At 38.9% G+C, this 1,102,656-nt stretch overlaps 6 protein-coding genes, 2 long non-coding RNA genes and 2 pseudogenes across 19 annotated transcripts; 6 read left to right on the top strand and 4 right to left on the bottom strand.

Moving 5' to 3' along the window:
• Nucleotides 1–16,576: 16,576 nt before the first annotated feature.
• Nucleotides 16,577–487,790, bottom strand: DOCK4 (dedicator of cytokinesis 4). 7 transcript variants are annotated; one of them, XM_008963612.4, is made up of 53 exons: nt 487,415–487,790; nt 286,543–286,626; nt 283,007–283,047; nt 280,961–281,016; nt 276,635–276,731; nt 272,429–272,577; nt 267,723–267,807; nt 260,535–260,686; nt 235,780–235,861; nt 234,870–234,930; nt 230,164–230,296; nt 225,559–225,647; nt 205,889–206,014; nt 192,061–192,185; nt 190,753–190,915; nt 185,990–186,096; nt 167,436–167,592; nt 162,875–162,972; nt 162,677–162,760; nt 162,394–162,494; nt 159,978–160,059; nt 158,397–158,567; nt 153,799–153,991; nt 137,481–137,608; nt 135,242–135,376; nt 125,071–125,169; nt 112,861–112,955; nt 102,405–102,480; nt 99,822–99,922; nt 99,343–99,401; nt 80,960–81,108; nt 79,165–79,250; nt 74,601–74,627; nt 74,361–74,456; nt 73,359–73,419; nt 68,782–68,875; nt 59,987–60,135; nt 57,506–57,592; nt 55,593–55,697; nt 50,681–50,822; nt 49,127–49,293; nt 45,995–46,081; nt 37,711–37,887; nt 36,781–36,864; nt 32,460–32,579; nt 31,987–32,108; nt 31,541–31,661; nt 29,862–29,943; nt 29,600–29,709; nt 27,376–27,448; nt 25,511–25,624; nt 22,682–22,743; nt 16,577–19,180 (listed from the first exon to the last, which is right to left on the bottom strand). In XM_008963612.4, the coding sequence occupies exons 1-53, from the start codon at nt 487,449–487,451 to the stop codon at nt 18,734–18,736; spliced, it is 5,928 nt and encodes a 1,975-aa protein (XP_008961860.2). In that variant the 5' UTR covers nt 487,452–487,790; the 3' UTR covers nt 16,577–18,733. The 7 variants fall into 7 exon arrangements, with proteins under 7 accessions (XP_008961860.2, XP_034820736.2, XP_034820734.2 ...); XM_034964845.2 differs by lacking the exon at nt 487,415–487,790 and adding an exon at nt 486,656–486,800 and having other exon boundaries at nt 31,595–31,661; XM_034964843.2 differs by lacking the exon at nt 487,415–487,790 and adding an exon at nt 486,656–486,800.
• Nucleotides 487,791–487,828: 38 nt separating this feature from the next.
• On the top strand, nt 487,829–628,929 carry ZNF277 (zinc finger protein 277). 3 transcript variants are annotated; one of them, XM_003811229.5, is made up of 12 exons: nt 487,829–488,120; nt 568,227–568,428; nt 577,098–577,186; nt 577,458–577,540; nt 599,384–599,475; nt 608,837–608,947; nt 611,195–611,327; nt 617,257–617,324; nt 618,883–618,979; nt 620,993–621,035; nt 622,022–622,196; nt 623,707–628,929. In XM_003811229.5, exons 1-12 carry the CDS (start codon nt 488,030–488,032, stop codon nt 623,891–623,893), a joined length of 1,371 nt encoding a protein of 456 aa, XP_003811277.1. In that variant the 5' UTR covers nt 487,829–488,029; the 3' UTR covers nt 623,894–628,929. The 3 variants fall into 3 exon arrangements, with proteins under 3 accessions (XP_003811277.1, XP_008961861.1, XP_063462422.1); XM_008963613.4 differs by having other exon boundaries at nt 487,928–488,120; nt 622,022–622,067; XM_063606352.1 differs by lacking the exon at nt 623,707–628,929 and having other exon boundaries at nt 487,962–488,120; nt 622,022–622,428.
• Nucleotides 628,930–651,933: 23,004 nt separating this feature from the next.
• LOC134730815 (uncharacterized) lies at nt 651,934–666,136 on the bottom strand. The gene is made up of 2 exons (XR_010112786.1): nt 665,976–666,136; nt 651,934–652,336 (listed from the first exon to the last, which is right to left on the bottom strand). It is a non-coding gene; the product is annotated as an uncharacterized LOC134730815 (long non-coding RNA).
• A 64,918-nt stretch (nt 666,137–731,054) lies between these two features.
• Nucleotides 731,055–756,797, top strand: IFRD1 (interferon related developmental regulator 1). The gene is made up of 12 exons (XM_003811226.5): nt 731,055–731,433; nt 736,388–736,492; nt 736,627–736,711; nt 737,534–737,658; nt 739,483–739,640; nt 742,481–742,531; nt 742,616–742,794; nt 742,885–742,993; nt 748,576–748,710; nt 752,809–752,937; nt 753,356–753,451; nt 756,032–756,797. Exons 1-12 carry the CDS (start codon nt 731,340–731,342, stop codon nt 756,119–756,121), a joined length of 1,356 nt encoding a protein of 451 aa, XP_003811274.1. The 5' UTR covers nt 731,055–731,339; the 3' UTR covers nt 756,122–756,797.
• On the top strand, nt 731,138–734,242 carry LOC129398346 (uncharacterized). The gene has a single exon (XM_055115326.2). It carries the CDS (start codon nt 731,138–731,140, stop codon nt 731,294–731,296), a length of 159 nt encoding a protein of 52 aa, XP_054971301.1. The 3' UTR covers nt 731,297–734,242.
• A 1,712-nt stretch (nt 756,798–758,509) lies between the features above and the next one.
• LSMEM1 (leucine rich single-pass membrane protein 1) lies at nt 758,510–777,525 on the top strand. The gene is made up of 3 exons (XM_034964851.3): nt 758,510–765,544; nt 767,524–767,652; nt 776,446–777,525. Exons 1-3 carry the CDS (start codon nt 765,418–765,420, stop codon nt 776,583–776,585), a joined length of 396 nt encoding a protein of 131 aa, XP_034820742.1. The 5' UTR covers nt 758,510–765,417; the 3' UTR covers nt 776,586–777,525.
• Nucleotides 777,526–800,106: 22,581 nt separating this feature from the next.
• LOC117981077 (uncharacterized) lies at nt 800,107–813,586 on the top strand. The gene is made up of 3 exons (XR_004672595.2): nt 800,107–800,243; nt 809,337–809,384; nt 813,368–813,586. It is a non-coding gene; the product is annotated as an uncharacterized LOC117981077 (long non-coding RNA).
• LOC100973836 (nucleophosmin-like) lies at nt 806,337–808,674 on the top strand (annotated as a pseudogene).
• A 205,857-nt stretch (nt 813,587–1,019,443) lies between the features above and the next one.
• On the bottom strand, nt 1,019,444–1,024,785 carry LOC100982702 (mitochondrial intermediate peptidase-like; annotated as a pseudogene).
• A 25,202-nt stretch (nt 1,024,786–1,049,987) lies between these two features.
• On the bottom strand, nt 1,049,988–1,074,583 carry TMEM168 (transmembrane protein 168). 4 transcript variants are annotated; one of them, XM_008963614.6, is made up of 6 exons: nt 1,074,331–1,074,583; nt 1,072,622–1,072,713; nt 1,067,893–1,069,148; nt 1,059,420–1,059,562; nt 1,057,022–1,057,296; nt 1,049,988–1,051,993 (listed from the first exon to the last, which is right to left on the bottom strand). In XM_008963614.6, exons 3-6 carry the CDS (start codon nt 1,069,018–1,069,020, stop codon nt 1,051,446–1,051,448), a joined length of 2,094 nt encoding a protein of 697 aa, XP_008961862.1. In that variant the 5' UTR covers nt 1,069,021–1,069,148; nt 1,072,622–1,072,713; nt 1,074,331–1,074,583; the 3' UTR covers nt 1,049,988–1,051,445. The 4 variants fall into 4 exon arrangements, with proteins under 4 accessions (XP_008961862.1, XP_063462423.1, XP_003811280.1 ...); XM_063606353.1 differs by having other exon boundaries at nt 1,072,248–1,072,713; nt 1,074,331–1,074,463; XM_003811232.6 differs by lacking the exon at nt 1,072,622–1,072,713 and having other exon boundaries at nt 1,074,331–1,074,567.
• Between the last annotated feature and the right edge of the window lie 28,073 nt (nt 1,074,584–1,102,656).

A 1,102,656-nucleotide genomic window follows, 5' to 3' on the forward strand; every position in this document is an offset into this window, starting at 1 on the left:
TTATTGTACGGAAAATAAATAACTCAGAGAAGATCTCAAGGGTAGGGGGATTCTTGCTAAACTGACCTGACAGCATTGTTGCTGAAGACAGGCCAGGGTGATCAGATATCAAGGATGGGTGATGAGGACTTTTTGATCAGACTGAGATATCAGGGGACCTAGTTGAAATAAAGCAAGGACCTAGTTGAAAAAAGGGCTAGGAATTCCTACCTAGAGCAATCAGACAAGAGAAATGAATAAAGGGCATCCAAATTGGAAAGAAGTCAAATTATCCTTGTTTACAGATGGTATCTTATATTTGGAAAAAGACTCCACCAAAAAACTATTAGAACTGATAAATTCAGTTAAGTTGCAGGATAAAAAATCAACATGCAAATATCAGTTGCATTTCCATATGCCAACAGGGAACAACCTGAAAAAGAAATCAAGAAATTTATCTCATTTACAATTACTGCAAATAAAATACCCAGTAATTAAAGAAGTGAAAGATCTCTACAATGAAAACTATAAAATATTAGTGAAATAAACTGAAGAGGACATAAAGAAATGGAAAGATATTCCATGTTCATGAATTGGAAGAATCAAGGTTGTTAAAATGTCCATACTTCCCAAAGCAATCTACAGAGTTAATACAATCCCTATCAAAATACCAATGACATTCTACACAGAAAGAGAAAAAGGAATCCTAAAATTTATATGGAGCCACTAAAGACCCAGAATAGCCAAAGCTATCCTAAGCAAAAAGAAGAGGGCTCAGAGAGACTTTGTAAACATAGCTGTTTTGCTCTTCCTTCTACCATTCCCCATTCACCCCCACCTTTCTTATAATCTGGACCTGTGATATCTGAAACTGCAGCAGTAATTTTGTGCCCATGAAGAAATACACAGGAGGAAAAAAGCACCTTCGTTAAGGACGGTGTAATGAAAATAAAGAGCTGGAGTTCCTATTGGCATCATTAGTCAGTAAACAAATGCCAGCAGCCACCTGACTCTTCATTTGTCTTGTCTTTGCATTTCCAGCTGATAAATCTACCATTTCCACATATTTCCTGTGTCCCTCCCACCTCAGGTGAAATTTCTGTCCTATTTGGTTCCAGAGTTAATATTGGAAGCAGAAAATACTTTAAATTTATTCCTGCTTTAGATCCCACCCCTTGACTCTAGCATTGACTTACTCTAGCAATTGGCCTGACCTGGCATGGGGTTACCCAGCACTCTACACGAGGCTCCAGAATTGCATCCTCAATGTACCTGCTTCATCTTTCATCTGAGATGTGATATTCTGGGGAGAATTATGGGCTTCTCAGTTGCTCTCTGAAAAGATCACTTCCACCTCTTACCTATTTTATGTGAATAAGCTTCTGAGTCTTTGTTTTAAGCCCAAGTCTTCCATGTGAGTGTCAGTTTATAGAACTGGACTTTTTACGCTCCCCATCCTGACTCCTGCTGGACATTGGCTGTCTCTGACCCTGGTCTAAAGGCTGGCACTCTTTTCCCCTTGAGAATGCCTAAGAGACACCACTGTTAGCCTTCTGAGCATCCATGCTCTTTGGTTTCCCTGCAGACCTGTGGCGACCCCCTGCTTTCTCATCCTGAACCCAAAGCATGGATAAACCATGCATAAGCCATGACTGGAGATGTCCATAAGATTTGGGCTTTGTGTGTGTGTTTAAAATCTAGACTATGCTCAGCTGTTAGCTCTTACAGCTGATCAGTTACCCCAGCAGAAGGTCTGACCTGGTAGGTGATTCTAGTGTCATACCAGTTCCATTGTCTTGTCTCATTACAAGAAAATGGTCACATCTTAGCTATAAATCCTTTGAAACTTTGATAATTCTAGTTACTTGGGATTTGTGGTTTGTCCTTTTAATAATACCATTGAGACTCCGAGGGTTAGTTAATTCTCTTTTTAAATTTTTAAAAAATGAACTCTGAGAGGGTATTTATGAACATGTAATAGTCTAATAATTGTTGAATGAATGGATAATGAGTCACTAAGTCCAGGGAAACCTATAGGTCAGAATAACAACAGTGCTTTCTTTTCATATTTCTGTCTTCTGAACAGCTTCAGAGAGTGTGGCCTGCTTGTAATTGGTAATGAAAATAGGAGACTTTAATTCCTTCCAGTGCTGTCTTGTTTGATTAGCACCACAATTTGTGTCCAGTAGTTACACGGAAAAAAACAGTTATCTTGGCATTTAAGCTAGTAATTCCAAATGTGACACAAATGACCTGGATACTGCTTGTAGTGGAAAATACGAAAGAGGCTTAATGTAAAATCTAACTTTCGAGGCCTTTTGTGGCCACTTCTGCTACTCAGCATCTACTCATGCCTGACCGGCACCATTCCCTGGTTTTAATCCACATATCTGGTTCACCAGCTGTTGCTTGGCTCATTACATTTGACAAGGTTCCCAAGATGGTGATACTAGCCTCCCTGGTACTTTTTTTTTTTTAACTAGGGAGAAGAAAGAAATATTTTCATCTTCTCATTGCAGTTTTTAATGAAACGTCTTTTTTTTCTTGTTATATGTGGAGTGATGACTAGTCAGTGAAAAAGTACTGGAGCGTGAAGAAAAAGCAGCAGAAAAAAGTGGTAGAAAGAAATGGCAAGTTGCTATTTAGAGACTTAAAAATAAACAGAAGGGCCCACTTAGGACCAGCGGATGAGGAAAGCTATCTCAGAGGTTGTCCCTCCATGGGCTCGAGTCAATCACAGTTTATCTGATTCATTTTCAGTTCTTTGGAGACAGCAATGTTTGAAAATTTGGTTCCTTTCTATTGCAGAAAAGCTTTTGAGCCATGCCAAACAAGGGTCCTGTGATGAAATCCACAAAGGCCTTAAACTGAAGCCTCCCAAATGAAGGCTAAGGTCTGAAGAAGACTACTTCACACTGTGGGCCAGTGAGTGAGCCAGGAGACCTTACTTCACCTTTTTTTTTTTCCTGTAGATTCTGACTCTAAGAAACAATTGAGTATTTTGACCAACAACAAAAAAATCAAAGTCTCTAAGGACATAAGCAATAGAATATTTTAGTGTAGAAAATTGCAAGTAATAAAACAGGTAAAATAATAAATACATGTATTCCAAAGAAAAATACATCAAAGGCCATTACAGCAAGTTACATTACAATAAACATCATAGTCACGTGCTGCCCTGTGTTCTGATTTCTAACTTTCACCTCCCCTCAACATCAGCCACTCATTTCCATGGCACTGTCTGGACTACTGATCACCCAGAACTACTCCAAAATGACAATACGTAACATTCCACTCCTGGCCCATCACTTCCTCCTTCCAGCTCTCACTCCTTCCATATCCCTTTATCCTTCCACATCTGGCCTTATCCAAACCTCCAGTCACATTCCTCCAAGTCTATCAGAGCCCCAAAGTTTTGAACCAAGATGAAGGCAACCTTCATCTGCCTTCCTGGAAGCTAGACTTTGGCCACTGAATGCTGCTGGAGAAAGTTGCAAAATCACACCAAATGCTGCTATCACAGATTCATGATCTCCAATCTCAGCTGGTCTTCCACATGGCCCAGGAATTCTTACATATGTTTAGACATCATTAGCTCCAACAAGGGTGGCCCACCCTTCACAACTCTCCTTAGGCCCACTTTACCAGTTCACTTACTCTCAGCAAATAATTCTTCTCCTGCTACATGGATAAAATAGGGTCACCAGGAATGAACTTTTTAAACTCTCACCATATCTCTAAAAAAGTGTTGATCTGTATTCAACGCCAAGAGCTCCAGAGAAAGAGGCATCCCTCTTCCTGTTCAAGACCAATCTCTTTCCTGTCCCCTGAATCCCATTCACATCCTCAGGAACATCTTCATCTACCCTACAGGCTATTTCTTTCCCTGACACATCCTATTATTTCTACTGCAGATCTCTTATTTGTCCTCTCTGCTTATCTGCCTTTAGTAAGATCCTCCTTACTGCAGACCTGTAGGAGCCTCTCCCTGGTCTTCCCGCCTCCTCCATTCTTTGCTTCTCCCAATCCACCCTCGTCACCTATGAGTAATCTTGCATAGCAATACTAAAATATAAGCCTGAGCAGTCTTTCTTCCATTCTTAAAATCCTTTAGAGGCTCCTTATCACCATTAGGAAAAAAGTTCAAACTCCCTGGCATATCATGCCCCTCATAACTGGGTCTTTCCCTAACCTCTCCAGCTCTATCTCTTCGCTGTTTGCCACCTGATGCTTCTGCAATCAAAACCCTCTTTCTCTCCCCCACATACTACTATCTTCCAGGTCTCTGCTTATGCAGGTAATCTCTTCCTGAGATGTCTTTTCCCTGTCTTGTCATTCCTGATTGGTCAAAATCTTTCATAAAAAGCTACCATCTCTGTGCTGCCTTCTCTACCCCCACTTCACCTTATAACACTCTACTCTAGGTTAAATGCCTTGGCATTACAGTAGCATCCTTCTCATGATTCTTTTCTATTCTGTATCATGCCTGTATCATTTATTCATCTATTAAGCTGTTTATTTCTTTATGCAAATTAACTACAGAAAAATTGAAACTGGCTGGGTGCTGTGCCTCATGCCTATAATCCCAGCACTTTGGGAGGCTGAGACAGGTGGATCACCTGAGGTCAGGAGTTCGAGACCAGCCTGACCAACATGGTAAAACCCCGTCTCTACTAAAAACAGAAAAATTAGCCAGGTATGGTGGTGCATGCCTGTAATCCCAGATACTTGAGATACTGAGGCAGGAGAATCGCTTGAACCTGGGAGGCGGAGATTGCAGTGAACCAATATTATGCCACTGTACTCCAGCCTGGGTGACAAGAGTGAAACTCTGTCTCAAAAAAACAAAACAAAACCCCAAAAAACCCCTATAATTTTCTACCTAGATTTAACAACACTAAATTTTGGCCTATATTCTAGTATACATATAATTCTTTGATAGTGGGTTTATAAATACTATTTTATGGCATAAAATTTTCAGATAGTATTATAAATATCTTTTCATGACACAAATCACATACACATCATAATTTTTAATAGCTGCTGAGCAGCATTACATTGTATGGATATTTTATTAAAGCCATTCTCCATTGTTAGTAACTTAGAATATTACAAAGTTTCATTATTATAATCTACATTGCAATGATTATGCATAAATATTTGTATGCATATTTGATAAGGATATTTTCTTAGAATCAACTCTTAGAGGTGGGATTTCTGGGTCAAGGATAATTTTAGATGGTGTTGGGAGATATTTTGCCTAATAGAAGAATCACTATATTTAGATGCTGGTCTGTTTCTCTTCCTTCCCATTAGTCTGGAGCCACCTGCAAGGTGGAAATGTTGTGTTAGTTGCTATGTCCCTGGGACCACACTTTAAGTATCACTGCCTCATGTCAGAGTCAAGCATGTCAGAGATTCATGCCATCTGGCTGACTGCTGTTCTCTAAGAATAGGGAAACATAAAATAGGACTTCAGGATCACCAGCGCCAAACTTTGTTCTACTATTGTCGAGAAAATAAATCAGCCCAACAGCATGATAAAGCAGTGTTTGAACCTATGTGTTGAATGGGTACGTATTATGTGAAGTCAACCTTTATGGGTTGTGTCACTCATTTGGTGATTAATAAATTTTTGGTCACCTAGAGACATATCTTGTGATATTAATATACATATATCACTAGATAATATACATGTCTCCATTTTTCACAATTAAGAGGAATTTCCTGGAAAATGGCAAGCATTATACTTCCATGAATGCCTATAAGTGTGTGCTCTTGGCAAGCCCTAAATAATGCCTTAGTCACCCAGATAAGTCTAGTCTTGATCATAAAACTACTAGAAGGAGGGACAGGGGCTCATTCTGCTAACGTTTTCATCCTCTGGTAAAGGGCCAGCTAAGAGAATCAGCTGCTTGCCATGGGGAGCCCTCAGCACACTTGTAAAACAGAGTTGAAGGTGACTTCCCTCTGCTCAGCATCACTCACAGGTGGCAGGATGGTCTTGGCTGTGGCAGCCAGTAGGCATTGTAACATGGAAGGTCAAAGGCCATTTCAGCACCTCAAGAAAATGCACATTCGCTATTGCCACCCAGGAGTTCTTTTCAGCACTATATCACTAATATTTTGTACATCTGGTTTGAGGAAGTTTTCTGAATGACACACAGCTTCCCAACAACTTTAAAGGATGATGGAATTTTCTTTAAAAGCTAGTAACAGGAATATGGGGAAAAGGAAATTAGTGTCTGGAGACATTACCCACACATCAGGGTTGTTCAAAGACTTTTGACTTGAGTTCTGCAGCAATTAAGCACTCAAGGCTCACAGTTCAAGATGAACCCCAGGCTCTTAGCCTAAAACGTCTGCAATCACAGCTGAGCGTGATGAGATGGAGAAGAATTAAAACAGGTTCAAACTTACTAAATGATGTAAAATCACTACCAGAAAATTATATCCCATGAAATACTTGAGGCCAAGGTGATAACTAATCAGTTCATTTCTGTAAAATGTTTTGACTCTTGCAGAGAAAAGTATTAAAAATAGTTTCTGCAAATGTTCCATCTCACTTGAAGAGTAACGGATGCCCCAGGCCCTAGGTCTTCTCCCACACCACTCTCTACTGGGAGAGTTGGGATTCTACTTCTACTCTCCTTCCCCTGCTTCCCAGGCTGAGATATCAGGAAGTAGTATAGTGAAAAAAAAAAAAAAATGAGACAGTTGTAGGTTGTTAACTTTTAATTGTGCAAGTAAAGATATTGGGAAAAAATCCTCTCATGTACTATCACTATAGTTCAAAAGCAGAGGTTGTTGTAATGTCCTAGAAAGGTAGACTGAAGAGAAGTTCTTCTCAACTTGGGGCAATTGGGAATTTAAGACAACATATATATCCCTATCATGTTGCTCTTTTTTTTTCTTATTTTACAAAAAATGTGTGAAAACTTCATAATGGGGCAACACTGGCATTTGGGAAACACTCCTTTAGTGTGTCACAGCATGTTTTCCATGTTTCCCAAACACATCCCTTAAAGCAGCGTTCCCCAACCCCTAGGCCATGGTACTGGTCCTTGGCCTGTTAGGAACTGGGCCACATAGCAGGAGGTGAGTGACTAGGCCACAGAGCATTATTGCCTGAGCTCTGCCTCCTGTCAGATCAGCTGTGGCATTAGGTTCTCACAGAAGCATGAGCCCTGTGGTGAACTGCGCATGCGAGCGATCTAGGTTGCATGCTCCTTTTTAAGAATCTTAGGCTGGGTGCAGTGGCTCACACCTGTAATCCCAGCACTTTGGGAGGCCAAGGCAGGCAGATCACCTGAGGTCAGGAATTCAAGACCAGCCTGGCCAACATGGTGAAACCCTGTCTCTACTAAAAATACAAAAATTAGCCGAGCGTGGTGTTGGGCCCCTGTAGTCCCAGATACTTGGGAGGCTGAGGCATGAGAATTGCTTTAACCCAGGACACGGAGGCTGCAGTGAGCCGAGATCATGCGACTGCACTCCAGCTGGGTGACAGAGTGAGACTCTGCCCTAAAAGAAAAAAATCTAATGCCTGATGATCTGGGCTAGAACAGTTTCATCCTGAAACTATCCCCCTACCCTGTCTATGGAAAAATTGTCTTCCACACAACCAGTCCCTGGTGCCTAAAAGGTTGGGGACTGCTGCCTTAAAGCACTGCATTTCTGTTTCCAGTCTGTTCTCAGGCACATTCTCCTCCTGATCTCCTCCCCAGGCACCTAGCTTCCCCTGCTTACTCTCATCCTTTTCTTCCTCCTGCTATTCTTTTCCTCTGACCCCACGGAGCTCTGACTCCATTATGGGCCAACATCTGCCTTCTTACCTCTTACTTGCATTTCTCTCCAGTCCGCTCCTTTAAATTATATCCCAGATATCCTGATTATACCTCTTTCTTAGGGGGTTTCACCATTGCTGAGTGTGAGAGAAGGGAAGTAGCAGGATCAGCCCACCCAGTTCACATCCACAAACACCTGAGGAGATTGGCAAGGTCTACCCAGCCCTGGGGTTCTGCTGGAGCTCACCTAATCCACTCCTGAGGCTGTTCCTGCTTATTTTTGCCCAGGATTTTCCGGTTTCTAGGCAGTGCTTTCACTTGGTGGTTCCTAGGCCTACCTGTCTCTCCGTTTCCACTACGATGTTTTTTGGGGAAGGTAAATTGTAAAACTGATAGTTATTTGGCTGAAAATCTAGAAAATTCAAAATAAATGATCACCCATAATTTCACACTTAATTATTATCAGCTTGGTGTATTTTTTTAAGCATGCAATTTTAAAAATGTGGCCATAATCATAGCATACATATACTTCAAATCTTCCTTTTTTTCATTTCATATATTAGTTTTTCCTCCTTGTTAACAGTCTTCAAAAACGTTCTTAAAAATAGTGTTATATCCCATTCCATTGATTGACTGTATCATATTTTATGGAACCATCTTTATATGACATTTCTTTTTTCTTTTTCAACTTTTATTTTAGGTTCAGGGGGTATATGTGCAGGTTTGTTACATGGGTAAATTACGTGTGGCTGGAGTTTGGTGTACAAATGATTTTGTCACACAGGTAGTGAACATAGTACCCAACAATTTTTTTTAACCCTCGTCCACTTTCCACCCCTCCACCATCAAGTAGGCACCATTGTCTATTGTTCCCCTTTATTTTTTTGTTTGTGAGACAGAGTTTTGCTCTTGTTGCCCAGGCTGGAGTGAATGGTGTGATCTTGGCTCACTGTAGCCTCTGCCTTCCAGGTTCAAGCAATTCTCCTGCCTCAGCCTCCAGAGTAGCTGGGATTGCAGGCATGCACCACCACCTCTGGCTAATTTTTGTGTTTTTAGTAGAAACAGGGTTACACCATGTTGGCCAGGCTGGTCTTGAACTCCTGACCTCAGGTGATCCACCCACCTCGGCCTCCCAAAGTGCTGGGATTACAGGTGTAAGCCACTGCACCTGGCCTATTGTTAACCTCTTTGTGTCTATGTGTATTCAATGTTTAGCTCACACTTACATGTAAGTGAGAACATGTGGTATTTGGTTTTCTGTTCTTACATTAATTTGCTTAGGATAATGGCCTCCAGTTGCATCCCTGTTGCTGCAAAGCACAAGATTTTGTTAGTTTTTATGGCTGCATAATATTCCATGGTGCATTCATACCACATTTTCTATATCCAGTCCACCACTGATGGGCATCTAGGTTGATTTCAGGTCTTTGATATTGTGAATAACATTGCAATGAACATAAAAAGTGCATGTGTGTTTGTGGTGGAACAATTTATATTCCTTTCGGTATATACCCAGTGATAGGATTGCTGGGTCAAAGGTAGTTCTATTTCAAGTTATTTGAGAAGTCTCCAAACTGTTTTCCACAGTGGCTGAACTAATATCTCCAGGAGTGTTTAAGCATCCCCTTTTCTCTGCAACCTCACCAACCTCTGTTATTTTGTGTTTTAAACAATGGCCATTCTGACTGGTATGAGATAGTATCTCATTGCGGTTTTGGTTTGCATTTCTCTAATGATTAGTGATGTTGAGCATTTTTTCATATGCTGCTTGGCCACATGTATGTCTTTAAGACGTGTCTGTTCATGTCCTTTGCCTACTTTTTAATGAGGTGGTTTGCTTTTTTGCCTGTTGATTTAAGTTCCTTATAGATTCTTGATATCAGAACTTTGAAGGGTACATAGTTTGCAAAAATTTTCTCCCATTCTGTTTACTTTGTTGAGAGTTTCTCTTGCTGTGCAGAAGTTCTTTAAGTTTAATTAGGTCCCACTTGTCTTTGTTTTTATTGCAATTGTTTTTGGAGGCTTCATCATGAAATCTTTGCCAAAGCCTATACCCAGAATGGTATTTCCTACATTTTTTCTAGGGTTTTTATAGTTTTAGGTCTTATATTTATGTCTTTAATCCATCTTGAGTTGATTTTTGTATATGGTAAAAGGAAGGGGTCCAGTTTCAGTCTTTTGCGTATGACTAGTCAGTTATCCCAGCACCACTTATTGAATAGGGAACCCTTTCCCCATTGTTTGTTATTGTTGACTTTGTCAAAGACAAGACAGTTGTAGGCGTGTGGCTTTACTTTTTGGCCCTCTAACCTGTTCCATTGGTCCGTCTGTTTTTCTAAGTACCATGCTGTTTGTATTACTGTAGCCTTGTGGTACAGTTTGAAGTCAGGAAGTATGATGCCTCCAGCTTTGTTCTTTTTGCTTAGGATTGCTTTGGCTATTTGGGCTCTTTTATAGTTCATTATGAACTTTAGAATAGTTTTTCTAATTCTGTGAAAAATGTCATTGGTAGTTTGATAGAAATAGCAAATTGCTTTGGGCAATATGGCCATTTTAACAGTACTGACTATCCCTACCTATATACATGGAATATTTTTCTATTTGTATAATCTCTGATTTATTTTAGCAGTGTTTTGTAATTCTCACTGCAGACATCTTTCACCTCCCTTGCTAGCTGTATTGCTAGGTATTTTATTCTTTTTTGTGGCTATTGTGAGTGGGACTGCATTATTGATTTTACTCTCAGCTTGGACATTATTGGAGTATAGAAATACTATGAATTTTTGTACATTAATTTTTGTATCCTGAAACTTGACCAAAGTTGAAACTGAAGTGAGTGAAATTGAGATGCGAAAATCCATACAAAAGATCTACAAAACCAAGTTAGTTTTTTGAAAGAATAAATAAGATTAATAGACTTCTAGCTAGATTAATAAAAAGAGAGAAGACCCAAATACAACATAATAAAAATTGACAAAGGTGACATTACCACTGACCTCATAGAAATAACAAAAATCCCTCAGAGACTATTATGAACATCTCTATGCATATGAATTAGAAAACCTAGAATAAATTGACAAATTCCTGGAAACATACAACATCCCAAGATTGAACTAGAAAGAAACTGAAATCCTGAACAGACCAATAATGAGTTCCAAAATTAAGTAATAAAAAAAACCTACCAACTAGAAAAAGGCCTAGGACGGAGAGCCAGATAGCCAGATAGATTCATAGCCAAATTATTCAAAACATATAAAGAAGAGTTGGTACCATTCCTACTGAAATTAGTCCAAAAAATTTAGGAGGAGGGACTTCTCCCTAACAATCTGAGGCCAGAATCATTCTAATATCAAAACCTAGCAGAGACACAATGAAAAAAAAACTTCAGGCCAATATCTCTGATGAACATAGACTCCTGATGAACAAAATACAAGCAAATTAAATCCAGCAGCACATCAAAATGCGAATCCACCACTATCAAGTAGACTTTATTCCTGGGATACGAGGTTGGTTCAACATATACAAATTAATAAATGTGATTCATTACATAAACAGAGGTAAAAACAAAAACCACATGATTATCTCAATACATGCAGAAAGGGCTTTCGATAAAATTCAACATCCCTTCATGTTAAAAACCCTCAATGAACTAGGCATTGAAGGAACACACCTCAAAATAGTAAGATCCATCTATGACAAACCCATAGCCAACACCATACTGAATAGGCAAAAGCTAGAAGCATTCCTCTTGTGAACTGGAACAAGACAAGGATGCCCACTCTTTTACCACCCTTATTCAACACAGTTCTGGAAGTCTTAGCCAGAGCAATTGGGCAAGAGAAAGAAATAAAAGGCATCCAGATAGGAAGAGAGGAAGTCAAACTATCTGTCCTCATAGACAATATGATTCTATATCTAGAAAATCCTGTAGTCTCTGCCCAAAGGCTCCTAGAACTTATGACTAACATTTCTATGACTTGAATTTTTTGCCTATTGTTTATCCAAATACTCATGTTCCATTTTGAAATATTTTCTTAGCATAGGTTTAAAGTAATGGAGTTATATGGCTCAAAGGACATAACTATTTTTTAGACTCTTGATCCATATTGCCACATTTTGTTCTGAAAAAGCTATCCTAATTTAGTGCCACCAGCTGTATCAATTAGTACGACTTTCACAATACTCTTTCTACAATTGGGTGCTGTCATGTTATACATTTAGCTAATTTAATAATACATTTAGCGGCCGGGCGTGGTGGCTCATGCCTGTAATCCCAGCACTTTGGGAGGCCAAGGCAGGTGGATCACGAGGTCAGGAGATCGAGACCATCCTGGCTAACACGATGAAACCCTGTCTCTACTAAAAATACAAAAAATTAGCCAGGCATGGTGGCAGGTGCCTGTAGTCCCAGCTACTTGGGAGGCTGAGGCAGGAGAATGGCGTGAACCCAGGAGGCGGAGCTTGCAGTGATCCGAGATCGTGCCACTGCACTCCAGCCTAGGCGACAGAGCGAGACTCCATCTCAAAAAAAAAAAAGAAAAAAAAATACATTTAGCTAATGTTACACATTTAGCTAATTTAATAATAATTTAATATACTATAACAAATGTTATTTCACTATAGTTTTTTCCCTGATTAGTAGAATGGTTATTTTTCCATTATTTGTTTCTGGTTCATCTTTTATAAATTATCTATTAAAATATTTTCTCCCTGTTGCAATACTATGTATCTTAATAGCATATTTTTAAATCAATTTGGGTGAGTTCTTTATAGAATGAAGACATTAACATTGTTATATTTACTCCAATTTTTTTTTTTTTTTTTGGTCCTGTTCTTTTATTTTGGTTATCTTTGACTTAGAGAAGTTTTGAAATTTAATACAGCTAATTCTGTCTACTTTTTATAAATGCTTAAGTTTAAAAAGTTGCCTAACCAAAAGAAATAGAAAGGAAAGAAAGAAGAAAATGTTCCTATTGTCTGAGGTTGGTAAATGTTACATCCGTTCTTGTCTTCAGGCCTAGCCATCGTGTTAGCTAGATGAATATGCTCAAAGGTCACAGCCAGCTCTCCTCAAGGAGGAAGCCGTATGAGACAGGATCAATGCATGAGTAGAGAGCTCAACTCTGACGAGAAGAGCACCTCTTTCTCTGGGTTTAGATGAACAAGGATTTGGATAAATTGTGTGTTGAGGCAGAAGGCTGAGGTAGTGCCATCTAGAGAGTGAGGGGAGGGAGAATGGGTGTGATAGGACATCCTTGCCGAACTTCTTTATTACAGACCCAAGCCCTCTTAACACTCACCATGCAATTACTAGTGTTTTCCCCCCTTGGAAATAAACTGGGACGGTTAACTGTTGTTCTAGACTAAGACATATCAAGACTTTCCCGGGCTTTTATCAAAATGAGAAAATTTACATAATTGACACAAAAGGGACTTGTAAACTGTTAATAATACCTGTAAAATTCCTTTTAGAATTCTGTATAAAAATTGTTTCTATTGGCTCCTTACTGCTGCTACTAAAGAAGAGCTTGACCGTTTAACCCTTCACAAACTTATAGGATTAAAAGTAGCTGGTCTCATTGCTAATCACTTCTGCACTAGTAGGAGTTTCATATGCATCCGGAAACTCCTCCACTTTCATTTCCTCCTACCTGCCACACCTATGCCTTTCAGTAGACACCTGGTTGCAAACTCCGGATGTGGTTTTCAAAGAGGTCCAGATCCAGATTTGCTCTTTTATATAAAGGAGAAAAAAATAAGCAAGAGAAGTGAAACCAGCTTAGTGGCATCCAAATGTTGTATAATTCTTTTTCAATCTCTTAAAATGCATCATCGTCATACTTGCATATAGTTCTATAAAGCCACTGCATAAAATAGGAGCCCCTTGCAACATCCCAGGTCACCAGCCATTTTCACTCCTCAGAGACAACTATTTTCAATTTTTAAAATTATTTCTTAATGTTTACCTTATATCTCTAAATAAAAAAGTATCTTTTATGATACTTTTTGATTGTCATTAAGTTTTATGCATTATCTACTAATATCCCTTTATGGAACATGAGAATTTATTTTATTCTCCACATACATGAATTCCTTTACTCTCATCCTTCCAGTATAATTATATGATAATTTGGGGCTAGATCAATTATGTTTTACATTTCCGTAACTATGTAGATATGATAAATGGCTGACTCATATAGTATAGTATAGTTACATTTACTTTCTTGTATAAAAGGTTTCAGTTCTTTCTGGAGTTATTAGCTTTTTCCACTTGCACAGCTTTCTAGGTACCTAACTTCACCCATCCCTTAACTCTGTTACAAAAGTGTATGTCTCCCTTTAGTAAGGTTCAAACACAATGAGCACTTCATCGGCTTCATCTTCTTGGATGGAGACTGTTCATTCTGTGAGCAGACTGGGCTGTTTAGTGTGGTTGTTCAGATCATCATCCTCACTTCTAGGCTTTTGGCTCCTTAATTGATTGTGAATGACAGAGGTAAACTCTAGATAAGTGATACATGGGTTCAGAATGTTGGGGATTTTCTAGTATTCTATAGAAATAGGATCTAAAATGTCTTAGCAATCTCTTCTCTGGGATGAAGTGTTTTAGTAGGTGCCATCCTAAATTTAATGCCTGTTACTTTTCATCTCCCCTTTTCATTTCCTTTATCAGGATATCAATATCCTTAGCACAAGATTCTATAAATAAAATACTTCATTCACTTATTAACCTTTTCTCAAACTTTAGGTAAGGTAGCAGTATTCCCCCCCTCCCCCACCACCAACATATTAAATAAGTAAACACACATTGATATCCAATCTTGAAAAAATTGCCATAAAAATATATTACTGGTGGCACTAAAACTGAAATAAGACTCTCTGAACCCTCCCTCACTTAAAATCCTTGCCTGGCTGTTTCTATTCATCCTAAACAATTATACTGTGATTTGCACCCAATCCTACTCAAAGCCTGCTCATTAAAAGATCCACCTTAAACAAAACTCCAGAATTTCAACAAAATCTGATCTTGCGCTTTGCCATAAGACACTACCAAAGCTCTGTTGAGGTGGGTTTCTCTCCTTTACGGTAGGGAACAATGAACTCAGCCCTGTATTGTCAATAGATTGTGTTGATGATTGTGTTTTTGAGGAACTAGCAGTTAACAATTTAGAAAAACTATGTAATATATATGTGTAGAAAAAGGCAAAAGGAATATGTAAAAAGCAGTATTAATAGTTATGTCAGGGGATTGGTATTTTGTTATATTTCAAACCTATTTTTATGGTATTCTTTTTTTTGTTGTTGTTGTTGTTTTTTTTTTTTGAGATGGAATCTCGCTCTGTTGCCAGGCTGGAGTGCAGTGGCACGATCTCAGCTTACTCAACCTCCGTCTCCCAGGTTCAAGCAATTCTGCTTCAGCCTCCTGAGTAGCTAGGACTCAGGCGTGTGCACCATGCCAACCTAATTTTTGTATTTTTAGTAGAGATGGGGTTTCACCATGCTGGCCAGGATGGTCTCGATCTCTTGACCTTGTGATCTGCCCACCTCAGCCTCCCAAAGTGTGGGGATTAATATGGTATTCTTACATAATGAGGGTTGGGCTTAATAAGTAAGAATTCATTTCAGTACAAACCACCTTTCAATGTGTACAGATAAAACAGAGGCAAAGCTATGCAACTTGTTATTCTCTTTGTTGTGTTTTGTAGAACAATTAGTAACAATCCAGGGAGAAACCTACTTATGTAGGAAACTGAGCTCTTCTTATTGTAATTGTGCTTGTAGAATCCAAATACTGATGGGTTCAGTTGTAATATAAATAACCCAAAAATATTCTGAAGTCACTTAGTTAATGTTGAGAAACAATCAGGAGGACACTGACAATGGCCTTTTTAAAAAAATTTTTTTGAGACAAGAGTCTTGCTCTGTTACCCAGGCTGGAGTGCAGTGGCATGATCTCAGTTCACTGCAACCTCCGCCTCCTGGGTTCAAGCGATTCTCCTGCCTCAGCCTCCCGAGTAGCTGGGATTACAGGCACCCGCCACCACACCCAGCTAATCTTTCTATTTTTAGTAGAGATGGGGTTTCACCACGTTGGTCAGGCTGGTCTTGAACTCTTGACTTAAGGTGATCCACCAGCCTCGGCCTCCCAAAGTGCTGGGATTACAGGCATGAGCCACTGCGCCCAGCTGACAATGGCCTTTAAATGGATTTTTGTATTCTACGAGGCTGAAGCTGTAGACAATGGTTTTCTTGGTACTGAGTTACATAAATGTCTTCAACCTTATACAATATTGACACATTTCACCAAGTTAAAAGCCAGGCTTTATTAATAGAAATCTTGTAGTCAGTGGGTTTTTCAGTGTATGTCACATGTATATTTTCTATCATTTTATGAAAACCAGGGAGAAGAGTTGGCATGCAGATAGATTTTTACCACAGCTGTCAAAAGCAGCATTTAACCATGCCCTTATATGCTTGGAAGTTATCTGTTTTATGTCAAGTTTTCTGATGCAAACACATTTTGATGGTTTGACTTGTTAAGTTGGCTCTGGTTAGGCCAATGAATGGTCAGCCAACCAGGTAAATGTTACCCTTTCTATGGGATATTAACCCATACTGTTTGTTACCTTTCTGGTGATTGTTCCCTATGGCATAAGTGAGCCGTAGTGAGTGTGAAATGCATCTACGTGGCAGGACAACACAAACAGGATCTATCTAAAAAGAAGTCTGGAAATCTCACTATAATAAGATCAAGAGCCGCTTCTATTACAAGTAAAGACATGCTGATGATAGGAGTAAAGACAGAAATATTAAGATTAATCTGGTAATTTTATTTAATATTTACCATTCAGCAGCAACCAACATGAACATGTGGGCTAACAGAATCTCTTAAAATGTTCTGCTATGTAGCTGCTTCAGAAATACACACACATGATAAATTCAAGATAAATTCAACTGCTCACTGCCAAAATTTTTTTAAAAAAATGGCTCCAAGAGCAAATAACACTGATTTATAATGTGCCCAAGCACTAGTCAACAAATCTATTAAATTACACAGGAAAAGGAAATCAAGGAAGCTTTGTTATCTTATGCATGTCATCTTATTTAAATGGAAGGTTTTACTTCTTTAAAGCAACAGAAATATGGAGCTTCACATATATATGTATATATATGAATGTGGTTACAAACACAAAGTGTTATCAAAAGCAAAAGCTAGTTCAAAAAATTTCTGACTGCAAAACTTGCAAGATACAAAGCTAAAATGCATATGTTCCTTTTCTCAATTATGAACACTTTCACTAAACATAAATATTTAACATATATTAATTTTTCCGACATTCAAAATTGTAAAGTCAATATGGCAGAATTGTTAAAAGCACATATGTACAAATATTCTTTTTCCATACATAAAGTATTTGGCATAATTATAACAATCATACTGCATCAACAACTGTTTGCGTTTATTTTTACTTTTTTTTTTACACATAATGGTATCTCTTATTAAAATTAACCAGTTATATACAAAAATACTTGAACATTTATTATAGAAAACCTCTATAACCAGCCTCAACAGCATATACCTGCTGAATGGTTTCATTAAGAGAATATAAAAAAGTGGTCACTGCCTTCCAGGTAAGCTACCAACAAAACAAACATGGTTAAACTAAAATGAGCTTCCCAACAAAAGAGGGAAAATATTTAACAGTATGATTTAAAATACAGTTCATATCTATTGTCAATTGAGTGTTATAAAGTCAGTAAAAGAAAAAACAAAGATATAAAATACATTACTACATACAAGGTGCTTTTTTCACACTTCTACAACTGGCATTAGCATCCCTATCTAGACCTAAGATGCTATGTTGCAATATTCAAGCTAGAGAAGTCTACAGCAATCCTCCTTCAAGAGAAAGACGACAGGTCAGCTAAGACAAACTCCACTGGTAAAAGTGGAGAGTCGTGAGGAATTTTTTATTTTGTGCAGGACTGAAAGTTAATGCCCTTGCCTTTTATAAGTCCTTTTGCCATTTAATCGTGCTAATACATTTTCACTAAGTTTTTTTTTCTTCACTTAAGCTATTAATTTAATACTGTCTGTATTGATTCCTGAATTCTTGCTAATGGGGCACAGTCATTTGTGCCTCATTAATACTTCAGCATTTGCTCTTGTTCAATGACAAATTTTATATAGCAAACTATCAAGAAAGGAAGCGCAAAATTCAAGTAAACATTTCTTCTGGAGCCTCTTGCTTAATCTAGCTGATTGGAACTCTGAAGCAAATTGCACCTTGAAAAGAAATACAGTAGATACCATGGTGTCAGGGTAGTAAGGGATTTAGCAACCAATTCACAAAATAGAATTTTACGAATGTAGACAGCAGTCAAACAGCAAAAGCAACCTTAAAGAAGTATTTTGTTTCAAGAACAAAACAATTTCCAGTCCCAAGCTTTGCAACCCCTTAAGTATACTGTCTTGCTCGCCTGCTTGAACTTTAATTCTGATGATCTGCACTGATAAACCTTGCCTTATTTACAGAAGTCTTCTAAAATAAGGACCACTGTGTTAGGATGTGCACTGACTTAATAAGCTTTCTCCAAGTATCAAGTATTCAGTAAAAACGATACAACATTGTCACACATTGTATTGTTTGACAATATGGTATTGGTTTTAAGATTAAACTATATAAAAAAAAGTGAACATAAAAAGGTACAAAAGGAGTCTTTATCACTATTTACCACTTTCAAATGAGAAACGTTTTAATGAAATTCAGCCATACTTCATTTAACATCTGGCGTTTTAGATCAGCAACTTTTAATATTGTGCAACATGATATTTAATAAGCAAGTTTTAATTCCATTCATCGAAGGAGCTAAGTTATTAAAGTGCCTACACTAAATGTCTTCTCATCATACGTCTTATTTTGTAAACGGGCAAAGAATGCATCGCAGGTACATAGAAAAGTGACTTATAACTGAGAGACCTTGCGGGGCAGGGGCCTGGGCCGCGGGCCGGGGTCAGTCCTCCGGGCCCCATTCTCCAGGTGGCTGGATCGCGCTGCCAGAGGTTTGGGGGGCAGCGCGGGCGGCTCCGACGTGACGGGGATGGAGAGGCTGTGAGGTAGCGGGACGGGGCGCCGCAGAGTCCGCTCGTAGACGCTGTACGGGGGCGGAGTCTTGCTCTCCTTGCGCACTGGCTCCTCCCCGCCGTAGCTCGGCACGGGCACCGGCACGGGCACCGGCAGGGGGGCCGACTGTTCATTCACCTGATTTTCAAAGCCTGAGGTTTCCGACGTGCTGCACCGGCTGAGAGAAGAAATCCCACTGCTGTAGCTGCCCGACAAGACAGGGGAGTTGGAGATGAGTCCTGGCGAGTGGTACTCCACTGGAGAGGGGGTGAAAGACTGCACAGAGCCCTGCTCCGGGGAGAAGGAAACGAGAGGGAGACACAGCATTGAGTCGTGAACGCAGATGCGCTGAAATGTACGCCCCCACGCGGAGGCCCCGGCCTCCAGCACCCCCAAAGCCGGCTGCAGCAAGAGATGCAGCCTTTAAGGAGGTGATTAAGGTAAAAGGCCATTATGGTGGATCCTAATCCAAGCTGACTGTGTCCTTATAAGAGACATTTGGACACACAGGGAGACGTCAGGAATGCGACACACACAGACCTTGCAGGAAGGGCGGTCTGCAAGCCCAGGAGGGAGGCCTCGGGGAAACCAAGGCTGCCACGCATTGATCCTGGACTTCTACCTGCCAGAATTGAGAAAATACATTCCCAGTGTCTAAGTCACCCAGTTTGTGGTATTTTGTGAGGGAAGCCCGAGCAGACGAATACACTCACACTCAAATTTGAGTGTTGTCCTTTGTAGCAATGAAAATGCACACCAGACGTTTATCTGCGAGGGCCACCAGTCCTCGAGTTCAGTTCACCGCCCAGTTTACTCCTTATCATTTTCAGATAGAGGAGAAAGGAGCTGGGCATGGTGGCTCACGCCTGTAATCCCAATACTTTAGAAGGCCGAAGCAGGGATCACTTGAGGCCAGGAGCTTGAGACCAGCCTGGGCAACATGGCAAAACCCCATTTCTACTAAAAATCCAAAGGGTTAGCTGGGCGTGGTGGCTCATGCCTGTAATCCCAGTTCCTCTGGGAGGATCACCTGAACCTTGGGAGGTTGAGACTGCAGTGAGCCGTGAGCCACCAGTGCACTCCAGCCTGGGCAACACAATGAGACCCTGTCTCAAAAAATAAATAAAGGTATCCACCAAGATAATCTGGAGGCACACATTAGTCCTATAGTTTGGAAGAGAGGGAACTGGCCAAAAATCCCAAAAACCAAAAAACGCCATAAAACCTTTGGGGGCGCTATTCACTTTCCCAGCTCAGCAGGGCATGCTGCAGGCCAGGAGCCAGGGCCGCTGAGCACACTCAGCTCAGAGGACCCAGAGAGCTCAGGAGGAGGAGCAGAGGCACCCGAGGTTCTGCACCTGATTTCTCCAGCCATCACTCCAGACTCCAGACTCCTGAGCTGAACTGGCGAACTGGCAGCCCTCGGGGTTGTAGCCTGTGATGTGAGCTGTTTCCTCAGCATTTTTTTAAAAACCTAATTTAGTTAATTTTTAACATTTCAAATTTCACATGAAACTCCAGAATTCTGGCAGTTCATAAAGAACTAGAAGTTCTGGCCACAATGGCACACATTCTCTTAATAGAGATAATCTTTAAAAGCTGAGAAGGGCTGTCCCTTTTCACTTTGCCAGTCCCCACTATGCCACGTGGGGACTACACCCGGCCTCCTTCATTTGTGTCAGCTGTCTGGCCACATTTGGCATCTGAGTTTGTTACTTTCCCAACTAGTATCCCAAGGAAAACGAGTCCTAAGATAGATGCTCTGTGAAAAGAGGGTTCCGCTGGGAAATGCTGCACACTGTATACTCCTTGTGTATATTCAAAACATATTCGCATTTTCAAGGCTTAGAATAAAGGAATACAAATAATTTTGTTCAGTTCAGTGTTTTCCAAACTTACTTGACTATAGACCTTTTCTCCCCCGCTTATTACATAATGTCCTGGAAAACTAGTGTTCTATGGTATACACTTTGAGAAATGCTATCTTAAGCTAACTTGACTGTGGTTTCTCTTTGTAAACAAAATAACGCTGGTAGATACACATCCTGTCATTTAGTAGGAGCCTATCATTAAAGCCAATTAAGAGTTCCCAATTCACTGCTACCTCTGTCAAAAGTTAGACCTGAAATTCAAAATATGGCAGGTCAGCTCAGTCTTCGCTGTAGGGTTAGACCCATAGTTTGATGGCTGGCTGGGGTAAAAAAAAAAAAACCCAAAACCCCACTGAACTCTATCAGTTAAGGCAGCACACTGCAAGGCTAGTAACATGGTAGCAGTGTGCCCCCTAATGTAACCCAGGAGGTATAACACAAATGTTCGATCTATGTTCTCTTCCTTCAAACCCTACATATAAAGACATGGCTTCGAACTGCATATGGCCAGTAAAAATGTACACAGGTCTGCTGAGAGACAGTATATACCAGCTTGCTAAGACTATTTTATAGCTATTCAAACATTTTTAGCTCTTGGGTTCTTTTTAATGTTTAAGAATTAATCTCTTAAGACTTATTTTCTTACTACCCAACTAAATTTAAGTTGAAAAATACAGATGATAATTCCATAGCAACGTGTGGGAGCTCTGTGTGAGTAAGGGCAAATGTAAAAGTGCGGAAAAGCCATGTTGCTTTCCTTTCTATCACATCAAGGTGACAGGCTATGACTTCCAGAGTGAATGCTGTCACAGGTACTTCATAATAACAGCTGCATTACAGAATGAGAACAAAACGAGCAAATCACTTGCACTTACCCGCGAATTTCTACGTCAGAAATTCTGGCAATGCAAGGGAATCACACTTCTTTCAATTTTCTCCATTTTGCGGGGGGAGGCGGGTTGTTCTCCCGTTTCTCAATTTCTATCAGCAACTATCGTTAGCACCACAGATGCACTGGATCGCAACCTGCCCCTATGTGTTTGTAGAGGCTAATTTGTCTTTTGCACATTAGCTAGAACTAGCTCATCAACACAAAGGACATGGAGTGTGTAAATCCTAAGTCACTCAGGTACAAAATCATTCTTTCGACACACTTCATATTTGCCTCTGGTGCAGCAGTTCTGAACACCAATCTCTCACGTATTGACAATCCTTGAAGCCGGTCTGATTCAATTTGGATAGAGACTAAATATTATTCTTTATCTTCATGAGGGATTTTTTATGTTTAAAGATGTTAAATAGCCCATGTCTACAAACCAATTCGAATGTCTGACCTTTACAGCTTTCCAGTTTGTTCCCTAGAAATCTTTTAAATCCATATTACTGCCTTGTTTTTCATGATCAAGTATGTATTTCTAATGTAAATTAGAAACTTGGTATAAAATATTAACAGAGAAGTTAGGTTTGGCTTTGACAAAATGGGTTTGGCTGACGATAAAGGCAAAAAGACACAGAATATTTAGTAGATCTTGATACTGATGTTTCTCAATGTAAGTGTGTGTGTGTGTGTGATGTACCTTAAACTAAAAGGCCAGGCTGAAAGTTTCCTAGGAGGTACATTAGGACCACATTCCTTTCCTAATTCAGTATATGCACTGACTTCAGTCTGCAAGTTCTCACTGCTACCATTTGGAGAATGAGGCTAATAATCGAAAAACAAATGGCTGCGTTCGTGCAGGAGGTACCCAGAAGGGAAAGTCCAGTGTTGTTTTTCTCAACCAGCTTCCCCTATCCCTGATTGATAAGTTCTTTGCCTTGCCCCTGCAAATTAAAGCACCTTTTGATATATCTGGGATGAGTCTTAGAGAAAAAGAAACCTGGGCCAGTCTCTAGCCTCAGTCGAAAGAAGGGCCTTTACCTTCAATGGAGATCGCCCGGCAGGCGAGGGGGATACTGATGTCGTGTGTCTTGCTGGTGAAGCTGTCAATGGGGAGAGAGATAACATTTCAATTAAGAAAAACCAGACGATTGACTATCTGCACATGCCCTCTGTGTTACAAACCCAAACAGAAGATCCAGTGCATAAGGACCTTCTAAGCAAAGGGGGTGGTGAGGATGGGGGAGAAGCTAAATGATGCCTGTCTAGAATGGGTTCTCACAAAGGGTGGCACTGCCAAGATATGGGAGCATCAGTGAAAAGTTACCATGGCATATATGATGCTTTGACTATTGACAGGTTCCCAAACTGATCCAATGTCCTTTCCGTGTCCCCAAAGTCCAGGTGCTTCTGCACTGCTTGATCTGTCTCATAAGGTGCCTTTAGGTGTGAGATGCTAGGGAGCAGTTCTTGGGGAACAGCTGTTGACTTTGGCGTGAGCACCAATGGGAACACCATGGCCACCCCAGCAGCCTGGAACAGGTCTACGGGAATATATTTAATCAGCTCCCCCCAAACAACCCCAGTACCCCCCAAATAGGTAGAAAACCCTTGGCCATGGCCATACAACAGGTGCATGGTTTTCCATTTCTTCCCCTAATGCTTGTACTCAGGTCTTCCCATTATCCCCTGGTGGTGGGTCTCTATGGATTTCATCATCGTGGCCAAGAAGAGTGAACTGTTTGCTTTTTCTCACTAGATTTTCAAGTCCTACACCTGGGACACAGCATGTGTGATAGCACTGTTCCTGTGTGCATGCTTGTATAGCAAATCCAGCTCTCTAAAGCATAGCCCTGTATGGTAAAGGCTGGCCGTGACACAGTCAACAGGGTGAGAGTCAGCCACATTTCTCAATTCCACAGAGACGTTTCGGTGAACTCTGGGTATGTTGCTCTGTGATTAGCTGCCACTCTCCCAGCTGTCACAGTGAGGTTTGTAACTCACAACTACTGAAAGGCTGTAAGGAAGAAAGACAGTTACAGAGCCCCACAACATGACCACAGATGATGACATAAGAACAGACCATGAGAGCAATCAGTGCAGAAGGGATGGCAGCCCTGCCAGTTAACTTGGGAGGGGTAAGGTCATCTGTGTGCTCTGGGTCCTAAGGGGTCAGGGAGAGTGCTCCATGATCACACTGGTAGTGTGCAGCCTCTCTCTTGCACTCTTGAATGCTGGGGCATGCTGTCAGCACGTGTCACATTCTAATACCAGCCTTAGTTCTCCTATCCTGTTGATTGTGGGTGCTGATTATGGAAGAAAATCACATCTGTATGGAGAAGCTCATCCTGACGGAGAACTATGTTCCTGCCTTAACGGTGGCAGAAAGTTGATTGTTCCCTAGGACCCTCTTCCTCTTGACTCAGGCAGTTGCTGACACCACCATGGTGGCCCCTGCAACCACAGCATATTTGCATCAATATTATTCCTTAAAAAATGCTTTTCAGGTTCTCAACTTTAGGGACACAACCAGGTTTAAAATGGAGACTACCTGAATATATGTACATTGTGAATGAGATACAAATAGTTTGGCCGATAAGTTTTAGGCCTCTGTACACATACTGATATACTAATGCAGGTGATCAATAAGCTTAAAGTTATTTCTTGTTTTCTTTGAAGACCTCATATGTCTCTCAAAAATTATTGGTGACTTGACTTTTGGCTTTGACAAGTATAGAGTAAACTAGGTGGCACATAGTTTATGGTGTTTTGTGGCAAGGTCTCACTTTGTTGCCCAGGCTAGAGTGCAGTGGCTCAATCTTGGCTCACTGCAACCTCTGCTTCCTGGGCTCAAGCAATTCTCCCACCTAAGCCTCCCAAGTAGCTAGGACTAGAGGTGTGTGCCACCATGCCTGGCTAATTTTTGCATTTTTTTTTTGTAGAGATGGGGTTTTGCCATGTTGTACAGGCTTCTCTCAAAACTCCTGGGCTCAAGTGATCTGCCTGACTTGGCCTCCCAAAGTGCTGGGATTACAGGTGTGAACTACCTTATTTGGCCCAGGCTGAAGTGCAGTGGTGCCATCTTGGTTCACTGCAACCTCCGTCTTCTGGGCTCAAGCCATCCTCCCAAGTAGCTGGGACTACAGGCGTGTACCACCACACCTGGCTAATTTTTATATTTTTTGTAGAGACGGGGTTTCGTCATGCTGCCCAGGCTGGTCCCAAACTTGTGAGTTCAAGTGATCCACTCACCTTGGTCTCCCAAAATGCTGGGATTACAGGCATAAGCCAAAACACCTGGCCAAGATTTTGCTGCTTAAACGACCACCTGAGGGGATGTGGTACCCTGAATCAACCCTTTGCGAAATATAGTCCTTGCATAAAGACCTCTCAAAGCAACAGATAACTATGGATGCAAAGTTAATGACTCTGATAAGCTTATGGAGCGTAACTGTTAGTCAATGGCTATTTAGAGGCAACTAGAAACTTTGGCATCAGTCCTGAATAAGACTGAAGAGAGTAGCTGAGTTAGCGGAGGTTGATAAGAATGAAGTGGTTCAAAGTGAAGGTTAGAGAAGATGCTAGTGGCCTACCAAGGTTAGGGTGCCTCCCCGAATTTGAGAATGGTGGCTTGGTAAAGAGCACTCTATAAAATCTGTCCGAGAGGCTTACTTGGAACAGACCACTGTTTGACCCCGTGTAATAGAAGTTCAGGAAAGAGGGAGACAATTGTCAAGGAATTATGCAGCTACTAAGGTTTTTATCCCAGAAATCAAATGCCTACCTTTCTCTCAGGAATTCAGGACAAGCTGGAGTAGTCAATAAAAGTTATTTTATAAAAGTGATCATTCAAATGCTTCAAATACCCACCAGTCTGTGTGGGTCTTGGAGGGACAGGGGGAGAGATAAGTTTCCCACTATCCGACATGTTCTTGGCTTCCTTCCCACTGTCCAGGCTCCAGCTGCTAGGGGTGGGGTTCACAGCTGGAAGGGAATAACACAGCTAAAAACACACGGCCCAGCTTTGCCCTGCCAATGCTTGAGATCTTAGAAGAAAGTCAGAATTATCCAGAATGAAAAAATTAACTGGATGAAAAACAAAACAGGAAACTTCTTGAATACTAAACCTTTATTTAATTGGCTGCCTAACAGTTATAGTTACCATTTAACCGGGCGCTAACAAGTCTCTTTCTTTATTTCCCTTAATGCTGTCAAAGGGAACTACAAATCTTTACACTGGGGTGTAAAACTTGCTGAGAATTACAAATGTGTTTAGATGCTGGATAACAGATGGAAGATGTAGTCACTGGACTATTTTAAAACTTGGTTTTTAGTAGACATTTCTGGACAAGTGACACCTAAAAATGGAGAAGGCAATGACATACTAATATTTTAACTATTTGGCAGAATTCTTGGGAAAGAACAGCCATGCCATATTATCTCATTGATAACTCTTTCTGAAATCAATGAATTACACTGAAATATGTCCTTAAAAAATGATTTGGAATATGGACAGTGTCATTCTTATTTTGTAATTTGTCTGCTCTGTGCTTCGATAAGATGCAGGAATATGGGGCAATCCTGGCAGGAATAAGGGCAGGACACGCTGGCTGTAAATAGCCACTATGCAATGAGGTTTACAACAGCAAATCTGAGTTCCAGTGACTCACTCCCTGTATAGACACTGCCATCTGGTGGGCATGTTGAGAATTTCAACATTTTACCACTCGACCATTTTCATTTAATGGGATGGAGTTATCACTCTTAAAATTCTTTTTCTCTATTCTTTTAAATTTGCATTGTGGTTTTCTTTAGTAGAAGGGGTGAGAAAAATACCACATTCCTTAGTTCTACTGACAAAGATGAACATGTGACTTGTAACATTAAAGCTAAATTTGTGTTTTAAAATAATTTTGCCTAAGACTTCACTAATTTCCATCTCCCAAGGAAAGTTCTAATGTAGCAGTGTACCCAAATGACAATAGTTTACTTCTTAATGAGGGCAATTCAAAGGCACTTTCCCAGACTATTTCATTAACGACTCGATTCATCGGCCTGGGGAACTGCTCTTATTTTTGAGGCTTGACCCTGAGAGAGGTGAATGGGTGACTTGCTGCAAGCCCCGACCCCGTAGCTGAGGAAATTGTGTTTAATCTGCTCTTCATCTTCTGCTGTGTTGCAGACTGATCCTAATTGGCTATTTACTGCTATCCATGTGTTTGGTTCTCATTTTGTGTGACCTTGAGGCAGGGCACACTCCATTATGCACTGGATTGCAATTCTTAAATGGTATTTAATTGTACAAGAGCCGTATCTGAGTCACAACAAACAACACATGAGTTGGCTGAATGAGCTTTGTAAGGGAGACGAAGGATGGGACCACCGAATCGATCTGGGTGAAGCTATTTTCATTGTGCTGAACAAGGAGCCTAATTGGCAACTTTGTTTCAGGAAGAGGAGGCATTGCCTGGGTGACTCACTGGATGATAACAAAAAGCCATTAAACATAGGCGTTCCTATCTTGCTCAGATTCTGCTGTTAAAATCTTATAGGAAAACAGCTTTTGAAGAATGATCATGAATAACTGTCTTTCATTAATCCCCTAAAGAGCATACTAGTCCTGATCATTAAAGAGCTAGAGCACTGCTTTCCACACAGACACACAGAAGACTGGAGAACATGAGGATAAAACAAGCCCTTACACATTCCAGGACTGACCATGGGGCTGGCCTTACCTTTTTCAGGTGCAGAGAGATTTGGGTCACTGCGTGGCAAGGCCCCATCTCCAATATGATTAAACAGCATCCTCTGCAAAGTTACAAGGGTTGATTTTTATGATGTGATATACGGGCATGTGAAACCTTTCAGAAAATGAGATGATTATCATCTCCTCAGTAAAACTTTTTGTTCCAAATAATTTTTATGTGATATCATGAGCCTAGGAACAAATAATTTAATTATATTTAAGTAAAGGGGTGGGAAGAGCCTTAGGTTTTGAGAAAGAAAGAGTGTTTGAAAAGTTTGTATTACATTTTAAATATAAATGGTAAATGTTCATAATAAAATGTAAAAAATAAAATAAATAGTAAATAGCAGTTGTGCTATGAAGTTCTTTTTTTTCTTTTCTTTTTAGAGATGGAATCTCACTATATTGCCCAGGCTGGTCTTGAATGCCTGGGCTCAAGCAGTCCTTCCAACCTTGGCCTCCCAAAGTGCTGGGATTACAGGCATGAGCCACCACACCTGGCCTGTGTGGAGTTCTTTGTAAATACAAATGCTACAGTGGTGATATAAAACAGAAATAAGAATTAAAGGAGAAATATTAGTTCAAAAAATCACTAGTGAATGAAATTTAACCCCTGCATGTTAAAAATCATTTATTAGGTAAAAAATATATGAAATAATTGATAGTCTACAATTTTTAACTTATAAAAATGCCAGTTTTACATGGTTTTACCTAATATATTAAATAGAAAGTACCAAGTCCTTATAAGTAGATGTACTACAGCAATGCACACTATTGAAATTTTGGCAACATATATACTGCTTCCAATTTTACTAAAACCAGAAAACCTGGGAGGCTAATCAGAGAAGGCTTTCAGAGTTGCCCATGCTGACAACAAGTTCTCCTGGAGCAGAACAAACTGAGAAATTCCCTTGCAGCTTCATCAAGTGACAAAGGGAAATAGCTAGTCCAGCCAAATGCACTCAGATATAATTTCTACAAGACATCAGCGTTGTGCAGAGGCGGTACCCTGGGACTTTCAGGAGGATCACACAATCAGCAAAGACAAACCAATGAAGCCAAATCCCACTCTCTCTCATCCACTTCCGGATGTGGCTACAGACTTCTGCCAGGATGGTGTAGAAAAACAGAAATTAGCTGGAGTAGAAATAACTATTTTTCTCTGCTCCTAAACTATTCCCAAATCTTTAAAACTCAGGGCTACCCATGAATCTTCAACTTTGAAACCACCCTTCCCTTCAAGGCTCTTGAAGTGCCCAAGGGCTGAGCCCAAGCCTCTGCTCTCAGAAAAACAGGGATCACTTCAAAACCAAGTTCAGGCAGGGGGTGAGGGCCAAGCTCCCTTACTTGCATGAGCAGTTGACAGGGAAAGGCTGAGGACTGAACCGCTCTTTTCTCATGCATTCAAGAATGGCAAAGGCAAACAAATTGCTCCTATACTCATGGGTACCCAGATAGGAATTGATTGCAGCTCTTTTAAATAGGTCTAGGCAAAGGCAAAGACTGCTGGGCAGGAGAATGCTTCTCTTCAAGGGTATTTTCCTAGTTTAAGAGGTTCCCCCAGACTTCTGTTACATACACAGGGCATGCAAACACAGGTACTTTATTCACCCAACTACTTTGCATAATGTTTAAGAAGCAGCAATGAAATAGATCAAGGAGGGTAAATTTCCCATTTCCCTTTTAGCATCACTGCCAAGCAACTACCATGTGTCCCTATCAGAAATATGGCTCAGGGCCGGGAGTGGTGGCTTATGCCTGTAATCCCAGCACTTTGGGAGGCGAAGGCAGGTGGATCACCTGAGGTCAGGAGTTCGAGACCAGCCTGGCCAACATGGCAAAACCCCATTTCTATTATAAATACAAAAATTAGCCATGTGTGGTGGTGGGCACCTATAATCCCAACTACTCGGGAGGCTGAGACAGGAGAATTGCTTGAACCCAGGAGGTGGAGGTTGCAGTGAGCCAGGATTGTGCCACTGCACTCTAGCCTGGGTGACAGCGAGATCCTGTCTCAAAAAAAAAAAAAAAAGATGGCTCAGGCAGAAATTTCTAACCATGGGCAGAAAACAGAGGTGCAATCTTCACCAGCTGGATTGGTCTGACACTGCCCAGCTGCTTGCTTTTGGCAGCTACCATGTGTTTCTGCAGAGATAGGTAAGCAATTCCAGAATCGTCCTTGTTTTCTAGTTTCTCTACCCTACAAGGAGTACCTGCGAAGGCTCCACAGGTGTTGGATAGATGGCACTGCATGGTCTCTCTCTTGGGGACAGGCAAGAGTTTTCTCGGGAATGTTTGTGTTTGTCAGACAACAAAGGAGAAGCTGGGAAGAGAAGAAGAGAGAGGATCATCAGCATGGTAGTGGTGCTGCACCTGTTTGGAGGTGAGAGCCTGAACGTGTGGCAGCTGGCCACAGTTCCCAGGACTAGAAGGTTCTCTGGGCACCCTCAGTCTTCCCCACACTCTGGCACTGACCTCTGGCACTTGATGGAGCAGAACTTGTCACATTAGGTGAAGCCGAGTGAGTAGAACTCAAGCTTGAGGTAGATGGACTTGGCTGGAAACACACAGGGAGCTATTATCACACCCTGATTAAAGGTTTCCCACGACACTGACGTATTTGAAACAAAATCATCAACTTTTTTTCAAATTAGCAAAAAAAAGTCCATTTAACAATATAGAAAATCTTAATAACTTAGATTGACAAAGAAGTCTGCATGAATTAATAAAAAGTCTGAGATTTTGACTCCTGCCAAAGGAATGCCTTCGTGTTAGATTCAGCTATACACTGTGACTTCGTACCAGTTAGCAGTGCATTCCTTCATTGAGGTATAAGTAGAATGACTTCCAGCCTAGGGCCCAAAAATAGGTGAGTGCATCTAAAAGGCATAAAATATGTCGTCTTGTTATCTGTACAAGTATGTTCAAAGCATGAATTTGGAAATAAGTGTTATGTCTCCTTTCCAAAGATAGTGGTGAGGAAAATTTCAGCTTAGTCTTACTGAACTATCATAAATGCCATATTAGTAGTGTTTAAATAAAATGTTTGCTTGCAGGCGTTATACTGGCTCTAAAATCCCTAAAAACTACTTTTTTCTTGTATAAAAAAAATACCTTTGGAAACTTTCTGATATGTACATAAGTAAAGAGAATTTTAAAACAGACCCTCAAATCATGTCTTTTTTTCTTTTTTCTTTGAGACACAGTCTCGCTTTGTTGCCCAGGCTGGAGTGCAGTGACATGCTCTCGGCTCACTGCAACCTCCTCCTCCCAGGTTCAAGCGATTCTCCTGCCTCCGCCTCCCGAGTAGCTGGGATTACAGGCATGCGCCATCATGCCCCGCTAACTTTTGTATTTTTGGTAGAGACGGGGTTTCACCATGTTGGTCAGGATGGTCTCGAACTCCAGATCTCAAGGTGATTCGCTCACCTCGGCCTCCCAAAGTGTTGGGATTACAGGCATGAGCCACTGCACCTAGCCAAATCATGTCTTCTTAAAGAAAAAAAAGCCATTTTGGAATGCTAAGAGGGGCCGGGCGCAGTAGCTCATGCCTGTAATCCCAGCACTTTGGGAGGCCAAGTTGGGCAGATCACTTGAGGTCAGGAGTTCGAGACCAACCTGGCCAACACAGTGAAACCCCGTCTCTACTAAAAATACAAAAATTAGTCGGGCGTGGTGGTACATGCCTGTAATCCCAGCTACTCACGAGGCTGAGGCACGAAAACTGTCTGAGCCCAGGAGGCGGAGGTTGCAGTGAGCCAAGATCGCACCACTGCACTCCAGACTGGGAGACAGAGTGAGACTCGTTAAAAAAAAAAAAAAGCAAGCTAAGAGGCAGCTAGTGAGTGGCAACACACTCTGAGAGTCCTGGACTGCAGAAGGAACTTGGGGCAGGTCTCAGAGCTGAACCTTGTGCAGCGTGCCTAGGCTTTTCCATCGCTTGCTGATGTTGTCTTAAAGCGATGGGGCAGTTTTAAGAGAAACGTCTTTGTAGACTCTAGAGACCCATAAAGCAAGAAGAGTGTTTAAAGGTTTGTCCTTAAGCCAAGTTCTTGCTTGTTGGTCTGTTCATCAGCACAGCAGAATGAACAGAAACACTCATGATTGAGACAGAAAAGGAGTAAACACAACCAGACAAAAAGCTAATTAAGTACCTGCATGTTAAAGACTTCATCAGAGCTTTCTGATTGCCCTGTAATATTGCTTACTTCAGCAGAAGCTTGTGAGGACAGTGAGGAGGAAGAATATCGGTTGACAGCTGGGTAACTTAACGGGCTGTTTCAGGGGGAAAAAAAAGGTCATTAACTCAGTCTCCAAACTGTACTTTATCATGTGCTAGAATGCTATGAAACCAAAGGGGGGAAAATACATTCCATTTTGTTTTCTCCTGTTTGCCTCAATATAATCAAATGTTTGAGTTTATTTATTTCTCATGCTGTTGCTGTTTTACTGGTGGCAGAGGTCTGCAGCTGCCTTGCGGGTTAGTTATTTCATTAAGAAATAGCGTATTTGACAAATTGTGCCATAAAGAATGAGAGAACCATTCCAGATCATCTTGCGGGTGAGGCCAAATTGTAAGATAATTTGGAATATGACTTACCTGCGTCTAGGAATTACCCTGGTACCATCTGGGCTCACAGAAGCAGGTGCTGAGTTTCTACACACACGAGGGCTTCCGTTAGGAAAATGGACAGGACTGGCTTGCATACAAGCAGAGAACTCCTAAAGATGTAGTAAAGGAAATATCTCATTACAGTAATGATTTGGGCAAAATAACTTATGAGACAGGTTAGCATACTAGGCACACATCCTAATTGCCATCAAGTCTTCACATAGGGAGCTATTAAAGCAAGTTCCAGTATTATTTGGCTTTCCCTCACTTACATTTGTGTTTTCCCAAAAGGAAAGCCTCGCAAATAGCAGACAAGGCAATTGTATTTGAGGGCTCCCTGGTAAAACAGTGCAGTTTGGTAGAAAAACCACAAGATGTCACTATTGGATACATCATCATCCCTTTAACAAGCAAACGGCAGTGATCAGGCTGCCCCGCCATGGACACCTAAGTATACATACCTGTATCCCTAAGCTCGACTTCATCACAAAGAATTGGTCAACCAGCTTTTTGTGAAGGGGTCTCATATCTTGAGGTACAAACTTCTCATGCACGGCCAAACCAAATTCCAGAATCTGTGCCTTAATTCACAACATAAGGAAAAAACCTCACATCAATGACTACCTCTCACTAAGTGCCTGCTATGGGCCGAGCACTTTACTACGCATTTCGCTTGCATTATTGCTAATCCTCTGCCTCTGACAAGGTAGGAACAGTTGTCACTTTACAGGTGAAGAAAAACTGAGGATCTGAAAAATCCTGCATGGATAAAAGACAAATGGGGATTAGAACTTGGTTCTGATTTCAGACTTAATTTTCCTACTCCCCCAGGCTTCTTTCCCATGTATTTTAGATCTATAATTATAATGCCTCGTAACAGTTATGTGTCCCTTTGGCCCCTTCCTTCTCTCCCCAGGGTGGAGAAGGAATAGGGGCATGTGCTGCTCACTGTTAAGAGGGCCGGCAATTCTCCCTTAAAGATCTCTTCTTTGCATGGCACCCTCTCCCCTACATTTCCCTCTCTCTCCCACTAGGTTCCTCTGTGCTCATCCATCCCTCCCACAGACTTTCAGAATCTGCCAGGGAGGATGGAAAAAACAAAACAAAAAGGAATTCTATGACAGTTTCCATGCTTCTTGTTTTTGTTTAAAAAGATTATTCCTGGCCAGGCGCGGTGGCTCACGCCTGTAATCCCAGCACTTTGGGAGGCCAAGGTAGGTTGATCACAAGGTCAGGAGTTCAAGACCAGCCTGGACAACACAGTGAAACGCTGTCTCTACTAAAAATACAAAAATTAGCCAGGTGTGGTGGCATGTGCCTGTAGTTCCAACTACTCGAGTGGCTGAGGCAGGAGGATTGCTTGAATCCGGGAGGTGGAGGTTGTAGTGAGCCAAGATCACGCCACTGCATTCCAGCCTAGGTGACAGAGCTAGACTCTGTCTCCAAAAAAAAAAAAAAGAAAAAAGAAAAAAACCCCCAAAAACATTATTCATATTCACTTATAATTCAACAAGAAAGCAGGTCCTACTTAAAAAACTTTCCTGCAGTGAGGATCCGAAGAGATGAAGGTAAACATTCAACCTTCCTTTGTTCAACCATCAACAGTGTGTGATTCCTTTGATTCGAGCAGCAGCTGTCTTTTGTATTTTAAAAATGCCCCCCATGCTAACATGGTCAAAAGGACAAATTCCATAGACTGGGAGGAAAACGAATCCTATATCACCACAAGGTTTTGTTGTTATTGTTGCTGTTTTTAATCTTTGCAGCTCGTGAAGATTTTAGGTTGAAAGCTCAGGTCAAACAGGACTGACCCTGGCGGGTTGGGGCATCCAGCACCTTCCCTAAGGGACGGGGCTCTGGATGCTGCCCACTGCCAGCATATTTGCATAACAAATATCAAGGATGACCTTTGAAAGGCACACTTGGAGTGCAGTGTGTATGAGGCATAAAGGGAGAGGCTACATCTGTGATGAGGACATGGAAGGGATGTAGGAGGTGGATCTAAACGCAGAGGCCCCCAGTCTTCTCCATTTTAAACACTAGCATTGTGTGACTTCCCTTTTGTTCACAGAATGTTGCAAGTTGGGTTATCTGGGAAGTAGACTCCAGCATGGATTTCATAATGTTTATCAGGGTGTACCTTGGGATTGATGCCTGTCAGAGGGAGGGACAGAAGCCGGACTTGACAAGAAAAGAAGTTGAGCTGCACAGCAGTCCTGTCAGCTACTGCCAAACCCAAGGGACCTCTGGAATGTTCTTAAAAATTTATCTGTATTTTAATCTTTTTAGAGACAGAGTCTCACTCTGCTGCCCAGGAAGGAATGCAGTGGTGTGATCATAGCTCACTGCAACCTCGAACTCCTGGGCTAAGGTGATCCTCCCACCTCAGCCTCCCAAGTAGCTGGGCCTACAGCCATGCACCACCACACCCAGCTAGTTTTTAGGTTTTTGTAGAGATGGGGTCTTGCTATGTTGCCCAGGCTAGTCTTGAACTCCTGGTGTCAGATGATCCTCCTACCTCAACCTCTGGACCTTTAATGGTCTGTCAGAGTTGTCCTGTGTTGGTCCCAAATGGCCAGGCTTTCTATTGCTTCCTCAGTATGGGATGTGCACCACTGAGAAGGTAGCAACCTTGGGCCAAGTGGCTCTCTGCAGTGGAGGCAATCCCTGAAGGGCCTGACAGCTGGAGATGTCTGTTGAGAGCCACATTTCCTGCAGCTGAGGCAGAGTAAGTCTGTCCTGCAAGGAGCACTGGGGTGGTGCATGTCTCTGTCCTCTAGAGAGTTTATCTGAACTACTTTGCAGAGGTCCAGAGAAGGATGGTGCCCTCTCCAGTCCACCTCCCCACAGAGATGATGAGACTTGGCCAAGGGCACATTGACAGTCATGTGCACTGCTTGTCTTATAACAGAGATCTCACATTTTCTAGGCCATGGCTCTTTCCACAAGGTTTCAGGAACATAAGCAGGACATAGAAGAAATAAAGGTTCCCTGGTTTTATTTTTCTTGGCAGTCTTCTTGACCCTGAGCTACCATTTAATTCTGGGGAAATAATTCAGTCAGGCTGAATCCAGCAGATACAGTCCTGGGGTGAAGTGAACCATTCATAAGAGGTAAAACACAGATCTTTAAAAATCAACGAAGGTTAAAGTCATTGCATAATCCTAAGTAATGGATGACCTCAACTGCTCACTTCTATTATCTACAAACACCCAGAGTCACATTGAGAACTTGACTTATTCTTTATTTCCTTACAGATGAGCTTCAAGTAATTCTTCTCTCTCTTCTGTGGCCACCTCTCTCCCTGTAGTATTAGGTTTTGTGGACTAAGCCTAAGAGCATAAAAGATGGATGAAAACCAGACACGACCTCATTTTCTAATCCAAAGAGCATGCTTTACTTATTAATTTGGCATTATCGAGTAGAAAGAAATGCCTTTGTCACGTTTCATCACACATATTCCACTTTTCACAGGAATCAAATGTCTTTATTTCCTGTTTAACACAGGCTTCCAACCATGTCTCCTACCTCAGAGGTTTTCAAACCATTTCAGGCTATCAATAGGGACACAGTAGGCAACAGATTACTCATTCCAGTTCTTTGTACTTGATGGTTCCAAATAAATAAAATAAACCACGCTTCTCTGGGGGTAGAAAATGATGAGTTGTATGTAGTTTTGTCCATATCATGTAACCTATAGGTTTACTTTGCAAAATATGACACTGCTTTAAAGCAAGATCTACTGATTGCCCACTTCCTTATTACAATGCTTAAGTAAAAATTTCATTCATGCACTCATATTTGGAGTTGGCCTGAACTTTTCTGAGCACAGAATTTTGAGTGAAAAGTTGGCATCGGCCAGGCGCGGTGGCTCACACCTGTAATCCCAGCACTTTGGGAGGCTGAGGCGGGTGGATCACGAGGTCAGGAGATCGAGACCATCCTGGCTAACAGAGTGAAACCCCGTCTCTACTAAAAATGCAAAAAAATTAGCCAGGTGTGGTGGCGGGCACTTGTGGTCCCAGCTACTTGGGAGGCTGAGGCAGGAGAATGGCGTGAACCCAGGAGGCGGAGCTTGCAGTGAGCAGAGATCATGCCACTGCACTCCAGCCTGGGTGACAGAGGGAGACTCCGTCTTAAAAAAAAAAAAAAAAAAAAAAGTTGGCATCAAGCCTACAGCAAGTCTCTAGGAAGAGAACATTCAAAGAATGTTTTAAGAGACCACATGAAGTTGTTTGTTTCACAGGTTGAACATCCCTAATACAAAAACTGAAAATCAGAAATCCTCCAAAATTTGAAGCCTTTTGAATGCCAACATCCCACAAGTGGAAAATTCCACACCCAACCTCACGTGATGGGTTGCAGTCGAAACTTCATGCACAAAATTATTAAAATATTATATAAAATGACCTTCAGGCTATGTGTATAAGATATATATGAAATAATAAATTTTGTTATTTGACTTGGGTCCCTCCCCCAAGATATCTCTTATGTATATGCAAATATTTCAAAATCTGAAACACTTATGGTCCCAAGTATTTTGGATAAAGGATACTCAACCTGTAACTGGCTGCCATAGTCTACTCATTGTTAAATTAATTTTTGCATCCGAGTGGGAAGAAGAAGTAGAAATTAGCAAGCTGGGATATATTACAGGAATCTGTCACCCTTGCTTGCCAGCTTCTGTTAGACCACTGATGCAGGAAACCATGCAGAGGGGGCTCTAGGTAAGCAAGCACATATCCAGGCAAAATAGAAGGGGTTGGCTTCTGCTTCCCTTACCTGCTCAAGCATCAGCTCTCTTAATCGTGCAATTTTCTCCCCATCTTCAGGGTGACTTAAGATATATTCTTTGACAAAGAATGCCTAGTAAGGGAAAGGAGAATCAGTCTACTTTAGTGGAGTTACAAGGCAAGTCAAAGACAAGTTGTTTTTAAAGACCTGGCATCTTTATGGAAATGACACCATTACAAACCACATTTTGGGACAGATGGGCTGATTACTAGTGTAGGTGGTTGATCAGAATGGGAACATAAGGAAAGCATTGTTAAAGGAAGATCAGTGATTGTACAATAAGTACCCTTGCTAAAATAAAGAACAAGCCCAAATCAGTAAGCTATATGGCTTGTATCCTAAAACAAACTGCCTTAAGATTCAGTGTGACCTAGATGGTGGCCTTACCTTCCAGGGTATTATATCTTTCTGTTTAAGAGAGCAGATGAAAGGTCCACTTAAAGTATCATCTAAGCAAGATCGGTCTTATCTTTTTTTTTTTTTTTTTTTTTAAATAAGAGATAGGATCTTCCTATGTTGCTCAAGCTGGTCTCAAACCAAAGTGCTGGGATTACAGGTGTGAGCCACTGAGCCCAGCCCAGATCAGACTTTTCTATGCCCATGAACTTCTTTGCTTAGAGAAATTATTTTAGACGGATATTTATTAAACAGTCCTAATGTCCTTTCTACTTTTATTCATGCAAGAATGAACACACACACACACACATTTTTATTATCCAAATATAACATGTTGGGAAAATGGAGTTACTGGGCAATTACAAATGACTGTATGTTTGCTCTATTTAACAAAGGACTCTGTGTCAATCGCAGCCCTATGTTTGCGTGCTGATATGGGTACATAGTCTGAAAAAAGATTCATGAAACCCTAAGAAGTCACAATTGAAAACTTTCTCTGAAACAACAATACCTAATCCTTACCTCTTGATACCTGGAAACGCCACCATTAACTGCAGCATCTATAACTCCATTCAGGCACATAGTCAGGGGATTAATATTCTGCATCTGTCTTGTCTGACACTGACTAATCAGAGTCTTCAGCTGCTGATTCTTATTTTCTAGCACTTCAATTGCATTTTCCAGAGGACTCATTTCTACCTGAGAAGCAAATGAACATAAATATATATTGAATTTGTGACATTCAAGAAGAAAGACAAAGTAGTTTATCCATGTTCTGAATTATCTGTGCTCCCCCTTGGCTTCCATCAATATCTCTACCAGGGGCCATTCCGTAGAATAGACAAGGATGTGGAAGTCAAGTGGGATGTTCATTAGCAAGGTTTGGAAAGGGCAGGTAATTATACTTATTCATTGAAATGTGGTTTGGATAATCATCAATTCTATATTAGCACTGCAACAACCAATTTAATCCTTAAAATAATATCCAAGCATCTCATGTCTTTTAAAACTAGTTTTTTTTTCTTTTGAAGGGTTAAATATTCAGAGACCCTGAATATTATCCCCTTTCTCATGCTTATTTGATACAAAGCACCATGGGAGATATAAAGATGCATTTATGGATCCTCTGATGTCAAGGAGCTTTCAGCCCAGTTGGGAAGATGGGACATATGCCACATGAACCTCATATGTATATATAACAGCACCATAAGGTGGCACAGGATGGCACACAGTTGGGAATTATAGAAAACAAGATAATATATACTGCAGGATCTATTTGTTGGAGAGCCAAATAGAATCATAATGACTTAAAAATTCCAGGCTGTATGGAGGACCTAATTGTGAAAATGATAAAAGTGCTCTTCAAATGTATGTCATTGGGACTGCTATTGCCTTGAAGAGAAGGTCTGCCAAGCTCTCAGCAATCAAGTAATTCAGGACTACAATTAGCATATTTAAATATTGGTTCATTCAGGCAAGGAAACAAATTACAGTTTTTAAAGGTCACTTGGATCATCTTAAACCAACACTGAAAAATCCTAGAATATGAAGACTGAACATTCATCAAAGACAAAGAGAAGGGAAGATAAGCAAGAATATAGAAGATTTTGTAACATGTGTAACCATCAAAAAGCACGTGTTCAGGGTATATAAGGATTCTTAAAAACCAGTAAGAAAAAGGCAAATGACCCAATAAAAAATGAGCAAATGAATTAAACAACCAGTTACAAAGGAATACATTCAAATGGCCAGTAAACAAATAATGAAAAGGTGTTGGGCCTCATTTGTGATCAAAGATGTGAAAAATACTACTACAATAACATACTACTAAACACCCACTGAAATGGTAAAAATGACAACAGCAGATGAGAGTGAGACTGTGAGCAACGGACTCTCAATTACTGCTACCGGAAGTTCAAGTTGGTTCATTCACTTTGGAAAAACAGTTGAAGATATATATACGTGTGTGTGTGTGTGTGTGTGTGTGTGTGTGTGTGTATCGATTCAGAAATTCTAGGCATATAAGGAAAAGTGGTGTAGGAGGTTTGTGCACATGTGTACCAGGAAACATGTACAAAAATGTTCATAATCTCCAAAATCCGTATGTCCATTGACAAGAGAATAAACATATTGTGATATGTTCATGGAATGGAATAGTATACAGCAATGAAACAAACTTCAATCACATGCAATAACATGGAAAAATATTACAAACAACACTGAGTCAAATATGTCTCAATAGAATACAAGTAGTATGTTATATAAAGTTCAAAACCAGGTAAAACCAAATCGACTTGTTTAGAGAGGCAAATAGGTGATACACTAAGCAAGGGAATGGATACCATAGAAGTCAGGATAGTGACTACTTTTATGGTGAAGATGGAGCTATAATTGAGAAGAGGTGCACAGGAGGCCTGCAGGATACTGCTGGCAATGTTCTGTTTCTTTACCTGAATGGTGGAAAACGGGTATTTACTTTCAGATTATTTGTAACACTAAACCTTTGTTTTATGTACACAAAACCTAAACCATAAAGGAAAAGTCTGAGAGCTCTGAGTAACTGAAAGTTAAAAAGTAAGCAAAACATCTTAGAACATAGAATGGTGGTTCCCAGGGTCTAGGGGAAAGGGGAGAGGAGAACTTCTGTTCAGTGAATATCGAGTTTGAGTTTTCCAAGATGAAAAACTTCTAGACATCTGTTGCACAACAATGTATATATAGTTAACACTACCATACTGCACACATAAAAATGGTTACAATAGTAGGTTTTATGTGCTTTTGGCTATAAGAAAAAAGCAATCTTCATCTTTATAAATTCAAATGCTATTAAAAATCAAATTTTCTAAAAGCAAATAAAACAAGACATAATAAACACAGGCAAAATACAAACGACTTGGAAAATATTTCCAACATGAAGGATAGATAAAATGTTAATATTTGCCAAATACTGAAGAAAAGGGACAAAGGATATGATTGGTATAGAGTTCATCAATATATGAAAACATATCTTCACTTAGCATTCAAAAAATGCTGAAACAAAACATCCAACCCCAGTATAATTTTGGTCTATTATTTGGAAAGATTAAAATATACAACACTTAGTGTTGGAGAAGATGCTGGGGAAATAAGTATTCCTAAGACTAGTTATCCCCTCTAGACAGGGTGTAAACGATATATCCCATTGCTGAGCCATGAATCAGTGGTTACAGTGGGGATACTTTTGATTAATTCACTTCTAGGGAAATATAAGGGGACGGTCAAAGAAGTGTGCAAAGATATGTGATAGAGTGTTCACCAAGAATTACTTTCCTCTATCCTTCAGATTACAATCTCTAAATACTGTTCACCACTAAAATGAATAAGGAGTCATTGGAGAAATAGCTGCTTTCAGGTCTGGGGCAGGAGATGTTCAAGTGATCCTAGACCACCTCGTCTTACCAGGAAGGATGGTAAAGGTAAGGATGGGAGGAAAACATGAAAGTATCTGGCCTGTGATCCATTCATTTTCTTTACTGGGGAATGTCCTTAAGGGACAGAAAAGACAGGTGACTATGTCTTATCTCTTTGTCAATTGAACCTTCAAGTAAACAGACTAAAAGTAATTGCTAGGAGGAAGAGATGTTATCTACAGAATGCGCTAAAGTCCCCAGTCAAAGGATTTCTTTAAGTAAAGTAAATAAATAAACCAGAATCCATGAGGCATGATTACAGAATGTCCCTGAGAAGCTTTACAACTAACTCTCTGGAGTAGAAAATGGAATGTTTCATAATCGACACTTCATAATTTAAACGTGCTTCTGAATGAGGAACCCTGTGAACCTCAGGGACTCCACCTATAATTCTGAATTATTACTGATGTGGGGAAGAAGGACCTAGCAGACGATGTGTAATGTCTCAGAAATCTCGCTGCTTTATCTGAGCATCCTGCCTGCCTTGAAATTACTAGTAAAGCTTGATGCTGGGAGGGGTCACTGAGTCCTGCATCAAATTTGACAATCAGACCCTGTGTGTTAGCTCAGTAACAAACACTACTTGGATACCATGAAAAGAGACTCAGGAGCCATTTTGAAGATGCTCCCAACAGGCAAAGATGGAACATTTTAAAATTTAATAACTGCCATGGATTAAAACAAAACAAATATACTTATATCCATGAGTTACTAATGATACTAAAAACCAACCAAACAAAAACCCCTCCAGTTGCTTTTGTAGAATACAGCATTATCTTTCCTGTACCTCAGGGTAATCAAATATTTAGTGAGAGGACATTTCTCTTTACAGAGTATTCCAATGAGTAAATAAACATGAAATAAAATATCACCATTTTGCAACCCATAAAAGATTAATGGATCTGGTCAATGATCACCAGTGGCTGCCAACATCACACACACACACGACAACCAGTAGCACATAACACCAAGTATGAAGTAGTCTTGTGAAAATAAAAGCAAACATTTTATCAAGTCTCTAGTTCTAACTACCAATTTACAAGGAATACAGGTGACAGAGAAACATGTTAAATGACTTCACTTGGATGCAGTCTGCAGAATCCACACATACGGAAACATTTCAGGATAAACAGTCTTTAGTTTCTTCAATAAAAAAATAAGGAAAGTGATGCAAGGGGAAACTTACAGATTGAAAGAGACTTAGAAGACATTTCAATCAATTGCAATGCATGGCCCTTATTTAAATCTGGATTCGAATAACAGAGTAAAAATAATTTTTTTTTTCTGTTTTGAGACAGTCTCACTTGTTCTGTCACCCAGGCTGGAGTGCTGTGGCACAATCTTGGCTCACTGCAACCTCCACCTTCCGGGTTCAAGCAATTCTCCTGCTTCAGCCTCCTGAGAAGCTGGGATTACAGGCGTGATCGACCATGCCCAGCTACTTTTTGTATTTTTTGTAGTGACAGGGTTTTGCCATATTGGCCAGGCTGGTCTTGAACTCCTGACCTCAAGTGATCTGCCTGCCCTGGCCTCCCAAAGTGTTGGGATTACAGGTATGAGCCGCCATGCCTGGCCTAAAAATATATAATTTTTTTTTTATTTAAAAAGAGGGTTGAGACTGTCACCGAGGCTAGAGTACAGTGGTATGATCATAGTTCACTGTAACCTCAAACTCCTGGGCTCCAGTGATCTTCTGGCCTCAACTTCTGGAGTAGGAGGTTGCTAGGACTGCAGACATATGCCACCATGCTGGCTAATTTTTAAAATTTTCTGTTTAGACGGTGTCTTACTACATTGCCCAGGCTGGTCTAAAATGCAGAATAAAAGACTTGGTAAAGTGTGGAATGAACACTGTACATTTTATGATCAAGTAATTATTGTTAATTTTTAATGTGACAATATTTCAGGTTTTTAAAAATAAATATGAATACTAAAATATTTGTAGATGAAGTGATATGACATCTGAGATTTACTTCAAAAATAGTCCAGTTGAGAGGGAGCAGGTAGACATGTAGCTGAAACAAAATTAGCCTTTTTGATGGCTGTTGAAGCAATGATGGGTAAGTCAGGCTCATTATATCATTATACATTTTCTCTATTTTTGTATGCTATAACTTAAGTTTAAAAAGGTCACTGGCTGCCATGTGCAGAAGAGACTACAGGGATAAGGGGGAAAGCAAATCTTTTAGGAGGCTACTGCAGTAATCAGGCACTAGGTGGCGCTATCGGTGGGGGCGCTGAGGAGTAGTTAGATTCTGGGTATACAGTATTTAGAAAGAGGCACATCGTTTTCTGATGGGCAGGATGTGGTATGACAATATTCTTGTAATCTTTAGTTGGATTTTTAAAAAAATCATTTATGGATTCTAAACTATAAATGTTTGTCTTGATTAAAAATTTTTTAATGAGTTTAGGGTTTTTTTTGTTTTTTTTTTTTTTTTGAGACAGAGTTTTGCTCTTGTTGTCCAGGCTGGAGCGCAGTGGCGTGATCTCAGCTCACTGCAACCTCTGCCTCCCCGGTTCAAGTGATTCTCCTGCCTCAGCCTTCCAAGTAGCTGGGACTACAGGTGCGTGCCACCATGCCCGGCTACTTTTTTGTATTTTTAGTAGAGACGGGGTTTCACCATGTTGGTTAGGCTGGTCTTGAATTCCTGACCTCAGGTGATACACCTGTCTCAGCCTCCCGAAGTGCTGGGATTACAGGTGAGCCATGGCACCCAGCTGAAATGAGCTAATTTTTTAATCAGGACAAAAACACTTTTTTTGGGTTTTGAAAATAATAAACTACAGAGGAAACAATAGTTCAAAGGCATTGATATCTTAACAAAAGTTGATAAGCTATTGGGGGGGGGGTCTGTGATTTAGAAAATAAAGGTCCCCAATTTCATCTGAAACCTTTGGTGCCACATGTTTCAGAATGAAGAACTTTTCAGATTTTAGAAAGGCAGTATAGGGCCATATATGGTATATTATGTAACCCCTAGCAGGATCTAGGGCAGGTTCCTTTAATCAAATGCATTACATTACATTAATAAGGCTGGGCATGGTGGTTTATGCCTGTAATCCCAGCACTTTGGGAGACAAAGGCTAGAGGACTGTTTCAGCCCAGGAGCTCAAGACTAGCCTGAGCAACATCGTGACACCTCATCTCTACAACAAATCAGAAAATTAGCCAGTTGTGATGGCACATGCTTGTGGTCCCAGCTACTTGGGAGGCTGAGGTGGGAGGATCACTTGAGCCCGGGAGGTCAAGGCTGCAGTGAGCCATGATCATATCACTGCACTCCAGCCTGGGCGACAGAGCAAGACCCAGTCTCAAAAACAAAAAGGAAATATAATATTTCTACAGTGAAACACATGAACATTCACACTAAGTGAAATAAAGTTAATAAATGGACTTGCATTAGAAAAGCTTGGGTGTATTATTAGCAAATGAGCTTTGGAGCCGAACAAATGAAAACATCTCTTGGTTTTCAGATGCTGACATCTGCAGATGAGGAATTTCAATTCAACGTGATGTATTTGTATTGAGCACCTACTACCTGTCCCTGTTCTTGAAGACCTTCTACACTAGGAGTTAAACCAGGAAACCAATAGCTTTAATCGACAGTGGGGACATTCTAGGCAGCAAGAACAAGAGAAAAACACAAAAGCTGTTAAGAGTGGGCTGTGTTCAGGGAACAAAACAGCTGAATTTGATTTGTTCCATTTGACAGAACGTAAGATTACATATTCTAATAAAGTAGGCAGCTGATGTTTGAAAGGTTGTGTTTAGTAATGCTCCTTTTATCATTATCAGCATGCTATTTTTTATTAGCATTGTATGTGTATATGACATTTCCAAGGGCTAGGACCATTGATGAGACTTCACAGGATTTAATGCTCTGGGTAGTAAGTAGCTAAAGGCTCTCTGAATCATTAATGCAGCATGGATGACTAAAAACACTTCTACAAGTTGGACCCATGCCATTCAGCGGGAAGCATAATAAGACTTTTTGAGCACTGCGTTTAGCAGTCTCCCCACTTCCATGGAAGGTACCAGGGCACAACATGTAAGCAGCCAGCTTTTGGGGACTCTGGACCTCAGACTGGACAAGAATACAACTGTACTGATGTAATCTGCTGAATAGAGTTCAATTTTAATTTTTAAATCCTTAGCTTAATTGAACATGATAGGCTGAGAGTAGTTTCAATGCTGAGACATTCCAGGTAAGACAAACAATTCTTGAAAAACAATTTGGTCAGGAGCTGTTCTTTCTTCTGGATTGACAGAATAGGCTTGTGACCTAAATAAGGTATGAATTACATTATATTTGCACAATTGGCACACTTCCTATCAGAGAACTATGGCAATGAAAGGGTGAGACCCAGGCTCAAAAACAAACACATTATTATTTCTGCAGTGAAACAAATGAACATTCACACTAAGTGAAATAAAGTTAATAAATGGCTATAATGGATGTAGCAAGGGAGGCTGTGAGACTGCAGGGCTATGGCTGACATCGAGGTGCTGTCGCTGGAAGAACAGCACAGACAGCTGGGTGGGATCCCACCCTGGATGTGGCTGCCTTCAGCTGCTGCTCTCCCTGCTCTCCACAACTGGGGCCTGGAGCTGGGGTCACATTTTACAACCGGAGGGCTCTTGAGAGCTGTGGTTACCAGGTTCTACAGTGGCACCCACTGATCTACAGTGGGTGCTCCACCCAGGACTGCTCAGTGAGACTAATACGCTGCCATCCTTTCTACTGGGAACTGTAACAACAGGGACTTACTGTGCATCGGGCACTGTGCAGAGACTTGACATTAGCCTCCTTCAGCCTGTAAGAAACCTACTGCTAGAAGAGAGTAATATAATTGGCTTTGGAATCAGAAATATCTGGGTTGGAGTCTCTCTTCAACATCTTGCTATGTGATCTTTGGCAAAGTATTTTGACCTCTTGTCAAAAATTGCAAAGCCAGGAATAAGAATATATACCTCATAGCTTTGATATGATGATTAAATAAGATAAAGCAGGTAGTATTAGCACTGGTATGATACACTAAGCACTGAAGGTCATACAGCTATAGTAATTAGGAGAGCTGGAATTCCAAGTCTTCTAACTCAAGGGCCTGAATAGTTTTTTTACATGTAGCAAATTGAGTTGTTTTCAAGGAATCCCTCCATCTGGACACATTAGGATAATATTAATATTCACCTTCTCAGCCTTGGTAATAGCGGTCAAGACCATAAACATTCACTATTTTACTATGAGTGCTTCCAGAGAATCTGGGTCAAAGGAGAAGTAATGAATATACGGCACAACTCCAAGTGAACAACTGTGATGAGAAAGTGCTTGAGAATAAGCTCTGATCCTTACCACTTCACGCTTTTCCACTTCAAACCAGCGAGAGATGCCAGGCAAACTCTGCACCAAGTATAATGACGTTCTCTCCACCCAGAGACTCTACAAAACACAAAACACAAAACACAAAACACATTAAGTCTCCCAAGTTGTCCTTCTTTCTAGCTACTTCCATGACTAGTGTTTGTCGGTCACTGTTACCAGGCTTTGCTTATTCCTGTCAGCCTTTCTTTAGTCTTCATTCAAGCACTCATGAAACTATCACAGTGAGAGACTGCTGAAGCTGATTTTAACAATTCCACTGTATGTCATCAAACTTTTTTCCATGTGGAATAAATGAGCTCCTACTTCAAACAGCAAGCTTAAAAATACAAAAATAGGCTATATCATGTTATTTTCTTTGCTATTTCTCCAAAATTCTAATTCAAACTCTCTTCACTCCTTAACATCTAACCACTTATATCTAGAAGGGTCAGCCAGTCAATGTATCAGCCTGTCAACGTAAGATTAGAATAACAGAGTCCTAAGGGAAGCAAAGGCTTTAGGAACCACACAGCATGATCTATGTTAAGGATGAGGACACAGCCGGGCACGGTGGCTCACGCCTGTAATCCCAGCACTTTGGGAGGCCGAGGCAGGCAGATCATGAGGTCAGGAGATCAAGACCATCCTGGCTAATATGGTGAAACTGCGTCTCTGCTAAAAATACAAAAAAATTAACCGGGCGTGGTGGCGGGCACCTGTAGTCCCAGCTACTTGGGAGGCTGAGGCAGGAGAATGGCGTGAACTTGGGAGGTGGAGCTTGCAGTGAGCCGAGATCGCCCCACTGCACTCCAGCCTGGGCAACAGAGCGAGACTCCGTCTCGAAAAAATTACTTTTTTTTTTGAAGACACTAGGTCTTAAAGCAGCAATGTGACTTGCTCAAAAGCTACACTACCGATAGAGCCAGCATTAGAACCTACCCACTAGGACCTCTGACTCCTCGTCAGTTGCTAAATCTACGGTGCCACATTTTCTTGTGCTTGTTTGAACTGCTGTTAATAGAGGCAAATCTGTATTTTAGAGCCAGGGCTTCCTCTGGCCGGGACGAGCAACCCCAGGACATGTGAAACCATGCTGCCTTTGGTATGAGCTGCTGTTGATGACACGTTTCTTTTTTGTCAACCAGGTTTTAGTATCTACGCCTCATCTTTCTTACTTAAACCAAGTGTATTCCCAAGAGGATAATACACTTTACAAAATTCCTGAAATAGTGCCATTTACTCAAACCACAACAACAAAAAAAAATGGAAGAGTTTCTTTGAGCCAGCCAAGCTGTGCCGAGATGAATAGGGCAGAGATCCTGTGACAAGAGCTCGCAGTGTTCTGGTGGTGACAGGGAGGTAAGCAGATGAATAAGAGCTCAGAGTGAAGAGAAAGGGATGTTCAAGGCTCTGGGGGCCAACAGAGGGGGATGCAGGCACACACGCCAGCCTGGGGGAGGAGGACAGCAGTTCTCAGAGGGGGCGACGCGTGAGCTGCATTCTGAGGAGTGAGTAGGAGTTTGCCAGGAGGAGAGTGGGGGTAGCAGCGCTGGCAGGAGGAGCGGCTTGCGAAAGGGCTTGGCGGGAGAGGAAGAGAGAAGCTGAGTGTCGCGGAGGCTGAGAGGGAGGAGGGGTGAGTGGGTTGTGGTGGAGATGAGGCTTCTGGAGGGCGGTTTGGAGCCAGATTCTGAGGGCTATAAAGCAGAGGAATCAGGAGCCAGATTTATTTATTATTATTTTTTAGGGAGATTGCTGCACCACTGATACAGATTTAAAGTGACAGCCACAAGGAAATGTAGTACGGTGGAAAAAACAATGGAGAAGGAGGCAGAAAATGTGAGTTCTAGGACTGGAGCTACCGGTAACTAGACGGTGACTTTGAACAAGTCAATTGCCTGATTTCAGTGATTTCTGACTATGTTTTCACTAAAAGCAACTGCAAGAAGAACTATATCATCAACTAGCTATATCTTCTTTAATTGATTTTGGAAGGCACAAAGAATAAGTTTCCAGAAAAAACAAGAACATGATCATGGATCTTTTCAATACTATCCCATTGTTGTTTTCCAGTGGCCTCCTTGCCTTGATATTTAGCCCATCAAATCTCTGGGCACAAGGGACTGCTCTTTATTCAATCCTGTCATAACTCTGCAAAACCTTCCCCTTCTGATCTCCTCTCGGTTGTGAATGATCCCTGGAAATACTTCGGGGAGTACTGGGAACTGACACCGGCAGAGCTGACCAAGTGAGTTAACATGAGACAATCGTGTTAGGAGCACATTTCCTAGCTTAAGCAGGGAACATCTGTGATGAAAAATGCTAAGCCAATTAACTCACAAAAATAAGCTAATTTTGCATTCTTTGTTTAGATATGAAATACTAACTGGGGGGGTGTCACTATGTCATTGTTTGCAAAGAAAGGGGCAGACTCTATCTACTGAACAATCTTGCCTCTTTTCTGCAGTGGGGCTATGAGAAACCTTGTCCCTTTCTGGCTGAGGGTGCTGAAGTAGGAAGGCGTGTTGGAACTACTGAGAGCAGAGAACTCAACACACACAAAGAATCCAAAATTTGGTTTTACTCGGAGTCCTGAGAAGTTCTGATTACACACTGTTCTAACAAGAACAAGCAGCAAAGATGGCACATAACTTACCCAACGTACCAGCAGTCTACCCAACTGTTCTCTGTCTTCAGGAACTCCTTTTCTCTGTTCATTATGTATTCTTTATTTATTGAACTTTACGTGAAAATAAACATCCCAAGATTCCCACAATTGGTTCAACATAAATGAATAAGAGGACTGACTTCAGCCAGGAGTTCTCAAAGACTGGTCTAAGAACCACCAGCATTAGAACTGTTACAAAAAAGCTGATTTTAGGACCTCCTCCCAGACCAACTGAGTCAGAATTCCTGAGCTGGGCACCAGAAATCTGCTTGGTTAGGGAGCACTCCATGTCACTCTGATGCACGCGGAGCTGCAGAACCACTAGACTAAATGATTTATATAGTCCCTTCTGTTTCTGTCACTTGACACTATTCTGAGTAAATATTTACCAAGGGCTGTGCCCCAAGGGGCTCGCAGTCTATCTGAGGAGTTAGCATGTAATAAGAATTGCATGGTACCTTGAATTCATTCTCTTTATCTTTTGTGCCTTTGTGAAATGGTCGGTCATAGCGGAATTTCCAGATGTGATTCACTTTATAGAAGCTTTTGATGTTGTCCGGAACACCCTCTCTCTGCAGGACCTCCTGGCTCTCTGGAATGGGAGTCACAGCATATATCTGCAAATCTAGGATTAAAGAGTCAAGGAGAGAACCTGACTTGGCAAACTCAATGGAAGTCTGGCTTGGGCTGAGCTATGGCAGAGAGAAGAGGATGGGTAACAATCTTCTGTTTCCATTTCAGTTGAAGTCATTAAAAAAATTACCAAGAAGATGCCAAGAACTCAGTTCTAGCAAATCACTTCTCAAACTACAGGTCTTGAACTAGTTCTAGGTAGGTGAAGTATCAGCTTGAAATTTCCATGACTTGAAATTTTCATGACCTATGAATTTAGATATCACTAATTTTTGTGTGTGTGTGTGTGTAGGTAGATGGGAATGGTTTGGGCCTTAGGTACTCAGAATTAGGATAATCCTAATCCTTGTTCATGAGACATCTATTAGTCTGTGCATGACACATTTAAATTTATTGTTTGCTTATAATAACATGTAAATATCTATGCAACCACGACCAAAGACAGAAACTAGAACACTGACGATGACTTACATTTATCTGTGTGATTATCTGTGTCCCTAGCCTTCCCACATCTGTGATAACTGCTGTCCCAAATCTTGTATTCATATGCAGGGTGTTTAGTTATAGTTTATATTTTTAAAAATTACATTAAAGGAGTATCATATTAACTTGTATATTTACCTCCTTCTCTTCTTATTTAAAGAAAGATAGCAAAATATTTTTCCTATGTACTTTCTTGCATGTCTTGCATTTTGGTTTCTGCTTTGAAATGGTATTCATAATTGTCAGTGGAAGTTTTAAAAGTGTTTTTTAAGACCATCAGGTTCAGGAAAAGGCAGAGGGGTTCAGAAAAGAGTGCTGGGGTGAACTGCCTTTGTCTCTAACACCTATATAATTTCAGCTCAGTTGTTTGTGTTTAGACAATAAGAGCATGAATTATACAGCAATGATTAAAGGCTGTTCAGGATGCCATAGCTAAAAGCCCCCAAAAGATACTGGAGTAGCTCTTTCTCTTCCATTCCTCATTCTAGAATACACATAATCAGGGTGGGGGGAGGGGTGAATAATATGTGCCAGTAAACACAATACTATGATTTTCTTGAACTTAAGCAGTTTCCACAGGATATGTCAAAGGAAGATTATTCTAAAGGATATCACTAAAAAAAAGCTTTAAAGGCAGGGTTGAGCTATACAAGAGGTTTAATTAAAAGGGAAAAATTCTTTCAAGAGAGTTCTTTCAACTGACATCATCGTAATAAATAGAACAATTAAGTTCTATTCAGAAGGAGTTAAGCTAAAATTAAGATGATGGGAAAGAGGGAGCAGTAAGGATGTGGCTATTGAAAAGGGACTGGTGGCTGAACAACCTTGCATGAAAATGCTCTGCAGCTAAGAGCCAGTGCAATCTCACTGAGTCCAGCCCTTGCAGGTGCGGATACACTGAGCTTCTGCCTGGAAGATGGTCTCATCGGGCTGGTTGGCGTGCTGCATGGCGATGGCGTGGGGGAACTCGTTCAGCATTCTCTGTTGGAAGGCTTCCAGCCTCTCGTAGTCATGCCCTCGACACACAAACTCCTTATTCTGGAGATGAAAGCAAAAAAGAAATTAGGGCTATATAACTGAGTGGATTACAGACAGAGCCAAAAAACATGACACTGGCAGTAACTGACCACATGCCCCATACCAAGACACTATAACAAAAAATACGCTGGAACAATCTGAAGTTTGCCCAATTGTTAAAAATGCAGATAAAGATCATGAGTTCACTCTCTACTGCATTTAATAAGGCCCAATAGAATGCCTCACTCTTCCCGGTTCACTTGCATGAGGTGCAAAGAGGTGGATTCTCAGAGCACCAAAATATGAAAACAAAACAATTGTATCCCTCTAAATGTTAATAAGCACATGTGTAAAGATTATTTTTATAAAGTACATATCAAATTCATGTGAGTAATTTCACAGTTTGGAGGAAAAGTAAATTTGTTGTCTGCTTTTTGTTTGTGTGTTTGTGTGTGTGTGTGCGTGTGAGTGAGTATTCTGCCGTTCATGATGCTCTCCTTCAGTTAAGAATGGTGAAGGTTATTTCTGAGGTAGGTTAAGACAGCTGGAAAGATGGGAAGGTTTCCAAAAAGTACCTGAATGATCTGATTAGATATGACGGATCTCTGACATTTTAATGATAATGAAGTTGTAATTGAGCACAGTCATTGATGAAGCACACTGCATGTCTTATTTAACTCATATAAGCTTGAGAGGTAGTCAGTGCCCCCTACAACACCCCATTTTATAATTGGGGAACCAGGGCTTAAAGTCTTTTTTTTTTTTTAAGATGGAGTCTCACTCTGTTGCCCCGGCTGGCATGCAGTGGTATGATCTCAGCTTACTGCAACCTCCGTCTCCCAACTTCAAGCAATTCTTCTGCTTCAGCCTCCCGAGTAGCTGGAATGACAGGTGTGCACTACCATGCCCAGCTAATTTTTATATTTTTAGTAGAGATGGGGTTTCACTGTGTTGGCCAGGCTGGCCTTGAACTCCTGGCCTCAGGTGATCTGCCTGTCTCGGCCTCCCAAAGTGCTGGGATTACAGGTGTGAGCCACCACGCCTGGCCATGGCTTAATGTCTTGAAATACTTTGTCCACGTGTACTAGATTGAAATTCTGGTCTGAGTCCAAACTCTGGGCTCTTTCTACTCTGAACATGGCCTAGTGTATGCAGGAAAAACACCTAGGAGCTACCAAGACCAGGAAAACTTGTGGGATCTCAGGCCCTGGAGATCTTCAAGTTAAGGGGAGATCAGTTTGGGGCCTAGAGGAGCTGAGGTCCAAGGTTTTCCGTGTTTTTCCGCTCTATGAGGTTCTTATGTAAAATGCCATAAAGAGGGACTCCAGGCCACAGAGAGGGAGTGAGAAACAAGTCATGGGCAGAGGCTCAGTTCTTCCACAGGGAAAGGGCAGCTGCAGGCAGGTAGAGGAAATACAGCAGGAACTGGGCTGGATAACCTACCTTGGTTCCCCACAAACCCCTAAATAAATCATGATCTTTTGAAAAACACAAGGTTAGGGCAGGCTCTACCTATAATTGTGGACCCCATACAATTCTAGATTTAAAACTTTATAGATAAAAGTTACAATTTCTGATGCTGTATTTTAAAAATTCTACTCAAAAGATAATTAATTTGCTTGGTAAAATAAAAGACAATACATCCCTCTCTGCCTATTACAGGAGCCCCCAAATAAATATTTGAATATCCTAGTAAATGAAATATATTTTAAAACAAACAATGCTTATATATGACAGTTTGTAAAAATCGGGGCATTTGCTCTAAGAATACAGGCATTCAATGGTATTAAGAAGCCATTTTAAAATAAAATGAAATTTTGGGTCTGATATTTGGGTCTCTAAGAAATAAAGCATCTTCCTTATCAGTACTCTTTTTTTTCTAAAAAAACACATAGATTTATTGAGATATAATTCACATACAACAAAATCCACCTTTTAAAAATGTGCAATTCAGTGGTTTTTAGTATATTTATAGAGTTGTGCAAACATTAACAAAATTTAATTTCAGAATCTTTTCCTCATGTCAAAAAGAAACCCTATACTAACTAGCAGTTACTTCCTATTTTCCTCTTCCTCCAGCCAGTCACAAAACTACTTTTTGTTTCTATGGATTTGCCTATTATGGAATTATACAATGTGCTGGCCTTTTGTGACTAGCTTTTACTTAACATAGTATTTTTAAAGTTCATCCATTTTGTAGCACATATAAGTATTTCCTTTCTTTTTATTGCTGAGTATCATTGCATAGATATGCTGTGTTTTGTTTACCCATTCATCAGTTAATAGATATTTGGGCAGTTTCTACATTTTGGCTATTATGAATAATGCTGCTATGACGATTCAGATACAAGTATTTGTGTAAATATATATTTTCAATTTTCTTAAGCATGTATATAGAAGTAGAACTTCTGCGTTAATATTCTTTAAATAACCCATTTTGTTTTGTTTTGTTTTTTTTTGGAGACAGGGTCTCACTGTCACCCAGGCTGGAGTGCAGTGGCTCAATCACAGCTTACTGAAGCTTTGACTCCTGAGCTCAAGCAATCCTCCTGCCTCAGCCTCCTAAGAAACTGGAACCACAGGCGCACGCCACCAAACCCGGCAATTTTTTTTAACTTTTAGTAGAGATGGGGTCTCACTATGTTGCCCAGGCTGGTCTTGAACTCCTGGGCTCAAGTGATCCTCTGGCCTTGGCCTCCCAAAGTGCTGCAATTACAGGCATGAGCTACCGTGCCCAGCTAAATAACCTGTTTTCCATGAGGGGAAAAATCCCTACTTAGATCATAAAAGTGGATAAATGTATTTGAGTGCTAAAAATTATCTTGGAAATTGATCAAACGACAAAAGACTTCTGGCCTCAAGCAATTCTCTTGCCTTGGCCTCCCAAAGTGCTGGGATTACAGGTGTGAGCCACTGTGCCTGGCCAAAAGGATGTTTTTTAATGTTGATATTTGTTTGCTTTTAAATCCAAGAACAGACTAGAATCTGATTCCTTAAAAAAAAGGTCAGGCTCCAGGATTCTGAAGAGTGTAGTGCCCTTTAGAAACCAACAGAGGGGGACCCTTCTCTTTCATTGTGAAGCAAATGCCATTTATACCCAGGAAAGCTATTTTTAAAAGAAGAATGATATCGAAGATTGATTTATTCTAATTGACTTTTTAACAAAATTTATTCTATTTGCTAATGCAGTTTTCCAATTTGCTAAACCCTCTTTAAAATTATGACTCTTAAACTACTTCTAATTTTTTAAAACTTTATACTTTTAATTATAATCTTTCAGACATGACTCTGCCAACAATGTCATGTCTGTTTGTGCCAACAGAGGGAGACGACCTACTGTGGCAGGGTCGTGTCTAGACCCTGCTGCGCAATCCCCAGCCCTCTGTGTGGCTATAGCTCTAGATTGTCTGCTGCGCTACTCGGAACCTGGATCCAGGCCATCTGCAGTCCTTAGGGGGTTGCTCATAACAGCTTGGGATCAGCTATACCTCCAAAACGTAGTCTTTTAAATTCAACATGTATTCTGACTTTGCCATTTTTTACTTTTCATTTTCTGGGGGTCTTGCTCTGTTGTCCAGAGTGGTCTGGAACTGTGCTCAAGTGATACTCCTATCTCAGCCTCCCAAGTTTTTGGGATTACAGTGTGCCACTGTGCCCACTTGCTGCTGTTTTTGATCAGGAATCAAGATTTCCTCCAGTTTTAGGCAGGCCCACCTGCAAAGTCAGCTTTGTGACCGCCCACTACACTGTGTGGAGTCTCTTTTAATGCAACAAGGAGATTTCACATTATGTCTGTGTAGCACCCAAATGCATGGTCATTTCAACTGACTAAAGAAAACATTTGTTCCATGTGATACTAAAATGAACCTGTATTGGATATTTTGGGATCTACCTATCTGTCTTTTTCATTCTGAAAGGCAGATAATGATTATTAAACAATAAAGTGAAATCTTTCTCTTCTTCTCCAAGTACACCCATCCTAGTATTCTGTCATATGTGCTGACAGGCAAGATTTAGGTAAACACAAACATCAAAATATTTCTATATTGAGAACTAAAGTTGTAACAATTGATTCAATTTTATAAACTATCCCAGATACCTTTCCTTAGTTGCTTGGGGAATTACATTTGCTCTTTTAAGCAATGTTTTTCTACAAGGAAGGTGTATATACTGAAGTATTCAATAAATATTCAAGCATAGAAGACACTACTGGGCAGAATGTGAAAAATGAGAAGAATGGAGTTGAATATTTTATTATCTTATAGGTGTCTTAGAATGTCTAAAAGTTTTCTCTTTGTAGAAATGGAGTTTATACTAGCAATAAATTGGGTCTCTTTGCTGGGTGACATTTATCTTTTTACAAATTCATCAAAATGGCCAAACAACACTCTTTACATGGTGCTGGAGGTAGGGTTTTCACATGATGTGAAACTCCATTGCTTTCGATACTCTGCAACTCCAAGCCTCCTGCAGTGCCCCACCATTTTTTTTCTAATACTAACTTGATGGAAATTGCAGACTGAATTAAAATAGTGGGTATCAGACAAGGGAAACTATAATTATCAAAGATTGCTCACAAAATATACCAAATTTAGGAAGGGGTTGATTGCTATCTCGGAAATTATTTAAACAAGGCATTCTAGATTAATATAGTGTCTGCAAAGTAAAAGTTTAAAAAAAGTCTCATGCATATTATTACCTGTCATATAAAATGTCATTAACATCTTAGTTTTCTTGATTGGGATATCTATATGAGAACTATGAAAGCAAATTAAATAGTATATTACTTACTCTTAAGAAAAATGGAAATTTTTTTCCATAAAATCCAACTCTGAAGAACTCTGGTTCAAGACGTTGCTGGTCCATAATTTTGTCATACAAAGAGGCTTCCATCATCTAGAAAGCACAGGAAACATTCTAAGCATTTTATCTCATCTTTCGGTTCTATCAAATTTATAGAATAAGATTTCTCTTTGACATAAAGGAGAACTTTATTTTAATTGAGTTTGCTGGAAAGAAAGTTTGACTTTCTTTTTGATGCTTTAAGTCGGGGATTGGCAAATTTCCTCTATAAATGTCCAGAGACTATTTCACATTTTGCAGGCCATATCGTCTCTTCACAACTACTTAATTCTGCTAGGCCCACAGGCTGTAGTTTGCTGACCCCTGCTTTAAAGGATCAAGTGTATTATCACATGTTATCCCCAGAGAAAAATTATTTCTATGCATGTAGTCTATCAAGAAAAATATTTTCTTCACAATCAAGTAGAAATTAACATGAATTATTAGAGGCAAAACTTTTCTAGAGAATTCTTGTGCCAGATGTACTTACCTGTGGGTTTGCCTCCACCTGGCACATGGTAATTCAGGACATTTGGAAGGTGCAATCTTGCACAGGTTGGGCAAGGATAAAACAACAAACCAAACCAAAGGAGACCCACAGTGCAAAGTGTTGTCTGGGCTGAAAGCTCTTAAGTGCGCCTGACAATGTTGAAACTATGAAGCATATAAAGCTTATGGTTTCCCATTCATGGTATTATCATCCCCAGGGTTTCCAGAGAAAGACTAATATTACACTTAAAGATTCCCCCTCTATCCCCCCTCTAGTAACAGCACCCCAAAGAGCAGTTGGCATGAAGTGTAATGCTTTGGGTTTATAAAAATCTTAGTGACTATGGCACCCAAGGGCTCTCACAAGTAAACATCATCACCTCGCTTCTGTTACAGGGACAGGATGCCAAGAGATGAACAGCAATGTTTTCATATAAAACTGCAGTGCCTGCCAGAGTCAACATGATGGACTGAAGTTAAAACAAGCTTTTTCTCTTTCGTTTTCATGTTAGGAGAAGTATCGATGAACTGCTGACATGAAATACTGTGCCAAAAGGACAGAGTCAGTTCCTGCCAGTTGAATAAATTCCTTGTTGGGATATAAGGGATTTTATGAGCTGTTACAGGTTTATGGTATTATCTCTTAAATGGCTATCTCAAAATTAAAAGGCAATATTGTAATCTTTTTTTTAATGTATAAAAACTGATGATCCTATTTTAGAAACCCTGAAGAACTGAAGCACTCAGCAGGATCTTGTGTATTACAAGATGACACAAACGTTCATGTTGCTCAAGAGTAAGGACTTGGAGGGCAAGGAGGACTTGTTTGAACCTAAGAGCAAAGCAGATATAAAACATTTGGTTCAGAGAAACAGAATACTCAACTCCTTGAGCTCTTAGGTACTGAAACATCGATCTAAGTCCAGCAAATAAAAACACATTGCTGAAGCTAAAGAGAGGTGACACCTACAGAATTTGGCCCTAAATTATTTAGAAATAGGTCAGCTATTCCTACAGATTTGCAGATTATGGGACTAAGAATGGTATATTGTTACAGAAACTTATGTGTAAGTGGAAACTCTTCAAACAGGGTGGAGATTTTCCACAATAAACTAAAAGTGTTAATCCTGGATTAGATTGTATATTTCACATGTGGTATTTAAAACAGATCAAGTGCTCACTTTTTTATATTAAATAAAAGCATTACACAAATTAATTTGCTATTTCTCTATATAAATAGCTAAGTATGCTTCAGAGGATTTATCTTAAAAAAGGTTTCTGCAAGACCACAAAGTTAATTTCATAGAACCACACTGGAAAGCTAATCACAAAGGGAGGCTATGGCCTGATCAGGATGCATCCAGGCACCTTACCCGCATCTTGCTCAGGTTTCTGTAGTCATAATAACTCTCATACTGCTCTGCAATCTTCCGGCACAAGATAATGCCATTCTCCCAACACTGTGGACAAATGAATGAGATCAATGGAACCATCTGACAATATCCACTTACTTCTACCCAAAAGTCAGAACATGAGTGCTTTCAGAGCACCAAGCCTTACTCCTTAATCTTTTTTTTTTTTTTTTGAGATGGAGTCTCACTCTGTCACCAGGCTGGAGTGCAGTGGCCTCATCTTGGCTCACTGCAACCTCTGCCTCCCTAGTTCAAGCGATTCTCCTGCTTCAGCCTCCTGAGTAGCTGGGATTACAGGCACACACCACCACACCCAGCTAATTCTTGTATTTTTAGTAGAGATGGGGTTTCACCATGTTGGCCAGAATGGTCTTGATCTCCTGACCCCATGACCCACCCGCCTTGGCCTCCCAAAGTGCTGGGGTTACAGGTGTGAGCCACTGCGCCCGTCCACTTCTTAATCTTTATAAAACACCTTGAGACTTCAAGCTTGAAAACACCATGTAATTGAAATGTAAATTATTAAAAATCCTTTGAATGCTGGAAACGATAATCTACCACAACAGTCATTAATATATTGTACATGAACTATATTTTCTGGTGTCATTCCAGAATCATCTTGAAATGACTACAGTTCCACAATGGCCGAGTAGATGGATATAAACAGGCCCTCAGTGCAGAGGAGAGAATTACCACTGACCCCTAAGGCCCAATTATCTGTGACTGGTACCCTGGATTCCTTGCTTGGCTTAGTTGTGCTTGCAAATTGTGAGAGGTCTAACCAAGTTGGTTACTCTCAGCAGAAATGTAAAAATTCTTTAATCTAGTATAGGTGTCAGCAAACATTTTCTGCAAAGGGCCAGAAAGTCAAAACTTTAGTCTTTGAGGACCATTTAGTTTTTGTCACAACTCTGCTGTACTCAATTCTGCTGTTATAGCACCAAAGCAGCCATAGACACAATTAAGCATGGCTGTGTTCCAATAAGAATTTAGGGCCACTAAAATGTGCATTTCATATCATTTTCACATGTCCCAAAATGTTATGATTCCTTTGATTTCTTTCAACCATTTAAAAACATAAAAGAGATTTGTAGCTTTGGGGCTGTACAGAAACAGACAGTGAGCCATTTGACCTGTGGACCATGGTTTGCAACCCCTGATCTAGCACAGACTCCTGGGGATGGACCAATAAATGAATTCAGAGAGTTTGCACCACCTTATCCCACAGGTGGAAACTTTACAGCAGGAGGGCACAAAAACATTTCTTTTGGTATTCATGTAATGATATGTCAGTGTAGCTAGATAAATAATAAAGGAAGATGTGGAAGAAGCAATTTCCTTCGTGTACCCAATTATATTTTGTAAGAGAATTACAGCCATTGGTTGTATTTTAATTTTCTGTTTAACCTTTGCAATCTGGAAGATAAATTTGAGTCTAAGACATGTACCACCAAAGCATCCAAGTGTTCAAATCCAATAGACAATGGCGGTCAGATTCATGAATTTTTTAAAAGAGTACTACAAGCCCTTGAAGAGGGGTAGGAAGTGGAGGGAGGTGATGTACTGAATTGCTTTATGAAGTCAGTGAAGTTTTTTCAACACCTCAAGGCATCTCTTAAGTATATGATGGGATGCCACAAAATTCTTTAAACAAATTAAGTTTCATATATTTTACCTTAAAGTATAATGGAGCAGAATGCATGCCAATTTCGGGAGAGTGTGAAGGATGATAATGGTTTTTCAGAGAATACAATATCTGCGTGCTATGGTCTGCACGTTTGGGTCTCTGACAAATTCATATGTCGAAATCCTAAACCCCAGGGTGATGGTATTAGGAAATGGGGTCTTTGGAAGTGATTAGGTCATGAGGGTAGAGCCCTCACGATTGGCATTAGTGCCCTTATAAAAGAGGCCCCAGAGAGTTAGCCAGCCCCTTTCACCATGTGAAGATACAGCAAGATGGCCCTCACCAGACACTGTATCTGCCAGGGCCTTGATCTTGAACTTCTCAGCCTTCAGAAATGTGAAAAATAAATTTCTGTTGTTTATAAGCTACCCAGTCTAGGGTATTTTGCTAAAGCTGCCATGAATGGACTATGTTACTGGGGATCAAAATCTCTAAATCGGTGTTTATCAAAGTGTAATGAAAAGGTCATGCACATTGGACTCTCCTAGGGTCCTTGTTAAAATCACAGATTCCCCAGCCTCATGCCAGACAAGGCACGAATCAGAATGGCTCATTCAGAATCAAAATGAATCAGAATGGCTAGGACTGGCGCCTAGGAATCTGCATTTTAACAAGCTTTTGGGTGTTTCTAATATACATTAAAATGTGAGGATCCCTGCTCAAGGAGGTGGGCATTCATAAACTAGAAATGAAAGGGAAAGGGACATCAACACCATCACCCCAGGAGGGACCCCGGGCGGGGCAGGGCCACTTACTTTGCCTCTGTCAAAGTTCTGGATGATGGTGAGGTGCAGGTGCTCTTTGCGCTGCCATTCTGTTTGCATGGGGTAGGTCAGGAACTCCCTGAGGGGCCGATCAGACCATTCCAGTAGCTCGTCATATAAGAGGAGGGTATATGCAGCTTCTGCAAGTCACGTGAGAAGACAATGATTGAGACAGGACCCCAAGCCACATTCCCTCAAATGTGGCCAGTTTCCGACAAACTGGGGGAAAAAATATACTATTTTCTAAATTTCGCGATATAGCAGAAAAATGTCCAGAATATATGCAGCAGTAGGGTAATGAACGAGGACCTCCCCTGGATGATGGACTTGGACTAATCAGAGATCTGTATTTCATCTTTTGTTTCCTGTATTTTCGTTTCTGTTTTTGTCTTTTGTTTTTGTTTTCCCTAAAATGTCTGTATGCTACAGCATAATCAAAATGTGTAAGGATATCATGCTGTTGCTGGTTCAAAGATGTGGGGAGACAGGCCTTTGTTTGCTGAGAGAGTTCACTCGTAAGTTCCTTGGGGACTATGAGCATCCCCCAAAGGGCAGGCTTAGGAAATAAAAAATGGCAAATTCTTTGGGATAATAAAGGGCTGAAAAATCGAAACTGTTGAGGAGGGGGTTCAGAGTGGAGGCAGAATTTACAAGGGGCAAAGAAGCCAGAGAGGAGCTGAGTGAAGACCAAAAAAAAAAAAAAAAAAAAAAAAGAAAAAGAAAAAAACCTAACAACAGGGTAGGGATTGGAGAGGGTGGAAGTGCTGGATGAGGAGTGGGGGGAGTGGGTGGGTGTGTGGGTGTATTTGTGTGTGTGAGAGAGAAAGAACCGTTGCAGGCTGTGTGATATGACTGCCTTGCCCCAGATGGCCCCACAAATCTTCTGTAAAGAATACTGATATCATTACATGCTTGGCATGGTTGGATTTCCTGCAGAAACAAGGGGTGATTTTCCATATACACATAAGTGGAAAAGGTGACCTATGGATTTAAGTATGGTTGGCAGATAGTGTATTTGACAGGATACTTGCCATTCTGCAGGTCTCTCCTTTTCCTGAACTGTAAATATAGCCCAATAGATCAAGAATAGGAACCAGAATTGTCACTGATAAAGGACTATAATAATTTTTCCTATAATGTCATAATAGCCTACTCAATTACTAAATTGAATAAAATGGACAAATACTTATGTTATTAATCCATTTAACTCCACCTCAGGTTTCTCAAAAGACATAATGACAGCTTTTAAGATGGTATCAATAATGGTAATTCCTTTTCTTCATTTATTTGCCTTTAGGGTAACTACACATAAAGCCCTAAAGTAATATGCTGAGTTATAATGCTATGATGTGGCCATCTCCATGTAAAAAAGATAGTTGCAATAAGAAGGGCCAGGGCCCCTATCACAGGCACTGGTCTTTTTTCTCTTCAATTACCTTTGGTGAGCTTATACAATCTCCTGGTTCAATTATTATTGTGAAAGCTTTCCTAATCCGCCAGCAGTCTCTTATCCCCCTCCATTCAGTTTGCACAGTTAGCAATATGAACTTCTTTCAATGCAAATAAATGATCATGTTGCTTCCCTGGTTAAAATCAGTCCATGACTCTCAGTAGCTCAAACAATAAATTTAGGCCTCCTACAGTGACAGAGAAGGTTGCTCATGATCTGGTTCTTACCAAGCTCCCTATCCACATTTTCTCACTGGGTCTCCATGTAGTACAGGTATGAAAGAGCCCACCTCCATCTCTTTTAAGAAGCTTCAGTAGCCACTGAGGCTCCAGTCCTCATAGTTGGAGCCCCCGGACCCCACTATCCACTTTCCAGAAATGAGCAAGATGCATTGTGGTCCAGAGGCAGCTGGGCACAAGAAAGCTGCCCGACGGGGACAGGGATGCCTTCTGTTGCATGCACTCTTGCTGGTCTCTTTCTTTACGGGATTGAATGTGAGATGGACAGAGAAAGCAGCCACTAAAGGGTGTCAGTTAACTGGTGGACGCAGACACAGAGCTGAATCACCATAACATAGGTAGCCATGGAAGACTACTCTGATTGCACAAGAATTATAATAACCAGATCCTCAGAAGGGTGCTGTTATTTTAACAGGCATCTAGTTTTCTCTGACATCCCTGAGATGATTTCCTGATGTTTAATTCCCCATGTATCATTATAATAAACGCTAAGTATCTAAGGAAACCCTACGCATATTTTTGTTCTTGCATCCACACTCTTTGCTCTTGTCATCCGAACAAGCTCTGCTTCCTCTCACATACCTCTCTGATTCACACCTAAGGGCCTCACAGCTTGTGCCTGCAAGACCTTCTTTCCCCCTTTGCTGAAATAACTCCTACTTTCTCTTAATGACCCAACTCAGGAGTTACCTTCTTTGTCACTCAAATTTCTTTTGTGTCTCTGTCAGCATGTGACTACTCAGAAAATACCCCAGAGACTAACTGATCATTTTGAAGGATTAGGAAGACTGAGGAATGTCCTTCCCACAGCTGCCCACAGGCTGTGATGACTTCAAGGGCAATGAAAGTCAAATTTACGGAGACAGAAAGTAGAATAGTTGTTGCCAGGGGTAAGAGGAATGGGGAGTTAGTGTTTAATGGGTACAGAGTTTCAGTCTGGGAAGATGAGAAAAGTTCTGCACCTGTAGTCTCAGGTACTCAGGAGGCTGAGGCCAAGAGTTTAAGATCAGCCTTGGTAACACAGTGAGTCCTCGTCTCTAAAAAAATGTATTTTAAAATTAGCTAGGTGTGGTGGCACACGCCTGTAGTCCCAGCTACTTGGGAGGCTGAGTCAGGAGGATCATGTGAGTTCAAGACCAATCTGGGTGATATAGTGAGACCCCCATTTCAAAAAAAAGAAAAGTTCTGTCAGTGGATGGTGGTAATGGTAGCACGACAATGTGACTATACTTAATACCACTGAACTGTACACTTAAAAATGGTTAAGATGGTAAATTTTATGTTATGCACAATTAAAAAACAAAAAGAGGCCAGGCACAGTGGTTCATACCTGTAATCCCAGCACTTTGGGAGGCCAAGGCAGGTGCATTGCCTGAGGTCAGTAGTTTGAGACCAGCCTGGCCGACATAGTGAAACCCTGTCTCTACTAAAAATACAAAAAATTAGCTAGCATGGTGGCAGGCACCTGTAATCCCAGCTACTCAGGAGGCTGAGGCAGGTGAATCACTTGAACCCAGGAGATGGAGGTTGCAGTGAGCTGAGATCACGCCATTGCACTCCAGCCTGGGCAACAAGAGTGAAACTCCGTCTCAAAAACAAAAACAAAACCCCCCAAAAAACAAAAAGAGCAATGAAGGTCTCCAGTCTCCAAATGCTTTCCCAATCAGCTTGCCCTTGGAAGGTCCTGGGATGGGCGGAATGCCAGGTGTGGGTCAGGTGCCCCTGGGAAAGCCTGGGAAAAGAAGGCACTGGCAGGCAATCAGATGAAACTGACAAATGACTGAGCGATGGCATGGAAAAGTTGTGAAGACAAATTACACCTGTTTCAGAATTTGATTTGGGAAAATGACAACACATATCTGAGAAAAACTGTGTCTAGAGGAAGCAGTAGTAAATTTTTATTAATCCCATTCTACCATTTTGAGAAGTGTATTACAAGGACACCAATATGCAAAAAGAAATAAGAGAGAAGAGTAGAGATGAGTTAGGCATGGAGGCTGCTGTCACAAAAGGCTGGAAAAGGGTTAAGTCACTTAAACAGAATCCTAGAAAGATAGAAAAGTTCCCTGTCAATTTCACTGTCTCCAAGAACAGAAATGAAGATAGAAGAGAGTAGAATAAAATGTTACATGGGAAAAGAACTGATTTCTTATGACTTTGGGGAACATAAAGACTGCAAGTTGAGTAAACAAATTAAAGAAAAAAGATTTACCCAGTTTTGAAATATAATCAGACAAATTTGGACTTTATTTCAGAGAACCAAAATATATCTGTTATATATCTAGAGTAGCTTATCCTCACTTACCTCCTGCATTTCTCTTTTTATGAACTTTAAAAATTTTCAAAAAGTTTACTGTTTTTTTTCTTTTTGAATCGAGAATTACCAATATTGAGAAAGAAAATCTGCTTATCAGGTGTTAATATTTAATTAAAGGGTACATTAATTTGTGATGCATTTATTTAAATCTCACATTGCTAGGCACTATTCTAAGAACTGAGAAGACTAAAGATAAGAAAAACATCACTGTGGGCCAGGTGCGGTAGCTCACACCTGTAATCCCAGCACTTTGGAAGGCCAAAGCAGGTGGATCTTCTGAGCTCAGGAGTTCGAGACTAGCCTGGGCAATATGGCAAAACCCTGTCCCTACCAAAAAAAAAAAAAAGAAAAAAGAAAAAAATTAGCTGGCTGTGGTGGCATGTGCCTGTGGTCCCAACTACTTGGGAGGCTGAGGTGGGAGGATCGCTTGGGTTTGGGAGGCAGAGGCTGCAGTGAGCCCAGATCGTGCCACTACATTCCAGCCTGGGTGACAGAGTCAAACCTTGTCTCACAAAAAAAGAAAAGAAAAGAAAAGAAATTATTACTGTCCTCAAGGGACTCCTTAACTGAAGATTATCCATATATACATGCATGCATGTACATACACAATATATAATATATAACCATATAATATGCAATTATTAATAAAAAACAGTTTGATAGGTACCTTAATAGAAACCTGGGGCTGGACGTGGTAGCTCACACCTATAATCCCAGCACTTTCGGAGGCTGAGGCAGGTGGATCACCTGAGGCCAGAAGTTCGAGATTGGCCTGGCCAACGTGGTGAAACCCCGTCTCTACTAAAAATACAAAAAACTTTAGCTGGGCATGGTGGCAGGCACCTGTAATCTCAGCTGCTCAGGAGTCTGAGGCAGGAGAATCGCTTGAACCTGGGAGGTGAAGTTGCAGTGGGCCGAGATTGCACCACTGCACTCCAGCCTGGGCGACAGAGTGAGACTCTGTCTCAAAAGCAAAACAAAACAAAAAAATCTGGAAAAAATGCCATGGGAAAAAAGAGATGGGAAAATCACTTAGCCTATGGGAGAAGGATTGTGGGGCATGGAGATGGTGAGAGAAAGAGAAGAAAAAGAACTTCAGGAGGGGGATGGCTGCATGGAAAAGAGGGTGAAGGAGCTGATCCTGAAGGATGAAAGGAGGGTATGTGGTACAAGTGGTAAGATAAGGCTGAACAGACAAGCGTTGGTTCAATTACAACAGACCTTGAATAAAGAATTTGAAGTTTATTTTGTAGAACACATACACTGACAACAGAGTGATATCTAGGGAAGGAGTTGGCAAACTTTTTCTTAAAGGGCCAGACCGTAAATAATTTAGGCTGTGGTCTTTGTCTCCACTACCCAGTTCTGCCACTGTGGCGCAAAAGCAGAAATACACAATACACAAATAAGTGGGCATGGGTGAGCTGTTATAAAACTTCCCTTACAAAATAAGGTAGCTAGCCTGTAGGTTGTAGTTTGTTGGCTCCTGTTCCAAAGAATAACTCTGCTGACAGTTCAGAGGCAGACAGGTGAGAAATGATGGTCTAACTGAGGCAGTAAAGGTGGGAACAGTGAAAAGGAAATGGTTTTGAAAGATTTCTAGGAAACAGAATTAATAGAACTTCATGAATGATTATTTGAGGGAGGCTAGAAAAGTCAAAGATACATCAGGGTCTTCTGACTGAGTAAACAGTGATGCTACTAATTGAGACAGTGGAACTTCAGCTAGAGGAATGAGTAAATTCTGGGAACAGAAGTACCATTTCATAAAGGATTCCCTTACTCTTTTAAAGCTGGGGAGGAGCCATGATTCAGGAGTTCCTTGGAAGAACAATGTGGCAAAAGACCAAGATTTGAGGTTCCCAAATCTAATTAAAGGGTTCTGTTTAAGATGGAGTACATGCATTCCACCCTATCTCTCCCACTGATTACAACTAAACAGCCTGGAGAGACTACATAACACAACTATTGGAGGACTCTGAAAAGTAAGAGCAGGTGGACTGAGGAAAAAAACGAATACTCAAAGAATGACCATACCACAGTTAATTCTGTTTTAGTTTTTTGCCTTCCACATCTCCTGGCTTAGACTTCCCTGTTTCCTGGAACTGCAAATGGGAACAGACAGAAAAAGCTCCAAGAAAAGTCCCTTTAGTCGGAGTACTGGGTAGAAGATCCCCTGTGGGGTGAAGCGCTGTAGACATTTCTGGCCTCACTCAGTCTCAGAAACAAAGCTGCACACTGTAGGGGTGGCAGTGGGGGCAGTGGCAGTGGCAGTGGCAGTAGTGCCTTCTATCAGTTCTTTTCTTTGACTGCTTTGCCCACAGAGAGACCAATTGCAGGGAGTGCATCATGGCATGAAGAGAGAGGATCAAGCCTTGGCTATATAGCCAGAGTACTAGGAAAGGAAGTTCTTGGGAGAAAGGAAGAATGGGGAGGATCACAGAGGGGAGGGAGCTCAAGAAAGGGATACTAAATTCTGCATATGAAGTCAGACTCATCTCCAAGGTGCACAAGTGTAGAACAAACCAATGGATCAATATAACAAGGACTTCTGTCTGTTAAAATTCAAAAAATTAATGTCTTCCTAAAGATTTTAACAGACTCCAGAGTCCTATAACATAATATTCAAAAGGTCTAGAATATAATCCAAAATTATCTGACTTTTAAAAAACTAAACAACTCTCAAAGGGCAAAAGCAATGAAAAGATGTCAACCCCAATTTGATGCAGATGTTAGAATTATAGACAAAGACTATGAAGCAGTTATTATAACCATGCTCCATGAAGTAAAGGTGAACATTTTTGAATAAATAAAAAGATAGATAGACATTCTTTGCAAAGAAATTGAAGCTGTAAAAAGAAAATAACTACATGGAAATTTTAGAACTGAATAATACGATAACAAAAATAAACGTCTCACTGGAAAGGCTCAATAGCTGAATGAAGCAACAGAAGAAAATCAGTGGACTTAACTCAATAGACATTAGTGATCTGAAAACAAAGGAAGAAGAGAAGTTGAACAAAAATGAACAGAGTTCCAGGAACCTATGGTACAACACCAAAAGGCCCAACATTCATGCCATTACAGTCCTCAAAATGAGAAGAAGAACTGGTAGAGAAATATATTTAAGGAAATAATGCTTGGAAGCTTCCCGAATTTGGTAAAGGAAATAAATGTACAGATCCAAGAAACTCAGCAAACCCAAACAAGTTAAACTAAACAGGAAAACTATGCCCATACATATAATAATCAAACCACTGAAAACCAAAGATAAAGTCCTGAAGACAACCAGAAAAAAGTTACAAACTTCATGTAGGTGAGTAATTTCTTTTTATTATTTTTTGAGACAGGGTCGGGCTCTGTCATCCAGGGTGGAGTGCAGTGGTGCAATTTTGGCTCACTGCAGCCTCTGCCTCCCAGGCTCAAGTGATCCACCTCAGCCTCCCGAGTAGCTGGGACTACAGACATGTGCCACCATGACTGGTTAATTTTTTGTATTTTTGGCGGAGACGGGGGTTTCGCCACATTTTCCAGGCTGGTCTGTAACTCCTGGGCTCAAGCGATCCACCTGCCTTGGCCTCCCTAAGTGCTGGGATTACAGGCATGAGCCACCACGTCTGGCCTTGTAGTTGAGTAATTTAAATGACTGCATATTTCTTGCTAGACACCATGAAGGTCAGAACACAGTGGAATTATATTTTTAAAGTACTGAAACAAAAGAACTGTTCACCTACAATACTGTATCCAGTAAACATATCCTTCAGGGATGAAGGTGAAATAAAGACATTCTTAGATGAAGGAAAACTAAGAAGATTCTTCACCACTGGATCTGCTTTAAAAGAAATACTAAAACAAGATCTTCAGGCTCAACAAAAATATTATAACAGAAGGAACCTGGGAACTTCATGAATGAAGAAAGAATAATAGAAATGGTAAACATCTGAGTAAATAAAGTATTTTTGTCCCCCTAAATTCATTAAAATAGGTCTGACTATTGAAAGGCAAAAATTATGACACCATCTGAAGAGACTTTCAATGTATGTAGATGTAATACATGTGGCAACTACAACATACAGTGGGGAGGATAATGAGACCTATATAGCTGTAAAATTCCCACATTTAACTTTGATATGGTTTGGCTGTGTCCCCACCCAAATCTCATCTTCAATTGTAGCTCCCACAACTCCCATGTGTCATGGGAGGGACGAGGTGGGAGGTAATTGAATCATGGGGGAGGGTCTTTCCCATGCTGCTCTCATAATAGTGAATAAGTGTCACGAGATCTGATGCTTTTATAAGGGAGAGTTTCCCTACACAAACCCTCTCTTGTCTGCTGCCATGTAAGATGTGCCTTTTGCCTTTCACCATGATTGTGAGGCCTCCCCAGCCATGTGGAACTGTAAGTCAATTAAACCTCTTTTTCTTTATAAATTACCCAGTCTCAGGTATGTCTTTATCAGCAGTGTGAAAACAGACTAATACAAACTTGAAGTGGTAAAATCCTAACTATAAGCAGACTGTAAGAAGTTATGTATGTATTTTGTAATCCCCAGAGCAACCTCTGAAAAAGTATGCAAAGAGAAATAGTCAAACAACCTACATGTATGTATCATGTATATGATATATATAGAATCTGCAGAAATATATATCCAATTAAAAATAAATTTTAATTTTAAAGTAGAAATGCTTGAGTCTTTCCACTCTAATTATAAAAAGCGGAGGAATGATCATGATTAATACATCAGCTCCCTTCCCAATCTGAGCCAAAAGACAGAATTACCTGTAAAGTTCTGTGCTTTGAGATGCAGATCATAGAGTTTGTGAATGTAGCGTATATACATCTCCTCCTTGTTCAGTTCAGTCTTATAGAAGTTCTGTAAAAAAAGAGTACAGGTATGGATAGTTCCTCAACAATCTGGCCTACAATTATCTGCCTTTTACTCTGCTAAAGTTCCATGTCTGGAGCCAAGAGAACGGATGCATTTTTCCATGTAAATATCTCTAAAAATGAAATAAGGTGGCTCAGTGACAGTGTCAGTCATTTCCTAGCAATTACTGGATAAGTTGGTTTCTTGGGTTTTTATCCCTGATTCATATTTCTTTACTTTTTATGATTTTTTGTTAGTTTAAATGTCAATGAACAATCAGCCTGTTCAACTAAAAAATATTAAAAATACGTAACAGATTAATCCATTTTTTAACTTGGCCAATTGATACTCAAAGGACAGTTTCTTTCATTTTAAAATTCAAAGCTATTTTGCTCTAAAGAAAAAAGTCTCAGCTGGGCACGGTGGCTCATGCCTGTAATCCCAGCACTTTGGGAGGCCGAGGTGGACAGATCACGAGGTCAAGAGATTGAAACCATCCTGGCCAACATGGTGAAACCCCATCTCTACTAAAAATACAAAAATTAGCTGGGTGTGGTGGCACACACCTGCAAGCCCAGCTACTTGGGAGGCTGAGGCAGGAGAATCGCTTGAACCCAGGAGGTGGAGGCTGCAGTGAGCCAAGATCATGCCACTGCACTGCAGCCTGGTGACAGAGAAAGACTCCGTCTAAAAATAAAAAATAAAAAATAAAAAAAAAAAGCAAAAGTCTCTAAGACATACAGGTAAGGATGAGTAAAAGCAATGTAAAAGAATGGGAAAGAGGGTAAATAAAGAGGCTCTTTATTTTTAAGATGTTATTCTGCATTTCCTATGCGTTGGACTTCAAATGTTTCCAGTTTATGTCCAAAACATAAAGGGACAAATAAGAGATTTTATTTCAAATTATTATTACAGAAACATGTTTATTGAAAATATTTTGTTTCCTAAGAAGTATTTAGATCTTAGGAAATATCTCTAAAATGTTTTTAACAAAAACTCAACTTTTACTTACCTGGACACATTATGTTGGCTATTTTATTTTTAGACAGTCTCACTCTGTCACCCAGGCTGGAGTGCAGTGGTGCAATCTCAGCTGACTGCAACCTCCGCCTTCCGAGTTCAAGTGATTCTCCTGCCTCAGCCTCCTGAGTAGCTGGGAATACAGGTGTGCATCACCACACCCAGCTAAGAATTTTTAGTAGAGATGGGGTTCTGCCATGATGCCCAGGCTAGTCTCGAACTCCTGACCTCAACTGATCCACCTGCCTCGGCCTCCCAAAGTGCTGATGCCACTGGGATCAGGCATGAGCCACTGATCCTGGCCCAGGCTGGCATTTTAAAGGCATACTGATAAGCATCCAAAGCTACTTCTTCACCACATTATAAAGCACATGAGTCCTCACTGAACTTATTCAACATAAAAGTGAATGTAAATGAAGTTGGATTCTAGTAAAAGCATAATGTTGTGAGTCTCCAAACAAGACATGTTTAGTGAACAAATCATGGTGCATAATGAAATCTCTGCTGGAGACACTTGAACTACTATTACTACTTATTGTTACTGTTTTAATTGATGCTAGTTGGTGTGTGGAAGAAGGGGAAATCGGTGATGAGGGAATAAATCTGTTGACTTGAAGGAGTGATAGGCTTTTCTAAGAGGAAAGGCCAGGAATTCTAAAAACTTTTTAAAGCTGATTAGTAGACAGGGCTTTGGTAATAATGGACCAATCTAGCAAATGTGGCTGTTGAAATGGTACTTGGGCTTGAAGCCTGAGGATCTGCTATCAAATGTACTTTCTGCCCATTACCTAACAGGTGTCCATTCTTCAGTCTGAGGACTCTTCTAACTTTGAGACACTGATATTAAGTCAAATGCATCATAAATTTTTTTTTCAATTTATACCATTATCCTCCCTCTTTTATTCTTGTCTCCTGTAGATCTTGGCATTCTTTAAAAAGCTCAATAAATAATGCTATTCACGTCTCTCTTATTAAAACCAAAATGATTTTAATTAGCAAGAATTGTTGTATCATAAACACAAGTCTAACAACTCCACAGCAGGTTTTTATATTACTAAAGGATGATTTGCTCTAACAGCTTTCTGGCAAGAAGCAGCTTTGAGAACAAAACAAGCAATCACTCTAAATAAATAGTTCTCTTAAAAAAATATCTCCAGTCAGCAGATGATAATCTTCCAAATGTCTGACAAAGTGTGTGACACAAAGAACAAAACAATAATTACATTTCCTAGTATTAGTCATGTCAAATATTACTTTTTTAAAACCAATTTAACCCCGATCTTGTAAAGGATGTCACAGCTCTCCTGAAGACAATCTGGAATTGACTTTTTCAAAGAGTTAAGAGAAGACTCTAAGAGGAAGTGAGTAACTGAAGAGAACCACATTGCTACTAGAAAAAATCAAGAACCTTCCATGTGGAGTAGAGGCTAAAAAAGATTAGCTTCAAAGTGATATATTTGCTTCTTTAATAAGTATTCTTGTGCTAGTTTGAAATAAGTAGAGCTTTCAAAGTGTTAAAATTTTCTAGAAGGATTATTCTTGGTCAGTGCAAAGCTATCAGGATAATGTCTCAAGTGGTTAGTAATGGGGCCACTGATTATACGATATTAAATCTCAGGTGTATTCCTACTGGGAGACTAGAGTAAATACATTAAAGGCAGAGTATTAATTCTTTCATCCAAGGAAGTGATCTCTTCTTTTATACCAATTGTGGAAATGAACATAAGGTCTATATTTATTTGCTCATCTCCAAATGGAAGGTACTTGAGAAAGAAGATGGAAGAATGGAGAGGATTACTTTGGGGAAAGGTAAAGGCTTTGAGGTTATTTATGAGACTTTGTGCCTGGAGTTGAGGTAGAACCAGAGTTAAGAAGACAGAGAAGACCTAAAGCTTATCAAGCACTTAGCTTTTCTCCCAACAGTGACACACAAGCACGGATGTGGGAGAAACTCAGGCTGAAGGTCTTCACTGTGATGAGAGGCTGGCAAAAGCAGGTAAGAAACTGGAGAATCAACTAGGAAATGTAAGAGAGGGAATGACTATGTTCAAGTTAGAAATGAGTACTGAGAGCAGAGGTCAATGGTCTGACCCAGTGAGCGTGGGCTAATGGCCTGCAGGTTACCGTTGGGTCTAATGAAAACATTATGGAAGAAAGTGAACAAGATGTGGCCTGATAGAGGATGCTTAGGTCTCACTATTTTTAGGGACTGATATTGGAGGTGGAGATATAACAATTAGATTAAAAATGTGGAGGAGGCAGTGGGTGTGATAAAGACGGATACCATCACAGGCTCAGAGATGAGAAGCAGTGCAGCAAGAAATGAGGAAAATAGATGAAAAGACAGTCACAAGAAAGCAGAAGCCCTGAGCTTTGAAGACGGACTGTGACAGGAGTAAACAAAGTAATACAAAACAAAACAAAACAAAAAGAAACTGATGAGCTAAGAAAAGACAAAATCAAAGTAGGGGCAAAAGAATTTCAAGGTGCAAGCAAATAGAGAACTATATGGCATGTGAGGAACTCAAATGATCAGAGTAAGGATAAGAATGACTGTGCAAGAACTTAGAATATAATAGATGGCGAGGATTCATTTATTCTACAAAATATAAGAAAAAGAAACCATGAGATTCACAAATATAGAACTAGACTTTTCTTGTATTTTATATTTTCCTGTACTTCAGATCTGATTGAAGGAACTTATCAAAAACATTAATTTGACTTACGTTAAAATATGACAAATAAACGTCTAAATGTAGGGCCACTCCTTTGCTCTGTGGTAAGAATACCATTCTATTTAATAGTTAGTTATGTGACATTTTATATAAATGTTGGCTTGCCCAGGACAGCTTTGGATTAGCCTGTTATCCTTACAGAATGTTTAATTTTACTCTCAAAAATGTCCTGCTTGGTCATCCTAGTTACAAAGCAAACCTTAACAAAAGTGCTATTATGAATTCAATTTGCAAAAAAGCTAGAGTAAAAATTAGGGTGTTAAATAGAAAACTGTCATTTGTTCACAAAAGAAGAGATCACTAATATTTATCAAAATGTGGACTGCATATCACTCTGTGAGAAAGGAAAAGAACAGAAAGAAATTGCTACACAAAGTAGAAAGACCTCTAACAGGGGACACGGTGCTTTTTGCTAGGACAGCAACAAGACTCTAGGAGGGTGAAGTACTGCAACCGGGGAACCCAATGGCATCACTCTGGGATCCCACACGGGTCTCCTATTAGGGCTGTGGGGAATGCAGGGGATGCACCTTGTAATGTCTGGGACTGAGGATTTCCTGGACTTTAATTTAACCTGCAGCTCACTATGCTTCTCTTAAAAACACTTGTAAATTTAAAAATAACTCTTCTAAGAAACATCACATTGCAGATTAAACACAAACAAAACATAGTATTTCTGGGAAAAAAATACAAGTATTAGGAGAAAAGGAGAAAAAGGGGAATAGTTTACTAACCAGAAGGCTAACTGTGCAGCCAATCTTTTTGCCATCTACCTCTCCCATTTTCATGCAGTCCCTAAAAACAAAAAGCAATAGTCAGAACTCAGAACTTCCTTCCTAGGGGCAAACACAGTTTGTTCTTTTTGGGGGAAAAAAAGAAAGAAAGAAAGAAAAAAAAAAAAAAAAAAAAAAGAAGCCACTTTTAGGGACCAGAGGCAATTTGCATTGCAAGTGTTTGTTCATTTAGATACATGCTCCAAGGACTGATAATCTAATCTCTGGGGAATCTGGGGAGTCAGAGACTCCTGAGCATCAGCTTCTGTTAAGAATTTCATTGCCATGTCAAGATTATGCTCCCTCTCAATGGACATGGGCTCAGGAAGTTAGAGGAGTGAAAATGTGTTATTGTACACTTCCTACAGTGGGGTGAGAAGTGGCTGGTAAGCCTGGCCATTAACAATGAGAATGAGGGTTTCATTCCTAAAATAAAACCAAACTACCATGTATTTAAGTGGGATTAACTACTTTAACAGTTTAGATAATATGAAAATAAAAAACACAGGTCTACGGAAGGTGACACTGTGAGTTTCATCTCACCCACGTCCCCTTTTTAAGAGAATACTTAAGAGAATAGCATGATTGTACAATTCTCCATTACATTGTTTTCACCCTAAAATGGATTGGTTCTACTGGTTCTAGGGGCTAAGTCTAAATACCAAAATAAAGATTTTTTTTTTTTTTTTGAGAACTCTCAGGGACTCTGAGAATCCTCTCAATTCACCAAGACTTTCAAAGAACTATCAAAAAACAAAACAAAGCAACAAAAAATAAACAAAAGCTCAAATTAACAGCTCTGAACCAGCTGGTTAGAAGTTCATTATCTTAGTATACCAGGTTCCATGGTCTGATAATCAATTGAGTGATTCACAAGAGTGGAACGTTGATTGTATTCTATTTGATTTTCTAACTGGAGTTCAGCATGAACTGGAGTTCAGAAAAACATGCGACTCGGCTTACCTGTAATCTAACAACCTCTCCATTAGACGAGTCACAGTAGCAATTAATGAAACGCCACTTTCGCGCCATGTTTCCCGCTCAATTTTCTTTAGTAGACTGGAAAAGAAAGAACCCGGGGCATTTTCAACATTTATTTTTATCAGTCACCATGACAACCACTTTACTTTCATCAGTACCTTAAATGCCTTAGCAACCACTGCAACATCTCACAAGTAGCACAGTTTGCAAACAATGTCTTACCTAGGATAGGGACCAAATAGTGGAATTCTAATCCAGGAAGCATTGACAAAGCAAATTGATTTTCAGATTATCCAAGTCATAAAATACAAACACATGCATATAATCATATTTTCAAAATATACAAGCATCTCACAGCTCAAAGACATTTTTTCCTAGCTTCTCCCTTACACTAACAGAGGCTTGCGTCTTACCACATCAAATAACACTGCAAAAAGCAAAAACAGGAGTGCCTCCAAGTTTACTTTTAAGCAAGATCTTGCTTTATTCACATAAAAATATTTTCCTACCTCTCAGTGGAATGCATCTTCATCCAAGCAATTTTACTGCAATGCAACTGCTACAGGAAAATCCTTGTACAGACGGTATGACGTTTTGCGTTTTTTCCTTTCACTTAACATTTGCCCACTCAATACATATTGTACTATCTGTGCACTCACTCAACAGTTTCATTCATTTTGTCACTAATCACAGAGGATTTTCCATGTGGTTGTTACAGCAGATTGATGACAAGTACTGAACCACATGTCTCCTCCTACATTTCCCCTAATCCTAAGCACCTTGGAGCAGAGGTACTATGTAAACACAAAATAATAACAATCATGATAATTACAATCTGTGTCACTTTCACTCCCACCTCTCAGCAAATTAACAGTGTACTTGACAAAGGCTTTATGATTGAACTTCCCCCAAAAGATAAAAGTAAGAACATTAAGCATGGCAATATGTGGATACTTCCCTACCCCTTGATATTTAATGATTGCCATTTCTGTCTAAAATCTTATTTGTCTTTCATCTTAGTTTCAGGAATAAGAGAGAAAACATTTCTTACAAGTACAGTCTAAGCATATCATATATGTACTTAGTTCAAAAATAAACATTCAAGAAGAAAGCTGTTTTGTCAAAGCTTTCTCTTGTCTGTGGCTATGTTCTCTCCCAAGTTTTCTCTCCATCATCCCCTACCTCTTTCTCTTGTTATTGGCATTCTAGTGCCCAGCCTTCTGTCTTGTCTCCTCCTGTGTTTCCTGTGCATCCCTCATCCTGTTTTTCTGGTTTATTCTAAACTGTTTCTTAGGTTAAGAGTGGAAACTGCATATGGAAGGGATGGAATCTGCCCTGACCAGTCCTGCAAGCGAAGGTCCCCTAGTTTGTTTAAAATGTGTTTTCTTTTAAAAACCTCTGAACAGCACCTCTTTCAGGCTTAAATTGCAAATTGTATTGAACTCAAATGAAAATCTGCCTGCCAAAAAGCAATGCGGAATGATGTAGAAATTTCCCCGTGACAGCCTACACCTCATACTTTAGAGGCTGAAAAACAAAGAACTCAAGTTAGGTAATAATTCTAAAAATACATGGAGACTTCTTTTATGGGCATAAGTTTCATTAATTTGCACAGACTTCTGATGCAGTAAGAGCTACATAATCCTCTTGTAAGAAGAGGCAAAGTTATGCACAACCTGTTTCCTTGACTAACTCAAGACCAAATGTTAGGACTGAGTCTAAAACCCAGATCATCTGTGTGCTCAGCCAGCCTTGTTCCCTCTCTTGGGAATCTTGCCATTTCCCTGTTTACCTGATACAAACTGAGAAAGAGAGGCTATCATCAAGAAGAGAAGAGTCTTTCTAGGTAACCCGGGTGAGAGTGGGTATTTTCATTTACTCTATAATAATGCCCATGTGCCCACATTGAGCTAGGGAACCCTGATAACAGTGAAAGGGGGTTTCTCATTGCTAATTGATAAGGCTGCTCTGTTCTATGCAATAGAAATTCCTAACCCTGCCAAGCAAGATAAGCCATGGCCCTGCAGGGATGACTCTGCTCACCAGGTTTTCACTCTATGAAAGAAATCTGTGTGTGTGTCGGGGATTTGACCCTCAATCTCCCTCTCTCGGTATCATAATGGGGTTATGTAGAAGTCATCACTCTAATATATAACACCTGTGTCTGTGCATGCTCTTTTTAATCCAAAGAGTAGAGTTAGAGATGTAAGGTATGGTGTCACATAGTGAATTCTCTGTCTCCAAATGGTAATTAAATGTGTGATCACTAAAAATCTTTGAAATAATGTGGAGTCTTATTGAATTATTTAGAACTGCATAGGAGAAGGCAGAGTGAAAGACTAAGAAATACCTGAGATGAATGTTACTTCTTCTGGAAAGCCCCTTTAGAGCCTCCAAGACTGTAGGTAGACCTACTGTATGCTTCTACAGCACAGTCACTGCTGGATCCCCAGCCCTGGGGAGTGCCCAATAGATAAAGCGGAATGAGCGAATCAGGTGGAGCCAGGGGAAGCAGAATTTAGTTGTGATACTCTATTCTGGATATTGCATGTTGGTGTCTATAATCTAGAATTTCAGTGTTATCAAAATGAATACATCTTTATGAAATAAGTTTCACAAAGATGTAGTATGCATTAATGAAGATAATGTTTGGGCTTAGGGAAAGATGAGTTGAGTTCTTAGGAAGGAAGGTACTAGACAAATTTAAAGTCTTACTACAAGGGGTCCATTTTGGCAAGCACTACAATTTAGAAAGCAGTGAACTACTTACAGCTTTTCAGCTTCAGAACAAATTTTAAGAGGTTTTAAACATGAATTACACGTAACAAATGAGAATTTGTACCATATAACGGCATGTGTTCCTAATTCATAATGTGTGCAGTGACTCATTGTGATTATACTAATTCATTGTGATTTCTGTTGCCAAAAAAGCAATTTATTGTTTCCTGAAATAAAGTAATATTTACGCCTTCTTTCTTGTGCTCAGGTAGTAATGACACTTAAGTATCACTTTTGATTTGATTTATTCCCAAGATGCTGATCGTAAAAGCATGAAAGGAAATTATTTATAGTAGCATTTCTAGCAATATCCTAAAAATCAACAAAAGTATAAAAATCTCTATTGAATGAATCAGGTACCTTAAAATAGTCCTAATTATAGAGGCTTAATATTTTAATTATTGGTTTGATTGTAATGTCGAGGTACATCTTCTATTTCAAAGTCATATTTATACATGAGCAACTGAAATTGCATATTATCAAGCCTTTATTAAAGTAGATAAGAGGCACTAAAGAACTATGTGAGTATTTATTAATCTTGTGAATTTGTTATAAATAATTAATCACAAATCTCAAGAGATTCATTTCACTGAGTGCTTTCTCATTTTGGTTCTTTGTTCAAACCAAGGACTAGTCACTGAAATGAGAGCAGTTTTCAAAAGCAATTTATTATACTGCATGAGATTTTAATCAGAATTCTTGCTAAACTCCAAGCTGCCATAAAAGACTGAACCTGTGTACACTAGAATGAATGAGGTCTTGGTGAATAATTATGAAAACTTCTGGTTTAATTACCATATCAGAAAAAAATGATACTGTTCAGAATCCAGTACAAAGAATATATTTTATCACCCACCACTACCACAGGAAATCTCTATACCCTTCTTGCCTTTTCCTTTTAATGTAATTTTCTTAAAAGCTTCAAGATAATTTTTAATCAGGCATGCTGAAATCTATCTAACCTATTAGTCACTAATAATATTCTTCAAGCCTATATATTAATGTTTCTACTGTTGTAAATTCACGATCATAAAGTTTTGGACCTGGCCATCAATACTAAAGCACTGATATTTAGTTTTAGGTGATACTTGGGCATAAATACAAACACGAATATATTTTGTCATAGAAAAAAATGTGTTACTGCATTATTTTGCACTTCTGAAAGAACTGCAAACATTTTTCAAGCACAATAAGCAAATCCTTCTTTCAAAAAGAAATACTTTGCACATATGTTAGATTTGAAAATGACTAAGATCCATAGGAAGCTGTAGAGAAAACAAGTGCCAGAAGTGAAATCCCAAAGCACTAAAACATTCTCACTGTATCTTCTGGCCATTTAAACACAACGCATGAATACTTGGTACAAGCAATTCATCCTGTGGCTATGATCAGATTCTATGGGTAGGGCAACCTTAAAGTCTCTTTACAGCATTCCATTATTTCTCTATCTTCCATACAAATCCAAAACACAGAATTTACTAAAAGTGATTTGCTTCTGAGATATTCTAATAAAAAGCATTTAGGAAGCAATTAATGCTGAGCGAACAATCAGTATTAATTAATTAAATCAGGTGTTGAAGAACAGATGCAAACTAGGTTAATTTTCCAACAGCAAATCAGCATCAGTATCTTGCTTTGGAAAGCATTGCACACAAACATTACAATCACACCCCTTTTCTCCTCTCCCACTTATAACCCCACTTAAAATCATTATCCTGCAGGAATGGTTTTAAAATTATCAGGCATGAAAAGAGGGAGATTTGTTATGTAACATATGCAACCTGTCCTAATCAGAGATTAAAATAGGAAGACATGCCTAATCATCAACATTATAAGATCCATTCGCCAGAGTTAGGCAATTATCCTTTATTTCACACTCCACAAAGACAAAGCCCTCCTGTGAGACCTAAGCTGTCTTTGCAGCTCTCAGCTACCGTGGTGCAGAGAGGCTCAGTACTGACACCAAATCCCCAGAATGGAATCAACTTGAGATAAACATATTACTCACATACTGTTGAAGAGCTCGCGGTATGTTTCGTCACCTTTGCCTTCTGACATCAGGCTATCCAGTTTGTCAATTAGCTTGGCTTCCACCTGAAACATACCCAACTATTATTCTCTTTCCTCCCCTTCACAAGCAGGATTTCTAGGCAAGTTAAAACGTATTTCTTTGTGCCAAGGAAAAAGCCATGGTAAATTTTGTGAAAGTGACATTATCAGCTACGGTTAATAGCAGGCATCCCTTTGGAATTCTAAGGGACTAATCTAGATAGAGTTACATGACTTCACACTCCTGGCTGGGTAGCGTTTACTGCTGCCAAAGACATCTATCTATTTGTTGATTCAAACACAAATGCTTGCAGCCCAGTTTAATCGTTTGAATTCTTTTTTAGGAGCTAAAAAACTGCCAAGTCCTGTTTCTTTTTTCTTTTTTTTAAACATCACTATATATAAGGACATCAGGAAACTAACATATCCACATACATTAATTTAAATCTTTGATGTGTTTTATATCTATTTTCTTTCTCAAAACAGTTTGAGGTTGCACTAAATCTTTGCTGAAGTTGAGAACTTGCCTTACCCACGTACAGATGGTAGATCCATAGCAATAGTCTAAGTCAGCAATAAGCAGCAAGAGAGAGAAAGGACATATTTCCTGAAAACTGTAGTCAAAACATTTATATTTTCCAGGATGTAAATCCTTTGGAACTTGAATATCAGGAAAGGAAAAATATCCCTTTATCTATAACTATCTGAGGCAGAAGAGACAGAAAATGAAAAACTTCTCTATGGCCAGAGAGAGTTAAAACGATTAGGGACTGGGAGGAATATTTGACTTTGTCAAAAGACTAAGCCCAATTATTATTCCTTTAAACCAAATTTCAATCAAGAGGTAAAGACAAGGGGGAAGGAAAGTGGGTTTTTCTTTCCTAAGTACAATTTTTAAATAGTCTTTCATTCATCTATTAGCTTTCTTGAAAATAAATGTGTATACCGATACAGGTGAAACACCCATGCTTTTGGCAATAGGAGGGTTCCATGTCTGCAGTCAGATTGCTTGACTGGTTGACAACCATTCCTGAGATTTGAGGGAGGCTTCTTCTGGAGAAGCATGAGGAAGGGTCAAACCCTGTGGGCACACAGGTTTGTGCCATGACTGTGTGAACAGACAGTAGGCCTACTATCTCCAAATTGAAGGACCTGGCAGAGCAAAAGCAGTGAATTCCTTCAGAGATCTGGTTTTGTAATAAGCCTGTTTTCCCAAAACTGGAGTATAACTATTAGAACCTATGTCAATGAGAAATGGTAAGCTCATTCCCTTGGAATTTCCTTTGTAAGAATTTCCACAGCTTTCTCCTTTAAATTAATTCTCAATGCTTCAAGCAAAGAGCAATAAAACATACTGTAAATCAAATGCTCAAAGCTAGGCCATTCGCCAAATACAATGTGCAGACCACTGAGAGCTCAATGAGTTTAATCATTAACTCTCTGATTCTTCTGCTCTGTGTCCAACTGGGTGCAAATAAAGTCTCTGCAAGTTCTTAAATACAGATCTGGGAAATCACAAAATTTTTCAGCTGAAAAGGAATCAAATGGTTTTCAGGGCTTCACTGAAGGCTCAGGACAACACAGGATCTGAGAAGTATCCACGGCTGTGTGGCTTGGGAGTGGATAGGCCAGGCTGGAATCTAGGTCTGCTGACCCAGTGTTCATTTCCCAAGTTGGAGTTGAATCCGGAAGTTCACAGATGCTTCAGGAGAGCTGAAACTCTTCCAACTCTTCTGAGGAGCACTTCTGCCTACCTGTTTAAAGTTGCCACTCCGCCTCTGCTCCCAGTCCATCATATCATGAAAAATTGGAATCATGACATTCCGAAGATCTGGCTGGGGTATCAAGGTCACTTCTAGGAAGGGGCCAATCAGGGCAGGGATAAAATGAAGCTTGTGCTCTCCTAAAGTGAGACAAATATTTGAGTTTCAATATATTCAATCTTAATATGATTTCAGAAATTAATATCATAAAATTTGTTTAAAACTATTGCTAGAAATATATTCAATTATAGTCGTCTCCTCAAGCAAGAAAATATAATAACCCATGAGATACAATTAAAAATTATATAAATCGGCTGGGTGCAGTGGCTCACGCCTGTAATCCCAGCACTTTGGGAGGCCAAGGCAGGCAGATAATGAGGTCAGGAGGTTAAGACTATCCTGGCTAACATGGTGAAACCCCGTCTCTACTAAAAATACAACAAAAAAAATTAGCCGAGCGTGTTGATGGGCGCCTGTAGTCCCAGATACTTGGGAGGCTGAGGCAGGAGAATGGCATGAACCCGGGAGGCGGAGCTTGCAGTGAGCCAAGATCGTGCCACTGCACTCTAGCCTGGGTGACAGAGCAAGACTCTGTCTCAAAAAAAAAAAAAAAAAAAAAAAATATATATATATATAAAATAAATCATCAGGAATTGGTTATGTACATTATTGTATATGCACACATTAAAATTTTTATGTGATCATTTAACATAAGGCTGAAGAAAGATAACATAGGTGAAGTTTTTCAATATAATTAAGCGAAAAAGCAAAAAGCAAGTGCAATACAGTATGTATAGGAATATTTTTAATTTAAAAAATACACACACACACACATATAACTTAGTCTAGAGTATTATATCCCTAATGTTAACCACAGAGGTTATCTCTGGATGGTGAGATTACGGGTGATTTTTTTATATGAAAAAATGTGGCTAGGTGGTTCTTATCTCTATGATATAATTTTTCTCGAGTGTCTTTTTTTTGTTTTTTTTTTTTTTACATGGAGTCTTGCTCTGTCACCCAGGCTGGAGTGCAGTGACACAAACAGCTCACTGCTACCTCTGCCTCCCAGGCTGAAGCACATCTCCTGTCTCGGCCTCCTGGGTAGCTGGGATTTACAGGCACATGACACCATGGCCAGCTAATTTTTGTATTTTAGTAGAGATGGGGTTTCACCATGTTGGCCAGGCTGGTATCAAACTCCTGACCTCATGTGATCCGCCCAGCTTGGCCTCCCAAAGTGCTAGGATTACAGGCATGAGCTATCGCGCCCAGCCTGTTTTTTAAAAAATAGAGATGGGGTCTCACAACATTGCCTTGAATTCCTGGGCTCAAGCCATCCACCCGCCTCGGCCTCCCAAAGTGCTGGGATTACAAGCATGAGCCACCAGGCTGGGCCCCTTGTGTTTTTTATTAACAGAATAAATACACAACTTACATAAAAATTTAAATAGTGGTCCCCCCAAAAGAATATAAACATTTTCTGAAAAGACTAAAATGTAACAATAGTGAACCCACAATGGTGTTTTACCAAGTGCTAAAAGGTATGGTATTGATAATTCAGAGGAAAGGAAGGTGGGGAATGGTATGGACACAGATGATTTCATGTAGCAGGTGAGTTTTAAGTCTATTATGCTGGTGAGTGTTAAGTCTATTACGCTAATCATCTTTGTTAAATCTCATAAGTTTCTAGTTCTATAATATGACTATTGTATGCTATGAAAAACACACTCAAGAGCTAACCTTCAGCATCATGGCTGAAAGCACATGCTACTGAGAGCATCCACTTAGAATTTACAAGTTGGGAGGCTGAGCAGAAAGATAGCTGGCTTCATAAAGGAAGGTAATTTTCCAGTGACACTGTAGATTCACAGTGCATAGGTAGTATAAATGACTTTAGAGGGTTTTTGTTGTTGTTGTTGTTGTTATTGAGACAGAGTCTCACTCTGTCGCCCAGGCTGGAGTGCAATGGCACAATCTCGGCTCACTGCAACCTCTGCCTCCCGGGCTCAAGTGATTCTCCTGCCTCAGCCTCCTGAGTAGCTAGGGTTACAGGCACGCACCACCACGCCCAGCTAATTTTTGTATTTTTAGTAGAGACAGGGTTTTACCATGTTGCCCAGGCTGGTCTTGAACTCCTGACCTCAGGTGATCCACCCGCCTCAGCCTCCCAAAGTGCTGGGTTTACAGGCGTGAGCCGCTGCGCCTGGCTTACAGGGTTTTTTTAAAGTAACATGAATATGAAAGAATCTGGGGAGCAGCTAAAATGATGACTGAGATGAGAGCTGGGAAAACATGTGGATGTTTGTGAATTCACTGTTTTTTGTGATTGGAAGTGCCTTGGGAAACCTCCACTGTCTTTGGAAGGTGGGCCCCCATCTCTGGATAATCGCCTTATTTTCAGTGCTATGAGATGTTGGCAAGAGCATGACCAAGTCAATAGCAAGTTTTTCATATCTTGGCACAGAAAGTAACACTGGCAATAGATGAACACATGAGGAAAGTGGGCACACAATGACTTCTGGACAATCAGTGAAACTGTTGAAACATTAAAAGCTAAACTCTTGTATTATTTTTTCCTTTAGGCTAAAATATCCAGCATCAAGAAGAGTTGTTTGATTAATTCTACCCTCAAGTATTCACTCTCTATTATATCCTCAGAGTATGAGCATTTCTGTCATGATAAAACTTTCCTCCCTCTCTCAATGACACGGAAGGGTACCTGTTACTGCACACAGCTAAATATTTTAGATTTGAAGGGCCATGTTGCAATGCTGCATATGCTACCAGTGTGAGAGAAGAGAATTTAGAAAAACTTCCCCACGGTCTATAAGCCAGAGAGGTCATGGTATCTTCTGTCTCTACACATCAACTTTCCTCAACAAGGCATTACAGCAGTCAAAGCAATGGTTTGAATTTTTAAGTATTGAAATTACTATAAACACAAAGAGAGACAAAGCAGTAGTGCTTACTTCTTTCTTGTACATGTTTTGATAAGGAACAAAGTAGTCATTTAATTGTTTGGGAAGTTTGGAGAATGTCAAGATCATAAAAATGTACCTTATTCTATATTGTATGTGTTTACTGTATTTCCATTTTATTAACTCATTCAGTCATTAATCTATTCATTCAGTGACTTAAGAAATAAGAATGTCTAGTGTATTTTAAACACTGTATTAGGAAAAATACTTGTAAATAGCTAATCACAATGGGTATTTGGGCTATTGCTAAGCTATAAATCTAGTATCAAGAAAAAACAAAGGGCCGGGTGCAGTGGTTCACGCCTGCAGTCCCAGCACTTTGGGAGGCCAAGGCAGGAGAATCACTTGAGCCCAGGAGTTCAAGACCAGCCTGGGCAACATGGTGCAACCTCATCTGTAAAAAAATACAAAAAGTTAGCCCGGCATGGTGTGTCACGCTCAGAAGTTCAGTGTGGCAGGGGTCAGGGTTGGATGAGGGATGTGCTGGCAATGAGGGTGGCTTGGTTTGTAAGCTAAGCTGAGTGGAAGAGGTAGTTGGGTAGTTCAGCTGTCAGTGGTGGTGGCCAATTAGAGCTTTATTTTGTATAAAAATAACTGGGAGAGTGTGGAAGATGGGCTGTAGTGGGGACACAGATGCTGGAGGGCCAAGTAGGTTATCCAAGTAAATATGACAAAGATTGGTTCAAAAGCAGCAGCCATGGTAATAGAGAAAAGGGGCAAGAGCATGAGTGAGAGTAAACACTGCTATTAAATGATATCAAATTTATAGAAACAGGAGCCAACTTAAGATGGGAGGCAAGATCACAACTTCAGTTTGGGGCATGTTTGAGGTACTTCTAACACTGAATACTCTAGCAGGTGTCAAAGAGCCTGGTCTGGGGCTCGAGACAGAGGCCTGGGCTGGAGATGTACTATTTCAGAACTTTCAGTGATAAACAGGGTGAATGAAATCACATGGGGGAAACCTGTGGCAAAATATAAGAGGAACAAAAGGAACAGGACAGCCTGGGCACACATGTGCTGGGACAAGAGAGGAGCTGACTAAAGAGACATGGTGCAGGGTAGGGAAGGAGAAGTGGAAAAGTGGTGATGGGAAATGATAGAGAAGAGAAGGCTTTCAGAAGCAAAGAGGGGCAAGGTTGTCAAATGCAGTGACTCCTTAATAACATCTGGTACTTGTAAGCATTCCCTATGGCAGGCACTGCTCTGGGTGCTTTACATGTGTAATTTCATTTGCTCCCTACAACAACTCCAGGTGGTAGGAACTATCAACCTCCCACTTACAGAGAAGGCAGCTAAAATCCTGGGAAGTTAGGCAACTTGCCCGAAGTCACCCAGCTAGCTGGCTCTACAATGAATTCTTAATCACTCTCCTAGGAATGGGACTCACTACAGGCCTTTAGATGTGGCAGAAGAGTAATGCAAGTGAAAACCTGATTACAATGAATTACAAAGTCAAAAGAGAGAGAGACAAGGTGAGCTGGCAAGGATTTCCAATTTCTCCTCTTAAAGTTGTCTGAGAGTAAATGCAAGAAAGCCATTTAGGAACTTGAGGGGTGGAAAGGAAGAGGGATTTTTTTATCTTTCTGATGGGAGAGTGCAATCACATGTGTCATTTGTCCCATATTAATCCATCATTCCATGTGGTTGGGATGGGGTTGGGGAGTCCTCACTCTACTGCCCCAGCCTCAAGAGTAGGCATATCACCTGGGCCTTGTCAAAAAACCAGCTTCAGCTGGGTACAGTGGCACTCCTGGTAGTCCCAGCTACTTGGGAGGCTGAGGCAGGAGGATCACGAAAGCCCAAAATGAAGTACAGCTGAGAAACATAAGGACTTCTCTAAACAAACAACAAACAAACAAAACCCAGCTTCATCCCTGGCCCCAGGGACCGGTTCATGATAGGCACATCACCCAGCAGGAACAATCTGTGGCTCTGAGCGACATTCTAAACGGGACTTTGAAAAGAAGGAATAGGCTTGAAGCTGATGGAAGCCATTTTCCCACAGAGTGGAGAAAGCCTAAGAGTACACAGAGGTTAAAGTCAACACACAGAACAAAGGAGAGCTGGGAAACAACCAGCCCTGATGTGTGTCCTCTTGAAAATGATCATGCCTGAAGCCAGATCCACCTGTGGGCTTCCTAGCTCCCAGAGACAATGTATTTCTTTAACATGACTTTGGTGTTTTGATCTTCGACTTTGTCACATGTAATTAGTGGAGCTCTGCTATAGTAGTTAGAATGTAAGCACCAGTACCCTCTGTCAAAGGCCCTCTGAACAGGGTCCTGCCTACCCTCTGCAGACCAATATGGTGATAAGGAGGAGATGGGAAGCTCTGTGCTAAGACCTTCATAAGCCTGAATTCCCTTGGAATTTCCATCCTCCTGGAAAGGTACCCTTGACAGAGGCCACTGGTTTGAACTACCTTCTATCTTGAAGATACATAGAGGGCTTTGTATCAACTTCTCAACCACAGTCTGTGATGCTGTCCTAAGGCTGTCTCAGATATCTGCCTCCACTAGGAACTGGATCTCCTTGCCCTTGGCCTGTATCTTGAGTGCCCTAGCGGACCAAGGTCCTCATGATCTCTACTGGCAAGATGTTCACCCCCTCCTTTAGCTGCACCCTGGGGCATCTGGGAGGTCCCCCATTCTTGGGAATGGGTGCTCCCCAGAGACCTTACACCATCAGAGAGTGCCCCTCTATCACAGGAGGCGGACTGATTTTACCTTGGCTTGAGTGTCAGTGTGAGTTCAAGTGCTCAAAGTGCTTTGATTATCTAGCCAGAAATACAGCTCCAAACACAACCCTCAGACCTGTGCCCATCTGAAAGTCCCTTTACATCACCAAAGTCATGCAGTCCTTTCCTCTCTCTCAAGGTTTCAACAAACGTAACTTAATTGTTTCTCACTAATACAGGACACATTGCTAGTTCTCTGCAGTACACTGCAGCTTTGCAACTTTTCCTTTTTAAGTTTTTCTACTGCTACTTCTGTGATCAGGAAAGTTCTGCCTTCAGCAGTTGGGAGTAAGATATCTTCTGTAGCCAAATGTTAGTCTCAATATTTTCCCATCAGCAAAAAAGATGGCCATTTGGTTTCTACGTTCTTCTAAGGCACCTATAGTGTTTCCTATTAAAATGTTACTTAATTAGTAAGGGGATTTTAAGTTCAGAAATTAACTAGAACCATTTTTTTTTAAAGGTAAGTGCTTTAGCATGGGCCATAATAGCAGGCAATCTAGCACGTTTCCTCTGTTAAAGAAGCCTTGCCCAAAGGCAACACAGGCTCTCCAAGATCCATTTTTTAGAAAGCCAGGCAAATCACAAATTTAGGAAGTCAAAGGGGGGAATCATACAAGGTGGACAAGCTAAGGTTGCGTGGGTAAGCGTGGTTAGTCCCACCACTTAGTTCATCCAGTTCCATGGCTTGCAGCACCATGCCTTCAACCATGGGCAGCACGTTTAACATGGTGCCGAGATCCAAAAACCAGAAAGGGAAAACAGTCGGAGAATGCTCCCTGTCTTCTCCTCCACTCTGGGTCATACAGAAACGAAGAAGACTAAAAGAATGCTTTTATTCTCACTTCTTTTTCTAAATGGGTAATACATTATCTTCAGCTTACACCCCTCTGAAGTGCACTCTAAAACACCAGAACTTCCTTAACCTGAGAACGTTAAAGAGAAAAGCAACTCATTTTCTTTTGCACAAGGACAGGGCATTTTTACCAAACCTTTGCAAGTGCTGTAAGATCAACCCAGCTCTTTTAGCAATCTTATCAGGCAGAGCCAGGGAAAAAGTTCCCCAAAATTAAAAAAGCAACTTTCAGGGGAACCATCTAAAAATCCCCCTTATTTGGGGCCCTTTTAAGTTCCCTTCTCATTATAGAACCTTAGGCAAATAAAGGAAAACATAGGCTGATTTTCCAAAGACCCTAATAGGTATATAGAAGTTTTCCAAAATTTAACTCATGTATTTCACCTCACATGGAAGGATGTTATACTGCTCCTAAACCAGACCCTAACGGCAGCTAAAAAGCAAGCAGCTCTGCAAGCAACAGAGAATTTCAGAGGTGAGCAATATATTTCCTATAATACACCAAAAGGGAAGAAAGCAAATAAGGAAAGCAAAAAAAATAGTAGAAACACCATTCCCAATTGGGAGGGAAGCAGTTCCAGTAAACAACTCTGACTGAAACCCCAAAAACTCAGGAAATAAATGAAAAAAGCACTTTTTAATATGATTTTAGAAGGCCATGGAAAATGAGGGCCAAACCTCTTAATTACTCTAAACTGTCTATAATAGACCAAAAGACAGATAAGAATCCTGTAGCCTTTATGAAAAGGCTGAGAAAGGCACTAATAGAATACAACCCCTTACCCCTAATTCAATCAAGGGATGGCTCATTCTAAAAAACAAGTTTATTACACAGGCAGCTCCCTATATTAAAAGGAAACTACAAAAGCAAGCTATAGGACCAAATAGCACCTTAGAAAGTCTCCTAATGGTGACCACTTTGGTCTTTTATAATAGGGACCAGAAGGAGGCCCAAAGGAAAAAGAAAAATCTCAGGAGAAGGACAAAGGCTCTAGCAGCAGCTTTGCAGGCTTGCAAAGTCCAGGATCCCCGAGGTGCATCTGCTAGTTGCTATCAGGGTAGCAGGCCAGGGAATTTTAAAAAGGAATGCCCAGGCAGCAAGAAAAAGCCACCTCAACCCTGTCCAGCCTGTGGCGGAGACCACTGGAGACAGAACTGCCCCCAGAGGTGGAGGTCACTGGGTTCAGGACCAGTCTCACAGATGGTCCAGCAGGACTGATGGGTCCCAGGGCTCAAGCCCTGGCTCCAGCAGCTCAAACTGCCATTATAGCACAAGAGCCCTGAGTAATTCTGAAAATTAAAGAAGGGAAAGTAAACCTCCTTCTAAACACTAAAGCCAGTCTCTCTCTTTTCTCCTCTCTAATCCAGGCCTCCCCTCTTCCCATAGCAAGACTGTAAGGAGTGTCTCAGGAAAAACTCTAATCCAATATTTTTCTCAACCTTGGTTGCAGTTAAAAGGACCTATTATATACACGTGCTTCCAAGCCACTGTCATAATAGTTCTACTAGTCAAAAAAAGCCTCCAAGTTAACCCTAGGAAATAATTTAACTGTTTACACTCCACATAATGTGGCAGAATTACTGTCCCCTAGGGAAAGCTCTTAGCTAACAGCCAGTAAAACAAGAAATACAAAAGGAGGATAAGCAGTAGTCACTCTAAATAACATCTCTTCCCAGGCACAGCGCTCAATTCGCTAAGCTAATAGCTCTTACAAGAGCACTTGAATTAAGCAAAGGAAAGGTAGCTAACATTTATACTAACTCCAAGTATGCTTTCCTAATTTTCCATGCTCATGTTGCCATTTGAAAGGAAAGATATTCTCTTACCACTAATGACTCTCCTATAAAATATCACCAGAAAATCAATAGGTTATTATCCTCAGTTTTTCTTCCACAAGAAATAGCAAGAATGCATTGCAGGAGACATCAGAAAGAAACAAGTGAGGTAGCCAAAGGAAATAAATTGGCTAATCAGGCAGCTAGGTCAAAGGCAAGGAAGCCTCAAGGCATCAACATGCTTCAAACTGCTTCTAATCTAGGAAGGCTCCATAAAAGAAATTAAACTTCAGTATTCCCTACAGAAATAAAAGAGGCCACTTCTCAAGGGCATACTTTCCAGCCCTCAGAATTGCTATGGTCAAATAATGGCAAACTCCATTTGCCAGGCTCCAGCCAATGGAAAGTCCTTAAAATCTTTCACCAAGCTTTTCACTTGGGAAAGGATAAAACTTAACAATGTGCTCAGATATTGTTTTCAGGCAGAAAACCTCTAAATTGGTTAAGCATGTAACCTATTACTTCCAACAAAAATGGACACAAGTAGCAGAAGCCCAACCCCAGAAAACAGAGCCAACTTTATTCAACCCAGGACATTTAGTATTAGCAAAAACTCTCATCTCTCTCTCCTTCCATAAGCCAAGCTGGAAAGGGCCCTACACTGTTCTTTCAACCCCTTCGGCAATAAAAGTTACAGAAACCAACTTCTGGATACATCACATTCAAGTCAAAGTCTAAAAAGCTAAGGGAGCAACCTCTGACAGCCCAGAGGAATGTCCTAAACATAAATGTGAAGAAATAGAAAATCTTAAGCTAAAACTCATAAAAAATAAGTAACTAAGTAAAGGCTATTCATCTTAATCCCACTCCTACCTAACCTTTCCTCTCAAAGTTCACCACCAAATATTAAAACTTCTTTTTAACTCATATTTGCAAGCAACTTTTAATTATACATGGGATTGCATTTGTAACTTTATAAACCCACAAAGAAGATTACATCTTGGCAAGTAAAGAAATAATTTTAAATGGAAATTATTTACTATGCCACTCTTGTGGAAACTGTTATCATCCCACTACTAATTGCAATAAAACTATACACTGTGTCACCCACAATGTGGAATTCTGGTAGTAAAATTCTAATTGCTGTAATATTTTGCCTGATTATCATCCTTATAACAGGATTAATAACTGCAGGAAAGATTTACTCAAGGTTGTTTTGGTTATAGCAAAAGTAATAGGGATAAAAAGTAAGTATAAAAGTTTTACTATCACTAAGTTTAATAGGACTTTTTTACTAAAGGTTGATAATACAATGCACTTTAAGCTAGGAAAAGACTGTTATTTAAAAAAGATTTTATATAAGGAAAGATTTTGTATGGTAAATACTTGTCCTAAAAAAAAAAAAAAAAAAAAAGCAACAACAACAACTGGTTACTTGAAGGAAAGATGTTTAGAACAAGTCAGAAAGTTTAAGTATGTTGTAGTCTGTGGAAGCTATAAAAAAATTAATAAATTGTCAAATTAATGCTAAAATTATTTTAGCCACCCAATAACATATCTCTCCCGATCATACTGCAAGTTATAAAAATAGCCTAAGCCTAAAATTACTCTCTAATGGCAAGTCAAGGGGGAAATATATGCTTTTCCTCAAGAAAAATGTTACTTTTATGTTAACGTTTCTGGTAATGTACAGCGACATCTAGTAAAAACAAAACGGTATTGCAATCCACTGGTGTAACAAACAGGTGTCAAACTCTACTGTCAGTTATGGTCTACAGGACCCCCACTAATGGTGGTAATCTTAATGCTTATATTCTAACTCTGTATTTTAAACTTTCTTGTAAAATTTATCTTTTTTCGCCTAAAGGTAACCAAACTCCAAACAGTGCTGCAAACAAAGCCAAACACAGACACGCTATTCTTCCAAAAACCCTTAAATCAACCTCAGGAGAAGGCCCAACTGCTGTTCCCCCACACGACACCCCTTTTCAACAGGAAGTAGCCAGAAAGAATCATCATCCAACACCCCCTAACAGCAGTTAGGTTTACGTCTCTTTAAAGGAGGAATAATACAGGATTTATTAAGAAATAACTTTTAGGCTGATAGTAGTGGTAAAGTTTCTCTGTGAAAATTTTCCTGCAGTAAAAAGCAACCGCCCGAAACATTTCTTCTCTAACGGAAAAGGCGGCTAAAGAGCCAGGCTGGAAAACTTTGATATGCAAATGCCAGTGATTAAAAACTAGGTCCATCTGACATGGGCAATACGGCGATTCCTACCACCTGTGCCAAGTGTCATGGCCACCTCCGGATAACACCATGTGTTCAGAACATCATGGCGACCCACATTTGCATATTAAAGGACTAAGGTGGGAGGGCCAGGTTTTTTGCGGACTGTGTGAATGACACACCTGGTCAAACCAATCCCCTGGGCCCATGCAAATCAAACATCGCCTCCTTCAGCCTCTGATATAACTGATCATTTTTCCGCTGCTCATGCAGTCTCTTTGTTTCAAGCCTCCCCACCTCTGTCTCTGTACAAGGGAGCTGTTTTCTTCTTTCTTTTCTATTAAACTTTTCGCTCCTTAAAACCACACCACATGTGTGCGTGTCCTTTTATCTAAATTGGTGCAAGACCAAAAACCCTGGTGTTCTTCCATTCATCAGAGCCATGTCATCACTATCTCTAAATCACTTATCCATACCCATTATGTGTGAGGAAGAAACATGGCTCATAAATCCTTTTGCATTCCTACCTTTATTTTTGACCTAGATATTCTTTTGTCTTTCCCAAAGGACTGCTTAGTTTTCCTCATCAGAGCAAGAATACCTCAAAAGAAACTTTTTATTAATCTAATTGTATATTTACTGCCCAAGGAATACTTTCTTTTCTTTTTTCCTTTTTTTTTTTTTTTTTTTTCAGACGGAGTCTCGCTCTGTTGCCCAGGCTGGAGTGCAGTGGTGCGATCTCAGCTCACTGAAAGCTCCGCCTCCTGGGTTCACGCCATTCTCCTGCCTCTGCCTCCCAAGTATCTGGGACTACAGGCGCCCATCAACACGCTCGGCTAATTTTTTTTTTTGTATTTTTAGTAGAGACGGGGTTTCACCATGTTAGCCAGGATAGTCTTAACCTCCTGACCTCATTATCTGCCTGCCTTGGCCTCCCAAAGTGCTGGGATTACAGGCGTGAGCCACCGTGCCCAGCCAGAATAAATACTTTCAAGACTGACAAACTCACTGAAATATAAATTCATAGCTCTCCCTATATTTTCCTCATTCTACCAACATATACAATTCCAGCCAGTAACTAGCGGCTAGCGTTTGCAATTCCTTCCCTCAGTTATTTTTGTCAGGGTAGAAAACCCGTGCAACCTGAACTTAATCACTCTTACTGTCATTTTAAAAAGCCTAAACCCACTAAACAGCTTATCAAGATGTCCTGGAAATTGAGTGGGGGGAAAGACAAAAGGGGGAAGAAAATTTCTGTTGGGGCAAAGGCTCACAAATTCTGAGATTAACAGGTCTTGCATTTGTTCCATAACCCTGCCTCATGAGATGGCTGCAGGGGCTCAAAGTCCAGCCACAGAGGCTGTGCCCCAGCAGAGCCCCAGCTATGCTCTCTCTGCTGCCTTGACACTGTGTAAGACACTAAACCTTTGCACAGCTTTTGGGTGTGTGTGAAAAAAGGGGGATGGAACAGAGAGGGAATACAAAATGAAACTGAATTTCCTGCCAGCCGGAATAGTTCTCCCATGCCTGAGTTGGTAGATGAGATTCAGAGCTTCTATGTTACTATCTTGGTCTTTAGTCTTTCCGGAGCCTGGCATCCCTTGGCCTCTCTAATGAAGACCATATTAGCATGCATTTGCTTGAGTACTTTTGAATCTCTTAAAAAAAATCTCTTCCACTTATGATATTTTACAATCAAATTTTCTTCAAATTTCTTTTTCATATGAAAAATTTCAAATGCACACAAAATCACAGAAAATAGTTAAAAAAAAAATCCATACATCCATCATCTAGCTTCAGTGATTATCAAGACTCTTGTCCTTCCCATTTTACCTAATACCCCAACTATTTTTTTTCTAGAGTACTTTAAAGCAGGCCTGAGACATTGTTATCAGTCTACTTGTACATACATCTGTAAGCATCTTTAACAGATAGGACATTTTACAAATATAGAACCCTAATGCCTTTATCACACCTAACAAAGAAATAAAAATTCCTTAAATTAATTAAAAACCCAGCCTATATTAAAATTTCCTTTGATGGTCTTAAAACATGTCATGTATAGCTGGTTTCTTTCAATCACAATTCAAACAAGGTCCATATACTACATTCTGCAGCCTGATTTTTTCCATTGACAGTTAAGAAGGTCAGAGAAGCCACACCTACATTTAAGTCATTGTGCAGGAATGCATGAGAATAGCTTATTTGCTGAAAACATACTTTGGGAACACGGAATCTGCAAACCTGAACAGGCTCTCCAACCACAGAAAATTTAATTCCTACAGAACCAGCAAAGCAATTTTGAGCTATGTATGGCAACAGCAAAATAAACTTCATTTAAATGGTTTCTTTTTAAACCATAGATTTAGTATACTTTCTCTACCTCTAATTGTTGGCCACATGGTCTTATTTTGAAGTATTTAGGGCACCTGCTACTTGGACTGTTGGAGTTTTATATTTATGCACACAGAACAGCCTGCTAGGGAAGTACTGATTTTTTTTTCTACAGCAGTTACAAGACACTGTGTTTGCAAACGTGGAACAAAGAGCTCACTTTATATTTAGTAAGAATGTTAGTTCATCTAAAAATAGAAAGAAAAACTTAACCTTGAAGAAAGATAAAAGCCAATACTGGAACATTCTAGTAAAGACTAACCTTTTTCTCTGTTCTTGCAAGTAGGGGTACAGATGGGTAAAGTTTTGGGGGAAAATATATGCCTTCCTCCGCCACGGCTCTTGATAGAACATTTTTTAGTCCTTCAACTTAGAAAATGAAAACGCTGAGGAATACCATATTTAAGAAAAGGTGTTTACTTATCACTAGTTGGCTTTTATGCTCCAAAAATACATTATTTTACCGAAACTGCAAATGAGATACCACCTCACACCCATTAGGATGACTACTGTCAAAAAACCAGGAAATAACAAATGCTGGAGAGAAAATGGAGAAACTAGAATGTGTGTGCTCTGTTGGTGAGAATGTAAAATGTTACAGCAGCTGTGGAGAACAGTTCCTCAAAAAATTAACAATAGAATTCCCATATGATCCAGCAATTCCACTTCTGGCTATATACCCAAAAGAACTGAAAGCCAGATCTCAGAGATATTTCATATGCCCACGTTCATAGCAGCACTATTCACAATAGACAAAAGGCAGAAGCAACCCAAATGTCCACTGAGGAATGAATGAATAAAGAAAATGTGGTCTATCCATACGACAGAATATTATTCGGCCTTAAAAAGGAAAATTTTGATACATGACAACATGAATGAATCTTGAGGACAATCTGTTAAGCAAAATAAGCCAGTTACAAAAAGATAAATTCTGTATGATTCCACTTATGTGAGGTACCTAGAGTAGTTAAATTCATAGAGACAGAAAGTAGAATGGTAGTACCAGGGGCTGGGGAGACAGGGGAATGAGAAGTTATTGTTTATTGGGTATAGAGTTTCAGCTTCACAAGATGAAAAGAGTTCTAGAGATGGATGGTGGTGATGGTTGCATTGCAATGTGAATATACTTAATATCACTGAGCTGTGGCCTGAAAAATAGTTAGAATGTACATTTATTTATATTTATTTTTATTTTTTTTGAGACAGAGTCTCGCTCTGTCCCCCATGCTGGAGTGCAATGGCGCGATCTTGGCTCACTGCAACCTCTGCCTCCCAGATTCAAGCAATTCTCCTGCCTCTGCCTTCCAAGTAGCTAGGATTACAGGCATATGCCACCACACCCAGCTAATTTTTATATTTTTAGCAAAGATAGGGTTTCGTCATGTTTGCCAGGCTGGTCTCGAACTCCTGACCTCACGTGATCCACCCACCTCAGCCTCCCAAAATGCTGGGATTACAGGTGTGAGCCACTGCACCCAACCAAGGTGTACATTTTATTTGTATTTTACCACAATTAAAAAATGTTTTAAAACTAAATTTTAATTATATGAGCAGGATGATGTGTTCAGTGCTCTGTATGCACTGGAGACAGGTAGCGTGACTTAAAGTTCCAGGCAAGTGCTCAAAGCCTTTCTGTCCCCAGGATCTACTGCTGTCTCACAAGGGAAGAAGAGAAGCCCTGCCTTGTTGACCTGTGGAGGACTATTTGTTGTCTTTGGACAACAAAACCTTTTGATTTTATTTCTATGTTCCCAACCAGACCTCACAGAACTAGGGCTGAAGCATGAACTAGCAGAGCCACGGATTCATTCCTATAGACATAAAAATGGGTGCTCACGGCCCTGCTTGCAAAAACTCCAAGACTGAGGCGACAGCAGAAGAGAAGTTAGAACTCGCTTCCTCCAGTTGTGTGAACTACAAATATACTAAAGGATCCAAATATTTACTAATTCAGAACAAAGGTTAAACTTTCTTAATGTAAATAATCATTATAAAAGCACATTTAATACTACAGACAAGTTATTATGTAATTTTAGAATTATAAAATATTTCAAGCACACACAACTAAATGTCTGTTAGATGATTTATGGTTAAAAATAACACTGTAAACATAAGCAGTTCTAGGTCTCATAGGGTTGAAAAATTGCTCACAGGTTGCTAAGGGATATAATGATCAGATTTTAAAATCCTACAGCTTTAAGTTTAAAAGCAGACAAGTCACTGAATTACATGTGTCTTTCCCCTCTGTGTCCTCAGTGGAATGGAAAAAAACAACATGTTTCTAGTATATGGAAGAATGTCAACACTTCAGAGGTAAACATCAATGACCAAATCTGATTTAAAAGTATTATCCAGTAAAATGTGTATTTCTAAATTAGACCAATTAGACAGTTTCAAGTGGAAAAAAGTATATTAAGTGGCCTTGGGCATTTCCTCCCTTCATCTTATTTTCTAAACGTTAGTGCATTTTGTATCTATTAAAAATATTGAGGATCTTGATTTATGAAATCATAAAAGCTTACTAGCTTTACTAAAACATGATGATGTTGTCTTTGTCAAGCTTTGTCATAGTTCGAACTAAATTGGACAAAATTTTAAAATATAAGATTTGAAAACTAAGATTTTAATAGGTGTGGACCATTTTTTCTTATGTCCTCCAAAATACTTGCATATATCCAGTGCTTCATAAACTTAGTCAAATTGAATTTACTGGACTGTTACATTAAAACATGGCAAATTTATAATTACCTGAATAAATTCTCTTACAGCATTCAAATTCTCAACATGACATATTTATAAGTAAACCAAATGATAACTAATGTACTTTGATATTCCTAAGTAACAAGCTGACTTAAGGCCTATAAGGGGTATCAAAATGTCACTCTGAATACTTAATTATTCTTCTCCTCATTTTATAAAAATATATGTTGGAAGAGAGGCTTTAACATTTCTGAATTTTTTCCAATTCTAGCTATTGCACAACAGCAACAAACTTTAAAATTCACCTAATATTTGGGAAGTCTTTGCAAAGTCTAGACACAACTCTTGGGAAATAATGCAGCAACCAAGGAATGAAGTAAAAATTTACGCTGACCCTACGCTTGAACCACATCATGCTGGGAATCTGTAAGTTGAGTATAAAGGAGGAGCCTTTTCTAACAGCGTCTTAGGATTGTGCTAGAGCTAAGTCTTTATGGCTGTAACAACAAAGAAAGAGGATAAACTAAAGCAGTGCTTTTCAGTTTTTAGCTAAGTACATAAGAATCACCTGGAAAACTTGCTAAAACAGACTGCTGTGCCCCAATCCCAGAGACTGTGTTTCAGTAGGTCTAAGGTGGAGTGAGAGATTTTGCATTTCTTACAAGCTTCCAAGGATGCTGATGCTACAGTATAACAAAATACTGCATTATAGGTATTGATATGCTCCAGAAATTTTCCATATTCTCTAGATCTCTGAGAAAAACAGAGAAGTAATTTAACATAAAAACCAGAGAGGCAGAAATAGTTTCATTTTAGAAGAAAGACAAAATAGAGGATAAAAGTTTATGAAGTATACAGTGACATGTTTAGGGAGATTACATGTGACAGCTTTATTTAGCAGCCCAAGGGTCATGGGCCTAAATGCATAGCTATTATGGTTTGGATACAGGTTTATGTGGAAATAACCATAGATGGCAATGCTGAGATGTATCTAGAACAGAAACTGGCCATTTTTTTTTAACATTCTTGTAACCGAACAGAATCTGTCCTGCTCTCATAATTTGAGCCCAGAAAAGAGCTTACACAACCACAAGTGCATTCAAACAGATTCAATGCAGCATTCTTTCAAAAACATCTTGCTAAATTAATGTCGAATGCAATATGGACACTACAAGGGCCTTGATCTTCTTTAGGAAAAACAAGGACACAAAGAATCAATGAAACCTGAAAACACTGAAGACTAAGAAGAGCAGTCTCCAAATAAGAAAACTATTTTTGAGCTGCAACTAAAGACAGACCATGATATCTTCTGGCTGGCCTTACATAGTTGAAGGTTGTTTTCAAGATGATAACTCTTTTTTTTTTTTTTGAGTCAGAGTCTCACTCTGTCACCCAGGCTGACGGAGTGTAATGGAGCGATCTTGGTTCACTGCAACCTCCACCTCCCAGGTTCAAGTGATTCTCCTGCCTCAGCCTCCCAAGTAGCTGAGATTACAGGTAACCCCCCACCACGCCTGGCTAATTTTTGTATTTTTAGTAAAGACAGGGTTTCACCATGTTGGCCAGGCTAGTCTCAAACTCCTGACCTCAAGTGATCTGCCCACTCCAGGCTCCCAAAGTGCTGGGATTACAGGCATGAGCCATTACTCCCAGCTTCATTATTTTTTTTTATTTTTTATCTTTTCTGAAATCACCAGCAAGCATTGAACACTGGGCTTAATTATATATACCAAGGCTCCTTCAAGTTGCTATGTATATTTGAGGAATATACATACCCTATTAAAAAAAAATCACCCTGTAATGATCCTGGTCAAAAATCAGTCTGTTAACATGAGTGGAAGTAAAACAATAATGGTTCTATTTTCATTCACAGAAAATAAATCCTTCCAATCTCCAAGTTGTACTTGGATAAGCCCAAGAGAAAAGATATTTTCAGGTCATTACGTATTCAACTCAAATAGGTCAATCATTTTAATAAATCAAAGAGGAGCATTAAGATGCAGTAATAGTAAATGAATACTAAAAACCTGCATAGTTAACATACCAAATGAAATAAGTTATAAATCTCTAGAAAGGGACCCTATGCCAATGAATTTTAAAACAATTTGTTTTCCAAATATTACTGTTTTCTATGCAACCAGATCTGTACTATCAATTTTCTGGAATAATATACTCTATCTGCTATAGCAGATTAACAAAATTGGATCCAACAGTTTCTTAGCAACTGCAGATGCTTTTAAAATCCTTTGGCTATACTCTTTATGATATAGGACAATGGTCTCAAGTTTTTAAGAGTAGTGACGTTCAAGTCAATGTTTCATGAAGTTTAACCTAAATTTATTATGATTCATAGCTTCAACTCAGAGTTCTAGAAATTTTGAGTTGTTACAGTTCCAAATTCTGAAAGGTTGCCTCATCGCTGGAAATATGTGTAATGTTGGAGCAATGCTAGATTATAAAATTTATCGTTAATTAATAATGAAACACACAAAGGTAAGGTGACTTTTCTTAGAGACCAATTTAAAGAATTTGTTGTAACCTCATTCAATGCCAAAGTGTCAATTACTTTCTATAGATGTTTATTGATTTAGACATTTGGTTTCACATGGTGTCACTGGTAAATTGCCTTTCTTCATTTGTACACTTCAAGGTACAGCGAGGAGCTGTATAGTAGATGTGGCTTCTCTTTTCCTCACTTACCTAGGTTTTGCCACATGCTGAAAATTTCACAACCCATTGTTACCCGCATGTCACCATACCTGAAATAGAACAAAAAACCAAACCTGATACAATGCCTCCAGAACAAGGAAGTATTTGTGTGTCTTTAGGATACAATCTATCATTCTGAATTAAAAGGCAAGGAGTTTTAATTAAAGACATTTAATATACATGTCACGATGCCTCTAAGTCAAATTCTGGTGTAAACCTTTTAGTAAAAGAGATCTGTTTCATAATTTTTTGCATCTACAGAAATTTTGAATCCTGAAAGAGCCAGGTCAAAACAATGTGCAAACATGTTTGAAATATTAAAACGTCCAGAAAAGACTGCTTCTTGACCCCTTGGTCACTGGTTCTTCACTGTGTGATTTCCAGTTATGCGCATTCTGATTTATGAATCATTTGAACTAAATACTCTTTAAGAGGCAACATTTCTCACCTGATTATACACTGATACTTACTTTTCTAACACCTTTTTCTTCTTGGAAGGTGTGAACATCTCCAACTGCAGACACAACTGGTTTATAAAAATGACTGCGAGGTAAAAGTAGGAATCCCAGATCTAAAACAAGAACAAGATATATCAATACTATGGTGTTACAAGCATATTGACAGGTGAAGTGACATAGTATTTTGGATTTGCTTCAAAAGTGGTTGAGGGTATAGTTGAAGTAAGACTGACCATGAGTTGATAATAGTTGAAGCTGGATATGGGTACCTCATGGGGGTTCATTATACTATTCTCTCTACTTGTACATATGCTTAAAATTTTCTAAAGCAAAGAAGTAACTAAATAAATAAGTACTATTATTATCTAGGTGTATATTGCTCCAAAGCTGTATTCCAGGTTTCACGAGCTTTTTGGTATATGCTAAAAGACAGATGTGTGGTTTCTCTTGTAATATGTCTGAGTATCTCCAAGAGGATGAGGTATAAGATGGATTTCTTTATTCCTGTGTGAGTTCATTTTTGGAACTCCTTTTAACGTAGAACTTGTAAAAAATGCATACACTTCTTCAGATATGCTAATTGCTTTAAATTCAGACATTATATAAAAATTCCCTGCCCAGGCAAATCTTTTAAGTTTTCTTATACCAAAAAACAGAATCAGAAAGAGATCTGAATAAAGTTCCCTGAAATAAACTTAGCAAAAAAAAAATAAAGGACATAATGGAAGGAACACACTTCTCCACTGACACCATGTAAAATTAAAGACATAACAAACCAGGAGACATATGACACAGAATCAGTATCTGTTATACGTAAATAGCTCTTACAAATAAAAAAGAATATAATAAAACCCTAAGTAAAATAATGAATGAAAGTCAAGAACAGTCCAGGTGCGGTGGCTCATGCCTGCAATCCCAGCACTTTGGGAGGCCGAGGCGGGTGGATCACAAGGTCAGGAGTTCGAGACCAGCCTGGCCAACATGGTGAAACCCCGTCTATACTAAGAATACAAAAATTAGGCAGGTGTGGTGGTGCGCTCCTGTGGTCCCAGCTACTCAGTAGGCTGAGGCAGAAGAATTGCTTCAACCTGGGGGGCAGAGGTTGCAGTGAGCCGAGATTGCGCCACTGCACTCCAGACTGGGCGACAGAGGGAGATTCTGTCTCAAAATTAAAAAAGAAAAAAAAAAGTCAAGAATAGACAATTCATAAAAATATGAATTTTGATCAATGACTAGTAACTAGTCAATAAGTAATAATTAGTGAGAAATGTAAATTAAAGCAAACAGGATTTTTCTCTTTATCTGTCAGAAAAAAAATCTCTTCTAATGTTGGTGTAGCTGCAGGAAAAGAAGCAATCAAATGTAATTGGTACAACCTTTCACTCAACAATTCCACTAATAAATATTTATCCAAAGAAATAATTAAGGGCCAGGCGTGGTGACTCATGCCTGTAATCCCAACACTTTGGGAGGCTGAGGCAGGCAGATTACCTGAGGTCAGGAGTTCAAGGCCAGCCTGGCGAACATGGCAAAACCCCATACTACTACTAAAAATAAAAAAAAAATTAGCCGGGCATGGTGGCGTGTGCCTGTAATCCCAGCTATTCTAGAGGCTGAGGCAAGAGAATCGCTTGAACCTGGGAGGCGGAGGTGGCAGTGAGCCGAGATTGCGCCACTGCATTCCAGCCTGGGCAACAGAGCAGGACTCTGTCTCAAAAACAAAACAAAACAAAACCAGAAACAAAAAAAGAACCAAAGAAATAATTAGGGATATATGCCAAGTTTTATTTTACAAGAATGTATATAAAATGAGTAATTTATAAGAATGAAATATGAAATTTTGGTATACTATAAGCTATGACATAGACAAATATTATGTAACTATTAAAATTCCTTTTTTATTGTATTTGTGCTGTTTTGTATTTTCTTATTATCCAATAAGGAAATTTTATAAAAATGTTTAATATGAAATATGTTATTCAAAACAGAGTAAGAAGAAAGATGCCCAAAACAAAGAACCACCATTGAGGAAGAAAGCCAAGATAGGCACTGCTCATCTTTGTTTGCTGTTTATCACTTGCTATTTGAAAAATAGTACATCAAGAATTTGTAGGCACCCAGGCATATCACATTATATCATAGATATACAGAGGGTTCTGCCTTAAAGAACCTTACCAATGTTTCATTTTTTTCTTTTCATTAATTCATTCTAAAAAATGGGAAGACAAAGAAATAAGAAACTAAAGGGTTTACTTTGTAAACATTTTCTTCATATAAACTCCATTTCTAAAAAGTAAACAACACTATGTTCTGAGTCTCCTTTGTCATAAACAGGGATCATACAGAAAAGAGCAAGAATTAAAATGTATAGTAACAATAAAAAACTATCTCCTTTTAAGTGCTATGATTTAAGCGCTATGATCTCCTTTTAAGCGCTATGTGAACAGTCTTCATCTGTTCACAAATATAATGAAAACTGTTCTAATATTACTTATAGTTAAAACTAATATGGCCCAAGAAAATGTTAGGTAATTTCCTATAATACAATGTGATTCTTTTAGCCCAAGCAGGAGAGTCATATAAATGAATGCTTACCTTATAATCAAAGTTTTCATTTAAGAAGTTCTTACGAAGTGCATCTGAGAGGTATAGAACTGTTGTAATAATAACACTAGTGATAAAAAAAAATGACAAGGTGAAAACTTCGTATTAGTGAAAATCATTTAGTATACAAGAATAAAAACCTACTAAGATAAAACCTTCTTCAGTAAGCATCTGCAGCAATATTAAATAATTCATATCTGAAACAAAAAAGAGACGACAGGTCAATAAAAGGGGAAGAAATCTATCACTGAAGTCAGGACCTTTGTAAACTGATACACGAAAGATCTATGAATTCATATGGCTCAGAGAGAAATATATTATCACCTTGATGTTTTGTAATGTTTTTTGTTAATTTCCAAACAAAGCAAAATGATTTACTACAAACATAACATTTCATATTTTTCTGTTTTTGAGACAGGGTCTTGCTCTGTTGTCCAGGCTGGAGTGCAGTGGCATGATCATAGCTCACTGCAGCCTCAAACTCTTGGGCTCAAGTGATCCTCCTGCCTCAGCCTCCCAAGTAGCTGGGTCTACAGGTGCATGCTGCTGTGTCCAGCCAAATGGTTTTTCAGTTTTTCTGAGACAGGTTCTCACTCTGTTGACCAGGCTGGTCTTGAAATCCTGACCTCAAGCTATCCTCCTGTCTGGGCCTCCCCAAGTGCTAGGATTACAGGCAACATTCCATATTTGATTATCATAAAAGAAAGCCATGCTTTTTAAAATGCAGAGGAAAAAATGGAGCCCAAAGACAAAATAGATAGGAAAAAATAATAGAATACATTGAGTATTTATTAGACTTCTCTCTGTTCTCCCCTGTTTAAAGTATTAGAGGGCATGCAAGAGCTATAGAAGGCAGATTCCCTCTTTAAGGGCGACAAGACTGCCACTAAAGAAACAATTACAGACTGTGAAATTGTCTATAACCCAGTACTAAGCTGTGTGAAACCGACAATGTTACAGACATTCACAGAAAGGGTCATCTCCAGGGCAGGAGAAATCAGGAAAAGCCTGACCAATACAGCCACAGGTAGCTCGCTGGGGAGATTTTAAAAAGAAGGATTTGATGAGCATTCTTGGTTAGTTCTAGAGCTCTGCAATTTGTTCAAAATCTGCTAATTTTTATAACCAGGAGATAAATATTTAAAGTTGAACATATTTCCAATAGGTTCACTTAATGTTTAACACAGCATTATACTAAAGCAAGATTAGCCACCCCCTGAGCTACTATAAACTGAGGACCAATATATAAATTGTCGATATTTAAAATTTCTTTGACCTTTTCTGAGATGCATGTGTAATGAGTGTGTGATATGATAAAGCCTCAGTTCTCTTCATGGGATTTGCAATTGGAGGATGTATTTATGTCACCCTAGGTAAAATGAAAAAACAAAAGAAAACAAAATACACTATCAACTTCAAACCCTGGTTATCTTGCTAATATAGATTATATTTACTAGTTAGAAAAATATAGACTTTGAAAGACATAAATATTCATTATTGTTATCTGCTGGGAAACTCACTATTATAGCTTTCTTGTGGGGTAGCGAAACATTAACAAGGGTAAGTTGATGGTTGAATGTGGAAGTTCAAGGTAACGAAAAGGAAACAAGACAACCACGATTTCATGGGCATTCGCTCTACCATGAACAGGCACTGTTACATGCGTGTGCATTTTACATACGTCATATGTACCTTTCAGTGAATCTTATTATTAAATTTAAGTATAATAAAAACCTATGAGATCGAGAAGTCTTGTGGTTTCTTCAGTCCCCTAAATGGCAGATATCATCAGTGCAAGTCATATCAAAGAGATACATCACCTGCAAATGATGGTATAATGCGGCAATTTCCCAAAGACACTGGAAAAATCAATGATAACTGAAGACATCATTACTGTTCCAAAGTATTTTACTCAAGTTTTACTATATGAAACTGAAGCTGAATCACCAGAAAATGAAAGGCTATCAGGCAAGGAAGTTGTTCTTGCCTAGCATCCAGTAAGATCATTGGACTCCTAAGTTTAAAGAAGAAAAATCTGTATGCTTAACATGTGGTTATAAGCACAAACTTTCTGCTTTGATGTTCAACGAGAAATACACACAGTCCCACTACACCTGGGGTTTACATTAAAAATCACCTTGTGGTCCACAGTTTCAGCTTAGATTGATGTTCAGACACAATACCTCTGGTGTTAGTGAAATATGACATATCTGGAATTTAGACTATCACGCCAAATGTCACAGAAAGGAGCTAACAAACTCAATCTTCCAAGGGAGAGAGAAGTTATTCCATGGCAAAGATTACCAAATTGTTATTTACATGGTGGATCCCAAACACACAAAATATATTTGTGGCTTTTTGAAGTACACTTGCTGGTAAACAACATGGAATCTCTGTGGCCTTACTATGGAACAGTTGCTCTCAACCTGCCCCGGGCCCTAGAATCACCTGGGAGCTTTTAAAATACAATGCTGGGTCACATCGCCAGAGACTACTGATTGGTCTGGGCTACAGTCAGAACATCAGGATTGTCAAAGCTCCCAAGTGATTCTTATGGTGTACCCAGAGCTGAGAACCACTGCTCTACCTTAGATCAGTGCTTCTCAAACTTTAACAGGTACCTGGTGATCTAGTTAAAGTGCAGATGATCCAGCAACCCTGGAGTGGGACTGGAGATTCTGCACTTCTAACAAGCTCCAGCCGATGCTAATGCTGTTGGTTTGCAACCACCCATTGAAGAGCAAGGCTCTGGAGTGGCCAGAGTCAGAAATATTCCCACAAATTCTGCTTCAGCATTCTCCTGACTTCTGGAATATTAGGATGATTCATATGGGGCTTGCAGTTCTTATTTCTAGATTGAACACCTCACCCTCTTATCAGGGCTGCCTTACCATTAGGCAGAAAGAGGCACAGGGCATTGGGCCTGTGAGCCTTTCAGGGACTTTCGAAAACATTGAGACCTGAAAGAATGTTATGCAACCAAACTGAAATTGCAAAATAAAAAGTAAAAATAATGACTAATCACATGTCCACAGAAAGTGACACGATGACTTTCATTAACTGTCCAATTTTAATATTTATGCAATTTTTAAATTATAGATTATTTTAAAATTTTACAATTCCTAAATATAGTATACATAAATGCTGAGAAATCACAGCCAATCAAAATTAAATTATTTTACTTGATAAGCAATAATTAAGAAGCAAATATAAAAAATACTTTTAATTTTTTTCTTCAGCAAAATTGTATCTAATGTGGCATGTGGGTCCATTTAGTGTTTGATAGGATGAGGAGTAGGGCCTCCAAAAATATGACTGCTCAGGGCTAGAAAGATCTTAAAAGGACTATTCAAATGCTTTTCTTTCATACCTATAACATTCAGCCCAAGCCATCAAGGCAGTTCCCAGAGCTTTCTATGGTAACTCATCACTGACATCATTTCCTAACACACAGGTCTCTAAGCCAGCCAGAGACATTTACACATTATTGCTCCTTCATTTTAGTGGATACCTGTGGTGTTTAGGGACCTTTCTTTACTTGTTTCAATTTATCCAAAACCATGTGGATTCTCTGGTTTCATTCTTTTACTCATGACTCAGTGTTTGAATATGGGGATATTGCAAATCTCAGTGCTCCAACTCAATAGTCAAAAAAGATTTTCAATATGCTACCACAAACAGCCAAATTACTGATTTATTTATTGATTGATTGATTTCCTTCCTTCCTCCCCCTCCCCTCCTTTTTCTCTCTCTCTGTTCTCCTTCTTTCTGATGGAGTCTCCCTGTCACCCAGGCTGGAGTGCAGTGGTGTGATCTCTGCTCACTGCAACCTCTGCCTCCCACGTTCAAGTGATTCTCTTGTCTCAGCCTCCCAAGTAGCTGGGATTACAGGTGCCTGCCACTGCGCCAGGCTAATTTTTGTATTTTTAGTTGAAGTGGGGTTTTGCCATGTTGGCCAGGCTGGTCTCAAACTCCTGACCTTAAGTGATCTGCCCGCCTTGGCCCCACTGTGTGTGGCCCAAATTACTGATTACTGCCACAGCAAGGCATGCAGTAGGATCATTTTTGACAATCATAATCTACAGGCACAGCATGGTAAAATTTATGTATAAAAGAAAAACTGGTGTACATGAAATCAAAGTTATTGCTTTATGGTTTTCCAGTTGCCACCTCATTTTGGGCTTAAGAAATAACTTCAAGCAACCCTATTTCTTCCTCTCACTCTCACCCAGGAAAGCTTATCTCCCATAATTTTTTTTAATTACTCCAATTTGATAATCTGCTCATACACAAGCCCGTCTCCAAAAATCATATATGGACTGAGAGAAATACCTTTGTGGATAAACTGGGTCTCGACAATATTGATGTTTATACAATGAAAAACTAAGGACATCTAAACCTAGAGTCCAGCAATTTCCCTACAACCTGGTGGATTAATTGGGGCAGCAAAAAATCAACACAAAGACATTTCGGGGAGATGAAATTCGTGGATAACCAATGTGGGAATGCATCTAAACTAGTGGTTCTCAAACTTCAGCATGCATGAGAATCACCCAAAGGATGCTTAAGACTGCAGGGTCTTACCACTACCTATGGCTTTGGAGGTTTGCAACCAGGCCCAACCAGGTGATTCTGATGCGTGTGGTCATCCTTCTTATTTTGAAGACTGGTGTTACACATGGAAGAGAAGACAAGGAAGGGCTGGAACTTAGAGAGCAATGGCATCTGGGAATTTGGCCTTTTTTACCACTGCATCCACAGGGGCAGAGACTAGTAAGTGTGTGTTAAATGACTGTGGCCTCATGACTACATTTGAGTCTATGCTTTGTTATACTTGTTTGCCATATTAGATGACTCTAAAATGTGAAGCTTATACAACTTTTAATTTTATTTATTTATTTATTTTTAGCTATTTTGAACAGACTGAAATTAAGACAGGCAAAGCTGATCCAAGTGGAGGGCACAGAATCAGCTAAAGCAGGGAAGCAGAGAAAGGAGTGATTTTGCTTTCAGTCAATGGGGCACGCAGTGTGGATGAAGCAAAAAGAATGGGAAAGGATTTACACAGAGTGACTGTGAAAACTCTTTTGACCAGTACTCCACTGGGCAGTACTGGTAGAAAATCACTCATATGGCAACAGCCTCTGTTTTGACCTCTTAGGCTTAAACCCTAAGAAAGCCTTTCCTTCACGCATTCATTCTCTCTACCAGCTCCTCACAACTCACCTGGAGGAGATGGATTGTGCAAGCAATTCTTTTGTCATTATTTGCTGTAACTATTCAAGTTTGGCACATTCAGCATAGTAATATATAGTTTTGATAAAAAATAAGTATCTATTATCTCCCTGAACAGTAAAAGCCTTTAAGGATAACTACACTTAATTAAAAAAGTCACAATCAAAACAACAGTAGCTGTGTCAATGGATGCTCAGCAGATTAGCTACTCTACCACTCAAGTTTTCAGGGTCAGTGGCACGTATTCCACCTTCCTTCCTGTTATTATGGATAAACTGTCGACGCTCCTACCTTTCTTTGTGTGCACTAGATCAATGCTGCTCTAAGTGCGGGAAGCTTCCTTCCTTGAGAAAGTCTTACCACAAAAAACAATGTCAGTTTAATTAAACTGCATGCTTACACTGAAGATTTATTTTTACGTGCAAGCTTGTCATGGACAGGTAGCAGTTAGTTCTTGGGCTGGCATACCTAGCAACCTTGCATGCAATCCTATCCCTGCTTGCCCAAGGACATTGCTCTTTTAATTATCCCTGTTTTCTTTAGCACCAATATTTCTGTCTTTTACTAACAGGGCCATGCCTATTAGTAAATCAACATGCTGTAATATCCCATATTCTAAAAGGAATCCCAGTCCTCACATCTCCTTCCAGATACAGCCCTGTTTCTATGCTCCCTTTGACAGCAAAACTCTTCCTGTAATTACTATTTTCAGTTTCTCAACTCCTATTCACTCTAATTAGGTTTTCCTTTTCACCACTCCACTGAAACAACACGTCATGGTCACCAATATCTACCACACTGCCAAATCCTGGGACCAATTGTCTGTCCACATCACCACCAACCTCCCAGCAGCTCTAGATACTGCTTCCTTCTTGAAATGCTTTCTTCACAGGATACTGTACTCTGCTGGTTCTCATCTTACATCATAGGCTGCTCTTTTTCAGTCTTCTTCACTGGATACCTCTCCACTTCCTGACCTTTAAAACGTGGCATGCCCCAGGGCTCAGTCCTGTCTTTTTCTCTTTTCAGTCTGCACTTTCTTCCTCAGTGCTCTTGTTCAGTTCCAAGGTTTCAAATCCTCACCATATGCTGAAGAGCCCAAACGCACATGTCCAGCCCCAACATCATCCCTGAGCTCCACACAAGCATGTCTAGCTTTCCCTTCTACATCTCCACTCGAATATCTAGTACACCTCAAACTTATGTTCAACATGGAATTCTTCACTTCTCTCATCCCCAATGCTACTCCTCTCTCCATTTTTTCCACCTAGGTGAATGGCACCACAATTCATCCTTTTACTTAGGCCAAGCATCTAAGGAACACCTTCCATTACTTTTCTTCTCTCCCACCCACACCCAGTCACTTGCAAGTCTTATCATCCTTATTTCCAAAGCCAGTCCTCTCACTACCTTCATTGCTATCCGCCCATCCAAGCCATCATCAACATCTCTTACCTGGATGGCTGCAGTAAGCTCCTAACTGGTTCTCCCTGGTTTCTCTTTGGTCTCTTCACATATCAATATCTGGGTTCTGTCTTCCTCCACCAACCTCATCTTTACTGGTTCCTTCTCTCCCCACATTTCAGCCACACTAACAGTCTTTCAGTTCCTTGAGTGTGCCACATTTACTCTGGCCACAGGGCCTTTGTAGATGCTACCTACTGATAGAATCATTATTCCTTTGCTGTTTGTTACCCCCTGCTTAGCTTTCAGTTCAAGCTTCACTCCTTCATGAAAGACCCCTCCTATTCTAGTCCAGAACAATGTTCACTTCATAACACCCTCATATCACTGTGCTCTTTGTCTTTATAGTACTTATTTTACACATTAGGCACTGGAAAATACTGGCTGAATAAATGGGTCAGTAAATGAATGGACAACCTCTCTAAGAAACTTTGATTTAACAAATCGCTTTTTGGCTACGTAGATCTCATTTGAAACCCAAGTTGGTTAGTGCATGATATGTTTGAGGCCAACATGCACACAAGATAACCAAAATAAAGACCTGAAATTTCAACTGAAGAGAGAGGGAGTTTTTACCTTCCTCAGTAAGCAAGTGTGTTATAAGGTTTTTCTTCTTGAAAATATGTATAAAGCTGTGACTTTATTTTTGTACTTTATTTCACAATGTGTATGGGAAGGGGGTGGAGAGAAGCTTGTCTCAAAGAGTCCTGTATTTTTGGTACTTAATTTTCATCTTCCTTATGTTCCTTCTTTCTTAGATTGAGCAGTTGTTGTCATCAGAAACATCTACCAGGAACTTACAGGGGGTCATGAGATAGCTCTACAGCGAACAAGAAAGAGAAGAAATGCTTCTTGCCCTGGCAGAATTATGAGTGGGCACACTTGCTATGTTATACAATATTAGGCATGCAGTAGAAAAAAACAAGGAACCATACAAATCACCAGGTGTCTGGTCACAAACTCTGGCAGAGCTTCACACAAAGCAGGCAAGCTACAAGATTTGGAACAACACAGCTTATAGATGAAAGTTAAAGGCATTTAATTTACTTGAAAACAGAGGAAGAAAGGACCAACACATAAAAGAACATTCATTTTGAGGGATGAGCAATTCCATTGACTTCAAGGGTAGAGCAATGGTGACTTCTCAGCCACCTGCTATCAATTTGACATGTATTAAGCACACGACTGGGTTAATAAAAGTGGGAGTTTGGGTTAAAATGCCCCTTTGAGAGGCCCTGAACAAATGTTCGTCTAAGAAAGTTGAAACTATGGAAGAAAAGGTGGTCAACTTCAGAGACATAGATGTAACTCCTGCAACGTGCTTCAACATGGTTTAGCCAAGCGGAAACTTTTTCTTCCTAGCGTATGCTCTTTAACGTATTTAAGATGTCCTTAACATCTTTCAGAAATCTACTTTTCTACCAATATTATATGGGTTAATATTTTTCATAGATAAAGCACAAATAGTAGAGGGCTAATTTTCAGACTATGCTGCATTTATGAAGCAAAGCAAACCTCATCTGCTTTCATGACTTGAATGGAGGAGAATGGTTAGAGACTATTAAAAGAGGAGAGGAGAGGAAAGAAGAGGCAAGAGCAAGAACATACAGCAGACTGGCTGCTCCAACTTGGCAGTGGTCTCTCTAGTTCCTGGAGTCCTGTCCATGAATGAGGTTGGACTTGCAGCCACCAGCCATTGCCAGTGGAGAGGCAGCGCCAGACTCCTACCAGCACTCACATGGGTGGCAATGGAATGAAGTCACCACATTTAGCAAAGGGTGATGGCACATTTCTTGGGTTTGCTATGGGAGTAACCTTCTGTTTAAATGTATTACACAGAGCTCATCTCTAACAAAATCATCTTCCTATTTGGTTAACACTGTAAATGAAAATTCTCAACAGTGTGTGTTTACTCAAAGGTAGAATCTATACTCTCAGACTGCTATCCATTTGTGTGACCATAAAGTCTTTAAAAGTGAAGTAACGATAGGGCAGAGAGAGGCAGTATTTAATATCAAAAAGCCACATGGTTGTCACAATTTTAGGCAAGCTTAAGCAGAAATTGTATATGTAAGGAATAAAATGTCAATGTTACTTTCAGTTTGAATTTCTACCACTGAAATTTTAATTCAATCCAAAATATTCCTCTGCACATGAGTCAGGCAGAATGACCAAATGTTGATGCTGCCTGATGATGATGTCCATAGCCTGGACCTCTTCCCATCTGGCTCCTTGGATTACCTCACAGCCCTTCCCAGGTACCCAGAATGTTTGCTCTTTGGTTATAAGGCCAGATGAATGAGCAAAAACTCCCACCTACATCTGTAGCATGCGGACAACCAAATGAATAGATATTTGATTCTACTCACAGATATCAAACTAAATATGTTAAATTCTAAAGAGAGCTATTTCAACAGTCTCAATTAATCTTCAAAATGGAAAAGCTGCTTCTGTACTTATGTAAAATATAATATGCTATGTTATACTATTTGTTACTTCACAAAGTTTTTAACACATCATTTTAACACCTCCAAGTCTATAAATGTATACTGCAGCAGAAGCCATATTGAGCATATATAATCAAAATCGAATCCTATATTCCTGCAGCTCTTACCACCATCAAAGCTTGCCATCTGGAGAAAACACAGGGCAACCGTGGCCTATGGATAGATGCTTAGAGAATCCAACCTTCATCCTGAGCATGAGGGTGTTGGCGTTTGGAAAAGAGGAAGAAGGGGAAGCAGGCAAATGTGGGCTTGGAGAGTGACAGTGCTAATGAAATAGGGTAAATAACAAGCTTGGAAGTGAAGACCAGGCCAGTTTCCTAGAGCACTTTTCCATTCTGTATCTTGAGACTATGGAGACAGGAAGTGGAGAGAGCAGATAAATCCATGACACTGTACTCTCTGGGATCAGCTCCTGCCATTCCGACTGCCCTAATATCCTTTCCTGCCTCCTCTCTCTTCTAGTATTGCTCTCAGATCATGCTGGATATGCTTAATATAAACTGAATTTATTATCTTCTAGAGATTCCAATATCGACTTTATGTCAATAACCTCCCAAATGCCTGTATTTTGTTCTGAAGTTTCCTCGGAGCAGTATTTTCAGCTCTCTATTGGCCATACCACTTGGATGAATAAAAAGAACGTCAATCTCCATGTGTCCAACTCAAGGGTCATGTCTTATTCCCAGTGTTGAGCAGATGCTTCATGTATGTATTTTGTTAAGAAGAATTAAGAAAGATCAGAAATGATTCAAATTTCTAGTAACAGAGAATTGGTTAAATAAACTATGGTATGGTCATTCAATGCAGTATTATTCAGCTGTAAAGGAAAATACATAGAAGAATGAAAGGCTTTCTATCTTTTAATTTGGAAAGATTGCCAGGATTTCTTAAGAGCGTTATACAGAACAGTGTGTATATTACATTACCTGCTGGTCTCTGTATAAAGGAACACTAGGAGGACACGTAAGAAACAAATACAAGTGGTTGTACAGCCTAGGGGTAGAGGGTCAATGGGAACAGAACTTCTCAATGCATATGCTATTATGTTGTTCGATTTCTGAATGATGTTAATATATACAAAGGAAACAGTAATTCTAAACAAGTGGTAACTTTTTTTAAAGGCTTAATTCAGAGGCAAAAAAAACCCCCTGCAAACTTGAGATCAAATGAAAAAGATAATTTTGTACTCTTTTCTTCCTCTATACATTGAGCTGCAATTATCATCAACTTAAATGTCTTACTTGTTAGCAACCAAGCGCATAACAGTCCAGTCCTTTGGAAACATCTCTGGGCGTATCAATATTCGGAACACAGTAAATATCTGCAGCAGGAAATCCTTGGATAAGGAGAAAATAGATCATTTTATTGGTTTATTGTAACTGTCAACATACATACGCACATACACAGGCAGTACTGTTGTACTGTTACCATTTCCAAAGCAATTATAGACAAGGGAGCCATAGTTTAACAGTTTGCCCAAGGGAAGGAGTCATGACCCTTCCCATTCTCAGCACTCAAACCCACCCAAATGTTTTCTTTTCTTTTTGGGCACAGTGAAAATGAGTTTTTATTTCTCTCCACAGGTTCTAACAATTTAGCGTTTTGAAAATAAAGTGGAAAACTTGTAACAGAAGATTAACAGGGAAATACATTCCCTTTCTTTTATTACAGCATCTTAAACGTCAGAACTTTTCAATGCAGGAGAACAATGAACAGTCCTGGCTCAGCTCTGCTTTCCTTTAAGTGGGTGTCAAATTTTAGAAAGTTATGCGCATCAAAAAGCATCTCATACAAAAACCTATTTTTCTTACAGGGCATTCTTGAGATGTATGCAGGTTTATAGATTTTGAGTGAATTTTCCAGAGTGTGCTGTGCAGAATACATTCAAATGAGGATATGTGCTAAGTCCAGCCCAGTGAGGAGTGCTTAGTAGTTATGAGATTATCAATATATTCCTCACAAAGATGCCATGCGAGATGGTAGTAGTATTTACTGAGATGTTATCTTTAAATTGATCACCTGAAAACGAAGCTATCATCAGACATGGAAATACTGCCTTTTTTTTTTTTTTTTTTTTTTTTTTTTTTTTTTTTTTAGACGGAGTCTTGCCCTGTCGCCAGGCTAGAGTGCAATGGCATGATCTCGGCTCACTGCAACCTCCACCTCTCAGGTTCAAGCCATTCTCCTGCCTCAGCCTCCTGAGTAGCTGGGACTACAGGTGCCTGCCACCACGCCCAGCTAATTTTTTGTATTTTTAGTAGAGACGGGGTTTCACCATGTTGACCAGGCTGGTCTTGAACTCCTGACCTCAGGTGATCCGCCCACCTCGGCCTCCCAAAGTGCTGGGATTACAGGCATGAGCCACCACGCCTGGCCGGCATACTGCTTCCTTCAACATTACAAGAGATAGGGTCAAATGCGCTATAGCATACAATACTTAAAGTGGAATCAAGGAGATAATGTACCACACACAATGAATGAAATGAGCTTTCCCTACTCAAACAGGGATTAGCTCAATCTAGTTTTGATTTAGATTTATTAACTAGAAAACTTAGAGCTTTTTGTAACCTAAGTGATTCTAGGAAAATATATTTCTCTAACAATCTGATTGAAGGTAACGATATGGTGTTGCTTCAAAAATAAAAAGCAACCCCAAACACAAGAGTTTTATTTATCAAATACAATGACACATTACATTAAACATGTAAGCTGCTTGAATGTAAGATTATGGTTGTCACTCATGTGCACAGAAGACAGAAAAAATCTAAAAACTAAAAACCATGTGGTAGCTTTATTTTCTTTTTATATACGCTAACAACTTCAATCAAGCCCATAAATATTTTGACAAGAACTTATTTTAGCTTCTTTGGCATCAACACACATATGTTGATATGTAGTATGCGCCATGTGGAAACATGCCCACTAGGTCATCCATCTTTAAATGGCTAGACAGATCCGGTCCATGTCTCCAGAATCACTGGAAGCAGAGTTTGCCAAATGTATTTCACTGTAGGTCACATAATTTTGGGAAACACTTCACATTCTAGCTCTCTCTTCGGAGAGTAGGTCATTAGCTTACTAAAACTGTGAGAAGCCCATTCTAATGCATTTCTGAAACTTATTTTAATGGTTTCTCAGTTGATTCTTTTGAGTTACTCAGACATATATATGTATATATATTATATATAATCCCTGCAAAAATGGCTTGTGCATTTATCTTTGAAAGAGTTATACCCCACTTCAGTTTCCTATCTTGGTGCATTTGCTTAGATAGATATGAAAGTCATGAGAGCGGGGATTCTTTGGCTTTATGGTCTACAATTAGTTAGGAATAGTATAAATAAATTCTAACATGCTGAAGTTTTATCTTCTCGCCTCAAAAGTTGTAAGAGAACTGGAAACTGGAGGCAGCACTCTTAGTGGTAGTGATGGTGTGTATGTATGTGTGTATGTGGTGTGTGGGGTGGGGGACTGTGCTGTCAGTTGAAAGGAGGAAAAATACTGGCTGAAAAGATTGGCTATAGGAGGCAAAACATCTATCTTACCAGCTAGCAACTTGAGTTTTCTTTTGTAGTGCTGGGGACAAAGGAAACAGTATTGCAGGTGAAGGAGTTGGGGATAGATGACCTGTTTCTGGGCTATCTCATTTTCCTAGTCACATTTATCTCCCACAATAAAAGGCTGTGGCAGCATGTGACATTGCCAATGCCTGTGAACTGACATAAATCTTTATTTCCCCCAAGAAAACTTTTCAGTGTCTCAAGTAGTTTTCTACAGTATCCATTCAAGCTTCATTGACATTTATAAAACCAAATATATTCAACAGTAGAAACCTTATAAGAAAAATAAAAGAGCACAATAATGAGGATCAGAAAACCTAGATTTTAAATCCTGGCTATGCAATTAACTAGCCCAATGACCTTGGCAATTTGTTTAACCTCTCTGGGAGTGAGTTCTCATACTTGTAAAATGTGGGGGCTTTGAGGTCTCTTGTAGTTAGAGGAGATTAAAAAAAATCAGTATGATCATTTAGTTATTCAAAAGGAATCTCCACATTTTTCTTACTTCTAAAGTATAGGCAAATGTTTCATCACATCATGTTGTCATAATACAAATACCTTCCATTTTAGTATTTACATGTAATTTAGTTTAGCAAGTCTTTGTCTACTGCCATGCAACAGGGTTTATTCCAAACTCAGTTCTAATACTTGAAAGCAATATGACCTCAATGCTAGATTCTTTAACATTTCCCTCCCTCCCACCCAAAATACAGTGGTATTTCCTTGACTGTCCTCTCTGAGTACTTTTCAACTCTGGTCATTTCGCTAAATATGTGTTTTTGCATAGATAGATGTGGTTATTTTGCACATACAACTACGTAACAGATTCTTTTTATAATTTGAAAAAGAACATTGCCATGCCTATAATATTCCTGCTTGGACAGCACAAAGAAATAAGTGCTTCATATGCTACCATTTAAAACCTGGCAGAATGGGAGCAGTTTCTTTTTCTGTTTTACATCACACAGCACAACATGGTCACTTAAGCAGTTTAAATTATTTAACATGGTTAAACTGTATTATTGGTATTCTTCAAATCAGGGTTCAAGATAAAAAAGAAACAGGGAGGTGTTACTTTATAGAAGTATTTTTTCTGCAGAGGTTCAAGTAAGAGAGAGGTTCAAGTAAGAAAGGTCTTGTGAAAGTCTTCCAAAACAATAAAAAGTCCCATAATTAAATATAAAACAAAGTAGGAACAGTTGTTATGATTTTAGAAATGATCACTAACATGTACTGATTTATAAATATCGGGTGCTTTACTATGTGCCAGGCACTGTGTTAGATGCTGGGGATACCTGGTAAGAGACATTCTTTTATTTATTCACGCAGCAGGTGTTTATGGAGTGTCGGGAACATGCCACACAATAGTAAGTACATTAAATGTGCTCTTTGCTTTCGTGGAGTTCACAGTTTAGTGGGAGAGATAAATGTTAATCTAAAAACCACACAGATACATGTATGCTTTGAAAATGTGAATAAGTCTGAAGGTCAGGTATTCCACACAGAGGGAACAACACCTGTAGGCCTCAGAGGCAAGAGAGAGCACAGGGTTGCCTGGACTGCAAGGAGCAGTGGCAAGACATAGGGCTGAAAGATAAATAGGGATAAATAAAAGATAGACAAATTTCATAACTTTTTCCATAGTAAGGAGTCTGGACATTCATCCTGCAGGCATTGTGGAGACACTGAGGGGTATTATGCAGATGTTTGAGAGGATCAAATTTGTGTTTTAGATTTTTTAACTGTACCATATAAAAATTGTTTTGTGCTTACATATGATACTATGATATTAAGAAAGACACAAGACAGGATAGGCTTAAAAAATGTGGTACATTTACACCATGGAATACTATGCAGCCACAAGAAAAGAACAAAATCATGTCCTTTGCTGCAACACAGATGCAGCTAGAGGCCATTACCCTAAGTGAATTAACATGGAAACAGAAAACCAAATACTGCGTTCTCACTTATAAGTGAGAGCTAATCATTGGATACACACTGACATAAAAATGGGAACAGACATGGGGGATTACAAAAGAAGGGAGGGAGGGAGAAAGAAAAGGGCTGAAAAACTACCTATTGGGTAGTACGTTCACTATTTGGGTGATGGACTCAATTGGGGCCCAAACCTCAGCATCACGCAATATATTCATTAACAAACCTGCACATGTACCACCTGAATCTAAAAATTTTTTAAAATCTATATTTTTTTAAAAAAGAGAAAGGCAAAAGACAAAAATTAGGCTTGTGAAACAGAATTGGCAAGACACAGAGAAATGAATCCTGAGTTCATGAAACATGAGTTAAGACATCCATAAAACAAAGCATCATGAGGCTGCTACACAGACTAGGACATTTTCTTCTTACTTCAAGAACAATGAATAGGACAGACCCTCAGACTATAGTCAAATGTCATTAAAAAAATTTGCCATAAATTTCAAACGTATAATACCTTTGATGTGAGGTTTGAATTCAATTAAAGGGTGTTAATAATCATTATCACATTGAAACTTATATTCTTAAAATGGAATCTTTAAGTATCTTATGCAAAATAACTCCCAAATGATCATCCATCTTTTAGAGCTATATAACCATTTTTCTGTAATCAATATATTCAAATAAAGATAAGTCAAAATAATTATATTGAAAATCTTTTGAAACAGGCAGGAATATTAAGAGCATGCATTCCTTCAACAAAGATTTAATGTTCCAGGTTCTGTGCTTAGGACACCAAGACATGGTCTCGACTCTCAATGGCCCATAGTCGTCAAAAACACAAGGAAATGGCAAATAATGAGAGTGCATTATTGCACGCTATCAGAGAGGGAGGACTGCATCCTGGGAAGGCTTCATCAGAAGCTGATACCTGAGTGGGTTTGTAGGGTGAGCTGAATCAGAGAAGGGATTAACAGGGGTACACATTAGGTAATGGAAGTGAGGTGGTGGTAGAATAGGCATTACAGATAGAAAAAAAATGATTCATAGGAATTAAAAATTATATATTTGGTTTTTAAGGAATATAACAGTAGTTTGAAGTGGCTGGAGTGACTGAAAGGTGTTTAGAAGGGGGTGGAGGATAATGTGGTTGGAAGGTAAATTGAGGATAGAAACAACATGATAAGGAGATTGGACTTTGTCCTGTAAGGAATGGGAAGTACTCAGAGTTTTAAAGCTGGATTGGGGCTTGATCAGATATAATTTTTGAAAGCTAGTGGGACAGTATATAGGAGACAATGCAGTTATAATCGTGCTGTACTTAACTTCCAGCTCATGTATAATCTTGTGCTTATAGCAAGATCCCCACAGTTCTATGAAAAGTTATAATCAACAAAGCACAGGAGTCTCACTGCTGTATATATACGAAATGCCAAGGATATGGACAAAACTGTAGCCTCCAGTATGAGGTGGGTGTATAATAAAACATTACTGACGACAGAAGGAGGAAAAAAATCTTAATCACTACCAAGTGTTTACTTTTGTTCATTTTTAAATAATATTATGTTCTAGAGAAGGAAAAAAACAATACAGAGTACCAGCCCTCAGGTCTTTGCTCCCACATACTTGTGTTCTGACACTGTGACTCATGCCTCTCACACACAAGTAGGAACCTAAGGACACAGGAGAAGTGGCACACTGCTCAGGAAGCCAGAAGCTACTTTAGCAGTAACCCTGGAGGCATCCAGGCTCTTCAGGCATGAATGGAGTTGAAAGACCTTTAGTCTTAGTGGATACTTGAGAGCCACATACTTTTAAAATTCATTTTGATTTATAGAACCACTGGGAAAGGCTAAGACAAACTTTACCTTTCTTTGAACTGTTAAAAAGAAAGGAAAAAGCAACATTAGGAATAAAAAACAACATGAATATTCATTTGAAAATCTCAATATATAATTGATCAAGTATCAATTAAAATGTAAAATGTGTACATCCTATGACCCAACAATTACACGTCTAGGAATTTATTCTACAGCAATATGGGTACAAGTCCATAGAAAGAGGTGTATCAAGATGTTTACTGCAAGACCCATTCTAATGGCAAAAATCAGAAATGATTAAATTATGTAGCATCCATATAATGAGATTCAGAAGAATAAGGTAGTGGGCTATATAATATTTATGAGATATTATCATGTAAAAAAGTATACATCAATATAAATAGTTATATTAACACTAAAAATGTGTGTGTTTGTGTGTGTGTGTGTATATATATATATATATATATATATAGTATACAAAATAGTCTACAAGGTTACACCTTTAGGTGTTAACAGCAGCTACCTCTGGGGATTAGGATACGTTGGGGGTTGAGAGGAGAGTAAATACACTTTGTCACTTTTTAAAACAGTAGGGTTATGTGGAATTTTTGGTGTCTAATTTCAATATCACTTATAATTTCCCATTAAATATCACCCTATTAATTGTACTTTACCTATTTACTTTCTAACCTAAATGTACATACAAAACCCCAAGTAACTCTCCTTCTATTAATCTGGCCTTTCTCAGACATCTCCATTCTATGACTAGAACTGCTTTATTATCTTCAGAGAGCTGACAATTACAATTTTATATAATTTGATAGGAAAGATTTTGGTTTAAGAAAGTTTATTAAAGTTTAGGGAAAAGCTGAGTTTAGCTGCCTGAGCAATGAGCTCAGGATGTTAATAGAATTCCTAGTTCTCCCAATTACTTGAGAACAATAATAGCATCAGTCAATCTCATGGCGGGGGAGGCAGGGAGAGGATGAAATGTGGGTTAAGCACCACAACTGGCTCATGGCTGTGGGATGGGGTTGAGGAGGTGTTCCGTAACTGTTAGCCAATATCATTGCAGTTTATACATATAATATTTATTTACAAGAATGATTTAGATGACCTTAACAACAGGCTTTTATTAGTCTTGATATCTCTAATGTCTAAGCAAGATGCTCAATAAATGTTTGTTGAGTCAACAATTGATATCTGTAAGAAAATAATGGGGGCCTACTTCATGGGATCCTTTTGAGGATTAAAATTAGTTAATATTAATCAACTGCTTAGAACAGTGCCTGATACATACTAAATTGCATATAAAATGCTTGCTGTTTAGAGGTCTTCACTTCCCTTAATATGATATCAAAACCCAAAATTACTCTGAAAGTTTTTGCTCTTATAATCCACTTGGCAGCAAAACCTGACCAGAATGATTTATAGTCTTTATTTATCCCATATGGAGTGAATATTTTGTATCACTCTAGATTTTATTGGAGGTGCTATATACGTATATTATCATTATGAAATCATAAAAATTCTGATTTCTGAAGTAAAATTGGTACTAAGGACTTTGTATAAGGGTCTAGGGACAAGTGTTATTATCTTTGAAAATATTACAATATAGGTTCAGGAACATAACTAGAAATATTTGGTTTTAAACAAAATTGAGCACAGGAAACATTTATTAATATCTTTTATAAGGTGATATATGAACTTTTAAAATGCAGATTAAAACAAGATGACTAGAGAGGCTGAGGTGGACGGATCACAAGGTCAGGAGATCGAGACCATCCTGGCCAACATGGTGAAACCTCATCTCTACTAAAATACAAAAAATCCGCCAGGCGTGGTGGCGCACGCCTGTAGTCCCAGCTACTCAAGAAGCTGAGGAAGAGGAATTGCTTCAACCTGGGTGACGGAGGTTGCAGTGAGTCAAGATTGAGCCACTGCACTCCAGCCTGGGCGAGAGAGCGAGACTCATTCTCAAAACAAAACAAAACCAAAAAAACAAGATGACTAATTAGTCTTTACTAAATTAAATAAATGTCCTCTAGCCTGCATTCACTCCAGTTATTTCTCTTTCATTCTTACACTGGGAAAGTGTAAGAATCTTAGTCCCAGTCAAGGATAATTCTGTCCCTTCCTGCTGCCTTCTCAGAGACCTCACCCTGGAAGTTAGTACCTCTTTCTTAGATTTCCAGCTTCTCCCTCTCCACCAGCTGTAATCATGAATATATTTAAACATGCTTAAGTCTCCTCCATCATAAGTATTCATCAAAACAAAGTCTACACATCCAAACTTATCCCTCTTCTTCTTGAAACACTGTATACAATCCACTGTATATTTTCCTTTTTTTTTTTTCTATTCTTCAATCCATGACAAGTTGGCTTTCACCCTCATCAGTGAAATTGCCCATCAGGTTCACCAACAATATCTAGGGAACCTTTCATGATGGTACTTGACCTCCTTGCAGTAGCAGGCACTGTTTATCACGCCTCCCTCCTTAGGCTTAGGATTCTATGTAGGTCCTTTGACCTTCATACTCTACACTCTCCTTGGATGTTCACATTTACTCCCATGATGTCAGTTATTATTCACTGGCTGACAGTTTCCAGATCTACATCCCATAACCCATCTCTCTCTCTCCTGAACTTCAGGCACAATTTACTAAACATCTCCATCTGAATATCCCTCAGGTGACCAAACTCAGGCTGAAACCGAATTTACCTTTGCTCCCAAACCTGAATACCTAACTCCTCCTGGGATCCTCATGCAGTGAATGGCACCACACCAACACCCAGCCAATTGTCAAAAGGCCTAGGAGTCACTTACAACTCCTCCCTCTCCTTCACCTTTTTAATATTATCAGTCATCAGGTCCTGCCAATTCAACTTCCTAAATGTCCCTAGAATCTATCTCCACAATCGCCTCTACTTCAAGCCACAGTCATTTCTAGCTTAGGTTACTACCTAAAATCTTTTACAGGGTTCTGCCTCTCATCTTGACTTCAGTGAATCCCCTTTCTTTCTTTTCTTTTCTTTTTCTTTTTTTTTTTTTAGAGACAGGGTCTCCCTCTGTTGCCGAGGTTGGAGAGCAGTGGTGCAATCACAGCTCACTGCAGCCTCCACCTCCCTGGCTGAAGCGATACTCCCATCTGACCCTCTTGAGTAGCTGGGACTATAGATGTGTGCCACCATACCCAGCTAGTTTTTACAAACTTTTTATAGCGACAGGGTCTTGCCATATTGCCCAGGCTGGTCTCTAACTCCTGGGCTCAAGTGATCCTCCTGCCTTGGCCTCCCAAAGTGCTCCCAAATTACAGGCATGAGGTACCGTGTCTGGCCAAATGCATTTTCAACAGTGCAACCAGACAGGTCTTTCTTCCCTCAAATGAGATCTTGTCTCTCCCTTCTTAAAACAATCAAAAGCTTCAAAATGTCCTCAAAACAAAGTCTACACTCATACATACAGCCTTAAACTCTATATTCTATCAAATGATCAACAACTATTTCTTGAATGCCTGCTTTGTGCTAGGAATGGTCTGGAATCTAAGGATACAGCAGTGAGCCAGACAAAGCTTCAGATATCAAGGAGCTTATGGCCCAGTGGGATATATACACAAACTGGGAAATACACATAAACAAATAAACAAAAATATTCCAGATTCTAATAAGTATTATAAAGGTGGGGTAGGGAGTGTGCTGTGTCAGTCGGGGCATTCAGGTGATATTTTAATAGAGAGGTCTGAATGTTCCAGCCAAATATATATCTAGCACACTCCTACTAACCTCAGTTCTCAGCTGAGACCTCCCCTGGGAAGTTTTCCTGTTGCCTTGAGTCTGGGTTGGCAGCATCTCCCACACGCTCTATAGCATCGCGTGCTTACCCTGAACATTCACCACTCAGGGTGCTCATGCCCATTATTTGCCTGATTACTCCCCTACAGGAACAGGGTATCTTGTGCCTGGTTACGTCCCTAGTGCGTGGTGCACAGTGCTTGCCATGCTTGAGTTGCTCAATATCCACTTCCTGAATGGCAGATGAAGTAATTAATATTATTAAATAATTCTCCTGGTCAGAAGGCCTTGCTATTTTTTTTTTAGATGGAGTCTCACTCTGTTGCCCAGGCTGGAGTGCAGTGGCATGATCTCAGCTCACTGCCACCTCCGTCTCCCGGGTTCAAGCGATTCTCCCACCTCAGCCTCCCAAATAGCTGGGACTACAGGCACGAGCCACCATGCCCAGCTAATTTTTGTATTTTTAGTAGAGATGGGATTTTGCTATGTTGGCCAAGCTGGCCTTGATCTCAGGTGATCCACCCACCTCGGCCTCCCAAAGTGCTGGGATTACAGGCCTGAGCCACAGCGCCCCGCCAGCCTCAGTAATTTTGAAGAGGGTAATATAATTGTCCTTGGAAGAGGTGTATTGGCTGACTGAAATGAGAAAAGTCCATATAAAACATTTTATTCATTATTTCCATTTGTTTTATTACTGCTAACATGAATACCAAAGCATAAAACTCAACACCTGGATAATTAATCATGTCTTTCAGTTTATGCTTCTCTGCTATTTTTTAATTCCCAGGCTCCATAAAAATATGTACGCTTTTCCTACGGGAAATTTTCAAATATGAAGTCATAGACTTCTTAAGTAAAACCTAATGATTCTTTAACTGCGTTAAGAATACAGCTTCTAACGAAAGTTAATAAATGCACAGTTCTCTTCCTTTTGACATTATGGGTTTTTGTACTCAGAGTGGGTAAGTCCTAAGGCCTTTTATCCATTTTTAATTCTAAATTCAAGATTGAATGTAAGGCCAGGCATGGTGGCTCATGCCTGTAATCCGAGTACTTTAGGAGGCTGAGATGGGAGGATTTCTTTAGGCCAGGAGTTTGAGACCAGCCTGGGCAACATAGTGAGACCCCGCCTCTACAAAAAAATTTAAAAAATTAGCTAAGTGTGGTGGCATGTGCCTGTAGTCACAGCTACTTGGGAAGCAGAGGCAGGAGGACTGCCTGAGCTTAGGAGTTTCAGGATGCAGTGAGCCATGATTGTACTACTGCACTCCAGCCTGAGTAACAGTAAAACCCTGCCTCAAAAAAAAAAGAAAAAAGATTCAATGTAAGAATGAAAAACATGATGCCATATGCCAAATGACTGACTGCTGAGGGATTAAATCTGCCAAAAATGATTCTTTGTTTTATATGACTCAGCTTGTCAAGTTCTCTAAGGTAACAACAGGAAGATTTTTCTGAGATCATACAATATTTTCCAGTTAAAGTCAAAGATAAGTGACCCCTATGTACTATCTATATTAAAAAATCAACAATTTCTTCCCCTAAGGCACTGGGAAGGCTTCCAATCAAGCAAATGTCATAGCAGAATTGTACTTTTGGTCCTATAATTCTCCACTACCCAGCTTAAAAGCAACACTTCTAATATGATGGTTTCCACATGAAATTTGTCCAGAAAACTGAAGAGATGGAAGAGAAATAAAAGTAAATAAGGAAGATGACAGATCATATCATTCCTCCAACTAAGAATAATCAAGCATTTAGTGAAACCATGAAGGAAGCATTACAGTTCTGTGAATCTCAGCAAATACTGGATTTTTATAAACCTGGCATCTTTATTTCCTATTTAATGTCAGCTTGTCAGAGTAGCACAGCATATTGATTAGACTATAGCTGATAGAGAATATCAAATACAACTCTGTATCCCTAGTCAAAAAGTTGTAGCCAGAACTTCTCATTATGGTTTTAGTGAGATGAAATGAGTGAACATATTTACATATTCTCTTTTATCTTCTATTAAGGCAATGTTTCTAGGTTCACGTAGTTAATCTATTTGTTTTTATCTCTTCAGTTCTGTTATTCTGCTTCTAGTTTATTGAACTCTGATGACAGGTACTTCACATCCTATATCCTTCTCTGAAATGAGAGTTAATAGCTTTGCTTGAGTAATAGAAATCTTTAAAAGCCAATATAGATGAGCAGATCTGTGGATGAGGCTGAGAAAAACAGCTTAGAACTTAATGGAAACAGGTAAAGCAATTGTCTAGGATTTATCTCAACAGTGATGAATAAAAACAAGATAAACCAAAAAGATATGTTAAAGAAAACATTTTAAAATGTCACTTACCCTTAGTTCTTCCTTTGTATTAAAACTATCAAGAAGCTGTTGATAATGTCTATCTGTCATTTGTCGTAATAGGGACAGGAGACAAGCAACAAACTCCCCCTAAGTTAAAAAAAAAAGCATACATTTTATTTTTAGTAAGGACGTAAAAGAACATCAGTAACTTACACTGAACTGTCCTCAAAGAGAATATGTTAAAATGAAATCACGATGATCCAAACTTGCCCTGTGAAGTCTTCTTAATATAAATTATCCAAAATGTCACAGCCAAAACTCCCTATGATGATTACCATTTATTTACTTGGTATTCACAAATTTATAATTTTAGGGAGGATTTTTTTTTTTAACTTGAGTGGAAGCTTTTCACTTGGGAACTAACTTCACACATTTAAAGAAGGTAAGGCACCGAGGGTTTATGATCATTTACTGAGCATTTAACATGTCTGTAATAATTCTATTATTTAAGCTTCATATCAACACTATGAGGTAGGGGGTATAATACCTTTTTAAAGAAGGTAAAATGTAGTTTCTGATGTGCTAAATGACTTGCCCCAAGTCACTCAGCTAGAAAGTAGCAGAGCTGGCATTATCCCCAGTCTTTCTGCCTCCAAAGCCCTTCCTGTAGCTTCATGCTCCATTTTTGAATTCAAATGACCTCCTCCAACTCATCAGAGAGTTGATCTGCTGACTCACAGGGTATAATGAATGCCATATGTTGCATAATGTTCATTTCAATCTCCTTTTAAAAAATAGTTTTATTCAGATGTCTTGGAAGATTGAAAACAATTTTTTTAATTGGCCATTCTTTTTGTGCTTGGGCTCTATGTGATTTGTAACCATAAATTCTAATTCTTAAAAATTAACAATAAAAAAGTAAACATAGCATCTATGGATTTGAAGACCTACATAAAATTGCTATCACTTGCATTTTTGAATGAACTTCTAATTTAAAATGCTTGCATTTTCAATGCAACCTTTCGTGCTCAGCAAAGAATTTATCTACTTTTAAACAGAGCGATAACATTTAAAACAAAACAAATACAATAGGAGAGGCAATCACTGGTAACTAACTGTATATTTACAGAAGTGCAATTTAATTGGGAACTGGTTTCTTAGATTTTACATGGAAAGAGACTACAGACTTTATAAGTAGAGACTAAAAGCCCTGAGAAGTGAATTTTTCAACAGAAGCAGCTGGGTGAGGAAAATTCAATGTATCCTCGCCCACTGCCATGGGAGACCCAAGGATGCTATAATACTTAAAGACCATGTCAAGGCAACCAGGCACTCAGGCTAGATCTCTGTTTGCAGATAATCATTTGCAACACACAGGTATGACAAATAATTATCTGTATACATTTTTTAGGGTAAATATTCAAGAAACTAACCAGTGTGGGCCAGAAGAAACATCCTTCAAGCTCAACATATACTTTGTTAATGAACATGGGAATCCTTGATATTTAACAAAAGAAATAAAAAGTTTAAAGGCAATATTATTAATATTTTTGTATATGTGTGTAAGGTAGTAACCCAACCCAACACTAGGAAAAGAATGATCTAGAAGGATTGAGAGAACAGTGCCTTGTGCTCACACAGGACTGGGAATAATAGAGCCTTTTTTTTTTTTTTTAATACCAGCCAGACTGGAAAAACCTCACAATTAATAAGGCATTAGTTAGAGTATCAAAAACAGTGTTTCCTTAGTACTGGAGAAAAACTACTCCTAGAGTAATGCTGTTCTGGTCCTACCTCACAAATTTCAAAAGCAAGACCTAAAATGATCAAATAGTTTCCAATAAATTTAACCTCACTCTATAGCAAAGCTCAGATATTTTTTAGAAATTAAAAAAATCCACCTGTCAACAATGTAAAATTCACAATAACGGGCATGCAATGAAAAATCACCAGGCAGGTCAAGAAGAAGGAAGAAATGATGCAAATGAGGAGAAAAAGTAATATATCAATAGAAACAGATACAGAAATGACATAGATAATAGAATTACCACACAAGAACATTAACATAGTTATATTACTGTATTCTAATTTTTCAGGAAGCTAGAGGAAAGACTGAATATGTTAATTTAGAGACATGGAAGACATAAAAAGAGCCCAAATTAAACTTCTAGAGATGAAGGCTACAATTTGTGAGATGAATATTAATTGAATGGGTCGAGTGGCAGATTAGACACTGCAGAAGAAAAGATTATTGAACTTGAAAGGTAGGGCAGTAGAAATTCTCCAAAATAAAGCATAGACAGAAAAAACTGAAATAAAAAGAAAAACAGAAAAAAGCATCAGTGAACTGGAGGACAACTTCAAGTAGCAGAATATCTATGTAACTGAAAGTCTCAGAGAGAAGGAAGAGACAGAAAAAATAATTGAAGAAATGAGAAAAAAACTTTTTCAAACTCTTTGAAAATTATAAACCTATATATCAAAAAATCTCCACAAACCCCAAGCACAAGAAACAAGAAGAAAATTACACCAAGGCACATCATAATCAAATTGCTTATAGCCAGTGGTAGAGAAAATCTTAAAACACTATTCAGAAAAAAAAGGGGCACATTACATAGAGAAGAACAAAGACAAAGATGAGAAAAGATTTCTCTTGGAAAGAACACAAGCTGAAAGACAACGGAGCAACAGCTTCAGAGAACTAAAAGGAAAAAAAAACCCAAAAACTATTAACCAAGAAAAATATCTTCCAAAATATAAAATATAAAAATATCTTCCAAAAGCAAAGACAAAATAAAGACTTTTCAAACCTCCCAAAGCTTATTCACCACCTCTATTCAACATTGTACTGAAGGTTTTAGTTAGTGCAATAAGGCAAGAAAAGGCAATCAGGAATACAGGTTTGAAAGGAATTTTTAAAAAGCTGTCTTTCTTCACAGAAAGCGTAGCTGTGTATATAGAAAAAGCTATGAAATCGATAAAGAGCTACTGGAACTAATTGAGTTTATTTACATTCCAAAATATAAGATCAATGTACAAAAATAAATTTTACTTCTACACACTAAAAATGAACAATCAGAAATTGAAATTTAAAATAATATCATTAAAATATGAAATAATTACTGATATATTTGACAAAAGATGTATAAAATCTGCACACTGAAGGCTGCAAAACACTGAGGGGTGGAGTTAAATACTTAAAAAAATGAAGATATTACATGTTCATGGATTGGGAAATGCAATATTGTTAAGATGTCAATTTTGGCTGGGCGTGGTGGCTCATGCCTATAATCCCAGTACTTTGGGAGGCTGAGGTGGGTGAGTCACCTGAGGTCAGGAGTTTGAGACCAACCTGGCCAACATGGTGAAACCTGAGCTCTACTAAAAATACAAAATTAGCTGGGTGTAGTGGCACAAGCCTGTAATCCCAGCTACTTGGGAGGCTGAGGCAGGAGAATTGCTTGAACCCAGGAGGTGGAGGTTGCAGTGAGCCAAGATTGCACCATTGCATTCCAGCATGGGTGACATTAGCAAAACCCCATCTCAAAAAAAAAAAAAAAAAAAAAAGATGTCAATTATCCCCAAATCGATATATAGATTCAATGCAATCCCAGTAATTATCCTAGCATAGCTTTGGGGATTAGAAATTGAAAGGCTGATCTGACTTTAAAATCCATAAGGAAGTGAAAAGGATCTAAAATAGTCAAAACAACTTTGAAAAAGAAAAGTAAAGTTGGAAGACTTACACTTACTGACTTTAAGATTTATTATAAAACATGACAATCAAGATAGTATGTTATTGGTGTCAAAACAGAAAAACAGGTAAATGGAACACAATAGCCAAACCCAGGAACAACTCAAATGTCTACCAAGAGGTGAATGAATAAACAAACTGCAGTATATCCATACAATGGAATACTATTCAGCAATAAGAAGGAATAAACTATTGATATACAAAAGAATAAGGATGAAACTCAAATATATTGTGTGTCAAGACAGAATCCCCTGCCCCTATGCCCCCCAAAAAACTATGTAGTATATGATTAATAATAATAGCTATGTACTACATGATTCCATTCATATCAAATTCTAAAAAATGTAAACTTACGTGCAGTAATAGATAAGTTACTACAAAAAGCAGGTCAGTAGTTGCTTGGGGATGAGGTAGCATGGAGGGGCATAAGAGAGGGAATCGAGAGGGGCACAAGGAAGCTTTTGAAAGTGATGAATATATTTGCTATCCTGATTGTGGTGATGTTTCATAGGAATACACATACGTCAAAACTAAAATTGTACATTTCAAACAGGTGTCATTTATTTTATGTCAATTATACCTCAATAAAATAAAAAAGACATATGACAACACTATGATTTATGGAATGGCACTATGTGTAAGTTACCATACTTTGACTATGCTATGAGTTCATTCCTTGTTTGGGCCTTGTTGGGTAGACACAATCAATTTCACTTTAAAGAAAAGATAATTATCTCTTAAGGTTCAGAAATTTGCCCCAGGTTCCACAGCTTGAGAATTGTGAGACTGGGATGTGAACCCAGGTATCTCTGGTTCTAGAAGTCTGTACTCAGTGACTCATCTTCCTTCTGCTCAGACTATTTGATTGTATAGAGAAAATACACCTGAGGTTTTTGGTTATAATTAAAGTATCAGTAAGTATACTAGAATCCATCAGTTGATAACTAAGGTTCATACTTTTTTACCTTTCTCTTAACTATGCCTTGACTTAAAAATGCAAATCTAGTTAGTAGAAACCCATTCATCTCTTTTCCATCTCTTAGTTTTTCCATATCATATTCACATTGTCTCCATTACAGCTACTAGATTAATTTTCCTAAGACATTTACTTCAACACACAATCCTGTGAATAGTGAAATATGCTGAAGTGGGAAAAAATGGCATATTATTTGTAAATTTAGTAGTAACAAGAAATATTATGCAATAAGGAATAGACTTTCATCTTAAGCCTTTACAGTCAATATACATAGGGGAACAACCTGTTTGAATCCAGATTTATGATTTTGTCATATCTGACTTATGCCCATTGCAATAACTTATAATCATGACATATAATCCCTTGGGCATTTATGATGATTATTGTCAATCCCAACATCTACTCTACAATGTCATTTATTCACTTACGCTGTTTAGGAACTCCAACCACATTCAACTCTGTTAGGAGGCCTAGATGTCCAATTACTAATGTATATTTTATCCATAATGTAATTTTTTTGCTCTATTTCTTAAACTTAAATTTTAATTAATTTTTTAAATTTTTTATTTCCATAGGTTTTTGGGGAAACAGGTGGTATTTGGTTACATGAGTAAGTCTTTTAGCGGTGACTTCCAATTACTAATGTATATTTTATCCATAATGTAATTTTCTTTGTTTTTAAGATATTTTAAGAATGTATCTGTATGAAAATCCTAGACCCATAATTTATTAAAAAGAAATAAAAAGCCATGAGTGGCCAAGATGTACTTAGCTGCAGTGTGATACTTTCTTTTGTATAAATCACCTTGAAAACTCTGTAGTCTTCAGTGGCCATTTTATGTATAGATTGAGTGTAATGGGAATTTCTACAAATGACTGTGTATAGCAAGGGTATTGGATGGCTACAACTGTCTTCACGAAACCTATTATACACATACATTATTTTTTTCCACATATTTCTTACAGAATTAACCCAGGCCCATTTCCATACCCCAACCACAAACCGACATCACATGAAAATTTTAGATAAACACATCAGAGTAGCTGCCTTAGACCTGGCCTATGCCCAGAAGAATCACATGCTCCGTAAATGTTATTTAACAGAGTTACGAACGAGTAAGCATTTATAAATTGTAAGGAACTCTGGAGCTCCATTAGTCGAGAATGCAAGGCAAGTGGTCATTTATACTGCTTTATAAAATCTGCTTCTACCTATAATTAGACTTTTGAAAGGAACTGATCACAATGGTGCTTTTTTGTTTTTTTTTTCTAGCTAGGGAAAGCATTTTAAAGTTCAAAAAACAGTCGGTGGAAAAACAAAAAGTACAATCCTTTTAAATTTTAAAAATAAGGCCTCTGTTATCTGGAACTATGATACAGCAGACGCCAGTGCTCATGCTGGTGTGGCTGGGAGGCTGGGTAACAATCATGGTGCTTACAGAGCACTGGAAGAATTCACAATGGCACATGGTGGGATCTGCGTTTACTCACAGTGTGTCTACTTGTCATGGGCACTTTTCCATATGTGTCTGCACAGACTGAAAAGGTGCTCAATGTAGTACTGCCATGTGAAGACTCCCTATTCAGAAAGCCTGTTCTCTGTGAGAAAATGATAAAGAAATTCAACAGATCTTCAGTCTCCAGAGAATGGATTTTGTGAAAGACAAGACCAGGGCATATTTCTCGCCATAGAATTATTATAACAACAACAATACATGAAGCACGTCTGCAACAATCATGATATGACGGTGACTTCTGCTGCTACCACAATGACTAACGGTCAGCATTTATTGAGTATCAGACCAGATACTGTTTAAACACCTTTACAGATTTGATGAAATCCTCACGCTAACTTTGAGATAAGTACAACCATTTTCTCTGATTTATTTATTTATTTATGAGACAGGGTCTCGCTCTGTCACCCAGGCTGGAGTGCAGTGGTATGATCTCGGCTCACTGCAACCTCCATCTCCTGGGTTCAAGCCATTTTTGGGCCTCAGTCTCCTGAGTAGCTGGGGTTACAGGTACCCACCAACAGGCCCGGCTAATTTTTTTGTATTTTTAGTGGGGGTTTGAAGATGTTGACCAGGCTGGTCTCAAACCTCTGCCTCAAGCAATACGCCCGCCTTGGCCTCCCAAAATGCTGGGATTACAGGCATAAGACACCGCGCCTGGCCTATTTTCTCTGTTTTAAAGAAACAGAGGCTTAGAGACATTAGTAACTTGACCAACATCACAGAGTCAGTGCAATGACAGAGAAGGAATCAAGCTAGGTCTGTCTGAGTACTCTTAAAAAAAAAAAAGTCTTAAAGCATAAAAGCAAAGATGTCAAATAATTTATGTGTGTGTTTCATGGAAAATTTCACCCCACATACCTGGACAGTCTGGTTTCTCACACAGCAAGGGGTACCACAGAGCTATGCAGGAAGGATTCTCTTCATGTGATTTTCTTATAATTTAGTACACAGGACAATCACTCTGCCTGCCCTACCCCACCTCCACCCACAGACCTGATTCACTGACTTCCTGAAGTCTCGTAATTGGCATTACTTATTACACTGTATGGCCTGAAGACCACATGTATCCCATAGAGATTTGGTGCACAACAACCTTGTATGCTCTGCACGTCGATAGAAAGCAGTTTAAAAAGTGTTTTAGCTTTTGATCTCAGGCAATCTTTAACTATGCCCAGCATTTGCTATGACTTTGTTTGCTTGCCATTATAACTTTCAAACTATGTAAGTTATATTGCCAGGAAGCAATTAAAATGTTACCATCAAAACCACAGTGAAGGAGACATCCTTCCTCTTCCACGTTGAAAGTGTAGACATACTTCTCCCCTATTCCTCCTGCTAAGTACAACTAAAAACCTGAACATCAAATATAAAACAAACAGAAAAAGACTCTGACAGGAGGAGAGAGAGGGCAGACTGGCCAACAACCTCCTTGGGACCTGAGGAAGGGCACGGTGTAGATTTCTTTGGATTTTCTTTTTTGCCTCGTATATTTCAAAGATGGGGCTGAAGAGGCCAGCAACTGTGAAAGACCAATAGTTGGTAGACAAAAGAAAAAGTCCCAAAAAACCTTATTTCTCCAGCCAAAGGACTAGGAAAGGGCAGCCCTGCAGGGCAATGCTTTTAGCCACAGTTGCTCTATTCTAGCTGAACACCACAGAAAACTTTGTCCTCAGTCACCTGTTCACTGCAAAGGCTGAGTGAGGAGCCTAGACTTCCACCCTCATGAGGATGTAGTGAGGTGTCCCAACATCTCTCCTAGAGTGGAGCCAGAGAAGGTCAAACAGGGAGCAGGTACTTTCATACCCACGAGTCAGTGTTGGTGAAAACAATGGGAGGAGCCTGGGCTTCCACCCACAACTGGCAGTAACAAGTCACATTTTTTCCCTCCCCACTGGGGTGGTGTCAAAGAGGCCTAGTAGAGAGTCAGGACGGTCACCATGGCCCAGCAGTAACAAAGCCACTCCCACCACACTGGCAGTAGAGACCACATGCAGAGCCAGAACTTCCACCTCACCCAGCAGCAACAAGAAGCCCTCTTGCCTCAGGTGTCAAAGGAAACCAAGTGGCGAACCTGGATTTCTATCTCTGTCTCACCATAACATGTAGGCACTGCTCCCCTGATGAGTGGTGTCACACAAAGCCAGCTAAAACAGTAGGTTTATGTAAGATCCAGAGCTTTATAATATAGAAATGTCTTGGTCATAAGAGAAAATAACACATCCTATCAAGAACTAAGAAAATCTCAAATTGAATGAAAAAGACAATTAATAGATGTCCACATTGCAATGTCAGATTGTTAGAATTATCTGACACCTACAAAATGGTTAAGGGACTTACATGTAAAATATAAAACTATACTACTTTTAGGAAAGAAACTAGGAGATAACATTTAAGATACAGGGCTAGGCAAAAAGAGTCAAAAGCTTGAACTATAAAAGGAAATTAATAAGCTGGACTTAAATGAAATTAAAAATTTTTGCTCTGCAAAGCTTGTTAAGAGGATGAAAAAACAAGCTACAGAGTAGGAGAAGATACCTGCAAACCACATATTATAAAAAGAAATAAAAACTCCACAGTGAAAAAACAATCCATTTTAAAAAATGGCAAAAAGACATGAAAAGACATTTCACTGAAGAGGATACATAGATGGCAAATAAGTATGTGAAAAGATGCTCAGCATCATTAGTCATTAGGGACATGCAAATTAAAACTACAATAAGATATTACTACATAGCTATCAGAATGCTCTCCACTCCAAAAAACAGGTAACACCAAATGCTGATAAGAGTATTGAGAAAGTGGACGATTCATAACTTGCATATATAGTATATATAGTAGAGCTACTATTTTCCATAGTGGCTATACCATTTTATATTCCTGTATATATATAAATAGATACACATATATAAACTGCCAGATGTATTATTTCTTAATATTATTTTCTTAATGTTTTACATGAATATAAAATACAGATATAATATTAGACTCAAAATGCTTCAGTCACGTTGCAGGTGGCTTGATGTTATAATCTGAAAAATCTGGCCTTAGGAGAGTAACCCATCAGCATTTCAAAATCATATGAGGTTACCTTAATTTTACAAGGAAACCAAGATATAAAACATGTTTGTTAAAGGAACTTGGAATAAGCAGTTTTTAATTGCAGAAAGCCAGCTTCAAAGCACCTTAAAATTTGCCAATTCCAGGCTAGGCATGGTGGTTCACACCTGTAATCCCAATACTTTGGGAGGCCAAGGCAGGTGGATCATCTGAGGTCAGGAGCTCGAGATCAGCCTGACCAACATAGTGAAACCCAGTCTGTATTAAAAATACAAAAATTAGCCGGGTGTGGTGGCGGGCATCTGTAATCCCAGCTACTCAAGAGGCTGAGGCACGGAGAATTACTTGAACCCGGGAGATGGAGGTTGTAGTGAGCCAAGATCGCACACTCGCACTCCAACCTGGGAGACAGAGCGAGACTCCGTCTCAAAAAAAGAAAAAAAACTTTGCCAATTCCAACCTTCTCATTTCCTAGCTAAGAAAACTGAGGCCTAGAAAAGTTACGATTCTGACTAGTCAGAGTGAAAAATTTGGAATGAAAACTCAGGGCCCTGACTCCTGTTACTCTGTTTCACTCTTCTCGTTTCCTCAAGCAATTTGATGGATGATAAGAGAATAAAAAGTCATCAAGTTGACTTGGAATATAAAATCTTGGGTTAATTTAAACCGGGCAAGGTATGACTAATATCAAAGCTGGCTTTCTGTAATTAAAAACTGCTTATTCCAAGTTCCTTTAACAAACATGTTTTATATCTTGGTTTCCTTGTAAAATTAAGGTAACCTCATATGATTTTGAAATGCTGATGGGTTACTCTCCTAAGGCCAGATTTTTCAGATTATAACATCAAGCCACCTGCAACATGACTGAAGCATAACCAGGCCCTGTTCCACGTGCCATCTGCTCTATGATCTTACAGTGACATCCTGGAACTGGAACCGCATTGCTGAGCTGGATGGCTGAGGTCGGCTGGTGATCTCCAATATGGTCCTCAGCAGGATATCCAGCAAGCTGGCCACTATCACATCTATTTCCTCCAGCACAGATTTTTCCTTAAGAGAAAAAAAATAATATGTTCAGGAAACTGGGGTTTAACATGCATTTCAATCTAACAGAAAAGCGGAAATCAAAGAGTCAGAGAACTTGAGGCATGGAGTTCACCTAAGTGAATGATCTCCTTTTACAGTAAACAAAGGCACAGAGAAGTTAATGGCTTACCCAAGAGTACACAACTCAGTGGTGCAATGGATACCTGAGATACAAGTAAAAAGATGGGTGATATCGTGAAGGCGCACCAGACTAACTCAGAACACCAGCGAGGCTCCCAACAGGGTGTGTGACCTCAGACAAGTCAGTTTGCCTCTCTGAGCCTGAATCTTCACTGCGAGTCCATCCTTGTTCTTGGTCTATGATTCCTTGGTTCCAGACTGTGCTTATATTTACTTTTCTCAATATTAGAGTTACATCAGTCATTTTCTGAAACTTTAAGTACAAATGACTATTCCTATAAAAAATGATTTTTAAAAATCTTTGCATGTAAATATTAGGAAATGGTGTTTGGCCCAGACAAATACCCTTAGCTACAGAGTGGATCTAACGTCAGTGGCCATGTGGAAACTGCTTTCCTGATGCAAAGTTAATAGTATCCACGTCCCAGGACTTGAAAGAGAAACCCAAATTGCTCTGCACTGACTGTATGTGGAGTTGGGTTCTTATTACACCTGCACAAAACAAAACTCTATGTACAAATGCTTCTAACCAAGGAGATCACTCTTTGTAAAAAATACTTTTAGAAAGTACGAGTTTGAAAGAGCTTTTTGGCTAGGATTTTATGATAAATTTTCTTACACTTGCAAGAAAACTACCAAGATTTTCCCTCCAGTGACTTGGTTTCTGCTCTGAATGTCTTACAGAGCAGAAGTTGTGGAGGTGATTTCTTTTTATTTCTCTTCTGCTGTTTTTGGTTCTGTGCAGTGAACTATCTAACTTACATTTTACTCTCAGCAATTATAATTTGGAAAAAGATTCTAACTAGGCATAGCACAGTTATTCTTTATAGAATTTTGTAGAGGGGGGTTTAAAACTGAATTCATGCCTTCTGTCACCACTGTTCTATCAGTGCCAGATCACCTTTGGGGCCTGGATCATGGGGGTGGGAAAAAGTCAACTGCTTTGTTCCATGCAGGTTCCTCTGATTACACTTCCAGAGGCAGAATTTCTAGCTTTTTTCTCTCAACTGCCAACTCTGTTCCCATGCTACTGGGGCTCTATCTCCAACAACTCCACTGAGGTCCCATCCCACCTCACTGATCTTCAGAAGCTGATCGTAAGTGACAAATTGGGGAAACTGTAGCATAAAGGTAATAGGGAAGCAGAGAAACAGGATTCTTGGCACTCATTGCCAAACTCTGCTCCATAAAACCTGTTACCGATGAGCAAAATGGTTACTTAACAGTTGCATATTGGCAGAAGTGGAACAGGATATTCTCCATATGTGGATTTCACACCAGACCCCTGAGCCATGAACACAAATACTCTGAGTTGTCCCATTTATAAGCAAGCATGTGATTCTTCTCATTTTGCAGTGCATTCTCTAATGCAATTGCATTGCATCAAGAGTCAGGCACGTTGATAGGAATCCCCAAATCCATAACAATTTGGAGATCACTGGTGGGGCCAAGTAATGGTTATATTATAAGATACCCCTAATCTCCTGGGGCCGTCCTTTGCTTCTGCAATTTCCAGGGGACCCGGCCCAAGGACCACAGCCAAGTTCTGAGTATCATGAAGTGGCCTTTCACAGAATGGATCAAAAACAACTTCATGTTGCAAGCAGTAATTTATTCTTGCCACAGAGCAGTCATCATATCAAGATTAAAGACACACGTGGGAGGCTTTGAGATTTCTCATTTTTCTCACTCAGTATGCAGTTCTTCCTTGAAATACAAGTTTGGGGAACCCAGGTTATTTGGGGTTACAGAATCCCACAAGGTTAAAAAAATTCCTTACAAAGAGAAGCAAAAAGTCCAGCCCAGCTGGAAATAAAAGTGGGTATCAGAGGCTTCCTCTTTAGTGTGGTTTCTTTGTAGACTATTACAAGTTTATTTCCAGAAGCCATTTGAAGGGAACTATATACTATGACCTGTATTTACTTACTGAGCTATTTTTCTTGATAAGACAAAATACGTTGCTAAGGATACGTGCACACATGATCAGGTCCTTCTGTTCTTGCAAGTGAATGTGGAGGTGATGTAACACGACAGGCAGAAGAATGTATCGGGAATCTGAAGAGAGAAGAGTCATTAGTGTCACATCTGTTGGAGTCCCACGCAATACCTAGGGCAAATCCTTATCTACTTTTAATTCAATTTTGGTTGCTAAATTATTAACACATGTAGTTACAAAGGTATTAGTTCTACAAGGTTTATATTGAAAAACAGCAGTTCCTTTCCCTAATGCACAATTCCTACCTCAGGAGGCCTTTGACACTTTTAGGTGAAATAGATATCTTTCTAAAATTATTTGTTTTACCTCTAAATTTCTAAATTACATGCTTCTCTTGCTGTTTCCTGAATTTTCATTAAGATAGATCGCCTACTGACTTTCTACTATGGTAGAAGAGGACTTGGTTGTTTTTTTTTTCCCCCTTGATATAGTTTGGCTGTGTCCCCACCCAAATTTCATCTTGAATTGTTCCCATCATTCCCATAACTCCCTGTGGGAGGGACTTGGTGGGAGATAATTGAATCATGGGGGTAGTTCCCCCTATACTGTCCTTGTGGTAGTGAATTTGTCTCACAAGATCTGATGGTTTTTTAAGGGGTTTCCCTCTTCACTTGGCTTCATTCTCTCTTCTCTGCCACCATGTAAGATGTGCCTTTCACCTTCCGCCATGATTGTGAGGCCTTCTCAGCCACATGGAACTGTGAGTCCATTAAACCACTTTTTCTTTATAACTTACCCAGTCTTCAGTATGTCTTTATCAGCAGCATGAAAATGGACGAATACACTCCCTTTTCTCCCCAAGCCTCTCAAAATGGTTATATCACAATTTCTGGCTAAGTTAACATTATGGTTTTGCTGCTGTTCTGATTTCCAAACCTTTGTACATGACTGGATTTTTGTTTGTTTTTTTCTCTCTTTGAAAGCTTTTGGGAAATTATCCCTGGTAATTCAAAATTTCATGATTATGTAACTCGCCTTGACCCTTTCAATCTATACACTTGTGTTCTTCAGTTCTGGGAATTTGCCTTGAATTATTTCTAGGATAATTTTCTTCTATCCTTTGTCTGTAAATTCAACTACATTTACATTGAATCTCTTGAGCTATCTTCTGCTTTTCTAGGATGTTTCCCCTCTTTTTGTTCAACTTCCTGGTAATTTCCATACCTTATCTTCCAAATCATGTATTCAGTTTTATTATTTATGCTATCAGATATTTTATTTCCAAGAGCTTTCTCCCTCCCAGGGCCAGTGTTGTGGCTGTGTAACCTGAGAAGCCACACAGGTCCCTGTGCTCAGAAGGACCCCACGCTTGGTGATAGCGATGCTACTGCCACCTTGAAATTCTTAACTTTTGAACAACAGGTCTTGTATTTTCATTATGCAGCCATTCCTGTTTATTTCTCTGAATGTTCTCTTTTCAGAGCTTCCCACTCTTGTTTCACAGATGCATTCTCTTCTCTCCCTGAGGAAATCAGATATTTTTTAAAATTTGTTTTGAGGCAGGAAAATAGGGTCTGGAAGCAGGAAATCTAAGGCCAATTTGTGCTGACTTCCTAAAGCTGAATCGAGGAAAAACACCATGGTCTGGGGCGGGGACTCTAAGGCCAATTCATGCTGACTTCCCAAAGCTGGATAAAAAGGGAAAACACCTGAGTCTGGGGGCAGGGAACTTAAGGCCTATTAATGCAAACTTCCAAAAGCTGAACCAAAAGGAAAAATCCCCCTCTCCCAAAGTCTGAGTAACAAGTATCAAAGGCTCCTCTCCCTGCAACCCTCCCCTTCCACCACCTCTTAGATGGAAAGGTAAAGTGCTCTGGATTGGCCACAGGCCAACCAGGGACCATTGACCATCCCTTCATCTGCATAGGGCACCAATTCACCTCAGCCTTTAATTAGCCACAGATCAAATCCTTCATCCAGATAAAGGACTTCAAAAGAAGTACTTCAAACCCAGAAGACTTTGTAACCGGGCCCTAGAGCTGCTTGCTTGGGCTGACTCCCATCCTGTGGAGTGCTTTCTCGCTTTAATAAATTCCCATTTTTGCTGCTTGGTTCCTGTGTTTCATTCCTTTGTTACTTTGTGAGTTTTGCCGAATTCTTTTTTCAGAATGCCAAGGACCTGAACATCTCACACTCAAGACCCTTATTCTGGTAACAGTTTTGCTCCCTGAACTATCTTTTTCTTCCTAGTTACTTTTTTTTTTTTTTTTTTGAGACGGAGTCTTGCTCTGTTGCCCAGGCTGGAGTGCAGTGGTTGCTCACTGCAACCTCTGCCTCCCGGGTTCAAGTGTTTCTCCTGCCTCAACCTCCCCAGTAGCTGGGACTACATGCACGTGCCATCACGCCCAGCTAGTTTTTGTATTTTTAGTAGAGACAGGGTTTCACCATGTTGGCCAGGCTGGTCTTGAACTCCTGACCTCAGGTGATCCACCCTCCTCGGCCTCCCAAAGTGCTGGGATTACTTTTTTCTTTATTTATTTTGGCTTCTGCTTTTCACATGAGGGGCTTTTCTCCAATATCTGATGATCCTTCATTGTCCATTCATCTTTACAAGTAAGGCACCAAAATGCTAACTGGAAATCACAAAATCTCTGTATGCCTAGGCAAGCTTGTGAACTAATGAAGCATCACTGAAGGATGGGGAAGCTAGGTGTTCCACTGGAGCAGGGGTCCCCAGAGTTCAGTATCTGAGATGGTTTCTCTTGGGCTGATCAGTTTCTCTGAAGATGAAGGGTGCAACACATAGGAAAATGAATCAATTTCATCTTCAGAGCTACCTGATATTTTCAATTCCTGATCCTTTCTGAAGGCTACCTGAGTCTTCTGAGGTTCTGTGGAATAAATTAGTTTGCTCCTTGGCTCTACCCTAACTCCACACACCATGCCCACATTTCAGCTTTCTCTTGTCTGCAAGTCAGCTGCCACCCAGCCTTGTAAAAATTGCTGCTATTTCTTATGCATTGTATCTCTTCTTCCATTCTCTTAAACCTGTGAGCTTATACGTTAAAAAATTTTCTTTTTGTATCTGTAAGTACAGATACAAAAACCCTTTTCAAAACTTTAGCAAATCAATTCCAACAATATATTAATATAAAGTTGATAACACCCTTGATATCTGATTGGGTTCCTCATCCTCCACCATCCCCAGGTGATGTCTGATCACCTTGCCCTGTCCTCAACGAGAATCCTGTTAGGTCAGTTTAACCAGAATCTGCACACTCCCTGCCCCCACCTCCCACCCTTATCTTTAATGTTTCCTGTCTACCCACCCCGACTCTGTTCCTTGGCTATGAAGTCCCACTTACCCATGCTATATTAGAAATTCAGCCCAATCTTTCTCCCTTATTGCAAAATCCCTTTGCAGCCACCCCCACACCTATCACCATGACCCTCACCTTGAAAAAAGCCTGACGTACTGTCCTCAGAGCCCAAGCTAACCCATCATACCCCCTGTGACCTGCACATATATATACAGATGGCCTGAAGCAACTGAAGAACCACAAAAGAAGTGAAATTAGCCAGTTCCTGCCTTAACTGATGACATTCCACCATTGTGATTTGTTCCTGCCCCACCCTAACTGATCAATTGACCTTGTGACATTCCTTCTCCTGGACAATGAGTCTCAGAAGCTTCCCACCCAGCACCTTGTGATCCCCGCCCCTGCCCACAAGAGAACAATCCCCTTTAACTGTAATTTTCCATTATCTACCCAAATCCCATAAAACTGCCCCACCCATCTCCCTTTGCTGACTCCTTTTTTGGACTCAGTCCACCTACACCTAGGTGATTAAAAAGCTTTATTGCTCACACAAAGCCTGTTTGGTGGTCTCTTCACATGGACGCGTGTAACACTTACCATCCTCAGCAAATGTCATTAATTATTTTTTTCTTTAACAGATGCCAAGGTAATTCAATGGAGAAACAATAGTATTTTTCAACAAATGGTGCTAGAACAATTGGATACACATATGTTAAAAACAAAAACCCTCTATCCTTACCTTACACCAAATGCAAAATTTAACTTGGTATAGATCATAGACCTAAATGCAAAGGCTAAAGGTATAAAAGTTCTGAAAAAGCCGGGTGCGGTGGCTCACACCTGTAATCCCAGCACTTTGGGAGGCTGAGACGGGTGGATCACGAGGTCAGGAGATTGAGCCCATCCTGGCTAACACGATGAAACCCCGTCTCTACTAAAAATACAAAAAATTAGCTGGGCTTGGCGGCACGTGCCTGTAAGTCCCAGCTACTAGGGAGGCTGAGGCAGGAGAATCGCTTGAACCTGGGAGGCAGAGATTGCAGTGAGCCAAGATTGCACCACTGCACTCCAGCCTGGGAGACAGAGTGAGACTCCATCTCAAAAAAAAAAAAAAAAAAAAAAAATTTCTGAAAGAAAACATAGAAGAAAATCCTAGTGACCCTGCGTTAGATACAGATTTCTTAAACAGGTACAAAACCTCAAACTATCAAAGGTAAGTGATAAATTACATTTGATCAAAATTAAAAATTCTACTTGACTTGCACCACTGACCCTGTTTAAGATCCCTATTTGTTGCCTTCTTTCTACTTGAGGACCCAAGAATTAGACTGCTTAGATTAGAATTCCAGTTCCGTGAAACACTAGCCTCAGTCTTTTCATCTGTAAAACGAGGATAGCAATGGTAACTCCTCCTGGGATTGTTTTACGGATCATATTAGCTAGCAGTGCTTGGAATGCAATGAGTGCTATGTAAGTGTTATTCTCCTTTCTTCCTCTTTCAATTTTATCCTATATCTATAGATAAAAGTGATTCTGTATGCTACTAAAAGTGATAAGGAGTGCAAATAAAGCATCCACAACTGTGAAAGTGCCTCTCTCTCTCTCTCTTTCCTTCCTTCTTTTTTTTTTTTTTTTTTTCTTGAGACAGAGTCTCACTCTGTCGTCCAGGCTGGAGTGCAATGGCACGATCTCGGCTCACTGCAACTTCCGCCTCCTGGGTTCAGTGATTCTCCTGTCTCAGCCTCCTGAGTAGCTGGGATTACAGGCATTCGCCGCCATGCCCGGCTAATGTTTTGTATTTTTAGTAGAGACGGGGTTTCACCATATTCCCCAGGCTGGTCTTGAACTCCTCAGCTCAGGCAATTCACCCGTCTTGGCCTTCCAAAGTGCTAGGATTACAGGCGTGAGCCACCATACTCAGCCGGAGTCTCCTATTTCTTTTGATGCCTGCCACTGGGTTACCAAAATAACCAGGTCTGGCGTCAGGTTTAGCATCAAAACAGACAACATAAGGCACAGGCATTCTATACATTAAGAAAACAAATACAGAATATTCAAATCCAAACTTGTAAAATAATTCATTGCAAGCCTTCTTTAAACAGTAAGCCTCACCAGGGAACTTAAATACTTATTTACAAATCAATTACTTAACAAAAAGAACCAGAAAAAAAAAAAAAAAAAAACCCTGAAAATTTAAGTGCCAGTAGTCATTGCCTAGTAATGTTTAATTAGAAAGGAAGATAAAGCTTATTTCTAAAAATTCAATTTGCAGCCAATTGTTAAGAACATATCAACTGCAAAAAAGTAAGTAAGTGGACAAATAATTTGTGTGTGGCATGTACACAAAGAAATACATAACAACCCAGCTTGCAGATTTGCTTTTTCTCCATTCCTTGGGCAATGCCAGCCAGTGCAATTGATAGACTGGGTGGGTAAATGCCAAACAAGCTGACTGGTTGATATGCTAATTCTTACCTTTAAAAGAAAACAACCAGGCCCATCAAATAAGACCCCCCATAAAACAATCCAAGTTGAACATTCACTAACTTTCCATGCATTTAACAACAGAATCTGCCGTGCAGGTTCTCTCCTTGAAAGGGCCGATACACTCATATTCCACATCTCAGATAAAGCTCACTGTGTTGTATGTCTCCTTGAGTGTATAAGGAGTGACTCTCATTTACTTTTTTGGCCTACACTTGAGTGGATATACAGCCAGCTCCCATCAGTAATCCCCACTGGACACGGGACTAGGAAGGAACAAGGGAAGCTGGGTAGATTTCCTCCTTTAGGTTAATTTTGAGGAGTCATACTTTTGCCTCCTCTATCAACAAGCTTTAGACAGGGATCCTTGAAGTCAGCATCGGTCACCAAGAGAGCGAGGTCTGTGAGTTCCATGGCAGCACACAAGGGTTGGCCGTTACATTCCACAAACTGGGCTCTGGCATGGGCTGGACATGGGCACTGCTGAGGGGCGGCCTCAGTACGGGGAGATTGTAAACAAGGGAGGCAGAAGGACATGTGGCAGCACAGCTTTGCATGTAGCAGAGCTGCTGATTACAGAAAGCCTGACATCAGAGCTGGGATGGGCCTCTGTGATCAAAGCCACCAGGAATTGAACTGCCAAAGTCACAGCCAGTCGCAAAACCTGCAAACAAGCCTTTCAGACACTGGAATACAGACAACAAGAACTCAGAGAGGAAAGGACTGCAGATTCAGTGGGCTACGTTCTCATGCAGACAATGTCAGGATCACAGAGGAAAGCAACAGTGGAGGGCTACGGATGATCCCTGTATTAAGCTCCCAGATCCCACCCACTGGCTTTAACCCCACCCTGAATGCCTCCACCTCAGGCATCCTTCCTAAAGCAAGACGCATGTACTGTGTACATCTTACTTTTGGTAGTTATGCCACCTCCTGGCCTGGGACTCCTACATAGCCACCCTGCCACACACTGTTTTATTGTCATATTCATGCTCATCCTGAGCTCAAAAAGTTGCTTTTCCAATAAGATTTTTTTAATACACATCATTTATTCAGTAGCTTTTTGTTGTTGTTGTTGTTTGGTTTTTTTTTTTTGCTTTAGATGGAGTCTTGCTCTGTTGCCCAGGCTGGAGTGCAGTGGCATGATCTCGGCTCACTGCAACCTCCTCACAGGTTCAAGTGATTCTCCTGCCTCAGCCTCGGGACTAGCTGGGGCTTCAGGTGCAGTCCACTGCACCTGGCTAATTTTTATATTTTTAGTAAGGGAGGAGACCACCCCTCATATTGTCTTATGCCCAATTTCTGCCTCCAAAGAAAGAAGAAATGAAAATTAAAAGGCAGAAATGAAATCCACAGGCAGACAGCCTGGTGCCACACCCTGGGCCTGGTAGTTAAAGATCGACCCCTGACCTAATCGGTTATGTTATCTATAGATTACAGACATTGCATGGAAAAGCACTGTGAAAATCCCTGTCCTGTTCTGTTCCATTCTAATTACCAGTGCATGCAGCCCCCTGCCTGCTCAATCGATCACGACCCTCTCACACGGACCCCCTTAGAGTTGTAACCCTTAAGAGGGACAGGAATTGCTCACTCGGGGAGCTCAGTTTTTGAGACATGGGTCTTGCCGATGCTCCCAGCCGAATAAAGCCCTTCCTTCTTTAACTCGGTGTCTGAGGAGTTCTGTCTGTGGCTCATCTTGCTACATTAGTAGAGACAGGGTTCCACCATGTTGGCCAGGCTAGTCTCAAACTCCTGACCTCAGGTGATCCACCTGCCTTGGCCTCCCAAAGTGCTGGGATTGACAGGCGTGAGTGACTGCACCCAGCTATTCAGTAGCTTTTGCTACTGTATCCCGATCCCTAACCCATGATTCAGTCAGTACCTAGTGTTCATGAAACATCTATTAAGCACCTGCTTTGCACCAGGCACTATTAGGGAAGCTGAAGATATCATTGTGATCAAGGCAAATAAAGTCCCTGGCCTCTGGGGTTTCCCTTCTGGGGTGGAGGAGGGAAACAGACGTTAATCAATGAAATACCCAATTCTCTATTTCATTATAATTGTGCTAGTGATTCAAGAAGCAAAACACAGTGTACTATAAAAGTGATAATTGAGTGGGTGGGGCAGCAAGATTTCTTGAGAAAATGAGAGACTAAACCATGAAGGGTAAATGGGAATTAACTCTGTTGGGCAGGAGCTGAAGAAAGTGGATTCCAAACAGAGAAAAGTAGCAAGGAGATGAGATGAGGCAGGTGGACGGGGCCACATCACAGGGCATGGAAGATCAATTCTGGAGAGTGCCCCCCAATAAAACAGAACTGGGATGTGAGTAGGAGCTGGGAGTGACATCATCTGGTATGTTTCTGAAGTTAACTTTGGCTAATAGATGGGTGGTGAAAGGAAATACAGGAAACAAGGAGAGAAAAGACAGAGGCAGCTCAGAGCAAGTGCAGCTGGACTAGAGAGGAGGCAGTGGGGGTGTGGAGAAGCTACAGAGGCACGTGAGGTGTCTTGGCCACGGACAGAGACAAAGGGCAAAAGGGAGAAGGCATGACTCTGAGGCTTCAAGGTGGATGGTGCTGCCACCTACTGAGCCAGGGAAGACTAAGCTCAGAGAGAAAAAAGTTGAGATTTTCATTTTAGACATGCTGAGTTTAAGGAGCCTGTGAGATATCCACGAAAGATGTTAAGAGCACAGTTGGATACTCAAGTTTGGAGCCCCGAGGAGAGATCTGGCCTAGAAATATAAATGTGAGAGTTGGGTCAGCACATGGATGGCACTAACTGAGGCTAAGCAGGTGGAATGAGCCCCAAGATTTGCTCAGATTTCCCTGCTACATGGCACCCTGGAAACTTGCCCCATCACATACGCTGCTGTACTTTATCATATTATAATTATTTGTTCGACATCTACTTTTGTGCTTTACTGTAAACAGAGAGAGAGCAGGGACTCTATTAGTTCAATTTGTTATAGTATTTCCATCCTAATATATTTCTAATATAATACTGTGGAGTCTGCCCATAATAAATATTTGTTGAATGAATGGACTCCATCATGAGTTCTACTGGATATTACAGGCTACTCAAATAGAGCCTGGCATTTCTGTCTTCAGGTTTAAACACAGCTTAAACAGGAAGACTGAGAAGGCCCGTTATCAGTCTGGTTTACAATGACTCCATCTGCTGGTGCTTGCTCTGAGCACGGGGAGACAGCGATTCCTACTACCTTGCAAGCCACGGCAGCTGCCTGTGACACACATGCTCCCTATCCCTCTGAAAATCTGTGCAAATGTGGATGAGTGACGTGTAAGAAATGAAATGATACAGGTGTCACCCTTTCCCCAGTAATGTGCTTGTTATACTGTCAATCTGCATTGAGAAGTTCAGAAACATAGTAAGAGAACTAAGTTGAAAGGGAGTCTTGTGACTCCCAAAATATGTGAGTTTACATTTGTTTTCAAAACCCACAGTTAAAACCTAGGGGCAACTATGATTTCAGTGAGGTATATTTTTCATCTTCAGTTCTATGTGCAGGGTGAGGTGTTACCTAAAACTATTAATTTTATCTTTGCCCTGTCTAGAGACAGATGTAGAAACTATTTTTCAAAGATACATCTTTCTAGGTTCTTGGTTAAGAACATCCACTTAAACATGGTTATAGCTGTTTAGCCTTTAACAGCAACAACAAAAACAGAAAACCCAAAATCATTATGTGGGCAAATCTTTCATAAAATCCAAGAAAAGAGCCTGAAAAACGGTGGAAACTGTTAAACTTTCAGCAAGTGCTTTCAGAGCTCCCTGATGGTGAACACCTGGAAAGGCCTTCACCCTCGAGTTTTTTCCCTTTGGAAAAGCCTGGGAGAGGGAGCCAGAGGGGAATACAGGTAAGCGGGGAGAGGAGGGGTGAGATAAAGGGATTGAGACTGAAGGAACAAAACACTAATGATTTTTAGCCAAAGGCTTTCTTGAGGTCCCAGGTAGTTTTTGAAAATATACTTTTATATTAAATCATCATCACAAATGCCATATTTAAAAAAACTAAGGTCTGTACATTTTTTGCAATGGTCCTGCATTATTACTCTGCTTCTAGAGAAAAAAGAAGCCCTTATTTATGCAACTTTATTCTTTATAAGGACTCTCTATTTTGCAAGCCCTGGCTAGCAGAAAAGTTCTAAACAAATGTCATTATTAAGAATAAAAGAAATGTAATCACTTGCAATGCAATAAAACCCAACACTAAACTACACTTTATAGTTCTAAGAAATAAAAGCTACTAGGCACTCATCAACAGTAGTAAGATTTTATTCCTGAAGTTATCAAATTAATAGAAAAACCTATCAAACATCCTTTCTTTATATTATGGCCTAAAATGTTGGAGAGACCATTAATTCTTAGAGTATACTTTAAAAATAGTCTAATAGTCTACCTTGCTCTTCCTTTCCCTTAATTTTTTATTGCAGTTTTGTATAAAATCCACAAAATTCTTAATGGGGACTGGGGAGTTTCTGCCAAAAAGAAAAACAATTACTCTTGACTACTTAAAAAAATTCCTACCCTAAAACACTTGATTTTTTAGTCTGTAGGCAAAAGCAAGTCATACCAGCAAGCTTCTCACCAATGGTACATGATCAGTGCCTTTAGGTCTTTATATTTACTTCTATTATCTGTGCTGGGATTTGCCTGATAAACTGTTCAATTCTTCCAAAGTAGAAACATATATACCTATTTTTTAGCAAGAAAATAGCTCAGCATTAACTCCAGCCATCTGTTAAACAAATCATCAAGTACCAAGCAATGGTGACAAACGCAAAGTGAATGTAAAACCCACAGCTCTAGCAGATCTGACCTCGCGAACTCCGGGAGACCCTGTTCCTGACCTCTCGCTATCACGCCCTAAACTATGTCTCTGCTACCCTCTACACTTCCTCCTTCCCCAACAACCTCTCTGCATCAAATCTACCCTTTTGTCATTGCCAAAGCTGTCTTCTCCAAAACTATTTAGACTCTTCTATTCATGGCCTTCAGCAAATAGGAAGAATAAAATCTGGAGGAGAAAGGGAAAAATGAGTTGCTGATTTTTAATGCTTTAAATAAGTCCACCTGGATCCCAGATTATTTAGACATTAAATACCAATCTATTTAGATTCCAAAAGTTATCTGTGTCCTTTAGGTTTGGTCAGATGTTCTAGAATTTGACCTTGGGGGTGTGACTAAGGGGGTGATTCAGTCCTCCTGCCTGCTCTGTCCAGCTGTGAGGCTGCCCAGAGACCCTTAATGCAACCTGGCTTGAATCTTCCCATGACAACATTTCAGACAACATTTCATTCCCTTCTTTGGTGCTGACATTCACATATGTCCTTCTTTCTGTCTTCTCTATGTGTTAATTTCTATTCTAAGCTCAACCATGACTATTCTGCAGCCATGCTTCTTCCTTTGCATGCCTCCTCTGCTTTTTTCTCCTTGGGATTTGTGATGGTTAATTTTAATGTGTCAACTTGTCTGGGCCATGGGGTGTCCAGATAGTTGGTTAAACATTTTTCTGAGTGTGTCTGTGAGGAAGTTTCTGCAGGAGAATAACCCTGGAATTGTTAGACAGAGTTAAGTAAACTGTCCTCCCCAATGTGGTGAGCCTCATCCACTCTGTTGAAGGCCTGAATAGAAGAAAAGGCTGAGTAGTGGAGAATATGCTCCCTCTTCCTGATGGTCTTCGAGCTAGGACAATGGTCTTCTCTTGCATTTGGACTTGGACTTGAACTGTAACTTATACCATTGTCTCTCCTGCTTCTCAGGCCTTTGGTCTCAGACTGAAACTATATCATCAGCTCTTATGGGTCTCCAGCGTACTGACTGCAGATATGAGATTTCTCAGCCTCTATAATCATGTAAACCATTTCCTTATGACTCCTTTCCTTCCTTCCTTCCTCCTTCCTTCCCTTCCTTTCCTTCCTTCCCTCCCTTCCTTCCTTCCTCCCTGTATAGACACATACACCCTATTGTTTCTGTTTCTCTGGAGAAATCTGACTAATACAGGATTCTAATAAAATGTCAATTTTTAGAACTTCCTAGATGTCTTGATGGGCTTGTAACATCTAAGGTCTGAAAAGATTTTAAAATTCATTTTCTTAAAATGTGAGCCAACTGTACTCTTTGCTCCCCCCTTTTTTTGAGACAGGGTCTCCATCTGTCAGACAGGTGGGAGTGCAGTGGTGGGATCATGGCTCACTGTATTCTCAACCCCCTGGGCTCAAGTGATCCTCCCACCTCAGCCTGCTGAGTAGCGGGGACCACAGGTATGCACCACCACACCTGACTATTTTTTGTTTATTTTTTGTAGAGATGCTGGTAATATCTTAATTTCAGCCCATTGAGAACAATTTTGGACTTCCACCCTGTGGACCAGTAGCATAAGAAGTTTGTGTTGTTTTAAGCCACTAAGTTTGCGATTATTGTCACAGCAGCAATGGGAAATGACTACATCATAACTGTATCTAAAATGAGTCTTATTTCCATATTTTGGTGATGCTATTGTTTTATGTTTATAATAAAAGAATTTTTTTTTACCCATCCCCTGTCATTTGGATACAGTTATCTCTGGGAAAATAAGATATAAACCTAGGGCATTCAATCCCAAGTTCCCCATCCCCCCAAAAAATCCTTTTGCTGTTGTAAAAATTGTGTACATGTGTGTTAAATTTTTTTTTTTTTTTTTTTTTTTTTGAGACAGAATCTCGCTCTGTCGCCCAGGCTGGAGTGCAGTGGCGTGATCTCGGCTCACTGCAAGCTCCGCCTCCCGGGTTCATGCCATTCTCCTGCCTCAGCCTCCCGAGTAGCTGGGACTAGGTGCCCGCCACCACGCCCAGCTAATTTTTTGTAGTTTTAGTAGAGACAGAGGTTTCACCGTGTTAAACCGAGGTCAATCTCATGACCTCGTGATCTGCCTGCCTCGGCCTCCCAAAGTGCTGGGATTACAGGCGTGAGCCACCGCGCCCGGCCTGTGTGTGTTAATTTTTTAAATGAAAGGTCAGAAGTGTTAGGCTTAACCCTTTTACCTTTCGTTTTGAGTGGACTACTGGGCCCTCTTTTATTATAGATCGTTAGTTATACAGTTTTATATTGTCCCTCTTCTTTCCCCTCCAGTCAGACAGAATCAGCCTATTTTTGTGAGATGTACCAAGGCCCTTGTGAGGATCACACTCTCCAGTTAACCACAACCCAAGATATCACGTCCTGTTCTCTGACACTGTCTGTGGAGCCTGCTGTTTGCATTTCACATCTTCTTTTCCTTCCAACATCTCCTCTTTCAACTAGACAACATAAATATGCCCATCAGTCCCCTAAGTCCACAGTTTCTGATTTAGAATGCCAAAGTCACTAGAAGCACTTTCCACGTTTCCCTAGCAGTATTGTGTAGTCACATGTAATTTAAACAGAAGGTACTCTGAGCCCTGGAAGGCTCTCAGGGACACTTCCTAGTTTTCCCCATGAAGATGGGCTCCTTCTTGATGTGTTCTGCCCAGTCCATCTATACATCACAGTCTCTGTTTTCTTCAATGATGAGTTAGGAAACAGCAAGCCAAGCCACATCCTGCTGCGGCAGTGACAGAAGCCTTTTCTCTGTTGAACATCTGCACGTGCTAAGGATTCTGTTGATCGTGAGCCACTGTTGCTTCTCCATAATCATTCTCCATGGTGACCTTCCCACACAACATGAGCAGACAGGGTTTCCTCTTCTTCTCTTCCTTTTCCATGCCACCATATTCACAATTACCAGCTTCCCTACACTGGCCCTGAGCCTCTCTTCCAGGGCACTGGCACGGACCCTGCAGGGTCAACATTTCTTGGGTCTCATGAGTCCTTCCATCCCTTACCATAGTACACACTCTCATCAATTCCCATGGGACCCAACATTCTTTATCCTGCATCACAGCAGGTTCTTCTCTGTGTATCTTTCTAGTCCTGATTTCTCTATTATCTACGGAGCATCAGGAACCAACAAGGAACTGGGCCCAAAGACAGATTACATTGCTCAGAGGCAATGGACACAAACCCCCATAATATTTTCCTTACATTTGAAAACAATTTTGATGACTGTCTTGCTCTTTTAGTGCAAGACTTTAACTTAACAAAGAATTATCTGGTCAGTGTGGGAGAAATATGGCAGAAATCAGCAATTCCTCTGAGACAGGAGTGAACTTTTCTTAGTGTGGTGAAAGCAGGGTTGGTGTTTGAGTTAAAGTAGGGTGCTCTGTTGGGACCTACATCCCCTGCACAGTACCTGTTCCCAACCCCGGACAGATTCCTGAGTCACTGCACAGAACCCTTAGGACTGAGCAGCAGAGTCGGAAAACCACTACAAGAAATATCTTTTCTCCAGGATATGTTTTTATTGGGAGAAATCGGAAGGTTGAACTTTCTTTTACATTGTTTTAAGTGCTATTTCAGAAAAAATAATTAGAAATATCTCAAAAGTCCTTCAACAGGAGAAAAAATAAATTAACTGTGATATGTTCATACAGTGTTCATACAACAGTAAAAAATAATGAAGTAGAGCTATATCTAGTGGCATGGAAAAATATAAAAGTATAATATTAGGCCGGGTGTGGTGGCTTACGCCTGTAATCCTAGCACTTTGGGAGGCCGAGGTGGGTGGATCACCTGAGGTCAGAAGTTCAAGACCAGCCTGGCCAACATGGTGAAACCCCATCTCTACCAAAATACAAAAATTAGCCAGGCATTATGGTGGGTGCCTGTAATCCCAGCTACTCAGGAGGCTGAGATGGGAGAATCATCTGAACCCAGGAGACGGTGGTTGCAGTGAGCTAAGATCATGCCACTGCACTCCAGCCTGGGTGGCTGAGCAAGACTCGGTGTCAAAAAAAAAAAAAATAATAATAATAATATTAATTTAAAAAAAACACTCCAAAGAGTGACATACAATGTACTGTTATCATTTAAAGATGAAATGATTTAAAAATTTGTAAAGAAGAAAAAATCATACAATATATTTTTAAAGCTATGTAATAAAGGAATAGAAAATAGGAACCATAATCTCTGATAGTGGAAATTTCTATGAAGGAAATGGGAGCCTAGACAGGAGGACCTTGAGTATATCTGTGATGAATTTCTTATTAAAAAATCTAAAGCAAGGCCGGGTGCGGTGACTCATGCCTGTAATTCCAGCACTTTGGGAGGCCAAGGTGGACGGATTACAAGGTCAGGAGTTCGACAGCAGCCTGAACAACATGGTGAAACCCTGCCTCTACTAAAAATACAAAAATTAGCTGGGTGTGGTGGTGCGTGCCTATAATCCCAGCTACTCAGGAGGCTAAGGCAGGACAATCGCTTGAACCTGGGAGGCAGAGGTTGCAGTGAGCCGAGATCGTGCCACTGCACTCCAGCCTGGGCAACAGAGCGAGACTCTGTCTCAAAAAAAACTAAAGCAAATAAGTGGTAATGTTAAGATTTGTTAATGATTTGCCATTATTATGCTCTATCCTTAAACGTATGTATAAAATATTTTACAAGAAAATATGTAAAAAATTGTTTACTATATAAAAAACTATTTCAAAAAAATCATACATACACACACATTCATATGGGAAAATCATTCTTTTTTTTTTTTTTTTTTTTTTTGAGACAGAGTCTTGCTCTGTTGCCCAGGCTGGAGTGCAGTGGCGCCATCTCAGCTCACTGCAACCTCTGTCTTCCAGGTTCAAGCAACTCTCCTGCCTCAGCCTCCCAAGTAGATGGGATTACAGGCACCTCACAACACACCCGGGTAATTTTTTTGTATTTTGGTAGAGATGGGGTTTCACCATGTTGGCCAGGCTGGTCTTGAACTCCTGACCTCAAGTGATCTGGCCGCCTTGGCCTCCCAAAGTGCTGGGATTACAGGTGTGAGCCACCGTGCCTGTCAGGGAAAATAATTATTAATGGAATCTATTTTAATAACTTTTTTACTTGGGAGGCTGATTAAAATTTCTTAAAATAAGCTTTAAAATAAGGTTAGTACTCACTCTGTTATTTCTTCAGGAAAAAAAAAAAAACAGAAGAAAACAAGAGGCAATGGAACTTACTAACAGTTATTATAACAAAATTAATTTGAGTCACTGACCACTTGCTCTTGGGGTAAAGTAAAAAACAACAATAATGCAAAGTTTCATATAGCTTCAGAACATAAACTGATGAAAAACTTTTAAAAACAAGAGACAAATAAGGATCCTATCAGGTACCTGGTAAGCATCTCTGAAGGAGTGTTAAATCCCATTAAACATAAAAAACAATAATGTAATCATTAGTTTTCATTCTTTCCAGAAATAAAGTTTTAATTGCCATACTTTTGTATTTGACTACTAAATACATTTACCATCCAAATAAACAATGGTTTTGAGAAAATGCCTTTTAGTGTTTTGTTTTTAATTGCATCTGCTGACCAATGGCTACAAAATATACAAAATGGCTTTTCAGAGGCACAATTTCCTCCAAGAGACTCAGCACCCTACCTGGGTTAGTATAAAGCTGGCTTTCCACGGTTTTGCCAATGCACTGCAGTTTGATGGCCTGCAGGGAATCATCCACATGCAGGATGGTCGGCAGACTGCCCAGGGTGTCCTGGACCAAGTTGGCTACTTCCCGGACATCAAAGAGCTTCAACAGTTCTGAGTACACGGCAGGGAAAGAGCTCAGAAACACAGCCTTAAAAAGAAGAAGACATTTAAATCAACTCCCAGATACGCCATGAGAAATATGCTGCAAAACGTCAGTGAGTTTAAGGACCGTGGCAAGTGTTTTTGAATGGTAGGAATAGAAGTATGAAATGTTTCTGTTACCTAAAGCTAAAAGGTAAATTTTTTAAAAGTGCAGCAGAATAGGACAGTTTTTGAAAAGTACAAAGCAGCAGCATAATAAAAACTGGGAAATTTTGGAAAATCACTGACATTAGCAAAAGGATTGACAAAAACCTCACAGAATCAGTGAAGTGCATCAAAACTGAATAGAAAGAATGCTCAACCAAGACCTGGATTGTAGTCAGTTATATTCATTCCTTTTGGAAGAAGCTTTCTGAAATGCTCACTTAAATCTCATTCACATTTAAGAAACCAAACACATTAATTCCTCCAAAGCACTCCATTTCTGATTTAAGAAAAAACACAGGACAGGGCATCAGAAGATCTAAGTTACACATAGTATTAGCTTTGCTTCCAATAACTCTGGGACTTTGGAAAGTTATTTGAGCACCCTTTAGTTTCATCATTTAGGCTTTAGTTTCATCCCTTGTAAAACAAAAAGATCATTACAAGAACCCTCTGGGTTGCTTCAAGATCTATTTTAAACCAAGAACTGTGTGTACAGACTAAGAACAGTATTTTTATGTAAATAAAAAAAAACCCGATCATCATTTTTTATGGGGAAAAAAGATGCTCACATCAAATCTCAAAGGGCATACTTAAAAAATTGGGCTAGGATTGTACACCAAAACAAACCAAGTCAGCCTTTTAAAATTCCATAAAAGGAGGGCAATGGAAGAAGAGTCGACTAGCTTCACCTGTACCTAGTCAGGGATGGAGGCACGTGTTTCTGACATGCTAGAATTCACGTGCTGGTTGGCGTACCGATGAGATCCGGCTCCATCAGAAAGTAGGTCGCGTCTACACGTGCTGATGATTCAAACACAGACTCACTCAAACTCAAATTTAAGAATTTTAGTATTTATTTATACAGCAGCAGCAAAAATATCTAGAAGAGCCAAGATCTGTTTTTGATGCCAGCGCCATCAAAATACTCCAGATGCTATAAGTCAACAGCAATGGCCCTTGGCTCTTAAAAATTATAGATTTACTTGAATATATTTAAAGTTAATAACTTGATATTCTCTGTTACAGCCTGTATTTATATAACCTTCACGTCACCCTGCAGAGAGCTGAGTCATACTGATGAAGTGAAATAAAATGAGCCCAGCTTTCTGATTACTGAAAAGTCAACTAAGTTGATTTTCCTCAGGTATCCCTTAATTTATCCATTATTTCTTTATTTATACATCTTGACTTCAAAAAGGCATCTGAATGTGCCTACAGTGTAAGATACACATATAATAGGATGATTAAAAAGGAAAAAGAACAAGTATCTTGTGATGAGGGGAGGAAGACGGCTATGCCAGGGCAAGCTGAGAGTTTTTACTGCAAGTGAAAATAAAAGTACAATTTAGTTTTGACCTTCCTAGTAGCCAGGACACACAGGGAAAGATAACTATTGGGAATTGTCTAGCAGGGTTTGGGGCCTCTATTCCTTCTGACATTCTTCTTCTTTTAGGGATCACGGGTTAGGGGGTGTGTGTCCATGAAATGGAAAGCTAAGAACCACTGCTGCACCAGGTGGGTTAGCCCTTAGTCCTTCCAGGACAGGGCTAACAAGAACAGTCATTAGCAAGTTGCATTTGGGGCAGGAGGACTAAATGAACCTACCCAGTAGGACCAGGATGCATACATCTGTGGGACAGCTTCCCATCAATCCAACCCAAAGGACTGTGGGGATGGCCTCTAGAAGACAGGGTTTGCCCTGAGTTGTAGCCCACATGAAAAAAATGCAAAATGGAGCAAGAAAACCAGGTTTCTGCCTATAAGGCAGCCTAATAGTAAAGCTTGGACCAATTCAGAGCCAAATTTTATTTGGCTGTAAATGTGGCAGGCAGGACTCTAAGACGACTCCCATGACCCTGTTCCCTGGTGGTGTTCCTGTGATTACATAATGTCACATGACAAAAGAGATTTTGCAGATGTAATTAAGATTACTCATCAGTTGACCTTATCCAGGTGGGCCTCACCCAACCACATGAGCTCTTAAAACAGTTTTCTCTGGCTGGTAGCAGGAGAAGTAGTCAGAGAGATTCAAAGCATGAGGAGGATCTGACATATTGTTGCTGGATTTGAGGAAGGAGCAGCCATGTGCCAAGGACTGCAAGTGGCCTCTGGCAGCTGACAGCACCTCCCCCCACCGGCTGACTGCCATCAAGGAAATGCAGACATTAGTCTTCTGAAAACAAAGAAACATTTCTGCCAATAGCATAAAAGATCATGAAAGCGAATTCATTTCCAGGCCTCCAGATAACACATGAAAGCTTACACTTTGATTTTGGCTTTAGGAGATCCTAAGGAAAGGACCCAACCAAGCCTGCCTGGAATTCTGACCTATAGAACTGTGGGCTAATAAATGAGTGTTGTTTAAAGCCATTAAGCTTATGGTCCTTTGTTATGCAGCAATAGAAAACTAACAAATCGGATCCATTGAATTAGTGGTACTGCCTCTGCAAAGAGAGCATGGGATCAAAAGGGAACCTGGTACAGGCAGAGGTGTGTGGCATTTCTTGTCTTCCCCAAATACACAGAGGCAAAGTTCTCATTGCTTAATAAAGAAAACTAACCATTTTATCATTTTATATGGATTTTTTCTTAGCATCAAACGAAACATCAATTATCACATCAAAATATATAGGTAAGTGATACTGCACAAAATAACAGAATGACTTCAGTAGAGTTTACAAAGATATTCAGAAACCTTATGGACACATTTACATATTATCTCTTGATTAAAAGCTGAGAGCAAAAAATATCAAATATGATTCTTTGAAGGTGCTAAAGTTGTTTCTAAAATTTGCTGTGGGATAGAGCTCAGAGAATCAAGAGCAGTGGGAGTCAGTGTGTTGAAGAGGTGAGAGCAGAGCTGCTCCACTCTGCTGTACCCCGGTGGCCCAAGCCACCTTAGGGGGACCTCCAGGATCCAGTGGTATAACTAAGGTAAAAAAAAAAAGTCTCCTGAATCCCTAAGAAGAAACCATGCCTTATGGTTACTCTTAAGAGTGAGAAAATATTTTTCAGGTGTGAATTAGGCAAGTTTCATCTCTGTAACTGATAAAGGGTAAAAAGAAAAATCTCAGGACGAAAACTCAAATTCTGAATTACTTTTGTAGAGACAGTAAACTTCTAAGAACTCTGATCTGAAGGAATGCATGGTTAGCCTGGTGGATTATCCTGCTCAAATATCAAGTGCTGTCAGCAGGGTTTAGCTAGTAGTGGGCAACTTGACACTGAGGTCTCTGGCAAGTTCCCATAGTGCAGTGATTGTACTCTTGACTGCAAAGGCCAAAATGACATTTAAAAGAGCCTGAGTTATATCCTTGCCCAGATGGAAGATGAGTCCACCTCTATAAAGAAGAGAGGAACAAGAATAGACCTCTCAACAGTCAGAAAAAATACAGCACATTATCAGAGGGCTGGTGCATTCCCGGTGTTTTGCTTTCTGAACATCACATAGTACCAAATCATAACAATACTGTTAAGGATCTAATTTTGTCTCCTAATCTCCCTTTTTATGTCCCAGTTCTCAATGATTACAAGTTTCTCTAACCTCTAGGGCATGCTAAGAGGCTGCTTCTCCTTCTGACAGGTTTTTAACCAAGTCATTAGAATTAAAAGTATACAAGAAGAATCAAGAAAGTATAGGGAAAATATTCAGAATTACCTCATGGAACATATTCAAGGCCATGCTATTTGGGAAGTAGATGGATCCTGTTCTTAAAAAAAACATGTGGGGCTACTTCCGGTAATGGAGTTTGGCGGCAGTAGCAGCTCTGCACTGGTCTTAAAAGATCAGTCCCAGGATGATTAGGGTCAAGTTCAATAAAACAAAACAACATGCAGCTTAGCTGAGTCCAATATAATGATTCTCAAGTTGACAGATTAAAATGCAGTGAGAAGCTTGGGGAAAAGAACTGCAAGAGATTGGCCCTAGTGAAATTCCTTCCCCAGGGCTGGTGGTGACAGCATGTCCAGTCGTCAGTATGTGTTCTGGTAACCGGAAATGAAGCTGATGCAAACCAATAGCCTCTCCATGCAGAGAGAGAAGGGAAAGGCAACCCACTTCTGCTCAGCTGGTACACAGAAGGTAGGGGAATTTTAAAAGTCTACTCATAAAGTTGGTTAAGCTACAAATATAAACTGGAGCAATTGACTTCTGATGGAGAAAACATTTGATTACGCTGCTGTGTAAAAATAAATAAACTGCACTTATCGTTTTCTTCTATTCAGCATAGATGAAAAGAAATTACCTGTGACTGAGATAATGCTCCAGACCCTTTGCTCTCTTGCGAAAGAAAGAAACGGACTGACATGAGAAGCTCCTGAATGCAGCAGCGGAACTCCTCTTCGTTTTGCCCACCAGTGGCAAGGGAAAACAGCCTTCGAGATTGAACTATATACTTAAAAATGTATTCTTGTGCCTTAAAAATACAATTTTTAAAAGTTAGCTTCAAAAGAGACAAAGAGTATTTATTTAGCAATGACATGGCATAAAAACCATGGTATGGCATTAAACTTTTACATTATTCATGTAGACACCAAGGCCTTGTGAGGCTTTTTTGAACAGTATTTATTTTAAGGGGGAACAGCCACTTTTCTCTGATGCCTAATGAGAGAAAAAAAATTTAAAAACACTTTAAATTTAAAAGAAATAGAATTTTAATAGAAAATTTAAAAACACTTTAGCCGGGCACGGTGGCTCACGCCTGTAATCCCAGCACTTTGGGAGGCCGAGGCGGGTGGATCACCTGAAGTCAGGAGCTCGAGACCAGCCTGACCAACATGGAGAAACCCCATCTCTACCAAAAATACAAAACTGGCCAGGCATGGTGGCCCATGCCTGTAATCCCAGCTGCTTGGGAGGCTGAGGCAGCAGAATTGCTTGAACCTGGCAGGTGGAGGTTGCGGTGAGCAGAGAATGCACCATTGCCCTCCAGCCTGGCCAACAAGAGCAAAATTCCGTCTAAAAAAAATAATTAAAAAAAAAAACATTTTATCATTCTGGAGTATGATGAACACTAAGTGTTTCTGACCCTCAGATGTTTTTTAAATTTAGTCAACAAAAAGATAACTGTTTTTAAAAAAATAATTTTGTTTTGACAGGTAGTACTCTTGCCACTTAGCATTTTACCTTCAATCAGCCCAAATTACAAATGAATAATTCACAAAATGCTATTTTATAAAATGTATACATTGTCTACTTAAATCTACTGACACCAAATAGGATGGTCCTCAACAACAGGAATCAGAAGACTACCAGGGCTGTTACTGGACAATTCCTTTAAGAATTTGTACTCTTTTTCAACATGTTTGCAAGTAAGGGATTAGTATCTCCACAGACAACTGAGCATATAGTGTCCAGCCATGTGGGCAGTGTTAAGCCACAAGACCCGGTAAAGCCTCAGGTTTCCTCATTATAATCCCTGCTAAGCCACCCTATTTGCTCTTAAAATTTAACATAAATGGTTCTCCGATGGTCTCTGTCAGGTTGGTGGAAGCAAGAGCCAGGAACTTCTAAGCTTAACTGCCCCTATATAGACTTCTCTCATAAACCCTCCCTCTCTCCTGCTCATCTTAGACTTCACTTCAAGTACTCTCCAGCCCAGAGGAACAAGGATTCAATCCTGAACAGTTTCCAGTAGACTACCCTGGCAAAGTCCCCTTCAAATTTCATCAGCTCTCAAGCAGTCACAAACTGATTAAGATCCTTGAATTGGAATGTCAGTAATACATCATCACCCATTACTGTCTGTGTAGAGGAACCAATTAGTTTAAGCATCAGCATGCAACAGCTTTGTTAGACTCTGCTGTTATCAACAGCATGTTATCACCTTCAGCACCTCCTGGATATGCTCTTGCCGCTCTGCTTCTGTGATCCGGTCCACGTACCATTTGAGCACTTTGATGAGATCTCTAAAATACAGGGGAAAATGTGCAGAATGTAAAATTGGTCTAATTCTCAATTAAATGCCAACAAATCCAACGCTTAACTGTATAATGAGGAGGTTTCTTTTCCCATCAGTTCTCACATTTTCCTGTCAATCTGCTGTATAATAATTTTACTAAATCTGCAGATCAACACTGCCACCCTTTTCAAAGCTTAAGGGAGAAACAACACTCAATCTGGACATATTCCATAGCCCTGCTGTTTCTGGTAATGCCTCCAAATGGGTGAACACAAATATTGGAGAAAAGGACTCTGGCCAACCAAGTGCCTGGCAGTGTGACTGCCATGGTCAATACTGTAAAACTGCTCACTGGGATTTCTTTCCCAGTGACCACGCAAACAGCTGGATGCAATATCATTAGGCTGCAGGCAAAACGGGGTGGGAAGGAGGGATGGAGGCAATGCCTCCCCACTGCTAGGCACACCTTATGGATTTATCAAGCCAATTTTCTGACCCATGAGAAGAACCTGGCTTATGTCAATATGTGCCTTAGGAGAATTTCTAGAAAGGCCGAGGTATTTTTTTTTCCTGTTTTGAAAAAATGTAAAAACAACAGCCCACAACTCTCAAGATGACAGTCTTACACCTTGAACTTTGGTCAGTTCTTGGTTTCTCTTTTTTCTTTTTCTTTTCTTTTTTTTTTTTTTTTTTGAGACAGAGTCTTGCTTTGTCACCCAGGCTGGTGTGCAGTGGCTTGGCTCACCGCAACCTCTGCTGCCCTCCTGGGTTCAAGCAGATTCTTCTGCCTCAGCCTCCCAAGCAGCTGGGATTCAAGTATGCACCACCACGCCCAGCTAATTTTTGTATTTTTAGTAGAGGCCCGGTTTCACCATGTTGGTCAGGCTGGTCTTGAACCCCTGATCTCAAATGATCTGTCCACCTTGGCCTCCCAAAGTGCTGGGATTACAGGCATGAGCCACTGTGCCCAGCCAGTTCTTGGTTTCTAGGAAACAGTTTACCCAGCAATGTTTCTCTGGGTCAGGGGAGAATACTTGGATGTGCCAGCAGGTAGATGTTGGTGGCGTGCTATTTTTTAAGATAACATGCCAGTGAGTTTCTGATCACCCGCAGCCTAAGAGGATTCCACAAGCCTTATTTGTCTTTTTAAGATCCTGCTTTCCTGGCCAACCGGAAGTGTGAGAAATTATACTCTTGTTTTCTAGCTTCCAAAGACAATTTAACTTGGAAGCAGTGACCTCCTCACACTAGGGCCCAAATTGTTAGGCTGAGTGGGCCGATGTTTCAAAACTATTCCTGCGGTTGCATTTCACTCTCAGCAAAAAATCACACTGATGAAGTGTCAAGTCTAACAAAAATACCTTCATTCATTTCGATGTTGGAGACGTCGATCTTAACCTGTCATGGCTGGGAATATCCAAGTAAACAGGATCAAATGCTTATCTGATAACCTATTAACCTTTATATATTACACAGATGGGGGAAGGATATCAACCTGATTTCATGCTTTTTAAACTCACCTCAGGGAACAGTCAGGCATGTGCATGCCCATAGGTGCTTAAGGTATAAGGTAGAAATATGGGAGAACAGCAAGGACCATATTGGACTGGGAGACAGACGATGGGGTACACTCCAAGGCTATTTAAGCAGTTATTTGTCGAACTAAAAGAGAGAAGCTGTAGCCTCTGGCAATTATCAACTATGTTGAGAGGAGGCAGGCACTAGCCAAAGCATAATATTATTCATAACTTTTCAGCACCACCTGAGCCGGTAGAAAAGGAGGAGCAGTTAAAATAGCAGCTCCTATCAAAGAGTAGATCCCAATGACTAAATTGCCTGAGGCCAGGGACCAGGTCTTCACATCATCAGCATAAAGTACAGTGCCTGGCAAGCAGCTGGCACTCAGTAAATCCTAACATAAATGAATGGATGACTTTCAGCAGGTGTGAAGGAAAAGGTTGTTTTCCATTCATATTTCTTTCTTATGAACATTTATAATCATCAGGGAGTACAGTGATGAAGTGGGACTCTTAACAGCCAAAGTGAGATAACCAGACATTTTAGACCAAAGAATACCCAGTGAAACAGAGACAAGAAGGAAAGACTTTATATTTTAGGGCTCAGGAATAGAATTCAGGAGGTTTTTTTCCCTTTTTAATCAAAATAAGTTCTAGCCATTTAAAAAGGGTGTTTTAGCAGGGAAGAGACTATCTCAAGAGACACTTCAGTAGTGCTCCATTTCTTCCTACACTCCCTTTTAAATTTTCCTATATCGCCTCTTCTGCTGAGAAAAGCTTGAAAGGAACCACTTCTAAACTAATTACAAGATACAGGGCCTTACCTGTATGCAAGTGCCCCAGCAAAATGACTCTCAATGTAAGTGTCCATTACAGGTTTAAAATGATGAAATTTGCTATCTTGCAGCAAATTTATTATGTGAACCTAAAAAAAGAAAATTGAGCTTTATAAAACCAAATGCAAATCAAGGTTTTCCTTTTTTTTTTTTTTGCTTCTTTTTAAAATGAACTGTTACATTATTAAGCACATGTTTCTGAACCAGCCTCATGAAAGTCAAGATTGAGAGACAAAACAGTTAAAATACAATTAAGGGAATTTGAACTTACCAAAGAATCAAACACTTTAGACCCATATTTTTGGGAATTTTCATCTAAAATTCCAAATAAGGTATCCAGTGTATCCTGCAGAAACTGTTAGATAAAGAAGTAGCAAATGAGTAAATAAGATACTATCTGTCTTTTTCCTCCAAATGTTCTTTATTCTATGAATCTCTGCAAGGAAAATAGTAATGAAATACTATATACCTTTACTATCTCTGAGCCATCAATTTCTTTTAATTTAGAGAGACAGCCAGTGATCTTGTCTGGGTGGGTTCTCCATTTCAAAAGATCAAGCATATCACCTTTCAAAACAGAAAAGGAAGATTAATTGCCTTAATAGAGAACAGGTCCTCACATGAAAGCGTTCTGCTAGTAAAAGTAAAATTCTTAACACATATGGCTCCCCTCTCCTAGCCACTCAAGTTGCAGGCTCCCACAAACTATGACTAGCCCTCTCTAGGATGGCATTTATTTCACTGTATTCTGTTTCCTCCCCACTGCTCTTGACTTACAAACTCCTACCCATCCTTTAGTCCTCAGATCGGATGTTGCTTCATTTTGGAAGCCTTTCCTGAAATCTCGAGCTAACTGTCCCTTCTACATGCTTCCACATCACAGTAGCACTTACAAATCCTTACAAATCGGGCAGGTGACAAATATTTGTTGATTAATTTTTCTGCCTCCTCCTGGAAAGATGAGAGTTTCTTGAGGGCTGGGAACCTGCTTTATTCCCGTTTGGGTGCCCAGCACATAGCACTCTGCCTAGCAACCAACTCCACCCAGGAACAAAGGTCTTCTTGGCAATGTGACCCAAATCTTGCAGACTAAAAGAATGGTAACAGGCCCAGTGATTTCTCAGATCATCCAGGGAGCTCTCAACCTGAGAAGAGCAGCTCCTGGACTCCACAGGCCATCTTTCATCCCAGAGTCCAGGTAAGCACAGGGCCCAGCTCTTTAACCCTTTCCTAAACAGACATGAGGGCCTTGGTCCAGCAGATCCTCAGAGAACCTCTTCACCTGGGGAGGGAATAAATGTATCTTTCTTGGGCAGAAGTTACAAAGGCTCTGGGAGATGGTCTCCATGCATTATTAGTCTCCAAAGCATGCAGGGAGAGGTGGCATCTGGAGGCCAATGAATGCAGTGAGAACTGAAGGCTCGCGTGTGCCGAGCACGCACAGGGCAGCAGGACCTGGTAGAACTGGCTTCAGGGCTCGGTGGAGTTGCCAGACTAGACTGGCCTGGAGAGGAGCCAGGACAGAATTTCCAGGCAGAGAAGCAGGAAATTTACTTCAAATCACTTGTTTTAGCAGAAACCCAAAAGGGACTTTCTGAGAAACAGAAAGATATGAGGGAACAAAAACTCCAAACCCCCCAAACCAAGGAAGTAGGTAAGATGAGAAAGAAAAAGAGAATATAGAGAACAGAAGTGAGAAAAAGCATTAAGAATCTCAAGGAGAAAGAGAAGCAAGCTCCACCGAAGCCAGGTTCAAGAGAAAAACCTCACAAAGGATTTACTATTAATAGTAAGGAATTCAGTACCAAACAGGAATGTTTATCTGCAACAAACACGGGTAAGAGGAGGAGGAGGAATTAGAATGAGAAAAATAAAGGGATTTTAAAAATACTGACTTTGAAAAAGAGATTTATGATGTTTTCATAACCAAAAACCCTGAAAATGTTGACTATTCAGATGCAATTCAGACATCCTGGGGTATGACTGAAACCTTTCAAAACTGATTGGTTATATTTGGCATATCAGATATTTCCACAGAGTGAGACTCAGGGCGACAAAGGCAAAGCTCTATTGTTCTCCCCAGTTTGCTGCTTCCCTCCTACCTACTTCCTACTTCCTGCATCTCACTTCAGGAGGCCTCCCCTCCCTGGCATCTTCTCTTTCATAATCCCTCGTGCATTTCCCCTGCCATTCACTCCTCACTTCCCACTCCACCCCCATCCCAGCTCTCACTCCTCCTTTGTGTTCTCTTTCCCTTCCTTTAAAGTGAGGCAGTTACAGGGGCCATCAGGACCCTGCTCAATGTGAGGAGTGTGGGGAGGAAGGAGGTGGCTATGCTGGCTACCCAGTGGCAGCAGTGGAGAATGAGGACTAGGGCCCATTTAAGTAGGGCTGGAAAACAGATTACAGGGGTCCAGAAAATGAGTCAGGATGAGCCTGCCCATCCTCCCTGCAAGAAGGCTGATGAATCTCTACACTGCTCATGATGGAGCATGTGGAAAAGCCCAGTAGTTATGTCCATCTGGATGTAATTAATCATGTATGCAAAATACTTCAAGTTCAGGCAAAATTGCTGTATCCTAGCTTTTTGCTTTTGCCATCTGAGGATGTTAGTTGCAAATTAGGAGCTATAACCTATCACAGAAAATACCAATTTCTACATTCCATTCAACAGGCATTTACTAGGTGTATATTATGTACCTAACCTATCAAGAGCTATAAAATAGGAGGATGCCATGACCCCTAATCCTCCGAACCTTAAAATCTCTATCTGTTCTGGCAGTCACAGGTGCCCAGCATAGTGCTCTGACCTTGGTACACTGTCCATGTTGGACAACGCAAAGTGTGTGCAGACAGACACATTTTGGGAATTCTGAAATGCAAATTTGCTCTAGGAAACTGCTCCTAGAGACCATATCACTTAGTAAATGCTGAATTGTAGTAGAAATAAGATTTGTATATTTTCCACGTCAAGAAAAATGAATACATAGCAATTTAATTCCAATTTGGAACTAGATTACTTCGACACAAAGATGTGTGTTTAGCATGTAAATTTCAGAAAGACCAACTAACTTCCTTCCTCCTTCCCATCTCTTGAAACATGCATTTCCTGGCTCATTTGAGCCATTTCTCATTGACAAGGTTAATCAAAGCCAAAATAATAATGAAACACTTATCCATCTCCAAAGATGAGCCAATCATTGCATGGAATTCCAATCCCACTTTCCACATAGTGAGATGTTTAATATAATTATTTCATAAGTTGTTTTTTACTCATATTTACCTGAAAATGTTCTCTACTTTTAAAAAGTAGCAACTTCTAATTTTCAGGATCTGTTTCTGTCTTATTTTCATAATTGTGTCTCACATCCTAAACTCTACAACTAGCACAAATTCAGTACATAGGACCAAATATTTTGATGGAAGAGAATCTATTGTTAGGTTTACCTGTGTGGTGGGCAGAATAATGGCCTCAAGAACCTGTTCCAAGAATTAGGAGGGATTATGTTTCCCTCACACAGCAAAAGAAGACTGTACAGATCTGATTAAAGATCTTAAAATAGGGAGATTACACTGGATTATCCAGCTCAATGTAATCACAAGCATCCTTAAAAGATGTAAGATGGTCATAGTCAGAGAGATGTGAAGATGCTATGCTTCTGGCTTTGAAGATGGAGGAAGGGGCCATAGGCCAAGGAATGCAGGTGGCTTCTAAAGCTAGGAAGGGTAAGAAAATGGATTCTCTCCATTCCAGGGGGAATGCAGCCTTGCTGGCACCTTGATTTTAGCCCAGTGGAACTGATTTTGTATGTTTGACCTCCAGAACTGCAATATAATAAATCTGTATTGTTTTAAGCCAGTAAGTTTGTGGTAGCTGTTACAGCTGCAATAAATAAGTAATACAACCCCAAAATATTCTATTGGGGAAATTCAGTTAAACATGAATGCAAACTCTACTACCCCCACACACCTAATCCACATAAAATAAATAAAAATTTCTGTTTAAGGATCTCAATAAGAGGTTGATTTTATTATCTTCATAACTTCTATGGGGGTAAACTGGCCCCATAAAAAAATACTTGAGGTTTGGTAAATGCTTTATAATGATTTATTGAGTTATGCCAATGGAGGTTTTATTTAAGTAAAATTAACTACTGAATGCTGATAAAACCTGGTATAACGTATCTTAACTTGGTGTCCTATATAAATACAGTAGCAATGCATGTTGAAATTGAGAGGTGTTTTAAAAGTGGTCAAAATTTTGATGTTACATTTTCTTTTTTTCTGAGACTATGATCTAAAAGAAGAAATATTTCCTTCTACAAATGCTGTTCTCTGACACAGAAGAAGGAACTAAGAAAGAACGAATAACAAGCACACCTGTTTAGGCACAGGTTTTTATGAGACACAATACCTCATTATAAAGTGATTCTTCTCAACACAATGAATATAACTTATTTAATATAGCATTCAGGGTGCTAGCCAGAAGTCTTATATGACAATGATAAAAAACTCAAAAATGTTTAATTTACTTCCTTCATTACAGAAGATGTTTTCATAGCAATTTGCCAAGGAGAAGAGCTTGCTTTATTAATCATAACTTGCTAAACAATCACTGACATAAAAAGTAATGCTAGAACTGAAAAGCAATATGCATCTAATTAAACAAAAAACAGCCTTTATTCTAAAGCCTGCAATTAGCACTGTTTATGAAGCTATAAAACACGAGATTAAGGTGTTGGTATTTTCGTGTTTTTTTTTTTTTCAAAGCATCTGGGTTTTGATGGTTTATTTGAAAAGCTGTGTACTTGTTTTTCAATACTGGGATAATTTTGAAGTCCTTCTTAAATGACATGCATTCAACAGGTCACTGGGTCACATTTGCTTCCATTTTACTAGAAATCACAAATGGAAGGATCAATAATTTTTCTAAAGTTCTTAACTATCACTTTGGTGTTTACTGAATACGCTTACCAAAATATACATGATTATTAGGTACTAGGGCTTTCAAATAAAACATTATACATTACCATTTTGTGTGAGTTTTGTGGAACAGAGAAAAGATGTAATACAAAAGGACTCCTTTGTGGCCTTCATGGCTTGATTATTATTCCCAAGGAAAATGCCCTTGGAAAAGGGAAGTTTGAGGTAGCGGGTAGTATCCTGAAGATTTGTGTTTTCTTCACACTGTTAAAAATATTAAAAAAACATAAGGGAAGGGGAAGAGATCTCATAAGAATTATTAAGCATAATTTATATTACTAGTGTTTATAAACTGGGAAACATTCCAGACAGTATTACAAGTAGAATTTGGTTTTTAAATAAAATGCAAAAAAACTGTATAAAATAATTAAGCATAGATTTTTGGACTAAGATTAATTTGAGTTTGCATCCCAGCTCTGTAACTTCCCATGTGAGTGACCATATCAAATCAAATTATTTAACCACACAGTGTTTCCGTTATCTTCTCTAAAATCTCATTGTGTTGTCATAAGAATTAGGTTATATAAAGCCTTTAACACAGTCCTGATACCTTGAAAATGATCAATAAATCATATTTGCAGTGACCATAGTATTTTTTTCAAAAACACTTAAATTCTTCCAACATCTCATCTGAGGCAGCTGTTAAACACTCCCTTACTTTGAAAACTGGCAATTAAAAGAAAAGATATTTCAGGTATTATAATTTGAGAGTCCTACTATGTGAGGGAAATCTCTACTTTCATAGAAAACGCCAGCTAACACATGTAAAAGCAATTACAGACTTAGAAAATATAATTTCATATCCCTACTGTAATCATTTTAGTCAAGGATTGTTGCTTAGTGCTAAAACCAGCAGAATTGTTGAAGAGGAATCGGATGTTCATATGATGCCAATGTAGCGACATACAGATTACTTCCTACTGGCAAGAAGACAAATATAACTGCATGTGGGGGAATCGAGCTGTCATTACACCAATGCAGGGCAATGCAAAGACACATATCATCATCTACAATGCATTCTTACCAAAAGTGCTGAACCCCAGTCCATCACATCTAGATTCAACTTCCATATCATAGGAAACACAAGAGATAGAGCAACATGTTAAGCAACACTACAGGGAAGAAACCAGAGAATCCGCCTGGTCTTATCTCTTTAAGTCAGTGTTGCTAAAAAAGGGATTGTTCTAGATTAAACAACACTTAAGAAATAGATAGCCAGATGCAACATATGGTCCCAGATTTGAACAAACCTGCTGATGTGTCCGACTTTTTAAAAATCTGTACATTGACTAAGTTCCACATGAGATAAAAAATGTAGTGATCAGAAAATCATTAACTGAAAATTGGTAGATTAAAAATAAATATGAAGCAGACCAAGATGATGGAATAGAAGCCTACACTGCTCATTCTCCTGCGCCAACCCCAGAACAACACATTTTCACAACAATCTGCACAAAGAAAAGCACTATCACAAGAACCAAAAATCAGGTGAGCAATCACAGTACCTGGTTTTAACTTCATATCCCTGAAAAAGGTATTGAGGAGGGCAGAAGAGACAGTTCTGAATCTCTAATGCCCTCTCCCATCTCCCACCCCTCCCCCATCCCCCAGCAGTAGCTATGCAGCATGGAGAAAGAATCTGTGCAAGTTTGTAGGATAATGCAGTGACTTGGGGACTTTACATTGAACTCACTGCTGCCCTGTCATTGAGTAGAAAATAAAGCTGTTCTGGGCTCACAGTGGCCATGCAAGGAGGGAGCATTGAGACCAGCCCTAGCCAGAAGAGACTCACCATCTCAGCAGCTGGAACTTGAGTTTCTTGGCAAGACTTGCTACCATGGGCTGAAGTGCTCTGGGGTCCTAGGTAAACTTAAAAGGCAGTCTAGGAGACAAGGACAGCAATTCCTAGACAACTCCTAGTGCTAGGCTGGGCTTAGAGTCCATGGACTAGGGTAGCATGTGACCTAGGGAGACACCTGCTCGGGTGAGTAAGGGAATAGTAAATCTGGCACCATCCCTCCCCCAACCCCAGGCAGTGCAGCTTGCAGCAACAAAAGTGACCCCTTCTTTCTGCTTGAGGAGAGAAGAGTGAAAAGTAAAGAGGACTTCGTTTTGCATCCTGGTTACCAGCTCAGCCACAGTAAGATAGGGCACTGGGCAGAGTCATGAGGCCTCCATTCCAGGCTTAGATGACATTTCTACACCCATCCTGGGCCAAAAGGGAGCCAACTTCCTTGAAGGGAAGGACTCAATCCTGGCAGGATTCATCCCTTGCTAACTAAAGACCCCTTGGGCCCTAAATAACCAGCAGTGTTACCCAGGGAGTATGCTGCAGGGCTTGGGCTCTGAGACGTCCTGGCTTCATGTGTGACCCAGCACATTCCCAGCTGTGATGATTACAGTGAAAGACTCCTTCTGTTTGAGAGAAGCAGAGGGAAAAGCAAAGGGGGCTTTGCCTTGTACCTTAGGTACCAGCTCAGTCACAGTGGGGTAGAGCACCAAGTAGGCTCTTGGGGTCCCCCAGTACAGGCCTAGGCTCTTGGACAGCATTTCTGGACCTGCCCTGGATGAGAGGGGAGCAGGGTAAGTCCCAGGTCTGGCAGCATTCACCACAAGCTCAAACAGATAATTCAAAATAGCTGTTCTGAGGAAACTCCGAGAAATTCAAGATAATACAGAGAAGGAATTCAGAATTCTATGAGATAAATTTAACAAAGAGATTGAAATAATTAAAAAGAAGCAGAAATTCTAGAGTTGAAAAATGCAATTGACATGCTGACGAATGCATCAGAGTCTCTTAATAGCAGAATTGATAAAAGCAGAAGAAAGAATTGGGAAGCTTGAAGACAGGCTATTTGAAAATACACAGTCAGAGGAGACAAAAGAAAAAAGAATAGAAAACAATGACGCACTTCTACAATATCTAGAAAATAGCTTCAAAAGTGCAAATCTAAGAGTTATTGGCCTTAAAGAGGAGGTAGAGAAAGAGATAGTGCTAGAAAGTTTCTTTGAAGGGATAGTAACAGAGAACTTCCCAAACCTAGAGAAAGATATCAGCATTCAAGTACAAGAAGGTTACAGAACACCAAGCAGATTTAACCCAAAGAAGACTACCTCAAAGCATTTAATAATCAAACTCCGAAAGGTCAAGGATGAAGAAAGGATCCTAAAAGCAGCAAAAGAAAAGAAACAAATAACATACAATGGAGCTCCAATACATCTGGCAGCAGACTATTCGGTGGAAATCTTACAGGCAAAGAGAGTGTGGCATGACACCTTTAAAGTGCTAAAGGGGAAAGAAAAACAAACAAACAAAACAAAACCTTTACCCGAGAATAGTACATCCAGGGGAAAAATATCCTTCAGGCATGAAGGAGAAATAAAAATCTTCTCAGACTAACAAAAGCTGAGGGATTTCATCAACACCAGACTTGTCCTACAAGAAATGCTAAAGGGATCTCTTCAATCTGAAAGAAAAGGATGCTAATGAGGAAGAAGAAATCATCTGAAGGTACAAAACTCACTGGTAATAGTAAACACACAGAAAAACACAGAATAGTATAACGCCGTAATTGTGGCGTGTAAAATACTCTTTACTTAAGCAGAAAGACTAAATGATGAACCAATCAAAAAGAACAAAACTGGAGGAATCACATTACGTTACTTTGAATTCTACTACAGAGCTATAGTAACCAAAACAGCATGGTACTGAAATAAAAGCAGACACAAAGGCCAATGGTACAGAACAGAGAACCCAGAAACAAATCCACACACCTCCAGTGAACTCATTTTCGACAAAGGTGCCAAGAGTATACATTGAGGAAAAGAGTCTCTTCAATAAACGGTGCTGGGAAAACTGGATATCCATATGCAGAAGAATGAAACTTGCTCCTATCTCTCACTATATACAAAAATCAAATCAAAATGGATTAAAAATTCAATCTAAGACCTCAAACTATGAAACTACCATAAGAAAACATCAGAGAAACTCTCCAGGACAGTGGTCTGGGCAAAAATTTCTTGAGCATCCCCACGAGCAGAGGCAACAAAGGCAAAAATGGATAAATGGGATCACATCAAGTCAAAAAGCTGCACAGCAAAGGAAATAATCACCAAAGTGAAGAGACAACCCACATAATGGTAGAAAATACTTGCAAACTACCTATTTGATGAGGGATTAATAACAGAATATATGAAGAGCTCAAACAACTCTCTAGGGAAAAATCTAATAATCCAATTGAGAAATGGACAAAATATTTGAATAGACATTTCTCAAAAGGAGATACACACATGGCAAACAGGCATATAAAAAGGTGCTCAACATCACTGATCATCAGAGAAATGCAAATCAAAACTACAACGAGATACCATCTCACCCCAGGTAAAATGGCTTTTATCCAAAAGACAGGCAATAACAAATGCTGGCGAAGATGTGGAGAAAAGGGAACCCTCATACACTGTTGATGGGAATGTCAATTAGCATAACCACTATGGAGAACAGTTTGGAGGTTCCTCAAACAACTATAAAGAGAGCTACCATGTGATTTGGCCATCCCCCTGCTGGATATATATTGAAAAGAAAGGAAATCAATATATCAAAGAGACATCTGCACTTCCATGTTTGTTGTGTAGCACTGTTCACAATAGCTAAGACTTGGAAGCAACCTAAGTGTCCATCAACAGATGAATGGATAAAGAAAATGTGGTACATGGATACAGTGGAGTACTATTCAGCCATAAAAAAGAATGAGATCCTGTCATTTGCAACAACATGAATGGAACTGGATGTCATTATGTTAAGTGAAATAAGCCAGGCACCAAAAGACAAACATTGCATGTTCTCACTTTTTTTGTGGGATCTAAAAACCAAAACAACTGAACTCATGGAGATGGAGAGTAGGGGATGGTTACCAGCGGCTGGGAAGGGTAGTGGGAGGTGACAGGGAGGTGGGGATGGTTAATGGGTACAAAGAAGACAGAAAGAGTAAGACCTAGTATTTGATAACACAACAGGGTGACTATAGTTAACAATAATTTAATTGTACATTTAAAAATAACTAAAATGTATAATTGGATTGTTTGTAATACAAGGGATAAATGCTTGAGGAGATGGATACCCAATTTTCCATGATGTGATTATTATGCATTGCATGCTTATACCAAAATATCTCATATACCCCATAAATATAATCACCTACTATGTACCCACAAAAATTAAAAATGAGAAAAATTGTACAGTGTATTATAATATCATTTGGGTAAAAAAATCCACACAGAATATCTGGATGATATACACTAAGGAGCTAATAGTTAACATCACCTGGGTAATGAGAATATGGCATTTTATTTTATTTTGGTTTATCTGTATACTGATTTTAATGCTGTAATAATAAAGGTGATTTTAAATTAAAATTTTGAGGAAAAAATTGTAACAGATATACAGCTGGTACGCTCAGATGATTCTGATTATACATTTAAAAACTTGTATTAACTTTATTCTTTCGAATTTGTTCAAATATTTTCAAGGCTACTGCCCTAGTTTAAGCACAGAATCCCTTTAGTGTTCTAGACTATTCTGTGTGACTCACAATTTTTTTTTACTTTTTTTGAGACAGAGTTTCGCTCTTGTCACCCAGGCTGGAGTGCAATGGTGCGATCTCGGCTCACCACAACCTCTGCCTCCCAGGTTCAAGCAATTCTCCTGCCTCAGCCTCCCAAGTAGCTGGGATTACAGGCATGCACCACCATGCCCAGCTAATTTTGTATGTTTAGTAGAAACGGGATTGCTCCATGTTGAGGCTGGTCTCGAACTCCTGACCTCAGGTGATCTGCCTGCCTCGGCCTCCCAAAGTGCTGGGATTACAGGCGTGAGCCACCATGCCTGGCTACATTTTTAATAATAAATATTTAGGAAAGACCTCTCTAACAAGTTTAGAGAAACAGAATCAGAATATGACAAGATGTTCTAATACACCTGCCCAGTAACAGAAACACCAGTATAAACATAATAAACAGCCTCTATACTTCTCTTTTAATATTACAACTCCAAATGGTTTCTTTTACTACTGCAAAGTAATTCATATAGACAGAAGAATGCATAAAACATACATATATGGTTTAAAGAATAATTATAAAAGTGAATATTTCAAATGCTTTCTTCAGGAAAAGTGTTTAGGCAAAGTAATGTTCTGGAACCCTAGATCACTGACCCCCTCCCCTCAATCTCATCCCTGGCAAGTCAAAGCATGAGGGCAGCACCCCACATTTACCCTATCTGGTCTATAGTGTTGGAAACATCCTTTGATCTCTCATCTCTATCCTGATTTGGGTTCCATATGTCTAACCACCACTTCCTAGTGTGACTAAGTCTCATGCCAAACCCAGCCCAGACACTCTGTCCTGCTATTTCCAGGCCTCCTCCTCAGGATTTGGATCCTGCCCTGGTCTAGTATGATCCATCTGTTCACAGAAATTCTGCCCCTGTAAACATATCTCTTATTAACTCTCCTCCCCCTAACTGCCTGCCATCTCTGCAGCACTTCTGCAGCCTCTTGGAATTCCTGCTTGATATCCCATGTAGCTCAACTGGTTGCCATGGGATGGACCACTTGTATAAGTGAGGGTGCGATGGCTGTGCTGTATCCTTAGTGGGTATTATGAATAGAAGACTTGGCTGCTTTTCCATGGGCCAGGAAAAGGTGATGTGGTCAGGTCAGTTCCACCAAGCCTTCATTCTCACTTCTCCCCCAGCCTGGGGGGTCCAAGACCTCAGCATCTGAGTCTGTCTGAGTTATGACATCTTGATAGCTTCTTACAGCTAAACTCTATCACCCTTGCTCAAGTATAAAATATAATAAATATGAACAATACTCTGGACATAAAAGTTATTTCAAGAGCTTTCGGCAAGAACACTGGGGTGTGTGTAAGAGAGATGGGGGTAGCAGGAGAGAATTCTGCCCATCAATTCAGTGAAGAAAAACATGTAACTACTCTTTGGTCTCTATGAACCCTTTTATATATTTACCAGAGATTCAAATCTGATTTTTTAATTCAGTATGATTACACTAGATATGGGGTTAGGTTTTAATCTATTTCTGAAAAACTTAAGCTATCACACAGAAAATATTATAGCATATCTTTTATTGTTCCTTGAGGTTTTCAGCACACACCCTTAATATACCATACAAATACTGGAGATTTTTAAGGCAATCCAAGCAACTACCTTTTATGAGTGCTTACTGTGTGACAGGCACTGCTCTGCACTGTGTGTATATTCTCTTCTCACAACAATCCTTGAGGCAAGATATTGTAACCTAAGGAGCTTATGTGATTTGCCCAATGTCACAATATTAGAAAGTATCACAGTCAGAATTTGAACCAAAATTTGTATTCACAACTACCATATAACATTGCCTCCCTCTACTGTTGTTTTAGCCAAGTTTTGAATTCAAGTAATTAATTCAAACATTTTTAATTTATAGATAAAATACTGCACGGTAGGTATCGCTAGGAAAGACCAAAAACGGTTAGCTTTTCAAAAGAAAGGTATCTTTGTGGGAGACACCCTGAGAGAGGGCTCAGAGTGGTATATGGAGCTGAAATAATTTCAAATGCAATAAGCTCATGAATCTTACAATGAAATGGCTAGTTTATGTCTTCAAATCATGCAGGGAGCAAAAGGGATCATGCAACCTGGATAAGGTAGGGAGGAAGGGCAGGTGGGAGCAGATGGGGCATAACACAGGAGCTTAGGAACACAACAAATGAGCTAGAAATCATTCATTCTTTCATTCAACGACAAGGGATAGGGAAGAAATGGGTTCAAGAGCAGTGAGTAATACAAATGAGGTTCTAGAAGGGAGACTTGTAAGGCAGAAACAGCTGCCGCCTAGAGTTTAAGCCAAAAGGTTATCCAGTTTCCTAATACTAGAACCAGCCAGGGAGTCAGTAAATTCCCCAGGTGGGAAAAGGGTCTACTGTGAGTGAGATTTTGAACTAGAGTATGGACTGGAGAAAACAAATGGGAATAAACAGTCTTCCCATTAGGTGAAAGGCTAAGAGTCAATGAAGTCATAGAAATGAGGCTGGAAAAGTATGGTTTGGCACTGCCTGTGCTTTAATTGGAAATATTAAGTGTAACAGAATAGTGGTTGGGTGCTTAAATGCCTAAAAATCTGAGCAATACAGGCTCAACAGCACCAAACTGCAGATGTGAGATTCTTGTGCTGCATGTAATTGAGAGATGGCTTTGTTACCATGGTAAAATCCAGCTATGCCCCTAACCTGGATGGGGTGATTAAATACGGATCATTTGCATTCTGAGGAATACTTGTAAAACCACAGTTTAGGCTTTCACATAGAGAATATTTTTTCTACCAAACCCAGTGAAGGCATGGAGCATGGCAATGTGGATATGAGAGTAAGAAGACACTGTCCTCTCTACTGGAGAGCTCGTTTTCTTGTGGAAGACACAAGCACAGCTAAAGTGTTACCAGTGTTATGGCAGATGTATGCTGGCAGACGGATGAGGGAAGAATTAATGAAGCCATTTTTTTTTTCCAGGGGAAACAAGGCAATGTGACCCCGGCTTCTTGAAGCTGCTACTGGACTGGGGGAACAAAACGATGTCACTGTAATAGTGAAGGATAGTTCTCTGCATTTGCTATGTTGGAATCTGTGCAAGTTATCTTAGAATGGCATGGAGATAATTTACAAATTAGAGAGGAGAGAGATGAGAACCATCCTTGCTTTAGTATACTTGGAGTCTGAAATCAGATCTGGCCAGAGAGATGTGCTCCCTCAGACTCTTACAGAATTATTAAAATGCAGGCTTTGCAGCAGCAGCAGCAGCAGTAGTAGTCTCGTCTTCTTTGAGATCATATAGTTTGGCTCACAGTGTATTTCTTTCTCTGGAATAAAAATCAGTTGGTACAGCAATGAATACTGCATTATGTTCTAGGCTACTTTTTGACTACTGTCTTAGATATGTGAAAGAGAACGTCAGTGGTCAGTCCCGGACAGTGTTCCAGAAGTGTGATATTTGAGTTATACAAGATATATGATTGAGAGATCCACATCTACAATTTACTAATTTAAAAACTGGCACAGGAATTCATGGAATTAGTCAAATTAAGGGATCTGTAACTTGTGAAAAGTAGGTAATTACATTAAAAAAATACAGTATGGTAGACAATCCAGCTGAAACTCTGTATTACCAGTTAATAAAAACCAGATTTAAATAGTTTTTGGAGGAAAATACCTTTCTTTGGGGAACTTTTTCAAAATGAGTAGTCATCCTTTATGTCATTATTAAAAATTTATTAAATTCCAAATATTTGTCAGCCTTTCAGTTTGGCATTAAGAATGTAACAAGGAAATGAACACAGTCTCTGCCCTTGAGGGCACTGCATGTCTGATCTCCACACTCATCTGTTAATACTGATTACAACACTGGGATAAAGACCACTAGAAACCAGTTCTGCTGGGGAAGGGAAGGAAGACCTTATCGAAAAGGATGGTCTTTGATCTGAGGTCAAAGGACTATTTGACCTCAGTTGTAAAGGATAAAAGGGTCATCAAGCAGGCAAGGGAGGAAAAGTCAAGGGAGGGAAGAAACAATATACTTAAAGGCACCGGGGAATAAAAACACACGTATGAGACTATGGGGACACGACCATTCAACGCAATGTGGGATCTTGGAATGGATCCTGGAACAGAAAAAATGACATTCGTGGGAAAAGTTATTGTGAAATCCAAATAAATTCCATGTTAACAGAATCGTACCCAGATTAATTTAGTTTTGATAAATATACTATAGCTTATATAAGAGGTTAACATAAGGAGAAGTTGGATGAAGGTTATATGGGAATTTCCTGTACTATTTTTGCAACTCTTCTATAAATTTAAAATATCTTTAAAATAACTGCTAAAAAAAGTACGGGCATATTGAGGCAACTATACATAGTTAAGTATGTCTGGAGTAGGGAATTTTTCAATACATAAAAGCCTTGGGATTACCCCCAAATCTCTTGAATAAGAAAAATCTCAGGTGGTTCTAATACTCACCGCTGGTTTAAATTCCTTGGATTAAAGTATTATTGAGGAGGTGGAACTGACCAGTCATGCAACCAACTATTTAGACATGGTGGGTAAATGTGACAAGAGAAGCCTGTGACAAGGTTTCTCTTCATGGCAGGAGTGGATGGAGACAAGACAAAATGCTCAGTTTTGGATATGCTGAGTGTGCAGTGTCTTTGGGAAGACCAACTGAAGATGTTCAGTAGGCTGGTAAAAGTTTTGCACTAGAAAAACATATCTGGCAGTTAACAGCATAGCTTACCTGCCCAAATGGATGAGATAGATCTAGAGAGTATAAGACACAGATGGTAGCCAAGGGCTAAACCCCTGGTAACATCAACATTTAAGGTATCCATAAAGAGAAATGAGTCCTCAAAGAGGAGGAAGGATGAAACTCAGGAGCACATCGTCAGGCCAAGGAGTGTGGGATTTTCAAGAAGTGTTATTAATAGTGCTCTATGCTATAGGGCAGTCAAGTATGGAAAGGTTTTTAAAATGTCTAGTGGCTTTAGCCCCTGGCTGGGCACTAGTGACCTAAAGGGGAAAAACTTCAGTTGAGCAATGAGGATGTGAGGAAGCAGAGGCAATGAGGGAAGACAGACATTTCACGCAGGCTGCATGTCATGACGGGAAGGGAAGAAGGAACATGGTGGCTATTTAAAAAAAATTATTAAAAAAAAAAAAAAGGCTTGAGCATGTTTATGATCTGTGTGAATACTGCTGGAAGAGATGCAGGAGGAAGAGAGAGGACATCGGGAGGGGCAGGGTCCCAGAAGAGTCAGGAGGGAGGGAGATCCTGAAGGAAGTAGGTGGAAGAACTAGTCTTGAAGCAAAGGAATCCTGCCCCATCCCCTGAGACAGGAAGCCGGAAGGAAAGGAAGGATGCAGATAAGTTTGCAGGTGGCAAGGAGAGAGCACAAGAAGTTAAGGAAGTTCCTGTCTGATGGCATCTGTTTTCTCTGTTAAGTAGCTGGGAAGTGGTGGGGTAGGGAGAATGGTAAGCTCTTGTAAATAGCTCTTGTGAGGACTAGTTTGCCTGCAATGTTGATGGACCCACATCTATACCCAGGTAGATGCTAACCTATAGCAACTGTATAATTTCTTCTAGCAATGCCCTAATCTGTCAGCATTGCCCTCTCCTATCCCCAGCCCTAATTTCTTCTAGGGCTGGGGATAGGAGAGGGCAATGCTTACAGATTCATCTAGGACTATTTTTTATTTCCTATGGAGGCACAGTAGAACTAAGGATTAAGAGATACCTTAGATAACAATGGGAAGAAAATAGAGTGGTCTAGTGGAGGAGAAAAAGACTGAAAAATAGGCATAGTTAGAAAATCAGAAGGTTGAAAGGCTGTGGTCAGAATATTGGGAGTTAATGATTTTTGATATGAAGTGCTTCTGGATGATTTCATCCACCCATCTATCTAATCAGTGGGAGATTCTGATGGGTAGAGAGGCAACACAGCCTAGGGTGTGGCCATAGTGAAGTAGAAGGCAAATGGAGGTAGCTAGACTTGAAGTGGCCAAGAAAACAAGAGGACAGGAAGTTGGACAGTCAACCAGAAGGAGAAGACTCTGAACTAGGAACTAGACTGATTGTGGAAAACGAATCAGCTACTTACCACACCACTCCATCTTCCCCCTCTTCCTCACTGGCCCTCAAAATACAAGTTGGTGGAAGACAGTAACTAGGACACATGGAAAATTGCAGCGCTGTATGGAATGAGCCTTATAGAGGATAGGGGAGCTCTTCACAAGAGGGTGGCGAAAGAGTATCTCTGGAAAGCGTTAGGGTATTTGGAGACAGCTGACCACCAGACACTAGACACCTGGCTTAGGAAGAGGGGCTCTCTACTCCAGCAGCTATACAGGAAGCCCTCTCAGCAGAGGCAAGTCAGGTCTCACTTAAGGCAGAACATTTTGGGAGAGCTGAAGATGTAGCAGTATGAATTGGTTAGCATTGAAGGGGCTTTCTGCAGGTCACTTAACTATCCCTAAGTGCTAGGACTAAGTCTACCTGTTAAGATAGCTTAGTGTTTTCCCCCCACTGTTCAGCTTATGTGTTCAGCTTGATATGTTTTTATACTAAACTTACCAGGTTATTTATTTTAAAATGTTGCAGATGTTTTTTAATTTCTCTCACAGCAGGTAATGAATGAAGTATCAGTCAAGTGATCAATTCTTCTATACCAAAGCCTGGGGAGGACAGATATGTTCCTGGCTTGTCTAAGATTTATAGATTATGGTTACAGGGTAAGTCTTTTAGAAGAGTTGGGGGAGCATATGGGGTTCACTGGGGAGCATATGGGGTTCACTGGGCAGCAGGCTAGATTGCAATCCTGTCAGTCTACCTAAATTTTCAGATTCCCCTCATCTTTTCATTTTACTTATGAATGCAAACATACTACAGGAAAAGGCTACACTGAAGTTTGAGATAAGCAGAGAACAGTAGCTTCTACCTGGATTTGAGAAGTCCATCTCAAAGGTAGTGGCCAGTGAAGTGTATTTGTTGGACTACTATGGACCAAGTTAGGGACTAGGATATAGCATAAGAACCTGAAAACTTGTAGAGAAAAATGTGGGCCACAAAGGGGTTATGGACAAATTTTTAGGTAACAAAGGTGAAATAAGTTACTCCACAATAGACTTTTACTGTCTATGTCATCATATTAAATTAATCCCTCTCCAACCAGGAAACAGCATCACCTTCTATTTGGCTGACTTTGTACCTGGCTCTTTTCCTTCTTGAATGCCTTGGATTAGGAAGCCAATAAACCCCGCTACAGGAAGCAGATTCTCTACTAAGCAAAACTCTAGCTTGTTTGAGTTGGGCCACTTCTGCCATGGTGGTTCTTGACAATCAACAGTGATGAATTTACAAAATCCCAACTTCTCCAAGGCAGACGGTATTATTACTATTTTCTTACTGGACCAGAGGGTGTTTCCGAATGTACTTGCAGTGACTAAAACTCCTCCATTAGAGTGAGTCAGAATGAATGGGGACTTGAGCACATAGTTACTGTCTTCCTAGGCCCCTCTTTTTGGATTCTCTCATCAATCTCCTCAAGAGATTTGACTTTTGGAAAACAAATTTGCTTCTGCTCATTCTTTTTTATTTTATTTTTTGCTTCATTCTCTTTTCTTAACTTTTTGCTTAATTCTTTTTTCTTAACTTGCTTTCCAACAGGTAGCTGAAGAAGCTTAGCCAAATACATTCCTACAAAGTTAAGGAAGACAATAATTCTAATAGAATGAAATACCAAAACTTAAGATTAAATATGGTTATTAGCAAACTAGCAATTCCAAAGGGAATTTTTAGGCTTATCTGTCAGCCATTTGGAGATATCACTGATGTTCTGGGGGCTCTGGAAGGACAAAATCTCTAATGATAAGTAAGTTATTTTACTTATTCTCCTAGAGCTAATGATATGCAAATTTTTATAGATTTCAGAGTTTATTTACATTGGAAACCACTCTAAATAAGTAATCAATCAAGTGATGTTGAAAATGACCTTTTCCCTTAGGATTCCTTAGACCCTGCCCTAAAAGGTGAGTCCAGGTCCTTGACAAAGTATTAACTATAACAGCTCGGTAAGAACGGTTTCTTTAGAACACATTCAGAAGTGAAGTCCAGCCATTGCTACAAAGGGAAACTACCTCACAAATTTAAGGCCTAAATTAGGATACTAATAGCCTTCAACACAGCAGATTTCTTCTTAGCTCACTGCAGGATTGAGTCTTTTAAACTAATACTTTACATGAAGAGCAAGTAGGTTTTAACCAATACTCTACTACAAACCAGAGCTATTCTCTGTATCGTATCTCCAAGACAGATTTAAAGACACATTTTTAACGCAGTTTTTTTTCATCTCTCATCAACCTTTGACATCATGGGCAGTACCTGCCAATGAATGACACAGAACATGGTTTATAAAAATCCAAGACAATTAATGTTCCTTCAAAACCTTACCATAAACATTACTGTCAAGATTATATGACAGAAGAATGGTCTTCACTTACATAAAAGTCCAGAATTAAATAGCATAAAACAAGGCTAAGTTTACATTTCTGTCTCTTCCTATTTTTGTTTGGTCAAAATGAAAAAAAAATTATTAATATTATAAAATAACACTTGTCCACTAACAAAAAATTTAAGCAATATGAAAATAAAAAGTCATTAATATTTAAGGATATCACTCCAAGCATCTCTGTATGCACATATATACATAAGAACATACAGTTAAGCAATTTTATAAAAATGGTATTATACTAAATATATGCATGTATAAAGTATTAACAATAAGCACTTTTCCATGCATATAAAATTATCCTGTAAACATTATTTCCACCTATATAGTATTTCATTCACTGTATGGGTATAACTAAATTTAATCGGATCTATGTTATTGGCAATTTAAATTACTTCCATGTTTTCCATATTTTAAGCAATCTGCAGTGATCATCCTTGAATCACCTTTGCTCACCTTGTCTTATTATCTTCTCCCAAAAAATACCAACATGTGTGGGATGGCTGAGTTGAAGGATATACACATTTAAAATTTATCTACGTATTGCCAAACTGCCCTCCAGAAACACAACAGTATTCATATTTCTTCTATAAATGCATGAGACTGTTTTCCCTTAACCTTGCTCTCCAATTCTGGGCTTTAAAAATCTCTGCCAATCTGATAGGAAAAAAGGTTTCAAATTTTTTAACTTAAACGGATTTCTTTACTTATTCATGCTTTTATTTTATACATTTGCATTTATTATTTTTAAATAGTCTGTTTGTAGCGTTTATCAATTTTTCCTTTTCTTACGGATTTGTGATAACTCTTGGTCAATCAGGAATAGCAACCCTTTATAAGGGTTACCTATGGGGTTATAAAGCAACTCTTTACAAGCTGTGTTGCAACTATATTTCAGTTTGAAATGTGTTTCAGCCTAGATTATGACTGTTTTATCAATAAATATCTTAAATTTTATGTAGCCAAATTTACTTGATTTTTAAATTTGATTTCTAACATTTCAGACATCCTTAGAAAGGCCCTTCTCACCTGTAGATTATAAAAGTGTTCACCCGTATTTTTAAGGCTCGTACAGATTGATTATTGATTGATTGATTGATTTGAGACTGAGTTTTACTCCTGTTGCCCAGGATGGAGTGCAATGGCATGATCTCGGCTCACTGCAACCTCCGCCTCCTGGGTTCAAGCAATCCTCCTGCCTCAGCCTCCCAAGTAGCTGGGATTACAGGCACCCACGACCACGCTGGACTAACTTTTTTGATTTTTAGTAGAGACAGGGTTTCACCATGTTGGCCAGGCTGGTCTCGAATTCCTAACTTCAGGTGATCCACCAGCCTTGGCCTCCCAAAGTGCTGGGATTACAGGCATGAGCCACTGTGCCAGGCCCAGTTTTATTTCTTACATTCAATCTGGAATGTGTTTTCGCAATAAGAGGAAGGTAGGAATCCAGCTCTTCCCCACTTCCCCTAATACCCATTTTATTTATCTCAACACCACTTATTAAATGGGCTATACTTTTAGCTCATAATTTGAAATACACTTCTCTCTCCACGTTTCTTTTTAAATACTGAATTCAAGGCCGCACAATGATCAGCAGGCTGTGTGCTTTCCTGTCGTGGCAGAAGAAGGATTATGTATTATGCTGGTAATATGGTTTCATAATCATAAACTACAAGTGGCCATAAGCTGAAACTGAATTTGTTGGCTCAGTAGTATGAGAAAGAAAAATAAAAGTTGTTATACTTGGCAAGTATTTCACAACTCTGTAAATAAGAAATACTAAATAACCCTATTCATAAGAAACTCAGCTACTTGGGGTTTTTTCTGTGGAGCAAATGCTTCCTGATGGAGCTATACAATGTAGGTCTGCCCCAAATTAGACAGCCTACACATACCATACTGAGTTTCTCTTGTGGTTGAGGTCACAATTTTCATGCTCAAATAAATTTCCCTTTATGGATTAGGATTCTTAGTACTAAGTCAATCTTTGTGGAAGAGCTACAACTGAGTCAAAGTCCTATTTTTGAGAAAAGTTTTGGCCCTGATGACAGGCACCTGGACAGGACTCTGTCTAGGAATTAATACCTGTTTGACTCCTAAATGTTCACATGGAGAAGCGAGCTCTGCTACCTGTCCTCTGGCATTTTAAGCATATGCATGTTTCTAATCAGCAACTGAGAATCTTGGTATTGTTCATGCTCACGAAGAGAAGTCAACCAGGACTTGACTGGAAACCTAGCACTGCCAAAGACACACCCTCAGACCCATAGGTGACAGGGTCCAGATGGGATATACTATGTAGAAGTGATTCATTCTTTTACATATCATGAGGAAACGGGGAGCCCAGTCTTCGTTATCTCAGCCTTATCTTTTCTGAGCTAAGATTTAATGTTACAAAGACATTTATATGAAGTACCATTTATGTTTTCGAAAACTGAAGCTCAAGACATTGCCTGTTATATTATATATCTTATCGGGCAGCCTCAGACCTAAAGCTGAGATAAATAGATCATCCCCGCAGTCTAGTATATGTAGTTCCTCTGTTTGCTTTTCTGGTTACTATGCTTTAAAATATTTTTGTTTCTTTCTATTTTAACACCGTTAGCTTTGTTAGCTCTTTTAGATTACTTTATGAAGAGAGAACATAAAGGCCAGAAACAGAAGGATTTGGCTGTTTTGTTTGCCACTATTTTCCCAGCACCTAGAACAGTACCTGGCTGTAGTCTGTGGTCAATAAACATGTTGAACAAATAATGAGAAAATGAATGATTAAAGAAATAGACAATGAAATATACATTCTATAAAAATAGAAAATACCAGGTGTGGGCTGGGCGCAGTGGCCCACGCCTGTAATCCCAGCACTTTGGGAGGCTGAGGTGGGCGGATCACGAGGTCAGGAGATAGAGACCATCCTGGCTAACACGGTGAAACCCCGTCTCTACTAAAAATACAAAAATTAGCTGGGCATGGTGGCGGGTGCCTGGTGTCCCAGCTAGTCAGGAGGCTGAGGCAGGAGAATGGTGTGAACCCGGGAGGCAGAGCTTGCAGTGAGTCAAGATTGTGCCGCTGCACTCCAGCCTGGGCAACAGAGCAAGACTCCATCTCAAAAAAAAAAAGAAAAAAGAAAAAAAGAAAATACCAGGTGTGTTATATGTTGCCTCTCATTTAACTAGCAATCCAAAGAAAGTTTTTGCTTGTAATCTCTTATTCATTCAATAATCTTTACTGAACATCTATCACAGGCCAGAATCCCTCTACATAGCTGTTGTTCTCAAGGGGCTCATAAATCTAACGGGGCAAGCTGAGGGATCAACAGATAGTTCTGGGACAGTGTGATGAGAACAATGGTAAGAGATGTGTGAAGATACCAGGGAGCTCAGGGAAGGGCAACTGGTCAGCTGAGAATATGAGTTGGGCTAGGAAGAAGGGGACAGTTTCTGAGGGAAGTTGTGGCCCAGGTGAGCCTCCAGGGATGAGCAGAAGATACTCAGAGGGAGAGGCAGGGGAAGGCTGACTCCAGGAGCCACAAGGCAAGGGAATAGCAGAAAGAGCCAGCAGCAGAGGGTGAAGAACTAGAATGTGCTGGATGTGGTTGTAGCATCAAGAGGCCAGAAGTGGTGAGGAGTGAGGCAGTAGGGAGGTAGAAGGCTGGCATGCCCTGAGATGCCTGGGATTTATTCTCTCAGCAAGAAGCTTTTGAATGGGTCTTAAGCTGGGAAGTGACATGGCTGGATCTGCTCCTTAGATGAGTGACCCTAATGTCTGGGCTAGAGGCAGACAAGACCCAGGTCAGCAGGACCAGTTATCATAGGTGAGAGTTGACAAGGGCCTCACTATTACACAGTTACAGAAATGGAGAAATGCAAAGGAGGAATATTTGGGAGAAAATTGCCTGTGCACTTAAAAATACATTTTTTACCCTATAGTTCATTATTACTAGTATTCTCAGATAATTACAAGGGGTTCTTCCTTTGCAAGCTTTCTTTTGTTGCCTACTACAATACACTTTGTTCCAAATGTTTTTTATGACAATTCTTGATTTATAAGAACTGCTAAAGTTGTCATGATGAAATACAGCCACTTCTCTGCCTGCTTAGTAACAATAGCAGACAAAACGAAGTAATGCTGACCTTGCTAAATTTACTTCTGGGGATACACAGACCTAGATAAGAAAGCGCGTAATGTAGTATTTAAAAAGTCATTTGTAAGGTTTACTTAACCCTATCACAGCAATGGAAAGAACTTTAAGAACAATACACAGGTTTACCCAAACATCCACCCCTAAATTAGGATGAAAACATAAATCATCTCTAAAATATGTTCTAGAATATAACCCAATATAGAAACAATACTTTGAAAAAGACATTCTCCCTGACAGCAATCTTACAAGAATATTCGTTTCAGTCATTTTTTTCTCTTTTCAAAATGATAAGATAGTGAGGTGCTATTTCAGCACTGTTTTTTACTGCCCATCGCCACCATCTGACTGATGTTACCTTATGCACGATGAGCTCATGAGTGCCATCTGGAAGAGTCCTACCATCTTCTTGCATCAGAGGGACAAAAGAAAACCCAAACAACTTCTTCTCTCCTTTCTCCTTTGCTGTAAAAAACAAAATTACTTGCTTATTTAAGTGTATCTATGTTCAGGTACATAGTTTGTCAAGAAGCATAATCATCGAGAAATATAACCCATACACAACAGTTCCCACTACACAATGCAGCACAGCTTTTCTGATAGGCCATCTATATAGAGCAGCCACCCTCTAATCCCCTCTTCCTGCCCCCTTATCTGCAACTTACATTTCTTGCCTAATTTTCTTTATGGGAATCACTATCTGAAATTGCTTTTTAAAAATTTGTGGATTGCCTGTTTCTTCTTTTTACCCCAAAGTCCCATTGAGGGCAGGGGTCTTATCTGTTTATTTTATTGTTTCAAAGAGTGCTAGGAACATAGTAGGTGCTTAATAAATATATGATAAATGAATGAACAAGTGAATGAATGAAAGTGAAATGGTTTGTTTTGATTACTACCCATCAAAAGGGAATCTCTAAGCTCTACCCCGGTCCATGACAGAACTTCTTTCCCTATATCCACACACGTAAGGAAAGTAAGTCCTGTTGCAGTTACCTCCTTGGAATAAGTTAGGCACGTTGAAAGACAATATGAATATTAAACCTATAGTTTAATAAGAGCTCACTACTCTGGAAGCCGGAAATGAGGCGATGAGGTTTTCAGATGCCTAATTAAGAATTACAATAGCTAGAAATGCCAAGGATCATTAGTAATTATTTATAGATAGGGAAATTGAGGTCATAGATGTTAGGTAACTTGTTGTAGGTCTCTTAAGTACCATTCCACTTCTTTCCACCAAGCTTTTTGTTTTTTTCCCTCCAAAAATGGAGAAAGCATTAACAGAACCTTCTTTGGTTAACTTGACTCTCCCTTTGTACTTAGATGGGCAGAGAGTTCTCCAGGGCCAGCAACCTGTTAAGGGCTGGATGGTTACTCTTTCACAAGTGGAGCATTATACTTGAACAGACAAGTTCAACTTTGGGATGCAGTAAGATCTGAGCTGGAGGAGTTAGGTATGGTGATCCTGAAGATTGGACAAGAAGGTTAGCAACACAGCATTTAATTGCTCCAGGCATTTAAGCACAGAGAAGTGGAGCCTCATGCAGAAAACGGTAATTTTGTCTGGCTGGTGCTGGTCCCTAATATGAAGACATCCCTGAAAATGTAATTATAGCAAAGGACTTTCTTTTAAAATCATTAATTTCAACCCCATAGAGAAACTGGAAAAATAATTCATGTTTTTTAAAAAGTCAAGCAAAAATCACACCAAAGATCTCTCGGAAGAGATTTCCACATCAATGATAATACAGAAACTTGAATCTACAGGTTCATTTAAGAACAACTGACATCTTGACGACATTGAGTCTTCCTACGCATGACCATAGCTCTTGTATCCTTTATAGCAAAACTTCTCAAAAGATTTGTCTATACCCATTACTCCCCCTTTTCCCCCTCCATCTCATTCTTTAACTCACATTTACTACCACAGATTCACTAAAATCACTTGTCAGGTTCAATGAGTTCCATGATGCCAAATCAAATTATTCGTCCTCATCTTATTTGATCTACCACTGGCACCTGACACGTGATCAATCCTCTCTTGAAAAACTGCCTTCATTTAGCTCCTGGATTCTCTTCTTCCTGCATTGGCCTTCAACCTACTAGACAGTCCTTCTTAATGTCATTTAATGCCTCCTTCTCATCCTCCCAGCTCTAAATATGGCAAGTACCCCAGAGACCCATCCTTGGACTCCCCTTTGCTATCTAAACTTACTACCTAGGAAGTTCAATCAGTCTCAGACTTTAGAAATCATCAAAATTAGTGATGTGCTGGAGCTGGATCATACTGGCCCATAAAAGCTGAGACTGCACATCTCTCCCCAGTTCTACACTCAGTGATGTCATGTTGGAAGCTTGAAACTGGCCATAGTGGGAGTATCTACACCATGGAAATCAGCAAATGCTACAGTTCAGGGATCCTCCCCACCCCCTAGTGCTGGCTCAGTAGACCAACCACTGAACTGTATGTTCTCATTCCCAAGTTTCCAACCTGGACGTTACTCAACTGCCCACTTGACATCTTGAGTGTCTAATAGATATCTCTGATTTAACATGTCTAAAATGCAATGTTTGCTTTTTGTTCCCCAAACAGATTCTCCCTGTTGTCTTCCCCACTTAATTAAATGATTACTTCATTCTCAGGCCGACATCTTTGGGTTACCCTGGACTTTTCTCCTTCTTTCAGATCCAATCTGTTAATATTCTGTAAAAAAGAACTGAACCACTACCATCGTAATGCAGAACACTTTAAATCTCTTACTTGGAAGACTAAAAAAAGCTTCCCAAACGGTCTTTCTATTCCCAACCATACTACCTATAATCTATTATCCCATACAGTAGCCAGGTGTATCTTCACTCCAAATCCTCTCGTGGTTCTTCTCAATTCAAATAAAATGCACAGTCCTCATCATGAAATAAAAGACTATACAAGATCTGGCACCTCTGCTACCTTCCTGGTCTCCTTGCTATTCCTTGAAAAGGCCAAGCATATTTCAACCTCAAGCCTTTTGTACTGTCCTCTCTGCCTGGAATCTTCTTTCCCCAGACAGAATAGTCTCAATGGCTCAGGCCTTCATTTCTTTTAGTTTGTTGCCAACACATGTCCTTATAAGCGAAGTCTTTCCTGACTGCCCTGTGTAAAATAGCAACACAGTACCATCACTTTCTACTCCCTAGCTGCAATTTAAGTCTTCACTGCACTTCATCACTTGCTATCTGATGTACTATGTACTTAGTTTCTCAGCTATTATCTGTCTTTCCTCTCTGGAATGAAAGCTCTGTGAGCAGGGCTATTTTCTTGTGCTCACTGATGTGTCTCTAGTACCCAGTAAAATGCTTGGCATATAGTGGGTGTTCAACAAATATTTGTTTCATGAATAACTGATGTTTTTGAATAAATATATGAACACACAGATAAATATTTGGAAGCCCACTTTATAAAATGATTGCATTGGTTATTCATAGTTTGTGGTATTATCAAGATTTTTTTCCTTCTTCTTTACATTTTGCTGTTTCTTCTGACTTTTAATTATGAAGATTAAAAGAAAAAACCTATGAGGAATTTTTGCAGTACAGGGACAAGAAGGTAGAGATCCAACAGATTTTACTGAAAATAGCCTTTATTCTACTTTCCAAGTTCTGAATTCGAATAATTACCTCCAAATGCTCTTTCTCTCTTTCCCCACTATTTCACCTTTATTTTCTCTTTTTCTTACCTTAAAGCTCAGACCTCATATTAGACCCCAGTGAGAATTCATAACAAAGATTGATGGAAGAAATAGTATGGCACCATTCGAAGTCCTTTATGTTTTCCTACTTCAAGTCCTTTACATGAAACTCTTCTGGGAATTTGGAAGAATTTTAAGACCCTGCTAGCTCTCTTCCTGCATTCAGATACATCCACACGAGCATAATTTATGAAGCTCCTGAGTCAATTCTGAAATATGCCATAGTTCCAGCAAAAGATAAAGTCCTCCTTCTCTGCCTGAACCTTGGGTAAAATACAATATCACTGTGGTAAATTCACCACAAATCTTTTGGCAAAGCCCCTATTCCTTCCAGACTGGAAGAGAGCCTGCTGCTTCTTCAAAAATGTGATTCCCCTGTATCTCTCATTTGTTGTACTGCTCCCAAAGCTAGATGCACCAAAACTTTCTCTGGTCACAATGTACACTGGCAGTGCTAAGATATACTCAGGGACACAAGGAATATCAGAAGATTCCTGGACTGGGGGTAGTTGGGGGAGAGAGATGGGGCTTGAGAGGGTGGTAATGAATGCAAAAAAATGGAAATAGAAACATTGAGAAGTGATAACTTTATGGATAGCAATGCCCATGTGGACAAACCCTGTAACAGTTCTATGTCTTGGGTTGTTTAGATCTGTAAAATGAGGCCGGGTGTGGTGGCTCACGCCTATAATCCCAGCACTTTGGGAGGCCGAGGCGGGTGGATCACCTGAGGTCAGGAGTTCAAGACCAGCCTGACAAATATGGTGAAACCCCGTCTGTAATAAAAATACAAAAATTAGCCAGGCGTGGTGGCCGGGCGCCTGTAGTCCCAGCTACTCAGGAGGCTGAGACAGGAGAATCGCTTGAGCCTGGGAGGCGGAAGTTGCAGAGAGCTGAGATTGCGCCACTGCACTCCAGCCTGGGCAACAGAGTGAGACTCTGCTTCGAAACAAAACAAAAAAATCTGTAAAATGAGGCAATTACTTCATGTTACTTCTAAGTCTTTTTCCAGCTGACATTATTTGATTCTCATCTGAATACTGTCTGAGAGAGTACAGTGATGCAGATACACATGAATCAGATATGCATCTGAACAGGCCAAAGGCTTTCCCAGTGGCTTCACATGCCATGAAAAGTCCTGGTGGGTTTCCCCAATCTGTGTGAGAGTTGGATCAGCTCCTGGAGATACCAGAATGGTTAGGGTTGCCTAAGACCACCAGAAACAGTTTAGCTTTTAACACTGTGCCTCCCCTTTCTGGCTAATCTTTCTAGAATGGAACAAACTAATTTTTACAAAAGTAATCAACTTAAGATCAACCCACATCTTCATGACAGCTCAGTAAGCAGGATACTCCAGCACAATAGAGACAGGTAGCCAATGCCACCAAACACTTACTGGAACAATGCCGAAACTCGAAGCGGATGTGTGCGCCCCGGAATTTATCCACAGGAATGGGAAGTTTCAGCAGTTCAGACCACCTGGGACTGTTGTTATGGTAAAGCACAAAGGAGTGGTACTCACTGGCTGGTGGCTCCCCAGAGCCGAAGGAGATAAAATCCTAACAAAGGGAAGAACACACAGGTTAAAGAGAGCTTCATCTAAAGATCTTTTGAAAAGGCAGAGCAATCACTTTGCTCTATCTGCCTGCCTCTCAAATAGCACTATGAAATTACCTCGCTGGTCCTTTGCCGTGTGTTTCTGTACTTGCTGCTGCTTAGCGGGGTGTATCTATTTAATTCTGATGCTGGTCTCCAAGGATTTACTGTGCCAAGGGTAGACCCGGGTGACACGTGGGAGATGGACGATTGCATGGCCCACTTGGAGTTCAACTACATGGCAAAGTTCCCAACCTGCCATAGTCAAAAGCCTGTTTTGTGCCTCAGTAGGTGACTCACTATGCCCCAGGGCCAACCTTCTTATTTAAATGGGCAACTGTATGTCTCTATGAAGAAGGGGCTCCTGAAAAATACTTCTTCCATAAAAACACCTGCTATTCTCACCCCAATTAGTAAGTAGTACCCTAGTCTTCATGCCTATTTTGGTCAGAAAGAAAATATATAGGATTAAATAATGAAATGGCTTTAAAAATATGCTGCATTTATCTCAGCACTTTGGGAAGCCAAGGCGGGAGGATCACTTGAGGCCAGGAGTTCGAGACCAGCCTGGCCAACACGGTGAAACCCTGTCTCTACTAAAAATACAAAAATTAGCTGGGCATGGTTACGCACGCCTGTAATCCCAGTTACTTGAAGGGCTGGGGTACGAGAATTGCTTGAACCCGGAAGGGGGAGGTTGCAATGAGTGGAGAACATACTACTGCACTCCAGTCTGGTGACAGAGTAAGATTCTGTCTCAAAAAAAAAAAAAAAAAAAAAAAAGCTGCTTTTAAGTAATAGCTGCTGTAAGAAAATTATTGACACAATGAATTAAGCAAACTGTAAAAGTTGTTGTTGTTTTTTTTTTCCTGGCTTGTCTTCAGCATGAAGACTGCGTTTTTCTGCTCTCTTTTCTGAAAGGAATTTTAGTGAATTAAAAAACAAAAGAAAGAAAACTACACAGGGGTGAAGGAGAAAAATAAGATAGAAAATAACGCAAATCAGAAATTAACTGATCGTAAATCAGAAAATAACTGACCACATTAAAGATTAAGTGAAAGCAATTATACAGACTTGTTTGACCTGGAAATATGAAGTATTAACATACCTTCAGGGTTTGGCCACTACTGTCTACAATGAACATCGTAACTTCCACATTTCTGGCCACGCTCTTCCCTCCTTTCTCAAATTCTCCCCTTTCAATAGTGATATATAAATCATTCCTCATTTCACCTATAAGGAAACGAAAATTAAAACCATGTTATATATATATTAGGAAATGTAATAAAGTGCTCTATCAAGAAAAACTTTAGTTTATACAATATACTGTTATACATACATATAAAAGTACAAATATATTTGCATTTTTATAAAAGTGTCCTCACCCTTACTGCCAACATCTGAGAAGAATAACAGCCAGCCTCTGCTAGTCTGAATTAGAAACACTGTAATTGTACATCTAGGAGGCGAATACTGGGACCAAGTAGGAAGGTATTGTGAAGTCTCACCATTTTTCAATATTTCCCTCATTTTATTTATGAGGTGTGATTATAAAATGACAGCCTAGCAGGGGTGGCTCAGAGAAACCAGTCTTATTACTTTATAGTCATAGCAATTTAGGGTAGGAGAAATACCTAAATGTAGTAAAATAATAGGACTGTAAAGGGTACAATTACAACTTAAATCTTTTCCAAAATTCATGGACAAAATGATCTCACTGCTGGAAGAATCCAGATTAGCATTTTATGAACACAGATGTAGAATAATTCAGTCATACAGACAAACTTGGCTTAATATTTCATATCATCAAGCTATAAAACAATTGAGAAAGGCCCTATATTCAAATAGACACATTCTATGTACATATATACTGTCGATTTTTTCTCTACTGGTGATTTATAAAACTTGAGTTTTTAAAAATCTCAACCCTTTCTTATTATTGCAAGATAAAAAAAAGATAAATTTGATGCCAACTAGCAAACTTAGGCAAATGTGCTAACAGCATGCTTTTACTTCTTTTATAAAAATTAAACTAGCGGGAAATAATAAATGCATAGAGAAGTGAGAAATAAGTCAACAAAGCACAACTAGAAAGTTTTTAAAGGTAAATGGTGAGATGGCAAGGTTGAATTTACTTTTACTTAACACATATTTCAAACACTTGAAAAAATCAAAAGTAATACTGTTTTCTTTTTTCTTTTCTTTTTTTTTGAGAAAAAAAAAGGGGGGTCTCGCTCTGTCGCCCAGGCTGGAGTGCAGAGGTGGGATCTTGGCTCACTGCAAGCTCCGCCTCCCAGGTTCCCACCATTCTCCTGCCTCAGCCTCCCGAGTAGCTGGGACTACAGGTGTGTGCCACCATGCCCGGCTAATCTTTTGTATTTTTAGCAGAGATGGGGTTTCACCCTGTTAGCCAGGGTGGTCTCGATCTCCTGACCTTGAATACTCTGTTTTCTAATAAAAAATTTCCCCATAAGAAAGAAAATCACTAGAAAGAAAAATAACCATATAACTATGTCTACAATTCGGAGTTTTATAAAACTTCTTCGTCAAAGTGTGCACAAGGAAGTATCCTAGTTCCTCAATACCATGGACCATGGGAGAATATCACTGTGCCAGATCATCTTCCTCTATAAAGACCAACTTTTTATGATGGCATCATTTGCAAATAACCTAGGCTGACAAGGATACAGGTGGGCCATAAAACAGAAAAACTGGGTAAGTTCTAAAAAGAATTACATCTTAGTCACCCTTTACAAAGAGTCTATAAAACATACATTAGTGGAAACAATACAGAGGTCTCTGGCTTATGAATTTCTAGTACTCTTATACAGCTCATACAAACCAACTTGGGAAGGCAATGAACTTAAAGTCCAGTAGAAAAGCAACATATTTCAACACTTTAAAAATTATATTTGTGTGCTTTGAAAGTTTTCTGTTTTAACTATTTCCTTTACTAATTTTTAGAGAATGGCCCAGTACATTTTATGTTTATTAGACTTTCTATTTCACTTGATTACTACATATATTTTTTACTCCCACATTTGATGTTATTTATTTAACAATTCCATTATAGAATCAACAGCAAATCAACTGACTTCAACAAACAAAAAATAGGTCTGGTACACACAATGGTCTGCACATGCTAGTTTAACAAGAGGTTTGGGAGGAAATTCTTGACAATAATGTTTCCACGAACAGATTTGGCAGGTAAAAAAAACAACACTCAAATCAAGATACTTTAGAGCAAAATATATTGGCTAAAAACAGCAGAATTCTTTTGCTTCTTGGAGTAAGTGACACATAATAAGTAGCTCTGCTTACAAATAGCCTATAAAACCTACACTGACTAATGGGAAGTGTAGCTACAGGGGTTGTTACCTTAGGAATTTCTTATAATGAGTAATTAGCTTGTCCAAACCACACAGGGATTAACTGTCCTGCAAAATAAAGACTAAGTGTTTCTTGGGAAGGTGCTTTCCACTGTTATCTGCTGGAAGGACATGGCCTCTCAGACTCCAGCAAAGGCAAGCAAGAGGTGATAAGGGAGGTTTGCAAGGTAACCTGTTTCCCTCTGTCCATAGGCTAGGCCCAAAGGAGGGAAAATGAGGGATGTACTGCCAGCATCACAAAATTCTTTTTCTATGTACCTGTATTTATTCAACGAATGTTTCTTGAGCATCTCCTGTATGCTAGATACTATTATTCCAAGCCAGGAAGATTCAGTAGTGAATACAGCAAAAATTCTTTCCCCAGAGTCTTGATTCTAGCAGGGGTAAGTCCTTAATAAATACATAAATAAGTAAAATATATAGTATGCTGAGCGATAATAGGCACTGTGGATAAAAGTGAGAAGGAGGATACAGAGTATTGAATGGGGATGGAGGGAGAGTTAAAATTTTCAACAGGGTAATAAGAGAAGGCCTCATGAGAAGATGAGCACCCTGAGTAGGCTACGGTGTTCGACAAAGGAGTAAGGTTCCAAAGGGCATTAGCTTCTCAGGCCAGTCCCCAAGGCCTGTTTAGCTCATAACACAGCTGAATTCTCCTATCTCTTCTTTACAAAAGAGATTCTGAATTCAAATACACTAAAGGCATTAGGTTCACAGGACAATCAGAATAAGGAGATACAGGTTCTAGTCTGTGCTACTGCTATGGTGTGTGACATCAGTGTCTACAGGGTATTAGAAACCTCTGGGTCTCAGGTTTTCGTTATTAAAATGAGAATAGGGTAAAGGTGGGTAAACGAGAGGTGGTAGGAGAGACAACACTACTTTGTTATATTATGCTGTTTCTATGCCTTACAAAAGAACCTCCGGAAAATAACACGTTCACGAAATCAAACCCCTCATACGTATGCTTTAATTTTCTGTTCTTTAACTGTCACTATCCCTGTAACCCCATTATCTTTTGCAAATCTTTTAGACTAAAACCAGATTTCTTTGAAGTGAGAATACATGACAAGAAGAACACTTCTCCTGGACGACATTCTCCATGTGCCTCTCCCCAGGAATTTTACAGCTTGCTTATGTTCCAATTTTGCAAGGTGCCAAGTTTTGCCAAAATATGCAGAAGGATCAAGTTGAAACAAGTGCTAATTAAATCAATACACTTGAGGTTGACTCTGGAGAAAACTCATGAGTCCAAATGGTGTTCAGAAAGCATCTTGGGTAATTAAGAGAGAAACCATCAAGTCAGTATGAAATGGAGTCATAGCACCCGTGTGAAAAGCTATTTCCCTGACAATGTTTATTAACACCTCGTACCTCTCAAGTTTATTACTCTGAAAATTTGATGTGCACCACACTTTCTTTCTCTTTAGCAGGCCTGCTGGCTAGGGAGCCTTTACACATATGAAGGCCTTTCAAAATACCACTGTAGATAAGATAAAGATAAGGTCACAAAATTGGGAACAAACTCAAGAGTTCAGTGACTGCAGTCAAATGGATCCATTAACAGCTTGACCTAGATGGGTAAGAGTTTCCATCAGTAGTTGAAAACTGTAATCCTTGTTTCTGTCTTATGAATGTCTTGGATAAAGGATACAGTGCATGATCACCATAGCATGTAAACCACTGTACACTGTCCCAGCGGCTTTATCTATTTTATATATATATATGCATGTGTGTGTGTGTGTGTGTGTGTGCGTGCTTGCGCGTGTATTGCGTACACACACACACACACACAAGCTGGATATTTGTTAAGAGTTATGGAACCAAATAAAATTTCCTGTCCTTTAGTTTTTTTAAAAAAGAAAATGTGTAAATGACTTAGGTGAACTTAGATTACTGTTGATGATGTTGTTAATGATGATGGCAGTAGTAACAGTCCTAGTAGCAACAGCAGCAGCAGTACACTTTATTGAGTACCTACTATGTGCTGGGTACTTTGCAAAATGCTAGAAGTAGAACATCTCATTAAATTATCATATCAACTTTATAAAAAAGGCACTATCATTTCCATTTTGCAGATGAGGAAATTAAAGTGTAGGGATTAAGAATAGTGCCCTAGGTATTATCAGTGACCCCACATTACCTATGAAAACCTGTAATACCATGCAGTAAGAATGGCCATCAAATAAGCTACTGCAATTCAGCCTTTGTCAGGAGAAGTGACTTGAGCAAGGAAGGTAGTAGTCCTGTGTTGCTTTGCATTTCTCAGACCGGTTTTGAAATACTGATTACAGTTCTAGGGACTATCTTTACAACACAGAGACAGACACAAATGGTGTCATCCAGACCATAAACAATATGGAGAAAGGACTCAGAACACATCACAAGAAGGAAGAGGTAGACAATAGAATTAACTGAATTTTAAAATGTTGAAGTTCCAAGCAGAAGGGGAAATTGGTCCAACATAAGTCATTTTGAGAGACAATGTGATGATGTGTTCTTAGTCAATACAAATATTCAAGTATGAGCCAGAAAACCACCACTAGGAACCATGAAGAGGAATGCATGCACTAGACACATGGGTGGGCGGGGTGGCCCCTCATGTGTGTGAAAGGCAGATTAAGATCCCCTCCCCAAAGATGCCTAGGTCCCAATCCCTGGAACCTATGAGTATGTTACCTTGCAGATGTGATTAAATTAATGATCTTGAGATAGGGAGATTTTCTTGGATTATCAGGGTGGGTCCAATACAATCACAGGGTCTTTAAAAAACGGAGGGGGAAGGGTCAGAATTAGAGAAGGGGATATGATGAGGAACACAGAGGCCGGAATGACTTGGGTCATGAGCCAAGGAGTGCAGGCAGCTTCCACAAGCTGGAAAAGGCAAGGAAGTATATTCTCCCCTGGAGGCATCAGAAGAAATGCAGCCCTGATCACACCTTGATTTTAGTTCAGTGAGACTAGCTCATCTTCTGACCTCCAGAACTGTAACATGGTAAATGTATGTTGTTTGAAGCCACCTTGTTATAGCACCTATAGGAAACTAATACAATGTGACTTCCATATCCAAGCTTCTGTCACTTCATGAGACCTTCAAGGAGAAGGAAGGAATGGGAGCAGGACTCACAGGTAACTGGAGACTGAAGCAGAGCACAGACAGGGCAAATGTACGGATAGGCTGAAAAGTTAACTAATATTATATTTCCAATTTCTCACACAAGATACACTTGAGTAAAACCCATCAGGTTTTCTCTATTTTCTGTCTATCATTCTCATTTTTGTTATGCTTTGTTTTTAAAAGAGTACTATGAGATACTGAACTCTTTTGGGAGGTAGCTTTTTATGTTTTGCTTATGACAATTAAGCAAGCAAGGGCACATGATGCAACACCCACAATGGGCTCTCCAGACAGTTTTGCTCAGAGGCAAGAGCATGGATAAACTGTGGTTCCCTGTTGCCATCCCACTCTGAGACAATGCATGGAGATCTGGCAGCCCGTTGGGGGAAGTCCTATACTCTTGGGGCAGTGGGGACCGTAAGCTTCATAATTTGAGAGGTACCAGTCCCTCCCTCTGTCTGATCTAGGGCTGGGTATAACTTCAGGGTGACACATTAGAATCTCGGCTTCGCTCTCTCTTCAGTCACCGTGGCATTCATTGGTTAAAGACCACCATCTCCTCGCACATCAGGGTTCAGGTCTAAGCTAAGTGGTGTGGGGGTCCAGTGACTAGAGCTGGAGGGTGGTAAGCTTTGGTTAGGTTTAGGATATATACAGATACATTATATATATCAATGTATATTTTGATACAGAGTCTCACTGTCTTCTAGGCTGGAGTGTAATGGCATGATCTCCACTCACTGCAGCCTCAACCTGCTGGGCTCAAGCAATTCTACTACCTCAGCCTCCTGAGTAGCTGGGACTGCAGGCGCACGCCACCATGCCTGGCTAATTTTTGTATTTTTTGTAAAGACAGGGTTTTGCCATTTGTCCAGGCTGGTCTTGAACAACTGAGGTCAAGCAATCCACCATCCTTGGTCTCCCAAAGTGCTGGGATTACAAGTGTGTGCCATCATGCCCAACTAGATTTAGGATATATTTTTAAGGAAAATCAAATCTTACTAGTGCACATCTACTTTCTCCAAAAGAAGGCTTACTGCTGTTTCAATTCCATCTGTTGATGTGTATTTCTCTATCAGTACATAGTAAGGAATATTTATATTGGCCGGGTGTGGTGGCTCACGCCTGTAATCCCAGCACTTTGGGAGGCCGAGGCAGGCAGATCACAAGGTCAGGAGATCGAGACCATCTTGGCTAACACAGTGAAACCCCATCTCTACTAAAAATACAAAAAATTAGCTGGGCATGGTGGTGGGCGCCTGTAGTCCCAGCTACTCGGGAAGCTGAGGCAGGAGGATGGCATGAACATGGAAGGCAGAGCTTGCAGTGAGCCGAGATCGTGCCACTGCACTCCAGCCTGGGCAACAGAGTGAGACTCCATCTCAAAAAAACAAATAAAATAATAATAATAATAATAATAACAATAATAATAATGAAATTGCTTACTTCTCTTTTTGTCAAAGTGACTTTTATTTATTTTTTATATTTTTGTTTGTATTTTGCTTTAAGTTCTGGGATGCATGTACAGAACATGCAGGTTTGATACATAGGTATACATGTGCCATGGTGGTTTGCTATGCCTATCAACCCGTCATCTAGGTTTTAAGCCCTGCATGCATTAGGTATTTGTCTTAATGCTCTCCCTCCCCTTGCCCCCCACCGCCCCCAGGCCCTGGTGTGTGATGTTCCCCTCCTGGTGTCCATGTGTTCTCATTGTTCAATTCCCACTTAGGAGTGAGAGTTAGTTCCTGTGTTAGTTTGCTGGGAATGATGGCTTCCAGCTTCATCCATGTCCCTGCAAAGGACATGAACTCATTCTTCTTTATGGCTGCATAGTATTCCATGGTGTATATGTGCCATATTTTCTTTATGCAATCTATCATTGATGGGCATTTGGGTTGGTTCCTAGTCTTTGCTGTTATAAATAGTGCTGCAATAAACAAATGTGTGCATGTATTTATAATCCCTTGGGTATATACCCAGTAATAAGATTGCTGGGTCAACTGGTATTTCTGGTTCTAGATCCTTGAAGAATCGCCACACTGTGTTCCACAATGGTTGAACTAATTTACACTCCCACCAACAGTGTAAAAGTGTTCCTATTTCTCCACACCCTCACCACCATCTGTTGTTTCCTGACTTACTAATAATCGCCCATTCTAACTGGTGTGAGATATATCTCATTGTGGTTTTGATTTGCATTTCTCTAATGACCAGTGACGATGAGCTTTTTTGCTATGTTTCTTGGCCGCATAACTGTCTTCTTTTGAGAAGTGTCTGTTCATATCCTTCGAAATTGCTTACTTTCTTAAACATAAGACAAACATCTCTATAACATTCTTCTAACTCCAGTCTGTAAATCATTATTTAGTCAACTTTGACCAAATAGAAATTTAACTTATTTGAACTATAAAGACACATGCACACATTTGTTTATTGCAGCACTATTTATAATAGCAAAGACTTGGAACCAATCCAAATGCCCATCAATGATAGACTGGATAAAGAAAAAGGAGGATTGATTTGAATAATACTTACAAAATAAACAAATAAATCCTCAGATTACTATTAAAACTGGTCCCCAAATCTCAACCCTATCACTCCAGTGTTTTCACTTAAATCTTTTTAGGGGATGGGCATGGTGGCTCATGCCTGTAATTGCAGCACTTTGGGAAGCTGAGGCAGGAGAATCACTTGAGCCCAGGAGTGTTCAAGACCAGCCTGGGCAACATAGGGAGATCTGATTTCTCCAAATAATAAAAAATTAGCTGGGTGTGGTGGCACACCTGCTGTGGTCCCAGTTATTCAAGAGGCTGAGGCAGGAGAATCACTTGAGCCCAGAAGGCTGAGACTGTAGTGAGCCATGATTGTACTACTACACTCCAGCCTGGGTAACAGAGGGAGACCCTGTTTAAAAAAAAAGAAAAAAGAAAAAAAAAAAAGTTTTAGGGCTAAGAGCTTCAAAGACCTACTAAAAGTGAATGCAATGAAATGTATAAATGATGGGTTCCCTAACAAAGAATGACAGTTTAACCAATGGATATGTGGGAACAAGTCTCTAAAGAAATAGGGTACAGGCATGAAAGCTTAAATAGTGAAATCATGATGGAGGCAAAGAAAATTTTGCCTGGAAAGAATCACAGAGTAAAAAATGGACATTTGGGGAGCAGGGAAGACAGTCAGATCTTCCATGCCATTCCTGACACATCAGCCAGCTTTGCTCCAGAATGTCTGATGGATGGAAACTTAGATCTTCCTGATACTTAGCAATAGGCCAGGCCCGCTTTGCCTAGGGTCTGTTAAGATATTTAGAGTTGGGCTGTCCAACAGGGTGACCACTGCCACATGTGGCAATGGAGCCCTTAAAATGTGACTCGCTGAAAAGAGACATGCTGTACATGTACGATACTTGCCAGCTTTCAAAGACTGAGGTTGAAAACAGAGTGTAAAATAACTCATCAGTAGTTTTTCATATGCATCTCCTATTAAAACGCTAATATTTTGGATGTTTTAAGTTAAGTAACATATATGGTTAAAACTAATTTCATCTCTTTTATTCTCACTTTTTTAAAGTGGCTACCAAAACATTTAAAATTACCTTTGTGGCTCAAATGATGTTCCTATTGGAAAGCACTGATTAAAATAATTTGCTGCTCTCCCTCCCTCTCATAGCCCAGACCGTGGAACGCCTTCAATCAGAGTTATTTGGCTTGGAGGTGGCAGTGACAGAGCTTCACAGAAAATGTTTTTTCTCAGTTGGAAGTCTGACACTCTAAGAAATAAAGTGCTGTGTGACAGACCCTTAACCAAGGAAGAGTCCAGAGGACTTCATGATGACTCAGAAGTATATGGACAGGTACCTCCTCACACCAGGAGACCTGTCTGTACAATAGTGAGACAAGTGGAGAATTTCTGTGCCTACGTTTTTCCCATTTCAAAAAGAGTCTGGCATTGATTACATTCTGTGATCGAAAAGAGTTTTGTGTATGTTCTTGTCCTTGTCAGGATCACAGATAATTCATTCTGCAGAGAGGCGGTGACTGTGTGCATAAACTTGGTCCTGTTGGTATAATCATGTGCCTCACCTGTTTTGACCCCTATCAGAATGCTAAAGATGCAAATTAACTCTGAAGGACACATCTAGACAATGAAAAAAAAGTTATGCTTGCAGACGGTCAGTGTAACATTGGGATCAGAAATATTGTTCACATACACTTTCTCATGGAAGAATTCAGCTCAAGTTTTCATTAGAGCCACTGGTGAGAATGAATTGACAAGTCTGAAAGTAACAAAGGAAAACAAAACAATGACTGCATGTTTCCCAGTGTAAAAAATTCCACTGAGTTTTAAAGTTGCTTTCAGTTGTTTAAGGAAATACACACATCTCTCCCTTTTCTATTATGGAAGATTAAAAAGCCAGAGGAAGAAAGGGAAAAAAGAAAGAGAAGGAAGTGCTTTTAAAAAAACCTCTTTTGTACTCCCCTGCGCTACAGACACATGTCTGGAAGAACAATTTTCCTGGACAGTGTAGACTTCGCATTAACAAGGTGGTACCGGAAAGGGACAGAAGCGAGCCTTATTCCACAGAAGTTCATGCCCATCATTAAAGCCACACAAAAGCTGCGTGAGCACAGCAGATCCCAGACAATTAATCAGCCAGTGAAGTGTCATCTTGCTTTATATTTTTCAATTTCTCCATGATACTGCCCAGAGACCAAGCTGAGGAATTCTTCCAGCAGCTGGCTGCATTCTGCTCTAAAATGTTTTTTTTTTTTAATATATTAGATTTGCCCATCAATTTGCTTCCCAGTGGGATGAATTTTTGTTGTTGTTGTTGAAGAGGAAATACCAGTTATTTATAGCAACTGAAGGAAATAATGGACAGTTGCAAGGGCCACAGAATAGCATGCCACCAAGTAAACAGTTCTATAAACAGTCATTTTCGACAACAGTACCATGAGATGCTCAGGCTGACTGGGTCCCTAAGCTAGGTCAGGTCATCTGAGGAAAACTTACAGGATGTTCTCTCAGCCTTCCTTGCATGAAGGAATTTCAGTCGAGCAATTACAAAATGGTGCAATGGGCGATACTGGTCATTTTAGGTCTTTATTCATAGCAATCTCATTATTGGGTCTCATAGCTATGCCAGGTGCCTTGTCAGATACAACTTCCTTTGCTTGCACTTACACATGGGATTTAAACAGTGGTTTAGAAGACCTCATTTAAAACAAATACTGTCAATAATTTAAGAGTATTTTATTTGGTCTATTGTTTTTCCCTTTTCTTGGTTGTGGAGGGTGGGGTATGGAGCACCCAGAAATACTACTACTTAGTATGCTATTCGTCATCTTCTATCTGTAGACAAAAGGGCAGAAGCTCTTTGTTTCTATGGAAGATCAAACACAAGTGAGGTCCTTTTATAATAAAATTCATGACTTAAAAGAACTCATTTCTTGATTTGTAAAAACAAGAGGATATGTCAAAAAAAATTTAAATGTAAGCCACAATAACCTGTGTAGCTTAGTCCTATTCTGAGGAGGGAGGAAGCAGAAGAGGGGGAGGAAGAGGAGGAGGAGAAGGAAAGAAGATGGAGGCGGGAGGAAAGATAAGAAGAAAAAGAAAGATTAAGATCAAGACAGAAAGGAAAAGAGAAAGAAAATAAGAGGTCCAGACACACACAAAGAAATAGATAGGTACAGACAGAACCAAGGCTTGTTGAAGATAACCCCAGCTGGTCATAGCCCTGTGTTCCTAGGGACAGTGTGAAATTTCTAGAACTCTAGTGGTTCATTACTAAATAACAATTAGACTTTTTCTTTTTTTTTTTTTTGCTTTTAAACTTCAAAAGTTTTTAAAAGGCTATTCTCTCACAAAATTATGACTTTCACAGAATTTTAGAAATTAAAATTTTTTAGAGCATAGAAATTTCCTTTTTTTTTTTTTTTTTTAGATGGAGTTTCGTTCTTGTTGCCCAGGCTGGAGTGTAGTGGCAGGATCTTGGCTCACTGCAACCTCCGCCTCCCGGGTTGAAGCGATTCTCTTGCTCAGCCTCCTGAGTAGCTGGAATTACAGTCACTCATGCCCGGCTAATTTTTTGTATTTTTAGTAGAGACGGGGTTTCACCATGTTGGCCAGGCTGGTCTTGAACTCCTGACCTCAGGTGATCTACCCGCCTCAGCCTCAGTGCTGGGATTACAGGCATGAGCCACTGCGTCAGGCCAGAAATCTCCTTTTAACATTGGAGGTGGGCCAGGCACTGTGGCTCAAGCCTATCATCCAAACATTTTGGGAGGCCAAAGCAGAAGGATAACTTGAGCCCAGGGATTAGAGACCAGCCTGGGCAACATAGGGAGACCCCATCTTTACAATTTTTTTTTTTTTTAATTAGCCAGATGTGGTGGTATATGCTTGTAGTCCTAGCTACTCAGGAGGCTGAGGTGGGAGGATCACTTGAGCCCAGGAGTTTGAGACTGCAGTGAGCAATGACTGTGCCACTGTACACCAACCTGGACAACAGAGTGAGACCCCATCTCTAAAAAAGAAAACACAAACAAACAAAGAAACAAAAGAAACATCAGAGGTACAGCCATGTTGGCTATGACTACACAGTCTTTCACTATTAAAGCAGGTACTTGCTATTAGTGCAGTGGAGAACAAAGACTCGGGGGATGTGGGCCTAGAATCATTAGCATTGAAGACCCTGCTCAGGTGCTACCTCCTCAGGAAATTTTAACGAGACTCCTTCAATAAGATTCTACAACTACTCTGTGCTCTGCATGCTGCATTCTCCAACTCCTTTCAGGTTACAGCGTGTCTCTGCCTGTGGACTGTAATCCCCCTCAAAGTATGAACAGGTCTTACTCTCGCCATCTCCACTGCTAACACCTTGCTCAACACCATGATCACCACTTACGTGGATTAGTTCAAACAGCCTCCAAACCGGTCTCCCTGTTTCTCTGCTGCCCTCCCATATTCCCTCCAGGTATAATCTCTATACAGCAACCACAGTGATCCTGTGGCAATGTAAAGCAGTGTCACACCTCTGTTCCAAACCCTCTAGCTGTTTCCTTTCTCATTCTGAATAAGACCCAAAGTGCTGAGTGTGACCTACAAGGTCCACATGACTTCCCTCTTCGAATCTCCATTCCCATCCCCAGTACTGTATTTTGACCAAGTTAGCCTTCTTGCAGTTCCTCAAACAAGCCACGATTCTATGGCTGCAGGACCACTGCCCTTATTGTTGCTATGCCTGGAATCCTCTTATCTGCACGGCTTCCTCATGTCTTTTAGGTCTCTACTCTACTGCCTTCTCACCTAAATTTCTTACCTACCACAAATCTCCATCTCTCCACCCACTACCATCTAAGACATTCCCTAGCCCTTTACCTACACTGGTTTTCACCTGAGCATTCATCATCTTTGAACATACATGTTTTACTTACATATTTATTATAATTTTCCTTATTACAAAGTAAGTCCTTTGAGTTTTTTCTGTTGTGTTCAGTTTTATAGCTCCAGTATCTGGAAGAATGCCTTTGTACATAGAAAGTGCTAAATATTTATTTGTAGAATGAATGAACTCATCTTTTAACTTTTGGCTCCTGGCACAAAGTTTTGATTGATGCTCAATCAATGCCTGCTGACTGACTAAATCAATTTTTGCTAAATACACATCCTTCCTCATCAGCAAATGTACTATTCTTATCCAATCCGTAAGTTGTAGATGAACACACTCAGAAAACCCTAAATTTCCATAAGCACATAAAGGGGTGTGCTTTTAAAAATTTATTTTCGTGGAGAGATTACGACTGACCCACTCCCAAATGCATCAGCTTCAATGAATTTGGCATTCATTTCACACTGTAAAACTGCTTAACCCACATCTTTTCTACTTTTGGGGAATTTTGGGGGCGCTAATATAGATCTAAATCATACACACAAATAGATCTAGAAAAGGTATAGAAGTACATATAATATTTGCATATGGCTGCTTATTTACATATGGCTAACTAGTGTTCAGTACGTTTTTATCAAAATTTAGGATATCCTCTAAGCATCTTCACCAACATTTTCCATCAAGGAGTACAATATTTTCTGGACAGTAACTCAGTTTTCCTTCTTCTCCTGGTCATAATGAAATGTAGCCATGGCCCCCACAAGTTAACAACTTTAGAATAATCAGAATGTAAAGACATTTTTGAGCTTCAAATCACTGACAAGAAAATTTATACAAAAGGAAATATTTTAAAATTAAACTGAAAAGGATATTTTAGAAAAAAATGTGCTTACTTACAGTCACATACCTCATTTCATTCTTCAGCATGGCCCATGTGAATGCTTCAAAGCTGGCAATTTGAAAAATTTCTCAAACATCAAAAACAGATAGTATACCCATATTTCATCATATCGGTACGTCCCAAGTCACCTACCAGGCATAATAATATTTGAAAATCCCAGCTTCCTTGTTATGGATACTCCATGAGAAAATACTGATGAATATTCCCTTCTGATTTGTTCAATGTCTCCGTGCAATAGCTGTAAGGAAACTGCTAAACCTAAAACAAATGAGAGATACCCAAGTTAAAAACAGAATAGAAATAGAATAAAGAGAAACTGATGTGTTGCAACAAGCCCAAATTTACAATATCATGGTTTTAAACTAAGGGTTAATATTCCGACAAAATCGACAGAATCTATACGAATCATATCTGAATAACACTTTTCCAACTTCAACATCTGAGTTTCCCATTCATAAGGAGGTTCATAGCAAGTGGAGAAAATGAGCAGAACTCTAAGAGGCAGCCTGGCTTCCAACCCCCAAATCTCTCCTCCAACCCTAGTCTGGTGGAGCACGTTCCTGCACCAACACTTATTCCAGAAGTAGATGAAGGTCACCTGGCCCTAAAAAATACTGACATCAAAATGGGAGGTTTAAAACAAAACAAAACAAAACAAAAGGCCTATGAATAGTTGCTTATCAAATATCAAAAGCATGAACACAAATCTGAAGACATATTAATTTAAGGATTTAAAGGATATTGATAGAGATTTTCTTGAAACATAAGTAATAAAGCCAATTATAATGAAACCAGGATTATATTAATAATATATACAGTAGAAACTCATGATGACATGATTTTCTAGTGAGGAGAATTTAGCAGGATACAGGACACCTTGACAAACAAAAGAGAATTTAGTCAGTAAAGTAGAAAAAATTATTATTTTTACCCCAATTATAAGGACATTACCTTAGCTGGATATATAGAAGATGCAAAACACTTTTTATCATATATTATTTTCTCAATTTCCAGGTAAGAAGTACAGAAAAATTTAATGTCATATCATTGTGAATATGTCTGTATGCATACTCCAAAGATAGCACTTCTCTTTCAGCTTTTTCATTCCTTCTTTGTTTATCTTCCTATGTTTTAATTTTTAAGATAGCCAAATTATTATATTTTTAATTTTTTTATTTCCATGGGTTATTGTGGAATAGGTGGTATTTGGTTACATGAGTAAGTTCTCTAGTGGTGATTTGTGAGATTTTGGTGCACCCATCACCTGAGTAGTAAACCCTGAACCTAATTTGTAGTCTTTTATCCCTCACCCACCTCCCACCCTTTCCCCCATGTTTTTTTTTTTTTTTTTTTTTTGAGACGGAGTCACGCTCTGTTCCCAGGCTGGAGTACAGTGGCGCGATCTTGGCTCACTGCAACCTCCGCCTCCCGGGTTCAAGCAATTCTCCTGCCTCAGCCTCCTGAGTAGCTGGGACTACAGGCGTCCACCATCACACCCAGCTAATTTTTGTGTTTTTCGTAGAGATGGGGTTTCACCAAGTTGGCCAGGATGGTCTCGAGCTCTTGACCTTGTGATCTGCCCTCCTCGGCCTCCCAAACTGCTGGGATTATAGGTGTGAGCCACCGCGCCTGGCCTCTATGCTTTAAAATAAGAAGGACAAAAATATCTCCCATCTATATTTACTATATTAGTGATAGAAAATGAAACCAGTCAAAGGTGACTTATTTTTAAAAACATTCAGTCATCATTAACCTGAAGTCAATTTAAAGATGAATTTGCTGGCCGGGTGCGGTGGCTCACACTTGTAATATCAGCACTTTGGGAGGTCGAGGCAGGCGGATCATGAGGTCAGGAGATCAAGACCATCCTGGCTAACAAGGTGAAACCCCACCTCTACCAAAAAAATTAGCCCAGCGTGGTGGCAGGTGCCTGTAGTCCCAGCTACTCTGGAGGCTGAGGTAGGAGAATGGCGTGGGCCCGGGAGGTGGAGCTTGCAGTGAGCCGAGATCGCACCGCCGCACTGCAGCCTGGGTGACAGAGCGAGACCCCATAAAAAAAAAAAAAAAAAAAGATGAATTTGCTTAGTACAGTCAAGAAGATGATAAATCTACATCGTCAGATTTAGATCCTCTATCTACATTATTACTTATCACATTTCTCTCAATAATGCACAGATCATGTGCAAGTCATAACTCCCAAAAATGACTTACAGTATGATAATGCTGTATAAGAACAAAGGTGTGAGAATGACATCATGCTGTGATGAAAAAATTGCAAAGTTTATTTGTCACATGTGTAGAGGAAGGTCTTCCCTTTTACTCTCTTTCAATAATAGAGCAAACAAACAATAACAATGAAAGTAGCGTTTTTTGGTTGGTTTGCTTGTTTTTCAATAGAGTGGTTAAAATATCAGGAAAATTTGTAAACAAAAATAAAAAAAGAAGGAAAGAAAAAAGAAAAGGCTTTAGGCTCAGAGAGAAACTGGAGCCTCTCCTGAGGTCCAAATCGGAGCTAGACGAGGGGCAATAAACAAAGAAAAGGAGGACAGGGACATGATGACATGATCGTGTCCTCACACTTTCCAGTTTGTGTACCAACAGAATGTCTCCAAGAGCTGTCGCGAGAATTACATTAAGTCTGGCACATCCTCAGAACTTCAAATCTGCGTCCTAGTTTAACCTAACTACCCCTTATTTTCCTCTCCAGCCCCACCCCATTCACTCTGAGTTAGGTGACCGATGACAATAAAATGGAGAGTGTCTGTCTTTCCATGGTCACGGGAAATGAAGAAGGGGGGAATAAGCCATCTGGATGATTTGATGGAGACAACTATCATCAGTGAAGCTTTTGGACACTTTATGTGATACTAGTAGAACCTTTTAAAACCTGGAGGCAGAAGAATGAAGACAAGCGAACATGTGTTATGATCCATCTGTCCCAGCAGCTATTTCTCCCTAACTCACACTCTACCCCCACCTAATCATGGGTGTCTCTGTTCTCCTCCCACTTCTGTCCTTTTGCCTTCAAAATACTCACCCACATCATTACCATCATCATTAGCATTACCAGGATCTGGTATTTGTGGAATACCAGTGTTTGCCAGATCCAGTACATAATAACAGTTCTTCCTGCTGGGGAAAACACTGTTCAAATCCTGACGTACTATATGAGCAATGCTTTCCAGTACAGAATAAGACGAGTTTAACAAAATTCTTAAGATCCTGTAATTTTTGCAAGTGAAGATCATTTTACTGGGGCTTCTCAATGAATGATCTGATCAGAGACACTAGCAACATCATGTGGTATACATAAAGGAAGAAGAGAAAAGGACTCAAGAGTAATGAAAAAACAAAGAGATCATGCTATTCACAATAGAAGTTGGAGAGAGGAAAACTGATCAAGATTCTTGTTTTGCCCTATAGGAGCCAGCATTCATTTAACCAGCAGCGACTTTAAAAAAAACAAAAACAAAACAAAAACAAAAACAAAAGCAAACAAACAAAAAAAATAAGCTGAATACTGTACTTTACAGAGGATAAGACAAGGATAAAAGAAAACCATTGGGTCAGAGAGGTGAATCCTGAAGAAAATTAAAGAAGATAGGAAAAGGAGAAAAAAATGCTTTAGAAAAAGACAGATGGAGGGGAAGTAATAATAAACAGAAATACATCAGTGTTCTCTAGAGAGCAAGGGCCACAGAGGGGAGAGAGTGCAAAAGGACAGAGAGGACCCATTTAGGAGACAGTCGACAGAGAGGAGTCGGTCAGTGGAGAAGGGAAGGGAATGGGAAAATGACAGGACAAATAGACAAAATAGTGTGGGGAAAAGGAAAAGCTGGCATTTCAGAGTTGGATGCATACTAAAAGTCTGATAGGTACAGTAGTTTTCAACCTGAAGGTTTAGAGCAATATAGATTAAAGCCCTCAGTGTAATTATGTCATTTGACTAGCCAAGTGATGATAACGGGGGTTGAGGGGGAGGGCAGTTACTGCCATTTGGAGGTTCCCTAATTTCTCCAGAATGAAGAATTCACAGACATCAAGAATGACAAAGGTTAATAGGACACAGTGTTTGACCACAGTGTATCTGGCTTTGCCCAAATCATCAAATCTTTCCACAAAGAAACCACAACATATGACTAAGAAACATCAAAGAGTGGGTGCACAAATCAAAAACATGATTCTGAGAGTGAGTCCACAGGGACCAGCCCACAAAGAGCCATTGCAATTCCATTTATTTCCCAATCAAAGAAACTCCAGATCCTATTTTTACAGTGGTCCTTAATTGTCATGACCACAACCAAGAGGCTGGATAAATGAGCCACCAGAACAGAAAGAAATAACATAATGAAGACTAAGAAACTACTCATCACTATAAAGGAAAGACATAGCAAATATTTACATATTCCTTCTAAAAACGTTGAACTCATAGAAGCAGAGAGTGGAATGATGGTTACCAGGGATTGGAGAGGGTGGGGGATATGGGGGTTGGGGAGAGTAAACCGGGAGATTTTGGTCACAGGAGACGAAGTTTCAGTTGGACAAGATGAAGACGTTCTAGAGAGCTATTGTATAGCATGGTGAGGTGGTTAATAATAATATACTGTATACTTAAAAATCGCTAAGAGAGTGGATTTTAAAATGTTCTCACTGCTATAAAATATGTGAGGGTCATATGCTAATTAGCTTGATTTAATCATTTAGCAGTGTATACATATATCAAAACATCACATTGTATGCCATAAATACGTACAATTTTTAATTGTCAATTATACCTTATTAAAGCTGGGGCAAAAAAGACAAATATTTACACATTCCAATTACCTGAGATTAGCCCTGTCTTTTCAGGGTTATGACACAGGGCATGTTTGGAGAATGGTATTTTTCTTTCCGTTTTCTTTCTTATCATCCTACTTCACTTTCCTGGCCTTACCTGCTATCTCTGGGGTTGGGGCAACTTCTTAAATTTTATCTGTACATTTTACCTTATTCCTGCCACAGTTCAAAATGCACACTCTGAGCAGCAGTAACTTATGGCTTGAGAGGAGGGTGGAAAGTGGGATTTAAGGATGTATATAACAGTTTTCCTACTCCCAAGAAACTGATAATCTAACAATTAAAATAAGAAACTTATACAGAGAGAGACAGAAAGAGAGAGAATATAAAACAGAATGGATTATAGGTATGATAGGAATAGTAAAATAAGAAAAAATTATCACGGAAAGAATTGGAAAGCTTAGGGAATTTTTTATTGGAATTTATGACAACCTGTAAAATTAGATTAAATTTGAATTTCATAAAATTTAAATTTCATAAAATTTAATTTATAATTTAATTTCATAAAATTTAACCTAATTTTGTTTATGTAAATAATATTTTAAGTCACTTTTTTTAGCCCTTAATATAAGTGCCCAAAATGAAATTGCTGTGGGAGAAATGTTCCCTTTCTTGGAAGAAACGTAAACATTAAAGTGAACTTTCACATCAGCCTAGATGTTCAAGCCCAATGATAAATACTTAACATTTAATTTTAAACAAAAGGCATAGTCATTAATCTGGAGTCTGCCATAAAACCACGGATATGATTCATAATTAAGTTCAGCTTACAGAGTAGTAGTACACGAAAGAAAGGCTTGGTATCTTTTAAGCCAAATGTGGCTGATTACTTGGAAGTTCTAATTTCATGAGAATTGAAGCTCATTTATTCTATAAGTTGGCTCCTTTTAAATTCATGAAATTCTGCAATTTTACATTAAAAATGGAAAGCATAGCATGATTTATAAGTAGCAGCTGAAATTTTAGAATACATCAGCCATTTTGCCACTAATAAACCAAATAACATGTAGCTACGAATGCACAGCAATGCAAAAATGGAAAACTGTGATAAATATATTGGATAAATACATGTTGTTACTAAGTGTGCAGTTTAAGAATCATATCATATGGTTGCAAGTGACTGCCTCAATGTTAACCTCTCTGTGCTTTGGTTTCCACATCTGTAAAATAAAGATAAAGGCACCAATTCCATAAAATACTTTAGGTAATGCTTAGCTCAAAGGAAGTGTCAGCTGCTACTCCTACAATTGCCACTGCCACTACTATCATTATATCTATCATTGTTTCTGTTCTCATTCCTCCCTACCATGAGTATCAACAAATTAGCTTCCATCAAAAAATGGCCAAAGTCTCCTTAGTGTCATATAGAAATAAAATATTTCTTTTAATAGTTATGCCCACTTACCACCAGATAAATCCAAATATTGTAATTAGGTTCTATAAAGGTTTCAAAGGCAAATATGTCTGTATATTGAGAACAATCCTCTAACATGGGAGACTTGACAAAGACATAACTGAGAAATACAAATAGACGATAAGTACAATTAGACATATGCGAAGGCGGTGAAATTCCTAATGACATGGAGATTACGGTGCTGTCCTCAGATACTAGTAAGTCAACGCTCTGAACAAGTGACAAATTCTGAAATATCCTTTAGAAGATACTTAGCATGTAATTTAGTCAGGAGGAGAGGTTATACTGCTATCTTATTTTGTTTTTCAAATATCATGATTTTTATTTGCTTCTCTTTTTTCCCCTTCTTTTTCATTTCTACCCTCTAAATGGATTAAGTTTTCTTATTTGCTTATTTATCTCTCTATAGTTCTGGAAATTATACATACTATTTCTATTCTTTAAATGTGTAACATAAGTAATTGACTTAAATACTACATTTAATCAATAGCTCTATTCTCTTCTGGAACAATTCTGGGAACTTGGATCTTTTAAACTCTGATGATGATATATTTTTAAATTGTTGCTGTTTGCAGTCAATGCTTAAATAGATTTATCCTGACATTTACTATTCTCTTCGTACTCACTTGCTTCTTACATTTCTTTCCTTCTGGGTTCAGTTCTTTTTTTTCAGATGGAGTCTTACTCTGTCGCCCAGGCTGGAGTGCAGTGGTGCGATCTTGGCTCACTGCAACCTCCACCTCCCAGGTTCAAGTGATTCTCCTGCTTCAGCCTCCTTAGCAGTTGGGACTACAGGCGTGCGCCACCACACCCAGCTAATTTTTTATACTTTTAGTAGAGACGGGGTTTCACCGTGTTAGCCAGTACGGTCTCGATCTCCTGACCTCGGTATCCACCCGCCTCAGCCTCCCATATTGCTGGGATTATAGGTGTGAGCCACCACACCCAGCCTGGGTTCAGTTCTTTACTCCTGATGATGAACTCTGACTAGTTGTTTCAGTGAATGTGAATGTAAAATCTCCAAGTCTTCATCTGAAATTTTATTTTATTCCCCCTTTTAAATATGGCAGGCCCTTTGTTCTGTGGGGCTCTGCATCTGTGGATTCAACCAGCTGGGTGTCAAAAATATTTGGAAAAATAAAATCCATAAAAAATAACAACACAACAACAGTAACCACAAAAAACAATACAGTAATAACAATCATTTAGATACCATTTACATTGTATTAGGTATTATACATAAGCTAGAAATAATTTAAAGTATATGAGGGGATGTGCATAGGTTATATGTAAATAGTATATGCTATTTTCTGTAAGGGACTTCAGCATTTGCAAATTTTGGTATCCTGAGAGGTCCTGGAACCAGTTTCCCACGGATACCAAGCAATGACTGTAACAGTTTGGCAAGTAAAGAATTCAAAGTTGGCCATTTGCTCCCAGCAGTTTTAAGATATTTATTATTCCATAATATTCTGACCTCTGTAACTGCTGCTAAGACTATTATTTCTTTTTAGGTAATCAGTATTTTCTCTCTGGTTTCTGGTTTTGTCTTTGGTGTTCTGCAGTTTCACCATAATTTATCTAGATATGACTTTTATTTATCCTGCTTATAACTTTCGCTTCTTTTATCTGGGCATTTTAACCTCTGCAAAAGTTATTTAATTTATCCAGATATAACTTTATCCTACTTAATAACATTTTCTTCTTTTATCTGCACATTTTATCCTCTGCAAAAGCTCTACAAATTCTCAACCTTTTCAAATACTGCAGCTTACCCATGTACTTTATTTGTTCCTTCTGGAATTCCTACTAGATGTATGCTGGTCTTTTCATTCAATCCTTCACTGCTCTTAAATGTTTATTCAGGTTATTCCATTGCATTTACCCCTTGGGTAGCATTCTGGCTAATATTTTAAGTTATAATTTTACTAATTCGTTTTCCAACTATGCTCGTTTGCTATTTAAGTAGTCCACTGATTTCTTATTTTAATAACATTTTTAAAAAGAATTTTAGAAGTTCTATTTACTTCTCTTTAACCACTAGAATTTATACACAAAGAAAACAAAGATTTTTCATTGTCAAAAACTGTATACCAGTGCCTTGAGTAATGCTGAAATATATATACTCAATATTCTTTTGATGTATGGGTTTAAAAATCTAGTTCCATTTTTTTATGATGTTTTCTTTTTCATTAGAAATCTCTTTTGCTACCTCTTTTCCTGATAGTTTATTACCTAAAATTCCAAAAGATCATGATTCTCATTTGTTGCATTTGCTTACTCTGCCTCATTGATTGCTAATTGTTATCATTTTATCACAATTCATCTTTAGTGGGTGTTGTTTTTTTCACAGGGATCCCATGCATCATAGGTGTGGAAGCGACAATATGGAGTGGGTTACACATTTACTTTTTTTAGGCTATACAACTGGGACCAGGGGAAATGTGAAATGCTAGTAGCCTACCCTCTCCTGGTGAGATACCATATACCTTGACTGGAAGCTGATGGGAGAGGGAACCCCATCTTCTTGGCTACATGTATATGTAGTGGAATTTTCATCACGCTGAGCTGGTGCAGGCAGGAAGGAGAAAATGAGACGTGATATAAGTTTCACCAACTCTCTTGATTCTTATCAGGAGTTGGCAGTTACTCTTTATTTGCTGTCTACACTTAGGAAGATTTCTAGACGTTAGTCCTGTTTTAAAATACAATTTGTGACCAGGCACAGTGGCTCACACCTATAATCCTTTGGGAGGCCAAGGTGGGAGGATTGCTTAAGGCCAGTTCAAGACCAACCTGGCCAATATAGTGAGTCCCCATTTCATTTTTAAAAATAAATAAATATGAAAAATAATTTAATTTAAAATCTAAAAGAAAATACGATTTTCATCAATAATGGTTGTTCCATTGGAGGAGGATGGTGCAGCTCTTCACACTGCCATTCTGTAGTAAACTCTCAAAACACTATTTCTTGACAGTACTTGCATACTTTGTATGTTTGGGAGGTGGGGGCTGAGAGTAAAACACAATTGGTGGAATTTCTAAACTTGTACTACAAAATTACTAACATTATGAGGTATTAGCAAAACTTCCTATAGATGATATTAGTAGATTTTTTCAAAAATCACCTTCAGTAAAACCTGTTCATTTCTGAAATATGTAGGGCCTCAATCTTATCAGAGCACAAATTTTACATCTATTCCTTCCTATGTGCTTGATTTACAAAATTAATAATCTAAGCTTTGCTTTGTGCATTAGAATGTTATGTGTTATAAGAAAAGATAATTGAATTTCAAAGTAAATACATTAGAAGCTATATATCCTATCTGGAGTTCAACTCAAAGCCAGTGAAAACTTTTCAGAGGCACATCCTAGCTACACCAAGCAGTAAAATCCTGGCTGATTAAAATGAGGTATTTACACTGGGAGGTCAGAGACAGGCTCTGAAAGTCTCTGAAGCAGAGGAAAGAAAGAAAGTCAAATTTCTAGAAAGTGTGAGGTATTAAGTGAGACAATACTATCGGAAAATGAGTCAATGGAGCAAAAGCCAGAATATTAGGAAGAGACTGGTGTGTACAAATGAGCCAGGTTAGATGGAGAAATCAAGATGCAGATGGGAAAATGGGAGCTGTGAACATTACCAGAGGCCTGCTTAACAATGTGTTAATTACATGATGAAAGGAGCCTAGTTACTCAAAGCCTCTACCCAGTAGGACCAAAGTACCCAAATTACAGCTGTCCTTTAACATTGTCATCTTGCAGAGCTAGACACTTACGCTATTAATGTTGCCACTGCTTAAATTTGGGATGTATCTCCTCTTTTAGATATACTTTCAAAACCAATTTAAAATGAAAAGAAAGAAAAAAGAGGGCCGGGCACAGTGGCTTATGCCTGTAATCCCAGGACTTTGGGAGGGCAAGGTGGGCAGATCACGAGGCCAGGAGATCAAGACTATCCTGGCCAACATGGTAAAACCCCATCTCTACTAAAATACAATAAATAAATAAATAAATAAATAAATAAGCCTTGCATGGTGGCGTGTCGCCTGTAGTTCCAGCTATTCAGGAGGCTGAGGCAGGGGAATCACTTGAACCCGGGAGGCGGAAGTTGTAGTGAGCCGAGATCGTGCCACTGCACTCCAGCCTGGCGACAGAGCGAGACAAAGAAAAAAGAAAGAGAGAGAGAGAGAAAGAGAAAAAGAAAGAAAGAAAGAAAGAAAGAAAGAAAGAAAGAAAGAAAGAAAGAAAGAAAGAAAGAAAGAAAAGAAAAGAAAGAAAGAAGGAGAGAAAAAGAGAAAAAGAAAGAAAAAGAAGGAAGGAAGGCGGGCAAGGTGGGCAGATCACGAGGTCAGGAGATCAAGACTATCTTGGCCAACATGGTAAAACCCCATCTCTACTAAAATACAATGAATAAATAAATAAATAAGCCGAGCATGGTGGCGCGCCGCCTGTAGTTCCAGCTATTCAGGAGGCTGAGGCAGGGAAATCACTTGAACCCGGGAGGCGGAGGTTGCAGTGAGCCGAGATCACGCCACTGCACTCCAGCCTGGCGACACAGCGAGACAAAGAAAAAAGAAAGACAGAGAGAGAGAGAGAGAGAAAGAGAAAAAGAAAGAAAGAAAGAAAAAGAAAGAAAGAAAGAAGGAAGGAAAAAAAGAAAGAAAAAAAGAAAGAGAAAGAAAGGAAGGAAGGAAGCAGGGCGGGCAGGCAAGGTGGGCAAGGTGGGCAGATCACGAGGTCAGGAGATCGAGACTATCCTGGCCAACATGGTAAAAACACATCTCTACTAAAATACAATAAATAAATAAATAAATAAATAAGCCAAGCGTGGTGGCATGCCACCTGTAGTTCCAGCTATTCAGGAGGCTGAGGCAGGGGAATCACTTGAACCCGGGAGGCAGAGGTTGCAGTGAGCCGAGATCATGCCACTGCACTCCAGCCTGGCGACAGCGCGAGGCAAAGAAAAAAGAAAGAAAGAGAAAGAGAAAAAGAGAGAGAGAAAGGAAGGAAGGAAGGAAGGAAAGAAGGAAGAAAGAAAAAAAGAAAAAGAAGGGAGGAAGGAAGACAAGAAGAAAGAAAACACTTTTATTTCTTAATAGTCATACCTTGGTTTCTGAGTTTTAGCCAGTATTGTTCAATTTGTGAATATGCTTATTGTTGACTGCTTCTTTAAACTAAGTTAAGTCTTAAAGAATATAATTTTGACATCACTGAGGATAACCCAAAGGGTCTGACCATAGGCTCACTGTCTGAAGATCATCTTCCTGAGATCTTCAAAGTGGGTAACTCTGTCCATTGGGATGACTACCTTCTAATACGCAAAAGGTATGATAAGCATGAACAAATAATCTTGTGATTATAACTGCTGGTTTGCAGATCTGCTAGTTCTAAATTTCAAAGCTTTGGGAAAGGCTTTTATGTTTTCTCTAGAGAAGTGGTTAGCTCATGGCTAAGAGTTATAGAGAACGTAAGATTGAAGCAATACATAATGTCACAGAATGTCAAATGAAAAGGCATTAAAGACATGTGAAATTATTTACTTTCATTGAGTCTTAACTACAAAAGAAATCTGCTGACCAGCAATGAAAGCTGGAGAGGGGCTTCTCCACATTTGGTAGGAGTGATGAGAGCATTCGAAGGGATTTCAACATTTCCTTTTTAACTAAGGGGAATTTTTCACTTTAAAGTTTCCATTCTTATTCTGATTTAGTGTATCAACATTTCAATAGCATATACTGAGGACTATGTCTAGGTTTTTTAAACAGGCTTTGTTTGTTTTTACTGTAACTATTATTACCTATTTGTATTTTATTTCCACAATACCAATACAAAGGAATCCATGGGCTGCAAACCATTTAAAAAATGTGTATAGAGCATAGTGATGGGGTTCAGGACACATTACCCTAAAACATGGTTCCTTGGCATACTGACTATTTTGAGAGACACCATGTGCAGGAAGGTCTCTCGGACCTTCCCTGCCATTCTCCCCTGAGCAGGTCATAAGAGGTGCCCTCCGTATATTGGATGAAAAGTACATCCTTATCTCTGAAAACAAAGTGTTGCAGAGAAGAACCTGAATAAACAGGCCTTCCTAAGTTTCTCCCAGTTTATTGCCATTAGACGATACCTTTTTCACCCCCTAGTATTTCTCTACAACTCCCTGTTCTTCATCAGACCTACTATAAAAAAACTAAGATTAAACTGTTTCTTCAGGTGTTCATTTCCTAATGAAGGCTCTCATGTCACAAAGAACTTAAATATGTTTGTTTGTATACTTTTGTTACTCTGTCTTTTGTTGTTGGGGCTTAATCCATGAACCTAGGATACATGAGGAAATATTTTTCCTCCTCTACAATAGTATCTATGATTGTAGTTTAATATCTGATTATTTTAATTTACTGAAATACTTCCATATTTTTCCTATGCAGCAAATCTTGCAAACAGTATTGCTAGTGATTATATCTAAATTAGCCATACATAGCTCATTTAGAAAATGAAATCAAGCTCTAATCACTACTTCCATTAACATCATTTGGATTTAGTTTTTTTTTTTTTAAATACTGCATGAACTTTAAAAAATATCTTACGGTGTAATGTAGTAACATAGTTTGAACTATATTTTTTCTTTGCTGTCATTAGCATGATTTAGATCGAAGGAAACAAGAGATATGACAACTGCATGCAAAATAGCCTGGATTTTCTTTTTCTTTCTTTTTTTTTTTTTTTTAAGATGGAGTCTCGCTCTGTCACCTAGGCTGGAGTACAGTGGCACAATCTTGGCTCACTGTAACCTCTGCTTCCCAGATTCAGTTGATTCTCCTGCCTCAGCCTCCTGAGTAGCTGGAATTAACAGGCACATGCCACCACACCCAGCTAATTTTTGTATTTTTAGTAGAGATGGGTTTTCACCACGTTGGTCAGGCTGGTCTCGAACTCCTGACCTCAAGTGATCCACGGACCTCGGCCTCCCAAAGTACTGGGATTACAGGTGGGAGCCACCAAACCCGGCTAGGATTTTCTTTTGTTATAAAAGACATGGAGAAAATTGTCAAAATCTGAATAAGGTTTGCAGGTTAGATAATAGTATTATAGCAATGTTAACATTCTGATTTGGATAACTGTACTGTGGTTCTGTTGCTATGTTCTGAAGTAAGCAGGGATAGAGAGGGATCATGTCTGCAATTTGTTCTCAGGCAGCTCAGGAAAAGAAATGTATATATGTATGATGTGTATAGATGTGTATATGTGTATATATGTACATATGTGTGTATACATGCATATATAAGTGTATATGTACATATATACACACACAAACATATACAATCAAGGCTCTGATATAATCCTTAAGGATCATATCAATTCATTAATGTTGAGTTATATGACTATATGCACACACATACATATATAAATGGAGGGAGATTATGCAAATGAAATGTAGTATAATGTTAACCTTTGGGAAATTACAAATTCTTTGTACTGTTTTCTACAAATAAAATTAGTTGAAAAAAAAAACTTTAAAGAGAGATCATGGTAAAATATTTAGGAAACTCCAAAAGTCAGCAAAAAGGTCACATATTAAATGTCTAACCAATAGGTGGTGCCAATAAGTACCACTTTTATTTCAATGATACTAGAAAGCAAATACAATGTTCAAAAATCAGGTGCACTGATCAAATTCTTATGAATTATACCAACTTGGTAACACTGAATAAAATGACTACATTGGTATGTGTGGACCCAAAAATGCAACCTAACACTCTCAAAAAGCCTCTTTTCACCTCAGCCAAATAAAAAACACCATATATTTCCTGAATAGAGTTAAACTGCTCTCGCTATATGTTGTGGTCTCCTTATCTAGGTAATTCTTTTTAACTTTCTGTGGGGGTTAAAGAGTATAGCTGGCAGGAATACAACCATGTACACTCATCTAAGATACAACAAAGACTCTAGAAACTTACCTGAATAGCAAATATGATTTCTTCTAGGTGTAAGCTACATGTGCAAACTATAGAAAATATTTCATAAATACACAGATAATATGAAAAGACTTTGAAGTTTCTCTTGGGACATACTGAACCATAGCCAATGATTTTTACACACCGTTTCAAGACGTAGAACTTAATTTGCCTCAGTAAATCATATTGGCTCAGTCTAATGTCACATTCCTATAATTCAACTGCTGTCTATCAGAGGTGACATTTATAATAACCATTTGCTCAACAAACCTAAACCAGGCTCACATTAATGAATACTTTTAGAATTTCAAATTCTCACAACACTGCCTTTGGATTTAAAATTCATAAAACAGCACAACTTTGGAGATTTCAAACTACTCAACCTAACTATATCTAACTGTGAAGATATAGTAATTCAATTTTTAAAACATCTTAAAAAGTTAAATGGATTGCTTGCAATTTTCTCCCAGTTTCTAAACTCAACTAAGATAGTGGTTAATGTACCTTTGCAACATAAGTCTTAGGTTAGAGGGGAAAAAAGCCCAGTTAATTGGTGAATCCCTTTATCTATTAACCAGACAAGATTACAACTCCAATAGCTAGGAGGATATCAATGAAGCATAAAGGGCCTGGAAATTAGCTGGTAGAATTTGTTTCCGAAACCAATTTCAAAGTTGCGTTTTTTTCTCTTTTTTTAGTGCCAGTGACTGAGGAATAGCAGGAGAAAGTGGGGAAAAACAGTACTTTTTAGAGTGAACTCAATTCTTTTGAAAACGTTTGACTGCACTGCTTCCATTTAACAAACAATTCTGTGGTCCAGAGAGAAAACAGCGGAAGTCAACATTATCTAACTGTTGTGACAGTTTAAACATTGGGCACCCTAATTTCCCTCTTCAATTTCTTGTGCTCTTGCTTCCCCCACTATCTTGAGGTAAGCCATGAATGTGCCTCCTTTTCAATAATGAAGCTGAACAGCTCTGGAATCCCTATCTGCTGGCCACAGAACTTCCATTCCTCAACCAAGGATATAGATCAAGGGGATACAGAACAATGATCTACCTAGACTGAAGGGTGGAAGCTTTGGTGGGAAGAGTATAAGTTTTGCTTTTCTTTAAATTAGTTTTTAGGCTTCTTCCTGAGCTTCCACTCTCTAGAGCAGAATATTAGAGTGAAGAGGCTTAGCGCTGGGTTTGCCTCAGCTTGAGAGAGGCTAGAAAGGATCAGAGAGAGAGACCAGAGAAACAGAAGGCAGATAGATGCAGGCTGCGTGGGCCTGGCTGGGCCTCAGGGTTAAGAGAGAAGGGTAGAGAAGGGCTGAGGTCACAAGGATAGGGGAGCAGACAGGGCTTTGTAGCAGAAGCCAGGTATAAAGTGCATACATTTGGTTGCCTAGGAATCTGAGCATCACAGTAGGCTGCAAAATGGGAATGGATCCTGCCAAAGGAAGGGGAAACCTTTTTACAAGGCTTTATGGTACAATGGTTTCTTTCATTCTTTGCAAAGGCTACAACACGTAGCTTTTCATTTCAGTACAAAGGCTGTAAACAGAAAAGGTATGACTCATGGAAAAGGGTGGTTTGGATCTCACTATCTGGTAGGGTTTCACTCAGGATTCCAGTAAGAATAAGGAGCTAGTAAAATTGACAAAGTACATGGAACATGTGGACACATCTAAACATGGGAGGAACTGCCCAAGGAAACAGAATGTGCTTCCCTTCCTTCCTGAAGTTAATCAGAAGGCCAACAATTAAGTTAAAAGAAACCAGGAAGAGATATTAGCAATCAAATCAATGGAGAGGAGATGAAGGAAACAAAGTATAGAAGGGGTCGGTTCAATGATCCAACATATCAATAATCCAATTGTGTTATTCTAAAAGTCTTCATTAAGGAGATTAAATCAGGATCCATTTCGAGACAATGAAAACAGACAACTTAAGAGGTAAGGATAGAATATTTCAGCTAGTGGCTTTAAAGTGGGTAAACAATAATAACTAACATTAAACACACACCATGTATGATGTCCTGTGGTAAGTGCTTTGCATACATTTTTTCTTTTAATCTTCCCAATATCCCTTAGAGGATTCAAACCTAGGACATCCTGCTTGCAGAGAAAAAGCTCTTAAATACCACACTATACTCTCTAAGAGATGACTCCTGTCTGTAAGCAGAGGGAAATTTGTGGTTTGGTTTAACTGGAATCCTGACCTTTAACACAGGCCTTAAGGATACAGGATCACTTATGTTAGAGTCTATCGGGAGATATAAATCAAAGCCTATCATTGGGAACTTCACCAACATTCAAGAGGCAATTGGGTATCACCTCAGAGTTTGGACAATGATATATTCAAACAACCTAATAACAGATGAATGTTGTCCTGCATGAGGCATATTTGAAGTGGGAAAGGGCTGGGAGATGAAAAGGAGTTGGGAAAGACATGTAGCCAACAGTTCAGCATATCATGGTGAGTCAAGACCACATCTATGATGGTAGGAAGGTCAGGGACTACATGTGAAAAGTCAGAAGGTCAGGATTAATTTGGTATTTGTTTATCCATACAGAGGGCAAATGCAAGCAAATTAAGGTAACAGGACGCATAGGGAGAAAGAACAAGATACACCATGGTTACCAACTCTTCTATTCACAGTTAATAGGCAGAAAGAAAGGAGCAGGGCATAATGGATTTGTTTGTGATCCATAAGAACTTAAAAAAATGCTAGCCTTTAAACAGAACCTGGAGTAGCACTGACTCAGAAGTATAATGCGAATCATGAATGAAATTTAAATTTCCCTAGTAACCATGTCAAAAAAGTAAAAAAGAAAAAAATTTAATAGCATACATTATTTATCCCAATATATCCAAAATGTTATCATTTCAACACGTAATCAATATGAAAATTATTGATGGGATATTTTACATTCTTCTTATTGGGCCAAGTCTTCAAAATACGGTATGTTCTTTACAATTACAGCACATCTCAATTCTAGTGGTATACTAGGTTCATGTCTAATTGTCAACAGCAACATATGGCTGCTGCCTCCTGAATTGGACAGCACAGGTCTAGGGTAAATTTAATGACAAAATGACGGTCACTGGTATCAAGAAACACCAGTTCCACAGTTAGAGTAGAACTGGATTTGGCTGGAAGTCTACCAATGAATTCCACAAGACATGTTCTCTAACAAATAGCAGCTCTACTATCTTACTGAGGGAGTATTGAAATTAAACCATTTTATCCATGGACAATCAGGAGAAGTGTGTATATATATACGTATATATACACATATATATACATATATATACGTATATATATATATACACATATATACATATATACGTATATATATGTATATATATGTGTATATATATATATATATTTTTGAGATGGAGTCTCTCTCTGTCGCCAGGCTGGAGTGCAGTGGTGCGATCTTGGCTCACTGCAACCTCCGACTCCCTGGTTTAAGCGATTCTCCTGCCTCAGACTCCGGAGTAGCTGGGATTACAGGCACGCGCCACCACGCCCAGCTAATTTTTTGTATTTTTAGTAGAGACGGGTGTTTCACCATGTTTGCCAGGATGGTCTCAATCTCCTGACCTTGTGATCCACCTGCCTTGGTCTCCCAAAGTGCTGTGATTACAGACGTGAGCCACCGCACCCAGCCGAGAATTATAATTGTTTTGTGGGAAAAGAGAAGACAAGCATACATAGTAGTTCCATGTTGTATTTCATTTCTCCTGTCTCGTGTGAGTCTTTTAGAGACTCTGCCCTCAATAGTAAGTGCTCCAAGTGTCTTGTTTGTTTAGTGGTAGATGCAGGACTTTGTCCAAAGCAAAGGGCCATCTGCATCAAATAAAACCCAAGTTATCTCTCCAACTCTTAGGAGAGGGAGGAGGAAACTGACCTCACCACTCATTACAGTCTGAAGCGTTGCCACATGTGTGAGTTGGAGGTACTTATGGCTCTCACTGAACTGAATGACAAAGCTCTGTCTACAGTGATTTTCTCTTTGCGGTCAGTTTGGTCTAGCAAGATGTGCAAGGCTCTGAAAAAAGAAAGGCGGTTTGAATTTAAATTCTGGTTCCCCTAATTGCCAGGTGATCTGGACTGCAACAAAAATACCTATATTCAAGGTGTTTTTAAAAATCAGTCTTAAAAAACAACACATTCAGTTCAAGAAACAGCTTACTTTATTTGAAGTTTCTTTATGTCGATTAAAGCACATGACTGCATACTTTGTTTTGCTTCAATGTGGGTCTGAATGGTGGATAAGAACAAACAATATTCACCAAGTTTTTGTCTACTGACCAAACCTAAAGATGTCATTATATATGCTATGCAATCTATATATGCTATATAATGTAGTATATACTATATGTTACTAGTACAATACTATGTACCTCATATGACTTATAGTGGTATATATTTCAGTTCCTCTCTGAACAAGCACACACACATTTTTCTTCACATGCCACTGCAATCAGCATCACTTTCTTTTTTAGCCAACTTCAATGTGTGAACCTGTATGTTTGTCAATAATGTTGCTGCTCAAAGCCAGCCATAGGCAGTGAAGCATTTTTTTTGTTGTTGTTTTTTGTTTTTTTTTTTAGACGGTGTCTTGCTCTGTCACCCGGGCTGCAGTGCAGTGGCGCGACCTTGGCTCATTGCAAGCTCCGCCTTCCAGGTTCACGCCATTCTCCTGCCTCAGCCTCCGGAGTAGCTGGGACTACAGGTGGCTGCCACCATGCCCGGCTAATTTTTGTATTTTTTTTTTTTTTTAGTAGAGATGAGGTTTCACCGTGTTAGCCAGGATGGTCTCGATCTCCTGACCTCGTGATCCGCCCACCTCGGCCTCCCAAAGTGCTGGGATTACAGGCGTGAGCCACTGCGCCCGGCCGCGAAGCATGTTTTTATTGGACCTCACTAAAAATTGCTATTTATCAAACTTATTTCCACAGAACAGTCACAAATCCAAGCATCATATTTGTCATGTGATTTTTAGCTTTCTTTTTTTTTCTTTTCTTTGAGACAGAGTCTTACTGTGTCACGCAGGCTGGAGTGCAATGGCACAATCTCAGCTCACTGCAACATCCGCCTCCCAGGTTCAAGCAATTCTCCTTTCTCAACCTCCTGAGTAGCTGGGATTACAGGCACCTGCCACCATGCCCAGCTAATATTTTGTATTTTTAGTAGAGACGGGGTTTCACTGTGTTGGCCAGGTTGGTCTCGAACTCCTGACTTCAGGTGATCCACTAATCTCGGCCTCCCAAAGTGCTGGGATTACAGGCGTGAGCCACCGTGCCTGGCTGATTTTTAGTTTTCAATAACAACTTAGGAGTATGAAGACTTGGTACCAAAGAACAAATTCAGATTATCTTTTTCGTTTCAACAAGAATAGAATACATTTTTTATAGGGAGTTATAAGTACAACCCTATCATAGCATAGGAAGACATACCAGAATGTTCATTGAGCATTTTTAAAGTTAGGGAGTGAATAGACAGAAAAACAAAGGGCTGATAATTTCCTTCCCAGACAGACAAACAAAAAAAAGGGCTTGGAACGAAAAGTGTAGGGAAAATCAGCCAGCCCATACACTCACCTGCATTGGAGCCAGTCAAGTTATAACGTGCATTCAGCTTTTTGATGATGTTCTCATGGATTTGGTACCACTCACTCTCTGTGTTACACCTATGAAAACATTAACACTCTGTTAAGCTTTAATGATGCATGCAATCAAGCAGTGATCCTCATAGTACATCTGCCCTTTTCGTTATAACCACTATAATGTACCTCCTTGAGGTCCCCGTCAACCTGCTGCAACTGACTGTCAGTTTTAGCATGGTTGTCCCAGGATGAGCAAGAATGTCCGTATCTGGTAATGCCTGACCACCTACCTCACGACAGAAGCAGCTGGGATAACACTTCGCAGATTACAAGTGGCCCCAAAACAGACAGAAATCTCAGAGAACAATGTATACAGGGGAAGGCAGCCCCAACTGAGTTCAACTCCCCAGATTCAAATTCTCACTATTAACCAAGCTATGTTCTTTAGGTGAGTTTATTTACTCTTGTCTTAATTTCCCCACCTATGAAACACGGATAATATACTAGAACTTTAAACTAACATGGGCTTAGGGTAATTCCTGGCATATAATAAATGCTCAGTAAATTAGTTCTCATTAGCAAGTCTCTGCCTACTGTAACATGACCAGGTTTGTCCAGAATCAAAATGCAGCAAATTAAGCAAAATGAAATTGACATTAACACAGCTTGTACTGGCAAAAGACTGGCAGGATTTACCAAAGAATAATAAAATTACTCTTTCAGATCTTCCACATGGGGCATCTCTCCGTCTTTTCACAGCAATCTGTACCTCTTTCTCTTAGCTTTTATCACTCATTAGGTCATGTTATCTTTGTTTACATGGTGTAGTTCACCTGGGAGACTGTTAAGGTTCTTGAGGACTGGATCTAGGACTGGCTGATATCTGAGTTTCCTTTAGTACTTTGAATGCTGTGGATGCTTAAAAACTGTCAGTAGTATGAATGAATGAATGAATGGATGAATGGATGGATGGATGGATGGATGGATGGATGGATGGATGGATGGACGGACGGACGGATGGATGTCCCTCTGCCTGGTAACTCATAATGATTTGTAAGCATGTGGTTCTGCTATCCATCCTTACTGCCACTACTCTCCCAGATTGGCTGGGGAAAAGTTCCTTCATCTGAACATATGTGTAAATTCACTACTTTATTAGCCATGAATGCATCCTCCCAAGAGGCCTGAACATCAAGATTCTGTACACTATCAATCAAAATCTCCCACAGTGCAGGTTCTGTTTCCTAGTGATCAAGTCTGAGGCAGATAATTCATAATTATTTGCTCACATTTTTATTTATTTTATTGCCACAGGATTTTGCAGGATGAACATGATGGAGGTGATTTTTGAGCCAATTAACAGTGGGATATCTAAATGAGCGCCGAATCTTAAGAGGGCTGGAAAATTAAGATGGAATGAAACCATCCCACCTGTCTAGTTGTAAGACACCAAACTGCCATTTAGCACATTCTGCCTCCAGTTTTCTTATTTCAGCCCAGTGGGGAAGAAAGAAAGATGGCTTGCTTCCTATTAGATAGTTAAGTGATTCCAGAATTCATGCTTTTAACCTACAAAACTCAAAACTCAAAACAAACAAACAAACAAACAAAAGCTCCTAAAGTATGTGACTAAAGTATCTTCCAGGCTCAGGCAGGCATTTGCTACTGTTCTTTGAGTCCCAGAAGGGCTGGGGGTTCAGTCACCTATCAAATAGAAATTTCTCCCCAATTTTTTCTAACAGGCACTTTCCCATGTTTGACTAAATTCACAGTTCCTTCCTAATCTACAGTGACTGTTTTGACTGGTTAGTATTACTCTTGAAACAGCATCACTATTTGCTGAATGGGCATTTTTCAGGAATTTATCTTCTATTAAGAATGACCCAAAACCTTATTTGATGCTTACGGAAAAGCAGACAATAAAAAAAAAACACAAAGAGCAGAACAATTTGTCTTCATGAGTGTGACTGTCTCCCATTGGCAGGGCTGGAATGCATAGGTCTTATTCCGCTGGCTGCATAATAAAGGGTGATGATGGGACTGTCCATCCCTCTGTTTTCCCACTGGCAGGATAAATACAATACTTGCTACTCACACCTGGAAAGACTACTTTAAGAAATGATGAGAGTGTGTTTGTGAGGAATTTCAGTATGCTTAAAAAGCCACATAACAGCAGCATCATCACCTTACTAGACTATGGTGTGAAATAACACCTGGAAAAATACAAATTATTAACTGGAGAGCTCAGATGCTGGAGCAAGACAGTCCTGACCTCAAATCTGCTTCCTTTTCTTATTAGCTAGGCAACATGGGGCAAGTTATTTAACTCTCGTTCCCCTATGAGTAAAACTGAGTAGGAGTGTCTGTCTGCTTCATGGGTTTGTTGTGAGGACAAAAGGATACGACACATGCAAAGTGCTTAACACAGTTCCTCACACATAGTAAGCACACAGTAAAGGGTGGTTATTATCAGTCATTAGCATTTCAAATAAACTACGTTTTATGACCACCAGTTAAGTATGGAAAGAAGGGTATCATGGATTTAAGCTTAACCACTGAAATTGAGGGTTGCTATGTGATAAAAAGAGTAGCAACTTTTACCACCCACTAATTTCACCAAAAGTTTTCAAGTTTAACATCAACATCACAGGTGTTTTCCTTTTTAAGAGGGATGAAGAGAGTTTCCGGTCCTAAACCACAGACTATAGATAAATCTTTGTCAATGAATTATTAAATGTGTTACATAGGTCCCATTGGATGGAGAGTAGAAAAATCCATGAAACCCTGCAGCAGAGGTCAAAAAGGCAATTTTAAGTATATGTCCCATAGGCAGTGGGCCACTTGTGTTACCATCACCTATGAAAAATCTACTGGCACATATTAGGTATATTAACACAACCTCCAGAATGGAATACGAAAGCCAGTTCACTCATGGAGGTAGCCAATGGTGTGGTCCTCAAACCAGGAGTGTGGAAACCCTAATAAGTCTGCTCTGAAGATGTTGCTGTATATTAGGCCTCAATGTCCAAGCCCGTGGGGAGGTGGCATGGTGGTGTGGGCCAAACCCATGTGCATTTAAAAAAATCATTTAACTTAGGATTTGGAATATATCAAGTAACTGTCTTAGCAGAGAACCATGGGTTAAACTGTATCCCCCAACAAAGGTAACGTTGAAGTCCTAACCCCCAGTACCTCAGAATAAGACCTTATTTGAAAGAGCGTCTTTACAGAGATAATCATATAAGAAGGTTATTAGGGTGAACCACACTCTAATATGACTGTATCTTTATAAAAAGGAGAAATTTGTAGCCAGGCATGGTGGCATGCGCCTGTAATCCCAGCTACTCAGGAGGCTGAGGCAGAAAATCTCTTGAACCTGGGAGGCGGAGGTTGCAGTGAGCCGAGATTGCTCCACTACACTCCAGCCTAGGTGACAGAGCGAGACTCTGTCTCAAAAAAAAAAAAAAAAAAAAAAAAAAGTTGGGGGGGGTGGGGGATTGGACCCAGAGAAAGCCATGAACACCATGTGAAGATGAAGGCAGAGATCAGAGTGACGCGTCTACAAGCCATGGATCCCCCAATGACTGCCAGCAAAGCACCGGAAGCCAGGAGAGAGGCACGGAGCAGATTGCCCTCACAGCCCTCAGAAGGAGCCAACTATACTAATATCTTCATCTGGGAAATGTGAGACAACACATTTCTATTGTTTAAAATCTATTTATGGGCTGGGGATGGTGGCTCACGCCTGTAATCCCAGCACTTTGGGAGGCTGAGGCAGGTGGATCACAAGGTCAGGAGATCGAGACCAGCCTGGCTAACACGGTGAAACCCCGTCTCTACTAAAAATACAAAAAATTAGCTGGGTGTGGTGGCAGGCACCTGTAGTCCCAGCTACTCAGGAGGCTGGGGCAGGAGAATGGCGTGAACCCGGGAGGCGGAGCTTGCAGTGAGCTGAGATCGCACCACTGCACTCCAGCCTGGGCGACAGAGCGAGACTCCTTCTCAAAAAAAAAAAAAAAAAAAATTTTATTTATGCCTAGTGTTCCATTATTGGAACGCTAAGCATGTGGAGTTATTTATATCCTACTGCTCAAGGTCATCGCCAAGATAGGATTGCAAAAATTTCAAAAAATTGCAACCTCAGGCATAAATGGGTTAAGCCATGCAGTTTGTGGTACTTTGTTATGGCAGGCCCAGCAAACTAACACCTAGAGTAGGATGGAAGTCATCTGGGCTTCCCTTCCCCAATTCTAATAAATTTACTTCAAAAAGTACTTTCACTTTCCAAGAACACATTGACTGTCTGAAGGTAAAGACGTGCTAGGTTTATAAATTCAAAGGTGGTATCCCACATAGTAGACGGTCTACCTAACTGGTAAACTGTCTGTACTCATTGGTTCTTAATTCAGTAATTCCTCTGACTGGCAAATTGTGGCTTGTAGGCTCACTTGCAACAAGTCTACAGATTACTGGGTTTTTGAGGAATGGCTCATAAACCACCCATTGTTCTTCTCTACCCACCTAAAGTAGCATTCACCCAAGTAGGACCCACATGTACCCCTGTGCCCACCCCAGCCATCACCACGTGCATGTTTCTTACATGTATACTTTCAGAATGAGGTCATCCTTTGTCTCTCCTGTTAGTAGGTCAGCGATGCTAAGAACTGCACAGCCAAAGGGTCGTCGGTACTGGACACTACAGGCATTCTTTTTTTCTCCTGCTCCCATTCGACCTGTTCAATTAAAGAGCAATCATTAACCCATGGAGCCATTTGATTAGATGCATCTTAGGTAGCGAAACATACAGCTATAAGATAGGCCATTGAAATGTAATTGGGCAATAAAGAGCACCCAGGTTGGGCGTAACAGAAGATATTGCTTCAGTTCTGGATTCTCCTCTCCAGTCACCTAGCTGTGTGACCTTGGGTAAGCAGCTTAAATTCTGGGCGTCAGTTGCCATCTGTAAAATACAAAGACTGGAACAGATCCCATGTTTGGGAACCATCCCCTGGCCCCTGAGATTCATGAAGGCATCCCAGGAAGTTCACATCACTAAAGGCAGTAATGGTGACTCTTCCATTTTCTATTTTTAAACAAATTCCATATTCAAAAAAACTATTTCAAAAATTTCACCTGTGACTAGAGTAGTTTGAGGTTGTCTGAAGTACAGCAAGTAAGCACAGGTGATCAAATGTGCATGCTCCTGCCTCAGCTCTCAGGCTGTTCAGAACTCAGTTGTCACCAAAATGGTTTTAACTGTTGTAAAGTTTTAACTTGTTTAAATTGTTACATGTTTAAAAATATGTTATTAATACACTGTTTTAATGTATTGTTGGTATTTAATTATCAGTGGATTATTTTGAAGACAAAAAGCAAAAAGTACACTGAAGTTGAAATATAACAAGTTAATGTGGGAAAAAATGATTTTAAAAATCTGCAAATTTGTCTCTAGATGCTTTTCAACACAACCATAAATTGTTTCTATCTGAGCAAAATCCTCCTATAGCACATCAAGATATCTCCAGCAATTCCAAAATCCAATGTTAAGCAGGAAAAAATGGGATGACAATATCCAATTTGGCTTTCATTCATCAGTAGTAAAGGAAAACTACCTCTGCAAGATGTCACTTTCAGGGAAACACAGCCCGAAAACCTCTTATTTTATCAGTTAGAATCAAACTAAAAAATGGCCAAAATAAGCCAGCTGCTTTTCAGATGTGCAAAATGTAAGAATTTAAAATATCAGGTTGTCATGACCTGATGCCATATGTATGGCCAAATTTCACTCTACATAATTTTAATATAAATTCTGTCTGAAAACCGAACACTTTATGTCATACTTGAATTTAATTATCAACCAATCCTACTTTTACTTACACAACTGATTTAAACAAATTTAAAACTTTGGTCACTTTTTTAAATGAAAAAAAGGTCTCAATTTATGTCTATTTTGAATAATATTACAGAATGTATTAGGATGAAATATTAATATGTATGGCAGTCTTTATCAATATCATGGTTTAAAACATGCTTTTTTCTTAATCATTTCCTTGCAAATACAAGATGACAAAAGGATAAGATTTCTGAGTGGAGAACTTCAAAGTTATTTAACATCAGAAAGAAGCTCCTTAGTAAAAAAAAAAAAACACTAGAAACTGCAAACAAGATTATTCCTAATGACTCTGCTAGCTCCTACAGTTTACACAAGGGCATGCACACATTTCAATCCTTTTTTGTTTGTTTGTTTTTAAACAACCCCTTCATCTAAAGCTGCACTAAAGAAAAAAAACTGTAGGGGACAGAAGGAATGGCAAAATAAGGGAATAAGGTTGATGGGAGAAGTGTAGCTCTCACAACCACTTAACACTCTCCAACGAGGATTTTGTCACTTGTGACCCCTGGGAAGCTTATCTCCCAAACCTCCACCCGACTCATGTCTTCAAACATGCAAGTTTAACGTTAAGCCACGGCTTTAGACACCATTCTAATTACTATACTGGAAAGATGTTTTGGTGCCAGATCAGTGGCACCAACCCTAGAGTTAATAAGAATTCACAGTTCTGACTGGGCTTTGGGAAACCCGATCAGATTTCTAGCACATTCTCTAAGTAGGAAGGAAGGTAGCGGGAGTGGGAGAAGGGAAAAGTACTGAGCAATCAACCAAAAGTCAAAAGGGAGGCATAGAGGTTGAAGAAACTTCCTGGCATGAGCAGGAAGATATAAAACTATTAATTTCTCTTTTTTTTTCCTCTCCATCTTTCTAAAGAGCTGGACTTAAATTCCCAGAAGTGAGGTACTGTTGCTCCTGCTTTCTGCAGCCAGTGACGGCCAACATGCCCTTTTCCTACTAAATAGGTACAAGAGACATTCTGTAAGAAGTATGTGTCCCTTGTTAAATATAGTGAACGCCAAGTTTCTCTTCAAATAATCAGTATGTCAGCATGTTCAGCTCTCTTATTCTTTGATTCTCCATTTTAAAGTTTAACTTCCTGGTTCTCTTCACCGCCTTGCCTCTAGTTTCAATAAAAAACTTTCCTGCCAGTTCTGATCAGTAGTTTACATCTGTTCCCCTGGTCACCTGCTCTGTCCTGACTCATCCCGGTCACCTGCTTTGACCTGAGTCACCCTGGTCACCTGCTCTGACCTAAGTTACCGTTAGTTACCTGTTTCTAACCATCCTTCCCGCCAAACTACTCACCCTGCCACTCTGGCTTATACTCCTGCTCTTTTCAACATAGTCAATCAGAATTAGCTTAGACTGTGCAGTCCAACCCTAGCAAATAGGGGAACAACAGAGCAGTAGGGGCTACCTGCGTCAGGAATAAGAACTCCTTCCCCTCCTCTGTCCAGGTGTGCTCTTGCCATTGTTCCACCTGTGAGAGGCACCCTTTCTGCAGAAGGTAAAAATTGCCTTGCTGAGAAAATTAATGTTTCAGTGCTATTTCTTTGTGGCACTGAGGAACAAGCATTTTGCATTTCTAACACCCTGAAAGACAATGATCTGCCACCAATTTCACTCCATCAAGGGAGCTGGCAGACTAAATCTTAACCTATCTTAGTGTATTTTACCTTAATCTCACTTCTCCTTCGGTCTCAAAATGTTGAACTGGTAAATGTTTTTTGCAATAATCCTAGAGAAGTATTCATTTGCCCAAAACTGAAGACAAAGATAGGGAGGTAATTTCTGACTCAACATTCATTTTAATGACTTAATGACCATAACAATGTTAATAAAAAGTGCAATTACAAATCAAACACCAAGTATTTGAAAGGCTGCCCTGTGATGGGCAGTACTACTGAGGCGGCTTCCTTGGCAATAACACTGTGAGTGAAGTCCATGGGCCAGAAGGCACATACTCACTTTGCTGCATGTTTTTTTACCACCCCAAATCCATAGATATCTTTGAGAAAGTTCTGAAAGCAAAAGTGGTTTACTTTTTCTCTTACTGCTATCAGAGATTATATTAAAATTTTAACAATGTTTACATGAAGATATATAAAACCACATTTTACTTTAACCATTGGTATTACATTTGAATTTAAAGAAACACAGACTAAATGACAAACTACCTCTGCCATCCTGAGAACAGACAGGCTTTATCTCATAAGAAAACAGCAGCATGGGTTCTAACTATTCCAACCTTTTCAAAGATTCTTTCCAATTTTTTTCATAGACTCATTTATAAAAAGAAAAATGAAAACAAAACCAAAAACTGTCTATTTTTTATTTCTACTGTCCTTCAAATACCAAAATAGCATAAAATGAAAACAGGTTTTCAGAATAGATTTTTATGAGAAAAAACATACAGAAAATCTATGTGGGAATAAAAGTATGTTTTTTATAGTCTCACTCAATGCACAATGCAGTTATCGTGTACATAAAACCAAAGCCTATAAAAATAAATCACCTTGCAGGACTACATGGCAAGATATTACTATCTCACAGAAGTATTCCTAGGCAAGTAATGGAGTACAGTTAGTGAAGAAGTGGGAATGAATTCCCAATAATGACTGATTAGACTTAACGGAAAAACTGTGTAGGTTACACCAGTCCTCATTTCACCTAATTCCTCTGCCATAAAATGCCTGCTTTTAGAGGCATTTTATGTGTAAAAATGAGGGAACACATTCTGGCTTCACTGAGCAAGTTCATCACAGAACATTAAAGTGGGTTCTGCAAGATGTTAATAAGTGCTACATTATATAAGTGTTTTCATAGTCAGATCAAATTTGAGGAAAACTAGGGTCAACAAAGTTAGACAGGCATATTTATTTTTCCCTTTAGGACTTCTCAGACCCTTTAATAAGCTGATGACATTATATAAGTTAAAAAAACATTCAGTATTCAGTATTTCACAGGCCTTTTTTTGTAGCACCTTCTGGAATAATGCTCTGAAGCATTCTGCACTTTGGAAAATGCCAATTTATACAGAGCCTTCATTAACTTATAGGAAACTCAGCTCTGAAAAATTCATTTATGCTAACAGAAATTAGAATTTTAAAAGACAAACACAGAATTTTTGAATCAAATATGTTTAGGAAGGCTAGCAGAACAAAATGAAACATAACAAACTTCTTAATTACTTATATTAAAAGAGACCAGAATCTGTTTATGGTAGGTGAGGAGGTCATATGTGGGGTTGGGAAGGTCTGGGGACAATTCACAACTTCTGTGATTCTTGGATTCAAATCTGGCTTTGATATCTTTCTGATTCAGACAGCAATAAATCACAACAACATAGAAACCTCTTGGCATTTCTCCTCTCTGTTCCTTGCCCCTACTGCACTGACAAGTGTTATACCTACCGATTCGGATAATGTGCACGGTGATATAAATGTCCTTTCTTAGCTCACTGCTGCCCAAATCCTACAAACAAAGAAAGTTTGGTTATTTTGGAAGACATGAGCGGCACTTAAAGGGCATAGCACTTTATTTTCACAAATAAAAGAAGAAAGACAGAGATGGACACAGACATTCTTAATGGAATGTTTGTAGCAGAAGTACATGATTTAAATCCTGTTCTAAAAATATCATTACAATCAACCTTAGGTCAATTGATACCAAGTAATACTTTAAAGAAGAGAGCACTGTTGATTCAATCTCTCACTCATTCATTCTTTAAACATTTATTAAGCACATACTAAATACCAGGTGTCTTGCTGAGTGCGATCACTGGTTTTGTTTTTTGTTTTTTGTTTTTGGAGATGGAGTTTCGCTCTTGTTGCCCAGGCTGGAGTGCAGTGGTGCGATCTCAGCTCACTGCAACCTCTGCCTCCCAGGTTCAAGCAATTCTCCTGCCTCAGCCTCCCGAGTAACTGGGATTATAGGTGCCTGCCACCACGCCTGGCTAATTTTTGTATTTTTAGTAGAGACGGGGTTTCACCATGTTGGCCAGGCTGGTCTTGAATTCCTGACCTCAGGTGATCCACCCGCCTCGGCCTCCCAAAGTACTGGGATTATAGGCATGAGCCACCGTGCCCCGCAATCACTGTTATACTTTGGTAATAGTATAACAGAAGCAGTAATACACTAAAGGAATGAAAGTAATCCTGGGAGGTGATATTCAGAATTCTGGGCACTAATGTAATTTGTGTGTTATTTACATAAAGTTTAAAAGCAAATTCACTATGTTCTCTCACAGTAATTTATTTCTCCTAAATAGTATGAATCATAACTGGATGAATCTGCCTTATGAATGAAACAAGATCCACTCACCACAAAGAGGGAGCAATGTCGTTCCGGTTTATCAGGGGCTTTGGGAAGCCCGTTTCTATTCAGCCTCAAGAAAAATCTCTCACTACAAGAGAAAAAATGTTTAACAATTTGAAAATTATTTAATAGTTAAAGATTTATCCCTCTGTAACTACTCTTCATCACAACAGGTAAGCTAAACATTAGGTTGTTCATTTAACATCAACATTGCTTATATAAATTAGGAGAGCTCCGAAGACAACAAATATTTGCTTCACTTCTGTTAAAACTGGCAAAGCAGCAACTACAAAAGCAGAAAGCACCTATATACAAACAGACATTAACTTTTGAAAGACTTGAATACAATTTTATATCAGTAATATCATTATTCCAAGAGGTAGAAATAAATGCACTAAAAGAGAAAAATATGACATGTTTCATGTGTCTGTAACTAAGATTTCTTTTTCATGTTTTATGTCACATTACTTAATTAACATTAAAGATATTTTGAGTGCTAACTATCTATTAGAAGGCTTCATATTTTATGGTCTTATAAGTCTCCAATCTGTAACACAAGTAGAGATTTCAAAAATGAAACTTAAATTTTCTTTGGTCAACAAACGAACAGAAGATCTCAAACTACCCCCACTAAACTTGCATTTGAAAATACAGTGCCACCGGGAGCTGCGGTGGCTCAGAACTGTTGTCCTTGCACATAAGGAGGCGAGGCTAGGCGTTTGAGGCCAGCCTGGGCAACATAGAAACCTCTCATCTATATAACCAAAAAGAAAATACAGTGCCACCTAGATTTAATGAAAACACAAATAATGCTGTTGATCAGCCACTAATTCATAGCAATAAATACTTATGCATGCCATTTGTTTATTTATTATTATTATTTTGAGACAGAGTCTTGCTCTATCACCCAGGCTGGAGTACAGTGGTATGATCTCAGCTCACTGCAATTTCTGCCTCCTGGATTCAAGAGATTCTCATACCTCAGTCTCGTCAGTAGCTGGGATTACAGGTGCACACCACCACGCCTGGCTAATTTCTGCATTTTAAGTAGAGACAGCATTTCACCATGTTGGCCAGGCTGGTCTCGAACTCCTGGCCTCAAGTGATCTGCCTGCTTCGGCCTCCCAATATGCTGGGATTACAGGCATGAGTCACTGCACCAAGCCATGGATGCCATTTAGATCCAAGGTAATGTGTGACACTATTTATGTTCAACAAAATAAAACAAATATAAACCCACAAAAAATTAATCTACCAGCTACTGTGAGCTTCAAATTTTAACTGAATTTCAATATCCTGGTATCAATGACAGAGTTAAATAGTTGGCTGTCTCAGGCAATGAGCACACAACCAACATCTACAGAATGTAAAATGCTGTAGCTTTGGTCAGTGTAGCTTCAGTCTAGGGAACAAGCAGGGAAATGGAGAGCAGGACATTAATAAAAGGCTCAGAACCAAGGAAGCCTCTATGTTATCACCCGATCCTTGCCTTAAATAATGGTTCCGTCATTCAAATACATATAAGAGGAGATATGAGAACCATAAACAGATCTCTAAGGAAGCACATGAATTTGAATTTATGGCTGTTTTGGAACACTTATTCTCTTTGGTGATCTAAGTCTAGATAGATACGTTTAACAGAATCAACTACCTGGCTTATCTCATCTTTTACTTATGTCTATTGCTGACTTCTCATATGAGAAAGGGCAGCCAATACATATTTCTATGGGGTCATTTTCACTCTTATTACCTATATTTTTTCCCAGAAAACAGATGGCCAATAAGGCACGCATGAAGAGAATAAAAATTGCTGTAAGTATCCTCAATTGAAGCTAAAGTTCACATGTGATATTATTCCAAACTGGAGGCTGGGAATGACACCTACTACTGAGGGTGCAGAGATAAATTAATCTTATCCAATTGTCATTTACTATAATTCAAGGAAAATGACTATAAGCTCTCTTCACAGTAAAAGAAAATAAAATTCATTATTATTTCAAATTTATCATTTTAATTTTTTTTGGGTGTGGGGGAGGTCTCACTCTTTCACCCAGGCTAGAGTACAGTGGCACAATCTCGGCTCACTGCAACCTCTGCCTCCCGGGTTCAAGCGATTCTCCTGCCTCAGCTTCCAGAGTAGCTGGGACTACAGCTGTGTGCCACCACACTCGGCTAATTTTTGTAATTTTTTTTAGTAGAGATGGGGTTTCACTATGTTGGCCAGGCTGGTTTCAAACTCCTGACCTCAGGTGATTCTCCCGCCTTGGCCTCCCAAAGTGCTGGGATTACAGGCGTGGGCTACCAGGCCTGGACTATTTCAAATTTAAAATCAATGAAAAGGAAATGTGCAAGAATTCATCTTGGGACAAAGGAATTATACTTTAACCATATTATTAGGTAATACATTTTTGGGAATTTACCATTTGACAGGTACTCTGCCAAAGACTTTACATAAATTATCTCATTTTATCCTCACTATGCCTTTAGGAAATAGGTACTATTATAATGACCATTTTACATATGGGAAAACTGCGAAATAGTAAATAGTTTTACTCAAGGTCACAGAGATGGTGTGTGGCTGAGCAAGGATTCTATTCCATGTATTAATTCAAAACCCTGGCACTCCATTAGAATGCTATAAGGTAACTTCCTCTTCTTCTCTATAGAAATATTGAGTAAATATTTCCAGAATACTGAGATAAAGGAAAAGCCATCATTTGCCTGACCCACTCAGCAGTCAAGCCTGGTCCCAAGAGTTCAAGGTAACCTTCTCCATACCCTTCCTGGGTTAAGAGGAATGAAAGAAGTGAGAATCCTGATTTAGCAGGTTTCAAAGAGGTCTTTGGTTTGAAATTGTTCTTTGGTAGTTTTCTTTTCTTCTTCTTTTTTTTTTTTCCCGAGACGGAGTTTCACTCTTGTTGCCCAGGATAGAGTGCAATGGTGAGATCTCGGCTCATTGCAACCTGTACCTCCCAGATTCAGGCGATTCTCCTGCCTCAGCTTCCTGAGTAGCTGGGATTACAGGTGTGCACCACCACGCCTGGCTAATTTTTGCATTTTTAGTAGAGACAGGGTTTCACCATGTTAGTCAGGCTGGTCTCGAACTCCTGACCTCAGGTGGCCTCCCAAAGTGCTGGGATTACAAGTGTGAGCCACTGTGACCAGCCAGTAGTTTTCTTTAACAAAACATGCTTAGGAAAAAAAAAAAAAAAAGACTTGAGAAACAAATTATTTTATTAAACAAACACAAAACACAAAACTCCAAAAAGATTTAAGAACTCAGCTTTACTTAGTCAAAACTGCTAAGGTTTAAGGATGGTATTTAGTCTGTTTCTTAGTAATCAGTTACCTACTAATGTATTTATTGATTACATTTTAGCACAAAACATAAGCAATGTGAGCATTTTCCCCTCTCCTATATCATGGACGGCATGTTCTACTTTATGTTTTTTGAGATGTAATGAGGTTTGTAGCTCCTCATTACCTCTACAGAAACATTCAAAGCAAATTTCACATTATCTTGGTCAGTCTAAAAAGATGGACGCCAATAAGATTAAAATACAGAAGTCAATAGGGCATTTTCAATATTAAAACCTTAACTTTAACACTGACATAAAATCCAATTCCATATCTGTACATTTCATCAATATTCTGGAAAACAATGTTTCCTGAAGTATTCTATTGCAGAAACAGATCCTTTTTGCTCTGTCACTATTTTAATTTCAATAGTTTACACAGAATCCTGATTATGCAAGTATTATACTATATCATATCCTGTTTCAGAAAGAATATCAATATGTACTAAGCCAATGACATATACCTTAGCTTAAGCATGCCTTAAGGGGAAGATACAAATAGACTGAAAATGGGTACTATGGAGAAATAAGTCATGTGCAGTTCTTTTAAAAGCCAGACTTCTTTTAAAAGAAAAAAGAAAAAAAAAAAAGGAAAACATCTATGGCCAATAAAAAAAATCCTTTTTATTCATTTGATGACATGCTATTGTTATGCCAACTCAAATCAATTTATCTTCTGCTTTAGTGATACAGCCACTAATCACTCAGCAAATGGTTTTGGACAAAAAAAGACCTATATTAACGTATTTTGGAATCTTTGGATTATTATTACTCGCCCACACTGAAATGTTTGGAGAATATCAGAAGGTATGCCTTCAACACCCAGAAAAATACTGAACAAGTCAATAATACTGCATTCTTTTTTTTCCTTTCTTTCTTTTGAGACGGAGTCTCGTTCTATCACCCAGGCTGGAGTACAGCGGCGCGATCTCAGCTCACTACAACCTCCGCCTCCCAGGTTCAAGTGATTCTCCTGCCTCAGCCTCCAGAGTAGCTGGGACTACAGACGCATGCCACCACGCTCGGCTAATTTTTACACTTTTTGTAGTGACGGGGTTTCACCATGTTGGCCAGGCTGGTCTCCAACTCCTGACCTCAGGTGATCTGCCTGCCTCACCATCCCAAAATTCTGGGATTACAGGCATAAGCCACCATGCCTGGCCAATAATATTGCATTCTGGCACATCTTCTGAAATTCTCCAAATATTTTGCGCAAACTTTTGTGGCCACACAGAAATATGTTTTTGACAGTCTATTCTAAGTCTGTTCTATTGCAACTCTGTGGTAAGTATGATCAGATGACAAAATTAGTTTTTGTAAACTTAAAAAATGTCCTTCCAAGATATGCATACCTCCATTACATACATCATTTAGACTTTTTTCCTAAGTGGAAGAGAAGTTTATATGTTTCTTTCCTATTACATGGTGAGCAACTAGAATACAGGCCCATGAGTATTAACCTTTTTGTATCTTCAACTCCTAGTGAATGATTTGGTATTCTTAGATGTTTGATAAGACTAACCAAATACAATCTTTTAGGACAAAATAGAATAACACCCAAATAGCTGGAAAGTTTTAATTCTCTCCCAACTTTCCCATTATGTCCTTTACTTTATGGTAGGGAAATGTATGAAACTCTGCAAAAAGATATTTCAATCCATGATGCCTCACGACCTGACTCGAGATTCTCATATTAACTTCGTGGCACCCCAGATTCCAGATTATTCCATTTAATGCTGTCCTCATGAACATTTTATATCTTTATTATATTCAACATACAGTAATAAAAAACTATACTGATATGTTTTCAAATGAGAATACTGTCTTCCTCTTCTTACAGAATGAATAAGCAAATAGAACATTTCTAGAAACACTGAGAAATGAGAGTTGGTATTATTAACAGCAGAGAAAACTCATTATTTGACTTCCCCATATACTGCCATGTTCTTCCAGAGGCAATCTCTCTGCAGGAGAAATTTAGTGTCCACCTGAATTCCATGTATGAGTCATTATAAATCATGATACTATAAATCAAAAATGACTATTTCTTTGGAAATAAAGAAAAACAAACCACAATTACTTACTATTTATAACCTTTCTTCTTCCAACAATGATTTGATGAAATCAGGATAATGAAATAAGAACATAAATAAGCATTCCTGGAAAAAATCATAAAGGCAAATGTGTACCCTGTGCCAGACCCTATGACTTATGCCTTACACAGCTCTTCTCATTTAATTCTCCTCACCACAGTAGGAGGTGGAAACCACTGTCGTGCCCATTTGTCATCCCAGTGAGAAAGCGGAAGCTAGGAGATACTAGATAAGTTGGCCAAAGTTGTGTGGTCAGTCAAGGATGGCGCCAGGATATTAAATTCCAGAGTCTGATTTGAGAGTCTCACCTTTTAACTAAAATGCAACCCTCTCTTTGAAAGAACAGAGCACCTCAGAGCACCAAAGAAGGCATGGTATGGTGGCTCACTACTGGTAATCTCAGCACTTTGGGAGGCTGAGGTGGGAGGATCACTTGAGCCCAAGAGTTCAAAACCAACTTGGGACAACATATTGAAACCCCATCTCTACCAAAAGAAAAAAAAAGAAGAAGAAAGAAAGAAAGAAAAAAAATTAGCCAAGCATGGTGGCACGTTCCTGTAATCCCAGGCACTCAGTAGCTGAGTAGTCCCAGCTACACAGAAGGCTGAGGTGGGAAGACTGCTTGAGCCTGGGAGGTCAAGGCTGCAGTGAGCCATGATCGCACCACTGTACTCCAGTGGGGTGTACTCCAGGGGTAAGACCTTGTCTCAAAAAAAAGAAAGAAATGGACAAAGAAGAGCAAAACTAACTATGTCACACAAACCAAGAGGTTTTTGTGTGAATATTCTTAATAAAATTAAAACATAATAATTACAAATGGCCAAGCACAGTGTCACACTCCTGTTGTCCCAGCTACTCAGGAGGTTGAGGCAGGAGGATTACTTGAGCCTAGAGGTCAAGTCCAGTCTGGGCAAGATAGCAAAGTCCCTGTCTGTGAAAAAAAAAAAAAAAAAATCAACCAAATAAATGAACAAACAAACAAAACTGCATGAAGCCAAATGAAAAAAACAAAAAGCCACAACATATCTGTGTTTATGGAGATTACACCTGTGACCAACTAACTGCTCAGTTGAACTACTGATATTCTGATGTACTCAAAAAGACCTCTAATGATGACAACTGTGTTTCACAGCATAGTGTGGTAGAAATGTTCTTCCTGGTCATGCAAATAATATAGGAGGCACAGTAGGGATCTGAAGGTCCTGATGGCTTCTCTTCTGTTTCTCAGTAGGATGCTTCTGTCCTCTGTGCCTCCTTGTAAACCACTCAGTAGAAGTAACCCTTCAGTTGGGAAGGCCAATATCAAAAATTTTGACATTTTATATGAAACATATTTTTATATTTCACATAAAAATTGTTCTATCTTTCTGCATGGATTTATATTTATCACTTTTATAGTTCACCTCACATAAGAAGTAAAACTGTCTAGTGATTCAATGAGCATGAAAGTTACATAACATGTACTTTTATCCAAAAATATATGACTGGGTAATATCTTCAGTTGAAACATGTTGTGAGAAAGATTAGCAAGCTAATCAACCCACAAAAAATTACAAAGAACGCTTGTAAAATAATTTTCAACAGTTAAATATCATTGAAATAGATTTATGGTCTCCAAGAAGAACAATAACAACAGAGAACACATTTAGACGGTCATGTTCTATTAAACTAATTGGAAAAACAACTGTCATGTTTTTTTATACTCAAACCAATTTTACAAAAACAAAAACAAAAACAAAAATCCCATGTAGCATATCTGAAAAAGCAGTCATTTGTCTTAAATTGAACTATGCTAATCTGGGCACAGTGACTCATGCCTGAAATCCCAGCACTTTGGGAGGCAGAAACAGGAAGATCACTTGAGCCTCGGAGTTCAAGATCAGCCTGGGCAACATGGTGAAACCTTGTCTCTACAAAAAATTTAAAAAATTAGCCAGGTGGGGTGGTGCATGCCTGTGATCCCAAGTACTCAGGAGACACAGGTGGGAGGATCACTTGAGCCCAGGAGGCAGAGGTTGCAATGAGCTGATATCTGGGATAACAGAATGAGACCTTGTCTTAAAAAAAAAAAATTAACTATGCTGTATGAAAAGTGTGAGGATAACAATTAATACCCATTCTACACTGAGTAGCTGTGAAGGGAGACACACCAGAAGCTAAGGGGTGGTAAGATGGATGAAGGAATAATGAGAAGAGCTAAGAGGATGGTTCCAGGGTGAGTGCTGACCCTAGAGCCTCTCCCTAAAAGGCAATAGAATACAAATGTAAGGTGATCTGAATTGTTTCTATTTCATTGCTTCTCCTGCATTCTGTCAAATGTTTTCTGATTGCCTAACAGTGTAAGATATGTCCAATAATCTGCTGTGGGAGACCAGAATACGGCACCCCAAAATATACTTCTTTGGCATAACAATTGTTGAGCCAAAGGCAATTAAGAAGTAGGTGCTGTAAAGCTCTCTGCCTTCCCTCTAATTGCCTAAAGGCAATGCATAGATTTACAAAAACAAAAATAATCTTGCCTCTCTTAGACCATCTAAGTACTAACAGGCCTGGCCTTGCTTAGTTTCTGAGATCAAACAAGATCAGGCACATTCAGGGTGGCATGGTCATGGGCCTGCCCCTTCTTCTACCAGGGAGAACAAAGGTTAACCACTGATGACAATTTTAAACGTTACAGGCCTGGAGATGGCACCAGAGGTATCCCTACCAACACTCTTTATCAACTAGCCTTTGTCTGCCAGTTATTTGCCTTCCTAGAAGTTGCCTCCCTAGAGACTTCAAGTCCTGTTTGGTCTTGTCATTTCTCCAAAATTTACTGTTCTTTCTTGAAGACACTATATAAGCTGGAATTCAAAGCCACCTCTTTGAGAATTTCTCATTCCCTAGGTATTAATATATCTCATTTATGTATGAAATATACATGTTAGTAAACTTCTGTTTTTCTCTTTTTAATTTGTCTTTTGATAAAGAGGACCATTCCAACTAAGAACGTATGAGTGTTAAAGAAAAAATTATTTTCCTTCCCAAAACTGTGAAGAGCTGTTACTGTGGTCTCGCCTAGAATAACAAAGGACAATTCAGAAAAGCTCAGGCTGCACTATAAATTGCTCTATTTATGCCCCCAAGAAACCAGTGCTACCTCTGTCCAGGCAAGATACTTTGGGAAGCAGCTGGAAGGTGTGCTGGCAGCTCTGCAGTGGCCGCTGGACTACGGGGCTTTGGTGCTTATGATGGCAGAGATGAAGGACATTCAAATAGATGCCCTATGTACAGGGAATGATCAGTGGTAAACAGAAGAGACCCATGGGCCTTCTAATTCAGTGGTTCCCAACTGAAAGATTCTCCCCAGGGCCTGAAAGCTTAAGGGAATGAATAACTCCTCCCTCCTCAGGCCCAGTCCCAAGGCGCAAGACCCAGCAGCGTGCATCAGCAAGATAGCAGAAGCAGGAAGAGAGGTGGCCGGAAGACACATACCCCCTGAAGATGGAGAGGGAGACTGTCCGGGTACTACATAGCTGTCATGTCAGACTGGGACACTTCCTGTTTACAGAGGGCTATAAAACCCCTGCCCCGTCCTCACATGGGGCTGACGCCATTTTAGGCCTCGGCCTGTCTGCACCCAGGCGCTCATTAAAATAGCGTACTGCTCCACACTGCCTTGTGTTGTTTGTTGGCGTGCTCTCAGGGTTCAAACCGATACAAGAGCCTTGCACCAATGTGATTGTGTACAATATTCTCCTGGTGAGCTGTATAAAGCCCAGGCCCCACCCTGGAGATCCTGATTGACTGGGTCAGGATGGACCTAAAAGCTTCCTGTTTGTTTAAAGCCCAGCCATGTTAAAGGACCACTGTTTTTACCCAAAAGCCCTAGTCTTAATTAATCAGAATTGCTGACTGTTTTATGATAGTCATGTATACCAGAAAACAGGCAATGTATGCCTGGTATCTTAGGGTCAAAGACTTTTCCCCTCTTCCTCCCAACCACATGACAACACAAATGACAGAGTTTTTCCTTGGCAATAAATGAAAGCAACTTCTCAAGCAAGTCTTCCTAGATAAGATTATTAATGTGCTTTCTAATTTTAAAACTAAAGCAAAGTTAGAGTCATGAGCTCTTCTGATTAAAGGGAAATGGAAAGAGGAAGATCTCTGATACAACTGTTTCCAGAGTTTACTTAAAGAGGAGATAGATGATGTTTTCTTTTAAAAATATTAATGCTCAAGCCCATATTCACCTTACAAATAATTGAGTGTTGAGGACTATGCAACCAAATGATGTGATGGCTTTGTTGGCACATAAAGAATTTGGGTTTAGTTGAATGACACAACAGGAGACATATTTTTAAACTATAGCCAATTCCATTGCCAATTTTGAATAACAAGCCAATTCTTTCTTACTAGTCAGGATGATTATTGTGTACAATATTCTCCGTCACGCTATTTGTCTTTGCAGAAAAATAAAGATATCTGAAACAAATATCTCTGTTTTTAGGAAAGGTAAAATTTTAGGAAAGAGTTTTTAGGAAGGTAAAATTCAATAAAAAAAGGAATATAATACTCTTTAAAATTATAAATAATGTTCAGATCAGCTGCTGTTTCACATCTTCTGTGCTGTTACCAGATTAAGCAATTGGTGAATTAAAGAAATGATTTTGACTGACTGTTGATTTAAGAAAAACAGCTGTGACTTTAAGTTCAGAAGACTTGAGACCTTAGAAATCTTGAAGTTCGTTTCAAGTAAAATCCTTAGAAAAAGGCCTGCTGTATAACTAAACTGAGAAAAATACTTGCTTGAGTCTCTCTCTGGAGAACTCATTAAGAATTTCACTAAAAAATGAGTTCCTTAGAGAAGTAACCAAAACTAGGCACAGAGAGGATCTGGTCAACACAAACAGGGACCATGAAATGAGAAAGCCTCTATGTAAGCAGAATGCGTTCTGCTTATCATTCTGGGAATTTATATCATTTGATCATTGTAAACACTGTATCTTTGACATTTCATGAGAAAAGAATCACTCTGATCTATATTCAGAAATTATTCTGACCTTTCTAACATCTTTTCATTAGGAATGTCTATAATAAGGAAAGTTAAAGTAAAGTAAACCTGAGCTCTTTATAAGTACTCTGAGTTGAAGCATGCAGTTTCTTAAAAAGGCAGAAAAGCCATAAATAAACACAGAATAAGTATAAAAATCCATGTCATTCAAGCCCTGCAAAAACAGTAAGTATAATAAATCGTTCATGCATTTACTATCTTAGAGAGATTTTCTTTTTTTCATGAAATTATGTCTGTGAAAGGAAAATAAAAACTTGGGACCCCCAATTCACTCTGCCAAAGGGAAGAAGATTAAGCTGAAAGCTGAGTCACGCAAGAAGCTGCCTTTCCTTTTGCTCCTAAGCAGAGAGCTACAGATAAGAAGTTAAATATCTCCACAGGTAGTTACTCTATGTTCACCTTATTGTCTGTAAAGTGTTCATTTACTGAGCGTGAGATGAATACATAATTGACTATTCCCCTATCTATTTCTTTTCTCTTGCAACATGTGGATTCAGTAATGTGACCACCTTCTTCTTTCCCCTCCAGCCTGCCTTTCCCCTTTAAATATGAAGTCTCAATATTCTCATCTTCAGAGAAAGGCACAGACCTGTCTCCTAGGTGCATGCCCTTAACCTTGGCAAAATAAACTAAATTGACTGAGATCTGTTTCAGATACATTTTGCTTTACAAGCCAAAATCAAATTTCCATTCCAATAGCTTTTACTGATGGACACAACATCTTACTGATAGATTCTTTATATTCATTATAACTTTTAAAAATGAAAATGATCTAAAGCATCATTAAATACTATTTATTAATTAGATGACTCATTCAACTGTATTTTTTGAAGATCAGGTGCTTTTTTAACCTGGGAGCTACAAAGCTTAACTGATAGGAAAATGTTAATGCTTATGAGAACAGGTATATTATTTTCTGTTGAAGTCTATAGTTTATATACTTTTAAAAAGAAATCTTTGGTACTGAAAAAGTTAGGAACCATTGCTTTAGATATGTGAAATAAAAATCGCATATTGGATACCATACAAAGGGCTGATACAGAAACTGGTGAAATAAGGAAATGATTTTGATTTATTGTTAAGAAATATGAAATACTTTTGTAAAATAAAAATTGCATATTGGGTACCATACAAAAGGATGATAAAGAAATTGGTGAATTAAGGAAATGATTTTGACTGACTGTTGATTTAAGAAAGATAGCCATGACTCCAAGTTCAGAAGACTTTAGAAATCCCAAAGTTCATTTCAAGTAAAATCCTTAGAGGTATACTATATAACTAAACAACCTGGAAAAAATACTTGCTTGAGTATTTTGAACATCAGTAGACTATAGGCTGTGTCTACTGGCAAAGTCTTATCTTTGGAAAAGGAACTAACAAGGACTGCATCATTGATAATTGCTTTGTTAATGTCGAATCGTCTTACAACATATTAATAAATGGCACGAAGGCAGGAATTTTTTGTTCCTGTTTTATTCAATGATGTGTTCCCAGTGTCCAAATGAGTGTCTGGCCCTGAGAACGACAGCAAGAATTGTTTGCTGAATAAATAAATGAATGAATGAATGAACATCAGCAATTCCACAAGAACAGTGTGAACTTCATAAAGCTCAACTGAAATAAAAAGAAGATGCAGTATCTATTTAATTTGTAGTCCAAAAATCTCTACATGGAAATACTTAGGGAAAGATGCTACACATTTATCTGACAATTTTTATGTACTTTTTAAGCATGACAGTGTTTGCAAATGATGTTTCCCCAGAGACAGGGCTGAGAGCACAGTTCTTATTAGCACAGTGTAACATGAAACGACTCTATAAACATTTTTGATGCACTCAACACTTTGAGTACTCTCTCTTCTTAGTAAGCACATCCCCACTGCAGTGGAAAGATGATAGCAAAAATTAAGATAATAATAGCGTGATCTCTTAATGCTTTGCCTCAACAACAATCTAAGACTTGTAAGCTTCCTCTAACTGCATCAATCCCAACCCTGTGTCAGGCACACTACAAGGTGCTGAAAACATCTAGATGATGAGTGGGCAAAGTCTTATCTTTGGAAAAGGAACTAAGAAGAACTCATCATTAACAATTCCTTTGTTAATGTTGAATCATCTTACAACACAAATGGCGTTGAATACCAAAGAAGTCCTTGTGAGGTGGGTTGCTAAGTGTGACCATAGCTTATCCTGTAGGGAACTTAGGAAAACTAAATAATTCTGAATACCTTATGGGTAGCAGACATAGGGCAAAGGAAAAAAGACAGAGATGACCCGAATCCTAGTGAAAAGAACATCAATCTGGTTATCTTTTAAAACACAGGAACCGGTGTAAAAGGACCTTCTGGTCACTTTCTAAAATCCTGCACTATTTAAGTAAAAAGAGACAAGTAGCTTGAATAATCACAGCTTAGAGTGAAAGGGAAAGAGAAAGTCAGTTCTGAGTTCACTGACTCTATGAGTTTTTGGTTTTCTGCAACTTGGAATTTCTGGCCACCTATTATTATAATAACACATTATAATGATGCAGTAATTTGCAACTTCGAAAACAACTAGAATTGTATGGCTCTTAAAAAGCTACAGAGAAAAAAGTGAATCATTTCTACCCTGGGTGCTCTCAGTATGAATAAAGCATTTCTTTGCTTGTTGTGTATTAATTTAGATCCTCCTCCTTGCTCATTTCATATTTAAAACTCTCCCATTATTGACATCACAGCATCTCTAAAGCAATTATTTGTGATTTTCTTTTTTATGTGACACAGAAGTGTGACCAAAGGGGGAGTAAACCGCAAATCTGATTAACTCTGAAGTGACAACACTCCCACATTTCATGCACCTGCTGGAGCAATCAAATGATGGAGACGAGGGAGGGCAGAAAGCAGGAGTGCCTTTCAACAGGAGGCCCGAGGGAAGGTCGCTGTGGGTCACTGACAGGCAGGCAGACACCCACAGAGAAATCTGTGCCAGCATGTCTAGACATGGCAGGAAATGCTCTGGGCCATATGGAATACTTGATATTGCCACAATCCAAGGAGGGTGTCTGAATGCCGTCTCCATCTATTTTTGTTCTCAAACAAAGTTGTACTCCCTGCACGTCTGGCCGGTCAGACATTTTCCCTACGTTACTCCTCTGCTTTGGAGACGTCACATTTTTGAGCTGATTTTATAACATGAAGCTACAAAAAAGGGATCTACGCCCACGATTGATGTTCAAAACAATATATGCTCCTAATTTATATAACAATATAGATGCTGAACTTCTGTGATCATGCTATACATTTTAAATGATGTATGAGATGAGAAATACTAGCACAGTGCAGGGAATGAAAAAGCCATATCTGCTCTCTTAACTATGTTATGTACTAGCATACATACACAAAAATATTAGCATTTTTTACTAGTCTGGGCCAAATAACAATTCTCCCTAACAGTTCTTTCTGTAAGCTCTTGAAAAAATTTTCCTAGCAACTCAGTCTTTTCAAAAGAAGCATAGTTCTTTCATTTCCTTTTAAAATTGAAAAGGCTATTAGATTGTATCAGCCTCACCCATTGGAAGCTATGATGGTAACTTCTTAGATTTTCCTTGTGACACAGAATTCTCAATTCTCTCATTCTTTTCCACCTATGATGTTTCAGTCTCCAACCTTACCACCTGCTTCTGATCCCTATTTGCTAAGCACGTCCAGCAAAAGCTAACCTGGGAGTCTGGATGCACTAGCAATTTCAGACGTCTCCCATTGGTGCAGCCATCACTGCACTCAGCAATTCCATGAGCCCTCACACACTCCCTATTACACTTTTCTTTTTTACACTTAATTATTTATATATTTTTAACATTTTACTTATTTATTTATTTAGAATTGATAAATAAATGGCCTGGGCGTAGTGGCTCACGCCTGTTATCCTAGCACTTTCGGAGGCTGAGGTGGGAGGATCACGAGGTCAGGAGATGGAGACAATCCTGGCTAACACAGTGAAACCCCGTCTCTACTAAAAATACAAAAAATTAGCAGGGCGTGGTGGCACATGCCTGTAGTCCCAGCTACTTGGAGGCTGAGGCAGGAGAATCGCTTGAACCCGGGAGGCAGAGGTTGCAGTGAGCCGAGATCGCGCCACTGCACTCCAGCCTGGGCAACAGAGCGAGGCTCTGTCTTAAAAAAAAAAAAGAAAGAAAAAAGAATTTATAAATAAAAATTGTATATATTTATCAATTCTAAATAAAACATGTTGTTTTGAAATACGTATACATTGTGGAATGGATAAATCAAGCTAACCTACCATGAGGTAAAACACGTGTTTTACCTCATGTGCTTTTTTTTGGTGATGAAAACACTTAAAATCTACTCTCTTAGCAATGTGCAAGTATATAATACATTGCTATTAACCATAACCACCATGTTGTACAATAGCTCTCTTGGACTTATTCCTCCTATCTAACTGAAATTTTGTATCCTTCTTTTCCAAAATTCCCTCCCCTAATCCCTAGTAATCCCCCTTCTTCTCTGCACTATGAGTTCAACTTTTTTACACTCCACATGCAGTGAGATCATGCACTCTTTGTCTCTCTGTGCCTGGCTTATTTCACTTAACATAATGTCCTCCAGGTACATCCATGTTGTCCAAAATGACAGAGTTTCCTTCTTTTTAAGGCTGAATAGTATTCCAAAGTGTATATATACCACATTTTCTTTATCCATTCATCTGTTGATGGACACTTATGTTGACTGCATATCTTGGCTATTGTCAATAGCGCTGCAGTCAACATGGAAGTGCAGATATCTCTTGCACACACTGGTTTCATTTCTTTAGATGCATGCGCAGGGGTTGGATTGCTGGATCCCTATCACACGTTTGCTCCACGTCTGCTTGCCTTCCTCTACAACTCACTTTCAGTCCTCAGCTCCCTCTGTCCTCTCTTTTGCTCTCCAATGGCAGCTGATCTTGTTTCCCCCTTTACTTAAAAAAGATCAAGGCCACAAACCCAAAGTCTCTTGATTCCATCTCAGCATTTTATACCCATTTCACTTCCTTCATCTTCTGCATTAATACAAGAAGTGTCCTTCCTCTTTTTCAAAGTAGATTCCTTCACTTGTGTCTGGATCCCTTCTGCCGTTGCTTCAGGATTCAACTTTAAACCTCTACAAACGCTCAAAGGGTCTCGGACAGCTGGCACACAACACTTCACTTACTCTTACCATGCTTTCACAGTGAGTGAATGAACTAGTGAATGGGTAGAGGTGATGTGCATTCTTACAACTGGAATTCCCTCACCTTTGGGAGGATAAACCTATACTTATTTAGAATTTCTAGGAAGGTGGCACTGATTTTGCCTGTAAGGCAAAAATCCTTTAAGGATTTAAGCATACAAGGTATTTTCTCTCACAGAATCTTTATTAATCTTCTAAAAGCTGCCTATTTTAAGTCTGAATCAAGGCTCGTGCTTCAAGGGGAATATTATTATAACGTATGTGTGATATAACACTCAATGTCCTAGACCATTAAGAAAACATTCCTCTTAAGTTTTGTCAAGTATATTATGAAAAACTTAACTGTCAGTTCATGTAACGAGTATTATTACTCTAGGCAGAATGGAATTCAGACCATCATCTATGGGGCTAGTGACTAAACCAATCCAATGTTCTTTAAAGACATTGGAAAAAAATGTCTGTTCTCATTGCTTTATGGCCTACATACAGTATGAAAACATTAATAAATTTTAAGCAGGTAATTCATTAACTATATATACTATATGCTAGAAGTTCAACCAAGAGCTCATATACCTATCACAGGGAATTCATAACCAAGAAATTTTGTCATATTTTCTCCACATATTTGTCATATTTTCTCCTTTTTGCCTTTTCTTTCTCTTTGTTCTTCCACTGCGGAAGTATTTTAAAGCAAATCACACCTCTGATTCCATTTTACCTTTTACTAGTAGGTCTCTCTAAATATTACATAATACCATATACCTAAAAAAATAAACAGTTCCTTGGAACATATTTCTTTAAGGCTTCAAGAGCAATCAATGCATATTATTTCTTGTTATGTTAAGTGTATTTCCTGTACTGGTTTTTAAAAATAATCATTCTAATAACTAAGATTTACTGACCAATTATCAGGTGGAAAGTATTACACTAAATTGAATCCTCCAATAACCCCATGGGGAAAGTACTATTATTATCTCTACTTATCAGACAAGTTAACAGCCTTGAGAGACATGAATTAACTTCCCAAAACTGAGGTAGCCACTAAATGACAAAGCCAGGACTTGAACTCTTGCCATCTGACTCCAGAATCTGGCCACTTAGATTACTATGCGGTACACAAGACACACAAAGGTATGTGTCTTGGGGGTGAAGAGATATCCAGATGTATTTCGGAATTCAGTATGAATCCATATTTCCATATTTAAAAAAATCTTTACCTCACCAATTGCATTCATTACTTTCTTTTTCTTAAATGATAGAATGGAATGATATACCAAATAGAAGGTAATTGTAGGCAATACAAAATTTATATGGAAATGAAGTATTTCAAGAAAAATGGAGTTTAATGGTGTGATGTTAGGAAAAATACCTAGAAAAGTATGTGAATAAGTTACAAGCAGACAGGAAACCTCATCTGTACTTAATTAAGACTTTTTGTATTTAATCATCGGGATAACACTTTTTCCAGAAGTACTACCCTGGTGCTATTTTCTCAAATAAAAGCCCACGCCAGCAGCTCACATGCATGAGCAGCCCTATGCCAGCTGAGTACCAACTGGTGGTACTCAGGTCCTATTAAATATATTCTCTGATGAGAATGCAATACGTTAATAGATTAGTCCCAAGACAAATTTACAACTTTAACTGATGAAGCCCTAGAGTACATCAGTAAACAAAGTAATGAAAAGTTATAAGGGAGGTAGTCAACCAGTAAACAGCTTTGTTTTCACTGGTCCATAAAAATTTACTGTCTGTTGTAGATTAATTGACATATGCCAAAACAGGAGAGGTAAGAATTAATATACACATCCGTAGCTGCACAACCTATGGAAAGCATAAACAAATACCATGACTCTATCACCATGTAGTACAGAAGCCAATTTTAAATGCAAGCTAAAGGAGACACAGTAGCAAATAATGGTAAGTAGTTTGCTTGTATGTAACAAAAACTCATATGCCCAATCCTACACCTCAGTTTATGCATGTCCACATTCTTCTGTCTCTTCCTTTCTCTGGCCCATGGCTAATCTCCTCACCAGCAAACTCAAATCTGTTTCCTGATGCCTCCTAAGGGACCTTGGACGATCAGTGATTTCCCCTCTCCCTCATTACTGGATCTTTCCTGTCAATTCTTAAGGAGGTCAAGTTCCTCCCACTCTAGTTTCCTAAAACTACAAACCCTCGACAGACCCCTTATTACACACTGGTGAGTAAAAATAGGTTGATGAAGAATATAGAATCTTATAGATACTGTACATGATGAGTATGAGTGTAGAGCAGTGATTTAGAATACAGATTCCTACATAAACTGCCATGTTAGAATACCAGCTCCACCACGTGTGAGCTGTATGACCTTGGGCAAGTTATTAAAAAAAAAAAAAAACTCTCTGTGCCTCAGTTTCCCCATCTATAAAAATGTGGATATTAGTAGTATCCACTGTATAGAGTGTTACAAGGGCTGATTAAATTAATATTTCTTAAAGAGCTTAGAATGGTGCCTGGAATATAATAAGCATTACATAAGTGTTAAATGAATGTAATAAAATTACAGATGATTTGCAGAGAAATGATTCCCTCCCTTTCCCAGTAATACCCTTGAGGGCTGGAGAAGCCATAAACTTTCAACCAGATAAATATGCTCTAAGAACAATTGGCTCATGTAAAAACCTGGAAAACTCGTTTTATAAAACTAATAATTATCTTTTATAGAGAGAAATTGTGTCAAGACTGTATACACCTCAAATAAAAGTATGTGATTTTTGCCTCTCCAATGTGGCTGTGCCTTCAGGAGACGCTGGGCTGGTGATGTGACATAAACAAGTGAGGAAGGTAAACTGGAAAAGAGGCCTGGAGTAGGTGTGTTTGAGCAGGATGCCATGGGAATGGGCCTCAATCTTTAGTCACTGCGAGAGGTGCCCAAAACACACTTTGCAGGCTTAACATACTGGGCCACCTTCAGGGATATTCAGTAATTGTTTAGAAACAAAAGTAATGGGCTTTCTAAATATGGTCCGGCTTCAATGACAAGTTCTTATCAGGAAATGTACTCTTCCTGGTACTAAGGAGATACTACATGCTTCATAATTCTACTGAGTGAACGAGAAAGGGAGTACTTTTACATGCTGGCTCCTTCTGTATTGGACACATCTAAGTACTTAATCTAAGATTTTGATCACTAGCATAAAGTAAGAATTGATGCCACTTTGCTATTTTGTTTTTTGAGGAGAATTATGATTTTTATGTCCAAAAACCTAACAGTGCACATTTAACCCAGTCTAGTGGTGGGTTCTTTAGCCTTTGCCTTTTCCAGCTTGGGAATGTGAGCCAAAGATTTTAGACTCAGGAAATTGCCTCCCCAGTGATGTTAGATGTCATCATATCTGTCGTTGTAATTGGTCCTGATAGCTTCCACTGGCTTAACCAAAGCTCTTTTGTCTTCCGAGCTAACCTGTGTGAAAGCGACAGTGGTGCAGGTCTTCCTGTGGACTAGACATTCTAGTCTTGCCTTCCCCTTGATAATGCAGTGAGGGATCCTCATTTTATGATGCAGGGCAGGCAGGAAGACGATCAGTTCAATGGGATCCATGTCATGTGCAGTTACCATCAGTTGAGCCTTCTTGTTCTCCACCAAGGTGGTGACAGTGTTAATCCTGCTCAAAGAACAGGTAGTCTCTTAGTGGACACATCCCCTTTGCCACAGCTTTCTTCTCAGCCTGGGCCAACAGCCTCTTCTCTTGCTTTGTCTCTGGTCTGTACTTGTGGGCCAGCTTATGCAGCTGAGTAGCTGTTTGGTGGTCCAAGGCCTGAGTGAACTGGTCAATAGCAGGAGGCACTTTCAGCCACTTACGGGGGATGGCTCTTTGCCACAGCAACCTGATATAGTGGGGCCATTTCACAAAGCCGGGGAGGTCCCTTTTGGGCTGGATGTACTGTCTAATGCCAACATTCTTAGGCCTTTTCTCAAACAGGGGATTTATCACTTTCTTGGCTTCCTGCTTTTTCAAGACAGCAGGGGTCAGGGCCACCTTCTTCCTCTTGGCCTTCTTTCCTTCCCATTTCATGGGTAGCTAGAGGAGCCACTTTGCTATTCTTGAAGTATTTTGAGAAGGACTCAATTTAAAACCCAACTTCTATAGCACAGACAATTTCTGAGGCCCTATATCAGTTTCAGTATTACCATTATCAAGAATTCATAACAATTTATTAAAGCTCCAATTCTGGCCAATAAAATCCTGTTTAACTATGGAAACTTTCAGACAAATACTGAAGTGCTTAGGCAGTGATTCTGATGCGACTGCTGGTGGTGTGGTTCAGAGGGCAGGCTTTGGGCCAGAGCACGGGGTCTGCAGCTCTGCTCTGCCTTTTGCCACTTAGAGAAGCTTGGTCACCTTCTCTAGCCTCTCGGTGTCTTGGCTTCCTCATCTGTAAAATTGGTGCTAATAATATATTTAAAGCACTTAGAACAGAGTATGGCAGATGGTTAGTGCTCAATAAATGCTGGCTGTTTGCTTCTTAAAGGAGGAATTTTTTTTTTAAAGTACTAACCACTTATCTGTCTTATGTGAGGAATAAACACCCTGTTTCCTAATCCGTCCTCTCCAGGTTTTGCACATGTTTGTCCCTCCACCTGTACCTGGACAAGGTAACGTTCTGTGATCAATGGCCAGACTGAAGCCATAAAGATTATTTAGACTACATTCTACCTTTTTTTACGTTTTTTAGCATTTATTATGGAAATTTTTAAATATAAACAAAAAAAATTTCCAGTGAACATATATATACATACTACCTAGATTCTATCATTAACACTTACCATATGTTTTATCAGATCTCTAGTTCTCTGTCCTTCTATCTTTAATTTTTTTTAAAATTTTTTACATGAAGAAGTTCTTTAGTGGTGATTTCTGAGATTTTGGTGCACCCATCACCTGAGCAGTGTACACTGTACCCAATGTGTAGTCTTTTATCTCTAATCACCCTCCCACCCTTTCCCCAGAGTTCATAGAGTCTATCGTATCATTCCTATGCCTTTACAACCTTATAGCTTAGCTCCAACTTATGAGTGAGAACATACGATGTTTGGTTTTCCATTCCTGAGTTTCTTCACTTAGAATAATGGTCTCTAATTCCATCCAGGTTGCTGCAAAAGCCATTATTTCATTCCTTTATATGGCTGACTAGTATTCCATGGCATATATATATATATATATCACATTTTCTTTATCCACTCATTGATTGATGGGCATTTGGGCTGGATCCATATTATTGCAATTGCAAATTGTGCTGTTAAAAACATGAGTGTGCAAGTATCTTTTTCGTATATTGACTTCTTTTCCTCTGGCATTTTACTTTTTGTAAATTATAGCACTAACCCTCCTATTTAATAACACAAGCATTCACTTAACTATACCATCTTTTGTCCACTGATTTTAAACGTTTGCAATTAGACTTTGAACTCTCAAAAAGAAATAAATCAAATGACAAGTAAGTTGCAGGAATTTAAGAGGAAGAGGGAAGCTAGAGCTGAAATTTACTTATAAGACTTATCTGCAATATATGGACTTTATTTGGATCTCAATTTGAACAATTTGTAAAACAATGTTTATGAGTCAATGGAGGAATCTGAATCCAATGGCAAGTGAATATTTGATGATGTTAAACGAATATTAATTTTTTAGATGATAATTCCTTTAGAGTTCCTTTTTTTTTACATTTGAAAATGTTACGAGGTCAGGAATTTGCTTCAAAATAATCTGGGGGTAAACACAAAAATTGGAAAGGAATGTGGTTAAAACAAGATCAAACTTTTGTTGATAGTTGTTGAAGCTGGTGGAGGGTACATAAGGGTTCCTTACAATAGTCTACTTCTATATATGTTGGAAATTTTTCTAAAATAAAAAGTTTAAAAGAAATACAAAATTTTAAAACACTCACAAATAAGAAGAAATATAACAATGCCTTAAAATCACACCTCACTTCACAGTACTTTTTTCTGAGAAGATGTGGACATTTGATACTCATTACCTACACCAGGTGGGATGAAGGCAGCAAGAACTGTTAGGAGTTCCAAGATGAAAGAAAAAAATAGAAGGAAGTAAAGGGGTCAGGGCTGCAGAGTCACCATCAACTGCAGAGACAAGAGCCAAGCCCAGTCTTCAGATCTGTGCATCCTAAGGCCTCTTCATGCAGGGACGGTGAACTGCCCTGTGTTCCCGGCAGTTTGAACCAAACTGACTCATTACAAGGTTTTGAACACTTCCTAAAAGAAAACAATCACTGTGTGGCCTAAGGCCTCAGAAACACCAAGAAGATAAATCTGAGGCTGTTCCAAACATCTAGTAAGCATATATTGTGATACTTATTCATTTTTTTGCCAATCACCTTTATGGTGATTGTGAGTTTGAGAGGTGAGAGCCACAGATAACCAAACGCATTGAGGAGAAGCAGTGGGAAGGGACTGACTTGATTTCTCCGAGGATCATTACAGATCAGGTGGCATATTGAAGAGGGATATGTGTGTGTGTGTGTGTGTGTGTGTGTGTGTGTGTGTGATGGGGGTTGCAGAGAGAGGAGGAGGAAGGAAAAGGGATGGGGAGGAGGGTGACAAAGGGGAGGGTGAAGGCAGAAGTGAGAGGGAAAAGCGGAGGGAGAGACCAGGGGGAAGTAGGCAGGCATGGCAGCCCAGCCACATTACAGACCAGGAAAACTACACAGCTCCTGGCTTGAACTTGGGGAACACAAACACAACATTTTGGCAGACCCTGTACCCGGGTTATTATCTTACTTTTGCTAAGGATATAGGAATAAAATAAGGAGCACTCTGAAGATCAATACCTATTTAGAATGTTTGAGAAAATTTGAAAATGTTTATAATGAGATGATATTTAGAGACAACCTAATATTAATCCCAAATTAGTACAATCCTATGATAATGCGAAGTGGCAAAGGGGAGTTTGTATTCCACAAAAACTTTAGCTTAACAGGCGACCAGGCACAGTGGCTCATGCCTATAATCCCCAGCACTTTGAGAGGCCAAGGCGGGGGGATCACTTGAGGCCAGGAGTTCAAGACCAGCCCGGCCAACATGGCGAAACCCCGTCTCTACTAAAAATACAAAAATTAGCTGGGCGTGGTGGTGGGTGTCTGTAATCCCAGCTACTTGGGAGGCTGAGGCACAAGAATCACTTGAGCCCAGAAGGTGGAGGTTGCAGTGGGCCGAGAATGTGCCACTGAGTTCCAGCCTGGGTGACAGAGCAAGACTCTGTCTCAAACAAAAACGAACAAAAAAAACTTTAGTTTAACAGAAATGAGCAAAAGAATAACTTCAGTTCTTCCTTTTACATTCCATATAGTTTATAAAGCATATTAAAGAGATCACATATTATACAGACAATGTTATAAAGATTTTGTAATCTAAACTACCCGTAAACCAGACACACTCCAACATATAAACAAATATTATCTCTAAATAATCTTTCACATTTCTAAAGTCTAACTTGGATCAGTTTTTCACGCCTTTTACTTCCCTTTTTAGTAGTGCTGATTTGTAAAGAGGCAAAGTTCTTTTAACACACTAATTCAATTCCTCTAACAGTGTAGAAAGTAGATTTTAAAACTATATTACCACTGTTATTTCCACACCTCATAAATTTTGTCCCTGGTGCACAAAAACACCACCTTCTAAATTCTATGGACATAGTCCACTGTCAAGAAATAAAAAGTACACTTACTAGTAGATAACGACTAAGATATAAGCTAATTCAACAAAGATTTTATGCCTGTAACTGCATTAAAAATAAACTTCACACATATTCCCTAGAAAAAGAAAACTATTTTACCAGAAAAGAATTACTCCAAGATTATTTTCTGTTTATAAAATAATAGGCCAGGTGCAGTGGCTCACGCCTGTAATCCCAGCATTTTGGGAGGCCAAGGCAGGCAGATCATCTGAGGTCAGGAGTTCGAGACCAGCCTGGTCAACATGGTGAAACCGCATCTCTACTAAAAATACAAAAATTAGCTGGGCAAGCTACTCAGGAAGCTGAGGCAGGAGAATCACTTGAACCCAGGAGGTGGAGGTTACAGTGAGCCAAGACCACACCACTGCACTCCAGCCTGGGTGACAGAGCAAGACTCCATCTCAAAAAAAAAAAAAAAAAAAAAATATATATATATATATATATATATATATGTGTATATATATGTGTATGTGTGTCTATTATATATATATATATATGAGACTCGGTATTGCCTAAAATTGTTAGTGTTTATTGAAAAGTATTTTTGTAAAGCATGGTACAGTTGGGTCATTGTGTGTGATTTGTGTGATTCAATTCAAATTCTCAATTTGTGAAATTTTTAATTTGAAAGACGGCAAGTTTTGTGTTTAACTTTAAAACAAATATTAAAAATTTTAGACAAAAAAGTTTTAATAGGAGTTGAGACTTTCGAATAACAACCAAAACATACACCATATATCTTTTCTAAATACTGAAAGAGAAAAGAGAACCAAAAGAGAATTGTAATAGGTAAGACTCAGAGAACTGAGAAAGAAAAAGAAATATGTGAAAATTAGTTATCATCTCAAAGCTCTGAAACTTTAATGGGAAGGTTTCTAAGTATTTAGTTGTCTCTTTAAACCATTTGATCCAGATAGGATAAGAATAACAGAATGGTTTACTGAAAATCTGAAAGATACAGCATGCTGACTGTGATAAGCAAACTTCTCCAGAGAATCTGTATCTTCTTTATGTTACCAATACAAAATAATTAAAACAAATAACAGACTTGATATCCATGCCATACTTCCATTTAATATCAATTATTCTGATTCTATAGCCCTTTTGAATTTTTCAAAGAATGCTGCATTCATCATCCCTCACAGAAACATCCAAAGAACAGGCAGCTTAGAAACTCAGAGTTCTACTGGTGAGAAAATTGAAGCTGATGGAGTAAAAAATATACAAGATATATATCTTACAGCTTGCCAATCACAAATATCCACCGTTCTAACATTAAGACATTGAAACCCTATCTCCACGTGCAGGTACCTGATTGGCCGGTTCTCTTTACTGTCAAAGAGTGAGAAGATGACCTCCAGCTCCTCTCCCAGGTTGGAACACATGAGGCTCTTCATCTGGACAAAGAGGTGGTGACTGCTGGCCTGCACTGGGGTGTCTTTCTTCCGATGTCGATGTTCCATCTGAATGACACCCCCCAACAAAAACATGATCAGCATGGACTGAAGGAAATAACAGGACCCAACAAACTAGTTAGCTATGAGGTGACTGTGATGTCCTATGCCATAACTTTTTATTTTGCTGTGGATTTGGTATCTAAATCCACAGCAAAATATACATTCTATGTCTTTTAGACTGTGGACATAGAAATAGTCTGGAAGATATCCAATTTAACTTTGGATGTTAAGTTCCAAATTTTCTTCCAACTTCTAAAATAAGAAACTGTGAAGTTTATAGATTATCAGGAACCTTGCTTGAAGAATTTTTAAAATCATTAATGTTAAAATAACAACTCACTGAGTAGATTCAGGAAGCAGGAAGTTCAAAGGATTCTTTTGCTCCCTTATCAACTCCCAAGATGAGAACAAATTATTAGTCATCTTTTTAAAAAGCAGACTAAATTATATCTAAGTTATAACTTCTCATTACTCATAATTAAAAGTTCTTTTAGGTTATACTAAATTGTAAAGTTGTGGTAGTTGTCTGAGACAGGCTGTGGCGAATAATAGTTTCTAACTTGCTGTGGCGCTATAGGGAGAGACCTAGGAAAGCCAGCAAGGTGTCTAAAGCTAAGAATAGCATCTATGTCCACCTTCAATCCCTTCCTCAATACAGCCAGTCCAGGCTCAACTTGGGCAACAAGACAAGATGTGAGTTCCCACAGGTTGAGGGAGAAAAAGAATCATTCACGAGTCCAGGAAGGAGGATAACATGGGGATGATCATTCATCCAACATACATTCAAGTATCTCCTATGTACCAAGCCCTGGGAACACAATGATGAGTAAAATCAGAAACAGTTCACACCTTCACAGAGCATCTATCTACTAGGGGAAGCAGACATGAACAAAATTGTCACACATACACATGTAAAACTGCAACTGTGATGAATGGAAGCAAAGACCCAGATTACTGTTATTATTATTTTTGAGGCAGTATCTTGCTCTACTGCCTAGGCTGGACTGCAGTGGCACGATCTCAGCTCACTGCAGCCTCTACCTCCCAGGCTCAAGCGATCCTCCTGCCTTGGCCTCCAGAGTACCTGGGACTACAGGCACATGTTACCACACCCAGCTAATTTTCATACTTTTTGTAGAGACAAGGTTTCACCATGTTGCCCAGGCTGGTCTTGAACTCCTGGACTCAAGTGATCCTCCTGCCTCAGTCTGCCCAAGTGCTGGGATTACAGATGTGGGCTACTGTGCCCAGCCTAAAGATCCAGATTATGACGAGAGTATAAAAGTGGGGATTTGACATGAGACTGGGCAGGCATCCTGGGAAAATGGCACTTTAGCTGAGAGGTAAGGAGGGTGCAGGATTTACCTATCTAGGTTAGGGCTCACACTGCTTGCAGTGAGGGACCAGGTTGTTTCTCCCCATAATTCCCTGCAGACTGATTCTTCCATGAAATACAATAAAAATGCCATGGCAATGTCAAAATGCCCTAAAGGTTTCTAATCATTTACTTGTCATTTGTATAGTTGGACCAACAGTTCACGGTCCAGCCACTTCTTGGACCACACTTCGAGTAACACTGATTCAGGATAAGAGTACAGGAAAAACACGTGGCTAGGCTTGTGTATTAATAGAACAGGTGCTAAGAATGTGGAAGATTATCACTTTCATAGCACAGACTAATAACAAAACTACCTCTTTTGGATCACTTTGACAATTAAAAAAATAGTTCAGGGATTTCAATTTCATTGTAACAGAGCCATAGCCTGTGTTGAGGGATAAGGTAAATGACCCTACGTCTACATTAGCCATCTTTTTACGCCTTTGAGTTGAAAAACTACTGAATGACCAAATGAAGCCAAAATGTCATGTAAATTTACAAGTGTTAACACAACATAGAATCACTAGAATTTTTTTGTGCTTAGAAGTTAAAACTTTTATTCCGAACTACTTGAGAAGCAAAGGGTGGAAAAAATTTAGCTAAATTCATCTACAATCACTGTATACTCAACAGGTACACTGGGAATCTCTTCGTAAAAGTGGAGAGTAAGTAAGTTGTTTTTAAAAGTAGACCTAAGCATTGAGGCATGTGTGGGCTATAATTACTAAACACCGGTTCCTGAAGAAAAATATTCTAACTGTAGGAAAAAAGAATGATTTTGCCTTGTTTTCTATAAAGGTTGCTCTACTTCGTGCTTTAACAATTTTTTTTTTTTTTTTTTTTTTTTTTACTGTGGCAAAAGTGGCATCATTATGTTCCTAAAAATACACCTCTAACTAACAAGGCTCCCCCATCCCCCCTCCACCCCGCCAGAACTACTAACTTATTTACTGATTTACTTAAAAGAAAAACATATGCTTACTTAAAAGGGTAACAGAGCACAAGCTACTATGAAGAACCGAATGACTACTAAAGGCCAGAGCTACAGAAACAGATGTAAAAACCTCATGAAAAGAATAGGCCTTAAGGAGATATCCTCTCTTAACCTCAAATAGTGCAAAGTTCCCTGCACCAATCATGACATTCACAAGAATTGAGGAGAAAAAATTAGCTCCTTTACCAATGCAATGAATCCAATATATCTAGATCAGTGGTTCTCAACCTTGGCTGCAGTTTAGAGTCCCCAAGAGAGCTTTTAAAAAATACTTATGCCCAGGTCTTATTTCAGAACAATTAAATTAGAATTTCTAGGGGCTGGGGGTCCAGAGACTGGTAGTTTTAAAAGCTCCCCAGGTGATTCTAATGGGCAATGAGGGTTGAGAATCACTGATCAGGATCATGTGCAGACAGATGCAAATCACAGCAAACTAAACAATGTATTGTTGCATCTTTCGAGTAATTATGGGCTTGGAACTTTTGTTCTTTGAATACATGCTAGTAATAAGCCTGCCTGACTCTACCCTTTGCACATTTAACATGGGCCTTCACATCTGGCACACTCTAGCACTGAAAATACCCCTCTTCCCATCCCCACTATTCTTTCAGGTCTAGGACCCATTTGGACTTAGTAGGTTATGATTACTTTCTTTTCTCTTGGTAATTCAGTACTTCCGCAAACTGCTAAAAAATTTCTGTGAAAGTATTATTACAATCAAATTAAAAAGTCAAGTTCACACTTCAAGGGCTTGAGATAATTTGTGGCTACAAATGCACCTATCAGTTACTCTAACTGTGCTTAACAGTTGAACTAGCTCTTTGATTAGGGGAAGAAAGAGATTCATCCCAAAGATTTATTTAACTGACCCAAATTTTTAATCTTCAAATAATGCATTAATTATTGAATGAACTGTCTACACCAGGGTTTACCAACCTCAATGCTATTGACAACTAGGCTGAATATTTCCTTGTTGTGGGGGCTGTCCTAGGCTTTGTAGGACATCTAGCAGCTTTTCCTAGCCTCTACCTACCAGATGCCAATAGTACCTCTCCTTCCCATCTCCTGTTGTGACAACGAAAAATGTCTGCAGACAATGCCAAACATCCCCTTGGGTTGAAATTGCATGTGAGAACCACTGTGTTCCCTCTGAGATCTGCTAGTCTAACCTTCTAAGAATTGCAGAGTAAGCAGATGCATGATCTTACAAATTCTAAAAAGATAGAAACCTGCAGGCACAAACAGGAGAGAAGCTGGCTAATAAGGCTCCCTTTATTTATAGAAGGATTGAAATCTTGCCTTTGGCACTAAACCAAAATATCTAAGTGGACATATGCTAACACTGTGCGGTTTAGCACTTTTACTGCTTAAATGAACACAATTAGGTGAGAAAGATCTGCTAACAGGGCTATCAAGAAACTAAAGTGAGACTTTTTTTCTAATGATGCAATATGAATTTAGTAAGATGCAAACACTTGTGTTTCAAACATGACACTGACTAGGAAGAAGTAAAAAAAGAAAAGCAGCAACAATTAATCAAATGTCCTCTGTGTTGGGCCATTTAACCTCCATGCTGAGGTCCTTGACCCAAAGTGACAATAAATTGCCAAACAACAACAAGGGATTGGTGATGGTGCCTCCCAGCTCTCCCTGGTGAAATCAATAGTCAGTCACTTTCATGTTGAATGAGAAAAACACCAGGGCTACAGAGAATCTTATTATTGCTAGGACAGGATACAAATAGAAACTTGAAAAAGAAACTGCCTTATGGATGCTGGGCTTAATACCTGGGTGATGGGATGATCTGTGCAGCAAACCACCATAGCACACATTTACCTATGTAACAAACCTGCACAACCTGCACATGTACCCCGGAACTTAAAATAGAAGTTGAAGAGAAAAACAAAGTAAAAAAGAAAAAGAAACTGCCTTAAAGAAAAGCACATGCTCTTCTGAAGCTTATAACTATTTGAGTTGTTTTTGGGCTATAGTCTTTGTTTTGGAAACAGTCAAGTGCAACCAGCACTGAGGAGAAAATAAGTTTTCATGTCAAATCACATTTTATTTTCTTCATCTGTAAAATGAAGACTTTGGACTAGGATCTGAGCTGTAACATACTAAAATATCCCCTGCTGTCTTTCCCACCAACGGCCAACATTGCTAATCAATGAGACCCTAGATGAGACCCTGGAATCTTAGCAACACTGAACTCTAGGCAGCCACCCACCAATAAACTGGAATGCTGAAAGAGGTGAAATCAATTTGCCATCCCATATATAATGTCACATGAAAAGAACAGAGACAAAATTACATATGCACAAAACCAAACTCAGGAAAATAAAATATATTTGTGTCACATCAGTTATTTATCCAATACCTGATATACTCAACTAAATACAGGGGTGTGCCTAAGCTCTGCCAATGAGATGTAAGTGCAAGTGTTGTGCAGAACTTCCAGGAAGGTTCATTAAAGTATTTGAATCAACTGAGAGAAACCTGTCTCCTTCCTACTGCCTGGAATGCAAATATGATGGCTAGAACTCTTGCAGCTATACTGCACTTAAAGGTGTTCTTGGTGATGGAAGCCATGTTCAATGTAGCAGAAAGATAAGGCTCCTTTCATACCATAAAACCACAACCAAACCCAGAAATTCCTGTTTCTAAACTTGCATACTTTAAGAAATAAATTTCTATCATGTTTTATCTTCTGCTTTTTATTTATTTCATGACACAGCCAAATCTAACCCTAATATGAGGCATCAACTATTTTTACCCTGTTGGCTCTCCAATGTAGATGAATAAAGATAAGGAAGGAATGAAAACTGACTAAATGCTTACATGTTGTGCAAATATTATCTGTCAAGGAAAGGCATTTTACATATATTTCTTATCTAATCTTCATAATAAACATGAAAATAATTATTTCCCCATTTAGTAGATGAATAAACTGAGGCTTTGACAGATTAAATAATAAATCCAAGACCCAAATAACTGGTAAAAGAAAGAGATAGATTACAAATGTAGTTGTTTGGAGCCAATAATCCACAGTCTTTTCATGATACCATAATGATCTCCAAAGCATTGACTGGGTGCTTACTAAGTGCAAAAGCACTGTACAAGACTATCTTGAACATATAGAGGTATATACAGTGTGTTCCCTAAAGGAACTTAAAAATTAAGTGAGAGATGTTCTTAAAAGTGAAAGAATATGATGTTCAATAAGTTAAATAAATGAACAAAAGTAAAGATGCCACATCAGAGGATATGACAGACAAACTATACAGATTATATTTGTTATATAAGCTAAGAGGCAGTGATGACTTTAACTTGGAATGCTCTTATTTTTCTTTCTTCGCCTCCCACTAACTGACCTCTATGTTCTCGCTACATGCCAGATACTCTGTTTAGTACTGATGTCATGAAGGCAAGCAGCACACACCACCACTCTGAAGAAATTCAATATACAGTTAAGAATATCCCCTAAAAAATGGAATTGATTCCAACTGACACAATGAAGTGTAGATAATCTGAACATCAATTTGATGATCATGGAAAAATCTGGAAGCAATATTAAGAACTGCCTTCTCAAATCAGATACATCCCCAGTGGACTTACTGAAATTTTCCTCCACATTTTTCAGATATGGATAATCTTCAGGTTAAGAATATCTCATTATTCTCAGAAAAATAAGCTTGAAAAGATACGCCAAAAGAGGCAGGATCATCCAAAAAGGAATCTACTATTTCCAATAGGCAGTCCTTCTTGGAACTTTATGATAAGAAGCAGCAGTAATGAGATCAAAGTACAATTATGCTTAGGGTGATGGTCTTTGAAAGCCCATCCCAACCACCCTCTTCTCTGATTTTGGATTTTCAGAACTTAGTTAATATCAAGATATTAGGTACATTTCATACAATTTTAAGAATACAAGGCTAAACAGAAGGCAGATTGGACCAGACTTGGGGAACCTGGATGCCAAGCAAAAAAACTGGACTTTAACTTACCATGTAACTAGAAAAAAAACTCAAGTCATAAGTGAGACCATGAGGGGCAATATGATCAAATATTTTAGGATGATTCATGGGCTTCAGTACTTAGGAATGGATTGGGGTCTGGGAAGGGTGGGTGTAAGTCCAGCAGTTGAAGACTAAGGAGGAGACCGTTTCAGTAGTTGGTGTATATAGTGCTATTATGTACGTAAACACACACGCATGCGCGCGCACACACACACACACACACACACACACACACACTATATGTATATAGAGCTAATGGGGGCAGGAGGAGGGTTAACATGCTGCTGAGCCAAGACGAAACACCATTAGTTACAGCATGGTCCTCAAACACAACAGATAAGTATGTGTGACTTGTAAGCATTTCACTACACTAGACAAAAAGTAGAAAGATTTGCAAAAGAACTGAAAACATCTTTGTATCGACTTCCTGGTGCCTGGGCGTTGAGGGCCCACTGGAGAGTATCATGTTATTCTTAGACAGGTAGTGTCTCAGTACTGTACTGAGGGCATGGTCACCTCAGCTCTCAAGTCTTTTTACTCTCTCTAAATTAATCCTGGAACATCCTGTTCTTACAAAATCAAGCAAGTATGAGGAGTGCCATGGAAACCAGAAAATTAGCAGGGAGACTGGGAGCCAAGATTTCCTGTACCTACCAAACGGTAGAGCTCAGTAATGCTGATGTCTTCCGGATCCACCATTGCGTACTCTTTCCTAGGCACCAGGTCCAGTCCCAGTTGTCTAGAAAACAAATTGCAAAAGTTTGGGGGAAAAGTTACCTCCATGAAATATGTTAAAAACAATTGGTTTTTTACTACATCACTTGGAAATTAGGTATATCACCCACCATGCTTCTCTCACCTTGTATGACTTGTTACCACAGTTGGGGTAGACAATATAACTCCGCTGGACACTGGGCAAAACTTAAAACATAGAAGGTGAGAAAGACAAGCAAATCCAGGAGGGATGGGTTGGCACTCTCAGTGGAGTGCTCCTGCCACTGGGGGCCTTAGCACCATATGGTGTGGAGCCTTCAGCGCCCTTCAAATTATCACAGGAGAAGGCCTTCCACACTGGAGTGAACGGAAACTAGAGCTAGACGTCATTTGGTTCTAGAAATTGGAGTTGAGGGGAAGGAAATTTGGTCTTTAGAATTTGACCTAGCACCAGTATACCTAGCTGTGCCCAGAGTCAACATGTTTCTTATATGAATCTCTGGCAACTTGTGCATGGTCCTTATTTACAGCAAATTCTGAGGTCGGTCGTTAGGAGAAACTCAGTAAAGGCAGGAAATGGAAATGGGGGAAGAGTTTTGGGCCTGGGCTGGCAGAATAGTTTAACGCTTTATGTCAGATTTCATTGTGGCTGACATGTGGCTTGCTGTACTGAGAAGTATTCTAAGGTTATATCCAGCCTCAGAGGTACCAAGTATGGGAATTGACTTGTGATGTCTTCCCATCAACAGAGGAACATGAGTCTAACTCTATTCTGGTTAGCTTCCCTCTAGCGACCTTCCTAGCATGATCCCCTCCAGGGCACCCACGGTACAATGCTGACACCAATGCCACACAATTCTGTTCATCTCCTTAACCCTCCATGATCATCTCAAAGGCTACACAATGCCTGTGTAATGCCCTATCGATCAAGGCCGAGATACCCTCTTCTCTAGCAGAGCCCCCTCAACCACCACATCCAAGGCCGCATGCTCAGTTCTCTGAGGATCACTTGTTCTAAATCCCTTTCACATCACCACTCTTTCTAACACAGAAGGCTTCTGGCATCACACTTCCAATTATAGAACCACAGCTTTCTTACTTTCGTATTTTAAAAAACTCTGAAATTCTTCCATGCCCTCCCCCAAAATCTCATTAAGGTTTCATAAGTAAAATTTATTAATTCAGCACCTACTTCAAGCCAGGCACTGCCCCAGCCACCCTGAGGGCTATTTGTTCTTAAGAAGATTAGAAAGCTGTCACCTCCTTGACAGTAGGAGCTGTCTTTCAGATACTAAAACAGTTTCTCAATTTTCCTAAATGATGTTTCTCTTTGGGAAACCTAGAAAAAAATTCACACACCCATTATTTAATGTTAGTTGAATTTTTAACTCACAATAAGCACTGTGATTTGTTTTCAAAATGTCCATGTTCCCCCTTGCTACATCTCACCAGGGATTCTGATAGGGTCTGTTTTCCATTCTCCATTCCCTTCTGAAAGAGAATTACCGTACTACAGTGTAAGTCATCATCTGACACTGGGTCAATATTGCTGATGAAGATTATTTAGCAAATGAAAGAGGGCATATAACCACTGTGATAGCTGTCTTACTCAGAGCTCCTTCTATGAGAAGCTGCTCTACCCACTTTCTCTGCTGGGAGTGGTGGCGGCAGACAAGGTAGTCATCTGACCATCTCCCCTTCCTGAGCCACACCTGATTGTACCATGGGTAAGCATCTGACCTAAGGACAAATAACCCAAAGACTGGCCAGCAGCTTATGAGAGGCTGGTATAAAATGCTCAGCCCAAACAGGAATATTAGACATTGGCTGTCAATAAGATTCCTTCCTTGAGAATTTGAACTTGGAAATTCAGACATCAGTCACATGCAGGAGGAAGATAAGATACGTGAAGACAGGTGACCTACATGGCTGCAGAATGAGTGCAGAAATTCTGCAGCCTCAGAAACCTGTAATCTACAAGTCTTTTTCTCCCATAGTCTTGATTGTTCAGCTTCTGTTAGCTTCCTGGCGTCCTGGTTATGTGAAGAGTCTTATTTGCTTCTATTTGGTTTTGTTAATTCCTAGGTACATCTTCCCATGGTTTGAGGTTTCCTAGCCCACAGAGTAGAATCAAGGAAGTGCCTTACAAAGAATAAGGAGAAATGAGGCAAGTAGGGAAGAGAGAGGATGAGAGGAGATCACACAGGGAGAGCGTCATGTTTTCTATCAACTCAGTCACTAAACTACTCTGTGACACCAAGAAGAAAGGATTAACTGATTGCCTCCTCCCACATAATATTAGCAGAAAAGTCAAAGAACATCGTGTTGTAGGACTGTATGGGCAACAGAAACATGTACCATTATTTTAGTGCTGTCTGAGGTTCCCAGGCAAGAACAATTCTTTTGCTGGCCCTGTTAGGAAATGAGATTAATGATCTCTTCTTCCTAAGCTTCCCACATCAAGAGGGCTTCTCTTCACTACTCTTCAACAGTTTGATATACAACGTGAGATGGAACACATTCTTAATTTATGTTCATCCAGAGATTTATGTGCTGGCAGCTTATTTTGCAGGACAATTTCATCTAGTTTAATAGGCAAGAGATTATCTTAATTTGCTTTCCATGAGCACTATTCAATAAGAAAACAAATGTATACTTAAAGGAATAAGGTAAATTCATAATCTCTGTACTGTAAGTTATTTTAAAATAAACAAAGACTTTCAAAGAAAACAGAATCACAGCTCAGAAAATTCATGAAGTTGAAGATGATCTAAATAAATTATACTGCTCATTTTCATGCATCAATGTTTTACCAACTTATCATAAATTAGCCACAGAACTGCCCAAAGTACAAGCCAGAACTTACGTAAGTCAAAAACTGAGTCATGATTCAGTCATAATTAATGTTTTTCCTTCCTTCCCCTTTTCATTCTGCCATCATTTTCTTTCATAAAACTGAAGAAGTATCATTTTCTTGCCTGATCTACATTCCTATGTTATTTTGGATAAGCTAACTTCCTCCAACTTTCTTCCTATTTACAAACTAGTCCTTTAAATGAGGACCAGCATAATGACTAAGGCCCAAAATAATTCAGAGAGTCCTCAAAGGTTTTTCAAAACAATAAAGAAACAAATATTAGGCAGCATAGGTTTCGCTCCAACGGACCCCTCCCACTCCACAATAATGGAGATTCGAGATAATCTCCTGTGAAATTCATTCCCACGGCAGGATAGGAAGTTCCCTGTAAATGGCTGGCAAGTCTAATCTGTTAGGAGGTGCTGTGTGTTTTAAATGTCATCCTGGAGCTGAAAGCGCCCCTGTGCTTTTTCTAGTTCAACTTCCTCCTTCAACAGATGAGGAACTGACATGAACAGGGTTAAGGAATTTGCTTCAGGTCCTAAGAAAGCAGAGCTCCCAGTCCTGTGCTCTTGCTGCCCCTCCACATTTGTACCTGTTTTATTTCTCACAGGAATGAATCTTCTAGAGATAAATGAATTGGGCTCTTCTATTCATTGTCTGTAAAAAGATGAATGGCACATCCTATTCAACAAAATACCGGAAGTCCTCTGAGTGAGATGGAGGTTTAAAAATCTGTTAGTAGGTCTGGGTATTCACATTCAGAGTGTGCAACATCTTGGGAAGAATCAAACCTGGCTTCTGACAAAGTGATTTCCTATGGTAATGGGAAGTGGCATTCTGCTTCAAATTGGTTTTTCCACATTCAGTAAGAGGCAAATTTACCCGTGGTTCACTTCCTGTCATTTTCTTCATTTCTGTCTGCTTTCCTTTTTTTTCTGTTGCCCTAAGATCCTCTGAAGGTCCAAATAGCAAATGGGGATTTGGAGAAAGGAAAGGAAGGGAGGATAGGGCCATGTGGGTTATTAAGGAACCATGTCACTGCTTTAAACCTAAACCTCATGCAACCCTAGGATCTCAGTCAAAGGTGGCTTATTCTAATTTCTCACTTCTATGTTAATATTCACATTTAGTAAAATATCAGCCTCGGTCAGAGCTTTCAGTGATTAGATTTACCATTTCAGTACCTGGCTGGTATTTTAAATTAGTCACTTACGGTTTTGTTTAAAAATAAATCTCGGTCAAGAACAGCTTTTTACTGAGTTCTCTCAAGCAGCTCCTCAAAGTAGCTAATATGTATGTACAGGACTAATCACAGCAATAATACAAGGCCCCACCAGTGCACCTGTCATAAGACTTTTCACAGAAGCTGTTAACATTAGTGTCTCCCTCCGGATTACACTGGTGACCTATTACCATGACATGGAAAAGATATATTTTAAAAGCAAATCCACATGCCAAACCTAAAGCCTATTTGAGAACAAGATCCATTTTAGTCAGACGCCACATCTAGTTCATTGCTGTGAACATTTCATTTTCCATGAGCATGTCCACACCATCAAGCCACATACGATACTAGACAACAAACGACATTTCAGTGCCTACACCAGCTTGAGAAGAAATGGTTCTCGGCTCTATCAATGCCAGTTCGCACTAAGCCTCCAAAAACAGGAAACATGAAAAAGCCCATAGGATTGCTTCCAGTGACATTACCACGTTCTGGCTCAGGCCTATGTCACTTCCATTGTGTTCACCTACTAGAGGCCGCCCTGTGATGCTCAATACTCACTCATTGCCCCAGTCAAGCCGGGCAGTAATGTGGCGCTTCACGTCCTTCATCCGGTCGTGGGTGAGGTGGCCCACCAGCACCTGCCGCCTCAGGTCCAGGATTTCATTCATGATGTGCCACAGCCGGTGGAAGAGATCGCCTTCATTACGCTAAGAAATATACAAATGTGGAGATTTGGCAGTCAGTACCCATATTGAGTTGCGGGGTAACCAAAAAGGAAAGGGAAGAGGCCCATTCTGGTTACCCACTATGTGCTTGCCGCTCTGGACAGATGTCCCTTAACAGACAAACTGTTCGCTCACTGTCCTCAAACACACTCGCGGCCTTCTCTATATGCTCCATCTAAGTTTCACAACACTGCTCTCATGTCCAGAAATGCAACTTTACTTCTCACGTGCTCCTATTATTTATTCATTTTTTAAACACTACTCAAATGCTACTATCCAAGAAGACTCGGCTTGACTTCCACCTCCATCAGGAAATCTTCCCTGATCACTTTTGCTCACATTCTTTTCTCCCTTCTCTGTGCCATGGCTGCATGCAACTAAAGCTGATGAAATGGAAGACATTGCTTTCCAATTATATTTCTTGCATATTGGTCTCAATACTTTATTGGATCCCCTATCAGAAGTTGGGCACAAAATTCATTCATTGATGGATATGCACTGCTATTATCGGGCCAGTATTTAGACTTTTAAAAAGGTAATGCTTTCTTCCTTACTTTTAAAACAATCATGGAGATTCAAGATAATCTCCTGCGGAATTCATTTAAGCTCTGTGGTTTACTGGAAAGAAGACAAGTTAAAATCCTGGTTTTGTCACTTACTAGTGGTACAGACTTTAAGTACCAATTTTGTCATCTGTACATGGGCAGCACATTCTTTCTGCAAGGCTGTTTTATGGATTAGTGGTAGCAACTGTGCAGAGAGCACTACAGCACAGTGGCAGAGAATATCAACTTACTCAGAGCCAAACAACTTCAATCTGAATTTCAGTTTTGCCATTTACTGGCTGAAAAAGCTTTGACAATTCATTAACATTTTTGTGCTTGTTTTTTTCATCTGTAAAACAGGTATTACAGTACCTACTTCTCAGGGTTGTTGTGAGGATTAATGAGTTATTAAAACTCTGAGAATGATGCCTGACCCAGAAAAAATATGTAAGTATTAGCTGTTATTAGTACTAGAGTACTGTTATTGCTTTGGGCTTGGTCCAGAATGAGCCCTCTACAAATACTGTTTCTTCCCCAAAACCAAAATATATATCCCTTACCCCAGAGACAATAGAGTAAATCTTATCTAAGTCTTTACCCTTTGTCTTTCTTAACCAGCAGCTATGCTTTTACTTTCTACAAAAATTATGAGTGGACTTCATGAGTAGTGATATGAAAGTACTGAGGTTATCATCCATCTAAAGTCTTCTACAGCTGTAAGCTGCCAGAAATATCAAATTCTGGGTGATAGGTAAAGACATTCAGTCATCATGTATTTTTTATTTTAAAAAGTAGTGACGTGTTATCTGCTTTTTCAGTACTTGGTGTCTTGAATTTTTCACGTGATGTGCAGGTCAGACAAATTTGCCAGAGGAACAAAAAGCATTCTCCAGGATGCCATCCCTGATCCTCCTCAATATAAATCATCTTGCTTCTCTCTCAACTCTGAAAGCACTCTATTGAGCCCATTCTTCTATTGCTTCTCACTCTTAACTCATGTTATACACTCCCATACAAGCCATTACAAGGCCACTGTAACACAATACTCTTGTAACTAACTGCTCAATGTCCATGTCCTCCCTGTGGCTGTAAGTGCCCAATCACATGGCTGTGTGCCTGTGTATCCCTAACAGCCGGAGAATGCATGAATGAATAGCTTGATTTACACATGTTAATTTTTGTGGATCTCGAGAGGTAGATTCTGTACAGGCGACACAAACACTTGAGGAAGTCAGTGTAGGAAGGAAAAGTCCACCCAAGTCAATAAAATTATATAAGCAAGTTATTAAACAAGTCAAATCTCATGTAGCAAAGAAGAGACACAGCGCCTTTTTGAACTGACTGTCACAGGGAGAAAGTCACCTGCCTGCTCTTGGGAAAGGCGTTCTGTAGTTGTTTAGTAGGATGGACTTGATTTTCTGTGATGTCATCTCTAGTACTTAAGTTTAAGAGAACACTAATAACAAAAGGTCGCAGGATCCCTTATAAAGCTGAAAATCAGTTGGTCAGCTCTCCATTAAGGGAAGAAAACCCAGGTGTGGCAAGAATGCTGACATACTGCAGGCCTGGCCAGCAAACCTACTCTACTAGTGTAAGAAAAAGTTCTACAACTGAACATCTAGTCATAAAATCATGATTCTTTAAACACTGGATAGTTATGAAGGTTATTCAGATATATGAAAAATGCTTTTGATTTAATGCTAAATGAAAACAGGTAGGGTACAATATTAAACACTTGGAATAAAACAATATCAAGAGATTCTGGAAACATATAAAAAAACAGCAAAAGTTAATTGAGAGTATTTTAGTGTTTAAGAAAGCGATGAGCTTTTATTTGCCTTAAAATGAAAACAGTACAGGTTTTGGCAGCAGCAGACTTAGATTTAGATTCAGGCTTCAGCATGAGACCCTAGGTAAATTATCATTGATAAGATTCAAGAATAAAAAGTGCCTGGCGCTGGGCGAGGTGGCTCACGCCTGTAATCCCAGCACTTTGGGAGGCCGAAGTGGGCGGATCATGAGGTCAGGAGATCGAGACCATCCTGGCTAACACGGTGAAACCCCGCCTCTACTAAAAATACAAAAAAATTAGCCGGGCGTGGTGGTGGGCGCCTGTAGTCCCAGCTACTCGGGAGGCTGAGGCAACTCTTATATTGGGTATTTGGAATGCAGTGGTTTGAGCATTTCAAATAGTTTCTTTTTCCATGTTAGTGCCATGCACAATGTTACTTTAAGTGAAATAATACTTGGATTTTGAATTCTTTCCAACATTTAAAAAAAAAAGAAAATTTAAAAAGGAGATCTGCATTTCTTTGCACTTCCCTAGCACAGAGCCTTTGAGGTCGGTTATCTTGACTTTGTTATTTACAAAACCTATGCTCTGCCAATTCACCTAAGGTTTCTTGTGGATTTTCATAGTGAGTTCTAAAGCTACCGGCTCCAGGAGGGTTTAATCAGAGAAGTCCAACATCAAAGGGTTTTCACTAGTGACTTTGTAAGATTTTCTTGCCTCAATGAAATATCCTACTGCATTTCAGATGTAACAGACAATAAACACTATCATTCTGCCAGTGTCCCTCACTAATTTGGATTTTTTCCTTGACAGGCTGTTTTAAATTGTTTTGTCAGGATAAGCACACATTTGTATTTTGAATTCATCCCTTCAAATGATTAAGCTGTTCTACAAATTTCTTTAAAAATAAAAGAAGAAATAGCATGGGGTCTTCCCCAATATTTCACCACCCCCAGACTTCCACAGTTACAGTGGGGTTCAGAGTGACAGCACCATATTCACACCAGAACCCCAGCTCAGCCATTTTCCCATTACTTGATGCGGGGTGAGTACTTCACTCTCTGTGCCTTATTTTTCTCATCTATAAGCTGGATGTGATCATCATTATTATTTCTTTGAGTAGTAATAAGGATTAAAGAAGATACTGCATCAAAGAGTACTTACCATGGGATTTGCCACATAAGTTCCCAATGTGATTACTTATAGTAAGTAAATAAATACATACTACGTATCTGCAAAACACAGATCCTTTTTACCCTCAAGAAACATTCTTTTCTCTAGTATATTTAGAATATTCTCATTGATACTAGCTAAGAAGTCTGTCATTTACAGTATACTTGAATTACTTACAGAATTTGAATTTGATAAAATACCAATGCCACCAAAATTGTCTTGAATTTTATTTTTCCCTGGAAATTAAAAATATTCAGGAGGTTCAACGATAGGTCCATGTAAACCATCCTATTTGGTTAGATGCCAGAAAAATAATCTTTTCTATTCCTATGGTATTGAAAAATAACTTACAAAACCCATGCTCAGTGGACATAGAGATTGTAACAAGACTGTCTTGTTAATATCTATATCCCCAAGGAGTCCTAGAGACTTGCAGAAGGCGCTATATTAGTTAATGCTTACTTATGTTCATGTATTTCTTAAAACAATTCTTTACCCGAAAAATCGTGTCATTAAAAAGCTACTTAACCACATAGAGTTGTTTCCACATGGTTCCCCAGTCTCTTAATGTTGATGTCATTTCTGTGATAACAGAGTCTTCAGTGGGAATAACCATTTCAAATTGTCTGTGAAATTAAAAAAGAAAAAGTATATATTAAATACCATAGACAACAATTTTGTTTTAAATACTCTAAAAGATAACTAGGAAAGAAAGCTGCCTAGCTATTGTTTGTTCTACAGACAGTAACCAGGATCTGGTTGTAAGTTAATGTGAGGAATGCTACATGGGTTGTGGTAGGACAATACCAGAACAACCAGCCACTTCAACCAGATCAGGTTTGAGCAGCGTGGTGAAGAAGGAACAGCATCAGAAGGGTTGCACTCCAGTACCAGTTCACGACTAGGCAGCAACTCATTTAACCTAAGGCCAAAAGCCTTCATCTGTAACATGAGGTCACTGGGCTACATAAACTCTGAGGTGACTTTTGCCTTCCAAGGGCTATGACTATAGGACTCAAAGAGAGTAAAAGGAACACCATTCAATCACCAGGACATGATGGCTGTGGGCGTCCAAACTAACTCAGTGTTATAAGTAACTAGACACTGAGATACTAATTGAACACTCCCTTGATCTCGGTAACACTTAATTTTTATTATTTGCAAACTAGGACCATGAGAAATGATTAGTATTCTAAGTAATGTTATCATACAGCATAGAACCTAAGGCTTATGACATCACCAATATTTGAATATTCGTTCCAAAATGTTCCTCTTTCTGATTAGAGTAACATAGTCTTCTCATTTCTTCTCTAAAAGTCAGAAACTAACCTTGGAAAATATTGATATCAATATCTAGTAGGGTGTGTATGGTGGTCCTGAAGTTGAGAATATGCATGAGGAGATGGGGGAAATAAAAGAGAAGTTTTTTTTTTTTTTTTTTTTTGAGACGGAGTCTTGCTCTGTCGCCCAGGCTGGAGTGCAGTGGCGCGATCTCGGCTCACTGCAAGCTCCGCCTCCCGGGTTCATGCCATTCTCCTGCCTTGGCCTCCCGAGTAGCTGGGACTACAGGTGCCTGCAACCACGCCCGGCTAATTTTTTGTATTTTTAGTAGAGACAGGGTTTCACCGTGTTAGCCAGGATGGTCTCAATATCCTGACCTTGTGATCTGCCTGCCTCAGCCTCCCAAAGTGCTGGGATTACCAGTGTGAGTCACCGCGCCCGGCTCAGAAGATTTAATTTGTCCTCTGTATCCTACCTTTGGCATATAATAATCTTCATCTCCAGTTTCTTTTTTCAAATTCTTTCTTTGTGTGTGTGTGTGTGTGTGTGTGTGTGTGTGTGTGTGTGTGTGTGTAGGTGAAAGTGGTTAAGTGGCTATTACTACCACTGCTTCCCAAAGAATGCTACTGATATATTGATTGAGAGTATTTTCTTTATTTCAGTATATTTTTCTCAAGAAAACGTTTAACACATAGAAAGTAATGACATATTAGACACAGAACCATGTTGTCTAATGATCAAGGGGAAATTACTTCTTAGCATGAGGCTAATAACTGTTCTGTGATTCCTTTTTCATGTTATGTCCAAAGTGCATATAATTGTCTTTTGTAAAATCTTCTTGTCAGACATATGGAAACTAAAATCTTGCCTTGATTTTTTTCCCAACAGAGTTTCATCTCCTCATTTCACAGTGCTGCTAAAATACTTGCCCTATGAATATTTTCCTTCTTTCTAGAGCTTAAACACAGCTGAAAATGTAAAACTGGGATTTTAAACTAGAAATAAAAGTAAACAGTAATATATAAACTGTGACAGATACAGAACCTTTTATTAAGTCTGCATATGACATTTTTAAATGGTAGTATATTTATTTTGCTTTTGAAGCAGCTGTTGCAATTTAAATGATGAATATTTGGAGATGGAGATTATAAAATGATCCTATACAAGGTCAAGGAGGAAACACTGAATTTCCAGGAAAACCTGACATCCTACTTAACATTTAAAAAGTGACATGACCTCAGTAGGAATTAAACAATACAGAAGTGGCCTCCCTGTCCATAAACTATAATTTAATTGACCTCCAACAGTCCTACATTGATCTGAAGACACAAGAAAGAACATACACGCAATTCAGTCTGTGAGAAGTTGATTGGGGGTTGTCCAAGCAAAATTTAAATTTTTAAGCATAAAATTGCCATTTTAGGCAAGGTGACTGTTTTCTATTAATTATTCCAAAACCGAAATCAGCGTTCAAATAGTCTGTCGTAAGTAGTTACCTCTGAAATTATATTTTGTTCAGTTATTCTAGGATGGACTTTTCCATTATTTCATCCTAGTGGGCCATAAATCCACTTAAAATAAGACAGGTAATACCAAAACCCCAAAGATGTTCCTCTCTGGGAAAGCAATCACCTGGCAATACATGCTCTCAAATGTTTTCAGGCCAAAGTTTTTCTTCCAGTAACAGCCCCAGACCTAGGGTCTGAGTCAATTCCAATAAGTCTTTTACAGAAACTAATGTTGGGCTTTTCTGTTCTTCTGCTGCACAATGTCCATCATACCTAGTGTCAGGTGGAGACCCCATAAGAAAGTCTTAAACTTACACGACCAAATTTTTAGGTACCTTTACCCACATTTAAACTTCCTGGGGCTCATGGAAGGGGATCAGATATACACCAGTTACTAACCAGGATTTAAAAAAAGGAGGTACTTATTTAAAAACCATATCCTACCCCAACTCACTTTGAGGGATAGACTTTGATTAAGTGGAGAGATGCTTGACATCATCTTTGCTAGCACAGCATTCTCTCTTTTCTCTTCCTTGGTCAGAGCATATGATGCCCTTTGCACTGCAGAGTTGAGGGAGGTCAGGGTTGGGCTTGGGACAAAGGCAGCAAAGAGGACTGGTTGCACAGGCTTGCTCAAAAGGACACTTTAAGGAACAGGGGTAGCCCATGGTGTTTTCACATTGCCAAGCCCAGATCACTAGCACAGAAGGATCAGAACAAAGAGTAAGCATATGGCTGGAGTGTATTCTGAAGTATCCTCTGGTTTACTGGAGGGGGGCTGAATGGTGTCACATCTAGCTGGGTAGGAAAGTTTCAAAAGGACCAACAACTTGGCTTGATGCTTCTGGTGGATTATAGCTGCACACTTCCGAAGGACACACATTTCTTAAAAGATCAGCAGTAGTAGTGGTAATTATTAGAATTAGAATTATGCTTTTAATCTATTATTCAAAAATTACTATTACTGAGTGCTACTATTACTGACTGCTACTATTAACATGCTTAAAGCAGCTCACATATATAAGACATGTAGAGTAATGGTCTCTGAGATTCTTTACGTTTTACCCATATAGGGAACTCTCAAAGTATTTATACCATAGACTCTTAGCCACTTGCATAGGCTGTTTCCCTGAAATGAAATTTAATATCATATCTTTATTGAGGAGGAAATTATTTGAATAGCCTCGTTGGAACTTTTATCTTAAGACTCAAGTTGGAAAATGCCATTACTATGCTTTAAGAATTCAAATAATAAATTGCTATTTATCACTATTTGATAAAAAATATAATTTCTATGGCTGAATCTGTATTCTGTTGTCATAAGATGAAAATTATGCAATGATCATGTGAATAGTCCTTGTGACACTGACACCAAATGTTTGTGTCTAAATCCATGGCCCCTTATGATGAATGATCTGCTTATGCTAACTATTTACACAGGCAAGTTCTTCTGTTTTATCCTGCTGTATCTTATTGGAATTATGTTACAGTGACCGCCACTTCAAATCCTTTTGGAAATAAGACTAGAAATTTTTTTAATGTATTAGAAATACCAGGTGATCAATGAGCTCAATCAAACAAAGTATCATATAAATGACATTCTCTAAAATAGAATAATGGCTTTGTGAAGTGGTCACACAAGAATATGTTATTATGCCCATTTAGAGAAAGACACACCATGCATCTTAGAATCAGTGGTGAACCTAGGAAATTCCTGGGGTTTGAGATAATATGACAGCATTTAATGGGTCTGACTGACATGCTTCCCTAAGTAGCAAGAAACCAAAAAGAACCAACTCCTTCTGCTCAAGCATAGGCTGATTCCCTGATTTGTGGACACTGAGAGACCTCCAGTCTCTCAGATCCTCTCGTCCAGCACACACAGATGGGGTTCTTTAATTTTCTCCACCAACGGTCTTAATGCAATATATCTTTAACAAAGAACACAGACAATGGTATGATCTTCTACAGTTCATTTTTCAAGACAATTACTATGCCTTTCAAATTCCAAAAGAAGCAAAGGTTCTGTGAAAATCCTCCAACTACTAATAAAACTCATTTCTTACCCTTTGTTCTTTACACAGGCATTTTTCAAGTGAACGTAGCTGGAAGGAAATATACCCTGGAAAAGAAAACATGAAGGTTACCATGCCGGCTGTTAAGGCAGGGTTGGTTTCACAAGTCATTTGTATAAAACACAGCCATACAACCATGACAACATCAGGAATAGGGAAAAGCAACATCTCTACCACATTCTCTTGGATGAAATCTACTGTGGCTTAAGATCCATCCTTTCATTTTCTACCATTAACTACTTTACAAATTTAGAGACATTCTAAACAAATATGATCAAAAAAATTAAATCTTGCTCAGAAAACATACTGTTTATTAAACAGAAAATAAGAAAATTTCAGGAATTCTATATAAAAACCATGTTATACTGAATAAGAGTTTTTAAAATATGTATTGCATAGTTTTGAAAGGTTCTTCGTTTTGATGGTAGTTCCTTTTTTTCCCCCCAAAACATTCATATTTCTCTTGAAAATGTACATACAAAAAATATCACTGCAAATTAAGAGATAATATGTGTATTCTGTGTTATGGAAGATTTTTGATGACAACTCAGCAGCAGTTAATCACCATGCTGCCATTCTGATGGAACAGAAATCAAACAAAAGAAGCCATGTTAGCTTGAAGCTTTTTATTGTAGGAAATGACAGGGCAAGGAAATTGTTTCTTTGTTCTAAATGGGAAATTGAAAGAAACAACAACAAAAAAATGAGCATCAATTTGATTGTTCATTAAATGGCAATTATCCTCTGAAGAATTTCTAATGTATAATTAAACGACAAACTCAATTAAATATTTAAGAAAATAAATGTCATTTGAATATATATATCGCCATTGTGGATCCAAGTATAAAATAAAATTTAATAGGCAAATTCTTTCCATTCAATAGTAGTAAATATAAATATATGTAGATTTTTAAAACGCACTTGTTTTCTTCAATATGGTAGGATCAACAAATACAGTAATTCTAACTAATCAGGAAAAGTCAGACTTGAGGTTTATTAGAAGTGACAGAAATAACAGAGAAATCATACTAAGTTTCCTTCTCAAATATGGTCTAAATGAATTCATTAAATACTGAAGCTATATTTGCATGTGCCTCAGAGATATATAAAAACAATGTTAAATGAGGAGTAAAGTATTTAAAAAATTAAATTTGTATACTCTTTTGTCCCTTACGGTTCCCCTTTAGGATGACCTAAAATACATGAAGTAATTAAACACAGTTGAATGATCCAGAAAATGGCATATTTAAGGAAAAAGGCAAAAGTGTATTTTGAGAATGAAAATACAAATTTCTTATCTACAATCCCAAAGCTAGAATTAAACCAAATAAAAAAGACATATATAAAAATATTAGAGAATGTAGGAAATACAGGTGAAGACTGAGGAGATTAGAGTAAGATAGAAAAACACAGATATTAGTAAGGATTACTGTCAAAATCGCAAACTATACAAATAAAAGATAAAACAAAAATGACATTACTTCTTGCTCTAATTCCTGAGGATTTATAGAAATGTATCAAGGATAATGAATCTTAATTTCTGCCTGAAATGGTAAGAAAGATGGGTTTTTTAATAATATTGTTTTCCTGGCTTCAGCCCCCCAAATCCAAAGGGACTCTTAACATGCCACTAAGTATACTTGTTTCTCCATACCGATATTTTACAAATGATACCACGGAAAACATAAAGATTAAATACTGCTATTTAATATTTCTTTTGGCATATATATTTCCCCTGCCTGAATTTTAATTTAGCTCTCTGAGAAACTACCACTTCAAAAAGATTTTGTTTATATATAATGAGCTTATTAAGGTCTTCTCAGTACAATTTTCAAGAGCTAAATAGGATTATCATTTGAGTAGCGTATCTTAACTATAATCCAAGTTCAAAGGAATTTCCAAAATTATAAAAATTTGCAATATCATTTGGCATTTCAACTGAGTCCCAACTGTAATTTCAATTGTATAAAGAAATAATTTAAATAACTATCTTTCTTAATAAATTTCATAATTATAGTTAGAAATAACAATTTTTACCTTGATATTTGGGTTTTTTAAGGCAAATCCTCTGTACCAGCCTGTGGAAAAATAATCATGGTCATATTTTGATAAACCATTGTAATATTTTAAAGATAATAACAAATCAATCTGTTCTTTGCCGATGGAATTTTACCATACATGAAAAGATTCTATGGATAAATGTGGTAGGTATTGGCCTTAGGCTACAAAATAGCTCGAGTGACCAAACATAAGAATTCTATTAATAAAACCATTTTTAAAAAACTGTATCAAAAATTTTTATAAACAACAGAAAAATCCATAATGTGAATAAAGGCTTTAAAATCAGAGCATTGGGCTTCAATTCTGGCTTTGCTTCTTATTGTCTGTTTAATCTTGGCCAGGTTACTTGACATCTCTGAGTACCACTTCTTCCCATTTTATGAAAGGCCACATTATGTCACAAGGAAAGTCAAGAATCTGCACAAGATTTCATACATTTCCAAATTCTACTTGCCTGACTACAAACGCCAGACTCTGCCACCAAATAATAGTACCTGGCCAACAGTCATGATGTGATTGCACATCCTTAAGCCTACGGTCTTGGGTTAAGATCAGTCTCATATCATACAAAGAGTAAAGCCATCATTCACTGCCAGAATTAACTGGCACATTTTCATCAGCACAATGGCTGACCAAGAGCTCAGCATAATTTTTATTCTGTAGAATGACTATTATAGTAGGCCCTTCTTATCTGCGGTTTCACTTTCCACGGTTTCAGTTACTCATGGTCAACCTGGGTGCAAAAATACTACATGGAAAATTCCAGAAATAATTCATAAGGTTTAAACTGCATGCCATTCTAAGTAGCATGATGAAATCCCGTGCCTGCCCGCTCAGTTCCGCCCAGGACATGAATCATCCTTTTGTTCAGCATATCCACACTGTCAGTGCTACCCACCCATTAGTTATTTACTAGCCCTCTCGGTTACCAGATTGAGGATCACAGTTTTAAAGTCCTTGTGTTCAAGTCACCCTTATTTTACTTAATCATGGCTCCAAGGCACAAGAGTAGTGATGCTGGCAACTGGGAAGTGCCAAAGAGAAGCCATAAAGTGCTTTAAGTGAAAAGGTGAAAGTTCTTGAATTTAATAAGGAAAGAAAAAAAATCATATGCTGAGGTTGCTAAAATCTAGGTAAAAATGAATCTTCTATTCATGAAACTGTGAACAGAATATTGTTATAATTATTCTATTTCATCATTAGTTCTTGTCAACTGTGGCTAGTTTATGAATTAAACTTTATCACATGTAAAGGAAAAAACGTAGGATGTATAAGGTTCAGTATCATCCAAGGTTGCAGGTATCCTGGGGGTCTTAGGTCGCATCCCTTGCCAATAAGTGGGCTCAAGGACTGCTGGATTTAAGCTCCCAGCAATTCTGAATCAATTTTGCAGCACTATCCTTACATGTCTTTTTATAGTTTAAAACAAATCAGGATATATATTGTATTTTTTCAAGTGTAAAGACCATTTTGCTTATTGGCAAAAAAATTATTATAGTATGTAGTAAATATTATGCCTAATAGAATTTTTTCAATGATTAAATTTTAGGCAAAATTTTAATACAAAACAAATATTTGAGCTTTGTATTTAAACATTTTTCCTCCTCATAATACATTTTCTTAAAAGGATATATTGTAAAATATCGTCCCTAACAGTTTTAAAATCAGTCTGAGGAGAGCAGAATGAACTGAAAATCAGAATCTCTGTATCTCAGGGTTTATCAGCTGCCATAAAGACAGATTCAAGAAATACATCCATTTGTAAATAATTATTCTAACAAAAAACAAAACTTATTGAGAATTGCAAAAATGTCATAGAGAGGTCTCTGCCCAATTATACTATACAGAAAAAGTTTTAGATTACAAAACACCTCCTATTAGATATGCAGCCCAGTTTCATGCACCAATTCACAATAAATTTTATATTTATCTGTATACAAAGTAGTAACAGACAAAATATATCTGGCAACAACATAGGAAACCTTATTATATTTTTTAAGGTATCAATCACAGTGGACAGAATAAACATTCCGATATCACCACCATCTAATGCTAGGGTCTAACTAAACGTCGTAGTTCTGTTTGGGGGAATACAGTTTCATCTATAATAAACCTTGATATGATAAAATATCATCATAATATAAATTCCTAGTAAGGAAAACCTTAAAAGAGGAAAAACATGAGTATTTTCGGATATACTAACGGGGCTCTAAATGTAGTCATTTTGTTAACAAGAAAAGCTGGGTGGCCGGGTATGGTGGCTCACACCTCTAATCGCAGCACTTTGGGAGGCCAAGGTGGGTGGATCACCTGAGGTCAGGAGTTCGAGGACAGCCTGGCCAACATGGTGAAATCCCATCTCTACTAAAAATACAAAAAATTAGCTGAGTGTGGTGGCATGTGCCTGTAATTCCAGCTATTCGGGAGGCTGAGGCAGGAGAATCACTTGAAACCAGGAGGCAGAGGTTGCAGTGAGCCAAGATCGCGCCACTGAACTCCAGCATGGGTGACAGAGCAAGACTCCATCTCAAAAAAAAAAAAGAAAAAGAAAAAAAGAAAAAAGGAAAGCTGGGTGCAGTGGCTTATGCCTGTAATCTGAGCACTCTGGAAGGTCAAGGTGGAAGGATCACTTGAGGCCAAGAGTTTGAGACGAGCATGGGCAATATGGTGAGACTCTGTCTCTACAAAAAATAAAAAATAAAAAAATCAGCCAAGCATAATGAAGTACCCCGGTGGTCCTAGCTACTTGGGAGACTGAGACAGGAGGATCCCTTGAGCCCAGGAGATCGAGGCTGCAGTGAGCCATGATCATGCCACTGCACTCCTACCTGGGTGACAAAGGAAGACCCTGTCTCAAAGAAAAACAAAAAACAAAAAAAAGTAGTCATTTGATCAGAAATCTTTTTAAGGACTAGCATTTAAGGATGTTTCATGGAACAGGAATGGAAACATTTGAGAACTATTAGGTATCTTAAATGAGTTACCTACTACATAAATTAATAATCATCATACAAGGTCAGACAATATATTCTACTAATATTATTCAAGTGCATTGAATAATTTTATTCCAAGTTTGAGGGGAAGAAACTATAGGTCTGGAGCAGAGTTGACCTGGGCAGGAGCCCTCCAGAGGCATCTGGCTACTCAACCTCAGGTAAGCCATGTCTGCTCTGGGCCTCTGCTTCTTCCTGTCCTGTGGGATCTACTAGATCCTGAGGATTCTGAGAAAAACCTAGTTTGGCACTGAGTCAAGAACTCCCACAGATATGGTAACTTCAACTGCTTTCTCTGTTTGCATCTAATGATTATAAGGAAATAATATTATAATCAGCTTAAAAATAGGAAATGATGCCTTTCCATTAGCCAAACACTGAAAATGCAGGAAACAATTTTGTCAAAAATGACTTGCGGTGACCACTGGAAAAGTTCCAGAGATTAATAGCGGTATGGACAGAATTTGTAGACTTTATGAACAGCCGTATGTTGAGGAGGTTGTTCATAAGGCTACTCACCATCACACTTCTCCAGGATCTGAACTGTATCTCCAATTTCCAATGACAGGCCATATGGAACGGTTCCTCGGAAACTGGCAATAACTGTAAAAAATGATAAAGAATATATGAAGACAATCATGTCCATTACAGCTTATTATTACATGTTATTGACTAGGAAAAATGAATATAAATAGGAAGTATAATTTGATAGCTGGAACCCTCTGTCATATTTTAATTTTATATCTTTCTAAGAAAATCACTAAGTTCACATACTTTGCCAACTTCTTAGATTATTATAAATATGCATTTCAAATATATGAAATTTATTAAAATAATATACAATATATCAATGCTATCACTCAATAATAGATATAAACAAAGGTATTGCCTGAAAGCTCCTTAAAGGACTGTGACCCTTTTGTTTCACTGCTTTCTTCACTCCCTCATCCAAATGCCGGGCCCATAGTAGTTAATAAATATGTGTTCAATAATAAATGAGGAATATATTTCCTGCTTGTTATTAGGCTTGGTTTACCTTTCTGCTATATTGTTTGGAGCAGATTTCTTTTCCATAAACTATAAGCTTCTCAAGAGAAGGGACTGCATCCATTTGCTTACCATTATGTGCCCAGAGCCTAGCATAGTATGTGGTGCATAAAAGCAGTCTTCTTGTGCAGTAATCAACGGAGACACTTTATTTAGTAATGACTGGGCCCTCCCGCAGGTCTAAACACACAGCCACCACAGTTCTCACTTGCACAATACCACTTGGAATGGGGAGAGGGATCACAATTAATTATAGATTAATGGTTTAGATTAATTGGTTTCTGAAACATTTTGCAGGGCAGGACAGGACTAGGATGGTGTATCCATACAGAGAAAGTATGCACAGATTAGTCCTTTTCTGGCAACTCCAGGAATTACAGAGAGAATAAAGCTCAGTGATTCTTCCCTGAATAGTAAGTAAAGCTTGAGTCAGAAAGGAGGCAAATATGGAGAAATGAAGAAAATGCATTTCAACACACAAAAAGAGAGAAGACAGCTCCTATGAAATACTATGCACACTGAAATCAACTAACAATTCACATCAAAAGAAAATGATTCTTAAAAGGCCAAAATTTTAGGAGGGAAACTTATAATTTTGCTTCAGAGTGAGATTTAGATATAACTCCAATCCCCAAAATAAGTTATTGCTACTGTTGGGAATGTATATTTTAAAAACCTAAAGGAACACACCAATCTGTCAAAAATGAAAACATGCCAATAAGTAATGAGCTTTTAGAGAAGTCTCATGCCCTTTTATAATCTCAAAACAAAATTAACAGTAGAGGTCAAAACACAGGACAGAAAACACAAGCCAAAGTCCATGAGACAGAACAAACTAACTGTATGGATAGAAACCAATTCAGAACATTTAGCCAAGCACTAATTTATGATATCATTTTCTAACTATAACCATGAATACCATTAGCCTCATAATGACGTGCAAGAAGCATTTTGCTGGCAAAACAATCAAGGGTCTATATATCTTGACAGATTACTTCATTTAACTTTCAGAGACCTCTTCTTACAAGGGATCAGCAACTGAACTGACAGTAGATTGACTGCAATTTAAAAGACTTCAAGCCAAACCTATACTCAGAATTGCCTTTCCAAACTCTGCACTACTGATGTTTCTCTTAGAAGTCTTGGTGCATGGACTTCCCAACACAGTTTTGTACACAGCTCCTACCACTCAGGAACACCCTCGTACACCCAGGGCTGCCTCCCGCACTTCTGGCTCTCCTCTCTTTTTCCTCATCACCTTCTTGAACACAGCAGTACTACTAATAGACTTCATTTCTTCACCTTCCTCAGCCCCTGCAATCCAGCCTTTGCTGTGTTTTGAAACTGCTTTACTAAGATCTCCAGTCCCCTCAGTGTGGCCACACTCATTTTGCCTTCCAGGAATCTTCCCTCTCTTGGATCTTCTACTGCTTCTGTCACACTCCCCAGCCTTCTCCACACCTTCTTTCTTAGCCCTCCTCTTAAAGGTTGGTGTGATCCAAGTTTCATTCTCCAGATGCTCAAGTGTAGGAAAATAGCATCAAGCCTGGCATTTTGACACATGGATTTGAACCCCAATCTCATCACTTATTACCTGTGTGGCCTCGGTCAGGATATCAACCTCTCAGAATCTCCACATCCTCACTGTAAATCATCACTGGGTGAGTGAACAAGGGTGTGGCTGGGTGTAAATAATCACTGGGTGAGTGAATGAGGGTATGGTTTAAGGGTGTGGCCATTACCATTAAATGCTCTGGTCTTCAACAGTCGGGTTCTTTTATTATTGAGAATACTATTTTAAGAGTGTGCTTAAAAATCTAAGAACCAAAAACTGCATTACATGGGAAAACTCATTCTTTCATAGGAGTTGTTTATAACTGGGATGACAGCTTGTCTGAGCCATAACCATGTATTATCTTATTTCTTATCCAAACGGTCTATGTGGGTGAATTCTGATTTGACTATTCAGCTATGTAATATGTAATAAACATGAAAGGTAAGCAAAGAAGTTCCCTAATCTCATTGGCCTTCAGATGGTTCCTCTATAAAACAAAGGAGCTAGACAAATGAACTGAAATTCCCCTGCCAGTCGCAAATTCTGAGTCTGCAAGAGGACTTTCAGCTCAGCAGTGACATGGCATAGTACTTACCAAAGAACTCTGCCTCCAAACCAGCCTTGTCTGTGTAATCACTGCCTGTGATCAAGTGGACACTTGTCTCCACCTGCAACAGCCATCTGATAATGCAGAAGAGACAGCCTGCTCTCAGCATCTCATGAGGCCCTGCTCTCCGACTCTCCGATCTCAACTGCTCTCCGACTTTTCTAGGCTCACACCCAACCCAACTCTCCACACACTGCCCTATGCTCAGCCACACACAAATTCTCATTAAGCTTTTTCTTGCAGACCTCAGTGCTTTTACATCTATTATTCTCTTTTTAGGGGGTTGCCTTCTTCACTCCTACACTGGGAAATGCAAAGCAGCTTTAATTTAAGGCTTTGCTCCAAGGTTAGGACATTAGAAGATTTCCTGATGCCACTCCTTCCTTTTTGTCATCCGTGGGTCCATGTGGAATACAATTACTCCCTCATCTGTGTTCTCAGGACACTCCGACCACACCTCAAATATAGTAAGGCATCACATAATATTACAGCACTTGGTCTATCTGTGTCTTTCTACTTGGGAAGAGAAACTACTTCTCATTCATCTTTCAAGAGCCAGCATGAACATCTGAGTATAAGAATGGAGTACAAACACATGGAATGAATGAATGAATGAATGAATGAAGCCACTGAGGAATGGTGTCTAGGTTTTAATGGATTCGGACAACCTCAGGGACTCTTCTCGTAACTAAAAGTATCTAAGGAATAAGTTTTAAACTGCGGATCATATTGGAGAGGAATATTTTTCAGGCTATAGTTCAAGGAATGACTTTGATCTTTATCTTCTAAAATGGCAAGTCACTCTCAATCACTGAGTTAGACAAGTAACTCCACCTTGCTGTGTACTAATGAATAGATGGATGGATACTATACTCAGGAAAAACGTTTAGGCTTCAGGTTATGAAAGAGAAAGGCAGTTCTAGGTAAAGAGTGAAGAATTTGAAAATATGGTTGGCTCATGTTTCTCAGTGGTAGCATATAATGTATCATAAACTAAGGAAAACCAGTTTAGCAAAGCAGATACCCATACACCACGTATGCATTAATGAAGCCTCAATATGCAATTCTGTCAAATGCACTTAAAGTATCTGCTATTTTCAAATTCCATTTGGAAACAACTTTTCAACTAAATCCCTTTAAATTTCTCCAAGTGTTTCTGCATGAAACACATCTATAATTGAAAATGCATTGTCACCAGTTATTATAAAGTAGCTATCTCTTTATACAAAAGTTTATTCATGTACACTTCCCCGGGGCATTTTCCCCCAAATAATATCAAGGTTTACCAAAGATGCCTATACAGTGTTTTGATCCCTCCATTTCCTTTTCTTGTTTTTCTTATAAATTGAACAGTTTCTTATAAATTGATCCTTAGTAGCTACAGGAAACAATCATAGAAAATGAACCTTTGGTAAAGCTGGGAATATAAATATTCGGTTCTATTATTTTAGTCATACGGGCCCTGAGAGCACAATTTTAAACCGCGTATAAAAACTACTGCTGTGGTGATGTGTTCATCTCTGCCCATTTGCTACTATGGAAAAATTTACTTGGATTAATAAACCCAGTTTATATGTATATAAACCCAGTTTATAGGAGAGTCCTTAAAAAATATCTGTCAGCTGAAAACACTAAATTCATAGCATAACCATTTTGAAAAAGATGTCCTAACCAACTGCCTGTTATTACTAACGGTATCATTCCTTTATATAATGATATCAGTTTAGTACGTATTGACAGTTTATTAAGAATTAAATAGCCATGAGAAACAGTCTCAAACACAACTCCTAATTTTCTATGAGGAAGATAAAAAGAAGGTAAATGATGCAGTGAAATGGGGACTCATTCCTTAGTTTCAATGATGCTATTTGCTCATGCCAAGAACCAATGGACATTTTAAAACTTTTAAACTGAATACAAAGAAACTCAATCACAACAGTCCATGACTTTTAAAATTTTAAATCAAGACAAAGTATTAAGAATTATTGGCCAGGCACAGTGGCTTATGCCTGTAATCCCAGCACTTTGCGGGGCCGAGGCAGGCAGATCACTTGAGGTCAGGAGTTCGAGATCAGCCTTGCTAACATGGCGAAACCCTGTCTCTACTAAAAATACAAAAAGTAGCTGGGTGTGGTGGCGGGTGCCTGTAATCCCAGCTACTTGGGAGGCTGAGCAGGAGAATCGCTTGAACCCGGGAGGCGGAGGTTGCAGTGAGCTGAGATCGTGCCACTGCACTCCAGCTTGGGCAACAGATTGAGGCTCCATCTCCAAAACAAACAAACAAACAAAGAATTATTATAAGTCAATCACATAGCTGTAAGCCACAGACAATAACATATTCTTCCTCATCATTGTCAAAATAATATTCAAAATGATTCTACTTGGCACAGGTCAATTCCAGCCCAGCACATGCTGCCCTTGCCCTTTACAGGCTGACCATCTAAGATGAATGGAACATAATGCAGGAAAGAAATCATGAAAATGCTTTGTCTTTTGTGATACAAAGGAAGGAAAACTTCTCTCTTCAGGCCAGATTTTGGCTTCATCTTTCTGCTAAAAGGATCTCCAACTCATGAACAGGTTGTGGTTTAAAAGGTCACTTATGAGCCAACTGCTTACAACACAGAACACACAAAGCTACTCTTCTCAAGTTCTGAGGCTAGCCCACAGAATCCTATTTCATGGCAAAAGGAAACTGTTGTTTTTCACAGCAAAAATAAGCTGACTGCACCAGAATTAAATATAAAATTGTATATCAGTGCTTGTAAAATATTGAACACTGGTCTGAAAACATAGCAGTGTCCATCAGAAGGCAGTGATGGAGCAGGCATTGGTGTTGTAGACATTCTAAAGGAATTCTTAGACCTCTGAGGTCCTTTAGACCTTTAGACATTTCAAACTGGTTCCTTCCTACATCCATGTTCATTTCACATTCGGCTCTGGCGTGTCATGGAAGTATCCATTAAGGTTTATCAACATTTATGAGGATTATTTGGGGGGCTCACAAATGGAAAAGAGATAAAGGGGTAGAATTTCTGAAGAACCTTGATAAGATTTGGAAAAAACAGAGAAAAAGGAAAGGGATTAAGGAGAACTAAATTCTTTTTTTTTTAAATTGTTTTCATTTCTTTGAGACAGCGTCTCACCGTCGCCCAGGCTGGAGTGCAGTGGCATGAACTCAGCTCACTGAAACCTCCACTTCCCAGGCTCAAGCCATCCTCCCACCTCAGCCTCCTCAGTAGCTCGGACTGAAAGCGTTCGCCACCACACCTGGCTAATGTTTGTATATTTTGTAGAGATGGGGTTTCGCCATATTGCTCAGGCTGGTCTCAAACTCCTGAGCTCAAGCAACTTGCTGGCCTTGGCCTCCCAAAGTGCTGGGATTACAGGTGTGAGCCACCATGCCTGGCCAAGGAGAACTAAATTTTTCTCAGGTACTTTAGTTCATGAAATGGAGAACTATGATGGAAAAGGAAAAGGGGTCACCTCTTCTACATATGTACAAAACCCCACTGTAGGGAAAGATAAAATATGGTGGAAAAAAACACATCAGTAGTCTATTTCAAGGTACTTCCCTGTTTTCTAGCTGTCTGGGACAGGGCTGGAGGAAAGACAGAAGTCATTTGGAGATTTCTTTTGGTACTGTCATTTTGAAAGTATAGCATAGAACTGTTTTTCTTCTTTATTCCCTTCGGTTTTTTCCCTCCAAAAGATGAAGTTAGGAGCAAGCTGGTTATTCCTAACTGCAGGGAACTCCCAGGTGGCTATGTGTGTCACAGTAGGACTACGTGGAGATGAAGTGGTATCTCCTGGATACTGCTCTATGGTTCAAATGAACTCACTGGGAAGAATAAAGAAATGCTGTGTTCCATCTTCTGATCCTCAGACCTGCCACATGTTTGGGATCTGCCTTCATCTGGTAATAGGCTGTGCCCACAGGCCTCACACACCTTGCAGGCTCACCTAAGAGGCACAAATATATGCACACTCAAAAGCAGGACTGCATTCTTATGCCAGTTATCATGGTCAGCCTTTGAGACATGTCACACAACTCTCTTCTGGCCTATGTGACTTTGAAAAATCAGAAGCATATTGAATGAAAGGTACGTAATTGTTTCTGACGTATTAAAAGGTACCACCTGAAAATATGTTGCTGCCTTTGACTGTTAAGAGGATAGCTCTCCCAGGGATTGCAGAATGTCATCCTCCTTGAACCACAAGGCCAAGGCAAAGCATGGTGGTAGGTACTGTGATGCCCCTCCCAGATCCTTCTTTGGAAATCAATGACTCTCCCTGTGGCTGGGAGTGCTGGGGTAGATAGTCCTCAAACCCTAGCACCCTTCTGGGATGGCTTCAGCTGAAGAGAGCTGCTTTGCTCAAGGCTGGGGCTGCTTCCCAGGGTGGCTTACATCCAGTGAAGGCTGGGCCTTGGCACTACAACTTGGTATAACTCTGCAGGGCCACTCCCACTTAACTGACCAAGATTGTCACTAGGCCTGCATCACAGATCAACTTCGCCCTCTGGCAAGTTCTGCTTCCTTCCTCGCCACTGCACTGGGGTGAATCCCGAGAGGACTTCCTGCTAAATACCCTGCAAGCCAATCTCCATCTCAGGGTCTGCTTCCTGAGGGGCTCAGCCTCTTACAAGCTTTCAAGCACTCCCCATTCAGAATTTACTTCTGGCCCAATTTGTTTAAAGTCCTCTTTCTAAGGGAGAAGAAAAAATAACATGATTGCATTACTATTTTATCTTAAGGATTTTGCTAAGTTTTTCATGTGTTAGTTCTAACCTTCTATGACACAGACATTTCAATACTCATTTTAGAGATAGAGAAACAGAAAAAAAAAGAGGCAAACAAGGAAGAGAATTAACAACATCAGGAGGGAATTTTTCCACATTCAGATTTGAAGACATTGTCACGGTGGCAATAAATGAACCCGTTTTATTCTCCAAAGGGTCATAAACAGGCTCTTCACCTTGGATTTCATGTCACAAATGCTAAGGTCCTTTCCTAAGTGGCTACAAGAAGAACTGAAGGTCAAAAAAAAAAAAAAAAAAAAAAAACCTTTAAGTTTAAGCTGATTATTGCATCCACCTATCCATACTTCTAAAAACAATGTAATATGATTAAAAGGTTAAGATTTTGGCAACAGCCAGTCAAAAGGAAAATCCTAGATGAGATGAGAGAAAGCCCAATTATTTCAAAAGCCTCCTAGCACTTAGGAAAGGGTAACAATGTGAATTAGATGGAGGCTTGGGATTTAGCTCCACCAATTATGAACCATGTGGTCCTTGGTCCTTTCATTTGCTAGCCCACGATGACACCCCCTGCCTGGCCTACCTCACAGGATGTCACAAGGATCAAACAAATATATGAGAATTCGATGTGTAAGTAAATATGAAATAATAAAATTTTTTCATCATAATTGTTAACTGGAAATTTGGAAGCTAGATCTGAATCTGCTATAGATTCAAAAGCCAAAATAAGCCTTCCATTTATAATAGTAAATAAAAAACCCTTTCTCTATTCTGTTATTACAGTTTCTTGGAAATCGTTATTAAGTTAAATTTAGACAGACCCAGGCTTAAGAACCTCAAGAGGAAAAAAAGCTGATAATACTGCTTTTTCTGATAAGGCAGCAAAAAAAAAAAAAAAAAATCTTTGGCAATGAGACTGATAAGGAAAGTAACGGGGTTAAGAGGGATTTTCCAAAAATGCTAAGGCAGAGTTAGGAAGGGAGGCAGATGCAACTTTTACCATTCATTCTGCACAACAGTATTATTTGTGCAAGGGACAATAGACAGCACGAGGCAGGAAAAAATTACAATACAGTCTTCATGTCCCAGTGGAGAATGAAGTTACAGAAGGCAACTGCTTTTCCCACAATCCAAATGAAAAACTGTTTTAATAAAATATCATTTTCCAATCAATTGTACTTAATCCACCACCAATATTTGGAAAAAATAAATGAAAAAAACCTCCTTTTCCCAATGTGAGATGGTTAATATTCAAATAATATTATTTAAGATTAAGAACTAAGATTATTTAAGATACAGGATTAAGTTTGCTGACTTTTTGTTACTTTTAGTTTTTTTCTATAAGAGAAAAGAAATGTTATATCCCTCTGTTCCTTTTTTTTTCTGATTTCTCTCTTTGAATACTAAATACTCAAAGTCACAAAACATATAACACAGTAGAATTGAAGTGGGACATGCAAATATCACTGCCACCTCCACCTCGCAACCGGAGGGATTCAGCAGGCCAGCCCAGTATCATGAAAGTCACGAAAAAAAGTTAGCAAATATCACAAAAGTGAATTGGAAGACAGAGACTCAGCCTCCACACACACCACTTTAAAATGCCCAGCTTATTTTTGCAGCCTCTTCTATAACGTTCTCTCCAGCATAATATTCGGTCCTGTATCATCAGCTCCAGTCACTCATCTTCCTCATACAACTAAGCATTTCTTTTTCTGATTTTTTCTTCATAGGTATTCTTTTTTCCAATGTGGATTTTGACTCCCATTCCCAGTGCTGACTTCTTAAGAGGTCTGCTAGATTATTACCTACAAATTGCCTTACAGTCAGAAGAAGTCAAACTCTAAATTCTTACAATTACTCCCCCTTTTGCTCTGATGACTAAGCCAATTTCCAATTTTGAACAAATACTAATTTTTACCAGCTCTGGCCATTGACACCTAGTCAAAAACTATTTCTCAAGGAGATAGGGGAGCCAGTGAACAGTTCAATGGAGAAATAGAGGAACAAAGTCCAAAGTTCTTTCAAAATCTAGCTCCTGCATAGTTTTCCAATCTCACCCTTTACAACCCCCGACTCAACAGTCCCACTGAACCTCTCTTATCTATGCCTTTCCCATTGCTTTTCCCTCCACTTGACATGTGGGCCTCTTACTCCTGTCCCCTTAACAGGTCTTCTTCAAAACAACGCAAGCATCCTCCTCTGTCACACGTGTCCATGTGAAGAGACCACCAAACAGGTTTTGTATGAGCAATAAAGCTTTTGCAAGTCACAGGGGTTACAACTGCTGAGCTTCGGCTCAGAGGCCTGACATCCTCAAGGAAGGCTTAGTCTGTACCCTAACTCCACTGCACCAATCCCCTTTAAGTCCCTCCATCCTCAAGGAAGGCTTAGCCTGTACCCTAACTCCACCACACCAATCCCATTTACATCCCTCCAACACTGATGATACTCACTCACCACCTCTACTTCTGCGGCTCCTTTATGTTCCCAATACCCAGCACAATGCATGACACCTAGTGGGTACTCAACAAGTGTCAGTTAAATATATAATGGGATGAAATCACCAAGGTGTGCAGTTGACTTATTTATTAAATTAATATTTAATGGTTACTCTCCATGTGCCAGTATTGTGCTAGGCACTGGGAATACAATGGTGAAGATAACAGTTTGCACTGGTGTTGAGTTATTAAGTCATGAGAAAGAAGTTTCCTACGTTTTCTGTTTGCTACAAAACACAGTTCAGAATGTGTAGATGGACAACTCTTCAGGTGCTTGGATTTTGTCACTTGGTCATTCAATTAGCACTTCTTTTACGCGCATTTAATCCATTTTATTAGTTTTTATCAAATTTATCAATTTCTACCATCGGTAGGAATTTTGCTACCTCAATAAGACTAAACACATCTTTAAGGAAGGGACTAGTATTCCAACCAGCAGAGCACCTAGAAATGAGGATCTCTTAATTGTTCAGCAAATACCACAAAAGCGAACTGGAAGATAGGGACCCAGCCCCAACACACACCATCTTAAAGTGCTGATGTACTCTCCTACCAAAAAGCATTCACAAAACCATGACTCACATGTGCTGAGGTCTGCTTTCAGGCTAGTTCTCCTTCTACACCTCACAGAGTTCTACACCTCTGTGTTTTATATTGCCAGAGATTTTTAAATGTACACAGCAAACAGATACACTTATAGTTAGTTCTATTATTCTTATGTGGAAAAAAATTAAGCCCACTGCCTTTTTTTAACTTTTAATTTTGAATTAATTTCAGATTTATAAGAAAGTTACAAAAATAAGCCAGGCGTGGTGGTGTGTGCCTGTGGTCCTGGCTATTCAAGAGGTTGAGGTAGAAGGATTGCTTGAGCCCAGGTGTTACAGGCTGCAGTGAGCTATGATCACACCACTGCACTCCGGCCTGAGAAACAGAGTGAGATCCTGTCTCGAAAGGAAGAAAGAGAAAAGGAAGAAAAGAAAGAAGAAAGAAGAATTGTCAGAGGTATTCAAACCAGAGTGACTCCATATTGAACAGAGGCTGGGAAAAATAAGACTGAGACCTACTGGGTGGCATTCCCAGGAGGTTGGGCATTCTTAGTCATAGGATGAATTAGGATGTTGGCAGGGCTAAAATACAGGTCATTAGGACATTGCTGATAAAATAAGATGTGGTAAAGAACTGAAACCCACCAAAACCAAGATGGCAACGAAACTGACCTCTGGTGGTCCTCACTTCATTATACGCTAGTTATAATGCATTAGCATGCTAAAACACACTCCCACCAGCGCCAGGACAATTTACACATGTTATGGCAACATCTGGAAGTTACCCCACATGGTCTAAAGGGGAGGAACCCTCAGTTCTGGGAATTGCCCATCCCTTTCCTTGGTAACTCCAAGAATAATCCACTCTTTGTTTAGCATATAATCAAGAAATAACCATAAAAATAGCCAGCTAGCAGCCCTCAGGGCTGCTCTGTCTATGGAGTAGCCATTCTTTTATCTCTACTTCTCCAATAAACTTGCTTTCACTTTGCTCTGTGGACTTGCCCTGAATTCTTTCTTGCTTGAGATCCAAGAACCCTCTCTTGGGGTCTGGATCAGGACCCCTTTCTGGTAACAGAAGGAAAGAAAAGAAGAAAGTAACACAAATAGTATAAAGATATATTCTTAAATAAGCTTCAGCAAATGTGAAGCTCTTAAATAAATATAGTACATTTACCAAAACCAGGAAGTTAATGTTGAAAAAATATACTGTCTTAGTCCATTTTGTGCTGCTGTGACAGAATATCACAGGCTGGGTAATTTATAAAGAAATTTAATTCTCACAGTTCTGGAAGCTAGCAAGTCCAAGATCAACGTACTGGCATTGTGCTAAGAGCCTTTCTGCTTTGTCTTCACATGGTGGAAGGACGAAGAACATGAGAGTGTAAACTACCCAAACACAGCCTGAAGCCTCTTTGAATAGGGCCTTAATCCCACTAACAAGGGAGGAGTCCCCATGGTTCAATCATTTCTTAAGGTCCCACCTCTTAATACTGTCTTTTTGGCAACACCTGTGTTTTTAAAAGGATTACATTTCAACATAAGTTTTGGAGGGGACAAAAACATTTAAACCATAACTTATACTATTAACTATTCTCCAGTTCAAATGCAAATTTCACCACTTGTCCAACTAATGTCATCTTTGTCCTGTCCAGGATTGCACATTTAGTTGTTACATTTTCTTAGTCTCTTCCCATATTGGACTGTTTCTCGGTATTTGTCTTTCATGACTTTGGCTACTTTTAAGGATATTGGCCATTTATTTTGCAGAGTATCTCTAAATTTTGGGTTGTTTCCTCACAATTAAATGTAGAATATGCATTTTTGGCATGAATATCACAGAAGTGATGGTGTGCCCTGCTTGGTGTATCTCATCAGGAGGTACATGATGGTGATAGGTTTTATTACTGGTGATATTAACCTTGATCACTTGGTTAAGTGTCCCAGGTTTCTCCACTGTACCGTTACTATTTTTGCCTTTGTAAGTAACAAGTATCTTAAGGGAAGATACTTTCAGACTATGCAAGTATACTGTTTTTCATCATATCTCATAACATCCATTGATAATTTTTGCCTTGCAACCTTAGCCATTTCTAATCATGATGTTTGTCACAGGGTTATTCAGACACAGCTGGATTATTTCAATTGCAATCAAAACCTGTAATGGGTTCTTTTTGAAGTGGATACAATATACTTAGTTTAGTCTTGATTTCTTTAACATAAAGTACAAAATTAACACTACTACCATAGGCATCCTTGAAACGACTACTCAGTATATCAGGTGAAATTTCAAGTGTTTCAGAAAATGAAAAACATTTCATTTATTTCAGAAAATGGAAACAAATTAACGTTTTTGTCCAATTTTCATACACAGCATGATCTCTTTAGATATTACTTCCTTAACCAAATAACTTGTATATGGGTGTTTGGTTAAAAGATTGCTTTTGAGCGATTTCAGCCAACATTTTCAAGGAAAATTCGATGGGTCCTGCAATTAACTGTAATCATCTTCAGGTTTGAATCAAACTCTCTAGCTTCACTGCAATTATCACTGACTTATAAAAGAATCTAGATAAAATTATATATATTTGTTTCATTTTCTGGCAGGAATCTAGACTTCCTAATCATTTTGTATAATAACACTTATTTTTAACTAAGGTCTTAGGACTTACTGATATTCACAGAAGCTATCACAAGTTATTAATTCTGTGGCATACTGTATGTATGGCTTAACTGATTTTAACTATTAAAATCTTACTTAAAATAAGACACTGGCTTCAAACTACAGTGAGCATCTTACAAAGGATTTACATTTTGGAAATGTTATAAAGTTGGCTAGTTGGAATCAGTAACTAAATTCTGAAGCTACCTCATAATAGCCTACTTAATCGATTAAACAACTGAAATAATAATTACACATGTAATGAAAACTGGGTGATGGGAGGGATTTATACATAGCAGAGGCAATATACTATGGGAGAGGTAGAGAGGTCTTGGCAAATGTGGAGACACAATGAACATGAGCTGACTCTTCCTCAGTACTGTGTTTCTCCACCTGGCCTAGAAAACCTTGATTCCTGAAAAGCCTCACCCTAACTTTGCCACAACCTGGCGATCCATCCATACTGTTCACAGCCCTCAGGAGAGACTGGATAATTATGAACACACCTTGCTTTCTTCCATCATTTCCCTTTTCCCCAAGGGAACATAGCTGCACTGAGAACACCAATCTCTCAACCACACCCTATCCCAACCCCTGTGGAAAATATAGTAGCTACCTCACCAATGGGAGTTGAGGGAATGAACACTCATGTCTTCTGGGATCTGGGTCAAGCCCAGGTCAGCCATTCTTCAGACTTGCACAGTATTGGGACTAGAAAGCCCTTATAGGAACACTCACATCATTCTACATACATATGGTACTTGTAAACCTGGCATTCATGGTTCTTCCTAAAAGAGGCAGGTGGATCACGAGGTCAGGAGAGCGAGACCATCCTGGCTAACACGGTGAAACCCCGTCTCTACTAAAAAAAATACAAAAAATTAGCCAGGCATGGTGGCGGGCACCTGTAGTCCCAGCTACTCAGGAGGCTGAGGCAGGAGAATGGTGTGAACCCAGCCTGGGCAACAGAGCAAGACTCCAGCTAAAAAAAAAAAAAAAAAAAAAAAAAAAAACACATAGGCAACCAGTATTCATGTGGCTTATCTAGGAAACTAATAAAACTCTGTTATTTCCACTTTATAAATTCTCTATGAAGCCTTTCTGCTTCCTCTCAATGACTATTTTTAAAATGAAAAGATATTAAGGAAAAAAATGCTGCTTGTTTATCATAGAGATTTTAATAACAAGTTAAGGCAAAATTCATGAAACTGTAATAGCCAAATCAGGATAAAAATGAACATTACCAACTCAGCACTTATCAATTATAAATGAACTTTTAAATTCTTCCTCAGGGTTTTTAGAGGGCACCAGGTTCCCCTGGGAATCATGCCCTCTCTTCTTCTGCTCTTCCAATTTTATAAGCTAATGAAGCAGTTGCTTTCCATGCCTTTCTTCTCACTGTAAATTTCAGCAACTATTGATTCCAGATGTTGTCTACAATAATTGAAATCTGGGTTGTCTTTGTTTGCCAAAAGCTACACTATTTAAAAGAAACTTGAAAAAAATACTCCCTACATCCCCCTCCCCCACCCCGCCCATTTTTTCATGGAAATCAAAATCCCTATGCTTAGCTAGGGTTAAAATCTTTAGAAATATTTCTCCTTTCCCCTCTACTATGAAACTTGCCAAACAAATGAGATAAATTTTCCAAAATATCTTCAAAAACAAACAACAGGTCTGGTGTTAGGGCCAAAAGCAGTCACTGATTTCACAATAGGTTAATTAGGAACAATCCATCTATTGCAGTTCTTTGGTTCAAATGATAATTTTGCATTTGTTTTTATTTTTCTGACCATCAACAGAGGTGACTTGGTCTGTCCATGAACTAAATCTGACAATGTGCATGCCCTTGGTGCTCATATACAAAGTGGGTACCCATAACATTGCAATCCAGCTAATGCAAAGTGAAATAACAAGTGCCCAAAGATAAGAAGATTCAAAAGAAAAATTTTAAACAATTCAAAGAATTTCATTTTTTGGAAGACAATTTAAAACTTCCAAAAATATATTCAACGTTCAAAAATTAAATTGAGGATGAGACATATTCTTCCTTAGGTGTACAAGAATTTACAGATAATTCCCATTAACAAAAAGAAGAATCAAGAGCTCAAATGACTAAGCATGGCTAGAATAAGGTGTACCTGCATGAAAGTACATATAAGAGATGACTTTTTCTCCTTTTATTAATGACTGTAATTAAAAACTATCTTATTTTATAGCCTCTGCTAACAGTCATTTGTTATTACTAACAAATAGTTATATCTTATAACTATATTGACAATTTACTAATAGTTTCACTATTAATAATACGTGTTAATGTGAATATAGTTTTAATGAATTCTGGAAGTTAAAAAGCAATCTATATAAATGAATAATTTAGCTATTTCTAAATCTAAGTGAATGGATCAAAACACTGACCATAGGCCATCAAGACCCCAAAGTTATATGCTTAAAAATTCTGAGTTTATCAGCTTCTGGTAAAATGGAAATATAACTAAATAAATTTCCCTGCTGTCTTTCCTATCTTTACCTCTTATAGCTAAAGGAAATACAATTAAAAAATTAAGATACTTTTTGAGAATTTTTTAATCACTGAGTTTTAAGGTCTTTTTAGTATACTAAATGTTTGTTCAATTTTTAAACTTCTTAATAAATCCAGAATAGCAGATTTGCCTACTAGGGGATGAAGTCTTTAAAAAAAATTCTGCATTTTGCTGTGAGTTCTTCCTAAAAACACAGGCAACCAGGAAAGTCAATTTGTTTGTTTGCTTACCTAGGAGTTAAGCCTAGAACTAAGTCATATTATGGCAGAAAATCCCAATTTACAATTGGAGCTGCAGAGTTAAAAATACCCAGCATTGTACAGAAAAACTTTCCTACATTGTGTTTGAAGCTGTGTGACAGATATATACAAGTACTGAGTGTTTCTCAATCACCACCTGCTCCGCACCCACCTGAGTTCTGACAATAAGCAAACAGGACAGGCTAACCAAGATCTCCTCAAAACAGATGAGTTAAGAGCTAATATTTTCCTTTCTTTGCCACAAGACTGAACCTTTTTTATCCTCATACATGTGTAGAAATAATAGATCACTCTGTCAGTTTTCCAAAATCTAGTTGGGTCCTGCTAGAAGTAACTTACATAAAGCTACTCACTGTGCATCAATCTTGAACCCCCCAGGTAAAAAAGTTCACCTTCACACTATTCCCCAGCTGTGGCAGGTCCTTTTGCTTGTTAAAGCATAAAACAAAACTAAACAAAACAAGTATCGGTCTGAACACTTAATGCCCTTCATGCAGTCTGTAGCTTATCCCGACTGGCCTCGTGAAAAACCAATATTTTAGAATTTACATTTGTTTTGGAAAAAGGGGAAATGTCAATCATGTGTTGTAGTCTCCGACTTAAACGATCATACCTTCAGAAACTCAAACCTGAGAGCACCATAAGACCATGTGGCACAGAAGATAGGCCCAAACTGACTTTGCTTTCTATGCCAAAGAGTCACTGGTACCCTAAAAGTAAAAAAAAAAAAAAAAAATTAAGGAAATTTAATAAGTGAACTAAAGCTGGGCTTTTCAGGGAGCTAGAATATAATGAAAAGGTGTGGTCACTGCCAATCACAATGGCCTGGCTTTAGATGTTTCTTTCATGTTCTGTCACCATCAGAACTCTGGTAAAACATGATCTAATCCTAACACATGATCTAATCCAAATTTCATTTGGGATTTCTCAGCATAACTCCTTAAATTTTCTCTATACTTATCCAACTATTTGTACTTCGTTTTCCTGCCCATTTCTCCCCAGAGTTCTGAAAGGGTCAACAACAACAGCTGGAACGAAGGTGGAGGCCAAGTGAGGATGGGAGATGGCCCATTATCATGTCCAGCCATGCTGGGGGACGAACACTAGAGGGTACACAGAGGACAAAAGCTGACGCCCAAAGCCATTATGATTTTTCTCTTCTAAACTATTTTGCTCCAGAAATCAGCCTTTTATATTTAAGCATAAAAAAGAATCAATAAAATGCTACCAATGAATATGAGGAGCTTTAGCACACTTCGGCAAATCTGTTTTGGTAGTTCAGAAACTTACTTGTTAGTTCTTAGCTATGTTTTATATAGATGAGGTAAATACCAGAGATATGAAATGTTTCATCTATATAGGAGACTAGGTATCTGTTCTCAAAGGGCCTACACCTAGGTGAAGAAAAGGGGTAGATACAACTGAAAGTAAATAGAAAACAATACCTATTTATCCTTTGACTAGCTCAGAAAAGAAGTGCTACTTGAATTTCATCCATAGCTCTACACATAAAGTGGAATAAAAATTCCTGAGGCCGCTTACAGTGCAGGAAGAAGTCTAACGCCTTCCCATGGGCAAGTCAGATGGGTCCACTCCATGAATCTGAGCACCAGAAGAAGCACAGTATTTCATCCAAAAAGGATCCCATCATTTCCGTGAATTCTCCCATGTCTCCTCTGAAGCTAATTTTCCCCATCTTTCAACAGCTTCCTTCAAGTTTATGTATTTTAATTTATTTATTGCAAGGGGAGTTCTAGTCTAATATTTCCTCAGAGGGTTCCCAAACCATTCACAGCTGTCAAACACAACTATACACAAAAAGGATCAAGGCCCTGTCTACGGGTTCTTCCAGAGTTTCTTCGCCCTGAGCTTCCCCAGTTTACATGAGCCAGCTGATCTCCACCACTAACAGACTACAGAGTAGGCCCAGTACAAACCCCAGAAAGCTCAGTATCATGTGAAGGGCATACTAAATGCTATGTTGAAAAAATATGCATATGATTATTTATGCTTCCGATTAATGTCAAAATTGTAAACTGCAAAAGACCACTAACCATGAGCAGGGACATTCACTTGGTACTATATTCTATGTCATGACAGTGTGAAAAACACCTAGAACAGAAAGGTTTACCTTTTCCCCTTCACATGCAATCTCCTCTGTCTCTATTCAGTTCCCCCTAGGAAATGCTGTGGTATGTGTTTAGCGCGGTATAATCACTCACTCAATGTTTACTAAACATCTACCGCAGACTGGATACCACTCTATGTACTGAGCCAGAAGTATCCACAAATATAGTACAAGTACTCCTCACAGCAACTCTCTGCAGTAGGTATTCTTATCTGTATTTTATAGATGAGGAAAGCTGGGGCCAGACAAGAGAAGCAATTTGCCAAAGGTCACAAAGCTCGGTGGTGGTACAGGAGAGGGTTCCGCCCCTGACCAGCTGATGGCTGTCCCAGCTGTAATTACTGCTCCTTGAGAGGGAAGCAGGCACAGAGTAGCGGTGAGGAGCATGGCTCAGGCTTCTGCATAGGTGGGTTCAAATCCCATTCCTGCTACTTATTAACAATGTGAGCCCAGCCAGCTATTAACCGTGCTGTGCTTCAGTTTCCTCAGACTGTAAAATTTGGGTAATAACAGTATTTGCCTCACAGGGTTCTGTGGGAATGGAATGAGTCCCATGGAGAACATGGATGGTGTTCAGCACAGTGATGAGCACACCTGGGCAGCAAAGGCATGTGAGCTGTCAATGTTGACCATTTCTTTGACTACTCCTATAATCACCTGGCAAGCAGTTAATATCAGTAAATGTTTCCCTGATGAAATGCTTATTTTCTTAATATCCAAACTCTGGTTCCCGGGCTGCAATTTCCTGCTAAGGAAGCGAAAGGCCTGTAAATTGCCCCCAGAATTCAAGTACCACTTCAATCAAAGAGGAGCCTTTTCTTCTTTTTTTGTTTTTGAGATGGAGTCTCACTCTGTTGCCCATGCTGGAGTGCAGTGGCGTGGTCTCGGCTCACTGCAACTTCCACCTCCAAGGTTCAAGCGGTTTTTCAGCGATTCTCCTGCCTCTGCCTCCCGAGTAGCTGGGATTACAGGTGCCCGCCACCACGCCCAGCTAATTTTTGTATTTTTAGTAGACAATGGCGTTTCACCATGCTGGCCAGGCTGGTCTTGAACTCCTGACCCAAATGATTTGCCCACCTTGGCCTCCTAAAGTGCTGGGATTACAAGTATGAGGCACCGTGTCCAGCTGAGAAGCCTTTTCTACGTATCCTTCATGAATGATTTCCAGAGTTGCTCTACAAAGCTGAGGGAAGCATGTGTAGGGAGAAGCATTGAAGCTGTGAGATGTACCTGAATTTGGTGCTGAGTTAATGCAGAGAGCTTTGGCAAAAGCCTCTGTTTCCCCCTTAAGATTTGGTGTTTACTCCTATTCAAGTTGTAAAGAGCATCCAAGGCAGCCAGACAGGGTGACAGAGCACAGTTACACTTCCCCTTATAAAAACACATCCTTTGCTTCTCACGGAGCAAAAGCTCAGGAAGAAAGCACAACATTAGATGACATCATGCCTTCCGGATCAGAGACCAGAGATTTTAGGTTATTAGCCTTTCTACTATTTTTTTAATCAGTAATATTGAAGGGCTTTTGTTTGTTTTTAAAAACTCTGTCCTTGGAATCCAACCACTAGAATACTAATGAAAGAGAAATAGGCAGACAGGCATTTTGTGCTCCATCCCTGAAAGGGGGTGCATACCTTGTGCAGCATTATTTCTGCAACTTGAAAATCCATAAAGAAAATCCTCAACTTATCAATTAATTGTATGTCTTTAAGAAATTAACAAAAATTATTCTCAAAAACAGACTTACTCTTTAATCTATATTCTAGCTCTTTTCATGTCATTAAAAAAATAAAATAAAACTTTGATATTTCACATGACTGCCAGCCAGCAGACTAAGTGACGCAGTACAGAAACATGTCTCTTTTCCTTATCAGTCATAAATGCTGTTCAATGCGTGTCCTTCCTAAACTGCTTTGTTCACGGCTTTCCGTGGCAAGAAAATGTTTATCATGTATACGTGAATTCTGTTTTTCATCTCGACTTGTTTTTCAAGAAAGACTATTTATATATGTATCTTTGAGGAGATACAAGGATGCAATGCTTTCAATTTTCACATAAAATGACTTCATAAAAATAATCAATGTGCCTTAAAAATGTAATGATTATACTGGATAATTCAAGCATCACGCGGGGCCTGTCTCAGCCTCCTGGCTTTAAATATCATCTAAACGCTGAGACTCCCAAATTGATATTTCTAGTTGGAGCTTTTCCCTTGAACACCAGATTAGTATACTTAGTATATTCAACTTCTTATTTAATACCTCTATTAAACCGAACTCCTGAACTCTCTTTCCCACCCTACTCAACCCACAATCCAAAATCTGCTCTACTGTTAGCCTTCCATCCCAGTAAATGGCCAATGCATTCCCGGCTGCTCAGGCCAAAAGTCCTTTACCTCCTTTCTCTTACATCCTTTACCCAACCCATCAACAAATACTGTCCTCTACTTGTAAAGTATATATCTGGCTATTTCTTGCCCCTTGCACCAAAGCCAACCTAGTCAAATTACCATCATGGGTAGCCTGGATAATTAACAGCCTTCTAAAGCTCTTCCTGCTTCAGAAACCTTGACCTCAGTCAATTCTCCACTGACAGCCAGAGTGATTCTTCCAAAACTTAAGGTAGATCACGTCATACCTCTGCTCAAAATAACACTATTTCTTTCTTTATTGCATACTGACAGACATTCGTTATTTTTAAATTTGGGGCTCTAATGAACAATGCTACCAAGGCCTGTTCTTGGTTGTGCATAATGTATAATTAGCAAAGTGATACAAACCTTTCTGAACTAAATGTCTTACCTTTTATATTCTAAGCTACAGAACTTCACAGGAAAGGACAACCTCTTTCTCATTATTTCATGCTACTAAATACACTCACAAAATAACCAAATTTCCAAGTTAAGAAAGTTAGTTTGCATAACACAGCTGGTCATTGAGAAAGCACTAATCAACAGAAATGTTGAAGACCAACCTAAAGTATTTAGTGACATTGATGATAGTACAGATGTCTTCCAAATGCTGACATAAGCCAAATCCTCAATATTCACTCAGCATCTACCATAAGCCGACACCATGCTGGGTGCTAGGGATTCAGTGATGAATAATAATAATAATAAAAAGCTGCCTTTTCTACCTCATTCTCATTGAGTTCTCTAAGCTCTCACTGAGCTTCCAATTAGGCTCTATGCAAGGGAAATCACCACAAGCTCCAAGATTCCCTGGATGAGGACAAGGAATACAACAGACCCAGCTTCCGATTTATACCGTGGGTTAGAGTAGCTACTCACTGTGCATCTGAGCTATTTTAGCAGTGAGACCTATGAGACTTCTTGCCCTTCTGGTCTTAGTTTAAAGTGCTGACTGGCCAAGGAGAGGATAGCCAACTCTATCAATGTGATAAGTTCCTTTTTCAGCCACCCTAATGATAGCTCCTGCCTCTCAGCCCCTCTGATTCCTCCTCCATTCAGGTGCCGGTATGACCTATCCAAACGAAGTCAATCATATCCCTCTCACATAAAACCCTTCAATGGATCCTCATGACTAATGAAATAAAGTGCTAACCCTCTGTGGCCTGGCCCACTGCCTGCCTCACTTGGGGTCTCTTCTCTCACTATCTTTTATTTTCTTTATCAGCAACACCAGATCCTTGTAGTTCCTATCACTCACAATGCTGCTTCCTAACTCCAGGTTGCTCATGTGTTTCCTTCTGCTGAGAACAGCCCCATTCACTGTTTGATCATTTTAGACTCAACTAAGAGAGTGTCCCCTCCACCAGAAAGCCTTCCCTGGCTACTCCTACACAAGCATACAGCCAACTCCCCCAACCCTGGGGCTTCACCTTGGAACTCCCATGATACCCAATGCAAGCCCCTCTCATTGCACTCGCCTCTCTATCTGCCCAAGCAACAGACTCTTCCACTAAACTTTGAGTTCCCAGAACTCTTAACACTAGTATATTATCAAACACATAGGAGGAGCTTAATAAAGGCCTCATTACCACTTGCACACCTGTCCCCTACAACAGGGGTCCCCAGCCCCCAGGCCATGGACCAGTACCATTCCTTGGCCTGTTAGGAACCCAACCGCACAGCAGAAGGTGAGTGGCAAGCGGGTGAGCATTACTGTCTGAGCTCCGCCTCCTGTCAGATTAGCAGCGGCATTGGATTCACAGGAGCGTGAACCCCATTGTGAACTGCACATGTGAGGGATCTAGGTTGCACGCTCCTTCTGAGAATTGAATGCCCTAATGGCTGATGATCTGAGGTGGAACAGTTCATCCTGAAACATCCCCCCCACTCACCCTTGTCCGTGGAAAAATTGTCTTCCATGGAACTGGTCCCCGGTGCCAAAAATGTTGGGGACCGCTGCCCTAAAAGAGGGCCAACAAATAACAGCCTACCAGCTACATCCAGTCTGCCACCTATTTTTGTAAGGCCTGTGGGCCAAGAAAGGCTTTTATATCTGTAAATTCTTCGACAAAATTTTAAAAGAGTAATATTTTGTGACATGTAAAAACTATATAAAATTCAAATTTCAGTGTCCACAAAGTTTTATGGAAAGATAACTACATTCATTCATTGACCTACTGTTTATGCCTGCTTTTGCACTATAATGACAGAGTCCCGTGGTCGGAACAGAGATTATATGGCCCCCAAAGCCTATGATATATACTATCGAACCATTTACAGAAAGTGTTTTCCACTCCTGCTCTCCAACTTCCATTCCCTTGCCTATTACTCTCCTGGTCATCTCACTTCAAGGGCACTTTGAACTTCCACTGGAAATGCAACAAAAGTTCAAATTAAAGAGAGTGGAAATGACTGAAAGTGACTTGAGGTGGGAGGTTGATCTTCAACTGTAAACAGAAAATGTTGCTCGGCTGGGCCAGGTAAGGACATAATGAGCTTGGATGAACTCATTTGCTACTCAATGGTACTTTATCATTTGGGACAACTATTAAAAAGGATAAATAATAACATAATTCAACCTCACAAATACATTGGAGAAATCTGAGACTCTTACAGAATTCTAAAGTCCCAAGCCTCTAGGCCCAGAAAAAGGAACTGTGTATAGAGACAGGCTACCTTTCTTTACTCCTTTTTTTGTTTTGTTTTGTTTTCTTGTTTGTTTTTGAGAGAGAGTCTCGCTTTGTTGCCCAGGCTGGAGTACAGTGGTGCAATCTCGGCTCACTGCAACCTCCGCCTCCCGGGTTCAAGAGATTCTCCTGCCTCAGCCTCCCAAGCAGCTGGGATTACAGGTGTGCACCACCACACCCAGTTAATTTTTGTATTTTTAGTAGAGACAGGGTTTCACCATGTTGGCCAGGCTGGTCTCGAACTCCTGACCTCAGGTGATCCACCTGCCTCGGCCTCCCAAAGTGCTGGGATTACAGGCATGAACCACCATGCCCAGTCCTTTACTTATGTTTTTAGTTAATTTCTATTAACTAAATAAAAAATCGTTTGCACCAAACTGATAGGCAAATGATACATATCAGCTCATTTGGCTTTTGTTATTTTGGTCAAAGCAGATTTAATGAACTTAATTAAGTGGAAGACTCACGTGCTAAGAAACTGGGCTGCACCAAAGAACTTTGATTGTATGGAGCCATCAAGGCACAGGCTCAGAAAATAGAAAAAAGAAAGGGACTGGGTTTATTTTTCAAATGTTTATTTGACATCCTTCTCCAAACACAATTTCCTTCAACATCATTTCTTAAGCACTGATTTGAGTACCAAGAAAAGAAGCTGAGACAAGGTGAGTAAATCACAGTCTTTTCTCCGAACTCACAGTCTAGTGAAGGAGAGAGCCATGAAACCAAATAGTTACCATTCCATTTGAGAAAGACAGAACTAAAGGTGAGTACGCAGCAGTACATAGAAGAGGATTAACGATACATCTGGGAGAGAGACAATAAAGCCTCCATGACAAAGATAGCCCTGAACTTGAGTTTTAAATGACGAAAAGGATAGCAAGAGAGAAAGGAAAGGAACAGCAAGCCATCTAGGGAGCAATTGGTAGCTAAGTATCACTAGAGCATGAAGTACAGGTCCCAGAGGGATGAGAAGGCAATGGGAAGTGGTAAATCGACTTTTTAAAAAGATTAACCTGAAGAAGGCTGCAACAAAGGAATATGTTAATATGTTCAAAATCCAAGCCCTCTGAGGGCTGAAAATCTAATAGGTAAAAGCAAAGATAAGAAATGGTTTCTTATATCTTCCTTACATATTACTCTGAGAATACATATTCCTATTCCTAAAGGGAAAGTATGTTGTTGGCAGAATGGAGATCAGACCTTGCATCAAAAGGACCTATCAATGTTTGTTTGAAAACCGCTACTCCACTATTGCGAACACAGAACTACATCATCTCACTAGCATAATCTCAGCACTAAAGGTTTATCAGCCCAATGAAATGGCTGAATTGTAATTGTCGAATAATAACTTAAAACGATCTGGCTAGTCTCTTTAAGAATTAGCAAGTAGGAGATACTTTAACTGCAGAGGAAAGCTTTCTCAACAACTTGGATCAAGTAAAATGGAAACTCAGAGATGAATGAACACTTCTGATCATCATCTACACAGCAAGACAGCAGTGCTCTGCTCTCTGACACAGTCAGCTGCACTGAAAACTGAGCACAGGTTGCTGATGTCTCAGTCTTGCTACAAAAAGTTTCTAATTGCCTCACTGGGTTCCCTTTGTCCATTTCTCTCTCAGCGTTAGACAACAAGCATTTCACACTGAATCATCCTACTGCTCAAACCTGCTCACATGGTCCTGATTATTTTTTAGACCGCTCTCTAATTATTTAAACATAATAATTAATGCTGTGGTTAGAACTTTCCTATTGTCTACCTCAAATATAAATCAGATACCCAGTAGTGCTTATCTTGCAATATTATTTTGCAAGTAAGGTACAATTTTGAGTTTTTCTTCTTCTGTTTCTCAGCATCTGACCCCTTCCAGCTGCGCCTGAAAAATCCATCACTTAGTTGGTGGCACCCAGCTCTGAAATGTGCCTGCTCATTCCTTGGTTCTGTGCTCCATCACTGGCGTCCACTGGATCCAACACATCCTGATAAGTTAATCATTGTGAATGTGCAAGTACAGAAAGGCTGGATGGCCACTCCCAGAAAACAAAATCTCAATTAAACCTTCCGTGTGAAGAATGCACATCCACTCTTCACACCCCAGCATATCTGAGTCTCCTGGCAACCCTGGAGAAGAAAGAATGATTTTAACCTCTCAAATTATACAGCATAGAATTGCTTCTTTCAGGTAGGTTCTGGATATGAAACTGTTGTATAAAAATGAAAATCCTAAAGAGCCTCAAAGGGAGGAAAATAAAATGGGGGAAAAATAATTCATAAAATGTTACCATTCATTTGCAGTACGAGACCAGCAATTGGTGTTTGCAACATCTTTTGCAAAGTCAAACTGAGGTTGGATGAGAACTGTTAGTAACCCTTGAACCTCCATGCTAATTTAAAGGATAGAACTTGTCACTCTGGTTGAATAATCTAAAATGTCAGCCAGCAGTCACTCTTGAACTTACATGGAAATTCATTAGTTCCAACAGACAGCAGTGTTAATGGAGACGGTAATTGCACTCACTGGGTGGTTTGTTTGCATGTGTCCACAGAAGGAGACACTAATTCGAACCAATCTAAGCCCACTTAATTCTTAGAAGTATAAACTACTGATGCAACACAGAAAGAAATTATTTGTGTAAAATATGGCTAAAATGAAACAGTATCATGATTCATTGTTTTTCTGAATATTCATGACAATTAAATAGCTATAATATCTCAAAAAAGATCTGAATATCTAAATCATTGCAAATGTAACTTTCTGATTCGAAATGACTTGAATTTGCTTTCTTAATAGAAGCAAAGCAGCTCCACAGGAGAACCGTTACATCTGCATGAAAACTTCATGGTATCAAGAACTCTGCTACTGGCATGTCACATCTCCAATTCAAATGCTGGCTTCAGATTCCTACTGAACAATATAGAGGATCAGGATCTTCATTTTGCAGAATGCAGAAAAGATGACCTTTTAAGCCTAAACTAGCATTTGGGAGTGTAACAGCAAGCATACAGGAATCTGTTTTCTAAGGAGAACACACCTCAAGACTGAGAAAAGGGCTGGGATGGGCATTCATGTTGGATTTGAACAGCAAATGCTCAAATCTGAGACATACATTCAGCTGTACAAACAAAATTCCTGTTCAACGTCAACTGTGAATAACCCACTTGGCTGTGTTAGTGCCGCCTCAATTAATGCAGCTAAATAATGGATTAACATCCTTCAAGTATTTCTAAACCACAATGAAACTACAAAAATCATGAAACAGGAGCAAGGTGGCTGTAGTGAACACACATTGTTGGTCAGCTTGCCTTTCATCTTTTCTAATAATTATATTTATTTCCTGTAGTTTGAGGGTTACAGGCCCCACACATTCTACACCCTCTCATTTGGGCAATGAGAAAAGTCTTAACAGACTCTTCCTTCAAACTTTAACCAGAGTTGGTGAGAAAGATCTTTCATCTTTTGGGACTTTGAGCTCTGCGACAGACGAAAGCCTAGAGCCACATGGACAAAGCTTGCTAGAAGAAGTCTTCACAGAGGGATGGAGAGAGCTCTGATGATACAATGAACTCGTGGACCCAACAGGTGCTGCAGCAATAGGCTAAGTCAGCTCCTCAGATTTCTCAGTTCATGAACTTTTTAAAAGCAAGTTTGAATTTTGGGCGATTGTCATTTGTAAAAGCACTGGCCACAATCTATGGCAAATACTCAGGAAGAGGTGCAATGTAGGACAAGGATGATGCCTTTTAAGGCAGAAGTCACTGGTACATGTTCTCTTGTGATTTGCAGTGTAACATAGTGAAACTATGCCTATCTGTCCTCTTCATGTAGTACCACCAACCAGAACAGGGCAGAGGGAAAAACAGCAGGAAGATTATACAAATAGCAGGAGCATCATACTACCACTATCTATTAACAACTAGGTCAAAGAATCAGACACTAGCAATCACAAAAAAGCAAGAAAGGATGACACTGGATCCAAGGATGTGGAAAGAGGGGTTGGTTCAGATACCTAGCAAATAAGGATGGCCTTCAGCCCAGGGCATTGCCTACCCAACTGAGACATCCTTCACATAGTCGTTCCACTCCCTGTCTTGTCTGCTGGGTTTCAGTGGAGTTGAGCATCACTCCTCACCTGGTGAAAGTGAGACACCAAAGGCTTTTGTTGTTGTTTCTTTAGGAAACCTTAATTCCACTTTCTTATCTTCACAGTTTTCTTTTCCTTTTTTCCTTCCTCCCCTCCCTCCCTCTTCTCTGTCCTTCCTCATATAAGCTTTATAGTGTTAAAGACTGATCACATCTTCCTGCAAACTTCTCAGAAAGAAAACCAGGCCCAATTCTTATAACCTTCCATTGTGTGCACTGATTCCTAACCTTTAATCAAGTTCCAGCCTCTTCCCTCACTCCCCACCACTCTTTCTTTTCTCTCTCCTGAGCTGCAATTCATCAACTGGCTTTTTTGAAAGAGAATTTGCTATGTGTATTTCATCACTTCAAGCCTCTTCAAATTAATCTTATTGCCACGGGAAGAGTGCTTGCTTTACTCCAGAACATTCTTAAAACTATTAAATGAACCGCTGAAACATACAGGTTTATAAGAGAAATGCTGACAAACCAGAATTACAGTGAGGTGAACATGTCAATAAAGTGTCTCCTGATGAAATACTGAAAGATACATGCACGGTACCTTACAAAGTCCAACAAACAATTCAAACAGTATTGCTTCCTGGGAGTCAAAACAAAAAGCATGTCTACCAAAAAAGAAGGCAGTGGGTTTGCATGATAAGACTGGCCATTATCTCCATAGGAACAAAGCTGGGAAATACAAGTACAAGCACTGAATCCACTGCTGTCTGTGGAACAAAATTCCCTAGAATTTTTAATCTTGTTGTAAGACCCTTAAGTAGGTCATAGCAAGCTTAGAAAATTTTGATAGCAAAAAAAATGTGATGGGTGACAATGTGTACATCATCTTGGAGGAAAAGTATTTTGTTATTCTGACCCAACCTCAACTGCATTAACATTATGAAATATTTAGGAAGAGAATATACAAAAATATCTAGTCAAACACAGAAACTAAAAAAGTTCTGTGCCATCTTCAACTAAAATGTTTGATAACTAATTAAGTATAAGGTGCTGTTTATTTTAAATTGGCAATCCGAAGTGCATGGCTACCAACTACAAATTAAGAAGTTATTTATACAAATAAATTGATTAGATTTTTAGGAAGACCTTCACATATTACTATAATGATGTTTCACATAAATGCGCTCCTTGGCTTCCATTTCTGAGGTTGCTTGCTTTATTTTTAAAAAGGGCCTTTTTGTATTTTGGTATTTGTTGTAAGGAACCAATGAAGGATCTGTCTTATTGTGAATTCCTCCCTACACAACAATGTGTTGCAGTCAGATTCCCATGCATGATGTGAACACTATATAGAACAGCAAGAAATTGCTGAAAAGTAGGCCAGATTTTATTTCCAGCCATATCATTGTGATTTTATGTTGTTTATCTTTATAGGCTCATTTTCCCCAAAGCCCCACACTTGCCTTAAAAAGGTGGAAGGATAGGGAAGAGGTGAAAATAAATGTACTACCTTTTATTCTAGCTTGGAATTAGCATTTAAGCATCCACTGAATAATTTTCTCTAATATATTTTACTTTCCATGAAAAAAAAAAGACATTCTAATCTCTGAGGAAAGAAAAAAGTATCTTTTTACAACATTCCTAAAGGGGAAAAGAGGCATTAAAGTGCTAATTAATTTAGCTAACAAATGTAAATAAAATAAAGCTCATTGTAATAACTTCTGACTTCAATCACTAAATATGTCTGTTTATTTTAGCAATAATCTGAGTAAACAAACAATCTAGTAAGAGACACAGTATATTTTAAAATTTCCAATTTTTATACTGCACATATTTCTGAAAAGCTCAATATAAAGCAAATAATTCCAAGTGAAATGCAATATGCAGACAGATACATCATAATCTAAAAATAGGCCAAGCTTCTTCATTGTTCTAGGGTAGAAAAAAAATGGGCTAACAAAAACAAATATAAAAATAATCATTTTTATGGCCCATTACCTACTGCTTGAGGCTTAAAGAAGAGAAAGGCGAAAAAGCACAAAACTTCAAATTTATGTGGATTTTTGAATACTCCCAACCCCACCACAAAAAGCAAAATAAAACCAAGCAAAAATCCCTCTTCAGGGAGAGTAGCAGTAAATGCCTTTTATTCTAACAGCACATGCTACATCCTGCTAATGAATTCAGCAATACTTTTCAAGGTGTGCCCTAAATTACTTTCTGAATTTTATTTGCAATAATTTCTCATTTTCATTCAAAACTCAAACCTTACCCTCTTTTAGGCTGTATCACTGTTTTCCTGATCTTTTCAGGAAGTAAGGACTGTACTTACCTTTCTTGACTTCATGGGTTATGACTGCTTGACCAGCTTTCATGGTCACAAAATTATTAAAACAGTTCCGCTAAGGACATGGATGGAGAGAGCCAGCACTAGTTTTCCAACATTCACACTCATTGCCCCAAATAACACAGTCCTTGGAAATCTGAGCCACTACATTCCTGTTGAAGAATCATAATCTTCTTTATTCTTGAAAAAATAAGTCTTAAGAGACCTAGTAAGCTCAACATAAAAATCACATCATCATTAATGTTTCCATGTGAAATATAGTGCTCAATCTGAAGCAATACCTAGAAATAAAAGTTCTCAAATGATAGCATCTAAACTTACAAATCCTGCAAGAAAGGAGCACATTTTCAATTCATGGGCTAATCCATTGTGCTTTTGATTGCGTTTTGGCTCTCAGCTCTCTCAAACCTAATATTTTCACTTGCATACTCATATGGGAAATACAGAAAGAGCTGTTCATGTGTGCATTTTGAGGGCAGGATGGAAGGAGAAAGAGATGATATACAAGGCTAAATCATCTGACTGACTGAGATAACCACAGTTTTACAATGAACCAGGTAACCATAGTGGAATCAAACACGATTCCTGAATCTCCTTCTTCAAATGGCTAATAAAAAATTTTTAAATATCTTTTTAAAGGAACTAAGCAAGAAAATGACACTATACGCTATTTTTTGAAAAGTGGCAGGTGGAGGAAAGGAATAAAACTCTAGCATGGCTCTGAATCTGGCCCGTGTCCTCTGCCCCACACATGGTAATGAGGAAAAAGGATCAGCTGACTAAACCCTGAACATCCTCACTTAAATTCTCTAAACTGGAGAAGTTGAATTGGAATTGAAAGTTATAAAGAAAGAAACAATCCTTGAGACTAGACTCTTGTATGTACCAAGGCACCCTGACCACATTCCAAGATACTAAGCAGAGTTGGAGTCAAGTTGAACCACGCATGGCTGCATGGAGTGGGCAGGGGCCTAGGGTATTCAAAAAATTTTGGCCAGATGCGGTGGCTCACGCCTGTAATCCCACACTTTGGAAGGCCAAGGCGGGTGGATTGCTTGAGGCCAGGAGTTTGAGACCAGCCTGGGCATCATGGTGAAACCCCATCCCTACTAAAAACACAAAAATTAGTGTTTGGTGTGGTGGCGTGCACCTGTAATCCCAGCTACTCAGGAGGCTGAGGCAGGAGAACTGCTTGAACCCGGGAGGCGGAGGTTGCAGTGGGCCAAGATCCTGCCATTGCACTCCAGCCTGGGAGACAGAAAAAATGACTCAGTCTCAAAAAAAAAAAAAAAAAACTTAAAGGAGAAAGATGGGGTAACCAGCCATCATTTTATGCTCTGAACTGAGGAAGTTTCTCATGATGTGGGACTTTGCATGCTTCATCTAGGAAAGTCCTGGACACACGGAGATGGTCAACCCATACCCAGGACCCCTAACTGTACTCCATTCCAGCTGAGTTCTCCCTACCCTCACACCCTTGGATTAAAAGCACTGCATTGAAGCTAATAGCCAGCCCTTAAATGGTAGGTGGGGATTTGGAAGACAAATTAGTCCCAGATAAAGTAGAAATAAGATCAAGTGAACTCACTTCTGCGTGGTCAGAGCACACAGATGATGTGGAGAGTGGCCTCCACTATGTATGAGTAAGATGAAATGAGGACAATTATAAAAATATACTACAAAAAGAAAAAAATCTAGCATGCAAAGACATATGTAAACTAAGACTGTAAGAAATATAACCCCAGAAACATAAGAAGACTTTCGGTGAATGTGTCACATTCTATAAAAACTTCATAAAACTATGAATTCTATAAAACAAGGACCAAAGACTAGAAGATAGAACAAAAGACCAAAAGGGAAGACTGTAGAAATCAGGAAATGCATGGAAAACAGAACAATAGTATTATGCAGTTAATAAACAAATTAGAAATAGCAAGGGGCAGAGGAAGTGAAAATCTAATTAATGGCATGGAGTAGAGAGAGAATCACACCGAGTGCAGCAGGAAAGACAAAGAAATTAAAGGAAGGAGAGAGAATGTAATACATGAAGAACTGAGATAAACAAACATAAAGATGATTGTTGTTCTGCACACAGAAGTGTTCATATTAAAAAACAAAACAAAACCAGGCACTACAGAAAATTACAACACTCATTTAAAAAAAGCTCTCCAGAATAAAGGAAGAAGTCAATGTGCAGATCAAAAGGGCATTCCTACACCAGCAAAAATTTAAACATAATTTTTAAAAAATCGAGCTATAACTTGAATAAGTTTTTGAACATAAGAAAGAAAAAATTGTTCTTTGATCTGGGATCTTAAAATAATAAAAAAACTTCAAGTATCAAATATAAAAAGGAAGTTATCTACTAGAGGGAGAAAGACAAGAAAAATAGGCTGACCACAGATATCTTCACAATAATATTCAGTGTCAGAAGACCCATGTCTTTAAAAAAGGAAACAGGTATGACCCAAGAATATTAAATCCAGCTAATCTGCAATTCAAGCATAAAAACAAAAGGCAGGCATCTGTAAACATGTAAAAACTCAGGAAATAGCACACCCATGAGTCTTTCCTTAGAATAAACAAACCAAAAAAAAAGGACTTGACAATGAAAATTTGGATAAACAAGAAATGAATAAAAATAAATAATCAGACATGGAAAAACTGTGGCAAAAGGATTAATGGTGAGCACAGAATCCATTTAAATATAGAACTAAGACTAAACAACTGGGGCATTATGATTGTAGATCAGAGAATGAATGTTGTGAAACCTGAAAAAAAGAAAAAAATAACACAAGCAACATAAGGGGAGGTGGGAGAAAGCACAAGTGTGTTAATCTCTGGTTTCATAACAGGGAGACAATATGTAATAACTAAAATGTCTAAATTTCATTTGCTTTTAAATTTTTATGTTGAGATATATATAACAAAGGGTACGGATCTTAGGGTGCACAGTGTGATGGGTTCTGACAAATATATATACAGACAGTTCCCAACTTACAGTGGTCTTAGAGGATTTCTTTTTTTTTTTTTTCGGAGACGGAGTCTCGCTCCATCGCCCAGGCTGGAGTGCAATGGCATGATCTCTACCCACTGCAACCTCCACCACCCGGGTTCAAACGATTCTCCTGCCTCAGCCTCCCAAGTCACTGGAATTACAGGCGCCCACCACCACACCCAGCTAATTTTTGTATTTTTAGTAAGGAAGGGGTTTCACTATGTTGGCCAGGCTGGTCTCGTACTCCTGACCTCAGGTGATCCACCCGCCTTTGCCTCCCATAGTGCTGGGATTACAAGCGTGAGCCACCATGCCCTGCCTGACAGGATTTAACTTTACATGATGTGAAAGCAATACACACTGACAGTAGAAACCACACTTCAAATTTTGAATTTTGAACTTTTCCCAAGCTAGTGATATATGGTATAATGCTCTCCTGTGATGCTGGGCAGTGGAGGCAAGCCATTCTGTTTTTCACTTTCAGCACAGTATTCAATAAATTACATGAGATATTCAACACTTTATTACAAAATAGGCTTTGTGTTAGATGATTTTGTCCAGCTGTAGGTCAATGTAAGTTTTCTGAGCACGTTTAAGGCAGGCTAGGCTAAGATAAGATGTTCAGTAAGTTAGGTGTATTAAATACATTTTCAACTTAAGATATTTTTACTGTACGATGGGTTTGTCAGCCTGTAACTCCATTGTCAGTCGAGAAGCATCTGCAAACTGTAGCTGTTTAACCAATGCCCCAACTAGGATATAGAATGTTACCATCATCCCAGAAACTTCCTTTTTGCACCTTTCCAGGTAATCTTCCTCCCATTCATCTCATAGGCAACCACTGTTCTGATTTCTATGACCACAGAAAAGTTTTGGCTGTTCTTGAACATTATATAAACAGACTCATACAAGAGATACTCTATTATGCCTGCCTTCTTTTGCTCAATATAATGTGAAATATATCCATGTCATTGTGTATATTAATAGTCCTTTTAAAATTTATTATTCCATTACATGACTATACAGTTTCTTTATATAATTTCTAAGTATTTATGATTAGGAACAAATCTGAACACTCTTGCACTTTTTTGTGGACATAGGTTTTCATTTCTTTTGAATAAATACCAGCAGAATTACAAGATCATTAGATAGGGGTAAATTTAATTTTATAAGAGATATTCTTTCATAGGGTCTATATCATTTTACATTTCCACCAGGACTGTATGAAAGTTCCAGTTGCTCCATATCCTCATATAAACCTTATATTTTTAGTAGTTTTAATTTCAGCCATTCTAATGGTTATAATACGATTATGGCTCCAACCTCCTAATTTTTTATGATAAAATTAATCAGAAGTCAAAAGGTTATCCAGTTTCATTTTATTAAATGTAAAGGTTTAAACTTTAAAATAGCATGGACAGCAGGTTAGCATTGTTATAAAATTATTCATGCCTGTCTACCTATCCATTCATTCATCCTTCTATCCGTATATTTGAAGAGGCTGATATTTCCCAGATCATAACATTTTATATCTGTCAAGTAAGATTTGGAGGTGCTTTGTAACTGTCTTCTTTTTATTTTTCCATGTTACTTAGATTTTATAAAATGAGTACATCTCATTTTTTAAAAATATGTAAAGCCATTATTTGTTGTTTGGGGGACTGGGAAGCCATAAAGCCACATAAATGTGCACAGAGGAAAAAATATGGAGTTGAGGTCAAAGTGCTTTTGAAGAATTAATTAGCAGGCATATCAATAGGTCATCTCTATTTTGGAGACTTTTGAGTCCTCAAAATCTTTTTAGGGAGGAGCAACGAAAGCAGCTGAGTGATGACAAATACTAATGTCACCCTGCTACATAATTGGATCAGGGCTGAAGATCAATATGCCAAGTGAGGTCAAGAACAGTCTGGAGGTGACAGTACTGTCACTCTTGTGCCACCACTGGCTGTGGAGCTTCAACTGCACCCAGGACAGGCTACCCCCTTAGTGTCATTAAGTGTGTGTCTTGACAACCAACACCAGCGGGTCACATTTCTCCTCCAAGTGACCAAAGTAACAAAAAAAGTAAAATGCTAGGAGAAGAAGCTAGATAATTCTCAAAGAAGTCAAACTCTGTTTGGTTCTAAGGAAAGAACATAACCTTTGGAGCCAGCTAGAGCTGATTTAAATCCTTGTTCTTCAGTCACCAACTGTAATGTTTTGTGGCTACAAGCTATTCCAACTCGACAGGAACTCTTTTAAAAAGGCAACATATTAGACCAATGTCGCTATCTTCTAGGCCTAGGATATGGTGCATACCAGCAGATTTATCCATGGAAGTGTTCATGTTCATTTTATGCCGCTCCTTTGCTTCTGAAGAGGTAGTCTAGTTTTTTCACAGTACAAAGTGAATAACAGGAAAGGGACTTAGATGGAGGAGGCAGAACAGAGAAGCCATGAGTGTTAACATTCTCTTACCATGATATATTATATTGTTTCCGGCTCAGTGAATCTCCAAGATCCCCCAGAATCATCATCCATATTTCAACACACACTTCAGATGCATTCCACTCTTAAGTATAAGTGATGTCGGAATTGTCTCCAACTTTTACATTATTATTTCAATGAAAAGATGTTTCCTGATTACCTACAGTGGAAGGAACCCTGCCACAATTCCTGCTGATAACATTGAATTACCAAGCACTTACTGTGATATGTAGAAAATTGAAGGTTTTAAAGAGGATTTCATTTGGGGGGGGGGGGCTTAAAGATGCATAAATCTAGTTATAAACTGTCATTTTTCCACTTTTTCCCTTAAGTAATTGCCTACTTGAAGTCTTCTGTTTTTTGTTGTTGCTGTTGTTGTTGTTTTTATAAATTATACTTATCCTTAAACTAACCTTGGAATGATGAATGTAGGAAAGCCTTATCTTTCTGAAGGATTTTCTGACTCTCAAATTGCTGACCACTTGCCCCCCGAGCCAGCTTTACCTAGGTATATGGGCTAGAGTAGAGTCGCAGACATCTCCTGTTTGGACAGAACTATGTTTAAAAACAATTATAACTACTGCCAACATTTAAGAATTAGGAGTTTTTCTCAAAAAAAATTTAATTTCAGCTTTTCCTAAAAAATCAGAGAACCTAGTTACTCCACGTCTTTATTTCCCATGTTAATAACTGAGTTTGAGTTAAATAATAACACCTGATCCCTTTAGATGGAGAACACAGTCTCAAATTATTCCTATAACTTTCACCTTAGACCTCTATACTCATGCTTGGCCTCAGTTAGCATTTAAGTTTTCAGACCCTACCATACAACACATTTATTCTATTGTAATTGCCTTATTCATACTGCCATTTTTACTAATAAAATGTAAGTGGTTTGGGGCCCAGACTTGTAACTTACCTTGCATGTAACCCACTACCTGGGAAAATAGACTCTCTCTATATGTATACTGACCCAATTTTAAGTGAGGTCAAAATGCTTTAGAGAAAGTTTAATGAAACTGATATTAAACAACAAAAAGCAATTAAATGGAAATTCTTCAACAAGATTCTCAAGCAGTAGAGATTAAATTTCTAGTTTCTGTACTATGAAATCTTAGCTTCTAACTCATCAGAATTCTAAAGAGAAACACCTTCTTATTTAAGTGATACAGGGGAAATTCTACCACATGTAGACACTGTACTTTGGTTTCAAAATGTACAATAATAATGGCTTATTTAAATAAATCATTGTGCCCCATACAGAAGAAATACTAGACAGCATTAAGAAGGATGTTGTAGGAGAAAATTTAACCACATGAAAAACTGATCAAGAAGTATCATTTGCCAAGGCACAGTGAACCACTATAGACATTTCAATAGATAGTTGTGGAGGCACAGTGAACCAGAACAGACATTTCAATAAATAACACAGATGCTGAGGTATGGTGAACCAACAGACACAGCTCAAAAAATAGGTAGATGATGAGCCACGGTAAACCAACACACACATTTCAGTAAGTACAGAAGATGCCGAGGCACAGTGAACCCACAAATACATTTCAATAAATAGATACATTATTAGGCACAGTGACCCAATACACATTTCAATAAATAGGTAGATGCTAAGGCAGAGTGAACCAAAAAAAAAGTATCATTAAATGAAAGGAGCAGATTCTAAAATAGTTCATGCAGTATTACTCCATTAAAAAATGTGTATGTAATTACATTGTGCATTAAATTTGTGCATATGTATATGTTTATGAACATGCATTTAAAAAGTCAAAATATATGCAATGTCTGAAAAGACTTTAAAAAGTCTAAGTATATGCAGTGTCTAAAGTAGTTATCTCTGGATGACGGATTTAGAGGTAATTTTTTTTTTACGTTTTTGACAAATGATCAAATATAATTTTTTGGTAAGACAATGATAACATATACCAGCTCAGGCTCAGATGCAGCTCTGAGTTGAGATGTCTGATGAACTATTTTTCTTGGGTTTAACAGGGAAATACTGTTGAACACTACTAATAAAAATCCTTCTGGAGTCTCCAATACCCATCTATTGTGACAGGAAGGTCACAGAATGCCCAATTATTATAATTCTCTTCAGAAGAGGTGAGACCCTGAGGTGTAGCTGTCAGAGTAGATAAGAATATGCAATTATGAAGTTAAAAATGTATTTCCTCTGGCCTGAAGGAATACGGGAGAGAAGAAAATGGGGTCATGGTATATTTCCATATTAGCTAACGTTTTAATCAAATCACAACCTTTAACAGATTTTTAAGCATAACAATATGCTGTAATTCAATGTATATGAATACACAACAAATTTCAGATGAAGGTTGGTGGGGTCTTTGACAAACTCACCATTCCATGGATAAAAAACAATTTCAAAAATGCTGGAAGTTAATTATGCCAAATCATATAATTACTGTGTAACAATAAACCTGGGCATAAAATCCACATCTTCAGATTCCAAACCCAATACCATTTCTACTCTACCCATCTGTTTCTTGTTCCATTTCACCATGGGGGTAACACAGGATTGAAAAAGACTTTTTAGTAAGTGGTTCCTGTTCTGCTATTAACTTACATTTTGGAAAAGATACTTCCCACTTATGAGTTTCCTTTTCTCATCAATAAAATGAAGGACCAAACATACATTATTTCCATGACCCCATCCCCCCACAACCCGAAAATTCTGTGATTCTATGGCAAAGAGAAGATATTTGCTTGGACCCAGCCTGCCCCTTTTGCATCAAATAGCGTACTTCTGGACAGTCAAGCTGTACCCCACTGGAATGAGAGTGTCAGCCTATGGGCTTATAGGGGAATACAGCTGCCAATGTAAAGATTCTCCAGTTGATAGGCAAGCGAGGTGGCACACGTGTGTAGTCCTAGCTACTCAGGAGGCTGAGGCAAGAGGACTGCTGGAGGCAAGGAGTTCAAGGCTACAGTGTACTACTACCACTCTTGTGAACAGCCACTGCACTCCAGCCTGGGCAACACAGCAAATCATTTCTTAAATAAAAAAAAAAAAAAAAGAAAAAAGATTATCCAGTCCTTTGATGGAACGAAAATAATAGTCATCTGCAAGGCGACAGAGTTATAATATCTGAGGATGTTTATTCCTCATTTAGTGAACCTTATTCTACTTACTAGAACAGACATCATTGTAGTCCAGAGGAATCAGTGACCAGGAGACGAAGACATTGTGCTCCAAGCTCATGTCTTATCTGCCTAAGGATAGGAAGATCATCTTGAAAGTGTGAACGAGGATATTCTCAGTGTCTTGCAGACATTGAGGAAGGATCAAGAACCTACCAAACAATATTGAACAAAATTCACATCCAAGACAGCCAAGGTTAATAAAAGTCTGAGGAGAGGCTAGAAGACTAACACATGCTGAGTAGAAGTTCCATGAATGCCACCATGAATGACAAAAAAACAGAGCAAATAAGTCAGGGGAAAAAATGGTATTTAGTTGATATGCATAATCTATATAAAATTAAATCTTTGCTGTCCAACTGCTTACCATCTGCATGACCAATCATCTTGGGATAACTTGCTTCTGTTAACACACTTGATTTACTTCAAGGTTGACACTTAGCATGTCAGGCAGTGCTATGGTTTGAATATGGCTTGTCTCCTCTGAAACTCATGTTGAAATGTGATTGCCATCATGGCACGGTTGGGAGGTGGTGGGGCCTTCAAGAGGTAATTTGATCATGAAGAGTTATTTATGTCTTTCTCATGAGAGTGTGTTAATCTCATGGGAGTAAGTTAGTTACCATGAAAGCGGGTTGTTATAAAGCAAGCTCAGCCTCCCGTGCTTGTTTCTTTTGCACCGCCCCGCCCGCAAGTTCTCCCACCATGTGGTGTTTTCCATCATGTTATAACGCAGCATGAGGCCCTCACCTGATGCGGCCACTCCATCTTGGACTTCCCAGCCTCCAGAATTGCAAGCTAAATAAACTTCTTTCTTTTATAAATTATCCAGTCTCAGGTATTCTGTTATAGCAACAGACAATGAACTAAGACAGGCAGAGAAAGGAAAATAATCACACACTAACCAGTGAAATAAAGAGAGACTTTCACACTTCTTCACTGACATGGTTACTAAATCCCCTTTATAAAAAAAAAAAAAACTTACTCAATAATCTCATTATTCTCTCTAGAAAATTAACCAATGTTACTCATAAATTATAATATTCAACTCATCTAGAACCTGCCACAAATCAACTGTTATCCACAAAGAATGGGGTGTTAAAAACAGGAGCTTACTTGTTTTGATTAGTACACAATGATGAATTAATAACATAAACACACAACAATGAGATGTTACAGTGTAGATAACCAAGACATTGCCTAAAATGTTAAAGGCAAGATTAAATCTCTATTAAAAAGACATCCATAAAGCTATTAATGGAGAGAATGAAGTGTCACAGAATCATGAATGTTAATGAAAAAGGCAGATAAGCCATTCTCACAGAAAGCAATCAATTACAAGCACCAGTAGATGCGAATGTCAGGGAATGAACAGGCAACCCTGGATAGAGGGGATTTGAGAATATTTGACCTCAATATGACTTCTCCATAGTATCTAAATACCCCCTAGATAAGCTAATTCTGGGTCCCAAGTAGTTGTAATGAAAGCTCATGGCTTCCACTCTGAAATAAGAATCTTAAAGAGGAAGCAATTGGAAGACTTTATTATTTTGCATCTGAGCTAGGAAAACTAAGTGTAAAGAAAAGACTTTCTGAAGATTTCCCAATGAGTGACTTAGAATAATAATTATTAATAACAATAATAAATCATAGCTGCAGCTTCTCTTGGATAGCACTTAACATAGTGACTTAAATGCTTTACTTATGTCCTATCAATTAAGTTCCCAAGTACTCTGTGAGGTACATACTATTATTATCAATTGCAGTTTGCAGATAAGGAAACTGAAACACAGAGAAGCTATATCATTTAACCACGGTCATACAGTAGGTATGAGGGAGAATGAGGAATAAACCTAGGAAGTTTGTTCCAGAGTCTGTGCTCTTAAACACTGCCTTATACCATTGCTTACTATCCTGGCTTTTGTACTAGTAAGGTTCCCCCCATTTCTGAACTATATCAGCATGAATAAAACACTGCGTGCTGGACTGGAAATAGTAGAAGACAAGGAATCAAATGACACGAATTCTGCCAAAAACCTGTGTCCTTGGGCACCTCATTCTACTTTTCTGGGCTTTAGGTTCTCCTTTTCCATAAAAATGATCTGTATTGGATGATCTTAGATATTTTTATCTAGTACTCATCAAGGTATGTAAGTTTTTCTACTTAAATTATGTCTTAGTAAATTTTTATCTTTAGCCCAAAATTCATCTGTTACTCTAAACTCATAAATCCAAGTGTCTACTTGACATCTCCATTGGTGTCTAACATGTCCTTCAAACACAGCAGGTCTGAAATCAAATTCTTCCTTCCTCTACCTACCTTTGGGTATTAACCTACCCAAATCCCCTGATCCCACCACGTTCTTACTCACCTCGTGAAATACAACTCTCTTGCACTAGTTGTTCAGGCCCCAAACCTTTTTTTTTCTCATCATACCTTACATCCAATCGTTGAGCAAACTCACTGGATAGGTTCTTTAACATAAATCCTGAGTTGAACCATCTCACACCACCAGAACTACAATTATCCTGGCCCAAGCTCTCACCATCTCTCATTTTGTCTATTGCTACAGTTTCTAACTCTTCCCAGCCCTCAGCCCATGAGCCTCTTCCCTTGCTTCATGGGGCAATGCCTAGAAGGATCCTCCTAACCCCAAAACCCTTCATGTCTCTCCTCTACTCAGATTCTCACTCAGAATGAAAACTCACATCCTTTTCACAGCTAATAAAGCCCCAGGTGATCTGGTTCCTCAGTCCAGCTACAGCTTCTCCTCACCTCTGCCTTGCTGAGCTCACCTCCTGCCATTTTCCCCTTCCTCATTCCACTGGCCATTCTGGACCCTTTCTGGCTCTTCAGTCACAGCAGGCACACTCATCCTTTCTTATTTTTATATCTGCCTCTGTTTAGAACACTTTCCCCCAGATATTTGAGTGACTTATCCTCTCAATTTCTTTAAGGTCTTGGGTCAAATGTCACCTTACAACAAGAGTTTGACCACTGTAAAAAGGCAACACCCTTCCACTGACAAGCTCCATTTTCTTACTCTAATTTATCTTCCTAGCATTTCTCCACTCTCCCACTCCCTCCACATCATCATTTTTCTCCACATTAAAATGTTAGCTCTATGAGACTAGGGAATTATTCACTGCTATAAACCCACAGCCTGTATTAATATCTGGCACATAGCAGATTCTCAGTAAATATTTGTAAAACACATGAACAACTCAGCAAATAATTTATCACAATGTGTTATAATAATTATTTGTCACTAAATGCTCCTTGGCTGAGAACAAAGATCAAGTCTTTTCACCATACACGCTTGAAACTTAGCACTTGCCTGAAAGATAGTAATTGCCCAATAATATCTGAGGATATTCTTAAAATAACAAGTTAGGAATGAATAAATTCAAATGTCATGGCTCTAAGTCTGATGTGTGATAGGCTGGTGAGAGCACACCATTTTGTTCAAGAGAGAAACAGTTGACTAACAGTCATCAAAAGCAAAGCCATAGCAAATACTACCATTTAAAAAATGAGGGAATATATGTCAATTGCCATTTGCCAAACCCCCCAAAAAAGTTTGTTAAATCCACGCCTCATAACGTGAAGTTAAGAAAATCACAGTACATTTTTAACGGAGTGGAAAGAATGCAAGTTCCCTTTAGCTATAATGTATAAGTTTATACAGTCATGGCATATGGAACTGCTGCTTAGAGAAATCATTGTTCAATACCCTATCCCTTAAATAACAACTGTACAGAAAAGCTTGTCAACTCAAAACATCCTTATCATTTGTGTTTGTTTCTTTATTGGATATACTTGGCATTTACTGGATTCTGTGAACTTTTACTGGCAGGGAAAAAAAGCAATCCTAGCCCATTCTACCTTATAATCTATACAATATAACATAAAAGGTAATAATCAACCAGATTTATACAAGTATACCCACCATCTATACAACTTTGGAATTCTCAAAAGAAAGCATTCTTCATTTGTTCTGCCTTGAATCATTTAAGAAAATTCAGACAATTGAAAAAATAGATTTAGGACAACTGTATTCTTATGATAAAAGATACAGGTCAGTAATAAAAAAGTAAAAACCAAGATAAAAAGAAATACTTTCCTAAAAATGCTGCCAAATTGGAGAAGAAAAGAAAACCCTTCAATGGACATGTCTACCTAATACTTCTGCTTCCAACCAAGATGGAACAAAAGAAACTGGATTTAACCCACTGCCTGAAACAACAAAAAAGCTACTTGGGAGGCTGAGGTGGGAGGATCACTTGAGCCATGATCTCATTACTGCACTCCAGCCTGGGTGACAGAGTGAGACCCTGTCTCAAAACAATGACAACAAACTGGATAATATATGAAACAATGGTTTTTCAAGACAGCAGATTTCAGGCATTGAAGAACATGTTCCTTGAGAGAGGGGCTACATATGATGTGAGCCCTATGATTGCCCCAGCTTACTCCCTTGATAGAGGGTCCAGGCCATGGAGCACTGGAGGAACCAAAATAGAGCCCATCCAACTCCCTGAGCTGAGAGAAAAAGAGTTGGGAGTCTGAGGGGACCAAGGCAGCTTAGAGTTTACAGCAGCAGCGAGGAAAAAGCTACAATGAGAAAGAATCACAGAAATCTGCAAAGGTTCTACTTTAAGTATCCCAGAAAACATTAACCAGTGCAAAATGTGAGGAAACGACATGACTCTGGGGAAAGAACCACTCTGAAGGATTAGAAGGAAGAGTACCTGAAATTCACATGGGGCCTGTTCCCATTAGTCAGACTAGAAAACCTCCTAATTCGTGCGACACTTTGGAGAGAAAAGTTTGCCTCAGTTTTAAGGCAAAAGTAACCCTAGACTAAATGAGACTCTGTCCCAACTAACAAAACCTAAAAGCAAGACCCAAGAGAATCAAGTTAACTTAAGTGCACCCCAGAAGGAAGGTTAAGAGTATTTACAGATATTCAAAATATTCGCTACCTAAACTGGTAAAATCCACTGATACACAATAAAAATTCTACAAAAGTGCAAATAAGCAGGAAAATATAGTCCTTTGTATGAAGAAAAATCAACCAATCTAAAATGACTCAGAACTAATACAGATGTTAGAATTAGCACACAAAGACATTGGAATAGTATTATAACTGTATTCCATATATTCAAAAATTTAATGGAGACATTAAAAGACATTAGAAAGACCAAAATCAAATTTTTAGAGATTTTGTAAAAACTATCATGTGATATGGAAAAAGCAAACAAAACTACTAATGGGATTAACATTAGACACTGAAGAACAAAAGATTAATGAAGTTGAAAACATAAAATTAGCAACTATCCTAAATGAAACACAGAGAAAATTAGTTTATTTATTTATTTATTGGAGATGGAGTCTTGCTTGCTCAGTTGCCCAGGCTGGAGGGCAATGGCATGATTATAGCTCACCACAGCCTGGAGCCCCTGGGCTCGAGGGATCCTCCTGTCTCAGCCATCTGAGTAGCTAGGACTGCAGGTGCATGCCACCATGCCCGGCTAGGTTTTTATTTTTGTAGAAATGGGGTCTCGCTATGTTGCAGAGGCTCATCTATAATGCCTGGCCTCAAGGGATCCTCCCACCTTCACCTCCCAAAGCACTGGGATTACAGGTGTGAGCTACTATGCCTGGCCGAGAAAAAAATTTTCAACACAACATCTGTGATCTGTGAGGACAATGTCTCGTGGCCTATTATGTGAGTAACTGTAGTCTCCAAATGAGGGGCAGGGACAAAGAAAGCATTTGAATAAATAATGGCTAAAATTTTTCCAAATTTGATAAGAACATAAATCTACAGATCCAAGAAGCTTAATGAAGCACATGCATAAGAAACATGAAGAAAACTATACATCATAATTAAACGACTTAGAGCCAATGCTAAGGAAAAAATTCTTAAAAATATAAAAGAGAAAGGCTGGACGTGGTGGCTCACGCCTAGCACTTTGGGAGGCTGAGGCAGGTGGACTACCTGAGCTCGGGAGTTCGAGACCAGCCTGGGCAACATGGTAAAACCCCATCTCTACTAAAAATACAAAAAAAAAAATTAACCAGGTGTGGTGGTAGATTCCTGTAATCCCAGCTACTCAGGAGGCTGAGACAGGAGAATCGCTTGACCCCAGGAGGGAGAGGTTGCAATAAGCCAAGATCAAGCCATTGCACTCCAGCATGGGCAACGGAGCGAGACCCCATCTCAAAAAAACAAAACAAAACAAAACAAACAAACAAAAAGAGAAAAATGCACATTAAGTACAGAGGAAGAAAGGTAAGAATGACATTATTTTTCTCATAAATAATACAATCAAGAATCAATTTCTGCAAGAAAGTAGAGAAACGTCTCTAAACACTGGAAGAAAAAGAAAAAAAAAACATCAACCTAGAATTCTACATCCAGTAGAAATATCTTTCTTTTTTTTTTTATTTTAAGTTCCAGGATACACGTGCAGGACATGTAGGTTTGTTATGTAGGTAAACATGTGCCATGGTGGTTTGCTGCACCTATCAACCCATCACCTAGGTATTAAGCCCCACACGCATTAGCTATTTATCCTGATGATCTCCCTCCCCCTACCTCCCCCAAAATATCTTTCAGAAACGAATGTTAGATAAAAACTTATTCAGACATACAAAGGCTGAAAGAATTCACTACCAGCAGAACAGCATTACAAGACATAGTGAAGGAAGCCCTTCAGGCAGATGGAAATGTGGATGTACACAAAGCAATAAAGAGCACCAAAAGTGGTAATTACATGGGTAAATATTTTTTTTTGAATTTGCTATTATTTAAATCACCTTAAAAGTCAATTGACTGTTCTAACAAAAATAATAATATATTCTGGAGTTTATAACTTATATAAATACAGTGTACGACAGTACCACAAAGGCTGGAGGGAGAGAAATTGAAGTATATTATTGTAATCTTGTTATGCTACATGTGAAATGGTGTAATATCACTTGAAGGTAAACTGTGACAAGTTAAAGATGTATGTTAAAACCTTTAAGTAATCATTAAATAAAAGAGACTTACAGTTGATAAGCGAAGAGAGGAAATAAATTATAATCATTAAAATAAAATTGTACTAAAGAAGACAGAAAAAGAAGAAAAGGTACAAAAAACAAATAAGACAAATAGAATACATATAGCAAGAGGACAGATTAAAATCTCAGGACATCAATGATCACATTAAATGCCAATGGGTGTAAATACCACAATTAAAAGGCAGAGATTGTCATATTGGATTAAAAAAGCAAGACTAAACTATATGCTGTCTACAAGGAAAGCACTTCACATATAAAGGCACAAGTTAACATGCTAACATTAGCCAAAAGAAAGCTGGAGTAGTTATATTAACATCAGACAAAGTAGATTTCAGGGCATAAGATAGTAGCACAAAGATTATTGCACAATGATAAAATCATCAAGGGGACCTACCAATCCTAAATATTTATGTACCTAAAAACAGAGCTGAAAAATACATCTAATAACATCTCTATCAAGTCAGATGTGCTGGAAAGGTTTGGTGTTTGGAGACTTAGTGACTTAAATCTGAATATTAGCTTCACCACTACTGATTTTGTGACCCAGGGCACATGGATATAATCCTTTGGAGTTTCATTTCTTTTTCTATATGATAAGTGTACTCAAACTAGGTAGCTATTTTAAGAATTTAAGAGGATCTGTCTCAACACCTAGCATGATGTCTGATACAGAGCAGACACTCAAAACTGGTTATTTTCCTCTCCTTTTATTTGTCACTGTGTCTGTTTTAGCTTTCCTTCTAAAAGGAGACATTCAGCAGCACAAATAAAATCTGGCACTTTCCCCCAGAATTTAAAGAGGCCTCTCCTAAAACACTTTAAAATACTGGTCATCTTTGAACCAGTCTTGTTTGTATTTAAGTTTTAAGGGAGGTCTCCAACTGAGATAAACGTTTCCCTGGACTATGGAGGAGGCTCTTTTGCTATCCAATGTTAAGGTCACTGGATTGATTCCCTGACTTTAAATGAACTATACACAAATCAGCACAATCCTAAATATGGTATTTACTTGCCCAACAACCTTTTTAGTATGCTGTAGTAATCCACATAGATTACATAACATTATACTAGCCCAGAAATACTTTTAGGTATTGAATTTCAATTAGTCTTCCACATTGGTAAACAATCATTTAGATAGAAAGATTAAAGGTAGTCATTGATATAAATGACTAATAACAGTAGCCCCAATAATACGCTTTTAGACAAAATTCAAATGTTGGATTTCATTGAAGAGTCTGACAGAGAGAGAGAGAGAGAGACAGCAAGCGCGCAAGAGAGAAAGCTCTAGCTTCCAGCTTCCAGCTTCCAGTGTATACTTAACTCTTTCAAAATTAACTTTTATATTAGGAGAATTGCTCATTTCAATCCTGATTTTTTTACTGATTTGAAAGTCTGCATAAGTTTTCATGTTGTCAAGACAAATTGAAATTGCCAAGTATTACTAAAATCCAAATTCTGAAGCTAGAACATCTATGTATTGTTTTTGTTTAGCTTAGTATTTCAAAGTTAATAATTTCTGATAATGGCATTATACAGATAAATTCATGAATTGCAAAAATGTCTTGTGACCTGGCAGTACGGTCCATTGGGTGCACAGTTCTGAGAGTAAAATATGGCCATTGCTCACAGTTAAAAATAAACAAAGAAGAGAGTATTAGGCACACATATATGTTAATACTATATAATACCACTGTACTGTACAATACTGTGCTTACACCTAGAACAAATGAGTGGAACACTAAAAAATACTGTGTTACTTTTAAAGTTTACAACGTAAAGGGAAATGGAATGGCACAATCTTGGTGGCTAGGTATTGTCAAGAAAAGTTTCATGCATTAATTAGAAATGTATCAAGACTCTGGGGTGGAGGGTTAAAAACTCTCTCAGAGGATGAGGATGAGGTAGGACATTTCAACAGCAGGATTTACTAATATGATGGAGGGTAGGTTTGGTGGCACCAGATTACAAAAGGCCTTAAAATTTCTGCATATACATTAGTTATACTTTTTAGGTGGAAAATTATAATGATACTAAATTACAGATTACTTTTAAATGACTTCTTTTATTGAAAAGAAGAGCCAGGGAGAGAAATGGAGTTAGGGGAAGAATTAGTAGGCTCAACAACTTTTGATGCTGATTTCTGAAGTAAGATATCTAAAAATGATTGCAATCACTTTTGGAGAAGACATTAATAGGTCAGGAGATCAGAAAAAAGAATGACATTTTCTAATAATAAAAAAATTAATTTTCTCTTGGCTGCAAATATATTTTCAATAAAAACTTGGAAGCATGAAGGGAAGAACCTTTGGAGCTGCTCAAATGATATTATATTATTATATGAGATGATTTCATATTGCTGTAGAAAATATTCAGGCATTTTAAAAAGGCATGAAAAGATACTCTTAAATCTTCCAAAGAATATTCCAATTTATTTCTCAGAAGACTTAATTTTAATTAAAACCTTAAAGAAGTCTAGCTAAATAGCTAGACAGATATCTATCGATATTTATAGATTTATGTCTATACATATTTATATACAGTCATCCCTCGGTATCTGTGGGGGATTGGTTCCAGGACCTTCTGCAGATACCAAAATCCACAAATGCTCAAACAGTTCCTTATATAAAATGGTATAGTATTTGCATATGACCTATGAACATCCCCCCATATACTTTAAATCATCTCTAGATTACTTATGATACCTAACACAATGTAAACGCTATGTAAATAATTATTGTGCTACATTGTTTAGGGAATAATGAGAAGAAAAAAGACTGTACATGTTCAGTACTGATGCAATTTTTATAAAATATTTTTGATCTGTGATTGAATCCATGAATGTGGAACCAATGGATATAGAATGTTGACTGTGTGTGTATATATACATATATATGTAGCTAGACACACACACATATACCTATATATTTTAAATCCACCGTTTAACCTCCAAGTCCCAAAACTCTTCTTATAGAAAACTCTATAGATAGAAGTAATGTTGCATTTGGTAGAATTTTGGAGTTTCACTGAATATTCTTTCCTGTTTCCCCTTCTTCCCCCGCTCACTTCGGGCATATAATGTATTACAGATTTCTATTCTATATTTCTTTGAAATTCATTACAAAGTTATGTTATTTCAGTGAAGGATCCCCAGGCCCATGTTGGGTCAGACTTGTTTCCAACATACCAATTTACCATCTGTATCTTTACATTATGTTGTAATGCCCCAGACCCGTCCCTGAACTATTATACAAAAAGATTTGCTGCCTCCCACTCACCCACCCGCAATAATGCTGTTTCCTCATATAAAAGCAGCTGGGCTTGTACATCCACTCCCTCCCACCATCCCCCTTTGATATGTCTCTGCATTTATTTCACACTCCTCTCCAATATCATTATTAAACTCTTAATTCTTCCTCTCAACATTCTTATTTTACAGCTTTACAAACTAAGGCTCAAGGAAAGTTGAAATAATATATATCAAATATAAAGTCAGTCTGTTTTCAAAGCAATTGACAGAACACACCAATATGATTCCAGTTTGTAGTTCTGGTTTCTAATTCACCAAACTCCCCGGAGTTAAAAAAGCCAAGTGGAAAACCAGTTAAATGCTAAATTTTCCCTTACCCAGTGTTTATTCATTCCAATCATTCTTTCAAAGAACAAACACATAATATGATTCTGTTTTCTTAACCATTGAAAACCTGGAGCTAATAAAGCGCTAATTCTTACTGTCCAGCCATCATTCAGGAAAGGCAATGACAGGCCATAACTCTTACTAATTATAGTACAATATTTGGCCACATGCAAGACCTTGGGGTGCTGTTTATATCCTACTCCTCAGATCAGGTTCAAGGATTTGAAGTTCAAGGTAAGGACAAGCAAGGTGCCACAATCAGACTTCACTGGAGTAGATCATGCTGCAAGACCAAACACAAGGCAAAGGAAAAACAGTCTTGCCTGTCTCATTTTTGTGACTCAGTGCATACACATATCTTTAAAAGGGTTTTTCTGTAAGAAAAAAATTATTCCACTCACTTCTTCCCCACTTTGATCCCTATTTCTCAGAAGCCCAAGAAGTAACTCTGTCCATTCACATGAAGATGAATACCACTAACTTGTAAAACCCCAACAAGGCATCATCCAGCTTAATTACAAAGTGTTGCAAAGCATAGTCATAGTTTTAAAAGGGCTCTTTCCAAACACTTGACAATACTCAACTTATAAAACATGAGGCTTTATTTCTACAGTGTGTTTAACATTTTGCTTGCTTTCCCACTCAATGGCTGCATGGATTACCAGACCTTGCAAAACCAGCTATGTCTATCAGAACTTGTGGAAGAAATGTCCAAGGGAAAGGCATCGTCAGCAATGTTGTCATAATTACACTGTGAGCTAATCATATGCGCTGGGACCTTACCTAAGCACACAGGTGAGGAGTAGAGAGTGCAAAGTGGCAAATGAAGATAGGAGCTGTTCCTGGAAGGGGGCAACAGGTTGCTGAGGAGGCAAACAACAAATGTCCAGGAGGTCTCCCCTGAGCTTCTCGAACTCCCACTGTGTAAAGTCTCTGGGCATTTCTTATGAAGCACTCCTCTGAGAAGAGCAGGGACAAAATAACAAAGGAATGGGATTTGGGACTACATGCAGTGGCTCACGCTGGTAATCACAGCACTTTGAGAGGCCAAGGAGAGAGGATCACTTCAACCCAGGAGTTCAAGACCAGCCTGGGCAACATAGTGAGACCCTAACTCTATAAAACATAAAAATAAAATAAAAACCAAAGTAACATATTTGGAATTGTGAGGTACAGGAAATGAGTACCTCCACCTCAGAACTGGGTCACAAAATAATGACTTGCTCAGCATTGAGTTTGGGATGACAAAACTTTATATTCCTTGGATAAAAGTTACTTAATACTGCTCTACAATTTCAAAATGATGAGACCTATCATTATATACCTTTCTAACTCTCCATGTATCTTTACCACAACTGACCCCAATTTCTAGAGAAAAGAACTTTCACTCTCCAAGAAATCTTAGCATTAAAATACTGACCTTGTAGCCAAAGACACCACAAAAATCATGACTATATTAAATGACTTCCAACTTAGAAAGCCCTAATGTTCCTCTTTTCTAAACCAAGCTCTGAACTAGGAATTACTGACAAAAAAAAAAAAAAAAAAAAAACAACAACTACAAAATAATGAAATACAACAATGTATTTTTCAGTTCTTGTAGGGAGAAAAAAAGATGTTTCATGCAATGTTGGATTTATTCACCTATGCTCCTAAATCCTTTTAATTAAGTGAAAGTTGTTCCCTTAATTTGGAATTAACTTATTTTACATTTATTTAGAACTTTTATTCCAAAAATCTTAAGGTTCGTTTATGAGCAACAATACAATAGGCGGTATTTTCAAAGCCCTTTGTACTTATTCCAAGAAGGATTAAAGTAATTTAAGACACACTTAATATAGAAAGTTAAAATAAACTTGTTTCATTTAAAAAGAAACTATAAATTGAAGAAACAGGAAGCAAAGTAAATAAAGGTAAGAAAGCAAGGTGAAGCCAAAAGTAGGCCTTGTATTCTAAATTTATTCAATTTCTACAAACAGTATTTGTACAGTCCATGTATTTCTACATACAGTCAGTCCTTACCATCATCAATAAGGTTTTAGAAACTACGACTTTCGGTCAGTCAAACAGTATATAATGAAACCAATTTTACCAAAGACTAATTGACATAAACAAAGGTTAAGTTCCTGCAGCATATTTTCTGGTCACAAAAACATCACCAAACTTCTAAATAATGACCTAAAATACTTCTAATATTCAACACTGAAATAAATGTGAGCTATACATACATTTAAGGTAGATTAATAAAAACAAGGAAGATCATTATTTATCCACTTATTCCACAGGGAAACCCTTGGCCAGGACAGCCATCCCATCACAGGGTGCACTCGCATACCCCCACACTCACTCAGATGGAGACCCCGTAGATACGCCAATGAACCTATCGTGCACATCACTGAGATATGGAAAGAAAGGGGAATACCTGGAGAAAACCCATGCAGATGTGGGGAATGTGCAAACTCCACACAAAGAGTGGCCACAGCTGAGAATCGACTTTTTTTTCTTCCCCATCATCATAAGCAGACAACAACGAATGAAACGTTATTTGAGGACCTGTTGTACTGCAAAAGACGAGATAGAATTGGCTTTAAACTTCCCTAGGGCAGGGCGTGGTAGCTCACGCCTATAATCCCAGCACTCTGGGAGGCTGAGGTGGGCAGATCACTTGAGATCAGGAGTTCGAGACCAGCCTGGCCAATGTGGTGAAACCCCGTCTCTACTAAAAATACACAAATTAGCCAGGTGTGGTGGTGGGCGCCTGTAAACCCAGCTACTCAGAAGGCAAAGGCAGGAGAATTGCTTGAACCTGGGAGGCAGAGGCTGCAGTGAGCCAAGATTATGCCACTGCACGTCTCCAGCCTGAGTGACAGAAGGAGACTCTGTCTCAAAAAAAAAAAAAAACCTTTCCTAAAGAAAGGGAAGAAATGTAATCACTGACAAGAATCTGTGTCCATAAGATAAAAACAAAGGGCTAGCAAAGGAGAAGCACAATGATACCTAATACTATGATCAGAGGAAACTTTTCCTTCTATCTTGAATCCAGCTGTGCTTTGCAAGCCTTGATAGGAAGGCAGGAGAGCAGCAGGTGGGAAAGGGATACGGCAGGTGATGAGGCCAGGTAGACTTCAGCTCTACAACCCCCTTTCAAGAAGAGCAGCTCAGCTTATTTTTACATAATTAGCCCCTCTGTAAGATGTTATTTGGAAAAGGGGTTATGTGGCTTTATTGTAAACAACAAACTGACAATGGTTGATAGAGTTAGGTCCACAAGATGAGCCACTGAGGCACAGGAGAACATATTAAAATTTCTCTGTAAAAAATAAGTGTATGCTTTTAAATATGCTAAATGTACTATACAAAATAGATAACAGATATTAAGTATATAATAATATATATGTTAAAACTACTAAACTATATTAAAAATGTGTAAGCTCTCCCAATGTTTATTATATGAATTCTCATGGCTGCCTTTCCTGCATCACAGGGTAATGGAACCATGACGCATTCAGAAAGAAGAGGGGAATTCCTCCCAAGGGAAGTGTTCACACTCAGTTCTTCACTTTCAGCATATTGTGAAAGACTGGAGTGCACCTGGGCCCAGCTAAGTGGATTTACAAACAAGATTATCTTGGTTTAACTGAACTCATTTACAAAATGGACAAATGGCTTTAAAAGATCCCTGGAAAGAAAACATGGATTAAAACAGCACTAATAATATAAGCATGTGCAAACAAAAACTAGTAAAATGGACACTTCTGTGGTTTTACTTTAGTCAGCCATATAAGTAAAAACTGAAGATCTAATCGGATCTTAAAAAGAGCTGACAAAAACAAATTTTATATACAAGGTTGAAATAATCAGGAAAACTTTTTAATATATAGTTTTAATATTTTATTAAACATAACTATATATTGTATGTTAGACATCAGCTATTAAAATATCAAAATAAGCTACTTAGGTGAAAATTCATCAAACTGTATACTTTAAAATGGTTGCAATTTATTGTATATAAATTATAACAATGAGACAAAAGATAATAACTTACTTGGAAACTTAAAATCCCTGTATCACAAAGAATTAAGCTAAGGTTAAAAATAATGGAGCATATTTGCTGGGCAAGGTAGCTCACTCTTGTAATCCCAGCAGCTCAGGAGGCAGAGGCAGGAGGATCACTTGAGCCCAGGAGTTCGAGACCAGCTTGGGCAACAGAACAAGGCCCCATCTCTTAAAAAAAGAAAAAGCCAGGCACAGTGGCTTAGTCTGGAATCCCAACACTTTGGGACTTTGGGATGCTGAGGCAGGTGAATCAACTGAGCTCAGGAGTTCGAGACCAGCCTAAGCAACGCAGCGAAACCCCATCTCCACCAAAAATACAAAAAATTAGCGAGGCATTTGGCAGGTGCCTGTAGTCCCAGCTGCTCTGGAGGTTGAGGTGGGAGGATCACCTGAGCACAAGAGTTCAAGGCTGTAGTGGACCATGATGGCACCACTGCACTCCAGCTTGGGTGACAAAACAAGACCCTGTCTCAAAAAAAAAAAAAAAAAAAAAGAAAAAAAAGAATAAGCCTTGGAATATAGCAAGACCTTATCCTTGCAAAAAAAATTTAAAAACTAGCTGGGCTTGGTGGTATGTGCCTGTAGTCCTAGTTACTCAGGAAGCTGAGTTGGGAAGATCGCTTGAACCCAGGAGTTCAAGGCTGCAGTGAGCTATGATCACATCACTGCACTCCAACCTGGGCAACAGAGCAAGACCCTGTCTTTATAAAATAAATATATAAAAATAATAATAATTAAGCACATTTAATCACACTGCTCTCACTAAAAGTACATAATCATATTTAAAAGGTTTTATAAAACTAATAAAAAATTAAATGATAGTTTATTTTTAACTTTATCTCATCCTATTAAAATGTCTGTTTTTGTAAGTGCTTTATTTTATGCTTAATAAGAATTTATAGTACATGGATATAAATTGTAAATAAAAATACACATTTTGGAAGTACAGGCTCAATTTTTTTTTTTTTTTTTTTTTTACCAGTAGAGTTTCACTAATATAGAAGAAACTGTATGAATGGTGTAAAGTCAAAATGTTTGGAAAATATTTAGAAAATTTTTTGGAGAGAGGGAATTCTAGTAGCAGTGACAAGCACCTTATCTTGGCTTTTCTATTCTGCCCTATTTTTATTCGTTTCTCTTTATCCACACCATGGGAAATGTACTTTTACAATGTACATAACCTAGTAATTATTTGTTTTTAATAAATCATTAAAGCCTCTGTTATAAGGAACAGCAAACATTGCTCCTCTACTCCAAGATGGCTCCAAAAGCAATATGAAGTGATGACATGATGTAATATGCTTAAATTATATTCTTAATATGAACTATATTAGCATAGTTCACATTAAATTTAATTTGTGACCTTTCATCTAAACCACGCTGTTTGATGAGAATCTCTGATATGTCTTTCCAGCCCTCTCAAATGCTCACTCTTCTGAATGGGGCTTCCATAGACTAAATTTGTCACCTGCTCCCTGTTTTATTAACCCAATCATGAACACATTAAATATTAAGTCCCTTGAGCAAAGGCCTCATGTAGCCAATTCTCAGGGCTTCAATGAAGCAAGAGCCTTGATTGTGGGTTTGTTTGCTGTCTTATAAGGGTCATAGACAGCATATGAGCAGGAAGACAATGAAGTCAGCTAGACAGAAGAAAGGGAGAGAGAAAGAAAAAGGAAAAAGAATCTGGGAGTGAGTTCTATGGGTACACAATGGCAAAGATCAAAGCCTGCTTCCTCTCTCTCTTCCCATATCTCTAGGATCACACTGTCCTGAAAACTGGTCTTTTGGGAACTGGGAAGTGAAGGCAGAAAGAAGAAGGAAAAGCTCTTGCTAAGTCATAGATCAAAGCTCTGGAGGAGAAGCTGATTTGAGTCAAGATTAAACTCAACTCTAAGGACATCTGTGGCTTCCTAGTGCAAGCTGACTTAAATTTGCAGAGATTCAGGAAGACAACCTTGTTATAACCACTCGGGAAATTCAGAGGCAAATGAAGCTACAATAATGCTTTTAAGTACATGTAATAATTTCACATTCATAAAATTATACTGCAGCATTTCCATTTTTTTTTTTTTTTTTGAGACAGAGTCTCACTCTTGTCGCCCAGGCCAGAGTGCAGTGGCACGATCTCAGCTCACTACAACTTCCACCTCCCAAGTTCAAGTAATTCTCCTGCCTCAGCTTCCCGAGTAGCTGGGATTACAGGTGCACACCACCATGCCTGGACAATTTTTTGTATTTTTAGTACAGACAGAGTTTCACCACGCTGGCCAAGCTGGTCTTGAACTCCTGACTTCGTGATCCATCCTCCTCGGCCTCCCAAAGTACTGGGATTACAGGCGCGAGCCACCGCACCCCGCCCGCGTTTCCAAATTTTTTAAATGCAATGAATATAAAATCATCATGGCAGAATTTAGAAACGTACTCTTTCACCTGTCAAATCAAGGTATGATAATATTCATCCTATATTTCCCTTCATTTTCATTTAACAGTAAAAGTGATATTTCACCAACTCATGACATGATAAAATCAGAGAATTCTAGATATCCAACATTGTTTCCTCAAAGAACTCTCTCCAGTGAATTTAACAGAGATAGTTAACTAATGCAATAATTGATTCAAGATTTTAGGAAAACATGGACATGTCAAAAGAGGGGGAAAAAGTCATGGAATGTGGAGACTGATAAGCAGTTATAGAGACATTTTCCAATAGCTTTGTCTAAAACTTAGAGACATTCCTTTTCAGATAGTATATCTAATTGTACAAATACCATCACTCAAAATTACTGCTCTCAAAGTCTACACAAACTCAGAACAAGAAGAAAGATGATACATTTAAGAGCCAGTAAAAATATTTTAAAGTAGTTTATATGAAAAAACCTTAGAAAACACTGGTATAATGGAAAACGATTAGAAGCATGTCCAAGGTGGCAGCTAGAAGGATCATGATATTCATTTTTGGAACTCCAAGAGCTTGACACCAAGTTCATAGGACACACTTTATACTTAGGGCTGCCAGCTCCTAGAGCCAGCTAATTTCATTTCTAGCACCTTGAAGAGAAAAAGAATAGATAAGCTTTCATCTTTGATTTTTTAAGACATTTAAAGGTCAAAAGCAAAATCTAACAGGAAAAGAACAGCTTGAGTTCATCAATTTAGGGAAATGCAAATCAAAACTACAATGAGACTCCACCTCATACCCATTAGAATGGCTTCTATCAAAAAAACCCCAGAAACTAACAAATGTTGGTGAGGATATGGAGAAATTGGAACCCTTATGCACTGTCGGTAGGAATGTAAAATGGTATAAAGTTCTTTAAAAATAGTATAATGGTTCCTCAAAAAATTAAAAATGGAATTGCCATATGATCCAGCAATTCTATTCTGGGTATATACCAACAATAATTGAAAATCGGGTCTCAAAGAAATACTGGCACACCCATGTTCATGGCAGCATTTTTCACAATGGCTCAAATGGAGATGCAACCCAAGTGTCCATCAACAGATGGCTGGATAAGCAAAATACGGTACATACACACACTAAATAATAATCAGGCTTAAAAAGGAAGGAAATTCTGACATATGCTACAACATGGATGAACCTTGAGAACATTCTGCTAACTGAAATAAGCCAGGCACAAAAAGACAAATACTGTATGATTCCACTCACATGTGGTAATCAGAGTAGTCAAAAACACAGAAAATACAATGAAGGTTGCCAGGGGCTGGGGCTAGGGAGGATAGAGAGTTATTTTTAATGGGTACAAAGTTTCAGTTTTGCATGATGAAAAGAGTTACGAAGATGAATGGGACTGATGTTTGCACAACACTATGAATGTATTTAATACCTCTGAAATGTATACTTAAGAGGTTCGGATGGTAAATTTTACGTGTATTTTACCACAGTAAAAAATTAGAAAAAGAGATGTATTTGAGATAACTTATAATCCCTCATGTCCTACTGTTTTACTTTTATATTCCTTTTTTTCCCACATGAATATTTTCAAATATAAAAGGGAAATGATGGTGTTAAAAACTACTCCCCCTCTTCTCTCCATCTATGGAGATCTTTCCCATAAAGCGATGAGGACCACAGATGTGTAAATCAGCATTTCCAGTAATTACCACGTTGGATGAATTCATGGTTACAGCCCCACATACAGAAGTGACTATTGCCCCCCACTGCAAATAGCCTCATCCTGTCCCGGCTGCCCTGCCCCACACCCTTGAGGATTGCAAAGGTGGGTCACACGACCAGGTAGTCACAGAATTAAACCACACAGACATTCACTGCCAGCAAGAGAATGACAGCCACATCAAGAAGACTGTCCTAGAGTGCGAGGCTTTGGTTCACAAGGTAGCTCAAGACAGATGCCCAGGAGCAAGATACAAACCAGGCCTTCCTTCACCGACCTTGGGCCTGCTACACATGTCTTTCTGTCACCCACTTTCTAACACTCCATCCTTACATTTAATATGGAACAAGAGTCAGCACACACAGCAAATGCTTCATAAGCTCTCTATGGCCACATTATAAAAAAAAACTCTTAAACACACCCAATTTTTCCTTTAAAAAGAATTATAAACGTAACTGATTCATAGCAGCACTTGCCAAATTCTATTTTGTGGAAAAATATTCTGGGAAGATATTAACAATGTTACACACACACACACACACACACACACACACACAAAAGATGTACATGGTTTTAAAAATGTCAACAGGTTCCTTTGCTGGAGGAATTCCCAGTGTCTTTGTTATAGGAATCTTCACTGGGAATAAAGTGATAACAGCAGTGGTAATGGAAATGTTTTATTGACTGCTTAAACTGAAGTCAGACAAGCATTATCTCACTTTTTTTATAAACATTATTTAATTCTCAAAACAGACCTGTGCAGTAGGTACAATTATATGGTACACAGATGAGAAACTGAGGCTTACAGAGATGACGATAACCCAGCTAGTAAGTGGCAGAGCAGAAAAGGAAATCCAGATCTGACTCCAAAGTATGTTTTTTCATTCATTCCTTCATTTATTCATTTGGTGAGCTAGTTAATACTTACCATGTGTAGGACACTCCTAAGATATAGGATGTCCTAATAATAATACTGATAATTATGACCACCACTTTTCCTCCCACCAACCTCAATATTTTTAAAAATTTTAGACCTAAACAGCTTCAAGAAAAACACAGCGATTTTCACTTTGTGTAAAGCAAAGTAGGTTTAAAAACAGGAGAATATAAGTCATGGAGTGGGAAAAAGTACTCCGAACATTAATAAGACAATTCTAAGGGACGGTTCATTCTCCAGTAAAAATAAAGCTAATTTCTTAAATCTTATATTCCAAAGTGAAGGCAGCTGTCAATGTTTTTATATTTAACTAGTGACTTATATAGCATCTCTTGATGAACATATTGTAGTGACCATCAAGATGTGCTAATATATCTTTATCTCTGCTGTATCTCCAGTACCAAAAACAGTGATGAGTGATAGCCAAGGGCCGACTTAAAACAATCCTGTCTGCATCAATAGAAGCACATATTCTATGATTTCTGCTGTGTCCTTCTAGATAGTACAATAGCTTTCATTACTTTTTTGTTGTTGTTTAGACAGAGTCTCGCTCTGTCACCCAGGTTGGAGTGCAATGGCACGATCTCGGCTCACTGCAACCTCCACCTCCCGGGTTCAAGCGATTCTCCTGCCTCAGCCTCGAGTAGCTGGGATTACAGGCGTGTGTCACCACGCCTGGCTAATTTTTTGTATTTTTAGTAGAGATGGGGTTTCACCATGTTAGCCAGGAAGATCTCTATCTCCTGACCTCGTGATCAGCCTGCCTCAGCCTCCCAAAGTGCTGGGATTACAGGCCTGAGCCACCATGCCCGGTCACTTTCATTACTTTTACATCATGTGAATACTCAGTTGTGGCTGTGTATCTACACACAGTTGCCTCCCAAAAAGAGAGAGAAGTTATAAGCAAAACATTCAGGTAGAGTCCTCCTGAAAGATGCAAAGCACACAGAATCTCCCAGTTTAAAATAAACCACACTAGGTGAAGGCATCTCCAATATCTGGCTTCCTCTTTGACCAAACTGCAAAAGACCATCCTGAAGATTAAAGCTACCGTTCAAGAGACAGAAGCACAGGGAATCAAAAATGCCGTGTCTGTACTTGCTATACACCAGTCTGTAATTTGTGGCCTTCTATCATCCTTCCACCACATATAATACAGATGCTCCTCATTTTATGATGGGGTTCAGTCCTGATAAACCCATTGTAAACTGAAAATACTGTAAGCCCAAATGCATTTAATACACTTAACCTACTGAACATCATAGCTTAGCCTACCTTAAATGTGCTCAGAACACTTACAGTAAGCCCACAATTGGGCAAAATCATCTACCACAAAGCCTATTTTATAATAAAGTGTGGAATATGTCATGTAAGAGTATTGTACCACATATCACTAACCCAGGAAAAGATCAAAATTCCAAAATCTAAGTACAGTTTCTACTGAATGCATATTCGCTTTTGCAGCATCATAAAGTCGAAAAATTGTTAAGTCGGGACTCTGTACAATCATAAGAAAAAAGGAATTTACTGATGGGACTCAAGATTTTTTCATGCTCATCTTCCAACTTAGGGTCTTTGTATCTTATTTGCACCCCTCAAAGATGTAAAAGGCAATGAATATAGAGCCTACTTATGTTTTATAGTGTTGTCAGGGTAGGATTGGGACATGTAAAATGTGAGCACATCTTGAAAAGGTGGGTTGCAGAGGACATCTGTCATATGACATTTTTGGGTACCCCAAGTCCTTTTCTATTTCTTTTTTTAAAGGGAAGGGGCTATCTTTGAGACCTCTCCATATTGTGTGTTTTTCCTTCCCAAATCTCCCTTGCAGCTAGAGTACAGCCTGGTGAGACTAGGTTCCATCCATCAGACGTGAGTTTTGATTTGGAAATTAACTATGTAAGGAACCAAGCCAGGTTCAAGGCACCCATTTAGCTGGCACAGGTGCTGGCAGAGGTATGGGGTTTTGGAGTGAGACATGGCAGCAGCTTTGTGGATCACAGCAGAAGCAATGTGGTTCTAGGGTTGGCGGCAGCAGCAGCTCTCTTGTCAGACTAATCCTGTGGGGGTGGTTCTAAGAAACGTTCATGGAAATTTAGCCCAGAGCATGTTTCTGCATCCTTTCAAAGAGTCTATAAACCAACCAATATCCCAAAGTAAATCCCACTTAAGCCATCTAGGATGGGTTCTGCTGTCTGCATCAAAGGACCTCGGCAGACACAGGACTTTCTGGAAAGGAAAGGTTCTGAAACAGCTAAAGTTCCCAGCCAGGGGAGCAAAAAATTTATAAGCCAGCTCCATATCACTTAGAATTCCTCCATCTGTATTAGAGTTTGCAGGGACACTAAGTCTCTGTTTTGTTTAGGGTTATTTCAATCCAAGAAAGTAATACAGATTTCCCTCTTGGTCTCAGTAGCAAGTGGGAAACAGGGATTTGCCTTGTTAGACTAGATCCTAGGACAAATGGGGGATTTTGCCAACTACAAGACAGCAGCTATTATGGGCTGAACTGTGCCCCTTCAAGATTTAGAAGTTGAAATCCTAACCTCAATACCTCAGAATGTGACTATATTTGGAGATGGGGCCTTTAAACAGGTGATTAAGTTAAAATGAGGGCATTAAGGTGGGCCATGATGCAACCTGACTGGTGTTCTTGTAAGAGGAAATTTGGACACACAAACAGACATCAGGGGCATATGTACACAGAGGGAGAACCATGTCAGACACAGAGAGAAGACAGCCATCGGTAAGCGCATCAGAGAGGCCTCTGGAGAAACCAAACCTGCTGGCACTTTGATCTTGGACTTCTAGCTTCTAGAACTGTAAAAAATAAGTTTCTGTTGTTTCAGCCTCCCAGTCTTCGGTATTTTGTTATGGTAGCCTGAGCAGACTAATACAGCAGCATGCAGGACATTCACTGGACATGCAATCAGCGAAGCAGGTTCTAGCCTGCATTCTGCCAGTTACCAGCTGGGGTTGTTGAGTAACTAATTAAAACAACTTCCAACATCTCTGTGCATTCTCCCCTCTCTAACCACATTCCAGACTCACTGCTACCTCAATCCCTGACACATGCCAAGCTTTTCTCACACCAGCATGTCTTGGAGTGCCATTTCTCAGCTGGAAGCCTCTTTTCCACACTTCCTTCAACTGGCTCTTTCTCAGCCTCCTAGTCCTGAGACTGCTTCCCTCTCTGGGAAGCTCTCCCTGACCACCGTAGCGAAAGTTATTCTCCCTCAGTGCCTTGCCTTCAAACCACTTACCACAATTTTAATTATTATTTTTATTTACTTGTTATTCCATTATCTTACCTGGTAGAACTTCAACTGCATGAGGGAAGGTACCATGTCTACATTTTAAAAATCAGTGAACTGGCTCTCCAATTCCAGCCTACTAGATGGTGCTCAGCTGAGTACAGGAATTCCTGAGGGCACTTATTATTCTCAGGTTCCAGCCGTAAGATTCTGGTTCAATTGGCCTAGGATGGTAGCAGTTTAACAAGTCCCCCAGATATTCTCATGCACAGCTAGATTTGGAGCCATAAGGATAGATGACTTCCAAGTTCCATTTCAACACTAGTTCATTTCCATGACACTTTTGTGTCATGACAGTTTCTTTTCCTCAAGTTACAAGTTATGCAATAAGACAAACACTGTTGATGGAATTATTAAGGAGGAGTTACAGACATCAATCACCATTTGATGTAATGCCAGACATCCAAAATGGAGCTTCTGTCCAAGGATCAAAAAACATAAGGGAGGGCCATGGCATTACCACATGATATCACATCAAGTGTCCAGAGTGGAGCTTCTGTCCAAGGACACAACCAACATACACTGACTCATACCCAAATGCCCAAAAATGTTAACTCTGGTCGTGATGGCTAATTTTAGGTATCAACTTGACTGGATTAAGGGACACCCAGATAGCTGGTAAGCCATTATTTGGGGGCATGTCTGTGAGGGTGTTTCAGGAAGAGAACAGCATTTGAATCAGTGGGCTGCACCCTCACCCACTGTGGGTGGGCACTATCCAACTGGCTAAGGGTCCAAATAGAACAAAAGGCAGAAGAAAGACTATTTTGCTCACTCTCTCTTTTGGAGCAGGGACACTCTTCTTTTACTGTCCTTGGACGTAAGTCCAGGTTCTCAGGCCTTCAGCCTGAGCCTTCCTGGTTCTGAGGCCTTTAGACTTGGACTAAGCCACTCTACTGGCTTACCTGGTTTTCCAGCTTGCAGATGGCCTATCATAGGACATCTCAGTCTTCATTATTGCATAAGCCAATTGCCCTAATAAATCCCCTCTCACATAGCATGCTTTCTCTCTCTCCCTCTCTCTCTCTCTATATATATACACACACATATATATACATACACACATATATACGTATATATACACGTGTATATATATACACACGTGTATATATGTATATATACACATATACATATATACACGTGTATACATATATACGTATATATACACACATATACATATATACACATATACACATATATACATACATATATATATATATATATATATATATATATATATATATATCTCCTATTGGCTCTGTGTCTCTGGAGAACCCAGATTAACATATTGGTCACCTGCAAGTGGCGAGTTCAAAGATGACTTCATGTCTCTTCTTTTTATCTCATTTAAAACTGTTATACAATGGGCTGGGCACAGTGGCTCATGCCTGTAATCCCAGCACTTTGGGAAGTTGGAGTAGGAGGATTGCTTGAGCCCAGGAGTTTGGGACCAGCCTGGGCAATATGGCAAAACCCCGTCTCCACACACACAAAAAACCAAACCAAACCAAACAAAACAAAACCCAAAACCCACTGGGCATAGTGGTAGGCACCTGTGGTCTCAGCTACTCAGAAGGCTATAGTGAGAGGATTGCTTCAGCCAGGGAGGTGGAGGTTGCAGTGAGCCAAGATTGTGCCACTGCACTCCAGACAGGGCAAGACTCTGTCTCAAAAAACACCCAAAAAAGTTACACAATAAACATTATTATATTTATAATCAGAAAAAAAAAAAAACACCTTTACTTAAAAAAAAAAAAAAAAGATGGTTCCTACTCCTAGATTTGAACTGGCTACTGCCATGATACCAGACAAACAAACCCATCAACATCCTGACATCGAGGTCCTGGTCAGAAAGGCCATTAAGGCAGTGCTTCTTTCTGGATGGTTGGCCAGGGCAGTTAAAAGCAATCTGAGATAGGGAAGAGAGAGGAGGATAGGAATGATTCAGCCAGGGTGGTGATCTCTAAGAAGGTACGACTTCAGCTAAGTTTTAAAGGAGTAAAAATTATACTAGAGAGAAAATGAAGTATTCTACATTCTCATTGGGTGATAAATGGAGGGCTAAAAAAGAAAAAAAAAAGGATAATGTAAATGTCACAGTAAAGTACTGGGGCTGCTGCCTGCTTGGAAGCAGCATTACTTGTAGAAAATGGGCAGAGATGAGTTTCCTGCCAGCTCTTCTAGAACTTACAGCTTTGACTTCTTTCCAGTCAGTACCTGTGGGGAACAGGAAAGCTCCCCAGGGCAGGAGAGATGTACAAAACACACCTTCAAAGGCTACCACTTGAAATCCCCAGGAAACGTTTCAGTGCTTACCACATTACTGCCATGGAAAACTACAGCAGACATCTATCAGCACAAACCCTGGCTGTTTGTTGCCACTGGCAGTTTAACTATTAGCATTTTTGGTAAAAGATATTGAATAACTTAGACTGCAGGGCGACTACGTCCAATCCCAGACCATTAATCACTGCACTTAAGAATGTTCATCTCAAAGCAGGTATGTAATTATATACAGAGCCAAGAAAATTATGCATGTCTCACACAACAAGGGAAAAGAAAAATGAATTGAAGAAATATATAATAAGCACCACATCTCTTTGTTCACACATAATCTGCTGTTGTTGTTTGTTTCCTTGCTACTGGGGAGTTTGCAAAGAAGACTGCACTATTGTACTCATAATCTAGTATAACAGCAGTATGACTTTGGTCCAGGAAAAATCCTTCTGGGTCAGTTTCTTCAACTGTAAAGTGGTGAGAGTACCTGCGTCCCTTGTTGGTTCCTTGAAAAGATAAAACAATGTTAGAGCACCCTGTAATGATCTTGACAGTTATATTTACCCAGATTGCTTTGGGTCAGATAGGGAGACAGCATAGTACTATGATTAAGAGCACACTGGCTTTGGGTGTGAATTCCAGCTCCATCCCTTCTACGTATGTGAATGTGGACAAGTTATTTACCCTCTCTAAACCTCAGTTTCCTCATCTGTAAGACAGAGGTAACAATATCTACCGCATAAACTTATGGTGAGAATTAAACAAAAGAACCCACATTGAGTGCTTAGCACAGTTCCTGACACATTGCAAATGCATATAAATCATTATAATTATTACTCTGCTTTAGGCAATGAGAAGCCTATAAGGCAACCTAAAGAGCAAAATATCTTCTCTGATATTCCCATCGGTTGCAGCGAGACTCATCTTTCTAGAGACAGACATGGTGTCTCATTCATCCTGCATCCCCAAGCACCTCTTGTAGGCTCTGTAGTTAGTGGGTATTCACACTCTGATTGAAATAATGTCCCAAGGTACTTCTTGAGGATTCAGAGAGCCCTGAGATGTAGGATCTCTATCTCTTCTGATTGTCCCCAAGTGACTCACCAGAGAATAACTTTTTTAATGAGTTAACATGAAAATAACCAGCTGAAACATTTAAAAACAACAAAAAAGAGAAATATTAATGAATGATATCATTAGGAAGAATTTCCAACTTCTATCTCTAATTCTTCACTCCTGTATAAAATGTGCCTCCCTCAAAGAAGTAAATGTGCTTGACATTTAAAAGGCACTCTTGCATATCTTGAATAACAGACTGGCTATTCTGAGTGCCCAAATGATTATCTGTTGCCTGACATTAGTACTGCCAGACAGTGATGGCTTGTACACCAAGCCGTCTACGTAACACCAAGTTTGTACACAGAGCAAACTTTTGCCATTGGGCGGATAACAGCTCAGTACTTTTCTCCTGAGAAGATTGAGTTATTGTTGGCACTGCAGGCTAAATGTTTTTATAACACGCATGCCTTTGCTCATCTTCTCATTCAGGCACTCACTCAACCAACTATTAATGAAAGACATAATTCTTGCCTTTAAGGGGCTCTCAGCCTAATGAGGTAAGTAGCATCATGTCATTGTTACTAGATAGGACTCTACAGTAAGAATAACTTACTTGAATCTCAATTCTACCTCTTGTTGGAAGACTTAGAGAAAACTGGCTAAAACTGTGGTTCTCAGTTTCCTTACCTCTAAGACAAAGACAATGGTACCCACCTGTCTCACAGGGTCGTTCTGAGGACTTAATGAAATAACACATATACAGTACAAAGAGCCTCACACAAGAGCTTTCTCTTTAAAACTTGGCTTCCTTGTTCTTGTTGCTGTTACAATTAGTGGTGGTGGTGGATATACGGTGACAAGAGCATGGACTGGTATCAGAGCAAAGATCAAGAGTACCCAATTCAGTGGTAGAAAATAGAAAATGTCTCTCCATTGAAACAGATCCACTGCATTCAAAAAGAAATAAGAAAAATAAAGGAAAATAGAAAATACCTCCTAAAACAGAAAGTACCAAGCTAGAAATTGTCAAACAGGCAAGGAAGAGGGAAGAGCAAAGGATGGAAACAAAAGGGCACGTGCAGCCATGGGAAGAGAGTTAAACAGTACACAAACTGAGTGATAGTGGAACATTAGGGTGGAAAGAAAAGCTGGTCGGTTTTTGACAGGAGTTCCGATCTTAGCCAGAAAACAATGGTGATCCATTGAAGGATTTGGAGCAGTCAAGGATGAGAATCACAACTCAACAAGTTCATTTTAATGGCAGTGTGGAAGATGGATTAGATGAGGTGAAAGGACAATAGGGCTAGGTAGAAAGCAGCTATAGTAGCAGGCAGGAAATTTTCAGGCCAAATGAATATAATGACAACAGAGTTAAATAGGAGATGACTAATTAAAAGGCTATTTAGGATGTGGACTTAGAAGTAGATGGGAACCCTTTAGATACAGGGGTGAGAGGAAGAAGGAAGGGATATTATGATTTCAGCACTCCGGGCTTAAGCAAGCACATGAATGATAATGCCATTCACTGAGAGTAACTGTGGGAATTGATATATTAGGTTAGTGCAAAAGTAACTGTGGTTTTTGCCATTAAAAAAAATGCCAAAAATCACACTTACTTTTGCACCAATTACTTCTGCACCAACCTAATATTTCTGGGGGAAATAGGATTTAAGTTTTATTCAGGCTGAATTTTAGAACCTGTGGAATAACAAGCTGACAGTATTTAAGGAGTAGTTGAATATTTAGGTTCCTGAAGCCCAGGAAAAAGGCCTGCCCAGAGACGGAGATTTGAAAACTGTATTTGAAGCCATGGGTTGTTTTGGTGATAAAGTTTTATTAAAATGAACCACTAAAAAAAAAAACTATGAAATTAAAAATAAAAATAAACTGAGGTCATGAGACACAGCTCATACTAGGAAGTGAACAAAAAAAAGAAATCGCCTAAATCTAAGGGAAAAGGAAAAGTCTTAGGCACACTGGCCCTGCCTTTCTCCTCCTCCTCCTATTCCCTGGAGCTTCATGAGTTTGTTCAGGTGACCGTGTAAGAATCGGCTGGTGTCGTGTACATGGCTGGGTTGAAGGGGCATGAGGTAAGCAGTGACAGTGACCAAAGAGATGTGAGCCATTCAGCTGCAACCTCTTTCTACCTAAAAAGCAAAAAACAAAACAAAAACAAAAAGCCTTCAGGCAAATGCTATAAGTAAAGCAGTTGGCAGAAGACAGTTGACTACACAGAATTCCTTGCCACCAGATCAATAGTGCCTTTGGGTTACCTGATAGTAGGAGAAAACCAACTTGTTCTACAAAATCATTTTGTTTTTAAAATAATAGCATTGCTTATGATATGATTTTATCTTTGCCACAGCCCACAACAGAGCTCTCCTCCTGATATCTTGTACCTTTGTTGATATCTGATGCTGGCAATGAATGTAAAAACTCGGACACAGATTTTTTTCTACTATTCTTAATTATTACTTAATTTCTCCTTCATTTTTATCTTTCAGACTTTTCCCTCATGTATATTCCACAGCACCTGGCAGAGTGTATTAAACATGTTGGAAGACCCAATCAATACTGACCGAAGAGAAACAAAGGGAATTCCTTAGCATCATTAAGATTAATATTAATAGTCTGAAGTTTAACAGACCCTAACTGATTTAAACCGTAAATTGTTATTCTGCCACGAGAATGCAAACATACAAAAAATTAAAAGTTAAAAAGTTCTATTATTACTCGAAATTGAATGATTCTATTCCAATAGGAATGCCATACAAATTGTAAAAGTATTTACGTATTCAGAGCAGTCTTCAATCTTCTCAAAGAAATACAAGTATAATCCTTTAAAATATTTTCTAACCTTTCAATGTATTTTTATTCACAATTACCTGCCAAAATCTTCTTATTTGGATGTCCTTGCCTTAGCAGAGGAAAAACTAAAAGTACAGGAGCTTTAGAAAAATGTACCAACAGCAATATGTAATATTGACAGAAATAAATCTATTAGGAAGTTACCATCAAAATCTTGTCAAAGGAAGGGTAAAGAATTATCTCATATTTCTAGTTAAAAAGATCAAACCAATGAAACTCCAGATTCCTCCTCTATATGTTTACAATTTTAGTGAAATTTCTTGACTATCATAGATTGAAGTAAAATATCCCTCACCTTGCTGAACTCATCTTCCTGCAAACCAATGTGAAAATTATTTTCTGAGTCATAACCTGTTTGAACACCATAGCTATTGGGAATTCAAAACATCTTCTGTTTTCTTTCTCTGAAACTCTATCAAAAGAGCTTCCATATCCTTTTCCAAAGCTCCAATAAACCATGATATTTCCATGTACTCAGTAACTACAAAGAGCTCACAGATTGATCACCTCTTTAGAAATTCTCACATGTGGAAAAAAAAATCTATCTATAACCAGAGTATCAGCTTGCAAAATAACATGACAACAAGAAGTTAGTAAACAATCTATTATCAATTCATGGAATCTTTACTAAACTACACAAGACATTTTGTTAGACCTTGTGATCCTTAATCCCTTATCTGATAACGCTGGGGTCAGATGTGTTGCGTAATTTAGAATTTCTCCAGGTTTTGAGGATGCAGACAAAAGAGAATTCTTATATTTTGTTGGTAGGAATGTAAAGTAGTTCAGCCACTAGCAAAAACAGTACAGAGGTTTCTCCAAAAAACTAAAACTGGAGCTATCATATGACCCAGCAATCCTGTTACAGTAGGCAGTGAGGCAGACATGAGCAAGCCAGAAGAGCCCCTCACCTGGCTCCTGCCACCAGGAATGTCAGGCAACCATCAGGTGATGGTCAGGAGGTTGTTAAACTGTCTCCCTAAAATAGTATTTGTTGCAGCCAGCACCAGGAAGTGGCCACCTCCCAACAGATAGCAACACCTGAAACTGGTGATCAGCAGCTTCCTGATAAGATCTCAGAAGCTGAGCAAGTGGTCTCACAAATACACACTAAGAGGTAAAATGGCGGAGCTTTACTGGTATACAACCTTCCTCTGGGAACTTTACACTGGTAAGGGAAGAATGCCTCAAGTGAGCATGCGTACAACTCCAGTAATCACACTGCTCATGCAGCCCCTCCCATGTGCTGGCAGGCCACTGCGCATGCAGACAGCCCACCCCAAGGGAAGAATCAGGGGAGAAGGGATCGCAACACCCCCAGAAGCATGGGAACATCTAAAACCCAAGGTCAAAGGTCAAACAGTGCCCTTGATCTCTAGGTCGCCTGCTTGGCCCTCTTCCAAGAATTATTTACTTCCTTCCATTCCTACTCAAAAGCTTTTTAATGAACTTCCACTCATGTCCTAAAACCTGCCTAGGTCTCTCATTTTGTCTATGTCCCTCTATCAAGTTTTTTCTTCTAAGGAGCCAAGAATTGAGGTTGCTGCAGACCTGTATAGATTCCCTGCCAGTAACAATCCCACTACTGGGTATTTACCCAGTGGAAAGGAAATCAGTATATCAAAGGAATACCTGCATCCCCATGTTTACTGTCGCATTATCCACAATAGCTATGATATAGAATAAACCTTAATGTTCCTCAACACATGAATGGATAAAGAAAATGTATTTTCTTTACAATAATGTAATGTAAATAAGATAATAAAATGTAATGTAAAAAAGGATTTCAATATTTATGGCTGAATAATATTTCATTGTGTATGTATACAAGGAAATATTATTCAGCCATAAAAAAGTATGAAATCCTGTAATTCACAGCAACATGGATAAGCCTGGAAGATATTATGTTAAGCAAAATATGTCAAGCACAGAAAGATAAACACCACATGATCTCACTTATCTATGGGAGCTAAAAATAATTTTGAACACATGGAAGTAGAGAGTAGGACTGTGAATATCAGAGGCTGGGAAGGAGATGGGGGAGGAGGGTACTGGGAGAAGTTGGTTAACAGATACAAAATTATAACTAGATAGGAGAAATGAGCTCTAGTATTCTGTAGCACTGTAGGGTGAAGGTGGTTAATTATAATTTATTATATATTTTCAGAAAACTAGAAGATTTTAAATGTTTGAGGTAAGCTAATTACCCCGATTTATCATTATACATTCTATACATGAATTGAATCTATACATGAATCAAAATATCACTCTGTATCCCATAAATTTGTACAATGATTACATGTCCAATAAAAATGAAAGAGAAAAAATAGTTGTATCTAAAATGAGTTTTAGCATGCCTTTTGACTACAGTGTAATAAGCCTTTTTGGTTACTTTCACATAAATGACTTTCACGTTAAAAATAAAAAATAATTTCTCCAGGTTTTACAAAATAATTTGGGTTAAATATCATGTATTATAAACCCTCCCAGGCAGATGTGGGTGAGTATCCAGGCAGGATTAATATTTTTGCAGCAACATGAGCAAATATTACATCCACAGGTTAGATTTTTTACTGTCAAATGAGTTATAAAATGATTTAGATTTTAGATATTTGGGAACTGGAAATAAATAACACACAACTCCTATATCAAGGGGCTCATAGCCAAACAGGAAGAAGGCATTTATTCTTCTGTGTCGGTTATTAAACCTTTGTCTACCAACTACAAATTCATCCTCCTCTGTGATGCTGGGCTAACGATTCTGCAAACCTCATTTTTGCTTTGCCAGTTGCTGGCTCCTAGATCTGCCATGGGGATACTAGTGGGGGACTGCAAGGCTGAGAAGGAAGAAGGGACATACTCCTTCCTGTCTATGGATGTTTCCATTTTGCCTCTTGTCTGTCTGTGGTTCCTGTGTTACCCAGGCAACACTTCATCTGGGCAGAAGCAGTTCTCTCTAGCAGCATTTCAATCCAGTTGGCCAATTTTCTCACTTGCAAAACCAGCCTCATCCTGACCCCAGCCTCTACCCAGAGATCTCACCAACAGCTGGCTGGCCAACCCTCCTTAAAGACCTGGATCCCAGGCCCACAGGGATCATCTTCTGAAGTCAGCTACAGCAGCACTAGTAGAGCAGTATTCTCTTCTCAGAGATCTATTTCAGCTCTACAGGGCTCCTCCTCTAAGTTTCTATGTTCAAATAACCCAATCTCTTTCCTGCAATTGAAACACATTTGATCCCTTAGGGTTCTCTTCCTGCCTTGTCAGTTGCCTAAGTATCACCTTTCTACCTAGCTAACAATTCTTTATATTGATGTATCTCTGTTCAAGTAACTGTTGTGGTTTCTGTCCCTGATTGGACTCCACTGATACACTATCTGTACTATACTATAATAAATGTGGAAACACTGATTGTGGAAAAATATAACAGTGGGGTCAGGGAAAGACACTGAAGACCTAATAGTTGAGCCAGGCACTTAAAAGAAGGTACCCAGGAGAAAGTACCCACAACATATAAAATGCAGAGCCTGCTCATGAAAATAATTTTTGCAGGGAAAGAGAGGCAAGACTGGAGGAGGGACTTTTTGCTGGTGCTAAGAAATGTTTTCTGCAGGCAACAGAGAGCTATTGGGAGCCTCACATGCAATTCCCTGCTTTGGATGGTGCTACACTGATGGTAATGAAGAGGACAGTTTATAGAGGAATCATCACCTAGAGGGAGGACTTGGAAATAAGTTAGAAACCGTAACACTAAGACAAAGTCTTTCCTCTGAAAAGTTACATAACTTAGCAGGAAATTCAGATACAACTCACTGAATACTGTATAGCTAAATACAACTATCTCCCAAATTTTGGGCCATACTCCTTGGCAGCAAACAACAGAATTTGAGCATATCTCGAAAACTGATATGACAACATTAATTTCTGAACCAAAGATTTTCATTACAAAGTACTTCAACCTGGATGTAAACACACTACGCCATTCACATGTATAGTCACAATGAAACTTTTGATAGTGCAAACATAAGTAGGGCTAAACTTTGTCCTTATTTAAAAAAAAAAACCTTACAGAAATAAATACTATTATGGGAATTAGCTCTTCCAGCCCAAAAGAAGTGTTGACATAATACAGTGACTTCTAATTTCCATTTTCTGTGAGCTTTTACAGCACTTAAAATCGTAGTACAATTACCATTTACTCATGTCCTTACACTATCTGATATTTTATCTTATCTTTTAGGCTAGATTATAAAAAATTAGTTTGTCAAAAAGAAGTGCTACATTTGACACTTTTTCTATATTCTCCTAGAATTTGTTACAGTGAAGAAAAACACCTAAAATATTTGTTGACTTTAATGCTAAAAATATTTTCAGGTAGCCATTTAAAGAACTTTCTTTATAAAATACTACAGGAAACTATTTTGTTGGAATCGTTTGCAGTAATTTGAAGGTAAACAGTATGTTTTGTTTTTTTTTTTACTTTTATATGCCCTTGAAACAGGTATAACACCGTGTTTATAGTAAACACACAATAAATGTTTGCTGGTTTGAGTTAACTAAGAAAAAGAATTGGGGGGGTTCTTAAAATATTTAAAATCATATTCTTCATTAATTTAGAATCTGGGGAATCAGTTAATAAAGACAAACTGAATTTGGCAAAAAATGTTAAATTTTTTGGAACCCATTTTCATATTAAATGGATTATTTTAAAAACAGATGAGGAAAGCTTAGAACACCTTGGCACACTTCCACAAATTATTTCATGATCAAAGACATCTGGCTTTTTTGATTATTTATGGAATTCCACCCTAAGGCCCACTTGATATTTTCAAAATATGTTTTGCAATATTTGGACATTCCCCAGGTAGCCAGTTTAATTCATATTTCCCCAAAACCTCATCTTGTTGGGAAGTTTGATTATCATTTCTTTATGGTTACAAATGAGTCCTAAATTCTACATAAAGTGTGTTCAGGGTTTTATGAAACAAAATGAGATTTTTTTTAGAAATCATTTTTCATTTAAAGTTGAAATTCAGCTTACAACCAATTTGTCATATGTCTTATTTGCAGACTATAATGTAGGTAAGAACTAAACAGAGCACTGGGTTTTATTTTTCAGGAAAGAATACTAAATTTAATCAAGAGTTGACTGAATATACTATTTCTTAAGGTTGACAAGTATATTTTCCAATAGCATAAAACAAAGATCGCATCATTTGAACACTTTCCTGCAAGAGACTTGTTACATATAAATGGCAAGGTGTATATAGTAAGTAGAGTACTTAGACGTTTGATTTTATTCAGTATAAAGTCAAAATGGGAAACAGGGAGAGAAAAGCCAATGAGACAGGGAAAGAGTAACTGAACGACAACTGATACTCAGCAAATAAGGTTACTGTCAGCCAGTAGTCAGAAATTCAAAACCCTAAAGCAGTACACTTTTCTAATAAAAGTAACCTTTTGGATAAATCTTTGCTCCACCCCAGCATGGACAATTACGTGGTAAATTAAGTTATCCAAAAAGGAAAAATGCTATAAAAGTTAGCCCAACATCATACTAGCAAAAAACACAACATAGCTGGGCTCCTTCTGAACATTAAAGACAAAAATAGAATAGTATTTACATTAACTACTATGGGAAAGACATCATATAAAATGAAACCCAAATTAGAACATTTTTCATTTTATACTTTTTATACTACAAAAATATTTTAAATATTTATAGAAACTAACGTCTTTTAAAGATATATTATTTATAAAACAGAAAATTACGCATCATTTCTACAGTGTGCTTAAGAGTGATGGAATACGTATTTAGAAAAAGTCACTAATACATCATTCATACGCATTCCAAAGTGAGTTGTGGTATCATGCATTATAAAATCATGTTTTAAACCATAGTGTGTAATCGATTACCTTCAAAGAGCACCTATGATTTCTTAATATGTGCGTGTGTGTGTTTTTTAACATGCCAGTTATTTAAATACAGTATCATGGCAATATTCTAGGCTGAATGTTGATGCTAGAAAGCACTGGATAATACAGCACTTGTAATTTTCTGAATAATGCTCTCAAATTTTTATAAACTGTTATTCATTCTAATAAAAATTATAATCAGTAAACTTATCAGTTAATAGGTTTGCTAAAAATATAATAAATTTAATGTATAAAAGGTAGCTAAGACACATCAAAGCGGTCCCAGAAAGAGAATAATAAGTGTTGATCACTTTGTGTTTGGTATTTATTAGAAATACAAGCCTAAGTGAGTAAAATTCTATTATATTTATTAAATGTATTGGCATAGATATTAATTACACTAATTATTGATCATGATGAAAATATAGAAAATTGTTCTCTACTAAATGGTATACTGATACATGAATCAATTCAATATACAGAAATTCATCAAATTTCTCATAAAATTTTAGAACTATCAGGTGCATGAATAAGATTTTATCTCTCATGTTTTTTTAAATGTTAGAAGATGCTTAATTAGTTTACATCTAAATCTGAGCTTTCCTTGAAAACAAACACAAAGAAGCCTCTTTTGTCTCACTACACTCTACCCCATTTCTCTCAATACATTCTGCTCCCAGCTACATCCAAGACAACTACAGCTGTCATTTTTTATACGAAATACAAATGGTTTACAATTCCCCCAGGTAAATACTTTTTCCTATTATTAACTCTCTTGATTACAAAGAACAAGGTATTATAAGTCTTATTATTTTGGAAACAAACTTTACCAAAGATACAGCTACAGGCATGGCACATAGAGAGACGATTTAGGAAAAAAAATATTTAACTAGGCAGGATCACTGTGGAATATCAAAGGAAGGTGATTTAAGAGTTTGTCGAGTTTAAGGGAGAGAAATGTTGTAACACAGCTCCAACCTTCTTCCTCAAAGCTGAAATGGTCAAACAATATAGACATGCTGATGTCACCCTCTTGGACGTCTACTCAAGCCAACTGGGAAGAAAGCAGAGGCATAGGAATGTCTGGAGACGAGAAACAGGAGGGAGCTCACTCACTTATACACATATCTCCTGCAGAGTCTGGGTCTCTGCTCCAAACATAGACCAGTACTGCCTTTCTGATATATTATAAAGAAATATAAAATACGGCCGGGTGCGGTGGCTCACACCTGTAATCCCAGCACTTTGGGAGGCCGAGGCAGGTGGATCACATGAGGCCAGGAGTTCGAGACCAGTCTGGGTAACATGGCAAAACTCCGTCTCTACTAAAAATACAAAAAATTAGCCGGGTATGGTGGCATGCGCCTGTAATCCCAGCTACTCGGGAAGCTGAGGCAAGAGAATCGTTTTAACCTAGGGGGCAAAGATTGCAGTGAGCTGAGATTGTGCCACTGCACTTCAGCCTGGGCAACAGAGTGAGACTCTGTCTCAAAACACAAACAAACAAAAATAAATATGTAAGAATGATAGCAGGCAGGAAGAATAAGGTAAAATGAGACAATTTCTAAAAGTTATACAAATACAAGTGAATTCCTGCACATCTGTTTAAAAAAGCAAACTGTGCATGTGGAAATTGAGGGAGACTTTTCTTACCTGCATTTAGTATAGATAAGAACCTGGAAGTTTCACCTGACTAAAAGGTCAATCTGAGCCAACTGTATTATGTAAAAGTACATTCCCCATTCAAAAACTAGAACGAAACAAAACTCAGCTAATCCATGGGTCACTATTGGCAATATAACTTTAGTACCAAGGCCATTAAAAATCCTGCTGTACTCTACTTGTAAATTATATGATCTATGAAGTATACTTTTAAATTTTGGCCATAACATATTTCAGGGCACTGACGAGCCACAACAAGCTGAGAGTTGAATGAGGACAGGAAAGGGTCTAGAGACCTTGCGCTAAAAGAAATGGTAGAAGGAATTGGGAACTTTAAAACTATGAAAGCTCTGGTACTTTAAGAGTTGACAAAGAGATGTGGCTATGGTTAAGCTAATCAACTACTCTGTGCTTTAGTTTCTTATTTTGTAGAATGGAAATCAGAAAAGCACCTACCTCACATGCTGTTATAAAGAGTAAACAAATTAAATCCAATAAAATAATGCACATAACTGGTTACAGCAAGCACTGGTTATCATTAATAACATCATCTTCATTATTTTCTACAGCCCCCAGAGGGCAGACTTAGGAACAATGGGTAGAAGTTAAAGAAAAACAGATTTTGGCTGAATAATGGGTATAAATCTTACTTTCCTATTTCAGATTCCATCTCTTCATTTTTAATGTAATATAGCTGAAGTTATTTCTGATAGGTCAGCTTTTAAATTCCTATGGTTCCTTAGTTATCTAAATTAATTTCTACTAGAGGAACTAAAGTTAGAACAATTTAAAAATACATTATTTTCATTCAAAAAAGAATCAGTATTCTAATTTACCTATCAGGTAAATATGGATTATTAGATTTTCTTAAAAGGAGGGTTGCCAGACAAAATATAGGATGCCCAGCTAAATATAAATTTTAGATTAAATAATGAATGAGTTTTTAGTATATATATGTCATAAACATTTCATGGGACCTACTTATACTAAAAATCTATTTGTTGTTTACCTGAAATTAAATTTTAACTGGGTATCCTGTAATTTATTCGGTAACTTTAGCAACCCTATGTAAAAGGATAAATGTTAACAAAACTCAAGTAATTTTAAAAAGTTTTTATATAAACAAAATTTTGAGCTTCCTTTTTCATGTAGGATGATTTCTTGCATTGATAGAGAAATGTTACATATCTGCCAGTTTTTGTTTAAACAACATTTCAGAAATTCTTCTTTCCTGACACGTCATTTAGTCATGTCTCAGATTTACTGTGCCAGCTTAAGTTGCTCAAGAAGAGGTTATGGTTGGCTACGCACTTGTGACAATGTGCAGAAACATCACTTCCCATTTGGCTAAAGGCAGACAGACCTTATGGTAGACTTTTGTTTTCACCTCTGCTAGATGTGGATGACACAGCTCCTCCGTTCAACGCATATTTACACAATGGGTATATCCAAATACGTAAGACAACCACTGTTGAAGAAAACATCTTATGTCATTTTCCTCAGGGTCTACAAATACAGCCACTGTCACCTGAATGCTGTGAACTAGCAAATGGATGCAGACAGCAAGATATTTTGATGTTTCAATAATATTTACACTTATGTCACTAAACACTTGTGTAGATTTGTGGGGTATGAGGAATGAAAATAGACTTAAATAATTGTTCCATCTGCCCAACAATATAAAAGAAATTGTTAAAAGACATGAACAACTGTCGAGGTACATTTCTAGAGGGTCCGCCAAGTAGCCCACAGGCCACGGATAGGAGGCTGACATCTGAGAAGACAAGAAGGATGAGCCAGCAACAAAAATACTGAGACAGGAAGGCGGGTAGTGGTGCAAACAGCCCATGAAAAAAGAATCGAAACAGGAAGAAGGAACCCGCAGTCAGACAGGAATGCGAATCCTGTGGGCAATTCAAGGAAGTAGTGAGGTTTGGAGGAGACACACAGAATGCAGGGAAGCATGACTCCGTTTCCACATGACAGCTACTTCTCAGGGCTCTAAGACACTATTTCACATGGAAACAAGACAAGCCATGTGAAGATATCCCTAACACTACCAACTTTTTAGGAGAAGCTGGTTATTACAGTCACAAATCAGGGTGGCTTTCATCCCAGACTCAGGGTGAGGACAGAGTCCTTGAGGGAAGCCTGACACGAAAAGTGCAGATGAACACTCATTATGTCCCACAGAGCAGGTCAAGGAGACAAAACAAGAACATGAAGAACCACTGTCAAGTGGGATTCTTCTAGAAAGATCCCCGGAGGAAAGTCACTATGTCTTAAAGGTCTTGCAACTTATTTTTATCCCTTTCTTATTTTACGCACTTTGTCAGTTATCTCAAATGTTTTGTAGACAGAAAAATAAACAAATCTTGGTAGTTCCAGTGCCCGTCAATACTCCACACACAGCTGATGTTTAATAAATGCTGATTAAATTAAATAATTTATTTGTAGCTGTTCTCTTGAAGGGGTCAAAAAGAAAGATGGTAAATTGAATCTGGGGCTCAAGAATAAAAAGAGGGAAAACTATCTAAGGTATCACAGTATAAAATGTGAAGACCAAAAGAGGAAGATCACAGAGTAATGCGCAAGATCTCCTAGTGCTCATGAGTCCAGAGACAGACTTGGGTTGGGGCCCTGCTCTGCCTCTTACCAGCTCTGTGACAAATTGGGCAAGTCACTGAAGGTTCTCCCAGCCTCAGAATACTCATGTGACAAATGGATGTCATCAGAGTACCTACCCTGGAGAGTCGTGGGAATTACATGACATTATACATGTAGAGTTCTTAGCACCGCACCTGTCATGGAATAGACACACAGTAAATGGTAGGAAGGGTAGATGCAGAGGGAACAGTAGTAATGAAATATTGAACCTGAAAAACTTTTTAAAAATTTGTGTCATGACTGGAGAGGAAATCTATGTTAATGCAATCATGCTTAGTGAAATCTCAAATACACAGTTAACCCTGAGAGTCTCATACATTATCGTAATGTCAGTAGAGGAAACAACAGCCACCACCATGCCCCCATTTGTGGGTCTGAACAATTAGCAGCAAGCCAGGTAGGAAGTTGGTAATTTCACAGGAAAGCCAGAGAGAAAAAGGAAGAATGGCTAGAAATAGAGGGGGTGGTTGCTGTGGTACAAAATCTACCTTCCCTACTCCTTTACTGGGGGATAATAGGATTGGCAACCCATAGGCAGGCTGGGATTTCCCAGCAAATCAAATAAATTTCATAATTGTTGTTCGCTACAAAATTATTTTTTTCTTCCTGTAAGAAACCGGAAAAGCCTACAGAGAATGTATTGTTAATATTAAACCCTCGACTAAAGGAGATGTAGAGGTATTTATGGATAGTAGTCAACTCACTCTCTCTCCTCAGATTACATTACACTTAACGATTTAAGGCTTATAGTTTACTATATAGAAAAAGAGAAAGGAGAGAGAAATACTAATCACCACAGTACTTGCTGAGACATTTTATATCAGAAGCAACTGAGATTGGTAGTGCTATTCATGTATCTGAAAAATATATAATTTTTTAAACTTGGTAAAATCCTACCCATATGACTTAGCTAGAAATAAATTTTAAATTAAAGTATCATTTATTCTAGAATGTATTTAAATAAAAACCACTTTATTACTTTTAATGTATTATGGAGATGGTCAATTTAAAGTCCACTGGGTCTATTTTTTGAATAGATTAAGCACACTTGAAATTAGCACTAATTATAATTAGCATTAATTGTAGCCCCAAATAAATATTCTAATTTTAATAATGTACTTCTTTTCAGAGGGTTCACAACATAAATTTTATAAATAATCCCTTTATCCATAAATTGCACTAAGGTAAAGTAAATTTCAATGTAGTTTAGGCAGATTAATTATGAATTAGGAATCAGTAGAATTTTTTATTAATATGATCTTAACATAGTTGAAAATAATTTTATTTGATATGTGAATACCATCACAATTGCCTCAGGCTCTCACATCTATCATCTCCATTGGTTTTACATACAAGTACCTAGAGATTAGGTAATTTTCCCCTAGTTGTTCTGTGAGTTGGTTATAGATATAAGATTAGAATATAAAATATAGAATTAATAGTATAATGTATGACCCAGTTACTATAACATAATGAATTAACCTCTGTTTCCTAGAAGTTTTTATCTTTACATATTGAGCTTAACCCCTCATACCCAGAAGTCAAATTTCTGCCAACATCTCTAATTCTTTTTGGAACAAAATGATTAAGGTAAATAAAATAAAATAAAAGGCCACCAAACATCCAAAATAGCTATGAAAACAAAGCTTCACTCCCCAGAAGGCCTTAAAATCTTCATGTAGAATTTATCTTTACCTGAACACAATTTTTAAAAGATATGGTTTTCTGTGGCACAGAATGAACAAGATGAAAAGTCAGAATTGATGGCAGGGATATTAAAGATATGAATAATAACTACATATAGTATGGAACCTTGTTAGAGGATCATACCAAAGGCTTAGTTTAGTATGGTAAATTAGATTGGTATTTGGAAAATAATCACTTTTCCCTAACCACCTCATGGAATAAGTATACTTCCCTGCTCTGCTGTTAGGCTTAGTGATTGACTTACTTTGACCAACGGAATGGAATCAGATGTGATTCCAGTTGACAGCTGAAGTGCGCTTGCACAGTTGGGCTAACACTCTTGTACTCCTACCACGACCATAGGAATAGCTTCGCTGGTTTGCTTCCTTCAGACTGGGCCCTCAAAATAAACATTTCTGGAACAGACCTAAGCTTAATCCACAGTGAGGACCTAAACCCAGACAGGCCTGCAGCATGAAGTAGAGTCATGCCGTCAGGCCTGGCCCAGAACATGCCCAGCCAATCTCTATCACAGAGAGTGAGAATGAATGAAAATTAGTTTAAGCCACTGAGTTGTGGAATTGATTGTTATGGAGCAACAGCTGACTGATGCAATCATAAAGAAAAAGTGAAAAGATGTTTAAATTGCTTCCGCTTAAAACCGTTACATTTCAGTACAATTTATATCAGCAGCTACTAAAATATTTGAATGTTTAGTGTTTGAATTTCAGCTGACTAGAAAATTTCATTTATACAGAGAGCATCCCAAAGCCACTACTTAGCAGCATGATACATGGATCTTAGAAGTTGTGTGTCCAGCAAAAGGGAATGAGCATTTTCTTTAAATAAAGTCTGCTTAGCTTTGCTGAACAGTTCTACCAGACCCTCAGTTAATATACTGTCATCTGAGGTTTCATGCTGCTGACTAGCAATAAGAAACAGTCACATGATGCTTGGGCTGAGAAAATGTTTCAGTTCCCACAAATAGAGCAATGCAGGAAATTTCAAGACATGCATAATGAAAACGAAAGAAAATCCTTGTTTTCTTAGAAAATCTCCCTTCATGTTTGTACAGAGTGAAGTAACAGATACCCAGATTTAATGCCAAATCACAGTGACATGACTTGTTACCATTGTTATGCTACCATTACAAGGCACTTCCCGTGTGGCTGGCTTTGTGCTGGGTGTTTTCACCATTATCACTTCAAGTTAACCACACAACTATTCCAAAAGGAAGGTATTATTACCATGTATGTGTACTTTAGAAAATGAAAAATCTAAAACATACAGAACATAAGTTACTTGGCCAAGTTGTATGGCTTGGAAGTGGTCAAGCAGGAATTTGGAGCGAGGGCTGTCTGACTTCAGAACAGTGCTCTTACTATATCCCATTCTATGAGAAAATTGTTCTAGTATATTCACTTCAACATCAGAAACTGCCACACAGATCATATCACAAAGCCATCTTCTAATCTTTTCTCCTCAAAATGAAGAGATTTAACATGGTAACATTTGGCAAAGAACTTCATAGCTTCCCCTCAGTCTCACAATATTTGCTTGAATCAAAGGGTCAGGATGCTCAAGAGAGCAATTTCAAATATCTTTCATAAACCAGTAAACAAGATTAGAGATTTTAAATCCATAGCCCATCAAAAACTGATTTGGCTGTGTCAAAAAGAAACAGAGGTCAAAGTGACCTAAGATAGGGCAATTTAAGAGGAAAAAAATGCACTAGATTGAAAGACATCTAATATATAAAAACTCATGAGTTCATAATGATACTAATGAGAAAATTTCAATTATTCATTACTGCCGGTTGCCAGGGTACAAATTTATGATTCCAAAAAGTTATAAATAAGGAGAAAGTATCAAGCATTTATCTTACCTTTCCTGTAAAAAGTGTATTTCAAGGTAATCAAGTAGCAGATGGGTAGAAGTTCTTTATGGAAGAATTCACCCAATAAATGTACAAGAAATGACAGAATCACAATGAGAAAACTGTGATTTTCCTAATTCCTAAGATAAATAATGGATCTTGACAGTGATCATCAATGGATGCTAAATCCATCAGGGAAAGCTTGATAGAGAACTTTCAAATGGGATCGGGCTGACAGCATTTGAACTTGCTGATCTAGGTATCTTCAGCAGTGTCCCTGGAAGAGGCACAGGCAGACAACAAGTCTCTCTTGCAGAAAAAAAGACACAGCCCCAGCTATGAGACATTTTTGCCAAAAAAAGCAAATAAACAGACCAGAGTCTAATCAAGTCTCTGGAGCTAACAAGTACATCCTTGAAACATTGTAATATGGGCTGGCTGTATAGGATATTAATTCTTGAAATGATTACTCCTTATGTTACATGTCATGACAATTTGGTTAAAAAAATCCTCGGAAATGTATACTGGAGTATTTTGAGGTAATATAACACCATATTTAGGATTTGCTTAAATGTACTACAGGAAAAAGAAAGATCAGACATGGATAAGATTGGCAAAATGTGGATAATTTTTGAAGTTCAAAAAATACATGAATATATAGTACATTATCTTTGTACACCTTTGTGTACAAATTTCCACAATAAATAAGGCAGAAAGGGAAATCCAGAAAAACTAACCCACCACAGTTAATGCCCATTTAAATATAGGGACCATAAGTCATGCACCAGTTAACGTCTGTGTCTGTCTGTTCTCTTTCTTCTCTTTATTCTTTAGAATTATAGTTTCTATATTAAACAACTAAGTTTGGGAAAGGTTTTGTTTTCTTAACATGAGAGTCAATGAAACAGAAAATGTTTTAAAATCAGAACCGAGAGCACCAAAATTCATTAATTCAATAAATACTTATTAAGTACCTACCTTCTCCTTACTGTCAAAACTCAAAGCAGTGTATGAGACATAGGTTCCTCCTGTTAAAACAGTGGTTGCCAAAAATCTAGCAAATGTTGGCTTCCCATTAGGATCAGAAGTAAAGATGTGGTAACAGAGGCAATTTCCAAAATCAACTCGGGCATGTAAAATGTCAATAAAACCCAACTCTGAAGTCACATCTAACCGATTCTGACAGAGTTTTACGCTGAGCCAAGGCCATCCTGCCCAAGCACACTAAATGTTGACTCTGAAGCACATGTAGGGGAATTAAACAGTAACCAAGGATTAGAAGGGAATTTTGTCACAGTTTACACAGTCAGTAGCACCAGGATAGAAAAGCAAAGGCACCTAGGAGAATTGGAAAATTCTGTCACTACCAGCACCCCCACCACCCCTGAAAAAACAAATCAGAAAAAGACAGGATTTTAATGAATAACCTTGTATGCTGAACCCTGGGTAAGAAGGAAGAAAAGACAGAAAAACTGAGATAACCCTCAGGAGTCTCAGAGTTCTATATTTTGTGGTGCAGACAGGGCAGCTCACCAGGCTAGGGCTGTGGTGAGCTATTTCCTTTTTTAACATTCCAAGATGCCAATTTAGATGATGTCCTTCTCCAGGTACCCATTTCTCTTTTCAACACCTGCAGTTCTTGATTAATTAATTCAATCAGGACAGACTTATGTATTAACTGTACACTTTCTTGATAACCCCTTCTGACACTCAGGTGCCTAATGTAGGCCATCTCTTCTTCAGCTTCTAGCTAATACATTCCCCTGTTTTTATGGAATCAATATAACATAAGGATTCCCTGGCCAAACTTGAAAATTATCTTTAGATTTAGATTTGTTCTGTTTTGAAAGACACGTATGGAAATGCTTATTTGCACACAAATAGACATCCTCATAAAAATGCCCAAATTCACTGAAGACGCCTATATAAACATGATAGTCTTCACATTCAATAATGACAAAGCAAAATATCCTGCAGCTCTGGAATGTACCTTTAAAGTATAAAGTGTCAAAAACAAATAATAAAATGTCTAGGAAAAAAATGAGAGATTTAAGCTTTGAATTTTTTCCTTGAAGAAAAGAAAAAAAGATATCCTTATCTAAAATACTATGTACCCTGAGACAAAACTGTCAGACAGCTTCATTTTGGGTTATCTCCTAAATAGAGTCTCACTTTTCCCTAAGCCTTTCTCTCCAGTCCCACTCAGAAATGGGTATCTAACTCCTGAGACCTAGACCATCATATTAACATTGTATTGGGACCATTTGTCAATTATGGGACAAAGGAGACACATCGTGAATGAAATACAGCCCTGTTTAGACATCTCTAACAGATCCATGGAGTGGCAGGCAAGTGGGAGATTTGTAATTACTACTCCAACACAAGGTGATAAAAAATACGATAGAAATAGTCAAAAATACAGTGGTGTCCCTAGCAAAAGGTACATACCCAACAGTAGTGAAGGGGAGTAGATTTTTAAATAAATAGGCTGGAAAGGCAGTAGACAAGCAGGAAACCAGTGGGATCGTGGGACAAGGTCCCATATGAGACCTCGCATGCAGACAGGGAGCACAACTAGGTGAGTTTTCAGGCAAAAGCATAGAAGCATAAAATCACATCTTCAGGCAGGTCACACTGTTGGGTGGAGGATCAGTTTTAGAGTGAAGTTTTAATACATGGTCATTCTTCTTCAAGTTTAAACACTCAGTCCATGGCTAGATAAACCACCAGATAATAAACAGGATTACAAAGCCTTTTTAAATGTGTTCTTTTGGCAACTGAAATATCCCCTTATAATTCTTTGAAAGGTTAGATGTTTATAGATAAAAAAAATGTATCTCCTATATAATTAATGGATTTTCTTATCCTCTTTCTTTTGGAAAACATGTAAGACAATACTTATTTGCACACATATATACATACACATAGAAACACCCAAACTCCTAAGTGAAAATTTCTGTACATATCAAAGTCTTCATATTCAGTAGTGATAAAATCATGATTAAAGCAGCCAGTATGACCTCTTGTTTTTTTCTATTAGTACTATGGGAAAGAGCACAGAGCTTAAACATGTGCTAAGTCACTTATTAGCTTTGAGTCCCCTTGGCAAGTTTCCACTCATTTAGTTTCCTATCGGGCAGGATTGTGTTAACTGGGGCAGGAGAGCCTGCTGGTGAACATCAAACATTCTAGAGTTGCGCTGCTGAGAATGTATCCTAGCTCTGCCGCTTAGTTGCTCTGTGCCCTTAGGAAGGTTCCTTAACCCCTTTGTCCCTCAGTTTCCTCATCTATAAAATGGGGATAACACTAGTATCTACCACCTCATAGGGTGACTGAAAGGATTAAATAAGTAATGCATTTAAAGAGCTTACAGTAACAGCTGGCAGGCAGTAAGTGCTCAATACGTTGTCAATGCTTGTTTTTATATGTTGTCAATGTAAAAGACACACTGGATTTCGAAGACTTGGGTCCAAAAAAGAATATAAAATACCTAATTAATAATTTTTATGAAATGACAATATTTTAGATATACTGTGTTAAATATAATGTCAAAATTAATTTTGCCTATTTTTCCCTTTTTTACTTGTTAAAGTTCTTTTTACTGTGGCTGTTATAAAATTTAAAATTATATGTGTGACTTGCATTTCATTTTTATTGGCCAGGGATGCTCCAGAAGGTTGATGCCTGAAACTAGAGATCCATTACCTTTCCTCCTTTCTAGGGCTTCAAATTAGGTTTTAATTTAAGAACACCTTTGCTATATATAATCAATACAAAAAACTTTACCCACTTATTGTACCTTGCCCTGTTGACACCGACCTCCCATTCTCCACCAGAAGAAATAATCAAACCCATCACCAACAAATCATCCATCCATTTTTCAATTTTTATAAATAACTTAGATACAGTTTTTCACTTAATGACCTTTCAAGGGTATACAACTTAAAACCAATGACTTTAACTTATATCCAGAAGTCCTTCCAAAGGACATATGAATCAAATACTAAATTACGGTTTGGTGTTTGATATGGTTTGGATTCGTGTCCCTGCCCATATCTCATGTTGAACTGTAATCTCCTAGTGGGAGATGACTGGATCATGGGGATGGATTTCCTCCTTATTGTTCTTATGATAGTGAGTGAGTTCTCATGAGATCTGGTTGTTTCAAGGCATGTAGCACCTCCCCCTTCTCTCTCTTCCTCCTGCTCCAGCAACGTAAGTCGTGCCTGCTTCTCCTTCCGCCATGATGAAAGTTTCCTGAGGCCTCCCCAGCCACACTTCCTGTACAGCCTGCAGAATCATGAGCCAATTAAACTTTTTAAAAATAAATTACCCAGTTTCAGGTGTTTCTTTATAGCAGTGTGAGAATTGACTAATACAGTGTTAAATGCATTCACTGAACTAATCCAAATCTTGAAAGCTGGCATCAGTTTTCGCTACCTGAGATTTCCAAATCAAGGTTTATGGTGTCAACTGAAGAATCACAAAATATTCTTAAGACCCTCTTTCTGGAGATTCTGAGTTAGTCTTTCAAGGATAAGCCCCTGGAACTTCTATTTTAGCTTTTAGTCTCAAGGTAAAGATAGCATGAATCAATTACACAAATAAATGCATAATTATCATGGGTGATAAGTGCTATAAAGGAAAATTATATGGTATCATCAGAGGTTCTAAAAAGATAAATAAATTATAAAATAAGATATCAAAATCTGAACTCTATCAGCTAAATTGATTCTAATTATATTTTGAGATTGGGGGAAGAAATTATGCATTTAGACATTCTGTACAATATAGAGTTATGGATTAAGATCCTGTAATAATTTTGAGATATAAACATATTTTCACAAGTAAAAACTACATGAAGGCTAAATAGAAAAAGTCAATTCACCTCTAACATTGCAAAAATATCTGTTTAGACAAACCATTCTCGTCTATTTCTGAAATAATCTATTCATCTGCATATGTAAGTAACCATATTTTATAACCTGGAAAAACAGGAGACTCTATGATCTTCTTAAAGTTGAAAACACTTGTCTATATTGCAGTAAGGGCAAATTGGTTAGGTTTTGAAAAGGTTAAATATACAAGCTCATTTTGAAAGATTAGACAGATTATTTTTCATGGAAAGAAGCAAACAACATGTTTTGATTCTATAAACTATATTCTGGGTAAGCTATAAACATAGTGCCTGGAGCAAAGAATCACAATAAACATGCACTGAATGGATGGGCAAATTGTGACCATTGAGACAGAATTTCAGAACTGGAGATCTTTTAATTTAACTCTTCATTTTATGGGTAAATCAATTGCAGTTCAGGGTAATAACGTTATTTGGCTCAAAGAGCTAGAGGTGGCAGGGGGAGCACCAGATTTTCTGTCTCCAGATTCCTAGGCAGGGCCCCCCTGACTCTACCGGGCTCACATTCACCAAACACCCTAACCCTCAGGCACACCCACAAAGGTCTGTTTACGAATCATCAGTGGTGGCACAGACATTAGACTGAAGAGGTACTGTTCAAATAGAGCCCTCCAAGGTAAAAGAAGGTCTCTCATCTTTGTTATAAAATAAGGGAAAGACCCACCAGGGATTGTGTACTAGGGCCCCACTCACATTGCTTCACAGACTTAGTATTGACTCCAATGTTCCTACCAACTAATTCGCAGACATAATTAAGATACAACTATCGCAAATATCCCAGCTTCTCCCCTTAAGAAGAAAGAGAGGTAAAATGAGAATTAAAGGGTATACATGAGATTTGAACATCAGGCCCAGCAAAGATTAGCTTGGATTGGGGGTAGGTCAGGCAGAGAGGAGGAGAGATGTCTGGGCATTCCTAGGCCGTCTTCACTCTGGGAGACTGCCAGCGTTGCCCTACCTGCACACCTAAGGTCTCTCTCAATTCTAGAAAGATGTACAATACACCTTTACTCTTGAACTGAAAACAGGCTTTTAGAATATTCAAGGCTACCTGCTAGAATAGGTACTCCTGGTGCTGGCACATTTCCAATAGAGACCATATCACATTGATGAATGGTTATAATTTCCCACAGACTCAGCACTATACCTGGATGCAGAAACAGACGCAGAGCCCAATCCGAAAAGAATTCAAGATACCAGCCCTGAAGAGAGCAGAGGCAACTCACAAGGGTATTTCTCAGACTTTTCCTCACCTAGAGAGGAAGGCTGTACCCACTGATGCCCCTAGTTAATACTGTGTCCTCCTGAGATTTGAAATGAACGAGAATCCACAACTTACACCCATAATCCTTCCTGCACTTTCTGAAGGCATCAAGAACTGAAAAGTATCAAACCCATACAGCCTATTTCATAAGCCTGGTGTTTGTTTGTGAGTATCAGAAGACAACCAAATCAGCCTTCTCTTTATCCCCATTTGACCATGTCAGTTGCACTGCTCCCTGTACCAGGTGTGATGCTCTCACTATCTAACCAGATAACCACACATGTGCAGGTGAGCACTTCGTAAGCAACCACAGAGGCTTTTGTGTGTCAGCATTAACAAACCCAGGACCACTTTCTCAATATTGAGCCCTGTTCTCAATATCCCACACCCCCACCCAGGCTGGCTGTGTAATAACTTTGTTTGGCAAATGAAGATACAAGGGACTATCATGAACCATTCCTTGTCTGACTATCACACTGTTAATATTCACATCTTCCCTCTTGTTTATCCACCACGCAGTATGTTTGCCACACTGGCCTTTCATCTGCCACTAAATAAATAAACACTTATCAAGTTCCTACCACGCATTAAGCACATTTTAGGGGTTTTCACATTTTATTTTTTAATCCCCTCAACAATCCTGTGAAATATTTTTACCAATACTTCCTAATAGATGAAGATGTTAGAACTCAATTATATGTCCGCAAAACAGCTCCCTACAGAGCTGACGTGTGCACACTTTTGATCTCAAGTATTAGAAAACTCTTGCTAACAACCTAACGGCGCGACAGGCTCTCTACCTGAACGGAAAGAATCTGGGTTCCTGCTTGACCTCGCATGAGAACTCTGGGCCTGAAGCATCAAGTCTCTTCAAAGCAACATCTAAAAGAACTCAAGTGAAAAACAGTTTCTCCAAAGGCTATTACAGTGCGAAACAGCCAAAGATGACCCTGCCACAAAGAGATTGTGATTTGCATTAAACTTCTCTTCCTTTTCTTTTTTAACATGCCCGACAGGCAGCAATAGATCAGAAGGCCATAATCACTATTCCAGTTTTGAAACTGCACTGTCCTTCTTCCCTAAGAAGATGAAATGAAAAGCACAGACAGCAGGCTCTGGGCACCAGTAAATTACACCCTCCCACACCTCAGGATGTCAGAAAGGTTTTGTTCTCTCAGTGGGCGTTTGGGAGAAGTGGGAACAGAATACTGAAATCTTTACCTGCCTAGTAACTGAAAGTGTCATGGGAAATCAAACTTCAGTTTATCAACAGATTTATCCTTTTTGTCTCTCTCATATGGGCATCATTATGGAAGATTTGGGGGCATGTGGAGATAATTATATCAGAATGCAGAAAAGAAAGGACTCCAAACATTGTTAAGGTGTGCTGCTGCATCCTTAAATAGGCAGATAGTCATGCTGTTGCTTGGAAGAATACAAGTAGGCACAATGTTACCCCAGAATTGCTTCAGGATCACCTGATCACAAATAAACATGAAGTGGCTCTTAGCACATGTGCTCCTTCTCAATGCCCACATTCCCACCTCCCATTCCCCATAAATCTCTGTTCCTGTTAACACTGTTAAGTAATTCTTTCTGGGCAATTAACGGTTTTAAATTATTATTTAAGCTAGTCTACAAATCATCATTAATATACTCTTCATGAAAATAATCCACTACCTAATATTGTGACTACATTTAAAGTCATCATACATTTAAAGGGGGGGGGAAACAATTATATTAATATATCACCACACTGGAGTCCAGTCATGAACACCCCACTGGTGGCTTCATGTGGATCAACAATTCTAAGAAGCAAGGCTGCTTTCCCTGTTTTAAAACACTCCCAAAGTAAAGCTCATAGTCGGCAAAAGTATTGTTCCTTTTAAATGAGAAATGCTGCATAAGCAAAGTGACCTTTCTGTAAAGAAACTCTTATTACTGTAATATATCACCTTGAAAACTACTGCAAAAAAATCCAGCAATTTTGATTCTAGTTTTTAAGGAAGAGAACGTCTTACACCCATCTAATATAAAGTTAGCTTTATAAAGCTTGCCTTTTAAAAATTCTATTGAAATATTGAGATAAAAAATTGATCCACCATAACTTTAGGCCCTTATAAAAAATTAATGGCTCTCTGACATATAAGGAAAAAAAAAACAGAAAAAGCACCAAAACTGTCTCAAATGGTTATTTTTGAAATTTAAACACAGAAATTTTAGCCTTCATCTTAGAAAAGCATATTGAGCTTAGATATTATGAGACCATTTGACTTACCCAGGGTAAGCATAAAAATACACTAAAATAATGGCAGCTGATTGGCAAATATTTATATTAAAATATATATCAATAGGTTTCTTTCCAAAGCACATCATGCTATCTTTGTCTGAAAAACAAATTTAGCATTCATTTAATCCCACTAAAATAAAACACTCCTTACTTCAACAACACTGGTCTGTCATTGGTTGAATTAACAGTCATCACAAGGAAAAAAAAAACTACAATGGTATCAGGTCAGGGCTCAGGGATGAGCAACAGTGAATTTTCTTTTGTGACACAGTGATAAGCTACACAGAAAAAAGTGGACTATGAGAAATAGAGCTGTATTACAGCAAGCCCATTCCTTCCCAAATGATAGTTATATCAAATCGACATAGTTTTTAGGTCAAAACATCTTCCAAAAATTTTGAGTTTACATCCAGGGAATCTCTAGTGGCTATCAGTACTGCAAATTGGAAAAGAATACTTTTCAAATTACACCAACTTAGTTGTAGCAAACTTGAAATTCAGAAATGACAACTGCCTATTAAAATATGATGCATACCCAGGGATAAGAAAATTTAATTATATGTGATTGAAAATTACAAAACCAACAACAAAGAAAGTTTTGAAACTGAAAATTGATCATAGCTTAACAGTACATTGCAATGACCAAACTAGGGAGTTAATAGAGTTGGGATATTTGTCCTGGCCCAAATCTCAAGTTGAATTGTAACTCCCCAGTGTTGGAGGTGGGGCCTGGTGGGAGTTGTATGGGTCATGGGGATGGATCCCTCATGGCTTGGTGCTGTTCTCATGATAGATATGGTCGTTTAAAAGTGTATGGTACCTCCCTGACCCCTTGCTCCTGCTTTCACCATGTGATGTGCTTGCTCCTCCATTCGTCTTTTGCCATGATTGGAAGCTCCCTGAGGCCTCCCCAGAAGCAGATGCCAGCACCATGCTTCCTGTACTGCCTGCAGAATCATGAGCTGATTAAACCTCCTTTCTTTATAAATTACCCAGTCTCAGGTATTTCTTTATAGCAATGTAAGAACAGCCTAATACAGGACTTTTATTGTGAACTTTTGTACGCAAAAGGATAATTTGCAATCCTGAAAAATTCCTTCTACTTTACTTACCATGGATCAGTCTTTCAATGGTATAGGGCTGACATTTGGCTTCTTTATTTTATATGGATTATGAGCAAGGAGGAGTCAAAGAAAGACAATGAAATTGAGTTGAGAGGGCAATGTTAAATCACTGCGGAACACATAAAGACTTGAAGTTACATAAAGGAAAATAAAAGTCTTAAGAGGGAAGAAGCTGGGGAGGGTAAGGGATTTTAATTGCTATAAGAAATATTTAGTTTAGATTTAGTTTTAAATCAAGAGAAATGGCGAACAGGACACAAAAAGGAGTCAAACCTCAAAATTTTAATCTATTAAGAGAAAGAATATGTAAGTAAGTGACCCATGACATTTCTTAAAGTTATTTGACTATGATTCCTATGAATAGAGAATTCAGCAAACATTTCACGGAAGTCTTCTTTCTCATAATTGTTGCGGTGATAACTCTATCAAAAAATGGTATCTTTTCTAATCCATGCATACTAACTTGATATACTTGTATAAAGTTCATTGATGTAGAGAAGGACAAAATAAAAGCAAGAAATTTTAAAACACAACCATGAAATGAAAGCATTTCAGTAAATTCCCTTAAGAAAATTGAATAAGCAATTTTCATGAATTTAAGTGTGCTTTGTAATAAAATATAAATAAAAAATAAATGGGTATAATAAGGTCTTTTAGGCCGGGTATGGTGGCTCACACCTGCAATTCCAGCATTTTGGGAGGCTGAGGCAGGCAGATCTCCTGAGGTCCAGAGTTTGAGACTAGCCTGACCAACAAGGAGAAACCCTGTCTCTACTGAAAATAGCCTCTACTAAAAATTAGCCAGGCATGGTGGCACATGCCTGTAATCCCAGCTACTCGCAAGGCTGAGGCAGGAGAATCACTTGAACCCGGGAAGCGGAGGCTGCGGTGTGCTGAGATTGCACCATTGCACTCCAGCCTCGGCAACAAAAGAGAGAAACTTTGTTTCGTAATAAATAAATAAATAATTAAATAGGGTCTTTTGAAGAAAGTTCTTCAACTATATAAAATTTGTGTGTGCGTGTGTGTGTGTGTGTGTGATATTTTTAGGGCATTCTTTTTTTTTTAGACGAAGTCTTATTCTGTTCTTCAGGCTGAAATGCAGTGGTGGGAACATGGTTCACTGTAACCTTGACCTCCTAGGCTCAAACGATACTCCCACCTGTGTATCTGGAATGACATGTACATGCCACCATGCTCGTCTAATTTTTTTATTTTTTTATTTTTTACTTTTTGGTAGATGTGGGATTTCACTTTGTTGCACCAGCTGGTCTCCAACTCCTAGGCTCAAGCAATTCTCCCACCTTAGCCTCCCAAAGTGCTGGGATTACAGGCATGAGCCACTGTGCCAGGCCTTTTTAGGCCATTCTTTAACCCATTATGTAACATGTACTAATTTTATTTTGGTCTTTTAAGTGTGTGGTTCTGGAAGTAACGATCAAGTTTCACTTATTTCTTTGTCACAACACAAAGTATTGCCTTATTCACAGCTAGTACTCAATAAATATTTCATCAGACAAGAAGAATCTAACGCCTTTGAATTCTACCCAGGAGCTAAGACAGTGTTAAATGTAAATTAGGCACTCTAGAATGAGTGAGATTTGGTGCTGCCCAGACCCAAAGACCAAAAGGTACCTGGTTAGTAAAGTTCCCAGTGAGACGATAAGGAATGTCACAAGCCAAGCCAGTATGGAGAAGGGCAACTGGACGTTCTGACAGTGGGTTACAGGACACAGTACTGGGGAACACAGAACAGAAAGGTAGCAGAGAAGTAGGCTGTCTGCATAAAAGGGGCCGAGCAGCAAGGCTCAGGGGCAGAACTTCTGTCTCTAGAAAGCAGGGCCTTAATACAGAATAAATGGAATGCGTACCAGATGGAGGACCTTAAAGCAGAGCTTGAGAATGGAACACAGGACCTGGTTACCACAAAAAGCCAACTATCAGTTCACAGGAAAAGAGAAGAAACTAAGTTAATGGAACCCAAGTACCCACCCAGAAGAGAGGAAGTGATAGAGGAGTACTGGTACCCAGCCTCAAGCCACCAAATTAAGGATTTTTAAACTTCCTTGGCTAAGAAAAGGATTGGTTCCAAATCCCAGGGAAGGTCTGAACATATGAAAGTTTAAAACGTTCTAGGAGAAGGATGAAAAAGATTCAGGCTGTTGGCAGGGCGTCATGGCTCATGCCTGTAATCCCAGCACCTTGGGAGGCCGTGGTGGGAAGACCACTTGAGCCCAGGAGTTTGAAACCAGACTGAGCAACGTAGTGAGATCTCATCTCTACGTTTTTTTTTTTAAGTTAGCTGGGTGTGATGGTGTGCACCTGTGGTACCAGCTACTCAAGAGGCTGAGAGGCAGGAGGATCGCTTGAGCCTGAGAGGTCAAGGCTGTACTCCAGCCTGAGTGACAGAGCAAGATCCTGATCCAGAAAAAAAAAAAAAAGACTCAGGTTGTTCCATGGGCCTCTGATACTGGCCTTCTGTAGAATAAACATATGTTTGACTAGTATTTTTATAGTAACGTGCTTAGTCATATATACTTTTGTTATTCTGATCAGTATGGTTTGTAATGACCACACAGGTGTATGTATGAACAGAACTTGGTCATTCCTGGGCCTATGAAAATAGCTCAGTAATGAATTTCCTATTACTATCCTGAGATGCAGGAGATAATGCTGAATGCCAGAATGTCAAAGTAAATCCCAATCCTAACAGAGTTTAGGACACCAGAGTTTTTTCCTAGAAAGCTAAATTCATTGGTAGAATTCAAGGGATTCCACTGTGTGTTTCAGCATCAACAATCTGTTATATAACCAGAGCTTTACAGTGGTATATACAAATAGTACAGTCTTTCAAGAAATGCCTTCCTTCTCTCTCCACGTCTCAAATGTTTCCATGCTACACAATTATCAGCAACAGCAGAAATGTGAGTAAACACTGAAATGAAAAGTCATATGCACTAAAAATGCAAGGATAATCCATATACCTCTGCTCAAATTCTCTAAAAATAAACTATTCACTGCTAAAGAAATTATATCAATTTTTAATAAATTATTTATCTTCTTTTTTTTAGACAGAGTCTCACTCTGTTGCCCAGGCTGGAGTGCAGTGGTGCGATCTTGGTTCACTGCAACCTCCGCCTCCTGAGTTCAAGCAATTCTCCTGCCTCTGCCTCCTGAGTAGCTGGGATTACAGGCGTGCACCACCACACCCGAGTAACTTTTGTATTTTTAGTAGAGATGGGGTTTCACCATGTTGGTCAGGCTGGTCTCAAACTCCTGACCTCATGAGCCCCCCACCTCGGCCTCCCAAAGTATTGGGATTACAGGCACAAGCCACAGCGCCCAGCCTATAAATTATATATCTTATAGTTAAATTATATATATATAATTTCCTTTAGCAGTGAATAGGTACTATTTTATATAATATATAGATAGATAATTTTATAGATTATGTAAGATTATGTAAATTAAGTAATTAATATTACATGTAAATGCTTATGTAATTATATAGATTATGTAAAATTATGTGTAATTTTATGTAATTATATAGATTATGTAAAATTATGTGTAATTTTACATAATTATATAGATTATGTAAAATTATGTGTAATTTTACATAATTATATAGATTATGTAAAATTCAGTATATGTTAATTTGGGTCTAGTATTTAACTTAGGCTCATGAGCATAATTTATATCTAAATAATATCTCATGAGCATATATCTATATATTTATATCTAAATTATATCTCATGAGCATAATTTAAATACTAGACTCAAATGAACATATACTGATTTTTATATAATCTAAGAAACATTTTACAACACCTAAAAAGCAAAGGAAAAGAAGTTTAAATTCTGAATACTTAATTACCCCATTTGCGGCGCAGAAAGGTCAATCAATAGTAGTTCAAGAAGGCCAGGTGTGGTAGGTCAGGCCTGTAATCTCAGCACTTTGGGAGGCCTAGGTGGGCGGATGGCTTGAGCCCAGGAGTTTGAGAGCAGCCTGGGCAACATAGTGAAACCTCGTCGCTACAGAAAAATACAAAAATTTATCCGGGCTTGGTGGCACATGCCTGTAGTCCCAACTACTTGGGAGGCTGAGATGGGAGAATCGCTGGAGCCCAGGAGGCAGAGGTCGCAGTGAGCTGAGTTCGTGCCATTGCATTTCTGCCTGGGTGATAGAGCAAGACCCTGTCTCGGATTAAAAAAAAAAAAAAAAAAAAGTAGTCCAAAGAAACCCTGTATTGGCAATGGCCAAACCTGATAACCATATCTATAATGCGACCCACCACACACATGCGTCTCTTTGACAGTAGTTCCTTATTCTCTTTAACAGAAAAAAGTTTACCGCATTCCCTAACACAACTGATAATTACGTATTTACTTGTGTTTACTCATTCAATGCCTGTCCCCAGTACTTCACTGTAAGTCCCATGAGGTCAGGAAGGGTAACAGTTCTGCTGACAACTCAGCAACTATCATAGCACATGGTCAGTATTCATTAAAATTGATAAGTTGATTGACTGAATTCATGAATAAACATTTTCGTATAGGTTCACTGACCTTATACACACATCATTCAGAAAAGCCAAGTATGAAGTTGGTCCAGGAACCTCATAATATGTGCATATAAGAAAACAGATGTAATTAGACAGCTAGCTAAACAGATGACATAGAAGATAAAACTACCCCCTCCCTCATATTTATAAATATATTTGATGGTATTTGAACCCATTATAACACATTACTAATGACATAACTGTAAGTAGACTATAATAAATTAAAAGCCAATAAAAAATAATGAACAGGTTGTGTTTTTTGTAGATTTATTACACAAATTAAACACTGATAAATATTTGCAAAACAAGAACTCGCAAATAGTATTTTATCCTCTTAATGTTCTAGGTTATTATAATTTTACAATCATACCTTTATTTTTAGATCCCATGAAATATTTTAACAAAAATAAATCCTGGCAATAAAAGTGAGCTGTGTTTCAAACCTACGTATGCTAACTATCATACCTCCTTCCTACTGTGCATAGGAATATTATATTACGCATGAAGCATTTCATGTAACATTTTGATACAGTTGAGGTATTATTAGAAACTACGTAAAGCCATTCATGAAATTAGGTAACTCTAAAAAATAACTATGCATAATTCTCCTCAAAGATAAATTAGTTGAGATTACTGTTTTGAGATCTCTGGCACTCCCATGAGATTCACTGTGGAATAGATACGCATTTGGATGCTGAGTTAATAAAATTTACCATTCCCTTTGGGAAGAAGATGAAACAGCTATAGAAAGCCAATTCATTATCCAGCAGAGGCAAGTGGACACAGATGCTCCAGTTTTTTACCCAAGCCTGAAAAGACCCCGTCCTTCCCTCTGAGCCTGCTAGAGAGCTGTTCCTTTCTTAAGATTTGGCCCAAGGGCCCCATTCTTAGCACCACATCTACGAGAAAGCTTTTCCTGACTTTCCACCAAACAAAAGATGGCGACATACTTTGAGTAGCTTCCACTCAACATCCAAGATTGCATATATCAAAGTGCATTAGACATGCTGTACACTTCTATCTCCCTGATTAGACTCAGAGCTCAGTGAATTCAAGAACCAAACCACATTCACTCCCATATTCCTCAGGCCTGGAACATACTAGACATTCAAGTATTTACCAAAGGCAAAGATGAGGTCAGAAATTATGAATAATGAAAGTTATATATCTATATAGACATAGAGATACAGATACTCACACACACATCACCCAAAAGATATCAGGGATATAAGGGAAGCATTTAAAATAAGCTCCACCCTTAAAGAATGGGTTATATTCCAAACTCTGAGCTTTGAATTCAGACTTAAGTAACCAAGTGAACAGCCAACACTGAGAAGTTTATAGGAAATAGCCATTCATCTATTGTAAGAGTCTCCTAGGAACAGAATCTGGGGGTGTGTTATGGAAGGAAGGGGTACAGGGGGGACACATAGAGTGAGATTTCCACTTTGGAAACCACTTCTAAAGATGGGAATTATAATGGTCAACAACCCGTCAGAAAAAATGTCATCTACCCAGAATTAACAAGCAATTTTATCACAGGCAGACGGATCCTTGGTATAAATTCAGCTCCATTATCCCAGTGTAAGGTCATGCTGATTTACTATATATTTCACATGCTAGTTAAGAAAGTCATCTACAATATATCACTCAAAATGTCTTTTGAATCTAGACGATGGTCACCCTGCCTACTCCATAGCTCTCGTCCCCGGAGGGGTAAAATATATGCTATAAAGAAGAAAGGCTTGATTTGTATACACGGTTGCTTAGCATCAAGTACTTTTATGGCAAAAGACAAATGGGACCAATAAAAAAGCTTATTACAAAGGCTACCAATCAGACCTAGAAAAGTCATGACCCAGTGCCAGCTTCCTGAAGCAATTCCCTCAGTTGGATTTGATGTTAACTGTTGTTATGATTTTCCACACAGTGAAGCCCCTCAGAACCCTCCCCCTCGGTATTTTTAAACTCCATTACCTCACTTTCCAACCATAACTGTTTTATCTCTCTCAAGCTGGCACATAGACTCATTTTTCCTTTTGCTCTTAAATAGATCTGTAGTTCATTCTTGAACTTTCTGCTTTCAATACCTGCTGACCAACTTTTCTTATAGTCTTTTTTTGCTCGGCCCTTATCCTCCACCCATCATTTAAATGCTGAGGTTCTGAGACCTTTTCTTTTTCTTTTTTTTCTTTTTCTTTTTTTTTTTTTTGAGACAAGAGTCTTGCTCTGTCGCCTAGGCTGGAGTGCAGTGGCGCGATCTCGGCTTACTGCAAGCTCCGCCTCCCGGGTTCACGCCATTCTCCTGCCTCAGCCTCCCGAGTAGCTGGGACTACAGGCACCCGCCACCACGCCCGGCTAATTTTAGTAGAGATGGGGTTTCACCATGTTAGCAAGGATGGTCGGTTCTGAGACCTTTTCTAAGATTCACATTCCCCCTTTCCCCGGCAGAATGGATGTCTCCCCTCTCCGGCCGACCTCCCTTGGTTCTTGCTATAACGCTCCTTCTGTACCACTCTGGGATTGTTTATGGATCTATCTGTCTCCCACTTCCAGGCTGATGTTTCTGAGGACAGAAAACATATCCGTTAACAACATCTAATTAATAGCAGGTCTCAAGAAATGAAAGATTAACGAGTAAGTGACTAAGAAACACTGTGAATGCTTAAAGTAGGCACACCAAGAAAATAGTCATTAAAAGGAAAAACTCTGGAGCCAAATGCCAGGGTTCAAATCTCAGCCCTGCCATTTTCTAGTTGTGTGGCCTTGGGAAAGGTACCATGATGAACTGAATGTTTATGTTGCCTCAAAATTAATATGTTAAAATCCTAACCTCCAATCAGATAGTATTATGAGGTGGGGCCTTTGGGAGGCGATTAGGCTGTTAAGAGTAGAGTCGTCAGGAATGAGATGAATGCTCTTAAAAAACAGACCCCATAAAACTGACCCCAGAGAGCTCCCTTGCCCTTTCCAACATGTGAGGACACAGTGAGAAGGTGCCATCTATGAACTGGGGAACAGGCCCTCACCAGACACTGAATCTACTGGTGCCTTAATCTTGAACTTCTCAGCCTCCAGAACAGTGAGAAAATATTTGTTCTTTCAGCTGCCCAGTCTATGATATTTTTGTTATAGCAGCCCAAATGAACTACAGCAGGTACCTACTTTACTGAGTGTCATAAGAAATAACTGAGTTAATATATGCCAAACACTTTTTTAAAATGCCTTTAAGTATTCTAAACACTTTGTGTCAAAAATTACCATTTACACAATAGGTTAGCCCTTTAAAAATTCTGTTTATACCAATAAACTTTTAAAGTTATGAGTAAAATAAGAAGTTTAAAAAATGTTTAAGAGTTTTCTTATTGAACCCCACAGATGCCTAGACCTCTGTCTCTGGTTATATTGACTTGTCCACATGTCTGACATGTCTGAATTTACCTGATACTACAGAAATCACTTCAAATATCTACAAATAAACTCAAGTCACAAGAAACAGTTCCATTTCTTAAACTTATGAATCACTGTTTATCATTTTCTCATCAAGTTATAGGAAAATAGCACATAATTCACTTTTATGTTTTTTTTTTCAATTCTCAGATCAAAATCCTCAAACTTGGAGAGCAAATGCAAAGCAAGAAAAGGGTATAATTTTTCTAACAAGACAGTAGCCATGGAAGTACTGAAAAATGAATGAGAACTGGAGCCCGGAGAAGTCCTAACCACAAATCCACAGCACCTCCTTCCTCCTTTCTAGGCCCAACCCCATGTTCCTGAGAGCCAGGGGGAAACCCACAAAGTGTGATCTCCTGGGCCTCAGGAAGCAGCTTTATTTACTTAGACAAATCAGGGCTGCAGTATATTTGATCCTGGCCCTTAAAATCAAAGGTTCTGTCTTGGGAAAGCATAGATTGGTGAAAGATGATCTATATAGAATTTTAAAAATCATAAACAGTCTGGGCGCAGTGGCTCATGCCTGTAATCCCAGCACTGTGGGAGGCCGAAGCGGACGAATCACTTGAGGCTAGGAGTTCAAGACCAGCCTGGCAAACAGGGCGAAACCCCGTCTTTACTAAAAATACAAAAATTAGCCAGGCATGGTGGCGCATGCCTGTAATCGCAGCTACTTGGGAGGCTGAGGCACGAGAATTGCTTGAGCCTGGGAGGCGAAGGTTGCAGTGAGCTGAGATCATACCACTGCACTCCAGCCTGGGCGACAGAGAGAAACTCTGTCTCAATAAAAGAAGAAAAAAAATCCATAAACTAATGAGTGTTCTTTAATAAGAATAATCCTCAATAATTTTTCCCTTTCTCTGAGACCTAGAACCTGGTCCTGCATATCCTTTCAGGAACAAGATACAGGGCTAACTTCTGGGGGACCACCTAGCAGCCAGAGCTTTATTCCAACAGGGATAGTAAAACCAAGCTCCCACCTCCCATTCTCAATTATATTCTCCCTGCTGAGGACCAGTGTTTGCCCAGCCACACAGAAAGATCTCTTTTTGCAGAGAAATTCATTCTGAATTTTTTCTTACCATAGTGGTCATTAGTGAACAGGGTTAGGTAGGTTAATGCATTCTCAATCTTATAATGGTACTTTGGTACTTTCACAACAGATGTGTTATTGCTACTGTGTGTTCTGGAATATGAATCATACCATGCAGCAATTATTACTGAATTACTTTTAAGTACATCACTGCAATAGAATGCCTCATTAACCAGCCATGCTCTCTCCATTAGCAAACTAATCATTAGAGTGCGGCCCTCTACTCTAACGGGAAAAAAAACTCCCAACTCAGAACATTTACAGCCTCTTTAGGCATAATTGCAGGCCACGGCTTATGAAACTTGGCTCTCTGATTGCAAGGTAAGCGCCAAAACTCAAAATTAACCTTGGCTGCTACCAAGTTCTGAGAATCAGTTCTCAGAAGGAACTGGCTTCCCACCCCGCCTCATCTCCTGTATTGGAGAGCGTAATTTGAATGGACAAGTATAAAATACCATTTTTTAGGAGAAAAATATCCAAATGACCTATGGTATTTTAAATTTGTGCTAAGAAATATAGAAAGAATATAAAAAGCGTAAGGAAGAAGTTTCAAAATGTTTATAATCTGGGTGGGGAGAATGCTATAGAGTGAATGGCTTCAACAACAAATACTTATCTCACAGCTCTGGAGAATAAAAAACAGGTGGAAAAATATAAGGTAGTATATAATTAACCCAATGCTAAATGATATATCAATAATAAGCAGTAAATGAGCTCAAAGATGAGATCAGTAACGCTGGGGGATGATATACATTCAAGAGTAACTATTATGTCTCAAGAAAGGGATTAAAGCATCATTTTAGGTTATCCTCTAAAGACTACTAGCTTAATATGCTGCTGGGATCATAAAAAACAGGAAGATACTGGCCATTGTCAGAAACATGTCAGAAATCATATTGAGTGCATTTTTCTGCTCTTGTATCCAAGTGGAAAAACTCCCAGTCACCATCACCTTGAAAAGTAATCTGAAATATGTTTAGGGTAACTCATAGAGGACAGATTCCTAAGCTATTTTCTCTTATTTATCTGCCTTTATTTTCCATCTTTCTCTTAATAAGTTATGGAAAATTGCAATAAAGAACATAGGAATATGTTTAGGGAAAGAAATTTAAAAATCGATGTGAAAATCCAAAATCCTTTAAAAATAAAAAGTACATTTTTAAAAAATAGTAGCCACCACAAGATAATGGGTAATGAGACCCCTCTGTGCTGTTTGTACAACTTCTTAATTCTTTTTTAAAAATATAAGAAGTTTTTACATCATCATGAGAGTGAAATAAAAATGTGAACATTGTAACTATATGAGTTAACTTGGATAAACTACGTTTCAAATGTGGTTTATGCTTCCTTGAAGCAAGGAACTAAAGACAACAAATCTAAAAAAAAAAAAAATTCTTATAAAAGGTTTCTTCTTTCTTCTTTCCTTTTTCCTCTTTCTTCTTTTTCTTTCTTCTTCCTCTTCCTCCTTCCTCATCATTCCACTTCCTCCTCTTCCTTTTTTTTTTTTTTTTTTTTTGAGGCAGCGTCTCAGTCTGTCACCTAGGCTGGAGTGCAGTGATGCAATTACAGCTCACTGCAGCCTTGACCTCCTGGGCTCAAGCAATCCTCCCACCTCAGCCTCCCAGGTAGCTGGGACTATAGGCATAAGCCACAATGTCTGGCTAATTTTGAAAAAATTTTTGTAGAGACAGGATCTCACTATGTTGCCCAGGCTGGTCTTGAACTCCTGGGCTCAAGCAATGCTCCTTCCTCAGCCTCCTAAAGTGCTGGGATCACAGGCATGAGCCACTGCGCCCAGCCAGAGCCTTTATCTTCTATCAAGGAATGGGAAGGCATGTAAGGGGCAACGGACCACAACAGATTCTGTTTGGCTGTTCCTTTTGTGGCTTGAGGCAAGAGAAGAGTGCACAACATTCAACTAACTACAGTTCTGGGGAGGTGACAATGGAATTTATGAGAACCTGGTACCTGCAGATATGAATAAATACAAGTCCTTTAGGCAGACACTAAATTCTTTCTCTTAGGCAGGTTTCTAATAAAAGCTATTTGTCAGACAGGTTGAGCTTATACTCCAATCTGCCTCAAACAACTGGTATTCTAAACCACTGATGAGGACAACTCTTAACACAGGGAAAATCAGAGAACCAGATAGCAGGGCAGCACCTTGTTAGTAAAGCTGAGAATTTAACCAGACCTTTCTGAACAATGCATATACACACAGAGGTGGGGTGCTAAGGAGGCTGTAGCTAAACAAGGCATTCTTTTTAGCATGCAGCAAAGACTCTGATCTGACATTTAGACATGTATTTGATAGAGCATCCAGGAATCTACACCACGGTGGATGGCAGAAATGCTTTAAGCCTCATATGTTTTCAAAATGGCAGTTACTGCATTCCTCGCCTAGCCAATGTTCACTTCATAAGTATTCCCAAGGAACATCCAATTCTGAGTAGCATGGCTTCCTGAGGTAGCCTTTGATGTTACTACCCCAGAGAGCTGAATGAATTGGCTTGTTACATCCAAGCTTTAGTTAACATTTGCCAGTTGAATGCAGAGAATGAAGATTCCTGTGCGGATTTAGGAGGTGGACATGTTAAGTTCCACCCTGACCTTTTTTTCGACCTTGAGTTTATAAGAATGAGAGAAGATGTGTATGCAAAAGAACAATGAGTATCACTTAAGTCTGAAGGGGAAAAAAAAGAAGAGAAGCCTAGTATTCTGGCCATGTGTTGTTTTATAAATGACTTGGCAGCATTTTGCCAAATTCATAAAGTAATTTTTTAAGTAGTATGTGTGGCTATAGATCATTTCCATAAAAGTCTAATAACTACACTAAATTTTTGAAGTGTTGATTTAATCAAAATTAACTTCAGATATTTAGAGACTATTTATTATGTATGGGCATTATATTAAGACCTAATAAGCCCATCTGTACAAAGCTCTGCCTTCAAATACCTCACAATCTAATGGGGGAAAGGAAAGAGGAGAAGACATGTAATGTATACAAATAACCACTATTATGGGCTGGCTTGTGTTCCCACAAACTTCATATATTGAAGTCCTAACTCCTGGTATCTTAGAATATGACTGTATTTGGAGACAGGGTCTTTAAAGGGGTAACTAAGGTTAAACGAGGTCACATGGATGGCATGCCCTAATCCAGTCTGACTGGTGTCCTTCTAAGAAGAGGAAAAGACACCAGGGAGGCAGGCACACAGAGCAAAGGCCATGTGGGGACACAGAGAGAAAGCAGCTGTCTGCAAGACAAAACGAGAGGTCTCAAAAGAAACCAAACCTATGGACATCTTTATCTTGGACTTCCAACCTCCAGAACTATGAGAAAATAAATGTCTGTTGTTTAAGCCACCCAGTCTGTGGTATTTTGTTATGGCAATTCCAGCAGACGAACACAACCACTCTGTAAAGGAACTAATAATGCATACTATAAGAGAAAAGTGATGCTTCAGTCAATTGAAGGAAATAGGAGAGACAACATGGATGAAGCACCTGGGATGAGCCCTGGACATGCGTAGAATTCTGAAGAGTGAAGGTCAGGGAAGAACAGAAAAAGTTACTCTAGGCATGACCAAGATCCTCAGGTAGGAAGAAGTACATACAGCATCTGGAAAGCAGCCAGTCACTCACTTTGGTGATGTGCTGATTGCCTGTGACCAAGGAAGACAGGGCCTAGTAAAGCCACAAGCCAAGGGCTGGAAATGTCAGCCTGAGGAATTTATACTAAATTTTGCAGAGGCAGGAGTGCCCATAAAAGAGAAATCATCAACTACCCAGACTTCACATGCAACAACAATAACTATTTCAGAATATGGACAGTACCTTATAGAGAGCAATAGAGCTACTAAAGTTTCTTAGTTTTCCTATTTGTAAGAAAAACACACACAAAAGTTCTGAGTTTAAACTTATTATAAGAGCCTAAGATTAGTATAATACAAACATTTCTGAAATTACATGCTTAGATATATGTTGAAGACATTATTTCCCTGCAAGCTATCGTGAACCCTAAAGAGCTTGCAAAAATAAATACCACTCTCTAATAAAAAAAAATAGTAACCTGAATTCTAAATTTATATTCTTTACATAATCTGTTGGGTGTCAAACAAAATACTATACTAGAGTGATACATATCCTTCTAGGAACTGAATAAAAAGTGACTGATCTAAACAAAGCCCTCATTTTAGCCTGCTCTGATTTTAAACTTCGTAGGACAAGCCAAGGAGACACTCACTCTCCCTCTGAATTAAAATTTCTACTTCAATGAATAAACAAGACAGTGTAATATTTTACACCATTAATTACACTACTTCTTATTAGACCACTGAGGATACTGTTGGGTCACCCTGCTGGCAATAAGACATTTATTTATACTCCTTTAATTTGCAGAACCCAGTGAAACTTAGATAATTAAAAAGGTATTTAAAACTTAGATCATTAAAAGAACATTGACCAAACACAGCAAGTTTCCACATATACCAAAATAAACTAAAAACTCATTTCAAGATCTGACCTTTAATTACATCCTTTCTATTTATCAAAGACAAATGTCAAAATACCCACACGATTGCAGTTCAGTGCCAATGGAAACCCAACAATTGCTAAAGAAACCTTGCAAATGGACATTGAAAGTGAATATTGTAATCCTGCTTCTTAGGGGTATAAGTAGAATGTAGGGGATTTTGGCGAGACCCCTTATTTCTGAGCACTGCCAGGGACCAGGATGTAAAGGTGACAAATCTCTTCCAGTATCTGGCCCAGTTTTTTTTTACTGGGGGAGGAGAGCAGCCATGGAGAAGAATTTCCCCTATCCTAACCCCATTTCAAAAGATGGATGTAAGAGGAACGTGCCTTTGCCTCTCTTGATGGATTTATCTCAATAAGAGATGTTCTCTTCCCTTAGGGGAAGACTAAAACTCCCCAGCCACATGGTGCCAAGCCAGTTGGCATGGCCAGGGGCTGGGATTTCCCTGGTGCAGCAGAAGCAGCATGCTGGGTGCTCATGAGTACTGCAGCACTGCCTTCTTCCCATTATTTCCCCACGCAAAACAAAACAAAACAAACACACAAAAAACCTTTCCCAAGTACCACCCAAGACAAGTGCTAACTACACTTCTCCCTCTAGTTAGGTTTCCAGAGGACATAGAGCACTGGCCAACTCAATTCCTCCACAGGCCCCCCAATAAGTCACAGAGAAGAAAAAAAATGTATGGGAAGCTTAAAGTAGAAAAAGCAGGACTGTTCTTTTGAAGAAAATGCTCTATAAAGCAGGCAATCTACCTCTCACATAAATGCAACTAGCTTTCATGATAGAAACTCCTGGGCTACCTGCTCTCTCAAGGTAAAACTACTGAGCTAAAAATAAGAATGTATTGATTTTCAGCGACAGTGTGCCCCTGCAGAAAAGGAAAGTCCTCAAGTTTTAAGAAGTTCGAAGAGAAGGTAGTTATTGGACAACTGCTACATATTTGTGAGTAGCCAGAGTCCATTTCTATATATAGCACTATTTTTTTTAAGCTGCAGTAAAATCATCTTTGAACACAGCATTGCATCCATAGCAAAGTCATTTGTGGATACCCTCTCAGAGAAGCCAAAGGGCTGCCAAATATGAATAGGAGCTTCCAAGTCTCCTACTATTGTTTTCTTTTATTAAATTGTATTATCCTAACAGATAACTTCCCAATAAAGGTAAAAAATTTAAATACTAAAAAATCTGCTCTTAAAAACATTGCTAACACTTGCGGAATTCAATTTTGATTAAAAGTCCAAGATAAGTATTTCATATGGGTTTGTGCAGTGGCATGCAAACCACCTTTCACATTCATCACTCTGTGGATTGAGTCCAGGGTGATATATTTATAGATCTACTACGTGTCCATCCATCTTAGAGCCATAGTCTTCAGAGACATGACTAGGTATGCCAAAAAACCAAATGGGATAGAATACACTTAAATGTTATTACCCCTGCATCAGTGCCCTGACATTGGGCCTGTCCAGGGAGGAGCCACATGGTGAACACGATCTTCAGGCCACATTCATCAGTGGGCGGAGGCAGGGTAAAGGACAAATCTGGCAAGTGTCATGCATGGGGGAGTCATCCAGGAATCTCTGAGCCAAAGAGGTGGTGGCCCTGCTTTCAGGGGAGACCTCATCACTGCCTGGAGTGACTTCTGGATTGTAGCCTTTCAGATTAAAGATTCCTCAACCCTATCATGGGCTGCTCTGATGACCCTCCTTCAGACACTTCCAGTATAGACACAGTATCCACTGCTTGGGGCAGTCAGACTGGTGGTCAGCTGGAGGGGTGACTTACATGCTGCAGGAGGAGGCTGTCCCACAGGGGCAACTCCGCTCCCCACTGAAATGTGCGGACCCTCACTCCCTGCCAGCGTCTTCCCCATTCAGAATGCACCTGTACCTCAGCAAAAAGAATCCCTGCCCATGTTCTAACGAATCCCCAAACCCCCATTGCCCCTTGGATGTCCACCCTTGAGTGGAGTATAAGGCGTGCGGGTGACCTACATCAGAAACAGGGTGTGATCATTTCTGAAAAGCACCCACCGCAGGTGATGTCATTGAGGTACAGGAAGAGTGGTCCTTTTAGTTCATCACATCTGGGGCCTCTGGTCCTGGCACAAGCTCAATAGCTAGTGCCTGACAGCATTCAAGTAGATCACATGACACCCAGGAGGGGTTGTGAGGACTCTGGGGAAGAAAAGCCATCTCCAGTGGGGCAGGGATGCCTTGAGGTCTGAGAGGTAGGTATGAGGATGCTAGGGGTATGACCCACCTTGTGTGTGGAGGGAGGGGGTAGGGAAGGCCTCAGTTCTCATTATTTCTGCCTTCTTCTCCTTAGGACATAGGCGGGGGTCTCAGGTGTATCCATATCAAGCTGAGAAAAACACTTTAATTTCACAAATAGGTGGAAAACCACCAGTTTATATTGACATCATTTAGCCTATATTGAACTTACACCTATGTTAGACATTTTCACAAGTCTTTTGTTATCTTGCCATTTTTTTAATTCTAGACAGTAATTTCTATTTTTCATATTTAACCATCTTAATGTTTATGAGCTCTAATTCAGAAAATGTATCACTCCCTAACCTTCAGTTCCATCTTTGGCTTTTGCTCTCCAGAACTCATGTGATAGTGTCCTGACCTGCACAGGACCAAGTTCCTAATATAAGGGCCAGGGGCGAGGTCCCTGTTCTGGGCAGAGTAGAACCTGCCGGCCTAACCTGGAATTGTCAGATACTTTAAATAAGTACAGACTTCTTCATTCATGTAAAAAAGAGTTGCGTAGGCTACATAAAATCCACATGGGCTATTTCCAAGAGCCTCTGTGATTCTGCTCAGACCCAACTTGGATGAAGACTTTTCCACACCCATCCAGAAAATTCTGCTCACAGTAAACGGGAAGTGAGTGGAAGTGCCAGGATGCTCACACCCACACAACTGTACCAACACCTGTAGCATCTCTCTCCTCTCAAATCTTTGTTTTTAGTTTCTAGCCACCAGCTTACCCTCTCTTTGCCTTCCCCACGAGAGGTGATATGATTTGGATGTGTGTCCCCTCCAAATCTCATGTTGAAATGTGACCTCCAATGTTGGAGGTGGGCTTAGTGGGCTGGGCTTGGGTCATGGCGGCAGATCCTTCATGAATGGCTTGGTGCCTTCACTGTTGTAATGAGTTCATATGAGAACTGGTTGATCAAAGGAACATAGCATCTCTTTTGCTCCCTCTCTCACCCTGTGAAACGCCTGCTCCCTCTTCACCTTCCGCCATGGTTGTAAGCTTCCTGAGGCCTTCACCAGAAGAAGACACTGGAGCTGGCTGGGTGTGGTGGCTCACGCCTGTAATCCCAACACTTTGGGAGGCCGAGGCGGGCAGATCACAAGGTCAGGAGTTCGAGACCAGCCTGGCCAGTATGGTGAAACCCCATCTCTACTAAAAATACAAAAAAACTAGCCAGGTGTGGTGGTGGGCACCTGTAGTCCTAGCTACTCAGGAGGCTGAGGCAGGAGAATCACTGGAACCCAGGAGGCGAAGGTTGCAGTGAGCTGAGATAGTGCCACTGCACTCCAGCCTAGGCAATAGAGGGAGACTCCAACTCAAAAAAAAAAAAAAAAAAAAAGATGATGATGCTGGAACCATGCTTCTTATACAGTCTACAGAACTGTGAGCCCAATAAGCCTCTTTTCTTTATAAATTACCCAGCCTCAGGTATTTCTTTATAGCAAAGAAACAGTGGCTCACACAAGAGGCCTCTGAATCTCATTGGCTCTTGATTCCTCCTCAGGTACCTTTCAGTAGCCTCTCATCTCTCCCAATTGCCCACACAGAAAAATTGCATATTCTATTCCAGTTTCTACCTCAATTCTTGTATCCCTGACCTCAGCACTGTCTTCAAGGACGTGACGGGCTGTTGTTGTGAAACAGCTGACTGTGTACTCAGGAAACCACAGATTTTTTCCCGACTAGGGTTTTTAGAAGGCAGGAGTGGATTACTAATAGGAAAGAGAAATTATACTACTGCATATTCAATAAAAACGAGCATGCAAATAAAGAACAACAACAAATTAGGTCAGAGGCTATGGTGAAAGGAGCCATTATTAGGAAATTCCTGAGGCAAAGTGGGGTGTTGGCCAAGTTCTAGCAGTTTAAAAGCCAAAGAGATCTGTTCGTGAGTTCCCAAATACAAACGCCAGTATTGAAGACCAAGGAAGAAAATTTGTAGTGTGTAGGAACAACAGAAGAACTAGGACCCTGCTAAAACAGCTGGGATGAGGAGGAGAGGGCAACTCTGCACAAGATCAGGGGTTCTGACACTAAGGTCAGTGGGCCAGAGAGGACTAAATTGTAGTACCACAAAAGATTTTTTTTAAAGGGAAATTATGATTATTAAGGCAGGTAAGGAGAGAAAAAAATCACATTGGAAAATTGGTTTCTCTGTATCTTACTCCATAAAAGTCTCCCCCAAGTAGACAAGCTTTAATATGTTTAGCTTCTTTTCCAAAAATTCAATAAAGAATTTTTTAGAAATTAAAAAATATGTATGTATATATTTCAGAGATAGGGTCTTGCTCTATTGCCCAGGCTGGAGTACAGGGGTGCAATCATAGCTCATTGCAGCCTCCAACTCCTGGCCTCAAACAATCCTCATCCCTCCTGAGTAGCTGAGACTTCAGGCATGCACCACCATACTTGGCTGATTTTTTTTTTTTTTTTTTTTTTTGTAGAGACAGTCTTGCTATGTTGTTAGGCTGTTCTCAAACTTCTGGCCTTAGTGACCCTCCTGCCTTGTTCTCCCAAAGTACTGGGAATATAGGCATGAGCCACCATGCTTGGCCTGGATTTTTTAAAATGTATATCAGGACCCAGCCTGATATAAATTTAGCAAATTTTGGCAAAGCCATCGTTTTTCTTTACCCCTAGCCCCACAAACAGCTCTTGCCTTGAATTCCTTGTTTCTTTAAAAGTACTACTGTTTTTTAAGTCCACTGGCTTGAAGAAGCTATGGTTTTTGGCTTTTCTTCCAACCATCCCCAATGCAGGGGCCAAATCCTGGAAACTCAGCCTACTTCATTGTGTTCCTGAACGAAGACATGAACAATGAGCCATCCTGCCTCCTTGAGCTATCCCCGTCCTGGTCAAGCCTTCATGACACGGTCATTCCCCACCACTAATACTGGAAAATGTTGGTTCACCTGTAATACAGATCATCCAAATGTTGATGCATTTCATTATACAATATAAAAGTAAAAAGTCTAAAAGTGTTGGTATGCTGTTATGTTCTCAGTGGCAGAAATAACACATTTTCCAAAATTTGCATTTTTGCTTGAAAGTTCAAATTTTATCATTGGCAATAAATGTTGTCAACTGTTTACCTTGAAGTGACAGGCTCTTGTTATTCATTTCCAAAAAAATGTCTGTCAAACACCAAAGTCTGAGTAACTATTGTGTGTCAGTCTACCAAGTAAAATGATATTCCATGAAAAAACTGTCTAGTTCACTTGTTTTCACTCTAATATTTGTGGAAGTGTTTTTCCTCAAGACAACCAGCATTCTCTAGTACACAGCAGAAGTAATTTATGTGTGCTTCCTATCTTGTCCCACAGAATATTAAAAAGATGTGAACCCGAGGGACTGAGATTTTTATTGCTTCATCAAGGACATTCTTAAGTGAAACTCCTATTTTTTTCTGCAAGAACAAAAAGAGGTAAAAATTACAATCACTACAGTTTGGTGCCAGGGTCTTGATTCACACTAAGTCGCCAGAAGTTTTCCCAGCATTGCTTTTGCACCATTGACACAAACATCAAATCCAAAGTAAAAAGGCGGACAACATCTTAAAATTATCATGAAAATAATTTTGCCCTTACAGACTCTCCAGAAGGGTCTCAGGGACCCCTAGACTCCACCTTGAGAGCACCTACTAAAGACCATTAAAACCCATCCCCAACAGGCCTGCCTCTCTCCAGTCTATCTATACTGCAGACATTTTTATTTCTGGCTTACCCTAATATCTAGTCAAGCAGAATTTGGGCTCTCCCAGCTGGGCATTTGCCCCTAAAATTCCCTCTGCCCAGAATACACCTATCAATATCTGACTGTTGTTTCAACCTGTGGTTTGCACCAATGGCTGCATAAAAGAATCACCTGGCAATCTTTAAAAAATATATACAGAAAAAAATCTATTCCAAAGCTCTTCCCTTTAGAGACTTTTACTTAATTTGAATAGGGCCTAGCCTAGGAATAGATATTTTTCAGTGCTATCTAGGTGACACTCAGTTCAGACCCAGTGAGTCCATCTGATGTGCTACTTCCTGAAAGAACACCATTTAGATTCTTCCAGAACAGGTGCACTCCTGCTTTGGACACCTGCAGCCTACTGTTCTCACCTCCTCCATGGCACATTTCATTTCTGTCTTGCAGTCCGACTATTGTTCTGTTTATCTCATCTTTCAACTACACTTCAGACTCCTTGGAGGTAGCACCTTGCCTCACTCCTCACTGTATCCTCTGCCGTGCTAAGCATGGTGCCATGCCCAGGACAGAGATCCAACATATGCCACCTATCAATCCAACCATCCATCCATCCATCCATCCATCATCTATGTAATCTCTTTATCTATCTATTAACAGAGTCTCACTTTTTTGCCCAGGCTGGAGTGCAGTGGTGCGATCATAGGTCACTGCAGCCTCTAACTCCTAGGCTCAAGTGATCCTCCTGCCTCAGCCTCCTGAGTAGCAGGACTACAGGTACAAGTCAAAATGCCCAGATTATTTTTTACTTTTTGTAGAGAAAGGGTCTAGCTATATTTTCCAGGTTGGTCTCAAACTCCTGGCCTTCCTGATCTTCCCACCTTGGCCTCCCAAAGTGCTGGAATTACAGGCATGAGCCACCATGCTCGGCCTATTTTTTAATTGTGGTAAAATACTCATCACAGAAAATTTACCATCTTAATCATTTAAATAGTGTACAACTCATGACACTAAGTACATTCACAAGGTTGTGCAACCATCCCCATCATCTAGTTCTAAAACTTTTTTATCACCCCAAATGGAAACCCCATACCCATTAGCAGTCACTCCTCACACCCTCCACCCTCCTCTCCCCAGCCCCCAGCAACCACTAACCTGCTTTCTGTCTCTACAGATTTACCTATTCTGGATATTTCATATATATGAAATCATATAATGTGTGACCCTTTGTGTCTGGCTTATTTCAATTGGCATAATGTTTTCAATGTTCATTCAAGTTGTAGAATGTATCAGTACTTCATTCCTTTTTATGGCTCAATAATATTCTATTGTATAGAAACACTTTGTTTATCCATTCATCCCTTGATGGACACTTGAATACATAGTTTTACTAAAAAATGCTCACCTTACGATCATACATCAAAGAAAAGCAACTGCCAGCCCCAGCATCCCTGCCCCATTTTCCGCCACAAAGAATATGTGTCACAAGTGGGGAAACCAGAAGAGAAAACCTAAGATTAGCAAATGACTGCAAACATCACTTTGTAACTACAGAAAGAGTGAGCTCTGGCCACAATTCTGTTTATAACATATTCACAACTAAGGCAATGAAGAGTGAAGAGCCTGTTCTTTAGACCAACTAAAGGACTTGCATTTATATTTTTGTAAATATCAAAGAGAATAAACAAAGTCAAAAGAATTTATTGTACAGTTTTCTTTTCTTTTTTTTTTTTTTTGTAGAGTCAGCTGTTGTTGCCCAGGCTGTTCTCGAAATCTTGGCCTCAAGCGATCCTCCCACCTCATCTCCAAAGTGCTGGGATTACAGGCATGAGCCACTGTACCTAGCCAGTACAGTCACTTCTCTCTAATGCTTGTTTTGAAAATACAAATTTGTTCTAATGTAATTGATTTTAAAAGGGAACAATTTGAGCATAACACAAATTTCATGTTTATTTAGTGTGTTTCCTCTGAAAGAAACAGTAACTGAAGACTCCCAGGTGAACCAAGCCATGCAACAACAAACAAAACACACCTGTGCACACACTTTAAAACATCCAGCAACCATCTCAGTTCACTGCCTGTGTTGTAAGCCACACCCATTGATACCTGGTGTTAACAGCCTTCCTGGGAGTCCCATAGCTTTGCTCCCACCTTTTCACAGTAACTCACAAGCTGCAGCCCTCTAAAGCCCTCATTCACAAATAAACTTCAGGTCTTTTTAAAGTCAAAATGTCATATTTATCGTAGTATTTGTGAATTTCATAACCATTGAACATGTGTACAACCATGCTACCACTTTTATTAGGTTCATACCTTTTCTTTCTTTCTTTTTCTTTTTTGAGACAGAGTTTCACTCACTCTTGTTGCCTAGGCTGGGGTGCAGTGATGTGGTCTCAGCTCACTGCAACCTCCACCTCCAGGGTTCAAGTGATTCTCCTACCTCAGCCTCCCAAGTAGCTGGGATTAAAGGTGCCAGCCACCGCACCTGGCTAATTTTTGTATTTTTAGTAGAGACAGGGTTTCACTATGTTGGCCAGGCTGGTCTCGAACTCCTGACCTCAGGTGATCCACCTGCCTTGACCTCCCAAAGTGCTGGGACTACAGGCGTGAGCCACTGTGCCCAGCCACCTTTTCCTTTTGTAAAATGTATTGCTGATGAAGTTTTTGGATGTTGCATCTGTTTGCCTCATAAGTACTGTGGTTTTGTTGTGTTATTGTATGGCATGGTGATTTTTTAGGAGAGCAGCATTCGTGTTATGGCAGAACTGACTTATGGCTTTGATTTCCAAGTAGAAGCTTAGGTCTAAGACCAAGCTTCATGACATGCCTCTTCCTTTACCTTGAGTCAATCCTGGACATCCAAAGACATCACTGCACTTTCTAAAAGCCTCTCTCCACTCAACTCTTTAAAACCTTTCTTCTCATATCACCATAAGAAAGAATGGCCTCCTCCTCCAGAGCCAGGAAAATCCATGCACGATTTTCTACACAAAATACAGAGCTATTGTGTGAGGAAATTCATTTTGCTTATTGAACCATCCCCATTTTCCACAAAAATCTCTGATCTTCTTGCAGACTTCTTATTTATAATATATATATATATATTTTGTCTCCTATATTTTTTTCTCCTCCTCTTGAGACCTTTTTATAAAAGAATAACAACAGAACCATGGAGACAAGATTGAAGAAATCATTTCTGTAAAAATCCCTGCTGCTTACTTGGGCTATATTCAATTTTCTCCTTGTATTTTAGAGAATTTATAGGAATCACTGAGTAATTTATTGTTATACTTAACAAGATTTAATTGAACTGCTTCAAATGAAAATCATTCAAAAGAGACAGGCAAGATGATGATAAAGTAAAGAAGTGAGATTTCAGAGTAATTTGAAAACAAGATAAATATTTTGGCCTCTCAATCTACCCAAAGATACTACACCAAAATAAAATTCACACTTCGTATAAATATAGAGTAACTAATACTCAATGACTCTATATAGAAACCATTGCCAAAAAAGCCTTCCTTCTGTACCTCACCGTTGAGTGGCCACTGGGACTTCTCTCCATACTTCAAACTCCCCTTGCTATGTTTTTCCCTTCAGTAATATAGACCAAGATGCTAAGATCATCTTCTCTTCTAACCCCTTCAACCCCAGTCCTGAGCCTGTCTTCAATCCATGAATGAAACAAGCCAGTTTGGCAAACAAGCCTGTCTGGCAAGGGGAGAGGAAGCAGGAGAAACTGTCAGCCCTCCAGCTCACCCCTGCCATGCTCCCAAACTCTCCATCTGTTGTACATACAGAGTCAGAGCCCAGTTTCTTCAATAACCACCCAGAAGACTCAAAACTTCATTTTTCCTTAAATGTAGATGTGCCTTTCCCTATAAGTCTGAATATTCAGTGGCCTACATATAGCTCATACGCATCTTCATCTTTTTCTAATGAAATTGTGTATCTATGTGAAAAAAAGGGGCAGGGATGGGACCAGAGCTAGTCACTTTGGCTCGCTGTTTCCAATCACTGTTGGCAGTAAAAACACCCACAGACAACAGCCAAGTCATTATGTCATTCCATCAAGGACCCAGAGCAGCAGAAGAGATATCCAGAGGGACTCACTCTCCAAGACAAGAAGTGAAAACAGCAGGGTGGGAGGGAAGCAGAGGAAGATAGAGAACTGAATAAATGGAGAATCCCAGAAGCTTTGCCAGATAGAAGCCTCCGCCCCATTCCACCCCACCCTGCCGCTTTTAGCCTCTGCCCCCACCCCGCTGTGGCAGTAGATCCCCACCAGTCCAGGCAGTAGGTGAAGGGGTACAATAAAGGGCAAATATGTCCAGGGCAAGACAACACTGAGGAAAGAGTAGTTCTGGCCCGCCAAAGTTAAAAGCCCAACACCATCTCAGGATGGCTTTAGATCTACAGTGCTGTTGGCACTCAGACACCTCTGACACATTAATATTGGCCCAAACGTCTAACACTGATTGAAATATAGGTTCTATGGCAACGTGTGCCAAATCCAAGCAACTGTGCCCTAAACGAACATTGGAGACACAGCCCTTTCATAAGGAAACAGAACCAGGTGGTTATTAAGTCTGAGTTCTGAAGTCAAAAACCTGGGTTCACATCCCAGCTCCACCCTTCCGTGGCCTTGGGGAACTCACTGATTCTTCTGAGCCTCAGTTCCCTTATCTATAAAATGGGGATAATAATGGAACCCATCTCATGAAGCTGCCGTAAGGATTATACAAAGGCAGGTAGCACAGTGCCTGGCGTATATTTAGTGCTCAATAAATGGGTAGATGGCTTTTTTTTTTTTTTCCGAGATGGAGTCTCACTCTGTCACCCAGGCTGGAGTGCAGTGGCGCGATCTCGGCTCACTGCAACTTTGCCTCCCGGGTTCACACCATTCTCCTGCCTCAGCCTCCCAAGTAGCTGGGACTACAGGTGCTCACCACCACAACAGGCTAATCTTTTGTATTTTTAGTAAAGATGGGGTTTCACCATGTTAGCCAGGATGGTCTCGATCTCCTGACCTCGTGATCTGCCCGCCTCGGCCTCCCAAAGTGCTGGGATTACAAGATTACTCTTTTTAATAATTTAAGCTTCACTTAAATTATTACAGAGAATTCCTAATTAGTCCCCTTGCCTCAAAGCCTACATACAAACACCAACATTACTAAACAAATAACAGCTAAAGCTCTGAACAGTAAAAACATCTATTAATAATTGCAGAATTTTTTTTCATCCACTGGGCCACATGTCATTTGTTGGAATTTTTTGATAAAACTGTTTAGTAGCGCTGTTTTAAAATAATGTTGTAATGCCATGAAAAAGAAATCCGGTCTCAAATTTCACAAATTTGGGGTGAGGTTTACATTGTCTGGATTAGTAATCTAGACAAAAGAGAAAAAATACTTTTTTCGTGTTTATATCCTCAAAATCAGACACTAAAACCCCTATGTTCCTACTAGTCATACTAAAAGTAAATGGACATATCTAGAAGAGGACAAATTTTGGGGACACATCTGAATTCTATAAACCCGGTTTGATATAAAGTCAACTTCTAATTATTCACCCTCACAATACAGACTTCAATATACATAAATAGAGATATATACACATCTGTTTATGAATTTAGGTTGATACCAAGAGCAAATACTATATTATACTATATAAAATTGCAAACCTTTCCTTCCAGGCTCATAAGCAATATATCTACTGAATATTATGACCTCAGAGGCCTGATTCCATGATCTTGTGAGCTTCTTCAACAAGTCTTTGCTAATTTTAGAATAATTCAACATTTGGAGAAACATTTAGACATTCCAAGGCCTGAAATACATAATTATCAAAGTTAGGTCACTGCAGTCATTTGACTGTAGGGGGATTGGGAAGTACCTTTAAATTTTTCATTCTTTGAGAACAGAGGATTCAGCCTAGGAGACTGGCATCAAGGGAATTCACCCCATGATTTCAGTCATCTTAGCATAAAGGAGACATTTATTAACTAGCAGGTGTCACTTTCTGAGTTCCTACTATATGCCAGACACAGTGCTAGATATTTTTGTATGTTATATCCTCATGATAAAACTGCAAAACTAAATAACTCTCTTATCATCTCATATGTGGAAGTGCTGGGATCTGAACTTGGTCAGCCTGACTCCAAATCTCATGCCCTCTTCCTGTCTCATGGTATTTCTCTACCAGATACGATATTTTCTGTATCCTTGGATAAAGACTCTGATCTCCAAGAAGTCTTCTTCCTTCTAGGGAGTAGTAACAGGATGCTATCCTGTTATTAGATTTCCCACATTCCCCTACGTGTTCTGCGGAGCACAGGCTCCTAGTGCTTCTTACAAAGGTCCATCTCCACCAACAAAACGTTTAACATAGCTTTAGACAAATCCACAGGGGCAAGGTTCCTTCTCTCTCTTGTCCACTTTATGTTCTCTCGGTCACTGACCTCTTAGCATTAGGTTCAATTTTCTTTAACTTTCAGAAACCTTCCCTTCTAGGCTTCCCCCCTGCATTATTTCATCACCCTTGTTCAGGAAATCTTCACCCCACTCTAATGTGAGAGAGAATAGCAACAAATTGAATGCTTTTAACTTTTAAAAATTAGATTTCATTTGCAGACAGCAAAGAAAATAACTCTAGGCAGGAAGGCTCATGGACCAACATACAGATATTCAGGGTCTATGAAATCCCTTTCTGGTTTCCTTTTATTCTTCTTTGAGAGACCAGTGGTTTTGACCCCACTCATGCACTGAAACTGCTCTTATCAAAGTCATGACCTTCCTGGTGCAAAATTATATCTGATCTCTTATTAAACACAGATGATACTCTCTTCTTTTTGAATTACAGAGTATATAGTATAGAATTCTATACTAAAATCAATTTCTCCAGTCACTTCTATAAGTATTTGATTTACATTTACTCCTGACTATAAAAAAATGCTGCAAACAATATTAGATAATATTTTCCACATTTAAGTTTTCCCTTGGATTCTGCTTTGTCTGATATTAACATTGTCATACTTGATTCTCATTTGCCATTGCTAATAGATCTTACCCTGTCTTTTTATTTTTAATTTTGGTGGGTCATTATGGTTAGTATTTTTATAAAATTGTGGTAAAAAACAAAACATAAAATTTACCATCTTAGTCATTTTTAAGTGTACAGTTCAATAGTGTTAAGTATACTCACATTGTTGTAAAAGAGATCTCCAGAACATTTTCATCTTGCAAAACTGAAACTCTATACCCATTAACTCCTCTTTCCTCTGTCCCCCCAGCCTCTAGGAACCACCATTCTACTTTCTGTTTCTTTGAATCTGACTACTTTAGAGGTGGGTCATTATGTTTTAAGATTGTCTCTTTTTTCTTCTTCTTATTTTTAATAATACAGATGGGGTCTTCTTGTGTTGCCCAGGATGGTCATGAACTCCTGGCCTCAAGCAATCCACACACCTTGGCCTCCTAAAGTCCTGGGATTACAAGCGTTAGCCACCACGCCCAGCCAAGACTGCCTCTTATAAACAGTATTTAGTTGGATTTTTTAAAGCTCAATCTGAGTTTTAACCCTCTAGCGTTTAGCCCAAGTGCATTTATTGAGATGATGATATATTTGAATTTGTCATTTTTATTTCATCCTTTTGTTGTATGCTTACGTGCTATATACTTTATCTTCTATGTTGTTATAAAGACTAGTTTTTTGGTCTGCTTTAATTAATTTTAGTATTTTGAAAGTTGAAACATTGTTTTTATCTTATGAGTGACTATCTTTAAGTTATCAAATATACGCTGAAGCCCATATTTCCCTAATTATGTAGTCAAGAACAAGATCACTTCCAATTTTCTCATATGAGGTGTAGAGGCCAAGGGAAACTTCCCCTCTGAAGGTCTGCTGAAAAATTAATTCTCAGAAGGCAAATTACTCAGGGCAAAGGCATACAAACTTTATTAATGTATACACAGGGAGAACCACAAAACCCCAACTAGAGTCAGAAGCTTCTATGCCTTCCTGGCAAAATAGCAGGGAGAGAAGAGGAATTCTGTTAAAGGGATTGCGAGGGAGAATGAATGGATCAGGGAGCAGGGATTAACTCAGACATTCTCTTGTGAAAATGTCCATTCAGGTGTGGTTACATCTTGGTCTAACAAGATGGAGAAGATCTCCTTGGTGGGTCTGGATTTTAGGCAGATAAAGAACTTTAACTTCATCCTGTGTTTGGGAGAGATGGTGGCTGAGGAGAAAGGGGGAAGGTCACATAGACCTTGAGGCTTCTTTAGTTCAGCATGTCAAAGTGCCGTATTTGGGGATATGGGTTTCTGAACCCCAACACGGGGATAAGAAATTTAACATATATCACAAAAAAGTAACATGAAAATTCATGGCCTTTATAAAAAGGACCATGAACACATCTTTGACTCAAAGTCAAAATAAAAGTCTAGTTAAGTGATTGCAGTTTACACCAGTCATTTCAATCATTCAAGCAAAGAACAGATTCTGGAATTTTAGCTATCAAGTCAAGAAACCTCTTAGCCCCTGCATAAAAGAGGAAATAATTTTCTAAATGAGTCTATCCAATGTATCAACTATTTGCTCAATAAATTTTCTACTACCAACCTGTGTAATACCCATGGCAACTTGTATATTCCAGAACCATTACAGCCTTGAACTATCTTCTGTCACATTCTTCTGCTATAACTCAAGGCAGGCAAATTAATTTCCATTATCCCCAGAATCAGCTATCATAAGGAAGAAAAACCTGCTTTAAAAACTAAAGAATATATCCTAAATCTTAACAGACAGAGTCTATCTAGATAAAAGGTATCTAACTAGAAGTAACAGAAGGACTGTCTATAGTTACATGGCACACCTATTACTCTGCCCTGGCACAAGCTATTAATCAGAAGTTCAGAAGTATATCATGAGGATAGGGTATTAGTTTTTCTGATCATTAAGAAATTAAAAACTTTTTTTTTTTTTTTAGAAATAGGGTTTTGCTTTGTTGTCCAGGCTGGAATGCAGTAGAGCGATCACCATTCACTATATCCTTGAACTCCTGGTCTCAAGCGACACTCCCACCTCAGCCTCCCAAATAGCTGGGACTACAATACTGCATCACCACACTCGACTATTTTATTTTTTGTAGAGACGAGATCCTGTTTTGTCGTCCAGGCTGGTCTTGAGTTCCTGGTCTCAAGCGATCCTCCTGACTTGTCCTTCAAAAGTACTGGGATTAAAGGCATGAGTCACCATTGCCTGACCAAACATTTTAAGTGATATAATAAAGCAACATTCCCTGTAAGCCATTCTTATGTATAAAGCATAAGTGAGAAATGGTTAACATGGACATACCTTTGTCACTATTTAAACAAGAAATGAATTGACCAGAGTATTCTACCCATGTCCTTACAGCCACACTAAAGGATATTCCACCCAGTCAAGGACCAAATACAAGTTCTTTTTCTCCTTCCTCCAGTGTAATACAGGAAAGAACACAGCTTAGAAGCAGAAGTGTAATAAGTGAAGAGAGGCCTACCCACTCACTGGCCATGTGACGTGAAATATCATTTCCTCATTTATAAAATGGGAATAACATAATTAACTGCTTCATAAGGCCATTTTAAGGATAAAATAAAATCATGTATTATCAACTGTCTAGCACAGTGCCTGGCCCATAGTGTTTTAAGAAAACCACTTGGCTAATTGCTTATTTTTCATTGAAGGAACCCACATTCACTAAAGCAATATGTTTACTGATACATTTCATATATAATTCGTTTTTTTAACCACCTTCCTAACAATAACCTGCTTAAACTTTTAAAACATAGGCTGTATTTGCATCTATTCATGTGCTAAGAACTAAATAACAGACTTAGATGAGATATTCATATAAACATGAGTTTGGTTTACTATGTATCAAAAAGATGTTTTCATAAGGATACTTCAGGGCCCTAAGTCTCAAGCATGGCCCTAAAGCACTGAGTTAACCAAGGCCTCACTGTGAAAACAACAAGCCTAAAATCCCACAGCTTCACCAAATTTGAAATTACATATGAATGAATAAAGGGATAAGTCAGTTCACTCTCAGGTAATTATAATATCCACTATTTTCTATAATATCTTTGTGAATTAAATTACAGTGTGTCGGGAAAATCATATGTTTTCAGAGACAATGCTCCCCCCCTGCCCCATCAGGATGATCCCAAACCCTATCATGTCATTTAGAGTAACTGTCTTGCCTCTCAAAAATCCAAACCAGCTATTTAAAAAATACCAAAATTATTCAGAGTCTTTCTTTCTGAAACGCAAGGTCATTTTGTTTGTGTGGTTGCTTCCATTGACCTATAGACAAAGCTCAATTGTATTTCTTACACGCTGTCTCCCAATGAATGCAGCAGTGTATCCGGTGTTGCTTGGTATAAAGTCACTTCAGTTATAATTTATACCATGCAGAGAACGGCCTTTGAAGAAGCAATCAATACTAAGGAATAGATACAGGTACATGATTAAAACTAGAGACAGACAGACCGGGTTACCAATTTCAGTTTCACAAGATATGTGACCTTCATCAAGTTATTTAACTCTCTAAGCCTTGGTTTTCCTTATCTGAAAAACAGGTATTGTAAGAATATCTAGTCATAGATCTGCTATAAAGCTTAAGTGAGACAGGTAATTCATACTTAACAAGCATGGCACTGCACTCAATATATTCTCAATAAATGGCAGGCTCATCATCACTATTTTTTTGTTTGTTTTTTTTTTTTTTTTTGGAGACAGGGTCTCACTTGTCACCCAGACTGGGATACTGTGGCGTGATCACGGCTCATTGCAGCCTTGACCTCCCTGCCTCAGAAGATTATCTCACCTCAGCCTCTCAAGTGGCTGGGACTACAGGCATGCACCACCATGCATGACTAATTTTTTGTAGAGACGGGGCTTCGTCATATTGCCTAGGCTGATCTCAAACTCCTGGGCTCAAGTGATCCATCCTCCTTGGTCTCCCAAAATGCTGGGATTACAGGTGTGAGCCACCGTGCCTGGCCTTCACTATTCTTATTATTGAAGAATCATCAATGGAATTTTCTCTCTTCTGCAAAACGAGTGAAAATATTAGCTATTTCTAATCAACATAAAAATTAATCAAAATGGCATAACATTGAAATCTTCAAGGACAGAGGCTCTCTGGGTGCATACCATAATCAAGAATCATGCTATTTATTTATTTATCATGCTTAGTCCTCACAGCAGCCCAGAGAATTGGGTATTATCATCTCCACATTAGAGATGAAGGTAAAGCTCACAAAAATACCTACAGTTAAAATGGGTAAGAGTGGTGAATTAAACACTATCTCCCTGACTTCCAATTCCTCATATTAGATCAGCTCCCCGCTTAGTGTCTGGTACCAGCAGTCTCACATTGAATGTCTGCTAATGAAAACATTAAAAACAACAACAACAAAACACCAAAAGCAATGGCAACAAAAGCCAAAATTGACAAACGGGATCTAATTAAACTAAAGAGCTTCTGCACAGCAAAAGAAACTACCACCAGACTGAACAGGCCACCTACAAAATGGGAGAAAATTTTTGCAACCTACTCATCTGACAAAGGGCTAATATCCAGAATCTACAATGAACTCAAACAAATTTACAAGAAAAAAACAAACAACCCCATCAAAAACTGGGCGAAGGATATGAACAGACACTTCGCAAAAGAAGACATTTATGCAGCCAAAAGAGACATGAAAAAATGCTCATCATCACTGGCCATCAGGGAAATGCAAATCAAAACCACAATGAGATACCATCTCACACCAGTTAGAATGGCAATCATTAAAAAGTCAGGAAACAACAGCTGCTGGAGAGGATGTGGAGAAATAGGAACACTTTTACACTGTTGGTGGGACTGTAAACTAGTTCAACCATTGTGGAAGTCAGTGTGGCGATTCCTCAGGGATCTAGAACTAGAAATACCATTTGACCCAGCAATCCCATTACTGGGTATATACCCAAAGGACTATAAATCATGCTGCTATAAAGACACATGCACACGTATGTTTATTGCGGCATTATTCACAATAGCAAAGACTTGGAACCAACCCAAATGTCCAACAATGATAGACTGGATTAAGAAAATGTGGCACATATACACCATGGAATACTATGCGGCCATAAAAAATGATGAGTTCATGTCCTTTGTAGGGACATGGATGAAACTGGAAATCATCATTCTCAGTAAACTATCGCAAGAACAAAAAAACAAACACCGCATGTTCTCACTCATAGGTAGGAATTGAACAATGAGAACACAAGGACACAGGAAGGGGAACATCACACTCTGGGGACTGTTGTGGGGTGGGGGAAGTGGGGAGGGATAGCATTAGGAGATATACCTAATGCTAAATGACAAGTTAATGGGTGCAGCACACCAGCATGGCACATGTATACATACGTAACTAACCTGCACATTGTGCACATGTACCCTAAAACTTAAAGTATAATAATAATAATAAATTCTTTATTTTGAAGAACATTCATAGAATTTGCTTAAAAATTAAATTGATTTAATAAAATGTTAAATTTTTATAGCAAAAAAATAAAAATAAAAATAAAAACAACAACAACAAAGTAAACCAATACTACATCACCAATGAGTATGTGTGCTTTGTAAAGAAAGCCTAAGCTTGGCTGGGTGCGGCGGCTAGCACCTGTAATCCCTGCACTTTGGGAGGCCAAGGTGGGTGGATCACGAGGTCAAGAGTTTGAGACTAGCCTGGCCTACAGGGTGAAACCCCATCTCTACTAAAAATACAAAAATTAGTCGGGCGTGGTGGTGCACACCTGTAATTCCAGCTACTCAAGAGGCTGAGGCAGGAGAATTGCTTGAACCCGGGAGGCAGAGGTTGCAGTGAGCCAAGATTGTGCCACTGCACTCCAGCCTGGGCAACAGAGCGAGACTCCGTCTGGGGGTGAGGGTGGAGGGCAGCCTAAGCTTATGCCTCATTTACTTAAAACAACATTCAGTTAGACAAACGGTACCACAAACACACCATTTAAAGAGTCTCTTAATATCTTCTGGCAAGGGTAGATTCCAGTACTCTCCTTCCCCAATCCTAAAAGATTCTAAGTTCTGTAACCAGATGACCTTCTCAGTGTTAAATTACTCTCCCCTTAAAAACTGATCCCTCTCATATACTGCTGGTGAAAATGTAAAATAGATAGTCACTGCGGAAAGCAGGTTGGGTGTTGCTTATAAAACTAACATGCACTTACATAACCTAATAGCTACACTCTTGGGTGTTTATCCCAGAGAAGTAAACACTTAGGTGCTCACAAAAAATCTGTATATGAATGTTCTTAGCAGCTTTATTTTTACAGTCCCAAACTGCAAACAACCCAAATGTCCTTCAATGGGTGAATGGTTAAATAAGCTCTGGTGCACACTGTGGGATACTATTCAGCAATAAAAAGGAGTGAACTATTTATAACAACTTGAATGGATCCCAAGGCATTATCTCAAAAGGTTATATATAGTATAATTCCATTTATATAACATTCTGGAAATGACAAAATGAAAGAGATGGAGAACAAGTATTTATTAGTGGCCAGGGAACAGTGGAGGGATGGGTACACCTATAAAGGGGCAGCATAAGGGAAGATCTTTTGTTTGATGGAACAATTCTGTATCCTGATTATTGTGGTCGTTACATATACCATACATGAGACTAAATTGCAATGAACTACACACACACACACATTAGTGTGTGTACAAAATGATTAAAACTGAACAAGCCATACAGTCTAACTTAACAACAATGTACCAATATTAATAAATTGGTTTTGATATAACTGTATAAGATGTCACCATTAGGGGAGCTGAGTGAAGGGTACACAAAATTCTTCATGTGGAAGTAGACTCTTGTGAGTCTATAATTATAATTATTTCAAATGTAAGTAAAGGAAAAAACAAAAGATCCCAAGCAGCTTTTTAGCTCATTCATATGTAGAAATCTATAAACAGCAGAGGAGGACAACATTCCTCCTTTTATGGGGTTGTCATTTCCCCCAAGTTACTCACCCTAGCAGCAGAACAGAGACTAGATCTCATGCCACCAAACTCAAAATGCAATCCTCTGTCACACCTTTTATAGTGGGATAAAATGAAGAAGCAAATGCATTAACATATCCATAATCTTGGGCTTTCAGTAAAGCCATTCCCCCAGTGACAAGTCCTTGGGGTTCCTGATCCAAATGAACAGGGCCTTGAACACATCTAGACACGGAGCCACTTTTAACTCTGCCTGGAAAGGTCAGGGGAGGCTTCCCGCATTCAGGGAAATTTGAGCCGAGTTTGAATGTTGGGTAAGAGGTCACCTGGCAAACCTGGAAGGAAAGAGCAATCCAGGAAGCTGCAGGCCTGGACAGCATCCCAGTCTTGGAGCACTACAGGATGAGGACAGGGGCTGTGTGACAGTACAGGTACCCACTGGGGAGAGCCAATATGAGCCTGGAATGAAGTGGGTACCAGGTCCAAAAAGTCCCTGGTGCCATCTGACAGGTGGTAACTCTCAAAGCTCAAAGATAGACACCCACTATGCTCACCAATGACAGGGAGTCTCTTAACACTTCTCTTTATATTTTAAGATGCCTACATTATATTTCTCTTCCTCACATGAATGTCTTTTGCTAGTTAATATAAACAAGATGTCATGGTTCTCCCAATAAGTATAACAATGTGATGCTTTTGTCAGTTGTTTTTTCTGTCTAAGCAAAGCAGGGATTCTATGTAAAGCAAGTAAAATTAAGCTACTGATGAAGGATATCAAAATCACTACTCTCTAAATAATACACAAATTACAAAGGAATCTCAAGAGCAGGTTGAATCAGAAAAAAATACGCTCTGAGTATGTGCTTTCTCAATGCTGGTCCACACTCTCAAAATAAACGTAGGTCATGTTTTAAGTTAGTAAATGTGGGGAAAAATAAAATGTACAGAGGCTGAGTAAAAACACAGACGCCTCCTACCAAAAGGAACCAATAATTCTTGACTTAAATTTAACAACTTTGTTCACTGTGGCAGTAAAATATTAATGGCGTTGCAAAGTTGAATTTGCGTGGGCAGTAATTCACAGTCTCTGGAACAGAGTCTTTATTTTATGTCAAGTCATTACATCAGTAAAAGTTACCAAAAATAAATCCATTTGACTTCCAGTATTTTAGACAATAAATAGGGTCATTTCTCGCAATGGTCAAGTTGGCATAGAAATACGGAGGCTGATAATAGTGAAAACCTACGTGATATAAAGGAAATGGCCGGCCGTATGCCATAAATATGTCTTAAAACTAACAAATGTGATCCTGCTTCTTGTAGTTTTTGAGGGGTCTTCTGTTCTTTGAAATAATCTAAAACTCACAGCATGAGATATATGCTGCCCACTAGATGAGATCAGCTCTCCATTCAGCACTTGAGATTGTTTTAAAAGCGCTGTGGCCCATGACTAATAAATCACTCCATGGTGACTACAGTGTCAAGTATATGCAGCCATGTGATTCCCTGTGTACCTGGGAAGGGCAAAAGGAGGCAAGCAATTCAGCCAGGATACGGGGATGCCAACACAAAAACTCCAGGGTAGATCCTTCACCCGTATGTGAAACTTAGTTGCCCTTGGTTTTATAGGACAAGGAGAGAGGAAACCAACTATTTTCTCATACAATAAACCATGGGCTCCTTAAGGGTGCCCATGTCTTATTTCTCCTCATATCCCCAGCTCCAAAGACAATACCTCTCAATAAATGTTTTTTGACTAAATGAATCAAAGATAGAGTGAATGTACGCATGCATTGTACAATGCAGGAAACAGCTAAAATGTGATACATACATTATTTATTCACTTTTTTTGTTACAACATATTTATCAGGTGCCTATAATGAGCCAAAAATCATGTCAGCTAATGAGAAAGAGAAAAAAAAATCATATGGCATAGTCTCTGCCCTTAAAGATGTAATAGGAGAGACAGACATGAACACTAATGACACAAAAAAGGAGGAAGGGAAAAGCATAAGGTGGGGTTGTAACACACTTCATGGTTTCAGACTGAACTATTGGTATAGGGGGAGGAGGAGATGCTTTTAAATTCTATCCCTAGAAAGACGCCAGTGTCCTACAGGGAAAATATGCAGGGTCTGGAGGCAGAAGACTAAGTCAGACAGAAGAAAAAAGGGATCCCTTCATATAAGCATCATCATTGTGAGCCTGAAAGGCTTTCAAAAATCTCATTTCGGGCAGATTTATTAATATCTGCATTGAAGGCAAGGATGAAAGGAGCATGGGGTGGGAGTTTGGCAGTCCTTAGACCATTAGGAAAACAGTGGACTGCCACAAAGGTTACTTCTCACTTTGATAGGATCTCATAAATCCATGTAAACTGGCCCCCTACTTTAGAGCCTGAGGACATTTTCTCTGTGGTTGCTTAGTCTCAACTACAGGGATTGCTGAAGAGGTTTAAGTCACACTGTTTCAAAGGCACAGTTCTGCTTGAATTTAGGTTCATCACAGTTAATGAAGCAGAAACGAATCCTTTTGCCATCTCAAAAGGATTTCTAGGTATCACAAACAAAAGAGTGGAAATTAACCAGGAAAAATCTGGGATAAAAACAGGACATTTGGTCATCCCAGCCTTGTGGCAGCTCACACAAAGGATGCAATGTTAAAAATAGCGTCAACAACATTCACACAGAGATGATATCTAGAAACAACACAAAGACTGATGGCATGCCTGCCCTGAAAGGACCTTAAAACAGGAAGCTATATAGAGACCAGGCATGCATACACACAAGCAAGGCAGTTAAGCAAATGCTTTAATAGAAAAAAGGGGCGGGGGGAGGTGGGGAAAGGCCTTTGGTCTTGCTATTTCACCTCCATTCAATATCCTTGGTTACAAAGTAGGAGGGAACATGGGACACACGCAAAAAGGTTATTAAAGGACGGGCAGAATATTCTCTGGCCTTACAGAATTTACTCCTGGTTTAAACTTCTCCTTGGGCACCTGGCCCACAGCTTGACAGACCCACTTTCGCTGCAGGATTCATTAAGCAAGGAAGCTCCTACAAGCCAGTCTTTACTCTTTGTCAGGAATTCTAAGTGTCACTCCTGAATTTCAACTGACAATGGACAGAAGTGAAATGGATGAATCCAGAGACTGATATTCAGGGCTCTTAAAATTTAGAATCTCAAATTCCAGGATGACCAACTGCCTCTAAATTCCATAAGAATTTTCTACTTCTCTAATATTGAAGTCCTTCTGAGACTTCTAGGTCTTCATTCCAACCTAAATCCCAGAATAGGGATACAGGTCATACCGCATCTGTCTAGTGTTTTGAGGAGAGGTGACAGGCTATACTGATGGAGGCCATGTGGGTGCCTGCGGGAGCTTCTGAGACCTTCAAATGCAGAAGCATTTTGCAGGGATAGTTCTTCCTAGCCAGACAGAAACCAAAATAGAGTCCAGGGCTGATCGAGAGAGAATTTACTGTTCCACTCCACAAATGTTCTTATTATGAGCTTTTTCATATAAATGAGCACACTTTCCTGCTTAATCTTTTATTTAGGCTCTTTGATTTTACACCTCTTTGCCTGAATGAAAAAAAGTATGCTATAAAAAGGCTGCTTGGCCCAGGTATGGCAGCTCATGCCTGTAATCCCAGCACTTTGGCAGGCCGAGGCGGGTGTATCACTTGAGCTAAGGAGTTTGAGACTAGCCTGGGGGACATGGTGACACCCGTCTCTCCTAAAATAGCCGGGCATGGTGGCGTGCACCTGTAGTCCTCGCTACTTGAGGGCTGAGGCAGGAAGACTGCTTGAACCTGGGAGGTCAAGGTTACAGTGAGCCGAGATGGCACCACTAAACTCTAGTCTGGGTGCCAAAGTGAGACCTTGTCTCAAAAAAAATACGTAAATAGAAAATTTTAAAAATTAAAAAATAAAATGGCTCTTTGGATGTACGGTTATAAAGGACAAAGACTGCTTCTTTGGAAGAGTGCTGTATACAGGTAGGTGGTTATTAAGTGAACCAGTGTTTCTCAAACTGTGAGTTATCTCACATTAAGGCTTCCTCAAATGGTTTGTGAAATAATTTTTTTAAACAGACTGGAATGGAATGGAGTGGGATGGAATGAAATAGAATGGAAAACAAAATACTGGAGTGTACCACATGTTGTCAGATTAGCTATTATTTGGTAAAACTTGTGCCATGGTAGGAGGCCAGAATGATGTCAATTTGACATTTAGAAAAATGTAAATGCAATGTTCATATTACTTTGAATACTTCACTGCATTACAATGCTTCAGAATCATTTCAATTGTAATTAGACTAAGTCTCAAGAGTCCATAATTTATAGAGTTAAGGTAGATTAACAAACAGGGTGGAGCTTTCACTACAATAGCAACACTCTTCCTCCCTGAGGCTCGGAAAGCCAGCAGTGACACCAACAGCTTGCGAGAGGTAAACACCCTATGCCAAACCATCAAAAACCCTATACATCTCAATCTCTTCCACAAGCATCTGATTTCAATATGGCAGGTTGACCCAATAAACTGTGGAAGGTATAAAAAGTGTTTTTACTTATGTCTTTAAATAACTCTAAAAGTGTAAACTTAATGGCTGGGCGCAGTGGCTCATGCCTGTAATCCCAGCACTTTGGGAGGCCAAGGCGGGCGGATCACAAGGTCAGGAGATCGAGACCATGCGGGCTAACATGGTGTAACCCCGTCTCTACTAAAAATACAAAAAAATCAGCTAGGTGTGGTGGCAGGCAAGTCCCAGCTACTCAGGAGGCTGAGGCAGGAGAATGGCGTGAACCCGGAAGGCAGAGCTTGCAGTGAGCTGAGATTGCGCCACTGCACTCCAGCCTGGGCGACAGAGCGAGACTCCATCTCAAATAAAGAAAGAAAGAAACAAACAAACTTAATAAAATATCTAAGACCAGAAAAATAAGGAAGTGGATTCTAAAATTATAAGTATATCAAGGTGGGTTTCAAAGTGCCACAATGCATTATCCTATTTAATAAGAAAATGCTATGCTTCAATGAGGCATATTCCATTTCTCAGAATAAAAATAATACATCATAATAAAACACATTTACTTCAGTAATTTCCTTAACCAGTATTCACCTATGATTGCTATAAAATTTATTTCACCATTAAAACATATATATGTGTGTGTGTGTGTATATATATATGTATACACCAAAGAAAACCCACAATTTTTTGTTTAATCAATAAAGTCCTTTCTGTATAATTTACTATTTCTAAATCCTTAGTTTAATTTTGCCTTAAGGCATAATTTGTTTTAACTGAGACATAATTATCTGATTGTGGCTCTTTAATATTACTAAATTGAAAGTTGGTATATTTTTCAAGTAAATATGATTAAGGCTTATTGATAAATATAGATTGAATTTTAAGTCATTTTAAAATAGTTAAAACCATGGAAATAAATAGCTTTTCATTAATATATTTACGCTTTACCTTTTTAGTCTTCTTTATGTTTTTGTCAAAACTAAGCATCTATCTATTCTTACTTCTTCTCATTATACTTCCCTGATGCAGTACCATACACACTGTAGGTACTTGAGAAAAAAAAATATTTTCTGAATGGAAAGACTACATAAGACATGATAAATTTATTCCAATACCCAATTATAGTCTAACTTATTTATTAAATTTTATTCCCTAAAGCGAATTCTTATTAGCTATATAATCTATCTCCTTTAATCAACAGAAAGCCATCAATCCAAGCATTCAGTATTACATCCACTTGACTATCCTGCCGCCTTGATTAAGCTGCCTGTAGACTGCTGTGCAAGGAATTAAATACCATCTAGAATAGAAATTCAAACACCAGAAACTTTGAAGAAAAAAAAAAGGTAACCAATAGCTTTTTCTATTTCTTTTTTCCAAGAGTTCCATAAAATTGTAATCAGTCCTCTCACCAAAAAAAAAATTGAACCAGTACAAATTACCCCGAAGTTTAATGATAAAAAATTGAATTTTGTTGCTTTCCTGGTGGAATATCTGAAAGGCCAACAGAAAATAATAAGAGAAACCAACCCTTATTGATTTCCTTCCACATTCTTCCTAATTCCAGGCCACCTGCCCCAAATGATAATCTAAATCTTTAGCCAAGCTGAGAAAACCAAGTATTTGGCAACCATCAAGAGCTAATCAGATTTTTCCTGTGTCATACACCAGTGCCATGGGTTGAAAGGGGAATTATTTGGGCCAATTTCCAAAGATGCAGTGAAAATTAAATACCCTCTCAGAAGTTTTGGCCTCAGTGTGGCTTATAACCCAAATCAATAGCTTGTAAAATTTCAAAGCTCTGAAGACAATAAAAACAAAAAGAATGAAACCGGTTTCATTTTATAGCTAATATGTTTTAATATCAAAAGAAACATAGAAACTATGAAGGACTAGCAACACACATAAAGCCATTATCTTGTAGATTTTTCTCTCTGTGGTTGATCTCACATTTGCAATCCCAGAGTAGCTTGTAAATCACTCAGCCTAACATCATGCCAGAATTCCCACTCCCACAGACAAGTATGATGCACTTAGGGAACACAAAATAATTTTTATTACCTTAATCCAGACAATTACGAGAAGATAAATCTGCTACAAAATGCCATAATTCACTCGCTCACTCACACATGCGTAACACCTATGTGTCAAGCCCTTTGCTGGGGGATGATGTGGCAAACAGAATTGTGTCCACCCTCAGAATTTATACTTAGGCGGAAGACAAAAGACTGGATACAAATAACTGGAGTTCAAGGTCAAATGTTGTAACTACTATCAGGCTGGCATAAACAAAACACACTAGGATTCAGGAAGGGGCAGAAATTACCTCTAGTTTATGTGATCAGGCAGGGCTTTTTGGAAACAGACCACATTTAAATTGGGTCTTGAAGGATGAATATGATTTTGAAAGCAGAGACTGATGGATAATTTGAAAAATGAAAAGAGAGAGAGAGAGGGCTGACATTTTCCAGAAGGCTAGTATGTATGCCAGCACTGTGCTAGGAGCTTTTATTTATGATATCTCATTTATTTTCAATGGGAAAGCAAAATGGTATTCAGCTATGGAATTTGGGAGAGAGGCAAAAAGGCGGGGAAGATGGGTTGGGTGAAAAGGCAGAGTGCCTCCAATACTGAGCCAAAAAATCTGAACTTTACCTGAGGAAAAAATAGGAAACTACCAACCACGTTTAGAATGCCAAAAGAGAAAGAGAGAGAGAAGACAGCAAGAAAGAAAAGGTATTGGGTCATACATATTGCTATGGATAATTGGTACAAATAACTGCCAACCACATTTAAATAATTTTTTATCATAGCTTATGTGATGCCTGTATGCTATATTTCATTAAAAGTTTTGGAAGGATTCTAGAAGATAATTTATTTCACCTTCTACTCAATTGAATAAATCCCTCTACATCATCCCAGAGAGTTCCTCCAGCCAGTCTCAACACCTGCACAACAGGGAACCTCACAGCGAGCTCCTGCTATGTGTCAAGGCCTCTGCCAGAGGAGGTTACATTTCTCCACAGCTTGAGAGGTTGCAAAGCATTTCTTTGAGCTAAAATCTCCCTTGCAGCTTGGTCCTTTGGTCCGAGATCACACACAGGACAACATTTTTCCATCTATTCTAAGACATGCTTTTTACCCATTTCAACAACTATAAAATCAGAGGGAGGCTTATCATCAATTCTGCATCGTAACTTTAATAGGCAGCAATTTTTCTGAAAGGCAAATAAAATAATGACTCATTTTATAGCCAGTGGTATCTCAGATGCAATAAAACATAGTAAGATAATATTTTACATAAGGTTGGCCTAACCCCTCTTCAATGGCTAATCTCTTTTCCATATTTGAGAAATGTCCTCAAAAGTAGAGATACCAAGCCAAGGTTCTGCAGCCATACACTCCTCAGCCCAGCAACAGTCTCCCATTTACTAGCTGAGTGACCTTGACCTGACTCACACCTCTTTATAATTTTAGTTTTCTCATCTGTAAAATAGGGCTAACAATAATACTTGCTTCATAGGCTTTCTGTGTGTGCATTACATTGGATAATACACATAAAGTATTTTGCATAGTGCTTAGCACACAATCAACATTCAGTAAATGTTAGCCATGATCATAATCAATCGTCATCATCATCCACTTCTAGATTAAATAATTTCTTCTCTACAATCATCTCCCATATGACATACTTGCTAAAACTTTTGTCTACTTCTGGGTCCACTCCAATTTGTCAACACCCTCCTAAAAAATGTTTTGTCAGTTCTCCTGGCTCCCTTCAAACCTCCTATTCTGTTATTTCCCTTTTACTCTAAAGACAATGATTTTACTGTCTTTTCAGTACATCCTTATTGATCCCTTTAGTTGTGTCACCTTGACTATAGTTTTTAGGAAAACTCTTAATTATCACTGTTAAACTGTAAAGTACTTACTATTTTGTCACACCTGGCTACAGAAGTATTTTGTTAGAAAATGGACACAATATGCTCTCACTGGTTTGGCATACATATGGTATGGGAGGACAATTACTGCCCTTACTTTTGATAGGCTTTCTCTACTTATAGAGCCTAGGTTACAGTGTCTCAGATACAGATGAAGAAGAATGGCCAAGAAAGTATTTGCAGAAGAAATTTTTACAATTTACATATTCAGGCAGCACATGTTGAGACAAAGTACGAATACCAAAATGACAGAATAGCATACAGGAAGAAGGCAAGGGCAGTTCCCAATTCCAGGAAGTCAGAGCTATTAACAACACACCTGCCCATACCCAACTCCCCCACAATTCTCTGTTCCTGTTATGAGCTAAATGTTTGTGTCTCTCAAAAATCCATATGTTGACTTCCTAACCCCCAATGTGACAGTTTGGAGATGGGGCCTCTTTGGTAGGTAATGAGGTTTATTTTAGGTCCTGAGGGTGGGGCCCCGTTAATGAGATTAGTGCTCTTATAAGAAAAGGAAGGCAGAGAAAGATCTCTCTCCATGCACATGCACCAAGAAAAAGCCACAGTGAGAAGGTGGCTGTCTACAAGCCAGGAAGTGGGCCTGCATTATAATTTCAACTCCGCAGGTTGGCCTAACCCTAACCCTAACCCCTCTGCAGGTAGGCAAGAATCAACTGTGCAGGTACATTGATCTTGGAATTCCAACCTCCAGAGCTGTGAGAAATAAATGTCTGTTTTTTAAGCCCCCAAGTCTGTGGCATTTTGTGATAGTAGCCTGAGCAGACTAAGGCAGTAATTGGTACCAAGAGTCAGGAAAGAGATAAGAAACCGGTAGCTTCAACAGTCGCTGCAAATCCTCCTGTAACCAATTTGTGTACATTAAGAACCAGGGCCTCTCAGATCTAGGAAACAACTGCAAATGGTATGGAGGCTGGCTACCACTATATCAACAAAAAAGCTACTTCAAGTAGCAATCGCAAAAAATACCCACAAAAAGGGCTGAGTCTTTCGAACAAAGACATTAATTCCCAAAGCAAATCTGTTTGCTATTTAATACAAGGAAAAATGGGTTCTAGATCCAGTAACCACTAATCCCAACAGAAGGCACTCCCACTGGTCTATTAGGCAGCAATTTCATAAATAGTATATTTTTTAAAATATAAAGGACAACGTGTGACTAAGAGCTTAGGAAAAGGGCAATATCCAAGAATAACCTTATCAAATGTGAAGATGGGATTTCATTTTAGCAAATCTAAAATGAGAGGGAACAGGGAAAGTATCGAATTAACAAATTCAGTGGCAGCCTGATACTTCTGTAGCCAAGCGTGACAAAATAGTAAGTGCTTTACAGATTGACAGTGATAATTAAGAGTTTTCCTAAAACATATACATATAGCCAAGGTGACAAAACTAAAGGGACCAATGAAGATGTACTAAAGAGACAGAAAAAATCATTATCTTTTTTGTAAAAGGGAAATAGCAGAATGGGAGGTTTGAAGAGGGCAAGAGAATTGAGATATTAGCATGCCACAGACTACAGGCCTTCACTGAATAAAGAGTGGATGTTAGTTGAAGAAAAAGCAGAAGAATCAAGGGACCGTGAGGAGCTCCAACCAAGCTAAAAATTTTTGCCAAGGTGCAGTTTAAAAAGGAAAATACAATATCTCTAGAATTTTAGTTACCATCCAGCTCAATCCCCTTACAGTTAAGATGAGGAAAAAGAGACATCCCCTAAGGCCTCAAAGCTAAGGCACCAACAGAACCAAGATGGAACAACACAGGTCCCAGGTCTAGATTCATGGCTTTTCCCTCCCAAAAGTTTGCGATCTAGTCCGAGAATAAAAACACAGCTGGAATTACCCCATGAAAAACCAAGGATACTCAAGTAAAAGATTAGTCACAATAACAAACCAACTAACACAACGCTGTATGCTCTCCCCTAGAATGGGAAACTCTGAAATGTGGAGATGTCGGAGCCCCCAATCCCCACCTGCAGGACCTTCTTCTTCACTCCAGTGCAGCAATGTCCAGACCACACCCAGAGCTGATGATATATTCGGTCTTCAGCAGTTGAATATGTTCCACACAAAAACATGCTTTCTGAGATTAAAACTGTGAGGCTGAGCTGTTGGGTTTTGGGGGTCATTCCTTAAGATTAATATTCTTGGATCTTCTGGCCAGTCTACTGTTTTTCATGGAAACAAACCACATTTCAGTATTTTAAGTTGTAGTGAATTCTCAAAATACATACAGAAATGAAGTCTTGAGGCTTTATTCAGATCTCCTGCTCCCCGACAAAAAAAAAAAGTTAAAAAAATACACATAAGAAAAAATAATCTTACCTGATGCATTTTTTAAATGCAGAAAAAAAAAACATACACGGAAGAATTTTTTTTCCTTGCCTTTCAGCCTCTTTATAGCAGCTCTGCACAAATCTCGAAGAATCAAAGAAGGCTTTGGGAGAATTCCTTTTAAGCCTTGTTGGCAACCTTCCAACACACAGAACCACATGGCAGAGATGTTTTCAGAACCTGCATTAATAGCTAATGATGGAGATGTTTTCAGAACCTGCATTCACACCTGACCTCGAGCAGGCAGAGCACACACCTGTACACCTGGTTAGCTTGAGGCTCTACAGCTGGTAAAATAAAAACAAAATTTCTTTCTAAATGCCCTGTCTTCCTCCAAAACCCAGAGTCTACACATGACTATTCTCAACCCTGAATGACACACCCGGAACTACCAAACCCAGCATCTCTGGCACCCTCTATTCCAAGAAGCATCTTGCATCAACAATCACCAACATCCTGCCTCTCTAATCAGAGGCACAGACACAGCAGCTTTAATTGCAAAGCTCAGAAGTTCTCCAAGCTTCTTATATTCAACCCCTTTGAAAAATCCTCAATCCCTAATCCCACAGCAATCCTCTACCATAAGGGATAGAAAAGTGTACAGTTGCCACACAGTTACCAGAAGACCACTCAAAAACTTGCAATCTGTGATGGTTCACTATATGTGTCAGCTTGGCTAGACTACAGTACCCAATTATTCAATCAAACACTAATCGGGGTATTGCTGTGAAGGTATTCTATAGATGTGATTAACACTGACAATCAGCTGACTTTAAGTAAAGGCAAAATTGTTCTTGATAACGTGAGTGGGCCTCATCCAATCAGTTGAAAGGCCTTAGAAGCAAACACTGAGATTTCCCTGAAGAAGAAATTCTGACTCAAGACTCCAACATCAACTCCTGCCCAAGGATTTCCTTATATATAAATGATATAATAGATACATACGTAAAATCTCCTACAGGTTCTATTTCTCTGGAGAACATGGATTGATGTATAATCCAATCCCCTCTTTGCAACACTACGACCTCTTTAAATTAGGGTTGCAAACTCAAATGTTAATGGGTGCCTGGCAGGTAATGTCACCGGTGCAAATGTCTGTTGGACAATAAATGACAATGAACAGCCTGCCTCAGTGTCCAGAGGACATGAGAGTGTTTTGGAAACTACACTGAACTGGGGACACTTCCACTTACAGGGGACAGCAGAGTTGCCAGATTGCAATTGGGGCCAGTGCTACTAAATGCTCCATTTGTTCAAGAGAGGCCAGAAATCCACAGTTTTAAAATGTAACATCCCCCCACTCATTGCAATTCTTAACTACTTGCAACTAAGTCAAATTTAAGGCACCTAGTAATTTAACTCTATGAAGAGCAAATACATTGAGTCTAGGAGCCAGATGGGAGAGGGAGAAACAGGCTCTATGTGTTCTACATGCATTAACTCATGTGGTCCTCACAATGTCCCTGTGAGGTAGGTACTATTATTAAGCCCCTTTTGCAGATGAAGAAACTGTGGCATAGAGAGAAAAAATAACTCAGGCAAGGTCACATAGCTAGAAAGTGGGGCTGGTGGGATGTCAAACCTGGCAGAGTATAGGGCCACAGACAACATTGCACACCTTTTCTAGGATCATTATTGAAGAGTTTTAGCTCTGAATTTTCACTATTGTATGTTAGGCTTGTAAGGCAGTCATGGAAATTTTACAGGTAGAGAAAATGTGACCCAGGAAACTCAAGACATGTTGACTGTCTAACCCATGCAGAAGAGCCAAGAATTCAACTGAAGCCTTACTCCTTTGCCTTTCAACTCAGCAGGTACAGCACTGTCTCAGGAAAGCTCATCACTAATGCATTTCTAATGAATGGCCTTGCTGGGCTTTTGTATTAGTATTATTTACTATTTTTTAAATTAAACATTTTAGTCCTTGAATAGGTTTAGAAAATAATATAATGATCCCCAGAGTGCCTACCACTCATTTTTTAAAATTAAATGTTACAATAGAAAGCTCACATGTATTCTTTACCACTACAGAACTAAACAGGATCCTAAATTTTGTGTATATCATTCACATACATGTGCAAGTTTTTACACTGCTACTTCACATGCATACATAGTATCTAGTATTGCTTTGCATGCTTTTAAACCTGAAGTAGGTGGAAACATAAGGCATATACCCTTCTGCAACTTGCTTGTTTCCTTTAATGCCTTTGACATTTATTTTTACTATTGCATAGCACAGGATATTTATCTATTTGTTTTTATTAGACATTAGGTTGTACCTGGAAACAAAGCACTTTGTACATGTGTCTTTTTATGAATAAGTGTGAGGCTTTCTCTAAGGGTGGATAAGTGGGGGTGACTAAAATAATTTTATTATAATTATGTAAAATGCTTACACTGGGGGAAGTGGGTGAGTTAGGTAAGGGACTCTTTCTATGATTTTTGCAACTTTTCTGTAATTCTAAAATTAGTTTAAAACCAAAAGGTTAAAAAAAAAAGGAAAAGAACATCTCCTCTGGGCCACTCCAAGCAATTCACCACAGGATCACAATGCCTTGGGCTGAATCCCAGACACAGACGAGACCTCCACAGCAGTGGAAACAGGAAAAGGCTAGCTCCAGGGCCCTCCATCCCAGAAATGCCACAAAACTGCCATATGAAACTGGTTGTTTAAAATGCCTCAAATAGCTGAGCTTATATACGGTCAAGTATGATTAACTAAAACCAAAGCAATTCTTTGAATATTTATAAACCAAGACAAGCAGACGTTATTTAAATTGAAAAGGCAACAAAGCTCCATTAGTGAAAAAGTCTCTCAAACTACAACTCTCTATCAAATACATGAAATGACTTGTCTTTTACCTAGGTTTAAATTGTATCTGATATATTTGTTTAATTCTATGCATTTGGGGGCACATCTAAAAGTTCGCGGCTCTCCAACTATAAGGAATGGGAGGGCCTCTTGGAATTCAAGCATCTATTCTTTGTCTTCCTGTTCTTTCCAACCAGTCAGATGCCCTGTGCCAGGAGAAAAATGTGTTTATGTAAAGTCTCCTGAGAGTGGGACTAAGAAGAGCTACATGGGCCAAACGCAACCCCAGCCATCTCCTCTAGGAAGCCTGCCAGGGCTAACCTCATCTGAACCACATCACTCATCTTCTCCTCTTTCCCTTTAGACTTACACATTCCCTTTGGTCTCAATCACAGCACTTGCAGATGTTTTGATTCGGATCATCTGTAAGTTCTTGTTACATTTTCTCTTCCTACACGGATTGTAAACTTTTCAAGGCATTATGTCAATCCATCAACAAGTGTGACTGCCAGAATATAGCAGAAAGAAGCTGAAGTGGAAAGAGTATGGGGCTTGGTAATATCTCTGCAATCACAATTTAAGGATGCTACAATCTTTTGGGGGACTCAGTTTCCTTGGCATTCTTCAGTTTCTAAGATACTTTCCTCTCATTAAATTGTACTGGAAGAATCCCTTCATTTCACCTTCCTCTAGTGACAGTATTACATACAAGATACATGGACACAGGAGACATAATCCTTGCCAGTAAGAACCATCTCAGTATTTTATTTTCTTTTTTTGGCACCTCTCACAATATAAGTAGTCCACTACGAACTAAGCACTATTCAGTAAATGTTGGTTAAAGTAGCAAAGTGATAAGCCAGTGGCTGGGGAATAAACAGACTCAGCAGCTTCTTTATCTGAAGTGTGTGTTCTCTATCTAGCCTTCTCCATCATGGCCCATACTCGGGAACAGTTTGACATTTTAGCACCATATGGCTGAGTGAAGATCCAAAGGCCACACAAAAAATTGCCAGCCCACTTGGCATTTCCTACATTTGCCCAGGCAGATGGCACTAGGCATCCAGCTCACAGCTGCAACCTAGGTCAGATCTAGGAGGACCAGGGTATCTCCAGGATGCCAGATCATCAAGGACCCAGGGCAGTGGCAACAGAGCTTTGCAGGTCAGCACCTCAATGCCAAAGCTAGTACTCTAACACTCATTTACCCAGATTTCTGGCACAGCTGAGAAAATATCCTAGTAGTTTTTGCAAACATCTTTCTATCAGAGGTATCCTGTAACTACACTCTGCACACCAAAATACCGTATCTCTAAAGCACACTGTGGTATGCACACTCTCCTTGGGATGCTTGGGAACATCAGTCCTACCAGGACTACTGACGCAAAGCGAGCAGAGAGGTGTGATAAGAGGAATCTTATCCCAGAATATGCCTGGATTTCATCATTAGGAATTTCTGTTCCACTGGGTTATGAAACACTCTTGCTTGTTAAAAATTTTTAAAGTACTACACTTAAGCTTTAAATGCAGAAATTTTCCAGTGCTTCTGTAAGAGCACTCCCTATATGATGAAACAATATCTATTAATATGTTGTAAAAAGGAGGAAAGTTGCAGGTGGTTCCAAGGCAGGGACCGGACACCTTAGGGAGGTATAAAGGCAGCAGGTGCTAGAGAGGTTAGCAAGCATCAGGCAAGCACCACAGAAAGAAAAAGCAAATGTGAATCAAAGACAATTTGCCTCAAGAACTGGAATGAGGATATTTTATAGGCATAAATGTTCAGACTTAGGCTGAGATCCATGAACCACATCCCTAAGCAAAGCTTTGTTGTAACTTGCCATGTCTCAGTTCTCCAGACCCTAAAATCTCTCTTAAACAACATAGGAACATACACATACTAATAAACTCCCATATGCTAGGCCTAAGATTGGTTTGGCTCACATAAAACTGAGGCACATGCAGGCATATGTTGTTTGGGAAAAGGGCCGCGGGGCTTGCAGTAATGCAATATTATATATTCAGAGATACAACAGAATTCTTCCCAGTTTATAGTGCTAAAGCTGGCTATTCAGAGGATGAGAAATTCCACATGGACATACCATTTCTTGTGTAATAACAGTTAATCTGTATAAAAACCTAACAGGATCATTAAGCAGGATTTTTATATTTCCTTTAACGCACACCAAATTACAACCTCCCTCCAGTAAGCCTTGCATTCCACTACACATACATGCACATGAGGGATGATTCTGGAAACATGATTTGCATGGAAATCTTTTGTCATCTGACTTCACCTCTAAAGTCCAAGTCACAGCATCCAAGTCACAGAACTTAGTTATTTGGAAGAAAAAAAAAATGGGGCACTGGGTGGGTCAAGGAGGGTGTGAGAGCAAGTATGTAAAAATATATTTATAACAATCTATTATTCAATATCATCTAACTTCGCTTAAACTGCGTACTATATTAGAATGTGCTTATATGTTTGTTTGTGATATAGAAAATGAGAGAAATACACTGGAAGAGATAATATTCTAACAGGATAAAATACCTCCCAAAGCCAGAAGTCCACATAACGAAGCCAAGGATCCAACATCTAAAATCACAACATGGCAGTATTCATCAAACACTTAGAACAAAGACTGGTTTTTGTAGCAAGAACCTGAGGTGACTTTACAGAGGAACTCACCTTTGAAAAGTGGCTGGGTCTTAAATGCTTTGCCAGAAAGACTTCATCGAATCAGCCTTTTTCTAAGGTTGGCATGGGAGGAGTTTCGAAGTCTCCAAGCAAAAGCTACAGAAGTCCCCACAGCATGGTCATCCTAGAAGAGGCTTTCCAAGGCTTTCTTTAACAAGTTGGCAAAACTTGATCCCCTCCTTCCTGGTCACTGTGATTTCAGAAGTGTTAAATAAAATAGAGGAATTTCAAAGCCCCAAAAGCTGCTTTGTTGCCAGTATAACTGAAAGAACTCTGAAGCCAGGTGCAGTGGCTCATGCCTGTAATCCCAGCATTTTGGGAGGCTGAGGCAGGCAGATCCTTTGAGGCCAGGAGTTTGAGACCAGCCTAGGCAATGTGGCGAAACCTCATCTCTACAAAAACTATAAAAATTAGCTGGGTGTGGTGGCGTGCACCTATAGTCCCAGCTACTCAGGAGGCTGAGGCAGGAGGATCACCTGAGTCTGGGGAGGTTAAGGATGCAGTGAGCCCTGATGGCACCACTGCATTTTTGCCTGGGCAACAGTGTAAGACCTTGTCTCAAAAAAGTACTTTGGCAGAGGAGGAACATTTTACAGAGATCTAGGAGGCTTCGATATCCCTTCATCCCATCTAATTTCTTCATTAAGTTTGAAATTAAGAATTTGTAATAATTTAGATGAGTGTAACAGTATCCAAAATTTGATTATATTTTCTCTAAAGAAAGGATATGCTAGGGAAACCAGTAATGCAAATAAAAATGTTTTAAATATTTAAGAGAAGACACTTTCTTAAAAGCCCCAAAGCACCTTATAAATACATCTACCTACAAATGATATATAACTATCATGTATTTATTTTTTAAAGCAGGACTCCTAGTAATATATACTAGGGAACACTTTGTTATATTAATCCAGATATTAAAATTATTTGATGGTAATACAGTTCTTATGTAATAATGTTTATAGATATTGTATTGTACCTAATTTAGATTACCTTCAATCTGAATTCAGCATTGTCATTAGAAATATACACAGGTGAACAGTAAATTATTGGGTTTTTAGAGACTACAACCCACGTAAGTCTAATTAGTCACTAAAACTATCTTTTCTAAATGGCAAGTAAAATATGTTTTGGGCATTTTCAAGGAGATCCAAACCTAGGTTCTACTAGTACCAGAATAGACAATTTTTTAGTCTCTTAGAACCACATTTTAAGCACAGACATTTATATCAGTGCATGTCTACCACCTTTAGCTCTGTCCTGGATCCACCTGACCTGTAACATTTCCCTTTGGGCTTAACAGAGTCAACATTCTTACAGTTAACAGATATTTTGCCTAAAAATATTTTATTTTGAAATTGTTTTCAGCCTTTGCCCAATACCTCAAAATTCCCTCAAAGGTATTTCCTATAATTGAAAAGTTTGCCCACTTTCCTGTGTTCAGTATAAAATCTAGAAATCCTGCATCAGAAGACCTGGCCACAACCATCACAAAAATAAGGCGGTTATCTGAGAGGTAAGCTCTGAGTCACAAAACCTCCGTACTGAATTCAAGTAACTGAAGACACGAGTGAAGAATCCATCCTTAACTACACAGGAACAATTCCCAGGAGCAAACGTAGATTTTTTTTTTTTTTTTGATAAAGAGAAGCCACCACCAGGAGGAGGCTTGAAAGCTTGAATTTAATTACTTCTCCATCTCCTCATTATTCCACCCAACTCCCTACTTCCCCATCTCATTTCACAGCCTCCACCAGCTCTCCCTTCAGGCCTCCTATCACCCCTCTGCTCAAGCACACATGCTCTCTCCCTCTCCTCCACACTCCCACTGCTTGATGTTCTCTGCTTTCTGTGTCTTGCTTTCACAGCATCCAGCTTTCTAGTAAATTGTCGCTGAATCAACATCTTCCACTGGAAGTCTGTGTAGACGGCATTGTCCTGGAAAGACAGAAAAGCTAAAGAAAACCTCCTCCTTTAAGACATGTAAAGCACTGACAAAAATGGCCACAGAATCTTCATTGCTGGAGTCAAGATTATAATAGGGATTCCAGTGACTGATGCTGGGCCTTTCAAAGCCACATCTCAGCTCTCCAGAGTGCAGGCAGAGGGACAGGGGGAGATGTCAGAAGAATGGCTTAGAGCCAGGACTAACATAGAACCAACCCCCTTTGGAAAGCTGGTGAAGCTTATGGACTCCTGGTCAGAATAATGTTTTTAAAGGCATAAAAATCATGTAATTACAATGAAAAACAATTAAAGTGAAATACAGTTATCTAACCCTTAAAAAGCAAAGTTCTGATAGAGTCGTTTTGTGCTTCTCCATTAATAACGCTGAATAATAGGACTACTAGCATAAAATCTAGGGGCCAGTAGCATGTTTCACAAGTACAATTTCACATTTCAAATACAACCATTATTTGCTGTCTATATTCATAATTGAAGGAAATGCTAAATTTCAGCTAGGGCACAGTGAAAATAAAGGGTTTTTTTGTTTTGTTTTGTTTTTCCTCCCATCCAAATTCAGAGACCCTAGAATTCCAGCTATGGGCTTTTTGGTTAAGAGCCCCTGCCACAGAGTAATGCTTCCCAGATCCTAAAATGATTCAGGTTTCTGAAAGGAATTACCCCGAAGTTCACTGTCAATTCAAATTGAATGTCAAATTCAATTCAGTGAGAAGGGAACACACAAACCACTGGACAAAAGAGGTAACATGAACCCCAACGTTTTGTGGATACGATAATGCGCCAATAGCCCTGAAATCTGATTTTCTGGAACTCAGGTGAAGTCTCTGGCCACTGAGCACGCTGCTCCCTCCTGCAAGCTCTACTGCTTCATCTTGCTCTGTTCCTAATTATTTGAACTTTTAAAAAATACCATTTTAAGAAGTGCTTTGTTAACACATCTCTTTTTGGCAGGTACATCATAGAAACTCTCCATGGAAATTTTTCAAGAGAGACTTATGATTCATTAATGCCTATGGCATAAAAGATGGTGCAACTGCGCGGCCCTTCCCAGGCTCTGGAAGAGGATGGCGCTGCCATCCCTTCGTCATTATGGTTTTTCAGCTTCCCACTTGAATATACCACTATTTCCATGCTCAAGCAAACAGCCCATAGGCTGACATAAGCCAGCTCTAAGGAAGAAAAAAATGCAGGACAATCATGTTTTCAGCAACTGGGCCTTTCAGAGTACAGATTCTGGGCACACGTGATCATTTTTCTGTTACCACGCCAACATGGGTCTGATAACCCCTCTGTGTATGAGAATACAAGGTCTTCATAAAATCTCTGTAGGAAAGAAAGAAATGACTTATAAAGAGGTTTAAAAAAAAAAGGAGGAGCAGACAACATTATAAAAAACATACAACATATCCTTATTTTACAGAAAATAAAAGAAGACTATCAAAGAAGAGAAGGTCAACCATCCTATCATGGACAAGAGAATGCAATTCACATAAGCTATAAAAGGAATAATAAAAGAAAATTCATCTGTCACAAGGAGATATGATTTCTAGTGTCTCTTTTCTGAATTCAGTACATCTGGAAAGCGGATGAAAAATATTGGCAGAGGAAGCAGCAATGAGCTTCCAGGCCAACGCACCTGATATGCTTGTCCTATCAACAGGCTTCTGAAGAAGCCCTCAGTCTCTGAAATATGCCCCAAAGGCAGCCCCTAGAAAAGGCTTATGGGCCAGGTTCAATTGCCACATGCTTAAAGGATGGAAAGGATGTGGGAAAGGCAACAGCTGCTGACATTTACTGAACATTTACTGTGGGCCAGGCAAGGTACCAGCTGCTTCCAACACACTGTCTTATCGAATCCTTCCAAAAGCACTTTGTGGAAAGTCTTATTATTGTCCACCATTTTAGAAAAGAAAATATAGGCTTAGAGAAGTAATGTTCCTAAAATAACAAGACTAGTAAGAGCCTAGGATATAATCTGAACTTAGGTCTGACTCCAAGCTCATGCTTTGAAATGCTTTTCTGCCTGAGAAATTTCTCCTTCTAAGACCCCAACTCTACCTTTCTAATCAAAAATCCCCCCAAAATGTCTAACGCAACTGCAGTGGTAAATGTATATTGTCTTATCATGGTTGGCAGAAATATCAAGGTACAAATTAGCCAATGACTAGGTAATTTATGGGTACAGCCTCAAGTTAATCAATGAAACATCCGTCAAGAATGAGCACTTGTCTGCCAACATGCCGCTCCAAGCTCTTTGAATCTGCTCATTCTGTCTATGCCCCTCATACTTGGAGATAACCTCGTCCTGTCTTGCTTTACCCCCACACGTAGTCCTGTGTCAAGTTATTTCCTTCAAACACTGAGACAAAGCCCACCTATTCAAAAGCAAGTCAATCCTGGTCTGCCTTGTAAACCTCTTGAGGTTTGGACTGTTCAGCATCCTAATAACATTCACAGATCTTCCCCGAGGTGGCTTCAACATCTGCTCAGCTCATCCATTGCCATCCTTTTCTTCCAGTTTTGAATAAAGCTCCAAGCCCTCCACTCCAGCAGTCCTCACAGCTAAGCACCAAGGTGACTTAATAAACACCATCCTCAACCTCCCCAAAACTTAAAAAGTCCCAATGTTAGACCATGGTCCCTTCTCAGGACTTCTATATATTCAGACACCATTTCCTACCCACATTCTTGGGAACATCAGCAACAGCAACATAATCCCCCATAGCTTAATGACAAGATACTACTTGGCCCCAGCCAGACTGGGGATGCTAAAAGGCTTGCAGAGGTTTGTTTGTTTAAGCCACAAGGATCTCTTAAGGATGAGTTTTCTGGTTATTAAGTGGAAGGTGAGCAGCGTTTCCTTATCTCCACTAAGCACAACACACATAAAATAAGTGACTTTCCATGATAGGAGGAGTAACTTAATTCTGTATACTTTTATCATACCCTGGAGCCAGTTCCTAGGAGATATGATGTAATACACAGCTCTGAAGCAGTTTTACAAGGAGGAGGATTTGCACCTACAGCTAGGGCAATTTAGTGGTTAACGCCTGGGGCTTTGGCATCAGAACGGGAGTTGGTGGCCCATCTTCAGTAGCTACATTAGCCTCTTGTGGCTTCAGTTTCCTCATGTGTAGAATGGCAACAGTAACAACATCTACCTCATAGGTCTGTAGGATGCCAATAAAATCATGCATGTTAGGTACTCAATACAGCACCTAACAAAAAAATACTCCAAATATGGTAGATAGTAGCAGTAGTAAAAAGGAGAGTGAGTCAGTGGCATACCCACGGCACTACAGTTGTCACACAGCTAGGGTAAGAAAAAATCCATTTAATTTTTAGTTCACTGTGAAGGCAGGCACTGTGGAAATTCAGAGGGACACCACTGGATCTAGAGCTCGTCACCAGTAAGCATCTCTGAGTCATACGCAGTAGTGGCACATCTTTCCCCCATTGCATTTCGATACTGAGGTTAAATCTGGCAAACATGAAGTTCTGCTATTGTGGGTCTCTGAATGCTTTTCTTTCAGAGAGCTCTGTTGTTTTTGTTTTATTTAAATTAATGTCTCTTTTCAATAATGAGGAAAGTTCAGCAAGAAGTAGAGATGTGGAAAAAAAAAAAAAGGTACACATTAACATGAAGATTAATATGACCCAACCACCTACAGAAATCTGATGACCAAAAAACAAAAAACAAAAAACCTGTGCCTGGCTTTAGATTCAGAAGAGGGAAAGGAAGAGCAGCCACACAAAAGCAGAATGTGGAACCATGTATTTTTAACTAGAGCACCAAACTGTTATTAAAAAAAAAAAAAAAAAACACTAATTCTAGCTAATTGAAGCTAATATGCAATAACTTGGTGCTTAGTTGCATTTGAGACAGAGAGGAAAAAACCAAAAATTCATTAAAAGACATACAAATGAATAATGAATGCTGCTTTCTCAAATGCTCTATTCATAAAAGAATATTTATATAAAGGCACATGCTCAACTTTAATTTTAGAGAAGCTAAAGAAAAAATAATTCTTCCATTTACTATGTAACGAGCTCAGAAAATGGACAATAAGACCATTCCATGACAGAGAGTATTAGCATTCAACTCATCTATAAATATAAGCAACAAACAGTTTCAGCACAGCTGGCTGCTAAGGACTTCAATATTAACAAACAGACTTAATATTCTTGATTTACTACAGATTTTCCATCAAATGAAATAGTCATGGTGATGATAATTGGATCCACATGCCACAAAGCATGCCTCCTAAAGATACAGCTCTGTGGTGTGATGGGGTACAAGTCACAGAGTCCAACAGGCAGGCAATGTGCACAGCAATTCTTAGCTTGCAGCACTGAGAAGGTTTCTATTTCCTTGATTCAACTGAAAATGAACAAAAAGGGTATATGCAGTAAAAATGTCCCTGCCATCGATTTTAAATCCCAAAAACAAACTCATCCACCATTCAAAACATACTAAAGTCTTGATTTCTTGACAGTTTTTGTTTGTTTGTTTGTTTTTGTAGCAACGGGGGTCTTGCTATGTTGCTGAGGCTGGTCTCAACTCCTGGTCTCAAGTAATCCTCCTGCCTCAGCCTCCCAAAGCACTGGGATTATAGGCTTGAGCCACTGCATCCAGCCTAAAGTCTTGACTATTAAGAGTACCTTTATAATTTACACACACTAAGCCAACAAATGTACCTTAAGTAGTAAAATGTGGAAAAAAAACGAACATTTCTTCAAACTAAGAGCCTGTAAATGTATAATCTATCATGCAATAAAAATTTAAACATATTTTTGTGTTTAACCATTTCAAACACATGTAACAAATAGGATCAGTGGTCACACAGAATGCCAATGTCACTTTCAAAAGTAAATTAAAGCCTTAAAAGTTTGGGGTGGCAAATGAGTAATATTATATCATAGTCTTATATCTCAATATTATTTTACAATAAATTATATTTACCTTTGCAGAATGTAGCACAATAAATTCTTAGATTTATGCCTTTGTTACCACGATGATGTACTGACTTGCTGAGTTTTTAAGTAATTCTCTTTATGACAAAGAAAAAGCAGTGTAAATTAATCAAAGAACACCATTGTAAATGGTAATTTAAAATGCACATTGAACATTTTAAAATAGCCATTTAAAAACTACATTTAAGTGGAAGGAAAATACTAAAATCACAGTGTTTTTAATAGTCAGCACAACTTCGACATATAAGTAGACAAAACTAAATTTAGTTCCATGTCCACCAGCTGCTACACTTTACATTTAAGGTTAATGTTCCTATGAAGGGAGGAGGCTCACACTCTGAGATGTAAGAATAACTTAAAATTGGACAAATATAATTATCTGAAATTATATTTTAAAAATGATAGGCAATTCCCAGCTTATCAATTTAAGTTTTCAGCTGTGTAAAATTTAGCTCTAAGTCAGTTGTTTGTTTCTCCATCATGTATATTTCTTCATGAGCTAAGCCATATTATGGGTTAATTTGGTGGACCACTCTGGGAACCAACCCATTATTTATAACATTATTCCAACTAGAAAATTAATTGCCAATTCCAATATAGAATGATGGATGTGTGTGAAGGACACATTGTCCCAGCAAAACAAAAGGATCACCCTCCAATTTCTACCAAGCCCAGTTATTGAATAAGCAAGCAATGTGTGCAAGGCATCATACCAGGTACTTCGGAGGATAGAAAGTAGCAATATTTCAGCAACATCAGCCTCTAAGTTAAAAGCTAGCAATAATAAAAAATGGACAACTGTGACAGAGTGGCAAACTCCTTGTAGAAACAATAATGTAGCAATTTTTGTTGTTGTTGTTAGACAGGGTCTCACTCTGTTACCCAGGCTGGAGTACAGTGGCTTGATGTGGGCTCACTGCAACCTTGACCTCCCAGACTCAAGCGATCCTCCCACTTTAGTCTCCCGAGTAGCTGGGACCACGAGCATTTGCCACCATGTCCAGCTCATTTTTTATTTTTTGTAGAGACAAGGTCTCCCTATGTTGCCCAAGCTGGTCTCAAACTCCTGGGCTCAAGCAATCCTCCCACCTCGGCCTCCCAAAGTGCTGGGACTATAGGCATAAGCAACTGTACCCAGTTGGTTTTTTAAAATACTGTTTTTAGATGAAAAGAATAAGTAACCTTTAAACAACATACGTGAAGAAAGCATAGGTCTGAGAATTACAATAACCACTGAACAAGAGACTGCTGCTTTCACAACTAAGAGCACAACTCCATGCTACTTAGACATTGTTTGACTCCTTTTTCTTTGCACTTGCTTTCTGAAATACAGATTAATGTGAAGTTCTACAGTGATGTTTTACATTTGTTACAATGTCCTTCCACCCTTAACAAGTATTAGACAACTTCCTTCCCCCTTGTTGAATCAGGATGGCAGCTGATACCTAGGGTACAGTCTACAATATATCAAGACAACCGTCCTCTGCTACAGATCTACTAAAACAGACACTGATATGTTTTCCTCCATGAGATAAAGACTCTCTCATCTCCCAGGAACACTGGCGTGGGGTTGACAAAGAGAAGACACTTCATGCAGCCCATGGCATCAAGACTTCTCCTACTCAAGGTATTTTTCATCATGTCAATCTCATTACTACTATCCCTCTAGAAAGAACAAGATCCTGCACTGCAACTTCAGCCAGGCTACGGGCATGCAATAGCGGGAAGCATTCTTCAGGAGCTCTGGCCTGACACAATACCTTGCTGTGCCTCAGATTTAAAACAGGTAGAGAAAAGAGAGGATCAAGGAAACAACACCATATTGACATATGCACAGCACACCACTCACTGGCAGTTTCCCAAACACTCCCATATTCATGATTTCATTGAGTCTCTATTGACTTTGACAAGAAAGGAAGATGTTGTTATTCCAATTTATTGATGAAGAAACTGACAAGGAAATTGATAAAACTCAGAGAGGTTAAATGGCTTTTTAGAGATCAGCAGCATAGCGCTTTTTCTTTTATGTGACACTGTTTAACCGTCAAAATGACCTGTTTTCCCCAACAACTTTTAAAAGCCATAACCAAATATATACACAGTAGGTAAAAATTTCTTTCATGTATCCCCAAAAGAAAGCCTTAGTCTATTCCCTGTATCATTAAAGTTTCCTGAGGAGAATACTAAGGATTAATTTAATATGTTCAAAATGCATCAGAGTATAACCTGAATTTTGATCCCCACTAATTCCTCCCCATTTTGGTTTACCCTTCCCCAACTGAATTAAGAATGGGTGTTGAGGAAACATTAAGAAAATGTGAAAAAAGTAACTTGCACCTGGAAATACATAGTTCATAGCATTCATCATGTAAAGAAACAGAAATCACTACTTTTCTCAAGGCCTGTCATATTCAAAGAAATGTTTTTGGGTAATATTCCATATAAACTAGTATTATGGTTCTGCTGCAATCACCACCCAGTGGGTTATTCAAGTCCTCTTCCCCTCCTTCAGTTAGGAGTCCCAGACTGTGGACAGTGTGGACCCCAGAGTTCAAAAGATGTGAGTCAGAGTCCCAGGGAAGTATTTGAGTTTGTCAGTGGTTCGGCTAATGAAGGTAATGGACGGTAGTATTTAAGGACTTTTCCAGAGGCAGCCTATCATCATCCAAAAGAACTTTCTGTGATAATGGAGATGCTCTACATCTGCACGATCCTATGTGACAGCCACTGGCTACATGTGACAACTGAGCACTGAACAGTATATAGTGCAATGGAGAAACTATAAATTTTTAATTTTATTTACATTTAATTAGTTTAAATTTAAAAATAAAGAGCCATATGTGGACAGCAAAATTCTAGAATTACGACCTCACTCCACACAGGAATCATAGCCCAGTTTGTTTTCACAGGGCTCGCAGACCTCGAGACCCCTAGATGTAACAGAGCATGGGCTTTGGAGGCTGACACACTAGAGTCTCTTACCCAACCTACACAACCTTGAAATTGTACTTTACTGAGCCTCGGCTTCTTCATCTCTATAATGGGAATCTCAACACCAAACTCTCAGGATGGCCTCCCTCACACTGTGTCCAGCACACAGACACTGTAAAAATTAGTTCTCTCTTCAGTCCTCCTTCATCCTTCTCAGTCTAAAAGAACTACATATTTAGAACCTAGCGGCCAATTATGAGATATAATTTCATGAACAATCTATAAAAATGTTTGCATTTCTTAGAAGTAATGAAAAGAAAAATATCACATTGGGGTTACATTATAATTTGGTAAAAATTGTATGGAATTGAAGAATTATAAACTGTATTCATGTTTAAATATTTGGTTAATCAGTGAGCCAGAAAGCTAAAGTCTGCTGTTCTCTTATCTTACCAAGCATGACATTCTATAATAGAGACAAAACCACATAAAATTGTTTAAATGCTACTTTCTATGATGTAGTATTCACAAATAGCAGATTTGGAGACTCTCTACATTCCTGTGTAAGGATGCGCTACCCAGCATTGTTCTAGTGCTCAATAAATATTTGATTAATGTCAAATAGATGAAGTTCAGAAGAAATTACTGACATACTTAATTATATACTTGGCTATAAAGACTAATAAAAAACCACACGCACACACAAATTATTCACTATATATTCAAGGTAGTTTTATTTACAAAGAAAGAAAATGGACAACCACCTTAACCTTTCATATTAGAATATATAAGCAAAGACAAATTAATTCAATAGAATATCATGCAGCTATTAAAATATGTATTGAGAATTTATGAGACAAGTTTATAGTATGAAAAGGAAATCAGATTGTAAAATTATATATAGCTTGATTTTAAAAGTTAAAAACATACGTGAAAAAAAGTTTTTTTTAATGTTACCTTCATTAGCAGACAGGGAAACATGTAATTTTTCTCCTTCACACTTTTTCCTATCTTCCTAGATTTCTGTGAGTATGTATGACTTTTATATTGGGAGGTAAGGCTCAAATTTTTTTTTAATTATTCACTATGGTTGAGCCCTAGTCATCTTTCTTTCCCGTCATTTGAGAGCAGCTCACAGTATTGTGGGAGGACAACACCTCAAACCACAAAACCCCAAATGTGTTTTGGCCTCCAACAGCCTGGCAACCAAGCAATGAGAGTAATTACAGAGTGCTTATCCAATACCCACCTTGTAGCGGCCATGGGAGACGTCATTTTCCCCTTCCTGCCCTGGACATGGTACACTGCTGGCCAGATTCTACACCAGCTGTTGGCTTACTCTCCAGAGGTATGAACATTTTAAGGGTAAAAAGAAAGCACCTCTCTATGGCAACTACATACCTGTGTAATCCATTTGAAAGATCTTCATTCAGTATCAAAGATTTTTAAAATAGGAAATCTGTGGTCAAATAGTTTTTATAATAATTATTTGGAGATAATGTAAGGAAAACTCTCACAGTTCAGGGATTAGAGCACCCTAACTCTGCCCTGGTATGCTGATGAGCCTGAATAGAAGTTTACCAGGCAAAGCAGAAACAGAGGGATATTTCAGATGGAGAGAGCTGTCAATGCACAGATTTGGGTGTCCTGGTATAATCAAGGAAGTGTGGCATGACTTCCGCTAAGGCTAAAGCACAGGAGGAGTTCTTGGAAAAGCAGACAAGGGCCAGGCCATGAAAACACCTTGCAAGCCATCCTAAAGGATTTGGAGTTGATCCCGTGTGACCAATGACAATGATTTTAAGCATTTAAATGATTAGCACATAAGGATGGTCTCTTTGGCTATAGTGGAGAGGATGAATCTAGTAAGGCCTATAAATTCTCCTCAAAATGTTTTTAAATGCATAAAATATGTAGAAACTAAATATATACTGAAGTGCAGTATATAATACAATACTGACTATAATAATACTGAAATGCAGTTATCTCCATGGAAGCCCAGGTTAAAATTCTGTGGCTTTCAACCTTTAAACTTGTATCAGAATCACTTAGGAGAACCTGTAAGAACAGATTGCTGAGCTGCACCTCCACATTCTCAGATTGTGCTGATGCTTCTGGTCTTGGGAATAATACATTTAGGAACCATTTACTAGGGTGATGCCCAAGTTTCTAGCTAGAAACCTATATGGACTTGGTACTACTCATGGTCTTACTTATCTCTGTATCCCTAGCACCTATTGCTTATACATAGTATGAATTTCCAATAAATGCTTTTTGAACAAATGAAGTAGGAATATAGACACAACAGTAAATTCAGCACTTAATCTGTGTGGAAAAGTTATACCTTTCTTTGGTTTTTGTTGTGCTTTTTAAAATAGTCCTTGGAATTCCTAAACACAATGAATTTTGATCAAATACAAGAATTGATAAGGTTCATAAAATAATCTTCAAGATACTAGTTATATACTTATAGTATGGCATTTACTTTTCTAAATAATACTTGGGCAATCAATGCTGTTAAAATGCTAAATCCTCTTTATTCATATATAAGAAGTCTCTCTTTTACTAAGGTTATCAGTGTCAAATACTGAAAATTTCAAAGAAACTATCACTTTTAATATACTTAGCAAATTTCAAAGGGTATTTCAATAAAAGTAGTTAGAGAAGCTTTGTAATAAATGGCTAAAAACTATTTTTAATGAGCTTCTCAATTGTTTGGTTATAAATGGATGTTTCTCAAGCTCCTGACAGCACTTAAAAATCATTTGTTTCCATAAGTATTTTAAATATTCCTTGCCCATTCTCTTTTACTATTAGCACAGTTTAAGGTTTACACGGCAGGTAAAGTTCAGCCCAGCTTCATCTAAGTTACTACAAGCCAACTAAATGAATCCCATTACTGAAGCCAGCAATATTTACCAAGTGGCCTGCTCTGTGTTGGTTGCTATGAAGGATGTAACAGAAGCCAAACAGTCGGTCACAATTTATACTTGTGAATGTAACCAAATGCCTTCAGTATCCTCCCTATCAGTACATCACTGCAAATATGCCCTTCTAGAAATATGTTATTGTCTCATAAAATGATGTTCTAGCATCTTTTCAAGTCTCTACCACTCTACAAAACCCTACCACCATCCCATTACTTGACTGGCGCTGCCTTTCTTCCCTTCCCAATCTTTCTCACATCTGCATCTCTTCTTCCTCCCGTCCTCAACATCCCTGTTCAGGCCCCTATCACGTAGTCTCTGCAGCAGTCCCTCAACCCTTCTCATCCTCATCGCTCCCTGGTGCGTGTCCACCACCTTTATCACCACCACTCCCATTCTCAAATGCATTCATAGCCCAACCTGGTCTGGCATAAGTCCTCCATTATTTGATTCCATCCTGAGTTTCTAACCTATGTTTTTCCTACTTCTCTAAACACACTTCTCAACTACAGACAAATGGCCCTACTTCCTCCTGTCAAAACACAGTTTGTACTTCCATATTTCTTTTGCTCTAACAGTTGTCTCCCTGACAAGGATGGGTCACGTTCCGTCCAAGTCTTATCCATCTGTTGGGAACTAGCACTTATATGACCCTCCTACCCCAGACGCTTTCCCTATCCCAATAACAATTCTGTCTTCCCACATTTCCACAAAATAGTCACAATTTGGAGTAACTGCATATACCTTCCCTCTGTAGCCAGGATGTAAGCTTCTAAAACAAGCGTTTTGTATTATACTTATGTATAATAATACATAATATTATGTATATATATACATAATATATATACATAATAATATATACATAATGTATATAATACATAATAATCCCAAATACCCGAATCCCAAATCCCAAAACCCAAAATCCAAAATGCTCCCAAATCCAAAATTTCTGGAGTACCAACATGACACTCCAATGAGCATTTCAGGCTTATAGATTTGGGATGCTCAACCAGTAAATATAATGCAAATATTTAAAAATCAAAACAAAAATGTGAAATATGAAACGCTTCTGGTCCCAAGCATTTCAGATAAAGACTACTCAACCTGTATTCTCCTCTGTCTATCTCAGTGCACTGCAGTCAGAGCAAGGGCTCCAAGTATATCCGACTCTGTGACTCAGCTCATCTGTAAACAGAGGCTCCTGCTTTACCTCTCTCAGAGGGCTTTTGTGAATATCAAATGAGATGATAAGATATTTCTTTTGAAAACACTCTGCAAATTGAATTGGTGGGATAATTTAATTGAGAAGGCAAATGTACACTCACACAATGCCAGAGAACAGTATGATATCTAGATCTTAACAGTATTAAAATGCCACAGGAATCCAAAGACAGTACAGACCACATCAGGTTCCATGGGATTCTTGGGGCAAATTTTCCCTGAAGAGAATGATCTGATGCAAGCTCTGAGGGAGGAGCAACTAAGACAAAGGAAGCCTATCAAGCTGGCCCAATCTCTGGAAAGTATCTTAATCTATTTAGTAAATCAGCAAGACTCTGAACATGGCAGTCAGAGGTTACACAGAAATCTGAACAGCCCTGGGTTATCTCCTTAAGCAGGCACCCCCACTGCCCCAGCCAGAGGTCAGTGGCCACTGCAGGAAAGAAAACAGAATGTTCCTTCAGCAGGGAACAACAATTAATTTGTCAAACTTTAGCTTTCTATACACTTATCTTTCGAAACAACTTACTTGTACTTGGCTATAGCCTCTATTAAAGATCCTATCGCGGCATTCATCAGTTTACATTTCATCACTTTTTCCTGAGAATGAAGGCTGAGCAAATATTTTCACGGGCTAACATCGACTCTGAGCTCTATTAAGCAGGACTCGAGGCCCCTCATCAGGATCACCACTGTGGCCCTGTACCTCCTGTTCTCTGGTATAGACATTTAACTAATATTTGCAGGGGGACAGAAAGACTTAACAACTCAAGTGAGTCATAGGCTTTAATAATTAAGTTAGCCTTGAAAGCAGACATGTACTTTTGTAAGTGGCAAATTTCCTACTGATTCCTTTCCTGTTATGATGTCTACCTGGCGACCGCTAGTCAGTCTTCAAATAGACCCCATATACAAATATTTCTAGAACATTGAACATATTTGTTACTACCTATATAAGTCCAATATAAAAGAAAAGGTTGAGAAAAAAAAAGTCTGTGGACTTGTTTTAAAACTTGCTGCACTTGTTTTAAAAACTGAATAGGATGTATGCCCATTGCAAAATCCACGTAAGAAAATTTCATACACTGTACCAGGTAACCTGGATGCTAACAGCATGAAACAATCTGGCCAGGCACATAGTAATGGGAAGGAAAGATACATAGATCTTTCATGTCTGGCATGGAAAACCTAATAGAAAGCTACACTTCCTATAAATTTTAATTAGACTAGAAAGGGTAACCAGAGAATTTTGCTTTGACCCTGGGATCTGTCTTTATCATTGTGTCAACCTGTGAAACACAAAAGCAGCATATTCATTCTGCATTCCAATGTCAAGCAGCAAATTTTTTAGGGTGGGAAAAAAAGGCAGTCTGTACTGACTAGAGAGGTTGGGCTGATTTATGTGATGTCAGAGATGCTTTATTTACGGAAGGAAGGTAGGTTAAGCTCTCCTGGGGATGACTTGAGCTCTGGTACAGTCTCTCTGGACCACTTAAATAATATCAATAGTCCACTTATGACATTTACACATCTTGGTTAATGTGGCATAACAAAACTGGAGAACCTTTATGCCAAGGTAATTTTTTTCCACAGTGACTGTAAGTAAAGGATAACAAAACGCCTGCATCCTGAGCATCCTAATTACAGAGAATTCTGAACTCACAGTTGCTACTCCCCATCCAGACTGGTTTCAACTTCCCAAGATCTTAAGATTTGGAGGATAGAAATGGGGGTGCACTGTTACTAATGTGTTTGTGTAAAAGCTTGTGAAAAAGTTTCCCTTTGTATGACAGTATAAGTACAAACAATTGATTTAAAAAATGATAATGTAAATTTTTTATATGTGTCACAATTTTTATTTTGCGTATTCCCAAAGAAAGTAAGTAATTCCAAATAGTGTGAAACCTCATTTATCTGGCATCAAGAGAGCAGAGCTCTGGAGGAGTGGTTTCCTGAATAACAAACACTCTGCCATTCATTTGCCTGGAGTGGAAGTGTTGTCTCTGCCTGCCAGCACTCCTCCCCTGCAGAGCCTCCCCTCCTCCACTCTGCAGGGCCTGGGCTGGGCTGTCACTCATGGTACCCCAGCCCCCTTGCCTCAGAGGAAACACATGACTCAGACTGGACCAAGCTCTCATCATCCCCCTGGATACAGTGGTACAACCAGAAGTAGGAATGTGACCCAAGCAGGACCTGTGCCCTTTCACTTAGTTTTGTGTATAGATGTTGGGAGGAAGAGAGTGTCTGTCTGTCTCTTTCTTTCTCTCTCTCTCTTTCTCTCTCCCCCCTCTCCCCGCCACCCACACACCCCACTCCCCTCTCTCTTTTTCTATTCAAAATCCTAACCATGTAAACTTGGAGCAAAAGCAACGGAGTCCTAAGAAACTCCATATAACCTCTGCCCCTGGACTACTTTGAGGAGGGTTTTTATCACTTTCAACTAAAAGAATACTGGTTCACACAATGTACAAAGTTCATCTGGCTAAACTTTACCTGATGTTAAAGGAAACCTTCTCAAAATGAACTGCATGCTTCTCCACCTTGAAAAAAGAAGCCATAGTAAACACGATTTTATCTTTTTTATCTAGTCACATACTTAAACCCTAACATATAATGTTCTCAAGCACTACTGAATTATCCAAGGACACTTGACTTTCCAGTAAATAGGCAGACACTTCTTTGTAACAGATTTCTTTGTTCATTATACTGTATGCAACATAACACTGCCTGAGTGTGGGGAGCCAGACGTCAACTTATTCTCCTTTGTAGCTGCTACTGCCTCTACTGCCATATCCTACAACAACTTTTAGGTGGGTTTTTCCTAAACAATTAATCATTTACCAAAAAGGAATAAATTAAGACATGGCAAGCTAGTTATTAGGAATGACTAATCACATCATGTCCTTTGTCTCACAAGGAACAGAGCTTCACTCAAGTTATAAGACAAACAAATAAAAAGAACGGGTTTGGGGGAACCACTCTGACATGGCCTAACCCCCATACCCCAGCATCCTGCCCTCCTCCCTCCCCTCCCCATTTTCTCCCTTCCTCTGTGCACAACACGCTCCACTCTCATCAATGCCCTGGCCAACAAGGCATCTTTGTTGCCTGCATCCTTTAATGACTACCCTCTTCCCTGGGCTATAAATCTCCTTTCTCATAGCTAACTGACTTAATCTCCAACTTCTCAGGTATAACGTCCTAAAAGAGAAATTTGGCCTAGCTCTTTATGACCTAAGCCAAAATCATGCCAATGTCAGCCAATGAATGGTTGTCTTTCGGTTGTGTGCACATTCCTGGCACAATTAGCATTTATTGACTTATTATTTATTTAATTATTTATTTAACATTTACATAGAGCATAATATAGGCAAGGCAGATACTCTTCTCAGCGATTTACAAATATTGATTAATTTAATAGTCATAATAAATCAATGAAATAATTATTACCCCATTTTACAAATGAAGAAACTAAGGCTTAGAGAGGTTAAGTAAATTGCCCCAGACCCACAGCCAGTAAGTAGACTTGAACTGCCTGGTGACAGAAGTTATACTCTCAACCTTTGTGCCATGGAAAAATTCATAATCAGTTAGAACTGCAAGGGGCTAAGCAAGCACACACATTGATATGTGTCTAGTACATATTCATCCATCCTTTCATCCAAGTGTTTTGAGCATTTATTATGTACCACACACATTTTAGTCCCTGAGAAGACAGCAGTAAACAAAACACACACAGACCCTGTCTTGGCCAGGCCCAGAGGCTCATGCGTATAATCCCCAACACTTTGGAAGGCTAAGGTGGAGAATTGCTTGAGGCCAGGAGTTCAAGACCAGCCTGGACAACATAGAGAAACACCATCACTACCAAAAAAATTTTTTTAATTAGCTGGGTGTGGTGGTGCATGCCTCTAGGAGGCTGAGGTGGGAGAATTGCTTGAGCCAGAAGTTTGAAGGTGTAGTGAGCTATGATCAAGCCACTGCACTCCAGCCTGGGTGACAGAGTGAGACCCTGTCTCTAAAAAAAGAAAAAAGACCCTGTCTTGAAGGCATTTGTATTCTAATCATATTAATATCACCCTGCACATCTTTACTGGTTATATAGCAAGCTTAGTGTTCTTTAAATATACACATATATAATTGTCTTAAAGTCTGCACATAACCATATTAATAAAGTACACATTTTATAAACATTTGAAAACTGAATTAATAATAATACTCATAGCTGTTATTCTCTAATCTATCTGGATTACTTACTCTGTGCCAGGAACTATACTAAGTATGTACTGCTTCATTTATATACTCTATACACACACACACGACTTTGTGTTCTATCTAAAATTCAACAGATGGAAAAGTCTCTCATCTCACCAATCTTAGAATTAGTCAGAGAGCCTGTTTTACACTCAATACTTACATTTTTTAAAAAAACCTTTCTGGGGCATTAAGTATGCCAGACATCATGCTAAATGCATTGCATGCCTTGCTTGTTGAATCTTCGTGACCATCCTGAAGTGGGTACTGTTATTTCATCACACAGATGAGGAAGCTAAGGCTTAAATACCTAGTAAGTGGCAAAGCCAGAATATGCTCCATTTGAGCTCCACTACAGAGTACTGGGAAAATGTCTCTTACTGGTAATGGACATGTTATTACAACCTGGTGAAACATAGAACTATCCATTAAGGAGTAAAAATTTGTTATCTTTCTAAGAACTGGCATCAGCAGAAACTGCCTAGTTAATATTAATATTATGTAGAATATCAAGTTTGGGCTTCAATCTATGGCTAGAAGGAAAAAATTGCCCACTACATGTGTACAAAGTTAATTTCTTTAAAAATTATTTTTATGTGTACAAATTTATGGGGTATATGAGAAATTTTGTTATATGTATATAACATGTAGTGATGAAGCCAGGGTATTTAGGGTGCCTGTCACCAGAGCACAGTACATTTTTGTGAAGTACAGTCACCCTACTCTGCTATCAAACACTGAATTTATTTCTTCTATATTTGTGCATGTTTGTAACCTCTAACCTACTTCTCTGCATCCTCCCCTCTCCCTTCCACTCATCTTTCCCAATCTCTCCTATCTATCTATCTTTCCATGCTCTACGTCCATGTGATCAGATTTTTTAGCTCCCACATATGAGAACATGCGGAATCTGTCTTTCCGTGCCTGGCTTATTTCACTTAAGATAATGACCTCCAGCTCCATTCATGTTACTGCAAATGATATGATTTCATTGTTGTTCATGGTGGAATAGTATACGTGTGTGTGTGTGTGCGTGTGTGTGTGTATCCCATTTCTTTGGACACTTAGGGTCAATCCATGTTTTACATATTTATTTCCCTGGGTTACACATTCCAAGATGATAACTATTACTCCCTTCTTTTATCTTAATATTTAAATATCAAGTACCTTTCTTACAGTAATGTAAGGGGAAAAAAATCAAGAAGTACTTAACTTTTGCTGAGAAACTGAATAAAACATAAATTCTGTTAGAGTAGATCAAGGTAAATGAGAACACCTAGGAATCATTCAGTAACACAAAGTTGATCAAAGAACCCTACTGCTTAAACATCCTTGTCACGTTTCCCATCCTGTGCCAAGCCTTGAGACCCCTTTGACATCCCTCGCCCCCTCCAAATAACTGCCACTTTCTGTATCTCTAGCACTATCACTATCCTACAAGCACCACTGCTGTTACTGAGGAGTAACTAACTGAACAGGCCATCATCCCCAACCATTTCTGTCACATCTTTTCTCATCTGCTTAGAGGAAAATCCCTGCTAACTGCTGCTGCTTCTTTTTAATGCCATATCTATAAGAGGCAAAGAAAGTGAGGAGCTTTTAAACATCAATGTCCACTATACAATCTGAACTAGGTTTCTTGGGAAACTAAACGGCATATTTTAAGTATGAAATAACCTAGAACTATGCCATTAAAGAATAAAGAAAAAACTGCCAAGAGTGTTTTGTACTCTTTTTAACAAAAGAAAAAACATGTTCTTGGGGTAAGACTGACAAAAAAAAGCTGTACATCTTTAATGTATAGAACTTGGTAAGTTTGGAGGTAAGTATACACCCATGAAACCCTCACTACAATCTATGCCACGAGCATATCCACCGCCTCCAAAAGATTCCTCCTGTCCTCTATTATTCTCATTACTATTTTGTGTGTATGTGCGTACGTTATTCTAAGTAATCACTTTGGAAGACTTACACATTTACTTTGCCCATATCATGTCACAGGAGGTAACTTCAGAGCCTACAGTGAATCTAATCTAACCTATGAAATCTAATCATTTCATAGAGGATTTATTTTAAATTTAAACCTCAATTCTCTCAAGGGAATTGGATGTAACAACCCAGCTAGAACTATTAGTTTTTTTAAAAAAAAGAGCCTGACCTCGTTGGGCTGTAAGAAATTCCTAACATGTTTTTACTTGATAATGGTGGCATCACTGAAAAACTGTTAAATGTTTAAAGTCACTTCTCTTAGGTGATAATAGTTGCATGGAATAATAAATTCTGATAACTATATCTGTTTTAAATTCTTATTTTTTTTTAAGAGACAGAGTCTCGCCATGTTGCCCAGGATGGACTTGAACTCCTGAGTTCAAGTGATCCTCCTGCCCCAGCCTTCAGAGTAGCTGAGAATATGTGCCAGCTTAAATTTTCATTACTTTAATGAAGCCCACTGTATTTGTTGGGGCTGTATAGTGAAGGAAAAGTAAGATAAATGGTTTGTAATTTTCAAGGTTGCCATCAAACACATCTCCAACAGTTCTCAACTACAAAAGAATTCATTAGTGGAGAAAATTCCATTCAGCCAGTGGCCTATAGCTGGACCAATGTCCCAGCATCTCAATTAAGAGATGCTATTCTTCGGGGAACAAAACTAATAACACTGATCAACTTCTTGCCTCCCCTTTCCAACTTCCTCCAAGGAATTTTTTAAAATTGATGTTGATGCCAGGAAAAGAACAAACACCCTCCATTTGCAAGTGGAACAGAAAAACAGAAGCAGGTGGTCAAGTAGCTAAGCTGGCAAAGCTTCTGGCCTGTAGCCGGATGGCCTGAATTCATTCTTGGCTGAGGTCACCAGTGACTCCCCAATGCACAGCTGTATAGTGGTCAGTCCCACCTTTACAAAAAAAAAAAAAAATGTTTGTGAAAGACAGGAAAAGGCCATGAAAATACTCACTTGATTACAGAATCTGTGAATGCCATGAAGAACATTAGGAATTCCGCCTATTACTTTAAAATGCTCATGGCAAAGATACATACTCACATTTGGTGAGGATATTGTCATATATATTCAAGGAACTTATTTTAAGAATTGATAATGAAAACTGCCCATCCCTCATGCTTATTATCATCTTTTGGAGTTTATGCTTTGGGCCTTTGTATTATTTCCTTAATTGCTAATTCAAGCCAACCTCAGTAAGCTTAAAAAACTCAATTAACCAGTACGTGCCTTGATTGTTTCTTAAGGAAAAAAATAAAGTACTATACTAAATAATCTCTAAGATTTTTTAAGACTTTTAATTTCATTATTATAAAATTGAAGCTTCTTTTTACTTTCTCCTATGCTAGCAAACTTCCCACCAGCTCCCTCTTTTCCTTCATACCTCTAAATAACAATTGTCTACAACTTAAAATGTAGTCACTTGGATATATAAATACAGTGATGATCACAATTACATCTAAATTAAAATTTGAAAACTGTATCGATTTTTTTGAATCATTGAATCTACCACATGTCACAATTTCTGGCAAAAAAAAAAAAAACACTAGTACTCATAAGTATTTAAAATAGTTTCCCAGTTTGAAATAAAGGCTGTCTGGTACTTAACTAGTAAAAATCAGGTATTAATCAAGTTTTAAACTACCTTTACATCATTAATTTTGTTGTAAAACAATCTAAAAGCATGTTTTAAAAATTCTTCAAAATGTTGAATGATTCAAATGTCTTTCATTTGGACTACAATGAATGAGAATGAAATGCTTTGGCTCTTAGATCCATCATACCTATTCTGATATCTGTGCTTTCACCTGGACATGTTGTTTGGAGCTATGTAAATTAAAGTCTCAAAGTCACTCCTTTTGGGTAACCTGCCAGCACACATACAAAGAGTTCCTTTAAAAACACAGTTAACGAGCCAGGCACAGTGGTAATCTCAGCACTCTGGGATGCCAAAGTGGGAGGACTGCTTGAAGCCAGGAGTTCGAGACCAGCCTGAGCAACATAGGGAGACCCCCATCTCTACAAATCAAAAAATTAGCCAGGCATGGTGGCGCATGCCTGGAGTCCCAGCCACCTGGGAACCTGAGGTAAGAAGATCGCTTGAACCTGGGAGGTCAAGGCTTCAGTGAGTCAAGATGCCAAGATCACGTCACTGTACCCTAGCCTGAGTGACAGAGTGAGACTCTGTCTCAAAAAACATAGAGTTAAGTAACATAACGACTTAGGTCAGGTAAACGCTGACCATGGCTGATGAAGAGAATAATTTTGAATTCTACTTACAGCTATATTTGTCAATCACTGAAGGGGAAAATCAGGCACATCTGTTGTCCCAGTTTCTATCAGAAGTCCATGAAAAATTACATTCTAAGCATGGCCAACTTAAAAAATAGTATCAGCACCCTGGGTGGTCCTTTTAGAAAACTACACATATATGTGTATTATCACTATTTGATATGGTTTGATTTATGTCCCTGCCCAAATCTCATGTGGAACTGTAATCCCCAATGTTGGAGGAGGGCCCTGGTGGGAGGTGATTAGATCATGGGGGTGAATTTGCCCCTTTGGTGCTGTTCCCATGATAGTGAGTTCTCATGAGATCTGGTTGTTTCAAGTCCATCTTTCCTTTCACTTTCTCCTGTTCCAGCCACGTAAGACATGTCTGCTTCCCCTTCACCTTCTGCCGTGACTGAAAGCTTCCTGAGGTCTCCCCAGCCATGCTTCTAGTACAGCCTGTGGAATTGTGAGTCCATTAAACCTCTTTTCTTCATAAATTACCCAGTCTCAGGTATTCCTTTACAGCAGTACAAGAATGGACTAATATGCCATTGCTCCAAAGCTATACCTTTCCAAGCAAAACTGGTGGCAATACAGCTTGAAAAATGAAACTTTAAACACAAAAATTAAAATGCCACTTAGAACAGACTCATTTAATTCTTTGAGGGATAAAATTGAGAATTTTGTGACCCAAATATTTGATATTTTAAAGGAAGCATTTTCTATGAGGGTGGGGGAATTATAAATTATTCTTTGACTCACAAAGAAATTTCTGAGAAACATCATGCCACTAGTTAAGGGATGCAGAATTAGGCAGATAAATCCCAATCATGCATCTGTCGACCATCCAAGGCCTTCTTGTTCCACTCCACCTTTCTCGTGTAGCCTTTAGTGAGAATTCTGGCCTCGATTCCAGCATACAAACCAAGACTGAGAGAAGCAGAAATTTTTCTTTCTCAACTGCAAAATCTAAATGTCATGGCTGATAAGGGAGGAGGGCGACAAATCACCTTTGTGCTTCACCAGTCCAAATTCAGGGAGCTGAGCAGTGCCGCCACTGGGGTATAGCTTGCCTACAATAGGCACTCAAGAGAAGTTATATTCATCTGAACAGTTGTGCAACTTCAACTAGTTACTACAAACTCCACCAACACTTTTTCCTGAACAGAATTTCTTGGGTCTCTCAGGTTCCAGATTTTTACACAACCCCTGTAAGTTCAATTGTTATCTCCATTCTCACAAGTAGAGTAAAAGCAAAATTTGAAAGAGGAAAGAGGCTGCAAAAAGCAGCAAACAAAATTATAAGTGATCGTCTTATGACAAAAGAGAAGAGAGAAAAAAATAAAAGGCAAGAAAAATATTGAAAGAGCATATGTGGTCGGGCACAGTGACCACCGGTAATCCCAGCACTTTGGGAGGCTAAGACATAAGGATTGCTTGAGCCCAGGAGTTCAGAATCAGCCTGGGCAATATGGTAAGACCTCATCTCTACAAAAAATTTAAAAATAAAAAAAAATTAGCCAGGCATGGTGGCACATGCCTATAATCCCAGCTACTCAGGAGGCTGAGGTGGAAGGATCACTTGAGATCAGGAGGGTGAGGCTGCAGTGAGCTATGATCATGCCACTACACTCCAGTCTGGGTGACAGAATAATACCCTGTCTAAAAAAAAAAAAACAGAAAAAGCATATATATTTAGAGTTAACTTACTATAGGAGCAGACCATACTTATCTCAATAGCTCCAAAGACATCATTACAAGCAGAACAAGAATTACATTCATAATGATGACCTTCATTAGTTACACAAATGGTCAAGCTATATTCAGAATACTCTAAGAAGGAAAGGATTATTTAACATATTTTATAAAAATTTTCTTTAAAAATATTCTTAATCAGGATGCTAAGAAGAGTTGTACATATCCATAAAACTTGACATAGTACTTAAGTAATCTAAGAAATTTTAAAGCCAAAATGACTGCCTATGAACAATTATCAAGATACTGAGATACTGTACACAGAAATATTGTTAGCTATTGCCTCAGAGGATAGTATACACTCAGAAGTAGTACCATATATGATTTAAAAAATTGCACTTTTAGTGCAATGATCCCAGTCAGACCTTATAACCATTGCCATACATTTCAAATATAATCCAGCAATGTGAAAAATCTCTCAAATCACAACACACACACAGAAAAGGAAGGCTAAACTAACGTGAACATGGACCAGACTTCTTCGACCAAACATCCACAACTTATTTTCCAGGACACAATAAATATTTCCAATTCTAAATGTTAGAAAAACTTTCACAAACAGTCCCAACCCTTCTTCAAAGCTTAAATATTTCAGCATCACGCTTCAATAGCTTAAGCTTCCACATTTTCATATCTCATTGCCAAGGCTGAATGGCTCACTTCTGATATTAATTTTCCTTTTAAATGGAAAAATAATTAACCTATTTTCCATAAAGAAATAACTAATGAATACAATTACAATCTGCTTCACAGAATAGACTGGCTATTGAAAGGAAAAGCAATATTTATATGAATTGTAATGAGAATTCTGACTATGTCATATTTTATTTCATTAAATATAATCCATGTAAAAAAAACTGTTTTTTCTTTTTTTATATTTAACTTTTTTCCTTTATCTTTTTTTTTTCTACTTGTCAGGGATTTGAAGTTCACTTTATCTTTAATATAATATTTGATCCATGGAAAAATCACATAATGTTACATAGGTGTACTCTATACAGCATAATAATGTAATGGAACATGGTGAACCAACCACATGATGTGGGAACTAAAGCTTTACCAAAAACCTGCACAAACCTGGGTACCCTGCACCCCGATTGCATCCCTCTGTTTGCTAAGGTGTTTTCTTCATATCCACATTGACATTTTCTCCACATCAGTAATTATAGTTGGAAAGTATATTCCCAAATATTTCAAACAATTCTTCTAGCTGCCTTATTAGTTTGCTAGGGCTGCCATAACAAAATACTAGACTGGGTGGCTTACGCAACTGAAATTTATTTTCTCACAGTTCTGGAGGCTGGAAGTCCAAGATCAAGGTGCTGGCAGGGCTGGTTTCCTCTGAGGCTTCTTGCCTTGGCTTGCAGATGGCTGTCCTCTTGCTGTGTCCTCACATGGTCCTCCCTCTGTGCACACGCATCCCTGGTGTCTCCTTGTGTGTCCAATTTCCTCTTCTTATACAGACCCAGTCAGAATAGATTAGGGCCCACCCTAAAGGCCTCATTTTAACTTAACCACCTATTTAAAGGGCCTGTTAGTCACATTCCGAAGTGCTTGGTTAGGATTTATATGAATTAGGGGTGAAGAGACAATTCAGTCCATAACAATGCCCCGATGAAATTTAAAGCAAATATTCCAGTACATTTCCTGTGCTGTGCATTTTGGGATTCTTAATAGCAATTTGGGGAAATACCCTCTACCTAGAAGGCTAACAATTATTTGGCCATAGGGAATGCCCGCAGAAATAAGAATACTTCTTGAATAAGAAAGCCAGAAGCTTTATCTCTTCTTGGTGGCCACCAGCCTCTCTTTTAGGGTCCTATTTTACCTCCCTATGAGAAAGGAATTTGGGCCATATCTCTCAGAAGACTTGTCCTCTACTTCTAGTGGGAAGTGAACTATTAGAAAATATCTGACGTCAAATACAGGCCAGGTAATTTCCACTTCCTTTGTATCAAGAGAACAAGTGACTTTTAGATAGTCACTGCCAGTATTAAAAACAGAGGTAAAAATCGGGCAATAGTTCCCTCCAGAACCAGACAACACTAATTAATCAAAATTACAGTAATTCACATCTTCAAGTATTTATCTTCTGCAATAGAAATAAATTCATGAACAGTATGTCATTATGTGGAAAAACCATAATGCCAAATGGTAAATATTATATAATCCTGTTACTGTAAGGATATATCAAATACATAAATAAAAAATGTAAAGCCAGGAAGAACAGTAGATTATTTCTGGCAGTGAAGTTATAGATACATTTTGATATTTTTTCTTTAAACTTTTTGTTATTTCCAAATTTTCAACCAAAAAGTGTTAAATCTTATTTTCTGCTATATAGATGCACAGGTAAAAATGACAGCCTTATGTAATGAAAGACCCCGTAACTAGAGCAGAACCCACAGGATACAGTCTCAGATCTGAACAAACCAGAAATAAGCTTAATCACCTCGTGTGAGCCCTTCATGGCTACCAGTCTGTTCACACAGACATTTATAATTTCACTGGTACCAAAGACATCTGGCATGTCAACAGCTCAAAAGCCACCCAATGATACCCAGAATCCAGTGTAATCCCTCTGACATTCTATACATTTGCCTTATTACTTTAGCGTCAGATTTTACAGACATTTTATCCAAACACCAGGGAGAAAACAAAACAGCTAAAAAGCATGATTTCCCTCGTGCATTGTGTGAGAAAGAAATAGCAAAAGGGATGACTCCCCAACCCCTCCCCAATTTATAATTACTTTTCCATGTTTCAACACAACTGTTTCAACTCAAGGGAAGGAGGGAAATGTCACTTCCGGACAATAGCCCTTGTTGTACTAAATTATTTTCCATTGTCTCTTTCTAAAGACTTAGTGGCGAGGCAGCTGTTTTACAGGCAGCAGGCCTTCTTACCCTGGTTCCCTAAGGAATCATTTCCTAAAGAGATTAATAACAGAGCCAAACAGAAGTGGCTTTGAGGCCTGTGCTGCTCTTTTATGGGCGGTCAGCAGCTAGTTCAAAAGGGTTCCATTGGGATCTAATGTGGCTTTCCAAGTAGGTATTAGTTGGGTAATATTTAGGAATCATCTGCTCCCAAAGACGAGTACACACACTGAAAACAGCATGAAGACCTGCAGGAGGCCGTAGTCACAGCTATGCCAGCTGAGGAAAAACTTGGAAATGCCCAAGGGCAGGTGCTAGCCCAGCGAAACCCCACAGCCAAACATTTTCATTGGCAATTCCACGTGGAAAATAGCCAGCAAGAAAGGCTACCTAAGCAGCATGATGGCCAACAATGCAGTGACCAAAATACATAAGAGAGCAAGCAGAATACCTGTGCGGCCTGACAACAGCAAGGCACTGACAGGACCTGGACCAGCAGACCAGCCCTGGGCAGGTGACCCACAAGGAGGGCTCAGAGATGACCACTCCAGCCTTCCCATGCAGGGTTTTCCTTCCTCATTGCCTTTCCCCACCTCCCCACCTCTTTACCAATTCCCTCCTGAGTCTCCACCTGCGTCCTGTTCTGTCCTGGCCTACCCAGGTATGAACCATTCCATCTGCTGACTTCCACCTGGACCAGCTGCGGACCTTCAACTCTTTGGTCAGCTGTGAGAGTCTGTGGTATCCCATCAGACATTAGTACACAACCTGAGGTAGCTCCTATCATCCAAAAGCAGAAATCATTCTCTCTCACACACACAATCTGGAAAAAACTGCCACAATCCTCAAAACACACTCTGCCTTTTCTAGCTTGAGCTTTTTTCTCTCAAGGTCTTTAATTCATTCAGAAGCTCATCCAACTCATCACTTAATTCAAGGGTCAGCTGCTGACATTCTATCACGAAAAGGTATGTGGAGTCATCTTGCACAAAATCACAAGCATACTGATTTTTTGCCTTTATCTAGTAAAAGGACCAAAAACCTTCTCTTTATCATCACATCGTAACTACACATGCACATACACAAACACACACATGGAAACACACTCCACATATACACATCACCATATATGTATATGAAAGAAATCATGATTACAGGGAAAAAAGGCAGGATTTTAAATAATAACAGTAAGTATTATTGTTACTATTTTAATTAAAAGTTCTAATCACCGCCTTAGGATAATGCAAGATGTTCTTCCCAAAACCCTCCCCTTCATTATGACCCCAAATGGCCCCAGAAACCTGTAATACCATCCGATTTTAAGGCTCTGTCTCACGTCCATATTCTACTCCCAGATGAATGGTCTCTCATTTTCACTAGATGATGTTTTATCTCAATGTTTTAAAAAGTGGGTTTTTTGGTTGTTTTGTTTTGTTTTGTTTTGTTTTTGCATGCTTACTAAAAGAATTATAGCCACTGTGTTTCCCCTGGAACTTTTTTTTTTTTTTTTTTTTTTTTTTGAGGCAGAGTCTCACTCTGTTGCCCAGGCTGGAGTGCAGTGGCGCGATCTCGGCTCACTGAAACCTGGCTAATTTTTCGTATTTTTAATAGAGACAGGGTTTCACCGTGTTAGCCAGGATGGTCTTGATCTCCTGACCTCGTGATCTGCCCGCCTCGGCCTCCCAAAGTGCTGGGATTACAGGCGTGAGTCACCGCGCCCGGCCCCGTCCCCTGGAACATTTTTAACTTGACATCTTAATCATTTCTTCATCTGAAGTTTAAACAGTGAAAAAAGGATTTCCAAAGTGTCCTATAATGACATTTGAAAATTAAACTATAACATGAGTCTCTAAAATGTATCCACTGAATCAAAACACCAAGCTGCTTGCTCTCTACCATTATACATGTTTTAAAAAACCTGAAAAAGCTCTTGTGTAATAGAAATTTTTCCCTTATTTGCCCTACCTTTGTATTTCCATTTCACTATCCTCACAAAATTTTATCTTAAGGTAAAATGTTTTCATGTTTGAAAGTTGTGTTAATCATCCTATCATATGTCTCTAAATTAAGTATACATAATATATAAGCCTAACTTACTAGAAATTGACATATGTATATAAATGTGAAGGTTTAGAAGGTTTTGTGGCCATAAAACTCTCATATTTTTTTCAGCTGGATTGATTTATATTTGTTATTTGTTGTATACAATTGATAAACACTTAAGTATTACATCTTTATAAATGATTATTAAGAATAAAAATTAGTTTTTAAAATTTATCTCTTAATGAGACATATGAGATTCTTTTTCCAATTAAGTTATGCATTTGCAGATGAATACTGCTAAAATGTGCATCAATTTTATTCCTATCTGCCCCCATCCCCTTTTTTAATCTAAAAGCTAACAAAACTTATTCACACAAATAACTACATTGAAATTTAAGTGTGCTATAATAACTTTCCTCCATAGTTTGAATTCATTCTGGGACATATGCCAAAAAAATCTCAGGGTGATCTATCATCAACATTAGTTTTAATGATCAACTGACAAGTCAATTAAGTCCTTTCTCAATTTTGTGGAAAATAAAGAATTGGATGCCACCTGAATTGCAAAAGTATTTGTTATCCTGTCATTAGAGTCATTAATTTTCATCAACCAACACCATTATTTCAATCATTCCTTTGTTTGGAGAGCAGGTGTTTTTCTACCCCACAATCCAAAGAGCACCCTACTAAGAACAGGGGTGTGTGGAAGACTGACCTTTCTCTTACTGAGTGAAAGAAGATCTATTGGGAAAGGAGAGTACAGGCACTAAAGAAAAAGAACATATGAAAGTTGAGATCGGGAAACAGAATTCCTTAAATCCACCCATACCTCTTATCACCACCCTCACCCAATGTGTACCCATTAGAAAGCCTCTGGGTCCATGAACCCGTCTACAGGTCTCCACTTGACTTCACAATGCTCTATGTGGTTCTGATTCCAAAGACAACATAAAACTGGGAGCTTTGTTCTTCCCTCTACTGTAATGCAGCTGTTGTCTGTGTGACCTCTCATTATTAATAACAATATAAAATTTTTAGTGGCCCATTTCTTGGCACAGAAAAATGTATTGGAAAAAAACTACAAGCACAATGCCCTTATTTGGCTTCTTCAGGATCAAAACAGAAAAACCTATAGTTTGCACAAATCTGCCAATTACTATATTTTAATTACATTAATTTTTACTCCCCAGAGTCTTCTAACACCAAGTCCTACTCAGTAACAATATGGAAACTGACTCATTACAGTAAGCTGTCTCTTGAGTGCCTGTTTCTTTCAACCAACTGCATTTGCTCTGAAAGTACTGTGTTCCACGTTGAAATTGCACATAATATAAAACTGAAATTGCACATAATATAAAAACAAGTTTGGTGGTGGTGTTGTTTGTGCTTGTTTTTAATGACATCATTGCACAGATGTTGATCATCGACATGTGAGAAGCCTTACCTACCATTTTCAAGATCTTGGCCATGGTGTCCTTTAGTGACATAAGTTCCCTAGGTTACAAGGATAATGAGGTAGAATGAGGGAAGGAAGAAAATAATTCTCCTGACAACCAACTTCTAATTCTAGTCATCACTTCCAAAAATCAAGCTCCAAAGCACAAAATCATAGCTAGAACAAGTAGTTGGGGAGAGACACTAGAAATCTATATGATCCTCGCAGAGTGGTGCCTGTCCCTACTGTTATAGACAGCAGCCTAGGCTGAGGTATTTGTTAAGAGTTAAATTGCAGGAATCAGACAGCCCTGGGCTCAAAGTCTGCTGTCACCCCTTACTATACCTGTGTGATCTTAGGCAAGTAACCTTTCTAAATCTTAGATAGCTCTTCCGAAATACATAGATGATAATGATAGCACCTATTTACCAAGGCTTTTGTGATGAGTGAAGAAGCTAATAATGCATTTAAAAGCACTTAGCCTGATACCTGGCAAACAGAACTGTTCGTTTAATGGTAGCTGTTGTTAAAATATCTTTATGGATTTGCAAACCAATGCAAATTTGCAACCCACCATGAAATAACAGTGCTAGGAAAAGAGCTGAACTGAAAATACATGGTTTCCTCACATCATTCCTCAAAACCAGTCACACACCAACATAGCCTGAGTTCCAATCCGACAGAGAAACTGTCTCAACTGTGATAAGCACATTTTTTGGTTTCTGATAGCTAATCACATGGAAATGACTGGTTTTGCACAACTATGAATTTCTGTGAATTCATAGTTGATATGTCAAATGCTATAGGAGACTACTGATATTTTTTAACAGAAATTTGAAATAAGCCCTTTTATAAGGTAAAAAAAAAAGAGTCACCTTTTACAGGAAATCTGTATCTTTATCAACTCAGCATTAGGTTTGCTTAAAGGAAAGGACACCTGCTTTGCAGAAAGGCTGTTCTTCTTTATGCTCTATGGACACCATGGGAAATCCCATGGGCATGACTGGCCACGAGCTCTCATCTGCCTAGCACAGGCTACACACCTATACCTATCCCCTGGGACTTTCTTGAAGACAGTACCATGGCTGTGGGACCATAATCAATCCAATAAACAAATTGTATTAAGTACCCAGCATCCAGATGTGGAAGAATCCCAAAATGCTTACTAACATCAGTATCACTCTCTCATTCCCTGAGACCTTTCTGAAGGTTGCTCCTGGTCTCATTTTCCTTCATCACAGTTACAGGTGAAATGCAATGTCCTGTGACAGCAGTGCATGCACTAAGAGAGTTGTCGTGTTCTTGCTTCAAGATTTAAGGACTTTGGCTGTATCACTCATTTTGTACTTCTGAAGTGCTGAAGTGAGGCTTACAGTATGCCTTTCTTCTTATTCAATTTTTAATGGTCTCAAGTCATTTTGTACTTTAAATGAATAAACTGTTTTGCCATAAGAGAGGTAAGGAGAAAAAAAGAGGAGTGGGGAGCTAAAAGAGGGTAGGGAGCTATGAGAGACCAAAAAAAATCATCGGTAACAGCCCCTGCTCCAAAGACTTGCTTTGTCAAAGACTACACCTTTGTCTCGGCTTCCCATCCCTACAACGTAGCCAGGAAATACCCACCATGAAATAACAGTGCTAGGAAAAGAGCTGAACTGAAAATACATGGTTTCCTCACATTATTCCTCAAAACAAGTCAGACACCAACATAACCTGAGTTCCAATCTGACAGAGAAGCTGCCTCAACTGTGATGACAAGCACATTTTTTGGTTTCTGATAGCAGCTAGTCACATGGAAATGACTGGTTTTGCACACTTTTTAAAAAAGGGATCCAAAAAATAAAAATATTTTTTCTAAGCCTCATTCATCATATTTCCCTTCATTCCTCTCGTTCATCCTCTATTCGGAACCACCGATGAGCTCAGATACAGAATAAATGTGCACATGATGCAGGCTGCCAAATCAGAAGGTTTTGTACATATCCTCATAGGCTAACCAAGCCACGAGAAATCAGGACAATATCTATTACAAAGGTTTCCTGAAAGACAGCAACTTCAGATATAAAATGAACCTATGATGGCACACAGAATGAACATTTTAAAAAAACTGTGTTTGAGCTTCGCCAATTCCTCAAAAGTTGTGATGAACTCAAAAAGTTACTTGAGATGCTTATTTATTTCACAGAAATAGAAATGGAGGCTGGACGCATTTGGCTCACACCTATAATCTCAGCACTTTAGAAGGCTGAGGCAGGAGGATCTCTTGAGACCAGGAGCTCGGGACCAGCCTGGGCAACATAGGGAGACCCCTGTCTCTACAAAAAATAAAAATTTGCCCTGTGTGGTGGCATATGCCTGTAATCCCAGCTACTCTGGGAACTGAGGTGGGAGGATCACTTGTGCCTGGGATGTCGAGGCTGCAGTGAGTGGTGATCATGTCACTGCACTCCAGCCTGGGAAACAGGGCCTGTACCTTAAAAAAAAAAAAAAGTGACCACAGGAAAAAATCTTCTAAGTGAACTCTCTAGTAGCATTGCCTTATAGAAAAATACAATGTTAACATATCATTATTTGTTACAGGAGTTTCAGCAAAGCATCCAGCACAAAAGGTGTTTTTTTTTTTTTTTTTTTTTAACCCAGCTACATGCACACAAAAACCCAGAAGTGAATTAAACATGCCTGGCGCTCAAAGAATCCCTTCAAGGAGAACACAGCTGCTTCAAAAGGAAGTTTTTCTAGAATCACTATGTGATTTTTCTGACACATAAGGTCACCTCAAAACCCTTCCTTTCACACCCTACAAAAACCCAGCTTAATTAGAAATATGGAAATAAAAATGGTAGTTATGCTGTCAAGATTTAGGAGATTAGTATAGATTTAAAACCCCTCAAAATCAGAAATACACAGTGAAACAGACACCTCAAAGGTATGATGAATATTAAACTTGGGCTCATATCACTTTAGCATAAGCACTTCTCCATTTTGACTTTTCATATTATGCCAACTTCTGACATGTTGTTAATAAACTGACAAGTTGTCAATCTAGTTTTAAAACGGGGTGGAGTGGGGGTGGGTGCACACACAGCATCAGTTTCTTATTCTGCCGGATACTAAGTCCAAAAGTCTAAAATAGAACGTAAATGGAAAACAAAATTCCAAAGTAAAAACTAAAAATTAATAGCTTCAAAGTCAACTACGGTTTAGCTGTCAGTGCCATGTAGGCATAGTTCTTCATTCAGAAAACAGACCATAAAAGAGAAATGGCATTCACTAAGCACATGGTAGGGCAGAGGCAGAACCAGACAAGGAAGGAGGTAGCCCCCCTCAACCCAGAAAGCCCCGGCAGATGCAAAACGACTCTGGAGAACCTTGCTCTCCCAAAGAGCCCAACAAGCATCAGAGGACCAAAGACTTCAGAAAAACAGAAGCACAGTGCTCCTTTATATGTAAAAATATCCTCTTCACTTCTGCAGACAACCTTTACCCCCGACAGGTCCACAGAGCACAACCTGCCATCTGCCAGGCAGATCAGGCTGCAATTCTCCTTTTCCAAGTTTGGAAGTAAGTGTGAGTTGGTCCTCTGCAGCCAAAGTACTCAGAAATGGAATCTGTGGGCATGGACTTAAAGGCACTGGCTTCTCCTTAGAAAATCACCTCAGAGAAGGGTGCCCATGATAAAAGCACAGCCTGAGAGTCACTTAAGGAGCTGTGTCCGTGCCATGACGACAGCATGAGCTCCCTGCCTGTAGATACGTATGTCTGAATGCGGCACTGTCCCGATGATGGCATCCTTCTTTTGAGTAGCTGGGGTCCCCACAGTGCCAACAGCACTTTGTGGCTGTGCACTGCTCCACCACCTTAGGGGCAGGGGTTGGCAAAGCAGGCTGCTTTAGGTATTAAAGGGCTGTAAGTAGACTGCCAATTCATAACTGCCTGCCCCTCTAGGAAGCATCCCCATGTTGGTGACACGGCAGTCATTTTCCTGAAGTTGGTAAAAATGGCTCATGATAGTTGCATTTTTAAGGCAAAAGTTTGGAAGACATTTCTTAATTAAAAGGGGAGGTAGTAGTTGCAGAATGGCTTGCACATAACTCTTCTTGAGCAAGTGAGTATTAGCAAGATTGGATAAGCTAAAAATAACTTCAAATGTTGTTAATTTTGCTCATTTGGTATACTAACATCACTGTACAGACTTGTAAAATATTAGAGATAATATCCAATGTTGGCAAGAAAGAGGAAACAAGTATGTTGGTGGGAATATAAAATGATACAGCCTTTTGAGAAGATAATTTGCTATGATCTAGAAAAATATTTAGTATGCATCCCATTTGACCCAGAAATTCCACACTGAAGTCCATATTCTACAGAGATATGAACCCACGTGTAATTATATGATTGTATATATTTACATATAAGTGCAAAATATTTTGAGGTAGCATTGTTTGGAATAGCATGATACTGGGGCTGGGTCCAGAGGTTCACACCTATAATCCCAGCACTTTGGGAGGCTAAGGCAGGAGGATGGCTTGAGGCCAGCACAGTTCGGGACCAGACTGGGAAACATACTGAGACTCCATCTCTACAAAAAAATTTAAAAATTAGCCAGGGATAGTGGTTTGTGCCTGTAGGCTGAGGCAGGAGGACTGCTTGAGCCCAGGAGTTCCAGACTGCAGTGAGCCAAAATCGTGCCACTGCACTCCAGCCTGGGCAACAGAGTAAGACACTGTCTCAAAAAAAAAAAAAAAAAAAAAAAAAAAAAAGCTTGACACTGAAAACCAGAAGAGGAACTATTTAAATAAAGTATGATATGTTGCCACTGTGGAATAGTATGCAACTCTTAACAAGAAAGAGTAACAGGAAGCAGGATCACAGGATTGAAATGGATTGAACGGTACGTGCACTTGTATCTCACAGAATAAAGGAAAATCGTTTTCAGTGGGCATATACAACCTCCTGAGGATTCTATGCTAGTAAATCCGCAGGACAGCCTGGGCACCTGTACCCAAAGGGATCTGCCTCTAGGGTGAGAACTCCAGGCACTGGGGCACAGGGCCAGGAACCTCAACAATCACCATATCACTCATCTTTTTTACCTTTTGAATTTGATACCAAATGCTGTCAAGTATAACATTTAAGACTGTGCATTCTAGAGTCACACCACCTGCCTTCAGATACTAGTTTTACATACTTGTCCAGGATGAACTTAGACAAGTTACCTGATCCTTATTCCTCAGTTTCTTGAGCTGAAAAATGCTATTAACACTGCCTACCCCATACAGTTGTTGTGACACCTGTAAAGGACTTAGAATAGTGCCCGGCATGCAGAAGGAGTCAAATCTCAGTCTTATAGTTATTATTGTTTTCATATACAATTTTTCAAATCGGCTTTGAAATACATTAATTTTTAAAAGACAGCTAGATTTATAATGTACTTATATGGAATGATCTCTCCATGATGTAATATTTTTTTAAAAAGCAAGCTACAGAACATAAATAATGTGATCACATTTTTAAAATGATACACACCAACAGAATAGGAAAGGATCTGAGAGGGGCGTTAGCATTGCATTGGCTAATGATCGATTTCAGGAAGAAGAGTGGGAGAAGGAGGCAAAGGAAGACCTCAGTTTCATATGCTACATTTTTCTATACTGTGTGAACTTTTAATCACAAGCATGTATTAATTGTGTGTGAGAGAGAGAAACACAATTAAGAGATTACAAAGGAGCAAAGCCTCTTGTCACTAAGGAAACTATAGGTCCAGAAAAATTAATAAATACCATCCCTTTCACTCACTGGAGAGACAGAAGAAGCAGGTCAAACTGAAGTCAGCTTTATGGCCAATAAACTCTGCATGAAAGCACACGGCTAGGTGTGCAGGCGTGTGCCTCACTATCAAGACCTAAACCACGAGACACAGAATACAATGAGAACACGATGGTGGCCTCTGGAGCTGTGCAACACGGTGGCCACAGGACTGTACAATGCACTTGTTCAAATGCGCAAAAGGAACTGCCTGGGCCCCAGCACAGCTGGCTGGGCCCAGTGGAATTCTGGCTGGCTTCCAGCTGCCACTTGCTCCCTTCGTGCAAGACACAAACAGCATCACTGTACACAGGGCCCAGCTACACTCCCCTAGACTAAGTTTAGGTCATAAACATGTAGGCCTCCCACATTGCCACTAACCTTACAAATCAGAAGGCAGCCTCTCTACAGACGGAAGATGTCCATAGGAAGAAGGGAATGAGCAAGGCCAGCTCAGTCTCATCTTCCAAATTTACCAACCAATTGCCAATTGAGTAGAAAAGGGAAGGAGAGAAAGGGCAGAGAAAGGCCATAACTACCTCTTAATGGAAGGCCCTCCATTTGGGAATAGGAGGGGGAGAACTGTGAGCTCTTAACAAAGATACTATCAACAAAAGGCATTATCTAGAATTTTATAAAGCAGGACATCAATAAAACATGGAAACTGAAAGGGCGAAAGAAATTTCAAACAAAAGGTATTGATGAGAAAAGCATTCCAGGCTTTACTGATGGCCTGAAAACTATGTGACCTTGGCTTTCATGCCTTAGCTGAAAACAGTAAACACACTCACTGTCTTGTCACCTCACAGGATTATGTCTGCCAGGATTTAAACCTGGGTTTCTCAAAAAGGATGGCATGGGCATGTGGGATAGGGCAGTTCTTCCTTCTGATGGTCATGTAGCATACCTAGTCTTGTCCAACAAATGCCAGGAGGGCTGTCCAATCACTCATTTATCAAAAGCAACACATTTCCAAACCCTGGGAGTGGGGGTGAGGGTTGGGTAGTTCAATCAGATTGAGAACCACGGATTTAACTTGGAGTGAGGCGATGTGTCAGCTACAGGTAGCAGTATTTTGATAGTGGCAACATTTATGGGAGTAATCCATGTGCGGTTTCCCAGCCACTCCTGCAAGCCTTTAGGCTTCCTTGCCTTTGCTTTTGCTGTTTCTTTATCCAGGAATACCCTCTCCTATTTCTTTCACCTAGTTAATTCCTACAGTACCTTCTCAACTCTATTCAGGTATCATCTTCTCCAGGATGCACGCACCTGCCCAGGTCTGAGGGCCCCTTCCTCTGTGCAGACTTTTATCACACCACCTTGCCTCTCCTAGGACCATTATCAGTGACCCTTTCTCTGACTTCTCCACACAGGTTTGAGTTCTTTGGAATTCACTCTTCATCTCTGTGCCCACGGCCCCTGCACGTGCCTAATGCACAGACCTGTATTTAACAGATGCATGAGTTTCTAAGCTTTGTGAGATCTGAAAACCTTCCACACTCCAATGTAGACCCAGTACCTACCACAGTGCCTGGCACAAAGGAGGAACTCATACATCAGTGAAAACTACACACACACAGCCACACAGGTGAACACCACTTGCTAATATAACTGGGCAGGGTCAGGTTTTCCCTAACGCACCCCTTTGTATGATCTGCAGGCACCTCTTGCAGATGCTGCTTTGGGCAACTTCTTCACAGTGCAGAGCTGTAGTCTCCACCCCGGCCTCACCCAGGGGCATTACAGTCTAGTCCTTTGGCTAACTCTAACTTCTCTGAGGTTTAATAGTGCATATTCTGCAACTTGTCATTCATTTTTCTTTTTTTTTCCTTTTGGAGCAAAAGGTACAAGCTACTAACCTCCTTTTGACTGCTTCCAAGCAGGATGGCACTGACTCTCCTCATAAAAACCCCGGCCCTTGGAGTCAGCTGGTGACTCCTTCCTGACAGAGAGTCTCTGTTCCTATGGTCACACGCCTTGGACACTGGTTCCCAGAAGTGTGAGCTAAGTCCTTCTCAGTGGGCTTGTGAAGCCTTTCTGCTTTTTCATTTTCTAGCAATAACACCTGTGTGACCCCTACAATCCCCCTCCTAGAGCTTGCAGAGGGTGTTGAGAGAAGAGATTATGGATGGTATCACAACCAACAATTTTAACTGCTCCTGACCTCCATGTGAAACTCAAGATCATCCACAGTAATTCCTCATGCTTGGAAAGCACTTTATAGTTTACATGGCTTCACAAAAATAATCTCACTTGATCATAATAATTGCATGGTAGATAAACAAGGCAAAGAGTATCATCCCTGTTTACAGAACAGGAAACTAAAGCTTAGGACCCTTCCCACACTTAAAAGAAAGAAACTGACATGGGCTATTTAAAAAATAAAGAATCTATAGGAAATCAATAATACTGAACTACAGAGCACCCGTTACACACAGCACTGGCAGTGTGGGGGCCACAGCTGGTCTTGGGAGTGCAGCATTGAAGTGCAGGCTGCATGCTGCTGTTCTCATCAGAAGCTGGTGACTGCCTGGCAGGAGCTCGTTTGATCCACTACTTGGTATGGACTATAAATTATGTGGAGGATGGTCACAGTTCTGCAGATGTGGAAAATAAGTACACAGAAGAATAAACTAAGTTCTTCAAACAAATAGCACTGGTCACTTAATTTGCTGTGTCTTAACTGTCTCATCATGAATACAGGAACAACTCTCTCTGTCTACCTTATAAGAGTTAAAAGGATCAAACGGGACAAGTAAGAAAGCATCCAAACAGGAAAAAGTGGAATAGGGTAGTATTCTACAAACAGGAAAGGGATGACTTAAGCATTCAAGTCTGATTCTGTTTATGAGGCCTGATGACTTCAAAAGGAAGTCAGAACATGGGTCACCCTCAGTTAAAAAAAAAAAAAGAAAAGAAAAAGTTCACTTGAAATAAAAGACACCTTCAATAGTCTGACCACAACATTTGAGTGACACAATGGTGTTATAATTAGCTCTCCCTTGTACTGCCACAGATCCATCTCTAAAGGACAGGCAGGTCTCTACTTAACGTGTTCCATTCTCACTACCTGCTCCTTCCCACACCAATGAATGCACAGTCTTAAACTGCCTTTCCTAAGCGGAATCCAGTCTTTTATAGATCAGCTGGCAACTACTGCCAGGTGGGAAGGTGCCTGCCATCACTGGCTGCAGCTGAGGGTAGGAGTCACTTTGGTGGAAGGACCACCACAGCTGCACACTTAGGGCTGACGGCTGAAGCCCCTGCCTTCTGGAAGCACACCATGCTTGGCTGAGTCTCACACACTACCTTCTGATGAGTCCTGCAAGAGTGCTGGGCTAGGCCAGGGGGCAACTTCACTGGGACATCCTCGGGGGATCTCCATTGGAAGCAGACCGAGCAGAGGTTTCAAGATCACAGGCTGCCCAAACTTTAGCCCTGGCTCTGCACCAACAACCACCTTGCACCCCTGCATCCCAGTGGGGTTGCTTGGCTTCAGGGAACCTGTGCTTCAATATTTACTATGAATTTTGTCAGTTGCTTAGCTTTATGGTAACAGACACCCCTTATTCCCATACCACCACCCCAAACAAAACAAAGAGTAATGAAGACATGACTGGGAAGACACTACAACATACTGACTAAGAAACCAGGCTTCAGAATCTGAAACCAAATCAGAGTTCCACAACTCAATTTCCTTGTGATCCTGGACAGGTTCTAGAACATTTCTGTTCCTAAATTTCTCACTAGTAAAAAGGTGGATAAGAATAGTACTCACATCATGTAGTTGTCATGAGCACGGAATGAAATGATGCATGTATGACCTTGGCGTAGGGCCTGACACCTAGTAAGAGTTCAGTAAAGGTTTACTATTATTATAAAACAAGGTACTGCTTATAGTAGTCTGTATCATCACAAAATATGGTAGCATTAATAATTTGAAATCAAATTAACATTAGTACTGAGGCAGAAATGGAAATTAAAGAATCTTCTCATTGTCCTTACTAAGACACCCACAGAGAAACCACTGCATTTGGACCTAATATGCACCAGGTATGCCACATAATTTTCCTATGGGGAAACATTAAAACAAAACATGTCAGTTCTCCTTTAGAGTACTATAAGAACTCTATTTGGAGGGTAATAAAATTTCAGGGACATATAAAAGAAGTTGCTTATTTATTAGACAAACAAAAGTCACCCAGCAAATATGCCATGGCTATTAAAAATAGATTGTCCAGGGAGGAAGAATAAACCACTAATTAAACACTTTTGTTTCTCTTTTTTTTAAGCCATTAATACTGATACCTAGAGAGAAAAATAAAAACCAGAAATACTTTCAAAAGCCAAGCATGAGATAGACTAGCATTTATCAGTTACCTTTTTATTTTCAATCCTCAAGAAATGCAATCGCCCAAATAAATTTTAAGTATACCAAAACACTAAGAAATTACAAAACTCAATAGCAAAATAACTCATGTGTTACAACCATAATTACTTCTATAACTAGAAAATTATTATCCTCATAGGAAATCCTGGCAAATTGCTGAAAACATTTCTCTTCTGAGTTAATCTAGGAGGGAAAAAAAATAAAACTTCAGAGTCCAGTCATTTTGAAGTCCTTATGCCCAAAAAGACATTATCTCCATCAATTGTCTACATGCGAATAATTTCAAATGTCTTTGTCTGTGCAACAGCCACATTTCCTTCTCTTATGATGTTTTTCTTCTCTCCCTATCCCATTTTCATTTTCACAGCTGTTTCTGGAGAATAAAAATGAAGGAACACTTTCTTGCTCTGCCTCTCCATGCTCCACTTTTTACAAGTCTCTGTCTGATTTACTACAGAGAACTATAACCAAACCCAAAAAAGAAATGGCAAGCAAAAGTAGGAGAGGAGAGTGTGCTTTTGCGCTCAGAAGCCACCACTTCTCAGGTGGAAAATAAGAATGTCATGCCATGATGACATTCTGCCTTGTGTCACAATGATTAATAGTCGTAATTTTTTCCAATTAGTGGAGTAAATGCAACCAGTCGATGGAATCTGACCAATTTTGCACAGTATGGTCAGTGAGTGCTATAATTTGGATGTAGAATGAGATCTAAAATGATTATTTTCCATTTGACAGCTAAGTGCAATATTATATTTTCATCCCTTTTTTTCACAACTGAAAAAGAAAAGAAGACTTTCAGAAAAAATAAGTTATTTCCAAATATGACCCCTTTAACCAATGTTTTCTTTGAATTGGTACCATGTGACTCAAAAATCGAATATAGGGTTTAGTTAATTTATTTAAATAACTTAATAGTCCTGGGAATTCCCTGTTAAGGACAGAAAGACTTAGGGAAGTAGAGTGGTTTTATACAATATTTATCAAATACTTACCAAAATTAACAGAACCAAATACTATAGGGAATTGCCCAAGGGCTTCAAGATAACACATAATGCTGCAAACATAGTAAACTGTCTGGTAGAAGAGACCAACACAAACAGTAAATATCTCATACACTTCACCTTCAGTTACCTGAACACAAACCAAAACATTTCAGATAGAGAATACTTCAGACAGTTCCAACGACATCTAGTCAGAGTGCCCAAGAGACTCTCGAACTTACAATGAATTCTATAATTTCAAGGTAACTTGGAAATCACCTCATCAAACTATCCTTTCACAGCTGAGGCCCTAAGAAGATAAATGCTTTGCCTGAGTTCATACAGTTGTGAAAGAACCAAAATTAGAATCCTGGCCTCTTTCATAAGATAAACTGGAGTTAACCCTTTCAACGAGGTACTTTAGAATGATGATATCAAACAAATGTTTTTCAGATATGAAGAGCTTTATTACATCAGTGGTGCAAACTGTGCTGCATGGCATGTGTCTGGAACACACAATAATTCCATGACAATTCATACCCCCCAATCCAGAAGATTTCCCTACCAGCACTTAAAGTAGAAGCATGTCAGCTCATTAGGAAAATCTAGGTAGTAACTTCAAACCTTGTTGTAACAGAATTTACATGCAATACTCCAGCCTCATTTTAAGTCAGTAGTTTTCAAACCTTGGTTTTCACAGTAAAGGGTGTTGTTGTTGTTGTTGTTCAAATAAATGCTCATATACAGCCTCATCATATAAAAGCAGCATTTTATCCTACTAAACTTATTTTATCTTTCTGAATTTATATTTTCTCAGTATCAAGTCAGTAAGAACAATGATGAGGGTTCCTGGTAGCCCATGTCACACCACTGCAATGAGAAAGAGGGTATCCTTCTTCCCAGCTGAGACATCCCAAAATCCAGCCACCATATGCAGAGCATACCATACACGTGTGTGACAGATCACTGCCAACACAATGTTCTAGTGAATAAGCCTATTCTAATGAAAACAAAAATTTTGAATGGGAAGCTATAAATAACAATTGTAGTCTATTTCTTCAGCATGCCATATATTTCTATATTTTGTGTTGGTTATGCTGTGGAGTGAAAATGCTGTTTCTCACCAATGGCTAATTGCATATTTGGTAGGAGTTTTGTTTCTGTCTTTTGATAACAGCTTGCCTTGCTATCTCAGGATACTCTTATTCTGGAAAAAAAAAAAAAAAAACAGTGGTGGGAAATTTTTGTTACAAAATGCAATCACTAAAAGGTTGGAAAAGCACCCCAAACTTGCAGGAAGCAGTAAAAATGCCGAAGATCCAGTACTGACCGAAGATTTTCTACAACTGACCATTACATGGTGGCCAGAGGATATGACAAGCAGATGTATCTGAGTATCTTCTGGCATTTAAACGGAGTCTAGCAGTCATATGGTGTTGTAAAGACTTCAGGTGTAAATACCCTATTAAAAATTTATACCTACACACACTGACTCAAATAACATGTACATTTTTATTATATGTTACAATTTATTATGTAGCAAATGTTATACTAAGAGCAGAGGATACAATAAAAATAATACAGTCCTATCTTCACTGAAATTCAGCGGTTGGTGGTAGGTTTCTTCATGACATAGCAGCCTAGCCTTCTTGTTTTTATTCTCTGTCTGGGTTTTATTTTGTTTTGTTTTGTTTTTGAGATAGGGTCTCTATATTGCCCAGACTGGTCTCAAACTCCTGGGCTCAAGCAATCCACCCGCTTCAGCCTCTCAAAGTGCTGGGATTACGGGCATGAGTCACCACGCCCAGCTTTCTGGGTTTTTTCAATGGCAATTTTACATAGTCACAGGACAAACAGAACGACAATGTATGTTTCAGATTTTATGTAACTAATTTCATATACTTTTGACAAATTCTATCACTTCTCTCACAAACACTTGTTTTCCTCTGTGGATGTCGGGGGGTTGCCAGGCCCCGGTCAGGATACCCTCATCCACTCAACAAAGCCTGGATTATACATCCTGGACAACCTTGTATATAAATGTAACAAATAACTACAAGACGCTGAGCTTTGGGCTTTCTCCCTCATCCAAGGAACCCATTCATTCATTGATTCAACACTTACTGAACTTACTACAGGTTAGCTCTGTGTTACCCTCTAGAGAAATCAAAGCTGACCCACACAGCATCTCTGGCCTCAAGGGCTTCCCTACACTGTAGCAAAGTCGGACAGTTTCAAAACAGCAGCAGCAAAGGCCCTGAGAGAGGCAGCTGCAGGGCACAGAGCAGGAACAGAGGTAGAGCAGTACTCTACCAGGAGGAGTAGAAAGAGACAGACACTCTCAAAGAACAGACATTGCAGTTAGGTTTTCCAGGTAAAGAAGCAGGAGGTGGATGGTCAGCCCAGGAAGCATTTCAGCAGTTGCAGAGGCAACAGTCCTCAAGTAGCCTGGCATCTCTGAGGAGCCAGTGGTTCCATAGGAAGGAGGACAGCGTATGAGAGAAAGAATTGCCCAGCACAGGATGAGATTGCAGACAGGGGCCGATTTAGGAGGGAACTTGTGTACCATAAAATGACTTTGAACTCTATCCTGACTGCAAAAAAAAAAAAAAAAAATTAGAGATTTTGTTTTTCACAAGTGAACTACATCAACAAATTTGCTTTATGAAAAAGGTCACTTGTGGCTTAAGTCCAAAGCATGTACTAGAGAAAGGAGAATGCAGAAAAGGAGAAAGATTAGAAGACTACAGCAGTAATTCAGACCAAAGAGGTACCTATTAAGCACACCAAGGAGCATACCAACTCCTTGGACAGGTAGGACAGGGCTTCTCTGAGCATAGATGAAGCAGAATGTGAAGCCCCAGGTCCCAGCAGAGCAAGGGCTTCCAGTATCAGAACCACAAGCCTCAGAGCTCAGGGTTTCTCTTGCTCCTCCAATGAATGGGAATCCTCCCTTTTTTCTAGCCCCCTACCTTCTAGGCATCCCTGTTACTGCAGGTTTCTTGTTTTGTTTAGTTTATTTGTTTGAGGCAGGGCCTCACTATGTTGCCCCAGCTAGAGTGCAGTAGCTAGTCACAGGTGGGATCATAGCTCACTGCAGCCTCAAACTCCAGGGCTCAAGCGACCCTCCTGCCTCAGCCTCCCAAGTAGCTGGGACAAGTGTGAGCCATCACACCAGCCATGAATTTTATTTTCACTCCAGGGTTCCTCCCTGCTTCTGGTCCATCCTCACTCAAAGACGCATACATTTATTCCCTTCAAGTCACTCAGCACGGTTTGGTCCTTGGCTCCCATTTCCCTATTTCTCCCCACCCCTCTAGTACCCATCCCCATCTCCTGAGGCACCTAGTGGCTCCTCTGTCACCACTGTGCCCCACACCCCCACCCACCAGCAGTCAGCATACTGACTGACCATCACTACCACAGACCAATGCTAGAGTAAAAAGACAACATGGGGACTTATTTCACATAATACTGGTATTAACACTAGTATCTTATTTAAAAAATAAAGTATAGTGAGCAATTTCTTCAGCACTGCCCATAGAACACCAAAGCCTGGGGCTGTGCCTCCAGATTCTGGCCCTAAGTCTTATGTACAAAGGTGTGATACCATGAAGGGACCACATGCTTCAGGCTGGGACAGATGAGTGCCTGAATCTCAGCCCTTCACAGGTGGGTCCCCTGCAACAAATTACTGGCCCTCTCTAGGTCTGCTGTAAGGCTGGAGTATGTGCACGGGGCCAATCACACAGGCCCAGCCCTTGGTAAGCATTCATCCTAAAGTTGGGTTTTCCTCTGCCTGACCACTCTTATTTTCCTGTAATTTAAATATGGATATGTTTAAATTATATACTATATAACATTACATACTATATATACTTATAATATATATTATAATTATATATAAGTATACTTAAATATTATATATTATATAGTATATAACTTAAACATAGTATAATTTAAATATAGTATATATACAGTGTTTGTGTTTGTGTGTGTGTATATATATAGTGTGCATATATATATAATTATATACTATAGTTTCTATTTATCCTTCCCAAAATCTCTTGAAGGAGAAGAACCGATCCTAAATCCATCTTTCTTCCTCTGCCCAGTCTTAGAAGGAATCACACACACAAAAAGATAAACCATTTTCCAAGATATTTAACATCGGTCAGGTGACAGGAATAAGAGGGGACAAGGGGGAGGGGAGGGGGAGGAGGTGGAAATTACCCAAAAGGAAGAGGAAGAAGGTTTTCCAGATATTTAAAATGTGATTCCACTCAGCTGTTTATCTTGGGCGATCTTAGCAGCCGGTGACTCACTCCTATGGGAAGTATCTCAATATGAAACTTCTATTCTTTTGTAGAAGTTCTGAGTCTTCCAGGATATGAGACACTCTTTCCTCCTCAGGGCTGTTTCTTCAGGTGCACAAGTGAATAATATCATCACCATCCCAAGTCCTTATCTTCATTTTAAAGCTTGAAGGGGAAATATCTGTCTTAACTTTCACACTGATTTATCTGTGATACTTTATGTACTCCCTTACTGTTATTTAAAAACAAAATCAGGGTAACATCCATCTTGAAGAAATGTTGTTCAAAGTAAATGAGATAAAACTATGAAACATTTCTAGCTCCTTCACTTGTCCAGTCATCCAGTTCTATATCTCTTTGGATGCTTACCAAGCTAGCATATTGCCTTATACATCATAGGCATATACCATAAATAATCATCCAACAGAATTTTTTCTACCAACATGTCATAAAATATACCCTTATGCTTGTCACTAAGAAAAAAAAATGCAACAAGTAAATCTTTAGAGGAATGTACTACTCTCAGGAAACACATACTTAAGGATAGTAGAAAAAGAAAAGAAATTCCTCCAAATATTGCTTCATTCTCTTCAGGGACCTGATATTCAACAGCCAGGACTTTCAAAAACAAAGTATTCCTAACCCAATGCCCCAAACCAAAGTTTCATATAATAAAACTTCCATCTACTTTTTAAAAATGCTAACCTACATGATTAAACCTGTCACCCTAGGTTTTTATAAAAAACTGTAGCAAAAAGAAATGAAGCATCTGAAGACTCTACCTCTTTTGGTTGCTTTGAAGGCACCCAAAGTGATGTGACAACTCAAGACAATGTGAGCAACTTTGCAAAAATGCCATTATTCAAATAAACAGATGCCTGGAGTTACTAGTCGATATCTACCATCAAAAAATCTAACTCAAATGGGTGCAGTCGTTTATACTTGTAATCCTAGCACTTTGAGAGGCTAAGGCAGGAGGATCACTTGAGCCCAGGAGTTCAAGACCAGCCTGAGCAAAAATAGTGAGACCCTGTCTCTACAAAAAATGAAAATAAAAATAGCCAGGTGTGGTGGTGCATGCCTATAGTCCCAACTACTTAGAAGGCTGAGGCAGGAGGATCACTTCAGCCTGAGAGATCAAGGCTGCAGTGAGCCATGATCACACCACTGCATTCCAGCCTGAGCGACAGAGCCAGACCATGTCTTAAAAAAAAAAAAAAAAAAAAAAAAGTCTAGCTCAATTAAGTCTGTGCCTCCAGAGGTGGGCCTGGGGAGTCAGATCTCAAATCACAGAGAGAGCCAACACTAACTACATTGATTACACTGAGGTCGAGGATCCTGCTTCTACTTTTTTTATATCCCTCTTTCTACAATCCCTAAAATGTCTTTAACCCTTCTGCTTGGGCTGCCATATAAAGTACCACAGGCTCAGTGTTCTAAAGGATGGAAGTCCCAAATCAAGGTCTGGCAGGACTAGTTCCTGGTGAGGACTCTCTTCCTGGCTTGCAGACTGCCACCTTCTTGCTGCACCCTCACATGGCCCTTTCTCATGCTACCTATGAAGAGAGCATGTGAGCTCTCCAGGATCTCTTCTTATAAAGACACAAATCCTGTCAGATCAGGGCCCCACCCTTATGACCTCATTTAATCTTAGTAACCTCCTTACTCCATATATATCCATATTGGGAGTTAGGGCTTCAACATATGAATTTTGAAGGAATACAAACATTCAGTTTATAGCACCCATAAATAAGCAATTATTCCTATTATTCTGTAATTGCTAAATAAAACCTCTTCAAATTGTTGACTCTCTATGTTGAAAGGCCTGTCCTGCACAAATTATCCCTGGGTCCATAGTCCAACAGGACAGAGTTTACAGAACAAAGGAAAAGTGAGCAGTGACACCAACATCAGTCTTCTAAGCAAACATTTCATGGAGAGAGCAGAATTTTTACCTTAGGTGAATTCATCTGAAGCTGTTTCAACAAATTAAAAGAGCAATTAGAGCTCCCTTTCAAAGACTTAGACCCCACAGCTACATGAAAGCACATCTTCACTGCGGATACTGGAAAATGAACACAGCAGTGACATCACAGGCAGTCAAACTCGTATAACAAGGAAAGCTACTTTAAAATTTTGAAACACAGTACTTTCTGCACATAAATGACAAACTAAATTCAGGCTGTCCAGACTCAACTTCTACCAGTCCAACCTCTAATCCTGAAAGGAAACCTGACAAAGGAAATAATGTTTGGCTTATAGAAGAACTTACATCATGATTTTCTGATTATAAAAGAAATTCATGCTAATTTAAGAAATTACTAGAAAGTATGAAATTAAAAATAAGCCATCTCCTCAATTATAACAATTGGTTGTAAGAACATTACAGGTAATGTGTATGCCAATTCTTCACCTCTAATAAGTATTTTCCCATTTTAAAACTCATTACAATAATTTCTACATAGTGTATACAAGATATTGCCTAACCTGGGGCAAAGAACGTAAATATTTAGTCATCTGAATCAATTTCTATAACTATGGATGAGAGTATTAAAGGAGATTTTACATACAATTAATACAAATATAGTTCTCCTAAAAAAACAAACTGGAGGCTGGACGCAGTGGCTCACGCCTGTAATTCCATCCCTTTGGGAGGCCAAGGTGGGCAGATCACCTGAGGTCAGGAGTTCGAGACCAGCCTGGCCAACATGGTGAAACCTCATCTCTACTAAAAATACAAAACTTTGCTGGGCACAGTGGTAGGCGCCTATAATCCCAGCTACTCGGGAGGCTGAGACAGGAGAATCACCTGAACCTGGGAAGCAGAGGTTGCAGTGAGCCAAAATTGTGCCACTGCACTCCAGCCTGGGCAACAGAATGAGACTCCATCTCAAAAAATAAACAAACTAGCAAACAAACTGGAGAAGGGGCAAACCTTTACTATGTGTGCAATTTTTTAGGAATCCTCAGATCTTAATGTTTTTCATCCAGACTACTGGAGAAAACCTCAGAGGTTTCTTCTCTCTTCATTCTTTATAGAACTGCCTGTTGATGTTTTGGGTTTTCGTATTTCTTTGAGACCCTGGCTAACCCCTGAGCCTGTTATCAAGGCAGCTTTACAAGCTCCTCAACCAACTTTGGCTACCAGAGGAGAATGGAGAACAGGTTCTCTCCTCTCCCCACAAAGTGAATAATGTTTCATCCAGGATCTCGGTTGGGGCTATTTTCGGTTGCCTTATGTACATGCATCCCCACGTTCCCAAACCTGCCTACTTCTGGTTTCCAACAACGGATGAGATTATTCCATTTTGGAGAAAAAAAAAAATAAGACATAGAACCAAATCTCCACGTTTCTGCTTAAAGATTTCAGGGAGAAATTTTTGGTTAATGTCCAATTGATAGTCTAATAAACAGCAAATTTCTTGGTTTAGGAAAATGTTTCACAACTTGGGAGATAAGTTGTTAGCAAATTCAACCAGGAAAACTTACAAATTTCATATCCAGAAGGGTTCCCACCAACCACCCTCCCACCAACCTTCTCTCTCTGGCACACTCAGAGGGGACACAAATGGGGGAGGAGAACAAATACACATGTGTTAGTAGTTTCCAAAAGCCTCCCATGTAAATGTCATGCTCTCCCCTCTTCCTCACTCTCCCGTTTTCTTGAGAAACAGCCATGTTTTCGTTCATTGCTAAGTGACAGATGCCTGTCCAGATTTAGTTGCCTTCCCGCTTCCATAGAGATGCAAATGTGATCACTGATTAAGGCAACCTGGATCTCGAACCTCTCTACAACGCGAAGGACTGAGCTAAAAATAAAGGTATGGGTTCAATTCCACTTTCAGATCTGCGTTCAAGGCTAGTTGATGTGTACAGCTCCAAGCCAGGTTCCCAGTTGTAAGTTATTATATACCATGTACCACGGTTTTAGGGCAATTCAGATGAAATCATCTCTTATCCCCCTACCTCCTTCTCTGTCACCAATACCCTGCCAGAAAAACTACACTATCCAGTAAGCTTTGTTATTGCAATACTTTCAAGGCAACTATGAACTCACTGTCCTTATGAAGACCACAGTACACTTCTCAATGGTGAAGTGGCATCTTCTATAGACCCCTTTCCACCCACCTACCCACCTTCCTGTCCCGCTCGTTTCTGAGAGTGGTCATCTCTCAACAGAATTAAAAAGATGGGGTGAAAAGAGAAGGATTACAGATGCTTCCGGCAGTAAATGGTGTGCTCCAAGTTGGATGTATTGACCTGGTCTCTAAGCTGGTGACAGAGAGTGGGGAAGTGGCAATGGGTCTTCCTGTCATCTTTCCAGTCATTGAGGCCTCTCTGTTTAATAAGGGAAAGCCAAAAGAAGCCACCAATAGGTTTTTTCCTCTTTTTAATCCAGCTTTATTGAGGTATTGTTAACTAATACAAATTGTATATATTTAAGTTGTACAAACTGATGTTGATATCACCTTAAATATACATACATACATTGTGAAATGATTACCACAATCAAACTAATTAACATATCTAGCACCTCACACAGTTCCCTTTTTTTCCTGTAGTGAGAATACTTAAATCTATTCTCTTAGCAAATTTCAAGTATACATTATCGTTAACTATAATCACCACGCCGTACCACTGAAAACCAAGAAAACATTGGTTTTCTTCAACCAGTTCCACCTGCCTTAGGGAAATTTCACGTGAATTTTGCCAACAGACTTTCTGTCAGACTTAGTTTTCAGTATTATTAATGTTTGCCTCTTTCTGTGAATTTATTGTTATTTCACTGATTAGTTAGGAGAGCCTACATGAGGGGAAGGGAACCTAGTGCCATCATAAGCTAGAATTCCTTCCTTTAAGTCACTTATTTTTCAGGAGTGCCATAGTATAACTTTAAGAATTCTTGTGGTTCCTAAGAGGTATTATATATTTACCAAAAAAAAAAAAAAAATTCTGTATGTACAAATCTATTGCTTTATATATTGAAGCATTTTTCCATTTTTAGATGTGTGCGTGTTCTTAAATGCTGTTTCAGGGATGTATAAATCTTGTTCATTGAAATATTATTCGTGCACTCTGTTTTTCAACATCCTTATTGGGAAATCTCACAAACGTGCACAATCTGGCATGAAATATTTGTTTGGGAGAAAACTGTCACAGACATAGAAATAACTAATGCCTTAGCCAGGCAACGCCCTAGAGGGAAGCAAGAAAAGACCGTAAAATGTAGTTTACGACCAACTCTAAATGGACAGCTAATATTTCTTACTTGAGAATCCTTTGTACCCATATTAATAAAACGCCTCGAGATGACTGCTGTTTGAAATTTGGGGTCTGTCATGTTAAAACTTAGAATGAACAGGCAGACTATACATAATCAAAGTCAAAGCAATTAGTGAAGTCTCATTTAGACTCATTACTTCAGCCTTCACTCCTAAGCCAAATAATCTTTAATCACACTCTTCAGCACAGAACTTCTCTTCTTTGGTGCAGACTCACTTTCTACTAGATCTCATCACCTGAATGTTTTGCAGGTATCTCAAAAATTGCAGGTATCTCAAATTCAAGGTGGCCAAACAAAAATCTTCATCTTACATAAGCCTGACCTGCCTAGAAAAAAAAAAAAAAAAAAAAAAAATTGGTTCTTTTGTTGAATGGCACCTGTATTCATCCAGGCACCCAAGACAAAAACAGGAAGACATCTGCTATAAATCACGTTTATATGCCCCCAAAATTCACATATTGAAACTGTAATCCTCAATGTGATGGTATTTGGAGATGGGGGACTTGGGGAGGTAATTAAGCCATGAGGGGGAGCCTTCATGATGGGATTCGTGACCTTATAAGAAGAGATGAGAGAAAGCTTGCTTCCTTTCCTCCCCATGACCCCTTCCCCCTACCCACGTGAAGATACAGCAAGAAGATGTCCACCTGCAAACCAGGAAGAAGGCCCTCACCAGGAACTGACTCAGCCAACACCTTGATCTTGGACTTCCTAGCCTGCAGAACTGTGAGAAACAAATTTCTTTTGTTTAAACTATCCAGTCTATATTTGTTATAGTATCCTGAGCTAAGACAACATCCTAAACTCCTTCCTTACTTTAACTCCTCATATCTGATGACCAAACCTGTTGCTTTCATTTCCTAAATATCTCTCAGATCTATCCACACTTCACCATGACAATGACTGCTAACCTGATTCATGGACTTATCTCTCACCTCAGTTACTGCAGTGCCTCTCTTTACTCATTTTTATGCCACCTCCTCCTTCATAAATAACAATGTGTAATTTAAAATTCAATACTGCTCATATTTCCAAACAGATTTTTTAAAAAAGAATTTACTGATAATCTATATATTCTAACAAAAAAATTGTTCTCATCTGTGCATCGACTGCCTCTTCTCTATAGGCTACACATTTTATGTAGCTCTAATCATAGTCTATATTTACTCTTCTTTTGTCATTTAACACTAGATACCTGGAATATATTTTTGAAATAGTGTTGTTTATGAAAATATTTCATTTCATGATTGTCTGATGCTCCAACGTGCTCATAACCAAAACTGATTTAACGACTACATGGTCATGTAAGTTGTTTCACAGACAACACGGCAAGGGACAACTGTGCATAAAGTGTTTTGTTGCTATTGATTTATTTTGTCACATAAACTTTAAGGGGTGGGATTACTGATTCAAACTTCTGCTAACCACTGTCATACTAGGTAACATGGCGTAATGGCTAAGAGAACAGTTTCTATGCAAGACAATTTAGGTTCCAATCCTAGCTCCACCATTTACAGTATGACCTTAAATAAGTTACTTAATCCCTGTATGACTCAATTTCCTGTGAAATATGAGTGATAACTGAATCCTCCTTCATGAGGTATCATGAGGATTAAATGACAATATAAGACAAGCTCTTAGAACTGTGCTTGACATGTAGCAAGTGCTCCACAAATGCTATTTTATATTGCAGCTTCCAATAAAAGTTATATAAAAGTTTCCAAAAGGATCACGATTACCATACATTCCTCAGGGTACTGCATATCAGTTTTACTGCAGTTACATTACCAAAGGCATTCCACTTTTTTGATGATTTTTATTTACTTAGTAGTTACCCAATGTCATCTTGGCACAATTTTTTTTAAATGCCAGAGAGTCCAAGAGTTGTTCCTGAAGTAAGTTTAAGTTGCTTAAATGAAGCTAGGCTTGGGGAACTTTAATTCCTTATTTTTTTGTCTTATATACTCTAGCCAAATAAGCATATAGTTCACTTTTTTAATAAAACAAGTTATACAAGTTGCCTTGTCTAATAATGATCAGCAACATAAAAAAAGGTACAAAAGAATAGTGAGTGGTAAACCTACAACTGGCAAAGTACCTCAGTAAACCATTATCTTTACTCTTCTGTTATAGTGACCAGAGAGTGTTGTCAAAGGACATGATACAGAAGAGTCTAATATTGGTCATTATGTAATCCTTGTCAAAAAGGTCCTGGTAGGAAGACATACAAGTACTAAAAGAGAAAACTTACGCAATGCATGTGATGGCTTTAAATATTTGTTCCATCTTTAATAAGAAATACTACAGAAGACAGACTTTGACTTACACTGAAGGAAAAAAGGATAATTAAATTCTTTGTTAAAATAAACCCACATATCTGACTATCAAAGACAATAACCACCACCACCATCAACTCCTTGCCAATGTCATGAAAGGAACTTCACAGAAACCCAGTAAGATGTGAGTTGCAGTCCTTCTGGTATCACAAATGTAGCATTTAAAGCAGTGTTTTTCAAACTGTGGGTCAGGACCCATTAATAAGTCAATTTAGTGACGAGTATTTTTTTTAATGAAAAAGAATAGAACATTACATAGAGTATAAGCAAGTGCTGTTTTAATTATATGTGTGTGGGGTGGTACTGGGGGATATTTATATATATACTAGGTCAGGAAATTAACTATATTTCTTATGGGTAATAGTCAAACAAGATTAAAAGCTACTAATCTAGAGTAAGTCACTTAAACTCTATGAAACTGTTTTCTCATCTCTTAAATAGAAATTACCATTCAACTTCAAAGGGTAGACTCAGATAAAATAATTTCACTTTTTAAGTAAAACATTGTATTACTGTGTTACAGTTACAGCCTTTTAGAAGGGTTTCATTAGAGTTTAATGTTCCTCTGATGTATATATTCACAGCATGAAGTCACTGTGATAGAAACATAGACATACTGTATCAAACATAACTCATAAAATGTTGTCTCCTTTTGGAAAAGAATAGAGCTAGAGATAGGAAATCCTAAATTTCTTGAAATTTGTATAATCTCCCTTGTACTAGCTACCATAACAGCCTCTAAAAAAAAAAAAAAAAACAAGATCATAGAGGAAGGGCAGCATCTCTATGTGGCTTCAGGGGCCTCGTGAAGAACTGTCACTTAGGGGAATGACCAAAAGAGGGGAACATTTTTATAGACCATTCCCATAGGAGGCCAGATCAAGAACATGAGCTGCCATCCCACTGTCTGTATGGTCCTTCGGTGGTATTTTACTGGGAGGTATAAATCATTTCTCTTCTATTCCCACTTAAAGTTTAGAATCCTGTGTCAGGCTCTAAATGTCACAAACAATTCCAAGCAGCGCATTATTATTTAGCTTTACATGCTATGTAGATACATCATGGGACCGCTAATAGAAAACACTTTAAGAAACTGTTAGCTAAGAAACTACAAAAAACTAAGAGTAAAGGAAACACATCCTTATTACGCTCTATCACACACATACGCTATGATTAAAGCATCTTTCTAAGGTGAAAGACACCTAACTATCCTGTATGAATACGAGAAGGTGCATCTTCTTCCACCAACATAGAAGGGGCTTTAAAAAGGAACATGATTCCTACCCAGATGAGTTCAAAAACCCCTTCAAGAAAAATAGAAGACAGGAATTTATGTGATGACTGAGTGATACTCGCACCATACAATTTATTTTTTAAATGACACTGTGACTTCAGATCAGCTTGTTCTGAGTTTTGTTTCTTATAAGGTTCATGGATTTTCTGCACCGATCAATCCAGCCCGTGTTCTCCTGTCAAGCTTAACTAAGCTCACACATGTAAAACATCTGGCTAGGTTTGAGGGGTGCAGCCTTCAGCTCAGGAAGATGCCATGACTCATCTGTGAATCTGTGCATAAAAGCCTGTTGGACAAACGAACGCAAAAACAATCTGCAAAGGTCTTAGCTTTCTCCATGAATAATTCCCACCACTTTAAGGCGGGGTGGGGAGGGGGGAGGAATGGGGGGTGTGCTAACAGATGAGGACATGCAGGAGGTAGAGGTAATCTGAGGAAATTGGTGAGTATGCGATCAAGAATGCTTTAGTCACCATTCTGTGCGGTAGATCACTAAAGCATGTTCCCCCTGTCTCACCAAAACTTTGTACACTTTGATCATCATCTCCACTTTCCCCAACCACCCTCTTCCCCCAGACTCTGGCAACCATCACTTTAATCTCTATATTTATGAAGTAAACTTCTTTAGATTGCACATGTAAGCAAGATCATGCAGTACTTATCTTTCTGTGCCAGACTTACACTTACTTCATTTACTATAATATCCTCCACATTACTGAAAATGACAGGATTTTCCCCTTTTTCAAGACTATATAATATTCCATTGTGTATAGATACGACATTCTCTTTACCCATTCATCTGATGATGGACACTTAGGTTGCTTTCATATCTCAGACATTTTGAGAACTGCTTCAGTGAACATGGGATAGCAGATATTTCTTCAGCATACTGATTTCAATTCCTGTGAATATATACCAAGCAGTGGAATTGCTGGATCATATGGTAATTCTATTTTTAGTTCATTGAAGGTCCTCCATGCTGTTTTACATAACAGCTGTATTAATTTACATTCCCACTAACAAGTGCACAGGGTTCCCTTTTCTCTGCACTCTCACCAATACTTGTTACCTTTCATTGTTTTTATACAGCCATTCTAACAGATGGGAGGTGATATCCACAGAATGGAGATACAATAAATAACAATGCATTGTATACTTCAAAAGTGCTAGAATGGATTTTAAATGTTTTTTACACCACAAAAATGGTAATTATATGAGGTGTAATTTGTTAATAGCCTGATTTAATCACTCCAACTGTAAACGTACATCAAAATATCACACTGTACACCATAAATATATACAGCTGGGTGAGAAGGTGCATATCAGTAATCCCAGTTACTCAGGAGGCTGAGGTGGGAGTATTGCTTGAGGCGATCAACCAGGAGCTTGAGGCTATAGTGCACTATGATGGCGCCTATGAATAGCCACTGCACTCCAGCCTGGGCAACAGAGCAAAACCCTGTCTCTAAATTAAAAAAAAAAAAAAAATGAAAACTTTAAAAATATATAATTATTATTTGTCAAGGAAAATACATTTAAAAAACAAACAAAATGCTTCAGTCACTGCCCATGGAGCTCCTACTAGACAGAGAGAATCAAACAAATTGAGAAAGAGAGGAACCAGCACCTCAGTTCTGGCAGCTTGCCAGGTAGCATTTGCTTACCTCTGATCTTACTTAAAAACCAAGTGAGATATGTCACAACAAAAGTGTCTCTGTCATAGCAGTCTCAACACAATGAAGATGTTTTTCTAACCAAAGAACACAGTTAGTTGGAAGAGCTCTACAAAATTAGTACCAGGGAAGGCTTTAGTTAACACTTGCCCGAGACGCTGGGACCCAGAAAGGCTAAGTGATTTACCTAAGGTTACACAGCTGGCAGCAGTGTCTAGCCCAGAATCAAGAGCTAACTAGAATCTCCTAAGGTGAAATTGCCTATCACTGTGCCTCTTAACATGATTTCTAAAAGACAAGGTTCACTGTTCCTCAGAACTATAACTTCATCACTATACCTTTTCCTAAAATCAGAACACTTATGACTGGCTTTTCGTTGTTTTAATGAATTTAATCATTCATTAAATGGGACAGTGCCTATACATCAGTTACGAAAAAGAATTTCCATCTCCGATACATTTAATTACAGATATAAAATTTAACTAATTTTACCCATGTTTACAGTATGCTGCTTAAAATTTAATCATAAGTATATAAAAGCATAATTATCTCATACATAAATGAGGGTATATAAAAAGTACCTTTGCAGAAATATATAATTTATACTAAAACGTCACATATTCTGTTACAAAGACTGATTTATTTCAAAGAATGAAGAAACTAAATTACCACTACACCTGGTAACAAAGATCTGTGCCCATAAGATCTTTTCTTTAACATCTGTAAGAACTACATGAGAAAAACACAAACATTAACCAAGGTTAAAAGAAAAAACAAACAACTTGCAATATAAGCAGCTATAAACAGTGCTCTCCATGGTGAAAAATAAAGTCCACACATAAGTATCCTAGCAAAAATTTCACTACACACACACACACGCCTAACAGATGGATTCTAAAAAACAGCTATGCATTCCACAATCCAAATGCTCAAAAATTAATAATAAAGGTTAATTAACATTCTGGCACATGTGATATTGAGAACAACAACAGTAATTTGGGGCAAAAGACCCTCTCTCTGCTCTCGTCCTTCATCTCATTCAACCTCTTTTTCTCAATTGTGAGCACACCCTTCTGCCTCCCCTACTCTGCAATCAAATCACAACCACCCAAAACCGAGGTGTCTGCTGCAGCCCAAAACATTTGACTGATAATATCCGGTTTGCCATTCCAGGAAATCCCAGAGTGGTTTTTAAGCCTCTGCCCACCGCTTGTAAAGAAAGGCAAGAGAGGAACTAATCGATACCAGCACCCCAGCTGTGACCTGGCACATGAAGAAATCAAGAAAATAAATCCCATCCATAATCTGTATAATTTAACACTTGGAAGAAAGCAACATCTGGGATCGACTCCAAGCAGGACAGTTTTGCCTGGATGGATCTGAGCTTCCTGCACTGAGTGTTAAAGCCGCTTAGGAGGCGATACCCTCGGGTCCCTCACCAGTCCAGCAAAGGGACTATCTTTTCCCTAGCAAGGGTTAATCTACCTCCCAAAAAAGAGGAGAGTGAGGAGAACGAAAATAACAACTACTAACATCTACTCCTTGCCAGTAAAGAGGCTGGCAAAGACTCCTCTGACACTTTGAAGGAGGGAAAGCTGGAAACCTTTCCCAAAGGTGGGTTCAGGTCAAACTATTGTCTTGGTAATCAGTCACAATCCAGAATGGAAGCTAACGTGAAATGTGGGAATGATTTTGTTGAATCCTACAGTCCTTTCAATGGACCCCAAAGTCCTATCCCCAGGCAAAGTTGGGAAAAAAAAAAACAAAAATCCCCTCGGACTACGACTCCCTGGGAAGGCTTTCCAGATGTTTTAAATTGCAGGAAAATGAATTTAGAACATAAGCAGATATCTACACATCACCTAAATCACTAGACCTGTCCTCAATTTTAAAACACACACACACACACACACACACACAGTACACCAGTCGGCAGAACAGGGCATTATAGGAAATAAAGAGTGTTAGTAAAATCCATAATGCTTTCTGTTAGACCTTCTGGGAGGTTATAATTGCATTTGGCCGGCTGCAGGCTTGTCGGAGAGCCTGGCTTCTTAATAGGCTCAACCCTAAAAGGAGTAACTGTCAAGGGGCGACCCAGCTGAAATCAAACAACAAAAACGGGAACTGTAACCCGCCTGAAATGGGAGGAGGAAAAGGAAGGGAGACTCCTGTATTCATCAGTCAACATTAATGTCCTTTGTTGTTCACCTTTACACAGAACAGCGAGAGCTATCCTGTTCCTTTTTCTCCGAACGCCAGTGTCAGGGTACGCTTTCCTAAAAGCTATCTCCCTGCCCCCAAGAACCAGGCTTTCCGATCCCCCTCCCCATTTATCACTCAGCAGCCCTGTACCGCCACACCGCCCCCACTGCGCTCACCCGGGGTCGAGAGGGTGGCCAGAAGTAAAAACACTGCTGAAATACCCGTTCTTCTCCAAAGACCAAAGAACCGAGCGGCGCAGATGTTGAAATTTACCAATGCCCCCGCCCCGCAACATACACACCCCATAAATCCGGGATCGCAGAGAGGGAGGAGGGTCAGAGAGGGCTCAGCCTGTCAGAGCGGCTCTCTCCAGGACCCTGCCACATTCCACACTCCGGGAATGTCGATTCGAGCCAGAGGGAAGGGTTTGCGCCTCCCTACTGTTTTGGGGGTGTTCTCTCTGCCCGAGTGTTGTTGTCTCCCTCTCCACCCAGAGGAACCGTTGCAGCTCCCTGTCGCTTTGGGGAAGAAGGGTAAGGAAGGAGAGAAACCCCATTCGCCTCCTCTTCCAACTTGACATACACACACAAACGCACGCACGCACGCACACACACACACACACACACACACACGCCCAGTCGCCACTCCAAACTCCGCAGGCAGAGCCCGAAGCTAGCGGGCCGGCCGCGCGCTCCCCCAAGCTGTCCCGGCGCTTCGGGAACCAGTGCGGGGCGCGCCGAGCAGGCGGTGCGGGGCGAGAGCCTGGTGCGCAGCCCTCTGCCTGGAGCTGGCTCGGCAAAGCCCCGTACCCGCTGCGCGATGCCAGGATTAGGCATTTTCAACCGGGCGGAGCGAGAGGGGCGCGGGGGCAAGGACGAGAAATGCGCACTCGCTCGGGCCAGAGCAGAATAAAAGTTCGCCCCGCGGAGACTCACCCACGCCGTATTTCTCGTGCTCCGTAGGTATCCACATGGCTAAAGGGGCTCCGGGGTCTTCAGGCTTTGTAATCCCCGCGCCCCTTCTCCGGCTCACAACAATGCACAGTCCCCGAGCAGCGCTGCAGTGCCGGAGCCCAGCGGCTTCGCGCGGGCTGCGGGCGCTGGGCAGGATCTGCGCTGGAGGCTCCCGAGCCCAGCGTTGACACTGCGCCGCCCGCAGCTCTCCCGGCGGCGGCTGCTCACAGTCCTCCGACGCGCTCCCGGGTACCCGGCGGCGCAGTCATTGTTCTGATTCACTGAACTAAGCGAACACGCCGGGGCACTCTCCGGCGCACCCCCGCCCGCCAGCGCCTAGTCCAGCCCTCCCGTCCCAGGGCCCCGCAGCACGCTGGGAATTGTAGTTCTTGGCCTCCCCATCCCGGAAGTGGGCGCGGCAATTGTGATTCGGGGCGGGGATTCAGTTTTACTGATTACGTCCTATTGGTCCAGAGCGCGGCGTAGGTGTGGAGAAAACATTACGTCGACGGGGAGTTCGCCTCCAGTAGCGTTTCTATTGGTGCCACCCCGCCTCCGACCCGCCCTGCGGCCCTCCCTTTTCTTTTCTGCCGGGTAATGGCTGCTTCCAAGACCCAGGGGCCTGTCGCCCCAATGCAGGAAGACCGTGATGGGAGCTGCAGCACAGTCGGGGGTGTAGGTTATGGGGGTGAGTACGGTGCCCCGGAGGCGCGGCTGATGTGTCTTCCTTTCTCTATGACCGGGTGTGCAACGGACCTCTGGTCTGACCCTAGGTGCCCTTCAGCTCTGGGGCCACCTGGGTTCGACTGGGCCCCACGGGTGGTGGCCCAGCGGGATGGGTTGGAGCCGGTGGCGGCTACTTGGTTGGGGCTGCCCGGGGATGGCGGAGAAAATGCCATGGGATGGCGGAGAAAATGCCATGGAATGGCCTTCCCCTCCGCCGGGGAAGCTCCCTGAGCGTTTGTCTTCTGGTTTGGAGCTCCCAGCTTTGAGCTAGCTGCTGAGTGGGTTTGGTTCAGATCTGGTTCGCGCGCGTGTGTTTATAACTTTGGGATTAGCAGCTCTTTTTCCTCACCAGTACACTGCCTTGGTTTGCTTGGTTTGACCTCGCAGATGTGTTTTATTTAGCTTCCGGAGTATTTCCAGTCGCAGACTGGTGGTCACTGCTCTCCACTCTACAGATTTGCCCAGTTTGTGGCTGAGGTGACCTCTGAAGGGAAAGTGTGTGTATCTCACAACCTCCCTGTAGATGGTTAACTGCTCTGGGTGTTCTCCAGATTTGTATGTGGAGCCTGAGAGATCTTCCCAGTCTCTGGGTCCTTAGAGAAAGAAAAGGAAAGTGATAGATAATTTGCACTCGTGGCTTCAAAGAACATTTGAAAAGGGTTTTGAAAACCATCACAACTTTGGCTGTACCTGACTTTCAGGTTGTCCTCTGATCCACTGTAGGAATAAAAAACCAAATTTTGAAAGCTGCAGGTGGATTGTGTTTAGGACTCTTTTACCTTTAGTCTATCCCTCCCCCATTCCCCCCACCCCATTTTTGTCTTGATGTGTAATTTAGCACAAGTTGTCTTTTTCTGATGAACATGGTTTGGGGCTTAAATATAGTTCTCAGACTGTTGCGACTTTGTTTTTCGGTTTATTTGTTTTTGCTTTCACAGTTAAATTGATATCATCTTAAATATTTACCTCAGCGGCACAGAGTTGAAGTGCAGTTTTTTCCCACTTCCCAACAGTGGAACTCCCTACTCTGAAATTATTTTAGTACCTCTACCAAACAAATCTTTGGTAGTCTCCTGAGTTAAATATTGAATTTAACACCCTAATGGTTTATTTTTGGGTTGGTTATATATTGGGCTATCTGATGGTAACAGACTATTACGATTTCCTAGATTTTCAAAGTTCAGAGGGCTACCAGTTTAAGATCTAAACTGGTGAATTTATCTCACAGTCTAACTTATTTTTAAAAATGGGCGGGCACGGTGGCTCACCCCTGTAATACCAGCACTTTGGGAGGCCGAGGCGAGTGGATCACAAGGTCAGGAGTTCGAGACCAGCCTGGCCAATATGGTGAAACCCCGTCTCTACTAAAAATACAAAAATTAGCCGGGCGTGGTGGCGGATGCCTGTAGTCCCAGCTACTTGGGAGGCCGAGGCAGGAGAATCCCTTGAACCCGGGAGGCGGAGGTTGTGGTGAGCCGTGATCCACCACTGCACTCCAGCCTGGGAGGCAGAGCAAGACTCTGTATCAAAAACAAAACAAAAAAAAAGGATATGCCTTTCAAAAATGTAAAATATTTAAAAATATTTATTTTTAAATTTTACAAGTTTAAAAGTTTTTAAAAGCACTTCAAACCATTCAGAAGTGTATGAAGTAAAAAAAATGAAAATTCCTTCACCTCACAGTACCACTCCTCGAGTATTAAGTGATAAGAGTTTGGTACATATTCTTTCCAACATATTCTTCTTCTTTTTTTTTTTTAATCCTACAATCCGTATTCTGTTAAACCACCATATTCTTATATGACACACATCTGTATGATTTGATTTTTTTTTTTTTTTTTTTTTTTTTTTTTTTTTGAGACGGAGTCTCGCTTTGTCAACCAGGCTGGAGTGCAGTGGCGCGATCTCGGCTCACTGCAAGCTCCGCCTCCCAGGTTCACGCCATTCTCCTGCCTCAGCCTCCCGAGTAACTGGGACTACAGGCGCCAGCCAACACGCCCGGCTAGTTTTTTGTATTTTTAGTAGAGACGGGGTTTCACCGTGTTAGCCAGGAGGTCTCGATCTGCTGACCTCGTGATCCGCCTGTCTCGGCCTCCCAAAGTGCTGGGATTACAGGCGTAAGCCACCGCGCCCGGCCTATGATTTGATTTTTATAATAAAAAGGGATAAATCTATATAAACTGAAAGATCTGCAACCTTCTTTTTTCTTTCAGCAGTCTATCATAGAAACCCTTCCACGTCAGTACATTTGTTTCCTTTTTTTTTAAGGACTGTGCCCATCATATTCCAAAATATGATTGTGCCATTCTTTAAATGAACATATAGTGTGACTTTAGTTTTTCAGTAATGTTGCAATGAACAACTTTATGTACATATATTCTTGCCCACTGGTTGTATATTTTGGGAGAAAATTGCTGGATCAAAGGTTATGCAAGTTTAAAATTTTGACAGATGCCAGACTTTCCTCTTAAAATATATTCAGCATACATTGCCACCTGTAGTATATGAGTGTTCTTTCCCCCATATTGTCACAAACTTTGAAGAAATAATCCAGGACCAATGTTTCAATGACTAGTAGATTGAATTAAGTAACTGATAGAAAGCTTAGTTTTTGATTCCAGTTTGTTTTCAATAAAAGTGTTGAGTAGCAGTGAATTTGCGGTATCTATAACATAAAAAAATTTCTCACCCTCGGTGAGAACTACCCAGTATTCTCATTGACTTGTAGCAGTCAACAGGAGAAATTAATGGTTGATTTTTTATGTCGTTTTTATAAGATAAAGTTGTCATTAAAAATTCTGCTTAATAACCTATGTATCATTCTGTTACTTTTTCCAAAATCTTTTCAAAGCCAACAAGGTGTGATATAAATTTTAGGTGTAAATATTTATATTAAAAGTATATTTTTTGTTAGGCAGTCATTTAGGTTATCAAGTATGTCTTTCCCTGTAAAAATCATACACCTTTTTGGATGAGTTCATGTCCTTTGTAGGGACATGGATGAAGCTGAAAACCATCATTGTGAGCAAACTATCGCAAGGACAGAAAACCAAACACCACATGTTCTCACTTATAGGTGGAAATTGAACAATGAGAACACTTGGACACAGGGCAGGGAACATCACACACCCCGGCCTGTCGTGGGGTTGGGGGATGGGGAAGGGATAGCATTAGGAGAAATACCTAATGTAAATGACGAGTTAATGGGTGCAGCAAACCAACATGGCACATGTATACATATGCAACAAACCTGCACGTTGTGCACATGTACCCTGGAACTTAAAGTATAATAAAAATAAAATTTTTAAAAAACATACACCTTTTTGACTTCTTGAAAACTGCTTCTTTTAAGAGATTTTCTTCTTGCTCTGATTAAAATGTTAGTCTGTGTGTTTAATACCCTGGGACAGTGAGGCCTAGGAAGACTTTTTATAGAAATCCTTGCCAATTCCTCAAAATCTCTGCTAGAGTGAGTCAGTGGGTGGGGTGCAGGCAGGTGCGACACTCACTGAGACCACTGTGTTGCCAGACTTCTGTGGCTCCATCCTTCACCAAGAAGGTCCCCAAATTGAGGTCAAGGATTTTTTGTGCTTTTTTTGTTTTTGTTTTTTGGTTTTTTTTGAGACAGAGTCCTGCTCTGTAACCCAAGCTGGAGTGGAGTGGCACGATCTCGGCTCACTGCAACCTCCGCCTCCCCGGTTCAAGTGATTCTCCTGCCACAGCCTCCCGAGTAGCTGGGATTACAGGCGTGTGCCACCATGCCCAGCTAATTTTTATATTTTTAGTAGAGACAGGGTTTCGCCATGTAGGCCAGGCTGGTCTCAAACTCCTGACCACAGGTGATCCACCCTCCTCGGCCTCCCAAAGTGCTGGGATTACAGGCATGAGCTACTGCACCCGGCACACTAGGTCAAGGGTTAAAGGACACTGCTTTACATACATCTGAACAGTAACCAGGGTTTCAATTTGTCTCCTAAAATTAAGAACAGATAATAAATAGATACAGCATCCCTCACGCGGTGTCATTGGCATTTGTTCTTTTGCTGTTTTTAGTTAAAAATCAGCAAGGTAGCACAATTCGGTAATAATACATTTAGGAGGCTTTTGTGACTGAGGCTATTTCTTCGAGTATTAATCTGTATCTCCATATTGTAATATTCTGTCAAAGTCAACTTTTTTCCCTCCGAATGGGTGTTTAGTAGTTGATGATTTTGCTAATGCTTGGATTCTGGACCTTATTATCTGATGATTTTGGTAATGTTTATCTTCCAGAGAACTTACTATCTCATGTGTGATGTCTCTGGAAGAAAGGGGGAAGGGTAGCAGGTGATGTAAACTCCTCATTCTTGTATTTCCTATTTCAATAAATGGCATCAAGTCTAAGCTAGAAACCTAGGAAGCATCCTTGATTCCTAACTCGCCCTCAGATACTGAATTTGATCAGTTAGCAAGCCTTATTTTTCTGTGCCTGTAGTATATTTTGAACCTGTTCCCTCTATTCATAGCTACAGCCACTATGCTAGTTCCATTACTAACCCTCACCATTACTGCTGAATTACCTACCTGCATCTCCCATCCCCAGAAAGTGCTCTTGAGAACCAGTCGTATGTGTGTTTGTCAGCCTGATTCTGTTCTTGGCACATTGTTAATGTTTAATAAGTGTTTGACCAGAATGGAATTCTAGCCTGAATGATTGCAAAACCTTCCTGTTGATCTCGCTGACTCTTGACTTTACCTCCTTTAATCCACATTGTAAAACAAATATATTCATGGATCTCCACTTGAAATCTTCAGTGTAATTCTGCTACATGTATAATTAGGTCCAAACTCTCTGTGTGGCATTTAAGATTCTAATCTACTTGTCTAGCCTCATCTTCAGTCACCCTGCTTCCTTTCCCATATCTCCATTATCCACTTACCATGTCACACTGTAGTTATTTTTTGGCAACTTTGTCTACCCCAGTGGACAGTGAACTTCTTGAGGTCAAGAGTTGCCTTATTTCACTTTTGTACATCCAGTGTTTATCAAAGCTGCATACAGTAAACATTGTATAACAGTCTAATGTTAGAATATGCTTGAAATTTATTCAAGGCATTTAGAGTGGCTACTATTTTGAGCAGAGGAACTGAAATAGAATAAAAAACTGAATAGATGTTTTATGCTTGTGAAAGGTATGCATACCAACTAAAATGCAAAATATCAGGAGGATGATATTCTATCAAGGTGATCATAGTTAGCATTTAAGGATAGTTTTTCAGTTTTTTTAAATAAAGTTTTAATGTTGTTTAAATAATAATTACATTTTTTAAAAGAATACTTTAGATCTGGCCTTTATAACTTTAAGCCTGTAAATGAATGACCTACCACATGGACCTTGAATTCTGTCTTTTATCATCTATATGGCTGTTACCAATTTTCTACAGGCTGTCATTCTATTTCTATAAACCATTAAGTCCAGTCTCATATATTTGACATGGCAGTGGAAAGAGGACTAGACCTTATTTTGACAAAACGGTATTTAAATTCCAATTCTGACATTTAAAAGCTGTGTAACATAGGTTTATTATATGTGCTGCCACATTTATGAAAATATCCGTATAATACCTGTCTTGCAGTTATTGTGATTATTTCATATTTATATATTTATGAAAGCCCAGCATATTTCCTGTTATAAAGTCAGACCTCAGTAAGTATTAGTTGCTTTCATTATAAAGATATGCCCAATTATAAAGATCTGCCTGCTCTATCAAGAACTGCCTGCTCTTTGATACTGTATTCACTTAGGAAGCAATCTAAATTGTGGAGTAACCCTGGGGAAGCTTAGGAATGTGTTGGTGATAACTGCTTATGCTGTCAATGCTTTCCTGGAATTTGGGAGTTGTCAGAGTGTCTGTTGGTGCTACATACTAGTATTACAACTATGTGCTCTGCAAGCCTTTATATTATCTTCTGTATCCTCTCTCACTTCTATACAGTGCTACTCTACTCACACCCAGCTCCCCACCCACACGCACACACACTGACACTCAAAGTCATCAAGAAACTCAAGTAACATTGTATACTGGGGTTGCCTCACAAGGTATAGGCGGTGGGATGTCAGAGAAGATAAGAATTATAGAAACTACTCTTGTAGGTCTTGTTTGGTGACATGGTTTGGCTGTGTCCCCACCCAAATCTCATCTTGAATTCCCATGTGTTGTGGGAGGGACCTGGTGGGAGATAATTGAATCATAGGGGCAGGTCTTTCCCGTGCTGTTCTCATGATAGTGAATAAGTCTCATGAGATCTGATGGTTTTAAAAAGAAGAGTTTTCCTGCACAAGCTCTCTCTTTGCTGCCATCCATGTGAGACATGACTTGCTCTTCCTTGTCTTCCACCATGATTGTGAGGCTTCCCCAGCCATGTGAAACTCTTAAGTCCAATTAAAACCTCTTTCTTTTGTAAATTGCCCAGTCTCGGGTGTGTCTTTATCAGCAGCATGAAAATGGACTAATACATTTTGTATAAGGTTCTGAAGAGGCCTTATTTAAAGCATTCTTTTATTTTCCTATGACAAATCAATGGGACCCAACTTGTAGGATATTTAGAGAAGAGCTCTTATTAAAAGGGATATTATAATAATGATGATGTGTATGATAGCTAACATTTTTTTGAGCACTAACTGTGCCAGATACTGTTTCAAATGCTTTTATAGGTATTATCTCATGTCATCTTCACAGCAACCCCTAGGTAGTCATATTACGCTTTTTATGTACAAATGAGGAAACTGATGAAAAGAGTAGCTTGCCCAAAGTCACACAATAACTGAAAAAAGACTTTTATCCTATGCACGATTGTAATGATGTCTCATAGTAACTAAATTCCATTGAATGAGGTCTGAAACAGACTTTTCTTACACATAAATATGCTCTAAAGCCAGTGTTACCATAGAAATGCAGTATGGAATAGTGAAAAGATTTTAAAATCAGGCCAGCTTAGGATCAGATTCTGGTAAACCTCTGAACTTCAGTTTCTCTTCTGTAAAATGAGTAATACTGTATCTATATTGCTGGGATGTGGAAATGATTAGGTGAGATGATATAATAGTCTGGTCTTCAATTGTGACTGTTATTTCAGTCATAGGTATAGGCACATCTTTGGCATATGTGCCAGAAGTGATACAAGTGGTTTTAATATGTCTTCTGCACTTGAAGAGCAGGTTATTATTGAGGGATTTGATGGGTCAGATACCGAATTACATACACTTATTGTGTTGACCTTGACCTTCCCATTCATGCAAAAGAATAGTGCTGCCCTTTACAATACATACTCATACACTTCCATCTGGAAAAACTGTAACGAGGATGTCGATCAGATTCATATAATAGAAATCATACTGTCTTCTAAATATAAATCACGAGTATATAGAAACAAGCAATGTGCATAAACTGCTGTCTCCAGTGATTAAATCTTCAAATGTTTCTATTAGCTCTTCTTAGAGAACTTTGCCACAAAATTAGGGTTCAGTTTTGACTTATTTGATAAACTTATCAGACTCTGAATGAGTTGGCTTTTCATTGACAGTACCTTAAAGACTTGCCACCTCATGCTGAAACAAGTATGTTCTACTGACCTACTTGACCCAAAGGTGAGCAGGGCAGCTTTTTTCAGAAGTGGTGATAGATTTGACTGATCAGTCTTCTGTTTTTCTTTACTTCTCACTGATCATCTTTGTAACTAGTGGCATTTATTTGCAACATAGGCAGCTGGGGTTGAATGATATCTTTGGCTATAGGAACCAAGTAAAGTTTTCTAGAGCTAAACAGGATTTAAACCTTTGCTTCATGGGGTGAAGGGAGGATGGGAAAGAGGGAGTCAACAATTAACAAGTGGTAAAATATTTAAAGTTTTATAGGATAATGTGGGACAGTATTAAGCTTTCTCCATGAGTAGCATATTTAAAATAATCAATATACAGTATTGAATCAGTAAAATATGTAGAAGGAAAAACTGGAATAGGAGTCAGAAGACCTGGATTCTAAATCTGAATTTGTAGCTTTTTAGCAATGTGAACTTGGGGAAAATCGTTTAACCTCTCTGAGCCTCAGTTTCATCAGGAAAAAAAAAAATGATGTTGATATTATTGGGAGGTGTGGTGAGGGCAGAGTATGTTAAAGCACTCTATGAATCTTGAGGCACTATGAAAATATAGGGACAAATGATGCTACTGATAAAAGTCTGTCTCAAGAGGCAGTAGCGAGTACAAGCCCAAGCTTTAGACTTAGATAAACTGGAATCAAAAGGAGCTGTCAGCTAAAAGCTGTATGACCTTCAGCAAGTAATAGGACCTCATTATTACTATTATGGCTGCTGCTGCTGCTACTGCTACTACTACTACAAAAGCTTGGATGTAACTTTAAAATGATTACAAACTAATCAAAGAACATTAAAGCTGGAATCAAGACAAATCCCACATTATACAATATATAAACTCTGTAAGGACAGGAACTGTTAAATATACCTTTAACCTCATCCTCTGGGACAGTGTCATGTTGTGATGGCATTTGGTGGTGTTTGGCAACTGTGAATCAGCCCCATGCTGGGTTCTATATGGGATACAAATGAAGAACCCCTAGCCTTATCCATGTGGACATCTCAGTGTAGTTGGTGGGCTCTGCATCCCTGTCTCACCGGAGCTAATAAGAGAGTCTCTTCTAGTTCCATATAGCACTGTGGGATGAAGTGGATACATTTGATTCTGTGATATGCATGCCTTGCCAGAGGCGCTGAGCATACTAAAGCTTTTACATGTGTTTATTTTTAAAAGAAAGGAAATTCTTGTTTTGCCTCCTTGTTTCTCTAATACTGTCCTCATTTCATGTTTTTTTCTTAACTGAAAGAACTCTCCCCTCCCTACAAGTAATCACAGAGGCCCTGCCTTTAAAAAACTTTTTAGTGTTTTTATCCAAATAGAGAGATTTGTTTTTTTACTAGTAAAGATCTCAGAATTGTAATTGTGGTTATTTAACACAGTCTTCTGTTATGTAATAAGCTGCTATTCACCAGTAATAGCCAATTAGAAAAGAAAATATCCTGTACCCGCTAATCGTAATTACCATTATAAAGCAATTAATAGCAGGAACTGTTGCTGAACTGTAACATAACATCAATCAAGCTGTCTTTGCCAAGGCACTGTACAACTAATTTTCTCAAATGAAGGAGGAAAGGGGAAGGAAAGGAAGGTGAGAGTCTGCGGGCTTATTTGAATTTCTTTCAAACCAGTTTATGAATGACTTTTGAATGCTTTTTAAATATGCACCCACTCACAAAGGTAAGTAATGCTAATAATGTACTGCGACATTGAGTTATTTTTCCAGCAGCAGTGATCATAGACAGTACAGCTTTGCAAAAAGCTCACTGGACAAGGAATCAGAAGAACTAGGTTTTTTTTGTTTTTGTTTGTTTTTGTTTGTTTTTTGTTTTTTAGACAGGGTCTCACTCTTTTGCCCAGGCTGGAGTGCAGTGGCATGATCTCAGCTCACTGCAACCTCTGCTTCCCGGGCTCAAGCCATCCTCCCACCTCAGCCTCCTGAGTAGCTGATACTATAGGTGTGTGCCACCATGTGCAGCTAAATTTTGTATTTTTTGTAGAGATGAGGTTTCGCCATGTTGCCAAGGCTGGTCTCGAATTTCTGAGCTCAGTGATCCGCCCACCTCAGCCTCATAAAGCGCTAGGATTTTAATCCCACTTCTCCTTCCGACTGACTGTGATTTTAGAGAAGTCATTAGCACTCCTGGTTAAGATTTCCTGGTTTGTAAATGAGGGAGTGAGATTATGTTAGCATCCTTTCAACTCCATCTTCCAAATATCAGTAAAAGAAAGAGGAGGTAGGTTTACAGCTTGGGAGCCGACATAATTCAGTCCTAGCATCTGTAAAAAGAAAAAGAAAAATCTGGATATGGCCTGAAGAATTAGTTGGACATGTGTGTGTCATTGATCAGGTGTATCAGGTTAGAAAATTGGCTGAGAACCACTGCAGTAGATGTCTTCTGGGATCCTATACTCTGAGACAATATGGACTGATTATTAGGATGCATCCTATCTCAGTCTCCTTTCCATTTGTAATAAACAGTGCAAAACTGAAAGAGCTACTGATAGAACTGAGGTTTCGTTCATTCATAAATTTTATTTAGCATCTGCTATGTGCAAACTTCTTTATTCTGAATGCTGTAGAATACAAAGATGAGAATAACATTGGTCTTGCCATCAAGGATCTTATGACCTAATAGGGAGGATATAAGAAGTACATATTACAAGGTAGAAAGTGCTGGGGAACATTAGAGCGATATAGATAGAGTTATGCAAAAAAGAGATTATTCCCAACAGGTGGTACTGGGCCTTGAAGTTTAATAATATTTGGACATGCAGAAACAAGGAAAAAGTGTTATAGGCCTACACAAAGGGAGGCAGCAATAGAAAAACTAAGGGCATACACAACAAGTATCAAGTCAATACATTTTGCCTAGAGAAAATGATAAGTAAGTGGCAGCAATGGAAAAGAAGTCTGGAAATGTAAATTGAAAGTAGATCATACTGTCTCAGATCTTAGAACTTGATTATGCAGACTGAAACTGCCTTTGCAAAAATTATAGCAGAAAAGTATTGTAGTGAGAGACGTCTGACCTAACCGACTCCATCTTGCTTCTAACCTGCAAGCTGCCGGTGTTCATTCCTGGATATGGGCTGAACTAACTTTGGGAGGAGCTTAGTTCATAGTTTAACTTTGAAACAAAGAGATAACAGCCCTTTCCCAAAACAAACCCGCTTCTTGCCTGGCGAGTAGACTGCCTTTTGCAGGACTAACTAAATTAACCACCAGATTAAAAATTATGGTTTAGTAGTCATGCAGCTAGAGGCCACAAGGTTCTAAACCTCCTCAGTTGTTCCTAGGGATAACATCACTATTGTAAAACCTAAGATTAGTGTTTGAGATATTTTCCAGACCCTGCACTCAGTGGGTCAGCTGGTACCACTGTATCAATAAACTGGCTCATCCGGTCTTGTGGCCGCCACCCAGAAACTGACTTAGTGCAAGAAGACAAGTTTGACTCCCTACGATTTCATCTCTGACCTGACCAATCAGCTCTTACCACTTTCTGATTCCCTATCCACCAAATTATCCTTAAAAATTCCGATCCCCAAATTTGGGGAGATTGATTTGAGTAATAATAAAACTCCAGTCTCCTGTACAGCTGGCTCTGCATGAATTAAACTCTTTCTCCATTTCAGTTCCCCTGTCTTGATAAATTGACTCTGGGCAGTGGGCAAAATGAACCTATTGGGTCTTGAAACTTTGAAGAAAAGGAATGACAAGATCAAAGTTTAATCAGGTAACAATGTACTGGAGGGGGAAAGTTAAGTCAGGAGTCCTTGCTAAAGCAAGAGTTAATGAAGAACCACAATAGACTTCAGTAACTTGCCGTTGTTTTTTGTTTCGTATTTTAGAATTTTTTAATTGACAACTAAAAGTATGTATTATGTACAGCATGATGTTTTGATGTATGTATTAATATACACTGTGGAATGGCTAAAATAAGCTAATTAACCTTGCATACTTATCATTTTTTTGTGGTGAGAACATTTAAGATCTACTCGTAGCAGTTTTCAAGTATACATTACAGTGTTATTAATAATAGTTACCCTGTTGTACAGCAGATCTCCTGAACTTTTTCCTGACTGAAATTTTGTACCTTTCGACCAACATCTCTCCAATCTTCCCCTCCCCCTAGCCCCTGGTACCTATCATTCATTGTACTCTCTGCTTCTATGAATGTGACCATTTTAGATTTCACATACAAATAAGATCACACAGTATGTATCTTTTTCTCTCTTATTTAACTTCGCATTCTCCAGGTTCATTCATGTTATCACAAATGGCAGGATTTCCTTCTTTCGTAAGGCTGAATGATACCGTATTGTGTATATATATGCACCACATTTTCTTTATCTGTTCATCCATTGATGGACACTTAGCTTGATTCTTTATCTTGGCTATTGTGAATAATGCTGCAATGAACATAGGAGTGCAGATATCTCATAGGCACACTGATTTCATTTTCTTCAGTTATGTACCCAGAAGTAGATTCATTGGATCATATGGTAATTCTATGTTTAATTTTTTGAGGAACCTCCATGCTGTTTTCCATAATGGCTATATTACTTTACATTCCCACCAACAGTGCACAGAGTTGCCTTTTCTCCACACTCTCTCCAATGCTTATCTCTTGTCTTTTTGGTAATAGCCATCCTAACAGGGGATATCTCTTCGTGATTTTAATATGCATTTCTCTAATGATTAGTGATGTTGAGCATTTCTTTGTATACCCGTTAGCTTTTTCCTTTAGTTGCCTGTGCTTTTGGGGTCGTGTACAAAAAATCTTTGGCCAGACTAATGTCAAGAAACTTTTACCCTATTTTTTGTTCTAGGAGTTTTACAGTTTCGGGTCTTGGGTTGAAGCCTTTAATCTACTTTGAGTTGATTGTTATATAGGAGGTGAAATAAGGGTTCAATTTCATTCTTCTTCATGTGGATATCCAGTTTTCCTTACACCATTTATTGAAGAGATTGTCCTTTCCCCCATTATGTATTCTTGGTACCCTTATCAAAGATAAGTTGACCATAAATGCACAGATTAATTTCTGAGTTCTCTGTTCTGTTTCATTGGTCCGTGTGTCTATTTTTATGCCAGTACCTGGATTTTTGGATTTTGTTTTCATTTTGAGATAGAGTCTCACTCTATTGCTCAGGCTAGAGTGCTGTGTCTCCCACGCTAAAGTGCAGTGGCACAATCATGGCTCACTGCAGCCTTGATCTATTGGGCTCAAGCAATCCTCCCACCTCAGCCTCCCAAGTAGCTGGGATTACAGGTGTGCACCATCACACCTGGCTAATTTTTAAAATTTTTTGTAGAGGAAGATCTCACTATGTTAGCCCCGTCTGGTCTCCAACTCCTGGGTTCAAGCAATCCTCCTGTCTTGGCCTCCCAAAGTGTTGAGACTACAGGTGTAACCCACCAAACCCAGCTTCTATGCTGTTTAGATTACTACGGTTTGGTAGTAGATTTTGAGATCAGGTAGAGTGATGCCTCCAGTTTTGTTCTTTTTGCTCAACATTGCTTTGGCTATTCCTGGTCTTCTGTGGTTCCATATGAATTTTAGGATTGTTTATTCTGTTTCTGTGAAAAATGTCATTGAAATTTTGTTAGAGATTGCATTGAATCTGTAGATCACTTTGAGTACTGTGGACATTTTAATATTCTTCTAATCCATAAGCATGGCATATCTTTCCTTTTATTTGTTTCCTCTTCAATTTCTCTCATCAGTATTTTATAGTTTTCCCTGTACAGATCTTACAACTCTTTGGTTCATTATTCCTAAGTATTTTTTTTTTTTGGCACGATTGTAAATGGTATTTCTTTTTCAATTCGTATGTTAGTGTATAGAAATGCTGATGATTTTTGCCTGTTGATTTTGTATCCTGCAACTTTACTGAATTCGTTTATCAGTTCTAACAGTTTTTTGGTAGAGTCTTTAGGGTTTTCTGTATATAAGAGTATGTTGTTTGTAAACAAAAAAAAATTAACATTTGATTGTGATGGCTTATCCTTGTCTAACTGTTCTGGCCAGGGCTTCAATACTGTGGTGAATAGAGGTGGTGAGCATGGGCATCCTTGTCTTGTTCCCTATTTTAGGGAAAAAACTTTTAACTTTTCACTGCTGAGTATGTTAGCAAGGCCTTATTCAGAGACAGGACTAGCTGGATTTCCTAGGCCGACTAAGAATCCCTAAGCCTAGCTGGGAAGGTGACCACATCCACCTTTAAACATGGGGCTTGCAACTTAGCTCACACCTGACCAATCAGGTAGTAAAGAGAGCTCACTAAAATGCTAATTAGGCAAAAGCAGGAGGGAAAGAAATAGCCAATCATCTATCACCTGAGAGCATAGGGGGAGGGACAATTATCAGGATATAAACCCAGGCATTCCAGCCAGCAAGGGCTACCCTCTTGGGGTCCCCTCCCTTTGTATGGGAGCTCCGTTTTCACTCTATTAAATCTTGCAACTGCACACTCTTCTGGTCCGTGTTTGTTACCGCTCGAGCTGAGCTTTTGCTCTTTGTCCACCACTGCTGTTTGCCACCATCGCAGACCTGCCGCTGACCCGCCGCTGACTTCCACCCTTCCAGATCCAGCAGGGTGTCTGCTGTGCTCCTGATCCAGCGAGGTGCCCATTGCCGCTCCCGATTGGGCTAAAGGCTGGCTGTCCTTCCTGCATGGCTAAGTGCCTGGGTTCATCCTAATCGAGCTGAACACTAGCTGCTGGGTTCCACAGTTCTCTTCCATGACCCATGGCTTCTAATAGAGCTGTAACACTCACCACGTGGCCTAAGATTCCATTCCTTGGAATCCCTGAGGCCAAGAACCCAGGTCAGAAAACAAGAGGCTTGCCGCCATCTTGGAAGCAGCCTGCCACCATCTCGGAAGCTCTGGGAGGAAGGACCCCCTGGTAACATTATCATATATGGCAGTGGTCCCCAACCTTCTTGGCACCAGGGACTGGTTTCGTGGAAGACAATTTTTCCACAGACTGGGTTTTGGGATGATTCAAGCACATTACATTTATTATGCACTTTATTTCTATTATTATTAATACTTACCATAATAAAGAATCAGTGGGAGCCCTGAGCTTGTTTTCCTGCAACTAGACAGTCCATCTGGGGGTGATGGGAGACAGTGACAGACCATCAGGCGTTAGATTCTCATAAGGAGTGTGCAACCTAGATCCCTTGCATGCACAGTTCACAGTAGGGTTCACACTCCTATGAGAGTCTAATGCTGACACTAATCTGACAGGAGGCAGAGCTCAGCTTCACTCACATGCAGCTCACCTCCTGCTGTGTGGCCCAGTTCCTAACAGGCCACAAACCAGTACTGGTTGGGGACTCCTGATAAATGGCCTTTATTCTGTTGAGGTAGATTCCTTCTATGCTTTTAATCGTGAAGAGATGTTGAATTTTGTTAAAATACTTTCTCCACATCTATGGAGTCATATATATTTTGTCCTTCATCCTATTAACATGGTTTATCACATTTATAGAGTCATGTATTTTGAGCCATCTTTATATCCCTGAGATTAATTCCACTTGATTTTGGTGAATGATTCTTTCAGTGTGCTGTTGAATTTAGTTTGCAACTATTTTGTTGAGTATTTTGTCTATCAGGGATATTGCCCTGTACTTTTGTTCTCTTGAAGTGTCCTTGTCTGGCTTTGGTATCAGGGTGATGCAGACCTTGTAAAATGAGTTTGGAAGTGGTTCCTCCTCTTCAGTGTTTTGGAAGAGTTTGAGAAGCATTGGTGTTAGTTCATCTTTAAATGTTTGGTAGAATTCAGCGGTGACATCGTTAGGTCTTGGGCTTTTCTTTCATGGGAAAGCTTTTGTTACTGAATTAATCTCCTTACCTGACATTGAGCTGTTCACATTTTCCCTTTCTTCATAATTGAGTCTTGCTAGGTTCTGTGTGTATAGAATTTATCCATTTCTTCTAGGTTATCCAATTTATTGCCATATAATTGCTCATAGTACCCTCATGATCCTTTGTATTTCTGTGGTATCAGCTGTGATATCCTTCATTTATGATTTTATGTATTTGAGGCTTCTGTCTTTTTTTTCTTAGTTAGCTTAGCTAAGGGTTTGTCAATTTTGTGTATCTTTTCCAGAAATCAACTTTTAGTTGTGTTGATTCTTTCTATTATTTTTCTAGTTGTTACTGTGGGACTGAGTACTGCAAGCCTGCCCATGGGATATGAATAGGAATGTGTGATGGTTAATACTGAGTGTCAACTTGATTGGATTGAAGGATACAAAGTATTGATCCTGAGTGTGTCTGTGAGGGTGTTGCCAAAGGAGATTAACATTTGAGTCAGTGGGCTGGGAAAGGCAGACCCACCCTTAATCTGGGTGGGCACCATCTGATCAGCTGCCAGCACAGCTAGAATATAAACAGGCAGAAAAATGTGAAAAGAGAGACTGGCGTAGCCTCCCAGCCTGCATCTTTCTACCATGCTGGATGCTTCTTGCCCTCGAACATCGTACTCCAAGTTCTTCAGTTTTGGAACTCGGACTGGTTCTCCTTGCTCTTCAGCCTGCCGATGGCCTATTGTGGGACCTTGTGATTGTGTGAGTTAATACTTAATAAACTCCCCTTTATATGTATATGTTTCATTAGTTCTGTCCCTCTAGAGAACCCTGACTAACGCAGCATGTCTCCCAGCTGATCCCTGGCTAGGCAGCACTACTGTCATTCCACAGCTGATAGAGGCTCGAAGATGAGATTCGGGGCCATTTCAGGATCTGCTGTTGGACTGAGGTTTGCAAGCTGGCCCAGGGGACTCAGAATGGTGTGTCTCCCTCTGTGTCTTTGTTCCAGGAACACTGATCTAGGACTGTAGCTGAGAAGGCCTGGAGCCAAGTTAAAGGATCCTTTTAGGGTCCACAGCAGAGACTGAGGTCAACAGGTCTGTCTCCCTAGGCACTAGTATGTGTGACTTTTCCCAGACTCCCTGGTGGATAGTTTTGGAAGAGGCCCAAATCCAAATGAGGCTGTAGCCAAGCCCACAGGGAGACAGGGTCATTTCCAAGTCCGGAGCCAAGATCACCGTTCATGAGTCTGCCACCTGGTTGTAGGTTTGCCCTCTCAAAATGACCCTTCTAGGTTTTTAGACTCCACTGGGGTTTTAGAAACTCCTGCCTAAATCCCAAGGCTCCCACAAAGGCGCTTTTGTCCAGGGATGGCTGCAAAATTTTTTGAGAGAAGCAGGGATATAAGCCGAGGACCTCCTATTCCACTGTCTTGCCGACCCAGAATTCTCTGGTTAGAATTTTTTAAACTAGGTATTACGGACAACCGTAGTCACAGGAAGGCTTTCAGAAGCAATTGGGGTTGCAGTCTTCCTTGTCACATTCAAAAGCAAAGAGCTCTGCCCTTGTTAATAAAGTCAGAGCATAGCTGACTCCTGTAAGGAAATTTCTGGAATTAGAAAAATGTGCTGGGACAGAGCAGGTTGTATATGAAGATTCTGTCTACTTTAATAAGTTGGGTTCTGCTCGGGCACTGTCATTTAGAATGCCCAGATGACTGCAGGCAGAGTACGCCATAGAGATTAGACAGGCATCAGTTAGAATACAGAGAAGTAGAGAGATCTGGTAGCGGGTAGTATTAAAGAAAAACTAGAGCTGGACAGTAAACTGGTAGAAAAAATATTTTATTCAGGAACCCCTACAGTAGAGCAGGGGTGTCCTATCTTTTGGCTTCCCTGGGCCACATTGGAAGAAGAATTGTCTTGGACCACACATAAAATACACTAACACTTACAATAGATAATGAACTTTAAAAAATTGTAAACAAATTTCATAATGTTTTAAGAAAGTTTACAAATTTGTGTTGGACCACATTCAAGGCCACCCTGGGCTGTGTGTGGCCCACAGGCCAGGAATTGGATAAGCTTGTGAGGAAACGACACCTCAGTATAGAACTGGGCTCAATTCCTAATACAACATGGAAAAGTGGGAATTTATAGTCAAGAAATAGGTTGGAGGGTTTGGGAGACGGAAAATCACTAAGAGGAAGCATCAGGGATAAGGGGGGATTCCTGCTGAAGGCAGGCCAGGGTAATCAGATATCACCTGGGGGATGGCAAGAGATGATGAATTTTGTCAGCTATTGAGGGTGGTGAGATATTGAGGACGGGGGATTCTCTCTAAACTGATTTAGCAGGATTCTTGATAAAACTAAACTATGCAGGTCTGGCAAGGATGGGGCCTAGTCAGGAAAAGGGTTCAGAGGAACATGACTAAAATACGGTCAATGCGTCTTTGTTCAGTAGCAAGGACACAGCTACAAGTAAACTGGACTTTAGGGACAGGAGTCAAGTTATTAAAAGTCCTGAAAAAAATTTAGGGCTGGGTGTGGTGGTGGCTCACACCTGCAATCCCAGCATTTTGGGAGGCCAAGGCAGGAGGAATGCTTGAGGTCAGAAGTTCAAGACCATCTTGGGCAACGTAGCTAGACCCTGTCTCTAAAAAAGAAAATTGTAAAAGCAACAAATATAGAGGAAGATGGATTCTGGATGAGGCATCAAGTCAAGAAGTGATAGAATCAGGGCAACAGATTGAGAGCTCAATTACTGGAAAAGGAATTAAAGTTGAGGTTTGGTTTCAAGAAGTTAGTCATGTGTCCAGTGACTAGCATCCTAGAACCAGGTAGAGATGAGGCCAAGAAAACTGGGTTGATGCAGAGCCATTGGCTTGAGGCTGGAACAGAGCCAAACCAACGGTGGGCTTAGGGACTCCTGCCATGCTGATTAGTGGTATTGGCAGGGCCTTAGTGCCAGGCAAGTCATTACAGTTGCCCATATGGCCACTGAACTTCTAACCTTGAGCTCATTAATCCTGAATAATCAGCCAGTTGTAATATAATTCTCAAGTATAAAGTAATAATACCCTTTCTTTTTCATGACCTCTAAAGTACAAGGGATTTGCTGCAGAGAAAGATCCCTGTTCTTGATTATTTTTCCTTGTGAAATACTTTAGAGTTTATTGATAGAACACATTAAATTATAATGTTAATAATTTTCCCGTTTATATTTTTAGATGTCAGTAGTTATAGTTGTTTCTACAAATAGGGCACAATTTTGTTTTTCTTTTCTTTGTGTGAATCCCAGAGTACATCCAACCATGCATATTTACATGTTCTTGGAGCCTAAATGAATTAAAAATTAAAGACAAACTAAGACCTTTAGGTAATGGACTGAAAAGAAATTCATTTCATGCTTTTAAGATATTTTAATAGAAATTCATGTTCTCTTGTTTTTTTCACTATGCTATTGAATTAGGCAAGGCCAATGTAAATTTAGTATACTATTTATGTTTTTAGGGACAGTATTCCAGGACTCCATAGAATTATGAGGGAGAAAAGTATTATGATACTACATGAAGAAAATTTTTTGAGCAAATAATTTGCAAATACTGAGCTAAAGTTACCTGACTGTTTTACTTAGGACTTTAGTGTGCTAATTTTTGTGACTGTCCAAGACATAAATATTATATCCTGTTTCCCAAATAGTTGACTATCACTACTTTTTTCTCAAATAGCATCTATTAACATTTCATGGGTTTCTAGTGTTCCATGGAATTTAATTTGGGAAATACTAATCAGAGTTATCTCCCCCTTATTTATTAAGAATGTTGCCATCCCAAACAGTTCCATCTGTAAATATCTCCAGAAAAGATCCTTCATCCTGTGTCTGTAATAGTAATCACTGTCGTTCATCTTCATATGTTTCCTATTTATGCCCCAGGAGTAAGAAAATAAATATAGGATGCCAAAGCACAGGATAAATACAAGAAACCGGTATTTTTTCTGCCTCAGGGAGATGTAGCATCCTTTAAGGAACATTTTCTCCATTATATACAAGAAGCCAGAGTTGTTTTGAAGATGTCCCAGGTATCACTGAAATTAATATTTATATAAACAAAACCTACCACTTTAGCACAATATGAGAACATTTACTCTTCAAATCAGCATCTTTGTTTCTCTAGTTTAGTGTTCCTTTGATAGTACATTTGAATTAGGATTTGAATATTGAACAACAACAAAAAAGTTTCCTAAGTAACCATTTTCTGACCTACTGTTCCAGAGTACTCAAGCCTGTGCTTCTTATTAAGTCAGGTAACCATAGCTTTCTAATGCATTATTTAAGGTTATGAAAATTTAATTCACATTCCTCTATCAGCTTTCATTGACTTCAAGAATGTAGGTTAGTTGCATTTTTTTATATTCTCTGTGTGTGGTATCATTGTCAGAAATGTCAGTTTCTGAATTACTGTTTATTAATTAAATGATAAATCTAGGCATCTCTTTGATGTAAAATCCAAAACTAGTATGATATAGAGGAATTTTTTAGTGAAAGCTTTTTTTTTAGACAGCTTCAAAATGATTCATAGGACCCATTGTTATTCACTCCTATTAGCAATATTCAGAGCCAACTGGCAAATTTCCATTTCTTCTGGATTCTCACTTACATTAAATATAGTTTCAAAGTAGACCAATTGAGGCAAGCAGAGTTTAAATGACACAACTGCATTGCCCTCTTTGCTTGTTACTTTTTGCTGAAATTACATTTGCTAATATCTCTTGTGGCAATACGTTAGTGAATCAGACTTTGAATGCATCTTATTTATGGATAGTTATCAAAATTAATTATAACTTTGTCAACATTAGTTGATCCTTGCGTGAAATTAGTTGATCCTGCTGTGAAATTCACTCATATTTCAGAAATTTGAACATATTTTCATATGCTTGCAGGCTGCGTGTTTTTATTTTTTAAAGTTATGTAAAAAGAAAAACCTTAGACAAATTTAACAGTTTAATTTAGCAAAGAACAATTTGTGAATTGGGCACTTCTCAGAATTACAGCAGATTCTGAGAGACTCCTGTGCTACCTCATGGTCAAAGGAGATTTATGGACAGAAAACAGAAGTGAGGTACAGAAACAGCTGTATTGGTTATTAGCCTTTGCCTAAATGCAATTTAAACAGTTTTTGGCCTCTGATTGGCCAAAACTGCATGATTGGCACAAGAGTAGGTTACCGTCTATTTACACATCCAATTAGGTTACAGTTCACCATGTAGGGAGAAAACTTTTGGCCAAACCTATCTAAGGAGACAGCTTTAGGCTAAACTTAATTTAACAGTTATATTCTTGTAAGTTGTATTTTGTAAATATTGTAACCCTCATTATAAATATATATAATTTCTCTTTCTGGTAAAGTCATATTCATACTTCAAATCTTAACTTTTTTAAATGTGAAGCCATTCCTGAATGGCTATATTATTATGTAGCTGAATTAGCTACACATGTCTTTGTAGCTTTAATCATATTATCCTATTTAGTTATCTGGGGAAATCTCATCAACAGCTTGTAGAGAGAGAAATTTTAAGTCTAATAGTTCAGCTGTGTATACTGTGTTTGTTTCTTGGGGTTGCCTGTAACAAATTATCATGAACCACATCTTAAAACAAAAGAAATTTATTCGCTCACAGTTTTGAAGGCCAGAAGTCCAAAGTCAAGATGTCAGCAGGGCTACTCTCTCTTTGAAAGCTCTAGGGGAGAATCCTTCCTTTCCTCTTCCAGCTTCTGGTGGTACCAAGTGGTCTTGGCTTCTGGCAGCATGACTCCAGTCTCTGCCTCCATCTTCACATGGCCTCCTTTCCTGCATCTCTTTGTCTTGCCCCTATCTGTCTCTAACAAGAAATTAGATTGAGGACCCACCCTAATTCAGGATGCTCTCAAGATCCTTACTTTAGTTACATCTGCCAAGACCCTATTTCCAAATAAAATCACATTTTGAGGTTCTAGGTAAACATGTTTTGTGAGTTATCATTCAACCAACTACGTCTATTGAATATATCACCCATATTTCTATATAGTCTTCTATTCCATTTGGCCAACAGGTATGTGCACAGGTGAATGCATGTTCTTTCTGGAAGAGGAGAGGCCTTTTTTTTTTCAAGCTGTTGAGCACATGCTGTCCCTTGCTTGACTTTATGGACGTTAGGCCTTATACATTGACCTTGTCATTCCCATAAATATTAAACTCCTCCTAGAAAGTCACCCCGTACGTTTTGAATGGAGCATATTAAATATGCATGGTCTTTTTTGCCAGGCTTTTCCAACACTCTTATTTTTTTACTATGTTTTTATTGTTTCAGGTAGTCAGATTGTACATAGTATATGCTAAGTTCCTTTGCTTATATAGTTGACAGATCACTATAAACTTGTTCTTTATGCATACAACCCCTGAAATTTGGTCTTATCCAAAGATCGAGAGCATAGTGGGGTACAAAGATCATTGAACTTGTGGACAAAAGAATCAGGTTGACATATTCATTGTGTGACCTTAGATAAATCACACTCCCTGAACTTCTGTTTTCTCACAACTAAAATAAATAATCTTACCTCACAGAGTTTTGGTGAGGTATGAAGTGTTTAGGAGATTATTTTACAAAGTTTATAGCGTTATATAAATTAAGCAGTGCTGTATTAACATCCTGCATGAAGGGATGCTTTTTGTATTTATATCATTCAAATATAGAGTGTTTGTTAGTGACATGGAAAGAAGTCAATTAGGGAAATGTTTTAAAAGGACAAGACATAGTTGTGTATTCTTTGAGCTTATAGTCTAATTGGAGAAGAGTAACTAGTACCAATAACTAGGTTAAGCTCTGAGGAATGGATAGAGAACATATTTGTTTGAAAGAAGTAATTATGGTTGCCCTCGTGGAAGAAATGAGAGAGACCAGAGGACCAGGAAAGACTAACAGGCAGGTAGATGAATACAGAGTAGCGTAGTCTAGAGTAGCAGCTTGCATACAACACTGCAAAGAAGAGTCAGATGCCATACAAGGACATTTCAGAAACTCTTCTTAAAGCTGCAGACTCCAAAGAGAAGCAGTGGTAGATCAAATGGAACAAAATACTGCATCTCATAACCAACTTATAAGAAACTGTCCAATCTGCTAAGCCCTTGTTTATATGGCCATGTGGGTCTTTGTTCTCCATGAGGCCAAGTGGTCTCCAAAAGCATTTAGTAGAATCTCTCTAGTAATTGTCATACAGACAGTTTTCCCTAGAAAAAAAATGACACCTTTGATATTCTCGAGCTCTGAGTCTCAGCAAGCATTTATTAAGCACTAATTATGTGCTAGGCCTTAAAGCCACCAAAAAGAACAAGACAAGTTCCTGTCTTGAAGGAGCCAATGTCTAGTAGAGGAAAGTAACGCAGAAGTGCCGTGAAAGAGTCAACACTGAAGCAGGAAGTTAATTTATCCCAGATTTCTGTGTTATTAACCTGTCTAGGCGGTTAGGGTAGGCTTCACAAAGAAATAATTCCTAGGCAGAGGTCTTTGCCAGGTGGCCAAGGATGGGTATGCCTTCTTGATAGAGTGAGGTGCTTGAGGAAGGGCTTGGGATGCCCTACACCTGCTTTTTACCAAAACCTAAAATAGAGCAATGGAGTAGGAGACAAGGCTAGAGAAGGGAGCAAGGACTGCATTATAAAGGACCTTGTGGGCCATGCGAAAGAACTTGGATTTTCTCCTACATGATGAGGAGAGTGCTTTAAGTGGGTGAGTAATATGAATCAGATTTGCTGTATAGAAACAGCCTGTGGCTGGCTGGGCGCAGTGGCTCACGCCTGTAATCTCAGCACTCTGGGAGGCTGAGGTGGGTGGATCACCTGAAGTCAGGAATTTGAGACCAGCCTGGCCAACATGGTGAAACCTCATCTCTACTAGAAACAGCCTGTGGCCGTACTAATGTGAGAATGGATATAGGGGCAGGGCAGGATAGTTAGGAGACTTGTTAATTGGACATGTTCCTTATGTAGTCCAAACTGGATGCCCAGCTAAAAATCAGCTATGATTTTCTTTATGTTAAAGGAAAAAGCCCAAAATGAAAGTATATCTCATGCAAGTCTCCCAGATTGGCCCCACTACTTTAATCTCTTGCAGCTTCTCGACCAGAGGACAGAGATAACTGAGTATTTTATTTTTCTCCCTTACTTATAACCACTTGTGAAGTGTGAGTTCCACACTAGAAGAATCATCTAAGAGTCACAGATCAAGTAATTAAACCCCTTTGTTGAGTGCACACTTGACTTTGTGTGGAAATCTGCACTTTTAAATTTGCTTTATTTTCTAAATGAGAGTACATTTTTCAAAGTCATGCTTTTCTTATTTCTAAGGAATTTACAGCTCCTAGCTTTTCTATAATTAAAATTGGCCATATATTAATACTCCTGCAATTCTGTATTTTTGTTTTGATCCATGCCTATTTTTACCAGATATTCCTAATTAAGCTCTGGATTTTATACAAAATTTACAAGAATTTTTAAACAAGACCTCACCTCATTTGGGATTTGGGATAGAGGAGTGATTGTGTCTTTAAAATCGTGTGTTTGTGACCAGGCATGGTGGCTGACACCTGTAATCCCAGCACTTTGGGAGGCGAAGGCGGGCAGATCACGAGGTCAGGAGGTCAAGACCAGCCTGGTCAACATAGTGAAACCCCGTCTCTATTAAAAACACAAAAAATTAGCTGGGCGTGGTGGCAGGCACCTATAATCCCAGCTACTCAGGAGGCTGAGGCAGGAGAATCACTTGAACCCGGGAGGCGGAGGTTGCAGTGAGCTGAGATCGCGCCATTGCACTCCAGCCTGGCAACAATGTGAGACTCCGTCTCAAAAAAAAAAAAAAAAATTGTGTCTTTGTGTATGATGTGTGTGTGTAAAATTTTTTTAAAAAGAAACTCTTAAAATGTCAGTGTGTTAATTGGAGTGAAGTTTAGTGTGATAAACCAGAAAGGGGAAATGCTGGTTTGTCACTATAATTTTTCTCTTATTGAAAACTTACATTCATATCTACTGCAAATCCTTTGTTCTGTGCAACTGATAAATCCAAGGTCACCCTTATCAAAATTTTGGAGATACTTAGTCTTCCACTGGAGTGCTTTTTCATGATGAACTGCATGTTTTATGAGTAGCTCCATTATCTCTGAAGTCTCTGATGAATGCCATCTGGTCCAAATGCTGGGTTGCAATTTTTCAGGTTGTTTTTTTGGCTCCTTCCATCTCCCCATCCTCCCTTTTTTTTTTGGATAACTTTTTATTATATAGATACTCCATTGCCTATGAGTGTTTTTACTGACATTCTTTAAATTTTCTTTAACATGAATGATGTCTCCCTTTTATTTCTTAAAACCAGAGAGGATACCAGCATAGCACTATTTTACATCAAATACTGTTATCAACACAACCACGGAACTTTGTTAATTCAGAGTATTTCCACTGATCAGTTTACAGTTTATGTATTCTTTCTGACTAGCAAGTATATTAACTTGAAATAGGTCATTTTGAGTGACAAATCTAGCCTGTTATTTCAGAAACAGACAAAATAGTATTTTCTACTTCATGAGGAAGGAAGTATCTATTTAAATTTTTTTGTTTTCTCCAATTACCTCCCTTGGCGAAAACAGCAACAGTATTGGGAACTGCCCCTAAAATAAATAAATAAATATATATATATATATATATATATATATATATATATATATATATATTCCCTTAACTGAAAGTTATCTCAAAGCCCTTCTCTCATAAATGTCATATGTGAAAGACTGGACAGATGATTTTAAAAGTAGATAATGAGATCTAAGTAATTAAAATAGGGATTGGGAGTCAATCTAATTGGGATTAAAGTTTCAGGGGAAGACAAACAGAAAGTGAATTGCAAGGAAAAGAAGCAAGGTACCAACTAGACAACCGAAGAAACCCTGTGAAATGGACAAGATCTGTCTATTTGAAGAATTCTAATAAAGTAGTATGGCTGAGATCACTTGCAGATTAACACTTCATGTGGTTTGTGTCCTCTCCAGTACCTGTTCTGAGTTGATGGTATACCTACTTTGAACTAATTTGAAAGCTAGATTACAAATGAAGTACTAAGAATTGAGGCCATTTCTCTGAGGTTACTGGAAGTGCAAGCATATGTCTATACCCAAACAATAACACATATTACAGTTGATGATAATCTAGGCATTGAAAGGTATTAGCAAGGATTGAAACGGTCTGCTCCCTGGGATGCACTTTCCTCAAGATCCCCTTGAGTTGTATATCTGGATGGCAATTTAATATCAGTTTTGTGTTAGCGCAGTTGTGTATCAAATGTTTTTTGCAGTGTCTAAGTCAAAAATATGGTGGTGCACGTCCTATCCCATTGACCTCACTTCACTATGCTGAAGTTTTATCTATGGTCAGTGGAGTACTTTGTACTCTTCAGAGTGATGGCCAGTAATTCCAAAAGCCTAAGGTTTTCTGAATGATCTACTCTCATTATCTCTGCATATTTTGAAAAAGTTTATATTTATTATCTTCTGACCTGTCTAACCCTAATTCATATATTCTCTCTGCCTAAAATAATCTCTTCCCTGCCTGCCTACCTCACCAACTCCTGCTCATTCCTTAAGATTTCATTTAGATTTCACCTTCAACTTTTCTGTGAAATGTTCTTGCTGACTACTTTCCTCCACCCAAAAGGTAAACTTCTATCCAGAATTTTCTTGTTTTATCTTGTTAATGCTTCGTTTTCATTATCAGTTTCTGATTTCAGCTCAGAAATAGGGATTTCACAATCCTATCAGGATTGTGATTGTGATGCACTTTGCTCTTGTATTTTACATTCAGATGCCCAGTAAATGTCAGTGTTACTTCTTTGGCACTTGGATGAGATTAGACATGTGCCTGCTATGTGTCCAGTGCAGAAGCTAAGTCACCTCTGGTTCCGTCTTATTCTTCTGTGCCTGTTAACCATTGCAAGATACTGTCCTTGCAGGGCCAATGCTACATTGGCTTTCCTCCACAGTCCTACCTACACTGTTAGCAAGTCATATTTTTTGGAGCATCATTCCATGCTTGATCTCATTTTATCACCTCAACTACTTTTAGCATATAAGTGAATTAGAAAGCAAAAGCCAGAGGTCATACAACTAGTTTCTACCAGCAGCACTGTCATGGGAACTCCTAGATCTATTTACTCTTAGCATGTTATCATTATACAATGATATTACTCCCTTACCAGCAATATTGGCAGTGCTCTTTTTTCAAAGCAGAGGCACTTAAAATGGTTAGAATAGTTGGTTTTGGTTTTCAAATTGACTACATGGTTATTATATTTTGATGAACAGTTTTCTGCACAGAATATTCTGAGACTTTACCTCTAAATATTAAATCACAGGTTCCAATATTCTCATTTGAAAATTGAGAACCTAATTGAAAATTGAGAACAACTTGTTATTAATACACCTTTTCTAGTTGTATTCTTTTCAAAATTTTTTGGAATTTTTGGTAATAGGTCTAATATGAAAGTGTAAATTAAAGTTCTTATTGCTTTTCTGGCTACTTTTTTTTTCAGTTATGCTAACTGCTCTCTTGCCTTCCTCTATTCAGTTACTTAGGTAATTTTACTATAAGGTTTTTTTAGAATCACCTCAGTGGTAGTTTGAAATATTTAATATCTTTCAAAATCTGCCTGCTGATTAAAATTTTTTTTCTACTTTACCATGCTTTATTTAGCCAGTTCATTATTAATAGGCATTCACATTATTGCACTTCCTTTTGAAGTTTGAAAAAATGCTGCGGTAACCATCCTTGTATTTCTTAAAAGTAGAATTTCTGGGTTAAATTATATGTGCCTTTTAAATTTTGACAAATGTTTTCTGTCTTTGTCCATTTATGCTACTGTAGCAAAATGCCATAAACTGGGTGGCTTGTAAACAACAAGAATTTATTTCTCATAGTTCTGGGGGTTGGTAAGTCCAAGATCAAGGTATCAACAAATTTGATGTCTGATGAGGGCATAGTTCATTCTAGCTGTGTCTTTACATGGCAGAAGGGACAAGGCAGCTCTATGGGGACTCTTTTTAAAGAGCGCTGTCACATTCATGAAAGCTCCATCCTCATGACCTAAATACCTCCCAAAGGTCCTACATCCTACTATCAGCACATTGGTGATTATGTTTCTGCATATGAATTTTAAGGGGACCATTCAGACCATAGCAGTTGCCAAATTTTCATTATTCGTAACAGTACTAATTTACACTGCAAGCAATTTGTAGAGATGCCTATCCTTGAGAATGCAGCATATTACCAAAGTTTTTGATGTATGTCTGTCCAGTGGTAGAAAAATGATATCCTACATGACTATTATTTATATTATAAAATTCAAATTATTATATTTTTATTTGTATTTATTTTACATAGTATATATTTGCATCTTAATATCCACTTATATCTAATTTTCATGTTTGTTGTAAGGAAAGCTGAGCATCTTATATATAAGAGCCATTTGTATTTTCTTTTTTATAACCAGTTTGTCCATGTCCTTTGCCCATTTTCTATTAAGTTGTAAACATTGATTTGAAGGAGTCTTATATAGTAAGGAAATAATTTATTCTGTTTGTTGTTTGTTAATTATTGTTTGACATTGTTATTAACAGCCATCTATTTTTTGCCTGCAGAAATTTATTTTATTCTTTTTGCAAAACTGATCAATCTTTTGTGTACTGTGTTTTACATCATAGTTAGAAAAAAAACAATTTCGCTCCAATATTATTTTTAAATTTGTCATTATTTTAATGTATTTTTATATTTTTATATTTTGTTGAGGTCTTTAGTCTGCCTGAAATTTATTTTGTGGTAAATGGTGGAATAAGGAAGTTTTTGGGTGGACATGTTTTCACTTCTCTTGGATATATACCTAGGAGTAGAATTCCTATGGTCATATAGTAACTATGATTGACATTTTGAACTGTCAAACTGTTATAAAACAGCTGTACCAGTTTACATTTCCACCAGCAGTGTCTGAAGCTCTAATTCTCCACATCTTCACCAACACTTGTTATTAGTTTTTTTACTATAGCCACCCAAGTGAGTATGAAGTAGTATCTTATTATAGTATTGAATTGCATTTCTCTAGTAACTAATGATATTAAGCATCTTTTCATGTTCTTATTGACTCTTTGTATAACTTTTTGGGAAAATGTCTATTTAAATCCTGTACCCATTTTTGAATTGGGTTATTTATCTTTTTTATTATTTGTAAGAGTTCTTTATATATTCTGGATACAAGTCCTGTATCAGTTCTATGATTTTCAGATATTTTCTCCCATTCTGTGGGCTGTCTTTCCATGTTCTTGATGGTGTCCTTTGAAGTACAAAAGGTTTTTTTGTTGTTGTTCTTAATTTTAATTATATCAAATGTGTCTATTTTTTTTTTCCTTTAATCACTTGTATTCTTCATTTCCTAACCGAAAAAGCTCTGCCTAATCCAAGGTCATTAATATTGACCCCTGTTTTTGTCCCAAGAGTTTTATAGTTTTGCTCTTACATGTAGGTTTGTGATCAGTTTTGAGTTAATTTTTGTGTAGGGTTTAAGAGAGTAATCCAGCTTTTTTATTTTGCATATGGATATCCAGTTTCAGCACCATTTGTTGAAAAAGCTACTGTATCAATTGACCATATATGTGAGGGTTTACATCTGGACTCTGAATTCTCTACCATTGATCTATATTGGTCTTTTCTGATGCTAGTACCACACTATCTTAATTACTGTAGCGTTTTAGTAAGTTTGGAAATCAGGTAAGTGTGAGAGCTTTAACTTTGTTCTCCTTTTTCAAGATATCTTTGACTTAACCTGCTGATTTTTCCAAAATCAGAGCACATCAAAAGAAATACAAATAGCACCAGTAACCCTTTGTTTTAGCATATATGTAATGTAAATAGTCTCTTGAAATTTATTCTTAGTGGATTATTTTTCAGGTACTATCCCTTGATTACATTAGACCTAGGTACTACTCTGGTCAGGTAGAGTCTGAACATTCATGGGCTTTAGTTTTTTTCTTGTATTTAGAGGTTGAATCAATTAGATACCCTAAGTCCCTAATATAGCTTCTAAAAATTTGAGTCAATAATCCCTCCTTTCATCTTATTATAGTTGAACATGTAAGTGTAGGAGAGAAAAAATGTCCTCATTAGTTAGTATTAATGAAACACCCATGTTGTACAATTCACAGTAAGTTTTAAAATGGAAAACTAGAATGATTGTGAGTGCTATGGCAAATGGCTTGAATTTTGGTGACTCAAAATTCTACGAGTCCTCATTCACTATTTACTTTCCATATTAGAAAGTAAACACAATCTCATCTTTTAAATTACAACCCAAAAGGCAATTTTAGAAATATTTATGTTGTAAAGTGAGGGACTTCGACACACCACTGAAAACACTAGACAGATCATCCAGACAGAAAATCAACAAAAAAACACTGGGCTTAAATTGGACTTTAGACCAAATGGACCTAGCAGACATTAACAGAGCTTTCAACCTCAAAACCACAAAATATACATTATTCTCATCAGAGTATAGAACATTCTTCAAGGTAGACCATATATTAGGCTACAAAAGAAGTCTCAGTAAATTTTTGAAAATCAAGATCACATCAAGTATCCTCTTTGAGCACAGTGGAATAAAACCAGAAATCAATTCCAAAAGGAATTCTCAAAACTACACAAATATATGGGAATTAAACAGCCTGTTCCTGAATGATCAGTATGACAAAATTAAGATGGAAATTTAAAAAAATTTTGAAACAAATGAAAATGAAGACACAACATACCAAAACCTCTGGGACAGAGCAAAAGCAGCGCTAAGAAGAAAGTTTATAGCATTAAATGCCTACATCAAAAGAATAGATCACAAATTAATAACCTAATGTTGCACTTAAAGGAACCACAAAAACAAGAATAAACTGAACCCAAAGCTAGCAGAAGAAAAGAAGTAACAAGTCAGTACAGAACTAAAATAAATTGAAACAAACAAACAAAAATCAATGAAACAAAAAGTTCTGTTAAAAAAAGATAAAGAAAATTCATAGACTGCTCAATAGGCTAACCAAGAAGAGAGAAATTCAAATAAACACAATCAGAAATGAAACAGGAGAAATTACAGCTGATACCACAGAAATACAAAAGATCATCAGAGACTACTATAAACAACACTATGCTCACAAACTAGAAAATCTAGAGGAAATGGATACATTTCTAAAAACATACAACCTCCCAAGATTGAACCAGGAAGAAATAGAAATCCAGAACAGTAATAAAAATCTCCCAAAAGCAACAAAAAAAGCCCAGGACCATATGGTTTCCAGCTAAATTCCACCAGATATACAAAGAAGAACTGGTACCTGGCTTACCAAAACTGTTACAAAAAGACAAGGAGGAGGGAATCCTCCCTAACGTATTCTGCAAAGCCAGTAACACCCAGATGTCAAAACCAGGCAAGGACACAACAAAAAAAGAAAACTATAGACCAATATCTTTGATGAAAATAGATGCAGAAATCTTCAACAAAATACTATGAAACAGAATCCAACAGCACATGAAAAATAAATAAATTAACACCACCTGCAGAGGAGGCTGAGGAAGATGGATGAATAGACCCCTCCAGCAATCATCCCCACCTATACAAACACCAAATTGAACAACTATCCACACAAGAAAGCACCTTCATAAGAACCAGAAGTTAGGTGAGCAAATCACAGTACCTGGTTTTAACATCACATCAACGAAAAAGGCACTGAATAGAATAGGAAAGACAGTCTTGAATTGTCTAATCTGTCTCTCCCCATCTCTCAGCAGTGGCAGCTTAGCGCAGAGAGTGCTTAGGGGAGGGAGAGCGCAGTAATTGTGGGACATTGCGTTGGAGCTCTGTGCTGCCCTGTCACAGTGGAAAGCAACACAGGGCAGAATTCAGCCAGCACCCATGGAAGGAACATTTAGACCAGCCCTATAGCTAGGGGGAACCATCCATTCCAGCCTTTGGAACCTGAGTTCCAGCTAGCCCCACCAGCAAGGCTACAGTGCTTTGAGGTCCTAAAGAAATCAGAAAGGCAGTCTAGGCCACAAGCAGTGTGATTCCTGGACAAATCCTTGTGCTGTGCTGGGCTTGGAGCCAGTGGACTTGAGGTACATGTGACCCACTGAGACACCACCTGTGGTGGCCAGGGAGGTGTTCGCGTCACCCCACCCCAACCCTATGCATCACAGTTTGCAGCTCCCGCAGAGACTCCATCCTTGGTCTGAGGAGAGAAGAATGGGAGAGTGAAGAAGACTTTGTTTTGCAATTTGGATACAGCTCAGCCACAGTAAAATAAAGCACCATGCTGAGTCCTAAAGCCCCCATTCCAGGCCCTGGCTCCTGGATGATATTTTTTACTTAATTTTTTTTTTTATTTCAATAGATTTTTAGAGAGCGGGTGGTGTTAGGTTACATGAATAAGTTATTTAGTGGTGGTTTCTGAGATTTTGGTGCGTACCACCCTGAACGTGCCCAACCTCATCCGGATGACATTTTTAGACACATCCTGGACCAGAAGTGTACCCACTGCCTGAAGGGAACAACCCAGTCTAAGCAGGATTCATCACCTAATGACTAAAGAACCCTGGAGCCTTGAATAAACATCAGCAATAGCCAGGCACTACTCACCAATGAACCTTGGACGAGACCCAGTACTGTGCTGGCATCAGGTGTGACCCAGCACATTCCCAGCTATGGTGTCCACAGAGAAAGACTCCTGCTTGAGGAAAGGAGAGGGAAGAGTAAAAAGACTTTCTCTTGCAACTTGGGTACCAGCTCAGCCACAGGAAAAGAAAGCACCAGTAGATTCCTAAAGTTTCCAGTTCTAAGCCCTAGCTCCTGGACAGTATTTCTAGACCCACCCTTGGCCAGAAGAAAACCCCCTCGCCCTGAAGGGAAGGACACACGTCTAGCTGGATTTATTACTGCTGACTAAGGAGCCCTAGGGCTCAGTGGTAGCCAGTCAATAGTTGCCACAGGCCTCTGGTGAGACCCAGTACTGCTCTGGCTTCAGGTCTGACTCAGCACAGTCCCAGTGGTGGTGACCACAGGAGTGTTTGTGACCCCTCTCCCCCCAATTCCAGACAGCTCAGCATGGAGAGAGAGATTCTGTTTGTTTGAGGAAAGGTAAGGAAAGAGAACAAGAGACTCTGCCTGTTAATCCAGACAATTCTGGATTAGGCAAACAAAAGCCAAGAGATTTTTGTCAACACCAGACCTGTCCTACAAGACATGCTAAAGGGAGTTATTCAGTCTGAAAGAAAAGGATGTTAATGAACTATAAGAAATCATCTGAAGATGCAAAACTCATTGGTAATAGTAAGTACACAGACAAGTACAGAATAGTTTAAAACCATAATCATGGTATGTAAACTACTCATATTTTGAGTATTTTGAGTAGAGGGACTAAAAGATGAACCAATCAAAAATAAGTACTACAACCACTTTTAAGACATAGACAGACAGTATAATAAGATCTAAATAGAAACAGCAAAATGTTTAAAAATGGGAAGAGTTTTATTGGTTTACAGTGTAGAGTTTTATTGGTTTTCTCTTTGCTTCTTTGTTAGTGTGTTTATACAACCACAGTGTTAGCTTATCAGTTTAAAATAATGGGTTAGAAGACATTATTTGCAAGCCTCATGATAATCTCAAATCAAAAAGCCTACAACAGATAAAAAATGAAAAGCCAGAAATTAAAATGTACCACCAGGGAAAATCACCTTTATGAACACGAAGACTAGAAGAAAGGAAAGAAGGAAGGGAAGACTACAAAACAATCAGAAAACAAATAATAAAATGACGGGATATCAAAGAGATTTCTGTACTCTAGTGTTACATCAAGTTAAAAAAGCTTTTACACAGCAAAGGGGTGGTTAATGGATACAAAAATATAGTAAGATTGAATAAGATGTAGTATTTGATAGCACAACTGAGTGATACAGTCAACAATAATTGTACATTTTAAAATAACTAACAGATATAATTGGATTGTTTGTAACACAAAGAAAAGATAAATGCTTGAGGTGTTGGATATCCCATTTGCCCGATGTCACTATTACACATTGCATGCCTGTATCAAAGTATGTACCCCAAAAATATATACACATACTATGTACCCACAAAAAAATTTTTAAGAAAACAAAAACAAATACTACTGAGCTATGGTAACCAAAACAGTATGCTACTGGCATAAAAACAGAATGAAACAGAATAGAGAACCCATAAATAGAATGGAACAGAATAGAGAACCCAGAAGTAAATCCATACATTTACAGTGAACTCATTTTTGACAAAGATGCCAAAAACATACATTGTAGAAAGGACAGTTTCTTCAACAAATGATTCTGGGAAAACGATATCCATATGCAGAAGCATGAAACTAGACCCTTGTCTCTTACCATATATAAAAATCAAATCAAAATGGATTAAAGACTTAAATCTAAGACCTCAAACTGTAAACCTTCTAGAAGAAAACACTGGGGAAACTCTCTAGAGCATTGGTCTGGGCAAAGATTTTTTGAGTATATCCCAAAAGCTCAGGCAACCAAAGCAAAAATGGACAGATGGGATCATATCAAATTAAAAACCTTCTGTACAGTGAAGGAAACAATCAACAAAGTCAGGAGAAAACCCACAGTATCGGAGAATGTATTTGCAAACTATCGTCTGAAAAGGGATTGACGACCAGAATATACAAGGAGTTCAAACAACTCTATTGGAAAAAAAAAAAAATCTAATAATCTCATTTAAAAAATGAGCAAAAGACCTAAGGAGACATTTCTCAAAAGAAGACATACAAATGCTGAACCAGGTATATGAAAAGTTGCTCAACATAACTGATCATCAGAGAAATGCAAATCAAAACTACAATAAGATATTATCTCACCTCAGTTAAAATGGCTTTCATGCAAAAGACAAGCAATAACAAATCCTGGCAAGGATGTGGAGAAAGGGGAGCTCTCGTACACTGTGGGAACATAAATTAGTGCAACCACTATGGAAAACAGTTTGGAGGTTGCTCAAAAAACTAAAAACGTGCAATCCAGCAATCCTACTCCTAGGTGTATACCCAAAATAAAGGAAATCAGTATATCAAAGAGATAATCTGCACTTCCATGTTTGTTGCAGCACTGTTGACAATAGCCAAGATTTGGAAGCAACCTAAGTAAGTGTCCATCAACAGATGAATAGCTAGAGAAAGTGTGATACAGATACACAATGGAGTACTATTCAGCCATAAAAAGAATGAGATCCTGTCATTTGCAACAACATGGATGGAATTGGAGGACATTTTGTTAAGTGAAATAAGCTAGCACAGAAAGACAAACCACATGTTCTCACTCATTTGTGGAAGCTAAAAATTAAAACAAGCAAACTCATGAAGATAGAGAATAGAATGATGGTTACCAGAGGCTGGGAAGGGTAGTGGTGGCGGAGAGGTGAGGATAGTTAAAGAGTACAAAAATATAGTCAGATAGAGTGAATAAGATCTAGTGTTTAATAGCACAGCAGGTTGACTACAGTGAACAGAAACCTATTGTACATTTAAAAAATAAATAGTATAATTGGAATATTTGTAATGGAAATGATAAATACTTGAGGTGAATGGATATCCCATTTCCTCTAATGTGGTTCTTATGCACCATATGCCTGTGTCAAAATATCTTATGTACCCCATAAATAAACACATATACTGTTTACCCATAAAAATTTAAAATTTAAAAAAAGATAATCTCAATAGGTGCTGAAAGAGTATACAGTACAATTCAGCATCCTTCATGATAAAAGCTCTCAACAAACTAGGCATAGAAGAAACATGCTTCAAAATAATAAATGCAGTAAATGACAAACCCACAGCCAGTGTTACATCGAACAGGAAAAAATTGACAGCATTCCCCCTAAGAAATGGAACAAGTATCCCCACTTTCACCATTGGAAAAGAGGAAGCTAAATTATTTCTGCTTGCTTGCGATAGGTGCTAAAGATGCCTAGATTTTATAAATGAATTCAGTACAGTTGCAGGATGTTAAGTAACGTACAAAAATTGGTAGCATTTCTATACATCAATAACAGTCAAGCTGAGAACCAAATCAAGAAGTCAATCCCATTTATAATAGCTACCAAAAAAACAAAACAAAACAAAACAAAATAAAGTAAAATACCTAGGAATACATTTAACCAAGGAGGTGAAAGATCTCTACAAGGAAAACTATGAAACACTGATGAAAGAAATTGTAGATGACACAAATGAATGGAAAAACATCCCATGCTCATGAATTAAAAGAATCCATATCATTAAATTGACCATACTGCGCAAGGCAATCTACAGATTCAGTGCAATTCCTATCAAAATATCAATGTCATTTTTCACAAAATTATAAAAAAAGATTTTAAAATTCACATGGAACCACAAAAGAGCCTGAATAGCCAAAGCAACCCTAAGCAAAAAGGACAAAGCTGGAAATATCACATTACCCAACTTCAAATTATAATGCAAGGCTACTAAGCAGTAACCAAAAAAGAATGGTACTGGTATCAAAATAGACACATAGATCAATAGAACAGAATAGAGAACCCAGAAATAAAGCCGCATACCTACATTCAATTGATCTTTGACAAAGTTGACAAAAATATACACTACAAAAGGACACCCTATTCGATCTATGGTGACAATGCTGGGAAAATTACACAGCCATATCCAGAAGAGTGAAACTGGACCCATATCTATCACCATATGCAAAAATTAACTCAATATGGATTAAAGACTTAAATGTAAGAACCTGAAACTACAAAAATTCTAGAAGAAAACCTAGGAAAAAATCTTTTGGACATTGGTCTAGGCAAAGAATTCATGACTAAGACCTCAAAAGCAAATGCAACAAAAACAAAGATAGACAAGTTGAACTTAAATGAACTAAAAAGTTTCTGTACAGCAACAGAAAAAATTAACAGAATGAACAGACAACCTATGGAATAGGAGAAAATACTTGCAAACTGTGTATCTGACAAAGGACTAATACCAGAATCCACAAGGAACTCAAACAACTAAACAAGAAAAAAAAAAAACAACCCCATTAAAAAAGCAGACAAAGGACATAGACATTTTTCAAAAGAAGACATACAAATGGCCAAAAAGCATATGAAAAAAAAAAATGTTCTCTAATCATCAGAGATGTGAAGATTAAAACCAAAACGCAATACCATCTTACAAGAGTCAGGATGGCTATAGTTAAAAAGTCAAAAAATTACAGGTGTTGGTAAGAATGCAGAGAAAATGGGAATGTAAACTAGTACAACCATTATGGAAAACATTTGAACATTTGTCAAAGAATTAAAAATAGAACTCTCATTTTATACAGCAGTCCCACTACTGGATATTTACCCAAAGGAAAATAAATAATGTATAAAGATACCTGCACTCATATGTTTATCGCAATACTATTTAGAATAGCAAAGCACTGGAATAAACCTACGCATCCATCAATGGATGATTGGATAAAGAAAATATAGTGTTATATACCATGGAACACTACTCAGCCATAAAAAAGAATGCAATCATTTATTTTGCAACAACATGGATGGAACTGGAGGCCATTATCTTAATTGAAATAACTCAGAAACAGAAAGTCAAATACCACACGTTCTCACTTATAAGTGGGTGCTAAATAATGTATACACATGGACACAGAGAGTGGAATAACGGACATTGGAGGCTCAGGTGGGTGAGTGGGATGAGGAACTACCTAATGGGTACAATGTACACTATTCAGGTAATGTAACTAAAAGCTTCACTGCTGTGAGATATAGCCACGTAACAAAACTACACTTGTACTCACTAAATATATTTTTTAAAGTAAGAAATATGTATACTGCAATAGTCTTTCTGTGCAAATAAGATGTACTTCCTATGACAGTGACCTATTAAGCCTAATGGAAATATATTTCTAAATATTTTACTTGTATTTCTGATAGTAAGCAGTTCTCCCTTCTAGGTTCTCTGCTTATGTGACCTATTGAGGTTTTAAGCACAATTTTTTGGTTATAATTTAAATCGCATATACTTATGTTCACTAAAGCAGACCCATTGACATTCTGCGTATCAGTGACTTTTACTTCTTTAAAATTAAAACAGAGAATTTAGTAGACATAAATTTAAATATACACAGAAATAAAAAGAGCAAAACAAAGTTAGATGTATTTTCCCTAACCAGTTTTTCTTTTAAGTATCATATACATATATAGTTTTCTCTATTACCTCTTTCTTTTACAATACTTGAAGACTTCTGTTTATGTCACCTATTGCCTAATTTTATTAACTTAGATTAGAATTTATGATCATGTGATTTGTTGATGTGCAGTAACCTACACTTTCTGTTTGTAACCTTGATGTATGCATTAAACAAAATTTTTTATAATTTAGTAGTTTAAAGCCTCATAATATACAGTTATTTATATAATTAGGAAAAAATTCATCAAGTAATTATGAACGGTTTTCACAAATGAAATGTAATGTGTTCCACCCTTTGTTAACTAGGAAAAGTAGCACAAATCCTGTTTTTTTCCTACTTTGAATACCTAGTTTATTGGCACAGAAAAGATCAAATTATATATCTTTTGAATAAATGTTGGTTTACAGTGTCCAAAATATTTCTTCTCACATCTACTCTTCTTTTCTAGCCTTCCCTTCAGAAACTTCTTGTTCTTGGCTTTCTGATTTCTTACTGACTACTCTTCTCCTGGATATTTTGGCTCATGGACCTTCAAGTCATCATTTCTTCCTTTCAGTTATTCCTTTACCGCTACCCTAAGACAGTGACAGCAGTCAGCACGTACATTGTTTTGGGATCAATCCATAGATTCTGAGTGCTAGGGCAACTGGGTAAAGGTGACAGAGAATGCCAGCTGAAGCTGCAACCACCCTTCTCTCTTACCATGGCTCTATATTATTGTGACCTTTTAGATCCTCTTCTCATGTCCTTTCTAGGCCATTGCAAGGGAGAAGCTCCATTCCATGGTTGTTGTGGATACGTTCGTTTTCTATGCTATGTCATAGCATAGTGTCATAAACTATGTCATAAACACAAAAGTTTTGTGATCTAGCCTCACAATTCTGGAGGCTGGTAGTCTGAGATCAAGGTGTCAGCAGGATTGATTTCTTCTCGACTGTGAGGGAGAATAAGTTCAATACCCCTCTCCTACCTTCTGGTGACTTTCTGGCAACCTTTGGCATTCCTTAATGTATTATCCCAACCTCTGCTGTCACCTTTACATGGTGTTCTCCTTTATATGTGTGTCTCTGTGTCCAAATTTTTCCTTTTTGTAAGGATATCAGTCGTATTGGATTATGACCTCCAATGACCTCATTTTTACTTGATTACCTCTGTAGAGACCTTGTTTCCAAATAAGGTCATATTCTGAATACAGTGGGTTGGGACATCCTATCTTTTTACGGAGACACAATTCAGCACATATCACTGGATATCTTATAATAGCCAATGTCAGAGTATCCAAAACTGGGACACTCACCTTCTTCCTTTGATAAGCATGGTTCCACAACGTAAGGAAGGGAAAGTCTTCTGTTTTCCTTCTTTGCCCCTTACACTGTCACTAAAGAATGTCCAGGTAGTTCTCAAAAATATAATGGCCCAGGAACTACATTGGTATAAAAGGTAAGGCCGAGTACAGTGGCTCATACCTGTAATCTCACTATTTTGGGAGGCTGAGATGGGAGGATTGCTTGAGCCCAGGAGTTTGAGACCAGCCCGGGCAACATGGCAACACTCCATCCCTACAAAAGATACAAAAAAAAATTAGCCAGGCATGATGGTACACACCTATAGTCCCAGCTACTCAGAAATAGAAAGCTGAGGTGGGACAATCATTTGAGCCTAGGAGGTCGAGGCTGCAGTGAGCCGTGATCATGCCACTGCACTCCAGCCTCGCGATAGAGCAAGACCCTATCTCAAAAACAAACAAACAAAACAAAACCCAACCAAGGTAAGTATATGGCAATATTTGTCCACAAAGAGCTTAATAGGAAATTTGATATTATAACTGAGTACTAAGGGGAGCAGTCCAAAAGTAAATGGAAGATGAGAAGAAAAGCCTTTGAGGACCTAAGAGAGCCAGTTCTAGAGGACCTAGGATTTGGACCTCATTTGAGATTGGATGATGCATAGTAAAGAAAGGCATTGCAAATGAGGAGGAAGCATGGTGAGTTTGGAGTCTGTGTGGAGCATCAGTTTGTATGGAAGACATAGCCAGTGAAGACACTGACTGGAGCAGATTTATGTGGAAGCAGGACTTTTCTGTCTTGTTCTCCTTGGTACCTTCAGTGTCCATCCAAATGCTTGGCATACAGTAAGCACTGAATAAATGCTGATTTAATGAATGACTATTAGAAAGGCAGAGCAAACTATTTTGGTTAGTGAGGAAAGAAAAAGAACATTTATCTTAGGAATGCAAGTCGTTTTAATTATTAGGCCCCAGAGAGACATTTAAATGAGACTGCAGTCATGCCCTGCTACCTGCTTTGAGTTATGTATTCATCTCTTGAAACTGCTTGCTCTTGCCACAAGTACCTACAAATTAACCTAATAATGCCACACTGCACAGTGTAACCCATACCCTATAGTTTAGCAATGTATAACCAATCACTAATCAATGTTTTTGTATAAGCCAGTGAGAATTCCTGACAAACAACTTTGTATCAGTCCACTCCCTGTCCCCTTTTTTTGCCTTTAAAAATCCACTTGTAATTGCCGCTAAGTGGAGGGTATATTCAGGGCAACTTAAATCTGTGCTCCTGGGTCGCAGTCTTCAAGTTTGGCCCAAATGAGCTCTCTACTTGTATTCATTTTTGTCTCCGTTTCTTCCTTTTGGTCAACATTAGCTAGGGTAGATTAAAATAGGTGCAGAAAAGTTCAAACATGATGGAATACGGTGCAGCTATAAAATTTTGAGATAGCAGATTGACATGAGCAAATTGTATTAGGAAGATTAGTCTGAGAGTAACATAAAGGCAGGATGAATTCAAGCTTAGAGTGTTGGAATTCTCAGAAATGAATAATAAGCTAGAAAGTTTTGGAAATAATGTTGGTGTGAGGCAAAGAAGATGTGAAGTTGGAAATAGAAGACAGACAAATCTAAGAGATACATGTTGAATCATTGAGCACCTATCATGTTATATGACTAAATGTTTTTTAATTTATTATAATTTAGAATTAGAGAGTCTTTGAGATTGTAACATAATAGGCATCCAGGCACGGATGCTCATGCCTGTAATCCCACCACTTTGGGAGGTGGAGGTGGGTGGATCACCTGAGGTCAGGGGTTCGAGACCAGCCTGGCCAATGTGGTGAGACCGTGTCTCTACTAAAAATACAAAAATTAGCCAGGCATGGTTGCGGGCGCCTGTAATCTCAGCTACTTGGGGGGCTGAGGCAGGAGAGTCACTTGAACCCAGGAGGCAGAGGTCACAGTGAGCCAAGACCATGCCATTGCACTCTAGCCTGGGCAACAAGAGTGAAACTCCATCTCAAAAAAAAAAAAAGACTTTATGAGACCTTGGATTTTAAAAGCCTCAAATTAGGCCTTATACTTTTTGGGTACTCAATAGGTGTCAGTGGACAAATACAGAAGAAGGTAAATGATGTAGAAGTTTAATTTCCACCTTGGAGAGTTGGGTAATGATTTATCTTTTGTGAGAAGTGTGAAGTCAAGAATCTGTGTTTCTGGTTGTCAGGGAAATAATAAAATTTAATGTATTTCCAAGATGACTGCAGTACATGCAGGTAGTCTTAGGATATGCCTGTTGATCATGACTGCAGATAGAGACTGGCTCATCTGGGAGAGTGGATGTGGCTCTGAATAGGGGGTGGGGGTTGAGGGGGGCAGGTCTTATATTTGGTTGGTTTTATTTTTTTTTTTTTTCATAAAGAGAACAGCATTAAAATCTCAGGAAGCTCAATTAAGGGTCAGAAGAACGAACAAGTGCTAAAACAAAGGGGGAAAAACAGAATCATAAAACAACTAAAATAGAGATTTAAACAGAGCTTTAATTTTTCCAATTATAATAATACATTTATAATAACACATCAATAAATGAAATTATGTAACACTAGAAAGTATAAAGGAAAAGGGAAGAAAATTACTCTATAAATCTACCACCAAGAGATAATCACTGTTAATCTTTTAGTATCTATTCTTCCACACTTTTCTGTATATGTATGTATAAACATGTATGATGTTTATATGTGTATATATGCGTTTTTTTAGTAGGATCATTCCATAAATTCTGTTTCCTAGTCTGATTGTTTTAGGTTTAATCGCATGTATCTTCGTACATTTAACTATACATTCAAAAATGATAGTCATCATTTTTGGTGACTATTTAATGTTCCCTGAATTCTTAGCTCTTCTTTTCCATCTTGCACATGGGACACCTTCTTACTTTTTCTCTCCAGGGACTTCTCTTCATGGAAGAAATTTGCCTTATAAAACACAATCTGGATTGACGTATCTTTTCTTACCAAGTTATCTGTGCTGTTGGTTCTGCCTGTTACTTCCATCCTGTTGATTCTTTTGTGTGTTCGCTAGCCTGTACTGTTAACTCCAAATTCTACATGTCTAGACTTGACTTCACATTCTTTTCTCACTCATGGGTAATACTAGTTGTGGTCCAAAAACTGTCATCCTAACATTGACAGACCAGAGGTTCAACTGTTCTGAGCTGTTTGAGTCCTTCTAGCTAAAGCCTTGGAGTTTCCACAGTTTTCTGTCTAAAGCAATTTTATGTTGCCAGGATGGGCTGAGGCAGGAGGGCACTTCATTACTGATCTTTTCCCTTTTGTGTTTTAACCAATAAATACATAGGTCCAATGAACAAAATGAGTAATAAAATATTGGCTTTAATACTCAAAATTAGGGGTTCCCTCTTTAACTATGTTAGTAGATGTGACTTTGTACTGTGTTAAATGAGCCATTTGATCCCTTCCATGCCTCGGGGATTGGAAGAGAGAGGTCTGCTTAGTAGATACTTAAACCAGATAGCTGTGCAAGAATAGCTTTGCAAACTTAGTTGATAGTAGAAAGCAGGAGAGAGTCCTGAAAAAGAGGTACCTGGATGATGTGTTCAAGCACAAGTGGTCAAAGAGAAGGAAATAGGAGACAGAGTTGAGTATTGCAGGAAGTCAGGGACCCCAAATGGAGGGACCGGCTGAAGCCATGGCAGAAGAATGTAGATTGTGAAGATTTCATGGACATTTATTAGTTCCCCAAATTAATACTTCTGTAATTTCTTATGCCTGTCTTTACTGCAATCTCTAAACATAAATTGTAAAGATTTCATGGACACTTATCACTTCCCCAGTCAATACCCTTGTGATTTCCTATGCCTGTCTTTACTTTAATCTCTCAATCCTGTCAGCTGAGGAGGATGTATATCGCCTCAGGACCCTGTAATAATTGCATTAACTGCACAAATTGTACAGCATGTGTGTTTGAGCAATATGAAATGTGGGCACCTTAAAAAAAGAATAGGATAACAGCAATTGTTCAGGGAATAAGAGAGATAACCTTAAACTCTGACCGCTGGTGAGCCGGGCGGAACAGAGCCATATTTCTCTTCTTTCAAAAGCAAATGGGAGAAATATCGCTGAATTCTTTTTCTCAGCATGGAACATCCCTGAGAAAGAGAATGTGCACCTGGGGGTAGGTCTCTAAACTGGCCCCCCGGGCGTTTAGTCTCAACTCTTATGGTCGAGACTGCAGAGGTGAGATAGACTCCAGTCTCCCATAGCGCTCCCAGGCTTATTAGGAAGAGGAAATTCCCGCCTAATAAATTTTGGTCAGACGGGTTGATCTCAAAACCCTGTCTCCTGATAAGATGTTATCAATGACAATGGTGCCCGGAACTTCATTAGCAATTTTAATTTAGCCTCGGTCCTGTGGTCCTGTGATCTCGCCCTGCCTCCACTTGCCTTGTGATATTCTATTACCTTGTAAAGTACTTGATGTCTGTGACCCACACCTATTCGCACACTCCCTCCCTTTTTGAAACTCCCTAATAAAAACTTGCTGGTTTTTGCAGTTTGTGGGGCATCACAGAACCTACCGACATGTGATGTCTCCCCCGGATGCCCGGCTTTAAAATTTCCCTCTTTTGTACTCTGTCCCTTTATTTCTCAAGCTGGCCAACGCTTAAGGAAAATAGAAAAGAACCTACGTGAATATCGGGGCAGGTTCCCCGATAGTTGAGAGTAGTGTTTTCAGGCACCCTGCCCTGATAATGTTTTATTTTTTAACCTCTGCTCCTCTTGTGAACAAAGAGGTGAACAAAGAGATAGAAAAGCTTCCTCCCCAACCCTCCCAAGTGGTGGAAGTCTTGCTAAGAATGTTGGTGTGAGTTGCAAAATGAGTGTCCCTCTCACCAATAAACATTAATTTTTATCCAAATCATTTTGCATCTTCTACCAGTCTCCCTTCTTCAAGTCGGCTGTCAGCACATCATTCCCAAGTTTTAAAACCTAGTGCCTCCTGTTTTCTTTTTCAATAAATATCAACTTTTATGCCTACTTTTCTAGCTTATAATTTCCACCCACCTTTATTTCTCACTAACCTTCATATTCCTCAGGTCCTTTTTCTTTGCATTTCTTGTTTCTTCCTCTCTTCCAATCATATAAATCCTGCCTAGCCTTCAAAAACCAACTTGAGGAAGAATCCACACTTGGAACTTTCCTCTACTTGTCAGACCCACAGTGAATTTTTCTCTTCTCAGTTTGCTGCATGTTTATGTGCTAAATTTAATGATTTTTAACTCTAATCCCAGAGATGCCTAAGATCCAAGGAGCCTCATTGGGGATGAAGGACAGTTGGCACAGATGGCATGCTGAAGACTCCCTGTACCCTCTTTAACCAAAAAGTTTCTGCTCATACAGATTTTATATAATGGGATTTTATGTGAGATAATTTGGAGAGAGTTCCATAACTTAAAAAAGTGTTTGAGAAATGTTGCTCTCTAATAATAATACCAACTCATGTGTTACTCAGTCAAATGAAATACTGTTACTTGCATTTTTGTTTTATATGTATATGTTTTGTCTCATAAATTACACTGGAAGCTCCTTGAAATTAGTTATCTTTCTTTTCCCCAATGGGGAAGGATTCTAGATAGAATCAACAAACCTAGAATCTGGGGACCTGCAATATTCTTTACTAGTGATACCCTTGGACCTGAGACTAAATATTTGATAGCTCCCTTCTTCTGTGTCCTTATCTGAAAAGTAGTAATGAGGTATTAAATTCTTCAGATGAAAGAGTGATTAGGCCTTTGTATTGAAGTGCAGTGCCAAGCAAAGGGGATGTATTCTGTTGATTGATTCTTTTTAAATTTCATTTTATAGATCTATGAAATTCATACTGAGATTTTAAGTGACACAAGCACTGCCTCTCTCAGTAGTATCTCTCATTTTTAAAGACAGCTTATAAGAGAGTGTGGTACATAACACAAAGGAATGGATTGATAAAGATATGATATCATGCATCAGCAGCAAGTAAGGAGGATAGATTTTTCAGGAATGCCACTTCAATTATCAGTTTTTTGTGAGACTCACCCAGTCTTGTGATATAACTTCTCAATCCCATTTATGCCTTTTGGCCTAACTTTTTTACACTGATGCACAATATGTGAACTGGTACATTTTACTGAACTACATGTATAGCAAAGCCCCATTATTTATGTTTTTCTTACTACATTATTTAAGAAGTATACAGTTAATGAAAGTTCCATTTATTTGCTTATTTCCTTTGGATTACAACTACATTTGAGATGCAAGAGGGTAGCTTATTGCAATTAAGGAGTAGAAAAACAAGGCTCCTGAGTGGAATACTGAACTGAGAATAAAGTGCCTTTGTCACCATAGAGCCCCGTTGTTCTTTAAGCATTTTGTTAAAAGAGTGAATGAATGGAGCAGGATAGCATAATATTTTTTCTGTGTGCGGTACAAGGGTAGAGCTGTGGTTTTCTTGAGTCACTGAGACAGAAAGAAGAAAAACTTAAAAAGAAACAAATAAAACTCTTTTCTGGCTAAAAGGTACTTTATACATATGTACCCATGATGTCTCTAGGATAAAAATAACTTTGCCCAATTCCTGAAAAGGAATTCTATTGGGTAGAATCAACAAACCTGGAATCTGGGGACATACAATATAATTTACCAGTGATACCCTTGGGCCTGAAACTAAACATCTGATAGCTCCCTGCTTCTGTTTCCTTATCTGAAAAGTAGTAATGAAGTACCCTCATCAGATGAAAGAGTGATTAGACCTTTGTATTGAAGTGCAGTGACAACATATGGTGAAATCCTGACCATGAGATCCAGTAAAAGAAACAAAAGATACTCAGCATTTCAGGCTTTGTATAGTCAGTGAGTAAATAAACAAAGAAACAAACCAAAGAGTATTCCCTAAGAACCTAGATATAGTGTCCTAGGAACTGGGCCACCTACTGAGGATAGAACGATGAATAAAACAAGGCTTTTGTCCTTGAGAAAGTCACAGAGAAGAAGCAGGCCTATAAACAGGCAAATCACAATATGGTTTGATAAGTAGTGTCTTGTGAATGGATTTGATAAGCAGGTATGTTTAACAAGGAATGCGCAGGGAAAAGGTAAATAGGATTTTGACATCTTCAAAGAGGAGGTTGTAATGGAAAAGGCTTCAAAAGGGAGTTATTTTGAAGACTGTATTGCTAGGCATTCAACATCAAATATCGGGTGTGGTAAATCTTGGTCCTCTGTTGTCTAAATATAATAATTTAAGAATTTTGCTGTTAGATTTTCTTCTAAAGTCAAAGAACTGAAATTTGAAATGGGAAATTTGGAGAAACTTCCCTGGAGATAGCATTTTCATTTGCTAACGTTGAGTCTAAAATTCTAATATAAGTATCATTACAAACCATAAGCAAACCGATGCATACAACCACGTGTCACTAAAAGCAATTTCTAATGATACTTGCTCCCCAACCTGTTGAAATCTACCTCTCATGTTATTTTTCTCTCTCTCTGACTCTTCTTAATTTCATTATTTGAAAAACTGAGAGCAGGCCATTCACCTATCTTTCTCCCTTCCTCATCTCCTGAACTATATTTTTTTACCTACTTGAGCCCTCTGTCCCCCATATCCAGTTGGGCAAATAGCTCATCCTTCCCACGTAGCCCCCAGCCTCAGGGCCATCATGCCTTATTGTACATAATAAAATCCTGCAATGTTATTTCTGCCACTTTTCCTTCTCATACTTTCAAAAAGATGTTTTTGTTTTCTTCCCTGAATTGCAAGGAGATTATGCATCTTCTAAAGATGGAGAGATCTGTATATGATCATCTCTTATTATTGAATGAGAATTTGTACCTTAATTTACAGAAATACCAGAAATTGTACAATGTGACTTTGCTTTATTTCTCAGAAATGCTAAAGTTCTTTTATCATCATTATTATTATTCATCAGTTCTCCTCTTTTCATTCACTTGTGTACTGATGACTTCTTTCTAGTTTGTCCCCATAGCAACACTGGATAATGCTAATGAAACTGCAACATCTTAAGCTCTCCCACAGAGCATCTCTGTTAAAATAGCCATGAAACACTATTTTCTTTCCTTAAAAGAAATCAGTATTTTGGAATCTCTCTCATGATCAAGACTTAACTTTCTAAACTGTCTAACTAGCATTGAATCTTTAATTTAGAGAAGCTTTTCAGAAAGCAATAAACCACATTTGGGACACCATCTTCTTCCCCACATTCATATCACATGTTGGTATACAGCCATGATTCTCAAAATATGGTTCCCCAGCAGCATCAGCATCACCTGGGAACTTGTTAGTGTTGCTAATTTACATGCCATACTCCAAACCTACTGAATCAGCAACTCTGGGAATGGAGCCCAATACTCTGTTTAAACGAGTCCTCCAGGTGATTCAAATGTGTGATACAATTCAGGAACCACTGGTGTACAGGATAGGCAGTGCTGTAGTAGGCAACAACATCACATCCAGTTTGTGTGTGTGTCTGGGGTTGTGTTGACATGATTGGAAATTAATGTTCTGTTTGTTTTTTATGGCCTCTAAATTTATTTATGCTATGAAATATTAGCTGAATAACAATTTGTGTTAAAATAAATATGGCATTACACAATGTCAGATTAGCTAATGAAAAGAAGTGTTTCCTAATCCTTATTTATCTGTTATTAACAAGTGTAAGAAAAAGCCAAGTTAAGATCAGGTGTGGTGGCTCATGGCTGTAATCACAGCACTTTGGGAGGCCAAAGCGGAAAGATTGCTTGAGCCCAGGAGTTCAAGACCAGCCTTGGCAACATAGTGAGAACTCGCCTGTAGAAAAAATGTTTAAAAATTAGCCGGGCGTGGTGGCATGGGCTTGTAGTCCTAGCTACTCTGAAGGCTGAGGTGGGAGGATTGCTTGAGCCCAGGGGAGTTCGAGGCTTCAATGAGCTGAGATTGCGCCACTGTACTCCAGCCTGGGTGACAGAGCCAGATCCTGTCTCAAAGAAACAAAACAAACAAACAAACAAACAAACAAGTGATTGCCATTTACTCTATAGTAGTAGGTAATGACTTCAACTATAAAAGCGTGTGTTTTTTTTCTATTTTTGTTTCTTAAATGGAAAGCTAATATGTTTCAATTGTGTGGATGCTGACAAGTATTCACCTTTTTGAAAGAAGTCTTTTAAATAGTGCTTTTTCTGTTTGTGGTTAATACTTCATTCTTTTTATGCTTAAACACATCAAAAGCGTACAGTAAAAAAAGTGTTTTTTTGGAAACTATGACTTAGCAAAAAATAGGAAGCAGATATAATACAGAATTGCAAAAAGGACGCAAGTTAACTTTATCACATAAAGTTTTAAGAGGCAGGTAGGATCCAGAAGTTGAAGATCCAGGCAGAAATTTAAGTCTCTGAGACAGTATTAAAGTTAAGTATTAAAAATTGCTGTTCACCACAAAAGCTGAACCACCTCTATGCTAGGATGTGGTAACAGAGCCTAAAGAAGTTGCGTTGTTGGTGGTCTGGCCAGACCTGAAATCCCACCTGTCAGGCTATAATATAAAGAGCGAAACAGGATTCAGAAATCAAGATAAGCAAGAATCCTTTGATCAGGAATCCAGATGTCAGTTAGTCCAAGGAATCAGTAACAACACAGAAATTCCTGCTACCCACTAAAGCCTGATATAATAAGCACCTGGCATGTGCCCCTTCCTCTTGAGGATCACTGCCCTAATTCAGACCCTCACTGTATCTCACCTGGGCTGTTGCAATTGCTTCCTTATTGGAGTCAAATCACTGAATACTAATAACATTCAGTTTTGTGAATATGCAGTCTCTGCCTTCCTTCCCTATGCCCCTTGAAGTGCCCTGCTTTTCCACACTGGACTTGCTCCTTTTATGTATTTGTACTTGCCCCTAAGTCTTGGTTCAAATAATTGACTTGTTACACTTTGACTGGCAGATTAGATGCTCTCCTCACCCTGGATTTTCTCTCGACCTTGCACATACCTTTATTTAAAACAAATGCCATGTATTATCATTGCTTGTGTTGCTACCCATTCTTTGAGACTAGAATCTATGTCTTCATCTCTCTAGTCCTCTCTCCTAGCTTGGTGTTTAGCATACCATAGGTTTTCAATAAATATTTTTTGAATGATTGAATAAGAGATTTCTACATATAATAGGCATGGCACACGTAAATCATGGATTTTCCTAAATAATTTTGATTTGAAATATTTAGTCCTTTTCTTTCAGCTATCAGTAATTTTGAAATTCAGCTATTTGTGTCCCAAATTTATCTCCTGAATGTCTTATACATAGAAATAAGAAAAATCCCTTAAAGTTACCACCTACCAGGGACCTAGCAAGAGGAAGACTATACTCTTGAGGAAGGGTATGTTAGCCATTTAAGAACATCTCCAGGGAAGTCCATTAATTAACTTCTTTGGGGTTTTTTTTTTTTTTTGAGACAGAGTCTCACTCTGTCACCCAGACTAGAGTGCAGTGGCACCATCTTGGCTCACTTTTGCTCTCTAAGTGGCTCACCTCCACCTCCCAGGTTCAAGTGATTCTCTTGCCTCAACCTAGCGAGTAGCTGGGATTACAGATGTGCACCACCATGCTTGGCTAACTTTTTTATTTTTAGTAGAGATGGGGTTTCACCATGTTGGCCAGGCTGGTCTCAAACTCCTGACCTCAGGTGATATACCCACCTCAGCCTCCCAAAGTGCTGGGATTACAGGCGTAAACCTGTGTGCTGGCCACATTAATACAGTTTAAAGCTGGGGGATGGGATAGAATGTTTCTGTGCATGCTTGAGAGGTTTAGTACCATAATTTTTGTTCAGAATTGTTAGAAATAGACCATATAGAAAATCTGTTCTTTTCTTTCTTCTCTTTGCATTTTCATACCCATCCAAAATTCAAAACACTGGGGAAAAGTGGCTAGAATTGGGAAATACAAAACAGTTCTATGTTTGTTCCATGGGAAATGGATTATAATGACCTGTAATTTATTTGGAAACATCTCAGAAAATATAAAGTTTTGTATAAGGAGTTTACCAGAGTTCTGAAGATTATTATGCTAAGTAGTTATTTTTCAATGGGATTACACACTTCACTGACTACAAACATTGTGTATTGATGACCATCAACATAATCAATACCATATTACTTGCTGACGCCACACCGGATATTTCTAAATTGCTCTATATTTTTGGTTTTTGTTTCCATAGTTACTCTTGCTTCTCCTTGCCTTGTGACAATTAAACAAATATTTACCCAGCATTTACTTTGTGCAGGACACTGTGCTAGGTGGTAGAACCAGAAGAATAAGCAAAACAAACAGGCTTCCTGCCTTCATCAAACTTAAAAACTGGCAGGAAAAATAGACTTTAGCAGTATTTCAACTTCTCTCCCTATCTTAATGGGTGCTAGAGAGAACTGGGTATAAAATGAATGTTTATAGCAGAAGTCAGGTCATGAACTCAGAGCCTGCAAGGGACCTGCCAGGTAACAGAAATGGCGGAAGTGGAATAGAAAATAAGATTAGATAATGTCTAAAAACAACAGGTATTAGACTTCATTAGTAGATTTTAGGTATTAGTAATACCTGTTGTTATTAGACTTTATTTAATCGTGACCACTTTAAATTTACTACTACCTTCAGCTTGATGTTAGAGTAATAGGGAGTGGTAAGGGTCATGGCAAACAATAACATACCTTCTCTAAGGAAGCAGCCATTTAGATCTGATTATTGAAAAGTGGAAAATCACTCCCAATGTTATCACAATTTTCAAATTTTTAATTTTTAATTTATATTATTTTATTTTACTTTATTTTATTTTTTTAGAGTCAGGGTCTTGCTCTGTTGCCCAGGCTGGGATGCAGTGGCCCATTCGTAACTCACAGCAACCCCAAACTCCTAGGCTCAAGTGATCATCCAGCCTTAGCCTTCCAAGTAGCTAGGACTGCAGGACACACCACCAGGCCTGGCTAACATTTTTCTTCTTTGTAGAGACAGGATCTTGCTATGTTACCCAGGCTGGCAAATTTTTTTAAGCCAGATTATGAAATCATTTTTTTATGTCTATTCTTTTCATTTTAATGATGGTAACTAATTGAAATTAAAATATTTTGCATAGCAAATAAAATATATCAGTGAGGTAAATTTGGCGTGAGAGTTGCCAGTTTGTAGGTCCTGAGAGAGTGAGCCTTCTGCGAGGTAAGTGCATGAATTTTAGCATCTAATTTGAATACATTTTAGCATCTAATATGAATACACAGAAGCCTTTTTTTGCCTTCTTCCTAGTTAGGATTACTAGATTAAGCAAATGATAATAAGGGATGATGTCAAATTATATTTGAATTTCAAATAAACACTTCTTTTTTTTTTAGTACATACCTTATATATGTCTTAACTACTGCACAGAATATACTTGTACTATGCAAAGCCATACAGTATTTGGACGTACTTATGCCAAAAAAAAAGTATTCTTTGGTTATTTAAAATTCAAATTTAATTGGGCATGCTGTATTCTATCTGGCACCCCTGTTCCTAGCGCTGTGCTACTATTATGAAACTAAGTTCTCCAAATAAGCGGCCTATAGCTAAATGAAATGTTTTAATCATTTTTCCTATGTATTAATGTTAATTTTAAGTAATTAAAAATTTACTTTTTTATTGGTGATTGCTGTTTGTCAAGGTGAGCAAGCCTGCAAATAGGAAGTTTAAAATAATCTTATCTATGGGGAAAATTTCTTATTTAGCATTTATATATAAACTTCTAAATTGTTCTTAACATGCTTTATTATTTTGGCACCAAAAGAATTCTTTCTGTGGTTCCAATGAACATTTTTGTCTACATATTTACCCTCATGCTACCATTTGCCTTTGTGACATTAAAAAAAAACAAAACATATCTTCATAAAAGTCCCCCTTTCCGTGTTAGCAAATTGATTTTCATTTTAATCTTTGAAAAGCTAAATTAGTAATACTTTGCTTCAAATAGTATTCTCCCTGATACCCATGTCACTTTGCAATTGTTTTTGTACTTTTTGAAGTTCTCTTTTCTTCCCTTACTGATATTAACCATCTGTATTAATGAGGTAATAAACCAGGCTTGTTGCTAATGAATTGATTCATTCAGTGCTGGATTTAATTAGGAAGATATTTAACATGCCAGCAGATGTTCTGATTTTGTTTCATTACCCCCAAATATAATAAAATAAAATATAATAAATTTTTATATTTTTGCATAAATTAAACTGAGTCAAGATGTATTACTCTGTTGTATATTGTAAAAGCCTAACTGATGGAGATTTTGTTACTAGTATATTCCAAATATTAGAAGGAAAGTCAGTTTTCTCTTTAAAACACTCACCTAACTCTAATTAGCATAAGAGTAAAATCTAGGAATAAAAATTACGTAGTAGTAGAGTGCCACGACCCCCAAATCTGTAGAAAAGAACCTAAGGCGCAGATACTTCCCGAAGATTTCTTTTTATTACTTTAATAGAGGATGCCTTTTCTAAATTAACCACTAAACAGGTTACTTAAGAGCGCTTAATTTCAGAGACACGTCCAGTGACTTTGTTTTATTAACTCTTTGCTTTTCGTAGTTTTATTTGCAGTGTCCAAAAGACTTATTTAAAAAAAAGAAAGAAAGAAAGAAAAAGGCAGCTTTAGGAGAGATTTTTAATGTTCAAGGCTTTATTAGAGAAATTAGGATGAAAAGTTATAAATGTGTTAATGCATGCACAAAAGTAACAGCTCATACAAACTGAGTAGTCCTTATTTTGGACTTTCAGCCTCTAGCATGCTCTTTCTAGAAAGGAATAAAAGGATTTTGTGCAGTGTCCCAGGTACCATATCAACAGATACGTGAATTAAGCAATCACTGACATACAAATACATTAGGAGAGAAAAACTGTTATAAGATTTAACAAGTAGGTAAGTTCATCTATCAGGTAAACATCCTGAGATATGAGTATAAAAGCTACAGGCAGCACAGTGGCTCACGCCTGTAATCTCAGCACTTTGAGAGGTCAACGCGGGTGGATTGCTTGAGTCCAGGAGTTGGAGACCAGCCTGGGCAACATGGCAAAACCCCGTCTCTACTAAAAATACAAAAATTATCCGGCATGGTGGTGTGCGCCTGTGGTCCTAGCTACTCAGGAGGCTGAGATGGGAGAATCTCCTGAGCCCAGGAAGTTGAGGCTGCAGTGAGCCGTGATCACACCACTGCACTCCACCCTAGTGATAGGAGTGAGACCCTGTCTCAAAAAACTGCTTCTACAGCACCAAAAAGATTAAAAGGAGGAAGAAGACAAAAGTAATTCCTTTACCCTCTCCAGTTTAGCTTTCATTGCTTTCTTTGGTAGTTCCTTTTGTTTAAAAATATGTCACATATTATTTCCAAATGAGTATCATATTATAAATACGGTTTTCTATATTTTTTCATTTAGCAATATGTTCTGAGTATTTTCCCATACTACTCAATCTCTCAAAACACATTTTAATGACTTGCTTAATTTCTATAATTCATTTAAGTATTGTTGGGTATTGAGTCATTTCTAATTTTTTCCTAGCGTTATGTAACATCAACGTATATTCTTGAATAAACCCCTCAGTCTTGCTCTTATAGGGTGTTATTTCTAGGAAGGGATAAGCCTTAGTTACCAGTTAAACTTTAATTTTCAAATTCCATTTCAGAGTGTAAGGAACATATTAATTTCCTAAAACTAGGGCAAAATGGGAATGAAATCAGGAGTGGGAGGTGGGCTAGGCGGAGAGCACAGGTGATAGAAATAGTTGGGCCTACTCTAGTGTCTCTGCTACCTTTTCTGACTTTCAAGATGAATAAAGCATTGAGTGATTGTGTTTTTCATCTGAGGTTCACTTCTTACAAATTTATGATATTTTTCTTTTAGTCTTAACAGTTCTTCCAAGATTTGATAGATTTGTTAATGTCATTCAAAGCCAATCACAGAAATGTGTGTGAGAAAGAAAGATCAGAACTCATGACAATAGGTTACCCAACCCTTTATTAGTTTCTATTAGATCTTGCTTCAGTGGTTCTGTTTATGGGTTTGCTCAGACAGCTTGGGAAGATCCCAGCCACCATAAAAACTTCAGCCGTTGGTCAGTTCATAAACTCTATAGATCTCTATCATTCTCTGCGTTAGATTCTTTTAATTCTTTACTTGGCTTCCCTTGTACTATAGGTTATCTGGTGTCATCAGCTTCAACCAGGTGCATAAGTGATGGGAATGAAGTTTCAATAGTAAAGTACATACTTGAAGACTGTCCCTCCTTTTACCTTTTCTAAAGTCCATTTTACCTAACATACAACAATTTGGTTTTCAGCTTATTTATTTCAGAAATAAATTTGCTACATCCCATAAATGCAATGGATGGCATTTCATATGCCTAGCTCTATCTACTTTCTGATTATGTTTTTGTTTTTCAGATTAAGAAAACTGATTATTTTATTTTAGCCTATATCGACAATCATTTCTTGCTTTTTCTGTGAGGAAAGAATGATAACTCTGGAATTGATGATGGAAAAAATACTCCTTTTTTGGTGTTAACTTCTCCCCTAATTTATTTTCATGCTTCTTCCCTAAATACTACCACACCACATAACATTTCACCCCAAATTCTTAAATTTTTTAACCTTTATGATCCATTTAGGAGTGTATCTGTTTTTATGAATTTATTCATAATCTTGTCTCCATTAAAAGACACCATTGCTCATTTGCTTAATCCTCTTGAATATCAAAGCCTCTAGTCAAAGCTCTTGTGTCATTCAGCTCACTTTCACTTGAATATTCTATAATAGAAAACTTTTTTAAAGCAAGGTGACCTGAACTACCATTTGTTCCAAATAAAGTTCATTATTGGTTTTTAAGTAACATCTTTTGACTTATACCAAGGCACTAAACATTTCAGAATGGTTTAGTTTTTAAAGCACTTTGCCAAAGGTTTAGAGTATTATCTTCTACTAAACATTGATTCTTCTGTTCAGTGTCTTGTAGCATATGAGTACCTAGGGTGTACTCATTTTCTATAGAAATTGGTGTTCCCTAACTCACTATTTTCTATTTCTCTACAATGAGTTCTTTTCACTACTCTCAGCCAGCCTGCATGTAATAGCTCTCCTCCTTCCTACAATCTGCCCTTCTAGTTTCGCAGCCTCAATAGATTTCGTCTTTCTTCATGCCCTATCTTCCAAATTACTGAGACATTTAAAAAAGCAATACAAAAAAAAAAAAAAAAAGATAATTGAGCCACGTGTGTAGACTGCTTGCCCAGATTAATGGATCTTAAAATGGCCAAGCTGCTAGCCAGGAATTTTCAGCTTTATATTAAATCTCAGCATGCAAGCCAAAAAGAGAGCACTGTATGGGATATTGTCATTACAAAGAGAACTTGGTACTGCAAGTTCCTATAGCAAACAGTATTTTTAGATTCAATTTTTATAGGGATTGTCTGTTTGCCATAGTTATTTATTTATGAAAAAAGTACACGGTTTACATGATTTATTTTCTGTATTGATATATTAAAGGCTAATAAGTTAAATATATAAATAAAAGTAATTTATGACAAAAAGTTTGTTCTGTAGGATTGCCCCTCAGAATATTTTATAAACAATATAGAGGGCTATATATTTTTAAGAAAAATATTTTGTCTTGATAGTATAAAAATGTGCCATTTTTCCTATTTAGAAACTCTTCAAAGCTTAGCATTTAAGAAGTTATATTTTATATTTGTTCCAATTAGAAATATGGATACTTTTGGTTATAAAAGTTGATATATAATACTGCCTAACTTCATAGGGACTTAGACACTCACAGTATCCATAAAAAAATAATAAAAATAGTACAGAGCAGTAATAAAATATATATTGTATTTCATTAACAACATTCCTACTGTCAAGAGGAGGAGGGAAAAACCAGGGTTTCTCCATCGTAATCCAAATGTTAAGATATTTGCTCAGGGAGTGTATTATGAGCTATAATGAGCTTGGGCTCTGGAGTCAGACTTTATGGATGCCAGTCCTTTCCATTTCTTACTGGCAGTGTAACCCTTGTATAACCTTTTTGTCAAGGAAGGGCCTCTACTCAATATGTGAAACAGAAAGCTGGATTTACTGTTGTTGGACAGTGGAGATACGTACTTGTAAGGCACAGTCTTTCTGAATAAAGCAGACTGCTGATCTTATTGAGGGTTTTGAGACTAGTAGAGGTTAGGGACTGGCCAACTGTCAGAAGCAGGAGGGTGTATGGGGATTGGGGCCCATTAGCTATGGCAGTATAGTCATTAAATGAGGCTGTTGCCAATGATTCAGAAATGTGGTAATGGAATTGAGTTCTCACTGACCCATTGGGATGAGTTTAAAACTGTTTATGATTCTTACTACTTAACAATAATAAAACTGCCTTCCTCATAGGACATTTCTGATAATTAAACCAGAGACTACATGTAAACTTCCTAGCATGATGCCTAATAGAAACAGGCCTTCTTCTTTATCAGTCTGACCTTAAAGAGAGTAAAGCCCTTCAACTATGAAAGCCCCAGCTTTTGTAGCTCCAGATCATCACACTGGGCAGTGTGGCCTCTCAAATTTGTCTCACTCCTCAGTGTTATACAGTACATGCTGTTCATTTGCATTTGTGTGTGTAGTTAATACATGGCTCTGCAATGTCAGCATTTTCTGCAGTATTTGTCTCAGTTGTAAGTAGATATCATTTGCTTTCCATGCCAGTGGGCTTTTTGTGGGTTTGGTTTTGTTAAGCTTTTATGAGCATCACATATCTCTGTGAGAACCTGTTGAAAGCTGTGAACACTATCCCCTGAGAAATGTGCATATAAATATACACATTTTTGTGTACAGTTTATTGGGTTCTCAGGCTTCATGAAAGTTCAGGCCCTGCTCTTCAGAGCTACCTCTGTTCAAAAGGATAAATTCTCTGTCAGAATCTTCACCTCTGGAAACACAGATTTCAGTTGTAAAACATTGAAAAATATAAACAAAAACAGCGCCTTAGAAAACAAAATATATCTTGGCATTTCAAAGCAAAGGTTGACATTGACTAGATAGGAGGCTTCCAGCTCCTGCCAGCCACAATGACCTTTTCTAAGCAAAAGTGTAGGCCAGGGCAATGGGTTTTGAATATTACTGTGCATAAGCCAATGGATTATGTACACTAATATTCATTAGCTTATGTATACTAATATTCAAAACCCATTGCCCTGGCCTACACTTTTGCCTAGAATGCAACTCCTAAATGCTAATGCCCAAACTTTCTTTAGCCACAACATAATATATAAGTAAACCACATTAAAATGTCCATATTCTTTGACCTAGAAATTCTACTTCTAATAATTTGTCTCAAGAAAATTATCATTTAAAAATGGCAAAAATTAGGTACAGGTGTTTTCACTGCAACTTTATTTATGGTAACAAGAAATGTATGCAACCTAAGCATCTAACCTGAAGAATCGGTTAAACAAATTGTGTTATGTTTCAATGTTAGAATGCTGTGGTTCTTGCAAGTAATTTTATAGAAGGATATTCCATGGTGTGGAAAGTTATTTGTAGCTATTAAATGGAGAAAAAAAAAACGTATCAAGAAAGTATTTTTTGAAATTTTAATAAAAATATATGTTGAAATATACAGGTATACCTCAGAGATATTAAGGGTTTGGTTTCAGGTCACCACAATAAAGACAATATTCACAATAAAGCGAGTCACATGGATTTTTTTGGTTTCCTAGTACATGTAAAAGTTATATTTACACGTATTAAGTGTGCAATAATGGTATTATGTCAAAAAATAATATACATACCTTAATTAAAAGATACTTAATTGCTAAAAAATGCTTACGCTCATCTGAGCCTTCAGTGAGTTGTCATCTTTTTGCTGGTGCAGGGTCTTGCCTCAATGTTTGTCTGCTGACTGGTCAGGGTAGTGGTTGCTGAAGGTTGGGGTGGCTGTGGCAATTTCTTAACAAAAGACAACAATGAGGTTTGTGGCATTTATTGACTTCTCCCTTCATCAAAACTTTCTCCATATAAGTTGTTTTGCTTTTTTATCATTTGTGCGTTCAGTGGAGTAGCACTTTCAGCCCCCTTCAACAATTTTTCCTTTGCATTCCCAACTTGGCTGGTTAGCACAAAAGGCCTAGCTTTCAATCTGTCTTGGCTTTCCACTTGCCTTTCCACTAACCTTAATCATTTCTAGCTTTTGATTTAAAGTGACAGACTTGAGACTCTTCACTTGAACACTTAAAGGCCATTGCAGGATTATTCATTGCCCTAATTTGAATATCATTGTGTCTCAGGGAATTGGGAGGAGAAAGGGGAGAATGGCAGGTCAGTGGAGCAGTAAGAACACACACGTTTATCTTAAAGTTCAACATCTTATATGGGCGCAATTTGTTAGCTCCCCAAAACGATTACATAACAATTAGTAACATCAAGTATCACTGATCACAGATCGCCATATCAGATATAATAATACGAAAAACTTTGAAATGTTGCCAAAATTACCAAAATTTGACAGAGAGATACAAAGTGAGCACGTGCTGTTGGGGGAAAATGGCACCAATAGACTTGCTCTGTACAGGGTTGCCACAAACCTTCAATTTGTAAAAAGCACAATAAAGTGAAGTATGCCTGTATATGAAGAAAAATCATCATAATGTTAATGGTGGTTATTTCTGAATGGTGAGATTATGGGTATTTTTTCTTTTCACTTTGCTTGAAAGTTTTACAGTGAACTATGTGTTCAGTTTTTTAATTCAGAAAATTGTTTCAAAACACTATAAGGGTTAGTCAAAATAATTTAGTGAGAGTTTTAATCAAAGTATTACATTGGTCAACCAAGAAGTAAAGAAGATCACTGAGAGCTGTTCCTTTACATTTTGAATGAGAGGAGATGGTAAAAGACCCAGTAGTGGGTTCCTCTCTGTAGAAAAGAAGGGTCAGTATTTGGAGAGGGAAGGGTCCAGAAAGAAGCTACTAGAGGCAGATACTTTGTTGGCTCTGCTGTGCTTTTAAATGATAAGGACAAATAGAGGCTGTGAGTAGTATTTTCATCTTACTGCAGAAAGAGGGAAATGATTCCTATGAATAACATTGTTACATTTACTTTTTAATTCTTTTTTTTTTTGACGGAGTCTCACTCTGTCACCCAGGCTGGAGTGTAGTGGCGCTATCTGGGCTCACTGCAACCTCCCATCTCCTGGGTTCAAGCGATTCTGCTGCCTCAGCCTCCTTAGTAGCTAGGATTACAGGCACTGGCCACCACACCCAGCTGATTTTTGTATTTTTATTAGAGACAGGGTTTCGCCATGTTGGCCTGGCTGGTCTCAAACTCCTGGCCTCAAGCAATCCATCCTCCTCAGCCTGTCAAACTGCTGGGATTACAGGCAAGAGCCACAGTGCCCAGCCTACTTTTTAATTCTTAAGATTGCTATATAGTTACTGTCTGGCCATCAGGTTACTAACATTGGTCCAGGGTTGTCACTAAATATAAATTCAAATATCAAAAAATGAAGACTTTTTTTTTTGACAGCGGGGTAAGAGCTGCAGTAGCTTCTGAGATTTCAGATAAGATACTGAAAGACCTCACCAGCATATCGTAACAACCAAACTGACTTTTGAAAATAATTATAAAATTTATGTATGTGGAGCACAGAAAATCCTACGGAAACCTTTGAAGTTTTATTGTACTACTAAAAGAATTGCTTCACCAAAAACTTGTAATATCAGCAGTGTTGTGGTTTTTTTCGGTTTCAAAATATCCCTGGGCTATTTATAGTTCTGGGTCTTCTCTTAGAGAATTATCAGTGTCACATAAATGTTAAATTTTAAATAAATCATTCCTGAAGTTCATAAATAAAACCTGAATGCATCAAAAAATACATACTTATATTCCAATAACTGTAGGAATCATCTCTTTGATATTCGTAAACTTTCTGTTCTTTATTCCTTTTTGAGTAAGGGTTTGTTCATTCCAGTGGTTTTCACAGGAAGGTAGGTGGGGGGTGGTAACAATGCTTCCCAAAGTATTATAACAATATTCTCTACCTAATTGTGAATCACTGGTTTAGAACGCAGCAGAAATGGCAGCTTGCAGTGAGATTCAGAGCAAAGCATCTTTCAGCTCTGAAAGACTCTGACCACTGCTATAGCCTCTTAATGTATTCTTATGTATATTGGATATGTTAAATAGAATTATTGTTCCCTTAGCTTATTTTATACAACTGAAATAACTTATTTTACATTTCTGTATTTTATTTAGTGGCTATCATATATGATCAATAATCATTGTTCAGTGGACTGCTGGGATTTGGTAAAGCTAGTATCTTTTGATGCTGATCTCATCTTTATCAGTTTCAGCAATCAAACATTTTCCTGATATGTTTTAACTTTAGTTATCTTACTGAAAATTATCACATTCTATTTGAAAGGTATTATTTCTTAAATGCTTTAGGCTGTATAGAATCAGAATTGAGAATGAGAAAAGATTGGAGAATAAAATGGGAATACAGAAAGGACAATGCACAACCCTTTAATAATAGCTAGCATGTGATTAGCTTTTGCTGCCTTTTTTTCTCTCTTTCTCTTGCCTACTTCTAAACATCCCCCTCATTTTCTTCTCTTTTCCATTTTATCTATTCCTTTTTGTTAATGCGCCTTTCACTGATAGGGGATATTGGCTGACTAGGAAAATAGTAGAAGGTTTGAGGCTTCGGACCTGAGAGGCATGGAGGGAAAGAAAGTTTTCTCTAGTATTGATATTTCCTTTTTCCAGAAAGGAGATGTCAGCCCACTGAACTTTCAAAATAGCAGGGGTGGCAGCTCGCCCCAGCCAAGACCTTCACCAAGATTTCCCTGGATGCTCCCACAGACGAGTGAAATTCTCAAGCATCAGGAACTAACCCTTTTCTTTTATAGGGACAGATATGCATTTTTGTTAACTCTGACCCAGTTAAGACCCATTCATATCAATCTGAATGATTTTGTGTGCCTATTCTAGAAAGTCAAAGGTACCTCATGACAATTTGCCATGAAAGTGAATTTAATTTTCCTATAAATCAAATCCATCAGGAAAATACCTCTCAGTAAGTCACAGCTTTTCAACTAGTGTCCAGAGAAAGTGACCATGTGTGAAAGTACAAAAATGGAAAGGAAGCAGAGTTGACCTTCAGGAAAGAAAAGCTCATTTTAGATTTAGGGGGAAAATATACCATATGCCTGCATGCACACACACGCACACACACACACACACACACACACACAAAACACAGCTTAGTGACTATTTTGAATCAGTTTTTGAACTGGAAAGCTGTAGGGCTTAATTTTTTTTTTTTTAATTTGTTTAATTTGAATAGGACTTACCATCAGGTAAAGAACAGTTTTTCTCAGGAGCTTGGAATTCCTAATTAGTATTATCTATATCTTCCTTGAGGACTTACAATGTGTTGCTTTTTGTCTTTTTCTGTTTGCATATGAGATCATTTGGTAAACACTAGATCCTTAGCCCACATAGGATCATTTGGTAAACACTAGAAATTTGGAGTGATTTTATAACACAAGAAGTACAAAAAAAGTGTATAGATTATTGTTCCTGAAACTTTTTTGCATATTTAAAATTAAAAGCACAAAGTAGAAAATATTTTAGAATCATGATAACTACCTACCTTCAGATCAGAGTAAAATGTACCAAAACCATGGTGTTTTTTAATGCATATAATTGTTCCTTGGCTTGCTTATTTTGATTTACTCTCAATTTTTTTAAGATTACTGATTATCTGTTTTATGTGGTTTGTACAAACATCTGGTTTGGTTCCATTGATTGCCACTTAATAACTTTAGATAAACAGTCAGTTGGGCATTTTGTTTTAATCTAGATTTTTGAGGAGTTTCTTCACTTTTAAGATTCTACATCTCTACACCATGCAGTCAACCCACAGAAGTGTAAGCTAAACAACTACTTACTGTCTTAAGCTTCTGTGTGTTGGGACAGTTTGTTATCTGGCATTAATATGATAATACCTGACTGATAACACCTTGATTTGTCAGTATTCAAATATAATTGCCTCTTGTTAGTCATTAGTATAGAACCATATGGACAATGAATGGCAAGACCTTGAATTTGTTCATGATCTTATTCCTAGGATGCGTTATCAAATTAAATTTTAAAATACAATGGATTTTTTTGTTTTGTTTTTTTGTTTTACAATTTGCTGTAAATAAAAGACTCTACATCTCTTTGATATCAGTGTCTTTTTTCCATGAATGAATACCCCAAATCATAAGATGGGGAATCTTGAGTGGTACTATGTTACCTTTCTCCCTTTAATATGTTTATCTCACTGTATGGCATTTATGTGTCTGGATTTTGGGGGGAATAAATTATTCTAGGACAATTAGTTGTAAAGCATGTTTTGGTAAACCAAACACTATTTTATTATTGTTTTGCAGGAAAAAACACTGGAACTGTATCAGGGAGGCACAAAGCCTCATTGTTAACTTGGTTGTTAACTTGAGGTAGAAACAGTTAAGATAGCCAGTCATTTATCATAGTGGACATTGGCATATGCAAGAAGACTTGTAGCACTTCACTAAAGAGGATGCCTTGGTAGAAAAAAAGGTTTTGGGTCATAGCTTTCTTATCTCTAAAGTGGGTTTTTGATGCTAGGTCCTTTCTAGCTGTAAGCCATGATATACTGTACCAGAAGCACTTTTTCAGTATGTGGGATGCCTTTGTTCCCTAATCCCACCTTCTTTATCAAGGGTTTATCAAAATCTAGAAGCTGAGCTGTATTATCAGACTTGGCCAGTAGATACCTTTGTCTGTCCCAGTGTATTATTCTTCCCTAAAAATACTTTGTTATATTCAGGTACTTCTACTCTAATACCATATTTGTGTTGCTGAAAAACTTTGCATTCCACAAAATCACACAATAAGAATAATAGAGATCATATGGGGGAAGAGGGCTAGGGACAGATCGTTCAAAACCAATGGAACTTTGTAACCAGAGAAATCCTAATAAAAAGAGTAACATGGTTAAGTCTCCACTGGATTCACATCCAGAATCAGTCCAGTTAAGTAATCCCAATAAAAAAAGCGTAATATGGTTAATTCTTCACTGGATTTGCACCCACAATCATAGTCCAGTTGATTCTTTGCATCCTTGAATTCTAGGATTCATGCTTCCTTCTTCAAAATGTAGGTCCTTGGGGGCACTTACGTCAAATTGAGGTCAGTTTCATCAAAATTAAATATCTAACCCTGGGTATAGACCTCTGTCAGTCAGGTGTTTTTAAAACCCAGGAAGAAATGCCTTTGAGGGATCTTCATCCTCATTCTTGGCTTTCTTGAAAATGTCCCTATTTGCTATAAGGAAGGACTTAGAATTTTCAGGAGTTGTGTTAAAGATCTGTATGTATTGCTGAGGCTTGCTTTTAATAATGAGAAAGCTCGGCCCTGATTGATTCAAACCACTATTGTGCTGGCAAAAATACATATGAACCAATACAACTTATATTGTATTCTGACATTATTCTTCAATTTATCAAATATATATGAGCAGACTCAAAGGAACATATATTAATAAAGACTGTAGTCTAATTGTGTTTCATAAATAATCATTTCTTTTTTATCAGCTATCTACAAAATATAATATCTATCACAAAATATTTCTTCTTCCAAAACCTATAGAAAAGGTAATATGTTTTCCTAAAAACAGAAACCATTTTTTAACTCTTACTCTACATAGTGTCTATCTTCTTATACTAACTTATAAAGTTATAAAATTGATCATATCAAGTTTTCATTAGAACAGTGGTTTGTGCTTTCACATAAAGCATATCTCTGTCTAAGCAGCTGGGAGTAGCAAAAAATAAAATAAAAATAAAAATAAAATAAAATACAAAACATATCCCAGCCACCATCAAGAAATTACATTAGAATCTCTGTGTAAAAAATATCAGCATATTTTCAAAGCTCCCAAGTTGATTCATACATACTGTTAGGATTGAGAATTGTTGCCTGAAAGTAAAAATAATGGTATTCATTAGGATGTCATTTTCAGTAAAGTTCCATTTAGACATTCCATTGAAGCTAGTGCTAATCAGATTAACTGCTGGCAGAATTCATTGTTAATTGTTATGAGTAATTTGCAACATGTACCATTTATGTAAACTAGACAACCTATTCTTTCAGAGATACGAGATTTCTATCACCTTTTGGATTTATTTTTGTTATGTAAAACAGGAAATTTAATACTGTATCCGAAATGCTAGGAATAAAATCTGTTGTGTCTTGTTTTATTGTCCAGCATCATTTTATTCCCTCATCCTTCCTCTTTGAAGTCAAGTGATCTTTCTGATGTGGTCACATATTTGTAGAGGATTCTGTTACATCATGGAGATGGGATTTATGATACTTAATGTCACTGAGAACATAGAGTAATTGTCAGTAGACAAATAAATTGGAGAATTATATTTTTTAAGTGTCCTGAACATGACTGAATCTCAGGTGTTTTGCAGGAGCTTTAAAAGACTGCTTATAACTACATTTTTTAAAAGCAGCCCAAATCCTGATGGGTCCAAGTAACTTGAAGAAAAAGGATTTATTAAATACTTCAAAGTAAGGCCAAACCACCTGCCTTAGCAGGCAGGCATGTAACTGGAAATGGAGGACATGAATCTAGTGATTTAGTATCTTACTTGCTAGATATGGGCTATCTTAAAATTATACTTGGTTCTTTTTTTCTCCTCTGATGCTTCTGACATTCTTTTTTTTTAATTTTAAGAAAGTTTTTATGGGTACATACTAGGTGCAGGTATTTATGGGATAAATGAGATATTTGGATACACACATACAGTGCATAATAATCACATCAGGATAAATGGAATATCCATTACCTCAAGAATTTATCCTTTATTTGTCTTACAAACATTCTAATTTTACTCTTTTAGTGATTTTTAAATGTACAGTACATTGTTATACAGTACATCACTTTGTTGTACTGTGAAATACTAGCTCTTATTTAATCTAACTATAATTATACCCATTGACCATACTCCCTTCCCCCTACCCCCTACTACCCAGCCTCTAGTAACTATCCTATTTTCTATCTCCATGAGCTCAATTGTTTTAATTTTTAGCTCCCACAAATAAGGGAGAACATGCAAAGTTTGTCATTTTGTTCCCGGCTGATTTCACTTAACATAATAACCTCCAGTTCCATCCACGTTGTTGCAGATGACAAGATCTCATTCTTTTTTATGGCAGAATAGTACTCTACTGTGTATACCACATTTTCTTTATTCCTTCATTGACAGACACTTACGTTGCTTCCAAATTTTAACTATTTTGAACAGTGCTGCAGCAAACAGGAGTGCAGATATCTCTTCAATATACTGATTTCCTTTCTTTGGGGTATATACTTAGCAGTGGGATTGCTGGATCACATAGTAGTTCTATTTTTAGTTGTTTTTGTTTGTTTGTTTCTTTGTTTATTTTTTCGAGACAGAGTCTTCCTCTGTCGCCCAGGCTGGAGTGCAATGGCACAATCTTGGCTCACTTCAGCCTCTGCCTCCCAGATTCAAACGATTCTCCTCCCTCAGCCTCCAGAGTAGCTGGGATTACAGGCACACACCATCATGCTTGGCTAATTTTTGTATTTTTAGTAGAGACGGGGTTTCACCATGTTGGCCAGGCTGGTCTCAAACTCCTGACCTCAGCTGATCCGCCCACCTCGGACTTCCAAAGTGCTGGGATAACAGGCGTGAGCCACTGTACCCGGCCTTACTTTTAGTATTTTGAGAAACCATCATACTGTTCTCCATAGTGACTATACTAATTTGTGTTCCCACCAACAGTATATGAGGATTCCCTTTTCTACACATTTTCACCAGGATTTGTTATTTTCTGTCTTTTGGGTAAAAGCCATTTTAACTGGGGTGAGATGATATTCATTGTAGTTTTGATTTGCATTTCTCTGATTATCAGTGATGTTGAGCAACTTTTCATATGCCTGTTTGCCAGGGGTGGCACAAGCACTTCCTTAGACACCGTGGCTGGTGTCTCACTGGGTCACATGCTCCCCACATCCACTGGCTCTGAGCCTAGCACAGCACAGAGACTTGCCCAGTAATTGCAGTCCTTGTGGCTGAGTGCCTTTCAAATTTATTTGCGACCCAAGTGCACTTTAGCCCGTGGTTTGCTGGAACTCAGGTTGTGACTGCTGGCATGGGTGATTCCCCTCTGACTAGGTGTGGTCTAAATGCTCTCTCCATGTGCACCTGCCGAGTTCTGCCTGGTGTTGCTTTCTGCTGTGACAGGGCAACACTGAGTTCCAATGCAAAGTCGCACAATCACTGCACTCTCCCTCCACCAAACATACAGATTCTCTCTCCAGGCCACATGGCCACTGCTGGGGGATGGGGGAAGGGTGACATGAGCAATTCAAGACTGTCTTTCCTACCTTCTTCAGTGCCTCTTTCAGGGATATGAAGTTAAAACCAGGTACTGTGACTGCTCACCTGATTTTTGGTTCTTATGAAGGTGCATTTTTTTGTGTGTGGATAGTTTTTCAATTTGGTGTTCCTGCCAGGAAGATTACCGGTCAAGGCTTCTATTCAACCATCTTGCTCCCTGACATTCTAAAGTTGTGTTAGGTGTGTCTGTGAACATAACCACCCTCTCTGGTGGAAAAGATGTAGATTCTTCTGCACTCCAACCTCGGCAACAGAGCGAGACTCCGTCTTAAAAAAAATGTGGTTATTTGAGGTTAAGGTAGCTCTATTTTTTTTCTTCAATTGCTTGCTCCTCAGTATCTAGCAGAGCCTTTTGCCTGAAAGTGAACTAGAAGGGAGAATTACTTTCCAGGGAAATAAGTTCATAAAATTGTGATGATAAAATGAGTATCAGCTAAGACTTGCCTAATTTAAGAAAGTTTCTATCTCATATACTAGAACTAAAAGACAATTTATTAGTTTTCATTTTCAAATCGAGTCTTGCTTTATAGCAATTATATATTAATATATAGTATGAGATATATATATATATATCTTGTTAGAAAAGTTTGAGAAATTCACATGTTCAAAAATAAGAATTTAAATGAGTGGTTATATGGTACTTTCAAAAGTTTATTTTTTATTAATTTTCATTTTGCCTTTGTTTTTTGAGATAGGGTTTTGCTCTGTCACCCAGGCTGGCGTGAGGTGACACGATCACAGCTCACTGAAGCCTCAACCTCCCGCGCCCAAGCAGTCCTCTCACCAAAGCCTCCCAAGTAGCTGGGACCACAAGTGTGTGCCACCATGCCCAGCTGATTTTTTATTTTTTGTAAAGACTGAGTCTTGCCATGTTACCCAAGCCAGTTTTGAGCTCCTGGGCTCAAGTGATCCTCCTGCATCAGCCTTTCAACATGCTGTGATTAGAGGCATGAGCCACAGCACCCTGCCTTTATTAACTTTTATAGGCCTAAAAAGAATCATTCTTTATCTGTTCCATAAAAACAAAACTATTTATTATGTTAAAATATTGGTTGTGTTCATGAATTAAGACATCAAACAGTAAAATAAAAATGTGTCATAGCTACTTAATTTTGTAAATAGGGATAATCTTAGCCCCATAACTCAGAAATTTATGATTCTATGTAAAACATTAATTATAATAGGGGGCATCAGATAGGTGATTTACAATTTTCTAGTTGCCAACTCATTTCATTAAAGTATTAACTAGACTACTATTTCCAAAGTAATACTCTGTCATATCAAATGAATTAAATTAGGTTAAATCCAACGTCTGTTAATGTACTGTGAAATTTCCATTGGTCATCACTTATTTAGAAAGTATAACACAGGCCAATAACCAGTCAAATCTATCTGTGTCAGAGTTTACCTTCCCTTCTTTTCTATCTCTTCCTCTATAGAACCAAATAAATAAAAGCACTTACCAGTCACTTTGTTCCCATTCTTGCCAAAAAGCCTTTTGTTTGTCAGTGTCTTTTGTTACATTGGCCATCCTGTTCAGATCACTAGCTTGTTTGCAATGGGTTATTCTGGTTAATTAGATTTACCAGAACCAAGATTAGGATTTTAATGTCTTTTTTGCTTATTTTCCCCTTTACTGTTGAAAAATCATCCTACGTTTATATTCCCAAATCCCTAATGTCTGCTCCTTCTACTGGTAGTAAGGAAATAACGTTGAGAATTTAGTTCCTATTAGTATCTGCCTCTTAAAAAAAAAAACAAAAAAAAAAAACACAGTATACACCCAGCCTTGAATTCTACTTAGAGCCCCAGCATTCCTAGTCCTGGCCCTATCAAAGTAAGAACTTGTAGTAGTCTTAATCTGAATGCTCTGAAGTATCTTCAGTAGTGCACAGTAAAAGCAGTAGAGAAAATGAAATGTCTTTGATGTGAAAGAGTATGTAAAGTAAGCATATAACATATAGTATGGTCCTTCGTCCTTCATTTCATTTCCTTTTAGATTCTAAATCTCACTGGCATTAAACAGTAGAGTTATAGAAAGTATTTCTATAGAACTGAATATACTTAACCATATATGTTTTAAAGCGTATTTTTTAACACCAGAAATCTTGTCTGATTTAAATCTACAAATAAATCAATAATTTATCATATTAAAGAGGGATTTGTTTTTAATCCATTTATTTTCTCTTCCTAGTATTTATTTCTATCATGAATTTATAATATTTCAAAAAGCTGCTTCCACATCATTGTTACTGTTGCATTATTAACGTAGACACCACTGATTCCTCTTTATGAAATTGATTAAGGTAAGAAGGTATCATGTATAAACCAGAAACATTCATAATCTATAGCCAAGAAATGTAACCATTGCACCATTAGTTTCCCACTTTTTTACCAAAGTTGCTTGAGAAAGGAAGTTTAACCACATTTTCATCATTAGGTAGTTTGAAACTAAGAAATGCCACATGGAAATGGGGCAGCAGTCAAAATCTTAGAATCTGCAGTGCTTTGGTGACATAAGAGGGAAAGGAGCTTCATCAGTGTTGTATTGTCAACCATGTAATTCACCCATAATATGGATAGGAAATCAAGCCATTTCTACAAAGAGGTCCACCTCAAGTCTACCAGATGGTTTGTTGCTGAGTCCATTTTTTAGTAGCTCCTGAACTCATTGAGAGTTTTCTAGACAAAAAGAATAGATTTGGAAATAACCAACTTCCCAGCCCATTGTGGGGGAATCTGATGGATGGATGGATAGTACCTTGGGAATGTATAAGAAAGAAATGTCTGGGTATTTCTAGAAAGGTTGGACGAGTTAATAGCTTTAATATTATGGTAGGATAGTTGCCAAATATTCTTATTCAACCCCTGCGTGTCTCATCTTTGCTATTGCTTATGCTTGCTTATAAATTGAACAAATGGGCTTCCCTAGAAACTGTCGGATGACAAAAGATGCTACAAAGCTTAACACCTAAAACAGAGTTTTCTTTATAGAATGAGAATGTAAAAATAAAAATTTGGACGGGGAGCAAAAGAGTTGTTTTCCCTGAGTCTATGTGGAAAAATTTGTTGCCTTTTCTCAAATAAATTTTTGTTGTAGACAGGATGCAGTAATCTAGCCCTATTAGAGACTTTCCAGAATATATAACCCCATAATTTTAGAATCCACTCCTATTAATTATAGTAAATTATAGAAAATTAATTATAGCAATTATTATTAGTAAATTGTTGTGTTTATGTAAAGGTAACATGTTACTTCCAGAAACAGTAGTCCAAAGGGTTAACTTTAATGGTGGAGATTTCAGGCACTGTGATAACCAGATATTAAGAATTACATTTACCAAGGGTATTTATCTGTAGTTTCCATATTATGCCTTGTATAACTATGGCCTGTTCTGTCTTCAGGCTATCTCTTTCTGCTCTGACTGCAAAATGAGAATAACCAGAATGATGGTTATTTTAGTAAGTTATTTTGTTGTTTGAAATCCCAATTGAATGACACTATTCACTTACACATTATAAATAAAAATGGTGGATCAAATGATAGAAAAATATAAGTAACAGGATACATGATTTTTAAATTTTTATGGGTCCCCAGAACCCTTTTAAGAATCTGTTGTTTTTTTTTTTTTTTTTTTTTGAGACAGAGCCTCCCTCTGTCGCCCAGGCTGGAGTGCAGTGGCACGATCTCGGCTCACTGCAAGCTCCGCCTCCCAGGTTCACACCATTCTCCTGCCTCAGCCCCCCCGAGTAGCTGGGACTACAGGCGCGTGCCACCAGCCCGGCTAATTTTTTGTATTTTTATTAGAGACGGGGTTTCACCATGTTAGCCAAGATGGTCTCGATCTCCTGACCTCATGATCTGCCCACCTCAGCCTTCCAAAGTGCTGGGATTATGGGCGTGAGCCACCGCGCCTGGCCAAGAATCTATTAATATTAAATCAAGAGACTTTCTTCCCAGAAAAAATTAACATACACACAGTATTTATATAGTTTCCCATTGAATTCCCAAAACCCCAGTCTCTCAATCAAGTGCCCACTGACCTCAGGTTAAGAACATCTGCATAAATTCAATCTGTCTTGTCTAATAGACTAGTCAATAGCCACTTGTGGCTATTAAATTTAAATTAATTAAAACTAAATTTAAATTCAATTCCCAAGTCTCACTATTCATGTTTTAAATGCTCAATCTCTGCATGTGCCTAATAGCTACCATTGTTCGACAGAGTAGATATAGAGCATTTTTTTCATCACAGAAAGTTATGTTGAGCAGCATCAGGTTAGATGATTTTAAAATAGCCTATTTGTCTTATCATTATATTTATTTACCTATATGTGTTTATATAAAACTACATAGTTTGAAAACCCAGAATAGATATTGTAAAAATATCAGTCTCTTTTAGGCACCAAATACAAATGTATTGCTAAAACATATGTTTGACTAAAAGTAAGGCAGCAGGCTAACTTAGTTAGGCCTTCAGGACTGCCATAGGATCATTTGTTTTTTATCTTTTGTCTCCAAAAGATTGCATTCTCCATAGTGGTAGTTCCAAATCTTTTCCCCTTTTTTTTAACCTTTGTCTTCAATATGAACAGAGCTTATCTCATATTCTCAGAAAACTGAGGCTATCAATATAAATCCCTTCACTTTTCCTTATGTCTATATCAAAAATTTCCTTGTGTTTTCTCCCTTGTCTCTTAATTTAATGTTCTGCAGAAATAACAAAGTGATGAACAGAATGCAAAAGCCTTAGAATTTCAACAGTATGTCAGGACCTAAGAGTAGATATTTGGGAAGTAGGCTTATTCTGTTTTATTGAAAGTGATGGCAAAAACAGCAATTACTTTTGCACCAACCTAACCTCGGCTTCACTCTTACGTGATTTAATTCTTTAAATCTGTGTTGGGGCCCTAGAGTGTTTATTTTTAATTAATCCATAGGAATTGCTAATAGATATCAGTGCATATGATGCCCATCTCTCTTCATCCTCAAACATAAAACCATTCTCATTATTACCAGGATTAGTGATAGAAACTAACCTATAATTGACCATGTGTGTCAGACACTCATGTGCTTTACATTAATTTCTTTGTTTAACACTTAGAACAACTCTGTCGGGTGGAACACTCTATCAGGTGGATATTTTGATTAATTCATTTTATGTTGTGGAAACAGGCTAAAAAAGGTTAAATAACTTGGTCAGGGTTGGTTAATGGGAAGTAATGGGGCCATAATTCCTCCAGCCTTGACTTTTCTCTCCTGCTCTCCATTTTTTTAAATTATGGTTAAAAAAATACATAACATGAAATCTATCCTCTTCACAAATTTTTTAATGTACACTACTATTAAGTATATGTACATTATTGTACAACAGATCTCTAGAACTTTTTCATCTTCCATTACTGAAATTCCATACTCATTAAACAGTAATTCCCCTTTTCCCCACTTTCCCCAGCCCTGGCAACCACCATTCTACTTTCTGCTTCAGTAAGTTTGACTACATACCTCATATAAGTAGAATCGTGTAGTTCGTTTTCCTTCTGTGACTGGCTTATTTCTCTTATAATATCTTCAAGGTTCATTCCTTTTTAAGGCTGAATACTATTCATTGTATTTAAATACTACATTTTCTTTGTCTATACATCTATTATTTCTGCCTCTTGGCTATTCTGAGTAATGCTTCAATGAATATAAAAGTACAAATATTTCTTTGAGATCTTGTTTTCAATTCTTTTGGATAAATAACCAGAAGTGGGGTGGCTGGCTCATATGATAGTTCTATTTTTAATTTTTTGAAGAACCTCCAAATTGGTTTTGATAGCATAAGGTGCATCACTTTACATTCCCACCAACAGTACACAAGGTTATCAATGTATCTACATCCTTGCCAACACATGTGATTTTCTGGGTTTTTTTTAATAATAGCCATCTTAGGAGGTATGAGATGATATCTCATTGTGGTTTTGATTTCCCTTTCCCTGGTGATTAGCACCTTTTCATATACCTGTTGGATGTTCGTATGTCTTCTTTGAAGAAATGTGTATTCCAGTCCTTTGCTTATTTTTTAATCTGGTTTATTTGGGTTTTATGCTACTGAGTTGTATGAGTTTTTAATATACAGCTGACCCTTGAACAATTCAGGGATTAGGGTCACCAGCTCCCTGCCTAGTCGAAAATCTTGTGTATAACTTTTTACTCCCTTAAAAGGTAACTACTTGGAGCCTACTGTTGACCAGAACATAACAAACAGTCAATTCACACGTATTTTGTATATATATTATCTACGGCATTTCTAACTATAAAATAAGCTAGAAAAAAGAAATATTTTTAAAAAACATAAGAGAAAATATATTTACTACTCAAGAAGTGGAAGTGGATCGTCATAAAGGTCTTTATCCTCATTGTCTTCCAATTGAGTAGGCTAAGGAGAAGGATGGATTGGTTGTGCTGTTTCAGGTGTGGCTGAGGCTGAAGATATGGACAAAGTGGAAGGGGATGCAGGAGAGATGGGCACACTAGGTGTAAACTTCTATTGAAATAAATTCCTGTGTAATTTATTTCCTGGATGTGCATAGTTCAAATTCGTGTTTTTTGAGGTTCAACTGCATGCTGGATATAAATCCCTTTTTGTTGACTCAGAGCAGCGTGTGGGAGGCTTAGCTTCAGTGCAAATGGGATTTCAGGGCACCACACCTGAGATCCTCTTGTCAATTATGCTCATGGCAGCAGGAGCTTTGAATGGCACGTTTCCATGGCCATTACACCTACTGAATCAGGATCTGCATTTTAACAAAACCTCCAAGTGATTTATGTGCACATTGAAGAAGTATGAGAAGCGCTTCCCTAGAATAATAATTTGACACTTTGAGGGTCTTCCCCAGAATCAATAAAAATGTTAATAATCAGCATAGAATCTCCTAAAAAATTCAACTTCCTTGGAATGGTGTTTTTTTACAGTTCATTTGAACAGAGTTGCTGTTCAAAGTGAGAACTAGAGCAGATAATTTGTTGTTAATGTGTAACACATGTGCAAAGTGGATTTAGGGCCAAAGCAGAATTTCCAAGATGTTTGCCTCTTTGCTAAAAGGAGATAGGATAGACGTAATTTACTTCCTTTTGTATTTTAGGGTTCAAGGTCCCTGTGGCAGAGGATTATATATTTCTGTATCTATTGTCTTTTTTTTTTTTGAGACCAGGTCTCACTCTGTCACCCAGACTGGAGTGCAGTGGCACGATCTCAGCTCACTGCAACTTCTGCTCCCCGGGTTCAAGCAATTCTCCTGCCTCAGCCTCCCGAGTAGTGGGGACTACAGGTGCCAGCCACCACGCCAAGCTAATTTTTTTGTGTTTGTAGTGGAGATGGGGTTTCACCGTGTTGCCCAGGCTGGTCTCGATCTCCTGACCTCAAGTAATGCGCCCACCTCGGCCTCCCAAAGTGCTGGGATTACAGGCACGAGCCACCGCGCCCAGCCTCTATTGTCTTTTACCATGGAGTAAGATATAAATGTGACACTTGTAGTGACAGCTGGAAGTAATCTGTCAGACAAATCTTACTGAATTATGTCTGCTGGTCCAGTGCTTAGTAATTTAGAGACTCTCTGTTGGACAGAATAGACTGTCAGATAAGCCTTGCCGCAAGGCCATGTCACCTAATTTATGGGCTTTTCCTTAGGTTTAAAATACCCACGCTGTTATATGATCAGGATATTCACAATCCTCGTGTGATCATCCTCTGAACCACTGATTTCCAGGCAGTGGTCTAGGGACTACTGCTTGGTAAAAATTACATTTTCTAAGTCTACAGTAAGGTCTTGAAGTCAGTATTTTTTAAAAAGCTCTCCAGGTGATAAAACTCAAATTTGGAAACCACTGCTCTAAGCTAAAATGTATTCAGGATTCAGGTCTATCTCATATAAACATCCTCTGGTAGAGTGGTATTACTTACTCTGAATTCCAAATGCCACTTGTTCCTTGCTTACTGGGGAGTATACTTACATGAAGAGTGAAAAAATAATTTAAAAATTTCTAATTTAATATAACACACTTTTATTACTCTCAGCAATATTTATTGTTATCTTAGAATTCAATGTAATTTTTACATCATTGCTTATTATTTACTAGTGGGCCTGTTACACCAAGGCCCATAGCACTAAACATCTGGCTGTAAATATAGTTGGACTACGCACAATCTCAGGCAGAGAAAGTTCCCCTAAAGACAGCCACAGGTGTTCCCTGAAACAGGACTTTCCTAGAAACTGAGTACCTTTGGTCCATTATTCATTCTTTTATGTCTTCATTCAGCAGACATTTATCAAATACCAGCCATTCGATAGCTATTTCAGCTATTCCAGGCCACTGGATTCTTTTTTATTTATTTTTATTTATTTTTTTATTTCAAGATGGAGTCTTGCTCTGTCACCCAGGCTGGAGTGCAATGGCATGATGTTGGCTCACTGCAACCTCCACCTCCTGGGTTCAAGCAGTTCTCCTGCCTCAGTCTCCCGAGTAGCTGGGATTACAGGCCTGTGCCACCACGCCCTGCTAATTTTTGTATTTTCAGTAGAGACGGGGTTTCACCGTGTTGGCCAGGGTGGTCTCAAACTCCTGACCTTGTGATCTGCCTGCCTTGGCCTCCCAAAGTGCTGGGATTACAGGCATGAGCCACCACACCAGCTACATGAAAATACATAAGACTTATTCCTTGACCTTAAGGAGTTCACAGACTAGCACAGTAATAGAGGTATACACGTAAATAATTAATTACAACAGAGATATTTGCTCTTGTTGGGCATGGAGAGATGGGGTGGGCCAAGCCCACAGGAGAACCTGGAGAAGGGCCTGGAAGACAGAATAGTACAAATGCATCACATAAGACACCAGTCTGTGCTGCCCTTATGTATCGGACATAAGAGGAATGTCTAACTTCTGAACAGCTCAAGTGAGTACATTTAAAATATAATTTATTATCCTTCCCTGCCATAAAACAAACAAAACCTGCTTTTCTACATGTGTTCCTTGACTGGTGACTGGCACTTCATTTTGTGCTATCTCCCCAGCCAGGAACATGGGAGGCTTCGCCTTAACTCCCTGTAGCCAGTCAGTAATCAAGAACTGTACATTTAGCCTCTGTCCCTCTCCTCTCCTCTATCCACTGCTATTGCTGCTGCCTCAGACAAGCCCTCAGGCTTAGACACTGCAGTAGTTTCCCACCTGGTCTCCCTAGATTGAGACCTTCCTCTTTCCAGTCCATTCTCATATCAGTTTAGAACATAAGTGGCTTTACTTCCTATAGGAAAAGATCTAAACTCTTATGTATTAGTTAAGAGTGCTAAAGTGTGAGCAAGACTGGTTGGATTCAAACCCTGGCTTCATCACTTGATAGCTGCAGGCAGGTCATTTCACCTCTCACCCCCTCAGTTCCTTCATCTGTAAAACAGGGATGGAAGTGGAATCTCCTTCATAGGGTTATTGTGAGGGTTAATTGAGTTAATACTGTACATGTGAAGTTAACAATGCCTGGCACAAAATAAATACACAATGATTATATTAGTCATAGTGGGGTAGCAGGTTAATTCAGTGTACATGCCAGGTAAATAAAGACAACTAGGACTTACTTTGCCTTCTAAGGGCTAACAGCCTGAAGCGGGGCGAAGAAGATGAAGAGATAAACAAATTACTCCATATGATCAATGCTGTTACAATTTTGAGCAAGGTGCCAAAAAATCATTTGGGAATCAGAGAAAACTTTAAAATCTTCTTATCTAAAAATGTTATATTAAAACTTATTTTCTGGCTGGGTGCCGTGGCTCACGCCTATAATCCCAGCACTTTGGGAAGCCGAGGCAGGAGGCTCACTTAAGGTCAGGAATTGGAGACCAGCCAGGCCAGCGAAACCTGGTCTCTACTGAAAATACAAAAATTAGCAGGGCGTAGTGGCAGGCACCTGTAATCCCAGCTACTCGGAAGGCTGACACAGGAGACTCGCTTGAACCCGGGAGGCGGAGGTTGCAGTGAGCTGAGATTGTGCCCCTGCACTCTAGCCTGGGCAACAGAGTGAGACTCTGTTACATACTAACTCAAGCCCCCAAATACAACTTAATACCTCGCAAACCACAAGTCTCTCTTGCATGAAATTTGCATATTCATGATTTTGTTTCTAGACCTTTGCAGTAACCACAGGCAGTTTGGTTCTCGTATGTGTGAATATTTAGGTCCATTCTCTTAGGAACAATTTGAAAAAAGAGAAACTGAGCATTAGACATACAAAAGGGAAAAACAAGTGAACCACAGAGGAATAATAGACTGCAATAAAACCTTGGGAAAAAATAAGGAAAATTATGGAGATGAACTGTACTCTAGTGATTTTTGGACAATGTGGGCTACTGATATTTGCATAAGAATTGCTATGGGGTATTAGGGAGACTGGAGGACATTGTCAGAGTACATATAAATACAAAGTAGCTTATAAATGTATATATATAACTTCACAGCACCAAATATACATACTAAAGAAGAAACAGTTGGAGAAATGCCATTTGGTACAGGGAGCAGAACAGCATAGTGTTTGAGTTTAGGCTCAACTCAGAATGTTTAGGCTACTGACTAACATTGTGACTTTGGGAACTTAGTTAAGTTTTCTAAATCTTGATTCTCTCATCTAGAAGATTGGATTATGGTAGTACTACTGAATAAGATAGTTAGAAGTAATTAGGAAAATGTCCTAACACACCTTGCAGGTAATTTGCAAATAGCAAGTAGCTGATAAATGTTAGTTGTGCTGTTGATTATTATTAATACCATAGGCTTGTTTTCAGCAGTCAAACCAATAAATTTCTGTATATCTCAATTAAATCTGTGGAAAGGATGTAATATAGTACTTGTTATTTCCTACATGGCAGGTAATATTTACTAATGTTACCTTTATTTAGAATATGCTGCCTTTTGTAGCTATATACTAGTGGATGTAAAATACTATCATAGAGTTTCATAAGTATATTACTTATCTCTCTTCCCCCATTCTGTTTTTCACATTTGAGTTTAAATGCCTATGAAAGTTAACCTACTACTAAAAAATATAACCTACAACTGAAGAACTGTAGAATTCCAGAACTCCTTGATTTCATGACCTAATTTAATAAATATAGTAATTGATAACACCAGTTTTGTTAATAGTGCTTCTAAAGGGCTTATGTATTTTAAATATTCTCCGTACTGTCATGTATATCCTATGTGTTTTCACCTTCTCTGATATTAATTTTGTGAACAAAAATAAACAGTTTGATTTAGCATACTTTAATGTGACTAGAGTATGTTTGGGTGATGTATTAGAGACCCTCTTCTATGGGACACCTTCCTTCTCCAGCTCAGTTAAGTGACTCCCCCAGCCGCTGCTGCTGTAAACCCTGTACATTCTCCATTTCTTTATATTTTTAACTTACTTGTACCTTCAAACAGACTGTGAGCACTTTAACCTTGGTAGCACTGAACATCATGCAACATTGAACATCCCTGTAGATAGTCAGTTGATTTTTGTTAAGTGAATGAATGAATGCTGCCCTCTTACATTGCTTATATAATTTCTTTTTTTTCTTTTTGAGACAGAGTCACGCTCTGTCACCAGGCTGGAGTGCAGTGGCATGATCTCTGCTCACTGAAACCTCCACCACCTGGGTTCAAGCAATTCTCCTACCTCAGCCTCCCAAGTAGCTAGGACTACAGGTGTGCACCACCACGCCCAGCTTATTTTTGTATTTTTTTAGTAGAGACACGGTTTCACCATGCTGGCCAGGATGGTCTTGATCTCTTGACCTCGTGATCTGCCTGCCTCTGCCTCCCAAAGTGCTGGGATTACAGGCTTGAGCCACCACACTTACATAATTCTTAAGCCATGGTCACCAGTGTACCAGTGACTGATTCAATTAATTCATAAATTAAGAATGCCTTTAAAAAGAAGATAAAGTAAGAAAAAAAATAGGAAATTTCTTTTTTTTTTTTTTGAAATGGAGTCTAGCCCTGTCACCCAGGCTAGAGTGCAGTGGCGCCATCTCAGCTTACTGCAACCTTCACTTCCCAGGTTCAAGCAAGTCTCCTGCCTCAGCCTCCCGAGTAGTTGGGATGACAGGCACACACTACCACACTTGGCTAATTTTTTGTATTTTTAGTAGAGACGGGGTTTCACCATGTTGGCCAGGCTGGTCTCAAACTCCTAACCTCATGATCCGCCCACCTCGGCCTCCCAAAGCTCTGGGATTACAGATGTGAGCCACCGCACTTACATAATTCTCAAGCCATGGTCACCAGTGTACCAGTGACTGATTCAATTAATTCATAAATTAAGAATACCTTTAAAAAGAAGATAAAGTAAGGGGAAAAAATAGGAAACTTTAACGGGAGAACTAATATTAACCTAATTCTGAAAACTTGTCTGTGGCTTAGTTTTTGTGTCTTTCTTTCTGAAGAAGGTTCTCTTCTTTCTGAAGGTTGCCTGACTTTCTGCAAATGCCAGAGGCCTTACCCTAGTTTCTTTACCCCAGTTTCCTGATTACTAACTACTAAATAGCCTGTATAAGGTGACAGGTGTAGGCGTCCACTCTGGCAGACTAAAGGGGGCTATTGTCACAACTGGCTGTGGTTTTAGGCTCTGAAATGAGAGACATAGACTTTACACATACTTCAGCTCTTAAAGATGCTGTAGAAGATGTTAGGAAGAGGAATAATATAGCCAGGAAAAATGTTTACCACATCACATATGTCTAGTGATCGAGCAGTCATCTATTTGTTCACAGAAGCCTGAATTGTAATGCATACTTGTGTAATAGGCAAATGATAAACATAAGTCAACATAGAAAATTGCCGTGAGGGCCACCCAGCACATACTGTGTCTACCCAGCGTGAGAGCTTTGTTCTTGTTTGTGACAAATAATCAGAAACAGGAAAGAGTTTGCAGATGTGACAGGAAGCAACTTAACAGACAGGCCTGGCATCATCTGTCGCCTTAATGTATACCATTTATTCCCTTGGTGTGATGATTCTTAGCCATAGGTCACAATTGAGCCTTAGAACCTTAACCCAGAGTGTTGCAGCCTTCCCCCTTGCAAGTACCCCGGGAATTGCTGCCATTGGCCAGTGTCCAAGAAGAAGGCTTGAACAGCTGCCCTGACAAATGGGTTTCCCCCATTCAAGCAAGCAAATGAGGGGTTTGAGCTGCTTTGCAATACTCCCTGCCTCTGGGCTACAAACACTGTTTAAAATGATAATAAAGTATCCTACTCTCCAGCACTATGTATTTTTCTTTTTGGAGACATGTAAATATCTTTAGGATCTTTTTAATGCAGGAGGTGGGAAATCATCCATATGAAGAGTTGGTTTCAGCTTTTCTTTCTTTCTTTCTTTCTTTTTTTTTTTTTTTGTCTATTCCAGACAGTAAGGATTGTATCCTGGAGCCGCTTTCCCTGCCAGAAAGTCCAGGTGGCACCACCACTTTAGAAGGTTCTCCATCTGTGCCTTGTATTTTCTGTGAAGAACATTTTCCTGTGGCTGAACAAGACAAACTTCTGAAGCACATGATTATTGAGCATAAGATTGTCATAGCTGATGTCAAGTTGGTTGCTGATTTCCAAAGGTAAGTTCTGTTTTTGTCCTTAAAAGAATTAAATCTGACCATGTGTGGTGGCTCATGTCTGTAATCCTAGTACTTTGGGAGGCCAAAGTGGGAGGATCACCCGAGGCCAGTAGTAGTTCAAGATGCCAGCTCTAAAAACAAAATTTAAAAATTATCTAGGCTCAATGGCATGCACCTGTAGTTCCAGCTACTTGGGAGGTTGAGGCAGGAGGGCTGCTTGCACCCATGAGTTCGAGGCTGCAGTGAGTTATGGTTATACCATTGCACTCCAGCCTGGGTGACAGAATGAGACCCTGTCTCTTAAGAAAGAGAATTAAATGTATTGTTTATTAAAGGAGTGACATAATCTATATATAAAATAATTCCCATACAAATATGAAAATTCATATTCATTTTCAGGTTTCTCCTTAGACTTAAAAAAAAAACTTTACAACTCTTTTGTATTTCTGAGACTTTTTTTTTTTTTTTGAGATGGAGTTTTGCTATTGTCACCCAGGCTGGAGTGCAGTGGCACGATCTCAGCTCGTTGCAACTTCTGCCTCCCGGGTTCAAGCGATTCTCCTGCCTCAGCCTCCCGAGTAGCTGGGATTACAGGCACCTGCCACCATGCCCAGCTAATTTTTGTATTCTTAGTAGAGATGGGGTTTCACCATGTTGGCCAGGCCTGTCTCGAACTCCTGAGCTCAGGTGATCTGCCCACCTCGGCCTCCCACAGTGCTGGGATTACAGGCATGAGCCACTGCACCCAGCCAACTTCTCAGACTTCAAAAAAATCTTTACATTATTTTTCTTGAGTCTGTAAGTTTGAGAATGTCACATACTAATTTATTTTCTATAAGTTCTCTAAAGAGATGAACTTTCCAAAGAGTAGATAATACTCACTTTGCAGCATTCCATGACATTGTAGATCTTATTGATGTCTCCCAGATTATGTCTCATGTTTTAGGCCATAGACATTCTCTGAGTGGGTCCTTCCAGTAATTCCAGAATAGACTTGGCAACAGGACACTCAAAAGGCAGTGTTTGGGAATGGGATCCTTGGAGACTTTCAAGCCAAAAGGATATTGCCCAAACAAATCTCAGTTTAAATGTTGTGATGAGGTTGATTCCTTTTTTCCCAATTTATAATTTCTGGAAGTAGTTGTCCAAGAGAAATACCTTCCCTGTATAGTTACTGAAAGCATAAAATTTGGTGTATCTGGTAAGGTCCCATTTTGAGGTATTCTGTCCTGATTTCCCCATAAAACATTGTAGTAGCCCAGACATTGAATACCCCTGCATCTAAACTCTGTTTCTCCCAAGCCATATAAAACATTCCTAGCAAACAACTTCTTTCTTATGATAGGTCTTGCAAAAGAGCAAGCTGTATTATTAAGAGCTGACTATGAAAGTAGGAAAGCCTGGGGTTGAGTGCAGGCTTTCACACTTCCTAATCTTGTGATTTCCTGCCAAGCTACCTAACTACTCTAAGCATTGATTTTCTCATCTATAAAATGGGGGTAACACCAGCCCTCACGGTTATTGAATATTACATAAAACAAAGTATGGAATGTGAGGGCGATCTGGCCGTGACATCTGTCACCCCGTTAATCGCCAGGGTTGATTCGGCTGATCTGGCTGGCTAAGTGGCTGTCCCCTTCCTCCCTCACCACTCCATGTTCATGCCTCCCAAAGCTGTGTTCTCAGTCAAAGAGGACAACCATCTCCACTAGAAGAGGACCAGTCTTTGGTCAAGGGTATACGAGTAGCTGCGCTTCCCTGCTGGAACCTCCAGACAAGCTCTCAAGTCCATTTGTAGGAGAACATAGGGTAGTCAAGCTTCCAAGATTCCAGACACATCCAAATGAAGTGCTGCATGTGGCAGTCTGCCTTTCTTAAAAAAAAAAAAAAGAAGAGTATGTGTAGCATCTGCTAGTGCCTGAGACATGTGTACCTGATAAATGGTAGATAAAATGCAAATTTTTATTTGTATTTTTATTACCAAAGGTATATTTGAAATCTTAGTTTTCTGCAGCTATCGTTTGAGTTTTCCGTTTGTATTTATGCTAATCTAAAAACCTAATTATCATTTGTAAAATATAGCTTTTGAGAAAATTTCATTCAAGTTTCTAAATAATCTAAACTTTTGGAAAGATAGTTTAAGTTGGAATAGCCAGCATACCCACAGGGGTAATGATAACTATTCTCTAGCCTTCATCTCTGTCCTTATTGCCTAGCACCAATACTGAATATTTACCATGTGCCTTCTGTGTATGTTGCCTTATATCGACTCAGCACTACTATTTTTGAAGTTTTTGGTGTTGCCTTATCAGGTATCAGAGATAGGAGGACAGTTAATTGAATGATATATATTGCCAACTGCTAAAATAAACTAATTCCCTACATGCTCTCATAGGACATACTCTCTGCTCCTCATTATCATTTGTTATTCTTTATTCTCATTAAAATATATGTGTGTGTATGTCTTTATTCTCAGAGGGAGCTTTCTCATATGCAACCCAGTTATATGTGGTGAGATCTTTTGATTTTGTTTCAGACACTTCTTAGGCTAGAGATCTTCTAATTCATACTCAACCATTGAAAGAAATACTACATGGGTTATTCTTTCCTAAGGCTTCTATTAGTCAGCTTTTCTTTAATATGAAACCTTTATTTTTCTTTTTGAGTCCTGGCTGGAGTGCAGTGGCACGACCTCGGCTCAGTACAACCTCCACCTCCCTGGCTCAAGCAATCCTCCCACCTCAGCCTCCCCGAGTAGCTGGGACTACAGGCATGCACCACTACGCCTGGCTAATTTTTTATGTTTTTAAATTTTTATGGTTTCACCATGTTGCCCAGGCTGGTCTAGAACTCCTGGGCTCAAGCAATCCACCCACCTCGGCCTCCCGAAGTGTTGGGATTACAGGTGTGAGCCACCGTGCCTAGCCATGAAACTGTTCTTTTATTCCCTTTTATCATATAAACACAAATCTTCCTTCAGGAATTGCAGAAGAATATTATTAACTACCAGTGATAATCGAATAGTTTAAGATTTTTCTTTCTCCTCTGCCCGTAAAGTATGTGAGGAATGTCTGAATCAGAGTTTGTATTCTCCTTTGTGCTTATGTGTCATAGTTAAGTAGCTATATTTGTACTAATCAATCTCTCTATTTGTATCATTGTTATTAATCTCATTATCCTATTATGCATACGTGGGCAGAAAAATTGAATTATTTACTAGGTCTCGGGACTTAGGAGTCAGTAATTAAATGCTGGGATTATTCATGCTCTAAATGCAGATATACAATAAAATGGATGCTTTAATTAAAAAGAAAAGGATGCATATCTGATATAAGTGCTTTCTAAAGTGTATCTTTAACATGTATTTGAAATATGGAAACCTAGATTTTCCTTGTCAACTGTCCTTCTAATTAAGTAAAATTTTCACTCTCAGCAGGTATAAATGTGATTAATTCCAATTGATCAGGCATGTATCTGAGTAAACTCTGTTGCTTTTAAATACCTTTGACTGTATCCAGTCTTCTTTAGATAATAACCTCCTACTACTTAAGGAAACTAAAAATTCCTCTCCCAAACAATCCAGGTATTGATTGTTATGATCAAAGTTAAGTTGGAATCTTCTCAATATCATGTAACTTGTTTCTAATTTTAGAAGACAAAGTATAAGGTGTAGGGTTGGGAGGAGGAAACATGAGAGATTTATTTGGCATGAACACATTCACTCAGAACTCAAGAGGAATTGTTGCTTCTGAGTACAATAGATAATGAAGATGATAATAAATAAGAGATGGACTTAACTTGTGGTTTACAAGAAGTAAGCTATAAGTTTTCATACTAAATATATATTTTTTTATGAAACAAAATAACACTAAAACTTCCTGGGGCAGAAGAAATAAAAACAAAAATAAAAATCTTTCCATTGAGTCCATTTAACATAGTTATTTATACTGAGCTATTTGCTAGCTTTATTCAGTAGATAAAATTGCTCTGGAAAATAAATGTTAACTTCTTATTTCTTACCCTTTTCTATATTAAATTCCACACATTCACTGCTACTTAATTAACAACCATATTTCAAACCTTTATGACTATGTCAATAACCATACCAATTACAGTGGGGGTGGGCAGGCAGGATATTGCAACAAGGATTTTTTGTGAGACAATTCTGTGAGACATGATTTGAAGTTCCTTTGGAAGAAAAAAAGTATTTGCTGATGACCTAGTAATTACTTTTATGGATTTTTAATGAAGTATGAAATACTTTGATCACTCATCCAAATAGAGTTCCTACCACATGTTATTTCTTAGTGGCCTTTATATATTGAGTAGCTGCAATTGTAGCTTTCAGTAAACTAGAGAAGTAGGAAAAATACAGAAGAGACGTACTAAATGAGCTCTTAAATTTGAACAATATGTTCTAGTGAGTGGGAAAAAATGCCACAAGAAGCATGTACTGAAGATCTGCTATCTTTATTCTATCACTCAGTTGATTACAATTTATCTGAATGCCCATACCATCCGAAAGGAAATGTATATATTGACACCTCTTAATTATAAGCTTAAAAACCACTATTATGTGTTTAATGACTAGGATGTTTCTTTACTCAAATTTAGACATAGGTCAAATGTATGTTGTTGTTGATGTCTGTAGTATACCACAGTAAGATATGATGCCTAATTTTATATGTTTAAGTTGTATGGTGGTTTATGGTTATATTTTGCTTTGTAACAGATGATTTTTTTTTTCTTTGATGTTGTTGTCACCCAAGTTTTGGTTAGGAAGAGAACACTCAAATGACAACTTTGTTCCTCTTGGACCAACCTATTACCTGCTTTATCCCATGGGAAACACTTCCTATTTGAGGAGGGCAACCGAGGTTCTACCAGACAGAATCTCCCCATGATTCTAAGTTAATTGATGTCAGTAATTTCTTCCCTTGTGCATATCACCTTGAAGTAAACTCTGATGGAAAGTAAGTATGTCATGTGATTCTTCTCTTCAGACATCAAAGAGACAGTACTCAAACATAGAAGTTTTTGGAAACTGAGACCCACTGACTATTGGAATCAGGCTCCTGTTACCTCTGTAGTGGAACTTCTCTGCACCCTTTCCTTGCCTAGTTAAGCAGTTCCAAAACAGCCCCAAACAGTTGGTGTCAATTTTCAGCCCTTAGGTAGCAACTTAGGAGCAGTTCAGACTGAGGGCTACTGTTAAGTAGTATGCCTTTCGGAAGGGGAAAACATTCTCTTCCTCTTCAGACTTCATTTCTGTACTTCTGGTTCTGCCTTGTCAAAAAGCATTCTATGTGACCTCATTGGTCTCTGAGGGGAAAAAAATGCTTCAAATCTCTATTACAACTTTAATTGTAGGGGCTCTTTCCTGTCCCTGCCTTCCCTTTTCTGCATTTCTTGTACCAATTCGTCCCCACATGACACTAGAGGAACTGTGTTGTAGAAGATTGAGTTTGGCCTTGGAGCCAGAGAGACAAAGTTCACATCTCAGTTCTAACATTTTAATTGACCTTGGGCAAGTAAGGACTCATTAAATGGTAGCTGCTAATAATTGTCATTATTGTCACTATCATCATTCTTCTCTTATACTACTTTAGCCACCTATATGTGCCCTCTGACGCTATTAATATAACTATTTTGTCTTTTTCATCAAATGTTTGCTGAAATGTTGTTGTTGTTTTTGTTGTGTGTCTCATTATTTCCCTGGGATAAATATAAATTCTTCGCTACCTTAGTCTTATTTAAATATGTTACTTTTTCTTATAGTAATAACTGTCATATATATTAAACACCCAGAATTTTGGACAGTGTGCTTTACATGCATTATTCTATTTAATTATCAACAACTTATTTTGCACATGAATAAACTGAGTTTCAGAAAGATTAAATAACTTTAAGTTCAGGTTCATACCTTTGAATTCAAAGTCCTTGCTTCTCTATTCACCATTGCCTCTGGGGTGGTAATTAATACATTAACTATGATACTTTGACCACTGTCTTAATTTAAAAAGCAAAACTGCTTCTAGCATAAGATCTGTGCAGATAAGCAAGGGACAATATTGATTGTCCATTTAAAAAAAAGTCATTGGCCAGGCACAGTGGCTCTCACCTGTAATCCCAGCACTTTGGGAGTCCAAGACGGGCAGATTGCTTGAGCTCACAAGTTCAAGACTAGCCTGGGCAACATGGCAAAACCCCATCTCTACAAAAAAAATAGGAAAATTAGTTGGGCATGGTGGTGCGTGCCTATAGTCCCAGCTACTCGGGAGGCTGAGGTGGGGAGGATGTCTTGAGCCCAGGAGGCAGAGGTTGCAGAGAGCTGAGATCACTCCACTGCACTCCAGCCTGGGCAATAGAGCCAGAACTTATCTCAAAAAAAAAAAAAAGTCATTAATAATTCAAAGAGCAGTCTGTTCACGAGGATCCAGGCTCTTGCCTGGTCATCTGTTTCACATGGTTTCACACAGATACTTTTCTAAGACTGTCAACATTTTCCAAAGTAAAGTAGTCTGTGTATTCAAGGAGTTATCACTGCCTTTCAACAGGCTCTAGACCCAAAATGGAACTAATTATATAGGGCTGACCACTATTCTCCGTTTTGTCTAGAGGATACCATCCAGATAGTCCTCAATGGAATGGCAACCAGGACTGACGAGCCACTCCTTGGTGTATTCTAGCAGTAGCCGTAGGGAACCTCCAGAGGGAACTTGGCCTTCCTGTCTTTTGAAGTCAGTTATCTTAGCACCTGGTTCTGCCATGTATAAATTTGATTAATCATGAAAATAGATGTCTATATTTCAATGTAGAGGAATAATCCATCTTCTGTTCTAACATCTCTAGTACAGGTTCTACTGTGTTCCTTCATCCCTGTCACCACTTTGTAATAGAAAATGTGCTTGGGGGAGAATAAGAAAAGGACTAGGAATGTCATTTTTATTCTCTTAAGCCTCCTCTTGTCTTCTCTTTCCCCTTTTTTCCTCTCTACCATGGGGTGGTGGGGAAAGCAACTAGTGAGGAATGGAAAGATAGAGACTAGGAGTAGCCATGTAGGAGACTGAGGAGTACAAGGTGTTGAAGCTGGCCCAGGATGGCTAAGGAAATAATGTCCCAGCCTTTTGTAGGTACTTTTTCTCTATTTATCTGCTGTGCTGGATCCAATATGCACTTGCCTTCTTCTGAGATTTATAATATGGAAGCCAGTGAGTTAGCCAAGGAGTAGGGTGCATCATTTATATATTTGTGGTTTAAGGCTCAATGGGAGCTTAAGATTGCCATTTTAAGATCTCCTAGAATAAAAGTTAGCACTGTTTTATAAGGAAAGGGTTCTCCCCTTACTTACCCATCAAAGTTAACAGTGTGGTTGTACAGGAGAAGAAAAACTTAAACGGGATTCTATTTTTATACACTATTCATTGGCTTCTTTTTCTTACATATTCTATATTCATTCAGTGTATTTTTATTTGATGTCAGCTCGTGTCATGTTTATCTCTTTCTCCCAGACCTCTCTCCAGCACAGACTTCTAATACACAAATGCCCTTTCCATAGAGCACCATGGGATTAGAAAATTAATGTTAAGAAAAAAATTAATAATAAAAAGGAGACACAATATTGGGAATTGGGGACTACTTAGAGAACTTTACAGGGATCTTCAAATTCTCTACTTCTTTAAAACATTTACTGTGGACCTAATATATCCAAAACATTCCTAGATGTGCTAAGTCAAGCCATTTAAAATGTCCAAATTTCTACTCTTTCTATATTCTTCATCTATTTCAATAAGTCCCATTTCTTTTTTTTGGTTCTTTGGTGTAAGTTACTTGTTTTATCCCTCAGTTGTGTGGCCTGATAAATTGGGAGCTATAGAGTCAACCTTTCCTTTTCCTCTCTCTATGAAGATAACACTCTCTTCTTGGTACCATTCAATAAATGAGATTGCAGTTGCCAATATAAATCTTGTTAGATAAATGGAAAGATGAACCACTTGTTAAATCCTGTCATCTTACTCCCTCTTTCATCACATATGTAGGTCTGGGTGTTAGGCTTTGGTTTTTAATTTAGCTGGTGTGTTGCTTCTAACTCTGCTCATTAGATACAAGAATTGTAAGTTAGGCTATTTTTCCAAAGTCTAAATTTGCCTCATTTCAGACTCAGTGTAGACATATGGAATTTTTCTATCTTGTTATATTGATATTGGATTTAGACTGATTTCTCATTGCATTATTCTTCTGACCTCTGTTCTTTTGATACATAAGATAACCACTTAGTTTTCTCTTTATTGCAGAGTGTGTCATAGCCTATTTAATCATTATTGTATTTTAAAGACACATAAACTTAGGTGTTATTTCAGAAAAATTCATTATCACATAAAAATAATTCATTTTAACTTTCCTATATGTCTGTTTATTGAATTTGGGGATAGTAGAGTTTAGTCATTTTCATGCCCTTACATGGTAATTCCTTTTTATTAAATCTTTATTTGATAATTCTATAATGCTCCACTGCCTTTGTATTCACAAAAAACTGCTAGAAAAGCAGTTTTAAGTTAACATTTGATTTGTTGCTTTGGGATGAGTGAATGCGCTTATAGATTCCTGTCATTCTAAAGCAAATAGTATACTGAATCTTCTCATCGTTCCTTATTTTATATTGTTCTAAGGTACATTTTATATTGGAGGAAAAGGTTCACTGAACAGCCCATCACAGATTTTTGTAGTGTGATAAGAATTAATTCCACTGCTCCATTTGGTAAGTGTACGTCCTGGCTACCATCTTTTCCCTACAGTATAAAAATTCAAAGGAATAATCTTACTGTCTTATATTAGAATTGCTTTTACTTTCATGATAGATAAAATTAAATTGATGTGTTTATTTTGCCTAACTTGAATAAAGCTAAAACAGTTCTATGCCAAAGAGATCCCAATAGACACACACATCTGTATTTTTTAAGAAATAAGTCCTTCTGGGGAAAAAATGGTTAATATCTTTTTTCTTATTTGTTTTCCTAATCTCTCAACAGAAGAACAAGAGAATTATTTTTTGTTATGTGACGTTTTACCAGAAGATAGAATTCTTAGAGAAGAGCTTCAGAAACAGAGACTGGTAAGAATTGTTTTTAAAGGGTGAATAGTGTCTTGAAAATACATATAAATACATATAAAATCATATTGGGTTTTTTTTTTTTTACTTTTTGTTATGGAAACTTTCAAACATATGTAAAAGAGGAGACAATACAAAAAGGTCTTAAAACAAAAAAAAAGTATACACTTGACTGAAAATTAAAGCATTTTATGTTAAAAATGCAGAGAGAATTTTTGGCTTTGTTTTGCTTCCTGGATTATCTCTAAAATAACAACAGAACTTACACATTTTAGTGTAATTTTAGCTGCCTGACACATGCTAGGGTTCAGTAGTCGTGGAAAAATGCCCTCAGCTAAAATTGAGTTGAATTGATTAACCTTTTTTTCTCCCCTTTACTGGAATGTGCTATGCAGTAGCATTTTTTTTATTTCCCTTTATGAATTAAGCATATGGTTTAATCTACATAGTAGCCTTTCTGGTTTTCAGGCTTAACCATAAGCAAGCTAATTTGAAAACCTCAGCATCTTTAGCCTTTAAAAAAGATAACAGCACATACAAGCATGAAAATTTTTATTTTATTTTATTTTCTTATTTTTATTTTATTTTATTTTATTTATTTGTTTTTTTTTTTTTTTGAGATGGAGTCTCACTGTGTTGCCCAGGCTGGAGTGCAGTGGTGTGATCTCAGCTCACTGCAAGCTCCGCCTCCTGGGCTCACACCATTCTCCTGCCTCAGCCTCCCGAGTAGCTGGGACTACAGGCAGCTGCCACCACACCTGGCTAATTTTTTGTATTTTTGGTAGAGATGGGGTTTCACCGTATTAGCAAGGATGGTCTCGATCTCCTGACCTCATGATCTGCCCACCTTAGTCTCCCAAAGTGCTGAGATCACAGGCGTGAGCCACTGCACCCGGCTGAAAATTTTTATTTTCGTAAGTTAATCAGAAAGTAATTTTTTAAATTGTTACTTTTGTTTAAAAGTACATGGGTTCCCATTATTTGTGATTTAATCTCGACTATTACTTGAAGTTGACTTGCTGTTCCTTTAGTGATTTCTTGTAAGTCTTTCTTTTATCTTTGGACTTAGCTAAATATGTTATAAGAGAGAGAAATGATTTAAATATTTGTGCTATATCCTCAAGAGATCAAGGAGAAAAATAAATGCTATTTACCATAGTCATATAATTTAAGAAAGTCCCTGGAAGCATATTTTATTTTGTAGACATCCCAAATGATTATTTCTTCCAGTAGGGGAAGGTGATACCATTGGATGTTGATTTATATCTAAGAAAAGTTATGCTTTTCCTGTACAACAACTGCAGTAAAGAAATAGGACTTCCTGAGTTTCTCTTCTTTCCTTATAGCAGTGTCTTATGAAATCTGCAAAACAAGGCTAAATTTACTATCATGTCTTATGGATGTTATTTGCGTGCACTTATTCATAATTTCCAATTTACATGAATTTTCTCACTGTTGCTAACAGTGGCCTTAAGAATGATCAAAAGATGTCATGATCCTAGTAGTCCTAAGGATTTATTTATAAGAACTCAAACCCTACTACTTCAGCCATTCTTGTTCTTTAGCATGCAGAATCTGTACGATGTGTCTGCAGATGGACTCAGGTCTCTAAAAATACCTACATATACTGCATTTAAGTTACCTTTTTTACTTTACAGTTTGATAGTGATACATTTAATGGAAGTGAGCATTATGCCAGCTTACAGAAACAAAAGAAGAATGAAAAGGCAATCAATCCATACATGCTCGTTGAATTTCTGCTTAAGTAGATGCCTATACAAAGAAGTACAAGAGTACAAGGCATAATCCATATCATACAAGAGTGTACGGTCTACTTAGAGAAGAAAGATAAATATGTATTCTTATGTTGGTAATAGAGATAATGATAAAATATCTTGCAGGGCTTATGAAGATTAAGTGACATGTAATATACTTAGAACACTACCTGGCACATAGAAGGCACTTAATAAATATTAGCCAATAAAAATAACAGTAATAATGCTGTGTCTTAACAATGAGAAGGATTTGGATAGTTAAGAGAGTTGCAGGGAAGGGAAGAAAGATACATATGCATCTAAATGTTCAAGGTGTATTCAGGAAAATCGAGTAAAAGTCTACTCCGGCTTAGATAGAAAAATTTTTATGGGGAGGAGTATGAGATAAATTTGAAGAGGCAAAATGGAGCTAAATTGTGGAAATCCTTCAGTGCCAGAAACTTGACTTTGTAGTAATAAAGACCCATTAATGTGCCCTCATTGTCCATCAGTGACATGAAGAAAAGAGTAAATGTAGCTGTGTATAAATCCATTTCAAGCTGTCAAAGCCTGAGAAAGACTAGACCAACTTGGGGATTGGAAGTAAGCTAACAATGACTGATGACCATCCATAAGCCATGCCTTGTATTTGGTTCTTGCTTCATAGCACCCTGTGAGGTGGCTATTAAATGCTTCTATTTATGAGTAAAATATGGCCTAGGAAGCTTAATTTGCCCAGGAACACATAGTGAATGAGGTGCAGAGCTAGAGTTTCAAACCAAACATTCCAGGTACATGCCTTTTAAGCCATGCCATGCCAACGTAGTAATTATTTGGCCTCTCATGTGTCTGGTACTATTATTCTAGGCTCTGGGAATCTCTCTGTCCTGGGTGCTCATGGTCTGACAAGTCTGTGTAGGGAGGGGATTCAGGCTTGGATTGAAGTTTAGGGAAAGCAGAGGCAGTTTACAATAGCCCGCCACTGGAATTCTGATTAGAGGATCAACAAAAAGTAAAAAAAGACTTGCCAAACAGCAGGAAGACAGGCTGAATTTGCCATCAGCCAGTTCATCACAATGTTATGCTACATAGTGTGGAAGCATGAGGTTAGTTAGTGTGGGTGATTCTTCTGTGGGCGTTAGCAATGATTATAGGATCTATCTCCTTTATAAAGAAAGAACTTTACAAATCAGTAAGAAGCATGTCCAGAAAGAAGTCTAAATCATTAAATGAAACAAAAGTAACAGTATACTTTTTCTTCTTCTATCAAGTTAACAGGACTTGAAAATAATAGTACTAAATGGTGGCAAGAATGTTAAGAGACAAGTACTTTTTCAGCTGCTTTTAAGAATGTAAACTGGTATACCATTTCTGAGAGGCACTTTCTCATCATGCATTGGAACTCTTGAAGATGTTTATGCCCTTGGCCCATAGTGTGCAAGAACTCATCCTAGGAAGACTTTACAGCCAGAGGGTTTTGAAGTCACTCACTCTACCACAGCTTGGTGGTTTTTTCCTTATGCTGCTACTAATTATACTTTATCAAACAATTTTTTATTAATCAGAATTTCATTCTAGTTTCTAAAACATGTAATTTAAACCAATCAAACTGCTTAATGATAATGGATGTATAATGTAGTCAGTGTTTGAGTGACCCCAGCTCAATATTTCAACTCTAAGACTTTGAATTGAGGATCTTGAGGATCTCAACTCAAGTCCACGAGGAAGAACCCTCAAACTAGAGTATTAGTAGGGCATTTGCTGACTTGATTTGCATTAACGATGATTTGCATATGTATTATTCTTAAATATTTATTCTTTCATGTGGAACTCTAGGTAAAGCATATAGTTTAAGTACCTTTGTATGGTTTGCTCTTAGTTCAAAATGACTTTGTAACTTAAGGGCAGAAACTGTGTCTTATATTTAAACATCCTTCCTAGTCCTCCCTATACTCCTAAGTTCATATTGTTATTTTTCCCCAAACCTCATTTTAAACAAACAGACAAAACTCTGTTTTCTGTGTGAGTGGCTGGAGGTATATAGAGTTTAAATGATTCACTGAAAGTTACAGTAACAGATTTTATGCTAGAATCATATTTCTTTTTCCATTTCTTTGAGATTTCACTGGTTTCTTGACATTTGCAAGATTTGTATGTGTTCCCAGTTTTCTTTTTGAAGAGCTTGATTCCTACTTGACACTTCTTTGAATATTTTCATCCATATTCTGAAAGAAACTACAGAATTAGGAAGATTCTCGAGGATTTCAATAGCTTGAACACCTTCTTCCCTTTAGCTTCCTTTAAAAATTCTCCCGTGATCTTGGTGCATCATCCTCTTATTTCTCATCAATCTAGCTTAGTCTTGTCCAGTGGTTCTTTTCCCTCTTTTCTCTTAAATGTGTATACATATGTTTCTCAAGATCTTATCACCTGTTCAGGGCATGCACATCCGTATAACTACCACTATTATGCCTATGGCTTAAATGTTAGTGCTGGTGCAGAGTAGGCAGTCAGAGTAAATATTCATGAATTGAGTTCATCCATAGCTTTCATCCTGGTTCACTTCTGAGCCCCAAATCTATATTTCCTCATGTGAAACTTTTCCATTTGGATTTCCAGTCCACACTTTAATATGCCTAAAAACAGAACTTATTTTTTTCCTTCCCCAAAACTTGCTATTTGCCTGTTCTCCTTTTATTACATAATGACACCACCATTCTCCTGGTCACTCAGTTTGGAAATCTCTAGAAGCATATTTAATTGATTCTTTTTTTCTCACCCCTATATCTAAGTCATTTGTCAAATCCTACCAGGTCCAGCTGAGTCCCAAGTCCCACATCCATACTCATACTTACCTTGTCTATAGACTCACCTCTTCAGGCAATTGACACTGCCTCCAGAATTTTAATATTAATAAATACGTATTAAAATTAATGTTACTATTAATTGATTAATAGTAACTGATTATCTGTTAATATTAATAAGTAACATAAATCACTTTATTCTTTTTTTTTCTGACAAGATCTCCCTCTGTCGCCCAGGCTGGAGTACAGTGGCTCACTGCAACCTCTGCTTCCTGGGGTCAAGTGATCCTTTTGTAGCGATGGGGTCTCACTATATTGCCCAGGCTGTTCTCAAACTCCTGGGCTCAAGAGATCCTCCTACCTCAGCCTCCTAAGGTGCTGGAATTACAAGAGCAAGCCATTGCGCCTGGCCCTATTCTCTTCTTCAAAAACCTGCCCTATTCTTTATTGTCTTCATGTTCTTAAGGTTTTCTAGGCTCAAACTGCATTTCCAGTGTCTTTTCCCTAAATTGCCCAGCATCCAATTAATTCGTTTATTCAACAAATATTTATCTTGTACCAGATATTTTCTAAATACTACTGATATAGCAGTGGATAAAACAGGCAATGGTCCCTGCCCTTGTGAAGTTTACACTGTAGTATAAACATTTCTTTTCTCACATTTATCAAGTATGTTAGGTACTTTCAGGATTCTGCTTCATGAACTAGGAATGGCAACCCCCACCTGTATAGATACATATCCCTCAAGGCATTGCTCAACTGCCACATTTTCCAAAAGTTTCCCATATGCCACCTGTCAAAATTAATGACCTCTTCTAAGTTCTATTAACACACTATTTTATTTGGCTTTTCAATTATAGTTAGTTATTTTAAAATCTGTCTTCCTTACTAAGATGCCTCTTAGCAGTTCAGACTGTTGTATTAACTTTTCTATCTTCTCTGAGGCTTGCTCTTACGTATGAACTGAAATTTCATCCTGAAGTATTGGCTTGTAATTTCTATAAAGCCATATAGTCAAATATCCCTGATTAACAAGGATACAATATAGCTAAGGCAGACATCTATAATCACTGCATTACACTTTGCACTTCAACATAAAAAAATACTCAGTTTTTCCTTTGTCTACAGGAGAAAATGTGTGGTATTCGTTAAGTTCTCAGTAGCAAGACGTAACTTAACTAAATTGGGAAAGAGGGAAAGGCCTAACCGTATGAAGGTATTTTTTTAATCACTATTTCAAATGTCAGCTTGAGATATCATTCATGACAACTACAAATATTTTATGAAAGTTTTAACGTATATAACAAATTTATCTTCAGGAGAGAAACAGTTTTTTCTGTTTTTAATTCTACTTCATGTGTCTCACCTCTCCCCACAATAAAGCCACAACAAAATGAAATTGCGTATCTCCCACTGAGAAGATTGTTCTTCCTCATGCCACTTTTTAAAATATAGTTCTACAGACTTTCAGTAAAGGATCAAATTACTGTATGCCAACAAACTAAAAGTAAAAAAATCAATTTATATTTATACTTTTCTTGCATAATTCCTATCTTTCAGGCACAATACATACAAGTTCTAATACTGCATCTAGAATAAAATTTTCTTAAATATAAGATGATATTTCCCATTGAATGTAACATTGTTATTAACAGTGCAACAGAGATCAATTTAGCTGCAGTGACCATTGAGTAAGTTTAACCTTCAGATTGATGACTGCTTTCTTTGGGAAACAAATGGTAATCACAATCTAAAACGATATTATTCTGAGTCCTAAGGTTCACCACTTTGAGCATCTTCAACAAGGACTTAAAATTTACAGGACATTTTGTATATATACTGGTTGAGTGAGATCAGGCAGGAAATATTACCCCTGTTTAACAGGAAATGCAAGGTCAAGGACAGTAAGAAACATGCACACAACCGTGGTTATATACTGTGTTAAATAGAAAGGGAAGCAATTCAAACTCCTAAATTTCCAACCCCAATCACCATTCTCTTTCTAATTGCACCAGGATACTTTATCACATTTGATCTTTCTTTCTGAGCAAATGGGCCTTTTTTTTTTTTTTTTTTTTTTTTTTTGAGACAGAGTGTCAGTCTGTCACCCAGGCTGGAGTACGGTGGCACAATCTTGGCTCACTGCAACCCCACCTCCCAGATTCAAGCAATTCTCATGCCTCAGCCTCCCGAGGAGTAGCTGGGATCACAGGTGCATGCCACCACACCCAGCTAATTTTTATATTTTTAGTAGAGACAGGGTTTAACCATGTTGGCCAGGCTGATCTCAAACTCCTGACCTCAAGTGATCCACCTGCCTTGGCCTCCCAAAGTGCTGGGATTACAGGTGTGAGCCACTGTGTCCAGCCAAATGTGACATTTTCTAAATTGACATTTGTTAGAATTAATGAAAATGGCTGAACAGGACATAAATATGTATGTAAATAAATAATAATATTGTTTTCATTGTAAATAATTTTTTAAAGAAAATCTGATTTCCTATTATCTTAGTTCAGTAGTAGATAGGAATTTCTTATTCCTTTGGGCCTAAGCTTCTTGTATTTTCTTTTAAAACTGTACCTGACCTTGAGTTTATACAGGAAAATACTTCTTCAGGCTGGTAATCCTATACTGAGTCATGCCATGCTGATAGCTTTCTTTTTCCTTTTTCGTCTAAAAGATGGGTATTTTGCAATCTCCCATGCCCACCTATTGAATTTTTTAAAGTCCTTCTCTTCCTACCTAAGCTAAATTCTCTTGTACCTTTAATATGAATAGGAATTTAGCTTTTCTAGTTTCTTGTGTGTTTAACTCTTGCATTTACATTTTATTTTGTATGTCTACCTTTTTTCATTGTGCTGATATATTCCATGTGAATGTTTAAATTCGTCTCTTTTTTTATCTCCTAGTTTATTTTTTTTGGATGTTCTGTCCTGTTTTGAAGACACTCTTAAAAAGCTATCTCAGTGAGACTCAAAAGTAGAAGAAAAATACTATATTTCTATCCTGTATAGCAAGCAGATGGCTGTTGCCTTTATCATTGCAGTTTCAGAAATGGTGGGAGGTACTGATATCTTTCAAGAAGGTGAAATACTAGTCAGATCAACTCTCATGGATTTGGGGGTGTATATCATCATCCAGTTAAGAAATGTATCTCTGTTTTTTATGTTTCACTATCTTATTTTAGTCATTGACATGGATGGCTTTTCCTTGTTTATTTAAGATTCTAGTGTCACAAGGTTAACTTTCTATCATCTCTCATAAAATGCTGAGAAAGGTGGATTTTATTGATTGTTTTTAAAGAAACTGTATTTTGCCATTAATAGTTTTTGTTTTAGTACAGTTATCCCTGCCTTATACATGCAGAGCTGTGTGTTTAAGTATATTAAGTATTATTTAGTATATTATTTGAGTATATTGCTAACATAAATTCAAATGCTCTAGTGATCAGACTCTGGCAAACAGATCAGTCATTCCCAATGCTGTTCAGTGACCCTTTTGACACTTAAAAGAGAATTTTGGGGGTGGGGAAAAGTAGCTTTTTATTTGACCCCTGGTGTGAGGGCTTCCAAAATATTTAACTCAGTTATAGGCAGATTCCATTCTGAAAGTTGTTGAAGCTATACATCATTATCTGTACAAATAATTTATTCATGTTTCCATTTTACTTTATTAACCAAACTTTTAATCCTTAAGTTAGTGGAAATTTACTGAACTTTTTGTACTTTTAATTTCCTCATATTGAAAGTTACATCAGATAGAATAAAGGATGTGATAGAAAAAAATAACTTCACCATAATACTGAATGGGATTAAAATGAAAATACCATCTTACTGTCAGAAAAGATAAGAAATGGCAGACAGAACAAGAGGAGTTGGTGTTATGTCTTTAGCCAGCCTCACTTTGAAACAATTTGAAAACTCTTTCAGTAACTTAGACAGTGTTCACTTATTCACATCATGTAACTAGTAATTAAAATTATCCAATACTTTCAAATTTATTTAGAATAAAAATTCAGACTTTTTACCAAGATCTCAAAGGATCTGGCACATGCCTCTCTGAGCCACTCTCCCACGTCTCTCACCCACTTTCTCCTGTGCTCACTGTACTCCAGCTACACTGGCTATGTCTGTGTTCCTCAAACACACCAAGCTGTTTCCAGCTTTAAGGACTTCGCACTTGCTGTTTGCTCTGCTTGGAATGCTCTTCTCTAGAATCTCATGAGCTGGGCACAGTGGCTCATGCCTGTAATCCCAGCACTTTGGGAGGCTGAGGCGAGAGAATCCCTTGAACTCAGGAGACCAGGCTCGGTAACAAAGCAAGACTCCATTCCTTAAAAATAATAATAATAATAATAAGCTCATGGCTTTTTTTGAAGGGGAAGGGAAGAGTTTTTGGAGAAGATGAGCCTCTGGAATGGTACTACAGGCAAATGAATGCTTTGGAAGTGCTTTGGGAAGCTAAAGACATGTAGAGTAATTCATATAGCTGAAATGATTTAGGAAAAATTGCCTTCTGTGGAGGATTAACTTTAGCTATCAGCTACAGTGTTTTGGAAAGTAGATACTCAAAAGTTATACTGATTGTTTAATTTGTTGGAAATTCCTTTCTCGGGGGTAGGAAAGATTTAAACCTATTCTGCATTTGAGGTTATGACCAAATAGAAGTCATAGACTACAGTGCCCAATGTGATACTAAACTTTTAATGAGGCATTAGGAAGTTTTTACTGAATAAAATTTGTTTTAACTGATTGAAGTATCCAAGTCAACTGTTTTCACCAAAAAACAAACCAAAAGACCTTCTTTCCTTTATATTTTAAATGTATTTACTCTGATGGAATATAGGGACTAGATAGCAAAGAAGCATCTCTGGTCCCTCTTTTTAATTACCGATGACTGATATACCACTCTCCATGCCTTGATGTCAGTTCCTCAAAGGAATGCTGGTCCAGTGTCTCCAGTGCTTATACTAACAGACTCTGAGTGCTCACACTCTTCAAGAGAAGAGGCTCATCAGCATTCCGTATGTATTAGGGAGCTCTGCCATTTAACCTGCAGTCTGGGTTCTGGTATTATAAATAAGTCACTTCAAAAGAAAGCTAGTACTTTGTGATACCTTTGTATCAACAGGACAGACCTTTTTCTGCATCTGATTAATGAGAATTTTAATTTTTATTACTTTCAAGTTTCCATTTTCTTGACCATGTACTATTTATTTTCTATCCTGAACTTTAATTAATGGCTGAAAACTTTAATCCTAAATTCTAAACTGTTTTAGAACTGCTGGCTCTTTAAGGTTTTCTCTCTTCTGAGATTTCTGAATGTTCTTTTTTTTTTTTTTTTTTGAAATGGAGTCTCACTCTGTCACCTAGGCTGGAATGCAATGGCGCGATTTCAGCTCCCTGCAGCCTCCGCCTTCCAAATTCAAGTGATTCTCCTGCCTCAGCCTCCTGAGTAGCTGGGGTTACAGGCATGTACCACCATGCCCAGCTGATTTTTATATTTTTAGTTTAGATGGGGTTTCACTATGTTGGCCAGGCTGGTCTTGAACTCCTGACCTCAGGTGATTGGCCCACCTCGGCCTCCCAAAGTGTTGGGATTATAGGTGTGAGCCACCGCCCCCAGCTGATGTTCATGTTTTTATCCCTTTTCTAGAGAGGCTCTTTTATAATCCCAGCATGTCAGCAAAAAGGGAATGCACTTTAGATCTTTACTGGTCCCTAAACATATTTGGGGAGCACAATGACCAAGGGGTGGTACTGTAGGTCTCCTCATCTACCTTCTTTTCCAGCCACCTTTCTATCAGGTTGTTTCCAGACCTGACCTATCCTGTCTTTTAAAAGAAAAGGCCTCCATTTTCATAAATTTTAAGTATTTTAAATATTTAAATTTTTAATATTTAAATCTTTTAACACCAAATACATGCCTATAACTTTATTTTGATTGTTCTAAGGAAAGTGCATTGCAGAACTTGTTTGGCAAACTGCAGGTTAGGTTCTCTCAGGCCTGTCCTTACATCCAGCTCTTACACCCCAGAACACTAATACACACTCAGATACCGTCCAGAAGAAAAACTCAGGAATAATTATATTATTTCTCAACATTTTTTACTCCATCCCCAGCAGTAGCCAACATCTACTTTGCAGTGCAGGATTTGGCTCCTTCTCCCAGCAGCTTATGACCTTTGCTGTGTGTGCTAAAGAATGGTCCCCAGAAGCAAGCTGGGGTTCGTGCCTGTTCACCATCAAAGGGCTTTCGTTCATGTCTCTTTGCCCTATTCCTAGTCTTTCTCCTGAGAACTTGGAGGAAGCCCATGGGGGGAGTTGGACCCCTTGTGTCTAGGACTCTCAGGGATTTTGCCTTTAAGAATTATTTAAAATACAAACTTTTGTCTTCCTACTTGCCTTTTCCTCCCATGCTCTGTGTTCGTGTCTCTCTTCAGAGAGGCTAACCACCTTTTAGAATTCAGTTTGTCTAGTTGCCTTGTGACTTCAGCTCTTTGGACTCAAAATAAGTTATGAATTTATTTCTTTTGTTTGTTTGTTTTTGAGACAGTCTCACTCTGTCGCCAGGCTGGAGTGCAGTGGTGTGATCTCGGCTCACTGCAGCCTCCGCCTCCTGGTTTCAAGGGATTCTCCCTCCTCAGCCTACTGACTGCCTGGGATTATAGGCGTGCACCAGCACGCCTGGCTAATTTTTTTGTATTTTAAATAGACGGGGTTTCACCATGTTGGCCAGGCTGGTTTCCAACTCCTGACCTCAAGTGATCCACCCGCCTCAACCTCCCAATTGAATTTTTTTGATTATTCAGCTTTTTCTCATTGATAGGATGTTCTCTTGTATCTATCTCCTAAGCAGAAATTGAACTCCTCCTCCCCCTGCTTGATTTTAATTAGTATCTTAGTGGTTAAGTGCTACTTTTGGCTAAGGTAGATGCTTTTTTTTCCATTTTATAGAGTTCTAAAAGATAAATACATACATACATATGTATTTAGTATGTATACATATGTCCAAATACATATATATGTATTTGTCTACTAAATGAGGTATAGCTTCAAGAGACTATTGACCCTGTCAACTAGTTGTCATAAATTCTAAAACCTGTTACTATGGCTTGGGTTTAATCTTGGTGTTGACTTACCTATCAATTATTGTATCAATAAATTGCTATATTTGGTCATCTTCATATCCATTTTGCCAGAAGTTTGTCTTTGGAGTATATGCAAGCAAATTATGTCACTCACTGCCAGATGTTCTTTGGATAGTTTTCTGATACCCACCCAATAAGGTCTTGGCGTCTGCTAACACTTTACTTAAAATTTAATCTGTTAAAAATTGTGACCATGGCTGGGTGTGGTGGCTCACTCCTGTAATCCCAGCACTTTGGGAGGCGAGGCGGGCGGATCACTTGAGGCCAGGAGTTTAAGACCAGCCTGACCAACATAGCGAAACCCCTTCTCTACTAAAAAAAAATTAAAAATTAGCCAGGCGTCATGGCACATACCTGTAATCGCAGATACTTGGGAGGCTGAAGCACAAGAACCACTTGAGCCCAGGAGGTGGAGGTTGCAGTGAGTTGAGATCATACACTGCACTCTAGCCTAGACAACAGAGCAAGATTGTGTCTTAAAAAAAAATTGAAAAAATTATGATCATGATATATATGAGATACAACTTTGGAAGCAAATAATTGGTGTTAGGAGGGCAGATGAGGATTAGTGGACTCTGGTCTAGTGTGTGGCTATTCTCTTCAGTCATTTTTGAGTAACAATTAAATGACTTTTCATGCAAGTTCTAGTCTGTGCTTAGGATGTAGAAGAGGAAAGATGTTTTCCCTCACTCACCTCTAGTTTCATGGCTGAGACCTTTCAAACAAAAGACAGATTAACAGAGGAAAAGCATACAAATGTATTTAGTATGTTTTACTTGACTCAAGAGCCTTCATAAGGAAATGAAGACCCAAAGAAATGGACACCTGTGCATTTTTCTGCTAAATTTGATGAAGAAATGGATAGTTGTGGGGAAGCATGATTAGACAAGGGGGATATGATCTGGTAAAAAACTGGAGAGGACTTAGCAAAATCTATTTGTTCAGATTCTTCTGTTTATCTTTGTGTCTTCAGAGATAAGGATGTTCCTTTCCCCCAGGTATAAGAGAGGGTACCTTTTGAATGAAGGCTTTACGATCTACTTTAGGGGGAAAGGGGAAGGAGGAGGTAAAAGTGAGCTTCCTGCTTCTGCTCTTCCAAGGTGCCATATTTTGGGGTGGCATGTTCTGAACCCCATCGCTGACTATGCAGTTTTTACAAGAGTCAACCCAAATGTCTCCTCCTGATGATCTCCTGAAGCCTGTGCCTCTGTATCCACGTGAGAGTCTATAAAAGCAACATTCCAGATACTGACTGGAAGAAAGAGAGATTCAAGATTATAACCAACCAATACTTACAAAAACTGTGTTCAGGGAAGATTGTTTGAGGAAGACTGGAGACTGATTGTTTAAGACTATATAGAAAAATTTCATAATTTCCCTATATAGTCTTAAACAGTCAGTCAGGAGACAAGAAGTATCTGTACTGCATCATGACAATCCATACCCCACCCCTCTGTACTGTTTTCACTGAGTTTGAGGGTGTGCTTTGGGATGAGGGTTAGCTTTTTTTAAGGCTTGATATTGGAAACAGCCCTATGTTGTTTTTTCTATTAATCCTAAGTATATTGTCCATGATACATATACTTATTATATATCCACAATGACTCTGACACCAGTTACCTAGACAGGCCAAACTTCACAAGTTAAGGGCACAGCCCTCCACAGACTATCCTCACTTCAAACACCAGCCACAAATTGGGGGTTCCTCAGGATACTTTTGCTTCTCACCATCTGGCTACAAATTCAAGAGTTCCCACTACTCTCTCAGGTTCAGTAATTTGCTATAATGACTCACAGAACTCAGAAAAGCACTATACTTGTGATTACAGTGCAGTCATAGCAATAGGATACAAATCAGAACAAGTCAAACAGAGAGATGCATAGGATGAGATCTGGGAGATTCCCAAATACAAAGCTGCCATCGTTCCTAAGGATGCATTGTTCTCCTGGCACATCAGTATGTAACCATACCCAGAGTAATCCCAACCAAGAAAGTTTACTGGAGCTTTGGTGTCCAGAGTTTTTATTGTGGCTTCATTGAGTAGGTATAATTGATTAAGTCATTGGTCACATGGTTGAGCTTGATCTCCAGGTCCCCTCCCTTCCCAGGAGATGAGGCTGATCTTATGTGGCTCAGAGCCCCAACCCACTAATCACATTGTTGGTCTTTTCTGGCATGGCCAGTTCCCATCCTGAGTCATGTCATTTATATAAACTATCAGGTGTGGCCAAAGGGCCCACCATGAATAACACAGACCCTCCAGTCACTCAGGAAATTCTCAGGGTTAATAAGTTACCTCCTAGGAACAGACAACAAGGGCCATCCAAATTCTCCACACAAACCCTTTACCTGGTGTGTTTCCCTTGTCTGCCAAAGCTGAGAGCCACATTTAGAGCCTACCTTTAGGTTAGGTTTGAGAGAGAGAGAGAGAGAGTGTGTGTGTGTGTGTGTGTATTTTATTTTTTATTTGCAATGTTGGTGCCACCCTACTTTTTTCTTTATTCTTTTACTCCCATTTCTATGCTACATTGTTCTGTAGCAGCTTGAAACATTTATTAGAACAAAGTGGAGGTATAAGTGAAATAATCCCAGATACCTCAGAGTTAATCCATGGTTCTTAAAATAAAAAGCAGGAGAAATAGGAAATTCTGCTGCCTTTCTGTGGAGCCTTTGGGCCACTGCTATAATTTTCATGAGGAGATTTGTTGTGTTCTATATTGGAGGAGTGCCACTGGACTCCTAGGCTGAGAATGCCTAGCTGGTTCTGCCATGCTGCTGCCTTTAAGCTGGTTTGGGAAGGAACCTGAGGAATGTGCCTTTTTCTCTCATAGCCATTCATATATCCATTTAGCCAAGAAACTCTATTGTAAATCTATTACTTGTCAGTATCCATAAAATGTTTTTGATAGCCATAGCTAATAACATCCATCTTGGTTTTACTTTCGTGTGTTAATCCAGGTTATTTCCATTGGATTTGTCACTTTAAGCATCAGTTTTTTACTTTCCTGTGTATAAATTCTTACCTAAATAAACATTTTTTAAATTGCTGTTTCATAAATTGACTGGTTTTTATAATTTTCAACCTAACTCACATTTTCATTTTCTACCTATGTGTCAATCCCCTATGACTATGTTGAGTGCCATCTGCTATATCTGCTGTTTTATTAATGTTTTCTCTGCTTTTAGCTTATGAATAAAGATGAAAGACTAGGCATTGACCCCTTTGCTGTCACACTTGACATTTTACACTAATTAGAAAAACATATATAGCTTATTATTATGACTCTGCCTAACACATAAGTTGATCTTATATTCTTACAACTATGGTTTTATCTAAGCGTATTTGTAATGAAAATCTTAACTGATTTTTATCAGCTTCTTTGAGAGGCTCAAATGTATAATGTCTGAGCCATGCTCTTCATCTCCCTATTCCTAGTATATAGCCAAGAATAAACTTAAATGAATAAAACCTGATATATAGCCCAGCATGAATTTTTTTTTAGAAAACATAAATCCACAAAGTAGATGGGCACATCTTCGATTTGCACATCTTTGTGGTGCTTTTTATGGAGTGTCTCCTAATTTTTTTTATTCATAAGTGACTTCAAACATATGCCACAGCTAATTCTATCTGATGCTAAGCTTTATGAAGGAAAGAAAGAGTAAGGGAAAGAAAAAAAAAGAGGGAGAAAAGGAGGAAGGGAAGAAGGAGAGGAGAGAAGAAAATAGAAAAGAAAAAATACTTTTCTTCATTGCGCAAGTAGCTTCTACTCAGTTTTTTCCCTGATCAGCAATTGTCAGTATGTTTACCACAGGAGAAGGATGCACAGAATTTAAAACTGTTTTGTTTTCTCACATCCTATCAAGGTAACAGCAATAGGAATAAAGGTGCTAGGGCATAGTGATATATGACTGTCTTCTACCTAGACTCCTATTAACCACTCGAGGTCTTGAAGAAATAGAAGCCATGGGAAACACAGCAACTCCATTCAACAGTTATTGTGCACCCTGTCTATAATGCCCAGGGGAGATTACAAAGATGAATAAAACATTTCTGCCTTCAGTGGGCTTATTATCTGGTAGACTACATTTTGAGTTGATTACATAGAGATAATAACATTAGCAACGTTTTCCTGTCAGTCATTCATATACTTTGGAAGACTATTAGTTTGGAAAAAAAAATTTTTTCTACGCATCAGAGCTTGAGTCCTAGGCAGATGAATTATTTTATAATTTAAGATTTAGACGTAGAATACCTCACAACCAAATGAAATGTGTGAACCTAGGGTGGTCTTGAGTAGAGGTTAGGGAGCAACATTAAAAGACATTCTTGGGGTAATTGAAGAAATCTAAGTATTATCTGGACACTACAAGCTATTTTAAATTTACTGTTGATTTTCTTACTTGTGATGATAATGGTTTTGTGGTTATACATAGGGGAATGTCCTTACTCTTAGGAGAGGCATGCTGAAGTATTTAGGAGTAAAGTATCATCGTATCTGCAACTTATTTTCAAATAGTACAGCCAAAACAAAGTATATAATATACAAATGTACGTGTGCATGTGAAGAGAGAGAAAGAAACAGGCAAAATGTTCACAGTTACCGAAGGTAAATATTGAGTATAGGAATGTTAATTGTACTGTTGATTTAACTTTTCTGTGTTGGTGAAATTTTTCATAATAAAAAGTTTTAAAAAATAGAAGAGTAGCAAAGTTTAGGGATAGCTACCTGTCTTATTTAGCTTCCTGGTTTACTAATTCATTTAGAATGTCGTCACATAGCTATGTCAGCAAAGGCAATTTCAACAAATAAAGGAGAGCTTTCTTCTCCTTATTGAATTGATTACAATACAATAATGAAAACTGTTCCAGACATAATAGTTACATATTTAAAATATTTTTTTCATATTTTATGTATAAGTGAAAAATGGTCAAAAGTATATGTTATATCTTTGTTGTTATTTTAAGAAATTTACAAGGCAAAAGTACTTTGTAGACTAAACTTTATTAGAGTGGAAAGGAGGAAAACCTTGATCTCATATTTCAATTCTTAATATTTTTTTAAAAAATGAAACAAAAGTAATTGTGTTCTATACCAATGTACTTCATTTTCCTTAGCTGTTGGGCTTTATAATTATCACTAATTTGTTTCCTTATTATGAGTTGCATCTTCTGTTTTGCTCAAAACGTCATGTTAGTAACAAACTGTATTTGTGCCCTTAAAAAGTATGTTTTTAAATTTTTTTTTTTTCAGACTGGGCCTCGCTGTCTTGCCCAGGCTGGAGTGCAGTGGTGTGATCACAGCTCACTGCAGCCTCAAGCTTCTGGGCTCAAGCGATCGTCCCACCTCAGTCAGCCTCCTGGATAGCTGGACTACAGGCACGCACCACCATGCCTGGCCAATTGTTTTATTTTTAGTAATGATGGGGTCTCCCTATGTTGCCCAGGCCGTGTTTATAGTATTAAAAGTAAAAATGATTTTTTAAAAGTAAAAACCTATCCCCAAATCCCTAGTCCTATAGCAAGTAAAATTCTATGTATCTCTGTATATATTTTGTAAAAATTGTCTGTTGTAAGTTTAAAAGAAAACTTCAGGATTTTTAAAAATCATAATCAACAGTAAATTTCTTGGAATAGTTTACATATGTAGTAGACCATTCTCTTTGTTTAAACAAATTATCAACTTACTGTAACTGTGGGAAGCTCTTCATTTTACTTTATAAATGAAATATAAACTACATAATAAGTGCCAACCATATGTCAGTAAGGTATAATCAAGTGTGTTATAAACCCCTTTCCTTTGAGAAAGCCATTTTGATTTTCAGTAGAGCACATAGATTTGTAGTGTGTATGTTGTTGCACCTCGGGTATAAATGTAGTCATCATGTATTTATTGAGAATCTACTATAAGAAATTGTGTGCATATGGCATAGAGGAACTCATTTTCTGTGAGTAGAGATGGTTGGGACTCAGTTTTCCTGAAAACCAAGCAATATAGATGCCAACTGAATGCTATAAAACTGTGGTAAAAAAGGAAGTATCACTTCTAATACAAAAACAGTCTGGGAAAGTCACTTTAATGATTTGTAGAATGTTTCACAGGCAGTTTAGAGATCATCTGAAACTGAGTCCTAGAGAAGTGGTATGCCCAAGGCCACATTAAGAGCTACTTTGTCACAAAAACAGGACAAGAATACAGAACTCCTAAGTGTCAGGCCATTATTCTTTCCACTCACCACAAAGATACAGCATTTGAACTAACCCTTGCATAAGCAAAGATGGGCAAAAGAGGGAACGATTACTCCAGGCCATTGAGTGGCTTCAGAAATCATAGTAGGTAGTTCAGAACTGCTATTGAGAATAATACACAACTAAATAGTGGCATATGTTCTTGCTATTCCCTATAACATAGGATCGTATGAGGAAGAAATGTGAGAGAAGACTTTTAAAAACCTAGGTTAGAGGCCAGGCGCAGAGGCTCCCACCTATAAAGCCCAGCCCTTTGGGAGACTGAGGGAGGAGGATCACTTGACCGCAGGAGTTCAAGGCCAGCCTGGGCAAGATGGAGAAACCCTGTCTCTACAAAAAAATACAGAAAATTAACCGGGCATAGTTGTATGCCCCTGTAGTCCCAGCTACTTGGGACGCTGAGGTGGGAAGATCGCTTGAGCCCACGAAGTCGAGGCTGCAGTGATCCGTGATCATGCCACTGCACTCCAGCCTGGCTGACAGAGTGAGACTCTGTCTCAAAAAACAAAAACAAAACAACCTAGGTTGGTATCAAGTACAGAGTATTGTGAATGCCATGCTAAATACTGTGGATTTTATTCAGTAGAAAACAAGGATCCATTAAGGTGTTACTTAAGATTTTATTGATTACCAGTTTTAGTTTTATTTCCAGATAGTGTAATTACGTATTTGCAGACTAATTTTTTAAAGGTTCATTTACAGTCAAATTTTGTCTTCCATCCCTCTGGGCATGCATCAGATAAACATACTTTTAAAATATATGTACGGGGAAAGTCTTTCCTATAAATCCATACATCTGGTATCTGGTAAGCTCAGTAGATCCAAATTGTAGAGAACTCAGTAATAAGAAACAAACCCTACCAGATGAAAATAACTCCCCCGACGCTCATCTGAGGAAGATATTGGAAGCTACTTTTTCTTAGGTAGCAAACATATTTGAGTTAATTTTATTCTTAGAATTTGATGATCTGTTTTTCCTTAGCTGAGTTTTGGGAGTCCCTAAGTCCCTATAGTTTTGTTCTAGGTTAAAAGGAAGAACGGAAGGTCTAAACAGAGGATGGCTAATGTAGAGGAGGTGTAGATGGGGGAGCCAGTTGGTGGGTGTAGAAGTAGACCCACTAACAGGGATGAAAAGCTTCAGTGAATAAAGGGAGATAAACATAGATGGCCATAAAAGAGAGAGAATAAAATTAAACCAAAAGAGCACAACAGTTTAGAGTCATTTGCAAAGTGATCCTGAAAGTAAAATACTTTTGCATTACAGTACAGTATGGTAGTAATTGTTCACAGCAAAAACCCTGTATCATATAGAACAGGTTAAATTATGTCTTGAATTTGGAATACAGAAAAACATGAGAATTGTCTTAGAAACCGTCTTGTGCAAAACTTAACCAACTTCAAATAGCAAATTAAAATGTCTGTGACCTAGAAAGTCTTAGAATTCCTCTTTTTCTAATTAAACTAGAAATAAGGAATAATTATATTTGCATATGTTATCCGTGCTGTTATTTTAGTGTGTTCTAAGCCCCAAATGCTGAGTGGCTCATTTGTATTGAATTCATCTCAATGAGGCTTCCATGTGGGTATTTTGTAAGAAAGATTTTAATGCTGCCCTACGTCTCCAGATCACTGTCCCCTGGCTTCTGAAGTTGTTTGTTCACTAAATAAGAAGGTCATTGTTCTAAGCTCTGTATCGACATGTGCTACAGTGGGTACCTTCTGAGAAAAAAGTAAAAGTGATATCATGAAAATAGCACCAAATTTGGCACCAAGTAGCTATGCAGCTTTAAACAAATCCCCTAACATCTCTTACAGGGAGTCAGTAGATAGTTTCATGAGATCCCTTTCAGCTGTCATGTCGTAAAAAGCCAGTTCGACACAATATTGATCAGAAAGAAAATCTTACTAGAGTAGAGAGGTTAGATGTAGTTAGTAGAAATAGAATACATTAATGGGGAACACTGGAAAAATTGTCTTTTAAGAAGTGTCTGTTCATATTCTTTGCCCACTTTTTGAAGGGTTTGTTGGCTTTTTTCATATATTTCTTGGCTGTATAAGTGTCCTCTTTTGAGAAGTGTCTGTTTATATCCTTTGCCCACTTTTTCATACACCTGTTTGTTTTTTTCTTGTGAATTTGTTTAAGTTCCTTGTAGATTCTGGATATTAGCCCTTTGTCAGATGGATAGATTGCAAAAATTTTCTCCCGTTCTGTAGGTTGCCTGTTCATTCTGATGATGGTTTCTTTTGCTTGCAGAAGCTCTCTAGTTTAATTAGATCCCATTTGTCAATTTTGGCTTTTGTTGCCATTGCTTTTGGTGTTTTAGTCATGAAGTCTTTGCCCTTGCCTATGTCCTGAATGGTATTGCCTAGGTTTTCTTCTAGGGTTTTTATGCTTTAGAGTGTTGATGGGAGTATAAATTAGTTCAACCATTGTGGAAGACAGTGTGGCAATTCCTCAAGGATCTCGAGCCAGAAATACCATTTGACTCAGCAGTCCCGTTACTGTGTATATACCCAAATGATTATAAATCATTCTACTATAAAGACACATGCACACATATGTTTACTGCAACACTATTCACAACAGCGAAGACTTGGAACCAACCCAAATGCCCATCAATGATAGACTGGATAAAGAAAATGTGGCACATACACACCATGGAATACTATGCAGCCATAAAAAAGGGCAAGTTCATGTCCTTAGCAAGGACATGGATGAAGCTGGAAACCATCATTCTCAGCAAACTAACACAGGAACAGAAAACCAAACACCACATGTTCTCACTCATAAGTAAGAGTTGAACAATGAGAACACATGGACACATGGAGGGAACATCATACACCGAGGCCTATCAGGGGTTGAGGGGCTAGGGAAGGGATAATATTAGGAGAAATACCTAATGTAGATGATGGGTTGATGGGTACAGCAAACCACCATGGCACATGTGGCACATGTCACTATGTAACAAACCTGCATGATCTGCACATGTATCCCAGAACTTAAAGTGTAATAAAAAATTAAAAAAGAGAAAACTGAGGATTAAAGAAGTTAAATATCAATTATATGTGAGAGCCGTATTTCAAATCCAGATCTGCTCCATGTTTCAGAGCCTGAGCTCTTAACTGTTGTACTGTGGCCAGAAATGGTTGCATGATAGAAACAGGAATCAAGTGGGATCTTGATTAGCAGATAAGATTTGTGAAAGTGAAAAAGAAAAAGGAAATAAAATGACCTCAGGAAAAATAACATATGGAACCACCTTGATTAGAGCAGGATATTATCAGAGCATATTTTAAATTATTTGAGTTGAGGTGCAACAAGTTAATTATGCATGAAAATATTAAGAAAAATTCTAGCAGCAAAAAGAGGATGAATGTGATAGAAAAGGGATTGAAATCAGGGAGAACCTTTAGGAGACTTTATTTATGGTAACCCACAATGACTAAAAACTGAACTCAGAGGGGTGACCTTGGGAATGGTAGAGAAAAGTTATATGGAAGATAGTTCAAGTGAAAAATTGATCAGAACTTGATTACAAATCAAACTGAGAATTAGGGAAAAGAGCAAGTCAAAGATCCCACCACAATTTTGGTTTTGGAAGAGGATAGGGATGGGAAAACACTGGAAAAGACAGGGTAGCAAAGGACGGTAAAACCTTGTTGATTTTAATTCCCACATAGCTGTTAAAGTGGAGTGTTCTGTAAGCATTTTATGGGACAGACTTGGAGTTTAATGCAAAAACAGGAATGGAGAAATTTGAAATGTTGGCAACTTTTATATACTCCCTTTATGCTTCCAGCCCAGTTTCCTCCCATCCAGACTTTGACATTTTTTATTAGCCAATTGTGCATTAAGATAATACCATAAATCTGTTTCTACTTTCCAGAGAGAAATCCTGGAACAACAGCAGCAAGAACGAAATGATACCAATTTTCATGGCGTTTGTATGTTTTGCAATGAAGAATTCCTTGGAAACAGGTTTGCCATTATGCATCTTTAAATGTTACTGTTTTTAATCTGAAAACTCATCAAAACATCCCTAACTGTTGGTTATATAAATTAAGTTCTATGTGTTGGCTCAGGACCCTTTCGTATATAAGCAATCCTTTTTAAAAATATGCCCAACGTCCAAGATGAACTGTAGTTGCTCTAAGCAGCAGAGGAGTATAAATTCTTAAAATGACAGAAGCAGATATATGTTTAATATTATAGGACTTTTAAAATTGGCTGACCTGCAAGACCATATGCAGCAAACTACTGCAGATGCACCTCTGTATACTAACTCTTTTCTTCTAAATCATTGGTAACTTTTCACTTTTGGTTATTAAAAATAAAGAGATAAAAAAGAAGTTGGGGCACTGGTGATTCTATCACCAACCCCAGCTGGTCCAAAACCAGCTGGTGCAGTACAATTCAATTGTGGCACTAATCACCTGGGATTAGCATAAGGTTTTACATATTTAAGGGCACAGGCTCAAACAAGACTGCCTTCACATTAGACACCAGCCATAAACTCATATGGTCCCAAGGCTACCCAAAGTTTTGACCACTGGTTATAAAGTCACAGGTTCCCACTGATAATTTCATGGGTTTGATAATTTGCTAGAATTACTTACAGAACTCAGGAAAGCACTGTACTTATGATTACAGTTTTACTGTAAAGGATACAGATTAGAAACAGCCAAATGAAGAGACAAATTGGGCAGGGTCTGAGAGGGTCCTGAATAAGGAGTTTCTGAATCCTCTTCCCAAGAAATTAGGACATGTCACCCTCCTAGCACATTAAGGAATTCACCAACCAGCAACCTACTCTGAGTTTTGGTGTCCCAAGTTTTTATTAGGACTTCATTATGTAGGTATGATTGATTAAATTATTGAACTCAATCAGCAGCCCCCTCCCCTCTCTGGAGGTCTGACTGGCTCAAAGTCCCAACCCTCTAATCATATGGTTGGTCTTTATGGTGAACATTCCCCATCTGGAAGCTATGTAGGGTCCTACCATGAGTCTCCTCATTCATATAATAAAGATACTCCTATCACTAGAAAAATTACTAGAAACTTTGTGCTAGGGACAAGAGACAAAGAGCAGACACATTTATTATTATGCATCAGTAATGTTTACAAATATACATTCACTTAAATACAAGTTATGAAGTTGTAACCTCTAGGAACTGAGGATGATTTCACTGATTCAGCATACAGAGGACAATCAGAAAAATATCATTCTCTGCTCACTTGAAAGAAAGCAGTCTTTAGTGAAAACATAGCCCAGCACAGTAACTGACATTGTTATGTGAAAAACCTTGGAAAGGAGAAGGTAGCCACTTATTGGAATTTATAAAACAGTTTAGTTGAGGCATTAATGTTCAAAACACCAGTGGTAAAGGTTTGATTCTCAGATCAGTTAGCATAGAGAAAAATCGGTGCCAAGGCCACTGATTGTACTTCTAACTTTGTCCTTCTATTTCAAAGGACTTTACGGGCATAACAATAAAGGCTAGTCTTAAAAGTTAACTTAAAAGTACCAGTGAAAACCCATGCCACCACCAGAAAATTTACCAAACATTACTACTGACAATGTTTTAACAAAATATTTCCGATTTTATGTTGAGGTAATTATTGACCTAGTGAGGAGGCATGTGATTATCATCAGAGATCTCTCATATTGGCATATGGGAAGCTACAAATGGTATTTTTGTTTTCTATAAAGTTCTAGTGATGAATGTGGATATTGATATGATTTGAAATATCCATATGACATTAAATTCTTACAATATTGGTATTTGAACATATTAAATATTGGTGTTTCTCTAGTTCCTAATATAATCCTCCTGTTCTTCTAGTCTAACTTATCTGCATTCTGTATTGAGTAGGGTCACATAGGAATTACATGACCTCCTCAGTAGTCTTGACTTATGCCATTGTTCTGTAGTAAATGCACATTTTTAAAAAATAACCAGTGAGAAAGATAAATAGTGTCTAGTTCTTATAAAACGTCCCCTTTCATTCATCAGTTCTTTTCATTTATGAAAAGCTCAGCGTGTAAGATTAAAGACACAACTTGATTCCACCTATGCACTATATTAACAGTGTTGCAGGCGTACATTTGTGTACGCCTTGGGACATAAATATAGAATATTTGTGTATGCATTGGGACATAAATATAGAAAGAAGGACATGGATAACAGACAAGGATAGAGTAATGAGTACTTTCTTGTTACCATACATCTACTTTTTCTCCTCTCCTCCATACCCTTCATTGTTTGTTTTAACCTGTTTGTGTCTTTGAATCGAAAGTATATCTTATAGACAGTATACAGTTGGATCATTTTTTATCCATTCTGCCAGTCTTCACCTTTTCATTGTAGTACTTAATTCGTGTTTAATGTCATTACTAATAAGATCACATTTACTTCTACTATTTTGCTATTTGTTTTCAATATGTTTTAGGTCTTCTCATTATTCTCCTCTATTGTTGCCTTCTTTTGTGTTGAATAGGTATTTTCTAGTGTATGATTTTTAGTTCCCTTGTTTCTTTCTTTTTTTTTTTTTTTTGAGATGGAGTCTCGCTCTGTCGCCCAGCCTGGAGTGCAGTGGCAGGATCTCGGCTCACTGCAAGTTCCGCCTCCCGAGTTCAAGCCATTCTTCTGCCTCAGCCTCCCGAGTAGCTGGGACTACAGGCACCCGCAACCACGCCCGACAAATTTTTTGTATTTTTAGTAGAGATGGGGTTTCATCGTGTTAGCCAGGACAGTCTCGAGCTCCTGACCTCGTGATCCCCCCGCCTCGGCCTCCCAAAGTGCTGGGATTACAGGAGTGAGCCACCGCGCCCGGCTTCCTTGTTTCTTATACCATAGATTTTGAACTCTTTTTCTTAGTGTTTGCCCTGGGGATTGCAATTAGCATTTCAGTTGAAAACAATCTGTTTCAGGTTAATAACAACTTAATTTCAATAATATGCAAAAACTTTGCTCCAATATAATTTGTTTCCTCCTCACTCCTTTGTGATATTGTTGTCATACAAATTATACCTTTATATATTATCAGCTCATGAACATGTTTTCTAATTACTGCGTTATGCAATTATCTTTCATATCAGATATGAGAAGAAAAGGGTCATAAAAATGTCATTATACTGTATTTTATATTTACTTATGTAATTACCTTTACCGGTGATCTTTATTTATTTATGTAGATTTGAGTTATTGTCTAGTGTCCCTTTCTTTTAACCTAAAGAACTTTCTTCAGTTTCTTCTTGGAGAGATCTGCTAGTAATGAATTCTTTCAGTTTCTGTTTATCTGGAAATGTCTTGATTTGTCCTTCATTTTTTTTCTTCCATCATTTTTTTGAGGAATAGTTTTACAGGATGTAGAATTCTTGACTGGCAGTCTTTTTCCTTCAGCACTTTGAATATGACATTCTACTGTCTTCTAGTTTCCATAATTTCTGGTGAGAAATCACTTACTAAGGACTGCCTGCCTGTATGTAAGGAGTTGACTTTTTTCTTGCATCTTTCAATAGACTCTCTTTATCTTTGCCTGTTGACAGTTTACGTGTTGGTAAGGATCTCTTATCTCTTGGTAAGAATCAATGAATTTGAAAATTGTTCAATTGAGATTTTCCAGTCTTCAGGACAGAAGAAAAAAAGAACAAAAAAAAATAAACAGCTACAGAGATCATCAATCAGATTCTTCCCCTGCCCCACCAGGATTTGTGTTCCTGTTTGTGTGTTTAGTGATTTTCTTGGATTAATTCTCTTGATTTGTCCTACTTGAAGTTTATTGGGTTTCTTAGATGTTTAAGTTAATGTGTTTCATCAAATTTGAAAAGTTTTCAGACATTATTTCTTTAAATGTTGTTTCTGCCCCCTTTCTCTCTGTCTCTGTGTTTCTCTATCTCTCTTTGCTTGCCTTTTGGAGCATATTATACATATGTTGGTAAACTTGATCTCTGTAGCTGTGTTTATTTTTTTGTTTTGTTTTTTTCTTCTAAGACTGGAAAATCCCATTTGACCAATCTTCAAATTCATTGATTTTTACTTCCAGCTTAAGTCTTTTGAGCCCCTCTAGTCAATTTCTTATTTCAGTTATTGTACTTTTCAAATCCAAAATTTCTATTGGTTGTCTTTTTAAAAAAAATACTTTCTGGCTACTCTTGGCCACTCTGCCTATGTAAAATACATAATAATTTATATCTTTTTATTGGTATTCTGTTTGGTAAGATATCATTTTCATAATTTCCTTTGATTCTTTAGACAGGGGTTTCTTTAGTTCTTTTGGGCATATTCATATTAGCTAACTTAAAGTCTTTATCTAGTGTGTCCAACATCTGGACTTTCTCAGGGGTGATTTCTGTTTCTGCTTTCTTCCCCCATGTATGTAGAGGAAAGTTTCTTATTTCTTTGTATGTCTTGTAATTTTTTTGTCAAAAACTCAACATTTAAGTAATATAATGTCACAACTCTGGAAATTGGATTCCTCCTCCACCCCACCAGGGTTTTTGTTACTTTTTGTGTGTTTAGTGATTTTCCTGGACTAATTCTCCAAAGTGTGTATTACTGCTACTGTGTGGCCACTGAAGTCTCTGCACAGTTAGCTTAGTGTTCAGCTAATGATCAGACAGAGATTTCGTTAAATTCCTTGAACCATTATATCTTCTGCCTTTTGCCAAGGGGCTTTGTATGTGGGTTGGAGCACACCTTCAACACTTCATCAGTTTACAGTTCTGGTTTAGCCTCCACTTCTTGCTTGTGTAAAGTTTCAGGGTTAATCAGAGGTGAGAGAGTAGGATCTTCACAGGTTTTTCTGGGGCTTACATAGACCAGCACATGTGTGTGGCCTTCTAGATCACCAGGAAAATGTTGACTTTTCAGAGTCCTCTGTAGACACCTCATTACCCAGATTTTCCTTTTAAATTTTTTGGCCTATTGTTTGCTGCAATTAGTATTGCCTCAGGCAGCTGTGATGTTACAAAATTGTCACTGATTGTTTCTGGCAAATGCCCTAGGGGTGAGAATTTTTTCAATGGGTGGACTGAATCATGTCAAATAAAGACAAACCCTGTGAATGCGCCTTTTCCCATCACCTGCCATACAGGCTGAATAGTAACAGTTCTTGTAACAGTTCTTTCAGAATGGCCCACTTGTATTCTGCCCCTTCCAGTGGCTGTGAGCCTGCTGTTGTCAAGGCTATTGTGGAGCTAAGGGGAGGAGAATGGAATGGGGCAAATTAAAACATCACAAAGCTCACCATTCTTACCACAGTTGAGCCATGTTTCTTAAATAAATGTTCCTTGGATTGTTGCATCCTTCCTGTTAATTCCAGAGTGCTTAAAAAGTTGATTTCGACCATTTTCACCAGTGCTACTGTTGCTTTAATAGAGGAGCAGATTTTCAGAGGTCCATGCCCCACTGTTCCAGAAGTGCTTCTCTCAAAGCTATTTCTGTAATTTAATCCTGTTTGCCCAAATCACATCTATAAGTTTAGTGAAAACTGATTACAAACAGTATTAAATCAGGACAAAAAATGAGATCAGAGAGCACTATGTAGGGAAATATTTGTTCCTAAAGTATAGGGAAAGAATATTTGAAAAGGAAAAGTACATGAAATAATATTTTAAGTAAAACTTCATTTCAGCCCAAAAGGTATTATGTATTTATAGTTATTACATGCTTTTAAGGACCATTGTGAATGTGAAAAAATATAATACCAGTGCTCCTTGATTTACAGTGGGGTTACATCTCAATAAAGTCATTGTACATTTAAAATATTGTAAGTCAAAAAAACATTTAATATACCTAACCTACCTTAGGCATGCTTTGAACACTTACATTAGCCTACAGGTAGGCAAAATTGCCTAACACAAACCGTATTTTATAATAAAGGTTTGAATATCTGATGTAATTTATTGCATATTGCACTGAAAGTAAAAAACAAAATAGTTGTATGGGTACTCAAAGTACAGTTAGGTCATTAATAATAAAATTAAGTTTATGAAAAAAGGAGTTGAAATAATAATTTAAATTGTTATGCATTTAATTTCCCAGAAATTAAAGCAAGTTGATATTAGGAATTAATTTAAAAATTAAAGAAGTAATTCAGCAATTTGAGGAATCATCTTGGCTGATCAAGAATTAAAGGACTTCAAAATCTGACATGAAGCAGATCACATAAGGTGCCATCTCTACTCCAAAGCCCCAAAGATTTTCTTGGCCCTTTACCAACCAGCAACTGTGGCTACAAGGGTGAAGCCTTTCCTCCCTTCTCACCTCAGACTAATAGGCTGAATCAAGCTAATTTTGAATTAGCTAGCAAACCACTTAGGTACTTGTATTAGTCAGGGTTCTCCAGAGAAACAGGACCAATAGTATATATAGATATATAAGCGGAGACTTACTATGGGAATTGGCTCACACAATTATGGAGGCCGAGAAGTGCCACAGTATGCCATCGGCAAGTTGGAGATTCAAGAAAGCCAGTGGTAAATTCAGTCTGAGTCTAAAGGCCTGAGAACCATGAACTTGAATACCTAGGGACAAGAGAAGATGAATTTCCCAGCTCAACTATCTGGGCCCCCATGGCTTGGATGATGCCTCCCCTCATTGGTATGGGCTATCTTCTTTACTCAGTCTGCTGATTCAAATACTAATCTCTTCCAGAAACATCCTCACAGACACACCTAGAAATACTATTTTTACCAGCTATCTGGGCATCCTTTAACCAGGTCAAGCTGACATGTAAAATAAACCACCATAATATTGGAGAGGACAGCCAGCCCCTTCTTGAGCCTGCTGCCAGTTCCATCTGTACCTGGCCCCCCTTTCAGAGCCTGGATATCAGGCTTGGAATCCTGGGTAGTCCTGGCTAAGGCTAGGCCACTCCTAGGGGAACCTCACCTGAAACCAGAAGACATCAAGGACCACCAGTTCAGAGCATGGGACCAAGTGCAGACTGTTAACCCCACCAACCCTCTTCCTAACACTGACTTTGCCTTCACTCGGTCTCCTTCCAGCTCTTAGATGTCAGTCATAGAACCCTTGGCAAACCTGGCTCAATTTTGGCCCACTGTGGTAGAACTGTCCTTGATCCAGAAGGCATTAGGGATGGTAGCAATTAAGTATGTGGCCAGGGTAGCCTCCCAACACTCATATCTGCTTTGAGACAGCTGCTTGTTAGCCCTCATTCCCTCACTTTCAATATCTGTATTCCTGTCTGGCAAGCCCCAAAAAAGTTCAGAGCAAGCCTAGGCTCACACATGGGCTTGTTCTCTGGGGCAACATTGCCTGAGATCATGGGGACCTTCCTAGTACACCTATATCTCCTGAGCCAGCTCTTGGTCCATTCCAAGGCTTGGGTGTCAGGCCTGAAAGCCCTGGGTAGACCTGACATGCTTGGTTACTGTTGGGGGAACACTTTGGAGTCAGGAAGGTCTGGCCTATAAGCCTGGAAACAAGTTCTAAGGACTGTCAGTCTGTTCCACCCACATCCCTCCCAGCAAGCTGCTGGCTGTGGCCAAAATCCTTGCTGAACCAATCCTCTTAGGTCCCAGAAGCCCCTGTGGCCTACCTGAACAGAGTCTTCAAGACTGGCCAAGCCTCCAAACTCATTTACCCCAGGAGCCAACCACTGGCCTCTCGTCTCGTAACTCAGACTCTAGTTGCCAGATTCTTGAGCCCCAGAGAGGTTGAGAGCTGGATTCGGCTCCCCTGAGTACATTCAGTGTGACTCTTAATGGCAAGACATTTTGATCCTAGATAGACTGAGAGTGAGGGAAACCTCCCAACCCACCCATACCCCTTGAGTCAGATACCATTTCTGACAGCACCCAGGCACAATCTAGGCTCTGGATCTTCATCCTGGAAGTTCTAGGCAGATGTTAACTATGGCTCGGCCACTCTAGGAGAACCTCCCTGAATCCAGAGGCACTGTACTTTACCCCAACATGGCTTCGGGGATAGGGGGATCTTTCTTACCCTCTGCCTGACACCGTTCCCCCACCCCAAAACACACACACACACCTACCACACTGCCTACAAGAGGCTCTCAGCTCCACTTTCACCTGAACTCTTCCACAGCCTGAGCCTCAGGTCTGGAACCCCTGGAAAGGTCTAGCTCTGTCTCGGCTGCCCCTGGGAAAACCTTTGTGGGCCCAAAAGGCACTGTGAACTACCCCAACAAGTAGTTTTAGTCAAAGTTATCAGTAATAGGCAGTGAGACAAATGAGCATACTAACCACAAGGTTAATAAATGTATCTCTTACATAGTAAAAAAAAAAAAAAAAAAAAGTCAACAAACATTTTTATAGAAATGTTTGCTTTATTTCACTTTCTCAAGGGGGAAAAAACACTGAAAACATTTTTTTTGGGGGGGGGACCAGGTAAGTGTCTAAATAATCTAGATAAAACCATATGATATGTCACTATGCGTAGTCTATCAATGGTACTTATACTGATGAGGCTCTCCAAAACAGTCACCTTTAGTTTATGAACTAAAGTTGTGATAAAAGCTCTGTAGAATATATTATACACATATGCTTTTTTGCTATGTAAAAGTTACATAATTACATTTGTCCTTTTCTGTATAAATTAATCAAGAAGTTGGTCATTGTGTTGCAGGTTATCACAGCCCTTGCATTTAATAGACCTGTTAACTGTGGGTTCCAGGTCATTGTCCAGTGATATGCTGGCTAAATGCCTGTGATCTTAGGTCATAGCAGGTTGTATTTTCTGTTAGGCAGTTGCCTCTTACTCTTCTCCATGATGAATTGGAAAAGTAGAAGCAGCACAGTTAATTTAATAGTTTAAAGCAGTGATCCCCAAACTTTTTGGCACCAGGGACCAGTTTCAGAATGAAACTGTTTTATCTCAGATCATCAGGCGTTAGATTCTCATAAGGAGTACACAACCTAGATCCCTCGAATGCACAGTTTACAAAAGGGTTCGCGCTCCTATGAGAATCTAATGCCACCACTGATCTGACAGGAGGCGGAGTGCAGGTGGTAATGCTCACTTTCCCGCCTCTCACCTCTTTCTGTGCAGCCTGCTTCCTAACAGGCCATGGACCGATACCCCTGGTTTAAAGGACAGAACCTGATTCTTCTATAGAGTGTAGCCAAGCAGCAGATAGTAGAACAAACTTTGGTATCCCTTTACAGAACTGATGTGACTGTGTACACTTACATACTTTATAATGTCACTCTTCAATAGCTGAAATCTTTGTGTTAGTGCTTAGCACTTGCTTATACCTCTAATTAGTGTTTTTATTATGTGAATGCTATTCCAACCCAAATGTGTTCTTAGATGATTTGTGAATAATCCTAATTGCTCAAATTTCTTCCTAGATCTGTTATTTTGAACCACATGGCCAGAGAACATGCTTTCAACATTGGATTGCCAGACAACATTGTAAACTGCAATGAATTTTTGTGTACATTACAGAAAAAGCTTGACAAGTAAGTACTGATTTATGAAACACTGCCTAAAGCTCTTTTAATCTTGGACTCTGTTGTGAATATTTTTAAATTAATTTAATAGAGTAATTAAAGAAGTGGGAATTTCCCATGTTGGAGGAGTTCACATTTTGTATGACAGTCCTTATTTTGTCTAGATCATATTGCCCTTTGGTGTTTTTTAAATTTTTCAAATACACTATGTCATATATACCAAACAATATACATATCATACAATGTATGCCGTATAGGATATGAAGAATATACTCACTGTCTAGCCTAAGAAATAGAACATTGTTAATTCCTTTGAATCTCCCTGTGTGTCTTTCCTCATTAGTATTTCACCAGAAACCACTATTCTTAATTTTGTAATTGTAATTCCTTTACTTTTCACTGTAACTTGTCTACATATTTAATAAGGTAAATATATTATCAAATTATGGAATGGTGTTTAATTTTGTGTGAAACATAGCATACTGTGTGTATTCTTCTGCCTTTTGGTTTTCATTCACATTTGTATATAATACTCCATTTCCTCAAGGTCATATTCTGGCAACCATATCTAGAGCTTAGCCTGTTGAAATAAGGAAGAAAATTCTTTAGGTCACCAAAATGACTTTCAAAAACATATCCACTTTTCTTTCTAGGAAAGGGCCCACAATTTTTTCTCTGAGAACCCAGTTTTCTTTATTTAAATAAAATACTAACAAGTGTGGTGCTTCAACCCACAACACTGAGAGCAACAACATAAAAAAAAAATAAGGGCCAGGTGCGGTAGCTCACACCTGTAATCCCAGCACTTTGGGAGGCCGAGGTGGGCGGATCACCTGAGCTCGGGATGTTGAGACCAGCCTGACCAACATGGAGAAACCCCATCTCTACTAAAAATACAAAATTAGCCGGGCGTGGTGGTGCATGCCTGTGATCCCGAGGCTGAGGCAGGAGAATCGCTTGAACCCGGGAGGCACAGGTTGTAGTGAGCAGAGATTGCACCATTGCACTCCAGCCTGGGCAACAAGAGCAAAACTCTGTCTCAAAAATAAATAAATAAATAAATAAATAAGAGGAAGCAAGTAATACAGATTAATTATAATAAATTTTTAACTCAAATTTTGATGTCAACACTATGTTAAATCGAGTCCCTTCACCCTTTTGTTAAACGACTACCTATAAAATAAGACCAGATGTGCCTTCTAGCAAGATTAGTAATAATGAATATATATAATCAGCTTATCACCCATAAATTGTCAACTATAAAAGAATATACTACAAAAGAATATTATTATGCCCTGGAATATATTCTTTGGCATAAGAAATTGATGAAAAGGTGTTTAGTAGAGATAAAAACAAATTCAAAATTGAAACAATAACAGATTGCAATCATTTGAGAGTTTCCCATGTAAAATATATTATACTTAGACTCTATGTGGCTCCAGAAAGTAGAACGCTCTACTTTTTACTGAGTAGCAATTATAATACATGTTGTATCAACTGTCAGGCTTAGTATGAGAAAGACATTTTGTTAATAATCTGCTCAAAACTGGTAATCACTGCTTCATTAGGTAATGAATGCCCACTCGGTGGAAATATTTGAGCAGAAGGTATATGAGAATTATATGGTAGTAACAGCTACTATTTATCTTATTCACATACATGAATAAATACCTAGCACAGTTCATAGTGCATAGTAAGTGCTCAATAAATATATATATGAAATTATCATTTAAAAATCTCTAAAATGTTGGTATTATCTTCAGTTTAGAAATCAGAAAATGGCAACAGAGAAGGCAAGTAACTTAAAGTCCCACAGCTAGCTGGCACTGGAGCAAGGAATTAAACCCTGCAAATCAGCTCACAGGTTATCCCAAACCACGTACTAATTATTACATACAATGAGTGCAGTCAGTGGAAGTCATTATAATTAATTGAAGAACATACCTACATACTTATTTTAGAATAGGTAATTCAGTTAGTAAAGCGCCAAAATAATGTTTGGATATTACCTATCTTTGTCACAGTCTTAACCGAATAGCAAAGTTGGTCAACTTAGCTGACTACAAAATACACCATACTATGCACTCTACAAAGCCAAATGAATAAAGTGAGGGGGGATTCTGACAAGGATGGTATATCCCATTTGAAGATTCTGTGTAACCTAAAATGAATAAATATGAAACTCAATAATAATAAAGGATTATTGCAGCAACTATACAAGAGACTTGTTTATCAGTGTTTGTGTATTTCTTGTAGTTTGCAGTGCTTGTACTGTGAGAAGACCTTCAGGGACAAAAATACACTTAAAGATCACATGAGGAAAAAACAGCATCGTAAGATTAATCCTAAGAACAGAGAATATGATAGATTTTATGTCATCAATTATTTGGTAAGGCTTTCTTCTCATAACTTAAAATTTGATTGCAGTACTGCAAACAAAATCTTTCTGAGGACCAACTAATATTTGAATAAGCAATTATTGCAAAGGTCAAAATGTAATTGAGGGGCACATTCAAGTAGTGATTAGCTTTGAAATGGTTAGAGTACAAGACATTTGATTTGACTTGTCTTTTATTTGACAGTGTTTATGTAGTAAAAATGTCATGTCTCTAGAACTCACAGTCATCTTGACCAAAAAAAAAAGAAAAATACAGGATTTGCATATTCACATACCATCCCCCATTTATGTAATATCTTTTAACTTGAGGCCAGAGACTCCTTTCTTTTTTTTTTTTTTTTTTCTTTTTTTCTTGAGATGGAGTCTTGCTGTGTCGCCCAGGCTGGAGTGCAGTGGCACGATCTCGGCTCACTGCAACCTCTGCCTCCTGGTATCAAGCAATTCTCCTGCCTCAGCCTCCCCAGTAGCTGGGATTACAGCTACTGTGCTGCACAGTACTGGGATTACACCACACCTGGCTAATTTTTGTATTTTTAGTAGAGACAGGGTTTCTCCGTGTTGGCCAGGCTGGTCTCGAACTCCTGGCCTCAAGTGATCCACCTGCCTCGCCCTCCCAAAGTGCTGGGATTATAGGCGTGAGCCACCACACCTGGCCAGAGAGACTTCTATATATTCTATTCAAAAGAAACTGTTGAGTACTGGATGTGTTAGGTGCTATGCAAAATAATTCTTTAAAAACCATCTCTTTGCTCTTTCCCCTTCACCCCTACAAAAGTGTGTATCTTTATCATTCTCTTCAGTCAGCTTATTTTTAAGGGAAGTTTCAAGGAAACCAAACCATTTTACTATGGAAGGGATTTTTATTTGTTTGGCTTGTAGGGTAGACTAACCAGGTTACCATGCCAAGGATTTTAAATGTATTGATAGCTCTCCTTCCCCAGAAACCTCAATGCCATTTGCTGGCCTCTGTAGATTTCAAGAAGAGGCATTCAGATGGAGACAGTGGGGGATGGGGAGAGGCATTTGGAAATATGGGAGGGGATTTTTGATAGACAACAATGACTGGGGAACTGGGCCTGCTTTCAATCTACTGATTTTTAAAAAATATATATGACAAAGGAGGGAAACTACTCATATAAAAGAAGAGGTTATGTAACTCTCCAGAGGAATTGGAAGAAAAACAGAGAGTTCTGTTTTGAATGGGCATTTTTCTTAAGCAAATGGAAATTTTTTCTCTCTCAATGTAAATGAATTAAAACCCAAACCCACTGGTCACAAAAGGCTAATTGAATATAATCAGCCATTTTATCTATTGGATAAAAACAAGCATATCCTGAATTACGTTGGAAATCTCTGCTTTAGGGTGGAATTTTGTCTGTTCTAACTATTCCTCGTAGTGTTAAAATTCCCCTTGAGAAGCAAGTTTAACATGTGTTTGAAGATTGACTCTAAGAGGTTGCCATGGTTTTCTACAAATGTTTTACAACCAGCTAAAGGCAAACATACCCTTTGAGCTCTTCAATCTTTTCTTGAAATCACTCAGTCATTACTTCCTAGAGCAAATGCTGCTTCAGGACCCAGCCCAGTCTAATAGGGAGTGGACTTCAGTGCTAGCTCTAAGAAATATTCAGCTACTGCATCTAGCTATAGGAGCAATTTAATAGTTCTTCCTTCTGGGGCTCTTTTAAAACTAATATTCAAGAGCTTGAGACTAGCAGAACATTATATAGCTGGAGGTTTTCACCTTTTAGAGGTGACTTCAAGGGATTTGCTCACTCTTATTCTGCCAGCACTTTTAGAAAAGTATGATACTTCATTTCCTGGGCATCAAGTAGGGTAGCTGTCAAAACTGAAATCATCTGCCAGGGCCAGCCATCTCTGGATGAGCATGCCAGATTGTGCTGCTCATACAGGGCACGGATTTGATGTGGCGTGGACTACAGATTAAGAGAAGTGTTTCAAGAGAAAGTAAGGGCTTTAACAACGTACAAAATGAAAATTAAATTACAACTTTAGAGTCATATTGATAGAAGTCTTTTTTTTAATTAGCAGCTATTTGAGTACTTATAATCTGCAGGCACTATCCTAGGTATTTATATTAAATTGTTTAATTTAAGTCACAATTTTATGACACAGGTATTGTCATTAAGCCTCTTACAGGTAAGGGGACTGGGGCACAGAGAGTCTAATTTTCCGAAGGTCACATGGCTAAGGCAAGTTACTTATCCTGTGCATCAGTTTCCTTCATTTTTACAATTGAGACAAGACTAATACCTACATCTTATGCTTTGGGTTGGGTATTTTGGTCAAGTAATGGTGATGAGTTCATAATGATCTATTCTCCCATCCTTGCCTATTCTCTTTTGTAATAAACTAAAAAGTGAGCCAAGGTCAAAGTAAAGCTGACTTTAATCAGCACTTTAAGGCTCTGCTCCACAATCTTCATCTTCCTAGCCCGTTTCCACTTCCTATTCCTATTCCCTATTTTCTATTCCCTATTCCTATGCGAAATTCCTGCTGAGGTAAATAACCAAAAACTGTAAGAATGATTAACAAAAAATGAAAACCTAAAATGTGTTGATGCCTTAGCATTACGGAAATGATGTAAACACCTTTGAAAAGGAGTGAAGAAGCCTATTGGCTTCACTAAAGATATACACAGGCGCTAAACTAGAGGGGTGCTTACCAGAGGTATCAGGCTTAGTAACATTCTAGGAATATTTGAAGGAATACTGTTATACATTTAAAGTATAATATTATATAGAACAAGTGTATAAAAAACTGTCCCAAATACTAACAGAGTATAGGTAGAGAAAAATAAAGGCCAGTGTCTTCTCAGTATCATTTTAGTATTATTTCAGACCTCATTAAAGAATAATATTTAACGTGAAGAACATGAGTAATAAATCAATATGAAGAATAAATTCTAAAATTTTAAACAATGAATAATGACAATATTTTATTAAAAAAAAAAAGATAGATATTCCCTTGTTATCCCTCTGAGGGAGAAGGCTGACATGAGTGCATGAGTGTGGGCAAAAGATAGAATTGTTATATTAGTAGTGGGTTTATACATCTATTTTATTGACATCATACATTCTGCATACATTTGAGTGCCTTCCAGGTACCAGATGCTAGAAGAGAAAGAAAAAATATTGTAGATAGAAAGGCTGATTTGAGTCACTACTTTCAAAGAGTTCAGAAGTCAGTATGGAAAACCACCGTGTAAGCACGTTAGTTTGAACCCTTTGTAATGGTATATGGAAATTCAGCGTTCGACCTCTCCTATAGCAGATATATGCAGTCATTGAGTCATTCACACACAGAGCTCCTCACCTCCACTTCAAACGCCATAGACTCTGCCAGCGCAACAATGATGGGAACATCCAGGGTATCTGTAGCAAGATACACTCTAATAGGCAGCAGAAGTAGGAGAGCAAATAGACAGAGAGGCTGCAATTGGCTTTCTGAGCTCAGCAAATTGACATGTTCCATTTTCCTTCTTAGGTGAGATAATTTCTGTGCTGAATCATTCATATCAGTTTCTGAATAGTAACAGACTTGCAAAAACATTAAAAGTCTTTTGCATAGTCTGAATTATCTACATCAAATTCTTGCTTTGTTTTCTCACAAACAAAAGAGTTCAACAGGTAGTGAGGATGGGTTGGGGATAAGGTGCCAGTTAGTTTCACATTCAGATAACCCTTCCTCAGAGGGCAACAGACGGCTTAACATCAAGGCTTCAGCTACATATTCCTACGATGCTCATGTTTCAAACCCTGAGTTTTTCTAAAGGGAATTGGTTTTGCTATGATTTTTATCATTCCTTGATTTAAATTTTTTTATTCTTAAAGTATACAAAGCCACTTATAACAAAAGTAAGCTTTTAACTGATTTTTCATAGTTTTTTATAGTTTTCTCTAGTGAAGTTATTTACACTTAAAACACTTCTCTTTCTGTTTCTGGTGGAGTTTTGTGTAAGCACATGTAAGTGTGTATGTATTAGGGCAGAAGTGTGATGGGTGAAGGGGATCTTTTTTTTCCATGTTTTTTTCCACCCTCTCATTATTCATGAGCCATCTGATGCAGGGGTTTGAGGGGGTGTCTGAACATCTTTAGTGATATGCCTTCCAAACTTTGTTTTTCTTACATTCTTTGCTTTCCTGACATGATTCATTAGCAGGCACAGTGTCTTAATTAGAGAGTTATGTGCTTTTTTTTTTTTTTTTTTTGCTTTGGATCTTGTTTCTATAATAAATCATATCTTTAACTGTACCAAATCAGAGCACTCTAGGAAACTGGGCCACTTTCACGTGCAAATTGCTTATTTCCTAATATACTGATAAACATGTACATTCATTTTCCTCTCAAGTAGGGTAAGTGGTTAATGCTGTGTGGCCTAGATAACTCTCTACATATTGTACCTAACACTGAGGAAGTTGCAAAATAATGCTTTGAGTTTAGAAGTTTAACAATGAAAGATATTTTTTGTTACTTTTGGCTCAAAATATTCATTGACAAGCCACAATTGCCCTTATCATTCAGAATGATCAAATCACAGAAGGCCCATACTTTAGTAATACCTTGCAGCAATAAAACCATGACCTTAAGTCCAAGTACAGAAAAACCAAGTAAGGCATGAAAGATTTAATTCATTACCAAACTTTCTAACAAGCATCTTGTTGGCAGTGTTGAGGCCATTTTTGGTGTTCTGTAATGAGATTCAGACACTTCATGATGACTCTGGGAAGTACATTATAGAGTCCAAATTAACCATCTCTAATGACATTATGATAGATCTCTGTATATCTAAATGTATGCATCATTTAGCTGATAGATAATGACAGCTTCAAAACCTCTCATTAAGTTGATGAATAATGGATTTTCTTTCTCCCTCTAAATCATAATGGCACTCATAGTTCTTTGTTTTTAGCTAGATGAATACCTTTATTTGGGGGAAAAAGAGTCCATAATTGAGTGAATTTTGGTTTTGTTTTTCCAAAAGGATATCGAACAACAAAGCTATCCATGCTTGTAGCAGGTCAGGTGGGCTTGATCCTAACCATAGTTTAGCTGCTTGAAAACATATCCATTAATGTTCCTACCTCTCTCTTTGTGACATTGTCTGCTTTTGCATGGCACAATGGGAAGATTGGATAGAAAGAAGACAGGGCAAGAAGAGAAGAAGAAACGGCCCAAGGGGAACAAAAGAATCGGGCCAAAATAAATCATTCCTACTCATCACTCCATAGTTTTGCTAACGCTGTGACTAGGCTTGCCAGACATAGCCCCAAAAGAGTGGAACTTTTCCACTGATGGTAAAGGATAAAAGGGATTTGAGTAGGTACTAGAGCACCTACTCATGCCTAGTACTATTTCTTTATAGACAGTAACTCATTCATTTAATCACCTTAAAAAAACCTTTTGAGGTAGAATCTAAATTGACCTCAAGTGTATTTTTTTATTTTTTATTTCTAACAAATTGAATTCTACTTTCTAATTCAACTCAAAAAATAGTTTATAGTAATAGTACCCACTGTATGCCAGGCTCTGGAAATGTAACAATGAACAAAGGCCATTAGAATCCCAGATATTCTAATACTCATTCAGGGTTTAGAAACACTGGTTCAAATTTAAGAGAAAAGAACTTGACTGAAAGGATATTGCTGCTTCTCTAAAAAATTATCTCATTAAGGTTTCAACTTCATATTGCTTTTGCACTGTCATTAAGTCAAAAAAAAGTGTTGAATCAAACCATCATAAGTTGGGCCATCTGTATATCCTACTTGTACTGTTTCAAAACCATTTAAACATGGGTGGTTTTGTTTATTTTTTTGGTTTTGATTTTTTTCAAAGTTCTACATACTCTCTCCCTTCTCTTTCCCCCAATCTCTCTCATCCCTCTGTTCTTCCTACAAAGGAACTTGGAAAATCGTGGGAAGAAGTTCAGTTGGAAGATGATCGGGAGTTGCTGGACCGTCAGGAAGAGTAAGAGTTGTTATTGCTGCTAATTAATTGCAGTGTTCCAAGAGTAAGAAGACAATGCTTTAGTTTGGTTTAAATTATGAAGCGGGAACATAAGAAGAAAAAAATACCTTCTCTGAGCCATGCATCCCTTCATGTAATGTGGCAAAAACTTGAATTCAAAATAACTTTGACATAAAAATTCCTAAAGACACTGTTATTCCAACTAAATTAAAGCTATTGATTGAACACACAAGTAATATATAATTCAGAGAAAAATACATTCCGAAGTGCTTTGCCTGCTCAGTTAGTGCTCAGACCTTGAAGTGATGTGATCTTTGAACTCTCCATGTTGCTGTCATTGGAATAGAGAATATAACTGCATTGAAGTTAATCCTGTTCTGTGTTCGGGCCATTGATGACTAACTTTAAACATTCACAGCTTCTTTGCTTGAAATTATAAGCTTGAGAAATGTTCTTTTCAACCTAAAAGGATTTCTAAGTTTTCATCTTCTTTTCAGTCAAAGCTTTTTGGCCTTTTTTCTCTCTCAGGATTTTAAATTATTATTATTTTAATAGTGAGGTAAAGCCCAAAGGTAGAGAGCTGCCATTTGCTGAATTTTCTTGATGCATAGAGATTCAGGCAGAGAGTCTTCCAGACTGAAATAAAAACATCTTTCCCATTAAGACATACTAGTTGGAATATTTAATGGGTGAATGTTAAAGTTTTAATGACACAAAAGGTTATAAATAGTAAGTCATGACCTGGGCTGGGACTGGTGGCTCCCTCCTGGATGGATAGAGTTAAGGAAAATGTTTCCTGTTTTCTAATAGGGAAGCTTCTGTGTGAATTGGGTTAGGTTGATCTTGAGAGTCTTATCAGTGATCATTTCTGAGCTTGCCATGAGAAATTCTCTCATCTGAATTTGAATGGGTGTTCCTTGTCTCCACAACTCTTCCCTCCTGGCAGTTTTCCTGGTTTGGGAATGATAAGAAGTTGGTAGTATTTCAAAAAGGGAAATGCCAAGGAGCGGGGAAAGTGGTAAAAGGGATCCTGTATCCTTTTTGAGTTCCCTGTCTACCGCCAGATTTAACACTTGCCCAGTTTAAAATAATCAGTATTTCCCTCGTGAAAGAGACACGGTTTGCCTTTGTAAAATACACTATTTGTCATGCAGAAACACATTCCCGGCATCACACGTCACAGCGTGTGCACTCAGTGGTTGTGGTTAATGGGAGAGAGCATCACATTTTCTGATATGTCTCCTTTGCAAATTAAACCTCATTGTCTCAGGACGACATTCCTCTGACTGTAGACTGAGATAGCTACTCAGAAGAACGGCAAATAGGAGAAAATGGAACAGCACCTGTTCACTATGTATATTAATTTCATGATGCTGCTTTGAATTTCAAAAGCTATATCAGAGAGTCATAATATGATGTGACAGTCTTTACCAAAATGTCAGAGTTGAAAGAGATTGGCAGGGTTTTTTAGTAAGGAGAAAGCAATACCAAGTCACTGTGTAGTATACTCTCTTAATGAAGGGAATCTCCGTATTTTCTCTCTTCTTTTTTAATTCAGTGACTGGTCTGATTGGGAAGAACACCCTGCCTCGGCAGTCTGCTTATTTTGTGAAAAGCAAGCAGAAACAATTGAGAAGTTGTATGTCCACATGGAGGTAAGATAGCTGTATTTATTTGAATTTTGTTTTATTCTGACAGGAAAAAGCTAGTAATTGTTGCACCCTCATCTGCTTTTACTTCAGTTTCCCAATCATTATTCCAACCAGAAGAGACAGGCCAGGTCTGTCGGGGAGAACCAGAGCTCAGGGCAATTTAGTTAGTACAGTTGACTGGACCCGAGCTCTTTGTTAGTGTGAGATTTCTCAGACCACTGATGCCATCTCACCTTTGAGATGCTTACAAGATCATTCTAGCTCAGCAGGTGGGACAGGTTCTGAGTCTTTTTTCCAGTGCTTCTTGTGCTGGTGAATAGGAGAGCAAGAAGGGAGAACATTGCCATTTACAAAGGCCCCGGAGGAATAGGAAAAAAGGAGGGTGGGTAGAGAGGAGCTAGGGCATGATCCTACAGTTCCTTCAGGTGCCAGGATTTGGAGAGAAGAAACTAGGGAGCATTCCTAGTGTGGGCTTTCCCTTCTGGATGCCATTTTTATGTTATAGTGAAGCTTGGAGCTAGCAGTTCTAAACCTTTTTTACCCCAGTATACCTGAGAGAGGACACACACCCTGCCCCTCTGATCCTTAGCTGCACAAGGCGGATAGGGAAGGGGAACATGTAATGATTCATGATAGTATCACAGCTTGTGGGCAGAGGGGTGATTATAATAGAAAAATATTACTGGATGATTCTGATATCTCTCCGTCCCCTCCCTGCAGCCACCTCTGCCAATAGTGGACCATATTCTCTACTTTCACCCACTTTCACCTCACCCTTATTCAGAAATACTGTTCTTAGTTTAGTAAAATAAGGGCCTAGAAAGCGCTCAAAAGACCATAAACATTTTCCTTGATTTTAGTTTCTCTGAAAAAGGTTCCCACTAGTATGTGTGTATAATTTCCTGTGTTTAGATTTAATTCATAATATCTTAATGTCTTTGTATTGAAGGCAGCCTTAGTATGCCTATCCTGTGTAAGGATTACCTTTTCGGCATCCTTGACAGGTGTCCTTAACCTCTGCTGGGTCACTTTCAGTGATAACATCACGAATTCCTAATCATCCTGCATATGGTGCTACACTAAATGCCATCCCAGTGAGTTAAATGGTCTTTATCATCTGTGAGATTGTAGGTTAAAACATTTACACAGACAATTGCAGGTGTCAAACAAACACGCAAAAAATAAGTGCATTGTAAAAATCAAAAGAAAGTGTGATTTATAGGAAGGTGTGAGTGAAGAGAAGCTATGAGGTTTAAACAGTGTATTTGACAGCATAAAATGAAAAGCAGAATTTGTAAAAATTACCTATGTGGGGCAAAGAACCTATATCCATAATTCTAGTCCAAATGCACAGTACAATAGAAACATATCTTACCTACACTTTTATCACACTGCAGAATGCATACATAGACTTCTACATTTTTAGAAGGCCACAAAATGGATACATTGTAAATTATAAAAACTATAGATATAAGCTATGAGCAATTATAATGTTGTTGCTGTTCTTTGATATGGAGTCTCGCTGTGTCACCCAGGCTGGAGTGCAGTGTCACGATCTCAGCTCACTGCAACCTCTGCCTGCTAGGTTCAAGCGATTCTCGTGCCTCGGCCTCCTGAGTAGCTGGGATTACAGGCACCCACCACCACACCCAGCCAATTTTTGTATTTTTAGTAGAGACGGGGTTTTGCCATGTTGGCCAGGCTGGTCTCAAATTCCTGACCTCAGGTGATCCACCCACCTCGGTCTCCCAAAGTGCTGGGATTGTAGGCGTGAGCCACCGCGCCCGGCCCAATTATAATGGTTTAACTGATTGACATGACTTGTTTGGACTATGCTGTAAAAAGAAGTTGAGTATGGAGGGAAGTAGTTAGACTTGGAAGACTTCAAAAGCAGAAGATACCGAACTCAGACTGAGTTTCTAAACTACTCAAACTCCTGTGAATAAGCTGTTTATAACTTCAGCCTGAAAGATTAAATAATTCATATGCTTACAGATGTATTCATTCCTTTTTTAGGATGCACACGAATTTGATCTTCTCAAAATAAAGTCAGAACTTGGTAAGTTTGATTCAGAAGTTTTTTTCTGTGATGCTTCATTTTTTATAAACCATCCTGTAAGCTATGCCTATGTTCAGTAGCTATGATTGGAGAGTGCACCACCAAAACATGTCTCTCTATAGATGGTCTTGACAGAACTCTCTGTGAAGCAGTGATGCTCAACCATAATAGTCAAATATGGTTTTTGGTTTCATATACTCCTTCTTTCTCTTTCCTACATATATGAGTGCTTCAAGTGAAATATAAGTTAGTGGTTAATAATATATCATAAATTGGAGGGGGCTAGTAGAATATGGATTTTTAAGTCAAACTAGAGTTCAGATTCCAGCTCTGGCACTTACTGGCTATGACATTGGGCCTCAGGTCAGAAAAATGTTATGAGGAGTGAATAATGTATGGTAAATGCCTACTGCACTGCTTAGCAGTATAGCTAGGATTGTTTGTTATAGGTGTACCCAATGTATCATTCTAAGTATCACAACAATAGAACGATTTGGGGCATTAAGACATACATAAAGTACTGACTTGCTAATAGATCTAAGACAGTAAAAAACTTACTTCTCACAGCTCAGCTCAGTCACTGCTTTCCTAGGTCCTTGGATGTGTTACTTTGCTGCTCTTATAGACATATATATACATTGTTTATATAATTAGCTTAGTAGTCAAGCATGGGCTTTGCAGCTGACAGCTATCTATGCGATGCTAGGCAGTTTCCTAATATGTAATGTAGGTATGATACTACCTATCTGATAGGGTTTTATGAAGATTAAATGTATTAATACATGGAAAATTATTAGAATAGTGCCTAGCTCATAAGCCCTGTGTAAATATGTGCTGTTATTATTTGGTATCTATTATTATGCTTTATAATTGTACTACCTCTTCAGGTTGATTAATAAAAATAAGTGGCTCCTTTAAGAAATTATAATAGTGCAAAAAATGGGTCTGAACAGTTGTCTAATGATTCTGTATTTTGTCATTTTCAGGATTAAATTTCTATCAGCAAGTGAAACTGGTCAATTTTATTCGGAGGCAAGTTCACCAATGCAGATGTTATGGCTGCCATGTGAAGTTCAAATCCAAAGCAGACTTAAGAACTCACATGGAAGAAACTAAACACACTTCACTGCTCCCCGATAGAAAGATGTGGGATCAACTGGAGTACGTACTGCAAAACCAAATGTGCACTTCTTTACTCCAACTCTTTGATTTTGTCCCTTTAATTTCTTTAAGCCTACAGAAAAAAAAGGAATACATATTTATGATAAAAAGTATACATCAGTATAGTGTGGGGGAAAATGTAAAAATATTCAAAATGCTTATTTTTAAAATAATCCCCCTCTTACAAATGAAACCAAGTATTTTTCAGTATTTGTGATATGGAGATAGATACATATGTAGAGAGATGAAGTAGATACAGATTTTTTAAATTATATTTTATTAACAAAATATTGTAAATATCTTTCTATAGCCAGTATCCATCTGTTGCATCCTTTCTAATGGTTGCTAAATATCCATTGTATGGATATAGTCTATTCTGCGAGATACTTAGGTTGTTTCTTACTTTTTGCTATTATAATGATACAGTGAATATCTATATGCCTACATTTTAGCACACTTATCTAATTATTTAATTAAGCTGAACTCCTAGAAATAAAATTACTGTGTCAGAGTTTGCACACTGCTAGGACTTTTGGTATATATTTTGTATATTGGCACTTGAAAAAATTAAGCAGTTGGTCATCTGTTGTTGGATTCCCACGTATCCTTTGCCAGAACTTTGTGGACTGGTTCCCAAGTATCCTTTGCCAAGAACCTTCTGGACTGGTTCTCACATCGTTCTGGATAACCTCAGTCGAGGGCTCCTCTGAGAGGCCGTGGGGTTCTAGCTGCCCAGAGCTCCTTCTGTTCTTAGGGAATGTTAAGTTAGTTCCCCCAGAACTTTAACCAGAAAGTTCTAGTTTTTCTCCTTCAGAAAATCCCACACTTGTGAGGGTACCGTTTTTATGATCCTTCTTATATAAATTAAAATTTGTAATATTCCAAAAGTAACTTCAAAATGTATTCAGAGAAGGAACCAGAATAACAAACTTTATATTCCATAAGTGTTTCCTTTTGTGATTACCTAGAAAGAATGAACAATTAGGCTGGAAAACAAAACACAAGGGAGAGCTTATTATTCTCAAGTATTTGAAGAATTTGTGTTTGAAAAAATAACTATATTTGAAGTTTGTTAACTTATAAGGAAGAACTAGGACCTTTGAGTAGAAATGAGAAAGATGTCATTTTTAGCTTCATAGGAGGTGTATCAAACAACTAGAGCTACCCACTACTGGGGTCAGCTACCTTCGAAGATAGTGTGTTTCTTATCATGATAGATGATCAAGCAGAGGCTAAGTGGCCAGCGGACAACTCCAGAGGCAACTCTGGAGGGTGGGAGGTCCACGATCTTGGTTTACCAAATCTGGATAGTAGATTTGGTAAGGTTGATGTCAGCCAGTAAAAGTCAAAGTGAAAGCAATCAGAAGTTGTCTCCAGTATAGCCTTTGCAAAATGCTATGAAATTGTTGGCAAGGATACCTGGCAAAATTATAGTAAATGTGTACATTCAGCTACCTGGACATTGTATTAGTTTGGTAATTTAATACTGTGTATCTGTGGTTGTTTTCAGGTATTATTTTCCAACCTATGAAAATGACACTCTCCTGTGTACACTATCTGACAGTGAAAGTGACCTGACAGCTCAGGAACAAAATGAAAATGTTCCCATCATCAGTGAAGATACATCTAAACTGTATGCTTTGAAACAAAGCAGTATTTTGAACCAGTTGCTACTACAAGAGTACTTGAAAACCTAGAAGAAACTACCACAGAAGCAATTTTTCATGTTTTTCTCCTATGAGACAGATATGAAAGAATAATTTAAATTTGAACATCAACAAAAGATTGGTCCTTGGTGAAATAAACTTTTCAAAAATGAATGTTCTTTTCAAAAAATAAAGTAGAAAAATGCACTTACTAAGAACATGAAAAAAAAATGAAGTAGGAAAATAAGATGAAGACTTTGTATTTTGGCTATAAAGTTTTATTGTGTGATCATCTTAAATTATCTCATTTCATTAAACTCATAATTATATATAGAAGGATATGTCAATTACAAAGAAATGAAATGTTCAAATTATTTATAAACCTGATTTTTCAATCAGTAGTTTCAGTCTCCTCCCCAAGGACCTTCTTCATCCAACAAGTTGCAAAATTTGAATGTCCCTTCTGTACTATATTGGGTGAGCTGTAAATGTAATGACTAAAAGAAAAGCCACAGAAGAAAGAAGAAATGGTTAAAGACCTGGATAATATGCAAATTGGCCATTATATTAGAACAATCAAGAGCTGACTGTGTTATTACCGCTTTCTGCCTAGGGTGGCCAAATTCCCTAGAAATAGACATCAAGCCAGTTAACTTCACTTTTCCCTGCAATTTGTATGTCACTAACATTTAAATGCCATTTTTTAAAAACATAACCACAATACCATTATGACACCTAAAAAAAATTAACATTAACTTAATATCATCTGTTTTCAGTGTTTCCCACTTGTCTCAAAATGTATGTTTACAATATTATCAGTTTCATTACTGATGAATATTATATGCCTCCTGATAAGATGTACTGAGGAGGGCAGAATATCACTTTTGTAGATTTATACCAAAAATGCATAATTTGGATATAATGAAGAAACAGTCAAATCCAAGTTTGAGGCTGGGCACAGTAGCTTATATCTGTAATCCCAGCACTTTGGGAGGCCAAGGCAGAGGATCACAGGAGGTCAGGAGTTCAAGATCAGCCTGGCCAACGTGGCAAAACCCCATCTCTACCAAAAATACACAGATTAGCCAAGCATGGTGGCATGCACCTATAGTCCCAGCTACTCGGGAGGCTGAAGCACAAGAATCGCTTGAATCCAGGAGGCAAAATTTGCAGTGAGCCGAGATCACACCACTGCAGTTCAGCCTGGGCAACAGACCAAGACTCTGTCTCAAAAAAAGGAAAAAAAAAAAAAAAAATCCAAATTTGAAGGACATTCTACAAAATAATTGGCCTTTACTCTTCAAAAATTTTAACATCATAAAAAACAAAGACTGAAAAACTATTTCAGATTAAAGGTGGCTAAAGATAGCATAGCATGATCCTGGATTGGATGCTAGACCAAGAAAAAAAAGTTTTTCTTTTGCTACAAAAGACATTAGCAGGACAACTGGCAAAATTTGAATAAGATTTGTAGTAAATGTTATGGTATTGTTGTTAATTTCCAGATTTTGATAACTGTACTGTGGGATGAGAATGTCTTTGTTTTCAGGAAATATTCATACACACACTGAAGTATTTAGGGGTAAAGGAGCATTTTGTTTGCAACTTACTCCCAAAAAACTAACAAGGGTATATACAGAATAATGAAGTAAACATGGCAAGATGTTAACATTTAGGGAATCTAGGTAAAAGTATGTGGAGATTCTTTGTACTATGGCAACTTTTCTGAAAGTCTGAAATTATTTCAAAATTAAAAGTTTTTTAAAATGTCTTTTTTCAGCCAGGCACGGTGGCTCACACCTGTAATCCCAGCACTTTGGGAGGCCAAGGTGGGCGGATCACGAGGTCAGGAGTTTGAGACCAGCCCGGGCAACATGCTGAAACCCCGTGTCTACTAAAAATACAAAAATTAGCCAGGTGTGGTCGTGGGCACCTGTAATCCCAGCTACTCAGGAGGCTGAGGCAGGAGAATTGCTTGAACCTGGGAGGTGGAGTTTTGCAGTGAGTTGAGATCGCGCCACTGCACTCCAGCCTGGGTGACAGAGCAAGACTCCATCTCAAAAAAAAAAAAAAAAGTCTTTTTTCAGTTGGTTTGTTTAATCAGGTTCCAAGTGAGATCCATGCACTATATTTGGTTGGTGTGGTTCTTAAGGGTCTTTTAATCTATAACAATTCACAGTTTTTTTTAAACGCCACTTATTTGTTAAAGCAATTGGATTAGTTGTCTTGCTTTCTGGATTTGGATGATTGTATCTTCTTTATATTATTTAACATGTTCCATTATCATTCATTGTCTCCATCCATTTCTGCTACTATAACAGAATACCTGAGACTGGGTAATTTATAAACAATTAGATTTTTTTCTCACAGTTCTGGAGGCTGGGAGGTCCATGATCTTAGTTTAGTGTCCAGTTCGAGAGCCCAGTCTCTATTTCCAAGATGGCACCTTGAATACTGCATCCTCCAGAGGGGACAAAGGCTGTGTCCTCACAGGACAAAAGGATGGAAAGACAAAAGGGCCTAACTAGTTCCCTCCAGCCCTTTTGTAAGGTCATCAATCCCAGTGATGAGGCCTCTGCCCTCATGGCCTGATCACCCTTCTGAAGGCCCCACTTCATAACACTGTTGCAGCAAGAATTAAGTTTCAACAGGAATTTTGGAGGGAACATCAAAACATTGAAATTATAGCAAACCCTTTTATAAGGTCATTAATCCCATCCATGAGGGCTGCCCTCCTGGCCTAATCCCCCTTCTAAAGGCCTTTCTGACCTTTCTTTACAGTGGGTTTTTATTTTTATTTTTTACTTTTCTATTTTTGAGTTGGAGTGTCACTCTGTCTCCCAGGCTGGAGTGCAATGGTGCAATCTTGGCTCACTGCAACCTCCCCCTCCCGGACTCAAGCGATTCTTCCACCTCAGCCTCCTGAGTAGCTGAGACTGCAGGCACCCACCACCACGCCTGACTAATTTTTGTATTTTTAGTAGAGATGGGGTTTCACCATGTTGGCCAGGCTGGTCTCAAACTCCTGACCTCAAGTGAGCCACTATGCCCAGCCCTACAGTGTGTTCTTTATGCAGCATATGTACTACAGAATGCTGGAGTCTGAGGCTCTGGTTTTCAATTATTAATGCTAGTCTGTGTAGTTAATGCCCCAAAACTCATCTTGGAGTCGTATTGCCTGTCCAGAGACTCAAGAGTCAACCTCCTCCCACCATGCGGTCCTAACTCAACTGTATTTGTTAATTACATAGGCTCTGGCCACAGCTCTAGATTTCTAACCCTCCCACTCTGCAGACACCATGGAAGGCTTTTATTGAAAACTAAGCAAACAGAGATATAGGAGCCTGTATTATAATGAAAAATGCCTAAGTTAAAGATACAATTAAGTTAAATATTTTAAAACCAAAGATTAAAGAGGCAGTCTAGACAATTAGACTGTGCCTACAACAGTCTGTCTGTAGGAATCAGGTTCGTTCAGGACATCAAGGAATGTCTGAAGAGGTTTTTAGAGCATGCTTCAGTGTTAGGAGCAATGGAAGAATGAGACAATAAACTAGGTAATTGGGAAGGAGAAAGCTTTTTTGGAGAAAAAATTGATAGAGAACAAGTCAAATAGATATAAAAGGAAAAATGAAATTGAAGAACAGACCAACACATAAAAGGGAAAAGATGTTGTACTTAGGGTTTAATTCATATTAGCAGTTGTTTTTTTAAGTGGCTAAACGTTTTCAGGTTCATTTGGGGACAGAAATGGCAACTTGGACCCGAAGAAATCTAACAAGAATAGAAGCAAAATCTCAGCAAACTGTACTGACTCCTAGATGGAGCAAGAGCATAGGCCACTATTGGCGAAGGACTCTATGTAGCTCTAAGCTACATAGAGACTCCTTGATAAAAACCACTGGGAACTGCTCTTTAAAAACTGGGACGGTGATACCAAGTGTACCCTGAAAGTCAGGACAATTTGAGAGGAAATATGAAAGCAAAACATTCAAGGAATTATTGGATGAATTTCCAGATGTTACTATAATTATAGATAGTAATACAAGAGCTTCTTGTGTCCCAAAGGAAACGTGCCTGAGAAATTTTTAGAATTAAGACAGAATTAAGGCAACAAGATGGAAGATAACAGAAGAGAGCCAGGCATGACAGTGATAAATGGAATCCAAGCTCAGATCAGCTGTTAATCCAATTAGAAAATGCAAGCCAGTTAAGATTATCTAACTTAGAAAGGTGAGGGCGGCCAAGATTTTTTGGACAATGGTTGCTTTTGGCAGACCAAAACCTACTGACTTATCTCTCACAACTGAAGTCTCCATTAGATAAATCTAGAACCAAATGTTAGATAAGCACATGTCCGGCCCAGAAAAGAGAGAAAGTTAAAAAAAAAAAAAGAAAGTACAACTAGCATTAGACCTATTTACATTAGGGAAGGAAACGGATCAACATAAAAAGTAAGTTATACTGTAACAAATTCAGCTATTTCTCCCTAAAAGGCCTAGAGAGAAACCAAGCACTAGGACATATCCACTACTGCCAAAAAAAGGAGCAGAAGTACTGTTGGAACCTGGACAGATGGAAAGCAAGGGATGGTTATATGCTGAGGGCTCAGCAGAGGTGTCTGTCCTCACCAGGTCCCAGTGCAACTAGTCTAGTCCAGTTGCCCACAATATCCATCCTCCATTTCTTCAATAATAATAAAGTGTGGTTGGGTATAAAACTACCTAAAATGAAAATTACATTTCCAAGTTCAGTTATCCTGAACTGCACTTCTTTTGCAGCTCAGGGTACTCGTGTCTAAATTGTGGCTAATGAGATATAAGCAGGAGGTCTCATATGACAGCTTCCAAGAGTCTTCCTTAAGATACTGGACATAAGCACCCTCTGCTTTGTTTTTCATCCCTTCCTACCTCCTGTGGCCTAGGATGTAGATATCTGCATATGGGGCAGTGAGGTTGAAGTCATGCATGGTGAGACATCAATGTCAAAGAAATCTGGATCCCTGACACCTTGGAGGACTGTACAGCCCCAGAATGCTGAAATACACATTTATGTGAAGGAAATAAAGTTCTACCTTCCCACAGTTATTTAAGGTTTTCTATTATTCATAGCCGAGCCTTATTCCAACCAATACGCCTAGGGATTCAAGCTGCAGAAACATCAACAGCAGTTTTAGTTCAGGAATAGGCCAAGGATGTTTTCCAGCTGAAATAAGTGAAGGAATGAAGGGGAAACTATTCTTAGAAGCCAGCCTTCACAAGCCGAGGCAATTCCAAAGCCCAAGGCAACAACAGGAGCCACTGTGGCAAAGAACTGGGAAGTGAGCACACAGGAGAGTGTGGAAGCTATACCATCATTATTTAGAGCACAAACTCCCTGGATCAGGGGATGTTGAAGAGAGAGGGCTCAAAAGGAAAATACAGAATGGGAAAAAAAGAGTCAAAACAGACCGCACAACTGGGCTTGCCATCATTGCCTATTTCTCAACTTGGCAAGAATGCAAATGTCTCATATGTCACCCTGAGAGAAATATCTGTGGATTCTTCCTCCAGGAATGATAAAACATGTTAACGTCTTCAGGAGGATTCCCCCCAATCAGGTTTAAGTTCAGAGATCAAGGAGATCAGGTAACACACAGATGGACTAGCATCCTGGGGAATCCAAAATCAGGATACCGCTAAGTCTCTGTTATGGAGAATGCAGAGCTCTGGGAGCATCATTTTGTCTTACTACTGAAGATCTTGGAATTGATTCGTTTTCTTTTGTTAAATTTTGTTGCCGGTTAGTGCTTTCATGATACTCTTTTGAAAGTGAGATATACCAGAAACTTTGTGTTTAACTTCAAGTTCCAATTCCAGAAGAAAGCCACACTAGCAATTCTAATGAGACACTCTCCAGGCTGCTGGAAGAAACCACAGTGCATCCCAGCATCAAGAATCTAGTTCAGAATGAGCAGAATAAGAAATTGGGAAGGATGAATTTTAGACTCTGATGTCTTCTAACTTTAACTCAGACAAGAGAATCCAATCTTTGTATTTTAATTTCTCCCTGAGAGATTCACAATGGTCAAGATTGTTTTTAAATTTGAAACATCAATTTTTACCAAAATGTTTTTTATTGAAGCAACTTTACATTGCCATATTATCTCTTTGCAGAACCTCTGATACACTATTGTGAACATGTTTAGACATAATTAGGAATGGAAGATGAAATTAGGAACTTTCAGCTGGGGTTCAGCATGGCCCTGGAATTACTTCCATCAATGAATTGCCTTCTGAGAGCAATAGCTACATTCTTCACCACCTAGGAGAATACACAAAGAGTAGTTGCCATTCGGGTGGGGGTGGTGGGAGATGCACTCCTGAAGGTGGGAGCAGCACTGTCCTGATAGACCTCCCGCAAAGGAAATGGTCACACTCTTGGTTGGCCTTAGCTTAGTGGGTAAGCCCAATGAGCAAAGAGAACAAAAACCTGAGGAGTGTTGGAAAAGGGGAAACTCATTTTCCAAAGTATTTTGCTTCTACGAGAAAGGGAATCCATTACATAACATTCTTGGTTTCTCTCTGCTCCCTCTTTCACTTCTACCAGACAGAAGGAATGAATTTTCTGACTAGAAATTTAAAGGACAGGAACTAGCATCTGTGCTTCAGTCCCTTCCTCCTTTTTTTCTTTGGGATTTGCCTGTCTGCAGAGAGAACACAGCCTGTTCTGCTCCACCATTGTATAAACATCAGAGTGGAAGGGTCTGCCCCATGCATTTGGATGACTAGAGTTGTCCAACACTGTCTGACTATGTATATAAATAAGTGCCTAATTTGGGGGCTCAGTATTAAGAAGCTTGCTTGCCCACAGCAGTAAGCCATGTTCTGCAATATCATCTTAATTAGCAGTAAAGGTGATATTTCATCTCCATCTGCTTGGCCATTTATCAGCTGGCTCTTCTAGAAGGTACACAGCCTCTTAGCAAATGGTGGATGTGGCCAGGATTACCATGAAACCACCTTTTGGAAAGTTACCACTAAATACACTAAGTCCAGTCAGTCAGGAGGCAGAGTAGACTTGTTTCACATAGAACTAAGGCTGGACAAAATAAAGCCAGAGAGCTGATAGCTTGGATATCATTGTGAGCTAGTTAGACATAGACTTTCTGAAAAACCATCAGTACTAGGGTCTTAACTTGTTGAGTCCCACAAACAGCCTTGAGAAAGAATTTTAGTGCTTAGTGCAGGTCATTTTTTTAAGAGGTAAACCCGGAATATACCAGTTCAGGAAGTAGGAGAGTGAAAAATGCAAAAACAAAAAACAAAAACCATGAAACTGTATATTAAGGAAGAAGTTGCTGGTATGGGAACTAGGACTCAACCTCACTGAGGACCTCTGGGAGATTGCATAGAACACTATTCTTACAGTTGCCCCACAACACCCCCCGCCGCCCCCTCACTACCACCACCAAGGGGCAAAAAAGCTAGGCCATTCACCCACTCCCATTGGTCATGGGTTGAGGGCTGTTCCCAGGGGCAGTATTAATTCCCTGGCACTTCCAGCCTGCCTCACACATTGATTTAGCATCCTCTGAAGGTAGGGGAAGGCCTCACACAAAGACTGAGAAACTGTTATGCAAAAAAGAACTGGCAGATCATGACAGTAACTGCTACAAATCTAGGTGTTGCGTCACCACAGAAGAAAACATTTTATGTAAGGCTCAGTGGTCCTCACAGCTTTTCTATCTCACTTGACAATGAAGATACAATCTTACAAGGTATCTAGCCAGGAATTTTATCTTCATCAAGGGTAAAGAGAGGATGGGAAACAGGATCAGAGAGATGAGGACCTGCCAAAAGAAAAAAGCACAACAAAGTGACATCCAACAATGTAATATATGGGAATTTAAAATGAGACAAAGCCAAGTCCTGAGCTTTTTTAATGAATGGAGGAAAAGCAATTCTTTGAGAGGATGGAGTAGAACATGCACTCAGAACAAGAATAAATGTTTTAATGTCAGTACTTTGCTGAATGTATATGCAGAATTGACAGACTCCATCCATTTCCATCAAGGGCATCAAATTTCAACTATTGTTTGCTTAGTCTGCAAAAATAGCCACCCTACATCCTTGAAGCTTAATTCAACTCCTTCAGTAAGTTTTAGATGATGGGTAGTTAAAGGATTAAACTGCTGCAGTTGAACTCTTATGCCTTATAATTGATATATTGAAAGGCTAACGCATGTTCGATTCCTGATGATAGCAATCTGCAATGGCATCATAAGCACATTAAATTCAAACTGAAACATTCAGCGAAGTTAATATTGACTTCACAATGTTCTAAGATGTAAGTGAAGCTATGCTCTTTTTGCCTTATAAAATTAGACTGAAAAAAAACAATTTTTGAGGATATTCTCAGTCAATTGACTTGGTTACAGAGTGAGCAGGAAATCAAACTCTAGTTAAGATCATAGATACTGGTGTTTTATTCATTTGGAAAACAGAAGAGCAAAATATGCTGTAGTAAATTGTTTGTAAATTCTTTTTAATTCTAAAGGAGGGGGAGAAAGTGAAAGTAAAAAGCAAACATTATTAATCTCTTACTGTCACAAAAAAAAAACAACCCACTCTTACACCTCCATCATTGCCTAAAAGACAAAAACTCCAAAGACTGGCATTTGAGACTCCTCACAGTCTGCCAAAACTGCCTCCTCCCTCGTCAGGTCAGTCACCAAGTCCTGTCAGTTCTATCTCCAAACACATCTCAGTCCCTGCCACCACGGTCTGTTACCTGAACTACTATAACAGTTTCCTAACTGGCCTCCCTCCTTCCTCTCTGGACCCTCCAGTGTGTTCCTTCGTAACAGCTAGAGTGGATTTTTAAAAGTCCTCCCATGGAGTTGGAGACCAGCCTGGCCAACATGGTGAAACCCCGTCTCTACCAAAAATAATAAAATTAGCTGGGCATGGTGGTGCACACTTGTAATCCCAGCTACTTGAGAGGCAGAGGTGGGAGGATCACTTGAACCCCGGAGGTGGAGGCTGCAGTGAGTTGAGATTGTGCCACTGCACTCCAGCCTGGGTGACAGTGAGACTCCATCTCAAAAAAAAAAAAAAAAAAAAAATCCTCACATGGTGTAACGGACCTTCTCGGTTACTTACCCAGCATCCATTCTCCTTTCTTTCTTTCCTTATAGTTTTCCAATTCTTTGGGGAGCCACTCTACCCTCATTAAGTAACAGCCATGCCATTTGGAATTGACCCCAGCCCTACCTCCAGGGGGAGGGGAGTGCTGACTAGAGTAATAACTTCACCCTCACTGCAGACTGGCTTATTGGATTAGAGATGGGCAGTAACTAAACCCAAGTCAAAGGTGCATAGCAAGCCTGGGTCACTGTGGCCAGTCCAGGTTGCTCCAATCAGAGAGAAGCTGAAGATTTCTGTTAAATGACTTAGAGAAACTAAGACTCCCTTTCCTTATGAAAAAACAAACCCGTACCCTAGTTGCTGCCAAAGCCATCAAGTGGCGTTGAGAGAAACTAGCCCAAGAGCTTTCAGAGAAGAGCAAAATCAAGATAATTTCTGAGGAAGGAGCCAGAGCCCTCACCTGAGAGCTGTCCTCCTCTGGATTTCTCATTTAGTCGGGCCATAAACTCCCCTTGTATTATTTGAACTTTTTAAGTGGAGTTTCTATTACTCGCAATAAAAGCTTCCCAGCTGATACAAATGGCTTCCAGGTGAACATGGAATCAAGTCTAAACTTTCTTTTTCTTCTTTTTTGAGACAGAGTCTCGCTGTGTTACCCAGGCTGGAGTGCAGTGGCGCGATCTCGGCTCACTGCAACCGCCATCTCCCTGATTCAAGCGATTCTCCCACTTCAGCCTCCTGAGTAGCTGGGATTACAGGCATGCGCAACCATGCTGAGCTAATTTTTATAATTTTGGTAGAGACTGGATTTCGCCATGTTGGCCAGGCTGGTCTCGAACTCCTGGCCTCAAGTGATCCACCCATCTCGGCTGGGATTACAGGTATGAACCACTATGCCCGGCCTCTATATGACCCACATATCTTCCATCTTGTCCCATGCCATTTTCTGGAGTGCCCACTATTCCCCAGGCAACCAGGCCTCCTTCTGCTCCTTGGACAGGAGACTGCACTTTTCTCTGCCTCAGTGATTTTGCATGTTTTTCTCTCTGTATATTCTTGCCCCTCCTCTTTACAGTAATGTCTTCCTATCATCCAGGTCTCAGCTTAACTATCGCCCCATACTTACCCAGTCCACTGTATATGTCTAAACTAATAGGTCTGCTGCCAATGCAGTTTCAAATTTAGCAACCCCAAAGAAAAGAAGACAGGGGAATGTCAGACTATGAGCTGGAAATAGTCTTGGGTGCCATAAGCAAACATTGCATTTGGTCTCTTCTTCATCTCCCGTCTATTGTACAATAGATTTGTGGGGCCATCTCATGGGGTTGGGAGAATTTGATTCACAAAAGTCCCAGAAGGGTGCTGCCCGTGAATCAAAAGCCAGGTAAAGAGCCAGACTGCACTTTGCTATGTGGGATCTAGAAGGTGGCGTGCTGGAAGCTGGTGCTGAGTGATACATGGGGACAAGGTGGGAGTGAGAGAGACCAGCAAGGCATTGAAGAGACTGGAGAGAGACTGAAGGGGTCAGAGAAAGGGCAGAGCATTCAGCATGGGAGAGGCGAAGAAGACTTTGAGGATATTTTGTTGAACAAGGCATGGTGTGCAGGTGACTTCCTTAAAAACATTCCTCTGGAAGCAGAAAATAGATGATTACCAGGGGCTGGGGGATGGAGGATGGGGAATGAGGAGTTAATGCTTAATGGTTACAGAGTTTCTGTTTAGGGTAATGAAAAAATTCTGGAAATAGATAGTAGTGATGGATACACAACATTGTGAATGTAATTAATACCAGTGAGTTATACATTCAAAACTGATCAAAATGGTAAATTTTTAAAGTGTTTTTTATTTAATTTTTATCTGACAAATAATAATTCTACATATTCATGGGGTACATAGTGATTTTTCAATACATATAATGTATAGTGATCAGATCAGGGTAATTAGCATACCCATCATCTCAAACATTTATCATTTCTTTGTGTTGGGAATGTTGAATATGCTAGCTATTTGAAACTGTAATTATTGTTACCTATAGTCATCCTATGGTGGTATAGAACACTAGTACTTATTCCTATCTAGCTGTAATTATGTATACTTTAGCAAACCTGTCTATCCCTCCCTTTCTTATACTCTTCCCACCCACTACTGTTCTCTGTTTTACATTTTAGTTCCTTTTTGTGTGTTTGTTTGCTCGTGTTTTGGTTTTCGGGTTTTGTTTTGTTTTGTTTTTGAGACAGAGTCTTGCTCTGTCACCCAGGCTGGAGTCGAGTGGCACAATCTCAGCTCACTGCAGCCTCCACCTCCTGGGTTCCAGTGATCTTCCTGCGTCAACCTCCTGAGTAGCTGGGATTACAGGTGCCCGCCACCATGCCCGGCTAATTTTTTGTATTTTTAGTAGAGATGGGGTTTCACCATGTTGGCCAGGCTGGTCTTGAACTCCCGACCTCAGGTGATCCACCAGCCTCAGCCTCCCAAAGTGCTGGGATTACAGGCATGATCCACAATGCCCAGCCTGTTCTACACTTTAGAAGATCAACTTTTTTTGCTTCCATATATGAGTGAGAACATTAGGTGTTTAACTTTCTATGCCTGGCTTATTTCCCTTAACATAATGTCCTCCAGTGCCATCCATGTTGCCACAATAACAGGATTTCATTCTTTTTTATGGCTGAATAGTATCCCATTGAGCATATACATCACATTTTCTTCATTCATCTGTTGTTAGGCACCTAGGTTGATTCCACATCTTGGCTGTTCTGAATAGTGCTGCAGTAAACACGGGGGTGCAGATGTCTCTTCAGTAGAATGATTTCCTTTCCTTTGGATAAATTCTTAGTTGTGCAATTGCTGGATCATATAGTAGTTTTTTTGTTTGTTTGTTTCTGTTTTTGAGACGGAGTCTCACTCTGTCACCTAGGCTGGAGTGCAGGGGCACAATCTCAGCTCACTGCAGCCTCCGCCTCCCGGGTTCAAGCCATTCTCCTACCTCAGCCTCCCGAGAAGCTGGGATTACAGGCGCCTGCCACCACACCTGGCTAATTTTTGTATTTTTAGTAGAAATGGCATTTCACCATGTTGACCAGGCTGGTCTTGAACTCCTGACCTCAAGTGATCCACCTGCCTTGGCCTCCCAAAGTGCTGGGATTACAGGCGTGGGCCACCACTGCACCTGGCCCACATAGTAGTTTTATTTGTCATTTTTTTGAGGAGCCTCCATACTGCTCCCCATAGTGGCTGTGCTAGTTTACATTCCTACCAACAATGTGTAAATGCTCTCTTTTCTCTGCATCTTTGCCAGCATTTGTTATTTTTTGTCTTTTTGGTAACAGCTATCCTAACAGGGGTGAGATGATATAGCACTGTGGTTTTGATTTGCATTTCCCTGATTATGTAATGTTGAGCTTTGTTCATATATTTTTTGACCATTAGTATGCCTTCTTTGAGAAATATCTGTTCAGATCATTTGCCTATTCAAAATGTAAATGTTATGCTATGTATACTTTACCACAATTTTAAAAAGTACACACACGGTGAAAAAAAAAACAATTAGCTAACTGGTGATTGTGTGAAGGATGAACTGGATTAGGCCAAGGTGATCAAGAAGAAGATTGGTAGATTAACCTGGTCAGGAGGTCATGAGAACTTCAAATGAGGCAGTGACCATCAGGAAAAAATTTGTAAGAAGAATGGTCAGGACCAAATGAGTTTGGTTTTGGTCCTGCTGAGTTTGAGGCATATGGTGGAAACTGCCCAGCTCCCTCCTTCAGAAATGAGACACTCTTTCCCTAGCTGGCCTGGTATAGGCTGTTAATGGCCACCAGCTGTGTTCCTTTATGGGGATTGCCCTTGGCTGAAAGGAGCTACAAGGAGTTCATGGGTGACTTTGGCCAGAGGAGTTGATGAGGAGAGGAAGGTCTGGGTTGCAGAGGATGGAGGCCACATGGGAGGCAGCAAGGGGTCACAGAACCTGAGTCTTGAAGGAAGGGTAGGAATCAAAACATGGGAAGACCTGCTAGGCAGGGAAAGTCATGTAAACAAAGGAACCTGGGCTGGGGAGTCACCCACTTTGAAGGGAACTGCAAGGACGCCTAGAAAAGTGGGCAATGCCTAGGCATGGCTCTCTCAAATGGTAGGCAGTGGAGTCTGAGTAGATTCAGCCAGGGAGTCTCCACACCTGTGCCTGAGTTCTAATGGATTCAGGATACTTCCTCCTAGTGGGAACCAGAGGCATTCTGTCCCCACAGTGTGGACTTGACCTTTCCTACAGGATGGGTGTTTCAGTCATGGCCTCCTTGGACTCCATGTTTATGAGTGCAGACGTAATAAATTTTCTGAAGTGAGTTCCATTAAGCCAGTTTAACTCCCTGATCATTTTCCTATCCCGTCTAGTAAATGTGTTTCTAATACTTTTTACTTTTATTTTTATTTTACTAACATTATTTTCCAAAAAATGTAATTTTGTTTTGTATATGTTATACAGGAAGGATTTAATACATCTCATCTAAAAAATTGTATCCATTATAAAACTTCTGCCTTTGTGAATTTTCTATCGTGACCACTGTTTCTATTAAATCCAATTTTTCTGGACATATATTTGTAGGTCTAAATTTTATCAAAACAATTTGATCTTTTATAAAATCTCTAATAAATTCTTCAGTGTGAAATTTTAACCATATTAGTTTATTTTGAGATTATTCTTTCTAATAAAATTCATTGTGACTAAGAAAAAAATGTTCCTCAATAAAAATCTGTTGTTGAGGCTTCTGTAGCTAACTGTGTTCTTTTTAGATGTGCCATGAAGAGGCAGGCCACAAGAGAGTTCAGTGGTAATCCAGTAACAAATGGATAATCACAAACCTCAGGGTGAAACTTAGACTCTCCTTTACCAGTGAAATTCTAAGACACTAATGAAATAGTTATTTTTGTCTTACAATCAAGGAATGGCTTAAGCTCTGGAGAGAAGTCTGGCTCATTAATTTCTAGGATAGCTTTATCTTTGCACACTCTTCCTTTCCTTGGAAAGTGACAACGTAGTTTTTTTTTAATCTCCCTTGAAACCAATGACATTGTTAATCTTGTTTTTTAAATGTCTCGGTTAGTGAAATTCCTCTTTCAATAGCATATTATTATCCTCAGCTCCTGAAACAACCCAGGTTAAGTTATTAAAACAAGCTAAGGTGCACACAATAATCGTGGGCTTGTGCTCAGGTTGACCTCTGTAAAATTACTTTATTTTTAGCATTTGAAGCCTATAAAAACAGCAAATTTATATGAGTCAACTCAGATGATTAACTTTCAAAGTTGAGGGGGTAAAAATGATCTGGCAGCATGCAACACGCCAAAATGAAGATTATCTAAACTTCATGTTAGCCTAGAATTAGAAATCCTCATGTCTAGGCAGTAGATCTGATATCAAAGCCTGAAGTGCCCACCATCATAATTAATACGAGTGAGTGAGGTGAGCTAGGCAGGGACTACAGCGACCCCAGAGGCATGCATGTGTGCCCTCCGCAAGGAGCTGGCTGCTCAGCTCTAGCCCATTTCCCTAAGCAGCCCTGCCAGTTGCTATAGCAGAAACACAGGCCCAGGTGGCCAAATCTTCTGTTTTTCAAAGAAATCAGAAATCTGATGTTTATATGAGATTGCCTGACTTTTAATTCCTGTGTGAGAACTAATTCTAATTTATGACTCCTGATATTTGTGACATGATAAAATAGAATAACAAATTCATACTGTATTGACTATAAACCAGTGCTCCCAAATGTAGGGTGGAGTTCAGACACCCAGGGGATACTTTAATAATTTTTATTTGTGTATATTTATAGTATACATAATCCATTAGAATAATGTTGTCTATATATTAATCAAGAGAGTTCAGAGAACCTCTTATGGAGACTACACCTCCAGAATATCATGGAGCAATGGTTCTTAAACTCTGATGGACTTTTAAAAAGAAACTTATTTTAATGCATGTTTCTAGACATTACGCCGTGATATTCTGATGCATGTGGTCTAGGGTGAGGGTGAGAAATCTGCCTTTTTAACAAGTGCCCCAATTGATTTTGAGTCCAAAAGTCCACAGACTAGACTTAATAAACACAGGTTTGTTTTTAAGAGTGTAGGCTCTTGAGTCAACAAGTCCTGGGTTCAAATGTTAGCTCTAATCCTATCAGTAGTGATCAGCCATGGGACTTTGAGAAAGTTAAACTGTTCAAAGTCCTAATATTCTAATACGTAAAATAAGCATAATAATAATGGCTACCTCATAAGTTTGTAAAACAGTGCTCAGCACATAGGAAAGGCTCAATAAATATTCATTGTTTTTATTATGATTAATTCATCCTTAAATCTTTTGGGCAGTACTAGGGGTGTTGCAGGCAAGCTAAGCGGTTGCCCTTGTCATGCACCTTACAAAGAGCCTTCGACTGAGCACAGCCCCTTTCTTGTATCACACCCTCCTTTGTCTGCCCTTTCTCAAATTCTTTTCCTCTTCAAAGCTGCTCTTGATGTTCTTTTTAACTTGGTTTCATCTATATGAAGATATTCATGGACATGAATACTCATCACACCTATCTCTCTACTGATGAATATGTTTGAAATTTTTCCTAATAAAAAAGTTTTAAAAAGTCTATATTCACATGAACTGCACCAAACATATTCTTCCTAAGGATGACTCTAATATCACATGACTTTACACCTGGGCAATGAATTTGAGGAATGATCTCTCCAACTTCTGCCATGTGTGAGTCACTGGGAGAGTTTCTGATGTCACCAATATGAATAAAGTCTGAGCTTTATTCATGGACCTAGCATGCATTCTGTGTGAAGCACATCAATCATGCCAATATGTAGAAGTAGCAGTTGTCAGAGCTGTTGGAAGTGGTGTTTCCAGCCCAACCATGATCTTGCTGCTGCAATAATCTAGTTGGCCAGGCCCTGTACTCAATACTGGAGCCAAATCCCCAGCTCCAGACAGGCACTCCCACCAACAAAAGCAGATGATCATAGGAACAGGTAAAAGAAAAATGTAGACAGATGAACATTCATTACTACTAATGGGAAAGAAATTCAAAGCACATGCCCTGATTTCCGCAACTCAGTGCCAATGTATTTATAAAAAGATACTATTAATAGACTGGAAAGTATAACCTAAAAATCACCAAGAAAATTAAAAAAGCAAATACCAGCAAGCATTGAATGGTATATACACAAAGTGATATTCTATTTTTGGATAAGTGTTTGAAAACCTCATTATGCTGAATTCCCAATGGAAAAATTCCAAGTGAACCTTCCTCCCAAATCTAATTCTAATAGAATTAGAATTGCCACAGAATGAATCAGTTTTAGGCTAAGCTGCTGTAACAAAAAGGCCCAAGGACACATGACTTAACCAAGAGTCTATTTGTATTTTCCATCACAGTCTTGATAGTCCATGGCAGTAGGGCTGCCAGGCCATCACTGCATAGGACTTCCAACCCAATCACTGGACATGGGGAAGGAGCCACAGGAGTACATGCCTGTTTCTTTATAGGTGCACATCACGGAAGTGCACAAATCACTTCTGCTCACACTCCATTGGACAGAACTTAATCACACAGCCATCCGTAACTGCAGAGTATGCTGGGACATGTGGTCACCAGCTGGGTAGTTATATGGCCAACCCAAATTCAGTAGTTTTATTATTAAAAAGAGAATGGATATTGTTGAACAACTAGCTGCATCTGCTTTATGCACCCTTGTACAGTAGAAGAGCAGAAAGTTTTTAGGTTTCTCAAATCATCAGTCAGGAGCCTGTGCAGGATCATGGTTAAGTAGATGGTATTTGGAATCCGACTGCCTAGGTGCAAACCTAGTTCTCTAGCTCACTGTGTACCTTTGGGCAAGTTACTTAACATCTTTGTGCCTCAGTTTTCTTATGTGTATTTTGGAAAAAATAATAGTATCTATGTCATAGGCTGTCATAAGAAATATCTTTCAAAGTGTATAACATAGTTTCCACAACGTAACCCCTATCAAAATCCCAACAGCATTTTTTTGCAGAAACAGAAAAATCTATCCTAAAATTCATATGGACTCTCAAGAGACTCGAATCACCAAAACAATCTTGAAAAAGAAGAACAAGGTTGGAAATCTCATACTTCCTGATTTCAAAGCATATCACAAAGCTACAGTAATCAAAGCAGCATGGTGCTGGCATAAAGACAGACATATAGACAAATGGGATAACATAGAGAGCCCAGAAATAATATAGTTTCCAGCATATACCAGGCACTTAATAAATATGCTATTATTATCATCATTATCATCTTAATCATCACTAAGCCTGAACATAATTACCAGTTTCTCTCCCAGCCTACTTCTCTGCATATTGCATGCTGATGTCATGTTACTTCAGGTTCATTTCTCTCCTTTTTATTAGACTTTGAGTTTGGCAAGAGTATTGACAAGGTATAAGGAGAAACATGATTTAGGCAGGGATTAAGTGTGGAATAATAGGCTCCAAAATCTTATTAGCCCCCAAAGATTCAGATCTGTTTTATCTTGCAGGTTTTTGAATAGAAATTAAGGGACTTATCCTTGTTCCACTGTTGGGAGTTGCTGGACAGACAATGGTGGTCAGCAAGTCTTCAGGCAAAGCCACAGCTCACACAAAGCCAATTATGGGCTCCTAGGTGCTATTGTTAATATGTTTATACAGAGTCTACAGAGTATGGAAGTCCCAGTGGGGTTTGTACTCTTGAATGCCATACTATTAGGAATATTTTCAACACCTCACTGCCGAGAGAAACGAAACAGTGAAATAACAGCCTAAAGGGGACCTATATTGTGCAGGTAATTTCGGAGCAAGCTTGAGGTCAAGGAATGAAACACTGAAGGAATGAAGCATAGAGGTCAAGGCCTGGGCATGTGTTTTCCATTGCCTTCGGCTACAACTACTTCTGGAGTTTCAGGAGGACTTAGCAAGAGCCAAGAAAAGTGTCTGAGTGTTTATTGGCGACTATGCCAAAATTCTTGGTTGACATTTGCTCAGAGCAACATTATTTGATGTCCCAGGTGGAAGCTGTTTACTTTTTCCTTCCATGAAATAATAGCTTCAATTTAAATATAGTAAATCGTAACGACCAAATTTGAGTTTCACTTTATATTTCAAAAGTGTTAGTGCCAGTTTACTCCACTCATGCCATCGTCAAAATCTACTGCATATTTTTATTTAAAGGTCCACATCTGAAAAATAATCTGTTTTCATTCCTACTCTCTACCAGAAGATAATTAGAAATTAAGCAACCTGTAAGAATGTACAACTCTTACAAACAAAGTCAAGGAGCAGATGCCAGCCATTCTTCTCCCTGGCATGTGCGGTCGATGCCAAAGCAGATGGATTCTATTAGAGTCACCCTTCTCTTCTGGCTCTGCCATGCCCAAGGGAGTTGGTGACTGCTCCCAGACTTACACACTGCCACAAGGAGTTGCCATTTCACTGAGTGTCTGGATCCATGGTGTCTGCAATTCAATTCCGTGGTCCCTAGGGCAACCTGAGGTTCCCAGGGAATTTACACAATAGGAAGAGTTTTCTGTTTCCTCGGAAATTGGGACATGATTTGCACTATGATGAAAGCCAGGACACTTGTGCGCAAGCCCCCTTATCCTCCGAGAAACACATGGGATGATATACATTTAGCTAAACAATAGACGTTAGTTGCTAGTGTACACAACTCAGGACTTCAATGAACTCCAGTCCTAGAGAACAACGTGACAAACAAGTGGCTGGGTCTATGCTGCAGTCTCAACTAGGGGTTCATAGCCTGAGGTCCCTACACCCTCCCCAAAGGGGTCCATGGTTAGAATTCAAGGAGTCCATGATTGTGAATGAGAGGGGAAAAATGACATCTTTATTTTCATGAACAAACTGAAAATTAGTATTTCCTTCCTTTATGAATGGAGACAGTAAATCATGGAAGAATTTAGCAGTGCTTTTGATGATAGAAACCACAGATAGATTCATATCACAATCATCTGTTGCAGATCTCCAAAATGTCATTTGCACTCATTGCTACACCTGAGGTTGTCCTATGTGTACACTCTCCTCCCTTCACCTCGCACCCTCACCACTGCTTCCAGAGCAGTCGCAGACACTGGCACTCCTGGTGGGGGCACAGAGGGGTTGTCACACTGTAGGGAAATTTGCCCCCTGCCCACCTGGCCACCACAAAGTGGCAGCTTCCTGCTGTCTGCCTCCAGGAGTCACTTCTGCATGGCCTCTTTGGGGAACTGCGGAATTTACAGTGGACCATAAGGGTTAGAATATTTTGAATATCCCCAGGGTAACAACCATGCTACCCTGTCCTTGAATCTCTGCCACTTTTACAAAGGACATTCCAGGGAGGTTTACTTGCTGAGATGGTTGTGTGAACAACTGAAATATCACTTCCCACAGGTTCCTAAAACTGCTACCACCAGAGGGACTGGAATTCACAAATAATGGCAATGTTACATTAGAGGGGAGGTGGATCACAGGTGCTTTGCCTTCATCAGCTTTCATTCCCTGAACCAAACTGCCACTTCACTGGGGCTGAGGCCATTGCATCCCTGTCATTACCCCTGAATACACATCTAAAACAACTGACAGTCACTAACATTTAGTAAATAGCAGCTCTCCACCACCCCTTAACCCCACCCCCAAATGGAAAGCCCTTGTTCCAGCTGACAGCACTCATACATGTAGAGGGCTTCACTGTTGCTTTAAAGCTTGTGTAAGAAAATTAAAAATTTGGAAATTCTCCTATTGATCCAAGAACATCCCACTGAATATTTTCTTTGCAGTCCAGCATATTTTTCAGGCCCTAACTGGTGAACGATGCCTTTGATCATTATTCAGCAATGAAGTGTGTGATAATTTCTGCGGTGTGCTATTGAGCCGTTGCTAATGGCAGCCTGCGTCTGGGCCCAGCTGGTAGTGGCTTTCTTTCTCTTTCAGTGGGCTCGGCACTTGGAGTCAAAACAGCTGAGTGGATATTCTCACTCTGCCACTTCTGAGCCGTGTGCCCTGGGGAGCCGGGCTCTCCAAGCCTCAGACATTTATCTAAAATGAAGTTGGTGAGAGGTTTGGAGGAATGTAACAGGCCCGGCTCAAGGACCAGCATTTAACAAGGACTCAGTCATTTGTTATTTTTGTTGTTTTAATGCTCTTTGGTATTTGAGGAAGCCAAGCGGCAGGCAAAGAAACAGGAGTGTTTGGAATAATAGAGGGAAGGAGCAACCTTGTTATCACTTTATTGTGTGTGAAAGTCTGCTAGAGAGGCATTCTTTAGATTAACAACTTTTTTTAAAAATGCAAATACAGAGGCTGAGACAGGAGGGTTAATTCAGGCTAAGATTTCAAGACCAGCCTGGGCAACATAGCAAGAACTTGTCTCTACAAAAAATAAAACATTAGTCAGGCATGGTGGTGAGCACCTGTAATCCCAGCTACTGAAGAGGCCAAGGTGGGAGGATTGCTTGAGCCTGGGAGGTCAAGGCTGCAGTGAACCATGCTCACACTCTAGCATGGGCAACAGAGAGACCTTGTCTCTAAAAAAAATATGCAAATACCTGTGGGGGTATACTTCATTAGACCCTTGGCAATAATTTACACTTGTGGGATATGTGTGACTGCAACAAAAATTAACTTTTGAGCACCCACAGCTTCCCCTTCCCAGGGGATTGGCAGTGAATGTGGAAGACAAAATACAAAAGGGGTGGGGGCAGAGCTCTGTCATGGAGCCTGACGGTTCTCTGCCAGGCGGGTGTGAAATGTGAGGACTCACTTTCAATAATGCAGCCTGAGAAAAATGTCAGAGCACTTTGAGGAATCCCTAAAAGGAGAAGACTGGAGCAGTTAAAATTTAGGAAGGAAGTTGATGGGAGAGGGGAGAAAAAGGGACTCCAAAGAATTATTGCCGTGGTTCATATACTTCTTATTTAGGGTTGAGTTCCCCAGAAGCCGACACTACGGTGGAGTTTGGGTTGCAAGTGATTGGTTAGTGACAGCTGGGTGGGAAAGGGAGGACACAGAAGGAAGAATTGGAGTCTGGTGTGGCGCCCTGGCCCTGGAGGGAGTCTGCCACTCACAGACAGGGGTGGGAGGATTAGGGGGAGCCCAGCAGGCTAGAAGGGCCAGGCCTTTCCACTCCTGCCTTACTCAGTCTCCAGATGTGGGCTCCCCAGGAAGAGTGTGACCTTGGCCAAGGGGGCCTCTGCAAAGTTGAGACAGACACTGACGACCTGATGGCTGAAGGCTGTCTGCTCACTGCACTCTCAAGGCTGAAACGAGGGTAGGCATGTCTCTGAGTAACACATTCTCCCAAGCCAGGTCTCAGATTTACATTTCCCAGCCCATGTGTGGCACATTTGTCCATTGCTCTGTGGGCTTCTATTCCTCAGAGGAAACGTGGAAGAAGGAGGCGCTGCTGCAGATGGTCTCAGGCTGTAAATAATATTCACTGGCTCCATCTTCACTCTCTCTTCTAAATTCCCCTCACCCTCAGCTACCACCCCTGCTGGACTCAGGAGCTTAACTAGTGCTGTAACCCAGACCTTTATCCTGAAGAGGCCTAAGCACCTGGTCACCATGCCCTTTGCCGGCCAGCGTTGCTACACTTGCCTGTTTACAGTCACAATTGGGTTCCACCCATAGACCTTCCTGTCCCATTCCCATTGTGTAACAGCAGACCTGCCTCCTTCCAATGGTCAGCCACAATCACTCCTGCCAAGGTGGTAAGTTCTCATCCTGTTGGTCCTGGACACAAGGAGCCCAAGGTGCCCAGGTGGAAGCCATAGTTTATAATTCAAGGGACTCTTGTTATGTCCTCTGACAAAAAAGTGTGTCTCCTTTGAGTGCCAGGTTTTCTAACCCTGCAGAGCCCAGAACTAAACAAACACAAAGTCTCTCAGTGGCTGGGTCGCTAAGAGGGATGGTGGGTGGCCCACCCCTGATTCACCCTTACTTCTGATCCTATCTGTCCTTTCCCTTAGAGCACACAATGGGCTTTCATTCAGTGAATACCTTGCATCCTAGAGATTGGCACCCCATCCTTTTAGAGGAATGCCATGGCCCTGGTGCTTCAGCTGTGCCCTCTGTGGACTGTTTCCATGCTCCCTCAGGCTGGCAGCTTCCGGGAGGTGTGGTATGTGCTGCAACCAGTGGATCCAGGATCATGGGCCCAGCCTACTTGTCCTTTGCTCTGCAGGGGTCCCCATGGTCTGATGCCATCGGGTCTCATACCATTGGGTCAAGCACACTGTAAGCCCCTGGACAACAGTGTTGGCTGAGGCTTGCAGGTAAGAAATTCAAATCTGTGCCCAGAGTGTGTATATTCCTGAACTGCTGCTTTTCTAGGATTGACGGGGCCCAGTGTAGTCACCTTGCTGCCACACTGGCCAGTTGGTCTCTTTGGGAAATTATACCATGTCAAGGGCTCCATGCTGGTCTCTATTAGTGGACATTCAGCAATGGTGATAGTTAGCCTTAGGCCATTTCTCTTTCTACTCAAAGAAGAAGCCATCAGCAGATCAGTCTTGGTAAGGGAAAGTCCATGGCACTGCCCAGGTATTGTCTCCATCTTTGCCACTGTGGCCACTTCATCCATGTGCCAGCAACAGGATAGCTGATGACAGAGGCTAGCCTGGGCATTTTTTCTACTTGGGTGTTATTGCCTCTTCTGTAATGGACACTCTCTGGTGGATGGTAACATTTGATACAAATACCTCCACACTTTGTCCCCATTTGTCTAAACATATGCTCCCCCTAAACCTCTTTGTCTCTGATTTTCTAATTATTTTCTGTCCAGGCCTCTGACCAGCTGGCTGGCCCATCTGATGCCATCTGTAAATTCATAAAGATTCTACCGGGCCAGGTGCAGTGGTTCACGCCTATAATCCCAGCACTTTGGGAGACTTAGGCGGGCAGATCACTTAAGGTCAGGAGTTTGAGACCAACCTGGCCAGCAAAACCCTGTCTCTACTAAAAATACAAAAATTAGCCAGGGGTGGTTGCAGGCGCCTGTAATCCCAGCTACTCAGGAGGCTGAGGCAGGGTAATCTTTTGAACCCAGGAGGCGGAGATCACGCCACTACACTCCAGCCTGGGCAACAGCGTGAGACTCTGTCTTAAAAAAAAAAAAAAAAAAAGACTCTACCCTTGAGCCATTTCTCTTACCACACAAAGTGGATAGCCTTATGTACCCAAAGTTCTGTCCATGGGGAGGATTTTCCTTTGCCACTGTCTTTCAAGGCCACCCTGAGTGGAGCCGAAGGGCAGCTGCTGTCTGTTTTCAAATTGCACGCACATACTGACCCATCCGTAAGTCAAGCTTGGGCTTTCTCCTTCAGTGAGTTGCACAGAATCACACATGCAGCCACAAGTGTGAGCTGAAGAAGGCAAGCTGGTGCAGGAGTGGTGGGTGCCATGGGGGTCTGTCTTCCCTCTCATGCTGCTTGTTTGTGCTTTCTGGTCCTGTTTATGCTCATTCTTGGATATACCTCTTCATTTTGTGAAGAACTGTTGTGGGACCGGTCTAATACCATGACTTGGTGAGTCTGACAGGACCCATCTTACAAGCGGCAATTCTAGAAGTCTGGTCACTTTCCGTCCTATGGTAAGACATTCTGTCTGTACCAGGACCCAGGAGCATACTGAAAGTTGTTTTTCAAAAGGCATGGCCTTGCTCCTGAACCCCAGGATCTATATTGTGATTCTTCCACTGGGGCTTGCCACAAACTCCACATAGTCTCTTTTCCCATCACTGATACTTGCAACACCATGGGATCTGCTGGCTCATGTAACTCATGCAGGAGGGCTGCATGCATTGCAGCCTGGACCTGCTGCAGACCCCTTTCCTGTTTTGCAGCTCTCAAATCAAGCAGCTTTTCATCTCTTTCAGTATATGAACTGTAGAAATATTTCTAGCCATAGAATATGATGCCTCCAGTTCCCAAAGAGATCCACCAGGCATAGTGTGTCTTTCTTTGTGGTCAGAAGTAAAACATGCAGTAATTTGTCTTTTCCTTAGGAGGGGGTGCCCACATGCCCCTGACCACTGGACCATAACATTTTAATGGATATAGCTGGCTCCTGTATACTCAAAGAGTTTGTCTCCCACCACCCATGTCTTACCAGCCTCCAGCATGCTAGTCACCTTTTGCTCATTTGGTCCTGTCAACATAATGCCTCATGTAATAAGTTAATATCTTGTTATGCGGAATGTCACAGAACAAGACTAAGAGCTCTATGTGGGAGTAGTGCCAACTGCCAATTATGTCCATCTGAGTTGTTCAGTTGGTGACAGGGGAGCTAATCACAGGGTGGTTCATGAGCACATTAGACCAGATCTCTTCATAGTACATCATGATAGAGGGAAGATATTTACACAGCTCTGGAGCAAAACTGAAAATTATATATTATTGCCCATCCAATGTGAATGTGAATCATTTCTAATTCCCTTTCTTGACTTTGATAAAAAGGAATGTATTCATCAAATCAGTGACCACATGCCATATATCTAATGCCATATACTTTATCTAGCAAAGATATCATATATTTTACTCCATTTTCTGTTGATATAACTGAATACCTAAGACTGAGTAATTTATAAATAAAATAAATTTATTTATTATGGTTTTGGAGACTGGGAAATCCAACAGCATGGCACTGGCATCTGGTGAGGACCTTCTTGCTGGGTTACAATATGACTGAAGGCATCACATAGTGAGGGCAAGAGCATGCATGCCAGCTCAGGCCTCTCTTCCTCTTCTTGGAAGGCCCATCATGAGGGCCCCACCCTGATAAACTTTAATCCTAATTATCTCCCAAAGGATCCACCTCCAATCAACATATGAGTTTGAAGATTAAGTTTCCAACATATGAAATTTGGGAAACACATTCAAACCATAGTACTATATATTGCCTTTTGGCTATAACTGGTGACACTACTTAGTTGTGTTTGTTGAAGTCTATAGCAGGAGTCAGCAAACTCAAGCCTGAAGGCCAAGTCCAGTCCTCTACCCATTTTTGTAAGCAAAATTTTATTAGAACACAGCCACAGGCTGGGTACAGTGGCTCACACCACAGTACAGTGGCTCACGCCAAAGTGCTGTAATCCCAGCACTTTGGGAAACTGAGGCAGGTGGATCGCCTGAGGTCTGGAGTTTGAGACCAGCCTGACCAACATGGAGAAACCCTGTCTCTATTTAAAATACAAAATGAGCCAGATATGGTGGTGCATGCCTGTAATCCCTGCTACTCAGGAGGCTGAAGCAGGAGAATTGCTTGAACCTGTGAGACGGAGGTTGCGGTGAGCTGAGACTGTGCCATTGCACTCCAGCCTGGGCAACAAGAGCAAAAGTCCATCTCAAAAAAACAAAACAAACAAACAAAAAAGACACAACCACATTTACAAATTATCCATTCTTGTGATGGTTAATACTGAGTGCCAACTTGATTGGATTGAGGGATAAAAAGTATTGATCTTGGATGTGTCTGTGAGTGTGTTGCCAAAGGACCTTCACATTTGAGTCAGTGGGCTGGGAAAGGGGGACTCACCCTTAATCTGGGTGGGCACCATCTGATCATCTGCCAGCACAGCTAGAATATAAGCAAGCAGAAAAATGTGAAAACAGAGACTGGCCTATATTTACAGGAATATATCTATATCTATATATAGAACTAATGGAATATATATATATTATATAGGTCTATCTATATCTATATCTATATTATATATAGATATAATATACTTATATTATATAGGAACATATCTATATAGATATATATAGACCTATATAATGTGTATATATATATATATTCCATTAGTTCTGTCCCTCTAGAAAACCCTAATACAACGCTACAACAACAGAATTTAATAGTTGCAACAGGAAACTCTATGGCTTGCAAAATTTAAGATATTTGCCATCTGGCCCTTTATGAAAAAAGTTTGCTGACTCTGGATTTATAGTAATCCCCCAAGATCAATTTGGTTTCTCAGGGCCTAGATTGGCAAATTAAAGGGGGATATTTTAGGAATCACCATGTCTATATCTTTTTGATCCTTAAGATTGGCATCAATCTCTGCTTTTTCTCACAATATCACTGTATTAGGGTGGGGGTGGCAGGAGAGGTTCAGAGTCTTTTACTTGGTTTTTCCTGCTATGATAGCCTACTCTTACGTCACAGACCAAGAGCTCTATGTGGGAGTTGCACCAACTGTCAATTACGTCCATTTTAGTTGTACAGTTGGTGACAGCGGAACTGATCACAGGCTATTTCACAGACACAGTAGACCATTAAGCCAGAACTTGGTTAAAATTGTATGTATTATCTAGTTCCCATATACCTTCACTGTAACGAGAGTGTTGATGCTTCAGGTCTCTAGGTATCAATGTCTACTCAGATTGTGTTTCCAGCAGTCTGAAAAATATCTAGATATTTCCCTTTTCCCATTGCGGTTATCAGAGTAAATCTCACATGAAGAAGAGGAAGAGGCTTCTGAATTGTCTTCTGGGGTGGGAGGATGAAAGGTACTTTCATAATTGTAAACCAGAAAGTGACTGAGGCAACTGAATTGATTTAGAGGTTTATTTTGGCAAGGTTTAGGATGTGCCCAGGAAAAAGAGACACAAGTCACAGTAGAATCCTGTCTCCTGTGCTTTTTCCAAAGAGGGTTTTGAGGACTTCAATATTTAAAGGGGAAAGTGTGAGCAGGAGAGGAAGAAGGAAAGGAAAAAAGGAGGGGAGTGGGTAGGCAACGGCAAGTGGTGACATTCTTCTGAGGCTCTAATTAGCACTCAGTGAATCTACATTTTATATGTGCAAAGGAAAAAGCGGAGGGAAAAGTCAATTATGCATTGGTCTTGTGCTTAGTAGATCTACATTTTATATAAAAGAAAGTCAGCATGTGAAATTACAGCTATCTGGGAACAAAAGTAAAGCAGTTTTTATGTGACTCCGTTTGTAAGCTGAACTTTCCATTTGGCACAGTGAATTTGGGGTCCCAAGATTTTATTTTCCTTTCACATAATGTACGTGAGCAACATCTGTAGTCAATGGGCTCTGTAAGTTCAGAGGAGTCTGGAGAATCAACCTTCCTGAACTTGTTCCTTGGCTTTTCCACCCTTCTTGAGGAAATGAGAGCTTCTTTGTATGCATCTACAGAGGCCCTCTGGCTTTCACACCTGGCTTACAAAAGCTTATTACTCAGCCCTTAAATGTTCATTATGTTTCTGTACAGCATCACTGGCACTTAGCAGTCACCATCCAATACCCTTATCCTTGCAGCTGCTCTTTTCTCCATACACCTCATATGCCCAAAATCACTCCAGCTGGTTCATTCCCTTCCATCAGTACACCTTCCAAATTCACAAAGTTTTAACAACTGGACTGCCACCTTGCCCCAGGGCTATCTGTGTTCCTCCTACTACCAGTCCTCATAGCCACCCAGAGGCAACTGATAACTACTCAACAACCTTATCTTATTGCCTGTTTTCTTGGGCCACTCCTGGTACCAACTCACATAGCTTGGATTCTCTGGAAGCAAATGCTGAGATGGAGTTTGAAGTGCAAGGTATTTATTAAGAATCAACACCTGTGAAGGGAAGAAGGCAAGGATTGGGCAAAGGAAGAAGTTGAACTGCAGTGTAGGCTGAAAGTAGCCTTGGCCAATTTGGCAGGGAGCCATAGAGGGAGTGTTCTGTGCCAAGCCAGAATGAATGTGCTTATACACCTTCAATGGGCTTCATCATAGAACGTGGGCTGCTCTGGAAAGGAAGAGGCCTCTGAAGTAGCTCACTGCACACCCCATCTCATCCACCCCCAGCTGGGAAGTCAGTCCTTCTTTGAAAGGGATTTAGGCCACCTGCCTATGTGTCTGTAACTGAAACACAGGTTCAGTTGCTTACTATTTGCAGAGTCTAATTAACAAGAGTGAGGTCTGGTATAAAGAAAGTGACATTTTTATTCCAAAGCTAGCTTAGGGGGAAGAAGTACAGGCTTCCTGCCTTAAGGGTAACACTTTGCTTTTGGAGCAGAAAGCAGGCACTTTTAAAAGGGGGTGTAGCATGAATGACAAGCAGCAGATGAAGCATCAGGTGAGGGTCCACAAAACTTGCTTTAGTGCCCTATCTACCAGGTGATCAAGCTGGTGACCATTGGTGTCCTTGTGGGCAGAACTAGGTTGTAAAGGTGGCTGAAACTCTCCAAGTAGGAAATAATTTCACAGCAGGCATATTTTGCATTGTAGATTGACTGTCATCTCTTGAGGCAACCTCCGGGTGAGTGAGAGCTCCACTCTGGAGCTTCTAAGCACATGGTTAGATGAACTTGCCCTGTAGAGAGTGTCTGGTGAAAGGGAGGTAAAAGATTATAGTTGTATTACTAAAGGGCTAAGTAGGAAGTGAGGAACAGGGAAAAATGGAGAAAAAAGAAAAAATATTTTTAAAACCCATTTTCTTTTTCTTAGAAAAATAGGGGTACTTTGTTACATGTCTACCCCAACCCTTTCCTCAGTGTTGAGAAATCATGTAAAGAACTTGAGTTATTTTGAAATTGTTTTGGTTTGCTTACCTATGCTTCTTGAGTGTGATGCTCCTCAAAGTCTTTGAGTAAAAATCATAAGGGTTGGGGAATTAAGGAGGGATCAGTGGTTTAGAGTTTAGGCCACAACAGTATATGAGAGCGGGAAGGGACAATGCCCAAGGAGGGCAATGCATACTTGAAATAAAACCTGGTTAGGAAAGAGAGAGAAGTAAAGGGAAATAGGAGGACCCAGTAGTCAAACTTTGCATATATTACAAGGCTGCCTTCTGTTCGAAAAAACAGGGGAAAACAAGTGTGAATGAAAATGTAGAGCAATTGGAACCTTCATACTTTGCTGATGGAAATGTGAAATGGCAAAGTCACGTTGGAAAATAGCCTGGAAAATAGTCTGGCAGTACTTCAAAAGACTAAACATAAAGTTGCCACATGACCCAGCAATTCCACTCTTAGATATATAACCCACCAGAAATGAAAACATATGTCCACACAAAAACGTGTGCATGAATGTTTATAGTAGCATTATTCATAATAACCAAAAAGTGGAAACAATCCAAACATTCATCAATTGATGAATGGATAAACAATATGTAATATATTTGTACAATAGAATATTATTTGTCAATAAAAAGAAAGGCAGTGCTAATACATACTACAATATGGATGAATGAAAACATTACACACTAATTGAAGAAAGACCAAATGTCATATGATTCTATTTATATGAAGTGTCCAGAATAGGGAATCTATAGAAACAGAAAGCAGATTAGTGGTTTCCAGGATCTGGACAAATGGGAAGTAAACTGCTAATAAGATTTCTTTTTGGGGTGATGAAAATGTTCCAAAATTCATTGTGGTGATAGTTGCACAATTCTGTGAATATACTATAAACCCATTGAATTGTGTACTTTAAGTGGGGGAATCATATGTGAGTTATTTCTCAATAACACTGTTAATAAAATATTTCATTAAAAAAATTACATTGATCCTGACCAGAACTATCCCTGAAAAATGTTGCCAGTTATGAGAAAGTGGTATATTTTCTATTTTTTTTAGGTTTGGACCTCTAAAATTTCTCTTCCAATATTTGGAATTCCTTTTAGGTGAACACTGGGAATTTGAGCAAGCTGTTGTGCTTGCTCAGCCCTACTCCACTCCAGCACTATAGTTGTAGCAGGAGTTTTCCTGCTCATCCGCTTCTACCCTTTAATAGAAAATAATCTATCAATCCAAGCCTTTACATTATGTCTGGGGGCCATTACCCCCTTATTTACAGCGATCTGCGCTCTGACACAAAATGATATTTAAAAAATCATAGCGTTCTTCACCTCAAGCCAGCTGGGCCTTATAATAGTCACAATTGGCATTAATCAACCACATCTAGCATTCCTTAACATCTGCACGCATGCCATTTTTAAAGCTATATTATTTATATGTTCAGGCTCCATCAGCCATAACCTCAATGACGAACAAGACATCCAAAAAATAGGAGGACTGTTCAAGACTTTACCCTTCACTTCCTCCTCCCTTACTATTGGTAGCCTTGCACTTACAGGTATGCCTTTCCTCACAGGCTTTAACTCTAAAGACCTTATTATCGAAACTGCAAATACATCATACACCAACACCTGAGCCCTTTCTATTGCTCTTATTGCCACCTCCTTAACAGCTGTCTATAGTACCTGTATTATTTTCTTCGTTCTCATAGGACAATCTCGCTTCACAACTCTGATTATTATTAACGAAAATAACCCTTCCTAATTAACTCAGTTAAGCACCTAACAATACAGCAGTATCTTCGCTGGGTTCCTCATCACCAACAGTACTATTCCTGCTTCATCCCCCCAAACAATTATACCACTCCACTTAAAGCTCAAAGCCCTAGGTGTAACCACCTTAGGCCTCTTACTAGCAATGGAGCTTAATCTCATAACTAATAACCTCAAACTAAAGTACCCATTACAGACATTCAGCTTCTCCAATATACTAGGTTTTTATTCAGCCACAATTAACCATTCAACCCCCCACTCAAGCCTATTCACAAACCAAAATGTGGCTTCACTTCTACTAGACCTAATTTGACTAGAAAAGTCTATACCAATGACCATCTCACAAATCTGTTTCAGCCTCCATTACTGTATCTACTCAAAAAGGCCTAATAAAACTCTACTTTCTCTCTTTTTTTATCCCATCCCTTCTAACACTACTATTAATTACCTAATCTATTACCCCAAGTATTTTCAATTGCAACATAAATACTAACAAATAATGATCAACTAGCAACTACCACTAATCAACACCCATAACTGTAGAAGGCAGCCACACCCACAGAATCCTCACACAACCCCACCCCCTCACCCTCAAAAATTATCCAACTCTCTACACTTTAAAATCAATTGTGATCACCAGCCCATTGTACTCAACTATTCACTGAACCAACATCAACTCTATTAATCATCCTAATAATAAACCTCCTCAAATGTCTATACTTGACCCTCGTGTTTCAGGGTATTCCTCAATAGCCATCGCCGCAGTATAACCCAAAACAACCATCATACCACACAAATAAATCAAAAAGACTATTAACCCCACGAAAGCCCCACCAAAATTCAACACAATACCACAACCCACAGCACCACTAATAATTAGCCCTAGGCCTCCATAAATAGGAGAAGGTTTCAAAGAAAAGCCTACGAACTCTATAACCAAGAGAACATTTAATAAAAATAAAGCATATACCATTATTCCACATGGACTATAACCATGACCTAATGATATGAAAAACCATCATTGTACTTCAACTATAAGAATACTAATGACGAATACCCGCAAAAGACACCCGCTAATAAAAATTAACTATTCAGTCATTGATCTTCCCACAGCCTCCAGCATTTCTACCTGATGAAACTTTGGCTCACTTCTTGGTGCATGCCTAATTCTCCAAATCATCACAGGATTATTTTTGGCCATGCGCTGTTCATCAGACACCTCAACTGCCTTCTCTTCAGTCACTCATATCAGCTGAGAGGTAAACTACGGATAAATGGTCTGCTATTTTCATGCTAATGGCGCTTCAATCTTTTTCATCTGCCTCTTCTTACACATTGGCCAAGGGTTATACTACGGGTCATTACTATTCCCAGAAACCTGAAATATTGGCATTATTCTCCTATTCACAACTATAGCAACAGCATTCATAGGCTATGTGCTCCCATGAGCCCAAATATCATTCTGAGGCACTACAGTAATTACAAATTTACTATCAGCCATCCCATATATTGGAACTGACTTTGTACAATGAATCTGAGGCGGATTCTCATTTGACAAAGCCACCCTCACACGATTTTTTGCCCTCCATTTCATCTTACCTTTCGTCATTACAGCTCTAGCAACTGTTCACCTTTTATTCTTGCATGAAACAGAATCTAACAACCCTTCAGGAGTTTCATCAGACCCCGACAAAATCACTTCCCCCCCACAATATACAACCAAAGATGTTCTAGGTTTAATTTTTCTCCTCCTCCTTCCCGACCTCCTGAGCGACCCAGATAATTACACTTTAGCCAACCCCCTCAATACCCCACCCCACATTAAGCCAGAGCGGTACTTTTTGTTTGCATATGCAATCTTACAATCTATCCCTAACAAATTAGGAGGCGTACTGGCCCTTGTATATTCCATTCTCATTCTAGCAGTTATTCCAGTACTTCACATGTCTAAACAACAAAGCATAATAAGTTATTAAGTCAATGCCTATTCTGAATCCTAGTGGCTGACCTGCTTACACTCACATGAATCAGAGGGCAGCCAGTCAAATATCCTTTCATTGCCATCGGACAGACAGCATCCATCATGTACTTCTCTACCATTCTTACCCTTATAACACTCACTACCGTAATTGAAAATAAACTTCTTAAATGAAAATGTCCTTGTAGTACAATTCCATACTCTGGTCTTATAAACCAGAAATGGAGAATCCCCTCCCCGGGGCAACTCAGGGAGAAAGCATTCCCGCTTCACCGTCAACAGCCAAAGCTGAAATTCTAATTAAACTACTGCCTGAATTTTTTCACAGCACACACTTTAACTACTATGTCAGTATTAACCAACTAACAGTACTAATTGATTAGTGGTGTCTGAGAGATGTCTGTGGCTATGGCTGTGGCATTGGCAGTTGAGCTTCCCATGGATATGAGGAAACTCCTAATTATTGTAGCCAAGGAATCTGCAGCTTCTTGACACCCATCTATCCATCCATCTGTCCATTCGTCTATTCATCCACTTGTCTACCCATCCACCCATCCACCCACCCCTCCATTCCTCTATTCCTCTCTATCCTTCCACCCACCCATCCATCCATCCAGTTAACATCTACCAGTAAGTACCTACTGTATGTTAGACCTTGTGTAATTGCTGGAGACACAATGGAGAACACAACAGTCATCATCTCATCCTTAAGCTTATAGTACAGTGGTGAGACAGTCAAATAAAAAGGCCATGGCCCCACAATGTGATTTACATGTTGGAGAGGTGAGCATAGGGGTTATGAAGAACATAGGTCTCCCTTGATAAGTCAATCCATTCAGTGCCCACTTCATCCAGTCCTCTTTCTACAGTTGACCTCCTTCAGTTTTCTTTCTGTTTTCTCTCTCCACTGTAACCACTTTCCCTTATTAACTTTAAGATATATCCCTTTAGTGAGTAATCAGAATTTCAAATTCTTACTCCATATAAAGCATTTTAATGATGTACTTTTATGATATTAGAATTTTGTATCAGACCCTTGCTGCTATATTATAAATAGATGACCACACTGTCAAGGTTACAACCACATAAATACTCCAGAAACATTGTAGCAAGGAGAAACTCAAGTTCATTGAAATAATTGGATTAATTACCTTCTCTTCAGAGACTTAAAATTTTTCTTCCCCTAGCAACTCTCTTTAGAGAAAGTTTTACTGTATAGCTGTATGCATTCATCTCCATCTGTCTGAGATGGCTGGTTTGGGATTTCCTATGTGCTCTTAGCAGTTCTGTGAAATTGTTTGCTATTGCATCTGCAGTTCTATTATGATTTGAGATATTTTGAAAGAAGAGTTAGTTTGTTGCTGACTGCATTATGTTGACCACATCCTCACCTGTGTCAATTTACTTCAGAGTTCCTTTTTTTCTAAAACCACACTATCGATCTTTGTAATAATAGGTTTTTAGGTATTACAGAGGCTTTTTCATAATTTATTTTATTTTCATTTACATAGTCTCCCAATTTAAAAGAAGCCAATAGTATTCATACTTCAGGAAGACCTGGGCAAGTTCTGAGAGTTTGAGTCCTTTGAATAGAACACTGAGGGACATATGCTACTTCTAGTTTGCTTTACAATTTCTCAGCACTGACATTTTAATTTTATTTTTTAGAGACAGGGTTTTGTCATGTTGCCCAGGCTGGCCTCGAACCCCTGAGCTCAAGTGATCCATCCGCCTTGGCCTCCCAAAGTGCTGGGATTACAGGTGTGAACCACTGTGCCTGGCTCGAAATTTTTGAAATTTAAGAAATACTGTATAGATCTAAATATTTATTTGAGAGATGGAGAGAAGAGCAATTGAGTGCTAGTGATCTATATGATGTAACTAAAGTGAAGACGCCATTATAATGTTTGAACATGATATGTAAATTTTATGGTTTGTTTCTAATCTAAATGTTACTTTGAAAAGTTATGGACAAGTCCAGTTGTTTTTGCCTCAGCAGAGAAGTTTCCTCAAATTGAAACTAATTAAGAAAAACATCTAAAAACTTTAATTACTCAAGAAATATTATCTAATTTGGTATTACTGTCTACAGGAGTCGAATTATGCAAAAATCTTGCTTACAACTACATAATTAGTGATTTTATTGAAATGAAGACAGGAAAAAATAACATATGGAAAAAATATAAAATACACTGTGAATTAAATGTCTTTATTTACTGCTCTTCTCAATATCTCCAGACTATCAATGGACCACCCAGACATGCACAATAATAATTTAATTTTATCATGTTTGGTATTTTGCCAAATTTTACATTTTATACTTATCTTTTTTCTATTTTGTCATTAAGCAGGTTTTTCAAAGTAGGAGAAGAGAACATATTTTAATTAACTGTTTGTTGGCTTGACTTATAACTTTCATTATTTTATTTATTTATTTTCTGTAGAGATGGGGTTTCACCATGTTGGCCAGGCTGTTCTTGAACTCCTGGCCTCAAATGATCTGCCTGCAGAGGCCTCACAGAGTGCTGGGACTACAGGCATGAGCCACCGCACCCAGCTTGATTTATAGCTTTTAAATGTTTAGACTTACAGTATGTAGCTTTCCATCTGTACTCTGGCCACAGGCTCCACAAGTGTTTGAGGAAAGCCTTAGATTTTTCATGCCTTAGTTTTTTTGTTTGTTTGTTTGTTTGTTTGTTTTTAGACAGAGTCTTGCTTTGTCTGTCACCCAGGCTGGAGTGCAGTGGTGCAATCTCGGCTCACTGCAACTTCCGCCTTCCCGGTTCAAGCGATTCTCCTGCCTCAGCCTCCCGAGTAGCTGGGACTACAGGCGCGTGCTACCACACCCAGCTAACTTTTTGTACTTTTAGTATAGACGGGGTTTCACTGTGTTAGCCAGGATGGTCTTGATCTCCTGACCTCGTGATCCGCCCGCTTCGGCCTCCCAAAGTGCTAGGATTACAGGCGTGAGCCACTGTGCCCGGCAGATATATATATATATATTTTAATAGCACTATATTCACATGATTAAAAACTTTAAAAATATATAGCAAAAGTCAAATTGTGAAAAGCCTAATTGCCACTCTAATTTCATCCATCACATTCTCACCTCTGCCTGCAAACCATTTCTTGGATAATCACATTTATAAAATTATATATGAATATAGCTTTGTATTCTCCTCCCTCCCTTTTATATAAATGTTAGCATTCTGTGTATATTGTCTTATACCTTGCCCTTTCCACTTAACATATTTTGGAATATTTCCATATTAGTTCATCGAGAAGTTTCTCAATCTTTTAAAACAGTTGCATAGTAGTCCATTGTATGGATATATAACAACTTATTATTTGACTATTCCAAGGACATTTGGGTCATTTCCAATCTGTTACTATTACACACAACACTGACATGCCTGTTTAGTATTACTGCTCCTGGCTCCCAAAATGTCAGCAGCAGCACCCTCTGTCACAGAGGTCAGCCAATGTGTGCTCTTTCACCTTTCCAACTGCCTCTGAGTGGGAAGAGGGATGGTCGTGTCTCCAACATTTATATTTGTCATTTCATTTTATTTGTAATTTGTTTGAATTTCTAATTTTACTAATCTTTGTAAGTTTAATTATGTATTAGTTTCCTGTGGCTGCTGTAACACATTGCTGCAGCCTTGGTGGCTTAAAACAACGAAATTTACTGTCTCACAATGCTGGGTGCCAGAATTCTGAAATCAAGTCTGCAAAAAAGGTGTCTGCAGGGTCACATCCCTTTCAGACTCTAGAGGAGAATCCATTCCTTGCCTCTTCCAGCTTCTGGTGGCTGTAAGAGTTCCTTGGCTTGCAGCTATATCACTCCAGTCTCTGCCTGCAGCTTCACATGGCCTTCCTCTCTTTATATCTTCTCTGTATGTCACTTAAAAACTCCCTCTGCCTCTCTCTTATTGCACATGTGGTCTTATTATACATGTGATCGTATTACACATGTGATTGCATTTAGGGCCCACTCAAATAATTCAGGGTAAATGCCTCCTTTCAAGATCCTTAACTTAATCTTTTGTCATATAAATGAATATTCCCAGGTCCCAGGGATTAGAACATGAACAGGTCTTTCAGGCCACCATTTAGCTTACTGCAATAGATGTTGCCAAGTTGTCCTCCAAAAAGTTTGAACCAAATTTATACTTTCTTTAGTGATATATGAGTGCCTGTTCCCCACAGTCTTACCAACAGAATGTTGTCAAACTTCTGGATTTTACTAATCTGATAGGGAAAATAATATCTTAGTATAGCTTCAATTGCATTTCTCTTATGTGTGAGTTTGAACATTTGTATATATTTATGAGCCTTGAATGTTTATTTCTATGTGAACTATCTGCTCATGTCCTGTGCTCATTTTCCCCCCTGGATTCTTGGTCTTTTTAAAAAAAAAAAAAAAAACAACACACACACACACAATTTCTAAGCACATCTTATATATCAAGATTACCGTTTTATCTTTAAATGAAATACAAACTTTCTTGATTTTTTTTTACTTTGTAGTGTCTGTATCATGCACATAAATGTAGTTGTAGTTCTTTTCCCCCTTTATATAGTTGAATCTTTTATGGCTTCTGTTTTCCTTTTAGTTAGAAAGTATTCCCCTCTCTAAAGTTATATAGCAATTCTCTCAAGCTTACTTCTAGAACTTTTATGCTTCATTTTTTTCCCAGTTTATCTTGAAGTCTTTGATGACCTTAGAGTTTATCCTTATGTGTTGTGTGAGATATAGATCCAACTAAATTTATTCCAGGGCAGGATGTTTCCTGCACTTAGCTTTCTCAGATTTATGAAATATCCTACCTTATAAAAGGCTAAATACTTTGGTATCATTTGTCTAAAGGGAAGCATAAAAGAACAAGTTAAAATTTGAATTGGTGCCTCCAGTATGGCTAACAGCTATCTATCAAAATATACTAACCGGCCATTTATAGGGCATTATTAATTATGATATATCCTTCTAATTAAATACAATTTGCCCTATAGTTAATTATTCTTGCATGCTAGACCCTGTTATAAGTAATTTAATTGTTAATATGTGTTTGAGCTTTACAACACTGCTATGAGATAGATGGTGTTACTACCCCAATTTTAGAAATTGAGGTAATAACACCACAGATTATCAAATGGAGGCATCTAGGATAAATGGCTTGCCTGAGACTACACAGAAGCTGTGTGGTAGGCACAGGAGCTGGGATTTGAACCTAGGCAGCCAGATTCCAAAGCCCACATTTGTGACTCTTCTGCTATCCCATGGCTTAAGAAAAGTGAGGCACGCAACAATGTGAACGTACTTAACGCCACTGAACTAACTAACTGTACACTTAAAATGGTTAAGATGGCAAATTTTATGCTATGTACATTATACCACAATTTTTTAAAAATCTATTTAATTAGTTAATTTACATTACAATAGTAAAACTTTTAATGGGCATATTTGAAATATTTCATTCACCTACAATTTGATAAGTTTTGATATATCTATGAAACCATTACCACCACAATGAAGGTAATGAACATAACCATTATCCCCAGAGTAACCATTACCCTTCAATGTAAGCTGGAGAAAAATGAAACCGTAGAAGTTCTGGAAGTAAGCATGAGAGAACTAAAAGAAAAATAGAAGCCATAAAGGATTCAACTATATTAAAGGAGAAAAAAACTACAATTACGTTTATGTGCATGATAAAGATACTACATAATAAAATGATCAATAAACATTTTTTAAATTTATTTATCCTTTCCTCCTGACTTTCCAGCCTTCCATTCTCTACTCCATCCACACAGCATTAAAATTTAAGTTACCCTACAGATCCTTAATGAGAATAATAATCCATATTGGCATCAAATAAACAACAAGTGGCTTCAGGATGTAAGGGTTTAGCAGTTGGCTAAGTTCAGTCAGTTTTTTTTTTATTCAAGTTTTATTTTAGATTCAGGGAGTGCACGTACAAGTTTCTTATGTGGGTATATTGCTTGATGCTAAGATTTGGGGTACAAATGATTCCATATGCAGGTAGTGACCATAGTACCCTTTCCCTGCTCCCTCATGCTATAGTAATCCCCAATGTCTATTGTTGCCATGGACTTAATGTCCATGAGTACCTAAGGTTTAGCTCCCACTTATAAGTGAGAACATGCAGTATTTGGTTTTCTGTTCCTGCTTTAATTTTCTTAGGATAATGGCCTCCAGCAGCATCCATGTTGCTGCAAAGGACATATTTTTGTTTTTTTTTCATGGCTGTGTAATATTCCATCGTGTATATGTGCCACATTTTCTTTCTCCAATCCACCATTGATGAACACCTCGGTAGATTCCATGTCTGTGCTATTGTGAATAGTGATGAACATATGAGTGTGTGCCTTTTTGATAGAACAATTTTTTTGGATACATACCCAGTAATGGAATTACTGGGTTGATTGGTAGTTTCGTTTTAAGTTTTTTGAGACATCTCCAAACTGCTTTCCACAGTGGCTAAACTAATACACATTCCCACCAACAACGTATAAGCATTCCTTTTTCTCTGCAGCCTCACCAATATCTGTTGCTTTTTGACTTTTTAATAATAGCCATTCTGACTGACAGATAACATCTGGTGTAAGATGTTATCTCATTGTGGTTTTTATTTGCAGTTCTCTGATGATTAGTGATGTTGAACTCTTCTCATGTTTGTTGGCTGCTTCTCTGTCTTCTTTTGAGAAGTGTCTGTTCCTGTCTTTTGTCTACTTTTTAATGGGGTTATTTGTTTTTTACTTGTTGAATTAAGTTTCTTATAGATTCTGGATAATAGACCTTTGTTGCGAATATTTTCTTTCATTCTGTATGCTATCTGTTTATTCTGTTGATAGTTTTTTTTTGTTGTGAAAAGCTCTTTAGTTTAATTAGGTCTGACTTGTCAATTTTTGTTTTTATTGCAATTGCTTTTGAGAGCTTAGTCATAAATTCTTTCCCAAGGTTGATGTCCAGAATGGTACTTCCTAGGTTTTCTTCTAGGATTCTTATAGTTTGAAAACTTACCTTTAAGTCTTTAATCTATCTCGAGTTAATTTTTGTATATGGTAAAAGCTAGCGGTCCAGTTTCATTCTTCTGCATATGGCTAACTAGCTATCCTAGCACCATTTACTAAATAGAAAATCCTTTCCCCATTGGTTATTTTTGTTGACTTCATCAAAAATCAGGTGGTTGTAGGTGTGTGGCTTTATTTCTGGGTTCCCTATTTTGTTCCCTATTCTGTTCCATTCATCTATGTGTCTGTTTTTGTACTAGTACCTTGCTGTTTTGGTTACTGCAGCCTTGTAGTATAGTTAGAAGTTGAGTAATGTGATGCCTCTGGCTTTGTTCTTTTTGTTTAGCATTGCTTTGGTGATTTGGACTCTTTTGATTCCATGTGAATTTTTTTTTTGAGACAGAGTCTCACTCTGTTACTCAGGCTGGAGTGCAGTGGCAGGATCTCAGTTAACTGCAACCTCTACTTCCCAGGTTCAAGCAATTCTCCTGCCTCAGCCTCTAGAGTAGCTGGGATTACAGGTGCATGCCACCACACCCAGCTAATTTTTGTATTTTTAGTAGAGACGTGGTTTCACCGTGTTGGCCAGTCTGGTCTTGAACTCCTGACTTCAAGTGATCCGCCCACCTCAGCCTCCCAAAGTGCTGGTATTGCAGGTGTGAGCCACCACACCCAGCCCATATTAATTTTAGAATAGAAAAAAATATTTTTAAAAATGAGGCAGATCTATACACCCTAATCTGGAGTGAAAGCCATGAAGAAGTAAGGGGTTCAGGGAAGGAGAGAGAAAAATAAGTAAAGGAGAACTCCGGTTTCGTTGTTTAAATATGCATATGTGTTTGTCTGTATATATGTAATAGGAATATATATAATATATATACATAAGAAAGTATACATGTGCAGAAAAAACTCTAGATGATAAACATCAAATTGTTAACTGTGACTATTTGTGGTTAGAGGGATTAGAGAGGAAGGATTTTTTAAACTTCACACTCTTCTGTAATTTTGTGAGGGAAATTGCAATGACTAACCTTTACTTTTGAAATCAAATAGAAAAGATGCAGGGTGGCCCCCCAAAAAGTCACCTATCATCACATCCCCACCCACCTGCCTCTCCCAGGGCCTTTACATCTTTGATCCTCTACTTTACACCAGGCACAGGGGCCGGTGTCAAATTGGTCACTTGTCCCAAGTTGCTTATCAGAAATCTTGCATTTTCAGTGTTTGCTCAGCACCAGACTTTCGGGATTTCTTTGTACTCTTCCCCTGTATACCTTGGATTTTCCAAAGGCTGATTATAAAATAGGTGTTTAATATCTCACCAGTAGCAACTGGTATATGCTCATGTGCAAAGTGGCTTACAATGTTCATTAAAAGCAGATACCAGCATGGGACACACATAATGCAAGTGGCGAGGCATGTCTGGCAGACTGTTCCCAAGACGTAACCTCATGAAAGAAGAAAGTGAAAACCACGCCCTCTTTTGGTCACATTTTAACTTTTTCTTCATGTGTCAAATCATAGTTGTTCTGAAGCCCTCCAGGGTCATGGAGGTGGGTTAGGGGTTTGGCTCTAGACTGATGTAATCCTACACCTGTGTTCACATCACCTCCATCTCTGTGCCAGCTGTCACTCCTCCACTGTCAGCAAATGTGGACTCCATGTTTTCCCCTGCTGCTCCAAATCACAGCCTCCCTCACCTCCTGTGCCTGTTGCTCCTCCTCCTGCTTGGCTGCTCTTTCTACTTCCTTTCTTCCTTCTCCGAGGCTTCACCTGCACTTAGTGTGGGCATCATCAAGCCAACCAGGCGAGTGCTGTGAGCTGACCCATCACAGGCAGAGGACTCCTAACAGGATGTAAGTCAGGCCTTTTTTCTTCTCGGCTCAAAATGCTCCTAGGAGTCCTCATTTCACCCAGAGCAAAAGCCAAAGTCCTTTCAGGCCCTGTGAGGACTCACACGACTTGATCCTCCTTTACCTCATTCTCCACGGCTCTCTCTCTTGCTTACTCTGATCCTGGCACATCAGCCTCCCTGTCACTCCTTGCCCAAGCCAGCCATGCTCCCAGCCGAGGGCCTTTGCACTCGCTGTCCCTTCTGCCTGGAACGCTCTTCCTCTGGGTACCTACCACATGACTCAGTCTCACCTCTTTCAAGTCTGCTCAAACACAGCACTTCCACAGTGAAACCTCTGGCCACCCTATTTGTGACTGCAACCCACTCTATCCCCCTTCTGTCCTCCTCTTCCCTACTTTATTTTTCTCCCTAGCAGGGATTTTCATCTCTTTCATGCACTGATGAATCCCTAACATCTTCATCAGTGTTGAGCGAATAGTCAGTGGACATTAATAGCTCAGGAGTGAATTATTTGTATCTTTTAGAATCATGGGATCTTCATACGGGCTAAGCTATTTTCACCAGGATTTGGTCTTGGAGGTCTTTTTAGTATCACTATATTGCTGGGTTTTGCATCTGTTTGAGGTAATGGATTGTTAAGGATCCCTCTTGGGCCAGGAAGCTGAAGAAGTCCTGGAGAAGTCCCCAGTGTGAAGGACAATGAGGGGCAGTCACACTGGGCCAGGGAGAAGTTGAGACATAGCAGCCACTTCCAGGAGACTTGGATTAATCTACATGAGAGCTTCAAGAAGTCTCTGTTCCACTTACCCCAAAGCCAGCTCCAATCTAGGCACCACGTCCCATATGCAAATACTGGTATCTCCCATAGGAGAGCCCCATAGCTTCATCAACAGGAACAGCTCACCCAATTCCCTGAGGGTAGGAGGCCTTGATATAGACAGTCATCAGAATGGAGTCCTCTTAGCATCTGCATCTTAAACAGAAGTCGACAGTTAGGGGTGCAGTGGTTGAAGCTCAAAGACCTAGACTAGCCACCCACTCCCTTCTTTATGCCCAGACCTGGGGGTAGGATATTTTTCCTGGACTACTGTTCTACAAACTGGGGGTGGAGGTGGGGGTCATCTGAGCAGAAACGGCAGGGGGCATGGCAGATGCTCTTCTCTCTCTCATTCTGCCAGGCCCGGTAGAGCAGCTCTCGACACAGTTGCAGGAAGGCATGAATTGCTGAGCCAGGTCTGACCTGGCTGCCCTCAGGAAGCCCTCTGACAGGGACCCATCAGCTAAGCTGGCACCACGTGGTGCGCCTGGCATTGTTCTTTAGATATTCTACTTCTTGACTTCAAAAAGCATGTTCTAAGATTGGTTAAACCCAGTATCCAGCGCCTGGATGATTGTAAGGGACTCAATGCGGATGGCCCCTTTTCCTGTTGAGTTTTTTAAAACCCTGGCCTCTGAAAAATCTTCGTTCTCTGTGTGTGTGCACTTAGCAAGCCTCCCAGTCCTTTGCCATCTTTATAAATCAAAAGTCTGTGGTACACAACACATGAGATTACTACTGTTGGCCTAAGAAAGACCTTGGAACACTTTTGTCCTTTTGAACCAGAGTCACCTGACTCTGGGCCATTTCCCTGACATAAGATTCCAAGGTAGAGTTTACTAAGATTTCACTCATATTGCTCAGTTTATGCTTACAGCTAAGAGAAAAAAGTTTTAATAATTTCAACTATTAATCAAAAAGAATAAAAAGATAGCAATATCGATTCATATACGTTAATATAGATATGAGCCATGAGGGCTACCTGGGAAGGAGAACATTTCTAACATCATTTTGTTCCAAGACCCTGACACCTGGAATTTTGTCTTTCTAATTTTTTTCTCCTTTCTTTCTTCTTCTTTCTCTCTCTGATTTTCTGTCTCTCATAAAGTTTTTTGTGATGGCTTTGCTAATGACATTTTATTGTTATTTTTATAAAGTAGAGGAATGTTTGTTTGCTAGTATTAATTGCCTATTACAAGTCCATTCAAATATATAGATACAATATTTTCTAAAATATTCTTAGATTGTGGTATATGTAAATTTTCTTCATGAATTTCTACTAAGGTTCATTGCTTCCTAAAATTATTGTGCCTGTTGGTATAATCCAGTAGAGCAGGTGATATTTTTCTTTTATTAGTGCAGAAAACATAACCAAAATTATAATTAAAGCAGTTGGTTGAACAGTGAATGAAATATATCACATAACAACCTCATACTTAGATATTACTAATTGTAATTCAATATAATTAACACTTTCCAAATTATCCATTATTATTTATTTGGACCGAAAAAAAGCATGCTCTGAGGCTCTTTGCTGTCTGCCTAGGCATTTTAGTGTGGATGATAAAACGATGCCACATTCTATAGTAATAAATATATATGTATGTATATACGTATACACACACACACATTTAATTTCCTTTGACAGATTTTCTCCCTGTATGAGGCAAATGTTCCAACTTATCGATTAAAACCTGTTAGTGAAACTGCTCATGAAGTATGCGTAATGCTCTGAGGTTTAATAAGCAGTTTCTGGGAAGCTGCATGGCTGTTGGAGCATAACTATTACTACAAGGTTGTTATTATTTGATTAGCTCACTATAGAGGAGTCTTGTGAGATTTTGTCATGGATCACTGTCTGCATGTAATAGCTTCTCTCCTTAGTTACAGGAGTAAACCAGCAGTAAACTCCAGAGGCTCAACTCAGGGATGTTGCTATCTTATGCTCTTAGGAAGCATACCAGGTGTGATTAACCCCTTCTGAGCTGGTTAAAAGTGAATTTTCACAGCCTAACTTAGAAAAAGAATTTTTTCCCCCACTTACTGATGATCTCAGAAACAACTCTTAAATAAGCAAAAGAAGTATAATCAGTTTCTTGAATAGTTAGAAACCTGGTTAATAAGTCACTTTTAGTGACAGGTCTCTGCCATTACAAGCAATCCCTCTCTTGTTTTTTGCTTTAGACCCAGACCTAGATGCACCTGAAATGCCAAGGAAGAGGAACCACTGGATGACTGAGGAAGGCATGAAGAAAGATGCATCCTTAAACTAGACCTTCAAGATGGAATAGAGTTTTTAAGAAATAACACTTACACTGAATTGCTTTAATTATATAAAGGAACCATAGAACATTTGAAAAAATGTAGATAAGAATAAAGATGTAAAGATTCAAGGATTTAGTCTTTGGTAACTGTCTTTATAAGTAATATTGTAATAAACATCCTTGTGCATAAATTTTGAGTGTCTCTAGAGATAAATTCTGATTGATCAGAATCAGAGATAAATTCTAAATTTCTTAGGATAAATTCTGAGAGCTGAAATTTTTGGGCCTTAGCCTCTGAAACTTTATTGCTAAATTGCCCTCCAAAGGATTCTTACTAATTTGTCTTCATACATGCCACCTATGAATCTCCAAAGCCTCTGTATGATCAGACAGAAGTGGGGAGAGATTAGTGTTGACCTTTAAATAGTCCCACCGAAAGCCATGTTCAGATATACAATGCTACGGTTTCTCTAGCCTCTTATAGAGCAACTATTTGGGAATTTTTAATAGTCAAATTATGTACCACACAAGAACTCCTTTTTTACATTGCTATTAACCTGTGGTATTCTTGTTCTTGTTCTTGCTGGTGGTGTTAGTTTTACTTAATTTTGCCAAAACCTTGGTCAAAACCTTATTCAACACCCACTAGGATGGCTATTAAGAAAAAATACAGATAATAACAAGCATTGCTGAGAATGTGGAAAAATTGGAGCCCTCACACATTGCCTATGGGAATGTAACATGATACCACTACTTCGGAAAACAGTTTAGCAGTTCCTCAAAAAGTTAAACTTAGAGTTCGCATATGACCCAGCAAGTCTACTCCTAGATATATACCCAAGAGAAGTGAGGATTCAAAACATGCCCACACAAAAACATGTGCACAAATGTTCATAACAGCATTATTCATAATAGCCAAAAAGTAAAAACAACTCAATGACCATCAACTGATGAATTGATAAAAAAGTATGGTACATCCACACTTTTTTTGGCACAAAAAAGAATAAAATACTTGGTTACCTGATACAAAAAAGAGTAAAATACTAAGCCTAGCATGGTAATCCCAGCACTTTGGGAGGCTGAGGCAGACGGGTCACTTGAGGTCAGGAGTTCCAGATGACCCTGGCCAACATGGCAAAACCCCGTCTCTACTAAAAATACAAAAATTAGCCGGGCATGCCGGTGGTTTGCACCTGTAGTCTCAGCTACTTGGGAGGCTGAGGCACGAGAATCACTTGAACCTGGGAGGCAGAGATTGCAGTGAGCTGAGATCATGCCACTGCACTCCAGCCTGGGCGACCAAAAAAAAAAAAGTAATTACTGACACATGCTACAACATGGATGAATCGTGAAAACATTACGCTAAGTGAAAGAACTCAGTCACAAAAGGCCACACATGGCATGACTCCTTTTATATGAGATGTCAAGAATAGGCAAATCCACTAAAACAGAGAGTAGACTCATGGTTACCAGGGGATGGAGGGAAGAGAAAAAAAAGGAGTGGTTGCTAATGGGTATGGGGTTTCTTTTGGGGATGATGAAAATGTTTTAGAATTAGATAATAATGACGTTTATATGACTCTATGACCATACTAAAAGCCACTGAATTGCACACTTAAAAATCCTTATTCTGGCCGAGCACGGTAGCTCATGCCTGTAATCCCAGCACTTTGGGAGGCCGAGGAGGGCAGATCACCTAAGATCAGGAGTTCAAGACCAGCCTGACCAACATAGTGAAACCCCGTCTCTACTAAAAATACAAAATTAGCTGGGCATGGTGGCACATGCCTATAATCCCAGCTACTCAGGAGGCTGAGGCAGGAGAATTGCTTGAACCCAGGAGGCAGTTCAACCCAGGAGGTTGCAGTGAGCCGAGGTCACACCATTGCACTCCAGCCTGGGCAACAAGAGTGAAACTCAGTCTCAAAAAAAAAATTCTTATTCTATGGAAATGAACACATGTCCACAGACAGACATGCATGTGAATGTTTATAGCAGCATTATTCATAATAGCCAAAAACTAGAAACAACCTAAATGCCCATCAACAGGTGAATGGGTAAACAAAATGTACATACATTATGAAATACTATTCAACAATAAAATAAAACAAAGTACTGATACATACTACAACACCTTGAAAACATAATACAAAGTGGAAGAAGCCACGTATTGTATGATCCCATTCATATGAAGTATCTAGAAAAGGCAAATTTATAAAGACAGAATGGGATCAGTGGTTGCCTAAAGCAGGAGGATGGGAGTGGGGATTAACTGTAAATGGACACCACGGAGCTTTATGCGGTGATGGAAACATCCTGAGACTGGGTTTCAATGATGGCTGTACAACTCTATACATTCATAAGAGTCATTGACTTGTACATTTATAATGGGCGAACTTTATGGTATAGAAATTAGACTTCAATTAAGTTGGTAAGAATGAAAACCTTATTAATAGACTTGGCTATGAATGTCCCTTAGACATTCCCGCAGTTCCTTGCTGTAAGGATGAACGTTCTCTATATGTCATAGGGTCCACCTCTGAGTGGAAGAGTTACATAAATGTTTTGAGGAATGGCAGCCTCAGAGCCCACCTCAAGAAACGGGTTTAAAGGGAACAGCCTTCACTGGGATGTCTCACTGACAGTGTATTTCTGAAGCAGTCAGATCCCTGCGTTGTGATATCCAGTACATGACTCTTCTCTGTACACACTCTGCAGGATCTGGAAAGCTTATGAGTGGAGGAGGCAACAAAACTAGAGGAACCTCAAGACAATTCCCAGATCACAGAAACCAAGCCATCCCTCCCTCCCTTTTATAAGAGAAGTTTCTCCTAGTTAAACAAGATTATACAAAATGAACACATATTTCATGTATAAAGCCCATTTGGCCATCCCAATATAGATGATAGCGATAATGGTGTAATTCAAGACTACCAGGAGAGAACACCTGTCCCACCTCACTCCACCCCATATATACATATACACACATATACACACTTATACAGGTGTATCTCTCTTTGTCTCAGTAATGACTGCAATTCTTCTAACTACGGGCAATATGGTATGGAGGGTATGAACGAGTGCTCTCATGCCAGATGACTGAGTTTCAGTTCTGGCTTCACCGCTTACTAGCTGTGTGGCCTTGGGCAAGGTGTAACCTCTCTGTGCCTCAGTCTCCTCATCTGTAAAATGGGGATGGCATAGTACTTTTGTCAGAAGTAAATAGATTACTGCTTGTAAAGTGCTTAATATATTGCCAGACACATAGTAAGTGCTGCATATGTATCAACCACATTCGGGCCCTGGTTCTGGCAGGTACTGGTCTTGTGTCCTCGGGGAGTCATTTCATCTCTCTGGACCTCAACCTGGTCACATGTAAAATGGTGATCATAACCCTGCACTGCTTACTTCTCAGGATCGTCGTGAAGGCCTCATAAAATAATATGTGGACAGTGCCTTGAAAAGCAGCAACCCCATGTAAATGTCCGGCTTGTTTCTTATCCTAGGTCTATGTAGATTGTTTGGGAGCACAGTGGTTCTCACACTTGTCAAGAAATCAGACTATTTTCTCCTTTGTGGAGCAAACTGCTTCTACTTCAAGTCTTGGCTTAGAGGTTACTCCTGTAGGAAAACTTCCCTGATCCCCCTCACTCCGAATAATTGTGTTAGGTGCCCCTTCGACACCCTCCCCAGCACAGCATACCCGGTGCCCGGTGTTCCTATTCCTTATCATTGCAGTTATGTATGTATTGTCAGTATTTACTTGTCTGATTTTGAGATCCTTGAAGACAAGAATAACTGTGTCTGGGGTCACCTCTATGTCCTTAGCACTTATTTCAATGTCTAGCACATAGCACGTGCTCAAGAAATATTTGCTTAATAAAGTCCAGATTCAAAGAGCCCACTCCCACTGGATGTATTCACTCCAACGATATTTCAGAAGCTTCTCATTCTTACTAGCTTCAAACTGGAACTGGTTCTAACCAGTTATCTAACTTACCTAACTTATTACTTATTTAACTCAGCTGATTTAACTTTCTAATTTGTTTCTTATTGCTCTCGTTGCTCCCACTTACTTTGTTCTATGCTGTTCTCCCAATATACCAGGCACGCGTCTGCCTCAGAGCCACCGGCCACGCTTCCGCCTCAGAAACACCGGGCACGCGTCCGCCTCAGAAACACCGGGCACGCGCCCGCCTCAGAAACACCAGGCACGTGCCCGCCTTAGAGCCACCGGGCACGCGTCCGCCTCTGAAACACCGGGCCCGCGGCTGCCTCAGAAACACCGGGCACGCGCCCGCCTTAGAGCCACCGGGCATGCGTCCGCCTCTGAAACACCGGGCACGCGTCCGCCTCAGAAACACCGGGCACGCGTCTACCTTAGAACCACCAGGCACGCGGCTGCCTCAGCACCACCAGCCATGCTTCTACCTCAGAACTTTTGCATTTGCTGTTCCCTCTTCCTGGAACACTATTCTATGTCCACATGGCTTTCTTCATTTCCTTCAGGGATTTGCTCAAATATTCTGTTTTTAGTGAGGCTTCCCCTGAATATCTTCTAAAAAATAACAATCACTCTCCCTCAGGCCTTCCTGATCCTCTCTTCCAATCTTATTTTTCTTCACTGAAAAAAAAATTTTTTTTTTGAGACAGAGTTTCTCTCTGTCGCCAAGGCTGGAGAGCAGTGGCACAATCACAGCTCACTGCAGCCTCAACCTTCTGGGCTCAAGTGATCCTTCTCTCAACCTCCCAAGTAGCTGGGTCCACAGACACGTGCCATCATGCCCGGTTATCTTTTATTTTTATTTTTTTGAATAGACGATGTGTCACCATGTTGCCCAGGCTTCTCACAAACTCCCCCCGAGTGATCCGCCCGCCTTGGCCTTCCAAAATGCTGGGGTTACATGTGTGAGCCACCGTGCCCGGCTCCTCCGTCCCTTACCCTTTCACATGCTGTGTAGTTGTTTACCTGTTATCCATCTCCCCTCACTAACTTATAAGCTCCATAAGAGCAGGGATTTTTGTCAGTTTTGTTGGCTGCTTTAGAATAGTGCCTGGCACAGGCCGTGCGCGGTGGCTCACGCCTGTAATCCCAGCACTTTGGGAGGCCGAGGAGGGTGGATCACGAGGTCAGGAGATCGAGACCATCCTGGCTAACACGGTGAAACCCTGTCTCCACTAATAATACAAAAAAAAAAATTAGCCGGGCGTGGTGGCAGGCGCCTGTTGTCCCAGCTACTGGGGAGGCTGAGGCAGGAGAATGGCGTGAACCCGGGAGGCGGAGCTTGCAGTGAGCCGAGATCGTGCCACTGCACTCCAGCCTGGGCGACAGAGCGAGACTCTGTTTCAAAAAAAAAAAAAAAAAAAAAAAAAAAAGGAATAGTGCCTGGCACATAATAGGCATTCAGTAAATATTGTTTGAATGAATAAATCTTAAACAGAATGTGTGATATAAAATGTAAGATTTCCTTTATGACTTGGGGTCATCTACATCTAGCTGGGCGTTCCTGACCACCCGTCCTTCTATTCTCATCCAAGCAGAGTTCTTCACTTTCTCCTCTTTATTACTCCTGTTCCTTACACGTTTTTATAGTTAGACTCATCACACTGAATTCTAATTTATTTATAAACATGTTTGCTTTCCTCCCCTTGCTGTAGGCTCCTTGGGGTAGTAATTGCATTTAAACTATTTCTAAATCCTCAGTATCCTGAACAGCGTCTGGAACTTTGCAGGCACCAGTGAAATGTCAGTTGGAACGTACTGCCCATACCTAAAAGAGCAGGTGCAGATACAGTGTGGGAGGTAGGGGTGACTGATTTCGTTCGTTGTTCTGCTGTGTGCAGTTAATGTCCCTGATATAGTTTGGATACTTGTCCCCGCCCAAATCTCATGTCGAAATATAATCCCCAATGTTGGAGGTGGCAGCTGGTGGGAGGGTGATTAGATCATGAGGAAGGATTTCTCATGAATGCTTTAACACCATCTCCTTGGTGCTGTTCTTGCAATAGTGACTGAGTTCTCGTGAGATCTGGTTGTTTAAAGGTGTGTGGCACCTCCTCACCTCTCTCTTGCTCCTGCTCCCTCTTCATCTTCTGTCATGATTGTGAGATGCTGGCGCTATGCTTCCTGTAGAGCCTGCGGAACTGTAAGCCAATTAAACCTCTTTTCTTAGAAATTATCCAGCCTCAGGTATTTCTTTATAGCAATGCAAGCATGGCATAATGCAATTCCCATCCCTTTTCCTCAGATTACTGAATCCTAGGATCAGAGAATCTCTGCTTGGTATGTGGAAGTCCTCAGGAAGAATGAGAAACTGTTGATCCATCTCCCCCACCTTCAGCTCCCTCTACATGGAACAAGCTTCTAGCATCCCACCTATGAGAGCAAAGAGCCAAGGTGGCAGCTCCTTGCCCTCCAATTTGCCTCCTCCTCCTCTGCTCACATTACCCCAGCTCCATCCAAGGCTGCTGATAGGACTGGTTGGTCCCCTGCCTGCTTCCCTTCTTTCTTTCTTAATGTAAAATCCTCAGTGCTCTGCCCTAAGCCCCTTTCCTTTCTCATATGATCTTCCTTTGATGGTCTTTTTTTTTTTTTTTTTTTTTTTTTGAGATGGAGTCTTGCCCTGTTGCCTAGGCTGGAGGGCAGTGGCGCGATCTCGGCTCACTGCAACCTCTGCCTCCTGGGTTCAAGCGATTCTCCTGCCTCAGCCTCCTGAGTAGCTGGGATTACAGGTGTGCACCCGCACGCCCAGCTAATTTTTGTATTTTTAGTACACAGGGGGTTTCGCCATGTTGGCCAAACTGGTTTTGAACTTGTGACCTCAGGTGATCCGCCCACCTCGGCCTCCCAAAGTGCTGGGATTACAGGAGTGAGCCACCATGCCTGGCCCTTTGATGGTCTTATCTATTCCTGTTCTACCTGTGACAATGCCATAAAACCTAGGATCTTAGGACTATTGAGTATGAAGCACCCTCTTGACAACCTAAACTTTGGTTTAGGTTGTCAACCTATCTCAACCCTATCATTAGCAAATGACCTTCACCATTTCCACCCTATCAGTTTACTGCATGTACTATTTATTTACTATTTTAAAAAATCAGTATGCTTTCCCACTTCACTTAGCCAAAGAAATAGTGTCAGCAAAATGAAGAGTTTGTTGGACAATCATTTTTTTTAAAGAGAGAGCCTTGCTCTGTTGCCCAGGCTGGAGTGCAGTGGCACAATCATGGCTCACTGCAGCCTTGACTTCCCGGGCTCAAGCAGTCTTCCTGCCTCAGCCTTCCAAGTAGCTGGAACTACAGACATGAGCCACTACACCTAGCTAATTTTTAAATTTTAAGCAGAGGTGGGGTCTTGCTATGTTGCCCAGGCTGATCTCAAACCCCTGGCCTCAAGTGATCCTTTCATCTCAGCCTCCCAAAGTGCTGGGATTATAGATGTGAGCCACTATGACAGGCCTGGGGAATCTTTTTTTCTAAAACACATCAACATAAATATGAGTGGTAAAAAATTTTTTGAAGTTTCCATGTGGACCACCTAAAATCATATTGCAGACCACACTGTGGGAGACTTGGGTTCAGCACTGCATCTTCACCTTGTAGAGGGGTAAACTGAGAACCAAAGAGGCTAAATGATGCAACTGAAGCCACATTTCCAGTTAGCAGTAGAGCTTTGAGTATGACTTGTACGCCACCTTACCTTGAGTCCTGTGATCTCTCCAGAGCCCAGGACTAGTTTTCCTAATTTCTGTGCTTGCTGTCACTTTTCCATAAATACTGTACTAGTATATCAGATTCAGTCTGTTATGGTTTGGCTCTGTGTCCCTACCCAAATCCCATTACAAATTGTAATCCCCATGTGTCAAGGAAGGGACCTGTAATCCCCACTGTCAAGGGAAGGAAATGATTGGATTATGAGGGCGATTTCCCCCATGCTGTTCTCATAATAGTGAGTGAATTTCACAAGATAAGATGGTTTTATAAATGGCAATTTTTCCTGTGCTCTCACACGCTCACTTTTCTCTTGCCTGCTGTCATGTAAGATGTGCCTGCTTCCCCTTCTGCCATGATTCTAAGTTTCCTGAGGCTTCACCAGCCATGCAGAACTGTGAGTCAATTAAACCTCTTTTATTTATAAATTAGCCAGTCTTGGGCAGTTCTTTATAGCAGTGTGAAAATGGACTAATACATAGTCCTTATGGAATTCATCTTTCCTCTCTCAAAATCTGTTCCTCTTCTTGACATCCATCTTCCCATTATACCTATTATCTACCCAGACTCCAAGCATCCCTGATTCTCTCACTCCCATATCCAAGTTGCTGCCGAGACTGTCTGTCTCATCCCTCATTATCTGAGCTGTCAGTGGCAAGGCAGGCTTGGTGAACCCAAATGACAGCCATGTCTCTCACCTCCAGGCTCCCTTAGTACTTTGCATGTTTAATTTTGTGCTATTTATGACATGCTATCTCTCACATCTGTTCTTTCACATGTCTTATCTGTAAACATTTTTTGTGAGAGGAGCTTAATTATCTTTGAACCTCCACAGTTTCTCATACCTATCTGCCATGCTCTGTATATGAATGCTTGAATGAATGACTGACTGAATGAATGAATAAATAAATATATGCATGGATGAATGAGTTATGCACAATTAAAGCAGGGTAAAAGCAGCACAGGGAGTTATAATTTTAAAATAATCATTTTGTTAACATTTCCATTGCAACTTTTTAAAAAAAGCTTAAATGTAAGTTTTCTTGATGTTTTATGACCAAAAGTCAGTATTAATATAGAGTCAGTTGAATGTGGCTCCCTGGTATGAAATGTAAGTCATTCCTAATTCAGATATAACCATAAAAATTCAGCTTCACTTATTATTGTCCACAGATTACTTACAATGGAGGTACAATCTGTTGGTCAAATAATGAACCGTTTGAAGGATTAGCAGGAGGGTAATTAATAAATATGTGAATTATTCCTTCAAGCTATGGACACTGCCAGCATTCAGCTTTTAACTCTAGCATGTATATTCTTATAATGGTATAAGTCTATAATATTGTCATTATGACACATCATTTACAAACTAGTAAGTTGTGAAGCTCTAGGATTATGTTTTTGAATGCTTTTGTCTTATACTGACCTGGAATCCCAGTTCCTTGCCTTTTACCCAGTTTAATTCATTATATTATTAAAAATTAAGTTTGTCATCTCCATCGTGTTCTCTTTCCTAGCCCTGGGGAATAACCTAGGTATCTTCATTTAACAGTCATCACAGGTGACTCTGATGTAGGTGGTCCACAGGCCACACTTTGGGTAAACCCTACATAAGACTCTAAGCATTTCAAGAATGAATGCCGGCTGGGCACAGCGGCTCACACCTGTAATCACAGTACTTTGGGAGGCTGAGGTAGGCAGATTACAAGGTCAGGAGATTGAGACCATCCTGGCTAACACGGTGAAACCCCGTCTCTACTAAAAATACAAGAATTAGCTGGGCATGGTGGCGCACGCCTGTAATCCCAGCTACTTGGGAGGCTGAGGCAGGAGAATCACCTGAACCAGGGAGTTGGAGGTTGCAGTGAGCCAAGATCACACTACTTCACTCCAGCCTGGTGACAGAGCAAGACGCCGTCTCAAAAAAAAAAAAAAAAAAAAAAAAAAAAAGAATGAATGCCATGCTTCACTCATTTGTATCTCCAACACATGCAAGGTGCCTAGACATAAATAGACATTCAATAACATGAATAAATGTCTATTGAATGATGACTTCAGCTACTGTGTGTGTGTGTGTGTGTGTGTGTGTGTGTGTGTGTGTGTGTGTGTGTAGTGGGAACACCCATGCAAAAGCCAAATCTTTTTTTTGTTCTTAAAAGCAATTCCATAATAGCTGCTTTCTTGCTATGTACGTTAGTATGCAGTATCAAAGCTTCCTTACTATTATTCCAGCATTGATACACTACACTTTACCTTTTAAGATAATGTTTACTTACTTTGTAAAACCCAGTTACCCACAGTTGAAAACATGGGGATCAGAGACCCAAAGAGGAAAGCACAAATCACCTCTAATTCCCCCTCAGAGGAATGCCCATTGTTAACATACGGGCACATGCAATGATTGAATTATACATAGTGGTACTTTACCATTTTTAATTAACAGAATTATCTTTAATTTCTTCTTTTTGGAGAAGATATTTTAAAAATAGAGAATGGTTTCAGATGTCCTGTAGGTTCTGAAGAAGGATGATACATTTGAGGAGCAAAATACTTTTTCAGTTAGGTTCCTAATTACATCTTTTACTTTACTCGTTAAGGTTCTTGTTCAAGCAGCAGAAACTAACTCTCACTATATTAAGCAAAAAGAGGTTTTACAGGAAGACTATGTTGTGTGGTCTTGGGATTGAAGAGAAGCTGAGGAACAGGGCTTATAAGAAACAAGGATGTGGCAGCTGCAGAAGGTAGGAGGGACCGCTCAGTGAGCCTGCCCCAGCTTTTTGCCTTGCTTGCCCTGCTCTTCTTAGGATGAAAGTACCAGGTGAGAGTGGGTTCGATTTTGTTTTGCTGGAGGTAGGTTACATAAAATTAGCTGAACTTGGCTATAGACTGACCGTGGGTGGAGAGAGAAAGAGAGGGGTCAGGAATCATTTCCAGGTTTCTGGCTTACTTAAATTGGTAATGGTGCCATTTCCTAAGATTGGGAACAATGACAGCTGACTAGGCTGGCTAAATCCAGGGAGGGGTTAAATGAATGGTTTGATTTGGGGCACAATGAATTTGAGGTGCCTTGAGACATCAAAAGATCTTTAGTAGGCAAGTGGATAGGTGGGTTGTGCTGCACATTCTCTGTTTGCCTCTCCGGAACTACTCTCCACCCTCCTCCACCCTGCTGTGGGCCCTGGGAGGCTGACCTGCATCAACAAACTCCCTTTGCCTCTGGCTTCATACTGGGTTGGTTCAGTGGGGAACCCCAGCAGATCAGAAAGGGAATGCGGGAGATGTTTATCTATCTGGCTTCCTCCCTGCAGGGTTGCTGTGGGCTGGCTATATCTCTGAACCACAGGCCATAGCCCTTGTCAGGTGACTTCTCCACCTCTCTTTCTCTCCAGGTTCTGGATGTGCTCTTGCTTGTTCCAGAATACTGCATGACCTTTTATCATGTCCCTGTTTCCTGTCCACTCACTCTAGTTGTTTCAGTCTGAATGTATCGCCCATTTCTGCCAGGGTACTAACGAATACATGAGTACAGAATTCAGAGGAGAAGCTCAGGCTGGCTGGGAAGGCATTTTGAGAATCATCTGTTTATAGATGTCATAGAAGCTGGTGTGGATAATAAATCCTTTGTGAGGGAACACAGCCGAGAAATGGAGAGTATTAAGGACCAAGGTCTAAGAAATTCTAACTTACCTCCCACTGAAACAGGGCAGTGAGAAGAATGACCTGATGAAAGGGACCTCCAGAGACCCCCTTGAATTACCTGGAGAGAGGATAGGCATGTGTATTGACCATCCCACAATGACATCACACAGTGGGAGAGAGGCAATTCCCTACAAAGAAATTAGAATGATATTAAAAGGGGAGAATGGATGCTGAGTGGCTAGAGTCAACACACACACATACTCACACGTGCACACATGTAGCATACACACCTACATAATTTTATTAAAATGGGATACACATATCTCTGGTTTGTTAGCAAGGTTAATTCCTCTATGAGTCACAGAAAATCCAAAATAGTAGTGATTTAAATAAGAGAGCAGTTTTTCTGTCAGGTAAATGAAGTCTGGAGGCAGTTCTGGCTGCCATGACACTCCATGGTGGCAGAGATCGAGGCTCCTCTATCATATGCCATCCTCAACATATGAGTTCTACCTCATGGTTCAGGATGGCTACTTGTGCTCCAGGCATCTTGTCTGAATTCTGGCCAGCAGGACACTCCCCAGATGTTGCACATAATACTTTAGCTTACATTCCACTGGTCAGAACTTAGACATATAACCATATCTCCTGGTGAGCTTCTGAGATATAGCTTTGTTTCAGACGGCTGTGTGCCCAGCTTAAAAGCATGAGTTCTAATATAAAGGAAATAGGAGAGAATGGAAGTTGGGACACTGCTAGTGGTCTTTCCCCAAACACATTATTTTGTAATCTGTTTTCTTACTCATACAAACATTTTCTTTTTTTTCTCCCAACTAATTTTATGACTCCTTGCTGGTCATAGTCAATCTGTAATATTCTTCCATGTGCACTATCTCTCCTAACCCAAAGCACCTAAGAAAAATATCAGATGATATCAAAGATCCCATACATGGCTAACACAGTTCAGGAGGATTCTTTAAGCCAACTTAGCTAATCCACAAATTTTACAACATTAGAGCCAAAAGGACCCATAAAGAACATCTAGTCCAAGGAATGGAGCAGCAACAGATCAAGGCTAGTATTTCAGCAAAGTGCAGCCTAGCTACAAAAGCTTGCCTCTTGCAGCTAGTCCTGACTCTCTGTGATTTAGAAATACTAGAGTATGTTTGATTCATAGGCATATTTTACATCCTGCTTTAGGCAGATATGAATGTGCACATGCTACCCCTGGCTACACATCAATTTCCAGACAGGAATAAACTACCTACTGCTTCTTTTTCTAGGAGGCGTTTGACGCTGTGGTGAATGGGGCCATAAATTTCTGCAGGAGATGAACATTCCACAGTCAGCACTCATTACCATGTCATTGGACTGCCTTTTCCCTTAACAAATATGATCAGTTTTGTTTATGGTGTTGGTAGGAAAGGTAGCCATTGGCTCAGAGAATGTAGCTCATTAAGCCAGATTAAAGCAACTAAAAAAAATTTTCTTAAGCAGTGTGGAATAGAAACAATCTCAAATTCCAGCCTAGGGTAGGTTGGGAAGGCAGTAGGATAGTAGGATTTTTCTCATTATGATGGAATGATTTACTTTTTATGTAGGCATTTCACAGTTTAGGAGGTTAACAACTACTCTGAGGCAAATTGTTCTAGAGTTATCAAACTCTGTCCTATGTGCAAGGCAGAGTGTAGCATGGTGAAAGGGGCTTATGATAACAAGCACACAAGATTTTTGGAAAGAAATGAAACTATGAATGACAAATAGTATAATATTATAAACTTTAAACTGTCTACCAATGTTATTTTCATCATCATCTTCTTTGTCTCATGGCTTCAGCATATATGTTATTTAGAGTTTTATATGTATATATAAAGAGTTATATATATATAAAGAGTTATATATATATAAAGAGTTATATATATATATAAAGAGTTATATATATATATATAAAGAGTTATACATACATATTAGTCTGATATAATTATTAGGTCCCAGGGAGCCCTAGGTTATTAGTCCCCAAAGATCTATCTTAGCCAGACAGTCAAAGGGTTGTGTACAGCTGTGTTCAGTGGGAGAATTAGTAAGTCATCATGTAATTCTACCATTTGTGTGGGCAGAAAGTTGTTTAACTTGAACCTGGTATCCACAATTAAAGATGCTACTCTGGAACACTTTTCAAAGAACCTAATAATTCTCCAAGATTACAAAATGGTAACAAGAGTTGGACACTGCAGGTGTTACTTTGGCTCCTGGTAAATCTAACCTCTGTGTCAGACTGTTCATTGGAGACAATGGTTGAATAATTAATGGTGCCAGATTTTCAATCTCCATGTAATAGCTTGCCACATGTTGGTCTGTTGGCTGATCCGTAAAAATACATAGTGCACAAAGTAGCAAGTAGAATTATTTTCCCCTATATTATGTGGAAAGAGTCATCAATATTTTTTCATGAATAAGTATTTAAACTACTGAATAATAGCTATATTAGTTATGTATTGCTGTGTAATAAATTACCCTAACCCTTAGAGGCTTAAAATAATTCCTATGAATCAGGAATCCAAGCACAGCTCAGTTGAGTGCCTCTGGCTCAAAGTATCTCTCAAGGTTACAATCAAGCTATCAACTGGGGCTGTGGTCTTATCTAACAGCTCAACTGGTAGTGATATTCGGGTCTGCTCCGAAGATCACTCATGTGGTTGTTTGCAGCCCTCAATTTCTTGCCAGTTGGGTTTTTCCATAGGGCTGACCCATGACATGGCAGCTGACTTTCCATACACCCAGTGATAAGAGAGAAAAAGAGACAGAGAGAGAAAGAGAGAAAGAGAGAGGAGAAGGAGGAGAGGAGAGAAGTCAAATAGAAGCCAGTCTTTTTTATGACTTAATCTCAAAAGTGACATGTTATAATTTTTGCCATATTCTTTTTTTTTTTTTTTTGAGACTGAGTCTCGCTCTGTCACCCAGGCTGGAGTGCAGTGGCACAATCTTGGCTCACTACAGCCTCTGCCTCTGGGTTTCAAGCGATTCTCCTACTTCAGCCTCTGAGTAGCCATGATAACAGGCACATGCCACCACGCCCGGCTAATTTTTGTATTTTTAGTAGAGAAGGGGTTTCACCATGCCACCTGCTTCGGCCTCCCAAAGTGCTGGGATTACAGGCTTGAGCCACTGCAGCCAGCCTCTGCCATATTCTATTCATTAGAAGTGAGCCAATAAGTCCAGCCCACACTCAAAGGAGGTATTACAGAAGGGCATGAATATCAGGCAGCAAGGATCATTAGGAGTTATCATAAACACTTCTTACAACAATGGTATTGGAGTTTTATATTTTGGAAATGATCGTTTGGCAGATGGTCTTGGTTATAATAAATTATTTTGTTTTTACATAGCAGCTAATATCAGATTGTTAACAAAGTGAGACCCTGTGAGTTTAGAAATTTGGTGATAATATCCTAGAAAATGCTTAATATCAGGTCAGGCTTTATGACCTACTTGCAGGTACTGATCCTATAAAATCTACATACTATTTTCATAGGTTCAATGTATTTCATCTAGTAGACTCTCTTCCAGTGAATTAAATAGTAAACTAATTTCTGCTTCTCCGAATTCTTTAAACTAATGAACAGAAAGTAAATTTTACAGGTGAGAATTGAGTTTATTGTTTATTTGGCAAAATTGGGCTGTTATACATACTTTCTAACATGTAAGAGATGTGTGTATGACTTTAATCTCTAGGAGTTTATATCAATTCATAGAAGATATGCTTTGCTAAAACCAATGAATATTATTTTCTTTATGCCTGTAAAGTTTCACTTAATATTTCTTTTATAAATTCACTGGCAATGAATTCTCTCAGCTTTGCATTATCTGATATTCTCTTTGGGTAAATGATTCTAGCTTGAAAGTTTATTCTGTCAGTACTCTAAAGATACTGTTCCAGCCTCTTCCAGCTTACATGATTTCTGGTTAGAAGTTTGCTGTCATTTTTATCTTTGTTCTTTGTACATAATGTTCCATAATTTGTCTTGGCATTATTTTCTGAATTCATGTTTTGCTTGGGGTTTGTGGAGATTCTGTGAGTTTACAGTTTTCATCAAATTCGGAAAAAATTTGATCATCATATCATCAAATATCCCCGTATTTTTTCTAACATGTGTAATATAAGCCCCAGTTACACACATGTTAGAATCCCTAATATTGCTCACAGTCACTGATGCTGTGTGTATTTCTTAGTCTTTTTTCTCTCTGTGCTTCATGCATAGTTTTTCTTCTGGTTATAGATAATATTTTCCTGCTTCTTTGCATGCTAATAATTTATGATTGGGGCCGGGCGCGGTGGCTCACACCTGTAATCCCAGCACTTTGGGAGGCTGAGGCGGGTGGATCACAAGGTCAGGAGATCAAGACCATCCTGGCTAACATGGTGAAACCCCGTCTCTACTAAAAAATACAAAAAATTAGCTGGGCGTGGTGGCGGGTGCCTGTAGTCCCAGCTACTTGGGAGGCTGAGGCAGGAGAATGGCATGAACTCGGGAGGCGGAGCTTGCAGTGAGCTGAGACCGTGCCACTGCACTCCAGCCTGGGCGACACAGCGAGACTCCATCTCAAAAAAAAAAAAAAAAATTGATGATTGGATATTGAACATTTTTGAAGATCTGATTTTGCTGTATTCCTTTAAATAGTATTACATTTTCTTCTGGCACATGGTAACTTGGAATCAATTGGATTCTTTCAAATCTTTCTTATAATCTTTATTAGGGCAGGTCCAGAGCTGTATTCAGTCTAGGATAATTTAGCCCTCCAACTAAGGTGGAATACTTTTGAGGACTCTATCCAGTGCCCATGTCGTGCAGAACCTTTCCACTCAGGCTTGTGCAACATAAACCATTCTCAGCCCTGTGTGAGCTCTTGGAATTGTTAGGCCTTCTCATTTCCAGTGGTTCCTTTGCTGGCCTTGGGTAGTTTCCTTTCACACACATAGAGTAGTACTCAGCCAAATACTTGAGCATACTCCTCTGTAGCTTGCTTGTTCTCTTTCAGAAGCTCCCTCTTTTTTGGTAATTTGTCTTAAAAATTCTTCTTGCCTTGGACAATACCTGCTTTGCAACACAGCAAGACTTTTGGGGTCTGTTTGAGTTTCCCCTTTTTGTACTGCAGCCTAGAAACTGCCTCCAGTGAGTAAACTGGTGCAACTGTAGGGCTCCCTTTTTAGGTTTTTTTTTTTTTTTCCTCTCAGAGAGCAAGGCCCTGCTGCCTGTTCTCCAATATGTAAAACTGTTTCATTTATTTTGTCCATTTTTCCTAGTTGTTTAAGGTGAGTGGGTAAATATGGTTTCTGTTACTCCATCTTGGCTGGTAGTGGACTTTTTATGATGAAATCAAAATAAATATAGAATTGTACTTTTAAGAACCTTTGATGTGAGAATTTGAGTAGCAGAAATACTTAGAAAAGAGAAGATAAAATCAATTAATATGTTGAATGCTTCCTCTCAGATAACCTGAATGCAATAGATTATTGCACAATAAAATATTTTTCAGTAGTGCCAAGTGTCCATGTTCTTGCTTCTCCTCATGTTCCAATCTGTGGTTCCAGAGCACAGTATTCACAAAAATTGTATATGGTGGCCAAGGAATATTTTGTAATATCAATTCATATTACTTAAAAAAACTTGTATAGATGTAGGCCTGTTGTAACATGAGCAAAGTGCAATATGAATTCTTCACATTGTCAACTAAATGGAAACAGAATGCTAGAACATTGTCCCAGTTTGGGTTTTCCAGAATGCACATGGCAAGACAGAGTCAGAACTGCAAGAGATTTCTTTGGGAAATGCTCATGAAAGATAAAGGGAGGAGGGAAGAGGAGTGGGCATGAGAAGCCTTCAGACCACAAGTGTCTGACACTCGTGAATGGAGAGAGGGAAGGAGGGGAATTGGGGTAGGAGGACCCTCAGACTGCAACACATCTCTGAAAAAGTGTTGGCCAGCCCAGCGGGGAGCTCAGGCACAAAGACTGCCAGTAGAAGAGTCCTGTATTGAGCAGAAATGGCTCAGTTCTCTTACCCCTGCCTTGCAGCCTCCAATCGCTCCCTGGGAAGAGTTCAAGCCTCAGCTTGAACACACAGGTAAATCCTAAAGTCTCTGTAGCTCAAGACTGCAGATAGCTGCACACTTCATGGCCATTTTTCTCTTTGAAGGGGGCTCTGAGGGGCCCACTTTCATGGCTTGTAAAAATTGTGAGTAATTTTACTTTTATAAATATATTTAATGAGGTTTCATAATATTTTCAAAAAACTAAATTAAAACATCAAGTTGATTTACATAAGTTTGATTTAAAATTTGGGTAATCATGCTACAACATAGATGAACCTTGAGAACATTATGCTCAATGAAATAAGCCAGTCACAAAAAGACAAATACTGCGTGATTCCACTGATATGAGGCATCTAAAGTAGGCAGACTGTTAGAAATAGGAAGTAGAATGGTGGTTGCCAGGGGCCGGAAGGAGGGGGAAAAGGGTAGTTTTTGTTCAATGGATATAGAGTTTTGGTTTTGCAAGATGAAGAAGTTCCAGGGAGCTGTTGCACAAGATGCATACAGTTAACACTACTGTATAGTACACTTCAAAATGGTTAAGATGGTAAATTTCACATTATGTTTTTACCACAATAAACATTTTTTGTAATCATTCATTATAATTAGTATTTTCCTTTGAATTTTAATAAAATATTTGGAAACAAGAATAAAGAATAATTTTTACTCTGGCCCTAAGCCCCACAAATATTAAGGCCTGTGGAGCTTCTGTTTCTCACAGACCTGGACCACCCTGCCCAAATTATAGCAACCTGACCACAACAGCCTGCTTGTTATGTCCATCTTCTCTCAGAAATCTGATTTTAATAGGCTTGATTCAAAATTATAACTTGTAGGTCAAGCATGGTGGCTCATGCCTGTAATCCCAGCACTTTGGGAGGCTGAGGCAGGTGGATCACTTGAGCTAAGGAGTTCAAGACCAGGCTGGGAAACAGGGAGAAGCTGTCTCTACAAAAAATTACAAAAATTAGTTGGGCATGGTGGTGACACTTATAGTCCCAGCTACTCCAGAGGCTGAGGAGGGAGGATTGCTTGAGCCCAGGGGGTCGAGGCTGTAGTGAGCCGTGTTCATGCCACTGCACTCCAGGTTGGGTGACAGAGCAAGACCCTGTCTCAAAAAAAAAAAAAAAGGCAAGCCTATAATTTTTATCCAGATTGATTGAAACAGTGTTAGGACCCTGGCCCCTGCCCCATGCTGGGTGAAATGAGCAGAGAAAGGTGTCAGGGGAAGGAATGAAGTCTCAGGTGGGCAGGGGGAGGAGAATGGGATAGTACTTGGTGTGAATGTTGCCAATAATGAAGCCAGCAATGAAGGAAAAGTGGGTGTAATAAGGCAGGAAAGTACATCGTACTTAGAGGAAACTGAACGGTAAACTGTAATCAGTCCATAACTGACACATTTAAATTTTTCAATGGTCAAAAAGAGGAAAATCACACAACTGACCTGCTCTTAAGACACAGTTTTAGCTATTACTTGGAGAAGATGTCCAACAGGATAGTGCACATTCAGAAATATTAACTGCAAAACTTGAACTTACTCTCAAGATTTTCATTAACTTAGACCCACCTGGCTCTGTGACACTGTTTTCAGAAAGTTAAATGCTTGGCAGTGGGGTAGGCATTTGGGGAAATTTTAGAATTGCACATATCTGAGCAAATTGATTGTGTCCAGAAAGTACTCTTACTGGGAATACAGTGCTAATGAATACAAAATAACAGTCCCTGCTGGGTAGCCTCCAGATGGCAAAACTTACAAGCTGTTTCGCTTTGGAATAGTCATGTAACCTCTCTGTGCCTTTGGTTCCTCATCCATAGCAAGGAGGGATACATAGTTCTTACCTCGTTAAACTACTGTGATGATTCAATGCAATTATGCATGTAAATAAAACACTAGAACAGGTCCTGGCACATACCAATAATTCAATAAATATTATTAATAATTATTGTTTCCTTATGTGGATTTTCTCTTCTTCAGGGCTTGATTATATTTCTAAGCTTAGCAGGCTGCCTTGCGAAATGCACTCACTATGGGAGTCTTGAGTGGATGAGTCTAAACATATCATCACTACTGGTGAAAAATAAATCAGCTCAAAAATCCTCTAACAATGGTGGTGGATCACCCCTGCACCAAAAGACAGAATACTAGTTAGGGTGGATATTCCATTTTAAATCACTGCTGTATATCTACCAAGCAGGCTTTGAAATGATTCTTCTAAAGGGCATAAAAGGAGTTTATTTTTCATGCCTATTCTTGAAATGTTACAGATGCTATGAAAAATAAGAACAAGAAGTGGGAGGCAAAGTTCTTAGATGAATGTGAGATTTAAGATGTTACTTCACAAAAACATTGCCCAAGAGTTTTTGGTCTTGTTTTCCTACATTTCATAATTGTGCCCCACAGGTCTCAATTATGACATCCTGAAGATGGCTGAATGGCTAATGAGAAAAAGCTAATGGTTCTGTCTGGGACTCCAATGGCCTTGCTTTGGTACTGTTGACCATTCTCCCCGCAAAGGCCAAGAAGCCCTGGGACCAGAAACCCCCATATTTTTGTAGAATTCCAAGGGTGATGTCAACTGAAATATGGGAATTCAGGACCTTAAAAAAAAAATCTTGAAATGATTAAGTTGAACTCTATTTGATCTGTTTAGATTTACCAAGATTCACTCCTCTGGCTCTGACCAACCTTACTATGTATTGGAAGCCACAATCCCTCCCTTTCACTCCCATATGCCAATTCTGAACATTTTTCTTCCTTGAAAGGCAGACCTAGGAGAACAAGGCCCTAGGACATGCAATTCTATTTCTTGCCTGCTTCTTATCTCACCTTTGAGTTCTAATTTAATGTCTGAGGAATCATGTACTTGTTGACCTGGACATTTCAAAGGAGCTCCCAGGCTGGAATCACAGCCTGTTAAGCCTTAGGGTAACATCTCCTAAAAGACAGCTAGCAGTCATTTCCATACAAAGGCTCCAAAGACAAAACACACACCTACTTGCCAAAATTCGCACTGTACCTGGGCGTGCCACCTGAAGGCACACTGTACCTGGGCGTGCCACCTGAAGGCACACAATGACTGCTTTCTTGAGACAGGGGCACAGCTCACAAAATGGACCTCAATATCCCAGGTTCCTTCCACTGGCTTGTTTCTCAGGGCTTTGAATCTCCTTCTGTTTACAAGTTTTATATTACTCTTAGGCTACATGCCTCTGAAAGTGAGGCCCCTGGAGTGAAATATGGTGTGGTGATACAGGGCCAGGTAGGTAAGGGATAACCTGTGAAGCAGATGATTCCTACTTAAGCTCCTAGAGAGAACCTAGACTATACTTAATAAATTCTTTTGGCTACTCTTAGGATGGTTAAGATGTCCAAGCTGTCAGTTTAAGCTTTCCTGCTTTGAAGTTGCAGGAAGAACTTGATGTCACACTGCTCTTATCTTTTGACTTTAATTAAAAGCTTCTCCATTTCACCCCAAATCCTGCCTGAGAATCCAAACATTCCCAGGTAGCAGATCAACTTTGTGATGGCCAATAGGCTTTTTTCAATGATTGCCTGTGGATGTTCAAACTAACATTATGGAATGAGCTGCCCTCAAACAGACTGTGTTGGATTTTCTTTTCTTGCCCTGTGGACATCTTGGGCACATGCCCTCTGTTTCTGGTCTCTTTCAGTTATTAGAACAGTCTTGTTTTCAGGTATTAAAAAGTCTAGTTCAGCTGAAAACTTCACCTCATATCCCCACCCCTACCCTTTGTGGGTCTGACCTGCAGTTGCCCAGAGCAGCAGTGGGGAGGGACATAGGGGTCTATCTTTTCCCTTCCTCACTCCCTGCCTCTGTCTCCTCTAGGATTTGAATGTGGAAGAGGATGGCAGGACAAGAAGCTCCTGCCTTTTAATTTAGCTCTTGCTGTTTATAGTTGTCTCTCAGAGATCAAATGCCCTTTGTGGGCTGGGCATGCTGGCTCACACCTGTAATCTCAGCACTTTGGGAGGCCACAGTGGGAGGATCACTTGGGGCCAGGAATTTGAGACCAGCCTGGGCAACATAGAAAGACCTCATCGTTACAAAAAAAAAAAAAAAAAAAAAAAATTAGCCAAGCGTGGTAGTGTATGCCTGTAGTCCTAGCTACTCTGGAGGCTGCGGTGGGAGATCACTTGAGCCCAGGAGTTTGAGGTTGCAGTGAGCCATGATTGTGCCACTGCACTCCAGTCTGGGTGACTGAGCAAGACCCTGTCTCTAAAAACAAACAAACAAAAAAGAAATGCACTTGTTATAGGGAATGTCCAAATGCCAGGCTTTCTTTTCTCTCCTGGGGCACTTCTGAGGACAGCCCTCCCCCTGCCACCACCCACCAAGGATCTTCTCATTACACTATTTTCTGACCCAGGTACTGTCCTTGTGTCTGATTTCTTATGACTTCCCCTCTGGTCCTATTCCAAAGTCCTCACCTGGGGTCTCCTCGTCCCTGCCGGCATCCTCTTGAGCAGGGTCCTCTGAAGATGGTTCTGGTCTGATGGCCCTCTGTGATGTCAATTTGGTCCATGGAAAGCAAACACCCTTGTCCACCATTGGGAGGAATGCTGCTGGCTCAGCCATAGTTCTCTGTTCTTGCTCTGGTAGCTCCATACAGTCCCTCGGTTCACACCCTTTTGGGCGAGAATCAGGTAACAATCTCTGTATTCTTCAAACTCTGGGGGACAAGTGTCAAGTTTCTTACTTTGGTCTCATGGCAGTCCCTTCACCAGCCTCCTTTTCCCCCTAAAACATTTCACTGTAGTCTGACACCTCCTTCAGTAAAGTCTTCCTTGATCCATTTCCTTCATAGTATTTCTTCACTGAACTATACTCTTAATATTTTTATACTTTTCTGTATGTATGCTAGACTTCAATAAAAATGCTTGTTTAAGCATTTTCAAAATAATCTTGCATTGAGAGTTACCCTTATCTTAGCTTTAAATTGCTTTGCTACAATCTTTGACCAGTTTAGGAACACATATATGTGAAGGGAGCTCCTTTACCTACATGAGGACCTAACTTGGGGTTCTTTTAAAGCAGGGGTAAGCACATAGTTAAATGACTTGGGGGGCTTATTTGCAATCACCAATAACTAAAATAATGAGGCAACTTCTGTGTACCCTGGAGAGTCTAACAGGGGAGTTAGAGGTTTTCAAGGGCTCCAGGCTGCACGTGAAAAAATCCCAGCAGCTAAGAGCTTGTAATTTGACGTGAGAGTAATGCGTATTTGGTTTAGTTTCGTAACTTCAGAATTTTTGAACCAGTTTTTTAAAACAGACATATATGAACGCTCTGAAATCAAGATGATGAGTCATCTGAACTGAAGAGTAAGCTAAATGACTGAAGAGCACTTTGTCATCTCAAATGGAAATATTTGGGGACCCTTTTTCTTAAATACTAAAGACAATGGAAAATGCCTTAGTGTTTTTGAATTTTACTTCTCACTAATCGCTGCCTCAGAGATTGTGTCTGTGATAGAAATAAAAACTTGTCTTTGGGAAGATGAGTGTGTATTTCTAGGTATCCTGCTGGTGCCTTAGCAATTGTTCTGTAAACCCAGTAGCGTTGCCCCCCAACCCCCCCAACTATTCTGGGTACCAATGGTAATACCTATGCCTTGGTTGAAAACTCCCACCATCACCTGGAGAAACTCTTTTATCTCACTGAATGGCCTTGAAAGTCAAGCCACATCCTTGTTGTCTTCTCTGGGTATTTTCTTTTTAAAGTAGGAAGGACAGTTTGGGAAGGTGACCTTCTGATGCAGCTCTTCACAGTTTAACATGAGGCGTAACAGCTGTGTCCTGTGAAATAAGCAACTTCTCCAAACAAGCAACAGTCCTTATTCATCATTCAGATTTTCAGAGGGAGGTAAAAATCACTACTTAAAATTAGCAATGGGTTAACCAAATTTGCAGACCACTCATTTTAGCTTATTGTATAACTGTGCGATCTAGAAGGTGGAAAGACACAGTGTAATGGCTTATAGAAGAGATTATAAGAATTAGCTCATAGGTTGAAGATTTTCTGATGAGTTACAAAATGGATTTCACTCACAGGGGCAAATCTCTCTCATAATCCTTGAGGCATTGTACAAAAAAAAAAAAAAGCACAGTTACTTTATGCACAATAGTTTTGACATTTTATCAGCATGCAATTAAAATCCCTTTGTCTAAAGTTCTGGTTTAAATTCTTGAACAGATAGAAGCCCAGAATGGACTGTGTTATGCATTTTAGAAAGAAGAAATTAATTTGACAACTCATAGAGTTTCGTCCTGGGAGGGAGCGAGTAGTGCGGTGCTGCACTCTATGGGTTGCCGCAGAAACATACAGGATGCATTTTATCTGTCTGCCAAGAAAGTCTTCCCGAGGAAATATCTTCAATCAATTCTCTGGAATAATCTGGCAGCCTACTCAACACAGATTCTTCTTTCAACAGAAAGAAAAGAGAAATACAATACATTAAGCAATAGAGGGGAAAAGTAGAACTTAAATATGTTAAAACTCCTCTGGTGGGTGCTGTAGACTGAAAGTTTATGTCTCCTGCAAAATTCATATCTTGAAGCCCTGACCCCTAAATGTGATGGTATTAGTGGGTGGGGCCCTTGGGAATTAATGAGGGTGAAGCCTCCTGAATGGGATTAGTGCCCTTATAAGAGGAAGAAGAGACCAGGGCCTTCTCTCTCTCTTCACTATGAGGATGCCGCAAGAAGGCAGCCATCTGTAAGCCCAAAAGAGGGCCCTCACCAGAACCCAAGCAGCTGGCACCTTGGCCTTGGACTTTCCAGCTTCCAGAACTGTGAGAAATAACTGTTTGTTGTTTAAGTCACCCAGTCTATGGTATATTGTTATAGTAGCCCCAATTGACTAAGACAAAGGTGTTTAAGTGAAGAAGAAGTGAAGTGAGGAAAAGGAAAACAACAGGAAAAGCAAGTTGCTGTTGCTCACACATTCAAAAACCAACTTGGATTTGTTCAAGTAGAAAAATCCAGGCAATCATAGACAAATGCCCCAACTTGGAGTTTGGGTGTATATTGCAATGGCATAGATATAAAAAGGAAAGCACAATGGTGTGTTTCCCCCATTGGCTTATCTGGTTTCCCATAATGAAAAAGAGTTTCACAAGCCAGTGTTTGCTCTTCATTAGACCACAGAATGAGACAAACAATGGTTCTGTGTGACTAGATTGTCTGCACTTGAAAGTTTGAATGCCAGAGGTTCTTTTGGGATGTGGCATTAACGTGCACTTCAATCTTCTAGGACTTCATCAAATCAGGGAAACGTGCAAAATAGGAAAGAAAACATTTAAACATTAAAAAGGCATCAATTCATTTAATTTATTTAGATATATACTGAAAATATGGTCTTTAGATATTATCATTGGTATATACATTTGAGTTGGCTTTTTCCCCTCCATTTGGGAGCAATTTTGCTGATATAGTTTTACTTTTTTTCTCAGATTTCACATGATCATGAGTATGCCACTGCTGGTTAGATGGGACTGTGATGGATGTCTGATTTTAACAAAATTTGGTCTAAACTAGACTCGTGTCCTTGACCTTGGCCTTATTACCTCCATTCTCTACTAAAGTCATTATAAATTACTCTTAAATGCTAATTTTCTCTCAGTTCCAAAGATTCCTAGACTATAGAAAAGTACTGAAGAAAGGGTCTTAGAAATGGGCTTGCTTGATTTCCTAATTTTAGTATTGAAAATCATGTGTCCTGGATTATAATCTATGGCTCCCCACAACTCAACTATTTCACATTGAGTCTTATTCTCTGGATCTTGTTCACTGAAAATCATTAGGCTCTTCTCTCCTGTAATCACAGCAGTGAGTTGGTAATGAATCAATTAGCAGCCTATGGATTCTTATCTCATAAAAGATCAGAAAAAGCACTGGAGAAATCTATGAAACCTGGTGTGCAAAGAACGCCAGCTACCTCAGGTTAGTTGACTTCAATTCAATGAGACAAAAATAGCATTGATCACCTACTCCACCAACAGCTGTTTCTTATTTCCAATCTCTCAGTGCCACAGTTGGGCTTAAATCTGGCCATTATTGTAATCTAGCAGAGAAACACTGTCCTTAGGCTTTTTGTGAAATCATTTGGAAGAAATGATTAATTGGCCACTGAATAAGCATCCTTCCCCCATTTCACTTTTGGAAGCAGGATTCTTTGTTCTGCAGCAATGGGCCCAATAGTAGCAATAATAAATACACTTTTGCAGCCTTAGGGTATGAACCCAGGACCGATTTAAGACAGGAAAAGAAGTCTTGTTCCCTTGCCATGGAGAAGGCCTGTGACCTAGTTCTGGCTCATGAAATATAAGAGCAAGTGTGCCGGAGGAAAGACTTTCCTCCTGATAAAGCAAGAGCTGCATGAGAAGAAAGTTACATTTGCCCACTCTCATCCCTTCCTGCTTTATGGAGCTGTTTTGTGAGGCTGCAGGCATCTTGTAACCATGAGGTGTTAATTCTGTGGATGAGACCCCTGAGAGCTGACCATACCTGGAAGAGCCTAGTTCTGAACTTCTTGTTTCTTAAGGTTTAAGCCTCTGCACTTGAATGTTCTGTTAGTTAGAGCTGAATGCGTTCCAGCTGCTACAGATGGTCGAAAGTCTGAGTAGGAGGTAATGCTTCTCCATGCTGCTGCCTGGAGGAGTATTAGAATTTGGCCATCCTACCTTCTATTAATTGCTGCCTTCTTGATTGCCACTTCGATTGCACAGTGCCCTAAGAGCCCTAAGGAGTATAGTTCAGTAAAGCCTGGGGGGTGTAAAAGCAGCCTGTATTCACAATTGAAGTTGGCCTTTAAATGTGTGGTTTGAAGGATATCACCATTCTCATCTAGCGTATAAAATAAATAAAATAAATGTATTATCTGCTTTCAGTCTGAAATTCTATTTGTGAAGCTTATTCCTAGAGTGTTCAAGATTTCTTTCTTAAATTATGTGTTTTCTTGAATGGAGACCAGCATCCTACACTCTTATCAGCTCCCATGTTAGCTGAGATGGAGAACTAACTGCAAACTGGGGGTAAAATGAATAGAATTTTAGGACCTATGAGTTTGTAGAAAGCTTTGAGATCATCCAACCTCACACCTTTATTTTGTAGATTTAAAACAAAAGCCAAAAACTGTGGACCAGAAAGTTTCAATAGTTTACCAGATAATGTCCATAATCCAGGTTTCCAGGCTTCCAGTCCAGGGGATTTTTTAAATCTTGTTGTCACCCCAGATTAAGTGTGTGAACAGCACATTTAGAATGCCCAATGGAAGCCTGCTGCCGTTTCTCTACCTGGGTCTGGAGTCCTTGGGCTTGAAACTTTATTTGAATAGTTGGCATGCTTTTAGCAATGGAGGTGGGGGTGTGGGGCACGGCATAAATGGAGGAGCTGATGGACATCGGAGGGAGCAGACACATGGCCACTGGCCTCTGGGTTTTGCTGACGTCTAACCCTGCATTTGCCCTATATCTATGGGAAAGGGCAGGTGCTTCTTTCACTCTTTCTTACTTGATAGACTACATATATGTTTGTTTTGAATAATTCATCTATTTAACAAATGTCATAACATGCTACCTTTATGATAGACTCTCATTCTTTAAAAAAGCCTATTTCTGAGGTTTAGAAAATAAATCACTGCTATGTGTGTTTATAAATGTTTCAGTTTATCTGGGATCTTCAAATAAAAATGTTTCTTAAAATGCTAGGTTAAATATTCCAAAGAGGTTCCCATATTTTGTCAAGCACTTATGGATCTATAAAGGCATGCACTGTTTAAATAAATTCTGGCTTTTTATAAAAAGGCATGAATTTATTGCAGTGCCAACAGTAATCAATCTCTTCTTTAGATATGTAGTTTTAAAATATATTGTTTCAAAAGAGCCAGATTCGTAACTGTTTTTGTGATTTGTTTTTGCTTAGACACCTACACAATCCTTCTATTCCAAACAATCTTCAGGTCATAAATCTTGGAATGGTTTCTGTGTTCTCTTGCCCTCTGCTGGCTAAATTGAGACCTTTCTTAGAACATGCCAATCAGACACACCCCGTGGGTCACAGATACACATCCTCCAACCTGCTCGTTTTTGGGTCCATTTGGCAAATGCCTCCTCAACAACTTTTATGCCAGAGATAAAAATCTAGCTTTAGATCCCCTGCGTCTCATCAAGATATCCATGACCTGGTGACTCTAGTTTATAACATCTGTCTGTTCTCAAGCATCTTTTGTATTTACCCCTTGCATCCTATGATTAGCAACTTATTATATCTTATAGCATTCCTGAATTGTCTCTGCTACATAATTAAGTAAATTATCACGCCAGTGAGTAAACATAAGATGTAACAATCTGTCTTGCTTATTAGTTGCTTGTTGTTTGTCTTGTTTCCCCAGTGTGACTGTCATCTCTCTAGGCTTTCATTCAACCCCATCAACTGGATCCCAAAGAGCCCTCGGCCATGGAAACTAGGCCCCTACACCTCTCCCAGACCTTCATGGGCTGCTGAAGGGCCCCTGGTGCCTGCTGTAACCGTGGCATTCACAGGCATCCCCTAGTCCCTCTGCAGTAGAGGGACATGGGGCAAAGTGGAGCACACATGCTTGGGGAAGTTCAGCCCTTCCCCAGTGGGCCATGCAGAAAAGGGTGAAGCAACACACGATCTGAGACCTGTGTTCTCCCCTCTCCTGCGCGGGGTGAACCCCAGCTGACATTCTTGAGGTTCTCCCACTGCTCTCTCCTCTCCCTCATGTAATACTCACAAGACTGGTGTTGTTCTGGGGTAGGCTGTGGAGCAACTCCTGCTCTTGAATGCCTCCTCCTCCATTTACATCTAAATTGACATCTTTTTCAATTATTTTGTCTCCCAGTTATTCTGAAGATACATGTTATTTATTTATTTATTTATTTATTGGCTCTCTTTGTTGAACTGTACTTTTTTTGTGCAGAGAGAAGGTATATGGAGAGATTTGAATTTGGGTGGCTGGCGTTATTATCATATGGGAAATGGCAGAAGTTCTCTTCTGATGTTTTGCATTGTTTTGTTTTGTCAGTGAGGTAGAAAACAAGACAACCAGCTGAATGAGGATAGGAGAAGGGTGAGGGGAGAAGATGTGAATGATTATGTGAAGGAGCTGGAGATGGAAGGACAAGGCAGTGTGACACCCTAGCAGCATGAAGGCACCGCTTGCAGTTAGCAGTAGTAAATTTAAAGTAAGACCAGTCAGCATGATCGTGGGATTTTCTCCAGCAACGTTCAGCTGCATCCTGTTGTGGTTCTGCCAAATGAGTACAAAGAAATGTGCTAAGCAGATATGAGAAAAACCTTAAAGCACTCCTGTGAAACACAAAAGTAGAAAGATGTGTCGTATTCTTGGATTAGACAATGAAGCATCATGAGGATGTCAGTTCTCCCAGGTTAATATATACACTTATTGTCATTACATTAAAAGTAACCATTTTTTTTTTCTGGAGTCAGAGAAGTTGATTCTAAACTACATAAGATAAATTAACAAGCTGAATATTCAGGAAAACTCCTAAAAAGAGGCACTATAAACAAAAGGAATGAACTGGGTATTTAAAGCAGAAAGAAATTTTAAACACGAAAATGACCCTAAAATATGTGAAAAGCTACTCAATCTAGCTTATATTAAGAAAAAAGTGAATTAAAAGCAATTAAAAATCTTACTGCTCATCTATTTGATTGGCAAGTTCAAAAAGGTTGCTAATATACTTTGTTGGTGGGGCTGTGGAAAAGTAGGTACTGTCGTCATTATGGTTTAGGCCCTATGGGGAATAATTTGGAATTAACTAATAAAACTACATTTGCATTTACCTGTTGATTGAGCAATTCTACTTTTAAGAATCTCTACAAATTCAGAATGATATGTGAAGAAAGTTATTTATTGAGAGACATTATGTATAGTAGCATGTGATTATAAACAATCCAAATATCCATCTCCATGTTAATAGATTGGAAGAATCAATATTATTAAAATGTCCATACTACCCAAAGCGATCTACAGATTCAATGTAATCCCTATCAAAATAACGCTGACATTATTCACAGAAATCAAAATTAAAAAACTAAAATGTATACAGAACCACAAAAGACACAGAATAGCCCAAGCTACCCTGAACAATAAGAACAAAACTGGAGGCATCACATTACATGACTTGAAATTACACTGCAGAACTATAGTAACCAAAACAGCATGGTACCGGCATAAAAACAGACGCATAGACCAATGGAGCGGAATACAGAACCAAGAAATAAATACATACTCAACAGTGAACTCATTTTCGACAAAGGTGCCAAGAATATACACTGGGGAAAGGACGGTCTCTTTAACAAATGGTGCTGGGAAAACTGGATGTCCATATGCAAAAGGATAAAACTGGACCCCTATCTCTGGGTATATATAAAAATAAAATAAAAATGAATTAAAGACTTAAATCTAAGACCTCAAACTATGAAACTACTAAAGAAAACACTGGGATTCAATACTATTCCCATCAAGCTACCCTTGACTTTCTTCACAGAACTAGAAAAAACTACTTTAAATTTCATATGGAACCAAAAAAGAGCCTATATAGCCAAGACAATCCTAAGCAAAAAGAACAAAGCTGGAGGCATCATGCTACCTGACTTCAAACTATACTACAAGGCTACAGTAAGCAAAACAGCATGGTACTGGTACCAAAAGAGACATATAGACCAATGGAACAGAACAGAGACCTCAGAAATAACATCACAGATCTACAACCATCAGATCTGCGACAAACCTGCCAAAAACAAGAATGGGGAAAGGATTCCCTATATAATAAATGGTGCTGGGAAAACTGGCTAGCCATATGCAGAAAACTGAAACTGGACCCCTTCCTTACACCTTATACAAAAATTAACTCAAGATGGATTAAGGACTTAAATGTAAAACCCAAAACCATAAAAACTCTAGAAGAAAACCTAGACAATACCATTCAGGACATAAGCATGGGCAAAGACTTCATGATGAAAATACCAAAAGCAATTGCAACAAAAGCCAAAATTGACAAATGGGATCTAATTAAACTAAAGAGCTTCTGCAAGCAAAAAAAAAACTATCATCAGAGTGAACAGATAACCTACAGAATGGGAGAAAATTTTTGCAATCTACCCACTTGACAAAGGTCTAATATCCAGAATCTACCAGAAACTTAAAGAAATTTACAAGAAAAAAACAACCACATCAAAAAGTGGGGAAAGGGTATGAATAGACACTCTCAAAAGACATTTATGCAGCCAACAAACATATGGAAAAAAGCTCATCATCACTGATCATTACAGAAATACAAATCAAAACCACAATGAGATACCATCTCATGCTAGTCAGAATGGCAATTATTAAAAAGTCAAGAAACAATAGATGCTGGTGATGCTGTGGAGAAATAGGAATGCTTTTATACTATTGGTGGGAATGTAGATTGGTATAACCATTGTGGAAGACAGTGTGGTGATTCCTCAGGGATCTAGAACCAGAAATACCATTTGACCCAGCAATCCCATTACAGGGGTATATACCCAAAAGAATATAAATCATTCTACTATAAAGACACATGCCCATGTATGTTTATTGCAACACTATTTACAATAGCAAAGACATGGAACCAACCCAAATGTCCATCAATGATAGACTGGGTAAAGAAAATGTGGTACGTACATACCATGGAATACTATGCAGCCATAAAAAACAATGAGATCATGTCCTTTGCAGGGACATGGATGAAGTTGGAAGCCATTATCCTCAGCAAACTAACACAGGAACAGAAAACCAAACACCGCATGTTCTCACTTATAAGTGGAAATTGAACAATGAGAACACATGGACACAGAGAGGGAAACAACACATACCAGGGCCTGTTGCGGGGTGGAGGGCAAGGGGAAGGAGAGTATTAGGACAAATACCTATTGCATGTGGGGCTTAAAACCTAGATGACGGGTTGATAGGTACAGCAAACCACCATGGCACATGTATACCTATGTAACAAACCTGCATGTTCTGCACATGTATTCTGAAACTTAAAGTAAAATTAAAAAAAAAAATGTGATGCACACACAATGAAGTACTATTCAGCCATAAAAAATGAGATCTTATCATTTGCAACAACATGGATGGAACTGGAGGATATTATGTTAAATGGAATAAGCCAGGCATGGAAGGATAAATTTCACATGTTCTCACTCATTTGTGGGAGCTAAAAATTAAAGCAATTGAACTGATGAAGATAAAAAAAAAGAATAATGGTTATTGGTGGCTAGGAAGGGTAGTGGGGGTGGAGAGGAAAATGAGGATGGTTAATGGTTACTAAAATATAGTTAGAATGAATAAAATCTAGTATTTGATAGCACAACAGGGTGACTACAGTCAACAAAAATTTATTGTACGTTTAAAAATAACTAAAAGAGTGTAATTGGAATATTCCTAACACAAAGAAACACTTGAGGTGATGAACACTCCATTTATCCTGAAGTGATTATTTGGCTTTGTATGCCTGTATCAAAATATCTCACATAACCCATAAATATATAAACCTACTATGAACCCATACAAATTGAAAAGAAAAAAAAGAGAGAAAAACAATAACAAATATCCATCAACAGGGGACTTGTTAAATCAATTATGGTGCATCCACAAAATAGAGAACGAAACAGCTATGAAAAAGAAAAGTTATCAGCCGGGTGCAGTGGCTCATGCCTGTAATTCTGACACTTTGGGAGGCTGAGGTGGGTGGATTATTTGAGTCCAGGAGTTTGAGACCAGCCTGGGCAACATGGTGAAGCCTTGTCTATTAGCCCAGCTGGTGGTTCACGCCTGTAGTCCCAGCTATTTGAGTGGGCTGAGGTGGGAGGATCGCTTGAGTCAAGGTTGCAGTAAGCCCTGATTGTGCCACTGCACTCCAATGTAGGCAACAGAGTGAGACCCTGTCTCAAAAAAAACAAAAAACCAAGGTTAGGAACAAAAGATTGGATGAATAGATAGATTATATACATATTTATATAGAATTCTATATTTTGTGTAGAGGCGTTGATATTGCTCTAAATATATTGAGCAATGTAAAGGTTTTACAAATTTAAAAATAATAAAATTAAAAAGGAAAATGAGAGCACACACAGACATTGGAAACAAATGAGCTTAAAATGAATATCAGATGGAGGGACCACGTGCCTCTTCTTGTTGATCCTGGACTTGTGAGCTTCCCCAGTAAAGCTTGCTCTTTATACGGCAACCACGGCAGGCTGTGGAATTTGTACAACTTGCTTCAATTGTGTTTACTGTCTATTGTCTGTCTTTTCCCACTGAATAGTCAGCTACACGCAGCAGGGATCTCTGTCTGCTTTGTTCACGGATGTATACATATAGCCTGAACATGTCTGGCACACCATAGGTGTTCAATAAATATTTGTTGAATGAATGAAATTCCTTGTGGGCAAGGAAGCGAAGCCATTCTTTGTGTGTACTTATTTTAATGCCCCAGAGCTAGCACAGGACTAGCAAAGGAATTGCCTGATACATGTTTTTATCTGAGCCCAGATGTTTTTAGCAGAACTGCAACTACATGCCTGTCTTCACTGACTTCTATTCATGTCTGGGCAATAGCCCTGGACCCTGCCGTCCTGGCTTCATCTGTAGCTGGCAGTCTCCGGCAGCCACGATATTGCCCAGGCTCGTGCTGTGTTGAAAGTGGTCCAAACTGCCAAAGATTTACTCTCCTCTCCCTTTTAGTGTACTTCCCACTGGGCTGCTTTGTGGATGTTTCAGAGGACTTTCTCCATTCCTTTCTAGTCGGCTTACAATGATGGGCCTTGATAGTTTGGATTCATGGAGAAATAAATCTCTTTTTAAAAATGGCTACATACAGATGAAGAAATTTCTTTCAGTAGATGTGGTTTAACAATAAACTGGAGAGATCTGACTATCACTAGGGATAGCATCAACCTCTCCACAGCCCTGTCTTAGCATTTCATTGTTTCCATAATATCCACCAAAAGGCTTTGGTTTAGAGTTCACTTCTTAAAGCATTTAGCCCTAGGAGCAAAACAAGTGTGGATTAAATCCTAGCTTGAACAATTTACTAATTCATCATCCTGGGACTCAGTTTCCACAATTTTAGCAACACCTATTTTTCCGAGTTGTTGGAAATACTAGCAAATATGTATGCTACACCCCTTGAACAGTGTCCATTCTTCGATGAAGAATAAGCTATGAATAAAAATAGACCTACTATTCCTACTAAAAATTGTAGGGGAAAAAGATTGGAAGGAAATACATCAAAATGAATAATCATTGCTGTTAGGTGGTGAGATTATTGTGCTTTTATCTTGGTAATTTAAATTTTCCCCAGCTTTTTATGTCTTGTAAAATGACTTTGCAGTAGGTTTATAATCAGAAATGTTAATAAAATAATAACTTAAATAACCCGTAGTAGTTTAAAAGTTCTCAATTATCCTTCCACAATTCTGTCCTGTTCCTCAATAATAACACAAATCTAACTAAATAAAATAAGTTGTGTCAGTTCATTTCATTAGCAACCAGGAGAATTAATATGAGTACACAGACCGAGGGTCTAAAACAAAAAATCAGTCTGCAAACAAATATGAGTAACAATTTAAACGAGGGGCCTGATCTTCAGCACAAATATTGAAGTCAGAACTTTCAGGACCTGGTGAACAGAAGGCAAGCTTTGAATAATGTTGGCCAAGAAGAACAATCTCGAGATCAGGAAATGGGCCAATAGTGTGCCCTCTGTGAACCAGAGAGCAGCCCTCATTGTCTGCTGGGAAAGCATCCTCTTCAAAGGCAATTCTGGAGGAACCTTAGCCACGCCACAGCCACTTTCAGGGATCAGTGTGGAGAAAGATTCATAGTCAGGTTGTGGGTGCCTCCGCAATGGGATGACTATTGTTTGCATCACCTGAGGGGTGGAAAGTGACCACTGGCTGGGAGAATGCAATCTCAGAGATTGGTACCTAAGAGGGAAGGAAATGCAGAGATGGTAGTTTCTGCTCTGTGAACTGCCCAGCCCCTCTCACCTCCTATTGCTTGCAGGGGCTGTGATCAAGGTTGCAAGAGGATCAGTAGGGACTGAGTCTCCTGCATGAGACTTCTAACAACTTCGCATTTGACAAGCGAGGAAACAGGAAGTAGGGGGCTTAGATGGAAACATGGGGCGGGGGATGGTATATTTAAGACTTCAAAGGGCAAGTATTTTTGCCAATTCAGGTTCCCCAGTGACTGAAGATGTTGAAATGCGTTTCCTGTGTTGCTCCTTTTCTGTGTTGACCAGCTCTGTAACTCATGACACCTGCAGTCTGCTGCAGAGCTCTGCATCCTGACAATCAGAACAAACCATTCATCTCACAGTCCTACAGTAGAAAGCTAGGGTCAATTAGTTACCAAAATTGATACTTATTATGGGGAGAATTTATAACAGAATAGATGGCAAGCCATTTTTACAACTCTGGCTATGCCCTTGGATTGCACAGACAAGATTAGGAAATTAATAACATAGTTGCGCTCCATCTATCTTTTGGAAAACACATCTAATTTTTCCCCTTAGCTTCATTTTTATGTTTCCACTTTGAGCAGATCTTTTACTTGCTTTTTCCTCCCTCTCATTTAACTCTTAAAAGAAGAATGGGAGCAATATTCCCGCAAGAAAGTTAGTACTTTTCCTGCTCAGGGCATCCCATGATTCAAAGGAGAAAACGTTCAGGTGTTTATAAGAACACCTGACCATTTGGCTGCACCTCAAGAACTGGGATCAGGAGGTCTGAGTCCAGAGAAGGAAAATAACCAGTTGGATCAGTGGGCGAGAGATGGGAGAATAAATAGGGTTGTGACAAAGAGAAGGTCAGCTGTAAATGGGTCAGGAGACCAGAGTGGACAGAGTAGGCCCTGGAATGCTTGCTCGGAGGCCTGCCATGAAGGATTTCTGCCTGCTTCCCCACCCTACCCCGGGGGCAGGATGACTCAGCACTTCCTATTGTTGTGAAGGCCAACCCCAGGAGGCCCTACCAAGGCTGACTGCTGTTAAAACCAGACTGCACTCCTTCTGGCTCCTGGTTCATTCAAGGTCTACATAGTTAAAGGTTGTTCCAGAGGGATGTGTGTAATTCCTCCCGGTATTTGATGTTCCTTTATTACTTATTTTCACTTGAGCCAACAGCCTGAACTGGTCAGGCTTTGGGCTGATGCCAGCTGCTTTATCTGGTAGCACTGTTACATAAAATTAACATTTATTGGTGATCACTAGGTGCCAACATTATGTGAAGAACTTTACGTGGACATCCCATTTAATTCTCAGAAGCTGATCACAAGGTAGGTATTATCTCCATTTGCATATGAGAAAACTGAGGCTTAAAGGTGTTAAATTGCTCAAGGACTAATATGCTACTCAAGTCTTTTGAGTTAAGAGTCCATGCTCTTAACCTGGTAAGTGGTGGGTATCTTGGCAGAGATTAGAAATGTTTCTTTGAGATTGAACAAAAACCAGAAGGTGATCATATGCAGAAGAACACGGAGAAAATTAAAAGCAAATAGTGGGTCAGGAAGGTGATGAGGAGGGAAGGATAGAGGGAGGGGAGCATGAGCTCTTGGTAGAAAATCAAAGTAGCTAAAACCTCTGGCCCTTTGTGGTCATGGAGGGTCCCACCTACAGGATTGCTCATGTAACATCTTTTCAAGATCGACATGCTTTGTTATCTCCATTTTTCATATATGTGTTCCGTGGATTTATCATGTACATCTGGATTCTTCTAGCCACCAGGGGACAAATGTGAATTCAGTGTGACTGAAGAGGCATCTGCCGTACTGTAACTGAAACACAGGTTCAGTTGCTCACTGCTTGCAGAGTCCAATTAACGAGAGCGGGATCTGTTATAAAGAAAGTGATTTATTCCAAAGCTTAGCTTATGAGAAGAAATACAGGTTCTTCCTTTTAAGGATAATGCTTTTCTTTGGGGGCAGAAAGCAGGGGCTTTTAAAGGGGCACTTGGCATGAACAGCATGCAGGGGAGGGAGCCAGCAGGTGGGGGTTTACTTGACTCACTTATGGTGTCTTATCTACCCCGTGGTCGAGCTGGCACCATTGCAGGCAGAGCTAGGTTGTAAAGTGGCCATCGTCTGGGGATACTCTCCAGGTGGCAGAGAGTTCTGTTGCAGGCATACTTTTGGTTGTAAATTGACTGTGCTGTCTTGGGGTAATCTGGTGCTCTGGAGGTTCTAAGTCAGCACAGGGTCAGCTTGCTGTGTAGGGAGTGTCTCGTGAAGGGAAGGTAAAGATTATGATAGTATTTCTTTCTTTTTTTTTTTTTTTTTTGAGACAGAGTTTCGCTCTTGTTGTCCAGGCTGGAGTGCAATGGCACGATCTTGACTCATTGCACCCTCCGCCTCCCAGGTTCAAGCGATTCTCCTGCCTCAGCCTCCCGAGTAGCTGGGACTACAGGCGGCTGCCACCACACCAGCTAAGTTTTGTATTTTTAGTAGAGATGGGGGTTTCACCATGTTGGCCAGGCTGGTCTCGAACTCCTGACCTCAGGTGATCCACCCGCCTCAGCCTCCCAAAGTGCTGGGATTGCAGGCCTGAGCCACCGTGCCAGGCCTGTTTCAAAAAATTTTTAAATTTCCTTCTTAATTTCTTCATTGACCCACTGGTAGTTCAGGAGCATGTTGTTTAATATTCATGTCCTGTATTTTCTGAGGTTCCTCTTGTTTTATTGATTTCTAGTTTTATTCCATTGTGGTCAGAAAATATATGAGATATGACTTCTACCTTTTTGAATTTATTGATATTTGTCCTGTGGTCTAAGATGTGGTCGATTCTGGTGAATGCTCCATGTGCTGATGAAAAGAATATGTATTCTACAGCACTTGGGTGATTGTCAGGTTTTGTTTCGTTTTGTTTTTTTGAGATAGCATCTCACTCTGTTGCCCAGGCTGGAGTGCAGTGTTGACATGATTGTAGCTCACTGCAGCCTCAAACTCCTGGGCTCAAGCAATCTTCCTGCCTCAGCCTCCCAAGTAGCTGGGATTATAGGTATGGCACCATGCCTAGCCAAATGTCAGTTTTTTATCTTTCTCTCCACTGATGTCTTCAGACATACTCAGTGTGATGGTGAATTTTAGGTGCCAACTTGACTGAATTGAGGGAGGTGTAGATGGCTGGTAGGGCATCATTTCTGGGTTTATTTGTGAGGTTTTCCAGAGATTATTGATTTGGGAGTCAGTGGACTGAATGAGGAAGATCTGCCCTCAATGTGGGTGGGTACCATCCAACATGGGCTGGGGTCCTAGCTGGCACAAACAGGTAGAAGAAGGGGAGATTCTCTCCCTCTCCCTTCTGGAGCAGGACACCTTTTCTCCTCCTGCCCTTGGACATCCAATTCTAGGTTCTTTGGCTTTTGGACTCTAGAACTTGTACCAGAGGCTTCTCAGGGGCTGTTGGACCTCTGACCTTGGACTAAGGGTTGCACTGTTGGCTTCCCTGGTTTTGAGAGTTCTGGATTTGGACTGAGCCACACTACCAGCTCTCTGGTTCTCCAGCTGACAGGTGGCCTATTGTGGGACTCCTCTACCTCTGTGATCATATGAGTCAAATCCCCCTAATATATCCCCTTTCATATATCCTATTGGTTCTGTCTCTATGGAGAACCCTGACTAATACACTGCAGCACTACTCCTTCAAGAAAAACAAAACAAACAAAAACACCACCACCTATTACTCTTTAGTTCTTTCTTGTCATCATCCTATTTTTTCTGTTTACTGTTAAATCTGAATAAATATCTGCACTTTTTCATCTTCACTTGTTCGCTGCCCAAAAACTCTTAATCCCATGAAATCTGGCTTTTGCTAAAACATTCTTTTTCTTTCTCATTTTGTAGAAACAAAAGACTTTACATCAGGCCACTTGTCTCTGGTATTCCTCTCTCCTTCCTTTCATGAATAAAACTTTCAGCCAGGTGTGGTGGTTCACTCCTGTAATACCAGCTGCTTGGGAGACTGAGGTGGGAGGACACTTGAGCCTGGAGTTCAAGGCTACAGTGAGTTATGATTGCACAACTGCCCTCCAGCATGGGTGACAGGGTGAAACCTGTCCTTAAAAAAATAAAAATAAAAATGAACCTGTCTCATATGTTAGCTGTGGAGGCTCAGCTAGAAACTATATTCCCCAGTCTCCTTTGCAGTTGAGTATGGACATTTGGCCAAGAGGGGGCAACTTATGCCTTCCCTTAAGCTGACTACTTGTCCTGTCATTTGTCTTTTGTTCTCACTACTGGTTGGAAGCTTTTAGTCTGTTTTGTGCTGCTATAACAGAATAGCACAGAATGGGTAGTAACTTACAAACATTAGAAGTTTATCTGGCTTATAATTCCAGAGACCGGTAAATCCAAGATTGAGGGGCCACATCTGGTGAGGGCCTTCTTGCCGCATCATGTAAACCAAAAATACAATTATAAGTCCTGCCAACCATCTGAATGGACCCCTCCTCTTGGCCAAGGGGATTCCAAAGTTAACCTAAAAAATTAATTCAGGCCATGATGGGAAGTGGGATCCACACATGTCTCATTATGCCCTCATCCTTTTTGTAATTACTGATAGAACAGACTCTTTGAGTCTGATAAGAATTTACAATCTATTTACAATCTATTCTCCCTGAAGCCTGCTACCTGGAGGCATCATCTGCATGATAAAACCTTAGTCTCCACAACCTCTTATTGTAACCCGGTCATTTCTTTCTATTGATAATAACTCTTCCAACCAAATGCCAATCATAAAACCTTTAAATTTACCAATTACCTGGAGGCCCCCCCTCTGAGTTGTCGGGCCTTTCTGGACCTAACCAAGGTACATCTTATATGCATTGATTTATGTCTCATGTCTCCCTAAAATGTATAAAACCAAGCTGTACCCCAATCACTTTGGGCACATGTCGTCAGAACCTCCTGAGGCTGTGACAAAGGTGTGTCCTTAACCTTGGCAAAATAAGCTTTCTAAACTGACCAAAAGCTGTGTCAGATACTTTTGGTTTACAATCAAAACATGACAGAAGGCATCACAAGGGTGGGCAAGAGGGGGTTGAATTCACTTTCATAACAAACCGACTCTCAAGATAATGACATTAATCAATTTATTAGGGCAGAGCCCTCATGACCTAAACACCTCCAATTAGGCCTCACCCCACAATCCTGTTGCATTGGGGATTAAGTTTCCAACACATGAACTTTGGGGGAAAGTTCAAACCATAGTGGAAGCAATTGCTGTTAAGGTGGAAGGGCTAGCATGTTGAGGACAGCAGTGCTCCTCTGCCAGCCCTAAACTGATCACCACTGGATTTTTACATGTGAGAGAATTACATTTACACTACATTTTCATCATTCTATTTTGTGGTCCTTTTGTCTCAGTAGCTTAGCAATTACCCTAATAAACTCCTTTCTTTCATTTTTAAAAAGGAATATGCATTCATTGTAGAAACGTAACTTGATGATAAGTAGAAAAACAACATAAACAATAGCTATTGATCCCTTTTACTGATTATTCTGTCTTCTGTGTTTAATTGCTTTCTTTTCTTTCTCCTACTCACAAGCTTAGACATACCCCAGAACTATCTCTTATCTTTCTATGCTCTATCACAGAGAATAACTCATGTAGTGCTTGATTTCATCATTAATTTGTTCACTCATTCAAAAATATCTAGTGAGACCTACATTCTGTGAAGTGCTGTGGATAAAAAAATGCATCAGATGTGGCTCCTATTCCCAAGGAGATCACAGTCTGGAGAGGAGAGGGAAAGGCAGCTATAAACAGGTTCTTTTAACACAGGGTGCTGAGTGCCTTGACGGAGCACAGTATGTGTCATTACAGAGGAGGGCACCTCACCAGCTTGATGGGGGCAGAGGGGTGGGTCTCTCTGAAGACCCCCAGGAAAAGGTGAGCCTGGTAAAGAGAGTTTGGAAGGAGGAGGGATGAGGGAAAAGGGAGATAATTCTCAGCCAAGAGGTCAGTCAGGAACCAAAAACCCAGATGTAAAAACTTTCAAGGCATTTGCCGGAAATGCAGTATTGTGCTGACATGTGAGAAGTGCAAAACAAGGGTGTCAAGAGCTGAGCTGACAAAGGGGTGACATCACACAGGCTTTGCTTATAATACTATGGAGGCTTGGGCCTTCTCCTGATGAAGCTTTAATGAAGAGTATTAACCAGAAGTGTGAGATTATCAGATCTACCCATAGATAGAGTATTCTGAGCGGCTGGGTGAAGGATAGGTTTCTAGGAGGTAAACAGGGTGGAAACAGGGAACCAGTTTGGAAAAGCTATTTGCAGTGGAGTAGTTAAGAGGCAGTGACAGGTAGATCTAAGGTACTGGAATGAAGAATGAAGAAATAAATGAACTTGAGAAATACTTAGGAAATTAAATGGGCATGGCTTGGTGACTGAAGAGGAAATAAGATGAAGGATAAAAGATGACTCCTGGGGGTCTCACTTGCATGGCTGGCAAGATGAGGGTGACACTGTTAGTGGCTTAGCTATCATCTGCTTATGAGGTGGCTTATCGAAGGTAAGGAAGCTTAACCTTCAGACTCCTTTCCTTGCATGAAGCCATTCAAAGGCTCTGGGAAGGGCCCTAGCAAATTTTGTATACTTGAATCTGTATTCTTTTTCTTAAACAGAGCCCCTACCCTTTTAAAGCTGGTATTAGCTTCAGACACACAAAACCTGAATCCACCCTGCCCGTCCCCTTTCAAGTCATCTTTCTTATTACCAGTAGATTAATCTTCCTAAAAACAAAACGTTGACATCATGTCAATCCTCTTCTCAAAAGCTATTGTCATCATGACAACAGACTTTTTTAACTTGACAGTTTTACTTTGGGGTGGCCCTTTACTGCCTCGAAAATTCATCTCCCTGCAAATCTTTCTAGTTCAGAAAAGTAACTTTGACCTGTCTGTCCAAAAGCAGGAAAATAATTTACAAATGTTTGAACTCTTTGGTTCTTAGACCTATCTACCAATTGAGTTGCCTTAGTTGCAATTACTCCGTTGTACTTTCTTGTTTGTCACCCATATTCTTGCTTTGTTTTTATCCCAATTGTGGCTTTTTCTACTTTAAAACACTTTCCTAATCTCAGACCTGGCTATTCAGTTGTGTTTGGCATGTCTTGTACCTACAGAAACCACTGGCATATGCACACATCACTCTGTATCATAGTCGTTGGGCACATCCAGCATGTGATTACACTTTAGAATTCTGTTTTTGGTCACGTTAAGTCAAAGGCAATTTGCACTCTAGAATGTTCATTCAGAAGTATAAATCTTTGAACATCGGTTATTCAATAGTTCCAATATTTGGAACACAGCATGCTGTCATCTGCAGTCACAGAGGTGTGCTGGACCATTCTCACATCTGAAAGAAGAGTTGTCTTTGTTGTTCACCGCATTGCCACCTGATAAATGGCTTCTAAGGATTTTCCTGCTATCTGAACAGCTGCTACTCTGTGTATGAAAAATCTAATTTTACTTTGTAAGATTTCTTCCCATAATGTCCCGTCTGCTTCAACAGATTCTCACTCAGACACACTAAAATGGGACTCATGATATCAATTTAATATTTTAGCAATCTCAATAAACAAGGCATATTCTTTTTTCTTTCGGGATAAGGCGGGCCTAGCATCTTCCTAAAAAAGAATATACTCTGCAACCTCATGTTACAAAAATTGCAGCTTGGTTAAGTTTTCTATTGATAGTCCTTCAGTTTTTCTTATAAGAGCATAACTCATGAGAAAAGTTGTTATATAAATAAAATATAGAATGTTACTATTAGAAGACACTTCTGAGCCATAGAGCATAGTGCTGATGTTTCAGTCAGCACTTTCTCATCTCCCTTCTTCTCATCTTCTTCCTACTTCTTTATCCTCTCCATGTCTGTTCCATGTTGGCAGATACAAATCAGAGGTATGGTGGGGTTGACAGCACCTGCAGAGCCCTAAGGGCTTCTCTTGGATAAAAGGACTTGGAGCTGCCCACTATCATTCCACAGAGGGAGTTAGGAGCCAAGGAAAGCAAAAAATTGTAATCAGCAACATAGAAAAGATGCAACCTGAGGCAGGTGAAGGATTTGGGAGCCCAGTTCTTTTTTAGGAAAATGCTGTTTTCTATATCATAATTCCCTTCTGTTATCCCAAGCCTCCTGATTGTTGTGGTACTTCGGGGATTCAGGGATGGGCATGTGTCGGTGCCAGGAATAGAGCAGATAGGGAAGCCTGGCAACAATCTGGAAGGTGGTTCTGAGATGGCCAGGGGTGGCCTGCTGAAGACTGGAGCAGCAGTCTAACTCCTAGCTGAAGGGACAAGCAGTAGCTAGGGAAGATGTGTGGAACAGGTAAGCATTCCTTGGGGATTTTCAGAAGCACTTAGGAAGGAGAACCTGGTAAAAGTCTAAACTTCCTTTTCATCACAATGACATGAGCCCTGATTTTTATTGCCCTGGGAACACTAGAAAATAGAGAAGTCTTTCACATCTGGCCTACCCAAAATAAACCTTCGTGAGCCCATGTCCAGGAATGGGGCTAATTCTCTGCTTCTCTTCCATGCACATGTTCACTCCTAACTACTTTTCATCCCCTTTCTATCTCTGTTCATTTTGGGGTTGACCAAGTGGGTGGACTAGACTAAAGGGAGCCAGAAGGATCACCTACTGCAGTTTGCTACTCCGCCAGAAGTGGCCTGGGGTACTCATACAGCCTGGGGCCTGATGTAGAAGATTCTCCCAGCATCATGTTTCACATAGGTCAGCACCGTGTTCCCCAGCTAATTGATACAGAAGCTCCCCAAAGGCCAGTGAGAGTGGAAGGACCATTCCTTTGAGCTCCTCCTTTCTTCTTCTTTCTTGCCTCATCCTTCTCCTCCCCTCCCTCCCACCTTCTTTTCTTCATGTGTCCTTGATCCTAGAACATTTTCTGCTTATTATTTTTTGAGCTGTATTGCTGTTACTACCAGTATGCTGTGTATCCTGTTGTGGCCAGAAAGCTACTTACACCATTAGTGCTTTACAGGGCACAAAGGGAGCTAAGGAAGCTTAAGGCTAGACTAGGAGGTTTCTGTCTTGCTCTTTTGGCTAGAAATTATTATACGAAGACATATACTATTGTTTTAACTATATGTCATATTATATATTTTGAATTAAGATTGATTGGTCTCAATATACAAATATGTGGTAACAAAATTCAAATTTGATAATTCAGCATAACAGTTCAGGACTTTTTCCTCCTCTTGAGAAACAGGACTCTGCTACTACCTGTGGAGTCTACTCTCTTATCTGTGTTGGAGAACACGAATGACATGCATCAGTTTGGAATATTTTAGGTGGAATCACCTAGAAGCCAGGTTTTGGATGAGGTGTGGTATGATCATTTATCTTTAGACTCACAGCCACAGTTCACCCTCCCACCACCTATTCCTCATATCTATGCAGTCCTCCTTCCCATCCTATTGCAATACTGGGAGGGAAACATCCAGGGCAGTAGGAAACTCCCTTGTCCCAACCTCCATAATCTGCTTCTCTACTATCTGCATTGATGACCAAAGGTCATAGGGGTTACTTTCTCTGCCTAAATGAGTGGAAGCAGAAATGTCACAGTTACGAAAGTAGTATTCGAATTAAAGAAAGGGACTACCAAGTATTCTGTCTATTCATTACGATCTTTTTGGAAACTCCTTTACATGGAAACTCCAGTCATCTGAGGCCTCAATTCTTAGAAAGCAAGCATCTCCACATTCTGTCCTTGATATAGATGTACTTGCTCATAAACATTTTGTCCATTTTGGCGTCATCTACATCCTATGTGCTCAATACATATTTACTAAACAAACAAGTGATTCTTGCTGCCTTTAATAGTGTTGTGTTGGCGGTATGAACACAATTTAATGCTAGAAGATATTAGTCATCAGGCCAGCCATTTAGCCACATCCTCTTATTGCCTACTCCTATAATTACATGATAAATATGGGAGCATGAATGCCCAAGGACTTTACATATCCTATTTTCTTATATTCATTTGTTTTGAGCATCAAAAATCAGTTATTGTGGCCTACTGTGTACTGGGCATTGTAACTGTAAGTGATACAGAGTGTACAGTTTTTAGAATTCTCACTATAGTGTGGTAAGAAATTATCTTAATTTTTCATTCATTTATTGGTTCATTCAACAACCGTGTGTCAGGATCTGTGTTAGATGCTAAGGAGACAACAGTGAACACCACAGACAAGATCTTGACCTTCATGGCACTTAGAGCTGAGACTTAAAGAAGTAACTTGCAGTTAGAGACATATGAAGTGACTAAGCCAGGATTTGAATCTGATTCCAAAATTTATGCTGTCTCTGAAAAATACTGATAATCAGTTACAAAGAACCTGCTAAGCACCAATCTTTTACAACTTGGCTCATTTTTAAACCTTTGAACCAATTCCATGTATTAAGTATGACTATCCCCATTTTACAAATGAGGAAATGGGACTCTCAGAGATTAAATAACTTACCCAAGATCACCAAGCTAGTAGACGGCAGGGCTTAGATCTGGACACACATCAGCCTGGCTTCATAGCCCATGCTGCTTCCATGTGGTCACACTGCTGGCCAATGGCATAATGAAGAGAAAAGTCCAAAGGCCAAGCACTGTAGGGGTTTATGGTTCAGCAGGTGAGAAAAGTAAAATACACTTAGAGTGCAAAGCAGAATATAAGGTCACAAGAGTGTAAGCAAACTGCTTTGGGGTTGAAGAGGGATTATTTTAGTCTAAGGAGTCTTTGAAAACAGAGTGAAAACACAATATAAATAGAAGTTAGGATTATTTCACTTCCTTAATCTTTTTTTCCCAATGAATATATTCATTATATACAATTTATATTATTGAGTGTCAGAATGGATACGGCACTGTAAGACATTTCAATTTCAGAGATATTAAACGGTTAAAACATGTGGATCATAGAATCAACTGTAACCTCCCAATGGGTTCTCCTTGCCTGCCGCCCAGACAGAGCCAATTTATCAAGACAGGGGAATTGGAATAGAGAAAGAGTTGAATTCATGCAGAGCCAGCTGTACAGGAGACTGGAGTTTTATTATTACTCAAATCAGTCTCCCCAAAAACTCAGGGATCAGGGTTTTTAAGGACAATTTGGTGAGTAGTGGGTTGGAAAGTGGGGTGTGCTGATGGTGGGGTCACAGATGAAATCATAGGAAGGTGAAGCTGTCTTCTTGTGCTGAATCAGTTCCTGGGTGGGGCCAGAAGACCAGATGAGCCAGTTTATCCATCTGGGTGGTGCCAGCTGATCCACTGAGTACAGGGTCTGCAAAATACCTCAAGCACTGCTTTTAGGTTTTACAACAGTGTTGTTATCTCCAGGAGCAATTTGGGGAGGTTCAGAATCTTGTAGCCTGCAGCTGCATACTCCTAAACCACAGTTTCTAAACTTGTGGCTAATTTGTTAATCCTGCAAGGGCAATCTAGTCCCCAGGCAGAAAGGGGGTTTGTTTTAGGAAAGGGCTGTTATCATCCTTTGTTTCAAAGTTAAACTATAAACTAAGTTCCTCCCAAAGTTAGTTCTGCCTATACCCAGGAATTAACAAGGACAGCTTGGAGGTTAGAAGCAAGATGGAGTCAGGTCAGATCTTTCACTGTCATAATTTTCTCAGTTATAATTTTTGTAAAGGCAGTTTCACAACTAAATATAGTTTCTTTTTTTTGAGACAGAGTCTCGCTCGGCTGCCCAGGCTGGAGTGCAGTGGCGTGATCTTGGCTCACTGCAACATCCACTTCCCAGCTCAAGCTATCCTCCCACTTCAGCCTCCTGAGTAGCGGGGACCACAGGCGTGAGCCACCACGCCCAGCTAATTTTTGTATTTTTTTTTTAGAGACAGGGTTTCGCCGGGTTGCCCAGGCTGGTCTCGAACTCCTGAGCTCAAAGTGATTAGCCTGCTTTGGCGTCCCAAAGTGCTAGGATTACAGGTGTGAGCTACTGTGCCTGACTGTCTTATTTTTTAATTGATGAGCATGTCTTGCTCTCTGTTCGAGGTATTTTAATTAGTAAAAGTATTGAAGAGTCATAGTCTATTCTCATTTTCATTGAGGTCCCCGTGGGGCTTCTGTGTATAGTTGTTTATTTTGTGCACTGAACATAGGTACCAAGCTGAGAGCATGAAAAGAGTTTGAAATCAAGCCTATATACTAAACGATGCTTCTCACTGCAGGACTGACTCATTCCCACCAAAAGAAGGGCATTTAGGAGCCTTCTTAAAATCTGTATGAATTGGAAAGATTTTTCTATGGGCTAGCAATGGCCCTGGATCCCACAGCAGGAATGATGATAATGGTGCCACAACAGCCAGGGTTATATATTGTACCTAATATGATAACACATTTTTAATATGTCTACTATATACTTTAAAAACTGTAGAAGTTTATTAAACTCTAAATTAAATTTAAGATTAACTTAGCAATTAAGTAATTACATCATTGTAAAATTTGTTAATGAAAATTTTTATCAATTCCATGTTATTACATAAAGACAAATTACAATATGGGATAAAATTAAATAACTTTAACTTTCAACTACACAGTATTTTTGCATATAACTTCAGGGGTTTCAAAGACCATCTAAATCCCATTTTGTGGGATGTTTGGACCTCAGATTATACTAATATCACACTCATACTATTGTACAGAATGATTCAAAAAGAATTGAACATATACAAATATTAATATAAACATGATCACAACCTAACACTTTCCATAGACATTGAAAAGGTCACTCACAGTTTGGCTCATACATGATTCTGAATTACCTGGTTGCTGACAAATACATTTTGGAAGTGTTCAGTTATTTTTTTGATCAGCCTATATCATTTAAAAACTTCTTCTGAGAGGTTTCAGATGCCAACTTGGCACTCCTAGCCTTGGATGCTATTGTGCTATGACTAAATATTATCCTCATGATGCAAGATGCCTTTTATAGGTTGGATTAACGGTGAACAGAGTAATATTTTATTGGACGGCAATAATTTTACTTTAGATTTCAATAAGTGATGGTGGTATTACCTCTCCACTGCAACACTCCTTCAAAATCAGATCAACACATAACCACCCACGAACAGAACCAGAGCATCTCTGAAAGCTTCAGAGTTGTCATAGTGACCATCAAATTGTGAGGCACTCCAGGGCTTATTCTCACAGAGAGTGAAGATTCCCAGGACAATGAGTCATTATTAAAGCAGAGAGAACCTCCAAATGGTTCCCTTATTAGATCATTAAGTGTTTGACTGCAAAACATGGATCTGACAACGTGGGTATCATCATTAGCCAGGGGCTGTCTTCAATTTCACAGACTATGTCATGAAACTGTCATGTTAAACATTTATTTTTCTAGCTGAATGTCATCTTTAAGGGATATTATTTCACTGGAGAATTTGCTGAGAGGAGACTGACTTGCATTTTATCAGTCCAAAACTGAGCCAGAGGAATCTGCTACAGGTGTGTGTGTGTGTATGTGTGTGTGTGTGTGCGTGCTTGTAAAAAATGCCACATACTCTGACTGCAACCCCATACATGAGCTCCAACAGCCAGTATAAATTCAAGTTGACCTTAACAGAAATATATTTATCTGGTCAGGTTTTAATTGGCTCTTACTAAAATGAACATTCAACATTCATACTTCAATATATCATTAATTTTGAAATATTTTATATGCCTATTACTCTATCAATATTTTTCTTTTTTCTCTCTTTTTTTTTTTGTTTTTGTTTTTGTTTTTTGAACGGAGTCTTGCTCTGTTGCCCAGGCTGGAGTGCAATGGCATGATCTCAGCTCACTGCAACCTCTGCCTCCTGGGTTCAAGTGATTCTCTTGCCTCAGCCTCCCAAGTAGCTGGGATTACAGGCATGCGCCACCATGTCTGGCTAATTTTTGTATTTTTAGTAGGGATGGGATTTCACCATGTTGGCCAGGCTGGTCTCAAACTCCTGACCTCAGGTATCTGCCCACCTTGGCCTCCCAAAGTGCTAGGATTACAGGTGTGAGCCACCGTGCCAGGCCGAATATTTTTCTTCCTAAAGGAAAAGAATTTCAAATAATGTTGACTGATTAAAGCAGATACTTTTCCTTAAAATTTTCTTTTTAAAAATGAAAATATTTGTTCAAGGAACACGTTTTAACTATGAATGAAAGCTGACTGCAACAAATGCAAAATGAGATCACCAAGACACATGCCAAGTATTTTGCTTCATTGAACACCCAGAGCAGCAGTGATGAAAATGAATGTAGGGGGATTAGGGATATTCACTATCAATGATTAAATGGGTGGCAGTTTTTCTTGGCCTATACAATGATGATCCATAAATATTTACTGACGTTTTATTAATTCAACAAATATTTGTTGAGTGCCTGTCTGTGCCAATCATGGGGCTCGGTGGTTGAGATACAAAGATGAATAAAGCAGAACCTCTGTGTGCTATATTCTGTCCCAGCTAATCAGCGCTTCATAAAAGGGGCTAATGGCGTGAAGGAGGAGGAGGGATCAGTTCTAGCTACAGGGTGGCCATGAAATCAGGCAATGCAAATATTATTATTTCATTGTGTATTATAGTATACAACCAACAAACCATTTATTATATATGTGCCTATGTTGCTGGCCACCTATAAAAGGGTCAGGAAAGATTTTAAAGGAAAAGATACTTGATTAAGGTCTTATATATCAAAAAATGTTCACCAAGTTTGGGGAAAGGGCCTGGAAGGACATTCCTGATTGAAGGAAATGTCCAGGGAACTGCAAGCAATCTTGCTTAGAGTATAGGAGATTAAGCTGAATAGGCGCATAAATCAGGCTAAAGAGAACAGTTTTTTTTTGTTTGTTTGTTTTTTTGAGGCAGGGTCTCTCTCAACCTCTAGGGCCCACCAAACAATCCTCTCACCACAGCCTCCCAAGTAGTTGGGACAACAGGTGTGTGACCCAGCTAATACCCAGCTAATTTTTTAATGTTTTTGTAGAAATGGAGTATCACTATGTTGCCCAGGCTGAAAAAGTGTGAATCTTATTCCGCAGGCAATCAGGAGCCAGTGAGGAGTTATAAGCCAAGCAGCAACCTGATGATTCAATCAAAAAATATGTATGGAGTGTCTCCTACTTTTCAGGCCAGTGCTAGGTGCTGGGTTACAAAGATGAATTAGATACAAGGAACTCAAAGCCTAGTAAAGAAAAATATAAACAAGTTAGTGCAGTGAAAGTCATAGATTTTCTATAATAATGATAATGATGATAGCTTATTGGATGTATATCAATACCATGTGCCAGGCATGCGCTAAGTGCCAGCATATATTATCTTAATTTATCCCATCGACCCCAAGAAGTACTACTGATTAGTGCTATTTTATAGAATAGGAAACTGAGGAACAGAGATTTGGTAACTTGCAGCTGATAAGTGGTAAAGCCAGGGTTCAAATCCTAATGGTCTGACTTCAGAAAATGTACCTTTTAATCACTAAGGGCTATGCTACTTCCCCATAATGGAAATCCCTCCAGAGCACTAGGGGCCACACTAGATAAGGCAATCCATTCTGCAGGGATGAAAGTGGGGGCTGGAAAGTCTTCATGGAGATGGTAATGGGATTATGGATGGGATAAGGAAGATCATTCTGATAGCTTAGAGCTGGGCAAAACTAGAGGTGGGACAGTGAACTAAGAGGCTAAGTAATACTTGGTAGTTTCAGTAGGAAGGAGAGGAAAGGACAGGGTCTAGACATATTTTAGATGTGAAATGGTTTAGCATGCTGAATGAGGTTAGGTTTCTGGTTTGCATATTGAGATGGATAGTAGAGCCATTAACCATGATGCATAATGCCAAAGAAGAAACAGGTAAACAGTGGGGTAGGGGTAGAGTGGATATGTTTTTCATTTGCTAAATATGACCAGTCTGTGGGATAGTAAATGAAGAAGACAGTGATTAGATATGGGGTTCTGGAGTTTGGGATAAATATCAAAGCTAGGGATTTTATTGAATGTCATCTTTGAAGAGCTTCAAAAGAATACATTACTTAATTGCTTGTATCTCTCTAAGTGTTAAATCATAACTACTGATTTCATAAAAAAAAAGGGGCCAAATTTTTGGGTAAAAAAGTAATAATAGCACAAGAAAGAAAATAGTGAAGCTGGCAAAGGGTACTACCTCATTTAAAAGCAAACGTGTAGGCAGGTTTTCTAGCTTACAGGGCTATAAAAATGGCACTGAAGCACTGTGAATGCCTTTGAGGAGAAAAATACAGGGGGTGAGGAGAGAGGTAGATCAAGGTAAAGAGGCAGAGTTTGAGAGAACAAGGGTAGGGAAAGAATATTCCTGAATGTTGCCTTAAGCACATAAAGAGCTATAAGTATAAATGTTGTTGGTTCACTTCCTATTTTGAGAGTTCCTTGATCAGCCTAGGGTTTCCAAAAATTAATCATAAGAAACAGAACCTGGAGACAAAGGCAAATTTGTTTGAATGGATGCGTGAGTAGAAATAACTTGAGACTAGAAGATACCTCCTTCGCCAAAAAAGACGAGGCTGTGGAAATCAAGCCAACAAATAAACAACCTTCAATCTATATATGTAGAGTCAAATTAACCCTATTATCATGTGGGTGGAGTCTGTTTTATTCCCTCAGTTTTTGGAATATAGCAAAGGTACCATTACTCACCCATCATGGCAACACTTGTTTAGAAGGAAAACTACCATTCATGAATCATTGACCTGAGCATAATGAAAGTTAGCCACCCGGGATACCGTTGACAGAAAAATGGATTCCTCCCGTTGAAAGATGTTTCGGTTAAAAAAAGTTCTGATGCCACTTAATAACAACAACAGCAAGAACAGTAACAAACAACCCTATTAAGGACCATTAAGGGAAGTGAAAACTCTTAATCCGGAAGCCAAAGATGGGTAAAGAACAAGAGAGTGAAAAAAGCCCAAAAAGCAGTCATACACAATAATAGTGGGCATAGAAGGAAGGAAATTCTCCAAATACAGTTTTAACAGGGTGTCCTTGGACAGAATTCTGTGGAGGCGGAATGAAGTGGGCAGGGCCCTATGTTCGTACATTGTATGTACAAAACAGCAGGTGACAAGAGTGAGGATTTCAAAGACATTTTCTTTCTTGGAACATATGGGACTTTTAAGGGAAGTAGGGGGATAGTTCGGGGATTATTTTTACTTATTTCTGAATGCATATAAGACTGTTAGAAATTGCCAAATGGTATCATCATTTTAAAGAGATTGTTAGATGTAACAGTATCAGTTGAGATGCTTCCAGCCCCAAGCCACAGAAATCTCAAGTTTAATTTTTTTAAAAATATTAAAAGCATTTATTATAATCACATAAGTGGTCTAGGGGTAGGGGATGGTAGGTGGTGCCTGTTGGTTAATTCAGTGACTCAAAAACCTCATCTATGTTCTTTAACCCTTCTCTTTTGCTATTCTTGGTAGTTAGCTTTGTTTGCCTTTATGCTCACAAATGACAACATCCAGAAAAAGACAAGACCATCTGTTCATTTGTATTTCTCTTGGGAAGGAGAAATCTTTCCCTCAAGCCCTCAACTCTTACACCTCACTGGCTAGAGCTGTGTTCTGTGCCCAAGAATAAACCATTTATAAGAGGAATCAATTATAAGAGGAATCAATTAAAAGAGGAATCGATTATGACCCAACCCCTGGAGCTGGGGTCCAGCCTTCCCCTGAAGCACATGGCCCCTCGAAGGAGGTTGGATATCCGAACAAAATTGGGGTTCTGAGAATAAGCAAGAGAGTAAGATGGATCTGCGGCAGGAAATCAATGATGTCTGCAACAAATTAATTTCAAAAGCCATTTTTTTTTTTGAGATGCAGTCTTGCTCTGTCACCTAGGCTGGAGTGCAGTGGTGCAATCTCGGCTCACTGCAACCTCTGCCTCCTGGGTTCAAGAAATTCTCCTGCCTCAGCCTCCAGAGTAGCTGGGACTACAGGCGTTCGCCACCATGCCAAGCTAATTTTGTGTTTTTAGTAGAGATGGGCTTTCCCAATGTTGGCTAGGCTAGTCTCGAACTCCTGACCTCAAGTGATCTGTCTGCCTTGGCCTCCCAAAATGCTGGGATTACAGGTGTGAGCCATGGCACTCGGTCACAAAAGCCTTTCTTGAATGGAATGAAAATATTTACTAAGTGTGTCTTATTTATATAAGGCTGATAAATCTTTTAGCAGTCTCAGCAGTTTGATAAATGGTTAGTTTTCTCTCTTGATTTTAATAAAACAATTAACATAATTATAATTTAAAGACTATTTTAAATAAATATTTAAATGTGATAAGCCTGGTACGGTCAATTCAGTTTGGCATAGGTTTTTAAAGTGTCTGTTCAGAATTCTTTTGGCTGGATTGGTTCACAATAAATATCAGTAATGATGAATGAAATTTGGCAGTTCACTCATTCTCCATAATTTAGAAAGGTGCTAACATGCCTCCAAAGTGTTAGAGAATCTGTTCCTACTTCCTACTGCCTTTCATCTCAGTGTAAAAGATAGGCTTTTAAAGTCCCGCTTGCAAATGCCTGGACAGTTTTCTGGAACTCCAAGAGACACTAATCAAAAAAACAGAGGAGTGCTAAGGAGAAACTGTAAACTATCCTAGTTTGCAAGAAACAAAAACTGACTGGACCTAACTTGAGCATAAGAAACAATTTATTTTAAAAGTTCAGGCTGGGTGCAATGGCTCACCCCTGTAATCCCAGTACTTTGGGAGGCCAAGGTGGGCGGACTGTGTGAGTCCAGGAGTTCCAGACCAGCCTTGGAAACATGGCAAAACCCCGTCTCTACAAAAAATACAAAAATTAGGCTAGGCAGGGTGGCTCACGCCTGTAATCCCAACACTTTGGTGGGAGGCTGAGGCGGGTGGATCACGAGGTCAAGAGATTTGAGACCATCCTGGCCAACATGGTGAAACCCTGTCTTTACGAAAAACACAAAAATTAGCTGGGCGTTCGTGGTGTGCGCCTGTAATCCCAGCTACTTGGGAGGCTGAGGCAGAAGAACTGCTTGAACCTGGGAGATGGAGGTTGCAGTGAGCCAACACCATGCCACTGCACTCCAGCCTGGGCAATAGAGTGAGATCCTGTCTTAAAAAAAACAAAAACAAAAACAAAAACAAAAATTAGCCGAGCATGGTGGTGCACACCTGTAGTCCCAACGGTTTTGGAGGCTGTGGTGGGAGGGTTACCTGACCTCAGTGAGCTGTGATCACACCACTACACTCCAGTCTGGGTGAGAGGCAAGACACCATCTCAGAAAAAAAAAAAAAAAAAAAGTTCAGGGTGTTCCCTGGAAGCCTAAGGCAGGAATTCAATTGAGTCTCTGGTAGTTCTGCCTACCTGGAAGTGGAAGCTCATGACGAGATGGGAAGATCCATTTCTTGTCTCTGCTTCTCTCTACGGTCCTGTTTCATTCTCTCCTCTCTGCAAACTGTCTTTCTTGTTTTTTCATGTCTGTGGTGGGCAGATGATAGCTACTTTTTATTCTCTGCTCAGAAGACAGTCCAGAATCTTTGAGTGTCTCTCAGTTCTAATTCTGAATTCCAAGGAGAGAGAATCCGATTTACAAATAATGCTGAGCTCTCATGCTAGACTAGGAACTTTATGAGGCCAAATACTCTATTTTCAGGCATCCCTTTGTCTCATGCTCTAGAACATGCTTAGTATATAGTGGACACCTGAGGAATGTTTGTTGAAGGAACTGAGACTTTTCCAAAAATGATGACTATCCAGTGTTGGAACTAGCGGCCCTGAAGAGTTGCGTGATTCCTAGCACTCGCAGAATTTAAGAAAAAAATGGATAAATATCTGCTTACTAATATTAATGGCTAACATGTACTGTTTCATATATTCCTCATTCATATAGCTTAGATTAAGGAACTTGCACACAGTCACCAAACTAGTAAGTGGTTGATAAGGCATTTTGACTCTAGTTCTGTCTGTCTGGATCTAAAACTCGGTGACCCTCCAGCACAGTATATGGCCACCAATAAGATTTTTAGGAGCAATGCTGGAGGCCTGGTTGACTCAGTCTAGTCTTGTCCTTATAAGTCTGATCTGGGGCTTAGTAAATTTCTCCTCTTAACCACTTTATCAGCTCCCAGCCAAAAGATCTTCCCTTGCTTACTGATGTCAAAAATTCCACTTTAGCAGAGTCATTTCTTTCTTTGGTTTAATATAAGGAGTATCTCATCATTATAGAGTACGTGGCAGGTTACAAAGACCTTTACATAATGATGTCATTTTTATGACAATCCAGTGACATCAATAGGGCAGGGATTATTGACTCCCATTTTTGAGATAAGGAAATGGAGGTTCACTGCTGCTAGGTGACTTGCTCCAGAAGAGATGACTGAACTCTCCAGGGAGCCTATGGACTCACTGCTTAGGGGTAGAGAGGAGGAACCTCCTTGGTCATGTCCCTGGGGGTGGGCAGTGAAAGCTGATCCATCAAGAGAGAAGCAAGAGTCACCTCCAAATGGGCTGAGAGGGACGGACAGCCACGGGCCACCTGGTACTGAGTTCTGTTGCTGGACTAGGGACTTTATGAGGACAAACACTGTTTTCAGTCATCTCTTTGTTCTCATGCTCTAGAACATGCTTGGTATATAGTGGACACCTGAGGAATATTTGTTGAAGGGATTGAGACTTTTCAAAATATGACAAATATCCACTGTTGGAATGAGCTGCCCTGAAGAGTTGTGTGAGTTCTAGCACTGTCAGAGTTTAAGAAAAAATGATAAATATCTGTTTACTAATATTAATGACTAACATTGTTTACTATGTGCTGAGTACTGAGCTAAGTACTTTACCAGTATTGTTTCATGTATTCCTCATTCCAACCACATGAAATAGGTTCTATCATTAATCACATTGAAACCAAGGCATGGAAGAGTGAAGTTACTTGCTCAAGAATCCATTGCAAATAGTATGGCCAGGATTTGAACCCTGGAATACTGAGTTAGAGCCTTGGATCTTAATCACGTTGTCAGTGGTTTCCCAGGTGAGGCAGGAGTCTGAAGTAGGTTACCCCTTAAGAAATTTTCAACTATTTAAGATTCTCTGGTTGTTGGCCATAAGATTAGTACTACCACACGGAGAAAGCTGGGAACAAGAACTGGTTGTAGACTGGGTGTGGTGGTTCATGCCTGTAATCCCAGCACTTTGGGAGGCTGAGCTGGGAGGACTGCTTGAGCCCAGGAGTTTGAGACCAGCCTAGGCAACACAGCAAGACCTCATTTCTACAAAAATAAATAAGTAAATTAGCTGGGATACATGCGTCTGTATCCCAGCTACTCAGGAGGCTGAGATGGGAGGATTGCTTGAGCCCAGGAGGTCAAGGCTGCAGTGAGCTGTGATGGCACCACTGTACTCCAGCCTGGATGACAGAGGGAGACCCATCTCAAAAAAAGCCCCCCAAAAACCGCCGAGTGTGGTGGCTCATGCCTGTAATCCCAGCACTTTGGGAGGTCAAGGTGTGTGGACCACTTGTCAGGAGTTCGAGACCAGCCTGGGCAACATGATGAACCCCGTCTTTACTAAAAATACATAAATTAGCCAGGCATGGTGGTGAACGCCTGTAATCCCTCGGGAGGCTTTGGCAGGAGAATTGCTTGAACCTGGGAGGTGGAGGTTGCAGTGAACCGAGATTGCACCATGGCACTCTAGCCTGGGTGACAAGAGTGAAACTCTGTCTCAAAAAAAAAAAAACAAAAAAACCCAAAAAACAAACACCATCCCCCACCAAAAAAACAAAAACAAAAACAAAAAAACAAAACTAGTTGTAGAATGCAGAGAGGTTGGTAAAGAACAAGTTGATTTTGGTTATGTTTGGTATGAAGAGTCAGGATATCCAAATGGAAAAGTCCATTGATATTCTTTATGTTCAACAAAAAGATAATTCCTACTTATGCTGTTGCCATAAAAATTTCTTCCAACATAATGCGTCATAACTATCCTAGTTTGGCTGTGTGTATTATGGTACTTATGGCTCACAGTACCCTGTTAACACAGTCTCATATTTTATTATTGATAATACTGCAGCTTTGTGAGATAAGCGACATTCCCATTTTAGAAGACAGTTAAACACTTACTGTCTTTTGTCAGAAATTTCATTACAGAAAGTGTATGTAATTTCAAAACTGAAAACCACAAAGAAGTATCTTCTACACAACAAAAAGAAAAAAGCAAACAAAATAAATCTTAAGGCTTAAAGAGTTCTAACTAAATTTGCCCGCCGATCATTTCTTAACAAACAGGGATCTCAAATTTAGCATGCTGTATTATCACCATTCTTGGCAATAAAACAAAAATTGCAAACATATTAAGAAAACAATGCAATCTAAAACATAACAAGTGATAATCCATGTAAAAAATTATTTGATGGAATAACATTACTATTTAATAATAAAGTTCTGCTAAAGCTTTAGAAATATCAGAAAAAACTTATACTGGCAAACATTCATCAGGCAGTCAACAACTGAATGTCCCCTGTATACTGATACTAGGGGTGAAGAGACTCTAAAAAAAAAGGGGAACGAGGCAAAATTTAACTTCAACGGGCCTTTTCTCGCAGGATTGCAAATAAAACCCATGACTCTGGACATAAAAAAGCAACAGTGACACTGGGGACTACTAGAGGCGGGAGGGATGGAGGGGGAAAGAGTTGAAAAACTACTGGGTACTATGCTCACTACCTAGGTGACGGGATCATTCATATCCCAAACCTCAGCATCATGCAATATAACCATGTAACAAACCTGTACACTATACCCTGAATCTAAAATAAAAGTTGAAATTATAAAAAAGCAAACAAGAAAACCCATGACTCCTAGGAACAAGCACTCAGGTTCCCATGTGGCCAAAGCCAGCCAGAAGCAAACTTGGAATCAGATAGGCCTAGGCTTTCTTTTCTTTTTTTTTTTTTTTTGAGACAGGGTCTCGCTCTGTCGCCCAGGCTGGAGTGCAGTGGCGCAATCTCGGCTCACTGCAAGCTCTGCCTCCCGAGTTCATGCCATTCTCCTGCCTCAGCCTCCCGAGTAGCTGGGACTACAGGCACCCGCCACCACGCCCGGCTAATTTTTTATATTTTTAGTAGAGATGGGGTTTCACCGTGTTAGCCAGGATGGTCTTGATCTCCTGACCTTGTGATCCGCCCACCTTGGCCTCCCAGAGTGCTAGGATTACAGGTGTGAGTTACCCCGCCCGGCCGGCCTAGGCTTTCATCACAACAGACTCACTGTTTACCAATGGTACGACCTTGGGGAAGTTGCAAAATCTCTCTAAGCTCATTTCTTCATCCACAAAATGGTAAAACTAATCTTTTCTGCGTAGGCTTGTTGTAAGAATTACATGAGAGGTGTGAAAACAGTCTAGAACAGTGGCAGTGTGGACTTCCAATAAATGTTAGCCTCATCCTTTTCCCCACATTAGTTCCTTTGCTTTTAAGAAAACTGCTAAAATACAGAGGAAATTGACTCCCTCATTCAATTAAAAATACAGTTATTGTCTACTGGGCCACTATGTACAGATGTATAGGTTGTTCCCTGCTGAAGAGAGATTGGTGACTGGATTCCAGCCCATAAACACTCATCAGACTTGGTGTTCTGTTTCTAATTTGCACAAAGGTGCTACATGTGTGTTTCAGAAGTGACAAAACTGGGCTTTGCCCACATGTAGCATGTAGCTTGTATCTCATGTCTGAGGGGAAAACAGACAAGTAATCAAGAACTACAATACATATTTAAAAAAAGAAGTAAAAAAACCCTACAATACATATAATTAATGCTAGTCTAAAGAAGGCACTACAAGAACAAAAAAGAAAGACATTTAAATCAGACAAGTTGGTGGGCCCAGGATTAGTGACCCAGGATCAGTAACTTAAAGGATGATGGGGAGATCGTGGGGAAGGATGTTCTAGGCAGAGGAGTGACATTTAATTATTAATACATTTATTCATTCAGTAAATGTGTTTTGTTAGTTCATGTCTTTTATTAACTCATACACAATTAATTGTCTTCTGGTTTGCTGAAGCAATGAGACATTTGTCACAATAATGTCTGTCAAAGTGGCTGGCCATAAACGCTCCAGTACCACATTCATCTGAAGAGCACTCTAGATGAAGGCGACTTATTTTGCCATTCTCATCCACCTTACAGTATTTCAGGACAGCCAGCTTCACCTTCTTTCGCTTACGCTTATTCTTCTCAGGAGTGGTGTAAACATTCAGTAAAAAATAATTGAATATCTAAGTGCCACGTACTGTTCCAGTACTGAAGATACAACAGTGAATAAAACAGACAGGATCTCTTTCTTGTAATTCTAACATTCTAGTAGAAGAGACAAAAAATAATTGGGCCAAAAAAATATTAAGTAGTGCGATGTACTTTGGGAGAATATAAGCAGGGTGGAGGTGCTGGTGGTAGGTGGGGTGAGGATGCGACCGTAGAATGGAGAGTGGAAGAGTGGGAGAGTAGGAAGGCCTCTTCAGGTAGGTGTCATTTAAGCTCAGATCTGAATGGCAAGTGTGGGAAGCTCGGGTTGATCATATCAGGCAGAGGGAGGAGCTGTTGCAAGTCTTAAGTGGGGAATGAACTTTGTGTTTTTAAGTTGGCAAAGACCAGTGTGGCTGAAATGCAGTGGATGAAAAGAGGGGCAGGAGATGCAATATGGAGAGAGAGGTAGGTGCCAAACCTAGGTAAGGCCTGGAAGCTTGAGAGTGGTGAGCTCAGAGACCTGCTAAGAGTTTGATATGGCATTAGGAAAGGGACTGTGTTAGGTGATGAGAGAAGTGATTTGGGAGATACAGGCAAGAAACAGATTCTGACAAGCCCTACATGGAGGATCTGGGAGGTATTATTTCTGCTCAGTGCTATGCAGAGAATCCCAAGGAGGCCATGACTAAAGTCATTCAAAGAAAACCTTTCATGTTTATGCCTTCAAGGAAGGTATGAATACTGAATCTTATCTTTATTACTTGTTCTTGAATCAAAGTCATCAATGAGAACTTAGAACTCTTCTCAGGTGTGCCCCTAAATTCTGATTAATGTAAGATTTATTTTTGCAACATTTGAGTATACTTACCCTGATGGTGATTTCTGTTCGATGGAATGTTAAACTAAGTTGTTTTGTAAGAGGAGAATATATTTTACAATGACTTAAATGTTGAGGCAGCACATAATGTCATGTTGGTAACAAATATGTGATATTTATTTATTAGAGCATGAGAGTATTTTGCCTCCTGATATATGAGGCAGACATTGCTATTTGTCTACCTTATATCCATGGTTTCCCCTTCATTCTTATCAACAGAACCTCAATTTTGTTTGCGAATGAGCCCAAACAAAAATACTTGTGTTCTAAACTTCCTTGCAGCTAGGGATCATCCTGTGACACAGTTCTGGTCAACATGTAGGTGGAAGTTTCTAGGGAGTGTGATCTTTCCTGAAGAAAAAGGCAAAGTCTGGAGAAAGCCCTTTTTCCTGTTCCCTTTCGTGCTTCCCCTTCCTTTCTGGTATTTGTAAGCATTTAGTGACTTGATGTTTGGAGTCTTCTAATTTCTTTAAACATATTGCAAAATAGTATGTGGAGCTGAAGACCACTGTCCCATGAGGAGGTGGGCTAAATCTTTGTGATGTTTGCACTGGTCTGGAGCTAAACTGCAGGCATAAAACTATAGTAAGGTAATTTTATCAAAAGTACAGTATCTCTCAGAATTCATTATACTGAAGGCTGTACTTCATGTTTGTAGTGATAAGTAGTTTCTCCCTTTCCTTGATCCAGAATGTATGTATGTAGTGATACATAAGTTTCTCCCTTTCCTTGATCCAGAAAAATCTAGTCAACAATTATTTCTTAAATGTTCATTTAACTATATATATACTAACTATAATTTCAATTTCAAATGTAACACTTCCTTTTGTGCCATGAGGGATACAGCAAGATTTTTTCAAGTTCCTGGGCCTGTAGATTTAAAAAAAAAGAAAGAAAGAAAAGTAAGAAAAAAAGAAATTAAAAAGAGGAAAAGATTTTTGTTCTTGGGAAGCTGATAATTTCATGAGATGACAGATGTGTTCACAAATAAATGTAAAACAAGTACGTATATGATGTGGTGGGCCATGGCCAGGCCTGCCGCAGAACGACTAAGTGGATGTGAAGGGATTTGGAAAAAAAGCCCCTGCCCCAAATGCAAAGCACATATTTCCAGGGCTGGAACCTGGATGTTAGGCCTAGGTGATGTGACTCCAGAGTGGCAAAACTGTTGCCTTATGTATAGTATAAATTGTTTCTGGATGGTGAAGAGCCTAGGGTTATAAAAGTTATTGAGTCTACAATTCTGTGAGACATCTCATTCTGTATAGGCCCTGTCACTGAGTTGCAGTGTGCCTCTAGATACAAGGAGTCAGTGTGAGCTGCTTCCTCCCCTACAACCTGCCTCCGTATTTGGTTTCTGTGCTCTGTGCAGTTTACTGGCTGCTTCAGAAGTAAACAAAGTAAAAGCAACCCTGAAATGTTGCCCATTAAATAGCATCTTTGAGTAGGCCGTGTGGGGAGGTAGTAAGTGCCATTAGGGCATTATTAGGATGAGTGTCAAAGAGTTGTGAGGAGGAAGAAAATTCTGGCTGGAGGCTTCAGGAAGGTGGCAGCATGAGCTACATCTTGAAAGGTGGATAAAATTTCTTAAGGTGAAGATGGGAGGAAAGGCATTACAAGAACAGGAAAGAATATGAATGAGGAAATGGAGGTAGGAGAACAGAGCTGTGTATTGGAAATGAAAAGCAGTCCTGTTTGGCTGAAGAACGAGAACTGTATGAGGAAGCAGTGAAAGATGAGGCTGGAAAGGGAGTCAGGGCCAGGCTAAAAGGGTTGGCATTTAAAGTTAGTCATGGGAGCCATGGAATGTTTTTGAGCAACTATTAAAGCAGGTGGATTAGTAAAATAGGGAACACACAAATAAATCTGGCAGCATTACTGTGCATGAAACATGGATGAAAAGACTGGGAGATCACTTAAAATGCCCAGGCATGAACTGAGGTCACATGTGATCACAGAATAGGACAGGAATTTAAGAGTGCTATTTTAAAACTAATTGCTTTGCGGGTGGGGAGGGGGTGGTGCATCAAAGGGAAAAAAGACTATGAATTTGAGTTTTGGAATTTAACATATGGGAGGATAATAAATAGTACAGTGAACAAAGGGAAGACAGGAAGAAGGAAATATAGTATTCGTTTCAGAGATGTTGGGTTGAGGCACAAGTGGAACATTCTGGTGGAAATGTGCTACAGGCAATTGAAAATAGAAGAATAGAGCTCAGCTGAGAGGTGGAGTGGCGGATGACTCACCTACATTGAGGTGAGTCAGGGACTTTGATCTGTCATAAGCATAGTATATGAACCTAATAACAGGCTCTAAATACTAGACAAATGTCCTAACAAGGAAGACAGAGATCTAGGAGTGCCTTGAGAAAAAAGGCAGCACTGCGATTATTGATCTGTATAACTCGTGTTTGTTTTACCAGCTGTGAAGTTCTCAGAACTGGCAGGTAGTATTGTCAAGGGACACATTCTTGTATAGAAACCCACAACGCTGAATCGTCATATATTCCTAGTCTAGAATCTGAGATATACACGAACTCCACAACTAAGTAGACGAAAGCATCCTTTTTTTGGGGGGGAGGGATGGGGGGCACATAACCCTGAACCACGGTCCAATTACAGGTACAGTACTGATGATGGCTTAAGTAGTTCATGGAACTAGTTAAAACTAAAACCATGGAAATGTTACCCAGGAGAGGTAAGGCTGCGTGCCTGGCAGGTGCCGCAGGGAAGTAGGGGAAAGGTTAAGGAGAACACCAGCCTCCGGAGAAAGAGAAGCAAAGGTGATTGCATAGCTGCCAGCTGGAAGCCGACTCTCGTCATAGGGCATACTCGCCCCACTGTGCATCGCCGGTGCCTACCTCACCCAGTTCCAAGGCGGGGGCGCGCCGAGGCAGGGGTGGGGTCACCAAGAAAAAAGCAAGTGGGCAGAAAAGCCCGTTGGGAAGAGACGGCTGGGAGGAGGCCCCGGCCCCAGCCTTACTACGTTTCCCAGAATTCAGTGAGGCCATGAAGACAGGCTCCCTGGGCGCGGACGGAAGACTGGCCGCATGGGATTTGTAGGCAGGATCCGCGCCCCGCCCGACGGAGGAGTACAGTGGGGAGGTGTGCAGGGATTGGCTGGGAAGCGCTCAAGCCCCGCCCACAGAGTGACGTCAGGTGGCGGTATTGCTACTTAAGGCGTCGTGGCCTCCCCTGCCCCGCCTTAGCTCCCGCGCTAGAGAGAAACATGTATCGTTTTCGATCACAGCTCTTCACGGGGATTTCTGCTGCCGCCACCGCCCACTCTTACCCCCGCCGCTTCTCGACTCCGTTGTTAGCCGAAGACTCGCCTCTCAGCCGCCCGCCGCACAGACGCACGAGTAAAAAGTGCAGCTCCATCGGCTGATCCTCGCTAAGCTCCGACTCTGGGCGGCACCAGGCGTCCCACGATGCCGAAGAACAAGAAGCGGAACACTCCCCACCGCGGTGGCAGTGCTGGCGGCGGCGGGTCAGGAGCAGCCGCAGCGACGGCGGCGACAGCAGGTAAGGGGTATCCCCGCCGCCGGCATCCCGGTTGCCGGCCAGGCTGGCGAGTCTTCCATGCTTGGGCACGGTGGGAGTTGTAGTTCTTTTTCTGATGTACACATTTGCATTTCCAGGGTGCGTGGTTTGGCTACTGAACTACAATTCCCAGCGTGCCCTAGGCGCTGCTCCTCGCGCGATTTAGATCTGGCGTGCGAACCGGACTCTTGGGCACCGGCCGTGGGGGGCAGGGAGGAACGGGTCCTTGGGCCTGAGAGTGTGTCGGGACAGGGGCTGACCGGGAGCTGGGCGGGAAAGGAACCATTGTCAGAGTTCCTTTCTCGGCGGCGATCTCGCCCGATCTCTCCCCGACCACGGGTGGGGAAGAACGGGGAGTTGAGTCCGTGCCGTCACTGGCCGCCTTTGACACCCTGGCTCCAACATGGAGCTCCTGGGATGCCAAACGTCCGGCGGGTTTGGACGGGCTCTTGCGTCACGCGGCCTGGGCCTTGCGCGGTGGGCCCGGGGTGACGCAGAGGCGCCGGGGAAGCTTTCCGTCTCGCATGTCCACCTGGCCAGGGGAAGGCGTCGGAGGCGGGGGGACCACTTTCTCCCCCCTAGGCTGTGCTCCTTCCCCTAACTGGCACCTGCAGAAGCCCTGAACCTCTAGGACCTCTGCGACCACCCGAGGCGACCTTCTGCTCACGGGGGGAAGAAACGCGTTCTCCTTTGTGCTGCATTCTATATGTTCTCTGCAGTGAGCCCCAGAGAGGCAGGGTAGTGAGGAGCTTAGGTTGCAGTTGGCTAAAAGTTGAGGTTATTGTGCCCTCGCTACGAAGTTGAAACTTTTCCTGGGTGGGATGAGTAGGTGCTTAACTGAATTTATGGTTTTCTACTTATTATATGGTTAAGAAAAAGGATTCCAATTGGAATTGGAAGGCCCTTCTAGGAGAGACCCCAATAAACTCAAATCGAGTATTAAATAACCTGGGTAATATTTTATTTAGAAATTTAAACAGGAGTTAAATATTGGAGTATTCTCCGACGTTATCACACTGGAACTATTAGCCATCAGGTATTTTTGGACACAGTTGCCCCTCCGCCACGGCTGCCACTCAGAATGATATGCCTTTGTTCACAAGAAAAGTAAATATGGGGTTATGTTGTTAAAGGTTATTGGAAACTGGCATTTAAAAAAGCTCAAAAACTCGTGATCATGTATTAAACATTTAGTAATTGACCATAGGGAGGGATTCTTAAAACAGCAATTTTTTACATTTTTTAGGTGCCTCTTTAGTTTGAATGCTCTCCATGTTGATGAAATTCATTCTTTATCAAGATGTAAAATATGTAATTAGTTTATTGTGGCCTCTGGTTGCTCTATGTGAATTGAGGATACTTTTTTTTTTTTTTAAGGGAAAGAGGGAGTCTGGCTCTGTCGCCCAGGCTGGAGTGCGGTGTGGTGTGATCATAGCTCACTGCAACCTCTTAACTCCTGGGCTCAAGCAGCTCTCCCTCCTCAGCCTCCTGTAGCTAGGACTACAGGCATGTGACACCATTCCTGGCTATTTTTTACATTTTTTGTAGAGACAAGGTCTATGTTGGCCAGGCTGGTCACGAGTCCCTCGTCCCCAGGGATCTTCCTGCCTCAGCCTCCCACAATGCTGGGACGGTGCCTGGTCTGAGGATATTTCTTACCACTGTGTTTCAGCTTTTCCTCATCTGAATCAAACATTTGAATTCTTTCTAGAAGATATTTATTTTATTCTTTTACCCTTTTGTTGATGAAATGGAAAAGTTTGAAAGCTAAAGTTTGAAAGTTATAATGATGTTAGTAATGGCCTAGATCACGCACAAACCTTTAATCCCGTCTAAAGTTTCTGGGCAAGCCTCCTTCCCTCTTTGTGCTTATAGTACCTATACAGGCCTCTGGTGGCTGTATGGGGATTGCCTTTTAAATTTTGCCTCAGGGCTCATTTGTGACCTTTCATCAGCTTTATTGCTGCTACCTTTTCACTATTTTAGTAGAAAAGATCCATTTCACCACTGAATTTTAGCATATGTAAACAAGTGGAAAATAATTCTTTGATTAATTTATAACACAATACATGCTTTGAATATCTTTGGAAGTGTGTGCTAGAACTTGTTAACTGTGGTTACCTCAGAAGTGGAGCTGGGGAAAGGTATGGGGGTGAGATTTACTTTTTAAAACTTTAACTTGGTCCTATGTGAATGTTTTACTTGTTTAATAAACAATGAATAAATAATAGTTGAGTAGAAGAGATGGAAAATTACACAAACTTTTGCTTACTTAACAAGCCACTTACCTAACTAGTATTTTTAAATGACATCTAAAAGAAATGGGATTCAAATGAGGTCTCCACTATGTAACCAAATTGTCATTATTACTTTAATGAGTTTTCCATTTAAACTCTTTATTTTTTTTATGTTAGTGGAGAGTTTTAGGAAGCTAATAAAATTGACTTCTTTTATACAGGTATGTCATAGCACTTAATTTAAAGAGAATATTTTTAAGAAAGAACAAAACCTTGTTAGTAAGCCCTCTAGAAGTAAGTACTTTATGTGCCTAGAGTGCCATCTCTTTCATGGTACTTAGGATCACAGTGTGGGTGAGTTTGACCTAAATATCAGGCATTCATACAGGGTTCTTTTTCTTGATACATATATATGTGTATTTTTTTTCTTTCCCTCGAATCTTAGAAATCATTAATACTGATGAGTTAAGGGAGCAGAGTAAGAGCTGCATAGGAGGAATACTCTTAGAAATAGGCTATGAAAAAGAAAAACTGTGAATTGACTTGTGAATAAATGTTAATAAAATTAATCAGATGACACTCGTCTATCGCCATGACTTCAGTCATAAAAACGAGGAAGATAGATCCAGAAATAGAGTGTGATGTCATAGGTCTTTGTTTATTCCTGTCCTAAGCACTCCAAGAAATTTTGAGATTTTGGCTTCATTGCTTAATCTTTATGCTTTACTACTTTGGCACCACACAAGCAAATCTGAAGGCCACTTGCTTGCTGTGTTAATTTAAAAATCTGCTAAATTCTTTGTTTTGATTTTAAAAAAGACAACTCCGTTAAAAAAAAAATCCAGCCCAACAATAACAGGCTTAAATTTGAAGCATTAAAAAAAAAACCGTTAAGGTGGTGACGTTTGAACATACGAACTTTGATTTTACTGAAAGGGAATTAGGTTCAGAGGTTAATCAGGTGACTCACGGTCACTTTTGGGGCAGAATTTGGGACTTAATTTAACTCAGTGCTGAATTGTAGTTTATGACTTGGCAGTCCTTTTATTAATACAAAATCCCTAAGTGACTGTGTATTTATTCCTGAAGTTAATGAAGTTTAAAGAAAGAGTCTAGTTTTTAAAAAGAAGATTTTATTTTTTTAGTAACAGCAGCGGTACTTTTTTTTTTTTTGAGACAGAGTTTTACTCTTGTCCCGCAGGCAGGCAGTGCAGTGGTGCTATCTTGGCTCACTGCAGTCTGTGCCACCTGGGTTCAAGCGATTCTCTGCCTCAGCCTCCCAATTAGCTGGGATTACAAGTGCCTGCCACCAGGCCCAGCTAATTTTTGTATTTTTAGTAGAGACTGGGTTTCGCCATGTTGGCCAGGCTGGTCTCCAACTCCTGACCTCAGGTGATCTGCCGGCCTCAGCCTCCCAAAGTGCTGGGATTATATGTGTGAGCCACCGCACCCGGCCAGCATTGGTACTTTTAAACTCTTGCACATTGTAGAAACTTTCCCTTAAAGGTAGTTTATCTGATAGGCTTTTATAGTATATCAAATACCAAAACTTCTATTTCAAGCCTTTTTTGTCTTCTCTCACTTCAAGTTGTCTTTAAAACTACCCTGCCTTAACTCCTTAATTCCCCTTAACATAAGACATGTGTAACCTAAAAACCCATTCACCAGTTCATGTTTGCTAAGTCCAGCCATTCTCATTGGAAAATATATTTGTCTTATTCTTATGATTATCTATGATACAACACTATTTCTGGATCTGTTTTCATTGTCTTCATGATTTGAAATCATGGTGTAGAAATAATTATTTCATCTTCATATCAGTTTTTTTTTTTTTTTTTTTTTTGAGACAAGGTCTTGGTCTGTCGCCCAGGCTGGAGTGCAGTGGCACCATCTTGGCTCACTGCAACGTCTGCCTCCGAGGCTCAAGCGATTCTTCTGCCTCAGCCTCCCGAGTAGCTGGGACTACAGGCACGCACCACTACACCGGGCTAATTTTTGTATTAGTAGAGATGGGGTTTCATTCACCATGTTGGCCAGGCAGGTCTCAAATTCCTGACCTCAAGTGATCTGCCCGCCTCAGCCTCCCAAGTGCTAGGATTACAGGCGGGAGCCACCGCGCCCACCTTTGTATCAGTTTTTGTGTCATAAAAAATGAGTGCGTTGGCTGGGCTCGGTGGCTCACACCTGTAATCTCAGCACTTTGGGAGGCCGAAGTGGGTGGATCACGAGGTCAGGAGTTCGAGACCAGCCTAACCAACATGGTGAAACCCTGTCTCTACTAAAAATACACAAAAAATTTGTCAGGCATGGTGGTGTGCGCCTGTAATCCCAGCTACTCAGGAGGCCGAGGCAGGAGAATTGCTCGAACCCAGGAGGTGGAGGTTACAGTGAGCCAAGATTGTGCCATGCACTGCAGCCAGGGCGACAGGGAGGCTCTGTCTCAAAAAAAAAAAAAAGAATGCCTCTTGTTAGAGGACTGATGCATATAGTTGATGTATCATTGGTGCTTTGAAATACATAATTAGGTGAACTTAGTTTAAGAATATTTAAGTATGTTCACTTGTGATAAAATCTCTTTATAAAATGAGTCTGTGGTTTTATTACAGGATTTCTCTTTAAGTAAACTTAAAAATTCCAAAGTTAAATATTTAGGTATATGGCAATAAAATAATTTACCTCTTTCCTCTTTTACCTAATAGGTGGCCAGCATCGAAATGTTCAGCCTTTTAGTGATGAAGATGCATCAATTGAAACAATGAGCCATTGCAGTGGTTATAGCGATCCTTCCAGTTTTGCTGAAGATGGTATGAGTTTTAAATTTAAATTTGCAACTTTAGATAAAATGTTTCAGGTGGAGGAATTCTTGTAGCTAAAGTATACTATTATTCCCTGTTTTTTTTCTTTTAAATTACGATGGCTGTTTTATATTATTTCTTAGGACCAGAAGTCCTTGATGAGGAAGGAACTCAAGAAGACCTAGAGTACAAGTTGAAGGGATTAATTGACCTAACCCTGGATAAGAGGTAGGCAATACTGGAAACTCCATTCTGTGTGAGTCTATGCTTGATCTTAGTCAAAAGCTAAGAGAAATGATTATTCTGTGTGCTTCTAATCAGTTACCTTACATGTATATAATTTGTGCAGCTCTCAGATAATAGCAATATATTTTTCCTAAAGGTTAATTTGTTTACTTTGGATGTTTCTTATTCCGTTGGACTTTAATGTGGGTAGTAACGTGCCATTAGAATTTAGATTGAGTCAGATTAGTCATTATTCTAGCATAATAGCACATACATAGCTGTATTTGATTGTAATAGAAATGAATTTGTTGAATTAAAAGTTAATCTTCAACTAGAAATGATAACGAAACCTTGCTTTAAGCTGCTTGTCCACTAATGTTATGATATGAAAAAATGTCAAAGCTAGATTGTTTTTCTTCACTATAGCTTCAGAACTGACCTTAATAGAATTAAAAAGCCCTGAAGATGCAATTCTAGACTTTTATAGTTTTAAAAAAAGTGTAAATTTACTTAAATATGTAATATAGGAAAACAATACATTAAAACTATACTTGTACATTGAAATGATAAAATATTATGTAGGCATTTAAAGTTGTGGCTATCAAACTAAGAAAAATGCCATGATATAAAGCAGCCTTAAGTGTTTTGTGTAATAAGGTGAGTCATAGATCGAAATTATATTATTGACAAATGGTTAGAGCTTGATGAGAATTAGATTTTAAAAATCTATACATAGATAAAGTTTAGAAGGAAATAAGATTTTAAAAAGTTATTTATTGTATACTCCAACTGGATCTTCTTTCTCTTACATTGGGTGTTAAATAGTGCGAAGACAAGGCAAGCAGCTCTTGAAGGTATTAAAAATGCACTGGCTTCAAAAATGCTGTATGAATTTATTCTGGAAAGAAGAATGACTTTAACTGATAGCATTGAACGCTGCCTGAAAAAAGGTAATGCCCTTATTTTTGAGTCACAGACGTAGAACTAATAAGGAGTGTGTTATCTTCTTTTCAGTAACATTTAGTAATAGCACTGGAACACTGGCCCACTCTTAAAATTTTCTAATAGTCAAGGAGTGCACCATCTTGTTATGGCTCAAAATGAGACTTGTTAGAACTTTGTTTTTGTATTACGTAAACCAAAAAAAATAGCTTGAAACTAAGAAGGATTAGGGTAGATTGTCATCATCCTTTTTTGTATCAGAAGAGGTGATGGTCATTCTCTTGTTATACCAGAAAAGCTTGAAAGTGTGTGTCAGACATCTAGCTCATTTTCCCTTGCACTTATATAAAACATTGATTGTACCTGTAAATTACATCATTTTCAGGATATCCCTTGGAATACTTGAATTCTAGAACTTTGTAATAGAAATTCTGGAATTCAAATTGTTACAGTGATAGAACTTTTAAGACCAAAGAGAAATCTTAAAGATAATTTTATCAGACCTTAAAGTCCAGTGTTAGCAGGCTTACTAGATTTAGGAACCACCAAATTTAAAAAGACTTGTGACTCGGCATGGTGGTTCACATCTGTAATTGTGGCACTTTGGGAGACCGAGGTGGGAGGATTGCTGGAAGCCAGGAGTTGGAGACCACCTGGGCAACAAAGCGATACTTGGTTTCTATTATAACAAACAAAACAAAACGAGATTGGGTGTCTGCCAACTTATTCAGCCAAGTAAGAACATTATGAAAATAATTATCCTCCACTATCATTATTTTATTAGCAAAATATTATAGCACCAAAAATGTAGAAATGCACTTTTAAAAAATTGAATGAACTAATAAGCTTTATATCCTTATTTTTCTCATTTTACCTGAGAGTAAAAATTTTGTTGTAAGTGAAACCTTTGATCAAATTCACCTCTTCAATTGAATAGAATAAAGAAAGGCCTAGGAAAACTGAGGTGGGTCTAAGCTGATATATCTTGTTATTGGTATAGTTGATAGCAGACCCAACTTTTTAAAGATAACACAATGGCTCTATTAAAGGTGTTTTACATTCAAACTATATGCTATAATGGTTTTTGGACTAGATGACCTTTAAAAATTCCATTTTAGTTTGCGTATTTTTTACATTTTTAATTTATCAGGTAATAATTTAAGCTCAGTATTTGCCCCACACTTGTGGTGTATACAGTTCTCAAGAGTTAATTTATATGTACCTTTATATAAATGTACTTTTTGCACCACTGCATTCCAGCTTGGGCGACAGAGTGAGACCCTGTCTCAAAAAATAAAAAAAAAATTTAAAAAGTTAATAAATGTATTTTTTATGGTTTTAAAGAGTTATTTTTAATCCCGTATTTATTTTTAAAAATGTTGGTGGGGAAACTCTGAAGGTTTACCTGATGGACTGTGTACATCCAAAATGCTTAGGAGATTAATTCAAGGGCAATTTGAGCACTGTTTATATGAGTACATTAAGGAGTTTGAAGACAGAAATTGGCTTGAAACACATTTAGTTGAACTGTTAAAATAATCCCTTAAGATAGATACTAATCTCCATTTTACAGATGAGGAATTCTATTTAGAGAATAAGAGTAATTAATTGATGATCATTTGGCTAATAAGTGGGATCTAGGATTTGAGTGAGGTCTGTTTCTATAGGTTGAGCTCTTTAGCCTAAGTTTGTAACTTACATCAAAGCCTGGAGCATGGGATTTCAAAAATGGTAAATGCTATTTTGTCATTGATCAAATTTGGGAAATAACTGTCTTAGTAAGTTAGTCTACTGAAAAGACTATCGTGATTGCATCTTGGCTGCTTTTATAGGTAAGAGTGATGAGCAACGTGCAGCTGCAGCATTAGCATCTGTTCTTTGTATTCAGCTGGGCCCTGGAATTGAAAGTGAAGAGATTTTGAAAACTCTTGGACCAATCCTAAAGAAAATCATTTGTGATGGGTCAGCTAGTATCCAGGCTAGGCAAACTGTAAGTATAAGATATTTACTTTTATAGATCTGTCTATTCATGACACCCAGACGTGGTGCGCCTGTAGTACTGTACCAGCTACTCAAGAGGCTGAGGCAAGAGAGAGGTTCTTGTAAGTCCAGGAGTTCGAGGCAGCGGTGAGCTATAATCATGCCACTGAACTGTAGCCTGGGAGACAAAGCCACACACTGTATTTTAACAACAACAACAAAAAAGATAATTCTATACTTATGGATTTGGGTAGACATAGGAAACTCTGAAATTCTGATTTGTGAAAGTCTTCTAATTTTGGGGTTTGAGAAAGCTTTCATTCTCTAATTGTTGGATGTTTACCTCTTGCAACACTTGACTTTAGATTTTGGGTTTTGGGGGTTTTATTTTTTGTTTTTGGTGCGGTAATAAGTGATACAAGTGATCATATGGAGATGTTTTACTGTGTCACAGAAAACAGAAGACACTGAGGTGGTCTTAGTGGATTTGGAAAAATAACATGTGATCCTAAGCTGTTTTTTTAAACAAGTGAATCAGTTTAAGCTTGAAACATTTTAATACTTTTAATATTGATTATCCCAATCCAGCTTCCTTGTTAGTATTACTTAAGGTAAGTAATAATGTTACTTAAGGTAAGTAACATTAATCTTTGTCTAAGTAGCTTGGTAAAAATTTATTTCTTCTTCTTATCATCACCACCCAATGTAAATTGGCTGGAACCCCAGGCCTCCACTGCAGCTCTGCCCACCTCTAGGTTCTCTCGATATGGCAGCCAGGGTAGCTAGGTGACAGACTCAGCCAGAGCACATCACTTTTGCATCTAGTTCCTTGGCTTACCAGCCACCTGGAGGCTGGGAATAGTCTAGCTGTTTGCCCTGGAGGCAAAGAAATTGGAGTTTGGCAACTTCATAGTAATCTCTGTGCCCTCCAGTAGTTAGTAATTCTGAAATATTTAATTAGCTTTTGCTACTTAACTTTTTCTTTTCTTCTTTTTGGGTGAATATGTGCAGCTTTTAAATCATGTGGAACTATTGGTATAATTTCATGCTAGAATGACAGAAAACACTCTGCTGGGTAGATTTTTGGAGCAGTCACTTAATTTTGATTGTATGTAAGTTTTTTTGTCATTTAAAGACTTTTTTTTCCCATACTTCCGAGTTGCTGTGAATTTTTAAAAAACCTTAGCCTCCCCATTTAGCAGATGGAATCCATATTAAATTGAGGCAGTCCTAGGGTTTTTTTTTTTTTTGACAAGGTCTCACTCTGTTACCCAGGCTGGAGTACAGTAGCACAATCATGGCTCACTGCAGCCTCCACCTCCTGGGCTCAGGTTATCCTCCTGCCTCAGCCTCCTAAGTAGCTGGGACTATAGGCATGTACCACCATGTCTGGCTCGCTTTTAATATTTTGTAGAGATGGGTCTTGCTGTATTGCCCAGGCTGGCCTTGAGCTCCTGGGCTCAAGTGATCCTCCTGCCTTGGTCTCTCAAAAGTGTTGAGATTATGGGTGTGAGCCTCCGCACCCAGCTAGTCCTAGTTCTTTAATTGGCTGTTTTTCTTAGAGTCATCAAAAGGAACGATGTAGCCTTGCTTCTGCTGCTTGCTTAGCAGTAGGGATTATGGATTGAAAATTTCCTTTAATGCTTAGGCTACTTTTAGATTTTAACCGTGTCCAGTTTTTACTAGGATGATATAATGACAATAAAATAGTGATACCAAGCAGATTAATATCACAGATATCCTCATAGTACTGGAACAGAACTGGCTAAAACCTGGGCCTGATACCAATGGTGACTTTAAAGACTTAAAGCTTTAGTAATGCTTAGAACAACATGAGGGAATTTTAGTGACAAAATGTGGAGAAAGGGGAAATGGAGAATAATAAAATCTCAGATTACAAATTCTATTTTTATATGGATTAATTTGTTAAAACAAATGTTCTGAGAATTGAAGGCTTCTGTTTATGTTGCAAGTAGATGGCTTGTGTAAGTGTTGTGTTCTGAGTGTGTTTTATTCGATAAGCTTTACCTTTGTAATCATATACTATACTCACTTTTGTTTAGCCCTTCCCCTCCCCAAACAAAAGGCAATTATATGATTCCCAGCCTCTTTTCAGCATAATCCAGAATAAGTGAAATCTGAGTTAATGGGATTAATTAATTAATTAGGTGGGAAGTTTGAAGACAATTATTTACATTTTATGAAATTTCTGCTCCTGTGTGCTTATTTCTTGAAAGCTGATTTCTTTTAGAAGTTTTCATAGTAGAGTCTTCATAAGAACAAAAGAATATAGTTTTAACAGCTTAAAAACCAATGGAATTGTAATGTGTTTTAAAGGCCTTTTGATAGAGGGTAGGCTTCTTTAGCTCATATGTCTAAGCTTTCTATCTTTGAATTACAGTTGAAGTTTAATGATCTAGTAAGCACCTGTAAAGCATACAGAAAGGAAACAAGGGGATAGTTCACCCTTTCAGAATGCTTTACTGACATAGACTCATAAAAATGATTCAATAATTTAAATAATAGATTATGGAGCTGCAATTGTTTCAGAAATTATGTAATTCTTTTGCATGCTTTTGATTTTATGGATCAATAAAAGAAGACCGAAGAGGAACAGAATCACTTTGTTAAAGTCATGCTGTGAATTTAGTAGCAGAGCTTGAGCTGAAACGCACTTCCTTTGATCTTAGTTCAATATTCTTTCTCTCCTCACCTCTTTTATGTATAATGCTTGGGACCTAATATATTATGCTGCTGAGAACATTTTCACGTTGAATTATAAAAGCAGGAAGATGTAGAATTAATAAGAAATAAAATCATTAATGTCTATATATATATATTTTTTTTTAGTGTGCAACTTGCTTTGGTGTTTGCTGTTTTATTGCCACAGATGACATTACTGTAAGTAAAAAACCTTTGATTCTAGTTATCTGCAGTTATTTCTAATTTAAGATGGTTATCTTACTTCATATTCTTATGCATTAGGAACTATACTCAACTCTGGAATGTTTGGAAAATATCTTCACTAAATCCTATCTCAAAGAGAAAGACACTACTGTTATTTGCAGCACTCCTAATACAGTGCTTCATATCAGCTCTCTTCTTGCATGGACACTACTGCTGACCATATGCCCAATCAATGAAGTGAAGAAAAAGCTTGAGATGTATGTATTTTTAGTTTCATATTTTATAAAAGCAACATTTAGTGGACATAATTGGTTGTATTCACATAGTAATGACTAACTATTTTTTAGGCATTTCCATAAGCTTCCAAGCCTCCTCTCTTGTGACGATGTAAACATGAGAATAGCTGCTGGTGAATCTTTGGCACTTCTCTTTGAATTGGCCAGAGGAATAGAGAGTGTAAGTATCTAACTGGCAGAGGAAAAAGCTTGTGTCACAAGGCCCATTGTTCCATCATTACCTTGCAATTGAGAATTGGGCAATAACTTTGGAACATGGCCAGCTTGAGAACCCAGTGATTTATTTCCCTACTTCTTGGCAGTGGTGGTGTAATACTTTAGAGAGCGGAAACCAGTAGGGGTTGGTACAGCAGTGTTTGACTGTGGTTCATTATACTTAATTTTTGCTATCTATAGAACTGAAGTTTAGGGATCCTCATGGAGAGAGTTTTGTCTAGTATAATCTTTATGAAACTGCTTGGATTTCTCAGATACCCAATACGTCAAGCTGATGAAGGCATGTGATGCTTCATAATTAATATCAAACAAATGAATAAAATATTAAGTCAGCATAGGTTTGGGATGAGATGGGTTCAGTAACTTCTCTAAGCCAAAGATGGAAATAAACACTGCTCATTAGACTGGGACATGTGCTTTGCAGTTACCCATTCACTTGTCCACTCACAGATGTTAGTTACCATGGCTTGGCTCTCGAAGGGATTTGAGTTTGTGATAGTTTGATCAGTCGACCCAATTTGCTTTGTACCTGTTTTTGGTTTAGCACTTACCATCTTATGTTCCAGGAAATCCTTTATCTCGGGCAAACTGGGTCATTTGGTAACCCTAATTTGTCGTCTCTATTTTAAGGATTGCTAAGAGAAAGGAATGCCTCAAATCTTACCATTGGAAGGGAGAATGTATTCTTAAGATATGTGATTCAGATACTGTGCTGATATTTAGAAATGAGGAGCAGGTTTGACTGTCTTCACACTGAGTCTGTGAAGGATCCAATAAGAAAACTCAAATATATGGGAAATGGGTAACTAAATAGTAGATATTATTGCCAACCTTGAATTACTTACTAGATGCTTTTTAATTTAAGGAGAAAGAATATATTTTCATTCTGAAACTTTTTTGCATTTAAAGAAGTTATTTAACAGTGAACGGTTCCAAACAGGATTAATACAGTTCTGCCATGTATAGTCATTCATATTCCATTCTAGGCCTGTATTGAAGAAAGTTTACAGTCTTAAAATTTTTATGTGTAAAGTGGCTCTCTCCAACTCCCCTACACTCCTTTTGTTTGAGGGATAGTAGGTAGGAATGGAAAGTAAGTTAATGTTGTCAGTAGCTAATAATTCTCCTTATGTGAGAAATTGGACTCAAATTTAGCAATCAATTTAATTTTATTGGGCTAGTTAATAGCTTCTTAACCTCAACGCATGGAAACCAGATGTCCCAATTTTTAATCTTACATTCCTCTACTGGCCAGAAATGGCAGTTTCTTTTCTTTTTTTTCCTTGGAAATGCATTTTTAAAATGAAGTCATAATGCAGTTTAAATTATACATGTTGAATTTGTTTAAGTTTGTATAAACATATATATAGACACATACATACATACATGTATATACATATACATATATATATACACATTTATATATATATACACACACACACACACACCCCCACGTATCTTTTCTCCAACTTAATAAATTACACAGGATAACCAGGAGAACTCATCCAGACATATTTCATTTGACTTGAATTTTTATCCAAGGACAAAAATGAACTGGGTTACAAAACAGAACCTAGTGTTTTTATTTGCTGTTTTTTTTTTTTTTTTAAATAAGCTTTTTATACGTGGGTGCTGGTTGGGGGATAGTTATAGGGTGTTCAAAAATTAAATCCAGGGCGTTAGTGAAGTACATAGACAGATTTAAAATAGGGTTCATACAGCAAATGAGTTTTGAATTATTCAAGGCTTTTTGCTAACTGACTTTCTGATGTTACTAACTTTGAAATCTAGTGATGTCATGAATTCTGCCTGAGAGACTTAGAAAAAAAACTTTTGAAGAGCTAACTTTTAGGTTGGATTTTAATGAATGAGTTGGTTAAATAATAATAACCGTGTTCAAAGTTGAAATTAGTAATTATTACTCCTTTATGAGAGTTCTAGGTTAATGGATGTTTGCCATATAACCAATTAGATAATAGTAGACTCTGGAGCTGTTCTGCCTACCTTCAGATCTCTTTCTCTATTACTAGTTGGATAATATTGGGCAACTTCTCTATGCCTCAGTGTCCTTATCATTAAAATGGATAAATTATTAGTCACAACCTCATAGAGTTTTTGAGAACACATGATAGGTACAGTGTGTTAGCTGTTACTTGGAATGTTGGTTGAATTGAGTATTGCATTTGGCAGTAGTCTACTAGTGGCCTTTTAGGAACTGTAGAGTAACTTAATATAAGAGACATTATTTGGTGGGCAGAATTAAGATCTTGGGAGCCATTGCTGGTGCAATCCTCACTTGGGAAAATTTAACAAAATATAGTTAGACCTTTTCCAGGTCTCACCCATTCCATTCCCCAGCTGAGCGGACAGGGGAAGTGCTACAGCACAGCGAGAAAAAAGATAATCAAAGACCAAATAAACTCCTTGGAGCCAAATCTGAAATCCCCTAGATTTTATACTTCAGAAGCAGCAACTTAGCATTCTTCTTGTTTTTTTGCCCTTGTTTGTATAATAACTGACTCTGTGTAAAAATATCTCCATACCTTGACAAAGATATTCTGCCTTGATTAGCAGGAATTGAAATAAATAAGTCTTTTTAAAGACAGGGTCTCACTCTGTTGCCCAGGCTGGAGTGCAGTGGCAAGATCATACCTCACTGCAGCCTCAGAGTTCTGGCCTCAAGCAATCCTCCCTCCTCCTTCCAAAGTGTTGGGATTATAGATACAGAGCCACTGTGTCTGGCCTCAAGTTTTATTTTAATATTAGGCTTTTGTATGATTTTTATTTCTTAATACTTAGCTATCCAAGACCCAGCTTATTTTGTTTATAATGAGTGTTCCAGTGACTTCTGTATAGAAATAATAGTTTGGGGAATGGTTAGCTTTTGTGACCTTAAGCATCTCACCCTGTCTGCCTAAACTTTTCTGGAAATTTTCTTTGGTTTCATTTCATCCTAATTCCATTCAACTTTTGAAACCATTTAATTGGTAACTGTTATTTTGCTATGAAATAATTATCTTCAGCTGACCAGTTTGTTGTATTTATATTGTGTTAGATTCTGTTGTATTTATATTGTGTTAGGTTCAAACAGGCTGTTCATAACAGTAAGATCTATAACTTAATGGATGTTTATGTCCTGTGTTTTATATATTTCTAATAGTTCATTTCCCTATAAAAAACCTAGGAGATGTGGGTGGTAATAACTGTTATATAAGAGGAGCCTGAGACAGATTGCTAATGTAGTTCTGCCTGAGGTTGTATAGATCTACATGGTGGATGCTTGTGATTCAAACCTAGATGTTCTGACTGCAAAACCTATGTCTTAAATATGGTATTAAACTGCCTCGTATAGTTGTGATTGCTACACAGATTTTTTTTTAAAAATGTGAGTTCTATATACCTCCAAGTCTAGAATATTGATAAAATAGTTAATGCTTCAGAATTTATTGGGGAATTTATTGTCTTTTTAATGCTTACAACCATTGTTTGAAAGGTTGGGTATTATCTTTTTTTTCAGATGATAAAATAGATTTATAATTTATAAAACTTGGTATGGAGAGTAGTAGATTGATGATTCTGATCTAGGACTTTTGACCATGTTGTGTAGTAATGACTGCTGGTTTTTTTTATTATTATAAGAGTATATTAAGATATTTATTTCTCTGGGAGCTCATTTCTTATTTGTCCCAGAGTGGTACAGCTCTATTATATAATTATCCTAAACTCCTATTAATAGGCTTTTGGAAGCTGTTTATGGACTTTTTTATTACGTGTTACATTTTATTTTCTTCCTTCCTTTTTTTGTGTTTTTAATGCCCAAGTATATAGAGTCTTTTTTCTAAACTACTTAGCATTTAATTTTTCAAGTTTTAATAGGATATTGAACTTGGTGATTCACAAACTAAACTTGATTGGGTTTTATCCATTGCTAAGATTATATTACCGTGGAGTTTTTCAATCTCAGCATGCACTGTTGATATTTTGGGCTGGATTATATTTTGTTATTGTAGGGGTGGGGGCTGTCTTGTGCATTGAAAGATACTTTGCAGCATCCTTGGCTTCTCCCCACTAGGTGCCGATAGCACCCCCTTCTCCTAGTTGTGACAACCAAAAATGTCTCAGACATAGTCAGATGTTCAATGGGAGGTAAGATCATCCCCAGTTGATAATCACTGGCAGTGATTCTCACTTCTTAGAACAAATTAAAATAATGTATAGAATTTTCTTAAATTTTGATTTATTCTTCTATACAAATTAAAAAACCCTTTAATATACATATATACACACATATATATGTTTAAAATACTGTAAAAGAACAAGTAGCCAATAAAATGAGTAGGAGATTGCTAGTCCCTGAAATGTACTTGTTTTTTATAAATAAAATTATTCCCATCTTGTTATGATGCAATCTGATTCATTGGAATTTAAACACAGTTTGGTCTATTTTAATACCCACTTTGCATCTTATTAATGAGTGTTGTCTCTAACTTAGATATAGGAGGTTGAATTGGAACATTTGAAGAAAACATTTGTTGGAATAGTTAAGAATATGTAATTGGAAATATGACAAGAAGATATTTATGTACTTAAAAGCTAGAATATCTGTCACATTAATTTCAAGCTTATTTTCCACCAGTGTAATAATCCTTTTCATTTTAGACATTAAAAGAAACCAAGAAGGCCTAGAAGAGCTGTTATATTAATATAATAAGTTAAATGATTCTTAACCTCTAATGCAATAAATGTTAAACATGTATGAATAAACTAGAACTGGAGATTGCCCATCTCCTGGCTTCTTAGTAAGAAGTGTCTGTTCTAGTTTTGATCAGCTAAATAAGTTTGACTCATTTTTTAGTTTTTAGTGTGGTTGTAAAATGGAGTTAGGAAATAAAAACACCTCAAATAAAGAGACTTCTTAAATGCATAGCCACGTTAACTGTGACAAGGAAGCCCATAATCTGCTTAAGGTCACAGCAAATTTCAATACATTTTGCAGCTGTCCCCCAAAAGGGATTAAAACTTGTTCTTACCTTAAATAATTTAATCACCTGAATTATGTGCTTTATTGCTTATTTGAAATATGGCAGTAAATTAGAAAGTAGGTGCTTTAATTGTAGCTTTATGCCTTTGGGATAAGAATAATTGGAAGTCTGTGAATGTTTGGTTTGGGGACTGGGGAGCCAAGGGTAGAAGCTATATTGGTATATCTGTCTCTCACTGAACTTTGAAATCCCAGTAATGTCTTATATATGGTGGGAACACAAGAAATATTTGTTGGATGCATTTACTTGGAAGGGAAATGTTAATTGTTTTGCTGTAGTACATCATCTTGTAGTCAGCATTTCTGGGTTCGATTTTTGCATGAAAACATGTGTTTATGTGTGCCTAGTCCCTAAATACCATGAAGATTTACATTGCCTTATGCAACTGGATATTTTCCAAATGTAGACTGTTCTTTGTTAGCTCTATATGAGGTCAGAAAAGAAAAACAATAATAAAGGAAACAAAATTGCTTTTCTTGTCCAGGACTTTTTTTATGAAGACATGGAGTCCTTGACGCAGATGCTTAGGGCCTTGGCAACAGATGGAAATAAACACCGGGCCAAAGTGGACAAGAGAAAGCAGCGGTCAGTTTTCAGAGATGTCCTGAGGGCTGTGGAGGTAGGCTTCTTAAATGCTGTAATAGCTTCTCATTTTGAAATTGGATTGTTTCAGGCTGAACTTGACAATTGTACCATTTTGTTGATTGAATTTCACCTTTGAAAATAATTTCTCATTTTACGACCTAGCAGGTTTTTAACAATATAAGTGAAGACTTTTTTTTTTTTTTCAAACAAAAGAAAATTAATGCTGGTGTATAAAGATACTTTATTTTAGTTTTTTTTCTTTTAAATAGAAAGACCCATAGTGATAGAAATGTATTTGACCTTGGTGTATTTGTCATCATTTAAACCATGGTGCTTAGCATATACATTCTTAGTGTACAGTGTTTTTTGTGAATTTAATAAGTTATTGCCTACCCCTTAGACTCCAACCCAGCTTGATTGTCATTTATTTATTTATTTGAGATGGAGTCTCGCTGTGTTGCCCAGACTGGAGTGCAGTGGCACGATCTTGGCTCATTGCAACCTCCGCCTCCCGGGTTCAAGTAATTCTTTGCCTCAGCCTCCTGAGTAGCTGGGATTACAGGTGCCCACCACCATGCCCGGCTAATTTTTTGTATTTTTAGTAGAGACAGGGTTTCACCATCTTGGCCAGGCTGGTCTTGAACTCCTGACCTTGTGATCACCCGCATCGGCCTTCCAAAGTGCTGGGATTACAGGCGTGAGCCACCGTGCCAGAGATCTTCATGATCTTTCTAGGAAAGCTGGAGGCTAAAAACCGAAATAACAAAACCCAGCATTTTAACAAGGCCACTTAAAATCATTATCTGATGCTTGAATTTCTTCTGTAATCCTCAAACCTGTTTCAATCTATATGGCAAATAAATTGGTTTAGAATGCATGGCTAAAATGAACTATAGGACAAAAGATATCTCATTGGAGAAAACTGAAAACTTTAATAATTGTTTTTTGGTAGGCCAGGTAAATATTTTTTGGTAGGCCAGGTAAATTGTTTTTGGTAGGCCAGGTAAATATTTCTTGGATTTGAAGGGTGTGTTTCTTAGATTATTGCTATCTGATACAGCAGTTATTTTAAGAATATCATCAAAATGTCATTCAACTTGATGTGTGTGTGAAAATTTAAAATGAGAATTTAAACTGGAGATGGTGAGACCCCACCCCAGATCCAGTTTTAATATGTTCCAGTGAACTCTTATATGTACCCTACTTTCCTAATTTTAATCTATTTTTAGAAAAGTAAAATCTAGGATACAAATTAGATCCGTTGGGATCTAAATACTTTTGGTTAATGCTGACTCTTATCACATTATAGTAGGATTTTATATTTACTCTGGATTTTATAGTCTAAAAAACAAAAAAACCCCTAACTCGAGCAAATATCAATATTAAGAATTAAAAATTAGTCTTATAATTAGTGTGGCAGTATCTCTAAAGTAAGCCATTTTCTTTAAGTAACTATATTCCTATATTTGATTTTTTTTTTGAGTTACTGTAGTCTCCAAAGATATGATGACATGTCCTAGATTTTCTGGATGGACCTGATTTCAAGTTTTCTGCCCTCGTGCATCCCCTTTGAGTAGTAGATTGTAAGGGTCTCTACTGGCCCTCAAACCGGGCCAGCCATAGCACTCAGTACTGATTATTCAGAGGAAGACACAAGTGACGTTTCAGCTTACACCGGTATTAACAGCCCCTTGTTGTGTATTCCTCAGGCACTGTTAAATGGAAACCATTCCTATCCCATAGTGATCTACCCGCCCACCTTCTTTTCTTCATCTCAGGATCTCCCTTGTCCCTCCAGCCTCTGCTTCAATGCACCTGCCTGAGAAAGGCCTGTCCTCAGGGCTTTGCTGAGAGTTGTTTCTCTTTTTTTTTTTCACTGGAACCTAGCTTTTTCTGGAGCACCCAGCTTCTCGGATGGGTCTTTTAAATGAAGGTTGCTCAACTGCCACAAAGGATATGTAAACATCTTAGTTGTGGTAGTGGCTGCCACACCATTTCTTTTTATTTAAAACATTTCTTGAGGCTCATGGATTCCTCAAATCAGCAAGCACTTAATGTTTTAGGTGTTTTGCCATACAGTTTTCTTATTTCATTATACCTCTTAAGCAATAGAATCGTCTCCTTTTAAAGGAGAAGTGGGGACCAAAGGAATACAGAATAGTTAAGTAGCAGAGCTGAAATTTGAACCCACCGTTCTGTGCTCTTTGAGCATGGCCAAATCCTATATACAGATAGGTCAAGTGAGAGAGTAACGTTTCACTTAGGTCCGTCGATTAGGTCCCTGGTGACCTTTATAAGAGCAGCTTCAGTGGAGTGATGAGGGAAAAGCCAGACTGAAGTGGATTGAAAAGTGAGAAGTGATTAAGTGAAGGTGGTATGCCTTGACTATTTTAAAAACCTTGGCTGTGATGGGAAGGGGAAGAGAGTTGATAGCTGGAATGTAGTGCCAGATTGCGGGAAGGTTTGTTGTTTTATTTTGTTCTAGATACTAGAGACAATTTATGGAGAAGGAACCTGTGGAGAAAGGAGCATCTGAAAATGTAGTCTGTTCTTAATATCCATGAGGCATTGGTTCCAGGATCCCCCTCAGATACCAAAATTTGAGTATTCAAGTCCCTGATATAAAATGGCATAGTATTTGCATATAACCTATGCACGTATACTTTAAATCATCTGTAGATTACTTATAATACCTAATACAATGTAAGTGCTATGTAAATAGTTGTTATACTTTATTGGTTAGGGAATAGTGGAAAGAAAGAATAGTCTATACATGTTCAGTATAGTTGCAATTTTTTTCTGAATATTTTCAGTCCATGGTTGGTTGAATCCGTGATGCAGAACCAACCAGATATGGAGGATTGACTATATATGTAAAAGATTGAGATTAACCTTGAATTGTGGAGGGACAGAGGTTTGTCTGTTACCAACAGGAAAGAGGATAATAGGTAAGGATGCTGATGACTTTATAGAGGGTTGGTGGGAAACAGTTCTTTCTTGGTGCCTTAATGTTTTCTGAAATAAAGAAGATTGAAATAAGATAACTCTACTGTTATTTATTTATTTATTTTTGAGCTGCTGTTACGCACCAGACAGTCACTGTGTTTGCCTCACATGCATGTCCTCTTTTACACCTCTAATAACCCTCATGCAGTATAGGTAAAGATGGCCCCATTTTACGGGCAGGGGAACAGACTCAGCAAGGTTAAGTTACTTGATGAAATCACAAGCCCGCAAGTTGCATGTCCGTATTAAGTCTAGGGTTGACGGTCATTTCTATTACATTATATACTTTGTCTGCTGAGTGAGAAGGGGCTGAGGTAGATGTCTGGAAGGCAGGTGGAGTGGTTTTGTCATTCAAGTTCCATCTCCTTTCTCCTCTCCCTGTGGCAGTCAGCTCCTCCCTTCCTGGTTACTCTGACATACTCATGATTTACCAAAGAATTAAGTAGCCAGTTTTCTTCTTAACAAGTTCTGCCACTATTCCAGCTGACTTTTTTTTTTATCCATCTGACTTCTGTTTCTGTGTCATTTGGGCTGCACTCCCATGGTTACACCTTCGAAATGGTCTTCTGACAGAATTGTTTCATCACTAAAATCTTAGATTCTAGTGTTACCTCTTATTTTCTTACAAACCTAGCCTGAGACCTCTTGGAGCCCTCTGGTTGCTGGACCTTTCCTTTTTGCTTGGTCAGTTAACCCTATTTACCCTCACTTCCTTCCCTGGATCCCTACTGCCCATCATTTCACCCCCTGCTTGTGGTGCCATTTTGTTTTCCTGACTGTTCTGCAACTTTCTTCCCTCTCCCATCCTAGGCCATTAAAAACACCTGACTTTTTTTAAGTTTGTTGAGAGCTGTTGAAATTTAAAGGTATTCTCAACAATGTGGTTTTTGCCTTAATTGTTACTGAAACTCAGTTGTGCCTTCAAGTTTATCAAAACTAGACCAATTCTACACCCTTACATACAGGATAGCAACAGTTTGTCCACATCTCAGGTATGGCAGTATCAGTTTAAGCCATATTGTTCATTTATCTCAGCATGTATATGACTGTTTAGAAATTGTGTTTACATAAGATCCCTCTGGGCCATTTTAGTGCCTGTGGTAATTTTGGTTCTTCCATTGGTTAGGAACGGGATTTTCCGACAGAAACCATTAAATTTGGTCCTGAACGCATGTATATTGATTGCTGGGTAAAAAAACACACCTATGACACCTTTAAGGAGGTTCTTGGATCAGGGATGCAGTACCACTTGCAGGTAAGTGTCATCCTTTCTACATATTTGCTTTTAAAGTAGGGAGCAGTCTTGAATATAGCTCACTTAATTGGCTTATGAAATTAATTAGGTATCCAGAGTGCTTCCACATGTTAGAAAACAGTAAACTTGTTTTTGAAAGTAGACTTGAATAAATCTGAAGCTGTTCCTTTTTTTTCCTTTGTATTGTTAAAGTTGGGTGGACGGTTACTGATGTCTGTATGAAAGCAAATAGCTTGACATAGCTGTCTTGGATTCAAGGCATTGAAAACAATTTGCTTTCTATTGAGAAACAGAAAATAAGTGATCTAAGTTTATCTGTAGGTTCCACATAACTTCTGTTAATCAGAGTCACTCTGTCTAGTGAAAAAGAGCTATAATGTTTAATACTGAGCCATACCACCTTTTTCTTTCACATAAGTCAAATGAATTCCTTCGAAATGTATTTGAACTTGGACCCCCAGTGATGCTTGATGCTGCAACGCTTAAAACGATGAAGATTTCTCGTTTCGAAAGGGTAGGTTTTGTTTTTATTTTTAATAAAACTAAGTGCGCCAAAGCTTTGATTCTGTCTGGTGTCAGCAACTTAGCTGTGTCTACCTATATGTGGAGTTTTAGTTTTTCATGATGCTTCACATAGAATAGCTGTACTAAAGATACAGAAAGCATTTAGAGTGTGGGGGGCGCGCGTGTGTGTGTGTGTGTGTGTATATATATATATATATATATATATATATATGTCAGCCTGGGTGACAAGAGTGGGACCTTGTCTCAAAAGCAAAACAGAGAAAAGAATATTGCTGCTTGTTTGCCCATTAGGTGTATTTCTTTCATTTTATGAAACATATTTTGACAACATGTTAAAATTTAATATGTACATATATATTTTACGTATAATTCTATCTTAATATAGGAATGGTGTTCATTATTTGTTTCTTTTTATTCTTTGGAGTTTTTGTGTTTAAGAATAAGTATTTACATAGTCCTTTTGTATCAGATAATAGCCCGCTAAGTGAAGTACCAGACTCGTTTTACAAATGAGGAAACTTAAGAGAGTTAAATAGTAATTAATATCGTTTTTACTTAACATTTCTTTTTTTTTTTTTTGAGATGGAATCTTGCTCTGTCACTCAGACTGGAGTGCAGTGGTGCAATCTCGGCTCACTGCAACCTCTGCCTCCCAGGTTCAAGTGATTATCTTGCCTCAGCCTCCTGAATAGCTGAGATTACAGGTGTGCATTACCACACCTGGCTAATTTTTGTATTTTTAGTAGAGACAGGGTTTTGCCATGTTGGCCAGGCTAGTCTCGAACTCCTGACCTCAGGTGATCCACCCACTTTGGCCTCCCAAAGTGCTGGGATTACAGGCATGAGCCACCATGACCAGCCTACATTTCAAAAGTCCTTAATTTATGTATTTTTTTTTGTGCTGAGATGAAATTCATATAACAGACTATTTTAAAGTATACAGTTCAGTGGCACTTATTACATTCATGATGTTGTATAACTCTAGTTCCAAAACATTATCACCTCAAAAGAAAACCTTCTGTTCATTAGCAGTCACTTCCCTTGTGCTACCCCCCGCCACTGGCAACCGCTAATCTGCTGTCTCTGGATTTACTTTTTCTGGAGATTTCATACAAATGGAGTTATATAGCATGCAACCTTTTGTGTCTGGCTTTTTTCATTTAGCATAATGCTTTGGAGGTTCATTCATGTTGTAGCATGAATTCAGAGAGCTTTATTCTTTTTTGTGGCAGAATAATATTCCATTGTATGGATATATATCACATTTTGTTTATCCATTTTAACAGTTGATGGACATTTGGGCTGTTTGCATCTTTTGGCCATTGTGAATAGTGTTGCTCTGAACATTCACATACAAAATTTTTTTTGAAAGGCTCTTTGCAATTTTGGGAGGTATTACCTAGGAGTGGAATTGTGCTGGGTCAGATGATAGTTTTACATTTAACTTTCTCAGAAACCACCAAACTCTTTTCCATAGCTGCTGCAGCAGTTTACATTCTCATCAGCAATGTAGAAAGAAAGGTTCCAGTTTCTCCACATCCTCACTAATAATTATTTTAATTATAGCCATTCTGGTGGGTGTGAAGTGTTTAATTACATTTTATAGAACCTGGATATTTTATCAGTTTTATATCCACATAATTGTTTCTTGTACGGCATTTTAAGTTTTTTTTTAAGAAACATTAATATTTTTACATACTTCTCTCTTTTGAATAATTTTTTTGAAGAAATCCCCTGCATAATGTATTGCCAAATTACTTTCCAAAGTTACTCTTATATTGGAGACGATATTTAAATTGTCTCCAGCAATGAATGAAGGCATGTAGCTGTTACACAAAGATTTGACACCATTGAGTTTTATAATTTAAAAAATTTGTTTATTTAATTGATATTAAAATGGCACTTCATCACTTTTTTCCTTGTTCTAATTGACAGCCAAGTAGGACTATTTTCTGCATTAGTCATGATTTGTCTTTTCTTGGATGAAACTAAATGTTGATGTCCATTTTTCACTGTTGGTTTTTGAAATTGTCTTACTTTCTTGGCGTTTTACAATTTGATTAGTACTTTTCTTAATATGGAATAGCCATTAACTCTTTATTTATTTTTTTTTTTTGAGACGGAGTCTCGTTCTGTTGCCCAGGCTGGAGTGCAGTGGCGTGATCTCGGCTCACTGCAACCTCTGCCTCTCGGGTTCAAACAATTCTTCTGCCTCAGCCTCCCGAGTAGCTGGGACTACAGGCATGTGCCACCATGCCCGGCTAATTTTTTGTATTTTTAGTAGAGACGGGATTTCACCGTGTTAGCCAGGATGGTCTCAATCTCCTGACCTCGTGATTCGCCCACCTCGGCCTCCCAGAGTGCTGGGATTACAGGTGTGAGCCACCTTGCATGGCCCCTGTTAACTCTTTGTTTTTCTCCTTCATTCTTTGTGTGTGTTTTATAAACATGTAAATGTTTATAGGGTCAAATTAGTTCATTTCTTTTCTTTGTGACTTTTACCCTTTTTCTGTTTTGTAAGAATATCTTAAGTCTTACTGATGCACATTTTTCCTTTTTTTCATTTTAGCATTTATATAACTCTGCAGCCTTCAAAGCTCGAACCAAAGCTAGAAGCAAATGTCGAGATAAGAGAGCAGATGTTGGAGAATTCTTCTAGATTTTCAGAACTTGAAGACTATTTTCTAATTTCTTTTTTTTTTTTTTCTATTTCAATGTATTTAAACTCTAGACACAGTTTTTATCTTGGATTAACTTAGATAACTTTTGTAGCAGTGGTTATATTGCTTATAATTTAATGTACAATACTATTGAAACTGGTGAGTTCTGATTATTAAATATTCTCTGTAAATCAGTAAACATGTATAAAGTATTTGTAATGTTTGGTCATAATTTATTTATGAAGACAGCAAAAGACTGATTTCATGATGGGGAAAACAATTAGCCAAAGTTTAATTTCTTACACTGTGGTTGTCAAGAATACTGATTTACTATAATGATATATACATGCAAGATATTTAACTTAATATCTTAGATAAGAGTTCTGGGTACAATTTTGGGATCTAGTTCCCCTGGAAAAGCTGCTGTATTTTTAATTTTTAATGGAATGTAGCTTTTAAAATCCTGTCACTGGCATCAACAAAAGGAATTATACCATGAGACCTTATAGCTGTACTTAAAAGCCATTCAGTTCAGCTATTGGGAGTTCATGATGAATTAGCATATGCCAGAAAGGTTGCTAATCTTAACATCTGAGAGCAGTAACACTGATTTTATCTGCTGTATGAGACTTTGTGCATTTTACTTTGAAATAAAGATTTTTTTCCACACTGAAAGTGCTTCTCTTCTAATAGAAGAAACATTATTTATGGCTTTGAGGTACAGAGTCCAAAATGACTAGGCCAGGTGGGCAGGGAGACAAAGCTTTATGTGTATATTTGCAAACATTAAAGTAGATGAAAAGAATGTAGCAATACATAATTGGGATTAAGGTTTCTGACTTTCAAGAATATTTCTGCTTGGCAACATGCAGTGTGGCTCATGCCTATAATCAACACTCTGGGGAGGCTGAGGCGGGAGGATGGCATGAGCCCAGTTTGAGACCAGCCTGGGCAACATAGCGAGACCCTGTCTCTACCAGAAATTTAAAAAATGAGTGTGGTGGTGTGTGCTTCTACTCTTTATCTACTTGGGTGCTGAGGCAAGAGGGTAACTTGAGCCCAGGAGGTCAAAGCTGCAGTGAGCCGCGATTGTGCCACTCCAGCCTGGGTGACGAGTGAGACCTTGTCTCAAAAGCAAAACAAAAAAGAATATTGCTGCTTGTTTGCCCATGAGGTATATTTCTTTCATTTTATGAAAAGCATTTTGACAACACGTTAACATTTAATAAACTTTAGATTAAAATATATAGTGCAAGCAACATGCCATTTCAAATCTGTAGACTTGTTTCTTTGATACTCTTGCTGTAGGTCGCCGTGAGGGGTAGGGAAGCATATATACTGTAGGGAGAAGTATCAAAATCATTTAAGGTCTTTTTTCCAAACTAGTGTTCCCCTCCCACATCCCAACAACTCTTGGAAGTCTGGTGCTCCCTCTAGGTGAAAATCATTTGCTGGCTTATGGAGTCACTGTTGCTGGGTCCCATCCCCCAGTTACAGTGCAGTGGAAAACAGGTTTAGAATCTAGAACTTGTTTGTATGTTGTCACTTGGTTATGTTCCAAGTAGGTTAGAACCATGGAAAAGAGATTGCAAATGGTAGTTTCTTCTAGATATTCAAATGCATATATGTATGTACATGTAATTATAAATAAATAATAATTTTTATTAAAGTATTGTATGAACATAGGTTTTTGTTTGTTTTTGAGACAGTCTCCCTCTGTTGCGCAGGCTGGGGTGCAGTAGCGCAATCTTGGCTCACTGTAACCTCTGCCTTCAGGGTCCAAACGATTCTCCTGCCTCAGCCTCCTGAGTTGCTGGGATTACAGGTGTGTTCCACCACACCTGGCTAATTTATATTTTTAGTTGTGATGGGGTTTCACCATGTTGGCCAGGCTGGTCTTGAACTCCTGACCTCAAGTGATCTGCCCGCCTTGGTCTCCCAAAGTGTTGGGATTACAGGCATGAGCCACCGTGCCCAGCCTGAACATAGTTTAATGGTACTTCAAGGCTAATAAGGAAAGCCCCTTGCTCCATCCTTTCCTATTCCTCAGTCCCATCCCAAGAGACATTCAGCCTTCAATTTTTTCTAGCTCGGTTCTTTCAGCCTTCAGTTTTTGGTTTTAGGTTTCTAAATAATATGATTATACAGCCATTTATTTTTTAGGCGTTTGTCAACTTACTATTAAGACAGGTGAAAATTTCTTTTATTGTTTCACATCCTTCTAATATTATTTTGGTTAGATCATGTACCTGTTTGCATAGCTGTGATCATACTTGTATGTTCACTCGTGAATTAATTTAATGTGCTTACATTTTCATTCTCATACAACATTTTGTCTTGGAGTTAATGCTCTTATTTTTTTGGCTTTTTATGCACATCATTGATTCTTCCCAAACAGTCCCAAATAAATTTGTCACAACTTTTCTTGATTCTGTACTTGTTTCAATCTAGACTAGTTTCTCTCATCCAATTGTATAGCAGTTTTCCTGAGACAGCACTATCGTGAGGATTTGTTTTTCTTTCTCTTGAATTGTATCCCTCATTATCTGGATCCCATGTCTTAATTTACTTCTTTGTTAACATGGAGCACTTCTTTCAGTAGTTTCTTGGGAATGAGTGCGTGAGAGATCAGTCAGTTATTTAGTGACTTCATATTTCTGAAAGATAGTTTGCATGGAAATTCTAGGTGGAAAATCAAATTTGGAATTTTTGAAAATTTTGACAAGTGTATTCAAATTCAGAATTTTGAAGGCATTGCTCTATTCTAATTTGCAAAATCTTGAGATATCTGATGCAGTTTTTATTTTTATTTCTTTGTTTTCTCAGCATCTCTGTTTCTAGTGTTCTAAAATTGCATGATACTGTGCTTTGGTGGGATTGGCAACCTGGAAAATATTAAGTTCTTCATCTCTTCCTCCTCATTTTCTTTGTTCTGGAACTCTATGACATAGTGGAGCTCCCAAATTGAATCTTGGGCCTTATTTTTTTTTTTTTTTCTGTCTGGGATATTTCTCTAAGACAATTTTCCAATTTGTATTGCATTTTATTTCTGGCTAGCATTAAATTACTTGCCTCTGTGTAGCTCCATGCCACACTCTTGCCTCTAAATCCTAGGCCTGCCTGAATTCTGCAGGGTCAGTCCTACTGTCACTCATCCGTGATAGCCCTGCTAAGGCAGATACCACTCTTCTTACCATGTTCAATACATTTATTGAGCTCTTCAGTATTGTTTCTTCCTATTTTAATTTTTCTGGTTTTGTAATTTGTACTCCTGCTTTTTTACTGGGCTTTTGGGAGGAAGAAGGTATAGAGTGTTAATCTGCATGTTGAATTTATATGCAGGTGACGTTATTCATGAAACTTGTGGTAACTGCTAGACAAGGGTGGCTGGGTGTTCAATGTGTAAGAATGCTTGTGTTTTCTTGAAAGTAGAAAAATGTTGTGTGATAGAGTAGTTGTTCATTGCTTGATTCTTGATTAATTTTGCCCGCTTTCATTATTTTGAGGCTCAAGCATTTTGAAGTATTCATTGTCTGTGACTCCTCTTTGATGGGTACTAAATTTCCTGGGAGTGAATTTAGATACCCTGAGATGTAATATATGAAAGAAAAAGCAAATACTTGAGAATGTCCCTAGATTAGACACTTCATGTGAGAATATCTCTTTTTGTGACCCAAAACTCTTTTTTTTTCTTTTGAGATGAAGTTTCGTTTTTGTTGCCCAGGCTGGAGTCCAATGGTATAATCTGCCTCAGCCTCCTGAGTTGCTGGGATTACATGCATGTGCCACCACACCCGGCTAATTTTGTATTTTTAGTAGAGATGGGGTTTCTCCTTGTTGGTCAGGCTGGTCTCGAACTTCCGACCTCAGTTAATCTGCCTGTCTCGGCCTCCCAAAGTGCTGGGAATACAGGCATGAGCCACCGCACTCGGCCCCAAAACTCTTCTTAAAGGTGGTCTTGCAGGTATGTTATAGTTAAAATGAAGTAGGTTGTCTTGCTTTGTTCTTAAGTGGCTTTCCAGAAGTCTAACTGGTCTAAAGGCAGTCTTATCCCCCTCACTGGTGTATAGTTCAATTCAGACTTGAATGCGAGGTATGGGTTTACATCTCATCTCTGCCACTTATAATCAGTGTATCCCTCAACAATTAAATTCCTTAGTCTCCATTTCCTTCCTCCTTCAGGGGAAGTTAATATTCCACAAAGTTAGAAGTTACAGGAGAGGAAAAGTAGTAAATGCCCCAAAATGAGGCAGTTACTTCTATTATATCTTCAAAGGATACATGGCTCAAGGCAGATCAGGTAGTTGGGAGATTTCTTAAAAACAGCATAATAGCTAACATGAACATTTTCATTATTCAGAGAAATTCGACATAGCTTTTTAACGTATGTTTCTGAGAAAAGTTACTAGTTATATTGTCTTCAAGAATTAGTCTTTGGGTACAGATGAGGCTTGAAAAAATGACATTCCCTCTTAGACTAGGTAGTGTGAAGGGAAAAAAAAAATGACATTCCTCTTCCCCCAAAGCAGAGTGAGGTCCGTATGGGATATAGGTGTAAAGAAAATTTTGGGCTGGGCATGGTGGCTCATGTTTGTAATCCCAGCACTTTGGGAGGCCGAGGTGGGTGGATCACTTGAGGTCAGGAGTTCAAGACTAGCCTGACCAACATGGTGAAACCCCATCTCTACTAAAAATAAAAAAAATTAGCCAGCTATGGTGGCACACGCCTGTAATCCCAGCTACTTGGGAGGCTGAGGCAGGAGAATCTGGAAGCAGGAAGGTCTCAGTAGTCTGGGATCATGCTACTGCACTCCAGCCTGGGCGACAGAGCAAGACTCTGTCTCAAAGAAAATTTTGTGGAACACCTATTTTCTCACTGACATGAAAAATGTTTCAAAGACGAATAATGTCCATCAAGCCATGGCAATGGAAGTGAAGATGATAAAGGATTGCACAGTTGTTTACAACCTCACTGTTAGTATCCTGCTGGGATACTTGGTCTCCTCATCACTGTAGCATCTTTTATGTACAGCAGAGGGCAGAAGCTCCTTGGCATGTATGTGAGGGAACTACGTATATGGAAGGCTGTTATTCCTGAGAAAGGAGGATGTGCAGACACTCACAGAACAAAGCCTTTGTAAAGGAAAGGCGGCCAATGAGATGGAGTGCTTCCTTCACCTGTGGTGGGTCTGTAGCCATGAAATTGCCCACTCACAATCGCTTTTTGTAGCTACTAGAAGCACTAGGCGTCTGACCTGCCATCATCCTTGTTATGATGTCATAATCATATTCTGTCCGTGTTTATTGCAGTTCTCTGGTTTGTCTGGAGTGTTTGCAAGTCAGTCATCATAGTGGCAGCTTCCGCCTGCTACAGGATATTTATATATGGAAGCATACCATGGCAAGAGTGCTGGAAAGGTGGTGTCAGCTAACAGTTGCTTCAGCCAGATAAGGACGGTAACTTCAGTCCAATAAAAACCTCATCAGTTACCAACTAAATCAGGGCATGGTGTTTTTTTGTTGTTTTCTTTTTAAAGCATAGTTTTAGTAATATATTTACTAAAAACCTTAGACATTATGAAAAAAGTCAGGATTTGGAATCTTACACTGCTTGGCTAAATTGACACAATATAGACCAACAGTTTCATCCTGGGGCTTATGGGTCTCATAGGAGCACCCGTATGCTGAAGAAAGGCAAAGAGAGAACTACAGAATTTGTAGAAAAGTTTTGTTGTAGTTGCTTCTGAACAATTAGTTTTTGTTTGTTGGTTTTGTTTTGTTTTGTTTTTCTGGTAACCTAGCAGTCAAAGCTCACATTTTTGTAAGTAATTTGCATGCTATTACTCTACTGAGACTGAATTATGATTCCTGAGTCTGGGAAGTTTTTGTTGCATGTGCTCTGTGTTTTTCATTTTTGATAGAAATGATTTAGACTTGATTTTAAAAATTACTTCCTGAATGTGAAGAAGAGGCATTGACTCGGAAATGAAATTAAAGAACAAATTATCATGACTCATTCAATAACACTGCTTATTAGCTTTGAATTATGCCCCATTATAACAATTCCGATTTTGTGGCAAGCAATACTGGTGTGAGTTATTTCTGTGGTTTGATACCAAGCACCTGTGGTTAAAAAATAAAGCACCAGGCAATTTTTCATAGACAATTATCTTTATTTGTTGGAATATTTATTTGTAAATAGTCAAAGAATTCTTAATTGACAAAAAATCAACTGTTAGCCGTGATCTAAACCAGAGGAAAATGAAATTACTTACATGTTTCCAGTCAAGGTATAAGAAAGGGTTCTGTTAAAGGGATGCTGCTTTAGCCAATCTTGGTGAATAAGCAAATTTGCACACTGGAGTTGAAAGGAGGGTCAAGTTAGTGTGATGAAGAATTGCTAGTAACACTGGCTTCTCCAGCCTTGCTGGTTGTTCCTAGATGCCCTCATTTGGAGATGCCAAAGATAGCAACTACTGGGTGTCAAACAGCTGTGGGGCCTGGTTTTAAGGCCATGTGATCTTGTATCCCTTTACTAGCAGCCTCATGAGTCATTTGCAAGTCATTTGCAGGCTCTTGGAGCCCTGGAACAGCACCCAACTCAGTTTTCTCTGCTAGTTCTTTATTTTTCCAGTTGCGTGTTGCAGTTCATTAAAAAAATATTGGGATAGCATATATTTACATTGTGACTTCACTCTAAAGAAGACATTTTCTTTCAGAGCACGTCATGGCTCACTAGGTTGTTGTCTTAGTTTTTTTTGGAGTCACCTTTTGAGTAGATAGCAAGACCAGTAATTTGGAGATTTTATTAGCTGTACTCTTAAAGTCAGTTTTGTGGCCATGATTTTCTAGCTAGGTCTCTATTTTGTAAACATTGATTAAGCCTCAGTATGAAATTGAAGAAACAGCAGATACATTCCTGAAGGGGAAGCTAAGGCTCAAGGCTATTAAGTCAGAGATCCAAAAATGAACCATGCTTCAGTTACCACACCTAAAATAGAAGCTGTGTGTGGAACAGTGGTCCTGTGATGTGACACATAAAACTTTTTTTCCTGGTCAAATATTACTGTTTGGTCAAATATTAGTATAAATGGATGATAAAATATAAAACACATCTAAAAGAATTGTTTTAAAATCTGTGACTATGCATGAGTGAATATTTTGGGGCCTTGGTTTTAACTGCAAAAGGACAAGATTTGACTGACCTCTAAGGCCCTTTTACTCTATTTGCTGCTGCTTTTTAATTTTTTTAATTGTCATATCAAGTCATTTCCTTAGGAATGCTCTATGAAGTATATTTGGAATTCAGTAATGTCAATAAAGTGCTATGGTAGTATCTTATCTGAAAACTCAGGGAATTGTTTGTTCTTGTTCATTAAAATTTCAAGATAAGTGAAACACACTTTTTTAGTTTTAACTCTAAAAAAATTTTTTAGTCCATGACTTTTTGAGCTCACTTTCTTAGCTAGGGTTCTGGTAGCACATTTTCCACAAGTACCAGTAGTTTTAGGTATTACTGGGAAATTGTTGTTTTTTTAATATTTTAGACTAAGTTTAAATTGCTCAGTAAATGTCTGATACTTTTTTTCCCCATATCTTCTTTAGGTGTATACTTTTTTTTTTTTTTTCTGAATTTGGTTTCTCCCAGCTCTATATTGCTCTTCATTCTGTAGTTGAGTTTTAAAGGAAATTTTTGCAATAACAGGAAGTAAACAGTGTGTTGTCAAATACACACAGGCACCATATTTATCGCATTGACTTTACTAGAGTCCAGATAGACATCACATGAGGATTTTTATCCTCAATCTTATTTCTGTTCATGTACTTATTATTAACTGCCTCCAATTCTTTTGAAAATGGTGAGATTTAAATCCTAAATAAGCATTTCAGGTGTTCCATCTTAACATAAGTCACCAACTGCTAAACCTGGCACTGGGCATTTGAAGAATAGGATTCGTCCCTACTCTAAGGAGTTTTCAGTCTATTGGGAAATCAAAGATGTAAGCAAATAGATGCAATAAAATACTATAGATGTTCTGATAGAAGAATGTAAAGAATCCAGCAAAGGCAAAAGGAAAGACAGGTTGGTTCTCTCTTCTTAGGGGAAGTGATGTTTGAGCTGAGTCTTGAGGCAGGATTAGGAAGGGATATAGAAAAGAAAAGTAGCATAAAGCAAGACTCATTGAATGCTGAACAAAAGGCCCGATTCCAGCTCTGCTGCCAGGCAAATGTGTGATCCTGGGCATTTACCTCGCCAAGCTTCCATTTCCTCATTTGCGGAAAGGATGGGAACTAAAGCACATCTAACACCCTTTCTAGATCCAAACGTCCTCTATCACGATTAGACTTGATAACCATGGAAGGAAAAGCTTTTATAGTAATTGAAATTTGTCTTTCTAGAGGCTTCTTTTCACATAATTAAATGTCCACAAGTTCTCTGTTGTGCTAGAGATACATCTCCACGTAAACCTTTTAAACTCTTCAGGATTTTCAGTGTTGCTTGCAGTTGTGCTGTCATTAGAGAATATTACTTTTAATATTTAATAAACCTCAAGCTATTACATAAGTGACCTCGGTCTAAGGGAAACCCAGGTGGAAGAGATCTCAGAGGTCCTGAAGTCTAGCAGGATTCCTCTCTATAGCAGCTAAGTTTGCTAAGATTGTTGTCTTGGGGACTCACAGTCAGCATCTTATGGCTAAAGGAATTGTGTGAAGAGAAGGACTTACATGCCATATGGAGGGAGGCTATAAAAATTGCAATTTTCTATTAAAGCCTCCTGCAATTAGAATGGTTCATGGTAATATTCTCTTTTTTCAGAATGTTTTGTGGCCACTGCTGACTAGCTTAATTTTGTCTACCTAGTCTTCTTGCACAGAGGATTTGAGGCATCTCACCAGAATGTGAACAATGTAATAAAAGAGAAAAAATTTTAAATTAGTTAAAAAATAAAAACAGATCCAGGGAAAATATAGGCAGAACTGAGACATCTGAGGAGGAGAAAAGAGCGTTTGCAGATAAGCAGGTTATACATGGATGTACAATTCTTAAAATTGGGCCACACATTTGACTGTGAGCTTCCTGGCAAGCAAAGCAAAAAGAACGATTACAAAGTGGTCCACAGAAGGAAATATTTTTTTCTGGATAAGCCAAGTTCGCTAGAGCCTTAGTTGAAAATACTGTTTGTGGGTGGTTCTTCATAGGCCTGTCTGGCTTCCTGGCGGCTGTGGTTCTTGTGAAGTTGAGTTCACAAGCCCAACCTCTTGTTTTTAACATCAGTGTTTTCTTCCAGGGACAATGACTCATTCTTCCCAGGACACTGGTTCTTGTGGCATTCAGGAAGATGGAAAGCTTTATGTGGTGGATTCCATAAATGACTTAAACAAACTAAACCTCTGTCCAGCCGGATCGCAGCATCTGTTCCGTATGTGTGCTGGGGAAGGCAGAGCCGCCCTTCCTAGCTTCTAGGCTACCTAAAAATAGCCACTGCTGACTGGATGTGTGGGTGTGGTGGGGGGGGAGTGGGCATTAGGAAGAGGTTGGCACTGGAAATGTTATTTGTTTTTGGGCAATTTTGCTTTTGTTTTCTGAATACTTGACAGGATTATAGGCTTTCTTGGATCCCACACGAGATTTGAACTCTTGACTTCAAATATTCTGAGATCCTGTGGCGTTTCTGTCCCTGGAAAGGGGTGGAGCCTGCAGAGCTGGACTCCTGGAGGCTGGCTCATCCCTCTCCTAGTGACCATGGCTAGGTTACCGATGGGGACCACTTCCCACAGGAGTGTTGTTTTATAGCAGATTGCTGAGAGAATGCTCAATCCAGAGCATTTTCTACTTACAAGTTACAAATTGTGCAATTAAGGGTTGGAGAAAGGGGGTGGGGGGAGCAAAATAAAATCTGCTAAATACTAAGTGTGTATCTTGCCTCCTAAATATTATAAATGAGCTTTATCAGATCACTCTGAGTGCCATCTTTTCTAGCTTAAATGCTGACATTCAAACACCAGTGTTAATTGCTCACTTGCCATTTGTTTCATATGCACTCTAAACTTATTGTTCCAATTTTATATCTATTATTTCCTGTCTAAATCCTTTCTAAGTTCCTCCTTTTTTTCTTCATTTTAATAAGTTCAAATTTCCATCTGTTTTTATTGCTGTCAGTCTCAATAGCAGTAGAAGTTTAGGTGTCAGCCCTATGCTGTTGCTTTGATTAGGAAGCAAAAGTGGCTGAAGGGTATGGCATAGGATGTACTTATAAGGCATGGGACATAAGCCACCCATCTGTCCATAATCAAGTGGCACAGTGAGTGGGACCAATTCAACGTAGGAGAGTATGCAAAAAGTAATCCAGTGATCTCCACTACCCCAGGATTCTGCGTTGCTTATTCACTGCAACTAATAATCTGGGTGTTATTAGGCAACTAGATCTTGCAAAACGGTGATTAAATGCAGTCAATTCTTGGTTTGAGTGAACCAAGCTGTCGATAAAATGTAGCTGCATTCTCAGTTCAACTGCAAAGCATTTAAAAGAACCTTGCTTGCAGAGCATATCCATCCAGAAGACAGCTTTAAAAAACCAAAATAGGTCAGGGCCGTTTTTGTTTAAATGGATGTAGGCTTAACTGATTATTCCTATAATAAAAGAAGTTTCCAGGGAAATATCCCAGAGCATTCAATTGAGTCTTCCACCCAGCATAGGTGTCCCACAACCAGCTCTGTTTTACTCCTGGGTTACTTTGGGAAAGGGTAATAGAACTTCTATCACTCTTAGCCTTTAACTTCTATATTCCCTCTCCCCACACACAAAAATTCATGTTCTGCTATTTCAGTGTTAAGACAGTCTTCAAAGAACTTTCCAAACAGGTCTAAGGAGATAGCTTAACCCTGCTTATTCCTTGAATACCAATAGAGAAGAAGGTAAATAATTCACAAATTTCTCTGTGCCCAAAGACATTCCTAAAACAGAAGTCACGGCCGGGCGCCGTGGCTCACGCCTGTAATCCCAGCACTTTGGGAGGCCGAGGAGGGCAGATCATGAGGTCAGGAGATTGAGACCATCCTGGATATCACGGTGAAACCCCATCTCTACTAAAAATACAAAAACTTAGCGGGACGTGGTGGCGGGGGCCTGTAGTCCCAGCTACTCGGGAGGCTGAGGCAGGAGAATGGCGTGAACCCAGGAGGCAGAGGTTGCAGTGAGCCGAGATCGAGCCACTGCACTCCAGCCTGGTTGACAGAGCGAGACTCTGTCTCAAAAAAAAAGAGTCACTTTCTAGGCTTGTCAGAGAGAAAGTGGGTGTATCCATTACTCACGGTCTAACACTGGGGTACTGTTCAGTTCTGCTGACAAGTTGTATGCTGAGCAGTTTTTGTCCTTGTTTTTTGTTTGTTTCATATTAGCTCTAGAGGACAAAATCCCAGTCCTTGGCACAAACTCAGGAAATGGAAGCTGGAGTCTGTTTTTTGTGGGGCTGCTAATTGTGCTGATTGTCAGCCTGGCACTGGTTTTTTTCGTGATATTTCTAATAGGTAAGTACCACCACAGATTTCTTTTTTATTACTTGTATGCATTTATTCATAGCTGGTTAACTTTGCTCCCACAAAGTTTGCACCCTCCAGTCAATGCTTCCTGGTCATCAATGCTTACATTGAAAAAAGAAGGAATGCCTTGAGTGAACCCCACTGGCTGAGGACAGGGTCCCTTGGCCACAAACCCACTGCAGAAGCCCATAGTGCCATAAGTCCATGAATATGTATGTTAAATAATTCTATAGCACTTTAGTTTCTCACTTGGAGCCTCTAGCTGCCCAATGGAAGGCAACTTATTCTGGTTGATTCTAGCTTTACTTCATCCAATGCCTAGATTTCTCCACTAAATTCAGATCTATAACATCGAAACATTGAGGTTTCGAACTGAACTCGCTCCCAGGTTTTCTCACTTGCATATCATCCTAGACATCAACGAGAAGCACTTGAGGGCTTGTGCAAGGCCCCAGAGACAGTGTTGGAGATGTATAAAGGTGGCTTCTTTCCAATTTGATCCTGTCTAGGCAACCTACTCCTAATATAACCTGCTTTGTCTGCTCCTGGCCTGGGCCATGCATGTCGTGACCTTGAGTGGTGACTCAGGCTTCCCCAACCCAGCTTCTCAGTCAAGAGATCCTTCAAGCCTTCAGTGCCACCCTCCTCTCTGCCTTGGATGTGGGAGGGGTGCTGTCCACCTGCGGTGCTGTCCTCCGGTTCTGAGCGTTGCCTCTTCCCACAGAGCCCACCAGTTTCCTCTTTCATCTGGAATTATTTTGATTCTCTTCCAGATGACTTAAGAGCAGACAGAGCCTAAGGGAAGGTGTCATCTTTGATACCTTTTTGCCTGGGTGCACTGCACTGTCATTTCTTTCACCCTTGAGTGCTTTGTAGCCTTTGGAAGGGCTCTAATTTAATTTCATTCAGGATTAGAGGAGGCAGAGGTGATGATGACGATGAGAGGAGACAGGTGGGCGAGTTCATGATGACCCTTTCACCGCTTCCAATCCCATTTCCTCCCCCAAAGACTCCTCCCTCCTTGCAGCTTGAAGGTCTTTATCTAGCCTCTGGAGAAAAGGGTTGGGACTGGGAGGGAGGGGTCATGTTTAATTGCTTCTCTTACACCGGGCTGCTGACCTTTTGCATTTAGAAGCTAACATGTGTACTATTTTTACAATAGTTGCAAACTTGCATCTGATGATCAATCAGGGGAGGCTTGGCTACTGAACCAGCAATGCCAGAAAGAGCACATGGGCTAGTATTCTGAACCGTTACTCCAACATAAATTAATACTGGTCATGTCATCCTGCCACACCCGCCTGGGGGTAATGACTGAGTTAAACTATTAGGAAATTTTAGGTATGTCTACAGACCTGTAAACAACCCTCTGCCAAATTCTTTTTTTCTGTGAGATAAGTAGCAAGATTGAGGGAAATAATACCAAATGCTATATATCGAGTCATTACTCTGTCCCAGACACTGTGCTAAGCCCTTGATACCTCTTTGCTCACAACCTCATAACAACTCTGTAGTGTAGAATCTATTATTATTATTATTATTTTTAAGATGAAATCTCACTGTTGCCCAGGCTGGAGTGCAGTGGCGTGATCTCAGCTCACTGCAATGCCACCTCCAGGTTCAAGCGATTCTCCTGCCTCAGCCTCCCAAGTAGCTGGGACTACAGGTGTGAGCCGCCATGCCCAGCTAATTTTTGTATTTTTAGTAGAGATGGGGTTTCACCATGTTGGCCAGGCTGGTCTCGAAATCCGGACCTCAGGTGATCCTCCCGCCTTGGCCTTCCAAAGTGCTGGGATTATAGGCGTGAGCCACGGCGCCCAGCCAAATCCATTATTATTTTGGTTTTACCAGTGCTGAAACTGAGATTTAGAGAGATCTATTAATGTGCCCAAGGTCATGTTGCTAATAAGTGCCAAAATGGGGCTCAAGGACACTCCACTTGACATCAAAGACTATGTACTTTATCAACATCACTATGTTCCACTTTTATGAATAGCTTTTATTTTATATTTGCCTTGAGTGTTTTTTATTGAGAACAAAGTCATATTAAATGAGAAACAGAAAGATCAGGTGAATAAAGAAGAGTGTTTTTTTACTGGATAATTGCTCTGTGTTAGATACATTAAGTTTATTATCTTAAATCCTTCCTCTAGCCATCTTAGAAAATTTAACTCTGATAAGCAAACCTCAAAGTGTTCCATTCTGTATCTTATTGCCAAAGGTCCTGTGTATTTGGAAAATATTGTTCTTCCATTCTAATGGGTGGTCTGAGGGGGAATTATTACACATTCATTTTGAGCTGGTAATTCAGAACAAGCAGACTTATGTCAAAATAGGCTGGAACCCAAAGAATGTAATTTCCCCTTTTTTTTTTTTTTTTAAATTATACTTTAAGTTTTAGGGTACATGTGCACATTGTGCAGGTTAGTTACATATGTATACATGTGCCATGCTGGTGCGCTGCACCCACTAACTCGTCATCTAGCATTAGGTATATCTCCCAATGCTATCCCTCCCCCCTCCCCCCTCCCCACCACAGTCCCCAGAGTGTGATATTCCCCTTCCTGTGTCCATGTGATCTCATTGTTCAATTCCCACCTATGACTGAGAATATGCGGTGTTTGGTTTTTTGTTCTTGCGATAGTTTACTGAGAATGATGGTTTCCAATTTCATCCATGTCCCTACAAAGGACATGAACTCATCATTTTTTATGGCTGCATAGTATTCCATGGTGTATATGTGCCACATTTTCTTAATCCAGCCTATCATTGTTGGACATTTGGGTTGGTTCCAAGTCTTTGCTATTGTGAATAATGCCGCAATAAACATACGTGTGCATGTGTCTTTATAGCAGCATGATTTATAGTCATTTGGGTATATACCCAGTAATGGGATGGCTGGGTCAAATGGTATTTCTAGTTCTAGATCCCTGAGGAATCGCCACACTATCTTCCACAATGGTTGAACTAGTTTACAGTCCCACCAACAGTGTAAAAGTGTTCCTATTTCTCCACATCCTCTCCAGCACCTGTTGTTTCCTGACTTTTTAATGATTGCCATTCTAACTGGTGTGAGATGATATCTCATAGTGGTTTTGATTTGCATTTCTCTGATGGCCAGTGATGATGAGCATTTTTTCATGTGTTTTTTGGCTGCATAAATGTCTTCTTTTGAGAAGTGTCTGTTCATGTCCTTCGCCCACTTTTTGATGGGGTTGTTTTTTTCTTGTAAATTTGTTTGAGTTCATTGTAGATTCTGGATATTAGCCCTTTGTCAGATGAGTAGGTTGCGAAAATTTTCTCCCATGTTGTAGGTTGCCTGTTCACTCTGATGGTAGTTTCCTTTGCTGTGCAGAAGCTCTTTAGTTTAATTAGATCCCATTTGTCAATTTTGGCTTTTGTTGCCATTGCTTTTGGTGTTTTAGACATGAAGTCCTTGCCCATGCCTATGTCCTGAATGGTAACGCCTAGGTTTTCTTCTAGGGTTTTTATGGTTTTAGGTCTAACATTTAAATCTTTAATCCATCTTGAATTGATTTTTGTATAAGGTGTAAGGAAGGGATCCAGTTTCAGCTTTCTACATATGGCTAGCCAGTTTTCCCAGCACCATTTATTAAATAGGGAATCCTTTCCCCATTGCTTGTTTTTCTCAGGTTTGTCAAAGATCAGATAGTTGTAGGTAAGTGGTGTTATTTCTGAGAGCTCTGTTCTGTTCCATTGGTCTATATCTCTGTTTTGGTACCAGTACCATGCTGTTTTGGTTACTGTAGCCTTGTAGTATAGTTTGAAGTCAGGTAGTGTGATGCCTCCAGCTTTGTTCTTTTGGCTTAGGATTGACTTGGCGATGTGGGCTCTTTTTTGGTTCCATATGAACTTTAAAGTAGTTTTTTCCAATTCTGTGAAGAAAGTCATTGGTAGCTTGATGGGGATGGCATTGAATCTGTAAATTGCCTTGGGCAGTATGGCCATTTTCACGATATTGATTCTTCCTACCCATGAGCATGGAATGTTCTTCCATTTGTTTGTATCCTCTTTTATTTCCTTGAGCAGTGGTTTGTAGTTCTCCTTGAAGAGGTCCTTCACATCCCTTGTAAGTTGGATTCCTAGGTATTTTATTCTCTTTGAAGCAATTGTGAATGGGAGTTCACTCATGATTTGGCTCTCTGTTTGTCTGTTGTTGGTGTATAGGAATGCTTGTGATTTTTGTACATTGATTTTGTATCCTGAGACTTTGCTGAAGTTGCTTATCAGCTTAAGGAGATTTTGGGCTGAGATGATGGGGTTTTCTAGATAAACAATCATGTCGTCTGCAAACAGGGACAATTTGACTTCCTCTTTTCCTAATTGAATACCCTTTATTTCCTTCTCCTGCCTGATTGCCCTGGCCAGAACTTCCAACACTATGTTGAATAGGAGTGGTGAGAGAGGGCATCCCTGTCTTGTGCCAGTTTTCAAAGGGAATGCTTCCAGTTTTTGCCCATTCAGTATGATATTGGCTGTGGGTTTGTCATAGATAGCTCTTATTATTTTGAAATACGTCCCATCAATACCTAATTTATTGAGAGTTTTTAGCATGAAGGGTTGTTGAATTTTGTCAAAGGCTTTTTCTGCATCTATTGAGATAATCATGTGGTTTTTGTCTTTGGCTCTGTTTATATGCTGGATTACATTTATTGATTTGCGTATATTGAACCAGCCTTGCATCCCAGGGATGAAGCCCACTTGATCATGGTGGATAAGCTTTTTGATGTGCTGCTGGATTCGGTTTGCCAGTATTTTATTGAGGATTTTTGCATCAATGTTCATCAAGGATATTGGTCTAAAATTCTCTTTTTTGGTTGTGTCTCTGCCTGGCTTTGGTATCAGAATGACGCTGGCCTCATAAAATGAGTTAGGGAGGATTCCTTCTTTTTCTATTGATTGGAATAGTTTCAGAAGGAATGGTACCATTTCCTCCTTGTACCTCTGGTAGAATTCGGCTGTGAATCCATCTGGTCCTGGACTCTTTTTGGTTGGTAAACTATTGATTATTGCCACAATTTCAGCTCCTGTTATTGGTCTATTCAGAGATTCAACTTCTTCCTGGTTTAGTCTTGGGAGAGTGTATGTGTCGAGGAATGTATCCATTTCTTCTAGATTTTCTAGTTTATTTGCGTAGAGGTGTTTGTAGTATTCTCTGATGGTAGTTTGTATTTCTGTGGGATCGGTGGTGATATCCCCTTTATCATTTTTTATTGTGTCTATTTGATTCTTCTCTCTTTTTTTCTGTATTAGTCTTGCTAGCGGTCTATCAATTTTGTTGACACTTTCAAAAAACCAGCTCCTGGATTCATTGATTTTTTGAAAGGTTTTTTGTGTCTCTATTTCCTTCAGTTCTGCTCTGATTTTAGTTATTTCTTGCCTTCTGCTAGCTTTTGAATGTGTTTGCTCTTGCTTTTCTAGTTCTTTTAATTGTGATGTTAGGGTGTCAATTTTGGATCTTTCCTGCTTTCTCTTGTGGGCATTTAGTGCTATAAATTTCCCTCTACACACTGCTTTGAATGCGTCCCAGAGATTCTGGTATGTTGTGTCTTTGTTCTCGTTGGTTTCAAAGAACATCTTTATTTCTGCCTTCATTTCGTTATGTACCCAGTAGTCATTCAGGAGCAGGTTGTTCAGTTTCCATGTAGTTGAGCGGTTTTGAGTGAGATTCTTAATCCTGAGTTCTAGTTTGATTGCACTGTGGTCTGAGAGACAGTTTGTTATAATTTCTGTTCTTTTACATTTGCTGAGGAGAGCTTTACTTCCAAGTATGTGGTCAATTTTGGAATAGGTGTGGTGTGGTGCTGAAAAAAATGTATATTCTGTTGATTTGGGGTGGAGAGTTCTGTAGATGTCTATTAGGTCCGCTTGGTGCAGAGCTGAGTTCAATTCCTGGGTATCCTTGTTGACTTTCTGTCTCGTTGATCTGTCTAATGTTGACAGTGGGGTGTTAAAGTCTCCCATTATTAATGTGTGGGAGTCTAAGTCTCTTTGTAGGTCACTCAGCACTTGCTTTATGAATCTGGGTGCTCCTGTATTGGGTGCATATATATTTAGGATAGTTAGCTCCTCTTGTTGAATTGATCCCTTTACCATTATGTAATGGCCTTCTTTGTCTCTTTTGATCTTTGTTGGTTTAAAGTCTGTTTTATCAGAGACTAGGATTGCAACCCCTGCCTTTTTTTGTTTTCCATTTGCTTGGTAGATCTTCCTCCATCCTTTTATTTTGAGCCTATGTGTGTCTCTGCACGTGAGATGGGTTTCCTGAATACAGCACACTGATGGGTCTTGACTCTTTATCCAACGTGCCAGTCTGTGTCTTTTAATTGGAGAATTTAGTCCATTTACATTTAAAGTTAATATTGTTATGTGTGAATTTGATCCTGTCATTATGATGTTAGCTGGTGATTTTGCTCGTTAGTTGATGCAGTTTCTTCCTAGTCTCGATGGTCTTTACATTTTGGCATGATTTTGCAGCGGCTGGTACCGGTTGTTCCTTTCCATGTTTAGCGCTTCCTTCAGGACCTCTTTTAGGGCAGGCCTGGTGGTGACAAAATCGGTCAGCATTTGCTCGTCTGTAAAGTATTTTATTTCTCCTTCACTTATGAAGCTTAGTTTGGCTGGATATGAAATTCTGGGTTGAAAATTCTTTTCTTTAAGAATGTTGAATATTGGCCCCCACTCTCTTCTGGCTTGTAGGGTTTCTGCCGAGAGATCCGCTGTTAGTCTGATGGGCTTCCCTTTGAGGGTAACCCGACCTTTCTCTCTGGCTGCCCTTAACATTTTTTCCTTCATTTCAACTTTGGTGAATCTGACAATTATGTGTCTTGGAGTTGCTCTTCTCGAGGAGTATCTCTGTGGCATTCTCTGTATGTCCTGAATCTGAACGTTGGCCTGCCTTGCTAGATTGGGGAAGTTCTCCTGGATAATATCCTGCAGAGTGTTTTCCAACTTGGTTCCATTCTCTGCATCACTTTCAGGTACACCAATCAGACGTAGATTTGGTCTTTTCACATAGTCCCATATTTCTTGGAGGCTTTGCTCATTTCTTTTTATTCTTTTTTCTCTAAACTTCCCTTCTCGCTTCATTTCATTCATTTCATCTTCCATTGCTGACACCCTTTCTTCCAGTTGATCGCATCGGCTCCTGAGGCTTCTGCATTCTTCACGTAGTTCTCGAGCCTTGGTTTTCAGCTCCATCAGCTCCTTTAAGCACTTCTCTGTATTGGTTATTCTAGTTATACATTCTTCTAAATTTTTTTCAAAGTTTTCAACTTCTTTGCCTTTGGTTTGAATGTCCTCCCATAGCTCAGAGTAATTTGATCGTCTGAAGCCTTCTTCTCTCAGCTCGTCAAAATCATTCTCCATCCAGCTTTGTTCCGTTGCTGGTGAGGAACTGCGTTCCTTTGGAGGTGGAGAGGCGCTCTGCGTTTTAGAGTTTCCAGTTTTTCTGTTCTGTTTTTTCCCCATCTTTGTGGTTTTATCTACTTTTGGTCTTTGATGATGGTGATGTACAGATGGGTTTTCGGTGTGGATGTCCTTTCTGTTTGTTAGTTTTCCTTCTAACAGACAGGACCCTCAGCTGCAGGTCTGTTGGAATACCCTGCCGTGTGAGGTGTCAGTGTGCCCCTGCTGGGGGGTGCCTCCCAGTTAGGCTGCTCGGGGGTCAGGGGTCAGGGACCCACTTGAGGAGGCAGTCTGTCCATTCTCAGATCTCCAGCTGCGTGCTGGGAGAACCACTGCTCTCTTCAAAGCTGTCAGAAAGGGACATTTAAGTCTGCAGAGGTTACTGCTGTCTTTTTGTTTGTCTGTGCCCTGCCCCCAGAGGTGGAGCCTACAGAGGCAGGCAGGCCTCCTTGAGCTGTGGTGGGCTCCACCCAGTTCGAGCTTCCCGGCTGCTTTGTTTACCTAAGCAAGCCTGCGCAATGGCGGGTGCCCCTCCCACAGCCTCGCTGCCGCCTTGCAGTTTGATCTCAGACTGCTGTGCTAGCAATCAGCGAGACTCCGTGGGCGTAGGACCCTCCGAGCCAGGTGTGGGATACAGTCTCGTGGTGCGCCGTTTTTTAAGCCGGTCTGAAAAGCGCAATATTCAGGTGGGAGTGACCCGATTTTCCAGGTGCGTCCGTCACCCCTTTCTTTGACTCGGAAAGGGAACTCCCTGACCCCTTGTGCTTCCCACGTGAGGCAATGCCTCGCCCTGCTTCGGCTTGTGCACGGTGCGCGCACCCACTGGCCTGTGCCCACTGTCTGGCACTCCCTAGTGAGATGAACCCGGTACCTCAGATGGAAATGCAGAAATCACCTGTCTTCTGCGTCGCTCACGCTGGGAGCTGTAGACCGGAGCTGTTCCTATTCGGCCATCTTGGCTCCTCCCCCCGTAATTTCTCAAATGAGCAAAAACCTTTTTCTGAGAATGGGTCTCAAAATAAAGCAACATAGCAATCACTTCTGGGAGGATAATCAAACATGCTGACAGTTTCCTTTGGTTGCTCACAGCAAGGTCTTTTTTAGCCATAATTGGTGTGAAGTTGCCAAAGGTAGTCTAGGTTGGCACCAAGAGATTGTAAAAACAATTCACTGGATAGGCAACTTCAGCCTTCACCAGTTTCTTTCCTGGGCTTCTGGCATGCATGGATATGGGAACAGGGGATTTGCCAAGAGTGTCTTTCAGCATCAGCTGAGCACCAACATGGGGATCTGATGAATTTCAGTGGAACACAGTGGAAACCAATGTAACACAGTCTGTTTTCTGTTTTGAAGTTCAAACTGGAAACAAGATGGATGATGTGTCAAGAAGACTAACAGCTGAAGGAAAAGACATAGATGATCTTAAGAGAATCAATAACATGATCATAAAGCGACTCAACCAACTCAACCAACTGGACTCTGAACAAAACTAAAGGAATGATTTTCTGAAAGCACCTGCTAACACCTTGAGCTTCTTACTTTCCTGGGAGTGTACAGGGTTAGGAACTGAGAAAGTGCACTTCCTCAGGCAACAGATGATCTGGTCAGGCAACCCACCCCTGGGGCCCACTTTCTGCAGCAAGAAGGGAGCAATTCCAAGGCAAGTGGGTATGGGAATAGCAACTAAAAAGGGGTGAACTTGTCTCAGCCCCCTTTTATGGTAGGGCACTTCAACTTTAATGGGGTGGGCGGCTAGCAGGGAGGAGAATCAACAAAGCAAGAGAACTTGACTATGTACGTCCAACTTCTTACAGAAGGAGCTTTGCTACCAGAACAAGTTCACTGTGTCAATGAAGTTCTTGACACCTCATGCACCTTTGCAGATGTCTGGGAAAGCCTGAGAAATTCATTGAGTTTTATGTATTGAAGGGAACCAGGTGATTACTCTTTTCAATAAGAGGGATTCTGCTCAGGTGATTAGACTTTGACTCTATTTCCCCAGGGACAGCGATGGGTGGGCCCCAGAGCTAGTTGCTGTCTGGTGTTTGCTGGTGAAAACATGAGCAGTAGTTATGTGGGGCTGAGAGTCAAAAGGGAAAGCCTAATTAATTCAACTAATGTTTATTAAGCTCCTACTCTGTGCAAATCACTCTACTCAAGAGGAGCTCACATAAAAGTGCAGGATAAAGAAAGGAGATGGACAGTTATATGTAATTATATAAACTTTGTGTATTTTGTTTCTCATGAAAAAACCCCTTTGGCACCCTGCTGATTGATTTGGAAGAAATCTGATAGATTTGTGGCCTTTCCTAAATTGCACTAGGAAATTATGTAGTTAGAATATTTGGAACCTGCATTACTTCCAGCAATGAAAGTAAGACACACAGCATTATGACATAAGACACAGTGTGAAATAAATGAGTTTAAAAAGCATATGAGTCTTAGAAAATCTTTTATTTAATATAAAAATATTCTACCAGTCAATTGAAGAATGTATTATGATTCTGTCATTTTGGATTGATCAAAAACATTTGGGTTTACTAGGATATTACGCATTCGCTTTACAATACTAAATAGTTAATGAAATAAACACATTTTGTTTACCCAGTTTTGCACTCAAAAACCATTTGTATTAATACTCTTTTTCTTAAAATTGATAGATATCATGCAGAACACTGTTAAAACGTGAAATTTTCAATTATTGGAAAGTCTTTTTTGACCTATTGATAGGGTATGGCAGAAATCATTTGTTATCACGATTCGTTGTAAAGTTGTTTCAGAAACTGATGATCTGATGCAACAACTCTTTGAAAAAAAAGCCACTTATTTCTTTCCTTTCTGTATGCCCTTATTATACTTTTCTCCCTTTTCTATCTAAACTGTGGATATATTTCATCCTCAGTGATAACCTTTATTCCAAGAAATTTATGTTTTTACAACATAAAATAGTGTCTGATAAATCATTTTATTCATCTTTTTGGAGCCAATGTTTTTTATCTGTACTGTCCTGCCTGTATTGCACAGACAGAGGTGTGGTGATGCCTCTGACCCTCACAGCCTGGAAGACTTCAGTCACCACAACCCATGGTATTGGGTATTCGATTCACAAATTAACAACTTCCATTGGACGTGTTTAAAAAGTATTGGCTGGCTACAGATAATCTTATGGTAGTCAAATACAGTGGTTAAGAACAGGGACTAGGGGATCCAACATCCTGGTTTGAATCCTGGTGCCACCACTTATTGTGACTTCGGGGAAATTAACTTAATTTTTTGTTTTCAGTAAAATCGAATAATTAGAAAATCGATTTCATAGTATTATGAGGTTTAAAAAAGGTTATAAAGGACTTAAAAATATAAAGGACTAACTCAATAAATGTTAGTTGTTATTATAATGATATTATTGTTAAAAGTAGTAGGTGTGGCATAGTGGAAATAACTGGCTACATTTAAACCTCTATTGGTGAGACTAAGGACCAAACATTTTTTTGTGGCATGCTTTAAGATGATAGCCACCCTGATTTCTTCTGAGCAAGGATGATGGGGTGAGAGTCTTTTAGCAAAATAACTTGTTAAGTTATGGTATAACAGGCGATCAGTATAAGCAGGAGGGTTTGTTGTTTTCCAAATGATCTAGTCTGAAGAACATAAGGATCCACATTCACCTACCTGCGATGGAGCCAGGAACCTGTCTGTCTGCCCTGGGCTAAGGGCTTGACCCACAGGGTGCACTGGGAGGAGGGAGTGGGACACTAAAGGTAAGGCCCAGGAGAAGCAAAAGGAATAGAAGGGACAGCCGAACCAAGACATGTCCTGATAGGAAAATAAAAGAGAGTTTTACACCATTCTTTGGACTTTGGCTGTGTTCACAAGAGGCTGAGAGAGAGATGATTGTTCTAGTAACAGACTTTATCTCCACACCCTTCCTGATGTTGCCAGCCATTATAGGAGGATCACACATATCTTCTGACTCCAGGTGCAATGTCATGTACTTTGTATTCTGCCATGAGGACCCTGGAAGAATTTTCTTATAGCCCCACAAATTGTTCTGTCTTGGTAACCACCTATAGGTGGGCCTGGCCCAGCTCTGCATACCATGCACTGCTGTGACACCTGGAGGCTGTTGGATCTTGGAGCTACCTGGAACTAGGAGGCCCTGGCTTCTAGTAAGGCCACTGAGCTGCAACCTAAGGGGTACAGGGTACTTATCACTCAGGAATAGACCAGGGTCATCTGGCCAGGACTCTGTCAATGGGCACCAATCCCCAAAGCAAGAACAAAGCAACAAGGAGATATGAAAATAACACAAAACAACTGTTTTGTTCTGGGTAACAATAGCCTGGGGAAAAGGGGAGAATCTTGGTGCACATGTCATTTGGACTAACTGAGGTATCTTGGAATATATTGTGCAAACCATCATGTTGTAACAAATTTTTATTGCTTAGAAAAAATTAATGGAAACAAGTTCTCCTTGAGTCAGGGCATAAAAATAATTTTATTCCAGCTTAACATAATGACCCTATTTATATTCAGGAGAGAAGGATAAGCAAAAGAGATCAATCATCAGAAAAGACTGGTAATCTATCCCCTCTGTGAATGAGTTTGGCCCCAAGAAGCTGTGAAAAGAAGAGAGAGCCTTAGAACTGTGGTCAGGCAGTGTATTTTCTTTTAAGGAAACATAAAAATGTTCTTACTGGAATCCGTGCAGCCACTTATTTGGTGAAGATGACTTCACGGTAATTTTTTTTTTTTTACATAGGGAAAACATTACAGAAATGTAATTCTACTTTTTATGAGGATGAAAATGATTTTTTAAAAAGCACATGAAAAAACAACACAGAAGAAAATTCCATTTAATAAATGAGTACTAGGCATATACACTGTGCCCAGCAGTGGTGCCATGCTGTGCTGGACACTACAAAGGGTGTCAGAGGCAGGGAAATCATGGTCCCTTCAAAGAGGCTTCTGATCTGGTCATGCAAATAAGCCATGTACAGGCAACCAGTAGTGATCTGTAATCATGAATCAGAAATAGCAGTTCCTCAGTGTGCCCATCCGAGTATCACTTGAGAGGCTGGAAAGACCCTGATTCTTGGACTGTGGCCTTGGCTATTCTGACTTAGCAGGCATGGGGTGGGACTAGGAATTCCTGTTATGAAATGCTGCTGTGATGATTCTGGTGCTCGGTTTGGGTGGCTGGACAGATAACGGATTCAGAATAAACTTGGGTTCTGATTCTGGTTCTATGCACGAGTAACAGTGTGGCCTTGATCATGTTCCGTAATTCCCCTGACTTCCAGCATTTTCTTCTGTATCATGGGAGGGTGTTGCTGCTGGTGAGAATAAGGGAGTTGACACAAAGCCCTTCAGTCTCTGTGTTGTTTATAGGTCACTAAAAAATTAAATGAACTTAAATTGTATATTAAAGAGGGTGGCCATTCTGTAGATATTATTTTGAATGTTTAGGCAACACTAGTAATCTCTCGTCAAAGAACCCCCAAATATGTTCAGAAGAACATGCCCGTGTCACTTCCTCCTTCACTCATTTTTATTTTCTCTTTATTTCCATCCCATTCCTGTACCTCCGGTCCCACTTGTCTTGACCTCCTCAACTGCACGGAGCTTAGGCTCCAGTTTATGGGGCTGTTGAGGGCTATTTTGATAGCAGGTTTGAGCAAGCACCTGGGAACTCCGAAGGGTGAGGGACCCGAGGAGATCCCAGGCAAGGGGCTTGCTCTACGTACTGCCCCAAGAGAGCCTGAGAAGATCTGGTTGAGAAAAGTAGTGCTGCTTGGGTCTCTGCCTAAGGGAGAGACCCTTAGGCATTAGACTCACCTAGACTCACCCCTAATGAGTCTAATTAGACTCATTAGACTCACATTAGACTCACCCCTGCCTGATCCCACCCACATCAATTACATCAGGATCCACCAAGTCCCATCATTTTGAGTGGGAACTTCCTGTCTTGAGTCTTCTTCTGAAGACGTTTTCTAGACCCTGTGATAGAAGATTGACATTCCCTTCTGGGGATGGTCAGATGTCCCTTATTTGATCTAGCCGTATAAGTGACTTAGAAACAACTCTACTCTTCAGATTTAGTGGGATTAAAAATGTAATCAGCCAATATTAAAATATTCAATAATCAGTTGGAACCAGTGACAGTCATGCACCATGAACTGAGACAAGTGATTGATTTATTCCTCAGGAGCTGAGGAGCAAAACCAAGTGTTAAAGTGAGCAGAGATAGGCTGTTATGTAGTATAGTGCAACTCCTAAAACGGCAAAGAATAAAATTTGTCTTAAATTTAGCTGAGTTTTCTGTCTTTGCAAATGAGTCAATTTGGACAAAACTTGTGTTACCCTTGAATTTCCCTCACCACTTAAGGGAAATCAAAAGAAGTCACATAATTGGTCAGAAAGAAATTCAAGGAAGCATTTACTTCTGTTTCATTTCTTCATTTTCTCTTTTTTTTCCCCCTTCAAGATTAGTATTAACATTAACATAGCTGGGAATTCTTCTGTAGACATTTGCTTTTTGGCCAGCAATGTGGGGAGCAGGATGTGAAGGTGCATAAGAACAGAGACAGCAGCCATGGCATGAAATATAGAGCCCACCTGCAAGGCGGCAGTGTTTGAAGTCTTCTCAGATGGAGGCAGGCATCAGATATTTCATGTCTTCCCAAGTGGATAAAGAACAAATGATCTGTGAGAAATGCAGTCCTGAATTTAGAGAGTCATGATCCTAATTCTTCTTCATTTCTTGGCCTCATCTATTCCCTTTTAAATTTTGAAACTTGATTCATTTTTCATGCATGAATTCCCAAAGTAATGAGTTGTAACAGGCTTATTTCATTAGGAACATTCCTTCTGAATGTGGAGTACTGCTGCCACAGAGCATTTATTGTTTAATGAACAAATGGAGCAGACCAAACAATTGAAAACCAGTTAATAATTCAATTATGGCTTCTCCAATGCTAAAAATGTCTAATTTGTCATTCCCTAAAGTGATTTTCAATATCGCCAGAATCAGACTAAATTAGAACTCTACTCTGTGTCCCCTTCTCAAACCTAGCAAACTTCTTTAATATTCATAAGTCAGGGTCAACTTCTGAATTACTGTAAACTTATGTAGAGGCTCAAAAACAGTTTTTTTATAGACTCAGAAAAACACTGACGAAAGACATGAGGCAGCCTTTGACATTCAGTCTGGGACCTTTTAAAGAAAACTTTCAGTAGAGATGCTAGAAAACCCAGGTTCTTTCCATATTACTTGGTAAAAATCACAAAGGAATATTTTATAAATGTTTTCCCACCAACTTGATGCAGTTCACTCTTCTTTCGAGCCTAGAACTTCATTTGAACCTCTTAGATTTTGCCTTGTAATCATGTATTTGTGTTGTTCCCTTTGTTTGATTCTGGTCTGGGCATCCCCAGCGTGTTAGTACATTGCTCAATAACATGAATTTGTTTAATTGAATTAAGCTTGGAAGAGTTTCCAGGCTGTCTGCATTGCCTCTGATTTGCAATTACAGCAAAGTGGTGTTCACTAATAGGAGAGGAGGGACACCTGGTGGCAGTTGGGTACTTCAAGCGAAGGAGGTCCATTTGAAAGAAAGAAGGCAAGTGAGAGGATAGAGTATGTGTGGGATACTGGAGGGAGAGCAAATGGTGGCATCAGACCTAGAACAACTGGGAGCTGCAACTGGAGGAAATGGCCATGAGCAGGCTAAGAGGGCCGTGTAGACAGTGGTGAAAACTGTGGACTTTGGAATTGAAGGACCTGTCTTTGAATCTGGCTCTGCTGCTCACAAGTTGTGTGAGCTTGGCTAAGTTATTTACCTTTCCTGGGCCTTGGTCAGCTCCTCGATAAAATGGGAATAACACTTATCTCACAGAGTTGCTGTGATGATCGAACAAAATGATGCCTAGCACTTGGTAAGCACTGGATTTATGAGAGTGGCTAATCTTTTTATTTGCAGAAAGAAGGGGGAAAGCAGAGTCTGAGGTCCAGACGAGACCTTCTTCTGGCTCTAGAGAGGGGCTGATGGTTCTTTTGGATTTGAGGAATTTTCCTCAGAAGGGAGCTCTCCAATCCCACTTTTAGGAAGGTCTGCACAAGGTAACCTTATCTTCAGGCCTCTTCTGGGAAGAATCTTCTCGTGAAGCACTAGGAATTTATTAAGCTCCAGACGCTTTCATCATGTAGACGTGCATCCCTCATGGACCTTATCTCTAAGTGGGGAAGCAAGGTTACCACACAATGGCAAAATAAGAAAGAAGACATGGTTAAGTGCCCAAATTTATGGCCCAGAAAATAAGAGCTGGAATGGTTCAGGGGAGGGCAGATATCTCCTTGAGCAGACAATAAGCTAACTGCTATCCCAGGAAAGCCCTCAGCCCCATGCAAACTGGGACAGTTGGTCACCCTACCTTTAGAGAGAATAACAGAGCCATCCAGAGAGTTTCTCTGGATGTCTCTACAGAACTGCCTACAACCTCACCCTAACTTTTAGCTTTTCCTCAAGACTCACATCGAGGTAAACTGCTTGTTTTAAGAACTAACCTCTGCCCTTAATTCAGTCTCCTATTCCTAACCCGGGACCATGTTCTATCTAGTCAATTTGTCCCTTTCCAACTTCTAAAACATTTCTCAAATCCATCCCTTCCTCCCTATCCCTACTGTCTGTGCTCTACTTAAGCCCATAATTGTGTTTTGTCCAAATGATCACAACAGCCTTCCCACTGGTCTCGCAGACTCTGGGTTTGTCTCTTTCGAGTCCTCATTCCACAAGGCCATTAGAATAATCTTCTTAAAAATGTAAATCTATACCCTCCCTAGTTAAAAATCTTTAATAGTTCCCAAATCCTGCTTTGTAGGTTCTTTATAGCATGCTATTTCCACGATGTCTTTGTTCAGAGCGTCCCTTCTCTTTGGGATATTCTTTCTAATCCCTTCATTTCAACATCCCTCCTGCATGTATCCAGTCTTCTCAAACAGACCCTCTAAACTGTTTTTGGTTTTGCTTCCTCAAGGAGTCCTACCCTAATATTTTCAGGCACCAGATGGACTTTGGAGTCAGGTGAACTGGATTAGAATCTCGGTTCTGATTCTTAAAAGCTGTGTGGCCTGGGAAGGAAACTTAACCTCTCTCTCAGTTCCTTCCTCTCTGAAAATGAGGGTGATAACATTGACCCTATAGTGGTTGAAAGGAGATCACGTGTTTGTGAAACACTTAGCATAACTCCTGGTTCACAGTCAGCCTTCCACTGGGCTGTAACCACCACGAGGGTAGAGACCATGTCTCTCTTTTTCATCCTTGAAACCTTAGTGCCTAGCAGTGTCTGGCAGACAGAAGGCTTTTTGAATAAATGAATAAAGAAGCAGTAGCTTTTAGGAATGTATTTATATACATATGTATTTCCTACAGTTTCCTCCTTATTAAAATTGCTTGGGGATAAGAAACCTCTAATTTTCCTAGGCTTTCTCTTATTTGCAGATGCATCTGTTTACTCCTCAAAGGTGGATTGTGGATTCTTCATAAAGAAGAATGATTTAACCTGGAAAGATTAGAGATGTCAGTTGACCAGGGAAAGCTTTTCTTAACTTGTAGTGACCTTTGTGGAGGAATCCATTGCTTAGTGGACTCTGATGATGCAGCTTGTCCAGTCAAGGTCCACTCTCCTTGACTTTGCAGCTGCTGTCCTGGGGAAGGATGATGAGGGGGAGCTCAGTCAGCAGGTGAGACAGAAAGGGGGTCTTGCAGGAAAAGGAGGTGAATAGATTGTCCTTGTTCTTGCTTTACTCTCTACTCAAATTTGTCTGGTTTTTGTTTGTTTTGTTTTGTTTTCAGATGTAGGACAAAAGAGACATTTTGCTGGTAGTGGTGCAATTCTTTTTTTTTTTTTTTTTGAGATGGAGTCTTGCTCTTTTGCCTAGGCTGGAGTGCAGTGGTGCAATCTCGGCTCACTGGAACCTCTGTCTACTGGGTTCAAGCTATTCTCCTGCCTCAGCCTCCCCAGTAGCTGGGATTATAGGCACCTGCCACCATGCCTGGCTAATTTTTTTTGTATTTTTAGTAGAGACAGGGTTTCACTATGTTGGCCAGGCCGGTCTTGAACTCCTAACGTCAAGTGATCTGCCTGTCTTGGCCCCCCAAAGTGCTGGGATTACAGGCATGAGCCACTGCACCTGGCCTGTGGTGGAATTCTTTACAGTCTGAATTTAGTGCAGGATCAGCTATGTGATTTGTGGAGCCCAGTGCAAAATGAAAATGCAGTGCAGGCCCCATGTTTATAAATTCTTAATAATTTCAAGATGGCAATAGCAGAATATTAAACCAAGCACAGTGTCCTCTGCAACTGCACAGGCTGACAACCGAAGAAACTGCTCTAGTTTAGAGATTTGGCAGACAAGAAAGTCTGTGTGTTCCTGACATTTTCTGCAGTGTTCAGCTCAATTCCTGACTTACGAAGTTTAGAAAAAGAAATACCCAGCCAGTAAGTCCTCTCTTCTTCATAAAGCTCTGCTATGTTCCCTGTGATTTACACCGTCTTGGTCTTTTTGGTTTGTTTTGCCCAAGACCCTGAACGTCTTTGCATTATGGTTTCTCCAGGTTTAATTCTTTTTTTGTTGTTGTTTTTTTGAGACGGGGTCTTGACCTGTCACCCAGGCTGGAGTGAAATGGTGCTATCATAGCTCACTGAAACCTTGACCTCCTGGGCTCAAGTAATCCTTCTGCCTCAACCTCCCAAGTAGCTGAGACTACAGGTGTGTGACACCATTCCTGAATAATTTTTTAAAAGTTTTTTTGTAGGAATGGGGTCTTGCTTTGTTGCCCAGGCTGGTCTCAAACTCCTGGGCTCAAGTGATCCTCCCGCCTCAGCGTCCTAAAGTGCTGGGATTACAGGTGTGAGCCATTGCGCCACTGGGCTGTGCCACCACTCCGGGTTTAGTTTTTTTGTCTGCCTGCTCTCATCCTTTTTGTTAGAAATTTGAATGTGCACTACATTCTTTCATTCCTACATTCTTTCTTCTTTGCATTTGTTGTCCTTTAAACAGATTTTCCATCTTTAATTCATTTACATTTTTTAAAACTGTCCTTCTACGGTCATTTTAGTTTTCTCTGGATGCCTTCCAATTTTTCATTTTTTCCTCAGCAAATAAAGTGTTTAAAATGGAGTGTGGTGATCTAGGAGCCATGGATGTGAAGGCAGAGCTTAGGCTGCCTTGATCTTAGGAGACCCAGCTTATAACTGGATGGTTCGCTAACCCCCCAGCAACTGTTATGCTCTAAATTAGACCCACTCTTTTCTCATGGTTGGCTTCTGACCCAGTATACTTGGCATTTCCTTTTTAAAGCTTTTCCTACATCCATTTTGTATCAGTTTCCTAGGTGTAGTTTTACTTCCAATTATTTTAGCACTCACCTTTAGTTGAATCTTGATTGATTTTTGACTATTCATTTTCTTTGGCTCCATACCAACTTATTCTTTGGTCTTAATTTTTGACCTAAGAAAAGAAAGTCCACCCATATTGGGTCAGATATTTAGCCCAGGATTCTGCTTTTGGCAGTCAAGGATATTTTATGGATGAATATGGTGGTTTTCCATAGTTCATCTGAGTGATTAGAAATTAAAAACACATCATGGATCTATAGCATATGATATTAAATTCTTCCTCATAGCTGTTTATTTCTGTATTTTATTATAATTTTTGGCTTTCTGACTTCCCTCTCTTTCCCTTCTCTTCTCTATTGCCTTAGTCTGTAATTTCTAAAGCAGGTTTTGTGCCTTCAAGACTATTGCCTGGGATTGGGTAATCAAACTAAACAAAGCATTGGAAAATCTATATCTATAAAGAAACAGAATTGTTGTTTATTCCTTGTAAAAAAAAAAAAAAGCAACCTCAAAATCTACTAAAAGAATGGGAGTTGCTTCACAGACCTGTTGGAAGAGAAAAGACATCATTTCTGAGTTTGAATGACTGCCATAGACAGGTATGGATATGAATTTATCATGCTTAATATGAACAGGACAATTAAAACTGTGCCTGATGTCACCCATTTGTGTCTAGATCTTAATGTTCTCAACACTAAATGAACATAAAAATGGAAAAAGTCCTAACAATGATCTTCAGTTCAAATATACTGTTTTTCTGGAAATGGTAACATTGCTGAAGTTTTTGGTACTGAAATTTACATTTTTTTCATTGATTAAAGATGTTTGAACAGCTCATTCTCTTAAAAGTAAGTTTTAAAAGTGATCTACATATGTAGTTAATGGCTAACAGCTAATGTATTCTAAATTCTAAAGTGGATTTAGAATAAAGAGCAGAGAGTTTTTCCACTAGGTGGTAGGATTTTGCCATGGTCATGTCTCGAAATGTTGAGAGGAGGAAAAGTAACTTAAGAAGAGTAAAATTAAGATAGAAAGTGACTGTAATAACACCACACATTGATCAAATAGATTTTCTTTCTTGGCACAAACGCAGAAATTTACTCCTAATGTATTCTTGAAGTAGGCCTAAAATAAGTTCAAGGATTTTTAATTTTCGGGAAAAAACTGGGCATTAAAAGAACACTTTTAGAGACTTAGTTTGTATTTTATATCCTTTTATACTTGTTGGGTTTTCTTTTATCATGTACAAGCTTTGCCAATTCAAAAAATCAGTCTGAAACCTCTGTGAGACCCCAGTTCTCTCTGCTTATAGGATGCCTTCTAGCAAGTACATCATGTCTGCATTTGTCAGAATTTTTTTTTTTTTTTTTGAGATGGAGTCTCACTCTGTTGCCAGGCTGGAGTGCAGTAGCACAATCTCGGCTCACTGCAACCTCTGCCTCCTGGGTTCAAGCAATTCTCCTGCCTTGGCCTCCCGAGCAGCTGGGACTACAGGCGTGCGCCACCATACCCAGCTAATTTTTGTATTTTTAGTAGAGACGGGGTTTCCCCATGTTGGCCAGGATGGTCTCGATCTCTTGACCTCATGATCCACCTACCTTGGCCTCCCAAAGTGCTGGGATTACAGGTGTGAGCCACCGCACCTGGCCTTTTTTTTTTTTTTTTTAATTAACAACTTCTTTTTTATGTTAGTGCCTTTGTGGGAAAAAAAATCTTGGCACTGAAGAGAGGAAAATCTCAAAAGGTATTCTTTATTGTCAGAACAATTTATTGAATTTCTAGTTGCTTCTAAGGACATTTGTATTCCAATGCTCAGCCTTCCTTGTTGATTTAAATGTGATTGTGTTGCTAGTAATACTTATTTTACATATCATAAAACACGCTTTGATTCATTTGCCCTAGTTCTAACCAGGAAATAAGATTAGAAAATATTCCTTGTTCTTTAGGTTTTTACTTTGACTATGGAATTAAAGTGTTTACATTTCCATCTAGTTTCTCTGAGTAAAATCTTGACTCCTATGCTAAACTCCTTTAATTTTTCCTTATCCAGTAAATGAATCTTCCTGATCCTTTTCTTATTCCCCTGTGTGACACCGTGGCCCTTTTCCCTACATCTTTTGAGCTCCACAAAGGCCTCTGTTGAAAAGAAGATTGAGCTGTAGCCTCAATAGATTTGGGTCAGACTCTATGATTAATATTTAATTTCAGCCCTTAGATAAAGGTCGGCCAGACGTTGTTTCTCTCTCTGAGTCCCTTTGTGTCTAAACTCATAGTGTAATTTGCCATGTAGAGCCATAGCCCTGACCTTGTAACCTTTCTGCTATCTGGGTCTTTCTTCGAGTGCACAGCTTGTCTTCCTTTCATGAAAATTTCACAAATTGAAACCTGATTTTGTAGAGGAACTGGGCTTAGGCTCTTGTTAACCCTCACGCTGACCCGGGGTGCTTTCCTGCATAAAGATGACACACCCGTTCTACAGGGTGCATGTTCTGGGCTGCTTTCTCCTGTTGTGGCAATGCTTTTGGCAATCCTTCTAATGCTCCTGTGGCACTCCCTTACTGATAATTTGCTAGGTAACTATTATTTATTGCCTATTTTGTGCCAGGCCCTGTGCAGAGTGCTGGGGATATATAGGTACATAAGGTAAATGTGGTCTCTGCCTTTACAGGCTTCATATCTAGTGTGAGGTAGAGATGAGCAAGGCGGCAATGATAATTCAGTGTGGAAATTTAGGATGGGAAAGGTACAGGATGCTCTGGGAATCCAGAGAAAGGGAGTCTAATCCAGGCCTGGGTGGTAAGAGAAAGCATATCAGTTACTAGTGCTAGGCAACAAATTTCCCCAGAGCTTAGTGGCATAATACCACCAATTTATTACACTTACAGTATTTGTGGGTCAGGAATTTGGGATGGGGATAGTGGGGCAGTTCTTCTGTTCTATGCCACCTGGGACCTCATCCAGGAAGACTGGAATGGCCGGGGGCTGGCATCATGGGAGGTGTCTTCCTTCACATATTTGGCCCCTGGGCAGGACCCACACATGAGATCTGGATTTCCTCACAACCTGACAGGCTTGGAATGGTTGGATTCCTTACATGGGAGGCTCAGAGCTCCAAAGAGCATGTGGAATGAGAGATATTGTTATGGCCATCTTTTGAAAGCCCAATATGTACAGAATATTTCCCAGAAGAATTGAACATTCAGCAGACCTAATGAATGTGTAGATATTAGCTGGGCAAAGAGGAGGGAATAGTGTTTCAGGTAGAAAGAATAGAATGAATAAGAACCTGGAGTTAAGAAATAAAGTGTAGTGAATTTGAGGAACTGGATGAAGTTCGGAATAACTGGGGCATCAAGTAGGAGGAGGAAGTGGTGCCTGATCAGGCTGGACAGGCAGGTGTTGATGGTGTGCGGGAGGCCGGTCCCATGGGACAGTGGGAAATTATTAAAAGTCTTTAAGGGAGAATAACAAAGTAGTATTTGTGCTTTAAAAAAATTACTCTGGTTACACTGTGGAGAATTAGAAGGGCTAAGAGGTGAGGCAGTAAGACCAGCAGGCAGGAAGTTGAAAGCCAGAAGATCAGCTAGCAGAAAGTTATAAGCCAGTGGTCAGATGGTGATGACCTCTTGGAGCAGGAGGACTGGGAACAGAGAAGATATTTAGAGGCTCCACTGGGCTTGGTGATAATTAGATATGCGGGTGAGGGAGAAGGAAGAGTCACACATGGTTCTCAGTTTTCTGGCTTGGGCCGCTGGGTAGATAAGAGTGCTGTTCACTGAGATGGGGGAATACTGAAAAGAAGCAGGCTTTGTGGGTGAGGAAGTTGATAAATTCCAATTTGAGGTTGAGCAAATTCTGACACAAACAGCAAATGTCCAGTGGGCAGTTGAATATATGGGTCTAAAGTTTCCAATCTGTGTTTTGAATCCATGCTTGACGTGATAACTCATATGTAAAACTGGTATTATGAGGAAGTATAAACTCGACCAGCCAGCACGGACCCAGCCAAGTTCTGTCTTGGTTAAATTTCACTGTGGTAAATTTTCTTTTCCTGATTTTCTAATATCACAGAAATAATGCATACTTCTATTAAGTTTTAGGATCAAATAGCAAATTTGAATTACATGTTTCACTTGCCAAGTGGTCTTGGCTGGATACATAACTAATTGATTAACTAAAAAGAAATTTAGCCAGGCATCGTGGCTCACGCTTGCAATCCCAGCACTTGGGAGGCCGAGGCGGGAGGATTGCTTTAGGCCAGGAGTTTGAGAGCAGCCTGGGCAACATGAGGGGATGTCAGTGGGGCTGCAGGGATGTGGAGATGCAGGGACTATTAGGCAGTATTCAGTCTGATGGGGCCTGGGCTCTCAAAATGGTGCCATGCTGCAGTTGTTTAGCACTAAGGTATGTGGGATTCAGTGTGAGCTCCCTTTCTGGAGCACTGCTACCATGTGGCCTCTAGAGAGCTTCCTATGCTAGTCTCAGGGACCCAAGAATTGAGGGGCTCTCCTGTAGTTAAGATTGCTGGAGTTCGTGGTGGGAATGTGGACTGTTGGGGATGTCTCGCTTACTCTTTCCCTGCACTGGGGAGCGTTTCTGGGATCCCACTGGCCACCTCACTTCCCTCTCCTTTTATGCCTCTGGTGTTTCCTGTCACTTCTCTGTTTAATTTCAGTGTTCTTTTAGATGTTCTATTTGCAGTGTGATTATCTACTTGCTATTTTGGTTGTTCTTTGTGGAAGAGGCGAGTGCTGGATGCTTTTCATTAGCCATTTTAAAAGCCTTTGGGTAAGGTTAATTCTCCCCTACACAGTGGGTTTAGGGGCAGGGTTAATGAAGAAAAAGTCAAAAGTAACTTGCTGACTTAAAGTCTGGGTGATTGAGAGAAGAGAGGTGCTGTTGTCAGAAATGAAGCCAAGAAGTAGATCTGAGTTGGAAGATAGAAGGACAAGAAGATGGGAGGATGATCATAGATCTAGTTTTTGAGTTGAGATGATGATCTACTGTCCCGAATGCTTGCTGATCTCAGAATGGCAGTGGTGGTGGAGGAGGCAAACCTGCACAGGTGGCATGGGAGGTGGTGAGGCCAGTGGCAGAGGCGGGAGGGGCAGCCAGGGTTAAACAGGTTCCTGAAAAGAGAGAGTGGATGGAGTTTCCAGAGCATCAGGAACCACCACTTACCCTGCCTGGCAAGTCTTGGATTAGGAAAACAACCTCTGAACAGCCTACTTCCCACTACCAGGCACTTTTGGGAAACCTACTTTTCATAGGTGACAAGGCTGTCACCCTGTTGGGGTCATTTCTTCATGCTATAAGAAAGTCTTATTTACCATGCCGATGTTAATAATTTTCTAAGCAATAAAATCAATATCATCATTGAGGTTTATTTCACTCAGGGTATTTTTGTCCCTATTTCAATTTATAATCTTTTCTATCTCAGTGGTATCTGCCAGACAATTCAGTCTTTATCTGTAGCCACAGAATACATATCTCAGACTGGCTTCACTCAGTAACTTCCAAATGCTCATTTTCCTAGCAGACCCATAAAATTTTCTGTTTGTAATAGCCTGTACTTAACTCTAGTCTAAATTTACCTTTAGTTTATTTTTGTAAAGATGCTTTGGGTATTAACAGAGCTAAGATGCCTCTCCAGGGTATGCTTCTGTATTCCGTGTTTCTCTCTACCAAGCAAAATTTCCCAAGACCTTGAGCCCTCTTGTCTATCTAGTCAGTGAATTGCCATTGCTTTTGCCCATAGTCTTCCTGATGATGGCAGCAAAACTGTAAATTAAGAGCCAAAGCCAGGGATACAAATGGAACTCTGCAAAGCTCCAAGCAGAGGTTCCAGAAGCCAGAAAAACAAACATGCATGAGCTCTCAGGGAGATAGCATGATGGGCTGAGGCATGAGATAAGGGGCCTCTGTTCCCCCTCTTCTTGCTGGGGCCTGGAGGAAACAATGCGCCCAGTATTTCATTCTCCTGAAAGATGGCAAATTACTCCCATTGTTGAATGTCTACCTTCCTTGCAGGCACGGGCTGGCCAAGTGTCTCCTGGAGTGGGGAAAGGAGATGAGCCCCCTAAATGTCCTGTTTCTTGAAACTTCCCATATCCTTGTAAGAGTCTTATATGGAGGGAGAAACCTATTGAGAAGGGGTATTGGAAAATCAAGCATAGCCCTCTGATGGGTGATGATTAACTGTGCTGTTAATCTTGGCTGGCAGCTTGGTCAAATTCCCTCCCCAGGATTGGCTGTTTTTTTCCCATGTTACACTAGTCAGTCTCTCTCTTGCACGCTATCTTTAGGCAATTGGCCACTGTTAACATCCATGCTCTGTGCCCTACCAAGTGCCGTCAGCTTTCCTCAACTCTTCTCTGAGAAGTACCTGAATGGTAACTGAATTGGTAACAGTGTGTCTGTGTCACAAGGCCTGGACTAAAACAGAGATGTGGCTATATCTGGCCCAGGGGGTCAGTGACAACTCCCCTTCCTGCATTTATTTGCTTTTACTTGTATAACAAGGTGCCCTGATAGGGTACTTTCCCTGAGCCTTTTGCTTGCTTTTGAGAGAAACTGACAGCTGTATGCTTAGTAAGTAGAGTCACATGGGACTAGATCTTTAATTGAAGAGTTAGAGGAGTTGAGTTGTTCCTTTCAATGTGTTACTATAAGGCATCAGAGTGCCTGCCCTGGACAAAGGGGTAAGGGGACTTTATGTCTGACTTGGAAGAGCCAAAGTGCAATTTTATTACATGCATAGATTGTATAATGGTAAAGTCAGGGCTTTTAGGATATCCATCACCCAAATAACATACATACGTATGTACTTAACGTACTCACTAATTTCTCATCATCTACCCCTGCCCAGCCCCCTACCCTTCCAAGTCTCCAGTGTTTACCATTCCACACTCTACGTCCATGTGTACACATTATTTAGCTCCCACTTATGAGTGAGAACATGTGATATCTTTCTGCATCTGACTTTTTTTTCTTAAGACAGTGGCCTCTGAGGCCGGGCGCGGTGGCTCACGCCTGTAATCCCAGCACTTTGGGAGGCCGAGGCGGGTGGATCACGAGGTCAGGAGTTCAAGGCCAGCCTGGCCAACATAGTGAAACCCTGTCTCTACTGAAAATACAAAAAAAATTAGCCGGGCATGGTGGCGGGTGCCTGTAATCCCAGCTACTCGGGAGGCTGAGGCAGGAGAATTGCTTGAACCAGGAGGCGGAGGTTGCAGTGAGTGGAGATCGCGCCACTGCACTCCAGCCTGAGTGACAGTGTGAGACTCTGTCTCAAATTAAAAACAACAACAACAAAAAAGACAATGGCCTCTGGTTCCATCCATGTTGCTGCAAAAGACATGATTTCATTCTTTTTTTAAAAAATGGCTGAATAGTTTTCCATTGTGTATGTGTACCACATTTTCTTTATCCAGTCATCCATTGATGGACACTTGGGTTAATTCCATATTTTTACTATGGTGAATGGTGGCATTAGTGTTTAAAATCTGGGGAGAAGATAGATCAGTTTGCATAAGAAGCCATGGAATGGGACTCCCATCTCTTCTTTCTAAGATTTAGAGTTTCGTGTTGGTTTTGAGTCAGCCTAAGTGGCCCTAATCAAGACCCAAAGGCCTGTCACACTTTGGGGCTGGTGAGGCTCAACAACTGAGCATAACACAGAGAGACGCCACTCCTGTCCTGTGTCCTTTACATAAACAGCCTCTGAACTGCTGAGGCCTGTTGGGGAGTGAAGTAAGCAGGACGGTGGAGAGGCCATGCAGGAGCCATGGGGAAGGTGGAGCTGTGGAGGCTGGTGTGTAGGGACGGCTGCTCTGCTCCTACCAATCTGTGAGAACCTGTGGGATAGTTTTTGAGGACTCCTCTTGAGGGTTCGTAGAGCATCTTTGTGGGGCTGAAATTTCTGCCTGGTTTGGAGGATGCTGTGGAGTCAGCAAACATTGAGCTTAAATATTAACAGGATATCATCGTAGACAAAAGCCAGGGCAGCCTGGGGTCATTCATCAAAATTCTGAGGGTACCCCTGCTCTCACCTGCATGGCTGAGGGGCTGAACCATGCTCTCAGCTTGTTTTCTCAACATTTTGGGTTGCTCCATTGCTTTCAGAATCCCATATACTCAACCAGGTTCTTGGTTTCATGATGCTTTAGTCAGCTTGGGTTAACATGACAAGATACCATCGACTGAGTGGCTTAAACAGAAACTTATTTTCTCACAGTTATGGAGGCCAGAAGTCCAAGATCAAGATGCCGGTGTGATGGGTTTCTGGTGGGGGCCCCTTTCCTGGTTTGTAGATGGCTACCCTCTCACTGTGTCCTCACATGGTGGGGAGACAAAAAGAGAGGGGAGGAGGGGCAGGGGAGACAGGGGGAGGGAACTTTCTGGTATCTCCTCTTATTAGGGCACTAATCCCATCATGAGGGCCCCACAGTCAAGATTTCATCTAAACCTAATTACTTCCCAAAGGCCCCATCTTTAAATACCATCATATTGGGGGTTTGGGCTTCAATGTGTGAATTTTGTGGGGACATAATTCAGTCCATAGCACGTGGAATGCTCATGAGCCTCCCACTCATATCTCAGTCTTCCTATAAAGGGAAAACTGTGCTTATTCTTCTATGGGCAGTGACATCTTCCCAGGAGGGGGAGTACCCACTCTTTCTCTGAACTTTTGCTCTCTGAACAGTCATTTTTCATCTTCCTTGACTTTGCTCTGATCTCCTCCTTATGCAACATACCTGTGGAGTCTTGTGTCCTGTCTTTTGGGATGTCTCTAGCCAGGGACTATGTCAAGATAAGGAATAAGAGCTTAGTTTTGCCCCTGCAGCTCTCCCCCTCACATCTCAGGGATGCAAAGAGAGTTTTCAGGTCTCATCCCCTGTTGTGGTGGAATCTGGGGAGGAATAAATTCTAAATAGGCAGCCATAGGCTGCAGGGAATGGAGGCTGCCCACTCACAGCCCGGGTAGCACTGCTAACCACCTACTCCTATGGGTCAGGACTTTTTTGCTGAAAGCTGTGGTGATTATCAAAATAGTAAACAACCAATAACTCAGTAAAAATGGCTGCTGACCATAAGCCATAGATGATGAGACGGGAAAGATCCCGTGACCCCCTTCGCAGGTGGGAACTGGAGTGGCTTGTTTCACTCAGCCTGCTACTGGCCACTCCACGCAGGAGTGTATGAAACAGTGAGTGTGAGAACTGGACGAATGAACATTGAAACTGGCTGGTCGCTCCTTTCTGGCGCGATCAGGCTCTGTGCGGGCCCTGTACAACCAGTACTCTTTCAGCTCTGCCGTCCAGGGATGGCCAAGTGCCAACCAATGCAGTGAAGGATCAGGGTGGTAGCCCCTACCCGCTCAGCACCCGGGTTCTCGTCTGGTGTCCAGGAAGAAACAGGTCACACAAACTGTTTAAAAGGTGATGAATGCAGAAGCCTTTATTGAGCGGTGGGTGGCTGTCAGCAGAAAGGGAGGCTGGAAAGGGGATGGAAAGGTGATAGTTCTCTGAAACCTGGCCGTCTTCGGCTGGGGCCCCTCTCCAGAACCATGCTGTCTGAGGTTAGCTGCATCTATCTGTAGTCTCGGACACTCAGTTACTTTTCTGCTCACTGCTTAGCTACTTGTATCCTTGACACTCAGCTGCTTGTATTGCTCTGCCAGCTGAAGTCTTTTACGGACATAGGATAGGGGTGGGGCAGGCTAAAAGGGCAACATTTGGATGAAAAAAAAAAAAAAAACAGGCTCAGCTGTTTTCACTTAGGGAGTGGTTCAAGGCTTAAGGGTGGGATTTAACCGAGAGCCCTGCCCTTCTGTATCATTACCACTATATGGATGTAAATGAGCTAAATATCAGCTCTGGTTGTAAGTACCAGGACTCCGACTCCAATTGGGCTAAATAAGACTCCTCCAACTGGGGAACTGAGGGTGCGTGGGGAGAGGCTATGGTTTAAGTTTGGCTGGATCCTGGGGCTCGAATGCTGCTGCTATAGCTTTGTGTGGGCCTCTGTCAGTCTCTCACCTCTGTCCTCCCTCTTTGGATTGTCCTCTTCCTGGAGGCAAGCTCTCCTAATGCAATGAGGAAGACAGTTAATGAAAATCCCATGGAAACACCCTTCCAGTTTAGCAACCAGCCCCAGTGGGAAAAGGCACTTCTCTCACTCTCCGCCTACATAGAGAAGGGCTCCACTGGGTCGTCATAGCTCATGCCTAGTCCTAGGGCAGTCACTGTTGTCAGGGCAATGAGGTATGATAATTGACCCAATCTGGGTCCATTTTGTTTCTGTGTGTATGTGTGTGCTTAATTGCATCACGAGACTCATATGGAACAGGGAAGAAACAGTTCCTCAAAAGAAACTGGGAGGTGCTGGCAGGCAAACATGAGAACCATCTACTATCTACTTGTTGATAACAAGATGTTGGTAAAGAGTAGAAGAGCTCCTCTCACCACAAACTTGTGCACTGCTGTACTTGATTCAACTCATATTTTGGATGCTGCTTCTAAAATTGGTGGGAGGAAAATCCCAAAAGGTTGACTCATGGTGATGAGAGTAGTGAGGGAGGAAGGGACTGCCTGTGTGGTGTGGTTTTCTTTCTGTGGGTTTACAGATGAATTATTGGGTGCTCTACTTCTGCCTTTCCCTGGGGGTGTCTAGTAGACACCAGTGCAGGGCAGGGAAGGTGAGGTTCTCAGGCCACCTCCCCAGAAGCTCTCTCTCCTGAACTGGCATCCATGCACACCTCCCTGTCATGCACATGCAGTGTTTCTGTGCAGGGTGTGGAGACACAGCTCCTTGTGGTGCAATGAGGAGAGGTTGCATTAATATGACTCACTCTGTTTTTTAAAGGTTTATTTTTATCAGCTGTGCATGGGTTAGGGTTAGAAGGTAGTTGATGTTTAGGTATGAGTGGGAACCTGCCTCCAATTTTCATTCACTATAATTGGATGTGGATGGGTTTTTTGAGCAGACAGTAGGATGAGAGAGGGGGCTTAAAGAAAGGAGGAGAGGGCCCACTTTTATGGGAGATTGCTCCAGGCAGAGCAGCTGGAGAGCAAAGAAGATTTATAGCTGGAGGTGGGCACAGCAAACAGAAAGGGAAAAGAGGAAAATGATGTGGGTGGAGATGGATGGAGATGCAGGGAGTGAGGAAGGTGCAGAGAGAGAGGCTGGTGGAGAATTTGAAAGCCAGGAGTGATTTAGTGAAGCAGTGATATGGAAAGAAGGATTTGAGAGTTGTGGTGTTTGTGAATCAGCCATGCAGATAAATATTTTAGCCATCGTGATCAAAAATGTGTATCACAATTCATGGGATGTACAAGCAAAACCTAGGAGGGTAAAGATTACAGATGGATGTCCACTGTCACCACTATTTTGCTAATTTGATTCTGTAGCTCCTTAAACAGTAGCTAACTCACTTTTATTGAATGCCCTTTATATGCCAAGGACAGAGCTAACCACATTACCAGCGTTGTCTCATTTCATGCTCATAACAATCCTATGAACAGGTGCTATTTAAGCAACCCTATTTTATAGATGGAGAAATAGGCTTGATGGCCCAGTGTTTTAGTTTCATGGGGCTGCTGTAACAAAGTACCACAAACTGGATGGCTTGGAACAACAGAAACTTATTGTTTCTCAGTTGTGGAGGCTGGAAGTCTGAAATCAAGGTGTCAGCAGAGCCATGCTCCCTCTGAAGGTGCTAGAGAAGGATCTATTCCATGGCTCTCTCCTAGCTGTTGGTAGTTTCTTGGCTTGTAGCAGTAACTGCAACCTTCACCTGGCATTCTCCCAGTGTATGTCTGCCTCTTCACATGGCATTCTTTCTATAAATGGATAAATTTTGGATGAGGGGCATATCCAACCCCAGGATGACTTCATTAACTAATTTTAACTGCAATAACCCTATTTCCAAATAAATTAACATTCTGTGGCACTGAGGATTAGGACTTCAACACATGAATTTGGGAGGAGGGACATAATTCAACCTGTAACACCCAGGAACCCATGGACACCTGGGGTCCTATGTTGGCAGTGCTCCTGGCCTGTTCCCACCTCCTCTGAGGCCTCTGGCAAGGACAGGCATCCCCCTGCTCTGCGGCTGGCTCTGGGGCTCAGCTGTGGTGCACACACTACAGTGACAGCCTTGGCCTGATGGGCTGGAGTCATTGCCAGGGGGCAGGTGCTCTGGCCCGGCCGCCATGGCAGCTGTGTCTTTGTCATCACTGCCATGTCTTGCTGACCCTCTGGAGAACCTCCTACCACTCTTTGTCATTTTTTGTTTGTCCTCTGTGAAATAGACTCACAGCCTCCGTCTATGTGCTTCTCCATCTACGATGCCTGTGTAATTGTTTCATAAATGCTTTTGGAAAATGATTTGTTTCCATTGCAAATGCACCATGATTCACTTTTGCCTTTCTATCTGTGGATTTAAAATGGATCTGCACTCCCCCTGCCAAAACCCCAGGAAGGCAAATGTAAACAGTGTACCTGCTTAGGGGTCCCACTGTCTTTGAGAATAAAATTATCAGCATCCTTTCTCTTCCTTAGACTATCTTCAAAAGCTGAGGCCTGTTGTACTACTTCCTGGGCTGGTTTCTGTTCAGCAGCATATTTGATAGGGAACTGTGATTTGAATGATTCTATCAGTTCCCCAGCAAAGCAAGCCTCATTCTTGTCACTCCTCATTCTTATTTGGAAATCTATAGAGGACACACACAGTCACATTCCCCTTTACTTTATAATGTTCCAATCAGCAGCCAGCATAATGAAATCCAATTCATATGTTAGGCTGTTGTGGTTCTAAAAATATTTCACATCCCCCTGAGGGGCTAAGGCAATTGGAGGAATCAAGGTGTTACTGCAAACCTGTCATTTGCAGAAAAGTTCTTCAATCATTTTTGGAGGTGGTAGATTTGTTCTTAAGAAAACAAAAATAGATCAGCTCTCCAAAATGAGGCTGCCTGTGAGATCGTTCCACTGATCCTTTACTCAGATGCCAGGCCCTGCGTGCAAGTCTAATGATCCCTCACTTCAGATATATATGAATTATTAAGGTCAGTTAATTAACACATTTTTCTTCTGCTGAAGTAATTAGATGAATAGAGCTCTTGCCCTCTTTTTGGCTTTCCTGGCAGTTGCTCAGGGCTGAATAGAGGCAGTAAACATATTGCCAAACAGATGCTAACCAGAGAAGTAATTTTTCAGTTTCCATTTGATTTCTGAAGTGTTATCCTGCAACTGAAATAAGCTCCTACTTGGGGATGGTAGGGGAGGGCAATGGGGAAAAAGAGAGAGAATGAGGTGAAGAATGAGCAACAAGCCCTCACACAAATCTGCCTGAGAGCATCTTCTAGATACCCAATGTTCATTTTTCATTCCACCTAATTTTTTAATACTTCCTTCACAACATCTCTATGTCATTTGCACAAAAGTTATCCAAACTGAATATTTATTACAGCTGTTTGCATGAATGTTCCCAGGCCATTTCCTTTCTGTCCCTGGTGTGGCCACAACATTTTAAGTGGCCAGAAATTAGGATTTGGTACGTTTAAAGTGGTTTGTCTGTAATATGTGTCTCTTGATTTTTCTAGGTCAGTGGTTCCCCAGACTGCCTTTGTACCAGAATCATCTAGGGGCACATAAGAAAGAACACCTTCCCAGCCTTTACCTAAGATTGATGATCTCAGCATCTCTGGGGACTGGCCTGGAAATAGGAGTTTAAAACATCTCTCAGGGTAAGTCTGATGCTCAGTCAGAGTGTGGGAGGTGCTGTTCTTCGTAATGGAGATGGAAATGTCAACACTCAGGAGCTCTCCTTCTCTTTGCAGACAGGTGAACTGTGATCATTCTATACCCTGGGCCTAATGGCCAGTCCAGGGAAGCCTCCTGAGTTGGTCCAGTCAAACACACGAAATGGCATTGATGGCTTGGTCTGTGGGTGTGATATGCATTACTCAGGATTGCTTGATGTTTTTCTCTCCAGGGCCTCTGCTGGAGCAACCAGCATTTTATGAAAATTGCCTTCTGTGGGAAGTCTGGCTGAGGAGGCAGTGTCCCATAGAAGAGAAAGATAAAGACATAGGTAGCCACTTTCAGACTTCCAAGAGCTCCAGTTTTTTCACCTGTGAAACAGGTTTAATCATAACCCATGCAGCTGTAAGGCAGGAACAAGGTGATGTGTGTGTGAGTCCTAAGTAAGTTTTAAAGCACTGTATTCATGGAAGGATGATGATGATAGTGATACTGATTTCAGCAAAACTCTGATAGAGATAAAGGAATATAACAGAGGGTTGGAGAAGAAGGGATAGAAATTGTGCTGTCCTTAAGGGTGGGGCAGGTGGCCTAGCGGCGTCATGCCTGAAACACAGTCAATAAATGTTTCCTTGCTGAACATTGCCTGGCTGAAATTCTGTGTGATTCCCCTGGTATGTCTTTCCCATATTTAGTAAAATGTAATGATCACTTTTCCTGGTTTGAGCAACATTTTGCTTTCAAAAATATCATGGATGCAAGGAAGTTCCCTCACAGTGATTTGCCATAGCTCCACACCTCCCGGGAATGGTCCTGGAGACAGGCCTGTGCATCGAGGCACATGGAGTGGGCTGGTCTATAGCACCCACCTTAGGAACTTGGGGACTTCATGAGGGGCCCGACTGCATGACAACTTGCTAGAATTCCCAAGAAAAATGATGGAGGAAGCATTATGATCGGTGGTAGGGCTCACAGACAGTAAAGATTAGAAGCCACGATCAAAAGAAGGGATGAAAATGGCTCCAGTTGAACTCTTTTTGAAATGGCAGAGTTGAGGCACATGGGATCTATAGCTGGGATCCTGGGTCACATTCGTTGACAGTTGGGAGGGATAGCAGGACCTAAGTGCTTTATATGCATTATCTCACTTAATTCTTATAACAGCTCTAAAGCAATAGTATAATAAGAGGGGCACAATCCCTTATTTACAATTTGGAAACCCAAAAATCTTTGAAAGCCTCAAGCTTTTCATAATTCATTTGAATGTGAAATGAACCTGACCTGAAATCTTTTGACAGCAAAACCTAACTAGAACTTACGTGAGACTTTTTCTAGTTTTGATTTATCCTACCTGTTGTAAATATTCATGTTTTGCTGCAGAAATATTAATGAATTTGATTATAGAGGAGTGCATCAGAGCTCACTGGGTGTGTTACATAATACATGGTATATACACCATGCTACTGTTCTATCATCCAGAAATCTGAATTCTGAAAACATGTCTGACCTCCTCCCAGAGTTTTGGAATAGGGATTTTCATTCTGTTTCTCCACTTTCACAGAAAAAAAATGAAGCTTAAATCAGTGAAGTATTAGGTTGGTGCAAAATTGCAGTTTTTGCCATTACTTTCAATGTCAAAAATCGCAATTACTTTTGCATCAACCTAATAATTTGCCTAGGGTCACAAAGCTGCTAAGTTGGGAACCATGGTTGTGCCCCAAGTCTGTTGTGAGATATTCTGCTAAGAGTTGCTGTTTCTTCTTTGGTTTTGAATCCCTTTCCCAAAAGCTTTCCTTTTTGTTGTCCTGGTTTGTGTGGCAGGCTCCAGGAGGAGGTATGTGTGTGTGCGCATTGTGGGAAGTAGAGTCAGGTCTTCCTGCTTAGCTACCCATACTCATGCTGCCTTGTTCTGTAAATACCTTGCGTTTTTCCTAAAACACAAGTCTGATCATTCCACTCACCTGCTTAAAAGGTTTTAGTGTACTGTTCATAATAGCAAAGATAAGGAATTAACCTAAATGCCCTACAACAGTAGGCTGGATAAAGGAAAGGTGGTACATATACACCAAGGAATACTATGAAACTACAAAAAAGAGCGAGATCATGTTCTTTGCAGCAACATGGATAGAGCTGGAGACCATTATCCTTAGCAAACTAACACAGGAACAGAAAACCAAATACCACACGTTCTTACTTATAAGTGGGAAGTAAACATTGAGTACACATGGACATAAACAAGGAAACAACAGATACCAGGGTCTATTTGAGGGTGGAGGATGGGAAGAGGGTGAGGATCGAAAAACTACCTGTTGGGTACTATGCTGATTACCTGGGTGACGAAATCATCTGCACACTAAAACCCCATGACACACAATTTATATAACAAACTTGCACATGTACTCCTGAACTTAAAAGTTAAAAAGCAAAACAAAACCCTTTTAGCACTGCTAGAAGGTCAAGTCCAAGCTCCTTAGAATGGAATATAAAGACGCCCTGCACTGGTTCCCAACTGGCTGTAGTAGCGTGGGTGGTTAAAATATGGACTCTAGAGCTGTATCACAGGGTAAAACCTTTCTTCTGCTGCCCCCTAGGTGTTTGTATCCCAGGCAAGTCTTCTCTCTGCCTTAATGTTTTATTTTTTATTTTATGTTTTTTGAGGTAGAGTCTCACTCTCTTGCCCAGGCTGGAGTGCAGTGGCACAATCTCAGCTCATTGCAACCTCTGCCTCCCGGGTTCAAGCGATTCTCCTGCCTCAGCCTCCAGAGTAGCTGGGACTACAGGCGCCTGCCACCACACCCGGCTGATTTTTGTATTTTTAGTAGAGACGGGGTTTCACCATGCTGGCCAGGCTGGTCTTAAACTCCTGACCTCAGGTGATCCACCCGCCTCAGTTTCCCAAAGTGCTGGGATTCCAGGTGTGAGCCACCACACCCAGCCTGCCTTAGTGTTTTATCATGTAAGGCTGATTTAGTCATCCACTTCCTAGTGTTGTAATGAGGCATGAATCAGTTAATACAATGTAAAATGGTTAGAACAACGTACACAGTAGGCACTCAAATGACACTATTGTTTTCATGGTTTCTCTGGCCTTGTTGTTGCTGCCCGGACTCTTCCTGTCCCCATCTGACCACACGCTTTTTGACCATTGCTTCTAGAACAAGGAAGACTGAAGCAGCCTGCTCCCCCTGCTGCATGCTTTTTCCTTTCCTTTGTCCTATTGTCTGCCTGTCAAACACCTGTTTATCTTTGACAACTGAGTTCAAGAGCCATCTTCTCCTTAAAGACTTCCCCAGTTTGCTTTCCTCCTTCCTGTCCTTTGGGTCTCCACGATGCCACATTTGTATTTCTGTCACGACCACCGACAGTATTTTAAAGTCCTTATTGGTGTCCTGATCTGTTTCTTTGCCTGAATTTTAAGCCCCTTGAGAACAAATCCCCTATATGTTTGTATCTCCAGTCCCTGGCAGAGAGTCTGACACAAGCCACATAATCAATGTGTGTGGGTAAATGCTATAAAGAGAACTCGTTCCAACTTGGGTAGGAATTTCTGCTATGGATGCCATTTACAAGCGACAGAACCCACTCTTGCTAATTTGAGCTGAAAAGGAACATATTAAAAGACAGCTCACAGAATTTCCAAGAAGCCACAGAATGGGGCTTTGGATGTTTTATAGCCAGGAATACGATGCAAGTCACATCAGTGGGTTGTTCTGGTGGCGGTCCTCCTGCCATGCTGAGCCAGGACAGGGATTTGCCTTGCTGACATTGAGCATGGGGCACTACCTTCAGACCGTTGCCCCTGCTCCCGCTGAAAGCAGAACGTCTCTGTGGCCACCCTCTGCCATCCTGACTGGCATACTATCACATAGTGCCTGGGTGGTGCCTTTTAATTGTATTGCTTTCTCCCAAACTGAAATCTCCCATGGATGCACCTGACTGGTGGAGCCTAGGTCAAAGGCTTCTACATAGACTGCAAAGGAGACTAGCAAGGGGAAGGCATCTAGTTTAAGAAAGCATGGATTCATAAAGTAGGAGTGCCGAAGAGCAGAAAAGGGGGTTTCAAAGATGCTGAGTGGCCAGAATATGTGGTGAGAATGACAACGGCAGTGAGAATTGACACCACCAGCAGCAGCAGTGGTGGTAAAGGGGTGATGGCTGGACAAGGCTGTTAAGTGGTGAGAGGAGAGGATTTCAAGGGCAACAGGAGGGGAACTTCAACGGAGTTGGAGCATGGGATGCCTAAGACTCCGTGTAGAAAAATGAGGGAGACATTTGAGAAAGTTCTAGACTACTGATTTTCTTTCTTTTCTTTTTCTTTTTTCTTTCTTTCTCTCTTTTTTTTTTTGAGATGGAGTCTTGCTCTGTCGCCCAGGCTGGAGTGCAATGGCACAATCTTGGTTCACTGCAACCTCTGTCTCCCGGATTCAAGCGATTCTCCTGCCTTAGCCTCCCAAGTAGCTGGGGTTACAGGCACTCACCACCATGCCCAGCTAATTTTTGCATTTTTAGTAGAGATGGGGTTTTACCATTTTGGTCAGGCTGGTCTCAAACTCCTGACCTCAGGTGATCTGCCCGCCTCAGCCTCCTAAAGTTCTGGGATTACAGCCGTGAGTCACTGCACCTGGCCGACCACTGATTTTCTTAGCTGAGTTTTTCATTGCCCCTCCCTAATCTTCTCCATCAAGACTGGTATCCTCTGGAAAAATGAGGATCACACTCACATATGGCAATTGTGTTCTTCTAAAAAATGCTGGCTCTGAGGGATTCATTGGTAACAAAAACGAGGAACTCTTCATAATCGAAATCAGTGCTGTTCACCAAATGTTCTAGATATGCACTGTCTGATGTGGTAACTGGGAGCTACACATGGCTATCAAGCACTTGAAATGTGGATAGTGTGACTGAGAAACTGTTAACATTTTTTTTAGGCAATTTAAATGTAAATAGCCACATATAGTCAGGGGCTAACTTATTAGATAGTGCAGGTGTAGATAATTTGATCTGTTTAGGAAGGCAAAAGAGATCACTACATTTGTAAAATTTAAAAATATATTTGAGGCTGGTTGTGGTGGCTCACATCTGTAATCCCAGCACTTTTGGAGGCTGAGACCAGCGGATCACTAGAGGTCAGGAGTTTGAGACCAGCCTGGGTAACATGGTAAAATCCCGTCTCTACTAAAAAATACAAAAATTAACTGGGTATGGCGACTTGCGCCTGTAATTCCAACTACTGTAGAGGCTGAGGCACAAGAATCACTTGAACCCAGGAGGCAGAGGTTGCAGTCAGCCGAGATTACGCCACTGCACTCCAGCCTGGGCGACAGAGCAAGGCTCCATCTCAAAAAAACAACAACAAAACAAAGCGTATTTTAAAATATATCATAGACTGGCATATAACCAAGTGTGTTTGTTGGCAAAAAGCCACTTTTTAATTGATAGAAATATTTTGGGGCATGATGATTTAGCAACAAATGTATAAAAAGTGAGATAGTAAATTTAATTTTTTTTTTGGATGGAGTGTTGCTTTCTTGCCCAGGCTTGAGTGCAGTGGTGCAATCTTGGCTCACTGCAACCTCCGCCTCCTGGGTTCAAGCGATCTTCCCACCTCAACCTCCCAAGTAGCTGGGACTGCAGGTGTGGGCCACCACACCCAGCTAATTTTTGTGTCTTTAGTAGAGATGGGGGTTTCACCATGTTGGCCAGGCTGGTTCCAAACTCCTCCTGACCTCAGGTGATCCGCCCAACTTGGTCTCCCAAGGTACTAGGATTATAGGTGTGAGCCACTGTGCCCAGCTGTGAATTTAATTCTTAATAGTGATTCTGCACTGTAAAGTTTGTTAAAGTAAAGATCTTAAAACTGGGGTTTGCAGTAACAATATTTTCCAACTAGGACATTTTGGAAAGCACTTATTTGTCAACAAAAGAAAAACGGCCAAATGTTTGGGATTGTGGTCTTTGAATCACACATCAGAGTCACTGTGGCAGGCTTATTATAATACAGACTGCAGGGTCTCACTTTTAGAGCTTCTGATTCTGTAAGTCTGCGGGGAGCTGAGGATGAACATTCCTCACAAGTTCTCAGGTGATGCTCATACTGCAGGTTTGGGGATCACATTCCAAGAACCCCTGACTTAAAGAAATGCTCTTTTAAAATTTAACTTTTTCCTTTAAGGACATCTCAGAATCTTTGATCTGTAAGTATTGCTCTGGTCCTCTGAAACTCCCAGAGGGAGCGGTATATGAGAGATATCCCATTAATTTGATCATAGAACCCTTCCCCTTAGGGTAAACCAAGGATTATAATTGGAGAGACACAATTCTATGAAATTCAACTGAATTCAACATAAAGCTTAGTTTCCTCATTCTTCCACTTCCTCGATCCAGCCACAAAACTAGGGTTCCATGGGCTCAGTTCTAGGCTGCTTTCTGTTTTCCATCTACCCTCTCCTCACAGGAGAGCTCACCTGGGGCCATGACTTGAAATGCTGATGATGCCCCATTTGACATCTCCTGCAATCTCTCCTCTGAACCCACATAGTGCATCCACTGCGTACTTAACATTTTCATCTCAAACTGAATGTGTCCTGAACTGAACTGTTTCTTGTTAATAATTCCCCCTGACCCACTCTGATTTCTCTCCTGGTTTTCCCTACTCGGGAAATAGCATCACCACCCACCATCTGGATTGTCATTAAACCCATCAGCAATAGTTGTTATTTCAGCCAAAAAAAAAAAAAAATGCGTATAAGAATGTATGTGTTGGGTGTGATTCTGTTCTGTGGGGCCGTTCCCTGGAGCAGTAGCCGTTTATCTCTGTTTGCCGTCTCTCCCACATAAGTGCATGCCACCCCTCCATGGAGGATTCGATGAACATGGATATGAGCCCCTTGAGGCCCCAGAGCTATCTTTTCAATTGTGAACCAAAGGCCGACAGAGATGATCACTTTAAGGTGAATGATGATGAAAATAAGCACCAGTTATCTTTAAGAACGATCAGTTTAGGGGCTGGTGCAAAGTATGAATTGCACATTGTTGAAGCAGAAGCAATGAATTACAAAGGTAGTCCAATTAAAGTAACACTGGCAACTTTGAAAATGTCTGTGCAGGCAACAGTTTCCCTTGGGGGCTTTGAAATACCACTACCTGTGGTCTTACAATTGAAGTGTGGTTTAGGGCCAGTGCATATTAGTGGACAGCACTTAGTAGCTGTGGAGGAAGATGCAGAGTCAGAAGATGAGGTGGGGGACGTGAAACTCTTAGGTATATCTGGAAAGTGATCTGCTCCTGCAGGTGGTAGCAGGGTTCCATGGAAAAAAGTAAAACCTGCTGTGAAGATGATGATGATGATGATGATGATGATGAAGATGACGAGGAAACTGAAGAAAAACTCCAGTGAAAAAATCTATATAAGATATACCAGCCAAAAGTGCACAAAAGTGAAGCCAGAATGGAAAAGACTTAAAACCACTAACACCCAGATCAAAAGGTCAAGAATCCTTCAAAAAACAGGAAAAAAGTCCGAGTGCAGTGGATCACGCCTGTAATACCAGCACTTTGGGAGGCCGAGGTGGGCAGATCATGAGGTCAGGAGATTGAGACCATCCTGGCTAACACAGCAAAACCCTGTCTCTATTAAAAAATACAAAAAAGTAGCCAGGTGTGGTGGTGGGCACCTGTAGTCTCAGCTACTTGGGAGGCTGAGACGGGAGAATGGCGTGAACCCGGGAGGCGGAGCTTGCAGTGAGCCGAGATCGCACTACTGCACTCCAGTCTGGGTGACAGAGCCAGACTCCATCTCAAAAACAAAACAAAACAAAACAAAACAAAACAAAAAACAGGAAAAAATCTCCTGAAACACCAAAAGGATCTAGTCCTGTAGAAGACATTAAAGCAAAAATGCAAGCAAGTATAGAACAAGGTGGTTCTCTTCCTAAAGTGGAAGCTAAGCTCATCAGTTATGTGAAGAATTGCTTCCAGATAACTGACCAGGAGGCTATTCAAGATCTCTGGCAGTGGAGGGAGTCACTTTAAGAAAAGAGTTTAGACAATTTGTTAAAAAAATTTCATCTCATTTCATTTCTGTAACAGTTGATATCTGGTTGTCCTCTCTGTGATGCAGAGTGAGAACTTTTCCTACTGTGTTTAATAAATGTTTTCCAGGTTCCATCGCCAAGAATTTGTTGTCCAAAATGCCTATTTGGTTTTTAAAGATGGAACTCTACCCTTTGGTTTTAAGTATGTATGTAATGTTGTGATACGATATAATGGTAGCAGTGATCAGACATGGAAATGATGGGGAGACAAAAATATATATGTGAAATAAACTCAGTATTTTAATAAAGTAAGAAAAGAGTGTGTCTATACTTAAACATGATCGCAACCATAATACATGTATGCATGTGTGTGCATGTGTGTATGTGTACATACACAAATGTCTCCTTTTATCCATCTATAACGCCACATGCTAGATCAAGACATGAGTCATCTTTGATACATCATCACATTCTTTAAAAAATGGATGACTCCTGTTTCCCCAGGTCATGCCTTCATGGGGGTTACTATGAGGTCATAATGTAAGAAAGAAAAAAGGTATTTCTCTACCTCTGTTCCTGTCTATAATTGTGGAAACGGAGATGGCTCTCAGATCTCTCCAGCTGGTTCAGAAAGCCCTGAGATGCCTCACATGAGCTTAGGAGCTAGTACTCTCTGCCAGACTGCCCTCTCTTCCTCCCTCTGCCATTCTCTCCTACATCTCCCTGATTCCAGAAGGAGGCAGGTCCAACTTCATGCCCAGGCTGCTGTATCCCTCTGCTCTGATGAGCTCCACATTCCCTGGAAGTGAGAAGGGATGATTAACTCCTTCATATTCTGTTACACAGGCCAGAGGAGTATTGTTTTTCATGCTCTGTACCTGACTGAAAATTTAGTGAAAGAAATCTTTTATTTTTCATTTCGTGTATTCCAGGCTCTTTTGCTGTGACTCAGGCAAACAACTGTCCCTAAATTTCCTTTTCCTTCCTGTACTGACCTAGTGCTCTTGGACCAAGTTTGTATAACTTTATTCTCCTTTCTTTTAGGAAGACTTTTAAGAAGTGGCTTCTTATTCCTCATGCAAAGAGAACTGGGTAAGTACTGCCCCAGTGGCCTTTCCTGTTTTCTTCCTGTAGTGTATCCAACCTCTTGCTTCTTATGCATCCTGCCTCCCACATTGGCATACACTTTTATGTTTGTATATGTACATGTGTGTGTTTATATATAAGTTATATGTCTACTTATTTCCACTACTCTGTAGGCTCTTTTTTTGGCCTTCTTTTTGTAGTGGCCTGAGTTGTTCCTGGTGACCATCAAAAGCAGTGTACAAGGGACAGAGAGGTAGATTTTGTCCTTCCAATTGTGTTGGAAATCTAAAGATGATTAGATCCCTGAATGCAGGTTCCTTAAACTCAATCAACCTTATTCACATTAAAGAAAAGATTGAAATTGCAACCTGAGCTTCAGAGGAGCATGTCATCGAAGGGCAGGACTTTCTACCTGTCTCCCCCTCAATTATGCTATTTCGATCAGTGCCAAACTTCTCTCGGTTCTCAGAGCCCACAGGGGCTGCAGACACTATTGGGAGTCATGGCACCTTAAGCACAGTTTAGCACAAGTGCTGTCTTGATTGCTCTTCAGAAAGCTGATGGGCAGATGGAGGCTCTTTTTAGGTCTTCATTATTAGCAGTTTATCATGTAGCATAATGTCACTTAGGCAACGTGGTACAGTTATGATGACATAATTTAAAAATCAATACACAAGGAAGGGTTTGTGAATTAAATGTGGCATTTAAATTTTCAAATGTAAAAGAGCACAAACATAGATTTAAAACACACATTTAAAAGTAAATCATGCCTGTGGTCGGTTGCTCCTCTTTGTAGTCCAGTCCCCAATAAATACACAATTTAGAGATTAAATAATTTAGAGATTCATTTTGGACCCTGTGCCAGTTTGATTCCAAATCATTCACATCATTGGATGGATCTAGCTTTCACTTGAGATGTTAAAAAAGTTTTAAAATCCTATGCTAGAAAGGTAGTTTAAAGAAAGGAAACTTAATTGACCTTATTCACATTAAGGAAAGATCTAAACTACAGCCTGAGCTTCAGAGGATTGTGTCACTGAAGGGCAGCACTTTCCACTTGTCCACCTCTCAGTCATGCTGTTTCCATCAGTGCCAACCTTCCCTCGGCAATCAGGGCACACAGGGGCTGCAGAGACTGTTGGGAGTCACGCACCCCAACTGTACCACATTGCCTAAGTGAGATGTTTAAAGAAAGGAAAATTCTTAGCTCCTGGGAGGTAGGGGCAAATGGGTGGGGTATTGAGCCAAAAAGGCCATTCCTGACTTGGCATTTCCTGAGAATTCTGAATGCCTGCTTCAGTGCCATCACAGATGCACCAATTGTGTCAGCATTAGCTTTCTATTTTTCTCTCCAGAGCAATGGTTTCCAAATTTAGCTGTACAACAGAATCACCTGGGGTGCCTATTAAAAACACAGGTTCTTAATCCATTTGGGTAATCAGATTTAGTAGGTCTAGGGTAGAGGGTAAGACCAACTCACCCTTAGAGTTGTTCACAGTGCTTTGAATTTACTTGCCTCAGGGATTTTTGCCTAGGAAAAAACACAAACTGAAGACTAGCTCTTCTAGTTTTTCATGAAAACTGAAATTCAGAGTGGCAGCTGCTGCTAGATGACTCTGGTCCCAATACGATTTCTTATAAAGTATTTGGAACAGCTTTTCATTTCATCTCAATTTTCTTTTACCTTTCTCTTTAAATTAGATTATTTGTTCAAATTTTATTGCTTGCCTGGCAAGTATTTTGTAGGACACCATGTACCCCCCAAAATGCACTCATTATGATACTATTATTAATTATTAATTGCTTCCAAATAGAATCCTTCAGTAAGAATTATTTTTGGCAAGTATCATGTACTACTTTCAGAATTATTTCAGTTGTTCAAAGAATTATTCATAGGGCCAGGTGCGGTGGCTCATGCCTGTAATCCCAGCACTTTGGGAGGCCAAGACAGGCAGATAACTTGAGGACAAGAGTTTGAGACCAGACTGGCCAACATGGTGAAACCCCATCTCTACTAAAAATACAAAGAGTAGCTGGGTGTGGTAGTGCGTGCCTGTAATCCAGGCTACTCAGGAAGCTGTGGCAGGAGAATCACTTGAACCCCAGAGGTGGAGGTTGCAGTGAGCTGAGATTGTGCCACTGCACTCCAGCCTGGGGGACAGAGCAAGACTCCGTCTCAAAAACAAAACAAAACAACACCAACCAACCAACCAAACAAAGAAGTATTCATAGTCCATTTGGCTATAATTTACAATATGGTGTACTATTCCATTTAAATTTCATATGTGGTCTGTGTAATAATAATGGTATTTCAAATATATGTATATATGGATGCTTCTATTTGTAAGTGGGTGAAAACATAATCAGCTATTTCCTCTCTTGAAGTGACATGTAAAGTAAAAATATAATCTCCACCCTCACATTAACATTCTAAGAAATGGGTTGGTAATCAGAGAAATTTAAATAGTAGATGCAAATGAAACTGTGTACATTATTATAAACATTTTTTCGATTTGAATGTTCAAAACCTACAAGTTCTCATTATATCTTCCCAAAGGGTGATTAGAGGAGACAGAATTACCTAACTTGAATAAATCAATTTTTTGCAGTGTAATAACTCTCTGATTTTAAATTCACCATTCAAGTAAAGGTCTAATATTACCTATGTTGTACTCAATAAATTTGAAATGGTTGTGATTATGTCTCAACTTTACCTTTCCACCCTGATCTTTTTTATTCACTAAGAGACTAGTCCCTATCCTTTGCCAGGCTCAGATCTATGCCTGATGGCCAGTTGCACGGAATGGCTGGTAGCAGCCAAGGCTTATGGATTCACAAAAGAGTGAGTGCCGAGGAATAGAAATTACTTACCTCACCCTTGATTTCCTTGCAAACCATTGATCAAATTCTACCCTAAGCTTGTGATTTATTGCAGTTAAACATTTCTCCTTGCTCTCTATCTTCCCTTTTTAAAGCATATAGCTGTTTTTCATTCTTTTTTTTTTTCTTCAAAGTTCAGTTGCCTATGGGATCAGAATTTTCTTGCAGGAGACAGTTTTTGTCATGGTAAACAATTTTTACCTAAAGGCAGTTCTTGCTCTAGGAAGCATTTTGTACATAAAGTAGAAGTTGACTCCTTTTGGGTGCCCGCTCAGCTCACCATAACCACCACATCTCTACCTTCATTTGAGAACTCTCTCTTGATCCACAGGGATGGGCTACCGATAGCCATGTTTATATATACAGCCTTGAATACCTTCCCCAGCCATGGGTGTTCACACTTGATTCAAGTTGAATCCACTATAGTCTGTTTCCTCAGAAAGTGAAGTTGGGATTCAGACAGAGATAAGTTAGTCTCTGGGGGTGACTATCACTGTAACATGTGTCATTTAGCTTGTCCTTTAGCTCTGGGAGCAGTAATGCTGCAAAACACCCACAAATCTCAGGGTCACATGACCATCATCATTTATTTACACTCATGTATATGTGCTTGCCAGGGATTTGGCAGTTCTAGTCTGGGCCCAGCTGAGAAGCTCTATTACATGTGACTTTTATCCTCATCCTGGCACTAGTGGCCTAGGCTGCAAGGTTCTTATGACAATGCCTGAAGTACAAGGATACCAGTGGAAATGTGACAGATCTCATAGAAGCTAGGCTTGGAAGTGGCACTTTCACTTCTGCCCCATTCTGTTGGCCAAATAAGTCAATGACTGACCCCAGTGCTCTCCGCCCCTTGATAGAGCTGCAGTTATATGGCACATGGCATCGATATGGACTGAAGGGATGAGCGGTGGGTGATAAGAAGAATCAAAGCCAGTGATATAGTCTATTATGCATGTGAACTTGGGTTTACCTGTGGGTGGCCATATTCCTCCATGTAGACCACAAAATAGGGAGAGTGCATCTGTCTTGAAAAAGACTGACACAGATACTTAAAAACAGAAAGGAAGGATATCTCTATCCTGATGACTTTCTATTTCTGGTTCTAGGTCTTTCCTGAGTCTTGGCTACATCTCCATTCTTGGTTTCTGGGCAAGATCTCTGAGTCCTTTTAATAAATCCACTCTGTGTGAATACTAAAAGGAAAATGGAAAGGAGGGCAAATAGAATTAGCTGATTTTCTCATGAGGAATCACAGTACCAACAAGAGCTCAGATTAGCCATAGCTGTGTGTGTGGCCGGGTGGGAGACACAGAAACTGTAAGCAGGTAAGTAGAGGGTGATTTTCCCAAACGCATTTCTTTAAAATTTTTTTAATTGACAAGTAAAAATAGTATATATTTATGGTTTGCACCAAGATGTTTTGATATATGTATACCTTGTGCCAAATGCATTTCTAAAATTACATATACATCAGGAGCTTGAACAACTTCCAACTAAACAAGCTCAGTTGGAACAAGCTCTGGGTGGTGCTCATAAGAAAGTTTTGGAGGATCTTTCACCATTAGTGAACTCCACTCTTTGTGGAAAGTGTTTAAACTTCCACTGAGTACCTTTTCTCAACAGGAAAGTAAATAGAATGCAAAGCTTTATTGGTCAAGTAGAAGGGGAGAAAACTTTATTCTAATATGTTGTATGTTACCCATGGTTGATTACCTCCAAATTAATATCTCCAGTCAGTTCTGACTTCTACTTTAAGCTCTGGATTTGCATGTCCAACTGAGACGGGAGATCAGCAGGACTTGTTTTCCAGGTACTGGTCATGACCCCATTCACGAGGCTGCTGATCAAAACAGAATGCAGTAAAACAACTGAGGCTGAGTGTGGTGGCTCACACCTGTAATCCCAGCACTTTGGGAGGCTGAGGCGGGTAGATCACTATGTAAGGAGTTCAAGAAACTGGCTGAAACCAGCTAAAACCAAGATGACAACAAAAACAATCGCTAGTTGCCCTCATTGCTCATTTTACAGTAACTATAAAGCATTAGCATACTAAAAGATACACTCACCAGCACCATGATAATTTACAAATACCATGGCAATGCCCAGAAGTTACCTTATATAGTTTAAAAGGGAGAGGAACCCTCTGTTCAAGGAACTCCTCATCCCTTTTCTAGAAAATTCATGAATAGCCTGCCCCTTATTTAGCATATAATTAAGGAGTGGCTACAAATATAGCTAGCCAGCAGTCCACTTGTGCTACTCTGCCTATGGGCCAGCTCTGCTCTGTCTATGGAGCAGCCATTTTCCTGTACCCTGTTGCTTGAATAAACTTGCTTTGCTTTCACTTTATCAGTTCTCTCTCATATTCTTTCTGGTGCAAAGCCAAGAACCATCCTAGCTGAGCCCTAATTTTGGGTTTGCTTGCATCACAACGGCCTATGACATCCCTATTTGAATGTCTAATGGGTATCTCAAACTTCAAATATCCTGAACGAAGCTCCTGGCTCCCCATTCCCCTAAACTTGCTCCTCCCGAGTCTTTTCTCACTATAGTGCGTGATACATCCTTTCATCTAATTGCTTAGGCCAAATACTTAAAAGACATCCTTGATTCATCTTTTCCCTGCATTCAATCCATCAGCCATACACTTGATTTTCAAAGTATATGCTGACTCTAATCATGTATCACCTTCATTTGGTTGCATTTTCCTGAGCCATCGTCATCTCTCGCTGGTGTTCCCTGCTAACTGGTTTCCCTGTACCCTCTCTTGATTCTCTAAAGTCTATTTTTCTTACAGCAGCTAGACTGGTCTCTATAAAACACCATCAGTCATTTCACTCCCCTTCTCCAAGCCCTACAGTGGCTTTCCATCACACCCCTAATAAAACTTACACTTTTCTTTTGGCTTGTTCTTTCACATCACTCAGGTTTTGCTCACCTATTACCACTTGGACAGGTGTTATCTAATTATCTTCTCTAAAGCAGCTGACCTGCTCTCCTCCCTGCCAATTTCCTTAACCTTTATTTTTCTTCACAGTACTTATTGCTCCTTGAGGTTATATATTTATCATTTACTTGTTTGTTGAATGTAAAAATCCATGAATACAGGGACCTGCCATTTGTGTTGCTGTATTCTCAGCCTCCAGAAAAAAGCCTGACACATAGTAGATGTGCAATGAAGATATTTTCCATATGAGTAAAAAATGAATCTTGGGGTACAAGGTATTCAGGGCCACCATGTTGCACAACTCTTTTGGAGCCCATTTAGTCCACAGCTGCACATGGCATTTCTGAAATTTGCAAAGAATAAGCCTATATAGTGTATATTTTACAAAGGGAATATTTCCTAAAATATTTTTGTGCATTACTTCTACAGGATGAGGGATCAGAATGGGCCTCCCCCACCCAGTTGTAGGTGGCAAGAAGCTGTATAGATGAGCATCTTTCCTGGTTTACAGATGATGAAATAGAAGGCATCACTCTATGTTTTCCTTCCATCCTAACCTTCCATTTTCCTTCAGATCATATCAGGTTAATTTGCGCATAAGAGCTTCTGATTACTCTGTGAAAACGGTGGATAGAAACAAGACTTTTACATATCAGAGAATAAGTCTATTTAAGAACCCTAAGTATTTCATCTAACTCAGAGTGGAAGAAAAGTAGATTCCCATAGCAGCCTTTGAGAGGGGAAGGAAATCCTGAGCTGTGGAATCGGGATAGCATGAGAAATTTCTGGGTCCCTTGGGCACCCCCTGGGTTTGTCCACATTCTTATGGGAAGGGTTTATGTGTGTTAGGTGTGCGTACACCAGAGCCTGCTGTGTACCCTTGTCCTTCACTTTAGTATGTCACAGCTTAATGAGATCCCTTACAGGATTACTTTCAATTCCCAGATCAATTGATCTTAACTCTTTGAGCTGTCTTAGCTGATGCAGAGAGAGCTGTACTTTTGAAGGTTCCTGACCACCCGCAGGATTCTCCTTCACCCTCTCAGTCTACTGCCTAAGAGCTCACTGGAATTGGTCAACTTCCCCTACATAGCCCAGCAAAAATGAATGACATCCTCATGTTTGGAATGTTTCTTCTTTTACCTCAGTGTGCTGGTGACAGCTCAGTGTCAGTGCAACTCACTCTAGAATGTTTCTTTCCCCAAAACAATTTCCTCTTTATTTCCATTTCTGCCTTTCTGATTGGGAAACTCACCATTTCTTGTGTGTGAATTACTGGTCACTTGAACAGAGTAGAAGTTCCCGGAGCTTTCCATGCCACCCCTCTCTTCGGTCTCCCATTTGAGTTATGTATTAAATGTGAGATCCAGACAGTCATGGAGGTTATCTGCTAAGCAATTCTTGCTTGACATGATATCTAAAACTCGATTGATTTTTTTTGGTTCTATGCTGACTTGACTGGCCATGATTGCTCTTAATTCACCTGAGATTTGGGCAGGAATTCTTGTTTTTAAAATTAAGCAGAAGCAGCAGCCAGCTCTGTTTGAGAGGTCTTAAGCAAATTTACAGCCTCAAATGTTAATCTGAAAGTCAATCTCAATTGAATCAATATTTTTTACAACGATTGCACTCCTTTTTAAACATCTTTTTTTCTTCTTCTCTCTTTCAAAAATACTCTGGCAAGACATAGGCAGATGGATGTCTGCACAAGGAAGCGTCCACTTCCCTTCATTCACGAAGGGAAACTAAATCTAACTTATCTAACAGAATGCTGAACATTGTGGGAGGACAGTTGAATGAACTGTCAAACACTCTGAAGCCTCACCATAATGCAGACTGGGAGTTTTTCTACAGGAATATGTATTCTGACATTTCTGAGAATTAAAATTTGTGGTACAGGATCCAAGACTGATTTTTGTCTTATAGCAATTTTCAAGCTTTATGAGACTGGGTTCTAGTGGCAACATACTGGCACCCTTATTATGGCTTCAGGGGAGTCACTTAAATTGTGAGTGGGCTGGTATGTGTATAAAGAGAACAATGATTCTTTTACAGCCTTCTCAGAAGACTAGAGATGAATGAGAAATTCTAGTATTTATCTTAAGCTTATATTTTATTGAAGAGATTTAGCATTGGCATTTCAGACAAGATTTTATTTTTATAAAGCATTGTCCTTTGTAATTTTGCTACATCTCCCCATAGGGGTATTTGCATAGTTAGACATATTCTCTTATAAGGTTTTACTATTATTCTCATTTAGATTGGCCATCTAGTCTGCCCCAAATTTAGGAAATAATTGAGTTTTCCAATATTTTCCTCTGATTATATGCCTTCACAATACAGGGGAAGACAAAAGGTACATGACATTTTTGAGGTGGCCTACTGTGCAAATCATATTAAGCATTTGTTTTCTTAAGATCAAGCAATGTGCATCATAAATAGCCTCACCCCATTCCTATCCTCTCCTATGTTCAGAGATGGGGTGAGGCTTAGGGGAGTCTACTGCATACATTTCTATTTCTTGTTTTAAACAATAGAGAATTTTTATATTTCGATGAAGCTGCATCAAAATGACTACATTAAAATCTCCTTGTAAGCCAAAACAATACTTGCAAATTAACCCTGTCATAATATCTTTCTTTGGAAATCACTTGAGTTGAGAAGCCGACATTTAAAAATTATGGAACACACAGTTATGAATATAGAACAGACTATAAATAGTATCAGCTTTGAAAAGGGAAAAGCAAAGAGGCAGCTGTCAATGGACGGGAGGTAGAAGGGGAAGGTGAGATGGAGGGCAAATAAGAGTGTTAATATTCTCATTTTACAAACTGTAGTCGAGATTGAATTGAATACGTTCAAATAGTTTAATGATTAAAACAATAAAGATAAGCAATAGATGAATTAAAATAGTTATCTAAATATCAAAAATGAGGAGGCGAGAGGAAGGAAAGGTGGGTAATAGTGTGTGCTGAATCCTTGCCTATTGTGGCAGAAAGGCAATAGATACACATGGTCTAAAGTTGATAAATCAGCCATGAGAACCATGTTCAGCACATGGAGGAGCAGAACAGAGAAGAGGGAATGAGAGGAGATGGGAGATCTGGAAGGCCTTTGCGCTGAAATCACTAGTCTAAGGTGATAGGAGATCTAGAGAGGATTTTAACTCTTAGTTTGCAAAAGGCATTTCATACACTCTGGAAGTGTTGTTACTCCCATGTTGAGGAACCAAGATATCTAGCAAAGCAAAGTCTTGGTCTTATAGTTGCTAAGTCAGAATGTTTTACATGCTGGTTACCCATGGTTGTTATCTGTGGCTCAACAACAACCCAGACTGAGACTGAGCCTATAGCCAGGTAATCTGTGGGGGGAAAATGTCAGGATTTAGACTGTACTAAAAGAAGATAATATACAAAATCCTTGCATTAGTCAGATAGTTGTTAGGTTATATTACATCTATTTTCAGTCAAAGCACTTGAGAAAAATAGGGTAGAAAGAGAAAAAAGTTTGGAAAAGAGACTAAAAAGGTTAAAGGATGTAACGTACAGCAAGTCCTCATTAACTATAGATCCATGTCCTTATTTCTATTCCAAATATACCAAGTAGAGGGATCTCATAGACTTTGTTTCTCTTGAGACAAATATTGGCTTAAGAGACAAATATTGGCTTAGCAATTAGTATAATTGCTGCTTATGTCAATTGGCCCTAACTAAAGCCAACAAAAAAGATCTATTAAAAATTTTAGAGAATACCACAATGCTTTTACACAATTATTTTGCTTTTGCTTTAATATTTTCATATAACATTACAGATGTGGTTGAAGCTCCCTTTGCATCCTCCCCAATTTACTCACTTTAAAAATTTTTCTCAAGCTAACTCATTATTTTAAAATGTTTGTTTTCTGCCCAAATTAATTTTAAGACATATATTGTATTTCTGTCTTTAAACATCAAAAAAATTTGTTTTGTGTGTTTTTAAATAAGTGGAATTATGGCATAAATAACATCTTACAAGTTATTTAAATGTCAGTTTTTCATTACCTTTATTGAGAGATAATTCACATACCATACTATTCACCCAGTGAAAGTATACAATTAAAAATTTTTTAGTATATTCACAGATATGTGCAACCATCACCATGGTCAACTTAAAAAATATGAATATGTGTATATATTGTATACATGTGTGTATATGAATATGTGTATTTGACTGTGTGTATATGTATATATGTGTATATATATGTATATGTGTGTGTATATGTATATATATAATGTGTATATATATACACACACACACATACACACACACACATGCATATATATATATATATCGAGAGAGAGAGAGAGACAGACAGACAGACAGACAGGGTCTTGCTCTATCATCCTAGCTGGTGTACAGTGGCATGATCTTGGCTCACTGCAGCCTGGACCTTCTGGGCTCAAGTGATCCTCCTACCTCAGCCTCATAAGTAGCTGGGACCACAGGCATACAGCACCACAGCGGGTTAATATTTTTATTTATTTTTTGTAGAGGTGGAGTCTCCCTACGTTGCCCAGGCTGGTCTCCAACTCCTGGGCTCAAGGGAGCCTCCCGCCTCTGCCTCTCAAAGTGCTGGGATTACAGGTGTGAGCCACCACACCCAACTGAATATGAATATTTTTATCTAAAAAAGAAAACCTGTGCCCATTAGCTATCACCACCTTATCTCCCCACTTCCTTCCTTTCCTAGTTGGAAGTAACCGCTAATCTACTTGATGTCTTTTAGATTTCCCTATTATGCACATTTCTTAGGAATTGTGTACTGTAATATGTGGTCTTTTGTGATAGGCTTCTTTAACTCAGCACACATTTGGCATAATTTTTCAAGGTTCATACATGTGGTAGCATGTATCAGTACTTCATTCCTTTTTATGACCAAATAATATTTCATTGTGTAGATATACCACATTTTGTTTATCCATTTGTTCATCGATGGACGTTGGGATTGTTTCCACCTTTGGCTATTATGAATAGTGTTGCTATAAACATTCATGAACAAGTTTTTGTGTAATATGCTTCCATTCTTTTGTATACCAATATCATCTGAAGAACTGCCAGACTGTTTCCAAAGAGGCTGTGCCATTTTACATTCCCATGAGTAATGTATGAGGGTACTGATTTCTCCACGTTTGTCAACACTTGTACTTATCTGACTTTTTAATTCTAGCTGTCCTTGTGGGTATGAAGCGGTGTCTTGTGGTTCTGATTTGCATTTCCTGATGACTAATAGTGTTAGGCATCTTTTCTGTGCTTATTGGCCATTTTTATATCTACCTTGGAGAAATTTCTATTCAGCTCTTTTGCTCATTTTTAAATTGGTTTATTTGCCTTATTATTAAATTGTAAGTTTTCTTTAAATATTCTGGATACCAGTCTCATTAGATATATAGGTTGCAAGTATTTTCTTCCATTCTATAGACTGTCTTTTCACTTTCGTGATATCCTTTGTAGAACAAAAACTTTTAATTTTGATGAAGTCCAATTTAACTATTTTTTTCTTCTTTCTCTTGCTTTGGTGTTATATTTAAGAATTCATCGCATAATCCAAGGAGGTCATGAAAACTTACCCCTGTTTTCTTCTAAGTTTCCTGGTTTTCGCTCTTCTGTGTACATCTTCGATCTACCGTAATTTTTTTATATGGTATGAAGTAAGGGTCCAACTTCATTCTTTTGCATATGGCTATCCAGTTGTCCCAGCACCATTTGTTGAAAAGGCTATTTTTTTTTCTCCTATGGAATGATCTTGTCACCCTTGCCTAAAATCAGTTGGCCATAGATATATGGATTTATTTCTGGACTCTCAATCCTAGCCTATTGATCTATATGTCTATCCTTGTGCCAGTACCATGCTGTCTTGATTATTATTTCTTTGTACTAAAATTTGAAATTAGGACATGTGAGTCTTCCTACTTCTGTTCTTGTTTTTGAGACTGTTTTGGCCATTCTGGGTTCTTTGCAATTCCTTATGAATTTTAGGATCAGTTTGTCCATTTCTACAAAGAAGTCAGGTGAGATTCTGATAAGTATTGCATCTGTAGATTAATTTGGGAGTATTGCCATCTTAACAAGGTTAAGTCTTCAAGTCTATGAACATAGGATTTTTCCAATTATTTTGATCTTCTTTAATTTTTTTAAACAATTTTTGTAGTTTTCAGGTTATAATCTTTGTACTTCATTAAATTTACTCCTTAGTGTTTTATTATTTTTGATGCAATTATAGATGGAATTATGTTAATTTAATTTTTGGTTGCTCATTGCAAGTATATGGAAAAACAATAGATTTTTATATATTGATCTCTTATCTGCAATCTTGCCAAACTTGTTTATTAGTCTTGATTTCAAAAAATTCCTTAGAATTTTCTGTATACAAGATCATGCCATCTGTAATTAGAGGTAGTTTTCCTTCTTCATTCCAATCTAGATGCCTTTTTTTTTTCTTACCTAATTTCTCCAGCTAGAACTTACAGTACAATGTTGAAGAGAAGTGATGAGTATGGACATCTGTATTGTTCTTGATCTTAGGGGAAAAACATCAAGTTAATAGTTAAGTAAATATAATTATTGAATCTTAGGACAAAGTTCTTTTTTTTTTTTTTTGAGACAGAGTCTTGCTCTGTTAGCCAGGCTGGAGTGCAGTGGCACGATCTCGGCTCACTGCAATCTTCCTCTCCCGGGCTCAAGCAATTCTCCTGCCTCAGCCTCCTGAGTAGCTGGGTTTACAGGCATGTGCCACCACGCCCAGCTAATTTTTATATATTTTTTGGCAGAGACAGGGTTTCACCGTGTTGGCCAGGCTCGTCTTGAACTCCTGACCTCAGGTAATCCGCCAGCCTTGGCCTCCCAAAGTGCTGGGATTACAGGCATGAGCCACTGCGCCCAACCAAGTTCAAAGAGTTCTAAAAGGTTGTGACAACACATGCTTCCACTTGCTGATGAGAGTTTCCTTCTCCTGTATTGCTGAGTATGAGGTTAGTTGTGGGTTTTTCATAGATTCCTTTTATCAAATTTAGGTAACTTCCTTCTATTCCTAGTTTATTGAATGTTTTTATAATACAAGAATGAATAATATGCTTTTGTGTATTATCTATATGAATGCATGCAGTTCTAGTTCATTTTAACAGTTGTATAGTTCCAATATAAATATATCATAATTTATTCATCAGTCAGTTTTTTTGTTTCATTTCTTTCTTTTCTTGCTATTACAAATGATGCTGTGGTGAATACACTTGCACATGTCTCATAGTCCATATGGACTATAGTATCCCTAGCATATATTTCAGATAGAATTATTGGATCTTAGGACAAGTTCAAACAGTTCTAACAGGTTGTGGCAATATATGCTTACACTTGGTTTTCAGAGTTCCCTTTGCCGATATCCTTCCCCAAATTTGTGATTGTCATGTTATTAAATTCTTGTTAATTTGATGAGTGTAAAATACATCATACTTTATAGTTTTCATATGCTTATTTATTTGTTGCGGGGGTTTCATCTGTAATTTGCCCAGCCCACCCATTTTTGTCTATTTTTCTGTTAGGTTTCTTGACTTACAGGAGTTCTTAACATAGCCTGGATACTAATTCTTTGTTGGCTTTCTACAGCACAAATATTTTCCCCCAATTTGTGGCTTATATCTTTTTATAGTGTTGTGTTATATAGTAGAAGTTTTAAATTTAAGTGGCAAATTTATTAGTGGGTTTCTTTGTATTTTGTACTTTTAAATTTTGTTAAGAATCCCTTCCCTATCCTAGGTTATAAAAATACTCTTCTTTTTTTTTGTCTAAAATGTTTAAAATTTTGCCTTTAAGCTTAGGTCTTTAATTCTTCTTTTGTAATTTATCTTTTGTGAAAATAGGAATCTATTTTGCCCCCATGCGAAGTGCCATCTATTAAATAGTTAATTTTTTTCCCTCATTGATTTGTTATGCTATCTCTGTTACTTACCAACTTTTTGGATATGTGTTGGTCTGATTCTGGACTTTCTATTCTTTGTTATTAATCAATTTGGTTTTTTTTTCTTTTTTTTTTACTGTATTGGTAGCATACTACTTTAATCTCTGGAGTCAAAGTAGATATGCATGGTATAATAATGTGTGTGTGTGTGCACGCGCGTGTCTGTGTACAAAATATAATTTAGAAGGGAAAGAGAGAGAGACTTTATATCTGCTAGGCATGTCCCTTACTTGTTGTAAACAATTCCAAAGTTGTTTTGGCTGTCATTGGTCCCTTATTTTTCTAAGTGAACATTAGGATGAGCTGGCCAAGTTCTGTAAGAAGTCCTGGGACATTTCTACTGATTACACATATTTATTTGGAGAGAACTGACACTTTGTGCCTGTGTTGATTTTGTATCAAGTCACTTTTCTAATAGTAATTCTAATGATTTGTCTACATATTTTATTGGATTTTCTATGTGGACAATTATATTTTCTCCCAAAGATGACAGTGTTGTTTGTTCACTTTCTAGATTTAAACTTTATACAGCATTTTTAGTATTATTGCATCAGTTATGATTTTCAGTATGCCTTGAGTGGCACAAGGAACAGTAGCAATTGTTCTTTTGGTTTTTATTTCAATAAGAATATTTTCAAAGTTTCATCCTTTCTTGCTGGTTTTTGATAAGCCACTTTTTATGGAACACTGAAAGCTGTTCCAGAGCAGTTATTTTTATCCTGGATGCACACTGGATTCCCCTGGGGAGCTTTACAAAAATACTGGTGGCTGGTTCCCACCTTCAGAAATTCTGATTTGATTGGTTTTGGATGCTGCCTGGGCACTGGGACTTTAAAAAACTCCCCAGATGACTCTAATGTGCAGACAAAGTTGAGAAGCACTGTTCTTGGTTAATGTCCACATTTATTGGTCAAGGATCTATCAGTGACAAGTGACAGAAAGACAAGTATAGCTAGCTGAAGAAAAATAAAAGGGAGGGGAATTTATATGCTTATAAGATCATGGTGGTTGCAGAGCTAGGAATAACTGGATCCAGAGACAAAGGCTATCTAGATCCTTTTTCTCTCTGTCTTTGGTCTCTGTTCACTCTGTGAGTGGTAGTTATTCTCTACTACAACATTAGGCTGTTCCATAAAGTGGTGAAAAACTCTGTACTCATAACGTAATAGCTCCAGTGACAAGAGCATCTCTTTGGTGCTAACTCCAGCCAGAAAAATCCCCAGGAAAAGCTCTGATTGTTTGGCTTGGGTATCTGCCCACCTCTGGACTAATCACTATGGCCCACATATGGTTTAGTGATTGAGTGAAGACTTGTTAGGCAAACCCAGAAAGCAATTTATTTAATATTTAGACTTTGGTGAACTTTAACCTTCATGAATACAGCCATAAATCTGACAGTATTAAAAGGTCTCTAAGAAAGGATGAAAACAGTATTCACAGAAGAGATAGGAATCTCTCTCTCAAGTATTATTCATTTAATAAGATAGGCAACTTGGTTTTCCCTGGCAAGTTGCCTAGGTTTTAGAAAAAAAACATATTAGAAGAAGGGAAGGGTTACTGCTAAAGCTGATATATTGAAAGTGATACTGGTAGCAAGGGAGGAGGGAGAGAAATCGTCTTTTAAAATCTCAGCAAACTGGGCTGTTTGGTATAGAGGTAAACAGTCTTTAAGGGCCCCCGTAGCAAAAAATGATTATAAAAAGCAACTTTCAAAAGTTGGGGTAAAGTTTGGGGAGGGTTGTGGGAAGAGGAATAGAAAAGTTTTGAAATCAGATATAACTAGATACATATTTTGGCTAAATATGTCTTATTTTGGACAAGTTAATCTTTCTAAGCCTTAGTGTCTTTATTTGTAGAATGGAGATAAAAATGCCTAGTTCATAGGTTCAAGTAAGTTAAGTATTATATATCAGACACATAGTAGGTGAACAATAAATGTGACTTCTTCTCATCCTTTCCATTATTTACCATGAGAAATAACAATCGTAATGATGATCTTGAGTTTGCAAGCAAGACTATATTATATCCAGTGTACCATGTATTGGGAATGTAGAAAAATTTTGATGAGATTTATGTTAAAAGATGGCTAAAATAAAATGCTTATTTTCTAAAATGGTAAACTTTATCTAGAACATTTGCTTTCACAAAGAAGACATTACTACTCTATCACTATAGTATAGATGAATCCAAGATTGTCAGCTTTGCAGTTCCAACATATAACTCTCATCTCTAACTTATTAGTAGGCAGGTTGTTTTGTCACCCTTCCATGATTCCCTGAGTTTTAAATTTTTTCCAGCTGCTGTGAAGCTGACATGGGCCACATACTGAACAGTGGGATAAATTCTCTCTGCTTTGTAGGAGCTGTGAAACTTCTGGCTGACTCGAGATATGAATGCAGAGGGGGACTGCTCTATTCTGGCCATAGCTATCAGGGCGGCTTCCAGGAAGACTGGTGGGAGGTTCCTGGTGTGCCCCAGGGGATCCTCTTTGAGACCTGGGCCTGAGGTCCTAGAGAAGTTCTCAAATCTTATGCATTTCTGGACACAACCTTGCTTGGGTTGATCTGGTGAGGAGGCAGTGTCTGATCAGATCCTTGTTTCTAGAACTCTCCCCTCCCTTGCTTCTGTGTCACTATTGCTGCCCTTGTTTCCCTGCAAGCCCTCTGGTCTTCCCTCTCACTCCATTCCCCCTTTCCTACATTCTACATATTTTTCCTGGTTCTCTCTTTTCTCATTTACTGATACTGTCAACTACTAATATGTGTGACCATTCACAGCTCTGTATTTCTACACTTCAACTCCTCTCCTGCCTGCAGTTTTCACCTATGCATCTGCCTGTGGCATGTTTCTAACTGCATGTTTCCCAAGCTCCTCTAACTCAGCATCTTTTTCATTTTTCCCTCCTCCCACCCAAACCTGTTCTTCTTTCTGTATTTCCTCTTTTTACCAGAGAAAGTACCTCTACTTACCAGTCATGTAATCCTGAACCTGAGAATCATCCCTATCTCTCACTATTTCCACCCGATATTACTACTAATTCGATATTACTACTAATTCAATATTACTACGAATCCAATATTACTAATAATTCAGTTGCTATTTCTGTTAGTCTTACTAAGCCAGAATTCTTAATAATAGTGCCAGAAGTCACTGACTGCAGGGTCCTGTTCTTAATTTCTCTAAACTGCCTGTCAGTCCTCAGGTCCTACTGATTCTACCTGGTTATTATGTTTTAGATCTTCCTCCTTAATTGTTTTCCTGTCATTTCTATCCCACACTTACTGCTTTAATTCTGTCTTCTAAATGGTCTGTCTACTCCGGTCTTGCCCTCTTTCAATCCTCCCCACACTGCAGCATGATCCACACACCTCTGAGATTGACCACAGACTGAGTAGCCTTCTGTGTTAGGCTACTCCTTTGCACAACCACAAAGCAAATGTCTTGGGTAATGCTTCACTCATCTTCTCGTTTATCTTAGAACCTGAATGTGATAAAAAGTTAATTCATTTTAAGCTACTGAAACAGTAGTTCATCGGTGTTCTCTCAGTGCTTCACCTCAGTATATTTAATATTCACAGAGGATTCATTCCAGCTTTCCTCAGCACCTTGTTGAGTTCCTCCCAGCTACACTCTCGTTGACAGAGGTGAGTGCTGTGGGGCAAGGGAATTAGATGAAAAATGGTCTTCTAATCTCTGTCGACATAGGGATTGAGATGCTGCATTAACATGGGATGTAGGACTCAGCGGAGAGTCATGGGAGAGCTTTGGAGAAGCTAGTGCTAAGTACAAATAGACTGATTTTCAAGTAGAGACTAATGCTATACACTAGAATTCTCCCTGTGGAGCTCTTGTGGTTAATTAAGAACAAGTGAAGGGTTGTAAGATCCTCTGCATCCAACAATAATCTATGCTGGTTGGCAAATTGAGTCAAACAGCAGGCTCTGTTCTTTGAAAAAAAATTAGATAAATAAGAGAGTGTGTTAGTTATTAACTTGCTACAATGTGGAATGACTTTTAGTGAGATATAAAAATCCACTAAGTGTTACAAATTATTTATGGAACACATTGAATTTTTTCCCTCTTTTTTAAAAACATAATTTTAAGTTCTGGGGTACATGTTCAGGATGTGCAGTTTTGTTACATAGGTAAATGTGTGCCATGGTGATTTGCTGCACCTTTCAACCCATCACCCAGGTATTAAGCCCAGTATGCATTAGCTATTTTTCCTGATGCTCTCCCTCCTGCTGACTCTCCAACAGGTCACAGTGTGTGTTCTTCCCCTTCCTGTGTCTATATGTTCATTGTTCAGCTACCATTTATAAGTGAGAACATGCGGTATTTGGTTTTCTGTTCCTGCATTAGTTTGCTGAGAATAATGGTTTCCAGTTCCATCCATGACCCTGCAAAGGACATGATCTTGTTCCTTTTTATGGCTGCATAGTATTCCATGGTATATATATACCACATTTTCTTTATCCAGTCTATCATTGATGGGCATTTGGGTGGACTCCACATCTTTGCTACTGTGAATTGTGTTGCAGTGAATGTATGTGTGCATGTATCTTTATAACAGAATTATTTATATTCCTTTGGGTATATACCTGTAACGGAATTATGGGACCAAAAGGTATTTCTGGTTCTAGGTATTTGGGGAATCATCACACTCGGTTTCACAGTGATTGAACTAATTTACATTCCCACCAGTGTGAAAGCATTCCTATCTCTCTGCAGCTTCACCAGCATCTGCTGTTTCTTGACTTTTTAATAATTGCCATCATGACTCGCATGACATGAGATGGTATCTCATTGTGGGTTTGATTTGCATTTCTCAAATGATCAGTATGTTGTTTTTTTCATATGTTTCTTGGCCGCATAAATGTCTTTTAAGAAATGTCTGTTCATGTCCTTTGCCCAGTTTTTAATGTTTTTTTTTTCTTGTAAATTTGTTTAAGGTGCTTGTAGATTCTGGATATTAGACCTTTGTCAGATTTTCTCCCACTCTATAAGTTGTCTGTTCACTCCAATGATAGTTTCTTTTGCTGTGCAGAAGCTCTTAGTTTTTTATTTTTTTATTTTTTATTATACTTTAAGTTTTAGGGTACATGTGCACAACGTGCAGGTTTGTTACATATGTATACATGTGCCATGTTGGTGTGCTGCACCCATTAACTTGTCATTTACATTAGGTATATTTCCTAATGCTATCCCTCCCCACTCCCCCCACCCCACAACAGGCCCTGGTGTGTGATGTTCCCCTTCCTGTGTCCAAGTGTTCTCATTGTTCAATTCCCTCCTATGAGTGAGAACATGCAGTGTTTGGCTTTTTGTCCTCGTGATAGTTTGCTGAGAATGATGGTTTCCAGCTTCATCCATGTCCCTACAAAGGACATGAACTCATCATTTTTTATGGCTGCATAGTATTCCATGGTGTATATGTGCCACATTTTCTTAATCCAGTCTATCATTGTTGGACATTTGGGTTGGTTCCAAGTCTTTGCTATTGTGAATAGTGCTGCAATAAACATACGTGTGCATGTGTCTTTATAGCAGCATGATTTATAGTCCTTTGGGTATATACCCAGTAATGGGATGGCTGGGTCAAATGGTATTTCTAGTTCTAGATCCCTGAGGAATGGCCACACTGACTTCCACAATGGTTGAACTAGTTTACAGTCCCACCAACAGTGTAAAAGTGTTCCTATTTCTCCACATCCTCTCCAGCACCTGTTGTTTCCTGACTTTTTAATGATCGCCATTCTAACTGGTGTGAGATAGTATCTCATTGTGGTTTTGATTTGCATTTCTCTGATGGCCAGTGATGACGAGCATTTTTTCATGTGTCTTTTGGAGAAGCTCTTAGTTTAATTAGATTCCATTTGCAAATTTTTGCTTTTATTGCAATTGCTTTTGAAATTTTCATCATGAAATCTTTGCCCATGTTTATGTCCTGAATGGTATTGCCTAGATTTTCTTCCAGGCTTTTTATAGTTTTGGGTTTTACTGTAAGTCTTTAATCCATCTTGAGTTAATTTTTGTGTAAGGCAGTGGTCTAGTTGCATTTTTCTGCATATAGCTAGCCAGTTCTCCCTGCCACCATTTATTAAATGGGGAATCCTTTCCCCATTGCTTGTTTTTGTCAGATTTGTTGAAGATCAGATGGTTGTAGATATGCAGTCTTCTGAGTTCTCTATTCTGTTCCATTGGTACTTGTGTCTGTTTTTGTACCAGTACTATGCTGTTTTGGTTACTGTAGCCTTGTAGTATAGTTTGAAGTCAGGTAGCATGATGCCTAGAGCTTTGTTATTTTTGCTTAGGATTGTCTTGGCTATACAAGCTTTTTTTTGGTTCCAGATAAATTTTTAAATAGTTTTCTCTAAATCTGTAAAAAATGTCAACGGTAGTTTAATGGGAATAGTATTGAATCTATAAATTACTTTGGGCAGTATGGCCATTTTCACAATATTGATTATTGATTCTTCCTGTCCATGACCATGGCATGCTTTTTCATTTGTGTCCTCTTTGATTTCCTTGAGCAGTGGTTTGTAGTTCTCCTTGAAGAGGTCCTTCAAGTCCCTTGTTAGCTATATTCCTAGGTATTTTATTCTCTTTGTAGCAATTGTGAATGGGAGTTCATTCATGATTTGGCTCTCTGCTTGTCTGTTGTTGATGTATAGAAATGTTTGTGATTTTGCACATTGATTTATTTTGTATCCTGAGACTCTGCTGAAGTTGCTTATCAGCTTAAGAAGCTTTTGGGCTGGAACAATGGGGTTTTTAAATATAGGATCATGTCATCTGCAAACAAAGATAGTTTGACTTTCTCTCTTCCTATTTGAATTTCCTTTATTTCTTTCTCTTACCTGATTGCCCTGGCCAGAACTTCCAATACTATGTTGAACAGGAGTGGTGGGAGAGGGCATCCTTGTCTTGTGCTGGTTTTCAAGGGGAATGCTTCCAGCTTTTGCCCATTCAGTATGATATTGGCTGTGGGTCTGACATTAATGGCACTTACTATTTTGAGGTATGTTCCTTAAATACTTAGTTTATTGATAGTTTTTTAACATGAAGGGATGTTGAATTTTATCGAAGGCCTTTTCTGCATCTATTGAGATAATCATGTGGTTTTTGTCTTTAGTTGTATTTATGTGATGAATTACATTTATTGATTTGTGTATGTTGAATCAACCTTGCATCCTAGGGATGAAGCCGACTTGATCGTGGTGGATAAGTTTTTGATTTGCTGCTGGATTCAGTTTGCTAGTATTTTATTGAAGATTTTTGCATTGATGTTGATCAGGGATATTGGCCTGAAGTTTTCTTGTTTTATCTCTGCCAGGTTTTGGTATCAGGATGATGTTCACTTCAAAAAATAAGTTAGAGAGGAGTCCATCCTTTTTAATTGTTTGGAATAGTTTCAGTAGGAATGGTTCCAGCTAGTTGTACCTTTGGTAGAATTCAGCTGTAAATCCATCTTGTGTTAGGCGTTTTTTGGTTGGTAGGCTATTTATTACTGCCTCAATTTCAGAGCTTGTTATTTGTCTATTCAGGGATTCAACTTCTTTCTGGTTAAGCTTTGGGTGGGTGTATGTGCCCAAGAATTAATGCATTTCTTCTAGATTTTCTAGTTTATGTGCATAGTGGTGTTTATAGTATTCTCTGATGGTTGTTTGTATTTCTGTGGGGTCATTGGTGATATCCCCTTTATAACTTTTTATTGTGTCTATTTGATTCTTCTCTCTTTTCTTCATTAGTCTAGCTAGTGGTGTATCTATTTTTTAAATTTTTTCAAAAAAATAGTTCCTGGATTTATTAATTTTTTTGAAGGGATTTTCATGTCTGTATCTACTTCATTTCAGCTCTGATCTTGGTTATTTCTTGTCTTCTGCTAGCTCTGGGATGTTTGCTCTTGGTCCTCTAGTTCTTTCAGTTGTGATGTTAGAATGTCAATTTGAGATCTTTCTAGCTTTTTTTGTGGGCATTTATTGCTATCAATTTCCCTCTTAACACTGTTTTATCTGCGTTCCAGAGATTTTGGTACATTGTCTCTTTGTTCTTATTTGTTTCAAATAACTTCTTCATTTCTGCATTAATTTCATTATTTACCCAAAAGTCATTCAGGAGCAGGTTGTTCAATTTCCATGTAGTTGTGTGGTTTTGAGTGAGTTTCTTAGCCTTGAGTTCTAATTTAATTGCACTGTGTCTGAGAGACTGTTATGATTTCAGTTCTTTTGCATTTGCTGAGGAGTATTTTACTTCCAATTATGTGATCTTATGTGATTGATTTTGGATAAGTGACTGCCATGTGACACTGAGAAGACTATATATTCTGTTGTTTTTGGGTGGAAAGTTCTGTAGATATTTATCAGGTCCACCCGATCCAGAGAAGAGTTCAAGTCTTGAATATCTTTGTTAATTTTCTGTCTCTAAGATCTGTCTAATACTGACAGTGAGGTATTAAAGTCTCCCATTGTTATTGTGTGGGGTCTAAGTCTCTTTGTAGGTCTCTAAGAACTAGCTTTATGAATCTGGGTGCTCCTGTATTGGGTTCATATATATTTAGAATAGTTAGCTCTTCTTGTTGAACCCTTTACCATTATGTAATGCCCTTCTTTGTCTTTTTTGATCTTTGTTGATTTAAAGTCTATTTTGTCAGAATCTAGGATTACAAGCCCTGGTTTTTTCTGCTTTCCATTTACTTGGTAAATTTTCCTCCATCCCTTTATTTTGAGCCTATGTGTGTCTTTGCATGTGAGATGGGTCTCTTGAATACATCACACTGATGGGTCTTGACTCTATCCAGCTTGACATTCTGTGTCTTTTAATTGGGGCATTTAGCCCATTTACATTTAAGGTTAGTATTGTTATGTGTGAATTTGATCCTGTAATCATGATGCTAACTGGTTATTTTGCAGACTTGTTTATATGGTTGCTTCAGAGTGTCACTGGTCCGTGCACTTTAGTGTGTTTTTGTAGTGGCTGGTAGCAGTTTTTCCTTTCCATATTTAGTGCTTCCTTCAAAAGCTCTTGCAAGGCAGGCCTGGTGGTGATGAATTCTCTCAGCATTTGCTTGTCTGAAAAGGATTTTATTTCTCCTTCACTTATGAAGTTTAGCTTGGCTGGATATGAAAATCTGGGTTAGAAATTCTTTCATGTAAGAATGTTGAATATTGACCCCTCCAATCTCTTCTGGCTTGTAAGGTTTCCACTGAGAAGTCCACTGTTAGTCTGATGGGCTTCCCTTTGTAGGTGACCTGGCCTTTCTCTCTGGCTGCCCTTAAGGTTTTTTCTTTCATTTTGACTTTTCAGAATGTGATAATTATGTGTGTTGGGAATAATCTTCTCATGGAGTATCTCACTGGGGTTCTCTGGATTTCCTGAATTTGAACATTCACCCTCTGGCTAGGTTGGGGATATTCTTCTGGATGATATCCCAAAGTATGTTTTCTAACTTGGTTTTCTAACTTGGTTCTCATCTCTTTCAGGTACCCCAATCAGTCGTAGGTTTGGTCTCTTTACATAATCACCTATTTCTCAGAGGTTTTGTTCATTCCTTTTCATTCTGTTTTTCTCTAATCTTGTCTATCTGTCTTATTTCAGCAATATAGTCTTTAAGCTTTGAGATTCTTTCCTTTTCTTGGTCTATTTGGCTATCGATACTTGTGGTTGCATTGTGAAGTTCTTGGGTTGTGTTTTTCAGCTCCATCAGGTCATTTATGGTCCTCTCTAAACTGGTTATTCTGGTTAACGGCTCCTGTAATGTTTTATCATTGTTCTTAGCTTCTTTGCATTGGGTTAGACTATAGTTCTTCAGCTCACTGAAGTTTGTTATTACCCACCTTCTGAAGCCTACTTCTGTCAGTTCATCAATCTTAGCCTCAGCCCAGCTCGTGCCCTTGCTAGAGAGGTATTGCAGTCATTTGGAGGAGAAGAGGCACTCCGGCTTTCCAAGTTTTCAGCGTTTTTGCATTGATTCTTTCTCATCTTTGTGAACTTTGAGGCTACTGACCTTTGGATGGTTTTTTTGTGGGGTCTTTTTCATTTTGTTGTTGTTGCTTTCTATTTATTTTTCTTTTAATAGTCAGGCCCCTCTTCCATAGAGCTGCTGTGGTTTCCTGGGGGTCCACTCCTGACCCTATTCACCTAGGTCATTCCACACCTGGAGGTGTCACCAGTGGAGGCTGCAGAACAGCAAAGATGGCTGCCTGCTCCTTCCTTTGGGAGCTCCATCCCAGAGAGGCACCGACCTGATGCTGGTGGGAACACTCTTTTATAAGGTGTCTGGCGACCCCTGTTGGGAGGGGTCTCACGCAGTCAGGAGACACAGGATCAAGACCCGCTTTTTTAGCACTCTGGCTGCCCCTTGGCAGAGCGGACGCACTGCACTGTAGGGAACCCCCCTTGTCCGGGCTGCCTGGATTCTTCAGAGTCAGCAGGCAGGAAAGACTAAATCCCCTGAACCATGGAGATTGCGGCCACTCCTCCCCGCAGGGGCTCAGTCCTAGGGAGATCAGCGTTCTGTCTGTAAACATCTGGCTGGAGTTGCTGAAATTCCCACAGGGAGGCCCTGCTTGGTGAGGAGAAATGGATCCGGGTCTCACCTAACGAAGCAGTCTGGCCGTGGTCTGCCACAGCCGTACCGTGGGGAATTCCTCCCAGTGCAAATCATCCGGTCTCCCTGGCACCGGCAGGGAAAAACGGCCGACTGGAGCTGCAGGGATGGCGGCTGTCCCCACCCCTTACCCAACCAACTTGGGTGTCTTAGGCAGTCTCCAGTGTGCTGCCACTGGCGGCAACCTGAGCGGCTACCTAGTGTCTGCACAGTTCTGTGCTTGGGACCCAAGGCCCTGGTGGCGTGGGCTCACGAGGGGATCTCCTGATCGCAGGTTGCACAGATCTATGGAGAAAGCATGTTTTCCTGGGTGGGGTAGAACAATCACTCACCGCCTCCCTTGGCTGGGGTTGGGAGTTCCCTTTGCCCTGTGGAGCTCCCGGGTGGGCCTTTGCTCCACTCTGCTTTTCCTCGTTCTCTGTGGGTCATGCCAACCGCCTCATCAGTCCCAATAAGAGAATCTGCATACCTCAGCTGAAGGTGCAGGATCCACTCACCATTTTTGTTCTCCTTAGTGGGAGCCGTGGTTCACAGTGGCTTCTAGTCGGCCGTCTTGGTCCCTCCATAGGATTTTAGAATCAAAACTTTTAAAATAAGTAACAGACATAGGCCATAAAATTCAAAAAGTAAAAAAAGGGTATGCCATAAAAATTAAGTCACTTCCCCAGAGATAAACCTCTTGATGGTTTGTGTTTCCAGATAGTCTATCATAGGATAGGTTTTGAGCAAATGTTTTATCAAAATGAACAACTCAGCCAGGCATGGTGGCTCACACCTGTAATCCCAGCACTTTGGGAGGCCAAGGCAGGAAGATCGCTTGAGGCCAGGAGTTCAAGACCTGCCTGGGCAATATAGCCACCCACAGTCTCTACAAAAAATAGTACAGCTAAGCAAGCAATTATGTAGTGTTGCGTGCCTGTGGCCCAGCTACTCAGGAGGGTGAGGTGGGAAGATTGCTTCAGCCTGGGAGGTTGAAGCTGCAGTGAGCTATGATAGCGCTACTGTACTCTAGCCTGGTTGAGTGAGACCCTCAAAAATAAATAAATATATAAACACTTCCATTTCCTTCATACCCAGTGAGTTGCTTGTTATATAGTAAGTATTCTATAAATGCTAATCATAGGAAACTGATGAATCATTTAGAAAATTTTATGAAAATAATTTTTCCAAGTTAAAATTTCTCTTTGCTTACTACATAATACCAAAAACAATGTGAAATTAAGTAGTGATCTAAAAAAGGCAAATAGAGGTGTATGTAGTTTGAAATTGTTTTATTGCTTTAAAGCCCTCAATATCCAGATGATGAAAGCAACATTTCAGATTAGTAAAGGGAAATGTAGATTATTTAGCAAATGGTATTGGTACAATTGAGTAATCACCTGGAAACAAAACCAAAGTGGATCCACAGTTTACACTTTACATAAAAATACCTTCAGATGATTTAAGTATTTTTATATAAAAAATAAAACTATAAAAGTTTTAGAAGAAAACATGAGAAGAAACTTGCTGGTGGGGAGAAATGAGTGAAGGAAACTTTTTCATGATAGACTTTTTTGTACTTTATGAATGCTGTACTATGTACATGTATCAACTAGTCAAATATTTTTAAAATAAAATTGAATAATTAAGTTAAATAAGGATATTGTTTTTGCCAGAATATTCAAGTCTAATTTGTACTTCAAATACTTAGTATTAACTAATTTCTTTCCAACTTCATTTCTGCTGTAACAACAAAACCTGAACATGGCAGTGAATATGAGACCCCCTTGCTCTTGCTGCTTTCTGAACGAAGAAATTGGGGAAAATAGTTGCATGGTAGGAGGAATTACTGGATTTGAGAAATAAAACACATTGGATAATATTGTGAAATATGTACTTGTACTCTCCTCACTACTTCACTTTCCATGAGGATTTTTACGTGCTTTATAATATAATATTTTGAGAGAATGACCACATCTTTGGGTTTTCTGATTGGTAAATCTGTTCTGTGTAATTCACAAATATAAGAAGCTTGATAGAAAATGAGCTTGCTTTGTCTATTTTGTTCTTCCTATTTCAGGCTTTAGCTGACTAAAATGAAGATATCATAATGCAAGCACCAGATGTGACTAGAAAGTTGATAGAATTTAGAGCCAAGAAGAGCTCTAATCTTTCCTTTAGACTTGATTATTATCAACATATTTAAGGAGTTTGCTTTTGGAGGAGTGAAGTGATCCCACAAATTCCAAGCAGATAATTATAAAAACTTGTTAAATAATTAAAAAAACTATTTAAAGATATTGGAAAGTATTGAAAAAGCAGATGAAAGACAGACAAAAGTTTAATCTCTGAACCAGAAGGGGTAAGAATTGTGAGTTTGTCTAATCCCCAGAATAACAACTGAGGAAAACTACAAAACATTGCTTAGATACATTTTATAAAATTACAATAAATGGAAAGATATACTGAATTTATGAATTGGAAGATGCAATAGAATTAAAATGTCAGTTAGCCTCATTTATAGATTTAATAAAATCTCGCATATCCCAGGAGGCATTTTCCTTAGTGGAGATTAACAAGCTGATTCTAAAATTTATATTGAAGTGCACACTACCCAGAAGAGCCAAAACAATTTTGAAAAAGAATAAAGTTAGACTCACAGTAACTGATTTCAAGATTTACTATAAAGTTGCTATAATCCAAATAGTTTCATTGGTGTAAGGATAGACATATAAACCAGAGAGTTCAGAAATAGACCTGTATGTATACGGTCTAGTGATTTTCGACAAATGTGTTTCAGGGAATGCTGAAGCTATTAGATATCCATATGTAAAAATATCATTACCTCAAGCCATGTAATTTTTTTTTTTTTTTTTTTTTAGAGATAGGGTCTCACTCTGTCACCCAGGCTGGAGTGCAGTAGCACAATCAAGCTCACTGCAGCCTTGAACTCTTGGGCTCAAGTGATCCTCCCGCTTCAACCTCTTGAGTAACTAGGACCACGGGGGTATGCCACCATGCCTGGCTAACTTTTGTATTTTTTGTAGAGATGGGGTCTCCCTATGTTGCCCAGGCTGGCCCTGAACTCCTGGCCACAAGTGATCCTCTCACCTTGCTTCCCAAAATGCTGGGATGACAGGCATGAACCACCATGCCTGGCCACCATATAAAAATTTTAACACAAGTTGAATGATAGGTCTAAATGTAAGAGCTAAACTACGAAACTTCTAAAAGAAAATCTAAGAGAAAATATTTAGTCAAAGATTTCTAAGGTAAGACAAAAAGGACAAAGAAAATGGATAAACTGAAATTCATCAAAATTAAGCACACCTATTGGACCAGTCATCGATTCAAATCTACCCTTCTAGTCCCTGCTTTGTAATAGTGAGGTTGCATCCTATAAATATTTATTTGCCAGCTAGTGGAATGCTAGGCTTTGTCAGTAGAGGGCACTAGAGTAACATTGCAAGATGATAGCAACAGGAACTTTTAGGGGTGAAGAAAATGCTATGTGCTGTTAAAATGAGATAGTTAACAATTCAGCACCCTAATTCCCCAAGCCACATTTCAAGTGTTCTATAGCCAATGTAGTTCATGGATACCACATTGGACAAGCCAGATACAGAATATTTCCATCATTACCAAAAGTTCTATTAACCTCTGCTCTATATCTATTGTGTTGATGGGGTACATGGCTGTATACATTTGTCAAAACTTATCAAATTGTTTGCTCAGAATGAGAGAATTTTGCATGTAAATTAAACTTCAATAAGAATTTAGCAAAGTGCTATTATTCTTTGATTAAACAGTCTCATCTAGGGTTTTAGTAATTTTCATCATTGAAACTGCACCATTAAATAAAAGTCTTGCAAACATCAATGTGGCTCCCTCTCAATGCCCTGCTTTTTTTGCTTTTTGAGCCAGAGGCAAACAGTGCTGCAGTGTTTACAATTTTGTATTTAACATTTTATTCTGAGTTTCCATTTTTAAACTAGGATTTTCAACTCTTATCTTACTTTAGAAAATTAGCATTATATTCTTTGGAGATTTAAACCATTTTGTAACCATTTTTTTCATGTTGTTCACGAAACTTAGTATTCTAGGAGAACTGCCAACCATTTAAAAATGTTTCTCCAAGGTGGTTTAAATAATTATTAAAAATTATTTGATGCATAAAATAAAATCTTCCTACCTAGTGCAATTCCCAGATGCTAGATGATTGTCTTTTCCAGAAAAATAGCTTGTGAGTGAGAAAAACCATGGAGGCACCTCCATGGCGGGGGATAAGATGGGCAGAAACCATGTCTCTTTTGTTTAATAAATTGCATCTTGAGCATCTGAATAGTACCTGACACTTGATGCATTTCTGTTGAATAACCGAGTGAACAAATGAATTCAAGTATCAGGGAAGTCGGTTATTGGTTCTAGATTTTGTAAACATGGTGCATCTCACCAGCAAAGAACAGAAGAGAATTGGGGAAATACATAGCTATTCTTTATCTTTTGCTGAGATACTTCCTCCAAATTTCTTTTCACTGAGTATTGGGGCCAATTTTCTAATTTCAAACTCTATTTGCTACAGCAGAGGGCAGGAGGATGGCAAGTTCTAGACATTTAAATGAGCAAATAATTAAGCTTTTCTGCAGGTGTGTAGTTTAAGCACTTGAAGCAGACAATTTGAAGCGCTACCATGGGAACTCCTATCCAGCTACTTGCCCAATTCTTCTCCTGGATGTCTCCAATGTCAAAGTGCTTAAATCTGAATACTTCCTTTTTCCCTAACTACACTTCCTTTTCCCCTGAGTACTCTTTCCTGGTCTGCTTTATGCGTCTTAGTGAGAAGAACTAGTATTTACCAGCCACCCCAGACAGAAACCAGGAGTTACTAGACTCCTCTTTCTTTCTCACCTTCTAGAGCCAATTAATTGCCTAATGCTTGTTAATGCATTAAAAACAGGATCACCACTAGTTGTGTCCAGAAATATCACTGGGGTGGATGAAAGTGGGAAGAACAGGCAAAGAACTAGGTAGGTGTAGAAGAGGTGGCTTCCTTTGGAAGAGTCTCAAAATGTGGCCTCCATTTTCATGATAGTTGTTAAAAGATTATGATCAACTTTTAGAGGAAACAATGTGAAGTCAAGACCCTGATATTACAAAGTAGTTGGAGTGATGGGCCTCTTTTACTTGTAATATTTCTTAAGTAGCCACTGACAGAAACATATACTATGTCATAGGTTTATTATCTCTCTCTTTTAACCTCATGTAGTTAAATTTTGTGTTTTTGTTTTCAGCAATGAAAATATTTAAGATGTACTCTCCTGGCAAATTTCAATTATATATTATTACTAACTTTGCTAGAATCTCTTTATTAGACTCTTATGCCTCTAGTCCTACTTATTTCAATTCTTTCCCCATCTTGATGTCAGAGTCATCCTTCTGAAACTAAATTTGCATTTATTATTGGCTCAAAAACCTTTAGTGATAGCACTTGACAACCACTAGGGTGGCTAGAATAAAAAAAGTCTGATAATAACAAGAGTTGGTGAAGTTCTGAAAAATTGGAACTCTTATACACTGCTGGCAGGAATGTAAATTGGTGCATTCACTTTGGAAAACAGTCTGGCAGTTCCTCAAATGATTAAATGTAGGGTTACCATATGACCTAGCAGCTCCAACCCCAGGTAGATACCCATAAGTTACAAAGTCTGTCCACAAATAAGTTGGTACACACATATTTATGGTAGCATTCATCATAATAGTCAAAACATGGAAACAACGTAAGTGTCCATCAATAGACAAATGGATAAACAAAATGTGCTATATCCAAAAAACAGAATATTACTTGGGCATAAAAATGAAATATGCGTACTACAACATGGAGGAACCTTGAAATCGTTATGCTAAGTAAAAGAACCCAGTCACAAAAAACCACATATTATTTGATTCCATTCCTATGAAATGTTGTGGAGGAAAAGTTAAATATTAAATTTGAACTCAATTGAATGTGGACACAAACAGTGGTCACCAAGTCCCAGAATAGGTTGTGTGAGCCCCTTGAGGCATTCATCCTGTGCTGTTTTGGAAAAGTCTCTATTTCAATCTATTCCTATATGTTAGTTATTGAAAAAACAATAGACAATCACAAAAACAAGTTGACCTTTTTTGTTCCTTGAGCCCAGTCGCGAAGGGCCCTCGTGGCTGGGCCTCATGCCAAACAACTTGTTACAAAAAGAGTTAGGGTCCCAGACTGCACTGAAGCTTCATGAGACCTCTCCTTGTCTGTGCACGGACAGGAGGCCAACTCTGGACCCAGGCTGTTGCTTCCCAGTCTGGTGGTGAATCCTCCATAGTCTGATGAGTGTAAATATATATATATATATATATATATATATTATATATATATTCTATATATATAGTGTAAAAATATATATAATACATATATTTAGTGTAAATATATATATATCTTTTTCCTTCTCCCCTTCCCATTGCAATTTGCTCATTATATCATTTGCTTATTATATCTGCATTGCCATTTACATGGGATAAAGGTTGTTTACCCCTAAACATATTGTTTTTGTGTCTTTTCTTCTCCCCTCATGCATTTCTCACACAGAACAAATGTCCAGAACAGATAAATCTATAGAGACAAAGTAGGCTAGTGGTTGTTTAGGGCTAGTGGAAGACATAGGCTGTGAGATTTCTTTTTGACATGATGAAAACCTAAAATGGACTGGTGATGGTTCCACATATGTGTAAATAAACTAAAAATCAATGAATTGTACACTTTAACTGGGTGAATCATAGGTATGTGAATTATATCTCAATAAAGCTGTTAAATGAAAATTTAAAATAACTTTAGTGACTTACACAATAAAATCTAAACTAGTCCCACTCCACTCTGCCCTCTGTGCAGAGTCTCAGGCTCAAAAATCTCTCCTCACTGTACTCCACAACTTATGAAGTCCATCCTGACTCAATGTTTTGTCCACACGCTAACTGATAGAGTTTGAATATTTGTGTCCTCCAAATCTTATGCTGAAATTTGATCACCATTGTTAGAGGTGAGGACTGGTGGGAGGTGTTTGGATCATGAGGGCGGATCCCTTATGAATGGGTTGGTGCCATCATTGAGGTAATGAGTGAGCTCTTGCTCTGTTAGTTCCCATGAGATCTGATTGTTAAAAAGAACATAGCACTTTCCTTCTCTCTTTCAGCCTCTGTCCCTCTCCTTCTCCTCCTCCTTTCTTGCCATGTGACAAATCTGCTCCCACTTTGTCTTCTGCCATGATTGGAAGCTTCCTGAGGCCTTACCAGGAGCAGATACTGGTGCCATGCTTCTTTTGCAGCCTGCAGAACTGTAAGCCAAATATACTTCTTTTCTTTGTAATAACCCAGCCTCAGGTACTCTTCTATAGCAACACAAATGAACTAAGACACTGTCCCTGATGCTCCAGACTGCTCCATGTGTGCAACTGACTCCTGCTCATGCTGCAGCTTCCTTTGGTCAGAATGTCTTTCCCAGTGGCCCTTTTCTTCTGAGGTCTGCCAAGCAAACACCTACTCATCTTCCAAGTCTAGTCACTAGTCACATACATTTCAAAACTTTATGCAACCACATGAATGTGTCATGAAGGCTTTCTTGCCAGGCTGAATCAACCACTTCCTCTTTTGCACTCTTCTACACCCGTACAAGCTCTGTCACAGCATCTCTAGAGCTTGTTTGCTTACCTGTTTCTTTCTCCTTTATTAGGCAGCTTTTCAGTGGCGGGGATATTTCTGTATTATTATTATTATTATTATTATTATTATTTTTTTTTTTTTTTTTTGAGACAGGATCTCGCTCTGTCCCCCAGGCTGGAGGGCAGTGGTGTGATCTTGGCTCACTGTAAGCTCCGCCTCCTGGGTTCCTGCCATTCTCCTGCCTCAGCCTCCCAAGTAGCTGGGACTACAGGTGCCCGCCACCACGCCCGGCTATTTTTTTTTTTTTTTGTATTTTTAGTAGATACGGGGTTTCACCGTGTTAGCCAGGATGGTCTCGATCTTCTGACCTCGTGATCTGCCCGCCTCGGCCTCCCAAAGTGCTGGGATTACAGGCATGAGCCACCGCACCTGCCCGCTGTATTATTTTTATTCTACATCCTCTACTTGCTTGATTCTGGAGCTGCACACACTTGCTAGCCCTTATCTTCCACATACCATACCCAAATCAGAGCTTATTGCAAGAGCACAGGTCAGACAGGCCTATCTTGGCCTCACACTTACACCCTGCCCCTGCTGCTCTGTGGTCCTGCGTGTTCTCATGGTTGCAGAGACTCTCTTTCCAGATTATTTCTCCAAATGCTGAGCCCAAATATTGACCTCTGACCCATGCCACCATGCTTTTGCCTGTGCTGTGCAGCCTGACTGGCCCCTGCTGTCCTTGTACCTCTGGAAGTTGACTACAGCCTGTGTACTGGACTGTGAGCTTTGCCAGGTTTCTCCAGTTTAACTTGAGAGCTCAAACTCCAAATTCTGTTTTGCTTTAAGATGTATGAGACCCAGGTCCCCAACCCATGCTCTGCCTAAGCTGTCCCAATTCAGCTCCTGTTTCTACCCACCTTGATCAGTCTTATCCCATATTAGCTATATCTCGTATGGTTTCCTCTGACCCTAACCCCACCCTCTCCTATCTGCATAGTTGTCTCTTTTACCCCTAAGACTGTATTAGATACTCTGCATGCTGACAGCTTCCTATGCATATACCAAGTGCTTATTATAGCACTTAACAGTCTATCTTGTAATTATTGCTTATCTGTGTGTCTCCCTCTCCCATTGGCCTCTGGACTCATGCTTGTCAACTTTTTCCTACTTGGACATGTTATAGATAATTTTTATTTGCTGACACACCCCCATTGATTTACCCAGATGTTGAGCTGTAGCAAAGACAAGATAGTGTGTGGATTATTTGTAGTTTATGATTTGTAACTCTAGCCCTTTTATTCCTGCTAAATAATGTATATCACAATGACAGTAAATGACTACAAAGTTATAAGGATAATAAGCTTTTTTTATAGCAAATTAAAAAAAGTAAACATTTCACCAACTTTAGTACTTTGTTATCAATAGCAAATTACTTGTGCTAGCCTTCCAAGATGGCTGTACCACATGACTATGTCATTAGGGCATTCTTGCCAGATCCTGAGTTCCTGAGAGCTGGAGTTACATCACATTTGTCACTGTAAACCCAGCATCTCACACAGTTCCTGACAATAGCAGGCACTCGGTATATGTTTGTTTAATTGGTGGCTGGTTGATGAATTATAAACTGAGATTAATTTTTAAAATTCCCTGGGTTTGCTTAAACACCAGGAGACTGAGGCTATCTCCAGCTGTGTAAAGGCAGCTTCTAAATCCAGAGTCCTTTAGAATTCGGTATCCTTTTACGATAAAGCCATGATAGCAGTGACTGTTCTGGAGAAGTAATATACAAAATAGCTAACGGGTTGGTACACTCCTGGAATGTTACTTTTACACACTATGAATGATTTCTAGTCTGGTATTGTGGATGCCTTTTGAGTATCCATATGTAATTGACAAGGCGAACCCATGAATCTATTTCTCTGCTTTTTGATCAGATGCTCGCATCATAGTACTTTTAGGGTGTTATTACTACAAGGAGCTCACAATTTCAAATAGCACAGTGGAAACCATGTCTGTCTTAGAGATTATGATTCATACTGTGTTCACTACTGTGTTCACTACCTTGCTACTATCTAAACTGTGATTTGTCCTAATCACTCTGTTTTGCTGAATCTTTAAAATGGGAGTTGAACAAATAATCTCTAATGTCCTCCTTGACTCTAAAAATCTTGATTCTAACAAATGTTGGAAGAATTTAGAAATTACCTGGATGATTAATCTGTTCAGACTGCTGTAACAAAATACCATCAACAAGGTGTCTTATAAGCATCAGTAATTTCTCACATTTCTGGAGGCTGGGAAGTCCGAGATCAAAGCACCAGCAGATTCCATGTCTGGCAAGGGCCTGTTTCACAGATGGCACCTTCTCATTGTGTTCTCACATGGTAGAAAGGACGAACTAGGTCTCTTGGGACTCTTTTACAAGGGCACTAATCCCATTCGTGAGACCTCCATTCTTATGACCTAATCTCCTCCCAAAGACCCCACTTCTTAATACTGTCACATTGAGGATTAAGTTTCAACTATGAATTTTGAGAGGACACAAACATTCATATCATAGCACTCCATAAAATAGGAATAGAATATTGTAAAGATTGGTCAAGTCTTTCTGTACCCTTCCAAGGAGGAAAGGCTGCTGCCTCAGCCCCCAGAGCACAGGAGATACTGACTTGTTGTCCATTCCTATACAAGATGGGTGCCTCATCTTTTGGGGGAAAAGTGAGGTAATTACAGCCAGGACTCCATATTTACCACATGGCTGTATATATGAATTGTGTCTTGGGGTAGCTCCATGAAAAGAGCCAGACATGGTACTTTAGGGAAGTGTATTAGGTTTGGATTAGAGTTTAGACCAAGCAGTATCTCTTCTGACATTTAAGATTCATGAGCCTGTTGGCATCCGCACCAGTATTAACATTTGTGAGGGGGCACCCTGCCTCATTCAAAAGAGTGATGTGATGAGATCTGAGCCTAGTGGGAAGATTAGCTGTTGAGGGGAGGAGGGATACTTCTTCCATTGCAACAGGTATTGACACAAGCAGGTTTTATACATGGAAGTGAGAAGGTGAGGGAATTTCCATCAAATAACATCTCTTTTCTCAGGAAGTATGAGTCAAGGTCATCAAGTATGAATGAAAAGGAGATGGGGTGTAGAAGTTTTTTGGAGAGGGAGAGGTAGGAAATAGTTGTCTTAGGGAGTGGAAAAGTGACCTTATTAGATAAACAAAATGGACATTCCAGAAAGTATTGTGTGCCTATTAGAGATTTGTAGTAGTGACTTTAAGATTACTTTCCCTAGCATTATTCAAAACACAAGTGGGTATTCAGGTTCAACCAGGGTTTTTTTAGGATAGTACACTGGAAGGAGAGAGCATCCTGGGAATGATAGTAATGATGGACCATAGCATCTAAGGTTGGAAAAGAGGTAAGTGGACCAGGTACAGTGGCTCACGCCTGTAATCCCAGCACTTTGAGAGGTTGAGGTGGGCAGATCGCCTGAGGTCAGGAGTTCAAGACCAGCCTGGCCAACATGGTGGAACCCCATCTCTACTAAAAATACAAAAAAATTAGCCGAGCATGGTGGCGCGCACCTGTAATCCCAGGTACTCGGGGAATTGCTGGAACCTGGGAGGCAGAGGTTTCAGTGACCCGAGATCGGGCCACTGCACTCCAGCCTGGGTGACAGAACGAGACTCTGTCTCAAAAAAAAAAAAAAAAAAAAAGAGGTAAATGAAGACAGGAGTTGTGTGTATGTCAGCAATAGATAGATGGTGGTCTAGTTGGAAAAGTGTAGCAGTGGAGCAAGTGGTTAATAGAATAAATAAGCTCAAAGAAATAGAAGGTGGTGACCAGAAATGGGATGTTTGAAACTGAGATTATGGAAGTGATAATGACAGGACCCACAGTGTTGTTATGGGAATGGCTGGCTGAGACTGTAAAAGAAACAGTCTTGAAATTCAGGTGGTTAGGAAATTGAAACACTGGGGTGTGTGATGGATCAACCACGTGGGTGTTGTCCTCACTAAAAATGATGACAGAGTGGGGGTGATAAGGAAGACTCTGGTCTAGAATCCAGGATCTAATCCTGTCAAAGAAAGAAGGGGAGTAACCGAAAGATAAAATGGTAGCATTGAGTGGGTAGAGTGGCTGGTATAGCTGGCCAGTATGAGTTTCAGAGCTTTAGCAGGAAGCTCTATAGGAAGGAAGAAGAAAGATTTGAAGTTGCAATGGGAAACATGAAGGATAATTCACCTTCTAACCCTTGTGTATGTGAGATGCTGGGTAGGGTGTGTGGACAGGGTGGGGAGGTTGCAGTGACTGGCCTCTATTTGAGAAGGTTGCAGAGGAAGTAATGTTCTCAGGAGATATTTAAGGCAAGGGGAGAAAGGAGTGTTCAGAGAAGCTATTAAAGATACAGTGGAATTTATTGATTAGGAATGTTAGAAAACACAAGACGAACATTTGGAAGGGAAGGTGGGGTGGAGTGCTGAGACCAGATTTAGGGACATACCAGAGTGGGGAAAACTGATGACTATGGAGGAGCTACAGACTTAAAAGAAAGATAGAATCAAAGATATGAAGTATCCACCCAGAATGGCCAAGAGGGTCTCAGGACACTTTTCTTAGTGATAAGTCATCTCAGGAGCTTTCCTTTTCTGAACATTAAAATTGTGGAGGCTTTCAGGTGAGAAGAGGAGTAAAGCAAGCCTCTGAGGTCCAAACCTATATTCAAGTTATAATTATGAACTTACAGTTCAGGTAGACCTTTTTAATAACTGTACTGTAGAAACAGCTGAGCTCAGAAACAGAGAAGGCATTGGCAACTGGGGACTATCTAATGATGCATGATAACTGCTTGATAAGTGAAAAATCACTGTTTTTACCCCCCTTCACCAGAAGTTCTTTACCTGGTCTAGGTTTTCTGGAGAGAAAATTAATAACTTTCCTTAAATTCTCAAAGTAATCCTTGAGCCCCAAAAGATTACCAATCACTGGTCTACATGATCCATTGAACATTGGGTGAATTTCTCTTTTTCTGAATTAATTGAAATTTATACTGGATTTCCCAAGCTTTTTATCACCACTTGAACAAAAACTTTAATCTTTAGTTACATAATTGAGTTATCTGTAAACTCTTGTTATAGTATAATGAAAAATACTATACAGAGGAACCTTAGTAATTTTCCATAATTACTAAGAGAGCCTTTGCAATGTATTGCACTTCATAAATCAGTGAACAAATAAACAGAGACATGGTAAACAGGCAAGGGTATGCTGTTCCTGCGAATACTCTTGATTGCATAATAAAAAAAGTCGTTATGAACTACATGGGATGTGCATTACTGGTTTGAATAGTACTCTACAGAACAAACAAACACCTCATTAACAGACTTCATTGGAATTGGTGATAATTCTGACCTGCAGAATGGGTTTATGTTTGCATTAAAAAATGTGTTTGATATAGATATCAATCATGTAAATAAGGGAAGCGGATAGTTTATTCTAATGAAGTCCCTAGTCCAACAAACTATTTTCAAGCATTTGGACAACCACACTTAGAGTATTTGAATAATGCCAATGAATATGTTAATGAATAATTATTTATTAAAGAACTAAGAATGTTTTTCTTTTTTTTCGTATTTATTCACTCGTGAACAACTTCAAAGAACTGCAACTCTGCTTCACTCTCCAGAGTCAGCGATGTGACTGCAGGTCTGCATACTCTGAGCCTCAGACATACCCTCCCGCCAGTCAACATCAATTTCTTACATTTAATCCAATACTAGGTTTTGCTTTCCTCTCCAATCCATAGATATCAAAATAGACAGGAATTCTAGTCTCAGAGACTATTTGAACACAGATACTTAGGCTTGTGAGTTATTGAAACTAGTAATTTCCTTTGGTTTGTGATAATTTCAGGTGACTTGAAATAATCAAATGATGGTTGAAAAAACTGAAGTTTTAAGATAAGGATTCATTTTTCTATTCTTAGAACAATGGAAAATAAATAAACTTATATAATATCATAAGTAAAAATAAAATCTGAAATACAAGTATGAAACTACCTCTGTAACATGAGCTAGATTGTAAATCCCGTGACAGCAGGGGTCATATTTGTCTATATCCTGAACACCTAGCACAGGGCCTGGCTTATTGTGGGCACTCGGCAAATATTTTCTATAGTGGGTGACTAAAATAGAATAAATAATTGACCTATTTTTGATGAATAGAAAATATTAGTAGTTTGGGGAAACATGGTTATAAGTCTTTTTTTTGTAACTCAAAGTACGTAGTTAAGGACATATTTAAATTAACTTAGTGTATAGAATTAGAGGGCTTTCTGACTGGTGTGTATATTCTTTTTTAAGAAACTTTTGTGGGTACATAGTAATTGCATATATTTATAGGGGACACGAGATGTTTTGATACAGGCATGCAATGTGAAGCACATCATGGAGAATGGGGTATCCATTGCCCCAAGTATTTATCCTTTGAATTACAAACAATCCAGTTTTAAAATATGAAAGTTATTAAAGTATACAATTAAGTTATTATTGACTGTAGTCACTGTGTTGTGCTATCAAATAGTAGGTCTTATTCATTCTTTCTAGCTATTTTTTGGTACCCAGAAACCATCCCCACCTTCCTTACCCCCACCCTCCCACTAACCTTCCTGGCCTCTGGTAACCATCCTTCTACTCTCTATGTCCATAAGTTCAATTGTTTTGATTTTTAGATCCCACAAATAAATGTGACATGCAATATTTGTCTTTCTGTTGGTGTGCATTTTCTGATCCAATTGTAGATGATCAGCAACTAGCATAACAATCCTTTAGTCACTTACATATGGTTGCAGAAATACCAAATAGTGAAGTAAATCATGGTGCACCAACTGGATTTTATATCCAAAAATCTTATGAAAAATAGAAATAATCTATTACAAGTTTATTTCAAGGAAGAATAAGGGAGAAATGTGTTTAGGCTTTAGTTGTTAGGAATAAAAATCTTAAATACATTTTTCTTCTTATTTGCATTAATTGCATCTGCAACTTGGAGCCATAGACAATTGCTTAAAGACAACATTTTCTTATATGATATTGGCAGAATTTACAATTTGTTGTATTTCCCAGTGTTGGTAGAGTCCATATTCCCATGACTTCTTTTCCTTGTTTGTGTGGATTTCATTAACAGAAATGTTTTTGGAAAATTTACACAGTAAGCATTTAATACTAAATGAAAAAAATTAAAAAGTGATAAAGAAAAATGATCTTGTGGTTCATTTTTATACTTGAATGTTCTGGTTCATTCATTTAGCAAATATTTATTGAGCATGTACTCTGTGCTGGGTACTGTCCCAGAACTGTGGATACAGACAGACACAGTGAAGACCAAGCTCCTGCTTTTGCGGCATTCACATCCTAGAGTAGAAGAGTCAGCCCTGATGGAGTGCTTACTTGGTGCCAGGCATACTTCTAGTACATCACACACATATATTATTAAAATTCAACTTTTACTTTAGATACATGTGCAGGTTTGTTACATGGGTATATTGCCTCCAGGCAGTGAGTATAGTACCCAATAGACAGTTTTTCAACCCACACCTCCCTCCACACCTTCCCCACTCTAGGAGTCTACAGTGTCTGTTGTTCCCATGTTTATGTCCATGTGTGCTCAGTGTTTAGCTCTCATTTATAAGTGAGAACATGAGGTATTTGGTTTTCTCTTTTTGCATTAATTTGCTCACAATTATGGCCTTCAGCTCCATCCATGTTGCTGTGAAGGACATGATTTCATTCTTTTTTATGGCTGCGTATTATTTCATGGTGTATATGTACCAAATTTTCTTTACCCAATCCACTATTGATGGGTACCTAGGTTGAGTCCATGTTTTTACTATTGTAAATAGCATGGCAATGAAAATATGAGCACATGTGTCTTTTTTGGCATATTGAACTATTTTGGGTGGAATGGTGGCTCTGTATTAAATTCTTTGAGAAATCTTCAAACTGATTTCCACAGTGGCTGAACTAATTTGCATTTCCACCAACAGTGTATAAGCATTCCCTTTTCTCTGCAGCTTCACCAGCATCTGTTGTTTTTTTTTTTTTGACTTTTTAATAATAGCCATTCTGACTGGTGATGTAACCCATATTAACTCATTTCATTTTCGCACTCTGTAAGTGCTATTTTTACCCATCCCAATCTTACAGATAAGGAATCTGAAGCTCAGAGAGGCTAAGGTACTTGCCCAAAGTCACACAATAAACAAGAGTTGATGGGTTCAAACCTAGGTAAATACAGTTCCAGAGCTGTCTCTATGATGCGTTTATGACCATGAGAGAAAGTGAAATAGGAACAAGGTTTGATGATGGAACTCCAAATGGGCAACTATTTTATTGATGAGTAAAAGTTTTAGAGTAATTTAGTGTCCATTGTCAATCAAAGCTCTTTTCACATGTATTGCTTAAATAATTGAGTGACTCTCACTAGATTTCAAGTAAAAGTTTTGGTGCCAGTAGATAAGGTTCTCAGGCTAAATTTTCTCTTTATACTCCACTATGACAATTCTCACTGTTATGATTACATTTTTTAAAATAAGTATGATAATATAGTTTGCCTATATATTTTTCTTTCACAGTTTAATTCTAAGGATTCAAATTTACTCTTTGCTCCCAATAAAGAGTACATTGAAGGATATAATGCCATCTTAGACATTCCCGAGAAGATGCTTACTTGGTGTCAGGCATACTTCTAGTACATCATACACATATATTTTTAAAATTCAAGTTTTACTCTAGATACATGTGCAGGTATGTTACATGGGTATTTTGCATCCAGGCAGTGAGCATAGTAACCAATAGGTAGTTTTTCAACCCACACCTCTCTCCATACCTCCCCCCTCCACTAGTCCACAGTATCTGTGGTTCCCGTGTTTATGTCCATGTGTGCTCAATGTCATTCCTGAGAAGTAATGTCTAAGGGACATTATATAATGTAAGAAGAATTATAGTACATTATACATTACAATTTTTCTTATATTATATAATTATGTATTTTATATATAATGTAAATATATAATGTAAGAAGAATTATATAATGGGAGAAAAAGTTTTCAGATATATTTTCAAAGGAGTTATATTAAATCCATTTACCATAATACAAAGTTTAAAATCTGATTATGTGCTTATTTTTCACACTCTGACCTGAATCTGAAATTGTGTATTCATATAATCTATAAAGATATGTAGTTTCAAAACTATAAATAACATACTAGCATTACGACTACAGAAATGAAGAAGGGTGGTGTTGAACTATTTGGTTGATGTCTAGGTAGCCGGTTTGAGCAGATTAAGAGAGAAGAGAAGATTGAGACCATTTTGAAAAAGCAGATTGAAGCCTCCAAAGACTTCAGTAGAGGTGTGTGAAAGAGAGTAAAACAAGGTGCTGAAGAATATATGTTACATTAGCAAGACATTGAGCTAATGTCACTAGGATGAGAGGAGTAATCATCGTCTTAGATAGGCTTTTCCAGGTCTGAAATTTCAGAGCAGTCCCTGAGGAACAAAAGGTTGCTGAAGCAAGAAGCCCGATGCCCCATTTACAACCTCACTCATCAACAGAACTGAAGCCCTGGCTAGCCTCTTTCCCTCTTCTGTAATATAAGCAGTTGGGGACTGAGCAGCTGGCAAACTGGACAGGAGAGCTTGAAATGACTTGCTTGAGCCCAGACCAAGCTGTCTTTTTCTGTTAGTGTTTGGAATATTATTTGATGTCCTTGGGATTTTACATTATTTAGCCTCCAATAGATTTTCAAATGGATGACCTTTAAAGTGCCAGTCGTCTGCCTTGCTATTCCATGATTGGGCATATTTATGAGGAAAAACAAAAGTTTAAATCTCCTACTTTCACTGCCAGTAAAAGCAGCAGAAATGACAGCAATAAAAAGTCTTGGCTTCCATTACTGAATCAACGACCAATCCTTTCATATCCAAGGAAGCTCATGTGACAATAAGCAGTGTTCTGTAGCACCATTATCACTAAAGGCCAGCCAGCAATTTCATTATAAAACCTTCTGAGGCAGCTTGTAATTTGGCTGTTTTAATTAAACCTCACCAGGCCAGATTGCCAGGGGGAAATTACTGGGAATTTTCCACTGAACTGTCACTCTAAAACAATGTTCTCTTATGGATTTGATGTCAGAAATCATAACAATATTTAATGCCAGATAATTGGCATAACAATGATCTTGAGTGACAGCTTGAGTGCTTGGGAAGTTAAATTAAAAGTGATATGCTTATTTATGTCTTGAGCTGTCACGTCAACACAGGCACCTTTCACTTTCTCAGCCCTGCTACATCTTGGGGGCAGCCGGCTGCAATTGGCAGTTAACTGTGTATATTAGCAGGAGGCTGGGTTTGATTCCATTTCTTCTCTTTTTCATTCTAAATGAGAATAACGAGAATAAAAGTAATGGTAAATTTACCAATACACACTAGAGCCATAAAAAACTAAATGTCTGAAAGAATGTTTTCTTGGTTTATCTTTAATAAAAAATTTACTGATTTTTTTCAGGGAGTTCAGGATATAGAAGCTAATAATGGCAATGGCTACTATTTATTGAGTGTTTACTCTGTGCAGGGTACTACACTAAAGTTCCATCATTCCCTCATTTAAAACTTAGAGCCACTCTATAGAGGAAGATGATAGCACCATTTCAGAGATGGGGAAACTTGTCAAAGTCCCCCAGCCAGCCAGTGGTGGATTTGTGATTTATCTCAGGTCCGCTTGACTCTGCAGCCCATGTTATAGACTATAACATAATGCTTTCTGCTACAAAGTACTCCCTTCTATACCAAAAAACAAATTATTTTTCCAAGAGTCTACACTGGGGTGAAGTTTTAAGAATATTGCCTTTTACCAAAAGGAAAAATATTTATTCTACAGCCACATTAAAAAATTTTAGATATAAATATAAAACATTCAATTCACCTGATTTTAGCTTAAGAACAGTCATAAAACTTAATGTAATTTTATAAAAGTTAGGCCGGGCGCAGTGGCTCACTCCTGTAATCCCAGCACTTTGGGAGGTCGAGGTGGGTGGATCACAAGGTCAGGAGTTCGAGACCAGCTTGGCCAATATGGTGAAACCCCATCTCCATTAAAAATACAAAAAAATTAGCTGGGCGTGGTGGCACATGCCTGTAATCCCAGCTACTCGGGAGGCTGAGGCAGGAGAATTGCTTGAATCCGGGAGGCAGAGGTTGCAGTGAGCTGAGATCGCGCCACTGCACTCCAGCCTGGGTGACAGAGCGAGACTCTGTCTCAAAAAAAAAAAAAATTTATACAAGTTAATATTTATTATTTATATTTCACATCTATATTATGGCTGGGTAGGAGGGAGAGAAGTGAAGTGAGGGAGAGAGGAAATAGAAGAAATGAAAAGAAAAGACTGTAATGTTGAGGGGAAAGAAAGATCGATGAGAAAGAGGAAAGGGGATTGACAGGAATGAAGAAGGATTTCTATAAATAATGGGGAGAGGCCCTAGGAAGGCTCTTCCACCATCTTCGACCATTGCCTCTGGTGACCTTAGCCTATGTTTCCCTCTAAATCAAGGTCTTTCTTTTAATATGATCAATTTCTCCTCTCTACTGGCTTCCTTCTCTTTGCCTTCAAACATACACAGTTCCTCCCTCACATGAAAAAAACCTTCCCTTGATCTTAAGCCCTTTCTATCATTGGTTGAATTAGTACTGACTGGATAGACAAGGTCTGAGAGCCCATTTGCCAGGCATTAGCTGTTAGGTCCCAGGGATGTAAAGGAGCACAAAACAGGGATTTTTCCTTTTCACAAGCAAACTTTCTGAATGATTGGAAATTAATCATGAGCAGGTAGATGTCTAAGGTCATATTTAAAAATAATTGAATCAATTAAGGGCAGAAATCGGCTGGGCATGATGGCTCACACTTGTAATCCCAGCACTTTGGGAGGCTGTGGTGGGAGGATCTCTTCAGCCCAGGAGTTTGAAACCAGCCTCGGCAAAAAAAAAAAAAATATATATATACATATATATTTATTTATATTTATATATAATATATATTTATATTTATATATTATATATATATTAGATGGGTATTGTGGCATGGGTCTGTAGTCCCAGTTACTCTGGAGGCTGAGGCGGGAGGATTACTTGAACCCAGGAGGTTAAGGCTTCAATGAGCTGTGATTGTGCCACTGCACTCCAGAGAGACCATGTCTCAAAAAAAAAAAAAAGAAAAAAAAAAAGAGTAGAAATCTGCCAAATCAGTTGTTTAAAGTGCCATATAGATCAGGGGTCCCCAGCCCATGGCTCCAGACTGGTACTGGTCCGTGGCCTGTTAGGAACGGGGCCACACAGCAGGAGTTGAGCAATGGGTGAGCAAGCATTACTGCCTGAACTCCACCTTCTGTCAGATCAGTGGCGGCATTAGATTCTTGATTCTCACAGAAGCGTGAGCCCTATTGTGAAGTGCGCATGTGAAGGATCTAGGTTGTGCGCTCCTTCTGAGAATCTAACTCATACCTGATGATCTGAAATGGAACAGTTTCATCCCCAAACCTTCGCCCACCCCCTCCCCCAATACAAACTGGGGCCATAAAAAATGAAATACCTGAAAGAATATTTCAAGGATTTTTGTCTTCCATGAAACTGGTCCCTAATGCTAAAAAGATTGGGGACTGCTGATATAGATCAAACATGATGACTGTTTTCCTTCTTTCAACCACTTATTTTTCCATTCTGTAGGCTATGATTACCATCTTCATTTTATTTCTGTCCACTCATTAGGATAGTTTGGGACACGCCTTCCCCCACTGCTAAGCCTACACCCTTGAATGTTACCAATTACTTCCTTATTGACAAATGTTTCTTTTACCCTCACACTTTCCCTTCTTTCTATTGTACTATACATATTGAATGACCTCCTACATCTCCTTTTCCCACCTTCAAATTATTTCTTTCTAGAACTATAGTTCAAAGTATCATTCTAGTTCAGAAAAGCTTTATTTCAAACTGAATGAGTTTGGTCAGGAAAACTTTATGTTGAATTGGAAAAGCTTCCTAAATTTGAGGCAAGCTACTCAATAGGAAATTGAGGTTCTTTTGATGCTGTTATATCTGCAGGTCATATATTTCATTATTTTACATCTGAAATATATCTTCCAATGATGATAGTTTCTCTCCTAAAAGGAGATAGGATCTTTATTGTGTGTGGTTTATTTGGGGGTAATTTTTTTGTTTGATACACATATATCAGAAGGAGACCTGGATTTTCTCATTTAATCACTGAATATTTCACTTTTTGATATTCACTGATTCAAGCCCTTTGGCTCTCTGGGTATGAGGGAAGAAACCCACTGTGTCAGAAGTAATATAAGTTGCATTCTAACTTTTTCAGTTCCACCTTCTCTTACCTTAAAGGGAAGACCACCAAACTCCCTGAATTTTTTTTTTTTTTTTTTTTTTTTTTTTTGAGATGGAGTCTCGCTCTGTTGCCCAGGCTGGAGTGCAGTGGCGTGATCTCGGCTCACTGCAAGCTCCACCTCCTGGGTTCACCCCATTCTCCTGCCTCAGTCTCCTGAGTAGCTGGGACTACAGGCGTCCGCCACAACACGCAGCTAATTTTTTTGTATTTTTAGTAGAGACGGGGTTTCACCGTCTTAGCCAGAATGGTCTTGATCTCCTGACCTCATGATCTGCCTGCCTCGGCCTCCCAAAGTGCTGGGATTACAGGTGTGAGCCACCGTGCCCAGCCCAAACTCCCTGAATTTTAACACAGAAATCTTTCTTCTGGGCCCTCAACAACATCCTTACCATATAAAGGCACAAATTGCTCAGATATTTTGTATTTATATTTTCACATATTTCTCAACTCTATTTTGTGTACACTCATCATGGAGTTACTTATTTTGGGAATTGAGTATCCTATGAAATTCATTATCAAGTTTATTATAGAAATATTTTATCTTTGCTGGTTTTTTTTAGAATTACAAAAGTTAAAAAAATTTTTTCCATATGTTTTGCTTACACAATAAGGATATTTGTGTTATGTCTACATAAAAAAGAAACAAGTTGTTAAAAAGAGGGAAAATAGTCATTATGGTGGTTGATTTATCTATATGCCACTAAACAATTGGTTTGGCAGACTTCTCTTAATTGATTCAATTATCATTATAAAATATGGCCTTAATATCTACTTGATAATTAATTTCCGACTCAAAACCCTACCTTCCCTGCCTTTAGAAATCTGCTAATAGAAATGAAGTTTCAAAAATAAGTATCAGTGAAATTGAAGAATGTGGAGTCCAGATGAAGGAAATAGAGCCAGTTCATGTAATGAAGTTCTAATTCATTCAGCTTTAAGACTATACAAAATTTGGGTTCCTCAATTCTTTTTTTGTTTTTGTTTTTTTGAGACACAGTTTCACTCTCGTTGCCCAGGTTGGGGTGCAGTGGTGTGATCTCAGCTCACTGCAACCTCCACCTCCCGTGTTCAAGCGATTCTCCTGCCTCAGCCTCCCAAGTAGCTGGGATTACAGGCATGCACCAACATACCTGGCTAATTTTGTATTTTTAGTAGAGATGGGGTTTCACCATGTTGGCCATGCTGGTCTTGAACTCCTGACCTCAGATGATCCATCTGCCTTGGCCTCCCAAGTGCTGGCATTACAGGCATAAGCCACCATGCCCACCCTTGAATTCTTAAGAATATGATTTAGACTTGGATCTGGTAGTAAATACCCATATTTACATTTATCATCTATAATTATTATTCCATTAGAGCAGGCGAGATCTGCATTTTAATCATGATGGATAAAGAATGAGAAGTGAGATAACATCTGAATACATTTAGTGAACTGTAGTTTCTATCTAACTTTTAGTAACAATTGTTATTGTCTTAACTACCTCTGAAAGTCAGGCTAACTCTCCAATGCTAATGTAAGAAGCATGCAGTCTGTGGCAGGCTGTATCAGTTAGGATCCAGACAGGAAATAAATGGCCCACTTAAACCGAGTAACAGAAAGAGTTCAATGAAAGGACCATTTACAAAGATGTAGGCAGGGTAGGCAAGGTCAAAAGGAACTTGTAAGGAATGATAAAGCTAGCAACGGAAGGGAGTCATTACCTCCTAGATCTGAGGCCGCAAGAGAAGGAAGTAGAACTGATATATACATATATGAGAGATGGAAGACACACACACACACAGGCAGAGAGAGAGAGAGGCTATAGCAGAATTGATCTGATGGGGGTTGTGGCCTTTGGTAGAAGAAAAGAGCCAAACAATAGCCAGAGAAAAAGATACCCTAGTCTCGCCTCCTCTTCTTCACTTGGATCTACTAGTGCCTCCCATTGGCTGAACTCAGCTGTAAGCCAGAGGGCAGCACTGCTCATGATGCAATTAATCAACAAGCCAGTCCCTAGGCACAGAGCAGAGAAGAGCAGGGTGGAGAATAAATTTGTTCTGGAAGAGCAAGTGAAATACATCCAGTGTCCAGGCTAAGACTGATATCTATATAATCCCTCAATTCACCAGGGGTTAATTAACTTTTATTGGTCCAGATATTGACATCACTCCTTCCCTTGAATGCCACCTGTTACTTCCTTATTGACAAATACTTCCGTCACTTTCAAACTTTCCTTTCTTTTTATTGTATATCTTGGATGATCTCTTCCATTTCTTTTTCCCACACCAAATTATTAATTTCTAGAACTATAGCTCAGACCTTCAGTCCAGAAAAGCTCCACCTTGAACTGGATGAGCTTGGCTTGTTAAATTTGGAGTAAGCCACCTAACGGGAAGTTGAGGTTCTATCTGATGCTGCCCCACAAAAGAATATGTAAAACTTACAAGAGATTGTTGCCCTGGGTGAACATTGAACCATGACTTCTAAAGTCTATAAATACTGTGAGTTGGAAGCCTGACAATATTGGCAACATGCCAAGGTACATAGTAGCTATCTTTATGGATCACTATCTGCTGTACCAGTCTCACCTGAAAGTGATCAGATAAATGCGTTCTTTCATGTTATATGGGAAAAGAGAGAAAACAAAGAGTCATATATTTTTCTGAATTTACACAGGAACTGCTGTATCAAGCTGTTAGGAAATCTTGATGCCCTTAAAACACACCTTGTCACAGTATCCAGCCTTATTATTTTTGTCTTGATATGGTCAGAGCCCTTTGAATAACAGCCCTGAGAAAGTTTACCAACACACTTTACCACAGTGAGATTACCTTTAAGGGGACATAATTTGGCCCCTGCTTTCCTCTCTGATTTCATCTTTTACTATTCTTCCCAACACCTTTGTGCACATTTGCACACACAGACATACACACCCACAGACAGATACACTCCTCTCCACCATACTAAGCTTCTTTCTTAACTCTAGGTTCTGCACGAGCTGTTTCCACTGCCAGAAACACTTTCTCCTCCTTGTATTTTTCTCAACCTGCCACTTATTATATTGTATCACATTTGCTTATTAATGACTCTAGGTTTTGAATGCCATGAGAACGGGGGCTATTTTTACTTCTTTGTCATTGAATCCTCAGGACTTTTTCTGGTGCCTGGCACGTAATAGCTTCTCGTTAACTGTTGAATTCATTAGTGAATGAAGGAAATAGCAACAGGAAAAGTTTTATTCACCAGTGTTTATCCTAAGGTTAGCTCTGCTTAGGATGATCTCCTTTGTGACTGGATGAGAAAACTGGCAAATGTCTGAATAATTCACAAATGCAAGTTCAGCTCCTGAATAAGCAGTACAATAAGCAATGTGTTGTACTGAGAGAGCACCTAACTGGCTAGACAATTGTGAGGAAACTGGTTGCTACTAGAGCTTCTCATATCAGATGCCCATCAGAATCCCTTCAAGTTACTAGTCCTAACTACTGAAACCAGACCTTCTGAATCCCAGGCCTTCTGCGTCAGCACCCTCCATGGGGGATGGGTTCTGAGTCTCTGTTTTGTTATCTGCCCCCTCCATCCCCTAGGTGGTGGTTTTTGTGCATACGGGACTTGTGATCTTGCCATGGGGGTGAGTCATCAACAACCTTAAGTTTGTAAATTATATTTGCAAATATTCAGTTTATTTTTTAATTTTTTATGACTTGTAGGCTTTCCCCTAGGGAGATGTTTAATTTTCTTTCACTGTTTTGTGTTGCAGGGTCTTATTCACTTGATTAATTTTTAATTGGAGAATCACGCTATTTCCAGACTATGAGTAGAGAGAGCTTTGTACTGCTTTCCCAGTGGAATTCTCATTAATATACTTTCTCTGTGGTCCCCATGGACTACCAATTTCCTCATCCTCCAATCATATTTGTTCTGTTGAGAGGGAGGCAGAAATCTGGATAAAGGTAAGCCCAGCCAAGCAATGTTGAGATGTGCTAGGCGGCAGTGGTAAAACCAAATTTGCATGCCCGTAGGTATGAATTCACTCTCAGGTTTCCACAGAATCATCCAGTGTAGTTCTGTCCCTTTGTTTTTACAATCACTTGCTTTTATTGCAAAATCGTGTGCTATAAAAATAAGCATTTAACTTCATCAGAGACCTACGTTAAAACTTCCTAATATGCATTTCAATCTAGAAAATGATTGTTAGTCATTTTAGTTAGACGGTTCTGCTGATTCTTCTATTTTGGCTTGTTATTAAAGCTGAGTGAGTCATTTTCCTATACAGATCATCATAACCCAACAAATGATCATCGGGATAGTCAACAGAGCTCTTCTGATGGTCACCTGGTGGCCTCACTGTTTCTCTTTGTGAGTCAGATTTTGAATCTTTGTACAAAACTGCATGAAAATATTAGAGACAAAAGAAACATGGCACATTGGAATAGTGTATAAGTTATCTATTGCTGTGCAACAATTTACCACAAAGTTAGTGGCTTGAACAACATTAATTTATTAAGTAACAGTTCTGTAGGTCAGAAATTTGGCATGGCTTGACCGAGTTCACTGTTTAGGGTCTCAAAAGGTGGAAATAAAGGTGTTGGCCTTGCGGGGCTCATTCAGGTTGTTGATAGACTTTAATTACTTGCCGTTGTGGGACTGAGGCCACCGTTTCCTTGCTGGCTGTTGGCTGGGAGTCTCTCTTAGCTTTTAGAGGTTGCTCTTTGTTCCTTGCATGTGACCCTTCTGTCTTCAAAGTCAACAATTGTGCATCAAATTATTTTCAGGCTTCAAGTCTCTCTGATTTCATCCTCTGCTACCAGCCAGAGAAAATGTTGCTTTTAAAGGGCTCATGTGATTCTCTGTAGCTTAGGGTCAACCAATTTGGAACTTTAGATCTTCAAAATCTCTTTACAGCAGCACGTGGATAGTATTTGATTGAATAACCAGAGGACAGGAATCTTGGACATCTATCTTAGAATTCTGCCTAAAACAAAGACATTATTTAAAATGATAAGATAATTATTATAATTTGTGAATATATATCCTTATAGTATACTATTCCATTTTATTCATCTGATCATATGGCTTCTATCTTTGGGAAAAATATGCGTTGCGGCAGCATAGAATATCATTTGTGTATTATACATAGGCCAGAAATGAGAGACAACTATGTATGACCTTTTACTGAATTTAAAGATACACTTTCTCTTGAGTTTGGAACAAAATAGCTAGTTTCTGCAGATAGGGCCTTTTCAGGTCATCTACATACTTATTCCAATACTGAAATTTAGTAGAATTTTCCTAGTAGTTACCTGCTATGCCTGAGGGACCATATTTTCCTAAATCTGTTGCCCAGTGTCAAGAATTCATTTACAGACTGTGACTGCAGTTACAAAACCCCCTTCTTGGTTGGTTTATGTTATGTTTAAAAACACAAATCTTTAGTAAAAAGAAGTCCTTTTCTGACCAATTCTGCAGGCCAACTACGATGTATTTTATTGAAGTACTTAAAGTTCTTATTACACACACACACACACACACACACACACTTTTTCTTCAATAGCATTGAGTGGCAAGTGAATAGGATCCATTTAGGATAATAAACTGGGTTAAAGATCAGCACATTTAGTTGAAATAGGGATTTGCATATTGACATTGGGTGGGACCAAGGCTAAATACTTATAGCAATGTGTACAAAGAAGAGGGGAGGTACAGGAAGGAAATGAGACAGGAAAGTGCCCAGAGATTATGGCTAACCTTAGTTAAGGGCTGGAATGAGATGAGCTGTTCAGACATGCCAGAGAGGTTGTGCTTCTAAATATGGGTGAACCCTGAAGCCTGAGTTAAAGCAAAGTGATGGATTAAACCAGAGAGAATTCAGTAACTAGGATAGCACAGATAATGGAAATTAGTGGTATATTAGATCATTCTTGCATTGCTATAAGGAACAACCTGAAACTGGGTAACTTATAAAAAAAGTTTTAATTGTCTCATGGTTCTGTGGATGCCCAGGCTTCTGCTTCTGAAGAGGCCTCAGGAAACTTACAATCATGGCAGAAAGCAAAGGGGAAGCAGTCACATATTCACATGGCTGGCAGGAAAGAGAGAGAGGGAAGGAGGAAGTGCTACACGCTTTCAAACAACCAGATCTCGTGAGAACTCACTCACTATCACCAGAACAGCAAGGGGTAAATCCGCCTCCATAATCCAGTCACCTCACACCAGGTCCCTTCCTCAATACTGGGGATTACAATTCAACATGCAGTGGGAACACAGACTCAAACTGTATCAAATGGTTTTTAACTTCTAATAAAATCTATTGTCCTTCTTCCTCAGAAAAACACACACAAGAAACCACACATAGAGTATTGTATTTACTTCTGCATGTAGGGATTGGGATTCTGATAGATGTTTAGCTTAATAGCCACCCAACCCAGGCTCTGGAATTTGGAGGCAGACCCAGAAGAGCTCTGAGGACAGATTTGAAACAGCCTGCAGAACCAGCATATGGCTGCAATCAGCAGCAGACACCAAGAATCTTCATTCTTCCACCAAGAACCTCCTCATATGCTCTGGTCACTCAGAAGCCAGTCTCATGGTGTAGCTCTGTGTGGTCTAAAGAGTGAGTTTAAAGAAGACTGACTTGGGTATGTAAGGCAGAAAGAAGGGTACATCCTAATATCTAGATTGTATTCTCAAGCAAATCTAATAGGTACTTAATAGAATTACCTTTAATTTTTTTCCTTTAAAGATTCTTGTTATCCTTACACATTTCAGGCACCTTTATGGTATAATTCTTAAACTTGCCCATGTGCAAAAATTGTTGAAAGGCCTCCTTTTTAAGTTGATGTTCACATATGCTTATATAGTTTATATTCCAGAGTTGTGAAATAATTAAGAAGGAGCCCCAAGTAAGAGTTGAATGAAATAGGTCCCTAATAATTGATGAACTACAAATGACTTTGAGTTGGAAAGATGAAGTGGCATGAGCTTTATCCTCCAAGGTGAGATAGTAAACAGACAGCATTTAGAAAATATTATTTGAATTTTGCCTAGGAATATTTGTCTAAAATTATATTAGTTCATTGTCATATTGCTATAAAGAAATACCCGAGGCTGAGCAATTTGTAAGAAATGAGGTTTAATTGGTTCATGGTTCTGCGGGTTGTACAGGAAGCAGAGTACTGGCATCTGCTTTTGGGGAGGCCTCAGGAAGCTTACAATCATGATGGAAGGTGAAAAAGGAGTGGGCACATTACATGGCGAAAGCAGGAGCAAGAGAGTGAACAGGGAGGGTGCTACATACTTTTAAACAACCAGATCTCAGGAGAACTCACTCACTATTGAGAGAACAGTACCAAGGGGGATGGTGCTAAACCATTCATGAGAAATCTTACCCCATGATCCAATCACCTCCAACCAGGTCCCACTTTCAACATTGGGGATTACATTTTAATATGAGATTTGGGTGAGAATACACATCCAAACTATATCAGTTACTAGAGTTAGAGTACTAAAATGTCACTTTCTCCTCTTCCCCTTGTCAAATCTGTAGCTGGAAAAACTATGGGGGTTGAGAAGTCCATATGTTATGTATATCTACACTACCTCCAGAGAGGCCTGAGAATTATCCACAGAGACTGTTCCATCAGAGTGGACTCTCCTGGCCTGTCTGCATATTGCACTCACAGTTGGGATCCAGTGTATCAGTTATTCTCCCTGACTTCTATCACCATCAGTGGATACAGAAAGGAATAATTTGGGAATTGGGGGCAACTGAACATGTCATTGCAGCCCTAACTGAAAGTTAGTCTGTGTTTCGAGTTTAGTTTATTTTTAGGAAGAAGAATAGCTACTACTTATGGACATCTCAAAACATGATCTAAGGAAATGAATGGGAAGCTGTGTTTGGGAAATCCCTTTTAAACAGATGGATATGGAAAGATCTAACTATTCTTACTTCTAGTGAGAGCAATCATTTGCATTGAACATAAATTACTTGATTATAAATGGTAAGCATAATCCATATATTATTTACTGTTTGTTATCCATTCTGTGTGTGTGTGAGCATGTGCATGTCTATAATATTAGATGACATGTATTCAGTGTTCTTAGCTGCTATAACTCTATAATGTAGGCAGGAAAAATGTTAATATTCTTCTTTTTAAATGATGCATAACTGAGGCACAGAGGGATAAGGTAACTTGTCCAAGTTTACTTGCACTGTGAATGGCAGACCCAGGACTTGACTCTTACTCTTGGATACCTGAAAATGCCATTTCCCTATCATCAGAAATGTCTCTGTGATTTATTTTTCCAGAAGTGATGATAAGATTTTGCTTTATAATGGTGCCTTTGGGAGCCCCAGTAGCAACGCCCAGGCTAAGACATGTGAGTGGCATAACCTGTATACTTGAAGTGAGTTTTTTCTTCAGGTAGCATTTAAAATGCATATTCTGGTGATCAAAAGCACGTCCTCATCAACATAAATTGGACAATACAGGCCAACCCAATGAAATGCCTAGAATAGTTCCTGGCTCTTGGTAGACACATAAAAATACTTGTTGAATTGACTGTTCTTAGTATTACCTATATGATGGAAACTTCTATAGAGTGGGTTTAGTCAGAATAATTTTTTAGTTTATTCAATAATTCAACAAGTATCTATCAAGGACCATTCTATGCTTTGCCCTGCTCTAGGAATTAGGGTGTGTAGCAACAAGGTCCCTGCGTTCATGGAATTTACAGTCAAGTACAGAGAGACAGATATTTATTTATTTATTTATTTATATATATTTAAAATGTTATTTTTTAATTGAACAAATACAAATTGCATATATTTATGATGTACAGCATTTTTTAAAATGTGTATACTGTAGAATGGCTAAGTTAAGCTAATTAATGCATTAACTCATATTTATCATTTTCTTATGATGAGAACACTTAAAATCTACTTTCTTAATGATTTTCCAGTATATAATACATTGTTATTAACCATAATCACTATGTTTTACAATAATCTCTTGAACTTATTTCTCCTGTCTGACTGAACTTTTGTATCTTTTGGCCAACATCTCCCCAGTCACCTATCCCCAGGCCCAGCCTCTGGCAACCACCATTCTGCTCTCTGCTTCTATGAGTTTGACATTTTTAGATTACACATATAAATGAGATTGTACAGGGCTTGTCTTTCTGTGCCTGGCTTATTTAACTTAATGTAATGTTCTCCAGGTTCATCCATGTTGTTGCAAATGACAGGACATACTTCTTTTTAAAGGCTGAATAGCCTTTGTGTATTTGTACCACATTTTCTTTATCCATTCATCTGTGTATGGACACTTAGGTTGATTCCATATCTTCGCTACTGTGACAGATATTTAAAAAATAAGAGAATTTCATGTGTGATAAGTGATCCAAAGAAAAATGAAAATAGTAAGGTTCTAATGTGGTTGAGTCAGGTGACCAACAGTAGATGGGGTTTGAGAGGCATTTCAGGAAATTCTTCTCTGAAGACGTGACATGTGAGCTGGGACCTGAATGATACGAAGATGACTGCTGTGCAAAGATCTGGGGAACCAGCTTTCTGGAAACGGGCTCTAAGAAGGTAATAAGCCAGGTGAGTTTGAGGGACAAAAAGCCCCAGAAGAACAGTGAAGCTGGAGAGTCTGAACAGAGTGAACAAGTGCAGGGGTCCATCCCACAGACCCTGACCCACCCCACGACGGGTGAATAAAGTACACTGACACAGATATTCTGCTTTGCCAGTCTGGCTGGGCATCCGGGCCATTTACAGACTCCCAGGAGAGTGCTGTAAACAGTTGTGACCATGGCCCGACCAGCCAGTGAGACTCGCATTTATTCAGTAAAGATTAATTGACAAAGGCTTGAGTCAACCCCATTAGAGGGTAATTGACATTGTGGACTTCATGAGTAGAAAGGAATTAAGCACCTGCGGTAGATCAAAGTTTAATCTTAGGACCACGTGAGTAAACAAGCTAGTTAGATAAATTTCCCACATTCCTTTGTTTCCACTCTAATTTATTTAACTAAGGGGACAAGGCTGCCTTCAGCCAAGTATTATATGTAAAACCCCCCAGGCCTTCCAAAAGGGTTTGTGTATATTCTCTATAACTAAAATTTTTCCCACCAGCCTGACTGACAAGTGGAACACAGTGAGGATGAACAGATAGTCAGGGCCTTACAGACCATGATAGAAAATTTGAAATTTATTCTAATTATCCTCAGAAGTTGCTGGAGAGTTTGAAGCAGGGTAGTCACAAAATCTGATTTACATCTTAAAAGATGACTCAGTTCCTAAGGGGCAAGGTAGGAGGCTCCTCTCAGGGTCCTCATGAGAGATGTTGATGGTGGGAAATAGAGGCTGTCATGGAAGTGGCAAGAAGTGATTGGGTATGCATGTATGTATTGGTCATTCATGCATGGATCATACATGGTAGGACTTGGCTGATCTGATTGATTTGGTGGTGGGTTGGGGAGGGAAAAAGAAGAATCCAGGAAGATTCCCATGGTTTAGGCCTGAGCAACAGGTGGATGGTAGTGCCGTTTTCTGAGGAATAGGATTTCTGGGTATGTGGGTGGGTGTGGGGAATCAGCAATGAGGTAGAGGACTGGATGGAGCTAGGATTGAGAAGGCTGCGGCGGAGTCGGGGGCTTCCTTTGATCTCTCCCTGCTGTGGTATATAGGTTCAGGAAAGTAAATTTATAACTCTTTGTGTTTATTTCCCTTCTTAAGGAGTGGCAACAGTAAATACTTAAAGATTGTATATGCAAAATAACCTCCCATAAGGGTTTCAAGCTCCTTGGTTTTGGTGTTATATAAGTGTAAATGGCTCCCCAAAAGGTGAGGCAGTTTATCTCCCCAAGAGAGATTGATGTTAGCAGTTTTGGTTGCTTATCTCTTCAGAACTCAGCTACCAGAAATAGAAAGAAAACCTTGAGACATCTTTTTCTTCATTAGGCAGTGGGGGAAGTGGTTTAAAGCCCCAAGTTATTAATTAACCACTTAACTCAGTTCTGTAATAAAATATAAGGAACTCTTTCTTCCTGCCTTATCAGAATATTTCGTATGAGGAGACAAAAGTGTCTAAAATAAACAATATAGGCAGTGAAGGTCACTGAAAATAACACTTGCATCCTCCCCACAGTTTAGTCTCTATAAAAATAGAGACTATTTGCCTCTCTATTTTTATAAGAATAATGCAAAGCTTTGAACATCCATGAATATTTGACTATGATTTAGTCAGCCTTTTCCTTCACTGGGGTAAAATAAGCTGTCACCTGGAGATAATATTTGAGTGCTGGACAAATGACTTCCCTCACATCATCCAGAACTCTAGATGATCTTTAGACTGGCACTGGTAATAGGAGTCATGAGTGAAGTTAGCCAGAATGCCCAGCTCCCACACACTCTAAATTTAGAGTTTTTTTTTCTCTTTACCTACTTAACATTCAAAGACCACCAAGTATTTTTAAAACCCTAAACTTGAGAGACTTTAGACAGCTGGAAATTTGAGGCATTGAAAGGGTGGAGGGCTTATTTAAAGTTAGGCCAGAATTAGACTCTGAAGAATCCAGGGTCTTATGTGGGTGAAGAAGTTGAAATTTATTTCCAATGACTGATGTCCCCACCTCACTTAGCTACATTATTCTGCTCCCCATATACCTGGCGTATACTCCTTTCTGGACTTCTCATTTCAGAAGAAGAGATTATGATTGATGAATCCATGGTTGAATCAAACTGGTGACAATTTAAGGTGTTCTTCTTTGGGTGGCGGAAATGGGGGAGGGATTTGCATATGTAAGTGTAGATACTCAGAGAATGCTTAGTTTAAGCCGGAAAAAAATGTCTTCATGATGGAATTTTGATCATGTGGCCTGTGGATGGTGGACATGTGTTTGGGGCAAGGAGCATCACCCTGGTTTCCTCAAGTCAGGGCAAATCCAGGATAGTTTGCTTTATCATTGTGAAGACTGGTCCTGCCGCAGCTTCCATTGATTCTCTGAAGCCCAAGAGGCAAAAGGACTGAAACATTCATTCCACCACTTGCAGGTCTATTTTATTTAAAATGAAAAGAGTATTTTTACTTGTGTACCCTCTATTAAATATTTGCATACATTTATTTGAGAAAAATAGCAAAAAAAAAAAACTTTCTTGCTTAAATTCTCCTGTCTGCCATGTTTCCTTCTTACTAATACATAAGTTGAAGGTAGCTGGTGAAATTAAAGCCACTAACTGTTGGCATGTTTATGAATGAGCTCTTACCTTAGTGCAGTGATTCTCAAACTTGGGTGTCCAGTGGGCAGCAGAACTACTGAAGCGTTTGGTAAAACACAAATGGATGGGCCCCACCCTGAGAGATTCTGATTTAGTAGGTCTAAAGTGGGGATTGAGAATTTGCATTTCCAACCATTCCCAGATGATTCTGAGGCTACTGGTCTGAGGAGCACATTTTGAGATTTACTGACTTAATTAAGCCTCACTCTCTTCTGACTCCCCCTGCTCTCACTGGGTCCCCCTCACTTGAGTCTCTGTTAGAGTAATGAAGAGTGGACACAGCAGTAGCCCAGTTCTTTTCACTGAACCAAAGGAACTTAAGCTTTAAAATTTAACCACCAAGTTATTCTCTATTTTACTTTTGTCAAGAACATCTGGCCGGGCATCAGGCTTATGCCTGTAATCCCAGCACTTTGGGAGGCCAAGGTGGGCAGATCACTTGAGGTCAGGAGTTCGAGACCAGCCTGATCAACATGGTAAAAGCCCATCTCTACTAAAAATACAAAAATTAGCCGGCTTGGTGGTGGGTGCCTGTAATCCCAGCTACTCTGGAGGCTGAGGCAGGAGAATCACTTGAACTTTGGAGGCAGAGGTTGCAGTGAGCAGAGATTGTGCCCTGCACTCCAGCCTGGGTGACATTGTGAGACTCTGTCTCAAAAACAAAAACAAAACCCAAAAAACACATCTATGTTACACAGGACTTACTACTTAAGAGTTAAGAATAGTATATACCTAGACAGCTACCCCAACTTATAATAATAACAATTTGAGAGATCCCACTCATTTCAATCACATGCATACTCTGTCTCCTCATGAACTAACTTTCTCTGATGTGCTGGAAACTTGTGTTATCTCATTTGGTTTAAAAATCAGATAACAAATTGAGATTAAGCTGCTTCTTAATATTCTTTAGTGGGTTGATAAAAAACTGCCTACTGTTCTGATTCCCTTTAGCTGCAATGTGATATGATTGGTGTCTTCAGGAACTATTTCAAATGATACCTGTTTGTGAAACATTTTCTATTTCTCTTTAGCCTCCCTGTGCATGGCCCACACCATGCTTATTTCCCATGCCGTTGTTTATCAGGGAATTATGATATGTTTTAGCACAGGACGTTTACTGTCCGTAGATTGTGAGCTCTTTAGGAAGGACCAACTGCAATTTTTTGTAACCTCAGTGCCATTTATAATCCCAAGTATGTAATAGATGCTTTATAAATATTGCTAAGTTGATGAGGTTTTAAAGGGTTAGTGTGAAACAAACAAACATTGATGAACAGATGCCAGAAGAGAAGCTCATTCCATCAACAATGATGTACCAATTATCTTTTGGAATAAGTGAGAAACCTAATTACATAGTAAATGATAACAGACACAATTTATTAATCTCATGGCTGTCTTGAAGTGTGAGAAACATTTGATGAATGAAATGTTTTTGACTATTAAAAATGTGACATTATAAAACAAATATATATATTTCTTATAAGAAATCTGGAAAATAAAGAAGAAAATTTAAAAATCACCCCTAGTTCTACCCCAAATCAAATAATAAGTGTAAATAGTTAAAATGAAAATTACTTTTTAAAAACTACTACATCCATTCTCTTTCCCAAGAGCTAGTCATGTTAAGCTTTAGCTTACTAATTTCACATATGTAAGATTATACTTAATATATTGTTCTATTTCTTGGCTTTTCATTGAATGTTCTATATTTTTATTACTCTGGGTGACACTATCACAAATCTACATTTATTCATCTACTTACTGTCGGGAAGAGAGTATTTTCATGTTTCTGCTTGATGGGCTTCCTGAGCAAAGGAAACTGACATGTTTGAGCATGTCCCCATCTCCTCAGATCTCTTTGCTCCTCATGTGCAAGGGTGTTAGACCCGGAGCCATCTGCTTCCATTTGAAGAGTAATAAACCTATCTTTCCCAAACTATGGAGACATTCTAAAGGCTGTAAACTGAGAAATGCTTGTCTTAATTTCCCCTTGGAAACACTTACCTATATTCCAAATGATAAGAACCTAGGATTCTTTCCCTTCTGCTCCTAGGTGAATTTGTTTAGATTGGGGAGCAAAGGTTTCCTTTCTTTTCTAAGGACAAAAGTTGGGGACTAGCTGCCCTCTTCTGTATAAACTCCCAGATTCATATTTATGAAGTTCCTCACACCTACAGTACAGACCCTATTCTATATATGATGATATCTATCTGACTCTCATTATACCATCTCAGAAAGGGAAATAATTGGGGCCAAGGGGGAACAGATGTGATTACTGTAAGTAACAATTGATCTGTCCCTGTACTGAAATCTTGTGTCCATTTCCAAGAATGAATAGACATAGATATCAAAAGCTGATTACCTATTATTTTCATAGAATGGCTGTGCCTAAGTTATTTAACACTATTCCCTTTTGATGAAAGCATTTAGGTTGTCTCCATTTTTCGTTATCACAAATGATGCCTTACTAAGTAGATTTCTGGATGTCTGATTCCTAGAAGTGAAAATGTTCAGTTAAATGGCATGTACATTTAAAATTTTGTCATATATCAGAAATTTAGATAAATGGCTCTCCAGAAGATAATACTAATGAATACTTCCATCAACACTGTATGTCAGCAACTAAATATTTTTTTTCTAATCTGATTGAGCAAAATCATATTGCCTTGTGTTAATACGCATTTCACTCTTAACTGGTTAGGTTCAGAATGCTTTCATGTGTTTATCATTTGTATATATTTCTTTTTCTATTCATTGTTTGTTCTGATACTCTGTTCATCTTTCTATTGTGTTTTTTTCTTAGTGATGCAGTCATCTTTATACATTTTGAGCACTGATGTTCATCTGCTCTATATATTGCAAACATTTTCCCCCAGGATATTGCTTGTTTATTGTTATTGTTTTGGTTTATTTTACTTTTTTATCACTTATTTTACTATATCAAAGTTTAAATTTTATGTAGTTCATTCATCAATCTTCCCTTTTGTAGCTTCTGGGTTTTCTTTCTTATTGTACAAGGAATTGCAAACTGACTCCCTTGGTAAATTTCCAACCCGCTTGAGGTATGCTTTACTTCATACTAGAGGCTAGAAAGTAGAAAGACTACAATGTGTAAAAACTAAATTTCAGAAAATCCATCAAAACTTGAATTTTTCATGTAAACTAATATCTAGCAGACAGTTCCCTGCCTGCCAACATTTAGAAGGTGGAAGTGAAGAGTACATCTATGCCTTTGCTATTCTAGCTATTTCCACAGGCAAGCAGAGTGGGAGGTGCATTTGATTTTCAGAGGCAGCAGTAGTAGAAGTCCCAGTTCCTATCTTTACTTTCATGGCTATCAAGAAATCCGGTAGATGGGAATTCATTTGGCTGATATGGAAGGGCAAAGGTAGAGTGGTCTTAGTGTTAGTGGATTCCCCAGCTTCCTGATGTTGGAGTTTTCTGATCACAGAAGAGTTATTGTTTATTTTGGTGGCCAGATCTGCAGCGATGTTTGGAAATCTTTTCTGAAAGTACTACTTAAATCATGCTCCTTCAATCCCTTCTGTTAAGTTTCTCAGTATTAGGCTCTTTGTGTTAAATTGTTTTCTGCTTAAGCCAGGTAGAATAATTTCTGTTATCTTCAAGTGAACTCTGACTAATACACTTTGCAATGCCTACCTCTTAAAGTTATATACTTATTTCCCTATATTTTCTTCTAATACTTTTATAGTTGTGGTTTTTCATTTAAGTAGAGACTACATCTGGAATTTATCTTTGTATTTGGTGCTGGATAAAGATGTAATGGATAGTTATTAGTTCCAACAAAATTCTTTAAATAGTCAATTCTTTTTCCATGGATTAGAAATGTTACATTTCTCTTACACCAAGTCCCATATATACAGATAAAGGAATCTGCTTAGACTTTTTAATTCTATTGTATTCTTTATTCATTAATGATGTTTATTGTTTTAATAAATACTACACTATTTGAGTTACCAAAGTTTTTCACAGTATGCTTTCAAATAGATGCAGGGCAAGTTCCCTGTCATACTCATACATTTTCATAGGTAATATTTTTTTTTTTTTGAGACGGAGTCTCGCTCTTTCACCCAGGCTGGAGTGCGGTGACGCTATCTCAGCTCACTGCAAGCTCTGCCTCCACAGGTCACGCCATTCTCCTGCCTCAGCATCCCAAGTAGCTGGGACTACAGGCGCCCGCCACCACGCCTGGCTAATTTTTTGTATTTTTAGTAGAGATGGGGTTTCACCGTGTTAGCCAGGATGGTCTCGATCTCCTGACCTTGTGATCCCCTCGCCTTAGCCTCCCAAAGTGCTGGGATTACAGGCGTGAGCCACTGTGCCCGGCCTTTCATAGGTAATTTTTAACATTCATATTTGCAGATGAACTAAAGAGTTAATTTTTCATGATCCATTAAAATATTTTTGGCATTTTATTTAAAACTGCATTGAAATTATAAATTGAGAAGACTTGTTTTTATTACTAATAACAGCAAACAATGACATTATACTTTACGTAAGTTAACTATATTTTTATTTTTGACATATTTTTATTAGTGATAATAGCAGAAAATGACATTATACTTTACATAAGTTAATTCATTTAATCCATATAACAACCTAATGAAATATATACTGTTTTCCTTTTCATTTCACAGACAAGGGAAAGAAGACATAGGTTAAATAATTTGCCCTACTTACACAACTGGAAAAATAGTATATCCAGAAACATACTGTGCATAATGTGATGTTCCACTTAATTAAGTCTTTAAACATTTTTTAATAAAGTTTTGATTTTTTTCCTGATAATTTCTTATGATGTTTATTCCAAGGCTTGGGAAACCCCACTTCTCTCATGGATATTTGCACCCCTAGGATCAGGAGATCCCCTTGTGAGCCCACATCACCAGGGCCTCAGGTCCGACATACAGAGCTGTGTGGAGTCTTGGCAAGCAGCTGCTCAGGCATGCACAGAGACCCAGGAGCTTTACATACTCCAGCCCCAGGAGCCCCAACAAATGCGTCTGCAATGAAGTCAAGGTGGGAGGTCCACACATAGCCCCAGGAAGAGGGCGGAATCCAGGGAACTGAGTGGCATCATCCTATAGGCCCCACTTTCACACCTCACAAGATAAGACCCACTGATTTGGAATTTCAGCCAGCCACCAGCAACAGGATGGAGCCTGCTTGAAAAGGGACAGAGTTCCCAGGCGGAGAGGTGGGCACCATCTCGACTGTTTAGTCAGCTCAGCCATTCTGGCCTGCTGGCTTTGGAGAGTCCCGATGGTCTGGACAAGGAAGGGTCCCCCAAACAGTGCAGCACAGCACAGCAGCTTTGTTAGATTGTGGCCAGACTGCTTCTTTAAGCGGGACCCCTATCCATTCCTCCTCACTGGGCAGGACCTCCCAGCTGGGCCCTCCAGCCACACACACCCACATGTATTATAGACAGACCTCTGATCTCTCCCTGGGATGGAGTGCCCAGGTGAGGGGAGGGCCGCCACCTGGGTTGGTTGTATGATTCAGCCATTCCAGCCTGCGGGCTTTGGAGAGTCCAAGCCAAGGGGGCAGAAGTGGTACCCCACCATGACACAGTTATTTTGTTGAGGCATGGCCAGACTACTTCTTTTAAGCAGGACGCTGATCCACTCCTCCTTGCACGGTAGGTCCTCCCAGCCATGGCCTCTGGCCACCCCCACCTGTGTTCTATGGGACTGACAGAGCTCTAAGTTCTCCCTAGGATGGAGTGCCTGAGGGATGGGGCAGGCCACCACCTTGGCTTTTTGGGCTTCTCAGCTGGTTCAGCCTATGGGCCTTGGAAAGCCCAAACTGATTGGGGGCTGAAGGGATCCCCAGCATAGCATAGTTGCTCTAACAAAAATCAGCCAGACTGCTTCTTTAAGCAGGTCCCTGAGCCTGTTCCTCCTCACTGGGTGAAACCTTTCAACTGCGGTCTCCAGCTGCCTCCTATAGACATGTTTGGGCCAGCAATAGGTCAGAACCACCCGGGACAAAGCTTCTAGAAGAAGGGGCAGGCTGCCATCTTTGCTGTTTCACTGTCTTCCCTGCTGATACCTCCAGGTATGGGAAAAACCTAGGCAACTAGGGTCTGGAGCGGACCCCAGAAATCCACAGCAGTCCTATGAAAGAGTGGCCAGACTATTAAAAGAAAAACAAACAAACAGAAAACAGCATCATAAACAATATAAAACCCACAAAAAAACCAATCTGAAGGTCAGCAACATCAAAGATCAAAGATAGATAAGCCCACAAAGATGAGAAAGAATCAATACAAAAATGCTGAAAACTCAAAAAGCCAGAGTGCCCTTTTACCTCCAAATGACCACAGCACCTCTCCAGCAAGGGCTCAGAACTGTGCCAAGGCTGAGATGGCTGAAATGACAGAAGTAAGCTTCAGAATGTGGATAATAACAAACATCACTGAGTTAATGAAGCATGTTGTAACCCAACACAAAGAAGCTAAGAATTGCAATAATACAGGAGCTGACAGGCAAAATAGCCAGCTTAGAAAGGAATATAACTGACCCATTGGAGCTGAGAAACACACAAGAACATCACAGTGCAATCAAAAGTATTAACAGCAGAATAGACCAAGCAGAGGAAAACCTCTCAGAGTTTGAAGACAGATTTTCAGAATTAAGACAGGCAGACAAAAATAGAGAAAAGAGAATGAAAAGGAAAGAACAAAACCTCCGAGAAATAGGGGATTATGTAAAGAGACCAAATCTAAGACTGATTGGGGTACCTGAAAGAGACGGGGAGAATAGAACCAAGTTGGAAAACATACTTTAGGATGTCATCCAGCAGAACTTCCCCAACATAGTAAGACAGGCCAACATTCAAAATCAGGAAATGCCTAGGACCCTAGTAAGATACTCCGTGAGAAGATCATCCCCAAGACACATAATCATCACATTCTCCAAAGTCAAAATAAAAGAAAAAATCTTAAGGGCAGTCAGACAGAAAGGCCAGGTCACTTACAAAGGGAAGCCTATCAGACTAACAGTGTACCTCTCAGTGGAAACCCTACAAGCCAGAAGAGATTGGGGACCAATATTCAACATTCTTGAAGAAAGAATTTCTAACCCAGAATTTCATATCCAGCCAAACTAAGCTTCAAAAGTGGAGGAGAAGTAAAATCATTTTCAGACAAGCAAATGCTGAGAGAATTTATCATCTCTAGGCCTACCTTGCAAGAGCTCCTGAAGGAAGCACTAAATATGGAAAGGAAAAACCTGTACCAGCCACTACAAAAACACACTGAAGTACACAGACCAGTGACACTCTGAAGCAACAACATAAACAAGTCTGCAAAATAACCAGCTAGCATTATGATGACAAGATTAAATTCACACAAAACAATATTAACCTTAAATGTAAATGGGCTAAATGTCCCAATTAAAAGACACAGAATGCCAAGCTGGATAGAGCCAAGATCCATAGGTGTGAGGTATTCAAGAGACCCATCTCACATGCAAAGACACACATAGGCTCAAAATAAAGGGATGGAGGAAAATTTGCCAAGCAAATGGAAACAGAAAAAAGCAGGGGTTACAATCCTAGTTTCTGACAAAACAGACTTGAAACCACAAAAAAGACAAAGAAGGGCATTACATAATGGTAAAGGGTTTAATTAAACAGGAATAACGAAGTATCCTAAATATATATGCACCCAATATGGGAGCACCCCGATTCATAAAGCGAGTTCTTAGAGACTTTCAAGAGACAGACTTCCACACAATAACAGTGGGAGACTTTAACACCCCCCACTGATAATATACAGATCATAGAGACAGAAAATTAACAAAGATATTCAGGACCTGAACTCAGCTCAGGATCAAGTGGACCTGATAGATATCTACAGAATGCTCCATCCCTAAACAACAGAATATACATTTTTCTCATCACCACATGGCACTTACTCTAAAGTTGATCACATAATTGGAAGTAAAACACTCCTCAGCAAATGCAAAAGAACTGAAATCATAACAAACAGTCTCTCAGACCACAGCGTAATCAAATTAGAACTCAAGATTAAGAAATTGACTCCAGGCCGGGCTCGGTGGCTCACATCTGTAATTCCTGCACTTTGGGAGGCCGAGGCAGGCAGATCACAAGTTCAAGAGATCGAGACCAGCCAGGCGCGGTGGCTCACGCCTGTAATCCCAGCACTTTGGGAGGCCAAGGAGGACAGTTAACGAGGTCAGGAGATCAAGACCATCCTGGCTAACACGGTGAAACCCCATCTCTACTAAAAATACAAAAAAATTAGCCAGATGTGGTGACAGGCGCCTGTAGTCCCAGCTACTTGGGAGGCTGAGGCAGGAGAATGGCGTGAACCTGGGAGGTGGAGCTTGCAGTGAGTTGAGATCACGCCACTGCACTCCAGCCTGGGCAACAGAGTGAGACTCCACCTCAAAAAAAAAAAAAAAAAAAAAAGAGATCGAGACCATCCTGGCCAACATGGTGAAACCCCGTCTCTACTAAAAATACAAAAATTAGCTGGGTGTGGTAATGCATGCCTGTAGTCCCAGCTACTCGGGAGGCTGAGGCTGGAGAATCGCTTGAGGCAGAGATTGCAGTGAGCCGAGATCATGCCACTGCACTCCAGCCTGGTGACAGAGCGAGACTCTGTCTCAAAAAAAAAAAAAAAAAAAAGAAAAAAAATTTACTCCAAACCACACAACTACATGGAAATTGAAAAATCTGCTCCTGAATGACTTTTGGGTAAATAACGAAATTAAGGCAGAAATCAAGTTCTTTGAAACTAATGAGAACAAATATACCATATACCAGAATCTCTGGGATGCCGCTAAAGCAGAGTTAAGAGCAAAATTTATAGAACTAAATGCCTACATCAAAAAGCTAGAGAGAGCTCAAGTTAACAACCTAACATCTCAACTAAAAGAACTAGAGAACCAAGAGCAAACAAACCTCGAAGCTAGCAGAAGACAAGAAATAACCAATAGCAGAACTGAACTGAAGCAGATAGAGCCACAAAAAACAAACAAACAAACAAAAACTTTCAAAAAATCAGTGAATCCACAAGCTGGTTTTTTGAAAAAATTAACAAAATGGATAAACTGCTAGACTAATAAAGAAGAAAAGAGAGAAGACTCAAATAAACACAATTAGAAATGATAAGAAGGGTATCACCACTGACCCCACAGAAATACAACCACCAGAGAATACTATAAACACCTCCATGCAAATAAAGTAGAAAATCTAGAAGAAATGGATAAATTCCTGGACACATACACCCTCCCGAGGCTGAACCAGGAAGAAATTGAATCCCTGAATAGACCAATAATGAGTTCTGAAATTGAGGCAGTAATAAATATCCTACCAACCAAAAAATGCCCAGGTCCAGATGGATGCACAGCTGAATTCTGCCAGAGGTTCAAAGAAGAGCTGGTACCATTCCTACTGAAACTATTCCAAACAATTGACGAGGGACTCCTCTCTAACTCATTCTAAGGGACCAGCATCATCCTGATACCAAAACCTGGCAGAGATACAATAAAAGAGAAAACTTCAGGCCAATATCCTTGATGAATATCAATGCAAAAACCCTCAACAAAATACTGGCAAGCTGAATCCAGCAGCATATCAAAACCCTATCCACCACAATCAAGTAGGCTTCATCCCAGGATGTAAGGTTGGTTCAACATGTGCAAATCAATAAATATGACTTATCACATAAACAGAACTAAAGACAAAAACCACATGATTATCTCAATAGAGGCAAAAAAGGCCTTTGATAAAATTCAACATCCCTTCATGTTAAAATCTCTCAATAAACTAGGTATTGAAAGAACATACCTCAAAATAATAAGAACCATATATGACAAACTACAGCCAATATCACCATACTGAATGGGCAAAAGCTAGAAGCATTTCCCTTCTAGAAGCACAAGACAAGGATGCCCTTTCTCACCACTCTTATTCAACATAGTGTTGAAAGTTCTGGCCAGGGCAATCGGCAAGAAGAAGAAATAAAGTGTATTCAAATAGGAAGAGAGGAAGTCAAACTATCTTTGTTTGCAGATGACAGGATTCTATATCTAGAAAATCCCATTATATCAATGGCTGAGCTTCTTAAACTCAGCCTAAAAGCTTCTTAAGCTGATAAGTGACTTCAGCAAAATCACAGGATACAAAATCAATGTGCAAAAATTCTCATGCTATTTTCATTCTATTCCTATTCTCATGCTATTCCTAGATTATTGAGTGTGGTGGTTAATATTTAGGGTCAAGTTGTTTAGATTGAAGGATGCAAAGTATTGTTTCTGGGTGTGTCTGTGAGGGTGTTGCCAAAGGAGATTAACATTTGAGTCAGTGGACTGGGAGAGGCAGAGTCACCCTCAATCTGGGTGGGTACCATCTAATCAGCTGCCAGTGTGGCTAGGATAAAAGCAGACAGAGGATTGTGGAAGGACTAGACTGGGTGAGTCTTCTGGCATTCATCTTTCTCCTGTGCTGGATGCTTCCTGCCCTCAGACATCAGACTCCAAGTTCTTCAGCTTTTGGACTCTTGGACTTACACCAGTGGTTTGCCAGGGGCTCTCGGGCCTCCAGCCACAGATTGAAGACTGCACTGTTGACTTCTCAACTTTTGAGGTTTTGGGGACTTGGCATGGCTTCCTGGCTCCTCACCTTGCAGACAGCCTATTGTGAGACTTCACTTTGTGATCGTGTAAGTCAATAACCCCTAATAAGCTCCCTTTCCTATATACATCTATCTTATTAGTCCTGTCCCTCCAGAGAACCTGGACTAATATACTGAGTTTATTTCAGGAGTAGTTTTGGAATTTTATCAACTCCCTTTTCAGCACCTATTATTGCATGAATCAAATAGATGTTCTGGTTTTGTTTATTTATATAAAAAATTAAATGAATACATTTCTTATTATTTAATCATTTAACCACCCTTTCATTCTTGTAAAAAGTTCTACTTGGTTATGATGTATTATTGTAATATGTTGCTACTTTTGATTTGTAATCTTTTAAGAAGACTTTTCCTTTTATAATCTTATGTGAGATTTAGAAAAAGGTTATTTTGGATAGTCTTTGTTCAATTTGGTGTTGTGCTAGCTTTATAGAAAAAATAAGGAAATTTTATATCAATTCAATTCCCTGAAATGAATTAGGTCAAACTTGAAAAAAAATCTTTCCTTTAAAGGTTGTAGAACTCACTCACACAATGGTCTGGGACTGATGCCTTTTTTTGTAGAGTAGGTTTTTAAAAACCATGTTTTCAAGTCTTTTCTATGGCTATTTGGCTATTCAGTTGTACATTTTCTCTGATATTCCTTTAATAATCTATGCATCCCTAACAATTATTTCCTCTAAAATTTTAGATTTATTGATGTAAGTATTAGATAGATTCTTTTGTGGTTTCATAAGTATTATTTGCATCCTTGGCTATGTTTGCATTCTTATTTCTGTTCTTCTCTCTCTCTCTGTTTCTTTCTCTGTCTGGAGAGAATTGCCAGAGGCTTCTGAGTTTTACTGGGCTTTTTAAATAACTAACTTTATCTTAATTAATCCAGTCTGCCTTTGAGGGGTTATTTTGTATTTAATCTAATTTGCGTTTTTATCTTTTAAAATTCATTTATGATTTTTTGTTTTGTTCTTTTTATTATCATCATGAGTTGAAAGCTTAACGCATTCATTTTCTGTCTGTCTTGTTTTCTAAAAAATGCACTTAAGGCTGTGGGTTTCTACTGAGTATTGCTTTGGCCCCATGCCATAGACAGGAAATGCAGTCTTCTCATTGATGCTCATTTTTATTAGTAATTTTAGATGTAACTTCTCCTTTAATGCAAGGATTACTTAGAAAAATGATTTTAAATGTCTCAAATGCCTTTACTGTCTCTTCACATCTGTTTTTCATTAGACGAATTCGACTGTGTTCTTTAAATACCACAATAGGTCCTAAGTACCATTCAGCATCTCATTGTTCCCTTAGCTGAGCAGCTCCCAGATGGTATTCATCTGCCTGCTGAACCATTCCTTTATTATAGACAGACACTATTAGAAACCTCTCTGATATCCTTGGTCTCAACTATCAGGGCTTGTTGAATTGAAGCAGCTGAATTCAATACAGTTTAAAGTTGTTTCCTTCAAGAGTTAACTCATTTTTCTGGGCTTCAGACATTGAACAAGTAATGGCCTGGCCTTATCCAAAACTTGTGAATATATATATATATATATATATATATATATATATATATATATACACACACACACACACACACACACGTATGTGTATGTGTGTGTGTGTGTGTGTGTGTATATGACCAATTTTGGATTTCAAGATACCTACTCTCCTGAATAATAACATAGTTGGGGAAGTGAGGATACACGGACTTCATCTTGTAATGGAAGATGTCTCCCAGTTTTGATGATGTTTTGTATATGACTACAGATAGTATGAACCATGTGTAGTGAGCTCCTGTCTGCTTTCCCATTATTTGTCAACCCAGGTCTTATCATTCTTCTTTCCAAATGGATTGGGCTCTATGGTGATGTGACTGATGTCCCCCTGTGATATTCCTCTGTGGCCCTTTGTAATAAATGTGCATTCCTTCAGATCAGCTAAACACTATGCTCTTAGAGTTAAACAATAAAATTAAAATTAATACAAGCCATAAACAAAATAAAACCAAAAATGCCAGCTAAGGGTGTTATTCTTCCATCTTTTAGGAAAGGAAGATTTGGGTACCTGAATGACTCCTCTGAAGTTCCTCAGGGGACAGAAAGAATAGCAGTCCTTAGCCAGGGAACACAGATCTCTACAGGCCAATTTTTCCCTAGAAGCCTCAGCTACTGGTCTGCTCTTCCTCCTAGGACTTTCTCCTTGGGTCCCTGGGTGCTCCTTGGGCTCACCTCTTTCCTTCAGGACTGGCCAGAGCTCACACCTTCCAAGCCCAGGAGCCATTTGCCTGGACGGTGTTGTGGCTGTTGGACTGGAAGTGAGGGCCCAGCAAATATTGAGCACACAAAACTAATTCACAGCACTATCCTTCTCCCTTAGACATTTACATCTTTGCCAGTCTTATGAGCATAAAATGGCATTTCATTGTGTTAATCTGATTTTTTCTAATTACTGGAAAGATTGAGCATCTTTTAATATGCCATTCAAACTCTCTCTTTTGCAAGTTGCTAGTTCATATCGCTTCCCATTTTCATACTGGCAGTTTACCTTTTCCTTAATAATTTGTAGTTGTATATATTAACATACCTATACTCTGGACACTAGCCCTTTGTTAAATGTATTACAACTCCCAGTTGGTGGCTTGTCTTCATTTTGCATTGTCTTTTTTTTTTTTTGTACAAAAGATTTTAATGTTAATCTAAGTAGTTTATTTTTTTCTTTTTAAAGAAGGCAATAAATTTGAGGATGTCCTGTCTTCTCCACTGCCTCCAATTCCCAAGAAAATGTTGAAAAGGGGAAAATTAATGATTCACTTCTCTAACTATGATAATAAATAATAAGTGATGTTAATAGGAAAAAACCCAGACGGTGTTAACATTTTTATACTAGAGCTTTAAAAAGCTGCTTAAATGTCAATTTGTGCTAAAATACAGGCTTTAAAAGAGGCCTGCAAAATTAACTGTCGAGGTTATAAATCCTAAGAAAAAAACCAAATCTTAGGTCACATGAATGTCTGCCAGGACTGGGTAATTTTCACTTTAACCACTTTTTAGTTGACAGGAGTAATCTGTAAATGTTGCAACCTTATTATGTACAGGACAGCGTGGCTGAGTCACCTTGATATTAAAAGGAAAGAGTTTAAGTGCATTGTGGATCATCTTTATGCTGTAATATTAGAGGGAAGACACATTTAAAAGGAACATAGTTGAAAACAATGGGTCTAAAACGTTACTACTCACATTTCATCTACGTAGAAAGGGAGGTCTCTGGCCACCATGGTAACTGTTTTTACACATAAACTCACTGGTCACATAAGGACATCAAGTAGACTAAAAATAAAAATGCCAAATTTTACATTTCAAGACCAAAAGTGAATCCTCTCACACAAAAAATATTTTTGTAATTAAACATCTCATAGCTGTTCATTTTCACTCCAAACTATGTATTTAACTCTTGATGGAAACATGCATACATTTCTGACTTATTAATTCTGAAAACTTGCTTATGACATTTAAAATAATTTAAAATAGTGGCTTTGAGTTATTATTAGCATTCATCATTTTTTATATCCCATTTTTTCCCCCAATGCGTGACGTTGGGAAAAAACGCAAAATAATAAACTTATAGATTAATAATTTAAGCAATTTATAACTCTGGTCTTTTAAAAGTGATCTTCTGCAAACTCCTTCCTTCTTTCCAATCCTTCAGGGCAAGCTAAGCCCTATATTGTGACAGTGGTCCATCTCAGAGGGTGAGACTTTTATTGGCCCCATTGTTGAGGAAGCCAGCAAACTGCGTACATCTAGGGTTGGCCAGCCAACTCCTGTGTTGTTTCTGGATGCTGATCAAACAGAATTCAATTCTGTTTGACTTTGATCCCAGTTCCATCTTCTAACTTCTAGAAGAAACCCATACTTTCTTGGGTTCTGTGACATCCTTGATTTGTGACTCAGATCCTTGGCAGTGCTATGGGGCCTCAGTTGTTCTCTAGGTCGCTCTTGTTTCCTCAACCCTGTGATAACTCCCAAGTTGGTCCTTAAAACCTGTATTTAAAAAAAATGTTTTTGAGTATACCATTCACCCTTTGTATTCTCGAGTTTCATATCTGCAGATTCAACCAACCACAGATAAAAAATATTGAAAAATAATAATAATAAATAGCAATACAACAATAAAAATAATTTAAAACCAACACAGCATAGCAACTATTTACATAGTATTTACATGGTGTTATGTATTATAAGTAATCTAGGGATGATTTAAAGTATACAGGAGGATGCGCTTAGGTTATATTCAGATAATACACCATTTATATCAGGGACTTGAGCATCTGCAGATTTTGGTATCCATGGAGGTCCTGGAACTAATCCCCCTTGGAAACCTATCCAAGAGACAATCTGGGGATACATGTAGATAGTATAATGGTTACTATAGTGAGGCAGATTAGCATATCTGTCATCTTACATAGTTGCTTTTTGTGACAAGAACAGCTAAAATCTACTTATTTAACAAAAATCCCTAATGCAATACAATTTTATTAACTTTAGTCCTCATGTTGTATATTAGCTCTTTAGGCTTTTTCATTCTACATACCTGCTACTTTGTATCCTTTGTCCTGCATCTCCCTATTTCCTGCCACTCCCCCGACTCTTGGTAACCACTGTTTCATTGTCTGGCTCTATGTATTTGAACTCTTTTTACAAATATATTCCACAGGCAGTGAGATCATACCATACTTTTCTTTCTGTATCTGGCTTATTTCACTCAGCATTTTGTCCTTTAGGTCCATGCCTGTTGTGGCAAATGGCAGAATCTCCTTCTTTTTAAGGTTGAATAATATTCCACTGTGTGTGTGTGTGTACACATGCCACATTTTCTTTATCTATTTGTTCATCAGTGGACATTTAGATTGTTTCTATGTCTTGGCTATTGTGAATGATACTGGAATGAACATGGGAGTGCAGATATCTTTACAAGGTGGTGATGTCACCTCCTTTAGGTATATATCCAGAAGAGGGGTTGCTGGGCCATATGATAGTTCTATTTTTAATTTCTTCAGGAACCTCCATATTGTTTTCCATAATGGCTGTACCTATCTATATTCCCACCAACAATGTATTAAGTGTCCCTTTTCTTGAGGCCCTTGCCAACATTTGTTATTTCTTGTCTTTTAGATAATAGTCATCCTTACGAGTGTGAGGTAATATTTCATAGTGGTTTTAATGTGCATTTTCTGTATAATTAGTGATTATAATTATTTTCATAAACCTGTTGGCACATTTTCATAAACCTGTTGGCCATTTTTATGTCATCTTTGGAGAATTGTCTGTTAAGATCTTTTACCCATATTTTCATTGGGTTATTTGTTTTTCTGCTATTGAGTTATAAGGGTTCTTTATAAATTTTAGATATTAAACCATTATCAAATATGTGGTTTACAATTATTTTTTCCCAGTTTGTAGGTTGTCTTTTCATTTTGTTGATTGTTTCCTTTACTGTGCAGAAGGTTTTTAGCTTGATGTCGTCCCATTTACTTATTTTTGATTTTATAGCTTAAGCTTTTGTGTGATAACCAAAAAATTACTGCCAAGGTCAATGTCAAGGAGTTTTCCCCTATGTTTTCTTCTAGGAGTTTTATGGTTTCAGTCTTACATTTAGGTCTTTTATCCATTTCAAGTTGATTTTTAAGTATGGTATAAGATAAGAGTCCAGTTTAATTCAGTTTTCCCACCACAATTTATTGAAGAGAGCACCCTTTCCCCATTGTGTCTTCTTGGTACCCTTGTCAAAAATTAGTTGTCCACATATCTTAGTCCATTTAGTTTTGCTATAACAGAATACCTGAGACTTGTTAATTTACAAAGAAAAGAGGTTTATTTGGCTCACAATTCTGGTGACTAGAAAGAAAGTCCAAGAATATGGTGCCAGCATCTCCTTGACTTCTGTTGAGGGCCTTGTTCCACCTCATAACATGGCAGAGAAGTAGAAGGGGAAGCAGGCATGCCAAAAGAGGCCAAACACTAGAGACAACCTTGCTTTATAATAACCTACTCTCCGGGAGGCTGAGGCAGGAGAATCGCTTGAACCAGGGAGGTGGAGGTTGCAGTGAGCTGAGATCACGCCATTGCACTCCAGCCCTGGGTGACAGAGTGAGACTCCATCTCAAACAAACAAACAAACAAACAAAAAACCTACTCTTGCAGGTGAAAATCCATTTCTACAAGAACAAGAAATCACTCACTCCTGAAATATGGCATTAGTCTATTCATGAGGGATCTGCTCCCATTATCCAAATAAATACCTCCCAGTAGGCCTCACATCACAATTCTGCTACATTGAAGATGAGGCTTCTTACATAGAAACTTTTGGGGAACACACTCAAACCATAGCACCCTACATGTTTAAATTTATTTCTGTACTCTATATTATGTTCCATTGGTTTATGTTTTTGTTTTATAATTTAAAATCTTCCCTGTCCTAAAAGATGGAAGAATAACACCCTTAGCTGGCATTTTTTGTTTTGTTTTGTTTTGTTTTGTTTATGGCTTGTATTAATTTTATTTTTTTTAACTCTAAGATAATAGTGTTTAGCTGATCTGAAGGAATGCACATTTATTACAAGGGGCCACAGAGGAATATCGCAGGGGGACACCAGTCACATCACCACAGAACCCAGTGCATTTGGAAAGAAAAATGATAAGACCTGGGTTGACAAACAGTGGGAAAGTAGACAGGAGCTCACTACACATGGTTCATACTATCTGTAGTCAGAACTGCACAACTACATGGAAACTGAACAACTTGCTCCTGAATGACTACTGGGTAAATAATAAAATTAAGGCAGAAATAATTAAGTTATTTGAAACCAATGAGAACAAAGACACAACGTACCAGAATCTCTGGGACACAGCTACAGCAGTGTTTAGAGGGAAATTCACAGCATTAATTGCACACAGGAGAAAGTGGGAAAGATCTAAAATTGATACCCTGACATCACAATTAAAAGAACTAGAGAAGCAAGAGCAAACAAATTCAAAAGATAGCAGAAGACAAGAAATAACTAAGATTAGAGCAGAACTGAAGGAGATATGGACACAAAAAATCCTTCAAAAAATTAATGAATCCAGGAGCTAGTTTTTTGGAAAGATTAACAAAATAGATAGACTGCTAGACAGACTAATAAAGAAGAAAAGAGAGAAGAATCAAGTAGACACAATAAAAAATGATAAAGGGGATATCACCACTGATTCCACAGAAATACAGACTACCATCAGAGAATACTATAAACAACTCTATGCAAATAAACTAGAAAATCTACAAGAAATGGATAAATTCCTGGACACATACAGCCTCCTAAGACTAAACCAGGAAGAACATAATCCATCACATAAACAGAATGACAAAAACCACATGATTATCTCAATAGATGCAGAAAAGGCCTTCGATAAAATTCAACACCCCTTTGTGCTAAAAACTCTCAATAAACTAGGCATTGATGGAATGTATCTCAAAATAATAAGAGCTATTTTTTATGACAAACCCACAGCCAATATCATACTGAATGGGCAAAAACTGGAAGTATTCCCTTGGAAAACCAGCATAAGACAAGGATGCCCTTTCTCACCACTCCTATTCAACATAGTATTGAAAGTTCTGGCCAGGGAAATCAGGCAAGAGAAAGAAATAAGGGGTATTCAAATAGGAAGAGAGGAAGTCTAATTGTCTCTGTTTGCAGATGACATGATTGTCTATTTAGAAAACACCATCATCTCCGCCCAAAATCTCCTTCAGCTGATAAGCAACTTCAGCAAAGTCTCAGGATACAATATCAATGTGCAAAAATCACAAGCATTCCTATACACCAATAACAGACAGAGAGCCAAATCATGAGTGAACTCCCATTCACAATTGCTACATAAAGAATTGAATACCTAGGAATCCAACTTACAAAGGATGTGGAGGACCTCTTCAAGGAGAACTGCAAACCACTGCTCAAGGAAATAAGAGAGGACAAAAACAAATGGAAAAACATTGCATGCTCATGGATAGGAAGAATCAATTTCATGAAAATGGCCATACTGCCCAAAGTAATTTAAAGATTCAGTGCTATTCCCATCAAGCTACCATTGACTTGCTTCACAGAATTAGAAAAAACTATTTTAAATTTCATATGGAACCAAAAAAGAACCCGTATAGCCAAGACAATCCTAAGCCAAAAGAACAAAGCTGGAGGCATCATGCTACCTGACTTCAAACTATACTACAAGGCTACAGTAACCAAAACAGCATAGTAGTGGTACCAAAACAGATATATAAACCAATGGAGCAGAACAGAGGCCTCAGAAATAATGCCACACATCTACAACCATCTGACCTTTGACAAACTTGACAAAAACAAGCAATGGGGAAAGGATTCCCTATTTAATAAATAATGTTCGGAAAACTGGCTAGCCATATGCAGAAAACTGAAACTAGACACCTTCCTTACATCTGATACAAAAATTAACTCAAGATGAATTAAAGACTTAAACGTAAGACCCAAAACCATAAAAACCCTAGAAGAAAGCCTAGGCAATATCATTCAGGACATAGGAATGGGCAAAGACTTCATGACTAAAACACCAAAAGCAATGGCAACAAAAGCCAGAATAGACAAATGGGATCTAATTAAAGAGCTTCTGCACAGCAAAAGAAACTATCATCAGGGTGAACAGGCAACCTACAGAATGGGGGAAAATTTTTGCAATCTATGGTGATTCCTCAAGGATCTAGAACCAGAAATACCATTTGACCCAGCAATCCCATTACTGGGTATATACCCAAAGGATTATAAATCATTCTACTATAAAGACACATGCACACGTATGTTTATTGTGGCACTGTTCACAATAGCAAAGACTTGGAACCAACCCAAATGCCCATCAATAATAGACTGGATAAAGAAAATGTGGCACATATACACCCTGGAATACTATGCAGCCAGAGAAAAGGATGAGTTTATGTCCTTTGCTGGGTCATGGATGAAGCTGGAAACCATCATTCTCAGCAAACTAAGACAAGAACAGAAAACCAAACACCACGTGTTCTCACTCATAAGTGGGAGTTGAACAATGAGAACACATGGACACATGGAGGGGAACATCACACACTGGGGCCTGTTGGGGAGTGTGGGGCTAGGGGAGGGATAGCATTAGGAGAAATACCTAATGTACATGACGGGTTGATGGGTGCAGCAAACCACCATGGCACATGTATACCTATGTAACAAACCTGCACGTTGTGCACATGTACCCTAGAACTTAAAGTATAATACTTTAAAAAGAATCATCAAGAAAGGATGCTAAAATTTGTCAAATGCTTTTTCTGCATCAATTGTGATGAACATGCGGTTTTAATCTTTTGTTCTGTTTATGTGATATATCACATTGATTGACTTGCATGTATTAAACCAGCCTTGCATACTGGAGATAAATTCCACTTGGTCATGATGAATAATCTTTCCAATATGTTGCTTAATTCAGTTTGCTAATGTTTTATTGAGGACTTTTGCATTGATGTTCATCAGAAATATTGGCCTGTAGTTTTCTTTTCTGGCAGTGTTTTTGTCTGGCTTAAGTATCAAGGTGATGCTGACCTTATAAAATGTGTTTGGAAGTGTTTTCTCTAGCTCTGTTTTTGGAAAATTTTAAGAAGTGTTCATAATAATTCTTCTTTAAATGTTTGGTAGAATTCAGCTGTGAAGCTATCTGGTCATGGCCTTTTCTTTGTTGGAACATTTTTAAATCTGTTTTAGAGTGACATGGAGCAACTTTAAACTGTTATAAAGAAGTTCTTCCCTGATAATAGTGTATTCTTTTAAATTAAAAACGTTGATGTGTGGGATTTGGGGAATAGGTGTATTCCAATGTTCTTTGTTTCCCTCAGATAGGTTGTTCTCCTCTTTTTTAATGCGAGGAGTTCTTTTCCCCAAGACAGTCCGGCTCTGGGATCATCTGCTTTCAAATCAAAGGCTTCACATTCTCCCCCAGAGTGAGGGAAGCCCAGAATTCCCTAAAACTAAGCCCAAATTACTCTTAGGAGGAAAACAAAAATACAGGCCTGGGTAGATTGGGGATGGGGCACCCTTAGCCGTATCCCTAAATGGTACATAATATAGTGAGGCTGTTGTTATTATTATTGCTATTATTATTATTTTTATCGTTGTTAGATTTTTTTTTAGTTCACCAGTAAACGACTCACCTTTTCTTTTCAGCAGGCACCTCAGCTTCCAGGTAACAACAGTTAGTATGTGTTAAGTTCTGTAATGGCTTTATATGCAATTCCCACATGCGTTGTCACAACCACCCCATGATACAAGGACTGTTAACATTACCATCCCCATTTTACAGATAAAGACACTGAAACCTAGAAAGTTTAAATAATTGCCAAGTCCCACAGGAGGTAATGCTGGATGCAGCTCAGAAGCCCCTCTCTGAAGAGTCCAGAGGCTACTTTTTTTTTTTCCTCCCGGGACTCTGCCTGACAGTTGCATGGTGCTGCAGGGTACATCCAAAACTGCTTTTCCCTTCCAGATAATTATGGCCCAATGCCAGACTCTTCCTTCTCCAAGAGGGATTCCCTTCCCCTCCCCTCCCCTCCCCTCCCCTCCCTTCCCCTCCCTTCCCCTTCCCTTCCCTTCCCTTCCCTCCCCTTCCCTTCCCATCTCTCTCTGTTGCCCAGGCTGGAGTGCAGTGGCATGATCTCCGCTTACTGCAACCTCCATTTTCTGGGTTCAAAGGATTCTCCTGCCTCAGCCTCCTGAGTAGCAGAGATTACAGGCGCCTACCATCACGCCTAGCTAATTTTTCTGTATTTTTAGTAGTAACAGGGTTTCACCATCTTGGGCAGGCTGGTTTCAAACTCCTGACCTCAAGTGATCTGCCTGCCTCTACCTCCCAAAGTGCTAGGATTACAGGTGTGAGCAGCCACCATGCCCAGCCAAGGGGGAATTCTTTCTTAAGGACACACCTAGATTCTCTCAGTTCCCCTGCTTCTTATCCTGGTCCATCAGCTGAGTCTTTGAACTGTGTACATGTAAACATAACTTGTTATTCAAAATTTTTTTCCCCAAGAGAGTCTTTAATTCCCATATAAGTCAGAGGATGAGACTAAGTATGTACTTATCAAGCAATTCCAAGTTCTATCTATAAGTCTAATCATGACTTATGCTAAGAGCTAGGACTTATGATTTATAAATGCAGTTGCCCCTTCTTTCCTTCCTCCTTTCCTTCCCAGAAGTTATATATTTCCTCCTATTCACTAGGTCTACAATTAAGGAAAATTACAACCAGGTGAACAGTAAGTAACACATGGATTGCATTTTTATGGTGTGAATATAGATTTGGTTTACTGGAAGTATGAGTAGCCACATTTACGCTCAAATCTGTCTGTCTTTCTGTCTGTCTGTCTACCTACCGCTTTTTTTTTCCCTGCAGAGCTGATACTCAGAAGGCATGCACCAGTATGACCATACTGGGTATTTGTAGCCAGTCTCTGTCCTAATTAGTTGATCCTAAGCTGGTTGTAAAATATTTTTAATATTACTCCAGTGTATATGTATTCACAGAATCACATATCTATATTTAGATTTATATCTATCTCCATTAAAATAACAAATTGCTACATTCAGAATAGTATAATTTTAGATTTTAGATTTGTGCACCCTGAACCATCCAAAGAGAAACAAATGATCAATGGCAATATTTGGAAACTAGAGAGCTTCTGTGACTTACCTGAGGACACTAACAGACAGAATGACGTCTGTAATCCACTGGAGATCAAAGTTTTAAAAAAGATAAATATCTGAGTACATTTAGGTAAACTGCCCTGTACCTTTTAACAGAGCGCATTTTTATTCTAAGCTTTGGTTCTCCTAACTGACGTTAGAATTTTACCTACAGCTATTAACAGTGAGTATAAATTCCTTGATGAAGGATTTCCGCCTCTTGATGACAGTTTCCTCATACTCCAGCTGCTTTCTCCAGCTTCCTCCTCCGACATTCCTAGACTTCCCATTCAGTGGAAGTTCTCTTGTTAGCTAAATGTTTTTCCATAGCTGCTTGGTCATCATTCTCTACTTGAATTCCCATGTCTATATTTTTTTCCCAAGCAGAAGATACAAATACTTTCTTCTTTTTCACATTCTTTTCCATCCTTTCTCATTTGCTCCTTTCCATTATATATTTACTTCAAGCTAGCATATAATGGTTAAATCTACTTATTTAACATTTTCTTTGTCAATGTACTGTTCCTAAATTTTTGCAGCCTGTCTTTTACCATAGGTTGATTTTGAAAGACATTTGAGATACAAAATTGCAGTTTATCCTGGAAGTAACTTTTAAAAGTACATTTAAGAAAATATAACAAGAATTTGATAAAAAGTGTTTTTATATATACTTTCCAATCTGATAATTGAACTGATTTTCTACTTACAACAAATTTCAGAGCACTCTAAGACCATTTAATTCTGAATTGAAAATTTTCAACTTGATAAATCTTATGATTTAATTCAATTTTTGTATGTCCCCATCCATCTTTTGTATTTTAAAATCACTATCAAAATGATTAAGTCACTATCAAAATCACTATCAAAATGAACAAAGAAAGACATTTTTCTCCTTTCCATTTTAGGGAATAGAAAATGAACAATGCCAGATGTATAACAATGTGGGAAAGGGTATGGCTGATAGAGAAGCCTGTCAGGACCATACAAATCTTACTAAATTCTATATATTAGTCAGGGATTCTGCTATTGAAAAAGTTGAAGCATCCTCACCTCAGGAAGGTGAGATTCTCAGACATTTTGCTTCCCAAAATAAATAAGCTTAATAACCAGCTTAATAAATTTAATAACATTGTGCATACTTCAAAAACAATAGAGCTGTGGCTATAAGGTGTGTTAATTCATTTGCTTGGCATTGAAACTCTTATTATATGATATCTTTGTCAACTCTGGATCACACAAGAGAAGTAGACGGTGATACTTCCTTGTACTTAAGGATACTGTTTCTAATTTGATGGAAAGCCACACTGAGCTTATTTAAACCCCTAAAATAAAAATATAAATTCATACAAAACCATATCAACGATTTTTACAAAGTGCCTGCCAAGTGCAAGATATTACAGTGTAAATGTGGATCATAATTGTTGCTCTCTTCTTCCTTAATGATAATAGTAAATGTTTATTGAGTGCCAAGGGCTTTTCAGATACCATTTCTTATGGATTAAATTGTTTCTCCTCAAAAAGATATACTGAAGTCCTAAGCACCAGTACCTTTCAAATGTAAATTCATTTGCAGACAGGGTAGTTGCAGACGTAATTAATTAGGTCACACTGGAGTAGTATAACCCAATATGACTGATGTCTTTATATGAAAAAGAGAGACACACACAGGGAGATGATGGTCCTGTGATGACAAAGGCAGAGATTGGAGAGATGCATTTACAAGCCAAAGAACATCAAAAATTGCCAGCAAAGGCCAAAGGCTAGAAGAGGCAGGAAGGATTCTCTCCTACAGGTTTTAGAAGGGGCATGGCCCTACTAACATCTTAATTTTAGACTTCTAGCATCTAGTACTTTAAGATAATGCATTTTTGTTGTTTTAGGCCAGCCAGTTTGTGGTACTTTCTTACAGCAGCTTAGGAAGCTAATACTCCGTCTCATTTAATCCTCTCAATAAACTTGTGAGTTAGATAATATTATTACCTCCACTTTAGAGGTTAGAAAATGGAGTAACTTGTTCATAATACCACAGCCGGTAAAGGAATAAGCATAGAGCCTGGATTTGAAGTAAAGCTGTTTAAGTGGTTGTCCTTAATAACTTCAATGACTCCCATGGATGCAAGAGCTCACATTCCTAGTGCCAGTTTTTAAAGATAAGTATTTTATCTAGACATTTGCTAAATATAGCAATACAATTGATCAGGAATTGATATTTTTTCATCACACATGTAATAATGTAGCTGATTATAGAAGGAAAAATGTAAAGTCTCTATTTCCAAAGTCATCATTTGACTGTGGCCTTTTCCCTCCCCTCCAGCTCCGTTTATGAAGCTAGAGTGTCCCTGTGGTGCCACACATATCAGAGGCAGAGCACTGCTTATGGAGCCACATCCAAGCTGCCTAGTTTAGCCTATGGGGCCTTTCATGATCTGGCCCTTGCCATCCCACCTGTCTTATCTCCTGCCAACCCCATTGACCTTACATTGTGATTATACCCTCAACACTACTATTGTTGCCAGAACACTCTATGTCACAAGAGGAAGAATATCCTCTGTCCCTGTGCTGTTTGATTTGCCTGGAATGCCATTCTTCCTCTTATACACCTAGAAAACTGTCTACTTTCAAAACACAACTTTGTGAAACTATCTCCAGAATGCCTTATCTAACCTCCCCCTAACTCTCTTTACTCCTACCCCCAGAGGGCCTATAAATTATATATTGGGACCCTATACTCAAATCCCCACTAAGTACTCTTCGTCCATGCAGTTGATATACATGGGGCCATTTTTTTCCTACCTTTCCTCTCATTGTTTGAGTTATGATCAAGGGGAGCTCTGTGGACAGTAAGATGGGAATGGAACCTAATATTGCCCTGTTTTGTTTCTCAGCTTAATGCATTGTTGGAAAATATTGAGCCTTTAAAGATTTGGTTTTGTTCATGAGCAATTCAGATATGAGTCCAAGTACCTGGAGTGAAGAGGTGAAAGTGACATAGAAGCAATACGTTAAGTTCTGGGAGAGAAGACTGATGTTACTGGGATTTGTAGAGAAGCAATGACTAGCTGAGTTGAGCTGCTCTCAGGGGTGTCTAGAAGACTTTATTAGTTTATGGGGGCCCCTGATGGGAAAACGGCTCTACATGGGGGCCATGGTCTGAATGTTTATATCTCCCTAAAATTCAGATGTTAAAAGCCTAATCACCAATGCAATGCTATTTGGAGGTGGGAACTTTGAGAGGTGATCAGGTCATGAGAGTGCAGCCCTCATGATGGGATTAATAGTCTTATGAACAAGACCCTGGAGAGCTCCCTCACCTCTTCCACCCTGTGAAGACACAGTGAGAAGGACCATCTATTAAACAGGAAATGGGCCTTCACCCGACACCACATCTATCAGTGCTTTGATCTTGGATTCCCAGCCTCCAGAATAGTGAAACATAAATTTCTGTTGTTTATTAGCCACCTAGTTTATGATGTTTTGTTATAGCAGCCCTAATGGACTGAGACAGTGGGCAACAAAAGAAGCAAGTGTGCCCTTCATCCTCTCCTGCATGTTCCAATATTGGAACTCTCCCAGCGTAATTCCAACCATTAGATGTTTTTCAAGACTTCTAGTTCCTTCCTAGACATTGTAAGGCTTTCTTCCTTTGCTGGACCATTTCAAAGTCTTTTCTTAAAATATATAAGAAGCAGGTTTCCTCTAATGTGTTGGGAAGAGACAATGCTTAGAAATCACTCATTAAGGAAAATTCTCCCAGAAAGGATAATGATATATTCTGGACTATACCTGAGGAGCTGGCCTTCATTGACCTTTGGGAAAATAAGTCACAAGCAATTAAAGCCAATCTTTACTTGTTTGGTGTGTAGCTAAAATATGTTTTTAACTTGATGACTTTGAGGGGCTCAAGACTTTGATGGAGGAAGTAACTCAGATTGAAAGAGTTGCAGTTTTGATGCGGAATTTTGATCTGAGTTGCATATCCTGGCAACAGATTTGGGGAAGATCGTCCTATGAACTGATTGCTGCATTCAATTTATGAATTTATTTAATTCATACATTTATGAATGTGTCTTAAGGGATAAATGTAAAATATCCTTAATTTTCTACTTAGAAGACGAAGGCCCCAAAAAGAGTAAGTACTTTTCAAAGTCACCAAGAAGTTTGCTTGGAATAAAACGTGATTCCTGTGTTAATCCCCATGAAAATCAGGGAAAATATGCCAGAGTGGTCAATGCTGAGCTGTTAAAATGTACTCATATACCAGTTAATATTGTTAGGTTGCATCTGTATGTGCTTTACATTTGACAAAGTAATTTCAGTTCTCAGAACAACCAGTTCTATAGAGGAAACTAAAGCACAAAGACTGATTAAGTAGAGCATGAGTTCACACTGAGATCTTCTGACTCCAACTTAGTAACTATCACCCACCATGTCAACTCAAGCAGTGAAGAAAGAGATCATGACTCTTGAAAAAATGGTCATTATGGTATGTAAGCAGTCTGTTGATGAGACACACCCACTAATTTATTTCCCAAGTTATTTTGGTGATATGCTTTTTATAGAACCACTGTTTACAAATCATTTATTAGCATTTATGAATTATAGTTTAAGAAGATGAAAGCAGCCCAAGTTTCAAGTTCAACTCAACTGGAAGTAATAGCAAAATTATTTTCTTTTGTTAATGCTAAAACAGGGAACAAACATAAAATGCGTGATTTCCTCATTCTAAAAAACAGATATAGTGCACGAGTACTTCATTTTCAGATTATTTTAAACTTAAATAGCAGTGCCTGGAGCAATATTTTTTATAGACCTTGAAGTCCTGCGAGATATTTAAATAAAAAAGCTGATATGGAAAATCTTGATGAAAAGTGATGTTACTTCCTACGTGAAAAATTCTTGGCCAGGTGTGAGGGCTCACGCCTGTAATCCCAATACTTGAGAGGCTAAGGTGGGCAGATAACCTGAGGTCGGGAGTTGCAGACCAGCCTGACCAATATGGAGAAACCCCATCTCTACTAAAAATACAAAAATTAGCTGGGCGTGGTGGCGCATGCCTGTAATCCCAGCTACTCAGGAGGCTGAGGCAGGAGAATCTCTTGAACCCAGGAGGCGGAGGTTGCAGTGTGTGGAGATTGCACCATTGCACTCTAGCCTGGGCAACAAGAATGAAACTCCGTCTCAAAAAAAGAAAATTCTTTTTATCTCTTAAATTATATAAATAATAAAGATATACCTTTTAAAATTTCTTTATTGTGCTTTGTGGATAATGCTTTTTTAAAGACAAATTGAAAGTTTGTGGCAACCCTGAGTATAAAGCACATCTATTTGTGCCATTTTTCCAACAGCGTGTGCTCACTTAAAGTCTCTGTGTCACATTTTTGTATTTTTTGCAATATTTCAAACATTATTATTATATCTGTTATGATAATCTGTGATCAGTGATCTTTGATGTTACTGTTGTCATTGTTTAGGGGTTCCATGAACCATGCCCACATAAGATGGTGAACATATTCAGTAACTGTTGTGTGTGTTCTGACTGCTGTACCGACCAGCTATTCCCCAATCTCTTGCTGTCTCCTCAGGCCTCCCTGTTCCCTGAGTTACAATATTGAAATTAGGCCAATTAATAATCCTACAATGACCTCTGATTACTCAAGTAAAAGGAAAAGTTGCATATCACTCACTTTAAATCAAAAGCTAGCAATCGACTTAGTGAGGAAGGCATGTCAAAAGCTGAGATAAGCCAAAAGCTAGGCCTCTTGTGCCAAACAGCCAAGTTGGGAAAGCAAAGGAAAAGTTCTTAAAACAAGTAAAACTGCTACTCTAGTGAGCTCACAAATGATAAGACAGTGTAACAGCCTTATTGCTGATTTGGAGAAAGTTTGAGTGGTCTGGATAAAAAATCAAAGCAGCCCCAACATTCTCTAAGTCAAAGCCTAATCCAGAGCAAGACCCTAACTGTCTTTAATTCAATGAAGTCTGAGAAAGGTGAGGAAGCTGCAGAAAAGTTTGAAGACAGCAGAGGTTGGTTATGAGGCTTAAGGAAAGAAGAAACCATTCCCATAACATAATCTGCAAGGTGAAACAGCAAGTGCTGATGTAGAAGCTGCAGCAAGTTACCCAGAAGATCTAGTTAAAATCATTCATGAAGGTGGCTACACCAAACAACTGATTTTTAATGTAGACAAAAAGACCTCTTATTGGAAGAAGAAAATGCCTTCTAGGACTTTCTTAGCTAGAGTGAAGTCCAGGCCTGGCTTCAAAGCTTCAAACCTCTCTTACTAGGTGCTAATGCAGCTGGTGACTTTAAGTTGAAGCCAATGTTCGTCTATCATTTTGAAAATCCATGCTAAATCTACTCTGCCTGTGCTCTATAAATGGAACAATAAAGCCTGGATGGATGACAGCACATCTATTTACAGCATGGTTTACTAAATATTTTAAGCCCATTGTTGAGACCTACTACTGCTCAGAAAATATTATTCTCAAAATATAACTACTCATTGACAAGGCACCTAGTTACCCATGTGATTTTACAGCAACAGTGTGAAAGTTTCCTACTTCTCCACATCGTCTCCAGCACCTGTTTTTCCTGACTTTTTAATGATCGCCATTCTAACTGATGTGAGATGGTATCTCATTGTGGTTTTGATTTGCATTTCTCTGATAGCCAGTGATGGTGAGCCTTTTTTCATGTGTCTGTTGGCTGCATAAATGTCTTCTTTTGAGAAGTGTCTGTTCATATCTTTGCCCACTTTTTGATGGGGTTGTTTGATTTTTTTCTTGTAAACTTGTTAAAGTTCTTTGTAGATTCTGGATATTAGCCTTTTGTCAGATGGGTAGATTGTAAAAATTTTCTCCCATTCTGTCGGTTGCCTGTTCACTCTGATGGTAGTTTCTTTTGCTGTGCAGAAGCTCTTTAGTTTAATTAGATCCCATTTGGCAATTTTGGCTTTTGTTGCCATTGCTTTTGGTGTTTTAGTCATGAAGTCCTTGCCCATGCCTATGTCCTGAATGGTATTGCCTAGGTTTTCTTCTAGGGTTTTTATGGTTTTAGGTCTAACATTTAAATCTTTAATCCATCTTGAATTAATTTTTGTATAAGGAAGGGATTCAGTTTCAGCTTTCTACATATGGCTAGCCAGTTTTCCCAGCACCATTTATTAAATGGGGAATCCTTTCACCATTTATTAAATGGGGAATCCTTTCACCATTTCTTGTTTTGTCAGGTTTGTCAAAGATCAGATGGTTGTAGATGTGAGGTATTATTTCCAAGGGCTCTATTCTGTTCCATTGGTCTATATCTCTGTTTTGGTACCAGCACCGAGCTGTTTTGGTTACTGTAGCCTTGTAGTATAGTTTGAAGTCAGGTAGCATGATGCCTCCAGCTTTGTTCTTTTGGCTTAGGATTGTCTTGGCAATGCGGGCTCTTTTTGGTTCCATATGGACTTTAAAGTAGTTTTTTTCCAATTCTGTGAAGAAAGTCATTGGTAGCTTGATAGGGACAGCATTGAATCTATAAATTACCTTGGGCAGTATGGCCATTTTCACGATATTGATTCTTCCTATCCATGAGCATGGAATATTCTTCTATTTGTTTGTGTCCTCTTATATTTTGTTGAGCAGTGGTTTGTAGTTCTCCTTGAAGAGGTCCTTCACATCCCTTGTAAGCTGGATTCCTAGGTATTTTATTCTCTTTGTAGTAATTGTGAATGGGAGTTCACTCATGATTTGGCTCTCTGTTTGTCTGTTATTGGTGTATAGGAATGCTTGTGATTTTTGCACATTGATTTTGTATGCTGAGACTTTGCTGAAGTTGCTTAGCAGCTTAAGGAGATTTTGGGCTGAGATGATGGGGTTTTCTAAATAGACAATCATGTCGTCTGCAAACAGGGACAATTTGACTTCCTCTTTTCCTAATTGAATACCCTTTATTTCTTTCTCTTGCCTGATTGCCCTGGCCAGAACTCCCAACACTATGTTATACATTCCTTTTTCTACTTTCTCTGAAATTATTTTGTTATTTTTTCTCTAGTCACTTGATTAGAATAATTTATTCACTTTAATTTATTTACTTAAAATTATAAATTATATCACACAAACAGAAGTATAGAGAAGGATATATCTGTATTCCCCACACAATTTGGATGAGTCCTAATAATTTGCCAAATTTGCTTCATTTATTTAAGAAATAAGATGTTTTGGTATTAAGTCTCTGGTGTATCCTTCACTAGAGATAACTACTATTCAAAATTAGGTATTCATCATGTTTTTATATTTAGCATACCAACGTATGCCCACAAGTATTAAAGACTTTATATAAGGTCTTAAAACTTTGTGTAATTGGATCATACTCTTCATATCCTTTTGCAAATTGATGTTGTTTTTGCTTAACGCATTATGTGTTTAAGATTTATCATCATATTGATGAGTCTAGGGGAAAAATGCATTATTTGGGATAATACTAAAACAAGCAGAAAAGTGCGTGAAGGAAGGTGATATGAGAGTTCAGATGCTGCTACGGAATATAGGCAGAACTTCAATTGCCATCATGTTTGGAAATCAACTGTCGTCTTTGCCATTTTTTTGTGCAAAGTTCTTTATTAAGTTTATTCAGAATTTTCTTATGGTACCCAAGTGGAAACCACTTAGATAATGTGATTAATATTACTAAAATTTGCTTTTCATTTAGGGGCCATACATTTTGTAAAGGCTGTTTCTTTTTTAGTTTAAAATTAGGACACTAAAAATCATTTCAAAAATAGTTGAATTTTCTGTGTGTAGGGATAACTTAAAGTAATACTGGTGAATCTGTTTAACTCTGTTCTTTAGAGTAGGATGAATACTGAATGTTCATCCACCTCTTTTCTTAGATTTCTTTTTTTTCCTCTCTCTCATCTGTTGTACTCCATCTTAATTAAATACAGTACAGAACTAAAATATCTAATAGCTTGATGTTCCCAGTTCTAAATTTTAATGCAGCATACTTTTATTTCCTTTTTAGTATAAAAATTTTTTGATGAATTTTTACTTAGGACAGAAATGTCAATTTTAAAATGGGGGATGTCTCTTCTTCTGATTTAAGGCATTTGAAACTATAATAAGGCCTTGAAATTGGCACTTTACATAGTGTTTCACAGAAGACCGCATTCTACAAGGTTGTCCTAAGCTAGATGGTTTGTCTGCATTACGGCATTGAATCTTTCATAAAAGCGTTTTGCGATGTCTTCATGTAAAAATTATATATTATAAGTTAAAGTGTCATATGCAACTCAGGAAGCTTCCTTAAAAAGGAGTGTGTCCTTCCTCACACATCTTGCTTCCTGATGACTGGAATGCAAGCAGATAGTTGGAGCTTGAGTAGCCATCGAGGACCATGGGGTGGTATCCATGTATTGTGTGCAGTGGAGCAACAAGACAAAGGAGCCTGGTGATCATGGAGCTGCCATGCTGCCCTGTATAGTTTGCTTCCAGGCTGTATGGAGTACTTTATGGAGTACTTTTTCTGAAAAAGCAGACACAAATCTACTTGCTAACCCCATCCTAATGGCAGTACTTACCCATGCCCTCATTCCTCCCTCCCCACTAATGATATAATCACCATTAACCCTGCCCTTTTTTGTTGTTTTTTTAAGGGATATTTTGAGACAGGGTCAGCTTTGTCACCCAGCCTGGAGTGCAGAGGTGCATTCTCAGCTCACTGCAACCTATGCTTCCTGGGCTTAAGCGATCCTCCCTCCTTAGCCTCTCGAGTAGCTGGGACCACAGGCATGTACCATAATCCCCGGCTAATTTTTAATTTTTATTTTGTAGAAACGGGGTTTCACTGTGTTCCCAGGCTGCTCTCGACCTCCCGGGCTGAAGAGATCCACCCACCCTTGCCTCCCACGGTGCTGGGATTAGAGATGTGAGCTACCGTGCCTGGCAAATCACCATTAGTCCTTCTGATTGAACTTCCAATAGACTTCTCACCACAGTCCACTACCTGCTTCCAAGGCTGCAGAATGGTGCCTGGAATTGGCTCCTTCCTTAGCAGGAAGTGCAAGGGCATTTTGAACAGGATAGGAAGATTCTCTAATTAATGAGGACAGTTAGTTATTGGTGTCCTGTGGCTACCATAGAGTCTACTTGGAGAAAGTGGGGTTGGAGAGGTAGGAGTACTTTGTGACATCTTTGCCAGTAGAGGTTTTTTGTTTTGTTTTGTTTTGTTTTGTTTTTTTTTGACAGAGTCTCACTCTTGTTGCTCAGGCTGGAGTGCAATGGCGCAATCTCGGCTCACTGCAACGTCCGCCTCCTGGGTTCAAGAGATTCTCCTGCCTCAGTCTCCTGAGTAGCTCGGATTACAGGCATGTGTCACCACGACAGGCTAATTTTTGTATTTTTAGTAGAGACAGCGTTTCTCCATGTTGGTCAGGCTGGTCTCAAACTCCCGACCTCAGGTGATCCACCCGCCTCAGCCTCCCAAAGTGCTGGGATTACAGGTGTGAGCCACCATGCCAGGTCGTAGAGTTTTATTTCTGTTGTGATAATAGGCTGTCTGAACTGATATCCTGAGGGCTAACTGATGGCCATGCCTTGTCCTCAGTCTTACGGAGTGTTCTCATTTCTGATTCCTTGCTTTCTGGCTTCTTAGTTTGGATTTGACTCCCCAGCTTTGGCCAGCCTTTTCATCCCTTAGCTTTCTTACTTACTCCTTATGAAAGGCTAAATGTTTTCCACATTTCAATCTCGAATGAGCCAAATACTCAGTGAGTTTCAAACATGGACCATATTATTTAACATCACATAGCCTTTTATTGAAATGCTTTTTTGACATTATGCCATCTGTTTACATGGATGAATGCAATAATAAATAGCTGCATAAAACATAAGCAAATATATTGTCCCACATCACTAATTGACTTTTCAAAGAGAACTCCTGGGAGAAATTTCTCTCAAATCTCCATGCCAGAAAAAAAAAAAAAAAGAGTTGTATTTGTCCTTAGTAATGGAAATGTTTTTATGCTATGTCTTTGTGACTTCTGTAACTATTAAGTGTCCATTCCTGTTTTTACTGCAACAAATGCAACCAAAATTTGTGGTTCATTTATAGCTTACCTGTGATTTTATCTTACTTTTTCCACCCCAATTTTATAATATCATTTTAACCTCGTGTGTGTCTATTAAATAAGCTGTCTTAAATTCTTTTTAGGAGAATCTATGATAAAACATAATCATAATTTAAAGGCTGCATTATTAATTTCCTGTGTAAGAGACTCTAATGTTGTATTAAGTGTTGCCTTTGCCATCTATGTCCAACATTAAACCTAACTTCTCCATCGTCTGCAGGAATGTTTACATTCCTGTTCACAAGCAATTGTGATCTAAGAGATATCAGTTATAGATATGAATACACCAAAGGTGATAGCGTTAGCAGTCATGGGAGATGTCTAGGGAGAGGTAAAAACAGAAGAGCACAGCTCTAAAGAAGTCTGGGGGACCCTCTCCAGGAAGAGGAGGAGTTTGAAAAGGAAACTGAAACAAAGGGTAGGAGAAAATCAGGGTAGAAGCTGGAGTTCTAAAGGTGCAGGCTTACTAGTATCAAAAGTAATGATGACATCTTGAGCAATGGGCATAAAAACTATGAACTCCTTGGTTTGTTTATTCACTGGTGAATCCTGGGGGTAAGTTTGATAGAAAGAAGGAACAGAATCTAGATGGCAGAAGTTTTGGAGAGAATAGGTAGTGGTCAATGAAATGCAACGGAAACCATTCCCTCTGATTGCTTTTCAGTGTAAGATGGGCATGAAATTGGACTGAACCCAGAGGGGAAGCAGGGTGAAGGGTTATTTTCCATTTTGTTTATTGGCTTTTGTTTTTCTTTTTCTCCAACCACAGTGAGAATTAATGATTAAATTATGAACTTGGAGAGAAAAATGAGATTCTGAAGTTTGGGATGGAGGAAAATGGTAGAAAAGGATCAGAGAGAGCCTGGGAAGATGACAGTTTTTTTGAAGGCAGAAGTGGCGTCTCTTCTGAAAGAAAAGATAGGAATGAATGAAGGTAAAGACAGATATTTTAATTTAAATATAAGGTGAGATGAAGGAATATAAAAGTGATGGCTCAATAGTTTCAGGAAAGTAAGAAGGAGAAGGTTTAAGTAATCGTGCGAATAAAGGAGAGAGGTGGGTTAGTCTTGATATAAACAGCCACCGTAGGGTGAGAGGAATCAAAAAGAATGATAACAAAACCCCCCAAAAGTGTGGAGAAAGGCAGTTCAACAGTTCCAGAAAGTCTGATGAAAATGTACCATGTTAAGACATTGTGCTAGACACAGGAGCAGAGAAGATACAGTCCCTTTCGTCATGGAAATCACACTTAGTGGGAGAGCAGCTACATGGGACAGAACCAGTTGACAGTAGATAAAAGTGAAATATTAGCATAGTCACAGGATGATTTTCAACAATGTTTGCCAGACTTAGAAAAGGAGGAGAGGATGTTGAGTTGAGGGCTGTGAAGATTCAAGTCAGCTCCTGACCTTATGTCAGTATTAAGAAGGGCAGCATTGATCTTGGTAAACACGACGAGCAGTCCAGGAAAGGAGTACAAAGAATAAGGGCAAGCACTGGTCATATGTGGAGGGTGTGAAAATGGTGTCAGGTGAAGAGGTATCACCTCCAACAGGACCATCAAGTTAGACATCTTTTAAGGGATAAGAGGTCCAGAGGTTAAGCCCTGATGGTGGGTCACTGAGACACTGGAGGGAAATGGATAAGCCAGGAGTGTTGTGAAGATGTAATAAGGGCTGCACATGTCATAATGGGATCTAAACAAATAGGAGGTGTACAGGGCTTGTGGGGAGTTGGCTGCCCAGAAATCTGAGAGAAAATAAGACATGTAAAGTCCTGCTCACCCATGAAAGTTTCTAAATACAGGAGCTCTGATTCTAAAATCATCTCCATTTATATTGGTTTATCTTTTTAAGACACTTTGTTGTTTCAGAGCTACCTTGCCATGAAGATTCATTACCTTTTCTTTGCTCTTTTCTTCCTTGGCCAGCTGTCTACCTCAGGTAAGGCTTTAGTAATAGTAAGGGAAGCATTTGAGTGAATGAGAAGCCAGCATGAAATGGCATAAACAACCATCTATTGCCAGTGTTAATTAGTAGCTGCTCAATGAACATTTGTTGGATGAATTTTTTTAATGGATGAATTAGTTTCTCCTTCTAGTCTAAAAAATATAATCGAATTTGAAGAATTCCATGATTCCCTTTCTATTTCATGCCAAATTTCTCATCTCAATGCTGGGATATACTTAGGTTATTTCCAAGAAAGGGAATTTAGAGATCATCTCCTCTGTCTGCTAATTTTATAAATAATGATTTTGAGAGCTTGAGTACAGGTCCTCTAACTCCCAGTATACCATGAAAATGGAATATCTACTCTCATCTTTCTCTGCCTAATCAAAGTAAGGTGCAGATAGTGAGTTTGTTGTGAGCCTTAAATGTGCTAATTCATGTCAAGGGATTTTAGGAAGTACTTAGCGAATAGAAAGTGCTTAAGAAATGTTAACGAATATTATCAATATTACTATTTCACTTTTTTTTTTTTTTTAGTTTATCTTCTTCAGCAAGTTCTTCTTTCAGTTCAGAATATCCTCAAGCAGGATGAGCCTGGAGAAAAACTGTGAAATTATTGGAGTTTACCTTTAAAACCATAAAATGATAAGGGCCTGATAGGGTTAAGAATCAAAAGAAAGGAATGGTGGGCCAGGCACGGTGGCTCATGCCTGTAATCCCAACACTTTGGGAGGCCAAGGTGGGCAGATCACAAGGTCAGGAGTTCAAGACCAGCCTGGCCAACACGGTGAAACCCCATCACTACTGAAAATACAAAAATTAGCCCCAGTTGTGGTGGTGCATGCCTGTAATTCCAGCTACTCAGGAGGCTGAGGCAGGAGAATCACTTGAACTTGGGAGGCAGAGGGTGCAGTGACCTGAGATTGTGCCACTGCACTCTAGCCTGGGCAACAGAGCGAGACTTCGTCTCAAAAAAAAAAAAAAGGAATGGTGGAGAGAGATAATGTAAGGAAGATGAAAAACACTGATGGTATAAAGGAGAGAAGAGGGAGGAGGAGTCAGTGATGGAATGATGGCACAGAAGGAGTTTGTGAGGGATTTAGAAAGTGGTGGTGCTGTTAACAGAAATGTGAATGCAGGGAAGAGGAGCTGATTGAGATGAAGCCAGTGAAAATGATTTTAGAAATTGTTACCTTGAAGTGACAGGAAGACTTCTAACTGGAGATAATGCAGTAGAGATATGAGACTAGGAAGAAGCTTGTCGCTGATGATAAACATTGTGGGATCCTTCCAAAAAAAGGACGGCACTGAAGTTATGTGAATAATTTACTACCTCAAGGGCAATTCTCCCTGTCTCTTTTCTCTTTCTCTTGGGCCTGTTCTGGACATCGTGGTGATAAGTGTCTGTATTAGTGGAGGACAAGGGCAACACAGAAAACATCCACTCTCTTTTCTTCCTTTTTTCTCCTCTCTCTTCTAACCCTCCTTACTCTTCTCCCCTCTACCTTTTGATTTTTTCTTGTTCCTGAACATATAAGGAAGCTTACAAATTACATACAATGCATGGGTTTTTAAAAAGCGAAATAATTAGTAAGAAGATTCAGGCAGAGGAAAATCAGCTTAGAAAAAAGTAATTTGCAAGAGTGATGATGTTGTTTTCTAAAATGGCCCTGGGTGAGGTAACTGAAAGTGGAGTGTAGTAGAAGTCCTTGATGTGGATTTCAGATAGGAATGGAGTGGTATATATTGCCTCCTGAGAAACTGTGCCTAAGATTTATACCCCAGCGGCCCTCACCTGCCTGCAATGGCAGAACATCCAGCATGTATAATGTTCAGTACTGATCTTCTAGAAAGCCCAGCATTGGGCTCTCTCGGGATTGTCCAATAATGCTAGGCTTATACAGTCCAAAGGGAGGTCAACTGCTTTTCTGCACCAAGTGAGGTGTACCTGCAGGCCCTGTCAGTCCCTTCTGAAATATATTTTTTAATCTGATTGAAAACTATTTTGCTACCATGGGCCATTCTCATCAATATTTTCCCACAAAGCTTTATATTTGAAGTCTATTGCAAGTAAGTATATCCTTGTTTTTGTTCATCTATCTGTTTATTTTTAGGAACTGAAGATGCTTATAAAGTCATTAGTATCATGGACTGTAAAAATCAAACACTGTGTAATTCTCAGAATACAACTAGACACTGCTCTCATGGGAAGGAGATTGAACTATGTGTCTTGCGTCTTGGAAAAAATGCAAAGCGACTCACTAACCATGAAGAAATAGCAAATTAGGAAGACAGGATGATCAATTTCCTTGTCTTATTAAAAAATAAAGTCTGCTTTCTTTTCTCTCTCCTTTTATTCTCTAGTGACACATTTATTTATTGACAGTTTGGACAAAAGTTTATCAAGGAACTTTTCACGCTTAGGATGAATTACAACAAGAATCAACATTTCTTTAGTTCCAGCAGATGAGAGAATACATACCTGAGAAACCAAAAGAATAGCTGTCCTGTTTGGGTTGTAGGGGAAAGTTTTGGGAATTGTGAAGTAGAGGAGGGAAGGATCTGGGATGACAATTATAGTGTGAGATACATTGATAATGGCAGATGTGAAAAGAGGTTATCAGGTTTTACTGTAGATTACAAATGGAGTTTTCCCTCAGTGTTTTGCAGGAGACTTTGGTAAATAATTAGCTTTTAAATGTTTATTTTTTGTTAAAATCTTTGATTGTAACATTTTAGCGCTTGCATTACTAAAGTGAATACTTTCTCCAGCTCTACCCAGACCAGACCTGAAAAGGTAGGAAAGTGATTCTTGGAGCCTGGGACTCCTTTCCATTGTTCTTGTCTTCTATTACGCCTATGATACCTGCAGCCCAGTACCTTTCCTCCACAGTTCCCTGATTCCACTATGCTAGCTTCCCTTTGAAACCGCTGTGTTAAATTTTTAGGAAAATACGGGATGATGGAACAATTCTAATTTGGATAGAAAAGAGTGCCTACCCACCCAGTAGTATCTGTATTTTATTATTTTTTCTTTTCTTTTTCTTTCTTTCTTTCTTTTTTTTTTTTGAGATGGAGTTTCACTCTTGTCGCCCATGTTGGCCACACCATCTTGGGTCTCACCATCTTGGCCAGGCTGGTCTGGAACTCCTGGCCTCAGGTGATTCACCCGCCTTGGACTCCCAAAGTGCTGGGATTACAGGCGTGAGCCACCGCGCCCAGGCTGCATTTTAAATAGGAAGCTTATTGCTAGTAGGTGAATTTCAGACTACATAACTAAAGAATTTAAGGCAAATATAGGAAGATCAGACAGGATTCTGGCTGGAAGCTGATGAGACATTGAAAGAAGTTCACAATATAAGGGCGGGGCTCCGGCACTGAAGGAGGGGTCTGGAAGCGCTGCGGGCAGGAGCAATGAAGGGAAGAAAGGCTTCAACTGACCCCTCGACCTGAAGGCCCACAGCCGGGAACACCGGCAAGGAGAACACAAGAGAATGCACGGGAAAAACACAAGTCAAAAACAATGGTTTGTCTTTTATTATTATTAAGAAGATGGAGAAGGCCGGGCGCGGTGGCTCACGCCTGTAATCCCAGCAACTTTGGGAGGCCGAGGCGGGCGGATCACGAGGTCAGGAGATCGAGACCACCGTGAAACCCCGTCTCTACTAAAAATACAAAAAATTAGCAGGGCGCGGTGGCGGGTGCCTGTAGTCCCAGCTACTCTGGAGGCTGAGGCAAGAGAATGGCGTGACCCGGAAGGCGGAGCTTGCAGTGAGCCGAGATCACGCCACTGCACTCCAGCCTGGGCGACAGAGCGACACTCCGTATCAAAAAAAAAAAAAAAAAAAAAAACACGGAAGAAGAAAATGGAGGAGCAGCAGTAAGGCTTATCAACGGAAATATTCGTACTGATGAGCATAGAGGAAGAGGTTTTGTTTGCCTGTTTAAGAATTCAGGGTGGCAGCAGCAGGCCCTGCCTTTGGGATAGAGGTGGCCAGCTAGAAGGGCGTTGTACCTTCCCTGGGTCCCGCCCCTTCACAGGTGAGCTGGGTCCCTTTGTGATGATGATGAAAATGCTTAGAAGGGGGATATGACAATGACTCGCTCCTACCCCCTACTCCAGTCCTCTCCACCCCAAGGTATGCAGCTTCCCGCTCCTCGTCTTGGGACCTAAACCCAGGAAGTCAGATGTCCTTGTCTAGCAGGTCGCCTGGTTAGAGGCCGTGGACGAAGCGGTCCAGGCACAGCCAGCTGCAGGGCGCGGCCTCGGCGGCGCTGCTCGTGGCCCTGGTCAGTGAGCGCACGCACTCCTGGACTAAGGTAACCCGCGTGGAGGAGACCCAATTCCCAGGTGGCCATCCCAGTTCCCACAAAGCCCTCCCTGACCTTTAGATCTGGAAACTGTAGCCCCAGTCCCCGGTCCCAACGTCGTGTGCTTTTTAAAAGGTGCATGAAAAACGTAGACTGTACTATTGATGCTTCTCATGCTATAAATGCAGCATTTCCTGTTTCTGTACTCAGTAATCCCTCCCCTCACAAATACCTAGGGCTGGTTGGTCTAGTTTTCCAATTGGTCTCCCAGTCTCAGGCTTGCTCTCAAATTCATTCTCCTTGCTTCCACTAGAGAGATGGGGAGAGGGAAGAGGGGAGGAAGGAGGGTGAAGCGGAGGGTGAGAAGAAGAGGGGAAGAGAGATGATTCTATGGCTTATCTGTTTGTGTGTGTGTGGAGGGGGGACTGAATTTTAATTCATGTGTTTATGGATATGTGAACCCAAGCAAATAATTGAAACCAGTAACAACAGCAATAACAGAAACAACCAGGCAAAACGATTATTATAACACTTGCAGTGCTTGCTTAATTGCCTATGTGAGATAGGTGCTATTAGTATCACCTGTGTACTGATGAAGAAACTGTGGCATCTGAGAGGTTGAATAACCTTGGGATCATGCAGGTTGTAAAGGGTGATGCTGGGATTCAAATCCAAGCACGTAAGAAAGCAACCAGATACAAACTTGAGGCAACCTATCAAGACAAATGCTAGGTAGCGCAGGCTCATAGCAGGCAATACCAACAAGCTTGATTGAGCGAAAATTGGGAGTTCTTTAATTTCTATAGAAGTAGATGTGTTGCCTTTTAAGTGAAGTTGTAGTGTTAACGGAAAGGGGTCCCGATCCTGACCCCTTTCCACTTCTTGGATCTCACTCAAGAAAGAATTTGGGACGAATCCATAAAATGAAAGCAAGTTTATTAAGAGAATAAAGAAATAAAATAATGGTTACTTCATAGCCATAGCAGCACTGAGGGCTGCTGTTTGGCTATTTTTATGGTTATTTCTTTATTATATCTAAATAAAGGGTGTATTATTCATGAATTTTCAGGTAAAGGGATGGGCTATTTCCAGAACTGAGGGTCTCTCTGCTTTTTAGATCAGATAGGATAACTTTGGAATGTTGCCATGGCATTTGTAAACTGTCATGGCGCTGGTGGGAGTGTCTTTTAGCTAATGCCATATAATTAGCGTATAATAAGCAGTGAGGACGACCAGAGGTCACTGTCTTGATTTTGGTGGGTTTTGACTGGCTTCTTCACTGCATCCTGTTTTACCAGCAGGTTCTTTGTGACATGTATCTTGTGATACTAGTCCTGCTGACCTCCTGTTTCATCCTGTAACTAAGAATACCTAACCTCCTGGGAATGCAGCCCAGTAGGTCTCAGCTTTATTTTACTCAGTCCCTATTAGAGATGGAGTTGCTCTGGTTCAAATGCCTCTGACAGTAGGGAGCAGGAAATAACAGGAATTGAAGATAATATACAAACAGGAACCAATTTAAAAACAGTCCCTATTTACAAATACGCTTTCAGTTTATAATATCTCCAATGGACTCAGTTAAAAATATAGATATTTTATGAGAGACTGCAATTCTTTTAAGAAAAGTATGTGCATTAGTATTAGAAAGACATCAATTGGAATGAATCTGGATCTAGTCATATTAAGATAAGACAGCGATGCCAAAAGGCTTTGAACTTAATCATGATACATTCAGTAGTGTGATGCTTTATTCTTGAGGTTAACAAACCAGAAAATAGAGTGCATATCAATACATTTACCTGTGAATTTATACTAATTGGTTGACCAAAATATATGTTAGGCAATGCTTGCTTATTTTCCAAGCAATGTTAAAGAACATTAATAAAATGGATTTGAAATTCTCAGCTTAAAAAACAAACAAACAAACAAACAAACAAACAAACAAAAAATAACAAAAAAATCGCCATTATCGAGTTTCCATCTCCCTGAGCTGCATCCTGGAAGTCCCTGCCAGCTGAAAGATTTCTGAGAGGCTCTACCAGAACTAATTAGCTAAGCAGTCTGGGGCCACGCCACCACATCCCAGGAAACAGATATTGGAATCTTTGCTTTTTGAAAATCTTTGTTTTCTGAAAACAAATAGCCATACTTTGATTTCAACTTAATTCAGCAAGTTTACTGGATATTTACTGTATTTTCTGCATGGTCTCAGTTTAAACACAAATCTGTATTCAGGAGTCTCTTGGTCTCAGTTACGTAGCAATACTATTTATGCTTCCATAATATAAATTATTTCATATAGTTGCCTGAGATAATGGGATAATGTTTTACCAATCAAATTGACAAAGATCATATTTAGTGCTGGTGATAGGGAGGAAAATTGGTATAAGCTTTCTAAAATCACATCAGTATGAATCAGGAAACTTGAAATGCTCTTAATTTTTTTTCACCATGTAAATAGATTTAATTAGTAAAAAATAACCTTTTTTAGTCACCTGGTCTCATATGTAGCATCATGGCTACAATGGTAGTGCAAGTCCGGGAACAAAGAACTTTGAAAGGCTCTAGTGGTAGCCATAAGATCAGTTCTTTAAATGGTACAGTTTTATTAGTAAAGATGTCACCTTTACTATAAAAAACTCAATTCTTTTCAATAACTAGGCAGAAGAGATGCAGTGATATAGATAAGCCATATGACCTATATCTATCTATATATATTACATATGTTACAAACCTCATAATCCCACTGCTAGTATTATACAAGAAGTAATTAGAAATATGGAAGAGATTAAGGTATATTTATTGTATTTTTTCCCTTTTAGTTGAAATTCTCTTGTATATGACCATATATGTTGGAGTTCCTCACTCTTCTCATTCTCCTCTTTTTCCAAAAGCCCCTTCATCTTGCCCATAACTTCAGTTATTTTCTGTCTATAGAGATTTGCAAATTTACCTCTCCTCTCACAGCACAACCAAGAAACTAAATTGACACTTGGATGTCTCAAAGACATTTCAAATTCAGTAGCCCAAAATTGAACTTAGGTTTTTCTATCTGGTCTGCTTCCAAGTTCCTATGAGGAAACAATGTCATTCCTATACTAAAGATACTCAGTGACCTCCCATAGCTCTTAAAATAAGGCTTTGCCATGGTAATTATAAGGGTGAGTATCAAATTCTAGAAATTAATATGACCAAGCCAGGTAATTTGTTAAATGTCTTCCTTTAGGTTGTTGAATACCATACTAAACTGCTAGACATTCTAAAACAAGTAGAAATACACCAGGTATCTGACCCCAACATTCTTTTAGCTCAATTGGTAATTTTTAACTTTCTTTCCAAAGAAACTTATTATGGGTAGTAAAAAGGTGATCCTTAAAACAGACTTGAGTTGGAATGAAAAGTGCAAAATGTATAATGATTTTCATTATTGAGTTTTATCAATGGTTATTATCCTAAGAAATATTTTCTCATGGATATAAGGTAGAGTTCTTTTGTCTGTAACTCAGGAAAACCACTGGTACAGGATCAGAATAGATGGGTTATTTAATTAGCATTCCTTAAATCTTTTGTGCAGCATTATTCTCTTGGATTCACCTTTGCAAAGAATTGAACAAAATAGAAGCCAAAGAAGTAGACAGAAAATAAATCAATCCACTCTGCTCAAAGAGCACACAGTCTAATGAAGATGATGAACATGAAGTCAACTTTGTAGTGTTGAGAGCACTGGTTCTCCAGAGCAGCACTTCTCATCAGGGGCTGCACGTTAGACTTACCTGGGGAGTATACATAAGTTCAGATGCCCAGGCTGTACTTCAGAATCTCTGGAGGTATGATCCACAATATGCATTTTTTTTTTTTTTTTTTTTTTGAGATGGAGTCTCACTCTGTCACCTAGGCTGGAGTGCAGTGGTGCGATCTCGGCTTACTGCAACCTCCACCTCCCGGGTTCCAGCGATTCTCCAGCCTCAGCCTCCTGAGTAGCTGGGATTACAGGCACATGCCACCACGCCCAGCTAATTTTTGTATTTTTTAGTAGAGACGGGGTTTTGCCATGTTGGCCAGGCTGGTCTCAAACTCCTGACCTCAGGTGATCCACCCACCTTGGCCTCCCAGAGTGCTGGGATTACAGGGGTGAATCACCATGCCCAGCCCACAATGTGCATTTTTAAAAGCTCCCCGGGTGATTTCAATGAGCAGTAAAGTTGGAGAGTTAAGTATGAATGCATCACTTTGTTAATGAATTTCTTTCTTTTAAACCTTGATAGCCTTAGAGCTGAGCCTGAGTTTAAAACAAATGCAGATTTTATCTTAATTTTAAAAATATTTTAACTTTTATTTTACATTCAGTGGTACATATACAGGTTTGCTATATAGGTGAACTCGTGACCTGGGGATCTAGTGTACAGATTATTTTGTCACCCAGATACTAAGCCTAGTACCCAACAGTTATTTATCCTGAACCTGTATTAGTCCATTTTTATGCTGCTATGAAGACATACCCGAGACTGGGTAACTTATAAAGAAAAGAGGTTTAATTGACTCACAGTTCTACATGGCTAGGGAGGCTTCAGGAAACATAATCATGGTGGAAGGTGAAACAGGCACATCTTACATGGTGGCAGGCAAGAGAAGTTAGAACCAAGGGAAAGGGGAAGCCCCTTATAAAACCATCAGATCTCATGAGAACTCACTCACTATCACAAGAATGGTATGGGGGAAACTGCCCTCATGATTCAATTATCTCTACCTGGTCCTGCCCGTGACATATGGGGATTATTACAATTTAGGGTGAGATTTGAGTGGGGACACAGAACTAAACCATATCAGAACCTCTCCCTCCTCCAACCCTCCACTCTCAAGTAGGTCCCAGTGTCTGTTGTTCCTTTCTATCTGTCCATGTGTTCTCATTATTTAGCTCTGACTTATAAGTGAAAATATGTGATATTTGGTTTTCTGTTTCTGTTAGTTTGCCAAGGATAATGGCCTCCAGCTCCATCCACGCTTCTGCAAATGACCTAATCTCATTCTTTTTTATGGCTGCATAGTATTCATGGTATATATGCACCACATTTTCTTTATTCAGTCTACTGCTGATGGACATTTAGGTTGATTCCATGTCTTTGCTATTGTGAATTGTGCTGCAAAGAACACACGCATCCATGTGTCTTTATGGTAGAATGATTTATATTCCTCTGGGCATATACCCAATAAAGGGATTGCTGGGTCAAATGGTAGTTCTGTTTTTAGTTCTTTGAGGAATCACCACACTGCTTTCCACAATGGTTGAACAAATGCAGATTTTAATGTGGGGATCACAGAAGCAAATTTGAAGTTCTTTTAATACTGTTTCACTGACTGAGAAGGGCAAGAATGAGGAACCAAGATGGTGTGACTTTTAGACAATACAGCAATATGTAAAAATTTCTTAATTGACTGTGATACTTCATAGCCTAATTTCTTTCTTTCTTTTTTTTTTTTTTGACAGTCTCGCTCTGTCGCCCAGGCTGGAGTGTAGTGGCACGATCTCGGCTCACTGCAAGCTCCGCCTCCTGAGGTCACGTCATTCTCCTGCCTCAGCCTCCTGAGTAGCTGGGACTACAGGTGCCCATCACCACGCCCGGCTAATTTTTTGTATTTTTAGTAGAGATGGGGTTTCACTGTGTTAGCCAGGATGGTCTCCATCTCCTGACTTTGTGATCCGCCTGCCTCGGCCTCCCAAAGTGCTGGGATTACAGGCATGAGCCACCGTGCTCGGCTCATAGCCTAATTTCTTGGACTAGGGGCAGGAAACATCTGAGAAAACAAATTTCTTTTGTGGCAGTCTCCAGAAACATGCTTGTCAGCATGCCTGGAAACCTGAGTGTGAAAAGGAGTCCTGCATAGCCTGTTGGCTTTCTTGTGGGGCACTAGAGCATTGATTGCAGAAGCACTCACTTTTTTTTTTTGGTTCAGGTAATTTTTATGTATTCACATATTAGGATGCTGTAGTTCCTTGATTAACTTATTTTTTCCTCTTAAATATATGACAGATATAGGAGCAAAGCTACAAGTGCTTAAATGTATACTTTGAGAGCTGGTCCTTAGTATCTTCTGCGATGATACCCTTTGTTTTACCAATCAGCCCTTCCCTTAGCATCTCAGTGATTCACATCCTCCTCAGAAAGCCACCCCACTCATTCTGAGCTCCACAGCAGAGTGGGGTTTTCATGGTTCTGATATATGACTGATATTCAAAAGCTCACCGGAACCAACTATGCCTTAAAGCAGAAATTAGCCCTGAGGCATTCTCAAGTTAAGACCCTTCTGCTCCTACTGCTATCAAATTGGGTTTAAGTAATTTTAACAAATCATCTTCTAAACCATTAATTACTAATACTTATTAATTGGAGGTTTTGAATTTCTTTACCTTTATAAAATATCATCAATTTTATTGATTTCACTTTTTTAGGAAAGAATAACAAACCTGTCTACATTTATGAAGCAGCACATATTTAGAGGATTTTTTAACTGTGCTGAAGCTATAGTTTTAATTAGTGAAATGTAATTCACTTTGCAAATAATTTGTTCTTATAAATACTGTTCCAAGTATGTTGGTGGCACTGATACCTGATGGAGATATAAGGCAGAAAAAATGGCGTTATGCTTTAATGGAAGAGATTGTTAGCCAAAATTATTTTAAATAGTATTACCAAACCCATCTTGGGCCTGACCACCATTTGAATAAATATTCACACTTGAAGAAACCCTGCTTGTTAAATTGTAGGTCAGATTTAGAGTCTTGCAACCTGGTTTGCTGTTCCTGACAGCGATAAATAATATTTTTCAGGGGTCATGGTTGCATTTCATGATACCCCCCAGACTAAGCTGTTACTCAGACATTCCTACCTTTCTTAGCTTTGGTTATAAATTTATCATAAATTTCTCTAAGCATTTTAAAAATCAGTTTTATCATGGACTATAAGTTATAGTGTGGGCAATTAAAACGTAGAAATAGGCTGGGCGTGGTGGCTCACGCCTGTAATCCCAGCACTTTGGAAGGCCGAGGCGGCCAGATCACGAGGTCAGGAGATTGAGACCATCTTGGCTAACACGGTGAAACCCGGTCTCTACCAAAAATACGAAAAAAGAAAAAAAAAAATTAACTGGGCATGGTGGCGGGTGCCTGTAGTCCCAGCTACTTGGGAGGCTGAGGCGGGAGAATGGCGTGAACCTGGGAGGCGGAGCTTGCAGTGAGCCGAGATTGCGCCACTGTACTCCAGCCTGGGCGACAGAGCGAGACTCCGTCTCAAAAAAAAAAAAAGTAGAACTAATAGGTTTTTTATGTGTCAGCATTTTTCCTGGGATTTATATGACCTCTAAACACACATTCCATGATATAATGAATTACTTTTTAAAATTTTATTTTTATCTGAGTAATATATAAACATAGTGTTTTAAGGAAAAAGAGTAGCCCTCAGATATACCCCATCCCCCTGATTCCTGCTTCTAGTCTGTTTTCTGTTAGTTCTTACCCCTGTATTTCTCAATAACTTATGTTTATTGCTACTTCCTGGCCTTTTTGTTATAAGTATTACATATTAGCTTTCTGTCCTGGGAGATGATGATTTAGCATTCTTATATCATCTCTCTCAGACACAGAATGTCACACACATACACACACGCATACACACTCCCAACTGCATAGATGCTTCCCCTCCTCCATTCTTTTTATTCTGCTATTTCACAACTTTTGGTTAAGTCCATATTCAGTGTTTATATCATCATGACACAATTATTATGAACCACATGTAGTGTATCATTATTATATTTCCTTATTGCTTTTCCTGAAGTTAACCATATGTTGGTGGTTTTTTTTTGTTTTTTGTTTTGCTTACCTGGTTAGCTATTATTTACTCAACACTTAGCTTATGACAAACACTGTGCTAAACACTTCACAATATATTAACAGTTTGCACTTATGAGGTAAATATCATTATCACCCTCATGTTTACAAATGTAACTGAGACACAGAGGTTGAATAAGTTGCCAGATCGCAAAGCTAGTAGATGACTAGCTTATGATTTGAACCTAAGCAATTTGACTCCTCCTTAACCACAGCAAAATACAAAGAAATGTCCAAAGTTTTTGAGGCTAGTTTCTTGAGAGAAGATCAGTGTTATGAATGAAGATGACAAAACTGGAGATAGGACTTAGCCTGGATTTTTCTTGGCAAGTGGAGAAGGAAAGGAAATGATGAATTTGTTTTGGACATGTTAGAATGATGTGATGTCAGGATATGTAAATATTTATATAATAGTTGGACATATGTTAGGAAAGAAACTTGCACTGTGGGTATGAGTTGGAGAATCTTTGACATATAAAAGGTTGGCTATTAGATGAGAAAGTGTGATTTCTCCAAGCAAGTGAATGCACAGAAAGAAAAGCAGAAAAGATGGGGCTGAACTTTATGGTAAATATGAAGTTAAGTTGGGGGAAAAAGAAGAGAAGCTCAGGTCAGAGAGACAATCATAAAGGTAGGAGAAGAATGAGAGAAGAGCTGAAATCCCAGCTAGAAAAGACTTTCCCCCAAAATTAACATAATACAAAGAGAGTTGTGTCCTTCAGAGAAATGGAGGAGGGTGATGAGCAAGAAGAAATCAATCTGGAGAAAAGGTGGTTATTGACAACCTCCACCACAAACTATTACAAATATTAAATATAAATAACAGGAGATAGTACTACACTCTATTTTGTCTTGTTTATAATTTTTTTCATGTCTGGTGTTTTGTTATTTATTTGTTTTTGGTAGATAGAAGGAATAAATTATTATTATTGTTTATCCAAATATTTCTGGGCCAAATCCCAGAAATCTGGCCAGAACTTAGGTACTGGCAAAGTCAGAGAACCACAGATCGTTAAAAATGAGAAGGACCTCAAGAGTTCATCCTGGCTTATTTCATTTTATTTATGGGGAAACTGAATTTCAGAGTGGTTGAGTGACTTCTACTACTGAAGGCTCTTGAGATGGGCCTGGAGGTCTGATCTGAAACCAGGCCCCTGCTCTCATGTATCTCAATGTGGCTTTGAAACAGCAGGTACGTTCAACTAAAAGCCTTACGCTTCCTTCTGACTTTCATATATCTCAACTTGCGGATCCAATACTGCATCATGGAGGGATATCCTGGACCAGTAAAGAAGTTTTTAAAAATCCTTAATTGTTGAATCAGAAAACTGAGCTATGTCCAATTTGTTTGGTCCCATACTTTAGGTGCCTTGATGCCTCTTTAAATGTAGTGGGTAATAGTTAGGATCAGTAGTGTCAGAACAAAATACATAGTTTTTTCTTTAAAGACTTTAAAATTGTGACATATAACTTGTAACTTTGGAAAATATTGAAAATAATGGTGGTTGGGATTTTATGAATTCCTGTGTAATTTCTGTGCAGTTTAGCATGTTACCATAGCATAGGCTGCTGGAGTCACATCTGTGATTTTCTACCTATGCTGCCTTTTTGGCTGCTGATGCATCTTTTTATTCATTGGGCAGAAGATTTGCTCTAATATGTTTAGGAAAGTAAGCTGACCAACCAAAAATTTCACCATATCCAGGAACCCATAGGATGTGTCATCGTTTCTAGAGGGAACTGTAAGCTGTATTCTTTTATAATATAAAAACGTGTGCCTGCCATTTCAAACTACTAAACATCTAGACTAGTGAGAGTTTGGACTGTCCTATACAACGACCCATATATAGAGTGTGATCATAGAATCATGTGCTCATAGATTGCAGTCTGTGTCTTTGGACCGGTCCATTCTTAATGGCAGTGGGGAAATAAGGCAACTTACTCAACTTCATCAGCGACCTTTCTAAAGTGGTAGAAAAAACTTCTATTTTACAGTTTAAACTTAGCCAAAAGCTTGTTACTTAAAAGCCAAAAAAACAGACAAAAAAAAGTTTAAGTACTTTGACACTGTTTTTATTTTTCAGCTCTATGCAACTCATTTTCATCTAGCATTACCTCTCCAAAACCTGAATCTCCACAAGAAAGCCGTACAGCAATTAACCAGTGTTGCAAGAACTGCTTCTGTAATAAAGGTAAACCTGGGAGCTATTGATTAGAATTTTCAAAAATGTGCAAGTGGTAGGATGATTCCAGGGCAGTGTGTGACTATGTATATCATGTAAATACACCAGCCTAGAAAACACAATGCATTGCTTGGTTTATATCAGGCAGTACCACAACCCATTTTTTTCTGAATATTTTTTGCTGCTTTCTGCTTTTCTTTTTTAACCCTTTTCTGATTGTAGAGATCATATGTACTCATTGTTGAAAATAGGGAAAGTAAAAGAAGTACAAATCCCACTACCCACAGCGCCTTCTGCATTTTGTAAAGCTATGACAGCACTCTCAAATATGTTAAATGAAAGAGACTCTTGATAAAAATTGAATTTTACTTTCTCTTTGCCATTAAATTTTGTGTCTAACAGAATCAGCTTAGGGAGAAATTAGCCCTTCTGACTGTTCTTCAATGTCATTTTACTTACGTAGTTTTTATTATTACTAATAATAAGCTTTCTGTCTGAGCACTTAGCATGTGTCAGGCAGAATGCTAAGAACTGCACATAAATGCTCTCACTTAGTGAAAAACCTAGGAGCCTGGCACTATCCCCAGTAACTGATTACCGATCATTTAGTGGGCTCAGAGTACTTATATAATGTGCCCAAGGTCATGTGGGAGATAGGATTCAACCCCAGCCCTCTGAAATCATCATACTACCTTAGTTATGAAAGGAATGGAGGGAAGGAGCTAATTTATTGAGATTCTCCATTAGGTAAGTAATTGTGCTGGACACTTTACGTGCTGATAGTGTTCAATTCTCACAGCCTCACAAGGTACATAATATTATTGCCACTTACAAATGTGGAAGGAAACTGAGGCTTAGTGGGACTAAATATTTTATTAAAAGTCACACAGCTGATAAGTGGGGAAGCTAGAAAAATGACTTTGCTTTCTTTCTTTCCAAAGCTGTCATTTCTACTTGACCACATGAGAAATTTTTTTTTTTTTACATCTCTTTCCTCCACCTGACTTCATAAGATCAAAATGTGTTGCCCATTTTGGTAAATTTTTACAAGACAATGCACAAATTGGATTTGAAGGCTTTTTCAATGAAAGAATGAATCTATAGATTCATGCTAATCTGGACTAATGTCCAGCTTAGGGGATTTCACCAGAGACTCAGCATGATGCCTCAAGATTATACTGAATGCATAATCTGATGTCTCAATATTTTAATGTTTAATCTCAAAATAGAGTGGATTTGACAGTCTAGCTTAAAAGAGATAGCATTTTAAAAAATGTATGGAGGAATTCAAGCATATTGCTAAAGTTTTCCCAATCAAAGTGTTCTCTCATTTACCAATTAAATAACAAATGAAAAAATAAACGGGTCTGTCATCACTTAGAATATGTGTTTGCCCATAAAAATAACTTTAAAGAAATTATAAATAGCTTAGAAAAATGATATAAGAAAGCTAGGTTAGTAGCAGTTACTATAGATTATTTATTCAACAAATATGAGGGAAAGAAGTGTGGTGTGTAGGGGGAGATGATTCCAATAATGAGGACAGAGGAGCTCTCCTTGTAAAATGGAAGCTGTAATTCCTGCCTTATAGTGACAATGCAAGAATGTGGAATGAAGTATGCAAAGCTCCCTGTGCTGAGCATAGGCAAAGCCATTATTATATTTTGTAGATGAGAAAACAGATGTGGTTTAACGGGGTTAAGTTCACTCAGTTGCTGCCAATTGGCAAAGCTTGGATTTGAACTCAGGTTTTCTGATTCTAGGATCTGTGATCTTCTCATTTTGCCTGGTAGTTGTGTTGTTTCCTCTGGGTACTGATCACACTTGTACAAATGGACAGATGTTGAAAATACATCCACTGGTGGGTAAACCTGAAATAAACACTAATTTTTCATTTTTATAAAGGTTTCTTTTTGATGTATTTGTGTTTTGAGAGTATATTTGCTGTTCAATATAATTTTGTGTCTATGGAATGTGTTTTAAAAATTATAATCTCTAAGGATATGAATTAATGTACATTAATGTGTAACTAATGTTACAGCTCCTTTTATAGCCACTTGGGTTTTCATGTTGTTTTTAAGAACTGAGGGCAATTATAGGAAACACATTTGGAATGATGGCATAAGTCAGCCCTAAAGGAATAGCAAAAGTCCTGGGAGTAATCTTGTAGAGTCCTGTCAACACAAATAAGGGTGGTGATTTAGAGTAAAGAACCAATTATGCAAATACCATTATGGTATAAAAATATTGTTAGATTTGTTGGGAAGAATTTTTATATATAACAGTTCTAGTTAATTATTAAATTTCTTTAAAAAATTATACCATTAAGAAAATAGCAGACAAAGAAAAAGATTTTAGTATGTATAATCAGAGCTAAAGATTACATACAAAGAGTACATTTAGTTATAAGGAAAAAAGTAGTATCCCAGTATAATTGGCAAACGCATAAATACAATTTCATCAAAGAATAAAAAATAGAACTATTAAGGAAACAGTAAAAATGTTTGTGGTTGCTAGTAATCATAGAATGTAAATTAAGACAAAATAACTTATTTTTACATTCAAATTAATTAAAGGATATGATCTCGAAAATGTCATGAAAATGGTGCTTTTATATCTTGCAGGTGGGAAGACAAATTGATGCAACCCTCTTGAAAAGCAATCTGGCAATATGAACCAAGAGCCATGAAAAGGCTTATGCTATTATAATTAGTAAGTCAATTTATAGAAATTTGTTTTTTAAAAGTAAAGTAAAATAAGAGAAAACCCTTGTTGGGAAAGATGTTCATTGCAATATTGCCTACAACAGGAAAAATATTGGAAGAAAAAAATCTAACAAATTGATAAAATCATATTAGGTAAATTAGGGTGGACCTCTGTGGTAGAAAATTATGCAACTGATAGAAATGATAATAATAAAAATCACATAGCAACATAGAAATGCCTTAATTAGAATCTTAAGTGGAAAATGAGCATATGAAATAGAATGCAGGCTATTGTCATTACATACAATTATGTAGAGAAGACTGAAAGGAAACATTTCAAAGGTTTGTAAGTTATTTAAAGATAGTGGGATTACAGATTTTTTTTTTTTTTACTTTCCATATATATTCTTCAATGTTGTTATAATGATTTAACAATGAAAATGTAATTGATAGTGTATTATTGCTATTTCCTTAATTCCAGAATGGCTGTAATGTTGGCTGTAAATATGAAATTTTCTTTCACACACCAGTATTTTCAAGAATGGCATATTCACATGCAGTATGTGGTAAGTTGTATCATTTCTCTTTGAACTGGGCTGATAATTTTCAAGCTAACAAACCTGCTCCTCCATGAAAGTAAGTTGCCCCTAAAGACCTTACTCTTACTATACATAAGCCGTAGTTAACAAAGAGCTGTTATTTTGAAATGGCAAATGCTTCCTATACTCAGATGTTTTTATATGTTCACATCTCACAAGCAATCAGCCTGAGTAAAGCACTGGGATTTAAAAAATGCACTGAGACAGCATCTTCATGACAATTCAACCCAGAGGTGCAAATGCAGAATACATGTTTATATGAAAGGTCACTGATTTTTCACTACTTAGGAAAGCCATGCTATGTGTGCCAAGATAGATGTACCTAAATCTAAGGCTTTCATGCCTTGAAAGATAGATGGAAATCACTTTCTATCATTCACCTCCTAGATTTTCTAAAACCTAACTTGGAGAGACATCCAGTTCTGTAGGTTAAGCAGAGAATAATGCAAATAGCTTGAGCTCAAACTACATCCAATTTTATGTAAGATTCTACATTTCTGAGCTTTTCTTCCTAAGCCTGCATCTCTTTTTCTGTTCCCCATCTTAATTAATGTTTCTGAATTCCAAACATTTTCCTAAGAGAAACACCTCAAAGTTATTCCAGACTCCTCTCTCTCCTTCATTCAGAGACTGTCAGCTTTTATCACCTGAACCTCTATAATGCTTCTTGAGTTGAGTCACTATTTCTATACTTGAAATATTATATTAGTTTTTGATAGCTTCTTCCAGAGTTATCTTCTTCAAACAATATTTAAAAATATTTAGCTTTAGGCTGGGCACGGTGGCTCACACCTGTAATCCCAGCACTTTGGGAGGCTGAGGTGGGCAGATCACTTGAGGTCAGGAGTTCAAAACCAGCCTTGCCAACATGGTGAAACTCCATCTCCACCAAAAGTACAAAAATTAGCCAGGCGTGGTGGTGTGCGCCTGTCATCCCGCTACTCGGGAGGCTGAGGCAGGAGAATCACTTGAACCTGGGAGGTGGAGGTTGCAGTGAGTTGAGATCACATCACTGCACTCCAGCCTGGGTGACAGAGGGAGACTCTGTCTCAAAAAAATAATATACATATTTTTTAGCTTTTATATTAAAAAATCTTTGGTGGCTCTTTACCGTCTGCAGGATAAAGTCCAATTTTCTTTTTTTTTCTTTTTGTTACAACATTATCAATGTATTTAATACCACTGAACTCTACATTTAAAAATGGTTAAGACACTAAATTTTGTTCTGTATATTTTACTACAATGAAAACATTGGAGAAAAAATAAGTAAACCTTTTTTAAAGTGGTTCAGTAACTTGTCTAAAATCACATAGCTATTAAGTACAGACATTATTATTCAAAAAATCCTTGTCATACTCCCAAACGTACTCCTTTTCTATCATAGTCATGGTTTTCATACTGTTTCATGAATGATGCAGTATTTTATTTGAATAAAGGTTCTTTACTGCCCTTTTGTATACTTTTAACATAAAAATGATTAATGCTTACTTTTTACATTACTCTTTCAGATTTAAACTATGGTCTTAGTTTTGTAAAATTTAGCGTATCTTCATGTGTTTGGAAATTGAAGGGTGCCTGAATGTTTCTTATTAGTCATTGCTTCTGTAATCCATATATTTTTCTCCAAATAAAAGGTGATGTCTTAAACTGTGACTTAGCAAGCTACCTATGTATTTGCCTTGAGTGTAAATGGAGATAATAGGAAATACAATCAATTTTTCTTCAGAACTATAATTTAAAAAAAAAATCTCTAATTACTACTCATAATCATCCTTTGTAAAGTTTTTAAAATCACATATACACTTTAAGTGAATGATGCCAAACTTCAACAGTTAGCTGTTGTAATCTGTAATCTTAGAACTCATCTAGTGCTTAATGGTAAATTTTTTCTCATGTCTGGGACTAACTCTCCTAAGCCTTGTCAATAAATCTGAGTCACTTAACTGTAGCACTCTTTATCACACTCTGAGGATCTTGTGACTGTTGTCCCCCCAAAAGTTATCTTTTAAAAAAACATATTGGTCAGTGGTCACCCAATTTTTAACTCTTGTATTTCTATTTTTCACCTCTTCCTCATGCACTTCATACCTAGACACAGCCCATTGTTTTCTTTCCTTAATTCCAGGAGGCCTTTGCTTGATTCCATGCCTTTGTATGAAAATATTTTCTGTAGTACATGACAAACACATAACCATTATTTGCTCATATATGTCTCCCTTACTGCATTATGAGTCATTCAGAACAGAGACCATGTCTTGTTTATCACTGTATACCAAGCATCTGCAGAGGGTAAAGAGTCGAGATACATTAATTGAGTGAGTAAATAATTTAATTAATCCAGTAGTGTAGAGTGCAGATTAAGTTAATGTGACCCTCCAAAAAAACAACTCTTTGGTTTTCATAGATGGGGAGTTTTGGGTGGGGAGATGCTGGGAAGGGGTGAGTCTATAGACCTGGTCCAGGCTTGACCTGGAAGCAGGGCTCTGAATGTTCACAAGCAGTTCTAACTAAAGCTAGAAAGAAAAGCGTTAAACTGGGAACATGGTAGGGGCTGGATTCAAGATCAGGAATTAAATATTAAGTCAAGACTATAATTAAATATTATTAGAGGATCACAGGCCCTGTTTCATATTTCCTGGAACCTCCCATAGATAGCTTTTCTTGCTGTGGATAGGCCAAATTTATATGCTCTGCTAAGAACCTGAAATAGAATCTGTATTATTGATAGAAGTAGAACCCAGTATTTTGACAGGCAGCTGGGTTGAGGGCAGGGCTGGCTTTTGTTCTTGAATATTAAGAAACTTAACAAACACATACATGCACTGACAACTAGAAGTGGGTCAAATGACATTTCAGTTAGAAGAAACAGAATGTACAAAGGCTCAGAGATGTGAAAGTCTGTACCATGTTTGGGGGATTTCCAATACTTTCATTTGGTGTGAAGATAGGATGTGAGGGACCAATAGAAGCGATTAGTGACTTTTGGGAAAGAGTGAAAGATCCAAGGTGACCCCCATGGTCCTTGCCTCCTGGTGTTCACATGTAATTCTCTCTCTGTAAGTGTGGCCAAAAACAGTGACTGCATTCAAATGAATAGAATATGGAAGGGTGGTGGTATATTACTCCTATGATTATACTACATTCTACAATACTCAATGTTGGTAGCAGACTCACCCCCTCTCTCCTCTTGCTGGTTTTGAGGAAGTAAGTTGCCATGCATTCTGTAGCCACAAGAAGCTGAATGCTGCCAACAACCATTTACAAGCAGGCAGGCAGAGTCTACCCTAACTGAGCCTCCCTTCTGTAATCACCTCCATTTGAGTGCAGGCAGAACCTCTGACTTGATTCTAACCAATAAAATGTTACAAAGGTGATGGAATATGACACCTATGATTTCATTATATTATGTTAGTCTGTCTTACTAGCATACTGTCTCTCTCTCTCTCTGCCTTTTTATTTTTAAACAAGTAAGCCTTCGTGAACCTTGTAGCTACAAGAAAGTAAAAATGAATGCTTCCAATAACAACATGAGCAGGGAAATGTATCCTTCCCTAGTTGAGCTTCCAGATGAGAACCCAGCCTGGGCTAGGGTCTTGGTGCTGTAGTAATTTGTTACTCAGCAATAGATAACTGATACAATAGCAGGAAGCAAAAGCCCTTGATAATCTCCACTGTCATCTCCAAACAATCTATGCAAACAGTTAAAATATTGTTCAAGGGGGAGAGAATTATATTTTATCTTATCAAGCTTTGTCAAAGCCTTTTCAAGGATTTTATTAATTTTCTATTACTTTGAAGAAGTAAAAAGATTATTAAAGCCAGTTTTACAGACTAATCTTCTACTTTCTTCTTTCTTTTGCCCTTTTATATCTGCTGATCTTTATCTCCAATATAAGCTATGTCCAAAGCCAACTCTCCTTGTCTAGTTTGAGGTGAAATGTCTCTTACTACCATCAACTGCTTTTAGATCAACCCAATAGCTCATTTTTATTTTTAAAAACCTTTTCTCACTTTATAAATATATGGTAACTTTTAAGTGAATTCCAACTATCTCTGAACATGCCACATAGGTGAATATTAATTAGAATATTATATGCATTTGTTATCTAGTTTCCCCTTGGAAATAAAATGTAAAGGAAAACTATGGAAAAATATGCTTACTCTAGACATTCTCTGCATTGATTTATGACAGATGAAAGAAGCAGTAGAGGATGTTAACAAAGCTATTTCTTTGGACAATCTGAACCTGGTAGGTTTGATACATTTTAATTGCAAAATAAATGACAATTAATGGTGCACTACTGTGATTTTTTTCCTTTATCATTATGTTTGCTGTTTTTTACATGTTGTAATTACTTATCCCTATTTTTATGTATGTCTGTGCCATGGTATATCTCTCTGACTAGTTTTTAAGTCAGGAGGAATTGTGTATCGTGGGATACAAAATGAAATTTAGAAGGACTTAAACAAGTTAAAGAATGTTTGTAACCAACAACCTTATTCTATGGCTGACTCACTTCTGCACATCATCTCCATAAAATTTGCCTTATGGAAAAGAACTTCATTTTCAGAGAAATAGGCTGATAAAATGTGGCATTAATATTATTAACAACTTTCCATCAAATGATATACGCAGTTTACTGAAAAGAAAAGCAGAGCTAATGGTAATAGTTGTAAATGTGCAGAGAAGATAATTGTAGTTCTATAGCTGGAGAAGCCTGGAAGATACTATTCCAACTTTCTCATTTTGCAGATGAGGACACTAAAATCCAGGGAACTGATGGGTTAAAGTTATGTCTAAGTTTAAATCATGTAAATGGCTCCTCTGGGTTTCCAGTGCACAACCTGCATGGCTGTACAATTAGTACAACCCTGTTTGATTTCATTCCATTTCTTTGAAGCTTAAAGATTAACTACGTTTTTTTGGATGACCTTTGTGTTTTACAAGGTGTGCACTGTGTTAGAGCTCTTGTGTGGAATTCATGCAAAGAAACCAAAAGAGCCATTTATGATTTGAACTATGGTCTCAGACTAAATCCTTCTCACATATGTACTTTAATATTAAGAGGGGCCATCATCAAGTCTATTACAGATGTAAATGAGCAGTTTAATGCAAATAAAGATCATGAAAATGTAAATGCAATATTTGTGGGGTTTTTAAAAATTTATTTTTTCTAAAAAGAAAAGGATACACGTGCAGAATGTACAGGTTTGTTACATAAGTATACATGTGTCATGGTGGTTTGCTGCACCTATTGACCTGTTCTCTAAGTTCCTTCCCTTCACCCCCCACCCCCCAACAGCCCTGGTGTGTGTTGTTCCCCTCTCTGCATCCATGTGTTCTCAATGTTCAACTCCCATTTACAAGTAAGAACATGTGGTGTTCAGTTTTCTATTCCTTTGTTAGTTTGCTGAGGACAATGGCTTCTAGCTTCATCCATGTCCCTGCAAAGGACATGATCTCATTCCTTTTTACGGCTGCATAGTATTCCATGGTGTATATGTACCATATTTTCTTTATCCACTCTATCATTGATGGGCATTTGGGTTGCTTCCATGTGTTGTTATTGTAAATAATGCTGCAATAAACATATGTGTTCATGTGTCTTTATAGTAGAATGATTTATGTTCCTTTGGGTATATACCCAGTAATGGGATTGCTGGGTCAAATGGTATTTCTGGTTCTAGATCCTTAAGAATTCACCATACTGTCTTCCACAATGGTTGAAGTAATTTACATTCCCACCAACAGTGTAAAAGCATTCCTGTTTCTCCACAGCTTCGCCAGCATCTATTGTTTCCTGACTTTTTAATAATCACCATTCTGACTGGCATGAGATGGTATCTCATTGTGGTTTTGATTTGCATTTCTGTGATGATCAGCGATGTTGAGCATTTTTTAATGTATCTTAGCTGTGTAAATGTCTTTTTTTGAGAATTGTCTGTTCATATCCTTTGCCCACTTTTTGATGGTTTTTTTTGTTTTTTCTTGTAAATATGTTTAAGTTCCTTGTATATTCTAGATATTAGATCTTTGTCAGATGGGTAGATTGCAAAAATTTTCTTCCATTCTGGAGATTGCCTGTCCACCCTGATGATAGTTTCTTTTGCTGTGCAGAAGCTTTTTAGTTTGATTAGATCCCATTTCTCAATTTTGGCTTTCATCACAATTTCTTTTCCCACTTTTGTCATGAAGTCTTTGCCCGTGCCTATGTCCTTAATGGTATTGCCTATATTTTCTTCAAAGGTTTTTACGGTTTGGGGTTTTACATTTAAGTGTTTAATCCATCTTGAGTTAATTTTTGTATAAGGTGTAAAAAGGGGTCCAGTTTCTGTTTTCTGCATATGGCTAGCCAGTTTTCTCAACACCATTTACTGAATAGGAGATCCTTTCCTCATTGCTTGTTTTTGGTAGGTTTGCTGAAGATCAGATGGTTGTAGATGTGTGGTGTTATTTCTGAGGTCTTTGTTCTGCTCCATTGGTCTATATGTGTGTTTTGGTACCAGTACCATGCTGTTTTGGTTACTGTAGCCTTGTAGTATAGTTTGAAGTCAGGTAACGTGATGCCTCCAGCTTCACGTTCTCTTTGCTTAGGATTGTCTAGGCTATGCAGTCTCTTTTTTTGGTTCCATATGAAATTTAAAATAGTTTTTTTCTAATTCTGTGGAGAATGTCAATGGTAGTTTGATGGGAATAGCACTGAATCTATAAATCACTTTTGGCAGTATGACCATTATCACGACATGGATTCTTCCTATCCATGAGCATGGAATGTTTTTCCATTTGTTTGTGTCCTCTCTTATTTCCTTGAGCAGTGGTTTGTAGTTCTCCTTGAAGAGGTCCTTAATATGCCTTGTTAGCTGTACTCCTAGGTCTTTTATTTTCTTTGTAGTAATTGTGAATGGGAGTTCACTCATGATTTGGCTCTCTGCTTGCCTATTCTTGGTGTAAAGGAATGCTTGTGATTTTGCACATTGATTTTGTATCCTGAAACTTTGCTGAAGTTGCTTATCAGTTCAAGAAGTTTTTGGACTGAGATGATGGGATTTTCTAAATAGACCATCATGTCATCTGCAAACAGAGACAAGTTGACTTCCTGTCTTCCTATTTGAATACCCCTTATTTCTTTCTCTTGCCTGATTGCCCTGGCCAGAACTTTCAATACTATGTTGAATTGGAGTGGTGAGGGAGGGCATCCTTGTCTTGTGCCAGTTTTCAAAGGGAATGCTTCCAGTTTTTGCCCATTCAATATGATTTTGGCTGTGAGTTTGTCATAGATAGCTCTTGTTATTTTAAGATATGTTCCATCAATCCCTAGTTATTGAGAGTTTTTAATATGAAGTTATGTTGAATTTTATCAAAGGCCATTTCTGCATCTATTGAGATAATTATGTGGTTTTTGTTGTTGGTTCTGTTTATGTGATGGATTACTTTATTGATTTGTGTATGTTGAACCAGCCTTGCATCCCAGGGATGAACCTGAGTTGATTATGGTGGTTAAGGTTTTCGATGTGCTGCTGGATTCAGTTTGCCAGTATTTTACTGAGGATTTTTGCATCGATGTTCATGAGGGATATTGGAATGAAGTTTTCTTTTTTTGTTGTGTCTCTTCCCAGTTTTGGTATCAGGATGATGCTTGCTACATAAGATGAGTTAGGGAGGAGTCCCTCCTTTTCAATTGTTTGGAGTAGTTTCAGAAGGAATGGTACCAGCTCCTCTTTGTGTTTCTGGTAGAATTCAGCTGTGAATCTGTGTGGTCCTGGGCTTTTCTCAGTTGATAGGTTATTAATTACTGCCTCAATTTCAGAGCTTGTTATTGGTCTATTTAGGGATTCAACTTCTTCCTGGTTTAATCTTAGTAGGGTGTATGCATCCAGGAGTTTATCCATTTCTTTTAGACTATTTAGTTTATTTGCATAGAGGTGTTTATAGTATTCTCTGATGGTAGTTTGTGTTTCTGTGGGGTCAGTGGTGATATCCCCTTTATCATTTTTTATTGTGTGTATTTGATTCTTTTCTCTTTTCTTCTTTATTTGTCTAGCTAGCAGTCTATCTATTTTGTTAATGTTTTCAAAAAACCAGCTTCTGGATTCATTGACTTTTTGAAGGGTTTTTTTGTGTCTCTATCTCCTTCAATTCTTCTCTGAGCTTAGTTATTTCTTGTCTCCTGCTAGCTTTTGGATTAGTTTGCTCTTGCCTCTCTCGCTCTTTTAATTATGAAGTTAGGATGTCAATATGAGATCCTTCTAGCTTTCTGATATGGGTATTTATTGCTATACATTTCCCTCTTAACACTGCTTTAGCTGTGTCCCAGAAATTCTGGTATGTTGTCTCTTTGTTCTCACTGGTTTCAAAGAACTTCTTGATGTCTGCCTTAATTTCATGATTTATGCAGGAGTCATTCAGGAGCAAGTTGTTCAATTTCCTTGTAATTGTGTGGTTTTGAGTGAGTTTCTTAATCCTGAGTTCTAATTTGATTGCACTGTGGTCTGAGAGACTGTTATGATTTCAGTTTTTTTTGCATTTTCTCAGGAGTGTTTTACTTCCAATTATGTGGTCAATTTTAGAATAAGTGCCATGTGGCATTGAGAAGAATGTATATTCTGTTGATTTTAGGTAGAGAGTTCTATAGACGTTTAATAGGCCCACTTGATCCAGAGGGGAGTTCAAGTTCTGAATATCCTTGTTAATTTTCTGTCTCATTGATGTGTCTAATACTGACAGTGGGTTGCTAAAGTCTTCCACTATTATTGTGTGTGAGTCTAAGTCTCTTTGTAAATCTCTAGAACTTGTTTTATGAATCTGGGTGCTCCTGTATTGGGTGCATATATATTTAGACTAGTTAGCTCTTTTGTCAAATTTTACCCTTTACCATTATGTAATGCCCTTCTTTGTCTTTTTTGATCATTGATGGTTTAAAGTCTGTTTTGTTAGAGACTAGGATTGCAACCCATGCTTTTTTTTTTTTTGCTTTCCATTTGCTTGGTAAATTTTCCTCCATCCCTTTATTTTGAGCCTGTATTTGTCTTTGCACATAAGATGGGTCTCTTGAATAAAGCACAGCGATGGGTCTTGACTCCTTATCCAATTTGCCAGTCTGTGTCTTTTAATTGGGACATTTAGTCCATACACATTTGAGGTTAGTTGTTATGTTTGAATTTGATCCTGTCATTGTGATGCTGGCTGGTTATTTTGCACACTAGTTGATGCAGTTTTTTTTTTTTTTTTTGTAGTATCATTGGTCTTTATATTTTGGTGTGTTTTTGCAGGGCTAGAACCAGTTTTTCCTTTCCATATTTAGTGCTTATTTCAGGACCTCTTGCAGGGAAGGCCTGCTGGTAATGAAATCCCTGAGCATTTGCTTGTCTGTAAAGGATTTTATTTCTCCTCTTATGAAGCTCAGTTTGGCTGGATATGGAATTCTGTGTTGAAAATTCTTTAAGAATGTTGAATATTGGCCCCCAATCTCTTTTGGCTTGTAGGGTTTCAGCTGAGAGGTCCACTGTTAGTCTGATGGACTTCCATTTGTAGGTGACCTGGCCTTTCTCTGTGGCTGCCCTTCACAACTTTTCCTTCATTTCAACCTTGGAGAATCTGATGATTATGTGTCTTGGGGTTGATCTTCTCATGGAGTATCTTAATGGTGTTCTCTGTATTTCCTGAATTTGCATGTTGGCCTGTCTTGCTAGGTTGGGGAAGTTCTCCTGGATAATATCCTGAAGTGTGTTTTTCAGCTTGTTTCCATTCTCCCTGTCTCTTTCTGGTACTCTAATCAATTGTAGGTTCTGTCTTTTTATGAAGTCTCATATCTCTTGGGGGCTTTGTTTATTCCTTTTCATTCTTTTTTTCTGTATTCTTGTCTGCATGTCTTATTTCAGTAAGGTGGTCTTCAAACTCGGATATCCTTTCTTTTGCTTGGTTGATTTGGCTGTTGATACTTGTGTATGCTTCATGAAGTTCTCTTGCTGTATTTTTCAGCTCCATCAGGTCATTTTTGTTTCTCTCTAAACTGGTTTTTCTAGTCAGCAATTCCTCTAACTTTTTATCAGTTTCTTAGCTTGTTTGGAGTGGATTAGAACATGCTCCTTTAGCTCATCGTAGTTTTTTTACTACCCATCTTCAGAAGCCTACTTCTATCAATTCATCCATCTGATTTCCCATCCAATTCTGTGCCCTGATGGAGAGACATTGCTATCATTTGGAGGAGAAGAAGCACTCTGGCCTTTTGGGTTTTCAGCATTTTTTCATTGATTCTTTCTCATCTTTGTGAGTTTGTCTAGTTTCAGTCTTTAAGGCTGCTGACCCTTGGATGGGGATTTTGTGGGGGCCTTTTTGTTGTTGTTGTTGATGCTGTTGTTGTTGGTTTCTGCTTGTTTGTTTTTCTTTCAGTAGTCTGGTCCTTCTTCGTAGGCCTGCTGCTATTTGCTGGGCATTCACTTCAGGCCCTATTCATCTGATTTGCTCCTGTGCCTGAAGATGTCACTCAAGGAGACTGGAGAGCAGCAAAGATGGGTGCCTCCTCCTTCTGGGACCTCTGACCTTGAGGGGCACCAACATGATGCTAGTAGGATCACTCCTGTATAGGGTGTCTGACAACCCCTGTTGGAGGGTCTCAGCCAGTTGGGTGGCATGGGGAGCAGGATCCATTTAATGAAGCAATTTTTCCCTTGGTGGAGAAGGTGTGTTTCTCAGGGGAAACGCACTCATCTAGGCTGCCTGGATTCCTCAGAATTAACAGGAGAGGCTAAGTCTGCTGGTCCACAGAGACTGTGGCTACCCTGCCCCCGACCAGGGGCTTAGGCCCAGGGAGATTTGAATTCTGTCCCTAGCCTCTGGCTGGAGTTATTAGAGATCCAGCAGGGAAGCCCCACCCACTGAGGAAGGATGGTTCAGGGTTAGGCTTTAAGAGGCCCTCTGGCCACGGACTGCCACAGCTGGTGTGTTGGGCTGTGGGGACAAGTCTTGGGACCAAGCCGTCCAGCCTCCCTGGCTCCAGCAGGGGAAAAGTGCAGCCTGGAGCTATAGAAACAGATGTCGCCCTTTCCCGTCCCAGGGAGCTGAGTGTGTTAGGCAGTTGTGAGTCCCAGTGCTGGCTGTTGCCCCTCCCCCAAGGTACTCAAAAGGCTTAGACAGCAGACAACCACAGCTGGTGCTAGTCATCCCTCCCCCAGGAGTTTGGTAGGCCTAAGCAGATTCCAGCTGAGAGGCTGTAGGAATCTGCATGTCTGGGCTGGGGGACGCTAGGCCCTGGTGGCATGGGTCCACAAGTGGGATCTTCCAATCCGTGGGTTGCATAGTTCCGTGGAAAAAGCACAGTTTCCCCGGTTAGGTAGCGTGATCACTCATTGCCTCCCTTGGCTGTGGGGTGTGGGCTCCCCTGCCCCATGTGGCTCTCAGGTGGGCTGCCGCACCACACTGCTCTTCCTTCTCTCTGTGGGTCATGCTAGCCTTCTAGTCAAAAATTTTTTTTTTTTTTTTAAACCGAGTCTCGCTCTGTTGCCAGGCTGGAGTGAAGTGGCATGATCTTAGCTCACTGCAGCCTCTGCCTCCTGGGGTCAAACAATTCTGTCTCAGCCTCCTGAGTAGCTGGGACTACAGGCATGTGCCACCACCCCCAGCTAATTTTTATATTTTTAGTAGAGATGGGGTTCCACCATGTTGGCCAGGATAGTCTCAATCTCTTGACCTTTTGATCTCCCCGCCTCGGCCTCCCGAAGTAGTCAATTTTGATGAAAGAACCTGGATACCTTGGTTGCCGGTGAAGGATTCACATGCTTGTTGTGATTTTATTCAATGGGAGCCTCCAAATGCCGTGGCTTCTATTGGCCATTTTGGCCCCACCCCCTAAATGCAATTTTCAATTTTCTTCTGCTGGCAGAAATATATAAAGAGCATGATCTCTATGATTTTTCCAGCTCAGGCTGATCTTTGTCCACTTATCATAGGGAAGATGGGCTCCTCTTAGGTGTTGTTTTTCTCACAGATTGCCACACACCCCAGATTGTTCTTACCAAGATGAGGGTGATCGTTTTTTCAGAATTTTGTCTGTGTTAACAAGATGGCAAAATAGAAGGTCACTGACTTTAGTTTCTTTCACAGAAATACTGATTGGCAACTATCCACAGACAAGAATGCCTTTGTGAAAAATCCCAGAACCCAAGACGTAGTGGGGAGAAGGGACAGGGGAGGTGAGGCTGAAGCAGTCCCTTGGAGTACAAAAACTGAGAAAAGTCACCTTACTAGTCACATTTTGACCATGTTGCCCCTCTCACAGCCTGGCACAGTGCCACTCCAAGAGGGACCCTTCGGGCTTATGGTTTCTCCAGTGAGAAAAAGGGAGCTTGAGGTAGTCAGCTTCCCTAGCATTTCAGAGTGCTCCCCAGGAGGCCCACTTATATCTCACTTCATGAGGAACACTGGGGGAATTGGCACGGCTAGAGCACAAGGGGTGGGCTAGGTACAAAAGAAGGGAGGCAGAGCTTATAGCTACCAGCAGACAAATCTTAGTGCTGGCACTAGATCCCTGCCAGCAGCCTTGACTAACCAGAGAGACCAGCCACTGGCTCTGCCCACCCACAGAACTAAGTCAGCTGCCCCAACTGGCCAACAAGGATGGTCAGAGTTCTGCCCAGCTGAGATTGCTGGTTAGTAGTCTGGCCTAGCCACAGAGCCCAGACTATAACCACACCAACTAGCAGAGCACAGCCTATAGCCCTGCCTGACAAAGAAGCCTGGCCAGTGACCCTTCCCATCCAAGGAACACAGTTAGCAGCCCTACCTAGGCAAGGGACCCAACCAGTTATGTTGCCCAACTTTGAGGCACAGACTATGGCCATGCCCAATTGCAGTGTCCAGCCAGTGGCTCTGCTTGACCACAGAGCATAGCTAATAGACTCACCTGACCAAGGACCCCAGCCAATAACCCCCACTTGACCTCATCACACAGGCACTGGCCCTGTCCAATCAGAGACTCTGGCAGCAAGCCTCATCTATCCATGGTTACTACCAGATGGCCTGTCCCACTCCAGGCTGGGATGACTCATGGAGGTCTTTTCCAAATGAAGTAAACCTATAAAGGCTGGAAGAGGGAACAGCTTAGTCAAATGCATAGACACCAATGCAAGGATACAAGCATCACGAAGAATCAGAGGAACATGACATTACCAAAGCAAACAAATAAAGCTTCAATAACTGACTCTAAAGAAATAAGTATCTATAAACTGACTGGCAAATAATTCAGAATAACCCTATTAAAGAAGTTTGTAACTACAAGAAGACACAGGCAACTAAACAAAATTAGGAAAACAATACATGAACAAATGAAATGTTCAACAAAGAAAGCTGAAGAATGGAATTCTTCAACTAAAAAGTTCAATAAAGAGCTGATAGACTCAGGCAAGCAGAAGGAAGGATCAGTGAACTTGAAGACATCCTTTGAAATTATCCAGTCAGAGGAGTAAAAAATCAAAAAAATGAAAAACAGTGAAGAAACCCTATAGGGTTTATCGGACAGTATAAGCAAAACATATACATATAATGGGAGTCCTAGAATGGGAGAGAGAATGGGAAGAAAGTCTATTTTAAAGAATAATGACTGTAAACTTCCCAAATTTGGGGAGAGAAATGGACATTGAGATTCATTAGCCCCAAAGGTTCTCAAATAGTTTGATCTCAAAGAGGTATACAGCAAGTAAATTAGCAGAATTCAAAGACAAAGAGAGAATTTTGAAAGTACCAAGAGAAAAGTGACTCATCACATATGAGGGAATCTCCATCAGACTGTCACTGGATTACTCATCAGAAACCTTGCAGGCCAGGAGAGAGTAGGGTCATATATTAAAAATATTGAAAGCAGTAAAACTGCCAAGAATACTATACCCAGGAAAGTTGTCCTTCAGAAATGAAGGAAAGATAAAGGCTTTCCCAAACAAAAGCTGTGGGAGTTTATTACTACTAGACCTGCCTTACAAGAAATGCTAAAGGGAGTTAAGGGAGTTTTTCAATCTGAAATGAAATGATTATAATTAACAATGTAAAAACATATGAATGTATAAAACTCACTGGGAAAGGTAAATACAGTCAGTCCTCTATATCTTTGGGTTTCACATCTGTCAAGTCAACCAACCACAGATTTAAAATATTAGAAAAAAATCACATCAGTATTGAAGATGTACAGACATTTTTCTTGTCATTCTTCCCTAGACAATACAGTGTAACAACTATTTATATAGTATTTACACTTTATTAGGTATTATAGGTAAATTAGAGATGATTTAACGTTGGAAAATGTGCATAGGTTATATGCAAATATTATGCCACTTTTTATCAGGGATTTGAGCATCTGAAAATTTTGGTATCCACAGAAAGTTCTGGAATCAATCCACCACAAACAGTGAGGGGCAAGTGTATATAGTTAAATTCTGAATTCTCTAATATTGAAATAGTGTTATGTAAATCACTTTCAACTCTAGTGTAAAAGTTTAAAGACAAATATTAAAAGTAACTTTAACTGCAATAATGTGTTAATGAATACACAATATTAAACAGATGTAAATTGTAACATTAATAACCTTAAATGTGAGTTGGTGAGGAGAATTAAAAGTATAGAGTTTTTTGATGTGATTCAACTTATTATGAGCTTAAAATAAAATGTTATAACTATAAAGTATTTTTAAATAAGCCTTATGATAGCCACAAAGGAAATATGTGTAGTTGATACAGAAAAAATTAAGATAAAGGAATCCAAGCATACCACCATAAAAAGTCATAAAATCACAAAGGAAAACAGCAAAAGAAGAAGGGAAGAGAGGAACTCCAAAACAGAAAACAACAAAATGGCAGTAGTAAGTCCTTACCTATTGATAATTAAATATAAGTGGATTAAGTTATCTAATCAAGAAACATAGAGTGGCCAAATGGATTTTAAAAACCAAGATCCAACTATGCTGCATATAGGAGACTCACTTTCAGTTTAAAGACATGCATAGGTCTCAAGTGAGAAATAATTTGGCAAATAAAAATTAAAAAATAAAAAAAAGACACACATAAGCTGGAAATGAAGGAATGGAAAATAATATCCCATGCATATGGTAATCTAAAGAAAGTTGGGGTGGCTACTTAGACAAAATAGACTTTAAGTCAAGAACTGTGACAAGAGACAAAGAGGGCCATTATACAACGACAAGGGGGTCATGTCATCAAGAGGATATAACAATTGTAAATATATATGTACCCAAAACTGGAGTACCTAAATATATAAAGGAAATATTAACAGAACTGGAGGGAGAAGAAATAGATAGCAATACAATAGTGGTAGGGGACTTCAATACCCACCTTCCACAATGACAGAAAATCAATAAGGGAACAGAAGAGTTAAACAATGTTGTAGACCAAGTGGCTCTAACAGACAAATACAGAACATTCTATCCAAAAGCAGCAGATTACATATTCTCCAAGTAAAGATCAAATGTTAGGACTTAAAACAGGTCTTAAATTTTTTTAAGAAGATTGCAATCATATCAAGTATCTTTTCTGACCACAATGGTATAAAACTGGAAATCAATGACAGGAGAAAAATGGAAAACCACAAATATGTGGAAATTATGCAACACATTTCTGAACAACCAACGGGAAAAAGAAGAAACCAAAAAGGAAATTTAAAAAATATCTTGAGACAAATAAAATGGAAACACAACATACTAAAACTTATGGGATGCAGCAAAACCAGTTCTTAATATAGCAATAAATGCCTATGTCAAGAAAAATGAAAGATCTCAAATAACCTAACTTTAAACATCAAGGAAGAAGAAGAAGAAATCTCAAACTTAGCCGAATAAACAAAGTAATACAGATAAGAACAAAACACATGAAATACAGATTAGAAAGACAATATAAAAGATTAACAAAATGAAGACTTTGCTTTTTGAAAAGACAAACAAAATCGGCAAATTTAGCTAGATAACCAAGAAATAAAGAGAGGATTGAAATCAAATTATGAATGAAAGAGAAGGCATTACAACTGACACCATCCAACCACAAAGGGTCATAAGAGATTACTATGAACAATTATATACCAACAAATTGGGTAACCTTTTCTAGAAATATACGACCTACCAAGACTGACTCATAAAGAAATAGAAAATCTAAACACACCAGTAAAGAGTAAGGAGATTGAATTGTTCATTAAAAACTACCCAACAAAGAAGAGAACAGGACCGATGGTATCACTGGTGGATTCCACCAAATATTTAATGAGCAGTTAATGCCAATTCTTTTCAAACTTCCAAAAAATTAAAGAGGAGGAAACACTTCCAAACCTGTTCAATGAGGCCAGCATTACCCCAACACCAAAGCCAGATATGGATACTACAAGGAAAGGAAATTACAGGCCAATATCCCTGATGAAAATAGATATAAAAATTCTCAACCAAATACTAGCAAACAAAATACTAGCAAAATTCAACAATACATTAAAAGGAGCATACACCATGATCAAATGGAATTTATTCCAGGCATGTAAGGGTGGCATGATATACCAAATCAATAAGTATGATACACCACTTTAACAAAATGGAGGATAAAAATCATGTGATCATTTCAGTAGGTGCGAAAAAAGCATTTGACAAAATTCAACATTCTTTCATTGTAAAAATTTAAAAAATTGGGTATAGAAGCAATATACCTAAACATGATAAAGACCATATATAACAGGCACACAGCTAACATCATACTCAATGTTGAAAAGCTGAAAATTTTTCTCTAAGACTAGGGGCAAGTCAGGATGCCCGCTCTTGCTCCTTCTATTCAACATAGTACTGAAAGTCCTAGCCATTGCAAGAGTCAAGAAAAAGAAATAAAAGGCAACCACATCAAATAGGGAAAAGTTAAATTGCCTCTGATTACAGATGACATGATCTTATCTATATAAAACCCTAATGGCTCCACCAAAGAAAACTATAGAAATAAGAAATTTAGTAAAGCTACAGGGTACAAAATCAATAAAAATCAGTTGCATGTCTACACACTATCTGAAAAAGAAAAACTATATCATTTACAATAACATCAAAATCAAAAACAACAAAATCCTTATGAATAAATTTAACCAAGGGGTGAAAGATCTGTATATTGAAAACTATGTGATGTTGATGATAGAAATTGAAGAAGACACCAATAAATGGAAAAACATCCAATGTTTTGGAAGAACCCCTATCAAAATTCCAATGCCGCTTTTCACAGAAATAGAAAAAACAATCCTAAAACTCATATGGAACTACAAAAGACCCCAAATAGCCAAAGCAATCTTGAGAGAGAAGAGCAAAGTTGGAGGCATCAGACATTCTGATTTTAAGTTATTTTACAAAGCTTTAGTAATAAAAATGGTATGGTACTGGCATAAAATCAGAAATGGTGACCAATGCAACAGAATAGAGAGACCAGAAATGAACCCATGCCTATGCAGTCAACTAATATTTTACAAGGGTATCAAGAACATACAATGCAGAAAGAATAATCTCTTCAATAAATGATGTTGGGAAAACTGGATATCTATATGCAAAAAGAAATGAACTTGACCTCTATCTTATATCACACAAAAAAATTAACTTGAAATGAATTAAAGACTTAAATATCAAACCCAAACCAAAAACTTCTAGAAGAAAACATAGGGAAAATATTCTCTGTCCTTGGTCTTAGCAATGATTTGTTTGGATATGACACCAAAAGCACAGACCACAAGAGAAAAAATAAACAAGTTGATCTACATCAAACCAAACAGCTTCTGTTTGATAAAGGAAACAACTAAATGAAAAGGTACCCTAGGGAATGGGAGAAAATATTTGCAAACCATATATCTGATAAGAGGCTAATATCCAAAATACAAAAGGAACTCATACAATATAATAGCAAACACAAACAATCTGATTTTAAAATGGGAAAAAGACCTGAAGATATACAAATGGCCAATAGGTATATGAAAAGGTGCTCAGTATTACTAATTATCAGGGAAATGCAAATCAAACCACAATGAGATATTGCCTCAGACCTGTTAGAGTGGCCATTATAAAAAAATACAAGGGATACAAAGGATAACAGATGTTTATGAGGATGTGGTGAAATGGGAACCCTTGTACACTGTTGGTGGGAATGTAAATTAGTGCAGCCATTATAAAAAACAGTATGAAGTTTCCTCAAAAAATTAAAAATAAACCTATCATTCATTTGATCCAGCAATCTCATCTCTGGATATATATCTGAAGGAAATATAATTAGTATTTGGAAGAGATATCTGCATCCCTATGTTCATTGTAGCATTAACCACAATAGCCAAGACATGGAATCAATCTAAGTATCCACTGATGAATGAATGGACAAATAAAATTTGTATATATGTATACACACACACACACACACACACTTACAAAGGAAAACTCTTCAACCTTGGTTCCCCCCAAAAAAGGGACATTCTGTCATTTACAACAAAGTGGATGGACCTGGAAGATATGCTAAGTGAAATAAGCCAGACATATTAGAGGCTTTTGGCCCATTGTCACTTTGCATTTGCCTAGTGTATGACCGAGGACAGGCAGAACATATATCCTACTAATTTGCTTATAGCATATTTGATAGCGTTAATTTCAGCACACAGAACAATCTTTTTGTAGAAAGTGGATTCTCGGGGTGTTGTCAAGTCAGCATAGTTTTCCCAGAGACCTCATCTCCATTAAAAAGAAAAAATAATAGGCATGGTAGCACATGCCTGTAGTCCTAGCTACTCAGAAGGCTGAGATGGGAGGATAATTTCAGCCCAAGAGTTCGAGGCTGCAGCGAGCTGTGATTACACCACTGCACTCCAACCTGGGCCACAGAGAAGAAAAGAGGTTACTTGGCTGAAGGTTCTGAAGGCTGTACAAAAGCATGGTGCCAGCATCTGTTTCTGGTGAGGGCTTCAGGCTGCTTCCACTCATGACAGAAGGGACAGAGGAGCCAGCATGTTTGGAGATCACATGACAAGAGGAAGCAAGAGGCGTGGGGAGGTGCCAGGTTCTTTTTAACAACCATCTCTTGTGGGAACTAATAGAATGAAAACTCACTCCTTATGACGAGGAAGGCAGTGAGTCATTCATGAGGGAGTCGCCCCCAGTGACCCAAACACCTTCCAAAAGGGATTCACTTCCAACATTAGGGATCAAATTTCAACATAAGGTTTGTGAGACAAACATGAAAACTATAGTCAATATATTCTGCAGAATTTGGTGATTATTGATAATGGAGGTGGAAGTTCAGTGAACTCTTTACATTTATTCCCCTACAGATTGGAGGAACAGATTGCTGATTGTTTTTTAAAAGCAAAATGTTTTTGAAATTTTGCCTGAAATGCAAATGAAAGTTTTGCATGAAATTGTTGGGCTTCAGAGAGAAAAAAAACATAAATATTTGGCAACCTAAGTGTCTAATTTTGTGTGGTTAGAAATCTTTTAATGCCTCCTTAGTATGCACTTCAAATGAAAGATTCTCACCAACTATTCTAATGCAATACTCTCACTGAGTTTAACAGCTGTCTTTTCTGCTTTTTAGCTACTAATTTATTTTCCCCTTGCTCTTTAAAAATGAATGTTTTGTGTACAAATTACTATGTATATATGCTAAGATGTAGGCATAAATGGTATAGTCTAGAGTTGTTAAAATGTGTTTTACCTAAATAGTTGTTCCAAGGAAGAAGTTAACTATAATATTTATTAAACCAGAAATTTGCTGTGCTTACTTTAGCTAATATCTTTTCAAGATTGTATTCCTAATGTCAAGATTTTTGCAATAGAAAATTAAAATTCTGCATTGTTATTTTTAAAACAAGCACTTTTCCATTCCACTTCCATTATATTCCCTTTTCCATTCAAATAGGCTGCTAATTCCACTACTGTGAAGAATGCTACGTTGAACGTATGCATCCATGTGTCTTTATGACAGAATGGTTTATATTCCTTTGGATATATACCTAGTAATGGGATTGCTGGGTTGAATGGTAATTCCGCTTTTAGGTCTTTGAGGAATCACCATGATGTCTTCCACAATGGTTGAACTAGTTTACACTCCCACCAACAGTGTGTAAGCATTCCCTTTTGTCCACAACCTCGCCAGCATCTGTTATCTTTTGACTTTTTAATAGTAGCCATTCTCACTGGTCTAAGATGGTAATTCATTGTGGTTTTAGTATGCATTTCTGTAATGCTTAGTGATGCTGAGATTTTTTTCTTTTTTTTTTTTTTATTATACTTTAAGTTCTGGGGTACAGGTTCAGAACATGCAGGTTTGTTACATAAGCATACACATGCCATGGGGGTTTGCTGCACCCATCAACCCATCATCTACATTAGGTATTTCTCCTAATGCTATCCCTCCATTAGCCTCCCATCCCCTGACAGGCCCTGGTGTGTGATGTTCCCCCTCCCTGTGTCCATGTGTTCTCATTGTTCAACTCCTACTTATGGGTGAGAACATGTGGTGTCTGGTTTTCTGTTCTTGTGGCAGTTTGCTGAGAATGATGTTTTCCAGCTTCATCCATGTCCCTGCAAAGGACATGAACTCATCCTTTTTTATGGCTGCATAGTATTACATGGTGTATATGTGCCAAATATTCTTTATCGAATTTCCATATTTCTATCATTCATGGGCATTTGGGTTGGTTCCAAGTCTTTGCTATTGTGAACAGTGCCGCAATAAACATACGTGTGCATGTGTCTTTATAGAATGACTTATAATCCTTTGGGTATATACTCAGTAATGGGATTGCCGGGTCAAATGGTATTTCTGGTTCTAGATCCTTGAGGAATTGCCACACTGTCTTCCACAATGGTTGAACTAATTTACTCTCCCACCAGCAGTGTAAAAGCATTCCTATTTCTCCACATCCTCTCCAGCATCTGTTGTTTCTTGACTTTTTAATGATCACCATTCTAACTGGTGTAAGATGGTATCTCATTGTAGTTTTGATTTGCATTTCTCTAATGACCAGTGAAAATGAGCTTTTTTTCATATGTTTGTTGGCTGCATAAATGTCTTCTTTTGAGAGACAACAAACATAAATGTGTTTGTTGGCTGCGTAAATGTTCATATCCTTTGCCCACTTTTTGATGGGGTTGTTTTTTTCTTGTAAATTTATTTAAGTTTTTTGTAGATTCTGGATATTAGCCCTTTGTCACTGGATAGATTGCAAAAATTTTCTCCCATTCTGTAGGTTGCCTGTTCACTCTGATGGTAGTTTCTTTTGCTGTGGAGAAGCTCTTTAGTTTAATTAGATCCCATTTGTCAATTTTGGCTTTTATTGCCATTGCTTTTGGTGTTTTAGTCAAGAATTCTTTGGCTATGTCTATGTCCTGAATGGTATTGCCTAGGTTTTCTTCTAGTGTTTTTATGGCTTTAGGTCTTACGTTTAAGTCTTTAATTCATCTTGAGTTAATTTTTGTATAAGGTGTAAGGAAGGGAGCCAGTTTCAGCTTTCTGCATATGGCTAGCAGTTTTCCCAACACCATTTATTAAATAGGGAATCCTTTCCCTATTGCTTGTTTTTGTCAGATTTATCAAAGATCAGATGGTTGTCGATGTGTGGCATTATTTCTGAGGCTGCTGTTCTGGTCCATTGGTCTATATATCTATTTTGGTACCAGTACCATACTATTTTGGTTACTGTAGCCTTGTAGTATAGTTTGAAGTCAGGTGGTGTGATGCCTCCAGCTTTGTTCTTTTTGCTTAGGATTGTCTTGGCTATGCAAGCTCTGTTTTTGTTCTATATGAACTCTAAAGTAGTATTTTCCAATTCTGTGAAGAAACTCAATGGTAGCTTGATGGGGATAGCATTGAATCTATAAATTAAATTGTGCAATATGGCCATTTTCACGACATTTATTCTTCCTATCCATGAACCTGGAATGTTTTTCCATTTGTTTGTGTCCTCCCTTATTTCCTTGAACCATGGTTTGTAGTTCTCCTTGAAGAGGTCCTTCACATCCCTTGTAAGTTGTATTCCTAGGTATTTTATTCTCTTTGTAACAATTGTGAATGGGAGTTCACTCATGATTTGGTTCTCTGTTATTGGTGTATAGGAATGCTTGTGATTTTTGCACATTGATTTTGTATCCTGAGACTTTGCTGAAGTTGCTTATCAACTTAGGTATATTTGGGCTGAGACGATGGGGTTTTCTAAATAGAAAATCATGTCATCCACAAACAGGGACAATTTGACTTCCTCTTTTGCTAATCGAATACCCTTTATTTCTTCCTCTTGCCTGATTGCCCTGGCCAGAATTTCCAATACTAGGTTGAATAGGAGTGGTGAGAGAGGGCATCCTCATCTTGTGCCAGTTTTCCAAGGGAATGTACCCAGCTTTTGCCCATTCAGTATGATATTAGCTGTGGGTTTGTCATAAATAGCTCTTACTATTTTGATAGGTTCCATCAATACCTAGTTTATTGAGAGTTTTTAGCATGAAAGGCTGTTGAATTTTGTTGAAGGCCTTCTCTGAATCTATTGAGATAATCATGTGGTTTTTGTCATTGATTCTGTTTATGTGATGGATTATATTTATTGATTTGTGTGTGTTGAAACAGCCTTGCATTTCCAGGATAAAGTGACTTGATGGTGGTGGGTAAGCTTTTTGATGTACTGCTGGGTTCAGTTTGCCAGTATTTTATTGAGGATTTTCACATGGGTGTTCATCAGGGATAGTGGACTGAAATTTTCTTTTTTTTGGAGAGTCTCTGCTAGGTTTTGGTGTTAGGATGATGCTGGCCTCATAAAATGAGTTAGGGAGGATTCTCTCTTTTTCTCTTGTTTGGAATAGTTTCAGAAGGAATATTACCAGCTCCTCTTTTTACCTCTGGTATAATTCGGCTGTGAATCCATCTGGTCCTGGACTTTTTTTGGTTGGTAGGCTATTAATTGCTGCCTCAATTTCAGAACTTGTTATTGGTCTATTTGGGGATTCAGCTTCTTCTTGGTTTAGTCTTGGGAGGGTGTATGTGTCCAGGAACTTATCCATTTCTTCTAAATTTTCTAGTTTATTTGCATAGAGGTGTTTATAGTATTCTCTGATGGTAGTTTGTATTTCTGTGGGATGGGTGGTGATATCCCCTTTATAATTTTTATTGCATCTATTTGATTCTTCTCTCTTTTCTGCTTTATTAGTCTTGCTAGTGGTCTACTTATTTTGTTGATCTTTTCAAAAAACCAGCTCCTGGATCCATTGACTTTTTGAAGGGTTTTTTGTGTTTTTATCTCCTTCAGTTCTGCTCTGATCTTAGTTATTTCTTGCCTTCTTTTACATTTGTTTACTCCTGCTTCTCTAGTTCTTTTTTTTTTTTTTTTTTTTTTTTGAGACAGAGTCTTGCTCTGTCACCCAGGCTATAGTGCAGTGGGGCAATCTCGGTTTGGTGCAAGCTCTGCCTCCCGGGTTCACGCCATTCTCCTGCCTCAGCCTCCCCAGTAGCTGGGACTACAGGTGCCCACCACCACACCCGGCTAATTTTTTTTTTTATTTTTAGTAGAGATGGGGTTTCACCGTTTTAGCCAGGATGGTCTCGATCTCCTGACCTCGTGATCTGCCCATCTCAGTCTCCCAAAGTGCTGGGATTACAGGCATGAGCCACTGCGCCTGGCCTCTGGTTCTTTTAAATGTGGTGTTAAGGTGTTGATTTTAGATCTTTCCTGTTTTCTCTTGTGGGCATTTAGTGCTATAAATTGCCCTCTACACACTGCTTTAAATGTGTCCCAGAAATTCTGGTATGTTGTATATTTGTTCTCATTAGTTTCAAAGAACATCTTTATTTCTCCCTTAATTTCGTTATTTACCCAGTAGTCATTCAGGAGCAGGTTTTTCAGTTTCCATGTAGTTGCATGGTTTTGAGTGAGTTTCTTAATCCTGAGTTCTAATTTGATTGCACTGTGGTCTGAGAGACTGTTTGTTATAATTTCTGTTCTTTTGCATTTGCTGAGGAGTGTTTTACTTCCAATTATGTGGTCAGTTTTAGAATAAGTGTGATGTGGTGCTAAGAAGAATGTATATTCTGTTGATTTGGGGTGGAGAGTTTTGTAGATGTCTATTAGGTCTGCTTGGTCCAGAGCTGAGTTCAAGTCCTGGATATCCTTGTTAATTTTCTGTCTCTATGATCTGTCTAATATTGACAGTGGGGTGTTAAAGTCTCCCACTATTATTGTGAGGGAGTCTAAGTCTCTTTGTAGGTCTATAAGAACTTGCTTTATGAATCTGGGTTTTCCTGCATTGGAAGCATATACATTTAGGATAGTTAGCTCTTCTTGTTGCATTGATCCCTTTACCATTATGTAATGCCCTTCTTTGTCTCTTTTGATCTTTGTTGGTTTAAAGTCTGTTTTATCAGGAGACTAGGATTGCAACCCCTGCTTTATTTTGCTTTCCATTTGCTTGATAAGTCTTCCTCCATCCCTTTATTTTGAGCCTGCCTGTGTCTTTGCACATGAGATGGGTCTCCTGAATACAGCACACTGATGGTTCTTGACTTTTTATCTAGTTTGCCCTCTGTGTCCTTTAGTTGGGGCATTTAGCCCATTTACTTTACTTTTAAGCTTAATATTGTTATGTGTGAGTTTGATCCTGTCATTATGATGCTAGCTGGTTATTCTTCCCTTAGTTGATGCAGTTTCTTCATAGCATTGATGGTCTTTACAATTTCTTATGTTTTTGCAGTGGCTGCTACCAGTTGTTCCTTTCCACATTTAGTGCTTCCTTCCGGAGCTCTTGTAAGGCAGGCCTGGTGGTGACAAAATCTCTCAGCATTTGCTTGTCTGTAAAGGATTTTATTTCTCCTTTGCTTATGAACCTTAGTTTGGCTGGATATGAAATTCTGGGTTGAAAATTCTTTTCTTTAAGAATGTTGAATATTGGCCCCCACTCTCTTCTGGCTTGTAGGTTTTCTGCTGAGAGTTCCACTGTTAGTCTGTTGGGCTTCCCTTTGTGGGTAACCTGACCTTTCTCTCTGGCTGCCCTTAACACTGTTTCCTTCATTTCAACCTTGGTTAATCTGACGATTATGTGTCTTGGGGTTGCTCTTCTCAAGGAGCATCTTTATGGTGTTCTCTGTATTTCCTGAATTTGAATGTTGGCCTGCCTTGCTAGGTTGGGGAAGTTCTCCTGGATAATATCCTGCAGAGTGTTTTCCAACTTGATTCCATTCTCCCCATCACTTTCAGGTACACCAATCAAACGTAGATTTGGTCTTTTCACATAGTCCCATATTTCTTGGAGGCTTTGTTCCTTTCTCTGCACTCTTTCTTCTCTAATCTTGTCTTCTCGCTTTATTTCATTGAGTTAATCTTCAATCTCTGATAGCCTTTCTTCCACTTGATAGATTCAGCTATTGATACTTGTGTATGCTTCACGAAGTTCTTGTGCCATGTTTTTCAGCTGAGGTCATTTATGTTCTTCTCTAAACTGGTTATTCTAGTTAGCAATTAGTCTAACCTTTTTTCAAGGTTCCTTGGATTAGGTTAGAACATGCTCCTTTAGCTCGGAGGAGTTTGTTATTACCCACCTTCTGAAGCCTATTTCTGACAATTCATCAAACTCATTCTCCATCCAATTTTGTTCCCTTGCTGGTGAGGAGTTGTGATCCTTTGGAGGAGAAGAGGTTCTTCTGGTTTTTGGAATTTTTAGCTTTTTTGTGCTGGTTTCTCCCCATCTTCGTGGATTTATCTACTTTTGGTCTTTGATGTCGGTGACCTTCAGCTGGGGTCTCTGAGTGGACATCCTTTTTGTTGATGTTGGTGCTATTCCTTTCTGTTTGTTAGTTTTCCTTCTAATAGTCAGGCCCCTCTCCTGCAGGTCTGCTGGAGTTTGCTGGAGGTCCACTCCAGACCCTGTTTGCCTGGGTATCACCAGTGGAGGCTGTGGAACAGCAAAGATTGCTGGCTGTTCTTTCCTCTGGAAGCTTCATCCCACAGGGGCACCCGCCAGATGTCAGCCAGCGCTCTCCTGTATGAGGTGTCTGTAGGCCCCTACCAGGAGGTGTCTCCTAGTCGGGATACATAGGAGTCAGGGACCCACTTGAGGAGGCAGTCTGTCCCTTACAGAGCTCGAATGCTGTGCTGGGAGATCTGCTACTCTCTTCGGAGCTGCCAGGCAGGAACATTGAATTCTGCTGAATCTGTGCTCCAACCACCCCTTCCCCCAGGTGCTCTGTCCCAGGGAGGTGGGGGTTTTATCTATAAGCCCCTGACTGGGGCTGCTGCCTTTTTTACAGAGATGCCCTGCTCAAAGAGGAGGGACTCTGAAGAGGCAGTCTGGCTGCACTGGCCTTACTGAGCTGCAGTGGGCTCTGCCTAGTTCGAACTTCCTGGCATCTTTGTTTACACTGTGAGGGTAAAACTGCCTACTCTAGCCTCAGCAATGGTGGATGCCCCTCCCCCTACCAAGGTTGAGCATCCCAGGTCCAGCTCAGACTGCTGTGCTAGCAGTGAGAATTTCAAGCCAGTGGATCTTAGCCTGCTGGGCTCTGTGGGGGTGGGACCCAACGAGCCAGACCACTTGACTCCCTGGCTTCAGCCCCCTTTCCAGGGGAGTGAACAGTTCTGTCTCACTGGTGTTCTGGGCACCACTGGGGTACGAAAAAAAAAAAAACTTTTGTGGCTAGCCTAGTGTCCACCCAAATGACCACCCTGTTTTGTGCTGGAAACCCAGGGCCCTGGTGGTGTAGGCATGGGAAGGAATCTCCTGGCCTGTGGGTTGTAAAGACCGTAGGGAAAGCACAGTATCTGGGCCGGAGTGCAAGGTACAGTCCCTAATGGCTTCCCTTGGCTGGTAGAGGGAGTTCCCTGACCCCTTGTGCTTCCTGGGTAAGGCGATACCCCACCCTGCTTCAGCTCACCCTCCTTGGGCTGCCCCCACTGTCCAACCAGTCCCAGTGAGATGAACCGGGTAACTCAGTTGGAAATGCAGAAATCACCCACCTTCTGCATCGATCTCACTGGGAGGTGCAGACCAGAGCTGTTCCTATTCAGCCATCTTGCCAGCAATCCTTGCTGAAATTTTTTTCATATGATTGTTGGCCCCATGTATGTCTTCTTTTGAAAAGTGTCTGTTCATGTCCTTTACCCATTTTTTAATGGGGTTGTTTGTTTCTCATAAATTTGATTAAGTTTCTTATAGATGCTGGATATTAGACCTTTGTCAAATTTTTGCATAGTTTGCATTCTGTAGGTTGTCTGTTCACTCTGTTGATAGTTTCCTTGCTGTGCAGAAGCTCTTTCATTTAATTAGATCCCATTTGTCAATTTTTGCTTCTGTTGCAATTACTTTTGGTATCTTCATCATGAAGTCTTTGCCAATTCCTATGTCCTGAATGGTGTTGCCTAGGTTGTCTTCCAGGGTTTTTATAATTTTGTTAACCCAGTAATCTTAATCCTACAGCAATGAAAAAGATTATTTGTTAAGTTTACATTTTTGGTAAATTTCAAAATACATCCAACCTTGAGTTTCACTTTGAGAATACCTTCAGAAATTATGATTCTGTGAATTTTAAACTTTAATCGGTATTTCAAAATATTTATTTGATGGCTTTATGACCATGGGACTTAACACTCTTCACCAAATTTGTGAGTTAGAGTTGCAGTAATCCCTCCCAACTGATTAAGGCAGAGAACCTTAATGCAGAGAGTGGTGTGGAACCTCTCTCTGAAGCTCAGGCTCACAAATATTTCTTTGCCTTCAGCTGAGAGTGCTTTAGGCTTGGAATTTGAATCAAACTTAGTGCCAAGTCTTATGAAGTGAAAGGTCACCTAGTTAATGGAATGGTTTTAATTAAATGAGAATAGCTTTTTGTTATATAAAAAGAAAGTAAGCAAGTTCCAAAATGGAAGACTGAATAGTTATTCTAATAAGAAAATCAGACTTAGAAACATAGCAAAGTTATTCATTACTTTCTTGAATAAAAATTTATTTTGTGTCACTTACCTCTGTTTTAATTTTTACATTGGAGTATATTTCTTATATTTGTATTAATTTTTCAATTACAGTAGGTATTGCTGGGTCATCTCAGAATGTGAAAAATAGAGTATGAATACTGAAGCTCTATTGCTATTAGAACTGGAGATAAACTGTATGTGCATTGATAATTAAAACTCACCTTTCAATATTTATTATTTTAAAAACAAATTTTCAAGCCAGACATACCATTAATTCAAAGTCACAACTAACAAAGTCATCCAAAATTAACCATTTGTATCACAAAACTGAAAATGCTTCTCAGTTCTGTAGAGTATGGATGTTCATTATTGAGTTTATGGATTACTATGGTTAATTTAAACAATAGGAACCATCTGTGTGAAGATTTACACTAAAGCTGAATTAAAGATTGAGGAGCAAGCAAGTTAATTGTACACATAAACAAATATGCTTATTATAATTTATATTTGGGTGAGCTGATACTGATTGCTTCAATGTTTTCAATGTTTGGATACCAACTGCCTCCATTTTTTTCACTTCCATTTTATATAAAAACTTTAAATCAGCCTTTTAGTCAAATTAGTCTATTGAAAATCTTCTGAGAAATCTGATCATTTTCTAATTGCTAGTGCCAATAATTTTTTTAATATATTTAAATCAAAGTTTAACATACATGTAGAAAAAAATGCACAAATTATAACTGCACAGCTCAATGTATTCTCTTTCTTAAAGGCAAGCACTATCTTAACTTTATGGTTTAGTTTTGCCTAATTTTTGAGCATCCTATAAGTATAATCACATAGTACTTCTGTATGTGTGTGTGTGTTGGCTTTGCTCCACCCAATATTTTTGAAATTCTTCTATGTTGTTAGTTGTAGCTATTTGTTTTAGTTTTTGTAGTGTATTCCACTATAGAACATACCATAATTTATCTATTTTACTGCTGAAGGATATTTGTGTTTATAGCTAGGTTTGGGCTCTTATGAATAATGATGCTTCTATGAACAGTTTTGTGCACATATTTCTATTAAGTTGTATATTCACGAGTGGATTATTTTATCATAGGATGAATATTCTTGACTTTTGTAGATAACACCAACAAGTTTCTCCAAATGGTGGTAACGATTTATGCTTCCATCAGTGATGTAGTCTAGTGATCTAATTCTTCAAATATAGTATTTCAAGTTTTGAATTTTAGCTATTTAAATAGGCGATACTGATATTGCATCTTTATTTGCACTTCCTTGATTACTAATGAAATTCATTACTTTTCACAAAGCTGATGTTTATTTGGATTTTCTATTTTGTGCAGTGCTGGTTCAAGGCTTTTGCTCATTATTTTAAAAACAGATTATTTTTTCTTATTAATTTGTTCTTATATATGTAAAATATCTCCTTCCAGTCTGTGGCTGTGTGTGTGTGTGTGTGCGTGTGTGTGTGTGTGTGTTTTAACTGTCTTAACTGTGTCATTTGAGGAACATAAGTTTTAGATTTTAAAAAAGTCAAATTCATCAGTTTTTTTTTAATTGTTGGTACTTTTTCTGTGTCCTGTTGCAGAAATTTGTTTCTCATCCTGAAGGCATGAGAATATTTCTTTTATTGTCTTCTAGATGTTTATTAATTTTCCTTTTATAAATCACATTTGAACATTGTGAGAGTTAGAGAACAAGCCAAACAAGGCTTGTAGGAGCATTAACCCATCAAAGTGGAGGATCTTTAAGTTCCATATAAAGTCAAAGACTCAAAACAGTTTTTACTTTAACCAAAAATTATAACATATCTTCCAAGATTCAGGAAAAATAAAGTAGAAATAGCATTTTTAGAAACAACAGGAGGTAGAGTTCTGCCTGTCATCAGTGTGCTTTGTGACTTTCCACTTAATTGGATTGCAGAACTCCTGAGTGTGCTCAAGAGTGAATTGCTTTGGAATGGGAGGAATTCAAGCCCAGCTTCCCTGAAGACTGCCACTGGGGAGCAGCAGATTTCACACAGCGGAAAGCCTTTGAACTTCTTGCAGGAAAGATAGTATATCTCAGTTAAGAGATATATGTTTGGAGAAAATCATAGTCCTTGCTTTTTCCCATGCAGATGGATTTTTATCTGAATACTGATGTGTTTGTCACCAAACAGAAAATAAACCATGAGACACTTAACTAAAAGACAAAAGTTTGAAAGGAAATAAGCTTCACAATTACTCAAGATGGAATCCATTCTACAATTTTTTTTCCTACAACATCTGTTTTACATTTCCCGATTAGCAATACTTTCATGAGAATTTAGCAGATGAAATGAAAGTATATAGAATTAGTCCATTTTCACACTGCTGATAGAGACATACCTGAAACTGGACAATTTACAAAAGAAAGAGATTTAATTGGACTCATAGTTCCACATGGCTGGGGAGGCCTCAATCATGGTGGAAGGTAAGGAGGAACAAGTCACATCTTACGTGGATGGCAGCAGGCAAAAAGGGCTTGTGCAGGGAAATTCCCATTTTTAAAACCATCAGATCTTGTGAGACTCCTTCACTATCATGAGAACAGCACAGGAAAGACCCACTCCTATGATTCAGTCATCTCCCACTGGGTCCCTCCACAACACGTGGGAATTATGGGAGCTACAAGATGAGATTTGGGTGGGGACCCAGAGCCAAACCATATCATATATGTAGATATGAAGATAAATATTCTGGTTCCACTTACCCTTGTAAATTAGTTTTCAAAGTAGTTCTGATACTCTTAAAGAAATTAATGATAATTAGAGTAGATTCCCTGAACTGAGTCTTGAATGGGTTCAATGTTTGTCATTTGAAAGGACTTGAGTGAAGAAATTACAGAAATGTGAATGACATTGATTGGTCTAGGTTCTTATTGGGTGGAGGATGGTGGCAAAGTTTTCAAATTTACATAAGGCCTGATTTGGAGTGTGTTGAAAACTAAGCAGAGAGGTTTGGGTTTGATGCATCAGAAAATACTGAAAACTTCTGGAGAAATTTAAAAGTGCTGAAAAGCAATATTTAAGAAAGGTGGCCAGATGTGGTGGCCCACACCTGTAATCCCAGCACTTTGGGAGGCCAAGGTGGATGGATCACCTGAGGTTGGGAGTTTGAGACCAGCCTGACCAACATGGCGAAACCCCATCTGTTCTAAAAATACAAAATTAGCTGGGTGTGGTGGCTCTTGCCTGTAATCCCAGCTGCTTAGGAGGCTGAGGCAAGAGAATCACTTGAAACTGGGAGGCAGAGGTTGCACTGAGCCGAGATTGTGCCATTGCACTCTAGCCTGGGTGAAAAGAGTGAGACTGTCTCAAAAAAAAAAAAGAGAAGAAAGGCTAACTGTGCAGTGATAAACAGAAGGAAATGAAATGGCAAGATCCTATGATGACAGGCCTGCTGAGGAGGCTTCCAAGGAGAAGAGGTGGTCAAATAGAGTACAGAGTCACTCCCGTCCGTGAGAAGAGACCACCAAACAGGCTTTGTGTGAGCAACAAGGCTGTTTATTTCACCTGGGTGCAGGCGGGCTGAGTCCTAAAAGAGAGTCAGCGAAGGGAGATGGGGTGGGGCCATTTTATAGGATTTGGGTAGGTAAAGGAAAATTAGTCAAAGGGGGTTGTTCTTTGGCGGGCAGGAGTGGGGGTCATAAGGTGCTCAGTTGGGGAGCTTTTGAGGCAGGATGAGCCAGGATAAGGAATTTCACAAGGTAATGTCATCAGTTAAGGCAGGAAAAGGCCATTTTCACTTCTTTTGTGATTCTTCAGTTACTTCAGGCTATCTGGATGTATACGTGCAGGTCACAGGGGATATGATGGCTTAGCTTGGGCTCAGAGGCCTGACAGAGAGCACTTTTCCAATCAGAAAAGCCTGGTGGTAATGCTACCTTTATCATCTAGCCTCTCTGAGCCTACTTCTTATATAAATCAGGAATCTTTTGCTGGCAAGTAATTGAATTCCAACTCAATCTAGATTTAACAAAAGAAGAAATTTCTTGGATAATTACTGGATTGGCCTCACAAAGCTGAACAACCAAGGTTTGGGAAAACATGAACCCAGACAGCTGGGGGAACTCAAGAAATTGAACTAGAGATATAAAACCTGCCAGAATTCTCTTTTCTTCTCTAAGGAAGTTGGGGAAGGTTTCACAATGGGGTAAGGGATGTGACTATTCATAACTTTGTGCTCACCTCTTCTTGCTTCATTGCCAAGGAGAAAAGGGCTCTTTCTACAATTGAAGTCTTTACTTTTTTTTTTTTTTTTTGAGACGGAGTCTTGCTCTGTCGCCAGGCTGGATTGCAGTGGCGTGATCTTGGCCCACTGCAACCTCCGACTCCCTGATTCAAGCGATTCTCATGCCTCAGCCTCCCGAGTAGCTGGGATTACAGGCACATGCCACCATACCTGGCTAATTTTTGTATTTTTAGTAGAGACGGGGTTTCACCTGGCCAGGATGGTCTTGATCTCCTGACCTCATGATCCACCTGCCTCAGCCTACCAAAGTGCTGGGATTACAGGCTTGAGCCACCGCGCCCAACTGAAGTCCTTAAGTTTTGAGAAAAGCCTAACTTATAAGCTTAGGCAAGTTTCTTAAATCTCTGTGCCTCTGTCTCCTCTTCTGATAAATGGGAAAAACAATAGGACTTACATTATAGGGTTGTTGTAAGGAGTAAATGACTTAAAATATTTAAAGTGTTTGGAATAGTTGCCAGCATAAAGCTGTTGTTATTATTGCATGATTGATTGTTGTTGTCTCACCCCGGGACATCTCTGTGGCCAGAAGTTGACCTAAATATGTCTGGGAGGAGGAATGAGAGCACTGTCATTGGCATCACAGGAATGGGGCAAAGCAGGAGCCCCAAAAGAAGATGTGGGAAAGGAAGGTGTGTTAGCCAAACAAAAACAGCTTTCCACTGTTTTCCTCATCCATAAAATAGCTTTATTATTAAGTTCAGTGTGATTGTGAGAATAATGATGTATGTGAAGTGCCTGTCATGTGGCAGGCCTTCAAGATATAATAGTTACTTAATCTACACATGACAAAACCACAGCCTGGGCTGGTTACAGTAATGGGCATTAATGAAATTATTATTTTGAAGGAAAATCAGAAGGATCTAGATTGGTTTGTGGATTGTATTGATGGTGGCCAGGGGCTGTGACTTTGGATGTTTTCCTATTAGGCTCTGCCTTGTAACAAGAGAGCAGTCATACTTACATATATTCACATTAAAAGCATGTCTTGTTATTTCCTCCTATGGCCCTGGGAGTGGGAGTGTTCCTCAGGAAGAGGTGTATCCTGCAGTCTCTCTAGCTGGGTGGTATTTGGTCCATGCTACAGTCTAAGCAGCCTGAAGGGTGCCAGGATCCTGGGTTATACTTCTTTCAGTCAGAGGCTGTCGCCTCTTTAGTAACTGTCTCAGCAGACAAATAAGTGTCCACAGCTGGCCAAAGAGAATACTGCTATCCCAAACCCATAATGGGAGAGGGTGTCCTTTTTTTGTGAGGCTGACAGGAGTATTGTGGTTCTTACCAGTTGCTACCAGATGACTCAGTTATTCTACTCTTTGCCTCATCTCAATATCCATGTTATTCAAAATCCAAACCAACACTTACATCATCATATTACATTGTGATGATTAATTCTATAGGCCAACTTGATTGGGTCATGAGTGTCATGGGCTGCTGGCTAACCATTATTTCTCATCCTCATGTGCCTCTGAGGATGTTTCTGGAAAAAATTCCCATTTGAATGGGCAGACTGAGTAAAGCACATGACCCTCCCCAGCATGAGTGGGTATCATCCAGTCCATTGAGGGCCTCAATAGAACAAAAAGGCCAAGGAAGGTTTAATTAACTCTGACGGACTGCTTGATCTGGGACATCAGTCTTCCTCTGTTGGTGCTCCTGGCTCTCAAGTCTTTAGACCCAGACTGGAATCTATACTATTGGCTCTCAGGCTCTCAGACCTTGGAACTACATCACCAGCTTTCCTGGGCCTCTAGCTTATAGATTGCAGATTGTGAACCTTCTCAGACTCCATAATGCCTGAGCAACAACTTAATAAATTCCATCATATATATATATGCATTATCTCCCATTGGTTCAATTTCTCTGGAGAACCCTGACCAATACATACAGTTCATAAATTTTGGCATCTAGTCTTCTACTAGTTAAATTGGTAATCTAATGATCATCTTTTAAAAAATCCATGATATGATACATTGAGAATGGAAATCCAGGCCCAAGAGAGAGAATCCCAGACCTTCTTCAGCCTCAGAAATAAAAGATAGGCTTTTAAGGCCTCAGCTGAGAGACATGAAAATATTTTTTCATTTTAAATCCTTTAGAATGTATAAGGTAGAATACTCAAACCCTCAGTGATCCTTTGTCTGTGATGTGCTCGGGATGAGCAAGAAAAACTGCATTGCAAATCCTAGCAAGCTTTTAACTGTGGCATTGCTCTGAAAAAAATTATGTGAAAGGAGTTTTATAAGCATTTGATTGACATCGATTCTCACAGGAAAGAAAAAGCCTGGGAAGAGAATGAGGAAGAAAAAATTGAACTTTTGATTTATAGTTCAAGAGCACAGCAGACTAAAGAGAATTAAATAAAGGAGGTTAGGGAACAAAACAGAAAAGAAGGTAAAATATAGGTGGTAAAAAGGAAGCTACAGAGGATTCCACAGAACAGGAGATTGTGGGATATCTTTGTTTCAAGATAGTACTCTCTAATGTGTGGGAAATTGGGAGAGGGTTTATTATTTCTGATGGTTACTTGACTTCATGTTAAGTGTTGATGACACTCATTGACCAGAGTTTTATTTGACATGCAAAATCCCTAGTTTGCACCTAAAATTTTATTATTTCTTTATAATCTCAATAATCCTGAGGCCGCCAAACGTGTGTGCACATATACCTATTTGTGTGTGTGTGTGTGTGTGTGTGTGTATATATATGTGTGTGTGTGTGTTCTTTGTAGGAACACATCCAAAATGGGTGCAACCAGCACTACCATTTCCTTCTGTAACAAAATTGTAATACAATATATATTATATTACAATTATGTAATTGTATTATAATTATGTATTATTACAATTCTGTTATAGAAGAAAAAAGTAGTGCAGGTTGCACCCATCTTGGATGTGTTTCTATGACAACAATACCTCATCTGCTCATATATCAGTTTTATGCTAATTTTGTTATTAATACATTGGTTGACTTTGGAGTTAGAGCCTTCTAAATTACCTGGTTGTATTGAGCAAATGAATTAATATTCATCATTCCCCATCCTAACTAATTAATAGCAGTGGAGCAGTAGCAGTAACAATTTCTACCTCTCTAGTATTTTACAATTTACTAAGTGCTTTCATAGATTTATCTCATTTGATAAATAGATATACAAGTGAGTGCTGTATGCATGCAACTAGCTCTTTTGGCAAACAAAATGCCATAGTTGAGTGAGGGTATGTATCTGTTTTCTTACAACCATAGGTATTGAATTCTATACCAAGCCCTATTTCAATAAAAAATTTAAGTAGACAAATATCAGTTGCAACATGAACGATAGGTTTAATTAATACAAAAGACACAGAAATCATGTTAATAACCAAAATTGCAGTGCTCTACCCACTGAGCATCAGACAGTAACACAGAAAAGTAAAACAAGCTCTACTGCTGATTAAGATTAATTGAAAAGATTCCCAGAAAGTAGAAAAGTACAGCTCAATTTTGCTTTAAAAACGTTAAATATATTTAGCACATGCGTTTCTTTTTGTAATTAATTTATGGCTGATTATCATTTAAAAGAGTTTGATTTAATGTTTTTCTTACAGCTGTATTCAGGGTTAATTGATATATAATAAATGGCATATATTTACAGTGTACAATATGAGGAGCTTTGGCATACATGTACACTCATGAAACCATTACCATAATCAAGATAATAACATACCCATTACTCCCTGATATGGTTAGGCTTTGTGTCCCCACCCAAACCTCATCTTGAGTTGTAATCCCCATAATTCCCATAATCCCCACGTGTCAAGGGAGACACCAGGTGGAGGTAATTGAATCATAGGAACAGTTTCCCCCATGCTGTTCCTGCGATAGTGAGTGACTTCTCATGACATCTGATGGTTTCATAAGGAGCTCTTGCCCCTTCATTTGGCACTACTCCTTCCTGCCGCCTTGTGAAGAAGGTGCCTTGCTTCCCCTTTGCCTTCTGCCATGATTGTAAGTTACCTGAGGCCTCCCCAGCCATGGTGAACTGTGAGTCAAACCTCTTTCCTTTATAAATTACCCAGTAAACTGTACATTTGTATCCAACTCTCAGTAAACTGGATAATTTATAAAGGATAGAGATTTAATTGACTCACAGTTCACCATGGCTAGGGAGGAAAGGTGGAAGAGCCCCTTATAAAACCATCAGATCTTGTGAGAACTCTCAGGCAGTTCTTGATAGCAGTTGAAAATGGCTAATACACCCCTAAAAGATTTCTAAGGCTCCTCTGTAATTCTCTTCCTACTCCTCTATTATCCAGGTAACTACTCATCTGCTTTCTATAAATTAGTTTGTATTTTCTAGAATTTAATATAAATAGACAAATCCAGTGTGTGCTCTTTTTTTGTCTGAATTCTTTCAGCACAATTAACTTGAGATTCATCCATGTTCTTAATATGTGTAAATAGTTCTCTCCTTTTTATTGCTGAGTGGTATTCCATTGGATGAATAGTCACAATTTGTTTATCTATTCACCTGCTGATGGAAATGTGTTTTTTCTCTCATTTGGGCTTGTTACAAATGCTGGGAATATTTATGTACAAGTCTTTATATGGACATGTGTTTTCATTTATCTTGGGTAAATACTTAGGAGTGGGATGGCTGGATCATATGGTAAGTATATGTTTAACTTTTTAAGAAACTGTCAAACTGTTTTCAAAAATAGGAGTAAAGGAAATTGTTTATACAACAAACATTTCTTCAGCATAAAATTTAACTTACATTGTTTAAAACAGTTGATTCCTAGGGCAGAGTGAGAGGGACCGGGGAGATTGTTCACACTAATGAGTGTTTTAGTACTTTTGATTGACATGCTAAAGTTTGCACCAATAGATTTTTTTCAAACTATTTCATGCTAATGTGCCAAATATAATCTCATTATTCATCCAAGGCATCCATTTCATTGCAAGGCTATAGCAAAAATATGTCAGTCATTTGTTCTGCATCTTCCCTTGTTTACATTGAGGTTAATGGAAAGATCATTACTAAAATATCCATGTTTGGAATTTCATTATATGGAGAATTTAGTTATGTATACAGATTACTTAGTTACAAATACAGATTAATTGAAAACAGGGACCTAAAAAAAAGATGTATTTCTGGAAGTACATACACATTTCCTTAGAATCAGTAAGTAACCGAGTTTGATACCCAAGCTATAGGACACATAGAGAGTTTGATACAAACTTAGATACCTGTACCAAGCTCCCCTTTCTATACGGGGTTTTCTTCCTTTAACAAGAAAGGAGAGGGAAAGTCATTCTTCCTTTAATATGAAAATAGCTATAGATCCCATTCCACATACAGAGCCAGCATCTCCCATTCTCCGGCCTCCTCCCTGCCCCTTCCCATATTATTAGAGATTTTGGAGCCCATGTTTCTCCTAGTCATTTCTTGCTTTAAATTCCTGCTTCCACTGTACTCCTGATCTTCTTTGTGTCTTGCCTCCTGTAGCTGATCTCTTGTGTGTGCCCCCGACATGAACACAAACATGGAATAGCCCACTTTTCTTTAATCCCACAAAGTCATATAGGCTCTTGTATGTAGCAGAGTAGTAGTCTAGGTTTGCAGACATGGAAGGTGCAGTAGGGATTGCATCACAGCACAGCACACAATTTAATTGAACATTAAGCGTTATTTTTCCAGAGGTCTTCAGCTACCTGCCTTAGAAAATTTCTGCCCACTGGTGGAACCCCATTTCTATCAAAAAGTATAAAAAATTAGCCGAGTGTGGTACGTGCGCCTGTAATCCTAGCTACTTGGGAGGCTGAGGCAGGAGAATCGCTTGAACCTGGGAGACAGAGGTTGCAGTGAGCTGAGATTGTGCCACTGCACTCCCACCTGGGCGACACAGTGAGACTCCATCTAAAAAAAAAAAAAAAGGAAGAAAGAGAGAAAAAGAAACTTTCTGCCCACTACCATATTCCTCTTCCCTTCACTCTTTCTCCAGTCCTTTGTCATTCTCCACTTCTTTGAGCTTCCTGAAATCCCTCTAACTCTTTCTTTCTATACGTACAGGGTTTCAGAAATGCCTGTGTTTTAACACAGATAGAGCAGTACTTCTCAAACTTAATATGCATATGGATCGAGCAGTACTTCTCAAACTTAATATGCATATGGATCACCTGGAGATTGTATTATAATATAGATTCTGATTCAGTGGGCCTTTGTCTGTTTTCTGTTGCTGTAACTGAATAGTTGAGATGGATGATTTATAAAGAAAAAGAATTTATTTCTTACAGTTCTGAGGGCTGGGAAGTCCAAGTTTGTGGTAACACACCTGGTGAGGGCTGTCTAGTTGCTGGGGACTCTCTGCAGAGTCCGAGGGTGCTCAGGGCATCACATGGTAAGGGGGCTGAGTTGCTAGCTCAGGATTCTCTTTCTTTTACAAAGCCACCCTTTTATATCCTTCTCTAATCCTAATTACCTCCCAAATGTTCTGCTTCTCAAATACCATGGTTGCATTTCCCATCCTCTTAATATTATTACAATGGGGATTAAGTTTCAACATGACTTTCAGAGGGGACAAACATTCAAACTGTGGCAGTGGGTGTGTGGTGGAGCCTGAGATTCTGCTTTTCCAACAAGCCCCCAGGTGCTGGCAATCCTGCTGGTCCAAGGACTAGACTTTTGGAAACACCGGATGGGAGCAATCCAACTCTGATCCCCATCCATTTCTGAATCTACCTTTGTCCATCCCAGGCATCCTCAACTGGAGTCATTTTTGCCCCCCAAGGGACATTTGATAATGTCTGGAGATATTTTTGGCTGTCACAATTGGGGTGAGGCCAGGGATATTCCTGAACACCCTACAATGCAGAAGTCAGCCCCCCGCCCCCTGAAAAAAGGAATTGTCGAGCCCAGAATGTCAATAATGCTGTGGTTGACAAACCCCATTTATTGCAATACTCTAAACTGCTTTTCTGAACAAAAGACCACCTACCTGGTGTCTCCACCCTAAAAGAACACTTGTGTGGATATTTTGAATGTTAACACTGCTGAGGCTTTCCTTCCTTAGCTCAGTTGCTGATTTCTATTTAAAGAGTGCATCTTCCTCTTCTAGAAATTAAACTCCCTTTTCTTCTGCTCAAATTTGCAGGCAGAAGCGGCTGAAGTCAGTCGTATTGTTTTTGTTTGTTCACTTTAAGTATCAATAAAAATTTTTTTGGCTAAGAACAAGTGCAATGTAATGTATATTTATTATTATGAGTACATGTTATTAATAAGCCTCTGCTTTATCTTCTCCTACAGTTTTATTCTCTGCTATCTTGGCATTAAGAGATAAAAAGAGATCTCAAACATCCTCCTAGCATAAAAAAATCATTTTATAAATATACAAGGAAAGAAACTACTTTAATTGATGGAGTTCTGGTTTAGGTTAAAGAATGCCCTCTCCTTTTCTCAGCTTCTACCAGTGATGTGCTGGTCACAGTCCTAGTTATGTGAAGGTTCTTTTTAAATAAAGTATATGATGATGATGAATGTTCCCCAAATAATACTAAAATACCTTGCCAGAATCGGGAACTTACCAACGGTGAAATTTGAGGGATTGGTATTCCTAACATTCCTAAGGAGGAATGGAGGAATTAGTAGTATCAGTTACATACGAATTAGAATTCATACGAATTCGTGAAAGGGAATAGTCTTGGATTAGTATGATAATACTAATTAGTACCCCATGGAGGGAATAGTCTTGGATTAGCATGATAATTAAAAGTAAGGGCCAGGTGTGATGGCCCATGCCTGTAATTCCAAAAATTTGGAAGCTGAGGCAGGAGGATTGCTTCAGGCAAGAAGTTTGAGACCAGCCTGAACAACATAGTGGGACCCTTTTGTAGAGACAAAATTTTTGTCTCTACAAAAAATTTAAAAATTAGCCTGGTTTCAAGTAAAGTAGTTCCTTAAACCAGAACTGGGTGTGGAGGCGTGTGCCTGTAGTCCCAGCTACTTGGGAGGCTTGAGGCAGGAGGCTTGCTTGAGTCTAGGAGTTTGAGGCTACAGTGAGCTATGATCCTATGATCCTGCCACTGCACTCGACTGGGTGATGGAGCAAGACCCTGTCTCTAAAAATAAAAAAAAGTTAAAAAGTAGGTCTGCAGCTAGAGTTCCTGGGTTAGAACCTTAGCTGTACCAATTGCTTTGTGACCTTGGCAGTTCTAGGCAAGGCAAGCTCTGTAACCTTGGCAGGCAGCTGTAGGGTACATATAATATAGGGTTTAGAATGGCACACCCTGGAGTTGTGCAGTGCACAGTCTGCACAGCCGTATGTGTAGCCTTGGTCCTTGGGCACTTTTAAAAATCATTCTTTGCCTCTTTTTCTTTTGTAAATGAAGATAATAACTACCTACCTCATAGGGTTAGTGAGAGTTTTAAATGACACCATATTTATGAGGTATTTAGGACAGAAGCTAGCACATGATAAGCATTCAATAAATGCCACGTTGTCTTAATTTTCTTTATAATGTAGGACAGAGAGATAGTAGGGATTTCCATGAAATACAAGAATTTTCTGTGGCTTTGGGAAGAACTATAGAGTAGAGGAAGTAGGAGGAGATTGGATATTAACAATAACATCTAATATTCTCTGTTGTTAATATAATATTAATGCAACTCTACTCAAAATTAATAGGACAAAATTCTAGACAATTATTATGAATCCAAACACCAGGCTCAATTCTCACCCTACTTGATCCATATCAGCCTCATTTATTTTAGGAAAGTGTTTACAAAACTGACTTAACACCATTCTCCCAGATTTTCTGAGGTATTGATCAATGGATCAGACATATAAAAAGCATGTCCTACATCTTTAAGCTACCGCTACTAAAACCATATCTATTACATTACCCAGCATAGTAAAGATTGATGTGATTTGTTGCAGAACTTACAGTTAGGCAAGTGATAGTCTCTGGAGAAAACAATATAGATAGTTGCACAGCTGTGAAGCTATCTGCCTCACCTGCAAGGAATGTCAGAACTAAATTTAATACTTAGAGAATTACATCACCTTCAGTTTCCTTTTTCTGTATTAACTTAGATCTCTGTCTTAACTTTATTTCCCTGTGTATAAGACTATGTGCCTTTTTTATAAGATCAAATTCTTTTATGCAAACAGGAAAGAAATAGATTACACATTTATTTAAAAGGTAGTAATATGTTTGATAACATCTCTACCATTTTTCAAGACATTGAGGCTCAAACCTTGTAATCCTCTCTTTTTCCTTCCCTTCATTCTCGAAAGCTATGTCACGTAGATTTTTTTCTCTAGAAAATTTGTATAGCCATTTTCCCCTTCATCCCCATTGTTCCCACTGTAGTCCAGGATCTTACCATATTATATGTAGATTATTATGACATCCTCCCATCTGACTTCTTGGCCTTATGTGTGTCCCCTTGAAACTAGCCTCAATATTCATATTCAGTAAGTGCCACTTTCATCAGGACATTCCTATGCTCAAAAACGTACTTTGATTCTCGATTTTGTCTCTAAGTTTTACCTTCATTTTGCCTGGCCCTTTGGCTGTATCGTACTTGCTTCTCTGACCTTTCTTTCTTTTAACCTTTTGTATTGAAACTCCACTCTTTTTTAACTTGTTTCCTCGCTGCCCCATGCCTCTGTCTCCAAACCTTTGCTTATGTTTCTCTCACCAAGGGTGCTTATCTTCTCCCTTCCCCTGCTCAGTTGAAATGCATTTTTGTTGTTTTTTTAGCATTATCTTAACAGGTGGCATTAAAGTTTCTCTTAGGGAGAGAATCATGTTTGTTTACGGAACAAATCTTGATAAGGTGTGCTTGGAGTGAAAGGTGGAACCTTGAAAGCATGGGTTGCAGCATCCAAGGAAGAAAAATAGCTAAGTCCTCTGCATTAGAGATGGAGATGGAGAGAACTGGGAATCAGAGAGGAGAGGGGAGAAAGGGGAGGGTCAAACAACAAGGTGGAATGGTTTAAGAATACGGATTTTCAGTGCTCAATTTGAAATTATTTTCTTTACTGGTCTCCATTGTCTCTAATTTTCACTTTGATTTGCTCTTGTTAGTTGAGTTTCACATTTGATTCAATGCCGAAAAGCACATTGTTTTCTCTTGAGCTAGATTTTAAGCTACTTGAGTAGGGCCGGGCACGGTGGCTCATCCCTGTAATCCCCCTTTTAATTGTCGTCTTAAAAGAGGACGAGGTGGGCGGATCACGAGGTCAGTAGATCGAGACCATCCTGGCTAACACGGTGAAACCCCGTCTCTACTAAAAATACAAAAAAAAAAAAACCTAGCCGGGCGTGGTGGCGGGCGCCTGTAGTCTCAGCTACTCGGGAGGCTGAGCCAGGAGAATGGCGTGAACCCGGGAGGCGAAGCTTGCAGTGAGCGGAGATCGCGCCACTGCACTCCAGCCTGGGAGACAGAGCGAGACTCTGTCTCAAAAAAAATAAAAAAAAATACAGAAAAAGCTACTTGAGTATAGAGGTTACAACTTATATTCATTCAGAACTCACTACAGGGCCAAGCACAAGCACAGAGCTGGGCAAGCGCATATGCAACTGACCATTGATGGAATCTACCTTTAAGTAGACATGATGATTAATACTCATGGATATGTGCAGCTGGCAGAGTAATAGAATACCCAAAGGTTAAAGGAAAATAAATTGTTGTAAAACGTGTTTTTGGGAAGTGAGCTAAAATCTCCTAGTTTACAGCAGAAGTTGGCAGGTTTTTTTCTGTAAAGGGACAGATAATAAATATTTTTGCTTTGTAAAGCATAATCTCTTTGTCACAACTATTCAAGTTTGACCTGTGGCCTATGCAAAAGCAGCCATAGATAATAGATAAACAGATGACTATAGCTGTGTTTTGATGAAACTTTATATATGGATACTGAAATCTGAATTTTATATACTTTTCATGTGAAGAAGAAATATTCTTCTTTTAATAGTTTTCAACAAGTTAAAAATGTAACAGCCATTCTTAACTCATGGGCTGTCTAAAACCAGGTGGTGGGCCTGATTTGGCATTTTGTTCTCAATAGGTGACCTCTGATTTAGATAATCCATCTTACTTGCTTGTGTGTTTTATGAAATAAGCACTTATTTTAAAAAAATATACTTTCTATCCTGGGAATTCTGTATATGATTTTGTTTAAAATGAGGATTTCCTTCTTTAAAAAAAAGTTTGAGAACTCTTGATCATGATTTTAGACTGTCATCAAATGGTTATTTTTCTCTTGAGTTACTATTAGAGCTTTGAACTGTATACCAGAGCTGTCAATCATAAATGTCTTGAATACATGGGTTGAGAGGATACATATGCAGAACATCATTATTCAAGCACTTCCATATTAGATGGCTATATCTCAAAGACTGGGTCTTTTTCCAATCACTAGAACAGTTAGAGATTCTGTTTCAATTAACGTCTCCTTCTTTTTTTTTTGAGACAGAGTCTTGCACTGTTGCCCAGGCTGGAGTGTAGTGGCGCGATCTGGGCTCACTGCAACCTCTGCCTCCTGAGTTCAGCAATTCTCCTGCCTCAGCCTCCCAAGTAGCTGGGATTCAGGCGCCCACCACCATGCCCAGCTAATTTTTTGTATTTTTAGTAGAGATGGGGTTTCACTTTGTTGGCCAGGCTGGTCTCAAACTCCTGACCTCATGATCTACCCACCTTGGTCTCCCAAAGTGCTGGGGTTACAGATGTGAGCCACTGTGCCCAGCCTTCAATTAACTTCTTAAATGTATGTCTATTTGTTTGCCTTTGCTTTGTTGATGTTAAAAAAAAAAAAAGGAAAAACGGATATAAAGAAATGTATGTGCATCTGCATCTTTGCCAGTGTTGGAGGACTTAAAATATATCTACATTAAATGTGTGCAACATCCCTGAGCTTGGTATCTGATGACTTTATGAATATTATATAAGCTTGAAAGCCAATATTCAGAAGAATATCTTGGCTTCAGACTGAAAATAATGCAAAGCTGCAGTTTTCTTGCAGAAATTCCTAAAGTTAGAGCTTTATTTGCCTAGGGAAGAAATTCATAATTCAGTATTCCCTGTTAGCTTTTCTGAATCCCAAAGATGCTGGAGTCTAATTCATATGCTACCCCTCAAACTTTCATTTTGCATTTACTCCCACTAAGGGTCATTTAGCTTTAAAATTTTATCAACCATTTTCATAAAGATATCACAATATAATGAAGGGATAATCAAAAATATTTTTTAAAAATTATCCTGATAACTCATTTTATGTTGATTATATGCCTGACTCACCATGGTTACAACACATTCTAAATTTGTCCAAAAAGCCTAGAGAAAGAAATGAGGAAAGATAGAAAAGGATGATGATACCAGGAAAGTAAAAATACACTTCAGTAAACCTCTGAAAAGAGGCATAGGAATTTTCACTCAAATGAATGCAAATACATGTGTCTCACAGTAGAATCAAATAGGGCATGATTCATAACCCAGTTCCTACCCAGTGTGATTTATCAATATAATTTGCTTTCTTGTTGCTATATTAAATTGTGCTTGGAGAAGATGCCAATTTCTTCTAGTTTTAATACGTTTTTCCCATTGTGATTGGTATTTGTTTGTATCTTAACCAAAAAAAAAAAAAATTGAAGAAAAGAAGAAAACAGTTACATTTGGTTTACTAAAAATGTCTTTCTTCTGGATTATTGTGGTCTTTAGATGGCCCTCACACAATCACAGTGGTAAAGCTAACAGAAAGGCATATTTCAGAATTATATCTTTCAATCTAGGCATGTATGCTTAAAGTTGGGGATAGATGTTAATTAGAAAATCCATATTGGTTTTCAAACCATTAATACTTACGATGACTAAATAAAAACAGGGAAGGTATTTTTCCAACTGGAAGCAAAACTACTGGAACTATAGGCAGACACACACACACACACACACACACACACACACACACACACACAATTTGGGCTCCAACGGAGTGTAAGAGCAATGATGACTAGATCATTTTTGAAAATCCAGTAAAACTATTATGTAAATGTGGAAGATGATAATTTGGTAGGTTGAATTTTTCACTTTTCTTCAACTGGTTATTTTTGTGTTACTTAGCTGCAACCTGTGTGTTGGAAATTAACGCGGTGATCAGAAGTATAAGGTTATGAATGACCAATCAGAGAGAGAGACAAAAGAGAAAAGAAGGAAAGGAAGAAAGTTTTATGTTGGTCCCTGGGAATGGCTGGATGATCTTTTTCCCCTAGCATCTATTTTTCAAGATTATAGTGGCTATAAAATTCACTCAGCTGAGGAGGATGAAAATCATTTTTTAATTTACAAGCTTGCCAAGCAGATTACTAAGCAGCTTAGGGGGTTGGTTGTTTGTATTTATGTTCTCAGTCAATGATAGAATTAACTTTAATTGTATATAATGAGATTTGAGAGATTTTAAGTGTAAAAGCCACAAATGCAAAGCTTTTGGTAATTTTCTGAGCTTTCACCACCTCACCAATCCCACTGTGAGCACTATATTCAAGAAAAGCAAATAAAGTTTTTATCTTTTTTTTTTTTTTTTAAATAGAGACGGGGGTCTCACCATGTTGACCAGGCTGGTCTGGAACTCCTGGCCTCAAGTGATCTGCCCACCTCAGCTTTCCAAATTGCTGGGATTATAGGTGGGAGCCACCACAACTGGCCAGAAATAAGTTTTTAAAGGATAATAATTATTTTAGGAGTTTTCCTTAGTTATATCTCTCTTCAGTTATAGTCAAAGACAGGAGTTGACAAATTAAGGCCTAGGATCAGATTCAATCAGCCATTTGTTTTTATAAGATCACATTATAAGAATGTTTTTATATTTTGAAATGATTAAAAAAAAAGTTATCCTGAATAATTTTCATGTGAAAGTTATATGAAATTCAATTTTCAGAGTTCACACTAAAGTTATTGGAACACAGCCATGCTCATTCACTAATGAATTGTTTATGGCGGCTTTTGTGCTATGACACCAGAGCTGAGTGGTTGAGGCAGAGATGGTATCGCTGCAAAGCGTAAAATATTTACTATTTGGCTGTTTACAGAAAAAGTTTGCCAATTCCTGCTCCAAGATAGTCTTGTCCACAGATTATGCATCCAACGTAAGGAAACGACAAAAAAAAAAAAAAAAAAGCCCAGCTATTAACTCATATAACATAAATAAATTAGATGGTTGGCAAGTCTATCTTATTGGGCTGTAAATGCCTTCCCAAAAACATTGGAATTTAGTGAAGAAAATTAGAGCGCAGGTTAGTAGGCATTATATTGCTTAGACTGTATCTGAAGAGTTTGTTTTAGTTTTTGTTTTATTTTGAGACAGAGCCTCATTCTGTCACCCAGGCTGGAGTAGAGTGGCATGATCTATACTCACTGCAGTCTCCGCCTCCCAGGTTCAAGCGATTCTCCTGCCTCAGCCTCCTGAGTAGCTAGGATTATAGGTGTGTGCCACCACGCCCAGCTAATTTTTGTATTTTTAGTAGAGATGGGGTTTTGCCACGCTGGCCAGGCTGGTCTTGAACTCCTGACCTCAAGTGATCTGCCCACCTCGGCCTCCCAAAGTGCTAAGGTTACAGGCATGATCCTGGCCTATTTTTTGTATGTAATAAAATAGGAAATAGTTTCATCCTTCTTTACCAGAACTTGTGTGGCATCACGAACAACAATAGTTATAGATGAGGCTACTTTAGAACTTGTAAACAGTGATACAGATGTCAAGAATTAAGGTATATTTGGAATATACTCATCCATCAAGAACATCTAATAAGTAGTCTCAAACTTTTTCTGATCACGTGCCAGCAGCAACAAAATTCATGAAACATAATTCCCCCTATTTTAAAAAAATAGCTTTATTGAGATACAGTTCACATCCCATATAATTCACCCAAAGTGTACAATTCAATAGTTTTTATTTATATTCATGGGAACATGAACAACCATCATCACAGTCTATTTTAGAACATTTTCATCACCTCGAAATGAAACTCTATACTCTTTAGTTATCATTTCCTTATCCCCCCATTTCCATAGCCACTAGCAACCACTTACGTACATTTTGTCTGTATACATTTGCCCATTCTGAACATTTCATATAAATGGCATCATATAATATGTGGGCTTATGATACTAGCTTCTTTCACTTAGCATAATGTCTTCAAGATAAATCCATGTTGTAGTATGTATCATTACTTAATTCTGGCAGATAGAAGCAGCTAGCTCTTTGAGTCTCTTCTTACAAGGGCACTGATCCCATCATAAGGGCCTAGCCCTCATGATGTCATCTGAACCCAATTACCTCCCAAAGGCCATCACATTGGAAGTTAGGACTTCAACGTATGAATTTTAGAAGGACACAATTCAGTCCATAGTACTGTTTGTCAGATCCAATGTCATCATCATTCTTTTTACCTTGTAAAGTAGCTGCCAAGAGCTTTTACCAGGAGTCAAAGTAACAGATTTGCCATTTTCTTACTGTTTGCCTGCATTTGCATTATCATCATTTCTACTTTTATTTCCTGTTTTCTTTTTTCTTTTTTTTAAAGATGGAGTCTTGCTCTTTCGCCCAGGCTGGAGTGCAGTGGCATGATCTTGGCTCACTGCAACCTCCCCCTACCAGGTTCAAGCAAGTCTCCAGTCTCAGCCTCGGGAGTAGCTGGGACTACAGGCGCACACCACCATGCCTGGCTAATTTTTGTATTTTTAGTAGAGACGGGGTTTCACCATATTGGTCAGGCTGGTCTCGTACTCCTCACCTCAGGTGATCCACCTGCCTCAGCCTCCCAAAGTGCTGGGATTACAGGCGTGAGCCACTGTGCCGGGTCTATTTGTTGTTTTCTTTTTCTTTCTTTTTGTAATTATACTTTAAGTTCTGAAATACATGTGCAGAACATGCAGGTTTGTTACATAGGTATACACGTGCCATGGTGGTTTGCCACACCCATCAACCTGTCATCTGCATTAGGTATTTCTCCTAATGCTATCCCTCCCCTAGCCTCATAGCCCCTGACAGGCCGTGGTGTTTTATGTTCCCCTCCCTATGTCCATGTGTTCTCATTGTTCAAGTCCCACTTACGAGTGAGAACATGTAGTGTTTGACTTTCTGTTCCTGTATTAGTTTGCTGAGAATGATGGTTTCCAGCTTCATCCATGTCCCTGCAAACAACATGAACTCATCCTTTTTTATGGCTTCATAGTATTCCATGATGTATATGTGCCACATTTTCTTTATGCAGTCCATCATTGATGGGCATATGGGTTGGTTCCAAGTCTTTGCTATTGTGGACAGTGCTGCAATAAACATACATGTGCATATGTCTTTATAGTGGAATAATTTATAATCCTTTGGGTATATACCCAGTAATGGGATTGCTTGGTCAAATTGTATTTCTGGTTCTAGATCCTTGAGGAATCGCCACACTGTCTTCCACAATGGTTGAACTAATTTACATTCCCCCCAAGGTGTAAAAGCATTCTTATTTCTCCACATCCTCTCCAGCATCTGTTGTTTCCTGACTTTTTAATGACTGCCATTCTAACTGGTGTGAGATAGTATCTCACTGTGGTTTCGATTTGCATTTCACTAATGACCAGTGATGATGAGCTTTTTTTCATGTTTTTTGGCCACATAAATGTTTCTTTTGAGAAGTGTCTGTTCATATCCTTTGCCAACTTCTTCATTTTTTTTCTTGTAAATTTGTTTAAGTTCTTTGTAGATTCCGGATATTAGCCCTTTGTCAGATGGATAGATTGCAAACATTTTCTCTCATTCTGTAGGTTGCCTGTTCACTCTGATGATAGTTTCTTTTGCTGTGCAGAAGCTCTGTAGTTTAATTAGATTGCATTTGTCAGTTTTGGTTTTTGTTGCCATTGCTTTTAGTGTTTTAGTCATGAAGTCTTTGCCCATGCCTGTGTCCTAAATGGTTTTGCCTAGGTTTTCTATAGTTTTTGTGGTTTTAGGTCTTATGTTTAAGTCTTTAATTCATCTTGAGTTAACTTTTGTATAAGGTGTAAGGAAGGGGTCCAGTTTCAGTTTTCTTCATATGGCTCACCAGTTTTCCTGACACCATTTATTAAATAGGGAATCCTTTCCCCATTGTTTGTTTGTGTCAGGTTTGTCAAAGATCACATAGTTATAGATGTATGGGGTTATTTCTGAGGCCTCTGTTCTGTTCCATTCGTCTATATGTCTGTTTTGGTACCAATACCATGCTGTTTTGGTTATTATAGCCTTGTAGTATAGTTTGAAGTCAGGTAGCGTGATGCCTCCAGCTTTCTTCTTTTTGCTTAGGATTGTCTTGGCTATACAGGCTGTTTTTTGGTTCCATATGAAATTTAAAGTAGTTTTTTCTAATTCTGTGAAGAAAGTCAATGGTAGCTTGATGGGAATAGCATTGAATCTATAAATTACTTTGGCAGTATGTCACAACATTGATTCTTCCTATCCATGAGCATGGAATGTTTTTCCCTTTGTTTGTGTCCTCTCTTATTTCCTTTAGCAGTGGTTTGTAGTTCACCTTGAAGAGGTCCTTCACATCCCTTGTAAGTTGTATTCCTAGGTATTTTATTCTCTTTGTAACAATTGTGAATGGGAGTTCACTCATGATTTGGCTGTCTATTATTGGTGTATAGGAATACTTGTGATTTTGCACTTTAATTTTGTATCCTGAGACTTTGCTGATGTTGCTTATCAGCTTAAGGAGATTTTGGGCTGAGATGATGGGGTTTTCTAAATATACAATCATGTCATCTGCATGTAGACAATTTGACTCCCTCTCTTCCTATTTGAATACCCTTTCTTTCTTTCTCTTGCCTGATTGCCCAGGCCAGAACTTCCAATACTATGTTGAATAGGAGTGGTGAGAGAGGGCAACCATGTCTTGTGTGGGTTTTCAAAGAGAATATTTCCTGCTGTTGCCCATTCAGTATGATATTAGCTGTGTGTTTGTCGTAAATAGCTCTTATTATTTTGACCTACATGTCATTGATACCTAGTTTATTGAGAGTTTTTAGCATGAAGGGGTGTTGAATTTTATCAAAGGACTTTTCTGCATCTATTGAGATAATCATGTGGTTTTTGTCATTGGTTCTGTTTATGTAATGGATTACGTTTATTGATTTGTGCATGTTGAGCCAGCCTTGCATCCCAGGGATGAAGCTGACTTGATGGTGGTGGATAAGTTTTTTGATGTGCTGCTGTATTCGGTTTGCCAGTATTTTACTGAGGATTTTCTCATGGATGTTTATCAGGGATACTGGCCTGAAATTTCTTTTTTCGTTGTTGTGTCTCTGCCAGGTTTTGGTATCAGGATGATGCTGACCTCATAAAATGAGTTAGGGAGGAGTCCCTCTTTTTATATTGTTTGGAATAGTTTCAGAAGGAATATTACCAGCTCCTCTTTGTACCTCTGGTAGAATTCAACTGTGACTCCATCTGGTCCTGGGCTTTTTTTGGTTGGTAGGCTATTAATTACTGCCTCAATGTCAGAACTTGTTATTGGTCTATCAGGGATTTGACTTTTTCCTGGTTTAGTCTTGGGAGGATGTATGTGTCCAGGAATTTATCCATTTCTTCGAGATTTTCTAGTTTATTTGCATAGAGGTACTTATAGTATTCTCTGATGGTAGTTTGTATTCCTGTGACATCAGTGGTGTTATCCCCTTTGTCATTTTTTACTGTGTCCATTTGATTCTTCTCTTTTTTCTTCTTCATTAATCTGGCTGGTGGTCTATCCATTTTCTTAATCTTTTCAAAAAACCAGCTTCTGAATTCACTAATTTTTTGAAGGGTTTTTCGTGTCTCTATCTCTTTCAGTTCTGCTCTGATCTTGGTTATTTCTTGTTTTCTGCTAGCTTTTGAATTTGTTTGCTCTTGCTTCTCTTGTTCTTTCAATTGTGGTGTTAGGGTGTCAATTTTAGATCTTTCCCGCTTATTCCTGTGGGCATTTAGTGCTATAAATTTCCTGCTAAATACTGCTTTAGCTGTGTCCCAGTGTTTCTGGCACATTTTGTCTTTGTTCTCATTGGTTTCAAATAACTTATTTATTTCTGCCTTAATTTTATTATTTACCCAGTAGTCATACAGGAGCAGGTTGTTCAGTATCCATGTAGTTTGCGGTTCTGAGTGAGTTTCTTAATCCTGAGTTCTAATTCGATTGCACTGTAGTCTGAGAGACTGTTTGTTATAATTTCTATTCTTTTGCATTTGCTGAGGAGTGTTTTGCTTCCAATTACATGGTCAATTTTAGAATAAGTGTGGTGTGGTGCTGAGAAGAATGTATATTCTGTTGATTTGGGGTAGAGAGTTCTGTAGATGTCTATTAGGTCTGCTTGGTCCAGAGCTAAGTTCAAGTCCTGAATATCTTTGTTAATTTTCTGTCTTGTTGATCTGTCTAACATTGACAGTGGGATGTTAAAGTCTCCCACTATTATTGTGTGAGAATCTAAGTCTCTTTGCAGGTCTCTAAGAACTTGCTTTATGAATCTGGGTGCTGCTGTATTGGGTGCATATATATTCCTGATCGTTAGCTCTTCTTGTTGCGTTGATTCCTTTACCATTATGTAATGCCCTTCTTTGTCTTTTTTGATCTTTGTTGGTTTAAACTCTGTTGATTTTGTATCCTGAGACTTTGCTAAAGCTGCTTATCAGCTAAGGAGATTTGGGGCTGAGATGATGGGGTTTTCTAAATACACAGTCATGTCATCTGCAAACAGACAATTTGACTTCCTAGTCTTCCTAGAGACTGGGATTGCACCCTCTGTTTTTTTTTTCATTCTATTTGCTTGGTAAATATTCCTCTATCCCTTTATTTTGAGTCTATGTGTGTCTTTGCACATGAGGTGGGTCTCCTGAATACAGCACACTGATGAGTCTTGACTCTTTATCCAATTTGCCAGTCTGTGTCTTTTAATTGGACCACTTAGTCCCTTTACATTTAAGGTTAATATTGTTATGTGTGCATTTGATCCTGTCATTATGATGCTAGCTGGTTATTTTGCCCATTAGTTGATACAGTTTTTTCATAGTGTTGATGGGCTTTCCAACTTGGTATGTTTTTGCAGTGGCTGGTACTGGCTTTTCCTTTTCACATCTAGTGTTTCCTTCAGGAGCTCTTGTAAGGCAGGCCTGGTGATGGCAAAATCTGTCAGCATTTGCTTATCTGTAAAGGATTTTATTTCTCCTTCACTTATGAAGCTTAGTTTGGCTGGATATGAAATTCTGGGTTGAAAAGTCTTTTCTTTAAGAATGTTGAATATTGGCCGCCACTCTCTTCTGGCTTGTAAGGTTTCTGCTGAGAAATCCGCTGTTAGTCTGATGGACTTCCCTTTGTGGGTAACCCAACCTTTCTCTCTGGCTGCCCTTAACATTTTTTCATTCATTTCAACTTTGGTGAATCTGATGATTATGTGTCTTGGGGTTCCTCTTCTTGAGGAGTGTCTTTGTGGTGTTCTCTGTGTTTCCTGAATTTGAATGTTGACTTGTCTCACCAGGTGGGGGAAATTCTCCTGGATAATATCCTGAAGAGTGTTTTCCATCTTGGTTCCATTCTCCCTGTCACTTTCAGGTACACCAATCAAATGTAGGTTTTGTCTTTTCACATACTCCCATATCTCTTGAAGACTTTGTTTGTTCCTTTTCTTTCTTTTTTCTCTAATCTTGTCCTCTCACTTTATTTCATTGAGTTGATCTTCAATCTCTGATATCCTTTCTTCTGCTTGATCGAGTCAGTTATTGATACTTGTGTATGCTTCATGAATTTTCCTGCTTTGTTTTTCAGCTCCCTCGGGTCATTTATGTTCTCTAAACTGGTTATTCTAGTTAGCAATTTCTCTAACCTTTGTTCAAGGTTCTTAGCTTCCTTGCATTGGGTTAGAACATGCTCCTTTAGCTCAGAAGAGTTTATTACCCATCTTCTGAAGCCTACTTCTGCCAATTCATCAAACTCATTCTCCGTCCAGTTTTGTTCCCTTGCTGGTAAGGAACTGTGATCCTTTGGAGGAGAAGAAGCCTCCCGGTTTTTGGAATTTTCATCCTTTTTGTGCTGGTTTTTCCTCATCTTCATGGATTTATCCGTGGTCTTTGATGTTGGTGATCTGCAGATGGGGTTTCTGTGTGGACGTCCTTTTGTTGATGTTGATGCTATTCCTTTCTGTTTGTTAGTTTTCCTTCTAACAGTCAGGCCCCTTCGCTGCAGTTCTGCTGGAGTTTGCTGGAGGTCCACTCCAGACCCTGTTTTCCTGGGTATCACCAGCAGAGGCTGCAGAACAGCAAAGATTGCTGCCCGTTCCTTCCTCTGGAAGCTTCATCCCAGAGGGGCACCCACCAGATGCCAGCCAGAGCTCTGCTGTATGAAGTGTCTGTCGACCCCTGCTGGGAGGTGTCTTCCTGTCAGGAGGCACAGGAGTCAGCGACCCACTTAAGGAGGCAGTCTGTTCCTTAGCAGAGTTCAATTGCTGTGCTGGGAGATCTGCTGCTCTCTTCAGAGTCTGCAGGCAGGAATGTGTAAGTCTGCTGAAGCTGTGCCCATAGCCGCCTCTTCCCCCAGGTGCTCTGTCCCAGGGAGATGGGAGTTTTATCTATAAGCTTCTGACTGGGGCTGCTGCCTTTCTTTCAGAGATGCCCTTCCCAGAGAGGAGGAATCTAGAGAAGCAGTCTGGCTACAGCAGCTTTGTGGAGGTGCAGTGGGATCCGCCCAGTTCAAACTTCCCTGCGGTTTTGTTTACACTGTGAGGGGAAAATTGCCTACTCAAGCCTCAGTAACGGCATGCCCCTTCCTCCCCCAAGCTCAAGTGTCCCAAGTCAACTTCAGACTGCTCTGCTGGCAGCAAGAATTTCAAGCCAGTGGATCTTAGCTTGCTTGTCTCCATGGGGGTGGGATTTGCTGAGCTAGACCACTTCGCTCCCTGGCTTCAGCCCCCTTTCCAGGGGAGTGAATGGTTCTGAATCATTGGCATTTCAGGTGCCACTAGGATATGAAAAAAAACTCGTGCAGCTAGCTCAGTGTCTGCCGAAATCACCACCCAGTTTTGTGCTTGAAACCCAGGTCCCTGGTGGTGTAGGCACCTAAGGGAATCTCCTGGTCTGTGGATTGTGAAGACCATGGGAAAAGTATAGTATCTGGGCCAGAACACACCGTTTCTCACGGCAGGGTCCCTCACAGCTTCCCTTGGGTAGGGGAGGGAGTTCCCTGACCCCTTGTGCTTCCCGGGTGAGGTGATGCCCCACTCTGCTTCAGCTCGCCCTCTGTGTGCTGTACCCACTGTCTAACCAGTCCCAGTGAGATGACCTGGGTACCTCAGTTGGTAATGCAGAAATCAGCCACCTTCTGCGCTGATCTTGCTGGAAGCTACAGACTGGAGCTGTTCCTATTCAGCCATCTTGAACTGTCATTTTTCCTATTTCCTGTTTTCTTTGCAGAAATCTTTTAAAGCTGTTTATTTATTTTGTAAAGGTAAGTTTCATTAAAATTATAATCTGTAAACTCCTTTTTCTGGCACACATAACTGTAATATATTCAACACACTGAAAGCTAAATAAATGAGGATAAACACAACTATTCCTCCCTGCTCCCCAGCCACGTTATAGAACATCTATTCTTCCTTTAAGACGTCTTCCTTCCATTTTGACAGACTCACAGGTAGAAAGAATGGGGGCTCCAGAGTCTCTCTGAATAATTAACACAAAAAGCCTAATGTATTATTTTTAAGAACAAAAATATGAAGAGATGTCTTTTCTTCTGCACACCCTCCCCCCAAATCATCGTATGCACGTCCTGGGAATGCACCCATCTTTGAAGACCTAGGAAAAAACCTCACAACCTGAGTGAGGGTTATTTTTAAAAGAGAATATTCTAAAAACCAATGTGGTGTGGCAATTTTTGTCTTTAAGGGGAGGATTTACTAATTTGTCAAAGAAGTTATAGTTCATCAGCTTTATATAGTGTTTACTATGTGCCAGGCACTATTTTAGACACTTTATAAATATTAGCTCAATTAGTCCTCATCATAACCCTTGGGATAAGTACAATTATTTTTTCATTTTACTTTGGAGGGAACTGAGGCATGGAACTAAGAGACTGTCTGGCTCTTAACCAGTGCACTTAGTTGTCTCTGCCTAGTTAACAATTATTGGAAAAATGTAACCCAAGTTTGGAATGAAATAGCAAATCAAGTCCCAAGCCTCTTTCCCCGTTCTCTCCCCGACCACCCCAAAGCCACAATCATTTCATGCTTCATTCTAGGTATTTAGTCCTGCCACAGATTGTTTTATTTTTTCAAAATAAGTCTGTTCTAAGGAGTGGCCCGGAAATACAAGTGGAATTACACTATTATTTTATTCTGATTACAATAATATTTGTTCTGGTTAGAATAAACTATTCTCTTAGGAAAGACAGGGTTAGGAGACAGGAAGTTATCACAGATGAAGGAAAATGAGGTCCTGTCCACCTAGGGAATGATTAGAAAAAAATTTAAAAAGGAGGAAGGAAACCAAGTATGCTTTAGAAGGAAAACAAACTGGGCTTAACACAGTTCCTATGTGTTTGGGGTTGTAGGGAGAAGGCAAAGAATAGTGAAATAACACAGAGGAAAAAGAAGAATCGGTCAAAATTAGGAGAGTGAGAAGACATATAGGTTTTTAAATTTAATTGACTTTTTGATCTTTTAAAAAAATTTTTCAGCCTTTTTATCATGGAAAACTTTAAACAAATGCCTAAGTAGAAAAAAGTATGTGCATGAACCTGTAGGTAGGCACTACCAGCTTCATGTCTAGTCTTATGGCATTTATAACCCCCCTCCCTTTTCTGCCATGTTACTGTAAAGAAAACTCTCAGACATCACATCTTTCATCTATAAATATTTTAGCATGTAACTCAAGAAATATGGACTTTTAAAAACCATAACTTAATACCATTATCACACCTAAACAAATTTAACTATAATTCTATGTAGTGTTCATATTTTCCTGTTTGTATTACAATTTTTTCCAGCTTGTTTGAATCAGGTTCAACATGTAATCTACAAGGCTGATATGTCTCTTAAATCTATTTGAATCTGTAGGTTTCCCTTTTATTTCCCTCTTGTTTTTTAAAAATTTCTATTTGTTTGTTGAAAATATGTGGGTATTAGGGAGAAATGATTAATTTGGTGTTGCTCATGGTGTGTGGATGGTGCCAGTCATGCACCCAAGTGGAGCTACTTAGAGAGCAGTTGATAACGTGGGTCAGCAGCTTAGGTAAAAGCAAATTATATTGATTTGGTAAATATTTGAACAGAGGTTTTTATTGAAGCCATTAGAGCAGTTAAGGTCACCAATTGAGAGACCACAGGGTGAAGAGTAGGTCAAGAGCTGAGCTGTGAGAGGAGAGCCAAGAATAGGCATGGCCAGAGCAAAGAGTGGGAACTGCTTCAGGAAAATGTCAGCAGTGCCAGTCTCGGTTTTTTCTTGTTGTTTTTTTATTCATGGAGAATGGGGTATCTATACCCTCAAACATTTATCTTTTGAGTTAAAAACAATCCAATAACACTCTTAAAGTTACTTAACAATGTACAATTCAGTTATTATTGACTATTGTCATCCTCTTGTGCTATCAAATAGTAGGTCTTATTCATTCTACTTTTTGTACCCATTAACCATCCCCACCTCCCCCCCATACTCCCCACTACCTTTCCCAGCCTCTGGTAACCATCCTTCTATTCTCTGTCCATGAGTTCAATTGTTTTAATTTTTAGATCCCACAAATAATTGAGAACATGTGATATTTGTATTTTTGTGCCTGGCTTAATTCACTTAATGATCCCCAGTTTCATCTATGTTGTTGCAAATGACCGGATCTCATTCTTTTTTATGGCTGAATAGTACTCCATTGTGTATATGTACCACGTTTTCTTTATCCTTTCATCTGTTGATGGACACTTAGGTTACTTCCAAATCTTAGCTATTGTGAACAGTGCTGACACAAATGGGAGTGCGGATATCTCTTTGATATACTGGTTTCCTTTCTTTTGGATATACACCAAGGAGTGGGATTGCTGGATCATATGGTAGCTCAATTTTTAGTTTTTTGAGGAACCTCCAAACTGTTCTCCATAGTCGTTGTACTAATTTACATTTCCACTGACATTGTACAAGGGTTCCTTTTTCTTCACATCCTATCCAGCATTTGTTATTGCCTCTCTTTTGGATAAAAGCCATTTTAACTGGGGTGAAATGAAATCTTATTTTAGTTTTGATTTGCATGTCTCTGTGATCAGTGATGTTGAGCACCTTTCCATATGCCTGCTTGCCATTTATGTCTTCTTTTGAGAAATATCTATTCAAATCTTTTGCCCATGTTTTGATCAGATTATTAAATATTTTTTCCTATAGAGTTCTTTGAGCTCTTTACATATTCTGGTTATTAATTCCTTGTCAGATGGGTAGTTTGCAAATATTTCTTGCATTCTGTGAGTTGTCTCCTCATTTTGTTGACTGTTTCCTTTGCTGTGCAGAAGCTTTTTAACTTGATGTGATCCCATTTGTCCATTTTTGCTTTGGTTGCCTGTGCTTGTGGGGTATTGCTCAAGAATTCTTTGCCCAGACCAGTGTCTTAGAGATTTTCCCCAATGTTTTCTTGTAGTAGTTTCATAGTTTGAGGTCTTAGATTTAAGTCTTTAATCCATTTTGATTGATATTTGTATATGGTGAGAGATAGGGGTCTAGTTTCATTCTTCTGCATATGGATATCCAGTTTTCCCAGCATCATTCATTGAAGAGACTGTCTTTTCCCCAGCGTATATTCTTGGCACCTTTTCAAAAATGAGTTCACTGTAGGTGTGTGGATTTGTTTCTGGGTTCTCTATTCTGTTCCATTGGCCTATGTGTCTGTTTTTATGCCAGTACAATGCTGTTTTGGTTACTGTAGCTCTGTAGTATAATTTGAAATCAGGTAACATGATTCCTCCAGTTTTGTTCTTTATTTGCTGAGGATAGCTTTGGCTATTCTGGGTCTTTTGTAGTTCTATATAAATTTTAGGATTGTTTTTTCCATTTCTGTGAAGACTGTCATTGGTATTTTGATAGTAATTGCATTGAATCTGTAGATTGCGTTGGGTAGTATGGACATTTTAAAAATATTCATTCTTCCAATCCATTAACATGAAATATTTTTCCATTTTCTGGTATCCTCTTCAATTTTTTTCATCACTGTTTCATAGAGCTCTTTCACTTCTTTGATTAATTCCCAGGTATTTAATTTTATGTGTGGCTACTGCAAATGGAGTTACTTTTTTTTCTTTTTCACATTGTTCACTGTTGGCATATACAAATGCTACTGATTTTTGTATGTTGGTTTTGTATTCTGCAGTTTTACTGAATATATCAGTTCTAATAATTTTCTTGTGGAGTCTTTAGGTTTTTCCAAAAATAAGATCATATCATCTGCAAACAAGGATAATTTGACTTCTTCCTTTCCAGCTTGGATGCCTCTCTTGTCTGAGTGCTCTAGTTAGGACTTCCAGTGCTATGTTAAATAATAGTGGTGACAGTGGGCATCCATGTCATGTTGCAGATCTTAGAGGAAAGACTTTCAATTTTTCTCTATTCAGTATGATATAATCTGTGGGTCTGTTGTGTATAGTTATTACGTTGAGGTATTTTCCTTTTATCCTGTTTTTTTTGTGGGGAGCGGGGGATTTATCATGAAGGAATGTTGAATTTTATCAAATGTTTTTTCAGCATCAATTGAAATGATCATATGGTTTTTATCCTTCATTCTGTTAATATGCTATAACACATTGATTAATTTGCCTATGTTGAACCATCCTTGCTTCTCAGGGATAAATCCCTCTTGGTCATGATGAATGATCTTTCTAATGTATTGTTGAATTCAGTTTTCTGGTATTTTGCTGAGAATGTTTGCATCAGTATTCTTCAGAGATATTAGCCTATTCTTTTTTGACGTGTCTTTGTCTGGTTTTGGTATCAAAGTAATACGGGCCTTCTAGAGTGAGTTTGGAAGTATTTCTCCTACTCTATTTTCTGAAAAATCATTTTTCAGAATAGTTTGAGTAGAACTGGTATTAATTCTCCATTAAATGTTTGGTAGAATTTAGCAGAGGAGCCATCAGGTCCTGGGCTTTTCTTTACTGGGAGACTTTTTATTATGGCTTCAATCATGTTACTTGTTATCAGTCTATTGAGGTTTTGGATTTCTTCTTGGTTCACTTTTCGTAGGTTGTATGTATCTAGGAATTTGCCCATTTCTCCTAGATTTTCCAATTTATTAGCATATAGTTGTGTATAGTACCCACTAATGATTCTTTGAATTTTTGCGATACCAGCTATAATGTCTCATTTTTCATTTCTGATTTTATTTGTTTGTATCATCTCTCTTTTTTTCTTAATTAGTCTGGCTAAAAGTTTGTCAATTTTGTTAAACTTTTCAAAACAACTCTTTGTTTCATTCTTTTGAATTTTTTTATTTCAATTTCATTTATTTTTTCTCTCATCTTTATTATTTCTTTTTTTGTACTAATTTTAGGTTTGGTTTGCTCTTGCTTTTCTTATTCTTTCAGATGTATCACTCGGTGTTCATTTGAAGTTTTTTTTCTGTTTTTTTAATGTAGGCGCTTATAGCTATAAAATTCCCTCTTGGTACAGGTTTTACTGTATCCTGTAGATTTTGGTATGTTATGTTTCCATTATCATTTAAATGATAAATGAAAAGGAAAATTTTCAATTTCCTTTTTAATTCCTTCATTAACCCACTGGTTATTCTGGAGCATATTGTTTAATTTCCATGTATTTGTATAGTTTCCAAAAGCCTTCTGGTTATTGATTTCTAGTTTTATTCCATTGTGGTCAGAGAAGACGCTTGATATTATTTCAGGTTTTTTTTTAATGTTTTAAGACTTGTTTTCTGATCTAAATTATAGTCTATCTTTGAGAATGATCCATGTGCTGAGGAAAAGAATGTGTATTCTGCAGCTCTTGGATGAAATGCTCTGTATATATCTATTAGATCCATTTGGTCTATAATGCAGATTTCATCTGATGTTTCTTTGTTGAATTTCTGTCTGGACGATCTTTCCAATGCTGAAAGTGGGGTGTTGAAGTCTCCAGCTATTATTGTATTGGGGTATCTCTTTTTATCTCTAATAATATTGTCTTTATGTATCTGGGTGCTCCAGCATTGGGTGGATATATATTTAAAACTGTTATATCCTCTTGCTTAATTGACCCCTTTATCATTATATAGTGACCTTCTTTGTCTCTTATAGTTTTTTTATATGTGCTGAAATATGGATTTATTTATAACCTCATTAGAGACTAAATCATGGCAACATGTTACAGTTCAATATTTTTGTCTAAATTCTTGTTGAGCCACATCCATCTGTATATGTAATACTGAGTTGCCAACAGCTTTTTTGTTGTTGTTGTTGTTAGTATTTATTGATCATTCTTGGGTGTTTCTTGAGGAGGGGGATTTGGCAGGGTCACAGGACAATAGTGGAGGGAAGGTCAGCAGATAAACAAGTGAACAAGGGTCTCTGGTTTTCCCAGGCAGAGGACCCTGCGGCCTTCCACAGTGTTTGTGTCCCTGGATACTTGAGATTAGGGAGTGGTTGATGACTCTTAACGAGCATGCTGCCTTCAAGCATCTGTTTAACAAAGCACATCTTGCACCGCCCTTAATCCATTTAACCCTGAGTGGACACAGCTCATGTTTCAGAGAGCACAGGGTTGGGGGTAAGGTTATAGATTAACAGCATCCCAAGGCAGAAGAATTTTTCTTAGTACAGAACAAAATGGAATCTCCTATGTCTACTTCTTTCTACACAGACAGAGCAACAAATCTGATTTCTCTATCTTTTCCCCACATTTCCCCCTTTTCTATTTGACAAAACCACCATCATCATCATGGCCCGTTCTCAATGAGCTGTTGGGTACACCTCCCAGACGGGGTGGCGGCCGGGCAGAGGGGCTCCTCACTTCCCAGAAGGGGCAGCCGGGCAGAGGCGCCCCCCACCTCCCGGACGGGGCGGTGGCCGGGCGGAGGCGCCCCCCACCTCCCTCCCGGATGGGGCAGCTGGCCGGGCGGGGGCTGCCCCCCACCTCCCTCCCGGATGGGGCGGCTGGCCGGATGGGGGCTGCCCCCCACCTCCCTCCCGGACGGGGCGGCTGCTGGGCAGAGGGGCTCCTCACTTCCCAGACGGGGCGGCGGGGCAGAGGCGCTCCCCACATCTCAGACTATGGGCCGCTGGGCAGAGACGATCCTCACTTCCCAGACGGGATGGCGGCTGGGAAGAGGTGCTCCTCACTTCCCAGACTGGGCAGCCGGGCAGAGGGGCTCCTCACATCCGAGACGATGGGCGGCCAGGCAGAGACGCTCTTCACTTCTCAGACAGGGTGGTGGCCGGGCAGAGGCTGCAATCTCAGCACTTTGGGAGGCCAAGGCAGGCGGCTGGGAGGTGGAGGTCACGCCACTGCACTCCAGCCTGGGCAACATTGAGCACTGAGTGAACGAGACTCTGTCTGCAATCCCAGCACCTCGGGAGGCCGAGGCTGGCAGATCACTTGCGGTTAGGAGCTGGAGACCAGCCCGGCCAACACAGCGAAACCCCGTCTCCACCAAAACAATATGAAAACCAGTCAGGCGTGGCGGCGCGCCTGCAATCGCAGGCACTGGGCAGGCTGAGGCAGGAGAATCAGGCAGGGAGGTTGCAGTGAGCAGAGATGGCAGCAGTACAGTCCAGCTTCCGCTCGGCATCAGAGGGAGACCGTGGAGAGAGAGGAAGAGGGAGACCTTGGGAAGAGGGAGAGGGAGGGGGAGGAGGAGGGGGAGGGGGAGGGGGAGAGGGAGAGGGAGACTCTTACAGTTTTTGTCTTAAAATCTATTTTGTTTGATATAAGTATATAGCTACCCTACTCTATTTTGGTTTACATTGGCATGGAATACCTTTTTCCATCCCTTTATTTTCAGTCTGTGTTTGTTCTTATGGGTAAAGTGTGTTTCTTGTAGAAAACAGATCAATGAGTCTTGTTTTTTCATCCATTCAGCCTTTTGATTGGAGAGTTTAGTCCATTTAAATTCAATGTTATTATTAATAAGTAAGAACTTACTCCTGGCATTTTTCTGTTTGTTTTTCTGATTGTATTGTGGTCTTCTTTCTTTCTTTCATTCCTGTCTTGCTTTAGTGAAGGTGATTTTTTGTGATGATATGATTTAGTTTTTTGCTTTTAATTTTTGTGTATCTATTGTTAGGTTTTTTGGTTTGAGGTTACCATGAGGCTTGCAAATACTATCTTACAACCAATTATTTAAACCTGATAACAACTTAACACTGTTCACATAAACAAACAAGTAAAAGGAAAACTTATAAAAACTCTGCCCTGAGCTTCATCCCAACCCCCCAGCTTTTTAATTATCTGTTTTTTTCTATTTATGTCATATTGTACTGTGTCTTGGAAAGTTGTAGTTATTATTTTTGATTGGTTCATTTTTTAGTCTTTCTACTAATGATAAGTTTACACACTACAGTTACAGTGTTATAATATTCTGTGTTTTTCTGTGTATTTACCATTACCAGTGAGTTTTGTAGTTTCAGGTGATTACTTATTGCTCATTAATGTCCTTTTCCTTCTGATTGGGGTACTCCCTTTAGCATTTCTTATAGGGCAGGTCTGATATTGATGAAATCCCCCAGCTTTTGTTTATCTGGGAAAATCTTTATTTCATCTTCATGTTTGAAGAACATTTTCACCAGATATACTATTCTAGGGTAAAGTTTTTTCCTTCAGCACTTTGAATACATCATGCTATTCTCTCCTGGCCTATAAATTTTCCACTGAAAAGTTTGTTGCCAGACATATTGGACCTTCATTATATATTACTTGTTTCTTTTCTCTTGCTGCTTTTACATGCAAGAGACCTTTGGGAGTTTGATTATTAAATGCCTTGAGGTAGTCTTTTTTGGGTTAAATCTGCTTGATGTCATATAACCTACTTGTACTTGGATATTGATAACTTTCTTTGGGTTTGGGGAGTTCTCTGTTGTTATTCCTTTGAATAAACTTTCTCTTTTTTCTTTTTGAGACGGAGTCTTACTCTGTCGCCCAGGCAGGAGTGCAATGGCACAATCTTGGCTCACCACAACCTCCGCCTCCTGGGTTCAAGTGACTCTCCTGCCTGGCCATAGAAGCAAACACAAACATAGAGGAATTGGCTTTGGGCAGATGGAAGGACCTCAGAGAAAAGAAACAAAGGAAAGAAAACTGGATGGATAAAGGTACAAAGAAATTTGGAGCAGAGCTGAATTGCAACCCCCTCAAATTCATATGTTAAAATTCTGACCCTCAATACCTCAGAATGTGACTATTTCTGAAGACAGGGCCTTTAAAGATGTAATTAAGGTAAAAAAGTCATATCGGTGAGCCCTAATACAACATTAAGGATGTCCCTACAAGAAGAGGAGATTAGAACACAGGCATGCACAGAGAGATGACATGTGGAGACACAAGGAAAAATGACCACCTCGTCAAGGCGAAAAGCCTTTTGAAGAAACCAACCCTGCCAAGGGTTAAAATTCCCTGTGGAATTTTAAGCTTCACAGATATGAGGAAGTAAATTTCTGTTGCTTAAACCGCCCAAGCTGTGGCACTTTGTTATGACAACCCTAGCAGACTAATACAAATACCCTCTTGTGAAAGTCACCTTCACCCTTCAGACATCAAAATATGGCTCCTACCATCAGTGGCCACTGCAGGAGCATAAGCAGTCATGACCTCAGGTGCCACTGTGGCGGAGAGCTTACCAAATTATCATTAGAGACTTTCAAATTTACCAGATTATTATCAAGCATTTTAGGGGGCATTTTTTAATCCTAACATGTAATCCCTAAAATCTAGCCATCTACCTTTTAATTTTCTTTCTGTGAACCTAATTCTTGAGGTTCATAGTTTTCCTCCACGTAGTCTCCTCAGGCTACACTTTTTTTTTTTTTTTTTTTGAAAGGATCATTTGATAAGGAATGAAAGCAAGATAGGGGAAGCATTTGGAGAACTGATTGCACTGCACAAATGCATTGATATGCTGGCTTGGGCGAGGTGATTATGTGCATTTATCATTTGTGTGATTATCTTAAAAGGAGCTCTTAAATAAGATAAAATAATTTGCTGAACTGCAAAGGCAGGAATTAGGATTAGAGAAACTGAAAAGCAATGGATCTTGGTTGTGTTATCTTCTGTTGTTTCTCTTAAATGAAATTTGTCCTCTGGTCCATGGACACATTCCAGTTGAGATTGGTAACCATACTGCAATAGGATCTTTATGGCTCCCTGTCGGACATATCATCAAATGTTTAATATGCATAACTACTTCACTTTGGTGGCTTGTTCCCCTATACTTGCCTTATACTGAAGACTTTAGTTGGTGACCACCCTTGAATGCCAGAAGCAGCAGGTTATTTATTGTTAAACATACACATACATGTATTGATTGGACTCTGACTACTTGAAAATTTAGAAATAAGACACTTTAAATACTAAGGGTACAAACAATACTGCAGGGACACAGAAGTTCTCTTCCTCTTGGTTGGTAAAGCAACTTGGAGAGTAGGGCGGACTACCAGGTAAGGACCATCAAGTAGAGAAAACCTGGGAAGAGCTTGGCCTCGCAAAGCTGGGGACCCCATGGAAAAACAAACATTAGTCTAGCATGAGCATATCATGTCTTCTTGACTCCCAAGCTTACCCTAAGACAGCATGAAGATCTCTTGGTCAGACAGGGGTCTAGCAAAGCTCTGTGTCACCAGAGATATTTAAGCGTTTTCTTGACTAGTGAATCCCAAATCTTGTAAATTGTCTCACTCAGATTAGTTGCCTTCTAGATAAAGCAGAATATTATCCTCCAGATAGATATAAAGAGTAATGAATAGACAGACTGATACACCCCTTGGATATGGTTAGAGAAGCTGGGAATAATTTAGATTTGTATGTCCCCTGAGCAAACTCATTTTAAAAGGAGACAAAAACCAACTATTGCTTAACTCTGCTATTCTTCACATCTTTATGCTGTACTTGACTGAGTCTGACTTTAGTTTACTGATATCATTTTGTTTTGTTTTAAAAGGTTTGTAGAAATACTATTCACAGGAAGCAAATAGGAATTCCTAATTGCTAAACAGACACTAAGTCAATTGGGTAAGTCACGGAAAAAATATGTGGGCAATGTGGCATAGAGGAGGCCATGTTAGTCTAGCCAAAGTAACTTCACATGGAATCAGGAGGAATGTGAATAGTGCTACCTCCTTACACCTTTCAAACTGACAATCTGGCTATTCTATTTAGGCTGCCTCTGGTCATTGTGGGGGAAGGGCAAGACATGCTGAAAAGGGCGTGCCACAATTGATCTTTGGGTGTGAGACTCATTTCCTGGAGGGGTGATAGGCAGTAATACTAGCAGTAAAACAGTAAAACTTACTGGGGCACCGCCTTGTCTCATTGATACTGGAGAGATAGTTGTATTTCAGTCTATAGGAAGATATCACTCATCAACTTCAAAAAAACAAACAGGGTCAGGTGCAGTGGCTCATGCCTGTAATCCCAGCACTTTGGGAGGCAAAAGCAGGAGAATTGCTTGAGGCCAGGAGTTCGAGGCTGTAGTGAGCTATGATTGTACGACCGCACTCTAGCCTGGGTGACAGAACAAGACCCTGTTTCTAAAACAAAACAAAACAAAACAAAACAAAACAAAACAAAACAGAAAAACCCCAACAGACTTCCCCAGCTAGGAGACACACACTGTTCAGCAAGAGGAGGCAGAGGAGGGGGCAGTGTTCCACCTGCAGAGACCCATTTGGCCACTCTAAAATTAGCCCCATGATTTCCTTTAATTCTTTGTATCCTATGATCCTGAACTTGAAGTTTCTCTGAAACTATCACTATAGCTGCAGCAATCTACTGTTTGGGGCTTATTTTGGGCTGTCATTTCCTATATTTTCCCAGAGATCTTATCCTGCCTGCTTTTTACTTTTCAGGTATTTCTCAAATGTTCTTATCCTCTTTTTTTATTTTCTAGTGCTGGTAATAATGTATTACTTTTAGAATTTTTTTTCTCTCTTAGTGGTTGGAAGAGATAAGGAAATTTTCCTTCTTGGTTCAACTGAAGATAAAAATTTATTTTGAAAACAGAATCATAGTTTTCAGGAAGAAAGTCTAACTATATCCACTGATGATAAACTCTCATCTTACCCATCAGTGCTAAGTATTTAAATGACTACACAGATCTTTTTAAAAAATTATTTTCTAGGAAACCATATACAAAAGTCAAAAAGATCACAGTTAATGCAACCTTTAGATTTATTTTAAAGTTGCATTATTCTAAGGAGGCTACCTAATTTATATAGAACTAAAATTCTTTCATGTTAAAGAAGAAGTGAAATTTACTTATAAAACAAAGGGGCTGGGTGCAGTGGCTCACGCCTGTAATCCCAGCACTTTAGGAGGCTGAGATGGCAGCCTCACTTGAGGTCAGATCACTTGAGGTCAAGAGTTAGAGACCAGCCTGGCCAACATGGCGAAAACTCGTCTGTACTAAAAATACAAAAATTAGCCGGGCGTGATGGTGGACACCTGTAATCCCGGCTACTCGGGAGGCTGAGGCAGGAGAATCTCTTGAACCCAGGAGGTGAAGGTTGCAGTGAGTGGAGATTGTGCCCCTGCACTCTAGCCTGGGCAATAGAATGAGACTTTTTCTCAAACAAACAAACAAAAAAGACAAAGGGACTAGGATATCGAGTTTATTAAACAGATGCTTAAACAAATACTCATACATTTTCCTACCTATTTTCTGACAGAAGATATTCCATATTACTTTGTAACCTGTTCCCCTATACTTGCCTTATGTTGAAGACTTTAGTTGGTGACCACCCTTGAATGCCAGAAATAGCAAGTTATTTATTGTTAAACATATACATGCATGTATCGATTGGACTCTATTCTGATTACTTGAAAATTTAGAAATAAGACACTTCAAATTCTGAGGGTACAAACAATAACACTGCAGGGGCACAGGAATTTTCTTCCTCTTGGTCGGTAAAGCACCTTGGAGAGTAGGGCAGACTCCCAGGTAACGACCATGACGTAGAGAACCCTGGGAAGAGCTTGGCATCAGAAAAGAGTGAGTAATGAAAGGGGAAGATCCCCTTATAAAAGCAGCAGATCTCATGATAGCTCATTCACTACCATGAGAACAGCATGGGGGAAACTGCCCCCTATGATTCAATCACCACCAACCAGGTCTCTCCCTAGACAAATGGGGATTATGGGGATTACAATTCCAGATGATATTTCAGTGGGGACATAAAGCCTAACCATATCAGGGGTCTAATGGAAAAAGTATAAAAAAGTATACAATATGTAAGAATAGATAAGTAGTATAAGCAGAGAGATGGAAGCACTAAGAAAGAATCAAAAGAAAATGCTATAAATAGAAAACAGTATAAAAGAAATAAAGATGCCATTGATGGGTTCATCAGTAGACTGGATATCACCAAGGAAAGCTTGAAGATGTGTTCATAGAAACTTTTCAAACTGAAAATCAAGGAGAAAAAAAACAATGAAAATAAAGAATAGTATATTTGAGAACAATAATCCAGTAATTACAAAAGTTGTAATATATTTATAATGAGAATGCCAAAAGCAATACAAAGAAAAAAGAGTAGAAGAAATAGTTGGGGTAATTATGGCTGAGAATTTTCTAAAATTAATAACAGACACCAAATCATAGCTCTAGGAAGCTCAGAGAATACCAAGCAGGATAAACGCCAACTCCCCTGACCCTACAAAACCAGAAACCAAACCAAACCAAAACTATACTTAGGCATATGATATTCAAACTGTAGAATATTAAAGACAAAGAGAAAATCTTGAAAGAAGCCAGAGGGGAAAACACCTTACCTATAGAAGAAAAAAAATAGAATTACACAGACTTACCATCAGAAACCATTGCAAGCAAGAATAGAGTGGGGTGAAATTTTAAAGTTTTGGCATGGTGGGTATGGAAGGAGGAGCCCCTACCAACCTACAGTTTTGTGTCTATTAAAATTATCCCTCAAAAGTGAAGGAGAAATGAAGACTTTCTCAGACTAACAAAAATGGCGGGAATTTGTTGCCAGTAGACTTACCTTGCAAGAAACCCTAAAAGAAGTTTTTTTAGAAAGAAGGAAAATGACATAATTCAGAAACATGGATCTACAAGAAAGGAAGAGTATTAAAGAAGGTATAAATGAAACTAAAATCTTTTATTTTTCAAATTTTTAATTGATATAACCAATAACAGTTTGTTCAAAATAGTAATAGCAACAATGTATTTGGTAATTATAGCTTATGGATAAGTGAAATAGATGATAGCAGTGTTGGGACAAGAGGGGGAAATTGAGAATACTATGTTATAAGGTATTTGCACTACCCATGGAGCAGTATAGTGTTATTTTAAAGTGAACTTGGATTAACTGTATATGTATATTGCACACTCTAGGGCAACCACTTAAACATTTTTTGAAAGAAGTACTACTGATATTCTATAAGAGGAGAGAAAAGGGAATCATATAAATTGCTCAATTAAAACCAAAGATGGCAGGAAAAAGAGCAGGAAATAGAAAAACAAAGAACAGGGTAACAAATAGAAAACACTAACAAATATGGTTGATATTAATCCAACTATATCAATAATCACTTTAAATTTCAATGGTCTAACTATACTGATTAAAAGACAAAGACTGTCAGAATGGATGAACAAACAAGATCCTACAATATGTTGTCTACAGAAAACTCAGTCTAAGTTAAAAGGCTCATTTTAAAAGTAAAGGGATGGAGAAAAATATACCATGTTACAACAACCAAAGGAAGCTCTATCAGAAATGGACAGATCCAACAGGCAGAAAAGCAGTTAAGGATAAAATTGAACTGAACAGAGCCATCAATGAACTGGATCCAATTGACATATATAGATTGTTTCATTCAACAACAGCAGGATATACATTATTCCCAAGTTCACATGGAACAGTCATCAAGGCAGACCAAATTCTGGGCCATAAAAACAGTTAAACAAATTTAAAATAATAGAAATCATTCCTATATCCTCTTAGACCACCATGAAATAAAGTAGAAATCGATAACAGAAAGAGCACTAGAAAATTCCTAAGTATTTGGAGATTAAACAATAGACTTCTAAATAAAACATGGATTTAAATCTTAAGAGAAATTTGTTAATGTTTTGAACTGAATAAAAATGAAAATACAACTTGTCGAGATTTGTAGAATGCAGCAAAAGCAGTGCTTAGAGGGAATATTTTAGCATTGAATGCATTGAATCTATAATCAATAATATAAGCTTCCACCTCAAGAAACTAGAGGAAAAGCAATATAAACATAAAGCAAGCAGAAGAAAAGAAATAATAAAATTTGGAGCAGAAATTAATTAACTGAAACCAGGAAATCAATAGAGAAAGTCAACAAAACCAAAAGCTGGCTATTTGAAAAGATTAATAAAATTGATAAACCTCTAGCCAGAAACCAAGGAAAAAAGAGAAAATGCAAATTACTAATATCAGATATGAAAAAGGGGTAATAATTACTGATCACATGGACATGAAAAGAATCTATTTATCTGGTGGAACCCTAATGACATAGTTACATACATGTAAATTCATATATATGTAAAACATAAGGCATGAATGAATAATCATCAAAATCAATGTAAAGGTTGCCCTTGGGGAAGAATCTAGAATAGAGTTTCAACTTAGAAGTTGATTTTAGCCTTATACACTTTTTTTAAAACCAAGAGAAGGTATTCATATATTTCTTATGCAATGAAAAATATTTTTCAAAGAAAAGAGCAGTCAAAAACCTACATAATCATCTAATCAGCATTACACAAGGCAAAGGTAAGTGTCGTTAATACAGGAATGCACACAACAAATAAAGGTGTGAGAGAAAAGCTTCCTATCATTTCTGATGGCACAATACACTTTCACCAAGGGCTTACAGTGCTTACCAGCAAGACAGCAGGATTAAAAAAAAAAAGAAAAACAAAAATGGTGTCCACCCTCCTGTGAAGGAGATGTCACCATCAGTCCCATCCCTTGAGCACCTACTCTCATTCCTAAGAGCCAACATGAGTAATCACCAAGTACAAAGACACTGTTCTTCATGTTTTAAAACATTTATTTGCCAGTCAGTCCTTATAGCAGGCACATGTGCATAGGCATTATTTTTATTATCCCTGTCCTGAAGAAAGAAACCAAGCATAGACAGCTTAGTAACTTGCTTATGGTCACCCAGCTAGAAGATGGGATTCAAACTCACTCTGCCTTGCTATTAATACTGCCTTGTTATCTTGTTTTGTCCTTACCAATACCTGGCCAAGTACTACCCATTCTTATTTAACCTGTGAGGAAACTGAAACCTGAAGAGGTCATGGAAGTTCTGTGTGGCCACACCAATGGTAGACAGCAGAACCAGATTTCAAACCAGCTTTTTGGCCAGCATTATTCTTCATGAGAAGAATAATTAAACTTATTGTGTAATAAAGTGTGTTTTTAAGCTATAATGTCTAATTATTTTTTCCAGCTTTATTCAACTATAATAAATGTACAAATAGAGATGTATATAATTCGCATACACAATTTAGTGAGTTTGGGCATATGTATATACTTATGTTACCATCACCACAATTCAGTTAATAAACACATCCATCACCTCTAAAAGTTTCCTTGTGTCGCTTTGTGTGTTTTGTTTTGTTGTTTTGTGGTAAGAACACTTAACGTGAGATCTACTCTCAACAAATTTTTAAGTGCACAATACTCCATCGTTAACTGTAGGCACCATGTTGTATTGCAGATATCTGGAGCTTACTCACTTGTATAACTTTATATCCACTGAACTAGTCAATAGAATAGTGGTTACCAGGGGATGGGTGGAGGGGGATGTGAGGAGTTGTTGTTTAATAAAGTGTTATGGAGGCACTGATAGCAAATACCTCCTGGGTGATAATTTTGAGCCTCTTTGCCACTCTCTAGTTCTTCTTTACCTTAGTCAGTTTCCTCCCAGTTTCCTTCCTTTTTCTTTTCTTGCTATATCTTTGCATAGATTTCCTCTTTATCCTCTTAATAGCTGCTTTCTCTATCAGCCTTTCTCCCTTTCCCTTCTCTCTGCCTGGCTCTCTTAACTCCACTGTCTCTGAATATTTATACCAAACTCGTAACTTAAAAAAACAAAATTCTTCATAGTTCTCAGTTTGAGAGAAGGGCAGGAGATGAAGCACTTGTGCTCTTGGTTAAATTCAGGTCTTTGACTGTTGATCAATTATTTTCTGAAAAGTTAATGTTTTCTTCTTGTTCATGTTCACAATTATTGTGGCTGCAGTGATTTTATATATGCATACGTGTATTCTTCTATATGACATTTACAAGTGTTGACAGAATATTGCCTTTTTCAGTAAAGATCTTGCCAGCTGGTGCCTGGGTGCATAGACTGCCTATGGCTCTTGAATTGCATGCTGAAAACTTCATAATGAAACCAGAAAATCACAGAAGCATAAACACAGCTGCTTATGCCTATAAAGTAAGTGGTTTACAAGGGAAAGCATAATCAGTAGAATCGAGTGTTTAGTCAATTACATTAACAGTAGACAAATAGAAATCATATGTATTTGACAGGAGGCCATTTTAAGAAACTTTGTATTTGTATGCTGCAAACATAATGAGACACTTAAAAAGAAATGTCATCCATTATTCATGAATTTGAATAAAATACAGAGCTCTCTTGAAAAAAATCAGAAAATTAAAGTTCTTTTAAGAATGTGAAGGTTTTGATTTTAGTAGCTCATTTTATTTTTTAAGTTGGTTTGGAGGTGCTTTTTCTATGATAAGTGATTTTTATGTGGTGACAAACAAAAAGATTTAATATATTTTAAATATGCCAGAGAGATTGTTTCAGAAAACCCTGTATGCTTGGGAATTTTCAAGGCTGTAAGAAACAAAATCTCTATTAGAACTTGAACTGGGCTGGGGGCAGGCCATAGAGAATAGTTAGAACCAGCAGGCTATAGCAGGTAATTAAGGAAGTTCTCTCAATGGATCATCTGAGGTAATCAGTGCACAGGTGAACCATTCAGGGAATCTTGTAGCACACAAAGGTCAGAGGTCAATTCAGGAAGCTCGGAAGGCCCACTGCTGGCTCATTGGTGGAATTTCAGCCTTTGGGATTCCACAACACAAAAAGATCAGTGATGAAATTGAAAACGAACCAGGAAAGACCCTTGTGCTGGGACTGGAGTACAAAGATTCTGCTACCGGAACTGGGGCCATTTCCAGGACATCCAGACATGAGGTACAGTTGTGAAATCATTTGTTTCTTAAATTTTACTGATTAAGGACTGTTTGAGAGCTTGAAGTGGGGCCAAGGTACACTGTCTTGCAATAAGGTCTGTGGGGGAGTAGGTGAAGCCAAATTGCTAATGAAATTTTACTAATCCAATATAATCGCAGTGGTGATAAATCAGTAAATGATAAATTTCCAGTGTGAACAGCTAGCAGTTCCAAGTTTCACAAAGCGTTTCTAAAAGCATTTCTGAATTCTAGTTATTATGGGACTAGAAGTCCTTAGGGGTGTTTTAATAAATAGATAAGATTCAGGGTTGTGTAATTAGCACATCAGCAGAGATCCCCAAACAACTGTGCATGGATCAGTAGCATTAGAATCACCTGGTGGACTGCAACTGGTCTAAGGAATCCGATCTGAGAGAAAAGCCAGAGAATCTGCATTTTCTGCAAGCTCCCTAGAGAGCCACTGACATTGATGACTGAACTCCCCTTTAGAGCCCTGTCCAATTTATTCCACAGATAGCATTTTTATTTTATTTTATTTTTTTTTGAGATGGAGTCTTGCTCTGTCACCCAGGCTGGAGTGCAGTGGCGCAATCTCAGCTCACTGCAACCTCCATCTCCCAGGTTCAAGCTATTCTCCTGCCTCAGGCTCCCGAGTAGCTGGTATTGCAGGCGCATGCCACTATGCCTGGGTAATTTTTATATTTTTAGTAGAGATGCGGTTTCACCACATTGGTCAGGCTGGTCTCAAACTCCTGACCTCAGGTGATCCACCTGCCTCGCCTCCCAAAGTGCTGGGATTATAGGCATGAGCCACTATGCCTGGCACACAGATAGCATTTTAAGTGTTCCAAAGAATTTAAGGATTTGAAGTCTTTGTTCTCTCAAATAGTTAAGCATCCTTTCTTCCAATAGTATCATGTAAATGTGAGTAAATACAGCTTCTTGTATGCCATAATGTGTAACTGTAGCTCAGTGCTTCTCAGAATTATCAGGAATTCCAGTTTAATAAATCTGAATTAACTCTTAATTCCAGAAAACCATCTCCCTAAATCCCTCTACTTCATTACAATTCCATCATACTCCTCTGAACGTACCTTCTCGCAGAGAACAATGTCTTTGGAAAAATCTCTGCTGAATTCCACTTATGCCCCACTGTCATTCCTTTCATGCTTGAGTGACTTTTGTCTGGTGTAGTCGAGATGTGAGAAAAAGCCTTGATCCAGATCATCAGAATGTAAGGACTCTACAACCAGTCAGATTATTATCCTCAGTACACAGATAAAGACACAGGGGGTGCATCAGACTTTGACACCTGAGTAGGGTTTCTGCCACCAAATCTCTGGGCAACTCACTCTTTCTGGTTGGCAGTTGAAAATGGTTTCTAAGTTTGTTCGTAAATCCTAGGCTATCTCAGAATCCTGGATGGGGAGTCAGGTGACCTGAAATCAGTACTAGCCAGCTGCGTGGCCTTAAGCAAATAGCTGCTCTGCTCTGGGCTCTATTTTCCTGTGTAGTGGTAGGAACAAAGGTTTGAATCCTTACTCCACTTCCTACTGTTTATGTGATTTTTGGCAAGTTATTAACATCTAGCATCTCAGTCTCCTCACCTGTAAGCAGAGGTAATAAAAGGACTGTTATTTCATACTCTTATGAATTCATATTTATAAATTTGTTATAAATTATTAGAGCAGTTTACTCAGATATTGTAAGTTTTAGCTATTGTTATATGTAGGAAGAAGGGAGATAATAGATATGAAAAACACTTTGAAACGATTGAAAGCCCATATGTACATGAGAAGATAAGTGAAAAAGATACAGTATTAACTATCTAATTCTGTGTAACAAATTATTCCCAAGCTTTGCAGCTTGCTTACTATCTCACATAGTTTCTAAAAATAAATGGTTTTGGCTCAGTGTGTCTCATAAGAGTCAGGAGCTCAACTAAGCTGGAGGACTTGAGGTGTCAGTAGCTGATTAAAACAACCAGCCCAAACAGAAGCGATAGCGAGGTCTTTCATCACTTACTGTGATAGTGTTCATAAGAGGCTAAGATGGGAGAAAGCTCCAATCACCTTCAGTTCCATTTTTCCCCCTTGGAATAGTATGTTGGTTGAGGGTCAGATGATTTGTCTCAGTGTTGAAGGAGCCCTGAACAAAGGGCTCCTGAAGTTTTATGGACCTGGGGTGGGAAGGAGGACTAGAAGTAGGAAAGTACAGCATAACAACATTTGGGTTAACAATGGATTTCATATAGCCAAGTGGTCCCACAAGATTATAATGATGCTGAAAAATTCCTACTGCCTAGTGATGCTGGAGCCATCATAAAGTGGCAGCACAATGCATTCTTTGCATGTTTGTGATGATACTGGTGTAAACAAACCAATGGCACTATCACTTGTATAAAACCACAGCACATACAAATTATGTACAGTACATAATACCTGATCATGATAATGAATATGTTACTGGCTTACTATTTAGTATAGCATAGTTTTAATCATCATTTCAGAGTGTACTCCTACTACTTATATTTTTTTAAAGTTAGCTGTAAAACAGCCTCAGACAGGTCCTTCAGGAGGTATCCAGAAGAAGGCATTGTTATCGTAGGAGATGACAGTTCCAAGTGTTATTGCTCCCGAAGACCTTCCAGTGGGACAAGATGTGGAGGTGGAAGACAGGCATACTGATGACCCTAATCCTGGGTAGGCCTAGGATAATGTGTGTGTTTTTGTCTTAGTTTTTAACAAAAAAGCTTTTAAAATTTTGAAAAAGTTTTTAAGTAGAAAAAAAAAAGCTTAACAGAATAAGGATATAAAGAAAATGTTTTTGTATAGCTGTATAATGTGTTTGTGTTTTAAGCTAAGTATTATTGCAAAAGAGTCAAAAAGTTTTTAAAAATTTAAGTTTACAAACTAAAAAGTTCTAGTAAGCTAAGGTTAATTTATTTTTGAAAAAGAAAATATTTTTTATAAATTCAGTGCAACCTAAGTGTACAGTGTTTATAAAGTCTACAGCAGTGTACAGGTATGTCCCAGGCCCTTACATTCACTCAGCACTCACTAGAGCAATTTCCAGTCCTGCAAGATCCATTCATGGTAAGTGCCCTATACAGGTGTATCATCTTTTACCTTTTATACTATATTTTAACTGTGCCTTTTTTTTTTTTTTTTTTTTTTGAGACAGAGTTTCGCTCTTGTTGCCCAGGTTGGAGTGCAATTGCGTCATCTTGGCTCACCACAAACTCCACCTCCCGGGTTCAAGCGATTTTCCTGCCTCAGCCTCCCGAGTAGCTGGGATTACAGGCATGCACCACCACGCCTGACTGTATCTTTTCTATGTTTAGATACACAAGTACTTACCATTGTGTTAGAGTCGCCTACAGTAGTCAGTATAGTAACATGCTGTACAGGTTTGTAGCCTAGGAGCAATCAGCCATACCATACAGCCTAGGTGTGTAGCAGGCTATACCATCTAGGTTTGTGTAAGTACATTCTGTTTCTCAAGGTGACGTGCTGGGACCACCCGTGTGATCACCTGAGGAACCTGCTGCCCTCCAGGCCTGTGTTTGCTTTCTCACTCACTAGTTTTAAAATGGAACCAGGACATTTAACATTTTAAGTTCACCTGTGATTTTGCTGCCTGCAACAAATTGAGAACCACCAGATGAGGAGGCTGAAAAGGAGGGGGAGAGTAGGTCAGAAACAACCAGAAAGGCTTGGCAATGGCACAGTCAGGTGATCATCACTTACTGTGCATTATACACTCTCTACTTGTTTTTACTCTTCCCTTTTCCAGGTAGGAATGTTCCGTCTCTGGCTAGATTCACCTGGAAATACAGAAGGAAAGCTAATTGGGAATGGCTTAAAAAAATCAGGATTTAGTAACTAAGAACAGATGTGGCTCTTATAGTGGTACTCAGTGATAGCACCATCCCAAACACCGGGGCTGGTCTAGATTGTCTTTCTGGCTTTTTTTTTTTTTTCTGCTGATAGAAAATGCAAACCTTGATTGACATCTGAGCTGGTTAGGTTGCTTCTCACGCGTATCTGCATGCCCTGTGACAGGTTGATTAGAACTATTTAGCTTGACTTGATTTATCTGGTTCAGCCTCACGGGGATATTTCAGATTGCATTGAAGTGGTCCTGGTGCTAAAGCAGAGGCCATGCTTTGCTGTGGGAAAGCTGGCTGGACTTCGGTGGTCCTATGGGACAGAGTTCACTGTTTCAGTGGTGTAGTGATTGTGGCCACTGGTAATGATGCAGTGAACAAGTAGTTAATAAAGCGTGCAAATCCTAATGGCAGTGGCTATCTGAGCAAGAGGTCTTCATTCGGAGCCTACTGGGAAGAATCATAGAAGTAAGAAATTCATATCTCTTGTTCTTGGTAACATGATAGAGCATTATCAACATTTGATATTTTTGTCTGCCATCTACACTGGCCCCAGTCAACAGCAGTCTGGAAAATCCCCGAAAGAGTATGTATAAATTTCTTTCTTTAGGGTCTTAAAAAGCCCAAGGGCATGGCCTAAGAAATGTGAATAAGTTTTCCACTCATCTACTGATTGCTTTCTGACCAGATTATGTGTTACACAGAAGTCCAATTTAATGAAGAGAAAGATCTCATGCTTAGGACAGTGAGGATCTACTTCTCACTGTGGTATTATGGATCCAATACTCTGAAAAGCCATCCAGCTGAAACACGCATAGATCCTGAACAACAAATATATTTTTTAAAATGGCTGCGTTTGCAAGAAAGTAAATTCCTAAGAGCCAAAATTTAAAACTGGACTGAAATCAGGGCTGCAAGTGAACATAGAAGGCTGGCCTTCCCTAGGGCAGATGCTGATACCTAGAATCTAGAGCTTTGGGGTTTATACTCACTAAGAAAATTAAAGGGCAGGCCTTGTGCCTATGCAAGACAAGGAAATAGAGCCTGGGATGCAAATATAATGTCAAGGCCTGTTGAAAGAGCTATGACTTCAATGAAATAATGAGTTAGAAAAAAATCTGACAAAGCAGCAAAAGGCAGCTAAGAGGAGATTGTCTGGGTTGCTGCACTGGGTGGAAAACAACAACAACAACAAAAATCACAATATGTGTCTCCAGAGAATTTTAAATCTCATCCAATCACTTGTGATTGTGGAGTTTACATTTATACTGTCCATTGAGCCAGGAAAATCCCAAACTGGAGGAAGTAAAGTAGTCCAGGTTGGTAGTATTTCCTGGTGCCTGGCATAAGCAAATACAGGTCATGGAGAAGCAGAACTTACTTGAACTCTTAGGATTCACACACATTAGATGAAAACAAATACAAATTCCTAATTGAAAAATTACCAATCACAAGTAAACAAACCTTGATAACTAAAAGTCAGCAACCACAACAAACATTAGATTTAGAACATATAGAATTCAGATAATGGAACTTTCCAATGTTGAATATAGGCAACTATTTAAAGAAAGGAAAGTTAAAAGTAAAAAAATCTAGAATACAAAAATAACAAAATAATTAGCAAGCAGAATCCAATACCATGTCGAGAAAATAATAAATCCTGACCAAGTGAGATTTGTTCTAGGAATGAAGAGTTGGTTTAATGTTAGAAAATTTATTAATATATACCATATTAATAAGCAGAAGTGGGAGCACACCTTTAAATAGCTCTATTGTGACATAACCTAAATAAATAGCACATATTTAAAATGAGCTATTTGATGAGTTTTGACACATGCACACCTGTGAAACCAGCACCAAAGGCAAGAAAATAAACATACACATCACCTCAAAAAGTTTCTTCATGCTATTTTGTAATCCTTCCCTCCTTTTTCTTTTTGTGAGCTCCTCCCCATAGTCATGCAACCACTGATATGCTTTCTGTACTATAGATTAGTTTGCATCTTCTAGAATTTTATATAAGTAGAGTCATACAGTATGTACTCTAATTTCGTCTGGCTTCTTCCACTCAGCATAATTATTTGGGGATTTGTTCGTGTTGTTATGTGTATCAGTCAATCATTCTTTTTTGCTGAGTGTTGTTCCAATGTTTGTTAGACTTTAGAACATTTGTGGTAGGTTCTCTCCAGTTGAGTGGGCTCCAGCAATTGTGCAGGGTAGAGGGAAATGGAAGAATGGAAAAGGCCTCCACTTGCTCCTTAAGGTCAACAGCCATAGGTCTATTTGGATTCAGAAGCATAGGTAATCCTTAAATTTGGCTTATGCCCTTGGAGTGAACAGAGCTCTCATGGGACTGCGGCTCTAACTTGTCCTGGTTTGTGTCTGTATTGAGGCATAGAAACTGGCTAATGAGCTTTGAATCTATATATTTCTATGTTCTTAAGTGGTTGCACTAGCATGCATGTTGGGGGACTTTGCCACGCAAGCTAGATTTTCTTCTTGATTTTTTCTGAAAAACCAAGGTGCAAAAGCTTGTTTGGTTCACTCTGGCCACACCTGGGTCCCTCCCGACCTTATCACAGGAGCCCAGAAGGAAACTAACCAAACTTTTTGCTGAAGGTTGTATAATGTGTGGTGGCGGAAGGTGGCAGAGGAGTGGGGGAGAACACAGCTTTGAAACAATGACTTACAACTATCTTCTCACAAACATTTATCATTCCTTGGATTTCTTATAAAATGCTCAGGTAGGAGGAAGAAGGTATGGAACAAAAGGTAAGAATGGAGTTCAGGAGGATTCATAACTCTTCCCAGACACATGGAGACCTGTGAGTCCATAGCAGTTTCCTTAACTGTCTGTCATGCTAGGGTAACAGCTAGCTTTAGGCCTGCAGAAAGATGGGAAGCCAGAACCAAACAAGTTGTCTTAGGGTTTAAGTGAAGAGTGTGCAATTGAGAGGAGACCAGAATGATCCTGAGATACATCCCGCTGGTGAGCCGCATCTGATATTCTGGGAACCTCTGAGAAGAATCAGGACAAACGTTGGCTGAGGGTCAGGAGGACAGATCTGGGTAGGCATGGAGGATCATAAGGGTGAGAAAGGAGCTGGAAAAGCAGTATGTGATCATGTCAGGAAAGGTAAGAGTGGCTGATAATAAGAAAAGTAAATAAATGATTTTCAGACTGTGAAGGTTTATCGGCTAAGGTCTTTTGCCATCTCAGCTCTTGTAGCATACTTCCTTCCAATCCAGGCTGGAACCAATTCTCAAGCAGGTTGTCACAGAGGCAACCTGGAACACCTGCTAGGGGAATGTGGTAGCAGCAGGGAAATGTACTTTCTTATGGGAATCTTTGGCTTTCCTGAAAAATTGATTATGTGCTTTAAAAAGTCTTTTGAATAGTGGCTCTTCTAGTGCTTTAGAAATTACTTGATTTATACACAAAATTCCTGCTGAGTAACCAATGTACCATATTTTTAAAACAATAATGATTGTAATTCCACTAGAGCCATGATCCCCACTCTGATCATCGCAAATGCAGATAAGCAGGAATTATGTTTGTCAGCAGCAAAAGCAGCAATAGCAGCCAAAATGAATTTGGCTTGCTATATGCCAGAGACTATTCTGACGGCATTTCAAACATTAATTCATTTAATTCTCACCACAGTCTTATGAGGCAGGCATCATTATTCCCATTTTATTGAGTGACCTTGGTACATTTCACTGAGTTAACAATGTTTTCTTTCTTTTTTATTTTTATTTTTTTATTATACTTTAAGTTCTAGGGTACATGTGCACGACATGCAGGTTCGTTACATATGTATACATGTGCCATGTTGGTGTGCTGCACACATTAACTCATCATTTAGCATTAGGTATATCTCCTAATGCTATCCCTTCCCCCTCCCCACACCCTACAACAGGCCCCAGTGTGTGATGTTCCCCTTCCTGTGTCCAAGTGTTCTCATCGTTCAATTCCCATGTATGAGTGAGAACATGCAGTGTTTGTTTTTTTTGTTCTTGTGATAGTTTGCTGAGAATGATAGTTTCTTGTTTCATCCATGTCCCTACAAAGGACATGAACTTATCCTTTTTATGGCTGCATAGTATTCCATGGTGTATATGTGCCACATTTTCTTAATCCAGTCTATCATTGATGGACATTTGGGTTGGTTCCAAGTCTTTGCTATTGTGAATAGTGCTGCAATAAACATATGTGTACATGTGCCTTATAGCAGCATGATTTATAATCCTTTGGGTATATAGCCAGTAATGGAATGGCTGGGTCAAATGGTATTTCTAGTTCTAGATCCTTGAGGAATCACCACACTGTCTTCCACAACGGGTGAACAAGTTTACAGTCCCACTAACAGTCTAAAAGTGTTCCTATTTCTCCACATCCTCTCCAGCACCTGTTGTTTCCTGACTTTTTAATGATCACCATTCTAACTGGTGTGAGATGGTATCTCACTGAGGTTTTGATTTGCATTTCTCTGATGGCCAGTGATGATGAGCATTTTTTCATGTGTCTGTTGGCTGCATACATGTCTTCTTTTGAGAAGTGTCTGTTCATATCCTTTGCCCACTTTTTGATGGGGTTGTTTTTTTCTTGTAAATTTGTTTGAGTTCATTGTAGATTCTGGATATTAGCCCTTTGTCAGATGAGTATATTGCAAAAATTTTCTCCCATTCTGTAGGTTGCCTGTTCACTCTGATGGTAGTTTCTTTTGCTGTGCAGAAGCTCTTTAGTTTAATTAGATCCCATCTGTCAATTGTGGCTTTCATTGCCATTGCTTTTGGTGTTTTAGATATGAAGTCCTTGCCCGTGCCTATGTCCTGAATGGTATTGCCTAGGTTTTCTTCTAGGGTTTTTATGGTTTTAGGTCTAACATTTAAGCCTTTAATCCATCTTGAATTAATTTTTGTATACAGTGTAAGGAAGGGATCCAGTTTCAGCTTTCTACATATGGCTAGCCAGTTTTCCCAGCACCATGTATTAAATAGGGAATCCTTTCCCCATTTCTTCTTTTTGTCAGGTTTGTCGAAGATCAGATGGTTGTAGATGTGTGGTATTATTTCTGAGGGCTCTTTTCTGTTCCATTGGTCTATATCTCTGTTTTGGTACCAGTACCATGCTGTTTTGGTTACTGTAGCCTTGTAATATAGTTTGAAGTCAAGTAGTGTGATGCCTCCAGCTTTGTTCTTTTGGCTTAGGATTGACTTGGCAATGTGGGCTCTTTTTTGGTTCCATATGAACTTTAAAGTAGTTTTTTCCAATTCTGTGAAGAAAATCATTGGTAACTTGATGGGGATGGCATTGAATCTGTAAATTACATTGGGCAGTATGGCCATTTTCACGATATTGATTCTTCCTATCTATGAGCATGGAATGTTCTTCCATTTGTTTGTATCCTCTTTTATTTCATTGAGCAGTGGTTTGTAGTTCTCCTTGAAGAGGTCCTTCACATGCCTTGTAAGTTGGATTCCTAGGTATTTTATTCTCTTTGAAGCATGTGTGAATGGGAGTTCACTCATGATTTGGCTCTCTGTTTGTCTGTTATTGGTGTATAAGAATGCTTGTGATTTTTGCACATTGATTTTGTATCCTGAGACTTTGCTGAAGTTGCTTATCAGCTTAAGGAGACTTTGGGCTGAGACGATGGGGTTTTCTAGATTTACAATCATATCATCTGCAAACAGGGACAATTTGACTTCCTCTTTTCCTAATTGAATACCCTTTCTTTCTTTCTGCTGCCTGAATGCCCTGGTTAGAACTTCCAGCACTATGTTGAGTAGGAGTGGTGAGAGAGGGCATCCCTGTCTTGAGCCAGTTTTCAAAGGGAACGCTTCCAGTTTTTGTCCATTCAGTATGATATTGGCTATGGGTCTGTCATAAATAGCTCTCATTATTTTGAGATATGTCCCATCAATACCTAATTTATTGAGAGTTTTTAGCATGAAGGGTTGTTGAATTTTCTCAAAGGCCTTTTCTGCATCTATTGAGATAATCATGTGGTTTTTGTCTTTGGTTCTGTTTATAGACTGGATTATATTTAGTGATTTGCATATGTTGAACCAGCCTTGCATCCCAGGGATGAAGCCCACTTGATCATGGTGGATAAGCTTTTTGATGTGCTGCTGGATTCGGTTTGCCAATATTTCATTGAGGATTTTTGCATGGATGTTCATCAGGGATATTGGTCTAAAATTTTCTTTTTTTGTTGTGTCTCTGCTAGGCTTTGGTATTAGGATGATGCTGGCCTCATAAAATGAGTTAGGGAGGATTCCCTCTTTTTCTATTGATTGGAATAGTTTTAGAAGGAATGGTACCAGTTCCTCCTTGTACCTCTGGTAGAATTCGGCTGTGAATCTGTCTGGTCCTGGACTTTTTTGGGTTGGTAGACTATTAATTATTGCCTCAATTTCAGAGCCTGTTATTGGTCTATTCAGGGATTCAACTTCTTCCTGGTTTACTCTTGGGAAAGTTTATGTGTTCAGGAATTTATCCATTTCTTCGAGATTTTCTAGTTTATTTGCGTAGAGGTGTTTATAGTATTATCTGATGGTAGTTTGTATTTCTGTGGGACTAGTGGTGATATCCCCTTTATTATTTTTTATTGCGTCTATTTGATTCTTCTCTCTTTTCTTCTATATTAGTCTTGCTAGCAGTCTATCAATTTTGTTGATCTTTTCAAAAACCAGCTCCTGGATTCATTGATTTTTTGAAGGGTTTTTTTGTGTCTCTATCTCCTTCAGTTCTTCTCTGATCTTAGTTATTTCTTGCCTTCTGCTAGCTTTTGAATGTGTTTGCTCTTGCTTCTCTAGTTCTTTTAATTGTGATGTTAGGGTGTCAGTTTTAGATCTTTCCTGTTTTGTGGGCATTTAGTGCTATAAATTTCCCTCTACACACTGCTTTAAATGTGTCCCAGAGATTCTGGTATGTTGTGTCTTTGTTCTCATTGGTTTCAAAGAACATCTTTATTTCTGCCTTCATTTCGTTATGTACCCAGTAGTCATTCAGGAGCAGGTTGTTCAGTTTCCATGTAGTTGAGCGGTTTTGAGTGAGTTTCTTAATCCTGAGTTCTAGTTTGATTGCGCTGTGATCTGAGAGACAGTTGGTTATAATATCCGTTCTTTTACATTTGCTGAGGAGTGCTTTACTTCCAATTATGTGGTCAATTTTGGAATAAGTGTGATGTGGTGCTGAGAAGAATATATATTCTGTGGGTTAACAATGTTTTCATTGGATTAACAGTTCTTTATAAAAGTCACATAACAAGTATGTTAATAGTATGTAGGTAAAATTTAAAATCAATTCAACTAATGATATAAAATGAATTATAATCACAGTCATATGTATTCAATGAACTTCGTTAATTAGAGTTTTGGGGGTCATGTACAGAGAAGAAGATCTTAAGCAGAATGAATCTGTGATTCCCATCTTTTGAAAAGTCTTTTGCTTAATTATGAGAAAAATAATCTTTATTGTAGACACACAAAACAGAGGGACCTATGGGTTTTGTTTTGTTTTAAACTTAGCTCTCAGTGACTTTTGATTACTCAATTTTGGTGACAATTTGTATTGGCCACTTAGGTCAGTTTACATTATAATAAGCAAATTTTTTTAGAGAGAGAAATTGAGACATGGATAGGACAAGTAAGTTACATTTTGGAATTAATTCTTATAAAGATAGATGATTTGATTTCATCAGTGGATTTGTATTTTTAGCAACTGTCATACGATGAAAGGATCTCATTTTATTAAGGAGAAATTAAGTATGAAATATATAGATTCAAAGCTCATTAGATTAGTAATATATCAGAGATTCTGATGACACCCAGGTTTATGTAAAAAGGATAACACAATATGTAAAGGCAATGTTTTCTTTTCTCACAATAAATTTAGTTCACTAGAAGTGTATACAGGAGATTGACAAATCTCTTTCTGCTCTGGGTGCATTCAGAAAAGTGAGAAATAGGAGAACTTCTTCCAGAAGGACTGAAAGAAGGAATAAAAGGTAGAGAAAGTAGTAGAGTCATAAAAAGCATGGAACTGCCTTCCCGACTAAAAATGTATCCTATTTGTCCAACTTGGATCTTTATATGATAGCTGGAAAGGGTAAAACATTAAATCTTTATCTTCCATTGACATTTCAGCATCATGTTGCATTTTAGGCTGTAACCAATTTTCCTGATTTCTGTCCACCCATTTCCCTTGAATAAAAGAGTTGGCAGAGAGAAATGATACCGTACGGATAAGAGGCTTAGTATTCCAATGGGACACATCCAAAATGAATGCTGCAATGGAAATGCTGGGACCTGAATGCCTTCAAGACCCCTTCAGAGCATGCACTACACTGGGTTTCCCACAAAATGGTGAGGATGATAATTAAGTGATTTGGCCATCACATTTGGTGTTACAGAGGGCTGTTAACAATTGAGGTGGGCACTCCCCTGGATCTTGTCTTTTGCCACTCCCCAGCCTCATGAGGAGCTAGTCCTTGTCCCAACTTCTGATAGCATCTGTATACAGCTGACTTCTACATTTTTAATTCAAGCCCAAACCTCTCCTCTCAACTATGAATCCATGTAAATTTCACTGCTTTTTCACCATCTCTACTTGATTATCTCGTAAGGCCCTAGGATGCAGCAGTGAACAAAACAGGCAAAAAGTGTCCTGGGAGAACTTACATTCTAGGAATCTACTCAATATGTCCCAAACTGAATTCATATTCCCTAAATATGCCCTATCTACTCAGTTGCTCTGCCTGGAAACCATGTCTTCTTAGCTTTACCTCTAAGGTATTTTTCTTATTATTTTGTCCCAACACAATAACACAAGAAATCCATCATTTCTCTCCTGAACTTCTATAAAAGGCTTCTAATTGGCCTCCCTCCATGTTCTCCTCCAATCCGAGCCAAAATTATTACTTATTTCATTCTTCAAGAGTGATCCTTTTAAAATGCAAATCTGATTATGACTAGGTTAAACCCTGCTTAAAAATTCTTCAAATGCAACTTGAATAACATTCAGAGCCTATGAGACCTGGCACAGTCTCGCTCCTGCCTACCTCCCCAGTTCTCCTCTCTTACTTAACTCTGAGTTCCAGCCACAGTGACATTCAGTGTGCTTTTAACTATGCCAAAATTCTTCTTACTTTAGTGACACTTCTTCCATTGAACCAACTCCAAATCATTTTCAGATCTCAACTTGAACATCTTTTTCTTGCCTACAATTTTTTGCCAGGTTATACTTAGTCCCTTTATGCATATATTTCCCCATACCTGCGTACATACATACACACACACACCCCACACACACACTCTCTCTTTCTCTCTCTCTCTCACACACACTTTTTTCTTATGCTTTCTAACATGGTAATTAAGTAATTACCATGTTACTTAATTACTGTGTGATGATCTGCTTAATATCTGTTTTCACCATTGGGGAGGGAACTGTATTTATTTCTGTCGCCACAGAATATCCAGTGAAATAGTAGAATATCACAGTGAAAATAGTAGACACTCAATGAATATGTGTTATAGTTGAATATAAATATGTGTTATAGTTGTTGAATATTGGGAAAGGTTATAACTCCTTCAAGTAAGCCAGTATTACACCAAAAAGAGATAAAAATTCATTATTAAGGGCTACATGAATGTTGATAATAAGAGTGACTGACAGGAACAAAGAGACGTTGTAGCAGCTCCAACCTGGCAACAGTGATAGTAGAAATGTCATCAAAGATGAAAAGTGACTTTTGTTTGTATAAAATGAACCAGCAGACACTCATGATTGTTAAATAGGATTTCTGGTGATTTGTCCTGCACTGAATGCCTTTGGATCTATGATTTCCCTATAGACAGGTATTCAGATGTGGTTGAGTAGAGTTGTATAGAGGGTAGCATGAAATGCTAAACTGGAATGGGCAGAAACCCAGGTGACTGGTAAATACAGAAAGAAAATCCTACATAGTGCATATGCAGGTAGATTCTGGTGATGGCTTTTAAATCTGGTTTAGGATGCATATGCATACATATGTAATGAACTGAAAAGCTTTAAGGTTGGGGATGGTGCTCCACACAGGGAACATGAATGTCTTTTTTACAGAACTCCTGTTGAATTCAGATTTCAAAAGAACAGAGTAGCCCCCCCAAAAATGCGTAGTAATGATTTCATAATGGACATGCCTCAAGGTTTGGAACCTTCTTAAATTATTCAAAAATCCTCTGAAATATTTAATTTTCAGCCTTGAAGGACAGGGTTTATTTTGTTTGGGGAAGAAAAAAATGTCTCTATATTTCTGAGAGCTTGTTCTTGAATAAAAATAAACCAAGATAAGTAGATGTATGCATATATATATGTGTGTGTGCATATATATATATGTGTGTGTGCATATATATATGTGTGTGTGCATATATATATATATATATGGATATGTGGCATATGTTTCCTGTATTTTCATCCCAAAATGTTGAGTAAAACATTCAGACTCTGCTTAATGCCAAATGTTGCATCAATGCACCATAGAAGTACTACTGTTGTTGAGCTGCTAGGTCAACATTGAAATTATCTGTAAAATTTTAAGCTGCTTTTAGTAATAAATTCCTTTTTTTCAAAGATGCTTTGATCATAATGTACTGTCACCTTTTCTCACTAATTAAACTATGATAAGGGAGTCTGAATAGACTTCTAGTATCTTATTCCTATAAAAGACCTGAATAAAGATGTATTTCTTTTTATTTTTTGTCTGGTCATGGTTAACAATAAACAGAACTACTTTTTAAAAGATAATTCCCGGCCACTCTGGAAAACAGTTTGGCAATTTCTTCAAGTAAACATGTAGTTACCATACAATCCAGCAGTTGCACTCTTGGGAGTTTATCCCAGAGAAATGACAACTTAGGCTCATATAACATACGCAAATGTCCATAGCAGCTTTATTTGTAACTGCCAAAGACTGGAAACAACTTAAATGTTCTTGATTGGGCTCATGGTTAACAAACTGGTATGTGTGGTATGTACCGTGTGTATTAGTCAGGGTTCTCTAGAGGAACAGAACTAATAGGATGTATGTATATATGAAAGGAAGTTTGTTATTAAGGAGAATTGACTCGCACAATCACAAGGTGAAGTTCCACAACAGGCCGTCTGCAAGCTGGGGAGCAAGGAAGCCCAAAACCTCAAAAGTTTGGAAGCCAACAGTGCAGCCTTCAGTGTGTGGCCAAAGGCCTGAGAGACCTTGGCAAACCACTGGTGTAAGTCCAAAGTCTGAAAGCTGAAGAACTTGGAGTCTTCAAGGGCAGGAAGTTCGAGGGCAGGAAGCATCCAGCACTGAATGAAGACCAGAAGACTTGGCAAGTCTGCTTTATTCTAGCAGTTGATCAGATGGTGCCCACCCACATTGAGGGTGGGTGGGCCTCTCCCCAGTCCACTGACTCAAATGTTAATCTCCTTTGGCAACACCCTCACAGACATACCCAGGAACAATACTTTGCATCCTTCAATCCAATCAAATTGACACTTAATATTAACCATCACACCATGGATTTCTACTCAGTAATAAAACAAAATGGATAATTATGCAGGCAACAATTTGGATGAGCCTCCAGGGAATTATGCGGAGTGGGGGAAAAAAAGTCAATCCTGAAAGATTTCAAACTATATGACTCCATCATATAAGATTTCTGGAATGACAAAATTATTAAAAACAGAGCTGATTAGTGGTTGACATGGGTTGGGAGTTGGAGGTGGCTGGTGAAGTGGGATAGAGAGTTGAGTGTGGTTATAAAAGGGCAACACAGGGATCTTTGTTGTGATGAAAATATTCTGTATCTTTGTTATCCATTCACTAGCTGATAGACATTTGAATTGTTTCCAATTTTTGGCTACTATGAATAATGCTACTGTGCACATTCATGTACAGGTCTTTATAGGACATGTTTTCATTTTGGTCTCTAGGAGTGAAATTGCTAGATAATAGTAAGTTAACTTTAACTTTTGAAGCCATTGCCAAAATGTTTCCTAAAGTGGCTGTACCATTTTACACTCTCAGGACCAATGCATGAGGGTTCCAGATACTTCACATACTTCACAGAGTTACTAACATTTGTTATTGTCTTTTTCTTTATTTTGATGGGTGTGGAATGATATCTCACTGTGATTTTAATTTGCATTTCTTTAATGACTAATGATATTGAGCATCTTTTCATATGCTTATTAGCCATTCATATGTTTACAGTGAAATGTCTGTTTAAGCCTATTGCCCATTTTTAAATTAGGTAACTTATGTTCTTATGATTGAGTTTTAAGAGTTATTTACATATTCTGGATATAAAAAATCTTTTTATCAAATGATTTGCAAAATTTTTTTCTTAGTCTATGGCTTATCATTCTGTTTTCTTAATGATGTTTTTTAAGGAGCAAATGTTTTTAATTTTGAAAGTCTAATTTACCAACTTCTTATTTAAATTGAACAGGCTTTTGGTGTCATATTTAAGAAATCTTTTCTAACCCAGTGTCACAGAGATTTTCTCATGTTTTCTAGAAGTCTTATAGTTTTAGCTCTTACATTTAGGTCTATAATCCATTTTTGATTTTTTTTCTTTGTAGTGTGAAATAACAGTCTAAGTTATATTTTTTGTGCGTGTGGATAGCCAGTTGTCTTAGCATCATTTGCAGAAAAGATTTTTCTTTTCCCCATTGAATTGCTTTGCAAAACCATTGTCAAAACTCGGTTCACCATAAATGTAAAGATTTATTTCTAGACTCCCTCTCTTCTGTTATATTAATCTATATGTCTATTCTTATGTCAATACTATACTGTTTTCATTACTGTAGCTTTGTGGTAAGTTTAAAAATAAAAAAGCGTAAGCTCTCCACTTTTGTTCTTCAGAATTGTTTTGCCTATTCTAGGTTATTTGTATTTCCATATGAAGTTTAGGATTGATATACTCATTTCTATAAAAAGCTTGCTGAAATCAGGATGACATTGACTCTAGATAAATTTGGGAAGAATTACCATCTTAATGATATTGAGTCTTCCAATCTATGAACAGGTTATGTCTTTCCATTTATTGAGGTCTTTTTTAGTTCCTTTTAGCAATGCTATTATGAGGGAAATTATCTTAATTTTGTTTTCAGATTGTTAATTGCTAGTATATACAAATATAATTGATTTTTATATATTAATATTATGTCCTTAAAGCTTGCTAACCCTGTTTATTAGTTTTAGCAGCTTTTTAAAGATTCTTTAGGATTTTATACATGTCATCTGCAAATAAAATGCCATATCATCTGCAAATAAAACAGTTTAATGTCTTCCTTTCTAATTTGCATAATTTTAATTTCTCTTCTTGCCTTATTGTGCTGGCTAAACTTCTGGTACAATGTTGATAGAAGTGGCAAGAGTGGATATCTTTGCCTTTTTCCCAATTTCAGGGACAAAGCATCTGTTCTTTCACCAGTATTACATTAGCTGTAGGGGTTTCTTCTCTGTTGTTTGTTGTGTAGTAAAAAGCCTAAAATTAAGGCTCAGAATTACATGCTGTCTTGACGTTTGGTAAAAGCGGGATGTCCTCAAATGGCCTAACAGCAAGTTCCCCACTCTGTTCTGTTCCCATGGCTAAGGTCACATAGTTAAACAATTCCGTTTATCAAACAGAACAGGTGCAGTTCCTGCTTATCTCTGAGTAGTGGGTTTCAGTTCCCTGCCAGCCCATGGAATTATTCAAACAAGCCAATCACATCCTCCCACAGACAACACAGAACTCCCACAGACGGGGGTCACCTGACCCTCTTGATACTACAAAGCCTGCCTCCCATAGTCCCCGGATGTTCAATTTCCCAGTGCAACCCCCGAGTGGCCCCACATGGCATGTGGTGTCCTCCTCCCCTAAGCTGTGAGTATATGTGACTAATAACTGCTGTTGATCTCATCTGTCCAGTGTCAGGTATTGTGTGTCTATCTCTAGAATCCTAGGACAAGAATGCCTCCCTCACCAGTGAGATAAATAGGAGACAACAAAAACATTTTTGTAGACTCCCTTTATGAGGCTGAGAAAGTATACATCTAGTTCTAGTTTGTTTTTAATCATGAATTGATGTTAGGCTTTGTTAAACAGTTTTTCTAAAAAAAAAATCTGAGATAATCATGTCATTTTTTGATCTAATCTTTGAATATGCAGTAATTGATTTTCATTTGTTAACCAAGTTTGCATTCCTGGGATAAATCCCATTTGTTCATGGAATATAATTCTTTTCATATGTTGCTGGATTCAATGTCTAATGTTTTTTCTGGATTTTTGTGTCTATGTTTATTTTGGTCTGTTTTCTCTTTACTAGTGAAGTCTTTATCTGGCTTTAGTATCAAAATATAAATAACCTCTTAGAATGAGTTGGGGACTTTTTCTTAGTCATTTTTATTTCTTCTGCTTGTTTTGGTTGAATTTGCTCTTTGTCTGTTTTCCTTAAGGTGAAGCTTAGGTTATTGATTCAAGATTCTCTTTTTTCAAATATTTGTTTTTAAAGCTATATATTTTGAACACTGCATTAGCTCCAACTTATATCTTTTGTAATGTTGTGCTTTTGTTTTCATTCAGGCCAAAATAATTTCTAATTTACCTTGTGATTTCTTCTTAGTCCTATGGGTTATTCATAACTGTGTTATTTAATTTTCAAATATTTAGAGATTTCTCAAATTTATTTCTATTAATTGGTAATTAAATTCCATTGTGGTCAAATAGCATACTTTCAATGATTGTTTTATGGCTTGCCATATGGTCTATCCTGGAGAATGTTCCATGTGTACATGAGGTAAACATTCATTTCTCTCTTGGGTGGAATGTAGGTGGTTATATGCGTCTTACCATATTATATACCAGTTAGGTTCAAAGGACTTAGTGTTGTTCAATTCTTCCATATCCTTTTTGATTTTATGTCTATTAGTTCTATCCAGTATTAAAAGTTCAGTATCAAAGTTTCTAATTATAGTTTTTAAATAGTCTCTTTCACCTTTGAATTTTGTCAGTTTTAACTTCTTCTGATATGAGGCTCCTTTGTTTGATGATTATAAATTAAAATTTGTTTTACTTTAATAAAATTGACTCATTATTAAATGTTCCTTTTTATCTCTAATAGTATCATTTTGTCTTATATTAATATAGCCACTCCAACTACATTAGTATCCTTTTATTTACATCCAGTTGTGTCTTGGATTCTGTATTGTCTCTTTTGATAGCATATAGTTGAATATTGCTATTTAAATCTGATCTGAAAATCTCTGCCTTTTAATTAGAATGTTAGTGCACTTACTGTAATTTATTTGTTTCATTGGACATGTGGCTACCATTTTGTTATTTGTTTTTTAGATATGTCATTTTTTTTTTATCTGTTCCTCTTTTATGGCCTTCTTTGGTGTGAAAAAAAATTTTTAGTATATAATTTTAATTCCTCTTTCAAATTCTTAAGTATGCTTGAGTTATTTTCTTAGCAGTTCTGCTGGGGATTACTATATGCCTCATAATTTATAATTGTCTACATCAGGTTAATACAGACTTAATTACAGTAAAATATAACTTTGCTTTAATATAGCTTTGTGCTGTTATTGTCATAACAATTTATAATATAAACCCAACAATATAGGGTTGTAATTACTGCTTTATATAATCTTATGTCTCTTAAAGCAATTAAAAGAAGAAATTAGAACATGTATACATTTTTTATACTTATTGACATATTTACCATTTCAGTCATTCTGTGGATTCAAGCGACCATCCTATGTTATTTCCTCTCGGTATGAAGACTTTCTTTAGTATTTGTTTAGTATTTCATGTTAGGCAGATCTATGATCTCTCAAACTTTGCTGGGTATAAAATTATTGGTTGACAGTTTTTTTCTTTTCTTTTTTTTTAACCTTCAACTTACTCACACCAGACAGTTTTTTTTTTAATCCCAGCATTTTGTATGTTTTTCTGCTCTCCACTGTGAAGATAATCCTAAAAAGATATGACTTCTACCTTCTTTTTGAACTCAAGATCCGAGTCCTTCCTGCCTCATAATCTTGGCTCTTGTATTGTCATAGAGTTGGTTCTCTTGGCTCTATTTTTCCTATTAGACCTGAAAACGCTTGAGCCTGGGTAATTGTGCCTTCCCATTACTAATGGATTAATCTCTGGAAGAAAAGGTGAACTTTAATTTAATTTAAATTTTTTAAATTCATGGAATAGTACATATTTATGGGGGTACATAGTAATGTTTCGATACATATAATGTGTAGTGATCAGAGCAAGGTAATTAGCATATCCATCTCAAACACTTATCATTTCTTGGTGGTGAGAACATTCAATATCCTTCTAGCTGTTTGAAACTATACAATACATTATGGTTAACTATAGTCATCCTACAGTAGTGGTATAGAACACTAGAATTTGTTCCTCTTATCTAGCTATAATTTTGTATCCTTTAACAAATCTCTCCCTATCCCTTATTTCTTTCTACCCTTCCTATCCTCTATTATACTCTGTTCTACTTTTTACTTCTATGAGATCAGGGTTTGTTTTTTCACCTTCCACAAATGAATGGAGGACATGTAGTGTTTAACTTTCTGTGTCTGGCTTATTTCACTTAACACAAGGTCCTCCAGTTTTATCCATGTTGCTGCAAATGACAGGATCTCATTATTTTTTGTGGCTGAACACTATTTCACTGTGTACATACACCACATTTTCTTTATGCATTCATTCATTGATGGGCACTTAGGTTAATTCCATATCTTTGGTCTGAGAAAAGATTTTATGAATAAGACCTCAAAGGCACAGCCAACCAAAAGCAAAAATAAATGGGATTATATAATACTAAAAAGCTTTTGCACAGCAAAAGAAACAATCAACAGAGTTAAAAGACAGCCTATAGAATGGGAGAAAATACTTGCAAAATATTGATCTGACAGGTGATTAATATCTAGGATAAACAAGGAACTCAAAATCTCAAGAGAAAAAAATCAAATTCAAAAATGGGCAAATAATCTGAACAGACATTTCTCAAAAGAAGGCACTTATGGTCAAGAATTACATGAAAAAATGTTCAGTGTCACCAATCATCAGGGGAATGCAAATCAGAATCACAGTGTGGTATCATCTCACCCCAGTTAGGATGGCTATGACCAAAAAGACTAAAACCAAATGCCAACAGGGATACAGAGAAAAGGGAACTCTTATACATTGTTGTTGGTAACATAAAATACTACATCCACTATGGAGAACAGTATGGAGATTTCTCAAAAACTAAAAGTATAACTGTTGTTCAATCCTGCAATCCCACTACTGAGTATTTACCCAAGGGGCAGGAAATAAGTACATCAAAGAGATATTTGTAACCCAATGTTGGTAGATTTTTTTTCCTAGTATTTTGTTGAGGATTTTTTCTGTCTATGTTTTTCAGGGATATTGGCCCATAGTTTTCTTTTTCATTTGTGTCTTTGTCTGGTTTTGTTATCAGAGTTATGCTGGCCTCATAGAATGATTTAGAAAGAATTCCCTCTCTTTCAATTTTTCTGGAATAGTTTCAGGAGAACTGGTATACTGCTTTAAAGCTTCAATAGAATTCAGCTGTGAAGCTGTTTTGTCCTGGGTTTGTTTTTGCTTTTCTACTTTCTTGAGATGTATTATTAGAATTGTTTATTTAAAATCTTTCTAGTTTTTTTAGATTTGGGTTCATTTTATTTTTATTTGTAATTATTTGTAGAGATGGTGGTCTCACTATGTTGCCCAGGCTTGTCTTGAACCCCTAGGCTCAAGAAATCCTCTTGTCTGTCTACTGATTGATTGATAGATTGATAGGGTCTTATGTTGTCCAGGATGGTCTTGAACTCCTGGCTTCAAGTGATGCTCCTGTCTCAACCTCCCAAAATGCTGGAATTGAAGATGCGAGCAACTGTGCCTGGCCTTTTCTAGCTTTTTGATGTAGGCATTTATTGCTATAAATGCTAGTTAGTACTGTTTTTGCTATGGCTTATAGGTTTTTGGGTTTTGGTTTGCTGTGTTTCTATCTTCATTTTTTTTTTTTTAATTCTTTTTTTTTTTTTTTGAGACAGTCTTGCTCTGTCGCCCAGGCTGGAGGGCAATGGCGTGATCTTGGCTCACTGCAAGCTCCACCTCCCAGGTTCACGCCATTCTTCTGCCTCAGCCTCCCGAGTAGCTGGGACTACAGGTGCCCGCCACCATGCCTGCTAATTTATTTTGTATTTTTAGTATAGACAGAGTTTCACTGTGTTAGCCAGGATGGTCTCAATCTCCTGACCTTGTATCCACCCACCTCGGCCTCCCAAAGTGCTGGGATTACAGGCATGAGCCACTGCACCCGGCCTAATTTATTCTTAATTTTTTCCTCATCTATTGGTCATTCAGGAGCATGTTTAATTTTCTTGTACTTGTATAGTTTCAAATATTCCTCTTGTTAATGATGTCTAATTTTATTCCATTTTGATAAGATACTTGATATGATTTTTATTTTTTAAAATATTTTTGGGGGCTTATGTTGTGTTTTTACATATGGTAAATCCTGGGGAATGTTCCATATGCCAATGAAAATAATATATATTCTGCAGCTGTTGGGTGAAATGTTCACTAAATATATGCTAAGTCCATTTGTTCCATGGTACAGTTTATTTTTATTTTTTATTTTATTTATTTATTATACTTTAAGTTCTAGGGTACGTGTGCACAACGTGCAGGTATACATGTGCCATGTTGGTGTGCTGAACCCATTAACTAGTCATTTACAACAGGTATATCTCCTAATGCTATCTCTCCCCCTTCCCCTCACCCCACGACAGGTCCTGGTGTGTGATGTTCCCCTTCCTGTGTCCAACCGTTCTCATTGTTTAATTCCCACCTATGAGTGAGAACACGCAGTGTTTTGTTTTTCCTTGCAATAGTTTGCTGAGAATGATGGTTTCCAGCTTCATCCATGTCCCTACAAAGGACATGAACTTATCCTTTTTTATGGCTGCATAGTATTCCATGGTGTATATGTGCCACATTTTCTTAATCCAGTCTATCATTGATGGACGCTTGGGTTGGTTCCAAGTCTTTGCCATTGTGAATAGTGACACAATAAACATATGTGTGCATGTGTCTTTATAGCAGCATGATTTATAGTCCTTTGGGTATATACCCGGTAATGGGATGGCTGGGTCAAATGGTATTTCTAGTTCTATATCCTTGAGGAATCGCCACACTGTCTTCCACAATGGTTGAACTAGTTTAAAGTCCCACCAACAGTGTAAAAGTGTTCCTATTTCTCCACATCCTCTCCAGCACCTGTTGTTTCCTGACTTTTTAATGATCGCCATTCTAACTGGTGTGAGATGGTATCTCATTGTAGCTTTGATTTGCATTTCCCTGATGGCCAGTGTTGATGAGCATTTTTTCAAGTGTCTGTTGGCTGCATAAATGTCTTCTTTTGAGAAGTGTCTGTTCATATCTTTTGTCCACTTTTTGATGGGGTTGTTTGTTTTTTTCTTGGAAATTTGTTTGAGTTCTTTGTAGAATCTGGATATTAGCCCTTTGTCAAATGAGTAGATTGCAAAAATTTTCTCCCATTCTGTAGGTTGCCTGTTCACTCTGATGGTAATTTCTTTTGCTGTGCAGAAAGCTCTTCAGTTTAATTAGATCGCATTTGTCAATTTTGGCTTTTGTTGCCATTGCTTTTGGTGTTTTAGACATGAAGTCCTTGCCTGTGCCTATGTCCTGAATGGTATTGCCTAGGTTTTCTTCTAGGGTTTTTATGGTTTTAGGTCTAACATTTAAGTCTTTAATCCATCTTGAATTAATTTTTGTATAAGGTGTAAGGAAGGGATCCAGTTTCAGCTTTCTACATATGGCTAGCCAGTTTTCCCAGCACCATTTATTAAATAGGGAATCCTTTCCCCATTTCTTCTTTTTGTCAGGTTTGTCAAAGATCGGATGGTTGTAGATCCATTGGTCTATATCTCTGTTTTGCTACCAGTACCATGCTGTTTTGGTTACTATAGCCTTGTAGTATAGTTTGAAGTCAAGTAGCATGATGCCCCAGCTTTGTTCTTTTGGCTTAGGATTGACTTGGTGATGCGGGCTCTTTTTTGGTTCCATATGAACTTTAAAGTAGTTTTTTCTAATTCTGTGAAGAAAGTCATTGGTAGCTTGATGGGGATGGCATTGAATCTGTAAATTACCTTGGGCAGTATGGCCATTTTCACGATATTGATTCTTCCTATCCATGAGCATGGAATGTTCTTCCATTTGTTGGTGTCCTCTTTTATTTCATCGAGCAGTGGTTTGTAGTTCTCCTTGAAGAGGTCCTTCACATCCCTTGTAAGTTGGATTCCTAGGTATTTTATTCTCTTTGAAGAAATTGTGAATGGGAGTTCACTCATGATTTGGCTCTCTGTTTGTCTGTTATTGATGTATAAGAATGCTTGTGATTTTGCACATTGATTTTGTATCCTGAGACTTTGCTGAAGTTGCTTATCAGCTTAAGGAGATTTGAGGCTGAGACGATGGGTTTTTCTAGGTATACAATCATGTCATCTGCAAACAGAGACAATTTGACTTCCTCTTTTCCTATTTGAACACCCTTTATTTCTTTCTCTTGCCTGATTGTCTTGGCTAGAACTTCCAATACTATGTTGAATAGGAGTCATGAGAGGGGGTGTCCTTGTCTTGTGCTGGTTTTCAAAGGGAATGCTTCCAGTTTTTGTCCATTCAGTATGATATTGGTTGTGGTTTTGTCATAAATAGCTCTTATTATTTTTAGATACATGCCATCAATGCCTAATTTATTGAGAGTTTTTAGCATGAAGGGCTGTTGAATTCGCAAAGGCCTTTTCTGCATCTATTGAGATAATCATGTGGTTTTTCTCTTTGGTTCTGCTTATAGGCTGGATTACGTTTATTGATTTGCGTATGTTGAACCAGCCTTGCATCCCAGGGATGAAGCCCACTTGATCATGGTGGATAAGCTTTTTGATGTGCTGCTGGATTTGGTTTGCCAGTACTTTATTGAGAATTTTTGCATGGATGTTCATCAGGGATATTGGTCTAAAATTCTCTTTTTTTTGTTGTTGTGTCTCTGCTAGGCTTTGGTATCAGGATGATGCTGGCCTCATAAAATGAGTTAGGGAGGATTCCTTCCTTTTCTATTGATTGGAATAGTTTCAGAAGGTATGGTACCAACTCCTCCTTGCTATGGTAGAATTTAAATGTGATGTTTCACTGTTCATTTTTCTGTGTTGGTAATCTATCTAATGCTGAGAGTGGGATGTTGAATTAAGTCCCTGACTATTATTGTATAGGGGTCTATCTCTCCCTTTAGATAGAATATTTGCTTTATATTTCTGGGTGCTCTGGTGATGGGTATATGTATGTTTACAATTGTTGCGTTTTCTTTCCAAAGCGATCCCTTTGTTATATAATGTCTTTCTTTGTCTCTTTACAGCTTTTGACTTGAAGTCTGTTTGTATTGCTACTCCTGCTCACTTTTGGCTTCTGTTTGCATAAAATGTCTTTTTCATCATTTCACTTTCAGTTGTGTTTACAGTGAAGTGAATTTCTTGTAGGCAGCGTATTATTGGGTCATGTTTTTATTAATTCATTCAGTCAGTCTATATATTTTAAATGAGGAATTTAATCCATTTACTTTCAAGGTTATTACTGATAGATGAGGACTTACTCCTGTCATTTATTGATGTTTTTCTGGTTTTTGTGTATTTATGCCTGGTTTGTTTTGTATATTTGTTCTTTACTGCCTGATTGTTTGTTGTTGCAGCTGGGTGGTTTTCTGTAGTGATAAGGCTTTATTCCTTTCTTTTTCTCCTTTGTGTATTGGCTTTACCAGTCAGTTTTATAGTTTCTCATGTTTTCATCATGGTGGTTACCATTTTTTTACTTCCAGATGTAAGACTCCTTTGAGCATTTCTTGTAAGTCTGTTCTCGTGGTAAATTTCCTTAATTTTTGTTTATCTGTGAAAGATTTTATTTCCCCTTCATTTCTAAAGTGTAGCTTTGCTGGGTTTAATATTCTTGGCTGACAGTTTTGTTGTTTTTTTTCAGCACTTTGAATCTATCATCCCATTCTTTCCTGGCCTGTAAATATTTTGCTGAGAAGTACACTGTTAGTCTAATGAAGATTCCTTTATATGTGACTTAATTCTTTCCTCTTGCTGTTTTTAAAATTCATCGTCTTTGACTTTTGACAATTTGACTACAACATTTTTCAGAGAGGACCTGCTTGGGTTAAATCTAATCGGGATTCTTTGAGCTTTCTGGACCTGGATGCCCATCTCTCTCCCAAGACTTGGGAAGTTATCTGCTATGATTTTATTAAATATGTTTTCCTCTCCTTTTCTATTCTCTTCTCTTCTCCTTGTAGAACACCTAGAAAATGAATATTTATTCACTTAATGGTGTCTCATACATCTGTAGGCTTTCTTCATTTCTATATAATTAAAACAAATGATTTATTCCAAGTTCTATCAGTTTAAAGTTTTTCAGAAATTATTACAGAAATCAACACTGAAATCAGAAACAAGCTTTCATAGCTGTAGCATTTATAACAAAGTCAATATCTAGATGACCTTGATTTAAGAGATTTAGGGTGTTTCCATGATTCAGAATCCATGAAAAAAGTTTCAAAGTCCAGATCCAAGTCAGAAACAAGGGCACTTACAAAGTAATCAATAGAAGGGCACTTTTGAAGCACACCTTCAACCATGAGCATGGGCTTCTTGCCTCCACTGTGGGCCAGCATCTCCCTGCAATAGCACTCCATGGTGGCCCTGTTAAAAGGATTTTGTAGAAAACATTCCTTCCAAACCATGGAAGTGACTGCCCTAGACATGAGGTAAGAGTAATATTTGGCCCTATAGCCCATGAGGTAGGTGATCCACAGCTTCCAGGCAGTATTTGGAACATATGGTAAGCCACAGAATGTCTCTTGTGTTTCCTTGAGAATGTCTGTGGTTGAATTCCTCAGGGGATGCTTCCTAGGGTAGATTTGATCCAGAGGGGCATAAAAGACCTGAAGTTTCATATCAGCTGCAGCACAAACCTTTTTAGATTCCGAAAGCTGAGACACCATATTTTTTTGGCAGTGGCTGCCCATTCTAATTTTGTCTGGCAAACTGGTTACTCAATAATCATTTGCAAAGTACTCTATTAGAATAGAAGGAACCCCTGCAAAATCAATGGGGCACCTGGTTCCGGTGATGTGTTGGTAACAAGTACGTCCTAGCATTGAATGCATAGCATGTCCCATTTCATGGTCAAGATTTTCCATCATTCCAGGAGTTAGCAAAGTTTGTGAACTCCTTGAGGAATGGGGAAGATTCAGCATAAGAACTATGACTGGGAGTTGATAGTGTCTGTCTTCCTTTAATCTGCCTCCGTGGATTGGAAAATGGCAATCCTGATGTGGTTTGTCTGCTTGCTGAAAAAAAATCAAAGTAAATGCACCCCAACGGTCCTTCAGATTCATGAATGATGGCCAGTTTTTGGACATCTTCACACCATACCTCTCCTTTTGCAGGCTACTCTGCATATAAGGAAATCTCCAACAGTTTGTTAAGCCAAATATTCAGGCCTTCCATGCATGCTCCAAGGGAGAAAAACAGGCAATATAAGCCAGGGTCAATATTATACCTTTGTGCATGAATCACACCACTCTGGTAGCGGCATTACTTTGGAACTTGGAGAATTCTGTTTCATTTTCTTTTTTTTAATTTTTTTTATTTTATTATTTTATTTTATTTTATTATTATTATACTTTAAGTTTTAGGGTACATGTACACAATGTGCAGGTTAGTTACATATGTATACATGTGCCATGCTGGTGTGCTGCACCCATTAACTCGTCGTTTAGCATTAGGTATATCTTCTAAAGCTATCCCTCCCCACTTCCCCCACCCCACAACAGTCCCCACAGTGTGATGTTCCCCGTCTTGTGTCCATGTGTTCTCATTTTTCAATTCCCAGCTATGAGTGAGAATATGCGGTGCTTGGTTTTTTGTTCTTGCGATAGTTTACTGAGAAGGATGATTTCCAATTTCATCCATGTCCCTACAAAGGACATGAGCTCATCATTTTTTATGGCTGCATAGTATTCCATGGTGTATATGTGCCACATTTTCTTAATCCAGTCTATCATTGATGGACATTTGGGTTGGTTCCAAGTCTTTGCCATTGTGAATAGTGCCGCAATAAACATACGTGTGCATGTGTCTTTATAGCAGCATGATTTATAGTCCTTTGGGTATATACCCAGTAATGGGATGGCTGGGTCAAATGGTATTTCTAGTTCTAGATCCCTGAGGAATCGCCACACTGACTTCCACAATGGTTGAACTAGTTTACAGTCCCACCAATAGTGTAAAAGTGTTCCTATTTCTCCACATCCTCTCCAGCACCTGTTGTTTCCTGACTTTTTAATGATTGCCATTCTAACTGGTGTGAGATGGTATCTCATTGTAGTTTTGATTTGCATTTCTCTGATGGCCAGTGATGTTGAGCATTTTTTCATGTGTTTTTTGGCTGCATAAATGTCTTCTTTTGAGAAGTGTCTGTTCATGTCCTTCGCCCACTTTTTGATGGGGTTGTTTGTTTTTTTCTTGTAAATTTGTTTGAGTTCATTGTAGATTCTGGATATTAGCCCTTTGTCAGGTGAGTAGGTTGCGAAAATCTTCTCCCATTTTGTAGGTTGCATGTTCACTCTGATGGTAGTTTCTTTTGCTGTGCAGAAGCTCTTTAGTTTAATTAGATCCCATTTGTCAATTTTGTCTTTTGTTGCCATTGCTTTTGGTGTTTTAGACATGAAGTCCTTGCCCATGACTGTGACCTGAATGGTAATGCCTAGGTTTTCTTCTAGGGTTTTTATGGTTTTAGGTCTAATGTTTAAGTCTTTAATCCATCTTGAATTAATTTTTGTATAAGGTGTAAGGAAGGGATCCAGTTTCAGCTTTCTACATATGGCTAGCCAGTTTTCCCAGCACCATTTATTAAATAGGGAATCCTTTCCCCATTGCTTGTTTTTCTCAGGTTTGTCAAAGATCAGATAGTTGTAGATATGCGGCATTATTTCTGAGGGCTCTGTTCTGTTCCATTGATCTATATCTCTGTTTTGGTACCAGTACCATGCTGTTTTGGTTACTGTAGCCTTGTAGTATAGTTTGAAGTCAGGTAGCGTGATGCCTAAAGCTTTGTTCTTCTGTTTCACTTTTCATCCATCGTATCATCTCAAAATCTTTTCGAGTTCTTTCAGAAAGTTTGTCAGAGAGTTTCTCAGGGAACTGGATGACAGTCTCTGAATTTTTAACTATTGTTCCTTGGAGAGCCCTGTTGGAAAACACAGAATACCCTACCAACTTTTGCAGAGGATCTCTGTTGCTGAGCAATTCTTCTAAACATTTTAATTGACCAGTATATGGATAAAGAAAAATTTTGTAAGCAGCTACTCACACCAAGTCGCCTGGTGCTTCTGCATGGAGACCATCAATTATGATACGATCCCCATCAGATAAAAGTTATGGTGAATGTGTTCTAGTAAGAGATGCTTCTCAATCTTGTTGGGAAAGTTGTTTGCCATAAGACATGTACTACTCAAATCCAAGATTTTAACATTGAGGTCCACTGCTCTTTTACACTTTTCTTTGTCTAGATGGATTCCACTAATTTCAAAATCAAACATAAACAGGCCACTTGCCTAGTTTTTGTTTTGTTTTTAATCAGCTAGTAACTTTTGCAAACTTTGACATAATTCCACATTTGTGTTCAACCAAGTCAGCCACTCTGAACAAGGAATCTGAGAGCTCATCGAAGATGCGCACAATCTGGGGTCCAGGTGGGGTGGAACATGCATGTTCCACAAGCAATTCTGTCTTTCTCAAGGCTTTTTATTGGGCAATATTAAATTTTTCTGGAGCGCTGAGCTCAGGACATCCAAAAAGACCCCAGTGCTCACTAAACAGGTCCAAGTGGTAGCCCTGACATTGAAGGCGGAGCCCACCAGGGACCAGCAGATGCTGACCGTTCCACATGGGTCTCAACTCTGAGGCTGCCCCTGCCTACCCGCCCTGGCCACAAGGCCACTACTCCGGCTACAAAGCAGCCTAGCCTTTGGGCACATAGTGTTTGTACAGTAACCCCATGCCCAGCTGCAAGACCCTTGCTCCAGTGCTGCAGCTCCAGCCAGGAGTGCACGCTCTGCATTTCTGGGCTTTCTTCATTTTTAAAATGCTTTTTTCTTTTCTTTCTTTCCTTCTTTCTTTTGTTCACTTGTAATATTTCAAAATAACTGCCTTCAAGTTCAGAAATTATTTCTTCTGCTTGGTCTAGTCTGTTGTTGAAGCTCTTGATTGTATTTTGTCATTTCATTCATTGAATTCTTCAGCTCTAGGATTTCTGTTTGGCTCTTTTTTAATGATATCTGTCTTTGTTGGATTTCTCATTCAAATAATTACTTTCCTGATTTCACTGAATTGTCTATCTGTGTTCTCTTGTATCTCACTGAGTTTCCTTACTATTATTTAGAATTCATTTTTGGCATTTGACATATTTCCTTATGATTGGGGTCTATTACTGGAGACATTGTTTTCCTTTGGAGGTGTCATGTTTCCTTTCTTTTTCATGTTCGACATGTTCCTACATTGATTTCTACATATCTGGTGGAAAAGTTGCCTCTTCCAATTTTATGAAGTAGGTTTCATAGGGAAAGGCTTATTTGTATGAATGGGTCTTGGAGTGTTGGCCTTGGTTCTGGGTGGACACTGTAGTGTAGTCTCCATGTAGTCTTTTTTTTTTCAGCTGTAATCCACACTAGTAACATTTATGAGTGTCTCAGTGTCCTAGGCTAAGATTTTGATGGTAGTGGGAGTGGGTTCCTATGCTGGGACTGGGTTCTCCAGGCTATTTCTTAGGTTTGGGGAGTGTGTGTGCACATAGTGGTTCAGTCACCTTGGGGTCTGGCTCACTGGAATTGAGGCCATGGAGTTATTACTGTGGCTGGGAGCATGGGCACACATTTGCTTGGCTGGCCTTGTGGCATGCCTGCCAGGAGTAGATTGTGGAATTGTTCTCAGGTCCAGAATGTAGGCACATAGCTGGTCAGCTGGCTTGGTAGTATATCTACCAGGGACAGCCCACAGTACTGTTTTTCAGGCCTGAGACATGGGTGCAAGGCTGCTCAGATGGCCTAAGGGTGTGTCTGCTCTGGGGAAGGGGGACCCACCAGAGTGTTTCTCAATTTTGGGACACAGGTGTTAGGCAGCTCAGCTAGCTCAGGGTAGCCTTTGGGGACTGTTTCTTAGGTCCAGGCCATGGGCTCAAAGCTGCTTGGCTGGCCTAGGGTTGTGCCCACCAGAAGCCAGACTGTGGGACTGTGTCTCAGATCTTGATTGCAGGTGCAGGGCCATTGGGCAGGCTAGGGGCATGTCTGCTGGGGAGTGGGAGGACACTACAGGGACAGGGCTATTTTTCAGGTCCTGAGCAGAAGTGTGTAGCTGCTCCACCAGCCTGATGTATGTATTAGCTGTTCAGAGGCTTGGATGCCTCTCCTACTTTGAGGGGGTCATGCAGTGGTTTGGTTGGCTCAAGGTTGAGTTCACCCTGGGTGGGACTGCCAGACTGTTCATTCAGCTGTAAGTGTGGCAGCAGGGTGGGTGGGTTACCTTGCTGTGAAAGACCTGAATCACAACCTACCCTGGGCCTGAGCTTTGTGCAGATGGAGTTGTGGCATTCAGCCACCTGTGTAGGCTTGGTAAAATTAAGATGAAGCCCCAGTATTGGAGAGGAACAGTGGCTACTGGCCATCAGAACAAGGTGCACTACAGAGATGGCTCTGTTCTCATGATGCCGTGCTGCACCAGCTTGTCTTGCAGAGGGTGAGTGGTGGGTGGGAAGTATACACGTCATGACCCTAAACTGGGGCAATGCAGCTGCATGAATTCCTGGCAGTTCTCCAAACTGGGCTCAGGGCTTGCAAGGAGCATGTGATTCTCCTGTCGTAAGAACTGTGAGTGTTTGTGGTGGCAATGGCGACTGGTGGGGATCTTTTGCCTACCTTTTCCCCCTGAAATGGGAAGTTCCTCCTGACTCCTGGCAGATTCAATCTGAGCAGGGGAGATGGTTGCAGACACCAGGTACCTTCATACCACCCTCCTGGATGTCAGTGAATCACCACAGGTGCATCTCCACTCCCTCGCTGCACACCAGCACTCTCCCTTCAACATCCCAGTAAAATCTTAGCTGTTTATTTGTTGCCTTGGTCCTTTCTTGTGGGAGGGATGAGTATCAAGCATCGCTAGTCAGCAATTTTGATGATGTCACTTCTTTACTTTTACATAAAAGCAATGATTATTTCCTTGGCTTGCCAGAGAGCTGAAAGTTAAAATTTCATTTGAGAATATAATCCCAGGCTCCCAGTGATCTCTCTCTTTATAGAACTTGTGATCTTTCTAGCATTCTTTTAAATTTATTTTTAATTTTCCAATAGTAAATCATTAAATAATCCAGACTTCCTATTGGGTGTAGTTTTTAAGCTGCTAGCACCACCATCTTCATTTTATTTACCAAGCTAACAAATAGAAAAATTAGACCTAGAGTCTGGCTTTTCTGACCCATATATAATGCATGCAGTCATAGGTCTAACAAAGTTCATTTACACCATAAAAAAGAGCAAACTACAATTTTTACAATAAGCATATTTTGCCAAAAATAAAAAAGGGAATAAAATAATGTCTTACTTGCCTCCTTGTTAAAATAAACTCTTTTTTAAAAAAATAATTTTTTCTTGCTTCCAGTGTGGTTAGAGAAACTTTAACAAAAATTGACTATCATGGGAAGATCTTTGTATTAATAGCTCTGGAAGAGAGTGTGACTATCTTAGGAGGCATACTGCTTCACATAAGTGAAGATAATAAGAGACATGGCCTCTATCCATTGCAGCCATTAAGATCCTGTCGGGATATAGTAGTCACACTACTTATTTAACAGAAAATATAACATAAGGAATTGTTAATTAGGTATAAAATTGTTAGTTAGTTGGCAAAAAAGGCAAAAAGGAAACATAAAGCAACTGCAGGAGCAGATACCACTCCTAGGGCTGGGGGAACAAAGGGAAGAGGTTGCACATACAGGTTTGAGTATTTCTTATCCAAAATGCTTAGGACCAGAAGTGTTTGATTTCAACTTTCTTCAGATTTTGGAATATTTGCATATACATAATGAGATACCTTGGGGATGGCACCCAAGTCTAAACATGGAATTCACTTATGTTCCATATACATATATATAGCCTGAAGATAATTTTATATAAGATTTTAAATAATTTTGTGGATAAAACAAAGTTTTGACTGTATTTTGGCTGTGACCCATCACATGAGGTCAACTGTGAAAATTTCCACCTGTGGCATCATGTCAGTCCTCAGAGTTTCAGATTTTGGAGCATTTAAAATTTCAGGTTGTTGAATTAGGGATGTTCAATCTGTATTAAAACTTGGAAGCTTGGAGACAAGAAGCTCTGAAACTCAGATCTCTAAAAAGTGGTCTTTAGATAGCTAGTTTTTGTGTCTCTGACAAGGTGCAAAAAGGCTGGTTCTATAAGAGTTGTGATGGGAAGGACTTGCCCTCTCAGGGTGAGGCAGCATTGGGGAGCGGAATTGCCTTCTTAGGGCGAAAAAGCAATGTAGGGCTGATGCTTCCAGGAAGAGGAAGCAGGCAAGAGCAAGTAGTTCTTTCTTCCTGTCTCCACCTTGTGCTGTCCTTCTAAACAACCTCCTGTCATCACCATAATTGGCAGAACTTAAGAGGGAGCCAGCAGGAATGTAGTTTGTAAAGTCTCAGCTCCAGCATTATGTAGCACAGAATGGATAGATTTGATGCTGAGAAACAAAAACTTAGTAACTGGCACATTCATTTAATTCTAAATAAAATGTTTTCCCCACCTATCCAATATTTTTGATTCCTATGTTCTTGAGATGATCAGAAATAATCAAATATTATTGTAACTTATGCTTTCCTATCATTTTAACCAAGGCTGAATCAAAGTTAAATTTTACTTCTTTCTATTATTGTGGGGGAGGGGAGGGGGGTGTATGCAGGGATTAGTTGGGAAAAGGGGAAAGATTACTTTTAATTTCTATAATGGACATACTAGTTTTATTGTTGACCACCTCAAATATGTTGGAGATACATGGAGTATAAATTATAAATAAATAAAACTCAGCTGTGCCAAGTAATAAGAGACTCCCAACAATTCCCCAATTATCTAACCTTGGGGTGGGGACGGGAATGTACACTTTTACTGGTGAAGAATTAGTAGCAGGAGATGATGGAGGAAAGATAGTCTGAGCAGACACACACAACACTTCTTCAGTCTGAACTCTGTTTTCATTCACCCGAAGGCTACTAGCCTAAAGCTGTAGTGCCTTCCAATTTCTGGATGAAAAAGCCACTTGGGAGATAGAGAAGAGAGAACAACAGAGGAAGTACATATTTAAAGTAAATGTGCTAGTTAAGATTCCCTTAAATTAAAATCAGGATGGAAATAATTTTATTTTGAGAACCTTCAGAGAATACTATTGAATAATCTATGGTTCCTTAACACAGGAAGGGGTCTTCAATTATCTTTTTTCCTTTAACTGAAATTTTAAAATTAATAGTATCTTTTTCAATTTAGAAATGAAAGAAACTTTAAAATTGCTGCAAAAACATATACTGTTATATCTTGTTATGTGATGGTGCTTAACATAAAACAGGATGTTTTACTCATGGCCAGGAAAGCTTGTTATATAAGTACATTTAAACATAAAGCCCTCCTCCCTGCCTTAAAAAAATAAAAAGTCTATAAATTCCTAAGGATTTTGAAACTCTTGTTTAAGAACTTTGAGGAATTGGGGAAATGTAGGTTATGCTTGATTTTTAAAAAATGGTTGTTTTCAACAAAACATCATCTTGCAGAAGGGAAGAGTAGGAGGGTATGAATTATTTAAAAGCTTTTCCTAAGTGACTTTGATATCTGCTCCCCACCCCAAATCAGGTGAAGACCAATGGCAAAAATAAACATAAAGGTGGATGGAAAATTGCAATGCCAGGAGAGATATTATCCTTTAATAAAAAGCTTTTCCACATTTATGATTATTTTATTTTTTATGTTATAACATAAATAATAAAATAACATCTTAATGATAACCAGAGCACTAAAAACCACAACCAAAAAAAAAAAAAAAAATCACAGGTACCTGGGTATTAAAATGGCCTGTTAAGGCATGCAGCTCAGTGTGATCGGAATTCACTACAGGGAATATTAGATTGAACAAAGAACTAGAATAGAAGTGTTGACAAAATTTAATTAGGAGAGGGCTGGTAGACGCTCAAGCATGGCCAGAGAACACAGAGATTAGAGCCTGTGCAGCCTCCCTCTAAGTGGGCATAGGAGGTAGTGAAACCTGTTTGGAGTTGAGCTGCTGCAGCCTGGGGCACTTCTCTGGGGAGAGAGCTCTTGTTTCTAATTTTCCTAGAATACAGCTAACAAGGCTAATGTTACCAGCCCAGCTGAGGTCTTTTTTTTTTTTTTCCTTCTGCTGAGGTTTGTAATTCTACAATTTTAAGTGTCCTTAACTATAAAAAACAGTCTATGAACCAACCCAACTTCTACATTACCCAAGTATCATTACCCTATATATCTCTTACATTAACTTATTATGTTAGTTTGTTCTTCTATAGTAGTGCTTCCTATCGCAGTTCTTATAGAACCAGATGTGTTGGTATTTGTGGTCTCAGGTTTTTTAAGCAAAATTTTTTCATAAATCTATAAAAAGGATATAGTAATATATAAATCCCTTGGCATTTTCAGAATTTATATTTGTGGTGTCCACCCTCATTTTGTAAAAGTCCATGTCATGTGTTAATTTAAATGGAGAAAATAAAATCCACTCTAGTCTATAGGGTTGTTATGAGGATTAAATGAGATAACATAGAGTATTTAGTAAGAATTTAAATGTCTGGGGCTGAATGTTTGCAGATTACAAGGTTAATCTTTTTGTTAGAGCAGGAAGAATCCAGTGAAAGTTTGATATTCCCACTAATGATTGGTTCAATTTTGAAGATTCTTCAAGGCCTCCCACATATACTAGAATTCTTCCAAATATACTTCTATGCCTTTAATGAAAGAACATTGCCACTTGATTCGAACACTCAGTTGAAGAGAGCTTACCATATGTGGTTAGAATCAGGCTTCAGAGCCAGATCACCCAGGGTGGACCCCTCCCTTTCCTACTTGGTGATCTCGGGTGAATTATTTTTACCTTATTTTACCTCTCTGCCTCACTTTCTCATTCCTAAAATAAGAATAATAGTACCTCCTTGAAAGGATTGTGAAAAAGATTAAATGAGTTAACATATGTCAAGGGCTTACAACAGAGGTTGGCTGTTAGCCAATGGTAGCTATCCTCTAGTGATAAGTTCAAAAACATCTCTTAAATCAACCAGCTTCTGGCAATTTATTTTTAACATAGTTCCAGTAACAACAAAGCTATATTTAACAGTTTTGCCCCACCACTGGTTACAAGCAGGCTTATAAAATCCTGTTTTCAAACCTTATTTTCTACACAGACGGAGTTTCACTCTTGTTGCCCAGGCTGGAGTGCAGTAGCACAATCTCAGCTCACTGCAACCTTCGCCTTCCGATTTCAAGCGATTGTCCTGCCTCAGCCTCCTGAGTAGCTGGGATTACAGGTGCCCACCACCACGCCCAGCTAATTTTTGTATTTTTAGTAGAGACGAGGTTTCACCAGGTTGGTCAGGCTGGTCTCAAACTCCTGACATCGTGATCTGCCCGCCTCAGTCTCCCAAAGTGCTAGGATTGCAGGAGTGAGCCACCGGGCCCAGCCTCCATTGCTTTTTAACTTCCTATTTAAAATAATTATTCCAGACAACTCTACGAATCTCAATGGATTGCTTACCGTGTCTGTGGAATTGTTATTTCTAGAACCCACCTTGATAACTAGTGTGCTTGGCTCACTGTAATCTACTTTGCTCTGACTTGCAGCAATTTCCAAATTCATATCTTTCTACCAATAATAAATATATTGCGATGCAGATGGCCTCACTGTTATATTGCTAGGAACGTTGGCTGAAAGATACCATTGAAATATAATAAAAGAAAGCAATGTAATCTTGATTTTTCCAAAAGTATACTTCACAATGTGTTGGCAATTTTTAAGGTCATTTCAAATAGAGTGGCATTTATAGCTGCCACATTTGACATTTAGTAATTTGCACCACAAAACCACAGGCTCATAAGCTTTCTGTTTCTCCTCTGTGAATTATTCTTTGAGATGCTTTATATAGATGATACAGTGAGAGTCACAGTATAACTAGTTCATTTTATAAAGGTTAATTTAAAATATATGTAAAGAATACTAAGAGCTCATAAATGATGAACACAGGCATTAAAAATCAATCGCTGATAGAACTTGGGCATAAAGTTAATGAAGTGGTTCATGTTTTCTAGTAACGTTTCATCTCTTGCATGGGATTTTCCATTAGAAACAGGGTTTGGGGGCCAATATGTCATCCATTTATCTTTTCTAGCAATGAATTTTCTTTCTCCAACTTATTCTCTTGTAATGATCTTGGAACAAGCTACCGTCACTTCATGTGTATAATATTAGAACACAGTTAACAAGTCAGTATAGAAGGCATTAGGATTCAAATAGTAAAAATGTGAAGGAAATAAAAGTGAATGTACCTGGAAATAAATGACTGGAAGGAAAACAACCAATGCCTTCCTTTTTTATAGTTTGGGCAAAGTTCTCATTTTGTGGAAAATAGGTAATGCACTCTTCATTTCTGAAGCATAAAAACGGATTGGCACTTTTCAAAAGCAATATGGTTGAAAGATAATTGCTGTGTAAAGAATTATAGCCAACATCAGTTTCTTCCTGGGAAGTCACTAAAAGAGAATTGATCAGCAGGTTTGATATACTTTAGCATAAATTAGATTTTATTTTCCACAAATCTTAGCTGGAAATGAATTTGCAAATTAAAATGTCTTCTAATATAATTACATTGTCTTCTATTATAAATCATTTGAGAAATGAAAACTATACTTTTAACAAGAAATGAATGCATGTTCTTAGCAGAATTAAACAGAGATCCAAGCAGGACCTGAAATGCATATGCAGTGTGGGCCACAATATGGGGAAAATATAGGATGTGTAACACCTCCATAAATTCCTGAATATGAGTAGCTGTGTACAGAACTATAGGCTAAGTTTAGTACATTTGTTTTGAAGACCTATTTTGTAACTTAATAAATCTCAGGGATTTTTTTAAGAAGGGTTTGTTGCAAAATGTCCATCTGTTTCTTCTGAATAATTAAGAACTCAGGATATATTTGAACATCATGACTAAACTTTATGCTATTAAATGCCTAACTGTCATAGTGGGATGTGTGTTGGAGTTGAGTTAGACCTGGTTTGAATCTTGCTTTTGTCACTTACTATCTGAGCAACTTTAGGCAATCCTTACCTCTAAATTGGGGATACACAATTTAGAGGTCCTGAAAGATCATCATGAGGACTAAGAGATCTGATGGGTACAGAAGGCCTTGCTGGTGCTCTTTTGGTACCTAAAGTATCCAAGAATTGACCATTTAAAAATTTCTGTGCATGGGAACTTATTAAAAAGTTCTTAGGGCAAGGCAAATTGAATTAACTAAATCAGGTACATTCTTTTCTGTCATACTCCATGATATGGTTTGGATCTGTGTCCCCACCAAATCTCATTTCGAATTGTAATCCCCAGTGTTGGTGGTTGGGCCTATTGGGAGGTGATTGGCTCATTGGGGTGGCTTCTCATTAATGATTTAGCACCATCCCCTTGGTACTGTCCACATGATAGTGAGTGAGTCCTCATGAGATCTGGTTGTTTAAAAGTGTGTGGCACCTCCCTCCTCTCGCTTTCCTCCTGCTGTGGCCGTGTGATGTGCCTGCTCCCACTTTGCCTTCCACCATAATTGTAAGTTTCCTGAGGTCTCCCCGGAAGCCAAGCAGATGCCAGCATCATGCTTCCTGTACAGCTTGCCAAACCATAAGCAAATTAAACCTCTTTTCTTTATAAATTACCCAGTCTTGGCTGGGTGCGGTGGCTCACGCCTATAACCCCAGCACTTTGGGAGGCCAAGGTGGGCGGATCACCTGAGGTCGGGAGTTCGAGACCAGCCTGGCCAACATGGAGAAACCCCATCTCTAATAAAAATACAAAATTAGCTGGGTGTGGTGGCACATGCCTGTAATCCCAGCTACTTGGGAGACTGAGGCAGGAGAATTGCTTGATCCCGGGAGGCGGAGGTTGCAGTGAGCTGAGATCGCGCCATTGCACTCCAGCCTGGGAAACAAGAGTGAAACTCTATCTCAAAAAAAAATAAAATAAAAAAATAAATAAATTACCCAGTCTCAGGTATTTCTTTATGGCAATGAGAGAAAGGACTAATATACTCCTATATATCATCCTCAAAAGTTTTGAAGTGGTAAATGTGGGTTTAAATCAACCTTCTTACTGTGCTATTTGTCCTGCCTATTCTGTTTTGTTTTCTCTCTCTTCTTGCCTTTTTATGAAGTGATTGATTTTTAAATTCTGTGTTTTCCTGTTAGTCTGAAAACTATGCAATTTTTTTACCCTAGAAGTGACAAATTAGTACCTTAACCCTCTAGTAGGAAAATATAACTAATATACTATTGTTGGACATATGATCTTTATTTTGATTCTCTCTATATTTTAAACTCCACAAAACTTTACTGTTATTATTTTACATAGTCAATGTTCTTTTAGATTTATCTGCTAATTTATGGCTTTTTAAATATTCTTTCTTGCCTGCATAGCTGGTATTTTTCTTCTGCCCAACATGCCTATTTCCTTCCTGGAAGTCTGCTGGTAGCAAATTCTCTCAATTTTTGACTGACAATGTCTTTATTCATTTTCATTCCTGAAGGATATTTTTGCTGGGCATAGAATTCTATGTTAGTCATTATTTTCTTTTAGTATATTGGTTATATAATTGTTGTCCCTTGATTTTTTCATGCTGCTGCTAAACCAGAGCTGACAGGGTACATTTTGCCACTTTGAAGATAATCTGTTACTTTAAAAATCTATTTGCCAGCCTGGGCAACATGGAGAAAACCCATCTCTACAACAAATACAAAAATTAGTTGGGTGTAGTGGCTTATGCCTGTTGTCCCAGCTACCTGGTAGGCTGAGGCGAGAGTATCACTTGAGCCTGGGAGGTTGAGGCTGCAGTGAGCTGAGATCATGCGACTGCACTCCAGCCTGGGCAACAGAAAGAGACCGTGTCTCAAAAAACAAACAAACAAATAAATAATAAAAAAATCTATTTGCTTTAGATTTTTTTCCCCTGCAATTTCACTGTGAAATGTCTAGATACAGACTTAACAATTTTTTATCCTGATTAGGATCCATCACTAAAATTATTCCTTTTCACATGCTAGCTAAAGTTATAAGCTCATTCCTAGTTGGAAATGCCTTATATGCAAAATATTAGTTATAACCATAATTTTATACAATCCCAACACTGACTGCACTCAAAACAATTTCTGGACTTACAAAATAACATTGAATTCTTTATGAAATAACATTGAATTTCTTTATTCTCTGTTCTGAATAACTAAATGTTAACATGACATTTATTACCTTCTTTAGTCTTCCATTTTTATAAATGTGAGGTTAAAAATGAAGGGTAAATGACTGCCCAAGGATGCAAGGAAACCATTTAAATGGTTTTGATGACTTCTTTCTTTGGCTATCCAAAGCTAGTTGGGCTTGAGAATGGGTTTCACAATCTATTATAGCAAGTATGACCAATTAAAGAGCAGGCAAGTATGATACAGGATTAAGTGAATATGTGTACTACACAGGATTCCTGTTTGGGATTCTAGGCAACGATTTGCATAAGCCAGATAAAAATAATTGAGAGAGAACTACAGGTGTTCAGGAAATACTCACAGGCAGTCACAGATTTTGATGAAGTTCTATAACGGGAAGACTTTCATCGTATCCAGGGCAAAGTTGTCAAAACCAGCCTATGGTAGGAATGTCTAATTTTGAAGTGTCAGAATAAGCTAAGCTGTATGTCCACAGTAAATGGTCACAGTCAGGCAAGATACTTCAGTGACTGTATCCAAGGATGAAAATCACTTTCTAGAGTCAGAGTAGACACTCAGTTGAAACATCATCCTCTGACAATAAGTAGAGAGAATGGTTTCATGTGAGGAAAGTTCTGAGTTCATTCTCTTTTGGAGGTTTTATCCTCTGTGACTCTATAATGCTCCACAAGGGGGACACCAGGGTCCCTGGATTTGAAAAATGGCTTCAGGTTTTTTATGAAGTCATGTGCAGCATAACAACATTTTGGTCAAGGGTGGAGCACATCAATGATGGTGGCTACATGATATAGCTTAGGTGTTTAGCAGGCAATACCATCTAGATTTATGTAAGCACACTCTGATATTCACACAACAAGGAAATCACCTAACGATGCATTTCTCAGAATGTATCCCCATTGTTAAGCAATACATGACTATATATTGATACTTAGCAAAATCTTATGATTTGGTTGTTATCCTAAATATGCCTTTAAACATAAACAGACACATCTCAAAAGAAGACATACACACAGCTGAAAACCATATGAAAAAAATGCTCAACATTATTCATCATTAGAGAAATGCCAATCAAAGCTCAATGAAATACCATCTCACACCAGTCAGAATGGCTATTATTAAAAAGTCAAAAAGTAACAGATGTGGGCAAGGTTGTGGATAGAAGAGAACACTTACACACTGTTGGTAGGCATGTAAATTAGTTCAGCCACTGCAAAGTAGTTTGGAGATTTCTCAAAGAACTGAAAACAGAACTATCATTTGACCCAGCAATCCCACTACTGGGTATATAACCAAAGGAATATAAATTGTTCTACCATAAAGACACATGCATGTGTATGCTCATCACAGCACTTCTCATTCACAAGAGCAAAGACATGGAGCTTAACTAGACGCCCATCAACGGTGGACTGGATAAAGAAAATGTGGTACATGTATACTACACAATATTACATGGCCATAAAAAATAATAAAATCATGTCCTTTGCAGCAACATGGATGAGGCTGGAGACTATTACCCTAAGTGAATTAATACAGGAACAGAAAACCAAATATTGTTCTTACTTATAAGAAGTGTGAGCTAAACGCTGAGTACACATGGATACAAAGAAAGGAACAACAGATACTGGGACCTACTTGAGGGTAGAGGGTGGGAGGAAGATGAGGATTGAAACACTACCTATTGGGTACTATGCTCACTACCTGGATGACGAAATCATTTATATACCAAACCTCGCTATACACAACTTACTCATGTAACAAATCTGCACAGGTACCCTCTGAACATAAAAGTCGGAAGGAGAAAAAAAACATTTTAACATTAAGTAGATATTCAAAAAGTCAAAAAAATTGTTTAAAGAATAAAACAAGATAAGTATAAATCTTATAAAATTTATAATTATCATCTGAAAGAAAACTGTCACACCTATTAAAAATACTGTATCTGCCTTGACAATTGTTCAAAATCAAAAAATATTGAGTTGATTAGCAAATTTATCTTGCATCAGTATTTTTAAGGCATTTGAAAGTTCTGAAAAACTTTTTTTTTCAAAGAAGGCTGTCATCTGATGGAAAATTTTTCATACACAATTATTTTCATTCCGCTAGCATTATTTTTGGTGAGACTATTTGAAAACATCAATCAAACCAGTGTCTTTTGATGTTAGGTATTTTGAAAGATTAAAAAAAGTAAAAAGACAACAGTAAAATATGCCTTTACATATACATTAACTGACAAACTTTTTTCAGATATTATTTAACTTGTACATATAGTAAAAAAATGAATTTCTATATTCTACGTACTGGCATGAGAATAATCCTGCATCAGTGCTAGCTTTACTTACTTGCTTAAAGTACCAGCAAATCAGGGATACTTTAAAACCCAATTATTTTGAAGAACTTTGACATCATTTGAAAATATTTTTAAGTTTCCCTTGTGATTCTTTGGCCCAAAGAAAATCCCATGGGTCAAAAAAAGTCTTCGATCTGAAGAAATATTCTACTTTTATTGGAAGTATGTTATTATAAAACACTTGTGGATTTATCTAGATATCTTTTCATTACTGATTTTTAATTTATTTCTGTTGTGGTCAGAAAATAATATTTTGTTTGGTTGCAGTCACTTGGAATTTAATAATACTTGTTGGTTGGCCCAGCATATCCTCTTTCTTGGTGAATATTCTGGGTGACTTTGAAACAAATGTATAGTCTGCAATTGTTGAGTGTAATATTGTGAAGGTATCATTTAGGTCAGGTTGGTTGATAGCATTGTTCAAGTAGTCTATTATCTTACTGATTTGCATCTAGTTGCTCTAGCAATACTGAAAGAGCAGTGTTTAAATTGTCAAATATGATAATGGGATTTTCTATGTTTTTCCTTTATGTCTATTTATTCTCGGTGTATTTTGAAGTTCTGTTATCAGGTACTTGCACATTTAGGTCCCTTTGACAGAGATAGTTCATGATGATAAAAGGATCTAGCTATCTCTGGTAATGTTGTCTTCAAATCTACCTTGTCTGATATTAGTATAGCCCCATCAGCTAAAAATTAATAAAAAAAATTTTTTTAGAGACACGTTCTCCTGTTACCCACGCTGGAATGCAGTAGCATGACCATAGCTCACTGCAATCTCAAACTCCTTAGCACAAGTGATCGTCCCACCTCAGCCTCCCAAGTAGCTGAGCTACCGTGCCTGGTAGCTATTTCATTTTTAATATTTGCATGGAATATCTTTTTGAATACTTTTCTTTAAAACTACCCATATCTTTGTATTTAAAATGTATTTCTTTTAAACAACATATTATTGGATTTTGGTTTTTATCTAGTCAAGTGGTTCTCAACCAGGGGTGATTTCTTCACCCCCACCATGGGGCATGATATGGTTTGGCTGTGTCCCCAACCACATCTCATCTTGAATTCCTATGTGTTGTGGGAGGGACCCTGTGGGAGGTAACTGAATCATGGGGGCAGCTCTTTTCCATGCTGTTCTTGTGATAGCGTGTAAGTCTCACAAGATCTGACGGTATCATAAGGGGGAGTTACCTTGTTGGCAATATCTAGAAATAATTTTAGTTATCACAAGTGAAGGGGAGGAGAGTAGTACTACTGGTATCTAGTGGGTAGAGGTCAGGGATACTGTTAAACATTTTGCAATGCACAAAACAGCCTCTACATCAAAGAATTATCTGTTCCAATATGTCAACAGTGCTGAGAAACTCGTTTGATAATCTGATTTTTAATTAAAGCCATTAGCCTAATTTCATTTAATAGAGTTATCAATGTGATTAAATGTAAACCTAGCATTTGCTATTTGTTTTCTGTTCATCCTATCAGTTCTTTGTTCCTTTGTTGTTTTTTTCTTGCCTTCTATTGGATCAAACCAGTATTTCTTTAGTATTGTTTTCTTCTCTTCTTTTATGCCTCTTCACTTATTGTTTTAATATAAATATTCTGTTCTTCAAAGTTTTCATTTATATATTTATTTATCAGTATAGGCACATTATTTCCTATATTACTCAATGGGCTATAGTCCATTACTGTAATTATTTGTTTTGATACTCAATTTCCCCATCTCTGGCCACTGGGAGTTGTTTCAAACTAACTTCTGTGTTTTTTTGATTTGTTTCTTATCATTCTTTGAACACTTTTTCCTTTCTAGGACTAACATATTCCAACCTCACCTTGTATTTCTGCTGCCTCAGCAAAAGTATTCAGATGTAATCAGTTATTTCTCCAAGGAGCCCTTATTCCTTTCAGTGGAGAATAATATTCAGAAGCTAAGATCTGAGATATAGGTATGTTCATTGCTATTGGGGACTGGTAGTCTCAGGCCCTTTTAGTAGACAGATCTATCAAATATATGTGAAAAAATACACACACACATGGTTACACATATTTATATCAACATCCATTTCTATATACTACCTGATACTTTATCTTTCAATCCAACACCTTAGGGATCATTCTAGTTTTCTCCATTTCCATATTTGCAATTTCTTTCTTCAACAGAAGAACCTACTCCCCATGATCTTATTTGTAAGTCCGCCTTTATATAGACAATCTCTCATCATCATCCCACCTCTATGGCTGGTGTGGATGCCCTCCTCAGCCCATGTCAGACCATCCTTTTTGTGGACTCCTTCTACGGGCTCTGATATCCTATGCCAGATACCCTTCCTCCCCTAACACACAATGAGTGACATCCAGTAATTTATTTTAAAATTTAAGATATATTTATCAGTCCTAAAACTTCCATTTGGTTCTGAAATGTCCTATCTAGCCTCATGGAGCACAACTCCAGAGAGGCCTCAGAGATTGCTGGTAAACTGAGGAAGAAGTTAAGAAGTGGGGCTATTTGTGCAATTAATAATTGAAGATCTTTCTATCGACCAAATGCCCTTCTCCCCTATGCTCATGTGCTTATAGCCAGGTGTTTTACTCTCCAGGCAAAAAACTCAAACAGTTCTCTAAAGGGCATGTAGGTATTTATACTTGAGAGTAAAGCCTGCCTTTTTCTGGCATGTGGAAAATCCCCATAATATAAAAGCTGGCTTCCCACCCTTTCACTTAAATATGAAGCCCTCTGGTTGACAGTTTCCACTATGGATAAAGAGATTTAAATCAGCCTTTTTAGCATTCACTTAGGCAGCACATATACCAGCCTTTTTATTACTCCCTCCTTAAACATGAATAGGTAGCCAAAGATCTTCAGCTATTTTAGAAAAGCCTGGAATTTAAAAGAGAAACTGAGGGAAACTCACATGAATGTCAACAAATGCCAAAGGAAGCAAAGGAAATTCAGAAATCCAAAGAGAACTTTAAAAACTCTCTCCTAATGCTATCCCTCCCCTATCTCCCCACCCACCGACAGGCCTCAGTGTGTGATGTTCCCCTCCCTGTGTCCCTGTGTTCTCATTGTTCAACTCCCACTTATGAGTGAAAACATACCTAATATAGATGATGGGTTGATGGGTGCAGCAAACCACCATGGCACATGTATACCTATTTAACAAACCTGCACTTTCTGCACATGTATCCCAGAACTTAAAGTATAATTTAAAAAAAAAAAGGAAGTTCAAGGTCTTCTTTACTGTCTTCTAAATCTCTAACTTCTTACCATTAATCTGAATTTATGTGTCATTTCCATGTATATTTTTATAAAATATAACATTACTCTCTCTTAAAATATTACTTTCATTATATATGTATCCAAAATCAATATATAGCATTGCTTTCCAAGTTTTAAAATTTTATATAAATGGTATCATGCTTAATGTATTTCCAACTTTAAAAAAACAGTATGTATGTTTTTGAGATTTATCTGTATCAGTCAGTAGAGCTCTAAATTTTTCATTTAAATGGATGTATAAATATGTTTATCCATTTTCCTGTAAACATTTATTTTGCTTAAGAAAACTTTTTTTGCTATTAAAAATGCTACAATATTCTTTAAAAAATCTCTAATTAGCATTTCGACAAATCTAAAAGATGCTAAATCCATATCATGAAAAAGGAATTATGAAGAATGAGAGTTCTTGGAAATTAAATGTATGATTGCTGGAGAAAAAAAAAAATCTCAGAAGTATTGGAAGGCAAACCCAAGAAAATCTTCCAAAATGCAGAACAGCAGCAAAACAAAAAAAAAAGAAAAAAAAATTAAGTCCTACATCCCAGTAGTAGGATATTAATAAAGTGAGCACACAGAAAATAGAGAAAAGAGAAAATAATGGAAGATAATTCTCAGAGCTCTAGGAAGATACACATCTTCAAATGAAAAGGGCTTGCTATGGAATGCTAAGAATGATTACAATATATGCCCATGCCCCAGACCGTTATAATTTCAGAACCAAGGTAAAGAGAAGATATTTTAAGAAGATATCACAAAAGCTTCTGTAGAGAAAAAAAGACTAGAATATTGACCACCGGTAAAATGGAGCAATAAGGGGCAATGCCTGTAAGTGTCTATGGACTAGAATTACCTATCCAGTCATACCAGCAAGGACAGAGAACAGAATAATAACTCTGTGGGACAAACATGGTATAAGAACATTTACGTTCCATGCATCATTTCTTTAGAACTTGCTTCGTAAAGTGTTCCAATCAAAATGTACAAATGAAAGAGAAAGATGTGGGGTCCAGGAAATATTAGATCCAACATAGGAAAATAATCAAGGGAAGTCCTAGGATGGCAGCCTTGCAGAAGCTCTAGAGAATAAGTGGTACTGACTAGAAGAGGCAGAGTGGGATCCAAGAGAAGGAATTTGGGGAAAACAAGATTCCATGCATTATATAATTTAATGGGGATTCAGGAAGAATATAAGAAAAATTAGGACTTCAGGTGGGATGAGGTAGACAATCAGAAACTTCAGGTGAAAAAGGTTACACAAAAGAGGAAATGTAGTCACAGCACATTTGGCTATGCTATGAACAATATAATGAAGTCATACTAATGGAATTGTTAGTTCTTAGAATCAATCATTAAATACAGCAGGAGATTTTGACTGTGGTTAGTTTACCAAAGAGACTAAAGTCACAAGTTGGTGGTAGTAGGGGAAGTAAAAGGTGAGGAAAGACCAGAAGTACTAATTCCCTCATGACAAAAGGAGGGGAGTCAAGAGATAGTGTCCACAACTGAGGAAATAAGAAATAGAGTTTTGAGCATATTAAAATGATGAAATAATTTTATAGAACCATTTGGAAGGATGAGTAAACTGTATAAGTGAAATAAGCCCTCATCTATCATAGTGGGCCATTAATAATATCTAAAGTTGACAAATTTAGAAAAAGCATTATAAATTATAAAATAACACATTATTTACAGACATGGAGTTGATTACCATAAGAAATAATATTGGTTTCCTCTTGGGAGAGGGACTTGGGTCAGAAATGTTGGAATAGGGAACTGTTACATTTCATTATGATTCCTTCAGTATGATTTGATTCCCTTGATGTATTTAACTTTATTCTTAAGGGTATAAGATTAAACAAATTTATAGTCAAAATTTCAGAAAATAGGGGAAAAAACTCAAAACACTTGGACTATAGATTACTGACATTTTACTTATGATTGTATTAAACTTATTTTACTACCCTGTTAAGAACTGAGATATTTACAATATTTATTCATTCCCTAAACAAATGCTGTCTCTGTATTTAGTAATCTTCTCTATATTTTAGTGCAGTTATGCTTTTCTTATAGGACCCAAATATTTCTGATTAATCTTACATTCTCTATTTCTGTTGGTAGAAGAATATTTTTCCCATTATATTTCAAACAGTTATTGCTGGTGAAAAGGATGTTTAAGCAGAGTGAGAGACTCTCAGCAAAAAAAGGTAACTGAAAGAGTGGTAAGTCAGACAAAGAAGAAAAATGCCAAAGAAGAGGGTCAAGAACAACTCATATGACTCCGAAATCCCTTACCCACATTGGAGTTATAAAAAGTTCAGGAGCTGGAGACGAAAGGCAGGTTCATAAAGAGGATTCCTTGGAGAGAGTTGTTATAATGCTGTGAGTACCCCCACTGGGAGGGGGTAATGGGGTGACTACCCCTCCCCTCAAATCCTAGTGGAAAGGGATTTAATTGGGCCCTCAGAGAGATTGGTACATGGCCCTGCAGTTGGCAGGCCCAGTGCACTGGTGTTGATTCTTGTCTGTGAAACCAGAAGGACCACAGCATTGGCCAGGCGCTGAGAAATGAGTTCAAGAGGCAGCTGTGGATCTGCATGGGTGCCCAGACTTGCAAGGGCAAAAGTTGTGAGAGGGTTTCCCACAGACCACAGAGAGCCATGAATAGAGTGCCAGTATATGGCCATGGGAGGTCCTGCCCATGAGGGCCACCTGGAACAGCAAACCAACCTCAGTACAGAGAAGCTAGGGTATCAAATGAATTCCTAAAAGCCATGGAAAGAGTAAGGTAAAGAAGCAACTGCATACAGGTGGGAGATCCCCAGTATCAGCAGTATCAGTGCAGGATGCCACTGTAAACATCAGAAGATGCAGTCTGCCGGAGCCGGGTTACCATGGCCCTAGTGAAGTTCAAACTCTTCTGCCTTCCTTATGCCTCTTTCCTCCCCTCCACCTCTCTTCCATCCCTTGAGGGGTCAAAGACTGCAAGCTGAAGAAGAAAGAGAAGAAATGAAGCAGCTATCCCTATTTCCTTCCCCAGCTAGAGGAGTTAAGAGTAGTTGTAATTTTGACGAGGTTGGAATCTTTGCCCTTTACATGGAAATGGTCATTCTCATTACTACGGTGAGACTGTATCTTCAAAACATAACCTGGAAAAAAAAAAAAAAAAGAAAGTTTGAATTTTCAGTCAACCTGCCAGAACAACCATACCTACCAAATTTAAAGGAACAGTGGGAAACACAGTTACTTTATAACTACACTTTGTAAGTCCTGATTATTCATCAGACCAGTTGCACTACTCTACTTCAGGAAACAAAAATGCACAGCTTTTCTCCCTTGCTCTTGTGACTTCTCTGTACCCTTTGCCATCTCGAAATCCCTATTGCTTTCATCTGGTTTTTGTCCCGTCGTCCCAAGGCTGAATTATTTCATTCTGCCTAACTCCTAAGTGATATTCAATTTAACAGCTTGTTTGGTTTTCATTTATTTCTCTCTCCAAGGGGCTGTCTTGGCTCTTTGCTCCTTTGGGTTCCACACACCTGACCAGCTAAGCTCCTGGGACACCATATCTCAATGTCAGACCCCTCTCACTGTCCAGGAGTAAGGGAAGGGAGTAATTACCTAACCCTAACAAGAGGATTGTTCTTCCAAAGAACAAAGCCAGGTTAACAACATTCAATTGTAAATGATACATTGGAATTGTGCCTTTTCTACCACACTGGATTAAATAAACTTGTCAAAAAAAAAAAAAAAGGTTAGGTTATTACTCTTTTTTTTTTTTTGGACTGTGACAGTAGTTTAGTCCCTTGGAGTTTTTAGCTTTTCTCCAATTCTGACACTATGACCAAATCAGACATCTTGATGTATTTCAGGGTTTTACTGCTGAGCTTTACCCTCTATTTGTGATCAATAGGTCAGCCAAGACCCTCACTCCACATCCCATCCTTGGCTGCACCTACAGCTTTAGTAGTCACTTCTAAACCTAAGTATGGTGGACCCTTGAGTGCAGCAGACTGCCAGAATCTCATCCTTTGACTGAAAAGTGACTTCCAAGGTAGCTGTTTCAGCCCATATCTTTCAGAGCTGAGATCTGAGCTCTGGTCTGGTGTAAACAAAACATTTTACTCTTCTGAAGCTACTGAGCCTGCCTCTCCAAATGTAACAGGAAGCCTGGTACCCTGCAAAGCATTCTCTTTCAGAAATTCTAGATATCTTAGGCATCAAATTCAAGGGGGCAACAGAACACAAAGCATTTCCAGTCTGAAGTCTGGCAGAAGATGCAAACAGGTGTCTCAAAAAAAACCAAAAATTTCCTGAGCATCTAGGGCTGAGTTTTGGGTCTGGTGGCTCTGCTGGGAAAGAGCTGGCTGATGACCCCATGAAGGGGATGGTAGGAGTAGGTCATGGTTCCCTTCACTGTGGAGTTTAGGTCATTTCTCTGGACTTTGTGTGGAATAACCAAGGCCTGAGGATGGAGTTCTTCAAAGGTTCAGCGGGTGGGAGTGGTGCCCCTTGACTGTGAAACTGTGTCATTCGTAATGAAGCAGAACTATCTATTCTACCAGTTACTGGATAACAAAGAATGAGAAGAGTCCTGCATATTAACTAGCATAGCTACAGAATCCCTACTCTTTCTGAATTGATAAGCCTCACTTTGAGGACAGAAGGCCATGTGGGGACTGCTCTTACTGTTTCACAGATGTTGGCCATGCAGCTCCGCTTACAACTCTGCTGAAACAGCACTACCTGCAATGGGCCAAAAAAAGAAAAATCACAAAACAAAATGGTGCATGGTTTGCAAAGGGGCTGCTTACTTCACCCCTGGACTTCATAGCTCCGATCCTATTTTGCAGCATTGCCTGGGTAATAAGCGTTTTCCTATGTTTTGGCAAAACTAGAGTGGCAAGCAAGTTCCTGCCTTTGGATTAAAGAGATACTTAGTGATGCCACATAGTTATGTGGCCCAAGCCTTGCACTCTAGACCTACCTCCCCACCAGCTGTAAGGCTCTCCCCTCTACCTGCCATGATCCTCCCATCTCCAACATGTTGTGGTGGGGATCAATCACATAAAAAGTCAGTTAAGCTGTTATATTCATTAGTCACTGTCCATGATTCTCTACTCTCGAGTATCTCTCCTGAATGCAAACCTGTGATTCATAAATAACATGGGAAAACATTTTTCATGCCAGATTTATGCCACCAGCACGATCTATTCTCCCTGCTGAGCCTTGCTTCACTTGTGACTAACATATTTTGAGACCAGCATGTATTTTGAACCCATGTAGAACTGGTTTTAAAAAAACACATAACATTTTCAGAGATTTACAAACAGTTCTAAATGACAGGAAGGTGATTGAGATGAGGAACAGCTAGAGATTTTGGAAACAGGCTAATCACAAGGCAACGAAATCAGTATACAGAAGTACTTACCACAGTGTTAGAACCTAGCGAACAAGAAGTAAAAGCCATTGTCATTTTTATTAAGTTGTTTCATGAGGAAGGAAAGAGACGAATCCAAAGGGTAGGAGTTGTAAAGAATACCTCTTCTAATTAGGTAGGAGAGAAATAGGAGAGAACGTGTATCAATACACATGGATGTAGATTACAAATTTAAATCTGTATCCTGTATTTTCCTTACCAGTACCCAAGTGTGTAGAACAAATTATGTATAAGGACTCTGAAGGCAGGCCTGATATGCTAACACAAGGAATGTATCCTTTATGGTGAAAGTTATATGGAGTATAGACAGATTGATTTGGCAAAAATATGGAAGTTATATTGGAGCAAAATGAGACTTGAGACAGGAGAATAAAAACAGTTAACAAGCTATAACAATAACTAGTGGAAAGAATGGTGAAGGCCTTCATAGGGTAAAGGGAGTAGGAATGGAGATGAGGGGATGGTTATATAAAATACTAGGTAGGAGGTGGAATTAGTAGGACTTGGAGACTAATGGGATGTGGGTAACGAGGAAGAGGGAGAGTCAAGGATAAAGCCCAAATTTTCGTTTGAGTAGTAAAGCATGAATGGTACCATCCACATGTACATGAATAGAGGGAACTAAGCAATTTGGTTGAGGCTCTACTGATTTGAATTTAAGTTTGAGGAACCTATGAAATGAGATGTTTAGGACATGACTGAATACATGTACCTGGAGTGCCAGAGATGTCTAGGTTGGAGATAGATGTTTGAGAGTAATCAGTGGAATGTGTTATAGCTGAAATCCCAGGTGTGAATGAGATTACTGAAAGCAGGTGACGGAATGAGCACAGAAGGAATACGAGAAAACCCAAAATACAGTGTAGAGAAAGAAGAGCTGGCAAAACACACTTAGGAATGTCCAGAAAAACAGCAGAAAAATCAAGAATAGTATTTACAGAAGCCAAAAAAAAAAAAAAAAAAAAGGAAATAAAGGAAGTAGTTAATAAATGCTCTAGAGATCAGATATCTCTTTATTTGGCAATATGGAGGTCACTGGTGATTTACTAAGAACACTGTCAGTGGAGTGCCGAGGGGAACCAGATTGCTATGGATACAAGATAAAATGGAAGCTGAGAAATTGGAGACTGAGTACAGAACACTCACTTTCAAATAACCTCACTGTAAGCAAAAAATAAAGATCTGATGTAAAATTGTGGGAGGATTTCTTTACTACTAAAAGGCCTTGAGAATGTTCATACTGTATTCTGAGGGAAAAGTGCCAGTAGAGACACTGAAGATACCAAATTGATAGGATTACAAAGCAGTTTTTTTTTTTTTTTTAAGGAGTTTGGGGTTAGAGCTGAGTTTGATACCCAATTTCTTAGACATAGCTTTGTCATTTTGGTAAAGTTATGCCTCAGTTTCCTCATTCATAAAAGTATATCTACCATAAAAGGTGGGTGGGAAGATTCAACGAAATCAGTACAGAGAAGTACTTACCACAGTGCTAGAACCTAGCGAACAATAAGTAATAGACATTGTCATTTTTATTAAGTTGTTTCATGAGGAAGGGAAGAGAGGAATCCAAAGGTTAGGTGTTGTAAAGAGTAACTCTTCTAATTAGGTAGGAGAGAAATAGGAGAGAACGTGTATCAATACACATGGATGTGGATTACAAATTAAAATCCGTATCCTGTATTTTCTTACCAATACCCAAGTGTGTAGAACAAATTATGTATAAGGACTCTGAAGAATCTAGAAATACGTTATAAAATCCCATTAAAATGGCATCTATCTGAAATTCTATGTATAAACAAAATGATTTGTTTAGTGAAAATTAATTGTGCTATTTGTACTCCAAGTCAAAAGACAAAGTTTTGTTTTTTTGTTTTTTTTTAAAAACAAACTTGTTTATAGTGTCATTAACATGCAATATTGGGTCCAAAGTGTTTGGGCGTGAGGAGGATGAATCAAATTACCCATAGCAAGATTAAAATTGCTTTGAGGAAGTCTATAGTTTATATTAAAAATTAATGCAAATTTTGTTCATCAATACATTGGTATGTGTTTTAATATAAAAATATTTTTGAACTTAGAAAAGTTTACTTGGCATTGAGTGAACACTGCTTGTCTAGGAAGCTATGTCATACTCATTTGTCCCTTGCACATTGCTAAAAATCTTTGAGATAAATCAATGTCTTTTAGGCTAGACCAAATAAAAACAAAAGCTTACTAAAATTGTCTACTTCTAACTATTTTAAGTTCAAACTTATAAAATATTATGAGGTCATCATACAAGATGACTGGTCAACTTCATTTTTAAAATCAAAATGGCTTTTAGGTATTGAATATTTCAAAGCAAAAAACCTTACAGGTAGCCCACAGTTTTCAATTTTCAGTCAACTTTGGTCTAAGTAATAATAACAATATTTCCTAATAAACATAAATGTAAATTATCAACAGAATGGTTTCTCAAAACAATTACTGCTTAAACTTCATCGTTTTATATTGTTTCTATGTGTTATAATTAGTGAATAGGTAAGACAATATAAAAAAGGAGATACTTGTAGTTTCCCTAGCTTGTCCTTAACCTGCTTATGCTTATAGGCCTATTTTACTGACCTTCCAATTTAGTTGTCACTGATATGCATAGTCAAATTCCTTCTTTGTTCATCAGTCAGTCAGACTTTTAATAATTTCCATTTCTGATAAATTTCCAATCTGTCTAGATATAATAGTGAGGAAATGAATGATTCAATCTTAATGATATTAGAGTCATGATGGAAATGGACTCAACCCACAAAAAGCCATTTTTTGGCAACATCAGCTATGTTTTCATTCAAACCAGTTCTGAAACCGTTTTTCCTTCCCTAAACACTTATTACTCTTAACTACAAATTTGAGATTTGCTTTCTTTTTATGGATTCTGTAAGTAAGTTTTTACTAAATTACTTGCTTAATGAAGATCTTGAAATAATATCCATTTAAGTAAAACTAAAGAAAATGTAGTAATTTACAATCAAGTTATTCCAATTTCTCCTTAGGATTCTAGATTTATTCACTCAGTCCAAAATATTTATTAAATGCTTCTCATTATGGACAAGGCATTCTTCTCGGTAACTGTGTACCAGAAATACCAACATGTGTAAGCCTCTGCCTAAAAAGAGGTGACAGTCTAATAGTTTCCAGTACAGGAGACATTCAAAAGTACTGACAGATCTAACTCCTTTGAGCATTTACTGTCAAATATATCTAATCACATTCTTAAAATTAAATCATTTTCTTCTGGCATACATTATATTAACTATCATCACTTGTGGGAAAGTAATGTAGAATATTACTTTAAAAGAGACTAAGCTATAAATCTGAATACATATAAAAAAGCAGTACCCAAGAGTAAATATGTTTGAGCCCAAAATTACAAAATATCCAGTTACAAATAGATTCTAATAAAGATTTTACTCAAAACAAAAATCTACCCACTAATGCATTAAATATAAGTGCATTTTAATTAAGACTTTAATTTTTTTAAAGCATAACTGGTCATAAGAATAATCCTCTGAAATGCATCTTTTCCAAAGAATTTTGAATTTATTAAGAGCAAGACAGAATTCTATGGAAATATAACCCCAAGTTTCCCAGGGAAGAGTTTAGATCAGAGCAAACTAAAAATTTTTGAATAAAATGATGGCATAACTGAAAAGTCACGGGGAGAGAAAGAACTTGGCTCCTTATTTATTTTGCAACAGTGTGTATGCTATTTGCACATGTACCCTAAAACTTAAAGTATAATAATAATAAAATTAAAATAAATAAATAAATAATGGTAAAAAAAAAAAAGAAAAGAAAATTCATACTTTTTTTTTTTAATTCTATTAAAAAAAGATGTTTTTAGGGCTAGTGGTTTTGTGGTTTTAGCAAGGTATCACATGAGGAAACAAATACTAAACAAAGTTATGTTGAAAAAATCTCCATGTTACCTCTTTTTAGTAGAATGGTAAAGTTTTGCCCTAAAATAATTCCTTTCACTCCAAGCAACTCTTTCTTAAACATTACAGCCATAGACAAATTAGTCTCATTGTCAGATCTATTTTTTAATCTTTAGGTGAAAGTAACCAATCACTTTATTCTTCTTGTAATATTTCTTTTCTACACCCTTATTTTTTTTTTGTTTCCTTTTTTTTTTTGAGATGGAGTCTCTCTCTGTTGCCAGGCTGGAGTGCAGTGGCGCAATCTCGGCTCACTGCAACCTCTGCCTCCCCGGTTCAAGAGATTCTCCTGCCTCAGCCTCCCAAGTAGATGGGACTACAGGCGTGCATCACCATGCCCAGCTGATTTTTTTATTTTTAGTAGAGATGGGGTTTCACCATGTTGGCCAGATGGTCTCCATCTCTTGACCTTGTGATCCACCTGCCTCGGCCTCCCAAAGTGCTGGGATTACAGGCATGAGCCACCATGCCTGGCTAAACATGTACTTTTTTTTTTTTTTTTTGAGACAGAGTCCTGCTCTGTCGCCCAGGCTGGAGTGCAGTGGCACAATCTCAGCTCACTGCAACCTCTGCCTCCTGGGTTCAAGCGATTCTTGTGCCTTAGCCTCCCAAGTAGCTGGGATTACAGGCACCTGCCACCATGCCCGGCTAATAATTTTTTTTGTATTTTTAGTAGCGATGAGGTTTCCCCATGTTGGCCAGGCTGGTCTCAAACTCCTGGCCTCAAGTGATCCACCCACCTAGGCCTCCCAAAGTGCTGGGATTAGAGGCGTGAGCCACTGCGCCCGGCCTAGTTATTGTTTTTAAAATGTTAGCTTTGTGATACCGTCCCAAAAAGTCATTTATTGTTTTTTGTTTGTTTGGGTAGGAGAATTCATCAAAGTGGATATTCTATAAATTTTTGGTTAACAAATTGGCTCAAGTCACATTCTTGGCCCAAAGACCATTTTTGGTTTTACTTTCACAGAAAATACATATGAAAAAGTTAGGTTTGTGGCTGTCAAACTGTCAGCTGTTTTTAAAATGTAATTTTTAGTACCACCTTAATACTACCTTATAAAGAATGCAGAATATACTTTTGTATTTGGCTTTCTTAAAGTGAAGAGATAATGCTTTAGTTAAAGCTAACCTGCTCACAAATAGCTGAGAAATTTAAAAGGAGATTTTACTTAACATTAACTTTTTTTAAGCTAAAAGCTCATAATTTTAACATTTGGCTTTTCTACTACCCTACTGCTGAACAGAGCAATAAAAAAAACTATACTATTTTATTTGGACAATACTAATATAAATCCTTAACCTATAATGGAAACTTCCAAACATGAACTCTAAAACATGGGCATTTTTAATGACCACCACTTTTAATATACTAAAATATTCAATATGCACATTACATGAAAAATTAATTTTTAACAAAATTTTATTTAGAGCATTAGGAAAATCATATTCAAAACACAGAAATAATCAGACTATAACAATGCTGCATAGATAGTGGTATACAAGTTCCCTGACTCTAACTTCTTCCTAACTTAAAAGTTCAATTTTCAAGTCACCAGGTAGAAAATGGTGGAGGCATTATTTCCTCTTTCTGAGGCTATAAAAAATGGCTTCAATGGTGAGAAGGCAAACCATTTAAACAATGAAGATTAGATTATACCCCAATTTAATTCTATTCCCTTCTTGTTATTTCTCATGGATGAAAATTTAGAATGTAATAATTATTGGAAAGGAATAAGAAGTGAATTACCTCTTAGGAGATAACCTGATCAGTGCCTGCTTTAATCAGACAAAACACTAAGTTTTAAAAATTACAACCACAATATTATGCCTAACTAAAATTGCCAATATGAATACTTTTTTACAGAATACATTACATGTATACAAGAAGAGAAATACTTGTTTCCTATCCTCTGACCTTCGGTAGAAAAAAAATGTTATCACTAACAAGGATCAGAAAAATAATTTTCAAGGCAGAGCATTAACTCAATGGGGATCAAAATCTTTTCTGAATACTTAAAATAGACTGAGTCAGTCAACGAGAAATTGCTAAATTTCTTCTACGAGAGTACTTTTCAAAAAGGAAGACAATTTATTGGAAGAATTTGTAGCTGGAAACATTGTTCATTAAGAAAACATTAAGTTACCCTGAGAAAGACTCTTAATATTACCAGTGTTTTCAGGGCCCCATGACCAACGCATGGAAGAGCAACTTGTAGGCTCTAGCCTTTTAACAATACCTACATAAAGAATATTTTGATCTAAAATGTAACTTGGGTTCTCTGCCACACTGGTAATAAGTCACAACCAAGACATCTGAATGTGATGGAGTATAAGCAAATTTTGCTTTTATTTTAGGCTGCCCTCTTTCTTTTCTAAGAGAAAGAGTTTGCAGTTCTTCAAATGGTCTTGGATGAAACCTACTGTTTGGAAAAAAGAATCTTCTGTAAGTAAACTGGTAGTTTTCTTAAAACAGTAAACAAATTTATCTGGTCTACATTCTCTAAACTATTATATGCCTAGAAAATAAGGCATTAGTAATTCATCATTGGCCATTGCAGAGCATAGACAACTGTTTTCCTTCTAATCAGGACCATAAGCAAACATTCCTGAAAGTGCAGTGTTATTTTTAACGTCTCTTATGCATTTACAGTAAGCATTTGACTCCCTACATACTTTCATTATAAAAAGTTTTTTCCCAACGCCTTATATATACCATAATTACTTAAGAAAAGACAAAGTGAGAGCAGCTACAGAAGTAGCAAGGTATTTTCCACAAATAAAAATACAGCATACAAAAAATGGCAAGTTAGTGATAATTGGTAGTATGAGTGCTTATTAATATCCCGCTTTGGGGTCCAAATTAAGATTTGACAAGTTTGAAGCCTTGTCCTGTGTCCAGCACAGTAGGAAGAAACCAACTCATTTTTAATCTTTTCAAGCACCTAAAACAAGTTTTGCAGATCCAAAAAAGGTTCAGACCGCATAACCAATTTGCCAAATGCACTAGGGGATATGTAATACGAGGAAAGTGTAACATCCAGTGCTTGGCCACATCGCTTCCCGTTGGCAAATGCAGAGTGTAGTCACTCCACCGTTTTGACACACCATATACTGCTTTCACTGTGCGTCCCTTTTCAGTCCAGCAGATGTTATTACTGGAGTTGCAGTTATATTCTACCCAGTCTTTTGTAAAGTCACCTAGCTGTGGCGGGTCAGCTTCTTCAATATCTACTGTTTTTATCAACTCTGCTCCTTGCACTGCAATATACTGGTCATTAATTTTCCTCACTTCTTTCACCCAAGGGGTTGAATTTTCGCTGTCTAATACGATAATAAGCCGGGAACAGAAGGAACCATTCTTTTCTCTCCACCATTCTATAAGTGTGTCAAGGCGTAGTGTATCTCCACCTGTGAACAAGAGAAAATTCAATGGAGCAATAATTTCTGCAGCCTCTCATTAAGAAAACCCTCTTAATCATTTTCTTCTAGAGAGAAAATACTCTTGTTTTACATGTATTTTCCTTAAGTTCTTAGAATTAAATAAGCAAAAAATAAAGTATTTAAATGACACTTTCAAAGTATCTTTTGAAAAGATATTTTTTACAACAGATTTTCAACTTGAGGTTAAAAAAAATCCTTATTACTCACATAAAAAGGAATCTGCTAGTATGAATTAAGGAAATAGTTTTACATAGTTGTATTTAGTGAAAACAACTATACAGAAAAGCTAACATTCTACACCAGGGGCAGCAACTACAACTCATGGGCCAGATCCAGCCTGCCACCTCTTTTTGTATGGCCTGAAAGCTAAGAATTGATTTTATATTTTCACATGGTTGAAAGAAAATCAGAATATTTTGTGATAGTAAAAACTGTATGCAATTTGTTTCATATAATTATTTTCATAAATAAGTTTATTGGAACACAACTACATTCATTCATTTATACTGTCTATGGCTGCTATTGCTCTAAAGTAGCAGAGCTGAATAGCTGCAACAGGCATCTAAACCCACAAAGCCAAAAATATCTGGCCCTTTACAGAAAAAGTTTGCCTCCCCATTCTGTATCATTGTTTCCTTCTCTTCCTCATATGTAGGTACCTACTGAATGAAAATAAACCCTATTCCTACCTGTACAAGAATGAGTTTAAGAACAGATCTACATTTAAATCAGTTTTATAGCTGAAGAACAAGGGATTAAAAATATATATATACCCAGAAAGTTCTAAAGTAAATAAACTTCTGACTACAGGTTTTACATCTCGTTTTTTTTTTTGCATTAATTTTGATTTTTAAGTATACTACATTAAAATGTTCATTTTGATTATTGAGTTTTTTGGCATTCCCTTATGTTTTGTGCCTGAGGCAACTGCCACCCTCACCTCATCTGGCCCTGTCTCAATGGTACACTGATAACGATCATTCCAATTCTACGAATCTATCTTAAGGAAAGAACAGACATAGGGACAAAAAATTACAAAAAAGACAACCTTCCCATTTGGGAAATGGAAATAAACTATGGCCTAAAACCTTAGGAGGAAATCTTATAACAAAATATTTATACAGAAAATTTATTGATGAGAAAATGTCTATATTAGAAAAAGCATGACAGTACATCTACAAAAATTATAACAGCAGCTATTGCTGGGTGTTTCACTTCCATGTGGTTTTTAAAATATTTTTCTGAAAGTTTTACATTGAGCATAAGTTACTTTTACAATTTACCAGCACAAGACTCAACATTTTCCCCAAATCAACTGTCCTCTTGGTTTCACCATTAAAAATGGACACCACCAGAGAGAGAATCCTTTAGAATTGGGATTCTATCATATTCTTTATGTGTCATTTATTAATGTTTTATTAATCAGTAAGCTTAAGAACCTGAAAATAAACTTTTTTTATTAATCGCTCTAACACTCACACATATTATCTCAGAGACACTATTTCAGTACATTGTCTCCACATATTACTAATGTGTTATTCCACTGATACCTCCAAAAGATACTTTTTCAAAAATGGCCAAATGTTAACTCTCCATTATTGTCAGCTCTATTAAATTTCTTTAGAGATCAGAAGACAGAGATTACAAGAACTATTATGTAAATTCCATCTGCCACAAAACATCATTGCCCAACATGCCATCCACAACTATTTCAATAAACACTCTTTAGCATATTCTACCCTAATTCTCTTATATAAATGCTCTTTAGATATCAACAAGAGACTTAAAGCAGCATTAAAGCTTTCTAAACGATTTCTCTTGTTTTGCTCTGCTTTCTCCTATGAATAGGTTCTATGCTACATTTGGCTTTTGGCCCAGATTCAAAGTACTTACATTTATCTAAGCTAATATCCATCTGATGCATTTCAAGTAATTGAGACTGCTTTTTAAAGGCTTTATTTGTAATAAACTGCTTTATAAATTATCTACATTTTTTCCATTTATTTCTGTCTCTCCTGTAATTACCATAATTGTTTTCTATCCTCAAGCAGAGGCAAAAATATTAGGTTCCATATCATGAAACTCCATAAATATAAGAAGACTACATATTCTAACTACCGTGAGTAAAGGTATGGGATAAAGGGCAAATATAGATTCTCTTTCCCACAGCGATATTAATACTGGGCCTGCTATCAACTTGCTAACCCAAGTAAAATCCAGTTGTGATGTTTCCTATTTCAAAGTTTGCTGAAAAAAACAACAAAAAACAAAACAAAAAATCCCCAACTATTAATAAATTAGCAGAGCTTAAAGCTCTTTGTCACTTAATTTGGAATAGATGAAAGCATTTTCCTCAGAGCAGAGATATTCAATACTATTTGTGAGGCAGAATCAGCCCTTGAGGACTATGTCTAATGCAGGCCAGGGCATGAACTAACTGAAAAGCAGGCTTTTCTGGGCCTGGTTCAACCTGACTACCCACAAGTATGCGAGATGCCTCAGGCCATGCATGACAGTATGCAGTTGCTGAATTATAAGATAAAATCTACCTTTCTCAGGGAAGGGAGATCAGTATGCTTTCTCTCTCTTTTTTTTAAACTTCTTATAATAAGCCTCAAAGTTACACAAGAACAAATCTTAGCTAACAGAGGAATTCTGTAACGGTCAATTTACTGGTAGCATATTTCAAAAAAATTATAAAGACATCATTCTAGAATGTAACTGCTAAACATTTACCTAAAATACAACTCCATTTTCGAGTTCTTAAAGTCTTCAAAAATTATTCCTAACAGTGAATGAAAATTTAGAAAAACTGCGAGAGATATATATGTGTGTGTGTTTATCTTAGTGTTTTTTTACTTTTCTTAGAAAAATAAAAAGCTGATATAAGTATTAGTAAATGAACATCTAGAATTGATTTCCATAGCTATCTTTAAGAAATACTTAAATTTTAAATTACTTAAGAAAAATGCAAACTTTTTGAAAAGTGTTTCTATTAAGTAATAAATTCTTCATATAAACACACATAAAAAGCTTACTTCTAAAATTACTCTCTTATAACACTTTAAAATAACTAGGGATATATGTATGGCCACCAAAAATTAGCCCTGTTTTTTCCATTTGATCTGGGTAGAGTTTATTATCATAAGGATTATAGTAAGTTTTCAGCAATCTCTGCTTTTAGATCTAAAATTCTATTTCTGTAAAGGCTATTTTAATTGACTAAAAGCTTTCTCTTGTGCTCTGAGTTGGAATACTTCACCTGAAACTGAAGTAGCCATAAAGGTTAAAAAGATGCTTTCTACGTTGTAATTAAAAAGTTATAGGTCAAGTAAATGATTTTATAAACTATATTCAATTAGTTTTAATGTTCAGTACATCTTTTAGTCTTGTACATTCTAATGTTTTGAAATGGGTGACCCATGTTAACAAAAATATCCACTTAACCAGAACATGCCATTCCTTTATCATCATGGCTTTCACCCTTGGAGGCAACATGGTACAGTGGGGGGGGAAAATACACTTTAGGAATCGGGCAGATCTGGTCTTAAATCATGGTTCTATCACATAGTGGTATGACCACAGATAAGTTACATAACAACTTTCAATTTCCATTTCGTCCTTTGAAAAATGAAGATAACAGAAGTGATGGTATCTATCTCAAAGGATTTCACATAAAGATTAACAATGTGTGTAAGGTACTAAGTACAGTAAGCTGATGCTTAAAATGTACCCAATAAATATTAGCTTGTCTTTCTACTAGAAGGCCACTGAGTTATTCAATATTTATTTGCAAAAAAGAAAAATTTCAAAAAAATATTTCTCCTTATGATAAAAACCTCAGTTACAAATCTGGCGTGAAATCAATGAGATCATGCTAGTTTAAAATCATCTCTACCTTAACCTTTTTGTTTGTCTCTTTCTGGAGTTCTTATATTGGCAACTCTGCCTCTGTCCTTCCATACTACTTCTATTTATCTTTTTCTTTATCCTGAATGTTTCCACTTTATTTATGACTATTTTATTATTTATATATTCTTGGTTTAAAACATCTACACTTTTATGGAAAAAAACATGTAATTAAATCTAAAATAACTATTTCTAATCTAAAATAAGAAAATTACCTTTCTTTTTAAATGATTTATTCAATGATTTCATCTATCTATCAGCTACTTAAGGATCTTCTACTATGTATTGGGCTCTGTTATAGGTCCTAAACAAGTAGTAGTTCATAAAACAAAGCCCTTGACTTTCTCTCTATTAATAGTTGGAAAGACTGACAAATTTATATATTATATAAAGAGATCTCATTTCTCTCTTGGCAATAACTAAGAAGTTTTCTATTTCCCATAGTGCATGCAAACCAAAGTTATTTTATGTTTTTTCAAATGCAAAAAAATCCCTACAGAATTTTGTACCTTGGAATAAAACTCAATGGTCATTTACAATTACTCCCGTATTTTACAGATGAGAAAATTGAAGCCAACAGAAGTTAACTAACTTGCCTAAAATAACACAGCTGTGGCAAATTAGGAGCAGAACCAAGGTCTCCTGACCTAAGTGCTACTCCCACCATACTACATGATCTGCTGTTTAAAAATTTGGTGAGCTTTATAACATAAATAAAACTATAGATGTGAAGGACTACTGAAATCTGCATCCATAACATTTAAAAACTTAAAAATACTAGTCAAAGGAGTTTATCAGCTTCTGAAAAATATGTTTAGCAATTCTGAAAATATTTTAAGGGAAACTGATTGTAAGTCTCAAAGCATTTTTTTCCTTCTAATCACTATAAGACATAATTCCCAATCTTATCATTAGAGATTAAATTAGGCTAAACAGGTATGCTAGAGCAAAGAAAAACAAATTAGAGTCATATGCATAGTTCAGTAAACTAAGAATCCTGGAAATTTAATGACTGTGTGTGAAGTACAGATTTCTACATATACATGTGTATCTTTACAATAGTGAAACTGCCAAAGGTGAGTTTACCTGCTAGAGCCCACTCTCCTGTACCATGGGTGTGCCCACTGTAATACAAAATATACGTATCATGTCTGGGTCCATCCACTGTCCGAAGTTCGAGGAAAGCTTTTAGTTTGGAATGCAGAGTATCAAATGACAGTCCACTTGTGGAATAGTCACATCCATAGGTCTCAATCATATGATATGCAAAAAATCTTTGGATAGCATTGAGCATGCCAGTAGACCTCAAATTTAACTCCTGTACATGTTCTGGGGGAAGCAGTGTTGGCTGACCATCAGGACTGAAGTAGGAGAAAAAACAATTATTTTGGTGTTTAAGAAGTACTCATTCTATATCACATTCTCATCTGTCATTTATAACTGATTATCTAAGAATCAGTTATAATATAGTTGCTGCTAAGTGGCAGGATTTTTGTAAAAAATCACCCTTTCTAAAATTCCTATAGTACTGAGAATTAAGCTTAGAAAATCAAAACCTGGTTTCTAAATATTATATTTACTATCATTAAAACAATAATCAAATTAAAAGCTGGGATAATATCTCCAAATGTAGATAATATTACTCTTTGTTCCTTATTCGTATTTTCTTACATGACAAATATTGGACAAGGCTTTTTAAAAGCAGGATTACACTGTTTCAAGAACATCTGGGTGGGGACTATTAAAAAAACTATTCTTTAAAAATATTATAACACAAAATAAAAAAGCAATATTTTAATTATATATTTATTTCTGTATTGAAAAATAGTCAATAAAATTGTGTTCAAATTTTATTAACTTAAGGTACATAAATAATAGAAGAAATTATCTATTAATAGGCATTTAAAAAGTTATTAAAATTTAGGTCCATTGCTTTATACCACTGGACACTAGTTGAAGACTTAGATTTACTCCTAGAACAAATATAAAATGGTACTCTAGTACAAAGATGATAAAGCAAGTCTTATAACTAGCAAAATACCATTAATATTGAGAAAGAAAAAACCATCATTCCTATCCAGAAAAGGGATTTCTATCGGGATTTTTGAAAACCTTAGATTTTGCTTCATGTATCATCAGTACTATCCTACTAACTTTTTTTCATTACAGTCACAAAAGAGTAAGCAATACATTAAAAAAATTACAACGGAATAAATATCTAACTGTGCATATTACTATTTCCACACATTCATTCTACAGGGTTGTCATTTCTCACTTTATGTGACATTTCCAAATCTGTTTCCTTCAGTTCTTAAGCCTTCAACTTTGTATTAAGTCTTTAACATGAAGGAAAATATTTCCTACAAATAGTCTATTTGGAGATTTTTATGTCAAATACTTGAAATTGGGAAAAAACTTTACTTCCACTCTCCCCTCCCCCAGGGAAAGTGTGATGAAAACTGTCATCAGAATTCATTAATGGCAAAGAATTATCTTAAAGGTAGTTAGCTATAAAATAAAAATCAAAATGTAGCAACATTTACAGATTTATACAGATGTCACCACCTTTGTGGGTAAAAGTTATTTTGGAATAAAACTGCAATAAACATTTATTAAACTTCACTGCCAATCCTCTGAATTCCTAGTATTTGTATGGCATTTTTCAGTGTGCAGAGTGTTTTTACATTTTTTTTTTAGTGCTTCATACCATTCCTGTCAGATGAACAGAAGAGTTATCACTATATACATTTTAGGCAAAGACAGATAATAAGGTTCAGAGTAGTTATAATGTACCAAGGGTAACAAAGAACTAGACCCCAGCCTCTCAGGCCCAGAGCATGTTTTACTATATTTCACTATGTTGCTTCAGAGGACACTTTCTTTTGCTTTTTTCCTTTTTTTTTTTGAGACGAAGTCTTGCTCTTAACCCCCAGGCTGGAGAGCAATGGCCCTATCTCGGCTCACTGCAACCTCCGCCTCCCAGGTTCAAGTGACTCTCCTGCCTCAGCCTCCCGAGTAGCTGGGATTGCAGGTACCTGCCACCACACCCGGCTAATTTTTGTATTTTCAGTAGAGATGGGGTTTCACCATGTTGGCCAGGCTGGTCTCGAACTCCTGACCTCAGGTGATCCGCCCGCGTCGGCCTCCTAAAGTGCTGGGATTACAGGTGTGAGCCACCACGACCAGCCAGAGGACACTTTCTTAAACAAAATATTCCCTTTAGGGTAAGATCTTTCCTTAGAAAAGTTATTCATGAATATTTTCTGGTTTCTAGCTAAAATATAAGCTTATCATATTTATCAAAATATTTCAATTGAACTCTGAAGATATTATCACTTGGAATAAAGTTTGTTAAAAATTTGGAAGAAATGCACAAGTTATATTTTGAAAACAGTTTTGAAAAGGAGCTATATTTTATTCATATAAATATTAAGAAAATGTTATGAAGTGAATAGTTATCATTAACTATACTAGATTACTGTACCTGCAGAAGTTGGTGGGAATCACAATAGCATATCCAACAGATGTTCCTCCTAAACAGTTACCCAATTCATGGAAGAGCCCATGAGCCATGGATTCCAATGGCAAAACGATTAGAAACATGCTCAAGAAAATTCCATTTGTTGGCTAAAAGAAATCCAAAACATGTTTACATAGTACATGTACATATGTGTATATATTTACATGCATGCACATTGGTTCATATTTTTTAGCTTCTACTTTCAAAAAGGATAAAAGGAACAATTAATGTTCTAAAAACAATTTTCAGTTAAAGCAGACAAGTATACATGGATGAGCTAACCAGTGCAATAAATCCTAAATTTATCTCTTAGTTTTTTGGAAGTTGTGGCAAAACACGGCACATCATTTTTAAAAAAGAATTGTCAAATAACATCCTATCCAGACGAGAAAAAAAAAACAAAACAAACCAAAACCACTCTTTGATATAACAGAGAAAATGCCAGAAAACAAATATCTTATTAAAACCCACATGCCTATGTCATTTTTCAAATAACAGATTCATTTACTTTATCAAAAAGAGTACTTTAGAAAGGGCTCATTTTTTCCCCATGAAATTATGAAAGTAAATTCTTAAGGAAATTTAAGACCCTAAAGCCATAAAAACTAATTCCATTTATATGGTATAGTTTACCTTATAAACCACTGAACTCTCTAGATGTGCAAATTCAAAATTTTAACAGAAGAAAATATTAAGGACACGTAAGCATTGTAAAAGCAGAATGGAAAGTAGACAGGCAGAAGAAATAAGCAGGAGGCAATCAGGTATTAATTGCAATGAAAAAGCAGAAAAAATACTCATTTAAGTGAAAAGAAAATGGATAGTCACTTGAACATACCTTTAGAATATTAAACTATTACTTTTTTCTATATGCTTTCTGTATTCTTTCTCTATTACATTCTTTCTGTATAAATTCTTAAGGAAATTTAAGACCCTAAAGCTATAAAAACGAATTCCGTTTATATGATATAGTTTACCTTATAAAGCACTGAACTCTCTAGATGTGCAATCAAAATTTTAACAGAAGAAAATACTAAGGACATATAAGCATTGTAAAAGCAGAATGGAAAGTAGAGAGGCAGAAGAAATAAGGAGGAGGCAATCAGGTATTAACTGCAATGAAAAAGCAGAAAAAATTAAGGCTCATTTAAGTGAAAAGAAAATGGATAGTCACTTGAACATTTCTTTAGAATATTAAACTATTACATTCTTCCGGTATTGCTACTGCACATACTATATGCCTAGGTGCATGAACACATGCTTTTAACACTAAGGGGTGGTTCACTTGATCAAAATTTAATAAAAAAATTAACTCCTGCAATAGAAAAATGAATATACTGCCCTATTTTGGTACATCCTATTTTGTCAATGACATAAATAACACAGTACATGCTCCATTTAAAAACACTAGAAAATACAAATAAGTAAAAAAGATATGTGATTAAAATCATTCCAAATACCATCATCTATACGCACAGCTACTCTGAAATATTCCCAGACTTCATGCAATGTATTTTTCACAAATACATATTCATGTTTTTTTTACCAAAATGGGATACATAATCTATCAACCTTTTAATTTAAGCTTACATTACTCTAAATCACTTGTAAAGACCAAATGGCATTCCTATGATACATATAAAACTTTAATTAGTGGATCGTATTATTGGTATTTAAATTGCTTACAGTTTGCCATTATACCAAAACTAGAATAAATATCAAGTTCTGATTATTAATGAGGTTAAGTACCTTTCATTATGTGGGTATCATCTTTGATGAAGTGTTAAATATTTTGCCCACCTTTCTATGGGGTTGACCTTTTCTTCATTGATTTAGTTTTGTTTGGTTCTGAACATAGTTTCAATGAAAGTCTTTTGTTGGTGACTCTGTGACTACCTTAATGCTGTTTTTTGCTTAACATGAGTTCTTAATTATAATATAGTCACTTTATGCCTTGTTAAAAAAAATCCCTCTATCCAACCATTAAGAATACATTTTAACATTATCCTCTAAAGGCTTTATTGTTTTGCCTTTACATTTAAATCTATAATCCAAATATAACTGATTTTATGATAATGGTCCAATTTTTTCTTCTACAGAAACACTCAATTGTTCAAGCACAAATTACTGAAAATATCAACCACTCCACATTACAGTGCCACTTCTGTCATAAGTATTCATGGACCTGTTTTTGGTCTCTCTTCTTCTGTTCTGTTGTTCTATTTTTTATTCTTTCACATATTTCCTTTGGCCTTCATTTCTTCCATTTTTGAGACTCTAATAAAATATGAGATCTTCTTACCATATTCTCTGAGTCTTATCCTTTCCTTCTGTTCAGTATTTTCCATACTTCTCTTTCATGCTGCTGCTTATATAGCTTCTTCTGAACTGTATCTTCCAGTTCACTAATGCCCACTTCAGGTTTGTCTAATGTTATGTTTGCAACACTGAAATAATTTATTTCCTGATCTAAATTTCTATTTAGTTCTTTGTAAAATCTGCCTTGTCATTTTTTAAAGTTTCCAGTGTACTACCATTATGTCCTGATCTCTCCTTTTACTTTTGCAACTTAGCATGATGGTTTTCTGTTTGATAATTCCAATACCTAAAGATTTTTTTCTGTTGTCTGTTGGTTTTGCTGCTTCTTGCTCTTGGTGCTGTGTGTGTGTGTGTGTGTGTGTGTGTGTACCTGGTTAAATTTATAAGCTGAACACTGGATATAAAAATTATATTAACTTTAGGCCTAGGATAATGATACCTTCTCCTAGAGGCAATCTGTTTCTTCCAGAGAGCTGCAGACATTACGAGTCTACATATCTTAATTCAGGTTTGACCACTTAATCCCAGGTTGAACCACCAACAGGACACAAGGGCAGAAAGCAAGTTCATGAGAGGGCTATAACACACATGGCTCCACCCTCTTCTTTCAGTGTGTTAGCGTAAAATGGGAGGTAATTTACCAGAGATCTCACTTCTGGAGGCCCTGGGCTTGGCTTTTATTTTTGCCACTCTTGAGGGGACCAAAAGTGCAGCTCAGCTTTGAAAACAGTTTCCTCTATGTATACAAATGCCTGCAAGGCACAGCATTGAGTCTTTTCATCCCAGGAAGTATGGTGTGTTTTTCCATTTATTGAAGTCTTCTTTTATAACCTACATTGAGGTTTGTAGTAATTTTAAAATAAAAGTTTTATAAGTTTAAAACTTATTTTATGTTTCTGTTCTTACAAATGGAATCAGTTCCAATTTTCTGATGATTTCCAGTCTATTACATTTTATATATTTACATATTTTTTCTAAACCAGTGCTTCTCAATCTTCGGTATCTTTTTACTATTAGAAAAAAGTATTAAACAGTTTGATTTAGCAGTGAACTAAGCAAATGATAAAGTTCAATTGTCAATCAATTTGTAGATGACTTAAATGAAAAGCCTAATAATTCAAAATTCCAATTAAAATGTTAATTGATAGTGATGTTATTCAATACCCTAATGTTGGTTTTGCAACATTGATGATGATATTTGATACAGTAGACTAAATAAGTAGATATTCAGGGGTCTATTGATCACAACTCATAAATAACAGATGATCTGTTACTACTTGCTTTTTATATTAAAAAATCTTAGAAACTGAGAATTTTATGCTGATTGACAGGGTCTCACTCTGTCATCCAGGCTGGAGTGCAGTGGCATGATCACGATTCACTGCAGCCTTGACCTCTCAGGCTCATGTGATCCTACCACCTCAGCCACCCAAGTAGCTTGGGACCACAGGCGCATGCACCACCATGCCTGGCTACTTTTTTTATTTTTGTAGACACAAGGTCTCCCTATGTTGCCCAGGCTGGTCTCAAACTCCTGGGTTCAAACAATCCTCCCGCCTTGGCCTCCCAAACTGTTGGAATTACAAATGTCAGTCATCATGCCTGGCCCTGTCATACATTTTTAGAAAGCAAATTTATCAGGAAAAAATCATTAAGTACTTCTATTAGGTTATTTTGAAAAAGCAAGCTTAGAAAAACAGTATTAAATATTCTATTATGATTACACACAAGTTAGTATTTTGGCAATACAAAAATTCATAATCTTAACTGAACAGATGGCAAGTATGTCCAGGGGAAGCCAAAATAAATTTAGGATGTTTTATCCGCTTGCCACTTTCAGAGAGCTTCAGTTTTATTGGCCTGCAAACCTTTATTCTATAGCTTCAATCTAGAAGTCATTTGTGACTTTGGAGTACTCCTTACACCTTAATTCCAAGTAACAAATAAGATCAATTGATTCAAGCCTACAAGTACTTATTCTCCTTTGCTTCTCCAAATTATCCTCAGCTCACTATCAAATTTTAAGACATGGCTCATATTTCAGAGCAGATATAAACTGAGCACAAAAGACGACCAATAAACAACCTGTAAGTAATGCCCTTTGAATAAAGGTTGTTACTAGTTATTAGATCTCTATTCAGCTGGGCTTTCAAGTCATGGTCAAAGTATTCAACGTTTCATATCCTAAAATTTTTCAGGTAACAGGAACAAAATTTCTTTATGCAATGTCATTTTAAAAATGTAACATTTACATAAACATATACGGCTTGTTTGTTTAGAAGCATTCTTGTATGAGTCACCTTATGCAAACCAGATTTGGAAAACATACATAGAAGTCTAAAGAAAGTAAAGCCCAACTAAGAAACAGTATACGTAAATGCGGCAATATATAAATGGAGAGACTGTGAGAAATCCAGCTTTAAGAAACCACAGGCGACTTTCAAAACTTTGCTTGTTTCAGGAAATTTAAGAACATTATGAAGGCTACTATATAATTTTAAAGTCAAATGACTTCTTTATGTGGAAGAACTAGGGCATAGTGGAAAGGACCCAAGCTTCGGAGTTAGACTTTTGTTCAATCCCAGCTCAGACACTTGCTATGTGTACACGAATAAGTTAATTAACCTTTTGAGTCTTGATTTCTGGAATACATACAGAGATAATTTATGTCATGAGCTTATTCTGTAGATTAGAAATACATATGTATGGCAGTATAAAGTTAAAAGAAATGCTTTCCACATGACCCAGCAATCCCACATCACACTAAAATAAAAGCTTATGTTAACACAAAACCTTGTCTACAAAGGTTTACAGCAGCTTTATTCATAATTACCAAAAAACTGCAAATAATTTCAGTGTCTCTCAACTGAGTAAGGGATAAACTGGAACATCCATACAATGGGATACTGCTCACAATAAAAGTAACTAACTTACTGATGGCACACAGCAACACAGATGAATCTCAAATGATTTAAATAAGAAGTCAGACTCAGGGCCAGGTGCAGTGGCTCACACCTATAATCCCAGCACTTTGGAAGGCCAAGGCAGGGAGGACTGCTTGAGCCCAGGAGGTCGAGGCTGCAGTGAGCCATGATTGTACCATTGTACTCTAGCCCACACTGCAGAGCAAGACCCTGTCTCAAAAACAAAAGTCAGGCTCAAAAGACTACAATGTTAAATGATTTTATGAATATGACATTCTGGAAAAGGAAAATGTCTAGGAACAGAAAACAAATCAGGTTGCCAAGTACCTGGGGTTGGGAGAAGGACTGACTACAAGGAAGCAAGAGGGAATTTTGGCGGTGATTTAACTGCTCTACAAATTGACTGTGGTAGTGGTGGTCACACAAATATATGATCCGTATCAAAAAAAAAAAAAAAAAAAACGGGGGCACAGATAGTTAATATTTTGTTTTGCAGGCCATACAATCTCTGTTTTAACTACTCAACTATGCTGTTTACCATAATTACAAGAGTTAATATGGTAAGAAGATATAACAAACATGCATTTACCTCTAGGACAGTGCTTCAAAATAAAGAAGCAAAAAAAAAAAATGACAGAATTGAAAAAGCAAGTAGACAATTCAGGAACTATAATAGAGATTTTCATCTCTCTCAGTATTACAGAATTAGACAGAAAATTAACAAGGCTATAGATACATGAACACCACCACCAACCAACTTAATCTAGCTGATATTTATAGTACACTGTACCCAACAACAGAGGACTCATTATTTTCAAGTGAACATGGAATAAAACATGCCATGCCACAAAACAAGTGGCCTAAAAGACTAAAATCATACAGTGTTCTCCAACTACATGGAATTAGAAATCAATGGAAAGAAATGTGAGAAACTTCCAAATATTAGGATATCACACAACAAACTTATAAATAACCCATGAGTCAAAGAGGAAATTTCAAAGGAAATTAGAAAACATCTCACCAGATGGCATAGTGCTAGCACAACGGTAGACATATAGGTCAATATAACAAAAGAACTCGAAAATACAACCTTACGTTTACGTTTAACTGATTTTAAACAAAGACGCCAAGGCAATTCAATAGGCAAAATGTTAATCTTTTCAACAAATGGTGCTGGGAACAATGAGATCTATATATTAAAAAAAAAAAAAAACTTAGATCCTTATCTCATACTATACTCAAAATGGATCATACACCTAAATGTAACAGTTAAAACAATAATGCTTTTGAAAGAACTGTGACCTAGTGTTGAGCAAAGAATTCTTAGATAAGATACTAAAAGCAGAGCCCATAAAAGAAAAAGTGGATAAATTGGACTCTGTAAAATTAAAAACCTTTACTCTTGAAAACTCTTCAAAAATTTGTATCATTCAGAAAATAAAAACAGAAGACACAGACTGGGAGTAAACATTTCCAAATCATTTATCTGACAAAGGGCTCATATCCAGAATGTATAAGGAACTCTTAAAAGACAAATAACCCAGCTTTAAAATGAGCAAAAGATGTGAATATTTAAACAACAAAGTAAATGGCTAATACACACATAAAAAGATGCTCAACATCATTAGTCATTAGAGACATAAATTAAAACCACAATGCTATCACCTACATCTAAATCAAGGGATTCTCAAGTAGATCAACTTTAGGAAAGAGTAGAATGGAAGGTGAGAATCAGGAAACTGATTCTCTTAAAATTATCTCTGCTGACAGACTCCTTGGAAAGTTTTTGTGTACCTCCAGTGGTACACACCATATCTGAAGACCACTAGATAAGAAAAAGTTTGGAGACCAAGAAAATATTCATATTTGGTTAACAGAATTTGAAAGCCTGGAATGGCATCCAGCATGAATGAGGCTGACTTGGAAAAGAAAAAGTATTTAGGGCTGGGAAAGGAGCTAGCAGGAGGAGGGGCAAGGAAGAGGGAGGAAAACTCATGCTTGAGTTTTTGACATCATCAACATAATTCTGATAGTACCTAACACCAGCAAGTAGAGCAAAGTAAGGACAATATCCTCAGGCCACACCCAAGATGTTTTCCTCGTTTGGCTGACTCCCACACAGGATCCCTGCCCTAGCCCAGCTGACTAGAAAGCACCATGTCCAGGCAAGTCTTCACATCTCCCTCTTCAAAACACACTTCCAGAAATCACTCAGCAGCAACAAACTGTTACAAAGCAGAGAGCTGCACCAAGCAGAGCTGACTTTCCTCTAGAAATCACTCAGCAGCAACAAACTCTTACAGAGAGCTGCACCAAGCAGAGCCGACTTTCCTTTATGCCCCACATCCCAGTCTGATGTACATAGATTATAGTATTTATCACACTGTAATCATAATTGTTTGTTTACATGCCAGCCTCTTCCTCCTCCCATTGGAGACTGTGCCACCTTTGACAGACATCCTGAGATCTTCCGCACCCACTATAGTGCCTGGCATATAGTGCATAGTCAATACATGCTCAATTAATGGAAGACTGGGTTTGTTAATACTGCAGATGCAAACTCCAACTGTACAAATGTCTTTGTCTACAAGAACCTTTTAGAAAACATTTCTGGGCAGCAAAGGTACTGTGAAACCCATGTTTTCTTTCTTAGGATAACCTCTAATCTATAATTCAGAACCTGATATGTTGTTATATATCTGATCACCTTTTATATAAAACCTTCAGAGAAATGGCTACATAAAAGAAACACGTTACAGTGAGGAGTCCAGGGAAGAGACAGAAGTTAAGTAAGCTTGTTCCTGCTAGTACTAGTGACTCTGGATGTGTCTTCTTTGGCTTTCAGTTTCCTCATGGGTATAATGAAAGGATCAAAATACAATCTTTAAATTCTTTCCAAATGTTAGTATTCTAAGACTCTTTAATTGATGAATGTTTCACTAATGAACAGTCAGGAAGCAGGAGGCATCTCAACGCTGAGTGTTCATAACATTTTGGTACCTCTTTGCTAGAGATCAAATAAATTATCCTCTTGAAACACATTCAGTGCTTCAATTCCATGAACAAAATTAAGTAAGAGCAAATATGAATATCCTTTTGAAATCAGGAACTTGACCTTATAACTTTAATTTCAATTATTAAAGCTAGCATTTTATTACACGTCATTGGGGTTGCTGGACAAACAATAAGCTTACCTGCCAGGAAACTGCTCCCAAAATCGCTGTTGCAAGAAGACTAAAGAACACCAACTGCTCTGAAATCAAGCAAAAATGGCGCATCCCTTTGGATGCCATGATTCTATCAAGGCTATTGTAATCTGTCCTGTGAGTAAAATATACTTTATGGCAGTCATTTAATTTGGTATGGAATCCCCAAAGAGTTAAAAGAAAAATAATATGACAAATCATCCAGAAAATTCCAAAAATGGAAAAGCCAGGTATTACAAAATACCAGAGGTGAGTGTCTCTAAGTTTGAATGCTGAAAGAATAAAAAATGTAAGCTCAATCATTCCAGCAAAAACGACTGAAAGTCTTCTGCAAATTCTTCCACGGTACAAAAAGGGTTTCCATCTTTCAGTTACTGAAAGTCCACTAAAATAAATGTCAAGGAAAGGATCAGTTATCAGGCAAATAAAAAAACACGCAAAAGCAATCGGATTTTTGGGAGTTTCCAATGAGGAAAAAAATAACAAAACTGCAAAAATAACTAAGTTTGGAATAGCTAAGAAAGATTTCATTCTCAGATCAATAATCAGCATAGCCAGAGCTACAACAAGCAAAATGACACTCAGAGACTTCTCCACCAACATAGTTGTGCTGGCAATGGCAAATCCAACAAGCTCCAGAAATTCAACTGTGGTTAGTAAAGTGGGCCGATGACGGACATAACCAGAAATTCTCTCCACCAGAGAGCACAATATCCTTAACACTATGGATGTCAGAAGCAAATATTTGGTTGATTCTTCTTTTACATCATTTTTAAAGGATGAATTATCAAGAAAACATAGGAGGCCAAGCAAGAATCCAAACCAAAGATTGGAGAGACTTAAACTTGCTGCTTCCATTGAAAAATAGTAATAGAGTATGCTGGCGATTCCAAGAACAAAAAGACCAAGAATAAAAATTACCAAAATTAAGGAATTTGCTGTTTTTTCCCATCTTACGTATAGACCTAAGCATATAGCAACTAATAAATTGATTCTGGCTAAATAGCCAAGATACCGCACTGAAGAATGCATGTTCACTTCTCTATTTACTTCTTCCAGTCTTGTCATTGCTAAATAGAGACAATGACTAAAGCAATAACGCAGTGATTTACACATGTAACCAGCAATGTGGGCTTTTCCCTCACGTTACAAAAATTAACCGCTTGTATTTCATCCAGTATATCCAATGTATCCGCAACTCCTATTTCAACATTTTCTCTTGTGGAAATTTTGTTTATAGTGATCTAAAAAGAAGAAAACAATATTTCAGAGTTAATTTTATATAATTTACTCATTATTGTATATAAAGATGCATATAGAAAGTGAAAAAATCCAGTTTAAAAACTGAAATCCAGTTTACAACCTGATTTGCAATATCTTAATGAATACTGTTTCTGGCTTAAAACTTGGCAGTTTATTCAAACAGACATGGCTGTGCTTTCTACTCATCATATGCTATGACTGCATGAATAGAACTGTTCTTCCAGAGATGGTGAAGAATTCACCTAATTCATTCTGGTTTAAATATCTGGTTTTTCAACAACAAGGAAAGGTGAAATGTTCGCTTTAGCTTAGATTGTAGCAGGTTTTGGTACAAGAGAAAGCTACTTAGTTCTTAAAGTGAATGAAGGACTTCATTGTTACCTCTAATCTGAAAAGCACTTGTATATATTAGTAGTAACAGCAACCATTACGACCTGCCAAATATCCCCTACATCTTTTTACAAGCCAGCTCTAGAATGTTACACAAGGTCTTTACATTGTTTAACTAATAAACTTACTAGAATTAAAGTATTAAAGTTACTCAGTCCCTAAAGTTGAGCCATAATTCTCCCTGTACTTTTATCTCTATTAAATTACTTTGATTACTAAACTTGCTTTCCAAATCTAAACACTATCTCTATAGCAAACCAATTCCTGACAAATTCCAAGTCAAAAATGAAAAACTGAAATGCTCACCCTAATAGTCATTATAAAGTAAATGAAGAACTTTTCAATTCTACTTAAACAAATGTTACTACAAGTATTTGTTAGCGGACTCACGAAATTAAAGCTTCCACAAGTCACACCTAAAAAATGATAGTAGTCAAAAAATGATTTAACCATCTATAATAATTCTTCAAAATTTCCTAGTATACTGTTTCAAAAGAACTGTTCACGGTAACGCTATCTAAAGAGAACCCAATTAGATATTTAAAAAGAAACTAGGGCCAGGCACGGCGGCTCTCTCCTGCAATCCCAGAACTTTGGGAGGTTGAGGAAGGCGGATCACTTGAGGTCAGGAGTTAGAGACCAGCCTGGCCAACAGGACAAAACCCTGTCTCTACTAAAAATACAAAAATTAGCCGGGTGTGGTGGGAGGCATCTGTAATGCCTCAAGAGGCTGAGACAGGAGAATAGCTTGAACCCATGAGGCGGAGGTTGCAGTGAGCGGAGATCACGCCACTGGACTCCAGCCTGGGGGATAGAGCGAGACTCTGCCTCCAAAAATAAACAAAAAAAACCCACGAGTTTTTGATTAGTTTATTTGTACTTTCTTAATAGCTGTACACTAAAAGGCTCAAGAGAAACATGAGAACCTGGAATCAACTCTTAGTACTCATCTGGCTGGAGAGGAATGTTACTAAAGCAACCTTAGGGTCTCTGGGAAGTTCCAAGTATTATTACTTATTTTGCTTTTATACGTTCAACAAGCACTTTTTTTTATTTTTACAACTAAGTCTATTTAAGTATTCCAACTGATTTTCCTTAATTACATCTTTATTCACTCATGTCTTAAGGTACCACATAATGTTAAAGAAAATGTCTTCCTTTAGTATATTTTGGTTTATCTTTTTAACTTGAGTGTGAGAAACTGACAAAATCTGGAATGCATTGAGGTTTTTTTTTTTAAACATCACTAATGTGTGTTATAAAATAATTCAACAAATACATTAGAATATATATCCTCAAAGAGCTGATGGTACAATCTGGGCTCAGACTACTGAACACTGCTGGACGGGGGGAAGAAATTCACACACTAGGCTAAATGGTGCCACTCTAAATCCATGGAACATCCTTCCCTGGTCAACATTCTTCCCCATTCTTGTGACTATTCAAACCCCTATTTCCTCTCTTCAAATCTCTGATACCCTACTTCTTCCTACTGCATTCTCACCAGATGACTCTGCCTCCTAGAGAGTCATCAAAAGGGAGCTCACTTGAGTTTCCAAGTCCACAAACCCACCTCTACTTATATCTCCGAATATAAGGAAAGAAGGCTGTTGCTTCTCTATCTAAGGCTAAACCTTTCAGCCATATTGTGCATCTTTCATTCCGCCTCTTCCAGAACATCAGACTCTCTCCTCTCTCTGCAAACTCTCACTTTTCTTTTATCCATTAGTATTTAAACATTTATAAATGTTTCTTTTAAAAACAATACCAAAAAAGTAAAGAAACAAAACAAAAACAATCCTTGCTCATCCCCATATCCTCTATGAAGCTCAATCTCGTGTCCTTTTGACAGCTGGTATTTAGTTGCTTCACTTCTTACCCATTCACTTTTCAAACCACTAAATGGTGTTTCCCACCACACAACTGCTCTGCTAAGTGTTGAAATGACCTGTAAATTCCTAAATCCAATGGGTACTTTTCACTCAGTATCCTGCATATTCTTTTTTTGGGGGAGGGGGAAGGGGGGACGGAGTCTCGCTCTGTCGTCCAGGCTGGAGTGCAATGGCAGGATCTTGGCTCACTGCAACCTCCGACTATCGGGTTCAGGTGATTCTCCTGCAACCTCTGACTATCGGGTTCAAGTGATTCTCCTGCCTCAGCCTCCAGAGTATCTGGGATTACAGGCGCCCATCGCCATGCCCAGTTAATTTTTGTATTTTTAGTAGAGACGGGGTTTCACCATATTGGCCAGGCTGGTCTCAAACTCCTGACCTCAGGTGATCCACCCGCCTTGCCTCCCAAAGTTCTGGGATTACAGGCGTGAGCCACTGCGACTGGCATTTTTTTTTTTTTTTTTTTTTGAGACAGAGTTTCATTCTTGTTGCCCAGGCTGGAATACAATGGAGCGATCTCGGCTCACCGCAACCTCTGCCTCCCGGGTTCAAGCGATTCTCCTGCCTCAGCCTCCCAAGTAGCTGGGATTACAGGCATGTGCCACCATGCCCGGATAATTTTGTATTTTTAGTAGAGACGGGGTTTCTCCATGTTGGTCAGGCTGGTCTTGAACTCCCGACCTCAGGTGATCCGTCCACCTTGGCCCCCCAAAGTGCTGGGATTACAGGTGTGAGCCACTGCACCCGGCCGTATCCTGCATATTCTTTAAACAAATTTACATTGTTGACTTCTCTCACCTTCCATACCATTCCTTTTTGCAGGCATCCAAAGACTAAGTCTCCAGATTTTTTTTCTTAATTTATTGGTTTCCCCTCCTCGGTCTCCTTGAAGGTTCTTCATTCTCAACCCATCCTTTGGATGTTCAACCCCAAACCTAGGCTTTTCTCTCACTATATACTTTCTCTAAGCAATGTCATTTATTTCTATGTCTTCGATTATTATCTCTCTACTTAAGTGCACACATATATTAATCTACCTATAGAAAATGAAGCACCAGCTCTGTTCTGCACTGTTAACAGAGGTAAATACCTGGAAACAAAGTAAATGTAAACATGTAAAAAAAAAATTAGTAAAGTACAGTGCATCCACATAATGCAATATATGCAGTTACCTTCTTATGGACCAAAATCAACATGGCAGATTGTTTTTAAATGGCTAATTTACAAAACTCTTTCCTCATTCTGATCTTCTTCAAAAGACAGCCTGAGTTAGAGAATAACAGAAAAACATTACAATCCTTTTCAATCGGTTTGCCATCACTAATGATTCAATGGACAATTATTCCAGAGGCAGATGAAAATGGACCATAGAGGAGTCAATATGCATATGGGAAAAGCTAACTAATCACTGCCAGAGTCTGATTATTTCATAAAACCTTACATACTATTCTAACCCTCCTCTCCACCATCATCTACATTTAATCCTCACCAAGTCCTGTCTACTATTCTTCCTAAACATTTTTTAAGTGTTTCTACTTCTCGTCCCCAGGGTCACCATCCCAATTTTGGCCACCATCATGTTGAACATTTCCCTATATCCACTCTTGCCCTCTCTAAGAAGTGTACTTTTTAAAACCAAAATTTAGCACTCCACTATGTAAAATGCTCCAATGGCGTCCCATCACCCTTAGCAATAAAGTCAAAACTCCTTACAATGCCTTATAAGGCACTCCGTGTTGGGCCTGATTAACTCTCCTGCCTTATCTGTTACCACTTTTCCTCTCACACTTTATTTTCCAACCTTACTGACCTTTCAATTACAAACTGCACAAATGCTATTCCCTCACCAGGTACACTCCTTTTCCTCCTCCTGGCCCCACCCCAGTGCTCACACCTGGCTTACTCCAACTCTTCAGGTCTCAGATAAATCATTTTCTTAAGAGATTATCCCTGCCCCCTCCCCATTACATGACCCCCATACTTTCTCTGTTACATACCATCACTTATTTCATGTCTGCATTTCCCACTAGATCAAAAGGTCTCTGAGGGTTTGTCTTCAATACTGTACACCCAGTGACTAGCAAAAATCCAGCATCAAGAAGGTATTCAATAAATACTTGTTGAAAAATAAAGACTAATAAAGAAATAACTAAATTTAACAACAATGGTCGCCATTGGACACTTACTAATGCCTAAAGAGAATACAGAACTTAGCTAATATCCCACAACTAATAACTAGTAGAACTAAGGGAGAGTCCATGAATGTTTGGTTTCTATTTCAGCTTTCCACCAGTCTTTACTTAATTCACCCAAATTCTTCCAAACCAATTCTCTCTCCATGTCCTACCTCTAGGGAATGGCTTGAGGCATACCGTATCACTTGCATTATCTTTCACTCAGAAACTTTCTGTCCCATCTAGAAGTGTCAAGGCTGAAAAAACTACACTGAAAAAAGTCAGGGAATTTCAGTGCTTCAGTTCTGAATTACTGATAACTCTTTGAACCATCTCATACGAGGAAAATGGCATCTCGAATATCAAACTCCTCGGCAGTAGAGCAGCAACAGCAATTTCTCTCCCTTTCGGCCTTCTAGCGAGATGTGGGAGGTCCGACAAGGAGCTTGGCTGTTCTCCACCATCCTCTGCCTCGGAGAACGCGACCACAACGCGGCGCCCAGTTGAGGGGGAACCCTTGCGAAATACGGAGAGGCGCTCCCACACCCTCCAATCTCCAACCACCACTGTCAACTCCTCCAGAGGCAGGTATCCTACCCCAGCCCTGGGAGGCCGACTGGGCGGAGCTTGGGGTCCGGACCACGCGGAGCCCTGGCAGTGTCTATGCCTAGATCTCGCCGCCCTGCCGTCCACCCATTTCTCCCTACCTGACTCGGCTGTCGCCACCAACGCGCTCTCCCAACCCTCGGAGTCAGTTCCAAAACCAAACCAAAAAGGAGGAGAGCAGACAAGGCTTCAGCCTGCGACTGAGAACAGGGAGGCGGCACGCCTTGGGGAACGAGGGCCCGAGGCCATACGCGCTAATACAGGCCAGTGTCGGCGGAAACTTTCTCCGTTACCGGCCCGGCCGCGACCGCCATGTTTCCGCCACCGAAATCCGCGACGGTACGGAACGCCGCCGGGGTCAAACTGCGCGGCGCGCGTCCTTCCCGAGGCCCGGCCCCCTCCCCGCCCAAACCCGCGCGCCGCCACACACCCAGGTGAGCAAGGCGCTGCGCGAGTGTCAACTGCCCCACCTAAGGCGCCTGCCTTCCTCAAGCCAAAGTCGACTCCTGGGACCTGGAATCAGCAGCTGAGAACAGACAGCGGGAAGACCACCAAAGATCAGGCTGACAGTGCCCATCAAGCATCTAGGCCACCGCCTCGGGCTGGACCGAACGGGGACAGGGTGGACAGGACTGCCACGCGTGGGCTGTAAATACTGCGGGAGGCGTTGCTGCTCATTAATATATATGGCATAATATATGGCTTTGTAACCAGCTAAGGCCCAAGCTCCTTAGGCCTTCCCTCAGAACCTTTCAGTTCCTCAAATGCAGGGACATGTCAGGTTTTGCTCAACATTAAATCACCTTAGCATAGTGCCTGACACATAGTTGGCACTTAAATATTTGTAAAATAATAATGTGTAGTAGGCTCTCCACGATCCGTAGTTCTCTCCTCCCACTTGTTTTGCATGTATTATCTATATATTTTTCCTATTTTCCATAATAGAGTGTGAATTTCCTAATTTTCATAATAGATGTTGGGGGTTGGTGTGGCCAGCACATCTATAGGAATGAACAACTCTCAGATTGAGATTCCGCATATGTGGATGAAAATTTTGAGTTAGATTCTCTCTAGACTCCTAATTTTAAAAGCAGTCACAACTCAACTTCCCAAATCTGTAACTAGCTCTCTGGGGAACACCAGTGCCACATTTCCAACTACCTGCTAGATGTTTCTACTCAAATATATTGTCATCACTTCCAACTCAACTTGTCTTTAATGGACATTTATATATATTTATTATGCCCCCCATTTGAATCCCCTTCCGTATTTGGAGAATTCCCCACCTTAGTTAAGAGTCTAATGGCTGCAGCTGAAATGCTGAACACTTGTTTAACCAATCATGTGTACCCACTGGAAGCCATGAGTCAAAAAAGGCACAGAAAGCTACACTCCCAGGTCACCTGTAGGAGTATAGCAAGTGTAGAGATCGAGAACCCATCCCCAACAGCAAGGTAAGCTTCCGAGGCAGTAGTGAGAGTGCTGGCATCCACCATTAACATGTCAGAGATGCAAGATGCCTGTGCTTGGTGAGGGTCACAACCCCAGAGCCCTTTCCCAATCTGTTCTGTAGCCTGTTAACAGTCTCTGTGTACATTTCTGGGTAGCCTGTGACAGACTCTGTACTACATAGCTGTGAGGCAGGACAATAGGGTCTGGAGGCAAGGAACTTATGGCTGATTCATGCTGACTTCCTAGAACTAAATCAAAAGGAAAGCCCCAACTTTCCACACCTAAGTAACAAAGGGACCCGGCCCCCTCCCCCACCACCGCCCTTTTCTGCGTGGCAGACGGAAAATTGAAAGTACCTCTGATTGGTTGCTTTCCATAACTAATTAAATGTTTGCATAGGGTGTAACCTTTGTAACTTCGCTTCAGGCTCTGATTGGTTGCTTTCCGCTATCAGACTGATTGTGGGCCACTATACTTGCGTGGGGTGTACACCAAGTGGCCAATGGGAAACCTCTAGAGGGTGTTTATACCCCAGAAAATTCTATAACCCGGCCGCCCCGCTCTTGAGCCCCATGTCCCGGCTCTTCACACCCTGTGGAGTGTACTTTCATTTTCAATAAATCTCTGCTTTTGTTGCTTCATTCCTTCCTTGCTTTGTGCGTTTTGTCCAATTCCTTGTTCAAGATGCCAAGAACCTGGACACCTTCCACCGGCAACAGCCAAGGTAGTTTCTGGCCATGTAGGTGCAAGCCTCAATCTCCAGCTATCCTTTGAACTACTTAGCGTCCTCTAGTAAACTTACTTTCTGCTTAAATTAGCTACAGCTGCATTCTGTTGCTTAGCACTAAGACCAGCTCACTAAATCAGTGGTTTTCCTCATCTTCCTCTAACATGGTCTTCTGCCTTATGACTTTAAAACCATTTTTGATGCTTGTTATCTTGTCCTTATACTTTAGAATACTTCAGTGAGATGTGTGTATGTTTGAAAGTTAATCTGCACAGCCCAGGGTGGGTAATTAGCATTTGAAAGACTAATCAAAAAGGTTCACTGCAGAGTTGAATGCACAGATGCTTCCAGTATCACCATGTAAATCTGCACTAGATGTACGTTAGTTAGCATAAAGGATTAGAAAGAATTCTTCATTGTGGAAACAAGATGTTCAAAATACGTGGCTGGCTAGAATACTGTACAAGCACTTATGCATAACTGTGGAGTAGAAATCTGCTGTGTAGCAGACTGACAGCCTTCAGAATGGCTTAGTCTAGACTTCTGTTTAATATTTTGCCACAAAGTACTGTTTGTGTACTGTTTTTTGTGTCTGCTTGCTGATAAGGTTTGTGTAGTAGCATTCAGTCTGAGACTTGTTTTAACTGTATGACACTACCTAGTACCGAGGGAGGAGAAAGATAGCCTTGTCAATCTTTAGTTATTGAAGGATACCAGTATTTACCAAAAAAAATTTGACACTTATGAATGACCAAGTGCTGTTCATTTTCATCCACCCTATCTCTTGCATTTATTATTTCCCATCAACTTCTATTGCTTCTACTCTGTTACAGTATTACTTCAGTAACCTCTATGCTGGTCATCTTGATTTCAGCCTCAGCTCAGTCTAACCCATTACACAGGCCCCTGGCTGATGCTCTCAGAGCACCACGCTTTGTCACTCCTGGGATTAAAACCAGTGATTTATACAGGCTACAGAATAAAGTCCAAATTCAGTCTGGCACCTGAGGCCCTCAAGGACCCAATCTAAATCCCCCTTTATCCTGAAAGAAGAAAGGGTCAATTTGTGACATCTGGTACATCCACAGCCAGACACCTAAATATAAAACAGCCACCTGGGAACCATTGCAGAGACTGGTGATTTCAGGTTCTGGTTAATGATGGCAGTATAATGATCCTAATCACTAGAATATCCATTCTTTAACACCTACTTCTATACAGACAAGGTCTGTGTGCTTCAGGCCAGGAATATCACCTGAGGAGTTATTTCAGACTAGGAACACCTGTTGAAAATATACTCATGATAATAAGTCAAGAAAAGGAAGAGGGAGCAGCACGCATCACAGGAGGTACGGTGGATCTTATCACACATTCCAGTCCTCTGGCAGGGAGTCACAGATGAGTCCTATGTTATTTCTTATGTTCTCTATTGTTTTTCTCCTACTTTTTCCATTTATTCAGTTCAGTCGTAGGGCTAAACTAACTCAGATTCTCCATAGAAAATCAGCTGGGCCTCCCTTATTCTGTGTAATATAAAGTACTTTCACCTGTATTATATAATCTACACAAAAACCCAATGATGTAAATATTTTCATCACCATTTTGCAAATAATGTAACCAAGGTCCAGAGATACTACATTGTTCTAGGTCCTCATAACTGTCTAAGATCAGGGAATTAAATTCAGTCTCTTGGCTTCAAGTTCTGGGCCATCAAGAGCAGCTTTCTAAATATCAACCCCCACTCTGTGAGGAAACACAGGTATTTCTTTCTCATTACTATTGTTTCAGTAAGTAGGGAAAGAGTTACAGCATTCAGTCTACACCTTAGAATCATCTGGCCCAGACCAGTTAGAGTTTCTGAAATTAGCCTTGGGGGTGTGTGTGTGTGTGTGTGTGTGTGTGTGTTTTAAAGCCTCCCTCTTTTCCAGTGATTCTAATGTAAAGCACAGCTTGAAAACTACTAAGTTATTACCTCCATTAGTGCAGTGGTTCTTCAGGTATGGTCCCCAGACAAGCTGCATTAACATCACCTGGGACCTAGTTAGAAATGGAAATTATAAGGCCCTATCCCCAGACCTACTGAATCAGGAACTCTAAGGGTAGAGCCGAGATTTTGGGATTCGGTTCAGATGTGTGTATCAGAAGACTCAACAGTGTCTTAATTGCAGTTTCTTTCTCTGTCTTGTAAAAACGGTCTAGAAGTAGGTGTTCCAGAGCAGACATCGTCCTCCTTGGTGTTAGAGATCCTGATTCCTTCTTTTTTTCTACCCTGCCATTCTCAGGATGTGGCTTCCTCTTCATAGGCCAAGATGGCTGCCTGATTTCCAGCTATGACTTCTGAATTCCAGTCAGCAAGTAGGAAATGCACTTCCCCCCACCCTTACTTTGACACTTCTTGGAAGCCGTATGACACATCAGCTTATATCACATTGACTAGTATTTAGTATTTATAGAGTCTGCAAAAGGTGGTAATTTTGGGGGCAGCCATGTGCCCACCTAAAATCAGGGTTCTCTTTCAGAGAAAGGAGAATAAATATTGGATGACAGCAAGCAGTATTTGCCAGAGTTAACTAACTGCTTTTTTTCTACCTCCAAAATTCTAAAGTGAGATAATAAGCATCATTATTGTTTGAACACTTTTGGTTTGCTGTTCTAAGTGATGCTCCTTATTTCATTAGTCTTTTCACTGTATTAATGATGGCAAGTATTTATTCATATGGCTGAACTATGATTAATTCTTCCCCTAATTTTGAATATTTGGAATGTTACAATTTTTGCTGTTGAAAGTGCTGCACTAGGGCTTATTGCATTTGTGATGTATTGCATTTCTGATTATCACTTCGGAATGTAGATTCCTAGATAGGTTAAAGAATTTGAACATCGTTCAGGCTCTTTATTCATATGGCTGATTTTCTTGCAAGAAGGGAAACGTTTTGTGCTCCCATTATAAGTGAACTACATTTTTGGGAGCAAAAAGTTTTGTCTTCTTAAACTTTTTGTTCTTTCAACATTTTGAAAACAGTGCATTACTATCTTCTTGCAACCTAATGATGCTGCTTAGAAATCTGATATCAATTTGATTTGCATTCCTTTGGAGGTAATCTGACCTTTCTCTCTTAGCTTTTAGAAAATTGTCTTTATCCTAAATGTTCTGAAATTTTACCATATTGAAGTGTAAGACGACCCTATATTTTTATATAGCAGTTCTTTTTTATTGAAGGATTGTAATCATTCTTAAATTCTGAAAAAAATATTGATCATAGATTTTTCCAGTATTTTCTTTCTTCCATCTTCTCTATTCTCTTACTTAGAACTCCTATTTGTTGAAACTGTATCTAAACTTCCTTTCTGTTTTATATTTTGCATCTCTTGGCCGGCTGTGGTGACTCACACCTGTAATCCCAGCACCTTGGGAGACCAAGGCAGGCAGATCACCTGAGGTCAGGAGTTCAAGACCAGCCTGGCCAATATGGTGAAACCCCGTGTCTACTAAAAATAGAAAAATTAGCTGGGCGTGGTGGCAGGTGCCTGTAATCCCAGCTCCTCAGAAGGCTGAGGCAGGAGAATTGCTTGAACCCGGTAGGCGGAGGTTGCAGTGAGCCGAGATTGCGCCATTGCACTCCAGCCTGGGTGACAAGAGTGAGACTCTGTCACAAAAAAAAATTTGTATATATGTAATTTATGTATATCATAAATATAATATCATATATAATTTATATCATATATAATATCATGTATAGATATATATGATATAAAACAAAGGAAGTTTAAATACAGTTTCAACAAATAGGAGTTCTAAGTAAGAGAATAGAGAAGATGGAAGAAAAAATACTGGAAAAATCTATGGTCAATATTTTTTTCAGAATTTAAGAATGATTACAATCCTTCAATAAAAAAGAACTGCTAAATAAAAATATAGGGTCTTCTTACACTTAATATATGATATTAATATTATATTATGCTTAATATACAATATTATATATGATATAATTTATATTATAAAATTAATATAATGTATAATATGTTATATAATATAATATATAATATATAATGTATCATTATATATAATATAATATATAATATATAATGTATCATTATATATAATATAATATATAATATATAATGTATCATTATATATAATATAATATATAATATATAATGTATCATTATATATAATATAATATATAATATATCATTATATATAATATAATATATAATATATAATGTATCATTATATATTATATAATATATAATATATAATGTATCATTATATATTATATAATATATAATATATAATGTATCATTATATATAATATAATATATAATATATAATGTATCATTATATATAATATATAATATATATAATATCTAATGTATCATAATATATAATATATAATATATATCATTATATAATATATAATATATCATTATATAATATATAGTATATATAATATATGATATATATTATATATGTAATTATATTATATATATTACATATATTATATATTATGTATAATATATAATATATGTAATTATATTATACACATTATATATAGTATATATTATATATTATATATATAATATATAATATATTATATATAATTTATAATATATAATATATATGATATAATATATAATATATCATTATATATAATATATAATATATAATATATAATATGTATGATATAATATATAATATATCATTATATATAATATATAATCTATCATATATCATTATATAATATATACTATATAATATATCATTATATAACATATAATATATAAGACATCATTATATAATATGTAATATATAATATAATATAATATATATAATTATATAATATTTAATATATATAATATATAATACATATGATATATTATATAATATATTATATGTCATATATAATATATATCATTATATATTATATAATATATCATTATATAATATATAATATATAATATATAATGTATAATATATAATATGTAATATATCCTATACATTATATAATATATATAATATATTATATATTATATAATATATATAATATATATTATAGATTATATAATATATAATCTATAATATATATTATATATTATATGTAATATACAATATATCATTATATATTATATATAATATACAATATATCATTATATATTATATATAATATACAATATATCATTATATATAATACATTGTATATAATATATCATTATATATAAGATATTATATATAATGATATAATATATCATTATATATACTGTATTATATATTATATAATATATCATTATATATAATGTATTATATATTATATATAATATATCATTATATATAATGTATTATATATTATATATAATATATCATTATATATAATATATCATTTTATGTAATATATAATATATCATTATATACAATATATAATATAATATGTAATATATCATTATATATAATATAGAATATATTATATATCATTATATGTTACATATAATATATTATATGTGATATATAATATATTATGATATATAATATATACTATAGTATATATCATATATCATATATCATATATAATATATCATTATATATAATATATAGTATATCATTATATATAATATATAATATATAATATATCACTATATAATATATACTATATGGTATATATTATATAATATATACCATATAGTATATATTATATATAATATATATTCTATAATATATACCATATAGTATATATTATATATAATATATATTCTATATACTATATAGTATATATTTTATAATATATAATATATCACTATATAATATATACTATGTGGTATATATTATATATAATATATACTTCTATAGTATATATTATATATAATCTATAATATGTAATATATAAGTATATATAATATATAATATATATCATATATAATATACATTATATATTATATATAATTATATATAATTATATACAATTTATAATATATCATTATATATAATATATATCATTATATATAATATATATCATTATATATAATATATATCATTATATATAATATATCATTATATATAATATTTCATTATATATAATAGAATGTATATCATATATAATATAATGTATATCATTATATAATATATAATATATATTATGTTATATAATATATAATATATGTTATGTAATATAATATAATATATGTTACGTAATATAATATATAATATGTTACGTAATATAATATATAATATATGTTACGTAATATAATATAATATATGTTACGTAATATAATATATTATGTTACGTAATAAAATATATTATATGTTACGTAATAATATATTATGTTATGTAATATAATATATGTTACGTAATATAATATATGTTACGTAATATATGTTACGTAATATATAATATATGTTACGTAACATATATTACGTAAGATATATATTACGTAACATATATATGTTACGTAATATATAATATATATTACGTAATATATATATGTTATGTAATATATAATATATATTACGTAATATATCATATATTACAGAATATAATATATTATATTACATAAAATTATATATATTACGTAATATATATTACATAATATAATATATAACGTAATATGATATATATTATGTAATAATATATGATATATAGTATGTAATAATATATGATATATAGTATGTAATAATATATGATATATAGTGTGTAATAATATATGATATATAGTGTGTAATAATATATGATATATAGTGTGTAATAATATATGATATATAGTGTGTAATAATATATGATATATAGTGTGTAATAATATATGATATATAGTGTGTAATAATATATGATATATAGTGTGTAATAATATATGATATATAGTGTGTAATAATATATGATATATATCATATAGTGTGTAATAATATATGATATATATCATATAGTGTATATAATATATGACATATATCATATAGTGTATATAATATATGATATATACAATAATACATTGTATATATTATATACAATATATATTTTCATTATATATTGTATACATAATATAATGATATACAATATATAATATATAATATACATAATATAATGATGTACAATATATAACATATATATTATACAATTATATATTTTATATATAAATATATATTATTAATTTATTAAATATATATTATATATATTATATAAATATATATAATATAATTATATCATATTATATAGATAATTTTATTTCTTTGGAAGAATTCCTCAATTTTGCAGCCACCAATTTACTTCTCAAGCTGTTGTCAACCAACAAGAGGGTAAAGACCAGACTACAATGCAGTAAATCAGGGCATTTATTGGAGTCCTAGAAATTGCAATTTAAGAGTCACAGATTCAGCTGGAAGCCAAACTGTGTTGTGAAGAGAGGTGGAGAATAGGGGGTTTTACGAAAAAATCAATAAGAAGCTAAGGGTGATTACATAAGTTGTGTTGAAAGAATTATCATTGGTGGAGGGGGTGGCTTAGTACATGAGTCTGTAGTTCTTTGGTTGTTATTGTCAACATAAGAATCTTGAGATCTTAACTTTGGAGAGGAGACTTTCTTGTAAAGGGTTACAGCCTACCAGGCTGGCCATTCTGCAGCCTGGGAAGTACAGCCTCTAGCAGAGACCATTAGCAGGCACTTCTAGGAAGGGAAGGATGAGATAGAAATTTATTCTGAACAGGTTGGCTAAATATACATATTCAGTAGCTTATAAGAGGACTTATGAATATTCACAAAGTTGGGATGTACACGTGTGTGATAAGAAAGCATGCATGTTACATGCATTCCATGTTCACTTTGGGACAGAGATTTAACATTGAAATGTATTACAATTAGGCCCTATATGTCAAAAGGTGAAGTAGGGACACAAAGACACTCAAGTTCACAGCCTCTGTAAATCAGCCATCACCAGTCCATAGTCTGTGGTCTTTTATCCATGAAAGTTACTGATATAGGTCTCTTGTCCAATTAAAGCTGTAGTTATGGCTTGTGGAAGAGGGGATGAGTTAGCATTGGTGGTGGATGAGCTGCAATTGTTTTAATATTGCTTATCTCAAGGCCAGCACTTGTTTTGCTGATAGAGGAAAAGAAGAAGCAATTAGAACATAGTTTATTCTTAAAGTGTAGGCATACATAACTTAACCCTTGCCTGGCATGACATTAGGTCTGTTTATAATTTGGTATCTTCTTACTACAAAGAGTCCATTCTGTCAGCCTTATGGGCTCTATTTTAACATTAGACAACTGACCAGCATTAAGCTGCAGAAGGGAGGGGGTACAATGAGGCATGTCTGACCTCCCATCCCTTCATGGCCTGGAACTCAGTTTTTAAGGTTTCTCTGAAGTCCCCTTGGCCAAGAGGGGTCTGTTTGGTTGGCTGGGGGGCTTAGGATTTTATTTTTAGTTTTCACTGCTGAGGAATTAAATTCAGCTGTTTTCCAGGATGTTGTGGACATGGAAGTTTGGCTCAGCTCAAAGGTACAAGACAAGTTTCTGGGTTTGTTTGGTTTTTTTCTTCCTTCATGTCTATGGGATGTGCAGGCAGTCCTTCTTAGAATGGCTTCCCAATTCCATTTGAGAGCTTGAACCAGAGTGACACCATTTTGCATATCACCTTTCACACTATCATTCTAAAATTTTCCCAGGTCACTTGTTTCATTTCTTGAAATGTCCATTAGCCTGTTATGATCTCCTGTTTCTTGTTTGGTGGCATTTACCATCTTTATCTTTTCAGGATATTAAATATACATGTTTTAAGCCCTGTTCTGAATACTCATTCTACTGTTTCATCAGCTTGTAAATTATTCTGTTTGTTGGATCTGTCATCTCTCTTTCGTGGTGTTGACTATCTCCAGATGTTAGGAGTATCTTGCTTTTCCATAGTAGCTTTTCTGCTGTGATCTCTGATGCTTCTTGCTTTAATGTCTTGCAGTGACTGAGTTTTTCCTTAGTTTCCTTATTTAAAATAGTGCTCACATTATTCTGCTGAGAATTACCCTCTGATTTCAATGCAGCTATATTTATATTAAATTCTTTTAATATATTCTCTATTATTTTTCTTGACTCAGTGTAGGAAGGGGTTATTTCTGCATATGCTGATTCTGTCTTCTTGACATTCTGCATTATGTTTTATAATTGAATATTTTAAGGAAGATATTTTAAAATTTGGTCATGTCACTGATTTTTTTTCATGTTATACTGATGTCATGCTGAACCCCTATTAACCTCAACAGGGACGGCAACATGTTCAAGAGACTGAAGAAGAGACCCAGAGCCAGCAAACAGGACATAGGGCTTTATTAGCAGGAAACCTACAAAGAGGGAGGTCCAGTGGCGGCAGGCTGGACAGGAGAACCACACGGCCCAGTGAGGGGGTGCTGGGCTGGAGAACCATACGGCCCAGAGGCAGCAGGCTGGGCAGGAGAACTGTAACCACTTGCAAAAAGCATGTGGTTTATATAGCATTTTCACTTAGCACCCTCCCCCTAACCATCTTCACCTGGCAACCTTCACTTAACCCAAAACAAAGGGCCTCAATCCCCTGTATGGCCTGTGTTTCACTAGACAGGCCAGGGGCTCAGATGTTCCTCATAGATAAGGAATGAATGCCTGGGTTGGCCACTCCTGGATTCCTCAGCTTGGAACTCTGAACACACATTCAGGTGCCTCTGCCATACAGGGCCATTCTCAGGTTATGGGAAGTTAACGTACTGCTATCAGGTGCTTCTACCATACAGTCCACCCCAGCTACCCTGGAACAACCCTCACATTTTTATCACGCTATTCTTCCATGATTTCCCTGGGGCCAGGTAATGTGGAGAAGCATTGCTGCCAGACTGCTGCAGCAGCAATGCAAACTAAAACAAAAAATAATCCAACTTGGGAGTTGATTTTGGATTCACCACAGCAGGCCTATGGTGGAGGAGAGGGGCAGCTCTTCACAGTCCCAACAGTCTGTTTTGTTCTGGAGAGAGGCCACCATCTGTGCCCAGTTGGTAAAGAGGGTCTGCTGCACACCATCTGTGGGTGGAAGATGAGATGTTTAGTGGGTACAAGGAAGGGCAATAACAGCCATTCAACAAGACACAGGAAGTTGTATTGTTCTGAGAAAGCGTCATCCTTGGCAGTGGCCTGGGACCTGGCTGACATCACCAAATGGATTGGCCCCCTCTGGGATGCATTGCAGGAGGCCAGAATAAGACAATGGGAGTATCATGATGTTTCATAATGAGAGGATGATCATCCCCTTTCACAAGGGAGGACCAGGATTCATTATTTTAGAAATATGATGGGGAGCAGGGTGCAAAATAGGTGTGACCTGTGTATCTTGGTCTAGGCCCTTCCCCCATGGAGTGGAAAAACCAAAGCATCGGGGACTGGCTTGCCATTTCCAAGGCCACATAATGATGTGCTCCCCAGTGGACAGGTGCTGTGGCAAGGACAATCACAGGTTATCTTGAGTCTCAGGATGGGACAAAGGAGTACCGTCCCTTACCTTGTCCACCTGGATCCTGAGAGTGGTATCACATTCTTGCATCAGAAGGACATAGGCAACGTGATGAGAACGCCATGTTCATTCAGGGTGCAGACAACTGCTGGTAAATGGTGTGTCCACAGAGCCAGAGTGCGTCTCCTGCTGGAGTTGTTGCTTCAACAGTCCATTCATCCTTTAAATCAGCCCCACGGCTGCAGGGATGTACAGCAGGTGGAAATGTCAGTGGATATCCAGGGCCTCCACCCATTCCTGCACTTTATGTCTGGTAAAGTGCAAGCCCTGGTCACTATTGATATTGGTGGGGACACCATAGGCCACACACAGCCACTCTAGTCCTTTTATGGTAGTTTTCTGGGTAGAAAACTACCATAGATTAGATAGAAACAAATGCCCTATGTAGTCTACCTGCCACCATTGTACTGGACTCTGGCCCCAGGGGATCTCTCCAGTATTGCGTGGCAAGGGCCTAGGGCATTCCTGTGCATGGGTAGGACATTGCTGACAGAGGTGTACTATGTCTTTATGTCATAGTGGCAGGCCCCAATTCTTCACCATGGCCCAAAGGGAATGCTGTCCCCAAAGTCCTGTCTTTTTGGGTAGCCAGTGGGCCACGTCTGTGGGGACTACCTTGAAGAGATGAATGCAGGCTAGCTTGTTCTCATGTTGATTTCCAGATGGCGTAGATGCAGTGTGGGCATCCACGTGGAAGACTGTTACATGCATTCCCTGGATGTGACAGAGAATGTCCTTCCACATGCCAGCACCCCAAAGCAGGCAGCCTGCTACTGTCCAATCCTGAGCTTCTTCCTGTGGTAGCCACTTAGCAAGTCCCTTAAAGATGGCCCAGCCGTTGGTACACAAGACTATTGGGTCCGGCTTATAGAGGAGGATCGTCTAGGTGGCTCTCAGCTTAGCCCATTTGTTACTATGTCCTAGGCCTGTATCAAGCCAGATCCTGTCAATGGACAGCTGGATGGCTGCAGCTGTCCATGTGCAAGGATTGCCTCATAGCAAGCTCTCTGTGTACCAGATCTGGTCAAGAATTGGGCCCTGTCCCTCCTGTACAAAGGAGGAAATCTGTGGAGGTTCAGCGGCCTCTTTCAAAGACTGTCTTTCAGATGTTACATAGGTGACAGTACTGAGCACCAAATGGAGCTCTGTGCTCAAGGGGCTATTAATGAATATGCTCCTTTGTTGAGGTATGCATGCCTTTTGGCTACAGTCTGTGTCTGGGCATTCCCAGGCTTTAGCTTCCGGAAAGTACCCTTTAGTCAACCTGCTATGGGTACTGGGTGCATACTAGCACTAGGACCCACTTTGTAATGTCCTCCACTTATTGTAAAGCATACATAGCCCAGAGTTGTGGCACTCCAGCTAGCTGAAGCCCCCTTCCACAGCTGGGACCAGAATCCTAAAGGCACACATTTACGCCCTTGCCTTCACCACAGTCCCCACCCAAACCCCTCAGGGTAACTGGCTACGTTCAGTTCACAAGGCTGCCCCTGCACTACAAGTCCTAGGCTTGTATTTGTTTCACTGCAACTTTAGCTTGTTCAAAGGCCTCATCCTCCTTTGTGGACCAGTCCCAGTGGGCCCCCATCTTGACTAGCAGTATAGGGGCCTAAGAAGTTGGGCCAAATGAGGAATAAAAGGATACCAACACTGTAGGAGGCCTAAGGGAGTTTGCAAGTGCTTTGGTATGGTAGGACATGGGTAGGCCTACACCTTATCCATAAGAGCAGACTGAAAGACCTTCGTCTTACCCAACCAGATGACAACCAGACTGACAAACCTGGCCTCTGGTCTTTGTATGCGTTGACTGCCAATCCTTTGTTCGCCAAGTGAGAGGGTAAGGTGGGGGCTGTGCAGATTATAAGCCAGAAAAAGACCTAAAAGTTAATGGAAAACATGTATCCCCTCCAGGGTGGTATCCCTGGGCAAGACAGTCCATTGTTTTTCTTCCCATGTGAATGCAAATTGGTCTTGACTCTCTGGGGGCAATGGGGGATGCCGAAGGCATTGGCTGTCAATAGTCAAATGGTATATGCCCATGGCTTCTCCTACCCTTGTCCCAAGAGAGGTGATATTGAGAACAGCCACATACACTGGGGGGACCACCTTACTTAATTCCTAGTAATCTACTGTTATTCTTTGTGTCCCATCAGGCTTCTGCATGGGCCATTCAGGGCTGTTGTATGGGCTGTGCACTGGCCTTATAGTGCCTGCCCAGGCTAACTCCCAAATATTCTCTGTGATTTCATCATGTTCCCACCCTTGTAGGTGGTATTGCTCAGCACCTCTACTCACGGCAGGGCTGGAAAGTGTCCTGGTGTCTATTTCGCATTCCCTGATCACAGGGTTCACCACTTAACTCTCCATCAGAATTCCCCTGCAGTTGTTTGTGGGGTCAGGCCTGATAAGTTATCTACTCCCAAGATGTATTCTGGGATGGGAGCAAACTATAATTAGTCTACAAAATGTTGACCATTTAAATAAAAAATTTTCTAATGTATTAGTTGTAAAAGTGCCTCCTATCACTTCATATTTTTAATTAATACACTTAGTTTTAATATCTTTTATCTGTTCTCCATGTACTCTCAAAAGTATCTTTTTCAACGCGTTCCACTGGTTTATTTTCTCTCTGCCTCACTCTTTATCTGTTCATTGTTTGTTTATTTATTTATTTATTTATTTATTTTGAGGCAGAGTCTCGTTCTGTTGCCTAGGCAGGAGTACAGTGGCACGATCTCAGCTCACTGCAACCTCTGCCTCCCAGGTTTAAGTGATTCTCATGCCTCAGCCTCCCGAGTAGCTGGGACTACAGGGGTGCACCACCATGCCCAGCTAATTTTTGTATTTTTAGTAGAGACGGAGTTTCTCCATGTTGGCCAAGATGGTCTTGAACTCCTGACCTCATGATCCATCTGCCTCAGCCTCTCAAAGTGCTGGGATTACAGGCATGAGCCTCCATGCCCGGCCTGTTCATTATTTATTATATGAAGTGTATAGGGTAGTGATTAAGACCAGCAAAAGTTCTGGAGCTATTGGCTGCCTGAGTTTGAATCCATCTGTGCCACTTACTAGCTCTGTTTCCCACGTGTACAATAGAAATAGTAATAATATTTAATTCATAGGGTTGTTGTGAGAATTAAATGAGTTAATATATGTCAGGTATTTAGAACAGTAAATACCTTACAATAAGGTTCTCAATTATCTTAGCCTGACAGTAAGTTCCCAGTTGTTAGCCATTTTCAGTTTTATATAGGCTAATTGAGCCAGGCTTCTTTCAGTTTTCCTCTTCTTTCATTTTTCAGACTGGCACCTTAGTACCCAGAGTTCAGCAGGGAGGCCAGGAACCTTGTTAGGAAGTAGGGAGAGGGGAGAAGTCTACAAATACTCATAATGTAATATCCATTCTTTTATCTTTGTCACATCTAATTATAAAAACAAAGACAAAAGAATAACTTCTGACTTTTACATGTAAACAGATTTAGCCCTATATTGCTTCCCCCTTTCCTCCTGCTTATCCAACTCTCACATATATCCTAAGATTTTAATAGTTTTTCTTCAATTGTGTAATAATTTTTAAGTGTGTTTATTTGATTTTAGTGTTTACCACATTTCCTTTAATACTGTAACCCAAATTATATTTGAAGTAGTGGCCCATAAGCTGTAAGGGAAATGTTTAAATAGACAGATTTTGAGATTTCAAACAAAATCTCCAGACCTGAATTCTTTGATATCTTCATTCCCAGGAGATTGTGATAAATGCCAGGTTTGAGAACCACTGTTTTAACCAATTGAGAAATGAAACAAAGTGAAAACTCAAGACTGGTGAGGGTAGTTGGGGAGAGTGGTGATGTGGTTGACCATTCTTTCTCTATTAGCTTGGAAGATCTATATTCTAGCTCTCATTCTACATCTCTGACTACTTTTTCTTCATTGTGTTTGTTCCAGTTTTTAAAAAACAGATCCCACTTTCTCTTAAATAGGTTCCCTGCCCCCGAACCCGGAGTCTATTTTGGTCCTCTCTTCCTTTGTTTGCTCTCTTAGTTAGATCTTAATATTAACTCTCACTTTTCTGCAAGCCTGTTCCCCAAGCCTGTTATACCTCAAGCTCTCAGGAAACCGAGGTCACATTTTAAACTTGTCTAAATTCTGTGTCTCTGAAAACAAACCCTTCCCCTCTCATCTTTCTCTTCCATTCATTATGTATTCTCTACTCATCACCTGGGCTCCACCCTCTTCTCTTTCTACTGCCTCTATCAAAATTCATGCTCATTTCTGTTGGAATGCACTATAGCGTCCCCTCCACCTTCTGCCTCTTTAGTGCATCCTGGTATCAGATTAACCTTCCTAAAATATTGTTCTATTATAGTGTAATGATTACACAATATAAAAAAAAACTTTTAGGTTCGGGGGTACATGTGAGGATTTGTTACGTAGGTAAATTCATGTCATGGGGGTTTGTTGTACAGATTATTTCATCACCCAGGAATTAAGCCCAATATCCAATAGTCATCTTGCTCCTCTCCCTCCTCCCACCCTGCACCTTCAAGTACACCCATGTCTGTCGTTTCTGTCTTTGCGTTGGTAAGTTCTCTTCATTTAGCTCCCAATTGTGAGAACAAGCCGTATTCTGTAACACAGGTTTTCTGTTCCTGCGTTGTTTGCTAAGGATAATAGCCTGCAGCTCCATCCATATTCCCACAAGACATGATCTCATTCTTTTTTATGGCTGCATCTGTCACACAATTCTTATGCTCAAAATCTTTCAATGATTGTTCAGTTTATATAGAGTTCAGATTATTCAGCTTGATAGCTGAGAACTTCCAAAAATATCTCATGTACTATTATTATATCTCTTATTCCTAATATTTCTCTTTACTGCCCTAAACTCTATCAACTGGAAATGCTCCCTAATTAAGGGCCCTCATTTCCCCTCTCTGTGTTCTCATCCATTTCTCTGCCTAGAATATGTTTTCTGCTTTACTTGTTCTATAACCTTAGCTTTTCCTTCAAAGCTCATTTCAAATGCCACTTGCTCTAGGAAGTTTTCCCTGAGTACCATAGGTGCAAATGGTGTCTTCCTTTGAATTCTCATAGATTTTATCTGTCAAGTGAGTAAAGACACTTCACATTTTTTTCATTTATTTTCCTGCTGTTATTTTAATTTTAAAATGTACTGACTACATTAATTCACACAATTCAAACAAGTAAAACTATGCAGAGTGAAGAGTGGGAGTTCTTCAGTGCTTTGCCAAAGCCATTCCCATACCTACAGGAACACAGTATTACTATTTGGTATACTATATCCTTCTAAGTCAGTAGTTCTCAAAATGTTCCTGGTAAACCCCTTGCTTCAAACCACCTGGGGAGCTAGTTAAAAATGGAGGTGCCAGTGCATCAACACAGCCCTTCCGAATTGGAATCTCTTGGAAGTAGGAACTAGGAAGCTGCACTTTGGTCATTCTTAATCATACTAAATTTTGAGAATCATCCCTTTTATCTATGCATTAAATAAGAGTTCTTTTACAAATGTATAATTTTGTTTTTTATTTGGTTGTTACATTCCTTCAGTAATGCTATTGGCTTTCTTTTCATTTTTAGCAATGTATCTCGGAGATATTCATAAAACAAATGTAGAGACGCACTGTGTGTGTGTGCTTTTTAAAAAATTTTTAAACTCTATAGAATAAATGTACCAAGATTGATATAACCATTTTTCTGTTGATGGACATTTAGGCTTTCCAGTTTTTAATTATTAAGAACAGTGCTTCAGTGAATGTGTAAAGTTTACACACATGGTGATAAGTTTATGGAGTAGAAGTTGCTGGGTTAAGTGCATATTCAAAATGCTTATGCTGCTAAATTGTTCTCCAAACAGGCTTTTTGGGTTCATACCAAATTTCCACCAATTGTGAAAGAGAATATTCATATCCCCACAACTGTAATCAGTAGTACATCTTATTTTTCAGTTTGTCAGGCTGGTGGATGAAAAATAGTATTTCCTTGTTGTTTTAGTTTGCTCATTTTTTCATGACTGGTGAGGTTGAGCTCCTGATTTTCTTTTTTGCCATTTGTATTTCCTTTTACATGAACTGTCAGTTCTATTTTTGTTCATGGTTATTATTTATTGAATTGTCTACCACCAGTGCTATTGAACTGTCCATTATTTGTCTACTGATTTGAAATGTCATGTTTGTCATACTAATTTCCTATAAGTACACTGAACAGTTTCTGAACTTTTTATTCTCTTCTTTTAATGTATTTGCATTTATCTCCTATCATTTATATTATGGTAGCTTTGTAGTTTGCTTTTCTTTCTTTCTTTCTTTCTTTTTTTTTTTTTTTGAGACAGTGTATCACTCTGTTGCCCCGGCTAGAGTACAGTGGTGCGATCTTGGCTCACTGCAGCCTCCGCCTCCTGGGTTCAAGCGATTCCCCCGCTTCAGCCTCCTGAGCAGCTGGGACTACAGGCATGCGCCACCATGCCGAGCTAATTTTTGTATTTATAGTAGAGATGGGGTTTCACCATATTGGCCAGGCTGGTCTCGAACTCCTGACCTCGTGATCCACCCACCTCAGCCTCCCAAAGTGCTGGGATTACAGGCGTGAGCCACCGCGCCTGGCTTTTTCTTTCTTTTTTAATTTTAGAGACAGAGTCTCACTCTGTTCCCCACGCTGGAGTGCAGCAGCATGATTATGGCTCACTGCATCCCTGATCTCACAGGCTCCAGACCACAGGTTCATGCCATCATGCCCAGCTAATTATTTATTTTTGGTAGATATGGCATCTTTCTATGTCGCCCAGGCTGGTCTCAAACTGGGACTCGAGGGGCCCTCCCACCTTGGCCTTCCAGTGTGCTGGGATTACAGGTATGAACCACTGTACCTGGCCTATAGTCTGCTTTTACATCATCACCTTTATTCTTTTTCAAAAAATTTCTTGGTTATCCCTGTCCATTTTTTCTTTCATATGAAATTTTAATTAGCTTATAAAATCCATACAAAATTGTATTTGAATTTTGATTGAGACTGCAATGAGTTCTAGGTTAATTTGGGGAAGATTTGACAATTTTCCAAATCTTGATATCTCCCCAAAGCACAGACATATTTTTGATGTTTAGTCTTCTCATCAGGAAGCTGGCAGTCTCTGCAGTCTTCTGTTCTTTAGTAAAGTTTTAGTATTTTCTTTAAATAGGTCTCAAAACTTTTTAAATATTTTGCTTATTGATAAGTATTTTTATAATTGTTTTGTTTTTGCAAACTTGAATAGGATTTTTTCCATTATATTTGCTAATTGGTTTTCGCTGATTTTTAGGAAAACTATTGAAGTTTCTTGCAGTTCTAGTAGTTTTTCAGCCATTTCATTTACACTTTTCAGTCAATGATACCATCTATTGATAATGAGTCTTGTCTCTTCCTTTCCAGTTATTGTACCCCATTTATTTATCTTATCTTACTAAGTCTGTTGGCTCAACATTGAACAGTCATGGTGAGATTGGGCACCATGATTCTTCTGTCTTTAATGAAAGGCTACTAGTGTTTGTTAATCAAATACGAGGTTTTCTATAGGTTTGTAGTAGATGTCTTTTGTGATGTTAAGGAATATTTCTTCTATTAATCTGAGTTAAAGCTTATTATATGAAAGTGTTAAATAAATGCTTTTTCCAGAATCCAGATGATCATTTGAGTTTTCTCTTTAACTTATATGTTAATTTGGTGGATATAGTGACTTACATTATTACTTACCTGAATTCACTCTTGGAAGGAAAAGAATCCTCTTGGGTAGTAATGAATTGTGTCATATTACTTTTATGTGATTTCTTCTTAGTATTTTATTTAGTTGTATGACATTAAGTTATAAGTGAAATTAGCCTGTGAATAGGCAGACTAATGGCCTCACAAAGATGTCCTAATTCGTGAAACCTGTGAATAAGCTACTTTACATAGCAAAAGGGATGTTGCACATATGAGTTAGGTTAACAAATTTGTGCTAAAGAGATTATTCTAGATTATCTACATTGGCCCAATCAAATTGCACAAGTCCTTAAAAAGGGAAAACCTTTCCAGCTGCAACTAGAGAAAGAGATGTAGCAACAGAGGAGAGTTCACAGAGTTGTGATGTGAGAAGGACTTGTGCTGACTTTACTGGATTTGAAGACAGAGGAAGTGTACTATGAGCCAAGAAATGGAGGCAGCCTCTATTAGAAAAGACAAGGAAGTAGATTCTCCCCTAGAGCATCTAGAAAAGAATGCAGCTTTGTTGATGCCTTGATTTTAGCTCATGGAGACCCACTTTGGACTTCTGACCTACAGAACTGTAAGATAATAGATTTGTGTTGTGTTAAGCCGGGAAAGTTTGTTAGAGTGGCAATAGAAAATTAACATAGCCTATGGTTTCATCTGTGTGCTCTCCAAGTTTAGAAACAAAACTGTAGCTGAAAAGTTTTCTTTTTCAATGCTTTAAAACAGACTTCAAAAAAATCATTTAAGTTTGATAAAATTAAGCTGTTAAACCTGGCTTTTGTGCCTTTTTAAAGGAGAAAATATTTGATTCTTCAATTTCTTTTGTGACATCTTTTTCTAAACATGTGTTATAATTCTCAAGTATATATTTTGTCTTCCCCACTAGACTGGAAGCTTCTTGAAGGCATAATGTGTCTGATTAATCTTGGTATCTAACTTAGTACCTAAAATAATCCCTTACAGTAATGCAAACATTTATATAGATATCTTATTCAACTTTGCATCCTCACAGCACTATATACAGTGTCTAATGTTTATGAAACTAATTTCAAAAATGTATGGTAATTTAGACAGCTTAATTGATTAGGTAATTCAGATAATATGCTGAGTGAACATGAGCTTTGAAGTCAGGCCTGAGTTAAATCCTGGATGAACCACTTTCCTAACTCTGTAAATTTAGACAGTTGATTAACATCTCAAAGATTCACTTTCCTCACTAGTAAAATGGTAATAATAGTACTTATTTTATAGTGAGGAAATGTTTGTAGAGTGCTTAGCACAATACTGGATATGCAGTCGTTGCTTTATGTTAGTAAGTTATCAAGATAATTAAAAAATGTTACTTAGAACCAAATGGTATTTTATAAAAATGTCACTTTTTCTGTTGCTCCTGTTGTAATTTTTTAGGCTGTTGTCATGTCAAAAGGGGATACTAAGTTTCCAATCTGTTCTTGAGTATACAGTAATGCGGTCAATAACTTTAGTTGGTGCCTCCATCAAGTATTATCCGTGGATGAGGTTACATCTGAGTACTTTGGAATACGATAGAAGCAACATTTGGTGTGCTTTTATACAGCTCATGAAGTCAGTGCTTTAGAAACTGAATTAAAATGTTTCAAGGGTTTTCTTCCTATTTAATGCTGTGATGTTGCTAATCCCATCCTCCTCTTAAAGCTGGTGATCCTCCTCACATTAACTGCCATTGATATCGTTTGGATAATTGTCCTCACTCAAATCTCATGTTGAAATGTAATCCTCAGTGTTAGAGGTGGGGCCTTGTGGGAGGTGTTTGGGTTATGGGAGTGGATTCCTCATGGCTTGGTGCCTTCCTCTGGGTAGCGAGTTCATTCTCATGAGATCTGGTTGTTTAAAGTGCATGGCACCTCCCCTACTCTCCCTTGCTCCTGCCTTCAGCATGTGAAGTGCCTGCTCCTGCTTTGCCTTCTGCCACAAGTAAAAGCTTCCTGAGGCCTCTCCAGAAGCAGATGCCAGCACTATGCTTCCTGTACAGCCTGCAGAAGCATGAGCCAATTAAACCTCTTTTCTTATAAATTACCCAGTCTTGAGTATAACAATGCAAGAGTGGCCTAACACAGCCATCCTTGATATTTATGGAACCCTCTCAGGCTTAATAGTTGACTCAAACACAATGAATAAGTGGTCCCCTGTCTTTGTGAATTCATAGATAAAAAGACAAGAAAATCTTGTGTTGTGACTTGTTTTGTAGTTTCCATTGAAATCTTGTAGGGTAGGTTGTAGTGAAGTGTGTATCTTACATCATTTTCTGGGAATTCATAGGGAAGAAAAACTGAAGATAAGAAAATTTAACACTGATTTTCTTGCTCAATATGGTTCTAAGGAGTTGATATCAGATTTTGAATTGGGTGGTGATGGTGGAGATGAAATAGTGAATGTGTGCAGAGCAGGCAAGACTGAATGAAAAGAAGGAATGGGGCTATTAAAGGCACTTTGCCAAAATAAATAATAGTCACTATATGTCATATCCCTACTATGTGACAAGATTGTTATCTGCTTTATAGACATCGTTTTTCTATCGATAACCTTGCGAAGTGAATTTTGTGGATTAACAAACAGGCCCTGAGGAGAACTTTGCCCCAGTAAGTTTTCATAGGGTTAGTGATGCAAATCTTTCTGGATACAAAAGCCAGTGGAAAGTAGTACAAATCACGTATCCCTTATACGAATAAAGAAACTGCTGGAGTACCACTTCTCTCCTGGGGTTGAAGAGGTCATTTAGGTAAATACTCCTTTTAAAGATGTAAAAGCTAATGATGGTTTACAAACTTAAATTCTTACACTAGCAAGGAGTGGGAGCTGGCCATTGGAGAGAGAGTACTGACAGACGTGGTAAGAAAGTAGGATTTCAGGTTTAGATATAATTCATTTTAATGAATGTGTGGGAATACACAGAAGAGAAATTATATGGCTCCAGGTTACTTAGTATTGATCTAAGCTTCAGTTTATACAAACCAATTTAGACTTTCCTGAAGTATAAATTGAGTTATATCTTAATTATGAGAACATATTAATAAACTAATTAATATAAACAGGACTAGACTACCCCAAAAGATTCATAAACTAAGCATCAGCAGTGGCCCTGTATCATCACAGTTGCATTTTGGAAGGTAAAATTAACCATTTGGAAATATGTATTCAATCACCTTCTTTATGCAACGTACTTATTTAGGCTGAAGACACAGGATAGAAAAAGGCTTTGCCCATATATACAGATGAACATGGACAAAGATAAACTTCAGATAATTAGAGCTATGCAGAGACTTTATGGTATTGTGAAGAGACAATTTTCGATTATGTGTAATAGGAAGGTGTCCCAGAGGATGTGGCATTTAAGCAGAGATTTGAATAACAAAAACAAACTAGCCATGGAAATAAAATATAGGAGGAAGAAATTCTAGGCAGAGGGACTAGCTAGTGCAAAGGTGGTCACATGATGTGTGTGGGTGTGTGTGTTTCCCCCTAGGATTCTAACACAGAAGGTGAAGGAGAGAATGGTGGGAAGTTGGATTGGAGAGGTACGGAGGGGCCGCATCATTTACATTTGGCCCCTTTATGATAAGGGGTATCCATATTAAAGTAAATTGCCTCTAGATGGGTTAAGAACAGTGTGTCATAAAAGTCAAGTGAACAGGTTTCATTTATATGTACCACCAGATGCTGCAGTGCAAGAATGTTTTCTGTAATGTTTGTTTTTATTTTTTGCCTTGTATTAATGCTAGTGTATTTAAGTTTCCACTGTCAGCCCCTGAAGAGCAGAGCAGACATCTGCTCCTTCTAGTACCTAATCCAGTGCCATAGCACAGAAATTCTCAACTACTGAATCAATATTGATTGAATGGTGTAGACTAGTTAACTATGTTATTGCCACAAATGACATCTAACCTGAGCTAGTTATCCCACAAATAGTCCTCACAGTTATGAAAAGGGAACCACAGTGTGTGATGTTCCCCTTCCTGTGTCCATGTGTCCATGTGTTCTCATTGTTCAATTCCCACCTATGAGTGAGAATATGTGGTGTTTGGTTTTTTGTCCTTTCAATAGTTTGCTGAGAATGACGGTTTCCAGCTTCATCCATGTCCCTACAAAGGACATGAACTCATCATTTTTTATGGCTGCATAGCATTCCATGGTGTATATGTGCCACATTTTCTTAATCCAGTCTATCATTGTTGGACATTTGGGTTGGTTCCAAGTCTTTGCTATTGTGAATAGTGCCACAATAAACATACGTGTGCATGTGTCTTTATAGCAGCATGTTTTATAATCCTTTGGGTATATACCCAGTAATGGGATGGCTGGGTCAAATGGTATTTCTAGTTCTAGATCCCTGAGGAATCGCCACACTGTCTTCCACAATGGTTGAACTAGTTTACAGTCCCACCAACGGTGTAAAAGTGTTCCTATTTCTCCACATCCTCTCCAGCACCTGTTGTTTCCTTTTTAATGATCGCCATTCTAACTGGTGTGAGACGGTATCTCATTGTGGTTTTGATTTGCATTTCTCTGATGGCCAGTGATGATGAGCATTTTCTCATGTGTCTTTTGGCTGCATAAATGTCTTCTTTTGAGAAGTGTCTGTTCATATCCTTCGCCCACTTTTTGATGGGGTTGTTTTTTTCTTGTAAATTTGTTTGAGTTCTTTGTAGATTCTGGATATTAGCCCTTTGTCAGATGAGTATATTGCAAAAATTTTCTCCCATTCTGTAGGTAGTCTGTTCACTCTGATGGTAGTTTCTTTTGCTGTGCAGAAGCTCTTTAGTTTAATTAGATCCCATTTGTCAATTTTGGCTTTTGTTGTCATTGCTTTTGGTATTTTAGACATGAAGTCCTTGCCTATGTCCTAAATGGTATTGCCTAGGTTTTCTTCTAGAGTTTTTATGGTTTTAGGTCTAACATTTAAATCTTTAATCCATCTTGAATTAATTTTTGTATAAGGTGTAAGGAAGGGATCCAGTTTCAGCTTTCCACATATGGCTAGCCAGTTTTCCCAGCACCATTTATTAAATAGGGAATCCTTTCCCCATTTCTTGTCTTTGTCAGGTTTGTCAAAGATCAGATAGTTGTAGATATGTGGCATTATTTCTGAGGGCTCTGTTCTGTTCCATTAGTCTATATCTCTGTTTTTGTACCAGTACCATGCTGTTTTGGTTACTGTAGCCTTGTAGTATAGTTTGAAGTCAGGTAGCATGATGCCTCCAGCCTTGTTCTTTTGGCTTAGGATTGACTTGGCAATGTGGGCTCTTTTTTGGTTCCATATGAACTTTAAAGTAGCTTTTTCCAATTCTGTGAAGAAAGTCATTGGTAGCTTGACGGGGATGGCATTGAATCTATAAATTACCTTGGGCAGTATGGCCATTTTCACAATATTGATTCTTCCTACCCATGAGCATGGAATGTTCTTCCATTTGTTTGTATCTTTTATTTCATTGAGCAGTGGTTTGTAGCTCTCCTTGAAGAGGTCCTTCACATCCCTTGTAAGTTGGATTCCTAGGTATTTTATTCTCTTTGAAGCAATTGTGAATGGGAGTTCACTCATGATTTGGCTGTTTGTCTGTTATTGGTGTATAAGAATGCTTGTGATTTTGCACATTGATTTTGTATCCTGAGACTTTGCTGAAGTTGCTTATCAGCTTAAGGAGATTTTGGGCTGAGACCATGGGGTTTTCTAGATATACAATCATGTCATCTGCAAACAGGGACAATTTGACTTCCTCTTTTCCTAATTGAATACCCTTTCTTTCTCCTGCCTGATTGCCCCGGTCAGAACTTCCAACACTATGTTGAATAGGAGTGGTGAGAGAGGGTATCCGTGTCTTGTGCCAGTTTTCAAAGGGAATGCTTCCAGTTTTTGCCCATTCAGTATGATATTGGCTGTGGGTTTGTCATAAATAGCTCTTATTATTTTGAGATACATCCCATCAGAAGGGATAGCATTAGTAGATATACCTAATGTTAAATGATGAGTTAATGCATGCAGCACACCAACATGGCACATGTATATATATGTAACAAACCTGCACGTTGTGCACATGTACCCTAAAACTTAAGGTATAATAATAAAAAGAAAATAATAAATAAAAAGGGAACCACAAGGCCTACTAGATCAGTGAAAATTCATTTACTCAAGACAACTCCAAGTACATAATGTCTTAGGTAATACTCTATATAAAGTGGTTTGTCACAAGAGCTGTGCTTGCTTGCTTTTGAATTTTATGCTTCACATTCTGTGGGAATACGTATTACACAGTATCTCACAGAAGTATTACTATTAACCTATATTTACTTATAATACTATCTTCTACAGCGTGATGTTAAAATTTGATAAATTTTAGGGAGGAAAATGTTTGTCTTTCTTTTTTTCTCAGACAAGCTCTTAGTCTGTTGCCCAGGCTGGAGTCCGTTAGTCTAATCTTGGCTCACTGCAACCTCCGCCTCCCAGGCTCAGATGATCTTTGTGCCTCAGCCTCCCGAGTAGCGAGGACTACAAGTGCGTGCCACTGCGCCTGGCTGATTTTTAAAATTTTTGTGTACAGATGATGTCTCACTATATTGCCAGGCTGGTCTTGAACTCCTGGGCTCAAGCGATCCGCCTACCTTGGCATCTCAAAGTGCTGGGATTACAGGTGTGAGCTACCACACCCAGCCTGTTCATTTTATTATAAATAATTTGTTGGAGCTTTCTCAGTTATAGAATTGATGTTAGCAGTTCATTTAACCGTAAGACTAAAGGGATGGTTTGTGACATCCTGACTCCCATTCTGTATCTCTTCATTCCAACTGGCACCATTCCCTAGGCCCACAGGGTCTTCCCCACTGCCCTCCCCTCCCCCCACCTGCCCTCACCTTTTCTGGTCACAAGCTCCAGACCATTCCACTTTCCTATCAAAATATGTCTTCTTACTTCCAAATTCCCAAGTCCCTGTTCTACTTCCAACACACTGTACTCCAGTACTTTAATCCGTGGTAATGATTCAGTGGAGCCAGAGAATATAAAGCTCATTATACAGTTAGTTAAGCTGTTAGGCCCTCTTTCTGTCTTAAGCATCTTTCTTCTTGCAGACAGTCTCAAAGATTTTTCCTTCTTCCAGTAATCACCCATTTATTTCCAAGGAATGTTTCATCCATGCCTAGCTTTAGGAAACATGTTATTGCTTGGATTTCTCTTGAAAATATGTGTGGCAATTTGGAAACCATTTTTTCCTGACTTCATTATTCTTTCATGTTTTAGCCTGTCAATGCAAAAACTCTTTTATCCAGAGATGCATTATAGAACAAGAGTTTAAGGGAGAAGGAAATTAATATTGGCCATGGTCATGTTCGTATTCTTTTTCCTTGTAGAAGACAACAGGCATAGCTAGAGTGGCATTAGCTAACTGTAAAAAGGATTTGTAGGGCTAGGGATGAATGTAAATGTAAACAACTTAAATGTGGATTCTATTATAGCTTCACATAGAGTATCTGTGACCACAAATCATATTCTTCTCAGTAGCTGATTTCCCACACCAGTTCAAAGGGCTACAGAAGAAATACTGTCATCAGGACACTACTGAATAGTTTACTTGGATATATGCAATAAAAGGATGCAAGTATATTTTCTCGCATTTTCTTTCTAAAGAGTTGCAAACAGGGCTGGATCTAGAAAATACTGTTTCCTTTTTTTGGGGTAATGCTCCCTGCCATTTTTATGGTTTACATGGGCATTCCAATCCAACAATAGATTTGTTTTACAGCTTTCAAATTATTAATGACAAATTCAAGAAACAATTCTGCAGTCAATGCCTATGGTCTAATTTTTTGTAGTTTTCCTTTAACTTAAAAACCATAGAAAGAAGTACCATCTTTGATACTACTGATGGGCCTAAACTTAAAAATTTATGACGCAAAATAGTTTTAGCCATCATTTATGATTACTAAAAACAACCATTGACAATAAATATTTTATACTGTCACAAAAAGCAG

This window comes from Pan paniscus, chromosome 6, assembly GCF_029289425.2.
Source record: "Pan paniscus chromosome 6, NHGRI_mPanPan1-v2.0_pri, whole genome shotgun sequence".
Classification (NCBI taxonomy): domain Eukaryota; kingdom Metazoa; phylum Chordata; class Mammalia; order Primates; family Hominidae; genus Pan; species Pan paniscus.

What these genes read in the sequence shown, in the direction of transcription:
- DOCK4 (XM_034964843.2), bottom strand. Translation starts at nt 486,785, where the DNA reads ATGGGGTGTGTATGTTGCGGGGCGGGGGCATTGGTAAATTTCAACATC. An exon ending in ATGAAAACTTTGATTATAAG is followed by an intron (nt 99,923 to 102,404) that starts GTAAGCATTCAT and finishes TTCTTGTTTTAG; the next exon opens with ATCTGGGATTCCTACTTTTA. An exon ending in GCGTTTCCAGGTATCAAGAG is followed by an intron (nt 36,865 to 37,710) that starts GTAAGGATTAGG and finishes TTCCCTTACTAG; the next exon opens with GCATTCTTTGTCAAAGAATA.
- TMEM168 (XM_008963614.6), bottom strand. Translation starts at nt 1,069,020, where the DNA reads ATGTGTAAATCACTGCGTTATTGCTTTAGTCATTGTCTCTATTTAGCA. An exon ending in ATTCCCACCAACTTCTGCAG is followed by an intron (nt 1,057,297 to 1,059,419) that starts GTACAGTAATCT and finishes CTCCTACTTCAG; the next exon opens with TCCTGATGGTCAGCCAACAC. An exon ending in AGGAGAGTGGGCTCTAGCAG is followed by an intron (nt 1,051,994 to 1,057,021) that starts GTAAACTCACCT and finishes TCTTGTTCACAG; the next exon opens with GTGGAGATACACTACGCCTT.
- IFRD1 (XM_003811226.5), top strand. Translation starts at nt 731,340, where the DNA reads ATGCCGAAGAACAAGAAGCGGAACACTCCCCACCGCGGTGGCAGTGCT. An exon ending in GGATGCAGTACCACTTGCAG is followed by an intron (nt 752,938 to 753,355) that starts GTAAGTGTCATC and finishes CTTTCACATAAG; the next exon opens with TCAAATGAATTCCTTCGAAA. An exon ending in AGATTTCTCGTTTCGAAAGG is followed by an intron (nt 753,452 to 756,031) that starts GTAGGTTTTGTT and finishes TTTTCATTTTAG; the next exon opens with CATTTATATAACTCTGCAGC.
- ZNF277 (XM_063606352.1), top strand. Translation starts at nt 488,030, where the DNA reads ATGGCTGCTTCCAAGACCCAGGGGCCTGTCGCCCCAATGCAGGAAGAC. An exon ending in TAATTCCACTGCTCCATTTG is followed by an intron (nt 577,187 to 577,457) that starts GTAAGTGTACGT and finishes ATCTCTCAACAG; the next exon opens with AAGAACAAGAGAATTATTTT. An exon ending in TTACAGAAAAAGCTTGACAA is followed by an intron (nt 608,948 to 611,194) that starts GTAAGTACTGAT and finishes TATTTCTTGTAG; the next exon opens with TTTGCAGTGCTTGTACTGTG.
- LOC129398346 (XM_055115326.2), top strand. Translation starts at nt 731,138, where the DNA reads ATGTATCGTTTTCGATCACAGCTCTTCACGGGGATTTCTGCTGCCGCC.
- LSMEM1 (XM_034964851.3), top strand. Translation starts at nt 765,418, where the DNA reads ATGACTCATTCTTCCCAGGACACTGGTTCTTGTGGCATTCAGGAAGAT. An exon ending in CGGATCGCAGCATCTGTTCC is followed by an intron (nt 765,545 to 767,523) that starts GTATGTGTGCTG and finishes GTTTCATATTAG; the next exon opens with CTCTAGAGGACAAAATCCCA. An exon ending in TTTCGTGATATTTCTAATAG is followed by an intron (nt 767,653 to 776,445) that starts GTAAGTACCACC and finishes TCTGTTTTGAAG; the next exon opens with TTCAAACTGGAAACAAGATG.